Here is a 1,094,475-nt window from a genome sequence, read left to right on the forward strand (position 1 = left end):
TGTTTTATTGCAATTATTCTTCGCCCACGACTTCATTTTTTGTTGCATTTGCTAAAAAGTTTGAAAAAAAATAATCAGCTAAATTATTTTAAAAAATTTATGCGATACAATTTTGCGAATTAGCGTGAAAAAATTATGCGAAATAAAGTTAGAAAAAAAGTTGAAAATAATAGGCAATTTTTCCTATAGTTAGTATTCCACTTGGTCCAATGGTTTGTTACTCCTGGGATGTCACCCATACTACGGTAAACTTGCGAACGATTATATCGTTTGACCCTGTTAAGGTTTGGTTCTTCACATTTTTCTGTTATAGATAATCAATCTTAAAATCGATTACAAAGGTGTGTTTTTTCTAAAGTGTCACTAACCGTTTAGTGTATGTTTTTAGTGTATGTGGATCACTGCAAAAAAATGATATCAGCTATCTATTTTAAATAAAATCGTAAACTGAATTAATAATAATTTTTATTTGGTGGTGTATTTTTTAAACAATAACAACTTGAGAAATCATCGTATTTGTTATAAGAATAAAGAGAAAATACTATTTTGTTACGTCATATCAATTCCCAATCTCGTCCCTAGTTGCATCTTGTATCTTTTCTGTCATCGGAACGTCGATATGTTTGTCTCGCCGTTCTGATATACAAAAGAGACAACAGGCGCTGGCAACAAGGTTGAATAATTTCTGCTCAACAATTACTTGTCTACAATTGAACAATGGAAACTGCACAAATCATCTTTTCATTTCAACAAAGTACCTATTTATGATCGCTCATCTCGTGTTTTGTTTTTAAAATATTTTATTTAGTATATTTCAAATTTTAATTTGAGACCTGTGCTAAATAATTTGAAATTTATCTCATTAAATACATATTTATACAATTCAATTTAAAAGTGATAGATATTAAACAGCTCACAAATGAGATATATTATCTCAAGACTTTGGATACTAATTGCAAGGCAGTGAACTAAGAAATATACAAAATAAGTTCAAACTGGGTAGCATAGTGTTAAAAGTTTGGTTTGATGAAATTGAGGCAAAAACTCTTACCATTATACTTTCTAAGTTCCGGAATTTAGCCTTTTCAACAGACGCCGCTAAGCTGTTTTTGAAAGCATATTAATGTTGACTAAGACAAGTTTACAAAAATACAAGTTACAAAATTTTGTAAACTTTTGTAAAATTTAAACTTTCTAAGTTTACAAAATATTAAAATTCTAACCTAAGAAATATATAAGGTAAGATTCAATCTCAACATATTATAGCATATATCAGAATCACATGATAATTGGAAGATTATGTAGTAACCCCTTTTTGCACCTTAGAGAACCAACGAAGTGCTAGTTAGGTGAGCAGATCATTAACCCCAAATCCAAGTTCCTCTAGCTATTAGTTTTTCAACCCAGTGCTTGCTAGCCTTCCAATCCAGTAAAATACACATAAATAAACCGGCTGAATTCAAAGCAAACAGAAGCCTAAATAACATGATAGTATATTTACAGATTCGGAAAACAATCAAGAGCAATATGCAAGCAGTTTGTCTGCTGTGTATGGAGAGGAATGGAAACGAACTCGCCGCACATATCTGTGAAGTTAAACGCCGAGCTTGCTTAGCTTTACAATGTTTGTATTTAAAACTTTGGTTTATCGAGACAACTCTTATAAAATATTACACCCAGAAAACATGTGCATTTGAGGGTTAATGACAAGGACCATAGTATCGGCCTCCCGGTGTCAGAAAAATTACAATATGCCCTGGTGAAGACGTTAAATTTTTTCTCAATTTCTTTAATTCGAAATAATAATGCCAACAAAAAAAGATGCATTGGTAAAAAACTTTCGTGTTAACACTAATTCGTGGTTTATATAAAATAGAATTATGGTTGTCACAGAGCGGAGGGTTTTAATTTAACCCCGCAAAATTCAAGCTTTAGAAAAGGATAATTAAATATTAAAAAAAAATATATATATCAAACTTACTGACATTTTGCGAGAAAAATTGTATAGACTTTTTGTTACGTTAGGTTTCCTGCTCAAGGGAAAAAGATTTTAAAGCTGTCAACATCTGTTTTTATATTATTAAATCTTTCAAAGAAAATAGCTTTTTACATCTACGCCAATATAGAAAATTAAAAGTTCAATGAAGTCATAAAGTCACAGTATATCGTTGAAACGAAAAAAATACAAGTGGTCAGTTTATGGTAACTTATTTAATCAACATTTGATGTCTTTTGATTTCTTCTTGATGCGAATTATTTCGCTGTTCTTGTTAATCCATACGTTTCCACATCCAACATAGCTAGGACAGAAATTTTAAATCACATGATTTCAATGAACACATTTTTTCACTCATTTTTTTTTTCAGTTTTATTAATATCGTGTCCGTGATATCATTCATTTATTTTGTCAATTTATATTTCATTATATTGTCAAATATATTTTCAAAATTCGAAATTAGACACTAAAAAGAGTGACTCGACGGCATCCAGTGTCGCAGCAAAAGCTTTGCCAAAAAAGGTTACCATATTTATTTTTCCAAAAAAAAGAAAAAAAGAATAAAATAAAAAAAATTAAATAATAAAAAAAAAATTAAATAAGTTTGAATTCTCCATTAAATTTTATAGTTTAGGAAATATACGCATTATTCTCAACATGGGCAAAAAAGGTTTGACGTATCCTTAATGCTTTGTTAATGTTTATAAATGCTTTAAAAAGAAAAATAGTTTGAAACTAAGGACTGCATCGTCATGTGAGCTACATTTTGAAAAAAAACAGCACACCTGTCTGAATTCCACATGGGTGTAATGGCTACTTTTTTGAGGTACCATGCATCATTGAACCAATAGCCCGACACAAGTGAAATTTTAACTTTGTAGATTTCTCCTAACTTCTTGTCGGTGTGCATAATCAGGGAATAAGATGAATTATGTTTGAGAAAAACACTAAAGACAAAAGAATTTTGTAAAGTACACATTATTTTAATTATTGCATATGAAACAAACTTGATACTTTCAATAAGGCGTGTGTTTTAACGAAAAATGTTGCAACAAACCTGTTTGTAGCAATTTCGCTAGATAATCCGTTCCTTCCATATACTTTGATTTTGAGCTGCCCAAACGTATCAGCATAATCTTTGCTGCCAGTAAACGCTTTTAGCAAGTAGTGGTAGCCTTTGATGAAACAACATAACATCCTTGTCAATCATTTCTTAATTAGACAGTCTAAAACATTTCTAGGAATCTTTACTGAGAAATCTCTAAATCACTTACCCGAGAAATTAGCCTTAGCACGTGTCATTGAATAAAACTTTCCATTAGTTTTTCTAGTATGGTACCCCATATTGTTACAAATATTTTTACCATTACAGCCTTTGCAATTTCCCTTCTTAAAACGTTCGTAGTTGTAGCACTTATACGAGTTAAATGTCTTTTTATTCGGTATAGATTCAAGAAAATAGTTTACAGCTCTGTAATGACTGCAACCTATGTAATCGAACGCTCCTTTCTTTGAAAAAAGATCTAAAAGGAAGATACATAAAGATAATATCTCGCTACCTAAGTTAGCAACCCAACTTTTACAAACTAAGAAACCCTGAACGATTTATGAATTTCATATAGATTTGTAGACTTTAAGCTAAGGCGCCACGAGGAACATTTTCATGCGCGTGCTATGCAACATTGCTGCATAGCACGCGCATAAAAAAAATTACTCGTGTCCCATGCCTATTTTTCACTGCAATGCAGCAAAAAAATGTTGCATGGAGCAAACATTTTGCTCCACAACTTCGGGGACAAAATAGATCTGAATCTATTTTGCTCCCGTGCTCCGGGGACAAAATGTGCTGAAAAATTTGTTGTGGAGCAAATGTTGCACGTGTCCCCACCTTCTGCAACAAATATTTTACAAAATTATTTGAGGCATTATTTTATTGACCAATCAAATCACAGAAAGATATAAACAAGTTTTTTTCTTGAGAAGTTGAACTGCAAGTGAAGAGTAGCTAGTGAGAAAATAGCGAAAATGGCGGATGAAAAGAAAAAACTATCAGACGAGGAGAAAGTTACTTTAATAAACTTTTATAAAGCGAACCCAACGTTATGGGACAGTGGGAATATATATTACAAAAATAAAGACAAAAAAGAAGCTGCGAAAATAGACCTTGTCACTGTCACGAGAGGAAACGCATCATCTCCTGTTATCACATACGGCACTTTGTTGTTTCGACCTGGTAAATTGCAAACCTCTGGTAAATTTAGCGATCCACTGTCTAGCGCCTTCTTTAAATTACATTGGTCCCATATACCTCCATCAGAATTTCTACCGTTCGCTCCAACTTCCACATAAAGAAACTCATATTCTGGCCCGACAAGAGCCATGAGCACTACACTGTCTGTCCCTTTATAGTTTCGGTAATGAGACCCTGAATTTGGGGGCTGCTGAATGACGATATGCTTCCCATCGAGAGCACCTAATCCATTTGGGAAGTTCCAACGCTCATTGAACTTTCTGGAGATATCTAGCCATTCCCCCTGTGTTTTCGGAGTTGAAAGGAAGGTTGGACCCAACCTCTTTATGATAGCTTCAGATACCTCCATAACAGCTGCTGAAATTCTTTTTCTTGACACTCTGAATTGAAATTCTAAAGACCTGAAAGTCTCACCAGTCGCTAAGGGCCACGCAAACGAGCTCAGCTGGTGTGATAGAATTCCTCATATTTGTATCTTGTTTCTGCAAATCCTCAGAAAGAAGACCGACTAGGTATTCGAATTGAGCGTTATTCATACGTATATACCCTCTACATTTCTTCTCATCGTTTTTTATTTCGTTGAAGATTGTATGAAAAGCGCCAAGACACTCTCTATTCCCAAGCCACGGTTGCACCCAGCAATTTCTTGGTGGTTCTTCACGATCTTCCTCTTCTTCTTCGTCCAACAAAAGTAAAGCTAAAATAACTTCTCTGTTTATTCCTGCCATATTTTAATCACACATGAACTCAATAAAAAACTTAAGGATACGGTATACCCTTTGAGCATGATTTTTTAACTTCGATTTTCGAAATAATCTTGCAGCAAATAAGATGTGGCGCCACGAGAAACATTTTCATGCGCATGCTATGGGACATGTTGCATAGCACGCGCATGAAAATGTTCCTCGTGGCGCCTTAGCTTTATATACGCTTATGGATTGGATATATGCGGTCGTCAAAATACCCTGTAAATTTACCTATAATAGAAAAACTAATAATTGACTTTAATCGATCCGGGGTTTTCGAACATATTATGACCGGGGCGTTCTAAAGCATTTTTTTTGAAGTTTCTGACAGCCATGTAACAGTTTTTTATTATATTTCTTGCGGAAAAATCAAAGGAATATCGGTAACCCTTTTGAACAGACAGACAGACGACGGCTATTATAATAGAAATTCGTCGATTTATATATCGCATTTTGTCTTTCTGTAACAGGACGCGTCTTCCGCAGACAGACAAACGACGGCTATAATTAAAAAGATAAAAACTCTGTAAGTATCATAATCATGCAGCATAGTAAATAAGAGTTTAGAAAACCATCCGGATCGAATAGAGTTAATTACACAGACTGTCATGTTCATTTAAAGCCAATTAACACTAATACCTAGTGTAACTCGTTTGCATCCAGGCTGAAAGTAGCCGCCGTTTGGGTAGAAATCAACGTGTCCTATTGCCTGTTTAATTCCCAGTCCTGTGATATACACCGTTTTCGTATCTGTGTGGATAATATCTACAAATTGAGCATCAGTTTTGTCTAGGCGTGCACTTTTCACAGCATCTTTGAAACCAGGACCAGCTGGATCCAAACCTAGATAGAAATTAACAGTTTAAAACATTAGAATTAAAAAGGTTTTTTAATAAATTGCTCTGGACTTTCTTTATTGTAGATTGTGTATAACATTGCGTTTTTACTTCTACCATGATAAAAGGAAAATGTACAACAATATCAAATTTTTAATAGAATTTCGCTTTAAGTGATTCTATCAAACTTTTTTGATCGTTTCTTTCAGGTAGAGAAATGATTCAATTAAACGGTTTGTTATCAAAAAGCACTAGTAGTCACTAAAAAGTATTTATGAAAGCAGAGAGACTTTTTGTATTAGCAAAGTTTATTCCAACGACTATATGAGGAAAGCAAGTTTATACTGTACGCATATGAAAATTTTAAAGAAAGTTTGTACCGGTTATTCTTCCTACTTCAAATCCTTTCTCTTTCAAATTTTCTCCTGCGTATCCCATTAAATGTGCACCGAGGCTAAATCCAATTAAATGGATGTCTGAAGCTTGAAGAGGATTCCGCTTACGTAAAAGTTTTTCTAACAGGTAAGAAATCTGACGGCCTAAAACAAGATGAATGTTTTTATAACAAATCATAATGCACCAAAATTCTTAATTATCATGCACCCTCTTTGTGCAGTAACATTTGTATTTTTAACCTTTATAGTTTATCAACATTTCATTACATTTAAAAAACTTTACATTTTATAAGATTTTATCAGGAGCGATGCAAGCTATGAAAACCTTATAAGCTTACCAACCAATCTGCTATTACCAACAGCTCTTGTATAAGGGAATGCAGCTCCTTTTTTCCAGTCAACCACAATTATGTTCATATCTTCTAATTTTAGAAAAGCATTAACCATAGGTTGCACCCACCAAACACGAGAACTTTCTGTGAAATGAGACATTGTGAAAAAGTTTTGTTATTGGATTTAAGGACTATTTCAAAACAAGTCGCTAATTAATACTGTTTCTATACCAAACCATACCAAACCTGATGCAATTATAACTCTGCAGTATTTTTTTCATGGTGTTAGAGTTGTGAATTTACTAAATTCCTACCCAAATATCCATGACCAATGACTACCAACTTTTTTTTGACTGCTAAATACTCCTCACTGCTATTTTGCGTCAAGTTTAAGTTGACAGGGGAAGTGATGTTTCGTGTATGCAACCAAAACTTTGTCTTTAATTGGCCAGGTGAGTTCGGTAGTAAATAGTATGGATCATCAAACGGAGGTTTCTTTGAAAAGCAACCATATGGTGGATAGCAAACTTCATCTGGGAAAAAAAAGGTGCTCTTTAGGTTTGGCATATTTTAGTTGTATCGTAAATGATCAATTTAGCACCCAAATTCGACTAACCGCACCCTTCTGGATTAAGAAACCCTGATCAAAAGGAAAGAATTAAAATAAGCGCCCCTTGATTTATCGCTTAAGGATGTCAGGTAAAACCTGCAATTAATAGTTAACCAATTAATAAGACGCTGTAGACTAATTACAAGGTACGTGCAGTTAAACGGTTGGAAATTCTTACAGCATTCCATTATGTTTTTTCCTTCATAGGCGTGTTTACCTCTTTTTTCCTATTTATCCGAATACAGTTTAATTAATCGAATTTGTGCTCTCCGTATCGTAATTGAAGAACAAACAACTGAAGCGATTATTCGGATTTAGCATGTGAACTCACTAATGTTTGTCGACTTTATGTGTAAAAGGCTGTGCAGTAAAAACGACGAAGGAGAACGGCTCAGACCCGTTGCTTTAAAAATATAATTATCACAATTTTCCAATTAATTTTTTTGGCAATAGTCAGGCAAAATCCGCCGCAAGAAGCAACTTTGTTTTTAAGGATAGCCTGAGGATCGCTGGAAATAGAATGTGTGATTGAAAATTGTTAATAGCTTAAGAATACGCCCTTTTATCCTACCTTTTTTTGATCATCATGCATTTTGCATCGGCAACAGTTAAAGATATATTTCAATTTTATTTGACCAAAGAATCCCGTAAAATTTACGTAAAAAATTGGAAGGTAGCTGATACTTACTTATAAGTAGTCCAGAAAATATGGAGTAAACCACTTCTGCACCTCTCATGACGATTTTTCAATCTTGTGATGTTCAAACAGTTTAATATTTTATATTTTTTTAGTTTTATAAGTTTTGAAATGTGATATTTCAATGTCCTGGTTTCCAATTTAAATTTCAAGTGAGTGTTTTTTTGTCACTTCCATTTTCACCGACAACAGTATACATTAAAAAAGTAAAAATTCTCATATGAATTATTTTTTTGTACATTACGCTACAATAACAATGTCAAATTTATCTTCCGACTTTTGGTTTTGTAATAAAATGGTCAAACAAAATATTTATTCAATAAAGAAGTCGCAGAAATTGTTTATAGAGTGATAATAGTGACGTCATAAAAGCAGCACTGTATTTTCAACTGTCAGATATCATATTTCTTAGCTTTGTATAAGAGCAATCCGCTAACAAAAAGATCTTCATTGTATTTCCATATGTACATTATTGTGTCATTACTTCTCATTCTGTGATCAAGTGTTCTTCATTCCTCTATCGCGATGAAGTATCGGTCCTTTTAGTAAAAAAAATGTTTTAGCATGAATGTCAATGTTTTTGGTTAAACACATTGTTTTATAAGGGCGATATAATTTAGAGAGTTATTTTTGTATATGTGCTTGTGTTGTGTAGATGAAAATTCTGGTCGGAAGAAATTCATGGTAATGAAACAACATGGTATAACACGCTATGGGAAATTTAGACTTGGAATGACTTGCTATGTAATAATTGACAAAATAAGCTTCTTTATCTATAACGCATCTATTTAACTTTTAAACTTTTTTCCCAGGCCTTAAGTACAATCTACATCTAAATAAAAGCCTAAATGTTACAATGAATTTGGTTTATTACTCAGAATTTAAATAATGTTTTTATTATTCTCACAGGAACTTTGCACTAAGACAGCTAATCGCAATACAGCAATACCACCGCCGTATTTCATTCTCTTTGATCAAAAGGCAACAATCAGGAAGGTCCAATTTGTTTAATACAATGCTTTCTTTAGTCATTCCGCGAGGTCAATTTTCAGTACTTAAAAAAAAGAGATACTTGAAAGAGAAGAAGATAACAAACAATCCTCTTTGACAACTTATCATATAGGGTATAATTTTTATCTTTTAATATACCTTTATGACTCTAAACCAATATACCTCAGCCCGAAAAAATACAGCTAACGCAATAAGTTAAAGCATTTAATTTGACATGTCCTACTATCTGCTATTATAAAAGTTAAAACAAATTCGTCTATGTGGTCTGGCAAAAAAGTTTAAAGTTGTATGGTAGTAGGAAATATGTCAATAAAACCATTTCTTTCCATACCAGGTCAACATATTGGAATTTTTAATCAATACTAGGTCAACATATTGCGAATTTTTAATCAAATTAATTTCCGACAGCCTATCAAGAAATTTGTCTGCTATGACGTAATATTTTTGCAGTCAATACACATACTTTTCATAGTATAGCAGACATGGGGTATCATTAATTATTTATAGGAGGTTATAAATGGGAGGGGGGAGGGGCTTATAAAATTATGCAAAAATGCAGTGTGCTTGCGGTATAAAAAGGACGGGCGAACCCGTGGATTTTCCACGGACTAAAGACTAGTAGCTGTAATGTGTATAATTTCATTACCGCATTGCGTGCGTTTTGCTACCTTCGCAGCTAAGCTACCATTTTGCGTGACAGACAGACGAACGGACAGACGTATACGGGTATTATAATAAAGACTAGTCGTTGCCCGTGGAAAAATCCACGGGTTCGCGCGTCCTTTATATTTACCCGACGCAACAAAGTGGATAAAAATATATCGCATTTGATATTCGTGTTTCCGTAACATTATTTTCAAACTCAGCGGGGGGTCCGCGCAGAGACAGACAGACGACGGCTATTATTATAGAGACTAGCCGGGAAACCCGACGTCGAAACGCCGGGTTAAGCCACAAGTAAAGGTGTGATCCGGCATTGAACACTCTGTGGAGCGCTTAATAAGAGCTGTAAACTGTCCCGCAGATCAGGTGGAGCGCTTTAGTACAGGTATACAGTATGTCGTTAATCATTTGAAGCGCATACAACATTATAGTGTGCGACTGTAACATATTTTTAAAAAAATAACTTTCCCGCAACGATAACTGATATAAAAACAGAGTTTACAAAATGTTGTTACTCCATCATAGCAAAAACAATCGGTCAATATTACTTTATTTTGTGGAAAAGTCTTTTTAAAAGTTAAAAAATTAATCGTGACACTGGGCTGAGCGCTTAGTACAGTTAAACCGTGTTGTACAGCGTATAGTAATAATACCCTTTTGAAAAAACTTTCTCGCAGACACAGGGCTGAGCGGTTAGTCCAGGCGTGATTCCCAAGAAAGTTTAAAAATTAATTGTCACAGTGGTGGGCTGACCTTAGTATATACAGGTAAACGGTGTTGCACATGCCCATAGGCGTAACAGCCTTTTACAAAAAACAGTCTGTTTTTAACACTGGGCTAACCGCTTAGTACAGTTAAACACAGTTGAACAGGCGCATAAGGCGTATTACCCTTTTCCAAAAATGTTCATTGCAACTTCGGTTTAAATAAAAACACAGGGAACAGCCTGTTGTTACTCGTCCAGCCAAAACAATCGCTCAGCCATTTCATTTGCAGAAAAAGTTTGCAGAAAAATAATAAAATATGTAGCTATACCTAGCTAGCTAACTGCATTTAGCATAAAAATTATATATTGCTTAAGAATATTGTTGTAGCCAAACTGCATTTTTATACTTTCACTTTTTAAGGAGCTAGCTAAATAGCCACAGCCTCAACATAAAAATAAATGTTGGCTAGGATAAAAAGCTCTTATACCATACATAATAGCAATAAGTGAGGCTCTAGCTAGCTAGTAGCTATAGCTAGCTAATCTTCGTTCCTAGCCAAACATCCTAAAACTGGTGCGTTTAAGATCTGTACGTGGCTAAAAAACGTGACAAAATATTTATCCTAACATTGAAAACAAACAGAAAACAAATATTACAAATATATAAGGCTTTTAGAAGATAAAAAAGTCAAACAGGCCTACAAACCTCACACACTGACCACAAACACGACCATTATCAAAATGGCCTTCGTTCCGCGAAGATCTTGGATTCTTTCTGGTCGCGAAAATCTTGTTTTTTTTTTTAAGGAATCAGGCGTTGTGAATGGTATTCTACGCGCGAGCGGTCAAAACAAAGTCGGTAAAAATATATCGCATTTGATATTCGTGCGCATTTTGAAAATTTCGTGTTTCCGTTACAGGACGCCGCTCTCGCGGACACACAGACAGAATACGGCTATTATTAAAGAGACTAGCCGGGAAACCCGGCGTCGAAACGCCGGGTTAAGCCACAAGTAAAGGTGTGATCCGGCATTGAACACTCTGTGGAGCGCTTAATAAGAGCCGTAAACTGTCCCACACGATCAGGTGGAGCGCTTTAGTACAGGTATACAGTATGTCGTTAATCATTTGAAGCGCATACACCATTATAGTGTGCGACTGTAACATATTTTTCAAAAAATAACTTTCCTGCAACGATAACTGATATAAAAACAGAGTTTACAAAGTGTTGTTACTCCATCATAGCAAAAACAATCGTCAATTTTATTTCATTTTGCAGAATAACTTTTGCGCAAGTTAAAAAATTAATCGTGACACTGGGCTGAGCGCTTAGTACAGTTAAACCATGTTGCACAGCGTATAGGAATAATACCCTTTTGAAAAAAACTTTCTCGCAGACACAGGGCTGAGCGGTTAGTCCAGGCGTGATTCCCAAGAAAGTTTAAAAATTAATTGTCACAGTGGTGGGCTGACCTTAGTATATACAGGTAAACGGTGTTGCACATGCCCATAGGCGTAATAGCCTTTTACAAAAAACAGTCTGTTTTTAACACTGGGCTAACCGCTTAGTACAGTAGTTAAACACAGTTGAACAGGCGCATAAGGCGTATTACCCTTTTCCAAAAATGTTCATTGCAACTTCGGTTTAAATAAAAACACAGGGAACAGCCTGTCGTTACTCGTGCAGCCAAAACAATCGCTCAGCCATTTCATTTGCAGAAAAAGTTTGCAGAAAAATTATAAAATATGTAGCTATACCTAGCTAGCTAACTGCATTTAGCATAAAAATTATGTATTGCTTAAGAATATTGTTGTAGCCAAACTGCATTTTTATACTTTCACTTTTTAAATAGCCACAGCCTCAACATAAAAATAAATGTTGGCTAGGATAAAAAGCTCTTATACCAAACAGAATAGCAATAAGTGAGGCTCTACAAATATTACAAATATATAAGGCTTTTAGAAGATAAAAAAGTCAAACAGGCCTACAAACCTCACACACTGACCACAAACACGACCATTATCAAAATGGCCTTCGTTCCGCGAAGATCTTGGATTCTTTCTGGTCGCGAAAATCTTGTTGTTTTTTTTAAAGAATCAGGCGTTGTGAATGGTATTCTACGCGCGAGCGGTCAAAACAAAGTCGGTAAAAATATATCGCATTTGATATTCGTGCGCATTTTGAAAATTTCGTGTTTCCGTTACAGGACGCCGCTCTCGCGGACACACAGACAGAATACGGCTATTATTAAAGAGACTAGCCGGGAAACCCGGCGTTGAAACGCCGCGGTAAGCCACAAGTCAAGGTGTGACCCGCCATTAAACACTATGTGGAGGGCTTAATAAGAGCCGTAAACTGTACTACACGGTCAGGTGTAGCGCTGTAGTACAGGTACGCAGTATGTCGTTAATGGAGTAAAGCGCACACAACACTATAGTGTTTCGGCTGTAGTGTATTATTGAAAATATAACTCTACTGTAACTTTAGCCAAAATAAAAACACAATTTACAACCATTTGTTACCCCGTCATAGGAAAAACAATTGGTCAATTTTATTTTATTTTGCGAAATAAGTTTCAGTAAAGGTTAACAAATTAATTGTGACACTGGACTGAGCACTTAGTACAGGTAAATCGTGCGACACATGCGTTTAGGCTTAAGACCCTATTCAAAAAAACTATTGAAGCTTTGGTTTACACAACACAGAATACACTCTGTTGAAATGCCGGGTTAAGCCACAAGTAGCTGTGTTACCCAGCGTTAAACACCAGATTGAGTGATTTATAAGAACCGTCAACTGTGCCACACATTCAAGTAAAGCGCTTTAGTACAGCCATATAGTGTGTAGAAAATCAAGTGAAGTGCACACAACTTTATGGTGTTTTTCCGGTGTAATATACTATTCAAAAAATAACTTTCGACAACTTAGGTCAAATAAAAACCCAGATTACAATTCAATGTTACCCCGTCATAGCGAAAGCAGCTGGCCAACCTTCTTTATTTTTCAGGGAATGTTCCCGGGAAAAGTTCAAAAAAATGTTAAGCTGAGCGCTTAGTATAGGTAAACAGTGTGTACTTTTTTTCTGTAAAAAACGTTATCACAACTTCGGTTAAACAGAAACACAGGAAACAGCCCGTTGTTACCACCGGACTAAGCGCTTAGTACATCTAGACTGTGTCGCACATGAGTATAGGCATAACACCATTTTTAAAAAAACTTTATCGCGACTTCAGTTTAAAAAAAATCAGGAAACCGCCTGTCGTTATCAAGTTCAGCTAAAAAAATATATACTCAGCAATTTTATTTTTCAGCATAAGCTTTCATAGCAGTAATAAAATTGGTAGCTGCCTATAACTGCATTTAGCTACTTTCACTTTTTAGCCAGAGGTAGAGCTAAAAGGAGCTAGATAGGTAGACCCAACTTCAACATAAAAATAAAGAACAATATACCAAACTGAATAAAAACTTTAAAAGAATAGGAATAAATAAAGCTAGCTATAGCTAGCTGCTTCAAAATGTACGTTTTGTAGCTAGCCAAAAACTTAAAATTGGTTTGTTTAAGATTTATACGTAGCTAGAAAACGTGATGAAATATTCACCTTAACATGTGAAAACAAACTAAATAATCCTATAGGATAAAAAGTACTCAGAAGAAATAAGGAGGATTGAAAGGAAACCTACAAACTTCACACCATCACTTCCAAACCAAAATGGCCTTCGTAGGGGTAGCATGTTTCCTCCCGTCGGCATGTTGAGGCCGCGAAGCACTTGCATTAGTCATTAGTGAAAATGGAGCCTCGTGATTGGTTTATTACAATGAGCGGCAAAGCAAGGCCGGTAAAAAAAACGGGGTCTGCCGGGGATTCGAAATAAAGCTGCAGGGCCGCGGGGATTTTTGGCGGGTCTCGCTACTTGCTCCGCCATGTTGCGCAGAGACAGACAGACGACGGCTATTATTATAGAGATAGCCGGGAAACCCGGCGTCGAAACGCCGGGTTAAGCCACAAGTAAAGGTGTGATCCGGCATTGAACACTTTGTGGAGCGCTTAATAAGAGCCGTAAACTGTCCCACACGATCAGGTGGAGCGCTTTAGTACAGGTATACAGTATGTCGTTAATCTTTTGAAGCGCATACACCATTATAGTGTGCGACTGTAACATATTTTTCAAAAAATAACTTTCCCGCAACGATAACTGATATAAAAACAGAGTTTACAAAGTGTTGTTACTCCATCATAGCAAAAACAATCGGTCAATATTATTTTATTTTGTGGAAAAGTCTTTTTAAAAGTTAAAAAATTAATCGTGACACTGGGCTGAGCGCTTAGTACAGTTAAACCGTGTTGTACAGCGTATAGTAATAATACCCTTTTGAAAAAACTTTCTCGCAGACACAGGGCTGAGCGGTTAGTCCAGGCGTGATTCCCAAGAAAGTTTAAAAATTAATTGTCACAGTGGTGGGCTGACCTTAGTATATACAGGTAAACGGTGTTGCACATGCCCATAGGCGTAACAGGCTTTTACAAAAAACAGTCTGTTTTTAACACTGGGCTAACCGCTTAGTACAGTTAAACACAGTTGAACAGGCGCATAAGGCGTATTACCCTTTTCCAAAAATGTTCATTGCAACTTCGGTTTAAATAAAAACACAGGGAACAGCCTGTCGTTACTCGTCCAGCCAAAGCAATCGCTCAGCCATTTCATTTGCAGAAAAAGTTTGCAGAAAAATAATAAAATATGTAGCTATACCTAGCTAGCTAACTGCATTTAGCATAAAAATTATATATTGCTTAAGAATATTGTTGTAGCCAAACTGCATTTTTATACTTTCACTTTTTAAGGAGCTAGCTAAATAGCCACAGCCTCAACATAAAAATAAATGTTGGCTAGGATAAAAAGCTCTTATACCATACAGAATAGCAATAAGTGAGGCTCTAGCTAGCTAGTAGCTATAGCTAGCTAATCTTCGTTCCTAGCCAAACATCCTAAAACTGGTGCGTTTAAGATCTGTACGTGGCTAAAAAACGTGACAATATATTTATCCTAACATTGAAAACAAACAGAAAACAAATATTACAAATATATAAGGCTTTTAGAAGATAAAAAAGTCAAACAGGCCTACAAACCTTACACACTGACCACAAACACGACCATTATCAAAATGGCCTTCGTTCCGCGAAGATCTTGGATTCTTTCTGGTCGCGAAAATCTTGGTTTTTTTTTAAAGAATCAGGCGTTGTGAATGGTGTTCCACGCGCGAGCGGTCAAAACAAAGTCAATAAAAATATATCGCATTTGATATTCGTGCGCATTTTAAAAATTTCGTGTTTCCGTTACGGCACGTGGCTTTCGCGGACACACAGATAATAATAGCCGTATTCTGTTAATAAAAACACAGGGAACAGCCTGTCGTTACTCGTCCAGCCAAAACAATCGCTCAGCCATTTCATTTGCAGAAAAAGTTTGCAGAAAAATTATAAAATATGTAGCTATACCTAGCTAGCTAACTGCATTTAGCATAAACATTATGTATTGCTTAAGAATATTGTTGTAGCCAAACTGCATTTTTATACTTTCACTTTTTAAATAGCCACAGCCTCAACATAAAAATAAATGTTGGCTAGGATAAAAAGCTCTTATACCAAACAGAATAGCAATAAGTGAGGCTCTACAAATATTACAAATATATAAGGCTTTTAGAAGATAAAAAAGTCAAACAGGCCTACAAACCTCACACACTGACCACAAACACGACCATTATCAAAATGGCCTTCGTTCCGCGAAGATCTTGGATTCTTTCTGGTCGCGAAAATCTTGTTTTTTTTTTTAAAGAATCAGGCGTTGTGAATGGTATTCTACGCGCGAGCGGTCAAAACAAAGTCGGTAAAAATATATCGCATTTGATATTCGTGCGCATTTTGAAAATTTCGTGTTTCCGTTACAGGACGCTGCTCTCGCGGACACACAGACAGAATACGGCTATTATTAAAGAGACTAGCCGGGAAACCCGGCGTCGAAACGCCGGGTTAAGCCACAAGTAAAGGTGTGATCCGGCATTGAACACTCTGTGGAGCGCTTAATAAGAGCCGTAAACTGTCCCACACGATCAGGTGGAGCGCTTTAGTACAGGTATACAGTATGTCGTTAATCATTTGAAGCGCATACACCATTATAGTGTGCGACTGTAACATATTTTTCAAAAAATAACTTTCCCGCAACGATAACTGATATAAAAACAGAGTTTACAAAGTGTTGTTACTCCATCATAGCAAAAACAATCGTCAATTTTATTTCATTTTGCGGAATAACTTTTTGCGCAAGTTAAAAAATTAATCGTGACACTGAGCTGAACGCTTAGTACAGTTAAACCGTGTTGCACAGGCGTAAATCAAGTGAAGCGCATACACCATTATAGTGTGCGACTGTAAAATATTTTTTTAAATTTCTTTCCCGCAACAATAGCTGATATGAAAACAGAGTTTACAAACCGTTGTTACCCTGTCCTAGCAAAAACAATCGGTCAATATAATTTTATTTTGTGGAATAAGTCTTTTTAAAAGTTAAAAAATTAATCGTGACACTGGGCTGAGCACTTAGTACAGTTAAACCGTGTTGTACAGCGTATAGGAATAATACCCTTTTGAAAAAAACTTTCTCGCAGACACAGGGCTAAGCGGTTAGTCCAGGCGTGATTCCCAAGAAAGTTTAAAAATTAATTGTCACAGTGGTGGGCTGACTTTAGTATATACAGGTAAACGGTGTTGCACATGCCCATAGGCGTAACAGGCTTTTACAAAAAACAGTCTGTTTTTAACACTGGGCTAACCGCTTAGTACAGTTAAACGCAGTTGAACAGGCGCATAAGGCATATTACCCTTTTCCAAAAATGTTCATTGCAACTTCGGTTTAAATAAAAACACAGGGAACAGCCTGTCGTTACTCGTCCAGCCAAAACAATCGCTCAGCCATTTCATTTGCAGAAAAAGTTTGCAGAAAAATAATAAAATATGTAGCTATACCTAGCTAGCTAACTGCATTTAGCATAAAAATTATATATTGCTTAAGAATATTGTTGTAGCCAAACTGCATTTTTATACTTTCACTTTTTAAGGAGCTAGCTAAATAGCCACAGCCTCAACATAAAAATAAATTTTGGCTATGATAAAAAGCTCTTATACCAAACAGAATAGCAATAAGTGAGGCTCTAGCTAGCTAGTAGCTATAGCTAGCTAATCTTCGTTCCTAGCCAAACATCCTAAAACTGGTGCGTTTAAGATCTGTACGTGGCTAAAAAACGTGACAATATATTTATCCTAACATTGAAAACAAACAGAAAACAAATATTACAAATATATAAGGCTTTTAGAAGATAAAAAAGTCAAACAGGCCACAAACCTCACACACTGACCACAAACACGACCATTATCAAAATGGCCTTCGTTCCGCGAAGATCTTGGATTCTTTCTGGTCGCGAAAATCTTGGGTTTTTTTTAAAGAATCAGGCGTTGTGAATGATATTCCACGCGCGAGCGGTCAAAACAAAGTGGATAAAAATATATCGCGTTTGATATTCGTGCGCATTTTAAAAATTTCGTGTTTTCGTTACTGGACACCGCTTTCGCGGACACACAGACAGAATACGGCTATTATTAAAGAGACTAGTCGTTAGCCCGTGGAAAAATCCACGGGGTCGCCCGTCCTTTATGTTTACCCGTCGCAACAACGTGGACAAAAATATATCGCATTTGGTATTGGTGCGCATTTTAAAAATTTCGTGTTTCCGTTACGGGACGCGGCTCTCGCGGACACACAGACAGAATACGGCTATTATTAAAGAGATGATTAATGAGCTATTGTTTATACTAAAGATTTGAGCATATTTTTCAATTTCTTATCACAACCGCTTTTTTTCTTTCAACATTTACCCTGCTGCTGTTATAACAACACCCGCAATGGAATATTTGCGTGTTTTTTTTTGGTATCCATTGTGAAAAAAGAGTTTTTTAAAAAAACTTATGCATTTTGTCTTAACGTGTAGACAGGTATATTACCTGCAACGAAACTTATAAGTTTTTTCTTAGAACTAAACGGTCCGTTAAAACTGTGTATTTTAGTCTTTAGAATGCTTATTCTTCAAACTAAGAAGCACTCGGTGACCAAATAATTGTTCAGTCTCAATGAGCGCCCGGCGTAATAGTTCGGAAAGAACATCTACCCCGATTGTAAAAAGAAACCTTAGAGATCTGCATACTGATATAAAAATTTCTTTTTCTTGATTGCATTGCCGAGTAAAGTTTTTCGCTTGAGAACTTAAAGGATCTGTTCCCGATCCGCAACCTTATATATTGAAAAGTGGAAACAACTAGAAATTAGCCTTTGCACGTTCAAGTCCGGTCCTAAAATATTCCTTAAGAAGGACAAAAAATTATGATCTATAAATGCTGTTCGTAGAAAACCCACGGGAATTCGTCCGTTATAGAACTGTAAAAAGCCTAACAAGTCCTGGGGACGAAGTAGGGCAGTTAGCAAATAGGACACACTTTTTCGGCTACATCAAAGAAATTTGAACACATCTACTTTACCTTTTACAGACACAGTTTTCGTATTATCATAAGAGATTTTATTTCTTGTTTACGTAAACAAGTAACGAATATGTTTCGTAGCCAAAGTTAAATAATATTATAAGAGGTAAAATAGACCTTTCATCCAGACGGCCAAAACGCCGACATTTTTTAATAATATTAAAATTAAGAATTATCAATGCGCATGTTCTAAACGTTTTATTATCAAAAGTTTTCAACCAGAATATAACACGACCCTTTAAACAATCTTTTTTAAAAATTGCTTTTCTCCGAAACTCTAAAGACTCTACTTTGACTATCACGAGATGTGACAAAATTAGGTGTTTCCTAGCGACTTATAGCTAAGAATCCGTTAAGAAGAAAACCACTTTTCTAGAATCATAGTAAATGCGCTTAAAATAGATATTAATAATCACGAGTTTTCATCTCACTTCATCGTAGATGTCAAAAAATCCCGCCAACGTTGTGTTGGAATTTGAGTATTACAAACAAGGGGAATTCCCGTAAATAGGTAATTTTTTTGTGATGGCCTTTAAATTTTCAGGATGTCATTACATTCTTGTGCAAATATACGAAGTTATAACCCTTTTCCTTTCTTGCTAGCAGAAAATAATTTTTTCAAACTGAGAAATAGTTCCATGCTTAATATAACATATTTATTAACAAAATCATCCAATTCTGTGGTAACGTATACATTATCATTCGAAGCAAGACATCGTAGCGAACGGACGTGTTCATAAGCTATAAGCGGATGTAAAACTTCTCTATCTACAACGGGGAGTGATTAGAATAATAAACTTAAATAAATAAATAGTTAATTTCAAATAAAGATATAATGGCTTCGTCTTTTACACTTGCCAACTTAAGTGACATTGTGGGAAAATCTAAATCACAAATTGATAAATTCACAAAGCCAGATTTGGTTCAATTTTTGATAAAAGTTCAGGATGAAGTGAAAGAAAAGGTTGGGCTGAAAGAAATAAAAGACAGCGTAGATGAAATCAAAAATAATGTTCTTAAACGAATTCTCGACGACAACAAAAATATGAAAAAAAGAATTAGATTACTTGAAAAGGAAAACGACGAAATTTACGAATCTCAAATTAACCTTGAAATGAAGATTAACGCCCAGGACCAATACTCCAGAAGAAATAATCTGGAAATCATTGGCATATCAGATGATATCGCTGATCGAAATCTCGAAGCAAAGGTAATAAGCATTCTTCAGGAAATCGGTGTTAACTGTGATTGTAACGAAATTGAGGCTTGTCATCGCCTACCAAAGTCAAAGAGGGAAAGAGACTCGAAATTTCCAAAGCGCACTATAGTTAGGTTCGTCAACAGGAAAAAGGCTGAAAAAGCGCTCGAAAACCGTAAAAAGTTGAAAGACAGTGTAAATCATCGTAAAGTTGTTATTTCAGATAATCTTTGCCCAGCTTATAAAGCCCTGTTGGGAATGAGCAGTCAATTATATCACGAAGGTAGAATTGCATCATCTTGGTCTTGGAAGGGTAATGTTTTTATTAAACCAAATATAACAGATGAACCTTTTAAAATTTTTCACGTAAGCGACTTAGATTATTATTATGACGATGTTTCCTTGGAATAAGGTAAATTTTTAAACGTGTCTTTTTCGCGCCAAAAAAAGGCGTTTTTTTTTTTTTTTTTTTTTTTTTTTTTTTTTTTTTTTCTTTTCTTTTTCGTTCACTCGATTTAATAATTTATTTATTTATTTATTTTTGCGCGCTTGCTTGCTGAATCGGTCATAAATATCAATTTTCACTCCCCTGTAGTTTATCATCTTGTCTAGCTTTTGAAACGCTAAACACATCTTTTGACACATCCCATTGTCATTTTGTGTGTTGTGTCATTTCCTGCTTGTTTTCGTCTGCTCTCATACGTGATTATCTTGTTTCTATAGGCTTGTTGATAATTTTTGTGTGATATTTTTATGTTCTGTGTGTTCACTTAAAAATGATAAATTTTCCGTGTGGTGTATGTGGAAAGTCTGTTAATTCAAATCATAAGGCTATTCAGTGTGATATTTGTAAATTCTGGATTCATATTAAATGCAATGGTCTCAATGCTGATGATTATATATCTCTCCAAAACTCTGATGAACTTTGGTTCTGTTGTAAATGTATCAACAAAATTCTCCCCTTTGGCTCAACAACTCCCCCCTTAGTTTATGACAAGAGTCTTTCCTCTATGGAAATGAAAAGGTTTCTCTCCCAGCTCAACTCTATTGAAATCAACGAGGTCCCCCATCCTGAAACCATGGGTGGTGTCAACTGCAAATATTACGATCCAATTGAATTCTCTGCCCTTCAAGTTAATTCTGATAAATTCTCCCTTTTTCATATGAATATCGCCTCTCTGTCTAAACATATTGATGAACTAAAGATTCTGTTAGGTCAACTTGGGCATGACTTCAGTGTTATTGGTATCACTGAGACCAAATTCCAGACTAAAATCCCACCTATTAACTGCGATCTATCGGGTTATTCCTTCACGCACACACCTACTGAAGGTGAAAAGGGTGGTGCTCTTTTGTACATCCCTAATCACTTGCAATTTATTGAACGTCCCGACCTGGATACTCTTGCATATAAAAGCAAGGAGCTTGAATCTAAATTCATTGAAATTATACGGGCCAAAGATAGAAACATGATTGTTGGATGCATCTACAGACATCCCTCGATGTCTGTTGATGAGTTCAACAATCATTTTTTATTGCCTCTTCTTGAGAAAGCGTCTTCAGATAACAAGTCTATCTTCCTCCTTGGAGACTTTAATATTGACCTTCTAAAGTCTGAAACAGTCAAAGAAGTGTCCGATTACATCGATATTACTTCGCAATTTAACTTACTCCCGCATATAATTCTTCCCACAAGAGTTACTGAAGTTTCTAGCACGATTATTGATAATATTTATTTTAGTTCAGCCAAGTGGGACACTGTGTCTGGTAATATTATAAGTTCAATATCTGACCATTTCCCTCAGTTCTTAGTCTTAAAAAACTTGTCTGCAATCAATCCTTTGCACACCTCTGATGATATATTTGTTCATGATTGGAAGAAATTTCATCACAATGACTTTCTCACCGAACTTCACAATAAAAATTGGGATGATATCCTACAATTGAATGTAGATGATCCCAACTTATCGTTTAACAATTTTTACAATTGTATCAACAGTCTATTGGTCAATCATGCTCCTCTAAAAAAAACATGCAACAAAAAAAGAAAAAAAAAATCCAATCCTTGGATTACTAATGGTATCCTTACCTCAATAATCAAAAGAGACCATCTGCATAAATGCTTTTTAAGAGAGAAAGATCCACTTTTAAAGTCTTCCTTGCTAGAGAGTTTTAAAAAGTACCGCAACAAAATTGTATCTCTATGTAGAATGAGTAAGAGTAATTTCCTCAATAAATATTTTAGCAATAACCAAAAAAATATTGGCAATATTTGGAAAGGGGTTAAAAATATTATTTCTGTTCGTTCTTCTGTTTCTGCTTCTCCCACCTGTATGAACATTAATAACTCTGTTGTAACTGATCCAGTGACAATTGCTAATTCTTTTAATGATTACTTTGCTTCAATTGCAGATAACATCAGAATGAATATCCCGTTCACTCGAAAACATTTCTCCTCTTTTCTAAAAAATTCTACTTCTAATTCGATGTTTCTTTCACCAACTGATGATTTAGAAGTTCTGCATTGCATTTCTTCCCTTGACCCTGGTAAATCTTCTGGGCCATTCAGTATTCCTGCCCATATTTTAACTCTTGTTAAATCTGAATTATCTATACCACTTTCAAAACTTATTAATTTGTCTTTCACAACTGGTATTTTACCTACAAACCTAAAAACTGCCAAGACCATCCCTATTTATAAAAAAGGGTCCAAATTAGAATTAACAAATTACCGACCTATATCCTTACTCTCAAATATTGATAAAATATATGAAAAAATCATATACAAACGAGTGTATGGTTTTCTCGAAGCAAACAACGCCCTCTACAAGCATCAATTTGGCTTTAGGAAAAATTACTCGACTTCTCAAACACTTCTGAACATCTCTCAAAAAATTATGGATGCTCTTGATAAAGGAAATTATGCATGTGGAGTGTTCATTGATCTTCAAAAGGCTTTTGATACGGTTGATCATGAAATTTTGCTTAAAAAGCTTTTTCACTATGGAATTCGTGGTACCCCACTCTCACTATTTAAGTCTTACTTAACAGGACGTCAACAGTTTGTATCCATCAATGGAAATATATCAACTAGTAATCTTATCAGGCATGGTGTCCCTCAGGGCTCTGTTTTAGGACCTCTTTTATTTTTAATTTATATTAACGACCTGCATTGTTCAATTAATTTTTCTTTGGTGCATCACTTTGCTGATGACACCAATCTCTTAAACTTCAGTAAATCTTTGAAACAACTGGCCAAACAAATGAATTTTGACCTCAAGCTTCTTTGCCATTGGCTCAATGCCAATAAAATTTCTCTTAATGCTAGTAAGACTGAGTACATTGTTTTTAAACATACACGGAAACCTCTTAATTACGATTTTAGGCTTTTTATCAATGGTAAAAGGCTTATACCTAGTAATTGTATTAAATATCTTGGTGTTCTATTAGATTCTGATTTAAGCTGGAAGTCTCAGATCAATGATACTGTTGCCAAGCTCAAGAGGGCCAATGGAGCTTTAGCTAAACTTCGTCACTTTGTGCCTTTAAATGTTCTTATTCTAGTTTACTATGCCATTTTTCATTCACACTTGCAATATTGTAATCAAATTTGGGGTCAGCCAAACAGTCTTGATGTTAATCGTATTACTGTTTTGCAAAATTTTGCTATTAGACTCATGTCTTTTGAATCTCGAAGAGCATCATCCAGTCACCTGTATGGTAATCTTGAGCTCCTCAAATTCTCTGATATTGTCAAATGTCACAATATTCTATTTTTACATAAACTATTTCATGAAAAATTGCCTGCTTCTATCCTTAATACATTTGCGGTTGACTTCACCCATGCTCAAGGCACTCGGGCAGAGAAAATTGGTTTGATCAATCTCCCTACCTTTAATACTATTTCTTTTGGTAAAAACTCAATTAGATTTAATGCCATTAATTCCTGGAATAAATTGCAGTCTTTAATGACTAGAAAATTTGTCTCCCTTGATTATTTTAATCTTAGAAGTGATCTGAAAAAGTACTTTGTTTCCTCTTACTAATCCTTCCTGAATTGTCAGACTTGGCCATTTGTTTCCCGCATGGTTGTTTATCATTTGACCCACTTTTATGTGTGTGTTGTTTTGTGCGTCTCGTATCGTTTACTGTAATTGTCCAAGGGTGGCCATACCCTTTGCCTTAGCTTTATGCTATTAGGTATGGTCTCCCTTCAATAGCATTATATATTTTAATTTTGTTACCCTGACTAATTATGATATTTATTTTCTTTTTCTTTATATTTATTTTCTTTTAATTTTAATTGTATATATATAACTGCTATTGATAAATAAAAAATATCTATATCTATATCTATATCTATCTATATCTAAGAACTATCTGGACCCCCTGTTAAGAACTGTGCTATAAATTATTGTAAACACACACACAAGAACATTGACTTTGCATACAATTACAAAGTTATATGGACGTGAAGTTAATCAAAAAAACAGGTAAACAAATTATTGAAAGTTTGCTTTATCTTTGTCTTCCTTGCTTGCTCAAAGTGCTTAAACTCAATAAAAAAAAAACTTATGTCAAAGATGTTTTTAAAAGTCCCAGGAAAGCTTTTAAATCGCTCTGTTAATAATTTATACCCGTATTGTAATGGTTCGTGAGCAAAAGTCATGCCACAGTAATGTGAAAAAGCAAATTCGATGTATTCTTGTCAACTAATGCGACGAGTATACGAATTTCTCTTTTTTAATTTTAATATTATTTTGCTCAATAAACTTAAAAAAGTAATTTTCGTAAAAAACAAAACAAAAAAATAGTTCAACCCTATTCAGGGCAGAGAAAAAAGGGAACCCTAAAAAAGCCCATCTCAGAAGGTTTGTATATAGACAATTCAAGTATACCGTTTTAGGGGTTGAAATTTAGCGAAATCTCATCATTTTTAACTGACGAAATATCATGTTCTTGTAAAAGTACAAACAAGATATGATGTTCTTGTATTGTATGTAACATATGATGTTCTGCGTTTAACAGGAATTATGGAGCCAGTGGTAAATTATATCGCTCTATCTTTAAAATTTACATGGTTACACATATTGTAATTAAATATACTTCCATCATGTTTATCCTCAACCTCGTTCCCAGCGCCTGTTGTCTCTTTTCTATAGTCGGGACAGCAAGACGAACATTATCGCCGTCCCAATGTCAGAAAAGATACAAGTTGTCCTTGGGACGAGGTTGGTTCATTCTATCTTATACTTTACACAGATCTTGAACATGGAGATATATCGTTACGTCATCTTGTTTTGCTGGTTACATCAAATTGGTAAGTGATATTGTTTAGTTTTTGCTAGACTATTTTGTAGACTATTTACCCAAGTATTCCGTAAAATAGTTTGCAGAATAGATTATCGTGAATACGTTTTTTCTTCTGTAAGAATGTACTTCAGAAGAAAATCAGGCTTGGATTTCAGTTGTTTAGAACAATAAAGAAATAAGAATTATAACCAGCCTGATTGAAATTGTAATATTTTTATTAAAAAACCGTGTTTTGTTTTGTATAAACTCTTCAAAATATTAAATAAATAAAAGTCATTTTTGATTTTAAAATAAATGCTTTAGCAAATTTCAAAGAATGCAGACAACACAATTGTCTTGCACGAAACTACGAAAAAAGAAGACGAAAAAAAGTCAAGTGTATTTGCAAAAAAATTCGCAAAGAATTTTGTAAGCAAACAAGAATTTGTAATTATAATCAATGATGACCAATAATTACATTAATCAGATCCGAAATTCCTTGCATGCAATGTTGATATATGCTTGTCATCTGCTAATTGGGAAACTGTCAACACCCCGCTCAGCGATTACTGCACACTCTTCTTTTGTGTTGGGTACATGTTAACACACAGGTTTTAGGCATTATTGTATTACTCGACTAACTTCATAAAATAATAATTTAACTAATGGTTAAGTATGGTGTCCGAGAACTGCCACACGAAAAAACTCTGTTTAATTGCAAGGGATTGCAAGGGATTGCAACGTTAAAGCAAGTAATACTAAGAAATAAATACCTCGTACACGTATGCATTTGTTTTTAGATTTGCCTAAACGGATAGGGTCATTTAGTCTAAGCTCTATAAGCGTGAGATTATACGCTTCACCCGGAAATAATCTTTTTAACCAAACATTTTTCTTTTCTTCTTTTTCCGGAATTCAATGATTCATTATAAACGATAAAAGACGAAACAATAATTGGACACATCAACATTTCGTCAACTGACTCTTTCATTTTTACCTTATTGAATAAACATAAAGACTTGTCATTCATAACAAATAGTGTAATGATTAATTTACAGTTTATTTGAACGCAAACTTAATTATTATAATAATTTTTTGATTCTATTCTTGAAATAGTTTAGCGAATAGTCACTTTTGCTTATGTAGACTATTGTAAGCATTAATTTGGCTTTTTTCTTTAAAATCATACAAGCAACACTGTCATAAACATCGTGCTGGTCGCTTAATTCACCCATGTGATAATGCAAGTGTTGATTGATTTCATCTACAGTGGTTTGTAAAGAGAGGTGATCTGAGATGTCTTATGGCTCCCAAGGTTTTATCCCAGTAAAGGACTACTATATATTATTTATTCTTCAGGAATGGTTTGTTAAGACTTTTAGAGTGAACGATTTATCAAAAGCAAAATTTTTGCTCTTTTTTTCTTTCCTACCAGCACATGTGAGTAACTGTGTTTAATTTTAATTTAGATATATCCTGTCGAGATATATATGTTTCACCTCTTGGTCATGACAATGAAGAATGTGGGGACAAAGAGGCAATGTGTAAACATCTCAATTATGCTCTTCAGTATTTCTCAAATAGTATTAACGTATATCTACTGGATGGAGGGGATAATAAGCCCTACTCGTATTCCTTTGAAAAGTCGATCCCAATTAATAATTCGACAACAATAGAAGCGATGCCAAACAGGAGGTTTTATCCAAGGATTTGGCAAAAAGATAATCCTTGGGTATACATTTTTGAAGTGAGGTCAACTTGTGAAAAATTAAAACTGCGTCGAATAAATTTTACGGATAGTTTCATCGCCCTGATAAATCAAGGAGAGCTGATAATCGATGAATGCGACGTCTCTTTTAGTTTATATGCACCGAGATCAAGTTTGATTTACTTGTGGCAAGATATCAGGGCAGCTGTATTACTGGTACAAATAACTAACAGTAAGTTTGATCAGTCATATTATATACTGGATGTATCCACATTCTTTCAGCATAACATCACAGTACACATAACAAATTCAACTTTAATATCCAGCCGAATCTCATTTGAGTTAGCTAAAGATGAAGGTTGCAATAGCAACGTTAATATTGTAACAAATAACACTACTATAGCTGAACCAAAGGCTTTTCATTCTTTGTGCATATCAGATGGACGACATGGCAATCTTCTTCGTTTGGTCAAAAAAGAATGTCCTTATAATGGAACTGGTAAGAGTGTCATCCAGATACTTAACACAACCTTTACTGACACCACAAACATTCCAATTTATGTGCATGGAAATGTTAGCGTGCATATAAATAATTCATGTTTTCGAAATTATAAATGTGGAGGAATTTTTTTAGAAAATGATCAAACCTTTATTAGTTATTCGGATTTTATCGTAAATTCAAGGTCAAATTATCCTCCCTCTTTTGGAGCAATAATGTGTGAATCGTGTGAAGCCTTATTGGTGTCAAACACAAATATTAGGACTATTGCAGAAGGTAAAAGCAGTGGTCTTAACATTGCAGGTGAAGATAGAGAAGTTGACATTACGTTGCAAAATGTGTCAGTAAAGGGTCCTGGTACATTAGTGTACTCAACCAACATGAAGTCTAACTTCTTTTTCGACAATGTGAATGTCTCTTCTATATCTTTGAATGACGCACAAGTATTAATTATGGCATACAACAACCTTTCTATCAATCAGTTTCGACTGAACTGTTTTATCAACCATAAACTAGTCTACGATAAAAGAGTAAAATACTATTCGTTTTGGAACTGTAACGCGTGCCCGAGAGATACATATAGCACGGACAGTGGTTACGAAATTATTAAAAAGGATAAGCCATATCAAAATAAAATAACCTGTTTGAAATGCCCATTAGGCGTGGAATGTAATTACGGCGTAAACGCCAGGCCTAACTTCTGGTGTTATAAGAAAAACGGCAAAATAATATGCATCCCTTGCTTGCCGGGATATTGCTGCTCTAAATCGAATGGTTCGACTTGTCCATCATTCAATTCTTGTAATGCGAATCGAAAAGGTGACATATGCGGTAGCTGTATTGAAAATTATCATTTAAATTTTTTCTCTAATGATTGCTTTCCTGTAGAATCATGCAAGACATATTGGATCTTTTGGTCCGGATTTTTTATTGCAGCACTTTGTTATATTGCATTTGTTGCATACCTGAAAGATATTGTCAGTAAGGTGAAATATCTCTTTAACAAATGTTGCTGTTGTTGCGGTGAAAATGAGCCCGAGAATATAGTAAAAAATTGTGAAGATGATGATGATAACAGTGCAGGAAGATTTTATGGTGTTTTTAAAATTTCTGTATCGTTCTACCAAGTAGGGGCACTGCTGCGGGTGAAATGCATCCACCGAACCGATGTACTCATTGTCCATACTTACTTGCTCTCCTTGTTTAATTTAAAGATTGAACAATTCATCGAATATTTTCACCGCTTTTGTCCATATTCAGGGCTTGATACCGTAGGTAAAATGTTCATTCGTAACGTGTGGTTTCCTTCACTGATGTTAATAGTACTAGGAATATTGTTGGCAAGTTTAACAAAACGATCCAGAAAGAAGAGGCAGCAAGTACAGGAATATGAACAGATACCCGAGACTCCGATTAAACGCATCGATAGCAAAATTCCGAAACTAGAAAAAATACCATTTCAACTTAGAGTAAAATACTGTGTTTTGCAAGTGCTGCTTCTTTCGTACACCAACATTGCAGCGTTTTCAATGAATATGTGGAACTGTAAATCTGTTGAGGAGGGAAAAAGTGTTCTGTATGTCCAAGGAACCACGCCATGCCGTACAACCGCTCAGTACATTGTCCTTATTTTTTTTATTCTATGGGTGCTACCATTTGGTTTAGCAATATATGGTGCAGTTTTATTATTTAAAGAGTGTTATATCACCTTAAATGAATTTATATGTTGCTTCTTATTTCCACCTTCAGTATTGTATTTTGGTATGCGAAGGTTGATCAAAAAGCATAAGGTTCAGATAACTAAAAACGATGCAAGGTTGTCAAAATATATCATAACAGCGTTCGAAGCACCATTTCGTAAGGTTGAAAAAAAGGGAAGACACGTCATATGGGATCCAATGATCATTTATCAAAGATTTATAATTATTGCTATCACGATCTTCTCTGTTAATGCCATAGAGCGTTTAAGTTATATCCTAGGGCCAATGCTGGTCTTTTTAGTCGATCATTTAAGACAGAGACCGTACAAAGATGTGGTATTACACTGGATGCAATCAATTGCCTTTGTTTGTTTGTGCTTTCTCGTCGGAGTTAACAGTTTTTGGGCATTTCTCTATATATCATCAGTGCCATATGAATCATCGATAAGAAATGTTGGTAATGTCTTCAGTTACGTGGAGAGTCTTGTTTTTATGTTGCCATTATTTGCAATAATGGTTTACTTGATCTTGGAAGCAATTCAAACAATAAGTAAGAAAATAAAAGAAAGAGTAAAAAATGTTATTTATAAAATGTGCAGAGAAATCAATCGTTTTTGAGAGAAAAATTAACTACAGCAGTATAACTGAAACAGTTTTTTAGTACTGAAAATAGGACGAATTATCTAAAATAGAAAGGGACAGGGTCAATTTAAAAACATTCCCTCTTGTTTTCTAGTAACGTTTTTTATATTTTTATATTTAATTTTTAAATTGAAACTTATTATTAAATCTGTTAACCACAATTTTAGATTTTTTTTAGTCGATAATACCGCTGATATAACATTGCTTAGTTAGCATTATAGCTAAATTTTTTTTTGCAAAAACACTTAGCTGGATAACTGAAATTTGTTTCTAAAATAACTTCCCCAGTTGCACCTGTTTCTTGATGTTTGCCAGTTTCATCCAGAAAATGAGATTTCGTCTGAAAGATTGTGTCTGTATACCTTATCTCCTGAACAGTCTTAGCAGCAATGACACCAGCAGGATACTAGGTGGCACTCGAGAGCTAAAATATGCTAATATAAGCAGCAAAAATCTTAAAGTCACAAGTCAAAACCACATTTTTTATTATCCAGGCTTCCGTGACGTTGTCCATGACATTGGCTAGTGCTGAAACTTTTGAACGCCACATAAACTTTTGGCGGTTGGAAGCTCACGAATCATGACTTGGAACTGGTGGATGGTGACATCTAGATAATAAATATTTTAAGATTTTGAACCATCTAGCTAGTATCATATCAGCACTCCAGAGGCACATTTGTCTGTAATTAATGATTCAAAGTGCGAGTAGCTAATTACTTTTTTATGTAGCTAGCATAGTTTTTAAAGAATTCTGTCATTTTAAATAAAGGTAACTAGTTATTTGGACCATTGTGTATTTTCTTTTACTATCTTCCTAAAACAGTTAACAGTCAAGGCTTGAGCATATAATATAGCTAGCTAAGTTGCAAGGCATTGTATGTCGGTCAACAGAGTGAACAGAAGCCTATATTATATAATAAATATAATAAATTTCTGCAGATTTTCATTTTTTTTTCATGAAATAATTTTTTTATGGGAAACAAAAGTAAGAAATGATATTCACTATAAAGTGCTGACGTCTCCAGGTTGAAGACTTAGGTCATGTAAGTACAGAAGCTCATTAGGGCCATGTCTACACATTTTATTGATCAATAGTCTATCTCAAAATCCGGTTTTTTCCCCATTATAGGGATTTCATAGAGATTTTTAGGGGTAGTTTCGAGTAAAAAACCGCTAGGGGGGGGGGGGGGTAACTCATACTAAATGTCAATTAAAAAGATTTAACCTATCTCTCTTTCTCTCCAAGGTTACTTTGACGGTTAACAGCAACTGAATTACTTCTTTTGCTTTTCTCTGTGATACCAGCAGTCGCTTGTCTGTCCTTGCACAAAATGGTACCGCAATTAGCGATACGGGAAATGCGATATATAAAGAACGGGCGAACCTGTTGGTTCATCCACGGGGCATCGACTAGTTTACAATAATAATCAATGAAAAATATTCTAACCATCACATGATTTATTGACTTTATTTGACATACGCCGGCAATCTATAAGCAAGTCTTCAATTAATTGTAAGTAACTCTGCACTAAATCTTTAGTCATAACGATTATGAAAGAGTAAAGGGAAATCGAGGATAGAGAAAACATGACAAAAGTTTAAGGCGACAGTTACCTGTAATGTTTCGAATTATATGTTTAAAGTGGGTAAAGCACCTCTCTGATTGATGAAATCACATGAGGGGCGGATCTAGGGTTAGGCAGCCTAGGCAATTGCCTAAGCCTAGTTTTGTGGCCGTAGAAAAACATTCTATAGATAGAATAATCCAAAAAACACAGAATTATTTTTGTAAATTTGTTTTTGGCATCAGGCTCATTTCGACATCATGACGATGCGGCGTTTTATCAATTTTTTTATCATTGATATTTTACTCAAAAGCAAACCTGGGGCGATCTTAGGCAAAAACAACCTCGAACCCAGGGCCTGTAGCGTTTTTTGATATGAGGATGAAACGCGTACGCGTTTCATCCTCATATCAAAAAACGCTACAGGCCCTGGGTTCGAGGTTGAGGCAAAAATGTCGATTCGCCTAAAACGTCCGTGGGTTTTTAAGTTTAACCGCCTAAAACGACCACGGGTATGGTTACATGGACGACAAGTGGATGCTTCTTTTTCAACATGGTTTAGCTGGGTCAGGTTCAATTGCAGTAAGCACCTCAAGTGGCTAGAATAAATCAAAGCAGGGAAGTATTGTTGCCACGTGTGCCATGTTGTTGTCTTAAACCGAACCTTCATCCTGCCTCTGCAAAAGACAATAAATACATTGCTTTAAAGTAAGTAATACTTCATATATTTTAGTTTTTACTGCTGCTGGATTTAAGGCACTTTTGTGTCAAGAACTATACACCATTCTCCGATTTCAGCTTGTTCTGTAAAATACATATTTACCGCGTGGGGCCTCGGCACTAATCTACATTTTCGTATGTAAACAAAGCGTGTTCAACAGTCGACGTACAGTCTTCAAATATAAAACATGGCTAGACGTTGTGCTTTTTCTGTATGTGGGAATGAAGATTATGCACTAGAAAGATGGAGGAGCTCACACACATGTTCCACAACTCGTGTTTTAGGAATGTGTTCGTGTGAACCACCGTTCTGGTGAGAAATATAACGCTAACTTGCTGCCTTTTTTAAAGAAGTTTGAACAGTTTGATGGCGGATAGCTGTACTGTTTTATTACGTTTTTTAAGATTATTCACCTTTCCAACAGTAAAAAAACACTTTTAAGGCTTTTAGCTGGCATAAAATAGAGCAAGTATGTAAATATATAGGTAGCGTAAAACTGGCATAAAACTAGCTATACAAAGCTAGCATAAAATTAACTACTTAGCTGTGATAAAACTACCAATTTTGCTGACATAAACTTGAGAACGAAGGAAGATTTTTAACATTTTTTATCCTCTATAACATACAAAATAACATTTTCAATTCAGGAATCCTTTTAAACCCGGCTCTATTTAAGTACCAAGCTAGCCTAGTTTATTGCTATACTTTTGAGGTTTCTGTTCAGTTTGGAATAAGAGCTTTTTAATCCTACTGTCATGAAAACTTGTTGTACGAAATAAAATGAAATATATGAAAATATATATATGGATGTGCGACATTGTTTACCTGTACTAAGCGCTCACCGTGGATTACAATTCATATTTTAAGTTTTTCCGCAAACATTTTAAGAAAATTTGCTATGATGGACACGACATGTAAACTGTATTTTTGCAGGAAAGTTATTTTTGGAAAAATATATTAACTTAAAACTCCCTAATGCTGTGTGTGTGCTTCACCCGATTTATGATATACTGCATGCTTCTACTAAAGCGCTCCACATGAATGATGGCACAGTTTCCTATTAATCGCTCCACCAGATGTTTAATATTGGGTAATACAGTTCCTTATCCAAACTTTTCAACACCAGGTCCCCCCATCTATTTAGTAGAAAAAATTGAATTTTATTATCCACAAGAAGAATTAAATGGCTATATGTGCTGTAAATCCATAAGCATATGCACCATATTTTTGCTTGAAAACCTAGGGAGGCCAGTCCCACACTCTGCAATTCTTTCTATATTGTTGTATTGTACATTATTATACGTAATTTTTGAGTTGTAGGGGGAGAGTTTCTGTTGAGGTTCCTGCCCCTGCCTACCCTTCCTATGCCTTTTATCGTGCCTGCCTACTACTATGCCCTTGCCTGTGCCTCCCATGCCTTGCCTACCCCTGCCTTGCTGATTCCCATTCCTGTCTCATTGCCGTGCTTAATGCCTTTGCCTTGGCAACCTCTCCGCAACCCTTTCTATATTGATATTAAGAAGCGTAGTAAAACTATTTTTACAAAAATGACGCTGAGAAATTGATGGCATTTAGCACATCAACTTGACTCGTTAAACACATATTGCATCTTTTCATATAAATAAAGTTAATATGTTACTAAAAAACTATTTTAAAGTAATTAAAAGGTCTATTTAATTAATTGTTTACCATAAGAAATAGTAACGCTTACTGTGTTCGATCACGTTAGGGGGTTTGTTTACATACGAAATCCGCCATTATTAGATTACATCATTTTAAAATTATAATCGCGCTGAAATCGGAGAATGGTGTATTCTTAAAAGTGGTAAACCACCAGATGTTCTTACAAAACGTGTGATTTAAAAAATCTCTTTCTTATTAAAACAAAAGGTTTTAACTTGACCTCGATCTAAATGCTAAAAGAGATAACTGAGGCAATTTGTGTAAGCACTGTCTTGGCGGTCAAAAAATGTTTGGAGGTGTATGTTAAGTTTGGTATAGAGTATTGCTAAGCTGCATGTATTAGTTGGAATTTTGTTAGTTTTTTGTTTATTGTCTTAAGGTCATAGGCTTCGTGTATCTTTGTGTCTGCGTGGAAAAAGAATAATTCTTGTAAGATAACTAAGGGACAGCTTTTTCATAAACGCAAAAGTGTAAGCTAAATGTAAATAGGTCTGTAGATCCCCTTTCCCTGGGGATCCCCTTTCCATGAAATCATACACACTCGGATATGTGCTCCTGTTAAGCAGGTAGACGACAACAAGTTCAAAATACTTTCTGTTCTCTAAAAATCGATGTTTACAGTATAAGATATACTTAAATGTCAAAGCATTCTACCTCGTCCCAACGTCAAATTTACGTTTAGTATATACTTTTCGATTTTGAGTGTCCCTAAGAACTTTGACTTTGTTGGAACTTTTAAACAGCAGATTATATATACAACATCCCATTGTTCATTTTAAAAACTTTTAAGAACACGAGGAGATCCTTAACTTTCCCATGCTGCTTTTAATTGTGATAAAATTGCTAAAAACAAAAGAATGAAACAATACCTAATCTAAGAATAGTCCAAGTTTGTTGTATAATATTTCTTCTTTTTTGTTGAGCAATACAACATATATAATTTTGTTTTAGGAATAGATATGTTGATGTCAGCCATGATGATTATTCTTCTGACAATGAAATTCACCATCAATTAATGAACACAGGAGATTCATTATGAATCCTTATAATATTGGAAAACTGTAAACAATGGATATATATCTAAATATCAAATGGATGGATATGATATCAAAATAACTTGTACTGATAGAAATGATTTTCACGTAAAATGATACAGATCAAAACAAGAATTGCATGTTAAAGAACGTTCTGCTACAGACTGCAAACCAATGAAAATGTTATGTTAACTTATGCATATGAGTAGAATTTGTATATATGTTGCTTTTTATATGAGAATCTTCAGAATTGACCTAGTTACTAAAACTTTTTTAAAGATTTCAAAGTATTAAACTACTTTTTAAACATAGTTGACAGGGGCATGTGAGGGTAAATAATATGCAGACATGTTAAATGTTTTGATGTTATTTTTCTGATTTCTAACTCTTTTCTGGCTTAATAAACTACTTAACTTTTGTGGAAATTTTTTAACAATAAAATTAATGCTTAATAGAAATTGGTGCAAAACTACATCAGTAACCTTAATATTAAACTATATTAACTTCATAAAGGGGTAACTACTATATACTTTTTGTAGACGTTAATTATGCGTTGCTATCTTACACATGCTGCTTTTGTTTTCGCATTTGCTGGTTGTTAACACAGGCTGTAATTTTCTAAACAATAATTCTACGTTGCACTGCTGTTGACTATCTATTCCTAAAATTGTCTTGTAATGTAATTTTTTGTGGTATTATTAGCTATTAGACTTATTGCATATTTTGAAATAAAGTAACTCCCAAAATTTGTAACTTGGCGATTACTTGTACTCGTATTAAATGCGTAAAAAGTAAAAAAGATGCTTAGATAATACCAGTGTGGTATGTCATTCAAAGGAACTGTCGCAACGCTAACCCTGTTTCGAGTCTAATTTACTAAACGGAGTTTTCCATCCGCAAGTTTTAGCGAGGATATCAGTGTTAAACTACGGAGGTTACTTTTATTTATTGGGCTATAAAGACACTTTCGTTTCTAATCTAGGAAAGATTTTTAATAACTAAAAACCTCACTTTTGGAAAGATTTTAGCTCCTTTTATAATAAAAACAAAAAACACCCGCTTTACCTCGTACAACACCACAACCCTTGATATTACTTTGCCAAAAATCGGTGAAATTTTGCCTAACCAGAAAAAAATCCTAGATCCGCCCCTGCACATTTACAAATATTCTTCTGATTACATCCGTAGTTGCGAGTCGTGCTTCTACTTAGGAGTACATATGAGCACGGACGATAAATATTTTTATTTTTCTATTTTACGTAACGCTTTACGTATTTTTTACCATATTTAGGGTATGGGTGGGTAGAAAAGGTTAATTATTAACATTTGATGTGACTTTTGGTCACTGTCGACTAGGGTAGATCATTCGAATAGAAAAAATATATATTGTAGTTGCTATAGCAACGACAAATTTCAGGCTTGTATTAGACTAACAACAAAATAACTATGACTTCTGCAATAACCCTATGTTACTTTTAATTGTCTACACTGCCTTTTTTTTTTCTCAAAAAACCTACGGGTTAAGCAAAATATTAGTTAAATAGTCTAAGACCTAAAAGACTCGGCTTGAATATGGTTTAATTATTCTAGAACAAAATTAACAACAACCGTTTTGTGATAAAATCTATATTATTATGCCCGTATACGTCTGTCCGTCCGTCCGTCTGTCTGTCTGTCAGGCAAAATGGTAGCTTAGCTGCGACGGGCGAACACGTGGATTTTTCCACGGGGTAACGACTTGTATCAACAATTGTTCCTACAGTTAGTACATTTTCCAAAGGACATACAGCTAGTTATTTTACTAGTATTGTTTTTCTTAAGTAGTCTCCATGTAAAACCGCACTTAAAATAGTTAGCTTTCACTTTAAATGAGAAGTTAAATCTAAGGCATGGAATACACGGTCAATTTATTTTGCACCATTCCTCCAAAAAAAAAACTTTAAGAACATTTAGTTTGATATTAAGATTGGGAGCATAATAAGAACATGCTGGACCCCAACCAACCCTTTAAGGTTAAAACATTGTACGAAAAAGTATATATTGTGTTTGGATTCAGTTTTACCTTTTTTCCAAATATATACAAAGATCTTTGCCCACTTCTCTTCCCTGTGTACACTTGTATACGTTTGTTTCTCTAAAGATGAATTTAAACTGAAATATATAAAGAAAATCGTGAATTGATAAAAGAGATTTTATCTTGGTTTGTCTGTTTAGTTTTTATATTATTGTGGAACGTTTATCATTTCTTGAACATAATAGTTTAGTAGGCGACGTTAAGGGGAGATCATTTTCCCGAAATGTCGCCTACTAAACTATCATTTTCAAGAAATGATAAACTTTTCACAATAATATGATCTAAAAGAATTGAATATGAATTTAGTGTGTATCCCATGCTTTATAACGATAATGAAAGTCAATTAACTTAACAAAACCATATTCTAAGTGATATGAGATTTAATCTTATCTTATTTGGATACAGATATGATTGTATTTGCCAGCAGTTGAAAGAAGAACTTTCAAAAGAGGTGAGGTTTTAGAATTACTTTTATCATTTCTGTTAACAAGTCCCAATATCCATAAAAATAGTTTTTCTAAATAATGTCGGAAATGTAATTAATATTGGAGTAAAATAACTACAGAAAGTAAATCAATACAGATTCACAAGAAAAATAAAACTAATGATAAATCCAGAACTATTGTTATTTTGTGGCAAAATTCAGACTCGATGTTCTTCTGTTGACAACAGTAATCGAGTTTGAAGCTGTTGTTATTTTATTCTTATTTTTTAGCAAAATCAGAGGCTTTCAGGAAAGCGTGTAGCTATTTGTTTATTTTGACATTTTTCGTCATCTCTTTAACCTTAAACACGAAATCACAAGCAGTACGAAGATCTTGTCGGCCTCATTGTCGCCTAATTAATAATTTCATCTCCACGCAGTTGTACTGTACAGTAATTTGAGCTTGAAAACAAATTAGAATAAAAAAACGCTGCCATCTTGAAAATTAAAAATCGTTCAAGACCGCAGTGATCCAACCTTAGTAATGTTATCAAAAATAACATTTATTATAAGTGTCTGTTTTTTTAATATTTTGTCATGCAATCGTGACGCTGTGAAGTAAAAAGTTCTCAATTTGAAAGTTCGTAAAATAGCAATAAAAGTACAAAATAAAAAATAAAACTGCATCTAAAGGATTTGTTTATGATTTTTGACAACAAAACATGGCAGCATCACAGTCCTGTAAAATCTTTTCCCCACTGCAATTGTTGCAGGCTACTACCAGCTCTTATAGCATCAGCAATTTTGTGTAATACACTCACTACTCCCTTTAGTTTCCACAAGTAACCCCACCCACTTTTAAGACTATGGTTTTCCTTACCAATTTTTTAGACCCGTGCGCCCTCTATTCGTTATTTTTGCTTGAAGAAATAAAACTTAAGGAATAAAGAATAAAAGTGTTTCACTTAATAAATATCTTTCCTTCTTTTTCTTTTGCTAAAACCATCTATTTCCAATAAACATACACATGGTTTCGTGACATAAAGTTATTGATTTCACTCTCTTCTCCAACATTTTTTCATATCCGTGTATAAGTCCGCATAGCTCCACCCAGTTATGATAAGCCCATGTTTTTGTATGATTTTTCATGGGGTAGGCCCAAGACTTTTATGTGCAAAAATGCCGTATTTTTGGGAAAAGCGCTGTTTTTATCAAAATATTTTTATGAGCATATCAAGCAAATATTGCAGGTTAAAAAAAAAAATGATGTATTGTAGCCAACTTGGTTAAAATGTTGGTATTCATATAAAAAAGCGTGTAATTTGTTGGTGTAAGGGACGTGGCAGAGAATAAATAACACAGTGATTAGCTTTTTCATTAGTAGTTCTTAGCACCCTGTTCAAATTTCTAAACCTTTTAATTCAACCTTTAAACGACATGCTTTCTTTGAAAGTCAGTCCAAAAAATACTTCCAAATTCAGTCGAAATAAGCATCAAATCGCAAAATATTTCTCAAATAATAAAATTTTTTTTTTTTCAAATGCCAGGCGAGTATTAAATGCTATTGCATACATAGGACCTTTCAGATAGGACCAGCAATTAAAAATCTGAAGTTTTAGTTTCAGTAAGCCGTTCTATTAACAGCATTAGGTGATACACAAATTTGTGTATAAGCTGTATTGTTTTTTAATCATCTGCGTTCTAATATACACGTGATGCAATGTTTACTTACCGAAATATTTCTGTTGACTCAAACTTTAGAGGAACCAAGCAGATTATTCGAGTTATCGCGAAATTTGATAACTCAAATTTTGCCCAAAAAAACAAATTCAAACTTTTCAGGACATGTATATATATGCTAGTCGTTAGCTTGTGGAAAATTCCATGAAGATCGCCTGCGTAACCCTGCATTGCTATTTTTTGCACTGAAGTGAAGTAATGAATTTGTTTGGACTGAGAATATTAGTATGATTATAGGTGCGATTATAATGGCATTTTTCAATACGATTTTTAAATTAGCTTACAGGCAGACAGTGAGTATTAGAGGAGCCGGGAGACCCATCGTCAAAATGCCGGGTTATATCACCCGTGATAAAGCATTGAACGCCAGTTTTAGCGTTTAAGTGCAAGCAGACCGTGCTGCACAATAGGGTTAGGGGCTTTTAGTATACAGTGGATATACAGTGTGTCCAGTGGAGTGCTTGCAGCGATATATCTCAAGTGAACCCACCATATACAAGCAATATTTTACATGTACTATTCTATTAAAAAAGGCTACTGCACCACCGGATTAAACAAGGAATAAAAAATGGTACCTTTTGATGTGTGAAATTTACTTATGCAAAACAGCCTAAATTCAATTTTTTTATTCAAATTTCTGATGCTAAATTTCATTGCGGTTATTTGAAAGAGGATGAAAAGTTGTTTTAAAAATGGATAGTTTCTTATAAGAATTGCGCATAGGTAGAATATCCATATTGAAAAACAAAAAAAGTCAAAACTTAGCTGACGCAGCACATGTTTGAAAGCAAACACACATACATATCATACAAAAAGGACATCTTAAGCTAGGTTGTACCCAACTTCCAGAAAAACTACCCTTTGCTTTAGCTGTTTTGATAATGCATGCGATGGTGATTAACCCTATTCGGTCCGTTTCTTTTACATTTTTTTAATAATTCCTTAATGCTATGTTGCATGGCTACGATACTGACTTAATGCAATTTTTTTAGGTTCCATACCTTTCAGAGGTTTTCATATTGGCTGTTACGCGAAACTACCCCTAAATAACTTTTTTTGTCATTATCCTTAGAACTTTAAACTAAAAACACAACTTTGTTTCATCAAAAAATTTAATTTTGCATGTTTTGTGATTAATCCGATTTCCCGATATTTTCGGATTTTACCCAAAAATAGGAAAAAACGGATTTTGGGGCAATTTTTTGCAATTTTTAATGCGATTAATGTATAAAAAACGGAAAATATGTCAAACAACTTTATTTAGCTTTCAGAAACTTAAAACAGAAACTTTTGATGACGTCACAAAAAATGTGCTGATGCAAGCAAAAATTTATTGCTGCCATTTTGTTACTTTTGGACGTGCTAAGTTTGGAAAAGTCTATGAAAAGTTATAATATGTTCATAGAACCCCGAACCGAATAGGGTTGAATAAATATGAAGGTGTTTTAAACTTATGACATAAACAGTGTTTAGAAGAGTGTCTGAGGGGACGCAACGGTTGGTAATTTAATCATTACGCCCATTGAAGGGGTAATAGTTTTCTGAGACACAAAGAACATTAGGAGAATTTCGTTTTAAAAGTTGACTACACATTCATTTATAAAAGAGCCACTTTGTTGGGTTGTGTTTCCTGAAAAATAGCGCAAGAGCTGTGAACATCATATTTCCAGATGTAACAGCTTCTTTAAAGCACTATCTCTGAATTACTAACCATTAAGTTGTTTATACAATAAAAATGTGTTCGTGTCATTCTATGAGCATGGCATCTCGATACTTAAGACTTTAATAAACACCGAAAAAGGATAAATACTGAAGTGTTTCGTTCTTATTTCAAAAACCAATAATAAGCCATGCGAACTAATAGTAAGGCATACTTTTGATATTCATTAGGAGTAATACATAGCTACAGTTGCGTTTCACTGATTTTTTTTTAGACTGCACAAGGAATAGAAAATGGAAGTATTCGATTCAGTTTTCAATACCGTTTCAACTTTCACCAGCCCTTTCATTATCATTTTCATCCTCGCTATTATAATACTGACCATGTTGATTCCTCGCAAAATACGAAGATGGAGTATCAATGTTTTGACATGTTGTTTCAAATCCTGTCCAATTCGTTTATCTTGTCGTAGGGCAGATTATGATATTGAAACAATGATTGACCGTTTCCAGGAAGACTTACCAGATCCGTACTATTTCATTAAGCGCTTAGATCAAAATCCTTATTTAGTAAAGATCCTCGATGTCTTGAACAGAAATGCTCGCCACTTTCAATTTTCCATACTACCTTGTGGAAGTTTGAGGGAAGGTTATGGTAAAGAGCCACCTACTACTTCAGTTTTGTCTGCTGACTACGATATGATGTTATACCCATGGCGATGTTTAGCAAAGATTCCAGATAATTTAAGGTATGATCGTGGCGAGCTGCCAGAATCAGGGGGAAATGTTGTTTTTGAGGTGGCTAAATCTAACACTACGAGACCTGGATTTTGCCTAATCAAATACAGACAAGCAATGCATGAAGTCGCGGAAAGTCAAAAACATTGGTTTAAGTATGGTGTTTTACATGCCCTTGACGAGACGAATGACGTTACGGTTCTATGTAATGCAAATGTGAAATTGAAAATCAAAGAGGCGTTGGAGAAATCAAAAGGAGAGCTTTTGGATATTGACAAACTCGATCTAGAGAGTGATTATCATGTTGATATTACATCGCACGGTCCAGCTGTTAACGTTAAAATAGTGAAGGTTAATAAAGATATTTGTCCCCACAAAATTGTTGAGTACTGTACATATTGCTGTATCTGTTGTTTCTGTGGCTGTTGCTGCCTTTTATGCTGCGGAAAATCTTGCCACGACTGCTGCAATGGAGAGAAAATAGAACATTGCGTATTTGAAGGTGACTTTGTCCTTTCCATCTGCACTAAAGAATGGCCTCAAGAAGCCAGAGGTAAATAGTTTTTGACAAAATTTATAATAGAAATTGTGTGAGGATAAAAAAATTGTTCAATTAATGTTATCGAAAAATTTTAACAGCTATCTGTTTGCTTATATCTAGTCTATGTAAAATAAGGTTAACAAAGGTGCAGGCATGCTTTCTAATTTTACCTTGTCACATATAACACCAACCAAAGTGATTCTCGTAAAGCATGTTTATACCAGAGAAAAAGCACTGTTTAGCTTCTTAGAATTCTCTCCTTTCGTCTTATTTGTAGGTTGGTTTGATCGTGCCCGTGCTTGGCCATCTTATGAAACTGTGGAAATAATACGAAGATCTGCAATCCACATTATTCCCAAAGCTTCAACCTCACTATGTGCCATACGATACGTTACGCGTAAGTCCTAAGGATGTCGAAAACAAAATAAAAATCTTCATGCAACCTTTTTTTACCGTAGAGTCTCTCTGTTTACATTATTTGTAAAGATTTCTCCTCATCTTAAATACATACAAATTTTCTTTTTGTCAATTTGGAACTAATTATGTGTTCTTTTATATTTTCCTACTTTAAAGTAATTTACCATGCGTGTTCGAGATAGAGACAGTTCACTGTATTTTGTATGGCATGAACGGTCGTTTGTGCACCGATAGCATTTGTTACAAAAAGTAATTTTCACTAATTATTCTCGAATTTACAAAATTCTTAGGTAAAATTTATTTTTCAAAAAAAACGTAACTATTGCGGAGTTCACTTACATTGTATTAAATTAGTCTCAAATACCCTAATGCAACATTTTCAGGTCAACCTCTAGCGCACAATGAAAGACCGGATGGCTTTGAGCAAGATGTCGAATTTCGATATTCTTTCTCTGAAGCGGAACAAATCTTGGCTGCAAATGTTCCTCCCCAGGCAAGGGACGTATACATTGCTTTCAAGTCCACTATGAAGCGATTGGTGAAAGAAGTTGGTTGTAGCAACATGCAGACATTCGCTTACAAAAGCATATTTTATAAAACATTGGAAGAACAAGTTCAAGGTTATTGGGAAACTAACAACTCAAACATCAGATCTGAATTCTTACTTACTTTATTTCAGGTAAAATAAAATAATACGCCTATCTCGCCTTCTCATGATAACTTAGTGCCCAAAGGACCCTGCTTTGCATCCAGTAGTTTGCCTGCGTAATGCCTTTCATTTTTTTTTGCCTGACTTTATTTACCCCACTATGACAATAATCAGTAACGATTTATTGCAAAACGGAGAATGTGAAAAGAACATCGGTTGGGAAATTAGACCATTCGAAGTACTTATAGACATCTTTAAGAAACATGTATTATTATTTTTGCCATAGAGATTTTACAGAGAATTGAGAGCTACTTATTGTCAACATTACTGGATTGAGGAACAAAATCTCTTTGAAGATTTACTTACGACAGATTCTGATCCTCCAGAAATTCAATTGCAGAAGAGGAGAGTTTATGATGAACTGTTAAGTCATGTTGAGGTAGGAAGAAATATTCATTCAAAAGAAGATAAATTATTTTAGGATTGTCACTTTTGATTTAATCCTCAGGATTATTTACGATGAAGTCCATAATTAGAGACAAAATAAATTGTATTTTTTAACCCTATTCGGTCCGGGGGGGCGGATTCCGCCCCCCCTGACGGTTTTTTTTAGTAACTCCTGATTGCTTTCTTATATGGCTATGATACTTACTGAGTTTCAACATTTATCTATTAGACACCTGCATGCTAAATTTTTAGGTCCCATACCTTTCAGAGGCTTTGATATTGGCCATTACTCGAAACTACCCCTAAAATCTCTATAAAATTCTTATAATGGGGAAAATATAATAACTCCTGTTAGGATTATCCTTAGAACTTGAAACTTGCAACACAACTTTGTTTTATCAAGAAGAATCATTTTGAATAATTTTGACACGACACTAATCCGATTTCCCGATTTTGTTGGATTTTACCCGAAAATCGGAAAAAACGGATCTTCGGGCAATTTTTGGCAATTTTTTATTCGATCCATGTAAAAACCGGAAGATATGTTAAAAGATTTTATTTAGCTTTTAGAAACTTCAAACAGAATGTAAAAATTCGCTCTAGAACAAAAGTAATTATATTATAAGCAGATAGTGGCATATTTAACAATTTTCAAGCTTCTGATGATGTCACAGAAAATGTGCTGACGCAAGCAAAAATCTATTGCCGCCATTTTGTTCCTTTTATGACGTACTATAAGTGTGCCAAGTTTAATTCAATTTGAACAATCCTATGATAAGTTATTGAGGGGGGGGGGGGGCGGAATCCGCCCCCCGGTCATAGTATGTTCGAAAATCCCCGGACCGAATAGGGTTAACATTGATAACAGCATTTAGTACCGTCAATCGGTACAAAAAGTCAAAAAGGCCTGAGAACCAGTGTGATAACTTATTAACTTCTTTGAAGTCCTCCATGTTATTTTTTACACTGCCTTATGGGTAAATAATATCAAAAAGTTAACATACCATTCTGTCACATTGAGGAGCACTGTTGTGGCTGTCATTACGATGGTAAGATTTATAAGTTGTCAAAAATATTAACCCCTTGCACAACACATAATCACTTTTTACCCCGACTAGATAGAAGAACTAATCGAAAGCATACTCCTTTTCAAGCAAGCACTGCTTGAACTCAAAATGGTTAATAAATAGCAACTCATTTTTAACTCCAAATCTTTTGTTTTGCATTATCTTATTTTTGAAAAATTGTGGTTCTATTTACACTAAAAAAGGAAAATCAAAGATCAGTGAAAAAACTTTATTATTAAATAAAAATAGTTACTCGAAGTAAGTAAAAGTTCTTGGTGGGTAAAAAATATTGCCAACTGAGCCAAACCATTTCTCATTTTACCGAATTTTTTATAGCGTAAAATTCAGATTTTTAAAAAGGTTGATAACTCGTTTTAGCGACTTGTGGAAAATCCTGGTCTCTATATAATGGATGATTGGACCGAAACTAATCGATGCATTCAAAAGCATTGCTGTTTTTGTGACCTATCAAATTCAAATTGTGGGAAAAGGAAAATTGAAATACCATGCTGTTATCCGGAAGAACACTGCTGTGGTTGTCCTCATCATGATTATGAAAGAAAAGAAGTTTTCCAGCTCTACTAAGCATTGCAGCGCTTGGTTTTGTTGCCAGCAGTATTTTGTCTTAATGATGACATGTGACAATGACAAAATTGATCTGTCAAAGAGGATAACTTTTGGTTTAAACACCTTCTGTAATTAATTTTTTTCACTTAAAATTGATTTTAATGTAAACGACAGATAAATGTAAGTAACAGACGGGTTATCAATTTCTAAAAGTGACAGCAACCTAAAAGTTTTGATTATCGGGATGCACTCTCCTACTTTGTGTTCATTGAAAATTACTTGTTAGGTGTAAATCTTGCCTTTCAGGAGAAACAAATTGTTATCATACACAAAACAGACAAAAATTTTTCAAAAAATATGTAAATTCGTAGTAAAGATCTTTAATATAAAATTATACCTTAAAGGGAATTAATTTTGCAAGAAAATTTTCGAAAAAAAAATTTAATTTTCGCTAAAATTCGCGAAGTTGACAAGTCCTAAGATTTTGCAAGAATAAATTTCACGAATATCGCGATAAAAGAATTTGATGACTTTATACTTTTTTTATGTGGAAGTTAAAACTTGCATACATATTTCAATCAGAATTCCGAAGAAAGAAATCATTTTTTAAGAAGGGAGTAAAACAAAAGTTTCGTGGGAATTAATTTTAGCAAAATTGACAACAACTCGCAAAATGTTACTGAAATTAACTCCTACAAAATTAAACCCCTTAAGGTAATTATTGTTTTAAAGCTGATAAGTTGAACTTCGAATAGAAAAAGCTAAATGCATTGTACTCTTCAATTCTGTTCATCTTTTGGTTGATACGTGAAAAAATTTCGCTGGAATTCATTTTCGCAAAATGTGGAAACAGAAACTAAATGTGTTGCTTATTTCACGAGACACAATTCGCAAGTCTTGCATGGTTCACTTTTTGCAGCAACATAAATTAAATAAATACACTGTTTCTGTCCTTTACTGATAATGCTATTTTGTTCCACCTCCATCACTTTGACTTCGTACTTATAAAACTCCACCTTTCATTTTTTTTCTAATTGACGCCATCATGGTTAAAATAAATAAAACAAAAGATGGCAAGAATTTCCCTACGGAGCAGCTCCAGGTCGAATGTATGTCTCGTTTAGAGGAAAATTCAACCTTTATTGCGCTAAATACGAGGCAAAAATAAAATTGCTTAAGTAATTCTCGTATTAATAATTAGAGCTGATGAAATACCTTAATTGCTTAATCATGTAACATTCTGCTCAAACATTTCAAGCCGAAAATATGCAGAGAGATTTCTTGCAGAACAATAATGTAGAAACAAATGTTGAAAGACAGCGTCCGCAACATGTCTACGGCAAAAAGTTTAAATAGTATAATAACTTGAAGAAAGACTTAGATAAGCGCTTTTTAACAAGCCTGCACAAAAAAGTAATTGCACTTCCGCATTCCGCCTCCCGGTTGAACCTAGTAATAGCAAAAACCGTCGGCCAGCAATATTTGTAGCATTCGGATTATGCTCCTGCAGAAACAGATCCAAAAGTCTGTTGTTGCAGAATCAATTGAGTGTAAAAATTTAACACTTAAAGGTTAACCAAGGCAGTTTGATTTTCGAAGACTTTATATACCAGTAAGAGTGTAGCTACCTAACTGATTTTAGCATAAGACTTATTATTAGGAATTTTGTTATAACCAACTTTCATTATTTTTAGTTGACATCAACTCACACAATTTCATAGATCGTTCACGTGTTCTTCAAAAGAAGTCATTGCATTACCAAATTTGATTTTTCGACTGTCTTGTGTTAAGTATCCAATATCTTACTTTCACAAGATTTAAGTCTGTAAACTACTCCAAGTGCTCCGGTGGCCAAAAAACTACACAGAACCGAATCCAAGTGCCCCGAGATTTTAATGTGGTTTAAAAATATAGATTATATTTTTTGCATAACTAAGAAACCACGGCTCCTTGTAAACAAATATGGCTGTTTCAAAAGCGAAAGTGCTAGCGCTTTTAGCCTTCATTGAAGAGGAAAACGAAAAAGATAACTGACCTAATTCTACCATTGGTTGCTACAATAATTTCTACCGACCGTGTTGATGCTGTTAGGATACCAGGATACTTTAAGATAGCAAACACCTTGTATACCTATATGACATTTAATTTAAATGTAATTTTAAATTGTGATGGCGACTGAGGCATGGCGCTTGCATCTATCGTAGATAGTTCTCCTGTTTCATCATTTCCTCCCCATATATTCGGTAAATATAAACCGTAGTATTCACAAGCATATCCATTGACAGCATTGGTGTTCAATGACATCGCGCTTTCACTTTTAATCAAGTCATGCTTACATTTAAAGCTGTTCTGTTTGTTTATTTTTTCGCATAATTAAGTTCCGTCTCCCGTGATTAAATAATTTATGTAAAGTATTCAAAATGTTTTTACACTGCAAGAGTTTAACTGGCAAAAAAATGTGCGCCAAAGAAAAGGGTTTTCAGAGTAAGAAGATTTTGTCCGTAGTAAGTCAAATTATAAAGTGAACTGCTCCTCGAGGAGTTCATCCAGATTTGATTCTGAGTGCTCCAAATTACCAAAGAAATGGTAATTAGAGCACTTGGAGCATCCAGGACCAAATTTTGTGTGCGAGAGAAAGAGCCCCCAAGTTTGTTGTGTAGTGAGGCATCATGGCGACAATTAATACCAAATCATTAAAAGACATATACGAAGCACTGAAAGAAGTAGAGGTTGCCAACTCGAAGACAAAGGTTCCTTTAAAGTATGGGATACCAAAGAACACATTATCCAACTGGATAAGAAATAAGAACAAACTCATTGATGCAGCCAGGAAAGGAAGTCGTTCAAAACCTCAGCGTTTGAAAGAAGGATTGTTTGCAAACTTAGATGAACCAATGTTCGAATGGATTCTCTTGTTGGTAGCAAGGATGCTGCTGTTTCTGCTCTAATTTCAAAACTAAAGACACGCAATTCGCCCGGAAAAACATTTAAGGTTTCCAAGCTTCAGATTAAGACTCTCCAACTTAAAAACGAAAAATTCGTTGGTGGGAAGCATAGCAAGTTTCGCCTGACTAAAATGACAGGAGCTACAGTTGGAGATAAATTATTAATGTTTCTCATTGGTGATTCCACAAAACGCAAATAAAACTTGCCCTGAAACCAGGAAAAAGTTGGATAGATAGAGGACTATTTAACGAATGGGTTCCTAAGTATGAACGACAATTAACGAAGGAAAATCAAAAAGTTGTTCTATTAGTTAACAATTGCCCAGTCCATTCGACCGTTGACAATCTTGAATCGATTGAATTGATCTTTCTATCGCCAAATACTACCTGTAAGCTACGGCTGATGTGTCAAGGCGTGATTCGATCGCTTAAAGCCTGCTATAGAGGGTTTTATGTTTCGGGAAATTGGCAGATGCAATAGAGAAAATAAACCACTTTCGAAATTCTCGGTATTGAAAGCCATGCAAATCCTTGATGTTGCTTGAGGTAATGTAAGAGTTGAACTATACTTTATAGCTAAAGCCAGAATTTCTGAGAAAAATCAAGCTGATGCTTTGCAGGATGTCGATGACCTCTTCAAGGAACTGCAGACCAGTAAGAAAGCCTTGTAGTTCAAAACTCGGAGTTAAACTTCCTGGCTGCAAAGGATTTCATGACAAATAGATCTAAAAGACGCTTATTGGCACGTGCAAATCTTTTACCCGGATTAACGAAAATATCCGAGATTCGAGTGGAATCAAAAATTAAAAGACATAATGCTCTTAGCTTCTGGCTTAGGCCCGGCTCCTTGCAAATATAATTATCGTCCCGGGTATTGTGCCTGAGAGAAGAAGTTTAGTATTGTTTATTTTGATTTGATTTGATTTGATAACTTTACTTAGAGTCGATAAAATATACAATGTTGTATAAGGTATTTTAATAAAATAAAATGAAATAAAATTAAAACTGTACCATTTCCCTGCCAGAAATGATTCATCAATTGAATGAGATAATAATTTCTGGGAGGGAAGGTGGTTAGCCTACTAAGGCTAATTAAGATCGACTATTATTAAAATATAAAGGAAAAATGTAAATTTAGTTTATATAACCCAAACATGGTATATAGGTAGCACATAGACGGCATTTGCAGTGTAGACTATCCAACTGCCGAATCTTATTGCAGAAAACGCTAAAAGATGTCTCACTCTTCACTGCCACTTGAAGACTGTCCCATAACTGAGCACCAATATGAGAAGCAGACTGTAGACCAAATCTTGTAGATCTAATTATGTTTCTCACAATAACGCACCCTCTTCGCAAATCGTATAGTGGAGTTTCTACAAAAAGAAAAACACTGTGCATATAGGATGGGCTTAAACCAATTCTAGTCTTAAATACCTCTCTAAGTAATAACTCACAATAAGGACGGTGCATAGTTTTGCAGACCGATCTCTCTTGTGTAGGATCATAAGGGCTCTGCTTTGCACTCGTTCTATTTTTGCGAGAGATGACCAAATAAGAGGACAATATCTGGTTTCTCACGCTACAAACGAATTCGCTATAATACTTCGTTTATCAAATGACATAAATATAGATATTCGTCTTAAAGCAGATAACTTGGCACTAACCCTCTTGCACAATGCACTTACAGGCTTTGTGAAGGAAAGGGCATTGTCAAAGTTAACACTCAACAATTTTACATTGCTACATTCCTTTAAAACGTTTTCAATTAAAATTTATTAAAACAGGAGAAAGCCTTGCTTTCCCAAACACAATTAGTTGACACTTGTCAGCATTAAGCTGAAGACCATTTTTAAAGAACCATTCCGATACGAAAACTAAAGATTTTTCTAACTTCTGCTTCACTTTAGTGATGTCAGTAGGCAATGCATAAAGTGTATTTCATCAGCATAGTTGCATATGCTCACGTCTAAAATCTAGCATGAGATCGTTCAAATAAATATTAAAAAGTCCTAATTAAGCCCTGAGGCACACCAATAAACAGATCAAGCCATGAGCTATATTTGCCACCTAATCCTACCCTTTGCTTACGACTAGTGAGGTAACTACGAATGACATGTATAGCTTGATTTGAGAAACCATATGCATGCATCTTTGCAAGAAGTAATTATGGTCAATGCGGGCAAATGCTTTACTCAAATCCATTAAAACGGCTGCTACATATTTTCCCTGATATAATCCCCTATGCCAATCGTGCAGCATGTGTAATAAGACATGTCGTGAGCCATAGCCTTTCCTAAAACCACTCAATAACGGTAGCATCTTACCCCACATGAAAGAAGATATCTGATCATATAAATTACGTTCAAATGTTTTAGAGACAGATGGAAGCATACTTATAGGCCTAAAGTTTTCCTTTTTTGTCTTGGGACCCTTTTTGTGAAAAGGATTAATGTTGGCACGTTTCAATAAATCCGGAAAACCTTTTTCGTAAGCACATTCATTGTTGAAAATAAAAGTAAGGTCTTTAGCATACACATCAGCAACCTGCTTTAATACCTTTACCGGCATATCATTTTTAGGCGAACTTTTATTTTCCTTCAAGTTCATAATATATTTCTTCATCGTGTCTTCATCAATTGTTTCTTTTCGTAACGATTTTGACATGAATGGACCATTATTTGCACGCACTATTCTTTTCTTTAGAGGTGCGTGTTTATACTTTCTCTAGAATCTAGTGCTTGACCAAGATCGTTGCTGAAGGCTTGTCAAAGTTCTTGCAGGATCGATACGTAAACGTTTTGGGCAAGGCTTTTGGTATCAAAGCTATGAAAGATGTCACAGTCATTTTGTGCCAGTCAGATAAGTCTGTCTCAAAAGTTTCACAGTTTTTAAAACGTCTTTTTTGTGTTACCCAAATATGATCTATGCATGTCAGGTTTTCAACCGATTTAAAGCAAGTTGGTTCTCTAACATTATTTTCAAGATTGATGACATTTACAAAACGTTCCATATACTGGTTCGACGGTTCTACATTGAAATCACTGAGAAGTATAATATTCTCGTAGTCAAGTGTTTGAATAATTCTGATAGTATGGTCAACGAAATACTCAGCAGGTTGTGTCGGTGGTCTATACGTGCCAACAAAAAGCCATTTTTCACTTCGAAAGTTTAATTCCATAAAAATGGCTTCAACATCATCGGGAATGACATCCACAACAATTTGTTTGCAAATTATATATTCGTTTATATAACACATCAGGCCACCACCATGTTTGTTTCGATCATACCGGAATAATTTGTGGTAGCCATCGATACAAAACTTTGAAGTTGTGAATGAGTAATCCAGCCTCGTTTCTGAAACCACTAGTATATCCAAATTTCTTTTTTTTTATTCCTGCAAGTTCAAGACATTTTATTTCTCAATGACTTTATGTTAAGGTGCTAAATTTGAATAGTTGAAGGGTTTTTAAACATCTCAATTTCAACATATTATCAAAATTATTTACCATATCAGTTTGCTGTAAATTACCATCTATGCGCGTGGACCATCGAGATTTTTCGACAGCTCTGATGAAATTACGAGAAAGGATTTTGGCGCCTTTTTTGTTTAAGTGAAGTCTACTATTGTTTAGATGTAATGTAGGAATTATGTTTTTGTGCGGTATATATTGAATGTTTCGTTCATTACACATCTTTTTCAATATCTCCTTTACTCCTGCTACTTTTCCTGTCCGTTTTTCATTTCTATCGATTATGCTTGATACAACAATTCTAGTGCTAGTATTTGAAGACACAATTAGATCAATAATGTCTTACAAAATTTCTGATGGTGTTTTGTTTGATGGCAGTTCGTTAGTGCCAATATGAAGAATTATCTCATTTAGATTTAAGTCAAGAATATGTTTTATGTACGTTTTCATTCATGATACTTTGGCTCCCGGAAAGCACTTTACTGCGATGCTCGAACATCCTTTAAGTTTTGAGATAGACTTTGACCAATTTATGTGTTTCAGTAAACTGTCACCAATGAAGAAAGTTTTAAGTTTTGTGCGATGATCAGCGTAAACACCATGGCAATCAGGCCAAGTTTTCAAGGCGTTTTCGTAAAGAATTTTTGTCCCGATTTTGATTTAACGAGTGGACGGTTTTTGTCTAAACGTTCTTATTTGTTCATCTGAGCTAACATACTTTGTTGATGTGCTGTCATTATCAGTTCTTTGACTTTTAAATTGTTTGTACTTAGAGTTATGTCCGACATGCACAGCTTTCAATTGATCGATAATCTTTCTATTAGTGTCTTTTATAAGAAATGATGAAGTATTTAAAAAATCACTAATAATTGGATCTTTATCTTTGTTTTGTCCAGGGGAAGCGTCTTGATGAGAGTCAAATTTTGACGAACTTTTAATTTGCTCGTTTCCGTGAGGAGAAAAATGAGCGTTCATGCAACAATGATTTTGTTAGTTTGAAACTTGTTAATTCCTTTAATTGGTTTTTTAGAAATTCCTTCTCGGTTCGCAGTTCCGTGTTTTGACGCTCTAAAGTTGACATTCCTTTATTTTGATTGTTTTCATTATTAATAATGCATGTGTTAACCTGCAAAAGAATATCGAGTTTTAGATTCTGTAATTTTTCGTCCAAATCTATAATATCAAGTAGTAAAATACTTGAAGATAGTAAAATACCTGAAGATACATTTTTAACCACTTTAAATTCAACGTCGTTTACCATATTTTCTTCAAAATAAAAGATCTTACTTTCTTTGTGCATTTGGTTATCTTTGAAATGGTATCGCTGACCTCGTTATTTTGGTTACACACGTCCGTGTCCGTGTCCGTGTCCGCCATCTTTCTTTTCTGATTACATTTATATTCACAAGTTCAACTATTGCATCTCTTCTGTTACAGTTACTTATAATAGATATAGTAGATATATATAGATAAAATTAAATAAAAATAAAAAACTTGAATAAATTAATTAACGAAAAAAGTTAAAACCAATCTCTTCATACTTTTTTAATTATAAGTCCTGTCTTCGCTTTGTCATTTGAGAAGAACGAAATGTATTTATGGCTCCTATATTTAAAATCGTGTTCCAGGAGTGTGAAAAAGTTTACATTCGTTATTCTCAACCCAGGATAAAAAAGTATTGTGTTTACACGCATATTTTTCTGATTTCATCCAAGGATAATGTAAATTGAAGTGTTTACATACATTTTTTTCTTGATCTTGATTTTATCCCTCCCAAAATGTGTAAACGTTGTGAAGACTTTCACTAGAGGCAGGGGTGAACTCGCCCCGGGACAAAACTTACCCCGGGATAAGATTTCGAAAAAGAAATGCTGAAACAGCAGATGTTTAATGAAAACATACATAGATGTCATATATAAATGACATCTTAAGTCATGTTGTAGCCAAATTCAGGATGATTTGGGATGTGGATATGTGTTTCTTAGTTTTTCAGTAGTTCGTTGAAGTATTCTCTTCGCTTAAACTGTTTTGATAATGGCTGTGATATGGTTAAATATGACATAAACGAAGTTCCCAAGAGAGAGGGTGAGACGGTTGGTAATTATTACGGTGTTGAAAAAGAGTGACAGTTATCTGAGACACTAAGAAACCAAAAGGAGATGTTTAAAATCTAGACTGCCGATTTATTTACAATAGACAGCTACGAACACTTCTTATGCTCTGCATATTACGTAGACAGGATTCTATGGGAATAGGAATATCGGCGGGGAACCTCTTAAGCTTTAATTATTACATAGATGATGGTAAAGATTAAACTAGAATAGAAACTAATCAAGACAGTTAGTTCCCATTTCTCTTGTTTTAAGCTGCTTATGTGTTGCATAGTAGAAAACTGGGAGCAATATAACTTTTTAAATAACCTATTTCGTGATTGATTAGTTAGTTGTTGTGCAGCCCAATTAGCATCTCATTATGTTAAACAGTGGCTTGCAAGCTTTTAAGAATGTATAACAAATTCTTTCAAAACATGTAAAACAGCATAGAAATGTCCACAGACAATCATATTTTAATCATTTTTACTTAGTAGCACGGTTTTTTGCACTGTTTAAGAACTTGAAAAAAAAAGATTCGTAGTTGGAAATCGTGATATAACACTAGGTAACGATAATTTTGACTACTGTAAGAGGAGAGCGCCTCGAGTAGTCACTATATACAGCGAAATTGATGTATCTCATTTTTCTATATAGGCTACCCAATATTGAAATTGTGGTTACGGCACAGTTATTTGCGTGAGTCGGTTAAAAGTCTTTCATTCCAGAATAATTTCACGTTATAAAATAATAAAAACAGCAAAATTGGGAACATATGGTCTACTGGCACAGACTAAATTTCAGCCAGATCTTTTTTGTATTTCGTTGTTAATCTTTGTAATTTTTTAGGTAAAAAATATGGTAATATTAAGGGGATTGCGCAGATTTCTAAACTATCCTTTACCTCGAGAACATATTTTATTAAAGAGACATGCATCAGCATTTTCTTTCGTTGCTGAGAAAATTGCAATTAATGGTATGTATAGATTTATAAAATTTGAGAGCTAGAAAGATGGGTGGGATGGATGGGATTGGATTAACTTTTTTGTATTCTAGGCGAAACTAAGAGAATGAATTTGTATCAATCTATAACCAATGCAATGGATATTGTCATGGAAACTGATGATACAGCATGTAACTTATATTTATAAATTATTGTTTTGTTACTGTTTTTATTATTTGTTTCTGTTTTTATTTTTCATTGTACTTGTTGTTACTATTCTTGTAGTTTTTAATTTTATCTTCAGTAATATTTGGTGAAGATGTGAGCTTTGGTGGTGTTTTTCGTTGTACTATGGGCTTGGTTGATAAATATGGTATGCTTGTCTAAATTTCTTAAACAAGGCTGGCTGTTCAAATTCATTAAAAGGCTTACTACCTAATAGTTTCATGTATGTCTCATAGGTTTACCTAATATTTAACTTGACTTATTGTAACAAAAAATTACTCTAAGTTAATGAAACTTGGCAAAATTGTCAAGTAAGTCATGTTTTTTTGTTAAGGTATGTCCATTTGTTTATGGTACAGAGTGGTCCACTTCCTAAAATCTTTAAAAAAAAACCTGAACAATGGGAATCCTCCTATATAATCTGGACCCTTTCCTAAAATATACATGCACTTCCTAAAATCTCCAAAAAACCCTGAAAAATAGGAATCCTTATATATAATCTGGACCTTTTCTTATAATATACACGTGGTAATAAATTGTCACAGGCAGTGATATTTTGTTACACATTAACCAGCATGATTTAAGGGAAGAACTGACTTTCGGCTTGTGTTCATTGCCTCCAAAATTTATGAACTCTCTCAAAATCTAAAAGTAAAAAAATTTTCAATTTGTGTGTGAAACAAAAAAGCGTATTTTGCACGCATGCGTAAGAAGAAAGAATAAAAAATTAAAGCTCGCAAAAAATACAACCTAAATTCAAATAAATGTCCAATTTTTATAATTTATTTGAAAATGTCTGAACACACCTGTTGAATTAATATGTTAAATCTACACGTCCCATCTCCTAGTACTTTTAAGCCGAAACAGAAATCCTGCTTCCACCAACGTTCTGCATTCGAACATTAAATTGATTCAGTGTGCATAAAAGCTCATATGTATCTGTTTAAAAAAAATAATGAACTTGCTTGCGATGATTTAGTTGCGGCAACCTTTTTATAATGTCCACAGACACTTGTAGTCAGTAATCTAATTATAACTTATAGGAAAAGACAGGGTGTTCAATACTCCACTGTGTGAACAAGGCATTGTTGGTTTTGGCATAGGTCTGGCTAACATGGGAACAACTGCCATATTATATATTTCCAGCTTTTGACCAGGTAAATATGAATGAACATTACTTTTTATTGTTAGTTTACGCTAACGACTGGCCATAATAGCCGTATTCTCTCTCTTCGCACAGCTAAATTTATGCTACAAACTGTATAAAATTATTAATCAACAAAATACCAGATACGATTACCAATTTCGTTGCGACTCTTTGTTGCAAAGTAAATCATATATTCTTTTTTAAACAAAATATTTTTAGCTTAAGTATAATTCTGTAAAACACAAAAAAGTCATTTGTATTAGGTTATACTTGCAGGAAGCAGATGTCTAAACAATTTTTTTTGGTCAGCCCGTAAACGCTGATAAAGTAATGAGAATTAGCGACTTATATTATCATTTATAGTGTGACCACAACTCCTAGAAACACCTTGAAACTCCTGCAAATAAAATAAATTCCTGGAAAAAAACTCCTGCAAAATTGAAAAAATGGCAAAAAGTCCTGGAAAATAATTATTTAAGTCTATTTTTTGCTTGGGTCCATTTTTCTAGTCATCAGGTTGTAAGAACCATTTGCGCGTTATTTTCTAATTAAATTTTCTGATCCTGCCAAATTGGATTACTTCTTTAAAAAGGTTGAAAAAAATTTTGCAGAAGTTTTGAAACTTATCTAATCTACTTGTGTAGATTGTAAATGAAGCTGCTAAGTGTCGATATCGTTCTGGGAACCTCTTTGATTGTGGTTCACTAACCATTCGAACACCATGTGGAGCGTTCGGACGTGGTGCGTTGTATCAATCTCAAATGCCCGAAGCTTACCTTGCTCACACTCCAGGTTTAAAGGTACCAGCACTCTTGTTTCATCAATATTTTTGACAGATTTCTGTTGCCATGTATTCATGTGTCTTTTTACGGCATATCTTCGTGGTAATTTTAAGTTGTTTAATTATTTATACTCTTTACTAGAAAGCGATGTGACACAAATTTCGAGCTCAGCATGATCCAAATTGTGCTTTTGATTTTCGTCTCAATGTTGCACTAAATGTTTATATAAACTAGCTCTGTTAAAAGAAAAGCGTAAAGATAAATAAAGTTAAAAAAACGTCAACCTACGTTTTGCTAAAGAGGGTACATGCTAACGAAGTGCTTTAAACATACAATCTAAATGTTTTCTTCAATCCACAACTAAGTAAAGTATGTTATTTATTTGTGCAAATTCTGCTTTCCCTTTTAGGTTGTGATTCCCCGAAGTCCAAGTCAAGCAAAGGGATTATTACTAGCATCTATTCGCGATAAAAATCCTGTTGTTTTTATGGAACCAAAAATATTATACAGAAGAGCAGGTACGTTGGTTCAAGTCTCAACACTTATACTTTAACCAAAGTTTCATACGAAAGATTTGTCAAATTATGAGGAAATAGTATTTCTGTTGAAGCATGGTTTGATGTAAACAAAAGCCTACGGCTAATAAAGGTATAAAATATTGAAACAAATTAAAATTACGCTTCCTTTTTATTTTAATTACCTATGTAAAGCATGGATGTTAGAAAGTTTTAAGCGAAGAAAGAAAATATCAGGATTTTTGCTAAAATAAATTTATCAATCTGCCTTTTTAACGTGTATGCCGATAAAGTACTTCTAATGCGCACGCGCATACAATATCTCTTCATTTTTGAAGGGAATATTACATGACAACTATGTTTTTGTATTTTATTGAAATTCATTTTCATGCAACATGTTTTCACATCACGTGCTTCACATTTTCTCATAGTTGAAGAGGTACCTGTAGATGATTACGAACTTCCGTTATCAAAAGCTGATGTAGTAGAAGAAGGTATGTACTATAAAGGAAAAAAACTTTCGCGAATAATAAAGGCACATAATCATGCATGAACAGTCCCTGATGTGTTGCTACTTCATACTTCCATACGACCACATAGGGGGATAGCCGCATTATAACACTTTTGAAAGTTACATAATTCAAAAGTTACAAAATCTCATAGTTTTTGGTTTGCTTTGCTGGTCTTTATTTTTATCACAACTCAAATCAAATACCCGATTTGTATGATGTTATGTTGATATCTTACCGTCATTCAAAGATAAGTGAGCATAATTCATACTCACACGTTAAACATTTTCATGAAAAATTTAAGTAGCTTACCCACCTACACACAATCTCCAATTTGTATTATTTTCAGGGAGTGATGTCACACTGCTAGGATGGGGAACCCAAATTCAGGTATTGAGAGAAGCGTGTAAAATGGCTAAGCAACAACTTGGCATATGTTGTGAGATTATAGATCTAAGAACTATTATTCCCTGGGACGAGCAAACAATTGTTGAGGTGAGAATTTATTAAAAACTAGTTCGCCGATTGGAAGTTTTTCTAACTCCCCTGTCTTTTTAGATTTTGTGCGTTGTGACATACTCTGTAGTGAAATAAAATGGTCTTTAATTATCTCATATTCTTAAGTCATTTTTTATTTGTGAAAATTTAAATATAGAAAAAAAATCATAAATTTCCCTCTACCTCTTGTTTTGTCATTACTGCTATTAATAAGTGCTTTCCTGTGAGTATTATATTTTATTATTTTTATCTTCTAGTCTGTTGATAAAACGGGTCGTCTTATTATCGCGCATGAAGCACCAATCACAGGAGGTTTTGCTGCTGAAATTGCAAGTACAATACAAGTATGTCTACTTTGGTTTTTACATGATATTTTGAACTATGTCACCCTTGTTGCTAGCAATTTGAAGTGCAAAGTTGATATAAATGTTATTTATGCATAATAACTTGGTTGACCAACCCAATTACTCGAGATTCAGATTTTTCACTTTCTGAAAAAAGGAACAGCTTTTCTTTACCTCGAAGTAACACTGTTGTGGTAATCTTATGTTTCCAAATTGTTTTTCTTAAACCACAACTGCATTTACTTTTTAGGAGCAATGCTTTCTTCATTTGGAAGCACCAATTCAAAGGGTGTGTGGCCACGACACTCCATTCGCGTATAATTTCGAACCGTTTTATCTACCTGATCAATTTCGTTGTTTTGAAGCCATTAAAACTGTAACAAATTACTGAGAAGAAACTTCTCGAATGGGAAGGATTTACGGTGGTGGCATCGCGCGAAATATTGCAACAATCGTCTGGCGTAAATGTTGAAACATCTAATTATAATACCACTGGCTGTATGTGCAACTTTATTTCTAAGCACCGGGAAATTTTTACATATATAGTCACAGAAACAACCCCCGTCTAGTTTTTTAAATGCTCAGGGGAGATTTTTCTAAATTAAAAGTTTAACGAATGTTTCGTAGTATTGTTAGACAAGTATCAAACAAATCAATTTGAAATTTTGGCTAACACGTATATTGTGATTCATTTCTTTCATTTTGTTTTGACTTTGTTTTAACTTTAGCTTAAGAATTTTCCAAACCTAGCTTCCACATTTCAATACTTTACTTCTTCCTACATCTGGGAACTAGTGAAAAAGAGCAACATATTTGGTCACTTGAACATTTATTACGCCATTTACAAATTTACTTATTTGTAAAGAATATTTAATATAATACATTTTTTTTAAGTATAATTATTTTATATTTATATTTTACATTCCAGTACGCACACACTTATTTGAAAATAATATTTAAGTTAATACACTTTTCTGGTTTAAATATTTTATATTCAACGTCTGCGGATGGAAAAATGTATTTAAGAATCGTCACAGCCTTTTAAAGTTTAAGCCTTGTTAACGCTTACGTTAGCGTTTGTAGCTCTGGATAACATTAATAACTCTCTGTGATGTTGGTGTTTTGTAGATTCATATTTAACGATGTAGCTACCGGGGTTATCCAATCATCTTATAACAGGAGCCACGTCACATTGGAGTTGTGATTTACACACAGTTCTCTTTAACACGCCAGCACGTTCCTCTGAAAGATATTTTCTTTCAGTTAACATCAGTAAAACGTCTGAGCTAATTAATCTGATGGCTTGTCTTAGGTAAAACAATATGAGCTTTGGTAAGGAGAGAAAATTCTAAAAAATAAAATATTTCTTTCATGTGAGTCTTGTTTGCAAAATCCATTTTTGACTCCCGGTATTTAACCTGTGAGCAGAAAAGTGTGTTCTTACCTGCTCTTGCAGATATTTCAGGAGAAGATACTTGCATGTATCTTTTGTTATACTAAGATTATACGTGGTAATTTTTCGAGTAGTCATCGACGGGACTAAATTAGTATTAAAACCATTCTCCCGCCCCAACACCTCCCCCAATGAGTTGGGGTAAGGGAGAGGGACGGGTAGGAGAGGGGAAGGAGTTTAGTACAAATAAATAAACAAATTTCTTTCCTGCACTTAACTTAGAAGATTGAGGTAAACACTTTGACATTGTAGTTCTGGACATTCAATTTGACTCATTGAACAAGATTTTTTTAATTATTTTTCGCGCTTAATATCTGCTTTTGAATTTTGTGTTATACAGTGACGAGATTAGTTTTCTTATTTTTGCGAAAAGTAATTTTCGCAAATATGTACTGCGTAACCTTATCGCAAAAAAAAATCAACTCACTGTATTTGATAAACATAAAGTTTAAAACGTGCATGTCATTAGAAATGAATACTCTCTTTTATTACACGGAGTAAAAGAACAGTAAAAATTTCTGAGAAAATTCTCATAAAGATTTCATTTTGCTTTTCGGGTATTGCAAATTTTGCTAATTGCGCCTAATGCGCATTAACTAATCTCGGAAATAAATTCGTGTTAGGTGACGAACTTTTTTTATAAATTTCGAAAGTTTTGTTCAGCAAAACATTGGCAATTTTGTTGTTATCCTAAATTCGGGTATTGCAAACATACCGTATTTACTCGAATGAGCGCTCCTCTTTTTAGTAAAAATGTTACACAAGCGCTCATCCAGGAAAAGGCTTGTTCGACTTACATCACCTTATGTATGATATGATTAACGAGCCATGTGTAAACTAATTCTTGTGCTTAATTTAAATTAAACTAAGCAAGTTTATCGTCTTTTTAACCATCGATAAAGATATAAGGGAAAATGTATACATTAAAGTTTGACACATTTTTCAAAATATGTATTAAAGATACGTTAAAACTTCGTTATAGCAAAACCAACTAAAATGGAGTGCGGCTCTTCCATCAAAACTATAGGATCACAATTGTGGAAAAGATTTTTAGACCATAAATTTGAAATGAATATTAGTATAGGACGTTTTAAAAGGGTTTGGAGAAACTCATCCTTGAAACTGACAATGACGTAACTCGATTTTTTAAACATACCTTAGGCGGACCACAAACGGACCTAGACTTTAAAATAGAAAGAAGTTCGAGATATAGAGTAGTCGATATATAGAGATTTCATTGTAGTTCGATTTTAAATTTTTATGTTTTTAACAAAATATATGAACTATATTATCGTAGCTTAATGATAAGATGATTTGCGTATTCTACTTGGTCTGGCCAATGTATTTTTAACTTTTAGTAGCATTTTACTTGTATTCTTATTTTAACGGTGAAATAAATCATATCACTAATTTTTTATAGTTGCACGAAATACCAAATGGGATATATTTGTACCGACTTTGTTCTGATCGCCCGTGTGTAGCAACCAATCACGACGCCTGATTCTTTTGACAAACTAATCCGAGATTCCTGCGGCCTCGACATGCAAAGGAACAGGTAGAGTTAAAGACAGGTAAAGACTTTTTTGTTTTTGGAAGTGGTGGTGTGTTCAATGCTAGGTTTGTACGTCTCTGTTTGACCTTCTCATCTTCTAAATGGTTTTAAATTGTTGTGACATTCATTTTCTGTATGTTTTCACATGTTAAGGTAAGTATATTGTCACGTTTTTTAGCCACGTACGAATCTTAAACGACCAATTTAAAGATTTTGGCTAGCTAGCCTTGCTTATTCCTATTCTTTTAAAGATTTATTCAGTTTAGTATATTTTTAATTATTTGTTCAGGATTCTGATTGTATAGCTAGCTCTTTAGCTACGTAGCTAAAGAGCTAGCTATACTATACTGACTAAAAATTAAAGTAGCCAAACAGAGATTGGCTACAACTGAATTCTTAATAATTCTTTTGTTAAATGCAGTTAGGTAGCTACAACTTTCATTACTGTCATAAAAACGTATTTTGCAAAATAAAATTGCTGAGTATTATATTAACTAGACAGGGTAACCACGGACTGTTTCCTGTATTCAACAAAGTGTTTTGGAAAATTGCATTATGCCTATACTCATGTGCGACACGGTGTACCTGTATTAAAAGTGCTTAGCTTAGTGTTAACGACGGACTGTTTTCTGTGTTCTTATTTATATTGAAGTTCTGATAAAGTTTTTTTAAAAAGGGTATTACGCCTATACGCATGTGTGACATGGTTTACCTGTACTAAGTCTTCAGCCCGGTGTCACGTTTAATTTTTAAACGTGACACCGGGCACGATTTTGCAAAATAATTCAGTTGAAGAAACAATATAATGTTGTGTGTGCTTTACTCGATTTACGAAAACTGCATTTCCCGGCCTTTATTATGCTCTCGAAAGATCGTTTCGACGTAGGTTCCCCGGCTATTGTTTTTATATTTAGCTTTTGTTTCATGTCATAGTTCGATTTTCAGGATAAATTCTTATGCCCCCTTTATCAAGGGAAAAAAGTTGGGGAAAAGTGACAAAATTTTTTGCAAGTGACTTAACAACCTCGTCCCCAGGGCATCTTGTATCTTTTCTGACCCCGGGACGGCGATACGAACATGTTCGTATCGCCGTCCCGGGGTCAGAAGAGATACAAGATGCCCTGGGGACGAGGTTGGTAACTTAATATTTCCCCGATCAAAATTTACCCCGCTTATCTTTTCCCCGATTAGTACTTTTACCCGATTTTTTATACCCGACTAAGAATTTACCCCAACCTCTTTTTCTAAGCTTTTCCTAAACTTTTTTAGTGGTTCGCTTAAGTCAAACAAAACGAATGGTCTCTCAGTTCTTTTCAATTCGAGAAGCAAGGAATGGGTTGTCAATATGATAAACTTTGTTAGCTTCGACAGGAACTTTGTCATCATGGTTTCGTTTACAGCAACTGTGGCTCTAGAACTTTCAAGGGACTACCACGTATTCAAAAATACGTCCTGGACAAATGCAAGAGTTTGAAAAAAAGTTAAAGTGGAGATGGAAACCAATAGTTGAAAAAAAATCAGGAGGAGGATGACAGTAACACAGACGCTGACTTTACAATTAGTGCAAAAAACGTCATAATTGTTTGGACTAGATTATTGTACCTGTTCTCGTAGTTGTTTTTGTATGATAAACATGCATAGATAAATAAAAGAAAAAATTAATTTAAAAAATCCAAAATTAGTCGCGAAAAAGTGACTTATTCTTCAAAAGTGACTTAACTTTCCCGACTAAATTTTAACCCGAAGAAAAATCTTCCCTCGATTTTCTTTTCCCGATAAGGTACCTGGCAATATTTGTGCTTATGTTATCATTATGGCATCTGGAAAGTGGGACTATTAAAAACTTCTATTTGAGCTGCTGAGCTCGTAGGTAAAATGAACGGTAACCGGCGTCATTGTAGGCTAAGCAATTAACACTTTAGTCTTTGCCAAGATTAGACCTGTGATTTTACGCACTGAAAGCAAACGATCTACCACAAGGCTGCCAGTTAGTCACAAAAATACAATGACACATATAAATTTGAGGCGACAAAAGATTTCTCTTAGTCGGTTTAGGGTACTTTAAGACTATTGTAAAGGAATTTACCATAAAAATAATTTCGTAATAACTATACTTCAGAGTCTCGAGATATGGGCATTATAGGGCAGGGTGATAAGACTTTTTGAAGAGAGTAATAGATTTTGACTGAATATCAAAGAAATAGGTACAATTTTTGTACCCTGAGCATATGGTAAATAATTCAAACCAAATGAACTGGTCCTTATCTTTTTAGGCCAAACTTTGATTAAGCTCGACCTGGCAATTTTTAAGAAAAGGGTCTATGTATTGTAGACTACCACTAAAATTATTGCGACTTTTCGAAGAATGTCTGTCCAACACAAACATGTGACCCATGCAAGAATCCGTTAAAATGCTTTGGCAACAATAATTTAAACAGGTACTCAAAATTTGCTATTTGACAAAATAAAGTAACCAAAAACTGTTTTCGGCTTAGCTTGGAATAAAAACACAGGCTATTGTGCCAAACATAATTGGCACAATGTGCTGTCGTTTTTCAAAACTGTTCACCCACACTACCTGTAAACTGCTAGCTAGTTATGTTAAGCTAGTCATATTTGTTATAGAGCATTAAAAGCACACGTTGCCAGGCTTTTCGTTTACCGGTAATGATACTATAAATTTATGGTGTGGAAAGGGCGCGTGTTGGCACAGAACGTAACCTGTTGCAACTTGTGGGTAGGCTCGCACACACTCTGAATGGATTATAATATAAATTAGCCAGCCTGTAAACATATCCACAGGTTTGACCATCGTACATATTCAGGTCGATAGATTTTCGCACGTCGTACATATCTCCAACATTTATTCGTTCATCATTGTTCGCCTTTATAAAGTAATGAAATTACTCTGCGCGGGGTGCAAGATAAGACGACTTACAGAAAACGTGTCTATTTATAAATTCAAATGTATGTAGTCATTAATAATAAGTTCTTAAATGGTATAAATACGCGTGAAAAAGAATACGAGAAGGGAAACTCCTAAGTTTTCTTAGTCAACTCCAACATATACAACCAACCAATGTAGATTTTCACGAAGTGGTAAAAAGTACACTAATAGATATAGATTAATTCTGTAAAAAAATGGTTGAGAAAATCGACGAGAAAGAAATTACAAAGAAATAATGCATATTGCAACAAATTGTAAAAAAATAAGCATGTAAAAGTTTACTCTTCGCCACCTTCAGATAACCCAACAGTCTTCATGCTTAGGTTCCATAGTCTCAACGCGTGGTCTTTATTTTCGCATTTAGCTGGCACGCTGCTCAACTTGCTGTCAGCAAAATACTTCCCACTTAGTTTTTCGATTCCTTCTTCTAAAACGCAATACAGTGTGGTTTCCGCACCTTGTTCCGGTGTCTTCATAAAAAGTTTTTTAATTGGCCACATCACTACCTTTGAGATGCTCCATTGGTTACGATAAAGAGGTGTATCAACCACTCCTGGGTGGACGGCATAGGCTGTCACATTGGTTTCGGCTAATCTTCGGGCAAGCTCAACAGTGAATAACATGTTGGCCAACTTACTTTGTGCATACGCAGAGTAAGACCAATATGATCCCTTTGAAAAATGAATATCGTCAAATCTCAACTTGCCAGCCTTACCAGCCATAGAGCTTACATTAACTATACGGGCACAATCTGCTTTCTTCACTAAATCCAGCAGCCGAAGGGTTAACAGGAAGTGACCAAAATGATTGATTCCTATGTGACTTTCGAACCCGTCGACTGTCAGCGTAAAAGGCAAGGACATTACACCTGCATTGTTGATAAGGTAGTCTATTTTCTCTACACTGCTGACAATTTCGTCGGCAAATTCGTTGACCGATGCCAGTGAGCCCAAATCCAACCTTTTCACCTCAACATTTTCATTACAACTTTCTTTTATAATAGACTCTTGCGCTGTTTTAGCTGTTTCCAAATTTCGACAAGCCATGATAATTCGCATGCCTTTCTTAGCCAATTCTAAAGCAGTAACCTTTCCAATGCCAGCATTGGCTCCTAAAATCACATAATATACACATTATATCTTATCTGGAAAGAAAGAAAAAAAATTTAAAAACACCTCCTTGATTTAACGTTTATTTCCTCACAAAATCTGAACTAAAACAATTATTCGTTTTTGCAACGTCATCCTCGAATTTTTTGTTCAATAATGAAATGTATGAACAGGTCGATGGTGTTGCCATGGGCTCGCCGCTGGCACCTATTTTAGCGAATCTTTTCATGGGCGTTAATCAAATGATTATTGTGAGCAAAACTTTTCACTGACGTCAGCATTTTTTAAAATATGCATAATCCTTTCCACCAATTGGTGTTAAACAGGGTTTGAATTAGCACTTTGCAAATCGAAATGCCTTCTTTGCAAATCATTTTATGAAAAAAGTGCAAAAATTGCAAATTCAATTTTTGTCATTAATCATTTGTATCACCTATATTTATGATAATTGCTAAAACAAAATAGCTATTAACAAGAGAACAAAGGATAAGTCAGATACAGTGCTCTTTTATTATCATTATTATTATTATCAGTCGTCATTACACAGGTTGACTACTTCAGAAAATTTACAATTTATAATTTACAATTATCAATATAGGACCTGTTAGAACACAGCTGCAAAGAGGTTTTTTTTCTCTACAGTCAGCATATTTCTATGTACAAACTAACCTTACATTTCCCTGACAAAATCACAAAAACTTCAAAAACTCGTGGGATCTAATTGAAAGCAATTTCAGGAAAATCTCAAAGTCCTGGTGCGTAAATAGCTAGGTGGTGGCAGCAAAAAGTATTAACCATTTGAACTATATAATAACATTAAATCCAGTAGAGAATTTTAAATAAAAGCACTTGTATTTATAAAAGATTCTAATGTTTACAAAATTATGCTAAACATGTTATTTTGGACTTCTCTGTCCAAATTTTCAACTTGTCTTGCTTCTTTGACACTTCTTTTAAATAAAATGTAAACGTGTGATCAAATTTACTATGGATTTTTTCTGATCCGTTGTTACTTTTTTAATCAAAACTCTTAACAATGAAGCTGAAAAAAAGTTATCTTACCAGTTATAAGAGCAACCTTTCCATTGTATGTTGCCATTCTATTTTTTTGTATTTGTGGACCTGTAGATAGAAAGCCATGACAAAATAAAAATACAACTATAAATTGACTTTCGGGGTGTCACACATACCGTAATGATCCGAACAAGCGCCCTGAGCACTTATTAAATTTTTGGATTTTTTGCATGGGTGCTTAATCGAGGGGGGGGGGGTGCTTAAAAAAAGCAGGGCGCTTATAAATTTTTCCTAATTTTGTACAAACTAAAGACAACAGTAATTTTCAATTTTTTTTTTTTGAAAACTAAAAGTAAACAAAAGATGTAACAAAATGAAGTTTAGTCTTTTTAGGTTTGTCAATATAAGAAAGTAAAATTTCAAATAAGCGTCCAGTTTGTCAAGGTAGTTTTCCATTCAGCGATCCCTTTTATCAGGTGAGTGCTTTTTCGAGGGGGCACCTAATAAGTGCTGGGCCTTATTGAACTTTGAGGAAATGACCTGGGCACTTATTCGAGGGGGGGGGGCTTAAAAAATGCTGGGCACTTAATCGGATCATTACGGTAGTCTTTTCTCTGACATTAACATTAATATTAAGCTAATTCTTTGACCAGCTTCCTCTCTTTAGTGCCACTACCAAATTTACGACTAAATAAAATTTCCATTTTGCCCCTGAAATGAGACTTCATGTAAAGGCATCCTCAGACTTATAGTTTCCATTAGATGATTTACTATCGCAGCATTTTGTTCCATTTAAAATGTGTTGTTTCAGCATAAGGCTATCAGATAGCTATCACTGCATGTTGAGTAAAGTTGATTTGAGTAAACAAATTGTTACACTTCAAAATGCTTGGATTTCAACTAATATGTTCAACTCATTTCCACTCATGTTCAACTGATTTCATTTTTAACTGAAAGACACAAACCCTAAAGTGAAATTATTTTGCAGGATGTTGGTTTCTGATTCAAGAGAAAAACTTCCAAGATACTGGGTAAAGACCTGGTAGAAGTAATATATGGTGGGCCAACATATTAACCAATAGAGCTTTTACGAGTAAAGCCTCTTTTTTCATCCTATGTGAAGAAATATAAGACCATATTTAGCAAAGCAGACTACCAGACTCAAGTTGCTGTTTCCCTGTCATATTTAGCTGATGAGGGTAGAATAAGAAAGGTATCAAAATCAGTTAAAAGTTCATACTTCGCCCGTTTTGATTCCCAGTTTACTCCTTCATAATCACTTTAATTTTATCATTTGTCCAATTAAATTCACATGCTTTCCTGCTTTTCTTTTTACCTTCTTGACTTGCCATTTTATTACTTTATATGCTTTGCAAAAAGAAATCAAACATAAAAATCTTTAAATCATCGAGATTTATTTTTCATTTGGTACTCAAACATGCGTTTTTGACGACAGTATCCATGGTTGGTAACATTACCGATACTCATCATCATAGTGCACATACTAATAGAAGACATCTAAAGGAAACAGCACTTACCGTATTAAAACAAATTAATAGAAACTATTTCTATTAAACTTAAATATTGTATTGATTTTTAAGATTTGCTTGGCTTTTTTGATAAAAATGCCAAGAACGTCCCAGTTACCCCTGAGTTATTTCTTTTTTCCTGATCTTTCATAGATAAGCCCAACTTAAAACAAAAAAATGTATATATAGGATCAGGTGCTTTTGAAGAATGGTTACAGAGTTATTGAGGTTCAAATTCTTTCTTTATGACATTAACCAGTCTATTCCAAAATGGATTCGAAGACCCAGGTTTGGGAAACTTACCCAATTTTGTCCCAGGTTGTCCCTAGTTACCCACTTGGTAAAGAATGACTGACATCACCACCCTGTTTTCAGGTTATTAGGGCTCGTGTATTGCAATGGCTTCCTTAATTTAAATTTAAACTGTTGACGTGACGTTTAATTTGTCATAACATTTGATACATACTTTTTTCGGTGACATCACAGGAAAATGAGCACATCAACTCTGCCTGTCACAGACGGACGGAGACAGTCTTTGTATTATTATAGAAATTTACAGAAAAAAAATATACACATCAACAAACATAATATGTAGACATTTTTAAATGTTTACATTACCCCAGTAATCTTTTCAGACTCTAACAACTGCATGGCAGGTGGAAAGATGTTGGAGCTTGCTAAAGAAAGGTCTTTCTCAGCCCAACTTTTTCTATGGAAACTTAGACTCTAGACTTTAAACTGCTATTAAGGGGAGATGGATAATTTTAGATTGGCATATACTCGTATAAAGTCATAACGATACCTGTGTGAAGAAACAGAGCAAAAAGGGACCTCCCTTCACCTAGAGTCCGCATCTTTTTGCCTGCAATGCAATTGCTAAAAAGCCGGATGATCGCTCCTATGTCTGGCGTGTTCACAATGAACAAATTCTTATGCTGCTTACTGAAATATTTCCTTTTTTTGTATTTATGTCTCCCCGTGCAAAAGAGAAAAAATGTGAAAGTTTTCCTTCATAAATGTAATGTGTCACCATAACATTTTAGTACAAAACCAACTAAAAGTACTTCAAATTTAAAATAGTACAGACCTTTTTTAGCTAAGAAACATAAAACAAATAAAAAAATAAGCAAAAAACAGCTATAAAAAGTTTTTTCCTCCTACTACCTAACCAGAGATCCCATGCTCCAATCAATGGATGATTTCTGTTGCGCCATATTTGTTTACTGTGATGTTCGTGGTATGTGCTTCTTTAAAGGAAAAAATTATTGCGCAAGACAATATTGCGGAAGAAAAAATTGCGGAAATTAAAAATTGCGAATTTGGCCAAAATTCGCAATCTTTTTTCCCGCATTTTCTAGCCCAGGAGTGGCAATTCGCAATCTAATTTTGTCGATTTCTAATAAACAGATTTCTGTCGTTGTTTCGCTAATGAAGGTCCGCAATTTCTTGACAAAATATCACATTCGCAATGATTTAAAAAAGCCCGGGGGAAGAGTGGACCAGTTATCTTGAACTTGTCATTCGGTCGTCTACCGGTTATTTTATTACACGAACCAGTTAATAATGGCGTACCACGCAATCATTTAGTAGCTTGAAACTAACTGCTAGCTACCGAACTATTATCATCACCACTGATACAATGCCTTATTGTGATGGATCTAGCTACAACTTGTCTTTTCTTTAGTGTAATACAGTAAAAAACCAAGAGGGGCTAGATAGATAGATGTGCATATTGGGTCGAACGAGGGATACCCCCTCTGTCGACCCAATTAGGGCCCGCACTCTACTAGACAATTCCCGCCAACATCCAACGGCCCACAACAGTGTGGCATCTCCCCAAATTCCCTCACTTGGCTTGGGTAACCATTAACTTTTTCAGAAACTCCAGCTTTACACAATCTACTTTATTGTTGCTATTTTTTAATATTTTATTCTCTTCGTGGTGCCGTAGATTAGTGGTTATACAGTCAGGGAAATCCTCTTAATTAAGCTGTACAGCTTAATTTGGATGTCAGCTTAATTAGGATGTATCATACAGCTTAATTAGGTGACATACATCTAAATTAGGAGGTAGAAAAAGTTTTTCCCCGATTTCTCGAAAAATGTAAATTTTAGCAGAATCACCGCCGCAGCTCTTTCATCATCAGTTTGACCACTACATTATAAAAAAAAATGGTATCTCCAGCACCCCGGGTTCAAAAGATATGGATAAAGAATGTTAGAAATCGCGAGCCCGGCGTCAAATAACGCGCCGGTCATGTAGTTTCATTTTAACTTGTTCGAATTCATAATGGCAGCAACCTGAAAAAAACCGCGTATCGCATCCTAGTTAGGATGCACGTCACGTGATACAGCCTATTTAAGCGGACATTTTTAAAACTTCAAATTTAGCGGATCTCCGGGGTGTTACGAAAAAACTAATGTATTGGAGATGTTTATATGCACGTAAATATTGGATTTTATTAAGTTAGATAGATGCTAAAATTCAGTTAAATGTGTGTTTTCGACGATCAAAGTTTTGTACATCTTAATTAAGCTGTAGAACGCCTAATTAGACTGTATGATACATCCTAATTAAGCTGACATCCAAATTAAGCTGTACAGCTTAATTAAGAGGATTTCCCTGACTGTTATAGCTCTCGTACTATGTGCGGGAGACTGGGGTTCGATTCCTCTTGACGGCGATTCAACATGGGCGAATGTGAATGTTACCATAGCCCCGGGTTAACCCAAGCCATGTGAGGGAAATTGGGAAGATGGCACACTGTGTGGGCCGTTGGATGTTGCCAGGAGTTGTCTAGTAGAGCGCGGGCTCTAATTGGGTCTGCGTAGCTCAAAATGAGCATTAAATACTCTAGGACTCTCCATCTACGCCATGGCCCCTCCTGGAAATAATAGACAGGGTATATCCCTCGATATTTGTGAGGCTAGCCATGTAAAATATGCACATCTATCTAAAGATTACCTTTGATTTTTCTGTAGTGACTTTAAAAAAATCATCATGATTACAGATAACCAGCTTGCTGTTTTTGCGAATTTTCTTGGTGTTACTTTGTTTCTTTTGGTTGTTGTATATCATTATGTTGCGGTGAATAGTCCAAAAAAGAAGGAAGAATAGGTGGAAGAGTTGGTAAGTTTTGTTTTAAAGTATATAAATAAAAAAGTATAACAGGAAAGTATAATTTCTTGCGAAACAGGGATTTTTCGCAAATTGGAACAATAAATTGTGAACTTTTCGGAATTTGTCAAAATTTTATTCCATGAAAATTGTTTTCTTTAAACTTTGACGACGTAAGATGACATAAAGTTTTGAATTATGGCAGGAGGCTACCAGTGTCCTGTGGGCGTCAAAGGGTCATGGTAGTAAATCGAAATCCATCCAAAAAGTTTCCTAACAATGAATATAAAGGTTTGCATGGATTTTAAATTCCAAGTATTCCCATATATTAATGGTGTCAGTCATTTGATCGCAGAAAAAATAGATAAAAAATTTGTTCTTTTTATAAGATTAAAACTTTATTAGTTTTATTTTATTTGTATTATTATTTTTATTTTAGATGTGCAGAGAGAAGAAAAATTCTTTGTAAAACTTTTATGAAATGAAATAAATGTAACTAGTGATCATGTTGTTCATTTTTTAAATAAACTATAACTGTTGTACGGGTGTGAAAGAATTACAATTTTCAGAAGTATAGCAGAGAGATTGTAGATACCTTAGGTAACAGTAACATTAAAAAATATAATTTAAAAACGATTATATATTGGCATCATTTTAGATTTAACAGGGGTCAGATTCTCAGAAAAAAATTTATATATACAAACATACAAAATGGAAGCAGTTGTTCACAAAGCTGTGCATTGGTATAACATCAATTCTTTTATATAGTTTTATTGTTTTAGACAATGAAAACTTAAAAATCTTATAGGTAGAAGTTTTAACAGCCTACTTTACTCAATACAAAGTACTTAATCGACCTTAATAATCGCAATTCTTGCTGTTATTAATTTTGTATTTTATAAATTTTAGCAAAATACTTTGAAAAATCATAGCCCTATACATGTAGCCAATGGGAATGTGTACTTATTTTTTTATGTTTTAAGAACTTCAGGAATACTTTTTAGGTGTTAAAGCTTACCTTCATAAACAACTTTTCAAACTCTTTCATTTGAAATCAACTTGTCTTTTCACAATGGTATATCTGGACCTACTGTTTTGTTGTGTCGAATTGTTAGCAGATTTTCAAACAATAACAATAGTTACAAATAAGAATTCTACGTGTTAATATACAGAGGATGGTGGACAACAACTTATCCTTGGTGTTACATGGTATTGGTGAGATTGGTATGTATGTATACGGTACATGCGTATACAGTCAAACCTGCTATTATGACCACTTCTAAGCGACTTCCACCTGTGTTGAAGCACATTTGAGTCTAAGACCATTCTGTCTAATTATTCATTATTTTTCATTTCTCCTGACAAAATAACTAATTATTTTTGTCTTTTGTCTTGTTTTCTCAAAAAAAAGTCTGTTTTTTTCTCGGATCATAGTATTATATAATATCAGGAAATGATCAGCTAAAAATAAATATTAAAAAATGAATTAGACACTAGAAACAAAATGGAAATGTAGAAGTTCCTCTTCTACATTTCTATTTTGTTTAAAGTTTAAAGGTAAAGTTCAAGGTTTAAAAATGTCAAAGTACTTAAACACTCAGTTAAAATGTTTGGGGTTCACAATTTTCAACGTCCCTGCTTTTCTAGTAGTAAAGCATTTACAATAAAGTTTGCAAACTTAAGATTGTAACACTTGCACTATTTCAAACAAGATTCAGGCATTCTACAAGTTGTGGTGAAAAGTGAAAGATAAAAAAATGTAAAGATAGCCACGATGGAGGCTGGCTGTCTCAAAGAAGTGAAAATGCTACCACCTGCCCAAGACAAGACAACCATTTCTTAAGTTGACCGTATGTATACAAGTTTGATTGCATATGATTTTTATTGATTTGTTTGTGATGTGGTATGGAATGTCATGTGTTTAATTTTTTTTCATCCTGTTATAAAAAAATAGATATGATGAATTAATGCTTGTAAATCTCATTTTGTATTTAGGAAGAAAGACCAGTGCCAAAGCCTAGTAAAAATGGTGTGTATGTATACATGTAACAATTTGTTATCTAAATACATGCAGAGTCAGCCTTTTTATTTCATGTCAGCACTTGGTATTTGCTGAGGCAAATATTGAAGCATGAAAAAATGTTTTTGACTTGAACTTACAAAAGTATTTCTCTTGTTTCTTCAATCGCAAAACAAAATGTAAACTGCTGAAATGAAACACAAGTTTGCTAATGTGAAGCAGGCAAATAACATCATGGCGGCAATCTCTGACATCAAATAAATTGAATTAGAAAAGCTGCTCATGAAAGCTTACCCACAAAATTTAATTTTAAACAGATTTGCAAATGTTCCAAAATTATTAATTTATAACTCAAAATTTAGGTGGCTACAACATGCATAGCACATTCTTGGTGTGTTTTTATTCTTGTGCATTTAAATCTAAATATCTAAACATTTGTGAGTACATTCCATTGACTGTCCCAAAAAGCAAGACTTACTTTAAATGTTAAAATGCAAATATCTTCAGAAGTCAGAATAAATAAGAAGTCTTAAAATTTAAAAAGACTTATTAAACAACAGCTCTGCAACAAAATAGGTTTGACATCATTTCCCACATGAAAAATGCCTAGAATATAAAGTTCATAAGTATTCTTGTGTTTTAATTTGAAGATATTTAAGCTGAACAAACAAATCCTTACTGACATAACTTCCATGTTAAGTTATATGTAATAAGAATTATTTGATTTGATTTTGCTAAGAGAAGGTTTTCAAAAATAAAGAATTTATCCAGGGATATACTTTCGTGAATATATTCTGTCTTAATGAGTATTTAGTCAATAAATCATCTAAAAAATCTATTTAAAAAATCAATTACCCTATTGTTGTTGTTTTTGTTTCAGAGAGAATATCATATTTACATGCCATCTTTAAACTTAAAGATTCAAGAAACTGGAGGATTTTCGTATTGTCAATTTAAATACTTGTCAGTTTTAGCATTATTTTTTACTTGTAGAAGTTTTGTTGAAAATGCATTCTGTTGGCATTTGTGGATCTGATGTGCATTTCTTAAAAAGATGGCAGAATTGGTGATTTTGTTGGTTCTTGGTCATGAGTCTAGTGGAACTGTTGTTGAGGTTGGAGAAGGTGTCACTCATTTAGTAAAAGGTAAAATGATAAAAATGTTGGTGTTGTGTCATGCACATTTCTTCTGCACTTTTGGTTATGATCACTCGATCAACTGCACACCTTTCTGAATTAGGTGTTGATATGACAGGAAACGTTTGGAAAAGTAGGGAACAAATTTTTTGTGAAACCTTGTGTGGAACTTATTGTTTGCAGATTTAGCCTAAATGCACAATATAAAGTTCACAAACATTTTAATTTTAGTCATCTGTAAAAATTTATAACATAAAATCTTTCAATTTCCTGTAGTTCCTAAAGTATTGCATTCTTCGTTGCTCATTTAGAAACATATACTTTATTTGTAAAAGCTCTGGTAAGCAAATATATATTCTTAGGTTGTACATAAATTAGTGCTACCTAAATCACTGGATTTACAGCATCTACAAAAATTATTAAGGCAAATTTCAGGAAAATGTATTTATTTACCAGTATATCCTGTAAATTAAAGCATTCTTAAACAACTAATTTGCAAAAATTTACTTGTCCCAGACCTCCTAATGTTTTGCTTGGACACTTTTGAAAAATTTAAGTTGTTGTATAATGAAAGTGAACATATAGCTTAATTTAGGTGTATAATATAACAGGCTTGTTATTTTGGAATCTGTTCTGTTTAGCCTACAATTTTTAGTTCATATGTACCAATTTAGGTAACCTTTTTATTATTCTCCTGGCATTTACTTTCTTATTGAACTTTTTTAGGTGATAGAGTTGCTATAGAACCAGGAGTTGGATGTTATGTTTGCAATTTTTGCAAATCAGGTCGTTATAATTTGTGCCCAAAAACTGTCTTCTGTGCTACACCTCCCGATGATGGTTCACTAAGTCGGTTTTATGTTCATGCTGCAGATTTTTGTTACAAGTAAGTGGAGACTAAATATTTTATGAACTGATTTCAGGTTTTGTTTAGAAGAAATGATATTGCATTGGAATTAGTAGCATCTGGCAAAGTTGATGTGAAACAACTGATTACTCATGGTTTAAACTGGAACAATCTCACAATGCTTTCTACATCAAGAAAGGACATTGCTGTAAAGGTTATGATTTCGTGTGAAAGGTCATAATTAATCTAATTTAAATAAAAAAGGCGATAATGGTGAACATACTTGTGGCTTTGCGTCTACATCAATACATGATTACAACAGACAGTCAATTTCTGTTTGATATTGCACCTTCACTTGCATCTTTTTTATCAAGATGTTTTAAATTATTTTCTTGTTCATATCTGTGTATCTGTTTATTACTAGTCGTTAGCCCGTGGAAAAATCCACGGGTTCGCTCGTTCTTTTTATACTGCATTGCGAGCGTCTCGCTACCTGCGCAGGTAAGCCACCATTTTGCGTGACAGACGGACGGACGGACAGACGTATACGGGTGTAATATAGATATTATATTATATTATATTATATAATAGCTGCTTTTCCAGATATGTTTAAAACAGTCTACCATCCTGATAGGGAAGAAGCTCGTTATATTATAGTGTGGTTATTTACTAGTGTTCCTTGAAATAGGTGGAATAATCAAAGAATTGATTGAATTTGCTTAAATGTTACATTCTGCAAAAAAATAACTGGAATTCATATGAAAGAGTTTGAAAAAGTGTTTTTTATTTTTTTATTATTTTGGAAAAATCTTGATCGGTTTAAACATTTTTGACTTAAAAGTTTTTATAGTTATGCTCATTAATGCTTGACGTAATGTATTGGGAATAAATGAGGTGCTTTTTTAAGGGTTTAACAAGATAGTGGTGATATAAATATGTTTTTGCTTATCCAGTTTAATATTTTATACATTTACCATGAATAATATTATTCAGTCAAGTCACCCTGACTATCATTCTCAATGCCATAATTTCACATAATTAGCTAAACTTTCGAGTTCCAGGAGCCGATAAAGATTTTACCAAAAGGTAAAAACATGCATAGACAACTTTTAAAGCTCTTACCAACGTGTTTATTCACTAAAGGCAAGCTTTAAGCGTATACTCCCTGTTTTTGTGCTCTCTTAAAATTCCTCCTTTAGAAATACTGCCGATTGATACTTTGCTGACACTACACTGACACTAATAAATTTTTTTCTAGTGTCCCTGATGTCTTTAGTCTTTTCTTTTGAGCTTAGCTACACTGTATTCTCTGTTGTTTATTTATATTTTTAAAAACAAACTATACCTATGTAATTAAGTATATTTTTACAGTGAATTTATAGAATCTCAATATATTTAATTTTAACCTAATGATATATTAATTGCTTTGATTTTATTATTTTTAATTTTTAATTTTATTTTAAATTCTGTGACCAACTCTGTTATTTCTTTTTCCAACTTCAAGGTGTATGGTTTAATAAGGAATTCTAATTTGATTTATTAGACCGCATGTTGTTGTTTCTTTTACTTGATTTCATTAAGTGTGAAATACTTAAGCTAAAAGATCAGCATTTTTTGTTAATGATGTCAACGCTATACTTATAGAATTTGATTAGCACTTCTGTTCTCGTTGTTTGGTTTGTTATGATATACTGTGGCTGAACATGTTTTTGAGACGGTCTCTCTTTGACTGACTGACTGACTGACTGACTGACCGACCGACCGACCGACCAACCGACCGACCGACCGACCGACCGACTGACGACTCTTGTTTTAATTGTTTTCATGAATAAGGTTGTGTAACACGAATAAGTTTTAATTTGCAAGACTGTCCTAGAAGAGTATAAAAAATGGGTGAAGACAACTTATCCTTGGTGTTGCATGGTATTGGTGATATGAGATTAGTAAGTATGTTTACTAATCATGTTTTTCCAAGCCGAGTGTAGCTTTAACAAGCTTTTTGTAAAAAAAATTTGACAAACTCTTTGTCAGTTTAGGTACTCTCAAAAGTGAGACACTGAATTTTGTAAAGTTTACTAACTCCACCCATGTCAGGGTGCTAAATATTGTTTGTGTGTATTTAGGAACAAAGACCAGTGCGAAAACCTGGTCAAAATGGTACGTTACAAATACTCTGACACTGTTGAAAGAAATATTTTGTGAGAATCTACAAAGGTTATGCGATGCATGCAAGTTTTAACTATTCTATTACTCAGAATTCTTGTATTTTCTAATGTACAAGTTAAAAAATAGGATCCTGTTACAAATTCACATTTTGGAAACTCGTTTTATTTTTTTTGTATGTGTTCTAGAGGTCTTGCTGAAAATGCATTCAGTTGGTATTTGTGGTTCTGATGTGCATTATTTGAAAAATGGCCGAATTGGTGATTTCGTTGTTAAAGATCCCATGGTTCTTGGTCACGAAGCTAGTGGAACTGTTGTTGACGTTGGGGAAGGTGTCATTCATTTGAAGAAAGGTAATATTAAACATTTCAGGTATTGTTTTTAAAGGCGATGGAGAACGCACATTGGAATTTCAATTATTTGCTTATTTTTTTTCAGGAGACAGAGTTGCTGTTGAACCAGGTGTTCCATGTCGCGTTTGTAATTTCTGCAAATCAGGTCGTTATAACTTATGCTCGAGTATTTTCTTCTGCGCTACGCCTCCTGATGATGGTTCACTAAGTCGGTTTTATGTTCATGCTGCAGATTTCTGTTACAAGTAAGTGACCAGAGAAGTAGTAAAAGTTGTGGATCCAATTTTCAATAAGCGTTCTAAGTTAAACGGAAATTAATATGTTTTATTGTTGTATTGCGGAACAGAAATCATGGGGTCAGAGGATAGACGAAGCTTATGAATGTTTTATTATTTAACTACATTTTATCTGTAAAATGAAATTATAAAAAAGCGTGCAGGTTACCATGACTTCATGCCTAAATCTTCTAATCCACTATAAATATTTAAAAAAGCTTTCTACTTAATTCCTTTGTGTAAATACAGGATAAATTTTATGCATAACTGCATTGTTTAGGTTGCCGAATCATGTTTCCTATGAAGAGGGAGCATTATTGGAACCTCTCTCTGTTGGCGTGCATGCTTGTAGAAGGGCTGGCGTGGTTATGGGAGATACAGTTTTAATTCTAGGAGCAGGTGAATATCTTTGCCAAAGTATTTAGACGTTAAAACATCTCGGTTTTGCATTCAAAGCTTAAAGTTAAGTTATTTCTTATCAGGTCCCATTGGTCTGGTTACATTGATGGTTGCTAAAGCAGCTGGTGCTAGCAGAATCGCTATAACAGGTAAATGAATGCATTTTCAAACAATGTGGGAGAGATTTTTTATATCATCGCTTATTTATTCTTTTTAATTTTTCTATATTTTCAGATCTCGATGCAAATCGCTTGCAAATGGCTTCAAAACTTGGTGCTGATCAGACGATCAAGGTAACATCTCGGGATGGAAAAGAAGTAGCTGACCATATCCGCTCATCGTTTGGTGATCCTGATAGAACAATAGAATGTACAGGGGCAGAGTCAAGCATACAAACGGGAATATATGTATGTTATGCTTTCAATAGTGTATCATTTTTGACCAACTTGAGCCGGACTAAGAACAACTTTTACTGTAACATATTAAATTTATAATTTTCATAGAGATTTATGAATTTCCTTGATTTATTTCAAATTTCGCTAGTATTTTTGTAAAGCTCTATCTCAGTGTGTACTTTTTCAATACGACAATTAAATTCAACTGTTATTTTTTTTAAAATATTAAGTTTTTGGGCATGGGCACATATTGCGGGTGTTTTTAAAGTGGTTAAGACTTTTGGGACATCACTGTAATTTGGGACTGAAATGATTAGCATTAATGAAAATAGAGTAGATGTATCAACAACCGTTAATGGCTAAAGCGATGACAGGCGATTTAAAAAATACATGTGCATGTTTATTATGCTGTCTATCTGAAATTTCTCTTATACCTTGCATTCAGAAGCATTTTTTGGTAAAACTGGAAATATTTGGAGGTTTTTTCGAAGTAATTTTAGTCTTGGAACCATAGATTGTGGCAACGTTGACGAAGTTGAGCAACTCCAGATAGCAAATACTTTTATCTGTATCTCAAAGTTGAGTAAATTGGTATTCAACCTTTGTTGCGACGCTAATTTACATACTTCGAAGTCTATTGTTGTTAATAACGTTTACTCTTCTCGTAAAAAGTGATTTTTTTCGTTAATAGGCAACCAAATCTGGCGGTGTTCTTGTTATTGTTGGAATGGGAAAATCGGAAATAACACTTCCCATAGTAAACGCGCTGGTGCGTGAAGTGGACGTTCGAGGAATTTTCAGATACGCGAACTGGTGAGTAGGGTTAAAAACAAGCATTTCTAGCCTTTAGTATTAAGTAAGGTGATAAATTTCATGAATTACAGAAATTAAACGTAATGTAATTTCATAGAATATTCAAAGTTTACTCAGTGTTTCTTCAAAAATAATTAGGAATTTTTTCTCTGTAACTTTCAACTTAAATTTTTTCCAGCTCTAAAAAATTCCTTTAACTGATTAACGGCCTGTGTTAACTTTTTAACTGGTCCACATAAAACTTCTCTATAATGGGCATCTTCGGAACCGTCAGTGTCCATTATAAAGAAATTCCGCTATGTTGAGATCATTTTTAAATTGGTTCATATTTCTTTAACAATTTCTCTGGTATGAATCGATGTGTGTTAAGGGGCTGGTTATGAGATATGAAGCAGGATAGATGATAATTGTGAATATACTAACTGTATTGGAAAGATTTAAAAAAAAAATAGACTTAAGAAATCCCTGCGAGTTTTTGTTTTTCTGGCTGAAAAACAAAATAATAAACTTAAAGAATAAGTCGCAAATAAAATATAGATTTCTTATAAGAATTGTTTTATATGCCCCCTTGTTGGGTGTGCCTGGTGTAGAGAGGTCAGTTCTAATGGGTAATTTAAATTGGGACCTTGCCCTAAAGAGATGTGTCCGTTATAAAGTGTTTGCTACGTAGAGATTCTGTTGAGAGTTTATCCGTCATTTTATCGATTTCCAAGAAGTGTTTGTTGTAGAGAGGTGTTAGCTATAAAGGATGCCCAAGAAGGAATCACAATATTTTATAATTTGCTAAGAAAATAACTGCATTCCACATTAGCCTTTCATTCAGTATCGTCTTATGACGAAACATGGGAATTGCAGAAGACAGGGCACCCTTTCAAATTCCTACGAGAGAGGAAGGTGCTGTTAAGTGCTTGAAATAAAAGAGCAGACGAATATCCTCTGAACAATAGTTGAACCCTGTGTTAGTCAGCCATTCACGAGAAAAATAAACAAAAAATTTGCTATTTTTGGGGAAAAAATTTGTTGTACATGAAAGGGTAAAGTGACACCAGTCTAACTTCGAAGTTTTCTGTTAGAATGGTTGTTTTAAACTGTTAAAATATATGTTGTAGCGTTTTCTCAAGATTTGACGGCATACAAATCTTGTTGCTTCTGATCAACGGATATATAACCAAGCATACTACTTGCTTCAAGCAGAAATACGATGCCTTGGTTAATGTTTGTTAAATTATTTATTTCAGTTTTTGTGCTAAATCTTTAAGTTTTATTTTTACACCTCTTGTATTTTATAGCTACCCAACAGCTTTAGAATTGGTTGCTTCTGGTAAGGTCGATGTTAAGCCGTTGATTACGCATCGATTCAAACTTGAGCAATCCCATGATGCTTTTGAGGTGTCTGCTTCGGGAAAAGACAATGCTATAAAAGTGATGATTTCGTGTGAAAAGTGATGAAGTCAATGCAAATAGACTGAGGGGAGTGGAAAATGAAAATAGCCATCTTGTGAATCAATGTTACCATATGGACTGTCTTTAAAAACCTTTCCAAAGATAAAGTTAACATCAAAGGCTTCGGATACATTTACACATGGTCATATATGATGATGATTTATTTATAACATGACAAATGACATGACAATGACATGACACTTAGAAATTTATTTGTAAATCTTATTTTATTAATAATTTTATTTGCAAGACAGTCTTTATTTTCCTTCTTTTATTGTAAGTAGAATGAGCGCTCTCATTCTGTTTTAAAAAGAGAAGAATAAAGTTATATCTCCCAGCTACAGATTATGTTCTTCGACTCATTCTCTTCCTTTCAGACTCTGTGTGTGATTCCCAGATTCAATATTGCATTTTATGAGTGTAACTTTTAAGAAATAAGAAAAAAATTAAATTTAAACTAAGGGGCTACGACAAGCTCAATCTCCGCAATTTCCGATATATGGCGTGTAATAAACAGACCACTCAAAAGATCAAGGTGCAAGAAATTATACACACAAAGGAATACAACGCGTAATAACTTTAGCGCAAGATCATGTTACAAAAAATAGGATTTCCTAAACTTTATTCTAGACAAATGAAATGAGCGAATAATTTGACTCCACCTTTATCCTCCCCTGTTTCTTTTTCTTACTTGACGGCTAACAAGTTTCTCCGTCGTCGATCCGTATTGTCAAAAGACAAAAAGCACACGGCGCAAGCTGATTTTACGAAAGTGCGTGAAGAAAATTTAAAGGAGGTCTGAACTTCTTGATTTTTGTTAAGCTTGTAGGAAAAATAAAAATTAATAAATGATAGGCAAACTGGAATTTTGGATTCTGTTAAACTTTGTAGTGAATATTTTCTAGAAACATTCTCGACTTCAGAGCTCTTAGAGATAACTCGAAAGTTTCGAGATTTTAATCTTAAGAGCTCTGGGGACGAGAATGTCCTAGTAACTGTCCTAGAACTGGAATGGTTTGCTGTCCCAGTTGTATCGGTTTAGACGGTTTCCTCTATTTCCTACGATGGTACCGAAGGGTCAAGTTCTTGACACTTTTGTTTTAAAAGATTTTGGGACTTCTGTTAAAAAAAATCTCGGAACTTCTAAATAAAAAAACTCGAAACCAATAATGCCATATAAATTATTTTATCAACAAATAGCAACAAACAGACTGGCGAAAAAACCAAAAATCATTGTCGGTAAAGAACTACTTCACCTGGTAGACGGCGTTAAACATGAACTATCGTCATTCAGATCATAATCCATTGGTGAAGCCTTTTTGGTTTTTAATTTATGGGCATAGACGACTTTCACGAAGATTAATTTGGCTCGCGGGCGAGGGAGACGGCGACCGGTATTTATCGCAAAATTTAGTCTTGATGCAGCGGGGGAAGCCAAAGGCGTTTCAAATCTAGTAAAGACAGATGATAATGGAACAGAGCACATGGTGATTGAGCAAATCCAATTCACATTTATCTTCTCTTTCTGAACAACCAAGATTTATCTGCACTCTTTAGCATAATTTCTTTCACTGAAAATGAAAGGATTATGTCGTTTTAATCCACCTTACAACAAGATCGAGTGGTGTGGTGAAAATACCTTACCTTTGATACCTTTGATAATCTTTCCGTCTTCTAGACTTCGTCTTCGTCGTGGACGCCGGCGACTACTTCTGCTTCAAGTGCCCTGCAAGGTAAGACACAAGAAGCCGCAGAAAGTTGTTCTGACATATCTATCAGATTGTTTGAATCAGCGATTCCTTTTTTGGGGTGGCTCATCAGGAATACTGGCAAGGAATCTGTCAAGAAGTCTTTTGAAAGAGTTAGCATCTCCAGAATGGTCACGCAGGTGTTTTAGTAGTGCATTAAAAAGTCTATGGCCGAAATAACTTAGGCTGCCATACATTTTTGTTTAAAGTGATTTTTGAATTTTTGTGAGGACGGGAGGGAGCTTGCATAGTCTGCCTCGACGAGGGGATACATAGTGTTCTATGACTTTGTGGTCGCTTCCAAAATCCAAAAAAATGTTTCCATAAAGATTTGGTATACGATTGCATACGATTTTGTTTTCTACCTCGCAAAATCACTGAATAGAAATAAATAAATAAACCTGATAAATAAGGTTAAGTTTTACGAATTGTGGTTCTGTACTTTGCTAGTCAGACAATAAGTAATGCCGCTTAAAAAGCGCCAAAATGTGCCTGAGCAGAAGGGACTATATTGTACAGATAATAAAAAATTGATGGTCTAAATACTAGCTTCAACTTTCAACATTATCTTTTTATTTATTATCTTTTTTCACGTGATATCTATTTCTCGGAGGATACAACACGTTAAGCGTTTCGAGCAGTAGGAATGTTTTTTGTCATATTGATAACAGGAGGTGCAAAAAAGCTGCAAGTTAATCCAACCAAGCGTTTTAACTGAACTGGTCAGTAAGACGAAGTAAGACGTATTTTAACACACAGACAAAGAAGGTTCGCTGTCTTGTAATCATAATGCCACGCTTTTTTACAAGCAACAATAGGTTAACTAAATAAATTAATTAATGAAAAACATAAAAGTAAGAATAATAATTAAATATAAAAAAATAAACAGAAGCCAAATGGTAAGCGATTATCACGGTTGTCAATGAAGAAAAAAAAAAGAGAACGAAAGTAGTTGTAAAAACAACAATGGCAACAAATCTATTTCTTGATTTTTAGAAAAACCTAAAAATGTCATACAAAAAGGGTGCGTAAAAATTTGCTTTCAATTATAGCTCCAGCAACGTGAATTTGGTCTTTAGTAGATAACAAGTAAGAAACAGTTGAGCCTGTAACCTCAAAGCCCCAATGCGCCACTTTGTGTAAAAAGCGTGCGTAGGAAGTGATAAGATGTTTTCTTTTTTATTCATGAAAGTATGTTACCATGGTTACGAAACGTTTAAATAAATTTTCGTTGTTTAAAGTTGTTTTTGTTAACGAGTCGAAAAATATATTAGATTGTAAATATATTATTTCGCCACTTAAAACTTTGTAGTTGCGTGTTCTAGTGTTTTTTTGCAAATTAATTTTTAACTTCAAAAGTGACTTGTGTAGTTCACAATTCAATTTAGTAGAGCATATGTAAGTTGAGTTTGTTAATTTACTTTACATTAAGATTTTTGGAGCCTGTTGAAAATCCGGTCTGTCGTAGACTATACCGGAAATTTGTTGCAGGCAGGAAAGCAAAATGTTATTGTTTGATTATTTTTTAATTCTTGCTTTATACTCTTCATTTCTGGTAAATTGGTTTCGTTCAAAATATTTTTTCTTTCGTTGCTGGAAACAAAAATGTCTATCTTCGTCCTCAGGGTTTGTTGCTTGAGCTGTTATAGCCGGTTATTTGCAAACTTGTTTCCACCCCAGAGCAATTTTTCGCTTTTTTGATATCTGAGACGCAACTGTATCTCGTCATCAAAAAAGCGAAAAATTACCCTGGGAACGAGATTGGGTTGCTGGCACCCTGGCCTTAGATCAAAGTGGTAAAAAAACACCATGGAGGAGAAATTTTCCCATTAAAATGTACATAGTGGGCCATTATTAAAAAATAGCTGTTTATTTTGGTACGTTAAAGGTAAATAAAACGCTAAAAGAAACATGAGAAATAAAGAATATTTAGTAATTCCTGTGTAAAATGGATTTGTCTAATTCTTTAAAAAAGAATAAAAAGAAATCAACATCACTAAGTTCAACTAAAACTACTGATAATAAATTAATTGAAGCAGAACGAACAAGTTTACCTCAAAGTAACAACAACACTTTTAAAAATGAACTAAAAACACCTGTTAGTGTAAATAAATCTAATGGACAGATAAAATTATCTAGTAATACAGAAGCTTTACCAATGGGTACTACACATTTATATGTCCCTGCATTGCAAGAGGATGAAAACAACATGCAGCAGAATGAAGAAAGGCCAGGCGAAGAAGAAATTATAAATCTGAAGGATGATAGTGATGCTGATGAAGATGTATTTAGAAGGTTAGTGCAGTAATAACATGTTATAACATAAAAATGTTGCTATTGCTTTATGGTTTTGTAACTGAATTTGGCAATGATTAAATCACCTCTGGGGGCAAACAATACACTCACTTGATTTTTTTTATACGTCTTGCAAATAATATTATTTTAGGAACATTTGACCACAGTGTTTATTTGCCCCCAAACATGCAATAAAAACATTTTAGGTAAAAACCAAGCAACATGACTTTTTTTGCCAGATGTGCATCAAGTTTTTGTTATTTATTTTTCTTTAATTTGCGATATGTATTGCTAAGGTGTACAATGTGCCGCATGTCAAGAAACATAGCATTTATCTAGAACCAATTTCTGTGATCTAGTTGTATATATAATACAAAAAAAAAACAATGACGTTTCTCGTACCCAAGTTTAATATGCTTAAAATCTTTTAATCATTTTCAACACAAATGCAGCATGAGGAACTCAGTGGATTTGAGTAAGCAAGGACAGATTATTAGATTATTATTTTCTTAAAAATCAAGATATTCTTAATTTTTTAGAAAATCTCAGTTGAACATTCTTATAAAAAGGCATTTTCTAGTTTGCTTCAAAGCTTGCCTTGTTTTTATTCAAGTACAACATTCATTCATTCATTCATTCTCAGCTTAATGTCCGTTTTCCATGCTAGCATGGGTTGGACGAGGTATGTTAATGACCCTCTTCCAATCTGATCTAGACTGTGTTAGATCTAAACTCTTACGCAGTTTGTCTGATTAACTGTTCTTACGGCCATTAATAAAGAGTTTTGGCATTGTTTTACAGCTAGATGCCCTTCCTAGCGCCAACCGTTCACAGACCGGACTATGTGGCATTTTCGGTGTGTTAGAATGACTCAGGCAAACTGCAACATACATTGATTTATGCTTTCTATTACAGTCTAAAACTGTACAGTCTTTTGTTGCCCACTCGGGGCCCATTTCTGGTAATACATTGATATATGCTTTCTATTACAGTCTGAAACTCTACAGTCTTTTGTTGCCCACTCGGGGTCCATTTCTGGTAATTTACCAAACCATGTGGTTGTTTTGTCACATTTCAAAGATAAAATGAACACATGGAGAAAAACAATAACCTAACACTGTATACCTTACCTTGTTGTAGGCTTTCGAAGAAAGTCTTCAGGATTAGCAGTTGTGTGCCAGTCCTCCATTGGATTGAACATCCAGTTTACACCAATGTGTGCATATGTAATAATAGAGTTTGAATCAGCCTGTCTTAATGTGGTGTATCCTACCAGTTGTGGTTCATCTGGTATCTGGAATAGATATTTATCAAGGCTGTTTTTAAAAAGGTCCAGTGTGCAACCAGACATATTATGGATGGATTTGGGGAGGATGTTAAAGAGCTTTATTCCATGGATAGGTAAACTGAACTCTGCCACCCTACTGCATGGACCATACAGAAGTTTTGCTTTCCGCCCATGCCGAGGATGATGATAGCTTTGGATTTTCAGACTGACATTTGGTACCAACTGTTCCATGATTTTCCAAATATAAATTATTCAATACCTTTCCCTTCTACGCTCCAATGAATACAGTTTGTGATTGGTCAAGTTTCTGATTTTTCGTATATAGGACCATTGCAATGCCTCTATCATCTGTATCTCTCCAACTTTATGTGGATTCCATAGGACTGTACTCTAATAGAGGAAGAACAAGAGATTTCCACATGGTCATAAGGTGATCCTTCGTTCTAGTGTAAAAAGTTCTTATAATCCAAGAGATCATGTTTTTACTGTCATTTACTACTTTCAATATGTGGGAATAAAAGGAGCAGTTGGTGGATAATATGACACCAGGATCTTTCAGTTCCTTTCGCTCTGTGATTATGGATCCAGAGTGGGAAAGATACGACGTGCATATTTTCAGGGTGTCGTTCATGCCATAACGCATGACCTCAAACTTTAGATCATTAAATTTCATGTTTGCATCTTCTGCCCATTCATAAATTTTCTGTAGATCACTTTGCAACTTGCCCATGTCCCTGAGAGAGTCGATGCTCTTGGTAACCCTTGTATCATCGGCAAATGACCGTACAATACTGTCATTGATATTTGAGTCTATATCTCCAAGGAGGATGATGAAGATAAGTGGTCCAAGCACACTACCTTGGGGTACACCTGAAATAACAGCAACAGGATGTGATTCCATTCCATTGACAATGACTGATTCGGTGTGGTTTGTCAGGAAAGCCACAACAAAGTTAAATAATTTTCCTTTGATTCCAAGTTTTTCAAGTTTTTTTAAGACAATGGTAAAATCCACTTTGTCGAAGGCTTTCGCAAAGTCAAGGTATACAATGTCACAATTTAGTTTTTCATCAACAAAGTGTATCACATTATCAAAGTGGTCTAAGAGTTGGCTAAGACATGACCGACCAGAACAAAAACCATGTTGATTTTCGTTTAGTAGCTTGTTTTCTTCAAGGTAGCAGGTGATATGATTCCGGATGACTTTTTCGAAAATTTTGATAATATGAGATGTCAAGGCTACTGGGTGGTAATTGAATGCATCAGATTTCTTTCCCCCTTTGAAATAAGGGGTGATTAGTGAGTGCTTTAAAATTTGGGGAATTTCACCACAGTCCATACATTTTTGCCATAACAGAAGAAGTGGTACAGATAGCGATGTTTTTGTTTTACACTTCTTTAGAAAAATTGCTGGGAAGCCATTTGGGCCCGGTGCAGAGTTGTCAGAGAGTTTATCAATTGCATTGATGATGTCTTTTTGAGAGATTTGGAGTTCTGGAATTTCTGATGTGTGTTGGGGTAGGTTGATTGTTATGTCTTCTACATGTTTTGGCTCACTGAATACTCTTTGATATTGACAGAAAAGGATTTCAGCCATATCTCTGCTCTCATGTGTTAATTTGTTGCTGTGATCCATAAGCGGTCCAATTTTGGTTTTTATTTTAGAAAACTTTTTTGCGTATGAATAAAAGTATTTAGGATCTTTTCGATAGCTTCTAAAGCTGTTTTTTCTTTTTGTAGATTTCCATTTAAATAAGACTTTTGTAAATTTTTTTCAATTTCAAGGAGTTCCTTGACTAGTTTTTCCTTTTTAGCAGGTGAAGAGGTATTGTTCAATATTTTGTGGATTCGTCTTCTCCTTCTTGTGAGATTTCGGCGGTATCTTAAATGTTTGTTTTATCTAACAGCTGTTTTTGCAGATTTGCTTGGGACTATTGCTGAAGACATATCGTAACGTATAGCATAAAATATAGATAGTATTTCATTTACATCTTTTTTTCGAAATTCATTATGCCAATCATATTCGTGAAGATTGTTGTTCAGTTTTTCCCAGTCTATATCTTCTTTAAAATAATTAAGTGACATGAAAGATGTTAGGCGCTCTTCGGGGGGTGTTTGCAAGCTTTGTTTTACCTTGAAGAGACTTAGTACTTCAACAAAGCTATGATGAGATATACTGAGTAGCGTAGGAATAATTTGATAATCTATCAATGTTGTTCAAGAATACCAGTTCAAGAGTGTTACCATCTTTGTGCGTCGGTTTCGTGATAATTTAATCAACATCAAGTCACAACAAAATTCGTTGAGATATTTGATCATGATTTTCTCCTTGGTATTGGCCCCTGTTGATGGAGTTCCACTGGGCCAGGCAGTATAGGGTAGATTGAAATCCCCGCCAAAAATTATTTCGGGAAGAGTCGCATTCTGAATACCAAGAATGCTAGTTGCCAGTCCATTTAATGCAGCTTTAAAATCAGATGGAGTGGATGGGTGGCCGTGGGTTTTGTCATCAGGTTGGCGGTATAAAACAGCAAAGGCAAGATTTTCTTCTTTCGAAAATAGACATAACAATTGGATTGCTTCTAAGGAATAGGTAAAAAGCTCCTCACATGAGCCAGCTAGATCAACTCGAACATAGATTGCTACACCACCAGATTGATGGCCTTTCTTTGCTTTTTCTCGAGCTGAGTCCATCCAGTAAAGGGTATAACCTTCAATGTACAATTCTGCATTTCTGTGATTATTTAACCAGGTCTCTGTCAGGCCTAAAAATAGTGCATTTTTGATTTGAATTTTATCCCTTAGGTATGGGATTTTTGAGGGTGTTGTTTGTGGACATAAACCTTGCACATTAAAATAGGTGAATGCATTCAAAACATTTTGCTCTGAGTGATTTGTTGCATTGGTTGTTGGGGTTGATTGTGATAGATTTGATTGAGTCGTTGAGATTGATTTGGTTGGTAGTTTAGTGGTTGATTGTATAATTTGGTTTGCCATGGTTGAGCTGGAAAGGACTCCTGGCTCCAAGGAGGATTTTGGTAGGGTGCTTTTACAGTAAAAATTTGAAATTTTTCTTCTATTTTTTGCATCAATTCCGCCTTCAGAAGGTGGATTGCATCTAAAAAATCTGGCGATGTTTTGTTTACACTTTCCATTTTAGTATTTTGATGGTGATTGCTTTGTAATTGATTTATCGACGATTTAGTGTTTTGATTGCAGTTTGCATTTTTAGGATGCAGTATTGTACCTTTCACATGATAAAAGGAACAGGATTCGTTAAAACATTCGCTTTTCCTCAGAGATTGCATGTGCATGTTCGGATGAAAATATTGACAATTGTGACCAAGAGTACATCCTCTTGGGTTTCTATAGTCCCATGTTGCATTAACTTTTTGCAAAGTCTAGGTTGAAGGAATTTACATGATGCACCTTTCATACCATGTTTACATTTTCCTTTTTTTAAAAAGGAACAAATTTTGGAAGTCATTTTGGGTTCTCCGTTTGTGTTATCTTGAGATGAGTTACTTTGTTGTGGTGGGAGTGACCTTGTAATAGTAAGTTCAGTCTCAGTGTTTGGTTCAGGATCACTTGTGGAGATTTCAGGGTCCAATAAATTTGTAGCGCATTCATTTGTGGCACTAGATTTTTTGTTACATTTCACTTGAGTTTTAGGTTGTTTGACAACATTTTGAGGAATGGTTGATTTGTCGCAATGGTCACAAATATAATAAATACCTGGTAGTGAAAAAGGATTTTAAAGCTGTTTGAGCAACATTTCATCTATATCCTCCAAAAGATCATCATGGCTAGAATTCACTAATTGAAGCCAACATTGCTTCTGAACACCCTGATCACAAACGGCACATTTGAGGATAGGGACTTCCTCAAATGACGTTCGGTATCTCTGTTTGCAGAGAGCGCAATCTTCTGGTAAAAGGTTTTGAATTCTGCAAATGATAAGATGAATGAGGTCTGGCTTGGTTACATGGCTACAATCTGGAATATTGAGAAATATAGCAGTTTCCAATAAAATGGGTTTGTTCAACTTTGAAAATTCTCTACTTAGTTGCTGAAGGGATTTTCCGTATTGATAATTCCTCAAACAAAATTCTACGTCCTGAGAGTTTGTGCGGAGACAGAGTTCAGCCACCAAATCCTCTATTTCATCTTGAGTTCTATTGGTTTCTGGAGTGCGTGAATCAGTTTTCATGGTTGCATTTTCCAACATTTTCAAACAAGCAGAAATTCCACGTACCTGTTCGGCTTCAAGCCGGTCCTTGGTATCCAACTGATAGCAAAAAGATATGTTATAATGAAAGACAGAGATATTGATGGATAAAAAAATGATAATAATTATAAAGTATATTTTCCAGGACAATTCAGCCAATTAAAAATTTGTAATTTCCAAGACATTTAGTATTGCAGTTACAAAGCTGAGCTAGCAACTGCAGAGTTTGCAGCAGTAATTCAGATAAATATTTTTCTTTATGAAGTAGCAGATTGTAAATAGTATCGTGTCCCTGTTCAGTGGGCTTCAAAGAATGATATTTTGTCGGACCAATTAAAAAAAGTTTGGTGTCTGAAATCTCACATTGAAAGTAAATATAACATTATAGCTAAATCAACAACTTAAATGCCAAATTTATCTCAATTAACTCTTTAGGTAAAAATCTTTTCTTTTTTCACTTCATCTAACATAGTATACAGGGGTGTTTTAGGTCCCCCCCCCCCCTCAAATTTTTAATCATTCTCAAACTAACCCCTACCCCTTTTAATTTATCCCCCTTCCCCTTAACCGTAAACGTCAGGTCCTTTCTCAGTTGGGTATCTTGCCCCATAACTTCATAGCATGTTTAGTTCTTCTTTAATTTTTATGTATTTGTATTTTTGTCAAGTATTAAATAAACACAAAATGAATATATTTCAGAATATTTTGATTAATCCTATTTGTTCTATAATTTATTTTTTCTTGTGGATCTACACCATACAAATTTATTTTTGAGTAATTAAAATTTTTTTTGAGTAATTATAGGTTTTCCCTTACTGTCTTGTATTATAGCTACTGTTTCACACTTTTTGGTAGAGTTCTTGACTCATGTTAGTAAGGTAATGAGTTCAGTCCTCCAATAATGCTATACTTGGGCAAAGACTTTTGAGGCTTGAACCCATTTGGGTCCTTTTTTGTCTCTCTCGGAGGCAATTGACAAAGCAAACAGTGAATGCCACTAATGCTATTTCACTTGTACAATAGACAGTATATATATTGTTAGCGTTTTTTATATTCTGGTCTGCAAAATACCACAAGACAACCTAGTTGACCTAAAGATTTCATAACTTTTATCAATTATATGAGATCTAAAACTTTTTTACTGCCCTTAAAACTTCACAATTTTTTCGAATAGTCTGTGTTTTGTCCTTTTTTAATAAACAATGTGGTTATACCAACTTTATTGTGATTGTTGTCTTCATGATAAATTGAGAAATTCTCGGCAGCTTGTATTCAAGGCATTCGATAAAGCCGGCATGTGAATAGCAATTGATCACGTGGTCGAAACGGAAGAGCCATTTTCAGATTTAGACTAACCACCTTATGTTCTATTAGATATTTTATTTTAGAGGTGCGATACCTATAATCTTATCTTTAGTGTATTTTCACCATTTCATCTATGTGCTTAGCGTTTTTCTTTTTGTTTTGCCTATTCCTTTTCATTTTATTGGATTTTAGAACATCGACGATTTTATATTAAATTGTATATAATGTAGAGTATTTGATTTTAATTTTAGCAGGACACATTTGAAAAGCAGAAATTTATTCTGAAATGTATATCCTGGGTAAATATTGATGATAAATAAATAAAATAAATAAAGTAGATTCTTGATAAATATTTGTGTTTTGCTTTTCTTCCTTTAAAAAATTAATTTTGTTGAAGCATTAAATTTTGTCTGAATTTTTTTCGCTATCGTTGAGATAGTGTCCAAAATTAATTTTGTTAAAGCATTTAATTTGTCCGAATTTTTGGTCCAAACTTTTTTAAACTTATATATTTTCTTAGATTAATATGCACCATTTTGAATATGATGACATGTTTTTTGTCTTAACGATTAATTTGTTAGTAAATAATGTTCATGCTTAGAATAAAAGCCTGGCATTGATTTCCATGATAGGGAAATATTTTAGTTATTTCAATGTTTTGAGATAAGCTATTGCTCACCACCGCGAGTTATTTAACTGCACAATGTATGGACAATCTTAGCATCAGCTTTGAAGTTTTTTCTTTTTAGATATTACCGGCAAAAGATATGGTTCATTCTTTTGATCCGATTTTGCTGCATTGCCAGCGTGGTATCTGTATGCATGAATACACCGCAAACGTTTAAGAAGCATCCATCGTTGCGTTACATCACCTTAGTGGTAGACATTGTGACGGGACTTATTTTAACGTGTGAGGCCCTCATCAAAATTCGCGCCAAAGGTTTCATCTTCTCGCCCAAAGCCTACTTAAGAAGTCCTGGCCGAATACTGGAGTTCGTCATGGTTTTGTGCATTATTGTCTCGATTGTTTTACAGGTTCTCGAGTTTGCTATCGCTTTGGATGACAAGGCTAGTCATTATTTACTTGTCTCGTTTATTCGTGCACCGCGACCGCTGTTGCTGCTGAGAGTAATGAAGTCTGTGCTTAATTTAAGCTTACCCAAAACCGTGTCGTTACGCTCAATGAAGCAGATATGGGGCGTGCTCTTGTTCACTCTGTACTTCATGACGCTAGCTGCTTTGATTGGTGTGCAAATCTTCGGCGTGATAAAATATTATTGTGTTAAAGAAACCGCGTTAGTAAACGAGGTCAAATATACAGACTTGCTTATCCCCGCTACTCGTTGTTCGCCACTAGATTACGCGTTTCAATGTCCAAAAGGTTTTACATGTAAGGAGTTGAAATTAAAAAAGTTCCGTCAAGACCGGCGTTATTTTGATCAAATTTTAACAGGACTGCTGTCTGTTTACGAAGCTGCTTCCATGGAGGGATGGTCATTCGTGATGTACGATGCCATGAACTCGCGTTATTTCTTGTACTCTGTACTGTATTTCGTATGCGTCATCTTTTTTATTGCCTGGTTGGTGCGCAACGTGTTTATCGCCATCATAACTGAAGCCTTTGCCGATCTTCGTGTTCAAGTGAGCAGACTTTCAAAACGTAAAAAACCAAAGCAACACGAACAGTATCAAGTGTTAAAACACGAAGCTGACGGTACCCTCTTACTTGTGAGAGAGGAACAAGTATCTCTAAAGAATTCACCAATTCGAAGGACTGTACTAAAATGCGTACACTCGCGTTTGTTCCAATATTTTATTCATATATGCGTCTTAGTGGACGCATGCGTACAAGGATTTGTGCCGGAGATGTCGTTCACAAAATACGTTCAGGTCGGGTTTACCATCCTGTTTAATATTGAAGCGTTGTTAAAAATTTGTGGCATGGGGTTTAGCAACTACCGACAATCGTTGCCATGTCGATTTGAAGGTGTATTATGTATCGGTTCGACTGCGTTTTTGGCGCCTGTTTTCATTGGAGTTCGAGGCTTCGCCGTATTTCAAGTGCTGCGTCCATTCCGGTTGATTTTATTTTGGAAATCATTGACGGCGTTTCTAAAGCGCATATTGGGAAGTGGAAAGAAGATTTCGAGCTTGATTTTGTTTACCTTGTCAGCTCTTGTTATTGTTTCTGGTATCACATTGCAGTTGTTTTGTGGAATTGGCATTAACGAGACGGACTATGACTTTGATATATTTCCCAAAGCGATGAGGGCAATGTATCAGGTTTTTATGGCAGAAGCCTGGAATGAAGTAATGGATAAAGTGCTCTTCGTCGGAGGGTATGGGTTTTCTTTTCTCGTGTACCCAGTGTTTATTTTGGTTCATTTATTGGGAGCCACTATATTAGTTAGTGTGTTTGTCGCCCTTATTCTTGATAATTTGGAGTTAAGCGAAGAGTTGAAAATGCTAAAACAACGCCGTTTGGGCGAAGAAGTCGCCGATACGCACGAAAAGCTACCCCATCGCTTACGTGTTTTCAATCATTTAAAACCGAGGCCGAAAGTCATCGACATGGATAATGTGGAATGCAGTTTGCCTAAGATACGGCGTAGTTTTGTAACGAATTATGTTTCGTCGGCCGATAATATCGATAACGTTCCGCTGGTAATATCAAATCTACCGAACAAACCGAAAGACAAACAAGAAGAGCCAACTTCTAATGCTGATATTCAGCTTAGTTTCGTGCAGAACAAGCCAAGAGATCGGAGTTACCTTGCTCAATTCCGAAAACAATCGAGCGTAACCGCGCTAATGCAGGACGCTCATAAAAAACGAATGAGCATACACAGCACTGCCAGTGAAGGAAGTATAAAAACTCCATCGTCAAAGTCCTTTCGACGTTCATCTCGTACTATTAGCGTTGGTAGCAAACGCCATCGGAATGCAGCCGAACCGCGTAGTCCGCATCTCGCACATCAACCGCTGGGAAAACGAGTTACAAACGCATCCAGTGTTATTTATCAGACAAACAAGTTAAAAAACGACAAAAATCGAAAACTGAGTCGCGATCAAAAGGATATTGACGTCGGTTTAGTAAGACAAAAGTTAGAAGAGGCCCAGCGCAAGAAGGAAATTCGAATTGAAAATTTAAGGGAAAACCATCCAAAATTTGACGAATCTTTGTTTATATTTTCCACAAATAACCCGATCAGAAAGTTTATCCAGAAAATCGTACATGCACGATACGATACGTTCACAAAAGACGAACGAAGTACGCAACTTGGCGCATTTAGTTTTGATCGACTAAAGCGTTATTTGGGATCGCAAACGTATTTAGATTGGGTGATGTTGTTTTTCACACAGGTCTCATGTTTAGCTATGTTGCTTGAGACACCAAGTCAACGCACCTTTGACAGCCCTTGGCTAAGCAGCATCGAGTATGTTTTCGTTGTAACGACAAGTATCGAACTCGCCTTAAAAATAATTGCTGACGGATTGTTCTTGTCTCCAAAAGCATTCATACAAGACGTTGGCGGTGCCCTTCACGTCATGATTTACATTGTTTCTTTGACGTATGTATGTTGGCAACCCAACGTCATTCCGCCTGCTTCGGGTGCACAGATATTACTTGTCTTGAGGGCGTTGCGCCCGCTCCGTATCATCACATTAGCGCCGCCGCTAAGAAAGGAAGTTTGGATTCTTGTTAGCGGCTATCGTGACATGCTTAAAGTTGCACTTCTTCAAGTAATATTGATGTTTGTATTTGCTAGTTACGGCGTGCAAACGTTCCGAGGTAAGTTAAAACGGTGCAATGATCGCAACATTACCTTTAAAGGAGACTGTATTGGAGCTTTTCAAGTCCAGTTAGCTGCTCCCAAAAAACTTAATGACTTGCACGGTGAAATGCCTACTATGCTTGTTCCACGAGTTTGGAGGAATCCTCGAAATTTTAATTTTGATACAATGAGCGCAGCGTTTTTGGCGTTGTTCGAGGTGTTGTCACTTGAGGGATGGACAGACGTCCGGGATATCATGCACGAGCAAGTGGGTTGGACTGGATCTCTCTATCCGCACGTTTATGTATTTTTTGCGTGTTTGATTGGTCTGACATTGTTTATTGGTGTTATCGTTGGAAGTTTCAATGAAAACAAGGGTCTGGCTTTGTTGACAGTAGAGCAGAAACGTTGGAAAGATTTAAAAAAGAAATTAGAATTGGCACAGCCGTTGCATTTACCGTCGAAACCACTCGAGGGTAGTTTAAAGTCTCGTCTCTTCGAAATTTTTGCCGGCGCTAGGTACCAGAAATTCTATGCGCTGATAGTGCTTATCAATTGCGGCACCTTGTTTTTTGGACAATGGGAGCCAAGAAATATTGATAACGATACATTATGGCTTTCATGCATCATTATCTCCATCATATGCTGCACATTTTTCACTTTTGAAGCCATACTTAAAGTCTACTCGTTTACATTTAAAGGGTACTGGTTAAGTTGGAGAAATCGTTTTGACTTTGTGTTAACACTTTTCGGAAATATTTACATTTTATGGACAGTGTTTTCATGTTACGTCGAGGCCACCGAGAATAGTACATGTTCCGGATCAAGAATGTTGGGCGTCTCTATATTCGTACTTCGGTTCCTTACCCTGTCCGGTAAACATAATGGTCTCCGGATGCTCATGTTGACAGTTGTGAAGAGCTTAACAAAAAGTTTTTACACTATTTCCGTACTTGTGATGATTATGGGTTGCTATGCTTTTGTTGGTGTAATCATGTTTGGTTCAGTTAAACACGGATTGGCATTAAATCGTCAAGTAAATTTCGAAACCAGTTGGAATGCTCTACTAGTTTTGTTTCGAGTGACAACAGGCGAGGATTGGCACCGTATCATGCACGATGCTATGATCGCGAAGCCATATTGTCGTACCAAACCACGCATGAATTACTGGGAGAGTAATTGTGGCAACAGGACAGCTGCATTGTTATTTTTCAATTCCTATTACGTTATCATTAGTTATATATTCCTAAACTTGTTTATCGCTGTGGTTATCGAGAATTTCTCGATTTTTTACTCAACCGATGACGACCCGATCATGTCACAACAAGAAATTCAACATTACCAAGAAATATGGAATGTGGTCGATCGAGACAAATCTGGCTCGATTAGCGTTAGAGCTGCAAGGTTTTTGTTACGATTGTTAGGAGGCAGCTTTGATCTGGAGAAACAGAAGCAATACGACCCGTTATATTTCAAACGCGTGTGTGCGGAAATCGAAAAAACACGTAGTGGGAAGAACGTATCGTTTCATAATCTGTTGTTTATATTGGCATTTAACAAGATCGACATCTCGAAAAGTTTACAGTTAGAAGAAAGGCTTGCGCGTGAAGAGTTGGAGTCGGTTATCTTAGAAGAAGTGGCCACGGAGACAATTAGACGATGGCTGACGGAAGTTTTAAAACGAATGAGAGGGTCAAAACCGAAAAACAAACACGAAAGGAAATTATCAGGTGAATTTTTTTAAGAGTCCATGTATAAGTAGCTTCTCTGTGCTGATATTTGTTCGTATTAATCTTCGCGCAACAAGAATGAAATGCACGTTTTGCTAATAAGCAACACAAAACTGTGAATAAGTCACAGTAAGTTTTTGTATTTTACAGGCTTCACTATTGCTTACTTGTTGCGTTTTAGCTATCTACTTAAGAATATCAAATACGTAAGTGTGCTCGATCAGTTGGGCTGCTGCCCCAATCAAAATCAGATTCAGTTTCAGTTTAAAATTGAATGAGAAAAAGCATTTATTTGCGAAAGTTTATCCGAAAAAAATCGCAAAGTGTAAAACTTCAAAATTTTCTTGGATTAAAATAGCAAAACCAAGTTTATTTTACATGATAATTCATTTTGATACAACGTTGTGGAAAGCTCTTACGTTCTTTCCTTGCATAATATTCGAAAGGCATAATTACGATACTTATTTTTTATGATATATATTTTTCAAAACACAAACATTAGCACTGCGACAATACTTTTTTTAAAAATGCCGGAAGACTTTTTATCCGGACATGATAATAAAAAAAATATTTCCAGGTCCCTCTAAATTTACCGGACATTTATGTGCAAATAAACTTTAAGTGCAAGTAATGAAGTTATCGAATTCAGAAATGTCAGTGGAATTAGTGTTTACAATGGTAGGAAGCTACATAAATAAATTCATACGCAGTGCATCAGTCGATGTTATTGGCATTGCACGTGTTCTTTTCATCAGCAACCAAGTTGATAGAGGACTGAGATTTGACTCAGAACTTACGTAACTGCTTAGCAGTTGGCCAGGCTTAAAAGATTAAGCAACAGAGGCTTTATCTGGAGAATCTGTCAAACAACGTACAGAAAAATTCTTTAAAGAAAAAATAGTCTTTCTTAGTAAATAATAACTTTCGAAGTGGGAACAAGTGCGAGGCTGCAATCTGGCACACTTTTAGTATTACGGTTAGCAACTGTTAAGCAACTTCAGACCTGAAATTAAAATTATTCCTTAGCAACTGGTGCTGAAATAAAGAATTGAGTTGCTTATATAAAAAACGTGCATCCCTGCAATCACGTCTAAAGGTCTATTTGATGTTTAGCGTGCACTTTTCAATTCGTAAGTCGCCCATTACATTGTAACCTCCCCTTGTCTGTCTATAGGTATATCCGGCCTGTCAGAACCAAGTATCAACAGCTTACACAGTGACTTCGATGAGATGAACGCTTCGGCTACGTCGCTTCATTCCAGTGTTGCTGCCGGTATGTTTCCTCATCCGATGCTCGGTCATTTCAGTCCCGGTAGTTCTTACGAAACAATGGAAAGTACAACAACCGGACTGCGAAAAAGACTGGGAGATAACGTTGCGAGCGCCGCTCCAGACAGTCCATCCGGTGGGGTGAAACAAAAGAGGGAACTTAAATCAGATTTTTATTCATGGTGGGATGATGAGGTGGAAGATTGTTAATAATTTTCATACTACAGGCGTGGTGTAATTATTATAAATTTTAAAATAAAATGGAGGAGGGAGTATATTACATGTTCTTGTTTCGATGCATGTTTTGTGTTGTGATTTTTAAGGTTTATCCGTTTTGAGATTATTTTGCTTCTGTGCTTGTAATTTTTTTTTTGCGCAACCTGTCATGCATAGAGTAAACGCCTTTAAGGTCCGTTCTCCTTTAAGTCAGTAATTGCCGTGAAATAGTTTTTCTCTAAGACATTTATTATATCTCTTGTGTTACTCTGTTGCGCAACACGTGTTCCAAAAAAGTGGCACGACGATTGCTGTCGACTTTGTACGTTCTTCAATACTTTTTTTATTTACTTCAAAAATACTTACAAATACCCTTTTATTAAGCACCATAGTACAACTTTTGGTGTAGCAACAAAAAAGCTTGTGCAAATAGAACGCAAGTCTTATTTTTGGAATGTGTGTGCAGAATGTAAATAACATATTTAGTTGTATTTTTTATTTATTTTTATACCTGTTTCTATATTTATTTTATACTACATCTAAACAGTATGCGTAGAAGTCAGATATTACAGGTGTTAAAATTGTACATGAGAAATTTTGAGATAAGTTAGTTTCAAATTATTAGTTTTAATTTTTTGTCATTGTCGTTCTTTTTTTCAGCCTAGTATTCATGCCTCTCTTTTTAATTAATAGCATTTCTTTCTGATAGAGTCAATGTTCTGAAATGCTGTTCAAAAACGGTTTGTTCTGACGGAAAATTGTGAACTTTACTTGGTAGTTTTGTTAGCTTGAGAGGTCTTCTTAATACATAGTGGTACATTATCTTTTGTTTGTCACACTACTGTACAATTATACAAAAATTTTATAAATCTCAAATTTAAGTTAATTTTCACCCATTTTTGCAAATTTGATGACGTCTTTAGCAAAAATGCTGACATCGGCAATTTTTTTGAACAACAGTTTTATGTCTATTAAATAACAAGTTAAAAATTACAGAGAAGGATATAGAGGCGATAAGTAATGAGGGGTACCTAAATAGCCCAGCAGGAATATGGGTAATGTCAGGATATTTTGCGACTGGAATCTTTTCGTGAATTTTGCGAATTGACCTTGTATTCGAAAGTTAAATTTCCGCAAATAAAGTTTCTTAATTGATACGCCAAAATAACCCCCCACGAATATAGAAGATAAATGTCCGATTGTGAGTGATTCTTAGTTGTAAATGCGAGAGGTAAAGCGTAAGTAACATGCAAAGAACTACATTATATACCTGTTTAAAAATTTCAGCTTACTCTTAGTTGCGGTAAAGGCGTGATCGCGAAATTAAATTGCCGCAAATATCTAAATTCAATCAATTTGCAAAAATAAATTCCTGTAAACTCGGCCAAAATTAGCGAATAGGCGATTCATAAAGTTCTAATCGCAACATTTTCTGACATTACTGATGTTTCTAATAAATTTGAGGCGTCCTTTAATATTTTCAGTAAAACAAAAATCTCGACTGTCATGTCTTGTAAGGAGATTTCGTCCCCAGAATTCTTAAGATTGACTTGATCGACTCAGTCTTCTTATAAGTTTATTATTTCAAAACGACTGGTTGAACTTCTCTAAGGTGGATACCTCTAAATACACACTTAATTCGTCCAGGACACATTTCTAATTCCGTGAAGTAACCATACGCAGACTTTTCTTTATTTATTCATTTTATTCCAAACATATTTTACGGCAAATGTATGTTTCTCTAAAAAAGTATTTTCATTTTTATACAGTGACTTTCATTTGACGCTTCAAGCAAAAAATCTTGCTCTTAGCGAATAAAGGCTGCCAACGGCCTGCAAAACACAAAAAAAATCTATTTGAATTTTTTTAAGATCCAGCCACTTTAAAGTAGAGAAATGTTTGTTCCACAAGTGCTTACTTTAGAGAAGTTCCCGGTACATTTACGTTTTTCAAAAAGCTCTGGAAAATGAAATATATAAAATGCTTTTAGTTTTTGTAAGCTATCTTTCTTTCTTCTTAGCTGTAAGTAAGTGTAGTTGCTGGAAAGTGAACATAATTCTCTGTTTTTATTCTTTGTTTTTGCATTATTTTTAGTATGACTATCATACCGTTTGTTATATTAAACTTTGCTTTTCGTACGTGGTGTTATGTTCTGAATGATAGACCAATCATTGGCGTCCTTGCCCAAAGGCTTCAAGAACCTATACCGGGAATTGCAGGAAGTTCCTATATTTCAGCAAGTTATGTGAAGTACTTGGAAGGAGCTGGGGCAAGAGTTGTACCTATCCATATTAATACCACGAAGGAGGATCTAAACAGAATATTTTCATATATAAACGGCGTTCTCCTTCCAGGTGGTGATGCAGATTTATTGGACTCTCCTGTACAGAGAAATGCTGAACTTTTATTTGACTTAGCAATGCAGGCTTTTAACAAGAGAGATCCATTCCCCATGTGGGGAACTTGTATGGGGCTTCAGTTGCTGTCGGTTTTAGCTGCGAAGTCAGGCAGTGTTATTTCTCGTTCGTTTGGTACCGAGGACCGAACATTTTCGTTAAATCTTACAGCAAACTACGAAACGAGTCGAATGTTTTCCGACGCTCCGCCAAACGTTATAAAGATTCTTCAAACACAAAATGTCACTTATAACGCTCACTATAACTGTGTTTCAGTAGATACGTTTCACGAAAACAGGAAACTGAACGCTTTTTTTCGACTTTTGTCAACAAATATCGATGCTCGGGGAAAAGGTTTTATGTCCACCATGGAAGGTAAGCCGTTTCGATTCTGTTGTTTCTGATTTGATTTAATATCTGGTGCGTAATAAAGTTGTGTTTGTGTTTGGTTTGTATTTGTGTATTTGGGAGGAAGGGGTAAAGGTTGCAAGGGGTAAAAAATTTATAACTTTTTTTACGTTAAAATCAAGCACAAAGGGAGTTACTAACAGTAATAATAACTGTGTTTTGATATCTTGAGCCGGTGTTGATAGGAATGCTCAATGTTTTTAGGGACAAAAGTATATATTTAAGTGAAACTATCAGAGAGCATATTTTTGTTTTCGCAAAATAAAATATGGTTATAAACGAAGTAAAATTTACGAGAAATGAGAATTTCAAAGAAAATAATGTGTATTTCTTTGTAACCTAAAATTTGTTGGTTGAGGATCTATTGTAATCATGCAGATAAATCTAATCTCTAATGTTGTCACGTGTTTTTTGTTTTGTTTTTTTCATTTTTTTCTTACTTTTAGGCATCGAATTTCCCTTTTATGCTACACAGTGGCATCCTGAAATGAATATATACGAATTCGCTATAGGCGAGGGACTGGGGAAGAACATCAATCATTCCAAAGAAGCTGTTTTAATTTCGCAATATATGGCAAACTTTTTTGTGAGCGAAGCTCGTAAAAGTAAGCACAGATTTCCTGATCGGGAAACAGAAGATAGGTATTTGATATATGACTATCAACCATATTACACGGCTAAACGAGGTTATTTTGATGAACAAATGTACATTTTTTAAGACGGGTTTTCACACGTATTCACTGCAAGGGCGAGTTTCAAGTAGGTTAAGACAAGTTAGATTTATTTTGAAGTGCTAGAAGCACTTATTAGCGGCAGTTTTCAAACTTTAGTGTAATTTTATAATTGAATAATATATAAGTAATATAAATAAATTTTATGGTTGTTAAGAATTTTTGAAATTGGTTTTTTTAAAATTGTGCACATATTTCCTGAAATATAAAATATAAAAACTGAGTTTAAAACTTGTTGTTTTTTTGGTAACTTTTTGTGTGTTTTTTTGGCAAATTGTTCTTTAAATAGATTTTACCTCAATTATATATTTTCTAAATATTTATTTGGTTTTTAAACACGGTTATATGAAACAAATAGCGAAGGGTTATTTTATCTCTTTAATAATAGCCGTATTTCGTCTGTCTGTTCGTGCGTCTGTTTAACTTTTGGTTACGGAAACACGAAATGCGATATATAAAGGACGGGCGACCCTGTGGATTTTTCCACGGGTTAACGATTAGTATTTTAAATTGCTACTAAAATCTTTTTGTTTTTATATTTAAATCGCGTATAAACAAAAGGGAAACCAAGCTTTAGAGACACACACCGATCTACTGGAGTGACTTTATTATAACCACAATGGTACCTTCACTTTTTCTACGATTTTAATATAACTTTATTTAGAGCTTATTTTTTGAATGGGTGTCCCTACTCTCCAGTGGAGGATTCAAAGTATCGTATGTAGAGAAACTAAGAAACAAGGGTTCCATCAGACGCACAGGGCTTGTTTCTTATACCGCTTTCTGCTGGGGTAGTGAAATTGATCCATGATAGAATCAAAATATCCCGACCTGACGTAAGCGGTAGGTCATTATGAAGGGTCTGTTTATAACGAAAGGGTTACCTCTATATAAATCTTTCTCCATTTGTTTCTTAACAGAGTTGGTAAGTGATCGATAACAATAATCTGGTAATCTGGATGAATTTATTTATTTATTAAATAATACTTTTACAGGATGAGGACTTCAGTAATTTTCAAATATATACATAGATACAAAGAAACTGCTATCAATGTCCGTCCTGTCTGAGAATAAAAATGGAAAAAGGCAGTAAAAACAGTTAAAACAGTAAAAACGATAAAAACAAACAAAATATTGATCAACTAGAAATGCAACAGTATGCAGACAAGGTGTGAAGTGACTTCATGTGAGAGCTAATTAAGACATAGGTATAGTTCAAAATAGAGAACTAGGCTAACAAAAGATCTAGTGTGTATGTACAGTGCAATCAGTTGATGAAATGTGCACAACGTTTTGGATGATAAGTTAAAATGATGAGTTCTCTGATCACCTGAAATCTTTAGGCGCTACAACCAGCTATACAAATTTGATTTTTAACAGCTATTTTGAAACAATTTGCAACAAACGCAATGAATTTATTTTAAAGCTTAAGCTAATACCAAACACATATAAATTTACATGTCTTTGGTAATAGAGCAGCTTTTTCACCTTTACTAGTAATGTATCGTTTTCTTCTATTATTAATCTCTTTAGCTTCTCCGTCATCTTGTTGTTCTTTCGCCGTGCTTATGTTCTGCTCAGAATTAAAATCAGTCCCTGCCCAAACCTTTTTTTACATCTAATTAAAAAATTCACATTGTATTAAAAAGAGCTAAGGTTAAACAGGCGCGTCAGCAATATTTTTATGCTGACACAGCAGAATTGCTTTCTAATTCCTATTTAACTTGATTCATTATCTTTAAAGATAAAAATAATGATAAAGTAATAATTTTAGAAAACATAAAAAGTCAGGTAGAAAAAAACAACATGTTTTCTACCATTCAGAATAAAAGGTTTTTCTTGCAGTAGACTAACTTCACAAGTATGAAAATATGCTACCCCTAAGAAACTTAAATTTTAATTCTTTGTAAAGCATTTTCTTAACGTCGCGTTCTATAAGTACATTCTATGCGACGTTCGGGAGGTGTCTATATTGCACTGTTGGGTTCGGAATAAACAATGTGCAGACGTTTTGAACAGACAGAAAAGAAAATATTAAACATAGGAGTTGAATTTTTCTCCTCTTTTTTTTCTCAAGTTAATCACATCACTGCCTTAAATTGATGAATTATTTTATATTAACTTATAAAGGAAGTAAGCCCGTTTTTTCTATTTTGCTAATAGTTTCGAAAACAAAAGTATTGAAATATTGCCAAACGAATAGAAATGTAAATATAAAAAATATTGTAATCGTGCAAAAAAAGATAAGGAAGAGATTTTGTACGCTAAGCGAAAAAATGGCTCTCACGTTCACGCGAGGTGAGTTTACTTTAGGCGGTGCTTTATTTTGTATACATTGAACTTTAACCGGCCGAATCCGAGATTTACGGGAATCCGTTCATTTCCCGTTACCGACTAAAACACTGGACGTCTGATCACAAATGATACGGTTTTGAAAACCACAAATTTCATACTTTCCAGCGTCCAAAACCGCATGGCCAAAAACGCGCAGGAAGTAAGTTTACTCGTTGAATTCGAGTTAACTAGTTAAACTTGAGTTAACTCGTTAAATTTTTACTTTGAAATCTACTGTTTGTGTTGCCATGAGTGGCAAATATTGGGCGTGGTCTAAACACTTGTACACTGATGATTAAAACAATCAAGTGTTTTCGCTAAAATTTCGACGCACGGTTTACGTTGCATGCTTAATTTCTACTACCTACTGAACACACCATTAACGTTGAGTACAAAAAACATCGTAATAAGAACAACGGCTGTTAATTTAAAATTATTAGAAGTAAGAAATGATAAGCCGCGAACTTTTGCCACCTATACGAAACAGTCATGCGTTCGTTCGAAGTATATCTGAACACTGAATTTAATACTTTCAAACATGTATGTCGGTGTAATCTTAACATAGCCTTTATAGCCACAATGTTCTAAACAAATTGATAGTTGATTTCTAAGATGTTTTTCATGACCAGCTTTAATAAAAAAATAATCATAAAGAAATAAGACATTTAATCACAAAAAACATTTAAAATATACTGTGATAATTATTTCGTTGCAGATCGAAATATTACTATATTTCAGAAAATATTTTATTGCGTTTGTTTACACCTAAAACAAGTTCTCATCATCATTGTTTTATTGTGGGATTTATAAGTAACATTTTGTTAGACCTTTGTAATATTCAACATATTTTTAATACCTTTTTGTCCCTATAATTTCTAAAAGAAAAAAAATCATAAAATTATTCATGAGTAAGGAATCGTTCATTGTTTTCATTTTGTTATTAGTTCTCTTGTAACTTCAAAAATAGTAGTTAATATTTTATTGCGATATTATATTATGCTCATTATGTTGATAGATGCTTAAAAACGGGAAAAAAAGTGTAAAATCAAATAAATTTGACAACTTCCCTTATCTTTTGTACTTTTGGTTTCGACTGAAATCGTGACATATTTCTGGCTATGCAAACAAAAGAGTCGCAGCAACAAACCCCACTATGAATATTTTATATATTTTTCTAAATTAGGAAAGATCATAATTCGCAGCACTGTCTTTCCGTTTCTATCATAAAGCAAACGTTCCGGTAGAATTGGCGTTAACAAAGGCATTATCACAAAAGGAACTAGACACTATTATTTAGGCATGACATTTGAAAGGCTTAACTTGAACAAATGGGTCATTGGGTTATACAAAATAAGTCAAATATCATTTCAAATAATCTTCTAGCTAGTATCTAGTCTATGCGTTAAATGTCCTTATTAACTATTTACAAGTAAGGAAGAAAAAATTGTTGACCCAAAGTTTCTTTGGGAACCAAATAAGCATATAATTACTTCCTCACCAACAAATTCTTGTTGTCTTAATAATTGTAAATAGTTCTTTTTATTCCTAGCTGCAGTAGCTAATAGAGATGGTACTTTATTGGCATGTTATTTTGCCACAGATCTTAGTTCCCTTGTTTTTACCTTTATTCCTAGCTGCAGTATTTAAAATGGGACATGAATTGATTAACTATTAACCAGCAGGGAAGCAAGAATGTTTACCAACGTCTTTTTGGGAACTGAATAAGTGTATAATTACTTCCTCACCAACAAATTCTTGTCAACTTTCTAATTCTCGCACGTCTTCTTAGGCAATAACACGGAATCTCGTTCTTGTGATCTTTAGAGAAGAGGCGAACAAAAAATTAATATGTGTTGTGTGCCAGAAAATAAATTTTAGGCCAGAGAAAAAGTATATATACATTTCCAAATCCTAAAATGTACTAGATAAGTACTATAATAACAAATAAATAACTATATTTCACAACTAAGTATTTATATACCTTCCTAACAACATCTGTACAGAAACTTCATGGCTGTATGGGGTAAAGAAAGTAGGTTTTAGATGTACTTTCCAGTAAACATCAAAAAATACATCTTTGACTTGAGATAACCAAGAATATTTTACATATTATAGCAGTAACAGCTTCTTATAACCTTTGTTGAAACTTCTTAGAACTTAAGGCATATCTGTTATGACCAACAACAATATTGTTTCCATGTTTTGAGTCCCTTTTCCACAACATACTTCGAGCTTCGAACGTTTGTTCAGATGAGATGACGCCAAATTTGATAAATATACAGACCGGAAACATTCAACAATAAATCGAACGTGCAATATGCAATATGTGTCATCTTTATTTATGAATCTTCAATTTCTTTATATTTTTTAATTAAAAGTTTGTTAGGTAAAGTCAGTTTAAAACAATAAAAATATGCTCTTCACATGTTATCCAACATTTCTGCTATTTTGACATTTGTTTAATTAACTTTTTTGCTAAGATATTGAAAAGTACCCTGTGGGGCTGTTGTTTACCTGTAACTGTAGCAACCTCCATGCAAAAATTGATCATAAAGTCACCTCAGTGAAAGATTATCTAAAGAAAACGTAAATTCTTTTGTTGAAATTGGGGAAACATACTTTTAGACAATTAACTAGCTAGGGACCTATTTGATAGATGTTCCTGATTAGGATAGAATGCATTATGTGTAGCTGAAATTCTTTTATACTAAACACCTCGCTTGTTTTTAGACATGTGAGTGATCGCTTCAAAGATTTCTTGCATTAGTTAGGTTCGTTCATAAATATATTTCCTCACAAAAGTATTAGGCAAAGACACTTTTTAATCCATTTTACAAAATTAGCAAAAAGCATTAACTCGTGAATGCTACTTTTCCAGGCGTAGATTAGGTAAGTCGCGCTTAGAATACGCTTTCTAACACGTTTGCCTCACGCAAAGGTGCCAAAAATCGAGAAAAATGATCATGCTGATTTCAGCGACTGTTAGCACATTGCAAGAGTTAAGAGCCAACCAAATAATCTTAAATCATAAGTCCACGCAGGTGAGTTTTCAATTTAATTGCGTGAATCCAGTTTCTTAATATATTTTGTCAGCGAGTGTAAGTAGAATGAGGAAACAACTCTCTTTTGTCTTGCGTATATTGGACAAAATTTTTCATCGCAGTTTAATTAGGCAAGACAACAAACATGTTGTCTTGCTTACCCTAACACTAACCTTAACTAACCCTAACTAGCTAAAAATATTGGAACTTGCAGTGTAACAAGCTGATTCCAAAGTCATGCAAAACCTTTCGCTAACGTAATTAAATACAGAAATGAGGAAAAAATAGTTCCTCTAAGTAGGTGTTACTTGTAATTTCATTACTAATTTTTATTCATCATTGTTATCAGATTTTATCGAAGAATGAATATTGGACAAACAAACCCACCGACAATCGCAGCAAAGGTCTATCTTTAGGACTTTTTTTGGATTTTCGAGCACTTGCTGGGGTTTTTCCATGTGAATGATGTAGAACAAGAGAAAATAAGTTAATTATTAACCTTTATTTGGTTGTCAGAATTTAAATACAAGAGTGAAAATCAACTATGCGTAAATTGTTCCCTTTTCTTTGAGGGCTTCAACACAACAGAACCCGTTTGCATTTCAATAATACTCTACAATGTCAGTAATATATATAATATATAAAATCGACAATTTACAGTATTTTCTTATTTTACAGTTCCAACTTCCTTGGATGCACGATAAAAAACACGCGCGCAACAAAAACTGAAGTTTGTGGCATTCCTACAGAAACTAAATTACACTCGTGATAGCATCTCGTACGTAATCAGATTAGATAAGTATCTTTCAAATGATTATCACGGAGGAACATCGCACTATACTTTGTGATTAAAAATAATAGCAATGTACAAACAAATACCTCTTGTTAAGCCCTAAATATGTACGCATACTTAAGAAAAATAATATATACAATACAGTGGTCTTTAATAAAAAAATTAAACGTGGGATTATTTTTTGTGTTAATAAGAATAAAAGTTGTTTCGTAATTTCTACCCCCTGATCGACATAATCAGAGGGATCATTACTCAGCAATATTTAGTTTCGGAACGTACTATAAAAGAGCATGATTCTCCTTAAAACGAACAGTGAGAGTTTCGTGGTGAGAAACAGGTGTCACTTAGCAAGGTAAGCAAATTGTAGTAGGTACCTCCATCGATGTGTCTATATTTGATGCCCTTTTTACATCTATTTATTGGCGTATTATGGTTATTTATTTTTTATTTTTTTTTGTACTAAGTAACAAGGCAATGGAACAAATTATAAAGATGAAGCAATATTCGTAAAGTTTATATATTTTTCTAGCAACATAAATTTCTTTTTTAACAAATATAGATGAGGTTCTTACAGTTATTGATGTTGTTTGGGCTTGTAGCTGTTCTATTAGCAGGTATGTGCTGACATAAAATTCAATAAATTTTCCTCTGTTCGTATACCAGGTACTTTCGTATTGGCTGTAAGTATAACAATAAACCATGTTTGCTCTGCTGGGAAGGACCGGATTACAGGTCCTGAAAAACTCGAAAAGAATAGGTTTAGGATTTTAGGATTTTTTATTTATAGCGAAAAGCGAGGATGATAACAAGAATGAACTAGATGTTGTGGACGAAGATGCAGACGACAAGAGCCCTGAAAAAGGTAAAATTACCGCTGTTAGTTTTGAACAGGCTTTTGGCGTCTTTGTCCTATTCAGTCTCTGGAAAATAAAGGTTAAGGCTAACCTAAAGTTGGAATCCCAGTATTTCTTAGTTTAATATTTGTAAAATAACGTTTTATTTTATCATAAATATTATTACGTGAAAAATACTTATGAATTGCAGGAAAGACCTAAGCTTTGAAGAATAAAATATTTAAAAGCAGACTCTGAAAGTGGCATACTACCTAGGAAAACTATAACACAATAACATAGAGAAATTATAAAAGAAACTGATGAACTGTACGTACGTATGTAAGTGGCATACTACTTAGGAAAACTATAACAAAATAACATAGAAAACACATAAATACATTGATGAACTGTACATTTGGTTATTGTTTCTTTTATAGCTGAGGACACTGATAGTGATGATGATAACAATAATAATGATAATGAGGATGATGATGATGAGGATGATGCGGATGAAGATGATGAAAAGGGACAAGATGTTATGAAGAGAGACGAAGATGAAGAGGACGAACCCAAAAATGCTAAAGGTAACAATACTAATAAAATAATTTTTTGGAATACTAATTTTGCTTACTTTTAATTCTTCTACCCTAAATTTAGATCCCTTGTGGTTTGGTCGACGACGCCGCAGCTACTACCGTCGACGATCCTACTACCGTCGACGATCGTACTACCGTCGACGCACGCCAAAACGTCGACGAACGCCTAAACGTCGCCGTTCTTACTACCGTCGCCGTTCCTACTATCGTCGTCGATTTGGCTTTAAAAAGCTCTAAACATTAAGTACAATGTATATGCAGATATAATTTGTATGAGAAAACCAGTTTTAAAAAAGCTTGTCTACTTTTCTAAATGCCCACTCTAAATTTTTAACATTTCTCCAATCTTTGAAATGGAAAAGTGGCGGATTTAACGCTAGGGATGCAATATGCAACTTAACTTTAAGAACAGTACATTCAATCAATTTATAAAAAAAATCTTGTTGATATTGAGCTAAGTTTTTAAATTGCACTACGTTGCACAGAAACGTACCTCAACGGTCGTTAAAAGAGTGTTTTTCAAAACTGCTTATTAACTCACCACCATTGACAACTTTTATCAGTCAAAGCCTTGCGGTGCTTACTACATAGCGATGCAAAAATAACACACTTGATTTTACTCTGTTAAACGTGAAGAACAAGTTGAAACGACCATTTTCAGGGTCATCAGTGGTTTTTACTGAATTACCTAGCTTACGGATTGCTTGCATGCTGAGCACGTAGATCTACGGATCTATGGTATGCTTAATTTCAGGGATTCCTTAGCCCTGAAAAATTTTTGCTTTGCCTGCCCAAGTCATAACATTTAGACAAGCTAGTGTCAATCCATTTTATATCGATACATCGATACATGCATTTAGTAATAATTTTTACATTCAAATTGACAATACATTTCAGTCAAAAAGTAACATATTTCTTTTATGTGAAGCAATATTCGTAAAGTTTATATATTTTTCTAGCAACATAAATTTCTTTTTTAACAAATATAGATGAGGTTCTTACAGTTATTGATGTTGTTTGGGCTTGTAGCTGTTCTATTAGCAGGTATGTGCTGACATAAAATTCAATAAATTTTCCTCTGTTCGTATACCAGGTACTTTCGTATTGGCTGTAAGTATAACAATAAACCATGTTTGCTCTGCTGGGAAGGACCGGATTACAGGTCCTGAAAAACTCGAAAAGAATAGGTTTAGGATTTTAGGATTTTTTATTTATAGCGAAAAGCGAGGATGATAACAAGAATGAACTAGATGTTGTGGACGAAGATGCAGACGACAAGAGCCCTGAAAAAGGTAAAATTACCGCTGTTAGTTTTGAACAGGCTTTTGCCGTCTTTGTCCTATTCAGTCTCTGGAAAATAAAGGTTAAGGCTAACCTAAAGTTGGAATCCCAGTATTTCTTAGTTTAATATTTGTAAAATAACGTTTTATTTTATCATAAATATTATTACGTGAAAAATACTTATGAATTGCAGGAAAGACCTAAGCTTTGAAGAATAAAATATTTAAAAGCAGACTCTGAAAGTGGCATACTACCTAGGAAAACTATAACACAATAACATAGAGAAATTATAAAAGAAACTGATGAACTGTACGTACGTATGTAAGTGGCATACTACTTAGGAAAACTATAACAAAATAACATAGAAAACACATAAATACATTGATGAACTGTACATTTGGTTATTGTTTCTTTTATAGCTGAGGACACTGATAGTGATGATGATAACAATAATAATGATAATGATGATGATGATGATGAGGATGATGCGGATGAAGATGATGAAAAGGGACAAGATGTTATGAAGAGAGACGAAGATGAAGAGGACGAACCCAAAAATGCTAAAGGTAACAATACTAATAAAATAATTTTTTGGAATACTAATTTTGCTTACTTTTAATTCTTCTACCCTAAATTTAGATCCCTTGTGGTTTGGTCGACGACGCCGCAGCTACTACCGTCGACGATCCTACTACCGTCGACGATCGTACTACCGTCGACGCACGCCAAAACGTCGACGAACGCCTAAACGTCGCCGTTCTTACTACCGTCGCCGTTCCTACTATCGTCGTCGATTTGGCTTTAAAAAGCTCTAAACATTAAGTACAATGTATATGCAGATATAATTTGTATGAGAAAACCAGTTTTAAAAAAGCTTGTCAATTTTTCTAAATGCCCACTCTAAATTTTTAACATTTCTCCAATCTTTGAAATGGAAAAGTGGCGGATTTAACGCTAGGGATGCAATATGCAACTTAACTTTAAGAACAGTACATTCAATCAATTTATAAAAAAAATCTTGTTGATATTGAGCTAAGTTTTTAAATTGCACTACGTTGCACAGAAACGTACCTCAACGGTCGTTAAAAGAGTGTTTTTCAAAACTGCTTATTAACTCACCACCATTGACAACTTTTATCAGTCAAAGCCTTGCGGTGCTTACTACATAGCGATGCAAAAATAACACACTTGATTTTACTCTGTTAAACGTGAAGAACAAGTTGAAACGACCATTTTCAGGGTCATCAGTGGTTTTTACTGAATTACCTAGCTTACGGATTGCTTGCATGCTGAGCACGTAGATCTACGGATCTATGGTATGCTTAATTTCAGGGATTCCTTAGCCCTGAAAAATTTTTGCTTTGCCTGCCCAAGTCATAACATTTAGACAAGCTAGTGTCAATCCATTTTATATCGATACATCGATACATGCATTTAGTAATAATTTTTACATTCAAATTGACAATACATTTCAGTCAAAAAGTAACATATTTCTTTTATGTTTGCGAGGTGGTTTTTACTGGTTACTAATAGTGGAATATTCTTTGTTGAGTATTCTAATGGTTGTATGCTTCTGCGGAAGAGAAGAGGACTTAAAGGGGGCTTATTTTGTTTGAAGTTCACATTTGGCGACATTTTCGACAAAACGAGCACGTATTGGGATCTATACATGAAATCTGTGCGTAGGCAAAAGGTTAAGTTCTGCAAACTTCCCATTTTTTTGTTTGACGTATCTCAAGTCTTCAATTCCAGTCTTCTATTTCTTCATCTGCTGTTTAAACGTTACAGTGGAATGCTGCTACAATAAAAAAGGGGAGTGAAATTCAAGCATATAGATTTCAGAGCTTGTTTCGGAATGTTGATAGGAGTCTTTAAATAATTTTCAGCGTTCTTTCCTACGTTTCTTGAAATTCTGTTGCTTTTTATAATAGTTTACAACCATTGCTTTTTTATAGGAAGAGCAGTGATGAAAAAACTATTGTTTTTGAAAATAAAGTCTGCAAACATTGTAGGTATTGCAGCAGTGTGTGTAAGGCTAAAAAATGCCATAAAATTAAGCATAATTCTCTGTAAGCAACAATATTAAATTTGTTAGTGTAATCTGTATTTTTTAGCTCTTTATAAATTCGCTATTGTGGATTTTAATGGTGGTAGTGATCGTAAATCTGGTTACGCCAAGTTACGCATATGCGCATAATTTGTATACCTCATAATTTAGCCTAAGACGACACTGCTTATCAAACAAACTTAGCGTTACTACTTATCACAAAAGTTGAGAAGGACAACAAATACAAAAGGATAAATCTAACTAAAATTATTTATTATACTGTACTTTAATATAAAATTCTGTCCTTTAATACTACTTCACAGTCTCTTCTTTCGCGCTGTAAGCAACCGCTCTCGTGGCGCCCATGTAACATACTTGTCTGGGGAAGTGTGGTCTTTATAAATTTTCCTAAAATTTGCGATATTCTATTTATATTTGTTAGAAGGTATTATCTTGTCGACGTACTTTTGATAATCGTAAACATGAGCAATTCTTATTAATAGGTTAATATAAGTTTTTATTTAAAGATTAATTTCTTAATTTTTTATAGATTTCTAAATCACAAGATCTACTAAAATACATAGTATAATAAGAAATAGAACTCACAACTAGGTAATTATACATTTTCCTAACAACATTTTGCATAGTTGTATGAGGTGAAAAAAGTAGGTATATTTAAAAAAATATTTTATTATAATTGTTTAGACCTAATACAAGTTCTCGTCCCAATGAATTTATTCAAACTACCCTTTGGTTTATTGTGGTACTTATAAGTAACATTTTGTTAGATCTTTGTGATACTTAAAACTTCGGCTTCTACTTTTAACACCTACTGCACGACGCTTATTAAGTACAATCCTCCTGTAGCTATATATCTTGGTGTGCCCTGCAGCTTTTTTTGAATAACTTTTTGTCCCTGTAATTTCGCAAAGAAAAAAATATTGATGAGTAAGGAATCAGTCATTGTCTTCATTTTGTGATTACAGTAATGCTTCGAATAAACGCCCACCTTCTATTAAACGCCCCCCCCCCTCGAATAGACGCCCCCCATTTTCAGTCATTTATTGAATAAACGCCCCCTCTAATAGACGCCCCCCTCTAATAGACGCCCTCTCTCATAAGGGGGCGTTTATTCGAGGCGATAGTAAAAGTATAATAAAAAATGAATAACTGTTATTGTTTTGCTCATTTAATTAATGGTGTTATTATAATATAGAAATTTCATAAACACAACTATACATCGGTAAAATAAGGAAATTTTCTATAAACACCTTTTTTCCTAAATCTTAGGTTTAAGGTTGGAAATTTAGTTTTTCGCTTTTCAAGTTCATTCTCTAAAACCTGTGAATATCTTTTATTTTCTGTTGTGAAGATAAACTTTTGCCAGTACAACAAGTCCAATTTCACGATGCCGTTTACCAGTTGTTTTTGCTTTTATTTCATTCCCTGGATCTTGATTAATGAAATGATAGCAAACTTGAAATCTCAATTGGTATGTGTCCCACTTGGATATCGTTTTTGTAAAAACCAACCGCATGTTTGTCACATTCTTTTGCATCTTTCCTTTCATCCACAGCCGCGTCAAGAATTTCTCCTATCACAGCATCCCATACTTCCTTGTAAACATGGTGACCACGAATGATACATGAAACTTCAGTCTTATAACAAACTATAAACTCTTTCCATAGCATAACTCGGGACATGATTCACTTATATTTCTCTGCACTTTTCTGTGTTAACGAAAACAAACAAGAGTGAAATTTATTTTCAAATAAAAATGCTTTGAATTTGTGTGCAGAAAATGTGCAAAATTAATTTCTGTGAACAGGTGTCGTAAAACTATTGTGTTGAAAAAGTTTCTTGAGGTCACTTGATGTGTGATGTGTTACATGCTGATGAAAATAAAAAGCAGTGAGCAGTGAACAAACAAGTTTTATTGCATGTTTTGAAAATTTTCTTGTCAAGATGGCTGAAAAAGTAAGTGATTTAGCATCCTCAAGAGGAAAAAACGGCGTCCTTATTACTATGGATTTCAAAAGACAGGTCTGTGAATATGCTGAAACAAACAGCAATAGAGCTGCTGCATCCCGTTTCAATGTTGAACCAAAGCGTGTGAGAGAATGGAAAAAAGATATTCAGCAAATTAACTCAACAAAATCAAACAGGCAATGTCTTGAAGGTGGAGGGAAAAAATGCATAGATGAAGAAGATAATTTAGTACATTGGGTGTATGATCAAAGGAGTAAAATATTGCACGTGAGTCGCAAAATGATTATGTGGAAGGCTAAAAGCATGTTTGATGAAAAAAACGATGACCCTGCCATCCAAGATTCTTTCGTTGCAAGCCGTGGATGATGTGAGAAATTTATGCGGAGGCATGGATTCTCTCTACGCAGAAAAACGACGACAGCTCAGAAAGATCCCTCCTATATGATTGATCGCATTGTGTCATATTTTTTGCATATACGTCGACTTTAAAAGCAGTACAATTTTCCCGATTCTGCTATAATTGCTACGAATGAAACTCCTGTCTGGAATCACATGGTTTCAAATACAACAGTTGAAAAAACAGGATCGAAAGAGGTTCCCATGAAATCAACTGGACATGACAAGGTCCATGTGTCTGTATGTGTGGCAGCTAAAGCAGATGGAAGCCAATGGAAACCTTTCATTGTGTTTAAAGGAGCTAAAAAAGAAAGCAAAGCCCTCCATGAAGAATTTAAACGAAAATGTTCGGTCGCAAGTTCAGCCAACGGTTGGATGAATGAACAATTGACATGGTACCAGGCGCTGGTACCAGGAAATATTAGGTCAATTTTCGTTCCAAAAACGACTCCTACCTTGGGATTCTTTTGAAGCTCACTTAACGGATGAGGTTAGGAAAGCATTAACAAATGGCAAAATTGAAACTGTCATTGTTCCAGGTGGATGTACCAAGTATATTCAAGCCCCCGATGTTTCCTGGAATAAGCCATTCAAAGGGAAGATACAAGAATTTTATGACGATTGGCTTGCAAATGGAAAGCATGCTTATACCGAAGCTGGAAACATGAAACCTGTCCCTAGAAGATTAATTGTGGAATGGGTGATTAAATCATGGGAGAATATAACGAATGAAACATTGGCGAAATCAATGAAATTGTGTGGTTTAGCGTTGGCGATTGACGATCTCTTGTTTCAAACAAAGGAAAAAATGTGAAGCTGGTAGAGAATTACTGAAAAATCAAATGTTGAACTTCGCCGATAAGGATTTAGATAAAAATCCATTCGAGATAACAGAAGAAGATGTGGCTGATGCTTCGCCTGGCTTCAATATTATTGACAAAGATGACAATGAACTAGATATATTGTAAAGTTGTTGTATCCTTAAAAACTGCAAAAAGAAGAAAGTGTAAAAAATTTAATAAACGCCCCCCTCTTTTAAACGCCCCCCCTAAAGTTTAATAAACGTCCCGGGCGTTTATTCGAAGCATTACTTTCTCGTAGTTCTCTTGTAACTTCAAAAATAATAAGTAGATATACAATAGGTAAACTTAGGTTATTGAGATTTATTAAGCCGAGGTGATTTATATTCAACGACGCGCAGCGGAGTTGAATATAATATCACCGAGGGTTAATAAATCCAATAACCTATGTTTACCTATTGTATATATGTTTTATTATATACCCAAAAGAGATTGTTATAATTAATATTACTTATTTTGTTTTGTGTTTGTTTTGTTTTCGTTTCATTTTATAGTGTAGATCGGAACATTTTTTTGTGAAATCGACATGTTTTCGAAATGTTGTTCAAATCGACACGGTACAAAGAGACAAAAAGTTCATTTCTTTTTTTTTAATGTTGAAAGTTTTGATGTTTTTGTAAAAAGAATTTTCTCGACAAAAAAAGTTCCCCCCATTTCACATGTTTGAAAATCGACCAATCAGAAAACGGACCACTAAGAAACAACCAAACACAGTTAATTACGATAAAAATTAATGAGGCGGAAAGGATAAAATCAAAACATGCGTTTACGAATGTTTTGTCAAAACTATTGTTACGTCACAAGCATTGAATAATACGGGTGGAATACGATTATTTATTCAATGGCTGTTTTTGCTTACGGGTATATAATAATAGTAAATATTTACATTGCTATATTACATTGTGTATTATATTATGCTCATTATGCTGATAGATGTTTAAAAACGGAAAAAAAGTGTAAAATCAAATGAATTTGACAACTTCCCTTATCTTTTGTACCTTCGGTTTCGACTGAAATCGTGACATATTTCTGGCTATGCAAACAAAAGAGTCGCAGAAATGAACGCCATTATGAATATTTATATATTTTTTTGAAATAGGAAAGTTCCAGGGGCGTAGCCAGCGTCAGTCAGGCTCTGCGGTCGACTGACCTACTTTTTTCATTTCAACACGTCGTTTTTTCCACCGCCAACGCCAACACATGGATGGGCGCACCAATGGTGCATCCGGCACAAATCTTTTCCCGGGCGGCACACACAAGCTTCGCGCTTTGCACGTCGTTTTCGCAGGATATAACAGTATTCACTTTGTTTTGCAGGCTGAGGTGTTGAATTTCTACTTTGTTTCGCAGATAGTCTTTTTCGCAGGATTACCTGCGAAAATTATACCTATGTACGGTCTTGTGTCTTCCATTTATGGTCATTTTGGACGCATCCTATTGGCTAGTAAATTTCGCAGAGAGGTTAAAAATTCGTTCCATATATGGCTATGGAACATACACAAAAAGTCAAAAAACAAAACAAGAAAAAACAAGGCTAGCGAAGTTGTGAAGGTGAAGAAGGCATGATGTTGCTGTCAAGCGTGGGTCCGTATTAAGCTTTATAACTTGTATAGAGCTTCATGAAAATTCTCTATACTCGAACCATCCAATTTTTGTATCTGTATGTAAATCTTCAGATTTGTTTTCCTGTGTAGAAAGCACTTTCAAGTTTTCAGTTAGCTAGCTATTCATCCTCTTCTGTAACTCTGTGTAGACAGCAGATCTTGTAGCTATACAGAATAAAGCTATTCTTATAAGCCTTTATAACAGTTTATTTAAGAGAAATATTTTAACTTTTTATCCTGATTGTGGTCAGCTATGATTCAAGACGGTTTTAAATCAGAAGATTTTTCCTCATCTGCCTTCAAATAAAAATTTACAACCAGTATCTATTTTATTTTGCGATAATGACAAACATTCGGGCAATTTAAACCTATTATTTATTTATTTATTTCCGAATTTATATACAGGATGAGTATGTCAGTAAAAAATACTGTTATAAATATACGTCCTAATCCCTTCAGTTTCTTTAAGTTTGAGTAAAGCTACGTTAGAGCGTTCTGTTCAATATTTTAAGCTAGGTTGTCATATGTTATGACAACAAAGCAAAAAAAAAAGAAAAAGGAAACGTGTGTATCATCTCGAAGTTGTTCCTTTTGCATTAACCAAAACGTTAGTTAATCAACGTGGTACTTCTAGCACTAATGACAAGACTTCTTCCATTTGTAAAAAGCAAATTTTTAACTTAAAATCTTTTTCGCCAAGGGGATTTCTAAATCTAAACCTATTAAACCTAAACAAGTTTTATCTGCAGAACCTTGGTAGATGCATTCTCTTCAGGTTTTCTTAACGGTATTGGGAAATATAATGTAGGCACTCACTACGACAAGCTCCACACCTCAGTGATCACGATTATTCTTCCCATTGTAACTTGCGAGAGGACGTCTTAAGGTTTATTCATTGTAGTGAAGGCTCTCAGGTTTGTCTTTTTCAAAGGTCATTTTAAAAACCTTATGAACTTTCTCTTGATATATATACAGAATTGATAAGGTCAATGTTATGACGATGCTGGCAATGTATCTGTTAAAATTGATAATTGTCATGCTAACATTTTAAAGCAAAACAGATTAGCTTTATACATATCCTTGTTCTTCTCATTGCTTAAATTTAGTTGTCTGTAATTCATGCTTTGTACATTATTTCTGAAACATGATGAATCGAATCAAACGTAACATATTTTTACAAATTTTCCAAAAGTAGTTTAAAATTTTTACGCAAGAATGTTCCTTATTTAACTAATAATCCCAACTATGCCCATAATTTTAATATTTGTAACACGATGTGTGGAACGTATTATTAACACGAGGGTTTTCAATGATTTGTATGAAGGCATTTTGTCCATGGTTCCATTTCATTATATTGAATTTTTTATTATATTTATGAAGAAAGAAGATTTTGATTTGGTTATTTTTCAATGACCTCCAATGACCTTTTTCGATCAATTCAATCAATACTTAACGTTTATCGCGTAGTCACAGAACCGTTTTTGGCGTTTCAGTGCTTAAAGGGCGTAAAAAGGCGTTGGGGGGGGCTCACAACGCCCCCAAACCCCTAATTGCTTATTATCGCATCTGCGGTGCGATGTTGACCCTGCGGGTCAATGGTTCGACTAAGGTTAATTTTTTTCTGCCTACGCCCCTGAGTTCATATATTATGTAGGCAACACATTCGAAAGGCTGCATTTAAAGAAATTGGGTTAGACATTGGGTTAGACAAAATAAGTTAAATATATAGATAATTTAATGTTTGAAATAATCTTCTAGCTAGTATCTAGTCTATGCCATAAGTGTCCTAATTAACTATTTACCAGGAAGCGAGAATGTTTACCCAACATCTCTTTTGGAACCCAATAAGCATATAATTACTTCCTCACCAAGAAATTATTGTTTACTTACTAATTGTTAATAGTTCCTTTTATTCCTAGCTACAGTATTTAAGATGGCACAATATGTATTGATTAAATATTAACCAGTAGGGAAGCAGGATTGGTTACTAAACGTCTCTTTGGGAACCAAAGAAGCATATAATTACTTCCTCACCAACAGATATTTGTTAACTTACTAATTGTAAATAGTTTTCTTTGTTCTTATAATAATAGAGATGGGACGCGTTGTTTTTTCATATATCTTATTTCCCATGTTTTTACTTGCACGCCTTCTTAGGCAATAACACGGAATTGCAGAGGACAGAGTAAAATAAAAATTTGAACTTTTTGTTATACAAAAACTAAAAATAAGGAAACTACTAAACCAATAAACTCCTTTGTAGATGGACGTGTGTAAACATTAGTTGTTTCGAAAGATTATTCATTTTTTAAGTATTACGTGGGTATAAGAGCAGGCGATTTTATAAACTTCGAAAACAACATCTGTGCTATTACGATTCGATTTTTCGTCTGAGAAACTTAGTTAATCATTGCGGCATAACTACTGTCTTAACAGCAACATGCAACTAAATCACAGTTCTTAGGTTTTTTTAACTTTGCCGCCAAATGTTCTTAAAGTTTTCAAAATAGCATTTCTTTAACCATAAGAATGATGCAAAAAAATTTGTTATCAGCAACAATCAGACACAAAATTAAGTAATAATTAATTTCCTGTGGTTTCACATTAGTGTTTACTGATCTGACATAAAAGTTAAAATCTTGCAGACAAATGTTCATCAATTTCTGTCATCTAAAAAGGACTTTTAGCCAATTTTTTTTATCGGTGTTTGTGGCATGCCATCATTATTTGGAAGCAATATAACTTCAATCGTCCACTAACATAATGGCTCTCCTATTTTTTACCCCTCATCTGATATAAATCTAAAAAAACGTACATTCTTTTGCTAAAATTAAAACCGGCAACCTATTTTTAAACGATTAGCTAGACCTATTTGATAGATACTACTAATCAGAAAGATACCTACCTGGTTTTATGCTAGCTAGTTTTAAGAGCTATGAGATTTCCTTTCGAAAAGTTTTTCCATTAGCTAGGTAGGTCCTAAGAAAGGGTTAATTAAATGTAAAAATGTGATTTACTAAGTACATAACTACATTTTCTCACAAAAATATAAAGACAATGACACTTTTTTAGCCATGACCACACTGAGTTGGCAACTGTTGGCACATTTTAAGAGTTAGGACCAAACCAAAGATCATAAGTTTACGGAAGTAAACTTTGACAAGTTGAAGTTGCGTGACTTTAGTATAGGAAGGGCATATGTAACTTCTTGTGGGGAGGAAGTTCGAAATTTGCAAACTTGTTTTAATATATTTTGTCGGCGAGTGTAATTAGAATGATTTGTTCAGTGTACATTGGGCAAACTTGCTTTATGACATGACAAACCAACAGGCTTTCCTGGGTAAAAATAAAAGAAAAAACTCGCAGTGTGAAAGAAGATGTTGTCTTGCATAATTAGAAATGTAAGGGAAAATGACTAGACTAAATTTAAAAGGTAGTTATCATTATTGAAAAAGCTAGTTAAAAATATTGGAATTTGCAGCGTAAAAAGCTAATTTCAACGTCATGTGAAACTTTTGGTGAATTTTACTGAATACAGAAACAATGTTTATTACCTAACACGTCTTAAAAAGTGAACGTCCATTGTTATTATTTAGCCCGACAACTTAAGTCACACGTATCAAATTAAGAAATCTTGCACAATATTTAAAATACTCTTTTGACTGTGCAGTTTGTTTTGGAAGTGAAAATAATTTCGAATTGTCATGCCCCAAGAGCTGCTAAGTGTACTGTAATATAATTCAGTGACGTAGGAATCTGCAAAGATCGCCACAATTTAAATTTTAAACGACCCCTTTTTTATTTTATTAAAAATAGCTGCTCACTATACGATCCTAATCAACTTCCGTTACCCAGAGGAATAATTAGCATTCATACGCAAGTCATCCAACATGGTCAAACTTTTAATGCAGAAAGAAAGACCGCTTTAACTATTCTTGTATTATTCTATTTCTTCTATTTTTTATTTTTTTTATTTGAAACTATATTTTACACTTGTAGCTTGTTATTTGTAATTTCATTACTACTTTTTGTTCATCATTCTTATAAGATTTTATCGAAGAATGAATAAACAGACGAACAAAACAACCGACGCAAGCAAGCAGCAAAAGGTCTATCTTTAGGACTTTTTGTGGATTTTCGAGCACTTGCTGGGGTTTTTCCATGTGAATGATGTAGAACAAGAGAAAATAAGTTAATTATTAACCTTTATTTGGTTGTCAGAATTTAAAAAAAGAATCAAAATCAACTATGCGTAAATTGTTCCCCTCTCTTTGAGGGCTTTAACACAACAGAACCCGTTTGCATTTCAATAATACTCTACAATGTCAGCACTAAAAATAATGTATAAAATCGGCAATTTACAGTATTTTCTTATTTTACAGTTCTAACTTCCTAAGTTGCACGAAAAAAACACTCGCGCAACAAACACTGAAGTTTGTGACATTCCTACAGAAACCAAATTACACTCGTGATAGCATCTCGTACGTAATCAGATTAGATAAGTATCTATCAAATGATTATCACGGAGGAACATCGCACTATATTTTGTGATTAAAAATAACAGCAATGTACAAACAAATACCTCTTGTTAAGCCCTAAATATGTACGTATACTTAAGAATGATATATACAATACAGTGGTGTTATAATAAAATAAATAAACGTGGGGTTATTTTTTATGTTAATAAGAATAAAAGTTGTTTCGTAATTTCTACCCCCTGATCGACATAATCAGAGGGATCATTACTCAGCAATATTTAGTTTCGGAACGTACTTATAAAAGAGCATGATTCTCCTTAAAACGATCAGTGAGAGATTCGTAGTAAGAAACAGGTGTCACTTTGCATGGTAAGTACATTGCAGTAGGTACCTCCATCGATGTGTCTATTGGATGCCCTTTTTACATCTATTCATTGGCGTATTATGGTTATTTATTTTTTCTTTCTTTTTGTACTAAGTAACAAGGCAATGGAACAAACTATAAAGATGAAGCAATATTCGTAAAGTTTATATATTTTTCTAGCAACATAAATTTCTTTTTTAACAAATATAGATGAGGTTCTTACAGTTATTGATGTTGTTTGGGCTTGTAGCTGTTCTATTAGCAGGTATGTGCTGACATAAATTTCTATAAATTTTCCTCTGTTTGTATACCAGGTACTTTCTCTTTGGCTTTAAGTATAACAAAAAACAATGTTTGCTCTGCTGGGAAGGACCGGATTACAGATCTTGAAGAACTGGAAAAGAATAAGCTTAATAAAGGTTTTTTTATTTATAGCGAAAAGCGAGAATGATAACAAGAACAAACTAGATGTTGTGGACGAAGATGCAGACGACAAGAGCCCTGAAAAAGGTAAAATTACCGCTGTTAGTTTTGAACAGGCTTTTGGCGTCTTTGTCCTACTCAGTCTCTGGAAAATAAAGGTTAAAGGCTGAGATGTGAATATACGCTAACTTAAAGTTGGAATCCCAGTATTTCTTAGTTTAATATTTGTAGAATAACGTTTTAATTTATCATAAATATTATTACGTGAAAAATATTTTTGAATTGCAGAAAAGACCTAAACTTTGAAGACTAAAATATTTAAAAGCAGACTCTGAAAGTGGCATACTACTTAGGAAAACTATAACAAACTAACATAGAAAACACATAAATACATTGATGAACTGTGCATAAGGTTGTTGCTTCTTTTATAGCTGAGGACATTGATAGTGATGATGATAATAGCGATGATGATGATAATGATGATGATGAGGAAGGGGAAGAGAGGCAAGATGTTATGAACAGAGACGAAGATGAAGAGGACGAACCGAAAAATGCTAAAGGTAACATTAATAACAAAAAAAAAAAATTTTTCAGACTGCTAATTTTGGTTACTTTTAATTCTTCCACCTTAAATTTAGATCCTTTGTGGTTTGGTCGACGACGCCGCAGCTACTACCGTCGACGATCCTACTACCGTCGACGATCGTACTACCGTCGACGAACGCCTAAACGTCGCCGTTCTTACTACCGTCGCCGTTCCCACTATCGCCGTCGATTTAGCTTTAAAAAGCACTAAACATTAAGTACACTGTAAATGCAGATCTTTTTTGTACAAGAAAAACCAGTTTAAGAAAAGCTTGTATATTTTTAAATGCTAAAATTTTAGCATTTTTGCAATCTTTAAAATGGTAAAGGGGTAGATTTAACAGTAGGGATGCAATATATCACATCTTTGAGGACAGTAAGTTCAATCAATTGATTAAAAGTTTTTGTTAATATTGATCTTAAATTTTAAATTGCACTACGTTAGTTATTTACAGAAACTTATTTGCGTACTATCTCAACGGTTGTTAAAGGAGTTTCTTGCCATTTCAAAACTGCTTATTAACTCACCACGATTGACTACTTATATCGGTCAAAGCCTTGCTGTGCTTACTACAAAGTAGTACAAAAATAATACACTTATTTTTACTCTGCTAAACGTGAGGAACAAGTTGAAACGACCATTTTCAGGGCGATCAGTGGTTAATTAACTTATCACAGTATTTAGACTTGCACAATGCAGACTCGGTTTGGGATAAGCAATTTCTGTACCGTTGTGAATTCTTTGAGGCATCGAAGGATATCATCAATGTAATAGCGACGTTTATCTGCATCAATTTTGAAAAAAGAGCTAAATTTGGATAAATGCTGATGTTTAAAAGGGTTCAGTGGGTGCGCTCTACAATATGATAAATGTTCTATGCGTTTATTTAGAAGAAATTAAAGATATGAATATTTTAGCAATCTAGAATTGCTATTTCTTAAAATTTATGAAAGCTGGAAAATGTTCAATTTCAATGACAAAATAATCTCTTTAATAATAGCCATAATTTGTTCACAATGGTTCGCCCAGCTTTTTTCGAAACCCCCGCGAATTATAGACAAAGGCACATGAAACAATATGAGATACGTCTATTTTGAAATCTGCGTCGTCTGTTTTTGTCTCCGGAAAACTTTATATTTTTGTTCTAATATGTTTGTACATGTTAAGATAATTATATTGTCACACTTTTTAGCCACATGCAAATCTTGAACTCACAACGGTGAAGTTTTTGACTATGAACGTAGATTACTGTCATAAAAACTTCTTCCGCAAAATTAGCTAGGCGGGGTAGCGACGGGCTGTTTCCTGTGTTTTTAACACCGAGTCACACAGTTGCTTGTGGCTTCCGGCTAGTATAAATTATAATTCATGTATACGCCTGTCTGTCTGTGACGTAAAATGATAACACAAATAGCGAGATGCAACCAATGCGGTATAAAAAGACAGGCGAACCCGTGGATTTTTCTACGGGTGACCGAGTATCTCTTTATTAATAGCCGTATTTCGTCTGTCTGTCTGTATCTGCGCGTACCCCCAGGTGAGTTAGAAAATGATGTTATGGAAAGGCGAATATCAAATGCGATATATTTTTATCCACTTTGTTGCGTCGAGTAAATATAAAAGACGGGCGAACCCGTGGATTTTTCCACGGGATAACGACTAGTCTCTTTAATAATAGCCGTATTTTGTCTGTTCAAAATGGTTGCGCGCAGTTTTTTTGGAAAAATAGCGCAGGGGCCCGATTTTTACAGACATGCGCTTTTCGGCTAGACGCTGCTTAATTTAAGAATAAGTTTGGAATTGCACCAGAACCGGATAAATAAACAACATACTACGGAGGCTATTTCAGCTTGGAAGTGATGGTGTCAAGTTTGCAGATCTGTTTGACCTTTTTATCTTTTTTATGCTTTTTAATTTTGTAGTATTTGTTTTCTTTCTGTTTTCGCATGTTGAGGCACGGTATGTATTTTTACGTTTTTCTACCCACGTACAGATCTTAAATCACCACTTTTAGGATTTTGGCAAGAAGCGTAGATATTTACCCATCATGGCTAGCTAGCTATAATTAGCTTAACTTATTCCTAATAAAATTGCTGAGTAACTTTTTTAACCGGACTGGGTAACGTTGGGCTGTTTCCTGATTTCTTTTAAAACCGAAGCGATAAAGATTTTTGGAAAATAGTATTACCCCTACGCTCCTGTATGACACGGTTTACCTTTTAAGTGCTCAGTCTGGTGCTAACGACAGGCTGTTTCCTGCGATTTTATTTGAACCCTTGTGGTAAAGTTTTTTTTGGAAAATGGTATTACGCCTATTACTCATTTGTGACATGGTTTACGTGTAATTAATATTCAACCCTGTGTTAGTAAAAGCCTGTTTTGTGAGTTCCTTTTTTAATTTGAAATAGCGATAAGTTATTTTTTGGAAGTGACACCGTTTACCTGTACTAAGTGCTCAGTCCGGTGTCACGATTAATTTGGTAACGTTTAATGAAATTTGTTCTGCAAAATATTGGCTAATTGTTTTTGCTATGACAGAGTAACAACGGTTTGTAAACTCTGCTTTTATTTCAGCTTTTGTTGCGGTAAAGTTATTTTTTGAAAAATATGTGGCAGTCGCAACACTACAATGGTGTGTGCGGTTTACTTATTGGCTGGGTCAACCTCGTTCCCAGGGCAATTTTTCGTTTTTCTGATATCCAAGACGGCGCGAAGAAATGACCCTGGGCCAGGCTGGTTAAAATCAACACGATTCGTGCTGATTTTTAATTTATTCAAAATTTGGTCATTTGGTTAAGAATTGCATGCAGGCCGCCGAGAACACCGTTTTGCTATAATTTATGCAAAACAATCTTGGATCAAATCATGGATAGAGTTTTATTTTTAATCAGAAACAAGTTTTGAGTTTTTGCTTCAGAAAACATGATTGCAGTGTTGCCTTCGGGTTTTTTTTTTGGCTACATACAAATTTTAAATATATGTTTATTTTAAAGTTTTCAGCCATCTATAGCTAGCTAGCAAAGGTCCAAGACGTACTTTTGTAGCTACAAAGGTTGTGCAAACCAAGGTAGCTAGCTAGCTATACACTTTTTTAATTATGATTTTTAGCTATCTTTATTTCATATTATAGTTAGAAGTGAAAGTACTTTTAGCTAGCTATAGCTAGCTTCTAAGCCACAGAATTCTCAGAGGGTTTTGTGATTAGAATTACTGAAGATGCTTATTATTATTTTATTATTGAAATTATTTACCCAGGATAGCCTGTTCGGGAGAAATAGAATTAGTTGTGTATACCTGTATATACCTACCTGTTGTATTTGAGCTAGCTAGAAGGCTGCTAAACATGTCTTCAAAGAAACCTTCATTGTGTTCCTACTACACTCTGTGCACAAAAGCTAGCATAGCTAGCTTTCTAGTCTAGTAGCTACCTCCTCAACTGCACTGCAAAAAAAATCGGAAGCTTACTTTAACAGCCTCTAAGTACAACTAAAAGCTATTTAATTTTTTTGCACTTTGGGCTATCCAGCGTCCCTTTCGCACATAAACTTAGCCGCCATTATTGTTTTTCTGTTATTTTCAATTTTTTGCGCATAAATTAATTTATCTTCATATTTAACAGAAACTTGAGAAACCAATCAGATCACAGAACTGACCAGTGTGGCTCAGGGTCATGTCTTCTCGCCGTTCAAGATTGTCAGAAAGAGAAAAATGGGCCTGGGGACGAGGTTGTGCCTGGGTAACTAGGGACCACATGGGACGAAATTGGGTAAGCTTTCCAGACCTGGGTCCCCGATTTCGTTTCGGAATGGACATGTTGATGCTGTCATCGAAAAACCTTTAAACCGCAATATTTACGTAACTGTTTGTCAAAACTACATGATGCTATACATTTTCTTGATCAGCGTTTCAATATCTATACGATGAAGGAAACGAGCATACAAATTTCGAAAGAAAAATTTTTTGTACTTTTATTAGGGACCTAGCTGACGTCAGCAAATTTTTTAAAACCTTTTTTTTACCTTACCATTCATCAAAAGCACATGTTTATATTAACGGTACCGGAAATCATATATGTAAGAGAGGAAAGGATACCTTACTACTATCACTTCATGTGCAACTACAATATTTAAAAATTACATAAACATAATAACAAAAAAATGATATGCATATTGTCTTTAGTATAAATGTGTATAAAAAAGCCATACGTGTGTACATAATATCCTAGTCCCGTGGGATAGCATTCGGCCGTCGGAGAATTCGTAGCACACGCCCTCCACAATTTTGCGAAAATATAAGTCAATGCAAATTTTTTAGACATTTCAAGATTACTAGCACCATATTCCATAAATCAACAAAATTTATTAACAATATAAGAACGTCAAGTATTGCAAGAAGTCATCAACTCAAAGAAAATATGCGATGATATATAGGGATAAAGGTCTCACCATGCTGATGTGAACAGAGGAGATAACTCTACTAAACAATACTCATAGTCACGTTATCTAATATTGAGATCTAAAAATTTCAAATTGGCAGTATGATGTAAACAAACAAAGAGGAAGGAAGAAGAGGATAAAATCGATGCAAAGTTGTATTTAGGCCATTATTACGCAACAACAGATATGTAACGCATTGTTAATGTAGAATTTCTTTGCATAGGAAATATATTTTTGACTGCCAAGTTTCTAAATGTCTTGTTAGGAAGTTAGCTAGCAGTATACACATTTTTTCAAATTGATTAAAGATGTTACCAGTTGAGAGTTTGTAACATTTAAAGTTGATTTACTTATGAGTAAATGAAAGGTGTTAAAGAGACGTTAGCTTTTATTAATCATAAAAGTGTATACTATCTCAAAAATGGAAACTGGTGGAAGTACAATGGACACTGTTGCTGCCTCAGCAAAAAAGAAATACAGGTATGAGTATATATATACAATTAAAGTATCCTTTCTAGAGAAAAATAGGATAACTTTTTACATGGCATGTACATTAGTGTTTACTATAATTTTAGTTCTGTTCACCAGCGTTCTGTGGAGAAAAAGTTATTAAGAAACAAAGAAAAAAAGCAACGAAGAAAAGAGCAACGTAAGCGCCTCTATGAAGCTAAAAAGAAAGAGACACTGGAAAAAGATGAAAAACTGTTATTGCTAGAAAGACAAAATTCGGTTTTAAAAAGAGAGGTTCAAAAAACCCAAAAAGTAGCTGCTTCAGGTTCCAACCGAATGATATCAATGAATTCTCTGTCGGTATCAATATTACACCAAAATCGAAACAAAAATGTGGGAATTAACAGGTTTTTTACCTCAAGAATAACCACATTCAGACGCAGTGATGTGATTGACTTGGAGAAGGATATACATTCCGGTGCATTTGGGTCAGTCTTCACTGGGTACATTAAAAGTATTCAACAAAGGGTAGCAGTAAAGAAAATGGATGAGAATTCAACCTCTTTAGATGTTTTAGTTGAAGCAAAGATCACTTCACACTTAGCTTCGCTTTCAGGTGGAATCTATTTTCCTTATGTATATGGTATTACCGACTCGAAATGTATTTTGTTGGAGTTTATTGGAGAAAACAACAAATTTTCTCCCAATCTTAATACCGTGATGGAAAAAAGTGACCTATCGAAATCAAGTTGGATCCAAGTGCTAACAGAAATTTGCAAGGGATTTAGTTTCATGCACACCAAAAACATTTTGCACAACGATGTACATAGCAAGAACATTGTCTTACGAAACAAACAATTCGTCAAGATTATAGATTTTGGCAAAGCTACTTTAATATCCGACCCCTTGCGGTATGACATAAAGCGTGGTAGTGAAAGGCAGAAAAAATTTAATACTAAACATTGTCATCTTGCCTACGAGTTAAGGAACGTACCTGGCTCTTATCAAAGTTTGGAAACAGATGTTTTTAGTATTGGATACAATTTTGGAAAAGTTGCACAAAGATTAAAGTGGGAAGGATTGGACAAAATTTCTACTTCCATGATGAACATAGTTCCGGCGAATCGTTCTACTTTAAGCAAAGTGCACTAGTCTAGCTTGACGCGTTTGTGGATGGAGCTAGCTAATAGGCGGTACGCGTTCGTGTACATGCCTAGCACACTGATCATCCTCATGCGGCGCAGTTGCGTTTTTGTTTTGCGACTAAAATTTAGTTGGTTGATGATGTGTGCACTAGTCTAGCTTGACGCGTTTGTGGATGGAGCTAGCTAATAGGCGGTACGCGTTCGTGTACATGCCTAGCATACTGATCATCCTCATGCGGGATGTTCTCGTTTAATTTGCGTTTTAGAGTTTATATTTTGAGTTGAAATGTTATATAAAAATTATTTGTAAATTCCTTTGCGTATTTTATTGTTTGTTATAATTTATTATTTTAAATGGTGTTTGTTCTGATTCTGAAGAAAAAAATAATTTCCATTAATATTTCCTTAAAAAGGGACTTTTGGTTGGTGAAATTTACTAAAGGTGACTAATATTTTTACCGAGCAAAAAATATTGCCGACTTACGGCTCAGGTGATTGCAGCGACCTTTTTCGCTGTGAAAAAGTCAAATACTGCCACCAAAAGTTGGGCCACTTATTTAGAAATAATTCGGTAGAAGTGCGCAATTTTAAAAGTAGGTTTTCAACAGAAAAACGTCATGTACGATTTGAGATAACTTGCAACACATCAGGTTTGTTATTCGGACAACTCCAGAACATCTTATTTAAATCCCGACTATTTGCAAACAAGAAGTTTTTCGTCAGCTAACATGCAAACGCCTTGTTGGATTTCAGATAACATGCCAACATCTTGTTTGTTATCGGATAACACGTAAACATCGTGTTTGAAGTTGTCAAAACTGAAAAACATCAAGTTATCGCCGTCTCGGATTTCAGATAACATCAAATTTGGTGCAGTGAATGTAGAGCGTTTTACCAGTTGGCCCCGTGATAGCTAACTGGTAATATGCATTGACTTGTAAAGAATTTCCCATTTTTGTCCTTGATTAAGTGGCGTTCTTTATAAATCTTCTCGTATATTACTTGCAGCAGTATAAGTAACGTAAAGACAATTTTATTGTGAAATCTTTTTCTCTATAAATGTTTTTAATGCAGAGAGCTCGTTGTGCACTTTACTGACTAAGTTATGATCATCTTCAATTAAATATGTCAATTTCTCGATTGCGTTTAAAAGGCTTCTACATGCTTCTACATTCATTTTTTTCATATTTGTTTTTTTTTTGAATCATAGATTCCCCAACCGCAATATCTTTGTTCGATCCATCTCCAGTTTTAACTTCACTCGTAGTATCTTTACCAGAGACAGAAGCTTCAATTTTCTTCTTCTTTTCATCACGTGAAGAAAATTCAAAGATTTTACTCAGTTTGGACACAATGTTGTGGGAAATCTCAGCAATTTTTACTTTAGTCCCTAAAAGTATGAAAAACTAACTTTATTATTGTGCAACGTATTGTTATTGGCAATATATGACAAATCACAATCTTGGACAAAAATATTGAGACAAAGGCAGTTTTTCCTCATTTTTCAAATATGGACAAAAGTGTCAAACAGTCAATGCTCTTCAGGCGGCAGGTTGCAAAGTCGCTAATTTTGCACACACGTAAGCAAGTCAGACGGGTTTGAATATTTGTTAGTCACACCTGCACACGAAAATAATCCACTTTGGGGGCACGAATACTCCATAATTCGTGAAAAATGGCCATGGTGACGTCAGAACCAATGTAATTTTAAAAATTTGGAATTTGCTAAATAACCTAGGATCCTAAGTCCCCTCTAAATACTGACAAGTAAATTTTGCCACGTTCAAATTGTGTCAATCTAATATAGAAATAGACTACGCAATCACTTGTGGTAGCGAACTTCGAAATTAGCTGTCTTGTTTGAAGACATTTTTACCAAGATTGTAGCTGTACGACCGACGTGAAACGCAAAAACGCTTATTTTATGTTATGTAATATCACACACCTTCGTCGACTCCTTCACATGTATAATTTCCTTTAGTGTAGCGATAATTATTGCGTATAATTTTTTCTCAACACACACACCCACTAAATTGAAACAATTCAGCTTTTTTAATTCAAAATGTATAAAACAACGCTTTACTTTATGTAATATAAAGGTCCACCAGAGCAGTAATAAGATATTAATAAGATATGATTATTTTTTGAAAAAATATAAAATAGCTACCTGTTGAGGGATGGGAAGACTCTTTTTCAGTTTGAAATTCTGAGCTGTAAGATTTATTCTGATTGTTATCAACAGTCGTAAATTCTGGTGATATGCGCTTAGCTGATGGCTTCCGCCTGGGTAGTGGAATAGGGTTAGCTGGTAATATAAGCCTAGCTGGCGGTTGTTGTGGTCGGCTGCTGCCATAATCTAATTTTTAAACAGCATTACAAAAATACAAACAAAATAGTTCCTTTTTTCTAAAGGCCTTGGAAATTCTTGTATCGGATATTTCAAAAAACGGAAATTTCAATTAAATGGAATATTCACAACAGTTTAATAGAAAATCTCAAGAGATTACAAAACTTGCATCTTCTGTCCGAGTTCTCCAGCATCATTTTTTGAATTTATAAAATAAAACTATACATTTAAACAGATTTGCTTGCATATTGGTTAACTCATGGATATAAATCGTTAGCCTACGCATATCTAAATCCGCCCATCATGTTTTAGCCCGTTTTGTAAAGTGTAGTAATCTCTGTCTTATACAGCCTTGACACAAAAAAACAAGTTAGTAGCCGTTTTGAATAGATAAACAAAATGCAACAGACTAGCTGGGTGAACCAGTTTTATAAGACAAATTGAGCGCAAAAGTGCAGGGCAATCATGCTGCACATGCAGCTAGGTGCTAATAGTTAAGAATTAAAACAACCGTTGTTTAAAAAACAAGACAGGATACAGGCCATCGTAACCTTTTCCTAGTAAAATAATTACTCGATAATTTCTATTTTATGGAATAAGTTATTATAAAAAATTCAACCATTTTTATGTGCCAATTTCCACCACTTTCAGTTAGGTATCCAAAATAGTCCAAAGTGCACCTTAGCTAACAAAAATTCAATTAGTGGATATAACACATAAAAACAATATCGCTGGCTAAAGATAAAAGCACTGAATACAAAACGTAAGAAAAGCATTAACTATTGGACTAGCTGGCTGAGATGCTTCTCTTAAAATCTTTAAATTGAACTTGCATAGCTAAAAAGGGACAATATATTTATCTTGACATGTCAAAATATGTTAAAAAAAAGTATTAAAAAAAACACTTCAAACAGAACTACCGATTGCTTCTGTGTTTGTCGTAGTGGCTACGAAAGCAGAAAAACCTGGTTTTAGCATGCAGTATAGCCATCTGTACTAGAATCGTCTAACAACATCCTTGCATTTAAAAGACCATCTTTTCGTGTAATTATATTCTGTTGTTGAAATGAATTCCATAAAAGATGTTTTGCGTAGTGGCTCTGAGACTGAAATTACTGTTCGAATATAGAATTATTAAACAACTGAAATCTCCAATAGGCAAAGGAATCTAAAATTCTTATTACTCCGAAGGAAAAAAGGAAATGGGAAATTTGAATTAGCTTTAACGGAATATGCCGCCTAAGTAAACAACAAAGCTTTTTTTCCGCAAGCAAGTTGGATAAATAGATATACTACAGATTGGCATTGAGAAAACACTTACTATTTCCTGCTAGCGTGTCTGCTACTGTTTTGCATTGCCAATCTAAAAACAGACAAATTTAAAAACAGCGATACTAAACATTAAAACATAAGTCGACAAATGATTAAAGCTTTGTCAAATTAAGTTGGGTTCAGATGTGTTTTGTACACTTTGAGGCATGGCTTAATCCTATTTAGTATAAACGAGAAGTGAATAGAAAGTTTCCGTTTCAATTTAATTCCGTCGTCTGAATTAAAACTTGGCAAGGTTATAATACAAGACAAAAAAATTAATTTAGCATGGTTATTTTCTCGCTTACGTCAGCGTTTTCTTGGAACGTTTTCTGTAATTTCAAAATCTAGGAAAATACCATTACTTATTTTAATCGTGTGCTTAAGATAGATCTTGCCAAAATTTGGGAACTCTTATTTTAATTTTTAGTTAGCAATATAACTGCTTTACATCCAGGTTCTATGAAAACGGAAAAACGGATTACACACAGGTGACAAGGCTTTAGAAAAATACATTTGCCCAGCATAAAAGAATTTTTAGCATTTTTACGTCGTGACGTCATCAACAGTTGTAGTCAAATTTGTGAACGTGATAAATCTATTATTTACATAATTTTATATCAATTTAGCAAGTATTTTAGAACAGATAATACAATTTGAATTTACCAAAGAATATCAAATGAGGACTTTAGGTTGAGAACAATGTGCCAATGGTTCAGAAAAATATAGAAATAACTAGTCGATAAAGCCCGTGGAAAAATCCACTTGTGCAGATTAAAAACGAAAAAGAAGTGTCATTTGAATTTTGATAACGTCAGCAACCCATCCATAAAAAAAATTTAGAAACTTGTTTTCACGTTACATCTATTGTGTAGAAAATGCTGATCAAGAAAATGTATATTGTATATGATCATGCGCTTTTGATGAGCGGTTAATGAGTTATAAGGGTTTAAAAATTTTGCCGACGTCAACAAAGACCTGCAAAAACACAAAAAAAATGTTTTTAACAACTATATAGATCTAATGCCTTCATCGTATATATCTTAAAACACTGATCAAGAAAATGTATAGGATCATGTACTTTTGATAAACGGTTGCAGAGATATTACGGTTTAAAGGTTTTTGATAAAGTCACCAATCCGTCCATTCCGAGACGGATTCTGGGACCCATGTTTGGGAAAAATACTCAAATTGTCCTAGCTGGTCCCTAGTTACCCACGCGGTGAAACATCATTGATGTCACCACCTCGTTTTAAAGTTATTTGGCCTCAAAGTTTTAGGTGCACTGTAATGGCTTTATTAATTTACTATAAAATACTGACGGTAAAGTAGTGTTATTGACGTCGCGCCGTAACGACAGAAAATTTAACATATTAGACATGCAATTTTCGGCGATGTCAAAAAAAAATAGTCATATCAACTTTGCCTGTCACAGACACACGAAACTGGCGTATTATTATATAAACTAGTCGATAAAGCACGTGAAAAAATCCACTGAGGCAGGATAAAAATGAAAAAGAAGCGTTATTTGAATTTTGATGACGACAGCAACCCATCCACAAAAAAAATAATTCAGAAGCATGTTTTCACGTTGCCTCTATTGTGTAGAGCTTAAAGCGCTGATCAAGAAAATGTATATGATCATGTGCTTTTGATGAGCGGTTAATGAGATATAAGGATTTAAATATTTTGCTGACGTCAGCAATGACACGTCAAAACACACAAAATTATTTTTTAGAAATTTGTATACCGCTTGTCGTATAGGTCTTTAAACACTGATCAAAAAAATGCATAGGATCATGTACTTTTGATAAAAACGGTTGCAGAGATATTAAGGTTTGAAGATTTTTTTTATGACATCATCAACCTGTCCATTCCAAAACGGATTCGGGGACCCAGCGTTAGGAAACTTACCCAAATTGGTCCCAGGTGGTCCTTAGTTACCTATGCGGTGAAATATCATTGACGTCACCACCTCGTTTCCAAGTTATTTGGCCTTTAAATTTTAAGTGCACTGTAATGACTTCATTAATTTAATATAGAATGTTGACGTTGAAGTAAACATTTGAGACATACTTTTTTCGTCGACTTTAAAGAAAATTTCGGCGACATCAAAGGAAAATGACGATATCCACTATGACCGTCACATACACTCCGTATTATTATATAAGATAATTATGGCCAGCCGGGTCAAAATTTTGGCACTCTTAAAAAACATGCATAGCATTAAAAAGAGTTTCTATACCTACCAATTTTCTGAGACAGATCATAAATTACCTCTTCGACAGGTTCTGTCTATAAGTAAAAATAGTGAGTAAAGATTATTATTTCTGAAATTATTTACCCAGGATAGCTACTTCAGTTTCTATTGGTACTGCTATCATCGCGGGTACTGCGGCGCGGGCTTTTAGTACATTTAAAACTCCCAAGTGGGCTGTGAAAGTCGTGCAAGCACAACAAACGCGGAACTAGACAACAGCCTAAGATATCAACCCTATTTTCATGCTAAGCGCCAAGCAGAAAAGACACATTCACACTTTTATAGCCTTTGGCATAACTCTGCCGGGGTATAAGTCCAAGACCTCCCACACTACACTACAAGCGAATGCTCTACCACACTGTCACCGGTTGGTTCAGTCAACAAAAAGTAGAATGTTACGGAAAAATGCTAAAGCATGAAATAAAAAAAGTAGATGCAGCAGCAGAAACTCCAGCAGCATAAGCAGAAAGAAAAACAACAACAACACGTGATACACGTTTCAGTATATACAAATATATGTCCAAAGTTTTTGTTCAAGCAGTATCAATCTCCTGAAGATTTACAGAGGAATTTAATAAGCAAGTAGCATTTTTAAACATTAGATTAAATTAATCCTATTAACGATATTGGGTCTGGGACGGTAGTGATTTATTACATAACTCTTTTTTGCTCAGTTGCATGGTTATGATACTTCCCGAGATTTAATATTTATCTATGAAACACCTGCATGTCAACGTTTTAGGTCCCATACATTTTAGAGCCATTATTATTGGCTATCACTCGAAAATACTTATAAAATCTACTAAAATACTTCTAAAAAGATTTCTATGGACGAGTGTTAAAACCACGAGGGTTTTTTGGTTTTAGTTAACATTGACCAAATATGGAGGATCTTAAATACTAAAAATACCATAACTTTTGATAGTCCAAATGTAATCACACTTGGAACTGTGATAATATGTCATAAAAGAAACAAAACGATAGCAACTATTTCTTGCTGTTATCAGGATATTTCCTCTGATATCAACCGAACCTTGAAATTTGCCCATAATACCACTATCTACTTAGAATTTGATTACTATAGTTCCAAATCGTATTTTAACATTCTGTTTAGAGTGAAGAAATGTAGGTATGCTTACTTACTATGAAAGCATATTCACTACCATAATATTCCACATCAACTTCAAGCGTATCTAAAATAAAACAACAGGCTCGCACATCTCAACAATATTCTGAGGCAATTAGTTATGCTAAATGTAGTTAGCTAGCTAGCTAGGTTACTACATCTTTAATTATTTTCTGCAAATGAAATGGCTGAGCGATTGTTTTAGCTAAACAGGTAACGACAGGCTGTTCCCTGTGTTTTTATTTAACCGAAGATGCAATGAAGTTTTTTGAAAACGGGTATTACGCCTATACACCTGTTCAACTCTGTTTAACTGTACTAAGCGCTTAGCCCAGTATTGACACAAGAGACTGTTTTTTTGGAAAACGATGTTACGCCTATGTGCATGTATAACGTGGTTTACCTCTACTATACGGTTCAACCCACTGTGACAATTAATTTTTAAAGTTAGTCCATGTAAGCACTGTTTACCTGGACTAACCGCTGAGCCCTGTGTTATCAATGGATTGGTTCTTGCATTTTGAGTTTGCGAGAAAGTTTTTTTCACAGGGGTATTCTCCCTATACGCCTGTGCAACACGGTGTAACTGTCCTAAGCGCTGAGCTTGGTGTCACGATTAATTTTTTAACTTTCACAAAAACTTACCCCACAAAATATAATAACATTGACCGATTGTTTTTGCTATAATAGAGTAACAACGGTTTGTAAACTCTGTTTCTATTCCAGCTATCTTTGCAGGAAAGTTACTTTTTGAAAAATGTGTTACCGTCGCAACATTATAATAGTGTTTGCGCTTCATTTGATTTACGACATACTATATGCCTTTACTTAAGCGCTCCACCTGACCGTGTTCAACGCCGGGTCACACCTTTACTTGTGGCTTAATCTGGCGTTTCGACACCGGGTCTCCCGGCTAATCTTATATGTTAATCCTATTGCGTGAGTGAGCAAGTGAGCCAATGGCACAAAAATCACGGGTCAGTCTCTTATTTCTTAAGCATTGTCTCTCCAAAGCAGGGCTTTACGCTAAAATTCACTAAGTTAAAAAAAATCACATAGCGGAGGTTTATTTCTATTCATGTTAAAGAAGCATAGAGCCGTAACGGTTAATAATAGTACAAGTTTACCCCCGGTTTAGCATGCGCCTGCCGTATCTCACGGAAAAAAGTTGTTTACCAACTAAAAAGAAAAAGCTGAAACGAAGAATGCTGTCTCTTTTTTATATATTTTGTACTCATTTCTAAAATTAATTCTGCACCAAGTTCTTTGTTCTTATTAATCTTTTATTTTTGTGTTCTGGGACCGCGGTTGCTACTATCGCATTCAAATATAATTCGTATACAAAATGTAACAAGAAAACAAACTGCTGCTGTCGAGTATTAAGGTTGGTATTAGTTAGAAATATTTTATATAGAGAAGGAAAATGTACGATGATATAACGTCAGAAAGAGAACTGATTGAAAAATGTATCAGACAATTGCATACATTTTCAATCCGTTTTCCTTCTGACGACGCGAAATTTATTAATCGAAGTAAAAAACTGATTGGACTTTTATCGAGAAATGCTAGCTAGAGCTACCTACTGAAATAGCAGGTGTGTTGTTTAGAGTATCTGGTAAAGAGATAGTTGTGTAACGATTTTGTAACTATTTTAACTTTTCGAACTCAACTTTTCCATAAATAATCCTTGTTGTGTCTTGAGCTTTGAACAGGTTTTCTTTACGCAAATTTTTTATAAAAATACATAAATATTTTTAACCCAAAGTCATAAACCCACGTAAGTTTCCAATCTAATGTCAATAACCCCTGTAACATTTTTACACGTAGGCTGACAAAAAGTTTAACAGAATGTCAGAAACAAAACAATAAAAAATAACTTAACACACGAATTTTAAATGCTACAAAATTTCTTCCACTTGTCTTATTGCATGTGGTCCCTTGTAAAGTTTACAGGTCATGTGAAATAGATTATAACAAAGGGACTTTCTATTCGAATGCCGTCCCGTTCAAAACCACGTATTTGAGCGAACCATATTGCTTATTTTCTATCAAGTGGTTTGTAAAGGTTGCGAGACAAATGTAAACAAAACAAAAATACTCGAAAAACTCGCGCATTTGGGTGGTAAAAAATATCGCGTGTGCAAAAGTGACAGACAGACACACGGAAGCTCTGTATTCTTATAGAGACTAGTCGATAAGGCCCGTGGAAGAATCCACTCAGGCACAAGCGAATCAAAAGTGATCTACCAGATAATAACAACAACCCTTTGATTGGGATAACTGCTTGAACAAAGCCAGCAAAGCAGTCCATATGCGTATCGCATTGGATAGTATATCGTTATACCTATCGAATGTTAAATAATGAAGAGACGAATCTAATGCAAAAGTCATTCGAATTTATACTAAAGTCAAAGAGAATAACATTGGTGAGATGTACGAGATGATTACAACAGTGATTTTGTCGAAAAAACAACCAGAGAATTCCCTGGGATTTGACGATTCACACATGTCTGCTGACGAAAGGATATTTATAAGAATTTCGGGTGATGATGTAACCATGTTCGATGGTCGCTGTGTTCTTCCTTTATCATTCAAAGAAAAGCAATCAAATCTACGAGATGTGGTGAAAAAAGACTCTACAGCTTGAAACAAAAGTCTGGCGACATCTGGTATCTTTCACACCATGGAATGTATTACCTAAGAAAACCAAGAAAACTTTGCGTTTTAGTGGGCTAGACCTGACAAAACAAATTGTTGGAGTTTTGTGTCGATTCCGTCAAAATCGCATTGGTATTATGGCTGATACTCCAGCTATGTTCTACCAAGCGCTTGCCCCCAAACAACGAGGGTCCTTCTTTCGATTTCTGTTGTGGAAAAATACTGATTTCATTAAACCGCCTTTCAACTTTAAGATGAACGTTCAAGTCTTTAGATTTACCTCATCAATAAGTTGCTCTAGCTATGCGCTCAGAAAAACAGCGATCGAAGGTCAAAAACAATATGAACAAGCTGTATGCGAAACTCATTTATGCGGATGACATGCTGAAATCACGTTATGATGTCCCGACCTCAATCAAGCTGGTGCAAAATGTCAAATCATTATGCAATATAGGAGGATTTAATCTGTTAAATTTGTCAGAAACAATGAAACTGTCTTCCATGTTATACCAAAGGAAGATATTGGACAGTTAATAAAAAAAGCCAAATTGTTGAAAGGAATAGATCTACCGATAGAGCCCTATGTGTTTCGTGGAATCTATCATTAGACTTCTTTAAATTCGTGATAGATGTCAAGGCGAAACCTATCACCAGATAAGAAGTGCATCAGTAGTATAGTTTTTATATATATAGTATAGTCATCCCTTAAAATTTATGCACGATGCAACAAGGTTGAGACGATAAAAATTCCACAAGACATCGCGAACGATTGGATCAAGTTCTGGGTTTCTGTTACAATGAGAAGATTCGAACCATTTGTTGCAAATTGTTTTGAAATGACCAATCATCTACAAGCGTTGAAGATTGGAGATGTGTGAAATCATTGGATAGCCCTGCTAAAATTTCGTCAAGGGAAATTTAGCCACGGTCCTGACTTTTTGTGGACTCCAGAATCTTCCAACAACGAATGAGATGTCAACACTTGTGAGTTGAGAAAGGTAATGTCATAAGCAAAGTTGAAAAATCATGGTCGAAAAATGACATTGTGGAACATTAAACGGGCACTTAGTTGAGAAAATTGTATCGTATTATTGGATGGATACTACTTTTTGTAGCCAAGAAGAAAAATGCGAGTAACACTAAAGATTGGACAGTCATCAAAGTACAGAATAATATCACACAGAAGATCGCATTTAAACCGAATTTGATGCGGTGAAGAAAGGGAATTGTGTTGGTCAAAACAACATGATTCCAAGTCTCAATTCATTCTTTGGTGATTCGACTGGTATAAAAATAAGAAGGTCGAATATTGAATATGAATCAAAACACCCCATATTATTACGGAAAAAACATAAATTGTCAGAACTGACAATTCGTTGGTGTCATCAAGAATGCATCCAAAGAGGACGATTACATACCTCGCATGAATTACGAACTCGTGGCTATTGGGTCGTCAATGGAAATAATTGTTTTCGCAAATCCATACATAACTGTGTGATCTGTCAATAAATAAGAGGAAGGACAACCGAGGAACTAGCAAATGAGATAGTTGTAGATTGTAGTTGATCTCATCAATGGATTCACTTCGAGTGGATTTGGGATATCAGTGGATTTGCGCAGTTGGTCAACAGTGATTTTGCATGACTGGTCAACGCCAGTAAATGATGTTTGAATTGATTTCCGTAGCTAGTCAACACCGGTGGTTTTGGCTTGAATTGATTCTCGTAGCTGCTCGACACGAGTGTATCGGTTCAAACTGCTCTCCGTAGCGGTTTGACACAAGTAGTTTTAGTTCGAATGATTTCTGTAGCTGGTCAACACCAGTGGTTGTGATTCGAATTGATTTCCGTAGCTGGTCGACACCAGTGGTTTCCATTCGAATTGATTCGCGTAGCTAGTAGACACCTGTGGTTTTGATTTGAATTGATTCCCGTAGCTAGTCGACACCCGTGGTTTCAATTCGAATTGATTCCCATAGCTGGACGACACCAGTGGTTTTGATTCGAATTGATTCCCGGTAGTATGGTTATATTGGTAGACGTGATTGGCGAAGTAGATGTTTTTACATCATCGCGTCTCTTTAATGTTTAAAGGCGGTTGAAAAAGACAATAATGACTTGTTCGTCCATTGCGTCAAACCTTTGTTCTTGAATTTCATATGAGCTTGTTCAAAAAAGTAGCGCGGGTCCGTATTGTTGGAGACTCCATTCAATCGCGTTTTCTTCAAGAAGTTGCAATATTTGTTTCAGTACATCTTCTTCTTTCTAAAGAAATTTGGGAAGTCGACAATAAAACGTTCATTGTTTGCCTTCTTTCTCATTGTAGTCGTAGATTAGGTCCACTGTGCATTTAATGTTTCTCCTTATTTTCTTCCTAAAATTACCACAAAAGTTGACATGTGCCTATTAAGTATCTTCTGTCGATTGAACAAAAAAAAGCGAGCACAAATGCTGTGGAAGCAAATGACATTGAATAGGAAAATGTTATTAACGAATTTAGTAATTAAGATTCACAACACGAAGGTTGTAATTTAAACAAAAAAAGCAACTACAGTGGAAGATCAATTTAGGATCATGGTGGGTCAGGGTCATGATGGACAATCAATTTTTATTATATTTAATATGATTTCTGCGTGACTCTTGTTACTTTTTATTTTTTTTACGCACCATTGTTTTTACAAAGGTCCGACAAAATGAGAAAAATAGGTGAAACCCATAGGATACTAAAAAACATTAAACATTGACTTCATATATTTTTTTAACAAACTTGACTAACCATGTGTTAGAATCTATTATACATGCACATTTCATATCCATTGCTTTTTCTTTTATGGGACTTAACTTAAGAGCTCAAAGAGTCCCATCAGGGCTTTAGGGACCCATAATAAACCGGTCTCAATGGAATGGCTTTTAACTAGCTCAAGTACTCTGTTGATTAAACATTTCAGGAATATAACTAGTATATTATAACTTGATATGATGACGTCAGAAATCGTTCTCACCGTTTTGAGTCGATGAAATTGGTTTGCGTGCGACTTAAAAGGATCCCATGTTACTATCCTTTAATGGAGAGGCGAACAAAAACTATTTTGTGGCAGCCAGAAAATAAATTTTAGACGAAAGAAAAAATAAAATAGATTTCTAAATCCTAAAATCTGCTAAGGTAACTACTATAATAACAAATTTTATAACTATATTTTATAACAAAGTATCTGTATATCTTCTTAACAACATTTTTACAAAATCTTCATGACTGTACAGGATGAAAATAAGTAGGTTTTGGATGTACTTACCAGTAGGCATCAAAAATAAGATTTCTCACTTAAGATTCTTGCGGTCCGGTTCGCGTCATAATATTGGTTGAACCAATCACGGGCCAGTATTCAGATTAAGCAGCCATTATGAAATGATAGACAAATGCCGTAATCACAATATTTTTGTGGCGAAACCTTCATAAATACAATACTGGATTTTTAAAGGAATTCTTCTTTTTTTAGTCAAATTATTAATATGTTTTAGATATTACTTAATCTTTGCCATTTTGCGACATTTTAACGCCGTTTTGCTTGTAAATTCTGTTTAATTAAGATTTCTACTGTGAAGGTTTGACCGTGAAAAGTCCACTTGTACCCTCATCGGAGAGCAACGAAAGAGAACATTCCGACCGCAAGAATAACCAAGAATATTTTACGTACTATATAATAATAACAGCATTTAATAACCTTCGTTTAAACTTCTCTGAACTTAAAAAACGTCTATCATGTTTTAAGTCCCCTTTCCACAAAATACTACGAGCTTCGAACGATGAAGTTTGTTATGGTGAGATGGCGCTAAATTTAAATAAATATACAGACCGGAAACATTCAACAATAAATCGAACGCGCAATATGGTGGCTTCATCTTTATTCACGAATCTTTACGTTCTTTATCTTTACTTACAAAGTAAAATAATTTGGTCAGTACGTTCAGTAGTATAAAATAATAAAAATGTTCTTTACATGTTGTTCAAAATTTTTTGCTATTTTAAACTGTAAGTTTTTTTATACATTATTTTGTGCGTATTGATCCGTAACTATCACAATAAGGAAAAAAATGAGAAATATATGCCATTGTTTTTTTTAATTTAGCCACCCGTTTGATATATGAGTAAAAATACTGAATTATATATTATTCACCACTCACAGACGTAATTAATGGTATTTTTACCAGATTGTTTTATATTTTGGGTCTGGTGTGTTGTCGTTCTGCAAAATTATAGGTGCAAATACTGTTTTTACGTGAAAAAAATCAATTTTGTGTAACTGTACAAACTAATATCGAAACATTGCTAGCGTTTGCTTCAAGACTTTTTTATTATGATGGCTGTAACATGTAAATTGATTTATTACAGAGCAGACCAAGCCAGTCGATCTGATCTACAAAATCAACACTGTTATCATGAACTTTTGATCAGCAGCCATGCCGTGCGCAGTTCGCCTCTTCTTTAAATAAAAGGTAAGATTTAAACTTATTAATGTTAAACTAACTTCGAGAGGCAGTAAATTGTTTTCAATAAAAAAAATAAGTATCAGCAAGCAAAATACGTATTTCAGCGACTATCTGATGCGTAAAATATACTTCAAAATGTAAAAATAAAAATTTCTTGTCAGCTATAGCATCTCTTTGTAACTTTGTTGTCTTTCACCACATATAAATTTAGATGAGAGATCGTGAGAAATATTTTCATAATTTTTTTTAGACAGTAGAAAAACATTTTTAATAAGACACAGAAAAAAAATTTAGTCATAGAAATTAATAAGATCTTCTGTTGGTTTTATTAAGAAGATTTTTCATTACGATAAGAATCATCAATGTTCAACCTATTTCTCATAGTCTGACTGCTCTCGTCGTCCCGCCGTGTAATATTGAAACAGACAGAAAAGTCTGAAACGAGTTATTATTTTTTTATCTATCTATATTTAAATGTAATTGCAGCCAAATTAAAATAAGGACACAATATAAACTTTTTAAAAAGAATATTGAGTTATTCCAATTGGAAAGACTGTGGAATAAAGCATACAACCTTGAATTTCACAGTATGTATCTTTCTTACAATATTTTTTTTGAAGTTTTTAGCCCTTTTAGCACAAAAAGTGACTTTTATGGATCTTACTTTCTTTAGGTCCCTCTCTTTCACTTTTTTCAGTTTTTTTATGTTATGGGCAGCTAACTTGGGCACCAATCTAAATTTCGCATTCGCGTTGTGAATAAAAATACTGTAGACTCACAAAATAATACATTTAGGGTTGTATAATATATGGCGTCATAAGGGCTTTGTAATAAAACTCTTTAAGTTTGAATTCGTTAGCCAAGTTGTACTCGCCAATCTTTTTTTTTTATATAGAAAATTGTGTAGTGTCTAGTTATTGTTTCTTATGAGTAAATAAAAAGTTCGATAGAGAAGAAGCTTTTATTTCTACCTTGTTAATAGAACTATCTTGCTGCATGGTTAGGCCACTTATTTCTACCATTTTAGCTTTTTTCTACACACCTTATAATCATCTATATAATACAGAGAGTGTGTCTGTGTGTGAGTCTGTGTGTAATAGGCAAAGTGGATATGTTCATTTTTCTTCGATGACGACGAAAAATGTATGTCTGAAATGTTAAAATTTTTGACGTTATGGCGCGACGTCAATGACACTACTTTAACGTCAATATCTTATATTAAAATACGAAGCCATTATTACATTTACATTTCCAATTCCAATTACAATTACAACCCACGCTCTCAAAAATTACTGACGTCACCACCTCGTCTATTTATTAAATACGAAAGTTGTGTCTGTGTCCGTCAAGGTGGATATTTCATTTGTCATAAATATTACATAAAAAATTATGGAGAAAAAAAGATACTTAGTTGTGAAATGCAGTTATTTATGTGTTAATGTAGTAATTATCTCAGTAGATTTTAGGTTTTAAAAATATATAAAAAATTTTTCTCGCTTAGATTCTTTTTCTGGGTGCCACCAAATATTTTTGATCGCCCCTCTTTTAAGAAAGTTTGACAAGACAACTCCAAGGAACCAGGGAAAATGCTTCTACTTAGTGAAGGTTCCACTTATCTGGGGTTCCACATATCGAGCGGCAACTGGATATTTCTCCAACTTCACTACCAACAAAGTGTCTTAAGCAACTTGCTACCAATTTTCTTTAAATGGCTGTTGTCTGTGCCTTCTAACTGTTTCTAAGCGTTGTACAATGAATAATTACAGTTAAATGTTTATGTTATAAATGTTGTTTTTTTATTTAGGTACAAGCATTTTATTACAATGGTAATAAAATGCGCTGAGGAGATACTAATGCATTCAAATGACACATTCTATTTGGCGAGTTTAAGCAAGAGAGAAATTTTTCCAAAGACAGTTTATTTTATTTTATGCGTTCTAACCGTAATCATATACGCCATTAACTTAACAGGAAATGCAGCAGTAATATTTTCTATTTTACTACAAAAAACCTTGAGAACTCCTATGAATTATCTTCTATTAAATCTGTCGATTATACACATTTCTTCTGGTACGAACATCCTGTTTTTCACGTTTGTTACGGATACTGGATCCGTTGTGGACACACAAAAAAGCCAAGATCTTTTATGTGGGTATAGTGAAGGAGTGGGATTTTATTCAATTTGCGCGACAGTATATTTGTTTACATTGTGTGCCATTAGCGTAAACAGGTTCCTTGCAGTCCAATTTCCAACAAAAAAAGAATACCGAATGAACAAAAAAACAGTGATTATTTACAATGTACTCGCATGGTTTGTTTGTGCTGGTTTGGCTTCTCCATCATTCCTTTCTTTTCGTTACAACAGGCATGTCCGACTGTGTTTGCGACAATGGAACAATATCAAACATTCATTTGTATATCGAATAATTCTTATTTTCTTTGCTGTTACAGTTCCAATAGTGTGTTTTCTCCTAGCTTTATTCGCTCTTATATGGAAACGAACGAGAAGCAGATTAAATTGCCAAAATGGAGGATCAGTGAGAACTACAACGCTTAAAAAAGCAGAGAAATTGATTGTGTTGTCGATGGTAATTTTAATCGCCTGTTGGATTCCTTTCGCGATATACTGGTGCTTATGGACAGTTGGCTACTTTCCTGGTTGCAGTGGTAGCATTAGATCTATGACATGGATTCGAGTGACGATATTATGCTCAACAATCAATGGAGCAATTGATCCATTCCTTTATACGTGTGGCAACACGAAACTAAGAAGAGCAGTGACATCATGTCGTACATGGTTGCTATCACGGACAAAAGTTTCTGCCGTAAATAATGTAACTTAGGATGTGATCTAATAGTTGGGGGCAACGCCTTTTTTGTACTGCGGTCAGACCCGCTAGAATATTAATATTAACTGGTGTCAATGTGAAGAGAATCTCTGTACCCACGCCCTTAACTAACCCTATCTATAGTTAAAATCTACCCGAATAAGAATAATTCAAAACAGGCTCCTGTGGTCATGGTAATTCTATATAATAACACGAAAATTGACAGGCAAAGTGGATTATATTTTTTACAGTTATCTTTAAAAGCGTCTATAATAAATCCCCTATAAAAATGTTCTGTAATTTATAAACGTCTTGTTTAAGATTTTAATTGCCTAGAACAAATCATGTGACAAAATAAATTCTGCCACAGGTTTTAAGAACTAGTCTATAATATTAATACAAAGACTGTCAATGCCAGAGTGAATGTCTTCATTTTCCTCTGAAGTGAATAAAATAGTTATGTCTTATTTGTTAACTTTTTTGATGTTACAGCGCGACGTCAATGCATTTAGACTGAAGGCAATGTGTTTAATAAGACTGGGGAAGCCGTTACATTGCAGTTATAACTTTAAGGCTAAATAACTTGGAAACCAGGTTACCTAAACCTAGGGTCCCAAATCCTATTCGGTATAAACGTGTTGATGACGTCATCACAGGACGTTTAAATACTTCTGCAACCGTTCGTCAAAAGTACATGATCCTATAAATTTTCTTTATCAGCCTTTCAAGCTCTAAACAATAGAGAGGCAACAGTCAAATAAAATTTCTAATATATTTTTGTGTATGAACGGATTATTCCACGTCATCAAAATTAAAATGGCGAATCTTTTTCATTCTTCTGCCAACGTGGATTTTTTACGGGCTTTATTGATTAGTCTCTTATAATAATAATAAGACAATGTCTGTCTGTGTGTCTGTCTGTAGCAGGCAAAGTACATGTGTTCATTTTCCTTTAATATAGCCGAAAAAAATTATGTCTTATTTGTTCTGACGTTACGGAAAGACGTTAACAACATGTAATCTAATGTCAATAGCCTAATTTAAAATAATGAAGCTATTGTAATGCACATATAACTGTGAGACCAAATAACTTAGAAACAAGGTGATGACGTCCGTTATTATGAATAAATTGGGTAAGTTTTTTGAACCTGGGTTCCCGAATCCGTTTTGGATAGACATTTCAAGCTCTAAACATTACTGACAGCAGATAAAAAAATATCGCCAAATTGTTTTTGTATATGCACTGCTGACGTAAGCAAAACACCTAAAACAACCTATTTTCCATTACGGAGTTTTATACCGCGCAGGTATGGGCACTAGCAAAGCAGTTTATGGAGACAAATTTTTGGTTTGTTTTCTTTTATCTCGATAGCCGGAATAAATTTCATGGTCAGTTTTTAACAGGTATTATGGTTAGTGCTGCGAAAAGAAGCAGTTCTTCTACCTAAATGGATCTCGCGCGGGGCTTATCGACCAGTTTTATAACCGATAGTAGCAAAGTGATAAAATTGTTACGTTCACTTTGCTTTCTTGTTAAGTGTGACCGATACGAAAATAGGTCGGATCAAGCGGTAAAGTAGTCCCACCTCGCCCTGAAGAATTACAAGTATCTTACACCATATATTTCATATAGATACCGCTTTAAAATACTTACTAGCCTGACCCCTATTAACAAGCGTATCCAATCAATATACACGTTTATTTAGTTAATAAATAAAGTTAGTTTCAGTTGAATATAATCAATTAATGAATGAAAAAAGTAATATCGTTATCGAAAATGACGTTGAAGTCCATTCTCGAGGTCTGGGGACGACAATGATTGACGTGAAAATCATGACTTTTTAGTGCGATGATGCTATTCATGCATGCATGCTAACAAAGCATGCTGAATATAATTGTGGCAACAACTTATTTTTTGTCACCTGAATTTGGTTTTTAGGACAAAATTGATCCAAAGAATAAAATAATTTGTTTTTGATAAGAATAAATAACACAAAAAGCATGCTGAAGTTGACGTCACTTTGTCATTTCGCGGCTTAAAAAGGATGGAAAACATGATGAAGGCACTGAAGCACCTTGCCTAACTTGGTTCAAATATTAAAACCGCTTCGATTTGACAAACTTTATCATTGCAAACAAAATTTTGGTTAACGCAATTCTGAGCCTGCCTAATTTGCGAAAACCAGTTAAATTTTAATTATTGTTTTTATCTGGATAGAAAGGCAGGTGTGAAAGAGGAGAGAGATATGGAGATATAGACATATTATACAAGTTAATTAAATTCAACTATTTACAACTTTTTACATGCAAATTTGCTACTTTTAAACTGATACTTTGTTTCGCTTTTAAAGAGTTTTTAATTACATTTCCTTTCCTTTCGTGCAGTATATTTCAGCAAAAAAAATTCAATTCGACACAACCGGAACACCCTAGGAATTGGAGGTTTGGACACTAATTACCTTGGCGAAAAAAATTAGCGCGGAGAATTAACTTGAGAAAACAAAGTAATAACATGACATAACATATAAATCGATTTTATTGTTTTTATTATCTTGCTTCAATGATAAAAAATGAATAATGAGATGATATCTTGTATGAATTTGGTACTGCAGGCATTAAAAAATCCTGGCATTGCTGTAACTACAACCATTACCTGCGCAAATAAAACAAATAATTCTGCCGAACAGAATAATCAACTGCCTAACTTTAAAAGAAGTGTTTACAAACGTTTTTGGCCAAACTAATTAGAGACCAGGCGCCAAACTGCCTTAAGATTCAAAATGGCAGAAGACAGTGTCGAATTAAAGTATATAAAGAGATCTGATCTGCTTCAATTTTTGGGTATTCCCAAAAAAACTAAGGTTACCTGGTAACTTTCAGTTCCCATTTTGTATGCACTTTATTTTTTTTAATTGCCCTCTCTATGAGAATATATTTATCTTTATAAAGTGGAAGTTAATATGGCGTATTAACTGATTAAGCGACTCGGATTGATAAGTTGTACATAATACCATGTTAATGATTAATAAAGCAGAGGACTATGAATTTATTACTTAAAGTGTTTTTGAATTGTCGCTTTAACTTTGCCATTTATTATAGTATTGACTTCCCCTGTCATTGTTACAAGGTAATTTATATTTTGTGTTGATTACAAGTATATAGATAGGTAGATACGTACCAAAAATATTCGGGAATATTACACTTTCTTTTTATTTTCTTTATTAAATTTTTTTTTAAGATTCTAATTAAAACGAACAAAGATACAACCAGTAGCACCTAAACCGAAGCGGAAACCAATGCCACAAACAGATCGGAGACAGTTGCAGCAACCTTTACCATCACCACTACCAAAACAATCACCGAAGTTTCTGTCAGATGTACAACAACCAATATTAATAAATAATAATTCAGGAACTGATAAAGCAGACGCAACACCTAAACAAAGTATTACCAATGAATATCAGATAGGATTGGTAAGTAAATAATGGTGCTATGAAATATAACTAACGATTATATATACTACAAAACAAGATGAACAAGTAGGCAAAATAACTGCATGTAAAAGTAAATGATTTAGGAAGGAACAGGAAAACACTGAAAATATGATAAAAAATATTATATATAATATTTTTACAGGAGTTTTCATCGGATGGGTATGATAAGTTGTCAATTTCAATAGCTTATAGATGGTGAACTGTACCTTATATTGTGCAGTTGTAACTTAACCTATGGGACAAACAAGGGGATAGAGCTCTCACAAAGAATCTCCTACGTAATCAAATCACAAGTAAACACGGCTTTTACTAAAAAAGCTTATATTTTTTTACTTACTTGGTTGGTTGGTAAATGTATATTCTTATTTTTCAGATGAGGAACATGGCTATGAATGCACTTCACAGTATCAAAAAGAATCTATTTATGACGATCCTCATTATTTGCAGGGTTTTACTAATTTATGAGTTACCTCTTGTGTTCTATGCTTTTGTAGGATTTGTTAAAGTAATATATTACACCTGGAAGGATAGAGTAAAGCAGTTTTTGGCTCTTCAGGTTCAGGATTCGGAATATCGAGAGTTTAACTTTCACGGTTAATACTTACCACGAATTTTTCTTTAGAAGGAGCACTGTTAGGAAAAAAGAAACCGACTGCTTTCAAGCCAGGTCAAGCTAATCAGGTAAGACATGGCTTTGACATCAAACAACAAGATGGGCTGTTTAAATGAAATTTAAAATACGGTTGGATATATCACTAAACAAGACGCCATTCAGAACAACCTCGTACTCAGGGTTTTTATAAATTTCGACGAAAACTTGCCTTAACGTAAAAACCATACAAGTAACAGGGACGAGGGTGTTGTCTGTATGGGAAAGCGGAAAGAGAAATACTTCAACCTGCATGGCAAATTTGTGTTTTAACATTCAAAGATATTATTTAGCGTTTTTCTTTAATTTATAGGAAGTTCTCCCAAGAGATTTGAAGACACAAAAGGTGAAGGGTACGTCTTTTATATAAAAAACAAAAAGAATATAAGCCTTAGAACAGGTTTAAAATATTTGAAGCTTTTCACATTTTTATGATTTGCTTAGATGTTTTAAAAAGATATCGCCCACCTACAGTTTTAAAGGAAGACATTTTTGTGGAACATTTTTCTGCGGAATTTATTTTTCCGATTACGGAATGTTTAAATTGCAAATGTAAACTTGTTGAAATATGTCTAATCAGAAGCAAAAAAACGTTGGATGAATTTCAAAGGAATGTAAAAAAGTGCTTTAAACGCAAACACATTCGAGACAAACAGTGGAATTCGTATTGTTTCGTGTTGCAAAATCAATAAAAATCTAACTTCACTTCACTAAATTTTTTTATCTATATTTAGAACTTATTTCCCAAGAATATTTCACAATGTTAAAAATTTCCATTCCAGTAATCTGTAGAAAATGAAAGTTTGCAAAAGTACGACTGGATACGAAACAAAGACAAAGCTTTGAATGCACATGTTCGAGAAATTATAAATAAGCAGTCATGTTTTTTAGAAACTGTACCTCACGATGAAGCTCTTTGGAACTATTTTTGGTTCAAATGCATATCTCAAACAGAAGCAGAATATTACTTGAAAGAACTGGGACAGGTAAATATGTCCAACCAAAGTTTGTAAAATAGATGTCGCGTTACTAGCTGGCAGCCCTGTTAGTTTGCTTTCAGTGCGTAAAATCATAGGTCCATCTTGAAAAGTCTTGTTAGAGACTAAAAGTGTTAGTCGACCCTTTTCTCTTGGCCTACAGCGGCACCAGTAATTGTGCTTGTACGACTCTCGCAGCTCAAATAGAAGCTTTTGGTGGTCCAAGGTGCTTAAATGATAACACAGTATAACTAGGGGCTTAAGAATTATAAGTTTGAAAATCTCCTCACTCCTATACCTTATTCTAGGTTCCTTTTGCTTAGATGTAGAAATAAAAAAATAATTCTAATTTAGCAAGGAGCATTTCTCGTGAAACCAGAGACAGCTTCCGATTTTCGTCTGTTTGTTTATCACAGAAAACGCATTGCATAGCTTCGGTAATATTTATCATTTTACACCGTCAATAAAACCTGGCATACCGTTTTTATTCGCACGATCGCCTGCGATCGCAGCAAGGTTGTGTGTTACTTTTACTCATTTGAGGAGCTCATTCGAGTGAATACAGTGTTAGAAAATAATCGAATTCAGAAGAACAACAAATGTACGAATGTTTTGCTGAACAAAACTTTTGACATTTTAAAAAAGTTCGTCACCCCATGCGACTTTATTTGCAAGATTAGTTTTTAAGAATTATGCGCAATTGGCTAAATTAAATTTTGCGAAATTTTCAGGCGTTAGGGGGGGATAGCGGTTTTATTAATTTAGCCACGGTGGACGACTACACGAAACTGTACACGTTTTATAATCTTAGCATAACAAAAGAAGATAAATACGACTACTTTATCCTGGAAGGTCACCATGGACATACCAGATCTCATTTTGTTCTACCGAAAACAAGCCATCAGATTAACTCGCTCAAATGTTTTACTGACGCTCACTGAAAGAAAATATCTTAAAGACAACCGTGCTTGCGTGTTGAAGAGAACTGCGTGTAAATTAAAACTCCGGTGTGACGTCCATAACATGACAGCGGGATTGTATGGACGCAATAATTTGATATAATTCGTTAAAAACTTCATACTTTGTTATGAGCGTTATTATTATCCGTATAGTCAAGAAAATATTAAAACTTCCGTTAGCATTTTTCTTAGAGAACTGAACTCAACTTTATTTCAATAATTCTGTAAATAATGGACGATTTTAAGCGTAACCCAAAAATCGGGAAAATGTAAAAACCTAAAAGTATGTTAATCCTATACGGTCCTAGGAAGCAGGGATGGATTCCGAATACAAAACAACACAACTTTATTTCACCAAGGGGAATAATTCTGTAAATTTTGGACATGTCATTAATCTGATTTCCCGATTTTTACCATTTTTACCCGAAAAATGATAATTCACTCTGGGACTAAGGTAATTAATTTTAAAGCAAATAATGGTATTTTCGACAAATTCAAACTTCCGATGATATAAGTAAATATTTATTGCTGGCATTTTGCGAATAGGGCTAAATATGGCACCGTTTTTATATATTTATATAACACGAACGTTATAGAGTTATCAATGTTATCAAGTGCTAAAAACACTAAAACAAGTGTTAGCAAGCCTTAAACTGTAAAAAGTTGTTAACATTTTTTTCATCTGTAGACATATAATGTAAAATAAGTATAAAATAATTAAACATAAAAAAATGTATTATTTTAAATATTATTTAATTGTGTGCATCTTTTTTATACGTTCCCAGATACTCCTGTATCTGGGAAGTTATAAAGTGGCTACTCCCTATTTTAGTCCAAAAGTAACTCGTCAATTCTGAAGCATGTTGCAACATTGACGCCTGACGATTGTTGTAATATGTCGCGTAACGCCACCACCCTAACTCCTTTTCTTTCGCGAAGTTTCCTTTCAATAATTTGTCACAGTTTTGATGGCTTCAAAACAACGAAATTTATCAGGTAGATAAAACGGTTCGAAAACATGCGCGAATGGAGTGTCGTGGCCACACACTCTTTGAATCGGTGCTTCCAAATGAAGAAAGCATTGCTCCTAAAAAAAAGCAGTTTAAATTTACAACAAAATCACGGCTTGGTGCAGTGACCGAAAGCATTATGGGTAAGAAGGATACGTAGTTGGAAACAATTTATAACATAAGATCACCACAGCAGTTGTACTTCGAGGTGAAGTAAAGCTCCCCTCATGTAATCTCATGTAACTGGGTTGTTATGAATTAAACAAATTATTATGCATCAATAACTTAAAAAACGCTTTTATCAACTTTGCACTTTCACTGCCAGCAACAAGGGTGACAAAGTTCGGAATATCACGTCAAAACCAAAGTAGACATACTTGTATTGTACTAGCAATTTCAGCAGCAAAACCTCCTGTGATTGGTGCTTCATGCGCGATAATAAGACGACCGGTCTTCTGAACAGACTAGAAAGTAAAAATTATAAAGCATATTACTCACAGCAAAGTACTTATTAATAGCAGTAATGACAAGTAGGCGAGAAGAGAAGAAGGAAAGGGAGGATTCTATAATAGTTTGCGAAAAATTAAAGGCTTTTTATCTATATTCTAGTTTTTAGCAAATAAAAAAAAGCTAAAAAATAAGACAAGGAGAGACCTTCTTATTTCGTTTTAGTACAAAATAATATGCGAATAAATTCCTACCTCAGCAATTGTTTGCTCGTCCCAGGGAATAATAGTTCTTAAATCTACAATCTCACAAGATACACCAAGTTGTTGTTCCGCCATTTTAGACGCTTCTCTCAATACCTGAATTTGTGTTCCCCACCCTAGAAGTGTGACATCACTCCCTGAAAATAATGCAAATTGGAGATTGTGTTTAGGTGGTTAAAATACTAGAATTTTAATAAAAAAGTTTAATATGCGAGTATGAATTATGCTAGCCTTAATGCGGGGGCAAACCAGTCCAACATGTTGTTGAATGAATCAATGGGGAGCCGTTACGAATTGTACATCAGACATGCGGTGCAAAACGTTCGAAGTTTGTCAGTGTATGTGAAGTTCTTATGTTGTATGTGGTGTTGAAGTAAAAGGCGGAGGCAAACAAAATGGCGGACGGAAGGAATTCTGCAGTGCTGCTTATATTGCTGAACGTACAGACGATGAAAAACCAACTAGCGGAAAAACAAGAGTGGATAAAGAGGGAACAAAATGGATATTTTAGTAATATGATTAAAGAATTGAAGATCAAAGACAGATTTGGATTTAGGAAAATGTTTCGGATGGATGTGGGGGATTTCGATTTCCATCTTAATGAAATATCCCATCTTATATCACCGGGCCAGATGAGCAACTGTGGTGGCCAGAGACCAATCATAGCAGAAGAAAGACTCGCCCTTACTCTTTGTTTTTTTGCGACAGGATTTATTGATTTCGAACGTTTCAACGTTCGAAATTCGCGGGATTTTTATATGTTGGATGAAACGTACCACCAAACCAATCCAACATGAAAATTCACGCAACTCAGATAGAGAATTCCTTTGATCTTGCCGAAAATGTTGGATGAAATGTTTGACGGCGATTAAACTTCATCCAACATCGTCCAACACGATTTTTTCTTCTTTTTTGAAAATTTGAAGTGATTCAAACCAGTCCCACATTATATTTCATCCAACATCACAAAAATTGCATGTTGGATGAAATATTGGTTTGCCGCCGCCTTTAAGAAGGTAATTAACACCCCTAAAATATTTTAAGTCATTGTTTTTGCTTAGACTATGTATAATAAACTTAATGTTTCTATGCAAAATTTCGAAGGATATAGCTAGCTAGTTAAAAAGGTTTGAGGTAAAAGCAAGATAAGTAATTATATTGAATAAATCACGGATATTCAATATTTTTACTTGGATGCTCAATATGATATTAAGATGATTTTATTGATTGTTTTTGTCCTCAGTAATCATAAACTTTTCCACCGCTATTAGCTTGACTTTCGTGTAAGTCACTAAAGTCGAAAACCAACAACAGTTTCGTAGCCTCTTTAATACTACGTACCAGACTTTAATATGACGTACCAATCTTTTTCTTACAGTGATTAGTAAAAAATCGCGAAAGTTTTTTCTTTATAGTACATACCTTCTTCTACTATATCAGCTTTTGATAACGGAAGTTCGTAATCATTTACAGGTACCTCTTCAACTATGAGAAAATGTAGAAGCACGTGATGCAAAAGCATGTTACATGAAAATAAATTATAATCATCCTTCAAAAATGAGAAGATGTCGTTAGCTCGCGCGCATCAAAGGTAATTTAATATTTCATCGGTATACACAAAAAAAATTAGCAATAATTCTGATACTTTTTATTCGCTGAAATTTTTTTTAAAATCCATGTTTTTCATAGATAAAAAAAGACAAAAATAAAATAAAAAGAAAGCGACATTTTAATTTGTTTCAATATTTCAGTTATATCAGCCGTAGGCTTTTGTTGACACCAACACAAACTAAATACCCTGGAAATCTGACGATTTTTTAGTATGAATGTATAACGGCTAGACCCCTGAATGATAAAGACCTGCTCAACTGTGGCTATATTAATGGACATCCTACCTGCTTGTCTGTATAATATTTTTGGTTCCAAAAAAACGACAGGATTTTTATCGCGAATAGATGCTAGCAATAATCCCTTTGCTTGGCTGGGACTTCGGGGGATCACAACCTAAAAGGGAAAGCAGAATTTAGCAAAATAAGTAACATACTGTGATGAGCTATGGATTAAAGAAAATATTTAGACTTTATAAGAGCACTTTGTTAGCATGTCCCCTTTTTGGTAAAACGTGGTACAGTATATATCTTATGTGCTTTTAATTTTAACAGAGCTAGTTTATATGAATATTTAGTGTGACATTGAGACGAAAATCAAAAGAACAGGATCATACTGAGCCGGAAATTTGTGTCACATCGCTTTCTAGTAAAAATAATAAGAGCGCTTTTTAAAAAAACGAGAGTGTGTAAAAAGCTTATAAGAAGTGTCAGATTTTTTTTATTTTTTTCTTCTTTAAGTTTCTCAATATTGTACAACATGATCCAAATTGTTTTTACATTTAACATGACAATTTAGACGGTAGATGCGTATTATAAACAAAAATAATCGCCAGAATGACAACGTTTTGCTCAGAAAAAATCACATTTTAATCGGTTTATGCCTTTTAACAAATTTTCAAACGTTTTGCCTCGGTCATGGTATAGTATACTATGTGCTCAGGCATACTAAACAAACACTTCCTACACAGAAAGAAATTGCTCTAACACCAACGAATGAGAGGTTGTGTCACAAAGAAACATATCTGACTCAACTCTACTCCAGTTCACTTATTTCCATTGCTTCTCTGTTCTACGCTCTTGGCATAACATAGCATAGCTAGTTTTCTACGTTTTGACGGCAAAGGAATTTGGTAAAAAAGTTGTATTATTCCAACGTAAGCGCTAACATGCTACTACGTATGCAATTTTTGTGTGTTAGAAGCTGTTTAAACGTATATTTTCAGAACGTAAAAGTCTAGAGGATTAACGAAAAAACGATATGTCGCATAAAGACACAAAAATACATAGTAACAAAGATCTTTCAGTATTATTGATAAAACAAGACTACTGGTGCTTGATTACCTTCAAACCCGGTGTGTGAGCAAAGTAGGCTTCTGGCATTTGTGAGTGATACAATGCACCATGCCCAACCGCTCCACATGGCGTTCGAATGGTAAGTGAACCACAATCAAAGAGGTTGCCAGAACGATATCGACACTTTGCAGCTTCATTTACAATCTACACGAGTAAGTTAGATTCTGTGATACTACGGAACACGGCGGCCATTTATATTTATGAGGAAATCCAGGACTTTCCCAAGGGCTTTCGACAAAAACAGAAATTTAGCAACAACAAAAAAAGGTTCAGACATGTGTTTGCTACAAGTAAGAAAAATACTTAAATAGACCAGGCCCTGAAGGGGGTCAAGCACCACCCAGAAAGGGAAAATTTTTTGTTAGCAACATGTTATGTCTTAGGTATTGGAGCTTCAGAAAAGGTATGATAAATGGTCTAACTCCGGAGGGTGAACCCTCCAAGGCTCTCCATCTTGGGTGCTTTGACACAATTTCTTGTTGAAATGCCTGTTTCAGTATCCGATGTTTCTGAAAAGTTACCCCTGCCTTAGATAGTGTATTTGAGTATAAATGTACCTTATTAGGATAACATTATAATTCTAAAATAAATTTCAGTAGATATTCTGCTGCACCCTCTAATTTTGATTTTTGCAATATGCTTAACAAATATGACAAAAATAAAAAAACTTAAATCGACTAATCAGTAATCATTCTCATCACCGTTCTTAGTAACTTTCCACGTCACTGCCAAACTCTGATTCGTAATCGCTCTCCTCCTCCAAAAGTTTTTCCAAATCATCTGGGAATGCCTCGTCAAGCCAATGAATTTGACCCACCGCTGTCCATCCATGTTCTTCTATATTTGGGAATTCAGCTTTAGGATCAACAGCTCTCTTCCACATGTAAGCCACAGCAAGTGCTCTTTTGCAATGTAACTTTAAAACGATTATTTTATTTTATTTTCTATGCTTTTGATTAAAGAGTTGACATCGTGCATCATCTACACTTTTCAATTTTTGACTGTATAGCAAACAGAAATATTCTTCCAGCTGCTTGAACAAGTCTTCTGATAACTTTTTACCAGAACCAAGATTAGCAAACGATGCTTCAAACCTTTGATATTTTTCAAGAATTTTCCAACAGATGGCTTTTCCTATTCGAAAAAAGAAAGATAAATAATCGTTGCCTGAAAAGCATGCAAACCAATCAATGCTGAACATCTTGATAACGATAAATCAATTGCTCCAAGGAAAATGCGTTTCCTGCTTTTTCCACACCCACTGTCAACAATTACCCTATCATTTTCATTGACTAAAAGTGACAGGCACAATATGACGATGTCTGTGTCGCCAGAGGGTGATCTGACAATTACATGGTGTTTGGGGGATTGTTGTACTCCACAGCATGTGTCACAATTTTTGTATCAGCTTCTTCCTGCGTACTTAGCAACCTGTCAAACTCAAAAATTCCTGACGAGTTAACTTACATTCATCTTCTCTTGAAAGCACAAGGGTGTTGCATTTATTGGCTTCTAAAGCTCGCGATTTTTCATTTTGCAGTGTCTGGAAAATGAGCTGTATAAGTCTTGTTTTGTTTTGGCCACATGACAAAAACTTCTCTTGGCACTTTGGATCTTGCTGATTTAATGATACTTTGCGATGTACATCTTTTTTCTCTCTCAGCATCTTTGATTGAGTTTGAGAAAATAGCTGTCAGCAACAATATCGACACGATCATATCCTCTTGGTAACAAAGATAAAATTTTCCAGAAAAGATCTTCATAGTTGACAGGAATGTCAGTCATTGTTCTTATCAGTGCCATCAAATCAACAATTAACGCTGTTTTGCTTTTTTCAAACATTCTCTGTTCTGTAATTCTTGATAATATGTTTCTGGAGTTCCCTTTTGTTGGTCTTCCTTATTGATCCATCGGCTGTACACAAACTAAGCAGGACTTCAGCCAGCGTAGATTGGAAAATAAGGATTTTCTCTCTCTTAATGGATTCATGGAAGGGAACTTCTTTTCTTCTTAGTCTTGTATTGATTTAATGATGTATTTCACAGAAAGTAAACAACTGGTTGCATCATCTTCAAGCTTGACTCCAGAACTCAGAGACACCAAAACATCTTTTTCGACATCGAAACCGAACGGATTGATGTATTCTTCTGTCAAAATCTGCATGACACTCTGCACAAATTTATCGGATTTAGCAATTTGTGACGGACGTGCTGGTTTATACACACCAGGATCATTAGCGCTAATTCACACATTTCACGAAGTGATTGGGTGTTTTTAGCCTGCTCTGATCTATTCATCACCCACTTGTGCACCGAATTTTCTTTCGTACCAAATGCTTTGATTCGTTTTACGTTACCACTGTCAAGAGGTTTAAATTTGCTGAAAGAACAATTTTGATTATTGTAATGTATTACATATGCATTTCAGTGTCATTTTGCAGTATCTACGTTTCTAAAAAAGAAAGCAAACATGTCAATTGAGAAAAACACTCCATAAATTCACGAGACCTTAGAAAAAACTCTAATATTGAAACAAATAGAATCAACCTACAACGACGCTGGTTTTTTGTTGTGATTTTGCTAGCAAGTATTATATAAATTATTATTTGGTTCTGTTAAGCAACAAATTAACTATATGCACATGTGAAAACAGTAAAATGTAAAAAAAAAGTCAAACTCTGATCTGTTGAACTATTAATAATTAGAAATCTTTAGAAATTACCAGCATGTGTAAGCAGGTAAACAAAAAAACTTAAATACAGAATAATGTTGACCAGCGTAAATATGCTTCAAATCTACATCAACTGAGTTTAATACAGACAACTTGGCTATTAAATTGCACTGCGATTGAAGGAGGTACAATGGTATGACATATTTCAAATAGTATATATTATCTCAAAATGCTGCTACCATTTTTGTTTTCATATTTGTTTGATTTGTTTGCACAGTTTCACATAAGTACGAAGGAATTCTGGTTACTTTTTGAGCTCTGCAATGAAGTGTGCGACAGAGTATCTACCAAAATTTAATTAAAATCACAATGTTATCCTAATAAGGTACATTTATACTCAAATACACTATCTAAGGTAGCCTACTTATTCAGAAACATCGGATACTGAAAAAGGTATTTCAACAAGAAATTGTGTCAAGCACCCAAGATGGAGAGCCTTGGAGCGTTCACCCTCCGGAATTAGGTTATTTACCAAACCTTTTCTGAAGCTCCAATACCTGAGACATAACATGTTGCTGACATGTTGCTGTTAAATATTATTACAATTTGTAGTATGATTTTAACTGTGTGCAGAGAGAGAATACGGCTATTATCACAATGACCAGTTGTTAGCCGAAAGTAATAATATAGCAGGTATTTTCAAAATACGAAGTTCCCTTAAAAAGTAATGTTCATTAACATTTACCTGGTCAAAAGCTGGAAATATATAATCAGCAAATTGAATTTCGGCTATGGCAGTTGTTCCCATGTTAGCCAGACCTATGCCAAAACCAACAATGCCTTGTTCACACAGTGGAGTATTGAACACCCTGTCTTTTCCTATAAGTTATAATTTAATTAGTAAATTCAAGTATCTGTGGGCATTTTAGTAAGGTTGGGTATTTAAATCACGCAAGTAAATTGAATTTTTTTTTTAAAAAGATGCAGATGAGGTTTTCCCACACTAAATCAATTGAATGCTTGAATGCAGAGGGATCTCTATTTCGCTTTTTTATCATTTGAATTATTTGAATTAAGGTTAATTTGTTTTGCGAGCTTCGTTTGTTTCTTCTCTTCTATTTTCAAAAAGCTTTATCGCAAAAGAACAAGATGTGTTTTCATTATTTTGGCACGGGGTGGCAAAATTTAGGAGAAGAACCATTCCATTATTCAGGGGATTTTGACAAACTTTCAGAACAACATGAACACTATAGTTGATAGTCCATTTTTCGCTAGAACACAATGTTAGTTATAATTGTTTTTGAAAATGTGATAGCAAAATATCACTGCCGGAAAGAATAAACAATTTCAAGAGATTTTAGGAGAAATAAATATTTTTGGTGCATATTACATAGGGGGAGGGGTCTCAATTTTTCAGGTTCTTTTGGAGAATTTAGGAAGTGGCCCCTGTACTGTAAACAAATGAACATACATTAACAAATAAAATCATTACTTTTTGACAATTTTGAGACATTTTATGAATTCAAAAGACTTTTTACAAGTCTTTTCCTGCTATAAATGAATATTTGAAAATTAGGTAGACCAAATACGACACACAGACAACTAGTAAGTCGTAAGCCTTTTAATGAATTTGAACAGGCAGTCTTGTTTAAGAAATTTTAATGACAGTATACCATATTTATCAGCTAAGCCCATAGTACAACGAAAAACACCACCAAAGTTAACATCTTCACCAAATATTACTGAAGATAAAATTAAAAACTACAAGAATAGTAACAACAACAAATATGAATAACAAAAACAACAAACAAATTATAAAAAGAGAATTTAATGACAAAACAATAATCTATAAATAGTTACATGCGGTGTCATCAGTTTCCATAGCAATATCCATCGCATTGGTTAAAGATTGGAACAAATTCATTTTCTTTGTTTCGCCTAGAATACAAAAAATTAGTCCAATACAAAACAAAACATCTTATACCTTTCTAGCTCTCAAATTTTATAAACCTATACATACCATTAACTGCAATTTTCTCAGCAACGAAAGAAAATGCTGATGCATATCTTTTTAATAAAATATGTTCTCGAGGTAAAGGATAGTTTAGAAATCTGCGCATTCCCCTTAATATTGTCATATTTTTTTCTAAAAAATTATAATGAAGATTAACAAAAAAATACAAAAAGATCTGACAGAAATTTAATATGTGCAAGTATGGAATGTGCTTCCAATAGGACAAAAAAATTGTATCAATAATCGCTAAAAAATTATAGGGGAGGGGGAAAGGGTTGAATTACCTTACATTGGAATATTCTAAGTCAGGTAATGAATAATGATCAGTTTTAATGTACATAATATAAAATACGAAGTCCTTGGTCAAGGACACAAAAATCGCAAACTTGTTTTGTACTTTTGGTATTAGGCTTTGTATATTACAATACAACATCAAAAACAATTATCTGTTCACCAATAAGCAACATTATAAGCAACAAAAAATTGTTTCAAAAGTTGCATTTTGGGATTTAATCGTTTAAAAAACAAGCATTTTTAAACAAAGTTAAAGGAAAGTCAGAAAATTCTATCAGATACAGTAATATTACAGTAATATATATATTTATAACTTATTCACGTACACATAATACAAATAAAATTCATTATAATGTATAAATATTCACACAAAGTCCTAATAAATGTTAACATATATAACAAGAGAGGTTTGCTTTTCTCCTTCTATATTTTCTAAAATATTTAGCCAGAAGTAATCACACCGAAATTAATTATAATGCTTCCTCAGGAGAGGACATATTTAAGAGGACGTAACATTTGGTGTGTTATTACTAGCACATGAAAAATATAAGATCATATTATATAGTCATTTTTATGTTCATTAGTGCCAGAAGTAGCTGTTTGTGATCATGCTGGGAGTTTGCACGTGTACATTAATCTGTGTCAGAATGTCGACGCATACTTTGACTAATTTAAGTTGTTATTAAGGAAATATATATTAAAAGTGCTTGTTGTTAGTCAAAAATGGTAGTTATGAGTAGCAATGGCAGAATTCTTTTGAATTTGAATTCCTGTGGCTTTTTCTACAGGCTTACGACTAGTATAGCTTTATTACACTATATATTCTGTTATTACAAATGTTTTTCTTGCTTAGATTTGTAATAAAAGCTTGCTTTTAACGACAAGGTCAAATGAGGTGAAATAAATTTTGTACAAGATTCCTTATTTCATGTTATTTTAAAACGTCTCCACTGTGTAAAACATCACAAAAAATATATAAGAAATACTTTGTTGTATAATGTTTCTCTAAAAAGCAAGGGCAGGCAGAAACATTTAGAAAGCTTTGGAAGATAATTTCATGTTATAACATGCAGTAGAAAAACACGCTTAACACCAAGCCTTTAGATTAGACACATTTTCACAATAAACAATTTGGAGAACATCATCACGTCATTTAAAAGGGTATATTGGGTGACAAAAAACATTTTTTCGAAATATAGTTTTGGTTTGAAAGTGGAAATATATCTTAAAAAAATATGTCTTCTTTCACAAAAAAACTAATAGCTTGTGTGCTTGGTTTGGGAAAATATATGCAGAGGAATGTAATTGTCTTTTGACGCTCATTTCATGAAATAATGCAAGCTAAATATAAAAATTATACTTAGCTGATATTACATTAAATAAAATTTTTCTATTTAATGATGAACTAAAACAGCACAACTCCTTTTAATTGTGAAATAAGCTAAAAAATAATATATGCAAGAATTATTCCTTCATGTTATCTATATAATAATACGCTTCTGTGAGTAACCATGTGAGTCCACAACACGCAAAGTACGGGTCACTTTTTTATGACGTGGTGTTACGCTAAAATTTACCAAGTTAAAAAAAAACGCAAATCAGGGGGTTGCTATATAATCATTTAATTCTTCTTTCTTATTACCTTAAAAAATAAAACTCTATTTTACTGAAAACTTTATTTCATTTAAACTATCTTTTTTATTTTGAAACGTTTTTATTTGTTTTGTTTTTATTTTAAAAGTCCCACGGAGTTGTTATAAATATAATAATTTAATTTTACCCCTGGATTAATTTCCACGCCGTATCTAACGGAAACAAGTTGTTTATCAACTATAAAAAGAAAAGCGGAGCGAAGAAGGTTGTCTGTTTTTCAAAGTAATCCTGGAAAAAGTTATTTCAAACATTGTTTACTCATCATGAGGTTAGATTAAAGCTTATATTTGTTTTTCTATATTTTCCATTTTTGTGTTCTGGGACCGAGGTTGCTTCCTTTTATAGAAATTCTATTGGATTCGAATATGAATGTAATTCGAATCTGAAATGTAAAAAACCTGTTGTGTTGTTGTCAAACGAAGTTGGTGTTGTAGTTAGAAATGTTTCTAACGTACGATGATTTAACATCACAAAGAGAACTGATTGGAAATGTTTCAGGCAATTGTATGCATCTTCAATCCGTTCTCTTTGGGATGAAACGAAGTTTAGTATTCATAGTAAAAAACTGATTGGAGTTTTATTAGGAGAACGCTAGCAAGCTACCTACTGAGAAGTGAAAGAAAAACAGGTTCGTTGTTTAGATTATTTAGTAGAGAAATGAACTTGGGTGTAAAACGAGTTTTCTAGCCATTTCTTTCAGAGCTAAATTTTCCTTAAATATTAAGTTTGTTGTTATGTCTTGAGCCGGAAAATATTTTTTTTAAGCACTTATTTTGTAAGTACATACTCTAAAAAATGGATCAGAAGTTTAGAATATCCTAAAAATATGTCTAAGCTTAATAGTTTCTTTTAAATATGAAGATTTGTATGACGCACAAAATTTATTAGAAGTTTACTTTTTTTTATTGTATATCAAACTGAACTTTTTTTTGTCCAAGCAATGAGCTGTTACATGTAGTAGAATTGCCATTAGCTAGCCATAGTAACTTATAGCATGCTTTTTTTTATTAAGGCATTATATGTTTTCAGGCCATAGTCATGTTAAGAACATATTGAGAAAAATGAGGATAGCATTTGTCCAAGAAGTTTAGAACATTGAGGCTGAAACTAAAACACACTATTCTTACAAAAATAGCGTGTATATCCTAGAAAAGAATTTACATAAACATGTAAAAAGTAATTTTTCTGTTATTACTGTTTTTCACACTACAGATTGTGTGATTCAGTGTTGATGTCGTTATAAAAAAACTAAACCTAAAACCAAAACTTAAATCAATGTTTACATCTGTTACGTTGCCGTCTGAAATATATTCGATTCTTAAATTCGAAAACGCTGCATTGTTATCTTCTTTGATTTTATGCGTGATTTTTTAACTATAAGTTTGGGTCTGTTCTTTTAATATTTTGGATTGAAATATTTCGGTAGATATACAACATACTAAATGATTTAAGTTTTTATATTTCTCTTTTATGTGTTTTCAACTATTAATTTCTTATATTTTGAGTATAATTTTGGAAGGTTTGCCGTTTGCAATAGACTAAACAGCTGATTTTGTATGACTTTGAAAAATGTTGAATTTTTTTTTTAATGTTTGGTATCCTTTTTTTCCCTGGTGTATTTCTGGAATGGCAAAGCAAGTATATAGTTTTTGCGTACTTCGCTTTTTACGTAACGGCTGTTAGACGCCTTTGATTTTTTTAGACATTTTCCATTTTTATTTCATAATTTTTTTTATTATTTTTTTGTTGCACATGTTTATATTTTTAGACGTTTTGTTTCAGCAGTTATAAACATAGAATAATGCAGATTGTGAGCAGCCTTGATCCCAGGGCTTTTTTCTCTTTTTGCAATCCCGTTATAAAAGAGACAAAGAGCCCGGGGTCGAGGTTGAAATGTGATTTTTGAAAATTCAAATTACTGAGTTCTATGTTTTTATTTGGCACCCCTCAAAAGGACTCAATAAGAGATTCAGAGGATTCTTTTACGGGAATTCGGCTAGTTTCACATACTTCCAGACAATTTGGGTCAATATTTTAATACCAGATCCGAGAATGAAAAGATACACAGAAGAACAAAGTGTTTCCATCTAAAAAGAAAAAAATTATAATAAATATTATATTATTGGACAAAAAAGGAAAAAAGTCTTGCCACAACAAAGATAAAATTACACGCACAGCACTGCAGCACTGTTTGAACATTTTTCTTACTGGAAAGCTTCTAGGGGGTGAGGGGAAATTCAGGACGGGCAAAAAAAAATGAAACAAGATAGTGAAGAGTACACTAGAACAAAAAAAAAGTTTACTTGAGAAAACCATATTGAATTCATTGAACTCAAGCAAAAAAATTCTGTAATTACAGGTTAAGACATGTTTAAAAAGCTTTAAGGCAGTATTGTGGACAGTACACCATGTATATTTTTTTGGCTTCTGGTAGAATTTTCGTTTGAGAAAATTGTCAACTATAAAGATGAAGAGATGCAATGCAAAGGTCATTGTGAAAATTGAGACAAAAAGGGTTTACAACTTTCATAAAAGGAAAAACAAATGAGAAGAAAGATATGAAGAAAACCAGGCCTATCAATAAGAAAGTAACACCAGAGCAATAAATCGCTCTCCTAAGGTTGCAAATATTTCAACTGGGCAAGCAATTTGAATAAGTAGAATAAGCTTATAAACACATATTTTATCACAAACTCTTTTTTATCTATTTTATTTTGTTTTTTTTTTATATATTTTAGTTCTTTCTTACTGTAAATAATAAGAAAGGGAACATTAATTTCCATGTGAGATGAATTGATATTGCTCGTATAGAAAAACATTTTTGAAGTGGGGAAGCAATTAATGGCTAAGCTAGTTTCTTATTTCTCAGAATTGGTGAGTCTTTGCGTGAGCAAGAGCAATTGCTCTCCCCTTATTGATAGACCTGGTTTTCCTTTTCTCTTGTTCTTTTTAACATCTTGTATAAGCCAAAAATTATATAAAATTGCAAAAATGTCAGAATTAGGATATTCTCGCAGAGTTTCATGAAATTTTAAGAAAAGTGGTAATTTATGAACGTTCACATTTTTGCTCATATTAATTGAATATTTCCTTATCTGGTCTATTGTCTCTCACAACTGCCAAATAGCCCCTCGAATTAACAAAACATATTTTTAACAAAGATAAACAACAAGAACATACATTTTTCATTAGCTTATCCATCTTCTCTTGACTTAATTTTGCACGCTCGTCCTCTGATAAAGCTTCTCTAAACAAGATATTCAACTGGAATTAAAATGAATTTGAAAATACAGTTTTACATTAAAAAATACGACAACATATACTTTGTTTCATCTTCATTTTCTAAGTCGAAGTGAAGTTGTGCTAGATCTTCTTGTTGAGTTTTTATTTGATCCATTTTATCCAAACTGCAATTTTCATCTAAAAAAAGCAAATTAGCAAAGAAACATTTAAGCAGCATTTGCCATTTGATAACCATTTTAAGTTTGGGATGTATTTATACTTAATATATAGAAATACATAGAAAATTGAACATGTGTAGAGTTAGTTGTACACTCGCTTTATTTTGCATTGTTAAAGTTGTTACAAAATGTGCCAAGTTTTAACATTCATAAGAATCATATAGGAGTCAATGTCAGTGAACTTGTATTTAATCATAAAATAATAGCATAAATATATAGCATTCCATTCTGCAACTTTTTGCCAATTTAAAAAATATTAAATTAGATTTCTTTAATTTCATATAGATAAATTTACCATTTATTTAAATATTGCATTTGGCCGGCTGGTGTATTCCACAGGTCACAGGTTGCAGGTCACAGGTCAAAATTTTAAAATGTTTTACATTGTGACATTGCAAATAATTTTAGTCATCTTAAGTTTCGTGACGCAGCGCCATTACAAAATATGAAATACAGAGAAATTTTAACACTCCTTGCAATCTTTCTCGTCAGAAAAACCGCCACCACCCCTTTATACATTATGATTAGAATGTATGGATATAAGCTGCATGTAAACAACATTGACCCCTGAACGCCACTTAAACCTTAATGTTAGATTGAATTTAGAAAACAAGTATTCTAAAAAACTTTTATTTAAAGTGAAAAAAAACTTACATATATTATATTACACAGATAAGAAACAGAAGAGTTAAGAGTTAAGTTTATATCCCATAGAACAAAGTAATTATTGAGTCAACATCACGCCCTGTAAAAAGGTATTTGTTTACCAGCGATCACAAGTGAGAATATACCATACACATTTGGGGATAAAGTTAACTCGCCACTTCAAATGAAACAAAAGATGCGTAAAACAAAAAATAATATAGCCAAAAAAAACTTTAAGTTGTAAAATACCAATAAAATTTAAACTGAAGTTCAAAATGTGCTTTCAATTTCATTTTGTGAACGTCACCGAGATTACCTTTCACTTCATTGTCTACAATATTTTTTAAATGTGGAAATAGGTCCCTCCTTCTATCACAAATTTAAGCTGTAAATAAAAATCTTGCATATCAGAATGTTCAACCACGCTGGATTAACAGCTGTTGTTGCTGGTGCACATTTATTATTAAACACTGTCAAACAATGGTTTTGCAAGTACCACAGGTACCAGAGTATCTGTGAAACTGGAAATTGTTTTTAATTTATTTTCTCATATCATATTGCGCCTGTGGATACTTTCGGATGAAATATACTAACCTTGTCCCAGGGACTTTTTTAGTCAAACGTAAGACCAGGTCGAATATATGTGTTTATGGCGCAGAATCACCGAAAAGGGCTACCAAAATGTTGAATGTTAAAAAATATCAAAAGCAAGCTAAAAATATATGGTAAACTTATTTTGGCATGTGACCTGTGTAGACTGTAGAATACACTAGCCAGCATTTGACAGATAGAATTGAATTTTAATTTACATACTAAAACATTTTTTTATTTGTTTTATGTGACCAACTTTCACTGTCTAAAAAATGATTTTTTACCGAAAGCATTAAGCTTTCCTTTCTTAAAGTCGTCTAGCAGTTTTAAAAGATTATCTTCCACTTCTTCCATATAATCTTGATCCATCAGAAAGCTATGTGCTTGACTGTTTGGTGCTCTCTTCTCAGCTTCTGTTTCCTCTGTTGCACCTTGACCAATATCGTCTTCTTTCTTATCTGCCATTATTTATTCAATTCATTTGTGTCCTATTAAAGCATATGATAAGTGTGTTGCATATCATTTTCATTAGAACCACACCATATTCAAAATCCCCATTCAGTTATTTTTCAAAATTCTCAGAATTTTTTAAGACACATTGACATAATTAAATGTGACATTTTTTTCTTGCATTCAATTAGTGAATTTTTTTTTGTGTCTTTCTTTCCAACTGAATCATGTCTTTCATTGACTGTGATGCTATAGAATACTGTTGGATGAAGAAAATGACTGAGACATGGCTTAATTAAAATGGAAACTCTCACTACAGGATCGAGCCCTGTTAGTGGTTCGAGCCCACAAGGATTCAGAATACATAAATAGATATGGGCTGATAAAGGTAACGTACCACACGGTAGATGGCAGTGATCTCACTACAGGAAATTCCAACCTTGTCTCACCGTCGAAGCAATATCTCAGTTGGCAGAAAAGTGGGGCGCTAACCCAATGGTCACTGGTTTAAATCCTGCCTGGAATTATCATCGCTACAAGAGCATTCCCGCACAGATGTGGAACAAGAAGATGCGACCTTTGTCTCTCTGAAAAAATGAATCAAATGGACTCCTTAACAAACGCACTGAGTTGCTTTCAAGATGTCGCCATAGAAATACGTTTATTATAGAAAATTTAAAATCGGGTATATATTTGTTTTCCCTATTGTATTGAGACTACATATACCTAAGAATATGTTTTTAGTGTCACCAATAGTTGTACCTGACGATTGTTAAAAACATGAAACTCACAGTTGCAGAGATGCCAATCCTACTGATATGCTTGGCAGGTGTAACGCTTATATAGGATACAGAAAAATTACGAATTTGATACTTCTAGATTGGTGGAAAATACCTTTCCCAGGCGTGTTTCTCAAAATCTTGCAGTCACACATTTGAAGAATTTGGTAAAGTTTTCCATCTATCGAGTAAAGTCAATAAGGAGGACGCGAAGTCAGTTTGACAATTTGCGTAAGAAGAGGGACGAGAACGGAAACACTCCCTCAGAAGTTTTTTGGGACCAGCTTTTTTGCGTGTGGAGAACCTAAGGGTGACCTAATACAATTTTCCTTTTTTATTATAATAAATTAGTAGAAAAATCTTGGCTAAGGTGATAGAAAAAACAAATGTTAAACTGGAAACTCAATATCAAACCATATATACAATTCCAAGTATAGCTAGAAATATAAACATTGTTCATGTACTTTTTGATGGATGTTGCAACTTGTATTGATATGCAGCACTTTTTGAAGCTTTGCTGGAAAAATTGCTGGATGCAGGGGTGGTTCTATCTATAACTTTTCAGTTGGGTGAGGATACTGTGATTGCGGGTGTCACCCACTTGATGCAGGTAAGTTCACATATCTGCAGTTGTACCATATAGAGTAACACTCTGTAAAGTTTTTGGTCTTCGGTTTTGTCTATAGCTAGCTAGCTATATAGCTACATCTTAGATTTGGCAAAGTTGGGCGTAGTTGAGTTGCCCAAAATCTCTATAGCTCAAACACTCTCAAGCTACCTTTGTAGCCTCTTCTAAAACAATTTACAGGGGCTAACAACATAAAAACAGAAACACTTACACACACTACCTACATAATACATTGTCAACTGAACACCCGAACCTGAACACGGAAATGCGGAACAATTTACCCCGGAATACCGGAGACTACCTACATAATACATTGTCAACTGAACACCCGAACCTGAACACGGAAATGCGGAACAATTTACCCCGGAATACCGGAGCTCCGGAACAACTAAATTATGTTTTAAGAATACGGTAACCCCTGAGGCACATATTCAGAATTTAGAATATCTCTTCTGCTCGCTATATTAACCCCAACAAATATATATATATTCTGAAAACCAAATAAGTTATCTCTAGAGTGAAAATAAAATATTTCCATAAAAAAATCCAAAAAGGAGAAAAAAAATTATATACAAAAATTCACCCTTCCAGTTCATTTTGTCGGACACTCCCCCCAGTAAAATTTTTGTTTGTTGAAAAAAATATAATTGCGAAGCTGTTATGCAGCTCTAAAAAACTTTACTTTTTTAACTCAAAACAACACGTGGTTCCAAAAATATAGCATATTTTATGTTACAATAGCTGTTTTATGACTGATTTATCTATTTTTAAGCAAGTTTTGTAGCCAAAGATATAGTTGTCGCAACAAACTTCTCAGTTTTCCTCAAAATAATAATTATAAATGATGTTTACCAAGAATACCCGACCAATATCAGTCAATTTTGCCTCTTGCGAAAATACTGACGTGGTCACGCCCTAGTGATTGCTTTACTTTGATTTCTTCTTAAAGATAAGATCTCCGAGCGCGCTTAGTAATAAAACATAGATATTCCGCTAACACATCCGCCTGAAGTATGTTGAGCAACTTGCATTTAACTAAGCAAAGTCGTAGCAAGAAATATATCCACACTTGTGGAATTGACTTTGTATTCTTCGCATAGTTATTATGCGTAGTAAAACATAGATAAAAAGGATATTTGTGGCTCTGCATTGGCAAACACACTTTAAAAGATCACAAGAATTTATCAAAATAGCCTAACTTGTTGCAAATTAAGGTAGTTGTTGCGTTCAACTAGGAACCAGTCCCTATGCTTTAAGTAATCAATTAAATTAAAGAACGCACCTTTTCTAATAAAAAAGGCTGCATTGCAGTATCGGTTTAACAACAAATTTGTAAAGATGCATTTACATGTTGTAGCTGTGGTTGATAAATAAGAAGCCTTGTGCATTTGTACACGAATAAGCATAGGTAAAAAGGGTCAACATAATCAACGGTATGCCAAAGAAAATGCCTACAAATTCAGTCTAATGAAGACAACCTCGTTTAAAGTATTTTTCGCTTCAAATATCACAGAAGTGTTAACTCTAATATCAATATGCGAGAAAAATGTCCTGGGAACGAATTTGTGCGGACAAAATGAAGTTGTACTTTACCAAGACCAACTAAAACAAAACGTGTTTAACAAATCGACAGCAAACAACCAACGCACTATCTTTATCGAAAATTTAATTTATATTTGCGCCCCAGGGTTTGTTGCCTGATGTCAAAGCCGCTAACGCTTACTTGACGGCTCACACGCCGCCTCAACCTCGTCCACAGGACTATTTGCTTCTCAACGGCGCAAGAAATTCTGGTGCTATTGTCGTGTAAGGTATTATCCCACTACATTAACAAAATCAAAAAAAAAATATTATTTTCTTAACTTTTTTATGATAATACGATCGATACAATCTAGCTTGACAAATTCGTTAATAAAATGCATTTAGTCCGTTGTGTCATAGTTACTTGTTCTTTAGGCAAATTAGAGCCTTTTAGACGTCCTCGCCTGGGTAAAGAAGGCTATCGGGTTATGTATTCGTTTCTAAAATAGTGACAACTGAGGGCTTCGTGAATTAAAATTTTTTGCACGCTATGTTTTGTGCGCCCTACATAAGTTAAAAAACACGTTAGCATACAATAATTTTAGTGCACAGATAACCTCGTTCCTGGTTCCAGAGTTGTCATTGTTGTCGTTTATGTTTACAGCAAATTAGCTTAACCTACTGCTTTCTTTTTTTAACATTCAAACCCAATTTTAATTTATTATGTTACTTTTTATTAGCAAAAGAGAAGAAACGTCAGCGCCGAACTCCCGTCCCCAGGGTCATTTCCCTTTTGATGTGAGAGATGACGTCGAAAACTCCTCGTCTTCTCCCATATCAACAGGACAAAAATCCTAGGGACGAGGGTGATTAGCGCCGTATATTTAACATTTAACAATGGTGGGATAATATAGTTTAATTATCGATCGCATAGATGGAGCGAACAAAAAATTTCTTTCGTTTTTACATGAGTTCAACTTTGTTATACTTGTCTAAAATCTAATATTAGAAATCGTTATTTCATGTGCGCTATTAGATTGTCACGTAAAAGTTAAATACATACATGTTTTTTTTTCATAAGAGACTCGATAGTAACTGCTAAAATCGACAATTATATTGCTGAGGTATTTTTAAAAGGATAAACAATAACGTGTATTTTATTATTGGTTCGGTGTTCCGGGTTATTTGATCCAAAGTACCGGTATTCCGGGTTGTTCCGAATTATCTGTTCCGGTGTTCTAGTGTTCCGGGTTGTTCCGTGTTCCGATTTTCAGCGTTTTACAGAGAAGCGCGGCATGGTTTTGTTCATCCTATTTCGAAATAAACCCGATTTTGTCAACACGTTTAATCTTGCATGTGCGTTTTCGCATGGCTTGCCCGAAAACACACATCGTAAACTAGCCATAGTTACCACTAATGCGCCCCGAATTACAAATAACGATTTCAAACATTCAAATTTAGAACGGGATTTAAAATTAAAATGGAAAATGGTGGACGTTTGAAATTTATAAAAACTGCAGTGTTAGAACTTATTATTTTCGTTATTTTCACATTTGGCTAAGGCTCTATCTATAAAGTTAGATCTTGATTAAATATATGTACACTTTAAACGCCTCTAGCCTTCTTGTTGTGTAATTTCACGTAATCATTGCTTTTGATTTTTGGTTAAAATTCGTTCAAAAGACTTACGCATACATTTTTGACTTATCAAATCTCCAAAAATTCTTGTGCTGTAATAACAAATTGTGTCTGAAAGCTATTCTGCTGAAACATTTTCCGCCAAATATGACGAATATGATAGAAATGCAGTACGGAATTGCATAGAGGCTTGTGAATAAGCTTATTGCCCAGGGGAAAATTTTTAAATAAGAAGCCCTGCGACTTGAAGATTTCCGTCATTAGCCTAAAAGATTCTGAAATTTGAAGTAGACTTTAAAACGGAGAACAATGGGGTATATAAACACATCATAAGTATCCTAATTCTCAATTATTATTGCGTAAAATACAACTTGATAAATAAAAAATAATTTTTTTTTACATATATATAGTATATATTCTAAAACAATAGTTAAAACTTTAACTGGATTTTTTTAAACTGATGCTATGTATGAACTTCACGATTCGAATATATATAATAACTTCTGAACAATTTCAATTTCAATGAATTATTACTCTGTTAAGTTACCAATAAAATCCTTAAAAATTTCTCTCGTTGAAGATTTTTCGAAACTGCTGATGGTGCATGGTTTCATAACAAATGATCTGAAAAAGAAAGTATATTTAAAATTGAGAAAGAAGAATACAATTTTACCAGAACTGAATTAATACTAGGTTGTTTAATTATTGTCTACTTATCTGATTTAAAGTTAGAATTTATTAAAAAGATACAAATCAATGCCATGTGATACACAAAAGGTATACTATATAAATAAAAATATATATATAAATTTAGTCAAGCTGGCTTTGATATCATTGTTAAACAAGTATAATATTAAGCAGGCGATACAAGATTTTCAAACCTGTGGACAATACAGGACTTATTTTGTTGAAATCGATTTATTGAATTTTACAAATTTGATTGTTTATTATCGAGGAAATTGATTGGTCATTGTTTTAGAATTGAATTGAACAAGTTGATACAAAAAAGGGTAGACACTCAATTAATAAATTTGTCAGATTTGATAAATCAACAACATCATTTATAATTTCAAGAAAAAACATAAAAAAGGGAAGAAAACAAAGAAACCTGTAACATACTGTGGGTAGCGTCTAGTTGTACTGCAAGGGCTAACTATGTTATGTTATTGGTTAATTTATCAGTTCAACTTGACTGTTCCGTGCAATGAACAACAATATTTTTTCATGATTCAACAAATATCTTTTTATATATATTCTTGCGGTCGGATTCGTGTCAACCAATCACGGGCAGCCATTATGAAATGGGGTACAAATGCCGTAATTAATGTTTTTGTGGCAAGAAATTCTTTTTTTTTTAGTCAAATCTTTAATATGTTTTAGATACTGCTTAATTTTTGCCATTTTGTGACATTTTAACGACGTTTTACTTGTAAATTCTGTTTAAGTAAGGTTGCTACTTTGAAGGTTTGACCGTGAAAAGTCCACTTTGTTCTCCATCGGATAGCAACGAAGGAGAACATTCTGACCGCAAGAATACATGATAGCAGCCTCACAAAGGTTCCTTTAGAAGTTATTTTACTCACCCAAAACGCCTATACTTTTTACGGTGTATGTGGCTTATCAGCACCCTCGTTGATAAAATTACACAGGGCAGGATAAAAGTTTTTTGTTGCTTCTGAAAAAAGGGACTCTAATGAAAGCACTATTTTGTGCAGTTCTAGCTTGATAGCTGTAGTACAAGTGAGAGTAGTTTTACGACTATTAACTTATAAAATGCAAGAATTTAAAAATAAGTATTTAGCTCCCTAGCTACATCATTAAAGCTATTACGACAAGCCAGACCATCGGGAAGGGAAGACCAACAAAATGCAAGCAGTTTTAGTCATGGCCATACACGGAATGTTCTGTTCTTGATTGACTTTAAATTGTGATGCATTTATAAATTGCGGCCTTTGGATCAACGCCATAAACCGTTCTGAGTTTAATTTCATATAAAATATAAGTAATCCTTCTACTTACTGTTAACAAGTTTCGAAACAACTCGGACAAAGAAAAACAAACCTTTTCTTGAAGATAAATTCACGTGGGCTGCAGTGACATTTAAGCATATTAAACGAGACAATATTACAAAGCTTTAAATTAACATAACAAAAGAATCTCGATTAATATTTTTTATGGCAGTCAAATCTTCAGAGACAACAAAGAAACCGAGACAAGATAAGTTTTGCTCGATCAGTGTTATTTTTGTCTTGATGGTACCAAACACACAGGTTGTGTTATATCAAACCTAGGTTGGATGTTCGAGCCGAAGTTCCCCCGCGAAGTTGAGAGTAAGAAAAAAACTTCTCCCATACATAAAACTAGCCATAGTTACCACTAATGCGCCCCGAATTACAAATAACGATTTCAAACATTCAAATTTAGAACGGGATTTAAAATTAAAATGGAAAATGGTGGACGTTTGAAATTTATAAAAACTGCAGTGTTAGAACTTATTATTTTCGTTATTTTCACATTTGGCTAAGGCTCTATCTATAAAGTTAGATCTTGATTAAATATATGTACACTTTAAACGCCTCTAGCCTTCTTGTTGTGTAATTTCACGTAATCATTGCTTTTGATTTTTGGTTAAAATTCGTTCAAAAGACTTACGCATACATTTTTGACTTATCAAATCTCCAAAAATTCTTGTGCTGTAATAACAAATTGTGTCTGAAAGCTATTCTGCTGAAACATTTTCCGCCAAATATGACGAATATGATAGAAATGCAGTACGGAATTGCATAGAGGCTTGTGAATAAGCTTATTGCCCAGGGGAAAATTTTTAAATAAGAAGCCCTGCGACTTGAAGATTTCCGTCATTAGCCTAAAAGATTCTGAAATTTGAAGTAGACTTTAAAACGGAGAACAATGGGGTATATAAACACATCATAAGTATCCTAATTCTCAATTATTATTGCGTAAAATACAACTTGATAAATAAAAAATAATTTTTTTTTACATATATATAGTATATATTCTAAAACAATAGTTAAAACTTTAACTGGATTTTTTTAAACTGATGCTATGTATGAACTTCACGATTCGAATATATATAATAACTTCTGAACAATTTCAATTTCAATGAATTATTACTCTGTTAAGTTACCAATAAAATCCTTAAAAATTTCTCTCGTTGAAGATTTTTCGAAACTGCTGATGGTGCATGGTTTCATAACAAATGATCTGAAAAAGAAAGTATATTTAAAATTGAGAAAGAAGAATACAATTTTACCAGAACTGAATTAATACTAGGTTGTTTAATTATTGTCTACTTATCTGATTTAAAGTTAGAATTTATTAAAAAGATACAAATCAATGCCATGTGATACACAAAAGGTATACTATATAAATAAAAATATATATATAAATTTAGTCAAGCTGGCTTTGATATCATTGTTAAACAAGTATAATATTAAGCAGGCGATACAAGATTTTCAAACCTGTGGACAATACAGGACTTATTTTGTTGAAATCGATTTATTGAATTTTACAAATTTGATTGTTTATTATCGAGGAAATTGATTGGTCATTGTTTTAGAATTGAATTGAACAAGTTGATACAAAAAAGGGTAGACACTCAATTAATAAATTTGTCAGATTTGATAAATCAACAACATCATTTATAATTTCAAGAAAAAACATAAAAAAGGGAAGAAAACAAAGAAACCTGTAACATACTGTGGGTAGCGTCTAGTTGTACTGCAAGGGCTAACTATGTTATGTTATTGGTTAATTTATCAGTTCAACTTGACTGTTCCGTGCAATGAACAACAATATTTTTTCATGATTCAACAAATATCTTTTTATATATATTCTTGCGGTCGGATTCGTGTCAACCAATCACGGGCAGCCATTATGAAATGGGGTACAAATGCCGTAATTAATGTTTTTGTGGCAAGAAATTCTTTTTTTTTTAGTCAAATCTTTAATATGTTTTAGATACTGCTTAATTTTTGCCATTTTGTGACATTTTAACGACGTTTTACTTGTAAATTCTGTTTAAGTAAGGTTGCTACTTTGAAGGTTTGACCGTGAAAAGTCCACTTTGTTCTCCATCGGATAGCAACGAAGGAGAACATTCTGACCGCAAGAATACATGATAGCAGCCTCACAAAGGTTCCTTTAGAAGTTATTTTACTCACCCAAAACGCCTATACTTTTTACGGTGTATGTGGCTTATCAGCACCCTCGTTGATAAAATTACACAGGGCAGGATAAAAGTTTTTTGTTGCTTCTGAAAAAAGGGACTCTAATGAAAGCACTATTTTGTGCAGTTCTAGCTTGATAGCTGTAGTACAAGTGAGAGTAGTTTTACGACTATTAACTTATAAAATGCAAGAATTTAAAAATAAGTATTTAGCTCCCTAGCTACATCATTAAAGCTATTACGACAAGCCAGACCATCGGGAAGGGAAGACCAACAAAATGCAAGCAGTTTTAGTCATGGCCATACACGGAATGTTCTGTTCTTGATTGACTTTAAATTGTGATGCATTTATAAATTGCGGCCTTTGGATCAACGCCATAAACCGTTCTGAGTTTAATTTCATATAAAATATAAGTAATCCTTCTACTTACTGTTAACAAGTTTCGAAACAACTCGGACAAAGAAAAACAAACCTTTTCTTGAAGATAAATTCACGTGGGCTGCAGTGACATTTAAGCATATTAAACGAGACAATATTACAAAGCTTTAAATTAACATAACAAAAGAATCTCGATTAATATTTTTTATGGCAGTCAAATCTTCAGAGACAACAAAGAAACCGAGACAAGATAAGTTTTGCTCGATCAGTGTTATTTTTGTCTTGATGGTACCAAACACACAGGTTGTGTTATATCAAACCTAGGTTGGATGTTCGAGCCGAAGTTCCCCCGCGAAGTTGAGAGTAAGAAAAAAACTTCTCCCATACATAAAACTAGCCATAGTTACCACTAATGCGCCCCGAATTACAAATAACGATTTCAAACATTCAAATTTAGAACGGGATTTAAAATTAAAATGGAAAATGGTGGACGTTTGAAATTTATAAAAACTGCAGTGTTAGAACTTATTATTTTCGTTATTTTCACATTTGGCTAAGGCTCTATCTATAAAGTTAGATCTTGATTAAATATATGTACACTTTAAACGCCTCTAGCCTTCTTGTTGTGTAATTTCACGTAATCATTGCTTTTGATTTTTGGTTAAAATTCGTTCAAAAGACTTACGCATACATTTTTGACTTATCAAATCTCCAAAAATTCTTGTGCTGTAATAACAAATTGTGTCTGAAAGCTATTCTGCTGAAACATTTTCCGCCAAATATGACGAATATGATAGAAATGCAGTACGGAATTGCATAGAGGCTTGTGAATAAGCTTATTGCCCAGGGGAAAATTTTTAAATAAGAAGCCCTGCGACTTGAAGATTTCCGTCATTAGCCTAAAAGATTCTGAAATTTGAAGTAGACTTTAAAACGGAGAACAATGGGGTATATAAACACATCATAAGTATCCTAATTCTCAATTATTATTGCGTAAAATACAACTTGATAAATAAAAAATAATTTTTTTTTACATATATATAGTATATATTCTAAAACAATAGTTAAAACTTTAACTGGATTTTTTTAAACTGATGCTATGTATGAACTTCACGATTCGAATATATATAATAACTTCTGAACAATTTCAATTTCAATGAATTATTACTCTGTTAAGTTACCAATAAAATCCTTAAAAATTTCTCTCGTTGAAGATTTTTCGAAACTGCTGATGGTGCATGGTTTCATAACAAATGATCTGAAAAAGAAAGTATATTTAAAATTGAGAAAGAAGAATACAATTTTACCAGAACTGAATTAATACTAGGTTGTTTAATTATTGTCTACTTATCTGATTTAAAGTTAGAATTTATTAAAAAGATACAAATCAATGCCATGTGATACACAAAAGGTATACTATATAAATAAAAATATATATATAAATTTAGTCAAGCTGGCTTTGATATCATTGTTAAACAAGTATAATATTAAGCAGGCGATACAAGATTTTCAAACCTGTGGACAATACAGGACTTATTTTGTTGAAATCGATTTATTGAATTTTACAAATTTGATTGTTTATTATCGAGGAAATTGATTGGTCATTGTTTTAGAATTGAATTGAACAAGTTGATACAAAAAAGGGTAGACACTCAATTAATAAATTTGTCAGATTTGATAAATCAACAACATCATTTATAATTTCAAGAAAAAACATAAAAAAGGGAAGAAAACAAAGAAACCTGTAACATACTGTGGGTAGCGTCTAGTTGTACTGCAAGGGCTAACTATGTTATGTTATTGGTTAATTTATCAGTTCAACTTGACTGTTCCGTGCAATGAACAACAATATTTTTTCATGATTCAACAAATATCTTTTTATATATATTCTTGCGGTCGGATTCGTGTCAACCAATCACGGGCAGCCATTATGAAATGGGGTACAAATGCCGTAATTAATGTTTTTGTGGCAAGAAATTCTTTTTTTTTTAGTCAAATCTTTAATATGTTTTAGATACTGCTTAATTTTTGCCATTTTGCGACATTTTAACGACGTTTTACTTGTAAATTCTGTTTAAGTAAGGTTGCTACTTTGAAGGTTTGACCGTGAAAAGTCCACTTTGTTCTCCATCGGATAGCAACGAAGGAGAACATTCTGACCGCAAGAATACATGATAGCAGCCTCACAAAGGTTCCTTTAGAAGTTATTTTACTCACCCAAAACGCCTATACTTTTTACGGTGTATGTGGCTTATCAGCACCCTCGTTGATAAAATTACACAGGGCAGGATAAAAGTTTTTTGTTGCTTCTGAAAAAAGGGACTCTAATGAAAGCACTATTTTGTGCAGTTCTAGCTTGATAGCTGTAGTACAAGTGAGAGTAGTTTTACGACTATTAACTTATAAAATGCAAGAATTTAAAAATAAGTATTTAGCTCCCTAGCTACATCATTAAAGCTATTACGACAAGCCAGACCATCGGGAAGGGAAGACCAACAAAATGCAAGCAGTTTTAGTCATGGCCATACACGGAATGTTCTGTTCTTGATTGACTTTAAATTGTGATGCATTTATAAATTGCGGCCTTTGGATCAACGCCATAAACCGTTCTGAGTTTAATTTCATATAAAATATAAGTAATCCTTCTACTTACTGTTAACAAGTTTCGAAACAACTCGGACAAAGAAAAACAAACCTTTTCTTGAAGATAAATTCACGTGGGCTGCAGTGACATTTAAGCATATTAAACGAGACAATATTACAAAGCTTTAAATTAACATAACAAAAGAATCTCGATTAATATTTTTTATGGCAGTCAAATCTTCAGAGACAACAAAGAAACCGAGACAAGATAAGTTTTGCTCGATCAGTGTTATTTTTGTCTTGATGGTACCAAACACACAGGTTGTGTTATATCAAACCTAGGTTGGATGTTCGAGCCGAAGTTCCCCCGCGAAGTTGAGAGTAAGAAAAAAACTTCTCCCATACATAAAACTAGCCATAGTTACCACTAATGCGCCCCGAATTACAAATAACGATTTCAAACATTCAAATTTAGAACGGGATTTAAAATTAAAATGGAAAATGGTGGACGTTTGAAATTTATAAAAACTGCAGTGTTAGAACTTATTATTTTCGTTATTTTCACATTTGGCTAAGGCTCTATCTATAAAGTTAGATCTTGATTAAATATATGTACACTTTAAACGCCTCTAGCCTTCTTGTTGTGTAATTTCACGTAATCATTGCTTTTGATTTTTGGTTAAAATTCGTTCAAAAGACTTACGCATACATTTTTGACTTATCAAATCTCCAAAAATTCTTGTGCTGTAATAACAAATTGTGTCTGAAAGCTATTCTGCTGAAACATTTTCCGCCAAATATGACGAATATGATAGAAATGCAGTACGGAATTGCATAGAGGCTTGTGAATAAGCTTATTGCCCAGGGGAAAATTTTTAAATAAGAAGCCCTGCGACTTGAAGATTTCCGTCATTAGCCTAAAAGATTCTGAAATTTGAAGTAGACTTTAAAACGGAGAACAATGGGGTATATAAACACATCATAAGTATCCTAATTCTCAATTATTATTGCGTAAAATACAACTTGATAAATAAAAAATAATTTTTTTTTACATATATATAGTATATATTCTAAAACAATAGTTAAAACTTTAACTGGATTTTTTTAAACTGATGCTATGTATGAACTTCACGATTCGAATATATATAATAACTTCTGAACAATTTCAATTTCAATGAATTATTACTCTGTTAAGTTACCAATAAAATCCTTAAAAATTTCTCTCGTTGAAGATTTTTCGAAACTGCTGATGGTGCATGGTTTCATAACAAATGATCTGAAAAAGAAAGTATATTTAAAATTGAGAAAGAAGAATACAATTTTACCAGAACTGAATTAATACTAGGTTGTTTAATTATTGTCTACTTATCTGATTTAAAGTTAGAATTTATTAAAAAGATACAAATCAATGCCATGTGATACACAAAAGGTATACTATATAAATAAAAATATATATATAAATTTAGTCAAGCTGGCTTTGATATCATTGTTAAACAAGTATAATATTAAGCAGGCGATACAAGATTTTCAAACCTGTGGACAATACAGGACTTATTTTGTTGAAATCGATTTATTGAATTTTACAAATTTGATTGTTTATTATCGAGGAAATTGATTGGTCATTGTTTTAGAATTGAATTGAACAAGTTGATACAAAAAAGGGTAGACACTCAATTAATAAATTTGTCAGATTTGATAAATCAACAACATCATTTATAATTTCAAGAAAAAACATAAAAAAGGGAAGAAAACAAAGAAACCTGTAACATACTGTGGGTAGCGTCTAGTTGTACTGCAAGGGCTAACTATGTTATGTTATTGGTTAATTTATCAGTTCAACTTGACTGTTCCGTGCAATGAACAACAATATTTTTTCATGATTCAACAAATATCTTTTTATATATATTCTTGCGGTCGGATTCGTGTCAACCAATCACGGGCAGCCATTATGAAATGGGGTACAAATGCCGTAATTAATGTTTTTGTGGCAAGAAATTCTTTTTTTTTTAGTCAAATCTTTAATATGTTTTAGATACTGCTTAATTTTTGCCATTTTGTGACATTTTAACGACGTTTTACTTGTAAATTCTGTTTAAGTAAGGTTGCTACTTTGAAGGTTTGACCGTGAAAAGTCCACTTTGTTCTCCATCGGATAGCAACGAAGGAGAACATTCTGACCGCAAGAATACATGATAGCAGCCTCACAAAGGTTCCTTTAGAAGTTATTTTACTCACCCAAAACGCCTATACTTTTTACGGTGTATGTGGCTTATCAGCACCCTCGTTGATAAAATTACACAGGGCAGGATAAAAGTTTTTTGTTGCTTCTGAAAAAAGGGACTCTAATGAAAGCACTATTTTGTGCAGTTCTAGCTTGATAGCTGTAGTACAAGTGAGAGTAGTTTTACGACTATTAACTTATAAAATGCAAGAATTTAAAAATAAGTATTTAGCTCCCTAGCTACATCATTAAAGCTATTACGACAAGCCAGACCATCGGGAAGGGAAGACCAACAAAATGCAAGCAGTTTTAGTCATGGCCATACACGGAATGTTCTGTTCTTGATTGACTTTAAATTGTGATGCATTTATAAATTGCGGCCTTTGGATCAACGCCATAAACCGTTCTGAGTTTAATTTCATATAAAATATAAGTAATCCTTCTACTTACTGTTAACAAGTTTCGAAACAACTCGGACAAAGAAAAACAAACCTTTTCTTGAAGATAAATTCACGTGGGCTGCAGTGACATTTAAGCATATTAAACGAGACAATATTACAAAGCTTTAAATTAACATAACAAAAGAATCTCGATTAATATTTTTTATGGCAGTCAAATCTTCAGAGACAACAAAGAAACCGAGACAAGATAAGTTTTGCTCGATCAGTGTTATTTTTGTCTTGATGGTACCAAACACACAGGTTGTGTTATATCAAACCTAGGTTGGATGTTCGAGCCGAAGTTCCCCCGCGAAGTTGAGAGTAAGAAAAAAACTTCTCCCATACATAAAACTAGCCATAGTTACCACTAATGCGCCCCGAATTACAAATAACGATTTCAAACATTCAAATTTAGAACGGGATTTAAAATTAAAATGGAAAATGGTGGACGTTTGAAATTTATAAAAACTGCAGTGTTAGAACTTATTATTTTCGTTATTTTCACATTTGGCTAAGGCTCTATCTATAAAGTTAGATCTTGATTAAATATATGTACACTTTAAACGCCTCTAGCCTTCTTGTTGTGTAATTTCACGTAATCATTGCTTTTGATTTTTGGTTAAAATTCGTTCAAAAGACTTACGCATACATTTTTGACTTATCAAATCTCCAAAAATTCTTGTGCTGTAATAACAAATTGTGTCTGAAAGCTATTCTGCTGAAACATTTTCCGCCAAATATGACGAATATGATAGAAATGCAGTACGGAATTGCATAGAGGCTTGTGAATAAGCTTATTGCCCAGGGGAAAATTTTTAAATAAGAAGCCCTGCGACTTGAAGATTTCCGTCATTAGCCTAAAAGATTCTGAAATTTGAAGTAGACTTTAAAACGGAGAACAATGGGGTATATAAACACATCATAAGTATCCTAATTCTCAATTATTATTGCGTAAAATACAACTTGATAAATAAAAAATAATTTTTTTTTACATATATATAGTATATATTCTAAAACAATAGTTAAAACTTTAACTGGATTTTTTTAAACTGATGCTATGTATGAACTTCACGATTCGAATATATATAATAACTTCTGAACAATTTCAATTTCAATGAATTATTACTCTGTTAAGTTACCAATAAAATCCTTAAAAATTTCTCTCGTTGAAGATTTTTCGAAACTGCTGATGGTGCATGGTTTCATAACAAATGATCTGAAAAAGAAAGTATATTTAAAATTGAGAAAGAAGAATACAATTTTACCAGAACTGAATTAATACTAGGTTGTTTAATTATTGTCTACTTATCTGATTTAAAGTTAGAATTTATTAAAAAGATACAAATCAATGCCATGTGATACACAAAAGGTATACTATATAAATAAAAATATATATATAAATTTAGTCAAGCTGGCTTTGATATCATTGTTAAACAAGTATAATATTAAGCAGGCGATACAAGATTTTCAAACCTGTGGACAATACAGGACTTATTTTGTTGAAATCGATTTATTGAATTTTACAAATTTGATTGTTTATTATCGAGGAAATTGATTGGTCATTGTTTTAGAATTGAATTGAACAAGTTGATACAAAAAAGGGTAGACACTCACTCGGGCAACTTACGGACAGTCTCCAAAACGTGGTTTTACTAAGCGCACCAACCTGACTGATAATAAAACATCCTGGTTTTTTTTATTCGTTCAGGTGAAGGATCGATTTTTGAAAAAAAGCTGTTTAAAATTTTTTAGTTGTATTTAAGTCGATATAGCCTCGCTTTCGTGATTTTATTCACCTTTTTAATTCGGTAAAACCCATATAAATAAATACGCGATCAACTATAAACGGCTTTTTTTTAAGTCGTCGACATATTATCTGTGGATTAAAAAAATATCCGATGACGCCACATACCCCTAAGTGGTGCGAACTGTAAAACACGACGTTTTCTTTGATTTTTCGTCATTTTCAGTACTTTGACGTCATTTTTACTACGGTGTCGGATTTTTTTCCCGTTATATTAAAAGACGCGCAAAAACTGCGGGAAAAGAAAAACATAAATATGGTAGCTTCAGCGGGAAATTTTTTTTGTGGAATAAAGTAAGAACGAATAACGAATATCATGGCAAACGTTTTTGAATGCGCTTTTATGCGTGCTGAAGTATTGAATGGGATGAAAAATATAAGTCATCATCACTGTGACTTGCGTTTTTCAAATTTTATGGCGATGTTTCCTGATGTATCCATAACGAAAAATCATTTTGACAGAAAGTCCAAGGAACTTACTGCGTTTGTGAGAAAAAAAAAGTGGAACGGTAAAGTAAGGGAAAAATACCTAGATGATTTTTCTCAAGACAATTGGAAGAAACTCAAAGATAATGAGAAGATTAGGCATACTATACATGCATGTCAAGCATGCAGTTTATTAGAAAAAAATAAAAATACATTTCCTGTTTCAACATCACACAGAACAAAAAAAATCAACAATGTTAAAAAACCATTAACAGATATATCAAACACTGTAAATAGTACGAATAATAAAACTCCAACTACAACAAATAATACGTCCACACCTGTAAATGTAACATATAACAACATATCAACGATTACTACTCCAAACAGTATCAACACAACACCAGTTCATCCAATCACCATAAATTTGACAATTCCTCAAACAAAGACTGACATGTCATATATGAAAACAACGGCAGAATCTGTACTTAATAGTATCAACTCAAAATGGGACAGTATATATGACACTCCATTCACAAAGGTTCTCACAAAGGTCAAATCAGCTAATATTGCTCAAGTGAAGTCCAAGTCTGATAAAAAGAAAGAGCTTAGAGAACGGAATAAAATAATAAAAAAATCCTTGGAAAAAAAATGTTTTGGTGAAAATAAAGCAACAGACACAATCTTTGGCATCAGACAATCAAAAGCTTCCTACAAAAAATCAAGATCGATTCAATACTTTGAAAGTAAAGAAAATTCAATTAAAAGAATGATAGGTATAGCTATATATATTTTTTAATTTTAATCTTTCACCTGTACTGTATCTCCATTCACCTACAGGCACTGGTTTTTCTTGAATGGTATTATTTTATTGTTGCATTTTTTGAATATAAATTTATAAATAATTATATACACGCATATATATATATATAAACAAATATTAAAATGAAAAAATAAGCAATCAACATATATCATGATGAAGTATATAACCCCACGAAATTAACACGCAGAAATAATTAAAACTATGTTATGAAAATAAGTTGCTGTGTGAATAAATGCAAAAAAAATAGCAAAAATAAATAAAACCTTAGGTTCGTAGAATTCAGTCTCGCAAATCATTATTGACTAAACTAAAAACTGTAAAAATTATTTTAAACAAAATATATTAAGGAGTTGTTTCTAACCATAGGGCGGACAAAATTACAACAAAATCAAGACGTAGATGACACACCAATCAAGAAAAAACGACATAGTCCAGATCCAAACAAATTAAATTTCGATCGTCATGCTCTACTTGAAGAAGTGTTAGGAATGGATGTTGGTAGTAAGGTATATCTTCATGTATCTGTTAACATTTGTGTTGAACACATTGCCATTTATATCATTGTCCAATTTTGAACAAAAAAATAACTTGTGTGACACATCGATTTATTTCCTCTTGCAGATAAATTACTCTGACTTGGCCCGAAAATATCATATACCTGGAACTACTGGAAATACAGTTGTTAAGGAATTTCTCGAAGATAACGGTGTTGATTTATCAAAATTTGCAAACAATTTTGTTAACCCATGCAAATATCGTCGAAAATATGAAAAGTTTCCAGGTGAGTACCTAAAAAAAAGAAGAATTGATATATAATGTACGCTTCCAACATTGTGTCTTGTCATCAAATCTGTATAATTTATAGCAAAAGATTCTTAAATTCTTTCAAGTGTTACAGTAGATTTCTGTGTGTAGAACAATGTTTACCTAAAACACATTGCATCTTCACAATACTTTTAGAAATATGTATTATACAAAAAGAGGATGTATATATCGTAGCGTTTGTACAATCAACTTAACATTCCTTGTTCAGAAAGAGAGATATTGAGAACATTTCATTTTTTACAGATGGAAGTGGAGTGTCGGTTCCTATGCCCCCTACATTTGAAAAAATAAAAGAGGAGATACTGAAGAAGATTGAATCTGGAGATATTCTATTAGGATCTTTGGTTGAGCCAAAAAAATATAAAAAAGCTGTGATAAAGAATGGAGTGATTTTCAATGAAGAATTCACAGTATCTGGTCGTTGTATACCACTGAGTGACATTCGCAGAAAGATTTTTGAAGAACATCAAAGTTTGGGGATTATGAGAAATCCAAAAGGTGCTTTGACAAGATACTTCATACTATGGTCTGATCATGCATCACTTTTGAGTGCTGGCCATTTACTATTGACTGTCAAAGTTGTTTACGATGACAAGTTATTTTATACAGATGAGGAAATGTATGCAAAAACAGGTATGTCATTTAGAAGTATTGTTATTGATCACCAAAATTCTAGATATCTAAAATCAAAAATATTTACTTTTTTTACTTTGATAGTAGACATTAAATGCCACTTAATAATGTTCGCTAAATTAAATTTTAGGAATTTGTCATGATGTTCAAGAACTTGTGGAGCGTCCATCCGTTTATATTATTGGTTTTGCCCAGGATAGCATTGCAGAGAAGCTTTCATATGTCGAAACCAGACTTAATGACATTAGAAAATTGTCTGACCCATTAATTGTCAATGATAAGAAAGTGATTGATGTGATAAGGTTTTTTCATGGTATGTTGATGGAATTCAATTCACACAAGTTTAATCTGCATAATGCAACAATTTATTTAAAAAAGGATAACAGGAATTCATTTATATTTTAGGTGACCATCCTGAAATACAATACGAGAGTGGTAACTCTCATGGTGGAAACTTTCCCTGTCTTTGTGGATGCAAAAAATCAAGATTTACAGATATAGCCCATGTCTACAGTAACAAAATAGTGTCCTTGGAACAAAGAAGGAAGAAGGTACATAAATTTCAAAATAAGTTGTTCGTTATTTGTAATTTTGACAAAAAGTATAGAAAATTATTTATTCCAGGTAAATGAAACAAAATATGAATGACAAATTTATAGATTTCTATTACATAACATTAACTATTTTTAACTAACTATTTTTGATTATTTTAGGTAATATCAGGCCCAGCAGGACAACAACAAAAAGCTGTGTCTCCATTTCAACAACTCAATGTGGAGAAACTGGGTCTTGAAGTAAATTACAGAAACCTTGACCGTGACTTACCAGTTCATCAAAAGTTGCACAAAAAGGACCTTGAACAGCTACTAAAAAATCATTTGACAGGTTAGGGCTATTTTATTTTTGATAAACTAAAATAACTTTTGCAAATTTTGGCCTTTTTCGCAAAAGTTTTATATAAGTTGATGTTAGTTGATATTTGTCTGAAAATTTTTCTACAAATAAAGCAAAAGAAAATCAGATATGTTGAGGAAAATTGAAAAGCATAAAAACAATTCTGATTTTATTTTCAAAATTACACTCATTAAAATTTATAAATTCAGTCAACAATTTTTTTTAAAGGAATTATCCGTGTTCCAGCTCTTTGCTTTGGAAATGAACATAGTACAATGGAGTCCTTGAATCTTGCTAATTATGAAGTGATGCCGATTGAACCACTGCATGATTGTAAAGGACATATCAAGAATTTGTGGGATGTTTTGCATGAAGTGTTGACACCTCAAGAGAATAAAATTTTTCAACAGTCCCTAGATGCCACATATGGTTCGAAGGACAAGGTGAGAGGATCTGACTATCGGCTGTCATCAATAGTTGTTTACCAATCAATGCAAAGCACTTGCAGAAAGGAAATCAAAGAGTTGTTGTACACATTGATGGAGCTAGTTCGGTTATCATATCTTAAATCCCAAAAAAGGTCCCCACGAATTATTCTACGATTACATAATATTAGTTTCCAGCATGCCATGTTGTGCCAAGATCTGTTTGGGCATAATTTAAAGTCAATGTCTACACAAAAGCTTTATGGCATTTATTATCATGGCTTGACAACACATTTAGCAGAAGTATCGAGAATTATCTCACCAAGCTCCTTACACACAGAGAATGAAGAACAGCTATTCAGCAAAATTAATCAAATAAGTTTGAGAACATCAGCCAGATCCTTAGAATCCATACGTGATAATAGCATCATCCGTATTCAAGCTGAACAGAAATTTATTGCCAAAGAATGTTCTAGAAAATCAACTAACACATCTAAAATATCGAAATTTTCAGAGAGTGTACTTGGTAAGTCTAAAATATCTGTTTCTACTGGCTTTCTAATTCATGTTGGCATTCAGAAATTGCTGAGACGAATGTCCACATGAAAACAAAAGTTTTCAATTCACATTGGCAAATATTTAACTGTTATTTGTGTACTGCAGCATTTGGCCGCAAAACAAATATAAATTGCAAATGTCGAACACGAGTTTGCCAACGCAAAACAGGAAAATGTCATTTTACGTAGGCAATGTTCTGTCGTCATGGAATAAACTGAAACAGAAAGGCTGTTCTATGTGATAATTAAATATATTTTGAAGTGCTTGACTTAATAAAAAGTCTGGTTTGATATTCAAACATTAATCTTTCTAATTTTGTTTAAAATTTTAACATGTGATAAAAAGTGTATGATTGTCATTTTGTTTCGAAATAAACTTTTTTGAATTTTCAGATGAGAAAAGAAGTTGTTTTAACATTAACTTACCTCTACGGAAATATCAGGCACACTTGGAAAGAATTGCAGATTTTTTGCTCTATGGTAATGGTGTTTGGTGGCATAGAGAAAATGATATTATCATATTTCATGATGGAAAAGAGGATGATGATTTCAGAGTTGAAGGGCCTTTGATGACAAATTTCAAACAAGACAACCTGCAATCAGTAGCAAAAGATGTAGAAGCTTGTTGGAAGAAATGCGTTGATCGTGGTATTGAATTGCCAATCACAAAGATAAATACTTTCGACGAAAATGGAGATTTAATAGAATGCAAGGCACTTGAAGAAGTAAGTAATACGTCATTCTTGGCTTACTGTCTGTAGGATGGGTATATTAATAGCCCCCAACTCAAATTCCTCTGTATCAAGTCTATCTCTACACTTTCTTACCCAATTATCCTCCTTCATTCTTGCAAGTGTCCTAACCAACTTAATCTACTTATATCTGGACAACATCTATCTTTAATTCTACAGATACCTAGCCTGCTTCTTAGCTCATATGAACTCTTTCTTACTCTCAGACTGGCGTTACAAATCCAAAAGCAAACATAACAAGTAATATCAAACTGATGGCTGATGATGATAATGCAGAATATGATAATGCGTATATATCACATGATAATAATGAAGAGATAGAAATGGAGATAGATATCACATTAGAACAGCAACCTTCCTTATTGGATTTAGAAGTTGACCAAGCTGTTCATTTTAAGAAAGAAACATCAAACACAATTACATTGGAACAACAACCTTGCATAGCTGACTCAGTTACTAATCCTAAAAAAACTGCAGAAAATAGTAAGTTGGAAAAGATCTGTAGAGACAGACAGACGAAAGCTGACCAAAACCCAATTCTTGAATCAGGTGTATGCAAGAACATAATGTATGTTCTTGGCTATTCAGATAAATTGAAGGACTTCGACCGTCATCATATGTCATATAAGCTGACTAAAAGTGAACATTCAAGAAAAAAATGTAGAGCATTTATCATTCATTTTCGTGAAAAAGTGATGGCTGTTCAGCATGAAGCAGAAAAAGCTACGAAAGATTGGGAAAAAGACTTCATAGCAAAAAATTTTAAGATGCCGAATACAGAAGAGCTTAAATCAAATAAAATTTACATGGAGAAATATAAATTAAATTACCACGCCAAAAAAATTCTTGAACAATGGACAAATATTTAGTTTTTCAGCAAAAGGATCAATATGCGCTTTTAAATTTTAAGAAGCATATTTTTCAACAAATTAGCCAGAGCTAGCTAAAATAAAAACATTTGATATATATATATATACAAAACTTTTTTTCTGATACGTTTCGTATGGGAAATGTATTTTTATATTATTGTGGATCATCATTTTGCACAAACGAAAAAACAAGAACAACACGAGAAGGAAATTAATACCTTTAAAAAGATATCAAAGTATTTGTTGTTGCTTTGACGGGCTTAATACGCAATAATCTTGTATTGTGCAAAACTTAGAAGAAATAGCTAGCTAGCTAACAGTCTTAAAAAGGTCCATTTTTACAATCCATTATGTGGGTTATATATCTGCACCCTAAATCAAGAGAATACTAGCTAAACTGCTTTTCTAATTAAGCTACTCTTTCGTACAGAGGTAGGATTTGCACCCACAACTATTTAGCTAAGTAATCTGCAGTGATCTAAGAACTACATAAACAGTTTAATTTCTTGACTAACTGTTTTTATATTGTATATATCTATCTATGTATATATCTATGTATATAACAGCCAGAAAGGCTATGTATAGCTCTGACAGTTACAAAGTTTAGGTAAACACTTCCAGAAATATATAGCTAGCTTTTGCTATAGCTACTATATATATAATTTTGACAGGTAGCTATAGGCAAATAGAATATAGAAAATTTCAAATATATAGAATAAATAATATTACAAACCTTGTTTTTACTGCGTGATCACAAATACCTTAACAGCCAAATGTATGGTACAACCAACCATTTCTGTCAACACAAAAACACAAAAATGGCGGCACCTTCTTGTCTTCTTCACAAACTTGAAACGACAAAAAGCACGTCAGATAGCAAAACGCGGTAGACGATTATGATAAAACGCGGTATACCCGTGTTTTACCCGAAATAATTGGAGACTGTCCGTAAGTTGCCCGAGCAATTAATAAATTTGTCAGATTTGATAAATCAACAACATCATTTATAATTTCAAGAAAAAACATAAAAAAGGGAAGAAAACAAAGAAACCTGTAACATACTGTGGGTAGCGTCTAGTTGTACTGCAAGGGCTAACTATGTTATGTTATTGGTTAATTTATCAGTTCAACTTGACTGTTCCGTGCAATGAACAACAATATTTTTTCATGATTCAACAAATATCTTTTTATATATATTCTTGCGGTCGGATTCGTGTCAACCAATCACTGGCAGCCATTATGAAATGGGGTACAAATGCCGTAATTAATGTTTTTGTGGTGAAATCTTCATAAATACAATACTGGATTTTTCAAGGAATTCTTTTTTTTTTAGTCAAATCTTTAATATGTTTTAGATACTGCTTAATTTTTGCCATTTTGCGACATTTTAACGACGTTTTACTTGTAAATTCTGTTTAAGTAAGGTTGCTACTTTGAAGGTTTGACCGTGAAAAGTCCACTTTGTTCTCCATCGGATAGCAACGAAGGAGAACATTCTGACTGCAAGAATACATGATAGCAGCCTCACAAAGGTTCCTTTAGAAGTTATTTTACTCACCCAAAACGCCTATACTTTTTACGGTGTATGTGGCTTATCAGCACCCTCGTTGATAAAATTACACAGGGCAGGATAAAAGTTTTTTGTTGCTTCTGAAAAAAGGGACTCTAATGAAAGCACTATTTTGTGCAGTTCTAGCTTGATAGCTGTAGTACAAGTGAGAGTAGTTTTACGACTATTAACTTATAAAATGCAAGAATTTAAAAATAAGTATTTAGCTCCCTAGCTACATCATTAAAGCTATTACGACAAGCCAGACCATCGGGAAGGGAAGACCAATAAAATGCAAGCAGTTTTAGTCATGGCCATACACGGAATGTTCTGTTCTTGATTGACTTTAAATTGTGATGCATTTATAAATTGCGGCCTTTGGATCAACGCCATAAACCGTTCTGAGTTTAATTTCATATAAAATATAAGTAATCCTTCTACTTACTGTTAACAAGTTTCGAAACAACTTGGACAAAGAAAAACAAACCTTTTCTTGAAGATAAATTCACGTGGGCTGCAGTGACATTTAAGCATATTAAACGAGACAATATTACAAAGCTTTAAATTAACATAACAAAAGAATCTCGATTAATATTTTTTATGGCAGTCAAATCTTCAGAGACAACAAAGAAACCGAGACAAGATAAGTTTTGCTCGATCAGTGTTATTTTTGTCTTGATGGTACCAAACACACAGGTTGTGTTATATCAAACCTAGGCTGGATGTTCGAGCCGAAGTTCCCCCGCGAAGTAAAGAGTGGAAAATTTTTTTGCCATACACAACACAAACACTATATACCCGCGGTCCACTAAATGTGCGCCCCTTCGGTGGGGCGCAACAAACACTATATACCCGCGGTCCACTAAATGTGCGCCCCTTCGGCGGGGCGCAACAAACACTATATACCCGCGGTCCACTAAATGTGCGCCCCTTCGGCGGGGCGCAACAAACACTATATACCCGCGGTCCACTAAATGTGAGCCCCTTCGGCGGGGCGCAATAATATACTCTAGCGTCCAGTCCAGTCAAATAAGCGCCCCTCTTGAATAAGTGCTTATTTAATTATTTTAGATGTAGAAAAACAAATTTTTAGTCAAAAAGAATTATATCTAACATTTCGTTTAAGCAGTTCGCTTTATTTTATTGACGTAGAGGAAATTTAACCATAAAAATTTACACTCAGCGTCATGATATTTCTACCTGTTATACATATATCCTCTGTTTTCATATTTTACAACCATTATAGTTCTCTAAGAAGAAAGCTTCACCACCAAAACACAAGAATGAGATTTTTATTAAACGCACTTTTCTATTTGCCACCCTTCTGGAATAAGTGCCCACCCTAAAAGTCAAAATTTTAATACGGGCATTTACCGCATCTGAAAGTAAAAATAAACCTCTGGAGACGAGATGGGGGAAAGGGCGCTATTTATAAATGAATGGGCCGAGCCATGAGGGCTTTATTGCTGTTTACTTTAGCATGGGGTTATTCTAGCATCGGAAATACTTTTTGCCGGTTCACACAAGAGGTGTAGATAGCGTTCGGATTTGTATGTTTAACCTTGTTAATTTATACTTTGCACATTTTTAAATCCATATCGGGCAAAAAGAAATGTCTTGTTTTAATATTTTAAAGCGGGAGGTAAGCTTTAAGCCGGATTTTAGACGAACTCCATTCTTTGGCCTGAAATTTTTTTGCTGTAAAGTTCGAAGTCAACTGCTGCAGAAACACAGGAGACACAATTCTAATTCTCTTTATCAATTTGTTCAACCACTTTCGTTCCTGGTCAATTTGGTTTTAACTCTACACCAGCGGAGTAGACGCAACACATTTTATTGCTTCAGTCTCTGTGAAGACTTACTTTTTACGTGATATCCTTCAGTGTAACTTAAGGGGGTTTGAATTTTGCCAGTCCAACCTTAATCCTAGGACCTCTTGTCTCTTTTAGCATATTGGAGACCTAACAATAAGCGCAGCGCCAATGTGAGACAAAAACTCTTGGGGGCGAGGTTGTAACCTGTCCGTTCTATTTATTGTTGCTATATTTTTTTCACGCTATTTCTTATGAAGTTTATAGAAACCTTCAATTTTCTTGAATTTATCGTAAATATATACTGATTATATCAAGGGTAGAGAGTATTCCTTAAATGCAAAATTCATAAAGACTACAAAGTGTTGTTTTTTTACTTATGTACCCCCTAAATAGAATTAAAGTAGTTTAAATGTGAGCAGGCTGTCTTAAAAAAGAAAAGAGTGAATTTAAAAGGAAATTTGCCGTCCTCAGACACCGAAATTAAAGTTCATGTCACCGTTTTTGCCGAGGTAAAACTGTGGATTGGCTAGGCGAATCAAAAAAGATCCACGTCGGCATTCTTTCGCCAACGTGAAATGGTTAAATGCCGACATGAAACAGTATAATAAAGGTTCAAATTGGAAAGGCTAAGAAGTAAATCAAATTTATACTTTAACAAAACGACGATTCGTACTTTTTTACCCTGTTAAAAAAATTTTTTTTAATGTGTTACAGGGTACACTACTATATCACTGAATATTAACCAAATCTATTCGTTTTTCTATCTTAAGAAATGAAAGGCTTGCAGAAAATCCACTAACACGACATTTTGAACAGAGGAATTAATTTGCTGTTTCGTTGAAATTATTTACAGTTAACTAAAAAGTTTCCATAGTCCCTTATTTCAAGTTGCACACTTGTTTCTGTTTTTTTCTCCTCAAGTGGCCTCTGCCAAAAGCCAAATACCCTGGGAACGAAGTTGAATTAAAGAAAAACATTCTTATGTAACAAAAGACAATAACAAAAAGCGGTTGTTTTGGTTTTTAAAATGAAAGTTGTGTAGTAGAAGTTAAGAATAATGAAAGTAGAAATTGCATACGAAAGTAGATGCTTCTTTTCGTCTGAAACGTATGGCGCGCCTGAGGGGACAAAATTAAAAAAATATTTTGTTATTTAAAAAAAGAATATTTTTGTAAAAAAACAGTTTTTTTGAAGAAAATACTTATTTTTTGAAATTTTTAAAAAATAATAATGAAAAAACAACAACGAATAAACAAAAAGATATAAAAACAATTTGATTTATTTTATTGTTCATTTTTTTGAAAAAAAATGAAAAACAGTTGGAGAACATTTTTGTCCGACGGCCAGGCTCTATCAATCAATCATTTTTGTTCGACAGCGTAACCTGTTCTGCAAATTATTACTTTGTTCGCCCTCCTGTGGCACTCTTAAAATGGCGCAAAAAGAAAACAACATGAGCTCTGCACTTGAAGGCCTCAGCAACCTTGTTCGTGCTTTGGAACAGCACAAAAAGAAGCCCGAGCAGAACAGCGAATCAAACAATGTTGAAGAAGCTGTACATTTACTCTTCCGTCCAAATAGACAAGAGAAAAATGGTAAAAAGCTACGTTATTTTGTTTCACAAACCACTTTCAGTTTTTTGGTTTTGTGACTTATATAGCTAGTAGCAATCTAGCTAAAAACCAAGTTACAATGACTACAATATATATTTTTCCCGAAAGAGCTGGTATGGGTAACAGCTATTTTTGTGACCTTTGTAATGTCATTTTTGAATTATTTTAGAACACGCAGATCGGAACACTCTCAGCAGACGATTACCATCTTCCACCAAGAGACCTTTTACTAATACCAATAGTAATACTTCTAAGCGAAGGAAATCTGCAACATTCATGAAAGATCTTGTGTTAATTCCTTCACCAAAGATTAAAGTTATACCGAAAGGTGAATTAAAGGAACATTTACAATCATCAGGATTTATTGTTAATGCCTTCGAAGTTTTACTTGAAGCTCAGGAGGAGGAAATCAGAGAAACGATTTTTGAAAAGTTCCAAGATAAACTTCCAAGCAAGAATCAATTTTCATTTATGAAACCTGTACATAAAATTATGTTCCATCGCGAGAGCTTAAAATCGTTTGTTTGTTATTCGACCGTACATCAGCTTATCATAGCGCATGTACCAATAATTCACGAGTTTGAATGTACAAGTTTATTCCGTGATTGTGGTCTTCAGAAAGTGGGTCAATATTTTGCATAAAATTGTCTGGTAAATTCAGAGCTATCTCAGGAACATTTACGTTGTTGATCGAATCTATTAAAGGAGCTGGACCGTCAAGTTCGACTCCATGTGTACCAATGTTTTCATTTTCCTCCATTATCTGTCTCAAACCGTTATCAGAAGAATGCCAGTTCATATACATGCCTTGAGTCCACAGCTGATACGGCGTTCTATTGCCTTCAGTTGATAAAGGATGATTATTCCACTGCTTCACAAATTCCTCGCAAGCACGATTAATTCTAGGCAAAAACACGCTATGCAATGCGTACAAATCTACATCATTTACGGGGTCTAACATTTCTTGCTGCTCCATGAAATAAAAAATGCCTTTAAAATAATCAACCACCTGTATGCCTAAGTCGCGCCAAAGCCTTTCGATTCTTTGATTATGCACTGATAGTCCAGTTATGACAGGCTTACTGGCCACACCAAAGTGTCCCAGCATCCATCGTGCCACTTCAATATTTTCTGTACCGTGGTCAGTGCGAATTCTCCTAGGGACATTGTATTTATTGATGGCTTCCAGAAATAGATCTAATACGGTAGTGCTTCTGTTATTTGAATTACATCTGAGAAATGTTACTAATCTTGAATAACCATCTATACATCCGTGAAACACAATGCGCCATCTAATTAACTTATGATGACCATCCATATGCCTAAAAGAATATTTTAAGAAATGGATATGGGCATAACGCAAACACCGTTTGTTAATTAGGGAAACTTACTTACCACAGCGAATTTGGAGATTTCACATTGTACCTCCTTCTTTGTATACAATTCCTTCGTCTCATCACCCTGCTCAACGCGTCTACCCTCATGATTGATTGTCGCAATCTTTCTCTTTTCACCTTAATATGTTTGCTGGTAATTGCACCTATTACCATTCTTTCGCCGCAATTTGGGAGTATCAAAAGCACTTCTCGAACTATTTCATCGAGTTGTTGATCAGTTATGTCTGAATATTCTGCTTCTCCAAAAGGTAAATCAAATTCTTTACGACGACGACGGAGTGTTTTGATACTAATACCAAGCATTTGAGCAATGTCCTTCCATTGATATCCGATCTTTTTCAAGCTAATGACTTGTTCCTTTGGCACTTCATACTTTGGTCTGCCAACCTCACCAGTCACAGCTCTAGGACTAATGTAAGCATTGCTTTTATCACCACCTCGACAACGATGTTTCACTAGTTCTTCATAAGAATTTTGTAGTGACCTAATAACTTCTGGTATACGATCACTTATATCAGGCACTTGTAAGTACTCTAAGTATATTGATGCTAAATTCCATATAATTTCGTCAAACTGAATGTTGTAAATTTCCTGCCCGATTTCATTCAAGGGCAAAAACCTGTTTCTTTCTAAACCATTTAGAAACGTAATTGCAGCTGTAACATGTGGAACATATACCGCCATCATTGTTTTTCTAACATCTTCATTTTTGCGCGGAATTTTAAATAAAATGCCGAACAGTCATACTTGTCGAAATTTTGATTGATTGATTGACAGGTGCCACAAAAATTGCGAAAAAAAATTTTTTTTCGTATTTTTTAATATATTTTAATATCAAAAATGTTTTTTTCTTGGAAAAAAGTTTTTTTGTTTATTTTTTGGGTTTTTTTAATTTTGTCCCCTCAGGCGCGCCATAGAAACGAAATTTTTTGCACTTTTTATTAAAGCTAGCTGAAGAGTCATTACAGGTGAGTACGTAGCCTTAAAAGAATGTGTTACCTGATTAATTTTTGACGTTTGTATTTTCCCAAGTTTTAATTGGCAGTCGCATATTCTGTGTCCGATTGTAGTTTGTGATTAAAACTAGCTAAAGACTTTCTCCTCCGTTCTGCTCTAAAATTAGTGTTGCCATCACAAGAAATTTAAGGGAAAAGTGTTTGCGAAAAAAACTTTTTCGTTTTTCGAAAAATTCTTTACAAAATGGTATGACATTAGGTGGCAGTAATACCGTGGCTGATTACAACGTTTTGTTTTCATTTAAAATAGGCGCACTGTAAAAGACGCGGCCGTTGTAATCAGCCACGGTACAGTAACCCTTTTAAAAATTTTTTTTTTTACAAAATTATTTACGAAAGGTTATTTTTAGACTATATATCCATATTTTTTCTGTTATAACACACTTGTCACGATTTTATGGCTAAAATACTATTATCTTTAACCAAAAATATTTAGCCTCAACAATTCCTCATTAAAAAAATTAAAATCATGTATAATTAATTAGTTCTGCCAAATATAGTTTAAGTCTACGCGCTTGCGAAATTTAAAGAGAAACGGAAATAACAAAAATGACGCATTATGAAGAAATTCAAGACGATCTTTATTATACTACAGTGCACGAGCTTTAACTTTCGATATCATTTTCGTTTTAGTTTAAAATTTTCAGACATGCTTGGAAATCTTTTCCTTTTAACAGTGTTCCGACGCAGCAGGGGATGCTAACAAAGAATCTTTTGAAAAAAAAAAAGTTATTGTTAAAAAATATGAATAAACAAAAAAACTCCACACACCGTTTAACCCAAGGTTCATTTAAAAGCAGAAGCTAATGAAAAATAACGAGATTGTAAAAAGTTGAAGCTCGTGGAAGCCGATTTTTTTCTTGTTTATGATATATTTTTAAATAGAAATTTATGCTGACTCACCAATTTGGTGTTAAGTTAAGATCGTTATTATGTATTAAGGCCTATATATTTTGCGTTTTATTTATACGAGTTTTTACGGACAGTCAAATTCGTCACGTGACCGCTAGGTACTGGGCCTTTTTTTAGGTCGTGCAAATAAAAAAGCCCACTAAGTCCTGGGAACGAGGTTGTATAAGGACGTTCTCTTTAACACAAAAATGAAATAATAATTCTTAGAGAATCAGCGGAAGTTGTTACAAGAAGGAAACTTAAAATTTACATCCTCGTTCCCAGGTTTTTATACAGTCAGGGTAATGATAAAAACACAATTTCCTAGTAACAAGGTCGCGTCGATTAGTCTCATGCAACTTAGCGTAACATGTTACTCAACAATTTTTGTCTTTATAAAGCAGAAACAGCACTGATGCAACTACAAACTCATTTTTTTTAAATCGTTGCACTAAACGTGTTGCTGAAATGTCGGTTAAAGTTAGAATTCTCCGTGAAGATCCGAACAGCATTAACAAATCTAGTCAATTTGTTAGTTACGCCGAAGTGAGCGAAGAAACAGCCCTTGTTTTCGAAGGGTACAAAAAAGGTCGGACGAATCTTCAGGAAGCTGAAACAAAAATTGATGAACTATCCGAACAAGACAAAGTAACAGTTCTGTTTTCTGTTTACGTGAATGTTCATGCCAACCACGCTTCCGTTTTTTTCTTTCAATCAGATCGGATTAACCGAGATAGTTCCCAGATTAAGGAGACCAACAAACTCTCAAAAATGAAACGAGGGTTGAGAGTGTTTTTTTGCGAGAATTCTTTCCAAGTCATGAACCCATTATCAGTAAGAAGAGTCGATTTATTCACAAAAGACGGCCATGAGTACGAGATTGGCTTAAACAGCAACCGACTCAAGCCAGGAGTCTACAAGATGTTCAAGTGCTTCGAGGTGATCGGAATTAGTGATGTTGATATTGAATAGGCGTATCTAAAGGCGGCTCAAGATTGGTACGACACAGCTGTTTGAGCTTTTCGAAAAGAATAATTTGTGAATTGCATCGGCTTATCATTGGGGAGGACCTCGGTACAGCTGATTTAAAAAAGCTAAACAAATTATACATTTCTATGCCGGGAGAATCCTCATTTGAGTATTTGCGTTCAAGAGTTAGTTTTTTCTTAACACCCTCTTTGAGACCATATGTTTTTGTTATGGTGGTGATGATCATTGTAGCTGTTTATGTTGAAATTCGATTGCGACTTTAATAATACTTTAACAATAAGAAGACACTAATGCATCATTTTTATTGCACGAAAGGAAAAATAATTAGATTTCAACATTTAAAATTTGTTCCTTTTTTTAATTTTTATTTCTAGAAATAATCATTATTGATTTTCATCAGCCTTCTTTTAATCTTAAATGGAAAAATTTCGCTTTTTTTACATCAGCGAAAAAGAAGTTTTCATTTATGCACAACAAAAATGTGGTTTCCGTTTTGTTCAAATTCTAGTGTTGGCTATGGTACTTAAATATTCCCTTAAGTTCACGTTTTAAACAATTTTTTTTTTTTACACAATTATCCTAGCGATCATCCACAAAACAATACACTCTTTTAAAAAGTCTATCAATAAGCAACTAGCGTTGGAATGGTAAATTTTCACAACCTTCAGTGTTCAGCTTTGTACTTTAGCAACTATAAAAAACTAAGAAGAGACTTCTATTAAAGTAAAATTTTGCAATGTTTCAAAATGTTGCAAACAGTGTCCGCACGTCATAAACCGTAGGGCGTAGCTCCATGTTAAAACCACATGGATGGTCACGTGCTATCTTTTTTTATAATATATTATACATTGTAAAGAAGAAATTTATGTGAAAACCTTTTATCTGTCATGGCTGATTCCCGACAGATAACTAGGCAACTGTTAAGCAACCTTGAGTGCTGGGCTAAACCTTCAAAAGATCCATGAAATGAACGAGCAAATTCTCTCAATAAATTAATTCCTAACATAGTAGAGGCAAAAAAAATATTTTACAATGCGAACTTGTTATGAAAAATATAACTATGTAACTTTTAAAAAAATAATTACAAACATTCGCAACGAAAACTCTCTTTCAACAACTATATTTATTTCCTTAACTTCACAACACTGTTGAGAAAGTCCCTGACAGAGGAAGTTCACAAGCGTGGTTGGTTCTGTGTTGATTACTTTACAGAACGGATTCAATCATGCCCGCAAAAACAAACGTTAAAAATGCGACATCAATTCTTCAACACGTTTTGTTCTGGATCACACATCATTTCAATATTAAAAATTTGACTCTATATTTACAAGTTTATTTTTTATATTAAAGATAAATTGGAAATAAATAACTAAAATATTTGCCAACCAATCACTAGCTATATTGTCTTTATATTTACAAAGGAAAGGAAGACTTGCATTATAAGCGATGTAATTGGTCGAAGTTAAATGCGGCTTTAACTTTCTTTGTTAAAAAAAATAGGCGAGTCCACAAGGATATCGAGAAAAATAATAAAGCAAAATCAACCAGCTACTTGGGTTAACAAAACCTTTTAGAACGGTCGCAATGTGCAAGAGACAGCACGAAGAGCATATTTTAAAGCATCTTTGTGATCCACATCAACACCAAAAACACTCTTCTTCGTATGTTGCGTAGATACATAGCAAGGGCACGTGTAACATGTCCCTTTCTCGGAACGTGGTACAACTTGAAAGTGAATCACCGGTAAAGCGTATGAAATCGATTTGGGTGGATTATCATGAAGATCATTGCTTGCTTTTTCCCAATGTGTACCCCATAAATGTACACCGTATATAAAGATACCATCCGAAGGAGGGTCACGAAGCTAAAATAACAGAACAACTAACCGATAATGACGACACATACTTGACATGCAAGTGGATTAATTAGAGAACGCACATGATTATTGTCTCTGTTCGTGATCTCTGTTTTCACGACCAACCCTTCAGAGGATGCGTCTAAAAATTTTAAGTTCTGTGCGGATTCCTGAAAAAAAGAAAGCTTTTACATTTTAAATTAACTTGAACTTATTACAAGGATGTGCACACATGCAAGTGCAAATATATCGCTGGCTTGAAGTTCGCCAATTCGGAAGTTCGCCAATTCGAAAGTTCGCGCTTGCAATTCAGAAACATAAATTTTCCGGAATCGCGAAAAGCTAACCCTAAAAAATCCGAGGATGAATCTCAAAACGTACTTTTTTATGTAAAAGCATAAAATTGAAATTTGAAATAGGCCATTCTTGGCCAACCGAGAATGGAGAAATTCATTTTTTAAAGTTTTTGCAGGTCTTAATTTTCGCAAATGGATGGAAAAAAATTTTCTTGTTCTTAAACTTTGGCTTATCGATGCGCTTGGAAAAATTTTCGACAAAAACTTTCGCGAAATAGAACAAAATGCACAGTAACAGACCTTTAAAAACTATTAGATACGTAAACAAGGTCATAAAGTATTGTCAAGTTCAACTCAACGACTATATAAATCTAAACTTTAAAAATTTAATAACAGAAACATGCAAATGTTTTATCTTACTTGAATTATAACAGAGAGCAATCTCTTTGGATCGAAAAATGCGGCTAACCAATAACCAGCTACTTTATCTCGTCCCTAAAATAAAGAGTTTAAGAGGTGCATAAAAACAAAAAGGGGTAAAGAAATAACTGAAAATGGCTGCTTCAAAATTTAATCAACTAAAGAACCAGCAGTTTGGCTTTTAACAACAATGTTAAACTTGCGTTGTCAAACTTAAAAAGCTGCTTTTTTCGTTCTCAAGGTATACTTTTTTATAGATCCTGTTATTCTGATGAAAAACGATAAAAAGATTCTCAAACTTTACTCGTGCAAGCTGTTCTACAATTATAAGACCTGAAGATGAAATATTTTGGTAAACTAGACCCAACTTGAGATTATTTATTAGGTTTTTCATAATTATATAACACTTCTCGAATGCATAACCTTTTACAGATCAGAAATTATAACAGGCTATATCGATAATTTCTCTACGGGCAAATATATCATAATTCATGAATAATGGAACGTCTCTAAATGTAAATGTTTGGGAAACAAAAACAGTCACAAAATAAAACTCCTGGGTGTAGCTATTTTGTGTAGCGGTTGGGTTGAACCGATGGTTATAAAAGAGGTTTTGCTAGCTTCATAGGTGTGTAGAACGTTTAACAGGACTGTCTTAACACAACGCATTACGTTGCGAAACATCGTGAATTGATAATGGTATCCTGGCAGTTATCTCAACAGAACGTGCAAAAACTACTGCGTGTTTAGCTGCAATTCAAAGAAAATATCATACCTGCAGCAAAATCCTCTCCACATGACTGCACCTGTTTTGAAAGTCCGTAATCCAAGAGATAATATTCCAGCTTCTTGGAGGAGCAGATGGACCAGCATTTTGATACCATCTTTGAGGTATTTCTCCAGCGTAAAGGTCTATTGCATCGTCTACTAATTCCTGACTTAGGTTGCAACATGTCGACGATGTATTTAGAGCCTCCTGTAGTTTCTGACAATAAAAATAAAATAAAATAGTACGTTAGGTTGGTTTGTACGTCCAATGACACTTTCTAGCCTAAAAAAAAAACAAATTTCAGGAATGTTCTAAACATAAACAGTAAATCTGCACAATTAACTGATAAAAACAGTTTTTTTTATAAGCAACCCTATTTTGGTATAGATTTTAATGTGTTGGTGGGCTTTTTGGCTCTCGAGTTGTTTAGATGATTTCTAAGTACTTGATTTATGGTGAACCCTATCTCGAGCCTTCGGATCTTGTTCGTAGGGAACTTAACACACACAAAAGAAATTCTCCAGAGCACAATGCGGTGCTAAACACTGGTACGTGTTGTTCCAGAGACGACGAAACGTCCAGATGATGTCTACACTCTATTTTTCTAAGCTTAGTTCGCGGACTAAGAGTTCAGCTGCGTGAGCCCAGGTACAATTTTAAGAACCAATCAACTGAAAATTTTTACCTTTACACTACATAAAAGACATACCTGAATCGAATTTTTGATTGTATGGTGAAGAACGCATATAGCATCTGCTTCCGCAAGTAGCCACATGTTGTAGGTGGTCAAGCCACCTGTTTTCCGAATGCGCTCCGAAACGAATTCCTATACACCGAATACATTTCATGAGGAGGTTGTCATTTTAAAATGGTTTAGCTAATAAACATGGAAAATATTTGCGCATAGCGATGGATAGATGGAAAATGTTTTAAAGTTCATACAAATGAATAATGTGGACCACAAAATAATGTTGCAAACCTTCTTTATACAGAAGAAAAAGTAGCTTTTTTAGTTTTCTATTAAGAAAGAAAGGGAATTTTTTCTTTTTTTTTTTTTTGGGGGGGGAGGGGGTTAAATTCCGCGAAACGAAAAAAATCGTGTAAATAAAGAAAAAAAGTTCACATTCTTATTCTTGGAGCGATTCAATCACATTATTATCCGGTTTTTATATAACGGAATAATGTAACAACAATTCTACCTTGCTCCACAGCCGAGGTAACTTCAGTAAAGCAGTGCTTAACACTTCACTTAACTCGATCTGCTTACTACGTAGAACTGTTTCACACGTAAATGCTTTAAAAGTAGAACCAAATGGAAACACAACAAGCTGAGAAGCGTCGATAGCTCTCGTGCATAAAAAGCCGGGATCCAAATGAACAAGTGTTTCTGTAGCAGGCATATTATCGAACAGGTGTTTCAAGTTTAATAGGGTGTATAATGTTGAACTGGCTGGTACCTGAAGCAAGAGAAGTAACGAAGTTTTTCTCAGGTCAAGCAGACTGGTGAAAAAATTACAAATATAGAGGAGACGAAAACGGCCATAGAAATATAGGTATTTTAAAAAACACACATATTACATCACACGAATTAGCATGAAACTGTAGAAACATGGACAACCAACACAGAACAAAAGTACGGCGTTGATCAAAAACAACAAGACACACTACCTCCTGTGTTTGAAACAAACCAGCAAATTCCATAGAATCATACGAAGAATTTGGCATATTTTCCACTGCTTGCAACACAGCGGATGGCTTCGTGTTGTTGGTTAATAACGCAGACGGTAATTTAAAGCGTGCTGCAATAAATATAAAATGAATACAGTAAAACCTTCTGACAGGCATCCTTTACAACAGACATTCCTTATAACGGATACCCTTTAGAGAGGACATTCTTTAAAGAAGGCATCCTAATTAATACCTAGACTTAAAATAAATACGTATAAGTATAAACAAAAATATCTTTGGACAAATATAAGGACGTTACACATGTTAAAATCAATGAAAGTCTAGTAATAAAGTTAAGTTAAATTACATACGGGAATGAAAAATGACACTACATATGCATTAGTATAATCCACATAACCCAACCCACTGACATTTAGCAACCACACCTTTTTCTCTTAATTGTATCTTAAGGCAAAGGTTAACACAATATGACTTCAAACAGATTTTAAAAACGAATTTTGTTAAAAGAGGTAAAAATAGGTATTGTTTCAAGGAACTGTGAAGTTCTAAAAGAGATTTAATGTATGATTTTAAAAAGCAGCACTTGGTCACGTCAAAATGGTTGTACTAAACTCGAAAAATCCATCGGTAAGAAGGAAGGGGGAGGTTTAAGTGGCAAATTGTCACACTAAAACGTCCCTTAATATAGCAATCTGGAACTACTTCTACCCTTTAAAATAATCTCGGTGTTTAAACAGTCATCATGAGAAATAACCTACCCCGGGTGATTTCAAAATCTTTTCTTGTTGCATTCAAGCTGATCCAGAACTCAATAAGTGCGTTCAGAGCATTTAAATCAACTGCGTTTGTCACTTCTCTACCATATACCATCTAAAAACAAAAGAACAAAAATGCCATTATTAGAAACCTTTAAAAGTCCCTTTCTTAACTTCCACCTTAAATACTCAAAAAAATTCATAATATAAAAAACAGTGCGATAATGAAATGCAAAACTAAAAACCTGTGACTATGACTGTAGTCATAACTTTGCGAAGCCAAGTATGGTTGCAGGTAGCTAAGTATGGTTATACCGTAGCTATATATGGTTATACTGTAGCTATATATGGTTATAGTATAGCTAAATATGGTTATGGTTTAGGTAAATATGGTTATAATTTACCAAAATATGTAGGTAAATATGGCTGATATAAGTGCAGCATCTCAACGGTAGAATCATTTACTACAACGACGTTTACCTTTGACAAGAGCGTTCTGATTGAAGACCATTGAATTCCTTTGCTGGTAGTTTGCACAGAAGAAACGTCAGCGCTCTCGGTATAGCATTCGTTAGAGACAACTTTAGATGCTTCCTGTAAAAATTTGAAACGCAAACGAAGTAGAACTTGCTAAAATACCTTTAGTTCTTTATACGGATTTTTAAATCCTACTAGTGAAAACTGAGGTGTAAATTATCATAACCAGTCAAAATATTTAACAGCAAGAGGATACGGTGATTGTCACCAGAATAACATAGAAGTACTACCAATAATGATTTTCTGTACCGAAAACCCTGGAAATGATATTTGGTATGTTTTCTTTCTCGAAATAGGCAAACAGCGTCAGTTCGCAAATGCTCTGCAGCGGGTGGGTTGCAAAGTTCTACTTTGGCAGGGTGTAGGCCGAGTAGCAAACGTTGAAAATATGCTAGTTACACTGTTCACAATGTCTGCATTGTGGAACAACTCGCTCCCAGACCCCAAAAGGCCCGGAATATCGCGTTATTTTGGCCCTCTGAAAACAACCAAAAAATGGCACAACACTTACCAAGAGCTTTGAAATATCAAATTGAAATTCATCTAGATGAGTGACAGCAAAACCTGCGCATTTCCATCGCTGCAAAAAACAGCTATGAAGTAAACAAGTGTTGTGTATCAAAATAACATCACTGCGCATGCCCGTCTTTAACATATCGTTTGTTACCAGATGTAGATTTTGAAGGAAAGACTTGTGTAGGTTCTATAAAAAAATTTGCGTGTGGCAAAATTTGTAAACAACAAGGAAAGATACAACAACAAAAAGTAAACAAAGTTAAAATAGAAAAATGTTTAGTAAAACCAAAAAAATTGAAAATTAATAAACAAATACAGAACGAGTTACCAATTTAGGAGCGTCAATAATAACTGGGAGACATGAATGCAAAAATTTAACTGGAAATTGATAAGTTATCTCTCCTGAAAGCCATAATCTAAAGCCACTGTCAGCATGGTACTCTTTTATCCAGGTGAACAAGGATTCCATTAATGATTGCTTGTGATGTACATCATTGAGAAACAGCCAGCTACCCTGAAGTGAACAATACCTTCAACAAAGACGCTCTTACTCCAAACATATATACTTTCAGCTTAGCTGTGCTATTTTTAAAACAGTTAAGTTCTTCCTAATGATAAAGCTAAATGGTGGTTAACACTTGCTTTATCATCAGAGAACGAGCTTAACGCACGCACCAAAAAAATAAAAAAATTGTTAACATCATACCTCACTCATAGCTTGAGACAGTTTTGTCTCGATTACATCTTCGCTATCTTCGCTGACATGATGAATAAGCAATTCCACCTGAATACAAAAAAATCAAGGCAAACTGATGTATCTCTTTTTAAGTGTCAGCGAAAAAATTTGAATAGATGATTATTTACTCAGCTAACCTCTTTGAACGCTGCTAGTTCTGTTAAAAATATATCACACAACATCGGATCTTTATCATAAAGAACAAGAATTGGAGAAGTTGGTGAACTGTGACGGAGAAATAACTTTAAATCCAATATGCCGTCGAAAGCCAACCTATAAAGATCGTTTTAAATCAAGTTTAGATTAAAAACTCCATACTGATTCTTTGCTTTCCCAGTTTAACTTTGCGTGAAAGAGGCCATATAAAATGATGAACTCTGCCAAAGCAAAACACCAACAGTGCTGTTTCGTCTTTAAAAAGCGTAATTAAAAAACACGTACTTTTTACCAAGTACCATGGCAACAAATGTGTTCGCAGCTTGCATAAAACGATCGCCACGAAACGCTCGCATCACCATGAAACGTTGCAATGGAGAGTACCTAAATATCAATATGGTTGTTGTGTACAACAGTTATACAACATTAACGTCCTCAACGCGTGCATTAAGGTGTATCAAAATTAACTTGCATCAACAAGCATTAACATGCATTAACGAGCATTAACTCGCATCAACGAACGATCACGTGGGTTAACGTGCATCATCGTGCATCAAGGTTAATGTAAACATACGACGTTTTCTTATTAGAACTTAGTCTAAAAGAACATTTAGAGAGACATTTGGCAAAGAAATAAATGCCATTCTAAAAACACGTTGGAACTCAACCTTTAAATTTTTTTTAAAAAAATCAGAATATCACGTATACCGATAATAAACGCATTTTTTACTACTGTATATGAATTAATACAGAAACGGTAGTTTGCATTGAAAAAGCTTGGTTGAGCCGATTTCTAAAATCTACTTCTATTCTGGCTAGACCAAATTTCGATGTTTTTTTAAAAAAAAAAAAATAATAATGGATGGATGTCTTCATGATGTTAATAGAAATGTTCAAGTACTGAAAATACAGTGTTTGGTGTTTTTAAACATATCTAGCTAGAATTTTAGCAACCCTTAATTATAAATCTAAAAAAACCTACTTTTCATCGACGTTATCTGGTAAGGCTAACAATTCTGGAGTGTCATGCTCAGAAATCAAACGCCATTGCATTTCACGCCCATCTTTTGTCATTTTCTCAAATGATTCACTGAACCAACCATAGTTCTGTGAAAGGTTCTAAATAAATAAATAGGTTCTAAGCAACAAATCGCCATTAAAAACACATTAAAAAAGTTCTCGTATGCTTATAGATGAAAACGTTGTGGGTGATTAATAGTTTCTGTTTATCATAAGCTACAGAACCCTCGATGCAGTTACATTGTCGAAATAATCGCAGCCTCTTGATTACAACTAGAATTGCCAAAGTTAAAGTGTAATAACTCAGCTCAGTTTTCAGTTTTTAACAAATCACAAATACGAATCAACGATGTGCATTTACCAATAGATTTTGATATTGCTCATCGCTCATCCAATCAAAAAGCTTCTTCGATGATGTCTTGAGAGCAATGTTGTTACTGCTACTATCACCATCAAGAACGCTTTGCTTCAAGGTTGAACCATAACGAGAACTAATAAGAAATTCTCTATCGCCAACAGATAATCTACCATGACTATCTTCCACCTAAAAAATAGCTGTTATAAATACTTTGGTGCAAAAGGATTCTGATTTAAAAAAGCAGCAAACGTAAACTAATAAAAAAACCAGTAATTTGTAACCTTTTGAATATGATGCACGATGCAAGAACATTAAGAGCATTTACAGGTTTTGTAACTAACAACATTGATTAAAAATCAAAGTTACTATAAATACGATTTCTCTAGAAATACGATTTCTTAAGAGAAACGTCTTCAGGATTGGAAATAATAAGCATTAAGTTTCAGGATTTTTTCGAAGATCAGTGCTCCTTTAAAAATAACGTATAACACACCTCGAGGGCAGTTAACAGTGCAAACAATGGGCGATCTACTTCTAACTTCGCTTTCGATGAGATATAAAACAAGGCTGATAAAACTTTATCTGCAACCGTACTAACAGCACTTCTAAAGGTGAGTTTATTTGTTAAAGTTTTTAGTAAATAAACAAATTTAAAAAATGTGGTTAACAGGAGTATATACTGATATTATTATGGTTTACACAGCTCGACTAACTTGAAAATAATGTTCAATTCTCTTACCATTGTAAGACCTTAAGTTTTCACAAAAGAGAAGAAATATTTCTAGGTGCGCATTACAACTTACAAAAATTTACTTCTTTGGAGTACCACAGCCCTTTTTACCATTTTTACTTCAAATAGATATAATTAGAAATCTTCAAATGAAAGGTGATAAATCCTCAAAACGTCAGAACCGGACGACAAGTGAACAATCGATCACAACGATGTATTTCATTCTGTTTTATTTGACGTTAAATTATTAGACCTACGAGGCTTACTAAATAAGTCAAAAATTAAGAAGGTTCTGATAAAAAAAATATTACCATCCTGAAGTGCATTCAAAATTGACACATGTACTAATTTGATTTAATGGTGAAATCAAAACAACAAAAATTAAACATGCATCAAACATGCGCCTGTTAAAAATAAATGTGTAGAGTAAATTACTTTTACACTACTAAGCGTGAGTAAACGCTTTTGTTAATTAAAGAAAATATTGCTTTTTTCATTTTCATCACTATTCCCACCCTTATTGATATTGAAAAAAAATCCTATTTGTCATTCTTACTTATCCGAGTGTTTGATAGCCACATCGAAATATGATAAAAACTGGTCGATCGAGACTCGATAAAAAGGTTTAACTTTTCTCATCATGGCAGCCACTTGAAAGAGGACAGCAGCTTGCATCGCAATCAAACTGTACACGTCACGTGATTGTTTCACAGTTCTGTAAACCTCTTCCGCTCTGGATAAACTAAACATTACAATCAGTTTACATGTGAACATCTGGCAAGCAAAACTTAAACTTTAGTAAGGATCTGGTGAAGACATTATGATGAAGGCTAATGGTAAGAATGCTGTCAATGTTTACCAAGTCCTGTTCTACATCAAAAGCTAAAGGCTACGAGGCTGTTAGGACCTGGTGAAGACTAACACCACAATTAAAGCCAAAGTACGTCCCCGTTAAAAGTTCGATCATATAATGCCTGTATTTCTAATTTAGAGTGCATCGCCGATTGGTGCAGGTCAACTCGCAGAAAGAATATTGAAATTTGAATGATACAACAACAAACAAACCTATTGGTTGCATCCTTCAGCAGTTTCATCGTATTGGAAAGTTTCTTGATTGAAGAAATATCAACAAAGCACTTCTTATTGGCGAGCAAATCTAAAAGTTGCTCTTCCAAAATGAGTATCGACTTTTTTTCATCCAGAATTTTCTAACCATGAAATGAAAACACAGTAAAAAAATCAGGAATTAGAATAACATGTAACAAAAATCGTAAAGTGACAAGCAACAAATTAAATGCAACAAAAAGCAGAGAAGCAGACAAGTGGTAAGCTAAATAATGCAAAAGAAAAATCTAGGAGTTTTTATATTTTCATGAAATTATAGGTAAAAAAGACAAAAACTACATAAATTATTATATTAAACTAAAAATGATTTAAGCCCTAATGTTTATACCACTCCATTTTAACAATTCTACATGAATTAGTATTCGTACGAACTTCTAGGAAACAGACATGTTGAAATAACAAAAAGAAAAAGGTAAATTCCCTACCCTTTTAAAATTCAATTTGGGTAGCTTTTCCCTAACCTCTTTTATTTATATCATAGTGTGCACTGAGGCATGAAACCTCACACCAAAAAATCGAGGTAAGGTAGATTTATGGTGAATCCCCACCTTCCACCACAACTCTAACTTCAAAATTGATACTAATCCAAACCCTCATATCAAAACCTTCTTTCTTTCCTTGGAATTACAAATTAACGAAATTTGAACGAGATTTATTAAGTTTTTAAAAGTTGTGATATACGATGTTACAACTTTGAAAAAGAGGCCCTATACTGCCTTGATGATGTTCAACTGTAACTGATGTTGATTTTTGATTTATTGTTTATTTAAAAAATATGGACTAGAAAGATTACAAAGGAGTACATATTTTTCTCACAAGGTTAATAAATGGAAATATAGAGGATTTTTACTTAAACACAGGCAAACAGGCACAACGATTTCCAACTTTAAAACTGAAATACTACAGGGACAGTGTCCACCGCATATATTTTCAACCTAACTTTTCCCCAACGTTTAACCGGAGATTTACAGGAATTTACTTTTCTTTTTCAATTTTCAAGGCTCTGCGGCAACCCTAGTTAAAGCAAATTCCAGAGGGTTCTTGATGTTTTTAATAGAGTTAATGACACTAAAATATAGCATCGTCAAACACACAACCTCGTGTCCCCTAAGTTGTCCAATCTGTTATTATGCCACCTCGGTGAAATTTTATTGCGAATTCACATTTGTTCCCTAGAGTTCACAGAAACCAGAGTTGGTCATAACAGATGCAAACTCTATAATCACTTAACAGTTATACCTTGATAATGAAATGAAACGAAGTCTCAATTTGTGCTTTTTCTTTCGACATAAAACGACTTAGAAAGATGTCGTAGAGTATATCTCTCTTGATTGTTATCTGCATGCAATGGACAAGAGGTACGATAGAAAGTGGAACCTCGTCACTGTCACTTGTGCATGACAGGAATAGCCTAAAACAGTAAAACTAAGTTTTTTTAGTGCAACAAATCTAGATGACCTAACCTTTTTTATTTGTTAGATTAGAACATAAGATTTTCCCACAAACAAATAGGCATATTTGTTGAAACTGGGGATATAATAACGACCATTGATATTTTATTTTTAACGTTTTGGGTGTTCATCCACCCATTCTGAAGAAGTGTGTACAACTTCAATTTCTTTTAAATATACATATGTTTGTGAAAAATTGAAATTGTACACACTTCTTCAGAATGGGTGGATAAACACCCGAAATGTTGAAAATAAAATATCGATGGTCGTTATTATTTCATCAGTTTTAACAAATTGACGCAAACCGTAATAAGGTATAATTTTACAGCAAAGTTAATTTTAAAATAAAATAAAACTCATAGGTATATGTAAAAGGGTATTGTGACACTATTGACATACCTAAACTTTGGCGAGCACTCAACCTCTTTACCTCCAATCTAAAAAAGTATAAAAATATAATATTCTAGTGTGTCAATCCATTGCAAAGTATATTGATTCTCACTAAAGAGCTAGCAAATAAGAGTGTGGTTTTGCTACTGCGGTATAAGTTCATGATCGATTCTTTTTGGTAAACAAAAAGTAATGCATCCATTCTAAAATAGTTGGTACTTAAACCATATCCACTTATTATGGATAAACTAAAAAGTAAAACTTTTTTCTCGCAAGGATACAAAGTAAAGACTAACCATTATTTTAAACACTGTGTTTAAAGACTGAAATAAATGATAACATTTAAGTAAAGAAATCATGGTTGCATTTGATTCCAGTCCTTTGACATTCACATCTGTCACTACCACGTGATTCCCTTGCTGCAACACGTCTTCTAACATAAAGTCCAGGTCCTAGAAATTTAAAATAATGTGAAAAACCACGCATAACTTACAAAATACAAATTAGCCAAGAGCGTGTAGGAATGACTTGGGTAAATACTGGGTCTGGGAATTTTAAAGAATTTAGACTACCTCCCATAATAAAAAAGTGTGTGTTATCTACCTGGCATTACATCTTTGTTCTGTTTTTTAAAATTCCTTTAAAAAATGACTTGAAGAAAATCACATTAAAATATCCATATTAAAATAATTAACTTTCTAAGCATTACGTAACGACAGTGTAAACAAACCCTATCCTTCTTTTTATTGGAACCTAGTTTTTATAAACAGTAAGGCTGACTTTTGGTCTATGGTAAAACAGTTTAAACTAAAAACTAAAACCTTTATAGAAGATACTATAACAGACCAAATATGAGAAATACCAAACAATCTATTCCAAATAAAAAGTCCTGTTTCGACCTGCAAATTGCCTGCCTGTAGCTAGGTCGTGTCATGCGCCTATTGAGTGTGACCAACTAGCTGTTTTTAGCATTGTTTACACTTAGCTACTTTGGTAAGTTAACAAGACAGATTAAAAGTGTCTAATGTCTACACTGATAAAAGTAATCAAGGATCTAGAATAATTTTTAAACAAAAAAAAGTAAAAAGCAACTATTCAAAAAATTGTTTTTAAATTATTTTTGGTTATACCCTATTTAACATTCTAAAAAGAGCATGCAAACAACTTAAAAAACCCACTCACAGTAAAAGAAATAACAATTATGTTTGGAAACATCTTTTTTAACAGGAATACCCCAACATTGCATGGATCACACAACAAAGGCCAGCCATTGATGCATTTCATTTCTGCTGTCATAAAGAACAGATCTACCAACATTTTATCAGCTGAGGGATAAACTAGACTGAATTCCATGATGTCAATCTATAATATTGGAAAAAAACACTGATTCAAATTTTTTTTGTTTGCTTTTTAAAAAAAGACCACTAATACAAACGTTTGTTAGGGTAAACCTAATTTGCGCAAAAAAGAAAAAGTTTACAATACGCCGCAGACGTAATGACAGACTTGAACTGATATTTAATAAAGAGGTTCCTCTCCTCTTAAGCTTCTGACACGAACACAGTGAAACTTTTTCTTTACAAAGTAGACATAATTAAAGAGGAGAGTACTTCTACATCCTCTTAGAAATAGCATACAGAAACACACTGAACACACCTCTTTATTTAAAAATGAAACCAAAGATGTCTGCTCCACAGCATTTTGGTCTTTATCAGAAAGTCTATTCTTGCTGCATACTGACAAAACGTCATGTATGGCGTCATATCTGTAAATTGCATCATAAAATGATATTAATCTAGAACAAGGTTAAGTTCCGCACAATCAAAGGCTATGCTTTGATATCACTACAGATGATGGGGCACAGTACTTGAAAAGTTTTAGGTTATATATCCTATGATTGTTAAAATGGCTAGAGCACATATGTTAAGACTTGTACATGTTGCTTATCGTTACATCCCATGATAAAAGCTTTACTGCACAAACAAATTGTCTTCATTATTACTTTAACTCTTAACTTCACAATACTCCTGTTTCACTAACCTCATATCAGCATTTAGAATTCCACAATAGCAAGAGTAAGTTGAAGACAATATCGCATCCGTGATGATGCTCGATTCATTAGAGAAGGTATCACAAAATAAAAGCCAAGAATCTTGAAAGGGTTTCATACTATAATAAATTTAAAAATGTTTTTTAAAAATTTTCAAAATGCTTGGGATACATTTTTTTTCTTGCTTCTTCACAATTATATCCTATCACCATTATTTTTAAATAACATAATTATATCCTATCAAAACAAACTGTCGGTAAGGTTACTCAGAGAAAAGCTTCATCTTGACCTTATACATCAGTAAGAGGACTGTCATCCACCATGTAAATCTTATGGTGTGTTTATGGCATGCATGTGCATTGCGCGAGTAGTTCTAGTCAAGGTTTTTTCTGGATGTAGTGGACCAACTACATATGTAGTGTACTATATAGTGTTAAACACACCACAAAAAAAACTGCATATAAAAATGAGACAACTGGTAGATATTTATACCTGTTTAATAGTGTGGTTGTATTATCTAACAAGTTTGAAAACATTAGAATCTTTTCTTGTAATTGATGTTTGCTCATGGAGCATTCATCGAACTGCTGTTGTAGTGTGGCTAATTCCAACTGAAGTTTTCCTATATCGTCCTCATTTAAATCTTTCAATGCATCAATTTCCACTGGCTAAATGCAATAAACATATAGCGGTAACACAGAGTGAATTATTAATAATTATTTTTCATCAAAATGACTAAATATCCAACAAATCTTAGCTATAGGCATTTTTAACCATTTTACAGAAAACGTTTAATACTTTGGAAAACTTTAATTGTGGAAACTCTATTTTTTTTCTACTGACACCCAATTTATATGTTCTAGAATAATACGAGCAGAAGATTTTGTCGATAAACTCGTTGCATCTTGGATCTATTTATCTTCAAAAAGAGAAAATTATAATTACCACAGACTTCAACTTCTCATTTTCTTCCTGAAGATTTGCTTGCATTAACTTTTCCTCTCTTTCTTTTTTTTGAACCTTCAACTTATTCAACTGATTTCTTGTGCGAATGTATGGTTTGTATTTGCGAGTAAAATGAATCACTTTTTGAACATACTCAACAATTTGAGCAGCATCTTCTGACGAAAAACGAGCAGCTTGCAACGATATACCTGCATCTAAAACATAAGGACTTGCAAAAAGACCAAATGCTAATGCTATCTATAGCTATAGTTACAATAGAAAAGAAAGGAAGCTGTTTCCAACGCACAAGAGGAAATAAGACAAGAATGTAAAACACCCGCATCTTTCATGCGCCATTTTTATAATGTATCAGTTTTGATGCACTTTCAGAGCATGAAAGAACCTAATAAAAAACTAAAATAGTAGTTTAAAAAAAATTAACGCAACTTTTTTGTTCTGAATTTTAAGCCTTAGATGGGATGAGAAAAATCATTTATTAACTTGCAACCCACTTATTATTTTTTTTCGCAGGCCTTTTAGGTACAGCCTTGTTCAAAATTTTATCAGAAAAGGAGTCAAATTTCGAAGATGGTGCACACACAACTAGTTGTGGAGCATTCAGTAGGTGCTGCGGATTGGCAAAGGCCTTTTTGAAAAAGATTATGAACAGGATTGTGCTACATTTACAATTTAAGCAACCTTAAAAGATTTAATGCTAAAAAAATTTCAAACCTGATTTATTAGGTGTTACTGGGTCTTCTCTTGCTATCAATGGAATTTCTTCACCAGGAGCAAAAAATGATACAACTGTATTCATGACGTCATCAGACACACCCTGACACCAATTGTATGTGTTCATTAGCTCGCAAAATTTTTGCGAATCTTGCATAATCTGTTGAATTGTTTTCCAAATTTTTCGATCAACCTTGCCATCTTTAGATATGGCTAAATAAAGAACCATTATGAATAAGTCAAAAAAAGAAAGATTGAGAAGATAATTAAGTCAATGTGATACGTCACAGTGCTATAAAAAAGTTTTTTCAATGCAACAAATATATGTTTATTACTATCGCCTGTTACTTCTGTGACTTGTGTAGCTTTTAGAATTCAACATGCTTTATTATGTTCTTTTGTAACTTACAACATCATGTAACAAGTAACAAGATACAAAATGAATTTTGACAGCAACAAAAAAGGGTTACTGGTAACAAGGAACGTTATTTTTTTCGTGTCACTATTATTAACAACAAATATGACTTAACAAAAAGAATGCAGTAAATATATCAAAGCTTTTAGTTGTTTCGATATAAATATACTATGCTGCACGGTTGTGTGGCGACACAATAAATTGGTTACGCAATCGCCACAAAATTGAATTCTTCACTATCGTTTGAAAAAACCTTCTTGTATTGCTGTAAACTTACCAGGTTGAACGGGAGTTTTAGACTTCTTGGACCTTGCAGAACTCGTTCTTGATAAAGAACTTTCAGACACAAGAAGATTACCATCCCTATGTTTCTCATTTCTTGCTGATACAGTGACATAACTAGAAAATTCTGGTCGCCTCAAGAGGATCATTACCATGACCATAATAGTCCCAACCAATGTTGGTGGTGATTGGTATGCTCGTAGCCGCTCGATACAACCACGATCGATTTGAACTTGAAAAGATTTAAGCTAAATAAAAAATAAAATTGAATTCTCCCCTAAGTTAAGTTATTCTTTATTTCACTCTTCTAATTGCTAGCCAAAAAAGACAATATGAATATGGCGAAATTCTAATTTCCTTATTAAGTTAGTACTACGATTTCATGATGAATAATAAATAATGCCATCCTGGTCAAGTGGTAAGAATACTTAGGGCACATTAATAGGGTTTTGGCATCTTAATTAGTAACAAGTTAGGTTGTGTAAAATAGAAACAAGGAAAAAACAAATACCATTTCTTTGGCATATTCCATCTCCTTTTCAAGTAGCTCAACTGTATTTAACATTTCATCAACTTGTTCTCCTAGCGATTTTAGTCTTTCTCTGGAGGTTGATTGTATTCTTTCATACTCTTCATCCAATTCATCGTGATCATCATCCCATGTTAACTCATCATCAGAATCAACCATTTCACTATCAATTAGCGCCATAAATGCACAAAAACTACTGGTCGTTGTTCCTAAATAACATACCAAAACTTACAAAAGACTTATTTCATCAAAATATTTTAATATTTCTTGCATAACCCCAAATAAATTGTTTTGTTTATTTAACCTTTTCCGCAACACTAAAAACAGCATCTTCATATTATATATTAAAAGAAAATAGAAATATTTGTTTCTGCATACTAAAGTCTTCAGCTACGTTTCCTATTTAACAAGTTTTGTGTAGGAAAACTGTAAACTTTCTTTTCCTTCGTTACGGTTAAGAACTTCTTCGCTTGGTTAAACTTAAAACCACTTAAGGCAGGGAAATAGAAAATTTCTATTGTGTGATTCCATGCCAGTGAAAATATTTTCAGTGTAAATTCAGCTATGAAAAATACAAAACTGTCCAAAACTAAACTAGTGAGGGTACCCATTTTTTGCTTATTTGTAACCCAAACAACAACCTCGAATCAAAAAATCACTTTTAACATATTTCTATAGTGCATCATGCAAATCAAAATGTGCAAGCAACTGAAATCCTGTACAACCAAAACAGTTGTGCATTAGCGAATGCCATGTTACCAATAAAAACGTCGTTAGATGGTTGGTTATGTGTCCTCTGCCTTATGCTGACATGGTGACATTTATTATAATTACTGCGTTTGAAAAGATAGGAAAAAAAATCCAGGCGAAGAGAGACAAACTTTATAATATTTAACATAATTAACTGTATAACGGATGAGAGTTACTGCTGAGTAGGTTAAGATATCTGATAGTGGTACCCAAAACTAATTGTGTTGTTTGTGAAATTAAAAATACTGAAATTGAAAATACTGTGATAATAAGTAAATTTTTTAATTAGTTTTGTTTTAGGCAACAACCTGCATTTCAATTTAAGGTTAATATTGGCAAGCTGACAACATTACCTCAAAAATGCTTACATGTGAAAAGCACTCACCATATTTAGCTTTCAATCTTTCAATTAATGACGATTTTGTAAAAAGTTCTTCACATAAGCGTTTTGTTTCTTTCTCTAAAACGTCATATTGTTGAGTCATTGTATTCTTTTCTTTTGACATTGCATAAGCTTTTTCTTCTGCAATAGCAAGACATTCAAGAGCCAATCTAAAACATTCAAAATTGAATTTTTAAACAACCAATACAAGTTGATTTTACTTAAGTCAGAGAAAGTGCTAAAATATGTATTTTTATATAGAAAATTAGGCAGTGCTCTACCTACATTCTTGGAAATCTGGGTTACCCAGAACAGCAAAAACAGTTGTAAACTTAGCATAGATTTGTGAAATGGTTTGATAGGAAGAAAGAAGTTTGCATGGATAAATTTCCTAGCGTTAATTCAATACACAAAGAAAAAAACACAATTACCTCCTTGTCTCCATTTTATTTTGCAATTCGTCGACTCTATTCTCCATAATATATTTAAAACATTTAAGAAACTGTTTAAAAGTAGATACATTATAACTGCTATGTTGGGCATCAGTAAGGGAGGATAAGATCTTGTTCCTGAGCATGTCAGATTGTTTTGATGAACTGTCTTTTTGGGTGACATCGTTTCTTTTTGATTTGTTTGTAAAAACAAAATGTACATCTTGCAATGTTTTTAATACTTTGTCCCTAAAACAGTTTAAAATGATATATATACATAACATTTGCAGAGGTATAGATATATATACCTAACTAAAAATGTACACCACAACAAGGTAAACCACCAAAAAGGCAGACCAAAATCGCCCAGATTAATACTAAATATTAAGTTAACCACTTGTAATACCAGGGCCTTTTACACTTCCTCAGAAAGGTTGGTCTTAATCTCATATGCTCATCTAATTTAAATTTCGGGTAACCAGATATTATCATCTAAAATTAGCCACTGAAATAAAACAATACACAATGTCACAAAAAGGGGGGTCTATTTTTTAACACGGTCACATACGGTTGACTAATTGGTAGAAAATAGAACTTACTTTAATGTTTCTTCATAGTTATGCCAAAAATCAGCAGTAGATAAGTAAAATAACTCCTCATTGTGCAGCCGATCTGATGAATCCTCTGGTAGCCAGTTAACATAAGAGTTCGATAAAATAGCAGGATATTTACTAAGACAAAAATCATACTGAATCTCTATTTGCTTCCAATTACTTACCCAACTTTAATTCCCATAAACATACCATATATTAAACAGTATATTGAGCAGTACTTTACACTTTCTTGGACAAGTTGTTTAATTAAACTTCAATTGAGCTAGCATAAGAGACTACAGCCTGGTTCCTGTCAGCAATATACGGAAGGCAAAAAATGTATATAAAAAATTATAATATTGAGCATGATAATTATAAAAAATATAACATCGAGTGTTTTCTTACTCGATGCTATACCCTCCTATACTCTTGACAGATGATCCAGGAGATTCAAGACTGACTGGAATCATTTAGGCAATAAATAAGTAATATCACTCGAAAGAACGTCAGAACATACCAAAGCAGGACCAGATAAAGACGAATTTGTCGCAAAAACGTGTTTACTTGCTCAAAATTTTAACAGTTTTGTATTGTTTTTTTTTTGTTTCTGCAAGGTTTCATGACGCAGGTATAAAATGAGTTCTTATTATAATAAAATGACGAGTGTTAAAACCACAAAGGTTTTCTTGTTTGTATTTTGATCCTTTCATTTATTGCCCTTTCTCAAAAAATTTTCCATAAATAAGAATATGATATAGATAAGATATTGTTGAAATTATATTAGTTATTTTTGTTTTTCTGATCTAAACCCTTCCAAAAATAAGCTATATTGGTATACTATAAAAATCAAATTAAAACTCAAAAATGAATAAGCATGCATAGAAAACTTATGAAGATGTTAATAAAGATCAGGCTAAAAAATCAACACTAAGACCCAATTAAGACAATTCATTCACTTGTAAAGCTTGACATTCTCCCGGGGCTCAGTATTATTTTTAAAGTTTTTGAATAGGAAAAGTGTGTAACTCAAAAAAAAAAAAAAAACGCCAACTTTTAAATAAACACCTCTTTTCGGATAACTGTCTACGCTCAAATAAATATGCAGGGCAAAATATCTAATATTCTAAAACATGAGTTTAGTTGGTCATTCGCAGTAACAATACAAATACCAAAAAAATATTTGATAAGTTTCTATGTTTCAAAGCAGCCTTGTTCATAATGGCACTGCTTATTGACATTAAGATCAATTCAGAACAGTTGAAAAAATGTATACCTTTGAAGAAATGGTAAAAAATTTTCTTCGGGAGACGTGATAATGACCACGTGTAAATTCTTTTTAATACTGCTCGTGAAAAATCGTTTTGGTTCACTTAATAAACTTGAATTTACTTTCTTGATAGTTGGACGCAAAGCCTAAAAAAAATTCACTTAAACATTTAATCTATACATACATTTCTGCTTATCATTCTGTTAGATCTAACTTTTGGAGAAAGTTTACTGATATTTAATACATGAAACAATGCATAGAGAACTTAGGATCATATTGGAACAGGAAAACTTAAATTTAATATCTGTCACTCGTTGCCATAGGTTTACATGAGAAAAGTATAGCAGGAAAATAAAAAAGTTGTTCACAAATGTAAAGAAATATGGCTTCCATGAACAGAAAAAAGTAAATAGCGATATTATTGATTTTCAAGACAAATCAATTGTTTTATTTCGCTTTTTTTGAAATTGATGAATCATCCATTCCGTCCCGTCCAACCCAGATACCGGCCTATTTGCCTGAGACCTTGGTAGACTGAGTTCCCTGTATTAACCAAGGCTAAAACGGACAATGTTAATGCGCTTACTAATTGGGGTTTTCTTTCACATTTTCGGGATCTCGATCAGGCGTAATAATTTTCTGGATTGAGTTTCCCGTTTTTATACAAAAGAGGCCTAACTCAAATATCACACATTGAACTGTTTTTTGTTTATGGAAAATAAAATATAACTTACTGCTAACAGACTATTCAACTCTGTATCGCTAAACAAAGGTGCATATTCTCCAAGTGACATTAGACTATGAAGTGCTTCCAAAGAAAATGGAGTATTGATGTCATTGGCCTTAAAAAAAAAAGAAGAAAAAATTAAACGTTAAGTGGCATCTACTTTTCTGATATTTAGTCCAAACAGGTCAATTTTTAATAAGCTCGTTTAGTATTAATTTCAGCTTTTTGTGTTTACAGTTATTTAATATGACTCATTTTCTAAGGATGAATAAAGACTTTCCAAACAAATTTCCAAAAAGTAAATGCTTTTAATGCAGTACTGTGCTGTTTTCCAAACTGAAATATTGAACCAGTTTAACAAAAAATTTACATTAAAATTATTAAATCTACTTGAAAAGTATTCTGCCTATTGGCAAAAAACACTTATGAATATCCAATGTGTTAATCAATCCATAAACATATGGAAATATGCTGTACACTGCACAGATTCATAATGCATCAATAAACAGATAACACACCTTTAAAATAATGCACACATTCTCCTGTTCACATCCTGCCATCCTTGCAACCATACGTAAACCTTGTAGGAAGCTGGTGGTGCTTGAAGAATCTATGATTTGCTGATGATATCCAAGCATGAAAATTGTTAATTTTAAAATAGCACTCATCTGCTCGACTTCACTGGTAACTGCGATCATATTTCCTCTACAACAGACATGACATATACCAAAATGATTTTTAGACAAAAATAGCATAGAACTCTAAAACCTAAATCACAGAGTTTTCAGCTGTCAAATCACATATACAATAACAATCAAAGTATTCTGTATTCTGTGTTAAGACACTTGCTTAATGTACTGCATCTGATGTTGTGAAAAAGAAATAATTTTTAACTCTCTGACAGAGATATCGCATTGTTTCCACATGATTTGTTTTTCACATAGGAGAAGTGTTTTGTTGTGCCCATCAAATTAAATTCGGTAAAGTGATATTTCCTATAGACGAAAGAAATCAGAATTTTTCTAGAAGTTTCAGTATCTCGTAAAATAGTGAAGACTAAAAGGCCAACGCAAATAAACATGGATAAAACAACCACAAATTTTGTTTAAATTACAAAAATCCTAAATGGTTGATTACCTGTTTCCACAGGACAAAATTCTGTGTGTTTTAATAATTTCACAAGAATTGAAATCATGTAATATTACATCCAATTGTTCGTTTTTCTCACTGACATAACGATATTTGAAACTTTCCAAACATTCATTTACATCTTTAATCGTTGTTAATCGTTGATGAAATGCAACTTGCTACGATAAAATATTAAACACTAAGTAAAACAAAACAACACATGTTAAACAAAGCAACAGATGCACAATGCTAGCTGCGACCTTTCAAAAAGTAATCAAGTTAGTTAGTGGTCTTGCAGATTTAGAGGAGATATCCATTAATAAAATATATTTTTTAGCATTTTCAATGCTGAGATAATACCTTTCTTTCTCGCTTGTTGGAATTGAGTTGTCTTTGATTTCGTAAATGAGCATCTGGCGAGAAAGTAGTAAATATTGGATTGTCTTTCAACTGTAGCGAAAAGTCCTAAAAGAGATCATGACATCATTGTGAGAGCTGGTAGTTTGTACACTTTCGAAGTTCTGGAAATAAAAAACTACCTTAAAAAATATAATTTGTGCAAAACATACATGTTTACGACACAGTTGTTGTGGTTCTTACGGAAACTTATTAATGAATAGAAGAAATTTTAATAATTTACCTAAAAGCACTCCTAGAAAAAAAGGCTTTAAAATGTTCAAAGGAATGCTTTTGCAATAAGGAGGAAGCAATTATAAAAATTAAAAGAAACCGAGAAAGAACACGCAAAGAAAGAGAATATACATGAGGATATCCAACTTTGAATTATATAGTCACAATTTACATTAAAGATTACTTACTGTAACTAACATAAAAAACATCCAATTATCAAATGTGTTTTTCAGTTATCAGGTAAGATTTTCAAAAAAAAAAAAATACAGAACAAAAGCGAGACAAACTGAGATCATAAAAGTCTAGATAATGCATTAAAAAAATTGTAAGAATATTCGTGAACAAACAATTTTGGCTTTTGTTGAAGACCATTTTTTCATTAAGTTGGCAAATAATAGCAAATTAAGTGGCACATCAAGTGCAATCATAACAATCCTTAAAGAATAAAAAAAACTTGTCGCTTGACTTTTATGGAATTTGAAATCCAGAATTATAAAATATCAACCCTAGGTTGTGCAATATACAAATAGACAACAGAAACAACTTCTACCTTGGCCAAAATTTCATTTAATGTTTCATTAAACCAATCTATATCTTTCTTCTTTGAAATTCTATCCAAAAATACATGTTTGGTTTCATGATACCAAAATGTTTGGAAATACTTATTATCTTCATCAACACGAAGTTCTTCAGGACATTGCTGTAGTATCTGAAATTAAAATAGCTTGCTGTGGTACTATTCACAATACATTTAGAGGTTTATTACTCTAACTATCAGGCAACTAAAATCAACCATAAAATGGAAAAATCAGCTAACAAATTTAAAAAAGACACATTTGACCTGTTATATTTAGCACTCCTATATGGTAACTGCTTTGTCTATCTGTACAGAGAAATTATACCCTACGCCAAAGGTATAAACTGAAACTGCATTTGCATGGTAAAGACCTAACAATTCTATAAATTATTCCCACCTGAAATACTCTTGATAAATCTCCCACATTGAACAAGTAAGGACATTGCAAATCTGAGTTTGAGCTATTAAACATCTGACATATGTTCATCAAAAGTTTGGTGGATGCATTAACAATTTGATTGCATAATGATTGTGGTAAGCCGAGACCTTGGTACGAAGTCATGTTTGCTTCTAATAATGTTGTTGTAATGCTGTAGATTTGTTTCTCATTCAACAACGGCATGTGTATGGTGCAAAACTTTCCCTAAATATTTCATTGAAAATTACTAGTCATAAACCAACAAGTGAACAAATTGACATAAAAGAAGAAAAAATGCTAAACACTAATGTCTGATAACCTCTCTCCATATCTGATTGAAAAAAAAAGTAATTTTAACTCGACTTTAATGTTACTAAATTTTACCAAGATAAATTAAATTTAATCATCTTTTTTTTTGCTTAATTTTGTTAAAAATAATGAACAGGTAACATTACAAATTAAGGTATGTCATTTACGTAATATAATTTAATGAAAAATTAATCAACAAACCAGTAACTGCGAATATTTTTGTTTATTAGCTTTCTCGGTAAATGGATTCATTGTAGCAATTACGTGAAACCCTTCAATATACTTTTTTTTACATTGATTTCCATTAGTGTAAATGATGTTTCGGTCCATTAATTGCCTCAATAGCTGATTAACTGATTGCTGATTGCATATGTCATAGTTTGGTAGGTGTAAATCATCAATGCACAGCTTCAACATTTTGTTGTTTCTCATCCCGTATCGAAACCCTACAAATTCGTTTTCTTAGTATATATAGTAGAAATTATCCCTGTTTACAGCAAGACATTGTATTATTCACTATATACCTTTTATATGTTACCCAACATACAAAAAAAACCCATCTCTAACCTTGGCGGTGATACAGCGAAGCATCTAGATATTTTTGCAAAAACGTGGCATTTGTAGCATTTGTGAAGGCAACTTTTCTCAATACAAAATCTTTGCCACCTAGGGAGGTAAACAAATTTTTTGAATAGCTTTCCCCCTTCTCCATGTCAAATAATACATGGCTTTACAAATTTTCTGGAAATTTATGTTTTCTTTATAAACACCTGGCAATTAACATACCACAAATCGCAAATTGCAAATCACTAAACTGCCAATTTAAACTAAATTCTCTACAAAATCTAGGAATGGTGTGAGTGCTCTGGTAAAATGTTTTATCAGAAGTAAACCTTACAAATTATAAAAAGTTAGAGAACAATGTCAACAAGAAATACAGCTCTTTTGTCTTTTATATCATGTTTAAAAAGGGACATGCTAAACTTCATTATTGATTGTATCCTTACTTGTGTGGCAAGGAAGAAATCTAGACCAATACAATACAGTAACATTTAGACAAAAGCATAACAAAATATACTTTGCTTTTGTAGGAAGCTTTCAACAAGACTACTCTTTCCAGTACAGCGTGATCCAACAAGTAATGTGTTATTGCCATTTGACATTAACAAATCCAACAGGAACTTTGTTTGTAACTAAAAAACCCAGAAATCAAAAGTTAAGACCTAAGCACATTCTTAATAACATCAACAAATTCGAATAGATGAAAATTTTACTTACTGTTTCTACCGTGTCAACAAACACATCACCAAACATATCAATAGAATCATTAATACCAACTTCATTTAATCTAAAAATGTACTCAAACAATATTCAGATGACCTTAACCAAAACCTTGGACGTAACCATAGAAATTAACTATTTTTTGCACATCCACAACTATCTAATGCCAGTTTTCGATACTTCTTCTAATACAGAAATAGAAAAACAGTCATTTGATAGATAAAATTTTAAAACAGAGAACCTAAGCAGTATTTACCTGGTATCCCACGTGTCCCATTCACCAGCTTCATCAACGTAATAATCAAATACTGATATTCCATCGTCATCGTCAGGTAGTCTACATAATATTAAATTGAGATTACATATCAGGTTAAATTTAAACATTTAAATATTTTATGTACTGAATACATCGTTGTGGGACAGTTACTGGCAAAAAAAGTACAGTTGCGTTGCTCTGGAAATTTTTTTTCCATGTAAAGTATTGTACTCCACATACAACCCTTGTCACCAATTCTTTTTACATTTAAGTAGCAATCAATCATATCAATATAATTGATGATGTTACAACAACGAACTTACGCATTTGTTAAAGATAGTAATAACGAGTTGAACTCCTTTTTATCCAAGTCATGCACTAACAATCCACCAAACGCCCAGATTATAGCAAACAAAAACAATCGTTCAATATGCAAATCTCCTGCTATGTCTTCACGCTCCTAAAAAAATATACAAATTAAATTATCAACACAAGTGTTTAACAAACAGACCATATGAGCATAACAAAATGTCATATTACCTTTAACAGAGAAGATAACATGCTAAGGCATGAAGACATTAGAGTACAGTCGGAAAGCTGAATACACATTCTATAAAAAATATTGTGACCAATTCAAACTTCTCAAAATGTTATTTGCAAAAACTACACCATGTAACAAAACATGTAGCACAGCAGCATTTAGAATGAACTAATCACACTTCCTGACATGCCAGAGTTACAAAATAATCAACGCCAAGTCCTACAAAGTACCGGAAAATGTTGGAAGAAAAAGAGTTATGCAGACGCTGTCAACAATTAGCACAGCTTAAGTGTTTGGATTTAATAAATAACCTAAGATCGTAAGTCATTGTAAAACTAACAGGTAAACTTTGACAAGTTCAAATAGTGTAATATAAAAATAGCTGAAATTACTACTAGTGGGAAGAACCTCCAAAATGTGCAGTCAATCCATGGGAATTAGCATTAGCCTGTCAAAAGAATCAATGGGAATTCCCTTATTGCTACTTGCTCCAATCATTTTTTACTCAAAGACAGACAGAAAGTGAGCATTATAAACAAACATACTCAGCCTCTTCTTGTACAAAGAGAATAATTCGATCCACAATCTTGTTGAAAGCACGCTGTAATGTCTAAAAAAAAATGTTGGTCATTGTTGGTTATTGATGTTTGATGATTTTGTAACAAAATACTTAGGTTCTTTATGGCACTACAGGAACTGTCTACTAGATAATATGAATCAGCCTTTGTTATATAGTTTTTACCTTAACCCAAATTTGAAAAAAATATCTTTGAATTTATAAACTCAGTACAAATAGTAAGCATACATTCTCTACATACATACATTCTCTTTATTTTAAAGGAGAACTAACGATTGATAACAAGTTGAGCATAAATTGTTCATTGTAGTGTAAATATATGAACTGCGTGAATTTTTTTATGCGTGAGCTTTGGTTCTCAAGATATTTAAGGTCAAAGTAGTATTGCGGTCGCAACCATGGAAGTGTCCACAAGGACTTTCTGTTCAGTAAGTTACTAACTTGTGTCACATAATTCAGCGGGAATGTAAACAAAAGCATCCTCAATGAATGCAATGAGGAAATGCTGACCAAATTAACTTAATTATATCTCATGCGAGTGTCTGAGATTAATTTTAATAATGTTTTGAAATAAATACTTCGCAGTTAGTTTAATTTCACAGTTATAGATAAGTGATAAGTTGATCATTTGAAAAAGAAATTACAAGTATTAAAAGGGTATAAAACTTAATATCTTAAGAGGGTGTTTTCATTTAATTTGGTAGCATTAAATTGTTTAAAATGTTTAATGATTATACACAATAAAATGTGTAGATTTCTAAAAAAAGTGAAAACAAAACGCAGTTTTAAATAATTTTTGTATTTTAAAAGTAGTAGTATTTCTTTACCTATTTTCACATGTTAAAAACTATCATTATATTCTTGGGAATTATTTTTTTGCTATAAAGGTAAAGAACATACTTAGTTTCTACCATCACCTTGTTTAAACATAAAGTAAAAAAGTATTGTTGTGTTCGGTAGCACAAATAAAGTATCATGCAACTTTTTGAATTCCTTGCAACATTAAAACACCTGCGAAAGTTCGGGAGGGTAACCCAATTTTTACATTTGCAACAGTGCAAATTCTAATTTGCTGGTTTGCTTTAGTACTTATTTTAACTTCTCCTTGGTATATTCTGGTTAGTGAGCATAAAAAAAAAGCTATAACTCTTTACTCACTATGAGTGAAACTTGTTCATCGGCTTACACATCTTGAGCTATGTACGTAGTATGGCGTCACAAATCAACAAAAATATGTACTAACTGAGTTGGCTTTGGTTTAATAATGGTTGTTCAATAACAGTTAATTATTGCTTTTAAGGACAAAATTTGGACATAAAAATTGTGAAAATTTAAAAACATTATGCTATGTTTTGTTTGTGATGTGTGAAATTTTTTTTTTTTTTTTTAATACAAAAAAAAAACATAAATGTTGTTTTTTTCGTTAGTTTTCTTTAATCAGAGTCAAACAGAAATGTATTAATGTTATTTTAATCTCTCACATGGTACTGTTGAGAAGGTCGACTTGCCAACCAGGCATCAGCAATTGCTTTCCATCCAATTACAGCACTATCCACATAAAGGATTCCCTGCAATAAATAAATATATTACTAAATACCAATCTAATAAGTCGTTCAGAAGATCTTTGAATTATATGTGCATATAATGTGATAAAAATAAGACTCTTATTGCTGTTAGAAAGATATATATGCTGTTCAAAAAAGAAACAAGTTACACACCATCGAAGCAAAAATAGTAGGTGATGCATCAGATAAGTTGTCAGTCTCAAAGCACATCTTAACATTCTTGCTGAGGTAAATCCGTTCCAAATCAGGTTTAATAGACACCTTAAATTATTAAGTATTATTATCTTTAAAAACTGCTTGCAGATTTACATTGCTTACAATAATACAGAAAGTACCTTTTCTTGTCCAATCAGAGGTTTCAATTTGTAGCACCAATAATCGTGCAGAGGTCCATCCAAGGTGATCCATGTGAAACATGTATGCCTTGAAAAGCTCTGACTTGCTTTTTTAAAAAGATTTTGAACAACGCCATCAACCCAATCGCCGAAATCATTGGTAAATCCAAACATGAAATTTAAATCAGAAGTGGCAAGAATGTTGACATGATCATGTTTATATGAACAAGATGTATTCTTTTTTGAGAACATTTTTTTCAACGCTTCAATCAAAATAGAAACACATGTTGATTTTCCAGATGAACTTGGACCACAAACCACCACAGCTGCAATACAATAAAATACCATTACTATTATCTTATCAAAATTTCCTACATCAATTACAATCTTTCTTAAAGCTGTATCGTTCATGATAAAAGAAAATATATAATTAAAATTTTTTATACATATAGTATCTCTTAAATAAATGTTCCTCCTCAGATAAGCAGCCTCCTTACAAGGCGAAACCTTGAACAACAGACAAACAAGGGAACTTAGTAAATATCGTTGCCCAAGGTAATGTAATCTAGTAATCATAAAATAGGCTTTTTCATTAGCATTCTTATGATGATAATATAAAGAAGAAATGTAGGGTTCAATACTGAGCTCTTTCAATAAAACTGTGAACAAGAAGGTATTAAAAGTTTTTTACGAAAAAGAAACAGCACAAACAAACTCCCACCATGATTTACTTGAGATACATAATACAGTTGAATAACTTTATCAACAAATTTCTTGCTTGTGGTCAAACATTTCTCTTTAGCAACATCAACAATGCAAGACAGAAGCTCTTCCTCCAATTGTAAGTTTATAGCTAAGTTATCATAATCACCAAATAAACTTTCCAACACTGATTTAAAAATAATGGACTCCTACAAATCGAAAAAAGTAAATTGTACACAAGATCTTCTGCAATGCATATTATTATGTTTTAAAACTACACACATAATATAAACTTAAATGCTTAAACTTCAATTCAACCATTAGTATAAAAAAACAATGTGTAGAAAGAAGTTTAGGCAGTAATAATTAAATGAGAAACACTGTTAAATTTACTGCGTGACAATTAATACGTGCTTTTTATTATTATGCCACAATCATATCAGAGAGAGTTATGAGTACAAAATAAAAAAAATTAAAAATAATAAAAATGTAGATACATTACACAAGAAATAACACAACACCTGGTCACACAGTCTTGCACCGATGATTTCGTTAAGACTCTGAGCAATGACAGCATACTCAGCCTTCATTGATTCTGACATTACATGGGGTATCGCTGAAGAACGACCTTTCACGGATGTGGTTCTAACACCTGGTGAAAAACAAGGCAGATTTCAAGTTTAAAACTATACCAATGTGCAATAACAAAGACTAGTTATAGCAGTATTTATATTTTGTCGACCTTAATTAGTATTTTGTTCTATACTATTGTATAAATCAACATAAAAAATAAAGAGACAATCAAATCGAAAAAATTAAATCAAAGTCTTATTATGATTAAAGTTCTGTCAAGAAAACCAAAAAAACACCCTAAAAAGCTCTACACATCAAAATACTTTTACCTGGAATAGGACTTTTGTTAGCCCTGAACATGCCTTTAGCCGTGCCTGCTTGAGCAAATGTGCCAACTGATACAGCAGTGTCTTCAATGCGAGGTAAATACCCATCACTTGACAACATGCTAGCGGAATAGGCCTGCTGTTTTTGAGCGCTTCTTTTTATCATTGTCAACAGAGCAGACAAACTAAAGTGGTTTTTTAGTTTTCTAGAAGGTTGAGAAAAAAAATTCTTAGCCACTGTAGCCTTAAATTTAATACTTTATTACTATTGAAGGAGTAACATAAACACCAAGACATGCAACAACATGAAGCTTTCCACTATGAATAAAGCTGGGAATTATCAACAGCATTTACATTGTAATTCTAATATAATGGTAATTAAAATAATAAAATTCTTACAACTGATCCTGACAGATCTCAGCAGCCAGTGTAATCTTGGAAGCCAGTGTTTTTGCACACTTAAAACCATGTGCGATTAGTTGAAGTCGTAATATAGCAGGTATATCTGGATGAGCAAGACTAACATTCCGAAGCATTGCTTTAAAGGAAGCAGGGCAAGACTTGTGGATAAATGGTAAAGACGAAGTAAAAAATATTCGACAGGTGTCAACCACTTTGACCTACGAGAATATAAAAAACAAAGGTACAATAATACTTGCAAAAAATTCAGAGACAATTCAACTTCAGACAATAACAATATTGGTAAACATACCTTGCCAATATTACCAATACTGACGATTTCACTCTTCTTTCTTAAACAAGTTAGGACTGTATGTGTTAGGTTGTGAAGAACTGAGAAACGTTTCTGAGATAAGCATTGAAGATTTGTAAAGCAACACCAACTTCCATCTTCAGCTACTCCAATGAATATTCTTTGTAACGAGTGTGCACTTAAATTGGTTGTACAAGATATTGAAAACAGATACTGTCCAAGCAGATTGGCCAAGCCCTTTATAGACAAAATCAATAATTTGTGAGCAGAAGTAATAATGCAAAAGAATAAAAAACTGATGAAACATAAGTATATGAAAAAGTGAAGTAATTTTATTATTATGAAATAAGGATGGTTTTATACCTTTTTTGGCTTATTTTAAGCGTTGTTTTTCTTTTAATACTTTGATATAGCAAACTAAAAGCCTAGGCTAGGCGCATTGATATGTAAAAATCAAAAAAAACAACTAAACACAGAGCATGTCTCACTTTGGAGTTTTTCTCCGGTTATGTACAAACATCTAAAAACCTATAATGTAAACCTACCCTAATTATTTCTGTTTTTCCAACTAAATCAGGTCCACTAACACATCCTGCTTTTTGGTCAACAACTGCCTGTCCTAAGTTAAGCAAACATCTTTCAGTGACAGGAGACATTATTAAAGAAAATTTACACCCAAGAAATTCGTTGTGATAAGGAAATTTCTTGTCAAGCATATGAATGTGTAAATCCTGCTGTCCTTTGTCTGTATGTGAGTAGTAGCATTTAATAGTTTGTTTCCATTCAAAATCACTAATGCCACGTAGCTTGTTATTCACAAGTTGATCGAAAACATCTCGTAAATATATAATCATCTAAATAATAAATAAAATACAATTATTGCAAAGGGAAAAACAAAACGGGTCACGTTAGCATTACACAATATTTTACTAACGCCGGTTATTGACTCCATTCTTATTTGTTGTACGTTTGATACATGAATACCAGAAGATTTCGATGAGCCACGGATTAATATTTGACTGAAACGGTTGGTCATGTTTGAGATTTTCTTGGCAAAATTTGTTAAAGATTTACGATCGATGCGAATATCACTAATCGATTGTTCACATTCTTTTGTCCAATAGTATAATAAACCCATCAAAGTTACTTGGCATGGAAAGTTTACAATCAAGTCATCGATGATGATGTCATTGTTAACGTTTTTGATAAAGGTTAGCAGACTGCCGTGCACTGTATGTTTTATTTCGCACAACAATGTAGAAAGCCATTCTTCAACTTGACCCTTTAATGTAACCTAATATATAAAAAAACAAGTTGAATACTACGTAAACACAGTACAGAAATTGAAAAAAGAGAAAACACTAATTCAATACATCAAATTAAAAATTTCCAAAAATAAAAACACTAGTCGGTGGCCCTTGAAAAATCCACGAGTTCGCCTGTCCTTTTTATACCGCATTGCGTGCGTCTGGCTACTTGTGGTACCATTTTGCATGACAGACAGACAGGTATTATAATATAGATTAGGCCATCTGGAAGAATTATTTAAGAAACCAAGAAACTGATCCTGTACCTTATTTTGAAGGGTTAATTTTTCGCCATAAGCATCACTAACAGAAGTTATATCAATGGTTGGAATGTTCTTTTGCCATTTAGAATCAGGTAAACAGCTAGCATTTGTAGCATCATTCAAAAATGTAGGCTGGTTATTGATATCCTCCTGGATAGAAAATTGTTCTCTTTGATTTATTGTGACAAAATGGGTAGCAGCCTAAAACAAAAAGGGTAAAATGCCAAGCTTTTCAGTATCATCAGATATTTTAGGCATCTGCAGGAATCAATTCTGTATGAAAAGTTTAATTTTTTTAAGAAAAGGAAAACTTTAAAAGTAGCTTTTGACGTGTGTTGATAAATTTCCACATACAAACACAATTTGTATAATATTTTTCATTATATTGAATTGTAAAATATTCTTCATAAGCTAAAAAATTAACATAAAAATGTAGTATTGTAGTATGAAAGAAATGTAACCATTTATTTTCTTACATTCATTCCTTTGCAGATTAGGAGAAAAACTGCTAAAAAATTTGCCTTGCATTGATCATTTTAAATATCCACATACTAGTCAAAATAAGTGTCAAAAACGTACGGGTTTTCCTGCTGCTTGTTAGAAAGGGAAGAAAGAAAAAACCTTTTTTTCAGTTCATTGCTCTTATTTAAACAATGACCAGCACTTCAATAACTTTAAACAGTCACATTTCGCATGAAATAAATGTTGTATTTATGTCTCTCTCTCCCTCTTTAAAGCCAATCATTTTCAAGAAAACAATTCCCAATGAAGCAGAATGACAATATACATACCACTGAAGATCTTTCTTTGCCGTTTAAAATTTGATTCTCAACTGCAGGGTTGATTAATTCTGAAGTTAAGCATGAGCTGCTATCAATAACGGTTTCTACATTATGTACTCCTGGTATTATTTCTCTAAAATTATAAAAAACGACAGAACAAACGTTACATTTGAAATTTGAAACAAAATTTTCATACAACTTATTTTCATCTTTGTCATTCATTTTCTCTGTATGCAAACGTCTTGTGGGAAACAAATCACATTGAAATTTTGCCATAATGTTTCATTGTTAAACAAACAAATACAATACCTTATATATGGCAAGACAGAATCTACATTATGTGGTTTGCTGAGAATTTCTAGTAAAACTTGATTTGAAATCAAGTTAAATCTGGGAAATACCTAAAAACATTTTTTTGAACTTCAGTATAATTGTATTATTACCTTTCTTCTGCAATAACTAAATTAAACAGCATCATCCTTTTTACTTACTTTTCTTTTCTGATTTAAATAGTCGTCCAAACCTTTAAAGCATAGTTCAAGGTCTTTATTAATTTGCTTCAACATGGTCATGTTACATACTTCACCACTCAGACAACACTAGGTAGAATATGGGATTATTACTTACAATGAAAATGTCCTTTCTTTTCTCGAACTAATTAAATTGAACCTTTGCTCTGAACACATTGAATTTTAAAGGTTTCTTTTCACAAGGCGAATTGGATGGCGAATTGGATGGTGAATTATTGTTTGTTTCGATTTTAATTCAAAAAATCTGCTTTACAGAAAAGTGGAGACGGTTCCTACTTTTTAGCCGCCAAGAAGTTTGTGGTAAAACCTTAACAGAATGATTTTTTATTTTTAAAAAAAATCATAATGGGAAAAATTTAAAAACAAATTTCTCTAATACTCAAGAGATTTGCATTCAGTATTGTAAATTTGTCATGTCATGCGGAAATAAAAAACTTTTACAGCTAATTGCAAGTCACTCCATAGAAATTTGCCTTAAAACTAATTATTGTTGATGGAATATTGGTAAAATGAGTATTGATAAAACTGTAGAACATCAAGGTCGCATTTTTTTAACTTTTCTTACCTGTACAACATTGGACACCTTAGCAGCTTTTTTCATCAATTTTATGTATGACTGGTCAGCTTTTGCAAAATCTGAATGCTGCTTTTCTACTTCCTATATCAGATTTAAAAAAAAATTACGCTACTAAAATATGACATTGCAGCTGTTTTGTTTCAGTAAGTAATCTTATTGAGTTTCATTTAAAGCCAATACCAGGATAGAGAATAAAGAAATTATACTATAAAACAATACCTTGACAGCATTTTCAGAATCGAAGACAGGCTCTAAATTTGTCCATATTTTCTCAACATTCAACCACTAAAAAACAAGGGTGATGATGTACAGGATTTTTTTGGTATTAATTATGTCGCAACACTACTATACACTTAAATTCATTTAAATTGGTTGTTGTTCCTCATTCGATCTATAACTCATTTGTAATATTCATGTTTTTCCAACAAATAAATTTGGAACTAACAAAACAACTTCCCAAAGAAGAAGGTTTAAAACAACATATTAATAAATTTATGTTTTACTCTACCGTACCTGCCCTAGCATTTCACCGACTTCGTTTAGTTTAATTGACCATGCAGCTGTTTCCTCCTTTAACGGTTTGATATACTTTGATGCTAACATCGTAATCAGTGATGACTTCCCCTCTTCCAGAGTGTCTAACAAATGATCCATGTGATCCTTATTAAAGATCATCAGTCCACGACTTTTGTAACGTTCAAATTGAAACACCTAAGATGCAAGTAATTTATATGCATACATTACACATAAAAAAATATTTGGCAAGTGGATGATTTTACCTAATAACCCAAAAATCAATAATGAAGCTACATTTTTATTGCTTCTGAAGAACACAAATATATACCACACAAGATACGTTCGTAAGCACAGTGCCGGCTAATTATTTTAAGGTATCAAAATGCAAACTAAATATTTAATGTTGCAGCACCATATAACTACAACAGAACCTACGGTGTAAGCAACCTTCAGGATAACTTGTCTACATAAAAATCCAATATATGCAAAAATCTGTTATTTTCTTAATCATGTTGACTAAAGTGTGTAACCTTATACAGGGGTTTTAACAAAAATAGAAATAAAGTTTCTTGACATTATAAAAATTTTATGCCAAAAAGAGTTCCATGTTACGTGTGTGTAACCATACTCTTAAGATAGTCTTGGTAAAAATAAGCAAAAGAATGTAATCGAACCTGATCAGCCCATGTTTCTTCAATCCGTCTCAAACAACTCTCTAAATCCAATTCAACCTGACTGCCTTTTACAATTTGCTCAATTTCACTTTTGTGCCTACATGAAAGTTTTCACATTATTATCATTAAGAAAAATATTTGGCAGGGCAGATAGATTTGTATGTCCTGATATGCTTTATACACAATATTATTTATAATAAACCATTTTCCCAATAGTCTTTTTAATGCTTAAGAGAGCATTTCCCTGGGGGAAACCTTTCAAAGAAAAGGCAGTGTTCTGTTTTAAATGTGCGTTTTAAAGTAACCTATGGAAAAAAATATGTACATTGAAATCAATCATGACAAGACCAGGGCGAGAAATCATGTAATTAGCTATCAAATTTTGTTATTCCAAGGAGTGTAGCAGAAGGAGGTGCTTCACTGTCTTTTCTATCAGAAAAGCGTGATTTTCAATTTTCTGATCTGGTGACCTGACCTGAAGACACATCTAAAATGCAGTTTCTATTTTACAATTCTTTTGTCAACAAACACTTCTGTCATTATATAAAAGTCCTACATACTCTATTAACCCAATATCCATAATATGATTCAATTTAAAAATATTGGCTTCCAATTGAAATGACTTCTTCGTCACATGCATCACTTGAAGCCAATGACGATTACGTATTTCCTAATATAATAGAAAATATACATAATAAAAATTGCAATGCATGAATACAATACTTAAAATACAACTAATCTAAAGAATTTATGCTCTTGACTGATAGCTCTGAATTTTTTATATTCCAGATATAGTCTAGACAAAAACCGGTCAGTGTTTGTTTTATTACTTCATTGCATTTAATCCAAAAAGTAAATTTCCCTTATAAAAAAACAAAGATGTATTTTAAATTGTCATTCCTAGGTCACAAATACTAGTGTTTTTTAATTTTAACATACAATTTAAACTTACATCACAAAACAAAGTGGAAGTATTTTGTACGTGCATTAAAACAATGTTTTTAGATAAACCTATAAAAAAAGCTACAAAACCTGTTTTTTTATTTCTTTTAATAATGGCTTAGCAAACCAGTTTTTATGACTCCATAGAATCCCTGTTAAACAAGTCTTAAACTAATCAAATCATTCAACTATTTTTTTTATGTATCATTCAAGTTAAAATATGTCATACTAATACAGAAAGATAAATTGTCAAACGAAAGTACAAACTAACAAGCAAATGCATTTTTATAAAACTCTTTACCTTTGAGGCAAGTTTATGTAGCAGCGGAAATATTTCTAAATAACCATTTAAAGCATCTTGTAATTCAATGAACGCAAACCAGTTATGAATCTTTGCAGGTAAAGACATGAAGCAATTCCATAAAGTTTTTATCTAAAATGACAAATACATATAAGAGTTAAGAAAATCTTTATAACAATGTTTCACAGAAATATAAATCATACTTACATCATTAGAACTGTCTTCCAAAAATACATCAGCCCATAATGTGTCCCGAAACCTCAAAACAATAAATTAAAAAACTTATACGACACTACTTTTTTTTCTTACGGGTGGTTTTCAATTCGTTATATTCTGAAAAGTTAATAAGTCCTTCTGAACTAAGCACACGAGTTAAAGTTATACAAGTTAAAGTTATATATATAATGCAAAAAGACTTACTTCATATCAAATGAGATATATCTCTGAAACAGTTCATATAACATCCCCAGTAATTCTAACTCCTACAACGAGGTTAAAAAGCTTTAGTACAAATTCAAAATGCACACGTTAGGATATAATGAAATACCTAATTATAGAACAAATGAGGGGTATTATTTTTTCCAACAAATTCTGCTTCAGAATTAATTAGGAAACTAGTTGAATGGCCCATGGAAAAATCCACTGCCGCAAGAGAGCATTGGAAAAGTTTAATCATTTTAAAATTTTCATGACATTAGTAAGTCTATGACTGTACTACCCTCAAACCATAATTTGCGACACAGCCTGGGGGAAACCAGTTATTACTGTAATAAAAGCTAAGTAAAGCTTAAGCAAAATTAGGCAAAATGGAATTGATGCAATTAACAATCAAATTTGTTTAAACTTTGTTCCATTTAAAATCAACGTAACAGAGTTCTTATGATTTAAAAAATGAATTTAATGAGAACTTGACAATATTTCTGGTTCTTAATTTTGCGAGTTGTTAACACAGTGATTCATTATTATTCTGCAGTAAGGTACTATTTAAAAATGCGATGGTTTGTGGCATGGGGTATTGCGTGAAAAAAAGGAAAACAGCAAAAAGAATATCAATATACTTCTCCTGTTTTCTTTAATTCATCAAACGGTGTAGGTGTTATACCAAACCATTGCTGCACTGCATGCAATGTTTCGCTCCTTTTATTAAACACAGCATAATCTTTTTGAAATTCCTTTAATTTTGCGACGGCATCTGCAGGAACAATACCTGGCATTGCCAGTCCTTGTGAATCAAACCTATTTCGAAACTGAATGACTTCGAGCACAAATGCCTGTAAAAAGGTGTTTAGATAACTTTGCATCCAAAATTAATGTTTAATAACTTTAGAAATATCTAGTTACAACTTCCAGTAGAATAGAATAGAAATAAAAAAAAAAATAGAAAATTACAACACATAGCTGAAGGTAGCTATTTTTTTCATTCAATCTACAGCAGAAAATTGAGATAAAGCGGTGTTTACAGCCTTTCTAATTCAATTTATTTCTTATGACAAAAAATTGTCCACATGAAATACAATTTGCCTGCTTCATGTCAGCGAACTTGTCATTCACGTTACCACACTTGTCACTCGTGTTATTCACATTGGCAATTTTTTTTTCATTACAAAGTGTGTTTTGCAAATCGCGCTTCCATACAGGAACAATAGTTAAATTAAAAAAGAGATGAAAGCAAAAGTCTTGTAAGCTCAAATTACATCAAACGTAAAAAAAAACATGTTGACAAAAATTTGCGGGCATGAATCAAGAATTTTTGTTGACACATCGGCAGTAGCCTTGGCAATTTCCAAGTGCTTATATGAAATAGAAAATCTGTGTTTTAGCGCATTAAAATTCTTTTTACATACTTTTATGTCTCTGTCCAATTCTTCCTCAAAAAGTGTTCGTTGCTCCTTCATAAGTTTCTCTCTAAGCTGAAAATGTAAGAACAAGAACAGTAATGATATAATTCTGTTGTTTTCATTTTTTATAACAAAAAAAACAACAAACCGTTTCAGCAAGCACAACAAGATTACTCCAACATTTGCGTAAACATTTAACAGCTTCAATTTCTTCTCTTGCTATTGGAACACCGTACTCACTGATAATAAAAAAATAGTTATCATGAACCAAGATAAAGATATCCAAAAACATTTTGCTTCTGATATACATACCTAGTCAAAACATCATACAAGGACTCCACTGGAGCATAAAGGTTATCAATACGTATTTCCATATCTGTAATCCTCTGGATCTCGTTTAACACATTGTTTAGGTCGCCTAATGAGTTTATCTCACTTGTTAAATGTGAATTTAAGTCTTCACGTTGTGCTACAAGCATATCAAGATTATCCTACAACAACAAAAAACAAATGTTTAGCAGCAGAAAAGAGAAATTTTAAGCAGCACATAGTCACTGATGCAAATAATGCTAATGAAGCAGAAAAGAAAAAAATACTTAAATGAGATAAAAAAAAAACTTAAACTAAAAATTCAATTTGCAAACTGACCTTTGCCATGTGATGCAGTTTTTGAACATAACACATTTTCCAAGCCAAACAAAATCCACTTAATGATTCTTTAATGGCTGTTGTCTCCAGAACAATAGACCCAATATTAACTTGATTAGCTGTATTCTGTATATTTCTTTCAATTTTGACTAGTCGTTGAACCTCAACATGGTGCGATTCCAGATCAGGTTTTTCTTCTTCTAACAAGTTATATAGGGTATTCATGTCGTCAAGCCAAAGAAAGTTAAAGTTTTCAAATACAAGCAAAAAACTTGTGACATCTCTTTCAAGATCTAAAAGCAATATACTAAAAAACTTGAGATCAAAGAGAGGAAAAATGATGTAGTAATTGGTATCATATAAAAATAGCTAAGCTACAGGTATTTATTTTAGTGCAATCCACTACAGGTGGTAAAATCTCCAAGGATAAATACAAACCAGACGTAAAATGCCTAATGTGATCTAAATTCGATTAAATTTAGTTTGGCAAATTGTTAAATACTATAAAATCGTGGATTTACTTTTACACTTTAGAATAAATATTATTTCATGTAAAAATACAACCCATGGTGAATTATGTCCCAATCAAACGTTGTGTTGCACTTTAACAAGACATTAAAATGCAAATAGGATAAAAACAATAATAAGCATTGGTAAGATAGTCATATGTAGCAACGCTTTCAAGTCTAGGACAGATTTTACAATTTTCCAAATTCCTTAAAGATATTACGAAAAATACACAAAAAATCACAACATCAACATACTGTTTAGTGCATTGTCAATCTTTTCTTTCAACAGCACAACAGATGAATTATTCGTGATCGTGTCATGAAATGACTTTTTTAAGTCAGCATCCCACCAATATATATTCAAACTGACATCAATAATTTTTTGAGCTACTTGTGATACCACACTTTGTACAGTATATATTGTTGGTACCAATACAATGTTCGGAAGATCAAATAAGACATTGACTTTAAATTTAAGAGATTGTCTCGTATCATTCCTGTAAAAGAAATTTAAATGATAATTGCAGTTCTAGAAGATAATAAGATCGTTTCTGGTGTGTGTAAACTTAACACAGTGTTAACATATTTAAGAAAGTTGATAGCAGTAAAAAGAATTCTGGATATGTGACTACAAAGCATACTTTTCAGATTCAGAGTAATCCCAGTTAATACAAACACAAATAACAATTGTAACTCAAATTAACAAAAAATTTAAAAATTAGAAAAAAAAAACTAAAAAATAGAATGATTATAAATAACCAAGGTAAAAGACAACAATGTATACAGTGATATTATACACAATTTACTGATTTGTTATTCTACAAACCTTTCACGTCCAACTAATTTATAATATTCTTCCAATGATTGTAAAGTACTTTTCAACATAGCTTTAAAAATATCTGATGAGTAATGTGCAAACAAATCTGAGATGACCTTTTTATCATTCAAAAAGGAGATGGGTGATGTTGGTTCTTGTTGATCTGCAGCAAGTAATGACACTGCATACCCTTCAGCAGATTTGGAAGGTATATTCGTAGCATGAGAAGGTGGCAACGAGTCTGGCTTCATTGTAAGAGTAATTGCTATCTCCTAAAAAATATTTTTAGGAGGCACTTAAGGTTGCACATTATCTTCCCATTGGGTCATTCCACAAAGGTAATGCCTACAACAGAAATTTTTCACAAGGTTTCCACAATTTAATTCTTTCTTTATCTTTAAGACTTCTCTGACAGGGTGCTTAATCAACATTAAGTACTTAACAAAAGGGAACCTTGATGAAATTCATTTCACTGAAGCAGGTGCCTAATCTAGCAGGTACTTTATCAATGCATTAGACTTAAATCTTATAGAATTGATTTTCCATACAGTAAGAAAGTAACATACGGAAAAAACTGAAACTAAACACCTACCTGCAATGACCTTTCAATCAAGTGAATCAACTGGCTTAATGACAACCCAATCTCATCAATGGAACAATTGTGCATTTGAAGAAAATCCATAGGACTCCAAAGTTTTGAACACGCAGCAGATTTGTTAAATAAAATAAATTTTTTGATATTTTCAACGGCTGTGTCTACTTCATTGTAACAGATCTTTGTGACTTTATTAATCAAAGTTTTTGAATGATTGATAGCACTCTGAACCTGAGGATAAAAGATATTATCTTATTCATTCTAGTATTAATATTTCTGAAGGTTAAAATTTTTACCCACACAAATAAAAGCAAATAATAATTAACTGATACATTTATCACTCTCAAAAACTTATTTTTACCTCGTATATATAGAATAGCCTGACTGTACATTTTCATATGGCTTAGTGTTGCAGTCAATGATGTACAAAGTACCTCAGCATCAATTTTAAATTAAATAAAAGATGGTATAATCAAACAAATTTATTCTAGCAACTACAATTACCTTGTGAAGAAATGCATCAACATTTACACTGTTCCAAAACAATACAGACAGCCCTGGTTGAAAATACGATAAAGTAGATTCGAGTAACGGACTACAAATTGCCTTTAAATGATCTGGAATAGCATCACTTATGTCATAAAACTGTGATAACAGGTGTTCCAACGTTTCTTTGTAAAACTTGTATCTGTTCTCCTAAAATCACATCAATGAAAAATATTTACAATTACTTTAATGATTCGTGCCTATAAAAACAAACACTATTTGTGATGCTCTCTTGGAAGAATACGAAACATGGAAATTTTGTATTTTTTTATAAAAAGAAATACAAGTTTCTTATTTTTTAAAATATGCATATTTTTAAAAATACGCGAATAAATTCGAAATTCGTATTTCCTATTTGTAGAAAGACGAATTTCATATTTCATATTTTTAAAAATAGAAATGCAAATTTCGTAAACAACAAGTTCCTGTGCTTATTTCTTTGTGATAACTTCTGTTTTAATAACTTCGAATTATAATTGTCTTGCAAAATTTATCTCATTTATTAAAGGAGCTAATTATATTCACTACAAAAAACGGGACTTCTAGCCCATTTTATGCAAGTTGTCAAGAAACAAGATTTCAATAATACTTAAGACCACCTATTCAGAAGCCCTTATTTTAAATTTCTGGATAACACAATGTTTCATCTCACTTTACTGTCACACTCTACTGACACACTTTACTGCCTTTTTTTCAAAAGTGAGAAACAACCAATTAGAGAACAAAATAAATGGTTATAGTTGGTGACTGCTATTAACTTATGTAAAAATCTTATTTGTTGTGTGGAAATCGCCCTTAAATTTCTAACATTCTTTCAAGAAATCCAATGATCTGCTATATAAAAACAAAATGTTTAAAAAAACATGTCAAAAATGAAATTCAGGATAGTTCTAAAAAAATTTGTGGTTAAATTTTTGTATCAAAAACAAAAAATAATAAACACCTTGCTGTAGATTTCCAAGATACTTTCAGGGATCACAAAATCAAAACGTTTAAGCCTTTTAACATCAGCAAAGATTTCCAGGATCCTAAAAAGAGAACAAAATATCACAACAAAATTACTTACATGAGCATATTAAAATATACACGGAAATGTCACCTTTCTGTACAGACATAAGATTATTTATTTAGTGACATTTCTAATAGCATTTAGCCTTTCTTTTCAACATAAAAATCTGGTGCATCAAAGAAAGCATTTGATTCATCACACATCTCACCTTGGATCTGAATATACAATAATTTTTTTGCTTTCCACTTCATGCGCTAATAAAGTTGTGTTCATAGATTTGAAGCATAGCTCAGCCTGTGTAGTCCATACTGATAACCAACTATCTTCAAATTGAATCAAAACGGTTGCAAGTCTGTTATAGTACTTCACTGCATTCTTGTATTCCTTAAAAAAAGCAAAAGTGCAATAAGAAACATGAAAATTGACATGTACTATAGATTTTAAAAAAATATTTTCGCAGTTCATTAGTTTTCCCAATTCCATCAATAATTTTTTTATAATTTCATGGCAGTGAACTCAGACCTTTCTCAAAGCATAAATAAACAGTACCTTAAGATTTGTAACAAATTTAACATCTTTTAGTATTTTCATTGGTGTTTCAATGTTCTGAAACAACTTTTTTACCCAAATAATTGCAGAAGACACAATTGGAACATTTCGTAGGCTAGGTGGGCAGTCCTAAAACAAAACAAAACAATAAAAATGAAAAATCATACTGAAGCTTTTAGTTTAGCGCAATATCGAAAAATGAATTTCTTACCTTGTTAAGCTCATATTGTTTTTCAATGTTTTCCAAGTCTTGTTCATATGATTGCAGTACTAATGCATATGCATTTTGGAACGTGGCTGACAAAGCAGTTCGTGAAAATATTGGAGTAAAGCTAAAAAAGTCAATCCATTATTAAATGCGTAAAATGCAGAAAAAAATTATTTTCTTAACTCTTTACAAGCCACAACGAAAAAATATATAAAAATATAAGCTAAGGTATTTCTTTGCTAGCGGACAAACATGTTAATATGCAACAAGGCACTGTCGTTCAAGATCATTTAAAAATAGTGTGATTGCTTTGATAATTTTAATTACTTTTTCATAATTACTAAAAAAAGCATGCAATATATTCTTGAAATTAAGAAGAGTCTTGTTACTCAAAGGGAGAAACTATTTAATTATCTTTTTACATGTTTACGTTTATAGTTTATCTTTTCTCTTAAAAACAACCTGGGCATCAACAATGTTATGATGTCTATAAATAGAAACAAACCATCAAAAACAACCATTATATTAATTTAAGTCACGCATTCCAAACGCACAGCATATCATCTTGACTTTTCTTGAAACAGATAAAACTTATAATTTGTCAAAACATTTCTTGTGTGTTTAAATTTGTAGTAAGCGCTGTGGCGTAAAAAAAACTGGTAGCAGCGTAAAAAAAACACTAGACAAGTTATTTAAACCTTTTCAAATATTTCAGCAATAAAAATGCACCCATCAGTATCGATGTATTCTATCACACTACTATCCTTTCTTACAACAAACACTAACTATCCCTATTTATACTGTTTCTTTCCAGCATTGGTGAACAATCAAAGGGGGGTTATGCTTGGGATTGTATTCTAGTGTGAAATGACAGAAAAATTTAACTAGAAAAGAGCAAACAAAGTTAAAGATACAGATAAATTTAAACTAAAAAAGGAAAATAACTTACTATTAAAATAATTTACTATAAAGAGAAAGATAAAAATCATTAACTTACGAAGACAGAATATTTAATGAATGTTCAGTACTGCTGTTCAACTTGTTAAAAGCCTATAATGAGAATACTACGATATAAATATACATATTCTGATGAATTTGAAAGAAATGCATCATTTTACTTTGCTTCTCTTTACTGAAGTTTGTGCCGTAGAAAGCAGGAAAGCAATCTCTTTAGCAAGCATAACTTCCCAAATTTTACTTATCACACTGACCATAAAATGAACCTTAAAATATTATTTGCTTTACTTATAACTTCTTGAACTATTCTTCATGTATACTTAGGATCATAAAATTGTAGTAAACACTGTGGCATATTAAAAAAGCCTGGTAGCAGCGTAATCAGCGTAATCAGTTTGTTACTATAATACTTCTAAATTTTAAGTACAAACACTTTTTAAATGAAGTAAGAGTTGCAAATTTAACAACCCTGCATTACAAAATTACATTTCCCAAACCAACACTCCAGTCATATGGTGCGAGTAATCACTCACGCCTGTTCATGAATAGACAAAAGACTGACATATTTTTTTCTTGTCCAATTAATATGTTTCTTGTAAAACTTTGAAAAGATAAACAAAAGATGAATGCCAATAAATAATCTTAAAAAATACATAGTTGTCATCGTTCTTTTCCTGTAACTTACATTTTTAATTTCATTTTAAAACATTTTTAGTCACACAAATTTAGGAAATAAATTAGGAAAAGAATTCGAGTTATAGAAAAAATGAAATTGTGGGATTTCTAAAGCAAAGCCAGAATAAACTGTTGTTTAATGCAGACACTCTTTAAAACTTGCCTTTATATATTGTTCGATTAGAGATTCGATTTTTTGAATGGATCGAACAAAATCTGCATAAACATTGTCAAAATCCCCTTCTCCAAAAGTCTGGACATCCAAGATGATATTTAATTTTAAGTTGCTTTGCAAATATTGCTTTATATTCTGAAACACTTCACCAATGCTCTTTGACAGGTTGACAGATATAACATCTTCAACTTCTGACAAATCTATAATAAAGCAGTTAAAATGATATAACAATAACAATACAAAGATGCACATGAAATAAATTTTTACTTTTGATAAAAAATGTACTTTTTAGTTTAACTTAATGAAGGAATTCTCTTTTTGTTGACTGTGAGAGAACTAGTTCCACAAAAATTATTGGGAATCATCGTATTCTCGAAATTTGCGAAAATTAATTCTTGCCAAATTTGATCTCCTTTTTGAAAAATGACAACACCAATTTTTTTTCTGATTTACCAAGAACAACATAATATAATTATAGATTTTAACTTATGCACTCATTTTAAGCTGAAAAAAAACAGTAAAAACTGAGAAAAAAAATGTTATAAATTCGCAAACTTTAATCATCACAAAATATTTGTGAACTTTGTGAACTTTGTGAAAACTAGTTCTGATAAATAATTTATTTTTTTAACATTTCTTGCAAAAAAAATTAACTCCCTTAAAGGTAGTTTTACTTTGTAGAAAATAATTTTTTCAGAATTGACCATTGGCAAAGTTTAAAAGTTGTAATAAGAACAATGCTGTTATGGTTGGATTATGAAAAAATTATAGCTTCTTTGATTATTTTAATTAACTAGATTGTCTTGATTTAAATTTGTTAATAAAAATCCCGGGCTTTCAGGACATCTTTTTTATTCCAGAACTGCCAGGGGCCTGCGACAATCCTGTCTAGCCTAAGAAAGGAACACAGTATCAACTGCAAACAGTATAAGAAATATACACACCAGAACTTCTATTTGTTATCATTGTGTCATTAAAACTTTCATCTATTCTGTTATTTCCGTCCTTGTTGTTCACATCATCAGATGCTTTATTCAATTGAGCTTCAGAGAGTTGTGGTGCTGTCTTAGTTGACATCACCAATGCATGCACTTGCTTCAGAGTTTCAATAACATCAACAAGTTGGTGCAAGTGTTGTATAAAGACACTGAGTGGATTCAAAATTGTTTTTTCATCTGAAAGTGGAACACCATAAACAAATCCAGATGCAGAAGCGTTTGAAGTGTTGCCACTAAGTTTATCAGTGCCTACCAACAAAAAAGCTATTACATAAGCACGATACCACAATGGCCTAAAATCAGACCTAAATCCCATCAGACTCCTGCTGATTACTTTAGGTATATAACTTTGTATGTCTTAGCATGAGTCAGAACAGCAAACTTGGGTCAGAAATTTAATCTCAATCACAGCCTTGACATAAGTAAGTCTGAGTTTTCTTATGTAGTAACCCAATACTAGGGTGACATTGATACTTATATATGTTTATTTTTTTATACATTCTCACAAACAATGATAAATCTTAAAAAAAAAATGGATTGGTATCTATGATGAAATTACATGAAGTAAACTAATTTAATGATATGTAATTTTGACATCAAAAAAATATACAATATCTTACTTAAAACATCTTCAGCTGTTTTTTTACTGGTTTCACTACCAGCTGTACCACCGCTTGAGGTACTGCTTTCATGTTTCAATTTCTTCGACAACATACTTGCACTTGTTAATGTCGGAGTGTATTGCGATCCACCCATAGCATTTTGAAGTGAATAATAAAGTTCTTTATACTGGTGACAAACTGATAAAGTACTGTACAGAGCAGACAACAGGCTATTCAATTGATCATTGGTTATTTTTCTTTTTAGGCGATTCTTTTCTGTTCTAACTTTTCCATGAATAATTTCCTTAGTAATACAATCCCAGAAATTCTCATCGATGTTTTTCTTCTTGTTTTCTTGGCTAGATATAAACTTTACGATGTTATGTTTACATGAAACTATCAGTTGGTGGCAGACCTAAATGTTAAACAGATTAAATGTTAAAAAATAATGAATTACTCTATTATTTTCATATCCCATAAAGATCTTTTAGATACTTTAAAAGCTATGACAAAGTGATAGTTAATTTGGTAATATTTGGTTGAAAAACTGCTACATTTAAAGTAGGCTGGCAATTGACACATCATAGCTAAGAGAAACAAATCGGTTCACAACATCAGAAAATCATTAGGCTATTTGTTTTAATAACTATTCAATTTTTTAAGGGGATAAGGATTTATAAATATTTACAGACAGAATAATTAAAAAAATGCAATGCCTTACTTTAGCCAACAGGGAGCCTAAAAAGCCATTCTTTGCAAAAAATCTGGACACAGAATCCAATTGTCTAATCCCAGAAAGAAGATCTGGAAGAACATTACAAGATAGTTGAAATAAACTCGATTCGTGTTGAAGTTGTTCAAAGCTGCTTCTTAGTGACTCAAGGTATTTGTTTCTGTCTTTCACATCATTAAATGCATCTGTCAATCTGTAACAGTTAAAAGACAGTTATAGATATAATCAAATATATAATGTTTTTACCCTTTGTTTTATATGTTTGAGAGTACAAAAAAGTAACCTGTCTTGACACACCGACTGTTTCTAAAAAAAGACTGCTAGGGATCAAATTTAGACCCAAAAAAGCAAATAAAAACAAATCTCCCAAGCTTGTTTTATTACAAAAGAAACACCACTATAATAATAGCAGATTCTGCATTATGATGGTTGTTAAAATCACATCTGGCTAATGATACAACATAGATGTAACATCAGGCACGCCAAAGTGGGTCATTTATATTCTAATATTGCTAATCTGTGGTCCAAAATGCTAGCACAGTTTAACATTGGGAACAGGGTATTTTTAAATAAAAATATGGGTTGTAATCAAAATTTGTAGCAAGAACCCCGTTTCTCAAAGGTAACACTACATTTCATAATTTAAACAGCATCACTTGGCCAGTGCTCTGCATCAGGTAGACTGCAATATTTTATGTTGGCAAGGCATAGGCTGAATAACCACTCAAAAATGCACTTTTTGGACTTTCCACAATGTCCACAAAATGAAAAAATCAACCCTATCACCTGGAAAAGTCTGAAATATGGTGGAATTGGGGCATGCTAATGTCAAATATAAACATTGAGAAGTATAAACTTTAATAAAATCAGAGTGTGTGTTATGTAAAACGAAGTGGCATTATAAATTGTTTGCAGTTGCGATTCTCGAAATTCCACCTTCTTATAATAGAACAATATATTAAGTCCTCCATTGCAGAGGCAGATTCAGTGTACGTCAGCGCCGTCACGCAACTGACATGAGCATTATTTTACAGGCCTTCCTCTTCTATGACTGAGTTGATAAATACAGCAAAAAGCAACTGACATCTGGAGGACATTCCTGCAAATTGATTGGGTTGCCGGCCGAAACAACGTACTTTGATTAATTTACAAAAACCTGACTGCTTTTACCCACATTTACGGTATTTGAGGTGTGATTCAGCATGCATTTTTCAATAATCATTGAATTTTTGTGTAATCCATGCCGTGTAAATTGAATTTTGGACCAAACGAAAGCAATTAGGAGGGTTTTATCAGACCAAACGAAAGCAATCAATGACTTTTCGGACCAAGTGAAAGCAATCAAGACCTTTTCAGAGCAAATGAAAGCATGCAAGACTAATAAGCAGCCAGGCATGGTGAATCACAACATGTGTGCTGCCATGAGATGCAATAATTTTTTTTAATGTGCAAGAAATATACTTAAAGTTATTACATTAAATTAAGTCTTTATGTCAAAAATATAATTACAGCTGCTTTTAGATATTGGAACATATGTAGCTAGCTAGCTAGCTAGAAATTTTAATGCAGAGTGGGTTACTTTTTAAAGTTGTTGTTGTTCACCAAAAACTTAGAGAGTTCTGCAATTGCTTTATCGTAAGAAGATAATGCTTTATTATTCCTGTTATCTTAAACACTTGTAATAGCTAATAAAAGCCACCTAGCTAACTTTCATATGAAAAATCCTTTTTATACTTAATTTTAATTTTTCACAAATAGGCCCAGAGCACACATAGACTGATAATAACTTCCATCCTGCAGATGTTAATAGCTCACTTTTGGGATATATCATCTTATAAATTTTGATATTAGTACAAGTCTGTGGATTTTTAAAAATATATATAATTCCTAACCGATTATTCAAGGTGTCAATTTTATGAAGGTGGTACAAAAAAGCATACTTTTCGCTAATGGTAAGAGTCCAATAACTTGTGCAAAAAATAAAACAGTGGCCTAAAACTTGATATGGTATAGTTTAAGACCAGATTTATGAAAGTAAGTCCAATGTACATTGTAGTTCTTAAGTTTTTTAATTTAGGCATTTTCTGGGACGCAGATAAGGCATTTTTTACAGTATATCTGTTTTAACACAGATTAAATCCAAAAACCATTAAAAGCAATTTTCGTGGTTAAAATAAGTCAAATAGGAATTGATAAAACTAGTTTAAGCCTAAATTTTTTAACCAGTCCAAAGAAATTGCAAAGTACCGGAATGTTCAACTTAAATTATGTTGGTACAAAGGCTTAATCATGATTACGACTACGGTTTAAGTGACAAAATTTTTGTTTGTCTTTTATTTATTATGTTATCAATTGAATAATATTGGAGCAAACACATTTTGCAGAGTAGACAGTGACCAACCAAAAAGGTGCATATATGTTTTATTCTGTAGTGCTACATCCAACATGTTGTATAGTACAGAAGTTTGTTTTGACAATTTACTTATTTCCTGGGAAAATTTTTTTAGCTCTTAAAGTCACTGGAAATTTATTTGTACAGCTACATGTCCTGGCTACAGTTGGTGACAATACATGTGCTGCAACATTTCATCATAACGGTTTTTCCTTTACCCTGAGGTATATTATATAGTAAGAATTCTGTTTGACTTTCTTGCTAAGAATATCAAAATAAGTCATTTATTTATTCCATCTTACATATTTATTCCATCTTACATACACCTTTTTTTTACAATTTAACTGGTGTAACACAATAGAATTTGTGGGAAATAAAGCTGTTTTTACTTGTACTTGGTTTAGTTTGTTTTAATAGACTAGCTGCGGTAGAATGGTTACTACTGTGAACACAGACAAATTTTTCCACCTTTCGCCAAATACTTTAATTTCCCAGTGGTAAGAAAAATTGTGCTGTGTCTGCAATAGCTAATAATACGATATTAGGCATTTCCTAGACATGCTGACAAGCCCTGATATTGGGTGAAACAGTCTTAAAATATATAAATTTAAACCATTGTTTTTATTTTTCCTAAACTTTTTTGGAACCATTCACAAAATGGTTTGTTATTTTGCTGTCCATTCAGAAAGATTAAAAATGTCTCTAACAAAGGTAATAATTTGGACATTATTTCGGCCGTTTATAGTGCACAGAGGCTCAAAATAGCGAAAGTTTTTACAGCGCCCCCATGACCCCCAGCTGTTCTGGCCAAAGCAAATTGCTGCGTTTTTTTTTCTTAGCAAAAAATGTGACTGACATGTTAAAAATACTGGATCCGCCCCTGGGTTGTAGGTACTTATATCCCGTATTTTAAATGTTTTTGTGACTTCAGTGCTTGAGTGTATTATTCTTTGCAAATACAGTTTAAAAGCGTTGCTGAATAGTTTTACTAATAAAAGGGTATTGTTGTCAAATATCCAAATCTCATGGCTTGTGTTTTTAATGCAAAATTAGCATTAGTTTTAGATAAAAAAAAAACAACCTATGTATACAAAATTTCATATAAATAACCTAATTCTTATTAATTTACTGAGCTTTTGATTTTTATTAAAATATTAACTGCTTAACTTAAATCATTTAGTATTAAAATGCTAAAAAGATGCCTTTAGACAAAAACATTTTGGAACTTATTTTGTCAAAAAGAAGAGGATATATAAGAAAAGCTCAACACAATCCACCCATAGCAACAATTTACCATGCACAAACTTACCTTAACTGTGCTTGTGCAGTATAATAATTTGTTTAATATTTCCTTTCTAACTTTGTGCCACAAATTTGACGTTTAGTTTTTTTTTGTTCCTGGTTAAATTGCTGATTGTATTTTTTATTTCAGAGAAATTAATATAGGCTCTTTAAATACATTCTACATCCTCATGAAAGTACTCATATTTTTTTACAAATTAAACATTTTACAGCAACTTACCCAGCATCAATTGTTTTCCAATGTTTTAAAACTTTTGACTTTGATGAAATTAGTGCAGCTATTACAGACTTTATTTCTTTTGACTTCAGTTGATCTATTATGCTTTGTATATTTTTTTGTCGCCGTCTCCACTCAAAAAGAATTGCCATTGGAGAAGTGTATAAGTCATATCTGTGAAAAAAAACACTTATAGTTAAATAAAATTAATGACAGAATTTAAAATGCAACAATTAATTCTTCACTTCTTTTGTCAAAAATGATGGTTTATGTGTGAAGCTGAAATTTAAAGACCTCTTTGAATAATTAAGTGTTATGAATACACAACCACTTAAACATAAAATTAGTAATAAATGTCATTTACCCTCCCTTGAAACAACACAATACTGAAAAGAAACTTATGGATCTAGACCTTGAAAGGAAAACAAACAAAAAATCTTTAGCAAACCATTGCCCAGTATTTCATGTCAATGTAGATGCACAAAATTATACCCCGATTACATATACGTTATTGTACTAATTTTCGTAAATACAAAAAATTGCAGCAGCCACGGTCCCTTGTTGGGGTTGTAGGTCTCTGTTTCATCTAGAGATAAATCAACACACACATGTAAGAAATTATATGACCTACCTCTCATCAAGACTATCCACTAAAACATCTTCAATTACTCGAACCCAATTCATGACCATTTCTTCATATTCAATTACAACTTGAGCACTTAAAGCAATCTGCCTGTTCTTTTGGAAACTATTGACAACAAGACCATTTGGCACTTTTAAGATCTCTTCAGGAGTTGAGTTTGCATTTGAATATTCTTCTAAGGTTTGAGAAAACTTTTCCAGCTCAGAGTAAAAATAAGTACATTCAAAATTTTCAGCTGCGCTCCAATTTTTCTTATTTTTTATCAAAGGCAAAAAAATGTATTTGAAAATTTTATTATACAATGTGAGTCCATTTTGTTTAATTTCTCCAGACATTACTTCATTCTCAATGTTCTGGGCATCTATTTCTTGCTCAATATTTTCATGTATAAAGTAAACGCAAATATGAATATCATTTAACAGTTTATGGATGTTTACACTTGATGATGTTCCAGTTTGTATGATTTTCCTTGCTTTCTCACCCAATCCATTATTTTTGGACAGATAAAAGAATACAATTTTGTCCCCATTCGGTTTAAAGAAATCGTTTATTAATTCCAACGTCTCATCACTGGACATAAAATCTTCCAACAATGTTGCATCATCATGGATTCCTATATTAAGTGTCTGTAAAATCTTTGAGGAAAACCACCAGTGGCGCTCATCCATGATAAATTGTGTTAAAAAGCAGATTACTTATATATATTCCCAGTTTATTTAAAGTCTGCTGGAAAACACGTGGAAGATAAAATTGCCATAAAGCAGGAGTTTTTAGATTAGATTGTAATTCCTATAAGGAAACAAACGTATAAAGAGTTTATTATATACATATTTTAAAATTATGTGTTATCTACCTGATTCTGTTTGGCATTATATGCAAATGTATACATACAAATATAGTTGGGATCTATTTTGTATAAAAATAATATATACATTCATATAATGCCAATCAAAGATCTCACACAAATTTTATATGATTTTCAAGTAAAAGTACAGTTACCATTATGTAACAATTATTAAGACAACCTAAAGAATTTATTCACAGATCATTTGGAAATACCTCAGCATTAGACACTACAAACAAAGGACCCTCTCTAGCATCATCAAACAGTAAGCATTGTCTAACTGTATTAACCGAAAATAAATCTCCTCTTAGCCAATTGGGTTTTAATCCTTTGGCTGAATGGATCTGTTTTGGATGTTTTAATAAACAAAAAGTAATTTTCCCAGAGAAAGAAAAGCTGAAGTCAGAATTCAAGATGCATTGCTGGAATAAAAAAGAAGTTGAATAGACATTCAGAGACCAAAAACACAGCAAAAACCAAAAACACAACAAGAATATTACACTTCCACAAGCCTAAAAACTAGGACCAACATTTCACATTAGATTTGAAAAAATGATTGGCATGGAAGCCTACAGTTTGACTAAATTGAGAGTGATAGCAACAAATATCAATATTGCATAGAGTTAGTATAGTATATTTAGTGTAAGATTTTACCCATCTACGAAACAAACTAACAAAACAAACTTTATGGTCATGTTCTGCCCAATCTTAGGACACTACCCGATCTTTGGACATAAAAATGTCCAGTCTTAAGACTGGTCAGCCAGTGTTAAGACTGGGCAGGGCGTCACAAGATTGGTCAGGAGACCATGTTGGGCCCATCTTTAGACGCTTTTTAGATTTTAAAGAAGGGATGTGCCACACAAGCTCTGTTGTTTGCAAGACCCAACAAACATTCTCAGGCACATTAAAAAATCATATTCGGGGTACCTACACAAAAAACGAATTTGAAGGTACTGTTAAAATGACCAGGTCAGTTTTTTTAACACAGTAAAAATCGTAGCTAAGCTGTAGCTGGCACATATATTATACATTTAGCATTTATATATATACAGTCTGAAATTTTAAAAATAAAATGTTTATATATGAAGAGTCAGATAAATCGTATTCAACCATATTGTAAGTTAGCTAGGTAGCTAGCTAGCTGGTAACTTTATAACTTCATTGGATGAGAAGTTCAGCTACCTAGCATAGTCAGTCAATATGCTTAAATAGTTTACATGGTATAATTTTTTAGCCTTCTGATTTGCCAAGAAAAGTTTCAATTTAAAGTTCAAGAGGTATATAGCTACAATCTAAAATTTTCATTGTTCTTCTTTGTCTTTCACAATTGTTCTAAGATTGGACATGTACGTCCATAGATTGGGCAGTCCAGTCTTAAGACTGGCCACCTATTTGTCACTGTCAGAAGATTGGCCTGTCCAGTCTTAAGACGGGACACGTTCCAAGATTGGGCAGAACAGTCACGTGCAAATACCAACCATGAGCACCAACAATGAAACAATGAAATTATAAGACCAACAGGAAAACCTTATTATTAGAGGTAATTTGGGGTAGGAAAGACCTGATGCCATGTGGCATAATTTTCTAAAACACAAGCAACTGAAATTGATAATCATCTGTTCTCTAAAAATCTAAAATCATCACTTTCTAGCATATATTGATATGGAGCTAAAAACATGGTTTAGCTCATGTTAATTACAGTTCCCAGTTAGGTTGCTAGCTGGTTGAGTGAACTTAAATATAAAAACACTATCTAGCTATATTTAGCTTCAAAATTGGTGCATGATGTTTTGTTTACCCACATTGGGTATATTGGTGTGTACAAGCCAGGTCACTGAGTCTAGCCTCTGTCACTAATGGCATATAAATTAAGAGTTTCACATTAAATAGGCCTCTGACCTGAGCTGACAAGATTGTCTTGGTAAAAAACCAAAAATGTCTTTTTTAAAAAAAATAACAAGAAAACATACAACTTACCATAAATGCCATGTGCAGCAACTCTACCATTTTGTGCTGCGAATGTTCATTTGTTTACGTAGCCTCGTTTACGCGTAACCTTGGGCTACATGCATTCGGGGGGGGGGAGAAATTTCTGAAACACCCTGGGCACAAGATTATCGTCCACCACAGGATGTTTCATCATTTAAAATTTTTATTTTCTTTCGCTGAAAACGAATATTATTTCAACATCTTTTAAGTGTTTAGCATAACACGAAAAAGGCAACCGCTTTTCAACCCCGTTCAGGGCATCTTGCAACTTTTTTTTTCGTATCTATCATCTCTCCTTCCAGTTGTCAGGAAAGATAAGATATAGATAAGATGCCCTGGGACAAGATTGACCGCTTTATTGGACGCACATGAACTACTGCTAATAAAATCCGACGAAAATATTTTTTGTTCGTTCTGTGTTGTTGCGAAAATTATGCCATGTCTAAAAAAAATTATACAAAAGCTTTTTAAGCTGTTGCGTTTCATCATCAGTGCTATAATTCTTAATATAATTTAATTTTACAAAACATTAATTTTTAATGTCTAATTCACTAAAATCACTTCTCATTTTCTTGAGCGTGATCAATACTTTAAAAAGGGGGATTAATTTCGCGTGCATTAAATTTCGTGAATTTTGGGCAAATTCGCAAAATTAAATCCTAACGAAAAATAACGATTTTGTTCATTCGCGTAAATAGTAAAATAAGTTCTAAAAAATTACATGAGATACCAACCTCGATCCCAGTGATCTTTGTTTTTTTACAACAGACGACGAGATTTCGACTCGCCGTGTCCCGTGTCGTTATACAAAACAGAGAAAAAGCCCTGGGATCGAGGTTGATAAGATATATCTTGCAATTGATATCGATGACGATTGTTCTTGTAGCAAATAGATGTATTGAAAATCCAAAAAATCATCTATTTTTCTTTACACGAGTTTGTTTGTTTTTAGCAATAAAATTCCTAATAATGTGGAGGTTTCGATATTTGAGAAACATTATGCAACTTTTTTATCCGTCATAACACTTTTTCTAAAAATATCACATGTCCTCCCTTCGCTTCAACGTGCTTTAACATTTTGTTGTTCTGTTGTGTAAGGCCCAACCTCGTCCCCAGGGTTTTGTGGGCCCTGAGCCGTTATTTCAGAGTGGCCAAGTCAAAATGCCCTGTGAACGAGTGTGGTGTGTAACTAGTATGGTGTGTAACGTCTCAGCGGAGAGCAAAAAGAAGACACTGCATTGTTTTGTTTACAAATTTTACCTGCTTGCTAGGAATGCTTGTTTCTCTGTGTTAATGAAAATCAACCTTGAAATTTATATGAACAATTTGTCTTGTGAAAATATATCCTCATGAAAAATTGAGAAAATGTTAATTCGCGAAATCAAATCCTCGCAAAAAATTGTCCTCTTTTAAGGTAAGTACATCTAGCAATTGCTAGAAAATCACAGTATTAGTAAATGTTTCATAGACGATTAGTATCTTTTGCAACTGCATTAAAAAATCCGTTTTTACTAAAAAAAATAATTCAGTACTAAATATGGGATCTAGAGTGTTCAGTAGCTTTCCGGCAGATGTAGTTTCAGGAAATCTAGATCGTTGATCAATCGCAACAAATATGTACTGTCCATTTGGAAATAGGCCTGAATAATCTACATTTGCTTTGCATAATACGTCTTTGGGTATATGCATGATGCGTAATGGTTATTGTTTCTTTTGTTTGGTTGTTCCTTGACATTACAAGCACTCCGATTTTCTTATTAACTATTCGTCTAATCTGATAAAGAATAGCATTGTAGTCAGTTTAGCTTTGTTTTCTCCAAAATGTCCTACACATGCTAGCTTGACTGATGTGTTTTGATAAGTTTTGGGCAGAACTGTCCTCAGTCAAAATAGGATTGTTTCATCCTTTTGCGCTGCTGTTAACTCTTTTATGCTAATTAATAAGTAATTTATGTAATTTAAAAAAGTTTGTTACAGGTATGTAACTATAATAGTTAAGATTTTAATTTTGAAATTTAAGGATATTCAATAAAATATTGGTTTACTGGTGGCGTAAATCTTTAAGCGGCAAGGCTTTTTGTTTCCTCTTCAATCCCTTGTTTCCAGCCTTTTTAATATCGACCCAAACCTTTAAATCATTCCATTCCAGTTTTGTCTGGCGCGTTGCGTTTCATTTTAGGTTGACATTACACTATTTCACATTTATTATTTTAAAAGACCTTCATAAAAATTACAAGCCTCTGTGTTTCACATTTTAGAAATATAAACAATCGTAAATTACGTCTCTCTGGCTCTATACACGGAAGTGTCTGATAAAAGACAAGCAGGTTAATAAAAGGTCTCTTTCTTTACAAATGTTGTTTTAACAATCCTCTGTTGTTACTGCAATCATGATGAACGGATACAGTAGAAAAAGAAAAACTCGTTGGAACTCAGTCATACCAAATTTTCAGGAAGTAAAATGAATCATTGAGGCTCAGATAAAAAATGTAATTATTATAAAGAAGTATGTGTGATATTTTATCAAGTTTTTTAGAATTTTAATAATGTAAATAAATAAAATAAAATAACATTTGGACATTTGTTATGACGCGTTTGATAAAACAATACAGTCATAGTTTCGCAAGCTGGTATTGTTATTTATTAAATAATTCAACGTCAAAACATTCCTATGAGTAACCTCGAACTCAGGACTTTTAGCGTGTTTTATTTAGATAATATCAGCAAAACCTCATAGTTCCTGGGTACAATGTAGTTAAGGCTTAGGTAATCGAAACATTTTCAAGCTTTTCCTTATTTGGGTTAGATGTTGACGGGAATCTTCCTCATTCGACAAAGACCTATTTGTTTTAAGTTGATACCTATTCATGACAAATTGCTTTGATAGTTTGTTACTTGCAATTGCTTGTATCTAGCTTAAAACCATCGACATGTTAAAATGGTGAGTGTTCGAATTTTATTATTATTATTTTTAATAATTTCATGTTTTTTATTAAGTAAGTTCATACTACTTGACAGCTTGGGAAATTTCTGATCATATATTTCATGTCCATCTCTTTCTTACTATATTATTATGCATTAAATCTTTATGTATTAAATGTTTCTCTTACCCTTATTTTTTAGGCAAAAGTTGAACTCTCCCTTGCAGAGTGATCAGGCTGAATATCATTCTTTAAAAGACATTATCAAACGAGAAGAACTCCCTATCTTGGTTCAAATAGTCCTGCCATGTTTCTTGAAAACTAAAGAAGTCCTAAAAAGCGAGCAAGATGTCACGATTTTGAAGAAAAAAAAAGTCACGTTGGTGATGGGGAAGGATGTGAATGGGATGGAATTTAGATTTAATGCTTGTGAAGCAAATACGGTTTTGATAGACAGATTGGTTATTTTTTCGCCAGACAGTGTCGAAATGTTAGCTATGCTATATCCTAGATTACTTTTCGTACCGAAGAAAGATTTCACTTTTAGTAATTATCATTTTTATATTGGAAAAGAAGTTGTAATTGCTGATTTCCACAATGGACTGAAGCCTTCAGTACTAATACATGAGACAAAAAATCCTAATTGTAGTACGTGGGTGCCATGCGAAATATTATTACACCCAAACTTATTTTCACCATATTTAGTGAAAGAAACCCTTGCATTTGAAGAAGTTCTAAAGCCTTTCGAGCCGCAAAGCATTCGTTTTCATAACGCAGAGAACAAGAAGCATTTGCCAAATGGTATAGTAACATTAAAAAGTGTAAAGGTTTGCGATTTGGTTGTTACAGCTACGACGAAATGTTCTGGAACATACGTTCGTTACGAGATTTATCCATTAAACTCTAAAATAATGGCAAAAAGATCACAAAATGATTTGCCAGAGCACATGAAAGTACTTGGGAAAGAACATTCTAATGAGTATCAAAGTTACCTAAATCACATTGAGAACCTCTTTCATTACGATTTGTATGGACCTCGTTTTTATGGATTTTTGGATGTAAATAATCAAAAGACAGACGTTGAATCGGAACCAATTGCAACTAGTTCAATTCTTCAAGTTATTAATCATTTAAGAATAAAAAGATGATGATCTGTTATAAATGTTTTGGTAAACAATAAGCTGTTACTTGTATTATAAATGTAAATATTTGTGCGCGAATGAATACCTATTGTAAACCTGTACGAAAGTCTGAGTACTTATACATAAAATTGTCCCTGGCCCGTTCATATAAAAACAAAATAAATCTAGCAAGTAGACCATAACTTCTCTGACAAATTCACTATCACATGCCTACTACGAAATACTAAACGAACAATGTTTGATGTCCGGGAATGTAAAAATTCAGCAAAAGGACTCTTTGCTTTTCTTTCTTTCTCGGTAAATTTTATTTTTAATTTATAGTAAATTCGTGAAAACAACTCTTAGCAAAAAAGTGTTAAAAGGGTTCATTTACCATAACAAATCTTCGCGACGTATCTCGAGATGACTAATTCTTAAAAATTAATCTTTGGGAAATTTATTTTTTGGAGCTCTCCAAAAAAACTTTTCGTGAAAAGCAATCAACTAAAGGTATAACTAACTCCTAAGCTAACTTAGGAGGGTAAGTTGTGACCTAGTTCGCACTAAATGGTACTGTAATATACTGTTCTCTCTTAGTGAAACTGCTGACATCCATGAAACTTAGCATTACGTGTTCACATCGTGCGTTATGTGCATACTAAAGCAGAAGAAAATTCTAGCATAGGTAAATAAAAACTGTGAAAAGAGGTGCAGCTGCTTATCGACATTCCTTCGTTTAAACCTAAATACCAGCATTAATAACCTTAACAATTAGCGTGGGAGTTAGTTGTGCATTAGCTAACCCAACCACCAACCCAAATTGGGGATGTGGTTGGGCTAGCTAATTTTGATATTTAAAGCGTATATTCTTCAAGGTTACTGGTCCTTAAGGAATTTTATTTAAGATTTTCACTTAGTGAAACGGATTGTGAATTCGCCAGAAAAATGTATTTGAGCATACGCAGTTTTGTTTGTTTTTATTTCATTTCAAAAAATTCACCTCGCCGAAAAGTAGAAACAGTTCCAATTTTTTAACAGCAAAATAGCTCGGTGCTAGCTTTTTAACCAATCAAAATGCAATTCACTGTTTATCCTTGGAAAAACTCATTGCTAGAAAGAATCAAAAAAATATTTATTTTTAATACTCAAAAAAGTCCTTACATTTAGCATTTTATACTTGTCACACGTTTTTTGCTTCTCGTAGAAATCAAAAAGATATTTGGTAGCCAATTTGCCGCCAAATTCGCTTTGTCAAAATCCCCCTTTATAAAAACCAAACGGCTGTGCGAAATCAATCACTTCGTATTAAAATTGGCATTGTTGTGCGGTTCTCTCATAGGATAGTTTCCACAGGCCTCCAAAAGCGTGATAGGTGAAATATAGTGTTCAAGAAAGTAAAATTTCGAACTGTTATCAACAAATTTAGACATTAGGGTTACTATAATACTACTGTTACATACAGAAAAGCGTTACCTAATCCTAATTCAGGTAAGTCTTGCTTATCTTATGCACGTTTTCTCGTTTGTGTGCACAAACTTTGTTTAGCAATCTTGAAATCAAACACCCCAGTTGTGGATAGAAAACAGACACCTCCGTTGCGGAGGCACAGATATTTAAAATTTATTTATAACGAAATAGACATCTTTATATGTGGAGAAATAATAACAAAAAACAAACAAACACAACAGTAACGTTGTTTGTTATGGCAATATCACGTTATTTACCTTATTTCTTCAACTCATCAGGATTTTTAACAGGGAAATGTTCCTACAAACTGTACTGATTTTTGGAATTTTGGCTTCAAAGCATTTGAAATATCATTCCCCGAAACACAAAAAATCAGATTTTGGGTTTGGTAAAATACAGTTGGTAAAATACAATTCTCCTATGTGTAAATTACGCTGACTAAATATCGTAGGTTACGAGATCCTGTGTGAGAATATTTGCGATCTTATAGTTTGTCTTTTTTTGTGAAATGAATTGCAATGGTGAATTCAATAAAGGATGGGATTAAAAAAAACAGAATGTTTATTCTTCTTATATACCTGTCAAGTGTTTGTCACAATTGTTCACTTTTTGAGAAAGTAATAGTCCGTTATGTGTTACTTGAGGAAATAATTTCCAAAAATTTAACATCAGATCTATGGCCTTACTTGCTAGAAAAGTTTAGTGCTACCACTGAATGTCTACAGTGGAACAGGGTTTGTACAATGAATTTATAATTATCCACAATTAAGCTTTGCGTTGTTTGTAGAAATAAGACCAAGTGTGATCAGTGTAGTAAATTCTCTGCAACACATAACTGGAGCAGGTTTTAAAAACACTTTAATTTCCCTTGTACGCCACATTGAAAACCATACCTTTGTGCTATCAATCTCAGCGAATTGTGACTTGAGTGATGTTTCTACATCGTTTGAAAACTTAAATAAACTGTGTTTCCATTATTGAAATGGTAAGTTTTTGGTGTTTATAAAAAATCATATGAAATTTCAAAACAATCGAATCAGAATAGTTTTCGAGAATATGAGTAGGAAAAGACATAAAACATGGAGACTTTTAACATAGTCACAGTTCTGTGACTATGCTTTTAACAACGAAAAACCAAAAAAAGCAGAATTTAAAATTATCGGATAAAATAAGAAAACATGGAATGGATGGCTTTTCAACACCTCCTGTGGAAGAAAGTAGGGTTAATAAAGAAATGACGGGTTTAACAATTTTTTAAAAATGAATATGAGACAATTTGAAATATGCTATAAGGCGTGGTCACTCAGGGATACTTCATTTAAGATTATTGATTCATATAATTGCTGTTATATAGGATGCAAAGAGTCGACAAAAATTGGTTTGGAGAATGACACAATATCCCTTTTTGTTCCACATAAATTGCATGTTTCGACTCAGTGTGGAAAAATGCCCATTGAAAGGACCTTCCCTATAATGCAAGTTTCATTTAACCAAATTATGGAACTTACGCATATAAAGCTCATTGTGTTACATTACTCCACATTGTGCAGTCAATAGCCAATATCTTACCATGTCATCCTTATGATATATCCATTATGGTGCTCAGACTGAAAGGTTGCAATGGTTTAAATAATGATAGCAAATTTAAAGTAAGGAGTAATCGTGTTCTAGAAGCACTTATTTGGATGAAGAACAATAATCCCTGTTACAAAGACTCTACCTTGCGATTATGTAATATCACTCAAGAAAAACAAATACCCGAAAGTGATATGGAAGGATCATGTTTTACACTACATATGAGTGAATAGTCCCTTGAATATGGCAGGTTAAATAATTCGTTGAATTAAAATTAAAATGAACTATTTAGACATATCTTCGAGTTTGTTTAATGAATTCAATACCAATAATCTAGCTGCATTAGCACTTCCTACCTTATTTCCTGATCGCAACAAACAAATCGTTGAATCAAAAATCAGTTCAAAGGACAAAGAATAATCCAATTTGTGCTTAAAAAATCTAATGAAATTTGCTGAATATATAGACGGAACTTTGGGAATACAGGTTTGATTCTCATCCAAGTTTTGGGTATTGGGCCTACAATATGTTATATAGAAATCACACCTTAACACAAAGAAATTGTTGAATAATGATACTCATTCGAACGTCATGATTAAAATTCAATATTATGCAAAGAATATTTCTGGTACTAATTTATACCGGTATAAGGTTAAACAACAACTAAAATCTATACTTAAACAAGTTTTCACTCTCTCGTGTGGAGAACTTCATTGTCTGAATTCAATGCTGTCTTTGGTGACATAGAAAATAATTCTATAGATCGTTTCAACGAGTCGCATCATTTGGTAAACATTGGCTCCATAATACATTAGGTGCAATATGGCACTGGTAAAGGTTTGAATTTGCCCTACTCAGAGGTGCAGAACACTGACATAGTCTTGCAAAATTACAATTAGATTTCCATATATGTGATCACACTTCAAAAGCAAGTATTTGAATGTCTCGAGAAAAAATTGACCTCGGTTTTGCAGACATCGACCCAGAGGTTTTCGTTCATTACCTATGAACGATATTTTTAGAAATACTATGAGATATTTTGAAGATAAGAAAAATTTGTTTCACAAAACAAATACATACTGGCTGTGAGAATCCGCCTTGCATGCCCAAATAAGATTAAAATTTGCGATTTGACGAACACACCTCTCTCTTTACAAAGTTCTCTTTACATACCGTCAGTTTACTAACTACAGTATTCTCTCGCATTAACGGACACTCTAAAAGGCGGACACCTCTGATTAGCGGACACTTTAGTCATACACCGGCCGTTTTCCAGTCAAAGTATCATAAAAACATTCACATTCTAATTAACAGGCAATATTTTTTGCACCAAGGAGCAAATATGGTTTTTTTTTCTCTCGAATTAGCGGACAGTCCAAAAAAATGAATAGTTCAAATGAAGTAGATTGGAAAGTAAGCTCCTTAGAAAAATGTGTAGATAAATATATTCGAAACTAGTCGTTAACCCGTGGAAAAATCCACGGGGTCGCCCGTCGTGCACATTTTAAAAATTTCGTGTTTCCGTTACGGGACGCGGCTTTCGCCGACACACAGACAGACGACGGCTATTATTAGAGAGACTAGTTGTTGCCCGTGAAAAAATCCACGGGTTCGCCCGTCCTTCATATTTACTCGTGGCGGCAAAGTGAATAAAAATATATCGCATTTGATATTCGTGTTTCCTTAACATCATTTCCTAACTCAGCGGGGGGTCCGCGCAGAGACAGACAGACGGAATACGGCTATTATAATAGAGAAGAGTCTGGAAATATAGATGAGATTTCATCTGATGACGATGACGAAGATGGTGATCATTCTGTGATTGAAAAAAACGAAGTTTCTATCGCTACAACGCTAACAATGCTTGACGAGCTTATAGAACTAAACGATCTCAATAGAGAGGTGAAAGAAAAACTTTCCTCCATTGAGGAGAGACTAGAGATCGTCCAGATAAATGACAGAAAACAAAAATTAATTAAAGACTTTTAAAAATAACATCTTTAATTATTTATCCATCATTTGTTAGAATTTGTTCGAAAGACTTTAAAGATCTGTAAAGATTAAAAGTTTGTTTCGTTATCATTGTGTTAATATTATATTATCCTTTGTTATTTCTCCTTTGTAATACAAAAATCAGCTTTGTTTTCTAATTTGCGGCTTAAAAATGTTAAACTTTCCAAAAGCGGGACACTTCCAACTAGTGGACACTTTGGTCATAGACCGATGGTGTCCGCTAATTGGAGAGTATACTGTATAACAGATGAATTCCCGATTCTCGCGTAAGCCATCCTAAATAAATTTTGTTCGCGTCCTTTTCTCAACTTCTTAAATAGAACGACCTAAAGCTGTATGAAATATTGATCTACCTTGCATAAGCAACATTTGGGTTCAGGTGTGATTAATTTTTGAAAATACATTGAATGACTATAATGGACTTGCAGTAGCCGGCCATGGAAAATGTTTTTACTATAACCCTCAACAAAAGGTGCGGCCTCCGAGAGTCTTGTCTTTACATTCTTATTTTTGATATGCCTGATGTGGAAACTTTATTGATATGCTCAAAAAGTCAGTTTAGGTTTAGATTTAGTGCTACACTTTCTTATACGTAGACCTGACTAGCATATCAAATGAGTTCATCATGCTTATATACCTAATTTGTTACCAAATATAGTTTAATTTCCATGCTCTCTCGTCAAAACAAACTTTCGATTTAGTGATATTTAATATATTTTCAGACCGTAGCTCATATTAGCGCTAAAAGAAATACTAAAAGGAAATAATCCTATTTTAATAAATAGGAATAAAAAAGTAGCAAATTCATCATAACAAAAGTAATTGTCCATGAACAAGTTGTCAATATAGTTATGAAGTGCGTATAATTTTTTTGTACTTGACTTGTTGAGCGGAGCGCGAGGAGTGAGAGTAGTATCCATGTCGGAGATTTTACTTAAACCGATTTGTAGCTCCCTTTACTCTATTTGTACTAACCCGCCTCCTCTCATCCCCTTTCTCCCTTGCTAGTTTTTTCTTGTGTAACTTTTGAATGGGTCATTCTTTTGACTTCGTTTCTGTTGTCACCATTTTGCTTTAGCACCACAAGGTTATAACAGTTCGCCGAAAAATGCTTAAAGCAAGCGTCAAATACATACAAACACTGGGTTGCACCCAGGTAGGGCTCCACGTCGTATTTGGGTCAAAATCGCAATTGGGTTACAACAATTACACCTTAATTCAAGATAATTCTTCATTTTAGCAGCGAATATTTCGCTGTAAACTTTTAACCAGTCAGAAGGAAATATTTAAGTGCTTTTGAAAAAACTCATCACTGGAGAGATTTCAAAATAACTGTCTTGTTTTTAATACCCCAAAAGTGCTTAGATTCAGTATTTTATATTCGCCACATGTTTTTTGTTTTTAGTGAAAATCAAAAAGATATTTCCCAGCCAATTCGTCGCCAACTACTTCGCCCATAAAACTAACTTTTTACAGCCTACATTGTTCAACCTACTTTGCACGGCAACCTTCTTTAAACAGTCCGTGTTTATTTCAAACCAAAACTGTAAGAATCAATCTACATCGTAAAAGGAGTCAATTTTGCGTAAATTGTAAGTTGGACTACTTTGTTAGGAAACACGCCCCATTATTAAAAGAAGCTTTCTTTTGGCGTCGCGTAGCAAACGTGCTCCACAATTACGCTCAATCGCTACGCAATAAATGAAAAATACAAAAAAGCTTGATGCACAAATGCCCAAGTTCCAGCCTACAGTTAAGTAAATATCTACTTTGCGCTGTGTATGAATGTGAAAGAAATGAAAACCGGGAGTAAGTATGTTTAGACTGCGAAAAATACATGTGCAGTAATTGAATGATTTTCCCTACATTTTTAGCTGATGATGCTAACTATCCAAGAGGGTAAACCATGTTTTGTCAAGTCATAGCTAGCTGGCTAGCTACCTTAAGTTAGATGCTAGTGCTAGCTACTTAGCTAGTGCTATGTAGTTTTAAATATTGCTAGCATAGGAAAACTAAAGTAATATTTACTTTCCCTACTTTGCCGTCCCACAGGTAAATAAATTTGGGAACTTATTTCGTAACTACAGTGGAATCCCCCTAAAGCGGACACCCTATAAAGCGGACAGCCCTCTAAAGCGGACAAAAATTTTTGCACCGGCAGAATTTAGGTCAAACTCTCATAAAAAAATCTCTATAAAGCGGACGATTATAAAGCGGACACTCTATAAAGCGGACAAAAATCTTTGCACCAAATGACAGTTTCCCTTATAAACACTCCCTATAAAGCGGACAATGGAAAAATAACGAGATGAAATGTCACTTTTTCTTAAAATTTAAACCATTTTACTTAGTACATCTTTGAGTTTTGTTATTTACCGAGTCCAACACTTTCCTTATATTTTTCTCGGCCCACTCAACTGCCTTTTCAACACCAATTAATTGGTACTGGGCAGGAATTTCTAGTCCGTAGCCAGCACCACGGTTCACTCGCTTCCCAGTCACTTTACATCCGATGGTACAGTTAGGAAGCGACATGAATTTGTTGAATAGTTTGCTAAGGTTTTTAGGGACGTGCCCAACTACTTTATCGTCATCTGTAACAGCTACAGCAAACTTGTCATGTTCGTTATCTTCTTCCGCTTTTAAACAAAAATTCTCTTCTCCGACTTTTGGGCTCCATTTGTCCATGTAAGCATGGTATCCACGGATAAACGAGTCGAAGCGATATTCTTTCTGTTTTATAAGGATAATCTCAATCTGTTGGTCAATGTTTTTGAGAAGCATCTCATTTAGTTGAACGTTCGACATATCTGTGTTCTCTTCAGCTTCTTTAACTTTAAAATAGCATTCGAATCGTGAAGACATTGCAGCGTAAAATTTTAAACTGGAAAGAATTTCGAATTTTGAATTTCTAATGCACATTCAACATGGCAATGTCGAAGCAGCAGCTTGCTGGTAAACTAGCGAAGAAAACTTTATCATTAGATGATAAGATCAAGTTTTTGGATTTCGCCAAAAAAAATCCAGAACTTGGATGTAGAAAACTAGCAGACATTTACAAGATTGGAAAGACAGCCGCAGCAAATATTTTAAGAGACGAAAAGAAAATTCGTGAACAACATGAAATTTTTCGTGAGAAAACAAAAAAACGTAACCGCCATGGCAAGTATCACAAGATAAATGAGATCTTATTCGAATGGTACAAAAGATGTTGCGCTTCTAACATCTACCCTAATGGTGTAATGCTTAAAGAGGAGGCGTTGGAAATTAAGGAAAAACTTCAGAACAGCGATTTTGATAATTTCTCCGCCTCTGACGGTTGGTTGGATCGTTGGAAAACAACATATTCCGTCAAAGAACGTCGTATTGTTGGTGAAGCTGGTGACGTTTCTACAGAAACGGTTACTTCCTGGATGGAGAGGATCAAAGAATTGGTTGAAGGTTATTCACTAGAAAATATTTGGAACATGGACGAGTCTGGCTGTTTTTTTAAAGCTCTACCGGCCAAAGGGTTAGTGGAAAAAGGAAAACAAGCAAAAGGTGGGAAAAAGTCAAAGCTTAGATTAACTGTCGCTTTTTTTGTAAATGCAGCTGGGGAAAAGATCGACCAGCCTGTTGTTATCTGGAAGAGTAAAGTCCCGCGTTGTTTTAAAAAATTGAAAGATCCATCGCGTCCAGCTAACGTTCACTACTTTTCAAATCCTAAATCTTGGATGACATCTCAAGTAATGGAAACTGTACTGGCACGTTTTAACAGAAAACTTTTATTTGAGGACAGAAAAGTTATTCTTTTTCTGGACAACGCCACCTGTCATCCGGAGTCAATGATAGGCCAGTTTTCACAAATCAAAATCATTTTCTTACCGAAGAACACAACTTCAAGGCTTCAACCACTCGATGCGGGGATCATCAAAAACTTCAAGGTGAAGTACAGAAAAAGACTGGTCAAATACGTGCTTGCAAGGATCCAGGAGAATAAATCTGCAACTGAAATTATCAAGAGCGTAGACATACTTATGGCTATTCAATGGGTTCAAGATGCGTGGAAAGAAGTAACCAACTTGACCATCAAAAATTGTTTCGAGAAATGTGGCGTAGTTCAAGGAGAAAGTGAATTGATGGAAGATAAAGAAGATGACTTGGAATTTGAAGCTCTGGTGAAGGAATTAACTGAAGATATGTCTGCTGCAGAATACATCGATTTTGACGCCGATGTTCCAGCTTCGGAGCCAAGAATTAACGAATTAGAAATAAATTGGCGACATCAAATCCGAGAAGCTAGCATTAACGCAATTGAAAATCCAGAGATGGCATGTCAGGTCGAAGAGATTTCCGAGGATGATGATGAGAGTGAAGACGTGGTTGAAGAAGAAATGCTTGGTTTCACCGAGCTAATCACTATGCTTGATAAATTAAGCGATCTACTATTTTTGATGATACATGCCAAGAAATGTTGTCAACCATTACGAAAAAGATTGAGGAACTTCAGCTTCAAAATAGAAAACAATCCTCAATCAAAGATTATTTCAAATAGGGAGAAAAACGTGTATTGAAAGACCTATAAGATAAATGAAATATATCTTCGTAATATAACTTGGTTTCTTAGTTTATAACCTTAGCAACACTTAAAGGTTGGTTGCAACACCGACAAATTTGAGCTGCTAAACTTACTTTACACAGCCAACTTGGGTTCTTTGCTCGATAAGCTAAATCTATTGATGTTGCCGTCTACCCTAGTGTTGCAAGTCACCCCATGATACCCGCCAGTACTACAAAAAAAGCTTTTTTGGTCAAAATTAGGTCTAAAACTAATTTTTTGGTCAACTTCCTATAAAGCGGACATCCCTCTAAAGCTGACACTTTTTTTTGCACCAATGGTGTCCGCTTTAGAGGGATTCCACTGTATCTATAGCTGAATAAATAGTATTCTCTCATTCTTTCCACAGGTGACTTGCAATGTTTATATACAAAAGTTAAAAAGTTTGCGTTTTTTGCGCATGGACAAGCATTTCTGTAGGTAGAAAATATAAACAACAGACCGCTAATAAAAAAGAAATATTCCCTTCAAATTAGTCTTCTTGGACCTTAGCTACTCAAAAATTATAATTCTTCATTAATAGCCATTTGACCCTCCGGAGTACTGCTTTCTACCTAGCTACACAAAAGTGCGTGCATGCCCATTGTTCTTAAAGCTATGTCACACGTTGAATTAGCCTAAAGGAATCACAACTATTGCATTCTTAAATGTTATATATATGCAGTTTTTAAAGAAATAAACTCAGTACTATTTGTTTAAGCTTACCTCAATGTATTCAATATTTGTTCCAATTTAACAATGTAGCTAACTGGTAGCTAATATTCCTTTCATAGAATTTGTACTAATACTTTAGATATATACAATCCAAAGTTTGTCTATATTCTGTATTAACCTTTTCGGAGTTTTCAATGGAACTTCAGGGATATTTTATTGCAACAAAATTACATTGGCAGCACAACAAAAAAAGTTTGTCTTGTAGCAAACATGCTTTTTAGATTGGCGTACATAAATAGATGTTTTAAAACAATCTAGGTAATAAACGATGTATTTATATCATGTATTAAAAATTAAAAATATTTTTATTCAAGAACAAATATCCTTTAACATAAAAATTAAGCATTTTTTAATTATATACATCATCTGTATTGTCTACAATGAACTTTATTTTTATATCTTTAATTACTGTTGTTTCTGAACTTAATAGCCTTTTCGCTGAAAGTAAGGTCTCATGCAGATGATTGTTGTTGGAACAATAAGTTTCCCTGATCTGTTTAGCTTCTAGTAATGTAATTATTTTCTCTAAAAAACAATGGTCTATTGTAAAAGTATATAATTGTTCATGCAAGTTGTGCGTATACAGAAGACTACATTCAGACTCTACTGTATGGTATATATATCACAATTTGTGCTGGTGGAAGCATTTTTGAGAATAGGGCTTCTGATTTATAGTACTGAATCTATGACAGAGGCTATAATAAAGAATTGTAGAGTAATTGGAATAGTAAAAGGGTTTTTTGTCAGTCAAACACAACCCTGCACTTAGTAGCCTCAACGAGTCTTTAAATAGCACTTTTTATAGTTTCTTTTAACCATGGAAAAATATTGCGAGACATTTTACGGCTACTTTGTCAGTAAATATTACTCTAAATTGTTTTGTGAGGTGCATAATAAAACAGATACCCACTAGCTTTTGCAGAACAAACAGTGCCCCTGGTATTACTTGGTACAGTACAATTTTGTGGCTAACACAAGCTTACTATGTTTCCATGATATTTGTTTAAGATAAATATAATACTTAAATATGAACATAAACATATACCACATAAATATGAGAATAAATTTGAACAAGTACAGTATTTAATAAACTTGTTTATAAATGTTATAAAAGTTTAATGGCAGTACCTAAAAGTGGCTGCCATAAGGTACATACAAAATTTAGTAGAAACCTATATGGAACTCCCTTAAATATTTGGAAGGTAAAATTTTGTTTGTATATAAACCTGTATTCATTTTCCACATAAAATACCTAAAAAAATGAATTTTATAATATTTTTGTTTGGCAACAAAAATTATTTTGTTTAATAAAATGTTATTGCCACTTGGATTAAATTCTTTGTTCATGGTAATTTGTCCCCATGAAACTACAGGCCATTTCGTAAGATTTTAGGCAGGCGTGCGGTAGATCACACGTCTCAAAAATTCTGCGCGTGCGATCAAAAAATTTTTTTACAAAAACATTTCCTTTACCCCTGTACACTGCACAGGGGCTGCTGTTTTTGCGTAAGGAACATACAAAGTGCAAGTTCCAACAATGTACGGCAAGGAATTTCAACCCAAATACGAAGAAGTCGTAAGCAGACTTGTTAATTAAACTTTGTTATTACTTGTGGGGCAAACAGATATTTAAATTAAATTAAATTACGGAAAGTCGAACGGCCGCTAATAATAATATTTAATAAACCTTATGTTCGATGAATCATAAAAATTATTATCTACAAGAATATTTCGTTATTAAAGAAGTTTTTTTCTTATTAATTATATTATCTTTTAGTTATTTCAACTTAAATAATGCTGAATTTCTTTTAAATTCTCCAAAAGGCGACCTTACAAAGATTAAAATATTGTTTCATTTTTTTATAAAATCATTAAAATGAAACTCGCAAAGCCTTAATATAGCCTGGTAGCTGGTAAATGGTAGCAATTAAATTCACATTATCTCACTTGCGATCTATTGTGAGTTCAGTAAAAGAATGATCGTTTATTTTTAGAGTTCAGTAAAAGAATGATCGTTTATTTTTAAGGTTTATTTAATAAATTTTCTTTGTTATAAATACAATAATTTTTAATTACAGCAACGTTTTGCGCGTGCGATGAATCGCACGCTTAAACAAATCTGCACGTGTGTGGGGGCGTGCGCGTGCGATCGCACGCCTCTCACGAAATGGCCTGAATCTAGAATGCATGAAGCACTCATTACTCAGGCGAATTATGGGACTTTCATAAAGGGAATGAGCCCCTTTAAAGTCATAATTTGAGACAGCTTTCAGCATTTGCCAACGTATAAAACAACGTATTTTTAAAGCATATTACTGTTGGTAATTATTTGCTGTAGTTAAATCGCAAATGAAAAGTATCTAAGAATTTGTGCATCACACATGCGTAAAAAAAGTCAAAGATATTACAATGAAAAAAAGCAATTTTTGCCCGAGTATATATAGTTTGGTTGACTCCTACGACAGTGCACAAACAAATTATTAGCGACAAATAAATTACCATTTTTTTGCATTGCAACTACATCATTAAAAACAGTGTGTAACCACTTGTGGATAACTAAATCATTGCAGAAAACACTTTTGAGCATGAATTTCACCTTCAGAAATGTATTTAAATAATTCAAAACAAGAGAACAAACTTATCCAATCCATTTTTTTTAGTGAGAGAAATTTTTTTTTTCCCTTTGCAACAAAGAAATATTTACAGTGTGTGTGATGCAAAAATACAAGGAAAATATACTTGTGGTAACATTTTCTTTCGTTGTAGACGTAGTAATTAAAAAATTAAAAATCACACATTTTGCACCATAGAAAAAGGCTAGGCTGAAAACAACAAAGGAAGCAGCAATCCTCTCTTAGTGAGTAGAGTAAATGGTTTTGTAATCATAAGAAATACTTTTCTGCTCAAACTTTCACTGTTTTTATTTTTTATTTTTTTGTAATATAAATCAAAATGCACCATTAATTCTGGCCATGATACAAATGCGGTAATTTACCATGATCGAAGAATGGACTGCAAATGGTCTATTCTACATTGTATCGCTCTGGAGATAACGAAACATTTTTAAGAACTTGCTATATGTTATTTTTTCTGTATTTTCATATTTTATTCATTGAAAAGTGAATTAACAATGCAGAGAACACCAACTTGTGAGAATTGTCAGAAGAACTATGAGCTTAGAGGTATGATAGTATATTTTGTTTTTTTTCCATTGTCATCATTTAATATATTTTACAGTGTTTTTTTCATCCCTTTTTACTTTACTGAATAATTGTTCATGATATATTTCAATAGACTTTCGTCCCATTGGTCCAAGAATACCACTAATGCTACCTTGTGGGCATACCTTTTGTGAAGGATGTATAGTAAAAGCTGTGAAGATAAACGAAATTTACTGTTTTACTTGTAAGGTATGGATACTTTTGTAATTACTGAGCAATTTCACAAGTCATCTGTTTAAATGTTGGATTTTTTACGTATTGCTAAAATTGGCACTTTAAACGTTTTAAATTTTTTTGAGAAATTTATCGCTGCATTTTCCCTTTTAATCGATGTAGCATTTACTTAAAGTATTACATATTCTCTTCTGCTCAAAATAGTCATTTACAACCAGATTGGTCTATTGTCCCTAACTTTACTGTTTGTGATTGTGCTTTTAGCACTGCCTGTTATGTATATCTGTATACCCATACTAGCTTAAACCAACATATAAAAATTAAGACTATGCAGTGAAATTCCTCGTACTTTTTGTGCTTTTTAATCTCAAGAGATGACAGCTAAATTATAGGTTTTGAATACTTCATTTTTTCCTGGTCTTGTAGTATCTTTTTGAAATGCAATTTTTGTAGTTATCTTTTTTTGTAATTTTTTTAACTAAAATATGTTACTTTCTAAGGAATGATGCTCATTTTACTTAAAAATAATTAAAAAAATGCAAAAAACCTGTTACATTGGATTGTCTATCAATTGTCTATCTGTTTACCGTATTTTCCGGTATATAACCTGCGGATTATAAGTTGATTTTTACGACTTCCACCGTTGGTGCGGGTTATGATGTGGTGCGGGTTATGTGATAAGTTTTAGTCTGTTTTGTAAAATTTAAAGTTTATACGTTCAATAAAGAAAATAGTACCAATGGGATAAAATGCGTACATTAATATATATCTACATAATCTTACTACTAATTTTTTTCACACAGTGAAATTGCTTTAACTTTGTATTGCTTGCCAGTGCTAATATTACAAGCTCTCTCTGAAACACAATTCTTGAGATCATTTTTCTTTTGTGTTGAATATAATTCTAATCCATTTTTATCTTTGCAATCACATTGAGCTCATTGAAATGATTTGATTCTGGAAATAGAGCAATATAGCAGGTATTATTTTTAGGTTTAATTGACAGGTATTTCACAACCTAATGCCCAGGACTTAATTATTAATTCCTGTTAAAAATATTGAAAAATGTTAAAATTAAAGTATAGATAATAATTTTCTTTTTTATCTTTGCTACCTTCAAGCAACAGGTGGCTACTAATAATATCAAAAATAAATATAAAATACAATTATTACGACACGCAACTATCTCCTCTTCATTGCCGCCATTCATTTTATCATGCACACTGAGATATAAATAGATAAAACAAAATTCTATGAAGATTAAAAAAGAATGTTCCGTACATCGCTGTTACAGACAATCTGTGACAATTATTATGTTGTTTATTTTTATGCCATAAAAACTTTAATATGCATAAAAAACAGAGATTTTACTTTAGGTTTATAACCTGATAGAATGGGTTTTTTTTGTTTGTTTAATCACAGGAAGCATGAGTTATTATTGGCTGAAACTAATGTCTACAAATAAAAAGAAAACAGTGTTGTCTGATTTAGTAGTGTCGGCATTAGCAGAAGATCGACTTGTCAAATTAATTTTAATTCATTATTTCGGCAATCGGAGACAAGGAAGTTAAGACTGAGAGAGTCGCTAGTTCAGACACTTGTTTCTTGTGTTTGCTGTTTACGAGTTTAAACGTTCCCCACTTGTTTCCAGCATGAAAAAAAACAGAACACACACATGTTTATAAAATGATTAGGGTATGTAAAAATACGCTAAGTTTTTTTCTTAACACAATGCGAGTTAAGCAAAGGTGTGGGTAAGTAAAATACATTGATTGAAATTTTATGCGGGTTATACGAAGGTGCGGGCTATCTTATAGCATCTAGTTTATAATTCCCTAAAAAAGCTTAACTGCGGGTTATACAATGTGCGGGTTATATACCGGATTAACCCATTATACAAAGTTGGTCATTATAATTGCTTTGCATAAAATTATGGAACAATTTTCAAATTACAAATTATAAATTATGCAAAAACTATTTTATTCACAACGATTTTGACATACCAATATTAAATATGGAGTGCCAAAATTTAGTTAGTGCCTAGAGAATATTTTCTCTCTTTTGCTTATTTTGCAAAAAATAAAAGTCTCATATTTACTTAGATTTTCAGTATTTTAAATATTTCATGTGGAAAACCAGTGTGTATTATAGTGTTTTGTATGCCATTGTTTTCCTAGTCAACAAAATGCTGTTTCCACACTGATATTGTACAAAACAAATAATTCCAATCTGAACAACCAAGTGGCTAAATTTTGCATTTGCTTTTAGGATCCTATTTTGTTGGAGCCTAATGGAGAAAGTGGTGTTAAAAATCTGCTGCCAAATATTTATTTGCTTGGAATTTTGTTATACAATCGCAGGATGGCTCTTGGAAGGTATGCAAACTTGCTAAAGTATTGTAAGTTGTTTTTGCAATGCTTAAAATAATGGGCCATGACCAGGCCATCAATTATCAGCAAAAAAAAAAGATGATGATCACTGGGATTTCCTGTCTATTCTGTCCTTTTGGTTAGATAGGTGGTGTTTGTGTTCTTTCAATTGCTGGATTTAAAAAAGTATTAATTTGTAAAAATTTAATAACAATTGGAGTATTTTCTGAGATTATCAATCTCGGAAAATACTCCAATGAAAATAAAATCTAATTTGAGGTTATAACTAGTAGAAACAAATATTTGACCTGGAAACTAATTTGCTTTGTAAGAATGAATGGAAAAGGTAAATTGTCAGCATATAGCAGGGTCAGTGAGTAAGTAACATAACACAGACCAAAGTCTAATTAAGCGCAAATACTTCCCGGCCCACAGAAAAAGATGATTTCTGCTTCTATGTACTTTAATTAAAAAAATAAAGAGTGTTTACATAATATTGCGTGTGTTTCTTTAAGCTAACTTTGCATTGTAAATTGATTAAAAAACAATATATAAGAGTATTTGATAAGATTTTAATATTTTTCCATGTCAATATATCACACTTTAGGACATGTTGCATCGTGTCTTTTCACATCGTGTCCCATTAAGGCATGATATTGCACTATATTTACAGTGTTGCAGTTTTCTTTTAGCAAGTTGTGTCAATGTATTATATTTTTAGACATAAGTAATATTTTTTGAATTTTGGAAAGTGCTATTATACATGTGAGAATATTGTAGGATGCTTTATTTGCTCTATAATGATTCATTTCATGTATGTTTTACACCAGGTGTTTAGGAAAGTGTTGTTAAAAGAGATATATGCGTAGCAAAATTGTACAGATCAGAAGCAAATACTATTCCCACAATATGATGTAATTTTTTATTTCAATGACATCATTATTGTTTTTTTATTCAATCATCTTTAGATGTAATAGTGGTAAGTTTTGTGACATGAGCATCAATATTTCATCAATATTATAGGATCATGCGCTTTTGATGAACAGTAAGGTAGATATAAAGGTTTTTAAACTTTGCTAATAAAATGCCATTTATGCTCTGATAACCCCTGATTTTAAAATGAAATAAGAAATGGGTCACTATATATCTTTAAAAAAGTGCTGCTTAATTGATCCTGAATAAAGTTTTTGCCAGCATCTAACTTTATTAAATAATTAAGTTGTTTGCCCTTTCAATATGTAATAGACATAATGTTCATATGTTTATATGTGATTTATTTTACTTTCTTTTTTGCTTATATATATTGCTTCTAAATTATAGGATGCATTGTTTAGGATAAGGTTAAGATTGTGTAACAGTGTGGACACACTGTTGCAATGGATTTAGGGGTTAATAATTATGTAACACTAAATTTGCCTTATTAGAACCACGCATCCCTCTTAACATGTTCTGTCTTGTCTTTATTTGAGGGTCTTAATAATTACCAACCGCTAGAAGAAAACATCTATCCCTTCTTACCACTTTTTATTGAAGATGCCCTTTTTTTTGTTAATACTTAGTTGAATGTTTACATAATTCTAAACATTCGTAAATATATATATATCTAGTGCGTGTAGTAAATTTTTTTAATGTGACATTAAAGTACGATCTACATTAGGAAAAAATAGGGAGAAAATGAAAAATTAAGTAATACCTGTAAGTATTACTCAATTTTTCCTTTTTCCAGTAAGGGGCTAGTCAAGATTATGCAATCTTTTTTATGTTTTTTTTCTTTCTTTTTTTAGCTTTTTACTCAGTGTAATTTTCTGCCACTTCCATCCTTTCAATATTTTTGTTTCATTGAAACTTTTATTTTTAATCTTTAACCCTCTTTAGCTATCATTTATTTTCATACTTTTGCTCATTTGTTTATAGCTCTGAACGTAAGCCTGGAGGACCTGTTAGTACTTTCAATGGTATTGGAAATGTATTACGCCGAAAGAAGCTTGATCAAGTTTCTTTTTCGGACGGTGTTCAATCAGCTGGCATAGCTGATGAAGAAGCACAACAAGATAAAGGTAATTTGTAGTGCATCTAACACCTTGGTGATTTATTAAAAATCCTATACCTGGAATTGACCATGTACTAAGTAGTATACACACTTATTTATTCATACAACAATTTAAGAGAAAGTTCAATTATGACGCAAAAACAAGTGCTACGAAATGCCAAATGTGATGTACTTTTACTAACCTTGTAATCCCTACAAAATAAGTCACTATTTTATACCACAGATATTCAAAATGCTTTGCTATTATGTAGAAAATAATGTGCAACCATCGAATTTCTCCAGGCTAGTGACTAGTACTTTAAGAAATCCCAAGCCTTTAGCCTGTAAACACTCTAGCAAGTAGTTTCCAACAGTTGTACATATTTCAGGCATCTCAATTTTTGTGCATTTTTATCCATGACAAACAGACAACAACTTTTATTATAAAGATAAGTTTTCACAATATGTGAAGAGGCTGCAGCGATTCTTCATTAAACATAAACCCTTTTAATATATAAATTAAAAAAAGTTTAAAATAATAAAGCAAATATAACAATGTTAACAATCCTCTCATTTTTGCATTAGGCAACCATGAATATATAAATTCTACTGTAGGGGTGTGCACTCTATTTTTTATGGATTTATACTTTTAAGAAAAGTATATAATAATATTTTCTATATATTTTTGTTTTATGCACTTTTCTCATTACTCTTTTTTGTGGATCAATTCTCTGCATTACTCAAATAATGTTGTAATCCTTATCATGTGTATGTTTTGCTTTGTGTTCTATTTTGCATTTTTTCTAAAATTATGTTTATTTAAAAATGATGTATTTCTGGCTGATGTTCTGGATTGTACAAAAACAAATCTTTTTTAGAGCAACCTATGTGCGATGAATGTTCTGTCAAATATGCAACATGTCAGTGCAAAAACTGTGATAACAAATTTTGTGATGCATGCTTTTTACAAGTATGTTGTTTTCTCTAAATTTTTGTTTTATAATTTTACGTTAGTAACTAAATGGTGACAAGACATTAGTTTTGTTTTTATTTATGTTTTAGGTCCACAAGTCTTCCAAAATGTTAAACAAGCATTCTCCTCTTCCACTGGAATATCCAAGGTTAACCCTTTTGTAAAGACTATTACGTTGATTGCATTGAGTTATATAAATAAGAATGCACAAACTCCATGTACATGTATTTTTGTCAATCTGTGACATTTGCAAAGAGGATGTTTCATGTGTTGTTTGTTGACAAATATTTGTTGATGTTAATAGTTTGACATCAATAGCATAATTATCATCAGTTAAGCTATTCTAAGACCAAAATAACTCACACCTTCTTCCACGTGGGTAACTAGGGGTCAACTGGGAAATAGTTGGGCAGGTTTTTTAAAGCTGACTATCCTGTTTGGAACAAATAGGTTGATGACATCATTAAAAAAAACTTGAACATCTGGACTGTTTGTCAAAAACACATGATTCTATACATTGTTCTGACCAGAGGTTCAAGATGTACACAATGAAAGTAATGGCTATACAAATTTAAGAAAGAATTCTTTCAGGTATTTGGACAGTTTGCCAAAACATTTTAACCGTAATATCTCTGTGCAATTTTTAAATTCTTTTGATCAGCATTTTAGCTGTAGTGGCAATGACTTCCTTTGTATAAGGACAGGATTATTGCTTCTTTCATTTAAAATTTTATGCTGCAAACATTATTTTTTCTAAATTAATTTAACTTTGCATAGGCTAATCTACTAGTCTATAATATGCCGTCTTTGTAACTGTAAGTAAAGAACCAGTCCAGAATATTGTCTTTACGAAGGCCTTGTTTATCAATCAGCTCCTTAGACATCATATCGTAGATTCACGTCAATAGTATAATTTAAAATAGTAAAGCCATGGTTTTGCAATTAAAAGTTTGAGGCTAAGTTATTTATGGGTTGTGACATCAGTTTTTTCATCCCTACATAGGCATTTATGGGTCATCTTGGTCTAAAGTGGGCACATTTGCCATAGCTGCATCAGAAGTTTTGAAAATAACAGATTGATGACAACATATAACAAATTTAGAACTTCATATCTGCTTAACTATTTGTTGAAAACACCTAATCTTTAAATCTGTAAATTATTCACCTTTTTGTTTTTTCCTATAAGGCTTTCCCTGGCCCTGCTACTATAATAATGCACTAGCTGTGTGTCTATTGTAACTTGCAAGAATCATCTATAAAACTGTTGTCATTTGCATATGTTTTATTAATATTAGCATCTCAAAAACATAAACATAAACAAATCATACTTTTCTTTTGAAAAAAACTTCACAGACAACAAACAGCCTAGAATACCTTGTGGTAAGAAACCCGAATCTTTTTTTACCTAAATTGCCATTTTGTATTTTTTAATGCACTGGTTGGGAAATCTCATTTTTTGCTCCAATATAAATGCAGAAAAAGTTCAAAGGATTCAGCATGGAAGCACCCATCTCTTACTCCCCATTTCAGAGTTTCCATGTTCTCATATAAGCCAGATGCGAATTGTATAGTGAAAGAAAGTAGCACTGAAATAGGTAGACTGTTTTGTTTTTTTAACAAAGAAATTAAGTAAACTTTTGGATATAATAATATGCTACTTAATCGTAAGCATTTTGGAATACTACAAACCAGATGCATTGTCCAAGGGTGAGATTTATTGTTAGCATAAATTTACATGGTTTGGTTTGCCAAATAGTATTTTTATTATTTAATTATTACCAAATACACTTTGGCTAGCGAGATAATTTTTATTACAGGTATTCATCAGGAATATGTGTTTTTAGTTGAATTAAACCTTAACCTAATTGTGCATCGGTGGAGGCAAAATGTTTTGTGTGAAATAGCATTTTAAAAAGAATTGTGATGTGTTTTCTTACTATTTTGTAACAGGCTTTTTAAACATGATTTTCTTTTGCTTTAATTTGTTTGTTTTGTTGAGGAGCATGTAAATATGTTGTTTTTTTTATCAAACTGTGTTTTTGTTGTATAGGGAGACATACTACAAACTCCCTTATATTCAACGTTTTAAAAGGTAGCAATACATGACTTTCATTCTTTGTGACGCTTTAACACAAAAGAAGGTCTACACTGTATCAGAAATTGTAAAAATATAGGCAACATGTCAGAAAAATGTCGGGGAAAAAAATTTAAACTGTTTTCTAAGTCCATGAAATGGATATGCTTTTCATTTCCAATTCTAGTTTTTCTCTTTGGATTTTTTTTATTTCTTTTTATCTTATATATAATTGCTTTTTTTTTGCAGAAGTAGGGAAAAATTTAAAAATGTCAGGATTTTAAGCTAAAAAATGTAATGTAAGGCAAATGCTCAGAATGTCAGGAAAATTTTAAGTGACACTCTACAAAAGTAAGAGAATAGTGAAAACCAGGATTTTGTGTGCATTTTTTATAGTGAAGAAGAACTATCCTGCGTTACTCATGGGAGAAATCTTGAATTCTTTGATAAAGATATCAATGAGCTTTTGTGTGCAATGTGCATCATATCAGATAGATGTAAGGGGCATGAAATAATTCCTGTATCTGAAATGGTAAGGATTGTAATGAGTAATTGGCTGATTGATTGTGTGATTGATTCATTGACTGATTGGTTGAAACAACTTTCTTTGAATTGATTATGCAGATGATCACTTGATTCATTCTTTAACATTGAAATTTAGGTGAAGGATTTCTTTCTGACGTATTGGAGACTCAAGTTAGGTTTTGGTCTTTAAAGGGGAACTCCAGTAAAAATCGATTTTTTCTTTTTTGTTTTATACGTACTCAGAAAAGCTTAAGAAATCAAAAAAACTTGTTGAAAAAATTGTTGTACTAGCCTTTGCATATTTAATTTTTTTCTCATAAAAAAACATACAGGCGCGATTTCATTTAGGACTGGACCCGATTATACATCACATAGCACAGAAAGTTTAAGCGAGTGCAAAAAACGTTGATGTTAAGACCTATAGCGTACATTTAAATCGCTTTTTTGTCTGTGATTTACATTTAAATCTTTAAAAAATGGTAAATTGCTTTGCGTTTCGATGTACCAAACGATCAGAGAAGTGTAAAAAAGTCGGTTTTCACAGAATCCCCTCTGTTAAATTAAAAAGAAAGAACTCAGACAAAAATGGCTAAACAAAATATGTCGTGCAGGTGATCTACCAAGCAATCAAAGTTTTATATTTGTTTGTCGCACTTCATAGATAGATCTTTTAAATAAGATCTCCAGGAAATAAACTTCCATATTAAAATATTGCCACTTCGTAAAAATGCCATTTTACCTAGTGAACGCGATCAAAGTTTCTCATTTCATTATTAGTACTTGTATTCACAGAATACAACCAAATAACGTTTTGTACATTTTTATATTAAATAAAACACATTATACCAATTTCCAATACAAACACAGATAAAAAAGGTTTCTAGTTGCACATGTATCTTTCGTAGCGCTCAAGTTTTCTTTGTTATTCAAAAAAGAAGCTTTTTTTAGCAAAAGGGGGTAAATGTGCCCATTTTCTTCAATCTTTGTTACTGTTTAAGGCTGCATGTAATGTTGATAATGCAGTTTCTAAAACAGCTTTGTCAAAACAACCACTTATGATTCAGTAGCTTCTGCAACCATTTATGACCTAGCATAATCATAAGAATGATTTTTATTTATACAATATTAATACCCCCGTTTTACCAACTTATCACAACACGAACATTACTTGATCTTTCCATCACACATTTCAATGGTCCTCCATCACGAAGAAAGTTTCAACGTTACATAAAATTTGTGCGCAAAAAAGCACGTGCGGAGAAATGATATTGCTGAACTGTGAAATAATTTTTTACTAAAGCAAATGATTAATTTTCTTGACGAAAAGAATCTGAAAAAAAAAACGATTAAATATATTTTTTATTTCTTTAAAAGAAAATATTTTGCTAAGAACGTTGCTTTGAGTCAGTAAAAGACACCTCGTCACTTTGCATCATTATTAATTTCTTCCTTGTGAGACACAAGAGATTCGAAGTCATATGGCTGTAGCTTTGTAAAGTCTTTTTCATGAAAAGAATTATCCGATTCTAAGTTTTCTGAGTTATAATCTTTGTCATTATTACAAGACGTCTTATCAAAGAACAAGGTAAACAGTAAATAAACAAACTTTTAGAAGGTGTGCTGCTGAGCCCACAGACTTTCTGCACGATGTGACGTATGCTTATCTATTCGGACCTAGTCCTCCCGACTTTACGCGACCTTGCAAATGTATTTAAAATTAAAGATTTTTACAGACCCGATTAAGGTATAAATAAAGATTTTTAACAATTGTAAAAGGTTCATTTTGACATATTAATGTTTTGGTTAAATAAAATAACCTTTTTTTCGAATATTTTTTTTCACTGGAGTGCCCTTTTAAATTACACAATCCTAAGTATAGGTCAAAAGTGCACATGTTGTTAAATGTTAGGGATTATTGGGTTGGTCAATATTTTTAATTGGTAAAAAAAGTTATTTTTCGGAGCTACTAGCCAAAAACTTTATAATTGATTTATAGAACTAATTTTTTGTTTATGTTGTGTGGCAATTGCATGCCTGAGGTAATTTGTGTATGTTTTTGGTGTGTAAATTATCTCATGCAAAAACAAAATATGGCATATATGGCCAAGCGTGTGTGTGATGTACAATGTAAGTGTTACCAGTTGTAACTGTTTTCAGCAACACCATAACAAGTATGATAATAAAAATGTTATGTGACCAGACTCTCCCCCTCTTTTTTCTGCAGCTTTACCAAAATGTTACTAATTACCAATACCAATACTATTGTTATCTCTTTTGCTTTATTAACAATTCTACTGATAAAATAAGTTGTATTAGTGTGGAAATTTTCTTTATTTTTAAAGGAGGAAAAGGCTTCTGATGAGCTTGTGGTAGCTGCCAGTAAAGTAAAAGATGTTTTCACATGGCTGTCACATTCAAGCAAGGTATCAATAAATATTTTTTTAAAAAAATTAGCAAATTTTGTTGCAGGCTGACAGTTGACTATATTTCCATAGGTCCTTACTTGTGCATTACCTGGAGAAGTAATGGAAGCAAATTATTTATTTTCGGAAATACATGAAAAATTTACTGCATGTCATACACTCCTGTTGAAACGGTATGTTTATATGACTGTATGCATTGCAGTAACATAGAATCTAATAATATAGTTTTCAAATCTAAATCGATATTAATTTTTTTATATTTTTTTTAATTTTTATCACAGACAAATTGAGTTAATGAACGAAGCATCTGACTGTCTAGTGAAGCATGGAGGCATTAACCACACAGTAGGTGATTAAATAGCTAGCTTGCTCTGTAGATAAATTGGGAAGGCTATTTTTGACAAGACAATTTTTGTAATGTTTTAGCAAAGGCGTTTTATTGAATGTATTATTTTCTGTTCTTCTGCAACTCTAATTAAAAATGTTATTAATGTAAAGAAGGAAAGATTTTGTTTAAAATCAAACAGAATTAATTTGTAGCTTGTATCTGAACAGCTATGTGGAAAAAAAATGTTTATTTTATTTTATACTTTTTCATGAAACAGAAATACTCTTGAAATAAAGATATTTCGTTTCATTCTGTGTCCTTTACGACTAAACCTTAAAAAATGAAAGTACCATCATATTCACCATATGTAAACAACAAACTTTCTAATTCCCATCAAAGATGATACATTCACTGTAAGGCATTCTTAATTGCGAAAGTAGTTAAAAAGCTATCTCCTAACAGTACAAATATTTACATAGTCCTTAATTTTAATTTGTAGCTGCAAGAAGTCTCTAAACAAGCAAAAGCTGTATCCGCAGCATTAAAAGGTAACTCTATAACACTCGCGAATTATTAAGTTAAAATTTCAGTATATTGTTACTAGTAATGTCCCATCTCACTGAACTCCATTGTTTTCTTGTGTATGCCACTTGTAGTAATTGGATAAGTATATTCGTAATGCCTACAAAGAGAATAATGTGTTTAAAATTTCTCTTAATGACTTCTATAAAACATCTCTTATAAAACAGTTCTGTTAAATGAAGCCATTACATTACGGCTATAACTTTAAAGATAAATTACTTGGAAACAGATAGGAATAACTGATACCTTCTTCTGCGTGGGATACTAGAGATCACCTGAGACCAAATTTGTTCCATCTCCCCAATACTGGGTCTTCTAAACTTTTATGGAATGGAGGGGTGATGTCATCTCTGTAACATTCTTCGAACACAAATGATCTTCTACATTTTCTTGTCAACATTATCTCACAATACATGCAACATGTACACAAATGTTCAAGTATTTTTTTCTGTATATGTTGGATCTTTGCTGACATCAATAAAATATTGGTGGGTTAACAAATTTTTAAAAAATATTTATGTATATGGATGGGTCAGGGATGACTTCATCAAAAAAAGTCATGATATCTCCTTAACTGCTCAACAAAACCACATGATTTTATACATCAGTATTTCAATCAGTACATGGTAATTATTGAGTTATTGGTAACATCATCAAAATGTTCCTTTTTTAATCTTAATTAAATTTTTCTACAAACCAATCTATATTAGTTAAAAGTGATAAATTATTTTTTTAGAGTATGAGATGTCTAAAGAAGATACAAGAGTCATGAAACTTAAATCTAACAAGGTAATTAACATAATATTTCTGTCTAAAATCTATTATGAAAAACGAAAAAATCAGTTGCATTTGGTAAATTTAAGAAATTTAATGTCATAATATAAAGTTAGTGCAAAGAGATTGGAGGTCATAAGGCAAAACAAACGAGATGTTTGTTCTATAAGGTGCCAATCAAACTTTCTGTAGTTTTCATGGAACGAACAAAAAATCTATATTAAACAATATATATTTTCATGTTCTAGTTTTTAGAGACATTTAAAGAATATGCTAGCATACCATGCATTATACAAGAAGAGGGCTGTCACAATTCTGCAAATGTCAGGTATACATATCTATTTAGTTGTCATACAGACATAACATTTATTAAGTTTCCCTAAAATCAGCTGCAAAAGTGATTCGGTTTAACAAGAAATCCAGAACATTGCTTATAGAAGTATTATTATAAACCAAGCTTGTAGGAAAATCATAATTTGTATAACATAATTTGTATAACATCAAATGGGCTAATCCACTGACTTCTGACCCACATAAAGAGTTGCGTAGACTAAAGTATCAACACAACATCTTTGTAGTTGGTAACCACAGTTTACAGTTGATACCTAGCCCTATGATACTTTCTGGTGCATAGGTAAATCGGATGAGTCTGTATAATTGAACTTACAAGTGAAACTGGGAATATATCTTTGGCATTATTCTAAAGAAATCCTGGGGATCGTGTCTCGATTTTGGTTATAATTGTGAAGCACACAAGATTTATACCAATAGTAGTTTAATAGATACTTAAAACTTTTAAACTCCACTACAGCGGTTTGCATCAATCCAAGCGGTTTGCATCAATCCAATCTAACAACAGTCATCAATAGTTTTGGGGTTAGGGTTAAATATTCTGACAGAAAAGGTCAACTGGCCTGCTATGGAATTTTAGCTTCACAGGAAAAGATTTAAAGTATTCCAAAACTTTAAATTACAGAAGCCTAATAAGTTTTATATTGAATTAACGCTGCATATCATCCTATTATCAGTACGTTAAACCATACTGCAGTTTTCATATTTCATTGATTTTGCAACATCTTGGGTTTGCTCGCAGTAGGAGAACGACTTAAATTAGGCTTTACAAGCTTTGTTTCAAATACCTACACTGTCCAGAATTTCCTGGATATTTAAGTTTAAATGCATCTTGGCTCAAAATTATTTGCAGTGTTGCGGAGATAATGATTTCATAGACGTATGTGATTAGAAACAAGAAATCGTACTCAATCAGAGTAGCTACTATTCTTAAAATTTGAGAGGCTATACTATCAAGGAAAGCTTTTGTAACACTGCTAAAAGACCTTTCACGTTACCAAATTTTCCACCTGATTCCTGTTTTCTCGATTTTACTAAACATTTAATTTTGTTAGTCTTTTTGTTTCCTTAAGCTTTGGTAGCTTGAACAGCTGTTATGTGTTAACTGAAATCCCTGTATATTATGTTTGTTTGTTTTTATAAAAAAAAATGCATCACGCTATTGTTTTATTGTATATTATATTTTTGTTAATAATATGGCTGTTTTATATGGTCATGTAATTTTTCTAAATTCTAAATCTATCTTTCCATCTGCGGGAATTAAAGGTGCTTTGAAATACTCTCAGTTTGGTTATGGCTTCATTTATGCCGCGGCTGAACTTACCATGTTACAATTCATTCAGTCATTCAAGTCATATTACAACTGATTTGGTCTTAAACTAAATCACAGCATTTTGTTCAAACTACTTTCTTGTCCGCCTAATTTTCCCTGTGCAGGACAATAACATGTCGGGTTTGAACATTCCACAACTAGATCTTTATATGCCATTGAAATGTTCAAAGTAGCCTCAAAGTGTGGTAGAAGGAGAAGGTTAAGGCTAACATTGCCTGTTATTATTCGAAGCTTAGCAAGGCATTTGTTAGGGTATTATTTTTTGTTCAGAATAATACACCTTAGTACACACCTCACCTTTTTTTAACTAGATACATAGCTATCTATAGCTAGCTAAGTAGTGTAGTGATAAGTAGCTAGCGAGCTATGGATACCTAGTTATATTTCAATCAATCAAGGGGCAGTGTCCATCCTCAAGTTGCTACAAGAAACGTCAGTTTAAAGTTTTTTTCTCAAACCCACCCATGCCGGAAACGTCAATGAGTGCCAACTTCAAAACACAAAAGTATATACAATACCTGTTACCTCCACCTTGTTGCCATCTCCTATTTACATTTTTTGCTCGCCTCTGTGTCTAATTTATTAAAATAATAGAGATAATAGAAGTACTAAAAATCTTAAGAAATAATAGATTATATTGTAATATTGTTTTTATTGAAAAAATACACACTGATTTTTATTGTATATTGTTATAAATATGTATCTAGATTTGAAATATCTGACGAGACCATTACAGCACTTGAAACATTTGCTAATATCGAAGGCCAAGTATTGGAAAGGTTAAAGTTTTTAAACTTTAAATTCTTTTTTACTTTTTAAAAAAGTTACTATTACTATTTTACACTTTTGACTCAAACTTTTGTTCAAACATTCAAGCCTTTCTTGAAGGTATCATTTAAAATCGATTGATGAAATTTCGGAGGAGGTAAAGGATCAAATAAAATCTAGTTACTCAATGTCTTCATCAGAAGGAAGGTATGAAGTTAAAGAGAATGAGATATTAAATGAACAAACCCTGCTTGATACAAGCAAGATCTCTAAATTTTCTATTATGTCAGGTATTTCAGTGCACTTTTTTACCCTCTTTTAGTTTTTAAAAGTTAGCAGTGTAGAATACTGTGTCTCAATTAGAATGTATTTTTATATCTAGGTTATCATGAACTTGTGTATGTCACACACATTAAAGATCCATCGGAATTTCAAGTACAAAGAGCATCAGACAAAGATAGATTAAATGTGCTGATGACAGCATTAAATAAATATTGCAGACATTCTAACTCTCCTAAAGATCTTGTCTACAAAACAGAGGAAGGTATTGTATTAGACCTTTTCTTCTCTTAAGATATGCTGTTTATTTTGTGAAATTTAGTCATTCATAACGTGAAAAGAACAACACAATATAGTTATCGTTTTTGATGAATTGGCATTTAAAATGCTGTGAAAACCATTTAATTTCAACAATAAGTCATTGTATTTTAAAACACATCCCAAATAGTGAACTTTTTTACTTTCTTGCCTAATAAACAAGTCAAGATAAACTTGTGACTTTTGTTGTCATAGCTTTAGTAGTTTGAAAGAAAAAGTGAAACAACTTGAAAATAGCAAAAATGCAAAACGTTAAGACAACCTGTTACGTGTATGATTGTTTAAGAGCCACAACAGATAGTTTTTTAAGTTACAACCAGGTTAAGGTGACGGTATACCTTTTGAGCATGATTTTTTAAAATAAATTTTTAAATTTTTTCAGCTATAGTTAATCAAAGTTATTCATTCATAAATCACTAAAAAGCATTTTTAAACACCTATCAAATGGTATAAAAATAATTTAAAACTTTTTAACTTGTAAAATGTATGGAGACATTTTTGAAACACACCCTGCCTTCAAAAAAGTGACTTCATTTACAAAACTACTTCGTTTCCATTTCTCATTCGATGTTCTTTAGAATCATAATAGATGTATGTAAAAACGATTTTTTGATTATTTTCCACAAAGTCCCTGTTTTTGATTTATTTTACTTTTTTCTAAAAAAGCCATTTTTTAACTGAAACTTTTGTCTTTAAGATGTAATATCTAGAGAATTGTTGATTTTTTAGGGATAAAAAAAAATCTTTAAAAAAAACCTTTCAAGCATACTCATAATGATGTTGATACTTTCACACTTCCGAGGCGATGAATATTCAGAAGGTTGTCCTTTTAAATTTTATTATTCACAAAGATGCAGCAAAAAAAATGTTGCAAGTCATGTGAAACAAAGCAACAACCTGAAACTTTGCTGCATGTTATCTGCAACATTCAAAAAAATGTTGCAAGAAATCAAATTGATTTGATTTCGTGCAACAATTTTTTGACGAATTAAGTCGCCTTTAAAAAATCCCTTTATTTTACCCAGCTCCACGATGCAATTTTTTCATCAGCATGCAATGCAACAAAATCGCATTGCATGCGGATGAAAAAATCGCATCGTCTCCCCGCTTTAGTATATCATAGAAATTCAAACAATAACAAAAAAACTTAAAAAATAATATAGATGTATCTGTTTCAAAAATGTATAATACAAAAAGTTAAAAAAAATGTCAACGTGCTGCGTTTGTGTGGAATCCCTGAGGTCCCAAACCACTGAATATTTTTAAAAGCCCTTTACGTCCCTTTCCGGCAAAGCGAGCTGCAAGTACGCTTTGACGGTTGATATTGTAAGTTTTGTCGGACTTTTCAGTTGTCAAAAAACTCTTGTTAAGTGAGCATTCGCTATTTGTGCAAGTCAGTTCAAACTTTGCCCCCAATCCAGCACGAAAGCTACAGATTTCTTTTATAGTTATGACATTGTGACAAAGTTTGAATACACACGATTTTCTCAAGCATTCTGGAATGAAATCCATGTTCGTGATCCAGTAGCACGACGTCAAAGGTTTATCGCATTCTTTGTTCGACGAATCTTTGCTTTCACTGGAACTTTCTAAGTCATTTAACATTTTTCTTTGACTTGCAGAAACAGAACAGGATGGCACAGAAGAGGATCGGAGTTTACTTTGATTTTTAATCAATCTCCTTTTTGCTGGAGAATTATTTTTTTTATATTTTTCTTTTTTTGTTTTTTTGAAGACAAGAACAGCGTATTACGATAACTTGACATTTTTAGAAATGAAAGGTTTGAGGTGTTTTTTTTCCAGATGGTCATTTCTTTTTGGAAAGGACATATAAAAGATTTTTTTTATTTTGAAAAATTATACTCAAGAGCATGAAAATGTAACTCCTATTCAATTTGAGGTGTGAAAATCTGAAAAAAAGTTACTTATTCGGATAAAATCAATATTTCATTTCGAAAAATAAATAAATAGTTTCACCATTGGAAAGATCGTCGTTTTTTTAGTATAAATGGCTAATAAAAAAAATTCGATTTTTTTGATACAATAAAGGTATACCGTCACCTTAACTATAATACGAAAAGGGAAGTCGATTTTCCTAGAGTGCATTACATAGAAAAAGGTCTGCCATCATAAACACAATGAAACAAAGGTAGTATTTTTTTCGTTTTTTCAACACAGACAAAAGCCTAAAGTAGTCACTACTGGTGCTGGACTCTAATATAGAAACAACAAATGTGATCACTTGTAGCAGCTAAATTCAATAGTAGCAGTGCTCTGTCTTCATATTTAGTCCATGTTGTGTGTTTTTTGTTGTGGTTCGTTGTGTGACAAAAATCAAATGAAAACAATTTTTAAAACGAAAATAATTGTTTTGCAAATGTATTTTTTTTTTAATCGGGAAGAGCTCAAATCTGAAATAATCATTTTAGGGAGGATATTTTAAAATAGTTTTAGTGGTAGTGGACAAAAGTAAACAATAAAATAAGTGAACAACGTCATGTTAGTGTCTACCTTCTAACACATACTGCGCGATTATGCATCCAAGCGACACAATGTACACTGAAACAGAAATGCACACACACAAACCTAGTGTCAAGCAAATTTTTATTGGTTGAAATCATAAAATTACGTCATTAAACACTGCAGCACTTACAGCGCCCTCCAAAAAATCAAAATGGTTTTGACTTTTAAAACGATCAGCTCGTGCAAAAGCGCTCTTGAATATTGCACAATATTGAGCATTTTAATGAGTGCGCCTTAAACCAACATGTTAAAGAATTGAAGTGGAATTTGACCTTAAGATATCAATTAAAATTTGTTTCAAAAGGTGTCCTGATGCTCAAATTCGACAGGTGATAATTAACATTTATAACTTTAAAGCCAAAAACATGGTAACGGCTGGTGACATCAGGCTAATACACTCTTGTGTAAACAGAGGAGTGTTATGAAATATCCAAAACTTGTTAATAAAAAAATTGCCATCAAGTTAACAGAAATACATGCGGAATTAGATGTACAGTTTCAGTTTATTAGCTAGCCATAGCAGATAATAAATTAAATGAATCAGCTAAAAATGATGAATTGTATAAGTTTGATAAAAAATGTTCCTTAACTATTTAATAATGGTTTGCTTTCATTCTTGTCTTCATTTTAAGCTGCCATTTTCTTATGGTACATGCAACTAAGATGGCTAAACTAATTACAATGTGTCAACAATAAGGCGTGTACCTACTTTCATAGTTCAAACAACCAAGGCTGTGTGGAGAAGCACAGGATTAAATTCTGTTCAATTCTAATACATTTTAGGTCAACTTCTTTGTGCACAATTTCTTGCTGACAACAACTGGTACAGGGCAAGAGTCATCAATGTCACATCGAATGTATGTCCAGATATTATCCCCACTTGGCAGAATGGTTTATGCATTAAAGTACTTTATATTGATTATGGCAATACAGAGTGGTTACCATTAAATAGGTATTTGTTACGTAACCGTTTGTAATGCTAGTGGCAATATTTTTTTGTATCTCATGCAATGAAATTAAAACACTTTTTTATCTGTTCCTTATGGTAGAATAAGTGGTTGGTAAAAACTTGTTTCCATATTAACTGCATTTCCACGCAAGACATCACAAAGCAACCCGTTCTAATTTTAATATTAAGTATTCCTGCTGTTGGAACAATATCAGACACTTTCATAAAAGTTAACAGCCACTTTTAATTGTCTATCTTGAAACAAATTTTAAATTATATATACAATTTTCTTTCTTTTTTCTTTTCAATTTGCATTTTGTGAATTTCATTTTGCAAATTTCAAATTACAGCACAATGGAAGTTGAGCTTTTTGCACCATAGCGAAAATGCAGTCAAATGGAAACGATCCTTAAGTCTCACAGTCTAACCTTGACCTACCTGTAATTTCCAAAAGAATTGCTACAATATCTCACAATTATAATTTCAAGCAAGTTATTAACTAAAAAAATGTTAAAAAATTTTTTTACATTGCAATGTCAGCTTTAATTCTTTTTATTTGCAAATTGTTTTGTTTTTAGATTAAGGCAAATAAAAAATCAGTTCTTGGAAATACCTGAAATGGCAGTGTCATGTTCATTGACAGATATTGTGCCACCATTTAAGGTTTGTTTTGTTTTTCTTATTTACTTCATAATGATTGGGTAGTTTTTTATTTTTTTTTATTTTGAATTTTAATACATAGGAAGTAGCGTGGCCTGAAAGGTCCATTAAAGCATTCACTTCAATAACCGGAAATCAACCTTTATTGATGAATGTAAGTATGTTGACTTTGGCTTTCATTTTATACAAGCTATCATTATTTTCTCACAATCTCCTTTATTTCAATACAGGTCAGAGGTAGAAGTTCTGGCAAATTGTATGTCGACCTAAGAAAACCGGAAGGCGACGAGGAGGCAGCTTTAGAAGATGATCGTCCCATCTCTGTGCGAGATGCGCTTGTATTTCTTGAAGTTGCAGTTTTCTTTTCACCAGCTTCACAGCCAAATGCAGGTGTGTATGTACTTGATATAACCGTTTTTACGTTATCCACATTTGTTTCTTATCCTCCATAGATTTAAACTGATCTGTTTTTGTCGTTTATTCTCAGTTTTTTATCATTTAGTATAAATTTCGTGTTAATGGTTTTTAGATGTACACCGCACGTCAAGACATTACATAGATCCGAACCCTCTTGAAAAAGATGCATTTGTAGATGTCACTGTAACCCATGTCGAAAACCCTCACCATTTATTTATTCAAAGGGTAAAACATTTGTGGGTTTTTAAAAATCTCTATAGTTTTGAGCATAGCTTTGTTAAAAATAATTACATTTGAAGACGATTTGTGCATGAAATAACACCATTCACTCGAAAAGCTGCATAAAAATAAATATTTTACATTTCTTGTATCTAAATTATGCACTTTTTAAATCCTGTTGTATTGTTTTATTATTAAGCTTGATTCGAGTATTTTGGATGAGCAAAAACATCTCTGCAAACTTTACACTGGTAGGAACAAAAAGGTCTGGCAAATCGACTGGCCATACAAAGGTGAGTTATATATGTACATGCCTTTAACGAAGTGCTTGTTTTAGTGTCATCGAAGTATATTTTTCTTAATGCAATATTTTAGATCTTGTCTGTGCAGCCAAATTCTCTGTTGATCAATCTTGGTATCGAGCTGTTGTTCGAAGTAGGTTTTCGGTCTTAAATTTTGTTTAAAAGACTACAGCTATGTTCTTTCTACCGCCTTGATGACTAGTAAAAAAACAAACAAATGTAGCGCTATAGATTTTATGTCTTTTTTACTTACTTAGATGTATATGCTATAAAATAATAAAAGTTGACAAAAATATGTTATCAGCGAAATTTGTAAAACTGGCTACTTGCTAACGGTAGGAATATATGCAAAATAATGTTAATGATCTGTACTGTCATTTTTTTGATTCAACACTAGATGGAAGAATAGATAAAATGTCGAGCCATTTTAAATGCTTTTTGATTTTGTTTTAGAGGTTCACTTGGATGATTCTGTAGATGTCCAGTTTGTTGATTATGGCAACATAGAGAACTTAAAGTTTGATGACGTGAAGAAGATTCCACAAATGTATCTGGCATTGCCAAAGCAGGTAGTTTCATTAATGTATTTGCAAAAAAATAATTGATTTCCTGTGTTGATTTTCTGTGCAGCATAGATGCATGTGGCCAGTCTGTTTACTTGATGTTTTAGTGCTGGCCTGTAAAGCTACATAATGTCGATATGTTGGACGCTGAAGATGAATGGAACACAGGTGTAAGTCAAATCTATCACATCGGCTCTAACCTAAGGGTTTTTCATGCAGAAGCTTAATTGATATTTTCTTGTTTTTAGGCAAAGTTATTATTGGAGGAATTTCTGAACAAACCATTTGTGACAGTTGTTAAAGGTTAGACTATAATTATGTTCTGTTAATTACAATTTTTATATTTTTGTGATCCAACGGTACAGCATTTAAGACTCCCTGTGAGCTTTCACTATAAAATTCCTTCTAGACATAGACGTGAATGGAATAGCTAGTATTGAGCTGTTCGACACGTCCACCAATGAAGATGTTAACATAAATCATTTGCTTATCAGAAAAGGTCTTGTAAAAGGATTGGGCGAAAGGTATCCGTTTCATTGTTTGCAATTCATGAATTCATTTCACAACAAGAAAATTGTTTATCTGGACTTTTTTGAACTAACATAGTGAAAATATAAAATCAGACCCAGCGGCAGTTTTGTCGTTGTTCGTGGTTCGGTTCAATCATTAAAACCTGTGGTTATGAAACTTTTTGGAGATCAAGCAATTTTTCAATTTGTTTTTTCAAGTTTTAATAATTACTAACCCGAAATAATATTTAATTCTTATAACACACCCACTCATCCTGATTCGAGTCATCTGTGTTTTTCTTCTGTGCTTTTTTTTAAATTTATTTAAAGTAACATTCTTTACAGTATGTGCAGTTTCTCTTTTTGCTTTCAGTGCTGAACTGGCATACAATGTAGAAGAAAAGAATATACAGATGGTTTCGCCGACTGATACTGCTGTACCTTCAAATCAAATGACTACAAGCGAAAACAGTGTTTCGCCATTGCTTTCACCTTCAAAGTGTAATGATAAACAGAAAGCGAGGTCGTCGAATAGAGTTGACGTTGTTAGACATTATTTACCAGCAGTCTTACCAAGAAAGAATGAATTTTCAGCGACTGGTGTATATGTTGATGATGACGGCCTTATTTACATGCATACTTTTGGAAGTGGTAAGGTTTTCATTCAATTCTTCGCTTTCTGTATGAACTTATAATTGTTAGATTCAGAATGTTACCTATCGAGAGAAAGATATTTTTCCCCTAGTAAATTTACTTTACTATAGTGACACTCCAACAATATGGGAATATATTAACAAAAATTATAACAGCTTTATGATTTGTAAAATCTATTTTTATTCTATAGAAGTCATAGCAGCCATACTTACGGAAAGTGGAGTATTATTTTTCACAACTTCAACGTTCATCTTTATTATTAGCTTCTTTTCAAAATTCAATGCAATGGTTACACCTTTTATAATTCTACTCTTAACTCCATCTCAAACGAAACACTCACTTTTGTTAACCTCTTAACGTTCTTTATCACTTCAATTAGTGATAAATTTCTCCATCTTTACCAGACCAGAAACTGTCTCTCATTCCTTATTCCAGAGTCTCTAACAGCATGTAGTGTGAGTCAGGTTTCCAAGTCATGAAAGTTATATGTAAAGTTTATACCTTATATTCTTCTATTTTTTCTTGGTGAGGGCATTCCATTGCATAATGTTTTGTTGAACTGCAACTCATTACTCGACGATCACTGTTTTTTTGAATTGCTACTTCTCTTGTTTTTCTATATTTGAAAGATACCTTTCCATTTCAAAAACCGCCTGTTCTTTTTCTTCTTTTCCGAAGAATAACACTTCCTTGTTTCGCAAGATTTTCGATAGAATCTACTAACATATTTTGCAATTTTGTCTTCATATATATGCATATTCTAACTTTTATGTAGCTCGAGCTACTTTTTGTACGAGAAAGAAAGCTTGGGCGAAATAATGGCACTTGCTAAATACTTGTACTGTGGAATGAAGTACTATCTATTGATTACAACTTGTCATTAAGTACCACATCCTGTTTACATATTCTGATAAAGTTTTTAAAGTATTCTTCATCTTTATCTACGAAAAGTAATACCCACAAAAAATCATAAAACCCAAAACTCCGCAAAATTTAAACCCTGAAGGAAAGAAAGGAAGATTTTAACCACTTGTAGAATTATTGAAATGTGTGGTCAAAGCCTCGTCATTATTGGGTATATTCCTGTAATGAATATACCCAATAATTTTGAGGAAAGGCTCTTTTTAAAAAAAAATGTTTCATAACAATTTATGTCATTCCTTCAATTTATTTGCATACAATCAGCTGCAAAAATTAAGTACCTGCGAGAATTAGTACCGCTAAAATATATAGGAAATAGAAAAACAAGCAATCATTATTTTGTCCCAGATTTAACTAAAAATTACTTCCTTTTTTTTTACTAGCTAACTGTTTAATTTTCTTAAGCCTTTTTAAAATGTAATATTTTTTTCCAGATGAGTTGCTAAATGGAATAATGGCAGATTTAAATAATTCAAAATTCAAAGTACATCCGAAATCCACCGCAGAACTATCAATAGGCCAAGCATGTGTAGGGAAGTATTCATTAGATGGTTGGTGGTATCGCGTTGAAATACTTGCTATCATAGACGAATTCAGGGTAAAGGTGAGTACATACATTTTGGTTCTGGTCTACAAATTATTTTTCAGATTTATCAGTCATGTAACGTTTGTTTTCAAAGTAGTATTTTTTATTTTATAAGTCACTGTCTAAAAAATAAATAGTTGACGCTCGATATTTTAAATATCAGGGGACCGACGAAAAAATTCAGAGTATCGAAAGTTTGAGATTTCCCAGTTAACGTTTTTACCACGAGCTTCTGCTTGGTAGCCATTTTTGAAATAAGGAGGATTTCGAAAATTCCAAATTGTAAAAATTCGAAAGTCTCTTTTGTATCAATAGAATTTTTTATAAAATGCAATTTTTTTGTTCAAAAATAAAGAAAAATGTCGAGATAACGTGATAAAATGAGCTGAAGAGACCGGAAGAAAGTTTAAGGCAGCGAAAGTTCGAGATATCCATTATTAAAATTACGTATTAATCAGAAAAGACTTTTGGTAAAATCTTCATTATCAAAGAAAGTATAGGTGGCTTACTCATGAATAATATTTGAAACGTGTTTTTATTTATCCCAAGAACTGTGTATTTAAAATCCGAAAACATTAGGAAATCGGGTCAATCATTTCTTAATAAAGTTATGTTGCAAAAGCTAGAACCGTAATCTTAAGGGAAAGTATTATAATACTCAATTTCTGAGTTCTTCTAAAAAGGCCTGTGCAGTTGAAAAATCGATAAATCTAATACCAGACAGTTTCTAGCAAAAATAGTACGTAAAGTTTTTTGTATAAGCAATACGAAGCTGAAATCCTTTAAAAATAAAACGCCTTGTGAGAAGAAAACAACAATTATCGGGATTATAAATATAATATTTTATTTTTATTTTTTTATATTGTAATATTAAAATACTTTTTTTTTACCAGTCGGTATAAACTCAAAAGTAGCATTCAAACAAAATAATGCAATACGCAGAGTTTGTGTTGAAAATTTTGAAGCAACAAAATTTAAATATTTCGATGGAATAATGACGTGTTTATGTGCATGTTTATGTATGCCAAAGAAAGTTACCAGTAGATTATGTCATGCTACCAAAGCAGTCAAAAATTCACCACTTTCAGAAACGTCTTTCATGAAATGTTTAGTGTATACAAAATAAAAAGAATTCTTAGGATTCTGTCCCGAAAAATCATCATGTTCCGATAAGAATGTGGTAACAGATACAATATTGAAGTCAAATATACTTCCTGATATGCTGTTTTTATTTCATAGGTTGCGTTTGTTGATTTTGGAAACAGTGAAGAAACAACAGTTAACAATTTGTGTGATGAAGGGAAACACATGGATGCACCTGCGCAGTGTATCTGCGTCAAGTTAGCTAACATAACTCCTGTATGCTGTTCTGCTTGCTTGAAGATGAATTGCTGCTTTTAAAAGCACAATGAGGATTGCTGGTAAAAATAATTTAATCCTTTGTTTTCTTGTTTAGAACTCAGAGGATGGACGTTGGTCTAAGCAAGCTATCGCCTTTTTAAGACGAAAGCTTGATGGCCACAACTTTTTTGTTAAAATGCAGGTCAGTGTTTTTGTTTTCTCTTACTTTTTTTTCATGCTGGACGTTACTAAGTTATTAAAAAAGATTGCGTGTATTTAATTTTGTGAATTAAAATTAATAATGTTTTTTAGTATATTTTTCGTTTTAATTTATTTTCTTGTCCGGATAGAGTGAATTTTAAATTTAGAGAAGCTGGTAAGCAAAAAAGGTGAAAAAATGCCATGAATAAAAGATAATTATTGACGTGCTAAAAAACAGACAAATAGAACCACGGAAGTTTGTAGCTTGTGAAATTTTGTGCTAATTAAATAATTTAGCCATTTGCTTTTTGCTCTTTCCAACCTTTATTTTTGTCATCTTGGCTTGTTAGGATGTTGATAATAAAATCTCTCCTTACGAAGTGCAAATCAAACTGCAAGACAAAACGGACATTGGAAAAGAATTGTTATCCTTATCCCATGCCATCCAATCAACTGGAGAAATGGATAATATAAACAGTTTCGTTAAAATTCTACAAGCAGCTGACGATTCAGAACTTAACGGGGACGTTGCGAAGTCGGGGACTGAAAGCTCCGAAGAAACGTTATTGGATGACTTACCAAATCTTCAACAAGTTTTACCTGTGCTCTCACCAACAGTTCAAGCCATTCACCATTCTGCTTATTTATGGTACACAGAGCAGCAGTTACCTAAACAAGGAGTCCTCTTCGACGTACAGGTAACACAGGTTAATCAGCCTGATCTCGTGTATATACAGCGTAATCCGCCGAATGAAGATGAAGAATTGTTTGCTGACGACTCATCTGATCAAACTGCAGCGAACGCTTATGCGGAAATCGAACAGCTTTACGCTGTTTCAGATTTGATTAATTCGAAAGAGTATTTAAATAAAAGCTCCCCTGCGCTCCCAGAACTTCAAATTGGTTAGTTACTTTTATCCTTTACTCTATCATGACTTTTTCTTTTTTTTGTCTTTTTAGTAGATATAAATCGCATTATAACGCGATTTATAGGCTTCAAATTGACGTTTTTTGGTTATTTTAGATCGAAATAGGCCAATGCTTTGCAAGGACGTTTTATCACCCTTTTAGAAAGAAATAAGGCAATTTTTAAGCTTTGCAGGTCGCTTTCTCGTCATATTACAACGATATACGGTAATTTTTCATCTACGAAGGGACATTTCAAGTATTACATGTTTTCGGCGTTTAAACAACGTACGGCGATTTTTAAGCTTCATACGGCCTTGGGTTTGTCACTTTAAAGTAATAACGCCTTCTTTTAACAGCAAAGTTTTGCGAGAGAATTGAAATAAAAATATGCGAAATGTAAATGCTATTAAAACAGTAATGAATCGCGAAAAAGTAAGCACGGGAACTTGCTGTTTTCGAAAGTCGAATTTCTATTTTTGAAACACGAAATACGAATGCCGTAACTTTATAAATAGGAAATACAAATTTCGTAATTTTCAAAATACGCGTGTTTTTGAAAAAAAAAATTTCCGTATTGCGTGTTTCGAAAAGTTCGAAAAACGCAGTGGTCTGTTTTCCTATATAGAATTACATATGATATCATGTGCACAAAAAAGTATACAGTTACAGATTGCAAAACTTCAAGTTTGTTTCTGTGATTTCTGTTGGTCGTTGTAACTGTAATTTAGACTTTTTTCCTAAGGAATGGCTTGTGTTTGTAAGTACTCAGTCGATGATTGGTTTTACCGAGCAAGGATCGAAAGCATCAACAAAGACAACAAAACTGTTGATGTCGTTTTCGTTGATTATGGAAACGCTGAAACCGTCGACGTAAATACGTAAGAACCAAAGACCTCTATTTATCATTACAAACCACGAGTTTGGCCTGTTTCAATCCTTTTGTAGTAAAATGATAAGAGTTCTTTATAAAGTACAAACATTGTTTATTCGCTAAATTTATTATTTATTTTTAAGGATGCAACAATATAACACAACAATTGTGCCTTCCAGACAGCACGAAATGTCATGCAATCTTGTGTTGTTATTATAAACTTGTTTTCTTTTACTTGCAGCATTAAGCCACTGTCCGCAGACTTGATTAACTTGCCTATGCAAGCCAGTCTTGTTTATATTGCTGGTGTGAAGCCTCTTCACAATTCAACATCGACAAAAAACAAAAACAAGTGGTCCAGTGAAGCAAAGAAAAACTTTTTTGTTATGGTCGCCAATAAAAGAATGATAGCGCAAATTGTGGTAAGTTGTAACTGGTGTTAAAATAATTTATTAGGGGATGCGTGGCATTGATGCATTTATTTTAAAGCACCTGGTCTTTTTTTGCATGATAATTCAAATGCGACAATGATAGGCGAATCTCCACTAGACAATTTACACGATGATCGTCAAATATCTTGGGACGACACATGCGCAAAGGGGAAAAAATGTCATCGCTGCAGCGAAAGCATTGGCTGACTAAAATTAGAAATGATCAACGGTCGTCAAGTATTAAGCCAATCAAAAAAGCAGAAAAACAGTAATTAGAAAGCAGAGTGCTTTGAGTGTTAATTAATCATAAAAAATTATTAATAATGTAAGGCAAGTCTTCTTCGGAATCAAGACAAGCAACTCATGTTTACATCAGCCAGAGTAAATTTGAAACAATCGGTTAGAAATTAATTTAACTGCCGTTTGCTTCTCCACTATACTTTATTTTCGTCGCGAATTTTCCGTCGATCCTAAGAAAAATCGTTGTGAAAGTCGTCCCCCTGAGATTCGCCTTTTGACTGAAAAATATACAAGAATGAAATTTATTGTAATTTTGAAGCAGCTGAGCATTTTAATGGCAGTAAGAGGGTTTGGTGTGCGTTTGGTATACCTTGAGTGTTTATTGGATATATTTTGTTGAAGGGAACTTACGAAGGGTTACCGAAGATACATCTCTATGATCGCTGCTTAATGGAAGATTCGGAAACTGGCGAAACGAATGATGTTTTGATTGGAAGTGTTATGGCAGAAAATAAAATTGCTGAGTTCGAGTTAGATGAAATGGAATCTAAGATTGCTCAATGTCCTACCTGAGTAATTTGTTTTCTTTTAGTCTTATTATTGTCTTCTTTGTTTTTTTCTGTTTTGCATTATTCTCTTATTTCCGGAAATACCAGGTATTTGTGTGCAAGTTTAAGGGTACTGTAAGGTTTTTCAGTAGATTTTTATAACCAGAGAACTTTCCCGGAGAGGTCTTTATTTTTCTAAATTACAAAATACCATAAATAAATACCATAATAAAACTCAAATTAATGAATTTATTTTCATTTTGACACAATAAAAAACGCCCCCAAAAAAGCAAGTTCCAGTGACAACAGTACTAAAAACTAAGTTATCACTAAGTTAGTTTTACACGTTTTTTTTTTTTTTTGTAAGAAGACCCATCTTGAAGGAAACCTTCAAATGTTCTTAACTTTTCCAATTCAAAGACTCAAAATGTTCTTAATTTCTCTCTCATTTTCCCATTTTTAAAGTTTAAAGGAGCATTTCACTTCTTGTTACTGAAAAAGCCTGAAATGTTGTTCACATTTTCTAAATGTTGGATCTTTTGAACCATACGTTTTTACAAACTAAAGGTCTTTAAAAAAACGTGTATTACTTTGAGCAGAGAAACTTGGTGTATCCATCCAGTCCATAGTATTTTTAACATTTTAAGCAACCTTCACACCTTGACATATTTTTACGAAATTTTAACTAATTTAGTTGAAGCTTGAGAGAAAAACATTTTCCAATTTTAACTCGTTTTGGAAAGAATTTTACATATTTCTTGATATCATTAGAAATTTTAGAATTTGCCATATAAGAACACGATAAAATAAAATTTTAAGATTTTGCTGAAAAAACAGTTTTACATTTACAATTATATTAACTTGAAAACAAAATATGCAAGTGTCTTGTATTTTCAGGTGCGAGTAATGGCAATCAGCAGTTGGAATGATGAAGAAGTTACGCTATTCCAACTGGACTCTTACAACTTATAACTGTACAAATTGTCTTTTTGTGTTTGTTTCTTCTTGTTGTCGTTGTTTTTTTAGATTTTATGTCCATAAAAAGGATTAGATATATTTTGTACGTTTTTAAACTGACCATGTATATATATTTTTTCGTTTATCGTTAAAGCGGAGCTGTTTAAAAATATTGAGGGATAAAGTTTGTCGTTGTTTCCTTATTTAGAAAGCTACATAAATTGCTGATTAATATTAATTTGGTTTTGTTTTTTTACCTGAAAAGTAAGAACAGAGTGCTTTTTAAATTAAAATTGTGCCATATTGATGAAATCAGCCATGACTTATTATTTGCTTCGTTTTTTTTTTCTTCCAATTTATTGTATTAATTATTATCATTTTATCTCTGATTCCTTTATATAATTTTTCAAGATTTAATTCCTCTTTTTTTGAATTAGTCATAGTAAACTTTGTCGGAAATATGTTTGTAGAAAAGCTCAGTTACTAGCATATAATTTCATTAAATTTTCTGTACTCATTATATGCAACAGAATGACAGAACAGGAAATTAAAGATATCCTTGATACAGTGAGTGCGGATGGTAGTAGCGGCTATAAAGCAGAGAAGGGAAGATATCATTTGTACGTTGGACATGGTTGCCCATTTGCTTTTAGGTAAGTGCTTGTTCACAGTGAGTGACAGAGTATAGAATGAAACTTTACGAGGCCATTAGAACTTTAAATATCAGAAAATGCACTCATTTTGTATGAATATGAAGGAGTTCTGACTTTTGTCAATAGTAATATATGTTTCATCTGCAAGCTTTGGTTTTTAATCACCATTTTAGAACCACAGTAGCTCGTGTATTGAAAGGGCTGGAAGATACCATCACAGTTGATGTTGTTGATCCAATAAAAAAAGATCTTGACAAGGGTTGGAACTTCTCTCCTGAAAAGGCTAACTGTACCGCTGACACGGTGTGTGGCAAAATGTATTTAAGAGATGTTTATATGCTGTCTCACCCAAATTACACAGGAAAAATATCTGTGCCTGTTTTGTTTGACAAAAATACAAAGAAAATAGTTAGCACTGACTCAGCAGCAATTTTAAGAATGATAAATAACGAATTTAACGAGTTTTGTGCGACGGAGGAACAAGCAAAACTTGACTTATATCCGAAAGAAAAAAGAGATGAAATAGAAGAATTGAAAAAGTGGATTATACCGTAAGTCTTTATTTGTCTTTGGACACAATGTTTTTTGTAAAGGAAGGGGAGTGGGGAGGGGGGGAGGGGAGGGGCGAGGGGGAGGTTTACTGCACTAAGACGACAAGTGTTGATCAGTAGGTAGGCGCTTACCTGTTTATTAACATGGTACAAACTTCAGTTAAAGCATGAAGAAAAAAAACTAGGCACCTCAACACAATTAATCGCATGGATTTTAGGTGACCACACCATATGGTTCAGCATGTTTTATGTTTGATAATGTTTGATACAAAAATGTTATGGTTCAATATAAGTCAGAATTTATACTCTAAATAAAAGTTAAACCAGGCTACAAACCGTGGCTAATTATTTCAAAGCAAAAATTAAGAAGACTTCGACCATGACAATAATACCACCAAACAACATGTCGGATTAAGTTTAAAATTTATACACCGATTCAATGATGCTGAATATGACCTTAAAGTTAAAACATCAAAATTCTAAAATAATGAAAAAGCATGTAACTCGGTAAGCGTACATTAAATAGCTTTTTTAGCAAACTCGAATATAAATTAAAGTTAAGTACTTGCGACACACAAAAAGCCTTTGTGCTAGCCAAATCGCTTTATTTCGTTACAATCGTCTGTTTAATGAGAGCATATTTGTTTATTTGTTTTGTCTGACAAAAAATTGCATTTCCTCATTTGCCTTAATGGAATCAAATTTTCGCGATTTCGCTAATCAAAATTTTGCAATTTTGCGAGAAGTTAATGTTGCGAGTGAATAGTTCCGATAAATTTTGTGAGAATATTTTTTCGCCAATGGCCAATTACTAGGATGTGAAGAAGCGTGTTGATAAGAAGGGGATTGGAAAGCCTTGTGAAATAACGATCAAAATGAAGCAACCCTTTTAGAAAGGTATGAATTGCTCTAAAACGATTTTTGCGTTGCACTAATTACAGCTATGAGATGTTTGCTAGATGTCTAAGAGAAAATGTCTGATTAAAAACCGACTTCGAATCAAAGAAATTCCGATGTGAAGATACAGAAACCAAAACAAACAAGCAAGAAACAATTCAATTTACAACCTCATTGTCAGTTTCCTTGATTAGTGTATTTTCCTACTTTTACAGTACAAAATTTCATTTGCAAAATTGTCTTTACCCTGATATGATGGAGACATGACGAAGGATTGTCACTACACGACCATGCCTCAAAATCATGGCGCAGGCGGGGTCAAATTTAGCGAATAGCGGAATTGACAAAAATTTGCGAAAAATTTTTTTTTACAGTGACAATCACAGCATTTCGCAAAAAGCTCAAAATTTTGCGAAACTGCAAATTTTTGAAATTTAATTCTCGGAAAATTTTGTCCATTAAGGTGCGAGCATTTTAAATCCAAAATGATGGTTGTATTGTTACGAAACGATAAAGTAATTTATCCACAAGAAAATCTCTTGGTCTGCATCCCATTCTAGTATAGGCAGACCAGACCAGACAGAAGTATTGGTTCTTTTAGTAGCAGGCTTATCCCGGTTTATTTTAATATTCCTTTAAAAAATAAAATTATCTCAGTATTATCTTCAGTTGAGAGATCAATAACGTACTTAGTGGTCTCACTTTATCTGCGCCCGCGTCACTTTTTGTAGATCAGTTGTCTTCAATGTTTATGCTGTTGCGCTGGCAAAGACTCAAGAAGTTTATGATGAAAAAGTTACTAATTTGTTTAACAATCTAGATAAGGTAAGTACAATTTTTGCAGCACAATCAGATTTTTTCGCTACTCAAAGTAATTATTAATAAATTTTTAATAATTACTGCGTTATTCTTTGTTGTTTTGCAGCTTTTACATCAGTGATAAACACAGTCAAGACCTATGCGTGCGTGCGTGCGTGCATTTGCCTTTAACCATTTTGATATGTTACTGTTTAGATAGATACTATTTTGGCACAAAAACGATTCTTAACTGGCTCAAATATCACAGAAATAGATGTTTTCTTGTTTGCAACGTTACTCCGCTTCGACCCAGTATATTATTCCCTGTTTAAGGTTTGAATTTTTTAATTCGGTTTTACCTTAAGTCATGATTTTTAATTTGCAAATGAAATTGATTGCGTATACTACTGTGGTGTAACCAAATCATGGAATGTGTCTTAGAAATATGCAACTACAGTTGAAAAAAAAGAGAGCATATCCTCCATAAGCGGGTATGCCATGTAAGCCCTTATATATTTTTCATGATCTGATTCGTCTAACTTTAAAACAAATATAAAGCAAGTTGCTGCGTACATCAAAACCGTTTAGGCTATTATATATAAAAAGTCGCTCCCGCGAGGCGTTATTAAAATTGTTCGTTTACATCATTTTCATAAAAATTGAGCAACTATGATTTCACTTGAAAAGATCTAGCTAGTTACCTAACCTACCTCCACGTCCAAAAGAGAAGTGAAAGTTAAGAAATGCTATTTATATAAACAGGGTGACCACTCCTCCTTAATTTCCTTAAATAACCTTAGAAAAAGAAAATCTCCTTAAAAGTACTTAAATATACTTAAAAAATCGAAATTTTAGATATTCTCCTTAATTTCTCTTTATTTCTTATTTTTCTGATCGTAGCGTTTTTCATGGATTTTTCATCACCAGTAAAATAAGACATATATCTCTGTTACCTGAAATCCTAGATTTTCTATCTTGCAGGGCATAATTCATGTGTGTATTTGTATAATATGTATAATTTTCTTACCGTAGAACATAGAATGTAACATTAGGGACAGAGAACTAAAATTGGTTTTCTCCTTATTTTTTTTATTTACTTATTCTCGTTCGCAGCAAAATATCCCTACAATATGTCAATTTTTCTCCTTACCTTAGTATCCTTACTTTTGTTCTCATTTTATTAGTGGTCACCCTGATAAATTTGTTTCTGAACTAACCGCCCTTCATATATCTTTATTGTTCGAGCTTTCAACCAAACCTAGATCGTCTGTGTTCCACATCTAACAACGTTTTCGACTAAGTCAATTTTTTGTGTAGTTCTATCTTCTTTTGATTTTGTATTTAATTTGTTAGTGTAACAAAAAAATGATGATGGACTATCCAAATATTTGGCCGTATCTGAGAGATCTATTCCAGACTGGAGATATTGCTTCTACTGTTAACTTTGAACATATCAAAGCCATTTACTACGTAAGTTCTATGTTTAAACTGCTTATATTGTCACAATGTTGTGCTACATAAATCGTAGACTTAGCCTAAATTGAAGTCACCCCCTTTTTTATTTGACCCGAATAGTTTAAAAAGTAAAAAAAAAAATTAAGTTTGTTCCTGCTTGTTGTGCTATTTTCTTAAACTAGCTGTGTGGTGCGAATGAATTCGCTGTTTTTACAAATCAATTTTTTTACAAGAATGACGTTTAAAAGGTTACGAATGAACGTTTGAACCTAGCTCAATGGTCATCTCAAAATTTTTAATCAGAAATTTAATAATAACCAGTTCCCACTATTGGATTTTTATAATCTTGAGTGATTTTGGAAAATAGAAGATGGAAGACAATAATGTAAAAAGCTATTTCAGTTTGAATATTTTATTGGCGTCGGCACAGATCCGCCCATTTTCAAATTTTTTTTCTCGAATCTTAGCAATTTTGGAATTGCTTCCATTTTGTAAAGATGGTCAAAAATTGTATAGAATCATGTGTTGTGAACTGTATGAAAAGCGGTTGACGATGACATTAACCCATCGGTCGGGCTAGGCTTAGGAGTTGGCCCAATCATGGTCCCACGCGAGAGATGACGTCAGTTATTTCTATCCGTTTTCAAGTTATTGCCCAGAAATATATGTTACACTGCAATAACTATACTAATCTTTATTACTGTGTTGTCGGCAGTTTAATGTATTTGTGTCATGCGTAATGTCAGAAGATTTAACAAAAGGAAATACAATTTTTAACTTCAAAAGAAGGTGAATACATAACTATATCTTGTCACATGCTTAGCCAGCGAAGCCACAGGTTCCAATTTCTTGTGTTCCGGTGAGGACAAAGTTTTTTGTGAGGTGAATATTTGCCGTTGGTGATGCATCATTATTATATGCATTTATGACCTGATAAAATTGCACTTACCTGTACATTCCAGCAAGAATGTATCTTGTGTCGTATATCTATTAATGTTCCGATTTTTTGTGATTGTCTACCATCAAAGACATCGATAAACTTACAAATGACATGATGTCATCGACTTATTCTTACTTATTTTTAGCTACATATATCTTTAACTGTTTTTAAAAGGATTTTATGAAAAGGAAGTCGTTGTTATCATGTAGAATCTACCGAGGGTTACAACCTCTATACATGTTAACCCCCCCCTCCCCCTCCCGCCCCTTACAATTAAGCTACCAAGAGTGACATATTGCGGTATACATAGTTCATTAAATTTGTTTAGAAGTTTACTATTATATTCAAATCACATTTTTACATAACAGAATTTTTATCATGGAGTTTTCAAAAATTTTTGGATCAGTTTCAAAGATTTTACCTTTATATTACTATAGATATATTTTTGGAAAATATGTAATTATTTTTTTTAGTTGTATGTAATTTAAAAAAGTAAACTATAATTTCAAATTTTGTTGCTATTAATAACTGAAATTTAAATTTTGAAATTTCAGTTATTATGTGGTAATTAAATTAAAAAATATTTACTGATTTTGTTTCCTCCATATTCGTTGTTTTTAAGGTCAAATGGAAATTTCAGGACTTATCATGTCATAGAAAAACCGCACAGTCCTGTGTAAAATTATTGAATTTAGGAATATAATCCAACTTGTATAATTTTTTACAAGATCATTTATATTGAGGCTTTTATGTATTTAGTGAATGTAATTCATTTTCTTTTTCTTTTTTCCTGGTTACAAAGATTCCTAAACTTTTACTGGTCTAGTAGTTAGTAGTTTTCTGATAAACTGCATTATCACCTGTAGGTTGACAGTTTTCTGATGTCATCATTTTTTACGTTGCCTTGGATATTTTAGCAATTGTTACCGTAATTCAAACATCGCAACGCTTTCCTTGCATCCCCTTCTATAGGGATCGCCAGTTTAATTTGCAGTAGCTTAGCCTTCAAGAAAATCTTTCGAGTTTTCCCCTTCCTTTAAACCCAACCATCGGAGGTGTTTAGAACACTTTGAGATCTTTCTCATTTGGTGACAGTGATAGATGTAATTTTTTTTATTAGGTTTTTCTTTTTCAATAGAAATCATAAATAAGTATGGCGGCTTCTAGAAATGCAATCAAAAAGGATGTACAATCAAAGAAAATAACCCGATCTATCAATGGCCACCAAACTGACATTGTGGCACAGAAATTTTCAAACCGAATTTTTATAGTTATATCGCAGTGTGACAGCTTTGGAAGTTTAATTGACATTGCTAGAGACAATCCAGACGACATGAGACCTGAGAATGCTGAAATTGTATGTTCAGTCCATTTTTTAATGGGAATGGAAGACAATGTATGCAAGGCTTTAGCAAGAAAACTAGCCTGTATTGTATTCAGAGATTCAGATTTGCCAATACTTTTGTCCGTAGCCTTAAAAGACAAATCCCTGAAAAGTTTTAAAGACATAATCGAAGCAGTAGAACTGGTAAATGTTTGGGAATTTTGATGTAATACGTGTTGAAATGCAACGCAAAAGGTACTGCTACTGTAACTGGAACACTCACAAGAATTTGTTAATGCAGTTCAATTTCTGTCAAAGTGATATTTTATTTGGACAAACAAAATTTAAACAATTTTGGAAAATTACGTGCTTTGTGCAGTTTTTATAATTTTGTTTAAAAAATTAGTTTATATTGGCTGCATGTAAAAAACATTGATTTCAGAGACTTTGATTTTTCAGTTTGTCTTCAGTCATGACATTTCACCCTTGTCACTCTTGGTAACCTAATTCTGGGGCGGCGGAAGAGGGGGAGGCTTATTGTGAAGGGGGATTGGTAATTTCCTTCAAATCGATAGTTGGGATGGTGTTGGATGGATTTCCATTCAGGTGGTGTTTCTCTAACTAGTGAAAGCAACTCAAAGTTACTTTAAATTACAAGATGCGTTATATTTTTTTGTGAAAAATTTTACACCAAAATTCTCAAAAGTTTATGTTAGCTAGAACATAGAAGGACTGATGCCGTTTTATTTAATTGGTCAAAAAACAAGGAATATAATTTAAGGTCACTGCACATTCTTCTTCTAACAACCTTCGATATAAAACCTGTTTTTGTTGTGAAGGTGGTGCTGTGTCTGTGTTTTAAATATAATTTACTGTGTTAAAAATTTTTCTGCACTATGTTATTTTGCATAAAAATAAAAAATACATTTAAATACAACCAAAAAACTTCGTTTTCTGTAGACAGCCGTATGGCTGTCTACAGAAAACGAAGTTTTTTGGTTCTTGTTCTTGTTCTTTTTTTCTTTTATTTTTTGAGGAACACAGCAAAAGTATAAAATTCAAACGGTTATTTTTAGGGCAGTTACAAGGAGTTCAATCCGTCTTTAATTATCCCTGCTGGTCCAGTCATTGACTTTACTGAAGAAACTGATCGTGCAGAGATTGGAAAAAACTGATACTTACAAAATATTATGCGTAACTTTTTTTCATACAATTGTTTTTTAATTTATTTATTTTTTAAATTTTCTGTTTTTTAGCAATTTAAGGTATTACGAAGAAAACTGTTTCGTCATAAGTAAAATTAATTTTTTGGGAATAAATATTTTTAGTTACTTTTCGCCATATTTGTTATTTCCTTTTGCGTAATATGAAATTCCTTACAAATAGTTGGATGTAAAGTAATTTAGGATAATTTTGCATTTCGCGAATATGTACTTTTGCGAATGACCAAAAGTTAATCTCAATTAAACACTAAATTTTATTTGACACTAAAATAGGCCATTCTTTTCTGGCGTTTTTGCGAATTTTACCTCACAGAATGTCTTTCGCGTTCATGACTCCGCAAACCGATGTTTTTAAAATTTGTTGCCTCCTGAACCTTCACAACTTAAATTTAATACGTTTTTGCACCTAAAGTAACGTTATCACGATATCGTAGAATTACTTAAGCATTGATTCCATAACCTTTTTGTAAAGAAAAAAATTCAAGAGAGTGAGCAGAAACAGTTTCTATAAAATAAAAATAACTATGTTATTACCGTTCACTCGATTAACGGAGAAATTCATTATAATAAGCATTCAAAGTAGCAGATAGGCAATTATATGATACGTTATCCCCGCCCCCCCTTATTTTTTTTACTATGATTACTGGAACAGGGCAAATACACAAATATTTCAATTTTTGTATATTTTATTTTTTTTTTTTTTTTTTTTTTTAACTTTTCATTAACTTTAATAACTATGTATTTTTGACTTAATTTTTCGATGCCATGATATTAATGAGTAAGTTACTTCCAAACCGTATTCAATATCTCCGTTTAATCTACTTTATCCAAAAAAAAATCATATCGTTTGAGTGGAAATATCGTTTGCGTGGGAATATCGTTTGAGTGGAAATATCGTTTGAGTGGAAATATCGTTTGAGTGGGAATATCGTTTGAGTGGAAATATCGTTTGAGTGGAAATATCGTTTGAGTGGGAATATCGTTTGAGTGGGAATATCGTTTGAGTGGGAATATCGTTTGAGTGGAAATATCGTTTGATTGGAAATATCGTTTGATTGGAAATATCGTTTGAGTGGAAATATCGTTTGAGTGGAAATATCGTTTGAGTGGGAATATCGTTTGAGTGGGAATATCGTTTGAGTGGAAATATCGTTTGAGTGGGAATATCGTTTGAGTGGGAATATCGTTTGAGTGGAAATATCGTTTGAGTGGAAATATCGTTTGAGTGGAAATATCGTTTGAGTGGGAATATCGTTTGAGTGGGAATATCGTTTGAGTGGGAATATCGTTTGAGTGGAAATATCGTTTGATTGGAAATATCGTTGGAGTGGAAATATCGTTGGAGTGGAAATATCGTTGGAGTGGGAATATCGTTTGAGTGGGAATATCGTTTGAGTGGAAATATCGTTTGATTGGAAATATCGTTTGAGTGGGGATATCGTCTGAGTGGAAATATCGTTTGAGTGGAAATTCACCTTTAATAAAAAATTTTTAAAAGCGTTCACTTTTTTTCTAATAATCAACAAATAAGAAATTAGTGCTGGGATGTTAAAATTGTTACAACTTACAGTGCTTAGATTTGTACTGGAAGCTGATAAAAGCAACCAACCAATAAGCCACTAGTAGTGTGATATTAAATTTTTACAACTTTCAGTGCTCAGCTTTGTACTTCAGTAACTATAAAAAAAGGACTTATTAAGTAACTTTTAGTGCTAAAATTCAATGCTCATTGAAAATAAAATCGCCAAACTGTCATATGGGTCGCACGGCACAGGTCAGGAAGGGGATCAGTGGGTTTTGAATGAGATAAAATTAACTAGAAAAAATAAGACAAAAACGTTTTTTGCGTGCTTTTAAAATGTGAATAAAAGCATCAAATGGTCGATACTGGCTTGCTCCAACATTACTACCTATGTGAACATGCAGGCTAGGTAGACTGACAGATTTTCAAGCAGTAGTAAGGGCTTTCAGTGCACTCTCTCTGGTCAAGTCTCATAAAAATCTGTCTCCACACACGTTAAGGGGTGGAGCTTCTCTTAAAGTGTGAAGGGACCGTTAACAACAACAAAAATGCATCCTTAAATTGTTCTAATCACACGTTGCAGACCATCCCAAAATTAATTCTATTCTATCAAATGTGATTGTCTTAAAAACGCGCTCTGTGAGCTGGAGATAGTACAACCTGTTCAGATTATTTTAAATTTGACTAACTAACCAGACCCTGGACTGCCCACAGAGATACCCGTGTTTTAGCTGGGTGATATGTCTTATTAAAATTGATAAAAATGAAATAGAAAGTAGCCTAGAGGCAGTTGGGTTTAAAAAGTTGTCCAGTTTTTCGGAAAGAACGTCCTGCCTCTTATCCAAAAAAACTGTGTGGAATGAAAATGTCTTGAGTGGACAAATTTCTTGAAATTGTTAGTGCGGGAGCGAAAGTACATTTGGCGACTCGAGGGTAAGAAGGTGTGTTTGTGTAAAATTTTGAATCTAATAAATGCTCTTCTTAAAGGATTCTTTGTGAGGATTTATTTTAAAGATGTAAGCACAATCAGTTAACAAGCAATTCGTTAGCAATGGATAAACGCTAACAAAAGCAAAAACATTTGATCTTATGGCATTTATACTTGTGTATAACTATTTTTTATTTTTTTTGGAAATTCGGCTGCTGTGAATTTGGAGTCAAAAATTGGTGCCTTTGTTTTCCGAAAAATTCGCTAAGCAATTCAGTTAGACTGGAGCCAAACCTTTGGATTCTTGTAAGAAAAATGAGTACACAAGAATACTGGACAATAGTTACTGGTTTATAATTATTTAACAAATATTCTTACTTATGCATCAACAGTGTCTACCCAATGAATTTTTAACAATATTTTTATTGAATTCATGTTAGCCGCATATGATAGAAGTATTTACTTATCTTAAAATAATAGTAAATCTAATCGCATATACGCGAGTTTTTAAGTTCATCTTCATAAAAGATTTTTAATATTTGACGGGTAATGTTATCAATCGCGCCCTTATTAAACCAATCACTAAGGCTTATTTGTAAACAAAATAAAAACTACGATAAAGAAGGCCATTTCGGAGGTTGTTCATATGCATCTCAGAAATGCATTATTTCATATTTTCTATTGTCTCGTAGCTAGGTGTGTTGTATTATAGCCAGCCATAAAACTAATTTTCATAAAATTGTGGCTGCGCCTAGACGTATCTATCATATTATTCGAAACTAACTTGCTTTTTGTGATTATCTCGTTATTTGTGTTACGTATTTTATTCTACAAAACGCGAGTTAACAATTAATTTTTAGAACAAAAGAACTTATTTAGTCAAAGCTTGGTGACTGTTTTACCATGTTTTCTTTCATATTTACAATGTCAACAAAGAAGAATAATTTTTTTCTACGGCATATATCATTCTCTTTATAAGCATACAAAATGAAATATAATAAAGTCAAAAATACAAAAGTAATAAAAAACTATGAATGTTAATTTACCAATATGTAAAAAAAAGAGAAGAGAATAACATTTATATACAACACAGCAAACAGTATCATAAAAGTTCATTTGCTATGCTAGTTCAATGCATATAAAATTGACATCATAGCAAATAAAATCTTTTCTGATTTACATTCAGAAAGAAAGTTAGCTATTAACACACTAAAAAGACAATTTTATCGCTATATGAATTAATTACATCTCTTTTGGTGACTGTACAACAATACACGAGATACAAATGTTAAGCTGACATTATCGGTCAAATAGAGGTTGCTTCTATAAAAGAAATTTCATACAAGCGCGGCAAAGTTCCAAGTTATTAAAATTATTACAGTGTTTAGCTTGGATATGAAGTGCTGGTCAGATGGCAGGTAAAAAAAGGATCCGATAAAGGGTTACAGTAAAGAACTCCAACTTTCTAACTCTATACCTACCCAAGGGAATTAATTTTAGCGAGAGCTTATTTACTTATTGTAAATTTAAGTAGTTAAGGGCGGTAAATCAGACAAAATAAAACAAATTTCGCGGATTTCGCGAATAATGAGGTTTTAATAATTTACGCGAAACCGCAAAAAATCAACAAAAACTCGCGAAAATTTATCCCCCTTAGGATATTTTGTCTAGACTACTTGCATTACTACTTTAGAGGTAATAATAAGTTGTAGTGTTCATTTAAGAAAAATAGACATTTTGCGACATGTGTGTTTCACGTCCTCATTAATAACAAACAATATATTTCTTGACTTGAGGCTTAGATTAAAGGTACTTGTTAACTCCAAAAATATTGAGAAAATTGACAAATTATATTAATAGATTGACATAAACCTTGCTAAAAAGAACTTTGAATGTATAAAACAGGGGACATGCTCAATAAATTATGAAAAATCTCTCTTAAAGTTCTGAAGCATTCAGGTTAAACCAAAAAGTATGTTTCTTATGTTAAAAAAACGTGTACACTAACAATAATGCGTGCATAATCTTCGTTAGCTTCCTACAATTACGACCTACTATCCCGGAGGGAGTCAAGCGGGTACACGATGAAACGTGTCCCTAACAACTGTCCATAATTAAGACTGAACCTCTTTTGGAGTTGGTCCATATCCAGAAGTAGGACCATAGACACTCCAAATCCATTGAATATACGTTTGCACACTTCTTGGCTCAGGTTTTGCTAACATCACCATGTCTTCTGTATCCAATAATATAGGGATATTTTTGACCTTTCTAAAAATGAAACAAACAAATACATAATTGAAATTGAGTTTTACAAAACGTACACATAAGTATGCTATTATATACAGTGTGTCATCTCAAATGGACATGCCCTTCAGTGTTCTTTTGACTTCATATTGCATAAAGCATTGTAGTAGCAGGGTGCAACGGAAATAAATCACACAATGAACACTAAGTTTGCTGTTACATTGCAAACCGCAAACTCAAAACTTGACATTCAAATTTATAAACCTGTCTCTCAACTTAACGCAGGATGACGCACATAAAGTGTGTGAAACATGTCATAACGAAACTCTCTCGACAGTAAATGTCGAAATTTAACACTAAATATCACAACTTATATATGAAGAATACGGTCTCAATAATTCTACCTATGCCTTTTTTTAAGGATTGAGATAGAAAAACTATGGCTTTTTACGTTAGAATTCGAGTAATTACATTTGATATCTTTGTGATATTTAGTGTCATAACAGCGCCCTTACACTTTTCAAAAAAAGATATAGAAAGCTCGAAAGCCATTTTCCTCTGATTTATTTATGTTGTTGTATGAAAAACTTGCATCGAAGCCTGTAACTGGTCTTAAAATCTTGGGGGAGCATGAAGAATAAGAACGTGCACGAAAAGCAGAACCGGGCACTTTCATCTTATAAGAAATTTATAAATTATTCCACACAAATTTCCTGATCTCGGTAACCTGAGTAAAATAGCAGGAGCTCTGGTAGTTATGAAACTGGTCAAAACTTGTGAATTTGCGGGCTTTATGACCTGCGTTTTCCTGTTTAACAAAAAAAAAATAAAAAAAATAGATAGATAGATACTTACAATCCTGTGTTGAATGCTAAATCAAAGTTGTATCTTTTGTTTTCAGGTTTTAACTCGCTGAAGTCAAAGGCATCAGGATTGAATTTATGTATCAATGCACAAAATGCCATGCCATCGTTCCAGCTAGCGCTGAAATTTTTCACTTCAACTGGGTAGTCCCTTATCATTTCTTGTACCCAATCTAATACAATGCTACCAATGGACATTGTACGCCGAACAACCTTCTTCTTCTCTCTCTTTTTCATGCAGGGTCTAAACAGGAAGATTGGATGTTACTACACACATACTACATACCTCTACATACACCACATGCAAGATACACATCTTTCTCAACTTTGTTTCTTCAGTTTTTTTTTAAATAAATCAAAATTACTTAGAACATACGCGGCATATTTCATCTTTTCACTGTCTTTTACTTCTGGTTCTTCCTTTTCTTCTTTTTTCTCTGTTTTTTCTTCTTTCTTCTCTGGTTTTTCATCTTCCTTCTTGTCTTCGTTTTTCGGTTCTTCTGTAGGAGCCGATGATAATCTTTTTCTTTGCTCCTCTTGCGCTTTTTGCTTTTCGATAGCTTTCTTTTCTTGGTCCTGCGCCTGTCTAAAAAATGCCATTCTATCTGCAACGGATTGCTTCTTAAGATCCGGCGCTTCAGCTGCAGGCCGAGCAGGTTCATTTCTTCGTTGAATTGATGGGGATGCTCTCGGAGATGACCGTGGTGATGCTCTCGGAGAAACCGACCTCTGAAAGTTCGATCTATGGTGGAATTTAAAAAAATGTGAAAAAATCAGTAATAATTTTGCATATTTACTGACGTGTATAAATTTGGATTTCAATGATAAAAAGTAGGCTAAGGAATGGATGCGTATCAGTTAAACAAAATAGTTATTATACAATGGGTGTCTCGCCATAATATACTCATAATACTGGAGTATTGTTGCAGCCTTTAGTATTTTCCAAAAAAACTATTTTATGGTATACGTGTAACGAAATAATTCATGGCGATTCAACGGTCATTGAAATTTATTCAAAAGTTTTTTTTTATAAAATGAATTGCGAAAAATAATAATGACTGGCTGTGAAAACTTACCCAATTGATAATCTGTTGGAAGCAAATGGAGATTCCGATCTGTCGTTGCTTGGAGAGGAAGACTAGTAAGTAAAAACATGGCGAGTTAGTTTTTCTTACGGGTTGAAGTATGAATTCGTGTATAAACATTGTTTGAGACTTAAGCCGGCCGCAAGCGATCCAACATTTCTATCTAAAAATTTTAAACACAATCAATTCTTGAGTTCAAAATACGATTTAATAAATATCATATCGAAGTGTTCTTTATGGATTAATTATCACGGTGGATTGTCACCACCAAATGCTTGTCAAAATATGGATTTGTCGTGAAAAAAATCTCGTTTTATTTTATTTTGATTATAAAAAATGTATAAGAGCTTTATACTTTAAGGAAACATGAATGCAAGGTTTGGTCGATGTTTGATCATTTACGACCGACGTTAGAGATTAATTTTTTTTTTGATAAATGAAATCACATCTGGTATAAAGGTTGTGGTACATGAAACTAACTGAGTAGCTAGGTCATTGTGGTAACATGATCATAAGTAACGAATCGAATACATTAATTGTAAGGTATGAAATATTCTTTTCAATGAATAAATGAAAAAAATAAACAAATTAGCACTATAGATCGAAATTATAGGCACAAAAATCTGCAGATTTGATAGTGAACGACGTCAATAATGTATTCAATTGTTGCGGGGAAAACATTTACACGTGGTTAAAACAGCAAGACTGAAAACGTTTAAATAAATACTGGTAGCATGCTAAAGATATTGAAAAGTTGTCCAGGAATTTTGTATTTTTTTTGAAAAATCTTGATTGGTTCTTAAGAATTTGAACTTAAAAGTTTCACTAATTATGCATCATGAATTAGTTCGGCGTGAGGTGTTGTATTTAACAGCTTTGACAAGGGAAGATGTTTTAGCGTTTTGCAATTTTTACTTAAACTTCAATATTTAGTTACTATAATTATGATCAATATCAGCAATTACATGTTTAGAACTAGTTAGGGAAGTTTTAATGGATTAGCAAAACTTTCCAGACATATATCTCGAGAACCAATTAGGGTTTTTTAAAAAAAATAAAAAGAATCCTAGATAACTTTTAAAGGTCTTTCATATGAACGTGACTTTTTTTTCGCAGGAGGTAAGCTTTAAAAATATAATTTTGACGAACAACGCTTAGTAAACAGTGCAATACAAGTGCGAATTACGGTGATATATACTAGTGCAAAGTGGCGAATTTTTCTATTTATTTTATTATAAATTTTGTGCAGTGCGTAGCCGTTTCATAAATGTAATAACATTATAATTGTGAGTTGACATTTGATTTTGTTTCATAGTGATGTGCAAAGTGTTTGCTTCTCAAATTTGCTTTAGTTTCATACTTTTTAAGATACTTGAGAATTTATCGAGCTTCCGGTTTTTGATGATATCCAAATAATGAGGTGAATGAGTGTACGTTGAAGATATGGCAGCTGAAATACTGGAGTGTTTGTGAAGAAAGTAATGCAACGAACGTAGAAACCTATAGATGTTACCTGGGTTGTATATGCAACAGTACTTGTAGGTGCGATTCCATTCGTATTTGCAGAGCTACTTGTATATTGTTGCTGCTCTGCTGATCGATAAGAAGAAGTCTTAGCTTCTTTGACGCTAGAAACAGACCTTAGTCCAGTCATGTTCAGCCCAGTTGATCTGGGTGGACTGTCTTTTTTATAACTGCGTGTTGACATAGCACGTTCATTAGAAAGTGCTGATGTTGGTCTATCAAAACTTGATTGAGATCTTTCAAAGTTCTTTGCAAGTGGTGATGGAGTATGCTGTCTGGTGTTTTTATCAAAGGCTTCTCTAGATGTCGAGTTTTCATACGTCGGCCGCACTTTCATTGATGCCGCACGCCGTAAGCCACTTACACTGAATTTGGTGGCTGAAGTACCTTGATTGTGTTCTTTTAAACCACCCACTCCTTGCTCATTTAGAGAGGAATTCCTAACGTTTTCTACAAAATTAGTACTAGACTTAGAACTGTGCAACATGTTCGGGGAAATGTTTTTTAGTTCTGTCTTTGTACTGTCTACTTCAGATGCCGGTTTGCTCTCTATTTTACTTCCAAAGTTTCCCAAGGCTGGCGATGAGTTTGATGTGTTTAACGGCGAGCCAACATGACCTAAAACAACTTCAGATGGCGTGCACTTCTTTGCACCATATCCAACTGTTGAAATTGGCGCTTTATTCACTGTTTGTGCTTCCCATTTTTTGTGTGTTGTTGATATGGTTGGTGTGTACTTGTTAAATGAAAACTTTTGTGACGCTGGTGCTGCTGTTGTTTCGATCTTTGCATCTTTTTTATCATAGGAAATACCAAATGTAAATGGACTTGGCCCAGCCTATTTTTTTATTACAAAAGAAATAAACGTAGCTATGTGTGCATTATATAATAACCGATAAAATAATTTAAAAAAATAATGTAAAAACATTGCATGTCAGCCCCGTGCAGGAAGAAAAATCGTTTTGGGGGGCAAGTCTCTACCCATTAGCTCCCAGTGTTATGCAAAATCTGTATAATTAAATTTTATTTTCAATTATGTTCGTTAATGCAGATAAAAAATTGGCAAAATTAGATATATATATATTTTTGGGGGGAGGGGGGGATTGCCCCTTTTCCCCCCTCCTGTTACTATGAGTCTGCATGTCGTTAAAAACATATATTTGGTCGAGGGGAGAGATCAAAGAGATAAAGAAGGAGCTAACTATTTTTTCACAATGCTTGTTGCCTTCACTTACACCGCACACTTAAATAAAATAAAGAGTCACGTGGGAAAAAATCACACTTAAAGTGTTGTAATATTTTTATCGTCAAAGTTTTTAAAACAAAAACAAATGTGAAAAATAACATTCGACGTGTGGAATAATAAGAATGCTGCAAAAGCTCGAAAAAACTCCAATCTTAAAGAAATGTCTGTCCAGATTAAAAGTAAAAATCAGAAAAATTATAAGTGTCATATGTCCGTGGTGTACATTTGGACCTTTGAAGTAACCTTGCAAAAGAATATTTTTTTCTACTGCTATAAAATACTTTTTTTGTAAAAAAAAACAACTTAACAAAAAAACAAATCCATAAATAAAAGCTTATGGGGAATGATAAATAAGATAATAAACGCCCAGGGCGTTAAGATTCAATAATAATATTATAACAGATAACGATTACGCCCACGGAGATTTACACAAACTATTTATTCTGAAGTTAAAAGTCTATTAAATAATAAAAAAAGCAAAAGTTAAACTATATTTTACTAACCATGTTTTACCAACGAAGCCGACCTTTTAAAAATTATCTACTGAATTTTTTCGTAAGAGGACATTGACAAATTTTATTTCATTATAAAATCACTCTGTCAGTGTTTAAATTAACTTTTTTTCGCATTGAATACTCCTGCTAACTATTTTCTTGCTTTGACTAATTTATAAGCACACGTTAAAAAACGAAGTGTGAAAGGTAGAGTTCAAAGATTAACTTTGTGTTCAGGAAAAAAGGTCATCTCTATAATATGATAGCTACGTAAGGCATTAGCTAGCAACGCTGCATGAGGTGAAATAAAATAAAAAATAATAGGACTTCTTACCTGAGAACCAAACTTTTTGCTTATATTTAAAGTATTACCAATATTTTTTGAAGGTGTTGTACGATTTGTCGACCATGTAGCTGTTCTTCGCAAACCACTTGGGCTCCCTTCTTGAACATTCAAAGCAGGAGTACTAGTGCGTGAACTTAACGTTACTTTTTCTCCGAACTTGTTTTCCTGTGATCTGCTCACCGAAAAAGGTGCAGCGTTTTTCTTCGCTTCTGTAACAACAGATCGATCGGTAGACGCCTTCTGAAAACTGTTTATTTTTGTTTCAGTCTTAGCTTCTGTTTTTTTAATCTCATTGTTTTTCACTTCTACTGTAGTTGCTTTTCCCGCTGCAACGTCTATGCTGCTTTCTTTTACTAAAGCTTTCATGTGTGCAGCACGCCTAGAACGTCGTTCTGCTCGATCTAAAGCATTTCTAGTTTTAGGTTGAACTGTTGCCGTTGCACTGCCATTGATATCATTAGTTGACATATCGTCTCCAATTGTAAAACCAGCTTTAGCCGGCATACTATTATTGTTAGTATCAAACGCTCTAGAGTTACTTGATATTTTGATGGACATGCTTGATGCCATTTTTTCGCCTGTCTTTGCTGTATCGTTATTATTTATCTCTAGCTTGCTATTTTTAGCGTTCTCAATTTCCACATTTGTATTAATTTTCTTCTCCGCTGGTTTTGTTGTTGAGATTGTTGGTCCTTCAAATAGTTTTTTTCTAACTTCTCGTAATTGACTTCTGAGCTCTTTTCTTTCTTCCAAGCTGTCCGCTAATTCAAGCTAAAAATAAAAATAAGAATACTTTAAAAGTTTTTGAACTTAGAATTTTTGATATTACACAAACAATCGGGTTTTGTTTATTTTATCTACGTTGATAAATACGCAATACAATACGGTCCCGTTATAATAAGCGTCACTTGTAGATATTGAGATTGACAAAATGAGTTTAAAATTTAATTAAAAAAAACGTTTTTATCAGATCGGTTTACTTAGAAGAAAAATTTCAGCAAGGTTTAAATCAGTAATATTTCTGCAATATGATTGATTATTTTGCTCTGTCATGTTAAAGAATTTCCGTTTCGCCAGCAGAAACAATTGCAAAATCTCTAATGCCTTTATGTAAAGTTAATGTCTAATTAACGCCTGTATGTATATTTGCGAGGATAATTTGTTTTTTCCATAAGAATTAAACTTTGAAGCACAATCAATATTTATAAAACGTGTTTCATATGCCAACTTCGAAATTGCTAATGTTATTTCACTGCTAAAACTTTTGAAAGAATAAAGACAGTCCGATGTTATTATAGATTGGCAAAATAACATTTGTGTTTACAAAAAAATAATTTATATATGACACGAAGATAACAAGAGAACGGAAAAGAGGCTCTTCCTGTATTTATAAGAATAAAATAGTTTCAGCAGGTTTTATTGTTGTCCACTAACAAGTTCAAATACTTTTGAGCCAGTGAACGTGAGACGTTGTTTGATAAGCCCAGCATGTTTTCTTCACCAAAGATCGTGCAGACTGTTTTATTTGACTTGGCGTATCATGAATCGTATTCTTTTTTATTTAAAGCACAGCATAATTATTACTGCTTGATACCAGCGTTGAACTTTGCCAAATAGATCAAATAAAATTTATTTTAGGAAGACGTCTATAGATTTTATTTTCTGTCTTTGTTGACGTGCAATGATTTTTTTTTACAAAGACAATTTTATAAAATAACTTGCAATCTAATTTCTTTCTTTGTTCATAACTTTAATTACTAGGAAGACAATGCATTAAAGAAAAATATGAAAAAATAGGGCTCTGCCTTAAAATTATTATAAATGTAACATGTCGCACAGAATGTTTGTTGAAGACATGACTCATACTTTAATATTTGTTAATTTTTAATTCTTTAATGTATTTCTAAACTATATAGAATTGTTCTCTTTTGTTTGTTTGTTTTAAAGTTTGTTTTTACCCACTTACGCAATTTTTAAGCAACACTCTTAGTAAGTAAATTTTTTCCACTTTGCGATCGGTAGTAGTAACTACTAGTGAACAATACACAGTGACAACGTTTAAGATGCCGACGAGAAAAACAGCGACGGCGGCGATAACTTGCGCAAACGAATATAGATTGTAGCTATCTTAGCTGTACAACACAAACAACAATTCTTTTTAAGCATTTTTCGTATAAGCTCTACAAAGTTGCAAATAGTAACACTGGAAATTTTATTTCCTGCTAACATAGCTTTTCAAATATTCTCTGCGGAACTTGATCTGCTTATAAATTTCTGAATTTGCTTGCGTGAAAACGTAAATGTAAACAAAAAGCTGAAACAAAGAATTGGACGTCATAATCGCTTTAGTGTTGTATGGAATTAGGAATTTCACATTTCTTAAATACGTAGAGGAATATGTCCACGTTAGCATTGAGCAAGAAGAGAAAGCATATACTTCTTACACACGGCATGCAAATCTCAATTTTTTTTACAACTTCCATTAATTCGTTGGAGCGCATTTTTTTGCAAAGAGTCAAGTAGTATATTCTTAAGCCTCGCGATTTTTTAACAATTTGCAACGCCCATTTGTGTGACTTTTGTTAAATTTGGACAACTTCAGGAACATACTAAGAGTTTTCCTTGTTTTTCTTAAAAATGTTAACTTACTAGTTGTAAATTCGCGACATATGCATAATCCTATGCTTATTAATACATATAACTAGTCGTTAGGCAGGGAAGTATCCACAGTTGCGCTTAAACATATGGCTATTTCGTGCATCCTTAGCACAAGGTAGCGATTTGGACACCATTTTGAACAAAATACAGCTGTTGTTCTAGAGAAGCAGAAAGTTGATGAATATCTTGGTTTATAAACTTACATTTGTTCCCCCTAAAAATCTTACCAATATCATCAAACTCTGCCAAACGGATCTGTTATTTCTTTTCTGCAGTATGGCTGAAGGTAAGTAAGTTAGCTGGAACTAAAAATTCTTATTTAAACTTGTCCTTGTTTCTCTTTGTGAAAATGTTTCAACTAAGTTCCATGAAATTCAGTAAAGAATACAAATGTTAGCAAAGAAAAAAACAAACAAACAAAGAAAAAGAAAAAGTAAATAGAAGGTAACAAACAAGCAAACAATAAATTAATGAGTAAATATAAAACTAATACTGATACCAAGCTATAAGATCGCACAGAAGAACATGCGAAACCGTGAAGTACATAAAAACTGCAGTCTTAACCAACCTAATGATGTCTCATACATAATGCTCTTGTTCGGACATTAATTGAAAAATATTTGTATAAAAGAATAACTCAAGCGTTAAAGAGGGTTGCTATTTGCTGGATTAAGCACTCATGATTCATTAAACACTTCTCGACAATAAGTAAGTTTCTCCATCGTAGAGTGTTTTTTGCCTTTTATAGATGGCGGGAAAGAGAATTTGTCGTTATTACCTTCACACGTTAAATTTGCCTGAAATTGTGACCTTAATATTACGACCTGTCAATTTCAGTATTTACTCTCTTCTTCATGATTCTTATTCCCCTCACCAGATTGTACTTAAACAATTATCATTAGCTAATTTTGAAACAATACAGGTGTCCCGAATTGAAAGTTTTAGAATTTTGATGTTTTGACTTTAAGATTATATTCAGCATCATTGAATTGGTGTGTGATAAATTTTCAACTTAATCCGACATGTGAAAATGTTGTTTTGGTAGTATAAGGTTACGGTCAAAATCTTCTTAATTTTTGACTTGTACTAATAAGCTTCTGTTTCAAGCAGAGGTCATTTAGTACAAAATGAAAAAAACTGCTTTAACAGGTTAATTGATTGCTGTGTGAATCTAAAAATTTCACATTTTATCAAGTTTCAGGTGTGGATTTCAAAAATCACATTCATTTTGTTTGACAAAGTTGATAAATAGCAGCGGCACATTAAAAAAACCAATTCGGGAAGGGTGTATTCTTGTAAAATAAAAGTTTACTTTAAAAAAAGTTAAAAAATTAAAAGTTTATTTTATCCCAACCGCATTCCTTGCATCACAAGTTAACATCCTTCTAATGACCGCTACGATAAGTGGCCACAGTTTGAAAAAACAACCAGACAAAGTTTTAGCCTTGATGCATTTTGTGGAGGATTATGGAAAAACATCTATATTATAATGCCCGTATACGTTTGTCTGTCCGTCCGTCTGTCTGTCACGCAAAATGGTAGCTTAGCTGCGACGGGCGAACCCGTGGATTTTTCCGCGGGCTAACGACTAGTTAGATAAATAAACGAACTATGCTACACAATTAACATAACCTTTCATTAAGTTCTTTGCAACTTTTTTTTCTGTTCGCCACTTTTAAAACAAGATTAATTAAGAGACAACTCCACAGAAGGAACCGCGATATCTAACCAATTGTTTTCTCATAAACAAACACGACAAACAAAATTAGTAGAGAAAAAAAAAGTGAAATAAAATTAATTAATCCGATAATGTTGAAAAAATGCATTGATAGCTAGTACTGATACCATGAGAAAATGCATCTGCTGCTAAACCGACGCCCTTAAAGATAAGGTACACTATCTATTATGGCACTCTAAAAAACCACCAAAAAATAATGTTGCGCGATTAACCTACTTCCGCAACAGCGATGAAGTGTAATATGATTGTTTGAAATGTTGCGGTCAACAAAATATACATAACCACTTTGCTATTTATAGACAAAATTTTGCAACACATTTTAAAAAGATATTTAATTACAAGCTATAGAAAAACACATATACCACGTAATTTTAATAATTGCGTGCTAATCGTTTTTAATATTAAGTAAATCCTGTGGTGTCATAACTCAGTTATATTGAAGACCTTTCCTTTTGGTGACACTCAGTGTTGACATTGTATTGTCTAACTTGCTGAGACATCTTAAGAAAAAAGCTATTGGATTACTTTATAGATAAGTTTCATCGTGACGCGTGTTTTATAAACCCCCCAGACCTCTTACGGATATCGGCAGGTAAAATAATGCAGACGGTAAGCTATGAACCACTCTGTCCCAAACTTTATTTTCAGTTAGAGGCATCTTTTGATCTCGCAATAAGGGAAAAGCTTGCATGTAGTTTAGATTTAAGACATGTATCAGTGAACGGATGCTAGTAGCCACAGTACAAAAAGTTTTTAACCATAATTTGACTTTCTTCACCTAAAATTTGCATTTTTTTACCTGTCGATTTTTCTGATTTTTTTCGCGCATGCGTAAACATGGAAACTCGTCTATGGTTTTCAGTGTGTGCGGAAGTAGATAGACAGGAAATAGAGTGTGGGCAAAAAATTCTACTAGTTAAAAGAGAGAGGGAGAATTTAAAACCCCACAACAACATAATAAGGTGTGTAATTTGTTTATAACAAACAAAAAAACGAAGAATATTTTTTAAAATTACTTATACCTGTGTGAAATACCTTAAGAGAGAATACATAAGACAGGTCCGACAAAACCTAATAAATCGTCAAAGGAAGCTTAAATGTGAATTTGCAATTAATCACTCAGGAAATTTTTTGTATAGTTCGTTTAAGAGAGAATTCTTGTATAATTTAAAGACAGTTTTAATTGATGAACAGAAATAATAACATCTATTTATTTTCCGTTGTCAAGCCGGCGGTATATTTTGTGAAGGCTTAAAGCAATTGATATAATTAAAAACGGATTTGCAATTTTGTTGTTTCTTAAATCCTCGTAGTTTTTTAGAACGTTAAGTTTGATCTTAGGTTTTCTTATATTTTGAAAAAACTTATGCCAAGAGTGAAAATCTTTATTTAAATTGTATTTTTGGATTTTCAAATCACATCAGAAATAATAGTTTCAAAAGAAATATATAAGGAAAGGTATTTCGGTTTTTTTTGAGGAAAAGAAGTCTTCAGGAAAGAGGCCCCCTACAGTTCTCTACTTAATACATTCGGACAACGATAACGTGGTTACATTTTGTGATAATGCTGCTATGTTTTACCTGCAATATCTAAACTACATCTCTAACTGTTCTCTTATAATTCGAAAGTTTAAAATGTTCGAAATGACTTACAAAATTTGAATTTTTAATATCTTCAATGTCAACCTAAATGTGAATTTGTAGACTTACCATGGATTTTAACTCTTTTTCCTTTCTTTCTAACTCCTCGACAGCTGTCATCTTTATCAAGATAGTATCTAAAAAATGTTTGTTTATGCCAGTGCAAGTTAGAACATAATACTGACATATCCTTTAAACACAACTTCGACATCTAACAATAGCATAATTGCATTAATTACACTTCTCCATGCCAGCAATTAATTAATAAGATCGACTTACTTTATTGCATTATGCAGTTACGTTACAAACGTAGGAGAGTGACACCTCTGGGTGAACAGAACAGTACGCAAAGTTTGTAATTTGTTTTGTTTTTATTGTAGATAGGTTGTTCTGTGATTACACCAATTACATACACTTTCATCACTGTTCTCACCAATTGGATCTTTTTTAAATATACACTTTCCAATCATATTTTAAACCTCAAATGGGTTTTAGAAGAAAAAAGTCAATATTTTTTTAACAACTTTAGCAAGTGGATTTTTTAACTTAAATCTCGGATAAGCATTTTCTCATATCAGATGTAGTAACTTTCTCCCGTTAGAAACATATGTCGGTCCATATGTGACATTTTAAATTTTACTTTTTCCGAAGTCGACATAATCGCGACTTCCTATAGTGGAATTTTTTAAACATATACTAAAAATATAGCCTAGTCTTGGCGAACCCCCTTATGCTATGATGATTTTAATTAAGTCTTATCATTCTTCAGACACAATAAGACTTAATAATATCATTATAGTGACTGGACCTTGCCTTGTGAAGGTTTTTTCTCCAATACGCGTAACGTTGAGTCTACATTCACTCTTCGCATAAACATATCCTTCGCCTGATTTTCACTAGCTTATAAAAAAACATGTAAGTTGCGTGTACACTGTTTCTTTTTTATAAGAATTGTTTTACAAGAACCACCAGGCTCAAAATCTTCAAAATTTAAGAATATTTTAAGAATCGCCCTGAGGCTCAAAGTATGCCATCAGACGCTTTTGTTGCTAATTTCACTATGCTTTTAACCCCACCCACACCTCCACCATCGTTCGAAAGTTTAAACATTCGAACGTTAGGCGGTAAATCAAATGCGCAACTTTCTAATGTTTTGCTGGAACGAGGAGACACAAAGTACATGGACATACATCAGTGGCAGAAAGAGGACACAACTCACCCGTGTGTGTTGTTTAAGATTTAATCTGAAGTTCTGGTTTCTAGCAAGATGGTATCGTTGTTTAAATTGTTCAAAAAGGAGTTTTTTTTTTCCTGTTTCCTGCTTCTTTTATAAAACTTGTTTAAGAATCACTTATACTAGTATTTATGCTCATTTTTGACGAGCCGTTAAAAATCATAAGGCTTGGGCCAATTTATGTTATTCTTATAAAAATGAAACACTGTATGTAAACTGGACGCAATATTTGGGAATTGTTTTCTACTAGCTACATTAAAGTAGGTAGCGAATATCTTTCCCGGTGTCACCGTAAAAACGTACTCCCCCTAAAAGTTTACCCCACAGTACTTATTTCCCGGGATATTGTTACTCCCGGGAGTATCTATTTACCAGAAAATTATTACTCCCCGCAGGAAATTCTTACTCCCCTATCTTAATAAATAAAAAATGACCATTATTATGCTGATGAAAAGAATTTATTAACAGAACTTACAGTGGACTACCGAAAGAGCTAAAAATCCGGTGGAGTGGGTCTTGCTTCTGTTTTTCAGTGGGACCATCAAAATCTCTATATATAACAGCTTTTATAAGAAGCAAGACTTGTTTAAAGAAATGTCAATACAAAATTTTTCAGAATCGAATTATTTTGATTATTTCTTATAATGGTTGGTATATCTCTACGTATATATGCAGCTAAACTTGACCTTAGAATAATCATTTCAAGATCATTTGATAATCTATTTTCTCACGATAACCACAACCTTACAACAAAAAAACTTTAATAAAATGAATAGGAAATAAATTTAACAAATACAAAAAAGTACAATCGGTTTTGAGTTTAGAAACAAAATGATTATGGCTAACAAATCACGAGAGAAAAACTTTTGGGCTCTTAAAATCTTATAAAATTTGGAAAACATTGAGCTTAAAAATTCATAAATGAAATAATGTATTATTAGAGCTTTAAATAATAATAATAAACGTTTTACCTTTAGCTTATCGGATAAAGTAAATATAAGTATTTTGTTGTAGATAAAATGAACGTTTGAGTTTCAAAAATGTACCAAACAAAGTAAAAACACTCTAGGAGAACACGTTTAAGAACTGTTTAAGATTAGAAGTCGATAGAACAAGATATAAAAACTACGAATAAAGAAACCTCGTGCATTCGAATTTGCAGTGAAATGTCTTCATGAGTTAGAGTTACTGGGAAAGTTAGTTTTTACTGGTAAAAAAGTAATCCTCCATTCATAAAAGAGTGATTGCAATGGAGTAATAATTTCCGTGTGGGAGTAATCATTTCCTGGGAAATTATTACTGGGGGTGTAATTTTTTTTTTTGGGGGGGAGTAATTATTTACGGTTACACCGGAACGAATCTACATACACAGTTGGCTCCCTTTCGAATCTCTATAATTTGAATATTTCTATAATTCAAATAGTTTTTCAGTCCCTTCAGCACGATTCTCTCCCTAATTCGAATTTTTGAGTGGAAACAGGACTTTGACAAATTCAATTTGTCGACTTTAGAAAAGCACTTGGTGATGCAACTCGTATTGTCGAAAGGGATCGTCTCTTCAATGTAAAGCAATCAAATATTATACAGTTTTTCAAATAGAGTTTCTTTCTGTGTAAACTATGAAAATAAAATATTGAAATTGAATTATGTTTTTTTGATTTTAAAATAACGTAATCTCTCTCTGTAATTCGAATTTTCACTCTCTGAAGATGAAAGTTCCAATTACAGAGACATTCTATAATTCGAATCTCTCTAAAATTCGAACATAAATTTTTCTCCGTAGGAATTCTTTATAAGGGAGAGTCAACTGCACGGGAAAAGTGAATGGCAATGAATTCGCCCATGCTGGTGATGTAAATAATAATTCTCTCCTTTGGTTGAATGCAGCAACGCACAGAATTTAAGCAGCTGAACGTTAAGCAGAAAGGATCGTTTCATCACATGACTTGGCCGGGGGGTTTGAACTCAAGACTTTTCGCACTGGAAGCGGACGCTCCACAAAGACACCAGTCAGTTATATTCGTAATATTACTGACTGGTAATATCATCGTATACATTTTGATGGGCTTTTGGTAAAATTAAATAGTATAAATAGTATCTCATAACCAACTTGCATGTTTTTGGTGATTCAATGCAAAAAAAATGGAAATTTTCAGAAGGCAGGACACAAAAATCCGAATTATCTAGATCTAATATTTGTTACTAGTGTATCTGAAAAACACGTGACCATGTTTACATAATTATTCAAAACTTGAGCATTCTTCCCGTGATCTCTAATTCTAGCTGCTTCGACAAAGTGTCTGTGTTTCAAAAATGAATGTTTCAACTCATTGTTTTCTTTTTCATGCAGTGACATCTCTAGTAGCTACAATAGCTTCAGAGACATCATCTGTTACATTTTTTTCACCATTTGTCCCTCCCTCAAAATACCAAGTACGTTTTAAAATATTTCTATAGTTAAAACATGAAGTCCATGTAAATGCTTACATTTTTTTTCTTCAATTTTTCCTTTGGTAAATGATTTTAATGAACATTAAAAAACTTCACGTTTAATATATCATGCTAACATAGATTGCGGCTATCGATTTTTTAATTGATTACATTGCAATATCCTGCGATCGTTTGATTGTTTCCATCAAAACAGAGCAGGGTTTTAGCATAGATCGTTTTAGAGAGGGCTTTAATATTTGGTAGATACTATACCTTTTGAATAAAATCTCTCTATGAAAATATTGTGGGATTGGACATCCCCACATCATAATATATGCACTCAAAACAAAATTAAAAATCCATGCAGCATTGAGGCACCAAACAATCAAATGTGTCTGTGTCCTGTCCATGCTTCTTCTCTGCTTCTAATTTTTCGTTAAGAATATTAATCTTGTCATTTAACGGTGTCAGCTTGTGTCGGTAGGGTTCAAGATCCAAACCATTGAATCTTATGTGCTTCTTCTGTTTATTCTTCTTTTTACTTTGTTTTTGTCATTATTTCCACGTGCTTTCTTCCAAAAATCTTCTTTTTGAATATTTGATTTCTCATTCGTAGAGGTTTTGCTCTCAAATAGCAAATCAAAAGACACCAATTTTTAAAATCATATATGATGGAGACTTATACTTTTTTGTGAAATATTTGCGATCGGTAAATTGGAAAAAAAAGCAAGATAAATTAATGTATAATTATATTTTTACACCAAAAAACCAGTAAGATGAAAAAAACCCAAAATTGTTATGCTGAGTTATTTTCGTGACTGCAATAGCTAAGAGGTACTTGATGCAGAATTTTACTTATGTGACTGATAAGTTATAGTTAAAGGACAAAGCTGGTGAACACTCTCCAAAAAAACTCTCCCAAAATTTTGTCCATATAACAACTGGACAAATATTGTGACATTCTTGCGAATTTGTTAAGGTTTTGTGGGCTTAACACCCTGAGGTTAAAACAACTCACAAGCGAATGCAAGTGATATCAGGAACGTATTGGAAATGCCTAAAATGTTATAACTTATATGCAATGAAATTACCCGTAGTTAACTCCTTGATTATAAGGGATATCAGTTTCTTTGTAACAAAAAGTAATTTGAAGTATTAACCCTACCGTATCTGTTAACCATATTTCTTATATTCGGTAATTGATACATTTTGTAATTTCTCTACTGTCGTATTACTAAAAATATTTTTTTGTTGTTCATGTTTTCTATTCCACTTTTTCGAAAAATTAAAAATTAAGAACATGCTACAATGACATTTAATTTATTAATGCCATGTATAGTGAATGTGCTTTAACTTCATATAACTGTGCTTTCAAAAATATTAATTTTTTACAAACTCTGTGTTGAATGCGAAACACCTTGGTTATTTTGTTAAAATATATAAAGATGCAAGTGAAGTATATTTTATCCACTGGGTAGCTATAAGGCAAGAATAGTGGCGACATTAGTTAAAACTGCTCCGACGTTTTACATTTAAAGCTAACTACCTGTGTATCTATATATAACATTCCAAATATGTTATATTTAAAAAAAAAAATCGTGTGTGTTTCACCCTTAAATATAATACAATGTTAAAGAAAATGAGAAATGGTCAAACTCATTTCCAGGACCTTTTTTTGCTTTTTGTATTGGCACAACGCTTTAAGAGGAAGCACGACGGCAACTATTGAATCCGTAAGATTATTGGTTTAAAAAACTGAATAGTACGCTAAATTTTCGCTGCGGAGGTGGCGAATCATTACAAGCCGATCTCAAAGCGCGATATGTCTAATTCAGTTTTAAAAGGCAGAAGGAAGAAGACGGCACGGCTCGATTGGGAAGTTGTAATTAAGAAAACCTTACAGATAGTTTATTGGCAAAAGAATTCGTATTTTATATATAAAGAATGCTGTTTACGAGTAATAAAAATACATTAGCTGTACTAAAATCCTTGACAAGGAATTTTCATAACCCACTTTCAAGATGTTGCGGAAATGGAAGGAAGTCGTTAAAACCCTATATATTTGAACCAAAAATAGATATCTCTTCCTCTGAGTTGACAGCCTCAGACAAAGACGAATTCTTAAATAATGATGAACTTTCAGAAGAAAAGGCAAGGACTGAAAATTAACAGTCGTGTACCTGTGAAAAATTGGAAAAAAGTGGAACAAAGTGATATTGATTGTTTTTGTTACTAAGAAGACACTTTGTTTGAATGCAGACGTTTTTGGTCTTCTTGGATTACAACGAAAGTAATCATATTTTAGAGAGAAAAACGTAAAAATTTGACATTTTTTTCTGATACTGGACTTAAACCACGAAAGGAGTGGTAAAAGTACATCCATAGGCGATATAAAAATAAAATTTTCATGCCTGTCTATAAAAATGCAGCCATCCCAAACAAAATTGTACCTATTTTCGTATCCTTTCTCATATTTCACATTAAGAATCCCCCATTACCATAATGTACCACACATATTTTGAAAGTCGAAGAGTTATGCTGACCAAATATAATTAGAGTTTGGTAAAACGGTGTGTTAAAACAGCCAAAGCAAAGTCAACCAAATTTGAAAATGAAAACCTTAACATCGCTGGGACAATGTAAATCCGGAAAAAACCTTAGACGAGTGATTTTATTGAACAGACAAATGAGCATACTCATCCTCCGTCGTAAACCAGTTACAAAGTGGCAAGAAGATGACCTTCTGAAGTATTGTGAAGACACACACATTGGTAGATTCTAGCACAATGCACCTTGCCGACCACCTATGTGTCAGTTCTGAATGTTAATCAAATTTTGGCCGACATACTATTTGGTATAGGAAATCATAACAACATACAAAGTTTACCAACAATTTGGTCAACATTTATTCAAAAATGTTGGCCTGATTTGCAGCCGCTCTTAGCCAGAGAAAAAATAGAAAAGAGCCTTGCTTCCATATCGACAATGACCCATAATACTTTTAGAAATCTGTAAACACGCTGAATTTATTGCGTAGACCTTGAAACGATTATCGCGAAAACGTATCAGATAATAAGACTTTGATGGGGGTTAAGGATAACCGCGTGGGGTTGGTTAACCAAACTTTTGGAAATTAGTCCAATTTTTCCCCCAGGTGATTCTTTTTTAATTTATTTTGCCTTAATATTATAACTGTAATGCAATGGCATCACCGATTTCATAAAAAAACATTGGCGTCAATATAGTTAATCTACGTCGTGACGTAACGTAAAAACAAGACGTATGATATACGCATACAACCTCGCGAATAAAGTTTACAAAAAGCTGTCTCAAATTGGGATTTTTGTTACGAAGTTAGACACGACATATTTTACTATTCAGATACGCAATAATATTTGTTACACACTTATTTTTCAAAATTGATTTGTGAGACCTTCCTGAACGGAAAATTCCTCGAACTTTTAATTTTCGATGGGTCCGTCTTGGGTGAACCGACTGACAGGAAGAAGAAAGACCACAAACCCACAAACCCCAAAATTTGCGAAATTCATTAATTCAGTTAATTCTGCCTACATTCACTTTTAAAAAGTTTGGTGGAAACACCTTTATTTACTAGTTAGTTAAACAAGTGTTTTGAACACTTGTCTTATCTTTTTAAAAAAAAAAAAAGAAAAAAAAAGTAAAAATAGTTACCAAGATGAGATTCGAACACACGACGACTCCCGTGTCGGTGCTCAGAGAGGCAAAAATTTCCATTCTTGTAGGACACATTTGCGTTTTATTACAAGCTCACGAGCTTGTAATAACTTAATTGTCGTTTATCAATTAGGATATAGTTTCTAGCTTATTTTTAAAGAATAAAAATTATTTTATATATTGTATATATAATTATCGTATATAATTATTGTATACTTTGTACAGCTGAGAATAGCATATAACAAAATTCATTTCTCAGTTGGTATAATTTGAAACTCAAGTCTAGTTCCAATCCATATTCTATAAGAACTGTTCTGAAACTAAAATAATTTGGAAAGATAAAAAATTAAGATATTAAAATAAAAAATAAAAAACATAAACTAAACAAATAAAAATAAAATAATTAAAAGAAAGGTAATCGGGGTAGCCATAGGTAATAATATTCATGTTTAAATATAAATGCAAACTCGATGTAAACGCCTAAACTTAAGAGGTGATACAACGTTTAGAATGTAACTGGTTCTTAGGACTTAAAAAAGCAGCTAACTGGTGTAGACCAGACTTGTACTGTTAATCTTACCCAAGTGTGGCACTGGTTGCTAGCTCAGCCAAAAATAACTATATGTTAACAGTATATTCCAGTTTATAACGATTTCACTATCTGAATGCAAGTTCATATAAAATCAAGAACTGTAGAGTCTAAGATAATTAATCGCCTGGATGAATTTTAACTGGAATCGTTTTTTCCCCAACACATTGCAACAAAAAAGCAGCACTGATGCAGAAGACAGACATGAAGAGAAAACTGAAGTACTGGTTGAATGGATAGCCCAATGCAATTTCATTTTCTGGATCTTTTATGTTCGTTAGCGACCATGAAAACATTTTACCGAACATAATCGGTGTGGCTGACCTTTAAAATAATATAAACAAAATTAAGTCCTAAATTGGTAAAAAAAACAAACTTGGAAACTGATATAATCAGTAAAATATGTAGCCATACTCATTTTTACAATGTACACATTAAATAAATTTTCATTTTAAAATATAAATATAGGTAGTGATCAAGAAAAGAGCTTGTTTAATAAATTGCACATATGTCACTTTTTGAAAGCTTTCCTAAGTAATATGCAGATGACAAAGAAATATAAGTATTATTACTATTATTTTTATTTCAAAGTGTTAAAGTATTCTTTTTTTAAGAGTCTAACCAAGATTTTTCAAAAAACTATCGATAAAAAGTCAATTCACAAATCTACAGTAAACCTTATACCATAATTTTAAGGCAATAACTCTGTGTAATTCATTTTACTATTTTTATGTAAAACATATACAATATTAAACGCGAAAATTATTAGAAGCTATATGCGCTTATAAATATATGATGTGTTATATTAATCAAAAGGTCTTTCACTACTTGACAAAATAAACAGGTTCTGCTGAATTAAAGGAGAGAAGACTAACATAGGAAGATGGGGTTACAAAATCGTAACTTTGAGAAACACGATCACTTTCTTCATCTAACATGCATTCTTCGTATTGATCATCGTCACAGTAATTCATTCATGCAAAATATTTTTTGTTTTGCTCTTTTGGTGCTCATTTTAAAAAAAAACTGATAACCTTTGGAACATACTAACTCTAAGTGAAAGGAATCTCACTTTTCTAGTGAAAGGAATCTCACTTTTCTAGTGAAAGGAATCTCACTTTTCTCGACTTTGCAAGTCCATTTTAAACAAAAAGAATTTGAAAATAGTTAAAATTATCCAATTTAGTGACTATATTGCTCCATATTTGCTCATTTCTTATATGCTTTGCTTACAATCTGGAACATTAAGTCATATGAAACAACTTTGAACAGCGCTTTCTGCCATATTTTTTTAATAATAAATGTTTTATAAAATAATTTATTATGTGTTGTGCTAGGTTATTAACACCAAGCCAAGCAAAAGTGGCAGTTTAAAATGACTATTTTGCTCCAAATGTGCTCGTTTTTTATAAAACAAGGTAATTATTTTTTAATTCAAGCTATGTGTAACCGCAGAAATCATTTTTGTATCTGTAAAAAACGAATTTTTGTAAGATACCATTCTATTACAGTTAGTCGCTAAATTTATTGCTAGGGACTATTAGCTCCAAACTTTCTCTTTTTTTCATATATATTTTTGTAATCGAAAGCAGTAATACCTAATAAACCTATATCAATAAAAAATATTTAGAAAAATTGGGATTATAATGGAAAAACATGTAAAGATTTTATACCTCAAATCTTTTGAAAGACTTTTTTGCTCCAGTCTTGCTCCGGAAAAGAATGACTTAATACTCCGAAACAAAACATTGTTTTAAAAAGGAAAAAAGAAGGACATAATTTCAATCTTTTTCTAATTATGTCCATATTTTGACAAAGTTGTACGCTACAAGTTATATTTCTCAAGCCACGTCAAACTTAGTTATCCAAAATCTTGCTTTTTTTGCCACGCAAAAAAAAAAACGTGTCCCTGTACGGTTTGTGAGCAATTAATACCAGCGTCTTTAAATGACGTCACAAAATGATCCGTCTCTGTTAAAATAATATATTTGGACAAATTTTGTGTAGAGCTTCAAACGCTGACGTCGTCAACTACCCTAATTTTCGAATCAGGAGGGTTAGTTCCGATTTGGAGATATTGATTAAATTTAGTTTTAGGTAGTTCACTCAAGGTGATATTGCGTCAATTATTTACAGCCGTTCCGAGGTTATTTAGCCTCAGAAGGCGCAATGTCATGACTTTAGTAGGTCATTGTTTTTTGGCGTAATTGTAAAAATGTCATACCGTTTGAAAAAGTCACAAACACACGGACTGTTGTATGACTCTCTAATCGAGGAAATGAATCAGACCATGTACTTTTACCCAACTTGCAAATATATCGTTTAAATGACATCATGAAGCCGCCCGCACAGAAACGGGTGAGTTGGCTGGGATTTTACCATTTTTTTCTTAAAGTTCCCTTATATTTTTTAATTTCTGTCCGTTCCCAAATCATTTGGTCCCAGTGTTAAAAGTGCAATGCAAAGCCGTCAGTTATCTTTTATAAGGTATTGACTTCAAATTGACGTATTAACGCGAGGTTTACTTGTTGGTTAAAAAATCAGGCATACTTTTGTCGCTTAGTTTTAAGAAAAAGGCAATTATCATTATCAATTTTAATTTAAACACAGTCCTGCATTTGTCAGCCTGCCTAATGTTGATGCCTAAATATGAATACTAAACAAAACACTTTTAAATGTTACAGCTACATACTTACAAGTAACTAAATATATATACATATTCTTCAATGCATATTTACCTTGCCAAGTTTCCCATTGCTGTGCTCAAACCATTGGCTGCTCCAATTACATCTGGTGTTACTGATTCGTTGATCATTACACTAGCAGCCATAAAGCATGCTCCTACAGCAATGCGTGTTACGAAATTGCCAGCACAAAGTAAAACTAATCGAGCGGTACTAAAAAACAGATCGTTATTTTCAATATCAAAAACACAAAAGGGATTATTTTTTATCTATTTTTTACCTTTACATAGACCTAGAATTATATCAAAACAGGGACATAGGTTGGTAAGCTCTCTAATATTCTCCATTGCAGCTATTCTTTGGTCCAGTTGAATGCCTGCTCTGGTAGTTACTTAGAAATGGAGAGTGGGAAATAATATTTTTTACAAGACTACATTAATCAAAAACTAAGACCGGAATAATGATATCGTCTTATTGTGCATGTATTTTTGAGGTGTGCAACATAAGTTGCTAGACATAATTTGTACAAATAAAGCTCACTGAGCATCTATTGAAATTCTTATCAAATCTGAAACCGAGCAAAAGCCACTAAAACCAGCAAAAATCACTAAAAACCAGCAGAAACCAACTGTAAACAAAGAGAAACCACTAAAAACCAGCAGAAACCACCTGTAGACAAAAACAAAACAAAACAATGCATTCACTATGCAGTAATGTTGGAAATTAGGAAAACGTGAGCTCTTTTATGACCGCGTTTGATCTGTTATGGAATGGAAATCAATCTTGGTTAACTGTGGTTGTAATACTTAAGTTAAAAGAATATATTCGATAAGCTGAGTCGTTTTAAATTTATCTGCAAAAGTTTAGTTTTCATGCACGTAATTGCACGATTTTATCGTTATCTTGCGGAAAAATATTCGTGAAAGGAAAAAACAAATTCATTTATGATGAACCTTTCAGAGTTATTCATGTGATAGGAAGACGTCACGATTGCTGGGACGCGACGTTTTCCGCAGTCATCAGTAATTTTACCAAAAATTCCTTTGTGTTTATAAAATTTTTCCCCCCGGGCCAATTTTGTAATTTTCTACATAAGCGGGAGCCAGCTTGAGCTGAGAGATCCCGGCATAGACAGGACGCAATTAAATTTCCACATACCTGTTGGACACAACTGACAAGGTTGGATAAAGTGGGTATAAGATTGCTTGCATAAGTAAATTTATAATGAAAACCTGTAAAAAAAAATTGTAAAATAAAAAATTAGTATTTTAATAAAAATCTGCACATTATCTAACCTCATTTCTCATTAAATATTTTGAAGATAAATAGCTGGGTTTCCTGCTTCTGAACGTCAGGTTGAACATTCAAGTGCAAGTAAGCCGTTCTGCACATCCAGAGTGCTTAGCACAGGTATACTATACTTGTATATCTGAAAAGAACTACATAAAAATTAAAAATTGAAATAAAAATACCGCGGCAAGAGCCATAACCTACATAAAAATTAAACAAAAAAAGGCCAATTTTAAAATAAATCGTTCTGCCGTGACTCCGTTTAGAGTAAACAGCCAACCAACATTTATTTGTGACATAAATTATCGTGATTTTTTAAAATAAATGTTACTCTCAACCATGTTTAAAGTACAGTCAAAAACCTAACAATTTCAAACTTCTGTTTCACTCAACTGATTACTTTCACTTTTTGAACTAAACTACCGCATGTCTCATTCACTCGTAACCAAAAGTCCGCTTTTTTAAAAAATCAACCAGTTGCAAAAATACAGAATAACGGTTCTAAAGATATAGATATCATAATTCGTAACATCCACCTCGTGATATTATACTCAAAGTCAGCACTCAAATGTTTCAGTCCGGGATATAATATACTGATTTATGAACTGAAATATAAACTCTCCCGTGAACACTTTTTATTTTATTCAGAGACATGTCTCGTCGCGGGTTAAGATTTCATCGCGCCTGCATTTAAACTTGGTCTAGTAAACTTTTTCCTATTTTTGCGAAAATTTCGTTGTAATTTGACACAAAAAGGCTAATTTTGCAGAACTCAATTTTGCGAACCGGTTTCACAACTGACTAAAGTGTGTTTCGAAGTTTAAACGTATTATAGAATACTGGAAATACTAAATAGCTAGCAAATTATACTAGTTTTACCAATACTCCAATCGTTTTAGCTGAAGTATTACGCTCGTTGCTAGGGAGAGGGGTATCACCTTTCGCTAACTAGCTTCTTTAGCTTTTCCAACTGCTTAAAACAATAAAATATATTCTTAAATAGAATTCAAAATAATTATTATTGATAATAGATAATATGATAATCTAATAATTATTATCTTAATAGAAAATATAGATAAAAGATTTCCATGAAGGGAGCTGGAAAACAGAAGAAATTATTCATATTGATTGCACAAATATTGATGGTTTTTAAACTCCCAGGAGAATTTTCGTATTTAACCGATGTAATAGTTATCATATATTATCATACATTATAACGCTTGCTTTGAAAAAATTCGGTAATGTCAATGAATCGCTATTATTGAACATAAATATAGATAACACCGCGTATTAAACAACAGTACACATGTTGCCGATAATTTTCAAAAAACCAAACCACAGGTAATTGTGTAAAGAAAAGCGTCATGTCTGCTAAATTACCTTTTGTATGCCAAACCAATCTGCAATCTAGAAACAATGACAAATTTGACAAAGTAACTTAATGCGAAAACTGCAAGTTTATGTTAAGTCTATGTTGACGTTTTTACATATTTTCCGATATCTTTATAGACACAATTAAGTCGCGTTCCGCTATGTGCGGTATTCAACAAAAAAGATGTCTCCTTACCCTTACAAGAACAATTGGTTGTACAAACATCAGAAGAACAGCTGGAATCATAAAGGTTTGAGCAACGTCAGCTGTATCCATATTTAAGCCATCTAAAGTAACAGTGTATATTTTTTTGAAGTTTATGGCAGGACAATGAGTTTTACAGAAGTAATTTTTAACATTTAAACACATTATGTAGAATGATTTGTGCAACCAATTAAAAGCTGGCATTTCAAATCCAATGAAGTAAAGCTGTTATAAAGAATATTTGCATACTTAACGATGTTGTTGTTGCTGCCCAAACTGGATAGAGCTCATTAAATCCAATTGCCACAATTTGAAATAATGTAAACATTAAACAGGAAATCATGCACTTTTTATTTCTAAAAAACAATCATAAAATGTAATCTTCTTAATGTTAGCTACTTCTTGTCCCTCACCCACCCATCACCCAACCCTCACTCCTTCCCGCTCTTCAGTGAGGAAAGGAGTGAGGGATGGGTGCTTAGTCACCTAATAATTTTTTAACAACGACGCTTTTTGCAAAGATAACAATATTGTTTCTTCACCCTTCAAAACCAATCCGTGGTATTGATTATATAACTTCGATGCGTTAAATTTAAAGATGTTTGACGTCAGAAAGTACTTGCACGAGGCAAAAGGGTTTAGAAATCTTGTTAAAACGTTTCCAAATTATTTGTCCTGAACATTTTAAGTGAAATGGTTTCAGAAATAATGATAAACGAAGTAAAAAACGTAAAGCAACAAAACACCGATAATGATAAATCTCAAACCTGATCAAAGCGACAATAATGTAGTCCTTCTTTCTTGTTACTTTTAAGTCCACAGATATGTTTTCATTGTTGTCCGATATCGAGCCGTATGTTGTGATCAATGGTTTCTTTGCCTCGCATTTTTGTTCCGCAGCCACCCTAAACATTATTATATAATTTTGGTTTATACAGCAGGCGTAAGAAAAGTTGTCGTTGTCCCCAGGTCCTGAAAGTAAGAGCCAATAATTCGTTTGTTATATTTTTTGCATTGTTCATTAAATAGCATTCTACTTAAGTATTTTCACTAACAAATATTCCCTCAGTAATTCTGGATTAATAATATTTAAATTCACAAATACACCACTTCCAAGGTTCTTTTACAAAACTTTTTGCTCATGTGGCAAGTTGTTGCACATATGTCGCCTGAAAAAAATTCTTTTGAGTCAGTGCCTGGAAAAAATTGCTGGTCTATGCCAAGGGAATCTTTTGCCGCTTGTCCCAGTGTAAAGGCAGTAGGAATTCGAACACCATTCAAAGTCAAACATGCATCCGTTATTCTAAATAAGATATAATGGAAATTTATGATCGCAGATTTTGTTCTACCTTTCGTCAGGTTGCATCACAAAATACGACACTAATGAGGTGATCACAAAACCAATACATAACACTAAATTTGGTAGGAGAATAGTGTTTCTTTCAAAGAGCGAATCTAAAGGAAGAGCAGTTCTATAACTTGATGTCGAACCTTCTTACTGTAAATACAAAAAAAATACTGAAGTTTTGTTAAAAATGGAATCGAATAGCCACATACGAACAATCAATTCAAACAATTCGCTTATGTTCTATTTCTGCGAACATTTTTAATCAGAGACACGTATAGCCACTGACCCTTGCTAAAAAGACCAGGATATGAGTTTGCTGGGAATGCTAAGTAACCTAAGAAAAAATTTACGTAAATATTAGATGTTGAAGGAAACAATACTTAATGAATATAAGAAAACAAAGGTAAGTTGTGCTTTTTAAAAACACTTCTCTTACCTCCGATACTTGGTCCTAACAGAAGTCCTACGGTATATGATGAGAGTACAACAGCCATTGCAGCAGGCTAAACAGACAATTGCACGACTATTTACTTACTTCATGTTTGGTAAGGTGAAAAGAACATACCTCCCTTTGCCTTTACAAACCAAAATGCAGAGAAATTAATATTCTGCAATATTTCTTTCCAGTACTTTAAGTAAATATTCTCGGTTATAATAGGCATCATGTTTGTTTGCATAAATCGATCAAACGAAATAATGCGCGGTTCTCTTTTAATACCCAGAAGCGATTACCTGATTAGTGCTGTCACAAACATCTAGCAACATAACTTTTGCAGTCACCAGCACTCCTAAAAACAGAAATCGCCTTATTGTTAGTTATTTCAAACTCATGTGTGCCTTCCTACCTGATGATTATCATAATAAATAATGTTAAAAATCTTACTAATAACATATGAAAATATATCTGAACACTTACCAAATGCTCCTTGCAGAAACCTCGCAAACATTGTCCAATAGAAATTTCGACTAAATCCGAATAGCAATGTTGTAGCTGCAGCTCCAGTGCAAGAACATATTAAAGCTACTTTCTTTCCTTTTTTGTCTCCAAAGTACCCCCAAAAATAACTAAAGTTAAATAGTAAAACGTAAATCATCTCATTATTTAACGTTATATAATGCATAGTAAAACAACATGAGTCCATGCTTTTTTCATATCTAAACAAATTAAAATTTGCACTTTTTAAGATTGGAACTTTTGCCTTATATTCTTTATGCCACTAAATAAATGGCGAAACTATAAATGTACTTCAGTTGCAATGTTGTCCTAAAATTTAGTTTTAATAGGTGGTTTTAATTTAATCCAACGCGGCCATAAGTGGTGTCAATAAAGGGAGAACATAATAATGACACCATACTTGAATATAGTTTGACTAACGAACATCGATGAAGCAATATACCCAGCATATGTGCCTAAGAATAACGTTGTTTAAAATTAAAATTCCTTACACTAGATTGAGCAAAAACTTTTGAAACGTTCAGACTACAAGATAATACATTCTTTTAAAAGGGCCAAGTTTATAACAACGTGAGGAACGGGAAGTGTGAAGTGTGAAGTGTGTAGTATAAAGTGTAAGTTGTGTAGTATCAAGGGTAAAGTGTTAAGTGTGTACTATCAAGTGTGTAGTACCAAGTGTAAAGTTGTAGTATGAGTAGTAAAGTATAAAGTGTTACGTTTAAAATGTGGAGCATGAAGTATAAATTGTGTAGTGTAAAGTGTAAAGCGTAATATGTGTAGTATGAAGGTGTAATATAAAGGGTGTAGTGTGAAGTGTGTAGTGTAAAGTATGTAGTGTAAAGTGTAGAGTGTGTGATGTTTAAATAAAGTGTAAAGTGTAGAGTGTAAAGTGTAAAGTGTAAAGTGTTAAGTGTAAAGCGTAAAATGTGTAGTAGGAAGCGTGTAGTATGAAGTGTGTAGTGTAAAGGTGTAAAATATAAAATATCGCAAATTGCTATATATTAAAAGCGTTGCTGAAACTAAAATTTGCATTGCTACGGCTATATCCTTAAATATTGTTTTTCCTCATTAGATAAAGCGTAGTGAGAATAGAGCTTAATTGAAAACAGACCTACCAGTGTTTACTTCGGACACGCCAAATGACTAAATAAAAAAGTTAATAACGTATATAATAACTGAATAAAATATTTATCGCCTAAAATCAATTTTTCCTTACTTTGACAAGTTCTGGCAGGTACGCGAATACCATAGTTGTCGTCATCGCATTAAAAAGCTAAAAAAAATTGACGTTTCAACTTAATTCCCTTAACATTGCTTCTTTAAATAGCAAATAAAAATTAAAATATTGATAGACAATCAGTATGATTAAGACTAAAAACTACAAGGCTGCTTCATTTTATTGGGTGTAATCATTCTTTATATTCCGGGCACGTGATTAATGCAATTTTTAGATTATTTTGGATTTTAACCCCAAAAATCAAGAAAACTTAGATTTTTGAGCAATTTTATATAATATTATATAATTTTTTTTGGACTGTCCAAAAATTTCTACGAAATTTAAAATTTGTTTTACCACAAAAGTATTTACAAAGCAGACGGTCGTATTTTGGACAAATCTCAAGTTTCTGAGCCGAAAATATAATGATATCACTGTATAACTGTTAAGCTTCTAAGCTTTGTGGTTTTTATTTTGAATTAGGGTAACGAAGGAAGTACCCCCTTTACTGTATTTACTTACTAGAGTTACAAAGATTACCAATGAAATCCCCAGTGGTAGAGGTGTAACTCCTGGAGGATAAAAAAATTTCTGAACATATTCTTTGATTCTTCTTCCTGATGTCATGTCTGTTGACCAAATTGTTCTACCTAAAATGTAACAGAAAAAAGCACATAGTACACCATACTCTTGGCATTAAGAGCATGCACTGGTTGTCTCCCATCGGTTACACGACGTTTATTCAGCGTTTATTAACGTTGATTTAACGTTGATTCTGATGCGACCGACGTAAATCGAACGTCTTTTTAACGTTGGTTCGCAACGTAGAACGTTGGTTCGCAACGTAGATGCGACCGACGTTAATCCAACGTCTTTTCAACGTTGCTCCCGGAATTGAATTCAACGGTTGCATTATTAACATCTTATAAGGTTGCTTTCTCTTCATTGTTTTAACCTGAATTAATATGAACGTTGATACAACGTCGAATGCAAGACGTTGCTTTACGACCATAAAACATGTCTATTTAAGATCGCATCAGCAAAGAAAGTTCCACCGACGTCTTATGGAAGTTTACACAAAATCTTTGTAAGTTTGTTTATTTATTTTAATTCATTTCATCTAGTGTTACAAGTTATATTTCTAACACGTTTTAGAAGTGGTATTTCAAAACTGTTTAACAAGATAACAAAGCGTCCTCCATGTTATTGTTAAAAATTTTATACACTAGCATATACTACTGACTATGACTATCCCATTTTTCACGCACTAAAGCTACCTTATTAACTAATTGACTTAATTATTATATGTGTAATTTGTCACCATTTTTTTATATATATATATATTCACTCTTTTTATTGTAGTTTTTTTAATAAAAATATTACGATTTGTGTTTGCAACCTTCGTACACTTATGAAATGAAACATACACAAACATTCAATTGTTTGGTTTTTCAACAGAGTGGACCAAGGTTATTTTTTCGTTAAAAGACCAGTTATTTGTCTTCTGTGAGTTTCCTGGTTTACAAAGGTGTTTGATTAGATAGCATTATTGCATATTATTAATCTTGTAACAATTATATTCATTTGAATTTAATACCGTAATACTGCACTACTGCAAATACCTCCTTTGTTTACGAAAAAAAGAAATATAATATTTGTCAGGGGGGTTGCATCTTCGTATTTCGAACGAAACAATTAATATTTTTTCTTTTAAATTATTAACCGTATCACCCTGTTTTGTAAACTTATTATCCTAGCTTACGCAATTTTTATTGCGTGGCGAAGAATTAGAATAGCAAAAAAGTTTATCTTGACATGTTAATATTTAGTGACCCTGTTTCTCTTAGCGATCTGATTTTACTAAAAGTGCGGATGTTTCTCTAAGGAAGTATGGCCTGAAATATATCATTGCTTTTTTTATGGTAATTTGACAAATTTCTCCGGGTTAAAATACTTAACAATTGACGCATCGTTTTAATCTTGTGTTTCTTTATTAAAAAAACTTTATTAAGTTTCATTATGGATGCATAGAGGACCATTGTTTTATTTACAATGTTTTCACTGGAGAAGTTGTTTGTTTTGCTGATGATTATGCTAAAAAATTGTACACAGTTCAAACGATATTATTTTTATTCGGGATAGTCAGGTAAAGAAACGTCGGGATCATGCTGAGAAAAGAAAAGAACGTGAACATTATTGAATAATTTGACGAAATCTCCGAATCTGTTACTTAAGCGTTCAAAAAATAAGAAGACGTTGAGACATGTCTAACGTTGAGAAGACGTTGATGTCTAACGTTGAGAAGACGTTGATGTCTAACGTTGAGAAGACGTTGATGTCTAACGTTGAGAAGACGTTGATGTTTGACATTGAATAGACTTATAAAAAAGACGTCAAAAACATTTATTTTCAACGTAAAATCAGCAATTTAACGTTCATTCAAGGATGAAATGCCCACTGGGCATATGCTGCAATCAATTTTAATGCAATCAATTCTCGTTTTAGAAACAATGCAGTGAGAAAATCACATCAATGTACTTTGGGTGGTACGTTTTGTTACTTCCATCTTCAGTTTAAAAACATATATAAAAACTCTCAAGAGCATCAATGAAGTGTATACTAACACTATATGTCACAAACCACAAATATATGTCAAAACACAATATGTCACAAAAAAACCAAGTATTGGCAGTATATGTCACAATGTCAAACAACCTTCACCTTGGTATAGGCAAATCAAAATTTTAAGGTCAGTGGGTATGCTCTAATTATGGATAAATATTGAAGTATGGGCACAATAAGTTGTGTCGGAGCGATTTTTGTTTTCTAATTAGAAGCTCTTTTAATCCTTATCATACAATAAGACATTATTTCTACTTCCCACAAAATTGATAAGAAACTGACGCAAAAGACTTACATGTTACAATTTCTGTTTGAGTAGGAAAATACATAGTTCAATAAAAAAACTAAAAATTTAACAAGTCATTTGGGCATAAAACACAACAATACTTCCTAGTATACAGTTTAAAATTTTATATAGAGTGGGTGGCTTATTATGGTTAATTTGATTTCATTCCTTTGGCCATTTTGTCATTTTAATGACATACCACCCCAAAGATAAAGCTCTCGAAAGCAGAACCACACGATCCCAGCGCACATTGTTGCATTCTCTAGATCTATTGCTGTCTACGCTCAAAGTCTCTCTGAAACCTAATGAGATCCCTGTTACCGTCTTCTGTTTAATTTTATAAACTCATAAGAGTCCTATCAGATTTTCGGACAACCAATTTCTACATCCGCTAAATATATCTGGAGAGATTCCTTTCTATTCGTAAGAGGAAGGTCACTGTCAGTACGTTTGTCTAAGGTACCGTGTTCGTGGTTGTGATCCAACTATTAGTAATTGTGTTTCGAAGCGTTTAAATTTATGTTTTCAGGACGTTTTGCATCTGAAATTCATCGGGTTTCAATTTCTAGGTCAATGAAATTCTCTTCGCCCTTGTCGAAATAATTTTATTTCTGACATTTGTCGTTATCTCATCTGTTGACATTGAATTGTTGCAAGGTTCATCAATTTCCAATTCTGGTTTAAAAATGTTCTTATAATGTTCTCTATTTCTTTCTGGGCAATATTCAACAGTTATTGTCGGAATGTTGTTTGCAGCATTTTCTTACAATACAATGAAGTGATCCTAATCTGCACCCCGTGGTAAAAATAACATGAATTCAAACGACAAAATAGTCACTAACAGCTTGTGACGTTCAATAGTCTTCATACATAGTATTTATACGCATTTTATTTAAATCGTGATTGTAGCTTTCATAACGCATAAAGAATCAAATATGTTTGCGAGATCCTCTCAGGTATTGAATGGTGATAGTTCGAATTCAAAAAATTCGCATACTGATACCAAATTTTTTTTATCTTATGACAACTTAATGCTCCTACCGACAACTGTAGCATTTTTGCATGTTACGCTCTACTTTACCACTTTTTTCCGCGGTACATTTAATGAATATTTCAAGAGTACATTTCTCCAATTTTAAATACTCGTAAAAGATATTTTTTTACGGATCTGTTTACTATTATTATAGCGCATTTACTTCATTAGTTAAAAGCAGATTTTTCTATGAGGTCGCGCCGCAAGTCATATCTTTGGTCTGGTAATGGCGTTCTTTTCCGCGCTATCAGGATCACTTTCGAGGTTTCGACAAGCTACGGAATTCGACTTACGATCATATTTCATATCGAATCGACTTCTTCAAGTTCTACCTTGCAATTATTATGCATTATTGACTGGTAGACTGGAAAATTTTTCACTAAGTTTATCTCCTTTTTGTAACAAGTCATAACGAATTTGATCACTCAAGGTGCGTGATAACTTTTGGATTTTCCTTGGCTTTAAGGGTGATGATCCTGGCTATTCACAACTGTTACCCGTCTTTGCAAACATCCCTTGTGCTCCTCTTAAATTCCACTGTGTTTTCACATTGTAAGATTGTTGGGGGACCATGTTCTCGGTACAGATGCTGTGGTTTATCAGCAACTAGTCGCTATTTTTTGTATTGGTCTCATCCACACGAAGCGACTAAACACATGCCCACTGTCAAAATGTTAATGGTAAACTTCTTCACATTATTTCACACCTTCGTCTTTCATATTCTCTAAGTCTATTGGATGCAGTTCTATTATTTGTTCAGCAGTCGTAAGTTGAAAGATATCCTTGTTGTTAAAACGACCGCGAGTTTCCTAAATAGAACGCAAATCATGCAAACACACAATCTTTTTCTGTGAGTTGGCCTTTAATACTACAAAATACAATTTGCCGAACACTATTTTAGCAAATTTGTTTTAAATCTATTGTTACCGCAATAGAATTGCCGTTTAGGACACATGTCTGGGTATGTCTTTCTGAGCACCCCAAGAGTTGGTTCTTCATCTTTTGATCAGTCTTCCGATCTCTTTGGTTGTTTTGTTTTGTTCATTACTTTAATAATAACGTTTTGCTCAGTCGTGCGTATTGACCCACTAGCACCAACAAACAAATCCGTTCCGTTACTCCTCCATGGGTAATTTTTATGCAAAACTGATTTCTCCAACTTGGATGTTTTGTTTAAAGGACGGTATATCTTCCTAAAATCTTTCGAAGAAGAATGTCATACTCTGTGATAGCACTAATAGTGTGTTTGCGAGAGGCACCACTGACATTGTAAATTATTAAAACGACAAAAACATTTTTAACTTTTTTTTTTTGACCACACACAGGTTATAGAGCAAAAAATATTGTATGAATTATTGATTAAATATTATTTTTTATAGTAGATGTGTGGTAATATATAATAAAATACCCGTGTATGTCTGTCTGCCTGTCACGCAAAATGGTAGCTTAGCTGCGCACGTAGCGAGACGCACGCAATGCGGTATAAAAAGGACGGGCGTACCCGTGGATTTTTCCACGGGTTAACGACTTTATAATATAATACCCGTGTACGTCTGTCTGTCTGTCCCGCAAAATGGTAGCTTAGCTGCGCACGTAGAGAGATGCACGCAATGCGGTATAAAAAGGACGGGCGTACCTGTGGATTTTTCCACGGGTTAACGACTAGTACTTTCCTATTGACGCAATTACACTCAGGATACGCCCAATTTACCTTAGTTCTCGGAACCTTAATCACGTATAGGTGTTGTCACAGGAACATTGACGTCACTGCAGTTACATAATTAGCGACTAACTACCCAGATTCAAGATAATGTAACGTGACTGAGATTCTATCATTTGTGATATATAGTGGCGTTGTTTGAATCTTGTAACAAAAAACTACAAAAACAAAACTCATTTTGTGTTTTGTTATTGTCTTTTTTATTATTGTGACATGTAGTGGTGGATTTGTGACAAACGTGTTGATACATGTACAACAACAATTTGAATAAAAGTCTCTTTTTGTTTGGCGTGTAATATGGCACAGCACCAGCAGCAGCGATGAATTCTTTGATCTTGGGCGCAAATTCTAATTTTATCTAATTTAATTAATTTTAATAAATGTGTTTTATTTCATACTTAGAGAGGATAGTCATAGTTAAGAGTTTTGAAAAAATAAATACATTATCCAAACCACGAAAAATATAAAATAGAATAAAAACAATAAAAGTTAATTAATTACGCTATTCTTAATATGAAATTCCGACCTGATGTTCTAGCGATAACAGTATGCTTCCTGGACGATCTGGAGTCGCATTGGATATTTTAAGGGCGGTTTGTAGGTCGTTAATGATCTATGTGTTTTTCAGAAGCTTCGTATTTATATAGGTGAATATTTATCATAACACATCCGTATTTCATTCTCAGCAGAGAATGCTTCACCCCGATCAGACCTCTGATCATGACGGGCGAGTATAATGCGTGTAAGTCATATTGAAGAAGAACTACTTTTTCATCACTAACATACTGCCAAGCAGTGAGCGGGACTCTGCTGAAAATGAAATACGGATGTGCTATGATAAATATTCACCTACAGTTGACTCTCTCTATCTCGACTACCCTCTATCTCGAACATCTCTCTATCTCGAACCAAAGTCTCGGTCCCTTGGACATTTGTGTAGGCTCTAAGCTATTTTCCTCTCTTTATCTAGAACCTCTCTATCTCGAATACCTCTCTATCTCGAACCAAAATCTCGGTCCCGTCTGACTGTTTCTCTCTCTATCTCGAACTTTTCCGGATTTAAGAACCTATTTACACTAAAAATCGAATTAAAATGTTCCATTTTCGAACGAAAATGTTTGACGTTCGAATTCTAAAGTCACTCACAAAACATTGTTTCCAGTGTTTTGAACCAGAAACCTTCTTGAGGTGAAGATGTCGGTTTTAAAAAGAAAACTCAATAACGTTTCTTTAATTCAAAAATGTCAAATAATTCGGGAAATCGAGAAAGGAATGTCAAACAAGGAGGCAGCAGAAAAATACGGGATCCCCAAAAATACAATTTCAACTTGGATGAAAAAAAAACATAAGATCCTACAAAGCTTGGAAGAACAAAAAACCGCGTCTGGTTCGAAAAAGGTTCGAGGCTATGATTATGAGCAGATAGACAAGGCTGTTTTCAAATGGTTTACTGTTCAAAGAAGCCAAAACATTCCGATCGATGGCAATTTGATAAAAGAAAAGGCACTCAGTTTTGCTAAAAACTTTGATTGTTCAAGTTTCAAGGCTTCCGATGGTTGGCTGGACAAATGGAAAAAAAGGTAAAAACATACCACCTCAAAGGAGAAAAGTGTTCTGGGGGGAAGAAGAGCAAGTTGAGATTCACTGGAATGGCCGCAGCAAGTGCTACTGGAGAAAAGTTGCCAATGTTCGTCATTGGCCAATCATAAAAACCTCGCTGCTTTAATAACATCAAACATCTCCCTTGCCAATACACATCACAAAAGAAAAGTTGGATGGATAGTGAAATATTTGAAAACTGGGTCCGGAAACTGGACCAAAAGTTTCGTGTAGACGGGAGAAAAATCGTTCTTATAATCGACAACTGTCCAGCACACCCATCGATCTCGAACTTAACAAACATTCATCTCCTTTTTTTGCCCCCTAACACAACGTCTGTGTTGCAACCGATGGACCAAGCTGTGATACTAAGTCTAAAAGCGCATTGCCGAAGGAGAGTTGTACGTTTGCTGTGCAGTGCTTTGGAGAACAACAAACCTTTGACAAAGATTTCAATTTTAAGCGGAATGAAGATACTGGCTGATTCTTGGGAGGCTGTAACTAAACAAACCATCATCAATTGTTTTAAGAAATCTGGAATCTCTTCTACAGGACAACAGGATGCTATTGCTGATTCGGATGACCCATTTTAAGATCTTCAAGAAAGTTTGGATGATTTAAGAGAGGCTGATCAATCATTGGTACCAAATGATCTCAGTGCTAATGATCTTGTGACCTTGGATGATGAGGTTATCGCAACCGCCCCTCAAATCTCTAATGAGGATATCATTGATGAATTTCGGAAATCTCAGGACGACGAAGCTGAAGACGATGGCAGTGACATGGAGGATGATTCATTTGATATAGTTGTCGAAAAACCATCAAGATCAAAAGTCGAGTGTAGTATTGATCTTTTGAAAGATCTAGCATTGTGTTGCGAAAAAGGCAATGAAATGCAAATGCTTATCTCCAAATTCGAAAAAATGTATAATGAAGACAGAGTGGCATCACTTAAACAAAAAGACATAACCGATTTCTTTAAATGAAGCTGTAAATTTATTTTATGTATTTATTTTAAAAGAAGTCTTGTGCATTGAATATTAACATTTTAACATCTCTCATTGACCTCTATCAACTCCCGATACACTGAAGGTTAAAAATACGTTTTTTACGAAAAAATCCAATTTTTGTCAATTTTTCTCTATCTCGAACTTTCTCTATCTCGAACAAATTTTCTGGTCCCTTGCGAGTTCGAGATAGAGAGAGTCAACTGTATATGTATACACACCATCCGGATAAACTATGTGGGGTTCATCACTAACATATTGCCGCACGTAGTGTAGTGGGTTCGTCTGCGGCTCCCAGTTATTGGGACCGCGGATCGAATCCCGCTCACTACTTGGCAGTATGTTAGTGATGAACAAATTAGTTCTTCTTCAATATAGCTTCGTATTTGTTTTCTAAATGTTGTTGCATTTTAAAAGGTAATATGTATAGCTAGATAGCTACAGCTATTCAACCAGTTTGGTTAAAAAAGGTGGCTTGTCATCATTTCTGGTTAGCTTATCTATTATCATGGTGACTCATCGGTAAACAGGTGATCAGGAAAAAACGATTTTAGTTCATCGGACGTAAGTAAAGAAAACACAAATGGCAAGTAACACCACTTCAACATTAGTAAAATACAGCGGGCAACTTATAACTTTATAGCTACGTGTTGTCATATGCGCAAGATGTTTTAATCTTGGGAGTTGTGTTATAGTTTTTAATAGATTTTTACATCAATTCTGAACACATTCGAAAATAAATAATTGTGATATTTCATTGAAAATTTAACCAGCTGGAACACACTATTTGTAAAGCCTTTTCTTGTTGTCTTTTCTACCACATCAGAACCTCAACGAGTCTTCTTGATTACCTTAAGGACATAACCTATTTAAATTAATTAATTAAATAAATATAATTATATTTATTTTATGATATATTAATAGGTTAAAATTTTCGGTTTAAGTCCCCACTCCGGTGCACTTTAAAGTTAATGTTGCCACCTATTTGGACAGCTATTCAACTTGTGTGGCAGACAGCTTTTTAATTCCGTTATTAATCTGAGATAGTGATATCCTTATTTAATCCTTAATTCTCATTATATATAGCTACTTTCTATCTAGTCAAATTCATTTTTTGGTGCGATGGACTAAAAACGCAAAACAACAGTTCTTTAAAACGATTATCTGGAAGGGGAGCTTGTAAACCATTGTAGTGATTTTTTGGACTTATGACAATTTTGTTATCATAATACGCGGTTTAGTTTTCTTGAGTTCATATAAAGCAAGCATTCATTTCATTGAATATGAAATAAAATTACAACTTTTTTGGTGCTAAAGTTTTTTTCGTAAAACAAGTTATACCTTTCATAAAATAACTTGTTGACTAGCCCGTGGAAGCCTTCACTAGAGCAGGGAGTCAAACAGTTATGTAGTTGTAATATGATAACTTCAACAAATCTTTTGTATATATATTTAAAAAAAGGTTTTCAGAAATTTGCTAGCCTGTTGAGTTTGTGTAGAGCTTTAAAAACTGATCAAAATCACACATAGATTGATGCATTTTCGCTGAAAAGTGCGGAAATCTGAATTATCATTGATGACTTCGTCAATCCATTTGGTTACAAACGTGTGGGTTGATGAAGCTTCAGGTAGTTTGCCCTATTTTGGTTCCAAGTGGTCTGTGCTTACTTACGCAGAAGATGCCAGTTGCTTCTGTCTGTTTCTAGGTTTTATTGGCCTTATCCTCCATGAAAACAGAGCAATTTTAAAACGTCAAGGGATTTTTTAAATGAGAGTTTTTTTGCGAGAGAATTCTACATTCACGACAAGGTCAGGGTTGTCATTTTTATTCATGTGCCTCGTTTTCAACAGTGACGTTTTCTTGCTACATGTACACGACTTTGTTCCCGTTTTCGACAAAATTTGGCACAGTAAACAAAAAATTCACGCTAAAATTGTTGCTGATATCATAACCTTTTCAAGGCTGTGGACCCTACAGTCGCGATACCATATTTTTTTTAGAATAAGGTAGTGCTAAAATTTTAGCGGTAGTTTTTCTTAAAAACCTATTAGCCATACATACAGTTGAATTCCTCTAATTCGAATCTCTATAATTCGAATATTTTTATAATTCGAACGAGTGCTCAGTCACCGTCAATTATCCTTAAGAAACTCTTACAAAAAACTTTCTTCAATTCAAATTTCTCTAATTCCAAGCTTTCCATAATTCGAACAACTTTTCAGTCCTTTCAGCACGATTCTCTCCCTAATTTAAATTTAAAGTGTCGTTTGGTGTCTACCTGACAAAAGCACTTGTGAAGCAACTCGTATTGTCGAAAGAGATCCTCTAGCCAATGTTAAGCAATAAAATATTTAACAGTTTTTCAAATAAAGTTTCTTTTTTGTGTAAACTAGAAAATAAATATTTAATGAAACTTGTATTATGTTTTTTTGAATTTAAAATTAACGTAATTTCTCTCTATAGTCCTTAGCCCGTGGAAAAATCCACGGGTTCGCCCGTCACAGCTAAGCTACCATTTTGCGTGACAGACAGACAGACGGACGGACGGATGGACGGACGGACAGACATATACGGGTATTATAACATAGATAATTCGAACAAAAATTTTTTCCCGTAGCAATTCGAATTAGGGAGAGTCAACTGTATTTTGAACCCCTCCCCCCCAAAAAATTTTTTTAAGTTCCTATTTTTTCTTCAGTAGTCTGTATTATACATATATCATTTTCATCTATGTTATTTTTCGTCATTTTGACTCAAACTAGTTGCTAAAAAAATATCACATTTGTTATTTTTGGATTAAAGATGCTGTGCACAGACGTATTCACCTGATCTTGGCCGCCAGGTGAATAAGTCTGTTTTGACAGAGACTAGCCAGTGGACCTGGCGTCAAAACATTAGGTTAAACAAAAACGTAAAAGTGTACTCTGTGTCGGAAATCCGATGGAGCGCTTACAGTGATGAGCCTTACTCTCCTGCAAACTGCGTCTTCGGCTAAAACAAACAATCACTCAGCAATTTCATTTTGCGGAATAAGTGTTTGTGAATTAGATTGTTGTTTCAAAATTAATAGCAAGCAAATAGAAACGTTTTGTTGTCCCATTGAATCACGAAACGCAAGACTATTGCCAAAGTTTATATAAGAGTGAAAGTTAACTGCATTTAAAACAACAATTATTGATTGAGAATTTCTTTGCAGCCAAACTGCATTTGGCTAATTTTATATTTTGACTAGAGGGTGCTATAAAGCTAAAGATCCATAACCGAATAAAAAACTCTTATACAAAAACGCACAGGAATAACTAAGGCTAGTTATAACTAGATAGCTGGCCTTTAGGGTGCTCCCTGGGAATCTACATGCGTAGTCAAAATATTAAAATTGGATTGTTTAAGATTGATATATGGGAATAACATATGACAATCTGTTTAACATGCAGGGAACAATAATAATAAAAATAAAAAGCTTTTAGAAAATATGAAGGTCAGAAAGTGACCTGAAAACCTCAACTTGACACCACCTCACCACTTCCAAGTCCCAGTGGCCTTTGTCAACTTAGTCCTGGACTGGGATTGTTTATGTGCAAAAATTGGCCTTCGTGAACGGTCTACAAACTACGCTCGAGCGCCAATAATACAACCCGCAAAAAACAGGGTACTGCTGGGATTCCGAAATAAAGCTGTGGCGCAACTCACACATAATAAAGTTATTAATATAGACATTTTTCTCCTCAAAAGTACTGCAAAGTACTGTTTAAAAAAATTAAATGAAAATCATGTCAAGCAAAAAAAGCATGCTGATAACAAAACTTATCTCTTTCTGTATTTATTGTGGTATTTTACGGTACTATGTCATTTTGCGACACTGTAGGTAAGAATAAGAGGTTAAAAATTATTATAAATGAATAAAAAAAGTTAAAAAATGTGAAACTTACCTCACTTGTTGAAGTTTTAAAAAAACATAGTCAAACACACGGCCTCTGTATTAATTTTTCCTTAGACAATACTTTAGAGCATGCCTACATTATCTCGCAGCATTAAAAATTATAGTTTAATTATAGTTCATTACAGGACAATAAGCGAATATAATAGGCAAGCAAACGGAGTGCGTTCAAATCACTATGAATTACATCGAGTGAATTCAAGCCTCATCTAATAATGTTTCATAAATCTTTCTTAAAAATATGGTGCCGAAAGGGAACAATCCTCAGTAAACCAAATGAGCTTAAAAAAGCAATGCACAGTTATTAGCTCAATGACGTTAGTCGTTTGTGTCAAACGCCGAAAACATGTGTTTTTTTTTTCTAGTCACGGTAATAGACCTTTCCCGAATTTCTTAATTATGTCAAACTCAATTAAAGAGGTCGATACTAAAAATCCTTCTTATCCCTCAGTTTTTTAGCAAAAGGTAGATCAAATTACGTAATTTCGCCAATATTTCTGTGTGTCTAAAGTGCCTCAATTGCGAACTGAAAGTTACGGACAAACCCTTCATATAGCCGAGCTTTCTAAGAATAGCCTCGTTTTCAAAATAATTATTTTCTTTAAATCTAAATAAAATCTAACCAAAATATTGTATACCAGAATATCCTTTTATGAGCATAGAACTATTATAAAATTTTGGATGACGTCATAATTGTCATAATTTGGGAAAGGTGTATTGGCTACGACTTTGCCACGTTAGTTTAACCTTAAGTGAGAAAGGAATAGAGTGCCCTCACCTCTTCTACTGTCCAAAACTTTAGCAAGGCGTGTAATTAGGAGGTGAAATTTTGAGAATATTCTTAACTTTCATTGCTGCTTGCGACAAAAAAAGATATATTTGAAATTTTTTTTTGTTAAATGCAGGGTTATCGCATTTCTTAGCCAGTAGTTATAATTTTATAAATTTTAAAAAGTACAGGCATATAAGAGTGTTTTAAAGATGCATTTGTTATATAAATATATATCACGTGCATGTTGGGTACCAGGCGGTCACCAAGTTGTTGCTAAGGAGATAGATGTTTCTAGGACTAAATATCTATACTATAGTATAGATCAAGCAAAATGGCGGAATTTCTCATTTCAATTGCTTCCGCCCAGAACTTGGAGGATAATAAAAACGCAGTATTTAGTAGTGTAGTTGTCTTAGTTATCAATGTTGTACATGTTCGTAAATAAATAAATAAATAAATACATTAATGTAAAAAATACAAATGTGAAGCTTATCTGGCCCAATTCTCCTTAGCTTAGTGTAAGTCAGTGTTAACGAGACATGTCCCGGTCCTAAACCATGTATGGAGAATTTGACAAAGAAAAAAGGAATACGCATATTTCATCAAAATATCAGAGGTTTATTACAAAGTTTTGAAAAAATCCAATCGTTTTTTGGTTTTTTGGTTTGTATAAGAACTTAAATTTATTAACACTATCCGAAATACATATTATTATAGAAGTATTCCACAAAAAAGCCAAAAAGGTTTTTGTTGGGAGTTTTTACAGACCCCCGGATTGGTCAAATTATCCTCACGCACATTTTTACAACAGTAGAAATCTTGAGACAATAATCTTTGGAGACTTTAATGTTAACTACGGAAATAAAAATGTATGCAGATAATTTAAAGACTTTAAAACTATTATATGTCGTAATTATTCAAATTACAACAAATCGCATATGTGCCGTGATCTTGAATCGGCAGAGTGGAATGCACTTTATGATATGACTGATGTAAATCGTGCATGGTCATTTTTCAAAGATATTTAATAACAACGGTATATAATAAACATGCTCCCAAAATATCCAAACTAGTAAAGGGAAGACATTGTCCATGGCTCACGCAGGAAGTAAAAGGGCAGATTAATCATAAAGATCTATTGTTACGCAAAGCGCGAAGATCTAAAAATAAAAGTGACTGGACTTTATTTAAAATTACCAGAAACCACTGCAACAATTTAGTTCGAAAAGCAAAAAGAATTTACCATCAAGATTTATTGTACGAAAATCGAAACAATCCTCGAAAATTTTGGAAAGCTTTAAAGTCCCTTTTTTCGTCCAAAAATAAAACGCTTAAATCGTTAGTAAAACCTGTTGCTACCAAGCCAGTAACATTTCGAAAGCAAACAAATTTTGTAATTTCTTTAGTACTGTTGCTCGTTTTATACCACTCGTCAATTTCGCTTGGAAACGTCAACAATAGAATCGCTTTAGAACTGAGGAAGTCTTTGAGTTTTTGTATGTCAGCAAAGTGTATACATCCAAAAAGAACTGAAGTCGTTAAAGCGTAACAAAGCAACTGGGTTTGATGATTTACCTCCTAAATTGATAAAGGACAGTGCCGAGATGATTTCAAAACCAATGGCATTTATTGTAAATCTTACTTTAAAGACCGAAGTTATGCCAACTGAATGGAAAATTGCTTTGATCAGACTTCTTCACAAATCTGGAGAACGAGCAAATCCTGATAATTACCGCCCTATTTCAATACTGCCTGTGCTGTCCAAAATTATGGAGTGAATATTTAGAATCCAACCATTTACTGTCAGAGAAATAATTTGGCTACCGTAAAAAGAGATCGACCGTGCTTGCAACAGCATTATTGTTAGATGATGATGTAAGAAAAACTGCAGACAAAGGAAAAATTACTGGCGCGATATTCATTGACTTATCGAAAGCTTTCGATACCCTTGGGCACGCAACCCTTCTTGCAAAGTTAAAACAATATGGGGTAGGCAATGCCACACTTCAGTGGTTTGAGAGCTATTTGGTTGACAGAAAACAAATAGTTGGTTTTGACGATGACTTGACTGATCCTTATTTACGTTTCTTCAAACAAAATTTCTCAGATAGAAGAATTGTTTAATAATGATTTAAAGAACATCAGCTCATACTTTCGTGAAAATGAACTTGTGATTAATTTAAAACCTGGAAAGATTAAGTGCGTGCTATTTGGGACAGAAAAAAGATTAGCAATGTCAAAAGCTGACTTTGCATTGCTTTTTGACGGAGTACCAATCAATGTAACTACATCTTATAAATATCTTGGTACAGTAATCAATCACACTCTTATCGGTCCGCAATTCGATAGTATGTACAAAAAATCCCTGTCAAAGTTAAGATTGTTGTGTAAACTCAAGTATTTCTAGAACGAGGAAGCTATCGTTTTTATCGATCTCTCATACAATCTGTTATTCGATATAATTGCTTGTCATTTTGAAATTTACCAGCAACGCATTCACAAAAATTACGATTCTTGGATAGACGAGCAATAACGATAACAAAAGATGCGAGTATCAACACATCAGGCATGATTAAAAAACATGCTGTTAAGTTGTGTGTATGGTGATTGTTGCTCGAATTTTGATAATTATTTTACTTTAAACTCCCATAATTTATCAACTAGAAATCAAAATTTTTTTTTAAAAATTCCTAAAATAAAACTTGAGTTTGCTCGGTCGGGTTTCTTCTTTCAAGGAGCTAGGCTTTTCAACTCCTTGCCCAAGGAGATCCGGCAGAATGGACATGAGTTCAGTAAAAAGTTACTAAATTTTGAGTTTAGATAATTTCTTTGAGTATTTTTTATACTTTAAGTTTTCTCGTAATACATCTTTTAGATTGTTCATGGCGACTTGTTCTAAGTTACACTTGTCGAGATAGTCTTTCCTGCCACTGTTTCTTCTGGTCGTTACTTTTCACACGTTTTGGCTAATTTTTGCGTTTACCATGAGTTTTTGAGTATTTTTTTCAGTTTAATACTTTTCTTGGCATTTTAAATAATTACTAACTATATTTAACGTATGCATAAACAGGACGTATATTAATAACAGTATTTTTTACTGAAATAATCATCTTGTATTAAATTCGGAAATAAATAAATAAATAAATAAATAATAACGATATCGAATTTTAACCCATCCTCCTGCCTAGTAATTAACCCCCGTAGATTTTCTACTAATCTACAACTTTGATTCAGCTAACAGTCATATTTTCATTCTAATATCACATCCTTATTACGCTCTTTTAGAATCGTTACAATATTTTACGTCTCAAAAAATATATTTACATAATATAAAAAAAAAAAAAAACAAGCAGTCAGAAGGTATTTGCTTTTTTTCTCCTGAGTTAAGTGCAAGTTTTACTCCGAGATTTGTCTTTTACAAGAAAAAACTTTTCAGTTCCTCGTAGGCAAATGAGGTTGGTTTCATTTACCTATTTTTTTAAAAAGAAACCACATAGAAACGGCATTTTTCTAAGCTTAAAGTGAGACACTAACCTTCACGAAAATTACGTAACGAAAATAAATACGATTATTTTCTAATTTGCTTTGCTCAACCGAAATTTACCTTGTTTATTTTCTAAACTCCATGCGGGATAATAAAAACGCTATATTTAGTAGTGTATTCGTCTTAGTTATGTTTCTAAAAGTAGGGGCGAAAGAGTGTTTTAGACACCTAACCTTTCAGAAAAAGACTTACTATTGTCATCTTGCACTTATCCATCTTTTGCCCTTCCGGATCTTCGCCGTCCATGTATTTTGGATAATCTGTTTGGTACTCTTTTCAGAGTGTTTACTTCTCCACATTTTGCATACGCTTCCGGGAATGCTTCAACTAATTCTATTAAATTATCTTCTCTTGGGAGCAGTGATCAAATGGTTTCTGATAAAGTCTTTAAATTTTGTAGGATTCTGGTTTGGTGATTGTGCTTGTTGCTGTTTTTCAAATTTCTGGGCAAGTATTTCTCCAATGGCCGAATCTTCCACATGTGAAGCAGGCTCCTCAGAGCTTTGGTGCGTTTGTAATGCTTATTCTCCCAATCAACCACCTGGTTAGTATCCACTTGGTTGGTAGCTTTGGAACCTTTCTGGTGGCTAGGAGTATTTGAAAAGGAAAAACGATTCTGAGGAGTTAAACTTGAAATATATTTTTTATTTTTACAATTCTCGGTCTTTTCCAGTGCCTGGTTTCAGCCTCCTCAGTTCTTTTTTTGTCCTCACCATCGGAAGCAAGATGTAGTATTCATCCCCCCTTCGGAAGACCTACTTTTCGGTTGAGGATTTGGAGTATCGTATGTGGAAAATGGATTTTGTGTGGGAAAAGGAAACAAAAAACAAGGGCTTCATCAGGCGCGCACGCCTTGTTTCTTATACCGCTTTTTGTACGAGTAGTAAAATTGATCCATGGTAGAATCAATGCTACATTACCTGGTGCTAGCTGTTACTCATTATGAAAGATATGTTTATAACAAATAGGTTATCATTACATAAATTTTTCCTAATTTGTTTTTTTTGGCGTATTTAACAGATTTATCAAACGAGCGATAAGGAACTATGTGCGGTGATAGCGAGGTTATTAAAAGAAAGAGAAAAATCGTGTTTTATCCTTGCGAAAGAAGGCTAAGTCATGTGACTCTATGGGTAATTATAATTGGTACGCGAATTGAATCTGTAATAGTGGGATTTTAATTAGTTGAGAGAACCACTACACCTCGGGTAAGTGACGTAGTGTACAATTTATGACCAGTAAATATCAAACAAGGCAGAGGGACTGTGCTAGAAACGTGGAACACGCGCACTTGCGGGTAATTTAGCTGTTTGGATAGCGCGAACCGTGGATATAATCCGCATACAAGAATAATGGCTTAAGTATGAAAGCCAAAGAAGAAGTTAAAGGTACTCAGACAGACTTTCTTCTCGTGCATACAGACTTTAGAGACGCATGCGTTCCGAAGATTTGCCATGCGGATGTAAAAGATATTCCAAAAACAGTGCACATGTTAAAATGCCTGTGATTAAGTTAGCTCTATTCCTGGGAGCTGTTTAAAGGTTGGTAGGTTATAAACTAAGCAACCGCACAGGGGTACGCAAGCCACGCGGTGAGTAAAAAACAACAAACTCACAACAATACCATAGTTTGTGTAACACCAAATATACAAACGAAAGGCCGGGCAAACCGAAAATAAAGTATCCAAAGATTACAACAAAAATTTAAGTGAAAGCATGGTGGATATGGGAAAAGCAAATACAAATGTGTATTGACAATACAACACAAGGAATTACTAAGTGTTGTGTATAACATGTTAATTCGTTATAAGTAAAATAGTATTCATTTCATTTGATTCGTACCACGTGGTAGTGGTAATCGCCTGTGCTACATTTTATTTCATAAGGATACAATCGGTATGTATCGTAGTGAGTTGCTTCAGTAAAATTTTCATAATAATTGACGTTAAGTTAGCTACGTTCTTGTATTGCTTTTTTGTATTTGTGTATTTTAAATGTATTTAAATACATTTTTTTTGTTTGCACCCTGAGAAAGTCAATTTTTTATTTTTTATTTATTTAATCACTAAACAAAATTTATTTTTGGAAAAATCGATTTTTTTTGTCACCAAGTACAACGTTAAGGTGTGAGGACACTTTAACGCAAGCATTCTTCTTTTTGGAAAAGTCTCAGTCCCAGCCTTCAAGTAAACTAGGTTCTAGGTTATATGCTGATTAATATTATTAAAAACATCGTTAAAAAGTTGTCGTCACTAAATAATTTTGGCGTTATTTTCAGTAATATTCAGAACTGTATAAACAGAAAAAAAGGATATACCCTGTGATAAGTTTTTTTTCTTCTTGTGAAATCCTTGAAAATACCATTAGCTTTCCAACGTTCTTTGGTTTTTCTATTAATTTTGAATCCCCTATGATTGAAACCTACTTCCGGAATCACATATCGAGATGTTCAAATCTTGTTGCTTCTCGTTATTTCCCTTTGTCAGTATGCGTTCCAATACAAGAACAACTGGTCAGTGGGATGACCAAATCATTTTGCGCATTGTTTTTAGTACAATTTCCACGAATTTTATTTCTGTCGTTAATTTCAATGTTGTTGCTTTTGTTACCGTTGCTGGTGTCTGTTGGTCTTCAATCGGTGAGAGTTCCTCACTCAATTTTGCACTGCAGAATGTTTATGATGCGAGAACATGTTTTAACCAAAAAAACACCGTAAAAGGAAGAAAAAATGTTTCTTCTAAGCTGCATATAAAATTGATTCGAAAAACTGCTTCGAATCAGTAGAGTTAATCAATTAGTGAAAAAGCAAAACATGAATTTTTACGACAAATTTTTATTTGCTTGTACGACTTTCAGTTTCAACATTGTTACAGACAAGAGCTTCATTAAGAACATTTCTTCAGGAAAATGTATTTAATACTTATACTACCAGGTAGATTATATTATAATTCTTTTTGAAACCTGTATTCAGGAATATTAGAAATTATCTTTAAGTTTGATTTCTATATTATTAACTTCTTTTCTCAGTATCCCTTTGTTTAAGTACGCATACTTTTTTTTCAAGAACATTTTAATAACAATTTTGCTGTTTAGTGTTCATACTATCGACATTGTCACCGATATATTGCAAACCACTTACCAGCGTCCAAATACTTCAAAAAATCAAAAACAATTTAGCAAACCAAGTTAACAAATTTTGTTCTGTAAGTATACCCTTTTTCTTCAATCTTAAAACTAAACCAGGTATTGATCACTACACAATGTTTCAAAGTCTGTTTTTAACCACAATGTTATAATGTTCTTTTCCAGTTAAAACCTACCAAAAAAGAGAGTGAAGTTTTGGATGCATATAAAGATGCTCTCGCAACGAACAAGGTAAGGAAATCATAATATTGTGTTCTGTTAAACAATCCTGGTAATTTGAGAATCTTGTACCACTGATTAAAATAATGTATAGGATTGCATGCTTTTAAGGAATAGTTAATTAGTCATTGCGGTGAAACATTTTTGATCACGTCGTCAACTCTTTGCTTTCCAAACGTGTGCGCTAAACCAGCCTGACGGAATAGATCCTAAGCGGTCCTTAGTGGCCCATTCACGGGATGTAACCTGTTATTTCCACCTGTAACCAAGTTATTTGTCTCCAAGGTTTTAAATTCAATGCAATTGCGTTAACCATCTCAATAAGTTTCATCAAAGTCAATGTTTTGACGTCAAAAATTTTAAATGACGAAAGAGATTTTCACGTGATATTTAAGGAAATTAAATATCATCCCTTTACCTATAACACAATTAGTTATTAGTAAGTTACCTGAAGATGTAAAGTTTTATTTACGAAAAGCTTCGTGTATTTTATTGTAAATTTTGTATGTTCTTCTATATAATAATCCTACTATGCCAAAGAAAACAATTTTAATGTCAACAGTCTTTCGGTTCATTAACACAAAATATGTTAAAAGAGCTTGCCATCGCTTTGATATCATTAGTAATACTTTGTAAGGACACATAATGTATTAACCTCACTACGTATGCAATTCATATTTCTATATGCTGCAATCAAAAACACTTGCCAAAACAGGGACTGTAATAATCACTTCCTTTCGCGCGTACTTCCTTCATGACTAAAGGTCTCACCATTTGACTGTATTTTCCGCCATAGCGCAAATAAACCCATGAGATTATTTGTTTAAGTGTGCACACTTTAGCAAAATTAGGACTTTTGATGAACTAAACATGCCCCAACAAAGACCTGGCGAAATTTTTTAGCTATAGCGGAAAATGCAGAGAAATTAAAACCAGCCTTAAACCTACGCCTTTATGGTTACAAAACACAGATATGTTTTTGCAACAACTAAACAACTAGTGGAACAGCTAGCGAACGTCTCTTCAAGAATACCTTCTCAAACGAGAAGCAAGTTCTCCATTCTTTTTTCTTTAAATCTCTTTGAAAACAGTGATTGTCCTAGCATATGTGCTTACTTGTTTTGTAATTGACAACTTTAAAGAATTCCATCTTTCAATAACGTCACGAGTTATTAGACATTACCCAAAACCACAATAATTTTTTCTTCTGATATCTTAACGACCATTTATAGATGTTTCTGTTACTTATTTCTTCATACGCTAAAAATAGAAGGTATGTTGTAAAGCATTTATATAAGAGCTTTTTTATCCTTAGGACAGAAATTGTAAAACAGACACTGCATGAAATTCGGTGTTTTCCAATTTTCATAAACAGATAACTTTGTACAATCAATATTCAAAAAAACAAAAACATGATGTTTTTGAAATTAGTGCTTATTGATTTTAAAAAACATTAAGTTTTAAGTTTTTACAATGCAGAAAAAAATATGTTATGTTTTCGTTATTCGGAAAACATGATAAGGCAATGTTTTCTGTGTTATAGAAAAAAAATACTTTAGGTTAACGGTCCACAATAAAATATTACATTTTTATGTAAATATTACATAAAAGTTGAAAACTTCATGTTTATGCATTTTTTTTTTTAATTTTGTTATTGAAAACTAGTCGATAAAGTCCGTGGAAAAATCCACTTCGGCAGGAGTAAAATGGGACATAAAACCATAACTTGAATTTTGATGACGTTTGCAGAGCTTGAAACGCTAATAAAGAAAACGTATATGATCACGCGCTTTTGACAGACGTTTAGGAATTACAAAGGTTTAAAAATTTAAACTACATCGTAATTACTGCATTAATTTGAATTAACCTGTTGACATGCATTTTCCGCCGACTTCAAAGAAAAACGAAAACATTCACTTTGCCGACATACTTTTCGTATTATTATAAGAGATATGTTGTGTGAAAGTCTGCTCAAGTTTAAGAAACAAGCTTTTGTTTCATAAGATACACGATTTTAATAAACATAAGGCAAAAATTATGAGTACTTTTAACTGCTAACTTATAAAATATTGAAAAAATTAAAAAAATTATAAAAGAGAATCGAAATAATTCTCCTTATATGAAAATTATAACACTGTTTTTCATAATTGATTTGTATTTGCAAGGTTTAATCACATATAACGTGGATACAAAAGAAAGTTAGTTATATTATTCATGTAGGCTGGACCAATCGTCATAAACTAAACAGATTAAAAGCAGGGGAAGTTAGAAATTTATGTCATTTTAAAACTTAGCAACCCTTTAAAGAAAAAAAATTAAGATAATAACTATGTGCAAAATATAATAAAAAACATTTGGCTTCAGAGGTCCAAAATAAGAGAAAAAATAAGAACAATTAAAGAACAGTTTAAAGCTTTAAATTGAAAAAGTTAAGAACTTTTGAAGGCTTTTTTTAAGTAAAATGATTTTATAAAAAATGGGTACATTATTAAATCCCAATAGCTTTTCTTCTACACGAAACAACACAAACGTCTTTTCCATGTAGCCTTGTTTGTATTTAAATGAACTTTGATCTAATGCGCTGCACTGGAATAAAATTTGCAGGCCCGCTGTTCTGATACAGGTTTTTGCACCAAACTTCGAGCGGTTTCCCATGAAAAACTTTGTTACATCAGGAGTGTGATAAAACCAATCAACGTATGCAAATAAATGCTCGTAGTGCTTTCCTTTTACAATTAATCCATGTTTTAGAAAAAACATGAGTCTTCCTGGGTGTGGAAAATGGTACATCTCACTAGATGGCTGATTCGTTCCATGTTCATTACCCCAGTATGCAACCACAAAACTAGAATTAACACTTCGCGAATTGTATGAGCCAAGAACTTCATTGCCTATAAATATCTCGCTTGTTTTCCAGCCAGACTTGGGTAAAGAGTCTCATACACTTTTGTCAACTGCCATAATAGGTATGAATCAAGGTGGTAGATAAGAAGCTTTTTTGGATAGGATACAACTTTTAAGTCAACCCAACATTTTTTTCCAATAGGATCAAACCTTCTCGACGAACATTGTAGGTACAAGAGAAGCTCATGTGATAAAATATCATTCAAAGCTCCCCTTTCTTTGTGATTATTGAGAACATTATCAATACAATCAATTATTGGTTGAAATTCATCACCAACATCATGTCGGTTGTTAAATACATGATTATCTCGAATAAATCTGTTCATCATTTGACACTCTACATTTCGTTTATTAGTAGGTATGCTTCCAAGAATCCCATTGTATCTACATTAAAATAATAATATACTTTGTTAATGCATATTCTGTATGATTCCAGTTCTTAGAAAAATAGCTCAAACAGTGGATTACATAAAAAAGTCATTGATTAGGACATGTGTGTTGGTAGAATATTATCAGTGTAGAATTTAAAAAACATATATTGCATCATACCTTTTAAAACTGAATAACCAGAATGAATATATAGGTCCATAGTCCAAGAGACATGCCAATATATGACCATGCAAATGCATATTGGGTGTAACCTTGTGTTCACCATAAAGCTGCTGAAACGATTTACCAAAACGTATAAGGTAGTTGTCAGCAATTTTTATGTCATCCTCCGTTAAAGCTCTAACACATAGATATTGACATGCAATAACAAAATTTCTCCAACAATTTAAGTGTTCTTTTGGTATTATTCCTTTGAGTGCATACAAAGAAAATAAAATAGTCCAATTTTTTAACTCGTCAGCAGTGAACATATCAGCCTCCAATTTTGCTGGCAGCTTCCCAATGTCAGATGGAGTTTTTATCGCATCAACACGATTTAAGTACTAATATTTATTTCCATATATTATATTTTAGCTACTAATATTTATTTCCATATTGTATTATATTTAATTACTAATATTTTTTTCCATGTATTATATTTTAACTACTTATATTTATTTCCATTGTACTTTATTTTAGCTACTAATATGTATTTCTGTATTGTTTTAAATTTAAGTACTAATATTTATTTCCATGTATGATATTTTAACTGCTAATAATGTATTTTGTGTTCAAAATGCAAGTTTTCAATAAAATTTTTTATTTGCTCATACCCAATCCGAATATTACTAATCCTTGTATAAGTTCCATGAAAATTATATTCAAGCAGTACGATTTAAGAAGGCATAGAATTTTACGAAAAGCAATTTGTGCTGTATTTTAAAAAAATGGAAAAATGGCATCATCTAAAAAACATTTGATGAAAATCCAGTGCTTTTTTTTTCAAGAAGTAATAAACATGTTCATAAAGAAAATCATAGAACACGAAGGTTCTGCGCGTGCTAGTCATATGAAAACATCCTGTTATCGCTGTTGCTAATACTGATAACTCAAACTTTGTGACGCTCTATTTCTTGAAAACTTAAAATAATCGTTCACCATGAACATATACAAAAACTTTGTGTTTTAGCATGTCCTAGGAAGTCCCGATACTTTCTCTTATCGTACATCTGATAATACACTTAAACATTGAGTTATATTTTTCCGAAAACCTTGAATAACTTCCTCTTTTTGTGGATTATCGTATGTTTTCAGAGGACCGAAAAGGTTGATTTTCGCGCAGTGAGAGAACACGGTGATGAAGAAAAATATGGAATCGTTCAGTAATGGATTGAAAAACAAACTCGATGCAATAAAGCAAAAAAATAATCCTAAATGAAATTACAAAAGTATTTTTACTATTATTCACAAGTAAACAATTTTCAGAACAAAAAACCCAGGGTGTTTTTGTTAACGAATTTAATGCTAAATAATTTATTTAATTATACTATCTTCTCAGATATTCCCCCCTTTCACCAACACATCAACACTTATCACAAAGTCCTTCGTTTTGTCTAATTATTGGAGTTTTGTATAATATCCTTCATTTCTCTCAACACAGTCTTGTAGTTGTTTTAGCACCTCAGATGGGTAGTTGTTTAGCCACTAGTTACTTGTACTTTTAGATGTGTTTCCGAAAGCAGAGAAAAATTTTGTATCATATATTTGTTTTGTCTTTTTAAAGAAGCAGTCCAGTAAAAAAATCGATTCTTTATAACCCTGTTATTCCGATGTAGTATTAAAAAGTTCACAAAGAAATATTTTCTTTTCGTCCGAAACTTGCTGTGATATTTAGGAAAAATACCTAACTTATTTGTTTTTAAATCCAGAATGTGTATAAAATACCACTGATTGAGTGATGGCGTACCTGGTGAAACAGGTTTTTATGTGTTATAGAAGACCTTTTTTAGTTCCTTTGTTCTTAAATCTTTTTTTAGCTATTAAGATATTTAAGATTACAAAAATATATAATCCGGAAGCTTTTGATGTCATATCATGTCTGTAAAAATACTGAAATCACAATGTCAATCTAATTAAGGTTAAGGATATAACAGTCCCTTCCGACGCACAGTTAGCATATTTAAAAATCCCAGACTCACTAGATAATTTTTCTGCGAAATATATTTTCTAAAAGATGTAATGATTTCTCTAGAGTACGATATATTATATTTATTACTAGGCGTCAAGCCCGTGAAATAATACACTTAGGCATAAGCAAAATTGAAAAGATTCGTCATTTGAATTTTGCAGTGACCCGTTCATATACACCAGTTAATTAATGTCGCACCGTAACGTCTAAAATATTAACAAACAAGACATGCTTTTTTCGGCCAATTTAAAGGAAAATTAAACACGTCCACCTTGCTTCTTACAGACAGACAGAGGGACAGACGGAAGTTGCCTATTAATATAGGCGATAAAGGGTTTCTAAAAAAAATGAAAAATCTAAACTAAAAAATACATCCTTTTCTTGATAATTTTCTTTCTAACAAAAGTAGAAGGACACATGATTATTAGTTCTTTAAAACAACCAACAAATTGTTATGTTTCCAAGAAAACACAAAAATGGTGTGCAAGAACAAGCTGTTGCTTTTTTGATTTTAATAATATTATCCCCCCCTTTCCCATTACTTTAACCGTCACGATACTTTCCTCTTTTGCATCAAAACGTTAAATAAGGGCGTTTGGTCCAGATTTAATAGGTTATTAACACTCTTCACACCATATTCTGTCTCAGGTAATAGCCGGGAGAAGGATGTCAATATAAGAAACCACGAAAAAAAGTTAAACAAGATAAAAACCAAAAAAAAGTATAAATACGAAATATGCTTGGACGGTTTTGATGCGTGCTGTTTTTGATAAACACTACACAAATAAAGAAGTTTCAGGACATGTGACAGGACATTCTAAAGATCTTAAACGCCAAAAACAATTTGTTTGGAACCTATCCATGTAAGTTTTCAGTACATTTCTCACAACTTTAATCGGGGAAAATCCATCGCTGTAATGTTTGAATTTAGTAGTAGGGCCTATGACTAGTTTTAGGTAGAATATGGGGTATTAAAGAATGAGCAAAAAGAAAAAATTGCGTTCATTGATTTTGTATCCATAATATAATCAACATAGACACTCACTATGCTTTTAAACTAATCCCTTACCTAAAAAGAGTTTCCGAATATTTTGATACAGCTAGATAACGATACTCATTCCTTTTAGGAATCCTTAAATGAAGTGATAATGAAGAATGTTGTACACTGCAATTTCAGGCGAGTGACTTAATTATACCAAGTTGTTTTATAAGTATTATTATCGTTCAACGCAGTTATAAGCAAAGCAAAACTTACATTTTTTCGCCAACCGGAAAAAGCTTAAGAGAAAATCTCCCATATAGGGTGGTGGTCAAGATTTAGCATATCAGCAGCACTTTAAAACGCAGTAAAAATTGTGTACAAAATTTTTTTGTGTTAAAAATAATACAGATCTTCACCATTCCTGCTGTTTTTGGGTTTCTTTTAATTGGGTTTATACAACGTGCGCTCAAAATGATTATATTTGTTTCTTGTTATTAGAGCTCATTTCGTTAGTTGTGACATTTCATTTTCATTTTTAAATCGATCAAATAGAAGACTACTTACTTTGACCAAGTAAAGAACTGTAAAATGGTTTAAGAAAGCTTAAATAATGGAAATAAAATAATTATATGATTCAAAATGAAATTAGTTATATAATAGTCTTGTGGTCCCATTTTAAATTATACCTATTTTCCAACTTGAGAAAATAAATAAATAAATAATGCTACTTATGATCGACTGTTGTAAAAATTAATGCACTGCTAACTATTTTAAAGTTAGTTAGCAAATGGAAAGTTCTTTTAAGATAATGGTAACCTATGTAGACAGCTAGTTGCTAGAATCAAGGTAATTCCTGTCACACTGTGTCAGTATAAATGCCGAAAAGTATGTGAAGGTGTCCTGTATATACTATTTAACTCATACCTGGATATTGTTTTCCATAGATTGAACGGTTAAACCCAATAAAATGATTCATACGTAGCTGCAAGCTCTTCATTAGATCAAAATAAATTTTTTTGAGTCCCAATCATTTTAATGCAAGCTTGTTAAATAAATCTGGCACACAATGTGAGATACTAGCTACAGCAACAAACCAGAATAAGCAATGATCAACTAACTAATGCTGATGTGCGATTAGCTTGTTTTTTGAGCGAGTTATGGATCAAACATTTTGTGAGTTTGTGAGACTGATGCAATTTAAGCCACACAAAATCAAATTTCGACATCCCACAGGGTTTTATTAAAGCGTGTTATAGTTCTATCTTGCTTCTGCGAAAACAAAAACAAGTAGGAAAATTTGGAAGTATATTCGATTACATGGAGAACATTTAAAACATGTCAGTTTAGTATATATTATTGCTTGTGGTGGAAAAATATGCGTTAATAACTCACCACGCTCCTGTACCCTAAACTAACTTAAATTATGGATTAAGTTGTTATTGTAGAGAACATTCTTCATTATTAAATTATGACTTTGTAAATTAATATATCTAAAGGTGATAGTGAAAAAACTTTTTGAGTATGTTAATTTTGGCGAAGATATTAAGTATTGAATGTTTTCTTTAAGAAAATAAGAAAAGAATAAAGCACATTGTTTTGGTGAAGTGAAAAAAGTGTTGAATTGAACTCAAAATTTATGTATGTACAGCGTTGTTATTCTTCCCTTCCCTTTAAGTTTAACATTTTTAAAAGAAAATAGTAATGCATTGCTTATTAAAAGAAATGTCACCACATATTTTTTTTGGATCATGTGAAGTTGTTAGCTACTAATACTTTAATTTGTTTTTTAAATTAAATTGTAATGTTTTACGTTCTTTTTTAACATAAGAAACCTTACAAAAATGCTGGCCATTCTTTCCACGACAACTTTTTATTACTTTCCAAAAACACGAAACACACGCATTACACATTTTTTACGTATTATGTTACTCTGATAAGAATTTTAAATTACGTAGAGGATTTTATGCATTTGTTTTTTCAAGCCAAATAATTAATGTCTCCGAAACTATGATATAGAAAGTACAATATGAACATCAAACAAAAAGACTAATCGTATTCTTCGAACAATTTTTTATTTGATATTGGTTATAAAAACAAGGAAGTTAATCAATGCCTCCCCTGTGTTACGTTATTCAATAAAATTGTTTCGTTATGTTAGTTTTCGGCCAATTGCGAATTAAAGTTGAAGCAATAACCTTGTTACAGAACCCAATGTCAAGATCATGCTGTCACAAATTCCGACCGCTATTAATAATGCTAGCGAAAGCTTTGCTTCCTGCGTTATTTAATTTCGCCCCTCCCCATTAACTTTCCATAGGTTTGTCTAAAATGAATGTACATCACAAAAAAAAACAAAATAGCAGCAATAATTTTTGTTTGCGTCAGCACTATTTCTATGACATCATCAAAAGCTTGATATTTGTCCTAAATGCCATATCTGTTTAAAATTCTATTACTTTAGTTATAGAGCGAATTTTTATCTTCTGTTTCCGAAAGCTACGTAAAAGTTTAATATGTCTTCCGGTTTTTACAAAGATCGCATAAAATTTCAGTTTTTCCCGATTTTCGGGTAAAATAAAAAAATCGGGAATCGGGTTAATCACGTGTCCAAAATATGCTATTAATAAACTATTTCAGTCAGAATCATCGCTGATGCATTTCCATTTGGACGGAAGAGGCTGTTCTGGATTAATAGTTTTTTTATTTAATTAGCTTAAATAGCTTTCTAATTATTGAATAATTTGTATCGTTCTGTTCCATTACGATTGCATTTAGTACAAATTGTTGAATGATTTCTAAACAGATTTGTGGCACTACTTAGGATGTTTTATAAATTATATTTTTGTGGACGGATAATGAAGGAACACAATCGACCACCTACCACCCAACAGTAATTTAACTTATATTGGTTTGCATCACTAGAGTAATAACAATGCTCATTTCAGGAACTTTTTAGTTCTACTGAACTCATTTACAAACGAATGTTCCAGAGCAAACTCCGAGGTCAAGTCGATCAATGAGCACAACTCAAGCGCCGCCACATCAGCGTGATTAATATTTCGGGAATAAGTTACAATTGTTCTTGATTAGGATGTGATTAAAAATTAAGAAGCCTGAGATATTTTAAAAGTAAACATGTTTTACCTAAATTAATGTTTATCCCTTCTTATTTTAACCAAATGACCCCATAATAAATTACAGAAAGTAAACTCAAAGTTTATTGGCTTATTTTAAGCGCATGTTAAACTAACACAAAAAATGTATGGCATAATTCAGTGCTACAAGAACAGACGAAAATGTAACATTGTCAAGAATGGTACGAAAGACATAAACAGTAAGAAAATTCATCTTCTTCAGATCTATATCCACAGGAATCCCCCTTTGTAGGAAGCATTTTTTCTCACGGACACTAATAGGTAACATTAGGTCTTGACATCAACTTAAATTCTAGAAACTCAAATTCTTAAAAATTTTTAAAATGAGAAATCTTTGTGTCACAGTTGCCGTAGTTTAACAAAGTACACAAAGTTCGCCCCCTTTAGATGGGGTATTGTTACAATGATTTGGCTAAAACTGTTTCATTTTCTATTTTTCCTCCAGCCAAAATATTTTGGAGTGGGATGTCACCTTTAAGTAATTTCTTTTTAAGTTCCGTATTATATAATCTATCTTAATCTGGTGTTTGAAAATTACGTATTATTATGTGCCTATATACAAATCAGATAAGTTAATTAGTGAACAAGTTAGTTTAATTCTTAGCATACCATGACTGTGATCAAATGTTTTTGTCCCAAAACATTCGATTTAATCAAGAAAAGCGAATCATGATTTCCCACGCTGGCTGTTTCGCTGTCTCCATCACATGATGTTTCGTAAGTCGCTTTTTTCATTATAAATATAAAAAAAAACACAAGTATATTGAATACAACTGATATAGAAGTGAAAGGCACTGTGGTTGCAAAATGTTTTCGTTTTTAATTCTAGTTGCTGTGTTTTGTTGCATACCAATTAACATGCATTGCAAACCTCTCACGGCAAATCACATCTTGCTAAAAATCCAACACCGATTGATTACACAAGTTAACCACATTTGCAAAGTAGGTATATAGAATGCTTCTTAATATAATGTTTTACGGCCATACCATAATAGCAAGCATCATCAGATTCAAATGAATTGCATTTCTTTTCTTAGATGAATCCAGCTCGAAAAGAAAGTGAGTTACTATATCCATATAGCAAAGCAGCTAGTACTAAGAATGTAAGTTTAGCACATCTTTGTTGAGGAAAGATGTTTTGTAAAGTATTGTATTTAAATACATTGATTTAGTTTGCTGATTTAAAAAAAAATGTTTCACAAATAATGGCTTTTTGATGGCTCCCGAGAGATGTTATATTACAAAGTGCATATGTTAAGAGAACTAGTAAATTGAAAGCTGTGCTCATTCTCGTGTGTTATGTATAATAACAAAAACACATTAATATAGTAAATAACCAGTTAAACCTGCGTAATTCTTTAATTTATTATATATAATTTTTAGATTTTGCAATGGATGGATGTTAATAGGATAATGTTAGAGAATTTCATCAATGTGACAGATCAACTTATTAAACGTAAATCTAACTTGCACATTCTAAAGGACAGTATGTCGACAACATTAGGCCACTTTCATAAGTTATGCGAGGTGAGGTGTTATTTCTTTGTGGTGTAGGAGCTACCTAAAACTTGCAGCTCTCTTTAACGCCGGTCAAAGCTGTTTTAAATTTTGTAATTTTTAAGTGCAAGAAACTATCGCTTTCAATGATTTAATACATGTGATGCTTCGTTTTCTAGCATAAGGCCTGTGTTACGGCCGATACCAGCTTGGGAAAAAAAATTCAATCGTTTAATAATAGATTGAAAGATAAAGTCGATGCAATAAAGCAAAAATTATTTCTAAATGAAGTTATACAAATATTTTCACTATTATTTACAAGTGAACATTTTCCAGAAGAAAAAAAACAGGGTTTATTTTGTTAGTAATTTTTAATTAACAATTTAATTTTCTTCAGTCAATAGATATTCTCTTCAGTTAATAGAATATACGAAACTACTAATTTAACATCACAGGCAAAAATTAGGTATCAAAAATACTTGTGCCTAAACTCAAAGATGAAGATCAATCAAAAAAAATTGTTTGATATTACAAGATGGAAGCTAAAGATTTATATTATTTATTGTTTACTCAATTATTTATTTATTTATTTATTTATTTTTATTCTTTATTTTTTAATTGGCAAATATATTCTATTGTGGGTAGAGTTTTTAAACTATTCTATCATCAGATAATAATTTTTTTTGCGCAGCCAAAAGAAAATGTTTTAACAACTTTATTACGGTTAACTATTAGAAAAGTTATAATTTTTTTTAAATTTTTTATTTTTTAGTAAGTTAGGAAATTTTTTTTAAAAAATTTGTATTTCTTTATAAATATTTTTACTTAGGAAATATAACAATGTAATAGTTGTAGGAAATACTGAAATATTGAAATAGAAGTCCATTAAGACTGCTAATATATGAATAGTTTTTTTTCTGCTTTAAAGCTTCAAGGAGAAGAAAGAGCAAAATTACGTTTTTTTCTTATTTCTTCTTCTATTCTTCAATTGCTTGTTAAAAAAATTTATTTACAGGCCGCTTGCGAAAAAATATACTTATTTACATGTCAAAGCCGACCGGCCTAAAGCTTTGCAGGTGTACATAGCTACGACAGAAGGTTTAACAATATTAGATTATCGTCAAAGGTCTTTTGAGAAACAAACATGAATTGACAGGTTTTGCTGAGGTCACCTGTTTAATGAGTAACTAAATGTTTTTACCCTGTATCTCCTTCGTTTTTTTGCACAGTATGAAACCGTGATTATGCTTAGTTTATATTTAGTAATAAACCATTATCAACAGCCATTAAGCGGACGACATTACATGGACTCCTTCAGAACAATTGCGAGTGTGGCATAAGTTTTTATATGTGAAAGGAAGGTAGACCAATCATCCTATTTTAATTTCTCTAATCTTGGGTTAAAGGTCCTACAATAGGCATATTTTCACTTTATTCTTGGAATGCGTACATACAAAGCCCTTCCTATTAGCAAATCCGTATTATGTGTCTAAAGGGACAGTTAGACGTTAACAATACATGTCGCTAATCGTACTTAAATGCTCTTATCGTGATGTAAAAATAAAAAATTTTAATTAAACGCCTGTTAAATATTCTATTCTTCTGTTAAACTTATATAATAAAATAAGCTTTGGAAATTCTCAAACTTGATAAAAAGTCAAATTATCAGATTCATAGAGCAAACTAAAAATTTGGTACAACATATTTTGTTAACTTTATACTATTGATTTTTGTTTGATACCGAGGTTAATAAGTAAAACTAAAAAATTATGAATAGCCATAAATATATTGCTACGATTTTTAAATCAAAGTGCTTACCATTTTAAAATAATTGAAAAGATTTTCAACATGGTTTTCTTTCTGTCAAATATAAATTATATACCTTTTAGTTATACTAGCGTCCTTAATGAACTGTTGCAAATTACAAGTGACTAATTAACAAAATTACCTTCGTGTAAGTAGGAAAACGGTTAACAAGTCTAATAAAAATTCTCCCAGACTAGTTCGGCCAAAATAAGAGAAGTGAAATACTGGTGTATATGCCATTAGCAACAAAAAGCATAACTAACTAGTTGTTAGACCTTTAAATTAATAATGTATCCATTTCCCTGTTTTTTTTAAAATAATATTTCGTGCATTTTTAATACGACATTAGTCTGTATGAGAGAGAGAAAGGAGGTATATTACTATACTAATCGCTAGCTGATTAAAATCCACCACTTAACAGATCGTAAATTTTGTGAATATTTAGCGATTCGGTTCCCATTTCGAACTTGAAAAATATATTATTATGAAAACCAGTCGACAGACCGTAAATAAAACGTAAGTATAACTGTGAAACCGCGCAGAGAATGATATCACTAATTTGGTACAACTTTGAGGAATTTTCATGACATCATAATACCTATATTATTTAATGACAATGACTGAAAAGATAAGTGGTAATATCATTTCGGGCATACAACTGGATTATAAACAAAATAACCAGAAGCTTTAATAATTGTGAAAATTAGAGGGATGTAAAACGATTTTCTTTAAAAACTATATATTCCTCTACACATTCCAGTAGACATCATCAGAGCGTATATTTTTGCAAATTAAAAGTTAAAATGTTGCAGTAAGTAAGCGTTTCTATGGATACATATGTATTATATAAAAAAGCTAATAAAAAATACCGACCTAATTCAACAATTTCAATGGGACTGATTGTTCTTGAACACTTACCAAAGTGTCATCCGTTTACCTTTTAAAATACAAAAACATTTTTCTTAATTTATTTGTGCATTTGAATCTCATGAATATTTGACATCATTCATTGTACGAAAAAATTATTTCAAAATATGTGCCCAAAAATGACTTTGACGAAACTAATTTGTTTTCATTTAAAAGGTGTATTATGACGTTGTAATATTTGTATTAAATGTGGGGTAATTACAAAGAAAAAATAATTAGTATTTTGAGTAGCCCGAAGATTTGTCACGATTCATTACTTACAGACTAAGTACAACCTCTCCCATAACTTTTTTTTTAAGAAAAAGATTATTTGAAAATTGAAACTAGCTTAAATAAAGTACGATACGCTAGGGGCGAAAAATTAAAGATATATTTTTCTGAAATACTACTATTTTCACTTTTCACTTCAAACTGTCGCAGACAAATCATTATACAGATTATTTATCCCCAAAGGCTCTAGATTAAATGTGTAATCCCAAGCTTTTGCGTAAAAGTCAATCTTACATGTTTATCATCCTTCTAAAAGTTACTTTCATTTGATTGTACACAGATGTAGTTGCCAATTTAGAAAATTCCCAAATGTTAGCAGTAACATTTCGAACATGTATAAAACAACAGTCTTTAAGACTTCCGGCATCATCTATACAACAGTTGATTCTTCTCAGGGGTTTGCATCACAACTGGTAATTGCCATTAAAATGGTATAGTTGCGTTGACGTCATAATTGTAAAACATTCCGTTGCTTATGTTTGTTTAGAATTGCATTAACTTCGATAACAACTAAACAACAACAAAAGTGAAAGTAGAAAATTACTTGTGAATTAATTAAAAAAAATTAAACTTGTGAAAGTTTGAATGAGTTACAGCCAAATTTTTAGCTATAACTAACTTGTTACGCATTACATGAATGGTTAATTTAACACTGAGATGCCTTGTTTTTGATGCTCTTCTCAATCGCTTGTAGCACTTAATACCCTGTATACATAGACAGTTTCACCGCGTGAAAAGGAGGCCTTAACCTTCCCCTTTTTTTGCTGGAGAATGTTTTTGCTTAAATTAAGTATGTTTCACTGTAAAAAGAACGTGATTTAGGGGTCCCAGCGTGTTTTTAAAGAAGACAAGTTTTCTTCATCACCTGATTATAGTGAAGGACATCTTTTCGACTTTCGTAAACTTCCTCACCTTGTTGGTGCCTTGGAATATACCAAAAACATTTCAGGAACATATGTATATAAAGGCATTAAAGTATAAGCATATTTTAAGCAGCATATTTTTCTCCTTACAATCACTCTTTTCTGAACACTGAAGCATCAATAACGTAGGCTTACAACGATATTAAGGAAAACAACTTAAGAGTTTTCAGACACAAGAATTAAATCGGACATCAAAGATCAACGTAGAAAATTATTAGCTTGAGCTCCGACAGACAATTTTACGCAAGCCTTTCTCAGGTTAGAGAAAAAGAATGATTTGGAAACATTTGTTGCTTATGAGAACCATTTTTATCTGGTCTCTCTGTCTGAGTTTGGAAGAAAAAATGTACATCAAAACTGGACTATTTGAAAGGTCTTAAACAAATACAGAGTTAATCCACATATCCACCTAGAGTTGCGAGGACACCACAAGGCGTATAAATATCAGTGTGGAATGAGACTCCTATTTGCAAAAGATTTCATGAGAAGCAACGACACTGAGATGTTAAGATGTTGGCAAAAAGTCAACAATCCATCAAGCTGTACAAAAATCCACAATTATTAGCTACAATATGGTCAGGGACTGCAGCTGCGAACACGACAAGGATATATCACAACTGCAGCCATGCAATTATGAAGAAGCGGGTAGTTGCCTTCTAGATGGCTTCAACAAAAGATTTAAAAAGATATCAATAGTAAAGGTTGATACAATGGCTTTGGATCTATTCTGTCCGTGGCTTCCTTTAGATCTTTTGGTAAAAATTGTTGCTAATTGACATCGCAATACATTGTGGCTACAGGTTCCTGTCGAAATATGTTGTACAACAACATTAGCAAACGGTCTTCATTAGTTAATAACATGTCAATATACTGAAGGAATCACATTTTATTTAAGGTTTGTGGCGTTGATGCTTTTCAATAAACTACCTGAAAGACTATTTTTATGTGTTTGTAACAACAGTAATCATCATTATGGATTGTCTTTATCTTTCCACTTATGCGATTGACCAGATCATTCCAGATTTTCAATTAGATAAATATTGATAGACACGAGAGTTGCCGTCCCTAAAGTCTCAAAAGCAAGTGCAGAATCGGTTAAGTGTGGTTTGCAAACGCAAATAGTGTAAGTGCAAAAGACATAATTTGCAAGTGCTTTTTTTTCTTGTTACGTGATCCATCACTAACCGTTTGTTACAAAGGTCACCTATTAACCTCGAACTCTTCTTTTTGTTTGTTATCTAGAATCTTTTTCTTGTCTGCCGTTGTTTGTTTTTTCGCTAAGAAATTTAGAATTGACGAACAAAATAGAATTGTATCGTTTCTCCTATTTCCATAACTTATAAAAACAAAATTAATGCAGCTGAAACAGGAAAAAGGGAGGTCCATGACGCTTTACGTATATACCAAGATCAAATAGACACTTCCATTTATACGATTTACTTAAAAGGAATTCTATTATTAATATTCCCTAAAACATTTCTTATATCGAACTTCTAACTTAATTTTTCTAATCGAGTTTGCGAAAATGCGTCTACCGCACAATACAACGGCGATGTCATTTTGACATACTCTTGCATGTAAAAGTGATATCTGGAAAATTAGAATTTGCAGATGAAAACAACTGATGACGCATTTTTGTAAATAACCACAACAACCTAGCGTTTATTTTCATAATTTTACATTTTTTACGTCCCTAATTTTGTTTCCATACAAAGTTCAATTTTGTATAAGATGTTAATTCGGTATATATAGAATAGTATCCACTTTATTTAAATTGAGCACATGGAACTGGTAATCGTTTCTGATACCTTTTATCTCATAAAGATACAGTCGGTATGTATCGGAGTGGGTTAAATTAGTAAAACTTTCTAAGTTAAGACCGTAACCATATTTACAGGGCGGCGTTAGTGTTTCGGTTGTTTGTTTTACCTATATTTACCCTTCGATACTCTTTAATTGATACTTCAGAGTCTGCTGAATTAGTGCTAATGCGTATTTGTTTTAAAGTATTTGTGAATATGTCCATCCTGTATGCCAAAATATTTTCGAAACAACTAATTTTGTTTTGAACTTGATACGTATAAAAATTGTACGCCACAAAAATCACAATTGCCTATTTACTAAACGGCTATCCTGAAGACAACAAGCATCACAAAAATTGCGATGAACGAACTTAAAAAGAATGCAAAGAATTTTGAACCAAGAAACAAAAGATCTAAACAAAGATATGAGTAGGGAAAGTAAATAATACATAATAATATTCGAATTAAAATAAAAGAAAAGAATTTTAAACTAATAATCAAAACATTGTAAACAAAGATACAAAGACGGAAATAGATTCTATACCTTGTTATTTGATATTAAACATTATCTATATTCTTTGTCCTCTGTGCAAAATATAACAAAAAATTGCTGATGTAGTAGAATACTCAGGTCGTGCTGATAAAATGTTATAAATAACTAAAAGTTTTATTAAAGTAAACATTGTTAGCGGCTTGCAGTTCCGTTATAACATTTTCTTTTTACTGATGTCCAATCATTCATTTCCATAAATTCATTAAATATATTATATATCCTTACATTAGAGACACTGTTAAGCAAAAATTGCAAAACACTCCTGAAAAACTTTCCTATCTGTGCTAATATTAACAAGTAATCTATAAGCACCTTAGCAAAAAGATAAGCACCTTAGAAAAAACTTGTTGTATATTGTCATATGTTGTCTGTTATTAACGGTACGCAGGCCGAAACATCGTAAACACTGTTTTTACCCAAAGTAATGACGGGTGTCAATAATATAACTTGAGAGAATTAACTGATCATTAACTGATTTTCCAACAAAATAATAACTTTTATTAAACGCAAGTATGTTAGATCAATTCACTCATCATTATTATTCATGCATTTAATATAAAGTTACAGCGCATTTAGAGCCGTTGTTTTACTGCAGGTCGGCTTGTGGGGTGGTGAAAAAAATAGAATGGTGCTATTCATATCTCTGGTGAGACGTACAAGTTCTATAAGAACGTCTAATTGCACTTTTGAAGCCTTATAAAATAGATTTTAGTTGATGCCAAGAATTTTATAGGATTGGAAGAAACAAAAAAAAATTCAAAAAGTGTTTAGGAAAAGGGATGTGTAAATAAGTGTCATTCACAGACAAGAAATAGGTTTTTAATAAACTCCTGTTACTTACTAACCAACTTGCATCCTCCATTGTCAATGCAGGTTCCTTAAAATATTTATCCTTTTATTCTAAAATATTTTATTTTAAAATATTTATTCTTTTATGGCGAAAAAAATGCGATATTTATCTACTTGTGCTAAGAAAACACTAAGATGGTATTGTATCTGCACTCGTATTCTCATATAATCCATATGAGAAAGGTTATGAGTATAATTTTGGCTATATACTGTTTAATATTACTAGCAATATCGTCAAAAAGTTGTTGTCACTAAATAGATTTGGCGTTATCTTCAGTAATATTCAGCACAAATGATATACCCTGTGATAAGTTTTTTCTTGTTCTTGTGAAGTCCTTGAAAATACCATTTGCTTTGCAACGTTCCTTGCTTTTTCCAATAATTTTGAATCCCCTATGATTGAAACATACTTCCGGAATCCCATATCGAGATGTTCAAATATTTTTGCTTCTCGTTATTTCCCTTTGTCAGTATGCGTTGCAATACAAGAACAACTGGTCAGTGGGATGACCAAATCATTTTGCGCATTGTTTTTAGTACAATTTCCATGAATTTTATTTCAGTCGTTAATTTCAATGTTGTTGCTTTTGTTACCGTTGCTAGTGTCTGTCGGTCTTTCTATACAAATCACGGTGAGAGTTCCTCACTCAATTTTGCAGTGCGGAATGCTTATCTTGTGACAACATGTTTTAACCAAATATACACCGGAAAAGAAAAAAAATGTTCCTTTTAAGCTGCCTATAAAATTGCTTTAAAATTGACAAAATCAGTAGAGTTAACCAATTGATGAGAAAGCAAAACAAGAATTTTTACGACAAATCCTTATTTGCTGTTGCGATAAATTTTCAGTTTCAACATTTACAGACAAGAATTTCATTAAAATAAACATGTATTTAATATTCATACTACCAGGTAGATTATATTATAATTCTTTTTCGAAATCTGTATTTAAGATTATTAGAAATTATCTTTAAGTTTGATTTCCATACTATTAATTTCTTTTCACATCCCTTTGTGTAAGTACGCATACTTTTTTTCAAGAACATTGCAACTAACAAATTTGCATTTTTAGTGTGCATACTATCAGCATTGTCACCGACATATTGCAAACCACTTACCAGCGACCAAATACTTCAAAAAATCCAAAACAATTTAGCAAACCAAGTTAACAAATTTTGTGCTGTAAGTATACCCTTTTTCTTCAATCTTAAAACTAAAGCAGGTATTGATCACTACACAGTGTTTCAAATTCTGTTTTTAACCACACTGTTATAATGTTCTTTTTCAGTTAAAACCTGCCAAAAAAGAGAGTGAAGTTTTGGATGCATATAAAGATGCTCTCACAACAAACAAGGTAAGAAAAACATAATATTGTCTTCTGTTAAACAATCCTGGCAATTAGAGGATCTTGTAACACTGATCAAAATAATGTATAACATTGCATGCTTTTGAGGAATAGTTGATGAGACATTGCCATGAGATATTTTTGATGACGCCGTTATGTCTTTGGTTTCCAAACGTGTGCGCCAAACCAGCCTGACGGAATAGGTCCCAAGTGGTCCATTCACGGGATGTAACCTGTTATTTCCACCTGTAACCAAGTTATTTATCCCCAAGGTTTTAAATTCAATGCAATTGCGTGAACCATCTCAATAAGTTTCATCAAAGACAATACGGTTTTGACGTCAAAAATTTTAAATGACGAAAGAGATTTTTACGTGATATTTTATGGCTCTGTTGCATAAAAGCCTGATCGAAGTAATGGATTTTCTACGAATAGCTAAGAAGATATTATTCTTTAAGTCGCGTTTTTGTCACAAAAAGTCCATAGTTACTTATACAGGAGATGAATCAGATAGGAATTAGATACAAAAGTAGCTGACGTCAGTCTACTGTATTCGCGACGTAACGTAACGTCAGAAAGCTTAACAAAGAAGACATACTTAATTTTTTGAGGGGCGAAATTTAAGGAAATTAAATATGATCCCTTTACCTATAACACAATTAGCTTATTAGATATTATAATAGACTAGCCGTTAAACCGTGGGAGAATCCACGGGGTCGTCAGTCTTTTAATTACACCCTATTTCGTGTGTCCGTTCTACGACGCTTTTCTCGCGGACAGACAGACATAATACGGCTATTATTAAAGAGAATAGGTAAATACTCCGTGGAAAACCAAAGTTAGGAGATATTTTGATGAAGTCATTGTTTATCTTTTCCAAATATAAAAAAAAATAATTTTTCAAAAGGTGGCTAACCTCTTCCTTTAAATGTGGAGAAGTTGAAGAATTCGCAAAAGTTTGTGTCGCGATACTTGTTAGATGAATTTAAAACAAATGTCCACCGATGCTCTTTTTGACGCAGTTTTTTAATGAATAAGCACATAGCACGCCATCTTTGTTTTTTGACGACAAGCGGTAAAGTGGAAAGTGGAAGACTTTGCGTGCATATTAAAGATGTTATTTACTAATTAATAGCTTACGACAGATTAAAATTACTTTCATATAATAGAGAGTTATATTTTTAGCTTTCGGAATGGATGGAAATTAACAGAATAATGTTGGAGCATTTTATTAATGCCACAGACTTAATAAACAAAAGTAAACCCGACGATGACTTGGCTATGATACAACAAAGCCTATCAACGACTCTTGATCATTTCCACAAATTGTGCGAGGTAATTTGCAACAAGTTTTTGTTTTTAAAATCTACACAAGGACATTGAACGTTCTGTGCTAAAACCACTGTAATAAAGTCAGCAGTCTTTCGGCTCATTAGAACAAGATATGTTAAAAGAGCTTGCTATCGCATTGATGTCATAAGTACTACTTTGTAAGGACACCTAATATTTTAACTTCACTACTTATGCAATTCATATTTCTATATGCTGCAATCAAAAACACTTGCCAAAACAGGGACTATAATAATCACTTCCTTTCGCGCGTACTTCCTTCATGACTAAAGGTCTCACCATTTGACTGTATTTTCCGCTATAGCGCAAATAAACTCATAAGATTATTTATTTGAGTGTGCACACTTTGGCAAATTAGGACTTTTGATGAACTAAACATGCACTAACAAAGACCTGGCGACCTTTTTGAGTTATAGCGGAAAATGCAGACAAATTAAAACAGGCCTTAAACCTACGCCCTTATGGTTACAAAACACAGGTATGTTGTTCCAACAACTAAACAACTAGTGGAACAGCTAGCGAACGTCTCTTTAAGAATACCTTCTTAAACGAGAAGCAAGTTTGCCATTATTTTTTCCTTAAATCTCTTTGAAAACATTGATTCTCCTAGCATATGTGCTTACTTGTTTTGTAATTGTCAACTTTAAAGAATCACCTCCATCTTTCAATGACGTCACGAGTTATTAGGCATTACTTAAAACCACAATGATAAATATTCAATATGAAAATTATATTTTTCCTGAGCCTTTGTTCCGGTATCTATACCGCTTTTTCTTAGATGTTTCTGTTACTTATTTCTTGATACGCTAAAAACAGAAGGTATGTTGTAAAGCATTTATATAAGAGCTTTTTATCTTTAGGACAGAAATTGTAAAACAGGGAATACGGCGATGAAGAAAAGGATGGAATCGTTCAGTAATGGATTAAAAAATAAACTCGATACAATAAAGCAAAAATTAATCCTAAATGAAATTACACAAATATTCTCACTATTATTCACAAGTAAACATTTTCCAGAACAAAAAAGCCAGGGTTTATTTTGTTAACTCATTTTATGCTAAATAATTTATTTAATTACTATCTTCTTAGCCTCCCCCTTTTCCCTAGCACATCGACACTTATTACAAAGATCTTCGTTCAATCTTATTATGGAAAACGTATATAATACCCTTCATTTCTCTCAACACAGTCTTGTAATTTTTTCAGCACCCCAGATGAGTAGTTGTTTTGCCACTTGTATATTTAGATGTGTTTCCAAACGGATAGAAAATATTTGTAATAATAAATTTTTGGTATTTTTGAAGAAGCAGTTCAGTGAAAAATTCGATTCATAACCCTGTTATCCACAAAGAATTATTCTTTTCACTTAACCTTGACGCGATATTTACAAACAACACCTAATTCCGGAATGTGTGTAAAATGTTACTGATTGGGTTATGACGTCTCTAGTAAAATAAGAGGATCTTTTTTTAGCTCTTGTGTTCTTAAATCTTTTTACTTCTCAGTTCTCAAATTCTTTTTTAGTTATTTAGATATTTTACATTACAAAAATATAAAATCCAGGAACTTTTGATGTCATATCATGTCTCTGAAAAAAATAGTTCCTTCAGCAGTTCCTTCTAACGCACAGTTAGTACAAAATTAATATTCTAAATATTAATTTTTTTTCGGAAATATATTTTTTAAAAGATATAACGATATTAGGACGATATATCATTGTCGTCAAGCCTGTGGAAAAATACACTTTGGCATAAGAAAAATTGAAGAGATACATCATTTGAATTTTGAAGTGGCCCATTTGTATACATAAAAAATATTTAAAATTTTGTTAACATGTAGCATTATAAAGAGTTTGAAACTTAAATCAAAATCACATATAGGATCGTGTGTTTTTAAGGTTAAGGAGATCTAAGCGTGTAAAATTTTTCTGAAGTCAGCAAAAACCACTAATGTAGAAAAAAGATAATTTGGAAAATTTGGTTACTCGTTGTCTTTATTGTGTGTGACTTAAAAACCTGATCAAAGCAATGTATAGGGTTATCTACTTTTGACACGGTTAAGGAAATATAGGGGTCTAGATATTCGAAAGATTCGTCAATGTACAAAAATTTCATTTTAGAAATTCTTTAACCTGTTTTCTCTGGTGTATAGACCTTAAAAAACGGATGCAGAAAATGTATCAAATCATGCGTTTTTGACAAACAGTGAAGAAAATATAAAGGTGACGTGAGCAAAAACCCACCAAAGTACAACTTTTTCTAAAAAAAATGTTCCTTTATTGTATAAAGCATAAAACGCTGACCAAAAAATTGTATATGATCATGTACTTTTGACGAACGGTTACAACGGTTGCAGTATTTTAATGACGTCATCAATTCATCTATTCCGTAACACAATGGCTGATCCCAAAACATCCTAATTACTCAAAAAAGAAGAAAAACGATTTTTCAGAGTGTCTGTTTCGCTGCATCCATCACATGATGTTTCGTAATTCGCTCTTTTCATTATAAATATAAAAAAAAACACAAGTATATTTAATACAACTCTGAAATAGAAGTAAAGAGCGCTGTTGTTTCAAAATTTTTCTAAGAGTTTTTGTCAAAGGTAGCTACATCTATTTTTCTTCTGCTTTGTATTCTTAAGAAGATATTATGTTGACTTTGAAAACGAAACGCAAACAATATATATACCTAGATATTGAATGGCTACAAACATATTCGTTTTTAATATTGTCTTTTAAAATAAAATGCTTTCATTTTTAATTCTAGTTGCTGTGTTTTGTTGCATATCAATTAACATGCATTGCAAACCGTTTACAGCAAATTACATCTTGTTAAATTAAAAAAATATATATGTTAAGAGAACTGGTAAGATAAAAACTATGCTGATTTCCTGTGTGTTATATATAATAACAGACACACATTTAGTACATAACTATACTAAATAACCAGCTAAACATGCGTATTCTTTTAATTTAGCACAATGTCTTTATTATATATAATTTTGAGGTTTTGCAATGGATTGATCTTAATAGGATAATGTAAGATAATTTTATCAATGTGACAGATCAACTTATTAAACGTAAATCTAACTTGCACATTCTAAAGGACAGTATGTCGACAATATTAGGCCACTTTCATAAGTTATGCGAGGTAAGGTGTTATTTCTTTGTGGTGTAGGATCTACCTGAAAGTTGTAGCTTTCTTCAAAGATGATCAAAGTTACTTTAAATTTTGTATATTTCAAGTGCACGGACTATCGCTTACAATGATTTTAATATCTGTACTAAGTCGATGCGATAAACCAAAAATTATTTCTAAATGAAGTTATACAAGTATTTTCACTATTATTCCCAAGTAACCATTTTCCAGAACAAAATAAGCAGGGCTTATTTTGTTAGTAACTTTTAATTAGGAATTTAATTTTCTTCAGTCGTTAATGGAACATACGAAACTGCTAATTTAACATCATAGGCAAACATTAGGTACTAAAAATAATTGTTTTTAATCTCAAAGATAAAGATTAATAAAATAAGCTTGAAAGATAATCACATTGTTTGAAATTACAAAATTGAAGAAGCTAAAGATTTATAATATTTGCTGCTTACTCAATTATTTATTTATTTATTTATTTTGCAAATGTATTCTATTGTGCGTAAAGTTTTGAAACTATAAGAAAGAACCAAGTCTCTATCATCAGATAATAATTTCCTTTGCACAGCATAAAGAAAATGTTTTAACAACTTTATTGCGGTTGATTATTAGAGAAGTCATGAATTTGTGAAAATGTTTCATTTTTTAATCAGTTAGGAAACTTTTAGTTAGGAACTTTCAGTTAGGAAATTTTTTTAAATTTGTATTTCTTTATACATATTTTTAGTTAGAAAGTAGAACAATAAAAGTGTAATAGTTGTAGGAAATATTGAAGTATTGAAATAGAAGGTCATCAAGACTCCTAATCTAAGAAGGGAGAAATATTACGTTTCTTCTTCTTATTTCTTTTCATTTCTTTTTCTATTCTTCAATTGCTTGTTAAAATAAATTAATTATGGGTTGCTTGCGAAGTAAAATACAATTTACCCACGTGTCAAAGCTGAGCGGTCTGTATCCGTGGAGAAGTACATAGCTACGACAGAAGGTTTAACAATATTGGACTATCGTCAAAAGTCTTTTTAAGAAACAAACATAAGTTGACAGGTTTTGCTTAGGTCACTTGATTAAACAGTAACTAAATGTTTTAAACTTGTTTCTCCTTTGATTTTTTGCACATTATGAAACCGTGATTATGCTTAGTTTATGCATAGTAATAAACCATTATCAACTGCGCTAAAATTGACGAAAAATGGCGGACAAAAAATTGCGAGTGAGACATAAGTTTTAGCTCATTTCTTTAATCTTGGATCAAAGATCTTACAATAATTTTATTCTTGGAATACGTACATACAAAGCATTCCTATTAACATGGACTGTTTGTAATTCTAAATATATGTGTAGTCATATTCAACAAATTATTTTGCTTTTTCTCCTAGAAGAAGAGGTAAAATTTCTGTTTCCGTTTCGTTGCCAAAAAAACACAGTAAATGCAATTTCCTTTCATGTCATTTTTTTTTGTAGTAATCTCTGAAAAAGCATTGATTGCTAGTAAACAATAACAAATACCTTTCGCCTGAGGTATGTGCATCTTGTGTTTATTACGAGGATAGCAGTTAAAATTTAGGGAAAATCCAATTGAAGATCAAAATACTTTAGCTGTGACGTGAATTTTTGACAGAAGCAATTCCGTATTATGTGTATAAAGGAACAGTTAGATGTCAACAATACATGTCGCTAATCGTACTTAAATGCTCTTATCGTGATGCATAAAATTAAAATTTCTAATTAAACGCATGTTAAATAAAAACCTTTCCAAAATTTAAGTAACATGTGATGTTTATGCCTATGTTGTGAGTACTTGTGAGTTTGTAGTGCAACTGCCGCTTCATTCTTTCTCTGGGATAACACAGTATGTAACACAGGGTAAAGAGTTGCAAAAACGGTTGAAATCATTCAGTGAACGTTGGAAAGTAAAACTTAATGTATACATCGAAGAAAATGTTGCTTCAGAGATGGAATTGCACAAATAGTTAGGTATTATCTAACAAAACAATAATAAGAAAACATTTCTGCTTCCAGTGACGCTTTTATCGTAGATCTATTTTTTAATAAGCACTACATCCGCCTATTTTGTAAAATACAAAAACATTCTCTAATTTATTTGTGCAATCGAATCTGACATAAATCATTGTATGAAAAAATATTTCATATATGTGCCTAACAATGGCATTGACAAAACAAATGTGAGGTTTATTAAATTACAAAAAAACGATCAATAGTATTTCGTGTGGCCTGAAGATATGTCACAAATCGATTTCTGACAGCCTAAATATATCTTCTCTCCTAACTTTTTTTAAAGAAAAAGATTATTTGAAAATTGAAACTAGACCGCAAAATGTACGATACGCCGCATGCGAAAAATTAAAGATATATTTCTCTGAAATACTACTATTTTCAATTTTCACTTAAAACCAAAACTGTCGCAGACAAATCATTATAGACATTATTTATCCCCAAAGGCTCTAGGTCAATTAGCGCTAGAAAAAAAAAGTAAAAAAGTGATCCTAATGTGTTGCAGAGAAGTGAACCTCACATGTTTATCGTCCAAAAGTTACTTTTGTTTGATTTTGCAAAACAGATGTAGTTGCCAATTTAGAACATTCCAAATGTCAGCAGTAACATTTCGAACATGTATAACACAACAGTCTTTAAGACTTCCGGCATCATCTATACATCAGTTGATTCTTCTCAGGGGTTTGCATGACAACTGTTAATTGCCATTAAAATGGTATAGTTGCGTTGACGTCATAATTGTAAAACATTCCGTTGCTTATGTTTGTTTAGAATTGCATTAACTTCCTTTCAATACAACTAAACACCAACAAAAGTTGAAGTAGAAAAATTGTACAGCTTGTGAAATTTCAAATGAGTTACAGCCCAATTTTTAGCTATAACTAATTTGTTACGCATTTAATTAATGGTTAATTTAACACTGAAAATCCTCGTTTTTAATGCTCTTATCCATCGCTCGTAAAACTTAATATCCTGTATACCATATTCATAAGAAAAAGAGATAGTCTGATCAATCGCGCGGCTCTATTGTTTATGTTTTTGTTAGCAGAATATACCTCGTACTCGTACTCGACTGCACGCTCGTGTTAAAAAAGGCGCTTTTAAGTGGTTAGTTACTGTAAACATAGGATTAAAAAACATTTAAACAGAATTATTTTTAACATATCTGGCGAAAATTGCTCTATATGCGTTTCACGAAGGGCTAAATATAAAGGTCTATCTATGTTTAGAGTTCCTGCTGGTGAGAATCAATTTGACAAGTCGTGGAGAGAAACGTTAGTTGCTGTTGTGATAAGAGATAGGGAAGTTGATCATGCTCTAAGGGATAGAATTCAGATACAATGAATCGTAATCACTCTATCAGAACCACACACTTTTTCCCGGTGCAATCCCTACAATAAACCTTCGTATCAAAAGTTTTCCTTCATCCTCCCCGTCTTCTGAGCCTCGTCAATCATCACAATCTGTTTTGCAGAAAAAAATTGAACCAGTGGAGAATGTCATTACTGATCGGTACAAGTCATTTATAGTTTTTATTTCTAAAACTCAGTTATTGAAATTAGTCGGTTGGAGTTTTACCCCTACAAGTGATTGTGTTTCTCTTGCCTCTCATGATGCTATCCAGTCAGTTCCAGAGTATGAGATATATGTTGATAACAATCTTGTTTTTACTGTTCGTGTTTTATTATGGTCTGTTCCTGCTAAACACGACGTTTATTCTCAATCACTAAAACTTATTAAAATCACATATTTAACAAGATTAATTATGGATTTGAAATTATGCTCAGGTTTGACAGACCACTTTGCTGGTAGCTGTCTTAAACACTGTGTTCCAAAAGTATTAAACATCAAGAATAGCACTAGTGCACCTCTTCATCAAAGCAAATGGTATCGATCTCCAAATTGCATAGTTCTTATTCCACCTTCTTCTGCTTGGAATGTGTTAGGTCGGAGTCAAAAGAAAGCCTAAGTTTGAAAATTTAATTTCACCTGTCAAACTTAAAGCACCAATTTCCATGACTTCTCCAGACCGAATCATAAAATCCCTTTAAAATCACCCGTTGGAAAATAAATAATTAAAGGAAGAGTTAAAGATGAAATTTCCACTTGTGCAGTTCCAGTTTAAAAAAGCATTGGTGATGATTTCATAAAAATTATGTCAACAACTAATCGCAAGATACCACCATTCATAAAATTTTTTTTGAAAAAGCAGCAGAAATATTTATCATCATCGAAAACTGGTGTTCCCTATCATCCTATGATCATTCGTTACTGCTTGGGTTTAGCTGCAAAATCCCCAGCCTTTTATGGTGAGATTCGTGTTGACGATAAAAGAGACGTGGTTTCATGGTACTTCCTAGTAGACGTCGTTTGAGGGACTATAAGAACTATATTCGCCCAAAGCAAGGCTTTAATAAAGACGTTGTCCAGGAATTGTGTAATATGGTCTCGAAGTTCCAACCACATGAGAAATATGCAATATTATTAACGGATGAAAGGAAAATTCAAGAGAGTATTGTGTGGGATAAGCATAATGGTGATCTTATCCGTTTTGTTGACCTTGGTGATATTGATCTAAATTACGTTGCGTTGAAAAAGGTCGATGAAATTGCATCTCATGTCTTAATTTTTCTCGTGAGAAGCATTGTAAATCCTTTAAAATTTTCATTTGCTTACTTTGCTACTACCAATGTCACGTCAATTCCATTTTTTCCTCTCTTTCAGACAGCGGTTGGCATACTGGAGGAGAAATGTGACATAAAAGTTGTTGGTGTCACAAGTGATGGGGCATCATCAGACTGAAAAATGCACCATATGCACCTAAACATGACCCGTGTAACTGAAATAAATGCAGAAGTGGGTGTAACATACCGCACTTTGAATGTTATGGCGGATGAGGAACGGTACATCCACTTCATCTCAGATCCACCACACTTAATTAAAACAGCCCGCAAATGACTGAGTAATTCACTTGCAGGAAGATGTACCAGAAGTATGTGGAATGATGGAAGTTATATCACCTGGAACCATATTTCAAAGTTATTCCTTGATGACTTAGACTGTGGATTACATGCTGTTCCCAAAATAACAAATGACCACATCAAGCTCACACCATATTCAGTCATGAATGTACGTCTGGCAGCACAAGTGTTAAGCGAATTTGTCTTTAACGCTCTTCAATTGTATGGACCACCAGAAACTAATGCAACTGCCAAATATTGTAATATAGTTGACTTATTTTTTGACTGTCACAACATCAAGAATATCAAAGAAGCAGCAATTAAACGTAAAGCATTTCTTAAACCGTACACAACAAAAAATTCTGAAAACATCATCAGTTAGTGACCATAACCCTCCTCTGTCCTTCATATTTACTAAATCAGAATTTTTATCGTCTTCCATAAGACACAACTTTCCAGCTAATAAGATGTCTAAACTTTGAACTCCAAGCATACTTCTTGATTTTTTGATCTCCTAATGCGACGATATAGTGTACTAAATACATAACCACTTGGATATTGAATTATGTTTTTTTCTTTGGGTGAAAAATTCACATGGGAAGAAAATTCTACAGTGCTTTTTTTACAGCTGAATTAGTGAGATGATACGTGATTAGCCACTTCAAAACCAAGGAGAATAGAGTTTCGATTTGAAAAATTTCTGTAAACAATATCTTCGGACACAGATTTGTAGAAGGTCGGATAAAACTTTTCAGCCTCGCCTTTAAAACTACCAATCACATCTCTGACAAAACTATAGGAAAAGTTTGTATCATCGTTTGTAATAACATAATTGACAAATTCATTTCTGGTCTTCTCACTATAGCACTCATCTTTAGAAAGTTTACTTGTACCTTAATGGGGCTACTTATAAGTAAGCTAAGTATAACGGATGGAGCTTGGTTTCAGCAGTAGTGAGGCTGTCTTCATTAAACTGGTTTTGTGGCTGACGATGTTTCGCATTTCGGCGCTTGTGAGCCTCCGTTGACTTTTGTATGCTTTGGAGCATATATCACAGGAAAAACTGCTTTCAAAAGGGTCGTCAACTATTCGTTTAACAATTTCGGACAATTCTTCAGTTAAATCACGATTCTTCTCTAATAAATCTTCATCAATAACAGCCAAGATTGCATCAAAATCATCTTCAACAAAGAAATTGACCTTCCCCTCTTTTTGCTAAAGAATGTTTTTTTAAATAAAGTATGTTTCAAAGCAAAAACGGACCTGATTTACGGGTCCCAGCGGGTTTTTAAGAAGAAGAGTTTTCTTCATCCCCCGATTATGGTGTAGGATATCTATTGGACTTTCGTAAACTTTCTCACCTTGTTGCTGCCATGGGATATATCAAAAAACGTTTTAGGAAAATATTGTATAAATAAGCATTAGTAGTAGGATCAGATTTAACAAAATATAAGCATATCTTATTGTTTTTAAAAGACGATTAGACGATTACAATCACTTTTTATCTGAACACTGAAGCATCAATAACGTTAACCTTTGAAACAACGTAATGTCGTTCACTAAGTTAAACTTGTTTTAGCATTCTAATTTTCAGCAATTTATTCGCATTTGTGCGACATGTGCCCACAACACCAAAAAGCGCTTACCGTACAATTTCTGGGTATATTTAAAATAATTTAAGATACTAGATGATTTACCAGTGCGTAAATTATCAAAATAATAAATCGTTACTGAGTGCAATTAACATGCATTAACATGGATTGAGAATACAGCTATTTTAGTCAACCATAGTGAAGGAGTTTAGTAACGCAAAGAGTGCTTTCCAGGCTTTAATAACAGGCGTATGAACAGAATGGGGGCTAATTACTGGGCAGCTGCTCCCTCTAAATGGGCATTTGCAATTGTTGTCAATGGTGAAATATTAGGCCAGTCTCATGAAAGAGATGACTGCAAGCCCAAAAATTACACAGATTCAAAAGATTAGAAATCCTTTTTTGTGCATTTGTTTAGTTTGAAAATCCATTTCTAGAGAAGGTTCAAGACTACTGGACATTGTTACCAAGCATACCCTAAAGATGTTTTAATCAAGTGAGTAAAGTTTAAAAAACAGATTGGTAAGAAAACTGTAAGAGAACGTCTTGTAAAAAGTTCTGCGTTCTTGTACAACGATATTAAGGAATACAACTTACGAGTTTTCAGACACAAGAATTACATCGGACAATAAATATCAGCGTAGAAAACTTATAGCTTGAGCTCTGACAGGCAATTTTAAGCATGCCTTTTTCATTTTAGGCTAGATTTGGCAACGTTTGTTGCTTATGAGAACCAGAGTGTTTATCCACATATCCACCTGAAGCAGTAAAAGCAAAAAGAATTACTGGCACACCACAGGGGAAAAGTTGTATGAATATCAGTGAGGGATGGAACTACTATTTGCAAAAGTTTTTAATATTTAGCCCAACGGACTTACAAAAAGCATTAAGTTAACTTTAAACATGAAATATGTTCATTTTTATCTTAAATGGGTTCATTAACAACAATTTCTCCCGCCTTGTTAACACAGAAGGTTACCAGTGAAGCGACTGGTAGCCTTGTGGTAGATCGTTAGTTTTCATTAATGGAGGCCTTGGCCCATCCGAGTCATACCAGAAACTATAAAAGTCCGAATCTATCCTTTCTACTTGGCGTAGCTTATCAGAAAATTTAGACTTAAATTTTGCCAATGTTAAAGAACGCATTAAAAACACACTGAGCGACGATCGAAATTTTAGGCTTTTGAAGAAAATTAACCTTGTCTACGCCGCTTTCTCGTAAAATGCATATAACAAAAATTAGCGCATTTTTACCGCCCGATTTGGGTTGAAAAAGAAGATTTGTAAATACAGTTGACGCTCTCTAATTCGATATTCAAGGGAAATAATATATTCATCGAATTGGAGAGCTTATATACTGGGAAGTCTCTCTAATTTGATATTTGGGGGGTAAATTTTTTCCTGGAAACCTCAATTCTTGGGAAAAAATCTTCGATATTTTCCTGCTTTTTTTTATAAAGTTTTCTAAATCAATTGCCCTATTTTTATCTTTTAAACCACTTAATACATTATCTTCAAATTTTAGATATAAACTATGATCTTCAGTGTGTTAATTGCGGTCAACACGTCATTGAGCGATGGTTTGGCAGGTGGCATCTCGTTGGTTCGTCACCATCGGAATCTTCATCACTTGAGTCATAGATTTACCAGATACTTCAACAATTATGTCAGCGTCGGACAAGGCACCACTCACAGATGTTTGAGAGTCTACGTCTACAAGTTCTTCAGCCGATAATCGGTAATCCACACTGAAGTTGTTCTTCAACTTTTCGAGACGATCTTAATTTTTTTACTACATTCTCCTCTACTTCCAAATCAGCAGTCCCTAATAAGTAATGACGTCATCAAAGTATACAGAAAAAGAGGTCTAAAAATTTTCAAGCCCAATTCCCTGATATTGATCAATTAATAACGCATGCACAATAAAGACACGCTAGGTCGAGCAGAATGAAGTCTTCTGAAAAAACAAATAATCGTATATAATAAAGAGAATGGAATCAAAAACTGTCAAACAATTAGTGATATTGCAAAAACCCGTGGATTAAAAGGGTAATATAGACTACGTAAAGCTGAATTGGTTGCCCTATTGGAGAATGTATCACAGAAACCAGTCGGACCTATAACATCAGAGGATATGGACGTCTTCGAGAGACAGGAGATAGCCAAGACCCGTCCAACCATCGGGGGTGAAATCAAGGAATGGTACAACTGGGTATTGCCCCCATCTGAGATGGACTTCTTCGAGAAACAGGAATTGTCTAAAAATCGTTCCGTTGTAGGGGATAAGATACGGGAATGACACAACTGGCTTGTGGACGCGATTCCAAAGTCTATAAAAGAGAGGGTCAAGTGTACCTATGCAGCATTCAAACGCGGGGTGATGGGGTTCTATAACAGGACAGCCAACACAAGGCCTACGCTCCATGATAAAGTAGAAAAGGAGACTGAGGTATACTATCTATATGAACAGCCAGGGCAAGATTTTACACCTAAGGAACATAAACATGCTCTCCACAGGACATTCCGAAGTTTCTGAATTAATGGTATAGGAGGGGCAGACGTTGATTGGTATATAGGGATGGTGCAATCAAACGTAAAAACCTTGGTTGGGGACCAGGTAGAAGATATAGGGTCGGCAAAGGTACAGTTATCCCTGTGGATTATGTGGAAGAAGCCCTCAATTATAGAGGGGGCTAATGATGAGTACATTGAGGTGAAGAAGGTTTTTCATAGCAATATGGCCTGGTTATTCCAGGGTAGCGACGTGGACGATGTGCTGGATAGGATGTTTGTGTTTGTGGATTTTCCACAATCGTGGAAAATCCGGCACTGCCCCGGAGTGGCTTTACAAAAATCCTATATCTTGATGTAGACTTCAATACTATACCGTTAACGAGAGGTTCATCGTATGCTGAAGTACCAAAATGGGTAGCTTCTAAAAATGCAATTATTACCCCAAAAAATGAAGACTAGGAGTGTTTCAAGTGGGGCATTATAGCATCCCTGCATCATGATGAGATTGAAAAAGATCCACAAAGAATAAACAAGCTGAAGCATCATATAGACATAGAGTTCCCAATAAATGATAAGAAGCAGTTAGGGCACTGTCTACTCACGTGGTCAATCTGTATGCCAACATGATTGGTAACTTTGTGGATATTGACAGTGTTGACGAATTGCACAGGGACATCGAAGAGGACCCTATAATCTCTCGGATTATAGGGTCCTCTTATCCATGACAGATCTCGGGGTCCTGGTGTATTGCACCATCGGCAGATGTCTTGCACCGCTCCTGTTCCTGTCCCACACGGTCAGACACATGGGTAAAAAGAAACAGGAGAAGGAGAATGAGGCGGAGGAGGCGGGACTGCTATAAGAATAAATGAGTGAAGAAAATCAGAAGCAAGAAGAGAGAGTCATTACAAAGCAACCGAAGAAGGAGGGTCGTGTAGCATCGGGCAAGAGACTTGCCGAATGGAATAGGAGGAACAAGGCAGACTTAAAGAAAAACGTTGGCAAAGGTACTTCACAGGAAGACAAGGAACCTGTCGCAAACCCTGGCAAATCAATGGACAGTGTCCACATCTATGAATCCAACAAGCCGGTGGCTAATCCGGAGCCCCAACAGGGGAAACAGCAAAAAACCCAAAGAAATATCGATTTTTTTAAAATGCAGTATTAATAAATGAGTGCAAGCAACGTAACACCGAAGGAAAAGGAGATTTTAGATATGTTGTACAAGACGGTTGTGGACCTTGGTTTTACCTTTGCCTTTGCCGTGGCGGGAAAGAAATATTTTGACATAACGAGGCCATCAACAAAAATGGACACCAGCAATGTCATTAAGATGGTTGCTTATTTTTCAGCAGGGAGAGCAAGTCGTGAAATGGCCGTATCCAAAGGATGGTTACTGGCAAGTATAGTGCCAAAACCAGAATAAGTGTCCAGTATTAACTCGCGTTTGTCCCAGAAACAAAAACGAGTTAATAGGGAAGAGGCCAAGCAGTGTTTTAAATGCCTAAAATTCCTCGCCCGGAGCAGTTCAAGGCAAAGGGCAAAGGAGGTCAACTAACAAAAACATGCATCAAATGCCTTGATCTTGGGAGAATTTCAAAGGGTCATACCAGACATCGTATTTATATGCAACCCCTATATGAATTAATAATTCTCCTCCAGGACCATATCCAGGCACAATTTAATGAGGGGTATACATGGGAGAACTTCAAGAGGCATGTGAATAATAAAGTACGCTTCAGATACAAAGAAACGTTTAATAGTCCAACGCTTGCCGGCGTCGCCTTGGTATTACAGCGGGCACAGTATGCCATAACAAATGGATGTGTTATGTCGTAGGTATGCAAAAATATATTGCCTCCACACAAGTTTAAAATTAGGACTAAAGGGCAACTTACAAAAACATGCATCAAATGCCTTGATAAAGCTAAAAAATGCGGACTGTATCAAATAGAGATATAGATGGATCCCCTTGCTATCGATCGGGAAATTTGGGGACTTGAACAGGATGAAAACTATCTCATCCTGTATGGCCTACTCACATACCGCATTATACCCCAATATATCGAACTTTTTGGGGATAGCCCGGAGAAGGCAAGGCTCGTTGAAAGGTATTGCAATGCACTGAAACGCCCTCAAATACAAGGCTCGAGGGACTAAGCTCTGCCCTACCTGTCTGGGGTCCTTGGTGAATAACCACGGGGGTACAAAGGCATGTGGGTCATACATTGGAGTACATCCAAAATTTCATATTCGAAAGTGGTCGAATTATTGAATAAGTGGATGTCGTAAGCGTACCGCATACAGCGATCTTTACAGGTCCAACGTCTTGTGGAAAAACACGGCGTGTACTGAACCTCCTGGAAAATGAATACAGGCACCACTATCACAATATAGTCATTTTGTGTTCAACAATTAAGGGTTTTGGCCCTCACAATTATGCTTAATTCTAGTGAAATGCACATTTATCATGGTTCGGATGCAGTCTACTGGAAATGGACTAACGACCGCCGCCGACACCACTGCTTGTATGTGTGAATGTTAAAAGTCTGTAACACACCTTTGTATTTGATATTGGGTAAAATACTTACCTCGTGAAAAAATAATCTTTGTGATGTTCACCATATGGCTAGCAACCATTTGTTACTTTCTGTGACATGTCACCGTCACTTTCACAGATGATCAGTTATTCAATTTCTTGAACGTTTTTTTATTTTTATTTTAAGGATAATTTTCAAATATACTTTTCTTAAAATATACGTTTAAAAGATGAAAAAAAAATTCTACAGGTTGAAATAAAAGTGCATAAAATGTGTTTCTATTACCCTTCCTGAAAATTGTTGAAATTTTGATTTGGTGTTGAAGAAGGTTTCCCTGCTAATTCTTAGGCTAGGGAGATACAAGATCAAAATCTTGATAATATTATTATTCCGAATATTTTTACAGGATATAGCCACTTCAGTGTTGGAAATACTGTTATCAATGTGGGTCCTGTGTTCGGAATGTATACATTAAGTATACACCCAATTTCCCTCACATGGCATGGGTTGACCCGTAGCTGTGGTAAAGGCACTTGCTATACATGCCCGCGCTGTGGACCGAGCCACAGACCTTGCAATTGCGAAGCGAACTCCATAAACACAAGGCCACGCGCCACAATAATAAATAATTGTGCGAAGAATATCATATTATAACAGCTTCTACAACACCTCATGAGAACATTAAGACAATTCCAAATTTTTGGCCATTTTACAAAGTTGGCAAAAAGCATCAACTACTTTTTCAGATGTCTAGGTGAGGTAAAGCAGGGTTTAAATTTCATAGTTGCACTTTCATACGTGTCCGCTCTACGGAATAATCTACTCCTGCGCCCACAAGGACCTCAACAATTGAGAAAGATGACCACGCTTACGTCAGCAATAGTTAGCATGTTTTGAGAGTTATTTCTATACTAGGTACACGCAAAACCTTTTCAAATTCACTTATCAATGTTCATGCCTATCGTAGGACTTCGGATCTTAGGCTATTTGGTTACATGGTGCTCTTAAGACATGATAATCGTGACTAACTTCAGCACGCCTGTTTTCCTGGTATTCAGTAACGTCGTGGCTCAGTCATTTATTATTTCGGTCTACGACCACTCTAGAGAATGGCCCTAGCAAATTTTAAACACTTACTACCAGGTTTTCGCTTGTGTTAAAATACCAACTAATAATGTGTTTATTTTTTTATTATATAGGAGGGGGGTCAACGTTGCGGCGAGTCATTGTTTGTCCACACAGAGAAAGTAAAGATAAATCTATATATTGTGTTCTGTTTCTTTCAATAAGATATTTTTAATATTTACAATAATTTTTTATACAAGATGCATTTAAAAATGTATATACATTATCTTTTTTTATATTAACATGGGCAAAAATTTACATATCAGCGTTCATTTTATCACTTAAACTAGTTACGAAATTTCATTCTTCCATTGATTATGTTTACTGTTTCAGCAATATTGGATGTCACAGTATTCCCAGCTTCGTTGCTTGTTACTTGACAACGTTGTGTAACACCATGGTCGTTCTTTATCACCTTTCGGATTTCGGCAGTAATTGTGTTTACCGAGACCGTCTTTATTTAAGTTATATGTGTGTGAATTTGGATATGTTTTATGCCAAGGTTGGCACATTACACCTTTTTCAGTATAATCTAACTTCCCCCTGTAATCTTGTCCTTTGGTTTTCTTGCTTACACAAGTTAGTTTTCTTTCCACACTTGGAAGTTTGTTACATTGATACATAGCACGAACTTTAGCAACATCAAGAAACGATAGCCCAAGCCTTTGACCAATTTTTGCCTTTAGGTATCGATATTTTTGTTTAATTTTTATCGTCGGTCTTCCATTTCTAGTGAACACATTGGGTCCGTAATGCATGATTGACCAAAAATCATAAGCGTAACCCATACTTTCAGAGAGTGAAGCAATAGCTAAATTAGAAAATGGTGAATTAATTACAAAAACTTTATCATTACAGGTCATGAAAACTGGTGCACATCATTGCACGTACAAAATGCATTGTAAGGCGATAATGGAAAGATTTTTTGCTTCTTTTCGTTAAAAGAATCAGCCAAAAAAAACTTTTTAAAACAAAATAACAGAATTACACTTACCAAATTGCCTTTTATTTCCTCGGTCTATGTTTCCTTCTTGAATTTTGATATATTCATCTCGATCTTTTCTTGATTGTTCATGCCACAGTCCAACAGCATGTCCTATCTCATGAACGACTGTACCGAATTCTGTGCAACCAGGACTGAGCGCGATTAATTGTTGACCAGGAACTGTTGTGTATTGATCCTCAGAGTCTATTCTTCCAATTTGAGACCAGCATCTACAGCAAATAATGTGTAATATTTAATACAAATAAGTACTGTGAGGTAAGCTTCCGTTTTCTATGGTGAGGGCAAAAAGTACCAGCTAAAAATTACTGCTCATGTTTACAATACCTTCTTTAGTGTACAAGTGTTAAAAAAATTAGGTGTAAATTTCCTTAGAAATACTTTTTTGAGAAATTAAAACACTAACGAAGACAAAAATAATACTTACGGTCCAGGAATTCTTGGTGTAAAAAGCAGATGTGGCACGTGACCGCCATTGAAAGAAGCTTTTCTGATTTTCTCCTCTCGTCCCACATACTTGTCTAGACGGACAAACTTTAGGCATCCCTTCAACTTTTTTTTCCAGTGTCTTAAAGCGTCTCTAATGATTTCATGTTCTTCCCGATCTATATAATAAATCAACGAAGTACTAATTATTTCCTTGTATCTTTTAGAATTATTGACACAGAGTTGTTTTCTTTGCAAAACGATGTAAATTTATTCAGAAATTTCAAAGGGCCACGAAACGATAAACTTGTAATAATAAATACAATAAAATTATAAATTTCAAAGGATATAGCTAGCTAGCTAGTTTAAACGGTTTGAAGTTTTTTTTATTTAGAGATTTAAGTTGCTGTTATTGTCTTCATTAAAAACTTTTCAACTGCCATTTGCTTGACTTTCATGTAAGTCACTAAAGTTGAAAACTAAGTGCAGTTTCGTAGGCCATTTAAGGTAAATAAAGTGCAAACAAAGAAACACATTGCAAATCACTGCTGTGTCAGCCAATCCTTCAAACACAATCAAGTAACTATGGAATTAGGAGTTTGAATTTACACTTACTGAAGCCATTATCAAATTTGTAGTAAATAATGTTATTCTTCCATAAGTATTCTGGATATGCAGCTATTGTTGAGCGTCTTTTTCTGGACTTTGAAATGCGAGCAATCTTTAGCTTCAATTCTTGGATAATGCTTAGTCGAATATCTCCTTCTACAACGAAAGAAAGTTCAAATTTGTACGGGAATAAGGAAGTTGAGCCTTTATATTTGTTAATTATTACAAAAAAATTTGGTGAGAAAAAATACAAAGCACGCAAATTTATCACTCACTATATAATGAGTGCCTAATTAAATATTAGTTATTTAGTTACTTTTATTATATCTGCGCTAACTGCGACACTTACCATAAATTCTGTAGTCTTTTTTCGCAATTAAGTCTGTTCTAGTAGCAGCCTCAGTATCATGTTTCACAGCAGGCGCAGTGTTTACAGAGTACTGTAACGTGTAAAGTAATACGATCAAATATATACAGTATGCCATTTCTGTGTGAACTCTTCTTTATTCGGTTACTGTTATCTCATGTAATTCGTTGTTTATTCCTACACAAAAGGAAAAACATAGATTATACAAACATCCACATAAACTATTTACAAAACTTCACAGTAAATTTATGTAAACAATATAGTCACTAAGGAAGTTTTCATTAACAGACAATTACATGTTTAATTAGTAGAAACTATTGATTAAAATAGAATTGCATAAGTTGAAATATAAACATTCATTAAAGCCCTTTTTGTCAACAAAAAGGTGCAAATTAATGCTTTCTTAAGCCCACTACACCATTCAAAGCCTACTCAGAGTTATTATTTCTGACACATACCACGCCGTGTCAATGATCAACTGAAATACAAAAACAAAAAACTTCTATTTAAATGATTAGTTCAGAATAAATTTACCATTATTCATAATTAATTTATTTATCTTTAATCTTTTCCCATAACTTAAATTAATCTAGATAAATAAACCGTCCTCTACGTTGATGTGAAAAGTTAACCAAAGGAAATGTAAACATGCCATCGTGTCACTCACTAAGAACAGGTAGTTTCACTACTACTAATAATAACGTTAAAACCACATTTTCAACATTTTCTAACATCTCTGGAATGCAAGCTGAATAGGAAAACAATCGACGTAATGTGTCATAACACTAAAGAAACATATATTAAACAAACAAACACAAAACGAGCCTTTGTTTATTTTAAGGACCATGCACGCGCTATATTTTCTTATCATCAATATTATTAACATTTTTATTGTTTTTTTAAACGTTAATTTATGTAGTTAAAAAACCACTTGACTTTCTTTTCAGGTTACTTTGAAAATATGCTAAATGTATTTATCATTTGTGACATGTTTCTCACGGCGGACTTAAGAATAAATGGATGGCACACTTTCTGTGGTTTGGCTTCGTAATGCAGAAATCGTGAATCATTATGTAACATGTGTTTATCTTCTCATGGTTATAAGAAATGTTATTAACCCTGTTAAAAACGTCAGATATCCATAAAGGAGCTTAATTAGTCCGCCTTAGGGCAAGCTTGTTTACCATAGAAAGGATAATTCGAATAAGCTTGTCATTTTTACTAAAATTAAATTTTTGATATTAAGATCTTAAAATTATTAAATCGCTATTTTTATCTAAGGTAAATTTAGAATATACAACACATAGGGTGTATTCCTATTTGTTGAATATTTTAAATTAAACAGCTGGCACATATTGTACCTTTTTAACAAACTTTAAACTTTGACTGAAGCGGTTAGTTTTTTAAGAGAATCGAAGTTAGAAAACATTTCCTACGTTCTTATTTGAGAATTACCAAAGAAACCTAATAAAACTAAATCTATCCCTTCTGTTTTTTAAACCTAACAAGGCCAACAAAAGTTTATTTTATCTTTCATACTATAATTGTTGTAAAGGAACAATCTAATTTTTTCAGCTTAAAATGTTTAGTCTATGGTCACAAAGAATGTGTGTATTTTTATATATCCTCTTTCATCAAAAAATGATTGCTATTGACGATAAATTTTTATCTTTGGAATTTCCTTTTATATCAAACCTAAACTTCCTCTATTCATTTTTTTTCATTTTTTTGATAAAGAAATCTCTTTCATAAACGCCAACTAACATTAACCCCCGGATTTAGGTGATGATATGCATTCTTTTCTTTACAAAGAAATTGCAAATTAAAACATTGCGAATGTTGAGAGGGAGAAGGGGTGTTCTTAAGTAAATGTGTTTTTTTGTTGAGGATTTGTGAGCAACAAATAAAAAATGACACTAAACCAAATGAAACAAAAGATATTATATCTTAAAATTTTATCGTTTATACATGCACCATGAATGAATCAACTTTAATTACGACATCATCACCCGCTACAAAAACACCGTACCTTTGAATCCTTCACTTTGTGTTTCGTTCAACAACAGTTCTACGTCGAGACGGGTTATGAGCCGTAAACATACTTAGACTTTGTTTATATAATAAATCAGAGCAGGAAGTTTAACTATGTGGACAATTATGATGAAAGGATACTTGTGCTTGTGGTTGGGTTCCTCAGGAAAGCAACACACACCCGGATATATCTACGGTATATATCATAAAAAAATTCAGACGTTATCATACCCTGTTATCTTGTAATATCCTTTACCAAAAAGACTAATATCGATGGTACTACCGATGAAGCAATACGTTCATCCTTTTGCACACGTATAAGGAAGGCAATCACATAAATATGTCAGTCTGTTTCCGTTTGTGTGGAAAAAAACGTCGTTAACTTTTTATTACCACATTCAAATCACACAAAGCCGCTATGATAAATCAAATTAACATTCTCATGTTTAATTTTTGTTTCGTGGTTAGAAGGTGAAGAGATTTTTCTAAAAAGTGGTGTTTCAGTTTGTTGTTAGTCTGGAATGCGAATTTGTTTGAAGTTTAGAGTGTGTTTGTTGGTGTGTGAGGTTATTATGTGAGTCAGTTGTGAATCTGATATGTGAGTTTATTGGTTATTATTTGCAACTGTTCATTCTTAGTTTTCTACTGTTCTCATTCGCGATATTGTTCCTTTGGGATATTTTTTGTTGACTAAGAAAATACCAATTACAGACATACAACCAAACCGAAAATCAAAATTAAAAAATTGAAAACTAGGAAGAAATTTTAAAAGGAAAAAAAGTGATGATATAATTTTTTATTGTCACTAAATTTTCCTGTTGAATACTTTTCTCAGTGAACTCTCTCCTGGTGAGAAATAAATTGCATAAATCCTTTATTGTGAAAAAAACCCTTGTATTTTCAAAAACAGAATTTGTAAATCTTAAGTCATGCAGAATTGGAGTAAATATGAAATAGAGCTTTATGTTAAGCTTAGCAAAGAATTTCTTTTTTCTGATAAAAATAACAAGTAGTTGCAAAAAGTTTAGAAAAATAAATAAAAAAACCCGTTAAATCCTACAAAATCATTCTTGTTTTCTGTATTAATCGCACGACACATATTCATTGTTTAGAATTGCAAGCTAAGATATTTCATAAGGTTACAACAAGTTTACTTACTCTAAGCCTTTCCTATCCACCCTGTCTATAAAAAAAGTCAACAGTGAAGATTATCTTGCATACTTGATGGAATTAGCAAGGTCAGCATAGCGTGCAATAGGAAGTGAATTTTTCGCAGCGCACTAATTCCATCTTTTCCTTAATCGCATAATTTCCGACGCATAACGGAAACATGGATTACACTTTGGTTTCTTCAAACTACTCACGTCATTAAGAAAACTTTTTAATCTTTTTAACCTAATTGACTTTGGGCATATCTTCACGTAATCTTTTGGTGATGTGTTATACATTTTTTATCTTTGCTAGACTGAAAAAAGTTTATCGCGGAGTTATTGGAAATGCTCAATTTTTTTGTATGAAATCGCTTGTAACTATATTAGCTTTAAAAATATTTCCACGCAGGAATTGCATGAAAACGTGACGTACTGCACAATACAAACTGCAATCAATTTTGGATATCTATTCTCACCGGTTATTAAAGAGCAATACCGATCACGACATTAAGACATTCATTAAAATGTCGCAAATGTTCCTAACCAGCCACCACGTGGGTTTTTTAAAAAAGCTAGTAGCAAGTTAATCAATTTCCACATTCTAAAGTGCATTTTTCAACTTTACTATTGTCTATTGTGACGTTATATTTTACAAACTTCGTCTAAAATCACTATTGAGTTGATCTTTATGTCTGTTTTACTATTTCCTAGTATTTTTTTTTTTTTACTTGTTCCGGTCACGTTAATTCAAATTGCTCTTAATTGAAATTGACGAAGCGCGTAACTGTAATTGATGTAAAGAGTTACCACTTGCTTTACCGCGTTTATTTCATTGAGAGCTATTTTGAAAGACTTTTGAAATCATTAACAGGTAGTTAAGGTTAAGTATTTCTTAAACTGATTTCAACTGATTCTAAAAGTTAGTGTTCTAATGATCTATGTTTTCATAAAAACAAAACAAACGCCTTTAGAACTTTCCGTAAAACCTTTCTAACTAGCGTTTTGACAACGGACAAGTAATTACGTAAAAATCTCAGTCGATTTTAAGTTTACTTCAAAACACTTCAGTCTTCGAGTATTTGTTGTTTTCTAACTTCAGAGGTTGGAAAGGTAAAGGCTATTTTACGCTTCCGTTTAATTTAGCTACATTGATCGCTTGCTAGCTAGCTACTCTATTTGGAGGTCAAGCAGTTTTAAGCATTTTTCTTTAAATGAATTTTTTAAAATCATAATTTAATAAAATATAGAAAAAAAGGGTTTGATTTTATATTTTAAATATGTTCGGCGTTGTGCTATTTTAGTGAATGCATTTAATCGTTGTTATGTGTATTGGAGGAAAACTCAATATTTGACGTAAAAGAGTTGAGTAGGAATTTATGCAAAAAAAAAACATTTTAAGTGGAGTTTGCGCAGAGAAGGAAGTTAAATTGTTCTTTTTTTAAATGTCATTATTTCGTAAACAAGTGTGTGTAGGCTCCTGCATGGTTTTCTTTTCGGTTTTGGAAATGAGTATAAAGGATAAAGTATAAAGAGGAAAATTTGTCCATGGTCAATGCACAAATAGTGCATAAGTTATTTGCTGCACTTCCAATTAAAGTTTCAATCAAAGAAACTAACCAACGTTAACTTCGAATTGCTAAAGGGTGCGAAAATACTATTAGCTACGACAGCTATCACCACTGTTCCTTAAAATTATAGAAATGCAAAGCTTTATTTATCTTGAATATCATAAGAGCGATGTTTAACCATGTTTCAGTAAGAGATTATGCGGAAAATCACTTCTGTGCGAAGATAAAAAATATCAAAACCTTCAATACAAAGTAGTTAATCATCAAGTGCTAATAAGTTTATAATGTTTCCTTGCCTTGTTTGCAGCTTTTGAAAACAATCCAATTTACTGAATCAAAAGAACGCAACAGTATTAAGGATGTTTGATTTAAAAATAGGAAATTATTTTGTAGCGTATTATTTGTTATGGTGATTGAATTACATTAACGGCTTTGTATGGTCAAGCCAATCAAGGAATAAAGTTTTATTAAAAAATGTTTTTTGAATGGATATGTGGTAAACAAGTCACATGAACTTTTTAAGACGTCAACAAAGCTAGTCTTATTATATTTTTAACAATGGAAAGAATACGTTTTCGCTTCAAGTATGTAAACAACCAAATAAGCGGAAAACATTTTTTGTTTTAAAGCATTTTAACATTTTACATAATATCATCGTCAAGATTTCGATTAGCTTCCTACTCAAATGCAGTTATATTCGACTATTCTCCTGCCCATAGGCGAAAGTTCAATTAAATAGAATGGCTATTTTTAAGGTAGTCGAAATACCATGTAGAAAAAAACAATAAAATGCAGAATAATGAAGGAAACAAACAAACAAAAAAGAAGTAACCAAAAATAAAAAGGTAGGGAAGTGTAAGTGTATCTAAAAACATATAAACGAAACTAATTAGCAGAAAGAATCTCCGGTGAGAAATTTCTCCAACTCATTCACATTTTATAGTTTTAACAACAATGAACTTAACAAATTATGCACAAATAGACAAATCATAACATTTGCGAATTTTGACATCGCAACAACAGTAATGGACATTGAAAGTTAAAAAAAAGAAAGCTTGCCAAGTAACACACGACAAACAAATTTTTGTTTATTTATAATTACAAAACCGGAAAATAAAATTCAAAGAACGTCTATATTCCAGCTGAGATTGGATGTACTTTTTCTTTTACCACTTTTTCCGTATTATGACTTTTTTAGGATTGAAGGAAATAAATGATGTTAAAGTTAATTTAATTGCAAAAACATAAAAGGGGAGAAATAAATGTTGATGGAAACTTAGCTAAGTAAGTTTTTAATATGTTGTTAATATTTGCAAAATCTCAGGATTAGCTTCTTCATAAACTATGTTCTGATAAGAAAAATCTATATATTATTTTTACTTACTTACCTATCCTTGCAGCTTTTGTTTTTCAATTTTTTTTAAGTTCACAAGCAGTTATCTGCTTTTCTTAGAAGATAGAAAAAATATTTTCAAAACGTGGCTAGTAAATATTACATACACGCAGTGTGGGAAAATATATACATACAACAAAACTTAAGTGAAAGAGATTCTTACTTTTATTGTGCAAAATTATATACTTACCACTTTAGCATGTCCTTACTTTATCGCTGCAAATTAGTTTTGCTCAATTGTTTGCTGCACGCCTGCTATTTAAAGTTTTTGTTGCTAATTACAACAATAGATCCACAATTAATTACCTGAAAATGATTAATTAGAAATACATTTTGGCACATGATGTAATTGGATTATTTTGTGTGATGACATATCCATATGCACGCATTTTAGTTTTTTTTATTATAGAAAAGAGGGCTGACAGACACAGCGCCGTTCAAACAACTATTGTTTTAACCCCCGTGGTCAAAATTTCCATGAAGTGATTAAAGTTTCGTAAAGTAATTAAAAGTTAAGTAAATAGATAAGACCGAAATTTTTAAATTTAAAATTCAATAGAATTGCTCATGAGGTCCTGGTTCGACGAAAAGTTTTATATTAAAATACTCGCTATCTCTTTTTCCGGGGGTTTTGTAATCGAAAACACCATTAGAATCGCCCCCATAATCATAGTATAGACACCATTATAATCGCACCTATAATCATAATAAAGACCCCCGTAACTTTCATTACTTCATGTTAGCAGGCTGGCACGAAACAGCGATACAGGGAAAATGTACGACGGGTAAACCCCCGTGGAATTTGCCATGCTAACGACAAGTTCCATTAAAAACACCATCAAATAGTGCTTCGTTAGCTAAAAATGTAGTGCTATATAAATAGCTGAAATAACTGTGCTTGCCTTTATTATAACAACTACGGACAGACAAGAAAGAACCCTTTGTTAACAGCCATAAGGATTATACTTGCGGTTAGCATGCAGTCTAAATTGGCACAATAATGAGTGTAATAATATGCTCCATTTGTGCTAACTTAAGACAATTGCTAGGGAAGCAGGGTGGCCACTTTGCAGGTTTTTTTTAAAAGATATTAAGCCTTAAACAAGATGCTTATACTTAAGATGTGAAATATAAAACGCACCTATCTTGCTAAAAATAAAATGTCACATACTTTTTCTAACAAATTTATGGCTGACACATTAATTTACATTTGATCGTAATAATTTTAAATAGACACTATTAGCTATTCAAAGACAGGCTACAAGGATTTAACTAGAGGAAGTGTTAATCGATCCATAGTTAATTTTTTCTCAGAAGAGCCAAACAAAGCATATTTACAAGTTAATCCGGGAAGTCACACACTAAAACCATTGACGCTGATTCTCAATCTGTTTTGCCAACAATATATGCGTTAATGCAAACGGCCATCCTTTCATCTAGCGGCCAGGATTTAGAACAGGTGAAATCATTCTTTAGCGGATATCATCGGGAACTTAAAAAAATATACTAGAAAGTGAGGTTTCCGTTTCGCAGAGTTTTCTCTCAACTTGCATATATTGCTTCAATATATGCAAGTATGTCACGGTTCTGGTTGTGAAAAAGTTAAAAGTTTTTGGTATTTTTAGATTTCAAAAAAAACAACAGACAAAACTTCTAACGAAATAAGTCAACAACAAGGAAGTTTCACTGCATAGCCAATGCAGCATTTTTTTTAAAAAATTTCACACATACAATAATAATGTTCTTCAATGTTCATTATCTATCGAATCTAATTTAATGTTGATGAGCGTCATCGAACATATTTTTTATGATAACGAAAATAAACCGTCTATAATTACATTTTGGAGTAAACAATTACAAATTTAACAGCGACCAGTTTTAATTTAAGGTCGATGCAAAATCACCAATCAGATATTTTATACATTTAGAATATTGACAAAGAGAGATATAAAACCACAATCTTGTTAGGTCTGCAAAAGCCGTCATTACAATCTCGTTACATCGTTCCAGTAACAAGTCAGAAGAAGCCCAACATAAGTAAAAGGAGAATTATGGAAACCATATGTTCCAATGCGTGTCTCTTAACATTTAAGTGGAATTGACGATATACAACAAGGAGCATAAAATTATAAAGTATTGCATTCACATAGCCCATGTAGCTAAGAACGTATTGTTCTCTTTACATTGATCAATTCATTTGTATTTTAATGATCAGATAGATATGAATAGAATTTAAAATACCTCGTTTGTACAAAACGTTTATCACACCTCTCTCAAAAACCCTTACTCCTTCACTAATTGCGTTCTACAAAGACCTACGTCAGACCTAAATATAGTTTTGACGATCAGTCTCTCATCCTTTAATTGTCATAAATCACACCCTGTTGTTCCAGAGTCATTTTATGTATTACATTTCAATTTTGAATCAAGGATGCCTCATCGAAAAAAGAAACGATCATAAAATAATCACACAACTGACAAAAAAAACACTTTAATCAAAGCAACCGCTAATGGCAATCACGTTAAAGTGACACTTTAAAGCTTGCCGTGAACGTAATTATTAATGATATACAAGTGATTAAAAGTTCATTAATGTTTTGACATTCAAAACATTGACGTCAATAATACCCGCCTTCTTTTCTAGTCGTTAATAACAACCTTGGTCTGGATACAACTATCTAAGTCTTTGCGGCTGCTTAAATGAATGTAAAATGAACGTAGATTTATGTTCCTTTTTGTTGTGTTCTAAGTTAAACTTAAATTGTGGTGTAAAAAAGAAACAAAGAAGTTGCTATTTGTCTCTGATGGTTGACATTAATTATTACATATTGTCTACATCGCACGCGTTGTTTTATCCGTTTTTAGGTACACAAGGTTCCAATTAAAGTTGACAAATAAGTAAATAATATTAAATCAAATTAAATTAAATTATAAGCAAAATAATCTGTCGGGTAGCTAGCTACCTCTAAATTTTAACAATGACATTTAGCAACATTAATGGCATCAAAACAGCATTTCTCAGAGGTCATGCGAATCCTAAATTTATACATGCCTTCTTAATGTCATATAACTAAAATATATCTAAAAGACGTCATTACCGTTAAAACAGAAAATAAATAGAGTTTTTATTTGCATGTTTGGGTTTTGCATCTCTTGAAGGTGCGAGTAGTTTTCTATTGTTTTTAGTTGTATTTTTGAATTTAAACAACTAGTCGGCGGCCCGTGGAAAAATCCAGGTTTCGCCCGACCTTTTTTTATCGCATTGTGTGCGTCTCGCTACTTGCGGTATCATTTTACGTGACAGACACATAGACGTAGACAAGTATTATAATATAGACTAGTTGGTGGCTCGTGAATAAATCACAAATTCGCCCAGCCTTTTTATACCGCAATGTGTGCGTCTCTCTACTTGCGGTACTATTTTGCGTGACAGGCAGACAGACGTATATGGGTAATATAATATAGATATTTATGTTTCAAAACTTAAAATACAAGTAACAATTTTTCTTTCCAGACTTAAACCAGTATATTCAAGATGCTTGAGCCAAGTACTAACAAATAGTTTGATATAAGCGATATTAACATATCTGAAAATCCACTTCAAAGAATCAGTTTGACAAGCATAAAGTCAATATAATGAAACCCCTTGCATAGCCTTTACGAAACGCCTATAAATGCCATATTGAAATTATTTAAATCCTCGTTGGCAAAAATATTTCTTTCCTTCCGTTTATTCTTCCTCCAGGCTAAAACTTTAAGATTTTGTAAACAATATACGTCTACTTTTTTTTCTTATGCTTGCGAAGTAATGACGCACTTTGTTGCCACGAGAGCAGCAAAACAAATCGTTCATACGGGAAAGTATTTTTTTTCCTGTTTCAATGAGATGCCACACAACGAGCTTCACCAGAGTTTTTACTTTATACGGTTTTAACACTTACTTGGTTTATTTTTAAATATCTTAATTACTTGTTTCATCAATCGCGTGGATAGGCGCATCATAGCAGACTTGCGTAAACGCTAGAAGATATTTATGCATAGTTACAGTTCCAATTTTATGTCACCACAATAACATTATGACACATTTCTAATAAGTAACTTTTCCGGTAAAAATATTACAATAAATGTAGATAATAATTCTTAACGCTTAATATTTTTCACAGGAGTTAATATGTTTTTTCCTTAAAAATCATTAGACGCCGCCGTTTAAAAAAAAAATGGAAACAAAAACAAAACAAATACGATAACAACAGAAAAAAAACAAATAACAAAAATAACTCACTTGATATTTAACTAGTTCCTGTTTTTTGATGCCCCTTTTGCATTAAAAAAAAAGTTTGTCTAAACTCAATATCTGAAAAACAATGTTTGAATTTTGCTAGGATGTTTATATGTTTCAAATTTCCTGATATGCAATACCCTGCTAAGCTACGTTGCTTGTAATTATTAACTGTCTCCAAGCAGTATGCAAGTGGATATAATCATTTTTTTTATTACTTTGCAGCGTTTTTTAGAAACACAATCTTTATTTTTAAGAAGGACGGATGGAAACAGTAGTATATAAGAAATATAAGTTTTAAGTAAACAAACTATTGCCAAGGTAACAAATTTAAAACAATTTTGTTTTGCCACTGAAATATTTCCATTAACGTAAGACAACTTTTACCACCGCATTCACAAGCGCAAGGAAAACAAATTTTGAGATTCATACGTAATTGTTCAGAGAATAATAACAAAAACGTACTTCTTCTTCTTCTTCTTAATATAAGATGTGGGAAAGACACTGTTTTGTTAAAAAATCATCAATATTGAAATTGATAAAAAGTGGAGGCAGTTTCTGTATTTAAACGTGATAGTAGGTGTGTGATAATCTTTATGTTTATAATCTTTATGTTAAGAGGACTTATACCAGACCTTTTTTCCCAAAATAAAAAATTTAAATAAGCAGTTTAAATTATTCAGTAACCTAACACAAACCAGTGGTGTCTACAACCGTCTTAATGTAATATAAACTGCTTTTAAGGTCTCACAAATTTTTTAATACCTTACATACAATAAAACTTGTTTTTGTAATCTAAGGTAACTTTCAGAAGGATTAAAAATTTAAAATGTTACAATTTAAGAAATATATAGATATGTTAATACCTTAGGCAAAACCTGTCAACAGAGGAGGCTTCTTTTACCCTTTTGCGTGTCCCACTTAATAGAGTCCAAATGGATTTTTTAAGTTTGAATGAGTACGTTATATCTGGTAGAAGTGTAACTATTATTAGAACTTGAGCTAATACCTGCCTTCCCCCTTCATGTTGAAAGTATTTCCGTTGTAGCTTAAACACATGGTAGACCAGGACGTCGAAGTGTGTAAGGTACTCCCACTTTCTCAGTGAGCCTCACAACGCAGAAATACAACTATTGTTCTGTCATAAGCTTTTTATAACATGGCATGTGGACAGTTGTATTGACTGAAATAATACAAAAATGACTAAATATCTTGCAACGCGTGGCTGGTCATTTATTTCTAAATTAATATTATTATTCTAAATATTTATACAGGATACGTCAGTGTTGAAAACACTGTTATCAATTTTTTCTCTGTGTTGTGAATGTATACGTCATTGTCTACCCTATTTCGTGCACATGGTATGGATTGACCCGTAGCTGTGGTAAGGCCTTTGCTAAACATGCAAGCATTATAGACTTAGCCTCGTACCTTGTGTTTCGGAAGCAAAGCAAACTTCATAGGCACAAGTCTACGCGTCACTAGCACCATTGAGCAGTATTTAGCCATTTAGTACCAACTAATAAGCCCGTGGAAAAAGCCATGGCGCAGGTAAACAATGAAAAATAAATCTGAAGACGTCAGCAAGAACTCCTCAATACACTAACCCTTTTTTAGAAATTTGTTTATATGTTGTTTACATTTGTTGTTGTTGTTGTTTACATGTTGTTGTTGTTTACATGTTGTTTGCATTTGTTTACATGTCTATTGTACAGACCTAGAAACGCTGATCACAACAACATAAAGAACACATACTATCGACGAACGGTTGCGAAGTCTAAAGGGTTTGAAAAACATTTTCTGCAATGTTATATATAAATTTGTTCAATCGTTGCCTCCGTTGTGTAGAGATTGAAGAGCTGATCAAGAAAATTAATAAGATGATGTATTTTGATGTCATCAACCCATCAATTCCTAAACGTGCGGGTTTTGGAAATTGGTCCAATTTTGGTCCCAGGTGGTTCCTATTCACCCAAACAGAACATGGCATCAGTTAATTTCACTCGTTTCCAAGATATTGTGCCTTAAAATATTAAGTGCAATGCAATGGCTTCACTAATCATAATTATGTTATTGACGTAATTTAAAATGCGGTAACGTTGTGCCGTAACGTCTAGAAAATTAAAAAAAAAGGTTTACTTTTTTCGGCTACTTCAAAGGAAATGAAAATGTCTTTGTATGTCAGAAGTATCGCGATTAAATTCTAACGTTTATCTAACTATAACTTTCTGTTTTAAACGCTAGACCCAATTTTGAATGAAATAGAATAACATGTATCACTTTTGATTAAGCCAACTTAACAGACAAACACCAGTTGCCAGAAGTGACATGCTGTCAAAAAAATCAACATTTTGTTTATCTGGTGCATAAAATAAACCAATTACCGGCACCTAATTACTTCAAATTTAATATATATTTGGCAGGTCTTCAAAAACACAATAAAGTGATAAAATAGCGCCTTTATCACCTTGACTGCGTTAAATATTGACTGGACATTTTGGCAAAGATCACAAATTTTGTTGTTATTGTTATTATTTTCAAAAATAAGGTCATTAGGAATTACACACGAGCAAGGTAATTGAATGCATAAGCTAGTAAAGGGAAATTTAACATCCTTTACGATTTCCTTTCACACAATAACCTTCCAGACATCCTATAATATTGTGCATCTGCTGGCCTGCATATTTTATTGAGTGTCTTAAACAGAGTACAATGTACATTTGACGTGCACTAGAGTTGGAGGGTTATACAACAAAGTGATTATGTGAAGAATACCATCTTCTCCATATTATAAAATTGATTGGAGGAGCCACAAGTGTACTTTTATGTAAACTGTAATTAAATTACACCTACGAGTAATTCAAAACAAAGCCGCAAGACTAATTTAACTCATTATCTCTTTGAAAGCAGGAACCTGAACCACATGACCTGTTGATTATTTTTCAGTAGTTTTTTCACCTCTAATGTTGGCTTATCTGTTATTTTTTCTTCTTATTGTTTATATTCCTTGAAGATAGGTCGGTTGCTTTTTATTCACAACAGCGAAAGACATCAGCATATACAATAAAAGCAAACGTAATCCATTTTTAAGTTACCTTTGAATTGACTATTTTTAGCTTTACCAGTTCGTTTGCATGCTAGTTTATTGTTTACGTATAGTTTAACGTACGTACAATGGCACGTTGCGGAAAAAGTTTTTAAGGAAGTGCAAAGTTTTATAGTTAGAAAAATGATCAAAACAAACCAAAACATATTTTCGAAATTTGTCAAGTCTGTAAAAATAATTCGTAACATATCAGGGAAATTTGCAATTTTCACTCAATTTCTATATTCACAAAGTGATGATAAAAGGGGTACAAAAGTTTAGATCTTTATTTAGTTCTATTGCCATGAAAATATTTCAACAAATAATCTATATTTAGCAAAAGCATTTAAGAATCATTCTCTTTAATGTAAAAAAAAGACAAAAACAATTTCGTCCTCTTTTCTCCTTCAAATTATTGCGAAGTCAAACTAGCTCACTAGTATTTTAAAAAGCATGAAAACTCATAACAGTCTTCGTTACTATGCACATGATTTTGGACAAAATTTAACTCAGTTCAATGTCGATTCCATTTCAGTTAAAATGACCGAAAAAATCATTCTGCTCGAAAAGATGTTTGTGCAAACACGATTTACTCAAATTGACAATAAGTTCCACTGCACTGTCCCGTATTGCTTAAAAGATGTTGCTGTGGTTGAAATAATTTATACTGCATGTACCCAACACAAACAAGAAGGAAAAATATAATGCCGATGTGATGTTATTAATGTTTTTAAAAATACCAATATACTTTAGTGCTTCCAGATGAGCTGAATGGTGCACGTTTGTCAGAAATATTATTGGCATTTCAACAAGATAGCTACTAGAATATTTAAGTCTTGGACTCTTTATTGAATTTCTTTATGTTTGTGTTATTTTCGTTGAAAAATCTCTTACAGTAAAGGAGTATTCGAACAAGTCTCTCTAGAATGCAAATCATACATTTTTTCCCTCATCATTTGATGGTTACAACTGTCCAATATTCCAATTGAGTAAGAACGAGCAGATTTTAATTAAACAAAAACACGGGTTAGCGCAAAAAGAGCAAGCAAATAATAATTTTTTCGCAAATTTTCAAGTCAAAAACGAAGGACGCAATTATTTTAAAAAAATGTGCCAAAGCATTGCTGCTATGGTAATGGTGAACTGGTTAAGAAATATTACGTAGCTAATAACAAAATAAAACGGAAGGGAGTTTCGCATGTCTTACCTAAAAAAAATTAAATTTCATATTTATATTATCTATCTAATATACTTATAGACAATTTAATTTCCTGTTACATCCAATTAATTTTTTTTTTTTTTAAAAAAAACAAGGAACCTTTGAAAAAATGAATATAATGAATGTGTGTCTGAATTATTACAGTATCCTTAAAGATTGTTCGCAATTTCCTAACATTTTTCAAAACTTACTTAACTGTAAGGACAATAACACGCCTTGTACGCATTGATCACAGTTTATATGCCGGTACTAAGTCAGTTTATATATCCGGCCAGCATGCTTAAGAAATTTAAAAGGAATAACTTTACAGTTTTTGATCTTTAACCAAGTGTAAGGCCCATTATATAAGCTGTGCCGTGTCCACCTGAACTTATGAATTATTTTTCACAGCTCAGTTTAAGGTCGAACCGTGAACACCATTAAAATATCTATTCTAAATGAATGGAAATATGCGTATGTCACAGCTAAGTCAACTGTGTGCCATAGCTCGGTTCGGCATGGCTAAGTATTGGTTTATAAGCTGTGTCACGCCGGGTTCAGTACATCGGTGTAGCGATATGAAATTGAAAACGATTAACGTCTCCTCCTTCAATTTGTAAATAGAAACTCATTTATAGCAGGTGGTTACGAAAAGAAATACATTTTAGAGTTTTTTCTAATACGCACCTTTAATACATTCCTCCCACATCTTTTCTGTAAACAAAGTGATGCTGCAATTTTTAAATGAATAAGCCTTGTTAAAAATGTCCAATTTTTGTCCTCCTACACAGTTCTATTGATTATGTGCTTTTGGTAACATTTAAGTAGAGACGAATTACTTACGATGAGTCATAAGCCTGATATTTCTTATTCAATATCTGGTTCGTTTAAATTTTTTTTGCTACTTTAGTAGTTACGGAGATTAGTTTTAATGCTGCGTCAAACCTAAAGAATAATGCAATAAAAAAGGTGGAAAATCGAACCACACAAATTTAACTTTAGCGCATAATGGTGTGTCCCTACTGAATGTAACATCTAAAAATTACAACAACAACAGAAGTAAAAACAAATAGTTTTACAGTTTATCGAAGATTTTTTTCGAAACCATCGGACACGGGAAAGTGATTTGCGCATTAAAATCGTAGTTGAATGAGTACTACAATATACTCTCCGGTTAGCGGACATTATCGGTGTATGACTAAAGTGTCCGCTAAATGAAAGAGTCCGCCTTTTGTAAAGTTTAACATTTTAAGCCGAAAATTAGAAAATAAAGCCGAATTTTGTATCACAAAGGAAAAATAACAAATGATAATGTAATATTAACATAATGATAACGAAAAAGACTTTCAATCTTTACAGATCTTTAAAGTCTTTCAAATTTTATCAAATAATGGATAAATGATTAAAGATGTTATTTTAAAAAGTCTCTAGTCTCTCCTTAATGGAGAAAAGAGTTTCTCTTTCCTTTCTATATTTATCGTTTATTTTTTCAGCTCGTCACCATCTTCGTCATCGTCATCAGATGAAATCTCTTCTATATTTCCAGACTCTTTTCGAATATATTCATCTACACATTTTTTTAGGGAGCTTACTTTCCAATCTATTTCATCTGAACTATTCATAACTGTCTATTTTTCTTTGCTTGCTATTGATTTTTTTAGACTGTCCGTTAATTGGAGCGAAAAAACCCCATGTTTGCTCTTTGGTGCTAAAAATATTGTCTACTAATTAGAGTGTCGATTAATTAAGTGTCCGGTATTTGGAAAGTTTTTTATGAGACTTTGACCCGAAAACAGCCGTTGTATGACCAAAGTGTGCGCTGATCAGAGGTGTCCGCCTTTTAGAATGTCCGTTAATTAGAGAGAATACTGTAACCTCATTTCCGCACAGATGTTTAAATATGGTATTGTCGACATTGAATGTAGCATTAAATAATAAATAATTCCCCGAAATCATGACTTTGGTCTTTTGTATCTACAGAGCACCCCTGATCACCGCAATGTATCATACTTCGATATATCTGAAGCTCCTTAAAATAAACACGAATGAGCAAATATTTTAATAGGGCATTGGGTATTTCACAAAACAGCATCAAAACCGATCAGAATCTGCTTAATACATATCCGTTCTATACTTTAATATGTGATGATCATTATAATAATAATTAACCTTGGAGTGGGAGAAAATACACAGAAAAACATGAATCATGCATAGTGTATCAGCTGGACTAAGAAATTGTCCGCGTGGTAAAGAGTAGCTACAAGAGAAGTTATTATCATTTCCTCTGTAAATTAGCCACGCGGCTTAAAAAAACTACATTCGTTATTCATTTAAAAGAAGACACAATTCTTAAGTGGTGAGTAATCAGCTACTGCAATTCCAGTCATATTTTTTTTTGCAAATACCCATTTCTCGAAATGTTGCAACGGCATCACCTTTGCAGTATTTTGCAGGTCGTGGACTGCAAACGTAACCTTAATCAGTGGTGTAGTAACTTACGTCAAAAATACGCTAGCTACACTTTCCATAATGTCCGCATTAAGAAAACAATCCGTTACACGACTCGGAAAAGTGCGGAAAATCGGGAAAACCGGTCGTGCTTAATTAGTATTAGATCTTATATTAGATCTTACTAAATTACCTTCAAATCCTAAGGCAGTTGTAAAAATTGATAAGTAAGATTTCTCAAGCAGCATCACTAGGCCAGCTTCACTTCGGCAGAAGTGTAGATTAAATAAAAAACTAACTTTTCTGAAATATTTGCGTCATGGAGAAAAGGTCTAAGAAATCGGGGAATTGAGGCTTGCTGACGTCAGCATAAATTAGTACTGCTTAAGATTTTTGAACCAAAAGATCTGAGTACGCTGTGAACATTGACAAGTTCAGAGTACGTGTTAATTACATAGAAACGACTTTCTTAATTACTTGTGAATACGAGCTTTATAATTTCGTCTACTAACAAGGTATTTCTGGGATTGTAGAAGTTTCAGAAAGTTTATTAACCGTTGTTACTAAGAAAAGTGCAGCAGGTGTGAAATTTTTTCCCCTAATCAGACGGGTATTTTCCTTTTCGGAGATTTACATTCGTGGTTTCAAGCAATGTCAACGGTTGTCAGGTAATTCAATAGCAGTAAAATGACTATTTGTTCGCTGTGGTTTTAGTTTTAATAGCTATAAAGCATTGGAAATGAATTCTTAAAAAAACACCAAGAAAGTTTTAGCTGCCTCTAGGAGCATTGCAAATGTGTTTATTCACAGATGGTTAAGCATTACCCATGACCTAAAATCATACAATCAATCAAGCTAAAGTATTTGTTACGTATATAAATATTTCAAAGTAATTGTATTACATCCATCATAACAGAATAGAACATATACCAGACCAACAACTATTATAACAACATTATTCCAAAGCCACAAAAAGAATAAAATTTGACACATATAAGTAATTGTATCATACTTAGTCACGCCTTACAGTCACCATTGATACAGCAGCATTAAAACGAGAATTAATGTCCCATATTAATCTCACTCTGCTAATCTGGAATCATACATTTAAGAATTTGGTTTCACAGGGCTGCTTTACTTGTACGTTTACTGTCGTTATATAAAAACTCAGGTCAAAACTCAAGACGTCAAACATAAAGTCAAAAATAATTTTAAAAAACCTTGCAGGACCTTCGCGTGTCAAATACATCGATCCCAAAAAACAAATATGAACAAATAAAAAAACTTTCTTTTTACGATCGGTAAAGTTAATTGTGGAGTAAACTGATTTTCCAAAAGAGCGCTCCATCACTGTTGCACCGCGAAGGCATTTTCGATTGAGTTTTGGACAGGAGGGATAAAATTAAGCCGGTTTTTTTTACTACTTCTAATATATTTTCGCTAGCTGCTTATTCGTAATGAATTCAATTCTAAAGTTGAAGTCTTATAACTCGAACCATCTATGGATCTCAATTTTTTTACGATTGCATGAGTTTTCGAACTATTCAAGTTTTATCGACCAAATTTTGAAAAAAAATAAGTAAAGCGTGTTTAACACGATGGTAACGGGCTATTAGTAAGGATACGATGTATTTTTTTAAGAATCATCTAACAATTAATTGTGCATAGAATAACTGTTTTAGAATAATCAGTAATTAGAAGATTGCTTTATTTAGACAAATCTTACTTCGAATACGAAAAACATTCGAATCTTAGGATCTAAATTGGAAAAAAAAACTCAACCTCACAATATTTGTGTATTGTTGGAGTTTAAATTTACGGAGTTTTTCAAAGAATCTGTTTGGTTTAAATGACTTTTCGAATTATAGGAGTTCGAATTACATGAGTTCAACTGCATTTTAATATTTAAGTACTCATACGTATTGTCTGCCATCCTAGTAACATTTAGTGATTAAAATCTTGGAACAAAACAGAACGAATCTTACAAGTACCATTCGTTGTCATCACAAAATAATAAGTAGGTTTTCATAGCAGTACAGAACCCAGTTTCGCCTCTAAATGATAACACACCATGGATTTTACACTTTTCTCTGACAATACCTCGAGATTATCTCTCATAGTAATAGACGACAAGGTGGAGGAATGGTTTGTAGCTATGACTTTTGGACCACGCTATTTTTAACGACGAAACCATTGTTTTTATTATTTAATATGATATAAACATATCAATATTATAAAAACACAAAGGTTGTTCAAAATTCATGTATTTCATTTCTTGAACAAATTTTAGGGTTCTTTTTAAAGCTGTTATTCTACATATTTGGAGCGGCCAAATGACAGAAATTATCCAGGAATCTGATATTTTCTAATTCTAGAATAAAATGAAGAAGTCGAACTAAGAAGCTTCCAAGTAAGAAAGACATGGTTTAAAGTTTCTATTTTCTGACATATTTAATAGTATGATATCCATGCTTAACCAACTTTATAATAACAATTCACAAAGCGATGCATTCGTTGGACTTGAGTCGATTTTTTGACTAAGGCAATTAATTATTAAGCAGGCAGAAGCTAAACAAGAATCAAAAGACAAAAAAAGTTTTCAGCAAATGATTCCACAATGTGGCTTGCTTAGCTAGAGGTACACAGAAGCACTGTGCAGCTATTAATATTAATGACAAAATCATCAAAAACAAAAATTTGCTCTGATCTAGCTAAAATTGTTGAATGGATTTGTTGGTGTGAGTTCGATAGTACAGTGTCCACTACTCAAAGACTGGAAGGTAGTTAAATAAACAGAATTTTGATTTTTTTTAAATTTTTTAAAAGGGAAAAAAGGAAATGTAGTCCTCAGTAAGTCTCTCCTCACTGGGAATATGCATTGCAAAGACTAGACAAAAAAACAAACTATCTGAAAACTAAGCTTTGAGATTCTGCTTGAGCGTGCAAGAATAGTTTTAACTCAAAAAAGCATTAATTGACAATCTAAAAGTTGAAGACTAAAAATGGAGAAAAAAACTTCTTAGCGCTTTGCTAATATTTATTTACACATTGATATTGTGACCAGATGTGAGACATTGGAAGAGTACAAGAAAACACACAATTGCGAAATCAGTCAGTGCTGATTTAGTGTAGGCTACAAACTCTGTTAAAAAATGGCTAAATAAACATTTAATGCGTTGGTTAGCAGTTGAGAACCTCGCACATAGAAGAAAAATTTTTGACATTATGTCATCACACTGTGCAAGACATAGAAACAGAGTTGGCGTTAAAGCAACTAAATCAAAAATGTTACCGCACAGAAAATGGTAAATGGAGATATCCTTGGTTATTGGCGGTATTTCATCATAGGAGATATTTCATCACAGAAAAAGAACAGTAATTAATTAAAATATTTTTTGACACCAATTCCATTTTGCTGAGCCACATTGACGGTAGTTGTTAAACCTGCCCATAATAGATCCACTGAAATATTTTGAATCACATGTTGCGGCTCAACCGCCAATACATTTCGATGTTAGCATAACTGAGGCTATATTCTTTGCATTTGCATAGTGACCTATATCTTCTTGCACGTATTATGGCTGGCAGCGACTCAACAACTCACTTGTTGTCAAAAAAATAGATTTCATCATCTATAAACAACTTGATGTTAGGGTGCAAAATAATCACACAACGCTTCATTGATGAAAATGCATTAGAAAACTTAGAATGGAGTTATATATATCTCTCCTTTTGTATCATGCTGTAATTGGATCGACTACACCTCGTCTTTCTATAAAAATGGAAAATCAAGCCCTTGGAGCTGCTGGGAAAAAAAAAAGGAAGCACAAAACACATTTAAAGTCGTTTGAAAAGTTGTTAAACGTTGTTATGTGCAACGTATGGGGAAAAGTTATAAATCTTAATAATGCGAGAGTTTAAATAAAATACAGAATAAAGAACGAAAATGAAAATGTTATTATTAGCAAAGAAACCTGATGAAAGCATACTGCCACTTGTCAAATGAGTTCGCGAAACAAGCTCAACGGGTTGCGATTGATTGCAAGATGTTGTACTTTTCCCCTCTTTTGATTTTTTCCACTAGGCGTACCGAAAGAATGTGGCTGGAAGACAGCCGATGAAAAAATACTAAATATTACAGCACAAAGGAGATGCAACGCTATCCATAATTGACGTGGTATGTGAAGACAAAGATCTGTTGCTTGATGTTTAAACCTTTTACACGATGCCAAATGCTTTTATACACGTATCAACACTATTTGCATATTAAGACGGAGAATTGCTGAGAAGTGATGAAAAGAACGAATTTAACAGTGACGAGAATACATAAATCCTGCGATCACCATTTGTGAATAGAGTTGAAATATCTTATTATGTTCTATTTTGATAGTTTTCGGTACGTATGAATATATGAGCTGTCCTGTTTTGTTTTATTTTGGTAACCTTATTGTTTTCAACCAACAAATTTTATAAGCGACATACTTCAATTCAAGGATATAGCCTTTAAGGTAAAACAAAGGTAAATCTAAGACCAAATGAGGACTGACCATAGATTCCCCTTTCATTTTATTAAGTTATGTTGTTTTTTAGTTTTACATATCGTAAACTACATTCTCTAATTTCGGCTATTTTCAGGTGGTATGACCAGTCCAACCCTCCAATGTCTTTTTTAAGTTTTTTCATTTTTTTTGCTGTAAGCCATATGACAATTTTATTTAAGTACGGGAGTCCATTCCCTCAAATAAAGCTCAGCTGACCAGTTCTTTTCACTTTTAAATGCCGACATCAATGTCTTAATATGTACACCCTCACAACTTTGGAAGAAAATGATATACAACAATTCGTCATGAGACTCTGAAGTTGATTAATTTCAAGTGCTTTTCGTGTGCCATATATATATTAATTTGTGCATAATTTACGATAAATAGGTTACATTTCGGTTTTGTGAAAAATTACTTTGCTTTTAATAAACCATTATTAGGCCGTTTTGGTCCTTGCTTACATTGTATCTCATATTTTTGCCTTGATTATTTGCCTTTTTGAAGTCGCATTTGCGTTATTAAAAAGAACTTTCTGTTTTATCTTTCATATTATACGCTCGGTAAGTCATCACAACTGTGTCAACATGGCATACATCAAGAAATCGAAGTACTCCACGTTCCAAAATCTGGATGGCTTAGGGCAGAAGCGCGGCGATGAAAGTTTTTGCACAAGACATTTTTACTGCCTAAACCAAACATAGTAAGACTGATAAAGCAGTTACCTTTACATCTTCTTTTATTAGAAGCTTTTTGACTGGGCTTTTCATTTAATAAGGTTAAAGAATTTTCGCTTGATTTTCCATACGTGAACATAAAAGTGACGAGAATGTCTTTATTAAGAAATGTATAATAATAAGCGTGGGTAAAATATGACAAATGTTCTCCACTACATCCTGAGTATGATGCAATGGACCAAGATAAGATGAATCATCTGTAATTAGTACCAGTTTATCTGACACACCTTAGTATTAATAGACAACCATAGTAATAAGAAAAAAAGATAGTCGGGACAGAAGCAATTGATTATTGTTATCATTTTGTTGCGGTCTTTAAACTCAGGCATATTCTCAAAGAAGCATGTAATTCTAAAATGGCAGTTTTTCCCACACTTTTGTAGAAGAACATCAACATAAAAACAAAATAATTCTTCGCTTGTGTTGTTTATTCTTGCCTGGTACTTAGTGTTTCCTTTACGGTTGTCCAGTTTTTACGTCGCAGGGGAACTAAGCTTTATTTTTACTCACAATTCTAGCTAGAAAAAGGGATTTTGACGAGAATTGAAGGTATAAACTCATTTCTATTATAACTAAAGATGGTGTAATCAATAATTGTGATGATGTTTCTTTAAACCGTGCATGCACCTTATGCACCTTCACATAACACAAGTTAAGCATTTCTATCCCAAAGTGATGTTACGTACCGTACATGAGACATCATGACTGAAGAAAAACTATATATTTATTTTATGTCTTACCCTCCGCATTTTATCTAAACTGCCCACAACGTTATGTGATTGATCAACATGGGCTATGTGGGTTAATGCTCACTTTTTAACATGGGACCGCACATTTAAGCTTTTGTAAAATGATTTGAACTGTGAATGCATTCAGTTAAAAATGTCACTAATAAATATATCTCTTTTACACCTTTTTAGTCGTGAATAAACTATTTGATGCTTAAGCTTTATGTGAATCAATATTTCAAGCGTTACAAACATAATAGTTACTCCGATGCCATTAACACTATCACATATCGCAGAATTTTTTGTCTTCATTAATGTTTGTAACTCACTGAAATCTATCACAAGGGGACAATTATTTATAAAGCCCTACCTATATATCGACAATACAATTTGCACCTCCAAATTTTTTTGGACACATAGTTGGTAACTGCCAATGATAACCCTATACTTACAATAATGTTCAAGGTGTTTAGTAATCTTTTTTCAGTATTATGTTTTTTACTTTTGTCCAGAGCGACTTAATCTTTTTTTTTCTGAAAATAATATGATGCTTCTTAATTTTACCTATAAACCAAAAATTTGAATTATCATTTTGCCATCAATATGTCTACCAAAGTTAGTTGTTGATTCACGAAATGATGTTTTAACTTGGTGAAAAATTAGAACATCTTTATCAGAAACTTAACCCGCAGATTGCTTATTAGCTAAAAGTATATTTAAACTTTGAAGACCCAACGCACTGTGTAGCTTTCAAACGTCTCAGTCGTCTGTACATGGTGGAAAAACATGATGGTTTACGGAATTTCACTGAATGTCCTCTTACAATAAACCTCGCATTTAACAACCAAGCAAAATTTAACTTTTTCGAAGTAAATTTGTAAAGAAGATGTGATTTAATGTACTAGCTACATTCAAGAATATTTTGCTTTAGTAATAACAAAGTATCATTATAATCTTAATCCCCAAACTGCGCCGGCCATTATGTTCAACTATTGATGTATTTACCTTAAGGAATAAATTTTTCTCGAAAAAACGTCTTCATAGAAGAAATCTTCGCGAATCAAGGGTCCGGAACTTGCGAATTTCGCGGAAGAAATTTTAGCGAGTTAAAACTTAAGGGCATATTTCGCAAAATCGTTTTTGCGAATTGAAAATGCAAGAAAATTCTCGGAACAGCAAATCTGAAAATTAGAGGACATTTTTTTATACAGATGTAGGTCTTTTCGTTTTCAAAATTCGGTCAAGAAGCTATTCTATTGTCATTGGTAATTTTCGCGAATTAGGAACTATTTTTAAATTTAATGTCGCCATCATTTACAAAACGCTTCTTTTACTTATTTTGCCAAAGTTGTTTTTTCTTTACTTTACGTTGAATTCATTCACAGAAAAAAAATTTCTGTTCATTTAAAAGTAAACGCCCATAGCAAAATAAATTTCAACAAAGCGCCATTAAACAACGCACTTTAAATTAACGCCCAAGTCTCTCTGATAAATTGACAAGGCAAATCATTATTTTTCAAAAGATTCAACACAATTATATCACCAAATGGAAAAAATCATTTATCTTTGGCTATTTGCAGTTAAATTGTCACACCACACACAGATGTCGGAAGTTATTTAAAATACGTGTGACATGTTACCTTCGCGGCAAAAGTTAAATTATTTTTTTTTTGCGGGAATTTGTCAAACTTTGCACCACAAACCCGCAAGTCCATTGCAAATGTCTTGGTTCAGTAAAATTTTAGATGAAAAAGATTTTGGCCATGGGCCAATTCTTAATCGCAACTCCGGGTTAAGAAACTGGCATTCTGTCAAGCACAAACCACGTGGAAATTAACTGAATGTTTGTTGGTTAACACTTCCTTATTTTATTGACTGACAGACGCCAAATAAAATTTATTTAATTTTTATTGTTTTCCATTCAATTCAATCACGTAGTTGCTAATTAACGAAGGAAATTCTTCTCTTTGATTTTGACAAGTAGGTGCGTTTCCAATTAATTAATTATGTTTGTGGTGAAGTCTTTTTTACTTGTACTTACACGTAACTTTAATGTTAGCTGTTATCGATGTTAAGAAGATGATCAAGCTTGTGACGACAAAATTAGAATTTCAAATTAATAAAGATAACACTACAGGAGTTCGGCGACTTCCTGTTAAACCGAAGTATCAATCTTAGGAAGTTAAAATTATATAATGTAATGGATAAAGCGACTTTATTTTCCTCTTTTCCAAAATATGGTTAACGCCTGGCAGTTTTAAGTTTAAAATATACGGCCCGGTAAAATAGTCTAAAGTCTATAAATACATGATTAATGTTGCATATAAAATAACACCAATTATTAAAGTTCTCCGTTTTCCCGTGTTTATTAGTCGGGGTCTTCTTGAACCAAAGCATTGTAAATACTTATTAATTGAAAAAACTGATTAACGCTTTTAAAAAGAAAGGTGACATCGTATAGTAAACATAGCAATTTCATGTGATTTTGTAATTTTGAAAAAACATTTTACATTTTTTTGTGGAATCTACAATTACTTAGGAAGTGAGCGCCTACTACATTTTAAGGAACAACAGTGACTTTAAAATCTTTTTAGAGGTATTAATTACCTTGTTAATCATTCTAGTCGATCAATTTTTCTAGAAAATAGTCATCTTTTAACTTTGTCATTTAAATAAAATATTTCGTTCATATATATGACATCATTTTTAATCGCAATGACATCGTTAAAATTATTTTTTTAAATTTTGCTATCCAGTCATAAAGAAAGAAACAATGCGGTAGAATCGGTAATGCTTAATAAATTCACGTTTATTGTACAACTGGGAAAATGGCCTGTATCAGACATGTGTGACGTCATTTCTGATCTCTTTGACGTCAGAAAATTTACTTTTACCTGAAATCTAATTGTATTAAGACATTCGACAAGTGTCACAAATCTTATTATGTAACAAAACAGTTCTTAAACTATGGCTCCAGATATTCTATCCCCCCCCCCCCCCTTCCTCCCCGGTGCTTCACACTAGACCAAAGAGGTCGGTCTTGAAGGTGTGGTTACCACCAAATTGCTAAAAAAAAAATTAAATTTGATGAAAGTTAAGTATTTGAAAATTAGTTTCAAGAGATCTAGCAATGAATTTATTTATGACTTATTATATCCTTTGTAGATACAAAACAAACAATTGGAAATAGATGGCAAATATATGTATGTATGGTAAGTATTCGTACACATTTGCATAAAAATTTCATAGTAGTATTTCCCTTTTATCCGGTTTTCAACTAGACGGATTATTCTACCATTGTATATGTGCGTTATTTGTGTCAAAAGACTAACTAAATTTTTTACACTTTTATCGTTGCTTGGCTTGCTTTTTTTTTGTACTATGCAATTTTTGTAAAAATAACCCAATTTTCAGGATATTTGGTCACAAATTATTGAGATGTAAAAAAAGCAACTTCCTGTTACCTATACATTATCTCTACCATCTGGATTGTAATCGAAAATATTTTCAATTTAAGCTAAAAATGGTATTATGTCAACAAGTTCAACAATTTTATATCATCTCCAACACACATTTAACAATGTGTGTTGGCATCATCTCCAACATAATTTTGTGTGCGATGCCTTCTCCAACATACCTATAGTTTCTCGGTTACATCTCCAACACATCCAGTGTGCAGACATCATCCTCAACTCCAGTGTGCAAATGCCATCTCCAACATACCTTCAGTTACTTGACATTATCTCCAAAATACATCCGGTTTGCCGACATCCGGGGTGTCACTTGTGGCTCCTAAATCTATTTGCTGGCCTATATTACAAAAAAGGAAGAAGATTATAACAAAAATATTTTTTTTAAAATTAAAACAGCACGCAAACAGGATCCATATTTTAATGCACGCCGAATTTAGTTCACAAAATAATCTGCTTAAGAAAACAAAACCTCACAATGAAGGGTTAAGCATCTTTACAAAGCGAAAAAAGATTTTATACGATTCTGTATATTTTATCAAATAAACAAATTAGTTGATGAATTCTCTTAAACTAAAAATGCGTTGTTTTTATTTCAATTTTTTAAACAGAATCGATTTTCCAGTTTCTTAATGTTGATACGAAACATTGAATGGCTTCTTTAGGAGGAGACAAACATTCGCAGCTTTGACACTCGTCCCAAGTGTAATCTGGACATCTTAAAAAGGTAAATACAAAGCAAATACTTGGATGTTTTTCTTGAATTCGTCAACCCAAACTCGTTTTCTTTTATTCCCATATATATAGTCGATCGAAGCCCGTTGAATTTTAAATATTGCTGATGGACTTAATTATTATATGAGGTTTATGTTGCTTGTAGGGAGTTTGGAATATTGTAAGTTCAATATAAAATAAAGAATACTTGTTTTATATTACTTTTATTATGGATAACCATCCAATTACCGGATGACCAAGTTATGCTGGAAATTTCATGTTTTTGGCGTACTACCAACGGAATTAACTGGTAAAACAAGACTGACTGGTGGCCTTGCGGTAGAGCGTTTGCCTCCAGTGCGAAAGGTCTTGGCTTCAAACCCCGGCTGAGTCATGCCAGAGATTATAAAAATGTGAATTAATCCTTTCTGATTAGCGTTCAGCGTAAGAATGGGATTGATATCTCAGGCGGTTGTCCAGTGGAAAACTGATGCAATTGCACGCCTTCTGTAGCTCAAATAGGAGTTTTATGCACTAGAACCCCCTTCGCACGACCCTCATTTATAACCCTAACAGTTCTTAGGAACTGAAGAGGTTATCCCTGGTAAATAATAATAATAACAATAAGAACTTTATAGCGATTTAAGAGCGGCTTCAGGTGTATGGGACCTAAACATTTGGCAGAAAGGTGTCTACTAACTAAATATAAAAGACACCAAGTATCATAGCCATTCAATATAGCAAAAAAAGAGTTGATAAAATGCAAGCAGGGGGTAAATGAAGTGGGCAGAATCCGAAAAAAGTTAAGCTTTGATAAAAAAAGTTAGAAGCTATGTAAGAAGTAGGTGTTCCACCTCTTACAGCTCTCACAGCTCTCATAGCTTTCGCAGCAAGATTATTAACTCACTAGCAAATCACATGTTAACAAAAATTCTAGGTTAAAAAACGCGTTTAAAATGTGCTCTTGAAAATTAGAGTTTTAATTCCTTTTTGTCGTTGCTCCAACTCCATGAGAAAATAATCTACAGCCCTTGTTTGACCGTAGCAGTGTGCCCAATGTGCAAGGACCGCGCCTTATGCAGAATTTTTTACTTGTAGTCACTTCCAAGAAGAAAGAACTTGGGGCAGCCTACCTGCTGCGCAGTAATATCAGACAACGTGTATTCAAGATGTCCAAAATTTTTCTGATAAGTAAAGTTTTCCTGATCAAAATTGAAGAAATCTTCATATATTTCATAAGCAAGAATGAACAATCACTTATAACCTAGAAAAATGAAAAAAAGCTTCCTGCGACCGCGCGAAAAGTTGAAGCCATGAGGCTAACCTAATTTTAAAGGGCTCTGTGTCCTATATGAACAAAGCTGGTTTTAATTTAAATAGGGTTAAAAAGACTTGGCGGATGTCGAAAGGTATACAAAAAACTTCTGATATAAGCCCTTTTATGGTAAAAAAATACTTTTAAAATTCTTCAAAACTTCCTGTCTCTATAAATAGTTTTTGTATACTTTTGGACAAAAAATTAATTTTTTTGTTTTAGAAACAGAAAAACAACACAACTCAAAGTCAAAGTTTACAACTAAATGTGAAAATCTGGCCCGCAATTTTAACCCATTTTTTATATCTCTTTCACTTTTCGTGAGAAGTATACTTGACAAACACGTGCTTAATGTACTTACAAGAGGCCCTGTTGCATGTCCGTGAATAAAACATTATCACGAATCAATTCAGCTCAGCATCAGAAGAGTTCATTTCACTTATTAATAGACACAATAAATGGCAAAATGGCTGGCCAAAATCCAAATAATCCAGGTAGTGTCCACCAAGCAAACTGCTTTTTCTTTTATAAGAACATCACGCTGGGGTTTTAGGCTTATAGCAATAGATCTTTTGTGCAGAACAATAGAAAAATAAGAATATAGACTAGTTAGTTGGAGTTTTGGTATTCTTATAAAAAAATGTGTGTTGAAAAAGATAAAGGAATGCCTAAAACGGAATACCACAATGTATTTTTATCTAAAGTTTATGGTCCACTAATATACATAATAGTTTTTGGAGAGTTATTAATTACTATAAGAACACTAGATTTTTCATGGCGGGAACCGGATATATTCAAAATGTGAGTTCTTAAAATCGAGTTCAATCAATATTCCGGACCAGAATTGGATCCGGGAATTTTTGTGTTCATTGAAAAGAAGTGTTTCACACTTTGAAAGAGAAGTGAAAGAGAAGTGAAAGAGAAGGTTTCGGATGGCCATCGTACTTTCCTAAAGTGTGAAGATTTCTTAGCAACAATATGCTAAATACTATTTTAATTGAAAAGAATGCGTCCATAATGTGCCCAAGACATAAAAACATACATCTTAAAAACATTTTTTTGTTACTTCCAAAGAAAATAGTTTATAGCTTTTGTTCTTTTAAGTGAACAAAATCCAAGTAGACAGTTTTCACAGAAATTTTAAAGACATGCGCAGTGACAATTTATATTGTGTTTAAACGTTTTGCAAAAAAAATGAGAGAATTTAAAATTACTGTTGGCATAGTTGTCGACAATATTTTATCAAAATGCGTCCTAACCTAATACTGTACTGCGTTTCTGTTTACATAATTTAATTTTCTTTTACTTTTATTCTGTCTCGCCCAAACTTTAATTATTTCAAGTTTTATTTCGACAAATACACAAACATGTTTTCCTGTGACATGAGTTTGCTCACTGTTAAGGCACAAGTGAAAATCAACAAGCAAAATATTTAGAGATGCTTAAATCTTTTTTCACAGGCGCTAATGCACTAATAATAAGGCGCTAATAATCCATGTTTTAGTTTTCTTTTTTATAAGCAAAAGGGATTGTATTTCTAAAAGATTTTAGCTCTCCACCATTTGCAATTTTGTTGTTGTTACTCTCATTTGCCCCTATATATTGTCTTTTGCGACCTCAAAATGGTTAGTACTTTTTTATAAGATACAAGAAATTTGATTTTATTCAGAGGTGTTCTTGTTGCTTTCACAGGCCAAAATTGTTATCATTTTACTTATTATTTCTGTATTTTACAGAATATGTTAGCAATTATAATGACAATCTAACGTAAAATTGTTTCCTTGTTTATTATTGTTTTTCATGAAAGAAAAAGGAAACCAATAATCAATTTCATTCTGTATATTGTTACTTGCAAAACAAATAATGTTGTGAATAACACAAAAACATTGTTAGCAACAAAAACCTACACTTGCAACACAAGTGAACATTTTTAGGCAACACAGTAATTAACATAAGTTTGTAAATATCGCCTGAAAAATTAGTTGCGTCCCCGTGGCTTAATCGTAGCCATTTAACATTAATGCTGCAACATTTGACCATTTTTTAAACATTCTTTGTGAAAACAACATAAACAAACGTGGCTTCCAAAAATAAAAAAGCTTGACGTTGCAGAAAAAGAATAGCTGTTTGAATTAGATGGCGTAAACGCCCCTGTTAAACTCGTCTCCTACGTCATGGTTTAACGCCATCTTTTCAAATCTCCGAATAAGGCTTTGGCGCCACTGATAAATTTTGCTGCAAAAATCTTACAACAAAATTTTGCGGCATGCGCCTAAATATGTGGATTGTAGCCTCATAGCTGCAGAATGTATTTTGATTTTCTGTTGCGAGAATATAGCTTATTTCCTTTTACAAAATAATAAAAAACAGTAAAAACGTTCTGTTTCGTAAAGTCCGCTTTTCAATAAAGCGTTTCGACGTTTAAGATCTCTTTAATTGAAAACGTCCTTAAGGTAAATCATAACATTGTCAAAACGCACTGTATATTCTATCTTTCACGAAGATGATTTTTCAAAATGCTCGACAAATTGTGATGTAATTTACAGGTTAAGGCAAAATTTTGGGGGAAAAAAATTAATAACATTGATACTGATAAGTTTCGTTGCAAGTTGCAAACTTTTAAATTTGAATTTTTCATTACCATTCTACGTTAGACTTCCTCTTTCCTCTTTGTTACACAATGTCTCGACAGTAAACAGTAGCGTAAAATTTGACGCCATATAGTGTAACATTTTGGTGAGTTAACAGTATTTTTAGAAAGTCCGAACTTCATACTATCCTGACACCAATACTAGAAGATTGTCATGCACTATCATGTTGCCGTTATTCGCTCATGAATCATACTAATAATGCGTTTCGAGGGGAAAGGGGGAAAAGAAGTAATGTTTATTTGGGTTTATTTAATTTGTTGGGGCTCCTACAGGTCTGTCTAAAGAAGCGTATCGCAGAAGGAACAAGCGTTTAGGAAATAAGCAACACCAAGTGAATATAATTAAAAGGTTACGAGCCACCAAAAAATAATCTTTAGTTTTTTTTTGTTGTTTTTTTCGTTACATCGCTCTAAGTAACTATGAAACTGCTGAGGTAAACAACTCCGTTTTCGAGATTGTGCTGTGTTCTGAAATACAAATTTAGATACAAACTTTTTTCTTTTGTTTGTGAAAAAGTATAATTTTTATTTACCTTTTTTGTCTCCACCTTTTTGAATATTTCAGCCTTCACATAGAGTACATTATGAAAGAAACAGTACGTGTAATATAATTAGATTTTTGAAAATTTTCCGTAAACAGTAAATTCTGTATAAGAAAATGCATGCTTGGGAGGCGTCAGTTAAAAAAAAATCGGTTGTATGTTTTAATTTAAAAAACTGCAAATCTTTTATTTTCTTTATCAATTAATGTAATTATATAAATTGTATATGTAGGTAATTTTTTATGGAATTAATCAACTTATATAACTTATATGAACGACTAGCATTATTATTACATTGTGTTTTAGAAAGACACTTTCTATTCTCTTTGTTCACTGTTCTTTCAATTACTATTTCAGGTACTTTAGATGTTTACCAATTTAATGAATAACATTGATTATTTTTAACAGTAGTAATATAATGGAAACTAGCTAACAAAATATATCTAAATCAACTTATTTCATCAGAAATAAAATCACACAATGCAATGTTGGGTTTGTTTCTTACCCTTTTGAAACTATGGAACAACAGCGTGTTCACCTGTCTTTCTTTACAATGTTTTTATTTTTATGTTTTTAAAAGTTATCATTCTTTCTTTGTTTTTTGATACAATAATTCAGACGTTTTTTTAGAAGGTTATTTTGTATGTACTCTCTAAGCAGACACATCTGCCACTCATCCAACACGATATATATCTTGTCACCTTAGCTCCTTGAAGTAACTATCAACGTGGCAAACACAACAGTGGGAACCTTTTTGAAGATAAAAACAACCCTGACCATGACTTCAATACCAAATACAACAACCGCAACACCAAACGTAGGAGAGTATGAAGATCCTACAATACCACCTTTTCCAGCAAAAGTGACTATGATCATAGCATACTGCTTCATATTTCTTCTTGGAACTATTGGAAATGCTACAGTCGTTTACATTGTTGCAAAAAGTCCACGCAAGAGGACCATGTCAGATACACTGCTGCTGTCACTGTCTGTAATTGATCTCCTCGGCTCCATTAATGTACCGTTTATTATGATTTACGATCTACTTTACACACAATGGTATTTTGGCTCAGTTTTATGCAAGATTATACCTTCCATGAACACGTTCACGTTATGCGGTTCTGCGTGGTCATTGGCATTCATAGCATTGGATCGGTTAAGGTAAGGTTAAAATAAGGTTACGCAGCACTTTTCTCAGTGTTCTCTTTCAGCTAATAGTTGTAGTATTTTTTTTTTAAACTCAGCTTACGCATGTTATACAGAACGTTACCTGAACATACAAAAATGGAGCTTATTTTTTTCCTTTTTAACTTTTAGAATTATTCTCTTTCCATTCAACGCAAGAGTTTCGCCAACCAAGAAGGTTGCTACAGTCATATTAATATGGCTGATAGCCATCGTTATAACATTTCCATACGCAAATAACCACGTTGCTGATGAAACTGGGTGTTGGGCTCGCTATGATTCTCTCAACAATCAGTACGTTTATGTGGCCATCTTTTGCATCGTAACCTGTGTTATTCCAACGATAATAATGACAATCTCGTATGTAATATCAACTTTAAAAATGAAAAAAACAGTCAAAGTACAAACAACCAGAAAAGCATCTGTAGTACGAAAAGAACAAAGTCAAAGACTTACCAAAATGTTCGCTTTAATTGTTGGTGTCTTCGTTATATTAACAACGCCATATCTTATATTCCTTTTTACCTTTATGTATTACGCCACATATCGTTTGGAAACGTTTATGGAACATAGGGTGTTACTTTCTGCATTAAACTACGCCCTGTTCACTTTCGCAGCTTTTAACTCTTGCGTGAATTGTGTTATCTATGCTAAGATGCACACTGGAGTTAAGACTTTTTACAGAACCATGCGAAGAAGTGTGAGGACAGCCTCTGTGATATCTTCACTTAGTCAAGACAACACCGCTGTAACACACGAAACTGCTGCAACAATAGATCGAGCACGAAAGAAGTCAATCATACCGATGTGAAACTTATGGAAAAAGATTGCAAACTAATATTTAAGTAGTATAACGAAGTATAAACAATGTGTATCTAATTAGCAACTCATTAAAGTGACTTCTGATCTATCAACTCAAGTAAATTCCAAGTAAATTTTATCCAATACAAGCTAATAGCCTGTTTAGATATATTTATGTTAAAAAGGAATATATAAAATTTTAAGGAAATATTTCACGAAATGAAAAAGTCAAATGTATATGTAAGAATAAAATGATTCTCAGTGCTTATTATGTTGTTGTTGTTTTTTGTTATTCTAATGGAGGCTAAGACATTTAAAGCCAGAAAAAGGTAAAAAAAGAAGAGGAAGGTGGCCGGCATCGAAACGCCAGGTTAAGGCACAAGTGACTGTGTGGCACAGCATTAAACGCGAGGCTGCTTAATAAGATCCGTAAACTGTGCCATAAATCCCGATAAAGCGCTTTAGTGCATGTATACAATCTGCCGTAAGTCGAGTGACACGCACACAGTATTTCAGGTAGAATATATTTTGCAAAAATATCATTCCCGCAACTATAGGTAAAATAAAAACATACTTGTCAACCTATTGTTATCCTGTCTTACCAAAACCAGTAGGCCGACATTTTTATTACTTTACGGAATAAGCCTGTAAAAGTTCCAAAATTAATTGTGGCACCGGGCTGAGCACTTAGTACAGGTAAACCATGTTGCCGGCCGTATAAGCATAATGCCCATCCAATAAAACTTTATCCTAACTTCTGTTTATATTAAAACACAAGAAACGGCCCGTTGTTACCCCGTCCAGCTAAACAAACTTTCATTGTCAGTTTAAATTAAAACAGATCCTAAAAATACAAAATATCGAAATTGTTGCCTTATCAATAAACTTTAGATTTTTGACAATCTAAAGTTTATTGATAAGGTAAAGTTTATATTATGTATATACAGCGAAAGGTGAAGGTAGCTAGCTCCTTAACGGCATTAAGCATAAGAGAGATTACTTGAAAATTTTGTTGCAGCCAACTGGTTAGCCAGAGGTACCTAGCTAACAGCAGATTTTAGATAGCCTAGCTGACTTTGGGATGCTCCTTCAAAATCTACGTTTGTGGCCAAAATTCTAAAATTATCGGTTTATGATTTGTACGTGGCTAAAAAACGTGACCTTAACATGTGAAGACAATAAAAGTTTTTAGAATACAAAAAGGTCAATTAGAGTCCAATAAACACTGAACACTTCCAAAATTATATTTTGTATTTCAAAAAAATAAGGCATCGTGGTTGATTACTACACGGTGGTAAGCAAAGCAAAGTCAGCATAATATGGGGTATATTTGGTATTTCTTGCAGACAAAAAAATTTTGTGTTGCATGACGCTTTTTTGGACGAACAGACAGAATACGGGTAATTTAAAAGAGACTAGTCGTCAACCTGTGGAAAATTTCACGGGATCGCCCGTCCTTTATAATTCGCATTTCGTGATTCCGTAATAGACAGACAAACAGACAAATGACGGCTATTATTATAGAGACTAGTTGTTGCCCGTTGAAAAATCCACGGGTTCGCCCGTCCTTTAAATTTACCCGTCGCAACAAAGTGGATAAAAATATATTGTATTTTATATTCGTGTTTCCGTAACATCATTTTCTAACTCTGCGGGGGTCTGCGCAGAGACAGACGGACGGCGGCTATTAATTAAGAGATATTGCTAAAAAGAAATATAGATATTTAGTTTTGAATCATAGCTAGTACTATGTTGTTATAATAACTATTGGATTTTGGATTTAGCGACCCATTTAAAATTTATTTTGTGGACGCCACCTCTCTAAATAAAGGAGATAACAGTTCCATCGCCCTTTTGATCTTCTAATTCTTTCATCCTAATAAAGGAACTTAATAGACAACCTCTCGAGAAGCGAGCCTTTTCTCCAGTCCTGTCTGAACATTTCGGTTTATTTTTTTTCTCAATTTATTGAGTTCATTTGAAAAAAAAATTACCAATAACTATATGAACATTTAGAGAAATAAGTATATAACTTTTCCATCCAGTTAGTTAACCTGCCATGCAATAATTTAGAACCGACTTTAACTACATATCTCTGTTCCTGGGTTAAGTTATACGTTGACTACCTTAAGGGAAGAAGGATTTGCGCAAGAAAAGCTTGTGAATTCATGGTCAAAAATATCGTAAATTGTGGAACTAAAGATTGCGAATTGGTGATACAATCATGAAATTGCGGAATTAAAGATACGAATGTCATATTGTGTCAAAAATTGTGGAATTTAAAATTGCGAATTGAAGCAATAATCTATTTGTTTTTTCCACAAATTCGCTTGATAATTTTATTTATCTCTTCTTTTAAACGCTCACACAAATGTGGAAAATTTTCTTTTGTTGTCTTGCAATTTGTGATGGGGAGACGGCTCATTCAAATAGTCTGTTTGAACTTACCCTGTGCAAAAGGCAAAAAGCTCACCGCCAGGAAAGAAAAAAAAAAGAAATTAAAAAGTAATGTTTATATGGATGAAGGAAAAAACAAAGTAAAATTAATAGAAACGTTTTTGATAATTTTCAAGATCACAGAAAGATCGAACTCGAAATGATAGGGGCATTTGATTACAATCTTAATAATATTCATCTCCATAGTTCTTTAACTATCTTTGAAGTCTCACTTTGGGCTCTCTCCATCGTGAATAAACGGAAGAGCGCCTGATAAACATTAATTATCATAATTAGTGGCCATAAGGTCTATTTCATTTTCATACTCGTCCCTTAAGCGGGAAAAAGATTTCTTCAGCAAGTGTCCATTTTAGACAGGTTTCACTGTGTATCGAAACTGTCGAGAGCAAGACCACTTTAGATACATAGGGTCATATTATAAACTTTATAACAGGGTGTGCTTGTCCTTTTTTTTGTTAACTCCGATGGATTTGCAGATTCAGTTGGCCAACTCCTCTTTTTTCTTACGCGCATTTTTTATTTGTTACGCAACTTTTTTTTGTTACACAATTTTTTTTGGTTTTTCAACATTTTTTCTCTCAGCATTTTTCTTCGGAATATTTTTTATTTGTTCCTATTCGCTTCTTTCGTCGAAGATGGCAGATATGGGCATTATAATCAACAATTTATATCAAAGTTGATTTAACGTACACAGAAAGCTCCTATAAACTTATTATTTTCATTACATATTTCTGCCCACTTTAAAACGCTGATTTCATAGGAAGGGTATAAAAAGACAGGCATTGAAAGGTTTGAGAATCAATGGGAGAGTACTTGAAAAGCTAATGAAGACAAACAATCATGCAATGAAACCAACATTGGACTTGGAGAATTCAGAGGGCATTGATATGTGATCCAGAATGGATTGAACTGAGGAAAGAAAAACAGATTGCACTGCCGCAGATATTTAGCATGTGGGCCAAATGGTGAATGACATACCAATGGCCATGCCAAACTAAAGCCCTTTTGCTTTAGAATCTATGGCTGCATCAATGGATGTTTGCACATGGTAATTTGACTCGATGTTGAACTAACAAACAAAACTCCAGAGGTTGTTGGAAATGTTCTCAATAAATTTTAACAAGAACTAATTTTCGCGAAATTGATTTCCGTAAATAATTAGTCCTTGAAAGTACTCACATGTAGCTGGCTGTTGCTTACAGGTTGCTTTGTTATTCAAAGCCTCGTATTACTTACAAAATTTGCTCTTATAAAAAAACATGCAGTAGCATTTTTGAAGTTTACAAGTACAGATTTTTCTCCATATTCACCATCAGGGTACCCTAAAAGTTTACTTTATGTTTACATTATTTTCATTCTCATTCGATTTTAACTAGCTGAAAGCTACTTCTATAGATTCATCCGACAATAAATACGGTAGTTTAAAAAGACTTTTTCTCTTGTGCCAAAAGCCTTCTTCTTTACAGTGTTTTGACAAAAGGGAAGAATTAACTTATTTTAGCACCAAGTGTTAAAAACAAATTAGTCGACAAAGGAAAAGGGGTCAATCTAAGAAGAAAGTAAGATATTAAAAACAGAATAATTTATTTAAAATAGAAAAAAATAGAAAGGTAGATCGTAGGTCGGGATGATTGAAAGAAGTACTGGACGAATATTTAGATAGAATTTGGAAGTCAAACAATTTGCCCTTAAAAGGCAGAAATGAAGTAAAAAAATTGTATGAATAAAAGAGGTGCTATTATTAATTGTTAACTAATTAATCCTTCTTTTTATTCAGCTTTCGAAAGTGTATATTAGAAAGTCTCAATATGTGTTTATTTGTTATTTGATTAGAAATACTTTCGGTACATATTTACTTTTTTAATTGTCATCATATTGCTTACACAGGAAGCCTGTTTCGTGTTAAAAAAATTCACTTTAAACAAGATGTATAAATTCTTTTTCATAATCACGACTTATTTACAAATGATTTTTGGGATACGAAATACTCATTTTTATTTGAAAGAAACTGCAGTCTAAGCGGTGAAAAATCGCTTCCTAGATGAAGTAAATGTATCTTTAAAGGTATGTTCATTTCTTTGTTTGTCTTTTTGTTAGTTTTTTTTGTTTTTGACCTGAAAATATTTTTATCTTAACATTTAAAAACATACAGAAAACAAATATTACAAAAATAAAAAGCTTTTAGAAAACAAAAAGGTCAAATACCGACCTTAAAACCTCAACGCTGAACACGCCCAGAATCAGCCATCGCGATTGGTTTATCACGCGAGAGTGGTAAAACAAAGTGGGTAAAGCAAATGTCGAATTTGTTAATTATATATTCGCCAATAATATCACTGTTCAAAATGACGTATTAAAATAATTATCAAGCAAACAACGTTTCGGATTTTTGCGTTTTCGTAGCACGACATTTTCTCACAACACCCAGAATACGGAAAGTATTGACATATAGATAATAAACGGCTTTTTCTGTTTATTATACTTTATTTTTAGATTTTTGCCTAAAATTACAGAGCTCGTTAAGACCATAAAACCTAAACTTTTATGCCGATTTCTCGTAAAATATATTTGTAAGAGGCTTCCCTTCCTTTTACGGCAAAAGCATATTTAGCTCCCTTTATAATTAAAGATGAAAGAATATTCACGAAATATATTCTCACTCTCTATATTTATATAAATATCGAAACAATCTTTTTATTATTATAATTCGATTTGTTAATTTCAATTGAAAGGCAGAAATATAATATTCAACAAAATTTACTTACATCTTAAAATTTGTTATTCTTCTCATCATAAATAAGTTAATTTCTTCTTAAAGGCGCGAAAAATTTGTTTAATGAAATAGACAACGCAATGTTAATTGTCTGTGACTTAGACCGTGCACGTATCTATAACAAAGAAACTGCATTGAGGGAATAATACAAAGTAATCACCAATGACGTTTGTGTAATAAATTTTAAAATTAAACTAGAATACGGTTATTATTAAAATAGAGACTATTTTTTTTTTTACTTTTTTTGCAGTAAATAATTTTTTTAGCATGATCTATGAAAACGTTATCGCGAAGAAACCGATAGGGCGGTAAAAATACGAATCCATATGAAGCCTTGAATTGTTTAAAAAGGCCTTCGAAATGTTAGGCCATTAAACCCTTGAGATTATTTTAATAAAATGGGACACTCAAACATATAATTTATTTTAGAAAGTCATTTTACAGAACCATCTGGAGCAAACTCCTGTTTCACAAAGATTCTTTTACACCTAGCAAGCACCTACAGAAATAAAGAGAAATAGCACTTCAAACACATGCGGTAAACGCAGTTGTCATTGACACTACATTGCGCCATACATTACAAATATGAACGATACTTCAATGACATACAATGCTAGAAGCAAATATACAGTTAAGATAACCATGATCATAGCATACTGCTTCATATTTTTTCTTGGAACTATTGGAAATGCTACAGTCGTCTACATTGTTGCAAAAAGTCCACGCAAGAGGACCATGTCAGATACACTGCTGCTGTCACTGTCTGTAATTGATCTTCTCGGCTCCATTAATGTACCGTTTATTATGATTTACGATCTACTTTACGCACAATGGTATCTTGGCTCAGTTTTATGCAAGATTATACCTTCCATGAACACGTTCACGTTATGCGGTTCTGCGTGGTCATTGGCATTCATAGCATTGGATCGGTTAAGGTAAGGTTAAAATAAGGTTACGCAGCACTTTTATCAGTGTTTCTTTTTCAGCTAATAGTTGTAGTGACTTTTCAGCAGTGCTTTAACTTAGCAAAACGGTTATAAATTAAAATGATTAACTTAAGCCATAAGCATTTTGATCATCATAAGCATCATGAAAATTTTTACCACGCGATCCAAGCGACGGTGAGTTGCCGCATAGAGAAATTGGGAGCTGATAGCAGTATAAATGTCGCAAAAAAACTAGATTTAATTTTTGGATCAAATTGTTTTATTAACAAATCTTGTTAGTAGCTTTGAAATTAGTTTTTTGAAACAAAGATACACATTGGTGGCGTACAACGGAATGTAGGTAATACAGAAGCATTTTAATTTGCTGGCCAATGTTTGGGTAAAATGGTAAATAATTATAGATAACAAAGAAATCAACAATTTTATGTCCCTAATTTTGTTTACTGTACCGCTTTTATTGGCCAGCCAAACATACAAATGGTCTAGGATACACAAAGTACTCAAAAGAAAACGCCGCTTGTGGAAGCGTGGCATGTAATAGAAAGTGACGTGCAATTTAATGACTGTAGGGACCTGTTTTAATAAATCATTCTGTTCCTGAAAATTCAAAGAAGGAAAATTATTTTTATCTTTTAGAATTATCATTTTTCCATTCAATGCAAGAGTTTCGCCAACCAAAAAAGTTGCTACAGTGATATTAATATGGTTAATAGCTATCGCGGTTACTTTTCCATACGCAAATAACCACGTTGCTGATGAAACTGGGTGCTGGGCTCGCTATGATTCTCTCAACAATCAGTACGTTTATGTGGCCATCTTTTGCATCGTAACCTGTGTTATTCCAACGATAATAATGACAGTTTCGTATGTAATATCCATTTTAAAATTGAAGGAAACGGTCAAAGTACAAACAACCAGAAAGGCATCTGCAGTACGAAAAGAACAAAGCCAAAGACTTACCAAAATGTTCGCTTTAATTGTTGCTGTCTTCGTTGTATTAACAACGCCATATTTGAACTTCCTCTTTATCTTTATGCATTACGCTACGCATCGCCCTAAAACGTTCATGGAACATAGGGTGTTATTTTATGCATTAAACTACGCCCTGTTCACATTTGCAGCTTTTAACTCTTGCGTAAACTGTGTAATTTATGCTAAGATGCAGAGTGGAGTAAGGGCTTTTTTGAATTGCTTGAGAGGACGAATAAGACGGAGAATTGTACAAGAAAAAACATCAATTTCGAGAAAAAGTAATATATGCATTGTCGGCAAACAGTAACGATGAAAACTTAGAGAATGGTGTTTTATCGGCGTGTTCAGCGTATGTTCTTGCATCAAATTGTCTCAGAGTCCACTTTTATTTGCCAATATTTGAAATCAGTTTGGAAAGAATGTATACTAAAAAAAATTGTAAAATATTTTTTTTGTCTTCTTGCAGTACTTTTTGTACACAAACAAAAGAGTTTTAATGTTTCCAAATGTTATCTGACTAAAATTTGGAGGAGATATTGCGATAAAATATATGTTTTTTAAGGACAAGGAGAGGGGACGAACAGCCACAGATACGCGGGTTGCGGATTGTAAATTTATTACAATTGTGAAAGATCAGATCTGAAATGTTCTGTAAAGTCTTTGTTGCTGTTCAGTTTCTTTAGTATTATTATTATTTCTTGCTTACCCAGGGTAAGCTCTTCAGTTCCTGATGATACTGTTCTGACTTAACTCCGAACACCGGTCCAACTTTTGACGCGGGACTTGCTCGTCTTTAGAAGGGACGACCCGTCAAAAGACGGGTCGGTGCGTTCGCAGTTGGGATGGCCTATATATTGCCGGGCCCGCATTCTATTTTGGGCAAATGTATGCAAATTCGTCTTAAGTTGGTACAGGCCCAGCTATTCACAGAGGAATCTCCCGCTTTTAAAAACAATGTCATCGAATGGGACAAACTCAACTGTATACAAAGGACTCTTGCAGTTTTAAAAATTGTGTTAGAAGATAGAAGAGGCTTAACTATTGACAAACAATTTCTATACTTTTAAAAGACTGTATCATAAGATGGGACAGGCCCAACTATTGACAAATGACCTTTGTGCTTTTAAAAACTGTACTAATTGTACCTAACAATTGACATTTTTAAAGACAGTCACAACATGGGTCTGAAGACTCCCAGACTAAAGTTAAACCTTGTGCCATAGTCAACACACTGTATCGAATTTGTAAAAAATTAAAGACAGGCCTGGACCCAACTGCGGACAAATGCAGTGTTTACAGGAGAAGACTAAAAAGAACAAAAAATGTATGGAGGAGGATAAATCATACAAATATAGCTAAAATAATGAGAAATACAAATAGCATTTCATAAATTCTGCTTTTCTTGAAAATTAAGCAAACACAGACATTAATTGACAAATTAATTTGATAAATGGGGATTAGATGCACAGTTGGTAGAGTGTTCGACTCATGTCCAAGTGATTGTGGGTTTGATCCCCACATAAGCCTGTCACCCAATTGGGCAAAAATTTAAAAAAAGTTTCTGTAGCTCTAATAAAAGCTTAAATTTCCAGAACTGTCTTTGTGGTCCACTCTAGAAAATAATTGAAAGGCTTTATTGCTCAAACCTCGTGAGACTGATCACGTAAAATATAAATTAAGACATACATAATATTCTTTACATCATAGTCAAAGTCTCTGCCCAAGCCAAAGCGATTTTGCTTCTCAAATTACGTAATAGGTCAAGCTGCAATAATTCCATCAAAGATTATCTTGATAAGTAAACATAAACAGCTTGAAAAACAGCAAGCTGTATACATATAACATGACATTACACTGAGATGAATGTTATATCTTGATACCTAAGTCATAATTATTTAGGTAGTCATTACGCATACAACAATCCAGGTAAAAACATCTCCAATCATGCTACAAGGACGTCTCGCTGATCTGGTTTTACACCAAGAGTTGTAGTGTTGTTTTTGCTACCCATAACACGATTTATTCTCAGCTAGCCTTATGCCACAATACGCCAGAAAACGTTGTAGCAGTTCAGTTTTTTCACTTTATTGGAGTTAGTTTACATTAAAAAATACAAGGTCTTGATGTATGCAAACATCTTTTACCAGCATGTCGCAAGTTAGTCCCGGCCCGACAATTGACAGGGCAGCGTGTCAAAAGATGGGCCACCGTGTCAACAGATGAGCCACCGTGTCTAAAGATGTTTCGCCCCGTATTTAGAGCCGTGTTCTAAGTTGGATCAAAATGAAACTGTTATCAACGTTATCGAAGGAAGTTCTAGGGAATTTAAAGTTCCCATTAGAGAACAACCGCTTAGCTAGATATCCGCCCAATACATCAATTCAATTCTCATGCTAAACGTTAAGCAGAGAGGATCAATTCACACTGCTATAGTTTCTCTGGCATGACTTAATAACTAGTTTCCAAGAACAAGTAAGAGAGCTTGAAATGTTTTTATTTTAAAACATTAAATGGTAATTAAAGACATTTGTTTTAAAAAACGTGTAGTTTTACTTAAGGTCTTCGACCAAACGACAACACCTTAAACCTCAAACATCAGTCCATTGTTCATAGAAGTCAGTTATAAATTAACAGTTCTTAAATTCATCCTTTAACGCTAAACCATTTTAAAACTCAATATCTTTTCACAATTACCAAACGGATGAATATTTATAAAAACAATGGCCACATGTTTCTTTTTATTGTGATGGTCACGCGTCAGTGGATGCCACAAAATAGCTTTATCTTCTCCCCGCCTTTAATGTCAACTGGATTGTCTAGAAAGATCCCGATCCCAAATTTCCCGACATTCATGTAGTTTTGTGTTTCTGTAACACGTTACAAATGCTTAAACGAATGAAATGAATAAAAATGAAATCGTAAAACTGTTAGTAAGATATAATTACGAAACAATTTCTGAATTTGTTTATTTAAGGTCACTTTTCACAGCACTGACAGCTAGCCAAATTTTCTAGGCAACTCCTTATTTTCTTGGCATACACCGACATTGTTTTTTGGAAAGTGAATCAAATTTGAAATTTGCTGGCCAGTACCAAGGATTTCTTTGATTAGAGGATTCCCTGGGATCGAAATTATTTTGTCATCTAAATAATGGTTCAAAATAGCATTTAACACATAACAATCCTTTGTCTATTTATAAGTATACATATATATTTAAATTTGTATAAATAAGTAATAATGGAAAGTATAACTGGATTTACATTGCTAACTATTTTCAGATGTCAATATTTACAATAATCTTTTATTCTCCTTAATGTTGCAATTCAAATCTACAATTCGTTGATGAAGGAATCTTTCATGTCTAATATCGCGTAAAGAAATGTTGCAATCTTTATGTCTGAAAATATGTTTCAATCTCTTTCTTATTGACGGTTGCAAAAAAATGTAAATAATTGCATCGCCGATTAAATTGATTCTCCATAGTAACCTCATATAATCCATTGTTTTATCAGTCGCTGTATGTGTTATGATTATAATATCTGGTATAGCCATAAAGAAGATGTATGATAATGCGATAAAGAATGGTATTAATGCGTGTCGTAACGTGCGACGTCTCTTTTTTGTGTCCAGCTTCTGAAGGCTAAGGAAAATATAGGTGTAAACAAAACAAAACACGATAACTAACAGCAACGACAAAACCATGAAAAACTTATTATCAATGCTTAGAATTTCTTCTACAGTAATGCCATATACTTTGAGTATGAAGAAAGTCAAAGAAATATGTGCTATTCCAACACACCAGCTTATAATGCTCAAAACTTTCTTCCTTTTATAAAACCAGCAATTGATGTAACGCATGTGCAAATAGATTTCGAGAAATCTCTCAAGTGTCAATAGAAATATTCCGATATAGAAAGGAAAATGAAGGCTGTGGACGACCACAACAGCATAGTCACTTGGAGTTTTATACCCACAGAATATCAAACCTATTCTTGTGAATGTTCCTACGCAGAATCCAATTTCTGACGTGGACAAATGCAAAAGAAGGAAACGTTGATTTGTCGAGAAACGTTTTTTTAACAAAAGGTACATGCCACAGGTGTGTAGTGTAAACGCTAAAGTGGTTAAACCCAACGTGACACTGTATAACCATTCCATTTTGGTGATTAGCTAGGTGGTAAACCAACTTTTACTTGAATCTTTTACGGTTTCATTTCACAAATGTCTCACACGTTTCCACAAAAAGCACAATCTCTATAAAGATATAAGCCTTTCTTCACTTGTTTGTTCCAATTATTTATTTCACTGCAATTTCATGTTATATATATCGGTAAATGCATTAAAAGTAAGCATACAATTCATCTTTTTTTCTGTGGTAATGCAAAGATAAAGAAGAGACGTAAACACTGATTCTTATCTAAACAACTGATTAAACAATCTTTGTTCTTATTTATGTTGCCGACATCTTTAATATGAGCGTACGTCACAGTCGATCAAAACATGATCAAAATTTGTGTTATGCTACAAAAAGTTGAAATGCAAAAAACCAACCTAAACCAGCTGTATAAAACACCTAGAATCGTCTGATTTTTTTCTGGATATTAAAAGCCAGATTTCATTTAAACCAACTTTGTTCTCAGGACCCTTTGTCTGCTGCCTTCCCAAGGTTGTTCGTTACGCTAATTGCAGGGAAGCCGTGTAACGCATACAAGTGAAGCCTTTTAGTGTTTCAAGGTATATAGCATGAAGCGCTCACAGTGTTTCGACTGACAAAAAAATCTTCTCTGCAACTTTAGCTGAAAAAATAACACAGGTGGATAACCTGTTATTTCTCTGCCTTAGCAAAACTGTCAACCACCACTTTTTCACCTTGCAGAATAAATTTGCAAAATAAATTGTCAGTTTAAATAAAACACAAACATACGAAGCTCTGTTGTTACAAATTTATTTGTCTGTAGAAAGTCAACCCTAGCCAAGTTTCAAACGTTAATAGAGAATGTTATCTCAATGAATAAATATAAACTTTAAAACAAATATTATAAATATAAAAAGCTTTAAGAAGACGAAAAGGTCTGCAAACCTTAAATACCGCAACATCCAAAATGGCTGTTGTGTCCCTATGACGTTTCTTACTTTCCTCAGCATGTTGAGTCTGTGAAGAATTGATGATTTGTTATTCATGGAAATCAGGCTTGTGATTGGTTTACTACGTCACAAAAAACTGGTAAAAATATATCGCATTTGTTATTTCGGGCATACAAAAGTATATCGTGCGTCCGTGGCACGAGCTTTTTTCCTTTCCACACTCACACTGATAAGGTTACCTCGTTTTTGTGACGTAATCAATTGCGTAATTTAATTGATGAAAAGAAATACAATAATCTTGAAAATTCTCATTAACAATGTTGGAATGACTGGAATTTTAGAGTAACTAAAAAGTACTTTATCGGGGGGAAAAAAGTAAGAACAAGTTATTAAACTTTACAGAGAAGACTAAAAGTTTTTCCCGACTAATACTTTTCCCCGATCTTTTTTTTTTTTTTTTGCTTTGGCAACCAAGAGAAAACAAGTGACGTCATTATTTTATAAGAACGGCAACTAAATAAAATTTTGCTAGTTAAAATTTCTTAGGCATTGAAATTTGTACTGTAGTGGGTAAATATGATGACAGCAACGAAACAAATACTAATTTCAACAAAAAAATTATTGAAGGGAAATAGAAAAATAAAGATGAGAACGTTAAAAAGAATGTAGAGTTTTGTAGAGAATGTAATCATAATTTTGGACTAATTTATAGCACGTCTTTTTAATTTTTTCTTTTAAAATTTATGCTTAGAAATAATCTTCCTTTCATACCACATCCTTAGTAAATTTTAGTCGGGAAAAAGGGATGAATTTTTACAAAATGACTAAAGGGTTTCCCAGGCTAAACTTTCCCTCGATTTTTTCCCTGATAAGGTTGTAAAAAATTGTTAAATATGTTCCAGCTTGTCTTTTCTATTAAGAGAGTTCTTACGAAAATGTTCTCACTTTAGCAATATTAGCATACGAGAGAGACAATTTTTTTAAAGTTTCTGATTCTCTCAGTATCTTGTAGCTAAATGTTTTTAATCAACTAAGTTAATTTTTCGCTAGAAAATAAAAAGCCGGCGTCAATCCTTGAATGCAGAGTGGAAAATATCTAAGAAAAACCTTTAGAAAGAAGCGCATGCGTAGTACAGGTATTTCGTACAAAAAATTTGACTCTTAAAGTGGTCACTTTATAGGTGACTTTAAAAGTTGCTAAACAATTGCTTGGAAGTAATTGAATAGTTTACCAGATTATCAAACATTGGCTGGTTTCACTCGTTTCGTTTGTAATAGAAATATTGCAATTTGTGATGTCTGGCTGTAGGTTTGTAAAGTCTTTTTCGTGACGAAAATTATCCTATTCTAAGCTTTCTAAGTTATAATCTTCTTCATTGTTAGAAGACATATTATCAACGAACCATGCAGATTTTTAATGACTGTTAATCCGCGATCCATCAAACTGAAGAAAGCTGTTAAAGAAAGACGTAACAAATGGTAAAATCGATCAACTCGGCAGAGATTATAATTTAACATTTTTCTGCAAATAGAATTGGCGAATTCCAATATTTTACAGGTCTATCGAATGGTTTTCGGAAAAGACATCTCTAAACATAGCTAATTGCATTACTAGGATAAAAGAATCAAAAGGGCTCACAGTGGAAATAATTAGCAGATTGGATCTTAATTTCGAAGTAGAGACGTCTGGCCTGTTTGAGCACTACCGTAATTAACGTAATAAGGCCCAAATCTCTTTTGTAGCCGTGTCCGGTGGTTAGGTTGTGCAAATTGTTAGTGGAGGAGATTCATATTCAACGTTTTTACGAAGATATTTGCCAAAGTAGAGAAATAGATAAAGGCGAGCTTACAATAACGGACCGGTAGTGCGTAAACGATTTACTGGATGCAGAACTAAGTTAATGATAAGAAGTATATGAAACTGTTTTGAATGGCATGAAGATGGAATTTTCTTAATGTGTGTGGTTTGACAAAGGGGTAGATTACGGACGGTACTACGTAAATGCAGCAGGAAGTAAGATAAGTGAACACTTGGGGACAGCAGTGATTATATTAAGAATTAGGTAGCACTACAAGAATTTTGATGTAAGTGCCTTAAAGATTGTTTCTGCAATGTATTATCTCCATTAAGAAACGCAAGGAAAGTATTAAAAAAGTTCCGTGGTGTAATCACAGGATGTATGGCATCAAGAGTGTTTACATCAACTTAAGCCGGGATTCGCTACAGACGTTTTCCTTCAAATGTTGCGACTGTTTTCTACTTTACGCTTCTAGCAAATTAACAAGGACCATTCAAAGGAAGAGTTAGTAACAAACATAGACTCGACTCTATTAAAGTTATAGTTAATGATAAATAATCATATAAGGTAGCGTGTTGTCTTTCCTCGACATGTTCATGCAACCCAAATGGCACGTTGTGAAACAATGTGCAGACGACAAAAAAGTGGGATCTCACATTATCACATTATATAACAAATCGAGCTTGTCAAATATCTTGTTTCATTAAATTTCCACCAAGTTTACTTTCCTGTATTATCTACGAAATAAGGGGAGCGAAAAAAAGGAGATGAACTTACTTAAACGGTGAAATCACTCTTACACTTTATTTCAAAATTGTTTGCTACAATGAAATTCTTAAACTATAGCTGTTAAAAAATCAACATGCAACCGTTTTATTAGTACTAGGTACATATGTTTATCGCAAAAAACACAGGGCTTTCGACACAGTCTTACACTGGAGGAAGGGGGCATAAAGTGTCTAACGATTTTAAAATAGGTTCGCTATTTAGTCATCAATGTTGCCATCAAACATCTCCAGTTAACACACCTGCTTAACGCAAATTAACGTCAGATTAAAACCAAACTTCAGGGATTGGTTTATTAAAACTCACATGGTTTTATAAACATCTATATGGGCTAAAACTATTGTAAAATGCCACTTCAAAAATGTCGGTTAGGTAAACCTCCTTGGTTAGGTGACGAAAAGCTCTAAAATTGCTTTGTGAATACCCGTGGTTTGGTTTAATTTGATATTCCTGTGCTAAGAATGCCATGCCAAGAGCCTTGTCTGTGCCGTGTATAGATTGATACAGGTAGAGGAGTCGGAAAGCTACAAAAGCTAAGAACGGTAAAAATGCTTGCTATGAGCTTTGCCGTGCACTTAAACACACGCATTTCGTCAGAAAAAGAGTCAAAATGCAGAATTTCAATTCACTTTAACCGAAATTTTAACAGTCAAAAAATTTGTTTTGGAAACTTGAAATTTTCTGAAGGGTTTTCTTCAACCTGGTCCCCAGAGCTCTTTTTCTCTTTCCCACAATCTTGGACTTCCCGCCGCCCGAGATAGTCAGGTTTTCTTAACGATAAGAATAAATTTCCAAAAATTTACGTCTACACTATTTACGTCTGGACGGCATTTGTGTGGAGCGATATTTCTTACAAATTTGGACTAAATCTGATAGTCATCTGGAACCGTAATGTAATAAATATTTATATAACCTCTCTTACATGAATGTCATCAGTTTTTGAAATTCATAAAAAGATGTAAGCCAATTCTCTCTGCAGGGTTATCTTCTATTTTAAATCTAGGAACGTTTTCTTAACTATTTTTTATAAAATACAGTGATCTCCTAGTACGTTGTGACCATTTTTCATATTTGCGAATTTGTGCAGTAGATTATATCCAGGCTTTTTCACACATTCCGGAGATATATGTGTTTGGTTTCGTCTGCGTTTGCCGTCGTCGCGGTGGCAGTCCAGTTACAAAAAATGCGACGTTTTGTCTAACAGTGTATTCGCAAATTTAAATCGAGCACATTTAAGCTAGCAATTTTAAGGAGGCGATTTTAGGCAAGAGATTTTTAAGCAAGCGATTTTAAGTAAGCGATTTTAAGCGAGCGATTTAAAGCGAGTGATTTTAAGCCGGCGATTTTAAGCGAGCGGCAGCATCACTCTTGTTCGACTAGTCATCATGACTCTGCGTAGCCACTAAACGAAGTATCTAATTTTTTATGTTTAAATAATTGAGAAAAGAATTATCAATTGCCAGGAAATACACCAACCACTTGCATTGGCATTCTAAATTTAGATTTTTAAAGTGTTATTTTACCTTTTTCCAAAAATGTTGAATTTTCTGAAATCGGTTAACCGGTTTAATCGGTCATCAAAAGTGATTTAAACAATGTTCAAACGTCAGTAATACTTGCCCATTTCTTTATTTAAAAAACTTATCAAGCTTTTAGGATCTATTATTTGATTGGAGAACTTTATAGCAAATTCTAAAAATTAGTAAATTAAGCCTACTGCAATCTACTAAGCAAGGCAACGCCGGTAGTTCTTCAGGACCAAAAATGTTGAAAAAATTTATTTGGAGTTAAAGAAAGCAAATTTTCAACAACTCTCAATCATTCTTTTTAGGATATCCAGATTCTACACGAAATGAATGTCTAAAGCCAAATAGGCACCCGAGAATTTCCCTTTTCCATGGCAATCTCCAATCAATGTATTAGGTTACTAAAACTCATCAAAAATACAGCCGACACCAGAATCTTTTAAAACTGCGTCAATCAGTTCTGCCTTTTTCTTTTTCTATCATGTCATCTTAAGTTAGTGAGCTCACAAAATGGCCAGCAGAGAAACTAGAGAAGGGAATTGAACTAGAGCTAATTGTATGTTTCATGCTGTGCCCAAATCTCGTCCCACTCTTTCCTTTAATGTCATAGGAATAGACCGATATAGTCAGTGGAATGCTTCGTGCCATAGTTTTTAATTTATTTTACAGCACTTACTCGCACTTTTTTAGTTTGTCCACCATCGAGGATGTATGAACATAGCCGCCTATTTTTATCTCTCAATTTTGTTCAACAAAAAAAGTAAAAATAGCTACAGCTATAGATAAACACGGCTAAAATTTTGTAATTTGAAATAATTGTTTTGAGAAATACTGTTTTACTTTTCGGTTCGTTTACCGTCACTATTCATCTTGTCTTGATAAACCATGTTTTGTAAAGGGCTATCTTGCCATAAATGGCCATTTATGCCGTATTCTCAACACGTTCTGCTTCCTTGAAACTCAGATCTCAGGATGGATTTAAAAGTTTTCGTGGTAACGACCTCAGCATGTTTTTAACAATGAAGAAAAAACAACTGAAAATTTCAAATGATCACTGGGAAATTATAATACGCTGGGAAATTTCGTGAACAACGCTTTTTAAATTTCATTTAATTATGTGATTAGTAGTAACCTATTTACGTAACTTGGGTAATATGCGATTTTATACTCAGCTGTTTTTTTGGGGGAATGTAGCTACATAAAATTCTTTGCAGGACAATACGTGTTAGCTACAACAAAGTTTTTTTAGATTCCCCTTTTCAAAAAAAAACAAAATGGTAGAAATATGTGGGCTACCACGCGGCCGGCTAGTCATGTTTATAAGGGAAATAAAGGCTAACTTGTACGCAAAAGCTTTTATTTACTCAAATGTAAACTAATTCAAAATGCTGCATTATTTTTTGCGCCAAAAGGTAACTTTCTGAATTCATTTAAAACATACTAAATGTGTATATATTTAGCTGACAAGACACTTTCAAATTTAGGCTAGCAATTTATTTCTTCAAGTTTAAATATATCATTGAAATTAAATACCCAGAATAGATCAGTACAATTGATACTGCTATTAATGAGGGTTCTACGAAGGGGGGAGGGGGGGGGGGGGGCTTAGTCCATTTGAGGATGCCATTTGAGCAACAAAAGCCGTGCAATAGCACAACTAGCCAACCGACTAACATGTAAATCCCATTTTTGTATTTAATGATTAACAGAAAGGGTAGAGTCTCTGACATGACTCACCAAGGCGTACACCCAAGACCTTCCGCACTGAAAGATTTACTATAAGGCTACCAGTCAGTTATACCATAGGTGTTAATTTTCTTTAAAACTGAAAAAGGCGCCAGAATTAAATATAATAATAATAATAATAATAAAAGACCGTCATTAATATTCTCTTCTTTGATTGGTTGATATATTACTGTCAATTGCATTTGTTTTGCTTATGTGCCCATAAAAAGTAAATGCACATGAGAACACATGAAAACATATTTTTCGATTTAAGAGATTCCACTATAAAAGAGTCTATTCACCGATTTAATTTACACTCTTTGAGAAATAAAACTTGCAATCATTCTGTTAAATATATCTTAATAGCATTTTCCACAATAGATGGGATGTTCATACTTTTGTGGTAGCCAGTGACAACATTTATTGCTCTAACTTTAAAGCCTCAGTTAAAACGCTGTTCTTTTAAATTTCCCCTTTTAAATACAAGTAAAAGATTGTAATTGATACATTCAATTTAAAAAACTGATTCATTATTAGTTAGCTATATTTTTAATTAAGTCTGTTGAGTTTTTACTAATCCCATACCATTTGAACTTATTTAATAAGACCACAATAGTTTGTTAATTTACCAATATAGTTTTTAATAAGTTTTAACTTTCAAAATATTAGTGTGGAAAGTTCATAGACAAAGCAGTAAAACTGTGTCTGAAAGGATTTTTTTTATCTCAGTTGATGATAGAGTAGCTTATGAGAATCTTTGTGGTAAACTTCAAAGCAAAGGAGACATAAACACGTTCTTAACAGATTACAATGTCAGGTTAGACTTTTTTATTTTAGTGTAAACTTTGTATTTTCCTGCAAGCTCTTTAGATTCACGTAAATAAGGAAGAAATTATTATTTAATAAAAAATTCATCAAAATATAGTTACTTCATTTGTTTTTGTTATCATAGCTAAGCAAGTAAAAATTCGATATCAGCTAATAGGCTAAAATAAAATTTAAACGTGGCCTTATGGGCTAAGATAAAATGGTCCAGTTTTTACCTTTAAAAGAACAGCAACAAAACCAAGTTCAGACAGGATGTTAGTGTTAATTAAATCTTATTTTGTATAAGGAAATAGAGCAGTCTGCGTCTGATTAAAATACCGATAAACCAAGAAGAAACGCACACATTAGAAGGATTCGCCAAGGCTGACCTGTATGCTTAGTATATGCCGCAAAAAATCCACCCTTTCTGACCCTCAATATGCTAAAATGTAAACATGTATCGCAACCTAATCCTCAGAACATCTATAACTTTTCTAACATCGGACAGTGATAATGGGCACTGGGAACGAGGTTGTATGTATCGTTTAGTTTTTAGCCCCTAAGTCGTTATTACGGCCTCACCATCACGGTCACCTCAAAGACAAATTGTTCTGGGACGAGGTTGCGTTAAAAAGCAATATCGTGCACACGTTAAAATTACTGTTATGGCATTGCAAGAAAAATTAAAGCTAAACAAGAATTAAATCACTAGCAGCAAACTATCAGCATAAAAAAATTCCCTGCGTAAAATACGTCGAGAACTCGCATTGTGAATAACGTAAGATAACAAAATTTTTTGATATTTTTATGCTGATGTCATGCTTGCAACACAGTTTTGCCGGTGGGTACCAGAAAGACATAAGCGTAAGCATAGCCATTCTTTTTCCACGAAATGATCAAGACCTTTAACATCCTCGTGTATTTATTTATTGTGTATTGTGTATTTATTGATTTATTGATCAGAAGGTAATTCTATGAAATAATACTAAAAGTCTGCCTTTTAAAATCAGATTCCTCATTGGCTAAACGGAACTCATAAATTTATATTTGACCAATTTTTTTTAATTTTTCCCTAAATGTGTTTTTTTTTTCTTATTATTAATTCTTTTTAAACTTCTTTTGAGCAGTGACGTAACTAAAAGAGCTGAAAAGTTCTCTCTCATTTCTTGCTAAATGTTATGTTTATGTTACAGCTTGGAAACCTGTTATGCTTATGTTTATGCCACTACACGCATTCGTGTATTGCGCATGCGCATGTTACCTATTTTATGCTTATGTTACCAGTGAAAACCAAGCTTAAGATTTCCTTAAAATAAAATGCTTAGTAACTATGCCTTTGTGATTTGATGTTAGATGAAGTGGAAACATGTTGCACAGTCAATAATTTATGTTTATAAACCAAACCGAACATTGAGCAAATTTAAAAACAAAACCATTTATTTGTACTTTCAACATGAAGGCTAAACTTAAGATCAAATAACAACTTACAGTAAACGTTTTGGTGGATAAAAAGTTTAATAAGAACATCTTAAGAACATCTACGTCTATCGCTACAAAAACAAGAACATTAGTATAAACAGAACGTTCGATCGATCTACTTTTTTCTCTAACAAGGAACTAAGTTTCGTCCTCTAAAAGGGGATTTTCACGAAGCGAATTGGATGGTGAATTTGCCGGGAAAATGTACCTGAGCATGCGCAGTTTTATTTGTTTTCATTTTGTTTCGAAAAACTTGCTTTGCTGTGAACTTTTAACCAATCAGAACGCAATACTCAGCGTTTATTCTTAGAAAAACTCATCCCCGGAAAGAATTCTAAATAACTGTCTGGTTTTTAATACCCAAGAGTGCTTACATTCAGTATTTTAGATTCGCCTCATGTTTTTTGTTTCACGTGAAAATCAAAAATATATTTTGCAGCTAATTCGCCGCCGAATTCGCCATTCACAATTCTTTCCCTTAAAAGCGATAATAACTTTAACGCTCGTCATTATCAAATAAAAGCCAACTTGGTTCGCACATATGTTGTTAATTTGTGACGTCACACTGCGTACACAGCTCAAGAGAAGTGGTAAGACAATGGATGAAGTTTCACTCACATCGTCCTTGCTTGTCTTTTCAGAGTGATGAAAATTTTTCAACATCGTTCCAACAATGTGTCGAGGCAGTATTTCAATCGTACACTCAAGAACCAGTATTGTTCTACCACCCTTTAATACTACTTCCAAAATACAAAAAAAAAATTACGATGAAGGATATATAATACACCCCAGCATGCCATAGCAAAACATCTTAAAATTCTATAAAATTTATATTTTAATATTTGCCGAGTAAGGTTTTAGGTTAAAAATAGTTCAGAGTCGTCGGTTTGGTTGTCAGAGGCAACGATGGTAAAATGTAAAATGATCGACTATCCTCTTTTTTATGACTCAGTAGTTTTACCACAAAATTTCATTTTCGCTATGACACTGCAGTTTTTTTGTTCTATTGGGTTTTTTATATTACCAAATTTAATTAGAACTACAACGAACAATACAGCTCTTATAAATTATATATATAACTATATTAATTCCTTTCATTTTATTATTTTATTATATTAATCAAAAGATACGAAAGCTAACACAGACAATTAGAGAATTATAATAGGGGAAAAATATACTTTTTTTTTTAGTGTATTGCTGTGGGGTTAAAAAAATAAAGCACATCTGCAACAGCTTTCAACAAATAAAGTTGTCCGAATAATTAGCAATTAATTCGTATGTTATATCTTAGACGGAGACATGAATATCCCTTTTGAAGAGCCGGATAGTTTTTGGAAAGTCCTGGAAAGTTGTACATTACCAGTCACTCTTTACATCAAAGGAGATTGCGTTTACAAGGAGCAGACTGTTCTTCATCATGGACAGTTTCTCACTATTCTTGACAGAAAAAATATGAGTTTTATGTGTGGTCAAGATTGGAATGATAAATTGTTTAGAGTTACTTGTAATGCTGCAATTGAGATAGTAGAAGAACATTATCCTGAAACCTTGCTAGATATATTGTCACTGGGTAACAAAACTTCTACTTATTTAAAAGTTAAACAGAAATTTGGATATGAATCGAGCATATGTGCTGCTGGTGATACTTTCACATTCGTTAAAGAGCAGTCTGTGGACTTGGAAAGTGATGCTGCAAATGTTAGTTTTAGACGAACCAGCGATGAAATAATAGTTTGTTTGCCGGCAAACATTTTGATAAATCCAAAGTTATTCGTTTTCGTAACAGTTCAAGAAAGAATGAACTTGCCAGACGTTACAGAAGAAATGCTACCACTACGAGCGGTTTTCGTAGAATCAGGTAATGTACCAAAAGGTGTAGTGGAACTACAACATATAGAAGTGTATGATACCATCATATCCGCTACTTTGCCAAATAATGATAAGATCCTTTACGAAATATTTTCTGTTGATTCGCGAATTAAAGTCAAAGAGTGTGGATTCTTACCAAAGTTTATTGAATTCTTTGGGAAAAGCGATTCAAAACAATATCAAAAACGTATTAGTGAAATCAAATTTTCGGTTCACTACGATATATACAGTGGTAGAATCTACGGCTCTGTTGAAATGGACAATCCGTATTTCCGCTTTGACTCACATCTTGTGAATAAACCAAAGCAGTTAAAGCAGGTTGCAAAAATATCGGCTACATTGTCTACGTTACCAACCTCTCTAAAATTTCAGCCTACGTCAGGCAACCAAACTAACACAAAAAGAACTAACCGATTGTACACTTCTTTGAGCACATTATTACGACGAAAAAAAAGACCATTAAGTGATAGCGAGGTAGCGTTGGGACTTGGATCTGCAGAAGCAAAAACTGGAAACGAAGCCGAAATTGTTAAATTACAAAAGCAAAAGAATGATAAGTATAGCACACCAAGACAAGAAAACCAACTTCCTCAAGTGACAGAACATTCGTCTGAATTTGAAGAAAATCATTTCGACGTTAATACGCAGGATAAAAGAAGAACAAGTTTGCAGGGAGAAAACCCATTATATGGCTACTTTACGCCCGCACAAATGGGGACTTTAAGAAAGTCGAAATCAATGGAAAATTTGACAAAACACTCTCACACGTCTAATGAAACGAAATACGTTTCGATGTGGCCGTTGCCAGTACAACCTAACGAAGTAGAGGAGCCGGCACTTCTTGTTGAAGGTAATGATTCTGGTATTGATTCTCCGGATAATAGGAAAAGCCTAGACAATATATATAGATCATTTAGTAAAGCAGCGAAAGAAGAGGATGGTCCAGTAGATAAAACATTAGATCAGCATCCTAACGATTTCGTACAAAAACCACTGATTAAACCAAAGCCTCCGAGAAAACTGCCAAGAAGTTTTAGTAATGATTCTAATCCAATTGATGGCTCTTGCTTTGTTACAGAAGATTTGAGAAGCAGTGAAAGTTCCATAAACAAAACGGAAGAAGAACCAACCAAACCAGTATTGAAACCAAGAACCGAAAAGACCAGATCAAAAAGCGAATCAATCTGTTCTGGAAAGAACCACACCTATGAAACAGTGATTTATGCGCGGATAAAATCTCCACCAATTTTTTCTAATGATAATCAGAAACGTGAGATTGAAAGTTTAAATGAAATAACAACATACACAGTTGATCAGGTTCTAAGTCTTGTAGGAAAATTGAAACTTTCAAAGTATATTCCGAAATTTAAAAAAGAAATGATCAATGGTAAAATGTTGACCGATCTAGACGAGAGTGACTCAGTAAATACATTGGGCTTGACGAAATTTGAAGCTCGCAAATTGCACAAATTTATTCGAGGGTGGCGACCAAGTACCAAGCATGATGTTGACACAAGGTTGTGTGACGTCAGATCATGGTCAACCAATAATGTTCGCCAAGAATTAAAAGAAATAAACTTGCTTAGTTTTGCAACATTTTCTATGGAAAACGATGTTGATGGTACTTTGTTGTTAGACTTGATAGAAAACAATTACATTGAATCGTTATCACAAGATGGTGTAAGGTTAAACTCTATTGAAATGAAAAGACTAAAAAAATATATAAAAGGGGAACTGGAATATACGAAGGAAGAAAAGCTTCAATCTAAGCTAATGTAATAATGTTACTGAATTTTGCTCTTTTTGAGAACCTGAAAAGTTTTATAAATTAATTTGCTATAAATATGATAACTTATGATAAAATGTCTGTTTTCCTCTTAAAAACAAGGAATGCAGTTGAATATAGTATTTATAATTATTTCTTTTCGTAATATTATTATTAAATCGTTGGTAAGATTTCCCATGAAAATTGATTGGTTCAGAAAACCCAAACTCAAAAGATTCGGAACCAGCAAAACACTTGCTAAACAATACAGGTCATCAATTTGTTTGGAGGTTATTCTATCAGCATCCTTAAACACTAAAATACGGAAAAATTTAGAAGTGTCACTAATTGCATTGAAAAAAACCGTGACAACTTGTTTCAAAAAAGCTTCTTTTGTTCTAAAATGGCGTGACGTTATTAGTTAATTATTTTTCTCTCTATTTCTTTTAATATCTTAGGACCATTATGTTTTTATTTTGTATATACTGACTGAATAATTGTGATAGTGGTTTTATACTAAAAAGCTTTTGCTTCATTTTAACTTTGTTTTACTTTTTTAACACATTATTACTAAATGTTATTATTACATGTGAATCCAACCTTGTTCTAAAAGCATGTTATTGTTTTTCTATTGGTATGGAACCTAAACAGGGTCCTAGCTGTGCTCAGTCACGTAAATTGAGTATTTTGTAAATACTAATTCGTTTCGTTTAACCATGTCTTACAACTAAGATGTGCAGAATAATCAAGAATGTTGAAAGTCAATTTAATTAGCACGCAACCATTAAATTTTAATGGAACCCAATGCAAACGGGCGAGCCAGCTGAAAGTTAACTAAGTTTTAAGTCCAATTATGATGGTTCACTTGCATGGAAGAAAGGCAATAGCTTAAATGTGAAAAAACTTGTGTCAAACATTAAGTAATTTTTTATACGCAACTTTTACTTGTAATTTTCAAAAAGGTCTGCAAATGAGTTTTCTCTTCAAACTATGTAAATTTGGTGACAGAATAGTGATCTTTATCTTGTGTTCCTTTGTCTATTGAAGATATAGTCCATTCAAGGGATTCTCCATAAAACCTTTTATTTACTCATACGTTCACTAATTTTATATGCTGATTCCGCCCCCCACCCTGACGCTTTTCCTTAATAACTCCTTAACGCTATGCTGCATGGCTATGATACTTACTGAGTTTCAATATTTTGTCTATTAGACACCTGCATGCCAAATACTTAGGTCCCATGCCTTTAGAGCCTTTGATATTGGCTTTTACTCGAAACTACCCCTAAACATCTCTATGAAACCCTTGTAATGGGAAAAATATATTAACTCTTGTAAGGATTATCCTTAGAACTTGAAACATAACTATTTCATCAAGAAGAATCGTTTTACAGTTACATTTAGGTGTCCAATATGACACCCAAAATAATTTTCGATATTGTTTTGGTCCTCATTGCTCACAAAGATTTTTTCGCCATAACTTCGAATTTTGTGTAAGCCACTAATTTTAGAAATCAGCATTTCGTTTCTTTGAATATAAAATGGCTATCTATGAATTACATGCAATTAGCATATTTCAAGAAACAAACAACCTATCTCCGTAGATCCTAAGTCCGCTGTGAACAGTTCCAAGTTGAAATTGTTGAAATCTAATATAGAAATGCCCTGTGTAATTACTTCTCTCGTTTTAATGTACTTTGTTTATGATTGTAAAGGTAAGGTTTTGTTATTCATTGGATTGTACTTTAAGATACACCTTAAGATCTAAAATCCAAAACCATGTCAAAATTAGGTGGTGGCTCTAACAAGCTACTTTGCTACTTTTACGTCAAACCACAACAACATAGCAAAAAGTTTTATTTATTATTGCAGTACCGTAACCGCCGGGGGGGCAGGGGGCACAGCCCCCCAATAATTTTCCTACTAAAAAAAAAGAAAGAAAGAGAGAAAGAAGAAAGAAAGGAAGGAAGGAAAAAAGAAGGAAGGAAAGAGAAAAAGAAAGAAGGAAAGAAGGAAGAGTAAAGAAGAGTAAGAAAAAGAGACAGAGAAAAAAACAGAGAGAAAGTCGTCCAGAAATATAAGGATCCTTCCCAAAGATCATTATTATAAAAATCACTAAATGTTTTAGGGGGCTAACAGCACATTTTAAAAAGTCGAAATGCGATGTAAATGTTCTAATGAAATGGTAGCACACTTAAAAATTTCTAGTGTTCTTATCATTTTTTATATTATTGTAATCGTGTGATGTAAATACGTATGTCTTTCTATTTTTTGGTTTCTGCTGGAAATTCTTATCTTAATTTTGATGCCAATTAAAAATTGCCAACCTCGTCCCCAGGGTGTTGTGACCCCTGAGCCCTTATTACGGAGTGGCCACTATCAACATATCAACAAGGCAAAATGCCCTGGGAACGAGGTTGAAAAACTGTAGCTTTTCTAAATTACAGAAATATCGAAACATTCATCGTGAGTTTTAATATTAAACCATACGATCGTTGACGTTTGGAAGAGCATTTTCCGCTAATCTAGAGATGCAAAATTTCAAAATTTCCTTTTCGACGCCCACGGGGGCGCCTCAAGTAGCCACTATATAAAGCGAAATTCATATATAGTAATTTTCTATATAGCCCCCCCCCTCCCCCCCCCATATTAAAATTGTGGTTACGGCACTGTCTTGTCAACTTCAAAAAATGCCTAAAACCCGTTGTCTGCAAAGTTTTTCGTCATTGATTGTAGATATCACGAAAGATAAAAAACAAACTGGTTTAGTTATTCTTGTGATTGCATTTTTATGACTTTTTGTACTTTTTTGTGGACGAAAATTTACTTTCATTTCCTCTTACTGCGCGATTTGTGTGGCTTACACTAACAGCTTAAGTTATTGAACTTTTTGTTCCAACGAGTTGAAATAATCTGGTAAAACACTAAAGTTTTGACTGCTTGTGTTAACAAAAATTGTTTTAAAAGTAAAACAAAAAATTTCTGCTTTTTTTGCACTGTTGGTTTCTGTTTATAGTCACTGTTGACCATGGTCAAGTTTATAAAAGTGAATCACATTTTTTTTTGTTTACTTTTTTTTATTTGTCAAGATGTTACTTTAATTTTTTGTTATCAATACTAAGCATACTACGATTACTTACAAAATCCCAAAAATAAAATTTATACTCATTAACGGTAAATAATAATTAATAGCTAATTAGCTAATTAAGTATGAAACGAGTACAATGAAAGGATTATACTCTGACTGAAGAGAAAGGGGAAATGCAACTGAAACGTGAATTATGAATAAGTATTGTTTGAAATTATCATAATTAGGAAGTTTGAACTTTCGTAATTTAACAACACGTCAAATAACAAAAAAGGTCACGGCGAAGTCACATAAGTGATTTAAAAGTAGAAAAATATTCTCCGAAATGCATTATAAGCAGCCTCACAAGATTCTCAAACAAATCAACACTTGCAGTTTCGAAATTTTCTTAAGAGGTATGTTGCTTAATTTTCCCTCTTCATGTCCATGACACCTTCTATTCACCCTACATTCTCGAACCCAGAGCTCTTTGAGATAAACTCGAGGTTTTAATCTCAAAGAGCTCTGGAAACGAGAATGTTCACCTACTCACTTTCTAAATTGATCAATGATCGTCTTTAAGTAAGGCTTGTGTGATAAAATTTCAGTTGAGAACGGTCTTCAGAAAACTAAGGTGAAATATACAAGTTCAAAGTACTGAAAATGGTTGTGCCTAATAAGATGAATTTATTTGAAATAAAAAAAATAAAGCTCCACAAGATCTTTCTGGTTAAAGAGGAACCACTAACGAGAACGAAATGATGTATTACGAATGATATTTCTGATTGATATGGTCTATGATTCATAACAGCTTTCTGTTTCATTTATGTTCCTACACATCAAACTCCTAATCTCCCCTGACAACTATTAATGTCACTTGAAAAACCAATTAAAAATTATTTATTCGAATTAGTTATGTTATGTTTAAGTTAAAGTAATCAAGTGATCTTGAGTTCAGTACATGAACTTTATAAGTGGCAAGTTTTATTTGCATTTTTATCTACTTGTTTTCTTACTGTTGGCTCTATTTTAGAAGATTCAGACACACACCATAAGTCATGCTGAAATGGTATGCTACTAGAAATTATTATGTTGATGTTGTTGTTGTTGTTGTTTTGTAGTTGTTTTGTTGTTGTTGTTTTGTTGTTGTTGTTTAACTCGTTCCCAGCGTCTATTGTCTCTTTTCTATAACCGGCCGGCCGTTGTTAGAAAAGACACAAGATGCCCTGGGGACGAGGTTGGTTGTTGTTGTTATTGTTGTTTTATGTTGTTTTGTTGTTGTATTTGCTTCTCTATTTTAGGCAAAAATTAAGTCCTCAGTTGAAACACGATAAGATACAGCGTTCACTAAAGGACATCATTAAAACACGGCAACTACCAATCGTCGTCACTATTACTCTGCCATGTTTTTTGCGAACGAAAGAAGTTTTAAAAAATAAGCAGCCTATTGCTATATTAAATCGAAAGGAAGTTCATTTATTAACAGGTCATAACGAGCGAAACGTAGATTTCAAATTCAACGCAGATGATAATTTAAACAGTTTAGTTGAGACATTTGAACAAATACAGCCAAAAAGTGTGGAGGAGATCACTTCCATCTTTTCATATCGGGATATTGTGGTTGTGCGCAAGGATTGCGTCCTGAGAAATATCCAGTTTCGAGCAGGAGATAAACTCCTTATCGCTTTTCTCCATTCAAGCCATACAACTGAAAAGACATTTGCCCTTTTATGTCGGCAGGATAACTGGAACTACAATGTATCCTTGTTAGCAGATATTCTCTTGGACGATGACCTATTTATTTGGTTAAGAACTAGAGAAAGATTAAAACTGAGAACGCTTCTCAGAGCATTCGAACCGCAATGGGTTCGTTTTGTACATAAGTCAGACTATAAACTTTTACCCGCTGGAATTGTGTTTCTCAGAAGTATAAAAACGTGCGACTTGATTCTTACAGCCACTTGTTGTGGACAGAATGTACGCTATGAAACATATCCACTGAACTCGAAAATAATGGCAGAACTTTCTTTTAATAATCTCCCACATTATGTTAAATGTCTTGGCAAAGGCGACTCATCCGCTTATACACAAAGCATAGCACGTATTGAGACTTTGTTTCATTATGATATATATGGACCAAGATTTTATGGATTTCTCGACGAAATGAATGCCATTGGGGTACTGGAAAGTTGCAACGATCCTGAAAAATAACTGATCCTTAAAAGACTATTTTTCCTACGTATTTGCGAGAATGCCGTGAGCCGATTAGTATTATTTAGGTAGTCATACTTTAGGATACGAACGCAAAAAAATTGTCTTGTATTACTCTGTTTTTTATCTACTGCTGTAGAGAGTAGAGTTCTTAGGGCGTGTTATCCCTCCACCCCGTCACTTAATTTTTAAGTCATGTGAAAGATGGGTTTTTATAAGGATGAAAGGCTCAATTTTCAGTTCACTGTGTCTGTCCTTTTCACTTAAGTTGGACTTTGGTTGAGAATTTAGTATTAATGAAGCAGTAACAAAAATGAATTCTCTCCGATGATTTTTACTAATTTATCTGTAAACATTCTCGATCCCCAAGCTCTTTAAGATAAATCTCGAAAGAACTGTACTGTCTACTTTCGAGGTTTTAATCTCAAAGAGCTTTGGGGACGAGAAGGATCTGTAAATTGAATATTTATTAAATTTTTAAATTGTATGTAAATAAACTTTTTTTCCAATTGTAACACTTTTTATTACAGTATATGACATTTTTTACACAGTATCCTAAATATCTAAAATTGTTAAATTACATGTTTTTATATAAACAACATATACGTACATTTTAATCCAAATATTTTTAACTCTTAAAGGTGATTTAGAATGTATTGATTCCTTTTTAAAACCTTATAATGCAATGAAGTTGACATTTTACAAATTCAGTTACATTTTCAATCTTTTAATTTTCTCAGTTAAAGCTATCTATTACCCCAACTCCTCCTTGTGTTTCATATAAAAGTCATAAAAATCATAAAAAAAATCGTGTAATGACTCCCCAAGCAGGCTTTGTTAGAAATAGCTATTTTAAGTCTTAAAGTTTCCCAAAAAAGTTCCGTATTTTTACTAATGATGAATAGGTTTGGGTGAATATTTTGGGGTTTTGTGCAAACTTTAAAGACAAGTCCTGGTACAAACGTTTCTTTAGAAAAAAGATGTAATTAAAAATCCCTTGCGGCTCTAAGATTCGAATTCTTATATAATGTCAATGAAGATATTATAGGCACTAATATTGACTAAAAATCATTTTGTACCTTGAATTCTGACTTTCTTATACCTAAAGACTAAAAACAGGTAAGGTATTATTTTTATTTAAAAAAACAAGATTTGGGTTGTATCATGGTGTTGTAAGTGGAGAGGGCTGTGGGGATAGTGTTTTGCAACCTCCTTCCCAAGGTCTTGTGGTCCCTGAGCCGTTTTTTACGCATGATACTCATTAAAAAGGCAAAATGCCCTGGAAACGAGGTAGAATGTAGTGGAAAATAACCTTTCCCATCACATATGAGAAATACCCTATGAGACGATTCTGCAAATTATCGTGGCTTACGTGGCTAAAGGTTCAACGTGACTTGCATTTTTATACGTCTTGCCTTTTTCGTTTGCTGAAATGATGCTTCTCAAATGTGAAAAACATTTTGCCGATGACAATGGTGCACAGAAAAAAACGTAGAACTTAACCTTAATAAAATTGCTTTTCGGTGTAATCTGGGTCAGATGTTTGCCTTCAGTCAGAGGTCTTCTAAATATTTCCACATGGTCAGCCTAAAATTGTTCATATTTTGTTATTATATTTCAAGCATTTTTTATCTGTTTTTACATTGTACATCACAAATAGCATATGAATCTTCGCAAAATTGGAACAAATAATTTTACAGAATTTTTTTAATCAGAATGCATTTTACTGTGTTTGTAGAAAATTAGTAAAATTCCAGCCAATCCCAGTCTGTTTTTTTTAATCGTTCTCATAAAAAGATAACTTTGGTATAGATGATATATTGTGGAATTTATTTATTTATAATTTATACATTATTGTTCATTTTTCTTTTTTGAGGGAAAAAACAAAGGCTGTGTAATAATATATTTAAAACATCAAAGAACCTTTTGTCACATTTTTAGCAATAATTAACCCGAGCACATTTTTTTTCTTCTATCTAATTTTTTTTTTAAAAAATATACGCAGATGTTCAGGACAACAGGATAATAACGCCAGGTGAAAAATCTTATCTAATTAACTCATTGCTCTGTTTCCACATAAAAAAACATTGCTGTGTTTTTATACACACACTAAACAAAGTGGATGTATCCAATACAAACAGATAATCTAGGATCAGAAGAAAAACTAATTAATCCGTACGTCTTATATAACATAATCTTGTTAGAAAGAAGAACAGTTGGAAATAGAAGAAGGTTACTAGAAAAGGTGAGAAGCTGAGAAGAATATTTTAATTAAACCTTCGATTTTCAGAACGTTTTATTATATTATTGCTTCTCATGTTTTTTTATTTCATATGGTATTACGTGATTTATTGACTAAATGTTATATTTGAATCCTCTTTTTCTTAGCAAGATTAATATCAGCTTCTAGGCTAGATTTACCTGGTCTTCGAACTTCAGAAAAAATAAAAAAGATATTCACATTTGGGTAATATTTATGGACATCCTGGATATTCCTGTTTTCTTATTTCTAGATAATTTACATGACATCGAGTAAGACCAATGTATCCTGCCGAATCTTTGCAATGTCGACTCAAGCAAGTCTCACTTTGCCAAGAAAACAGAAACCGCGCGAACTAAAAGTGGAATATTCTTCTGTAAGTCAACAATCAAAAATTAGCGAAAGCACAGGAACACAAATCATTTACGTCTACTGCTCGCCTCGATTGAAGCATGCATTGACGCTCATTGGCCGTATCATATTATTAGCGTATTGTGTCGTGATTCCATTTTTTGTGTTCATGTTACATCAGGAAACAACAGACAGTCTGACTAAATTAGATGCGTTAGAACAACAGCTTGCAAATCACATTAGTTTGAACAAGCGCATTGAAAAGAAGAAAATAAAGCGAAAAGTTACGGAGAACGTGACAAGCTCAGGAAAGAATGGAATTCGTGATTTTGCAGAAACGTACAGATTTTTACCAAAAATCGAGGAAAGTGTAAACAGACAAATAAAGGAGTTTAATATAACGATAACACGCTACGAGAAACAGTAAGTATGCTTGATACCACCGAATATTTTTTTTTTTCAAAAAGAGATTATTTTAAAGAAACTAGAAGCTTTTTACATAAAGGATTAGATAGAGAAAAATACAGAGACGTCCTTAACCAATTAAATATCAGAGTTGATTTGGTTTTTTTAAAGTTGGTTAAGTGTTGCAAATTCCAAAATATCCTTGTTCTATTAAGAGATTTATTCTAAAAACTTACCCTATACTTGAATTAAATGTTCTCGAAGCGCGGACATGGCTGTTTCTCGGTTTTCGGTGATTCAACTTTAGTGTAAGTTTCAAAAGAAGAACCAACTTATAAGTACGTCATAATTCTTCCTTTGTGTCCCTCCCTTTTCCTGCTCTCTTTCCCAGAGAATGTGACATGTTGTTGCTGTAATGGGAGCTGAGAAAGTCAAGCAGCATCATCCGGCATGCGACTATACGTTTTTTTCCACACGGAATGTACGTTGTGATTTCCCTGCGTATACTACTTTTATTGACTTCTTTGTTTATGGTTTAGAATGGAGGTGCTGACGTCAGCTGAAAATTTGTTAAATAAAATAGAACGTATTCAAAGAAATAATACCATCAACAAATGTCAATGTCTACCGACCCCAAGTAAGTTTAAAAAGAAAAAAAAATCTTCAGAACATTTTTTGTCATTATGGAAAAATTCTCATATAAATTTTCACGAAAAAACCTTGGCCTTTAAATGTGCCATTAAATGTCCATGCAATCACCAATGCTCAATAAGCGCCCATGGTGTATTATCAACAAAAATAGTTTCGGGTAAATCTAGAATTAAGTTTAGAATAATAAATATTGAGGTAGCATAGTGATCATTCTTATTCAGTATGGATATTGCACTATTTGTCAATTATAATAACTAGCCAAAACTGTAAGATCACTTTTCCTACAGCTTAGTTTAAATGATTTTGTTGCAACATGTATATTGAATTAGCAGTCGTTATAATTTCAAGGAAAAATATCAGAACTTCATCCTACAAATACCTAAGACTCCTTCAGAATTATAGTCCCTGCTCGATTAAGGGTCTAGGGCAAAATTCTTTTTTTACTAAAAATCTAGGGGGTTGGTCTTTTTCAGTTTACTCCGCGGATGTATATTCAACTATACCCGACCGGGTGTAGGATTTACGGGAATCAGCGCATTTCTCGTTTCCGGCAATTAAAAATGCTTTCACTTATCGAATTGAAAATAATATCTTTTTTTTAAACAATAAGTGTCATGCTTTTAATGTTGTTCCCAGTGCCTCTTGTCTCTTTTTGTACAGGAACGGTCTTTCCGCTCATATGTAAAAAGAATTGGCGCTAGGACCCAGGTTGGGGGATATCGATTTACAGACTTTTTTTGTTTCTAAATTACATTATTTCGAAAAAAGATAAACTTGATCATGTCCATCCATAGATATGAATTATACTTTTTAGATATGTGTAACTGCTCGAAAGAAGTTAGAGGACCACGTGGTCTACCTGGAAGACCTGGATTACCTGGAAGAATAGTTTCGGTATGTAATCATTTTAACTGGTTGCTGTTTTTACTTAAAATAACCCCTTCTTTCCTAGTTTCCTTTTATGTTGCACGTTTTCAGCTACATAAGATGCGTTTCAAGAAAACGTCATGAAAGATCACACATCTTTTTAAGACAAGAGCTGAATCAAATTTTTTTGTACTAGATTCCAGGTGAAAGAGGTGCAAAAGGTGATATTGGACCACCAGGAGAAAAAGGTGAAAATGGTCAAAGGGGAAGGCAAGGAATTCCAGGTAATTTTTGTTGCTGCCTAATAAAAAAGGATTTAAAATAAAAGTTGTATTTTAACTTTATTTTAGTAATTATTTTATAGGTTTCAACTCTAGTTGTAGGGTGATAAAACATGACAACACATCTACAGTTTACGTCAAGTGGGGAAGTAGGTCATGTAATATTACACAAGGAAAGCGGTTGTACACTGGTAAATTTTTTATTCTTCTTGTAATCTGTAGTAATTAGTAGGTGGTCATGATGTGTATATCGTGTTTCCAATAGTTCTAAGCTGCGGTGGCTGCGGAGAAAACAATCAGCACCGTAAATACGCAAACACGCGCCTTCACTTTACCTTGAAAAGTGGGCGTATAGCCCACTAGTTTAGGGAGTCTCTTGGTACCATAAGCAATCGTTTAGTCTATTAGTTTAACTTTTGTATTTGTATTCACAATTATATTTAAAAAAGCAGAATATCAGACACTTCTACATAAATTTGATTCATTGTATATATCGCTAAAACATTGGGAAAAAAATTAAGAAGTTAAAGAAGTGGCTTTATGTGTTATGTGTCGAAACATGTCAAAACATTTTTCAAAAAATGTCATTGAAAAATGCGTTCTGGTGTCTTTTTTCAAAGTATTTTCAGGGAAAAAAATTGAGTTGCAGATTTCATTGATAATAGCGACAGCGAATAAGAAAACGCTGATTATTTTTAAGAAATGCCTTTTATTTTAAACATCGATGTTGCCTAATCAGCTGACACACCAAGATACAAAACTTATGTTTTATAATAATTGCCAACTCTAATTTTGTTTATTCTAATTTCGAAAATAATTTTTAGGCTATATGAGCGGTTCAAGTGTTGAAGGGGGCGGCTCAAATTATTTATGTTTACCTGATCATCCCAAGTACAAAAACAAAAGTCCTGGAACTGTCGATGACTCAGCAGAAATTGATGGTGTAAAATACGGAACAAGTTTTGAAGCAAATAGAAGCAACAGAGTTGTATATTGCGCAGTTTGCGAAACTCAAACTAAAGTTGTTGTAAAAACATTTCCGGCTATGAATGAATGTCCGACGGGTTGGGAAATAGAATACGAAGGTTATCTGGTAGCACACAAGAAGCCTAGAACTGAGCATGTATGCGTCGAAAGAAACGCGCAACGACCAAAGAGCGCTGCGTATGTAAAGACAGGCACGATCGAAAAAATAAGAGTCAAAAAGTGCGAAATTTTACCTTGTAATGAAGATAAATATAACACTAATAATGACTTGACTTGCGTCGTATGCTCAAAATAATCGGAAGTAACACTTTCGTAGCAGGATAGAGATGTATTGTGTCAACGAATAAGAAAGAGATTCAGTGAAAACGTTAAGAAACCTAATTAATTTATTTTAAGCCTTCTTATCAGACGAACCTAATATATCAATAAATAAAAAATTCACTTATTTTCTTTTTTTACAAAGTAGCTATACTAACGAAACTTATTACAGAATATCATGGCTTAGCAAAATTGTGGCTGATAATTTAATTGACAAGTATATATATCACCACTAATAATTATAATTTATTCCAAAACGATCACCAATCAAATAGCGTTGGGCGCATCATGGTAATTAAGTTTCGATGATGTCTAGCCTTTTGGCTCTGCGTTCCAACTTTGATCGTTTTCTAATAGCATTTAGATTATCTACAACTCCTCCCCTTTTGAAAAACGTAGTGTACACGTCAACGGTATTATTACCAGTGGGAAGTACATTTTTGCGTAATGCAGCTTCGATGTTACCGGGAGGTTTATATAAAGCTGTAACGTAAACATAGTCGTTGTTTACATCGTCGATACTTTTCGCAACTCCCATTCCAAGTTCTTTTGTGGATTGCCATATCACCTGCGCAAATTGGCCTGTATTTTCGTCTAAATGCGGGTCGTCAAAATGGTAGTTCTCACTCTGACTATACCACATCTTAGTGGCAGCTTCACCAGCATTTTTAAATTTAGCCCAAACCTTGGCTACGTTTTCACCGTAGCCGTCTTTTTCTAAATCTTTTGAAATCTCCAACGTCTTTTTGTCAGCTAATGCTTCGGCTAACTTTTGTGCTTTTGCAGCTAAATCATCTGACCATATTAATGATTCATCGTGATGTTTCCCTCGGTACATGTTATGCGCTTTTAATCCACCAGCAGCGAAGTCTTCAATTGTTCCTACGTAAAATCAAGGAAAAATATTGAACTGTTATAAAAAGGTGGTGCATTTTTCTAAAAAAAAGAAAAAGTTGTCTTTCCTGATAGCTTTTTTTTTGAGAACGTCAAAATCCAGTTTCGTAAGAAAGTTTAAACGCGAATGAATGTCTCAGAGCAAACCCCGCATTAAAATTGACCAATAAACACAAGGCCACATGGTCACATCTTACCATCTTAAAAGTCGGGGAAATTATTTATAGACATAGGCACAAGCTTTCAGTTGGAGGGGCTTAAGTAAACGCTAAATCTTTAGGGACAATGTGAAATTCCCCGTTCCCTCTATACGGCTAATTCGCAATGCATTATGGTAGTTGTATTCTACAGTTTTCCCTCCCAGAAGCGAGAGTTTGTAAATAAATAACAGCATTCTTTTTATTGTGGCGATAATAACAAAAAGCCGTTATTGTTTGTGATAATTTTCAAATCTCCTCAAGAAAATCATTATCTCCCTTATCCAAAACCCGTGTTATTGATGTAAACATTTAAATATTGTTAGTTAGTGAGGTTTTAGGAGTGAAAGAAGTCGAAATGGAAGTAATAAATAAGGATACAGATTTAGATATAATTTTAAGCTCTACAGATCTTGGGCCTAGCTTTTCTCAAAGCTCTTGTGTGGTACCAAGACCTGTTTTTAAAGAATTAACAAATGCCGAGAGGGACGAAGAAGTGGAGGAAAGAACACACGAAGATATAAGTCAATGGTCAACTGATCTTGCAGCTATGCCTTCGATCACCCAGGAGAAAATTCACCAATATTTAGTTCTTGGAAATAGCTGTGATAGCAAGCCGAAGGGTGCTACAAAGCATAAAATTCTTGGATACCAACTATTCAAGGAGAGCTACGTGAAGAAAGTGAGAGTTAAAAGTAATGTTATGGCTGAAAAATTAACTTTTCTTGTGAAATGTTTTGTAGCTGCTTCCATGAAAAGAGAAAAATATTCTGTTTATGTCCACCTGTGTCAAAGAAGTGGTGATATTTTGTATGCGAAATGTTTATGTAAAGCTGGAGCAGGAGGATGCTGTAAGCATGTCGCAGCAGTTCTATTTCAATTGGTTGAATACAAACAGTTGGACTTAAAAATTGTCCCTGATGACAAGACATGCACAGATTTGTTACAAAAATGGCATGTACCTGGAGAAAGTGCAAATTCTGCACCAATAAAATTTTCTGCAATGGCATTCGAGAAAGCAGACCTTACGAAAGACACAAATGAAAGTCGCAAAAGACCGTTGGTCACAGGAAATAGAAAATTTTGTTCTACACCACTGTTTGCACATGAGCCCTCAACCGAAAAAGTCAAAAAATTAGCGACAGACTTATTTGAAATAGGGCAAGGAACTTCAATGGCATATTTATTACAAGGAAATGACTATAAACCATCATCATTTTATGACACATCTATAAAAGAATTTAATTTTGAACAGACAAACAGTGAAACAGTTGAATTACGTCCGACAGTTAATTTATTTTTGCAGGCTCTTGACTTTGAACCAGAAATAGCAGAGTTATCAGATGAGCAAAAGTCATTTGTAAACAATTTCATTCATGTCAATGCCGAACAAGTTCGAGACATAGAAAAATCCACATGTACTTAGTATAAATGTGATATGTGGTACACAGAAAGAAAGAAACGCATAACATCATCCAATTTTGGATCTATTATAAATAGAAGAAAAAATATACATCCAAAAAGCATATTACAAAAATGTCTAAATAAAAATAAAAACTTTACATCAGAGGCCTGCAAATGGGGCTTAGAAAATGAAGTTAATGCTCTAAACTGGTATCAAACCGAGAAAAATATTGAAGTCGAAAAATGTGGTTTCGTTATTAATCCAAAATGGCCGTGGTTATGTCAAGGTGTGATGGCAGTAACACAAGTCAATGAAATTGATTTTATTGTTTATACAAAAGTTGACCGACATGTGGAAACAATAGTTTTTCAAAAGGAAAAATGGAACAGAATTACTTTGCCTGAGCTAACACACTTTTATTTCACTTTCATGCACAGCAACATTACAGAACAACAGTGTGAGTAAATAAAATTGTTTCCTCACAATATTGTTTTGTCTTTATATTTCATGATCTAGTATATATATATATATAGTGTACGAAAGTTTATAATTTTTAGTCATTCGTATTTACATCTGGTACCAACTGTGGTAAAAAATTAACTAAATAACAACAAATAACCCATATCTTATTGAGTTCAGCAGCCATTGATAGTTTGAAAACTGTTTGTAAAATTCGGTAATTTTTTATACGTTCGATTGCTCGTTCGACATGTACACGTACAGATGCTATTCTTCTAGTTTCGTTTTCCTCTAATAAACTTAGCTGAGGTTTTCCATCTAAAAATGGTGGAATATTTAATGTTACTCCATCAGGTAAATCTTCCTCGAGCTCAAATCCTCTATCAGCCATCACAGAATCCCCAGGCTCTAGCAAATCGTATATACCACTATCTTTTGTTATTCGTTTATCCGAAAAGCGTCCACCATACAAATCAGAGACAAATGTCACTGATCCATCAGGAGCTATTCCGACTAATCCTTTTGCTGTATTATGGTGTTTGTAATTTGAAAAGGTACTGGACTGTGTGCGATATGACGTAGGCATTTCCACAAATACTTCTGTACAATCTAATATGACACGGGTATTTGGGTAACTTTTTTGAAAACATTTCGGCATTCTATTTTGTACTGTTTCTTTTGAAGCCCATATTGGAAGCATACGGAATTGTGAATGTAAAAAATCTGTCCATGTAATCAATATTCTGCTTATGTGACTTGTCGACATATTAAATCGAACAGCCATATCTTCTAACAAAAGTCCACATCGAATTCGAACCAGTATCATAAAGAATTCTTCTTCTGCGCTCAATGATCGTGATCGGCCTCGTTTTGTAGAGTTTATATTTTTTGTATTTTCAGTGTTAGTATTTGAACCCCAATATATTAGTTTATTTGCAGCTGGTTGTAAATATTCTAAAACTGCTTTGAATAATTTATAAGATTCGAATCCGGTATAAAACTTAAAGTGTGCTTCATTGTGTTTAAACCGGTCAATTGAAAATGCTATGTCACTTATAGTGGCTTGTTGTTTTTCAATAGTTTGATCAAGTTCCTTTTCATGAATTCTCATACAACTAATTTCGGCTCTCAATTTTTCCAACTCTTGTTTTAACTCTTCCTCCACAGATAATTCTGCAGCAATGTCATTTGTCGTAGCCCTCACAGGAGAAAATAGTTGCAATTTACAGTTTGTACTGTTGAGAGTTTTTCTTGGTTTGCTAGCTGTTGGTTTGATAGTTTTTGGGACTATTGTGGGAACATTGTTCATATATGTCTTCTTTCCACCAGTGAAATGAACAGAGCAAACTCTATGCGATGTAGAAGGTACAAAATCCTTTCTACTGATCATAAAAAGCCATTTCTTTCGAAGCTCTGAGTCTTTAGGAATGACATAAAAAGATAAGTCTGGATTCTTCTTTGAGTTGTTTTGACAGAGAGGTACACAGCAAGTTATCCCTCCTCCTTTACTTTTAGCTTGCAATAAAAAGCTTGAACTTGATGAAAAGTTTGAGCCAATGCTTGCAGGAGAGCCCAAGTTTTGAAAAAAACTGTTGTCTTGATTAGAATTTTGTATATCGCTTTGGTTTTGAGTAGAATTAAGGATGAAGTGTACTTGTTCGGCCATTTTTGTTACTACGAATGGTTTGTTTACGTTTTCGCGGAATACAACTACCATAATGCATTGCGAATTAGCCGTATAGAGGGAACGGGGAATTGCACCGAAAAGGAGGAGAATATACCAATTAATTACGTTTGATACAACTATGATTAATCTAAAGTGGACCTTTTTCGTGTTTGGTGTTTTTTGAGAGCCGTGTCAAAGCCTGCAATATGAATATCTATTTAGCGGTCAAATTAATGAAACATTTTCTCCGTCCGACATGAAAATTTACGGGGAATTTATTTTGAGTTTTTAGGCAATCTTTTGTATTTTTGGACTCTGCAATTTGATATTTAAAAACCTGTTCAGAAAATTATTGAAATAAATGCTTAATTTCAAAAATCATACCTAGAATATAGCCGCAAGCAATAATTTATATTAGATCCGCGCACCATGAATTTTCAAGGCTCACTTTCAATGTTCAGAAGGCACTAAAAATTTTGAAACCTTAACCTGTGATAATTCTTGCAGGCGTCAGCATGGACTTTTTTCTCGATTTTTTTTAACTGTCGTGCGTCGTCGCATTAATTATTCCACATATATCGCAGGAACTGCGACTAGCGCATTCTCAACGTTCCGAAGATCCACCTACATGTTCTTAAGTAGAACTCTCGCAGGCATTTGCATGCATTCGTTAGGCAGTTCTGTTTTGCCATTTCGAGAATTGACTAAAAAGTTAAATTTTCTAAAAAATTACGATCAAATCTGTTAATATTTTCTTACGAGTAGAACTAGTTTAAAATGGAATATTAAATTTCCTCTCGCGACCGTTCAACATGAAATAGTTTTTAATGAAAAAGAAAATTTCGAGTCCTGAATCAGGAAAATAGTGCAAGAAGAGACATAACTTAGAAAGAATGCATTTGTTTTTAAATAAGGACGTAAATTACCGAAATGGCTGTTTAAAACAAAATAATTTCAGACTTATTTCAGTGAGAAGATTTTTCTTGCTTAAATAGATCTTCTCACTAAAAACTGTCAGCATTTATCTGATATTTTTAACTAAAATAATCCTATGGAAGTCTGGTGGAATAAAAAGTTTTTTACCTGGATCTTCATCTTCTTTAGGAGTGTCACTCTTCGTCTCAGGTGATTTATTAAGCAAGGCTGCTAGCGACACTTTGTTATCGCTTTTTTTTAGTAAGTCCTTTAAAACATCCAAACTGAGCGCAACTGTTTTTTGTCCTTCACTTCCTCCTGTAGTATCTCGTGTCACAGCTTCACCAATTTCCTCTTTACTTTTCGTTAGCGGCGTTAAGGAACCATCATCGGAAACAATAAATTTCTGTTGTGATTCTGGAGTGGCGGTATCGCTTGTTTCTGGCTTTGATTCTTCCCCGCTTTCTAAATGGTTTCCATTTACAGATAAAACTTTACCTGTGTCTAAAACAACACTTTTCACGTGCTTCATAATGTCACTTTTTGGGCTACCCGTTTCGTCATCCGGAAAAACAACTTCATCTTTGGCTACGCCACGGACTTCTTTACTAGCACCTGTTGCAGGAATATGGCCGTCTAAATTTTTTAGATATTTCTGTAGTTTAGATAACTTTTCTTCGTCGTTGTCCTTTTTTTCTATAGTAGCTTTAGATTTAGTTTCTTGCTCCTTTGCAGGTTTCTCATCTGGAAGCGTTCTTCTAGCAGCGTTGACATCTCTACTCTCACTCGTCTTTTCTGCAGTTTGAGAGGGTGGTTCTTCTGTGTGTGATTTTTTGAAAGCAGTGTCGGGTAGTTTTCCTAGGGGAATAATTTTTCCATGAACCATTGCAAAAATTGGCGCGAAATCTTTCGTGGTTTCTTTTAAAGCTTTCTTGACTTCATCTGTGGTTGGAATTATTTCTTCTTTCTTCGTTGCAACATTTTCCTCGTCTTTTGATTGGTTATTGGGATCTGTTAATGTAACGGAACTTAATCCTGATTGGACATTTTTATGACCAGATAGCAATTCGGCATCGTTTAATAAATTAGCCAAGTTGGCAAGAAAACCTAAAATATGAAGTTGCCATTGTTAGAAGAACTATTAAAAATTGTCCTCCTAGGGTTTACAAAATGCTTGACGCATGTACATCATGGACAATGACTAAATGACAGAATTCAGATCCAATTTTCTAAAAAAATACGTTTGGTAAAGTATCACCTATCTTAGATGATCAAAATAAAAACAAGGATCAATGTACCTCGCTTATTTTTATGTTCTGATAAATCGCTCTCGATGTCATGTATGGCCCCTTCAATTTCAGCTTTTTTGCTTCTTAGTGTAGCATAATGTTGATTTGCATGTTGCGTTTCGTAGTGTGGGATTTCATTTTTTCTGTCGTGGTTTCTTATGTGATAATCATCATGGTGATACCCTGTCAGAAAAGAGACGAAAAAATAAAAATATATATACGAAATTTAGCCAATTATATTAAAGCAGAGCCACTTTGTGCATCGCTAACGTACTCCCTGGTACAATAATTATGCTCGACCATCATGTTCAGAGGTCCGATGTCTGTCAGTAGGGAATAAACACAAGGACGTGTCGTAATGAGCTATCTACACATTTTAGCTAGTCTGTCATGCAGTTCAAAAAGAAACATGTGAGAAACGTCAGTTTGAGCGGAAAGAAAAACAATTAGCTTTGAGCAGTAAGCCTTTCTAATTACGCTCTCATATATGTGACATATTAAATAAAAGCGTGCGCCAAATCGATTTAAACTGTTTAAAAATCCCACTTCTTAGAAGAGCCAGATGAAATGTTTGATCATTTCTTGAGCAAGCTTTTTTTGAATTTAAAACCATCTACTTGTTTTTTTAATCAGAAATTTCTTTAAACCAAAAAAGGAAAAATTAAGTAGTTTTTTAGTGGTTTTGGTTACCTCCATCTAGAGGATTAATTTGTCTTTCTTAAAGTGTTACGATGTTGCCTTAAAGTCCTTCAAAAAAATTACCTAACAGCTTGTTTGAAGGTTATTACTTTGAAACGTATTGAAACAAAAGCAGGCTTAGAATATAAAATGGTCCCATTTTTTACTTTCCAAAAAAAACAGCCGGACAAATAAAATCTAACTTCAGACATGTAGTGCTATTATTGAAGCCAGAGAAAAACTGTATAATTAAAATATCCATAAACACACACACATCAGAAGGATTCGCAAAGTTGAGCTATACTTAGTGTATGCTTAAAAAATTCCACTCTCTGAATGCTTACTAATGTTGCTTATAAATATAAAAATATTTATTCGTTTTTCTGAAATTTTAGTCATTAATTTAGCATACCCAGAAATGATGTGCACATTTTCATTACGGTATAGTTTGACCGACAGCCAATAAAAACATTGCAGACAAACCACAGTGAAAATAGTAACTTACTTCTTGAGCGTACAAGACTGATGCAGAATATACAAAAAATATACACCGTGGAAGTTTGATAGAATCTCATTTTTTAAACCCAACTCTCTACATGACTAACATGAAGGGCGGCATTTTGCTTCCGACGTTGATCAACATAAAGCAATACACATACTAATGAAAAATACAAATATATAGTTTATATAAAATAATTTCTCTCAGCCATGTTGTGATTTTCAACAGTTTTGAGTTTTTCTCTGCTCTCCCAACCGTGTCTTTAAGTACCTGCTGAAGAAAATTGCAATTTAGAATTATCAACAAATTAAGTATTTAAAAGGTTCCCCAAATTAAAAAATGATTTTTTTGAAAAAAAATCGAGGATTTAAAGATTGTTATGTTTGGCAATTTTTGATTAGCTTTTTGACGGAAATAAAGTGGGAAAGAGAATTGAAAAATATGTTCTTTGAAGTACACTCTAACAGCATGTCACGCATGATTTCACACTGTTAAAAACCACATGCGCATCTTTAAAACAGCAGAAACAAAAAATTAACACAACAGTTGCACACTTAAACACAGATATTGGCGCGGATTTGATTTGGCCAATTTTGACGAAATTTGCAATTTTCACCGAATTATATTCGCGCAGAAATTCCTCGCTAAATTATGAAGTCGGAACTCCACAGTAGCCACAAATGGAAGAATTATTATTTCTGTATTATGTCATCCTGTTTGGTAGTTTTTTAATCTCGTCTATAAATATACGATTTTCCTTTCAAAAAAACTAAGCTAACGACTAACTAGTAAAAGTTTCTTAAAATCTGCGGTCGTTTTACGTAAGAGTGATATTCAATCAAAAACATGATTTTGACACAAAAAAGGGACTTTTATCAACATATATACAAGAAAAGATAAATAATGCCTTTTTTATTTATCATCTAAAAGGATGACTGTCCAATTGAAATTTGTCATTTTTTAAGTATTCGTCCAATTTCTTGTTATACCAGGTAATAATTATCTGAATGCCATTCGAATGTCATTGATTGATGGGAGGCATGTGTGAAAAAAGGTTCATACTTAAAAATTTGGCAGCTTTACAACTAGCAACAGTTTCTTAATTTTTTGAAAGGCCTGGATTTTCCTATAAAGAAGTTTTTGAATGTTTTCTTGCAAATGTGCACCACCTCAGAAATAAATGATTAAAAGAAGCATATAATCGTAATAAACTTCTGCGATATCACTGTCTTGATATGTGGAAAATTTTATTACTTAAAGCGGGAAACCAGTTTTTATTTAATTTAACATTTAAATGGTTCAATTTTAATAAAAGCAAAAGCGTGCAATCATTGATCTACTAAAGTGTCATCTCCTTAACAAATCATTGTTTTTAGGTTTATGACATGCTTATTTCTATAATTTTCAACTATAACTTTCTTCTGAGCAAAAAAGTTCCCAAAAAAAACTTATTTTCGCGAAATTTCTGGTAAAGATAATATCTAACATAACTTACATTTACATCACGCAATAAGATATTGTTTATTGACATACCAAGAAATAATAACACACCAAATAAAGAAATTTATTAATATATATAAAAAATTCCCTAAAAAATTACTTGCATTTTGTCCTTATGAGACCTCGTTGCACACCCCTTCCGAAACTGATAGATTTGGGTGCAGTTTTTTTATACTGAAATCTATTAGGAGATGAAGTCATTGTTGCGTCTGATAATTCTTCTTTGTCGTTTTCAGCAATACTACAAGCGCCTTCGCTAATCTCTACGTCCATACTATTATTTGAGTTCTGTTTTTTCTTTTTTATACGTCTTTTGGACGGACCTGTCGCTCTTTGATTACTAACATCAGCAGTCACTCTCTCTATCGATTCCTCCATGCCTTCTTCCTGGTTATCGGTAATGGCACACTTTGAAGTGTCTTTATCAGTTAATTTCGTCTCGTTTTCTGTTATATTATTTTTTTCTGTCATGTTCTTTTTTACACTCTTACTTTGTTTGTTCTTTTTACCCTGTTCTTCTTTATTTTTACTTTTTAACGTGATTTTATATTTCGCATGGACTCGTTTAACAGCGTTAAAACGGAAGTCAGCCGGATATTTGTGTGTTTTCACCAAATGTTTCTTTCTCAATTCCTCCGTGGTAAACTTTTCTGAGCAACTCTCAATTATACATTCGTATACTGCTAGACCTTTTTCTTTTTGTGCTTCGAAGAATGAATCGTGATTTTCTTGCAAGTGCAAACCGAGCAGGTAATTCGACGGGAAGTTTCGATAACAATGCTCGCAACGAAACTTATGAAGCATATCGAAATGGCGATTAAATTGCATGGGATTTGTGAATGTTTTAGAGCACCCCTTCACGTGGCAAGTGAACTCTGCAATTTGCACGCTGTCCAACGAGTCTATAATGAAATCAATATCATCGTCGACAGTTGTATTGCGACACATGCATGCTAGGTTGCCTTCTTCAAAAAATGGATCGTCGTATCGAAATCTTCTTTGGCTTGGCTTGTACGTACTTTTGTTCATTTTTTTCCTATTAATAATAAATTTCAAACAAAAGAATAAATTTTATATTCATATTATGATCATATTATCACAGCTAATCTGAGTCAGAAATCCTGCGCTTATTTTACAGAAACCTTAAGGGAAGAAATTTTGACGGAAAAAATATTTGGCCGATTTATCAATTTAAACAAAGATCTGCCAAATTAAATTTCCTTTAAAATTAAAATTAAAAAAATGACTATTTTCAATGTTTTACATTCTACTTTTAACTCGTTTTGCGCATACTCGTTTTCTTTCTATAGAAATTGGTTATAAAAACAAAAACAAAAAAAATAAAAAGAAAAGTCTCTATGAAAAGAAAAAGAAGGGTTTGACTTGCCAAACTTAACTAATCTTAATGCCTAGCAACAACAAAATCAACATCTTTAACAGACGAGCTCGAAGTTCCTTAGGTCAATATACGTGAAATTTTCAGGAAATAACGAAAGCTTTGAAAGAATTCATGCCTTCACTAAAAAGTCACAGGGTGTCTAGCAACTTTAGGTTTTTTGTTTGAATTTTTAGAGTCACAAAAAAAGATTTTTATTCTTTTCCGAGTCTGTTAGTCCCCTGAATCACTGGATGTATAAAATATTCACCCCAGCATAAAGAGTGGGAAAATAACCTTTGTGTAATCCATATATAGTGCTTGCCGTGGCATAAAACGATATATTGTATAGTTTTCCATGTCTTCTAAACCGCACAAATAAATAAACTATTGTTCATAAAAAACATCTAGCCTAGAATAAATACTACACAATTACAAAAATAAATCTATATTAAAATTATCCCATTGATACAACTTTTTCTGCGAATCTTTCAGTATCTCTTGATTTTCTTCCATATGAAACTAAGTACGCATAAACAATAACATTTGCAAAACCAAAAAAAATAATGAATGTTATGGTTGCAGTGATCATGATATCAAAAATAAAAAAAGACACACAACAAACCAAAGCCATTGTGACACTATGATAAAAGCGAACTTTTGTCAACAATGTTATATCGCAAAGGTTACTGTAAGACAGCATTATTACGGTACCGAAAACTCCGCTGAGTAAACAACTCAAATAAAAACGACTTTGATGAATAAATGGAAAATCAAGAACAGATGTTGTTTCACCGGTGGCATAACCAAATGTTATTAGTAGTAACACACTGCTTGTGGAATTTAAAACCATTTTGTCGATTTCTTTTATTTTAGTGGTATTGATATGCACAGCATAAAACGAATAAAATCCTGCACTCAAACAGTGAACAACAAGCCATTTATACCTGTGATGAGAATAATCCATGTCTAAATAGACTGCAAGAACGGTTGACCCAATTCCTCCCATAACAGTTATGCTTTCAAAGACAGAAGGCCTACCGAATGTTATCAGATTGCTTATCAAAACAAATAATTGAGTGGATCCTTGTTGAAATATGCAAAATATAGGAATGGGTAATCTAGAAAGTGAAATTGAACCAGAGTATATACTTAATGTGAAAGATAATATTGGGAGAATCCATGATTTAATAACCACAGCATATGTTGTGCATTGTATTTCAGTACATCCAAAGGTGTGAATGCATATAAGCAAAAAGGCTGCCACAAACATTTGCCAACTTTGATAAATTGTGGGATACGTAAATTTTAAATTTGTTAAGACATATTTATTCACTAGAATTGCCGATATAGATGACAGCATATACACCAAGATCCAAATTAATAGTTTTTTGTCCATATTGATGGATCTAAACCTTTGGTCTATTTATAAATCCTAAAAAAAAAATTAAAAAACATACTCATAAGTTACTAAAAATGACCTGTGACTAAAATTAGGCCAACATCCTAAAGCTGAATCAACCCAGCGGCTTCAATACTTCAATATGTCCTTAATAATTATTCTCCACTGTTTCAAGATCTATACAATAACATTAGCTAATAAGGCTAGGGAGAGGCTATGTTTAAAATACCCTGTGGAATTTTTTTTCTACCTGAGGCTAAAAGACAAAGGACAACATATTTTTAAATCAGAACAAAATAAGCGAAAGAGAGTTCTTTATACCTACTAGATATAACCATTTGGAAAAAGAACCTGGGAGTCAGGTTTAGTAGCAGCTAAGAGTTCAAATAAACAGCCTCCATTTCACAATTTGCGAATCCAAATGTCTTCTTTCTGAAACATTAAAATTGTGTCTCTATTTTTTTATCATTCGCTTGTACATATCATTTATTTTTTAACAGTTCTTGCAACATAATAGCTATTAACAAGGAAGGAATCAAAAGCCTACAGTGCTTCCAGACCAAAGCTGTAAGAAGGTGGTCTTCTCACTTTAATTTCTAATTCAAACCAAGCAATTAAAAACTATTGCTGACAAAAAGAACCAAGCCGGTGACTGTGATCACACAAAAATGACACACAAAAAAACTCATTGAAAGGCCCCAAAAGCCAAATGGGTTTTTAGGCAAGTTCATCATTTTACATAAAACTCAAAATTTCTCAAAAAAGCTTCCATTCATTTTAAAAATTAAAAAACAAAAAATTTGTTGCAGAAATTAATTTCAAAATATTAATTACTTTAAAGAATTAGAGAACTAACCACTCCTATTTTTAGATCACAATTTTTGACATTCAGAGTCAGAAAAATTAGAGCAACAAAAAATATTCTAAGTTTGCTGTCTTTACTTTAGGCGGACGTCACAAATATGTGTTGTTAGACTCATTTGAGCACCAAAATTAGAGTTGGTCGGTCGGCGAGTGATAACTCAAAAATTTGAAAAATTGTATCCAACCATCCAGCCATCAACGCGCACCATTAAACCGACATTATTTAATGATAAATTGGGCACCTTGGGCACCTTGGGTGCTGTTTGGAACTAATTCTCAGGAACCTTTTCGCATTTTAAAGCGAAGCACAATAATAATGATGTGGGTAATGGCTGTGGGGAGACAACAAGCGTATAATATTTTTTTGTCATTCTAGCTTTTCTGACTCAGTATATCAAAAATTTCGATCAAAAAATAGGGTCTGGTCGGGTGACTCTAACATCAAATATTTGTGACGTCTGCCTTATAAGAAGTGTTTTCTGCAAGTTGTTGGCACACATCCATGTGATTTAAAAAGATGCGAAACAAAATATTAGCTACTAGCTAGTCATTTAAAACAAACCAAAGATAAACCATGTCAAGTTTGAGTTTGGAAACTTTGTTACACTTTGTTGGTGAATTACCTTTTTCACCCTTTTTCCAATTTTTTCTGGACTTACAGTCAGGGTAAACACTTAATTAGGCGACGGTAGGCTAATTAGGGCATACCACCTATAGGCGACTCATTGTAGCCTAGTTAGGCCTTATGTAGACATTACAATATTTAATGGCTTTTCACACATTCCTAAGAAAATATCGCAAAAAATCTTTGTTTAGAATGGATAGTCTACGCGACCATGATTCCAAAACTGTCACTCGTGCCTCGATATGTTCGTGCGCAAGTAAGAATTATGTTAAAGTGAAATATATAACCTAATTAGGTTAAATGTCGCCTATTTAGGTGAACACTGCCACGTTTTTGTCCGCCATATTAATTTTTTCCCTGCAGCGTGAATGGCTGGGAGCGGTTTTCGAATTTCCCCTTCAAAGCAGAAGACAGTAATACAAATAACCAACGACCAACTATCATATTATTTAAAACATTATCTATCTAAGTATTTGTTATCACCCAACGGCCAACGACCAACGATGACAATCAAGAAAAAGTATTTGTTATCATCCAACGGCCAACGACAAACGACCAACGATGACAATCAAGAAAAAGTATTTATTATGGTCCAACGACCAACTACCAACGAAACGATTACGAGCAACAAATGGTTACGAGCCAACGGCCAACGACCAACGTTAATTATATAAATCTGTGGATAAAACATTTTAAAATTTTAAAATTTCATATTAACTGCAAATTAAATACACAAAAATAATAGCCTGGTGATAAATTGTTTAAAAGGATTCTCGCATCGAATTTATAGTTAATATTTTTTGTTCTTGTCAAATTCAAGATTAAAATATATCTGCAAGGACAGTCGAATTGATTTCAAATATCAGTTTGTAAAGAACGAAAAATTTCAATTCTCCTATCCGTCTGTTCTTGAGTGGAAATGTATCTAAGCTCAAATGGAAATCTTTAAAGTTAAATAATAAGAACGAAGAAAAAGGCTTTTTTTGGTTGGGTTTCCAAAAATCTGAAACTATAGTTGTACCAGGCAGGATCCAATTTTTTATTATAGGTATCAGTGTTTCTCTGTCTCTCTTTTCTACCGCTACAAGAAAGTTCTTTCGTGATTCTCCTTCTATACCACCAAAAACCCACTGTCCATCTACACGATGGCCAACGTAGTGTTTAAGCTTTCCGAACTTACTCTTGTCAATTTGAACTTGTACACCTTTACCGCCAATCTTTGATGAATTTTGGAAGAGTAATACTTCACACATTTCTTTGCAAAACATATCCCAGTCAACAGCAGTAGAGCTTGATATCAACATTTTTTGGCTATTTGATTTTGATCGACACCAGTGGTCCACCAATACGTCACTTCAATCACCTCTTCTATCGTCAAATTAGACTTTAATTAGACTTTACAAACCACCTACCTTTTTCAACAAAATGAACATATCTTTGGCAATGCCATCTAATTCCATCTGAACTTTTGCACTTAGACAAGTTTATGTCATTGCTACATTTATCGCATTTTCTTTGTTTGATTAACAAATTGTTATCAAAACACCACGATAAGGCATTCTCTTGTGTATTCGTGATGTTTGTGATTAAGTATTTGTGTGTTGTAAATGCTGTTTTATCGGATGAGCAGATAAAACGATCATAACTGTTATTTGAAGGTCCAAATTGCGTTGACTTATCATGACTAACACTATTGACACCACATTGTGTCCCCCGGCTTCTTAATCTTTTTAACGGTGGGTAATCCATGCTACAATTTAATCAGAAATTAATCAACTCCTTTGCAAGTTATCAAAATTATTGTATGAAAGAATATATGTAGATTTGAAAAACGAATAATGAATCGTTAAATTGTAATATAATTATAAAATAATAGAAAATGTACTTACTATGGTCCCTTACTGTAATTTCTCAGGCAGAGTATTTGTCATTCATGACACAGAAAAGCTTATGTCAGATAACGGGACGTTAATGAATTCCCTACATTGCATAATTTAAGCTACTCTTGTAGTGCCAAAAGATTCATCAAAAACACATGACTTGTCTTCAGAAACTTTTTTTTACAATTACTCATATTATTCATACAAAATAAGAAAACGTGACTAAATTTAAGCAATACAAATAATAGTAAAAACATGCTGAACACAACTAAAAATGTTACGCAAATTTCCGGACAGTGTTTATACTTTTTCATATACAAGCAATTTTTTATAAGAAACAGAAAACATTTTATCTGATGTTAACTGTTGTTACTTTTCGAGCATTTTTCGCCTCGGCATATCTGTATACAATTTGTCAATCGAGTAGAATAAGTTTTATTAAAATTTACAATTTTAAACCCGATTAACTTTGTTATAACCTATATATTTTGGTGTTGATAAATTTGTAAACTTTTTTACAAGTAAGAACGACTTATTCTATGGATATAGAAAAAGGATTATTTGAAAAATTTTTGCTATTGAATTTCAAGATTAATAGACTCGATAATCCGATCCGTAATACAAGCTGGATGTTTGGCGAGCCTTTTTGCTTCATATTCACTTTCTTGTAACCAATTTTTTATTTCGGATGGCAAGTCCCTAAATTCTTTTTTAACGAATACTTTTGAAGATTTTGACGACCCAACTGCTTTTACACTAACCAAACGACCAATGTCTTTGTTAACAAAGTTTTGTATAAACTTAACAAATTCTTGGGATAGTAAACCGCGAAATCTTTTTGATGTACTTTGTTTGAAGGATCTGCATGTGTTGAAGGCACCTGGTGTCATTAAAACAGCTTTTTTATATTCATCAGAAGTTGGGGCACGTTTAACTGATGGTGTTTTGCTGGTAATAACCAATTCTGTGATATACTAAAACGAAAAATATTGTCATAAATGAGATGAATAAATGTCTATAAAAAGATAATAAATGCAAATTTGCTGTAACTTAATTATAAAATATTTAAAAGACTAACTGTGCAAAATAATTCTTACTGTTCATCAATTGATTCAACATACATTATGGTACGTTCCAATGTTTGCAAGGAAATAGCTTCTGGTAGACATGTAAATTCAACTTCATTAAATAGGGCATTATAAAAGTATTCCACTGTGTGTAGAGCGACCGCAACTTTTGGAATTAACTCTGGTTTTTTAGATTTGCTGGTTGGTCTGCCGTGCAAAAGATCGTTGTTTAGATCGGTCAAAACATGTGTCTCCATGTTGTCGTACAATCTATACAAATTGGTAAAAAAAAATTTAAAGAGGGGGAAATAGAATTGAAGAAAAGGAAGAAGAGATTATTTATCATGCCATGTATAAAGTTTAAAATTAATAAAAATCTTCTTACTTTAACGCATTTTCGTCAAAATAGAATACTGTATTGTCTATGTGTACATAGTTGGCATAAATATCCTTGATATCGATGGTTGTTGAGCATTGTTGGGCGATTTGTTGTTCCTTGGGCATCGGACGGTATGAATGAGGTGTTATAATTAAAAATCGGTCCAAAAATCCATTACCTTTATTCATTAAGGTCAAAATAAAAGCCATGCTTTTTATTTGTGTAGCACCTTAAAAATAAAGGATTTAATAAGTGTGCATATTTTTAAAAACTTTTTTGTAATCACAAGAATTGATTTTGTTTAAAAGCAACCCTATTCATCAGCCTTTATGATGTATATTTTTGCTTGACTTTTTGGAGGGAGATAAAAAGTTAGATTACGAACCAACTAACCGCATCTGCGTATACCGTAAATAACGGATTAAGGTCCCGAGTCGCTTATTTACAATTATTTCCCTAACCCCCGGGACACTTATTCGACAGGGGGCGTATTGAGCGTGGGGCGCTTAATCCATCATTTACAGTATGCGCTGCATAAGAAGAAAAGAGAAAAAAATAAATAAAAAATAATTACCTAATAAGCACAATGCGCAATTTTCAGGTATATATCTCTTACTTTCAGTACTGAATTGAATAGATACATTTTCTCCATTAAAAATCTTCAACAGAATCTCCATATCCCCAGTGTAATTCTCATCGTTTTTTTTTTTCAATATTTTGTACAAGTACTCCTGTATTTTGGCATTTACAATGTATGCACATTTTTTTGTACAGAGGCACTCTGTCAAGCCAGATGTGGTGGTGTTAGATATAATGTCTGTATCTTCTTGCATATAACTTATAACGGTTGATTAACTGCCATCTTAATAGCGGGCGACTTTCCTGTAGACGGCTGTCCAACAAACAAGAAAATGTGTTAAGGTTAATGTTATAACCATTTCTTATTTCAATCGAACCTTGATTTTTAGCGATCAAATAATTAGCTGTAGTTATTACGGAAGCAAGAACATATCCAATGTTTGTACCTGCAGCTGTTGCTTTATTGTTAAGATATGTAAACAATTGTTTGGAAAGCACGTTTTCATACTTGACGTCATGATTAATAAATTTAATTGGGCCCAAACTTCTTCAGGTTGTGAGTTAATAATTGATTTGCAAGAATACATTATAAAAGATATGGGTGATAGATACGCGAAGCCGTTTGTTACAAGAATGACTGTTTTAATAAACGGTTGTTATTTTTAATGTCGGATACGATGTCGTGGCATTGCGCGAAGCAACGAATTAAAAGACTCGTAGGCGCTAATGTGATAGTGTTAAAGACTTTGCATATAGCGTTACTCTGATTAATGATTTCACAAAAATTGGTCGTTGGTTGTATTAAATGTAATTTACTATTTGAAGGGGATATTCTAAAGTTTAGCCAATGGCTGAAATCCATTTTTTAAAACAACAAATAGTGCCACACAAGGTTTGGGCCGTAAGTTACCACCGATGCAAATAAGACAATAATTGGTCAAAATTATCTGCAAAGTGGACAGATTTGATTCACATAAATATTGTATTGGGAAAAACGCAATGATTTCGACGTATTTGCAACAGAAAGTTTATGTTCGCCTAGTTAGACTACGGGTAGCCTAATTAAACTACATCACATCGCCTAACTAAACGACTCGCCTTATTAGGTCATGCCGCCTAATTAGGTGTTTACCCTGACTGACTTACCAATCCGTTTTTGGGTCAGTTGGAGGACGAAAGAAGGCTGCGCTCGCTAAACTAATGGCTTGAAAAGCAATGCAATGTCTAGTTTTATTAACGCATAGAAATTCTAGCATAATAGCAATTGCAGCATTCAGCAATGCAATGATGGAGGCTATAATAACTAGCTCTGGAGCTGCGTCTAGCTAATATGACCAAGCTATTTTAGCAAGAATATCAAAATAAAAGTTATCGTGAAGGATTGTATAGACGGGAACGTTTCATCCGTTTAAATGGCTGAAAACGTCAGTCAGTTTAAACTGATCTGTTTAAACTGACAGTCAATTTCAGCCAAAAAGCTGATGTTAGTCTTTTCGTTACGTTTTCTTGACAGATTACTGCTAAGTTACCATCTTAATGGAAACGCACGGCACCGAGAAACCAAAACAGACCCTCACGGACTTTTTTTTATTTCTGTCGGGGGGTACGCAAGACTGCACCTTTGCAATCTTTGAACCTGGCGGTGGATCAATATAATGCGTGGTATAATTCCGTTTCAATTCATAAAACTTGTGCGACCACGCTTTCTAGAAATAGTTGTCGAAAACCGCCAATCCTCTTTCTAGAAGGCAGAATCCAAAAACGGCGGTCTTCTAAGAATTAGGCGTCCTAATATTTCCTTCGGTCATGCGTTCTAGAAAGCAATCTCCAGAGTTACTTACAAATTAGCTTTCTACAAAGTTCGGTGCGAATAGAATACGTCAACCCTCATAGATGACCAACCCTCATAGTCAACCCTCATCCGTAACTAAAGATACAAACATAGATGATGTTTGTATCTTTAGTTACAGATGTTGATGTTGTTTCTAAATAGACTTTATGATAATATTCTAATAGAAGCTTAATGTATATTTATAAAAAGTTCCTGGTCGTTTCAGGAACTTCTCCATAAATATGCATCTTTATTTTTTACAATATTTATTTTTCGTCGATATTTTGTCTGCTAATGCCAAAACATCTTGATATTCTCAACCCGCACTACCATTGGAACTCATAATCAGCGGAGTAAATAAACCATGCTCTATTGCGACTCGATAACTCTTTGGCTTCACACTTTTTCTTTTCTTTTTCAATACAGCCAAGAAGTCAAATTCTGCTGGATTAAAAATCTTTGCTTCAAAAATGTATTTTTCCCTCGTGCTCAACCTCGCTGAAGTTTAACTGGGCATTTTTGACAATATTATTACTCTTTTGAGTTCTTCTTTAATCAGTAGCTACAGGTGAGGCTCAATTTGTACATCACATCAAGTTTCTTTAAGCTTGGAACTATTGCATTCCCTCTTGTTCAAAACACAAGTTCCTTCTTTTAGAAGAATCATGGAAATTCAGTTAGACCCACCCTTCATCTGAGCAATACCATTCGCTCTTAACTGATTATCATTCATGTCAACTTCCGCTGGGACAGTAGCGTGAAATTTTACCGTCTTTAGAGATTCCATCCGAATGGCTGGCTCTTCCTGCTCTTCGATTGTAATTATGTTACATTTTCGCCAGAGATACGTATATTATTTCTCTAACTTGGTTACCTTCCACACAAGGTTTGCGCTCTTTAGATGGCACCAGATGAGCTGACAACACTTCTTATGCTACCACTACACCATCTCCGCATCTCCGTTTTTATATTTTCTAGCGATATCTCATTCCTTGCCTTTGTTTTCTCTGATATTGTGATGGTATCCTGCAGTAATTCATTTTCCACTTTGTCCACTTTGTCCACTTTGTCCACTTTGTCCACATGTTTTCCATTTCTTTTTTTTCAAATCATACGTAAAATTATTCTTTACACCGCTGATTTACACAGCCAACGCTGTTTGCGTTTTAGTTTGCGCAGTATTACCTCTTTTTTTAATATTTTTTTCCTAGAGTTCAATTAAATGTTCTATTTTATTTATTTTCGATCGCTCAGTCTAAGTACATTCTACGTTCTTCCCTGTGTTGTCTCATTTACTTCCGTCCCTTAAAAGATCTCGCCAACTCCACATCCTCTCTTTTTACAATCAGCCATGATGTACCAGGACTGCAACGATAATCAACGAGAGAGAAACCTCTAGAATTTTACTCCACCGCGTTCTAGGTTGATATAGATTTAAGCACTAGCAAGATCATCTGCATACGCAACGTGCTTTGTATCGTTTGTCTTCTATGGAAGGCACTAGTGGCGTAATCCTTATGCAAAATATCTAAGAGAGGTTACCTTGCGTTGTTATCGATTAACAAATCTCTTTTCTCACCAACAGTTTTTGCGCAACATGTTGGAACATGTTGCGCAACATAACACAAAAGATTAACAAAATAAAACACATTGAAAACAGTAAAAGTGTTCATGGCGTAGACATATAATAGAGGATCTATCAAAACTTCTTCGAAAAAATTTCTTATCGCGGTTATGTCAGCTTCACATCCTATTGACTACTCAGCACAAAGTTGTAGAGTACCTGCAAATCCAATCACATCTTCTTTAAATGCTAAAGTTACTACAACAAAAGCCGATGAACACCTGTTGATTGTGAAGAACTATCTATATATTGTTTATCCCTGGGATGTGTGATTGCAGCGCCAAAGGGCGTGAAATGGCGCAAATTAAATGGACTATTAATTAAAGAATATTTGGTTGCAAAATAACCAGAGTTTTTTTAAATGTATCTAAATTCAATGTTATATTCTTGAGCAGTGCTTAACATCCTCTAGCAAAATAATCCTTGAATTTTATGCTAAGCCTTTCAGCGTATGTTTTTTCTATTGTTGTATGACATGGCCTTCGTTGCAGCTGCGCTCTCTCTCTTATTTGTGACGTTAACATTAACTTCTGTGGCTATATCGTTGTTTCCTGCTGTCATTTTGTCCTATGACTATATGGTATATTGAAGAAAGGAAGGAAAAAATCAACTCAACATTATCCACACACCTTGATACCTCCTAATAACGTGTACACTTTTTTCAATCTCTGCGCCCTGTGAGGAAAGTTCTTGATTTCCACTTTTTTGCTATCCATACATCACTTTTTAAATATATCGCCGGACAAATGGCAATCTCCAAACAGTAAGTAAGACAGTTTTTTTCTTTTTCTTAACCCTATCCGGTCTGGGGTTTTTCGAACATACTATGTCCGGGGGCGGATTCCACCCCCTCAATAACTTTTCATAGGGTAGTGCAAATTGAATCAAACTTGGCACACTTATAGTACGTCATAAAAGGAACAAAATGAAAGCAATAAATTTTTGCTTGCGTTAGCACATTTTCTGTGACGTCACGGTCATTTACGTCAGGAAAAAAGTGTGCGCATGCGCCATTATTTGTTATAAAATTTTCTGCCGCAAGCGATTCATAATGGCCACCATCGCACGTGCTTCAAATTTCCCTTAAAAACAAATGTTTTTTGAGCCTCTGCGGTAGAGATCATCTATTAAAAAGATTTTATTTTAGTAGAGCAGGCCTTGCACTATACAAAAACTCTAGAATCGACTACCCGATCACTTTCACTTTTGTTGGGAGGAGAGAGAAAGAATAGCAATGTTTTGATCATAAAATTTTATATGTTGGTGGAAAATGAAGATATTTGCCTTCCAACGCAAAGTCATACTTTAAGACATGTTTTTCCTGAAAGCTGATAGCCTGTTTTATCAAATAAAACCAGTGGTTTGTGGCTGCCACTTTTTTTCTGAAAGAAATTGGTCTTTGGAAATGACCTTTCACAAGACTTCATAAATCGGTAAATATCATTATTTTAAATGAGAATTGTGCACTCAATAAGATAAATATAAGCAATAAACCAGTGTTAGATGTGAAAAATGTTGCTTGTGGCTACCCCCTAACCTTTCACAGTCAGGGTAAACACTTAATTAGGCAACAGTAGGCTAATTATTAGGGCATACCACCTATTTAGGCGACTCATTGTAGCCTAGTTAGACCATATGTAACCTAGTTAAGACATTACGATATTTAATGGCTTTTCACACATTCCTAAGAAAAAATCACAAAAACACTTTGTTCAGAATGGATAGTCTACGCAACCATGATTCCAAAATTCCAAAGTTGTTATAGAAAAATAGTACTTTATTTTTTAACATAGAATTTAACATTTTAGTTTGCGTGCGCTCATTATTAAAACAAAAAATATCAGTCACCAGAAGCTTGAAATTTGTTAAGAATGCCACTATCTGCTTAAAATTTAATTAATTTTGTTCTAGAGCGAATTTTTACATTCAGTTTTAAGTTTCTGAAAGCTAAATAAAAATTATTTAACATATTTCCGGTTTTTACATGGATCGCATAAGAAATTGCCAAAAATTGCCCAAAAATCCGTTTTTTTTTGATTTTCGGGTAAAATTCGACAAAATCAGGAAATCAGATTTGTCACATGTCCAAATTATGCAAACTGATTCTTCTTGATGATGAATTGCTAGCATGTCTTTCAAGATTTATATAGCTACTAGTATAGCCAAAATAATGTAGCTCATTAAACACAAGTAAAAGAAAACAATGGGGTTTTTTTTCTAAACTAATAGTTTCATGCCCATTAAAAAGATACCTAGCTAGCTAGCTATAATATTAAAAAACAATTCCAAAATTTCTTATTTTGTGTTTGCTAGGAAACTTTATTTAACTAACCAGGGCGAAGCTACCTACATTTTTTATAAACCAAATTAAAAATTGTCAAAAAGCTGGCTGTATCTGTCTCGTAGTTTTTGTTAGCTATGGGTCACACTGGGTCACTCATATATATCGTAGTCTTATTCATAGAGTAATCAGATATATAGGTGGTCAAGTGCCAAGATGCTAAAAATAGGATCATAAAAACTCATTTCTAATATCACTCAACTTCAAGAAACATCAAACAGTGCAGTTTAAACACCAACTTAGCCTTAAGAATTGCTTCACCTCAATTTTGCATTGGAATAATTTTAATCTGTAAAATACAAAGTTTCTATCGTTGTAAAAAATAAAATAAAATAATATTGCCCAAATTTATTCCTGCATTTTACCAAAATTAAGAACACAGTAATACAGTGTAACATGCTATTATATATATATATCCTTTCCTAGCTAGTTATGTAATATTTATATACAATAATTTCTAACGAAAAGTCAAAGCCAGTCATTATATCATTGAAGTGTGTATTTTATTTTCAATCGATTTCATCTGTGCTTTTTTTATATAACTAGTTAGCTATACTTTGCAAATAAATCCTTTATTAAATGCTCTTCTACGTTAATCCATGTCAAACTTGCAGGTCCATATATAGCTAGCTAGCTAAGCTATACCTTACTGTAAAAAAACTTCCTTTAAGTCTTTCTATAGCTAGCTGTAATTTTTATTTCTTCTTGCCAAAGTGCACTGATAATGATAGAATAGTGTTCCTTTTTAACCATTACTTTATTCCTCACAACACAAAATGTATGGTATATGTAGCTTGCAACAGGAACCCCTTAAACCAACATCAACAATATGTCCTCTCTTGCCTCTCTATAAAAGTCAGTAATTTAAGTTTTCTTCGATTCCAACACCTTACCCATGTCAATATACCACAAAGGGTTAGCAACAGCATTTAAACGTTTTATCAAAGAGCAAAACGTCAGTTAAAGTAAAATATTAGTTGAAGAAACATCAGGCAGGATTTTGCATTTCTGCCTCTTTTTGCAGCACTAACTGTGTGGTATAAAATTCAGTAATAATCTAAGTTATTAAAATAAATCAACCTGTTTTCTATTTTTTAAATAGCTAGATAGATTTTTATTATAAATAAAGCTGCAAGCACAATATTATACATGGATTAAAAACTAGATAAAAATAAAATAAAAGTAGAAGTCAGGTGTTGTGAGAGAACCACAGGAAGGACTCAGTCGAGAAAACAGTGAAAACACACGACTCCGGAACATAAAAGGGAACAAATCGCATGGCGTATAGAAACTTGAACCCACAAACCGTGGTTTTCAGGGCGTAGGTGAGCAACCACGTGATCTTATAATTAAAAACATTAAAAACGCTAAGATTTGAGGCAACCTCGTTCCAAAGGCATTTTGTTTGTAATAACGGCTCAGCGGCCAAGATGTCTTGGGGTTTGAGAAAGTGAACTAAATAATTTGACTCCTTGGCTATGCTGGCCCCCACTTGTGACGATCCCACTTGAAATATATCGTATTTGCTTCCTGCTCTGACATTAATCTGTAATGGCGGATCATGGACCGAAATGTGTTTTAAGGATACTGTAAGGGAAGTGAGCATGCTTTTTAAATCACGATATTTTCTTAATAATAATTTAATATATTTAAATTTAATAATATTTGGAAAGTACGGTGGCCCCTATGGCTCACGTTTCTTTCAATTTAAAAACACCTCTCTTCTATGATCCAAACAGTTCTCTTCTGTATTCTCACACTTCTCTTCTGCGACACTTCTCTTCTGCACTTAACACTTTCTGCATGTGGGCCCAAACTTTCTCTTCACAAGTAATTTTAAAAATCTGGTCCGCAATTTTACACCCATGGTCTTTATAATTTTTCTTCCTTTTCGCAAGAAAGAGGGTGCCGATAAGGCGCAAACGCCTGTATATATACGGGCAAGTTTGGGCGAATTTTAGAATAAAATTGGCAGTTGTCCCCCGAAACCGCCCGCTCTTTCCCGAACTCGCCCGGAACATTCCCGAAATGCAATTCCTTGTAACAAACCATGCGGACGATAGTTGGGAAGAAGGCGCTTGAAGAGAAAGGAGTTAATAAAGTTTATATATAAGTTATTTATAAAGTAAACTTTATCAAAAACCATCAAAAACAGTTCTTTTAAGAACTTCGCTACCACAGTAAGTTTATTTTAATTTTTATAGTTTTTTTGAATCACATTATTGTCTCTTTTTTTTTCCTTTTTCGGGTATTGTTCGGGCCTATGCGGGTTTTTTCTGGTGAATACTTGAATTTTTTTCAAAACCCCGAACTTGTCCGAAAACGCCTGCACTTTTCACGCCGTATGCGGCTTATCAGCACCCTCGTTCGCAAGAAGCATACTTGGCTAACACGTGCTCAATTTACGGAAAACAGTCGGTCATTTATTCAATCAATATTCCGGACCGGAATTTGGTCTGGGAATTTTTTGAGTTCATGGAAGAAAAGTGTTTCTCACTTTGGAAGAGAAGGGTTTCGAATGGAAGAGAAGATTTCAGAGGAAAGAAGAGAAGTGTTTTAACTGAGAAGAGAAGTTTTTTGACTAAGAAGAGAAGTTTTTTATTAAGAAGAGAAGTGAGCCATAGGGAAATCGTAGGAAAGATCTCAGCATTTTCTGTAGGTTGATATAACTTTTTTGTATTAAAATGGATAATGCAAGGATTTATAAGGTGGAGAAAATTGGACCACTTCTTTCACGTTTGAAGTTTCTTTAACAAAACCACTGAATTTGTTCCCCATCTTTTTCGATTATCTTATTCAGGAGTGATGCTTTGGAAAGAGTGGAAGTCAGGTGGTAGTAAAAATATTTATTTAGAAGCTAAGCGTCGTGCTCGTACAGCAGTGTATAAGGCAAAATCAGAAGCAGAGAGAAACAGATTTGCAAATGTGTTAAGAAGGGAAGACCAGCGCAATGAGGTATTCAAGATAGCAATAGTATAGTTCAGATGAGCTAAGAAGATAATTGGGTAAGAAAGTGTAGAGACTTAATAGTTCCTGGGGCAAAGGCCAGAGGCAGACCGAGAAAGACTTGGCAGGAGGTTATAAGGACAGACTTGATACAGAGAAAGTTGAGTTTAGATCTAACACAGTCTAGATCAGATTGGAAGAGGGTCATTAATATACCCCATCCAACCCATGCTAGCATGGAAAACGGACGTTAAGCCGAGAATGATGATGATGATGATGATGATGTATCTAAATGGCTTTTCGATTTTTCTTTTTTTTAATTCTAAGTCATTTTACCTTACTTTTTGTAACTTATATTTTTTAAAACCCATCAGTATATATTATTCAGCTTGATTTTAAACCAACCCTTTTAGGCAGAAGTTACCTAGTTATGTAAAAGAAATTCAAAATGTAAGCACTACTTCGCGGATAAATGAACATAGAGAAAAAGAGCTTTACAAATTTCCAACAACAAACAACTTGCCGCCTGGCTTCACTAAAATCATTATACTAACGATCACTTTAACAAACACGCACACTACTTGCAGGTTTAATTTTCAGAATGATAATGAACCTTATTCAAATATTCTTCTTTCTGTAAAAAATCTATACGCATGTATAGATTATATAAGTAAATATGACTGAAAACAAAAAAAATTAAAGAGACTTTAATTGGTGAAAAGAAAAATGTTGGGTGAGTTTAGGTGTGAGTTTAGATCGTTGACAATTTTTTTCAGGTTGGTCCCCATACGTTTTGTGACATGATTGACACATTCGAGAGTAAGGACACCGAATCGAAAACATTCATTGGTAATAACAGATAGTATGATACCGAGTATGTGTTATAAAGAGATCACACTTTGATCACAAAATTATGTGTCTATTAATAAATAAACATACTTCCAATATAATTTTAGATTTTCCTCTTGACGACGATTCAACATGGGCGAGTGGATGTTACCATAGGCCCGAGTTAACCCAATCCATGTGAGGGAAATTGGGAAGATACTGGGTGGGTCGTTGGATGTTGCCGAGGGTTATCTAGTAGAGCGCGTGCCCTAATTGGTCAGCGTAGCTCAAATGAGCATTAAATACTCTAGGACTCTCCATCTAAGCCATGGCCTGGAAATAATAGACAGGGTATATCCCTTGATATTTGTGAGGCTAGCCATGTAAAATATGCACATCTATCTATCTATTTATCTTAGGCCAAATTTATATTATGAATTATTTTCCACTTATTAGAGTCAAGTTTGCCCTGAAACGGCTGTAATACTTAATAGATAAATCCCAGCAATGTGTAAGTTTCAAGAATTATAACACATCATGCGTGACACTGATGATCCCCAATGCTATCATAATCTTCACAATGGGAAAAAATTGCGATGTTCACAATACATTTTAATGATCTAACAGGGATTTTAAAAATGAAAATAATTTGTTAGGTTTTTTAATTCGTAATGTTTGTAATTATTTAGGTCATTAAAGATGTTGTCCTTTTTTTAATTTTTGTGTGCAACTGTAGTGCAAAACACATTTGAGATTTTTAAAACAGCAGTTTATCAAATTTATTCAGCCTACTAAATGTACAAGCTTTATATTATGTAAAACAAATTACATGTGATGCTTCATTTATGGTTATTTACTGCACTAGAGGGATATCCTTATTTTGTTTGACAACATTTTTATATTTATTTTGCATGTTCAATATTGTCAAACATTTTTGTAAAAAGTTTTTATACATAACGTAAAGATCTGTTGCAATAAAAAAAAAGTGTTTAAACATTATGTAAACTTACTATCTTCTTCTGAAACAAATGATTGCAATTGGGTCGTTTTTTATTAGTTGTACAAATACAGCAATTAACCATAAATAAAAGATCACCTGTGAATGAATTAAACTTGAAAATGCTTTTTGTTAGTTTTAAACAACATGACTGAAAATCTTACGGAAAAAGAAACTGGACATGTCAGTGATTTGAATGTACTTGTGAGTAACTTTATGGAACAGGTGAAACAAAGCGACTGGCTGGCTGTTAATACTGCTGAAAAATGGGAAAGTGAAAATCCGCAGCTGGCCAAAGATTACAGGAGTGCGTTAAATGGGGACAATTTATATCATTCTGACGAAACAAAAGAAATTTCAGTTGAGCATAATAAGAGTAGTTCAAACGAAACTGAAAATGAAAGTTTAAAATCTTTAATGACAATGATGACACTGCTGAAGCAAGATATAAATTCCAGTAATTGGTTAGAACAGCAGAAAGTTCAACCTCTATCTAGTAACAGCCAAGTAGACAAAACTGTTACCAAAAGTGAATCCAGTGAAAAGATTACCTGACAAAGTATTAAGTTATGTGTACATAGCTTTTATTAATTTTATTGTAGCACCATGCTTTATATGAAAGAAATGTAAACAAAGATATTTTAAGTAAAAGTGCATGTACTAGTTATCACCGTTATAAACCATTTTCTGAATTATAGTTTTTTCTAATTTCCTGTAGGCTGCACTGGTTGTTTCCAATTGAAATGTGTTGCTCTAAATGGTTAACATTTTTTACTTTTATGTTATGAATTTGCTTTAGAAAATAAACATAATGTCGGATAAATACAGCCATTTCACCTTGAGGATATGGGAATTAATTTGGTGCAGTGTTGTATGCTTGATTGGTGTGATTGGAAACTTGACAGTTCTTCTTGTCGTAACAAAAAGCAAAAAAGTATCCCGTACATCTCCCTTCAATATCTACATTTTTGCGCTTGCAAGTGTTGATTTTTTGGTGTCGTTATTTGTTTTGCCTGATTATGTTCTTCGCACCGATATATATGACCCTCCTTCTGGAAGTAAAGGAACGTTGATGTGTAAATTACTAATTGGAGGGTTTTTACCCTTTTGGTTGCTTGAAGTATCAGTTTATTTGCTAGTTATGATTTGCTTAGAGAGGAGGAAGGCTATACTTTATCCTTTCTCTACCTTGAATTCGAAACCTGTAAAGTTTTATTTACTTACAATAGCTGCTTTGTTTTTTCTTGGTGCATTTAATCAGGTGCCAACATGGTATGGAATTTACTACAATAAAGGAAATTCGACATCAGGGAATTTTTGTGCATATGGCTATCATCCTGTTCTAACACTGGTATTTCATTTCTTATCATTTTTTCTGCAGTGTTTCATTCCATTTGTCATATTCATTGTTTCTTTCTATCAAATACGCAAACGCTTAAGACAGATGGAAAAAGATATCTTTTCTGTTTTAACACACAGCAGTGCACACAGTTTAAACCAATCAGGAATTCAACTACTAAAGAAAAAACAAGCAACAATTGCAACTATGCAATTGGTAGTTGTTGCTTTTTTTGTTTGCATTATTCCAAATGAACTTGTTTACATGTTGTTTCAGTTTATTAATAGAAACTACTTGGAAATGAACTCCCCATTGTTCCAAGTGACTGTACTGTTGCGATATTCCAATTCTTGCTTGAATCCAATTTTGTACAGTTATCGTAGTAAAGAATTTAGATCACGTTTGAGAGAAGTGTTTCAACTCCAGCCAAAATTTAAAGAGTTAATGTTCAGAGCTAAACCAAGTACAGAATCTGATAGTTATTCCAAATTAGTGTAACCTGTATAGGGATACTGTAAAATCTTTAAGTATGATTGATTGATTAAAAAATTCCCTAGGAAGTCTTTGTTATCATAAAGTAAAAAAAAAAAAAAGTCAAATCAATGCAGTTTGTTTTGAAAACATTCTTTTTTTTCTTTTTCATTTTGTTGCAATAAAGAAAAAAACGCTCAAATACAAAGCAAGTTCCAGTGCCAAAAGTACTGGAAACTAAGTTATCAAATTTATGTCTTCTTTGTCAGAATGGGTTTGCCTAACAACTTTGGACACCTTAACATATTTTATAAGGTGTGTACTTCTCACTTAAAACCCATTTTTGCATTATTTCACTCATAGAATTTGAATTTTTGCTGACAAAGACTTTACATTGTGCTTATTTAAACATGTTGTTAACTTGTACTTTAAATCATAGTTGCTGCATTCAAATGGAAACCAATGCACAATTCTTTTTTTTTCTGATATTTTTTGTATTTAAAGACGTGCACATGTATATATAAGGTATTTTTATATTATGTATCAAGCACATTTCTAAACTGTATTTGTTTATTGAACCATAAATAGACCACACAATGCCTATTTGCAGACATCAGAAATTTTTGTTTATTATAATACAATTATACTATTTTTAGTGAACTATAAAGTACCCCATTGCATTGATTAAGGTCTTCCTCAAATAATTACCCTATTAAATATATGCATCCAACCCTGAGAAAACACTTATTCCGAAAAGTAAAAATAAGGATTTAGTACCTGGGAATTTAGAGTTTAGTGAATCAAAATGACCTTTCTCAAATATTCCTTCATAAAATACTGTGCCTTTAAGATATGTTTAATTTGTGTGTCAGCTATTTTTTTTTCTGTAGGTTGCAGGCTTAGTTGGATTGAAAACCCTGGGTTTTTTAACATTTTTTCCACTTTTGACTTCAGGTTTTAGATGATAAGGATGTTGAGACAAGCAAATTATAACACAGACTTAAGTAAAATTTATAATCTTGTTAATACTGCTTATGAGATTGAGCTTGGAAATACAGGTATAAGCTTTTCCAAAGTGAGAAGATGGCCATACAAAATAGAAAGTGAGAAAATTGAAAAGGAGATATCTGATATGTATGTTTATGTTGACCAAAATGAAATAATTGGTTGTATAAAGGCAGAAGTTAAAGATAATACTGTGAAAATTGGTCCTGTTGCTGTTGCAGAACCACACCAGCGTCAAGGAGTAGCTTCAAGAATGCTTGAATATGCTGAAACTTTAGCAGACATTTCGAAACTGGATATTATATCGTGCCGAACAGACGTTATTCCGTATTACAAAAAAAGAGGTTATAAAGAAGTTGCACGATCACCAATCACAAAAATGTTTGCTTCTAATGAGTTGGCAAGAGATGATATTGAAATTATAATATTTGAGAAGAGAAAGTAAGGAAACAGTTATTTTAATAGTTTTTAAACAGGCAAATTCTTGTGGATTTTCATTGGGCTAATGGCTAGTTTTACATACATAATAACAGAAGGATGGCTCCAGAAGTGTTTTGTTAGTTCTAAGTTCAAAGTGTTAAACAATAAGTTCTATTTTTATAATAAGACATGTAGACGCAACATGTATTATAACACATCCAACAATGGTTGTGTGTATATTAACACATTAAAGTATATTCCTTCTTTATGGGATAGAAACAAGTTGTAGTCTGAACATTGTGAACTCTATTTCTGACTCTAAGCTTACACATTATCACATGTTTCACCTTTCTAACAATATTTAGTATTTTTCTGTATTCTCCTACCCATGAGTCACAAAGTTGCCATATGGCAATCAAAAATATCTTCCATTGATGATGTCATCACAGATTTCTTTTTCAATGCACGTCATAAAGGCACTATTAGTGTATCAAGGTAAAAGTTGACTTCTTAAGGTACTTGAACTCCAAGGGTTAAGTTGTGCAGGAACTTTTTTTTTACATTTATTTTTTTGAAAACGCCCAAAGTTAATTATGTCTTTTAGTGATATCTTTTTATATTGTTGTTATCATAGAGCAATGTGTAAGAGTGACAAGGTCATTGTGAAATCTGACATTGTGAAGTTAAACGTAGGTGGTGAAGAGTATGTAACAACTATAAGTACATTGACTAAATACCAAGATTCCATGTTGGGTGCAATGTTTCTCCATGACATACCAACAACTAAAGATGAACATGGAAGATACTTTATCGACCGTGACAAGCACACATTTAAATATATTTTGCAATTTCTAAGGTGTGGTAAACTCGTTCTTCCCACTGATTTTAAAAGCATGGACTTACTAAAAGTTGAGGCAGATTTTTATCAAATAAAGCCACTAGTTGGGGCAATACAAGAGTATGAACAGAAATTGAAGAAAGAAATGTTAGAAAAAAAACAGTTTAATAAAATCTTGTTGTTGTGTTCATTGTTTGGCCACAGTCTGGACAGTCAGAGTTTTAGCTATCATTGTGCCTACTCACGTGGCCCGTGCGAGACATATAAACATTGTGGTGATCACTTGTTATTAAAAAGAAATAACTATGAAAAGTTCAGTTCCTTTCTTGCTAATAGTGAAGATTGGCAGTTAGTGAAATTGCTGGAAATGGATAAAACTATGGCTTCTTTTTATCTCTTCTCAATTGGTATCGAAGTTGAATATTTGTTTCGTAACAATATTACATATAATAGTGTTAAAATAGAATTTTGGAAATGCATTTGTGAGATATGATTTCCATGACATGTAATTGAAGCTTAATATTTACAATAACAGTTGTTTTATTAGTGGGACATTAGTTGTCAGCTAGAACCTTCAGGAGATTCCAAAAAAGTTGCGTATGTTAGCACAATGTTTGGGACCACTTTGAGCAAAAGTTGAACAAATTGCCCAAATAAAGCATTATCTAAGTCCCAGGTCGACTCCAGTAATAGACAATTGAGTAAGAATTGAAAGGAAATTGAAAAAAGGAAAGTTGGCAGTTTGTCTATTAGCCACGCTTACATTGTACTTATTCCACCAGAACCTATACTTAGTGGTGTTATAGACCAGCAAATATTAGGAATGTAAGAGGAACTTCTTATCAAATAAAACATACTTTCAAGATATATATATATCATAAAATGTATACTAAAATTTTCTCGGTAAACCTTGCAAAGTTTCTCAGTTCTCTATTCGGACATCATTTGGATATATTTACCAATGAAATCTTTATAATTATGATAAAGCATAAAACCAGGGTTCTGCACAGAGTGGAGTAATGCATTTGTCACGCTCATAATATGATTTTCCTCCAGGTTGTTTTCTCTATGAGTATTATTTCGCCGATCCATTTCCCTTTCGGCAGGAACACCTACACAACATGATCGACTAACTCGGGTTTTTTTCCTTCTTGAGATATTTCTCTGGTGAAATGTGTACCATAAAGTCTGTGTATTTCTAAAGAATTAGAATTAAAATTGACAGGAGCACAAGGTGGAGTAAGAGCATAAGTAATTTCTACACTAATTTACGTATCACATTTATTCGAAAGTGTGTTGTGAAATTGATTTCCTAATTGCATTATCATTACTTGCCATTCTCCATTCACCATATAGGAAGAATGCATTCACCATGGCTACGTTAATCAGGCGAAAAAGACTTTTTTAACTATTTGAGGCTTTGAAATGAAAATGCTGAAAACTGTAGCAGCTGATCGTTGCTGTCAACACCACTCATATATTTATTGTACATCGTATGCTATCTGGACTCACGATTTTTTCCTTGGTTTGCCAATACTTTTTCCCAGTATAACTAAGGTGGCAGTTGTGAGCAGTGATTGTAATTGACTCGCCTTTCTTTTTAAATTTTGCTGATTTTATTTGAACAGGCAAGCCTTTACGAGGTCGACTGCCTGTTTTGTGTTGCACACAAAGGTTAAAAAAATAAATACGGAGATCAGCCTTTGTAATTCAAATTTTTTCACAGTGGCAAGCTTTTGCCGACCAGTTATTTTATTTAAATACGTTCTTTGTTAACACGGCATTCTCATTGGCAATTGCTGAGTGCTGACGTCAATTACGAAGTCTGAAGATGTATGAAATTATCCATGTACAGAATAAAACATTTACCAAAATGATTGTGCAAAAGATGCATGACTAGGTCATAGGTTTTACCATACTGAGAAATGGATGGAGCATCGTCAACTTGAGCAACAAATATCAAAGTTGATACAATAGCCATTATCTGAATCACAAAATTTGTATGTTTTAATCCCATATTTATCTGATTTTGTAAGGTTGTAAAGCTTGAATGAAATATTTCCCTTGAATGGAAAAGACCCTTTATCAATGGAAAACTAAAGGTTTGGTGTCCACACTTCTCCCACGCGGCACTAAAATTCTAAATATTTTCTTTGGGTTGTAACCTGCTTCACCCTTTGCTGGATAATCATCATGTTACAGCAATGCAGGAAAGCCACGATGTTATAAAACTCCATTCTTGACATGACAGTTCTTGAAAATTGAGAAAAAATAGTAGTGCTTGCAGACCAGTAAGACTTCCGTAAGTCTTTTTTGACTATGCTAAAGTAATAAGTCAATGCCAAGAAGCTTTACAATTTTTTAGTAGTTATGCCATCTAGCCAGGTCTGAAGAAGGAGGAAGACCATCACCAGCATTTTCAAGAAAGCCATCAGCATAAGGGTTCAGGAATAATTTCATTGGTGATAAACAGTTTGTAAAAATAAAATTCATTGGCATCCTCAGGAATATCGACATTTATTGCAGGATTTGCAGCAAAACAAGGCAACTCTTGTCACCAGATTTCCATTCCTCGTGTCTCAACCAGGAGGACTTAGTTCCTTCTTAGCTTTCCTCGAAATAGGTTCTGCCACTTCATCATCACCCGTTGAAATTTCATTAACAAATTCTATCCTAAAATCCCAAAAGATCTTTGTCTTCACTATCACTCTGGCCAAATAATCTCAGCATTATCCTCTTTAAGGTTTAATATAATAATAGAGCAGGCAAATGATGCATTACTGCTGCTAAAAGGCAAAGAAGAGCACCCAGCGCTAAATCCAATTGCCATCTTTGTTTTGATTTTGAAAATAAAATTTTCATAGTTTATTATAGCCGAATTCAAAAGCCATTAGGCAACAATGAGAGGTAAAATGCTAGTGTTAGAAATAATCAATCTTGTTAGTTTTAAAGGCTCCGAGCAGGCGTGTGGGCCGTTCAAAGTAGTCCTAGTAAAATCCTACACCTGTCCAGGATTGAAATTAGTTTAGCGTAGCAATATCCTGGACTAGTTCGGGAACGAGACAGGAAAAGTAAATTAATCATCTACATTCTCAGCTTTCTATTTCTACCATTTTGGTTGATTTTTTATTAACACTTCTTTTTGTATTTTAGTGACAATTCTTTAACAAGATTTTTTAGTTTTTGATATTTTTTAATTGTTTAATTGTAAAAAAAACTGACTACTGTCAGTCATTTACATTGTTTATTTTGACTTTCATTGCATATATTTCTAGGAATTATTGAAAAAGTATGAGTTGCATTACGTATGTCTGCTCTTTAAAAAAACGTTTTTGTCAAGCTTTTAAGTCAAGTCATTGTTTGCCACTAGTTCTTATTGTGCTTTTGAATATCCCTAAATTTCTCTTGAAATAATGATCCTTTGCATTTGTGGAATTTTCATTGTGAAATTTGGTAGCAGGAATATTTTTATTATTTTAAACATAGCCAGGTTAAGGGTTGAATTCTAATTACATCAGCCTTTATATTGTAGTAAATCAGAATGGTAATTGGAACTTGTGATTCAATTTTCTTCACAACAGGGAAGTTCATTGCAAAAGGACTGTAAAAGAGTGACAGCTTTTGAATGAAAAGAAAGCCTCTTTGTAAAAGCATATTCTCATTCAGCTTCAGGTAGAACAATCCAAGCTGAGGAGATTAGAACCCCAATTGGATTAAATATGACATTGAAACATTTGTTAGGTAAGTTGACATAATGCATATACAGATACTTACGAGACAAAATGTCTTTTTAGACACCGATATGTTGACATGGATGTAAGTTCACCTGTCCCAAAAAATTTTCCAATTGTTACAAAATTAGCTACAAAACACATGAAAATAACACATAAAAATAAGTAAGTTACCTATTTAATGTCCTAATATCCTAAATACAAAAAACAGATTTTTATTTAAAAAAAAAACACTTTTCTTTTTTTCTTTTTTTTTTTGATAAGAATTACAAAATACTTGCTGATGTTAGTTAAGTCCGTTTTTTTTCAGAACAAGTATTTTTGCAAATCAGATGATGAAAATCCAACAAAAGTCTTTTTTTTCAACATAATTTTGTAAACCAGATGTCAATTTGCAAAATATCTTTAATTAGAATATTCTGCACCTATGCGATCACTGTAAAAAATTCCTGCTGCAGTGCTTGTTATGACAGTCTAAGATTAGTAAAAGAGTTTTGATAGAGCTGTTGATTAGTTTGATAATTCCTGGTTTAAATTCTTATTTATATGCAATTGTATTTTTATTATTTTCCATAATCTCCTAGAACAATAAAGCCAATGTTTTAAGATTTGTATGTTCAAATATTAGTGTTAAACAAAAACAGAATGCTGATTTCTGTCACTAAATGCCTGTGTTAAAATTAAACCAATAAGAAGATGTAATCTTATTTGTACAAATTTTGACACAAACACACACGGCAAAGTTGTGTTTCTTTCGTCCCTAATGTTTTGTACACAATTTGTCTCTATAATAATACGGAGCTTCTGTCTGTCTGTCTGTCTGTCTGTCTGTCTGTCTGTCTGTCTGTCTGTCTGTCTGTCTGTCTGTGTCTGTCTGTCTGTCTGTCTGTGTCTGTCTGTCTGTCTGTCTGTCTGTCTGTGACTTTTGCAAAGTGGGTTATATTTTTCATAAATTTTTTCAATAAAGTCTATAAAACATCATCTATATAAAATTGCTGTGTAATTTATGAAAACCTGATGTAAGAATAATAAGCCTAAGATTATGAAGTCATTACAATGCAGTTAAAACTTTGAGGCCAAATAACTTGGAAACGAGGTGGTGACGTCAATGATTTTTTACTGTGTGGGTAACTAGGGACCACATGGGACCATCTTGGGTAAGTAAATTGCGTCAATTTCGTTTTGTCTCTGCACTACTGACGTTAGCAAAAATTCAAAACAACCTATTTTCTATTGTCCTTCTGCCTAAGTGTGTTTCTTCATGGGCCTTATTGACTAGTCTATATATTAATACGGAAGTTGTGTCAGTATGTGACCACCAAAGTTGATATTATTTTCTTTGATGTTGCCGAAAACTTATGTCCGATTTGTTAATCTATTTCACGTTACAGCGCGATGTCAATGCATTTAAACTGACGTCAATGCTGTTAAAAAGATTGGTGAAGCCATTGCATTCCACTTATAACTTAAGGCCAATTAACTTGGAAATAAGGTGGTAACATCAGTCATTTTTTACCGCATGGGCAAGTTTCCTAAATCTGGGTGCCTAAATCCGTTTTAGAATGAATGGGTTGATGACGTCATCAAAAAACCTTTAACCATAATATATATCTTTAACTGTTTGTCAAAAGTACACGATTCTATATCTTTCTTGATCAGGGTTTCAAGGTCTATGCGATAAAGTTAACGGGTATACAAATTTATAAAAAAAAAATCATATTTTGGTGGGTCTTTGTTGACATCAGAAAAAATTTTACGCTCTGATATTTTCTTATACGATTGTCAAAAGCAAATGATCTTACACATTTTTCTCATCAGCGTTGTAAGCCCAACACATACCAAACAACGGGTAAACAAATTTCCCCAATTTTTTTTGGTATATGCACTGCTGACGTTAGACAAACACCTAAAGCAACCTATTTTTCTGCCTAAGTGGATTTTTCCACAGTTTGGAAAACCAACGTTTTTGTATAATTTTTTATGTATGTGAAATCTATTAGACATAACAAATACTGTGAATGATCGATTAAGCCCCCACTCTCGAATAAGCCCCCTCCCCCAAAACCCATTTTGACAAATAAGCCCCCCATGGGCTTAATCGATCATTTACGGTATTTTAAAATTTCAAGCAAAAGCTTTTCGATATATTCCATATCATCGTCAGTGCGTGCTGTACAATATAATGTTGTCTACTTACATATCGACATATATTTAATAACTGAACAATGTGTAATCTCAATAATTACAATATATAATTATCCATAATTACTGAGTCAGTAATACCATTTCTAAATAGATGCAAAACGTCTATATCAATTTGGTTAAGGATGCTTTTTTAATTGCTATTATTGAAGCTTCCAAGTTCCTCCTCTCATGGACGGGTGTTCAAAACGACAGAAAACAATACTTTTCACAAAAAACATGGTTGGGATTACTTTGTAAATGTTTTGAAGGTTCAGTTAATTTTTTTATTTCTTGAGAATATTTATTGTTATTTTTAAATTAATTTATTATTTAACTGTAGCATAAAGTAGGGTTTTTTATCACTTAGTGTACAATTGCTCTCAACATAGTACTCTTATGAACTACACAATTCTCATCAAGTTTTTGGATTGCATGCCAAAGTTGGATTAAAACCCCTGTTTTTGTAACATTTTGTCCACTTTTTGTCCAAGGATGTTGAGACAAGCGAATTATAAAACAGACTTAGGTATAATTTATAATCTTGTTAATACTGCTTATGATATTGTGATTGGAAATACAGGCATCAGGTTTTCTAAAGTGAGAAGATGGCCATACCAAATGGAAAGTGAGGAAATTAAAAACGAGATTTCTCATATGTACGTTTATGTTGACCAAAATGAAATAATTGGTTGTATAAAGGCAAAAGTTGAAGATAATACTGTAAAAATTGGTCCTATCACTGTTGCAAAACCACACCAACGTCAAGGGGTAGCTTCAAGAAAGCTTGAATATGCTGAAACGTTGGCAGACGTTTCGAAACTGGATATTATATCGTGTCGAACAGATGTTATTCCGTATTACAAAAAAAGAGGTTATAAAGAAGTTGCACGATCACCAATCAAAAAAGTGTTTGCTGCTAATGAGTTGGCAAGAGATGATATTGAAATTTTATTATTTGAGAAGAGAAAGTAAGCGAAGAGTTATTTTAATAGTTTTTATCTGCATGCGTTCTGACAATATATTAGCAAGACAAGACTGGTTATTTTTGAAAAACATGCGAAATTCAAGAAATTTCTGGATGTGTTAATTATTATCACTGAAGGTTTATTGTATCTTATATACTCCAGCATAGCTTGCTTAAAAATCTACTGGGATTTGAGCCTCATGCATTAATATTTCATGCAATTGTTACCTTATTACACGAAAATAAGTAGTCAACTTAGTAAAACGGGATTAATTATGATGGATGAAATTAAGCGGTATTTTTAAATTTCAATTTTAGAATTCAAAAAGGCAAATATTTAAACGGCATTATATAACGCAAATTTTCAGCCATTAAAAAATTCCTTTTTATAAAATTAAATGAATTTAAAGCAAAGAAAGAACAACAGCTATTGGGTATGCATAGGCAATCATTATTTTTCTGATATAACATATACACTAAAGGGGTTTAAACGAATCAAATTTCAGTTTCGTTGGCAAGCCTCTTTTAAAGTATCTATGATACCAGCTGCCTTCCATCCTGCCTTGATGATGCTTCTCCCCTTTTCTGATTAAAAATGTTCACAGAACTCCTTTATGTTTAGCAGCGAAAGTAAAAGATGTTGAGTACCCGTTGACTGGGGAATATGTAGATCACTCTAAAAAAATCTTGGAAATGTTAGGGATCGAAAAAGAAAAGGATGACGAAGATGACAATGAAGAAGATAAGATTAAAGGTGTGGAATTTTTAGCTTGATATATTTAAAATATCGCTTGTAAGGACTTTTGTTGATTTGTTAGAAATAAGAAAAGAACACTCCATCTCTCTGTTTTATGTTATGTTGTAAAACGGAGATCTCAATATCATATAATTATATTTTTGAAAGGCATTTTGCAAAAGGTACATTTAAAATATAAAATCTGGTAAAATATATGAATGTTTTTTTTAACCCGAACCATTAATTAACGGAGGAGAAATCTATGTAGAATTAAAGCAAAATTTTCAAATTTGTGTTAATTATTTGACTAGTTATTTTCATGTAATAACGTAATTACGAATTTAAGGTGGCACCTACTTACCTATCCAGGAGATGACATCAGTTACTTCCATGTTTTCCAAGTTAGTTGGCTTTGAAGTAATAAGTGCAATGTATGGAAGCCATGAAGGTTAAATCTAAAATCAAAATATTCTAAATCTTATAATATATTTGTTTAAGATAGTATACTAACATATATAACAATGAATGTGTCAGCATGCCAATGTCAGCATGCTAATGTCAGCAGCAGGAATCAACAGTGCAATAATTTGACCTAAGAGTTAAATTTTAAAAATGGCATTATGTTGTAAATTATCTTAATTAATTATTAATTATCTATTATGCCAATTACAATTGCTATACATTAATACAGCAAAAAAATTGTTTACATGCCAGGTTCTTTTTTGCAAATGCAGTTATGACTCTTTTTCTAGTTTCTTTCCAATAGTGAACAAAGGAAATTATTATTCTTTTGCCTTTTTTTTTGACACAAAGATGTTAATTACTTCATTCGTTTAAATTTTTTTACATTTGCAAAAAACCAAGTTAGTATAATTACGCAACATTACTTGTTTCTGACAAGCTGTTATCCTGCCTGAGATTGTCGTTAAGAACGTAGTTTACAACGCTCAAACCAGTTTATAAATTGTATAAGAATATTTACATGTTAATTAATTTAAAACCAAAAGAGTTGTCCAAAAAAGTTGAAATAATTGTTTTCTGAAATTTCCACATCAATATTGGAAAAAACTTGGAACACCTGGCTTCAAAACTGGAAAACAAAACAAAGACGCAAGACCTCATTTTTTATCACTATGGTCAAGGAAAGACAGTATTGAATTAGAACTATTCCTGTCTTGAAAACGAGACTAACCAAAATAACGACGTAACAAAAATATTTTGTAAAACAATTGCCTTCTACTTCATTTTAGTGACGGTAATTTCTTTTGCTGTTGTAGTGCTGTCATGATACATCACAACAAAAATTAAAATTGCCGTCGCTCTAATTTTAGATTCCCATGGCTGATAATTCAGAAGAAAGACTCTAGACGTATATTATTGGTTCTCAGTTCAAAATGTTAAACAATAAGATTTATTTTTACAATAAGACATGTAGATGCAACGTGCATTATCACCCATCCATCAAGGAGATGGTTCTGTATTAACACATCAAAAATACATTCCATCTTTATGGGATAGAAACAAGTTGTAGTCTGAAATGTGTCTGAAAATTAGTTTTACATTTATTTCTCACTCTATTTTTTACTCTATTTTTTTTACTCTATTTCTGACTCTAAGATTACGCTTGCCCGAAATCCACAAACTTCATTATAACATATTAAGTTGTGCAGAAACTTTTTTTTATTAGGACTTATTTTTTGAAAACGCCTGAAGTTAATTATGTCTTTTAGTAAATCTTTATATATTGTTGTTATCATAGAGCAATGTGCAAGAGTGACAAGGCCATTGTGAACTTTGACATTATGTATGTGACACATTGACTAAATATCAAGATTCCATGTTGGGTGCAATGTTTCTCAATAGCATACCAAGAACTAAAGATGAACATGGAAGATGCTTTATCGACCGTGACAAGTACACATTTAAATCATTTTGCAATTTCTAAAAGTTGAGGCAGATTCTTATCAAATAAAGCCACTGTTAGTGCAATACAAGAGTATGAACAGAAATTAAAGAAATGGTAGAAAAAAAAACAGTTTAATAAAATCTTGTTGTTGTGTTCTTTCTTTGGCCATGGTCTGGACAGTCAGAGTTACAGCTATCATTGTGCCTACTCAGGTGGTCCATGCAAGACATATAGACGTCGTCATGATCAATTCTCATCGAAAAGAGAAGATAACTATGAAAAGTTTAGGTTCTTCTTGCTAATAGTGAAGATTGGCAGTTGGTGAAATTGCTTGAGATGGATAAAACCATGGCTTCTTTTTATCTCTTCTCAATTGGTATTAAAATTGAATATTTGTTTCTTGAGAATATTACATAAAATACTGTTAAAATAGAATTTTGGAAATGCATTTGTGAGATATAATTTAAATGACATGTAATTGAGGCTTAATATTTACAATAACAGTTGTTTTATTAGTGGGACATTAGTTGTCAGCTAGGACCTCCAGGATATTCTAAAAGATTTGAGTATGTGTAGCACAATGCAGAAAATCACTTTTAGGAATAGTTGAACCAATTGCCTAAATCTTGTTAACTGTTTGTGAAAAGCACGTGCTTTACAAATAACGTATCGCTCTAGAAAATAAACCCATGAATATAGAACAAAACAGGTGCTCACCTGTAGAATAATGAACTAAATCTTAAAAAAAGAAATTATTCTTCTACATACTCAGCCTTTTTTTTTACCATTTTATTTGATTTTATATTAACCATTTTTTTTGTATTTCCTGAAAACTCCTTAACAAGATTTTTTAGTTTTTTATATCTTTTAATTTTTTAATTTTAAAATAAGAAAGGGTTACTACTGTCACTCATTTACAAGTTATTGTTTATTGTTGTCCTTCATTGCATATCTTTTCAGAGAATATTCGAAAACTACGAGTTGCATTATGTATGTTTGCTCTTTAAAAACCGTTTTTGTCAAGCTTTTAAGTCAAGTCATGGTTATAACATAATGATTAATTATGGCAAGGAGTAGGTTATAATAGTCACTAAACAAGTACAATTTGAATTTGCACAAAATTGTCAATGGGTGGGTTGACACTTTACTTAGAACAGAAACAAGTTATCTGGTGTTCTCATAGTGGTGGTAGTGTAACCTTATTGTGCTTTTGAATATCCCTAAATTCCTCTTGAAATAATGATCCTTTGCATTTGTGCAATTTTTATTGTGCAATTTGGTAGCAGCAATATTTTTATTATTTTATACATAGCCAGGTTAAAGGTTGAATTATAATTACATCAGCCTATATATTGTAGTAAATCAGAATGGTCATTGGAACTTGTGATTCAATGTGTTCACAACACGAAATTTCATTGCGTAAAGACTGTAAAAGAGTGACAGCTTTTGAATGGAAGGAAAGCCTCTTCGTAAAAGAATATTCTCGTTCAGCTGCTGGTAGAACAATCAAAGCCGAGGAAATTAGAACCCCCAGTGGATTAAATATGACATTGAAACATTTGTTAGGTAATTTGACATATATTTCTGTGGATTTAGGAGCATATACATATGCATTTACAGATACTTGTGATTTCTTTGTTTATTGGGCTTGCATCACATTGACAACAAAATGTCTTTTTAAAATCAATATGATGAGATGGATGTATGTATCAATATTTTTTCACATAAAGTAAGTAAAATGAAACGACAAGATATTTTACATCTTAGAACTAAAATAACCTCTTCACATGAAAGTAAAACGTATTTAAAGCCAATTATACATTTTAGTACTAAGTCCTATAACATTTTTGTTGTCCATGTGAACCCAGGTTTACGCAATTAAAACATTTATGTTTTAATTGCGTAAACCTGCGTATGTTTTATACATTTACATTTTTAGTTCAGGGTTTTTTAACTGTAAAGTTCCAGGGAAGTGAAAATTTCAAAATTGTCTTCTTAAGGTTGTTGTTTAAATCAATGATTAAAAGATGTTTGTATTGTGGTCACACGTCACCCAAAATTCAAGGGTCTGAAAAATTAAGGTTTTTTTGAGGCCTGGACTTCAGACATAAGACTGAAACTGTTAATTGCAAAGGTTAGACTGAAAGATTAATTGCAATGGCTGGATGGTCTTAAACCAGATGTTTTTGCTGAAATTTTTTTATTTGTTTCCATAGAGAATGTTTTGGATATTGCAAAACACAAGGAAAATTTGATTGTAACAATGGATTTCATTACAGATAGGTTAAGAGCTGTAAGACAAGACATAGTTATCCAAAGGTTGCCTGGAGCAATTGCTGTGCCTATGTTAGAGAAAATTGTTCGGTACCATATTTACATTAATTACGTTCTCAAGGAAGCAGAAGCACATCACTTTGATCCTGCAATGAATGACACATTATTGAATACTTACATATGTAATTTACTAGAATACTACGATATTGACAGATTACAAAAGCAGTCATTTGAAGATGAAGTTGAATTTCGCTCGTATTTTGTGTTGTTAAACATGAGCAACAGTCTGACCGTAATTCAAGCGTTGAAGTGGTTTCATCTTTTGTCGAAAGCAAATGAACAAAGAAAGGAATTGCAAACAGCTCTTGATCTATGCAAAGCTTACAACCTTCGTAATTTTTTTAAGTTTTTTGCAATAACAAGTAATTTGACATTTTTACAGAGTTGTTGTCTTTTGAGGACATTTACAAGACTTAGGATCGAATTTCTTGATGTCATCAATACAGCATATAGCAGCAAGCATTTCTCCTTTCCATTACATAAGCTACAGATATGGTTAAGGTTAGACTCAGTCAACGATGTAGGATATTTTTTAGGACTTTGTGGTCATGATGCGAAGAATGACAGTGTAACTTTTAACAAAAATCATAAACAAACGGTTAGTTTGATTTCACTACAAAAATGCACTGGTATTATATCATATACTGACTTGGTAGAAACAAGACTGGGTGCTGATTTAACACCTTGCCAAATAGTAAATAGTAGTTAAAATTTTCGGTTGTATCACCACTCTGACTTAGTCTAAAGGTGAATTGAAGTCGTTTGTATATCATTATTAATTTTATATTTATTTTATATATATCAATATCTTATTTTTGCTCCTGCATAATTAATTGTAATAAAAGTCCTGTTTTTTTTTTAACTTAGTCTAAAGATTTTACTATTCAAAGTTTTAACTTAATTAGATATGAAAAACCTTACAAATGACGATGCTTGTTTCGCTAACTACCAACATAATTTCACTTAAGAAATGCTTTCATAATTTAAAAGCATTTATTCCTTGTCAACGCGTATGTTTAAATATAATTTTTACAAAACCACAGAGCTTCGTTCACCACAATCTTTTTAAATAGGAATAATGAACGAGTTTCTTGTTGCCCCCATTTTCTTGTTGGGGTAATGATGGAGTAAACGATCTACAAATAGGGTAACGATTGCAACAAGTACTGATAACACAATTAACTCATAAAAATATTCTCGACTGGAGAAGAATTCTTCATGCTAATAGATATTATGGTAATGGAATGATCATTACCCCAAATTCCATTTCATGCGACAAAAAGCTAAAGGTAAGTATAATTTCGGTTTTTACAATCAACCAAGTAAAAGATAACAGCCCATACAGAGGAGCTTTTGTAAGGAGCAGAGATACAAGGTTAGTTCATGGAGTAGAAAAGAAAAAATCAAATCACATTTTAAGGAATTAAGTTCTTAGTTAACATGCTTTTTTAAATTTGATAAACACAGAAATGAGACTTTTTAGTTCATATACATTAATGTTGGGCAATTCCTTTTTTTAAGAATGTTCCCGTTTAATAGACACTCGCTATCTTTGATACAAGTATTTTCTGAGGCTCTGATTTACATTATGTCAGGTGTTGCTAAAAAAATTTGAACAGAAACAAATTCTAGGAAAGCAATTGTTCTATAGAAGAGTTATGAAAACGGAAGAACCTTGAATTTATGTAAAGAATATCGTGCAACAAAGTTTTGTATAATTTCTCGATCTATTTAACTGTATGACATTTTTGTATATACGAAATTTGAATGACTTTAGGAAAATGTCAATAGTTGAGCAATAGTTGGAGGAATGTAATTTATTTCGCGTGGATGTACGATAGGGTTTTGTTAATTTTGTCAAAGTTTACCATGCGCCTAGTAATCTGAATGGTAAAACAACAAACTGAACAAACCCAGCGATTCCATTGGCGGAAGTCCATCAAAATCCTAAAAGCTTTTGGTCATCCCAATGAATACTTATGTCATGGTAGCCATTTTTGAGGTCGAATGTTTTGAAATATACATCCTTTAAGGTGTGTTAAAGCAGTTTTTAATCTTTGTATTTAAATTTTGGAAAATGTGAATAATAATTGACATGTTGTAGATCTAAAGCAAGTGATTCTCCTTCTGCAACAGGTAATGGATTGCAACAGTACAGAATTTCTTAAACTTACTTAATGCAGTCCTCGAACAACAGTTTCTCAGTTTTTTAACAGTGGTTATGATATGTGGTTACTTATTTAAATTAGCTGTCGTGGTACAACTTTTAGAATGGAGTTATATTTTGCAAGTTGTAAAGATGATGAAGAGGTACAAGCAGCTAAGATGCAATACAGTCCAATGGGAAAAAATCTGTTTCAGTAAAAATGCATAGTGGGAGATCTATTGGAATGAAATTGCATTCTTTGTTTTAAAATGGTAAGCTTTCATTCTTCTTATATCAGTATGTATGTTGGTACTATCAGCTTCTTTAAATGCTTGAATTTGTAATTATTATATATTGTAAGTTTTAATCTATGATAAGCTCTTTTTTTTTCTTAAGTCATAAAATTTCTTTCAGTATAAACAGGAACTATATTTTGATTGAATGAAAATGAAAAGTAAAAAACAATCATTGTAAAACATTAAGCATTGTACACACTTTGTTTCTAATTGTTTTCGCTCTTGCAACCTGTCCCATTTGGTCAAGTTTTCAGTATAAAGAGGAACTATATTTTGAGTGAAGGAGAATGGAATGTAAAAAACAATCATTGTAAAAAATTAAGCATTGTACACACTTTGTTTCTAATTGTTTTCTCTCTTGCAACCTGTCCCATTTGGTCAAGTTTTCAGTATAAAGAGGAACTATTTTTTGATTGAAGGAGAATGGAATGTAAAAAACAAGCATTGTAAAAAATTAAGCATTTGTTTCTAATTGTTTTCACTGTTGCAACCTGTCCCATTTGGTCAAGCTTCCTCTTTTTCTTACTTTAATAGCATACTCAAGAAAAATTGTTTTTCTAAACATAAAAACGTGAATCCAAACTTTCACGCATTTTTTTGTTATAAAATCGTTTAAAAATTTGTTGAATCGTGTTGTGTTTTTCCCACTGAGGAAGGCTTTTTATTTTAACGTTTTATTTTTTGTTTACTGTAATTATTTATTCTCCTTTGTGTTTGTTTTTATATTTTATCTTTGTGTCATTATTGTTAGATATTTTCTCTTCAAATTGTTTGTTTTTATGTGTTTGAAAAATTGTTTAAAAAACATCAAAACCTTTAAAATTTTTATGCCTACTGTGCAAAAAAAGTGTTTTTCACATCATTCCTGTTTATCTCACTTTCGAATGTTGTTTCTGTATGCTCATTTAGTTTGGTCTTTGACATCCAAACAAACAGGTGTTGATTAGTGAAAGTTGAGAATAAAATTTAGGACGTCAAACAAATAATTACTTGTTTGTGCATTGTAAATTTTATTTTTTTACCTCGGGAAAATGAACCCGCAGTGCCCACTTTCTGTCAAGAATGTCAATACTTTTGTAAAATATAAGATTTCTGAAAAATTTGGTCTTTTTGTGGTTAGAAATTTTATTTTTAGATGGTCCATCAGAATTATCTTTATTTTCCCAAAAATTGGCAAGAATTAAATTTATTTTTTTCTAAAATTTTTTTCTATTATTTTGAACTAATCTTCAGTCAATATTGTTTTTATTAAAATTCATAAGGTCATAAAGTTTCCAATAGTATGAAGTTCTCGTGGAAAATAGACGGAAAAGTGCAGAAAATTGCAAGATTTTTTGTTTAAAAAATGTCAGAAATATCAGAAAAATAGAGTGGACACCCCTTTCATTTTACATTATTGTTACTATTTGTGGGAATTTGTTTTATTAAACAAATGCTTGCATAATTTCTTTTTCGCTAAGGGCGTACTTGAGTTGCTCGAGCAAAATCTTATTTAAGGGTTTAAGTAAGGTTTTATGTTAACATTGTTTTAAAATGACCTAAGTCATGAAATAGTTTAGTAATTGAGAAAGGAAGTATCTTAAAAACTGCCATGCTAAAAAAAGTATGTTCATTTTGTTTAGCAATGTTGAAGGTTGATTTGTTTGTTGCTCTGTTTTTCCGTGTATTTTCGATGAAAGACGGAAGTTTAACTGTTCGCATCTTCTTGCAAGTCAAACATTTTTAAACAAAATTAACTTGCAAAGCATTGGTGGTAGGAATTTACAAGCAGTGAATTTGTTCTAGAACGATCTGAGTTGAAAGTAAGCTTGTTTGTATAATCTACTTATATTTTTTTATAAACATTTCAAACTTGTGAACGTGCTAACTGCTTATTGAGAAAAAAAAAAACGAATTTTAGCAAATATTCTGTAGATATAACAAACATGTGAATGCAAATTTCTCTAGAAAGTTTTCTGAACAACATAAGGTTTCTGTTTTCACTAAATTATGTCTTTATTTTTTCTTTTTATAGGTATTTTAAGGTGTATTGTTGAACCTCTGATATATGTTACTACTTTCTTCACTAAGACTGACCATGCTTCGAAGGACTTTATTTTAAAACCACTTTTGTTATACTCCTAACTCATACTTTTATACAGCTATTTAGCGAAGACTGTGGATCTTAGTTTTAAAAGTTACATAATTCTTCTGTAATTTTAATACTAAGTTTTCCATGATGTGATTTGCATCAAAATTTGACCCTTGTTATAAAAAAAATTACGAATTGTCACTGTTAGCTCTGCTGTTATAGCTACATTAAGGAAATTATTTTTCGCGATAACTAATTTTTGCAAAGTTTATAAGGTCTAATATTTCGCGGCAATTAAATTTTGCGAAAAAGAATTCAGTATTTTATTTGATAATTCATACCGTTTTTCAAGATCTTAACGATTGGTAATGTTCCCGAAATTGACAAAAAGCGCGAAATTCGCAAAAATTAATTCCCTTACGGTACCAAACGTATTTTTTATAAACAACTCTCCTGAAACCTGCAAAAATATTTAGTTACTTCAGTGTATATAAAATATAGTGCCAGCATCTTTTTTGTGTGTTCGTGTACACGGGTTCAATAAGTATATCTTGTAGTGTCAACAGGGTTTGAATTAATTTTTGGACTAGTATTTATTTCTATTAAAATTGGTCTTAATATCCAGCACCAGCCTAAAAAGTTGTCAATATTTAGATTTTGAGCTGCTAACTAACTTTGTTATCATTTTAAAAAATAAATTTTATCAACTATTAATATTTTTAGTAGCATGTCTAAAGTCGGGTTGGGTGTAAAAATATACGCTTATTAGACGTTACTGGTGAAAAATGATTAAATGTTAAGGAAAATCAACTGAATTCACATTTCTTGATCATTCAGAAATTTCTCCACTTGTTTTAATTTTTTTTTTTTTTACAATTTATATTTTTTTAACTAGATGCATTTGTTGTTAATTGAATGAGCTATTCTCGAGATTTTTTAGTTCAAATGTTCTTATCTTTCTAGCCCTTAATTGTCCTCTTTCACGTTTTTTTGGAAAAACTTATTCGAAAAGAAAACCTTTAATCCCCATTAAGTTAAGTAAATTTAAAAAAATATAAAATATATATAAATAATCTGTTTTTATTCTGTTAAAAAAATCAGCTGGATGAGGTCTTTTTTGTGGTTGATAAATATTTCGTGTATTTTATAATAGTTATTTGATCGATATTGCTTTTGTCATTCATAAACGCCATCTGTTAAACTTGCAGAACTAGCTGTTCATGCAACACGCATGTTTTGGAGAGGCTTTTAAATCTTAATTGTCAAGATAATTGCAAAGACACTAATTAGCTAGCAATTAGGAAAATTCAAAAAAATAATGTTTACATATTTAAAACAATACTGTCTGCCATCACAAATCATATTTTTTTACTACGCACCTGATAATTCCTTCTAGAGAAATAAGAAAAAATGTCACACTTTTTTTCGGAAAAGTTTGAGTATGCGAGAAATGGTCTTGTCACTTGTTAAAATTAGTCATTTTGTTGATGTCTGTCTGACTAATTTGTTGTTTTATTTTTAAAATAAAATTTTTTCTACTTTTTTTTTAAGTTTCTTTTCTTCTGTTCTTTATAAGAAAACATTACCACATAAGTTTTTTCTACGTCATTTATTTAATAACATTTTGTGTTAGCCATTGTTTTTCATGTGTTGATTCCCTTATGTGCAGTATTGCTATTTCAGCGAGTTTCTTTCACGCTTTTTACTTTTTTATGTGACCTGGAGAGTTGCTAGAAATTAAAATTTTTCAATTTTCAAGAAGCTGCGATTGTTTCAAATCTTGCTATGACGAAAACAGGACAATAAACACACTTTTGTTTATTTAAAACAGTTGATATTTTTTAAGTTAAGCGTGCCCAATTTTTGGTTATATTCCTGTATTAGGCTATATTAGATTTTGATTGACTACGAAATCATGTAGCTACAATCTGTTATATCATTATATAAATTTTTCATTTAAGAAGCATGGACAAACTCATTTTGTGCAGAAGTTACTTGTTCCTGTTGAAGAAGGAAATTCATTTTTCAAAAAATCTTGCTCGCTATTTTAAATGTCGGTAGCACTTTTAAAGTATTTTTGATGCAGAGCGCAATTTTTTAACATTCCATGCATATTCTTTGTCTATTTTAGAGAACTTCTTTTCAACGAAAATATTCAGGACAAGTATACTAAAAATAGTACGCAAAAGTTATATGACCTTATTTTGAGAATAAGCTGCCCATTTCTAGAGATGAAGTGTATTCAAATGTGTCCAAAAATGATTAGAGAAACGGCGTTACCCCGTAATTATTTTTCCAATCTCGCTATGATTGAATAACGAGCGTACATAACAGTATTTGCAGCGCTACCACCCTATTAAGAATATTTTAAGCGTTAGCCCTACTGAACGGATATTAATCAGCGTTGTTCGATGTCACATTTTTATCGCCCTTTTCTGTTACCCAACTTGCTACGAAAGTGAGTGCAATTTCATGCTGCGTTGTTGCAAATATTTGACAGGGAAATCATCCTCAGCTATAACTGGTTAATAACTACAGGAGACATTTGGTCAAAATGCTGAAGAAGCTCGCACCAGTTTAAAAATGTACTTATCGAAAAGCAGTTTACACTTTGACGCAAAATAAATGGTTTTTTACGCCCTAAATATCATTTGCAGCATGATTTCTTTTGTCAAAATTATTGATCCTGTCAAGCTTACTTGTTCTTACATGCGTTCTTTGAAAGGTGTTGTTTTTTTACATAGCTCTGGTAAGTTAACGTAACCTTTTTGGCCGGTCAAATGCGGCAAAATTTAACGTTTAAAACAAAATCAGTTTTTGTATGAAATAATAATGAGGAGACCTGTTCGTATGTCCATCAAATGGGAAAAAAAGTAGCGCGCTTTTTCTTTCTTCATCTCGGCCTTATGAATGTTTTTTCATGACGAAAGTTGACTTGGGTAGTTTCTATTTACCGTGAGAGAGTTTTTAGTTAACAATGGCTAGGCGTGTATTACTTTCCGGTGATGTCGGCAACATTGATCCAATGAAAACTTATAAAGATTGAATAAAATTAAGTTAATTATTAGAAAGTAAAGTAACAATAGAAACGTATTTTGACGTAACAGCAGATAATTATAAATTTTAAATTGGCGATAATATTTTTGCAGACCTGTTCCCATTGCGTGGTGTTAAAGCAAACAGTTTGAGAAATTTTTAGCAGGAAAACAAAAATCAACGACGGAACAACAAATTTGTCCGTTGGGAGTGTGTCAGTATATAAAAAACGGTCTTTATATTTTTATGGATTTAATACCATACATCTCTTTGTAAAACAAGACTTGTCAAAGGTGAGCTCTTTTTATTTATTTATTTTTTTTAAAAAAAAATTGAAAGTCGAGCAACAATATTTTGCAGTATAAATGTTTCGAAGTTTTTTTCAATTCGATTTATTATGAGTTTATGTAAGAACTAGTGATGTATTAGATTTTCGGAAAACTCTTCCTGAACTAAATTGTTACTCGACTTTTTTATTATTATTTAAAGTTATTATGAGTGGGTGCATTTCTTCAGGAGTGTGTAACTTGCGTGGTTATAAACTTGCATTATTCCTTTTTAGTTGTAAGAGACATATCAAAGCTTTTGTTTATACAGCTTGTGTACATAACTACCTCTTCATTGCGAAGGCTTCATTGTAACATATTACGTTCTTAAGAAAAAAATCTTTTTTATGTCGCATCTGTTGCTATATGGCATAGCAACGAATTTTTTACAACTGTCTTAAAATATTTTAGCGTATGTTAAATTTGGTGAATTAAGTTCGTTTACGATTTCGCTATGGTTTGACTGGTACAAAATGTTGTGATTATCAGCTGAGATTATGAAATAATACCATGGCAACCAGCTGACGATATCACCACTAAAAAACCAATCTAATAAACTTGTCAATGCTGTCATTAAGAAGTCACTCATAATATACGACTAATGATTTCCTCGTTAAGTCTTAAGGACAATAAAAAGTTTCGGATTTTATGACATTATAAAGAGTTTTATTGCGATTAAGCTAGGATGCATAGCTCGCACATCTCACTGAAGGCACCTGTTTTAAATTTTTACGATCACTGCACACTATCTTTATTCTCCCCATCTGTACATTTAAGAAATATTTTTTTTATTGGTTGCTATGCGAAATTTCAATTTTTTCTCATTGGCTCTTTTGTTCAAACATGATGCATTGTGATTGGCTATGTTATTCACCTTTTGAATATTTGATTGGTTTTCTTTTGTTTTCGCCTATTGTGTAGAGATCAGCTGATCATTCTTCGGGATTTTTATATAAGTAAGATGTTAAACTTAGATGTTTGTGCTATTGTTTATATAACGCTATCGTTAAACGTTGCACCGAAAAAGTTGCTGGCAACTTTCGGAAGTGTATACAGACCTTACGAATTTTTTTTAGAAGCGGGCTTCTTAAGCACATCAAAAAGGTAGTGGTATCGAACAAGAGTAAAGTTACGTTTATATGCACGGAATTATTTAAGAATGCAGCAGTGTTCTTATATTAGCCGCAGATCATCTAGGTCGAGTTTAAACTCGTCAAGAAGTAGCATACCTGACGAATTAAACTGCTCTTTTACCCAAGATGGTAGCACAGACACGATGTACAGAAACAAGAATATTAAACTTGAAGTTGGCAAACTGCTTGGTGCAGGAGGGTTTGGAACTGTGTTTGAAGGAAAGTGTTTAGGACGGAAAATTGCGTTGAAAAAGCTACATCACAACTCTAAAAATCCTCACGCAATGAGCGAATCATTTCAAGCTGAAAAGGCTGTTATGTCATTACGACACCGTAACATTGTACGCATATTAGCTGCTACGAACATTTCACGCGAACTGCAATACGAACGTCTCGTTGTAATGGAATACGCCGGACAACGTAATTTGTTATCGATTATTAACGATGAAAACGAGAAAATAACGACTTTTCGACGTATCAGATTCGCTACCGATATCGTCAATGCTTTACACTATATACATAAACTAAACATTGCACATCTAGACTTAAAGCCAGCTAATATTATGGTGACGTACAGGAATACGTGTAAATTAGGTGATTTCGGTTGCTGTAAGATTCTAGGAAGCGATGGACAAGGATCACCGACAACACCAACGAACTCGTATTTAACAGGCACATTAGCCTACAGATGTCCTGAATTGCTAAAAGGTAAATTATTATTAATGGGGAGTTTTATTTCCCTGTTACATCTGTATTAATGGATATCCTCTGTTTTTTTTGTTTTTCTCTGTAACAGAATTACGGGGTTATCGTCTTAAAAAATTTACCGCAACACTGAATTGTCTCGCCTTTCTTAAAAATCTCGCTTAGAAACTAAATGAGCAGTTAAATATTTTTCTATCGTTATTTATTTTAACGAAGTTATTTTCTTTTCTTTTCTCTTTGCTTTGTGTTTTTTATTTTTATGTTATTGAAATAATGTTGAACAAGTGTGTTGTCTCTTCTTCACGGTATTGATTTTCTCTTTCTTCGTTAGTTATTATTTTGATTATTAATGTTATTTATCGTTTTTATTTATTCAAACGACGCCGCTTCTTTCTTTAGTCGGCAATAATTTGCGCGGATTTTTATTTGCACCAGCGCCATAATTCTTTTGAAACGTAAATATCTCTTTATCACATATTGTTTTGTGTAGGCTTTAAAAGGTCTGGGTATAAAGTTTTTGTGCTGTAAACGAATTTGCCCCTTATCTGTATGTTATTTTTTTTTTGTTTAATTTTATAGGAGGTTACCCGACATGCAAAGCTGATATGTATTCCTATGGAATTTGTCTGTGGCAGTTATTAACCAGAGAGCGTCCATACGGTAACGAAAATATGTACGTTGTAATATTCGGCGTAGTTTCCTATAACTTACGACCGACAATAACGCCGAAAATGATAACCGATAACAAACAGTACACGCAACTAATAAAATCCTTGTGGCGAGCAGATCCTGATAAAAGACCAAGTGCTGAAGAGGTTATGGTGAAACTACGTAGTTTAAGAAAACGCAAGACAGTGATGTCTAAAAGTGGTGTAAGAGTCAGGTGGAGGTTCTAAACATACATTTTGTTTCCAGTTCTCTAAAGTACCATCCGCTGCAAAATATGATTCAAAGTTGGCCAATATGTTAAACGGCTAGTTAATAACGATTTTTTTTAAAAAAACGTACAATAAAAAGGTGGTCGAAAGCACATGCAGATGTCAGAAAAGGTGTTCTAAACATCCATTCTTCACTTAATTGCAGTTTTAATGAAGGTTAACAGAAAACAGACGTGTTAAATGTGATTTTTGATTTAACATTTTTTTGTTGTTGATATTGCTCACTAGCAATAAAAGTGCTGAAGTTATTTTTTTCGTGTGTGAAGATTTTTTTTTCCAAAACGTCTATACACGGTTTTTTTTCCTCGGTTGTGATGTTAAATTTGTTAGTGTTTTTTTTTAATGAGGCAAACCAGCAATTGATCACTTCAGATGTTTAATTAAATCTTTACACTTGAAAGGTGCACGACGTTTAGCTCACCAGCTGTGCGAACCGCCATTAAGATCCAACTAACAACCACTGGATAGATCGTTTTATTCGCTAGCCAATTGCAACTCTTAGCCCCTCCATTTTTTGTTTAGAATGTGTTTACTTCGTTGCGTATAGATTGGAATTTTTTTATGCCTGGAAACAAAGTTTATAGTTGTCGCCACGAATTTTAGTTTATATTATAGATAGCATTTAAAATAAAATGAAAATGTAAAATTGTTTATATAGTGCCCAGAGGTTGTATTCTGATTTTAAGTTCAAAATTGCTCTCCTACGTTGAGGATATTGAAAAATATGCTCTTCACCGTGGAGTATGTTTCATTGTAAAATTTTTATTCCATTTTGTATTATACTGGAATTTTTTGTACATATTTTTTGTGAAAATACCTCTTCTTTTTCTTATTATGTTGAATTTAAGTAACAGAAAAAAATGTCTGTATAAGTTAAAATTAATTGTTAGTTTTTAGCGACCATTTCCAAGCGTCTGTTATTCTATAAATTTTATAACGAAAATAACAACTTGTAATATTTTTTAAACTTTATGACAGAAATATATAAATCAATTTGACTTAAAATTTAAGAACTTGTTGAGTACAGCCCAGAGCTCCTTTTTAAAATCAACTAGCTATGTAGCACATAATTTTTTTGTTATACATGAATAAAGCAAGTGACACCATTCAGTTTTCAAACTTCAAATAAAAAAATTTAGAGTGGCCAGGCTAGAGCTAAATTTACTAGCTCACGACAAAAGTGTTAATATTTCAGCTCAAATACAAAAATTTTTAACATCTGGCTTGATCAGAGAAATTATGAGTCATATCTATTTTTGTCTTGCTTTTTTGCAGAATTAAAAATGTGCGTAACAGCTGGGCTTAACTCTCCCTACAAGTGAGATGAGAGAGATAAATGTAACTTATATCCTAGTCTATATCTCTGATAATAACAGAGAGGTATGGGTATTAAATTGTAGCTCATTGTAACTAATTGCTTACTGTTGTTTAAAAAAATCTTTTAAAAGAATAGAAAAATTAAATATTCATGTACTGTTTATCTGAGCTTGTCACAACAATGGCGGCTGTCTTTCAAAGCGCTATCTACTTTCACCAGGCCGCTGTCTCTGATGATTCATCTAAGTTGTAACCTTTCGTTGTGTATGCTTCTGCGGCATAAAAGATCTACTTACATACACCATTTCTGTGTCTATATGCTAGGTCTTATGAGGATACTGCAAAACTGAGTGTGTTAAGAATCAAAACTATCATATCAGGCTGGGGTTTTAGGTTAAAAAGAATAGGACTTTTGTTAAATAGTAGAGAAATAAAGGGAGGGCTAAATAAAAGAGAAATCGTGGTATTCTATCAACTGCAGATTGGAGAAATTATGACCAAATATCTCTTGTTCAAAAGCATATTTTGAGCAAAAAATTCCTTCCTGAAAAAGAGCCCTGGGGACTAGTTTTGTGCTTTGCCGGTGCCTAGACTAGAAATTATATTGTACTGTAATATACAACACATCTTTTCATACTCGACAACACTTGCCAGTGCATACTCTTTGATAAAAAAAAATGCACTTTAAAAAAAATAATACAATTATAGCTAAAAGGAGCTCTGGGAAGGTGGTTGCAAAAATCTAGCAGGCTAGGCTGTAACATTTGGTCTTTTGCGAACAACCTTGCTCCTAGGGCCATTTATTTATTTACTATCAATATTTATAAATGATATAGATTTCAGAGAAGTTCTGCGTTACAAATGTGGCCTGTAAAAATGTTAACTTAAAAAAGTGTCTTTTTCAGGTGCCGAATGATGGTGCGATATTAAAAACAAGAAAAATTCTTGGGAACTGGATTCCGCTAGATTCGTTTTTTTATAAACAAGAAATACAAAATTTGCGTTTGGCCTCAATGGTTCTTAATTTCTTGTATTTTCAGCCTTAATGCTTCTTAAATGTTTTAAAAAATACTGTTTGGATTAAGTCATCTTGGGAGCTCAACTCCTTTTTCGCGACCTAATAGTGGAATAGAATTAGACAAAGAAGCAATGTGACCCTCAAAAAATTAGTATAAAGCTGAAACTTGGTACATAGGTAGATTATAGTGCTAGGATTGACAGGAAAAAAAACCCATTGACTGCGTCCCGGCAACTCCTCAAATTGGGCAAATTTCATAATGGCGGTTTTACGTTTGGGTCAAAAATTCGATTTTTCAAAATATCACCATGTTATACATCATTAGAAAAGGAAATTTCATGCGGAGCAATATTTTCTTTCGAAGTAAGGGTTGAAAAGGATCATAAAAAAAAGTCTTTGCTGCTTATTGTGCAATGGTTTATTGTAATCCAATTGTTTACAGAAATGTTAAGAAAGGTTTAGAAAGGTTTTTAAAAGGCATTTCTTTCTTCGTCATATCCATCAGTCTCGCCATCACTAACAACGATTCTCATATAAACATCCCAAAAATACAAATTATAATCGCAGCTCTACAACCCTATTAGGAATATTATAAGCGTTATCCTTACTGAACATCAATCAGCGTTGTTCGATGTCACATTTTTATCGCCCTTTTCTGTTACCCAACTTGCTACGAAAGTGAGTGCAATTTCATGCTGCGTTGTTGCAAATATTTGACAGGGAACCCATCCTCAGCTATAACTGGTTAATAACTACAGGAGACATTTGGTCAAAATGCTGAAGAGGCTCGCACCAGTTTGAAGATGTACTTATCGAAAAGCAGTTTATACTTCGACGCAAAATGAATGGATTTTTTACGCCCTCAAAATCATTTGCAGCATGATTTCTTCTATCAAAATTATTGATTTTGTCAAGCTTACATGTTGAGGGCCGTTTTTCAAAAAGGAAAAAATAAGGTTTTCAAGAATTAATTTTGCAATTAGCAAGTTTGCAATAATTTTCAATTTTTGCAAAATTGAGAAAAACTCATTAAATTCTCGAAAAAAAAATTACTTTATGGTTATTTGCGAAATATTGCAAACATTTATGAAGTCATGATAAACTGGCAGATTCTAAAAAAAAATTAAAGGTACCAAAAGGCTCCGTAGTTTTTCAGGCAATCTCCTTTAAATAATTAAGACACATCAAACGCCCAAATTATGTTTCTTCTAAAAAATACTTATTTTGTTGATGTGATTTCACAGTACAACAGTATTTGGTGACTACTGTAAAGTAGCAGTGTAAAATTAAAAATAGGTTTAACGGTCGTTTATTAAATTCCAAAAAAAAGGTATACATCCTATGTAAAAATACAAAATGTTTGCTCTTAAATGTGTTATTTGTCCTTTTTATTCTCCTCTGCAACCACTGCTTCATTTCCTTCCTCTTGCATGTCTTCACCAGAAGTGCCAAATTCATTTACACGTGAATGATCAATGGGATAAATGTATTTCTGATACAAATATATAAAAAATATAACATCATCTCGTAGACACCCAATACGATACAATGTTGGCATTTTTATAACAAAAGCAAAAATGTCATCAATAAATGTATTAAGGGCTTTGTATGTCAGCATTCTCCATGGCAAATGAGCTATGCTTTTAAGCTTGTAATTAATAAAAAGTTGTGGAGTCATCATGATAAAACCGAATGTAAGCAAAAAACCATATGCTATGCTAAGCACAAATGAATACCATCCTTTATGTTCTACATAAAGTAAGGAATACACAGCATAACAACCTAAAAGTGGAAATAACAACCACGAAAGGTAACGGAACGCTAGCCGATCATATTCTTTTGTGGAAGATTCAACATATGTTGATTTATCTTTGATAGCAATTGCAGGAAACGGGCCCCATTTTCTTGTGGAGTCAATACTGATATCAACTACTTTAGTGATTTTCCAACATTCAATTATCATACCCACAAAACAGCTAAACACAACAATCATGTTAGTTTCATTATCAAGGACATATAGCAAAACAACTAAGGACTGAAACACATTAAAAAATATAGAGCGTACAGATAAACCTTCCAATGTTTTTCTTGTTTTCCAAAACTGAATATCATTTTTAAACGCCAAGAATTCAAATACACTATGTACCAAAGAAACGACCATGGTCAAACCCAGAAGATAAGGATTTGTTTCTTGTAGCGTTCTTTTTATCATGTCCTGTTCACTGTCTGTTTGTTCAACACTGTCACCAAGATACTGGTTCCACTGAGATCGCATTGATTGTGAAACATACAATTGCCATTTAAACATTGAAATAGGCGAATAAACAATGTTATATTCAAGTTTCGGTGTTGTGTCATTAACAGGCATATAATCACTCACATAATTCCAATAATCATTAAAATAGACAACAGGCCTGTAAAAATTTTCAAGCTTATCGAACATAATGTACTGGTCAATTGGAGAAGGAACAGCACCTTTTTGCCAAGGAGTCTGATCATCTAGAATGTTTAAGGTCAAATTAGGATGCCAATATGAAATAATTTTTGCCGGTTCACTTGCATTTGTTTGAACAATTTTATGTTGTGTGTCAGCCTCACCCGTTAACAAATTCTTAGTCTTGTGTATTCTTTGTTTTCGATAAGATATCATTTCCTTTGTTTGATTTACAATTGCATATCGGGAATAATATTTAGAAGATGGATCTATTGAATAACCTTTTTTGACAAAATATACATGATAATATAGTGATCCATTATTTTTTACCTTCTCTGATATCTCAATATTTCCAGATAGAATTCTTGTTCCATCTTGATTTGGTCCATCATACCAGCCATTACCACCAAAAATTAAATCATCAATATGCCACATCAGAAGGCTTGTGTCATTATATTCCGCAAAAAATGGTGACTCTGAATAAAACAAGTAAAGTTCCAGAGGATCACTGGTTTTAAAAAGGTTGTGACAAACTAGATTAGGTTTACTAACTGAGCCATCATTTTCCGTGGCGGGAACTGATTTTTTACCAGTAAATGACTTGATGACTTGCATTATGACCCAAAATGTCACAAGTCTGTATATTATAGTCTTCCACACTGGTTCTGGTTGCGGCTGCTGATCATTTCCATTACCTTCGTTGCGCTGAACAGCTGATGCGTTTTCTACTTCAGTAGAAGTATCATTTCGTCTAACAGAAACAACAGGATCGTCATTTGCCGACGTGTTGTCCGCCATATTTTTTTTTCTCAAAGAGAATTGACCGGAATCTTTTCCGTTTAAATCGGAAAAAATCGGAAAGAGATATTTCTGGAAGTTTTTTTTTCTGCGCTCATGATGCCCGACCTTAACCTCGTCACCAGGGTCTTGTGGCCCCCTAGCGCCTGGGAACAAGGTTGACCCGACTTTCGCCTCGTCTCTATGGCCTCTTTTAGCTTGGCTTGGCATGAAAGGAGGCCATGGTTTACACATACACATACACAAGGGCAGAAAAAAAGGGCAAAGATAGCCCAACCTCGTCCTCAGGGTTTTTTACCTTTTTTATCGCTCTCATATCAAAACGACAAAAAACCTGGGGACGAGGGTGGGTTTTTAAGAAAATGATGCGGCTCAGAATTTAAAGAATTTAGAAGATTAAAACAAAATTGAAGGATATAAAGTACTCCAAAATACCTCGTCCCCCCCATCCCAGGGCATTTTGACTTTTTAAGGTCCAAAAGACACTGGGGACACGAGGATGCCAAAATAGTATCACCACAGCTTTACAAAATTATTGTACGAAGAGCAGTAGCAATAAAAAAGGAGAGAATTCCATTGTATTAAATGCACATTGAAATATTTCATAAATTTTAAAACCTGTGCTTAAATTATTTTGTGAGAAAACAGCATTGCTCGTGTCATGGGACAAGACAGGCACAGGACCGAAACAAAGATAATTTTGTTACTACGGTAGTACTTGAACCACCGTAGTAATTTGCTCATGAATGCGACGGTTTTTTAAAAACAATAGAAAACGTGGAAGATTAGCCACGAGCGAGATATAAACTGCGTACAGCAAATTCTCGCACGTGACCGGCTGAAAATGACCGCCCTCAGGCTAGAAATGCTGAAAAAAATCATAATTTAGACCGACACATTAGTAATATACAAGTGTAAAATATGTGAGTGTGGTCAAACAAGGGTTTAACAATATGGCAGGAGCAATCGAAATACGTAAAAGTTAAATTAAACAGATTCAGCCTCAGTTGAAACGTCGTTATATATACCAATTTATTTTTGCTTGGCAAAAAATTGGTATTGTGAAACTTTAAGGTTCTGTTTGTCCAAGTACTGGCAAGATTGGAAAGCTTTTCTCACCCCCTTTCTTCTCCACTGACAGCAACCATAGACCTGCCTCCACGGAAAAGATGTACGCGTTTTTTTTTATAAAAACATCAGGCGAGCAGGTTAAATACAGTAATTCTATTGCTTAGAACAATAAAGAAACAAGAATAATTACCACCATGGCTAGAATTTGGATTTTCTTACAAAAAAAAAACGTATACACAAACATTCATTCAGCATAAAATGTTTTCGTGGTGAAAACCCTTTATTTTATATGAGGTCGCTGGGACTGGGTGGTAGAACTCTGTATAACACATCAGAAAGATATGCCCATCAATTTGAGGTTTACCCTCACGTGTTTAGAACTGCCATTATTCTTTTTAAGACTTTCTGTTTTTACCAGTATTGCGCTGAATTACTTACATATGTGACTGTTAGCACCCCTGTTTCCAGGTATTTTCGATTTTTCGAGATGAGAGAAGAGAAAGAAAATATCAAATGGAAAAATTTCCTGGGAACGAAGGTGGACCTAACACGTCGTGTCTATACAAGACAGTGAGTAAGGATAATTTAGGCTGTTGAATATTAGGGAGAAATACAGAAATTTGTTGTTTCTCCATCTGTATTTTTTCCTCCAAGGTTGAATCATAGCAGAATACATTAATGCAAACACCCAACCTCGATCCCCCAGGGCCTGTAGCGTTTTTTGATATGAGGATGAAATTCAAATTCAACCTTATTAACCCCAGAGGTCTTTGTTGTCTATTTTTTTCACCAGGAGACGATAAAGAGGAAAAATTCCTGAGGTCGTGGTTCTATGCGAGAGGCAAGCATTTTGAATCATGAAATATAAGAGCAGAATGACTTTTTAACCGTGAATCGTTAAATCGATGCAAAGAGCCTAGGGTCAGGTTGTAAAGGTTTTCCTTAAAAGAAATAAGGAATTTTCTAAAATTGTCAAAATATGTTTGTATGTTTATTTACATATTTTAATACAAATATTTATTTACATCGAGCAAAGCAATTCTCTGTTAAAACACAAAGTGAGATGGTTTTCACACACCCGCGTCCCCAGGGTTTTTTGCCTTCTTAATATGAGAACTCATAAGACAAAAAAGTCTGGGGACTAGGGTGGTTTTCACACCAAAAAATGCGCTTAACACGCGGGATAACCGACCTTATTAGAACCTGGCAGAATAGAATTCTTTCTTCCTAGTTAGTAAAACAAAGATCACACAGTGGCTCGCTTAATCTTTAGCAACAAGATTTATACTCTCTTTCCAGTCTTTGTATTACTGTACACTCAATCGGCACGAAATAGCTGTGTCCAAAATCTGTTGGTTATAACGCCGGTGTTTTTTTCCTCTTGAATTGGCCTCGCGTACTTTTTCCATTTTGCTATTTCTGTACTTTCCACCGATTGAGCTAAAGATCCTTCAATCAAAAGATGCTTTATGTCACAAATACAAAAAACCTAAGCTGCAATGTCCAATCTTGCTTTTTCTGTTATGTAAGCTGTTCTTAGTCACCGATTTCACCCCCATCAGCGGGTTTAGTTGCGCATCGGCGCGCACGTTATTGCATACAGAACTTTCGCTGTCCGAGTGCGATGTAACCATGTCTTTAGCCCGTGGAAAAATCCACGGATTCACCCGTCCTTTTTATACCACACTGCGTGCGTCTCGCTACTTGTGCAGCTAAGCTACCATTTTGCGTGACAGACGGGCAGACGTATACGGGTATTATAATATAGATAACAGTCATTGTTTGAGATTAAATTAAGAACCACAAGCACAACCTTGTTCCCAGCGCTTGTTTTTTTTCTTTCTCTAACCGCCCGATGTCAGAAAAGATACAAGAAGCCCTGGGGATGAGGTTACGATAATCTTGTTGAGGTCCAGAAAAGATTGCTTATGCATCTGAAATCCTTGATCTTTGATGGCCAGGGTGTTATAAGCAGATTGACGCCCCACATTCATTCATTACTGGTGTCGATGATTCGTTAAAGAACCTATATTTTTCTTTTATACATAGCTACTTAACGTATTGTAATATATCCTGGGCAAGTAACAATGTAAATAAATTTAAAAGTTGTATAATAAACAAAAACATGCTTATGTCGCATAATTTTTAGTTTAGACAGATATGCACCAACACAACATTTATTTCTTTAAATTGGGGCTTTGAACATTTATCAATTAAATATGCATCAAGTTTTACTTTTCATGTACAAGATGAAACAAAACATCACACCAAAATTGTTTACTAACCAATTTAGTTCAATACAACATAAATATGATACTAGATTTTCAAAAAATAATGATCAAGTGCCAAAGATTTTATTAAAATCTTGCGCGTTTTTAATTAGACATATAGGGGACCATACCTATGGAATAAATTTTTATCTGATGATATTAAAACAAACTCAACTCTTAATATTTTCAAGATAAATGTAAAAAAAAAAATTATTAACGACCGATCTTATAGACATTTGTAGATATTTTTAGATGCACACTCTCGCATAGACCTGTAAATTCAACTAATTATTTTATAGAATATATATAGTTAGAATATTGCTTTATTATAAATTATTATTTTAGCTCTCTCTTTCTTTTTGCTTAACAGCGAGGCTTAGTGATAAGGCAATTTGTGCCTTCTTTTTGCTCCGGCCATTTTTGTATATATTACAAGATATTTTACCTGTAACATTTATATAACGGCGTTATATAACCTATAACCTATAACCGAGATGTTTTTGTCCGCTGGTGTGATTTTCAGACATGTAACGGTGTAACTGACCCATATTAGGTTGTTGCTTTAGACAAAAAAGAGAATAGTCTGGCAACCCTGTTCCCAGTAAGCGCTAGCACCTTAGACACCAGACAACAATAAATCCTGGGGACGAGAGGATGATGGTCTGAAAAATGCCACAATTGCGCAACATTGGACACTCAACACTTGCATCGATGCCCACGTGTTAACCTTCTTGTATTCCGTTCAAAATTCTTGCATTGTTGTGCATATCTACCCTGGTATAATTGGCTCTATTTTTGGTCGAGAGCGTCCATATATTCCTTTTTAGAATTTCGGAAAAAAATATTAATTTAAAGGGGAAGTTCGGTCATTTTTCAAAATTTGTGTGTTGAATAAATACCATCGTGTGAATAATTCCCATTACTTTACCATGGATAACTAAGCTAAGGATACTAAGTTAGGTACACCTAGCTGAAGGGATTTTTGGGTCAATTTAATGTATGGGTGTCTTGTGACGGATCCAAAAAATTTTGAGCATCATAAAAATGTTTAGATTTGAAACAAAATATTCTGTATAGGTATTTTTACCCATTTTCAGTTCTTATGTTCTTTAACCCTATTCGGTCCGGGGGGGCGGATTCCGCCCCCCCTGACGGTTTTTTTTTAATAACTCCTGATTGCTTTGTTATATGGCTATGATACTTACTGAGTTTCAACATTTATCTATTAGACACCTGCATGCTAATTTTTTAGGTCCCATACCTTTCAGAGGTTTTGATATTGGCCATTACTCGAAACAACCCCTAAAAATCTCTATGAAATCCTTATAATGGGAAAAATATAATAACTCCTGTTAGGATTATTCTTAGAACTTGAAACTTGCAACACAACTTTGTTTCATCAAGAAGAATCATTTTGAATAATTTGAACACGTGACTAATCCGATTTCCCGATTTTGTCGGATTTTACCCGAAAATCGGAAAAAAACGGATTTTCGGGCAATTTTTGGCAATTTTTTATCCGATCCATGTAAAAACCGGAAGATATGTTAAATAACTTTTATTTAGCTTTCAGAAACTTCAAACAGAATGTAAAAATTCGCTCTAGAACAAAAGTAATTATATTTTAAGCAGATAGTGGCATTTTTAACAATTTTCAAGCTTTTGATGACGTCACGGAAAATGTGCTGACGCAAGCAAATTTTTTTGGCGCCATTTTATTCCTTTTAAGACGTACTATAAGTGTGCCAAGTTTGATTCAATTTGAACAACCCTTTGAAAAGTTATTGAGGGGGGGCGGAATCCGCCCCCCCCCCCCGGTCATAGTATGTTTGAAAAACCCCGGACCGAATAGGGTTAAAGTAACGGGAAGGGGGCTTTATTTTTTGTATTTTGTGTTCGACTACCGTAAAAAAAGTTTGTTACCATAGGGCCAAATAAACAAGACGGTAGCCTGTCGCTTTTAGTTTGTAATAATTGGCTATTGTTTTATTCCTTGCGACTTTGATACTTTCTCAGACAACGGTAAATCACAAACAAATATGGCAGCCGCATGATCAACAAACTAACGTTGGTCAAATCAATGCAATGGACGAAAAGGAAAACTAGATAACATTTTTAGATAACATGATATCTCAAAGCCCTATAGGTGTAAAGATAACACCTCCTATTGTTGAATTTATTGATGCTGAATCGGGAATTGTTCACCAAATGAAAATAGATGTCCAGAATCTTAGCAAGACATCAAAACATATTAGATTTTTAGCTCCAGCGACAAACGTGAGTACTACGGTTAGCTTTACGATATGGTTATAGATAGTAGTTTGCTACATTTATTACCAAAAAATACTTTAGAATACGTACAAAATTATGATTTGAAATAAAAACTTGGAGCAATTTTAGAATAGAATACCATTGCAGTTTTAACCAAATTTCGCAAACAACAACCCCTAACAAGCCAGCCAAGGATTAAACCTATCCACCGTATAGCCAACGTACAAATGCAGTCAACAAGGAAACATAGCTAACAAGCTGACAATCCAACAATTCATAAAACCACTGAACTACGAAGAGACATAACAAAAACGAGCCCACATATTTAACAAGCCAACTCAGGCAACGACGAATATCCCCTAGGGTACTAAGAAAGAACATCAAAACAATGTTTGTAGACTAAGAAACAGGGTTCAAAGGTTGGTGTGCCAAAATAATATTTTGGATTTTAACTAGTTTGATTTTTGGTTGATTTTTCAATTGCAGTGTTGCTGATTGACTAGTCTTTTCTTGCATTTTAATTTTTGCGATGGTATTCTATAGTTTAGCCAAAAACTGCAATGCAGATACACATCTATTATATACTTATAATTTTTTGTCTATATTTAGCTATCACACCTTTTGTTAGAGTAAAACACCCAAAACCAGATCAGGGCACAAAATACAGCATATGTTTGTAACAAAATGATTTTGAAACGGATGAACAAACATGGTGTAATATGTAACGAACATAAAACACACAAGTTCTTCAAAATTTTCCTTTAATAATAACGAAACACCTTTTTTGAACTCGATCCTCATCAGAATTAAAAATATGAACCCTCAGCTTTAAACGAGCCTAACTTTAACAGTTGCTAAGTCCAAAAGCTGTCAATTTTGAAAAGGCCTAAGTCTGCTATGTTAGTGCATTGGCTCGTTGTGTATGTGTGCGTTACCTCTTTGGCTATGTTGAATACAGTGTGGATGTGATTGCTTGAAAATGGGTGTGTGAACACCGAAACATCACATTTTTTGTTGTTGTTGTCAATTTACTATGGCAGCGGTTCTTTATCATCTTACAGGGTGGATTGTTTGCATTCATGATGATATTCAAAAGTTGCTTGACTTACTCCAATTACCTAGACTCATGTTCTTGAGATTCACTTTTCACCTTTTGTTTAACAATTACCCTATACTGTCACTTTTTTCAGCTAAAAGTCGTTAATAATTATCAAAAAATAAAAATAATCCAGGGTATAGGTCCTTATAATTAGTATTTGATCATGGTCTTTTTCTCACCTGCAATAGGTCCAAAATAATGGTAATATTTCGTTTGATTGTTTACTATAGATCTTAATTGACAACTAAAAGACCCATCTATTCATGAAACACCTAAATAAAAATCCATGAATAAGGATAAAACAAGGCTGAATTTCAAAGGTTGTATTTTTAATTACTAGTCGATAAGGTCTGTGGAAAATCCACTTTGGCAAAACGACAATAGAAAAGATCCATCATATTATAATGACATCAGCAGTAATCCATTGCTGACGTCATCAAAAAAATTGATGACGTCAGCAATGGATCTTTAAAATTTTTTTCAAAGTTGTCTCACAGTTACTTCAATTGTTTAGAGATTAAAACTGTGATCAAAATAATACATATAATCATGTGCTTTTGACAAACAGTTAGGGATATTGGGTTTAAAGCATTTCGCTGACATCAGTAAAGACTCACCAATGTACTCAATTTTTTTGAAATTTGATTCACGGTTACTTCTGTTGTATATATAAAGCTTTAAACACTGATCATGAAAATTATTTGATTATGTTCTTTTGATGAACTCTTATAAGATATAAGGGTTTAAATTTTTTTGGATCGCGTTATTGACACATTGATTCCAAAATCAGGCTAACTTTAAAAAAAAGGCTTGGCATTAGTCTCGGATGGTCTCTAGTTACCCATGTGGAGAATGATGTCAATTGTTCCCACCTGTTTCTAAGTTATTTAGCCTTAAACATGAAGTGCAATGCAATGGCTTCAATGGTCATATTTCAGTTAATTGACGTCAAACTAATGTATTAACAGCAACAAAGTGATAATTTATTGGGAAAAAAATTAGACATGAAAAATCCACCTTGTAAGAGTCACAGACAGATATATGGAAGTTTCATATCTATATGATAATACAGAGCTTCTGTCTGTCTGTGTGTGTCTTTTACAAAGACGATATTTTTTACCACCCGAATGCATGAGTTTTTAGAGGTTTTTTTTGTTGCATTTGTCTAACAACCGTTAGAAACTATGTGATACAAAATAAGCAGTATGATTCGCTCAAATACGTACTTTCGAACAGGACGGCATTCAAATAGAAAGTTCCCTTGGCGTAAAAACAAACAAACATAATTTCTCGACTAAAGAAGCGGATGAAAAATGTCTTATTTTTGACGATCCCTTTGTCATAAAAAAGTCCAGATAGTAAAAGCAAGAAAAGTCAAAGCGGAAAAGTAGAGTGAAGTTAAAAAGAGTAATAAAAGGTTAGAAGTAGAAGTAGAAGAGTGAAGTTAGAAGCTATGGAAGTAGAAGTTGAGGGCAAGAGTTTGAAGCGGGTTAAAATTCAGAAAAAGTAAGAACTTTAATATTTTTTAGACGTGCAGTTTTTTTGTAAGCTAGAGCTATGCTTTAAATTGTCAAGCAGACTTGCATACCCATAAAAAACCACTTATCAAATTCTTAAATTTTAAAAAGCTAGCATATTTTTTAAATTTTTTTCTGCATAATTAATTGTGCGTAACTAATGTTTTTGCTAAAACTCAAAATGCTACACTAAGCTTGTTGTTAGCTAAACAAATTTGCTTTTCAAATGGAAAACTCTGGTTTGTTGAACTTATCCTATAATTGTAACAGTCAAATTCTGCTTTATCAGATAAATTATAATCTTAATTTATATAGCCATAGGTAGCTACTATCTCTTTAAATGTGTTTAACTAAGCATAAATAGCTAGCTAAGTCTCCTCAGTTTAACTATATTTAACTGGCTGTCTTAGCTAACCTATGAGTTATTTTGTTATTCCTCTTATTAAGCTATCTTCGCTACCTTAGTAGTCTTACTTAGGGATCTGTTTAAGCATTAATATAGAAGATGATGCTAACAAGCCACAAGACTCACTGAAATTTTTAGGATTCGTGCGCAAACATTTTTATGCTCATTGAGTGTATTTTTCTCACATTTTGTATAAACTTTCATGGAAGGAGGCTACATGCAATATCATGTGTAAGTGTGTGTGTTAGATAGATAGATAGATAGATGTGCATATTTTACATGGCTAGCCTCACAAATATCGAGGGATATACCCTGTCTATTATTTCCAGGAGGGGCCATGGCTTAGATGGAGAGTCCTAGAGTATTTAATGCTCATCTTGAGCTACGCAGACCCAATTAGTAGGGCCCACGCTCTACTAGACAACTCCGGGCAACATCCAACGGCCCACACAGTGTGCCATCATCCCAATTTCCCTCACATGGCTTGGGTTAACCCGGGGCTATGGTAACATTCACTCACCCATGTTGAATCGCCGTCAAGAGGAATCGAACCCCGGCCTCCCGCACAGAGTACGAAAGCTATAACCACTAATCTACGGCGCCACAAAGTTAAGTTTCCTTATTTTTATTTTTTTGTTTTTGACATTTCCTGTTAAATGTATTGTAACTGTTAAGTGTATTGTGGTGATCCTGCATGCAAAATACCAATATGATTGGTTTTTTGTAAATTCTAAACATTTTTGGGGAAAAATTGTGGCACCGTAGATTAGTGGTTATAGCTTTCGTGCTCTGTGCGGGAGACCAGGGTTCAATTCCTCATGAAGGCGATTTAACATGGGCGAGTGAATAACCCAAGCCAAGTGAGGGAAATTGGGGAGATTGCACACTGTGTGAGCCTTTGGATGTTGCCAGGAGTTGTCTAGTAGAGCGCAGTCCCTAATTGGGTCTGCGTAGCTCAAAATGAGCATTAAATACTCTAGGACTCTCCATATAAGCCATGGCCCCTCCTGGAAATAATAGACAGGGTATATCCCTCGATATTTGTGAGGCTAGCCATGTAAAATATGCACATCTATTTATTTGTGAGGCTAGCCATGTAAAATATGCACATCTATTTATCTTGGGTTAAAGTTTTGCAGGTGAGGGTGGTATGGTAGTCCATTTATATTGTTCGTGTTGCAAACTGCAGTTATATAATTTTGTGTAAACTGTTGTAGAAATGGACATGTACTGCAATATGCAAATGCAATGTACTGAAAAACATGTTTTTTTGTAGAAATATACTTTACTGTAAGCTGTTGTGTAAGCTGTTTTTTTTTTAATATTTTGTATATTCAATTTTTTGTTGGAGAGAACTGTATATGTATTTGCTGAAAGAAAATTCCACGGTTTCACGTTTTTGTTTTTGTTGAGAATTTTACAATATTGCCAAAGGAGAACAATTTGCAAGGAGTAAATTCAAAATCAACAAGAATCAGTTCTTTTAACATTATTTTCAAAACCAAGTTCAATTGATTTTCGGGGGAATAAATATTTTAATATATGTTATGACTGAAGCTGTTTTTCGTTTTTTTATATTTTATGTTCAACTTTTGTAAGGAAGCACCATATGCGAAAATATAATAGTAAAAAAAAATTATACAATAAGATTTTACGCCTTTGAAGTTGCATTTTTTATATTTTGTATAAAAAATTATTGGTTGAGGACTGTATGCAAACTGAAATGACCGACTTTTGTGTAAGATTTTATCGGCAAAAACAATATACAACATGCCGAATGAACTGATTTTTTGTTGATTTTGATTTGATTCTCTAAAACAGTTTTGTTTTACTTACATTTTGTGTAAACTTTTGTGAGGAAATTAATCTTTGTTGATTTAAAACTAACTCCTGGCTCACCGCGTTTTTGACATTTCAGTTTAAAATGTTTTGTAAAGGGCAGTATGGATCATCATACCAAAACACAATTAATTTTGTGTTGTTAACTGGTTGATTTTTACATTTTGTGTATATTTTGTTGGAGAGAATGGTATGCAACTGAAATGACTGATTTTTCTAGATTTAAATTTGATGTTTTCCAAACTATGGCTTTTTGATATTTTTGTATAAGCCTTAAGTGGTAAGACAATATTTAAAATGTGTAAAGAACTTATTTTTGTTGATTGCAGGCCTTCTATTTGACATTTCAGATTAAAATACTGAGGGTTTTCAACACAATCACTTATAAAATGTACATAATTATTTGAGATACGTTATTTCTGACATTGTTATTATCTGTGTTGTGACTGTCGTTGTTGTAACTGCCAATGTTATTACTGTTGGTTTTGTGAGTATTGGTGTTGTGAGTGTCGATGTTGTGACTGTCATTGTTGTATATAACTTTTTGCGAAGGATTTAATGGGATTTGAAATTTGACATTTTATGTAAAATTTTAAGAACATCTTGCAAACAAACTTTTTTGACATTTTCAGATTCATTTTTTTGGTGTCAAGTGCATTTTTCCACGGGCTTTACCGACTAGTTATTATATAGATAAGAATAAAAATTGGTACAAATCGGACTAAAGAAAGCTTGAAAACCTAAAACAGCCAGTCTTTGGTTGGAATCTACTGGTACTTTGTGAAATAATAAATTTGCTTGGTAAAACAATGAAATTGAGATATAGTTTAACGCTCTTTAAAAAAAAATATTCCATGTTGCCATTGGCCCAGCCATTACAAACACACAGACTCAGCATACTTACTATAACAGATATACCCAAAGGTTTAATATTTTTTATGTACAAGTATATCTAGGATTTCTGTTGCAATTATGTGTAAATTTTGTACGCATTTACACACTTAAGCCATTTATTTCACAAATTTTTTTGTTAACATGGTAACATCTTCATATAGCATAAAAGTAATAATGAGAAAACAGAACCTTCAAAACATTCAAACAAACAACATAGTTTCCAACACAGAACATAACTCTTAATTGAGCATAATATGCAGAGCCCCTACTGGCAGTGTAAAACAAAAAATATCAGAAGCTTTTTACTTTATCATCGTTTAACAACCAAAAGGATACAGAAAGATTAAATTTATTTAGCTATGGTGTGATGTGACTCTTTTAATCTATAGGTTTATTATTTGTCGTTGCTTTATTGTGCTCTAGAGCCAGATTTTTTCTTGCATTCAGTTTTATGTCAATAATTGCTGTATTTTAAATGTGTATGTAAGTTAATAATTTTAAATTTTTGAATATCACCTAAAGATGTACTGTGTTACCATATAAAGCATTGTTAAATACAAAAAAAAATTATAATATATTTTTTTAATTATTGTTTACCTAAATTTTTAAACAATAACAGATATCATCTTCTCTGTGCATAACTAAAAACCACCTGGGCCAAAATAGAACCAATTTCCTAAAGTTTTTTTAGAATTTTTTTTATTTTTATTACAAGCCCTGATGAAAGCTTGGAAATTCGCAAGATTTAAGCACTCAATTACATGCCAAGTTACAGGTCTGCCACTCATAGTGCTGTTCACACTTTATGGCCCCCAGTGCTAATAGGGTGAATGTTTATATAATAAACCATTTAGAAAATAAAACAGACTTTCCTTCACACACGTTGCTTTAGAACTGATGCTGGCTGAAGTGCATTTAAAAATTTATATTTCAAATTTTTAAAGAACAGTTTTAAGTAGGTTAGTAATGCATAGTTTTCTGTTGCATTATACAAAGTTCTGTATTTATTTATAGAAGTTCCGACTTCAATGCAAGGAGGTTGAAAAAACCATTGCTCCTGGGTTAGATGTGTCAGCTCTTGTGGAGTACTACAATAATAAAGATGAAGACTGTCAGGATTGTATTGTTTTTATGATAGACGACAAATTTGTAGAGGTGCCATTATTTTCGTAGGTGGATTTGTAGTCAAATAATTTTTTTTTAACATTACCTTAATGTCATTGTTATTTTTTATATAAATTTGAGACCTTTGTCAATGAAGAGATTAACATTTAAGAGAATTTAAAATACATTTAATAAGAAGGACAAGATAATCATTAAAAATATAAAATAAATTTCTGTAATTTTTTTTAGGTATGCTCCAAAATCTACTCTAATAATCAGTGGCTCTGTTGACTTTGGTACAACTGTTGCGGATGGTCAACTCTTTACAAAGGAAATTTCTATATTGAACCATGGGCTGAAATGTGGTGATTATAAAATTTTTCTCAAAAAGGAATTTCCATTTCACATATTACCCTTGGAAGGTACTATTCATCCAGGTTACTCACAGCCAATCCGTGTAAGTTTTGGTATTCACCTATATTGTTAAACATTATAATCCTGGATTTTTGAATTTTTTTTCTTAAATAATTAGATAATTTCCCAGGCTATGTGTATAGGGAATTTCTTAATGCAAAGGGAAGAAATATTCAGATGTGATTGAAAAAATTCAATTGAAATTTATAATGACAGTTGCCAATACCTTAAATACTGTTATGCCCTCTACCAGATAAATATTTATATTCTAAAGCATTTTTTGATGACTAATGTAATTATTAATTTGGTTATTAGTTTGAATTTATCAGCAAAAATATTGGAAATATTGAAGAACATGTGAGGTAAGTTTATGTATCAATACCCTGTTTTCCATATTCATTTAAACAGAGAAATTTGGTCCCTTTCTCTCACCTTGTATGCAGATACATGTTAATATATCTACTGAATATTATAACTTTTTCAGGGTTGAACTTAGTGGACAATCAGAAGAATTTATAACTGTGAAAGCAAATGTTGTTCCCCGAGCTCTAGTGTTATTATCACAGGATAAACAAAAACACATTGATTGTATTAAATTTGGATCAGCATACTATGGAACAGATGTTGTTCATAAGTACTGGTTATACAATGCATCTCCCGAAGAAACAAAATTCATTGCAGTGTTGGATGATGAAGGAAAAGGACAAGAAGTGGTACGTACTTTTAAACAAATTTATCAAAGGTTTTGAGTAATAATAAGAAACTTGCACAAACTCATATTTAAGGGTGGTGATACTATTACTGCTTCAGTTGCATTGTAAGTAACCATTCTGCCTAACTTTCCTGCTTTTTTCCTTGCTAATGCATAACATGTAAGCACGTGAGAGACAACAGTTAAGATACAGATAAATATATGGTTTAATGATTTTTTCAGTGACAACTGCTTAAGATGGAAATAAAGCAGCAAAAATTAAAAATAAGCAAAAAAGTTAAATTTAAACTTATTATATATATAAATACAACTATACCTTGTTTTCTGTTTTATTCCTCTGAATAAAATAGGCCATTGAAACTGTGATGAAAGAGATTTTTTTACATTTAAAAATAATGTAAATGCGGTATAGATTTATTAAGTTTCCTGAGAATCATTTTTTTTGTGTGTGTGTAATATTACAAATTTTAAATCTTGAATTTTTTTTTTTTTTTAATCAAACTTTTTTTTTAAAAAAAAAAGTTTAATGGCGATAATTATGACATTTAAATGTCTTCTCTTTTGATAGGGTATAGACGTGACCAAATCAGTCATTGATGTATGTACACAACGTGAAAAGTCACTAGTGGGAGCTGAAATAGCCTCCCTGATATCGGTTACTCCAAGCCAAGGGACATTAATGCCATATGAGAAAAAAATCCTATACTTCAAGTTTAGTCCAAGGTTTGTTAAGGATGCCAAAGGCTGGAAACATGAAGGAAAGCGCCCACCAAGGCAAGATTATGCAGTCTTTTTAAAGTTCCAAATAGTTGCAAATGTTGGAAATGAGAGTGAAAGAGGTATTCTTTTGGTGAAATGTTTCTTAAAAAAAAGTTGCTAATGTGTTTTAACTTTAAAAAAATCTGTGACATCAACATTTTCTTTAATTTTAGATATTAAAGTTGAGCTTGCATTAACAGGGACAGCGTTACCAATCTTCTTATCGATACTCCCATCTTCAATTATAAACTATAATTGTTGTAAAGTGGGTGAGAGAGAAGAGTCTGTTTTAAAGCTTCGAAATGATTCTCCAGATTTGCCAATATGTTATGCTGTTAAAAGGATAGCACATTTTCATGCCTATCCTGCATGCGGCTATGTCAATACTAGTGAAGTGACAGAATTAAATGTAGTGTTTCAACCTAATCAAGTCGGGAATTTTAAACGTTACTTAACACTTGATGTTATTGGACAAAGTTGTGATATTAGCACCACTGGACAGCCTTTATATAAAAAGGTTGTGATTGATACACACCAAATACAAATAACAGGATCCAGTCATCCTACTCTGGGTAAAAAGCATGGGAAATCTCATTCTGCTACAAGAACTCAATCGGTCGATAATGATAGTAACTACTACCTGTCAAAAGGCAACACTTCAGTTCAAGTATACACATCGAAAGAAACATCTGTGTTTGATAAAACATCCCTATCAATAAAAGATTGTCAAATTAGTCCTGATAAAATCCCAATAAAAATAGCGCATCCGGATGATAGGGCCACTAGTATCAGACCTAGTGATAGAAATCAAATTTTCATGTAAGAGTTTTTAAGCATTTTAATTCCTTTGACTAAGAGAAATAAACTTTTCTGAAAGAATATTTTGTAACTAGTTGTTATCCTGTGAAACATCCACAGGAATTCACTTGTCACAGCAAAGTTGATACAAATATAACGCATTTGTCCAGTTTTGACAAACAGATATACAACTGCTATTATTATAGAGATTGTTATGTCTTTTATTTATATGAATTACGTTTCAATATGTGCATGCTGAAAACAAATCTATATGAATACAAAATAGTAAAAACCCAACCTTTTACGGGTAAAAAAGTTTTGTATATTAATTTTGTTAAACCAAATAATTTGTTAACATTTAGGACAAAGTTTACAAAGAAGAACCGATACACCTATGTAGATCCTGATTATAGCTTTACAGATGAACAAAAAGATGAAGTCGATGCTCACAAAAATAAATACACAACTTTTTTACGCAAAGAAAAGTTAAATCGTATGCTGAGAAAAGATGCAATGTAAGCTATTTTGTTTAATCTTCACTGCTTTTCTTGTTTTAAAAAAAGAAAAGCAGTTATTGTTAGGAATAGTTAAATTGATAGCAGTAGGAAGGCAGACTCACACATAAAAATATTCTGAATATTAGTAATTTTCTATATTTTTTTGGTGACTCTTGTTTTACTCTTCCATGTATGTAGTTGAAAAATTTATGGAACAATAAAAAGAAAGTGCAAATATATCTATTGTATGAATTTTGTTTTTGAGATGAATTGATTCAAATCAGTTTGAATTAGTTCACTCAACAAGAATATTCAGCAAAGGTTTGACGTAATTGCTTTCGTTTCAAACAGTGTTCAACCCATTTTATTTGTTTGTGTATTACCATGAAGGATTTTTAAAAAATAATCTCTGGTATTAATAAGAAAAGTATTTCTGTGACTTAAAAAAACGAACTAGGACAAAATTTGGCTTTTAAGGGAGTTGTTTTTTTCTCCTAAGAAAAAACATAAAAAAAGAGACCAATTTTCTAAAGCATTCACCCATTTTGAAACTGAGCGGTTGATGACGTCATTACAATACGTTCAAGCCCTAATATCGTTTTCACTGTTCTTCAGAAGTATATGATCCTATACATTATTTTGATCAGCGTGTCAAGCTCTACACCATGGCGGCAACAGTTGAATAAATTAAAAGAATCTAAAAAAAATTGTTGTGTAACATCAAAACTGAAATGGCAGATATTATCCATTTTTCTTGCGTGTATTTTTCCATTGGGCATCTTTAAGTAGTATACTATTTTTTTTCATCAATATTCTTACGTTTAAAACGTTAGAAAATAATCGTAAAAAGCAATATTTTTCCTGATTATGTGTGAATCCATCTTTATAGCTGGGGGTAATACAAAGGCTTCCTTCCAAAACTCCATTTTTGCAAGAATAAATTGGTGTATACAATACTATGTAGTTGTACATAATGAGCTGCATGTAACAACCAAAAAATATGCCACTAATTCAATTAATATTTTTGTATGCAGAGAATTCCAGAAGATGAACAATAAAGTTGATCTTGGAATAAAACCAGCACAAGGTTTGAAGCCAACAAAAATAACAATTGGTCATATCAAATCAGCAGAAAAAAGAAAGGAAGGTCAATTACTATTATATTTTTATTGTATGTGTACCATTTCGCTGCAAGCTGCAGTAATAATAATATTAACGTTAACAAGGTAGATAACACTAGGTTGAGGATGGCTAGTGTAAATGTTAGTACACTGGACTCAGTAAGGAAGATAAAGATACGTTCTGTGATGAGTTAATAGCAATAACATAAAGGTTTGGAGACAGTGAACTTGTCATAGTGGACAGCAACTTTAATGGTCATGTTGGGGTTATCTGAAGGTAATAGAGGTGGGCATGGACTCTACAGATTAGGGAGCATAAATAAGGAAGGTGAGAGATTGCTTGAGTTTGGAATGGCAACGGACATGGTGGTTTGCAACACCATCACCATTCAGCAAGAGTCAGAGTTAATTAATAACATTTGAATCAGGTGGTTGTCAGACACAGATAGATTATTTTCTGGTTAGAAAGTCAGACATAAAAGGTGATAAAGAATGTGAAATTTATATCGAGGGAAGAGTGTGTTTCCCAGCGTAGGGTGCTGGCTTGTGATATTATCTTGAAAAGTGGTAAAGAAGCGAAGGAAAGTACAGGCCTAAGTTCAGAAAGAGTTCACAATGATCAATGTAATAATGAAAATATTATAAGTACTGGGACTACTTTGAAGAATTGTCTTCTAGAAGCTTCTGATGATAGCTGTGGGTGGACGAAAGGACCAGCTAGACATAGACAGTCCTGGTGGTGAAATAATGAGGTTGGCCAGTGTATAAAGGAAAAGAGAAAACGTTGGAAAAAGTGGAAGTCAGGTGCTCATACAGCAGTGTAAAAGGCGAAATTAGAAGCAGAGAGAAATAGATTTGTAGATGTGGTAAGAAGCCAAGTCGAGAATGATGATGAATGATAAGTAATGATAAGGGTAATAGTGCGAGTGATGGTAACGATAATGATAACATAGTAAGAATTAGTGACAATTATTACCAGTAACTGTATGGAACCTTATTAGTTCCTTGTGATATTGAAAATGATTGTTCTTTAAACAATGTTTATGGCCTGCGGCAAAATGTTGCTTGTAAAAAAGTGTTGGTGATGGCGATTCCAATGTTTTGCTAGGAATTTCACCTTTTTTACTTCTTTAATTTAGTTTAATTTCTTGTAATAGTTTGTTGATTTTTCACATGTTATATGTGTAAAGCATAAGCTAGTATTTTACTGCTTTGTTTCTTTAGAGCTCAGTAGGCAACCAAAAGCACCACAACTGCTAAGTTCAAAAATAATTGCTGGACATCGTAAAACAGTGTTTAATAAAGAAGTAAGAATGGTTTATAAACATCCGTACAATCTTAAACCTTGAATTTTGAGTGTTTTCACCTGAGTCTAGTACGTAATATTGTGCATCTGCATAATGTATGAACTATAGAAAATTCCTTTCTAAGAAATACTGTAAGGAAAAAAAATTTTAAGAATTGAATCTGAAAAATTCGCAAATAAATCTGCAAAATACTAAAAATATTAAGATTACTATTGCTGAATATTAGGTCTCGCAATTTTTATAATTTTTGCAATTAACCTAATTTCTGAGTCATTTAGAGAGACAGAGGAAGAAATAACATTTAGTTAGGCAAGTGGCAGCTCAAAGCACCAAAAGAGTGAAAGAATGTGGTCTATTTTTATACCAGTGGTTAATAATGCGGTGTATTGTATTAATGCGGTGTATCTTTTTTTTCTTTTAGATTGAGGAAGGTTTAAAGGCAATCCCTTCAACTTCTGCTGAGAAAGAGGATTGTAAATCTATTTTGACACCTCAAGAACTGTTTGGAATTTTCTTTGGTATGATAACGTCAAATACTACTATAGGGTCAAAAATTAATGCTAGTATAACAGAATGCGCCATAAATGCTTTCCAATTGATTTTTTTTTAAGATTTCAATCTTTTCCTTAATTTTTGTGGCATAAATTGTTGTAATTTCTCTTTTTTTTATTTAATTGCTTTTCTAATGTGGGGAAAAGTGGGACAGGGATAGACACAAAATGTTGGCAGCTGATCATGAGTCATGCATTAAACTGTTTCGACTTTTAACTGTTTCAAATTTTGCCATCAAATTTTGTGGTGTTGACAGTAGGACAAATGAAAAAGCATTGTCTGCAATGTCTGTAAAAAAATCCAAACTTTTTGCTATAACTTTAAACTTAATCTACAACCATTTATGATGTATCATTTTATGCCATTATTTATTACCTTAAGGTTACCTCTACTTTATAACTCTTTCCATCTATAATTGTGCATTACAAATTCTGTCTGTAATTGTCTTAGTTAAAAAAATACCAGCTTTGGGTAGTGTGAGTTTCTTAAAAAAGGTTGTTCAACACTGTAACAGTGTGGCCACACCTACTAAAATCTGCATCCAATACATCCATTGCTTCAGGCGACATCGACATATTGTTTTTACATATTACATTCTGTGTGTGAAAATTGAGCAGATGTTTATTTTGAAACAGGACATTGATTTTTCCTCAAAAATTGCTTCAGATGACACCCACATTTTGTTTTTACATCTCACATTCTTTGTGTGAAAATTAAGTAGGTGTTTATTACTAGGACTGATGAATTATATTTACACAAATAATGTATTTCCAAATGAACAGCCTCTCTGATATTTATTAAAAAGCAACAGCTTGATTAATACCAACACTTCTTTTTCTCCTAAAATTGTGGCAAAATATACTGAAATTGGAATGGTTTTTTAGTTTTTTAAATTTTCCTTACAAAATCTTATATGTATTTATTTTACCTACAGCTAACATACTGTAAATAACTGATTAAATGCTTGGGTGTTAATTTAAAAAAAGACTGTTTGGTAAAAATCATGAAATAGAGGTTTTAAAACTTACCTCCCGTGACAAAAACAAGTTGGCTCATATGAAGGACCTTTAGAAGTTATCTAGAATTTTTTTTTAAAAAAAAAGCCATTACTAGTTCTTAAGATATTTGTATTGAAAGTTGCACTAATTACAATTGTTGTTAGCATAATTATAGTAACTAAATATTGGACTTTATGTGAAAATGTCAAAGGTTGGGTGGTCAAAAAACATTTTTAACCCTGTATGCTTTATCAAAACTGTTAAATAAAACACCAACTTAGAGCTGGTTCATGATGTTATGCATAATTACTTTTAGGTTTAAATTCTTAAGAACCAAATAAATTTTTTTTAAAAAATATACGAATTCTCAAACAAATTTCCCACTTTGACATTGGTCAAAAAGTCTAATCTGCTAGGATTCAAAGGATATCAGATGTGCATATTAATGAATATTATTATCTATTTAAGATAATAATTCTTTTTTATAAATAGAACCACATGAATTGGATTTTGGTGATGTTTGCGAACTGTCTGAGTGCATGAAAGAACTAAGGATAGCAAATAATATTTCAAAGGCTATACATGTCGATGTGGAGGTTAGTTATGTTTAATTTTAGGTTTAGTTTATTGTAATAACAATGAGTCTCTGCTTTTTTGTCATAACTATGAGGAATCAAGAGAGTTCTTTTAGTCAGTTGGTTTCTTTTTTTCATCAAATAACTTATGTCTTGCGTAGATAAATTGCAGAGAGTTACGCCAAACTTCACCGTTATCACAAGTGATTCCATCTGGCAGTGTTGCAAAGTTACAAGTCATCTTTGAATCATCAAAACTTGGAAAATTTGAGAGGTTTGGATATTTGATAGTCTATGCAAAATATTAATCTGCTTTATAATCACATAAAATACAGCCCTCTAAATTAGCACAAAAACCCGTCGGCAATAAATTGCCGACGACATAGTCGTTTGCAATGGCAATTCCTGGGCAATAATTTGCTGACGCGAGAGAGTGAAACGTAGGCAGTTTTCAAAATATTATTTTTTTTAAGCTTCGTTAGTCTTACTTACCGTTTAAATATCAGTCTTTTTCAGGAAAAGGCATGTGATTAATCACACACCTAAAAAATAGAGTTTTGAAAATCAACCTATAAAATCCATTTTGTAGCGTTCGATGGCTGCCCTCGAAATAATTTTTGGAGACTTGTCAAGCAAAATTCCCACCACATTTTGTAGGACAAAACGTCAATAGATTTCCGTCTTGGTCGAAAACTTTTAGTCTCAGAATTATAGAAGAGTCCTGATCCTTTTAATCCACGAGCAAGCCTATTCATAGCCAACCTGACCATCCTAGATAATTCACCGGCTACTGACTTAGTTAAAAGAACTACGTAGACATAAATCTCTTTTGCCTGGCCCCTTCGTCGTTGGTAACCAGGTCTTACACAAGAAATCCAGCCATGCGGTTCTTAACTAATGCGGAAGTGAACGCCAAAACATTTGGAAACCATAGCAGGTCCGAATTTAATAGATTTTCTTTATGCTGCAAGTGTTATTCAAACAATTTTAAAAACGAAACCCACGTGAAGTAAAAAAAAAATTCTGTATAAATTTTGTTAAAATGTAGCTGACCTTTTCGAATGAATTTTTATTAGGCCACGTAGATAAAGATTTTTTTGTAATTTGAAAACGAAGCATATTTTTGCCTATTTGCTAGTGATCACCTGAAAAATAAACTATAAATTTATAAAAGTGACAGTATAGTCATACATACTTTTTTGGACATGTAGAAAATGAAGTTTAGATTGAGATAGTCGCTATACGTAAATGCTCAATCATTGTGTTTGGGATTCACAATTCAGAATGTCGCCCACTTTTCTATCACAAAATGAATGCGCAGCAAAGATTAGCCTTGGTAGTTTTTTGCTGTCACGAAATGAAACCGCGCCAGCAATTGCGACGACAATTGCCGACGCTAATTTCGAGGGCTGAAAATATATATTTTTGTGAAATTGAAATGTTTCAAAAGTTTTGGAGATAATCCACACTATGTTATACTGTGATTAGTTTTTATTATGTGCCTACATTTCAATATTTATTTGAATGTAAAACATTAACTGTATCATTTGTTTACGATGACAGCCTGGTAAATGAGGTATTCGCTATTACCCAATAAACGTTGGAAAGGTTGAAGCAAGCTAGCATAAGTTGTAAACTCATGTACATCTTATAGGAGTATTAATTACACCATAAATGGTTACTACAAAAGTCATCTTATCATCCATGCGAATGTTGTTACAGTTAACCTAGAACTTTCAAACAACCAACTTTTACTAACACCACTTCACGCTATGCCTGCAGAATCAGGTATTCTTATTTTTTTTATTTTTGTATTCGTTGTACCTAGGTGTTTACTCTCTATTTTTAAAATATTCTTTCCGTGAGGGAATAATGTTAAATGTAAGGAGATGTGCTTAATGTAAAGAAATAATGCTCAATTTAGGAAAGAGATGGGAGAGATCAAATTTTTTAATACATGTTTTCTTTCTTTTTTAAAGCTAATAAAAAAACTAGAATTTTTCTGGTAATTCAATAGTTGTGGAATATATTTAAAATCAGATGTAAATTATGTTCTTTTGATATTTATCATTTTATAGGTTTTCGGAAGTGTGTTACATTAAAAAATTCTCAAAACATGGATGCAGAATTCACATGGTCACCTGTCATTGGAAAGGACGGTACTTCATTTACAATTAGGCCAGCTAAAGGTATTAACAACAATATTTATTTAGCAATCACTACATAAGTCAGTGCTCTGTACAAAAGGCTTTGAATTTGTCTTGTGTACATAGGTGTGGTGCAAGCATTTTCAGTATTAGAATGCGAAGTTACGTTCTATCCATCTTATTCTGCATGCTGCACTGGAGAGTTTATTGCACGTGTGGAAGGTGGAAACGAATTGAATTTGTCTTGCACTGCTGAAGTAAGAAAGTTTTATTGCGTTGAGTAGAATCACATCTATTTTTCTCCTAATTTGGATCATCATTGCTGCTGTTTGGAATTAGTCTTTTAAATTAAAGAACAAATTACTTTTCAATATAAGTTGGTGTATCAATTTGCATTTTTTTTGTTCATTTTTGTCTTAATGTGCTCTGCATTGACTGGTGTTAATCTAGCAAACAAACAAAAAAACTTTTGCCTAAACCTACCATCCCATCTAAACATATTTATAAACTTTCTATGCCAACTAGGCACATCTGTTCCACAAACAGTTTTTATCCAAGCACATCTCGATACATCGTAATAATTTTGTGTCATAGAAGTTAATAGTTACACGAGTATAATTTAAAGTATAAAGTTTTCAAACATGATTAGAAATAAAATACCTGTTTTTATGAAAAAGCTTAGTCAATTTTTGAGATTTTTGAGATGTTTAAATCAGCTTTTCTCCTGTCAGTATAAACAATAACAAACAATTTTAACTGTGTGAGTAAGTAAGTTTTCCATTCAAAGAGATCTTAATCTGATGTAAAATACCTTATGAAACTTTCCAATATAAAAACCTTTCCTAATGCACAGCTCCTTTCAAATATTTTTAACTTTTTTACACAAGTTAAATTAACTGTATAATTCTCATTGGCATCTAGATTGGAATAACATCATGCTCTTTTGTGGAAAGGCGGTTGATGCTTGGGACCATTCCATTAAATATAATGACAGTACGGTCAGCATATTTGAAAAACACTAGTAATAATCATGCTTATTTTAAGGTATGTATAACATATAAAACTTATGTAAAAGATAAAACAGGTATTTAAAAAAGACAACTTATTGTTCTTGATTAATCAGAATGAATTATTATCACCCTGTTTTGTTTTGTGTTACAGGTGGTTGATACGATGCCTATTCAGGGTATGTTTGTCAGTCCAAAAGAAGGAGTTGTACCAGTGGGTGGCACAACCGAGCTTACGGTATGTTAATATACATAAAGAAGCTTAATTTTTTATGATATATTGTAGTGAGACAATAAAGATAATTGAAGGTAGTGAAGTTATGTTGTAAAGCTTTAACCTATGTTAGCTTGTTCACAAATGTCTTACGTAACTTGAACTAAATAACTAAAAAGTAACGATGTAAAATTAGGAAGATTTTCCAATAATGGACTGACACTCGTTCTGGAATCGATGGGTTGGTGCTATTAATAATTATTTAAACCTAATTTCCTAACGGTTTATCTAAATCACAGAATGCTATACATTTTTTTGTCACTTATCTCCGAATTAGTTTACCTGAATGCCAAATTTTTAGGTCTCATACCGTAATGGGCACTTAATCGAGGGGGGGGGGGGCAATTAAAAAGTGTTGGGCGGTTATAATTTTTTCCTAATTTTGTACAAATTAAGGACAACGGTAATTTTCAATTTCTTTTTTTTCTTGAAAACTAAAACTATACAAAAGATGTAACAAAATGAAGTTTAGTCCTTCCAGTCTTTTTTAGTTTTGCTTTTATACAACATCGATATCATCTTTGTTTTAGTGAAAAACAAAGTAAAATTTTCAAATAAGCGCCAAGTTTCTCAAAGTAGTTTTTAATTCAGCGCCCCCTTTTATCAGGTGGGCGCTTATTCGCGGGAGGCGGTTAATAAGTGCTGGGTGCTTATTGAATTTTGAGGAAATTACCTGGGCGCTAATTCGAAGGTTGGCGCTTAAAAAATGCTGGGCGCTTAATCGGATCATTACGGTACCTAAATATTGACCACTATTTGTTTTTACCCTTAACAAATGTAACTTTCATTAGGATTATCCTTTGCACTTGAAACTTACAGCACATGTATAGTTATGTATAGATAAGCAAATGCAGATTAAGACGAAATGCCCTCGACTGAATAGGGTTAAATTGATTTTTCATTGAGCCAATCAACTGATAAGATTGACATACTTGTTTAAATGAGTTTTTATGCTTTTAGGTCTGTTACAAGCCAACCCTTGTTCAGAAATTTGATACAGAGATACAGGTTGATATTCAAAGATGGAAAACTGTCACATTACGGATATGTGGTCTAGTTGAACCTCCCACAGTTGATGTTGATATGGTAATGTTAATATTATGGTTATTTTTGGAATTAGTCACTATAAAGCATTGTTGTGTGAAATTTTTGGTCTATTAAACTGACCTTTTTTTTGAAAAAAATAACCAACCAGTTTATTTTCTTTTATTGCAGGATCATTTTGACTTTGGTGGAATATTTGGTTCAGCTACTGCTTCCATTCCATTTAAAATAACAAATCTAGTGAGTTTCTTAATTCTTGTTTTAAATTTTTACATTAAGCGTGACCTTTCAGTTAGAAATCTTGAAACTTTTTAAGTAATTTGATGCAGCCATTGCAAGGTTAATATTTCAGATTCTTATGCTTGGAAACAGTTTTCTAAAAATGTTTTTTTTGAAATTAATTAGCAACTTTTAAGTAATGTCACAGACAACAAATAAAAGCAGTGCAAGCTAAAATTTGGTCAATTTTTTTTTGTAGCTAATAATTTCTAATTCTTGTCTTTAACACACATTATCATAATCTATTAATATAATCTGAGTCCTTAAAACAATCAAGAAGACATGTAGTCACTTTGTAATATAAATATAACATTCAACTTAAAATGAATTGTTATGAAAAACTGAAACGCTTTAGTTCCAAAATTTACATCTCTTACCGTAGGGCTTGTTTTTGTAAGAAAGAAACACTATGTTTTAAAATGGTGCAAAAGTCCATCATAAATTACAGTGTTAGAGAATTAAATACCTTGTGTTACATTTGATCAGTCAAAGCAATGGAGAATTCAATCACTATGTCTTTATTTAATTGAAGTGCTATTGTTATAGCATTTGTAAAAACATTTTCTTGTTTCTAAAATCTAAATCTTCTAAAGCTTCTTCTGCATGTACGTTAAAGCTGAAACATAACCAAAATAGCATTAAAAACAAGAAATAGTAAAATTCTGACAATTCAACCAAGATTGCAAGTGAAGGCCACACAAATTGAAATGAAAACCTGAAAGCAGACCTAAAGCACCTGATGGGTTCCTCTTTTTGCAATTTTTTTTGACAAGAAATAACTCCTTACTGTTCAAACAGCTGCATAATTTACTCAGTGTTTTATATATAAACTAGTCGATAAGGCCCGTGAAAAAATGCATGTAGGAAAAAACACAACGGAAAAAAAGGTTGTTTTAGAATTTTTGATGACGTCAGCTCTACAGATACGAAAAAATTGGTAAAAATTAGTTCATTCGTTGCCTGTAATAAGTAGAGGTTGAGACACTTATCAAAATAATGTTAGGATCATATGTTTTTGACGAACAGCTGAGGAGATATAAATTTACCTGTTGCTTTTATTGTATTGATCTTGAAACGCTGATCAAGAAAATGTATAGGACTGTGTACTTTTTACAAACGGTTGCGGAGATATTAAGGTTTGATGGTTTTTAGATGACGTCATCAATTCGTCCATTCCGAAACGAATTTGGTGACCCAGGTTTGGGAAACTTACCCAAATTGGTCCTAGGTGTCCTTAGTTACCCACGCGGTGAAAAAAGACTCACCTCGTTTCCAAGTTGTTTGGCCTTAAAGTTTTAAGTGCACTTTAATTGCTTTATTAATTTATTATAAGATATTTGGGTAAAATGGGTGGGTTGTAAAAATGGCTTATTAGACGATTTTCGGTTGCTTTAAAGAAAAATCAGTAGATAATCTGGTGAAATATGTACCTTAAAAATTTAATGAAACAATAAGTAGAATTTTAAAATCCAATACTATATAACACTGCTTTTAGCTAGCAAACAAACTTAAGCGTCTCATTGAAAATGTGTATTTGGGCTTTGGTTCCTGGAGCTCAAATCTGTCCTATTTTGTGTTATTTGAAAAATGACAAGCGCTTCATGGAGTATTTAATGCATCCAAGTAAAATATTTAATTACTATATAGCCCACAAAAATTATTGTACAATGTCTGTTTAAAATTTCATGGATCTCTGTGAGAACGATAAGCCAACAGATCACAAGGCTAGGTCTGACTGGTAAATTTGTGATGTCCGACTGATAAATTTGTGATGTTTGACTGATAAATTTGTGATGTCCGTCTGATAAATTTGTGATGTCCGTCTGATAAATTTGTGATGTTTGACTAATAAATTTGTGATGTCCGTCTGATAAATTTGTGATGTTTGACTGATAAATTTGTGATGTCCGCCTGATAAATTTGTGATGTCCGCCTGATAAATTTGTGATGTTTGACTGATAAATTTGTGATGTCCGACTGATAAATTTGTGATGTCCGACTAATAAATTTGTGATGTTTGACTGATAAATTTGTGATGTTTGACTGATAAATTTGTGATGTCCGACTGATAAATTAGTGATGTTTGACTGATAAATTTGTGATGTCCGCCTGATAAATTTGTGATGTCCGACTGATAAATTTGTGATGTCCGACTGATAAATTTGTGATGTCCGACTGATAAATTTGTGATGTCCGACTGATAAATTTGTGATGTTTGACTGATAAATTTGTGATGTCCGACTGATAAATTAGTGATGTTTGACTGATAAATTTGCAATGTTAGGGTAATCAGTTAAAAAATGTTGAAATAAGTAGGAGAATGTGAATAGTTTTAATCAGATTTCAAAGGTATTATAAAATCTTAATAAACAACAAAGTTTTAGTCATGGTAATTTTAGTAAAATTAAGAGCAAGAAGTTTTATCATGTTTGGCTGATTGATTGATTGATTTATTGTATTTTAACAGGGCAAATCCAAGGTTCAGGTTGTTTTTGATTTTTCACATTATCGAGACTTTAAAGTTATCTTCCCCAAACGAGAAAGTGAAGCTAACGATGATAGAGACTATTGTTTTCATGTTACTGCTACTGGACAAGAAGTTGTGGAAGCTGTACTCCAATTCACTCCTACTGAGGTACGTGAAGTATGTTCACATCTGTAGAGTATACTTTATATAAAGAACTTGACATCAGCTTTTTCGCATGTTTGGAAACTTTTTAGTTAGAAAAGAACAACTTTAAGGAAACTGGTATACTAAAAAAAACCACAGAAAAATTAAAGAATGCTCCTAGAAACCTAACAATGCTAGCAATTTGCTGGGGTTTTTTTTTGTTATCAAACAAAAAAATTCACCAAACGTCAAATTCAAAGTCTTAAGATCAGCAAAATTAGTACTGCTGTCAATTAAAAGTTACATGTGGAGTATAAACGCAGTGTAAGCACATACTGGCCTTGAAATTTAAAATCTCTTGCATTAAAGGGCCAAAAAACTACCTAATTTCTAATTCTAATTACTTAAAAATTATACTGTTGACCGTTTTATATTGTTTTTTAGGTTGCATCATACGATTTTATTTTGCCTGTAAGCGTCAATCACATTGTGGCTCCAAGTCCTCCACCATCACCCTATCCGGCTTCAATTGCTGCAACAAGGTTTACTTATCATTTTTTATTAGCAAATTTATAGTGTAGAACAAATTAAGTAATTAATTGTTCTATACATTAACAACTACCCATCAATGTTGTTGTGTTTAGTATATTGTGATTGACAAATATATCATGTCATGTCAAAGAATACTTAATATTCTGAGATTAAATTATTCGGTATTCTGAAAAACCTTCATTTGCTGTTGTTACAATGAAGTCCAAAAGCCATTTACGTGCCTCTCTTTATTCATATTTTCTTTAAAGGTCTGGTAAAATCTTATCTGCTTCTACACGTAACAATGACTCATTGTATGCATTCGAATTTCCAACACCATGTAGAAGGGTGAGAGCAACTGGATTAAGATCTCCATTACAATTGTCAAGAAAAAGTATTGAATTTAATCTACCATCTGGCTATTATGATCTGAATATCACTGATAGCTCTGGTCGTGTACAGGTATGAAAACTACCATTTAGTTTGTCTGACAAATTTTTTCCAATTTAACTTAAGGTAAGTTAATGCACCTTGTTATAAGAAACACAATGTTTCTTAACTTGAGGGTGAGGTTATAAGTACTCTCAATTACTAACATGCAAAATATCGAAAAAATTAAAAAAGTGAATTAATAAATTGACCGGGAATCTACTTTAAAATTAAGAAACAGCCAGGCTAATCCCCAAAAATATTTTTCTTATAAACAAAAATATGTATTGTTTTGTATTAGGTGATAGGTATTTTCATCAAGTTTATACAGATGTTCGTTGGCTGTAAAGCAATAGCTGTCTCATATGAGGCTTAAACTTCTGTTTAAATAAGTTATTTGAATGTTTTTTTCCTTCTCTTTGTCTTTCAAAATTATTCGAACAAAAGTTTTCTCAAATTGAATGTTTTCTCTTTTAACAAAACCAACATAATATAGTCTTGGTTTACACGGCCATCATGAACATCATAACCGTTTTCTAGATTTCTATCAGTTAATAAATACAACAGTTAGCAAATCAACCTCTTAAGTTTAGTCTGTGCTTTTGACCACAGGTAATATGTCTTTTTTAGTATGTCTCGTTTAAAAATAGACCAAATGGTTTATATTGTAATATTTAGTAAAATAAGTTTAAAAATAAATTTGGAAATTACTGAATAGCAAAAATTGGTTATAATAATATATAAAATTTGAATACGTAAATTTTTTTAGAGTATCACGTTGGCGAATAACAGTCGTGACAAGTTGAGCTGGTCATTAGATATTGATTCTTGCAAGCAATTGTTCCAGAATGGTGTGTTTACTTGTTTATTTAAGCATGGTGCAATGACAAAAAATGATTTTGAAAGCAATTACACCACTGTGGAGCTAGAAAGCGGGGAAACATATGAGCTGAAAGTTGCATTTAACCCTCGTAAGTTTGTACCATTACCATGACTTTTCTTTAGTATGATGCAGAACAAAATTTTTGACACTCAAAACGTATTGCAGCAATTTTGCTGAAAATAACCTACTAGTGGGCGATGTAATTTAAATAAATAATAATAAAAAGTAGCGAATTAGAGTTTAAACATGGTTGTACACACACTTTTTTGTATAAGAATACACTCTATAAGAATATTCAAAATTAAAAAGATACCAATATCCTATGAATATGCTCATCTTTCAAATTCATATGAACGTCTGTTTTTTTTATTCTTTGCCAACGCAGATAAACTTGTATCCTTATATTGTGGTTAACTGTCTTTTCTCCGATTTCATTCGAGGTATTTTCCCTCTAAATTTAGTAAACAACTTAAACTACAGCATCTAAGAGGTGATTTTTACACTAGTTTGCATTCCCAGATCTTTTTATCATAACCGGACTAAGAATATCCTAAGAATATGATTTTCGCCCAAAATAACACTATTCTTATGAAAAAAAGTGTGTATTAAAAACAGCATTGCTGCTATGATGATATAAAAATAGTATCCTTAAGGAAGTAATCAGATTTATGATATGGTTTTTTGCTTTTTATGCTTCTAAAAATTTCTTTCCAGTTGAACCAGGTGTGTTTAAAGTTACTGTACCTCTGATATTAAACAACAACAAAGCACAACCATACAGTTATATTGATATCATTGGTGAATTGCAGTCAACACAAGTTCATTTTGAACCTGCTGTGGTAATCTTCAACACTGTTCCATTGCAAACAGAAGTTAAATCTGTTGTGAGGATTATTGGGAAAGGCTTTAAAAAGTAATAGTTTCATAATCACGTTTTTACAAATTTTTAAAACTTATTTACATGTTTACTTTCTTAACAAATGATTGTTGAGCCTGATGATAAATTCATACTTATAGAACTGCCATCAATTACCAAAATCGATAGATCAACTAATAATAAGGATAAGATTTCACTAAAATTACCTTTGAAAAACAACTTTTAATGTTTTTTCTATTTCTACAGGGATACTAAAGTTTTTGCAAGTGTTCCAAGTGCTAACCTTGAGGATGGTGATTGTGTTGATGTTTTTACTCTCGACTTCTTGGACAGTGACATCATGCAACATTGTGCTATAAATATGGGTATAAGAGAATCTTGTACTTTGACCTGTCAACTTACTTTCAAATCAGCAAAGCCTGTTTCTTTTAGTGGTAGTATTGTATTCACCATTGGTGAGCAAAGGTAAGTGAGAGAATGTCTAAGACAGAAAGCTACACGCTTGTTAATATGACTTTATGGGCACCTAAGTTTGGTGATTGACAATAAATAATCTTGATGTTGGTCCATTTCAGTGGTTGCTATTTGAATACATGATTAACTCTTAAGTAATTTCACTTGTTGTTTAGTGAATGAAAATTTGCCTTTGAACTTGACCTTTCCAGTTTTCATTTCTTGATCACTCGTACTCATCCTCATCCATATAGTTCATATTTTTTGTTCATTTAAAAACTGAACTTTTATTTTTCCTCTGACAACATTTTTAACAATAGGGTGATTAGATGGGATACACAGAAAAAATGTTGTGTCCTATTGTTTAATATGTCAAACTTGTACATTGGTTGAAGAATGCAACTTTAAGGACAACAAGTGCAAATTAACATATAGATATTTAAAGTTTTTTAACCCCCTCTCATGATGCTTTGTATTTTTTTTCAGTTGTATTCTACCAGCAACAGCAACTGCTGATAACTGTCTACTAACCACATACGACTTCCTTACAAATGCACAAAACGATTTTCACATTATTTGTGAACGTGTGAAGGAAAAAAAAGATAACAATTCCAATTCACCAGCAGAAATAGAGTTTGTACCATGTGTATCTCCGATTCGTGCTCCAACTGGTGTTTCCATGGTGACAAGTGGTACATCATTTAGTTTAAATACGTCGTCTTATGAAGACACCACAATCTCAAGTTCATCATCACCAACAACTATAACTACTCCACCTATAGCATCTGCAGGTGAGATAAACCTAAAAACATTACAAATAGAAAAAATTATTTCTTACGTATGTATTTATAATGAGATTTTATTCTCTCGTTTTTACTTCTTTAAGAAGATGCACTCATTCCATACCAGTATGAAGCTGAAAACCTACCAGACTCTTCTAGTGGTGATGGAAAGCATATGCTGGAGATTATGAGAACGGTGCAGAGGTAAAAATAACTTCATAGAGCCGATCTATTATCTATTATTATCCACTGTTGTTATTGAGTTAACTGTGTATATAAAATAAAGCAAAATTGCCTCCAGACATACGCAGCCCTCACATTTCGAGATTGTGAGTAATTCTCATCAAATAAATACAAACCATATGAGAACTAAGCCTGAATGTTATATGCATATAATTATTCAAAGCGAAAATAAACTTTCGGGGATGCTATCAAAGCACCATAACGACTGACACAGCAGATCCATATTTTAACATATAGATGACCTAATATTGTTAAGGCTTGCAAAGACAACTTGATAATAAGAAACTCTCTAGTAAGTGTTTTTTGCATGTGCAAGTTTGGTGACATGATAAAGTATAGATAAGTCTTCAACTTCTTAATTTGATTTCAGCATTATTTTACTTTGTTATGTCCATATCTTTCTTATATCTAGATGGTATTCGTCACAGTGTTGGTCAAGCGGACTTTGCATCTTAAATCTTCCCTACTCCTTGCGTAAATGTTATTCTGGCGATATAAATAAAAACAGTAAAACACGAACAGGTCCTTCAAATCGCGAGGAGAAAAAGGAATCGAGAACTATTATTGATATTGTTGTGCATCTTTGTGGCAAAGCAGTTCCTGGAATACCTTTGAATATGACACTTCCTTCTGAAAGAGGAAAAAGGGTGCAAATGATTTTATGGTTGTACTCCTCGCTGTTGACATTTTTGCGGTAATTAGTTTTCACTTTTGGTATTTAGAAACTTGCTTTTGTGCATAATTAATAAATATAAATTACCTATCGCATTCTAGAAAAAATAGCCTAGGTTGGTTTCTGTATTGTACCTGATTGTATTTTGGAGTAAAATAAAACAATAAAAGTGTTAGAAATCCGTTTTATTGTTTTTAAAATTTGTGGTAAGAGCAGAATTCTTACATTATACTTCTGTAGTTGCCAAGGCGCTATGGTTGCTTCCATCAAACCAGAGTATCTCTTGGATGCAGAAGATTACAATTATTACCAGCGTACAAAAGATAGTGAGGAAAAACATAAATTCAATGATTCAGAAGTAAAATTTGAAATGTTGTCAAGAAAGGCTTGGACAGATTTACTTCTTCAGATCATAAAAGTAAGTCAACATTTCTAAATGATAATGATACAAAACAGTCGTGAAGAAACATTCTAAGTAACTAGAAATATTTTGATGTAATATACAATACGTGAATTATTCCTGTTAACTGTCAAACAGCAAGTCCCCTTTTCATTTGCTTAGACTAGGGTAATTGCGTTGCTGAGCTGGAACACACACATACCATCAGCTTCTAGCTCCTTACCGCACAAATCAGTTTATCCAAACTATAATACACACGTGCTCAATTGCAAATCCAAAAATAACAATTACCTAGAAAAATAGTATTTCTTAATTTGTCTTTCTTGTATAAAGAGACAACACCTTTTTCTAGTTGGACATGTAATATATAAAATGTTTATAAAACAAGTAACAGACATACTGCTTAACCAATTCTATGTTTTTCAGGTACATGAGTAGCACTGAACACTAACACTAAAAACATTTAGGCTAGCTTCTACATTCCTGTTCATAAAAGTGCACTACCTTTTATTATATTAACCTTTTTTTTTTCATCAGGTCTTAGTTTTAGCTCGCGTTACACCATCGTCATTTAAAAAAATGGTTCTACCTTCTGGATATCCATCACTTCCAGTGTTTAATCCTGATCCTTTGTGCAGCAACGTATATAGTGTGAATGAGAGGATTGTTTTGGCTTGGTTGAATCACCACTATGAACAGCAAAGAGTAAGGTGTTGGAGAAGGACGTTCAATGGTACATAGTCTTCTTTATAAATCTGCTTTTTAATCTTATGTTTTTTTTGTCATTTATAAGGAACTTACATATCTGTGTGGTTTTTGTTAATTTTTTTTATAAAGTTTGCTAGTTTTTTAATTTTTTTGAACTTAATAACATTGATCATTGTTAGGTTTGTTATTTTTTTTCTTCCTTAGTTCACGAACCTGCAAGCAGGTGGATTGTAAACTTTGATAATGATTTTGTGGATGGTTTGGTATTAGCATCGCTTCTATCAGCATACTGTCCTTATTTGGTTAGTTACACTTCTTCCCACCTAAACTCTTTTTATTCATGCTTTTTTTTAAACACAGAAAGCGTTTTTATATGGCAGGATTAATTTTGCGTTAAATATTTCTCCCAGGTCAAATCTCACTTGCATTCATTGTACACTCATCCACATTCAGCAGAGCAATGTTTGCACAATGCCTTAAAGGTTGTAGAAGCGTTTCGATTTATTGGGCTTGATTATGATGTCCTGGTAGGTCTAGCTGTATTTGTTTGATTTGATTTTTATATATTAAATATTTCATACCGAGGCCTTGTGGTAGAGCGTTCACCCCCAGTGCGGAAGGTCTTAGAGACTATAAAAGTGTAAATCAATCTCCTTAACGTTCAGCATGAGAACAGGAGTGATATCTTGGCGGTTGTCTAGTTGAGCGATTGCATTGCATGTACGACTTTCGTAGTTCAAATAGGAGCTTTAAATGCACTAGCACCCCCTTTGCAAGACCCTTATTGATGACACTTCTATTGGAAACTGAAAAGGCTATCCTGGTTAAATAATAGTAGCAATAATAATAATAATAATAATAATAATAATAATAATAATAATAATAATAATAATAATAATAATAATAATAATAATAATAATAATAATAATAATAATAATAATAATAATAATAATAATAATAATAATAATAATAATAATAATAATAATAATAATAATAATAATAATAGGTTAACATTTTAATCTGGAAGATTGCTGTTTAGTTGTTGTGTTTGAGTGATTTCATGTAGTGGGCGTTGCAGGTAAATCAACTTTGATGAAGTTCATCAAGTTGATATTGATGTGAAAAAAGTAAAAAAACAATAAAACCATTGACTCTTGCCGTGTTTCTTTGGTAGTAAGCATTTGTCAACTTCTGTGGTTGTGATAAAATTTTGAAAGTTTAAATGCGAATAAAATACAATGTTTGAATAAATAACAAAGTAAATAACATTAAGAAAGCATTAATGGCATTGGTATGATTTATCTATTTAAAAATTAGGCGCACACCCTTTATCAAGTTCTAAAGTGTTCTTTTTAAATTGCAGCATCTTATTGATATGATAGGCAACAGACATCACAGAACCAACTGCTGTTAACATGTTTACAGCAATAATATGTTCTTCACCCATGGCACCTTAAAAATCTGCTCAAATACTCTCAATTTTTTGAAAAAAATATGAAAATGTCTTTAAATGACCTTATTTTTTTTGAAAACATCGTTATCTTCTCAGAAAATGTTGAACTTTCCTATCAAAAGTCTTCAAATTTGGCTCTAAAAAAATCCTGAGAAAGCCCCACTCAGGACAAACGCAATACTCTTTTCTCGCACAGCCTGTTGCTACACAATGTGAAATAAGTTTTTTTTTAGGTTTTTTTTTTTCATTTAGGTTAAACTACAAAACCCTAGCACAAAACCAATTGTGTACCAAGCAGTAATAGCAGGAGAGAACGCTGAGCTTTTCAAACTCCCTGCCGGCTCTCAAATACAGGTGAAACTTTCAATACCAACTCTACAGTTTAATTGTTTGTATCAAATTTGTCTCTGGAAAATGAGCACCGGGTTAATTTTGATATTAAACTCAAAAGAGGAAAAAAGATAGCAAATTCTCACAAAGAGACCGTAAAGCCTTTTGCAAAGAGAAAAACATAAGAAGTAATAAATACGGTATTGCGTGTACAACGTAAGCGTTAGAAAATCAGATGCAAATAAATACATTTAAAGGAGATGCTTTCTAAGCAACTTGATGGACTGGATAATTTTGTTGCATAGCTAGTACCCTCGTGTATTTTTTTCTATTTTTAGGTACCCTCCAAAGGAAGTGTTGAACTACCTGTTGAATATCGAAGTCGTTTTCTGCATCCATGTACTGGAACCTTGGTGCTGGTTGGTAAGAGAGTTGGCTCTGCTGTTGGCTCTACACTTGTGTTTACGTTGAAATGTTCTGTTGACAAAATAATGCCGAAAGTAAGAGATACTGCTTGCTATGACCACTACAGCTATTTTTGGTGATATCTTATGTAGAATTTTAAACTTGAGCAGCTACATTCACCTGATGGAAATGTTCACGACAACTTTTTTTTTCCACTAGGATACCGTTAAATGTGTATCGCCATGTTACGAATTAAAAAAGATTTACTTAAACGTCACAACTCCATTTACACGTGGTGGGAATTTTACAGTTGCACTTGTTGAAACAAGTCCTGAACATAGCCTTATGCGTTTAACTTCTCGAAAAAATAAACCGCAGATTAATATACCCTCAAAAACAGACCATGGGTAGGTGTATTTTCGTTTTTTATTCCTCTTTTTGAAAAACATTTTTTTTATGTGCTTATTATTTTTTTTTAAATACACGCAAGAATTTTAAAAATTGTAACCAGGATGGTCATTCTTCTTCTTTCTCTATTGTTCTGAACAATAGACTTTGTTTTTAACCTAAAATCCCAACCTGATATTCTGAAAAAAATATTTGAGTTGAGCAAAATTTGTGATAAGTCAGTCGGATATGTCTGACATAATGACATTTATAAAAAAATATATATTTCTGCAAAAAAATATACCAATGAAGTGCAAAGGTTTTAACCATACAATATCTTTTTTATTATTATTGTAAACAAGCTTGGTCAATCGAACTTTGCTGTTTTCAATCATATTAAAAAGTCAATTGGAATTTAAAAATTAGTCCAAGTGTAGCTCTTAATTCTTAATATTTAAGTTATTTTATGCTTTCCATTCATTAAACAATATCTTACTCAAAAGCTAGCTCATGGTGTCATGCAAAATTAGTGGAATGTCTGAGTCCAATCTTAAGAATCAATCAAAATATTTCAAGTTTTAAAGTTTTTTATTATAAAATGAACTTGTTTTTTTTCGCGTGAAAGCGTATAAAAAATAAGTTGATGTTGGGAGAGTTAGGCTTAACAAAAGAAACTTTCTATATGACAATATTTGAGTACGCACGCCAAAGAAGGCTGGCGATTATTTATACGTGATTTTGAACTATTACTTTCAGACGAGGCAAAAGAAACACGTCACCAAAAAAAGTACCAAATATGAACATGCTAAAAGATTTCACCACCAACAGTAGGTTGTAAATTGATTGATGGGTATTGTTATAACATTTGACGAAAAATTGTGAATGCGAATGAACAAAGTTATATCCATAAGTATTTGACAACTTTTTGGCATTTTATGGCAGCTGTTGTTAAAATTACGAATTAAAATGGTTGTTCACCTTCAAAAGCCGTTCCTACTTTCCCAATTTTTTTAGAACAACCCCTATTGAGTGCTTTTTGGACGCCTGCCAGTGAAGTTCATCTCGACGTTGGTGCAACTAAAGATGTTGAAGTGCAGTTCTTACCATTCGATGTGGGAATGAGACATTGTTCCGTTTTGTTTTTAAACAAAGATATTGGAGAATTTCTCTACTCTATTGAAGCAGAATCGTCGCTTCCGTTACCATCGGAAATACCATTCAAACGTAGTGATGGAGGACGTCGCGTCACCAGCGCCATGGCTGTTCAACATAGTCAAGGTTTGCTAAGAGAAGATAATACCATTGTTTACCTGCACTGTGAGGCTGATACGGAATGCGTGGAAGAACTGCAGTTGCCAGCAGTTAATGCAGCAAAAGAAAGAGCACTGAGTATGTTTTTATTGTTTTTATTTTTATTTTCCACAAGCTGACTATTTTGGTTTAAAAAACATTTAAGCCTGATAAATATAGAAATTAAGTGGCAGCATACCAATCAGAGTCAGACAAGATAACTTTTAAAAAGTTTGCATGTAGTAAAAATTAGACCGTTCTATTTAAATAACGAATTCATTCGTCCGTATTCTCGCTGCATTTGATGAGTATGAGTGTTATTCTGGTCTGTTAAATATATTTAATGTTGTAAAAACATATTACAAGTTACATAACTTTAAATTGTAACTGAGTTGTTTGGTTTTAAAACGTATGTGAGAGATTGAATCAAGTCCTTTTTTCCTATAATTTTTATGTATATTCCTCGTATTATAAAACAGTTCACTATATAACCTTTTCCTATATATATATATCAATAAAATCAAAGAAGTTCTAGATAGATAAATTGCATAAATATGCAACTGCATAAACACAAGGAACAATAAAATTTTGTTCAATTGGATTGTTTGGTGTAGTTTTTCAATGATCGAGCATCTTCGTGGAACGTGTTTAACCTCGTAAACTGTAACTCCTGAAAAAACATGGCAATGATGGTACCCCAAGCCCCATTCCTCTGCTGTGTTGTAGATAAAACTGGTCACGTATGGTAAGTTTAAAAACATTAACTTTGTTATAGTAATACTTACTTTGTCTTGCAGGGATTGCTACACACCAGAGAATGTGCGAGAAAGAACTGAAAAGAAGAGAGCTAACTGGTATCACTTCCTCAGAAACAATTCTATCCGCTGTCTCCTCTCTGCAAATTAACGAAGAGGTGGAATACACACATCCCGCCGACGTGTTGGGTATTGCTGGCTCACTGCAGAATTTTACAGTCGACGTGACGTCACCATTTTTTAAAATACCACCCACTGTTTGTGTGCCGTTGTCTAGCGCAGATAAATCAGGTAATTAAAATTTTTCGCTTGGCATAGTTGAAACTGAAAAGTTGTAGAACCCTTTGGCAAAAATGTTGAAATGTTATCAAGTTAAGTCTCTATGCTAGGGGTGGCTAACAAGTTCAGATAAATAGAAATAACTAAATAACTAAGAAACCACAATGATAGATTTGTAGTGGCAAACATTGTTGTCACAAGACATACTTTAACATTTTACATATTCGAATCGGCTTATTTTAGAGAAAGAAACGGTCAAGATACCTTTAACGGTGGAGCCATGCAAGCCTGGTCAGTATCCATGTAAGGTGATCTTGAAATCTTTGAATGATATTCGTGTGTATCACATTGAGTGTACTGTCAACTATGCTGGAACTTGCATTGAACTGGAGTTTAGTTCACCAACACATCAAAAGGTTCTGCAAAATGTTCCGATTGTAAGTAAAATTTTTGGTTTTTTTTTCTCTTTAAATATATCCATAAAAAACATCTAGAAATTTTTTTCTAGTAGAAGAATATTTTTTCTTAATTATTTAGATCAATCACAGCGATATTGATTGGAATTTCCAAGCAGAAATAACAGGCAACGGTTTCTTCGGTCCAACCTCTTTTACCGCGTCAGCTGGTGCTACTTCAAACTATCCGCTAATATTTCGACCTGTGTTTGAAGGAATAGTCGAGGTGGGTGTCTTACGTTAAAGAAACGCATAAAGGGCTTTGATCAGTGCAATGCGTGGTGTAAATAGACATGTGTAATGTCTAATATGTGAGAATCAGAAGAAGCTATAGTATGCTTGATCTCAGAATATGAAATCAAAGTAAATTTATGAACAAACCAACAATGACATTAAAATATTTGGAATATATTTCGATTTATTTGTAAATCATTTTCAGCTAAAATATAAATTTAAAATTATTAAAACTGAGTTAAAAAATATACATATATACAACATCAAAATTCCTGTATACCATCAACATATCCCACCATATACCATACATACCATTTTTTATTTAAAATCGGCTTAATTGCTTTTATATGCAATGTCTCCAAGGTCATTAAATGATAAATATTTTAATGCCATTGTTGGTTTGTTCATAAATTTGGAAATATTTTTTTGTTCAGGAAGCATGTTTTGTGTTGCTGTCTTTTTTTCATGTATACTTCAATTTTAGGGTCAAATTATATTGAGAAACAGAAGCAATGGAGCGGAAAGTGTCTTCATACTGAAAGGGTTAGGAACAAAGCCGTTGGCTTTGGATACCATAGAGGTTGATTGTATTGTCAATGAAGCGTATGTAACTTTTTTTATTAATTTGTTTGTTTACCTTGCTCATTCAACTTTTACCTAAAATAACTGCTCATTGTTGTCTCTACTTTAATAGGACAATGAAAGTTGTGGAGATCAAGAACGGTTTGAATCATAAGATGGTGTTTCAGGTATGGTACTTTAAACTTTTTGTGTGGAGGTCATGGTTAAAATATAGCTTTTAAGTGAATTTAAATGGTTGCATGGCAAACTTTTTTTCTCGGATATATGATGTAAGTTGTGTAAAATACTATGCATATTTTAAACAGGGAGACCTGGTTTTTAATCAATGTAAAATAGCAATGTGTCCGGAACGAAATATTTCTGTTGTTTGAGAAAAGCTGCTTAAGGCATCCTAATAATTCCAACCTTAATTTTCATCGTAATGAAAGTCAGATAAAGTGCGGAGTGAAGCTTTTTTTTTGGTAACATTAAGTTTTGGTTTAGACGTTTTCTGATTTGGATATGCTCACTGGTCCAGCTTTTATCACCGTGCTCCCAAATCAAACGATTCACGTGCCAATAACAGTGCTGACTAAGAAACGTGGAATTATGGAAGGGATGGTAATGTTTGTGTATGACGCTGAATTTGTTGAGCAAATGGGATTGGGCAGGTAAATCTGTAGCTAATAAATTCTTGATTTTCTGGGCAAAGCAAAAGGATTTAAGTCAATAAGCAACGCCCTTGCACGTATATTTAAGCTCAACTATGCCAAGCGTAGTATTCACATAGTGTCGTAGTATTGAACTTTTGCTTTGAATGAAAAGCTCTGCTAATAACAGTAAGAAATATCATTATATTAATGTTTGCGAACTGGGCCATAATAATTTCATTTAAAAGGTAAGAATAAAAAATGAAACTTTGTTCATCACTACACGTTTCGTAGTATTCGGTGTGTGACAATGGTGTGAGAAATACTACTAAACGTCTAATGATGAATAAAGTTTCATTTTTTATTTTTACCTTTTCAATTAAAAAGATATATAATGTTTATAAACTATTAATCACAAAAAATGAAATGTTAATGTAAATTTTCGCAGCAATTCTGTTCTTTTCTTTTGTAATTATAGTAGTAGTAATATTGATAGTGCAACACGATACTTTTTACTTGTAGAACGATAGACGAAGACAGTGATGATGACGCTGATGACGATCTCTCGTCCAATCAGTTACCATCAAACACGTTAATTAGTACTGAATCGTCACGCTTCGCTGAATTATCCGAATCAGATCACTTTAAGAAGCCGTACCGTGTTTGGTATTCTTTTCTCATTAATTCGATGCCTTCTTCGCCTGAAAAAAGAATTGAAGTTAAAGCACCAGTACGCTCTACTACTACTGTCGAGCTCTTGTTAAAGAATCCTTTGGAAGTAGATCTGCTGCTTGATGTTACTATAGATGGTGCTGAAATTTATGGAGAAGCTTGTGTTACCATATCTCCGTTGTCATCAATGTTGTATCAACTAGAGTTTGCTCCCACTGTGGTTGGTCACACGAAGGCTAGGTAATTAGTATTTTTTTTACAATTAAGTTTCCACTATTTTTTTAACCTGCTAGTTCTAAAGGTGGATGTAAAGTGTTTTTCGTGAATAAATATTAAGTTAAAAATTGACGCAGTAAAGCATCTTTAGAAAATAAAGAGTCTATTAATAAATAAGCCTTTCTAACATACATGCCTAGATGAAGAAGGATATAGTTTTTAAGTGCTTTTTATCAAGTTAAATCTAAGCACCTGTTTTTATATTTTGTTTGCAGCGTTATATTTCATGGACCATCGTTAGTTGAATTTTGGTATGAACTGCAACTGGTCGCGGAGCAGTCACTTCCACAAACTTTACCAACGATGCAATGCAGCTTGGGAAAGTACGTACCATATATATGAACTGAGCTGGCTACAGCGTCCTTCTAACTTAACTGAAGTAAATTAATCATTACTGGTTGTCTTACTAACTTTTTTCAGGTCGTGTTCTCAATTGTTATCGCTCCACAATCCTACGGTGGAACCAGTTATTTATTCTGTAGCCTGCTCAAATACAAACAACTTTTCGCTAGAAAACGTCTCTGATCAGGTAAACTCATTCATGGGATACAAGGACTTTTGATAAACGACAATTTGAAATACTGGAAACTTTTAGAATTGCTATATGTTTAGGTGTCAGTGCCACCAATTAGTGAGCTAGAAGTACAAGTTACTTTTACTCCCAGCCATGTTGGAAGTGGTAACCATCAAGCAGAATTGATATTTGATAATATACAGGTAAACTGTTGTTGTTGTTGTTGTTTTTTAATGTGAACTAGTTTTCGTGACAGGACGTCTCAGGAGAAAAGCATGATTGTGAAAAATCTTGGCTAGATGAGCATGAATTTGCATAGAATAATTTGCATAAAAAAGTGTCAACGATGCTAAATTAAGATGTTTGTATAAGTTTTTTTCGGAAGGATTTATTGCACACAAAAGTATCAGCTGGTAGTTTTAGAAATTGCTAATTACTTTTATGCATTAGCTGGTTCTGAGTTTTTTAGGGCACTCAAAAGTCTAAATTTTTAGAGCATCGTGCGTAATTGAGCATGAATGTACATTTAAATTACTAGACATATCGTGCAAACATCCCAAATCATTCCTGATTTAGTAAATCTTGTTGTGGAAGTCTTTCCTATTTCCCTAAATGGTACCAAAATGTTTGAAGTTCTTTAGGGACGTCCTGCTTGTCGCTATGTTTTCTTGTACCTAATTTTTTTTTCTTCAGACTGGAATGCAAAAATTCATCCTTTCTGGTATCGGTGAACTCCCTGGTGTAAACACAGATCACGTGATCCATGCAGTACTTGGAGAAAATAAAACCACCATTGTAAATTTTCACAATCCTTTTGAACATGATATTGTCGTCGATGTTCAGCTTCAAGAACTCCCTTTGTGTTCGCTCTGTACGTATTATTCACAACTTTGTTTTGACGTGTTCTGGGTAATAGAAATAATAAAAATTCGATTCGACCTGAAAAGACTCATGGAAAACATCTTGTTTGAGAAAAAATTTATTTGTCTTTTGAGGTCTGCCACTAGATATTTTAACCAAGATGTATCCAAACTAACTCCGTGGTATAATTTGTTAGGGGCAATCGGTTGAATTTTTGCATGTTCAGTGTTCAACAGTAGGGTCCATGAAAAACCCCATCCATTTTGGAACAATGAAAGTGTAACTGATTTCAAACATTTTGGTGACGTCCGCAATGATCCTTCAACACAAGGTTTTTTTTAAAAAGAATCCCATGGCTGTCACTTCTATTGTCTAGACCTTAAAACACTGATCAAGATTACCTATCATAAATTTTTAAAATTGTTAGAGACGTCATCAACATGTCGATTACGAAGTAGGTGGTTAACCAAGCTTTTGGGAAAATGACTTAGTTTGATATCAGCAGGAGATGAATTCAGTTTTTCCACCCGTCTTCTAATTATTTCCGTAATACGGGTATTTTTAAATAGATTCCATTTGGCTATGATTACAGTATTTTGTTTTGTTTCCTAATTTATTTCCTCTAATTTTTAGTCGGATTTTCCTCTGATTATAGTGCGAACCAGATAAATTATGGGACACGTTTTCGTTATTTTCTTTTTCTTTTATTTTTGGTGATCTATATTAAAAGATAAAAAGCCTTGTTTACAAACTTAATTCTAAAAAAAGATCTTCATCATCTTCATGTTGTTATTTTTTTCCATCTATATTAATGCGACTAAGGTGAAGTTTCCTCTTATATTTAATGCGAAATTAAATTGTTCAAACAAGATAATTTATATCCTCTAATTATTAGTGCGACCTTCTGAAAAAAATTATTATTTCGGTCGAACTTAAATAGAGGAATGACGGTTAGGTTAAGTTTTCTTCTCGCAAAAATTGAATGACAATATTTTTTCCTTATTTTAGCTTCTAAGATTGAAAACGAGGCTGGTGTGTATACTTTACTTTTAAAAGTTTCCAACAACTTAATTCTTCCTCCAAGACAAGTTCTTGATATCCCAATCTCTTACTCACCAAACACTATGCAGAAATGCGATGCTGTATGCACTGTGACAGCGAGACAATTTTATTTGGAAGAAGCTGGTAGAGCACCTATTGCAGAAACTGGCGACGTGCAATGGAAATACGATATCCAAGGTATACCGCTATCGGTGCCAGTGAAGATTTCACATGCACCCGTATTCGAGTGTCGCGCAAGAGAAAGATTGGAGGAGAAATTAGAGATTTCGTTTGCTGGGCTCGATTTAAATGTTTCCAAAACAACTAATGCTGCTCTTATGAAGTCACTCAAGCCAATGCGATTACTGGGTAGGCTTTGGCTGTTTTTATCCTCGTTCGTTCGTTCGCTATTAACAATATATTTTGCCATACTTCATATTTTACACACAACAAGTTGAATTCTGCACTAAACTTTTTAATAAAAATCTTCAAATGTCCTCAAAAACCAATGTTATTATTTACAAGATAAAGAAATTAAGGGGGCTAAAGCATGGACTGCAAGGAGCACAAGAGCAGTCTTGACAGAATTTACTGCTTGAAAATGCCACCTTGCGAACATATATTTCCAAAATATATTATTGTATGAAAATTATTATATGAAAATATTTCAAGCACAAGACACTATTTTTTCACCGTCAGGTCAATCAATTGGACCACAAAGTTCTGATCTGGATGAAGATTACACGAACATATCCGAAGTGTTCAAATGCGAGTTGCAGTACGACGATAAAGAAAGTGAAAGTGATATTTCAAGATCAGTAGCGTTACAACTGCGTCGGAAGCGACGTCATCAACTCACTGGTGTCGTCACGTTGGTATTTGAAGTGATCCTCTCTCCTTCTAGAACGTTCAAGTAGGCAAACTTTTTGTATAATACTTGATATTGTTCTGTTTGAGGCAAGATCAGTTATTCTTTAAAAGGAGAAGCGCGTGCGATAAAAAAATATCCCACGTGAATCATGTGTTTACGATTTTTACGATTTTTTTGGTTTAACGGAATTTATTTTTAATTTTTGACGTGCGTCATCGAACTATTTATGTCTTTATGATATAGTAAATGCAAAAGAAGTAAATGCTGAGGAATGAATGCGGGATTAATGTTTACGTCTCCTTTAATGTCACCAAAAAAGTTGTCTTGTTTGCTAATTTTTTTAACTTAACGATATGACGCCAATGCATTAGACTGAAGTCAATTTTAGCGAAGTTTATTAGAAAATTAGCGAAGCCATTGCATTGCACTTTTAAGTTTAAGGCCAAGTAACTTGGAGACGGGTGGAAATAACTGCATGATCTCTTGCGTGGGTAATCAAACCTAGGACCAAAAAAGGGACCAATTTCCTAAAGCTAGACCAACTAAGCAGTTTTTAAGAGCGTGGTTATGCTGAAGATTAAAACAAGATACAGTTGAGTCCCGCTATCTTGAACTCTCAATGGACCACAAAAAAGGGATAGTGAGATAGCGGGGTTTTAATTATTTGACGAGTTGCGATATAACTCAGCAGGAAAAAAATGTCAAAAGAATACAACCGTACCTTCGAAAGATTAAGAATATCCAAAAACAAACAAAAATGTTGGGCTTGTTTCAATGAGCGACATTTGCTAAAAAGTTCGAGGTAGTTGTGCACCGTTTTGGGAATTTAAGTATAGATAATATTTACATTTCGGGATGAGGTTTATAGTCACGAGTTAGGAATGGTAAACGCCATATGCAAATCAATACATGACAAATTGTCGATAACACTAAAATAATGTTCTTTTAAATACAACAATTTCAACAATTTTTTTTAGTCACCTTGTACATCTGTGTATTACGTCATCAAAGGGTGGTGTTTGGAAGTATCCGTTGCGTTTCTTATCCACTGAACCTACACCAGATGACGTCATTGTTGTGGAATCTGCAGGATTAAACAAAGATTCGAATGTTGCATTTAGACTGTGGAGTCAAACAAGGTATACTTTAAAGTAATATGCTTATTGATCACAAATTTTGAAGGCTAACCAGTTTAGGCTATCGTTACTGATGCTCTAATCAGGTTTAACTACTCGTTACAACGAATCTCATAGTAGGTTCAGCGTTTCCTCAGCCTTCCAGAGTCACTTTTTAAAAGCTGATCTTGAATCAATCTATTAAAAGCAAAAATCAGTAATCTATCAAAAAGGGGAACATTTTCTGCAATAAATGCTGTTTAAAATTTATAACAATTTCAAATTGTTACCTTTTGTGATCGTTTCAGCGATAAGTGCCAGTTCGAGGCGTTTTTTGCAAGTGGTTCAGACAACGTGTTTACTGTCTCTCCATCGTCTGGTGTTTTGTTACCTGTTGGAAGCGATGGTACTTTGCTGACTGTATCATACAGACCGTCTTTTTATGGAAGGACCCACCAGGCGAAGCTTTTGATACAGGTAATTTAGTGTTAGTTGCTTTTGTAATTTAACTGTTTAATTTACTAAACTTTCTTTTTCTTTTCGATTCTTTATTTCAATCAGAACATTCTCTTCATTCCAACTATTTCTCTTTACTCAGAATATCTTATTTTTATTTCAAATTTTTCACTTCACTTAGAGTAGCCATCTCTAACATGACTAACTTAACTTTGCTGTTCTGTGTTTGGACTACTTTCTCGTGGAACTGAAAAAATGTTTTTTTAATTCCCTTCTAAAGCGGAATTTGAATACAAAAGGAGAAAGATTCTACACGTAATGTGTATTAGCATATAGACTAGTTGATTAGGGGGGGGGGGGGGGGGGCAGTGAAAAAAGCCTCGGAAAAATTTCACTTCCTATCCTTAATTTCTATGCGATATTTTTATTTATACACTTTTAATCATCAATTTTATTGTCTCCGGTATAAATTGAAACAATTGCGTTATAGTCTCGTGATACACGGTGGATTTACGATGTTAGGGGCGTTACGCCTACTTACCAACCGCCCCGTGTTAATGCAGCTACTGGAAGTTATGTTAACGGACGATTACTGCAACCACAGAAGAAAAACTTTGTTAGACAAAATTTAAGATTAGTTCACACAGCCGTGAGTTCACCTTTAAAAGGTGAACCGTTGGTCCAAAAATTTCTATCGAAAACACAGTAATATATTTGTTTTATCTTGTATTTTCTGAAACGATGTATTTAGTCTAAAACGAAGCCTTTTTGTTTGTTTACCAAAAAAAAACATTTCTTTCCCTTTTAAAAGAACATAGGATATATATTTTCTGACCTGTAATAGATTTTATTTGTACATACCTGTAAGTTATTTTTAATATATTTTGTGAAGATTAAAAAAATATAGTAGGGCGTTTTTATTTTTCTTCTCTGTTTTTCGTTATGTAAATCTGGCTTCCATCTGGCGTTAAATTGGGTTGATTTTTTCGCCCTCTTTTTTGACTTCAGGGTTAATAATATTGAGTATCTAGCGCGAGAACGTTTCCATTACAAGTAAAATTAATGCTGATTTAATTCATTTCGTTGATGAAATACGTCCAACAACATCAAGGAGGACATAATATTATGGGTTTTATGAGGCGAATTAAAAGAAGAAGGAAAAACCAGAAAAGAAAACGGTCAAGATTTTAGGACCATGAATTTCTTGTAAACGAGAGTAATATAAAGAATATAACCATCTTCTAAAGGAATTAATATACAATCTTTTAGATATAGACTTTTCTTGTCCGCCGTTGCAAAAAATGTTTGTAGAAATGGCAAGGAGGTTCAGAAATTTCTAACATAAAATTTTTGTATTCTGGCGGGTCCTTGCTGACGTCAGCAAAAATTGTAAACCTCCTTGACCGTTCTTTAAAGCCACAATTTTTTCTAAATAATTTTTTCGATCATCCAAATCTAAATGAAACATTTACATTGTTCCTCTGCCTAAGTGGATTTTCCCACGGGCTTAAACGGCTAGTCCTTTAATAAAGCACCCTGAACGATAATTAATTTGAATCAAGTAAATTGTATTTTTTGAAATAAGTCTTTTTTTCAGGAGAGTTAGTTGGTCAACAATTGTCTGTGCTGACAGAACGCAACCTCGTCCCCACGGTCTTGTGGTCCCATAGCCGTTATTACGGAGTAGCCAACAATTTTTGCCGCTATCAACTTAACAACAAGGCAAATTGCCCTGGGAACGAGGTTGGACAGAACGTGTACAAATACTATCTATGACCTCCAACACACTCTAGTAGCATTTAAATTAGCATTAAATGTTGGTTCATTTAGAATTGATATTATATCGGGTAAAGCAAAGTTAAGTGTAATCGTAGGTTTTTTTTCCCTTGGACTACCCAAGGGAAAATACCTACGAATACACACTCTTGTTATCTCATCAATATAGAAGAATACGTTGCCTAGGCACATTCTATTTGATAGAACCTGTGTGCGCTTTAAAATCGTTGATTCTTTCTGTCAAAATTCAACGTTTACATTCAAAGCATCAAAAAATGCAGCGGCCGTGGTTGATATTACACTTTTGAGAAGCTATTAGGACTACAAAAGAGTTGGACAAAAATTATGACTATACCTGAGTACGAAGATGGTATCTGCAGAAAATTTTTATTTAAAATTCAGCATGGATTTATACTGATTTTCTCTTTCCGATATTCCGTTTATTGGAGAGACTAAAGCCTAGTTTCCATTCATCGAATTACCTCCGGCGTTCGTTTTTTCGATAGTTTTTTGGTCTGAGCATGCGATCGAGCACTAGCCTAAAGAAGTGCATTACCCTCCTTCACGTCGGCCCTTGCTAGTCAAGTATACTAAAATCATCATCTTTGTTACTTTTTGATATTTTTGAGGAAAAAAGAAAAAAAGAAATTTTCTGTGAAAGTGCAGAGCAGAAGAAAATAGAAAGGTACCCTTTCGATCATACTACGGTCTCTCCTTTTGGACCACGCGTTTTAATATATTTTTCCTATTTATTTTATTTATTTACTACGAGATTTTACATAATTGCGAAAATATAGTTGCAATGAAAATTGACATTTTTAAATCAGCTATAATATATTATGGGCGTTACGTTCAACTGTACCGCTCCTTACACCAATTCTTTTACCGACTTACAGTTCATATGGAACGATTTTCCAATTCGCTGATAGTCATTAACGTTTATTCAGTTTTTACGTATTACAATAATCTTGCTTTCAATCAGGAGAAAATCCAGGTCACGAAAACATAACGACAAATCAAAAAGTCTTACGCATCAAGCTGTGTTTCACCACAGCACTGTACCGCAAAATTTGTTGAAATTATCGATTACTCGAAAAAGTATTGATTTATTGACACATAACTCATTATATGAAACAGAGGTTGTAATTATAGGTCACAGGGTTAGAATTGAACACAAAAGAAAAGAGAAAATTTGTGAAATTTATTAAGTACATTTAAATTTAAAGTTAACGCTTGAAACGTACCTGAGCATGCGCAGTTTCGTTTGTTTTAAATTTACTTAAAAAATTTGTTTTGCAAAAAGGTAAGGACGGTTGCAACATCGTCCACCGCGCTCTTTTTATCGTCAAAGTCAATTCGACTACTCCATAATAATTGAATCTGTCGAAGAGAAAAAGGACCCTGGGGACGAGGTTGGAAACAGTTCCTACCTTTTTATCGGCGAAATCCAGCTATTCGGTTTTTCCGGACTATTGCTAAATAACCCGAAAAATGGCGCACAACGCATGTTTGGATTTCATATTATTTTGTCACGAGAAAGGCTGCTTGATAAAAGTGTTCCAAGTCGTATTACCTTATTAGATGGCATATCGTTTCCCATAATATTTTTTCCATTAGTAGTTTTTTTCATTTCTGTTTCAATCCTTCTGTCTTCTCTCGTTAGGAATTTTTTAAAAAAGGTAAAATGTCAGGAAAATTTAGCTTAGTCTTTTAAGAAAGGCAAAGGTCAGGAATTCTAAGCTTTCAACTCAATCCCGTCAAGTCCCGTGTAATGCATATTGGTCAGGGAAAACTGCAAATCATGCCAAATCCCAAAAAATGACATCTAGTGGTTCCTGATGATCCAGCTCAGCCACGGACGTCAGCCCAATTGATAACCTGTCAAAAGACAGGTGAGTGCGTTTGGCAATGTTAGTATGAATGAGGCCCTTAAGATAGGGTAGGTTCTACTAAGGGTTTAAAGATTTAGCGGACATCAGCAAAGACCTGCCAAAATACAAAACTTTAATTTGAAAAAAATACACCATTCTCTGATTTCAGCGCGATCATAAATTTTAAAGTGACGTAATCTAATAATGGCGGATTTCGTATGTAAGCAAACCCTAAGCGTGATCGAACACACTAAGCGTTACTATGGTAAACAATTAATTAAATAGACCTTTAAATTATTTTAAAATAGTTTTTTTAGTAACATATTAACTTTATTTATATGAAAAGATGCAATATGTGTTTTACGATTCAAGTTGATGTGCTAAATGCCATCAATTTCTCAGTGTCATTTTTGTAAAAATAGTTTTACTACGCTTCTTCATATCAATATAGAAAGGGTTGCGGAGAGGTTGCCAAGGCAAAGGCATTAAGCATGGCAAGGAAACAGGAAGGGGAAACAGCAAGGCAGGGGTAGGCAAGGCATGGGAGGCACAGGCAAGGACATAGTAGTAGGCAGGCACGATAAAAGGCATAGGAAGGGTAGGCAGCGCACATCCACATAGGTTTAATACATTTTCTAAAAAAACTATATTGCAACCTCAGTTTAAAAATAAACAGTGGAAACAGTGTTACCCAGTCCAGCTAAAAATCAAACAGTAGTTTATATATATATATATGTTTATTTTGTGCAACAAGTTTTCATGACAGTAGGATAAAAAAGCTCTTATTCCAAACTGAACAGAACCTTCAAAAGTATAGCAATAAACAACTAGAACGGGGCTTAGAAGGATTCCTGAATTGAAAATTTTATTTTGTATGTTATAGAGGATAAAAAAATGTTAAAAATCTTCCTTCGTTCTCAAGTTTATGCCAGCAAAATTGGTATGTTTTATATTCGAAGACTGTACGTTGACTGTTGAACACGCTTTGTTTACATACGAAAATGTAGATTAGTGCCGAGGCCCCACGCGTTAATTATGTATTTTACAGAACAAGCTGAAATCGGAGAATGGTGTATTGTATAACCATTGCCTTCATTGTATATATAGTGAAAATGTATAGGATCCTGTGCTTTTGACGGTTACAGATATATATACTAGGGTTTAAAGGTTTGATGATATCTGTAACTCATCCATTCCGAAATGAATTTAGGTACCTAGATTTGAAAAACTTAACCCAATTTGTAGCTTAGGAACATTGTGGCAGATAATGTTATGTTAAAGAGTGGCTGACAACAAAATTTATTTTTACCATATATTTTGACATTTAAGTGTCATCATCAGGTAAAATCTAAAATAAAGAAAAATCAATTTTTGCAGATTAAAACCAAAATATCTTGATTAGAAAACAACATGCTCACTTAACAAATTTAACTATTACGTAAAAATATGATAAAGTAAAAAACGATCATTAAAATTTGATCACAACTTATCAATATACTCTACACCATTGTTAAGGTTTCTGGAATGTTTTTGCAGTATCTCCTTTAAATTAGATTGTTGCAGCCCGCAGCACTTTTTGTTATTATCATTAAAGACAAGTTATTTTTGAATGTTGAGTTTATATCTCACCCACAAACTTTTTTAACAAGCTTGTGTGATCTTTGCGATACCCTTTATTGTATTTATCCTATTATAGTGCTGTCAAATCAAATGTATATAACAAGTCTAAGTTTTCCCTTTTTTACTGGGAGACAATTGTATTGAAAAAAATAAAACAACACTTCGCATGAAACATAAAATCATCATAATATGAAAACGACCATTGCAATGCTTAAAAATAACCAAATTTTTTTCTGAAATAAAGCAAAAACAACCCAACGTCCTTAACAATCACCTTATTTTGATGACAAGAAAAGGACCCCATAAATTTAAAACAGTCAGTTCTCAAGGCCTTTCATGTCTAGCTATTACAGAGCTGTTTCATCAGAATATCATAGGGGTAGAAGAGCCTTGGGAATGAAGTTGAAATTTATAAACAAACAAATATTCCAAACACTGCATGTTTGTACTGAATCAACTTTCGGACGAGAGGTTATAATTAAATTGTGAACATGATCATCATGATAAAGCTAGGTAGAGGTAGTACCATTGATTGAATGTGCCATATTCATAAATGCTTAAAGCCGTAAAACATTGTATTCTATTAAATAAAAATTGTCTTCAAGATGCGTAGGTTTAAACTTTATGAACAAATTAATTTTATTGAAAAGAACTTGTTTTTGTTGTTTTATATTTTCCTTTTTTCCATTTTTCCTGTCAAAAATTTATTCATATTAATTCCCAAACAAAGAAGTTTTTGAGAAGCGGAAATATCTTCAACACAGCAGGTAATAAAATGTCTGATTTTCACAAGAAAATCTCCTAGTTGAAGATGATCCTCTAAAATGGGTACAACTTCCCGAAATGAAATGAAATTTAGTGGTTCATTGAAAATTACGTCTTTCTTGCTTATGATAATGCTCTTTCTAGTTAACTGAAGCAATGTTATCATCAGAAGGCTTTTCCTTATGTTACATGCAAATATAAACAAAAATATAAAGTCAATCAACACTTTTTAGAACTTTCTTGTATGCTTTGCTTCTGAGAGCAGCTACAGTACAGTCTGAATGTAATGTGGACGCGAAACTTGCATGAATAGTTACACCGAACAATAACATTGCGATAACTTTCGTTTTTTTTAAGAAAATAATTCCCTTGCTGATAAACAATGAAAAGCAGCGATAGAAATGTTTTTTTAAATCGCATTTTAAAAGTTTAAAAACAAAAAGTGGCAATAAAAATGTTTTTTTAAAATCACATTTTAAAAGTTTAAAAACAAAAAGCGGCGATAGAAATGCTTTTAAGATTACATATTTGTTTCAATAAAAAAGTATGCAGGAGGATTTTTTATGTTGTTTGTTAAGAAGGAAATGTTTTCGTCGAGAAATATAGATATTGTATTTATTTCAGAATATACACCATTTGTTTTACAAAAATAAACCGTAGTTGTATTATTTTAATAGAAAAACGCGCGAGTCATTTAATAGTTGTGAACAATATTTATCATATGTTTTTTTTAAATTAAATCCGCTGGAATCTTTTTAAGTAATAAAATCAACAATACATTCTCGCCCGATGTATTGTAAAACTTTGCGAAAGATTTTTATTATTTAATTACTTCACGCTAATACTTAAGGGAATAGCTTATCAATACGTTACACAATGCATCTCGCTATTACAAGAAATATAATTGCTTCGGTATTTTTTTGCGAGCGCATTGTTTTTTTACGAGCAAATATAAACTCGCAAAACCCTTAACAAACAACTGTCGTCCTCCACGCAAAGGTGTAGTATTAGCGTGTACGCGGTAGATTACATTCAGACTGTACTGTAGGTCAAAGTCTGACTGTAACGGAAAAAAATCAAAATGGTATTCAGGCAGACAGGAGTTTTTTTAACCTAGCCTATGAAGTTGCAAATTTCTAATTCTGCTGACATGCAATATAAAACCATGTGCTATTAAGATTGTATGCATGCAATTTGAGTTGAAAGTTTTGTTTACCATTGGATTTGTCTCAGTTGCTACACAATAGGCTAATTGATTTTTGTGGCAGTAGAACTTAAAAAGGAAAATGTTATATCGTTTTTTGCTAATTCTGTCTCATACTGCAGTGCAGAAAAAGTATAAAATTAAACTTTTTACAAACTTATTGTTCAAACAAATTTTTGTAATAAATTTAAATTGAGGCTAAAATTAACTCAGAGTTCATTTTTTTAATTAAATTGTTTGCTAAATGCTTTTATTGTTCCAAGTATTGGAAAGAATTTAATTTAAGATGTTCTTTAAGCATTATCTTTCTACAGTCTATTTTTGTTAATGTACTTGTCTCAAATTTACACTATGACTTAAAGAGCTATTATTAGAATATCTATAGTTATACCAATTCAAATTTGCTGTAAAATGTCAGGAAAAGAAGGAGTTGAGTAAAAACTTTGTTTGACGTAAAAGTTTTTTTTAGCAACACATAATGATGACAAGGGTTTGAAAAAAAAAGGGACATGTCTTTTTAAATAAACAATTTGTTGTGTTATTAACAAGAATTGCATTATTTGCATCCTACAATCTTTCCAGTCTCCATTCTTTAAAACGTTTGCCATGAAATAATTATGCATTCTTATTAAATTTACACTCAACTAACTAATGTTAAATTTTATATTTATATGCAATTATATTGATAATGTGTATGTTATTAATATATGATTACAGATAATTTGAAACACAAAACACATAATCTAAAATATGGCAGAGAATGGTAATATCAATTCTGAAGCATTCAAGAATCCACCACAGTTTCCTGGGCAACCAGCTAACATGGAAAACTTTCCTCCAATAAGGCCTGGTATGATGCCACCTGCAGTAAGACCTGTTAATGGTGCTGCACCACAAGGAATAAGACCCCCAGGTGCTTTTCCACCGGTAAGTTATTTTTTAAATTAATCTGTTTAAGGCATCGTCTCCACAATTGTTTCAAAAATAATCGTTTTAATTTGTATATTATTTTTATTTGAAACAAGCTTTATACAATTTTGAAACAAATTTTAAATATCAAAATCATTTACATCGATTCACGTTCGTTTTATGAAATGGTCTGTAAAGGATTTTAAAAAATGATCGTTTCAATTCGTATAAAATGTGAAACAATAGTGAATACAGTTCCCAATCTGTTTGTTATATTTTAACTGCTGTGTTCATCTTCATGGCATTGATTGTGCATTCACAGAGTGTAATTAAGAAATGTAAAATAAGGCCTCTAAATGCCAAATGCGAATTTCATTAAGGTGGTCTTAGGTATTATTAAAATCTTACTCCTTCACAATTTGTATAAAATGGATTTGTAGTAAATATAATTCAGCCTTTCTAATAAAGTGAAAAAAAATAGGATAAATTTATATTGGGAAACAGCTTTTTAATAGCTATTGAGAACGCTAGATTCCACCGTGATGCATAGTGTCAACTGGGGTTAGACGATCTAAAATGTAATGGGGGACCTTTATCAGGGTGATAAAAATTGGGCGATGCATGGTTATTTCAAAATAACGTATGGAGTGGCATTAAAAAGTAGCAAGAGAGGTTAGTGGGGAGATTGCTTTAAAATTAAAAGATCATAGGTAAATATAAAATAACAAAAGCATGTTACCCCTACATCATGTGGATACGAAGAAAGAAGTTAAATTCATACGGAAAGAACTTGAAAAGTTGTCTGGAAATTTGTGTATTTATGCATGAGTGTGGTTTATATTGTATTTAACAAATTTGACAAGGCATATAAAGTAAAAATGTGTTTTTGGCCATTTAGTTTAGCATTTTAAACATTTTACATAAATTTCAATATTTACTTTAATCATGCTCAATAACAGCAATAACAGTTTTACAGCTATTTCATGACATCATAATTTCGCATAATAAAAAAGACTTCTAAGAGAGGGCCTATATTTTTTTAAAAAGTACAAAGATAAATAGATAAATTTCAAAAGTCTTTCATATGAGCCCAACTTGTGTTCTTTGGAGGTAAGCTTTAAAATAATACCTATAAAATTGTACTTATCATCAGCAAGTAGTAAACACAAGTCAGAGTACTATCTGATTGCTAACTGATTTTTTCTATAGAGTTGCTCTGTTTAAAATGTCTAAAATGTAACATTTAGTTTCAACAGCGCTTTCCAAACCAAAATATGCCACCTTTTCAACAACACTTTGCTGCACAAGGTGGACCAGCTCCACCAACCAATACCACCCTTCCAAAGCCACCTATCTTTGACAAAGATGGTCAAATCTGGTTAGAGGCATGTTCGGCTGATGGCAAAGTCTATTACTTTAATGCAAAGACCCGTGAGACGAGATGGGATAATCCTGCTGATGAATCTAATAAGAAAGAGAAACAAGCTGCTCAAGAGGTTTTCTTTTTTTTTCATGTTTGTCATGAGTTGCTCTTCTTTTAATGAAGTGTTTTGAGTTTGTCTTGCAAAATTCTTACTTTTTCACAGATTTATTGCTATTTTGACTAATTTGTGAATTATTGTGATATTTCAGGGTGTTTTTTTTTCATTATTGTTTTTTTTGTAAAAGGACACATCAGAAGCTAAAAAGGATAATGGACAAGATAAGAAAATGGAAGATAGCAAGAATGACGAAACAGAGAAAAAAGAAAAAACGTTTTCTGAAGAGAGTGAAGTCAAACAAGAGACTAATGACAATTCAGATCAGTCATCTGCACCCCAACAACAGTCTGAAAAAAAAGCACCAGCACCATTCGCACCACAAGGAATGCCATCAACTCTTCAACCACCATTTGGTTTGCCACCCATGATGAGACCTCCACCTGGGTACAAACATATTAAGTTTACTAATAGTGTAAGAGGTTAAAAAAAACTAGTGTGCAGTATATGTATTAGAGAGAGAAAAAATAAAGAAAATAATTTGATATCTTAGAAGGATTGATTTTCACAACAATTATTTTGTGAAATTCATTAAAATAAATACTCACTAAATGTAAATACTCACTCTGTATTTTCTTCTTTTTTTAAAAAGTACCCTATACTATTTTTATCAAGTTATGATATATTGTTAATGTAAAACCACTTTTTATATAGAATGCCTGCTGGATTTCCAGGTTTTTCATCACGTATGCCACTTGGCATGTCTCCTCGGTTTCCACCATTTCCTGGTTTTCGCATGCCACCTCCAGATTTTGTTCCGAAAACAATAGGAGACTGGACTGAGCACAGATTGCCAGATGGCAGGTTGTATTATTTTAACAACAAATCAAAGGAATCTAAATGGGACAAGCCAAAAGAATTTATAGATGCTTCAAAAGGTTTCATTTTTTTCTTCCTTAAAATTCTCAGTAGTAAGGGAATTCGGCTAGCTGATTTTCAAAGGATAATTATATTGGTCATTTTGTGTCTGTCACAAACCTAACAAGCTTACCGATCTTGAACATCTAGCATTTTTTAATAGTGTGACCTTTTTTGTTGGTTCTGGCTGATAATCAATGCATAATGTCTGAGTTTCTTACAATATTGACAGTGTAGGCTCTTTTATAATACTGAAGTTTATTAGCATGCGAAGTCATCATTAGATTAGCACATTTTATGTTATTAATACTAGAATCATCAAAGAAACCTATCCAGCCTAACAGTGAACAGAAAATTGGGGGTGGTAACAAAACACCTGTGAAGGAGACTAAACCTGACACCAGAGACAGCAAGAAGAAACCTGTAGCATCAAGACCAATTCCTGGAACAGGTGGGTGTTAATGCTTTTTGCATTACCAGTTAAACTGACTGAAATTTTTTTCTTCTTCTTCGATCTTGTGTTTTTACACTACTATGAACTTTTTTTTTCACCTTTTATTCAGGTTTCTCAGATACCTTTATTTTTTAATACTGCTAAAAACATTTCTTTAAATGAAATGAGGAATATTGATTTTAAAACTGTATTTCATGTTGTACTTATTGATTTCTAGTGTAATAGTGTGTGTGTGTGTGTGTGCCTAGAAAGAGAGGTTCCTCACAAATACCTTAAGAAAGTTTATCATTTATTAAGGCAAAATGGATGTAAATGTACCTCTGGAATGAAATGTCACAAAACATTTTTGATGTTTTTAAGACGAACTTTACTTACCTTTTCACGTTTTTTGTTCCGTTACCATCTTACAAATATTAAATATTGTAGAAAACGTTATGGTAAATTATCCAGTTAAACCTTGGGAATTTTTTTGTAAGCGTATAATAAGACTAATACATATTTAACACAATTATGTCAGTTTTTTCCAAAGTCGTTACATTCCATGATTTTTAATCTGTTGTTTATATGTAGGTGTATTTATATGTAAAAAGTAGGGTTACTTGAATAAAAAACTTATTCATAGGATGGCATCTTGTTTGGACTGGTGCTGGAAAGGTTTTCTTTTTTCATCCCACTTCAAAAACTTCAATATGGGAAAGACCTAAAGAATTGGAAAGCAACATAAATGTTGATGAAATTCTGAAGCAGGGGCCCAACGCGCCAAAGGAGACAATTGCTCCACCAATCTCTTCCTCGGATGGAAATGCGGAAAGAGAAAAACGACCAAATGAAGGTTGGAACTATTTGAATTCTAATTTTTTTTCATATATTGCTACTCTTTTCTCAGCAACATATTTTTATTCTTCTCTCAGCAACAATAGTCAGACAAATTTTTATAGCACTCTTTCTTTACTCGCTTTCAGCAGCACAGCGAAAGGATGAGCTTGATAAAGAAGAACTGGAACCAATAATCAAGAAGAAAAAGTATTTCTCACATTTATTCTTATTTTTATATGAGAGGCCTATGCTAAATCTTAAAGATTTCTTCACAATTCCACATTTTCTGGACAAAGAGAAGAGAAACAGAGAAAAAACAGCAGAATTACAAACATTTGACATTTTGAACTCTTTTCTTGGTTAATAAAGTCCTATATTGTAGATGGGACGTTAAAAGCTATTGCTTTGTGGACAAATCACAACATGTCTACAAAATCTAGTACAAACTTTCTTGAATTTAAGAAGTACAACTTGCTCCCAAAAAGATGTCTGCGTATTATATGATTCTTTGGACATAATAGTCTCTGGTATTCAGTTATCAAGTTTTTAAATTGTAATGCAAAAAATGCAAACAGAAACAGTCTATCTGTTTTGCTTTTATTAGAATGGACATACCAGAGAATAGTGAAATTAAATCTATACCCATGGTTGTAGAAGAGGAAAAAGTGAAGATCACTGGTGAAACAAATCACAGACGGGAGGTTGAAGTCAAAAAAGCTATCATTCCTCTCGACGAAAGAATGACTATGTTCACCAATTTATTGAGAGAAAAGGAGGTGAAAATTTAAAAGTTTTATTTTTAAAAAATGCTGCTTGACTAGAATTGTATATACATCTAATAATGAAGCCTTTAGCGATGTGTGCTTTTAATTGGCTACACAACCTTCTGGTATTTTAAAGAACAGACAAATTCAATTTTTCTGTCAATGTGTAAGTAAAAAGCCTCGTTAAACGACTTGTGGAAAAATCCGTTTAAAAGTACCGAAATAAAAAGAGTAAGATCAAACAAAATTTACATAATAAACTGTAAAAAAATCCTTCTCCCTTAAATTAATACCAGTACTCTGTTCAAAATGGTAGTCGAATGGCTACTTTTTGCTGAGGATTCTTTTGCTGAGAATGATGATGATGATGATGATAATATACAATAAGTGCAAAAGGCAGAAGAATATGTACAGTGTGTACCAGAACCTAGCGTTTCACGTCAAGTCACCAAGCTATTTTGTTATAGATTAATTTGTTTGTTTCGTTCAGAATGAGAGACTGAAATAAATAACAAGCAAGCAAAATTTAATTACCTGTGACTTTTTCATAATATTTTTTTAATAATCAAAGGCTGTCGTAAAGCAGTACAAAAAGGCGAAACAAAATTATCATTTGGTATTCGTGGCATAATACTGCGACTATTTTGTAAGAAACAACAACACATCTCGCTTTACAGAAACACACAACTTGGGTGTTAGTATAAGCAAGCTGTATGTCGCGTTAAAATTACCACAACAGGCAATCAAAAAACAACATTGCGAATTGTTTTTTTCATCGAAACGATTAATATTAATTCACTTTTGCATAATGTATTTCTTTTAAAAATAGTATACCTTCATCCAGTTTAACAAAATTGGCTTAAAAAGAAAACGCAATGAAGATAGTTTCGCAAATATGACATTATACTGCGACTATTTTTCAACAACACATTTACATTGCCTGTTACAGACGGGCGGACGGAAGACTAGAAGCTTGTGGTGAGCGTTCGCTTCCAGTGGAGAAGGTTGTGGGTTCAATCCCCGGCCGAGTCATGCCAGAGACTGAGAATAGGATTGATATCTCAGGCAGTTGTTTAGTTGACCGGTTTTTGTGCTTCCACAGTTTTAGTAGCTCAAATGGAAGCTTTGAATTCGCTGGGGACCCCCTTCGCAGGATTATTTGTAATTATTGATAACATTATTGATAACAATAATATTCCATTAGAACTTGGTGAGGTCATTTTGGGTAACTAATAATAAAATAAATTCTTAAAATTTTAATCCCCAGCAACTTTTATTTATTGCGTTTTATGTCCTTTATGTGTCTTCCTTTAGGTGTCTGCGTTTTCGACGTTTGAAAAAGAACTCAACAAAATCTTGTTCGATGAACGATACTTGTTACTCACAATGAAAGAGAGAAAACAGTGCTTTGAGAAATATGTGAAAGTGCGTGCTGTTGAAGAAAGAAAAGAGAGAGCGCAGAAGGTCAAAGAGAAGAAGGAAGATTTTAAAAGATTACTGGAAGATGTCATATCAAGTGCAAGGTATGTGTTTGCACGGTGTGATAGTGTTATCTTTGTTCATAACTTTATCTGCAATATTTCATGTTGGTATTTTTTTGAACGTAAGTCTAAAGGCTAATTTCCACTTTAAGAAAGTTTTCCACTGAACGGACAGGAACAGAAAATGTTCAGAGCATGCGTACATAAATTGTTTACACCCCGCAAGTGGAAATCTTTTTGACCGTTCCATTCTGGGTAAAGTAAGAACCGGCTTCATAAATTAGTAAGGCGATCAGATTTTTTTATTTCGTGAGAATTGCGCAGAGTGTGTTTACTTTATGTATTGAGTGTGCATCATAATATTAAGTGGAAATTACCGACAAAAAATTTTCTGGTTTTACTCTCCTTGTTCTTGAAGTGGAAAACAGCCTTCCTGCTTGGTTAAGTGTGAAGTGCCGTAACAGCCACAAGCAACTCCCTAGAATAATAAGTCTCTTTAATAATAGCCGTATTCCGTCTGTCTGTCTGTGTGTCCGCGAAAGCCGCGTCCCGTAACGGAAACACGAAAATTTGTAAATTACGCGCCGATACCAAATGCGATATATTTTTACCGACTTTGTTTTGACCGCTCGCGCGTGGAATACCATTCACAACGCCTGATTCTTTAAAAAAAACCAACATTTTCGCGACCAGAAAGAATCCAAGATCTTCGCGGAACGAAGGCCATTTTGATAATGGTCGTGTTTGTGGTCAGTGTGTGAGGTTTGTAGGCCTGTTTGTCTTTTTTATCTTCTAAAAGCCTTATATATTTGTAATATTTGTTTTCTGTTTGTTTTCAATGTTAGGATAAATATATTGTCACGTTTTTTAGCCACGTACAGATCTTAAACGCACCAGTTTTAGGATGTTTGGCTAGGAACGAAGATTAGCTAGCTATAGCTACTAGCTAGCTAGAGCCTCACTTATTGCTATTCTGTTTGGTATAAGAGCTTTTTATCCTAGCCAACATTTATTTTTATGTTGAGGCTGTGGCTATTTAGCTAGCTCCTTAAAAAGTGAAAGTATAAAAATGAAGTTTGGCTACAACAATATTCTTAAGCAATATATAATTTTTATGCTAAATGCAGTTAGCTAGCTAGGTATAGCTACATATTTTATTATTTTTCTGCAAACTTTTTCTGCAAATGAAATGGCTGAGCGATTGTTTTGGCTGGACGAGTAACGACAGGCTGTTCCCTGTGTTTTTATTTAAACCGAAGTTGCAATGAACATTTTTGGAAAAGGGTAATACGCCTTATGCGCCTGTTCAACTGTGTTTAACTGTACTAAGCAGTTAGCCCAGTGTTAAAAACAGACTGTTTTTTGTAAAAGGCTGTTACGCCTATGGGCATGTGCAACACCGTTTACCTGTATATACTAAGGTCAGCCCACCACTGTGACAATTAATTTTTAAACTTTCTTGGGAATCACGCCTGGACTAACCGCTCAGCCCTGTGTCTGCGAGAAAGTTTTTTTCAAAAGGGTATTATTCCTATACGCTGTACAACACGGTTTAACTGTACTAAGCGCTCAGCCCAGTGTCACGATTAATTTTTTAACTTGCGCAAAAAGTTATTCAGCAAAATGAAATAAAATTGACGATTGTTTTAGCTATGATGGAGTAACAACACTTTGTAAACTCTGTTTTTATATCAGTTATCGTTGCACGAAAGTTATTTTTTGAAAAATATGTTACAGTCACACACTATAATGGTGTATGCGCCTCAAATGATTAACGACATACTGTATACCTGTACTAAAGCGCTCCACCTGATCGTGTGGGACAGTTTACGGCTCTTATTAAGCGCTCCACAGAGTGTTCAATGCCGGATCACACCTTTACTTGTGGCTTAACCCGGCGTTTCGACGCCGGGTTTCCCGGCTAGTTTTTCTATAATAATACAACTGGCTAATGTATTGACAGGATAACCTAGGACCCCCTTCGCAGGACCCTCGTTGATAGCAGTACCAATAGGAACTGAAGAGGCTATCCTGGGTAAATAATAGTAATAATAATAATAATAATAAGTTTTTCTATAATAATACAACTGGCTAATGTATTGACAGGATAACCTTCAGTGATTTTGCTGCAAAGAACTCGAAAGAATCCCGCTACAAAGCTATCGAGAAAATGAGGGAGAGGGAACAACTCTTCAACGAATTCATGACAGACTTTCGTAAACACGAAAAGGAAAAGTTAAAACTCCGCGAGGAGAAGGTATACACACAGTTTTCTACGCGAGTTGTGAGACCTGTCGAAAGCTGTGATCACTTAATGTGTTAGCCCCAAGAGTGTACTTCGCGCTCTCCGCCACGTTGTTTCTTTCTTAGTCTTGTTCTTCACTGGGATTAAAAATGTCTTTCCCACTACATCCTTGCGGCTAAATATACTCATTAATACTTGGATCCAGTGAAAGACAGGAAGTGAGGTCTGTTTTCTCTTATGTGTGTACAAGCAGAAGAAAGGATGACAAATGATGACATGTCATCCAGAAGATTTGTCAGGCGCGCTAAATTCTGTTCTTTCTTCTGGTTGTTGGAGTGAATTCTGACTTGTTTATTCTTTGCATGTTGTTAATAGTATGACGTAATTAACCTGTTTTTATCACTATCATATTAGCTTCTCAATGCTTCTCCTATAAAGTGTTGTTGTTGAGAAAAAGGTAAAAACATTTTATGTATACTTCCAAAAAAAAAAGTCATGGAGAAACATCCCGATACAAAAATAAAAGGAAATCATATTTATGTTTACCTACTGTGTGATTGGATAGAATTGCTCACGTGATTTAGTCTGACTATGCAATCTTTTATGATTTGGTTATTTTTTTACCAAAAATTTAATTTGACGCTTAAAAAATTATCGTTTTATATTATATATGCAATTAAGGGAAACGCTCACTTCAATCACGCAGAATGACGAACTATTAAAAATTTCCTAACCGCCAGCATATCTCATTATTGTTGCCAAGTGCAACCCGTTTTGCAAGTCGCACTGTGAGTCGATGCGCGAGAAGATCAAAGTGGACTTTCCCCTTAACTGTTGTATACAAGTCGTTATGTGCTGCTTTGGTTGTGTCCAATGCGAGGTGAGTAATATAGTGGTGTCATGTGAGCCTCCTGTAAGTATCTAATATCTCTAATTTAGTTACGAAAGCAATTTTTCGAGTTGTTGAGTGAATTGACAAATTTAAGCGAAGATTCAAAGTGGAAGAAAGTGAAGCAGTCCATCGAGGCTGACAAGAGATACGAGCTCGTTGGCAGTTCGTCAAAGAGAGAGGAATTTTTTTATCAGTATGTGAAAGAAGAGCTGGTATGTCGTTAAATAATGTTTTATACTTTTTTTCGCATTTTTTCTCCTTGAAGATAATATTTTATACTAGTCATTGTTGCCCGTGGGAAATTCCTAGGGAAATCGACCATATTTTCCGCATCGCTATTTTGTGCATCCTTGCCAACTTGGTAGCATGAAGAAATAAAATATATTTGGAGGGAGGGGGGAGGAGTTATTGCTGCGATTGTATGTGCGAATATAATGCTCCTGTTTTGGACAGAAAGACAAGAGAAATTATTACTAGTCGGTAGACCGTGGATTTGCGTGTCCTTTTTATATTGCATTTCGTGTTTCAGACAAACGGAATACGGTTATTATAAAAAAAACGCAGCTTCTTTTAATAGAGATGTATGCTAAAGAGTTTATTCTCTAAATTTTGGCGATTTAGCGCCCAGTGTTCAATACTAAATGTGTAATTAGGGCGCTTAACGGGTTATATATAGTAAGTAATTGTTTACTGGCCTTATCTCCTTTAATTTAGTCTAAAAACAAAGAGTCGTCACCTGCTCATGGAGACAAAAACAATGATGAAGAAAATGAAAAAGATGACGAAAAAGAAGACGAAGAAGCAATGAACGATGAAAACGAAGATATGGTTTCTTCCGTAGAAGCCAAACAAGAATTTGACAAAAATGAGCGTATTGAAGCAAGTATCAGAAAACGCGAAGAAGAAGTGCGCGCACAAAAGGAGGTGTATGAAAAAGATCGGGAAAAGGAACGTGGTTTGCATCAACATGATAAAGCCGTACAACACTTTAAAGCTTTACTAGCTGACATGGTTAGTTAGAAATCTTATTAAGCACAGTCTTGTAGCATTCGATTTTTAAGCTGAGGTCGCCAACGTGTTGTGAGATGTATCACATAAACAATTGATGGATGCTAACAAAAACTTCCTATAAGTAAACGAGTGGTGTTAGCAAATTTTCCAACTTGCATTTATTTATTTCTGAATTAAAGATCCGTTAATAACTATGTGCCGTATACGTAGAAGTATCTGTTTTTGTTAATCAGGTAAAAGATACGCAGTTTTCTTGGAAGGAGACAAGAAGATCATTGCGTAAAGATCCGCGTTGGTCAGCTCTTGAAGTGTTAGAGAAAAGTGAGAAAGAAACTTTGTTTAACAATCACATAAGGGATATTAAAGACAAAAGGAAGAAATCTTTTAGAAGATTACTTGACGAAGCCGACGTATGTTTGTTTTCCTTTGTTTGTTTGTTTGTTTATTTGTTTCTGGGTGGTATGCTGCGTTATACCTCAACGGAAGAAATTAAGGCGGAAGAAAAAAATGCGAAATTATTTTTTGCGAATTTGCCTCGAATTTAAGGTTGCTAATTCGCAATCCTTTTTTTTTTTGCATTTGCACAACTATGTGCTCGCACAATTCTTAAGGTCCGATTTACAACCTTAAATTCTGCAATCTTTATTTTACGAATATACTCTTACCCTAACGGTGATAAAAAACAAAGGATAAAATTCAGCTCTCGGAACAAGTATTGCCGAAAAATCTGTCTAACTTTAAAGAAATTAACGCAAATCTGTCGAAATTTGTACTAAAGAAAAGAAAATAGCGAATTGCAGGACTGTTTAATTTTGGGTACTTATGTAACGCATTTCTGATATATAATGAGGTGGAGAAATATTTCAATAGAATCACTTAGTTTTCTAAATTGAATGTCTGAAAGCCTTATCGTTTGCATTTCAGGTGCCGTTGGATGCACATTGGCGAGAAGTTCGACGACAAATCAAAGACGATCCTCGATACGCTAAATTTGGAACTAGCGAGTTGGTTAGTTCTATTCAACGATTCTACCCACCTTACATAATACAACAGCTTTCTTTAATTCTGTATAATTTTATTCCGCTTTTTCTAGCGCGAAGAAGAATTTGAAACATATTTACGGGAAAAACTGACGGCCGCCAGAACTGATTTTCGAGAACTGTTACGAGAGACGAAGCTTATTACGTACAAGTATGTGTTACGATATAATTTAATATTGGTTTTCGGGAGGAAAAGAAGAGTGGGTTCAAAATAAAGAGGGTCACAATGGAGGGTTAGCAGTTTAGTTCGCCAACTCATTGCTTGTGGTTTCTTTCTCGAAAACCTAGTGACTTCATATTTGTTCATACCTATAATTTTCTAGTTCAATCCCCTCTTTACTATTATTGGAAACGACGAAGCGAATAAAAATGATAAGCAACGATATTTTTATGAAGCTAATGGCTGTTTGCACTTGATACATCTTCGCTCTATTCCCTTTAATATTGCCTTACCATAATTGGAAATTATGAAGCGATCAGTTAATAGGAGTCTTGAAGCAAACTGAGAATGCTAAGGCTCTGTTTATTAAAAAATAGAAATGATAATTTGCATCATGGAGTTTGCATCTGATTTAGAACGAAAGATAGCCCAAACCATATGAAAGATGTCGCATCTATTTTGAAAGTACGTAATTCCTTTTTTAAATAGTAATCACTGTTTAATTGTGTAATTTTCTGCCGGGTTCGCGCAATGTAATAAGCAGATAATTAACGGAAATATGCTTTATAAATACTGTGTTTCCTCTATCAACACCTGCCTTCACAAAACGCCCTACACTAATAATCATATCCCTGTTGTTGAAATAAACGCCTTTTTGATAACACAAAGTATGAGAGTTGTAACAGACGCTACAGCGATTTGGAAATATAAGATATTTTCGGTATTATAGAAGTACTTGAATGGAAACATCTAAGTTCTTGAATATACTTAACTGTGAAAATTTGTTGCGCAAACATCTGCATTTTTTACTGTATTTTTAGTATGTATATATGTAATACCAACCAGAAGTATGCTTATAATTATTTTTGAATATTCTATGCTGATTACCCCCAGGTATCCGTGCGTAAATCCCCTTTCAATTTTTAACTAACTATAATCTAACTGTGTCATTTAGAAAGACAAACGTTATCACGTGATGTCAGCGTTATCCAGCGAGAGAGAACGAATGATTAAAAGTCACATTGATGATCTTTATAAACGAGGACCTCCACCGCCACCCACAGCTACGAACCCTTCGTCACGATACAAAAAAGACTAAGACAGGAAACATAATTGAAAAGTCTTTTGGGTCGCTTGATGTTGTAAAATGTTGTAAAGTGCTTTTATATCACAGGTCATGATTTTTAAACGCTTGTATAAAGCTTAGATGAAAGTAAAATTTATCTTGTTCTTTTCAGACTTTTCACACGAATCAGTTTTGACAAAACATGAAGAGATTTTTTTCCCTTGAGAGTGTGGAAGCACTACTGTCCTAAACTTCAATAAAACATTCGTAAAGTACTGTGTAAATTAGGATTTCATTGCAAACGTTCTCGAAGTACACTCAAAATAATTTTATAGAAAAAGGAACTGATTTTTCTTATTTTTTTACAGAATCAATTCAGTTCGTCTGCATTTCATCCAATGCATTATAAATTAAGTCGCCGAAAAAAAATTTTTTTTTTCGACCAACAATTAATGCCGATTTTTAGCCATTTTCAATTCAGTATTTATAAACCATATGGGTAACATGAGGGTGGTTGAGTAACCGTCAACCCAGTCTGCGATTCGTTTATAGCATTGTATTTCTCACCCAACATTTTTACCACGAACTTTCGCTTGGTAGCCATTTTTTAAATAAAGAGGATTTCAAAAATCCCATATTGTAAACATTCGAAAGTCTCTTTTATGTATCAATCGAACTTTTTAAACCGATTGTTTTTGTTCGAAAAATAAGAGAAAAGCTCAAGATAAATTGAGGTGAAGGGATCTGAAGAAAAAAGTTCGAGACAGCGAAAGTTCGATATGACAGGTATTTGAGATATCGAGCGTCGACTTTATCTGTAATTTCGCGAGAAAAAAAATCCATTCTTAATTTGGAAATGTTTAGTTCAAATGTTAAGCGCAAAAGTAATATTGAGACGTTGATTTTCGAGTGTGGAAAAAATATTAGGACGTTCTTTGAAAGCATAAATTACATCGAGACGCTGTTTAAGCGGAGGCATAACACAGAGATGCCAAGCTCTTTTTAACCAACTAAGAGGTTAACCTTACAAAAAAAGAAATATTAAAAAATGTAGTATTTCTCATTTTACGACTTTTACAATACATTGCAAAACCTTCGCAACAAAATCTTCCCCTTAACATCATTTTAACGGTGTAACAAAGAAATCAACTTTGATAGCCATTATTGTAATCGCCTTGCTCTGGTGGAGATTGTTGTTGCTGCAATGCTCCATTCTCTTGCTGCGGCTGTTGCTGTTGATAGGCCGGTTGTTGGTACGGATATTGGTACCCCTGTTGCTGTTGTGCACCTTGTGGTTGCTGTCCGCCCTGCATTTGTTGCTGGTACATTTGCTGCTGATATTGCATCCAGTATTGATAATAATAAGCTTGATTGTATTGCATCTAAAAGAAACAACGGTAAACAATAACAAAAGCATTTTATTGTTGTTGATAAACGAAAGTAAGAAGTCGATAACTGCTTGTGCCACAGCGTACATTTTAACTTTTTCGCTTATTTGTACATCGCATCTGTTTATTTGAAACAAGCATTTTCTATTTTTTTATCCAAGCAAAAGCACAACAGAACCCCAGCTGTCATTGACAAGAAAAACAAAATTTTCACAAATTCATTGCATACCAAACCAATGCGACTTACCATGTATTGCATGTATTGTTGAGGCGTCATTTGACTTTGATTATCTTGCGTATTCGTTTGACTTTGACCATACATATGACTTGAAGTATTATGATGGCGTCCACCACCTCCACCACCTGAATATCCGGAATCTCCACCATCTTTACCCCACCAACACTAAATAAACAAAATAAATGAGATAAAGAGAAGGTTCTAACATCTCTGTTCTAACTAATAAAATGTTTCACGCAACAAAATGTTCGAAGAAACAACCAACTTTTAAAATAGCGCCATTTAATTCTGAACCATTTGTTTTCACAATAGCAGTAGTTGCTGCAGCATGACTATCAAATCTGAAAAAGAAAGAGAAAATATAAAAAAGGGAAGCTTATTCAGAGAAATGTTAGAGTAGATTGTACAATCATAACTGCGGATGAGAAACTTGAAAGACAGACTACCTTCTGTACAGAATGACAACCCTAACATTCGTAAAAGGAAATTCCAATAGGTTTCGACAAAAAAACTTACTTAATAAACGCGAAATTTTTTCCTTCGAATACTCTTGGGTTGCCCATTATTTTTCCATACGATTCGAAATGCTTATAAAGCAAATCCTCTAAGGAATAAAACGTTAGAAACTCAATAAGAAAAAGCATAAAAACTTATCAATATACACATTTGTAAAAGAGAAAATAGGCATCGAAAATAAGACAATGGCATCGATAAAATGACACACGATATATAAAAACAAACGCACGATAATCAGAGAAAAGCATCGATAAATAAAAACAAAGGCATTGATAAATAAAATAAACGCAGACCAACGCATCAATTAAAAAAGACAAACGCATGGAAAGATGAAGGGAACAAAACAAGAAGAACGCAATAATAAATAAAAACAAACACAAGCGCATCGATAAAAGAAGAAAAACGCATTAAATTTAAAAAAAATCAACTTCTCGATGAATAAGCGCATCGATAAAGGACGCTTCGATAATAGAGAAAGAAGAAACTCGTAAAAAACAGCTAATAACTAAAGATATACCTATGGCATTCAATTATTATAAGTAAGTTACCTACCTGATATTCTGTCAGGAAGATTTGTGACGTACACTGTAGTGTTGTCAGGCTTCGACTCATTGAATACTTCATCGTAGTCAAGTGAGGCTGTCAAAAAAGAATAAACAATGCTCGGAGACCGCATCCAAAAAAAAATCTAAAAATTTAACAACCGCCCAAATATTCTTTCCAATCATAAAAAATTTTTAAAAGCAAACTGAAAATTAGAGCATGATTTCATCGAAAAGAAGTACGAGGTTTCTATACTGGAAAATACCATAATCACCAAAAACAAACTGTTACTGGAATAAAAAAATAGCAATTTTTAAAAATAAAAAAAGTGAAACTTATCACAAAAGCGTCATATTTAGACGTACAGGGCTGTGTCTTTTGGTTCCTGGTGGCCCAGTTTGTTTTTATTGGTCTTCGTTTCAACATAGCGCCATGCATTTCCCTGATAGCTCTCTCAGCGTCCTGTAGGAGAAAATATTTATCAATTAAAGTTTATATAACACGCAAGTATCATTAACAATACATAAAAAAATAAATTGTTTGCATGTTACAGCAGTGGCATGTGGTCAAACAAAACAGTGTTAAATATAGTCCTACTAACCGGTTTGTTAGTGAAAGATATAAAACCGTAATTTTTACTCTTGTCCGTCACAGGGTCTCTAACAACTTTGGCATTTCTACAGATAAACAAAAACAGGGTTAGGATCACAGCTTGTCTGGTTAACTAATGCTAGAACAGAAAAAATAATTAATAAACTTACGGGAAAGAAAAAACTGATGTGAATGAAAATTTAAATTTTGATTCCAAATGTATAAAATAGTAAAAAATGTAAAAAAAAGAATGTAAAAGTAAAAGTAAGTAAACTGGAAATTACTCTGCGGAGGAGGATTGTCGTTATGTCTCTCCAGAACTAGTTTGGCAGCATGAGCCATCTACAATAACATTATTACATTGTTAAACACACACAGGAAAGGGTTTTAGGTGTAGTAAAAAATAAAAATAAGATAAATCCATGTTTGTTTTTTTGGAATTTCACATCAGCTATGTTTTCTGCAAATGCGTATTAGCAATTATTTTGAAAACAAGGTTGCTTCTAAACACGTATCATTTTTTATGTCCAAAAAAGAAAATTTACCATCTAAATTCAATGCGTTGGACTTCGATAGTTTTAATACATAAAAAAACGCGTCATATGAACTAAACACAATCAACTTACAATATTTCACCAAACGGATCGAAAGCTTGTCGTAGCTCTGCATCGCAAATATCATCATCCAAATCGCCAACAAATATGGTTACACTTGCTATAAAAATAAACTTGAAGTAATACACCGCAATGTTGGAATAAAATGTGTGAGCATGCTAAATTTTGATCTAGAAATGTCTCACATCATCAGTCAATATTAAATTATAAGAGGCGACAATCAAATGTCGTATTTTTAAATTTCACGCTGTTTCCTGAGTTGCAGCACTTTTAACAAGTACCAAAAATTCATGGTTAGCATTATAGCAAAGCATTAATGAGAATCTTTTAAAAAGGTATACGTACCAAGACGAATCATCCTCAAAGCAATAATGTTCAAATGAGTGGTAATCATAGAAGCATAGTTTGACAACTATCTGATAAATAGTAATTGCAAACAACAAAAAGTTAAGTAATACTCACAACCAATGACTTTCGGCATGCCTCCATTTGTAGAGTTTGTTGCCCAATTTACCTTTACTTTCTAAAAAAACAATAAAATAGCACAACCTTATAATTTATGGTTAAGATAGAATTTCATACTTGCTGTTACACACTGTGCAAAAAAGATAGTAGCTGCAGTCAACAATGACACCTCACAGAAAGAAGGTCAGAATATACTTTAAAAAAGGTAGGGTTCAATTGGTACTTGAGACTTTTCGCACATTAGAATTTTCTGTTCTGAGTGGGGGAGGGGTTATTATAGAATATATGAAATACTTTCATAACATTACTAAGGCAGCCTCTACAAATTAATTTTATTTCGGTCTCCGGTCTAGCCTTTATAAAATGTTCAAATACATGATTTTAAGTGAAAATCATTTCGGTGTTGATTTTATTTCACTTAATACGACTTACCCAAAATAAAACTATTGTGCATGTTTACAAAGTTATAGTGGTTGTGTACAATGGTACGGATGTAAAAGATGATTTATTGCAGTTTGAAATCCCATTCTGGTAAATCTTATTTCTGGTCCACAAAAAGGCTTCCTAGGCAAGCAAAGGTTTACATGCATATATTGAATCAAAGGAATGTTACCTTTCCACAAAATTCTCTACCATTCAAAAAAGTCATAGCTTGACTTGCTGATAGATTGTCATCAAAATGAACGAAACAGTACCCGTCTGGACCTTGCATCTAAAAAAAAGTTTATATTAAAAATTATAAAATCTCTTACCTTTTGACTAGTAAAAAAAAAGTTGCCACATTTATTATCATTGTAATTTTTTAAATATCGAAAACAGTTGTCCACACAATGCTTAAAAAATTGCTTTGAAAAAGTTTTTATCATAGCTAACAACTATTAGAACATGCAACAACATAAGAACAAATTCCTAAATGCATCCCTTTAAAAAATTATGAAATAAAAAAATCTTGAAAAGCACTCACAAAAGTGAAAAATATTAGTTATTTCTGGTATTAAAAGCAGCTTTGAAAGAATTTGCATAAAAATATTAGATAAAAAATTAAACCCTTACTGGATCATTTGGTGCAAAAACCTTTGCTGACTGAATTTTGTCTTTGATGTGGGATAAACCAGTTTTTAATATATTTAACATCATCACATCAGTGACACGACGATCAAGGTTGCCAACATACCTATCCATTTAAAGTTTAACCAATTAATTAAGAGCCATTTTCTGCAACAGTCATGCACTCAAAAAAGCAAGGTTTTTAAAACACTACATTTTTACTCATGTTTACTATGGTTTTAGGGATTCTGCTTGATTTTGGTTTGCAGTTTAGATTTTATGGCTGTTTCAATATTTGCTATTTTAGGGCCTTTTTACATATAACCAAAAACAATAACTACTTACAACACAGTGGCTGATGGATCTGGGGCATCTGAAGGCTAAAAATAAATATTAAAGGTAGTGTCTGCTAAAAAATAATAGTTTACTTAGTTGAGCATAAAAGTACATAAAGTACAAATTTGCTGTCTCAGTCCTTTAAATAATCATCAGAGGCAACAATATTATTTAATAAAGTTCAAACTTTCCTGCTTGCTCACCTTCAACACACGCTACTTTTTATTTATAATCTTTAAAACGAATACGAGACTGTTATAATATGTACTGCATGACGTAGAGCTTTGTATAGAAAAAATTAAAACAAAATTATTCCTATGCTTTTTTTAATCCAAGCACAAAATGAAGCAAACTAATAATGTTACCCCCCATTTACAAACGAGACAAAAACTAAATGAATTATTTATAAGCGCATGTGTCAAGTCTGGAAAATTTTCTGTGTGTCAAAGAAAAAAATTAATGAAGAAAAGCAAGAAGAATAAAACAAGGATATAGTTTATTAATTTTTCCTCCAAAAAGGCAAATTAATTATAAACAGTCTTCTAAATTAAACGAAGATAGCAAAGTTTTCTTCGTTTTGCATGCTGAGTAAACTTGTTTCAAAATCGACCGTGAGAATAGGCCTTAAGAAAAAATTTGCGCGGAAGATTCTCTATACAGTGTTTACCGAAACAGATATGTTTCTTCATTTCGTGATTTTACAATATATTGGCGTGCTGGCATTGGTTGTGAGAATAACAGTAAAAAGAACAAAAACAAAAGTTTTTTTTCTCGCATCCTACTGAACCAAGCGTAAGGGCTGCTTGGGTTAGGGCAATCAGCAGGAAAAATCTTTCAAATAATGTCTTATGTTCTGATCATTTTGACAGGGAGAAAGATTTTGACCTGCTGGGAAATGCAGAACAGACTGCACTACACATCTAGACCTGTTTTAAACGACTTCTTGTGAAAGGCGCGGCACCATCTCGTTTCCCCCACAAGCAACAAATAGAAAAGGCGTGACCAACTTTAAAGAAGAGAGCTGAAAAGAGCATTCAAAACGAGGTATATTGTTATTACTCCTATTATTAACATTTCCTTCTTTTTTCGCATTCTTCGAAGCAAAAAAAGAATGGAGTGAATGCTGTTATTAAGATTGTTTCATTTTTTTGCAATGCTTGTTTTAAAGGTTATTGAAGCAGCGTTTCAAGAGACTTCTCTAAATAAAGAAACTAGCAATTCCTTAGCTGTCGACTTTGACAGCATGAATGAAAGATTTTCAATAGGCGTGCTAACAGAAAGAGAAGATCGCGGAAGTCAATATAAACACCCGTTATTACGAAGCATTGGTGTTCAAGCTGGACCTGAGGCTGCTATTTCCTTGTGTCAAACAGAACAAGAAGAAACATCGTTGGTTGTTTTTAAATTTTCTTTCCTTAGAAATGCGCTATAGATGAAGAACGGGAGATAAAACCATTATTCTTTGTGGCATATTCAAAGCCAACAAAACGATTTGTGGCCAAGGTGGTAAAAGAAGAAAAAAATTACAACTACTTGTCGAACATTATAAAAAAAATGACTGCCAGCGCTACCAAAAAAAGAAAGAGAGCAAGAATGACCGACAAAAGCGTCAGCTGGAACGTAAAGTTGCACCAAAAGAAAGGCCTTCTCGCGACGAATTAATCGAAAGATCGCTAAAATATTAGAATTGTGAAATATAACTTGTTTTTATTTCACAGCAAAAGCCTATAACTATCATCTTGATATTTTAACTTAATAAAAAACACTTCAAAGATCAAGTTAAATTTAAAGGTGTTGAAGCGTATTAAGAACAATTTTTTCCTGAATTCTGTAAAAATAAAAACACATTTAAGCTCTGCTAAAACTATGTTCTTAAAAAAAAGCTAAATTATTTTTATAATCCAATTAAAAATAATGCTAGGAAATAAGTTTGGGTTCAGTGTTCTCACTCGCCTTGCGCGTCTGGGTTTCTATACAAATGTCTACATCAAATGCATAATTACGCATATTAAATTCTTTACCCAATTCTTTTATGCGCAAGTTATTTAAAAAGTTGAGCGCTGTGTTTCAACATGGCCAACAGTGAGGAAAATATTAAAAGGAAAGAAAAACTAAAATATCAGGAAGCCATTCATTTTATCTTTTGAACGCCTTAAACCCAACCACCTGTGCAAGCATAAGCAAAAGGAAATCTGAAATGGTTTAGAAAATTGTCCCAGCAAGGACAACATGCTTGTGAATTCAGAAACTGTCAATAAGAACCTCCCTTTTTACAAATTCATCCTTTATTTCAATCTAAGAAAATTTAAAATGAAATGTCCTGAAAGTGCATAGGAGAGAGTGGAAGTGAATTAATAAAACGTGTTAAAGACCACATGAGAAGAGACCACAACTCTCATGTAGTACTCTTTAGAGACTGGGCACAAAAAACTTACAATGCAAGATATAACAAATATATACAAAACACTAAAATTATTTTAAAAGGAAGGTCTCAGAGAACGGAGAAGAAAAGAGTATGTTACAGACTTGATACCAACATGCCATAAAGGTGCTGCAAGTGAAGCTTAACACAATGATGCAAAAACAAAATACAAGAATTTGAACAAGGCAATTTATATATCTGTACATTGAATACGCAGAATATATTAAACACCTGCAGAATGTGAACATATGACATGGTATAGGAGTGGAGAAAATGTCAACGTGAAAGAAACTCAGAAAAATGGAGATATTACTGACCTCAAAAAGATGGATGAGATGATAATACCAATAGAAGGTGTTAATGTTTGTAATGACGTCAATATAAATACTACTTCACAGTTGTATATAGATGGGAAATAAAATGACCATAAGTACAAAAAATATACTGTTAGCTTTATAGAGAGAATTGTAAAGAGAATTTATATCCTGGAATGTTCTCTTCTCATGGCAAAATTTTGTCTTGGGTTGTTTTAGTTTAATAACCAACAATTCCAGGATCAAGTTCTTATAAAAAAAGATGTTGTATATTTTGTTTTGTTTTAAGAACCTTTTTTTCCTCTAGACATCTTTCTAAATGCATTCTTTTTTACAAGAAGCAGGGATATGTGATATTTCAAGCTACTATTATGTGGCTTGAAATATCCCTACAAAACCACATCTCTACATAATCAATTATACACACGGTACTATGACTTCTCACAGCAAATTAAGAAATTATTGGAAAGATTTATCTCAATGTCTAGAAATAAATAAAAAAAATACAACCTTACAACTGCAGTGTAAGTAACAATTATTTTTAGATTTTTAAAAGTTCAGCTTCACACATTATACGTTGTTTTATGTCAGCACAGAAAAATATTTTTAAATTTCCTATTTATATAAAAAAGAATAAAAAGATGCATGTTTCGAAAAAAAACATATTCTTTACAAAAAAAAATGGGTTAAATTAATTTTGCAGAAGTGCTGACTAGGTTAACTAGGTATATGTCATTTGTTTACATTCTTGCATTTGATGAACTAGATTGTTTGGGAAAAGAAGGTCCCCATTACTGCTGAAACGAGGGTGCCGATAAGCCGCATACGCCGTAAAAAGTGTAGGCGTTTTCGGGCGAGTTCAGCGTTTTGAAAAAAATTCAAGTATTTGCTCGAAAAAACCTGCATAGGCCCAAACAATGCCCCCCCCCCCCAAAAAAAAAAAAGACAGACACTAATATGATTCAAAAAAACTATAAAAATTAAAAAAAAAATACTATGTGGTAGCGAAGTTCTTAAAAGAACTGTTTTGATGGTTTTTGACAAAGTTTACTTTATAAATAACTTATACATAAAGTTTATTAACTCCTTTCTCTTCAAGCGCCTTCTTCCCAACTATTGTCTGCATGGTTTGTTACAAGGAATTGCATTTCGGGAATGTCCCGGGCTAGTTCGGGGAAGTGCGGGCGGTTTCGGGGGTCAACCGCCAATTTTATTTGAGAAGTCGCCCGAACTCGCCTGTATATATGCAGACTTTTGCGGCTTATCGGCACCCTCTTCTGCTGAAGGTAGCTATACCACACTTATGGCAGATGATACATTATCTATGTATGAGCAAAAGTTTTGAGATAGGTGGTAGCTATATATATAACTCTTTTTATTAATGCATCATCTAATATTAAGTTTCTCTTTGTTGTTTGCCTTTAACATAACAGATTCAAAATCCTTAAATAACTTAAGTATACTTACAATACTCTGTATTACTTCTTCACAGAAATGTCTTACTTGAAGAAAAGTCTTTTGGGCTATTTATATGGTAAAAATTCCCTTTTTCCAGGCATTAATCTGGAACTGGATGGCTATGCTAGATGGCTATAGCTATATACTATAGCTGAACTTACCTCCATTTTTGTGTATATGTGTAATCAGTAGCCTAAAACAACACGCTCTATTTTCTAACAAAAGATATGCATTTGAATGATATTCCAGTCACATTCGTTTCTTTCTCACACTGGTGACCGGCCTCCCGCACTTGGTTTCTTCGGGTTCCTTCTTTCTTGATTTGTTTCAGCCCGACCGTAGAATCCCAAAACAAGCGGCCCTGGTCAAAAAGGAAAAAAAATTGACCCGCGGTTTCTAAACGGCAAATCAAATTTAAATTAAAAGGCCATCAGGCCCTTTAATTTAAATGTAAACGACTGTGTCAACTATTTTTTATATATATTCATATATACTATAAATAATCTTATGAATTAATAGGTGATATTTTTTTTACCGCAGTTATAACATTCCGACACAGAACGCTCCCATGCGTGACCAATAATTCTGCATTCATGCGGCATATATAAAGCAACCGATATGAAAACAAAAATGTTGCAAAATTTAAACTCTTAACAGATAGCCGTAAAGCCAATGTTTGAACGACGAATTCTCTTCCTCTTTGTTATAATTGCGACGTTTCTTATTTATATAAATTATATTTTATTGCGCAGAAGTAAAGGAGAAATTCTCGAAGAACCGCAATATAAATCTAACATTAGTGAAAATCATTCTTTGGATAGCCGGTGTTGCAATGTTTTGTTTTGTTCTACAGAAGGGAAATGGATTTTGCGTTCAAATATCACTGCGAAAGATTTTGACGAAGTACTTGAATCAAACAAGGAGTTAAGATCGCGAAAGGGGTGGCCGGAAGACCTATTTCGAAGTGACTCTAAATGCGGAAAGAAACACCCGCTATCAAGATTGATACGTAGAAACAGTACGAGGATATCCTACCCGGATATCTCTTCACAATGTAACCCGCTAAGTAATTTAACATGTTGCAACGAAAACAAAGGGTTATGCGGAAAAGGCCCTAGATTCTGTGATTGTAATGGATGTATTGATTATGCAAGGTATCTTAATGCAGAATTATCAATGTGGCAATCAGATCTTCAATGCCCTTTATATGAACCAACGTCATACGACAGCTGCTCCTTTTTAGCAACAAAATTTACTTCTGTAACATTTATCGGAGATTCTTTAGTCCGGCACGTATTTTCAGCATTTTTGCTGCTTTTAACAGGAGACTTAAAATATGGTGCTTTGAAACAGAGGCTAAAGCAAACGAATAGGGAATACTGCAAAGGGGAAAACCAATTTGTTGACAGTTCTTGCCATGTTAAGCTTGCAACAAAGTGGTTTGATATAAAGGAAAACCCGTCCTATTGTAATCACACAGAAGATAAAGTGAAAATTTCATTCGTGCAAGCTTACAGTACACGCCATAAAAATCTAGCAATTGACACAATCGAAAAAGCTCTAAAAGAAAAAAGACCATTGATTTTCGTTGGCATAGGAATTCATGACAACTTTAACTCAACAAAGGTAATAAAGGATTTTCTGAAACCAATACTCGGCATCCGTTTTCCTTACAAGACTTCAAATCCTATCTTTGTATGGTTAAATACGCATGCTGCTGGGCCATTAAAGCCCATAGAATTTCAGGAAACCCAAGGCAACAAGCAGATAATAAAATTCAATAAAATTTTAAAACAGTATTGTTCCATAAACTCCTTGCTGATATTTGACGCTTTTAATATCACAGAAGGTTTACATAGTTTTGACGGCACTCACTATGGAAGTGTATTAAACTTGTTTAAAGTAGCTCTGCTACTGGATGGATTAAAAACAGTTGCTTAAGTTTTGTTGACCAAATTGATGAACGTTTTAAAGAGAAACAGGCGGAATTAATTTGAATTTTTTTCTTTTTATATGTATACAAAAAGTGCATTTCCTATTCTATTAAATTCACAGAAGTTATTTACATTAAAATGTTAACATACAAAATAAACACCATGAAAACATGAATTTTATGTAGAATTAAACCAACGGATAACTGGCTTTTGTTGCTACTCCGCATTGGTTGTTTCTGTTTCTTGCCATTTTGATGTAACCAGCATCGCCCCAAGTTGTGGCCCAACTAAAAAAGGAATCACACAAAAAATTAAATATTTTTTTAGCAAAAGGAGTGGAACATATTGATGTTGATTTAATATTGATAGTGACTCATAAAATTGTTACCCACAATTGTCTTTTTTTTAAAAAATTGGATGAACATTGTTTGATTAGTAAACACTCACCTGTTCTTAACTAACCAGTAATCTTCACCATTCTCAGTTCCGTAACCCACAATTAAAACAGCATGATCTAAGTTAGCAAGACCATTTCCACATAACGGTTCAATGTAAACTCCTGATCGATAACTCATGAAAGAAGGGTGAGTGGCATCAATTGCAATAGAAATGGGACCAACAGTCGCAACAGCAACTTTAAGTGCATTTTCGTCACCTGATGGTAAATCATAGAAGCCCGTGTCTGTGGCTGTATTGTATTTTGCATTATAGTAACAGTAACCAAGTTCCTGAATTGTAACAAAGAGGAATATCATTATACAAAAATTTGAATTTCTTCATAGACTCCAATGAGAAATAAAAAATTAAAATCATTATACAAGCTCAAAAAACTTACTCTTGCATAATAAGGATACCCTGATTCACTGTCAATTCCACGATTATCTCTGATATACTTAAAGGAATTGTCCATCCATCCACCTCGACAACCTTCATTACCATATGACTTTGTACAGTCCACCAGATTTTGTTCACTTAGGTCAGGAAGCCTTCCTGTTTTTTTGAATGTTTGCCCTTCCAATGATCCAGTCTACAAGAAAACGTAAATAAATAGAATTATATGTTAATAGCATATACAATAAGAAGTTGTTTGCCTGATGTCATATATATATTGTCAGTAAACAATAGAAAGAAAGCATTGCTAAGGAGTGATTACACTTACAGAACTAAATGACCAACATGATCCACATTGTCCTTGATTTTTTACAGCAGTGACATATCCTTCATTTCTCCAGTCAACAGTGTCTGGAATATTGACATTGGATGGAGGGAGCCATGTAGAACCTTCTGTAACATTACCCTCAAGGATGTGTTTAGGTAATTTAAAACATCCTCCCATTTGTTCTCTAAACTCTTGATGTGTCTAAAACATATACATAAAACAATAGCCAAATTTATACACTTCTTATGGTAACCTATGGTTGGTTAAACTCATAGAATTACTTACGTTTCCAAGCAAAAATAATTTTATATATTAACAGAGGAAAATTATATGGTTAGCTGGGTAAAATTTACTTACAAGATCTGAATATTGATTTATCCCTTTTTTAAATTTATTGTTGGCATTGTTATTATGCTCAAGTATTTCTTTCAAATGTTGCTTCCAGATAAAATAACGACCACTTTCTTCATGCTTTTTGGGATAAAACTTTCCAAATTTCAACTTGAATTCTCTCCAAAGAGGATCTTCATTTGGATGTTCACAGCTGGCAATAATGGCCAATGCCACAACAAAGATGGCAGTGATGATCATGTTTTAAAAATTTATTACAACTAAAAAAAAGTTTCATTAATTGAAAGACAATGAAACCGAACTTGAAACAAAATATTATTTTGTACATCAAAAACATTAGCAACTTAGCTATAAGTATTAGATAGAATTTGTCTGTTGAGTCCAATTGCTCCTTCTGAGAAATAAGAAAAAACTAACTTAGCGCTAGCTAGCTTAGTTAACACATCCCAGCTAAATACTCGAGTAAAAGACTGCGCTCTTTTAAACCCTCCGAATCCTGGTAATAATTACTCCCTTTTGACACTTGACTGTCTTGTGATACTCAGTTGTTTAATTAGTGCGCAACAACAACGTCAAAACCATTCAATACACCTTTACGATAATTTATTTGTTCATGCGTTCCTACGGCTCTCCCTCGTTTTACAATCTCGGAAAAAAAGAGGTATCTATTTCTTTCAAATTCTCAGGAAACGTTAATAATAATAAGATACAACTTATGTGCACTTTTCATTAAAAACAAAACGCGGCAAGAAAAGTTATCACGAAAAAACGTGTTTTCTCATTAATAAACTCTTATAAAAGTGTGATGTTTACCTCCTCGGATCGTGAAATAGGCTGCGATGGAGTGTTAGTTTTCCCGAATTATCGTAAAGGTATATTCATTGCGCCAAAGAGAATCACACAACGAGTAATCACATGATAACGCATAGTTTCAAATTATGATCTTAAACATTTAGTGACCTCGTACGATAACACTGTGCACAACCTCGTTCCAGGCTTTACTCAAACAACCTGGTCCCATGGGCACTATCCTAGACTGGGAGAGACTGAAATACCGTAATGATCCGAACAAGCGCCTTGTGGGCGCTTATTAAATTTTTGGATATTTTACAGGGCCCTTAATCGAGGGAGGCACTTAAAAAATGCTGGGCGCTTTATAAACTTTTCCTGATTATTGTGTACAAATTAAAGACAACGGTAATTTTCAATTTTGTTTTTTTCCTAAAAAATAAAACTGAACAAAAGATGTAACAAAATGAAATTTAGTCTTTCTAGGTTTTTTTAGAAAAGATTGTATAGGAAATTTCCTATTTATGTAATATAGAAAAGTTGTTCAAAACATAAAATATGGGTTTTTTCATTCTCAATATAAGAAATTAAAATTTTCAAATACGCTTCCAGTTTCTCAAGGTAGTTTTCGATTAAGCTTAATAAGTGCTGGGCAATTATTGAGCTTTGAGGAAATTACCTGGATGCTTATTCGAGGGGGAGGGGGGGGCGCTTAAAAAATGCTGGGCGCTTAATCGGATCTTTACGGTAATACAATCCAAATAAAATAAACGAAAGCCCTGAGAAATAGGTTGCTTTAGTACGCCTCCTGGAAATACAAAACTCGCGTTTCAAGATTTTACACGGCTGTTTCAGCTAGCGAGATTTCGGAAACTCAGACTGCGCATGTCAAAAAAAAATTTAAAATAAGGACTGGGGCGAGTTGCGCTTAAAAGTAAACAAATTTTAGGGTAGCTAGCACCAGGTTTAATAGGCATTTTAATCACATAAACCAACTTAAGGACTGGAAACTAAGTGGTTTAAATAAAATATAGTCCTATACCAATAAGATTAATTCAAATACAAAGCTATTCGCTTGTTGCCTAGCTAAAACAAAACAAAAACTTTCAACCTCCATTTTGAAGACTGTGGACACCATGCCAACTTAAAGCAAAATATTTTCAGATACGAAGTTATCCCACAGATAATTTTTATAAAAATCATTCAAAGATAGTTACGAGATACGAATAAAAAAAGAACTGTAGGTGTATCAGTACATTACGAATTGATATTGTATCAAACATTAGGTACTTTTTTTTCAAAATTTTTGTTAAAGTTCAAGATGGCTACTGGGGATTTACACCTAGCTCGGTTGAACAAGCTGTGTCGAATATGTGGAAACACTCTGCCTGGACGATCACATATTGTCCAAGAGCACATAAAGAACTTGGACAGTATTTTCAGAGCTGATTTTTATTCTGATCGGGCAGGCATTCACCCAAAAAAATTCTGTCACTCGTGCTTTGCTACAATAAGTAATGTCCTAAAACGTGACTCAGCTACCGCTATTGTGCCTGTTAAATGGTATACACATAAAGACACCGAGTGCAAAACATGCATATTAAGTGCACAAAAAAAGAGAGGTGGCAAACCTATGAAAAGAAGGGGCGGTGGTAACCCAACACACAAAGCTGTGGATTCCGCAGAAAAAACTTGGACACCCCTAGAACTTAATAAAATTTACAGAAAAACCTCTGAACTTTTTGACTATAGTGGAAACGTTCTCTCAGACATAAATATCAGTGAAGGCAACTGGGAACATCTGATTTGTGCTTTGTGTAGCAATATTTTAAAAAGGCCATTAATGATAAACCAATGTAACCACGTGTTTTGTGCCTTGTGTTTAACAAATTGGTTGGAAAATTCAAATAGATGTCCCACCTGCAGCATCCCAACAACACCCGGGGATGTCTCGCCTGGTTTGTGCATTTCCAGGATTTTAAACACACGAGTTGTCAAGGGAACATGTGGTTGTTCATTTAAACTGCTGTCTGCACAATCGCACACATGCTCTCCAGCATTGTCATTTACAACACTAGAGATGATGCAGTTGAGCCCTTCCAAGCCTGTACCGAAAAAGGTAGAAGAATGCATTGCTCATGTGGTTGGAATAAAAATGCAGCAGTCAAACTTTCCGAATAAAACTGTCCAATTGCCCAGTGGAAGTTCACAAGTAAGATTACTTATGTATGGAGTGGACTCAGTAAAAGTGATTTGACATTGACTTTTTTTAACAAGCAACTGATTTTCAAACGGCTGATAAAGCAAAAAATTTTGATCTTAGCAATTTTAAGGCTGAAATCAAAACTGAAAATAAGTTGCTTTTGTATATGTCTATATATGTGCATACCTAGGTTATCATTTTTTTACAATTCCAGTGAAATGTTTCTTATACACATTTTTTATACAAAAAACAAGCCATAATAAGAACAAGACAAATTTTAAAATGTTCAGAGTAAATAATTAAAAATAATAATAAATATAAGTATATAAGTGGCTAGAGGGGTCACAGAATATAGGAAGTTTTGGGGGTCAATAAAAACCATTCTATATATTAGGAGATTTACTAAAATTTTGATGTGCCCACCCTAAATGCTAAGGCGTCTACATCGTTAAGTGATCTTATATAAAAAATGTGTATAACTACTTTATACAAAAATACAAAACTATGCTATGTTATATTAAAAATAATGTACACATAATTGTCTGTAACAATATGATAATTTTAATAGTAATATTACATTTTACATAAAACAAATTAATAACATATGTTCCATATTTTAGCCATTGACAATAACACCCATTAGAATTCCTCGCAAGTCTTCTGATGAAACATGTGAAAGGAATGTGCGGAAAAGAGCAAATACAGCCAAGGAGTTAATCCATCTGATGTCTGGTGAAGAAACCCAATCTGTCACAAAACAGACCACAGCACTGCTAAAGTCTATGGAAGAAAGTGACAGAAATACTATCATTAAAAATTTGGGTACAGAAGTCATTATTCCAGCCAATCACATCACAGCAATGAAATCAAATTTAAACATGCCATGGAATCAACTACGTGAAATATCACGTTGGTTGAAAACATTCAACATAAAAATTGAATCAGAAAAAAAAGCAAGAAGTGTCGCTGCTGAATGGGTAGGCCAAGGACTGAGAGTTGAGCTGGCTCCTCTCACCAAATTATCAGTTGGAAACAGGGTATCCGTTATACCTAGGCCCTGGGGGTATCTGTATAATGTAGTTGGCCACATTCTGTATCAACTCAAAAAGCTAGAATGTCACAATTTACTTGTAAAACATAGTTTCATTCCTGACAATGAGATCCATGTTAAAATTGGTGGAGACCATGGAGGAAATAGTTTTAAAATGGCATATCAAATAGGCAATGTTCTAAACCCAAACAAGAAGGAAAACACAATAATGTTTAGCATTTTTGAAGGTAACAAACATTAATGCAATATATTACAAATATGAAAAAAAAAAAATTAAAACTGGAATTTCCAAAATTCTATGCATGTGATGTCTAATTGTGATCTAAAGTAGAAATGATCTAAGTGATCTAAAGTAGAAATCAAAACATTTTTTATATTTTTTTTTTAAATTAGGGAAAGACACAAGAACAAACTTAAGAGTCTGCCTTGAACGGTTTCGACCACAAATAAAAATGCTGCAACAAGTCAAATATAAAGAGTCGATATTCCGTGTATTTATGTATGGCGACTACGAATTTCTGTGTGCAATGTATGGTATAACTGGTGCAAATGGTAAATATTAATTACTTAAGATCTGGGGCAAGTTGCTAGTTGATAATCAAAATTAATTAATTTTTGACCACAAATAAAAATGCTGCAACAAGTCAAATATAAAGAGTCGATATTCCGTGTATTTATGTATGGCGACTACGAATTTCTGTGTGCAATGTATGGTATAACTGGTGCAAATGGTAAATATTAATTACTTAAGATCTGGGGCAAGTTGCTAGTTGATAATCAAAATTAATTAATTTTTACAGAACTTTTTTTGCAACTTCATAAAGTTCCTGTAGTTTAACAATGGGTTTTTACTACGCAGATATGGGAAATGCATAGTTAAAAATGGTTTATTTTTAAAAGTTTCTAATAAAATATGTATACTTTAACATTTGTGTTTAGGGCGTCACAGCTGTTTGTTTTGCAACATTACCTCAAAACTAATGAACATCCCAGTGTTTACTCGCAAGAAATTTAAGAAAAGGTCACTGGCGACACTTGAAGAAAATTTAGCAGATTTCCGTGAAAGTGGTGGGAGCCCTAAAAATGCGAAAGAATTTTATAATGTCATTGACAACATATTTTTTGACATACCTATTGATCAAGTATACATCATATTTTTATGCTTTTCCACTGCAAGTTGATTTAATAATCCCAAAATAAAATCTATATAAACACCTAATTTTAGGTCTGTATTCCTGGTCTTCATATTTCCTTGGGTGTATATCAAAAGATGTTTAAAATGTTTGAGTCTTCTTGCCAAGACTATGATGTAAAAATAGCTCTGCTGTTGGCAACAGAAGACAATGAACTGGATTCAGATTATGGTGACTACATCGAAGTCCTTAAAGAAACAAATGACTTGCAGCAAAAGCTGGAAGATGAAAAAGCCAAATTAGCAAACCAGCAAGATCAGTTAAACTGGCTTGTAATATCTGGTGGCTTACAACGAAATATACTGACGTACGAGAAAAGTATAATAAAAACTGAGAAGAAAATCACAGAATTAGAATTAGAAATCTCAACCTTGGGAAACAACAAAAGAATTTTAGTGGGTATGATCATTTTTATTACCTAAGTAATTTTTTGTGATATTCGCAAATGTTTTTTTGTCTGGAAATTCCAAGAAATTTAATTCCCGAAAAAAAACTTTCCAAAATTATAATTTTCATTCTGATCTTATGATGCAAGCCTTATATTCTCTCCAATCTAAAGCTATGTTTAATAGTTTGTTCATCTTATTTTAGGTGTTGGTCCTTGTGCTTCTTCAATAGATAAAACGCTGCAAAAAATGGGTGTTGAACGTCAGGCCTACCATGGCCAAAGTTTTATCGGCAACCATGTACATAAATTGCTAAAGGTTTGTTAATACTAACAATAATGTAGCAATTTAAAAATAACATATTTAAAGAAAATTAAAAAAACAATCTTGCTCTTATAGAAAGAAAACATCCAAAATTTAACATCCAGCATTAAAGAGATTGTTGCAGCACAAAAGCATGATGACCAGCTTATTCACAGTGTGAATTTAGAAATGGATAAGTACGACATGTTATTTACTTACTTTGCAGAAGTTCATAACATTTACAATTCGGCAAAATATCTGTCATGTGAGGAAATACTGGCTTTAGGTGAGAAACTTGTTCCTTTTTTTAATAATAAATAAGTTTTTTTTAAAATTTCATGTGCCAAAAACAAAACAAAAAGAAAGAATAATATACATATAGTACATAATTCTAGAAATTTCAATTAATAAATTCATGATGCATCTGCGAACTAACTGGCCAAAAGTTAATATTTCACCAAAACTGCATATGCTTGAAGATCATGTCACTGAGTTCATAGCAAAATGGAATGTTGGATTTGGGTTTTATGGCGAACAAGGTAAACAGCCACTTAAATTTGTAACCTGGTAACACCAAAATTTGTGTTTTTTACCAAAATGTGTTATTTTTCAGAAAATGTGTAGCTAGCTAGCTTAAATGTCAAATTATAACATTTTTAAGGTGGAGAAAGCTTGCATCATGAAATCAACAGGATGTCGAGCAGGTACAGCTGCATCAAAAACCCAGTCGAGCGGTTACGAAATACATTAAAGCAACATTTTGTTAATGTAAATCCTGAATCGAGCCAATTAAAACCAAAAATTAAAAAAAGAAAAATTGCACGTGAAGAATAACTTTTAGACTTACAGCTTAGATAGCTAGTTATATCTTTAACTGCATATTAGCATTACTTTGCAAGCTCCTTTAGTCTTTGCATTATTTCAAAGGTGGATCAGCTGGTCTAGAAAGAAAAAGAATTGAACAGTTAATTAGCTTACTACATGCATAGTTCATTTTTATTTGACTTTTTGTCGAGCTTACGTTAGTAGTGTATGAGACGCAGAAACCTTATTTAGAGTTACAGAATTGTTTATATAGAATGTTGTTTAGTGTTGTTATTCTGTGAAATATTAGCTTAGTAAACTACAACAGTTTTAATGCCTACAATAAATCATACAGTAGATTATGTCAAAGAGGGAGTTAAAATTTTCAGGTTTTACACTAACTTTTATTGCCAGAATTCAGCGCTCTAGCATTCTTTCAGAAGTACTGATACAGTTTTTTCGTTTTTCTTACCTTGTAGATGAGCCTTTCAGCTTTCCAAAAATATATAATACACCAGCCACATAACTTCGCAACGTCCACAAAACCAAAAATTAGTTGGAACAAGTTGCCATGTTAATTTTAACAAAAAAAAGTATGCCTTCAAAACTGCCACAGTATTACTCCAACAGCATGCTTGTCGCAAAGGTAAAAGAAAGATTTAGCTTCCAGCGTGTTGAAATGCTTTAAAAAACTAAATTAAATCCACTGAAATAGATTCTATCATGCAAAAGCGATTTCAAAAAGTTAGTTACTTATTTATCATGATTGTTTTTATTTGCGCCCGCCATCTTGCGCCTCAACGTGGCCGTAATTATTGACGCATGCGCAGTCTTAGTTTCCGCTCTGAAACAGCCGTGTTTAATGAAGGGCCCGTCTAAAAATTGTCAAAAAAAGATGTGGGGGTGAGAATTATGCACTTTTTTGTCTTTTGTCGCAATCGTCTTTTAAAAATTTAAACAACGGTAACGAATTAAAAAGCCCCTGAAGTTTAAAATAATCCAGATATCGTAATTGACCAGATAAACACTGGTCATGCCAACCTCGTCTCCAGGACTATTTTTGTTTAACAGGTAGGGTTCCACTTTATAGTTAAAGGTGCTGGGGTAGAGCCTTGGTTAATCTCTGAGGAATGTCGCTTTATTTTTACAATCACTATGGGATACAGCTAAAGTTGACTAAAAAATCAGATGTGTTTTGTAAAAACACAATGTTATTAACGGTACAAAACTGATCCTTTCGTCTCTCTCCAGGGTTTGTTGCCTATGTCAAGCCGCTAGCGCTGTCAAAAAAGCAAAAGGCCCTTGTGACGAGGTTGTTGCTAAACCTACTTTTTAAGTTTAGTATAAACGTAGGCATTTAGGAGATTGTGTAACCCAAGTGTGACTAGCTCCATCCCATATCAGAAAAGATACAAAACACCCTTGGAGCGAGGTTGAACTTTTAGCGTAATCCAAGAAATTAAACCTTTAATAAAAAGGCATTTATAAAAAAAAAAAACAGAATCAGGAGTTCTCAGAAACTGCACACACTTGAGAAGAATTTATACAGGTGTGGTAACAAGTATAAGAATAAGAAGAGGTGACACATTTTACCAGTTCTTAAATAATCGCGTTATTCTATTTCCCTGGCCAGACAAAAAGCGCAGTGCCGTTGAGAAGCAAATAGTCCTGGGGACAAGTTACGGGCGAATTAATCCGTAAAGCAAACGTGTTGAAAGGTCTAAATAGCGAATTTGAACGCTGTTAGCCTCCTAACCTACGCAACTGCAATGGCTGCGCCGGATTTCGTAAGTTTATACTTTTTACGAAGTTCGTGAAAAAGTGAACAAGGGTTGTTGTCTAGAGTTGCTGCAGAACCGGTAGTCTCTTTACACAATAGTTTATATTGAACAGTTTAGTTCTAGTTTTTGCCTTTGTTGTAATATTATTTTTTTAATTTAATCTGATAAATTTTTGTCCGTGTGCCTTTTGAGAAGCCTGTTAAATTGTTTTATTTCTTGGTATGGTCTTAATCCTCTCTGGACGTCAAAGCTTGCTGAATCTGACTATAATATTAAAATAAGTTAAACATGATCTCTACAAGGAAAGTGAAAGTATGCGTCTGATTTATGTCTTAATTTTTACCGACGAATTGATTTAATTTATAGTATTTTGTAAAAAGGTTAAGGTTATCTATTTAACCATATATTTGATTGAAACATTGTTTCATTTCTGAGGGAAAGGGTTTTCAATTCTTGCAAATACTTTGTTTACTGACTTGAAGAAGAGTAAAAAAATCAGTTTAAAAGTCGATCGAGCGAATATAAATTTTTAAATGCTGATAACTTTTTTTATTGTAAAAAGAAACATGCAGCTGCGGCTCCTTCGAAGGGAAAGGTTAGGTTGCAACAAGCGAGCACAAACAAGAATCATGATGATGGAAATTTTATTACCATAATACATGTTTGACAATACATACCTTGGTAGTGCCTAAATTTAAAAACTAAACTAAAATAATACATCGAAACCGGGGTTAAAAATAAATAATTGTAATTATAATAACTATAATAATAATAATAAAAACAACAACAAAACACAACAAAAAATATTGAAAATTGAACTGCTAACAATACAACTACCAATACATACGCCTTCTGCTATCGTTCAAAATACTTGACCAAGACTTCATCACGTAACCCATCACAAAAGTTTGTAAAGATAAAATGTCCGATTCTCAAAGACTTTGTAAAAATATTTTCTAAAATTTTCTCCGTTTAATTTTATTGCATCACAGAATCTCGGTGTACCACCTCGTTCGTTTAATCGATGACCATTATCCATATCCAAAATATCCGTGAGCCGACAGCCCTGGTCTATTCTTGAGTAGCAAATACTGTTTTCGAGTATGATGTAGCTTGTGCCGTGTTTACGCAAGATCTTGTAAACCTCTTCAGGTGAACGTCGAGCGTAAATTTGATACACCTAAAGATCGAGGAGGCCCATTATGAAATTGTGTTCACCGTGAAACTTAATCAAATGTTACTTACTGCATGTTACTATTTCGTTACGTTCTTTATTTTGTTATAGTAAGTTTGACTTTACCCTTTTTTTTAACACCTTAGTGCGTAAGACATTTTTTCACTGCCATATATCGTGTCGTAAGCTTCTCTCTTGTATACTACATCAGGGATTTTTTGTTTTTCGTCCTTTGTACGTTTTTAGTAAAAAGTAAGCAATCTAACGAGGATCTTTTTCTCCGGGAATTTTTACATGCATACTGATAGTGAGTTGTAATAACTAACCTCCTTTGTTCTTTGTCTTAAAAATTTGTTTTCATAATGAGGATGATTTGTGATTGGTCGGTCCGTACATAGCTTAACACCTGCCAGCAACTGCATACTACCAGTAAAGGCTGCATCTTCTGGAGTAGAGGATCTGAAGAGAGAATCAAACAAAAATAAACATACTATATTTGAAAGAACGTCATCTTGATTCCACGTAAGTACAGCAATTGCGTTTATTTTAAGTAATTAATCATACAGCATTTTACATAATGTAATACGCATGCGCAGGTAAACGCGATAATCCAGCTGAGTTTTTTTTAGCTATGGTACATAGGCACTTTAATTTTTCACAAAGGTCGAACCTAGATACATGCGATAAGACAAGCAGGATAAAATCTAAAAATAGCACTATTGTCGTTAGGATGAAGCTTCACAAAATACAAGAATATAGTTCAAATTTTGTTTTAAATAAACCCTCAGCTGTGACATGCACTTCTTTTAAAGAGTTTGTTTACAGGGCGTTTCTTAGCACTTTGGCGCCTTGTATGGTGAACGCATGCTCAGATTTGTCATTTACACATTTTTAACACATAACTCATAACTTTGTTTATAACACTGTAATGAAGATTGGCGTAAAAATGCTCTTCTATAGACTGCGAGTAAAATTCTAGCTAAGAAAGTATTTATGTCACTTCAAAAAAAGACAATCAATAAGTTTCTATAACTAGTTCAAAGTTAAGTTCGTACTTACTTAATCCATTCCATCAACTCAACCGTGTCGGGATCGTGAAATTCTCTCAACTGTTTCAATTCTTCTTGCACACCAGAAAGTTTCTAAACACCAGGCGAAAATAAAAGCAAATTAAAAGGAACGAATCAGAAAAAAAAAACTAAAAACTAAATATTTTTAGGTATACCTGAAATAATACCATCGAACACAGCACTATTGGAACAGAATGACGCAAAAGAAAACTCTAAAATAAAAAACAGCAAAAATGCGAAAAAAGAATAATTAACATAACAAGCTGAAACAAAGAAGGAAACTGCAATACTAAATGAATTTATATACCACAGGCAATTGATAAAAAAAACCTACCTTCTTATCTGAAAATTCAAAGCTTTTGTTACATTAGGCTCCGATATAACAAAAAATTTAGACGACCTGCGGAAGAGTTTCCACTGACTGAGAAAAAACTTGCATGTGGATACAAGAGGTGGAGACCAAAGGTACAACTTATCACACACATGTGGAAATAAGAAGTGGAGAGGTACAGCCTATTAAAAAAGTTGGAGAGGAAAGATCACATCATGGATGTGGAAAGAGATAGAAAGTAAAGGTACAGCCTATCAAAACATGCATGTGGAAAGACGTGGAGAGCCTATCAAACTTATCCTATCAAAACACCTTTGTAGAAACAAGTTGAGAGCATAAATACAACCTACCAAATTTTTTTCAAGGTGTAAAGCGTTAGCAACAGATTTCCAAGCATCTTGATGACAAAATACTCCTGCTGCCAGTATGCACATGTGAGGCATCCATAGGAACTTCATTCGTAATGTTGTCAACGCCATACCACCGAAGAACACGCTCAAAATTATGTTAAATACCACTTCAGGATAATCGTCTAACAATGATGTCATACCCCTGCCAAGGTTTAAAGGTAAAATTAAAAAAATCTTTAATCTGTCACAAAAATATTAAGACAGTGGCACTTTTTTAATAATTAAAATTAATTAATCCGGTGGGACTATTTTTTCAGATGCGTATGTTAGATAAGCAGCGGTTAAATTGCGCTAGTCGCACTTTCTAACACGCACGCTATACGGGAAAAATCCACGTCCACACCTGTAAAAGCCTTGAAATTTGAGAAAAATGGCCATGCTATGTTTAAAGCTCCTCAACATCTACATCTACCTTATACTATGTAAAGCAAAGGTGAGTTTAACAGTCAAAGATTCAAAACTGATTGATATTCTTCGTGCTAAACTTCTTTCATTGAAAACGAGCCGAAATACCTATATTATCGCCAGTTTATATATGCCAAAATTTTAATAGGAATTTTATTTCCTCACAGTTCACGCTACAACGTTGACTTTGCAAAACAAGAAACAGACACAAATACACGTCAAAATGATAAGCGAAAAACCATTAACAAAAAACTTGCTTTTACCTCAACTTGTACAGGTAGGAATATGCAAGCGCCAGTAACACCATGACGGTTGAAACAGCATACACTGGAAACACAATGCCCTGGGTTAACCGCTCGAATGTATTAAATGGCAAATATTGGAAGGAGCCTTCGCAAAGATAGAGACGAGAATCAAAATCGCTAAAATATAAGACATTTATTTTAGTGACATCAAAAATGTTTTATACTCGCTGGTGATGAAATAAAAAAAATACATAAAAAGATTTATATCACACCTTGGGATTTCATTCCCAATATCAATAACGTAATAATTTGGGCGCTGAATTGAGAGGGCGCTCAAAAGGTGCGAGGTTAATTGTTCTAGCAGAATTATTCGCTTGCTCCAATAGTACTCAAACAACAATACAATTGATAGGAGTATAGGAAAAATTAAATTTAGACTTAAAAAAAGAAAAGTTCCTAATTTTGTTTCTGGATGTAGTGCAAAATGATAATAAAAAAGGCTTTAAACAACGATTAATGGAAAGCACAGTGTTAGTGATACAAGACAAGAAAAATCATACATACTTTTTCAGCGTAGCCAAGTTTAGCAGAAACAAATTTGAAAACATGCTCATCAGAATCCACCTTTGTTAGTTTCTGTAAAACACAACAACTTGTTTTTACGTCCAGATATATACAACGTAACATCCTTTCCATATTTTTTACCTTTTTTTGATGTCTGACAAAATACAGCTTATTTCAATATTCTGATACGCTCCATATAAATTGTCAATACAATTATATTATCATAATTTAACATAATTTATTTTGCTGAATGTACATGTACACAATAACACACTACACTTAGCCCTATCACCAGAAAAAAATAACACAAGATATACTTACTTTAATAGAAATATTTATGGCAAATGTCAATACAAGAACAAACGCAATTCGCATGAGCAGAACTAACAACTTCTTCACCAATCCTCCAGAAACATATTCATTACTCTGTATAAAAAATAAAATCAAAAATTTTACAAATATATATTACAAATATAAAAAAAAAATGATGAGAATAGTTTGAAACATTGATTCCAACACTTGAACAAGAAAACCGTCCGGTTTAATCACACATTCGTATTGTACACATAATTTCTACTTAAATATTGTATTGATTATGTTTATATATCTTGTATCTATGGCAACGTTCTTGTTTATATAGACCTGTTGTATAATTTTTATATTACTTGAAAATGGGCGTATGACACCCAAAACGTCGTAAAATGTTGTTTTAATTTGTACACATACACATGGATGTCCAAGTTTTAACATAAAACATTGTCTATCGTATTTCTAATGTCTTATGTAAAAATAACAACAACTGAAGCCTTTTGAGCACTCACACAATCACATGATAATAAATAATTAAAATGTATTTATTATAAGTATAAAATATAGAATGATAAAATTTGGTGTAAAATATTAAGGCATAAACTTAGAGAAAGAGATGATAAATTGCAGTAAATCAAAACAATCATTTCAAGACAATGAACACCCTCATTTGATGCCAGAATTTCTCAAAATTTGAATAAAATATATATCTTTTATTATTTTGGGTATACTATATACAGCTACACCATAATGAGAAAACAAAAAACAAAAACGCTGCTACACGCAAAAAAAAAAATACATGAACAAAAACTTTTGGTCAATATAGCGCGCTATTTGTGGTGGCTTTGATTTTGATACTATTCACACTCCTTTCAACTTTTCGTTACCACCATGACAGAACGCAGCCCAATCACACATTTCTACGAATGTATGAAACAAAACATATTAACAGTTTTTTACCTGTAAAGTCAGCAAAATTATAGCTGCCACACAAAAGCTGGAAGCTAACGAAGTGTATAACATATCATTACCAAACTGCAGAAAACATACAGTTGCTAGGTTACCAACAATTATCATGTATATCGATCTGACCTGTAAGTAAGTTGAAATAAATATCAAACATTAATGTTAATTCAAACTTTTTATAGCAATTTAATATGGTATTCTCTGACAACAGACAGAAATGGTGGTGTATAATATGAGTAGGATACCTAAAAAGCACAGAAATTATACTTAAAATACAATCGGTTTTATTCGTAATCTTGAATTCATAGGTTCAAGTGAAAATTACTGAATGATGCAAAAACGACTTATTGACTATATGGCAAGCAAACTCCACTGCCCAGTTTCTCTGCTCAGAAGATAGCTCTAGATCTTGAGAATTTCATCATGAGAATTTATTCCCTAAAAGTTGAAATTTTTTTTGCAATCATTTGCACACCAGGCTTTCTTTGTCAAAAAAAATAGAAATAAACTTGCCATGTGGGGACGAGTAAACTCCAATGCGTAGATCCCATACAATGCAAAAGATTCCAACAGCAAAACAAACTGAGCAAATTGCCATGTTATGGTGAAACAAAATGTAGATAAGGCTATTAGAAGTAAGCATATGTTCTATAAAAAACATTAAAAAAGTTGTAGGAGAACACATTCTTTGCATTAGGAATGTTTTTTTTGTAGAATTTATTGCGCAGAAACGAGTCATTTTCACTTAACATTTAATAACAAAGAAATAATTTCCAGACTTTCTAACAACTCAATGATAAGGAGAACAGGAGTTTAGAACATCAGGATGTGTAAATAAGGTGCATTTATTTACTTTGTGTGAAGCTTTTACATCCTTTTTAAAGTAGTATGTCAACACAGCAACTTGAATGTAGATAAAAGGCAAGGAGAAACTTTCTCGTAAAGGCATGGTGTAAGATAAACGTGTCATGTCCATTCTAAAAAAAATGATTTAGGATTTAGAGAAGTTATATTGGGTTTGAATAAGAAAGTGACAAAAACAACTACAAGGGTATTAAAAACTAATTAAAAAAAGATCAAGTCAAGATGTAAGATTTAAAAATCAGAAAGATACTTATAGTAGAAAATATTGGTTTCTAGCTTACGTTGTTTTACTTGAACGTGACAGAAACAAAAAAGAAAACATTTATTTCAAAATATATGAGTCAACAGATTGTCACCCTTGAGTTTCTTGTTAAATTTCAGGCTAATTGTTTTTTTTAGCAACTACCAGTTTTACCATTGAAAATTTAGTTCAGCAAAGAAGTAATGGTGTTGGTGAGAAGGGAAATTTTGAAATCTAGTCCCACTCCCCCTAGACTGGCTAAAAATGCATTTACCATTGTGATTCTTTTTAGTGGTTAGAAAATTTTTTTTAAATAACACACCTGTTAAATACAAAAAATGAATTAGCAAGAACTCCAGCCAAAAACGAACCACTGATTAGCCAAGATGATATGAACATGGCAATTAAGTATACACCATGTAGGCCAAAAATTGCATCGATGTAGAAATAAACATGTTCAATAGAAAGCTGAAATTAAAAATTAAAAAAAAAATCAGAATAGAATATACAAACAGTAGAAAGAAAAGATAACCAAAGAGTTCAATAATTTTCTTGGAAAAGAAATAATACATGTGATTTAATTGTCTACAGTAAAGGTAGATTGACCTTAACTATGCTATATATTATGCTTGAAGTTTAATTTTTTTAAAAAAAACTGACACATCTTTTGTACAAATTTTACTATTTCTTTACAGAATAGACTTAAGATAATGAACATCAGCCGGATCTCCACATTAGTATATGGAATTACTTTAAGTTGCTCTATTTAAAAGGGCAAATATTTGGATAAATAAATTTGTCACCCTTTTGTGCAATGATATTTTCTAATTTTAGGAGAGGCTGCGTTGAGATACAAGTGATATTCCCTATATCTTAAAGGCCAGATTACCTGTGCAGGAAGGCTTTTTTCATTACTGAGATATTATTAATGAATTATAAACATGCAAATTTTTATGGAAGTTAAGTTTAAAACAACTGCAATGGTTACCTGCCATGCTTTTGGCATAAGTCTGTATAAAATCCCAAGAAAAACTTCCTGATAAATGTTAAATCGTTCCAAGATGTTAATTGTTCGTAAATGCTCAGTAACATTGTCATGCGTTAGTTGATGGAAACCTACCAAAAAAATACAACATGCATGCAACTTGTATTAAAGCAAAATGAAAGCCTCACTGCAATTCAGAACAGACATGAAATAAATTCATACCCAGTTTATTTACCTATGCAAAAAATACATAACTTGCATACCTTCAGATATAGACGGAGCCAGAACGAATTGCTTGTAATATGAGAAATACAGACCAGTTTCTGTTCGAAATGATATCTCCCTTTCAACTTGCTAGATATTAATAATTTCAGAGTTAATTAACTTGTATTTAATAACAAACATTTATCACATGCATACTTACATACCTTGATATTTGAAAACCACATGTCATTTTCGTGCAACATTTTTGCATACTTTGCATATTCATAGCCTAAGTATAATGCTACACATAAACCAACAACAATAGTTGCATATTCTTGCACCACACCATAATTAGCATCCTTGGTTGATGGTGATTTACCAGATGGCACAGATGGTTTATTTGAGAGGTCTCTTCTTTTCCCTTTAGCTTTCATTATATGTAATATATGGCCTATCATGAGAAATAAATATATACATTTTCATAACTTTTAGAGGTTGTAGATTCTATTTCTGGTATTATTTTGCTGTATATTTTAAAAGTTAACGATAGTATATACTTACAAAATGGGAAGCACCGTCAGAAGTGCTGCCCAGTTTTTACCTAGATGATGTGCAATTGTTACATGCCTATTCTCACAAATACTGAGAGATTTACCCTTTTTATTATTTCCAGAAGGGGTCAAGGCGTAGATAGGGAGTCATGAAGCATTTAAAACTCATTATTGAGCGATGCAGACCCAATTAAGGTCCCGCTCTACAAGACAACGTCCTGAAACATCCAATAGTCTACACAGTGTTCCATTTCCGCTATTTCGCTCACATGGCTGGGGTTAAATAGGCGCTATGGTAATATTCACTTGCCTAAATTGAATTGCCACAATAGGAAATCAAACACCGGTCATATGCACAAAGTGCAAAAATTTTAATCGCTAAGCTTTGGCAGCACTTTATAAGCCTCAAAACACAGGCCAGTACTTGTGGCACATCCACATAAACTAAATAAAAGTATTCTTTAGACTGATATGATTTAACCAAGTCACAAAAATGATTTATGTATTGCATAGTAAGGTTGTGAAAAAAAGCAATCATGATTTTAAATAGGTAATGGTTGGGATGATGCATCATTTATTATTTTTCCATTATTATCAATATAAGGAATACTTATGCTCTACCTGTAATATTCTTAGTGTTTTTTGCATGATATAAAAGCTTGTTTTCCTTGTTGATTTGCATAATTCAAGTGATAAGATGCAAATCAGCAAATTTCAAGCTTTATTTATAAGTGAAGACATTCTTGATTTTGAGATATACATATCTAATATATAATCAGTAAAAAAGGTTTCTAGCCACAGTAGAAATGTAATTTGACTTTTTTCATTTAATTGTTTTAGGTTCCTAATAATAACAGATTGAGCAAAAACAATGTATATATATATATATATATATATATATATATATATATATATATATATATATATATATATATATATATATATATATATATATATATATATATATATATATATATATATATATATATATATATATATATATATATATATATATATATATATATATATATATATATATATATATATATATATATATATATATATATATATATATATATATATATATATATATATATATATATATATATATATATATATATATATATATATATATATATATATATATATATATATATATATATATATATATATATATATATATATATATATATATATATATATATATATATATATATATATATATATATATATATATATATATATATTTCAATTATGCATGCACTGTATTATTTTTAAACATTTGGGGAAGGGGTAGGAATGCAGGAGACTCCTTCAGATGCCCCTTTTGAGCATTTAAATAGTAGCATTGAAAGTAGATTGTGAGATTAAGGTTTACTTTGCAAATTTTCATTTAAAAAAATGTTAAAGATAATATATTTCAGCTGTTTTAATAGGGATGCATCATGCATTGTACAACCTCAAAAAAAAAAAAAACTAAAGCCAAACTAAACTAAAAACTAACTTAAAAAAAATTAATGGAAAACTAGCCTTGCACCTACACAACAGTAATAGTTATGCTTTTATTTGTTTCGATTCAAGACCTCGAAATGTATGCTTGTTAAATTTCCCACCAGTTCTTTTGCAATGTAGGACCTTTTTAGGCATGTATATCTATACACCTAACAAAGGAAATGCGTTTTAAATTGGAATGGCATACAGTATAGGCTAGGCTCAGTTACATGAGAAAGTTGAGATGTCCTGCTGAGCATCAGGTGCAACTATGTTGAGTATCCAGGTGGCACATGCTAGCTAAATACTGACATTCTTTTCATACCATAAGCATCAGAAAGACAGTTGAAATGTCTTAAGTCCAAAGGGCTAATGCCTTTTGCAGTAAATATAAACATTCAAAATGATGCTGCTATTTATTAAAAGGAATGGCACTGCTATTAATTCAACAAAGCCTTCCTTGTTTTCCAAACAAAAAAAGAGAGTAAAAGGATGAGCTCCAGCTAGTTTGTCTTATGAAGCTACCATATAGCGTTTAATCTTTGTGCCATATGTTTAATCGAAACACAAGTTTAGTTTATCCAAAAGACAACTATATCACAATGCAAGACATTCGACGTAAAACACGCAACATATCATCAATCACAGTTCCAACGACACGTGGCGTTGTTTTGGGGATCTCCTGTGTTATTAAAAATCAACACTAAAAAAATCCATTTGACAAAATGAAAGTGTAGGAAATGTTCCCCAAGTAATGAAATGAAAGCGAAAGGATGGTTTCAGGTGGTAAAAACCAGCTTATGATAATATAAAAACGAAAACCATTGTATGTAAACAATGAGAACTAAACTTACGGGTAAACGAAAAATATTTTCTATTTTTCTTAGACGATGCGTGGCGTCTTTTGGCCCCTGAGCCATTATTACTGGTGGGGGAGCAGCCAACAATTTCGCCGCTGCTGTCAAATTTATCAAAAACGCTCTTTTCTAATTTTCGCCAGACTAACTTTAATAAATAAGAAGCCAGAATTGTAGGAAGTTTTCCAAAGGAGTGCGAAAACTTAACCTTGCCCCCCCCCGTGCATCTTGCTGTATCTTTTCTGACATAAGCGGACGTCGTCTTGATATAAATAAGAGAAAACAGGCGCCCAGAGAACGAGGTTGGTGAAAACTTTTGTTTGTTTGACAATATGTCCTTAAACCAATGTGACAAATTTAAACATGGGATATCTCGCAAAAATGAGCCCTCAGTGATTCCCAAGGGTCTTGTGGCCCCTGAGCCGTTATTACGGAGGATCTTGTGGCTCCTCCTGGAGCCGTTATTAATGAGTGCCCGCTATTAACTTTATCAACAAGGCAAAATGCCCTGGGAACGAGGTTGGCGAGAATCCATTTTCACAAATTTGGCAAATAGCGAGTTTCCCAATAATTTTTGTGGGAACTAAATTCGCGAAAATTTATGCTCGCATAAATTAATTCTCGTGTGTAAGGACTATTTGGGGTTGCCGATGCAAACCATTCGCAAAGGCAATATAATGTAAATTATGTTGTAGAAACCGGAAGAATGGGAAGGAGTGGAAGTTTTTTTTTCTTCTCTCGTTTTCAGGACCAAAACATACATAAATTATTCTTTACATATAAGCGCGTTTTAAAATGGTTACATAAGCTCGTATTTATAAAAAATACATAAATGTGAATGCAACTTACTGCATCTAGTGAAAATACTCATAAAATAAGCAACAAACATAAAAGGGATTCACCAAGGCAGAGCAGTAGTAAGCTTTAAAAAAAATTTCCTTTCTGAGCCTGAATATGTTTACAAGTATTTGCTTATAAAAACAAGCATGTGCTGTAGTTATCTATCATTAGTCGTTTTCTTATACTAAATTCCTATATTCTCAAAAATTCCGCAAAAAAAAAACAATAATAACGACTCTTTCTGTTATTACATGGAAACAACAGGCTGTAACCTGTGTTAATATCACCTAAAATTTTGGAAAATTTATTTTTTGAAAAATATATTACACACGAAACGCTATATAACGCTAAGCGCACTTGACTGCATTTGCAACATACCGCATACCTGTACTACAGCGCTCCACCTGCATGCACAGAACGAATTACCTAGACTTAAGCGCTCCACCTGTATGCTCAAACGATTTACCTGTACTACAGCGCTCCACCTGCTTGCGCAGCACGATTTACCTGCACTTAAGCGCTTAAACTGACGTTAAACAACGGGAAGGCCTTATCGCTGTAAGCACTCCACAGAATTTGTGAGACATCATATACATGTACTAAAAAACCCCAACCCGGTCGTGCTACATGGTGTACCTGCACAAAGCGCTCCACCTGGCGTTCACCACCGGTCACCAGCTAGTTTTTAAAAAGACCCCCCTACCCGCTTCATCACAACTAGAAATGTTTTCAATTGTAGAAGATATTTGTTCCTACTCCGCATAACAAATAAATGATATTTTAATATGAATTTCAGTGATTTTAGCCGCGGTTGGAAAGCAGATAACGAAAAATTCTGTTTCAGGGAGACAAAGGGCATGGGCAACAATAGACAATAAAATGGATATCTCAGAATATCTATATTTTTATATCCTACGTGTTTTCTCACAAAACAAAAAATTCTTTAAATAAACTTCTTTTAAGTATATATACAACTAGAACGCTGTGGTTCCACTATATAGTTTTCTTTTAAATGTTTTTCTTTTTTATTTACAAAATGTTGCATCCCATCATGCATTTCGAAGGGTAATCTGGACAATAAACTTGATTTTCATTTCCATACACCCAATAAGTAAACTCCTGTCTTTTCCATTGTGAACGGATCTCAGTAACAGGTACCTCTCTTACACAATGGCGCTGCAATAAAATTATAGTTTATTAAAAAACCATTGGCCTTGTCAACTGTGATTCCTGTATTAAAAGACAATGTATATTGGTCAAAATGGGATTGTGATATTTTATTATATGCCCAGTTGAACCTTATTTTTTTAGCCTTTCGAATTAAATTTCTGTATTCTCAAAAATAAAAAAATGCACTTGTAGATTTTCAGAAAATTTCCGGCTTAATCATTTTATTTTAACAAATCATGTTGCGGTAATTAAGTTTAAAACAAAAGATATTAATACTTGAACGATTTAATATTTAAAAGCAAAACAAAAGTTAAACTCTGCAAAGTGTTTTTCCATTAAATAAAAAGGAGGAATATCTTAAATTATTTGATAAGCGGTTTTGCCTGCAAGTATAAAGTATAAAATAGTAGGCAGATATTGCGTGCTTATTAGTTAAACATGAAGATGTATTAACTCGAGAGAAATGATATTTCACGATGCGCAGCCTAGTGAAAGCAGAGAGTGCAAAAATCTGATATTCAACAAAGATGGCAATTATCTTACTACATGCGCAATTAATCCTTGTTTTTCTTAGCATTTTGAATTAAATTTCTCTGTTTTAAAAAATAAAAAATGCGTTTGTAGATGTTCAAAAAATTCCTGTCCCAAGAATTTTATTTTAACAAATCATGAATAGTAATTAAGTTTAAAACAAAAGATATTAATGCTTGAACGATTTAATGGAATAGATAATAAAAAAAAAAAAGTGAAATGGACGTGCAGCTTTTATTCTTTAAATGGCAATCGTGCAGTGTCATGAACTATTTAATAAGCGGTTTTTTCTACAGGTACAATGGTAACAGAAGTATTAGATAATTTGCTGAGAACCTAAGTAGCATTCACAACATATAAGGTCATTGATAGATTAAAACACTGAAGATTTTTAGATTCACACCAGCGTAGAATCAACACTTTTTAATAAAATTTACTAAGTTTGCTATCTTATATTACCTGCATTATTATACGACCATGTCGCAATTGGTCTTCGTGACTAGTTATCATCTTTCGAGACGACACATTTATATAATCTTCTGGAAAGTCTATCAAAGGATATACTCGATCATTTTGTTCTTGGAAAACAAGCGTCCCAGATACGTCAGTAATGCATTGTTTAGGAAGTTTTGTTTTTTGCAACACTTTATGAGCTTTTAAAACCTTCCTAAAATGGAAATAAACAAGAAATTTTAAACTTTAACACGACGAAATAAGAAGAAAACACACTGGTTCTGCTTCCATTTAAATTCGTTTCTTTTAATTTATTAGATCGTCACTCGCTAAATTACCTCTTTCATGCGGTTCTTATTTTCGCTCATTAATATTATTTTTCTATTGTTCGAAAAATAGACGTATCATTTTAAATATGATAACCTAGTGGTAGAGCATTCGCTTTTAGTGCGGGAGGTCTTGGGTTTAAACCTTGGCCGAGTCATGCCAGAGACTATAGAGTATTAATCTATCCTTTCTACTTGACGTTCATCATGAGAATAGGATTGATATCTTAGGCTGTTGTCTAGTTGAGCGATTGCTGTGTTCGCATGACTTCCGTAGCTCAAAGGGGACCTTTAAATGCACTAGGACCTCCTTCGCAAGACCCTCGTTGATAGTAGTACCAATATGAACTGAAGAGGCTATAATAATAAGTCTCAGCCTGATATTTTTATAAAGCATATATTTTTACAAAGGAAAAAGCGTGTAGTACATTTTAGAATATAAACTTTCCGAAAAGATCATATAAAAACATTGTACTCAAGATTTAGTTGCGAGCATAAACACGAAAACAAAAGTCGACTGTTCTTACCATTTTACTGTTAGTCTTATGTAAACTTTCACACGTCCATTTCCTTTACATGTAGTACAAACCATTTGTCCTTTGCCATGGCAACTCTGACATGTTTTCTTGCCGCCGTTACAATGGTGACAAGTCCGACAACCAGATGATGACGACCGGCGCTCTAGTATTGACATGTCTTCTTGTGTACAATGATGCAATACTCCGAGTCCGTCACAAATGGAACATTTCAACTAAAAAATATTAAAATTTTTTTTTTAAACAGAGCAAAAAAAAAAAATTTTTTTTAATTTTCTATATGTCAGTCAATTTGTTCCAAAATCCCCGCAACGTAATTCCACTTTTCATGTTACAAGCAAACAAGTTTGCACGAAATAGCGGTTCGGGAAATATGCACAAAGGCGGACTTTACCTAGGTTTTACACGACCGAACTACTACAATCATGTTAATAATAATTCGGAAATGGCATTGTGTCTAACGAATGCTCTGCAACAGAACGCCTGCTAAATTCTTTCGTAGGCACAGGTGTAGGGAGGGTAAGAAGCGTTAAAAAAAGCGTTTTACAGTTTCTGCGACTTTCGCGTTTTGGGACAATTAACGCAACGGCCGCGAAGATCAAGCAAATTGCAAAAATAGGCCATACTGACGTTATCAAGAATGATCGCAGTTTGAGATTTCGGATATAACCAATTACTTTAGATCCTAAGTTTTAAGTTCGTTTGTGAATATTAATATAGGTCTAATATGAAAAGACCGCACATGATTGCTTGTGGGTAATAATTTTTTAGACAATTGACCTAAATTGGTCCTAAATTAATAACTGCCAACTGCCCACTGGCGTCAGCAGATGTTAGCAGGGTATCGCGATTTTTTTTTTTCATTTGATGATGCGTCACTGGATGATGATGCTTTTTCTTTTGAAAAAGAACTTTTCAACTTTCACACGTTCCGTTTACGAAGAGAACATCAAAAATCGACAACTTACGTCTCCTGAACCATAACATGGAACACACTTTTTATTTCCTTTACCATTACAAGATGGACAATCCTGAATACAAAGAAATCTTTTTTTAATTTTTCGTCAGTTTAGATCGCTTGGGTTTAGAAAATGTATCAAATATCTTAAATTTACCATATTTGTAGGCTGACATGCCTTTTATCTCTTACATGAAACTGTTGTATCTCCGTTACGCCAGTCAAAACTTTAGTTTCAATCACGTGTGGAATTTCACGTGTAAATTTTACAACAAGACACGCCTCGGAAACAGTTGTTGTTGTTGTTGTACTCCTTATCTTTTCCCATATCTTTTTTTTTTTGATTTCGAATCCGATTTTAAAAAAAGAATTTGAGCTTCAGGTTGATAAAACGTTGCTTATAAAAACAGTGTATATGCTGCAAAAACAGATATGTAAATCCTACCTTTAACGAAGCTGTATGGGGTACCTCAACGTGTATTTCTTTCTGTTGGAACATTTTTGGTCTGGCTACGCAAATGCTCCATGGAACTGGTGGCGTTCCATTTTTTGCAGTATCTATGGTTTGGTTTGTGTAAGCCTCTTGATGCCAGCTGGTGCAGCGTTCTTCATAATACGTCTCCAAGATGTACTAAAAAAAAGTTCGTTGTGAAAAATAGAACGAAAGGGAATACACGTTTCCCAAAAAATAAACAAAAATTGAGTTAAATTTGCACTCGAAAATTGGGTTGAATTTGCACTCGAAAATTGGGTTGAATTTGCACTCGAAAATTGGGTTGAATTTGCACTTGAAAATAGAGTTGAATTTACACTCAAAAATTAGGTTGAATTTATACTCAAAAATTAGTGATGGTAAATCCAATTAAATAAAATCCAGATTTTGAGAAAACATAAAATTTGGAATTCGTTTAACACAAAAAAGTCTCTATATTAAAGCCGTATTTTGTCTGCATCTGCGCTAAATAGTATCGCGAGTAGCGAGACACGAAATGCGGTAAATAAAGGACGGGTGATCCCGTGAAATTACCCACAGGCACTGAATATCCATCTCATAATTTCATAATCCTAAATAATGACATCCTCCTAAATCTCTTGAGAAGCGGCGCAACAACAAGTTCCAAACATTTTTACTTTCAACTTCCATATTTTACGACTAGATTTGAATGAAAAAGTCTTAAAAAATACCTGGTGTCCATTAGTTGGTACAATTGCTTTTGTTTTCATATTTTTCGTGACGCCATTATCATAACACCAATTCGTCGACACAAACGTTGATAAGGCTTCAATCGCATCTTCTTCATTGAAGTTCCTGCACGCGTAACAATACGATTTGATGTAAGCCAACATAATGATAATTTATAGGTGAGCAAATTTCGTGGTCACTGAAAGCGTCTCAAAGAACGACAAAAAACACACAGCCAAAACCCAAACAGATCTTTTCATCGTTTAATATTATTAATATTGACTTGAGGTAAAGAAAATCTTTTCAATATCAATATTAAAAAAAAATCATTTGATTTTTTTTATGTGATAGATAAATTATACTTCGTAATTGATTTACTGTTATGCCTGAAACCAAGGGGGAGTTTAATATTAAAGAGAACACTAAAACCCCTAATTGAAATTCACCAGGGTAATTAAAAGTTTGAACGAAACAAGAGCAATTTCACGAAAGTTATTCTATGCAAGTCAATATAAGAAATCGTACACTCGTCCATATATACGTAATTGGCTTGCCATGTTGCGTGTTCAATTCTGCACTTAATCACACTCGCTTAAAAATGGTAGGTGGAGCTACAGAGAAGTTATTATACCGTAGATAGTTATATATTATTGGCCTGGCTGTAAAACCCCCGTTTAAAGGGAGGAAACAATCTCGTTTAATAGCTATTACCAGAAACCTAAATTCTGATACCTTTTTAGAGCTTGTACTTGTCTTTTTTACTACCTATGTTTAGCCTTGTTCTCGTAAAAAGCCGAATCATGACAAGACTATATACCTGGTTGAATTAAAAATCGTGAGGTGTTCTTCTTCTTATATTTTCTCACAGTCGGGGTTATACAAAACTATAAATATCGGAGATATTGGTTATGAAAAGAGTGGAAAAATTTTCACGATTGGAATTTAATGTCCAACGAATTTTTTTTTGTTCATAAGACATTTTAAAAACAAACCAGTTTCTTCGCCAAAATTCATTACTGAAGAAATTTTCCTCAATTTAAACTTGTTACTGTCCGAATACCTGAATATCGCTGAACTCGTGCCATTTTAAGATTCGCAAATGTTTGAAACACTATTAAAAATTTCCTATTGGAAAAAGGGAGGAAAATCCTTTAAGTGTGGAAATATTTTTGTTAAGACATTTGTTTTAGCATTGGAAAGGTATACCATACCTTGCAGAGGGGCAATCCAAAGGCTGTGTAATGTTCATTGCTTGTAACCACTGTGGATTATACGCATGGTTATCAGATGGCACGGCATAGCAATGTTCTATTAAACTGCTGACGTCAGCATCTTCTCTAAAACTGACAATAAAAAAAACATATGTCAAGTATTCCAACGAAACATCTACTCAGGAGTGTCGTGAAGCCGAAACATTTGAAGAAATCATAAAAGAAGTACATAGCTTACTCGTGGCCTCCATTTGCTGTTGTATCTTCTTCTTCATACGGAGGGGGCGGCTCATCGGGAAAGAAGAGATGGAAATCTAACGGGGTGGGAGGGGCAGGCACTGTGACAACTAAAAGAAGAAAGTATCATTAACCCTTCTTAATGTGTAGAATAGCAAAATTTGTTCAATCGCACTTAGGCGGGAGTTTGATTTCGTGTTTCGTCTATAGCAAACTTTTTATAACATTAGCAGATCACTTAATAGCTTTCAATAAATCGATTTTTAGTTTTTTGGTATTTCCTACAGCCAACAGTTTTGATTTTGTCAAAAATTCACATGGTGAACAAAAGTAACATGTCAAACCTAGTAACATTAAAATTTGCAGACGCATAAAGGTAATTTTTTCCTTCCCAAATTTAAAAAACCTTTGTTTCCAACGAAACTGGCTAAAATTTCTTTGTTTACGGAAAATACACGTAAATAATACAGCAGGACTTGATTCTTCTCTTACATACGTCTCACCGCGACATTGACAAGAGTGCAGTTGATCTTTTTTGTTGAACGTTCAAGATCAAAATAAGTGGTGCTTTTGTTGCTCAAATTAGACTTTTTCGCGAGAATTTATTTTCCCAAATTTAGAAAATTTAAACTTTTTGCAAGAATTTAATTTCGCGATCTCGTAGAAATCAACGTTTTGAGTATATTAATTTTTGGAATGTTTTATTATAATCATGTATGAATGACAGTAAAGGGAAGAAGGTATTTTTGCCATTAAAATCTAACATTTCATTTTTTTCGCGTATTACAGAATACTAAATTTTTCGCAAGAATTTATTTTCACGAATTAAAGAAATTCAAAATTTTTGCGATAATTTAATTCCGGGCGTTCGATGATAATTCGCGAACTGGCGAGGTTTTCTTCGTGCGAAATTTTCTTCCCTAATGTAGCAAAAAATGGCTGTAAATTGCCGTGTAGATAGTCACGTTTGTTACACACCTGAATGAAGTTCATTTGTGTGTTCATACCCTTGAACAAGATCCAATGAGTAGGGTAGAGGTGGGGCGCTTGCATCTAAAAAAAATATGTGATATATAAAGAACTTTATGAAAATCGTTAACTTCTTTGAAAAGAATTGAAGCGTTCAAAAAATGCAGGTAGCCAGCAAAAAAGCCTACGCTTAATGGACACATATTTACTGCTAAAAAGTATTTAAAAAACAAAAAAACTTTGAAAACAGTAGCCTGAAAAATAAGGAATAGAACAGTTTAATAAACAAATCAATGGAAGACGAATTAAAAAGAGAACGAAATAGGATTTAATAGGGGAATTATTTCTCCCTGTCGTTTAACCATACATGGGATTAGAATAATAACTTTCCGTTAGGGTTTGATTACATTTCCGCTTGAAGAGAAAAAAATGTTCAAATATTTACATTAAAATAAAAACAGGAAGCAGTTCTGTGTAATAATTGTTTTTGATCATATTCTATTTATAGCTTTCAGAGACAAAAATCAACTGCAGACATGAATTTCATCAAAACATTTTATATAAAAACACTAAAATTTGTCAAAACGAAAAAATAGCCTAAATTATTGGGCTATGATGTCCTGCTTCCATTGTCATCATTACAAAATTGTCCAACCGTCTTATATTTAACGCTTACTGCTGCCTATCTAATTAACAAGAGGATCAATTACTGTTTCAATTAGATCATTGTTAAAAACTAATGGTGTGGAAAGACTACCAGGATAGTAAAAATACCGTGATGCAAGCCTATCAATAAGAAAATGACACCCAGGCAATAAATTGCTCGCCCAAGGTTACAATAATTTAGACTGGGCGAACAACCTGAATAAATAGAATAAGTTTATACACACATATTTTATTACAAAATCTTTTTTAATCTTTTTTATATATTTTAGTTATTTTGAATTGATATTGTTCAGCCAAACAAACTTTTTGTAGAATTAAGGAAGCAATTAATGGCTCAGCTTGTTTCTCATTTTTCAGAATTGGAAGAGTCTTTGCGTGAGCAAGATCGATCGCTCTCCCCTTATTGACATGCCTTGTGATGCTGCAAATCAATGCCTGTTTATCAACAACGAGAAGTTAGCGTTTCTTTTGGAATACAAGTCTTCAACAGAAGCTCACTTGTTGCAATATAAAAAAAGCAAGAAAAACACATAATGTCTGCTGTTTTTAAAGCATCATTAAAATGCTAAAATTGACATAAATCAGTCTGTTTTTCATGAAGTATATTGGACGCCATTTCATCAAAACATGAAACAGGTTGGTGAACTGTATTTCTTCGAATATCATCAAGAGCAAAATAAATGACTTCAAGAGATAAAACTAACAATTTTTTGAATAAGCTTCACAAAATTAAATTTAAGGAAATTTGAAAAAAAGATTTTTTTTTTTTGGGGGGGGAAGGGGGGGGGGGGAATTTGAAGGGTTTTGAGGAGCATGGCAATTCCTTATATCCTGTTGATTATAAGTGGTACTAAAAAAACGTTTAAACAAACAAAAAAGCACGCTACAAACAAATAAACAAACAAACAAACAAGCTAGCCAACAAACAAACAACAGAGAAGTATACGAACATTACCGAGTTTCTTTTTAAATTCCATAATCTCTACACAAGAGTTGAACATAGAAAATTATCTAGTGAATGGTAGCCGTAATATCTCTTTTAATTTAAAACGTGGTTGGATTAGGAAAGGGTCATTAACAGCTTAATAATAATAATAATAAAGGTCGGAACTACATAATTACACTAAACCTATCTAACAGTGTTACCTGCAGCAAACAAAACACCAAGTTGACGAAAACTTTTCTATTCCTATCACACACTAAACTTCGGACGAACAGTGAAATAAGTCATTGTGAAAACCAGTACGAATAATATTGCAATAAACTTTGTATTTACTACATAGCTATGCCCATTAAAAACTGAAATTTTCGGCAGAAAAACTTTCGGACACAATTTTTTTTTCAGCGGAAAAAATTTCGGACAAATTTTATAAAGTCAAAAAAGGCATTTTGAACGAATTTTAACCAAATTTCAAAAGTAATGAGTACTGGAAATGACAAAAAAAAGGAATCAAGATCTAAAAAGGGTCTTCAGAATCAACTTTATAGATAGAGCCTCAGGCAAATGTAAAAAAAAACGAAAATAATAAGTTCAAAAATTACTTTTATTGATTTCCTGATTACCCCATAATTTCTATGCGTTGGTCATTTTAAAAAAATTAAAACCCCCAAGATTTTCGAACAAAAATACTTTCGGCAGACAGACGGACGGAAAAATTTTCGGACAAAAAAAAAATTCGAAAGTTTTTCCGTCCAAAAATTTTTGTTCCTGATGTATGACTTTCTGACATGCAAAACTAATAACGGCATTTTATCTGATGTAACAAGACAATCTCACATTCTTACCACTATATGATCTGTCTCTTCCCTCGTGGCAAGGTGTTGAGCAAGGGGTAGAACATTGCATGGCATTGTTCACATCAAAGGATGAAGTATTGATTGGCGTTCCAAACGAAAACAAGGATTGGTTTGAATAGGTACGCTCTCTACGTGGACCGGGGTACAGGGGCGAACACGATTCAGTAGACTGCTGGGAATAAGACCTGTTTCTGTATGATGCTGCAACATGTGGTGGAATGCGCGCAGGAGAACATAGTGCAGCAAACTGTCGACTATTTCCACGCAAATACGACACTCGATCATGTGGCGAAGCAAAGTCAAGTGTTAATGACATGTGTTGTTTAAGTTGGGGCGGACATGGTTCCACATTGCTTGCATTTCGGTGACTTTTTGGAAAGCCATCCTCGAACATGAAATGGTTGTTCTCAACACTCCACAGGGTAGTTGTATCAAGCTCTCTACCTTCACATATCACGTTGTTTACTGTTGTTGTACTGAAGAAATCTTTTCGAACCCCTCCTCCATCGTGGAGTGGAGAGTCAATTCCACTGTCACCAAATTCTTCTTCTGGTACGGATCCTTCAGAATAAAGCCTTCTCCGGGATCTTCTTTTTGGTATTTGAATAGGTTCAGAGGAATGAGGGCTGCTGATGTGCTCTGCACTTGATTTTATTGATCGTTCATCCGAATGAAATGATAACGATCCTCCTGGATGGAGCACAGAATCCAGGATTTTATGTTGCTCCCAAAAATTATCCAGCTTCTAAATACTGTAGAAAAAAATATAGTTGAACAATACTTTTTAAATTGGATATATAGATATAAAAAAAATTTGTACTCGGAAAAACAGCAATGAAGTATTTATACCAATGGTAAAGATTAGCAATAGAATTTACTTGAGTTAAATTTTTAGTCTTAACCAGAATTTCCGTTGCACTTGGTGGAGCAGAAATGAAAGCTATAAAGACCACATTTATGTTTTTTTTTATAAGAAACTAAGGGAACGGCTATCCTGAGGAAGTTTTACCAATAAAAGTTTTTTAATGAGTTTCTTAATGTTGACGTGTCTATAAGGGTGATATTCAATCAAAAACATGATTTGGATACAACTAAGGCAATTTTATCAACAAATATACAAGAAAAGATGAAATAATGGCTTTTTATTTATCATCTAAAACGAAGACTGTCCCGTTGACATCGTCATTTGTAAAAAATTTGTCCAGTTTCTTGTTATACCAGGTAATAATTATTTGAATGCCATTTAAATGCCATTCGAATGTCATTGATTGATGGGAGGCATGTGTGAAAAAAGGTTCTTACTTAAAATTTCAGTTTTATGGCTGGCAAAAGTTTCTGGATTCTTTTGAAAAAACGTGCAGGTGAGCTCAACTTTGTTGATACAAACTTTCATTGTGTTTTTCTGTAGAATTGGTGGTAGACACTTTCTTATGATATTTCGATTTATTACAGGTGAAATAGTCTTATGTTTTCAGATCTCTCGAAAAACAGCAAAAAGTAATAAATTTTTACACTTGTTTTTAAAAAAACTGCATGAGAAGAAAATAAACTAGACTGGTTTCCCAGAGCAACAGGTGTTCTCTTTTTTAAAATAAAATTAGAAACAGTGAATTAGTACATTTTAAAATATTTTCTAGTTTTCTATCATTCACATTCAGCAAATTATTTTCCTTCATTTTTTCTTTTTGTGAATGTTTTTTACAAAAAAAAACCTTAATAATGAAAAAAGTAGTTTCATACTTCTTGTGAAATAAAACCTGAGGGTAAAATGAAAACATTTCAGATCAAAAAAATTTATAAACAGAAAATCTCTAAGCAGAATTTACTTGTTTTTTTTTAAACAGTGTACTCCTAATTAGAGATTTTATTTAACCTGCAGAAAACTTTTCATGGTATGCACTAAAATTAAATGCATGCAGTAGAATTAAAGTAGCCCCAGTGTTAGTTTTCTTAAAAAGGCTGCAACGTTTATCTAACAAGTAAAGGAAAACAGTAAAAGAAAACAGTAACATACGATTTCCTGTTACATAACATATTTTCATTCATCAAATTTACCAGGCATGCTGGATGACGTAAACACATGGTTTTAAAAAAACACATGTGCAGTAAAAAATTGGAATTTTAATGATAAAAAAAGAAATTTTAGGTTTAGTTGTAGTTTTTTTTATATTTAACATTTTTTGGTAGATGCCTAGTTAGTTATATTTGTCCAAATGTTTTAAACGCAAAAAAAAAACTATTAAAAATTAAAAAACACGTGTATAAGCTATATATAAATGTAAATCTTTACTATAAATACACAAATATCAAATCAGAAAAATTATAACTTTGGTAATAATAAAGATATAATAACAAAGAAAATATATATGTAAAACATAAACCTACCTCTTCTCTCGAATGTTTATAAAGTTTCTAACACAACTCGCTTCACCTGGTGAATACTGTTCTATAGAGATTGAAAACTACATCATTTTCTGCATTATTCAGCACAAGAGTAGTATATGTGTTCAACTCTTATTTTACAGGTGTTAAATGCAAGCTATACACCAAAACAGTTTGCTTCATTCAGCAGAACACGTGAACCAAAATAAATCAAAGCGCGCTCAAAGTTTCTATCAATAAATGATATGTATATGTATTTAAAAAACAAAAACAAATCAAAATTGGAACATATTTAAATGCCTTTGAACAACAACAAAAGAGGAATTGTGTAAAATTAAAGGAAAATATCTCTCAAAACAATGCTCATTTACGCATGGATTGAAAAAACCGCATGTCTATCTTCTGTATATATTATCTACAAAAAAAACAACAACCAACTATTTGTTGGAAGTAAACAAAAGTTTCCATGGCAACATAAGTGCTCATTATGTGGTAGCACCTGTTAAGTAGAAGATAGTTCCCTTAAGATTAGTTACCAGTTAACACTCTTTAGATAGGGGTGTTACCATGAGTAAGTTATGATAACCCACCCAGAGGATGAAATAATTCAGCCATGATGGGAAAATGTGTTTTCTTAAACGCAATGCAATGCACTAGTTAAACATTGACTGAAATTGTCCACCCTTTTTTGGCCAAACTCAGATGAAATTATGAACGTGTTTTCCTACTTGTCAATAAAAATGACAAGAAGAATAAGAAAAAACAAAGTTAATAATAAACCACTAGGTTTTTGTTGTATTTCTTTCACAATTTTATTCACTACATCAAAACATATTTTAAATGATAAAAACATGCTACCATCCACCCTTTTTCTTCTTCTTTGATTTCGATTTTGCACCAGGTTTTTGTTGGCGGGGAGGCACCACGTTGGCTCCACCTGGACTATTGTGAGGAGATGTGCTTGTAATGCCAGGCTTAGGTGATGACACTGAGTTGGGCTTTGGCGAAGCTTGTCTAAAAAACAAAGTAAGGGATAAAAATTTATAGTTATTCAAATATTAAAAAAATATAAATTGTAAATAAACTTGTTCTGCTCACAAAAAATGTTTAGACTGCTATTTTAACTTTCTTAGCAACAAATTATAGATACATGAAGTGAAATGAAAGAAACAGCAAAAAAAATCTCAGATAACATTTTACTCCAATGAAATTTCGCTGGCTCAAAACAATTTTTCCCGAAATACTGCAATACACTCTATTTTTAATGTAAGAACAATTTGATACAAACATTTTTGCCTCAATTTTCAGGATTTAAGAACAAACCAAGGTTGTTTTTATAACAGAAAATAAAAAAGAAAGACTTTTTCTTTTTTAACAATAATAAACAGTGGATCATGATCTAATTATATAATCTTCTGTTATGTAGATCTAGCAAGGAATATTCGCATATTTATTTTTTGTTATTAAATGTTTTACACAAAAAGAATTTTTTTTAATGCAAATGTAATCTATAACTTCTAAGTGATCAAAAAAAAAACTTATCACATTTTAGTCTACCCATAGAAAATTTAATAACCAGTTTCAACACCAAATTAAGTAGCTACACGAAAAATAAAATAGCGGTCTTTTAAAAGTTCTACTTGTTAGGTATTCGTTTGTAACTTTTTACGGCATTTTACCATTTTAATGACTAAACAGTCTATACAATCATTTTGCAATATGGAGGGGTTAATTCCATCACAAAAAGGTTGGGAAGAAGCACTAATTTAGTGTTATATGATTTCTGAATGAGCCTCAAACTGACATCTTGCTGTATCTTCCTTTTAAGACTAAAAAAACTAGTATTGAAAAATTCTCTGTTTTTTAAAACAAAAGAAAATAGTTTTCTATACACCATTTTCTTCAGAAAAACCCTGCAGAAACATTTTAAGTTTTAGAGACACTACTTACTGTTCTGAAGCGACACTTCCTTGGGTGCCTTTCCCTGAAAAAAGAAAAGAAAAAAGAAATAGAATTCAACACAGAGATAATTTAAAACAGAGCATAAGAGAAAGCACCCACTATGGAAAAGATATATATAAAAAGCAATCCAATAAAGCTTAAATTCATAAAATCGAAAAAGATTTTTCCTTTAAAATAATTAGCATTATTGGTTTTAAACTAAGCACGTGACACACCTATTGTATTTGTTCCTCTTTTCGCTTTTTTATGTTTGAACGTTGAACGCTCCCAACGTGGAAGCCAGCGTTCTGGATCAGGGTCAACATCAGGGTTGTAGTTCTTGGGCAATTTACCTAAACATATATGTATATTAATTTATAATTCACCATGTTTAACCATTTTCTATTTGACCTGTATTAAACAGGTCAAATAGAAACCAATTTTAAGTACATAGAGTTCATTTCACTTTGTGTGTGAAGGAAAATGTTTGGTTCAGAAGAAACAACGAAACAATCAAGGTTAAAATTTAACTAACTCACCCTTCTTTCTTTTTCTTTTCTTTTGTTTAATGATGACATCATCCCTAAACACAACATGACGCTTTGATGGTGAAATTGCAATAGAGGAATTTTGATAGAGAAGTTGTGATAAAGAAATTGTGATAGAGAAATTGTGATAGAGAAGTGGTGATAAAGAAGTTGTGATAGAGAAGTTGTGATAGAGAAGTTGTGATAGAGGAGTTGTGATTGAGAAGTTGTGATAGAGAGGTTGTGATAGAGAAGTGGTGATAAAGAAGTTGTGATAGAGAGGTTGTGATAGAAAAATCATGATGTGAAAATTGTATTTGAAAAGAAAAAACAAAAATACAAATTCAGCAAAAAAAGAACAAGAACGCATACTTCGACTCCCCCTCCTCTAAAGATTGTTTTAGTGTTTTTTTCGAGAATCTGAAACTGCCTATCATTTCAGTCATTTCCAATACATCGAGATCGAGTTCCTTTTCTTCTAGCGCAGTGGATAACTCTGGAAGATCGACACTATGTCTAAAATTTTTATTAAGGAATGCACAACAATAAATGTTTTCAGTCAAATTTAGGTCAAATGAAAAGGAAATCATACTAAAAGGTTTTAAAAAACGCATTTGGGTATTTTTCAAAATCCAGTTCATAAAAAAAAAGATAGATACATTCCTGCTTTTTTACATAAATCATTATCAATGCTAGGCCACTGTAAGATATTACGATGTTGACAAACGAACAGATAGCATTGTCAACAAAATGGTCATGATATTGAAAAGATACTCTTCAGCTTTCTGTAAATCAAACTTCGAGTAAGCTGCAACTATCTTTGCAAGTGTAGTGATTTCTGTGGGATCCTCTCTAAAGTTAGAAAGTGTTGGATATTTTATAGACAAATGATGTTAGGCAACTTTTTTCAAAAACATTATTTTAACATCAACAATTAAAATTAACATATACTTTGCCGATTGGAGAAAACTGGACTCCTATAATTCTAAGAAGAAACTACCAAACTTGCCTGATTTTTTCAAAATAGGTTTTTTTTCACATTAAATCATTTCTAAACACATTATCTCCTAGTATCTCCTTTTAATAAAGACAGTATATTTTCACTTACTTCCTAAGCATCTCTAACATTTTAACTGCAGATTCCATGTCACCAGTAGTCAGTTTAAGGTTCGAATTTTCCCTCATGAAGGTTACGACGTGTTCTTTTTGCACTTTGTTCTAAAAAACAAAGTTTGCAAAAATGCTTACAGAGAAACAAAAAGGTACGTTTTTTGATGCTTGTTTATAGCTATATCGTCCAGTTTAGTATCTTCTCCTGCTATCAACCTTGATATCAGTGACTGTTCCAGTCCTGGTAACGCTCGCCCGGGTGATACTCCTCTGCAGGTAGCAGAAGTAGATTTTAATATTTTTACCTCGTATCACAATACACTGTTCGAATGCTGAGGGGAAATGTTTTTTTTCAAGTTATACAGATTTCGAATTTTAAAATGTTAATTTAATTTTTTTAAATTTGGTCAGTACAGTTACTCTTGTATCGGACTTCTGGTTGAAGGGGGACTTAAATCCTTCAAATTGAAACAGATTCCACTGTAGTTATATGTGTTATAATTATATCACATAAACAGAGCAGTAGAAAAGCATCTTCAGACAAGATGAAGAGAACTGAATCTGTTAAAAATTGTTTTCCGTGAAGATCAGAGTATCAACCACTCAACCATATTGTAATGTCTTACTGGATTTTTTCGTCCATATTCAACTGCTTCCTCTAGACAGGCTAATGCTTCACTTTGATTTCCCAAAATGTTATATAAGCTAACACGCAATGAAACCTGAAAAGTTAAAAAAAAAGTGTTGGAATGCACTGAGAAAAAAATACATATCCTATCAAATATATTACTATTGCATGACACTTACTATAGCGGGTTTGTATTTGACCGTATCATCAAGTCTTTTTAGTGTGTCCAACGCCTTTTCATGCTTTCCTAAGAAGTGTTAAAGTCTACATTAGCAAGACATTCAACGCTAGGCACAACTTGACTTTCAAACTTTTGGGCATGGACAAACAATTTTCTCTAAATAATTTCTACCTTTAGACATATGTAATTGACACAAAGTCAGCACAACATCGTTCGAATTGATACCTGATGATATCAAGCCCTAAAGAAAAGCAGCATTAAAAAATTCCATATCAAAAAATGCTGTAAAATTTTATTTTTATAAAAAATTTGCAATCCACTTCCTGCGCAACCCTGCACAAACGGCACAGTATGTAATTACTATCACAAGGAAAAAAATAGAATGACTGTCTTTAAGATTCTTATGCGTGTTGCATACTGTAACATACAGATATTCCAACATTTTTAAAAATATTTTTTTAAACATTGCAGCTACACAGAAATAAACTTAACACCTCTCCTTCCATCGTTGCGCTTACCTCCAGGTGACTCAATGCTTGTTCTTCATGTTTGTCTCTCAACTGTACAGCTGCTTCAAGTAAAGCTGTCTTGTTTTTGTCTGATGCTGTTTGCTTTAAATTTGATAAGCACTTTTTACATTTTTCCATCTACAAAGAAAATGATGAGTGGTTAGCATTCTAAAATACAGTTATTTCAATTCAAATCTGTTTACATCATTGCCCAATATTATGCACACGCCTACTTTGTAAACAATTTCTGAGTTTCGACAATAAAAAGGCTACAAAATTTACATAGAAATAAATCCTACAAATTCTAGGCCATCCTACAAAATAGAATATACAAAACTGATGCAAATTACCATAAAAGCATTTTGAAAAGACTTACTTGGTTTGTGTACATATATAACAAGCATTTGTTTATTTCAACTGCTTGTTGCTGCACTGATGTCAATTTGTGTGGTAAACCATCAACACAGATAGATTTGAGTCTCTTTTTTGAATCAAACAAATCTCGGTCCTATCACATATAAAAGTTAACATACATAACAAAGATATTTTCCTTTTTACAGATTTCAACATTTCCACAGAAAAGTGATTCTTTAAAAAAAAGTTTTTTAATCACCCCTTCGGTGAATTATGTAGGGTTAAAATCTAAAGTTTTATAAATGTTACGAAGCAAGAGCTTATACAACACAATCTTTAGTTTTAATATTGTACCTTGTTAATAGATATAATGTTATTAGAGATAACAGCAACAAGAGCAATGTCAGGAGGTTTCGACTTTAAAACTTGATTATAAAGTGTCACAGCATCGTTCGTCTTTCCTTGCAGTTGACGAATGTAAGCAAGTTGTGCTCTAAATAAAAAAAACAAAACAAATGTATAAGTGCAAGCTCTACAAGTGTATGCTTTCTGTGGATTAATTCAAAAATATACTCTAGCATAAGGTGACTTTATTATAAAAACCTATCAAAAAAATCATTATAATTGACACAAATAAATTCCAGACCATAAAAAGACACCAGTATTGTTTTTATATTGAAAAATAAACAAATAAAAAAAATAGGGGTTGTCAACAAATTTGTTTCAGTAGCTCCGAAAACATTTGTTCTACCTGATAACACCAAGCTCTTCCTCAACATCCTCCTCAGTTGTATCCTAATCAAAGAACATGAATTTCTATTTTCAATATCAATTCAATATCAATTTAATTCAATAAATCAAGAACTAAAAAAGCTTTTTTTGTTAGTAGAAATATTTTCAACTACATACCCTGGTAGTTTCTTTTAGTTGACCCTGGTAGTCGCTTTTACTTTTTAAGGCAATGAATATTGTGTTAGGGGGATATAAAGCAATGATATTTTTATGTTTATTGCACATTAAAATAAGCGATGAAGAAAGCGATGAATATTAAAATTTTCAATATTTTTTTAAGCCACGAACCAAGACCTTCATGAAATAGAAATATATTCAGGTTCATATCCTGGTAGATTTTACCATTTTTTTTAGTTTAAGTAAAAAATAAAGGTAATGTTACTGGTCATGTTTTTTTCAACAATTTATCGTGGACTGGAATTGTTATTTATGTGCAAAATTTCTGTATAATGGATTCACAAAACTGCATTTGTGCTTCGTAAAAAATAATAAAAGGCAAAAAAAACAACACTGCTTACTTCGTCTGCCTCCAAGCTCTGGCGACAAAAACCTAAATAAGTTATAAAAAATTTAAACACAGTGTTAATAAGATGAGCAATATCTTACAAACATATTTAGGATAATGTGGAATTTGATTCAACGCAAAAATAGAAAGATATTTTGTGTTAAAAACTTATTTAGAATACATGTAAATGCAAATAAAAATACCACAGTATAAATGAAAAATAGTGTTGTAACTGGTGGTCATGGATAAAAAAAGATATTTACATTTCTCATCAGTAATTTTACTCCTGTTAAGGGATATGCATTCAAACTTTATCAATGCATAGCTTTTATAAGGTGAATTGATTAACATAAATTTTAGTCAGAATGACACTCGTTTGTTGGTTCCAGGCCTTTTAATTTTTTACTGACGACCAAATAAGTCGAGATCTGCAACTTGGTTCGCAATAAAATTTCTGGGTAAGCTTGTATAAGCCCTATATGTTTACCAACAAAATTTGATTGCAAACCGACGTGCAGATTCCAATTAATTGGTATATTGATTAATAATAACAATTAAGATCTATACGAGCGATCAAATACACAGGCTACAAATAACCCTCCAGGTGAGTATCATGAGAGCTGAAGCAATAACTTGCTATTTATGTCAAGGTCTAAGATAAAGCAAAAATCTGAAAAAGGTTTTCTGATCTCTACAGATGGAATTAAGTACACAAAACAACAATTGTAGACTAATTACTAAATAGTAAATTAATATTTAAATACAAATATTAATAGAAAAAAATCCGAAAATTTTGTTCTATCAATACACGTGCAATCATTTATAGTACCCTAAATTAGTTACTGAAAATAAGTGAGTAGGGTTTTTCTAAAGGACTTCTTCAAGGTTAACTCATACCTACATAGTTTGTTCCAAGAAACTTTCAGTTACGAAAAAAACGGGTCCTACCTTCTGCCTCTTTAAGTACTGTTTCAGCTTTTTCAAGATTTCCTTGTGCAATAAGTAAACACGCATAGTTGTAACATAATTCATATGTGTCAGTTCTGATATTTGAACTGCCCTAAAATATGAAACAGAGACTTTTAAAATTTTTTTGCTTCTTAAAATATTTGATTTTTTTTTAAGTTAACATAAAATGAATAACAATAAAAAAAAAACTGGCACCGCCTCTGCAAAATAAAGTGCCACAAAAATCTATGAAATTTTAACATCAACAAATAATACGATGATTGTGAGTTATTCTCAAAACAGCACACACACCAGGTTTTACCAATATTCACAAATATTCATTTACCTTATATACAATATACTTTCTAATTCTACTTTCTAGGTACTCAACAAAATATTCTAAACATGTTTTTGAAAGCAAGAATGCTGTCAAATTTAATCTATGTGTGACAATAGTTTTGATAAAGATCATTTCTCTCTCTGCTTCAGGTAATGTCTAACTTTAAATCTGTCATTGTCTATACCTAATAGTTCAGTAACAAAAAACTAATAATAAATACACACAATATTTTCTTTTTTCCACATTTTTGCTGCAGCAATAACTGCAGCCATGTTTGCTTCCCGTTCGTCTCCATAATCATCCTAAGATGAGAATAAAATAGGGTCTGAAGATTTTTTTGTGGTACACCTTTCTTACATGGTAGAGCAAATCATATATTTATCCTATGAAACCTACTTTCAAATGCTACCCTTAACAGATTATTACTTACAGCAGAGTTCTTTATCAAACTTCTGTATAACTCTAAGCAACTACTGTAATCTTCCAACCGATAATTCTAAACATGAGAAATACATTTACTTGAATTAAGAAAATGGTTTACCAAAAACATAAAATTAGGCTGAGGTTAAGAACCAATTTTTTAAGACACATTTTAAAACCCCCCTTGCAACTATACTACGCACATATCCAATGGTAAGTTTTTGTACGTTTGCTCATATTGTAAAATTTATTTTATATTGACGATTATGTAAACTTTTCAGTCAGTACTGTTTTTTTATTACAATTATTTATATGATACCCCGTGACTTCACAAGTTCTTTTTTTTACTTCTGTATTAAATCTGGGGTTTAACCAAGATATGCCATTATTCTTCTGCAAGAAAAATTTCTGACAAGTGTATTTTCTTTAAAAAACATTTTTTGCAAAATTATTAAAAATGACTTTTTTGCTTTGTTATCACAAATTGCTTTAACATTTACAAATTGCCAACAGAAAGACTCTCCTTGTGCTATGACCACTTTAATGGACTTTAATAAAGCCAGTCAATTAAAAAGGATATTCTAATCTTCCCTGAAAAATAATAATTAATTTTGCAGAGGTTATGTTGTTAGGGAATGCATCGATTAGTTTACAGCAACTCCTGTAAATAGGCATAACTTTTAATGGTGGATTTTAGTCTTGGTTAAATTTCTTTCAAACTGCTTTTGTATAATATATAACATTGTAGGGGAATGTTGACACAGGTTTTTTAATAAATTTGATAAGCTACACAATGTTTTAAATTGAAAAAACATTATTTGCTTTTGTTTGTTATTATTGACTTCCTCCCCCGTTTCTTAAATAAAATACCCCCCCCCCCCCCCCAAATGCCATAATGTAATATCATATGATAAGATTTAAAGAGATCTACTATTATCATTAATCTGATAGGGGCCTTTTTTTTTTCTATACACTTGAACACCATATGGAGATGAGAAGGAGAAGTTAACCTGGATGAGTTATTCTAACACGTTTTTTAGCACAGAGTTTTATTGTATTGAGAATAATTTGGAATGAGAATAATTTGCCTGACGATAATGTTGCAGAGGGGCCAGTTATGGATCAAGTCAAAATGGGCAGTGGGAGCTGTTAGGACAATGAATATTGAAAAAACTACAGATGTGCCAGGTGTTGTTGCACAGATGGTAAAAGCATCTGCATATATTGGAGTTCAGCTTGTAATGAGTCTTGCCAATCAGATTTTGTCTTTGTAGATTTGAGTGCCATTCAAAGTTAATTGGCAGGCTAGGATTAAATCCTTGACTAAAAACTTACCCTTTTTTTTTAATTTTAAAAATTTAGGAAAACGCACACAGATATTTAAAGGTATGTGTAGGTGTCGGCAATAGCCCCAACTAACAAATTGAACTGGGGTGATGATGTTTTATGTTTAATTTTTTTTTGTTAAATATTTATGAATAAGATAAGCAACAAAGAATTTAACAAACACACACGCGCAGTATCTACTATCTTTCTAAATCCAAAATGCACTTTTTAACTAACATGAATCCTTGGTTGCTAAAAGAAATATGCCTTTGCAAAAATAAATACGCAAATCACTTTCCTTTGATTTGTAAAAAATTGTACAGTTAATATTGTAAGTTTAAGGTATAAAAACTAACAGTAAAAACGTCTCACCACTTGAGCTAGCAATTCATTTTCCTTCAAGCCTGGATTCTCTAGACCATTTAATATCTTTGCTGCTTCATGTAATCGATTTAAGCGATATAAGCAGTATGCCTTTTCAAACGTCATTTGCAACAACCTATATTAAGATATAATATGATACATGATAAAATACTAATAAATGTGTAGGACTGTCAGTTTGTTTGTCTGTATGTCTATAACGCTTAGAGTACATATATTCTTAGCAAGTAGGACACATTTTAAAATCAAGAAAACAAAATGGATTTTGGAGCTGAAAGGTTGATATCATTAAAAAAAAATTAATAAACATTCATATCCCTAAAACTTTTTTTGGTATCTTTGTAACCATTCCCTGAAAGCACATGGTTCTATACAATCTCTTGATAAGCATTTCAAGCAGTTAGTGCAGCTTATTTAAATCTCATGTTTCAGTGCATTGCTGATGTGATTAAAATTTGTTGCCGTAGAGGTTTGCTTCCGTAATAAAATTGATAATTTGCACCTGTAGGCCTATTAATTACCCCATTATATTAATATTTTAATACACGTGTCTGTTTGCAACACACAAAAAAGGATGTGTTTTTTCCTTTGAAGTAGCCAAAAGGGTGTTGATTTCTTTGAGTGTTAAGCACAAAGCATGAAGTAGACTGACAACATATTAAATTAAATTAGTTAAGCCATTATATATAGTCTATAACTTTAGGGGGAAATAACTTGATGAACTAAATAATATAAATAATATCATGTCATGAACAAGCGAGTTTATTCTAGGCTACGTTTCAACAGCTACAGCTGTCATCGACGGGCAATGATCGTAATAATCTTTGGCTATTTATTATTTGAAGAGATACTTAGAGGATCGAAATTAACCAATCAGATCACAGTAATTAAAATAATTAACTTTTTCACGGACCCAGATAAATTGATTAAAATCTTTCCTTTTTCTAAAAGTTTGCTTTATGTTACGTTTTTTTTTCTAAAAGTTCGCTTTTTTGTTACGTTTGTCCCGAACCATTTTTTTGTACTTTTTTCCTAAATGTTCACTTTCCGAAGTGCGGGTAACCATATTTCTGGAAGTTAATAGGAAATACTATTGATATGAGTATTTGTGTCTATACTATTTATGGTTTCTTTTACTTTTTTTGCTGTCCAACCAGACTCTCGGTCAACGATCTTTTTATTGTCCCAGTCTATAACATGATCATTCTTCCAGCTATGGTCTGCAATCTCATTTTTGTCTGTATCTGCAATGCATATGGCTCTTTTGTGCTTTTGCACATTTTGTTTAAACATTCGTTTTGTTTCACCGATATAAACAGCATCACAATCCTTTTATGGGATTTCATAGACAATATTACATTGACTCTCTAGACATATTTTGTCTTTCGGATGTGACAGTATACTACGTAGCATGTTTTTAGATTGAAACACTGGCTTTATTTTATGATCTTTCAATACCTGACGAAGTATAATACTTGTCCCTGGTATACATGGCATACATACAGGGGCTACTGGATCATTTTCCGCATTTTCCACGTCACTGCTCTTATCAGTCCTGTTCATGATTTTCCTCTCAACCTTTTTAATGGCCTGTCTCGAGTACCCATTTGCAAGTAAGGCGTTGTTTATATGAGATAACTCTTTCTTTCGGTCATTCTCTTCACTGACTACATTGGCTGCTTTGTCCAGTAATGAGGACACTACACTTTCTTTGCATGACACTTGTTCATGGCATGATAATTTAAGAGACAAGAGAGGAGTTGAACGTCCTCCACCATACCTTAGTTTAAAGGGGCGATTGTGGAAGTCCCATGAAATGCCACATAGTGATAGTGTCACTTTAAAAAACACCCAGTCCGGTCTGTGAATGTTTGGCGCTAGGAAGGGCATCCAGGTGTAAAACAATGCCAAAACTCTTTATTAATGGCCGTAAGAATAGTTGATCAGACAAACTGCGTAAACAGGGCTGGAACTCTAAGGAGTGAAGGTGTCGCTCACGGTAGGACAGATGTCAGGTGTGAGCATCGTCAGACCGTTACTCAGGTATCACATCACAAGGTAGATAACACTAGGTTGAGGATGGCTAGTGTAAATGTTGGTACTCTAAGAGGTAGAGCAGGTGAAGTAGTTGAAATGTTAAAACATAGATCCGTTGATATGTGTTGTGTTTAGGAAGTCAGGTGGAAAGGAGCTTCAGTGAGATTTGTGGAAGGTAGGAGGGCAAGGTATAAGCTTTTTTGGATTGGTAATAGTGATGGATATGGAGGAGTTGGCATATTCGTTGCAGAGAAGTGGGTGGAAAAAGTAATAGATGTTATGTGTGTTAATAGTCGTATTATAGTGATAAAGTTTTTGATAGGTAATAGGATTGTCACTTTTCTGTCAGTTTATGCTCCACAGTGTGGACTCAGTGAGGAAGATAAAGGTAAGTTTTATGATGAGTTAATAGCAGTCACATCAAAGTTTGGAGACACTGAACTTGTCATGGTGGGTGGCGACTTTAATGGCCATGTTGGGAAGTCATCTGAAGGTTATAGAGGTGTGCATGGAGGCTATGGATTTGGGAGCAGAAATAAGGAAGGGGAGAGAGTGCTTGAGTTTGGAATGGCAACGGACATGGTGGTTTGCAACACATCATTCAATAAAAGACAGAGTAGGCTGATAACATATGAGTCAGTTGGTTGTAAGACACAGATAGATTACTTCCTGGTTAGAAAGTCAGACAAGAAAGTGGTGAAGGACGTGAATGTTATATCGGGGGAAGAGTGTGTTTCCCAGCATAGGTTGCTGGTTTGTGATACTATCTTGAAGAGTGTTAAAGAAGCCAAGGCTTTCCCTTGTCGAAAAGTCTGGAAGCTGAAGGAAGGGATTGTAGCAAGACAATTTAGTCCAAAAGTTCAGCAGTTAGCCCACAATGGTCAATGTGATAGTGACAATGTTGAAATTACTTGGACTACTTTAAAGAATTGTCTTCTAGAAGCTTCTGATGATACCTGTGGGTGGACGAAAGGACCAGCTAGACATAGACAGACCTGGTGGTGAAATAATGAGGTTGACCAGTGTATAAAGGAAAAGAGGAAAGAGTGGAAGTCAGGTGGTAGTAAAAATATTTACTTAGAAGCTAAGCGTTGTGCTCGTACAGCAGTGTATAAGGCAAAATCAGAAGCAGAGAGAAACAGATTTGCAGATGTGTTAAGAAGGGAAGACCAGCGCAATGAGGTATTCAAGATAGCAAAGCAAATGAAGAAGGCTAATCAAGATGTTGTAGGTGAGAAGTGTATACGTAATGATGAAGGTGTTTTGGCTAGCACAGAGGAGGAGGAAAGGGTAGCTTGGAAGAATTATTGTCAGAGGTTGCTTAACACTGAGTTTGATTGGGATGAGGATAATTTGTCTGATGATGATGTTGTAGAAGGGACAGCTATGCAGATCAAGACAAAATGGGTAGTGGAGGCTATTAGGAAATTGAAGATTGGCAAGGCTGCAGGAGTATCACGCATTGTTGCAGAGATGGTAAAAGCATTTGGATATATTGGAGTTGAGCTTATTACAAGTCTTGCTAACCAGATTATAAAGGATGGTGCTATTCCGAGTGAGTGGCAGTCGAGTGTAATAGTGAATTGTTTCAAGGGCAAGGGTGATGTATTAGAAAGGGGTAACTATGAATGAAAGTTATTGAAAGAATGATTGATAAGTTACTTAGAGAATGAATTGATATAGATAAGATGCAATTTGGTTTTGTTCCAGGGCGTGGGACTACAGATGCAATACTTTTACTCTCGCAGCTTCAGGAAAAGTATTTAGGAAAGAGAAAGAATCTCTATTGTGCCTTTGTATATTTAGAAAAAGCTTTTGATAGAGTGCCACGTAAACTTATTTGGTGGGCTATGAGAAAATTAGGTGTGAATGAGTGGCTAGTTACGATGGTACAGTCTATGTACAGCAATGCTAGAAGTCGTGTCAGGATTAACGATTCACTTAGTGATGAATTTAGTGTAAATGTTGGTGTACATCAGGGTGCTGTACTTAGTCCTTTGTTGTTTGTTCTAGTCTTAGAAGCGCTGTCGATGGAGTTCAAAACAGGTTATCCATGGGAGTTATTGTATGCAGATGATTTGGTTCTCATAGCAGAGTCGATGGAAGAATTAGTTGAAAAGTTTGAGAAGTGGAAGAAAGGACTAGAAGAGAAAGGGCTAAAGGTAAACACAGCAAAGTCTAAAGTCATGATTAGTAGCATTGCAGCCAAGTGTGACCTTGTAGTTGGAAAGTGGCCTTGTGGAGTTTGCAGGAAAGGGGTTGGTAGTAACTCAATTTTTTGTGAGACTTGCAAGCATTGGGTACATAAGAAGTGCAGTAGTATTAGTGGAAGGTTAAGAGCTGACATTCAGTTTGTATGCACTCGTTCCAAAGGTGAGATTATAGAGAATGAAGTATTTCCAAATGACGTACAACAGTGGCTCGATAGAGATAGTTGAGAACTTCTGTTACTTAGGTGATATGTTGGGCAGTGAAGGGGGTGTTGGAAGAAGTGTTACTTGCAGGATAGGTTCTGCTTGGAAAAAGTTCAGAGAGTTACTTCCTTTGTTGACTAGCAGAGTCCTGTCAATTGAGGTAAAAGGTAGGTTGTATGAGGCCTGTGTAAGAAGTGTTATGTTGCACGGTAGTGAGACATGGGCAGTGAAGCAGGAAGATCTTGACCGTTTAGAAAGGAATGATATGAGAATGGTTAGGTGGATGTGTAACGCCAGTCTGAGAGACAGAAAGAGTTCAGATGAGCTAAGAAGCAGACTAAGTCTCCGTAGAATTAAAGATGTTATCCAAATAAGAAGATTGAATTGGCTGGGGCACTTGGAAAGAATGGAGGAGGATAATTGGGTATAATTGAGACTTGATAGTTCCTGGGGCAAAGCCCAGAGGCAGACCAGCAAGAAGGTTATAAGGACAGACTTGATACAGAGGAAGTTGAGTTTAGATCTAACACAGTCTAGATCAGATTGGAAGAGGGTCATTAATATACCTCATCCAACCCATGCTAGCATGGAAAACGGACGTTAAGCCGAGAATGATGATGAATGACGATGACTGAACAGATAAGTGGTAATATTTTTAAAAAAATTATTAAACAGCAATATGGAGCCCCCATGTTGGCTGAGGTGAGATTGTTAGAAAAAACTAAATTGAAAATCACAAGATATTCAAATCATCTTAGATTTTCTTTACGTTGTCATCACAACAACATTATTCAAAATCATTATTATTCAAAAGACCTCCGTCTACAATGCAAAGTGAAAACGGAGAGAAGTCGGAAAATACTACTCCGTGCAAGTCGCCAATTGTTGCAGGAGCGGATTCATCTGAATCATATGGTTAGAGGTAATCTGCGGAATAGAACGACAGAAATTAATGGAAATATATGTGCGGTACTGTCAGATGATTGATTGTGCAAAACCAGACATCTCAAAAAGTTCTCCAATATCAATAGACCAGTGGTTATTGAAAATACTTCCATTGATACATCGAAGTGGGTCATGAACTTTTTTTTTCCAAAGAACTTTCGGAGAAAGAGAGCAGCGTTCTATCAAAAGGGATGAATTATTGTCTAACTCCAACAAGTTTACCAACTAAAGAAATTGTTGCGAGTGTTGAACAGGCAATTAAAGTATTGTCAAAGAAAGAAGCAGTCCGTGCGAAAATTAGCCTGACTCTACAATATGCAAAAGTGCCAGAAGACAACATGACGAAACAGGAACGCATCACACTGTCTAAATTAAGAAAGGATAAAGATATTATGTTCTTGCCAGCTGATAAAGGTCAAACGACGGTCATTTTAGACAAAAATGATTATATACGCATGCCTCAAACAAGATCCAACAGAAACTATCAAGCGTGATACAAGGAATATCTTGATACGTATAAATAAAGACGACAGCATTGATGATAGGTTGTATTACAAACTTAGACCTTCAGACACTCCACCGCCTCGATTCTATGGTCTTCCTAAAATACATAAACCTGGAATTCCTATACGCCTAATCGTGTCGTGTACAGGATCACCTTTGTATAATTTATCCAAATACCTAGCTTCCATTCTTAGCAATTACACAAAGAGTGATCACTGTAAAAACTCGAAAGAGTTTTCGGAATTTATCAGAAACATACGGATCGAGGAAGATGAGTGTATGGTATCATTTGACGTTACTTCATTATACACAAATGTACCGATAAAGGACACATTATATATAGGGAATTACTACTAAATGATGATGAGTATGAGAACAAAAAACACGCATCCCTATTGACAAACTAATGTCCTTGGCCTAAATTGTACATACAAAAACATGGTATTTATTTGACGGTAACTTCTTTACGCAAACTGACGGTGTGGCTATGGGTGGCCAACATCCTCTGTGGTAGCTGAAATATATATCCAGGCTCGCGAGACTACAGCTTTAACAACTGAAGATCACGCTCCAAGAATTTAAAAAATATTTGTGGATGACGTCTTTTTAATAATAAAAAGAGCACATCTAGACGCATTTCATGAACATATCAATAATTTTCACCCGAAGATTCAATTTACAATCGAACACGAGAAGAACGGTACCCTTTCTTTCTTAGACACTCTAGTGTCTAGCAACAATGGTAAATTATCAGTATCAGTATACAGCAAACCTACTCATACTGATCAATATCTCAACTGCACATCTAATCACCAAATTTCTTGCATAGAAAGTGCAGTGTCGGGACAAACGTAAAAAAAAAGCAAACTTTGAGAAAAAAGAAACGTAACATAAAGCGAACTTTTAGAAAAAGGAAAGATTTTAATCAATTTATTGCTTCCATCTGGGTCCGTGAAAAAGTTAATTACTTTAATTACTGTGATCTGATTGGTTAATTTCGATCCTCTAATTATCTCTTCAAATAATAAATAGCCAAAGATGATTTCGATCATTGCCCATCGATGACAGCTGTAGCTGTTGAAATGTAGCATAGAATAAACTCGCTTGTTTATGACATGATAATATTTATATTATTCAATGACGATGACTGAACAGATAAGTGGTAATATTTTTTAAAAAATTGGTGAACTAATTTGTTAAAAAAATTGAGTTTCTTCTTTTTTCGACCAGCAGAGTGTAGGTTATAAGAGAACTGATATGTTGTACGGTAGTGAGAAATGCCTCTTAGAAAGGTATGATGTTAGAATGGTTAGGTGAATGTGTAACAACAGTTTGAGAGACAGAAAGAGTTCAGATGAGCTAAGAAGTGTACTGGGTAATTGTAGCATTAAAGTAGAACAGTTGTAAAGAATGGAGAAGGATAATTAGTGAGGAATGTGTAGAAACTTGTTTGTTCCTGGTGCAAAGTCTAGAGTTAGATCAAGAAGCACTTGGCAGGGGGTAATAAGGACAGATTTGATACAGAAAAATTTGATTTTTAAACTAACACAGTCTAAATCAGATTGGAAGGTCCTTACATAACCTGTCCAACCCAAGCTACCTTGAAATGACCCCTAACCTGAGAAGACTTACACAACTTCTTTTGGCAAAGCGTTGCGAAATTTAAAGTCTGTGCAAAAAAATTAAGCCAATGAAGTGTTTATGATGATGAAAAACAAAAGCTTTAACTTACCCTTTCTTTTCATTTGAGGTGATAACATCATGAGCTTCTTGAAAGCATGACTGTTGGATCAGGCATACAATTTTACATTTTAGTGCATCAACATCATTAGGTAGTAGCTTCAAAACTAAAAAAAAGAACTGGCTTTATATAGAAACTAAGACTCTTTTTTGAAAATATTGCAATCAATTAAAACTCATTAGGTGCTATTATTATGTCCCACATGTCACTATAAGAAAAGCAGTTAACTTTTTAAAATTTGCTCCACAAATACAAAACAAAGTCAGACAACAATTTAAATTGTTGCCTATAGGTTAAAGCTTACCTTCAGAGAAAGTTTGAAAAATTGCTAAACCTTTAAAAATTGTCTACAAATCTTTTTGTTTGAAAAATCTTGATTGGTTCTCAAGATTTTTGACTTTTGAAGTTTTGATAACTATGCTAATTAATGCATGATATTATATATTAAAAATAATCCAGGTGTGGTTTTAAAGAGCTTAGCAAGGTAAGTGGTGATGTAAATACGTTGTATAATATTATTTATGTTATTTATTTAAACATATTTACATGACTTTAAATATTTAGTTATCCAATTTTCATTCATACCAGCACTTATTTCTCAGCATCTAACTTATGATGTCACAATTCTGCAAAATTAGCTACACTTTTAAGGCCTATAGCAGAGAAACCAAATAAGATTTTACCAAAAAGTAAACAGATTTAGTAAATAGCTCGTTCATATGAAACCAAAAGATAAACTATTTGTGGAGGTCTTGAATTGCTTATATTGAAAGTGTGAAGTTTTGAACTGCTACTTTGTGATTGTTACATTGTGTTTGTATTGCTTCTTTTGTTTTCTCTTCCTGTGCTAAAGGGGTAGATTTTGGAATGGTAAGAAAAACTACAAGTAATGAGTAGTAAGTAATCACTTATTTGATGAACATGTTATTGGTAAGGAAAGCAACAAAATCACAATTAAAATAGACAATATTATATATTACCACTACTAGTTATCAAAGTTTTTAAGGATAAAAGATTTTCTTGTAAAAAATCCAGGCTTAGAAAAAAATGACAAGAAATGAACCTAAATTTAAACTACAACAATACACTTATGCAAAAACAACATATATCTAATCTAAAACATGTAAAAACATAAATGAATGAACACTTTGAGTTTAAGTCTCAGTTTCACAATTTTAACTTCCGTTTTAAAATTGCATTTCATTGCTTCATTGATGCTAAGCATAGTATATAAAGTTAGAAGATTGTACTATAATATTATTACTTATCAGAAAATCCCTGAAGGCTGTGTCTCAGATTATTCAGGTATAAATCTCTGTCACTTGCCTTTTTAAATTCTCAACCCTGCCAGTTGCCCAGGTCTTGCAGTTGACATGCTGCCCTGTCAATTAACAGGGTAATGGGTCTAAAGAGAGGCATGAGGGTCTGACTGCCTGAAAATGCTGCAAAACCATGGGGGCTGTCAGACTACCTTCGACGTTTAAAAAAACGTTAAAATTTCGCATTTATTACCATGTATAATTTATTATTTTCATGTCAAGCAGTGGTAGTAGAATAGTTCTTGAAAAAAATGGTTTTTATATCATTTATTCCATAAATAGCTGTAACAACATCCCACAAATAATGAAAGTACAACGACAAAATAGCACCTTCCTTCTTCTCGACAAAATAAATGAGAACAATGAGCTTGCACGCGATATATTTCAGGCCCAATTCGGGTGGTTTCGGACTGGTCCAGTCTTTTCCTGGCCTGGTTAAAGAAACGCCCGCGGCCGCCCTCACATATAGCTACGGCGCTTTCAGCGAGTCTGTACTCTTTTAGACAGGCCATTCTGTTCTAATTTTGGTCAAAATATTGTCAAGCAAGATGGTTAATATTTGCCTACATAGTTAGTTGGGTTGATAATAAACTGTTGAAAATGTGATGTTCATGTCACAAGCATGCCGTTTAGCTAACTAGATAGCTATATGGTGAAACCTTTATAATTTCAAGATTGGATCGTTAAGGGATTCTTGCCGTCAGATTGGCGTCATAACACTTGTTGAACTAATCACGGGCCAGTATTCAGGTTAAGCAGCCATTATGAAAGGTGTACAAATGCCGTAATCATGTTTTTGTGGTGAAACTTTCATAACTACAATACTGGATTTTTCAAGGAATTCTTTTTTTTAGTCAAATCTTTAATATGTTTTAAAAACTGCTTAATTTTTGCCATTTTGCAACATTTTAACACTGTTTTGCTTGTAAATTCTCTTTAATTAAGGTTGCTACTGTGAAGGTTTGGCCGTAAAAAGTCCACTTTGTACCCCCATATCGGAGAGAAGGAGAACATTCCGTCTGCAAGAATACCTATCTACTAAATTTACTAAGTTGTTAACCTATGTTTAGGAAAATCTTTCTTAAAAAAAACACACCACTGGCTTTTTGTCTAGTTCTAGCTAACCGCTTTCATCCTTTTAACTCTCTTGGAATAAGAAACAAAGCCTGAAAATATTTGGATTATTAAAATTATTTGGTTTCCTTATGGTGACACATGTAGAGCAAAATAAATGGCACCAACGATCTAGCATAGTAATCATTTCTTACTTTTATTTGCACTTTTTTGTGCCAGTGAATAATCCCCATCTTTAAAAGACTTCAAAACTTCAGCAAAAAGTTGTGCTGTGCTTATTTCTTCCTTCGCCGCCATCTTGAATAGAATGTGTATATCAGTTCCTTAAAGTACACACTCTCTATTGCTTCTACACTGGGAACTATTCGGTAAAATATACATGTTTATGCAGTTGAACTTTGTACCTAATTTGACGCCGAAATAACCATGCACAGGGAAGGAAAGTCAGGTTGGTGTAGTGGCGTGAAATTAATGTTTTGTAAACTACTGTTTCTCTGTCAATAATTTTGCATATGTTCATTTTGTTAAATATTTTCCTAAATTTTAGTTTAAAATAACTGCAACACTCAATTTAAATCTTCCAATTAGGCTATTAACATGGTTTTTGATATTTACTGTATAATCCTTGCATAACTGCCCAATCTTTAAGACACTGATTAAACTTTAGTCTTAGATTGGGCAGGGTTAGCACAAGTTTTGACAGAAGGCTCGTCTCCTAATGCTTTTTAGATCACTAAGAAAGGGTACATAAGAGAGAGAGAGAGAGACACATGCATATTTGACATGGCAAGCCTCACCCTCTGCACCCCCAGAGGGTGCCGGAGGGTGCATATGTCGTAAAAAGTGCAGGCGTTTACGGCCAAGTTTTGCCTGAACCTGCATAAACCTGAACAAAAACATTCAAAGATTCACTACAGATGATTCAAAAAACTATAAAAATTAAAATAAACTTACTATGTGGTAGCAAAGTTTCCATATTGAATCGCCACCAGGGGGAATTGAACCTTGGTCTTGCACACAAGTGCAATAATTATAACCACTTTCCTAAACTTTCCTAAATTTCATCAACATGGCTAAAAGCTTGAATCGTAATCACTGTATAAAAGATTACTTTTGCAAGTAAGCACACCATTTAGATTTAGGTAATTATTCCTTTCCTCATTTATGAAAAACCACATATATATTATTTTTTCACCAATAATTTACGTTCATGAAACGTGTTTGTAGTATTAATTGTTTAATTTGTGGCGCCGTAAATTAGTGGTTATAGCTCTCGTACTCTGTGCGGGAGACCAGGGTTCGATTCCTCTTGACAGAGATTCAACATTGGCGAGTAAATGTTACCATGGCCCCGGGTTAGCCCAAGCCATGTGAGGGAAATTGGGAAGATGGCACACTGTGTGGACCATTGGATGTTGCCGGGAGTTGTCTAGTAGAGCGCGAGCCCTAATTCGGTCTGCATAGCTCAAAATGAGCATTAAATACTCTAGGACTCTCCATTAAGCCATGGCCCCTTCTGGAAATGATAGACAGGGTATATCCCTCAATATTTGTGAGGCTAGTTATGTAAAATATGCACATCTATCTATCCATCTATCTATCTATCTATTGTTCACTATTTTTGTAAACCTCTTGTGCTTGACACATTCAGACTCCATGACATCCTTTCATCTTGCCTATATATACATGTTGTTTGTTTATATGGTAAAATGAGGTATACATTGTCTATTTTCATCCCTATTTTCATCCATATTTTATCAAAAAAAACATAACATATTGCTTTTAACAAAAAAAAGCACCAGGTTTACTATTGCCTCTGTACTATCTACTGCAGCCTCTTATGTGATTGATATGTCTTGTGTATATTCACATGATATAAACAAACAAATGTCAATTTTTTTTACCCAGAAACAAGGTATTAAATGGCCTTATTTATCAGTTTCAGTGTGTTTTCTAATATTTAGAATTATCAAAATAATTGCGAATGGATAGAAAAGATAGAAGTTGGCTTTTTGGAGCAAAGAAAAAAATTGATTATATGATAAAAGAAGGTGGAAAGAGCTGTATATACTACAAACCTCAAGAAAAATTACCACCTAGATTGCAGTTTCGTGGTATTTCTGTTGCTGCTCGTGTAGTTGGTCATGGAATACGAAACTTTACAAAAAAAACTACTGGAAAAGACCTTGCATGCTTAAGAGACAGCAAAAGAAGGCAAAGTATTTTGGACAAACTTTCAGATTTCCACTTAGCAGTGACTGATAAAAATGCAAAATACAATTTATTGACATTAGCTTGTAGTCATAGCTCAAATTTTACAACCTCATTGTCACCGGAGGAACTTGTTCATTTAAATACAGACTATGATAATGACTTTGGAAAAAATAATCTGCATGACTTAATAGCTCAATATCATAAAAAGTGCCTCGGGAATGAGGTGGAGAATGATAAATATATTGTAAAACATTCAAAACACAGAATAATGAAGCGTAAGGCTAGTCCTTCTGTTGAAGAAGACCAAATCAAGCTGAAATCCTCAACATGTTTGTGTGATTCACCAATAAGTAAAGAGAAGAGAGGGAAAGGAAGTTTTTTAAATTGTTGGGAGCATAAGGGTATTTCAGAGGCAGACTTGGCAAGGTAGGTTCTTAACCATGTGCTAACACAAACCTTGGTTCTTGAATGCCATATATCTTATACATGCTTTAATTTTTAGTTATTATTTGGAAAATGCTTGTCACTTTAATGCAGCAGAAAAAATGGGAAAGTTGAATTTTGGAGATAAAGTTGGTTGGCAAGAATTCCTGAAAAAGGAAAACTGCTTAGTTTTCAGAAAAAAGCTCCACAGTGGTTTATATGAATACAGAGGTAAAAGGATTTTCTTTTAAAAGAAAAAAATATTTTAAAGGGAACCCAAGGTATAATATGATGTTGCACTTATGTTAAAGTTTGGCCCGAAATGTTTACTCACAAATTTGATTGCAAACGGACATGCAGAGCTCGAGTTATAGGGTTGTCAAAAAAACCTATTAACCAAGTTTTTAAGCTTTATAATATAAGTCCAACATCATTTTATATCCTGGGTTCCCTTTAAGCAAAAGGTCTTCTTTGAAAATTGAATTTGTTAGAAAAATGAAATTTTCCTGTCTATTTAGTTCAAGCAAGTTTCTTCGATATATCTGCCAATCATCTCTTCACAACACAGGTAAATTTTCATTAGTCAATTGAAGAATCCCAAAAAGTGCCACAACAAATTTCCATCAAAAAACATTTAAATACCATAATTTGCCAAAACAAAGTGATAATAATTTAAACTTTAAAAGTGATTTTTCTAAGTCATTTAAGTCATTTTGTATATGTGCAGGCAACATTTAAATTTTGTTCAGATTAAAAATAGACTCAGATGATGCCTGTGCATTTTATGGACGATTACTTTTCTGCTTTAAATTTTCATATGCTGCTTATCAGCACACATGTTTATTGAACTTGTGTATTTCATGAAACTAACTTAACACTATTTAACACATCTGAAATTTGTATTTACTTTCTATGAAATAACCAATGTGTAGATACAGTGAGTGAGTATTGTGTAGATACAGGGAGTTTCACTTCGTTTTGATGAACATATCACATTAATTCCATAAAATAAGGAAGTTCGATAAACGTGTGCTCATGTGCATGGTACACTGATATAATAAGCAGTGTGTAAAGATTTAAGACGAAAAGTAATTGTCTTAAGGTATTATATTTATTGTACTTTAGTTTTATTGTCAAAATTAGTCACGCATATCAGATCGCCATATCTTTAAAATCAAAATCAAGTTTCTATTGTTCTTCTGGCGTCTTACCATAATAAAATGAATAAATATGCTATGTTTTAGCTGGACTGTGAGTACAGAAAGCAATGGGATGAGTATGTCATTGATTTGCGTGTAGCTGATTCTCACAAAGAAACGAATTCTGAGCTGATTCATTGGGTGACAAAATGTCCATATCCATTTGCAACACGTGAATACGTCTACCTGAGAAGAAACAAGGTTTGTTGTAGCACATGTTGGTAGAGTCAAGGTGTTTTATTGACAGTAGTATCGTTATTTTCATTTTCAAATTTGTCTTTTTCTAGGTTGATTTAACAAACAGGGCATTGATTTTATATCAGCAAGCCACAGATGAAACAAATATTCATCAGGAAAAAGGTGTTCACAGAGTCGACACCTATGTGTCGAAAATTATTATAAAACCGCACAATGATGATTTTGACAATGTGAGTTTATCAGTATCAACGAGTGTCTCAATTGTTTGGTAAAGTGTTAAAATCTATGTATAACAGCAAGGTTGCTACGCCTCCTCCAAACTTCTTAATTCTCCTCAATTATTTTTTATGGAAGTACCATCTTCTTAAAGAAGGTTAAGAATTCTTATTAAAAGTTCTCAAATTTGACTCTATAAAAATGAGTAAGGAGTGGCAACCCTCAAGGACTGAGAAACTACTCTCTTCAGTTAATTATGTCAAAAAGGCATGAGAATGAATTTGCAATGTGAAATCGATTTTAATTTGATATTTTTTTACCATTTAGGAAGGATGTGATTTCCTTTTGACATATTACGATGATCCGAAGATGATGCTTCCTACTAGGATAATCGATATGGCAGCGTCCAAAGGTTGGTGTTTTTTTAGTTTTTCCTTGTGGTTTAAGGTGGTGACTGTGAGTGCAACAATTGTGTGACTGTTCGTTCTTAAAATAGGCACCCTCTCTGTGAAACATCTTAATATAATCCGTTCGATAAAATGTTAAAATTGTAATGTTTTTGTAGGTATCAGCGATTCCATTGAAAGAATGCATCAAGCAGCTTTGGGTTTAAAGAATACCTCCCAAACATAATGAGAGGTAAAGAAGAAACCAGACGAGTAAGGATCTCATCGCAAGCCATTCCAAACATTATACACAAACGATTAAGATATGTGATTATACATAGACAATAAAGTTTAGTGGGAGCATAATGGAGCGTGCATGGTGCGATGCAAATATTTATTTTTATTATTGTAATTTTAGTGTGGTGTTTTTCTTTAATATCAAATATATGTTTAAAACATATATATTTTACATAATTTATAAAGTGGTTTACAATTTTTGCTAAAGTTTTTCACTTTGGTAAACACTTTGCGTACAATTTGTCTGTTTATTTTGTTAAAAATTCCCAGATTTAGAGTGCAGTCAATATCAAGAACATGGCAGTACCGATAGTTAGTGTATTGGTTTTTTCAAGTAATTAAAAATTTTTAAACGTTTTTTTGCTATTAAACAGTAGTTAAAATTTCTACCTAATGGTACAAATTTTTCGCGGATTGTAGAAATTAAATTTCGCGGTATTAATGTTCGCGAATATGGCTTGTTTGCATTTAAGATATTTATGCAGCTACGCTTTTAACGAACCGTTTTATACTTCGTGTAAAAGTAAAAGTTTTAAATAACTTTTCGCGATTTTATGCGGTTAACATCCCTAAATTTTTTCTTGGAGTTACTTCATTGTTACATATTCAGCGTAAATTAGTACCATTAACGTAGTTTTTATCAGATGTTTATATGTAACTTGTATGTGTTTATTTGTGCAGACTAAGTTTCATAGATCGTATCTATAAATTTAAACAAAGAAAAATTCAAACTTTTACGTTTTGTCTGTTTAGTTTTGTTTGTACAATGCTCCGCGAATAATAATGTTTTTTCTCAACATCGCTGACGCTATGAAAAATATACTTGAAAAAAAATATACTTTACCCCATGGGCTTAAGGCGGGGTGGTGTAACTGACAAAAAGCGAAGAAAAAAGTAGATTTTGAAGAAAAATCACAAAAGAAATTTGAGCCTATAGTTTAAGGGGCAAGAAATAATTTTTTGCTTATTTTGTGTGTTGTTATTTTTTTTGCCCGTACCAAAACCAGTTTCTGGATACTTTATTCACGAATGTTGTTCATTTGTTGCTTGATGGGAAGAACAACAACAAATTCTGGTAAAAGTTCTAATAAAATCAATGCTTATGGCAAAGTCTATTGTTCTTGTTATTTTAATAATGAAGCTGTTGTGTCGGGTTATAAAAAACTAATGAAATAAAATGCTGTGATATATGCGTTTGAATATATGGTTCTAGCGCATATCTTTGCGTTGTTAATACTATAAATAATATAGAGTTATATTAATAATAACTGTTTTACCGGTCTACAACCTCATACGTTCGGTCTGTACTCGGTCAATGCAACCTAATACGGACCACCAAAGCAGTTTCTGAAAAATTCATCGAAGAAATTGGCTTGTCTGCCACACAAGCAGGTTGGCGGTCAGTAGATGGAACCAGATGTGCTGAAAACACCATATTTAAAGTCAGCTGAAATAGGGATTTTTTGAACAAAGCTAAATGCGCTACCACTGTACCATCTCTGCTAAAAGACTTTAGGAATCTTGCTGAAGCATTTGAAAAGCTGGGAAAATGGATTTTTGTGTAAGCCTGGTCGTACTGAATTGATTTAACTACAATCAGTAAGGAAAAAAAGTGGCAGATGACTGCAAACCTCTCAAAGTAGTAATTTTAGCGGTTTCCATATCAGATTTACTAACATTACTGATCATTGTGCCCTTAGTAAGGATATGTCTACTTTAGTGTCAGATTGATAAATCCTCACGACTTTCGTAATTTTGCCAATACACCTTTCCTGAATTTTATAAGCTATAATAATCATGACGTCTCCAAAATTTTATAATGGTTCTATGCTCTTCAAATAAAAATATTCAGATAAAATATCAAGTAATAATGACAAAAAGAAAAATATTATTTTAAACACGAGGCTATTCTTAAAAAACTCGGCTATATAAGGGTTTAACCGTAATTTCAGCTCACAATTGAGGCACTTAACGAACAAAAATATTAAAGAAACTAGTCGTTAGCCTGTGAAAAAATCCACGGGTTCGCCCGTCCTTTATACATCGTATTGCGTGCGTCTCGTTACTTGCGCAGCTAATCTACCATTTTGCGTGACAGACAGACAGACTGACGTATACGGGTATTTTAATATAGATTAGGTAATTTGTTCTACCTTTTGCTAAGAAACTTAGGGATAAGAATCATTTTTAGTATCGACCTCTTTGAGTAAGTTTGGCATTATTAGGAAATTCTGGAAAGGTCTTATATTTAGTAAATCTCATTCCCAAATAACCATTCTTAAAGGATCATGTTTTGTTCCGAAGGATCAATTCAGCTTAATTCGTTTTTATTAAAAAAATCCCAACTTTCCCCTAGTTACAGAAAAGGTGTATTCCCTAAAATAAGCTACTGGGACATTGAATAGTAAATCAATTTATGAAAAAATTTTGTATAGAATTTCGCCATTTGTGTGATTCATAAAAATTCCTGAAATTAAGGCATCCTCAAACTGGTTTTAGTTTATGCACACACACAAAAAAGATGATAATTAAGATGTACAAAATTTGCGTCTCCTTATTTATGAATCGATTTTCTTTCATGGCGTCTCTTCAAAATCTAGTTTTAGCCTCCCCCCTCCCCCTTTTCCATATAGGGTTCTTTAAGCACATTTTTTATAGCGTCAGTAATGTCGAGAAAAATAATTTATTATTTTAAAATATTAAAAGACAAAGAAAATATAAAAGTTTGAATTTTTCTGTTTTTTAAATTTATAGATACTATCTATGAAACTTAGTCTGCACAAATAAACACATACAAGTATCATATAAATATCTGATAAAAACTACGTTAGTGGTACTAATTTACGCTGAATATGTAACAATTTAATAATTAGGTTTGTTTTTACTGCAGACATTTATGAAATGTTATTAACGCGAAAAAAGGACAAGAATCCAGTACCATTTGACCAGTATTTTAGGAGTCAATAAAAAAAGGGATAATAAAGCTATAAATTATACTTCCGTAAAAACTATATACATATCATCCAAAACAACTACAAACGTTGAAGAAGTCAGACGGCGGATTTTTTAAACAAATGAAGAAACCAAGAAAACAGTCCTTCACTAACTCTTGAGATATGCCCCATATTGGGATTAAACATGTTTTCCAAACATACAATGTTCTCCCACGTCGATTCAAAAGAAGGTTCCTAAAGGAAATTTAAAAATTCTGGATTAAAAAATTACTTGTACTTTAATCCTTATTAAAAAAGACCTAATATAAATTTGACTTATCTTCGCATTTGTCACATTACAGCCTAAGTGTGTGTGGGGGTAGGGGAAAGTAAGGGGTGGGGTACATTGACTAAATATTGATAAAAAATAACGAACTCTACATTAGCTATCTCAGTCTAAGAAATCATGATTGCCCCATATTTAAGGTTTGAGGATTTTCGGTGAGAATTTTCTTTCTTTTTTTGAGAAGAAGGCGTTTTTTTATAAAAAAAACTTAAGAAAGTTTATATTTTTCCATAGTTTCCACAGTGATGTCATAAGTAAAGAATAAAATTTTGCTGTAACCATGTAGCATTTTTATGTATTTTACTATATAGTTTTTTCAAAGTAAAATTGAGGGAATTTCATGGAAAAAATTGTTTAAAACCTAATTTTAGAAGAGATTGAGGAGTTTTGAAGAGACGTGGCAACCCTAGAAGTTGACTACATACCTCTCTGGTGTCGTCCGTATGTCCAAACACCTGCTTCAAATGGGAAAGAACTCGAATCAGCTTCAGTTTTAAGGGGTCGTCTTTTTCTGATCTACTGCTCCTCACTGATGAGGGAACGCGATTCTTTTTGCCAGACGCAAGGCTCTTTGAAGAAACAGTTTGTGCAGCCGTCACAGTCGCAAACACAACAGCAGATCGAGATAGCTGACCTGAGTGAGAAAAAAGTACAAAATACAAACAAATATTTTTTGGTAAATATTATCGTTCCCTTTTAAAAAAAAATCGTTTTTTCTTTTTGAACAACAAATGGAGTTTGCCGGAGTTAAAAAGATTACAATACAGCTACAGCATAGAGAGTCTAGGTTTCTGTACTTTGTTATCTTATTTTCGGAATGACTGTTTGCTTACCTTGCATTGCCATATCAGCTTCGGCGACTTGTAGAATATCCATCAAACTGTCATGGATGGCGACGCACTTTATTTCGTCAATAATGCTCTGGCAAAGTACTGCTGATTGTGAAAACGAAGACGAAGTTGAATTTCCAGATATAGGTTTACTGTTAAATGCCGCCACTACATATATATTTTGAGCTTGCTTAGACTCTACTAATTCTGGTTTGTACCACTGAAGTGCTATCTCGTATTCCCCAGCATGTATCGGATTGCGAAGATGTATTCGATCGGATTTGTCGCCTTGTTTTTCCGTACCTGATACTGGGCGTTTGTCTGTGCTGGTAGCACCCTCTATATCAAAGCGAATTTATTACAAGGACTATCTGAAAGAGATGACTACAGGCTATTTGACTTATAGACAGTAGGCGATTGCGTTGAGATCAAAGGGAGTAATTGCTTGGAAACATGCTACATACATAAATATAATTTTTCGTCAGTAGATTTAAATAAAATGCAGAACTTATGTATTTGCAGTAGACCAGCTTTGATATGTGTTGCAATGCTCATTGTACTATGCACAAAAAATTAAGCATTAGTTTAGCAGTAATTTTTTTTTCGATTTTTTTTTCGGAGGCCTAGTTTCAAAAGTTTCTTATGCGTGCCACAAATCTTTTCATCGCCAAAAAAAACAAGTCCGTTAAGGTGGGCATGCCATCGATGCTGTAAAATTATCATTTTTACTTCATTTAACAACTTTCTTACAAAAATGAAAGAATTAAAATTACCATTTTTTTTCTGGTTGCAAAAGTTACTTAAAAGTTACTGAATTTTAGATTTGCTTACATACGAAAGAAAATGCAAGTTCACATTACCTTTGTAAAATACCTCATCAACAATATCATCACTGTCAAACTGTTTGATCGAGGATATGTTGATGTCCAATTTGCTAGTTTCGTCAAAATCAAGAGGTGTAGGAGTGCAAATCTCCCTGTCAGAGCTTTTTAGTGAAGCAAGAATTATCGAGAAAATCTCTATTGGTAATATGGGACAGCACTCCTTGTCGTACACGCTTAAGTAAGTCATCAAATACTGACAGACGGAGGCCAGCTTGATTGCACGCGTGGTACAATGGTTCGGTATTCGTACAACTTCCACATCTCTGTTACTTATAGCCAGACTGGAATAATTACAGTTGCGTCGTAAATTTGTGGCATAATTAAGAAGATGAACCCACGTGACCTCAACAGATTTCATAGACTGGCTTTCCACATCGACTTTGCCTTGCTCACTTATGTTCCAACTTGGGTTATATGCACAACCCATGACATCTTCTAACGCGAAAGCAGGGATATTCTCCGCAGCCATGTTTGTTATAACCTGAGATGTAATAACAGCTTCGCCAGCGAGAAGCTCAGATTTTTGCTGAGCTTTCGCAATAACACCTGCAGTACGTATACATATCCAAGCTCCTTTAGCCAGTCGTTGTGCATTTTTGTCGATTTTAGTTTTACTCGCAGTAGGTTTTGAAAGCTTCGAATTGCTCGAGGTGCTCTTCTTCTTTCCCTTTGTACTAGGTTCTGTCTCCTTTACTTGATCAGAAAGCGTTAAGCCTTTTCTCTGAAGCATGCTAATAAATGTCAGACCCATTTCGATGTAGCACTGGCGGAGTAAACTAAATTGCAAGACAAACGTCAAAGGTATATGACAACTCTGCGAAAATACAAGAACATGCCACCTGACATACCTTTTCAAAACTTTTATGGAATATCTGGCTCATGAATATTTTGCACCAAACTTAAATTTGACAGAGTATATCTGCGAATTTATCACACGTGTTTGCTAAAAGAATGTGCTACGTGTAACTTTTTCATTATGGGATTTATGGCAATATTAGCACAGATAAATTTCCAAATTCTTTTTTAAACTAAACTACCACTGCATTAAAAATTGCTCACCTTAAATCTCGGGTATGGCTATTTGAAATGTACACAACGTCGAGGAATGTTTCAATGCAATCAGATAAAGTACAATATTCACTGTTAAATAGAATTCTCTGAATTTTACCTAGACGAAAAAAAAGGAGGGTATTATTTTTTAAATTCCGTGAGTTATGGCGGTTCTTGATCATGTATTTTCATACACGCTTAACAAGATTCTCTAACTCCGTAATAACGTCTTAAAAAAATAAAAACTATTGTACTTGTAAGGAAAACCAACCCTACTCTTGCTGTTCCATGAACATATCTTACCTTTTAAGACAAGGAATTCCAACTGTACTAAAATGTCTTTCGATGTGATGACTTGGTAAGTGTTCAAAGCGTCATTGATATACTGCACTAACATCTGCCAATCTTTGACGCCCTCGCCGAGATTAGCATTTGACGAAACAAACAAAGCTTTGGATCTACTGTGGCGTACTTTCACAGCTAGGAGAACATCAAAGAGCTCACAGTGTATGTTGGAGTACGGTTGCACGGGAAGGTTTGTGCACGTATTTACATCATAACCACGAATGAGCATCTAAACGAAAAAAATATTAGAAAAATATGTAGAATAATAAATATATAGAAATATTACACATTAATTCCAAGATGCTGGCTTAAATCTCAATTCTCTTCCAAGTCTTATATTTTTTATAAAATTAAAATAAGGTATTTTACCAGGACGACCAAAAAGTAATTTTAATGTTTTTGCTGCATTCAAGAAGTAGTTTTAGCAACAGACAAAGTGGTATCCTAAGAGTAGAATGTTATTCTTTTATTGAAGAAGAGAGCTCAATTTTACAGAGCCATACCAGTGACAACACTAGTGTGAATTTATTCTTTCTGTTCACAAGCTCAACATTCTGAAAGGTTGCATATTGGTGAGGACTAGTTAACTAACCACGTGCCTGAACATACTTCAACTATGTCAAACAACCCTTCCCACATGAAACGATTATAGAATAAAGGTTTTAGTCAAAAAATGGGCTTACGTTATCTAGTACATTTTGTTCAATTTCAGCATACTCTTTTATCGCTGTGTTGACATCAGCAAATTTCAAGGCTTTTAAGTCTGCTAACAATATCTTGCCTTCAATTTGCACTTGTTTCAGTGGATATGATAGCGGTGTAAGTCGATCGATTTTTTTAGCAAGCGCCTGAAACAATATGATAAATTTGTCAGGGCTTTTTTCAGGTCAGAAGACGACATGACCAAAGTGATGGTCCTTGCTGAATTACTCGGACGAATGCAACAATTATAACGTTTTTACTGTTTAATTTGAAAAAAAAAACTAAATTTTATTACCTCCAACAACGTCAAAATTTTATCGGTATCTTCTCCATTCTTTAAGCCGTGTTTAACCTGATTCATTTCAAACAAGATTTTCATGCTAGAATCATTGAACATTTCAGACTCGGTTACGCCATACTCTATGTTTTCTTTCGCCGTGCCAGTGAGGTGAACCACAGATAAATTGGATCCAGCGAGCTGTCCAACTACATCATCCGCATCCAGTAGATACGAACAAACAAGTTCTCGACAATACAACCACATCTTGATATCAATATCCGTGTTCGGGTTGTCGGGCTTTTCTTTAGTCGGAAATAAAGAGACTGAAGGCGAAAGATTTGTCCTAAAGAGGAGATAATTTTCTTATCTTTACGGTAATGGAACTAATGGCAATAACCGAGTATAAACGGAGTTTAACGTTGCATAAGGGGTTATCAACGTTAGTTGGGACCAAATTACACATCTTGTAAGTTTTTTAATGTTTTGTCACCTAATTAACGCTGTTTCACAATTAATCCATGAATGAAACTTAAAGGTCTTTTATAGTACAGGGTGACATAAACTTTTTTACTTGGTTTAGTCGTTATGGAAACTTGAAAGATCCCATCTCGAAATCCTAGACTAATAAGGGGGAAAATGGTGTAACCCCCTTAGCGTCAACAAGGATTTAATGGACACGCATTTCATGAGAATAGGAATTCTTCATCATATTGTCCTCGGATAGCCAGAAAATCTGTTTAAGAAAGCGCACCCAGATATAACATATTAAAGCAAATTGATGAAAAAAGAAACCTAAATAAAAATTGTATCATAATCATATTTTATACCTCCATATTTATAACTAAGAACGAAACAATATGTAAATCACTCGAGCATATTTACTCCACCAGAGACTTAATAAAAACTTGATTACGCTGTTACGATTAAATATTTTATCGTAAGGAAAACACCCACCTTAAATTTTGTGTGTCTGTGGATGAATTACTGATAGCTTGAAGACATATGTACGCATGTTTCGCTGCTGAAAGCACAAGCAGCTTCTCTTTACAAATTCTTGATAATAACACACGACACTTGACAAACAACGATGAACTCTCTTCTTCAAAATCTAAATAAAAGACAAAAATGAACAAACGAACGGACGAACTATGTTTCACACATTCACGGCAAAATGAGTATTGTTAAAAATATATATCTTAAGATGGAGTTAACTTTGTTGTTAACTTACTATACATTGTCACGAGGAACGACCAGCAACACGGCGTATAAAGCTTACCTTGTTGCGTTGCTTCCAACTGTGCCAACATCTCCTCTAGTCGTGTCTCCGCAGAATCAAGTAATCTAGCTTTCAACTCTTTTAAAGACACGAATGTTTCTGTTGAATTCAATGTCACTGTTACATCTGCCATTTTGTCTCTTGATTTCTGTGAGTTTATTTTGCTTTGAGATTTGGTAAGCTTTATATTGAATACTTCTACCTTCTCTGCTTCCTTTTCCACAACAACAACAGGTTCTGTGCTTGGACGCTCGTAGATGATTTCAGCAATAGATATCATAAGTAATGCATGACATACAGAGATGTGATTGCAAAGTGCTTTACCATATGTTGCGAGATGGTGCTCATTTAAAGTAAAATCAATCAACTGTGTTAGAACTTTTACATTCTTTGGGTCCGTGAGCGGTCTCGAATCTTTTAATTTAGCCCATTTTCGCTGTACCTGCGTCCTCATATCAGGAGCAGGTAGATGTGTACCGCTTAGTATGTGAACAAAGTTCTGCACAGCTCCTGAAAACATATGAAGCTTGCATAAGGATTCAATCCTCATCAATTTCACACCAACTGCGCTTGCCACGTTCTTGCAGATGAAATTTGCTAAATATTGGCCTAACGTCAATAATGGCTGCACTGGGATGTAGAAGCCTTGTTTCACCAAAAACTTTGACAACCATGACACGCTGGCTGTTAAATCTGCACAATGAATCCGATAAGGATCAGAGAAGAAATTAAGTCCAGGTATGATTTGATCAAACGATTGATGGTCGGAGATGTCGAATAAAGAATACGCATGATTCGATGATGGATAGGTCAACGACGAACAAAAGATGGCCTAAAATAAAATTTAACGTTAAAACGGTAAAAAAATACATCATAACAGAAAACATCAATGCTGGTCAACTTTAGAAATAACATCAACGTTGATGGACTTTAAAAAATACAGGTGGTGGACTTCAAAAATAACATTAATGGTGGTAGACTTTGTCTACCTCAACGAAAAAAAATCTGGTTCTAAGGCAGTTTTAAAGTGTTGGCTAACAATTATTACAAAACATTAAACAATAAAGATAAAAGTAAGATAAAGAAAAATTTTAACCATCTCATAAAAGAAATTACAGATCGAATAACAATTCGCTGGAATTAACTTTTACGACTAGCCTATTCAATATATTTTAAAGGCACAAAAGTTTTTGCAAAACTTTCGCAAGTTGGACCAAAAACCGCGAATTTGTAAAAGTTTCTTCCTTTAAAGTAATATCATATAACTACATACAATTATTTCATTCAACTATGAATTTGCAAATCTCCAGCTACCATTCGAGTTTTAATTACCATCACGACAATATACCTTAAAAAGAGCTGATGCCATTTCACATGCTTGGCTGCACATGTCCATGTTTGCAAAATAAATATATCTAAAAAAGAAACAAGGATTTTTATAAGAATTACGAAATAATTTTCCAACCTCAACCTTGTGGCTTACAAAAACAATAGAAAATTTTACATGCCCTTTACGTTTTTAACATGCTTCTGTTCATCACTCTTTTTAGTCTCTTTAATCCACAAAGTCGGACCATCCTACTATGCCATGTGTTATAGTTCAATGTTTACCTGGCTATTTTTGTAGCTACCACGCCACCCAACAGGCACCCCCACACACCACACCTTTCCAACAGATCTTTATTTGCTTCCACGGTATTATCGTTGGAACCTAGATACTTCTTCCAAGTTGTTTGTGCATCCTTTTCATTCAGAATGCAATCCAGAGCAGACGACCACCATTTATATGCAGATCTGATAGGAAATAACAGGAAATATAATAAATTTTCTGGTAAAACTACCGTAAATGACGGATTAAGCGCCCGATGCGCTTATTTAAGCAGGGACGCTTATTTAAAGCTTTTTTCCATAATTCGGAGCGCTTATTTCGACAATTGCGCTTACTGAGCACTTGGCGCTCAATCTGTCATTTACGGTAATTAAGATGGTATTCGCGCGATATAAACGACGCTCTGAAGCGATTTTTCATAACAGATAGGACATCCATGTACAAAATCTATCCGACATGCAAAATAATAATCCTGCTCTAACAAATCAAAATGATTTTGCTTCGTTGTTGTTAAGTTAATTGTGTGGATACAAGTTAAACAAAATGGGGTCTTTAAAACAAAGCCATTTAAATTTCTAACCTAATAGGCTAACCGGCTAGCTTTTGAAGAAAATATCTTTCCAGATTAATTGCAATCCGTAACTACAAAACGTAGTGTACAACAGCGCAATTTTTGTCTCAAGCCCTTACAAAAAATATTGAAAACCTTTCCCTATCACAGAGATACAAAGCTTACCAGCTGAAATAAAAATAAGTACACGTTGTACTACCTGTAGTTTTTCATATGGAACATTATATTTCCCAACTCATGCATGGCTTGGCCAGCCAATTCTTTCTGTCGCCGACTCAACAAAATGTCAATGGTTTTATCATACGAACTGATAACTATAGCTAGCTGATTATCTACCAAAGGGTAATTTTCGACGTCTTCTAAAACTTCATATTCTTGTGTTGCGATATCGTCAGGATCAGCTGATAGCGGTTTTACTTGACTAGTTACAAAACTAACACGTGACGTCTCTTTTACCAATTTCCCTTCATTGTTGACTCCTAAAATAATCAATAAAGACTCGCATAGTATCTCCTTTTTCGCATTTTGTACCACGCTATGCAGAACTTTACGTGAGATAGTTCATGCTTCCAATTTTGCTTAACATTGACGACTCATGATCTATCGTCGATTCGAGCTATCTTACGCCGGACATTTTTGACTTGTAAACCTTCTACATCATGTATATTTTTATCTTGCAAATGATTTTGGTACATTCAATTAAAAGGTTTTATAATTAATTAAAAATATACAAATGTCCCTTTCCCGAATTTCCTAATTATGACAAACTCAATTAAAGAGGTCGATACTAAAAAAGATTTTTATCCCTAAGTTTCTTAGCAGAAGGTAGCACAAATTACCTAATTTCGTAAATATTTCTGTTTGTTAAGTGATTTAATTGTGAGCTGAAAGGTACGGTTAAACCCTTTATATGGCCGAGCTTTCTAAGAATAACCTCGTTTTCAAAATAATTATTTTCTTCGAATCTAAATAAAATCCAACCAGAATATTATATTGCACTAAACTTCTGAATATCCTTATTTGAAGAGCATTACAATTATTAACCATTAAAAAATTTTGAATGACGCCATAATTATTATAATTTATGAAATTCGGGAAATGTGTATTTTACGGAACATTTAAAATATCACTTTCTACCTGCAAAATGTGAATGTTCAGTTTTTAAATTTTTAGTAGCCATTTATTAACTTTAAACTTCAAATAAGTTAAAATGATTAAAACATGGAACCATGTTGCTTCAATGACCAATAATTTAATAAAGATAACACTGTCAAAAATTCTTCTTTTGAGAACTCAACTCATTAAGCAAGTTGCAAATTTGAAATGGCTTTCATACAAAAAAAATAAAATCTCAATGTAGAATTGAAATGCAGAATTGATAAAAATGTAGCCTTGATGATGCAATTGAAAAATTGTTTTACTTTTGCAGAAAAAAAATTAGGTTTCTGTCCGTTATTGACTGGAACTAATCCTAAATATACACAGGACACAGGACTGTAGCTTTCCTATACTGTTAATATAATATTAAATAGATTCTAAATAACATTTTTTTCAGTCAAAAATGTAACAGATCAAATTGCTACTCCTTGTTAGCTATATATTTTTCAAAAAATGCTTTAACTTCTTTTGGATAATCTTATTTAGTTCTAAAAAGGAACAAAGAAAGCTTGGTTGGTTAATTGGTGCTATGTAGCTAATCATAAATTCATAACAAATCAACTGATATTTAAGTAAGAAATTTACTTTTTGTCACTTTCCTTGTACAGATGGGATTTTTCACCATATTTTTTATACTCATATTTCTTGCACGACAAACTAATGTTTTACAAAGCTGTATGATTCTCAAGGAAGGAAATTTTTGATGCTAAATAAATCTAATGCTAAACTATTTAAAATATATTTTTCAATATGCCTAAATGCTTAATTTGAATTGAAATAGTATAAAAAACAAAAGCGTGTTGTTACTCATAGCAACAAGTTTTTACCCTCACCTGCTTGTTGCCCTGCTAAATACAACAACAACAACTTTCGGCTTTGCTCCAACATCCGAGAGCTATAATGTTTTACAGCCATATTCTCGTGCAGTCTTTTGAATGAAGCTAGTGTGTCAGTTGGAACACTAGAATGTTTCAATCCATCTTCGGGAACCTTATAAAGATTGTGCCCCTCAGGATCAATGTGTGCACCCACCTCAATGGGTGTGGTCACAGCGGCTTCGTACTGGATTTCGGTTGGCACGCCAGTATCCTGGTCAAAGATAACGCGTGGGGCAAGTTTTGGAAAAGTATTGTTTGCTTTTGTTCGTCCTGCTAAATATCGTTGTGACACGATTAATAACGGATGCAATGACTCCGAGAAATGATCTCTGAGACAAAAAATAAAGACAAATATAATGCTAGCACTCAATCCTTAATAAGGGGAGGATATAGAATCAAGATTCACACACATAAAACTTACTTCGACAGGGCGTTAAACCTCATAATAATACTGCAAAGTTGCTCCCATTTTTCATCGTAGAAAAGAACTTCAATCGCAAACGTTATGACACGTTTTATGTTGCAGTAATCGATGCACGAACTGTCATCGAAATATGGATTAAATTTTAGACTACTGCCTCCTTTGTTTTGGTGAATATCACCATATATAGATGTTTCTTTGTCCTGAAAAAAAAAGGAATTGACAAAAGACTGCAATAACAGGACAGTACACAAAGATTTATAAAAGACTTCACCTCTGCTCTAATAGATTCCATTTCCAACATAAGATCAAGCAGAAAATCAGCTGCCATAGAAAAAGGCTTGCAAATCACTGCACGAAGTTCACTGATGTGATATGGGATTTCATGTGTTGTAGTATCAATGCTTGAATTCAGCAACATGATTTTCATCATAAGGGAATGGGTAACAGCCAATAGGTTGGCACATGATTGCTGAAGAAGGACCCAGTTTTCACCGCGATGTGATAAAACCTTAATAAAAAACGTGGTTGGTTGCTACCATAATTTTTTGCTCGCAGCGTTTGCTTTATACTTAAAGTGAGTTATCTAGGCATTAGTTATTAACAGGTCATGTTTTTACAGGATACCGTTGAAATGATCAGCAAGAAATGAAAACGAACTTAACTGATGAACGCACACCAGCACTACAAAATATACTCACCAATGACCTTCTGAAGTGCAAATACATGCGGCGAAGATTACTTTTAAACATCTTAAGTGGATCCTGTGTGGGAACTTCTATTGCTTCTTTTCTCGAAGCAACGCTGAAAAAACGTACTTATTTTTATACTTAACTTTTTGTGCCAGCCTGTTTAAAGCAATCTGAGCAAACTGAGCGCCGAATTATCCATCTTATTGCAACTCTTTTTTCATTTCAAAAAAATGTTTGACTTGATATTTATAGTCGAAGTGCACTTTGTAGGAAATTTACTGTTGTTTCATTAGTGTACCTCCCAAATCGTATGGTTATTTCCCTCCACAACCCCATGATTGCAAATTAATATAATAACTATTAAAAAGGTCTAAAAGAAAGCGTACCGGAGTAAACCTTTCATTTTCTCAGATAGGTCATCAATTTTACTGAATCGTTTTATCTTTTAGTATTGGTTTATTCTTATTGGATATTTTAACAGATACATAAATAAGAATTACCTCTGTATTTTCTCAACTTTAATGCTCAGTGACTGTCGACTGGGACTGGGAACGATGTGTATTTCAGGCGCATGCTCCATTGTTTTGCCACCAATATCAACTGCTTTTTGATAAATGCTTTCTGTTGTCTTCAAACATCCAGCCCACGATACAATGATACTTCCAGACGTCGACAAACTAAACCAGCTGACGTCCATGATACTACAAAACAGACAAAAAAGAAGAGACTAGTGACTAGTTTGGTGATTACACATTACAATGAGCAACCTAAAAATTTTCGGACTTTTTTATTTCAGTAAAACATCTTGTATATGTTATACAAGGTTTGTACTCAAATAAAAGAGATCCTTTTACAAAACAAATAAATACAGCCACTAATAGAAGCGTACCTAAGATATATATTATACCAGTGATATCTAGACATATAAAAATTATGGTAGCAGTAAAAAGTATACTCTGCTCAATTCACCTCTCATCGAATCGTAGATCCGGATAACCAAGTTTTTCCTCCAATAATTTCAGCGTATGTGTAGTTGAATTGAAGTAGCTGTCCGCTGTAATAAGATTCATCTAAATGTAGAACGATGGAACAGAAGAAACATGGAGACAAATGAAGAAACGTGTGAGAAGTGATCGTTCTCGACCGATGTATTGAAAATTTATAGTTTAAGGGTTTGAAAAATCAAAAGGGTTGTTCTTTATTCTTTTTTATTCAGACGACATGCATTTGATATACTGTTGCAATTTGAGTACATGAAAAATTGATTTGGCTGGATGTTTTAAATGAGTAAATACTAAGCTCAACTCAATAGTTATAAATAGGGGGAAGAGGGTGTTCATTCTGTACTCCATTATTATGTATTTGTTCAGTTTATCAATTAGTTACTAATACTGGATGCATATCGTAATATATGTATACCATATTCCATGTCGGAAATTTGTCAACAAAAACGCAAACACATTGGCTTTCACTAAATTTTACGTAGTTTCCTTTAAATCTTGCACCAGAATCCTATTCAAAAGATCAAGCTAGGTCTTGACAATAACACATTTTCGATAGGATAAGAAATGATCTTATTATTAAAACGATATACGTGTACACACAGGTTCCCTGTTAGTATTAAGGAAAGTGAATGTCTCATAATAAAGAAGTAGGTTTACCTGACATCTCCAGGGCAGCTCATCAAGCGAAACATCTCGCAACTTCTTTCTCCGTTGCATTGATTTCCACACTTCTGGTAAAAGATTCTGTATTTTCGCGGCAGCATCCTAAAAATACCGTCTTTCAACATAATGGCAGTTCTGTTTTATCGAGAAGGATTGTTTTAAATGTTCGCTACCTTTCTCCTCTTCTCTTCCGAAGTCATAACAGCAATAACTTTCGTGGTACAGGTTGATTTGTTACTTTTTAAAACCTACAACGCAAAATGAAGACATGATAGCACAGCTTATTTAATCGCGTTTAGTTATACATCTTGGAATTATACACAATTTGAGTTTTTGAAAGAGAGTGATTGGTCAAAAATGTTGTTCACCTCTACCCCAAAAAATTTTAAAAACTCCCCAGTATTAAGACGATAAAAAATAATACTCAATATCCATAAAAAAATTACTTATATACCTTTCCGGGTGGTATTTCCGTTAATTTTTCTTCGATTTTTTGCTGAAGTTCTTCGTTCTCATTAAATATCTCTGTTCCCACATTGTGATCGATTTTCTTAAGGTTTTTGTCAATGCTCTACAGGAACAAAATTAGAATATTCAACAGATACAATAGGATTAACAAGGTTTTAGCAGTATCAGTATAGAACTCTGACGCATAACTTTTTTGCGTCGAGCTTCTTGACCCCAGAGATTTATACCTTCGTTGACTGTAAAAATGAAACTAAATATCTAACTATATCTTACCTTTCCATATTCCACAACACCAGCTGAATATTTCTTTAATCTATCGTCTTCTGAATTGGCTGCAACTACAACGATGCCACGTGGATCGCTAGACGGCTTGTTTAAAATAATCTCATTCCGTCTGAAATTTATAAGAAGATAAACTTATCTTGTCTCATGCAAAACAAATAATTTGCTTAACACTTCTCGGTCATGGTGTATAATTTAAAAAGGAAATCATAGCAAAGTTGTGTAGTGATTTGTATGGCTTCTATGCATTCTACAATATAAGCTAAAAGCATTATGAGACAACGGGTCATTTCTCCACACGCACATAATTTAGTTACACCTAAAATCCTGAAAGGAAATAATTCATACTGATGTTAGCACAGCACATTTTCCCCAATTTTCCATTCCCTTTTGGGACTCTATGTCAATAGTGCTATGATTCGGGTAAATTTGGGAAGTGTAAAAGACAAATTTTAAAGGACGTTCACTAGCCTGATGTGTCTGCAAAACTAAAATGTTTGTCCTCTGCGAAATATTTGTCACTTAGTATAATTCGATTGTTTCGAGAACCAGCTACAAAAATTTCACAAAAAGTTATAACAGTATTATAGATGACATTAATACAAGTTTTTTTAGAAGCCATACTTGTTGCACCATATGCAACTTCTGCAAAGATGCTATTAACAAACAAACAATGTATTTACTTAGTCAACCATGCCATTGTGTCTTTTGTCCATTCTAAAACATCGTCGTGTGATTGGTTGTAAGAAGCTTTAGCTATTACAGTCACAAAGTTCTGCAAGAACTGAGCTCGTCGTTTAAACTTCAGAACTAGATGTAAAGTAATGTTACAAACAGGTAAAAAGATTATTAAAAGGCACATAGACTGAAAGAAAAAGCTAACATAAAACAAATGATAGAGATAAAACAAACAAAAATGTTAGAACAGTCTGTTCAAACCTTCTTTGTATGCTTGAGACGGAGGTAGAGCAGAGATGACAGCATTCAATATGACAGGATCCTCTGTTCCAGTCAATTCTAAATCGCAATCTGGAGAACCTGCCATAAAAAATTTGATGCTGTTATATCATTATTACTACCACCACCCATTGATGTAAAAATAAATTTCTATAACTTTCACCTCCACGCACCACCATGGTGGGGGTGGCAATGGTGGGAACAGTGGCGGTGGTGGTAATGGTTGCGGTGGTGATTCAATCACAATGCAGAAACATACTAACATAGGACCCTTAGTAGAGAACTTAATCGCAATATAGCGAAACAAATTCTCAATAATATGTTTTAATTCAATTCTACCTTCTTTCTGCAACTTGGTATTGTAAATCTCAAGCGCTCGAATACTTAATGAAGTACCGGCAGAAGAGAAATCGCTGAGAGTTTTAAGTATGCCCTTCGGTTTGTTTCGTTTATACTGTTTCTTCTGTTGATATTTTGTTCCTAAAACACACGAAGTTCACAATCTTAGGTAAAGTGTAAGTATCTTTATATTATTTTGATGATGGCTGATTTACGGGTGTCTATGTCTTAGACAATAGAGCTTTATTTAAAAATCCACAAATAAATAAATGCTCTCTGCCTTACAATTTAAATAATTATTGGCACCATTTAATTTCATTATTAACTTAATTCCTACCTGCACCAGAGCTCCCATCTCCAAATCCTGCGTTGATGCTGTCAGGTGGTACCAGTTGATTTAATATTTTATTACCCATCTCCAATACATGGAGAGTTGCGCTTTTGTCCTTGTGTTTCGCTGTATGCTGCACATAAAAAAATCAGATTAGTTTCAATGACTGTCAAATAAAAAACGTTTTTCCTTATTAAAGTCTTTAACTACATACTTTTAAAACGATATGTGAAGCTCTACCTTACTCACAAGAAACAGGGTCTTGATAAATACCAACATAGCATGTATGCACCCACCTGAGCTACGTAGTGTGAAATACAAGCCACCATATGCTGAAGTGATTCACTGGCAGCTGTTTGTCGTTTGTTTTTAAATATTGTGTGAATTTCTTTTAGAACACCCAGCATGTCGCATAGAATCTAGGGTAAAAAAAATTGCTTGTGATCCTGCAATGTGCTTTGTGAGATATGCAAAGATAAAAGAATTAAACAGTATGTCAGGTGTTACACTTCAAGTGTCCAAATCTTTCATGCCTACAGCTTCGAATAAACTGAATTTATATTTCTTGATCTTAATTCTCTACCATGGTAAAAAATTTATTCTGACAAATTGAATTTTGATCATTTTCTTGATTTTTTAAATCTTTTAACGATGTTTCAAAACTTCTAAACTCCTTATGATAATCTTAAACTTGAGAAAAGAAAAAAAAATGTGTCAAGACACCAAACCTTCCAAATATAGATACCTTGATTACTGGAATGATTGGTAGTTTCCAGTATATGATGGGCGTAAGAAGACCATACATTTTCACAACAGCTTGTAGACACAGCATGTTATCATTCAACCAACCAGAAAGCTCAATGGCAACCAATAGTTTCTCACATTGAGCTAGCCGAGAAATCTATACGGAAAACAAAAGAGCTAAAACACATCTGATTAAGGATGTGTGACATGATAGAGTTAGAATACGTAAAATGAGAGTTCAGCTCCCTAAAAACACACACCTGTCCTTTTTTAACTGGACCTTGGTCACATAAAGTGTCACAAAACAAACAACCTTCTTTGATGGCTATATCAACCATTATGAAAACACTTTGGACAAAATAACGTTGCACAATCTGAGAACTGTTATTCAAATTGTTCATTTTAATTCTAAAGTAAAAAACAACAACAAATAAATAAATAACTTGAAAGTAAAAATTAGAATGTCAAATTCTCCATGGATCAACGTTTACAAAAATATCGTTTCAAAGAATAAAAATGGAACATAATTGCAGGTATATTTACCTTTTAGGTTGCAGCTTAAAATCATTGTTTACAGTTTTAATGTTTGAATGCTCACTGGGTTTCACTTCGACAAAATAATTCCAGAGGCCAGAACATGATAGTTTTGCCACCTTCCATCCATCATCTTGAAAAGCAACCTGTTTTGAGATAAAACTAACAATGTAGTATATTTAACAAAACAACAACAGCATTATTTACCCATCTCAGTCAAATAATCAATTATCTAACAAACAAATTATAATCTAAATGACCTTGCTATCAAACCTAAACATTTTACTGCAACAAATATATTCATATAGTATATAAAAAGACCCTACGCTGACCTGTATCTTGCAAAATCAAAAACTTTCCAATAGAACAAACCCATTCACATTGCTATGAATATTTTTTAGTCAAACATACCTTAGCTAAATAAGCATATGCAAGTATCAATGGTAATGGGTGTGCAGCCAGAAACGGTCGTCCAGTTTGACCTATTGATCCACCAATCAGTTTTCCCTTTTTATCATAAGCACCGATAGCAGCAACATACCTTTGATTTGGTTCCAGACCTTTTACAGTAAACAGACAATTACTGCTATACGGTACCTAAAACAAGAGAAAAGTTGTTTTTGTCTACTTATTTCACATGTATATTTATGTACAACTTGCATCCTTGATCATCGAGAGAGATTCAATCTCTAGATATGAAAGATTTACCAATTATGGCTAAATAGAAGCAGATTGCCATTATCAAATCAATTTCTGCCAGCATAAATAATTCAAACTATGTATATTACTTCAAAGACAAATGTTTCATCAACAGATATTATATAACTTACACACAATCATCAGTGATATCTGATATATTTACAAATGTAGCGTTTTAATTAATATTTATTCTTAATTTTTAATATGAGAAATTTTAGAAAAAGAAACCGTTCTGGCTGTTTAATGCTAATATTTTCAAAATGACAACTTGCAAAAGCTTTTTTAAACCACAAAATATTGTATTAAGGTCAAACCCTAATTTATTCCTGAAGGTTTATTAAGATTGCATTTATTAGGGTAAATACACAGAAAAACTGTTTGAAGGAAAATTTACCCTTAGTGAGAATGTACATAGAAACATGCTTTTTAGAGATAATAAAAAATCACCTGCTCTCCCGTGCCAGCATACTGTGTGTCACTAAGCCTCACTTTCACATTATTTCCTGCCGCATTGCGTAAATACAAACAATACCAAGCAATTTGCTCTCCACCTTTTGGTGTATATTCTGCAGGCTTTAAAATCATGCTGGTACAACCTCTGTATAACAAGATGGGAGGTGGTGGTACATATTGTGACACTACACCTTTGGCGATATTATCTGATCTTATTCGGTCTTCCACGATAGCTGCTTTTTGAAGATGTTCATATGTCTCCTATAAAAATTTAAATATATAAAAAATTATGGTTAAGATTCTATTAAACTAACTAACTTTAATAAATAAAGAATTTAATTCAGTCACTAAAAATAAAGATCCTGTCACAAACAAATGCAAGAAAATTTTAGTAAGGAAAATCTCTGTTGGTGAAATTGTAAAAGGTTACTATGTAATTCATGTTGTGATATTTCAGGATATGTTTTCTGCAAATGAACCATTTTAAAGTTTTTCGCACAGATTATTCTTGCAAATCAACTGGTACTTTTTCAGAACGTAATTTTTTTCAAGTTTTTTATCTATTGAGATAAGGTAGCCTTTAATTGAACCTGCCCTAACATACAGGCTTTAAAGTTCGTGAAAATTCATTTTAGCCAGTAAGTCATTTCTGAAATTTTCACGATTAGTTTTCACGAACTGGCTGTTTAGGAACAAACAACTTTTCATGAATTTAAACAAAATTGGTAAAAGTCGAAAAATTAAACAACTTAAAGAAAGTAATCTACAGAACAAAACTCTTCAGTCCAACCACAAAGATGGCAACTGTAAGCTCTTTTGTTTTTAAAATTCTCAAGAGCAAGAACATATAGAAAATATAGAAAGTTCATATTCATAGTTTTTGGCAACTTCACCAAAGCCAAGGAAAAATTCAAAACAAATTTCTTAACCACAAAAAATATAATTTAAATAAATAAATATTTCCTTTTATTTCAATGTTTTGTTTTTGAGTGAAATTCTAAATACAATGTGTCTTTTTAGGCGTTGTATACAGTGGATAACTGCATTTGCATCCTTTTGATTGGTTACTCCCTTTTCTACGAAATATATTTTCTGAAAGGTTAGTCAAGCAGGTAACATAGTATATAAAAGACAAAAATTTGATCACTTAAACTAAATAGTGGTCATAATAGTCATAATTAAGGTCCACTCATTTGTGAAAACGCAATAACTTGATTACAAATAAGATTTTTGACTTAAAAGTTATTATAGTGTGCTTTTAGACAACATTGTATTGGAGTTGGTATAATTGTTTTTTGGATTAGCTATAACTTCTGAGTTCCAGAATTTAGAGAAGGCTATTTTAAAGAAGGCTGATAAGACTTTTTGAAAAAAAAACAAAACAGATTAAGGCCAAATAAATCATAGGTTTTGGAAAGACATCAAAATTATGTCCCCTAAATGTGCTAAAAGTGCTAAAAATAATTTGGGAAAATAATAATTCAGCACCGTTAATAGCGCCAACACTAGTAGCTAATATTAGTATTTACAACTAGACACTCAATTTTCGTCATTCCACAAAGGGTGTCGCAAGGGTCTCAAATTAATTCTCAGACTAAAATTCATTAGAATCACGAAATAAAAAAGTTGTGGCTGCTCTAGCCGGTTTTGCAGGTTCATTGCCATATTTGGGAAAGGCTGGATGTGGGTAATACTGTAAATAATATATCTTTATAGGACCTGTATTTAAAGAGCTAAAATTTTGTCTCAAGGCAGGCAGATCAGCAGGCAGGCATTTCGTTGTTGGGGGCGTTAATTTTACATGTGTATTTGTACAGAAGTTAGTTTATATAATGGCATTATACATAGACAAAACTATGCAACAATAAACACACCTCTAATAAAGCAGAAACTTCTTTAGGATTACTTATACTCTTTGTTTGCACCAAACTCATAAGATACAATGCTTTGGATAAATCATTTTTTCCTGCTTTTGACAAAACATCAACACTGTCAGTAATTGATGGCTTCTAAAACATGCGAAAAGAAGGAATATCACTAAATCTGCACAATATGTAATCCTGTTCAAAAATATGTTGTTCATAACAGGATTTCTTTCGATAGATTTTCACATGGAACATACTGTTGGATTTTCCTACTAGAATAAATATGGCCTAATCAAGCCTTAATGTCATCAAATGCCACAGAAAAGTTTTTACCTTGTTTTTTTGTTGAGTCTGTTTAATTTTTGCTTTTGGAATATCCAATGGTTCTATGAAGCGAATACATTTATTACATACCGAAAGACTACAAAAGCAAACTGTGTAGTAGTTTGCAGGAGGGATCTTACACAGAATAGATAAAGTTATTTTTTTCACCTTTTATTTTCACATCATGTGTTTTACAACGTTAAGATTGCAAAGGATTCAAATAATTTTTATGAGTATAACTAATATATGAGTATTTTTAATCGTGTAAATCTATACTATAATAATGCATCATTGTCACGACTTCTTAAAATCTACACAATTCCACTTATTCCTCTCATACTTTCAACTTGAGGGTGATCTGCTCTCAAGGGTGAGATTTTTTTCTATTTATTTTTAATTGCATTAAAACATAGAAATATAAGGTAACTGTTGGCTTACTTTTGATTATATCATTTCTGCCATAACAAAGAATTTTATCCTGACAAATATTTATTTCATCAAAGAACAGTTATCCTAATTAAAATTTCTTTTGTTGCCACAATACGACAATAGCACTTACTCTGAAGTACTTGTTGCAGCATTTGAATACGATGATGATGGTACGTTAATTCCAAATGAAATGAGTTCAGATTCATGTCAAACATGTTGTTGACATTATCACTGCATGCCTCCTAAAATAAATAAACACAGATAAAACAAAATTCTTTTGTTTAAAAATTTTTTTTGTTACAATCTATGCGTCTTGCTTTAAAATAATTCTCCGAGAGAATAATTTAATATTTTCTGTAATTTTTTTTGCTACTTATATTTTAACCAGACATGCTTGAAATTTTCAGTTTTAAAACTAGTCTATTGTGCATGAATTTATCTAAAAAACATTTTTATTAATTTTTTTAATTTGATGGCTATGATTTTTTTCATGATTAAGGATAAAACAGTTAAAACCTAGCCATAACATTAAAAAATCTCTCCATTTAAATTGCTGTTAACAAATATTTTTGGTACCAACACCTTTTGTACAATTTGCGCCATTCTGCAGATGTGCAATACTACAGGTATCAATAAGAAAATGATCTAATTTATATAAACAATATAAACATTAGACGTCAAGAATAATTTAGAAATCTAGCTATTTTAAAACTTGTGTTATAAATACATATTCTGTTATTGTATTTCTTGAAATAAGAGTCAAATGTGTTGACAACACTAAGGAAATGTGTACAAAAAACCTGAGAGATACAACATTCAAGTAGTGATTTTTAGAAGTAGGAGACAGCATGAAATTTAATTACTTGCAAGCTGTCATCAGAAACACGTCCCGAAGTTAATAAACTGTTATCTCGAGCTGTATTTACAGCATTTAAACATAAAGTCAACATTCTGTTTATAAAATCCAGCACATCAATTCCATTTTGTGAAACATCTAAATATGTTGCTATGTTCAAGAGATGTTCAATGAGAAGATTCTTTTTTGCATTGGTGTCAATAGACTTCTCTGATTTTGCACTAAACACCTAAAAATAAATACAATTTTACAATGAAAGATACATATGCTTAAGTAATTGAAAAATGTAGTGCCTAGGTTTATTTCATTCGATCTCCCATTTTTGAATACGGGATTGTTCACCAATGATGTCAACCAATTGTTTAAGATTCTTGATTCCTCCCTCCATCAGCCTGTGTTGACCTGCATCAACTTTGCTTTACCCCCTATTAAGTTGACGTCATCTTTTTGGAAAAAGATCCCCCTTGACATATTCATACATATTTGAACTCAAGAGAAATTTATCACAACAACAAAAACTCTTCAACACTGTTTCTTCATTATCACCATAAACATCCTACAGTGTTTCACAGACCCATTTGTGGTCAGAAAAGTCAATGGTTTTAAAAATGTGAAGGTTGCGGTCAACAGCGTCACCTCAACCAGTGTCAACTTCAGCATACCCCCTAATGATTGATGTCATTTGTGAACAACCCATAAACTACTAGTGATTGAAACTTAAAAAGCCTTAAATAAAGTTGATGCAATATCAACTAACGAGTTCGAGGAATATAATATGCACAAGTAAGATAAAGAAAAGTAACTGTAATAACTAAGTATTTAATATTAGTTGGTAAGTCTGTGGAAAAATCCAGTTAATCAGATGAACACAAGAACAATATCACCTTTAATATAAAATTAAAAAACCCTTACATTCTGAGAATTTAAATCTGTATATAAGGTACTATCTGCATTAATGTGTGCTGTAGCAAGACATTCTAAAACCATGGCTAACTTTAAACTGGCTTCAATGGCAGCACATGCATCAATGCTTTGTAAATTCAACTGAATCATTGCTTTTTGTGTAATGATCAATATTTGAAGCCACTAAAATAGACAGATAACATTTGTAGATTTTTTTAAAATGTTTTTTCTCAGTTGAGAAATCTTACATGTTTTTTTTAAATCATTGACATGAAACTCTGCAATGATACTATTATTTCATTTTCACTAATTATTATGAAAATGTTTCCATTTACCATGTCTTGTTTTGGCATCAGATAGCTTTTAAGACAATTTTTTATATAAATTAAAGAAATTACCTTGAAGAAGAGCAAATCTTGATAGATGGATTTGTGATTTTCAAATATAGGTGAGTTGATGCGTGCAAAATGAGTTTTACATTTACCCCATAGAAACAGAGCAACATCAATAAGCATATCATGGTAAGAGATGATCAAGTTTGCCTGTAAATTAAAAAAAGTATTTACAAGTAAAGAAAAACAGTGTTTTCATACTTAAACCATCAAAATCAAGTTAAATGATATGCTCTTGTTGTGACGTTTCTGACTCACTATGAATTAGCTTAGTAAAAATATATACTGTCGAAGTATTGTTAGTACATTTTTTGTTTTGAAAACAAATTAGATTACTTACTGCATCTTTATCAGCTAAATCTTTGTTTACCAAATTAGCAACAACAAGTAAGTCATCAACATGAGCAGCTTTATCTATATTATTAAAGGGAAGTTACTTATTTTAATATTATATAGCTACGAATCAAGAAAATAACGACATGAGACAAAACTATTCACTATTACATGACAACAATCTTTATGACATTAGTAATGCTACTAGTTGCATGACCAGTAGAAAGATCTACTAATAGGCACAAAAGTATAAAAAAAGTCTCCATAATAATACTGGTTATTTGTCTGTCTTTGGGCTAAAATGACAACTTAGCTGGGCATGGCGAATTCCATGCAAGCCCGCCTGTAAAATCCAACAACAGCCGCAATTTGTTTTGTTACTTTTTCTGTGTGTTCTTAAATATCGTTTTAATCTTCCAACTTCCTTTTATTATGATCTTTACCTCTCCAAAAAAATTTGCCACCTAAACAGTGCTCGATACATCCAGTTCGAGCTGATGTTCTCTTATTTGACCACTGGGCACATGGTCAATGGGGCAGCTTATTTGGTAATTAGGCACTTACTTGGTAAATTACATTAAATCAATAAATAATTTACTAATAATATAATACTTACTATTTTTAGGAAACTGAGATCCATTATTCTCCTCAGACTTTAACACAACAACCTTCTTCTTTACATGTGAAGTGTTAAAACTTGCCATAGCTAACAATATCTTAAGCACTTTTATTTCCCTGATGAAGTTAGCATCATTTGGATATTTTTCTAACTCTTTTATTGTTGCACCAACTAATGTATCAAAAGCTTCCCAATTTTCGTAATTATAAGCTAACTTCACAAAGCGAACTATAGACTTTAATGAAATACTTTGAGATCCTAAAAAACAAAAGTTATTATTAATTCAAAATTATTAATTCTTGTAGTTATAACATTAAAAAAATACTGATATAGTGCAAATGTGCTTCTAAAACAGGTTAAAAAGATTGACGACATACCAGCTGATGCCAAATCTAGAAGAGTAAGATTGGTGATAATATTCTTAATGCCAGGTCCTCGTCTTCCAGGCAGCTGGGGTTGGATGCCACCACCACCAGACGCAACTTCAACTCCAGCAAAAAACAATTCCACATAGACATCTTGTACACATTCATCTAAATCTGGTGCACCTAAGCTTGTTTGCAACAGTCGCCGATTTGAATTTGTCAGTGCTTCTAAAATAGCTAAAAACTGTGCAGCACGACCCTTAAAAATTTCTGCCAATAGCCTTTCTGTGCCTGTCCTAGGCCAAGCATTCTAAATAGTAAAAATAAACATTGAAAGTAAATATAGCTTTATTTACACTGTGTTTTGATAGAGGCAATGAATGACATCTCTTTTTCAAACCCATATTGCCTTTGACAGAATTAACAGAAAGGTATATAACAAAGTAGGAATTTATCACAACTTTCTTATTTTATCATCTGCAATTTTGTCACGAACAACAAAAACTATTTTTTTGTCACTAACTGGCTGCTAGTAGCTATAAATTAAACCTCGCTGTTTAAAATTACTTACCTGTGCAATATCTTTTAAGTGTGGTTTTATCTTTGGTCTTAATATACCTTTAGGTCGACGTCTGCTTTCAAATACACTTCTTTTAAATACCATCGCATTCATTTTGAGGGATGCTTGTGTAAATGCAAATATAACTTCAGGTGTTTCGAGTGATGTGCTCATCTTTTGAATTTCTTGTAGCTCGTTAATCTAAAACCAAATCAATTAATGTGTGCAGGCCTATCAATAAGGGGAGAGTGATCGCTCTTGCTCACACAGACTCACCTAATTCTAAGAAATGAAAAACCTACTGAGCCATTAATTGCTCTCCTGATTCAAAAATATTTTGTCTGGCTGAGCAATATCAATTCATCTCACATGGAAATCAATGCTATCTTTCTTATTGTTTGCATTTTGTCATAAGTTTTAAGTTTATAAACTTATTCTATTTATTCAGATTGCTCACCCAGTGTAAATTATTGTAACTTTGAGGGAGTGATTTATTGCTCAGGTGTTATTTTCTTAATGATTGGTGTGGTAATATTATTCAACAACTAAAAATGAAAACATTTCCACATTGAAGACAAAATTGTAAACTTCCGTTGTTTCTTTTTGATTTTTTTTTCTAGTCTTCAGGTAACAAGGCTAGAGAGCACAAATATCAATTTTAGCCCTATTTCACAAGGTTCCTCTAGCAAAAACGTTCAATATTCTTCCTTAATGACATGGAAATGCTTGTAAAACTATGAAGTAAAATGTATTGGAACCAAATTATTTCTTAAAAAAATCATTTCCCATCATTAAACAGGTTTCTTTGTCACATTTTTACAATCATATTTTGTTTCCATAGACATAGAAATTGGAATGGAAAACAGATAAAAAATAGGAAGGAATATATTCACCTTTTGCAATCCCCTTTTTGCAAACTCTTCAGCAACAACATCAGCTTTCAAATCATAGTAACATTGGCATACAGCTGCATAGAGCTCGCTTCTCCAACTAAGATATTTTACTGTCATTAAAGGAACTGATGATTCCATGCATATGCAAGCCCATATAAGATATTCCAGGACGCGACTAGACAACCCAACACTTATCAGTTTACGGCAAAGAGTGTAAATGTGAATTGAACCTAAATGCAAATGAACTAATTTCATACTGTAGCTTTTTTAATTCAATTTTTTTAAACTATAGTTATTTTGAAAAGCATTGCTGTTACTTTTTAAAACAAATAGGTGTGTGAAGACTTAAATTTTTTCAACACTTCTTTTATATTTGTGAATAATCAAAACAGTTTCTTATTAAAATGTCCAATGTAAAGTTATTACTTCATTTACAGATTCACACGAATGATGTTGAAGCTCAATATAATTGAATTTTCATGTTCATAACGAAACATGGCAAATGCTTTTGAACACCATTTAGATGTTTTCGTAACAAAATATGACTGTATATTTTGATGATTCTATAAATAGGAACATCCATTTAAACCTTTACACTTGCTACGTAGGATTATAAAATCAGCATCACTTTAAAATAAAGAGTTTAATATTGTCAATTTGGAAAAAGAAATATAAAGTGCGAATTGACTGATTCTTCATATTTATCAGTGTACTTATTTTTTCTTCAGAAAGAAACCCCTATATCAATCTATTTAGTTTATTTAGCTTCAACATTATCCATTTTAATCTATTGTATTTATTGATAAACTAGACAAACTTGCCTCCATCTCCCTCCAAAGCTCAGCAAAAGAATTAACAGATTTATCTGCAACTTAAAAATGTGAAGGTCAAGAATACAATGACATTTTTTTTAACCAATAGGCTTACAATTTTTGATTACAAGCCCAGCTTTTACAATCTTGACCTCCAACATATTTTTTTTAGCATTCACAAAATTGCCTTTCTGAACATAGTATACAAACCATTATACACAAGCCAGCAGTAAGCATCTTTCTTTAAAGCTACTTGCATTGTCATCTGTAGTAATTTCATCATCAACAAAGTTTTGTCAACAGTTGCTTTATTCTACAAAATAGTAAAAAAAAAAACAAGTGCTTTATTGGAGAGAGTAATAAATTATAATCAATGCTATCTGAAAAACTGTGTTAGTACACTTTAGCAATCTTGTGCGTAAAATCTGGCTTACACGTTTTAAGTTGTGTAATCTTATCAGAGTATGATGGAAAATATAGCATTACCCTTTTATACATCAATGCCTCTCTTACTTATTTGTGGCCAACACAACTTTGAAGATTCAAAAGTTTACCTACTTTATTATTAGAAAGTAGGTGAAAATCCTATGGAAATATCCCCTTTTGGCATGTGAACAATCATTATTGGTATGCACCACAAACTTTACCTGGAAAGAAATATCTTGCAAAATAGTGTGAAGAGCAAATGTTGATGCATATCCAAGCAGCCCACGGATCTAAAATAATTATGCACAAATTTAAATCATCTTAAGGATACTGTAAGGGAAAGTGAGCATGATTTTTTAAATCACAATATCTTCTTCACATTAATTCAATATATTTAAATGTATGAATATTTGGAAACGTCTTAACATTTCCTATATGCAGATATAAGTTTTTTGGATTAAAATGAAAAATAAAAGGATATATAAGGTAGAAAAAATTCAACCCCTTCCTTCACATACAAAGTTTCTTTTGGAAAACCACTGAATTTTTTCCACATCTTTTCCAATTATCTTATTCAAGAGGGATGTATCTAAAACGGTTTTTCGATTTTTTTCTTAATTCGAAGTTCTTTTGGTTAATCTTGCCTTTATTGGAAATTCAACTTTTTGTAACTCATATTTTTTATAACTTACAATATAACTTTCGTCAGAGTTATCAAAGCAAAAGAAATCGAAAAACCATTTAGGCTATATTATTCAGCTTGATTTTAAACCAACTCTCCTACGCAGAAGTTACCTGGTTATATGTAAAAGAAAGTCAAAATGTATAGGCACTACTTCACGAAAAAAAAAACACAAAGAAAACTAGGTTTACAAATTTTCAACGATAAACAATTTGCCACATGATTGCTAAAATCACCATAGTAACAATGACTTTAGACGCGCCACCTGCAAGTTTTATTTTGAGAATGATAATAAACTTTTATTCAAATATTCTTTTTCTTTCTGTATGCACGTGTTATTCAGATTTTAGAAGTGAATATGACTGAAAACAAAAATAAGAGACTTTAATGATATTTGACAAGTTTTCTCAGGTTGGTCCCCATTCATTCGTATAATAATACATAGTCAGTATGAAACCGGATATGTGTAATTAAGAGATCATACTTTGATCCCAAAATTATTAATAAGCAAACATTGTTTTTTTATAAATAAACATAGGTGTATACACATCAAGATTGGAGAAAATATTCTCGACAAACACAATATTCATAAAACTTTGTACAGAACATACCATCTTAGACACTTCATCTGTATCATTCAAATTCCCAAACAAAGTTGACAAAAATGTATTTTCTGTCAAGGTTTGAGCCATGTCTTGGAAATGTGGATACTTGATTTCAAGATAACGCCCATAACAATGCAATGAAGCTATTTTATAGCACTAAAATCAAAAAATAAGGTTATGTAAAAAAATGGTGTGAATGTAGATAATCTATTTAATCACTCTCAAAGAAAAACCTTTCTTACAACTTTCATTTAAACATTTTAATGACCACACAGATACTTGAGATGAATTTAAAAAATCAATGGCATACTTTCAGTGTACAAATAGTAAGAAAGTATACAAGTTTGGAAATTTTAGAAATTTCATGATATAGCAACATATATATTTGTATACACAGTCTTGTGTCTGGAAGGTAATTCAAGGATTGTTTATTTATTTTTGTTGCATGTGCGTTTTAGCAGACAGTGTTCTTTTAGTATTCACATAACCTGTAAATAGCTTTAAAATTAATTTTGTATTTGTGAAATCTCTGAAATCTGAAACATTATGCTCATTTTTAGCATTTAATCCATAATCACACTTGATGCGTTTTTAGCATTTCCCTGGCCTTTTTTAATTATCTTGTTGTAACCCTTTTAGCAGAAGTTTAAAATAAAGAGCAAAGCTTCTGTTATTTGATGAAAGCTTACAAATTTACACTCAACTTTGTAGACAATAAAAAGGTTCTTAAAAAATTCTAAAATCAACAAAACTAACCTAATATTTATGAAAATGTATATAAATATAATGGAACTAATAATTTTTTGATTTATGCATGTTGTAAAAATCATTTTTCTGAATTCTCTCAATCATTTACTTCACACTGTCACTTTAATATATTGAAAACACAACATACCTGGTTTGTAAAAAGAAAATCTCCTAAACCCAATAACTTTTCTACGTAAACATCATTACTGATTCTCTCTTTATATGTATTCCATATGTTAAACAATGTGTTGATACTAATCAAAAAAGGTACAGAAAATCAATATACGTGTGCAGGCACATTTAATCCAAAACAAAAAATACAGGTAACATTTTTTAGGGTATCCTTGCTTTGTATAAGTACGCCATAATATTAAACTGATAAAATTGATCAATAATGCCTCGATATAAATGGAAAGGTGCTCATTTAAAAAGTGCTTGGAAAGAACGTTTATTTGGGAATTATCCAATAATCAAAATAATACAACTAAATTAGTTTGTAGAACCATTTTTATTTTTTAAACAGTGGTTTCTTACAAGGTTTTCAGACAAAATTCTCTAACTGACTGTTTATACTTTTCTTTTCTCTTCTTTAGTCCAGGTGAAAATTTAAAATTATTTTACAGCCTATCATTATATTTAGTGAGTGTCTCCCTAAAAGAGTGCCTCCCACACTAAAGCTCCTCCCAAAATAAAATGAGCATGGTAAACATGGTAAATATAGTAGGAATTGTTCTACACATGTGAAAATAAGATTCTTTTCAGAAATAAATACCTGTTGATAAGCTAATTTCACTATCAGTTTGCCATCAAATAACCTTATGCATTCATTATATTATTACTTATATTTATACAAAATATTATACAAATATTATTGTACCTTTTAAAATTCTCTTTGTCTGCAGCATTTCCTTTTATTGACTGCATAAATCTATCCAGTTCTTGCTTCAATGCAAGTGAAACAGGATTCATTCTTGTGTTTTAGCTATAGCAATAGATAGATGTGCATATTTTACATGGCTAGCCTCACAAATATCGAGGGATATACCCTGTCTATTATTTCCAGGAGGGGCCATGACTTTGATGGGGAGCCCTGGAGTATTTAATGGTCTCTTTGAGCTAAGCAAACCCAATTAGGGTCAGCGCTCTGCCAGACAACTCCCTGCAACATCCAATGGCCTGCACAGTGTGCCAACTTCTCAATTTCCCTCACATGGCTTGGGTTAACCTGAAGCTATGTTAATATTCAATTGCCCATATTAAAACTCCGCCAAGGGGAATTGAACCCCGGTCTCCTGCACAAGGTACAAGAGTGATAACCACTAAATTACGGCGCTAGATTCAGTTTTATTTTAAGGGTAGTCATTAGTGTTAGTAAAAAAGCATGTCCCAAAAAAGACATACAACTCATCCCTGATGTATGTCATGAGAATGTAGTATACCTGCCTTGCCTTTTGATTGCGCTAAGGAGATAACATTGATAGCGCAGTCGTTCACCCTACAATCTAGAGGTTGTGGGATCAAGTCCCACTTGATTCATCATTTTTGCAACACAGGGGAATCTAATGTGCAGGTTTACTTATACTAATATACTTCACATGCACCATTAGAAGTAATTTTTTTTATGACAGCTGCAATTTTTTTGTATTTGTTGACTTACTGAAAAGTTGTTTTCAAACTTGTTTTGCATTTTATTTTTGTATTGAATAGTCTTGTGAATTGGCAAATGCAAACATAAAGATTGTGACAAAGAATTATCTTCCTCCAAGCAACCCATTTAGGTTTCAAAAACATAGGTGGATAAGTCAGAAAAGAATCAAAATGGATTAAAGTGGTGCTAAGCTTTTTTTATGGTCCTATAAACAAATTTACTTTGGAAGATTGGGAAATTCAGTCAAACGACTTACCCGTTTTTACAAGAACTTCTAGCTAGTTAAAAACATTTCTTTGGAATTTGCTGCTGTATATAATTGCCAATGATTTTTAAAACATAATAGGAATGTTGGCAATTACAGCAATTGCATGCATAAAAAAGCTTTACAAGGATTACAAGGACTGCCGGGTGACTTGATTTTTAAAAAATATTTTCCCAGAGTAATCCCACAAATGTTGGCATGTTTGCAATTAGGGTTGCAATTGGAAAGGTTTCGTAATCAGCAGGGAAAAATACTTCATAACTAAAAAAGATGCTGCAGAGTTAGCTGCCGCAGAACAATGATGGTTGATGATCCCAAGTCAAAAGAACACACAACTTCTCACGCCATATTTGTTTACTTGCACCATGACATACGGGATAAGTTCATTGGTCGTCTATTTCCCATAAGCCTGAACCTGCATTTTCAGGCCGAAAATACCCGAGATCCGATTGGTAAAATCTAAAAAGTATAATTTTACGGACCTGATCAATTTACTACCCGCTGTATGTTTTGGGTACCAGCTTAAAGGAGAGCTGAACATAAAATCATTTTGTAGTAGCCACAAAAGAAATTTTAAACGAGGGAACAAAAATTAATAAACTTCGAAATCCTAAAATCTATTACAACAACTACTATAACGACACAGAAAAACTTTTTACCTATGTTTTAAAACAAAATGTCTATATCCCCCCTTAGCAACGTTTTTGCAAAGTTTTCATGGCTAAATCAGGCGAAGAAAGCAAGTTTGAGACAATTTCACTCAAAATAATAACAAATGTTTTACATATTGTCGTATTAACTGCAATTTGTATGTACTATTCCTTAACACGTTTTATAACTTTATAAATATCGATTGACAAGAGTTGCAGGCGTCTGCTGAAACGACGACGGTGTGATTAGAAGTTTGTTCGTTCGATCGTCACGAAAGGTATACAGGCGCCCGGTTTTAAAGATCATATTGTTTCTAGAATCGCGTGAAGAAGAAGTAATTCCCGACGAGAAGCCACAATTATATTAGTAGTAAATTTTGTGTATCAAATTATAGATATTTGTTTTGAGGGGGGCCACTTCTTCTCACATTAAGCGTGAGTATGCATTAAGCTCTAATAGGGAGCAACTGGTCACCCTTCGCGTTTTTGGAAATACCTTTTGTATGTTCAGTTCGCGTTTTTTTTTAATGTGTGCTAAGTTTTAGTGTGTTTTGTTTCTTGGTTATTATGGCGTATTTGTCGTGTTTCGCGTGCGTAAGTTTTGTGTTCGTGTGCAGAAGTATCTGTGCTGTTTATACGTTAGCAAAAGGTGAAGCGTTGGACATTTTTGTTTTTTAGTAAGTACATGTTTATGTGTGTTATTTCTTGTAATGTATTGACCGTTCGACATCAAGCTTTCCGGATATACAAATTTAGATAATATAAAAATATTATCGATCAAATCGCTTTTACTGACCGGAGAAACTTTAAAGGGGGATTTTCACGAAGCGAATTGAACGGCGAATTCGACGGCGAATTCGATGGCGAATTCGCTTTCTAATTTTCACGACAAAATAAATTAGGCGCCAAAGTCATTGTTTACATAACCGCGTTCTGATTGGTCAAAAACTAGCAGCGAAACCTTTAGCCGCGAAAAAGTAGGAACTGTTTCTAATTTTCAGCGAAGCGAATATTTCGATGCAAAATCAAAATAAACAAAACTGCGCATGCTCAGATACAAATCGACGTCGAATTCGCCGTTCGCTTCGTGAAAATCCCCCTTAACAGCGAGACAAACTCATTAATTATTTATAGTAAACCATATACTGGGTTATGAAAAACAACCTGTACCAGGGTCTTGTTTAGCCGTCAAGTAAGCGCTAGCATAGGCAACAAACCCTGGGGATGAGAATATCCTAATTGCTGTTTTCGCTTTCGCCCCTCTTTTCTATTGCACGCCCGAAACATACAGCGGGGTCGTATAATTGTCAGGTCCGTAAAATATTGGTTTTCCGAGCAAAATGCACCGATCCCGGACGGTAAAAATACAAAGTGCACGTTCATGCAGGTCCATTCTTGTAGGAGGTTGTTAGCCACTTAAAACAGTTAAACTTAAACTTTGGATTTGCATCATTTATTTTATAGCGCAGCTTAATTAGCTAACTTGCTATTTTATTGTTTAGTTGTTATTTATCTTTGTGAAGTGCAAGCTAACTTGTTTGACATTTTAGGTCAAGTTATAGTTAGCTACAGCTATAAGCAAAGCTTTCTTCGAAAAAAATGCTGGGTCTCCTGCTGGATAGTTAGGTTACTAATATGTGCTAATATGTACTATGTACTAATATGTTTAAGTCTGTGTCATTGCCTGTATTAGTTACTTCGATCAAACAAGTCCACCCATAAACTAAACTGGTAAACACTAACTTTGGAGCCCTTTTCTTGATGCAGTGGAAGAAGAAACAGTGCTGTCTTTTTACGAGGGTGCCGACTCACTGGAAACGCCGCAAAAACCACAGGGGCTGTCGAACCACTGGGGGCTGGCGAAACCCGAATTAACCCGAAACAACATTTTTTTAAACATTTATTATCATGATTTATAATTTATTTTTTTAATGTCGAGCAGTGGTAACAGCAGTGGTGGATGTTAAACATAAAACTCTGGTTATGAAGGAGGGTTAGTAAACGAAATAAGAATGCGTATATTTATATTAACATAAATGTCTGTCTTCTGTGTATTAACACGAAGTCCATAGATACTTTACCATCATAGTGCATTATTTGCATATCGGCACATAACGGCAAGGTACCCAATACCAAACATAAACATAATGGTAGACTGATAGTCATATACTCAACAGTGGAAGTTTTGAAAAAACTGTTTTTTATATTATTTATTCGATAAATATAGCTGTAAAAAAATCCCATAAATAAGAAAACTGAGAGTAAAACGACAAAATAGCACGTGCCTTATTCAGGACAAAATTTAAATGAGAACAATGAGCCTCGCGTGCATGACATTTCGGGCAGTTTTGGAAATTCCAGAACAAATGTTGAAAGTTATAGACCCATATCACTCCTATCAAACATTAGCAATTTTTTTTAAAAAAATTTATAAATGCCTATATGACCTTGAAAACAATACAAAACAATATCTTGAAAACAATACATATGTCTTCACAGCCTCCAATTTGACTTTAGGCAGAATCACAGCACAAACCATGCTCTCATAAGTATAACAGAAGCCATTCGATTTGCAATAGACAATAACAAGTATGCTTGTAGTGTTTTCATTGACTTGCAAAAAGCTTTTAACACGGTTGAACATAATATCCTGTTACGTAAGCTAGACCATTATGGAGTTTGTGGCACTGTTAATGATCTTCTCAGATCCTACCTAACTAATAGAAAGCAAAGTATTATCATTAATGAAAAAGAATCCAGTAAATTTGATATTTTACATGGTGTGCCACAAGGTTTAGTGTTGGGTCTATTGCTGTTTATATATATTGTCTATACAAATGATCTCTGTCAGGTTATGACACCAGTCTCTTATATTCAAATAGCTCACTAAAAAATATCAATAACATATAAATCATGATTTGACTTATCTCAACTCCTGGTTGAAAGCAAATAAATTATGTTTAAATGCAAAAAAACTGAAATTGTAATATTTAAATCCAAACAAAAACCACCAATCAGGTTGGGTGTGCAAAATTAAGCACAACGACAGAAATTAAATATCTTGGTGTCATGATGAATCAACATTTGACATTTAATCGACACATTCAAAATATTCAGTCTAAACTTGATAGAGCAAATAGTATTCTAGCTAAAGTGAGACACTGTAACTGATAATACACTATTAAACATATATTTCTGCCTCTTTCACTCACACATGACATATGCATCTCAAACATGGGCTCAAACAAACACAGCATACATCCAAAAACTAAGTAAAACACAAAACAAAGCTATAAGAAAGATGTGCTTTAAAAACACTGGGCCAGGTTAATCCTTTATATCATAAATATGGTATACTTAAATGGAGTGCCCATGTAAAAGAAAAAAAAACACATTTTTGCTTTCAATTGTTTCAAAAAAACGCTACCTTCTGCTCATGAAACTTCTTTAAACTTGCCAACAAACAACATGCCCACAACACCAAAAACTCACGTTTTTGCTTTACAATAAAAAGAACCAATATATAATTGTGATATTCAATCACATCTAGGATCTCTTTATCGTGGAATGATATTCTTAGAGAAATAAAAATAAACCCTAACGAACTATCCTTAGGTAAATTTAAAAGTTAACAGAAATGTTTTTAAGATCGCATTTTAAAAGTTTATAAACGAAAAGTGGTGATAGAAATGCTTTTATGTCACATTTTAAAAGTTTAAGAAAGAAGAACGGCGATAAAAATGTTTTTTTAGATTGCATTTTAAAGTTTAAAAAGGAAAAGCGGTGATAGGAATGTTTTTTTACATTGGGTTTTGATTCACGAACGATTAAAATCTATTATTTAGCTAGCTTTATGACAACAAATTAAAACAACAAGTGTTAACTTTTTTTTTTGACGTTGGTTTTTGATTTAATTGATGAAGTAATACTTTATTTTTGTTTTTTAATCTGGTCTTTGTTATTTTACAATAAAAGTTATATATCGTGGACGCCACGGTGTAATGTTTAATTTTTGTTCAGGTAGTCCACGAAACATGATCGTGAGGTCCACTATTGTTAAAAAAATCGTGGGCTATCGTGGCTCGTGCTTAACATGAAATAAACACGAACCACAATGTTAACAAACCTTTTCACAGTACTGTACTTACTTACTTACTAAGGTACCTGATTTTTTCCCTGACATTTACTTCATAAAACTAAGCTTTTTTTTTCATTTGTTTTTTGTGTTAATAAACGAAGACCATTCTTTTCCCAGCCAGTTAAAATATGATGGAAGAGATGACATCTTAATCCACATATTGCTACACGTATTGCTCTACATAAGCAAGAAGCAACCAAACTTTAATCTTCTTTCTCTAAAAAACACATGCTTTTGGTAACATGCTTAATTAAAAACAACTAACTTGTGAAAGTAAATTTTGCAATCATGCTTTTTGAATGTGTACACTACACAGATATTTTAATTAGACCAAAACAGAAAGCTTTTTATTCCTATGTGCAGTCAACAACAGTGAACCAAAAGTAAAACTAAAAAACTTGCAAAACATTAACAAGGAAAAAAATATAGTAATGTGAACTGAACTGCTGTGCGGCTAAAAGGTTTTCCCACAAATCCACATATGCTATTGTTTTGGTTTCTTTGCCTTCAAAAACTGAATGTCTTGGTTTGAAAATGTTAGTACAGCTCGAACATCGTCTATTTGGCGAAGGCGTAAAATGATTGCTATATACAGGTTATCTATTTACTACCCCCATCTGTTTATTTTCAATAACTTTTGTTGTGTAGCCTAGAAATTTTACGACTTTTATTTTTTTTGTATCACAAGAAAATGAAACTAAAATAAAAATGTGATTATCTTACCTTTTCTTAGAGCTGGCTATTTTTTTTTTTTTTTAACAAAAACTTTTTTAGTATAAAAATTCTAACATTAAGTTTCATGAAGAAACGTTCCTTCTGATCTAGGTAAATATATATGCTTTTTCATTGACGTATTAAAGTAAAACTAGTCTTTAGCCAGTGGAAAAATCCTTGGGTTCGCCCGTCCTTTTTTTACCGCATTGCATGCGTCTCGCTACTTATGCAGCTAAGCTACCATTTTGCGTGACAGACAGACAACAGACATATACGGTTATTATAATATAGATAATAGGCAAATTTAACAAGAAAATGTAAAAAATTGGAAAAAAATTAAGACCTCGGCAAAAAAATGATGTTAGCATTAATTGCTGGTGTCAAATGAATTGCCTTGCTTATGCGAATTTTCATAGTTACAACATTTGTCCTTACCTGAATTCAACGAGGGTGTTTAAATTACCCCACTCTCTTAAAAAACAAGACCTACAAGACACTTCCCTAAAAGTAGGGTTAATGCCCCCCCCCCTTTTTTTTAAAACACAAGACCTTTAACCATTTATAACTGAAACAACTTATGGGCTTTGCCTGTGAAAAATTGGAATATATGGCAGATAATCTTATACCCCTGCCTTGATCTGCATTGCCAATCTTCTCCCTTACTTATTATTGTTTTTAACTTTACTTAGTTACCCAACTGAAAAGGTGGCAGGTTATAGCTTAAACTATTCAATTTCATAATTTAATTTCATATTGTCAAAAAAATTTTCATAACGTTGATGTTTTCTACATATGTAGGTATTTTTTATAAAGTTTTAGTGACGGGCATTAACCAATGTGAATTGAACTAAGAGAGTGTAATGTGCAGTTTCTGATGATGCACGCTGCAAAATGGAAACAATCTATTCATATATTTTGCTTTTGGTTATATCCTATTCTAGTCAGACTGGCTTTTTAATACCAATTGGTTTATTATGTAACCTAAAACTTGCTATGTGGAATATATCCTGTACACTTTTCTTGGAATATTAAAAAAGTTTACAATTAATTTTAGATTTTTTTATGTCAATGAAATAAGCAACATGGATAAGGTATGTGAAATAGCTGACCACAGATTAATATTTCACATAAATCAAAAGGCAGTTGAGGTGGATCTTCGTCAAATGATATGGCCATGTTCAGCATTTTCGCTGTTTTATATGTTATTCTGGAAAAAGTCTGGTTTTATTGATATGGATAATGTAGAAGAATTAAAGTCTCAGAGTGAGGATGAGCCAAGTGCAGATGATAAACCATATGAACCAAAGGAAGTAGTAAGTAAAAATTAAACACCTGTCATGCTTTTTTTAACAAGAAGTTTTAATTTTGGCCTAAAAATGATATATAGAAGAAAAATTATGATTTCAATGAAACCCTATACTTTAGCATCCTATTTTTCTGCACTGTGCCAATTGGTGTAAAACAAAGCTGTTTTACTTTTTAAACTTAGCTGATTGTGGCACTAGCACAATTTTTACTAAATATGTTTGGTCTTACATACTTTTGTATAGTGTGCTAATTTTTATCAAATATAGCGTTCATTTTAATTTTGGAGCAATTTTAGCTGGAAACATGGTGTTGGCAGAAGTCTAAATTTGTATCTAATAAGGTTTTTTTACACTATCATATGTTCTTATTTAGACAATACCTGCTTTAAAGGGTTGGGTGTCATCATTATTTAGAAAGATATCAAGATCGGTTAGTAATTGTTTGAAACGTCATGATTTTCACAAGCTGAGAAATTAAACCATCTTTAGTTGATATACCCGCTGTCGCCTAAATTATTGCAATTTATATTCCTGTATTTGAAAATAGAGTTTGTATTGGGCTTGTGCTCATGTAAATCATTTGAAAGTAACATGTGTGTTATATCTCTTGTTTATATATTTAGCCCTTTGGACGGTTCATCTTAATAAACAGTTCAAAAAGGTATGCTGAACCTAATATTGTATAATAGTTTTTGGTTTGCAGAACTTTTAAGCTGTGAAAGAAAGAATGATCTTACCTTTTGTATTTTCTGACAGTGTAATTGTTGATTAAAAAGTTTATTCACAAAATTTTTAATTTTCAGTGCAATAGCAAAGAGATAGCAATATATATTATCTCAGTGCTTTGAATTTACAAAAATATCAACTTTTCTCTATGAGAATAGAGAAATAACAAAGGGTTGTATATTTAAAATTACTTTATCAGAAAAAAAGCAACATATTTAGAATGATTTATTGAATGTAATATTGTTCACCTGTTGTTTAAAAAAAGAAGACCATCCTTTATAAAATTTTTAAAATAATGTTTAAGGGGAAATTAGAACACAGCTTTAATTTTTTGCTATCATTGATGCGGCTGATGTTGCACTATGCTACACACGTGTAAATGCAGAAAAAAGACTAAATTAAATATGTTTTTTAGACAAGGAGAATTGGACTTGTTTTTGAAATTGAGTATACCAGATCCACCTACATATTATCCTATTGTTCTACCTGACACTGATGCTTCATCCACAGAAGAGATCGATTTGTGGTCACTTATTAAGCCACGGTAATGCCTGCTTACTTTTTTGTTGATTTTCTTACAATGAATTTGTTGACGTTGTTTAATATATGAAACTAATCGTCGTCAACCAATGAAAAATCCACCAGGTCGCTTGTCCTATATATATTGCATTTCGTGTTTCCATAACAAACAGACTAACAGACAGACAACGGCTATTATTATAGAGATTAAGGTGTTTTTTACAGCTATTAATTTTACGAAGATTTGCAGCTATTAATGATTGTGTGCTCTATACTTCCTTCTTTTCATTTTCTTAGGAAAGATGTTGATTCTTTTCACTTTAACACTATCTCAGACTATGTGAATGCATATAGGTATATTTGTGCATGTTTTTTAATTTGTTTTATTTATTTGTTTATCCATTTAATTACAACTCAGTATTTCTATATTATTTCTCAAGAGATGGTACCACGACACCTCTAAATGTAGCAAAAAATGTCATCGCTGCTATCAGAAGTACTGGGGAATTAGAACTTCGCATAATTGTTGAATCTCACGAAGATGATATACTGAAGGTGAAGCCCGATTTTCATGTTAAATTGAAAAGTTGCATTTACTCTGCACAATCATTGTCTTAATGGAAAGATTGTTAAGAAATATATAAAAGAATCACTGAAAAGAATTATTTATCACCAAAATATACACTTGTTTGTGTGTAAATGTTTAAGTAGATATTGAATCTTAACTTGCACACTTAATTTGCGTTAAGCAGGTGGGCTAATTGGAGATAATTTTTTAACGGAAACGTCAATAACTAATAAGTGCACCTGTTTTACCACTGACTAGTATGCGGCTAAATAATAAAATTCGAATTAGCGAGAACACACTGTATATGACAAATCAAGGATATGTGCGCGCAAAAGCCATTTCTACAAACATTTTTTCCCCAATAGCGGACAAAAAAGGTTTTTATTCAAAAAATTATATATTAATTATATATTAATTAATTATATATTAATTTTTCTATTAATTCTTCTTCCCTACTTTATCCTTTTTTTACAAGAAATTCATGGTCCTAATAACTCAACCGTTTTCTTTTTTGTTTTTTCCTTCTCCTTTTAATTCGCCTCATGAAAATCCATACTATGATGTCCTCCTTGATGTTGTGGTATGTATTTCATCAATGAAATTAATTAAATCAGCGTTAGTTTTACTTGTAATGAAAACTAAATACTCAATATGATTAACTCTGAGGTCAGAAATTAGTGTCAAAAATTTAACACGATTTAACGCGAGATGGAAACCAACACTTACCCGATGCTGTTCTAACTTAGTCACCTGGTTAAGTAAAGAAATAAAAGTGAATCTATTTTAGCAATGTCTTGCTTATCTGCTAGAATATTATTCAGATGGCAATGCAACTAAAAAGAAAGTAGATAGAAATAATTCTTTTTTAGAGGGCCACTGAATCAACAGAGAGATGGAAAGCTGGCAAGCCACTATCAGTGTTTGATGGTGTACCAGTTGCTGTCAAAGATGAAGTCTTTTTGGTATGGTAATATATGACTCCAGTTTTACTGTTTTCTAATTTTTCAATGTTTTTGATGCTAATCTTTCTTATCTTATTAAAAATATTTTCAAAGGCAATATTTTACGTGTTGGATTGTAAGTTACATTACTTTTAAATTGTTAAGAAGGTTAAAAACTGTTGTATTGGATATGAAATATGAAATCAAATTGCATACGATAAGGAAATGTGCTATGCTTTACTTTGTTCTATTATAAACCGGAGAAGCAGAAAAGCACATGTGTGATTTAAAATACCTTAGATAGGCTTGCTTAGATAGGTGTCCCCTTTTATTAGACATCCCTCAAATGAATGCATTCTCTCTCAATGATTCTTTTTCGATGAATATTCCATCTAGTAGGCTCCTTTAGAGAGGCACTTATTTAAAAAACACTTTCATTGGTCAGGATTTTGGAAGAAGGCATGGACAATGCTGTGATGACGATATTAATGATGATGTAGATATTTTGTAAAAAGCTTATGAAACGCCTATTTTAAACGTCGCCCTAAATAGATGCCCCCCAAAATTCTTATAACCGCCCTAGGGGCTTATGTAAAGCATGCTTATTGTTAAGATGTTTATGTCAAAATTATGGACGAAATTATTAATTAGGGAGGCTATCCATGTAGAGGAGGAACTCCGATCAAAAAGTATGGCAAGTTAAAGACAATTGAAGAAGAAGGTTACATGGTTAGAAAGTTAAGAAACGGAGGAGCAGTGTTTATTGGAGTGGCGAACATGCATCAATTGGGGGTCGGGATCACAGGAATAAATCCATCTAGGTATGTAGTTGCATTATGACTAACAGTATTAATTATAACATCTGTTTTTCTAAAATACCGTAGTATAGCTTTAATAACAAGCTCTGGGTGTTATTGCCTTTTGAGCCAGCCATTCAAGTGGTGGGAGGCATTTTGTAACTGTTTTTTTTTCTAAAAAGTAATCCCATAGCAGTGGCTGTAAAGCATTATTCTAAATACTTTGTTTATAATTCCAAAATATTTAGTTATTCAAACAAGGTTGAAGACACTTTCAGATCTTCTTTTTTCGTTTATTGACACAAGGGTTCTATTTAAGTGGAGTGCGTATGTGTGCTTGCTTCGTTTAAGGAAGAGTGTAATAAGTTCTTAAATTTAGTTTATTCCAGCATAACATTTTTTTTCGCCAGGGTTACCACCATCTCTCAAAACTCCCCAATTCTCCTCAGTTTTAAAAAGTCTCCTCAAAACTCCTAAAATCTCCTCCAAAAGTAGATTTCTAAACAACTTCTTACTCAAATCTTCTTAATTTTTTTTATCTTCTCAAAATTGTCTCTGTCAAAACACTTGCGACCTTTTTCGTACTTGTGTGGTACTGCTACTGTAAGTAATTGATCAGATTAAACAATCTTATGTCAACTATATTTCCATTTGTTATAATAATAATTATATGTTTGAAGGTGGAAAAATAATTCTTAGTTGTCCACAATAAAAGAAGCAAGAGTATTCCACCATAGATTATTTCTTCAAAGCAGAACTTTCGAACTGTTTGTGAACTTGAACTAAAATTTTTCCTTTTATGTGACACTGCAACAGCAAACGAATTGTCACACTGCGCTTTTTTTAAACATCTTACTTTGCGCATATTTTAGTCTTCATGGAACGTGTAGAAATCCGTACAATACAAAATATCCTCCAGGTGGAAGCTCCAGTGGACCTGCCGCTGCAGTGGCTTCAGGTACTTTCGTTTTACAGAATTCATGTTAAAAATTCACAGTAAGCTTCCTATATTGGACACTGTGTTCTACTGTATTAATTCGTGCAGTTTTCCGGGTGAGGTTTCTGATTAGAAGTTTTCCCGCAGGTTTATGTCCGATTTCTCTTGGAGCTGATGGCGGTGGTTCTATTCGAATCCCTTCCTCTGTAAATGGCATTGTGGGGGCAAAAGGTATAATTTTGCTATTAATAAAAAAATGTGCTAGCTTATGTGTTGTATTATGTTTTCTTCTTTTTAATTTTTATGGTTTAATATTAACAAAAATGTTATTTCATAATGCAAGATATTCATTTAATTATTTCAGCATCATTTGGTCGCATCAGCGGTACTGGTTTCCATAGAAATTGCGACACTGTAAGCCATGCTGGTGAGAATTTTTAGTGGGATATCAATACAGAAAAAAGTTTTTTTGCTAAGATTGTTTAGTATCTTCTTTTCATTACGTTTTTAATTACTCTTGTATTTCATAGGTGCTCTGTGTGCAACCACAAGAGATAATGCAATCACATACGGTATGTCGAGAACTATTTTATCATCAATTCTTCGTTTAATACTGTATAGTTTCAGCTAAGATAACGTGATCGAACTGCTATATAGAGATACCTTCTGTTGCATGAAATTATCGTCAATTCTTTTTCTATTTATTTTCTGGTTAGGTTTTCTTGCTGGACGTGATGTTGAGTATACTCCAGGTAAAATAAGAAATTGAATTTGTTTTTCTCTTTCTGCGGGTTTGGCTATTTATATAATACCTGCTTTTGTGAGTGTTTGCAGACTACGCATTGTCAGCATGTGTCAGAAAACATGTCTTGATTGAAAACTGAATGTCATGCTAGGCTAAATTGTCCTTTCTTATATTTTTATCTTTTGAAGGGTATTTCTTTAAACAAGGTGGTTTATTTTCCATAGGCCTGGTACAGCCTCCGCCACATGTGACAGCTTTCGAGAATAAAGATTTGACCGGAGTCAAGATTGGGGTTGATTGGAATTTATTTAATGTATGGAAATAGTACTGACCAGTTTGTTTATTTTTATTTTTATTTCGCTTGTAGTGGGGTACACGGTTTACATGCATCTAACGTTTTTTAATAATTCCTGAATAAGTTAACCCTCTTATTTTGTAGGACACTGAAAAAGAAATTTCTGAAAAATGCAAGCTTTGTAAGGATATTACATTACATATTGTCTAGTTGTAATAGAGTGTAATTTAATGCAACTTGTTTTGTGATTTAAGGTGTTACTTATCTGGTGGAAAAATGTGGCGCAAAACTTGTCGAAATCTCCATTCCGGAAATGCAGGTACATAGATACTTTCTCTAAATTTAGATGGAAATAGTCTAACCTTAGCCTGGTTTTGTGTAGGACTCTTTTTATTAGACTTGAACAGTGGGATTTTGAAGGCTAAAATCATTTTTAAATTTTGAACCGTCAGTCCATATAACCTGACAACGGAAGATTACTGCTGGATATATGGTGCGCAGACAGTTAGGTTATTAGAAAGAGAATTTAAACTTACATAAAGGCGACCGGATAGCGTGTTGTTTGTATGCGATTCTATAACCTTAAATTTCTAGCAATATAAAGACTCGTTTCCATGCGACTGCATTTTACGTTATAGCGCAAAAAGCTCAAAAGTAGTTTTGTTAGCGCGAGCGCAGTAAGACAAAATCTAATTCTGTTAAAGTTCGCACGCGCAAACAAGAAAAAAAATCGTGAGTTTATGCCCTACAAAAGCCAGGTGGCGGAAAATGCAGCATGGCTTCGCAAATTCTTCAATTATAATGCATGTTTACACCCCACAGTAAAGCTGATATTTACGAACACTCGATGTACCAGTTGTTCTAAAGAAATGTGTTCAATCTACTCTAAATTGCGTAACGTCTGTATGGCTTTCAAACAATGCTTCACTTCGGCTTGCTTTATTTAGGAGTCAGCAAGAGCACATGTTGTGACCACGTTGACAGAGATGTACACTTACAGTATGGAGATTTATCACAGATACCATGACGAAATTGTAAGTCTGCTAACATTCTAAATTGAAAGTCTACCATTTTTTCAACCACACATTCCACGTAGTAAATGTGAGTCTTTTACGAGGTAAAATTTGTCTCGGTTGTATGACTATGGAGGGGAAAGAAAGATATTTCAACGTTCTAGTTCTACTTTCATGTATGACGCAGCTAACAATTCTTTGATGTTCGTGTTTTTTCTTCATCATTGACTCTACCAATTGTGATGCTTAGTGCTGGTTTGGACCAAATATTGTTGTGCTTTTGGTATAAAAATACACCTTTAATGTTTTCTCGCCTCTGTTTTTCTAGAATGCAGACACTGAAATGAATTTAGGATTGGGGAGTACGTTTACTTCGTATGAATATTTTTTGGTAAGTTTTTTTTTATATATATATATGTGTTATTCAAAGGCCTTTAATTTAACGCGATGACTGAAGAAGCTTTTCTTGCGTGAAACATTTGAACAAATTTTGACGAAATAATCCAAAAACAACATACTGGAGATGCGAGCTTTAGAACTTTAGTTTTATCATACATTAGGTTTGATTATTTACAAGACGAATTTCTCCGCCAGGCTTCTTTACGAATGTATATGCGCGTGTTTTGGAATGTGGTTGAGCGCCAATAAGTTTTTTTAATAGCCTTCAATTCGATGTTTTAGGCTCAAAAGCAGAGGACCCGTGCAATGAAAATTTTAAAGCGACTCTTCAAATCTGTCGATTGTATTATAACACCATGTAAGTTAGACATTTTTCTTAGCCTTGTTATCAATATCAAGTTTTTAAAAAGCCAATCATCTATCGATGTTTTCTCGCATATAAAATTATAATCTCTTAAATTGTACCTGTCTGGCGACCAAAAGCGGGTTGTGCTAATCACGCACGAATTTTAAAGCTACCGATAACAAATGCGATATATTTTCACCAAAGATGTTTTAGCACAATGGAATTTTGAATCGTTAGAGTTTTTCGATAAATTCATCTTGATAATGTCTTCCCGATAAAATGTTTCGAGATAAAGTTTTTTGCTTAAAGCTTCTCCCCGATAAAAATCTTACCAACAAAATTTCCTGATAAACTTTGTCCCGATAAAAATTCTTACCGATAAAATTTCCCGATAAACTTCGTCCCGATAAAAATTCTTACCGATAAAATTTCCCGATAAACTTCGTCCCGATAAAAATTCTTACCGATAAAGTTTTTTTATATAATTGTTTCCTAATAATATAAATTTATTTTTGATAAAGCGTCTATTTTTGCCATCTTTTATTTTGAATTATGTTTACAACTTTACATATGCGTCTCTTTAAGCTCGGCGTATGATTTAAAAGTGATATTAACCTAGGTCTTGCGTTTTTGTTTTAAGCTTGTGGTGATTTTATGCCGTTGTTGAACGAGGATAATTTGAAATATGGCTTTAATAATCTGAAACATTTGACAGCTATTATCAGGTATGAAGTCGCTTTTCTTCCTATTTTTCTAAACACAAAGACCGTTAAATTGTTTTCTGCTCAAAGTTCTTTTCTCTGCTCTTTTTTTAAGAAGAGACAGGATTTGATAAACTGCAGTAACAGGTTATTTTCTTCCCGTATTTACCTTAAAAAATCTCAAAATTGGTTTGTGAGGCACACGAAAGAAAAATATCCAAAAAATATATATACAGTGAAAGTTATATATAGCAAGTACATCGTGACATCTCAAAAGTGTCCGCTATGTCAACAAATTGGCTTATATTGCTTCAAAAAACCTGCTCTCGGGTACCAGGGTGAAGTGAACCGCAAAGTGTATCAAAACACTGGGTTAGAGAAAAAGAAAGACCCTAAAGACAGGATATTGTAAATATATCTTTCATTCCAAAAAGTAAAACACACTCAAGACTTTGGGATTTTTCTTTCTCTTAACGAAGACAAATCAAGTCTTTAATAAAATGTTAAAACATAGTTTAAAGTATATATAAACAAACTTTCTACAAGCATTGCATAATGAAATCTATGAAACTTGTTTTTGTTTATTTGTTTTTAAGGAATAAATCTCTATTTAGATTTTGTGTTTTGGGTAATCTTGCTGGCCATCCATCAATATCTGTACCAGTTGGTTATTCCGAGAAAGAAAATCTTCCCATTGGACTTCTTATTCAAACAGCTTGGTGGAGAGAAGATATGATGTTTAGAATTGCGCATGCTACTGAAGGCTTCTGTCCACTGCGAAAACCTCAAGTTTATTATGATGTGTTGAGCGATGACCTATCTACCGGAGAGGACACGTCGCCGTCATCCCCTACATCTTCGTCACCCATGCTAAGCTAATGCTGAACATAGGGCCTAAATTTACCTGCATATCTTTTTTTTACTGTGTAGTATTTTTCTTTTAGATACACTTTATACAACATTGTTGCCAGCAACCTGGAAAATTCTAACGTTTTTGAAACAGACCTGACATGCTACGAGATTGATATAATTACAAAAGCAATCTACGAAAAGTTTTTTTAGCATGTTAGTGATTCAATCTTTCATTGGTTAAAAAAACAAGCTTAAAACGTCTCTCGTATGGTATACCTAACGTTTTTCCACTAAAAAGAATAGATTTGTTTGATTTTTTAGGGTATGACCGAACTGGCCAATTTTTTTATTTTAGCGTAGTAGAAGTTGTGTATATTTTTTTCTAACATTTTCCTCCCCAATTTCTTTTTGTATTTCATTCGTACTTTTAATATATATGAAAGAATGCAACAACTTATATAAAATATATCCAGGAAATGTAAACTATTGATAACACTGGGTGCTACTTAACCTTCTTGAATGTATATGAATTTTTTTATTATTATTTTGAGTATTGTTGATGTATATATATATTTTCGAATTACAATGGTAAAACTTTGAAATATTTGTCTTTTTTGTGGAAAACTTTTGCAACGAAAACATATTCTTTATATTCTATTGGCATAATTTTTTCGCGAATAAACTTCTCGGCTTTTTCCGCGAACTAATAGCTGTCTTGGATTGGCGTTTTTACGATTTTTTATTTGGTATCTATAAATTCATGGAAGAACTGTAAATTGATTCATTTGTCATGATTTATTTTGTACACATTTTTTCCTTGTTACGTTTTGGAGAGCAGATAGAAAAACATTGGAAACTGTTGGAAAGAATACACAATATTATACTACAACCCAAAATATCTATCCCCATTAGGAATGTAAGGGATTTGAACTTTTTTGTACAAGAATAATGTGTCCGTTTTGCATCATGAAAAGAACTTTGTATTATTTTTGGTATGTCTAACCTTGGAGGTCTAATCAATTCCACTGTAATTACAAAACTGGATTAGCATAACTACTTTTTAACTTGGATGGTAAATTCCATCGATATAACTCGAGATTTTAATTATTCCTGACGCATTAAAAGATTAATGTGGTTTCGCGTAACCGACCACATTAAAGAAAGCGAAAAACAACTGAATATCGTTGTCTCTTCTTTCTTGTTGAATGTCAAGTTTTAAAGTGAATTGAGAATTCTTTTATTAGTGTGGCTTTTAACGTTATTAAAGTCTAAAACCATTAATTTTTTATAGATTTTAACGTTAACGCAGCTACAATTCCTTTCATATTTATCAAAGGCAGTTTTTCTGACGTAGCAGACGTGTCGGGTAGGTGCGGGACGTTTAGAATGCGACGGTCCGCTGAGGTCCAGGAAATTGAAAAAATATTCTGTGCTGTCGTAAGCAGAAATATTTAAGTCCATGAGCATTGATGAGTGAACTTTGACAAGCTCAAGGTGCTCACATTATTTAGCGAGAACTTTATTGCAGCAAGCATCACCAACATCGTTTCCAGGGTTCTGATTCATAGAAAAGGGAGCCTGAACTTAAATGTTATAAACACTAGGATTTCCTCTCTGCTTAACAAAAATTCTTCCTTTTTCTACATTTCGAGCTTTGTTGTCTCCTTGTGCTGTACGGAAATAAACCAAAAATTTAAGAGAATTTTTTTTCGTTTATCTTATTTTTTCTAAGCGACTTGCCCTACTCCACTTGCTTCTGCGTCTCTTCTTCATGGATGTAAACCAGGTTTATGTCTTCACAAACCCCACTTAAACAAACACTTCATTTGTCTGCGACGCAATAGAAGGCGGGTCCAGACAGACAGGTGTAAATTTAACATACAAAACAAAAGTAAACTTGCCTTAATCTTGTTAAATTTTTTATGCTCTTAAATTTGTTTATGTAAAACAGAGACAGTGAATTGAAATTTTATGTCGTGCACATATATGCACGCCCTTTTGCTGAGTGCGACACCACTATGTAGATATTTTCGTCAACATGTTTTAAAATTGACTAGCACGTTCTATCTCTATGGCTTACACGACCTTCAACGCAATAACAGGGGCCCTGAAAATTTTAAATGTACCCCCGTACTCCCGTTTACAAAGATAATAGCACACTCCTCTCAAAAAACGGTCTCTAAATTCATCGGTAAAAATTTCTTAAACAGTTGAAGAAATTTTTAAACTTTTTTGTTGTTGTAGAAATTTGCATTTTTTCTCAAGTTTAAGGGGTGGGGCCGCTTGCAACTCAATTTGCAAGTTAGTTGCGTTTTAATAAAAAAAAGTTGCTAATGGCCCATAGCTTTACTTATATGTTCTGTGACATTTTATTTCACACAAAATCATGAAATCGTTTCAACCCCTTACGTTGACAGATTCTCATAATTACACTTCGTCTGTAAAGACACCGAAATTGAACCTTTGCTGACCTCAGTAATTCGAACTGGTGAAATAAACCAGACACATTATAGGAATGTTAAACACGTTCACCAACCTCGTCCCCAGGGCTGATTAGGCTTTTTATATTTGGACGGCCTAAATAAAACGCCTAACAAGCCCCGCGGAACGAGGTTGGATGTTTATTTAAAATATAGGCGCCGGTTTATTCTCAAACATATACGAAAAAGAGAGTTCCCACAAGTGGCTGAGCATGAATAAAAATAGCCGTAGCAAGATCAATCGTAAAACGAGATCAATGATTGAAAAGTAGTTTTGGAAACATACAAAACAAGTTCTTCCATCTCGTGTATTTTTCTGTTTTTATAATTCAATCTACTTCTGGTTAAAAATTTACACGGAGAAAAAACATTCATCAATTAATTCTCTTTAAAAAAATTCTCACATTATGTTTATCTATACATATAATACAGCCTGCTAACCACATGTTTGCAGTACAAAACTGAAAACAAACAGAACGAGACATTCCGTGGAGGTGGTGACAGAAACAAAAAAGATTCAACGCAGATAAACCAGGCTTGATAAAAAGATAATGTTCAACAAAGCATAATTTATTTTTACTAATGAGACCAACAGAAACTTCACAACAATAGGAAAACAAAGCCAAAGCACTTTCAAGACACAGCAAAAGTATTTAATAGAAAACATTTTACGAGCATATATAAAAATATTGTTTTAAAAAATAAAGAAAAAATAAAGTTGTAGACAAATTTCATTAACAAAAACAAAAACAAACCAAAATAAACTCTCGAAAACACTAGATGACATCACCACAACTTCGTTTCCAGATCTCCCACAAATCATGCGAGTTTACAGGAAACTATCTTTCAGTTTAACAATGCTTGAGAAAGATGTTGTTTGACAAAGAAAAATATTTATCCAACCTGCAGTTAGCTTTGAAGTGGATATAATCAACATCTTTTCGCCCTAGATTAGGAAGGAAAATCAAAGAAAATCTTTTTTTCAGAGTTGCGCTATAATCCCTCTTTGCCTCAGTCCCTCTTTAGCTATATTTGGGGTAACAAGTTTTAAAATATATCATAAGTGTATTTAAATGCTAGTTTCGTTTGTATCCGTTTGCGATCTGACGGGATCTAGGAGTGTATGATCAGGTGGGCTATTCATAACCACCTCAGATCGACACAACTTCAGTTTAAATTTCTTGTAGAGCGGCGGTGTGTGTACACATAACAACCACAGTGAGGCACAAAGTCCAATAAAAAACTCCATAATAAGTCGCACCAAAAACACTATATAATTTGGTCCGGTTGTTGCTGGATCATGATACCAAGCGGCTTTATTAAAGTACTCGTAAAAGTAGCTCGCAAGAATGAAGGTTGAAAAGAAAGTATGTAGAGCCGCATAAACAGCCACGGGTGCCAGCGGCCGCTTTAAATTTGACCTGGCGTTTACTTCCATGATCAAATGTCCAGGAATGCGAAGTAAAGCGATAAAACCAAACAACAAAAACATAGAACCCATGACCAAAAATGTAAATAAAGGTCCAAGCACAAACGCTCGCAAAGTGGAAAGGTTTTCGTATCTATTCCCGATCGAGCAAATACCAGTAAGTTCGTTCACATCGATTTTCCGTAAGACTAGCACAACGATCGTGATGGCGCATGGAACGCCCCACGCCACCACGTGAAAGTACGAAGATTTGGATTTTATCGCATTTGAATTCCATCTTATGCCTGCACTTAAAAACCACGTTAAACAGAGCATGATCCACCAAATATTTTGAGCTAAAGAAAAACAATACGCCAAAACAAATGTTGCTGCGCACGTTATGTTACCGGAGCCGTCAACGAGTAAATATTGAAAACCATTTTCCTCTTGGCAGCTGACTCCTTCTCTACTGTATACAAGTCTGATAACATACGCTAAGCCATAGAAGAGATAGCAAACTACGATAAAAGAAATTGTTCGTTCAGGATAGGCTGTCTTGTGATAATTGAACACGACAACAAATAATGACAACACAGACATCAATACGCATAAACACGCTAATGCCATGATCCATTTCTCAGCTAACTGTTTTTCAGAAGATGTAAATAACCCATCCTTCATGCATCCCAACGCACAGGATTGAACTTTATCGACATAAAAATAATTTTGACTATTTCTTGAATATAAAACTCGACAAAATGTCGCGGCAGACGTGATCTTTGCTGTCTTTCTGACGTGATTTGTTTTAACTCGGCGAATGGTTGGTTTTGACTTTTTTGAAGTTTTTGTGTTTTTGGTTCGTTTTGTAGTCGTTGTAGGATAAAAGTGAGTTTTTTTCACGCCACCGTCCAAACACATTTGATCTTCTTTATTTTCTTTCAACCTTGAGCAATTAAAAACTGCAGGTATACGCTTAACATGTGGTAGTAACGTATCGCGACAATTTTTGTGCACATCTTCACATAAACTTCGACACGCCGTAATGGGTTTTGGAAAGTCAGAATGACACAACGGAACTCGCAAAGCACATAAAAATAATCTTAAGTGTTTTGAACATCTAGTTTGTATTAAAGGTTGGAATGATTTTAAAAACTTCTCATGGTCTTCTTGATTTTCGTCGTTATAGTTACTGACTGTAATATTGTATTTAAGGTCTTTGCAAAAAGCTATGCGTATTGGCTCGCACTTCCAGTTCATGCCTTCATGAAGATTATAAGGTGGTGCGCTGGCTAGACATCTTGCGACGTAAAAAATGAGTAAGAAAATTTTTATTCCAACACACATCTCTTCGGTTACTAGATACTTTCTTTTATGTATACATAACTTTACAACGTTCTTTAAACTTGTCTTTGATTCGTCGTTCTTTCTTCTGTCTTGTTTTAAAAAATACAATTTTATTTTTTTATTCTTAAAACGAGTGTTTCATTTATTCTGACCTGTCATAAAGTAATAAATATTAAAACCTTTTTTCAAAGATAAAATTAAAGAAAATTCATTTTACCTTATAAATTAAAGATTATAGCAGATTTTTCATTTAATCACAACACTCATGCGTAAAACAAAAACTCCACCACGCATATCTCTCTCTACAATTTTTTTGTTGTGTATTTTGCAAATCCAAATTAACAGTCTTTTGATTTTCCGGCTTACGATTCAACCAATCAGATTGCAGTATTTCACTAAAAATCCCGCCCCCATTGTTGTTCGCACCGAGACGTCAATGATTGAAGATAAAAATGTAAACATACAAAAACGGGGGTTTTAAATTGCAATAAAAACAATTAATAAATAATTAATTTTAAATTTTTTCTACGCATAAAAATTCATTTATGTTTTATCAAACTGTTCATTGTTTTTTTTTTCATACAAGCGCAATGTTTTTCTACCTTTAACGATAAATTTATTGTTTAAATTTAGGGTTATTTTTCCGGACTTGCGCTGAGAGAATTGAATAAACATGTTGATCTAAAATATATTTTATCAGCCAGTATTTTGTTTACACTCGCAGTCATAGAAATTTTATCGCGCAGTATTTCAAAAACAAATTCCACTAGGACCACATCCTTAATAAGATCAGTAAAAAAACTTATAATAATAACATTAAAAGAAGTTTCAAATCATTACACAGATATACGCAAGTACCCTTACGAACGTGATTTCATGCTTGTAACTATTTTTACTGTGTTAAACAAAAGATATGTGACATTTCGTTACACACAAAAAACATTAAATACATTTAAGTTGAGAAAGATTTCTCAGTTCTTAACACAAAAGGGTCAAATAAAATTCATTTTTACTTTATTATCACATTTTAACCCCCCTGAACAGAACTGTGAAAACCACTGATAAATAATTAAACTCGCAGTCTTGTAAATAACAACTTCTATAAACAAAGAAGCGAAAATTGCGACCTCGCTTTACAATACTAACATAGATTTGTTAACAAACATCGCTAATGACAGTTGCCATGTCAGTGAACGTTACACCATTGTCCATCCAATTAACATATTCATAAAGGGCCAGTAATTGATACGGCTTTCCCTCGTGGTACAAATGCGATATTAAGTAATTCAGACTATATAGAGACAATAGGCGCGTTTTTTCGTTGTAATAAATGATAACGAGGTGGGATTAGAGTTATATATATAAACGCTAGAGAACTCTGTATGAGAGGCAACAATAGCCATTATGTGAACCATTTCTCTTTCCCAGCCTCTATCACAGAAACAGGGACCTGAAAATAAGCGTGGTACATTTCCTCTAATTTTATTAAAAAAATCTAAAATGTGGACCAATCAACTGCAACTGCCACAAGACATGAATTAATTTGTATTCTTGTCCCCTAAAGTTCTGAGGTAAAAAGCGACAAAGAAACTTTCTGGGGTCACAGGGTTAATCGTGGAAATCCAGCCTGGGGACGAGGTTGTAGGAATCTTTAAAATATTAAATTTTTCCACAGGTATGTGCTGTTTGGTGGAAGTTTTATCACGGCCAAACCCTTCGGTTTGCACCAATAAGCCTTGAGCAGAAGTCAATAAGCACAGAAAGAAATATACTCATCTTACGAAACATGAGACTGTATATTTTTTCAGTATGGGTATGGGTGTTAAAGTATGAATAATCCGCCCGCCTTAAAATAACACGCCATCTAATCAGAATCTATTTCACGCTGAGGAAATCGCTCGCAGCACATCAAATTTGAGAAAAGTGTACCTATTTTTTTGTACTAACAAAAAAAAGGAACTTCAGAATGGCTGCAGTGATGAAGCATTTCGAAAGATTTTCAGGGTTATCCGATAAATTACTTACGATTGAGTTTGTGCGATTGTTCTACAAACAATGTGCTTTTATTTATTCATATATTACTAGTCGGTGGCCCGTGGAAAATCCACGGTTTCGCCTGTTTTTTATACATTGCGTGCCTCTCACTACTTGCGGTACCATTTTGCGTGACAGATAGACAAACAGACGTATACAGGCATTACAATATAGACTAGTCGTTAGCCCGTGAAAAAATCCACGGGTTCGGCCGTCCTTTTTATACCGCAGCTAAGCTACCATTTTGCGTGACAGACAGACAGACGTATACGAGTATTATAATATAGACTAGTCGTTAGACCGTGGAAAAATCCACGGGGTCGCCTGTCCTTTAAATTAACCCGTTGCAACAAAATGGACAGAAATATATCGCACTTGGTATTGATGCACATTTTAAAAATTTCGTGTTTCCGTTACGGGACACAGCTTTCGCGGACACACAGACAGACAGACGACGGCTATTATTGAACTTTAATAATAGCCATCTCTTTAATTTAAAGAGATGTTTGTTTGCTTATTCGGTATGGTTTGTATATACCTGCTCCCATTCGACATGTTAGTAAGTTCATTTTGTTTAAATGAAGAAGACCAAAAATTCAAGCAAGTGGCATGCTACGCTTATTTTTAAAAAACATTTTTTAAGATCCCCCGTTCAATTCAAACACTATACAGTCAAATGCGCTTGTTATTCAGAAGCTATGCCCATTTTCGCCCTATGATTTTTTTCGTTTTTGTGGGTCTGGCACCCTATAAAACTCTTTATCGCGTATTAGACCAATATCCACACACGGAAAACGTTGCGCGGATAACAACAACATAATATGGATGAAAACCACGTGCTAGCTGCTGTGTTGATGTCCACTTGATTATTTTTTGTAGCTTGTTATTGGTCAAAAGTGCTAATCGTTTCGCGGACCAGGAAAAAAGTTGAAAATATTTCAACTTTCTTCTGGCTTCTCGGACCGGTCAATTTTCCGTTTCGATTGCGTAATGTACTAACAAAGAGCACACGCAAAGCTTTGTTTTGGTTTGATCTGGTCCGGTCCGCGGATCGTTTTTCGCGAGTGGATATTGGCCTTTAACTTTTGACGGACTTTTGTCTAATTAGCGCCTCATAAATAAAATACAAAACAATTGATCTCCAAAATCTACTGGCAATCATCATTTGTGAGGTATGATTTTTAATATGTAAGAGACATCTTTGACACCAAGTTTTTGACCACTCTAACACATGTAGGTAGGGGCATTTTTGTGCTACCAAACCTGTAGTTTCCTTGAATATTCGATCTAAGCCTCGTTTGCTTTTGACTTAAGTTTTCAGTCATTAGTTTTCCAAGCCAAATCATAGCCCTAGCAACTTGGATGATGCTTATGAAAAAAGAACATGTATAAGCATACCAATCAAAACATCATTTAACCCAAACTGGTGAGTGAGTGTGATGCTATCTGAACAGATAGGATAGGATTTGGGGACTAGGTTGCCGTGGGGGTATGTTTATAAAAAACTTAACAATTTCTTATAAAAGTCAAGCTCTTTTTCCATCTTCTATTGAAAATGCTGGATATAAGATGGTAAACTGGGAACAAAGTTGCTCACACACGTTTTCAAAATGTTACTCAACATTGTGGAACACACTGACACTTCTCCAAACCACAAATATGTTAATCCTTTCACAGCGCTCGTTCAAAAATTATAAGTGTTTTCTTAACGTCATAAAAATTTCATTAAACTAACCAATCTCATTATGAGATGATGGTAATAGCTTTGCTAATTTTAAAGAACAGCTCGTTCAGAAGTAATTTCAAAAATGTGCCATTTTCACAAATATAGCTACGATGGACGTTTTACATGCAATACCAATTCGACTCCAGGCCTTCCAATTATTTTTGTTTTTAAAAAATAAAATAAAAGCAAGGTATACAAACCACATATTCCAAGAATTTAACCGCATTTTAAGTCGATGTTCGCATTGGTGTTTGTATTGCAAAAAATAAAAATAAATAAATAAATAAAAAACAGTTGCTGAACCCTAGGACAAACGACAAGTATTTTTCTCAAAAATTGTTTTTGCAGTAAAAAAAATTTTTGTATACAAATCCTATTTTTCGCGCATGCATAAGCATGAGAAGCGGGGCATTAATGACAAGCTTGACCCCAACACCTATTACCGTGACAGCGCCGTCAAAAAGGAAATAGCCCTGGGGACAAGATTGACAGCAAGATGTTTTATTTTCACAGAAACATGCATCATAACTACAGTTTATGTTACGAGGGAGAGTTAGATTGCGAAACGAAGGGTGAACTTCTTGACTCATCTTTTCGCAGCTCTTCTTTATATGAGGTTGCGATTGAACGCGCTTCGTCGAAAGCTTGAATGTGCATCAAGAGGGAAATAATCTTCTTTATAGTAACTCTAAAAGAAAGAAATTTATCCATCAATTTCTTTCATACTTAAAAATCAAAATAGGAGGGCTTTAAACAAAGTACAAGTCAATAGCTCCTAATCACTAAGTCTGACATATTTAGTGGATCTGGTATAAAAATAGCCTGGGAACCAGGATGGTCTCATTTCCTACTAAGCTTATTGTAGTAAGCAGCTGCGTGATTGCAGAACTTGCGTAAATACTTCACTCACTCATTAGAGACTTGTTTTAACAGAAATAATGGAGACGATTTTTTAATAATCAAAATGTAAAAAATTGAATTATGGGTGGCCAAAGTGATGGCACCCACCTCCCCCCGACCAACATGTACGCCTTTAGTCTGACCACCCTCTCCACTCCCACCCCCCTCTAAGTGCGCACTACATTATGGATGCCCCAACGGTAATTTAAAAAGTTCATTTCGTGGGAAATCGATTAGTGCATCATTGAGAAAAGAAAATAGTATGTTAAGTGATAATTTCCTCTTTAATAAACAACAGGCGTCTCCTAAAAATGCCTCGACAATTCTGCATTCAAATTTTGAAATTTTTAAGACAATCAAAAGAAATCCCAGGACATGTTGTCTCGATTTGCATTTCCGTTGGACCTACTAATAAGAGTAGCGCTGATAAGAGACAAAAAGACCTGGGGACAAGGTTAAATATTAGCGCTATAAAAAATTAGAAGACTGATAGATAATTTGAAGACGCACGCTACAAGTAACGTGAATACAACAATTCGTGTTAATTCTGTGCCTCGTTAATTTTCTGGAATGGAGGCATGAAACACTGCGTTTCGTAAAATCCTGTCAGAAACATATTGTCAGAAAAGCTCAAAGTTACATGGACTTGCTTGTTTGTCTGTGTACCATAATGTGTAAGGAGAAAATGAACATGGTCACTTTAAAAATGGCATCAACTAAACAGATTATTGACATTATGTCAACAATACTCCATTATTTCTTGGACATATATATTGGAAAAATAAATTACCCATTGCCATTTTTAATACCATGATCACATGATCATTGTAGTAAATGAGCCATCAACAGAAAAAAACAGAAAATAATTCAAGATTTGAGGTTCGGATCATTGCGAAACCCTTCATAAAACACCCACTTGATATGATACCAAGTGGGTGTTTAAATTGATATTGGTCGTAGCTAATACCGCTATTATAAGCTAATTGGTACACGCTTTTTTAAAAAGAATAGTGTTTTTTTTGTTTCAACATCAATATCTTAACTTTTAGGCAAAAATCGTCCTGATATATTCTCCTGTTATATTCTTAGCACAGTTAGGATTGGAAGATCTGGTGTAAAAATCACTCCTAATGGTGTCGAAACAGCCTAGACTTTTGTGAAGAAAAAATACTTCAAATAAAACCTGAGAAAAGACATTTTACATCAATGATAGGACACAAGTAATCAGACATTAGTCGTTATTTGGAAAATGAGCCCCCACCAAAATAATAGTCGTCTTTTTTACAAGGCATAGTTTGAATAGGGTAGTTGGATAGAATTTCGTGTTGTTGATACTCCAAAGAGTGTTGTCTCGATGGTCTACTTAACGTGGTAAAGTATTTCTCTCATGATAAGATATATAAGAGCAATATCCATCTGTCTGCCGCAGATCTTCATAAAGAAAACATCCATCATTTAACAGTAAAAATATAGCTGTGTTCACACATGAAACAAAACAAACGAGGTCGGTGAACGCTACGCAGCCAATATACACCAATAATCTCGTAGCTTCTATGCTACGTCGGCAAGAAGTGAAACGTTGTGGTTTTCTGTAGCGCGAATGAAGATATGAAAATTTTTCCTGATTCTTTCAAAGAGAATCCTTAACTAGCTTATAATTTCCGTTCTATAAACCTGTTTTGAAATGTTTGCTCCGTGTGAAATTTATAAAAAAACACGTGTTAACAATGGATAATCCTTTGCAGTACCATCAAGTAATATTTGCCAAATGCCTGGTCAAACCGCTGTATCATTGGTCGGTAATATGGGGAAAACAACCACTTTTTACATTTGCCAGTACATACTCGCTTGTTTGCAATAACAAAGGGTGCTGATTTGTTAAGTCTGTCTGTTTAAGTTGCATTTTCTTCGATTTTTCTATTGTGTATTGTTAACACTACCGCTCTTAACTATTAGAAAAAGAAGGAAAAATAGCTTTGATTTTTTTTTTGAAGCTTGAAATATGGTTTAATTGATAATTCCATTTCATAATTTTTCTGCCTAGGATAGAGGGGAAGAGGGGAGAAGGGCTGTTACAAAACGCAAAAGGGGAGGGGGTTCTATTTGTTGTACATCTATATTCCTTTTCATTTTATTTTCTTTTATTTTTCTATTCATTTTTTACGGCTATGTAATCCCTCATTGTTTAATTTTGGTATTTGATATTGAAGATCGCAAGATGTGTAAAGATATCCAGTGGACAGCTGCCACTTAATCATTCGGTCATATCTTGCTATGTAAGACATCTATACAAAATTCAATTCAAAAATAAAAAGTGTAGATATATAGAAGGTAAAAAAGTCAGGCAGCCACAGAACTGGCAGGAAAGACAACAAAGATTGTGGCTTGAGGAAATTTACGACCATGATTTAAAGAATTTAGAACAGTAAAACAGAAATAAAGGATAAGGACTCCGAAATTAGTATTATTACGTAGTGAACTTAAAATATTATTGTAACAAAAGAGTAAACAATTCACATGCAGTACATAAAACATTACTAATTTTTGCTATCACTGAAGGATCTGTTCAAATATGATAGTAGAGATTGAATGTATAAAAGCAGATAAAACATAAGAAGCAAAGCAGAGGGGTAAATATCAAAAGAGAAGACGAAAAAACATCACAGCAATAAAACATGTCCATCACAGGTTCTTCAAATATTGTATTAATATATTAATGTAAAAACAGAGATCCTTTCCCTGCTTACGCCAATATAAGATCGAACAGAACGTGCCGAGCTGCTAACTCTAAGCCAGCATAAGAACCAGGCAATACCAGTGCTATATGTTAGACATCGAGATGATTTAAAACTTTCAAGTTCACACAAGGGTTTTCTTTTCCTAGTCCTACCAAGTAATAAGTTGTGTCACATAATAAAAGATGTTCTTCCAGCTCGATTTTTACATTAAGGAACATTAAGTCTGCTACCGTTGTCTCTTGTACCAATCGAAAGTATGAGATTATGGGTTTGTTTCTCTTTGTAAGTAATTGGAGACCTCAATTACCTACACAATTACAAATGTTTTTTTCTTGTGTGTGGTTTGTAATCCAGGTAATTTTTTAGAAACGGAGAAATTAGTATATTGGGGTAGTAAGATAGCTGAAACAAAAAAATATAGAAAAGGTTTGTAATTGTTTTCATCTGATTGTGAAGAATTCTAGTCGCAAACAAACAACGAGAGAGTCATAGAAACCCGTGGGAGGGGGTAGCGGCATGTGCAGGGACCGGATTGCATAAATAATAAAAAAACTGACGACAAAGAAGAAAAACTAACAAACTCGTCTAAAGGCAATAATTTAAAACATCTTCCCTGCCAAATCTTAATTAGTGGGGGAAGATACAACATGTTAAGTTAATTGTTTGAAGGCGTTTCTGTTTAAATAGCATAATTTGGTTGTAAATAGGAAGAAGAATTGATAACAAAACATAGTAAAGAAGTTCTCACGCGAAACCCTATTTTAAGGAGGGGTGTTATGATGAAAAAAAAATTAAATTATTTTAAACAGCTTCCAGAAAATGTTTAAAAAAATTCAGTTTTGTTTTAGTAGTGGGAAAAAATTATCCACAATTTTTCGTAATAAGGTCAAAGTAAAATTCATAAAATTTTAGAAAAAAAATTTGTAGAAAATAAACAGATGGGGGTGGTAAAATCCTCCCCCTCCCCTCCCCCCAAAAATTGGTTGAATCTTTGATCCTGCGTTATATGTCGCGTAAACAGCTGATTAATCTTCTCTTGTGGTACATACCATGTTTATAAGAATCAATTTTTTTTAAAATAGCTAAGAATCTTTTACGTCTCCTGATTTTGTATGGTTAATCTGTTTCTTAACCTTTTTATGAAGCAGAGTCGGCTTAGTGGATGAACGTACACGTTAATGTTAGTTCGTGTTCATTTGAACGTCTTTGTGGATCATGCAGAAAACATCCACTCCGTCCAAAACTTTATCCACTTTAGGTAGAAAATTTTGTTCACGCAAGATACCTCAACACAGCAACCATGCCTTAATAAGAAATAAAGAAATTCTGCCGTCGAAACCTCAGAAAAATTATTTCAGGCGACTGATGTATAATTCTTTGCAAACAATATTATTATTACTATTATTTACCCAGGATAGTTTCTTCAGTTCATGATAGAGCTGTTATCAATGAGGTTCCTGCGAAGGGGATCCTAGTGCATTTAAAGCTCCCATTTGAGCTACAAAAGTCGGGCAAGCACAACCGGGCAAGCACAACAGCCGCTTACTTAGACAACCGCCTAAGATATCAATTCTACTCTCATGCTGAACGTTGGAAGGATCGATTCACACTTTTATGGTCTCTTGCATGATAAGCTGGGGTTTGGACCCAAAAACTTCCGCACTGGAGTCGAACGCTCTACCCCTGGGCTACCAGATCAGAATATCAAATTTAACTACAAAGGCCAAAGAAAAACAATTTACTAGATTTTTTTCTATTATTATCCTCGTGACGCAACTTTGATTAATTTCGTCAAACATTGATTTCGACGAATATACATTCTAAATACATTTTCTTTTTTTGCAGATACCTTGCTACATATACTACATATTATATCATATAGCTTCAGGGCTAAACATTTCACAATCACGATACAGTTGGAACAAATCCCCTTACAACCTTACGTCCTTTGCCAACATTTTTTCCATAAGATTATCCCAATCCTGCCCGTAGAAAATTTTTTTTTTTTCTTTTCACCAACGACATAAACATATAAGTTTTGTTATCTGCCATCGGTTTATTACGGTAGATAAAAACATTAAAAAGGCTAAACAAGCTCCACAAAAAAAAAAAAGATAATTGCTGTTTACGTCAACTGTCTGCACCTCTAATTAATCTAAAATACGAATTTTTGCTAAAAAATTGTGTCCATACTATAGCTAAGAATTTTAAATTTTCTGCTTAGGAAACAAATGTAAAAATAGGGAAAATCGCCCGAAAATCCAACTTTACCTAAATGCTGGGTAAAATCTTAGGAAAAAACCCCGATAAAACTGGGTTAGTCACGTGTCGAAACTTCTGTAGAATGTCTCCCATCGATAAAAGTTTCTAATTTTAATTATAACGACAACCAATGCTATAAAGGCGTCCCTGCAGTATTTTACGAGGTGTTTATAACCAAACGTTGAGTGGAAATAAACAAAACTTGCTACTTACTTCATTTTCTTCTTATTTACTTCGTCTGTGTACCCCAGGGATGACTTATAGACAGTAGCAGCCAACCCATTTAGATATCTCGCAAAGCTTTCTAGACCGGGAACAATTTTGTCGGATTTTTCAAACCATTCTTTTGGTAAAACATTTATTATCTGTAATAAAAAAAACTATACGTGTAAGTATCTTATAAAAAAATAGAAGTTATTAAAACACAATAATTAGAAACTGTTCCTAGATATATTTAAAAATTATATTGAAAATTAAATAATGATGATATTAGGACTGAATAGTTAATACTTTTCAATTTTCTCTTAACAGAAAGAGAAGAATGTCTGATTCGTCCTTTAGATCGCCTTCATAACTTTCACAAATTCAAAACATGTATAAAATTCCACATCACCAACTTTCAAGCTGCATGCCTAGCACTTTCTCAGATTCCCCATGACTATCGCTCTGATGTACTTAAGTTATATTACCAACTGTACTTTTCTCTCACTTTTACGTAACATTCAGATCTCCTTCACTAACTCCTCAACTAGCTTTCTCACAATAATGGATTCTACACCAAAGATGCATACAAACGGACATTTTTTTCCGCCAGTTGATACGTTATTAATTCTTAGTTAGCTAAAGTACTAGCCTTTTGTCCAGGCTTGAAAAACATCTAGATATCTCACGATGATGGATTCTACACCAAAGATGGACACAAACGGAATATTTGTTTACGCCAGTTGATACGTTATTAATTCTTAGCTAGCTAAAGTATTAGCCTGTCGTTCAGGCTTTAAAAGATTTAGCTATCCTAAGAATTTAGTTATCTACTGCTGACCATCATATTTATTAAAAGTCCAAACACGTGAATTTTAGAAGGAGCACAAAATGCGTTTAAGAAGATCAAATTTCACATCCATCACCACCATAAAAATGTTTCTTTACTATGATGGTAAGAAAAAATGTCGGTTATTATAAGCGCGTCAATCAGTTTACTTTTTTTTCATGATTTCGCATGTTTTCATCAGTTTCATATAAAATACAATGTTTCTTCTATGGCATGGAAAAATTAAACACATGAAACTGAGAAATTTGGCTGTATAAATAGCAACAGAAGTAGCGCTCGTCAGAAATTTCCGCTATTTACATCATGCGCAAAATTTTGTAAAATGTGCCAGAATTTATCTTCGCAAATCGATTAAATCTTCGAAAATACGCTTTTTCTGTTATACTTTGATCAAAATCAGATTAAGACGAATTTACGTAAACTTTAGAACAAATGTTGTAAAATGTTCGAACAAGCGCCCTCGACCCTTTTTGCAATTTTCTTATTTTTTTAAAAAAGCCCTCTCCAACTATTAAAGTTTAATAATAAGAAAGTTATTTAAGCGCCCCTTTAGATTTACCGCCACTCTTGTTTTACCGCTTAAACGAGCTTTAAGATTAACATGAAACTATAAGGGATGAGAGGTTTTTACAATAGCCATCTTTTCAAACTGAATGTTGTATTAATTGAGAGACAGTAACCTCAGTTATGAAACAGAATGATTTCCATACCATTTTTGCTTTCTCTAAACTGGACGTCGCATCAGGAAACTGTTGCAACGCTATTATGAGGTATCTATTTAAAATTGCATCGATGCCGAGTTGTTGTAACTTCTTTTGTGAAAGGAGCCAGTTCCATTCCATTAAGTTACTGAGGATCTAAAAAAAAATTCGGAAGAGGTTAGATGTACGGTTGGCGCAGAGTTAGATGTGCGGTTTGAGCAGAGTTAGATGTACGCTTTGCGCAGAGTTCGATGTACGCTTTGCGTAGATTTAGATGTACGGTTCGCGCAGAGTTAAATGTACGGTTCGTGCAGTTAGATGTACAGTTTGCGCGGAGTTAGATGTACGGTTAAACAACTTTCCTTTTAACCATTAAGCAGAGATTCCTATGAAGGGAACTTTTATAAAAAAACACCGTGGGTACAGATTATACGATAAATAGGTACACATTATACGGTATATAGGTACACATTATACGGTATATAGGTACACATTATACGATATACAGGTACACATTATACGATATATAGGTACACATTATACGATATACAGGCACACATTATACGGTATATAGGTACACATTATACGATATATAGGTACACATTATACGGTATAGAGGTACACATTATACGATATATAGGTACACATTATGCGATATATAGGTACACATTATACTATATAGAGGTACACATTATACGATATACAGGTACACATTATACGGTATATAGGTACACATTATACGATATACAGGTACACATTATACGATATACAGGCACACATTATACGGTATATAGGTACACATTATACGATATACAGGTACACATTATACGATATACAGGCACACATTATACGGTATATAGGTACACATTATGCGATATACAGGTACACATTATACGATATACAGGCACACATTATACGGTATATAGGTACACATTATACGATATACAGGTACACATTATACGATATATAGGTACACATTATACGGTATATAGGTACACATTATACGATATATAGGTACACATTATACGATATACAGGTACACATTATACGATATATAGGTACACATTATACGATATATAGGTACACATTATACGGTATATAGGTACACATTATACGATATATAGGTACACATTATAAGGTATATAGGTACACATTATACGGTATAGAGGTACACATTATACGATATACAGGTACACATTATACGATATATAGGTACACATTATACGGTATAGAGGTACACATTATACGATATACAGGTACACATTATACGATATACAGGTACACATTATACGGTATATAGGTACACATTATACGGTATAGAGGTACACATTATACGATATACAGGTACACATTATACGATATACAGGTACACATTATACGGTATATAGGTACACATTATACGATATATAGGTACACATTATACGATATACAGGTACACATTATACGATATATAGGTACACATTATACGATATACAGGTACACATTATACGGTATATAGGTACACATTATACGGTATATAGGTACACATTATACGATATACAGGTACACATTATACGGTATATAGGTACACATTATACGGTATATAGGTACACATTATACGGTATATAGGTACACATTATGCGATATATAGGTACACATTATACTATATAGAGGTACACATTATACGATATACAGGTACACATTATACGGTATATAGGTACACATTATACGATATACAGGTACACATTATACGATATACAGGCACACATTATACGGTATATAGGTACACATTATACGATATACAGGTACACATTATACGATATACAGGCACACATTATACGGTATATAGGTACACATTATGCGATATACAGGTACACATTATACGATATACAGGCACACATTATGCGATATATAGGTACACATTATACGATATACAGGTACACATTATACGGTATATAGGTACACATTATACGATATACAGGCACACATTATGCGATATATAGGTACACATTATAAGGTATATAGGTACACATTATACGATATACAGGTACACATTATAAGGTATATAAGTAAAGATTATACGATATATAAGTAAAGATTATACACTCGCAGTTAATTACCTTTACACCTTTCCAAAATTGTCTTTCAAGAAATGAGAGTGCTTTCGAATTCTTTACCTCCAGCATCCTGAGAGAAAATGATTAACAATTTGTTAGTCGCGTATAGAGAAAAAGATAAATAGGTTTAAAGTCAAGACTAAACGTGCAGTAGCTGTTGTCCCATACCCAATTTAAATGGTTAGTAAGGAACTGCTTGTATAAGAGGCGTAACGAGACGATTGCCGATATCATTATAATAATACTAAAAATCATTTTGTTCGTATAGAAAAGTGTTGTTCCGGGAAAACTTCGTCCCTTCCCATTCCGGCTAAGCGGAGTTCCGACTCAGGAAGAACGATGTCACGTTGACTGGGACCAACGTTTATTTCAATTTAAAGAAAAAAACTTCCCGGCAAACCTTTTACCGTAAAAAAGTATGACAAAATCCCACCAAACATCTTATAGCGACAAACGACATGTCCCTCCTCTTATGTAAACAGCCCCTAAAACTGTTATGTAGTTCGACTTACGTGTGAGGATACAGCGGTATAAACATATCAGTTTCCACAGCATCTTTTAGTTTGTGCACTATAACGTCGACTAATTCCTACAAAATAAAAACTGATAAATTAAAGCTGAATGAGCGAATATAATATTTGTAGATTCCCATACCGCTATATGTCTCATTTGTAGTTTCTCCATGCTGGGTTGAAGTATTTTAGTGAAAAGTGGTAACAGGCTATTATTAAAATTTATTTCAATGTTATTTACACAGGGTAGCCTTTTATCGAGGTTCCTGCAGCTGGGATCCTTGTGCATTTGAAGGTCCTATTAGAGTAACGAAAGTCGTGCGGACACAACAATCGTTCAGCTAGACAGAAGCCTAAAATATCAATCCTATTTTCTTGCGCCAAACGCTAAGCAGAAAGGATAGATTCACAGTTTTATATCTTCAGCATGAATCGAGGTTTGAACCTAAGACCTTCTGCACTTGAAGCGAACGCTCTACCACAAAACTATGAGGCGACTAAGCTCTTTTGACGACAAACTCTCGGCAAATAACAGAAAACACGACGTTAAATCAAAAAAGAAAAGAAAAGAAGGTGATAAATGTATACGCCTTGAAACCCAGGAAATTACGCACGTTACTATAATTCGCGTGGTTCTTATTTTGCGCTAATAACCATGCAGCAGCTTGTGTGATGTTTACAACCTATCCCAAAGTAGAGAAAGAAATGAAAGCCTTTGGACATGTTACGTGTTCGCATATTCCATTTTTTGTTTCGATCCTTGGGTGTACGCCATATAGTAATAAAAAAGTTAGAAAAACAAACAAGGAATTTAACACCGCGCTAGGACGACAGCATCTTAATCCGCAGAACGAAGCGTTGCTACTTTATCTGACCTTTTAACGGCGTTAATTTGTGAAGGCTGGCGGAATTAGGACCGGTGTAAGGGCGTATAAAAAAAAGCCAAACAGAAAAAAAAATTTGCCAAAAAACGTGGTTAATTTGTGTCTTCTTACTTTGGAAAGAACATTATGTCAATCACGCATTCACTTTAATCATTGTGAGTAGAGGTTACCATGTTCATCAAATTTGACAATAAAAACCATTCACCTACATCGACAAGTTGTTGTTATAAAGGAGATCAATGATATCCTGATTAATATCAATTCTTACTGTTGAATAACAACTAAAAAAAATGCATGGGACTGTTGCACATTTCCAGGAAAGCCTTTAAAATTTATTTTTGTATTTAATCCAAAAGGGAGGCTTTGTTACCGGTACTGTTGCAAACATGACTGCTAATTTATCAGTTATTGCCGAAGGAGGATTCTTATACAGGCAATTTCATTAAGATGGCGTTATATATCCAAGATGGCGTTAATGAAAACAGAATAGAGGTCCAGACAGACGACTTTTAATAGATAAGCTTATACTAAAAATATAAACGAGTGTTTTTCTGGAAATAAAACACGGCTCTAAACGGTGAGTCAAAATTCGGGTTGGCGGAAGGAAGGGAAGTGAAAAGCGCCAATAAGGTAAAATTCGTTCTGTTGCTCTATTTAAAAACCTTTGTGGTAATATTTTGTGCAGCGTGTATATAAACTTCGCGCAATCATAGCTGGACACTGTGTTAAAGGAGGGAAAAATATCTGCTGAATTGTGAAGCAGGTTCTAAAAAAAAGGGAAATAAATTTTAAATTTTAGCAGGATGACTCCATGACGAAATATTTTCTTATGCTAGACAGGACTAATTAGCTCAGTAATTGCCTGGTGGGCAATCAGTCTGAAAAACATTGAAGATAACATTATTTAATATGTTAAGACACTGATCAGACAAATTTAATACTTCTGTCATTTCTTATTGCTAATTTATTCTCATGATTAAGTCAAGTTATTTAAACGTCTTACGCTGGATGAAGAACGCATTGTTAATCAAGCCGCATGTCAACTACAAAAAATTAACAAGCTAGAAATAATAAATGAAAAACAATTTGTTATTTTTGTTTGGATTTTTTCCTGGTACAATAAAGTGAAAATTAAAAAAAATCAAACTTCCTCATTTGGTTCAACTTTGGTACCCTTTTTGCTAGTTCCTGTTTTACTTTACGTTATCTATTTTCATTTTCCCGTATAAATTCTGCTACAACGCTTTTAAAAGGAACACTATCTAAAGTTCGTCGTACCAAAACTATGTGTGTTATTTTAATTACTTAAGTTTTTGATCAATTGAGCATGCTTTTTTACATTCGCTTTTTATGTTTACGTTTATAACAAGATTGAGCAATAAACCAATTAAAAAATCACAGTTGGATGCCACTAATGCAATAAAAATACCTTAGGATTTTCTGCCAATTTAGTTCGCCATAGCTATTATTTGAGTGCTAATTTTGAGTAAATGAAATAGGAGATTAATACTTTTCACAAGTTCAGAAAAGATACTCGAGATGGTGTTTAATAAGCTTCTTGGTTTTGACCTGGGCGTTTATTTCAACATGGGCGTACATTTGAACATGGGCGGTATTTAAACATGGGCGTTTATTTAAACATGGGCGTTTATTTAAATAACATGGGCGTTTATTTAAACAACATGGGCGTTTATTTTAACAAGAGCGTTTATTTCCACAAGGAAGTTTATTTCAACATGGGCATTTATTTCAGCATAGGCGTTTATTCAAGGTAATACAGTAGTGTATATGATCTAGAACGCCATACACGACGGAATGTATTTAACAAAAGCATTGCGCATGCCCCTTCAGAAAATAGATAAATACATTATCTGTTCGATGGCTATTTACGTAGTCAGGAATTTTAATTATGTTTTATGTATTAACAAAAACGAAGAAATTTAGCAAAGCACGAAATGCACCTAGTTTATACAAATCTAACAATACTCCCTAATAAAATTATTGATGGTGATGTTACTAATCTTTTAAAGGGAAAAACTTTGCGAGATTCCTGTTAAATTCTAGTAACCGTTGCAGTGATGTTTTTTACTGAATTAGAACTCGCATCATAAGTTTTCTTGCTGCTTTGCCAACACAATGTGATTTACACATGACTTAACCGTAAGATCTTTCACTGAATTTAAGTGACACAATGGTGATCTGAAACTGAGCATAAGAGACTGTTATAGTTAACGCTTGATTTTTTTAGAAAATCTGGAAATTTGAGGTCACTTGAAAGGTCTTTTAAAGCAGCTATTTTTATGGTTTTATTCCACGATTTTCAGTTATAAAAATTATTCACGCATTATAAAACTCACACTTACAAACAACTACTCGATACTTCATAAAAAACTCGCTTTAAATAAGTCTAGGCTCTTATAGATAGTAGAACCAATGGAAATTTCAATTCGTTTTTCAGAGAGAAAAATGATTAATTAATAAATGACTATGCTAATTAACTGATAACTTTGACTTTGATTCTATTAAAAAAGAGAAAAAAACTTCTGCAAAACAAACAAGCAAACAAACAAAAAAACAAATAAACAAACTATCCACCTTTTTATGAACTAGCGTCTAATTATGCTATGATAAAAAAATTGCCGAATCGTTAAAAATCGATCTGAAATTTCGTTTTAAAATACACGGTTTTTTATATAAGAATATCAAAATTCCACCAGGCTGGTCGTTATTCTTATTTCTTTATTGTTTTTAAATCTGAAATCCCATCCTGGTATTCTTATAAAGCATATTCTTGTGCTAGAAAAAGCGTGTACAATGTTAAAATTTTGAATTGCTATCCTCTACCAAATGAGCCATACATAAACTGTTATTATTGTCATTGGATTTTAAATTTGGTCTCTTCAAGAACAAGTAACTTGTCACGTCAAACAGTATTCCAACAAACAACATTGTACATACAGTACCAAGAAGAAGTTGTAGAAACAAGTTTTCACGAAACAAGTCTTTTGTTGATCCAATATAGAGCGTTTGTGTGTGGCAGTATCTTCTATACTCCTCAATAGAATGTTCATAAACTTCATCACGCTGCATGTACATACACTTAAAGATTTTCTTAACTGCGTCTTCGATTTCTATACTGATCAGACAATTCACGTATATATTCGCCGGTAGAAGCTCCACGATGCGCAAAGGTACTTCCTGTTCATCGTCTTGTATTTCGTCTTGAATCCAGGCGGCGACATCAGCATTTATCATCGCAGCAAACGCTTTCCCATCGCGGACAAATTCGAGGGCCTGCTCGTATGACTCAGCAGGAATAACTTGGGCACGATGATCTTTCGAAGCGACTTTTTCTTCTATTGAATTCTCAAGGACAGCCACAGGTTTCCCATACACGCTTAGATCAGCTACTCCGGCAACAATATCGGTCATTGTGGCCGTCATCACACAACCAATTAATATACCGATACTTAACCAGAACAAGGCTAGGAATCGACCTAGTGGAGAACGAGGTACAACATCCCCATAACCAACTGTTGTCATGGAAACAATACCCCAATAAAACCCCGTTGCTGCCCCAAGTGTAAATTGCTTCGAAAAGTCGTCGTTAGTAAACCGTTCTATCAGCCACATAATCATACCGAATAATGTTGACAATAAAAGCGCAATAATGAAAATCTGCTGACAACTCAAAATCCCTCGTACAATTTTGTTAGGTAGAGAAATTAAATAACGCGGAACAATGACTGCGATTTTGCTTGACTTCATAAGTTGAAAGGAAGTCAACTTCTGCTCACGAAGATGTTCACCGTCTAGTCTATACGAAGATGCAACAACAGGCACCCATAATGCTTTTGTTTTTGTAACGTTTCTCAAATCACCATGCCCGTATTTACTGCCAGGTTTTAACAAGTTAAAAAACGCCTTTCGAGACTTAACTTTAGACACGAACTTAATCAACGTTTTAGTCTCGTTTGGATCACGATTACAATAATTCTGTCCACTTCTAAACATTTTCGGCACGATTCCATCAAGTTCACCGTCTTCATTTGTGAATATAAAAGGTTTTACATCCCAGTACACTGCTTCTAAGAAACTCTCTTGTGTTTTATTCATCTCAGATGCTACCGATAAAGGCAACAGGCTAGCTGCTACAAAAAATATGAACAACATGACCCAACCGCTCCGTGCAGAACTGATTCAGAAGCCAAATAATCAAGAAATCAACATGTCAATCCTTATCAACTTGTCAAGTCATCAAAAACAAACAATGCGATTTATTTATTCAACAAAACTGTTTATTTATCCGATGCATACGCTAGAACAATAAGCAGCTTTAAGATATAGTCAAGTTATTAGCATGTGGTTGATTGCATCAAATAGACAAATTTAAACAACTGCCAATTTATCGCATGTTTTTTTTTTACAAATATTTTTTTTATGACCTTAAAACGTTTTGTTTTTTTTGCATATTAAAACCTAAAAAAATGCATAGAAAAGACACTCTTGGATTTATCAAAATGAATAAAATATATAAGTATTTCTCTGAATGATTTGTTAGACATCAAGCCTAAAATGTTCTTAAGTCAATCTAAATCTTCATCAACGAAATCAAAACAGACAAACAAACAAAAAACAAAAAAACAATAAATAAGACAAACAAACAAACAAACAAACAAATAAACAAACAGACAAACAAACAAAAAACAAAAAAACAAAAAATAAAACAAACAAACAAACAAACAAACAAATAAACAAATAAACAAACAAACAAACAAACAAACAAACAAACAAACAAACAAAAAAACAGAACAAACAAACAAATAAACAGACAAACAAGCAAATAAACAAACAAAAAACATTCTTATTTATTAACTTATTTTATATTCTATTTATTTATTTAGTCTCAATAAGTCTTATTATTTATTAGCTCTATTGTAAGGTTCAGGCATTGTATATACCTTTAATTTTAAAAATACATATATTAACGATAAAAATAAAAACAAATAAAAATGCTTCACAAAAGGAATGAGAACTAGCGAGAAAAAAAGATAAAAATAAAAAGGAATGTATTTAATTACAAGAAAATGTCTATCTGAATAGATCTCAACAAAATAATCTCTTCGAAAGCCTAGATTAAGTTCGCAGCATGAGAGAGCGTGCGGCTGCAAAATTAGTTTATAACGACTGACGAATTAGTAACCAAAGAAACAAAGCCTAAACAGCAACTAAAAACTTCACTCAATCAAAGTTTCTCTGATTGTTGATAATACGCTAACTAGATAGTTCCTTAGCAAGATCTTAGATAAACTTAGCATAAGAAGATGCTTCAACGATGAAAATATACCAATTTAAACTCGCCAATTAAAATCAAGCATAATCAAATATAATCCAAGTCTAAATTTTAAGAGCTTAGGAATTTCTTGCCTGATGTACAAACAGAAACATTTTGAAAAAAAAAAAAGAGAACGGCTTTTCAAAAGGAGAACAACATTTTTAAAATCCATTCTATTCGCACAACAATACAACATTATTGATCAATATTGCCTGAAATACATTTTGATCGTTCGAAAATGTGTTTAAAAATGTTGATAAAACATGTCGTTATCCTGCATAAATAAAACGGACATGAGAACAAAGTGGGCCAACATTATATTACCCATAATGTAAGCAAATTTCGAGGTTTTCATAAGCATACTGAGAGGCTGAATGAAAAAATATACTGAGCTTCCGTTACAGGTCACGTTTTTATAAAAGTCACCAAAAATACTTATTCTTTCTTTCTTAATTATATTTATTGACACACAGTCTAACGTTACTTCCTTATGAGTTAAAATAAAGATAATAGAAGGAGTGCTGTTTCCTTTCATATGAGACGTTGGTGCAAACACGTTTACCAAAAATATTTTCGCTATGACTAATATTTATCGATGCTATATTTAATGTTTTTGCGATTTAAAAAAAAAAAGCAACCGTTTTTATGATTGCGGGAAGCCACTTCCTGTTGCATAGAAACACCTGTAGCCATGCTAACAAATCATGCAGTTTATACACAGTTGGGTTTTAAAACTCAAAACAAAACAACGAAGAAATCAAGAGTAAATAAATTTACATTTTTAATTTTTACATTTAAAGCAATGCAGAGTTGCACATCAAACTGGAAATATAAGCCTCGTTGGATTTTTTTTTAAGTTTTTTTTTTTATTAGAGAAATGTTTTTTTTAATAACTTAAAATAATTATTCAATTACAGAAAAATCATTAATACAAACACTGATTTAAAATCAAACACTCAATATTGCGATCAACGTTGAAGGAAACGCTAACAAACAAACCCAGCCTTTTTCCTTCTCGATATGACCGTTTTATATTAAGCAAAGAGTTTTTAAACATATTAAAGTGTGATAATAGTGGAAGAATCAGCGAGATAGTTTAAATAATTTAAAAATTTTAATATGCTAATAATAAGCATGTATAAAAATATCAACGCAAAAACAATAATAATATTTCTGCTTCGCTTTTCATCTCTTTACACCTATTCCCACCCAACCCACCATATATCTACCCTACACGCCACTCCATCATACACTCCATCTCAAGTATTAATCATGTACACACCTTCAGTTCATGTAGTTGTGAAATACATAAGAAACTAATGATAATTACATCAACAAAAGTAAATAAATAAATAAATAAATAAACAAATGAATAAAAAAAAGATAAAAAATAGCAAAAAAAAGCAAAACAATATACATTGAACGAAACAAAGAACTTTCTGCATTGCCATTATGATAACTATTAACTTCTTCTTTTCTCTTGTAGCAGAAATAAATAAAAACACACCATAATACATTACTTCACCAATACAACAACGCTGTGAAAATCAAAGTTAAAACTAAAAAAAATATATTGTGGAACTGATATTAAGATGTTTTATCTGTTACAAATTGAATTCAACGGCCTCACTTTAAAAGAATATGATGAATAATTAGCTGTTTAAACTGCTGTTTTTCCAAGTCAAAGCATTCAGGTTTAAAGTAGGGGAAAGAAAAAGCTTTCCTCCTTAATTAGCCACCCATTCAAAATAACTGTCAACCAGGTCGTTTTCTTGGGAACGAGTGTGATGGCGTAAAAGAATGTTTACGCGAGAAAAATCAAACATTTTGACTGCTTTGTGAGAAATTAATCAACTCTTATAAAAAGTATATATTTATAAAGGTAGAAACTAAATATTTTGTTGCAAAGTAAAATAATATTTATAAGCGGAGAAAGAAAACAATTTTATTGCAATGTTAAAAATATTTGCAAAAAACATTTTTGTTGAAGTTTGGCCGGAAAATATTTATCTGAACAAAATGAAACATTTAAACGCAATGGGAAAGGATACTAAAGCGCTGCGACTGATATTTTAATCAAAATTTTTACTACAAAAATTACTGCTAGAAAATAATTCGAATAATAAACTCCACATAAAAAAAACGCGCGCTTTTTTATTCACAAACAAAAACAAAAACAAGATGAATTTTAATAGACGAAAACTTGTGCTCTTTTTCTAACCTATCTTCATCGTAAACAAATATAACGAAAAAATCTGACATAGTATGTCTATTTCTACTGTTGTCTATATTCTTCCCGCGCATTTTAAATGAAATTAACAAATGGATATTATTTCTTCTCGCTTGAATGAATTAAACAACAAATTTAACAAAGGATGCAAATAATTATTGCGGTACATTTTATTTTTGTTTCATTTTTTAGTTTTTTTTATTCAAAGTACTACTATTGACAAAAATCATCCTGATGCATTCTTTGCATAGCTAGTTAAGATTGACAGATTTGAGAATGCGAACTAGAGTAAAAATCACCTCTAAGGTGTTGTTGTTTAAGCAGTCTAATTCAAATGAAACCTGGGAAAGATATTTTACATCAATGAAAGGATACAAGTTTATATGAGTTAACAAAGAATAAAACACTTAGGATGCAAGCCAAATTTAAAGATGTTCTTAGATATAATTTTTTCTGATTTCATCTTGAATATTCTTATAGATTATATTCTTATATAAAAAAGTGTACACTTTTTAAAGTTTACTGCAGTAAGATTTATTTTACATTTTTCTATCAGTAATTTCTACTCTCTCTTATCAAAACAAACATATTTGAATACAAAAATGTTTTTACTCCCTCTAGAGCAGAAAGAAAGAAAAACTTAGAGAAAAGTAAGAGATAACTAATGCGCATGATCAGAACATTTTGCTAGAAATGTGTCGTGCTACCAGACCCTTAAAACAATAAATTGTGAAAACACTTTGCCGCGGTATAGCTAAAAGATATTTATGGCCATGAGGCCCTGTAAGACGACTTTTCTAAATCGTAGAAAATTTAATTCAAAAAAAAAAATTACTATACATAAACGAAATCGTTTCAGGGTAGAGTTTATCCTTCTAAACATCGAATATTTTACGATCGTAAAATTTCCCGAAAACTTTTTTAACTGGTAATTGTTTGATTTCCAAAAACTGCTTTATAAAAACTTTCGCGAGCAGAAATTTGCGAGTAAAAACTTTTCGAGGAAAAAACCCGCGAAATTTAGGGTTATTGATTTTCACTATACACAATCCTAGGATCAAATTTTCATTTTTTTATTTTAGCGCAAAAAAACTTTTGCGGTACAAGAATGTGCGACAACAAGGCAAAAAAACGAGAAAATTTCAGCACGCGAAACTTTTTAATGTTAAAGTAGTGTCTTTCTTGTTGTACAGATAAAATTGTTATTTTACACATCGCGAATAAAAATAGTGGTTTATAAGACTATTTTAAAACACTGGTCGACGCTAAAAAACAATTAAGAAGTTTTACTGCATATAAAGTAAAATTTGATTTTCTGGCATTATTTTAAGAAAAACTGTCGGACCTGGTTAAAGAGTTAAACTATAAGTTCAAAGTTCGAAGTTTTAAAATTACTTTCAACAAATTGACGTTATCCATGATCTCTAGATTTCAGGCTAGAAACACATGATGGCAACAAAAATATAAAATACTAGTTTGAGCATCGTAATCTTGTGGCGTGTGACCTAGTGGCTATGTAGTGCGCTTAATCACAAGGCATGTGGTTCAGTTGACAGCGCGGGCATGTTTAGCAAGTGTCTTTACCACAGCTACAGGTCAACCCATACAATGTGAGGAAAATTAGGTAGGCAATGCCGGTGTATACCTAATGTATACATTCAGGACGCACATTGATAACAGTGTTTCCAACGCAGAAGTGGCTATATCTTGTATAAATATTCGGATTAACAACAATAATAATAAAAGCTCGCGTGTAGTTGATTTTTAATACTTGAATACATATATTATCTGTGAAATCGTTATCAGCGAATTTTATTTAGAAGGACAAACAAAGAAAAAATTTCCACCCTAATGCAGGTGGCTTCACAGACACTTTCATGATCAATATCTGGCTTGTGAACAATTGTATTACAATCTAATACTAATGCTTGTCTAGTACTACACCTCTATTTATCAAGCCTAGAAATTTAAATATGAAGGATGCAAAATAGAAATAGCTTGGGTGATATTCTACTGAATGAATACGGGTTTTTTAAATAAGAAATTAAAATTTTACTAAATATGTTTTTAGCAAGTAGGGTATATTTCATCAACCAATATGATTTTGACACAACATGATGACCTTTATGGAAACAGAAAAAGATGAAAAATGCCTTTTTCGCATTTTCTTTATCATCCAGAATGAAGTCTGTGCTATTGACATCGTCAATTTTTAAGTACTCTCCCGATTTGTCAGAATAACCTACTCGGCATTCGTTCTACTGACGGGAGGCATGTGTGAAAAGGTTTCTTACTTAAAAATATTACAATTTTTCAACTAGTAATACGTGTAGTCTACTGAACGTCAGGTTCACACCATAAGGTATTAATTATATAAAAGTTTTATTCCATCAGAACGGTAATGAGTTTATTTTCTTACTTTACAAGTCCTATCTTTTTCTTTAATCTTACTTATAACAAAATAAGAATTAGTGAAACTAGACAAATTTTCATAATTACAATGTCAATTTTATGCAAGACGGATGAAACAACAACAAATACAATAAAAAACAACAATAAAAACAACAACAACAACAAAACTAAAAATATTCGTAACAGCAATTCCACGTCAAAATATCTAAGTACCACATTTCACTACCATCCATCTGCGCAAGAGAAAAATCAACTATGATAACACGAGACCAAATTTGTCAAGTTCAATTGGAATACATTTCCCTAAAAAGACCCCCTGTTTCCTAAAATTAATATTTAAACTTATTCGTCGCAGGTTTTACGTACGGTTTTTTTTAATTCGCATGTGATCGTGACATTTATTTACTATGTTTCCTGTCGTGAAAAAGATTATTCAAATTAAGGTCTTTTAGGCTGATTAGGCTTTTTTTGTCACGGGAAAATGTTTCAAAAGAAGATCGAAAACTACGAAAACGTATGCTCGTTCTTAACTAGCTATTTTTTGACAATAACAGCAACAACGTATAAACGATTCTTCATCATTGTATTTGTTAAAAAGATGTAATCATAAATATTAGCTATTTTTGATTTATATTTTCGCACTTTTTTGTGATTTTGCAGAAAATTCGCAACAGGCATTTCTGCGCAATGCAATATTTTGATTTTAAAGCTCTAGAGAAGGGCCCAAGAAGCTTGTTTTTAAGTCTCTATTTACACCTCGAGTATCTCTTTTGGCATTTTTCAGATTACCTAAATGTAGAACGTACTTAACGTCAATGCATAACTCGAACCATTAAAAAGGGGAAGGGGCGAGGGATAAACATTTAAATGCTATAAAAATATACCTTCGGGTTAAGGTTGGATGCAAAATCTTTTTGAAAATATATGGAATCCAATTTTTTTTACGAAGTTTATTTTTTTAATTTCTGTAACATTTTAGCAAATAGCAGTTGCTGCTACCTATAATCACCGGTTCGTACCACCCCATGCTTCTTATAATTACCGCCTCGTACCGCCCTATGATCCTTATAAAGATATTTTTCGTAATATAAAGGTGTGATAAAAACGTTTAGAAAGTGACATGTTGATGAAATGAAAGTATATAAAACAATTTCTTCGTTGAATAAAAAATTAAAATACATTTAGTTTTTTCTTTTTTTTTCGATAAATTCACACACAATCAAAATGGACCCTCCCCACAATGTCATGATGTCAAAACTTCAATCAAAACACCACCTGTCGAAAATCAGTGATTCCCACCTTCACAAACCCTTCTTTTTTCATTAAAAAGCAAATTTTCTTTTTTTTATGTAAAGTTCTGTTTGTGTATGTTTTTATCTCATATTAAATCTTCTAATTAATTTTAAACCTCTTCTATTTACAAATATGGCGGCCAGCTCAAACAAGTTTTATTTCTTCTCGTTCACAACTCTGTCTTCGCAACTTACGTTTTCCTGACCATAAATATATTTCGAATATAACCCCAATCAGGAAAAGACCGCAGACGATTGCAAGTAAAACTTGAATAAAAATGCTCTCGTGGAACAAGTCCATCACGGAACCAATAAACAGCGTCTCTGTGTGACAATATTGTCGATATTGCTCCGCCGGTTGCGTGTACACTTCGTCTCGTTGAAGATACATGCATTTTATTATTGATTTAAGAAACACGGATACATTACCAGTGAACAAACTGTTAACATAAAGCTTCGCCGGTAACTTTTGGATTATCCGCAGAGGACAATATGAAGAGTCGTCTGTTATTTCGTCTTGATACCATGCAGCTACATCAGCACTTATAATGGCGGCGAAAACCTTTTGTTGTCTCACTAATTCAAGCACTTCGTGATACGAATCTGCTGGTACAACATTTGCTCGATAATCTTTGGCTGCCACTCTCTCTTCAGAGGAGTGAGCAAGAACAGAAACGGTCCTTCCATGCACGCTCAACCCGTTCACACCACCAACAACATCAGTCATTGTGGCTGTCATGAGACAACCAATCAATACACCAATAAAAAGCCAACAAATGGCGACAAATCGGCCGAGTACCGACTGCGGCACAATGTCTCCATACCCTACCGTCGTCATAGAAACCAAACTCCACCATAAGCCTGACCCACTCCCCTTGAAAAACGAGGGAGAAAACTGGTGGTTATTGAAACGTTCTATCATCCAAACCACCATTCCGAAAAACGCCGACAACAGAAAAGCAATTATGAAAATTTGCTGACAACTAAGAATACCCCGGTATATTTTATTTGGCAGAGAAATTTCATAGCGTGGAACAATTACCACAACATCCGATAACTTGATCAATTCGAAACGCCGGAATCCAGCATGAATCCCCAAATCATCCATCTTTGGTGATCCCAATACAGGAAACCAAACTGCTTTTTCCCTGTGGACATTTTTCAACTTCCCCTTGGTGTAAGTCTCGTTTGAGTGTAGGAGGCGTTTAAACGAGTTCCTTGATTCATGTTTCAATGTGTAGTTAATGAGCGGTTGAGTGGAATTATTGCAGTACATATTCCCATTTTCAAATATCTTCGCGATGATTCCGTCGATTTCCCCATCTTCATTGGTAAAGAGAAACGGCTTCACTTCCCAATAAACTGCATTCAATAATGCACTTTTTGAACTAACAACAAACACAGTTAGCAATAAAAAGTAGGAAATGTGCCGAAAATTCAACATGATGTTCAGAATACAAACATTGCGATGTAAAAGAAAATAGAGACAAATGAATAATCAAGAAACAACTTTGTGAAAACAACGAAATTTTCATCTCATTATTAAATATTAATAACCATGAATTTAAACAGAAAATAGTAAACGAACAATTCTATAAAAATCTTTAAAACTGATTACACATCACCGAATCACGCAGTTCAATTGAATTTAAAGGGCCTAAGAGTAGGCACAGGTGATAAGTTTAAATTTACTGAAAAATAAACATATTTAACAGAAAATCTTCTCTAATGAGTTTTTTAATAATACTAAAGAGGTGACTCACGAATTGAAAGTGTTTAAAGTCAATTTATCTTGCAGCTTTTATCCAAAAAACCTCATGGCTCATCGATATACAAATAACAGAAAATAAGTAAATCATTCACACACAGAAAAATCTCGAACAGTCAGAAATAAATGGCATAACTCTTATATCTAATAAACGTCAAAAATAAAAAAAATAAAATAAAAAAGAAATCTACAAAAATCTTTCACTTAGCAGAAATTTCCAAAAAGGAGACCCAGGGTTAGCGACCATGGGCTCATTATTAGATAAACCAAATGTTTAACAGAGGAATTAACGAAGTTCATAATTTCATCTTTCCTTTTTAAAACAGCTGATTTACAGATGGTATTTTTCAAACGACTACGCATTATAGTTTCTGTAGCTACGCTACGAAAACCATGAATTCCAAACAAAAACATCGGACCTTTATTAGTCAAAGTTTGGAATGTGTTAAAAACATTCCAGGCTTTTAATGGCGTTCCTTTTGAAAAAGTGAACGAAAAATTGAGAATCTGCAGGAAAAAACTGCATTTTATTTTAACTTCTAAAACACAATCTTAAACATATTAACGTTCCAAATCTTTCTTCAAATTTGGTATTCTCGAATAAACTATTACTTTCAATCGAATTTTCTCAATTGATTAAAAAACAGCAGAATATAAGTTGCATTAAAATTGCGCTTTAACTAAAACAGAAAATACATCCAAAATCCCCTTTGTGCTAAATGTTTTTGCAACCTCGTTCCTAGGACCACTGCAATGTACGTTTTCACTTCAAAAACAAGCAAGTTTGATTGGATAGAATTAACACCAGAGCAGTTTAGACGGAAATATATTCTGACGGTTAAAAACTGACAATTCTGAAGTTAACTGGCAATTAACGCGTGTAGGTTCCAGGGTTAGTCAAGCAAGTGACGTGACTAAGTGTAACTAAACGTGAATAAAGTATTAGTAAAAAACACTCCAATGTTGTTGGCGCGTCTAAACAGAAAAAAATAAGCACTGGTGTAGCAGACATAGCGCATCATTTATTTTCTTGTTTATTGTCAAATTTAATGTACAGCAAAAAAGCTATGGCTCGCAACCCTCTCCATTCCACTTACAAAAAATTCGAATTTACATTCGTGAAATAGCCGCCACATAGATTAAAGCAATCAGCTAAAAACAATTAGCTATGGCTCAGTTCGAAATCGTAACGTTATTACTTTTACTTAATGCATAGTCCAACAAGATATGGTACCTGGGACTAAGTCGTAACGTTTTCTTCTTTCGTCAAGACGTTGAAAGCTTGGAGAGATGTTAAGAGGTGGGGGCACGTTGAGAACTTGGATGGATTTTGAGAACTTGGTTAGATGTTGAGAGCTTGGAGGGATGTTGAGAGTTTGGATGGATGTTAAGAGTTTGGAGGGATGTTGGGAAGTTGAAGGGATGTTGAGAGTTCGCAGGGATGTTGAGAGTTAAGAGGGACCTTGAGAGTTTAGAGGGATGTTGAGAGCTTGGAGGAAAGTTGAAAGCTTAGAGTGATGTTGGGAACTTAGAGGATAGTTGAGAGCTTGGAGCGATGTTGAGAACTTGGAGGGAAGTTGAGAGCTTGAAGTGGTGTTGGGAGCTTGAAAGGAAGTTGAGAGCTTGGAGGCAAGTTGAAAGCTTGGAGGGATGTTGGGAACTTGGAGGGAAGTTGAGAGCTTTGAGTGATGTTGGAAACTAGGAGGGAATTTGAAGGCTTGGAGTGATGTTGGGAACTTGGAAGGAAGTTGAGAGCTTGGAGGCGAGCTGAAAGCTTGGAGGGTAGGTGAGAGCTTGCGGGTATGTAAAAGCTTGAAGGGAAGATACGAGTTAGTCGTGGTCATTTTTAGTTTTGTTTTATAGATCTTACCTGAAACTTTGATGACGTTGGTTGGCGATAAAAAGGCTTGCTATACCTATTTTAAAAGTGACCAACGCTAAGGAGAAGGTACCTATATTTTAAACATCGAGGTGTTAATTCAGTAGGGTAGCTACATTCCTTTACGTTTCTACAGTCTCAATAAACTGTGTGTTAATTCCAATCAGAGCAGAACATTTTGCAATAAAAACATTAGATATTTATTGCCACCCAATAAGGGGCGACAGTACAGTCGAAGCGTGAGTTATGTAAGACATAACAGATCTCAGGGTTCGATTTTAATTTCCACTCATATAAACGCAGAATAAGTTTATGAAGGCTACGCACTAACCAGCTACCTAGCATAGACCTAATGATCTTGCCAGAATCAACTAGCTAGCTACAATCTTGGTCAAGACACCTAATTTCAAAGTAATTCCATAAACTATTTCTAAATGCACTTCGATCTTAAGTTATTTGGTTAAATTTAAACTTTTGATGTGCTAATTGTTGATGCCGTCAGTATGGCGACTTTGAAGTTGCATAGCTGTTTGACGCTTTTGGTCCGTATTTGAAAAACGACAAAAAAAGGCTTTACCTTAATATTTTTGTCTAAGATTTTAGATGCTTCCCGTTTTGTTTTATTTATTCGGGTGGTCTGGTTAAATTTTATTGTTGTCAAGTGTTCTCTATAATAATAGCTGTCGCCTCTGCGCAAAATGGTACCGCAGGTATCGAGACACACGTAATGCGGTAAATAAAAGGACAGGCGGTCCCGTGAATTTATCCACGGACCACCGACTAACCTATAATGTGTTAAATTAAAATAACAAGCAGTGCAGACATTGCAATATTGATATTTTCAAGTTTTCAGTTTGTGTTAAATGTTTATATGGAGCCAGTCAGGCGATGTTCGAACATTTTAGACTTTTTGGGACATACTTGACTATTTCAGCTATGACTCTGTATTCAGGGTGTGCAGTTTGTTAAAACAGCTCAGAGGTTAGCCACAAAATTCTTTGACTGTGTGGTGATAATACTCGCAACCAATTACTACTTTTTTTACTGTAAGTTTAATTCATGTGCTTTGGTAAAATTGACGTATGGTTACACGAAAGGTTGTGTTTTTATTCAATATTTAATTTTATGCAAAGCTTTGAGGGAGGAAAGTTTAAGGTGACGATAAAATTAATTTTTAAACAAACGTCAAAAAGGGTACTCCTAAATGTGTAACAAATGCCATAAACTTCTGCATATTTTTCTTTGCTTCTGTCAAATAATTCTACACGCAATACCAATACTATTAATACTAGTCGATAAAGCCCGTGGAAAAATCCACTGAGGCAGGATAAAAATTTGATGACGTCAGCAACCTATCCATTGAAAATTAAGAATTTTGTTTTCACGTTGCATCTATTGTGTAGAGATTAAAGCGCTGATCAAAAAAATGTATATGATCATGTGCCTTTGATGAGCGGTTAATGAGATATAAGGGTTTAGAAATTTTGCTGACGTCAGCAATGGTCGTTAAAACCCCCAAAATTTTTTTCAGAAATTTGTATACCTGTGACCTTCATCCTATAGATCTTGAAATGTTGATCAAGAAAATGTATAGGATCATGAACTTTTGATAAACGCTTGCAGAGATATTAGGGTTTGAAGATATTTTGATGACGTCATCATCCCGTCCATTCCAAAACGGATTTGGGGACCCAGGTTTGGGAAAATTACCCAAATTGGTCCTAGGTGGTCCCTAGCTACCTGCGCGGTGAAAAATCATTGACGTCACCACCTCGTCTCCAAGTTATTTGGCCTCAAAGTTTTAGGTGCACTGTAATGTCTTCATTAATTTAATATAGGATATTGACGTTAAAGTAGTGTTATTTTCGTCGCGTCGTAACGTCGAAAAATTTAACATATTAGACAGATATTTTTCGGTTACTTCAAAGAAAATTTCGGTAAGATCAAAGAAAACTGAGCAGATCTACTTTGCCTGTCACAGACACACGGAACGTGGATTTTTCCACGGGCCTTATCGACTAGTTATTATATAGATTGCTATCATCATGAACACTAGTGCATCATCAATCATATTTCTTTTCATATATTTAAATTGTGTTTGTATGAGATTCCTAATTCAACATTTTGATTATATTTGGAAATACACCTAGTATACTAGATCCAACAAAGAATAAATACATCCAATTAAAAACCCCTTTTTTAAGCTCTACAGATGTTGCCTGAATATTTTTACAGTCCGCCTTGCGTTTTGTGTTTTGAATTGTTTCTCGTGAAAAACAAGTTGGTTTCATATGAAAGACCTTCACAAGTTGTCTACGAAAATATTTTTAACTTCTTTAAAATTTTTATTGGTTGCCGCGATATATCCCATTAGCAATTGCTAGTTTAAATGATAATGAGGAAAACTAAATATTATTTTTTATGTAAATATGTTCAATATATCAAACTGGATAGGCGAAAACATATGTACACATCCACTTGAGAACCCCTTAAAACAGCACCTCATTATATATCAAATACATAATAGTCATGCATGAATTAGCATAAATATCGAAACTTTCGAATCAAATCGTAGAAACTGATCAAGATTTAAAAATAAAATAAAAATCATAGACGTCTTTTCAAGCTCTTTTATACGAATTCATGAACTTTAGGGACATTGATACGAAATTCCATCCAAGCACGTTCGCTGTCGTTATGTTTTCCATCTACAGCGCTTCAACATGATGACGACTTACTATTCAAGAAACGTGTGCATGATTTAAAAGGACGGAAAAATGTCACACTGGTTATGTGTAAATAATAAGAAAAGCAAAGATTTCTGAGTGAATAAAACACTAGGATAGCTCCTCCTTTTAAGAAATTCAAATACAATATGGACATAAAAAAAACTCAATATGTACAACATCCGTGAAATAACATTTACAATAAGAGAGAAGATAACTCCACACGTTGTATTTGTGGATTATTTGTGTATTGAACTGAAAATATACATTTTAAATACTTTAATACATAAATTTTGACGCATCCTTAAACGGAATATTTTTCGCACAAGATTTTTTTTTCATTTCGTTAGGAATAAAAACAAATAAACAAATGCACAAGGCGTATCGTGTTCGGCGATTGTCAGATTGAGTTTAATTTTTACGCACTTTAATTGCGCGAATTACGCTAAGTTCGCGCAATATTGAAAAATTCCGTAGTTAACTTAAGCGAAAATAAAATCTGCACTGAAGCTTCATACATAAAGCTACATATTTACTAAAGTTCAGTTGATTACTCCAACATTTATCGCCTGATTACCAGGCATAAAATTTCCATGTTTATCTTTAATTCTTTTTCCAAATTTTACGAAAAGACGTCAAACAACTTTTAAAACCATACGAACATTACATTACTATTGTTTCAAAACCTCAAGTTTTTTAAAACATCTCTTTACGGATATCTCATAACAAACTTCTCTAACGGGGTTCATATTTATTATCATTTACAAATCGAAACTCATTTCTTTCTTCTGCTGCACAAAACTATTCACATCACTGTCAAGACATCTGTGGTGTCCACGCTTTTGCTCCGTGTATTTCTTTGTGTAAAGTTCAAATGCTAATCCGATCACAACTAGGCATGATATGATGCCAATGAGAATCTGAATAAAGGTGTGGCTGAAGAGATCGCCTACTGAGTCATGGTAAAGCGTTTCAGTGTGACAATACTGGCGAAAGCGATCAACTGGTTCGTCATACACTTCGTCCCTAGCTGTATGCATACACCTCAGTGCGGCTTTTATTTCTATAGTAACATTTAGTGTCATTAAACAATTTATAGGCAAGCTTGCCGGGACAGTCTGAATGATTCTCAAGGGAACTTTCTGAGTATCATCGTGTATCTCTTCTTGGTACCAGGCAGCTACGTCGGCGTTGATCATCGCGGCGAATACTTCGCCTTTGCGAACTAACTCAATCGCGTCGTGGTATGACTTGGTTGGTCTTACTATTGCACGGTAGTCTTTAGCTCGTCGTTCTTCCACTGATTTCTCCAGCACAGACACCGTCTTTCCATACACGTTCAAATCTTCAACTCCTGTCACGATTTCAGTCGTGGTCGCGGTCATCACGCAGGCTATCATTACACCAATAAAAACCCATATCATGGCCACCAAACGGCCAATAAGAGAGCGAGGTACGACGTCTCCGTAACCCACCGTGGTCATGGATACAAGACTCCACCACACACCTGTTCCGGCTCCTTTGATAAAAGATTTAGGAAATTCCTTATTGTACAGCCGTTCGGCAATCCAGATCAAGATTCCAAACAACATTGACAATAAAATGGCAATAAGAATTATCTGTCCACAGCTTAATATCCCTCTTAAAATCTTGTTGGGTAAAGATACCAAATTTCGGGGAACTATTATTGCTATTTCAGTTGATTTAAATAACTCGAAAGACCTCAGATGTCTTTTAACTTCATAATCAGCATCTTTGTCATCAAACGACACGATTGGAACCCAGACAGCCTTGCTTTTTGATACGTTGACCAATTCGCCTGTTCCATAAGGCAAATCAGACCTCAACAAATCATAGAATTCTTTTCGAACGAGTTTGCGACGATACTTCACCAACGTACGATTTGCACAATACCTTCGGCCTTTCGAAAACATCCGTGGAATTATACCGTCTAGTGTGCCTTCTTCTGTACGAAAGATAAATGGTTTGACTTCCCAGTACACAACTTCAAAAATTGAATCACTCATTGTAGAGGGTAGGAAATAAACCAACACAATAAGCACGCCTTTCAACATTTTTGTTCTCAACTTTAATTTCTAGCTGCTTCAACACCACAAACGACAAGTGGTACAGTCTTAATTAAAATAAGTTTTAAAAACAAATTTATATAGCTGATCGTGCTGTTAATTATTGATGAGTTTTTGGTGGGTTTATTAAACATCCTTTTTAAAAACAAATTAAAAGGGTCCAGATACAATGCAAAATAGAATTCCTAAAAACCTGGTCTAAAATTCATTCTGAGCAGTCGCTTCTATCTACGATAGTAAATTTAAAGGCTATTTAAATCTCGTGAATGAATTTATGAGACAGAAAGAAAATCCGAAAAATAAGGTGTTAAGCAACAGGTGAATTTCTAATCATATATATCACATAAAAACATCGGGAAAAATCTGTTAGTCATAAAAACAGGGAGGAGGTAAAGAAAAACAAAATCACACTCCCACAAGAACACAAAGCTGCTTAGAATTCATAAGTACTAGCCATAGCAGTCTACACTTCTTTCTATTATTAGGCTGGTTCGATTCTTTATGAAGTAATATACAAAAGAAAAAGACGTAAAAAGCGTTTTAAAAAATCATTTGACTAGAATTTGTGCATGCCAAATCTTAGTCAAGAAAAACAAGCAACAAAAATTTGCCGAAAAAGCAACAACGAGACTTTTGACAGCGAAGCATCACCAACAAGTGATGACGAAAAAATCACAACGATACTGTCGACAAAAAAGCAACAAGAACGAAACTTTTAACGGCGAAACAACAAGAACGAGAGTCTCGACGAAATATGTCTATAAAAATCAAAATGAACTGGACTGTCGACAGAAAAGTAACAAGAACGAGAACAGTCCAGGGAAAAGCAACAATGACGAGAGTGTCGAAAAAAAAGCAACAATGACGAGACCGTCGACGGCAACACAAAGAAGCATCCTAATAAAACATTTTAATTCCATCGCAAAAATAAAACACTTGTTACGATTACAAAATAGATATATTCTTTATGCAAGTAGCACGAAAACAAGGTATGCTATTCACAGCATGTGGTTTGCAAGAGCTTTCAATGAAAAAAGCAAAAACTATTTCCCTAACTTTATCCTGGTTTACTATTTTGAAATGTTCCAACATTTCTGGACACATTGTGACCCCCTTGGTTTTCTCCGGCTTCCAGTATGAAATTAGCTTTGGGTAAGCAAAAAATACAAGAAATTGCTTTTTGTTATCGCCAAATAAATGGTTTGAGTGAAAATTAAATACCTTAGTCTGTTTGCTATCCCTAGTTATCGTTGGAATGTCATCAATAAGTCTTTGAAGTAAAAAAGTCGCCAGTTTAGTTTGCTTCGTCGACAAAGGATCCCACACATCTCTCATCAAAACTATAAAAAAAAGTTAAAGGTCATCAATTCGAAATAACATCTCCCTGTGTTTCTATTCTCGTTGAAATACAACCACCACCACCAGTTTACAGGAATGTTTTTTATTTCAAAGTTTTACATATCAACAGGGACACAATATTATTTTAAATACACTAGCGTCAGTAGCTTCATTGTTGACACACAACAAATATAAACAATAACAGATAAAAACAATAACAATGATAAATAAATAAATAAATAAATAAATAAATAAATAAATAAATAAATAAATAAATAAATAAATAAATAAATAAATAAATAAATAAATAAATAAATAAATAAATAAATAAATAAATAAATAAATAAATAAATAAATAATAAATAAATAAATAAATAAATAAATAAAAATATTAATAATAATTAAAACTAATTCTTCAATTTCATCTTCCATTACATCATTTTCATTCTGGATAATTTTGGGGAGGAAAGGGAATGTACACTGCCTGTTGGGGACATTAGAAGAAACTGACCTGTGATTTTTGGGATTAATACCTTCTCAATAATATTTGGCAACAGCTTTACATCCTCATCTTCAGGGTCTGGTTCTCCTCCAAGATCACCATAAGCTGCGAGGGATAAAAACCACTCCATTTCTTCGAAATCTGCTGTCCCTTCCAACTATAAAAATTAGACTGTAGATTGTTGTAGAGGGAAAAAAATATAAACACAATTTAGTTCCAATACTTTCCAGAAATATCTATAATAGAAAAAGAGGAGAGTGCAACAGTAACAATAATATTTATCTCACCTCAAGAGGATTCCAGTTAAGTAACTGAAGTTTAATAAAAGGAGTAAAGAGTTTTGGTAAACAAAGACCTAAGTACGCTTCTTTGTATGTCTCATTGAAACCGAACTTCCATTGTTCAAACCGTGATCTGATTTCTGGAATTGAAGTGAAATCGTTAATCACATCTTCAAACAGACTATCCGCTTCCGTCAGGATTTTGGCTAAAAAATAATGGTGAATTTATAATCACTCTTTGCTCTCCCATCATCAAACATCAAAATAAAAAAAAACAGGCTTAAACCGTATATACTAGTCAGTAAGCACGCAGATAAACAACGAGTTTGCCCGTCCTTTATATATCACATTGTCTGTAACACGGCTGTAAAATTGCAACAGCTATCGCTACTGTGTTATTACTTTGCACAGAGGCAGACAAAATATACGGGTATTAATAATGTGGAGATATACAATATAAAAATATCTAATAAAACAATGAAACGATCTAAATAGTTTTAATTAAAGACATTTTGTGCTTGTACATCAAGATTGGGAATAATGCAGAAATCTATTAAAGATATTTCTAGAATTCTTTTTGTGAATTTTTCGGGAGAGTTGTTCAAGTTCTATGATAGCGCATTGACGCATCTCTACAACAAGAAGTGACTGAGACATAAATATAAAAATTAACACATACCCTTTTCAGCTTCAAAACGCAAACTATCACTCGTCAACATTTCATCATCACTAGACATTCCTTCGTAATGTGCTGATTCAGCACTATCCATGCGTTTCTCTCGCCTTCTGTTCCGTCGTCCCTCTCGTTCTGCAATTCTGCGATTCTTAGCATTGTTTATTCGATCCGAATCTACAAACAGGTGGAAGAATCTTTTATACTGTTCATATGGAAGTACAAACTACGTTTTCTTTATTAGCAAGTAAAAAAAATCTTAATCAGGCTAGGGTGTGCTAATTCAAACAAACGCAATCAGAGTTAAAGTATGCTTAAAAAAATAGAAAACTTAAAGGTTTACTTTTAAACTAAATAGTTGAAATGGTCCTATTTTTAGCTTCAAAGGAATCAGGAAAAAACACATTAGAGGGATTTAACAAGGCTGAATTATAGGCTTGGTAATAAGCCTAAAAAATTTCCCTAGCTGAGCCTGAATATGCTTATAAGCTTTATGCTTATAAGCAAAATATGTAATCTAGTTAGAATAAACCAAAGCAAAGTATAAAAATAATAAACAGCTAATCAATGATCATATTAAAGAAAAGCATATAATTAAAAATAATTTAAAAATCAACCATTTGTAATCGTTTTTGCAGAAGCCTCATCAGCCTCATCCTTAACATCATTCTGACGACGTGTCATAAACTTTTGTGATGCTTTCTTAAGCACTTGATGCATCGAGTCTTCAAGTTCATTGATCTTTTTAACCTACACATAATTTTTTTAACTTCAAAACAAACGGAACAAAAGAAACAGACCAATTAGCACCAAAAAATTATATACCACTCTTCTCTGAGAAACTATATATATTATTTCTACTGCCAGCTCTGGTTAAAAAAATTGAAGCTGCGGTTTTTAATTATGTTTTAAGGATTGTTCAGTGAAGCATAAAAGAATAAATTCAGTCGCAATTAAAAAAAAGAAGCACACGAACTGTATAGAAATTAGAGATGCAAATGGCATGCCATATTGGTAAAGTTTGCTAGGCTGTAATTTATGTATTTTAGATGGCTCGGGTAGATTTCGCCTTGAAAGTAGATTTTTTCATTAACTTATAATTTAGTATATATAGTTATTTTTTTTTAAATATATAAGCATAATTATTTAGACGTTAACAAAAAAAACTGTCTGAAGTTTTTAGCATGTCACACATTATTAAACAGGTGTTTAAAAACAACAAATTAATAACATGCTGTTTTTCTATTTCCTGAACCTGGAAACCAATTGCCTATGACATTTGTGAAAATAATACAACAACAAAAAAAAGGGTATATATAATATTTTTTAAATATATATATATATATATATATATATATATATATATATATATATATATATATATATATATATATATATATATATATATATATATATATATATATATATATATATATATATATATATATATATATATATATATATATATATATATATATATAAACTGTGATATACTTTATTTTAAATAAAAGTGCCACAACGAAAGAAATTTTAGGATCTTAAACTATACATATCAAACTACACTTTAGTTTGATTAGTCATTTAGTCAGGCAGACAGCATAATAATAAATTCCATTTTTTTTAAAATACAGACAGTCTAAAGTACTTTCATAGGAAAAAAAACTGTTTAGCAGACTGACTTCAAACAGAAACACAGATCATTATAAATTAATGGTGTAAGAAATCCCGAAAACATTTTTTGTGTTTGCTTAAATCAAACAGATTTCGAGGCTGTAGTTAGTCACGAATACTTTTCCTTAGACAAGTGCACCTGCACTCATGAATCTGCACCATTAATCTTTCAAAATATTAAGGTATACATTCTTTATAAGAGACAAACATTTTGACTTTAACCTGAACATTTTTTCGCCATGCTTTTAAAAATCCATGCACTCATATTTTTAAAGGTTTATTTAGGAAGTAATTTTGTCAGTCAGACTTTAAAAAATCTTTCACCTTTTCGTTGAGACATTCAATTAAATCTTTCACAAAACCTTGCATCTCTTGGTAAAATGAGAATCTGTCAGAAACATCTCCAGCTTTCCTTTCTAGTGTAACAATATTCTCTTTAGAAGAATCCAAATCAAATTTGTTTTTATCTTTTTGTTGAACATGTAAACGATGCAACTGTTTTTTAGTATCTAACTGTTCAGAAAGCCGTTTTGAAATAATGTCAACATCAAATACTTGACTATCTGCTACTGGTATTGTGTATGCTGTAGGAAATATTTGCATGGGATAACCACCTGGGATTTGAAAAGTCTGTTGTGGCAACATCGAATTGCTGTAATTATCTATTGACTGAGCACCGTTTGTGCTTGGTAGCTTTGGTGCATATGCTTCAGGTTGTTGCGTGATAATTTGACTCCCTTTTTTTATTTGCTCCTCTTCCCATCGCTGAAACTCTTCATCGTCATGTTCTTTGTGTTCCTCATCACTTTCATCGTGTGCCTCTTCTAATGCTTTTGCCACCTGTTTGCGTCTTTCGAGGGCAGGATGTGATGATGCCGTATTTCCTTTCATTTCTAGCCTCTCATCATCACTACTGTCATTTTCTTCTCTTATTAATCGTGATTGTGCCGTTGAAAATCTACTTTCATATTTAATTGTGTTTAAAGGTATATAGTTGACCTGTCCACCAAATTGCCTGGCTTGTTCACGTCTTTTCTTCATGGCATAAATGGTAGCAGCATCAGGTATGTCGCCAGGAGTACTAAACCGATGACTCGTGCTAAACCTATGTGAAGCATCATTGTCGTCCAGCTCTTCGTCATCATCAAATGTTTTTATATCAAGATTACTACTCTGTACGGCAGTACTATAATTTTCATCCTTCTTGTTGTCCTTTCCTTCTCCTTTCTTCTTTTTACGCTTTTTTTCTTTTTTAACTTCATCTTGCATATTTAAACTAGCTTTTGAGCGTTTAATAACAAACTCTTCTTCTTGTTGAAACTCATCATTAAAACTTAAGGTTGAAGCACTCTTTTTTATCTTTGTTTTTGCAGCGATTACTGGTGCACTAGCCACATGTTTGATAATTGCTGACTCTGTGTTTGTCTCCTCCCCTTCTTCTTCTTCATCACTGCCAAAAACCTTTTTACGAATGTTTCCACGCTTTCCCTTTTTACGGAAACCTCCAATCATAACGACTGATTCTTACTCAATCTAAAAAAAGAATAAAAAAAAAAGAATTACTGTTTAAATCAAACATAAAAGGCAATACTTTAAAGGAAATGTTTCATCCTACTTTTTTTAATTTTTAATAAGCATAAAAAAGTATTCAACTATTATTTTTCAAAGATGCAAACAATAACCCATTGCATTTTATTAATTTGCAGTCTAATATTAAAGCAGGGTGGTGATTATTTTTCTAAAAACAAATTCTAGATATTTCCTGGTAATTTCCATGTTAATTAAATTTAGATGCAAAAGTTTTATTGCTCAATCCGCAAAAAAATATTTTATAAATTAAAACAAAAAGAAAAGTATGAAATATATTTGAGCTTTAAAGCACAAGTATGTTTCTAAAAAGACCAAAAAATATTTAGTGTTGTTAGGTATTTTCATATGCAGTTACTCAAAAACTGAGTGACATAATTTAGTAACTTTCCACCGTAATATATAATTTTTTTATTCGTATTACAAAGAAGAAATTTGACACACAATAGCTTAAAGCAATAAATTTCTTGAACACCAAAAATACATATATACAATGACAGCATAAATAATTATTTATTAATAATTTATTTATAACAAAAAATTAGTTACATTAAAAAACTCCTTGCAAAGCAGATGGAAATTGAAAAGCTCAAGGTAAAAACTATACGGTTAATATTCCCTAGTTACATTGTTTACCTAGAATTTAATTTTACCTTACCTTTTACCTTTAATTATTTTACATTCAGACGAGCAGTCAAGAAAGTTCTAGGAGCTTTTATCACAGCAGAAAATTATAAACAAAGAGATAGTAAAATTAATAATTAAATGTGTCTTTTAACAGTTTCCTCATAGTATTCCCCATCGTCATTTCGGATGAATATTCCCCTGTTTGAAATGAGACCCGGTGCAGATATGGCTGGACATCATCATACTGATCATCAAATACGTTTGTTAAGTCTGGTTCATTTGGCATTTTTGGGATGTACTCAGGTTGGTTAACAATCTGACAAATTGTTCGTATTTTTTCATTTACATTATCTGTTAACTTTTCATGTAGTATATTTCGTTCATTCTCATTTCCCATGTGCACAACTTCAAACTTTAAAACCCAAAGCTCCCAAGGAACAGACTCAGTTGGAAATGGCCATGGGCTTTTGCGCTTTTGATAAAACTCTAGTGATAATTGTCCATTTTTATAGCCATCCATACTTTTTAAAGCATCTTTAAATTGTCTTGCCTGTTTTTGAACATTTTTGTGCAACTTATCACTAGAGCAGCGTACATACGTACAATCAATGAACTGACAATCAACGTCTTCAAATCCAATAGTTCCAATCGTATAAGATCCCTGCTGTTGATAATGAAATTTTCCAGTTGATCGATGAAACAACAGAGTGTGCAATATGCTACAAACAACTTCTTCAACTTGACTCAATTCAACTGTAAATTCAAAGACTTGTGATCTAGCATTCATTGTGCATTTAGCTAGTTATAAATATAATCTAAAAATAAAGAAAATGCCATTGCTTACTTCAGTTGTAAGGCAGCAAAAATGTATAGAGATAGGAAAACGTCACTTCAGTGTCGAAAACACTGAAGTGGCTTATTTCTATGTGCCCTGTGTTCTAAATGTATACATTAGGTATACAGTACCGCCTGCGTGTAACTTTACATGTACGCGAGTTTTACGACCTCATGTAACGATCTCATGTCTACATAAAGAACGTTCACATATCTTTTGTTTACACACAAATTTAATTGCTTTCTATTGTTATCGTCGTGCGCGAGTCATAACAATAAGATTTGATGAATCCTTTTGTTGTCACATGTAACATGCATGTTATTGTTTAAAAGTGTTAAAGATCACGAAGGCTATTGAAATATATTATTTTAGAAAAAAAAACGAACATAAAACTTAATATTTAAAAAAAACTAATGTTGCTACTTTTTAAAACTTTTAGTAATAATTCTTTATCATCGAAGCATATTTTTTAACATGCAAAACTTTTAAAAGTTCTTCTTATAAAAAGCAACGTTTAACAGCGCAAACGGAAAAAGCCTACTTTCAGGACTTTCCCCTTTACGATAAGATTTTGAAAACAGATTAAATTTCAATACCGAAGAACGAAAAATCTAAAAATCTAACTTTTGACGTTCTTGACAGATCTAATTGTGAGAACATTTTGTTTTGCGATGCGATCTAAAAAAGCTTTTCTATCGCCATTTTTCGTTCTTAAATTTTTAAAACGCGATCTTAAAAAGCTTTTCTATCGCCGTTTTTCGTTTTCAAACTTTTAAAATGGGATCTTAAAAATCTTTTCTATCAGCGTTTTTCGTTTTTAAACTTTTAAAATGTGATCTAAAAAGCTTTTCTATCACCGTTTTTTCGTTTTTAAACTTTTAAAATGCGATCTAAAAAAGCTTTTCTATCGCCGTTTTTTCGTTTTTAAACTTTTAAAATGTGATCTTAAAAAGCTTTTCTATCGCCGTTTTTCGTTTTCAAACTTTTAAAATGGGATCTTAAAAATCTTTTCTATCAGCGTTTTTCGTTTTTAAACTTTTAAAATGTGATCTAAAAAGCTTTTCTATCACCGTTTTTTCGTTTTTAAACTTTTAAAATGCGATCTAAAAAAGCTTTTCTATCGCCGTTTTTTCGTTTTTAAACTTTTAAAATGTGATCTAAAAAAGCTTTTCTATCGCCGTTTTTCGTTTTTAAACTTTTAAAATGCGATCTAAAAAAGCTTTTCTATCGCCGTTTTTCGTTTTCAAACTTTTAAAATGGGATCTTAAAAATCTTTTCTATCAGCGTTTTTTGTTTTTAAACTTTTAAAATGCGATCTAAAAAGCTTTTCTATCACCGTTTTTTCGTTTTTAAACTTTTAAAATGTGATCTAAAAAAGCTTTTCTATCGCCGTTTTTCATTCTTAAACTTTTAAAATGTGTTCTAAAAATCTTTTCTATCGCCGTTTTTCATTTTTAAATTTTTAAAACGCGATCTAAAAAAGCTTTTATTTTTAAAGTTTTAAGTAAAGTGAGTAAAAACAATAAACCTTTGTTAAATTTTATTTTCAATGGTGGATCTCTTGACGACTGTAGCAATTAAATACAACAATGGGACACACACAGTTCACATGAGCTAATTAAATTTCGCGAACAAGACATGAACTCTATTGTTTTCAACATGCAAAAATAGCTCATGTATTTAACAATAGGTTAACAATAACAACGAAAGTTCTAAGGCTACCGAAAGCTCATGCGAAGGTGATAACTATCGCGTACATGTAAAGTTACACGCAGGCGGTACTGTACACTGGCATTGCCTAACCAATTTCCCCCCACATGACATAGGCTCGCTTTAGTAAAAGCATTTGTTAGATATGTAATTATGAAGCAAACTCTGAAACCACTACCCCATATGCCACATTGCAGGACAAAATAATTTCTTTGAGTGGTCCACTAGAAGCAAAAGCATGGTGACTAAAGAAAATTACAATAAAATTCCAGGACATTTAAGGTCTTTCCGAAATATTTTTATCTTATTTTCCAGGATAATTCCAGGGAAAAATTGCTAAATATGCTAAATTTCTATGAATTGAGAAGAAGTATAATTTACTGATTAATTGGGAAATTAAAACTTTAAAAATAGGTTTATTCTTATAGCAATAAATTAAGGAACAAATTCCAGCATTCCCACTTCATCAAGGTAAATATATTTAGGGACCGTCTCAAAATGTTGGTACGTAGTTCGTATAATTTGTATAAAAAACTTTGTATCGATTTATTAAATCTTTCATATTATTTTATTTTTAATACGAACTTTTTCGTATCATCAAAATTACAAGTTTGTACAAAGTTCGTATCATTTAAAATAAAGTTTGTATGTAGTTCGTATCATTTTTAAAGAAGTTCGTATAAAAATTTGCTTATACGAAGTTCGTTTATTATAATTGGACTATTATCGATAGTCTTTATATTAAAATTTTTTCAACAATTATAAAGTACGTTTCGTTATACGAACTTTGTTTATTTTAATTGGATTTATTATCTAAGGTCTTAAGGGATCGTCTCCATGACATCGTATAAAACCAAAAGATCGCCGTAGATCATTTAAATCATTTTCTGGTTTCGTATTGAAATAATTATGCGCAATTACGCCGATACTTTTGAAGTTCGTGCTTGCTTTTTTAGTTTGCATTTTAAAAATATAAGAACGAAGAACGGCGATATAAATGCTTCGTTAGATCACATTTTGAAAGTTTAGGAACGAAAAGGGGTGATAGAAATGCTTCTTAACATCGCATTTTAAAAGTTTAAAAACGAAAAGCGGTGATAGAAATGCTTCTTTAATCGCATTTTAAAAATTTAAAAACGAAAAGCAGCGAAAGAAATGCTTTGTTAGATCACGTTTTAAAAATTAATAAACGAAGAACGGTGATAGAAAAGCTTTGTTAGATCGCTTTTTTAAAGTTTAAGAACGAAAATCGGCAATAGAAATACTTTTTGAGATCACGTTTTAAAAATTTAAAAACAAAGAACGAAGATAGAAAAGCTTCGTTAGATCGTGTTTTAAAAGTTTAAGAACGAAAAACGACGAGAGATAATTATTTAATTTCACATTACAAGTCTAAATCATTTTGTTTATAAGTACCAATCCTTCGAAATTCGCACGAACAGCGTTTAGAGAGATGGTTGTTTGTAAGTTCTAATCATTTGAAGTAATAAGAACAGCGTTTAGAAATTGTTAATGCTTATTTCAAGGCTAGCTGCATAGCGAAAACTTAGATTTCTATGAGAAAATTATATTAAATTATATATTGTATGACCATTTGTTTAAAAATTTGTATCACAATTCATATTGGAAAATCTTAATAATTTGTATAAAATTTCATATAAAAATTCATATAAGTAAGAATATACTTCGTATGACAATTCGTATGAAAATCGTATTAAATTTGTATGAAAATCGTTTAAAATTCGTATAGGACTTTTTAAAAATCGTATAACTAATTAACACTATACAAATTGTATACGATTTTTATACGAATTGTAAGCAATTAAATTTGTATATATTCTTATAAAATGTCATACGAAATTTGTAGATGATCCCTTAGCGTAAATAGCCAATCTGTCCTATGCAGTCCTTCCTTTTTGACTGTCATTATGCGCGCATATATGTAAACATTTACAACTTATCCAGTCAGGGAAAACTTTTAAATATGATGTTACAGTTCCAATAAACTAAACCTCTTCTTAACTAGGTCTATTATGTCCTAACTTAAGCAGCAAAACGCTTATTTAAACTGTTAAAAGCAAAATATTTCAAAATTCACACACTCAAGCTGAAATTTGCATCTTCTTTTAGTGCCAAGAAGGATATGTGATCAACTACAATTATTTGTACATCGTGTTTTCATCAACCAAAACCATGTGCACAGGCAAAATGGCAGCTAGTTGTTGTGATGTTAGAATTTTTGGCCAAAGCCTAATAGAGGTTAAAATAATTTCCCGCAATAAACAATATTAAATCAATAAAAATGTTTCCACAGCTTTTTGATTTTTATACAGTTTAATATGGCTGTGTTGCAGATTAAACTATACCATGACTGGAAGTGTGCTATCTCATAAACCCTTTGCTGATTAAAAATGTGTTTTTCGACAAAACTAAATTTAAGTCACTTCTTATATTAAAATACAAAAGACGATATAACAACCAGCAGAGAGGGTGGGGGATAAAAGCTGATGCAGTGGCTATTCATACGTGACCGTACTTTATTATTTTTTTTCTATTTGTACGTGACTCTCACGTACTTTATTATTTTTTTTCTATTTGTACGTGGCATTCATGTACTTTATTATTTTCTTTACATTCGTACCAGACACTCACGTACTGTATTTATTTAAAATGAGTCTGGGGGAATTAAAAGAAATTTAGAAAAATTCACAGAATGTACAAAAGAGCATTCTTAACAATCTTTTTCATGTTTATCTGATTTTATGGCTGCCCATCTTTATTGTCGTGATATCAGTGTGTGAAACAAGCATAACTGTATAGATGCATGAGGAAACTGTTCTTTCAAGGTATCTCTTTCCATCATGTCTTTATCAATAACCACTACTTCTATCTGATTATGGTTAGGATTGTGTTTCTTGAAACATTCACTCATGCGGACAATTGTCGATTTCTCCTCGCTATCCAAACCCCCACAATCTCGCTTTCTCCATCTGCATCCATGCATATTAACAAATATACTGGCCTTCGTAAATCATTTAATTTGTAGGTTGCGTCTAACATAAGCAGGTCTGGGTAAGCAGAAAAGCTTTTCTCATCTCAATGTCCTGATAGTATATAGCGTTCAATGTATCTTCGCTGTCAACAATATATTCTACGCTCAGGTATGCATAAATCATAGATCAAATGTTATGTAAACAAAATATATTTTTTTTAAGTAGTTTTACTATGAAACGAAATTCATCGACTATCATCAAGATACCCATCTTAAAAAATAGAACTTGATTACGACGCATATAGATTCAGTTCTATAATACTCACGATTGTTTTGGACGTTTTCAAGTTGAAGTGGATAAAAATTTCTTGCCACCATTAATACACCAATAATCAATCTCAGAGAATTTTATGTTGGTATTATACTTTTTTTTCGTTGCACGTTTAGCTGCAGTCTCTATAGAACGAGAATTCCTGACATAAAGTTGAATACAATTAGCTTTTTCACGACTACAAATTGCTTCATTTAACTGCTCAAAGCTCGAAAAACTTTGTCTGACCTCCATCTTCTTCCTTCAGCATAGAAGTCCTATCTGCGCCTTTTTGCAATTGAAATTGTAATGAAGTTGAAAAGACTGGTTTCTACTACTAAAACTTTCCTCATAACAAATTGAAATTTCATGCTAAGTATAAAAAATCTTTTTTTATATGAAACGAGAAAGAAAAGATTTTACGTACGAAGAATAGATATAATAGAAAATCGCAGATATAGAAAAAAATAAAAAAATAAAGTAAGTGAGTACATGAGTGTCACGTACGAATAGAAAAAAAATATTAAAGTACGGTCACGTATGAATAGCCACTGCGAAAAGCTGAAGCTAGCTAGCATTTATAATATAACACAGCATAGTTATGCTATGATTCGCTTATTTAAGCTATATTGAACGTTTAATTTGGTAGCATATTAATTATAATGTGACAGCATATTTAAAAGTTTTTCCTGGTTGTCACCTCTGTCAGCAGCTAGCTAGCTACTAGCTACGCACTACTTCTCCAGAGCAGAGTTGTAGGCCCAGGAGTTGGGCTGAGAATAAATTTTTTAAGGTACTAAGAAGGAGACGATTGATTATAATCTTCTCAGAAGTGAATATAGTAACTATCTCTAATTCATCCAATGGTATCTGAGAGAAAATACATAAAAAAGACATTTTGTCTGTTTTGGCAGCTTTGTTTTCGTTTCGATCCAAGTCGCCATCTTGGTATTGAATGGGGCCGCAGTAATTACGACGACCCTTCAACCCTATTTGGTCTGGGGTTTTTAAGACATAATCTATATGACACCAGGAAGGGAGGATTCCGCCCCCTCCACCCTCCAAAAATTTTAGTAGCACTTCTCGGTTCTTCAAATTATATAAAAATCTCGATTTTTGGGTTAAATCCGCAAAAATCGGGAAGTCGGACTAATCACCTGTACAAAACTCACAAATTGACTCTTCTTGATGAAATAAAGTTGTTTTATGAGTTTTACGGATTTTACGAAATTAAAAGGTGTAGTTTCCAGTAATGACCAATATCTAAGGCTCTCATATATGGGACGTAAAAAATGTGACATCCAGGTGTCTTCTAATAGATAAATATAAAAAATCAGTAGGTATTATAACAATGTAGTACACTATGGCAAAAAAGACTCTTTGCTGTCCAGTATTTATTTGATAGAGTGTTTCAAGATATATTGGAATGTTCAGACCGAGAGTGCTGATGTGTCTGTTTGTTGAAAAGTGGATCCAGAAGAAGAGGAAGATAATTGTTAAAAGGGTGACCATGCTAGCGAGTTATATAGAAGAATGCACGCTATATGGGACGTGTTTTGATTGGATAAGTGTTATAATGGCCTCACAAATTTTAACAAGATGTTCGAAAACTTCGCTAATAACAAAAGTATAAAGGAAAGAGAGTACCTTTTTCAGGCTTTTTAGCCTAATTCTATCAATGGCATTACAATACAACATATCACAGTAGCAGCTGTAAAAAACATTTATAATTTCAAGAACTAATTATTGCTCCATCATCAAAGCAATGGAAAAAAATAAATCTGGTTATCGTGGTTCTGGCGATTCTCAGGACTGGAAAATTTAATTTGTGTAAAAGCCTGTGATACAAAATGTTACGTTTTTAGTTCAAATTGTTTAAAACAATGGCAGTCTCTTACCTTACAAAAAGTGACAATGTTGGTAAAATTTGGTCACTAAAATGTCACTTACTTTTGTGCAAGTGACTCATATTTTTACCAATAAAAATCTTTACCAAGCTTACTTATTTTTACCAATAAGGCAGCTATATAATAAATCTATTAGTTCTTTTAAATTAAGTCCTGGTAAAACGCATTTTACTATAACACGGACCTTTAAACACGAGACTTAATATGGCGATGATTATCTTGACATTCTTAATGCGCGTCGCCACAATCGCGACATTTCATAACGCACCTTAACACACTGGATCTTCTGCGACACATTCGGCAGATTGTCAACGTTTTAAATTGCTGTCACAGGTTCAGCAGAGTTAATGTTGTAAACCTCGTCAATTCAGTTGCAATCTCGTCTCAATCTTTGAGACGAGATTGCAAATAATAATGTCTTTTTGTGAAACAAGCGAAGGATTAGCACAATGTGTAAAAACAAACACCAAATCTCCATGAAAACAAGCAAATAAGACGAGAACTCGATCTTAACCATTTACTATTTCGTATGTACATCATAAAAATATAAGTTAAACAAGTTGAAATACAATCTTAAAAAAAAAAATATATATATATATACAACATTATTTATAAAATACATAACACAACAAAAACTATACCAAAGAGGATAAGATCCTGCTCACAACCAAAAGAAAGCCTAAATGGATACCTTAAGGCGGAAATCACGCTATAACAGAATAGAAATTCTTTATAAAAAGCCTCTAGATAGTAGACAGTGAACATTCAGTACATCTCGAGATGTCGAATTTTTTTTTATGGGATACATTGCGGACTTCAGAAAACTCAAAGCTAGCCAACTAAAATTTGTTGATTAGGCAGTAACTACTCATTTTATGTAACAAGCGCTCTCAGATATGAAAAATATCGTCCAAATATACAATATTTAATAAGCGTAAGAAATTCCACCTTATCTTTCTGCTGCTGTTTCATCAACTTTCGTTTCTCCCTCAGCATCAGAGACGAAAGAAAGTTGGGTTGGAAGTGTATGCACATAGTCAATCCTTTCTGTTAGCAAATTTCTATCTTTTAAATCCTGGTATGCTTCTAAAAGTCGATTCATGTAGGACGCTGCACCGTCCTTCGGAGATGTACGGATAAATAATGCGTTCGTGGCAATTGCCTTAAAAACACAAAAATGGAAGTGGTGAAAACAATACTCCGTAAAAGTAGTATTTTATTTAAAGCTAAACATAACTGAAGCAACGACGTTTGCGGCAAAGCATAGAAATCACGCAAACGTCAGATTACGCAATCCAGTGTTTTATTTTAAAATTTTAAGGCGCACGCTTAGTCGCGCCCTTAGATAGATGTGCATATTTTACATGGCTAGCCTCACTAATATCGAGGGATATACCCTGTCTATTATTTCCAGGAGGGCCCATGGCTTAGATGGAGGGTCGTAGAGTATTTAATGCTCATTTTAAGCTAGGCAGACCCAATTAGGGCCGCGCTCTACTAGACAACTCCCGGCAACATCCAACGACCCACACATGGAGCCATCTCCCCCTAATTTTCGGGGCTATGGTAACATTCACTCGCCCATGTTGAATCGCCGTCAAGAGGAATCGAACCCTGGTCTCCCGCACAGAATACGAGAGCTACAACCACTAATCTACGGCGCCACGATTGTAGCTTAAAATGCCAAAAGAAAAGATTTGTAAGCCACTGGTTAAATGTTTTTATTCTGTTAACAAAAGCGTATTTAAGTCTTATTAACTGGATGAAAAAGTTTCAAAATATTCGCATTCAAAACAAGAGCGACTAAATTTGAGTTAAACACGAACTATAGCTAGCTTGTTTGAAGAGTCCCGTTCATATCCGTGTGTTTTGAATGTGTTTACAATTTATAAGTTGAATTTTGCGAAGTTATTTATGTTAGCTATCTATTTTATACATGTTAGCGATATATTTTCACATCACTTTTATAATAAATCTTCCTTGTATCAACAGTTCACCATCAGTAGTTACACATCGCAGATAATATGAAAATAAAACGAAAAAAAAATGTAATTATTATACTTACCATATCGACTACAATTTCGGAATTTACAACGTTACACCATTCGTCAGCAAACATAATATTTCCTCCGAGTTCTAGAAAATAAATCATTTATTGAAAACCGAAAACAAAAATCACTTTTCCCTATATTATAAGCTCGAATAAAATCGTTGAATTCCATTAGGTCTTTTTGAAATGCGTAAGTCTATCATTAAAAAATTTCAAAAACTCTACGTTTATTGTCTTACCTTTAATTGCATCCACACTTGTAAACAGATCCGATATGGTCGACGTAAAACCATCGGGATGGAGTACCATACCATCGCAGTGCTTTTCCGTTAACAGTGTTTCTGCCTCATCTGTAGTTTTAGCTTTCGTTGTCAGAATAAAGCATTGAGCAGACAATTCTGAAAACAGTGCCCCGTTTTCACTTTCATCCTAAAAAAATTGCCATTAAAACTTCTGCACTGATTCTTTCTGATTTATTTTCTAAATGTTTTCATTCTGATTATACTGGTCATTTTTCTGAATTTACAGCTTTTAAATTTGTATCACAAGATAAACAAGATAATTTTAATATGTTAAAATGTTATTTTCTTCAGCGACGTTTTATTCAAATTAGCTACCCTGAAAACCTCACACTATAAGCATTCAAAAGTTTTGCTTAAGAAAACTTCCACTCTCCTCCCCAAATTGTCAGAAAAAGCTCCTCCTCCACCCCACATCTGCCCCCTATAAACATTTACGTAAGAAATAATCAAGATAGCAATTAGCCGCGATAGTAAAACTACCGGACAATATGTTTATCATTTTATTGTCTCTAGAAGCTTAATTGCAAATGGGTTGTTTTGAAAGAAAAAAATCATTTGAAAAATTACCATTCAAAAATGCACAAAAAAGTCTTCTTGAGCGCAGGGCACGGAAAGGCCTCGTAATTGTGCAACTTTTTTATTTATACAAGATTAAGCCACGGTCAAACCAAGATAAATTAAAAAAGAATGTTAAGACATCGACAAGTCGCCTAAAAAACATAAAGATTTGATTTTTTGTCTTCTCAGCCAACGCTGTTTTAAAATTGTGAAAAATAAATTCTTAAATATAACTGGGCGTAGAATAAAAGTTACGCAAATATTATTGGTTGGGAGAGAATTTTAGATGCGGAATTAGAGGGCAAATAAATAAAAAAAAACGCGAAAATTTAGTTATTAAAATATTCAAAAACAGATTAACCAAGTCCATAATTTTACAAACCTTCGATGAGAGGGCATCAATCAGTGCAACAACAGGAAAAGCATCTATCCAACTTTTGTACATACTGATCATGTCATCTGTTGACTTCTGACTGCCTGCTGCAAAATCATATTTTTTCTTCTCCTAAGAGAAAGAGTATTATGTGTGATACCTTATTCGTACTAATTCTGGCATATTCGCACTAAAAAATAGATAGTGCGCGAGATTCAATACAGAAATTGAGCGCATAAGGTTGTACGGAAAAATAATGCGCGCAAAAAAATGTTTTTCCGAGAGACAAAAAAAATCATCTATATTTTTTTATAAACCCTGAATTTTTGCGCAGTAAGCTTAACTTGCACGAAGATTAATACGCCTGAAGCAACCTCGATCCTAAGGCCTGTAGCGTTTTTTTTCTATGAGGATGAAACTTGTACGCGTTTCATCCTCCTATGGTAACATAGCATAACTCACTAAATATTGTTTTCAAGCAAATTAGGACCGTCAAAACAATACATAGAAGAGATACCTACATCATCAAATAATTGGTCAGCTCTAACGTTTACAATAAGATCAAATACTTCCGAAAACTCGACGTCCATTGTTGTTCTTGAAGTTGTAACAAGAAATTCAAACACCTGTTCTGCTTTATCGAAAGCTGGTGTAAATATACCTCTTGAATTTCTGTCGTGGCCAGAAGCCTACAAATATAACAAATATATAAAAATTAAAAAGGCAGTCACAAAATAAATTCATAAAAATAACAAAAAAAGGCAGCACGAATAATTAAATCAAATGAGCAAAAAAATTAGCTCACGCCAAATTTAGTCACTAAAGCCTTTTCCACATGGTCAACAAACAACATGACGTGATTCATTGCCTAAAAAATAAGACAAGGAGACAAGTTGTTACATTTTTCATGTGATATGCTGCAGGATATGATCTTACTAATCACTCATTCAGAACAGTTTCACGGGGTTAAATCAAGGTGAATAAATCTATCCTAAAAAGAGGGAGAAGACTATAAATCGAATTTTCACTAAGCATTTTTTTTACATTGTCTGGTCAAATTAACGCGAGTTCTGAATCTTAAAACAAAATAGTTTTATTACAACAAAATCTGACCACAACAAAAAATAAACCTAGTCATAAAATTAGCCATTTTCAGAAAGCAACTCGATATAAGTATTCGAACTAACAAAACCGGAATGTAAAAGATATTTACCTCAGCAGTGCCAATGGATGGTTTTACCGCCACCAGAACTTCTTTGAAAATATTTAGTTTACCCGGAGAGGAGACATCACAGCTTATTAACGGAACAGCAAAGACTGGAAGCGAGATGGCTTCAGGAAGTCCACCCTAAAATATACGCCCTATGAAATCACAAAGATATATCTAATACGGTAATCAAGTCTTCTTAATGTTTAACATACACAAGATGGTAGCTAAATTTCAAAACGGGATTTCATATTCTTATAGATATGTTAAAGAAATTAGGATTAAAGCCACGCCCCTTTACAAGTCTCAGTGAGCTTTCTTGTCTTTCTAAGCATCATTTTAAAGCCTATAGTAAGGTACCCAAGAAATTCGGAATAGCTAACAACAGAGGGGGGAAGCTACACTAGAGACCAAGTATCAGAATGCAAGTAGTCTGAAGGAAAGAATGAAGAAAAATGTTGCATTTCAGTGACATATTTAAATGAAGCCACCAAATATTCACGTTTTCTATTTTCCCTAATACACCTTTCCCGAATTAGTTTTCTTGGATGTACCGCTGATATTTCTAAACTTTTAAACTGTATAAACAGTCTTTTTAATTTCGTACTAATTAACATCTGCTTGAAACAGCAGCTTATTAGTACAAGTCAAAAACTAAGAAGACTTTGACCGTAACATTAATATCACCAAACAGCATTTTCATATGTCAAATTAAGTTAAAAATTTATACACACACCAATTTAATGCGGGTAACGTGTATTGTTTCAATCCCAATAACCAGTTTTCAATACACTTTCCAACGCCAACGTTTGCTTCTACCCCTCACCCGTTTTATTGGTCACGTTACATGAAAACTCGCAAATCAATGAAATTTATTCGAAGAAGTACATACTACTATCAATAGTCACCTTAAGGCTTTCATACAACGGTAGCTCCTTCAATCTAGCAGATGTTACAGCAAGTAGAGTTGATGCAAACAGACACGCCATGTTAGCTTCACGTTGAATATCAGTGGTCGTATTATCAGAAGCAACAATGGACGTTGAGTTTTGTATGCTTTCATTTGACTGTATGACTTGAGAAGCGCTCTCCCCATCCTGGACCGGAAGTACGTTTAAAGTCGACTTCAACGACTCAACCTGTGGAATTTCTGAACTCAACGAGTCTTTTTGGATGAGATGCAAAGCTAGTTCCCTTAAAAAAATATTTGAAATAAATGAAAGTAGACAGTAGGTACCAAACAATACACCAATGACATGACAAATTTATCAGAATACACTTTAGCATTTATATTCTACCTTGGGAAACTAAATTATTATTGAATAAAATGACAACTATTCCAGAAAATGGTGTGGAGCGTGGGGCGTGGGGCGTGAGGTCGAATTCCAATCTTATTATTTTGTTTGATGTTTAACGCCGTAGAGTAAAGCTCTAGTGTTCATTTAATTAATATTGAAAAATATAAAGCATAAAAAATATTTTAAACTTGCCTCACCTTAATTTTTTATCAATTTCATGTTGATTCCAAACTTCAACGCCTTCTAGTAACGGAACAACGTCACCTTCAAGCAGGGACACGAACTTCCTGTAAGAAAACACACACTTTGGCTTTCCAACTGGATTGTCATGTTCTTGTTCCTGGGTCTGATCTTTTTTACTTCCCTTGTTTTTCCCATCCCGTTTGCCACCACCTTTCACTGAATGTGTTTTTGATATTACTGGTTCAATGATTGGTTGATTATCTGCGAATGTTTGGAACTTAGCAACAGTCTAAAAAAGAAACTTAAATAGATACACAAGAATTCACGCATGGGGCGAAAGACATTATTTGGAATATGCTAGTCTTCTGCAAGCAAACTTTACAGCTTATCTCATAAAAAAAGATCATAAAAATAGCTTATTAAAATAAAAGTCAAATTATCCCTTCAGTCAAGAATCGATATTAACGAATATTAGGTAGCGCGTAGCTGCGTAATTACGAGTATCGCTTCGTAATTACGGGGAGATGATTCAATTCACAGTATTCTTAGCAAGTACAATTACACATTGATAACAGAGCTTTTAACACTAACACGGCTACACACTATATAACAAGTCGGAAATAAATTACTAAAACAGCGGACTGGGTGCCGTGTGAGAGAAATTGTTGCCGTAAAAAATATTGCTTTATTATACTTCTTTTAATTGTAAAAAAATATTACCATAAAAAATTCAAAAATTCAAATCCCGTCTCTTTCAACATCCGATACACAATAGATACGTCAACTAGCAGTTAGCAATTGTTAACAATTAGCAGTGCTGCCAAAACCTTCACAGAGTTTTCATCCCTTTAATCGCTTCTTTTGTAACTGGAGATATAAAGCAACTATCAAGTACTTATAACTTTACCTTAATCTTTCCTTTTACACAGCACTCAACTTTAGCAGTAACATTTTCATGATTATTTGAACTGAATGATGGTGCACAAGTGATCTAAAATTGTCATCAAGGAAGACTACACTTGAGTATAATCTAATATAATTAAAGACTCATTCTCTACTCGTTAAAAGAATTCTCTAAAAAAAGGTATGCAACAGAGTTTACTAACAAATTCGCGAAATTTCTCGGGTTTTTTATGCGCTATCACTACACTGCTCAACTTTTATCCCTTGACCTAAATACCTTTCGTGATGTAACATTTAAAAATTAGATTTACCTACCTTAATTATTCGTGGAGTCTTGGATAATTTTGCGAAATGCTCTGACTAGAAAGGCGAAAAATGTGTATGAATAAAAAATAAATAACAAACTTATAATAAAAAAATAGAAAAAATAACGTAAACAAATAAACAAACAAAAATCATGCTTAATTTGATCAAAATATTGAGTTATAAAATAAAAATAAAAAACTATTCCAAATTTTAGAAGGAAAAAAAGAGTTACTAATGATCAAGCCTTTTCTTTTTTTTTGATTTCAACTGAGACTGTTTAATTCGAATTACAGCAACCACTTAAATATAATTCATTTGTATTGCTGCAAAAAAAACATATGGTCTTTTGTTATTACTTCTTTCTTTTCACAAAGAGGTAATAACAAAAAGTTAATATTTGAAAAAAAATAATACAATCACAAACAATTTTAGTAGAATGAGGAAAGAATATTTTAGGTGCAAATTTTAGGTTGTTTAGAATATTTTAGGAGTAATTGCTCTGTTAAAGAAAGGACAGCGAGCAAAATAAGACAGGAAATTCAGAAAGAGGCGAACAGTGTAATAATACTGAACTACACCCAACGAAAATTGCTGGAAGAGTAGATTATAAAGAAGTATGTAATATACTTACGATGTATCCATACAAGTCTTCAGGTTGCTCGTAAAACATGGAGTTAAGTAAGCTCTCGAATTGTTGAGGTATTTGGTTGTCATGGTAATATTGGACAGCTTTCTTTTTCAATTCCAGCATATCTGTTGCCATATCTACACTAAGAGATTACTAAATACATATATGTATTATTTTAAGGGGATATTGGTACATAGTTCATTGTATCTGTTTTGTATCTGCGAACATTATCAGGGACTCGACTATTTCTGCTTCAACATAACAAGTGGCGAAAATTTAAACTTACATGCTATTTAACTTATGAGTTGAGGAAGCAGTAAAGAAATATAGGGGTGGGGAGGGGCGTTGAGGTATAAAAGGGTGTTTTTAAGTTTACATCTAGAAAAGACTGGTAAAGGTAACATGGCATTTAAAAAATGCTTTCATAAAAGAAAAAAAGGAAGCCAGACATGAAAACGGATACAGACAAACACAAAGACATAAGAAGCAATATCAGGACACCATTCGTACATGAGTAATAACATTTAATGATTTTTTTCTTGCAACTACAACTGTATGAAGTAAAAAATACGAGAATGTTATAAATAAACTTAAAAACACAAGTGTAAAATGAGGAAAAATTCACAAGCTAAATTTTGAAAACATTAGATTTATTATATTATATACAATATAAGTTTTATTGTAAACTCTTACTTAGCGTCATACAGGGAACACAGATCTGCTTTAGTATTTAGTTTAGGGGGGAATTTTGATGACATTTTGTTTAAAATTATAAAATGAAAGGACATACATATCATCCACACATTTCTTCTAGTTTTTTTCAAAACAAAACACGACAGAAAAATTGTTTAATTTCATCATATACTTTTAGGCTATGCAAAATTTGAAGTCAAAATAGACACCAGTGAAGGTAATAAAGAGGTAATAGAAATTTAAAAGTAGTATTTCAGTGCAAGATGATATTAGCACATACCACAGATATAGAATTTAATAGCCAAGAGATATCATAAGATTTAAAGTGTTTAAAAAAAATCGAAAAATACTCAAATATTGCTGGATCTTTGTTCGCAGGAATGCATATAAAATATTTGTTGGCTAGCAAAACATCATTTACAAGGCAAGATAACCAGACTTTCAGAAGCAACGCCAGCAATAATTATTTCCAATGCACACAGTCACCTTCTTTTTCAATTTTAATTTTGTCTACAATAAAAGGAAACGTGCCAGAACTAAAAAAGTGAAAAGCTAAAATAGACAAATAAATCTATGTAAAATTAATCAGGTAGCAAGTCATCGCCAATGTCATCGTCTGCAAAATCATCGATTTCTGTTTGCTGCCTGCCACGCCCTCCTGCTGTTTTTGGACGAGATGGAGCGTCACCCAAAGGATCAGCGTAGGTTGCATCTAAATACAATGAAGAAACAGTAGAATTACATATCTACACATATAACTGGAATATGTTTCTTTCTATGAAAGACTACGGACAAAACTTTCTATGGAAGACTATGGACAAACTCTCCATGAAAGACTATGAAAAAAAGAGTATTGTAATGGAAAAGCATGTATAAACGTTCTGTCTAAAAATAAATAAATAGAAAATAAAATCTTTTATGTTCTTACCGACTTCGTTCTTTCGAGTTCTTCCACTGTTATTTCGTTCGGGTGATATCGGATTACTATCGCTTTCAGGTGAAACTAAATATTAAATAGTGAATTCAAGACTACTTTAGAGGAAGAAACTTTCTCCATTCACAAAATCATGAAATAAAGGGAAATTAACTTTCGTGTTAATAATTTTTCGCAAGAAATTATTTGCGTTAGGCATAGGTGTTATTATTTGTTCACGAAGGTCTTAAAATTACACGTGGAGTTACTATAAAACAAATAAACAAAATATAAACAAAACCCATAACTTTGAATTGATTTAGGAACTAGTTAACAATTAATAATAAGTATGAAAGTGAAATATGAAAAAAAAACAACTTTTTATTCCACAGAAAACAGGATAAATAAAAATTTGCGAGAAAAAAAAAATCACAAATATTCTAAACATATTTCGCAATCAAGCGTTCTAAAGGTTTTCGCAGGGCTTAACATTTCTGGGTCAAAAATCGCGAAATTGCAAAAGTTTCTTGCTTTAAGGGATAGCAAGCGAAACTAATTTTGTGTTCGATTTTTAATTAAAATTAGGAGATGTAAACAAAATAACACCATTATTCTAACAGCTTTCTAGTTTTAGCATGCTGTTCTAATATTTTCTAATATTTTCTCATATTTTCTCATATTTTAAGAAAAATAAACTACATACACAGTTCTTCTCTTTTTGATGTTGATTCAGGTTTACCCGAGCCAACACGAGAACGCCCACTTCCACCTCGACGATTACCACTTTGAGCACGCTAAATGTCGTTCAAAGATAATAACGTTTAAAACGTTTTTAGTGAGTGAAGAAAGACAAAAATGTAAGAAAGTCACAAAACATAACGTTTTGACAGGAAAAAATATTAAGGATGCAAGATAGAACTTACTTGCTCCTTTTGTACCAACGATTTCCTGAATTTTTCCATCTTTGCTCCATACTCTTTAGCTTCTTGCATTAAACCTTGATCTTGACAGAGTCTCGTCAAAAACTTCAAACCTAGAAAAAGGCAAGCAAAACGTTGAAAAATGCAACAAAACAGCTAAAGTTAGGGGTCTGTAAGACATAATTTAATTTTCTTCTGTAAATTTGACCATGGTTAAACCATGGTTTGACCATGGAAATTTTTCAGTGTAACATGGGGTTAGCGCATAACTATACACTAGGCAATTAACATACAGTCAACTTACAGTCTAAATTTTCTGGAAATTTCTTGTGAATCTCTTTATAGGTTTCCATTGCTCTTCCATAGTTACCTTAAAAGAATTGAATACCAGTGAAATCAAACCAGACATGCGAAATATTTGGAGAAATTGTTAAAAATGGTCTGAAAATTGTTAAAAAAAAGCCTAAAAATGGTCTATTATCCGTTCCCTTCACTTTTAAACTACCTGCTAATTTCACTAATGTTTCTTGTCTGGCAGGAATAAGCATTTTAGGCGGAATTTCCGCGCTATTTCTGACTTGCTGCTCAAATCATTCTGGAGCGAACACATAACATTTAAGAAGTGCAACGAAAGAACGATGGAGAGTTTTTTTTATATGCAACAACTGCCTCAATATACCCAGAATTGCTGATAAAAACAACTTTTGAGAATCAAAACATTAACTTTTCTTCGTGAGTAGAAAGATAAACTTTCACAATTAAAAATTACTATTAATTGCACTGGAAAAACTGTATTTTCACCATTTTGTTAATATAGCCATATTCTTAATCACAAGTTCAAAGGGACCTGGAGCGAGTTTAACAATCTTCGGAAAAAGTTACGAAGAAGAAGTTCGTAATGGTGGTTATTTTTTCCATATTTTGGTATTTACTTCTTATATATAATGAAAGTATGGCTATTGTGGCTATGTTTTATTGTTACATTTTATTGGCCAAATATAATATTTAATGCAGGAATCCCTTGAAAGAACAAGCCTAATGTCTCTCATTTATATGTTAGACTATTAATACTTGAATATCAATATATTCAAAAGCTTTTGAAACGTCTCAGGTGGCATAAATGCAAAATAAATACAACTTTATCCAGTAGGATCAAACCTTAAGATCAATCTAAAGACCAAAAATTTCTATGTCGATATTAATTATTCAAAAAAATTGTGTCACAATTTTTATGCATTTTCATCAGCAAAATTATCTTAAAAACAAAGATGTTAACTTTTGGCAATAAATACATTTTCCAAAAAAAATTGAAAACACATTGCACATTCGATTTTATGTTCATTCGAACTGCTCAGTAAAACGTTCTGGGTTATCAAAAAATTGCAATAGCTGGAAAAATTTAGTAAACAGCTGATTTTATTATTTCTTGTTTGTTTTTCAGAAACTTAAAAAAATATATCATTAACATTTCAATAACACACTTGCTCATAATTACACAATAGTACAAACAAAATTGATTCAAAATTTTAAAAATCTGAGTGTTTAAAAAGAAAAAAGAACTTAGGCTGGTGTTAAAAGGATTAACAGAAACAAACATAATCAAATATTCTACTCTATCAGCATGAAATCAAAAACTTCCAATCATAACATTCCCTATCTAAAACAATAATTAAGTTGTCGAAATTCATTTCTTGAAAACAACTACTGGTGAATTAAAAACCTTACATAAATTATTAACAGTAAGGGGGAAAACGAAACGAGACAACAAAGAATCTTTAATTTACTTCCTACTATGAAACCATATTTTGAAACAACAAGACAAAAATCTCTTAATAACATGATTGAATCATAAACAATGCAATACTGGGTGAGGCAAGGGGAGATTTATGTAATTTTTAACGAACAAAAACTATGTGTTTAAGTTTGATACGTGGGTCATAAAAAAACAAGCTCTTTTAAGTAAAAAGAAAAAAAAAGAAAAAAGAAAGAAAGAAAAAAGATAAGGTTTTAAATAAGCAAATATTAAAAGATGCAAAAAATAAATCTGTTTCAGACTAAATAACAAAACACGGTTTAGGATTATTGTTAATTGCATATTGAGAAATAAATAAGTTGAATTACAAAAGCCAGTTGCATTCTGCATTTCTGATTGAAATGAATTAATAAGTCTTCATGACATGGTCGAATATAAACATCTCCAAGAAGAAATCGAATTTGTGAAGAACAAATGTAAAATGGCAGATAACCTAATGAATTTCACAGATTTATCAAATGGCACATGTCAGCGTAATAAATTTGCACATTACTCAAATGGTAAGTCAATGCAAATTTCATAGTGGGTACAAATTTAAGAGATTTTTATGGACAACTTAGAGGATTTTGGGGTCAAATGTAAAGTGAAAACACTTAAAAACGCATAAACACTATTTCATATTCTAACAGATTTTGGCAAATTTTTAGAAATAAATAGAGAGTTACTAATAATCAAGTTTTTCATTTTTTAAATACCAGAGAGACTATTCATTTCGAATTACAGTAACTATGAAATATAATTCATCATTCCTAGTGAAGATAAACTAAAAAAGAAATAACTAAAAGTTACTCTTTAAAAGAAATGGATGTCACCATTGTCAACAATTTTAGGAGATTATAGGAGGAATTATTATTTTGACTAAAATTTTAGGGTTATTAGGAGATTTTAGTAGAGTTTAAGAGGTGTGGTCACCCCAAATTTTGTTTAAGGAAAAATGACCATGTAAAAATACATGATGCTAGTTTGATAATAAACAAAAGAAAATAACAACTGATAACTAAATATCCAACAACAATAACAACAAAATGTCTCGTAACCAATAATAACAAAAAAAAAATGTTTGTGGTTACTTTATATGACTTACGTTATAGATACACTAGATGATTCGACTGATATTGGTGAGTTTAAATGCATTATACTCTTTTACTATTTCAAAACTTTTGAGTAACATTAGAGATTAATAGCTAGACATGAGTTTATTTGTGTAATCTTTTTGACATTCATATTCAAAGTTGTTATTAGGAAACTTTCTAATACCATTTTTATATTTCATTACTTAGAAATCACTTACAAGACTGAAAACAAATTGGAAGCGATACGCAGGAAGAAAATTAAACAACATGCAAATTTTTTCATAGAAAATAGCACATTACATGGCTTCCATTATTGTTTTGATAAAAAACATAAAATCCGAAGAATTATTTGGATTTTGCTTGTTAGTGCATCTGTTGGTTTTCTATTAGAAAAACTTTATCAAAGTACAGTGAAGTTTTTTGAATTTCCATTCAGCACTACAACATCAATAACATATACAAGCGAAATTGAATTTCCAGCAATATCTTTATGCAATTTAAATGATTATCGCACATCGAAAATGGAAGGAAAATTGTTGCATACCTTGTTAAAAACAGAAGAAAGCAAACGTAATTATTCTGCAATATCTGGCGAAGAGTATGCAGAAACAACCAGAGGTGCAAACCACAGGCTTAGTGACATGTTGTACAGCTGTGAAATAGAAAATCGGCAATGCACTTATAGTAATTTCTCCATATTCTATCAAACACAAGGAGAAAGGTGTTACACCTTTAACACGGGAGAGAAAGCAGACATTATTAAAGTGGGTGGTACTGGATCTGCAAAGGGCTTAGACATCATTCTAAATATAGAACATTACGACTACTACCATGATACAAAGGATTCTGGGATGCGCTTGATCATACATGATCAGAACGAAACACCAGTCAGAATGCAAGGAATAACATTGACACCTGGATTTACTTCGTTTGTACAAACAATGAAGAAAAAGGTACGTAAAAGTAAAAGATGACATCTCACATTAAATCGACATTGTTTACTAGGGTACTAGGTGAATTGACCGCTGGAAAGTTGCCCCCCCCCCCCCCCCGTTAAAATTGCCCCCCAGAAAATTTCCCCCCAGTAAATTGCCCCCTGGAAGATTCCCCCCCCCCCAGAGAATTACCCCCCAGAAAATTGCATCCTGAAAGATTGCCCCCTAATAAAATGACTTGTACTTTTTTTACAAGAATCAGGAAAATATTTTTTTATTCGTGTTCAGCCTGGAATTGTTCTTATTTCGGTCTTATATAAATGATAAATCTAAGAAGAATAGGACAATCATTATTCAAACAAAATAACACCATTTTTTATAGCAATAAAAGAGACAAATTCTCTTAAAAACTATACAAAGTAAATGTGTAACAAACGTATTTAAAAATTAGTATAAATGCTAAACTAAATACAATGTACAAAGTAATACAAAGCCAAGTTACGGGCAATACTGCGTAGGTATGCATCCTTTATCGAGGTGTAGCAGGATCCTCCCAGATTTTAAAGTATTGAAACACGAACAATAACCACGTCTCCTATTTGCATAATAGGCAATATCGTCACTTAACAGCGTGGCCATGTACAAAAAATTACAAAAAAAACTTAAAGATCAGATGTCAATTTTTTTCTTTTTTGGGGAGGGCAATTCTTCGAGGGGCAATTTACTGCAAAGCAATTCACCAGGGGGCAATTCTCCAGGAAGCAATTCGCTGGATATCGTTTACTAGTTGTTTTAAACCCATGGAAGAATCCAATTAAAAGTTTTTTTAAATTTATTGTGCTATGTGACAACTACAGTAACAAAAAATAGAGACAATAAAAATAACAATTAATTGCCTGTGACTTTGCCTGTACACTAATTAATAACACAGCAATTACACTACCTGTAGTGTTAACTTGTCAAGATAAATTGGCTTACAGTAAAATTCTCAGCTAATCAAACTGCGTCATTTTTCGTCACATGGGTTGCTCTAACCAATTAAGATGTACACAAACACACACAATTATAGAAATGTCAGTCAGACACAGTTAGCGTATTAATAAAAGAGAAGTTTAAGTGATGTTATAATGCTAACAACATAAAAAATGTTGCTTAAAAACCACAGTAGTTGAATTTGATAATAAACCTCAGTAGTTGAATTTGATAATAAACCTCAGTAGTAGAATTTGATAATAAACCTCAGTAGTTGAATTTGATAAAAAACCTTAGTAGTTGAATTTGATAATAAACCTATCTGTGGGGCTGCACTGATTTCTAAAATTTTAAAAAGTTAAGTTATGTGAACATATTTGAATTTTAGACGACCAATTTGCCGAAACCGTATAAAACAGCATGCGGAGCAAGACCACTAAAATACTTTCGCCATTACTCAAAAAACACATGTTGGTTGGAACGGTTGACAGACTATTTGGTTGAAAAATGTCGCTGCAAAGATGGTTTTATGCCAGGTATCACTTCACTTGTTTAAATGTTATCTGATAATAAGTTTTGCAACTAACAGGTTAATATAACATGCTCACAATCATAATAGGTTGATGAGTATACAAATGATAGCCAATAGATTAATTCTCCCAACTCATAGATTCATTTTTTATGATTATGCAATAGGAAATGCAAGAGTATGTTCTATTCATGAACTTCAAACCTGTGCTTGGCCAAATTGGGGTAAGTTTAACCTGATAATAAAGATAAAATTACTGTTTCTACATTGGTATATATTCACATCTTTGTTATGCCTGCATTTATCTTATAGAGAAGTTCAAACATGTGGAAGACATAAATTGTCCAATCGCATGTGAAGTAAATTATTTCGATACTCTTGTTTCCTTTGCACAATTCCCCTCAAATAAGTTTGCTGATTTCATTGCAGCTGACTTCAACTTAACAGGGAACACACAAGAGAATCGAGCCTTTGTCAGGTATTACTTAACTTTTTTTTATTATAATTTTTCACACAAAAGTTCTGCAATAAACTGTACATTTTTAAAAAAAATATTTATAGGGATAACTTTTTGAGAGTGCTAATCTACTTTGAACACATGAGTGTTCTCCAAATGGAGCAAACACCATCATATGATTTAATGATCTTTCTGGGTAGGCATAATTTCATTTTAATCTGCATCTGTTCATTTAACAGGGTCTTTCTTTTTATTCTTATTTATTATTTAATATCCAGCATATAATTTCTTTGCAAAATATTTATTTAATATGTCACATTTTTAGGAAAGGGATTATCAGATTTTTTATACTGCCTAAATAGAAAAGCCACTAACCTAAATTGTACTGTCTAGTAAATTATCATAATTAAAAATGCAAAAGGAAAAACACTTAAATAAAAAACATTTTCATATTTTTTACGCAACATTGATAGATAAAAAATTAGTATATTACTTTCTTAGTAAAAAAAACCAATAGCAAAAACAAAGAAAGCTGAAAGCAAATCTATCGTCTTTTTTTTAGGTGATATTGGAGGCCAGTTGGGACTGTTCCTTGGAACAAGCATTCTTACCTACATTGAGTTTTTTGATGTTTTGGCAATGATTATATACACAAAGTACTTTGAAATATTCAAAGCGAAACCAAGAATATAAGAAGATGACAATTATAAGATTTGTAATTTCAAAATATTTATGTAAATAAAATATATTATACATAGTAATGCAACATGATGTATACGAGAAATAAATTTATTGAAGTTATATAACTGATAGTAACAATATGATCCTATTGTTATGTCGTCTTTGTTCTCTTGTCATGTGACCGAGATAAAAGAGAGGTGGTTCAAGCATCACATGTTGGTTTACTAGCCTGACCTAACTATTAACAAATGTATCCAACATATATGGTTATTTATTTTATAAATAAAGTTATGTTTAGTTGAATACAATGAATCAGAAAATAAGTATTTTTTTTGGTTAATTTAGGAGAAAACATTTTGCTATTCACTGGACCTAATAAAAATAAAAATCATGGGAAAACCGAATTAGATCATACATTAAAAGTATGTTCACAAAATTAGCAAAAATAAGAACAACAAGATGTACAAGTTATACAACCAACCTCCTTCTCTTTCTTCCCTAAAAGTGCAAAACTACAAGACTACAGTAACTCAAGTCTTTATCGATCTAGTGGTCTATGCATTTATAAAGTTTTAACAAATTCAAAAAATATTCTAAACACAATAAAGAAGCAATGCCTAGACTGCAATGTTGCACTAACAAGCTATATTAAATGATAAATCTATAGAATTTCAGGTCACTAATACGTTACTTGACCATAAAAATTATACCTGATTTACGATAGCATGTTGCCAGCATCAGATGCCATCTAACCTCTTGAGGTCTACATCAAGACAAGTTACTTATTAACAATGGGAAAATGGCTAAACAAATATAAAATGTTTTCTCCTTTGTCAGATAAAATAAGAAAAAACCAGCTCCATCTTCTTCATTGCAAAAATTCTACCCGTTTTTCTCCTAATAAACTATCACTGATTGTATGATACTTACTGAACTTGCACAGCTCTTTCAAAATATGAAACTGCTTTCTCAATAAACTGTGCATCTATGTAGTATCCACCCAACCATACAATTGTGTCAATTGAGGATGGATAGTAGCGATATGACTGAAACACAAACAAAACATGTAAAAAGTAAAAGAAAATATACTAAAATAAAAATTAAAAACTAAATAAACACCATAAAAACAATAACCGAATCTAGACTTAATGGATTTTTTGATCCCGTTCATTAGCTCCTTACTCTTACTCCAGGTTTAACGTGTACCTTCATCAATATATAACATATCTATAAAGCATATATTTTCTTTCTGCTCTTTGGGTTTCTTTTACATAATAATAATTAATTATTTTTATTTGTAGTGTGACTTAAACTAAACTATAATGCCTTACAATATATTAAAACAAGGTGGCAAACTTTGAAGTTTGTTAGTTCTTTTGAAGCTCATTAAGAGAAGAACTTTTGGAAAAATATTTACACCACCAATCACAATGATTTCCGTGAATTTTAACCATTTCTAAACATTGCTTAAAAGAGGCATTATTTGCAAGTTTTGGAAATGAGTGTGAACTCTGATTGAGTATTGATTATAAAATTATCAAAAAAGCATACAAACAACAATCAGATAAGCCTACCTCATACATATATTGGAATGCTTGTGACTTATCATTTTCTTGTTCATAAAGATTAGCTATCCTTCTTAGTATATTTGGATCAGAGGGAACAATGGTTAGTAATTGATGATACCTAAATCACACAAGACACAGTACCATAAAAACATGGCAGGGAGATGAATGTTAGTAAATCATTGCTGCTTACTGATAGGTGAATTTGGCAAAACCAAATGTTGCGTGTAAAGTACAAATGGCTTACACTACTCTAGACAAGAAGACAATGGAAGACAAGAAAAACATTTTTTTTGCAACTACAAACATAAACCTGTTTAAAAGAAGAATTTTATCTTAGACTAGAAAAATAAAAACCATGTGAAACTATAGAATTTGCAGGGGGTGCATAATACCTGATTTATTTGTATTTATTTAAAATAAATGAGATATGGTGTAAAACGAACATGTTGAAGCATGTTAAAATTTTACAGCATAGAGTTGCACACAAAAATATTCTAGATAGCAACTTTAGGATACTGTAGTGGAAAGTGAGCATGATCTCTTGAATTTAAATCTTTTTTATATATATGAACTTATGCAAAAGTATAAATGTTTGAAAAGAACTTAACATTTTCTATAGTTTGCTAAAGTTTCATCTTTAAAATAGAACACAAAAAAGATTTGTAAGGTGGAGAAAATTAAAATTAAAATTTTATTAAAAAAAAATCTGTTATTTTTTACCTATAAGGAAAAAAGTAATTTTGTTTCCTTATAATATCCTTAAGGTCTACTGTCATGTAACTTACCATTCTAAGGCTTCAGAGTTATTATTGTTAATTTCATATCTGTAAAACGTTGTCAAAGATAAACGGTATTGAAAGGACACTGCACTAAATACTTTTTACAATAACAACTTAGAACATTTGGCTAACATGGTTGGAATATATATACAAGGTTAAAAAACAAGTAACTAAAGCAAAAGTGGATTTTAAGACACAAATTACCGGCCTGATTAGTTGAAAACCGGTTACTATTTTGTATCTGGAAATACACTTTAAAAAAGGGTTGCTCAGCTCATGTTTATAAATCATCCTGATATGAAAAGATACATTGACGCCAGCTGACATATTACTTCACTGCTATTTGGCAACATTAAATGCAACTTATGAAAACAATCTAAAGCATCTTCATATTTTCCCAATTTCTTGTTACATAAACCTAGAAAAATAATTTTAAAGTTTTACCTCTAATTACATATTGGTTACAGTTCCACGTTAGTCTCAACTATTTTAAATCTACTGAATATTGATGGCCTTGTTTTCCTGGACAAGATTTTATCTTATGTATAAAGTTCGATTAACAATTATACCTTGCAATTTCTTACCTAAATTATACAATGCCTCGATGCAAGATGCCTCGATGTTTAATGCTTCTGCGTAATATTCTCTTGCTTTGTTGAATTCACCAACATTATATAAATTATTCGCTTTATTAACCAATGCTAAAAAAATAGGTCAAATTATTGAAACATTTGTTTATAGTTTCCAAAACCATATATATACTCTCAAACAGAGATTTGGAACAAGGGAAGCAATAAATATGGAGAAATAATTGCCTTGTTTGTCACTGCTTAAAATTGAGTAACAAAAACATCCGACACCTGGTCATCAATCATCAACTTTCTATGAAATATATCTTTCAGTAATTTTTTTTATTCTTGTTCTATGTGTTTACTTTTCTTACCATGACATTTAGACATCCTATTCTTATGTAGCAAATCATTCACCAATATCAAATCAACAAAATATTATTAGCCTAACCTGCAGGATTGTATCGGTCAGCAGTTATTGCTATGTCAGCATGTTTATCAGACTGTGTGCTCTCACCTTCCTAAATATAAAACTTAAAAATAAAACAGCAATATGTGTTTGGTTTGTGTATAAAGATTTGCCATGTGAACAAGACTATGGAACATGCATAGTATTAACAAAAATTCAAAGTGGCCTTTATATTAAAAAATTACAAGATTGCTTTCCCTTGCACACTTCAATATTCTACAAAAATCTACAACACATGTTGTTTATCTATTTAATGATAGCAGTATTCTGTGCGTTTAAAATGGCTGCAGGCAGCTTTATATCAGTTCCCACGCAGAGTCATTAATTATTGTTGGGCGTACTCATTTTCCATGGGTTAACGACTCTTTATTAATAATATTAAAATTAGTTCAATAAAGTCAAATATTGCAATAGCAAATATCAAATGCATGGTATGATGAAGAAATACCAACAAACTGTAGTCTTCTGAACTCATAGTTTTAACACAGAAAAATTTTTATATTGACATACCAAGAAATACAAGAAAGATAAATTCACAGCTGCTTGTGATTGCATCTTTGAATCTTTCTTTTCAAATTTCTTTAATGTGTCTGTAGCCTTATAATATAAAAATAATAGTACATTTACAAACAGTAAAACAAGTAAAGAAATGGAAACCTTTGTGGAGTTAAATTTGTCACCTTTGTAAAATCTTTCATCTTCAAGTAAACTATGGAACGCGTAATCTCAAGTTCATTTGCTAATTCTTGATATGGTGAAGACTTTACAACATCAACACACCTAAACGTATGTACTGAATAACTTTAATAGACCAAACTTTTACCATAAAAATAATAAAATCTAGCAAATCACAATGCTTCATTAAAAAACAAATTTGAACAAACAAAAATGGAAGTTAGACATACCAATCGAACCCTTCATCAAAATCTGTCTCAATAACAGGCGCAATAAGCTTAGCAGCCATCATGATCCACTTCTCAGCATTCGCCTTCCTAATGAAAAATTTTATAGTTGTAATCCACCATTGTAATTGACCATTGAATGGAAATTAATTTAACTCTTTTAAATTAGACTTTGAACACGTTGATTTGAAAATCCCGTTTAACATTGTGATAGTAAGTAATAATTCAAAAAAATCATGAAACTGTGTTAATGCCTTACTGTTGTTTTTCCCAACGTCGTAACGGATCATCCCTTATGGCTTCAAGAATAAGTTGACCATGGTGATCATCCTACGTAGAAATTAACTAATAGGATTAAAACATGGTAAGTTTTCAGCGTGCCTGACAGATAAAATCATTCACTGTTTTGCATGTTTTAACTTGCTTTTCAAAAATTGGAAAACCTAAAAACTTATAGTACAACCTTAACATTCTAGTAATAATCATTCTTACTGTGGCTGCAGTATACTTTTCTTCATCATCAACACCCGTTGAAAGTTGTGATAATTTTTGAAATGTTTTCTTCATTTTTTCTTTATCTCCCATTGCATAAGCACAAAGCAAAAGATTAAATCCTAAAAAGAACAAAGAAACATACCCAAATTTTTACAACATTCAGTTTTACAAACTGCAGCAAACTTAAACACAAAAAAATAGCTAAGTTTTCAGGATTTTCTTGTAAATATAATACTGTGTGATCAATGTTTGAATGGAAATACTGGACATTGTCAGACAACAAACGTTTTATATGTAATGCTGATATCATAATAACAGCAACACACCATAATCACAAAATTACAAACCTGTTTCAGAATCTGGTTTATCTGCCATGATATGTTCATATGTTGTGATGGCATCACTATATTGACCCATTTTCACAAAAACTATTCCGATATTTTTCATGATTCGATTTCTATTAAAAGATAAAAAATACACCCTTTCAAACTATTAATACTAAAAGTATATTCATTTGCAATTCAGTCCATGTAAACATACCAGAGACCGCCAACAACAAAACTTTATTTGTTAAGAATGACTGTTAACAAAATAAGTGATAAAAATGCACATTCTAAGATTTGAAGTTGTTAATTTAAACTTTTTTGCTTGTTAGGACACACGAAAACATGTTTACATACTTAATATCTTTGTGCGTGTTAGGTATTTGATCCAAAGCCATTCGGTAATATTTAACAGCTTGTGCATATTTTCTTTGTTGATAAAATAAATTTCCAACATTTACACGAAGACGACCAGCATTACTAAACATTTTGTTCTTGACAATCACATTGTATGTGTTATTTGACTCATGATATAACTGTTGACGTTGATATGACAATGCTAAGTTGAATAAAACCTATAAAATGACAAATAAATACAAAAAATTGAATTGCTTGCGTGTGGGTAATTCCTTGATCTATATTTTTGCACACCAAAATAATTTTAGTTCATGGTACACAGTTATAATATTACCGAATATGTTATATCTAAATTCATTTGTTCCGTTGTTTGCGCTTGATCTCTTTGACGCACCAACGTCCTTTCCTTTCTCCCAGCATCCTTTGCTTTTTCAAGGGCCTACACAAAATGCCAGAATTAAATTTAACATATTGCAACCCACAAAATATATCTTTAGTCAATACTAAAACTTTACCATTGGCATATCATTTCTCTCAGCAGCAAAACAACCCTCTTCAATTAACTCCATAACTTGTTTTTCTAATATTCGTACTTTTTCTTCAGGACTAAAATAAAAATGTATATTTTAGACTTTAAAAAGCCTAATTTATTAAGTTAACACTTATGTGTAATTCAAGCTTTCTTTTATTTTTTAAGGTTAATTCCACAATAGTTCGAGATAACTTTACCTATCCTCATTTTTACTTTCCAAAGGTGGTGCTGGTCCTCGTTGTTGATTTAATGGATCAAATGTTCCAGGTGCTAAAAAAAATAAAGAACACACCTTTAAAAAAGCCTAAGATATTCTTAATTTCTTTTATACTGAAATGATCTTAGACAAAAGCCTATTAGAGTCCTGGCCAATATGGTATCAAATTTCCTGACTTTCCCTGACTTTTTGAGGTCAAATTCCCTGACTTTCCCTGACTTTTTCAAGAAATTATACAGCCAAGCAGAAAAACAAATTAACTAAAACCGTTTAAACCTCATTTGTCTGGCAAACCAAAGTTTGGTTTGCTTTTTACAGATTAGAAACACAGCATAACATTAATAAGGCAAGCAACTTTGCATTTGCAATTTTTGAATTATAGAAATAAAGTTCTATCAGTCTAAGTTGAGTTAAAAGACAAAAAATTCCCTGACTTTTTCCTGACTTTCCCCAAAAATGGGTCTTTTTCCCTGACTTTCCCTGATCACAGATAAAATTCCCTGACCTTCCCTGATTTGGTGGAAGCCCTGCAATGCTTGCTTTATGCTTTTGTATTTTCTTCTTATATAGAAAAAGTGTACTAGGCACCTTTTTAGTATGTTTTTTTATTAAACTTGTTCCAGCAAAAAATATGTGCTGTTAAAAATCCTAAATATTGGATCCTACAATAGTTTTACATTTACATACAAACAGCATACCCCTTCCGCCAGCGGTAGAATACCCAGCTGCACGAACAGCAGTCATTGGTCTTGCTTGAGATGTATCCTACAATTTGCATAGAACATTTGCATTTAAACAATTTCATACCTGAAGGCTTGCAGAAAAAACTCACAAATTGTGCAATAACTTACAGCTGCTATTCCAGTCATTGGCCTTCCACCCATTGAAGAACCTGGAACTTTACCACGTCCCTAAAAAAGCAATTTATTTAATTAATGCCCTCTAAACCGAAAAAAATGCACAACAGCTAAACCATTTCTTTTTTTATGAACAACAAATCACTTTTAAAATAGTATATCTTAATTTTTTTGCCCTATAATAATAGGCTACTTTTGTGTATCTGTCTGTAAATTAAGGAGGATATTTTTACATCTTATTTGTTCACTAACAAATTAGTACTTCGTTGACGTCAGTACAATAGCTTGACATCAATAACTTTGAATCATCATCGCCCCATTGGGCAAATATGGACCATGATCCTATACATCTTCTTGATCAGTGTTTCAAACTCTACACAATAGGGGCACAATAGGGCCACTGCTGACATTATCAAGATTTAAATGACGGATCCTTTCCATTATTCTTCTGACTAAATAGATTTTTCCACAAGCCTTATCGACCAGTTTTAAATAATTGCAAAATTAAACATAACCTATTTTACAGATAATTTCATACTTGCCTTGTCATACCACAACTTTACAAGCAAAATATGTCTTTGAAACATTACAAAAACAGTGTTTAATTTAGAAATCATTCATTGAGTGTGGAATACTGCAATCGCACGCGCACTTTTAGATCTCAGAATTATTGAATAGTCCTGGTCCTTTTAATCTACGAGCAAGCCTATTCATAGCCAACCTGACCATTCTAGCTAATTCACCGACTCCTGACTTAGTTAAAAGAACTATGCAGACATAAATCTCTTTTGCCTGGCCACTTCGTCGTTGGTAACCAGGTCTTACATAAGAAAAAGCCTGTATACGTGTTTGTAATTTTTTGTGCAGTGATCATTATAGAGGTCTATCATTACAAAAAAAATACAAATAAAACCCAAAACTTCTAAAGAAATACTACAAAGTCAGGAAGTACTGGTTTTAACAGCAAATAAACAAATTCCTTACTGCAGAAGTGCCCATCCTTTGGAATCCAGTACCAGGTGGCCGACCTGCACTTGTACCCTAAAATGTACATACTTTAATAAAAGCTTTGAAATTTTTTGAAAAGCTAAATCTTATAGAAAATGGTTTAGATAATTAAAGTTATACTACAAATATCATGAAACTTACGAGACCAGGCCGTTTGCCATAACTGCTTTTTATGGCTTGTTGGAATCCTTCATCTTCATACAATTCCTAAATAAAATCAGTAAATGTAAAAAACAGAAGCAATTTACATTTCCTGAACTTCTAGATTTTTCTACCATATAAAAACTCTGTCTTCAAAGGTCAGCATTCCGAAAAAAAACATTTTGTTTTATAGATTCAGAAAAAGAAAAGAAAAAATTCATTAAAAATAAGTAATGCTACTGATAACATACAATAAACAAAAGCATTGGCTTTGATATGTTTATCAGAGGATTTTATTACAGCAGCAACGAAATCATAGAGATACTTTGTGTTTTATTTTAAAGGGAACTTTAACCCTAAAATTATTTTTTGATACTTCACCTATTCTTCATCTTATTCACTTTGGAATCAAAATAATTTAGAAAATCATGTTTGCTGTTTTACATTTTCCCTTCTTTAAGTTTTTCATGTCAAACATTTTTTTATTTAAGCTAAATATTGTATAAATTTTAAGCTGATGATTGGGGTGTTTCAAGTACGTTAGCAACAAAAGTTTAGCAACAAGAAATTTAATTCAATGGAAAAGCCATAAATATAATTTGTTACAAAAAGCAGAAAAATAAAATCCGATTTCTCACACAATACCTCTGTATCAAATGCTGGATTATACTCTTGTTCAAAATCTGCATACAAATCTTCATTTTCCTCTTCACCAACCAAGTGCACTGACTTCAACATTGTATTTTAATCTATTGAAGTAATAGTACAACATCTATAATTAGCTAGAACAACAAACAGGTGGAAATAATTAACATCACCTATTTCGCAGTAGTTTACCGGATATCATATTGGACCAAAAGCCACAAATTTCCTTAAGCTGGGTGAGCTCACCCAGATCTTTTAATTGATGTTCTGCAATAAGTGTATTTATCCACAGGCTTCTCCAATAGCTAAATAGTGCCTTGCTTTTAATCCCCTGAAATTAGCAGTTCTTGCAGACCTTACCCTGAGCGTATAAAATGATGTTAGACTTATATTATAGAGCTTAAAAAGTTGGTAAACAACTCTTTTTAAATTCTTTAAAAAGTTCTTTTCATTCTCAAGATATTCACATTTAAAGAATATCAGATTAAATTATGCTGCATAAATTATGATGTCATAACTAAGTAATAGCATATTTTGACATTTTCTGTCATCAGCAACTTTAAGATGCGCATTCAAACTTTATCAATGCATAGATATTATAAAGGTGAATTCTTTAACATTAATTTTTTGCCAAAATGACACTTGTTTGCTCGTCCCAGGCCTTTTATTTTTTGACCTTACAACTTGGGATCTGCATGTCTGTTTTCAATCAAATTTTGTGAGTATACATATACGGCCTATGCAAGCTTACCCAGTCCCCGAGTTATTGAGTCGTTGGAGAAAACTTTGGAGAATATGGAAGAGCCAACGAGTGTCATTTTAGCAATTAAACACAATTAAAAGAGTAAAACTATCTTTAGACATTTCTTTCTTTCGACAGATGTCACAAAAAAACTAGTTAGGCTAGTTTTTTAAATGTATGCTTAAATTGCATATTCATAGTTTTAAACTGTATACAGTGATATTTTTGCATTTAAAAATCATCCTAGATGGTTTTAAAACAAATTACACCAATATTTTCGGCCTCTGTGATCTTGGTTTGATGATTATAAAACGATCTACAGAATTGTTTTCGCTTTCTATGATCCCGTTTTAATATTTTTTAACCAATCTACGATTATCTTTTTACTTTCTACAATCTTATTTTGAGGGTTTTTCAAACAACCTGCACCGATGTTTTTGCTTTCTACGATCCTGCTTTAATGATTTTTTAACCAATTTACAGCGATGTGTTCGCTTTCTATGATCCTTTTTTTCATGGTTTTTAAATGACATAAAGGCAATGTCTTTGTTTCCTATGGATTCTTTTTATGGTTAGTAAATCGCTTTCTACAAACCCGTTATGATGCCTTTTAAACAATATACAGCAATGTTGTGGCTTTTAAACAATATCAGAAGATATCTTAACTTTCTGAAATCTTATTCAGTAGTTTTATGATGAAGAATGCAGATATTTACAAAATTTAATATAATTAAATTTCTTTAAAAATTGGTGATGTGTGATAAATATGTGTTACATTCGAAAGTGATGTGGAAAAGATTTAAACCAAAAAGAATTTAACAAAGTGTTGAAACAAATTAATTTTAAAACGATTGGGAAATGAGTAAGAAATGATTTGAAAATGATTACAAAACAATTTTCAATTTAACAAAGCAATTGTAATTTAATTAATTCAAATAAAGTATTTTATGAATTAAAGAATTATTTTTTAAACAATCATGGAGGCAATCCCTTTAGCTAAGCTACACAAGTCAAAATTTTACCTGACCATAACACTGATCCTTTATAAAAATTAAGTAAATATATAGATAAATTCTGCTGTTTACATTTTCAGTTGAAACTCTTTTGGCTTTGGCATTTGCATAAAAAAAAGTTGGGGGCGCTAGGTGAGAAGCAAAATAATTATCAGTCCATTTCATCACACGAAGGAATTCTTAGGACTTTAAATGAATTCAAATAAATTACGAGGCATCAATCTACACTTGATAATAGTTATAACATCAACAATATATCTACTAGTTATAATAACGTTGTTAGCTAGCCAGCTAGCTAAAATATGTTTCAACGGTTACAGTGCCTCTAAAATCCTAAACTTAACAATATGTAAGATAAAAATTCACAAAACGACGGTAAATTTTATATTTTCCAAAAAGATATAAATTTAATAAGTTCCAGCGTAAATGAAATAAAGAACAAAACAAACCAATGCGCCAGGCGACTGTAAATAATATTATGTCTCGTACACTACTAATCTTTGGTAATAAATCTCTCCATTGTGGAGGGACAAACGAGGCAGGCCTAGCAACTTTTGAGGCGAAGGCTCTGACAAATAATAGGGCGCGAAAGTAATTAAAATCTCAATGAGAAGACATTTTTTTCCGAAATATAAAGCTGGGAGGTGGGCAATAGCGCGCAATCCAATTTTGTTTCAATTCATTGTGCGACCACTATTTCTAGAAAGAGAGGGCTTGCCCAGCAAGCAGAAACAACAAACATAGTCCGTAATTATTTTAAAATTGGCGCCCTATTGATCTACTCCAAATACAGCCGGAAAGATAACTCTCCGAAAAATTAAGATGGATGCGCTAGCTGCGTACGGTTCAGACGATGAGCAAGAAACTGATCAGCAATCTAGAAAAACTTCTGAAGATGTTGCGTCTCACCTTAAAGGTTCAGTGTCATTAGATACGTTAAAATCAAAATTCCAATTAGATATTGCCCCAATAGTTCAAGAGAAAAAGGTAAATTGGTTAGATTATAGCTAGCTAGCTAAGCTAGTTAAATCGATTTTTTCTTTCAAAAGGGTTCTTTCTGGATCTGACAAGGCAGGTTAAAGTTAAGTGCGTATAATTAGCATATTATTATAATGAGGTAAAGAAGAGTTAAAAGTAAATCTGCTATAAACACATTCGTTTTTCAGCAAATGGCATACACGTTGCAAAATTTTTTATAGAAAACAATACAAAAAAAAATCCTACGGTTTTTTCCCTACATTAATTGTTTTTTTCTGTTTTTCATGTTTTTGGTTTTTGAAATATTTACTCTGTGCTCTCATATGGACTGAATGATTATTTGGCCACTTAGGCGCTTTTTAAAAACTTTACAGAAAAAGCATTTTAGTAGCTATTTGCAATAAACATCAAAAAACATTTTTTTAATCATATTAATAACAACACCAAGAACATTGCACAGTGTAGTGGATACCGTCCTAACTAAGTGATTATCTAAACAAACAGGTTTATCAACGATCTGGCAACGCCGCTTGCCTCATTACTTTATGATTTTGACTATAAACGAACCTTAAAAACAACAACAAAAAATACAGCTGAACAAGAATTTGCTAAATTAAACGCTTGAAAGTTACAACATACGGATAAACATCGTTTCAAGTTTGATTTCTTTGTTAATTTTTCATCAGATAAAGCGAAAGAACATTAAAATTAAGGGTTAAAAATTCCTGGACCAAATTCTGGTTCGTAATATTAAATATAGGCTGGATTTTGTTAGATCGTATTTTGACATACTGGTTGCTGGCCATAAAAGAAGATCAATTGTTTTTTAGCTTTAATTTTAGTAAGTAATAACTCTGCAAAATTTTTATGCATATATTAATAATACAATATGATATTCTTTTTAAGGTATTCCTTTTTTATAGTTTGCTTAGTGGACACTAACATGATTTTAAGGTCTCTGGCAACCACTCTGCTTTTTATTGTGTCTATTGATAAATAACTAAGACTAACTACTCTTATACTGAGCTATATTGATTCATGATAGATATTATTTTATTCATGCAAATGTTACCCCATGCTACAATATAAGACTGTTGGTAAATTGAGCATGTGTAAGCGAAGTGTACTTTTTGCAAAAAAGTGAAAAATTTACAGACCATGGATGCAAAGTTGCGGAACAGATTTTAAACTTTATGATGAATTTGCTACTTTTTTGTTAATCTCTTGGGTAATACCAGACTCAACACATAAAAAACAGCATTGTTTGTTGGAGATTGAGGGATGCGTGTTTGTATTGAATGATGAGACAAAGTCTGCTTAGACGATAGATCAAACAATCTGTCAATCAAGACAGCTGAAAACAAACTGTCAACAAAGACATTTGCAGTAGGATTTTTATCATGATAAAAAAAAGTTCCAGATATAGAAATAATTTCTGTTTTTTTTAACTTGACCCAAAATGTCTAGGAAGAATTGATTTTGTGAGACCCCAATTCAACCTCTTTGGGCCACTTAGTGAAGTGGTCCTGCTCCTTTCCTGGCAGTTAGCTTTCCTGGCAGTTTCTGCTTGTATGCATGTACAAGCAGAAACTGTCAGGAAAGGAGCAAGCTTTTTCTGGTAAGATTCATTTTTTGAGTCTAATTTATTGTCATTTATAAGAGTTAGCAAAGTAGAATTGTTTTTTAGTATGAAAAAGATGTCCAAAGACATTTGGTAGACCCAACTACAAAAGAACTCAAATACAATGTCAAATATGATGACATGTTTGCACCTGAGGTAAGGAAAGAACTAATGGTCTTTAAAAACTCCTTGTATTATGTTTATTGTCTGTACAAATGTTTTTAGCAGTAAAATTTGTCTAGTGATAAGCAGAAAATGCTTGTTTGTTTTTTAAGATTGGCCCAATGAATCCATATAAAACTAAACAACAGTTGGCGAAGAAAAATACACTAGCTGGTAGGAGTTTATGTTGTAAATGAAAACTTAACCCTCTACCTTTGCTACCATTTTATCCCCATATCTCTATTAGACATTTATATTTTTAAAAAATTGAAATGTGGACCCTAGTTTTAGTTTATTTTGAATTTCTGTTTCCCATTTAATTATGGTCCAATAACTTTTAGTGATATACCAGACAAATTTTAATTTATTTTATTTTTCTCAGGTTATGTTGAAGAAGCAAACTTTAGTAAATTTCAATTTGATAATCAACAGAAGACATTTACTAGTTATGGTATGGCATTTAACTCATAGTTGTAGATATTTATGTGAGATGATAATAAAAGTTTGCTGCATGATTAAGTTACTTTTTATGCCATGACACCAAAACATAGCATTATTAATGGTTCTTATGCAATATTTTTTTTCATATATATCATATTGGACGATGTACAATCTAATTGTAATATAATTTTTATGTTTACAATACTATTTTCAGTCACCGTAAGGTTGGTTCTAACGAGTGTTGGTAGGCTTATGCAATATTATACAACAGTTTGAAACTTTATGTCAATAGCAAGAATGAAATTACAGCGTGACCAGGTCTTCACGTAAAAAACAAAAAGTTCATTAGATTTTAGAGGGAAAAAAAGTTTCACTATGAAATCATATCATATTCATTTGGCTTTTCTTTTTGATTTTTTAGTATAGGTCCACAACCTTTTGTCCATACCTTTTTCTTTCTTTATAAAGTTTCTCACCCATAATTTCATGTTTTGTGGTTTATTTTCTGCCTAATTTAGCACTAAACTTAGAACAACTAGAGTGCTCAAACCTTTTCCCAATGATAGTTATGCCATCTTGAACATCAGCTTTGCAATGTGTTCATTTGTTTGCTAGTGAAATATGAATTATGAGCCTTGAAACAAGCTTGGCAACTAGCCTTAAAGTAAATACAGTTTAGTCTTTAAAATTACAAAATGCCCTGAATAATTGCAATATCTTTTTTTTTTGCAGGGTATGCAATGGATCCAAGTTCAGAAGGAGAAAAGTAAGCATTTTTGTTTATTTTACAAAAAAAAGAAGAGTGTATGGCTCAGTTTTAAATATGAGGAATAATTTCCCAACATGTCAACTGAGCAGACAGGAAAAGTTGCATAGAATCTATTTTTGTACACAGAACAGAGGATTGACAGAAGCTTTATGAATAGGGCTAAACTGTAAAGAAAGTTTAGGTTGTGAATACATACAACGTAAAAAAAAAAAGTTAAAAAGGCAGTCACCTTTTTATCTTATTTGTTGTTGTTTTGTAAGAATATGAAAATATATTTGGCATATTGTGTTTAGTCTATGTTCATTTTACATCAAAATTTTAATGCCTAATTTCACAAAAAATAATTTTGATATTAAATGTCGTTAAAATTTTAAAAGTTTATTTAACCTGTTTGGTTACCTGTTTTCTGCAGGTATATTGGTGATCTTGAAAAGTTAAATGAAAATTCAGGTATTTTTAACATAATTTAATTGTTAATTTTACAAAATTTTAACCATCGACTGATGCTGTTGTCTTTTTTTTTTTTAACACAACTATTCTTCTTTTTGTAGGAAAAACTGTGTTTGAAGCAACAAAGAAAAGGCCTGGAGATAAGCGTAGACGTGAAAAACCAGGTGACCCTGAAGAAATTGATGGATACTTAGGTACATGCTATTTTTTTGTTAATATAGAAACAATGTTTGGACTTTGAAATTTAGGCAGTGGTGATTGATAGTGCTCAAGTGTGGGAAGTTTGGTGACAACCAACTTCGTCAAAGTGTTTGCGTGCAATAAATTGTTCTTTTTTATTGCCTGGGTGAGCGGACAATAAGTGATTTTAACCAGTTCAAGCAATCTGATTGGCTAATAGCATTGGATTATATTACACCTGGTTAAATGTCTTTAAATTGTAGTATAAGTTTGACATACTTATACTAACCTACATAGTAACTCAAATCATTGCATATTTAACAACAACTAAACAGTTAAATATTTTAAGCTTTTTGTCATTTTACAACACAGTAACGTTCCACACATTAAAACATATTAAAAGTCCTTCTGTAATTTTTGTTTCAATTTATGTTCAAATTCCTTTGTTTTTGTTTTTTTACATTTTTAACTTCTCTACTTTGATATAAACAAAATGTTTAGGATAAGACTTCAGGATAGTGCTATATAGTGACAGAGGTCAATATTCTCTGGTAATGCCCAAAATAAACAGTATAGTCTTAGAAGTATTATTTTGTTGATTTACCTGATATAAAATATCATTGTTTATCTATTCTCCATGATTAATCATTTCTATGCCTTTTTGTGCCAATCCTTTTTCACACAAACAATCTAAACTGGCACAATCGATGAAAAATTCTCCCTGTAAACGTTTTTTTACGTCAAGTGTCAATTATGTTAATATTAATTATTATTATTATACTTTTTGTACGCAGAGGTTTGTCTGTACATTTGCAAAAAAATAGCCTTCATGTTTGAAATTACTAAACAAGAAGATTGCATTTATATATAGGTAAATATTTATCATAGCACATCCGTATTTCATTCTCAACAGAGAACGGAACGAATCCTGCTCACTGCTTGGCAGTATGTTAGTGATGAACAAAGTAGTTCTTCTTCAATATAACTTACACGCATTATACTCGCCCGTCATGATCAGAAGTCTGATCGGGGTGAACCATTCTCTGTTGAGAATGAAATAGGGATGTGCTATGATAAATATTCACCTATATGTATACAGACCATCTGGATAAACTATCTGAGTTCATCACTAACATATTGCCGCACGTAGTGTAGTGGGACGTCTGCGGCTCCCAGTTCTGGGGACCGCGGATCGAATCCTGCTCACTGCTTGGCAGTATGTTAGTGATGAACAAAGTAGTTCTTCTTCAATAAGATTGCATTTCTATCAATTATATTTAATTTTTAGGTCCATGGGCAAAGTTTGCTGACGAAAAGACATCTGCAAAACCTTCAGAGGTATTACATTTTTACCTTGAATTTAAACAGACTTGCGATGCATATGGGAATTAACATTTTAGGAGCAAATCTCTTTAAAAATGAGATCAATCGTTCTTTCTGCTCGAAAATAGTTCGTGCTTTTTCTTAAATTTGTGCTGCTAAAAAAAAAAATTTTGGTATCTGATCGTGTTCAACATAGTGAGGCCAGGAAACAGTCTCTTAGTAATTATTTTCCGGGTCATATTTGTTGATTTTGTGCTAAGTAAACACGAGTTAAAAGTTCTTGAAAAGGGTAATTGTTTATGGCTTTAAAATTGACATTAAGAAAAGCCTGGGAAATCTATTTTTTAAATTGGATTTTCTTTATTTCTTGCATCTAAATTATTATTTTAATAAAACACATATTTCTGATGCTATTTTTCTCTACTAGGAACAAAAGGTTATACTCGATCAGTATGAAGAGAAGAAGGAAAAACGAGGCAAGAAGGACGAGGAAAAGATTGAAGAGAAAACAAAAGCACACAGTAATTTAGAATTTTGTATTTTTTATTTTTCAAGGAATATGAACTGTATTTTGTAAGGAATACCCACAAAACAGCAAGTCAATTTTTTCCTGTTAATTTTTAAACACAGCTTGAAATTACTTGCTCTGACATCCTTACTAGCAATTGCTACGACTTTAAAGCTGCAATTAGAAATTGGAATTCTAACTTAGGAGTAAATTTTTAATGGCGACAAAGATTTCCCACAAATTTTGCCTGCTATTAACGTGACTTTTAATCCTAAACTTTTTTCTTTATAGTTGAGGATCTATATGATTATCAAGGCCGTCCGTTTCTTCATATACCTAACGACTCGGATACAGACTTTCGTTCCGAAGATCCGCCAGATAAATGTTTTCTCCCAAAGAAGCTTATGCACACGTGGTAAGTGAGAAATTTCTAAAATCTTTTTAAGGTTGCTTTTTTGAGCCAGGATTTGTTACCCATTGATGGCTAATATGTAAGAGTAAACTTTTTTTGAGTGTTTTAAACAATATGTGTAGCCATTTTGTGTGAGTATTTTTGTACTTTTTACTATTTGAAGGATAGAAGTCAGCGACAAAAGTTTTTAATTTTATTTTTTTGTAATCACTATTTCTTGATGTTTACTTGCGATTATTTTTGTGTGTGTTTTTTAGGTCTGGTCACTCAAAGGGTGTGGCAGCCATCAGATTATTTCCCAAATCTGGTCACTTGCTTCTTTCAGCGAGCATGGATTGCAAAATTAAGGTATCGCAATTTCATTGTTCATGATCCACAGTTAAAAATTAATTTCTGTATTACTGTTACGATAGAAAGAATAGTTATAGCGATGTAAAAATCCATTTTTGTATTACTGTTACGGTATAAGGAACTGTTGTAGGGATGAAACTTGTTTGTTTGTTTGTTTTATTTACTTCGCCAACATGAAACAACACTGGTAATTATTTCAGGAAATATCTTTTTCTTTGTTTTCAGATATGGGAAGTTTACAATAAGCGTAGAAACATCCGAACCTACCATGGTATGTTTACTTTACAGCCACCTGCATTTTCTCGCCCTATTTTTTACATTATTCCGTTTATTTTACATTATAAAAGCCTATAATTACATTACATACATTATATACAATGTAAAAAAATATTTTGCATTATAACGTTTTTTTATATAATCTTTTTTAGGCCATTCCAAAGCAGTACGGGATATATGTTTTAATAATGATGGAACGAAATTTTTAAGTTGTAGTTACGATAGATGGATTAAGTTATGGGACACTGAAACTGGTAAGTCGCTTCGTACCTTCTACAAGCACTCATTTTTTGTGAATGACTACTCCGAAAAAATGATATAAATTTATAGCTTTTTGCATATAAATTTAAAATGATATCCCATGTTTAGTGTAAAATATGGTGTTAAAACTGTCATAATATTGATGAATATGCCACTGCCAACCAAACGATGTTAACTTTTTAATGTTATTTTTACTTGCATAATGTTGGGTTTGAATATTCTGGCACCGCACATTTAAACTGAGCTCCTAAATTTTCTGGATTGGCTAAAGTATTTGGGCCCAAACCTAGCACACGTTATATGTTAGAATCTGTCTGACATATTTCTAAGAACTGCTTTTAATATTTTCGGAACCTTTAATATGCTGAATGGCTTATTGACGTCTCTTAAAAACACAAATAGTAGAAATTCTTTTTGGCTCTATTTCATCAAATTGATCTAAATCCATATACCAAGTTTCAAGTTTTTAATTCAATGTTTAAGTTCCGGGACTTATAACGTAAGCTATTTATTACCCGCCTTATCCGCAGACGTCAAATTTCACTGTACCTTTAACAACACGCTACCCGAAAAAATAGAATAAGCCTTTTATTAATATTTACTTCATGTTTCTCTTCAGGTGAATGTTTAGGCAGATATTCCAACAAAAAGATACCTTACTGCGTCAAGTTCAATCCTGATGAGGTACTGTTTCCACGTGTACCACCACTTACCAGTATAAATACTTCGAGAAACTGTTTTGCTCTGTTTCAGATCAAATCTATAATTCTAATTTAAGAGCAATTTTACATAACCTATCAATACTTGTTTCACATATCCTTCTTTAATGAGACATCATCACACTGTATTAGTGATATTTGCAAATATCATTGTTTTCTTCTGAATCCGTAGTACGTTTGCACAGACTACTATACTTTAAGCGTTTTTTAACTGTATTTTTATTGTTTTTTTTTTTCATTCAGGATAAGCAAGACTTATTTATTGCTGGTATGTCAGATAAAAAAATGATAACGGTATGCTTTGTTTTATTGCTTTGTCCTATTCTACTCTTTTTTCTCTTTTTTCCCGTCAAAATATCCTATGGGTGTGTTTCTTATGAAAGTTGACAGCTATATCATTTTATGTACAGTGGTACCTCTCTAAGGTGGACACTTGCAAGAAGAAAAATTATTTCTTTTTTTGGAGAGGTTAACGCTTTAGAAAGGCACGTTCTAGAATTCAAAGTTTTACCCCAGAGTTACTAAGCCCTGAGGGGATGCAAAATTTAAATTCCTTATACTTATTGCTTGATGAATCAATAGAAGGTCATAAGATCAGAATAGAATATTCTAAACGAACATAAAACTGTTATGAAAGATATTTAAGAAAGAAGTGAATAAAAAAAATGTGAAAGATATTTAAGAAAGAAGTAGTCAGTTTTAGCTGGAATATTAACACAGGACTGGAAAAAGCGTCCTGCTCTAGAGGATGTTCTTTTACGAAGGTTTCACATTATTTCTTTTTTTTTATTGCAGTGGGATATCAGAGAGAATGAAATTGTTCAAGAATACGACAGGTAGTTCACTTAAAGTATAAATTGCATACTAGATTGTAACTGTCGTTTTTTCCTTTTCTATTTTTACTTGTTTTTTTGCAGACATCTGGGCGCAGTGAATACCATCACCTTTTTTGACAGAAACCAAAGAATAGCTACAACTTCAGATGATAAAAGCATTCGAATATGGGAATGGTATGCTGTCTACGAATAGCTCGTAAGACTTTGTGTGCCATGTGTAAATGTGGTGCTAATTTTTAACGAACTTTTAGGGATATTCCTGTTGATTCGAAGTTGATACAAGATCCCACAATGCACTCCATGCCCGCTGCCACGCTTTCACCCAATGGTAATTTTCTGTCTGTTCGTCTGTTCATCTGTTTGTTGCTGTAACTATTTGTTTTGTTTACAAGCATGTCTGAAATGTTTCTTTATCTTGTAGGCAAATGGCTTGCCTGTCAATCCTTGGACAATCAAATATTAATTTACAATGTTATCAATCGATTTCGTCAAAACAGAAAAAAATCTTTTAAAGGACACATGGTAAGAAAAAAATCCTTAAAATTTTATGCGCACTAAATAATGCAAATATATTCAAGATACTAATTTTAAATAAAAAACGTAACCTATTGTGAACGTACCTTACGCTCTTCTCTACGTTGCTTTTAGAATGCTGGTTACGCGTGCCAAGTAAACTTTTCACCAGACATGAGGTGCGTATAACAAACGTTTCGACTGTGGCGTATTATTACGTAATATTGCAATAGCTTGTAAACTAATGAAGAAATTTCCCAATAGTTAAACTATAAATATTTTTTATAAGTATTTAAATTTATGTATTATATTTTTTTAAATTTATTTATTCTTTAAATTTTTCTCATTTAGTTATTTGATTTCCGGTGATGGAGATGGCAAGTTGAACATTTGGGATTGGAAAACAACAAAATTATATAGGTATGTTCCCTACTGCTGTAGATAGCCATGACTTCAGGCGATTTTCCAAGTGGGAGAATCAAGAACGCGCTAAGCGTGGTGGCTATTGTTATTTTAAGGCTTTCCGCTGCCCTTCCGATAATTTCAATATGTAAGTATCGCCTGCAGCATTAAAAGTATTATTTCGAAACGATAGGCACATTATATAACTGTGCCGTGCAGTGAAGCGACGAATTCATATATTATTCGACTCGGCACAGCTTACAAAACCGATATTTGGATGTGCCACACAACTAATGTAGCCGCACTCTTTAGCACGACTTGTTCGAGTGTATAAAACAAAATAAGACTAGCCATACTGAAGCATTCGCATAACGTTGTAAAACTGCTTATTTAGCAAATAATTTGTGATGACAACATGTCGGATTATAAAAATGTCCAATGCGGTGTATCCATTGTTGCTCTCTTTGTGTAAAGAAGCTTGAAATTCTCTATGTTTTGTTTATTGATTTAGTAAGTTCAAAGCGCACAACGAGGTATGTATTGGTTGTGAGTGGCTTCCACACGAAACGTCGAAGATTGTGACCTGTGGCTGGGATGGACTAATCAAATTGTGGGACTAACCTGGCCTATTTTAAGACGCTTATCGCGCCACAAGCAGATATAAGCCAATTGCTAATGAAGGTTCTAATATAAACGTACGATAGAGAAGCTTACAAGAGACGTGAAGTGTAAAGGTTGCAAGTTGACTTTAATAGAAGAGAATAATTTTCGACGAAAAAAACTATTTGAACTGACAACATTGTGAAAAATTTTATATTCTTTATTGATTTTATTTATTATAAATACCATGCTTTAACTTTTGAAAACAGTATCTTGTCTTTTTCCGGCAAACAGAATACCTATTTAGACGTAGCCTCAAGGACTCGTTTGCCATCCAAACACATGTAGGCATCAAAGTTTTGAAGCTTGAAGTCATAGATATATTATTATTTTCATGCTGTTTGGTCAAGGAAATTATATAACCCAACAAAGTAAAAACTCCCACGAACTATCTTTGTGTCCTATATCCAATCCAACCAAGTGGAATATGATTTATCATTTACTATCCCTATCCTGCTGCAGGTTTCGACTAGACTCGACCATAAATACACTGGAAATCCCATTTTTTATAGGTTGTATAGCTATGCAACCGAATTTCTACAAAGCTAGACTTCAACCTCGAGAGAAATCAATGGTAATTCGCCTGCCGTATACACTTTCTGCGTCAGCAATTCGTGCCACTGTATCTTTGTTATGAAGAACTCTGTAATGGGCCCAAAAAATAAAGCTGTACCGCAACTACTTTGAGCAATAATATAGAGACTAGTGCCTGCTTGGCATGTCTCAAAATAGCAAAATGGGCAAAATTTTTTGATTAAATCCTAATGACAAAAAAATAGACCAAGGTGGGGTTCGAACCTACGTTAAACACAGGGGGCGATCAAAATCAGTGAACAACGCCATCGTGGGACAGACACCTCAGCTACTCGTTATCAATATTTAGTCTCCATGAGCTAGATAAAAAGCGGGAAAACTTGATATACTTTAACTCACATGTCAAGACATGAATATGTGTTGTAATCGGAGCTGTAGACTTTGGCTATTACCCCAACATACCTATTAAATTTTTATAAAATGCCTGTTATCGTTAAAAAAACTTCAGTTAGGGATTAGGATTTAAACTATAAACTTTTAAGAGAAACCGTTTTGCAAAGTTTTCACACGTGAAAAAATTTTCCAATTGTCTAGATTTCAATCAATAATCAGAGATAAATAGGGTTTGGGGGATTTGGGCTTTTTTCCCGACATTTTTCCTTTGTTCTAAAAGTTCGTAAGCACTTTTTTGAATTTTTCACCCCAGAAAATCATTTTATAATGATCTTTTAGTTGTTTCACCAGTGTTAGTTTATTTATAGTGAGTCGTTTTATCCTCCCCCCCCCCTCATCATTTTATTTTCACTATTATATTATGACCCCTCCCCACTTTAAGAAATTTATCCCGGAGTACACCCCCCCCCCCTCCCTGATTATTCGACCCCTCCCTACAATTAAGCACAAAAGAGTAAAAATGCTTATTCTTAAAGAAAAAATTTGACATTAAATCCTTGACAAAAATTTTAACAATAAAAACGGTTCTCACTCACCATTTAAACCTAGAATCCTGACACTTTTTTTACATATCAAAAAATTGCTTAGTTAATAAAATATATTTTTTGACAGAACGGACACCCTGTTTAACGGTAGCGATGATTTCTAGGAACATAGGTATCTCGGTATAACTTCATAAGTCATTGCTATACTTTCTCATGATAAATTCGTAATTAACCCTGCTATACTTTCAAAATTGCCAAAATTTGGACTAATTGAACCCACAGCCATTAAGCAAGAACAAAAAAGTGCAAATGTTTGATATTTTATTGCTAATGAGAAATACCCAACAATAAAATAAACACGATTGACAACAAATATAAATATAATACATTATGTCATCATACTCAAGCTGAGTAAAATTAAAAATTCGAAAATCTTTCTAGATTAATCCATTTGATTGATTCGTTACGTATTAGCAGAACAGCAGTTAATTTCAGCACCATCTGTACATGTAACCAAAGTCGTATGCGTGTGTGAATGTCGCCATATATACATGTATACAGTCATATACATGCCCGATATCCCCATGTTAACATGTAACTACCGTCGTATACGTGTCCGACGTCGTCATATTTACATGTTAATACCATCGTATGCGTGTTCAACATCGCCCTCAGTCAAATTTGACACTATTTGCTCCTCTTGTATAAATTGCTGCTCGTCAATGTTGTCTGCGTTAATGTCATTGATGTCTGTCGAACTCTGCAGTTCGGTTACACTAACATTTTCGTTATTTATGTGTCCTTGTAGCTGAACGGGTGTGTCTTGCAACTGCTGGTCTGTTATTGTCAACACCTGTTGATTGCCGATGTTATCAGCCGGATTGTGTTGGATTCGTATGACAGCGGTGCGGTTATTGAATTGTAAAACGTTTTCGTCTTGAAGCAGGTTGCGATCATCAGCCTGTAAAGTTAGTCCAGAATTTTCATTCGCGAGCTGCGTTGTCCCCAAAGCTTCTGCGTTGCCAATAAGTTGTGTTGTTTGCCCCTCACTTACAATGATTTGTCCTGTATGCGCGTCTATTTGTGCTGAGCTGACAATGAGCTGCTGCTGATCTTGACCTTGTCCGTGCGACACATCAGAACTTCTAACTATAACCCCATGCTGTGTGAGCTGAGCAGCAAATTGAGCAGCCTCGTGAGAACTCAAAATATGGAGATTTTGCCCATTTTCTTCTCCTTGTGTTACTTGACCAATATTACTGAGGATATGGGCTGTTTGCCCGTCGCCTTGAGCAGTGGCTGTATCTATCAATAGCTGGACATCGACGGCGGGTAGTTGCGACACATCGAAGTAAGTGCCTGGATACTGCATTCCATCCTGTTGAGAAATAACGGTGGCTTCAGCGCTATCCTCTTTCTGAATTTCTCGACTTTGAATAGTTCTTCCTTCAAATTCCATGCCTTTATGACGCCGCTCTATGTGACGTTTCAAGCTTGATCTGTTCGAGCAGCCTCGCTCGCAATACGGACATGGGAATTGTTGAATAATACCGTCCCGACATTTCTTTAGATGCAAATAAAAGCCAGACTTTGAACTATAGTACTTTCGACATTTATGACACACCCCCTCCGGAAGATCAGCTTCGTCGAGCAACAAATATGGATTCTCTTTCGGAAATTCTAAATCTCCACCAGGTTGGTGTCGAATCACGTGACGATTATAACTAGACTTGTGTTGGAATTTTACTTCGCACATGGGACATTTATACGTGATTAAACTTCCATCCGCTGTGTGACGCATGACGTGCGCGTTGTACTGTGACCTTGAGAAAAACTTTCGTTCGCAGTACGGACATTGACGTATCGGCTTGTTATCGGAATGAGTCACTTTGTGCTCTTTAAGTCCCGTGACCGTTTTAAACGCGTAACCACAAATGTCGCATTCGTACTCTCTTGCACCTGAATGCATAACACTGTGGGTATATATCGACAGCGCAGTGGTCAATTTCTTTTTACACACGATACATGTGATGACTCCAGCGTTTGCATGAATGGAAAAACAGTGATCTTTCAATTCAGCTTGCACCTTAAACGTCTTGAAACAAATGTCGCAGCGAAAGTTTTTGATCATAGTGTGCATGGTCTTGATGTGATAATTTAAATTACCTTTCGTCTTATGGCTACTTCCACACTGCTCGCAAACAAATTTCCGTTCGGTCGAGTGGGACGTCATGTGAAGGTTGAGCGCGCGTTTGTTAGTCACTCTCTTCCCGCAAATCTCACATTCGAAGCGACCATTTTTAAAATGAACTACTGTTTGATGTTCGCGCAAACCATACTTATTTGAAATAACTTTGCCACATATATCGCAGGTGCACGGACCTTTGTCATCGGGGTAGAGAAACTTGTCTTTCTTCTCTCTTGCTTTTCTTTGCTTACTGGTACCTTCCTCTTTCTTAGGCTGCATCAGGCCCTCTGGTTTACTACTTTCGTCGTTGCTAGCCTGTCCCATATTGTCCACTTTTGTGCAGTCTTCGTCCTTGTTCTCTTTTTCTTCTTCCCCAGCTTGTTTTTTCGTCGACTTTCTAGTATCAGACGTCTTTTTGGGTCGTCCTCTGAATTTCTTTCCAGAACGTTTGAACGAGCTTGTAGTCTTTCTCTTGCGACTTTTGGGACTCTCGTCTGATTCCTCTTTTACTTCTAAGAATAAAAATTCATGTTATTCACTATGACCTACAAGACCTGACGTCAGAAAGGAAAATAACTTAGTTAGCGATGTTTCATTAAAAACTAAATGCAAAGAAAAAGCAGTGGTAACAGATTGCACATTTTATCCGGTACTTTTAATACATGTCGAATTAGGGCATATAACCTATTTTTCTAATAAAAACTTTACTTTGTTAATAAACTCATTACTAAAATTTTGGAACCAAAATTTACAGTGAAGGTTAGGAAGCCCTTTTTAAACAAAGACGTAAAACTAAACAAAAATGTGTTATCATAAGAACCACAAAGTTTATTCTAGTTCCCCTTTAAACAACACACATACAACCACTACTACATAACTAACCGTTTTCATCAAGGTTAGTAGGATCGTCGTCATCTGGTTGATCAGGAGTACCTTCAAAATTCAGTTCTTCATCGGACTGTTCCTTAGCATTTTCATTTCCATCAGCATTAGTATTCGGTTGAAGAAGAATTACTTTTACTTCCTCATTAGGTTGGGCAGGCTTTTCCTCTTCAATATCAAAATCAATCTAAAACAAGTAAAACAAGTTTTTGTTGTCAACATTATGACAAAAAATTTATTATGTTTTCAATGTTATTTAAACACATTTCTAGTTCGTATGTCTTCAACAAAGCTCAGTCACAAAAAGGAATCTACTTCTACTATATTTATATAAAAATTTAGATTACATTACAGCCTTCGAATTTCGCTTTGGCACATAGAGATTGCTCTAAAGTTTAGCAATTACAGAGGATACACTCCAGCAAAAAATTGCAAAAGCATTAACTCAATTGTCCATTGTTATAAGCTCCCAGATGATTATCAATTGAAGGATGACCATGTAACGACAGACATAGATGTTGTGGAAAAAAACTTATACCCCAGTCTGGCAAAGAAAAATACTGAAGCCAGCCAAAGTTATTGCAAAGGATTGTTAGTGCTTTTGACTATTGCCTTTGGCATTCTCTCTGCTGAAGAACTGTCAAATAAAATTCCTAAAATTACGTACTACAAACCAAATATTCTGAAATTTAAAGGCTGTATTGTTTTGCTTTTATGAGAACTGAAGAAATAATGTTGATACCTTTTTTGTTAGACATTCATCATTCTGCTTGTTTTGATCTTGCCAGAATTCTTCTACAAGATGTTGATACGAAGTGATCAGTTGTTCGTGGATCCAAGTGTCTTTCCAGCGGACACGATAAGACTGAGTTCCATCCTTTGAAAAAACTTTTATCAGTAAAGAAAACACGTTTGTGCCATACACTATTTTAATTAATCACATTTTACAATTTTAATAAGAAAGCAAAGCATTTAGTTAAACCTAATCTTTCTTAAACATATAAACATAGCAGTGTTTTTATTTTCAAACACAGTTTTATTGTAGCTGATGATGCTTTCTTTTTGCAAGACTCTTTTTCACACAAACCTTCTTCCAGGTCAAAAGATATATCATTGCTTGCATACATTGTCAACATTATTAACTTCAAATAAATTGAAATAGACTTTTAACATCAACAATGTTTTGTTGCTTTTTACAAAACTTGTAACTTATTTAGGCCACCATCGATATGTTATGTTGAACCCTCTGACAGAAGCCCGACTTACACCACATACCTTTTCAGAATTAGTGCAGCCATATTTAATTTTTTCACAAGAATTATAGGGAAATCATGTCTTGTTTTGTTGCAAAATTAAATAAAGTTAGAGATTCATGAATTATAATATGATATGGGTATAGGATTTAATACTGATGCCCAAATGGAAACAACTGGTAGCACCATTCACTTTCGCAAAATAACTGGATTGATGTGATCCGGGTGTATTACTTGGCCAAGTATTGCAACCATTTTAATCATAAAATAGATTCCAGTAGACCTCACATTGGAAAAAAAAACATCACAGAATTAAGACATTAATCACAAAAATAGGACGTTCTAGTCGATTTCATTTTTCCTCGACCCTGCGCAAACACCCACCTTGTTCACCAGCATTTTTGAAAAATTGTTTCTAGGGATGGCTTATAGTCAAAACCACAAACGGAGTTGCCGGTTTGTCACTAAAGCTGTTTTTTACATAATCACCTACTTAGGCGGGTATACGCTATACTACTTTGCTGAACGAAATGGAAATAAATCCATATTATACAGTCAGGAAAAACTTTTAAATATGCTGTTAAAGTATAAATAGTATGTTACCTTGAAATTAAACGTTCAGTACAACTTAAATAAGCGAATTACAGCATAAATATGGTGTGTTAAACTTTAAACGCTAATATACGACTTTTTTCCCTGGCTGCATTGTGTTTTGTTTTTTAATGAAAGGAATAATTTAATATGTAGCTTTGTTAATAAAACCATGTTCACTTAACGAAGAGTTTATGAGAGATAGCACGCTTTTAGCCAAGGTATAGTTTAATTTGCCTGTAGACAGCCATATTAAAATGTATACAATCAAAATAAGTGAGATTTTGCCACCTACTTAAGCGAGGGAGTTTCCTGTAAAAGCACATGTTCCCTACATCAAACTTGATTCAAACTTCAATTTTTTGATTGGTTTAAAATAATTGGAGGTGGTCATATAAACTTGCTTCCTGGCACCAAAAAAAGATGCAAATTTCGGCTTGAGTGCTTGAATTTTGAAAAAATTTGTTTTTAACTGTTTAAATAAACGATTTACTGCTTAAATAGGATGTATCGGACGCTTAATTAGGAAGCATAGTTTATTTATACTGTGACAGCATATTTAAAAGTTTTCCCTGACTGTGTTTACTCATTTCCCAAAAAGTTCAAAACTAGTCATATTTGGTAAAGCTTGATAGCTGAATATCTTTCAAATGCAAATAGTATGTTTGACTTATTGGTATTGGAATAACTTGAATTAATACATACTGGCAAACTAAAAACTTCAACAATCTTTTCTGGTTGCAAATTGACTTCAAAATTTAAACCTTCCTTGCTGTTACAGCCTTCAAGAATAAGATGTATACTTCTTTGATCTGTGACAACATCTTCTTTTTCAGTTGTTGAATTACTCATAGATTCGTTTGATATTGCTCTATTTAGGAGTGCACTCTCAGAATTTTCTGAATTCATTTCATCTTCACGGAATTCAGCCGCCATTTTAATAAAACTCCCGTAAAAGAAAGTTACGGTTACACATACGTGGATAAAATTTATATGTGTGATAATATATTTAGTGCTCACATATTCCGGAACATTGGCCACGAAACATGTCGCGTTTTTTTGTGCCTTTATGGCTTTGCATGCCCTCACTCTCATATAAACACACTGTATTCTTTTCCATTTTTAAGTTCTATTTCAAGAATTTTATCACCTTAAACCGCAAAATTTACAAAAATCATTTTTTTTTCTTTTCTTTTAAAGTTTGAATATATTATACTGTACAAGACAACTAAAATGTCCAAAAACACCCAGGGGGAGAGATATAGGAGAACCCCAGCAAAGTAATTCGATTTTTTAACAGAAATCGGCATGGGTGAGAGAAGCGGAATTACTTTCTAGTTTTTATTTACTTTTATGTGTTAAGTGCATTCCAATTCTAAATTGTATTAATAAGTGCATAAAGAGATTCAAGAACCTGAATGGACAACTTTTCAATATGAAATCTTAAAAGTCAAGGCCATTAGCCGTATGTGTGTCGTGTGTTTTTTTTTCAGTGTCTGTTCCTTTTGTGGTATAAGTGTTTAAGATGCAAATAAAGTTCATCGAAGTGGTTACAAGTTCTTTCCAGTCTACTTCTAGGCTTTGCCCCAGGATAGACCAAGGTTCTTACCCAAGACAGGTTAAGAAAAAAAGTCATTTTTCAAACTTTTTCCAAGCAGAACGTATCCTGCAAGTAAACACTTCTTCTAACACCCCTTTTACTACTCTGTTGTTTTACATTATTAATGCTGAAAAATTTTTTTCTAAAATAATCTCACCTTTGCAGAGCTTGCATACAAAGGAAATGTCAAATTTTAACCTCCTGCAATACCACCAAACTTCTTATGTACCCTGTACTTAAAAGTCTGTCAATGTTATGATGTCATAAATGTCTATGACATTAGGTTTTCAACTTTTGTGTCTACATTATAGGTGTAGAAGAAAAATAACTTGATTTGGTTTTTTTGCATTATTTTCTAAGCAGGTATGTGTTTCTCTCCCATGCTTGTTGTGTAACATGACTCAAAAAATGCGATAACAAAAAAATATTTGTTGTATGGACATTGGAAATCAAAAGAATATATACATATTTTAAGAATAAAATGATCTAAAGCTAATTATATTTTTTTTGTTAAATGTGTTTGATATTATCATAAGACTTAAAATATTAGTCTTATTGTGGGGTTGAGCAAAATTAGGGGGGGGGGGGTAGAAAGGGGTAAAAAGGGTGGGGTTGCTAATAAACCGACTGAATGACCTGCATTTGAACTGTCTTTTGTTGAAAATTTGTTTGTTCTCTTCAAAGAATTGAGTCTGCGGTGCTTGCTCTGACTTGTTTATTTATATATCTAATTCATGTTTCCGGAGAAAAAGTCATTTGAAGTTAACAATCATGAAAAGTTTCAACAAACTCAGTAAACTAAGCTTTGCAACTTTCAAAATTGACAATCTTATTAAATTAGAGAAACTTAATGCATTAGAGATTTTGTGGAAAATACCAGGTATTTTTAGTCACTTTTGGTGACTACAAAAGGCAGACAAAGTAGACAAATGGAATTAGCAAGAGCACAATTTAATTTGCTAGAACATTTCTAACAATTTGTTGTAAGTAGGTTACATATAAACAAAAAAATGCTTTCTGATGTCTTTGATTGTGAGTTCAAATTAATAGGGTGTTTGCATTACATATCCATTGCAGGATGAAGATAATAGCCTGACCTCAAAGTAATAGGGGGCTTACTCCTAAAATAAGAAGTTAACGTTCCTAATAATAGGGGAGGGTTGTTTTGAAAATGGAGGTTCTGACCCCTCTGCCAACTACTAAAAAATAATATTTGCAGAGTCAGCTTTTTTCTACCACAGTCATTTTTCTTAAAAATCTGGAAAGTCATGTGAGTCATGCGGAAAACTCCTTTTCTGTCCAACTTAACTGTTAAAAGTTGTGCTTGTACTTTGAAATTTTCATTCTTCTTCCTAGATATTGTGCAAAATATTTAATAGTGGGAGCTTGAAAAAGTTCTTTTAATTCAATTTTTCTGTGTTTTTGTTTTTCTATATGCTGTTTGTGTCGCAAATAAGAGTACAGAATTTTGTTTGCATCTAGTGTTAAGTGGCAAAGCATTAAATGTCACAAATCTGAAAATATTTGAATGCTATATGTTGTGCTTTGTTCACATGATTTCAGTAAGTAATATTTATTCTATTTTTATATTTAGGTAATTAATTGGTCTGGTTTTTCCAGTTAAGTTAAACCGTGATTTTTTTTATTGAATAAGGCTTTTTTCTGAAGTTGCCCCCTGTGCATTAGCACTCGTGTTTTCTTAAGATTCTTTTGAATCGAAAGAAATGTGGAATTCTGGTCAGCAGCCACCTGCTTGGGGGTGGCCACCAAATCTTAATTATCAGTATAGTCACCAGCAAGGTTAGTTAATTTTGATGGATCTTAGGAAAAACTCACATCGTAATTTGTCTCAAGTACATTGATTTTTTTAACCTTTTCCATCTAAACCCAATTTAGTCGATCCTAGTCAAGGTTGGGCTGCAGCTGCAGCATTATGGGCACAACAAAGACAACTCCAAGAGCAATATCAAAATGGTGGTGTATCTTCACCATCAAATGTAAAGCCTCCTGAACCACCTGGACCTCCACCAGCGATGCCACCATTACCACCCATGCCATCCAGTAACTCTGTAGAAGTTCATGACTACATGCATGGAAAAACTGCAGTACCACCAACAGAAGTTGTGGACTACCAGCATGGGCGAGTGGCAGAGCCTGTCCATGGAGATGTTATTGACTATAACCATGGAAAACCAGAAAGTGTGTCCGAGCAGAATTGGGCCCATGGCAATGACACATGGCAGCAACCTTCACATCCTCCTCCAGGAAATTATTATAACAATGAACAATGGGGTAACGAGTATGCCAACTACTATGATTCTGCCCCACCAGAAACAGAACAAAGGTTATATCACCAAAGTGATGAGAACGTCAGCAATAATATTCAACCGAAGCATGGGTTGTCAACTGATTTTCACAAGTCTACAGGGCACTATAACAAAGCAGATTCTAAACATCTTCATGTGTTGCAAAACATTTCTGGTAATAGCTCACCAGGTATGAACATCAACTAGCAATTACGAGTTCAAACTCTATCTGACTGTAATCCTTGTATATAATGCTATTACCAATAATTCCTTAGGTTTCTTATATTTGCTCCTTTCTTTTTAGATGCAGCAGCGCTTGCAAAGAAAACAAAAACTCTTCCACTGTGGCTACGACAGGGCCTTGAAAAACTAGAAAAAGACAAAAATAAGCCCACCAGCGAGAAGACAGATAATTTAAGTTCGAAATCTGATAGTTTGCCAACTTCTCCAGCAAAAGAAAAAATGGTTTGTGTAAAATTATTGTGCACCTAAGTCGAATAGTTTTTTATCTTTTCATCTCTTCTATGGAATGATATGCTTTCCCACATATTTTGTTTGTTTATTGGCAAAGCAGTGACTGATATTAAGTTGTTTTTTTATGTAGAATGATTCAGAAGTTGAGCGAGAGCAAAACAGTGTAGTAGATAGTGATGAAGAAGAACAAGAAGACACGCGTCGTCACAAGCAAGACCGACATCGCGTTAGACGAAGTCCCTCTGTGGAGCACAATGAATACAGTAAAGCTTCTTCCGAGGACGAGTCTGAAGAGGAAGATGAAGTAGAAAAGCAAAGAAAGTTGGTATGGCCATCTTCTGTTGTAAAAAAAAACTGATGTGCATGTTTTTCTTTTAAATTTACAGGCTTCTTTTAGAGTTAGTTTTGTGTGCGTGCATGAGGGAGAGAAAATGTTTTAAATGAAATGTGTTGCCTTGCAGATGTTGAAAATAAAAACGTGGATGACAGAAATCCTTTTAGGCGTAACAAATGCCAGTGTAAAGGAAATATGCCATGATGTTTATTTTGAAATCAAGAAATCAGGTGTGTATTTTAATTGCGTCGAAAATAAAGTACCCTGTACAAGTAGGTACTTGTAGAGGGTAAAATTAATTATGTGTTGAGGGTAAAATAAAATTTTGCTGGTAACTAAATACTATGTGCTCTGCAAAAGATTTCCCGTCTTTGTTAAAACACACACAAAAAACAACAACTTTGTCTGTGTGTGAAAAAGAGAATCGTTCTTTTATAACATTTCTTGTTAATCTTTTAAGCCGACTAGAAAAGTATGGGAAATATGTGAAAAAATATAGGATAGAAGACAGATAAAATGATTTTAACTATCTAAAGAACAATTTTTTTACTGTGTGCTGATACATCCCGGGTTTTTTTCAGTGAAAGTTAAAGCGAAACAACTGAGAAGATCTGGTGGATTAGATGCGTTACGCATGGCTAGTTTAGGTAGGTTTGGTTCTTTCAATTTTGTGTTTGACTAGAAAGTATACGAAATAAAAATATATGATGTGAACTTACTGTCTGTTTAGGAGATGAAGATTCTGCCAGTAGTGAAGATGATCAAGATAAGGAGGAAGAACAAGACAAACGTAAATCTTTAAAAGAGAAAAGAAAAGAAATACGTACTCAGAATGCTGGGGATCTCTTTACGGAAAAGCGAACTGATAAATCGGATCGCTTTTTAGAACTGCAAGAGGGTGAACGTCGACTTAAGCGAGAAGAACAGCCGAAGAGTTACGAAGTTAACGACTTGAGGCCTCATGAACAAAGAGAACAGAAAGTAGAAAAGAATAATTCAGGAACCAGAAGCAGGAGACGTTCCTCTCACGAAGAGGCTAACAACAGCGGAAACGACAGTAGTTCAGAGAGTGTAAGTAGGAGTGAGTCATCCGACAGTGAGAGAGAGAGAAGGAGAAAGAAATCCAAAAGGCGTCGATCACGTTCTGAAAGCGAGTCTCCACCGAAAAAGTCTCGCAAGAAATCGAAACGGCGCGGACGAGAAAGTTCTTCGAGTGATTCAGAACGCCGAAAGAGAAAGAAAAAACGTAAAAACCGAGGCTCTTCTTCGGATTACGACAGCGACAATTCGTCTTCGACAACCAAAAAGAGGTCAAGGGGTAAGAAGCATAAACACAAAGCCCGATCTTCTTCCAGGTAAAAAGATATTTTGTCGTTACTTTTCTTCCAAAGCCAACCCGATTGTTGTTGGACGACAGGATCACGGTTTGCGAGTTTACAAACTGGTGGATTGCTGTCCCTGTGTTTCTACACTTTATGTTATAAGCAACACTGCTAATATTACACCTTTTCCTGCAAATTACACCCTGTGATGAATTGAGGCATGCAGGTCTTCGCGTTTTGTGTCGATCTATTACCCTGTGCATCTGCGCATGAAGGGAATAGTTGATCGAAATTTACTTAAAATTTTTAACTTTTACATGGCTGACATTAATGACGGGTAAAGTAACGTTCAACATTTACTTGCACCATGTATTTTATACACATCACTGTGTAATTTATTAAAGGTCTCCACGACGTTATAAAAGAAAGCGTTAGAGCACCTGGGAGAAGGTAAGTACAGCTGCGTAAAAAGCGAAAGACCCTCCACCGTGGTTGTTGGAATTCATGGGCAAAGGTTAAACAAATTAGCGATTACAAGATGGCATCCGTGGTAGATTCGGCTGAGAAATCGTGCCGTTAGTTATATAAGCTGGTTTCTAGTCCTAAGTTAAAAGCAACAAAAGAGTTTAAACAGTCTAGTTTCCAGTACTTTTGTATTTCGTGTATACATGCATATACATGGTGATCAACCTTCCCCAACTCTACGTTCCTCGTTGAACTGCAATCTTTTTTCTGTTGTTTTGTCCGTGATAAGATGTAAAACTGGCTGATTTTCGCGTCACTAACAAGCAGAAAGGATAACTTTTTGGTGTGGTGCTGGGTGGGGTCGTCTAGTATAAATTTCAAAAACATCTTCATTCTTATCACAAGTCCCCACTCTTCCCAAGAATCCTTTATTGTTAAAATAAAAAAATAATTTAATTTGAACAAGTGAAGAAGTACTGGTTACTAGTGTGCAACGGAATAATATTCGAACTGGTCAAATGTTGTGAAAGTGTGCTGTAATATTGTTCAAGAAATGTTAGAAATCGGTTTATGTATATAGCTGCGATGTGTATTTTTACATAGCTTCTAATTTTGTAGATAAAAAAAAACATAAAAGAAATTTTTACAATTTTCACTGTTGTTGTTTTTTGCTTCTTGAGTGAACCTTCATTTTTTTTTTTTTCTTTGCTTTTTTTCTGTAGTTGTTTTTCCACTTTTGTGTTTTAAAGTAAACATTCATGAAAGGTTAGGTGGAAGTTTTGACAAAAATGTGTACAAAAAAAAAGTAAAACATTGAAGATTGGAATTTCAAAAGGCTAAAACCTATGTTACAAATTTCTGCGAATTAAAGCCGTAATGATTTAAATTAGCATGCCAAGCGCTTCTCATTTTTTAACATGGCGCTAAATTAAGAGATTTTGCTAAAGAAAAAAACATGTTTGTTTTTTAATAGGCATATAAAACAGTTCCCGAACAGCTACCATTGATAAACAACACAACTAAAGGAGAAATATGTAAGATTAGAATTTAAACAGAAGAAAAGAAATAAGTTTATAAAAAGAACAGTACACTAGACCATGAAAAAAATGTTGTTTATTTATCGTCAGTTACTTGCTTGTGAGAGAGGAACATTTGAAAGATGCTGAGTCAATTCATTACTGCACTTGTAATTCTTTTCTTCAATAATTCCAAATTGGCTACATTAACTTGTGTGGAATATTTTGACGATAACACGCTATAACAACAAGTCATGCGCACAAGAATATTTAACTTTGCAATTAAGATTGTTCTTACATTTTTTCACAGCATCGTCCAATCTAGTACTCAGGGCATTTTGCGTTTTTAATGATCTATTTTGTGTAAAGTAGTGTGTGAAACTTGGTATGAATGATTTTTAGTCTACTCGGAGAAATTTGTTTTTGACTTTTTACCGACAACCTGTGTCCACACTTTTCCTTTGCTAAAGCTAAAAGTGAAAATTGCAACCCCTTGTTACACCAGGATATGTCGCAATCAACGTGAAATGTCTCAATCAACGGTAAATGTCGCAACGTCGCCGGTAAATGTCGCAAGTCAACAGTAAATGTCGCAAACCCAACGGTAAATGTCGCAAATAATATTGTGTCTCGAACGTTAAATCAACAGTCACCGTCGCACAGAAATTCACAATTAACAGTAAATGTCGCAATTTTTTTTTCATGGTTTCAAACTTTTTTTTGATTAAATAACATTAATTTAAATATCACTTGACTATAAAGAAAGAATAAACCACCTGCACCTTTCATAATAATGCTCAATGTGAGTTTTGCATCATAAATTTTGAATAGCGGCGCATGTCCCTATTGTTAAAGAACTATCTTTTGAACTTTCAAACTGTTGCGAGTTTTGATTGCCTTGAAATTAGATGTGCTGCAGAAGATTACAGAGAGTGTTCATATTACTGTCAGCATAGAAATATTTTTCAATCGTATTTAATTAACTTGGCGTTTTTAACCGGACTGAATTTAGGACTTTAATTTAAAGGACACCAACAATATTAGATACTTGTGAATCGTGCATCCTTGAAACGATAAAGACGCTTATTTTGGAGGCGCGTCTGCTGTTAATGAGAGGACCATAAAAGCTCTTACCGAGGAAGAGTATAATATTTTAGTACGGATAATAACTAACTGTTTTGAAACACCAGTAGTTGATCGAACGGCACTGCAGAAGTCCATAATAAGAAAATTCCTTCCCTCATTGATACTTATGTTGTAGAACATTTTGAGAGTAATATGGTAATTTCTATCTGTGCGACATTTACCGTTGATTAGCTATTTTGGTGCGAAATTTGCTGTTGCGACATATACCGTTGGGTTTGCGACATTTACTGTTGACTTGCGACATTTACCGGCAACGTTGCGACATTTACTGTGGATTGCGACATATCACGTTGATTGCGACATATCCTGGTGTAACACCCCTTAAAGGAAAAATAATAACAAAATATATAGTAATTCATTTAACTTTTTGTGTTTAGCAATAATTTGGTTGGTCCCGAACCAAAAGCGTAAGTTAACAGACTTATTAAATTTTATTTTTGAATTGAATTAGGTTGTGGACATTGGTGTTTGAGTCAACCATGTTTCTAGCTCCTGTTGTCTCTTTTTTGTACTGGGAATATGTTCGTCTCCACTGTCCCGAGGTATAAGACACAACAGGCGCTTGGAGCGATGTTGCGTTTAGTATATTTATGTCAAAAATTAGTTAAGGCGGATTTCTGAAGATACTTGATGAGTATATCATAGTATGTGACAATCCGCCAAAATTAAGTCAAAAATTTCATTGATTGGTTGCAATGGTCACCAGTTGCTTCAATAAGTATAGGTAAAATATGATATTTTGCTGCTCGACGCCTAACCAAATAACTGAATAACGTTTTTTGGCCGCGTATGTGTTCCTCAAGGGACAGGTGCGTGGATTAAGTGAAGGGCATTTTCGCAATACTGACTTGTCTTCCAGAGAACTGATGCGGTATTTTTTATACGAAAGAAAAGCTAAAACAGGGCGAAACAGGCAATATCTGGACAAAATAACTGAAAGAAAAAACTTTGATTTGAAAATCGATTTCATTTAAACACTAGGTGGCACTAATGCCTGCAATGACAGAGGAAATTGTAAAGTGTGTGTGTTTCGATCTTGAGAATTCTTGATTCGCGTGGATTCCGAACTTAAACGGCAAAAAAACTTGCTTAAAGATTATTTTATGGACATTCTTGACTTGTGCATCAACAAAAGGCGTACGGTAGCACTATTTTGACCTGTAAAACACCAAATACCTAAGACCTTAAGTGTTAAGTCTAATTGATGACGATTAAACTCTGACGAGTTCACTTAGGAAGGTGCATCGTTAAGACAGCTTTCTGACTACGTGTGGAACACCACATTTAATATTTAGAACTGTCATATATTGTCTTAGGAGTCCCTAAAATATCATATAGCTATTGCAAAGAATTAAACATCGACGGAGGGGCAAGAAAGCTGTATAAAAAATTTTTGCTATGGGCGTTGCTATGCACTTATATTTGCGGTTGGTTGGAAAAATTGCCAGATCTGTCATAAGTGCCAGATCTGTCATAAGCATTACTTGCCACGGTATTCGAATTTGCTGTCAGAAAACAAGTAAAAGACAATTCTTGGAATTAAGACATTTTTTCTAGGGGAACCGCCTTAAGAACGGAACGATTGGTGTAAAGAAATAGCTGTATTCAAATTAAATTGTTCCCAGGGATTTTTGCCGTCTTCTCTCATATCAAAAAGCGTCACAGCAAGATCTTGTTGTTTATGTTCTACGACTTGTTGTTTATGTCGTCGCTGTGCTTCTTTACACGAGCTCAAAGGTTTAAGCTGTAAAGCATAGCGAGAAGAGAGTTTTTCTGGCGCTACCATCTACGACAACTACCATTTACGACGAAATTGGCTTCTTTTCTCAGTATACGACTAGTAGCATTTTTCTAGATCAGAAATATCATAAATGCATATTTTTGAATAAGCAAATCAAAATTCAAAATCAGGTTAAGAGAGTGCTCACGTTATGCTTATTTGGAAAAACTTAAAATTGCACATTGTCTTATGGGATAAGATGAAATGGTCCTTTTTTTACCCTTAAAAGAACAGCAACAAAACTAAAGGTCTAATTACACAAGACAAGTTTAGACAGTATAATGGTGTTAAATAAGTCTTATTACGTAAAAAAAATTAGAAAAGTCTGTGTCTAAATCAAAACACCGCAACCTCGTCCAAGGGTTCTTCGACGCCTATGATATTCTGATGGGACAGGCTGTCTATAATATTCTGATACTATAGACGTAGAAGAGCCCTGGGAAGAAAACACACATCAGAAGGATTCACTATGGCTGGAAAAAATGTTTAGCATATAGTTTTAAAAATTTCAAATTCCCTTATCTAAACCTATATACGTTATAAAAAAACATGTACTGAAATAAGGCAGTAACAATGACGTACCATTTACATAACATCTAGTGGGATCAGCCTAAATAATTTGCCCACACGATTTGAATTGCAATACGAAGAGTTTATATCATTAACCCTAACAACTATTATATATTCCTTTTAAAACATTTTTTGTATTCCATTTTTAAAATCTATATCATAGTTACGCGACTTCTATATTCCCTGCAGTTTGTATCCCTGAGAAATTTTGTCTTATATAGTCCTTGTAATCTCCTCCACAGAGCTCTTTCGTTTGTAACTTTATTGAAAGAGCAGCTGTTGTAAATAACAAGTCCTCATAATTTACACTATTTATTGCCTATTGATTACAACGTTTTACTATTGGGGGAAGGGTTTTATGTGTTCAGAACGTTATATAAAGAATATTGTTAAAACAGTGCGATGAAGAACATGGGGGATATCTATAATTCTATGTATTTTTGAGTTAGACTTTGCTAGCACTCTTAAAAATCTAGAAAGTTGATGTTTCTACAAACTTTACAACAAGCATAAACTATTCCAATATGGCGCAGGTAGGTTCGAAATACTATTTTTGTATTGTCACAAGACTCGAGAAGAATTATTTGCACTTTTTACTCTCTATCGCGCTGCACATAACCTTATCCTTGACGTCTCATTTTATATCAGGATGAACCCAACCTCGTTCCCAGGGCTCTTTTTCTCTTTCTTACACCGAGATTGTCAGAAAGAGAAAAAGCGCCCTTGGGACGAGGTTAAGGATGGAATCTTTAGATTCAACTGAGATAAAAAATAAATCTAAGTATCCATGGGAAAGAAGTTGTTGATAGTAGTTACATGTTGCTGTTTATAATCTAGATGCATATAAGCCACAAGCTCAGAAGATAGGAGATTTTTTACCTATATGCTAAGCATATTGGTCAACCTTAGTGAATCCTTCTGATGTTTTGTCCTTAGGTATTTTAATGAGACAGTGTTTTAAGGTTTAATTTATACCACTGTACTGTCTGAATTTAGCGTTGTGTTATTATGCAGTTTTGTGACTGCTTTATAAAGCTAAAACAGGACCATTTCATTTTATTTATATTTTATTTATATAAAAAGTTTAAATTTTTAACTTTTTTCTCTAAGAAAAATGATAACGTAAACATATACTAAACCTTGTATTATTCCCTAGCTTGATTTCAAAATTTAACTTGCTTATAACTAAAAACAGTTTGACTTTCAACATAGCATTTCTATATTGCCAAATTTCCCAACATCATGAAAAAGTAATATAGAAATTTATAGCTGACGTAATCTGATAAAGTAGAAATATATAGCTTGCTAGGGAACACTCCTTATCTTCTGTATATTACGTGGTTTCCCAAAGAAGAAGAATCATAAAAAAGATTGTATGGGTAAAAGGGTAGCCTGTGCAATATATTTTATCTGAAATATCGGCGACCCCTAAGCCTTAATTATTACATAGATGATGGTAAAGATTAAACTAGAATAGAAACTAATCAAGACAGTTAGTTCCCATTTCTCTTGTTTTGAGCTGCTTATGTGTTGCATAGTAGAAAACTGGGAGCAATATAGCTTTTTAAATAATCTTATTTCGTAATTGATCAGCCAGTTGTTCTGTAGCCCAATTAGCATCTCATTATGTTAATTAGTGGCTTGCAATAAAATTTATTAGAACGCACAACAAATATTTTTAAATCATATAGAACAGCATATAAAAGTCCACAGACAAGCATATTTTAAACAATTCTTCCTGTAGCACGTCTTTTTGCACCGTTTAACAGTTTTGAAATAAAAAGATTCATAGTTGGAAATCGTGAAAAATAACAGGAGGTAACGAGAATGTTGCATATTGTGTAGTATGTATAATGACAACTTTGTTCCTTTTTTTATATTGAAGTCTGAGAACTAGGTTTTACTTGATTTCGATATTTTTTCTAAAATGGAGACAAGGCACTAAATTAGTAGTTGGTATCTGTACCTTGTTGCCAGGGTACACGGAAATCTGCATCTCAAGAGGTGTAATTATTCTTTTTTATTTCTCAATGTTCATAGGAATTGAAAAGTTCCCATGCCGTCTGAGATTGTCAGAAAGATAAAAAGAGCCCTGGGGACGAGGTTACCCCATCCTCGTCATTATATCATTCAAAGTATTTACGCAAATAATTCTCATCACCCCCCCGTTGTCACTTCATTTGGCAAACAACTGTTCTCTCTCTTTCTCCCATAATGCGAGGTCAGGAAACGTGTTTATAGTAATGGCTATTTCTTTGTCCAAAATTTTCAGGACGAAAACATGTCATGGACAATGAATACAACTTCTACAGGCTCTGAGTTGAAACCTATATATGAAGATAAAAGTTTTGCAGAATCATATGAAAATGACGTATTCAAATCACCACGAAATAGTTTCATACATGCTCCTCCACAAATACCAAATAAGGATAGCGATATGGACGAACGATGCCAGTACATAAACGACGCTATCACGTGGGTAAAAGAAGAGCTTACTAGCTTAAAGCAACAAGATAAAAACTTGATGCATGCTTATAAAGATTTAATGGTGACGATGACCACCTTAAAGAAAATGAACACAACATTTCAAGAACAAGGTGTAGTCATAGAAAGCATGAACACCAAAGAGGAGTCTCCGGCTATTGTTGACTTACCGAGACAAGATTCCAGCGAGCAAAGATACAAGCGTATTGGTCTCGGTGCCGCAAGACTTTACTCTTACAGCTAATGTCGATATATGAACGTTTGTGGTGATAAACAAGCTTAATTTGCACGTTATTTTTATCTTAAATTTTCTTATTCTTTTGCGCTTTTTGCTAGGCAAATTAAATAGAAAAAATGCAATTAATTTTCAGTTGAAAAAATAACAAATAATAAAAGATCCGGTCATGCAAATACTCTAATTTTCTTCACATTTCTTAACATGGAGCTTTTATCCAGCTATTATATACATATTTACTGTACGTAGAAATTTGTTATAAAGTGTAAAAAAACAAACATATATTTTACGCAAAATATATATTTTGCAAAATCCCAGTACGCAAAACAAATTGAAGCCGTGATACAACCTCGTTCCTAGAGCATTTTATATCTTGTCTGACATAAGGTTCACCGTCCCTATATAAAAAAAGAGACAAAAGTGGCTAGGAACAATGTTAGTCGTGGTATTGCTGAGCACTTAAGTCCACGAGAATGTAATCCTTTGTGAGATGGTCATTGCACCGTTTTTATCACTCATGTCCATTATCATAAAACATGGGGAAAATGTTATTATTTTCGCGCAGCATCTTACTTAAAAAGTATATCACCTAGCAAAAAAGCTTGGTGACGAAATTAGATTAAACATTTATTTAAAAAAAAAATGTTATTCTTGGCTGCCAAATTAAATAAACAACTTCTTAGAAAGGTCTTTAAATGATATCATTCAACTTTTCAGGGGGGTTGCTTGTTTTCAACTGTCTCTTAAATTTCTGTGAAAAAAGATTTATTTCGTATTAATTTCGGTTCTGATTAGTTTTGTATTAAGTTTTTATTGGTTATCCCCCCCCTCCCCCTGATGTCCTATAGCTATACAATCATGTGACAATCAAACTGTATTCAAAAAAATGTTACGGTCTCTTCCCACGGTTACTCAGTCACGTTTTTAGGTGAAAAAGCAAGAAGATAATTGGAGGGTGATTTTTAACGCATAAGAAAGCTTCAATGCAGGGTTAATATATATATTGATTCGCCTTACTACTCGTGTCTCCCCCTTCCTTGTTTTTGCGTGACCCCCTGGTGATACATGTCGTTGATATTATTGGATAAAACTGTGGTTTTTTAATTATTTTTGTTCAAACTTTCTTTCTCGTTGCACACAGGACTTTTTATGTGATTGAGTTAGTGTCTAAGGAGTATTTGAGATGACGCTTTCACAAAATGCTTGTAAGTTTCAATCTTTTTATAATTATATTACACTTTTCAATTTACTTTTTAAAATAAAACTTACTACAGTCTGTAAACAAAACTTCCCATTATGACATTCACGAACCGGCGTTATGACGTCGGCATTAGACACCCTCGGCCTCAGGTTTTTTTATCTTTTTGATATGAAAGAAGACGACAAAAAATATTTTTCGACGTCATCTCTCATATCAAGAAGGCAAAAAACCCTGGGAACGAGGGTGTGGCATCAGATACATCAATTTTCATTACATAAAGATGCTAGCGTTTCCCAAATTTTATTAGCTTGTTAAAAGAGATATTTGCTTGAAATTCGATTTTCGATAACTTTCACAACTGCCAAAGTACAGGCGTCGCGGCAAAAGAAATTACTGACGCGCGAACTGTGATAAGAAACTGCTTTGATAAAACGCAGCCCTAATCCAACTAGTGTTGATCTTGCTTACTTACGAAGTAGTTCCCAGACCTATTTTCTAGCTTTTTTTATGCACAATCGCGTTCACGCAGAGAAAATTGGTCCGGATTGGGACAAGATATATTTGCTCAACCGCATTAAATTATCGAAAAACAGTAAGCAGACAATGAGCCAGGAACTCACTTTTAGTACACTTATTTGAGAGCAACCACGATCCCAGAACCTGTTGTCTCTTTTTGCATATCGAACGTCAGACCTATCAATAAGTGCAGTGCTGATGAGATGTGGTTGAAAGTTCTTCTTTAAGAATCGATTTGAATTGATACATATTTCACTTAATTTTTAGATTTCAAGCTTGGACAATACAAGCATCTCCAGAAAATTGACGAAAAGTTGTCAAAAATGACCAGGCATCACATTAATGTGATTATGCAAGGTATAGGCTGGAGGAATCGCGCTCTTCACGCGAGTAGCAGAATTGCAGGGAGCACAACTGAAGGTGGCATGACGGCGCGTATATTTTATCCTAACAAAAAACATGGCGGAAAAATAAACAAAGAAATCGAAACAGACGTCGAGTTGGTTTACTGCGAATTTCCAATTGAATGTAGAAATAGAATTGAAGATATTGAAGGTAAGCCAGGATATCTTCGAATGAGATTTGATGAAAAAACTCTAAGTTTGATTGAGAAAAAAGAACATCGCGAAAAGGCCAGGGAAGCGATAACAGAAGATGGTTATATAAGCTCAAAGAAATTAAAGAAAACCTTTTGCGAGCATGCCATGTACGATGGGAAAGTGTTGCAGCTTATAATGTGTGCTGCTCTAAATCTTGATCCAGATAATGTTGAATTTAAAAAGTCGAGCGATACGTTAACAAAAGCATCGGTGGAAACGTCTGTTACTATGTATATCAATGGAGAATATAAAGGCTCAGTAAGCTGGGATGTCGTTATATCAGTAAAAATACCATGGTGGCCGTCGGTGGCTCAAGAATGGGTAACGAGGCACCGAAAATGGCCTGAAAAGGATGTAATAGCTGAATTGACTCAACATGGTTTTATGATAACAAAATCATCCGATGAAGAAATGGAAAATAACGATACTATTGAAAACAGATATTCGTTCTCCCATGTTGAGATACAGTTAAGCGAGAAATACTCAAGACAACAAAAACTCGTTTATCTGGTGTTTAAATCGATGATATATCGATGGTTGAAACCGATCGATCCGGATCGTGTATCATCTTTTCTCGGCAAAACGATAATGTGTTGGATGGTTGAAGAAAATCCTCCCGAAGACAGTTATTGGGATGAAGATGACGAGACCTTGCTGTTTACTGTACGTACAATGTTTCAGCGTTTACTTGATGCCCTGTTAAAAGGTATACTGCAATACTATTTTATCCCAAGTATTAATGTTATCGAAAAGATGCCTCAACAATTAAGGATGAATTTAGTTGATAAAGTAATGGAAATTCTGGAAGATACGGAATCATATTTACCAGAAAACATAGAAGCTGTGATTGAGTTTTCTAATTTTATTCGAGACGCTGCTAAAAAAACTCACAGCTTTGCGGAAGAGTATTTCCAAAAAGGCATCAAAGCTTTTCTAGATAAACCGAAATTATACAAGCTGATTGTTGAAATAGTAGCGAAAAAAATGAAGAAGGAAAGTGAATATGTCGGGAAGAAAGTCTTAGACAATCAGTCATGGCTACATGACAAAGAGGAAGTTGAAATTGCTTATGAAGATTTTAATTTCAAATTTGAGGTTCCGCGAGTTGCGGTAGACATCGCAAATGCTCTTTTTAAGGGTTTTGATAATTTAGAAGACTGAAGGGAAGGCAAACAGATGGCAAGTGAATATCTAAGTAGCACTGTTTAAAAATGCCTCCGATAAACAAACGAACATTGGTGACAGAACATAATTTAGCATCAAGTTCCTTTAAAATTTTTAATCTTAATGTCGATGAAAGAACAGAACAAAGATGTGACAAAACAAGTGCATAGTGTAACATGTGACAAAACCTTTGATGCACATTGCTGACATCATTAAATTATCATTAAAGTTGTTTTATTGTAGTAGCGTTTATTTTTTTGTGGCTTTAGGCGGTAAATTACGTTTTTATTAGGACCCCTAATAAACGAATTTATCAAAATTACACCCGTTTTGTAACTAATAGCCGCCCAAGCATGCAGAAAGGACTTTTTACGATTCGTGCTTTAAGTAGCCTATCTTTCTATTTGAGTTAGGTTGGAATATATATATTAGAAAATAAGTTTTGCTAGGCGGAAGTGCTTTTAAAAATACTAGCTGTTGATACATAAGAAAATCAACATTGTGTTTTTTGTGGTGTTTATTTTGTTGACAAATTACAGTTATATTTGTAAGAATTATCATTTGTCAAAATACACCGGAAATTTAGCTCTCCTGTTATTCATATCGGCCAAATTTTTGCGCCAAGAATTCAAATTCAATAAATCACGAAATCAGATCCACGAAAAATTCTTTCAGAACACGAGAAAGTTGTTATTAAATGTGGAATCTTTTGACCAGTGTATGCACACTGTTAGAGGTTGACACGGAGGTACCCGTTGTTGTATCCAGACAGATTGAAAGTGACAGATTGAAAACCTCATCCCCAGGGCTATTTGCTACTCAACGACGCTTCACTTTTTGATAGTTATAGCGATAAAATGCCGCCGCGATGAAAGGTGGTGGCGTCGAGCTTGCCGGGCTAAATGTAACTATAAAATTAGACGCATAATACTGTGACGCAAAGTATGAGCGTTTAGTTGTCTTAGTTCACTTTTTTAACTTCGTCTCAAATCAATTTGTGCTGTTTTTAAACAGTTCAATTTCCGAGTTGCAGGAAAGCGTAAGGAAATACGACATGCGGTTTTACACCGCTGGAAAGCACAAAACTTGTAGTTTTTGAAGAAGCAAGCGCTTAGTTCACAGCTAACCAACCCCTCGATGTCAAAAATGCAAAAAACCCTGGGGACGAGGTTGGGCGCCAAGTAAAAGCAATCGCCGGAAACAGAAATGTGCGGATTCCCGAAGATCCCTGACTATTAATAATATAAGAATTCATTTCTATTCTAGGTTATATACACATTCTGCATACGTTTATATAGAAGAATCATGCAAGTTCATGAACTTCCATGTGAAATCTAAAAACGGCGGTGCGAACATATGTCCTCAGGGACTAAGTTATTCGTAAGCAGTGGAGTCCTAGGGCCAAAGTTTGGCTCTACTCTAGTTTTGCAAAAAGTCCACTTTGCTGCTGTGTGAAAAAACACCGTGAATTACATTATGCAATTTAAAATTTCATAAACATTGCCGTCCAAAAGGGAAAACTCTAATAACAAGTGCCAGGTCGGAGGTCCTATTTTGCTCGGCGACTAACTTTAGAAATTCGAGTAGCTGACATACGGAGGCCATTCTTGTCTCGATGATTCATGAGACGCGCGAAAAAACTGCGCACGAGGTTCGGTTTCTCTTGGTTTTCTCGAACGCATTGGTTTCTTCAAAATTACTTGCGTTATAATTTTTAATCTATGATCTATTATCATGGAAAAAGACCAAGCAAAGATTGATTCAAGCGATTTTAAAATAGGTGAATTCACTGTTTTTTTATTTCATTTTTATTTCTGTTTATCGTGAAAAAAAATCAATTTTGATATACTCGTGTTGTAGAATATGATGGAAAAGGACTATTTTCAAGTGACGAAGAAGATGATTCGTTCTTTAAATCTGATGCGATGTAAAGAAATATATTTTTTATTTTTGTATTTATACATTATTAAATTTCTTCTACAGTAGTTATAGTGCGCATTTTATTTATTTATTATAGAGATGAAATTTTAAAAATACAAAAAAATCATGCGCAATCTCGAAAAAGGAAACTTGGTAAATCTATAAAATAAATTAATTATTCATGATGTTTTAATTGCAATAATCCTTTTGTTAAAATAATGCTTAAAATAACAATCCTTTTGTTTTATAGAAAGAATAGTGGAGCAAAAACATGAAAGTAAATCTGATATGGAAGTGGAAAAACCCCCAGAGATTGTAGAAAAAGTGCAAAGAAAACGTATTATTTTACTAACAATTTTTACTTGTTTGCAATAGCTACGATTTGGTCACAAATTAATGAAGTTTTAACATCATTTCATTGTCTTTACAAAAACGTGTATGTTATACCGTCGTAAGACATTTCTCCTAAGCAATGAAACTTTACTTCTTTAGAAAGTTGGACAGAATGTGTAGACTCCTTACGAGAAGCTAAAGAAATAATTCAGCAACATGAAATAGAAACCGGAACATCGTATTCTAACTACTTTAAGGATGTAGCTTTCGGTGAAGACAGTAAGTTTTGACTAAATATTTAATAGAATATAGCTACATAAAATGTGATTTAAATTAAATTTTAATTTAAGTGTGGAAATAAGTTATCCAAATAAATTTTTAGAAATTGAATTAAAAGGAAAGTGTATTTTGTTTGAAGACAAAAAATCTGCCATCTCTCAAATAATGTTCGAAGGGGTACCGTTTATAGTTGTTGGAACAAAAAGCCTTGATTGCGCCCATGGTACTGATAGGAATGCTTCTCACAAGAAAAAAAGAAAAGGAAATAAGTTACAGGTCAGCTTTTATAACTTGTTTCTTGGACACACAATTTGTAAAATATTTATTTCCAGAATATTTATTTGAAAAAATTCTCTCTGTTGGTATCACGATGACAGAAATCGAATTAACAAGTACACTATTCTTATTTATAGAATAAGAATGATCATTCAATCGGAGCCTCGCGCTTCTTAGCACAAGTATCCAAAAAAATGGATTGTCCAGCGAAAATTATCCTTCGAGATATTATTTCCTTTCCAGATTACAAGGTGAAATAATATTTTTCCATTCAAAATTACCCGTAAATGCTATAGGATAACACCGTTCTAATATTATTTTATTGTTTATTTAGATAGACAAGTTAACTGAATGGAAGAAGAAAAACTGCGCCAAAAAGTTGAAAAATGACTGGGCAGCTAATAAATCCCAAGTGAAGACCAACAGAAAAATTTGGATAAAAATATTAGATTGTCACGCAGACCATTTGCAAGGAGAGGTATTGTCAATATAATATAGTGTAACGTATAAAATACACCAAGGACGCTATTGCAATAATATTAAACTTGAAATCGTTTTAGCGCGGTGGTATCAGTCAACAAGTCGATTCAAGAATAACAACGAAAATTCACGCACTCGTTGGTCAAGGAGTAAGGCAAGTAAAAGAGATGGAAAGACACATAAAGATATATGTTCAAAATGAGTTGTTTTGTGATAAAATGCTTCCTTCACCAACAAACAGAAGATTTTTTCCCACACGACGTGACATCACAAACCACATGTACATAAGCACAACAAAGTTACGTTTATCAAAAATCGATCAAGAAAACTTAGCATTGAAAATAGAACAATGGAAAAAGCAAGCACCTACCGACAACTTCTTTTTTAGAGGTTGTTTAGAGGTGATTTTGATGCACTGGAAGACTTAGAGATTTCTCTGAAAGATCTCGTGCTAGGGATGAAAGATGAAGCTCCCCAGGATTATGGTCTGGAAGTGAGAGTGGTCAAGCCAAATTCTGGGCGAAAGTTTGATAAAATTCCATTACCTCGCAAAAAAGAACGCTACGTTGGACGTGTAGGTGTCGGAAAGGATAATTTTAAAAAAGCAGAAGCTGATGTAAGCAATATCATCAATTTGCCAGCAAACAAGCCGAAACAGGACGCGATTATTGTAGAGGAGTTTATCGACAATGTAATAGATTGTAATACTGTAACTCCGCCTCAATCTCCACCTGTCATTAATTTGATCTCACCCGAGAAAACAGGAAAAACAGACGTTGTCTCGGGCCAGTTACCGAGTAAAAAACAATTGTTGACTTCGCGTGAAATGGACAAAATTATCAACAACCATATGCTAACCGATGAATCGATCGAAACTGCGCAGCGTTTGCTTCAAAAACAGTTTCCCGAAATTGGTGGACTTCAGGACACAGTGGTTGGACCTACTGGCGAATTTAAATCAGTGAAGCCTGACCAAAGATTTATCCAAATTTTGCATACTGGTCAGCTTCACTGGATTTGTACTACTAACATGGACAAGCAGAAATCAAACAACGAAAATGTCCTGTTATACGACAGTTTAAATAATGGCACAGTGAATAACCATTCTTTGAAACAAATTACTGACTTCTGTTTCCACCACGATTCTCAGCTGTATGTTAACATCCTTCCAATGCAACAGCAACGGAATGGTGTTGACTGCGGCTTATTTGCCATCGCTTGTGCAACCTCGCTGGCATTTGGAGAAAATCCGGAAGAGGTAACATACGACGATGCACTCCTGAGAAAGCACTTTTTGGAGTGCATTAACGTGCAATCAATGTCACCCTTTCCAAAATCATCAAAACGAATATTGCGTTGCAAACTTAAATGTTTGGTTTTGGAACTTTATTGCGTGTGTCGTGGTATTTTTGGAAATGAAAGGATGGCGCAGTGTGACAAGTGCGAAAAATGGTTTCACGAAATGTGTGAAAACATACCAAACAGCGTTTTTAAGAAATCCAACCAAAATTGGTATTGCAAAAAGTGTAAAAGTGTTAAGTCTTTGTTGTAACTTTATCTTATCTCTTAAGAAAAAAAAGAAAAAAAAAAGAAAGTGTTTTATTCCATTCCCGCGTGGGTGTTCAAGCCGTAGGGCCATAGTCTGTTAGATATTCGGAACAACTCGCGCAAACTCGTCCAAAATATTGTTTTTTATGAACCTCCGACCTGGCACTTGTTATTAGAGTTTTCCGTCCAAAAGTCGCACGCTTTTTTAAGCTTTCGATTTCTTGATTTGTCATTGTAATACTTACCTTACCTAACCTTAGTGATAACATACACATATGATGACATTCTCTTTAATCCAACGAGCGACACCCTTAAGAAACTTACGTTGTGTACAAGCACGGTTATTTGGAAGTTTGACCACAAAGAAGGTACGCAGACCCTTATGTTATTTTTTAATAGACTAGTGATAGCTAGCTAGCTAAGCTAGCTAATGTTTTGTTAATGCATATTTTATATATTACTTATAATTGCCATTATTACCGATGTGTTTTTCTGTGTATTTTATACAGAAAAGAATTGTGGTTCGGGTTCTAAGATATGATGGATCTGTTCCGCCTGGATTATAAATGTTGCCCGGATTATCTAGGCAACTTGCTCCATTTATAAACAGGGTAGAAAATGCATAATCCAGGCAACATAATCAGGACGGGCCGGCTTATGTACGACAGTACATATAGTATTTAGCATCTTAATCAAGACAGGCTGCCTTGGTGTGTGACAGTTTTATGTTATTCCTCACTTATAGAACAAACATAATTTGGGCCAACCGACTTTTATGTCATCAGTCATCACTTCTGACAAGCAAATAAATCTGGTGGCAAAGTTATTGTTGTTCTCAAATAAAGCGAAATTTCGTGGGAACTGAATGTTGGGATACGCAAGTTAAATAACTTTTCACCAAACTTATATAATTCCCGCAACACAAATAATTTAGGTCATCCCGAAAATTCAATTCCAGCAAAAAATGAAAATGAGCCCACCTATCCACAAAATCTAGTTCTGTGAAATTTAGTTGCGTTAAAATATATTATGCTGAAATGTACTCACAAGAGGAGTTTATACTAAGAATTACGTCAAGACTTTTTTTTTCTATGCCTAGTTTTTAATGGCGTTTTTTCTTACAAAAAGATCCTTCCCTAATACCCCCTGACCTGGTATATTATTTTAGACAGATTTCTGGTTTGGCGAGAAAAGTCTCAATTCAATGTTAAAATGCAGTCTACAAATTTCCTTATTTTTGTCTTAAACAATTGTTGTAAGATTGGACATGTGTATCTAAGATTGAGCAGTTCAGTCTTAAGACCTGCTGTCCTTAAAGATATTTTCTCTAACTTAATATTACAGGGTGGTGTTGATGAATATCAAATTTGTTTGCAATAAAAACAAGATGCAGAACCTGCATCTCACCAAAAAAGGTCAACTACAATACATTTACAATAGTATAATATAATAAATGTATAAATATAATAACCAATTCTCTTGTTTTTGGAAAAATCAAAGTGGTGTGTGCTACTTGACCTGTGACCACAAACCATGCAATTTAAATCCTATTAAATGACTCAGTTGCTAAAAAAACATTTTGGAAACAATAAAAAACTTAAGACTAAGTTTGCGCACATTTAAAACAGCCAAATATAGACAAATTCCTTTGTTTACATTTTCAGAGGTAAGCTCTTACGGCTTTGACATTTGCGTAACAGGAAAAAAAATGGGGACCTAGGTGAAACAAAGTTATTATCAGTGCATTTCTTCACACAAAGACAATTCACATTGATAATAGTTTATAACCCCAACGATGTTTCTGTAAAAAACATCCACAGGAAAACCCCTCTCTTTATCAAATCCTAGAATATTTTTCCTGCCATGCAAGTGCTAAAGCTAAAGAGCTTACCGCTGAAAATTAAATAGATGACGTCACATTAAATCCATTGTCACATTAAATCCAACCAACGATATTTTAAAAAAATAATTTTTAAGTACATACCTTTTTTTATAAAAAATATCAAGTTTTAAACCGGGTTGGCCATTATTCTTCATAGTTTTTCATTTATCTCTATTTTTCTTAACAATAGGCCTATTTTTTAACCTGAAATACCAGGAAACAAACCAGATCCGTTTAAAAGCATGATGCACTATAACAAAAATAAACAAAGGAACAACGAGAAAGTTAGTTTTGAATAAAGTGAGAATAGTGTATGTGATATCCGACATGCTTCGGCCTGTTCGGCATAATATCCACAGCTCTGGTTCAGGCTTCATCTTTAACATAAACATAACATGACGCTGCGGACGGATCTATGGAAAGAGAACAAAAGTAAAAGAAGAAGAAATATCCATTTAAATCTACAACATTGCGAACCAACACAAGAAAATATTGACTTCAATTGTTCAGATAAGTAATATTTATCAGCATTTGTATCTACTTTCTGTTTTAAATGGCAGACACGCGAAGTATGTGGTCTCCTCCAACCCTCGATTTTACTGTCAAACGTTATGCAGCCTGGAAAGCGTGGAGGGCGCACACCAAGGAGAAGATGATCGCAAGCACATCACAAAAATCATGGAAGCAATGAAAACATTTGCAAAAGTTATAGTCAATGAAACCCTTGAATGTCATAACCTTAGTAAGAGACATCAACAAGAAGGAGAGCCATGCAATAACTTTCTCATAGACCTAAAAACACTCAGCAAGAATTATAATTTCTGTGATACAAACTGTCATGTTAATCAAATTCATGACAAAATAGTAGGTGGACTAGCAAGCCATAAACTTCGAAAAAAGCTACTGGAAGACCCAAAATTAACACTGACCAGAGCACTACTAGGAAAACCAATGATTAAGAGCCTGAAAATCGTTACACTTTCTGAGCCAGGTACCTATTCTTGCAGTAAAATCACCAGAGAACCATCAAAAGACATCCCAAAGGAAATCCAGGAAATGATATCTAGATTTCCAAAGGTTTTCCAAGGACTTGGAAAGGTAAAAGGTCACCCAATTCACATAAAAATGAAAGGCAATGTCACCCCATACCGCCTGACTGCACCTAGACGCATACCAACACCAATGCTGAAGGCAGTAGAAGCAGAAATTGCCAGGATGGAAGAATTGGGTGTCATAAGAAAAGTTGACCACCCGAGAGACTGGTGTCATTCAATAGTAGTGGTACCAAAACCATCAGGAGCCATAGGTATATGCATCGATTTGACAAAACTCAATCAGGGCATAGAAAGGGAGCTTTACCAATTGGAGTCAGTTGAAGAAACCATAGCAAAATTAGGAGACAAATGCGAAATAATGAGCAAACTCGAAGCAAACTCTGGGTACTGGCAAATCCTATTGGACGAAGAGAGCCAGCTACTCACAACATTTATTACGCCAGTGGGACGGTACTGTACTACGCGAAGACCCTTCGGAATGAATTCAAGGCAAGAAATCTTCAATAAAAAATGGACCAATGATAGAGGGCTTACAAGGAGTAGTAAAGAATATTGACAATTTCTTGGTTTTTGTCAGAAATACGGAATCGCACAATGAAAGATTAACCTCTCTCCTTGAATAATTTAAACAACACAGCTTAACACTAAATGCAACCAAATGCAAATTTCACAAAACTGTGATTGAGTTTCTTGGGTACCATTTTGTCAAAAGATGGTGTGACACCCACAACCACAAAAACTGAAGCCATCCCCAACTTCAAACAGCCAGGGTCTTTAACTGAACTATGACGGTTTATGGGCATGGCCAAACAAGTTAGAAAATTCTCTCCTGATCTAGCAAGTAACCCATCACATGATTAACTGTCAACCAAAAATGAATTGGTGGGGAACCAGGCCCATACAGAAGCGTTTAACCAAGTGAAAACAATACTATCTTCACCGGCAACGTTGAAACTACATGACGTTAAGAAGCCTACAAAAATCCAAGTAGACGCTAGTAAACTTAATGGACTTAGCTTCGTTCTTTATCAACAACACGAAGATAAGTGGATGTCTGTCACCTGTGCCTCTGGATACCTAACAGAGACCGAGAAGAACTACTACCCTATCAAACTTGAGATACAAGCCATCACCTGTGCTCAAGCCATCACCTGTGTGAAAAGATGAATATGTATTTATAAGGCCTACCTCACTTTTTGGTACAAACTGACCATAAACCACTAATACCAATAGTAAACTCTAAACAGCTAATGGACCCAAGCATACAAGCCATGCGGATGAAACAACTGAAGTACAATTTCACAGCCGAACATGTGATAGTTGAAGACATGTTGGATGCAGATGCTTTCTCAAGAGCACCAACACAAGAACCACAACCAGTGGACAAAGATGGGGACATGGAAATCACCGCACACGTACATTCCATATTTACGACAATGCCTGCCTCCAACCAATAGATGAAAGAAATGCAACTAGAAACAGCCAAAGATAGTGTACTACAACAACTCATAAATCAAATGAGGGCAAAACTTTTGGGGCAGCCCCACCAAACTAACAAAAATCCAGGGTTTAATACTGAAAGGACAACACAAAGTTATACCCTCGATCATGCAGAGAGACATGCTGCAACAGATTCATGCTGGACACTTGGGAATGGAACGTTTCAAAAGTCAAGCAAGACAAATATGTTTTTGGCTGAAAATGAACAAGCTGATCTACTTATACTCGACCATGGGAAAAAGCAGGAACTGACTTATTTCAAGTCAAAGGCAAAACATACATCGTTATCACTGGTTACTACTCCTTACTCCCAGATGTTTACCTGTTATCGAACCCAACCTCAGACCAAGTAATAGAGGCTGTGAAGGACACATTTTCAAGATTGATGGGACGAAAACTACATAATGTTCTGCCCACATATGTACAAACCACCAGTTGGCCATCCTACAAGAGACATAATAACGGAGCAACAAATTCAAAAACAATATTTCGACCAAAGCTGTAGCACCAACGAACAAACCGTCTTCAGAAAAGACCAACCAGTTGCTATTCAAGACCAACATACCAAGGAATGGAGTACAAAAGGAACAATAATCGCTAGGATTGCTCCACGATCCTATACAATTAAATTAGCACATGGAACAGTAACATGTGGAAATGTTAAGGACATTAGAAAAGTTCATACACTGACGCTGGAGGATTCATCTGTACATTACATACACACGGTTCAAACGTTTTACAAACTGGACACGAAACCAATAAAAAAAGCGACTCAGATGAAATCATCTCATATGTTGATAGTGATTCCAATGACGAACGGTTAGAAGAAACAACATCTGATGAAACGTGAACCAAAGATTCTGAGAAAACATATATTACAACTTAGGCAGACAAGTGAAGAGGAAAACACCTGTAGACTACGAGGACTTATAAGCGAGAGACAATAGTGTGCACAGGAGACATTTTATATATATTCTCATTTTATGTTACTATTTTGTTATTTACAATCTTTGTCATGTAATATATAGTATGCTGGAAGCAAAGGGGGAGATGTTATATCCGACATGCATTGGCCTGTTCCGCATAATATCCACCACTCTGGTTAAGGCTTAATCTTGATCGTAAACATAACAGTGTACACCTGAAAGCTTTTTCTTTTGTAAGAGTATGCTTTATAAGAATACCAGGCTGGGATTTGGGGTTAAAAACAATAGGTGTATTGCTTAAACAACATAGAAATAAAGAATAATGACCACCCTGGTTAGAATTTTGATATTCTTTTACATAAAAGCATCTGTAGATAGATTTTAAATTCAAAAATATGGCTAGTTGATTTACTTCATTGGTTGGTATAAAGATAGGAATATAGGAAATTTAAAGGGAACCCAAAGTATAAAATGATGTTGAACTTATATTATATTCACATATAAAGAATTAAAGATTTAATTATGCTGCATAAATTATGATGTCATATTTAATGTTTACTCGCAAAATTTGATTGCAAACCAACATGCAAATCCTAAGTTGTAGGGTCAACAGCAAAAATTAGGAGGCCTTGGACGAGCAAACGAGTGCGATTTTGGCAAAAAATTTATGTTAAAATAGCAAACTAATTGCGATAAATAATCACCAGAAATTTATAGCACAGCAAACTACATTTATTTGACTTTTAACTTTTTTTACTTTTATGAAAATAATGAGTTTTGTAATTATAACCGTCATACTCGAAGGTCTAAGAGCAGGGGATCAATAAGGGGAGAGCAATTGAGCCATTAATTACTCCCCCAATTTCAAAAAAAGATTTTCTGGCTGAGCAATATCAATTCATCATGAGAGTATCCTTATTAATTTCTATTACTGGTTAAGATTAAACCTCAGACTCAGGGGTTTTCAATGACAAATCCATCACTTAATTTATCAGTTAGGACTTAGTATTTTTGTTATTTTTTTTAAATCATTAGCTATTCAAAATTGCCACCCAGTGCTATTTTATTGACCCCTAGGCGGCTGAGGCCAACATCACAAATATATGGTGTTAGAGTCACTAACCCAATTCTTTTTTTTTGCGATTTTCACATACAGAGTTGGAAGAATTAAAACAGCAATAAAATGTTACATGACCGTTGTCTCCTAACAGTTATTGCCATCTATTATTATTGTCCTTAACTTTAAAATGCCAGAGGTGCCAAGGGTCTATTATTAGTGTTTAATGTCGTGCATGGTGGCAGGATAGTTGCTAACCAACAGATTGACTCTATTTTACAACCCAAATCACTCTAAAATTATCATTTTCTTAATGTATAATTACCAGACACCTATTTCATAAGAATAAATTGAAAGAAAAAACAACATAAATCTAGCTACTTTTTCATAGCAGCTGGTATTCCAAAATAATGTTTTTTGAAAACTTGAAGGGTTACATTAATAACCCATAAAAATCTTCTTTCTTCTTTCTTGCACATCACGTAATGTAGAAAACCATGGACAAGTTGAATCTACATGAAATGGGTCAAATTGAGCAAATTGTCAAAACCGGCCAATGGAATAATGAATGAATCTATCAAATCTGACATCTAAACATCAGTATACCAGGTTGACATGATAACAAAGAATTATATAAAAACAAATTTAAAAAATGAATGTGCAAGAACTATTTCAGTAAAATATATAAAAAAACAAAGGATATGGCATATAAAAAACAAGGCTCAAAAAGTAAATTTATAAACTGAAAGTACTCTTGCTAAAAAGCAGCATTAACATATAAATCAGGGGTTGTGCTCAAAGCATTTTAATAAATGTATGTTATAAAATATGAGTTAGGACTTCAGAAAATCCAAAGTTGAGAAACTTTTAGGGTGAACCTAAGATGTTAAGTGTATAATTACCAACTTAAAAGTAAGACTTAGCAAACGATGAGTAAGTAAAAGTAAGTATGGGTAAAGTAAACTGTTTAAATATGTATTAAGTTTTAGCACAGTTTAATAGTGAATTTAAATGAACTGTAATCTTCTACGATCTCGGGCAAAAATATTAAGTACATCATCTACCTTTGGAATAATTTCTTGATGAATGTACATTAAGGAAAGACCATTAAGACGATCTTCTGTAATGGTACTGCAGCAATAATCTTTTAATCGTCTCAATGACGAAAAACTTCTTTCATATTCACATGAAGTAATAGGGATAGTAGCATGAATGCGAATAGCAACATTTATATTAGTAAATAGAGACAGGTTTATTGACTTTAAAGCTTGAGCAGTGGTTTTAGGTCTTATACCTGATAATCCAAAGCAAACTTTTCCCACAGCTCTAACTCGGACTCTAGAGCAAGAGAATTTGGCATGTCAGATTTGTAAAAGTCTACAAACCTTTTGAATTTGCTCTTCCAATCTTTGTTGGAGTAAACCATTGAAACTACTTTGGCTGGTACAATGCACAATCCACAATACACTACAAAGTTTTCAAAATCAAACCTCGAGTTAAGTTCACTGTTTAAATGGTCCAAGATTGGTATGGTTAAGGCTTTTTTCTAATAATCCTTTGGATTGATAGCAGGTTGGTTGTCCCTTAATGTTTGCCTTCTGATAACCCGTTTCATTTTCTCCTCAACTCCTACACTTTCCGCAACATCTAATGCCTCCTTGTACCATGAGTTGTTAAAAAAAATCTACATTGTTCCTGCAACTCATAGTTGTATTTTTCAAATTAGTAATGTATTGAACATTATCTGTAATATCAATACTTCTATCTTGAAGCAAAGTTGTAAACCATTTGTTAGTGCCAAAACATTTCTGGTCACAACAACAGATACAATGAACTCAAAGGTAGAAATTTCATTAAAAAAAGAGTGTGCTTTGGTGGCAGTTTCATTATTGACAATTTTATTTAAATTAACTGTCATATCATCAAGGATCACATAAATTGCAACATATAGTTCTTGAAAAACTTCCATGCCATCAATACGTTCAATCCACCGTGTTCGGCAGACATCTTTTGGGACAAAAAGGATACATGGGAAGAAAGATTAGCCGGGGAAGTAAAAGTAGAAGAATTTTTTCCAAAAACTTGGCTGGCATTGGAAGTAGAAATGGAAACCGTTAAACTATTTTTAGAATTATATGTAGATATTGAATCAGTACTATTTATTTTAGTTATAGGCAAACTGTTTTGTGTGGACATACTTTTTACTTAGCTTATCGCTGCATTTATCGGTCCAAAATGATAGCTTTGCTTGTACTTTATCACTAGCAAAACCCACAGTTTCAATTTTTTTTACAAGTTTTTTTTCATTGGAAAAGGATTTACGCTTACTACTATGATTTAACAAACGTATACAGGGAACAAAATGTTTTGGTTTATAATTTTCACCTGGTCTGGATACATAACCATGCATAACATAACAAAGCTCTATGTCAGAAGCTATGTTTTCATTGGGGATTCGAGGTTGAACTTTCTCCGCAAACAATAACTTATAACATGTTTCGCCGCATTCGGGGTATGCTACATTTATATTGTGATTAATGACAGTAGAAAGGCCAAGTATGTCAAGAAGACCTGCCCATCTGCCGTTTTTGCAATTATACAGAGCTTCAAATTGCACTAATTCTGTAAGTGAAGAACCATGGGAGTAATCTTTATCAGATATAGCCAGGGACATATCAAATACTTGCTTGAAATTCTTAAAAAGTTGGTTATTATTTAGTTGTCTTTGTTCAAAAATAGAGTATAGAAGGGGATGCGTAAAATAAAATTCAGCATGAATAAACAACTCTAAAGAAGTAAGTAACCTTAAATCATGGCACAATGAATTGTCACCTGACAACATTAATGATACCGAGCTGTATAAGCACTTTCCACTTGCTTCAGAGCTAAAACAAGAAAAACAAAGCCAATCTGAGTCTTGTGCCTAGCTAGTAATACATTCACAAACATAACAACACAACTCAGCTACCATTTATATATTTGTTTATGACACGTTTTGTAAAATAAAATTATTCTGAGAATAAAACAAAAGAATATTTAATAAAAACAATTAAGGTCAGCCATATTAAATCTTTGGCTTTTGTTTCAGTTTATGACTGAATTATTGCATTTTTATAGCTGAACAAAAACTAAATTGTAAACTTCACAGTCTATTAACAAAAACAAAGCTTTAGGGATCAGAAATAAGTTTAAACAAACCTACCTCAAAGCAATGAGTGTTTCCGAGTTGTTTTGAACAAACTTTGTAGGAAAGTCCAAAGGAGCGAACCTATATTTTAATACACTTCCATTCTCCAGCAGCTGCAAAAAATTTATTGTAGGTAATTTTGACAAATCACCAATGCGGGAGTTAAAAATTTCTTTCATTACATCGACATTTTTACTTAAAAAAGCACTAGTCACCTTATCAGACATGGTTTTTGAAGCCATGTTTAACAAGAAAGAACCTTTTTTCACAGGGGTAATCGTATCCAGCGGACTGCTAAGTCACTAGACTGGTAATTCGAGTTATATCGTTAAGAATGGCTACCTTTTTTTCACTCAAATATCGTTCTGCACAGACTATATATGTCACTAGTCTATGTTACAGGTTTGTTCAACTCTGTATATTTGTATGACTTTTACCGCCGTAAGAAACACTACCGCTTAGCAGACCACAGACTATATTCGTCAAAATAATCACGCACCATGCAAATTAAAACAGATACAACGCACAGACGTGGCTCTGCCGCACCCTGAGCCGTTGATCCCCTATTTTATATCAACTCCCACTCGTCGGCGCACGTTGTTTACATAAAAAGAACTTTACGCACTACTATGCCCCTCTCGATTGACATCGTCCGTTTTACAGGTAGACAATTTACCTTCGTCACTTGACGTCTTTGACGTGGTATGTATCCGCCCCTGTGTTCTGCCCAATCTTGAAAGGGTGGCCACATTAAGACTATGTTGTTTCAATGTGAATGAAATTGTGAATAAATACTGACATTATTTATTAGTTATTTGACAATGCTTTTTTATTGGCTATACATCATCTCTATTATTGTCACAATTTTGCTGACATTATTACAAGGAACAAAACCCTTCTTGATTGTTTTCCAGAAATTTCTTGGATTTTGTAATTTTCGTTAATTTTTTCAAAGCCATTGGTGAGAAATTGTGAAAACAGCTTTCTTTGAATGTATAAAACTACCTATTAAACTTAGCCAAACCTAGCCATCATGGCTTTTTTGAATAGAAAGATACTCAGCAGTATAATGAAGAAATAAACATCATGTAAGCTCTAAGAATTAAAGGTTGTACAGATGTCGAACTTACACATATGCACAAAGATTTAGACGTGTGTTCGTAAAAAAGGGGGTGTAAAAATTAACAAAATTAATGTATTTTTTTTATCTTAGGTGAACCACAAGCTTTTACAACAAGTTAAATCAAAGTTTTGCTCCACAACTAGTTCAAATACTGTCTCAAAAGCCCAGAAACTTGTTGGTAAAAGTTTATATTTGTTTGTAATTTTAAATTAGAAGATTTATAAAATATAGTGTTGACATGAAAATGAGATTTCTATACTTTTGACTTTCTGTCAAGTTTTTTTATTTAACTCTAGTGAGCTTATGCAATACAGGCTCTAGCTCAGTCACTTCACAATTTACAAGTTTAATTAGAAAAAGCAATTAATGTATTAGCTTGTAAAATTAGCTGATGAAACTCTTATAATGAGTATGAACTAATTATATTTTCCAAATAGGATATTGGCTATTAGGATGTTCAGGTGCTGTAGCAGGTGCAGTCACACTCGGTGGAATTACTCGGCTGACGAAATCTGGCCTTTCAATGACTGACTGGCATCTGATTCGTGGAATGAAGCCTCCTCGATCTCATGAAGAATGGATGAGTGAATTCGAGCGTTATCAAAGTTTTCCTGAGTTTAAATTGTAAGCTATTTTTAAGCATAAAATTTTAGTTGTTAATTTTTTTTTCTTAGGTAATAATTTTTCAGAGAAAATACCCCAAACGTAAGTGTGCATGAAATCAACTTCTTTTTACACTGGTGCATGCATGCAAATTAAAGGCCACTGAATGGCAAAAATTTTAAAACATGATTTTTCATAATATTCTTTTATTAATTTGCAACTCGATAGTAGACCCAAACCTGAACCTATAAAAACAGTTGGTACTACGTAGACAATTTTTTTGAAGAAATTAATTGTAAACCACTATAGCGAGATTTTAAAAGATGGAAATGCTTTCGCTTTTAATTTATCGGTGACAAGCACTGCATTGCAAACCTACAAAATGTTTTCCATGATTAGAAATTATAAGAATTTATATTTGCAAATTTCTTTACGAAAATTGCACTAGCATGCTTATAATCGAATCTCCAAGTCAGAGTTTTTCAAGTGGATTGAATTTAAGCATTTTGTCTGGCCAAAAAAAGTTATTGCCAATCAGAAATAAAATTGATGCTCTTGGATAGTACAATAAGTTGCCAACCAATCAGAAATAGAATTGATGTTACTTTTGACAGCACAATAAGTTTGCCAACCAATCAGATTGTTTAACCCAGCAGAGAAAAGATTTGAAAGAGAGAATGCAAAATATAATTCACAAGACCTTCCTTTTTGAATGTTTATTCTTTTTTATTATCTACTTTTAAAAATTACCTGTTTGAAGCCCAAAATTTAAGTATTTTTGTTAAATATAATTCAATTTGGAATTGAAACTGGAATTTGGATTTTATATACATACGATGTTACATGAAGGTCTGAATCTTTATGTTGTCAATATTTTCTTTTCTTTGTAGAGCGAGAAGTGATATGACTCTGAATGAATTTAAAACGATTTTTTACATGGAATATTACCATCGAATGTATGGACGATTTGTTGGTTTGGCTTTTTACATTCCAGCTGGTTATTTTTGGTATAAGGGTTTTTTTTCTAAAGGAATGAAGACAAGAGCTGTGATATTCGGAAGCTTGATTTTAGGCCAGGTACGCTTACAAGCATGTGTGATGACGAAAAGGGAAATTTTGTTGATAAGCGTTGATTGATTGTTATAGTTTAGTAACCATTTTCTTGTGACCTTAGTTTTCCCGCATCATAGAAATCGAAGGAATATACCCATTGTTGTATTGATTATATTTTTAGGGTCTGTTGGGATGGTACATGGTAAAAAGTGGACTAAATGATCAATCTCGGGCTAACACCAACGAACCTCGCGTCAGTCAGTATCGGCTTGCGGCCCATCTTGGTCTGGCTTTTACTGTGTTTTCCGGGTTATTTTATCAATCTCTTGCGCACTTATTAAAGGAAAATCCAGTGAGTACCACAAAAAATTTTTTTTTTGTATTTTTCATGTTGGCTGAGTACATGTTTTTTTCAAGTTTCTTTTTTTCTAGTCAAATATACATTCTAACAAAATTTTATCTTAAAAATAACAAAAGAAGTCTTTTTTCGTTAAAAACAAAAGATTTCTTCAATAAAATACATAACTATAACTTCAACTAAAAGCATGCATCTAGTTCAATTCAAGAAAGTCAAAATAGAGAAATAAAAATTAAGAAAATTTCAGCCTATATTCAGGTATTTTGGTAAGAAAATTGATGCTCGGGTCAAAAAACGGCTTTCTTATTAAAAAATAGTGTATTTTTGCGCGTGCACTATTATCTTTCGAAATCAACGCGCACTGTAGAACCTAATGTTGCATAACTTCTTGGGCAGCTAACGAGTCGAAATGTACGCTAATTTCAATTAAATGATAGAGAAGGAAGGGTGGAATAAACGTTTAAATATTTCATGCTGTGATGGGATAGAAGGATTTATAGGATAGAAGTATTTATACCTGATTTGACGTCCTTACGCTACATACGTTAGTATGGATGATTTTTAACTCAGGTGTTAGCCTTTTTTAATATTGTCATTTAGGACAGGGTTAGACATCAAATCTAAAACGACCCTAAATTATAGTTTTTTCGCATCCCTTTCTGCGTTCGTCACTGCTTATCTCTGCAATTGTTCATTAGATTTTTCAGATTTTTAGCACTAAGTTATTAATAAATGCTCGAAATTTTGGCCTGTTAACCAAACTAACCGTAAATAAGGTTTTCATGTTTACCTAAACATTTTAGTGTTTCATTTTTTATGTTTATCTTTGATATTCGCGCGTGACTACTAAGATCAAAACTTGTTGTGCACGAAAGTATTATTTCCTGAGTTATACGAGGGTACGTTGTTGCGAACATAATGGTGCTGTGGTTGATGTTGTGATTGAGATCTTCCTAACAGATAATGTTTTTTAGATTAAATACACAAAAGAGATTGGAAGACTGAAAAAGTTTGCTCATACTTCAATGGCTTTAACATTTGTCACGGCTATGTCAGGTGGGTATTTGCGAAGCAATCTACGCCCTTCTCTACCCCTTCTCTCTGAAAAACACCGGCATAAACACGTAAAAAAATTGTTAACGCCCGTTTACCCTTTTTTCTATAAAATGCAAATCGCTGTGGAAAAGAACTTATTTTATTTAGGAGCTTTCGTTGCTGGTTTGGAAGCCGGTCTTGTGTATAATTCATTTCCAAAGTTTGCCGACCGATGGATTCCTTCAGATATAGCTGCTTTGAATCCCTGGTGGAAGAACCTTTTTGAAAATCCAACGACTACACAGTTCAATCACAGAATACTTGTAAGTAACATGCGCAATGTGATTGATCTTTTTGTTCCATACAGAAGTGCCGCTGCTGCACAAATTCGGACAGAATACTTTCAGAATTTGTTTTTCCGACCCCTTACGCATGACGTTTTCTTATATTTTTCATTGTTCCATCATCTAACCAATCTCTTACAATGAGATGCCTGGAAGTTACGTGTAAAGTAAGTGAATGTCGAATTTGTTTATAAAAAATCGAATGAGTTTTTTTATGGTTGATTGCTCTAGGGAACAACAAATGTAAGATAAGCCTGGCAAGGGTTTTTAAAAGTTTCTTACCCTTCGTCACATTTTTAGTTCTAAATGTTTTGAATATAGATAGGTGTGTTAAAATAGACATATTTAAAGACCATTTCTGTGTTAAATGACTGTTTTTACTCCGTTTTAAAATACAGCGAAATCTCTCAATCTCTACAACAAACACCTTCCAGGAACTGAAAACAGGAAGACAAACTCTCTAAACAAAACCTGTATGTAGCAGACAGCTCTCAATAGCACACGCCATTTAAGGGTGCCAATTCGCACTATCCCTTAAAAATGACCCAACAATGAATTATGTCAACAATTCTTTTGAAGTGTATGTATGTTTTACCCAAGACATTGTTGCACATTTTCGTTTAATTTTTCATTCGATCTTTAAAACTAAAATTAGATATCACAGTTTTTTTCAAAGCTAAAGTCTGTTTTACTTTTTAAAAAAAATATGCGATGATATATAGAGATGAAGGTCTCAAAATTTCCTTGAAGAAACAGCTGAGTCATTTTTTGCTCTGCTCTGACATAGTTTCATAACAGTCTCCTGTGGTGATATGGTAAGATCTTTTTCTGCCCTGCTTTCAATTTTTCGTTTGACACATATTCTGGTTTTATTCTGATTTCTAAGTTTAACTGAGTGACTCTCGTTCCTTTTTTTTTATAATCTGTAAATTAAAAAAGCATGTTTAAAATTGATTTACATTTTTGTTACGTCTTAATTAAAACCATGATTGTTTAATCCGTATTGGATTCTTTATATGTTTTTTTTTTTAACTGCTGTACTATACTTTGTAGGGTACAACGACCTTCGCAAGCGTGGCAACGGTGTTTTACTTAGCAAGACCACTGGGATTACCTCCAAGAGCTAGATTGGCTGCGAACTGTTTACTTGGAATGGCTTGTGTTCAGGTAGTTGCACGCTTTATAAACAAATTAAATATTTTATGCGCCGTTAATTACATAATTTAATTATTTCAAGGGGTAGGAGAGGGAGGTGCGTTTATTTAAAGGAGACATTAATTCGAAAATAGTGAGCGTTTATTTTAAAATCAACTTGCAAATTTTAATCTTAATGCTAGCTTCTTGAAAAACGACTATGAATTGGACACTCGCCGGTCTTTATTCGAGGGGTCGTTTAATCGAAGCTTAATCCAAAAGAACCATGAATTATATTGTGATCATCGAGGCCGGATGTAACTTAAAAAAATTTGCGTCAGGAAATTAAAAAATAGCTTTCATCCTCCCCTCTTTCATCCAATGCGAGATGACGAAAGTCTGATGTGATTATAAATTATATGTCTGGCAAAAGTGTCTAATGAAAAAAGAATGTTTTTGAGTAATGTATTCTGAAATAAGAAATTAAACTGATCATAAATGGCGAGTTCCAAAATTAATCCTGATTAAGCAAAAGTTGGATTGCACTATTGCGATGTAAAACACAACTTTGATGTATTTCCAGAGGGGGTGTATTAGGAACTAATTGCTAAACTCAAATCTGTTTCAAATCATATATTTTGCTGAATCATTATTAGCTACATTACTTCATTAAAAACATTTTCTTAATGTTTTTTTATATACGCAAGGCTAAGTGTATGCGGGTTGTAGAAAGTTGTTTTATTGTCATGTATGCGAAACTTTGTTTACTTGACAGAATTTTCCTCATTTAAAGGAGATCTCGTTTGTCTCTCCTTCAATAATGAGAATGATAACATTGATGTCATTGGTGGTCAAGCGTTAATTGTTGTCTGTGTTACATATCACGAATTTGTTTTATCCGGTCATTGTCTTGTGACATTAAATTTAATATCTTTATATACCTCTTGCTGTTGTCATTATTAAAGCGAATTAGAGAATCTTAAATTTAGACATTAACCATCCACGGATCTTTGTGTTTGCGAACATTTTAAATCTGGAAAAACAAACAAGCAAATAATTTTGTGCTGTGAAGCTCTTTATAGCTCTTTATTTTGTTTTATTAGAAAGTATTAAAAAAGCAGGGAGGTTTTGTGAATATAGGTGTTTAGAACAACCAGATATTGTCACACAGCATTTTAATTGAGAAAACCAATAATACGGTTGATCAATGATAAACTTTTTGTTTCAAAATAAAAAAACGTTTTCAAATATTTTTAGGTCGGTTTGGGCATCGCTACTTTGCTTTTGTATGTCCCGACACACTTGGCTGCGTCGCATCAATTTGGCTCGCTTTCGTTATTATCTGTTGCTATCTGGTTAAACTATGAATTAAAGTCGGGCAAGATACCAAAATAAAAACCTAGCATTGTACACGTAAGAATATGAAGGTTTTGGTGTATGACTGTTAGTAACATAAGGAGGCTGGTACCAAATCTACCGCGTAATTTTTTTTTTATTTTTGTAAATTATTTTGAAACGTTTCAGGACGCGCGGATGTGTAACTATGCATGTTAGCTAACTACTCTGATTGGTTAAGCGAATAAATAGTTATATATAACTTAACTTTCCTCTATCTCTGAGTAATAATTTCCGAGAACAACCAATCACATTGTGAATTTTCATCTTCTTGTAGTTTTGCGTAGGTATACTAGGATATTTTCAGGACAAGAAATTGACTGTAATAAAAATATTTGTAAATAAAAAAGAAAGACAATTTAAACAGATCTTCTCCCATTTCTGCGTAACCCTTGGTTTTTTTCTTAATCAGTCAAAACTTTGTTTTGGCGCAATAACCTTTTTAGTGGAAAGGTCAAAAATATTTATGATGATTAAATATTGTAAGGCCACTATTTTGTTACAGTTTTTTGTAAACAAGTCGCTAACTGAGGAACAGTAGAACATTTGAAATTTCACATTACGTTTTGTTCGAAAATTTATAAATCCTGCCTGGCTATCTGGCAGTGATTTGGCGCATGATATGAATATGACGTGACATCATTCGGACAGGAGTTCTTATATTGATTTTGATAAATTTTATGTAGATTATCCCAGATATAATTCTTGGGGGATGTCATCCCAGCTTTTTAAGGCTGGTTTATCTTTTTGGAAAGCAAAAATATATATTTTAAGAATTAAATTCTAATTACAGTAGACGTCCATTAATTCGAATGCCGCTTAATTCGAACTTTCCGTTATTTCGAACAAATTGGCAAGTCCCTTGAGTTTGATTTAATAAAGTCTTATATTTTGAGCTGCTTAATTGGAACTCCGTAATTCGAACATTCCTCTAATCCCAAGGCTACGTTATGCTCGGTAATTTAATTCGAACTTTTGTGTATCGATAAATGAAACGGACGTCGACTGTAAGGCCCGTAATAAAGAAGTAAACGATACTATAGTGAGGGCTGCTATGTTCTGATATGAAGCTTCGTGTGCACATGTGTGTTTTAAGTGATTTTTGGATTTAAAGTTGTTCCTTAGGTTCCAAATTACCTAGAAAATATGGGTGGCAAAAATTTTTGTCCCATGGGACCAAATTAAATGACGTCATCACTTGCTTGCAAAACGTGCTTTGGTCTGTAAATTACTCGTCTGTAAATTATTCCTTAAAATGATTTGAACAATAAATTTTGATCAAAGAGAAAGATAGGGTGACTCAATACCATACCAAAATTCAACAAAAAACTTCGCTATTGAGCAGGTTATAGTCATTTTTGTGCTGGGTCAGTAAATTACCGGTCTGTAATTTGTACAAAGTTTGAATAGTAATATCTTTCGAACGTTACCTTTTGAAGACATGGTTCTTACATTTTTTGATCCACTCGATCTTCTCTTTCCAACCATATATAACGACATTAAATGTGAAATTATTTTGGGACATAAAGAACAACTTTAAATCAAAAATTCACTTTTAACACACATGTGCACACGAAATTACATAGTGGCCCTCACTAATACCGTGATGGTTGCGATATTTTTAATTTTGATGTTAAGGCCAGGGAGGGGGAAAAAGTTAACGTTGACATTTACCGTACGGTTTTTGTTTTGTGAGCCATCTCTAACTATTCGAACCTTATTACGCAAGGCTATATATATATTGCAAACGGGTTGCTTCTTTAAAACGAGAATTCAATAACGTGCTTTTGCGCTTCTTAAACAAAAAAATCAATAAGCCATTTATCAGATGTGAACTTAAGCACCATGGCGAAACCTCTAATCGCGTTTGATCTGCAGAAAGAAAACCGCTTTAAGTAATTGAAATTGTATGAGATAAAAATAATGATTATTCTATGTCTATTAGAAAACCAATGACCAATGCATTTATTGATTTTCAATACTTTTTAATTATATAAAAAAGTAATTAGGAATATTTTAAGACGTCGAGAAAAATGTCTATCAACAAATAGCATTGTTTGCTTTGATTGATTGTGAAGCTTGTTGACACGGTCGTATTGCTCCCGTGAGTTCAAGCGAAGCCCCAGATTACCGTGATAAGAATCACCCGTTTAACCTTGGTTGTCTTTTCACCTCTTACAGCATGTGAAATAAACACGAAAATGTGTGTTCTGTGATTCTTCGTATGCTGTAATTTTGTTTTATAAAAAAAGAAATACTTGAAAACTTTGTTTCTTACAAGAAAACAACAACGCATTTTCGCATCATGTTATCACGTTAAAACTAAACTACTTACGTCAGACGACGACAATGTGTTATTACGTTTAATAAGTCCGTAATTACAAAAGCCATCCTTTTCTCGTTATTTTCTAACCTGACAATGCATTCGGCTTTTCAACCTCTCGTATAAATCATCGCATGACATAAGATGTCAAAAATGGAAAGAAGAAGAAGAAATGTCTGTTTTGACGAGCGTTAGTAAACTATGTCATTAAATTTTATGTTTCGTGATTTATATGCGGTTCATTTTTAGTTTCTCTTAAGTTTCGCTTAAGTTTTAAAGAATTCGAAATTCTTCTTGTCTATCCATTAGATTTAACACCCTACCATTCAAGACCATTTTGTAAGTAATGTCATTTTCAATAGGGTGTGGTTATAAAAAAGAACAGAATACTTCAAAAATACTTCAAATGATTCCTCAGTAAATGCTCTTCTTAAAATCCTCTACTTATAAGAAATATTGAAAAATTACAACTTCGCTCACAATGTATAACTAACTACCAGTTAAAAGAACTGGGAACGAAGTTTATAAATATCTAAATCTATGAACAGGAGTTTATTTTGAGAAAAGCTTTCAACTTTACAAAGAAATAAAAGCCCAAGTTCAGGTAGAATCTAATCGGCAAAACGGTAAAATATTTCCTCCACTGAAAACTTTCTCAAAATAGTTAAAACATCTACACATAAAAAAGTGAAGCACTGGAACATATATAGCGACCTAAATATACCAAAATACATTGATAAAGTTTAGTACATTTAACCTTACAAAATAAAATATAAACTCGAGTAAATATCACGACATTCATGGAATCCTTAAAATATAAAAAGCGGCCGTGGTCTAATTTTTATATGAGCACATGCTCACGAGGTTTTATAAACCTCAGCCATGCCACTTTTAAACTTTTTTGCATCGAAGAATGTGTTTATCAAATTAATCTGCTTAATTTCTCCAAAAAAAGGCAAAACTGGTGACAAAAAACATTTTTAAAACGACATACAAAAAACTTTTATCTTTATAAAATATATATACTAACAAACATACAAAAAATATGCAGTGCATGGAAAACATTGGTATGCGAATGAACTAAAATTGAAACTCCTTCGCTTTCAGGCGAAAAAGGTCTTTGTCTAAATCCTTCTTGTAAAAAACTTGCATCGATCATTTAGAATTTGTACTTACGTTTTAAAGAAACAAAAATTAAACTTAAAGGCATCACATAACAATGATGTCGTGCTCGTCCAAAGATCTCGTTCATAAAGCTGCCACCTCCTCTAAGAGTCTGTTGCTTTGGTCATAAGGATGAGAATGCTTCGGTGGGTAGCCATTTCCGTGGTCGTATCCTTCGCCGTAGCGATCCAATCGCTCCTCTTTCAACCTTTTGATTAGTTTCCCATAAACAGACATGTTCTTTTTTCGGATGAACTCCAAGTATTCGCATTCACGCAGGGTTAGAGCCTGGTAAACTTTTTTCGCTTGGCTTCCCTGTGACAAGAAACACGTGATGGTTATCACGTGGTCGACGACTTGCATGATAAAACCAATAGCGCTAATTACCATTCCAAAGATAAACAAAAACCATAACAAGATCAGCACGTATTGATACAAAACATTTTGAGAGATCTCGCAAACGAAAAGATGCTTATTCCTCAACTTTGTTTTAATATCTCTTGCCAACTCTAAAACTTCGCAAAGCCCGAAATTGGGCAACATCATTTCTCCAGGTTTCATAGCTTGCCTTGATGTGGTATAATCATACGCGCCTTCGTTTGTTTTTTTGCTCCACTTAACCCACTCGTTGCCGTAATTTTTAAAATCACCATTGATTAAATTATCGGTAAAAACAAATGCCAGCACATTGACAATCAAGTAACATAACTTCACCACCAAATTTGCGAAAAGACGAATTCTCATTCGCGTAGGTGGGTTGATCTGGTAGTTGAAATAATTTTTCACTAAACCGTCGATATCTGGATCAACTGCCTGGATGCTGGTTTTTAGACTTATCAGATCTGTGTTTACAAATCGGAAAAAAATATATGGCAGGTAGTAGAGGAAGCCAATGGCTGCGATGTAGAAAGGGAACCATTGGTATTGCAAATAAAAGGTTTTCTCCATAGGTTTACAAGCGTCACTGGAACTTAAAGTATCGCAGAGATTTCCATCGTCGTACATTCCGTCGAGTTTGAGGTTTCTGGGTATTCCATAATACTCTAGTGAGTGGTGTCGAATTGGCAAGTCTTTGTAAACATAAAAACCTTAAAAAAAGGGGTTAAACCATATGTAACGTTTCTCGAATATTTAGCGACAAACGCTATTTAAAAAAAGTAGAAAAATTAGATTCGCGTATAGAAAGAAAAAAAAAATAATCGTGCATAATTAAAAAAACAAAATCTGGTAGTTTGTTTCGCGCGAAAATGAAAACGCCCGCCAATTTTGAAATAAAAAACAGGTGCAAGATCAATAGTTAAAAACGATGCATGGCTCACATTTGTCTGTTCTGAAGAATAAGAGCACGCCACATAAATATTTCAAGGAATTCTTTTAAAATCTAATGCTAAATCTTACGTATCTAAACTAAAAAAAAGTCGGTAAAAATGCCTTTTCACATAAGATTGTGAATTCACAACAGATGTTTTAAAAATTTTGAAAATGTAAATTAAAAGTTTAAAAACATTACGAACATTATTTTCAAAAGTTTACAAAAAAACACACAAAAAAAAAAGAACGGTACTGACTTGCGTAGGAAAGGAAAATTAAAAAAATAAAGTATAGATAAACATTTACCTTGTATCCAGCACGCCTGATGTACATAATCTTTAGAAATTTCCGACTTGCCTGGAACTATACAAGTTATGGTGTCTTTAAACCAGTTTAAGCCAAGAAGCATTGAGGCAACCATAGCCATTTTAACCATAAAAATACGATTAAATTGATCTGTGTAATTATCATGTCTTGCTTTAAATTTAACTTGAAGCAAAGACTTTATACTTCCAGTAATCATCGACATCTTGAATGTTCAGATGAGGGCTTTCTTGTTGATGTTAAATGTTCACTTGATTTCTTTTTTTAAATAGACGACGTTTAAAGCTAAACGCTAATTTACAACAATAAAAAAACACGTTTAAAATTCCGCCTTTCAACCACGAACAAAGCTCCATTTATTTTACAAGTATACTAAGTGTTAATTTGCTGTATAAATTGTAGTTTACCCACCTGTTCTCGATACATTTTTAAGAGACGATTGTTAAACAACGGCCCCCGGGTCGTAGAAAAATGTAAACATTACCCCACAACATTTTCTCAATCAAAGCCATGTTTTGAAATTAAATCAAGTATAGAAAAGTTAAGAAAGCAAACACGAAAAAATATAAAAACAAATTCTAAAACAGAAAATAGTAAAAAAAAAAACACGTCATAGGCTTGACTAGTAATAGTGTTTACCAGTAAATCGAAAACTGTTCGAAAAGAAATTCGAAAAATGTTTTATTTTAAAACTCAAGAGAATACATAAAGTTAAAACCTACCTATTTAAAAGTTTGAGACTGTTCAACAGTTTGGGTCGTTGTGATATTAAAAATATAGTTTGTCAAATTGTATTCCGTTTCATTAATTTTACACAATAGTGGCCATAGCAGTAAATCATTTCTCAAAGCCACGGCATGTTAAGGAGAGCGTCTGATTGGTTTATCCGAAGCGGCTTATTATAATTCAGGTTGTCATAAATTAAATCAAAGGACAAGTGAAAACTTTAGAGTCAATTATAATGATCACCTACGACGGGGGACCTTTTTTGTCAATTTTTAAAGTGACGCCGTTTACATAGCTCTTTTTGTCAATTTTTAAAGTGACGCCGTTTACATAGCTAATAGTATGTAAAAAAATTGTGCGTCCTATTTTTTAAGAAACTACATTTATTTAACGCTAGCTTCGTGACCTTTTTGCTTTTTGATAGACCATACAGTGTCGAATACAAACCCTGGAGACAAAGTTTTTTCGCTCGTTATAAAAGGCCGTTTGTTCTGATATGATTTTTTCGTGTTATAAATACACTTTGAATTTTTTAATACATGCATTTTGAGGGCAAGGACAATTACTTTGAATTTTTTAATACATGCATTTTGAGGGCAAGGACAATTAAAAAATTCTGTAACTAAAAATTCTAAATAAAAACTTTGAAAAAAAGGAGGTTTTGACAACAATTTTTGTTAAAAAATAAAAATCTCAATTTATGTATAGCGCGTTTAAAATCCATCTGTATTGTTCAATTTCTATTTAGAAAAAAAAGAAACTTACCATTGAACAAATTTTAAAAATGAGTTAATTCTTCCTTTTCGCAGTTTCGTACCCCAGTGTGTTGTTTCTTCTTGTGATAATTTTTTCTCTCGCTCTCTTAAAATTTCGTAATTAAGCACGTTTAATTTTAATTGACATTTAATTGCCCTCTATTGTTTACTTTAATTTATGCAATCTTTCTTTAAAATTAATTGATATATATTAATTAAACGAGGCAAGTAGTTTGTGACGCAATTTCGAACAGGCTTGTGTAATACACAACCTTTTCCCCAGTGCTATTTAGCGTTGTGTCCCCAGAGTGTTTGTTTCCTTTTCTAATCTAGGTACGTTCTGCTTTCGCGCTACACATTTGTCATAAAGCCAAAAAAAAGCCCAGAGAAAAAAAGGGAATACCTTATCATTATGCTTTTTTGTACCCTCACCACACAAACCAAAACAAACAAAATTAATACTTCGTTAAAAAAGTCGTCGTGAATAACGGAAAATTTGATTGGGCTAAAAAAGTTAATTTTGACTCAACACCAATTAATTAAACCTTAGCAATTCGAAAAAATTGTTCTGGGGAAAAGGTTGCGTGTGGGTCTGTTTCTCTCGGGTTTTCGTTGTTGTGCAAATTCGGTCACCGTACAATTGTTTGTCAAAGATGGCGAATTTTTTGAACCTGTGCAAATGAATTTTTTTTTACGGTTTACTATCGTTCTTTACAGACCCGATAAAGCAGTCAAACCTACATCGGTAAATTGCTCTCTATTGAGTAGGGTCAGGTGTGAATTGACATAAGCTGTAACGCAAGCTAGCCAGGTACTTAAATCTTATGTTTACTAATTTCTTTTTTGTCTGGGAAAAGATAATACGTAGCATGCGTTGCGAATGTTTACTAAGTTAGATAGATGTGCATATTTTACATGGCTAGCCTCACAAATATTGAGGGTTATAAGAAACAGCCACACCATGGGCCAGTCTGAAGACTTCCAGAATAAAGTTAAGCCTTGTACCATGCGCAACACACTGTTACGAATTTAAAAAAAATTGAAGACAAGCCTAGCGCAACTGTGGACAAATGCAGTGTCTATAGGAGAAAACTACAAAGACGAATAAATCATGAATTCTCTAAATATAATCTATTACAAATATAGCTAAAGTAATGAGCAATACAAATACCATGTCATAAATACTTTTTTCTTAAAAACACAGACATAATTCGACAAATAAATTTGATAAATGTCCAAGTGGTTGTGGGTTTGGTCCCAACATAAGGCTGACGTCCAGTTGGGCAAGAATTTCAAAAAAGGTTTCTGTAGCTCAAATGGGAGCTTTAAAGACTCTGCTCGAAACTGGTGAGACTGATCACACAAAATATAAATTATAACATATATATATTATTTCTTTAAATTAAATCATAGTCCTAGTTCCTGTTTCTTGAATATATATAACAAAATATTTTAATCGTGGCTGCCCCAGCCAAAAACGATGCTGTCTCTCAAGTTACGTAATAGGTCTAAATTTAACGAAACCAATTTCTCAAATGAAGTCTCTGCATTAAATTGGGAAAATGTACTTTGTACAGGTAATAAAGATGTAAACACATCTTTTAACAATTTCTTTAAAGCCATTGAGGACATTTTGGATATCCATGTTCCATATAAAACTATATTATCAACAAAATCAAAAACTGAACCACAAAATCCTTGGATGACCAAAGGTATTCTAAAATCCATGAAAATCCGTGACAAACTTTATAAATCTTTTATGTGTGCAAAAAACCCTATCATTAAGTCTAACATCCAAGAAAGATATAAAAGATATCGTAATAGGATTGTATCCTTGTGTCGAACCAGTAAGAAGAATTACTATTCTGATTATTTCAAAAAAACATCCAGAATATTGGTAACATTTGGAAAGGTATAAGGTCCTTAATCTCTTCTAGTAGTCGCAATGAATCTAATTTAATCTTACTTAACATTAATAAATCTATAACCACAGATCCCTTAACTGTAGCCAATACTTTCAACAACTTTTTTTCTTCTGTCGCAACAAACCTTCGCAAGAAAATTCCTCACACACCTAAAAACTTTAATCAGTTTCTAAAAAACAGTGTACCCAATTCAATGTTCCTGTCACCCACCACTCCAGAGGAGATTCTGAAATATATCTACTATAAACTCTAAAAAGTCCAGTGGTCCATCAAGTATTCCTTATAATGTTTTGAGTCTTATTAAAAATGAAATTGCTTGTCCCTTATCTAAAATTATTAATCTCTCATTTACCTTAGGTGTTTTTCCAACTCAACTTAAATTAACTAAAGTCATCCCTATTCACAAGAAAGAATCCAAACTCGACTGCACAAACTATAGACCAATCTCATTGTTATCAAATATTGACAAAATTTTTGAGAAACTGATTCATGATAGACTTTATAAGTTCCTTAACAAAAACAAGGTCCTATATTCACAACAGTTTGGCTTTAGAAAAAAACTATTCCACTTCACAAACCTTGCTTAACATGATTCAAAAAATTGCTGACAACCTAGACAAAGGTAATTATGTTTGTGGAATTTTCGTAGATCTCCAAAAAGCTTTCGATACTGTTGACCATGAAATCTTATTGAAAAAATTGATTGAATTCATTATGGCGTTAGAGGTAATGTCTTAAATTTATTAAAATCCTATCTTTCTGACCGTGATCAGTTTGTCTTCATTAAAGGTATTTTCTCAAATAAGGTATTTATGAAGCATGGTGTTCCTCAAGGATCTGTACTTGGCCCACTTCTTTTCTTGCTCTATATTAATGACTTACACGAAGCAATTAAATTTTCCCTAGTTCATCACTTTGCTGACGATACAAACTTGCTGCATTTTAATCCCTCATTGAAATCCCTCGTCAAAAAAGTCAATCTTGATCTTAGATTCCTCTGGCACTGGCTCAGTGCTAACAAAATATCTCTTAATGCTAGTAAAACGGAATATATACTCTTTAGACATCCCTCTAAACCCTTTAACTGTGAAGTTAAGCTTTCTATTGGTGGTCAAAAGGTTTTTCCTAGTGAAACTATAAAATATCTTGGTGTACTGCTTGATTCTAACCTAGGATGGAAGTCCCAGATTAATTCAGTTGCAACCAAATTGAAAAAGGTTAATGGAATCATTGCAAAAATAAGACATTATGTGCCAATGGATGTTCTTCTGTCAGTTTATAATGCTCTTTTCCACTCAAATCTAAATTATTGCACCCAAGTCTGGGGTCAGTCCATAAGTTTACAAGTGAACCGAATCACTGTCCTTCAAAATTGTGCTTTACGTTTTATGAATTTTGCCAACCATAGAACAAATGCAAACCAATATTATAAAGATTTAGGCATCCTTAAATTCACAGATACTGTGAAACTGCAAAATGTATTATTTATTTATAATTTATTTCACAACAATCTACCTGTTCCTCTGATTGGTACCTTTTCAATTGACTTCTCTCACTCTCATAATACTCGTGCTAACAGCTTAGGCCTTATAAATTTGCGTGCTGTTCGTACTTCTGCATTTGGTTTGAAATCCATTAGGCATCAAAGTGTCCTATCATGGTCTAGTTGTCAGAATACTTTACCTGAAATAAGGCTTTTAGATCTCCCTTTGCATAGACTTAAATCTCTAATAAAGCATACATTGTTGTCTAATTATGTTTAATTTATATATACCTAAAATTACTATTGTTCACAATCACTTTCACACCACTTTTTTCTTGGGATTTGCAATTGCAATATTTTTCACATTTTTTCGCTTGTCTGTCTTGTTTTGTAGTGTTGTCTGTGTAAGTTGTGTGTTTTGTATTGTCCACGGTGGCTGTCATACTTCGAGCTCTGCTAACTTTGGCAGTTTCCGGGGTTTACTAGGGCAAAAGTTTTAATTAATAATGTATATTTATCTCCTAGTAAACTGAAATATATGTTTATTTCATTCATTCATTCATTCATTCAAGTTGCAATAATTCCATCAAAAACTATCTTGAAAAGTAAACATAAATAGCTTACAAAATAGCTTAGCTAGCTAGCTATACCTAACATGAATTACACTGAGCTAGATGTTATATCTTGATATGAGTCATAATTATTTACCTAGTCATTATGAACACAACAATACAGGTAAAACATCTCCAATCATGCAACAAAAAGTCTCTAACTGCTTTAAAAAATGCATTTGCTGATATGGTCTTGCTTATATGGTCTTGTTGTTGTGTTATTTTTGCTACCCACAACAATCTTGAAATGCATAACTCGATTTAATCTCAGCTAGCCACACACAACAATACGCCAGAAAGTTGCAGCAGTCCAGTTTTTTTACTTTATTGGAGTTGATGTATGCAAACATCTTTTAACACCGTGTCACAAGTTGGTCTTGGCCCGTCAATTGACAGGGCAGCATGTCAAAAGATGGGCCACCGTGTCTTAGATGGTTCATCTCGTCTTAAGAAGGGCCGTGTCCTAAGTTGAGTCAAAATAGAACAACTGAAGTACACCCCAGTTCCAAATAATATTTTTAAGTTTCTTGGTAAAGCTTTTTATTGGTCAGAAGATTATTATGCAGAAGCCCAAATTAGCTTAGGAAAATGGAAAACTAAATTGGTTTCCGTATTGAGAAAATAATTTTTAAACGAAAAAAGTTTCTAAATATAAAAACTGTTTCTCATCAGGGAAACTCTTTCCAAATCTGTACCTTATACTGAACTGTATCCTATCATATTCATGATGAAAAGCAAAAAATGAAGGACTATATACGTATGCAAATTTGCTGTTGAACTAAAATATATTTAAATAAATGAAAAAAACAAAAGACAGTAGCTGCAGTGCGGTACAGATCTTATCTGGGAGATTGTAATCAATTCAAAATAATTGTGTGAGTTAGCTAAAAAAATGAATAATATGTTTGTGTAATATTGTTTTTCATTAAAAATACCCCTGCATGACACATGAAGCAGTATCTATACATTACTTAAATTTTTTAATGGCGTTTGTTTCTTGGCATGTGCACTGCTAAAGTAATCTTCAAACAACAACAAAAAAATTGTATGGTGATGAAATTTGCGCACAAAAATAAGAAGCATAAGAATGTCTTTCCAGTATTATTGTAGATTTTTTTAGTTTTTTTAATTTTTGTAATCTCCTGAAATAATCTCTGAAGACCTGTAGATAGAGAGAGAGATAGATGTGCATATTTTACGTGGCTAGCCTCACTAATATTGAGGGATATACCCTGTCCATTATTTCCAGGAGGGGCCATGGCTTAGATGGAGAGTCCTTGAGTATTTAATGCTCATTTTGAGGTACGCAGACCCAACTAGGGCTTGTGCTCTACTAGACAACTCCCGGCAACATCCAACGACCCACACATGGAGCCATCTCCCCAATTTCCCTCACATGGCTTGGGTTAACCCGGGGCTATGGTAACATTCACTTGCCCATGTTGAATTGCCGTCAAGAGGAATCGAACCCCGGTCTCCCGCACAAAGTACGAGAGCTATAACCACTAATCTACTGTGCCACAGTGTAGTACAGAAAAAGAAGTTGAACTTATTTCTTGTTTTACAGGTTTTAATTATTTATGTATTGTAAGTTGCTTTTTAACTTTAATTTATTTGATAGTTAGCTAGCTACAATCTGTTGTGTGTTGATGATAATGTGAAATTTGCACATGCCTTAGTGGTAATAACTCTTACATTTGTGCATTAGACAGCGGTTCGATTCCTCTTAGTAAATGTTACCATTACCCTGAGTTAACCCAAGCCATGTGAGGGAAATTGGGTGGTCCGTTTTGGATGCAGGCCTATCAATCACGCAAAGATTTACTGAGAAATGAAATTCTGAGAAATGAGAAACTAGCTGAGCCATTAATTGCTCCCCCAATTCCACAAAAAGTTTGTCTGGCTGAGCAATATCAATTCATTCCACATATAGAAATCAATATTAATTTTCTTATTATTTGTAGTTAAAATTAACCAAAAAGATAAAAGAAGATAAGATAAAATAGACAAAAATAATAAAATATCTGTTATAAACTTCTAAATATTCAGGTTGCCCAACCAGTCGAATTTATGTAACCTTGGGTGAGTGATTTATTGCTCAGTTGTTGTTTTTTCTTATTCATAGGCTTGGGATGTTACAAAGTGCAAACCATAAGTGGGTCTGCATAGCTTAAAATAAGCTTTATATACTCTAGGACTCCTCATCCAAACTATGGCTCTTCATGGAAATAATAGACAGGATATATCCGTCAATAATTGTAAGACTAGCCATGTAAAATATGCACATAATTGAAACTTTGACTAGTAAAACCCATAAGGTCTACGTGACAACTTTTAATTTCTGTTCCCTTTAATGTACTATGCCATATTTTTAAGAATTGACTGAATTTTACCAAATACTTCTCAAATAAACCAGGAAATAAATTTTTTGACAAGGAATTTTTTACTCATGATAAATCAAAATGCGAAGTATAAGTCGCAAAGTAAACAGGCAGTTTTTTACATATTACGTCATATCAGTTTTGAATATGCGCTGAGCTATATATAATATGTGCATATGTGTATCTAATGTATATATATATATCTACAGAAATTCAATGCGACACATTTTATGCAATTGAAACAATAAGGCTTTGGTCAAAAATTAAGTATGTCCACCTGACTAGCTTGACATACTCTAGATCCACCACTAATTATTAACCTGATAAAGACGCTATTTCTGATTTCTCATGTCAATCCGCTCTAATTCCGTTCCTTTATCTTTCTGGGCATATATATCTTAGATAAATGGACGGAAATGAGACCAATTCTGCCTATTCGTCAGATGAGTCATGGTCGACATCCGAAGATAACTCTTCTGGGAATGAATATTCTGTAAAAACAAAAGAAGATAAGTTGTTAGACACTGAAATAAAGGATCAAATACAGAATAATGATAGAGCACGAAGAAAGAAAAGGAAACACAAGCACAAACATAAACATAAACACAAACACAAAAAACACAAAAAGAAACATAAAAAACAGAAAAGAAAAAAGGAGGACAGAGGAGATAAAGATAAAGAACTTTCCAGATCACCGAATAGAAGCAGGTGAGCATGGTCAAATACATTATCTGTATCAAGCCTTGAAATTAAAACTTATCTGAAAACCAAAACTCCACTCCACACTTTACTGGTACAAATTTTTACACAGATTTAATTTGGCAAAACGAGGCAAAATGTCGAGGCAAGTGTTATTAGGTGTCAATTTGATATGGCTGGCGCTGGTAGAAAAAAATTATTATTGAAAAATAAAATTTTGATGTAGATTTAATCTGGCCAAGTCAAAATAAATATATACATTCAAGTTTTCGAAATTTCTACCTTAGATCTAGAAATGTAGCAAAAAATGGTATTGGAGATAAGAGAAAGAGACTTTTTAAGATGTCTACATAACCTAAACTTTCACACAAATCAAATTTTAGGATTGTTTGCTGATAACTTATAAAAAGTTATCTCTCTGATTTTGCACATTTAAGGTCTATTTTTTGTCTCAGGAGTAATCAAAAAGCTTTCTTGTTGACTGAATGGTAATATTAGCTACTGCATCGTAAAAAGTCTTTTTTCCTAGTTTTAATTTCCAAGTTATTCTTCTTTGACAATGGAAAATGTTGTATCAAAGTTTACAAAAGATTCCTATTTTTACAAGATAAAATGCAATGATAATATCAACTTCACTAGCTCTTACATATTTATTAGTATTTATTGAAGTTAATTATTTCTTATTTATCTTATCAGATCACGCGATGAAAATAAAAGAAGCACGAAATCACCTAGACATTCGAAAGAAATGTTGCGTTCAAAAAGAAGAAGTCGTTCAAGAAGTAGAAACAGAAGTGGAAGTCGTTCCAGAGACAGAAGACGGGACAGGAGTTACTCTAAAAGTCGAAGCCATTCAAAGAGAATGCGGACTAATTCTGGTGAAAAAAAGTGTTCCTCCAGGAGAAGTCGCTCCAGAACAAGAAGGAGTCAATCAAGACATAGGAGTCACTCAAGAAGTAAAAGGAGCCATTCCAGTGAAAGACATAGGCATTCAAGTCATAGAAAAGCTAGCTCTATTAATAGGAGAAGCAGATCAATAAGTAGACGAAGTCGTTCTCGCAGCAGAAGTTCATCCAGCAGTAAACAAAGAAGATTAAAGTCTTCTTGGGATGTAAAGCATGTGTCTGCCAACAGACATCGAAGTAGAAGTCCTCTAACAACTTCAAGTCAAAACGATGTGTTTAATCGTTTAAAGGCATCCAATTCTAAGAAATCCATTGAGATTAAAATTCCAGAATCACTCAGCTTAAGAAAAGGTGATACAGAAGCGAAACCAAGTTTGTATGGTCGATGGGAAGCTTACCAGCCAGAAGACACAGATAAACAAGATTTGAGCAAACTAACTAAACTATGTCAAACAATTTCAGCAAGAGAAGGTGTTGTGGAAGAGAAAAAAGAAGACCAGGATGTTGACAGCAATGGCAATGTTCATCACCCATTCAATGTTACACCTGCACCCATGTATACACCCACCCAATACACCCATAGACACACACCAACTGTAAGTAGCCACATAATGTAGAACTGCCTTCAGCATTGATGTCTGTTAAAGCATTTTATTGAAGCATGTGTCCTTTATTTCAAAAAGGAAATTCGTTTGAAATTATCTATTTTGATTTCCAGTTTGTATTTTAGTAATAATAATTTTACAATGTTTTACATAGCTTCCAAATATTTTACACATGCTTCAAGAAAATGTAGTAGCCTGGTTTTTTATTTTCTAGGTCATGCTGGTTGTTGAGAAGTTGTTGGTGTTTCTTGGGAGCTTTATGCAAAGAGAGAGGTTCACTACGAGTTGAAAACATTCTCTTTTCGCTATGTTTGTTGACTCAATGTGTGTTGACTTAATATGTGTTGTTTATATGCATCTGAAGTCAACAAGTTGAGGCATTGGGGCACGTATTTGTAGCTTGAAAAGAGTGCTTTCAACTTGTACTGAACTCCTTTTTTCCTTTTGTTTTCTTTCAGATTTCGAACAATATGGCTTTGCAATATTGATTTTACTTAAAGGGTATTGATTAAGGCTTTCATATTTTCATTTGGTGTAAATAGATTGGCCTGACTAGGAATTAAATGGTTCGGATTATGTAGCAGAAGATTCGTGAAGTTTGAACCAATGTGTTGCTTTATTTTTAATTTTCTATTCGCGAACTTTTCTTCTCCTGAATTATCTACAGTGATAACTGGCGGTAATAAAGAAAAAATTCGGTAACATACGTCTTTCAATATGAGTTTAAAATATGGACAGTTCCCAGTGTAATGGATATATCTGTTGTTTTTAAGTGAACAGTAACAAATCCATCAAATAAGCGAGCTCCGTTATAGTTTGGAAGAAGCTACAATTGTTTGTCTATGTGCTAGTTGTTGAACGCAATTTTACATGCAACCAGAAATTGTTAATGTATATGATTCTTTTAGAACCCTGCACAGGCTATCATGGCAGGTTCAATGTTGTCGATAACAGGACCACCTCCGATTACTGGGCCTTTGGAGAAACACTTCCCAGTCTCGTCTGGTACTGATCACCGCGAAAAAGAAGGCGCTGGTTCAGATGTGGAGGACTTACCTGTTTTTAAAGAGTCTAAACATCCCGAACAGGTAATTACGATCTGCAGTGGATGTTATACAGTGTGCTTAAAAATGTTTGTCCTCAAAATAAACCTTCACTGGCGCGGTTGGGTCGCGTCAAAAGTTTGCGAATTGCTATTACTGCTACTCCGGTTTAAGAAAAACTTCAGATTAATTCAAAAATTGCAATATTGTGACTGTTGACATTTTGATTTGGTGAATGCAAATTCGAAAATTATTCAGCTTGAATTCGAAGTCTATAAGTACCACAAATTTTTTTTAGCCTTTTTTGGCATATCTACGTATTCCTTTATACTCCTCTTGCTGATCGGCTGATAAATATTTTTTTGTTTTACCTTGTATTTTTTTCTGTATATGTACGTGTAAAATTCTCATGTAGAGTTACCAGTTACTGTGTTTAGCGTATCGATATAAGTGCTGTTATTGCTCGCCGGCTTGGTGCACAGCAGATCTTAAATACTAATCCAAGCGACTCGTCAGCCAAACTAGTGCTTGCCGAATGTGATCTCAAATTGAAGAGATGGAGTAGTCAAAACAAGAAACCAGGAAAATTCACGGGTGCAGTTGGCACCAGGATGAACAAGGCTGACATAGCAGGTGCTGTGGAAACGTGGGTGAGAAAGGTATGCTGAAAAGAAACGCAAATCTGTCTAATTTGGTTTTATTAAAAACAGTGGTGGCATACAAGGAAGTTGTTGCACTCCCTGTTAAACCAAAAGGAATTAGACCTTACTATTGTGTAATTATTAGTCTTTATGTTTAGGACTTTTTTCATCAGTTGAAACCAGTTACAGGCGGTGTTGGTCAGAAAATGATGGAACGCATGGGGTGGAAAGAAGGACAACCCCTTGGTAAAAACATGGAGGGTTTTGTTGCTCCAATAACATTTGATGTGAAGGTTGGCCGAGGTGGCTTGCATAGTCATGACGAACAACCTCAATTGAATCAGTACTCGGGTCGACAGCTACCAAAGAAAAGGCTAGCCCCTGTTGAAAACGTTAACGGTAAGAATTCGTATTTTTATCTGACATATTTTTGTTTAACACCACTTTTAAGGGGAATATATACTTTTCACCTTTTTATGTGTTTTTTATAAACATTTTGAGTGTTATAGAACAAAATAGAATAGACAAAAGCATGAAACGCTTTGTGAAATGTTCCAATTTTAGGAAAGCATCCAGTTTCGGCACTTGCAGAAATATGCACCAAACATAGATTGGGTATACCGGAATATGCCGTCGCCTTCGAGCATGGTCAATCTCACAGTAAGAACTTCTTGATGAAAGTTACCATACAGAATGTGGATTATCAACCGTCTGTGGCCTCACCGAACAAAAAACATGCGAAAGCACAGACGGCCTTGACAGCCTTGAAAATTCTTGGGTACGTGAAAGATTAATTGCATCGATTGTCTTTTAATCTTGCTCTTGATACAAGCAACATTAATCGTCTTCTTAAAAGTTGTCTGTATAACAGACAACTTTTTTATAAGTAACACAGAACCTGTTGATTCAAAAGAGCAATGCTGAGCATTGCATTTTCAATATTAGAACGTGTACATTTTACATCACTGTTATTTTGTAAAGATTTTTCTGTAATTTTTTATAAAAACTGTAAAAGAATATAGTTTATGTTATCGCTTAACGACCCATTGCTTGTGTTACCGCTATACCACCCATTGCTTGTGTTACCGCTATACCGCCCATTGCTTGTGTTACAGCTATACCACCCATTGTTTGTGTTATCGCTATACCACCTATTGTTTGTGTTGTCGCTATACCACCTATTGTTTGTGTTATCGCTATACAACCTGTTGTTTGTGTTGTCGCTATACCACCTATTGTTTGTGTTGTCGCTTTACCACCCATTGTTTGTGTTGTCGCTATACCACCCATTGTTTGTGTTACCGCTATACAACCTATTGTTTGTGTTGCCACTATACTACCCATTGTGCTTCCGCTATACCTCCCATTGTTTGTGTTCTATACCACCCATGCAATATAATAATCAGAATTACCTTACTAGACTATTTTAATAGGAGCTGTAAAGAAAAAACAGGAAAAAAAAGGATTTTTTGACTTTTGTGTGAATTTGATTTTGTAAATTGCGCAGCTTCGTTAAAATTAGATGCGGTTAATTTTTCGAATTTAGCAAAATATCCTATAACTTCAAGCAACGCAGGAAATATCTTCTTAAGGATTCTTCTTGTCTTAAAAAAGCTTTTTTAAATTTTATATTAGGTAGAGTACCGGCTCACATTCCATTTTTGATAACAATGGTTACAACTTGAGTGTTAAGAAATATCTATTTTTTTTCCTCAAAGAAACAAAAAAGAACGTAAAAAAAATCCTTCATTATCAACAAAAATACCATTAAATCTTTTTACTATCTTTACTATAAACTTAACACAACGGGGTGGGTAGACCTAAGATCTTCTAAATGACCTAGAATTTAAACCCAAAATCTTCATTCCCCCATGGAGGTAGAAACAGTTTCATGTTTCTCCTTACATCTAAAATAAGGGGTGTTCCAAATTATTTTAAATTATACGATTTTTCGTGTTTTCTCCAAAATATGATCCCTAAACCTCCTTAATTCTCTAGAATCTCCAAAAATTGCGAATTGTACCACCCTGAATTCAGTCAATTAGAAATTAATTTGTGGGATATAGAAAATTAGAGATAGAGAAATGTTACTTCTGGCTTAGGCGAACGCGCACGCCCACAAGACATCACAAGAAATCCCCGATCATCCAAGACTTAGTGGGGAAAGTCCATACTATGCCTTGCCTAGCCGTGCCGTGGATTAACAGGGTATTATAGACTACGTAAAGCTGAATTCGTTGCCTTATTGGAGAATGTATCACAGAAACCGGTCAGGCCTATAACATCAGACGATATGGACGTCTTCGAGAGACAGGAGATGGCCAAGACCCGTCCAACCATCGGGGGTAAAATCAGGGAATGGTACAACGAGGTATTGCCCCCATCTAAGATGGATGTATTCGAGAAACAGGAGCTGTCGAAAAATCGATCGATTGTTGAGACCAAGATGCGGGAATGGTACAACTGGCTTGTGGACGCTGTTCCAAAGCCTATAAAAGAAGGGGTCAAGAGTACCTATGCAGCATTCAAACGCGGGGTGATGGGGTTCTATAACAGGACAGCCAACACAAGCCCTACGCTCCATGATGAGGTAGAAAAAGAGGCTGAGGAAGACTATATATATATGAACATACAGGGCAAGATTTTACACCTAAGGAACATAAACATGTTCTCCACAGGACCTTCCGAAGTTTCCGAATTAATGGTATAGGTAAAAGATCGGGGTCGGCAAAGGTACAGTTATCCCTGTGGATTATGTGGAAGAAGCCGTCAAATATAGAGGGGCTAATGATGAGTACATTGAGGTGAAGAAGGTTTTTCATAGCAATATGGCCTCGGTATTCCAGGGTAGCGGCGTGAACGATGTGCTGGATAGGATGTTTGCCCAAATCAAATGTGGAAAATCAAATGTGGAAAATCCAGCACTGCCCCGAAGTGGCTTTACAATATCTAAAATCCTATATCTTGATGTAGACTTCCATACTCTACGGTTAACGAGAGGTTCATCGTATGTTGAACTACCAAAATGGGTAGCTTCTAAAAAGGCAATTTTTAACCCAAAAAATGAGGATGGGGAGTGTTTCAAGTGGGCCATTATAGCATCCTTGCATCATGGTGAGATTGAAAAAGATCCACAAAGAATAAGCAAGCTGAAGCATCATGTAGACCTTTATAATTGGGATGGTATAGAGTTCCCAACAAGTATCAAATCCATATACAAATTCGAGGCAAAAAGCCCCGACATTGCGGTGAATGTTATGTATATAGATGAAAAGAGGATCAAAATCCTACGTCGATCGGTGCACGACGGACGTACCAAGGTGGTGATCCTGTGAGGACTGTGTGACGAAGTTCGTAAACCATCTCGAGGATGAAGTGAAAAGACTTTATATTACATATCCTCAGCAACCCATGACCAAACTAACAGAGGTCCTAAAAAGAGAACATGACGAGGCCACGCACTGTCATATCTGCCTGAAGCCCTTTGATAACTATGAGAATAACCGTAAAGTCAGGAACCACTGCCACTATACAGGTCTGTATAGAGGCGCAGCGCACACAATATGCAACCTCAAATACAAGATACCCGGCCACATACCAGTGATATTCCATAACTTATCGGGGTATGATGCCCATCTCTTCATACGGGAATTAGGTGAGAAGTACGACACCCAGAACACGGAATACATGGCAAAGTTTTGGTGTAAAAATTGCGACTCGAGTACCACAAAGAAGCTTAATCGAGACCAGGTAAAAGCAAATGTACCATCCATGGCCAAATTCATCGACAAAGATGATGTCTTCAGGCTGATGCTGAGAAAAGGCGTGTACCCCTATGAGTACATGGATGGATAGAAGCGATTTGAGGAGCTGGAACTACCACCAAAGGAAGCCTTTTACAGCAAGCTAAATATCAAGGGCATAAGCGACAGGGACTACACCTATGCAAAAGAGGTATGGAATGTCATTACCTTAGAGGGCAATAACATCACTATGGGGGACTACCATGATATCTACCTAACAATAAACGTCCTGCTATTAGTCGACGTCTTCGAGACATTTCGGGGCGTCTGCTTGGGCAATTGCAAGCTTGATCCTGCCCATTTCTACTCCGCACCTGGCTTGGCCTGGAAAACAGCCCTGAAATTTACAGGCATAAGGTTAGAGCTCCTTACAGACCCCGACATGCTCCTGATGTTCGAGAAGGTTATAAGAGGAGGTATAACCCAGGCCGTACACCGATATGCCAAAGCCAATAACAAGTACATGGGAGAGCAGTATAACCCCAATGAGGAGTCCTTCTACCTATAATATCTGGACGCCAACAACCTATACGGCTATGCGATGCGTCAAGACCTACCAACAGATGGCTTCAAATGGGTTCGGAATGTTGAGGCATTCACCGAAAGGCGGATTGGGAAGCTCGTTGAAGGGAATAAGCACGGGTACATATTAGAGGTAGATATATAGTCTACCGAAGGGAGCTGCACGAAAAGCATAATGAGCAACCGTTCCTACTTGAACGCAAGATGGTCCATAAGGTTGAGAAGCTGGTCCCGAATCTGAGTAATAAGCGTAGATATGCGGTGCAAATCAGAGCCCTTCATGAGGCTATAAAACATGGGCTTGAGCTCAAAAAAGTGCACAGAGTGATCTGGTTGAGAATGGCTGCCAAAAATGATTTTTATAAACTCATGAATTTAAGTGTATTTGGAAAGACGATGGGAAATACCCGGAACCACCGCAATATCCAGCTAGTCACCAATGAGGATAAATATATGAATTTTAAGGGAAGTAGCAGGTTTAGCAAAAATTTGGTAGGTGTAGAGATGGGCAAGACTAAGGTGAAGATAAACAAGCCCGTATATATAGATGTGAATTCCATTACAACTATATGCAGCCCAAATACGGTAGCAAGCTGCGGATATGCTATATGGATACGGACAGTTTTGTGTACCATATACGAACCTAGGACTTTATGAGGATATCGCACAAGATGTTGAGGCACGTTTTGATACAAGTGCCTATAATGCAGATGATAGGAGATCTCTCCCTATAGGGAAAAACAAGAAGGTTGTGGGTCTGATGAAAGATGTGCTGGGTGGTAAAATCATGACAGAGGTCATCACCCTCAGGGCCAAGCTATATGCGTACAAGAGCCTTACCAAAGATGGAGGTGACAGGAAAGTAAAGGGCGTGGAGAGGTGTGTCACCAAGAAGTCGATAACCTTCGATGACTATCAGCGATGTCTGGAAGAGAGTTTCGGCATCCACAAAAGCCAGATCCTGATTCAAAATAAGGGTCATAAGGGATATGCCCAGGAGGTGAACAAGTTGGCACTCAACAGGGCAGACGATAAGCGGGTAGTACAACCAGATCAAATTACGACGCTTGCAAGAGGCCATTACCGCCTGGCGTCTACAGGAGAAGAAAATGGAGGCATACTTGTATATTGCTATACTCATGCCTTATTCCCTGATTGCTTACATATTTTTTCGATATCGACGTATAATAAAGATGTCGTCCGATATTGCACAAGTATTCGACACAGCCACCTCTGCAGAATATGAAAATATCGAGAAACCCATTGATAAGCATCAAATTTTAAAGGAAGCCCTACGCAAAGGTAAAGGACATCTCCTACCAAAGAAGTGTATCGAAGGGTTCATTGACAAAGCCCCGATGAGGTGGTGGAAAAGGTACATGCCGATTACGTACAACATGAGATTCAAGAGAAAGGGGAGAAGACGTCAAAGGCGCTGGCTACCCATGCCGTTTTCCTATATGCCAACCTGGTTAACAATTTTGTAAATTTGGATAGCGTTGAGGCCCTGAAAAATGATATCAATAATGACCCTATTATTAAAGACTCCTTCGCGGACTTGGGCATACTGGCATATTGTACCTTCGGAACGTTTCTGGTACCTATTCTCATTGCGGGGCATACGGCAAGACATATCAGTACCAAAAAAAGAAAGAGAACGCGGAGGAGGAGGCGGATACGACGGAGGAGACGTCACCATAATGATAAATGAGTGAAGAGGTTCAAAAACAAGAAGAGAGAGTCATTACAAAGCCCCAAAGCTATCGGGAAAAGTTTTACAGGGACACAAGCTGGCGGCACTCATGAAGAAGAGGAAGGAAGAAATGAAACAACAAGTGGGTACTGTAGAGCCTGCAGCCAAAGCCTCTTCTGAGGCCAGTTCTATACAGTCAATGGGCAGTGTCCACATCTATGGAGTTGGAGCGATTACCGTGCTTGCCATAGGAGTAGGCGTCTGGTATATGTTTGGCAATGGTAAAAACAAACCCCAAAACACCGCACCGGAGCCCCAACAGGGGAAACAGGACAAAACCCGGCCTCAGATTGACATCTTCAAATTGCAATAATTTTGCTAAAAAATAACACCTAATAAAATGGCAAGTAACGTAACGATGTGCTTTACAAGACAGTGGTAGACCTTGGTTTCACCTTTGCGTATGCCATGGCAGGTAAAAACATTTTTGACATAACGAGGCCATCTACAAAAATGGACACCAGCGATGTCATTAAGATGGTTGCCTATTTTTCAGCAGGGAGAGCAAGTCGTGAAATGGCCGTATCCAAAGGGTGGCTACCCGCAACCATCGTGCCTAAACCTAAATAGACCGCCCGGTGAAATTTCTATTTGTCATAGAGACAAATAGAAAATATGGAAGAGGAGGCTAAGCAGTGCCATAAATGTTTAAAAACCCTACCATTAAACCGGTTCAAGTCAAACAGCAAAGGGCAACTTACAAAAACATACATTCCATGCCTTGATCTTGGAATGGTATCAAAAGGTACGACGAAACGCCGCATTTACATGCAACCCTTATATGAACTAATAATTCTCTTGCGGGACCATATTAAGGCCAAGTTTAATGAGGGCTATACCTGGGAGAATTACGAAAGACGTGAATAACAAGGTACGCTTCAGACACGGTGAAACTTCTAATTGCCCGACACTTGCTGACGGGCACAGAACGCTATAACATCCGGGAATAGTCACCACAAAAAATAAAATAAACATCAAATGTTGCCGCGTATGCAAAAATCTAATACCCATACATAAGTTTAAAATTAGTGGTAATGGTCGAACGAAAAGTTGCATAGACTGCCTTGATAAAGCCAAAAAAAGGCGGGCGACTCAAAAAAATAGGGTCATTGAAAATGTTGAAATAGACCCTCTTGCTATTGATGTGGAAATTAGGGACATTCAACATGATGAAAATTATTTGATTCTTCATGACCTATTGACATACCGGATTGTAAGTCAATATGCCGAACTTATCGGGATAGCCCGGAGAAGGCAGGGCTTGTTGAAAGGTATCGCAACGCATTGCGATGCCTGCAAGGTAAATTAAGGTTCACTACAACACCCCTCAAATATAGGGCCCGAGGGACTAAGTTATGCCCTGCCTGTCGAGGGTCCTTGGTGAATAACCACAGGGGTACATGGGTATGTGGGTCATGCTTTGGAGTATATTCAAAAATTCATAATCGGAAGTGGAGTTATTAGTAAATGGATGTCGTAAGAGATCCGTACACGGCAATATTTACAGGTCCGACGTCTTGCGGAAAAATACATCGTGTTTTGGATATGCTTGAAAATGAATACAGGCACCACTATCACAATGTAGTGATACTTTGCCCTACCCTACGGTGGAATGCCACCTATTTGGAGAGGGCCTCACTTTGGAAGAATAGCTATGTATTCCTTATAGACCCAGGAAATGAGCTGTTTGAATGGATTCAAAAATTATCCTCATTATTGGAGGGTGAGGAGAGTCTTTTCATAGTCGATGGTTGTATATCAGACGAGGATTTGGATAAACGTCGACAATCCCTATTTGAATTGGCTATTTCAGGAAGGCACAGAAAGCATAGTTTGTGGCTACTTACCCAAAGCTATACTGCCTTGCCCAAGAATCTGAGGAGACAGAAAAAGCCCTTTTTTATGGTATCCACATGAGAGGAGTGACATGAAAATAATACACGAGGAGACTAATATCATCATTGAAGTCAACCCGGAGAGAGTCAGGCATTTTAAGCTTGGTGAGAATTACACGCATGAACGCCTCCTAGAACTCGCGGAATAGGAGATGGACAGATCTGTCCACCTTCATTCAGACACAATTTGCACTATCCGCAAGGGTAGTGAAAATTATATGCAAAAGTGGGTTGGTTACCAACCAATCATATGGAATATACCTTTTTTGACCCCTTCAGCTGTATGTTAAAAGGTACTGAAATATCAAAAAGATGGAAGCATACATAAAAAAAAATCAATTTACAATCAACTACGATATTCAGGTACCTGTGATACATTGTTGTAAAAAGGCAGGATAGGTAACTGGTTATTGTCCTACCTGCCTAGAAAATTTCAGGTACCGAAATGCGAAATACTATGAATGTTTTGAATACACTACCGACGAAGATCTTTTGCACAGGGTAGCATCAGGCGAAAAAACATGGGCAACATTTGCAAGAAGCGAGATCGATGATGATCTCACGGATGATATTGAACGCCTAGGGCTTAATATTGTCTCAGTTAAGGAGAACAAGTATGGGGCACTCTGTTACGAGGTTATCAAAGATAAGGCGTTGAAGTTGTCGGATTTTGCTGATATAGAAACAATAAGCAACATACTCAATTTTCCTATACCAGATAGACGATTGATTTATATTGATTTGGATATTGAGCGTGATGTCATCAAAGGCATTGTTTATGGATACCCATTCAATACCGAACCATCCTTACTGTATATAAGAGATCAGGGTAAGGAGTTGGAGGATAAACCCTTGGACGTACTTCTGAAAATACGCTTTACCAATCCTTCACACCCTTCAGAGGCATCTGAACATCCTCAGGAATAAGCATGAACTCTTCCGAAACGAAGCTTCTTTCGGGACCATCCTTTAGGTAGTATAACAGACGACCCATCACATTACGATCCAGCCTGTAAGTATGTTTGCTGTAAAAGGCGTCGGTTGCGCGTCTTTTAGAGTCACTATGCTCCTCTCCGGCTTGTAGAAGATAGAGGTAGAGACCGTCCTCAGGTGGAGGCTTTTCCTCGGGATATTCCTCGCTTTTTGGAAGTGGGACATCTTCGAGCTTGATCGTTTTATTAGGTTTCATGCCGATCATGGAAGTCTTGGTATTATTAAGGTTTTTGACGATGGTATACAAATGTTTCACCCAGGTGTTACTAGTCTCATCGGATGCTAACTCTTGGGCATCTTGGGGCTTGAAGAGTCTCTCTGCAAGGACCTTGTTGTAGCTAAATGTATGGTGGTACTTGGTGGTGGCCCGCTTGATCTCAACCCCCTTATCCTCCAGTAGTTTCGTTACATTTGACTTGAATTCGGAACCATTATCGCACTGAAAGGTTTTAGGGTAGTGTAAAGGTCCTGCCTTGTAGATATCTTTGATCATGTCGGCGACTTCGCCGGCTTTTTTGGTACGCAGGGGTCTTGCTACTTAGTAACGTGAAGCCGCATCAATCCCCGTAAGAATATATTTGTAGGTTTCCATATACCCTATTGTGGGGCATGTACAGTAGATCGAATTGGTCCATTTCGTTGGGTACCGTAATGGTGAAATGAGAATTATCTATACGTTTTGTACCCCTGATATGTCTCAGCCAGAGCAGTTGCCTGGATAACCAATGAATTACCTTTTTTTTGAGAGACCGCATATTGGTGTAGTGCAATCTCCTGCCAACCTTGGCAAGCGATGGAACATCCCCATTTTCTCGATATTTAAGAGGTACCTTGTGATCAATGTGCAACTCTCCATGGTTATCCCATGTCATCCCTTCAGAAAACTGGGCTTCAATATGGGCCCGCAGCGTAGCCATATCACACCCAAGATACTCCTGGGAGCTGAGCTCTTTGTTTCCCTTCAGGGCCCGGTAGGTTGTTACGCGTACGTTATGAGCCAGATGACCGGGAAGATCACATATAGGGCATTGCCGCCCTAGCTTCCATGGTGGCAATACCGACTCCCCCCACAATCCTTGCATTTAGATCTTATCCTTTGATGATGGCAGACGCTTCCGCCTCAACACTCTTTGCACCTTGTCCTCGCCCTTTGATGGTCACATATGCTTCCACCCCCACAGTCTTTGCATATTGATCTTATTCTTTGATGGTGGCAAATTTGATTTTCGCCACATTCTTTACAGGTGGATCTCTGCCTTTGATGCTGGCATATTTGACTACCGCCACACTCTTCACAAAAAGCCCTCTGCCTTTGATGGGGGCATATTTTACTACCGCCACACTCCTTACTTTGGGATTTATGCTTTTGATGAGGCCATATTTCACTTCCCCCGCATTCTTTACACTTGGATCTCTGCCTTTGATGACAGCAAATTTCACTTCCCTTGCATTCTTTACACCGGAATCTTATCCTTTCATGGGGACATATTTGACTACCGCCACACTCCTTACAGTTGGATCTCTGCCTTTGATGGGGTATTTGTTACGTTCACGTTGCTGCTTCTTCTTATCCAGGCAAAGTATGCACTGTTTTGTTCGTTGACCATTTCCTTTGATTCTAAAATTGTCCGGAGAAAGATATTGCTTACATTTTGAGCATCTCTTGGTTCCATCCATATTGATTTGTATTTGCCTCTGAGGACAAATACAAATTGTGGTCGTTTAATACTCCACGGAGTGGAACCTACCGTCCAGAGTATTCAGCTGCGCATCCTGTAAGAGGTAGACGTAAGCTATGAAATCTCCGGTTCCGTCTGCTTTTTTGCTGATATGTAGTGTAATCCTATCAGACAGACGTTGTAGAGGCCTTCCACTACCATGTAGGGTAAGATCAGGAGACGCCCGAAAGTCTACAAATAGGGCATACCGTTCGTTAAAAAATTGACCAATAGTGACGTTATTATCATGGCTACCAAAAAGATTGACGACTTGTTCGAGGTGATCTTTGGGTAGCATGGCGTTGCTATACAATTCATTGGGTCCGCCCTCCACCGTCACCGATATCTTCTCAATCTTGGGGTTATAAAACGTCTCGTTAACGCGGGCGTAATCCTTCACTTTTCTAGGATCTAGGAAGAGTAGCAAGTCAACCTTAAACGATTTTGAGGGGATGTCAATTTAAAGGTTGTATGAAGTGTCTGATTTTTTTTATGGTCATCACCTTGCTACGGAATATCCTTTCGTATGGCAAGGCCAATCTTGCATATCTTGAAATCATAGCGCTCGCGAGACGTGACTGACCTTGTCAAATTCTAACCTAATGTTGTTTATCCGATAGGTGGCATCGGCCGGCTTGGCTGCCGTACTTCCCGAGGCTGCTGTCCCGGCATCCTTGATGACGTTAGCATGTTCTGCAAAATGTATTACGAATTGCAATCTGTTGTATAAACCCGCTGCATAAAAGGGTAGGTCCCTTGTCAGTTCAAACATTTTTCCTAGGGGTATGCAGAAAGTGTTGCCATAGGCCGACACGATGTCCTTCTCCTCATCTGTCCCGACATGGTCGGTTGCCTTGACCTGCAGGGTCGGATAGTCCCGTCGTTAGGATTGATGCCCTCTAAAACAAAGTCCCTATCAAGTTTTGGCAGCCACAAGTCTCTATATAAGGCTAGGATATTGTAGCCGCTAATATTCTGTACCTCGTTGCTGTTCAAAGTGATACGCAGATTCTTTACCAGGCGTTTACCAATGTTACTAACAATGGCACGCTTTGTATTGGTCCCCGTCAGTGTCAGGTCAAATAGAATCCCGGAAAGATGACATCATTCCCAGACATATTAGGCATATCCACATGCAGGTCCTCGTTCTGGTTAATGGTTGAAGGTATGTGACTTATTTGAACCCTTTGTTTTCCGCCCTTGATACTAAATAGTTGCCTCATCTCTGCATAGGGGTCTAACCTTGTTCCAAATGCACTCATATTTATTATATATAGGGAAATCTTTTGAATAAAGAATGCCAACTAATCCAGTATTTGTGCCTGACATTGATATTGATGATAAGGAGGAGGATGGAGGTCATCCAGATAAGCCCGATGATACTACATCAAAACTCCCCGGAACGCCAAAACTTCCTGGAACGTCGGGGCCTTTAACAGGACAACAGCATGGGGATATTTCAGGGCAGAGGCAAAGGTTATTAAAATCAAAGATCGATGGCCTTTACGATCGTCTTACGGAAAAACTTGGGTTACAGCCTAATGCGAAATATTATGATATGTTCATAGAAGACAAGGGAAATCAAAGGAAATAGTGAAAGGAAATGGAATCGTTGGAGGAGATGGATGAATTTGTAGATGCCACAGACAGCCTTATTCATGAATGATAAAAAAAGGCTATAGGGGAAGCACATAGCATACTATACATTGACATATACCCCCACCTGAGGCATATCCAAGATACGCTATTAAAAATCGCTGGAGATAACACGTCATTGGTTGAAAAGGTTCATATATACTTCAGGGAACAGGGGATAACCATAGCTAGTATAGTCTCTGCTATTGGCTGTTGATAAGCACTATTGTACTCTCTGTTACGGGAGGGGGGGGTGCAGCAGCAGGTATTGCAGCTACCGCAGCAGGCGGTGAAAAAGGCTTTGTGGAGAAACAACTGGAAAGGCTCGGAAACTTCCTAAAATATCTAGAAGGCAAGGCAGGTGCTGCCCTAGCGGGAAATATAGGCACAGTAGTCTCCTTCCTTCTAAGGGTATCGTCAACCATCGTTCCATGCGCCGCAAAACATCTGTACATGGCTATCGCAGGAGCTGCCGGGCTTGTCGTGCTATATGTAAATAAGCCCTTATTTTTTCGTAACCATATATATGCCAAGATTATACCTACACCTATGGTGATTAATGAGGCCTTGGTATCCTCGTATTGGTTTGGTGGGGGTTGTTCGGGTATGGGGAACGATGTTGTTGTAGGCCCGGGAGGGGGTATGGTCTGTATAGTATGATCGGGAGTATGCATAGGAGATGTAATAGGTGTTATATGCTTGGGTGGTGTGGTATGCTTTGGAGGTATAGGAGGTGGGGTATACCTTGGGGGTAGGGTATGCATACGAGGTGCAGCATGCCTTGCAATAGGCTTGTTATTAAGGTCAAGCCTGATACCGATCATTGCATTAGCAAGGGCAATCAAAATATTGTTGTTGTAGCCCACGATTTTGCCCATACGAAGATTCATATCGGAGGGTAGCATGTACACGTGGTGCATTACAGCAAAGTTCACTGGAGTTCTAGCATATTGCAGCACCTTCTGGTACTCCGTAGTATCCCGACTTACGTTCTCCTGACGTTCTACCATAGCCTCAAATTTCTGTACTAGAATTTGCCTTGCTGCATAATTATCGGCACCGGTCCCTAGAAGAGATGCCTTGGCCCCTGTTTGTGATCCCAGTAACAAGACCACGTTAACCCTGATACCCTTGCTTAGCTTGGTCAGACCCTCCGATGTTAGACCTTGGCTTGTGGGCATGATAATTTTGGCCCAATCACCGTCAACTTGGGGCCACTACCTACCATCTGTCAACGACGACATGACAGCTTTAAACTTGTACAAGGCATTGGGATCTGCACCGTATTCGCGACATACTTGGGCGTATCCGGAGCTGGAGTATGGGTTTTTATACTGTGAGAGCCCATCGTCATATGGCATGGGGACCTTCATCCTTGCTAGAATACAACGCATGTGGTAATAGACATGGAATTTGAAGATCGAGTTGATAAGGGGCACCGAACCCGTCATGTGCTTGGCACATATGCCTAGGGCTGTTGTTGCGCAATGGGTGGCGAAATTGACCTGAATATTTCAGTAATCCAACGCTTGTCCTTTCCAATTCATATTAACAGGGTCATTGAGATAGGTTGTTAAAACCTTTATGGCGTATTTGGTAAACTCCGGAAATGCCGCGGAAATATGGGACCCTGTACTCACGTAGAGGTCCTGGTTCTCCAAATTTGTAACACCAAGTGGCCATTCTCCCCTATTGGATTTGTACTTTGTTGTATTGATAGATGTTTATTACTTAAAACAAAAGGGAATGAAGCAACTGTACATCACTGATATCGAAAAGCCTACAATATATTCAAGAACTACCTGGGACAGGACAATCAAATAGCTCAAGAACTACCTGGGACAGGACAATCGAATAGCTTTGAGATCCATCAGCACTAGACCTGGATGACTGAATTTGTATAGAAATACAGAGTTTACCATACGTAAGGTGGGGCCCGACCAGAGAGTGACTCGGATTGAGATCATCAACGGTTTATACAGGATAGAAGATATTGCGACCATTGTGAATATCAAGTTGAAAATCAAGTTTTTCGTATTGAAAGTGGCTACTGCAGGCTCCGTGTCAGCGATGGGTACTCAGTGGTGATGAATCAACAATTACAAGAGCTCTTTGGCCTACCCTACGACCCTAGTAAGAAATTTATGAAGGGCGACTATGATGGGTACTATATGACCGTCATTTACCATAGGCTGAGACTCGTTTGTCCACAGTTGGATGAGGATGATTGCCTGCTTGATGGTAAAAAGTCCATCTTCTGGCCGTACTTCCCACAAAGAATTGAACGCTTGGGGAGATATGTTAACCTGGACCTTTGATACCCCTGTCTACCTTCCACTAAAGGGCTCCACGGACCGTTTGGAGTTTATGCTAACAGACGTATTCCACCATAAAAAAATGTGACGTTCACCGGCCTTACGATGCAAATCCTGATAGAATAAATAAGTGATATAGCTAAGCTGTACCCAAATTTAGCGAGTGCGCCTGAAGCACCTCAAAACGATATGCAGGAGGAGAGCCAGGTATACTGGCTCAAAAAAATTGATGATATTGAAAAGTATCTCCGAAATGAAATAAAGGAGTGGGACAGGCTTGCGAAGAAGTTTAAAATACATGGCACGTGGATACGCTTCTGTGACCATGGTATTATCTGTGACTTGGTATTATCGATATAGCCTCCGGCTTAGGAGTCCCCTTGGCTATTGCCATGGGGAGGGGCTCACTATTGTGGCCAGGATAGGTCAGACAGGCCTTAGAAATGCCTCAAAATCACTTGGGGTTAAGAGCAAAAAGCTTGAAGGATCAGGCTGCTTGCAGAGGCTAAATTAAACTCTATTATCGATTTTATTTCAAAGGCAATGGAGAATAGTGTGATTAGTGACTACGAGTACAGTCTAATCAGCAGGGAAAAGGAGAGATATATGCTACTATTGGAATGCGGCAGAGGTTCAATAGGATTGTTAACAGCATCAATGAGCAAGAGCGTGCCCAGTTGGATGCCAGGGGCAGGGATGAGGGGAGAAAAGAGATGCAGGATGAGATTTTAAAAACACGTTCGACCTGCACAGTATGTAAGCGGTACTTAGAGTTCCTGCCCGAGTATGAGCCCGAAATATATTATTTTATATGCATTTTGAGCCTTTAAAATATATAGTTTCTTAATCCTCGCTTAGCAACCACTCCCTTTTAAAGTCTTTATACCAACATTCTGTGATGTGTGTCTGTGGGTAGTGGTTTTTGCCCTGTACGTATACAGACGAAAAGGCCAGAATAGCGCTGGCTTGGCAAAGCTCATCTATTTATGACATCAAGGCGGCGCCTGAGCCCATTGTGATCCTGGCGTCACCTTTTCGAAGCAGCAACAGTTGTCCATGGTCAATGTCAGCGCCACAATCTAACTGTATCCAGCATCTGATAGAGTCTCCCCTTTTGGCAAAAGTCTTATCCATACGCACCACCACCTCCTCATGTTCCTTTCCTCCTGAATAGACAATCACGCGCGTACACACGCATACAATGCCGGTGTATGTGTCAAACACGCAAAGCCTGACCTTGAGACTGGCCACGCCATGGATCTCGGGGTGAGGCGTGGTGCACAGTAGGCCAGCACTGCCACGTTTGAGTTTTGGAGCGCCGGAGGTAGCTCTCTCGCAAATGTTATGTGTCCCGGGGTGTCGTAAAGGACGCAGTCTCGTCCCTTGCGCGAGAACTCGATCTTGACATGATCAATAGTCTTAATCCGTTCCTCTTCGTACAAATCCACCAAAAATGCCAGGCACCACGACTCTAGCTTTTGCCCTTTATATTTTGCTTTAAGCACTTCCATGTCTCGCCTGGGAATATGTCCCGTGGAGACCAGTATTGCGCCGGCACAGGTAGACTTTCCATTGTCCACGGCTCCAACTAAAGAAAAACTAGTCATCAGGCAGCGAAATATTTCGCTTCGAACTTTAACCAATTAAAATGCATTCTTCACTGTTTATTCTTGGAAGACTTATCACTAAAGAGAATTCAAAACTGCCTTGCTTTTAATACCGACACCACATGTTTGTTTCCCGTGTAAATCAAAAGTGTTTCTCAGACACCTTTGCCGAATTAGTTTTCTTTGGTGTACCGCTACTATTTCTCGACTTTTGAAACAAAATGAATGTGATTTTTGAAATCCTCACCTGAAACTTGATAAAAAGTGAAATCTTTAGATTTATAAAGCAAACAAACAACCTATTAAAACAATTTTTTTGAAACAGTAGCTTATTACTACAAATCCAAAAATAGAGAAGTCTTTGACCATAACATTAACACTAGCCTAGTTAACACTTCTTCGAGTTGATAAAATGAGTTTCCCTCAAACAAAAGCTTCGACGCGAACGAATGACTCAGCGGGAACCCCGAGTTTAAATTGGACAATGTGACTAATCGCTTCGGAGGCCATTTTAATTTATCTGCGAGTTGTTTACCAAGCTTGGCCACATCTTGCTCTAGTAAAACTTCATAGTTTACTAATGTTTGTTAGGGTGAGTGAAACCACTCGCTGGAATATTCAGATGAAAAGGGCTTTCCCCGATATGGACCACGTGAGCAAAGAACAATAGAATTAGCCAATCAAAAAGCGCGGCCAGATTTTGGCCGCAGAAAAATAGTTTGAGACCAAGCGTAATTTTTCCTTTCTTAACTACTCCGATTCCCGGTGGTAAAATAAATCATGCTGGCTCTCCTGGCAACATTAATATCATTAAAACAGCAATTTCACATGTCGGATTGAGTTCAAAATTTATACAAACACTTGAAGTTAAAACATTAAAATTCTGAAATTTTTAAAAACATGAAATTCAGGAAACGAGTATTTACCGAATAAACAATTTATTTCCCTTGTTTTCGCAATTATTCAACAAATCAGGTCCACTGCAATTGAGTTTTAAGGCTCTTGTTATGCTTTCTGATGAATAAGTTTTTTTTGAATTTAAAAATATAAAATCGTCAAAAACAAATGTCCTTAAGGTAAATCTTAAAGTTTTTAAGTGGACACCTTCACGGGTTTCGTGTGAAAAAATTTTCAGTCTTTATAATGAAATTGTTTACAAACCTTTTGTGATAAAAAGCAGAATAAATTTAAGTGGATTCTCACGGGGTTAAATAACTCGTTTCTAATAAAGACGCGTCTTTATTAGAAACGATATAACTTGTCCACAGAATTATTTATTTATCTAGGCACGATCCTGGGGACTGGGTTGATAAACAAATAACAATTCAACTTTTCGTTTTAATAAAAAAACTATTTACATAAATACAATGACAGATCAATCACACTTTGATGTCAGAACTATACATTTGCAAAGAAAAAATAAGGCAACAAAAATAAACAATTTAAAACTAGGGAATATATATCAACGTGTCGTCACGAAACGATTTTAACCGCTATTCTTTTCCTTTTTCGTTTAGGAGCGGGGACTTTACCTGGGTACAACATTTGTTCTCCACATTTTCAAAATTATTTCTGACGTTTGGAGAAGAACTACCTGGCGTCTATTGATTGAGAAAACCTATAAATTCTTTTTGTTTTTGTAAAATTACATGCGTGTGTTGTACGCTTTTCATAGACATTTAGCATCTTTTTTTAATATTCACAATCTTAATCGTTATCAACAGTTTAACACAGTTCAATCATTTCTTAAACGTGCGAAAGAATCAAAAGTCGAATTCATCGTCACGGTTGTGCTCCTCTTTCTTCCAGCCATCGTCCTGTTTGTGATAGGTACTTGAAGAGGTGGCGTGTTCACCTAGCCCTCGTGATTTCAAATGAGCTTGATGGAGCTTGTGAGCACGGTGAGTTCGTGCAGACATTTGTCGAGTGGACGTGTCCAAACCTATTGTTTGTTAAAAAAAAATAACGTCAATGCATTCTTTACACTAAAAAAGACAATATTTTAGGGAAAAAAATTGTAAAATTTTTTTGCGATTTTGTGACAATTTGCAAAAGTATATTTCCACAAAAACTAAGGTCAATCTTCGCCCGCAAAAGTATTTTCGCTCAAAACGTTCTTTTTAAGAATGGTCTCTCAGAATTGCCCTGTTATAACACAAAATTCATAAAAACTAGCCGAAGCTAGATGCAAAAGTAATCGAGTATGACTTTTAAAGCAAAAAAAAAGTAAATATAGTTATCAGAGCACAAACAAACAATAGAAAATATCTTTTTCTTTTTTGTCAAAAAACTATAAAAATGCGGAATGTGCAAGCTAACTGTTTATACACAAACCAAATTTTATTCGCAACGTTGCCAAAAACTTTCACATCATACATCTTTATCACACTTCAGAAAAACTAACTTTACCCTTTCCACCGGATGAAACCATATTGCTTTTGTTCTCTCGAAAGATATCGCTATCTTTTGGTTGATCTTTGGAGAAACTTTGTTTTTGTGCACTCCTCTGAGAGGTAGCTAAACAAATAATTTTACTCCTGTTGAAACTTCATGTTTATGCAAAAAGTCTTTAATGCATCCTTGATGCAAAATGGGTTAAACAAGACCAACAATATTTATTCACAAGAACAATATTTATAAGCAACGGGTCTACATGCTGTTTTAGCATACATCTGGCATTAAATGTTGCATATCATACACTTTTAATTTTGAGCGAAGGTTTTTACTGTATCTTTAAATTTCATTGCTCCAATTTTTAAACTTTTACTTTAAAGTTTTCTTAAGGATTTTGCATTACTACAAGATGTTTTACCACGTTGTTTTTAGTTGCTTGCAAACAATTTACAATGTTCCACATAACAGAGTGCAACCATGATGTAATATATCTGGCATGAAACTGCATTAAATGTTACACTCATTTTTCCTAAACATTATTCAATATCGACTTCCTTAATAAGTATATAAGTTAAAAGTAAAATCTACCTGGATTGGGATTATATCGTGAATAGTTAGATGGGTTTGTAGGTAGTGCATCATCTTTACGAGTGTTAGTTTTCTGATATTGGAAGGGTACATTATTTCGTATGCTCCAAACTTTGCCTAAGTTAAATCCTAAATAAAACCCAACCATATATTATCAGTCAATTATTGACATTCTTTAAGGAGGATCTAAGAACAGACTCGAGCACACAAAGCTTGTTTATGTGTTTGCAAAATTTTTAGTAATAAAATTTTAAAAATTGTGCATGGTATAATTGAAATGTATGCAAATATTCCAACTTAGTTTATGTTTTAATTTTAAACAGATACCTGTGAAAGACATGTTTTAATGCGCTTTGTATACAATTACGACAATGCTAAGACACAACATTTTTGCTGTGCTGTACCAGTTGTTTATTAAAACATAAAAATACAGCTTTTAAAATATTACACCTTTATTTTGATGAGGATTTATATATGTGTACTGTTTTGTCTGACTAGGGTGTTGTTTGAGTAATGGATTTCTGTTTGAGTTGCATCCTCCATTTACATTAAACTTTTTCCATGGATCAACTTTGGCGTTATTGGATTGGTAAGTAAATCGCTTTGCTTTCAATGCTCTATCTAAAGAAAACAAGAAATATTGCATTTTTAATTTTTAAACCAATTAGAACTCTATGTGCTTTTGTATGTTATGAGGAATAAAAAAGTTGTTTATCAAGCCTTTTGGAATTTACAAAAAATCTTTTTCGTTTGCAAGTTATTTAAGATTTAAATGCTTAAATCCAGGAACTTATGATGTTATTATGTTGAGCTGATAGTTAATTTGTATTTACTTAGTGTTTCGAAACCAGGACATTCACTTCTCCTATTTATATAGCTACCTATACCAAGCTGAGTGTATACTTACACCATCTGGGTACAGTATTATACATTACACAATTTATAAAACAGTAGTAGCACATTCTGTTGGTCATTTTCATTGAATAACATGTCGTGAACATGTGAGTTTATGGCAATGATCAAAATCATTTTTGACTATTTATTTGAGGAGATATAATTGGAGGATCAAGATTAACCAGTCAGATTACAACAATCAAAGTAATCAACTTGTTATAAACCTGAATGGAAACAATAGATCTTTCCTATTTTCTAAATGTTTCCATTACATTCCTCTCCAACCATTTAGCCTTTTTTCTAGTACTATTATTATGAGCTGTCTACTATTTATATATGGATAATTTCACCTTTCTTGCTGTCCAACAGAGCTCTTTGTCTATGATCCTGACTATACGAGGTATGCAACGCTAATTCAGACAAAATGGGATTGTGGACTATAACTGGAAGAAATGATCATAATAGACTTGGATAAAAAAAGATCACATAACAGGAATTGGGTTGGACAGCAAAGAAGTGTATTTAGGCCACCATCAAAAATATGTTGTGTTCGCGTCCTGAAGACTCCGCAAAAATGTATTGGTTGGGCGTATTTTTTTCGAGATTTTCAAGGCCGGAGCAAGCAAATTCGTTTCGAGGGCCAAGACAGTATAGCGCCACTCTACATCGTTTGTAGATCATATTTCGCCACCCTGTAAACTTTCAGTATCCACAGGAGTGCCCTAAAGGAATTAATTTTTACCAAATTAATTATCGCGAGTTTTTGTCAATTTTGCAAAAATTAGTTTGGGCGAAAAAAAAAATTCTTTTTTAAAAATATCTCGCAAAATTTTTTCCTGGGCTCTTTCCGACTTACTGACTCGGGTTTTTGATATCAAAAGTGAGTCGATCAGAGGACGCCAACACAACATATTTTTGATGACAGCCTTAGTATGGTAGTACAGCAGTAATATATCAGTCTAAAAACATAAATATCAACAACCTTTCACAAAACGTAAAAAACTATCGCAAGATTTTATATTTTATTTAACAGCTTTAAGAAAAATTTCTTTTATCCTCCCCCTTTTTTGAGGGGCCTATAAACTGTTAAAAAATATTAAAGCTGCTTGCCGACGAGAGCCCATAAATCCAGAATGACAAAAAAACATCTAGTAAGGTATATAGCTGGTTAGGTGTGTTCATACATCTCAATACAACCAACTGCAACAGCAAAACTGAAGAAGACTAGCTAGCTAGCTAGCTAGCTAGCTTGTTTATATATAGCTAGATAAGCATAAATTGCTTGACTTCTTAAAAATAACATAGCACATGAAAAAAGTATTTAGATTTACATAGTTAAGCAAAAGGAAAGCAAGAAAAAGACGAGAAGGTTAGCTACCATCACAAACAGATAAAAGCAACAAAAAACTTACCAAAAATTTTACAGTCGTCTTCTGGCGTTACTGAATGAACCATAGTAAGTATACATAACTTATTTTCTCATCAGAGTGCTATATGTAATAAAGACATCGTGGTAAATTCCCAGAATGTGTATAAAAATAAAAAAGAAATTAAAGAAATTATCTGCAAGTTGTTTGTATTAGATTTGCCTCAATGTCCCGAATAACATCAAACACCAAACCAAACCAACATTAAAGATAACTAAGCAGAAAGTGGATTGCAGCCATGTGATCCTTTGATCTGGCGCAGGGTAGAGTTTAAATTCGAACCGCTTTCTAGATTGTTTTTATGTTGAATTGTGACAGACTGGAAACAACAGCTTGTTTGACAGACAAGCATCTTAGATTAGTTGTGAATAACATTTTTCGAATTTTCATTTCCTTTCAGGCTCTTGTTACACCGCTAACGTGAAGTGTACGTTAGCCGTGTAAGTAGAGCGGACACTCAAGTTGTCTGTTGTCTCTTTTGCATATCGGACGTCAAGACGAACATTTTACGTCAGACCTATTAATAGGTCGAGGTTGGCGGACACCATCAATTAACGGACAAGAAATGTTTGCACTGACAAAACCACTGTCAAATACTTTCATAGAAGAATCTCTAAATAGCGGACAGGTTTGTGTTACGTGAAGTGAACTTTACTACCGAAAATCCTCTCTAATTAGCCGGGTAAAAAATAAAAATGTTTTACTTTAAACATTCATTTTTCATGTGACTTGTTGCATCAGAATTGCTCAACTACTTTTCCCCATCCATCTTGGTGCTTTTTGATGCCCACAAATATATCTTATTGAAGAAAATAGCTTTTCTGTATAATAGCTTTTCTGTATAGTTTCTTTTATTATGTTAGACAATACGTTGTATTTTGATTGGTTTATTTTACGGCGCATGCGTTAATGTAAAAACGTTGTAAACTCTGAAACAGCGTGGTTAGACCCGCGAAGAATTTAATAAAAACAGACAGAGTTATTTCTCCTCTTTTTTCTGGTTTTTAAATGGCGCCCGATGAGGGACACAAAGATTGATTTATATAATTAAAGAAAATTGGATGCTATTGCTGTTGAGCAAAGACATTGATCAAGATTGGATCAACGAAATTTGAACGAAAGACACGTATGAAACGAAAATAGTTCAGTAAGCTCATTCGCTACTTGACTTGACTGACCTTTTTTTTTGAACTGCTTAATAATTTAATTGACATTTAAGAACGTTTTTAGACAGCCATCTTTGACGTTACGAAATCGATATTTTTGCTTGATTGCAAAGATATTTACGGATTTGATTGAAGTTTCTTTTTTTTGTTTCTTGTGTGCCAGCACGTGGTTTAGACATAAGTATAGTTTTTGGTTTTACAGCTTATGGTTTGGGGCTATAGAAGAGTACGAATTCATGTTTTTTCTTGGTTTGTTTTGATACGTGGAGTTGTTGTTTAGACTTATTTATTTTGAAGGTTGTTTTATTTTAGTTTCTAAACGCGTGTTTCTTTACATGCCATTTTTCTGTTTTGTGCATAAGAAAAAGTTTACTCCTGTTGGGTACAGACTGCTGTTTACCCTCTTTGTGGATAAGAATTAGATCGAGATAGATTTTGGCTCCTGTTAGGCACAGGATACTTTGTAAGTGTTTGGGTATACTTCTATTTTAAAGCTTCTGAAGATGTCTGATCTACAAAAGAAAATTAATCAAAGAAAGGCTATCCGCATCCAAACTTCCTCGGTTATTAAAAGAATAGAAAAGCAGCTTAGTGATGAAAATGCTACTCATGTAAAGTTACTAGGTTTACAGAATAACCTTGTTAACAAGATTGAGCAGCTAAACATGTTGAATGATGAAGTTTTAGCTCTGTTGAAACCAGAGGAAGTTGAACAGGACGTTCTAGAAAGTATGGAATATACTGATCCCACACATGAACTTCTTGCAGCGGTCACGTTAAAGTTACAATCTTTATCGTTGTCCCCTCCATCTGAGGTTGACCATCACGGCCCAGATTCTGTAAGAAGTGTGTCCTCTCGTTGTCGTTTACCAAAATTTGAACTGCCAATTTTTAAAGGAGACCCCCTATGCTGGCAAGGATTTTGGGATCAGTTTAGCGCGTCGATTCATGACAACGAAGAGATTTCTGATATTGATCGATTTAATTATCTGAAGAGATATGTCGAAGGTCAAGCTTCTGAGACAATATCTGGATTAAGTTTAAGTTCAACAAACTATAAAGAGGCCATTAAAATTTTAACCGAACGTTATGGCAATCCACAGGTGCTGATATCAGCACACATGGATTGTCTAATTCGTCTGAACAAGGTAACTAATAAATCTGACATTGTGTCTTTACGGAAACTTTATAACGGAATTGAAAACTGTACTAGGAATTTGAGTGCATTAAAGTTGGACATTTCTGCATATGGAAGTTTGTTGATTCCTCTATTAAAAGAAAAGTTACCGGATGATCTAAATATGATAATTGCTAGGAAATTTGGAAGCGATATTTGGACGCTTGAACGCCTTATGATCTTTTTTAACGATGAACTGACTGCTTACGAAAATTGTAAACCTGTCGTAAAGCCAAGTGCAGAGGGAAAAATGAAAAGAAATGATGAGTTTTTTACATCAAGTTGCTTGCATAGGCAAAACTTCTTGTTAAATAAGTCCAAAAGTTGTTTATACTGTAATGGAAATGATCATTTGGCAAGTCGATGTAGGTCTGTGACAGAGGTTGTTACAAGAAAGGAATTGTTACGTAAGCAAGGTCGTTGCTTTGTATGCCTAGCAACTGGACACTTAGGAAAAAACTGTCCTAGCAACTATTCTTGTCGAAAATGCAAACACAGACATCACATTTCCATTTGTTCTTCTGATGGTTCGCAAGCAGGTGCTCATCACAACAATTTTGTATCATCATACAGTGGTGTTTTAATGCAAACTGCTTCTGCTGATGTATCTGATACATCAGGCAATGCAAAAAAGCACACGCGGATTCTATTCGATAGTGGCAGTCAGAGAAGCTATCTATCTCAGGACTTATGTAAGACTTTAAAATTAAAACCGTTAAGAAAGGAAAAGGTTATTGTTAAGACTTTCGGAAGTGACGATTCCAGGGTTCAGGATCTCCAAGTTTACCAGGTTAAGATTAAACATAAGAACTGTCATGGATTTTGTTTTGTTGAAGCATACTGTGTTCCAAATGTTTGTAGTCCGTTGACCCACCAATACCTTGAGTTTGTAAAAGCAAGTTACCCTCATGTGGAAGGTTTAGAGTTGGCTGATAGAAACGTGAATTGTCGGGATTTGAATGTAAACTTATTGATTGGGCTAGATTTCTATTATAGTTTTTTTACTGGGAAAATGAAAAAGGGTTCGGGGGGACCTGTAGCATTGGAAACTACGTTGGGTTGGGTCTTAAGTGGAAAATACGAGTCCGAGGAGCAGAAACAGCACTGTTTGCAAACACAGCATGTTATGAAAGTGGAAGTTGAGAAGAAAAATGAGTTACTAAGAAATGAGTTAAAGAAATTTTGGCAGGTTGAATCTGTAGGGGGTCAAGAAATTTCTGTAATTAATGATTTTGAAAATCATATTTATCATGATGGATCACGCTATGTGACAAGGTTACCTTTCAAGCCTGATCACGATCCATTACCTGATAATTATTTTGTAAGCGAAAGAAGACTTAGATCCACGGCCAAGAAACTGCATGCTCTAGGAATTTATGATGACTATGATAACATTTTTAAGCAATACGTCCAGGAAGGTATAATTGAAAAAGTAGGTCGCAATGAATTAATCAGAGAAAGTGGTAATGTCCATTATCTCCCACACAGGGCAGTTGTGAGGGAAGATAAGCAAACCACTAAGATTAGGGTTGTATTTGATGCATCCAGTAAGGCAAACGGTCCTTCTCTTAACGATTGTTTATACTCAGGTCCAAACTTATTATGTAAGATCTTTGATGTACTTTTTAGGTTTCGGTTGAACAAGATTGCAATTATTGCCGATATCAGGCAAGCCTTTTTAAATATTAGTATTGATCAACCTCACCGTGATTTTTTGCGATTCTTATGGTTTGAGGAGAACAAAGTGGTAATTTATCGTTTCCTCAGAGTTGTTTTTGGTTTAACAAGCAGCCCTTTTCTTTTAAATGGAACAATTCGTCAGCATTTAAATAAATTCTTAGATATGTATTCCGAGATTGTGAAAAAATTGGGTGAAGATTTGTATGTAGATGACACGACAACCGGTTGTAATTCTGTTGAAGAAGGGAAAAAATTTCAAGAAGTTGCCGTGGATGTGATGAGTAAGGCTGGATTTGAATTAAGGAAATGGTTTACTAATAATAATGAACTACAAGTTTTTTTTGATAGGCGAAAGGGGTGTGATAAGACTATTGGAGATGACATGACTTTTGCTAAAAGCCAAGTTAATGGAATAAATAAAGACTATAGTCATAAGGTTTTAGGATTAACATGGGATAAACACACTGATTGTTTTCTGTTTGATTTTAACGAATTTATCAGAAAATCTAAGGCATGTTCTTTCACAAAGAGGAATGTTTTAAGTTTATCTGCTTCTATGTACGATCCACTTGGAATTATTTCTCCTATTACAGCTCAAATTAAAACTTTTTTTCAGTCCTTGTGCGTGGATAAATCGGATTGGGATGAAGTTATTTCAGGTGGTATTGAGGCTAGATGGATCGATCTGTTAGAAAAAATTGAGTTTTTGAGCGTAGTCCGCGTACCAAGGTTTTCCTTCGTTGATTGGACCGAAGTTGTATCTGCAGAGTTGCATGGGTTTTGTGATAGTTCTCTTAGTTTATACTGTGCTCTTGTCTATGTGAGGATTGTTACCAAGGTTGGGATCAAAGTATTTTTTTGGACGTCGAAGACCAGGGTTTCACCACTGAAAACTCTTTCTATCCCTAGGCTTGAACTATTAGGATGTTTATTGCTTTCTACTTTGATTGAGGATGTCACGAGGGCTATTGCTGGAAGGATAAAAATAGATCGCATTGTTGGCTGGACAGACTCACAAGTAGCTCTTTGTTGGATCAGGGGTAAAGAGAGAACTTGGAAGTCCTGGATTGAGAATAGGGTGGTGAAAATAAGGAAAATTGTTTCACCTGACATGTGGTTTCACGTAGCTGGCGTAGAGAATCCTGCTGATCCACCAACAAGATCTATCGATGATTTTGTGAGTCTTTTTAATGGTATTTGGTTTAACGGTCCTTCTTTTCTTTTAAACGACAACATTCATTATGACGTAACAACTGACTTTTCAAAAACTGAAGTGGAAAAGGAGCTAAAAGCTTCGACTGACATACAAAACGTACTGACTGTTACTGAACAGAATGCGGTTGACTTGAACGAAATCGTTGATTTCTCTCGATATGGATCATTAAACAGATTAATTCACGTCGTAGCCTACGTTATTCGCTTTAAGAACAATTTGATAGCAAAGATACGTAAAAATGAAGAATCAAACAACGATGAAAACCTGAATGTCGATGAAGTAACCAAATCTTTGGACCATATTGTACGTGCCGAACAGCAAGCTATGACCAAAAATTCGAATTTTAATAAAACAAAGTCGAATTTAAATGTTTACCAGGATACTGAAGGATTTTTTAGACTGAAAAGTCGTTTTGGTGAATCAAAGTTAACAGACGATCAAAAGCACCCGCTTTTACTTCGAGAAGGAAGTCATGTGACAATGTTAATCGTTCGAAATGCCCACGAAGAGGTATTGCATTTTGGAGTGGAATCAACGTTGGCGAAGATTAGAGAAAGATTTTGGATTTTGCGTGGCAGGAAGACAGTGAGAAATGTTTTACGACGATGCGTAATATGTCGGCGATTTCAAGGACGAACGATGACCTCACCAGAAAGTCCGGATCTTCCTGTTTTCCGAGTGGATCATCTGACGCAAGCTTTTGCTACGACAGGGCTTGATTACGCCGGTCCTCTATTTGTAAGGATTCACGGACATTCCTGCTCAAAGGTATACATTTTACTTTTTACTTGTGCTAGTAGTCGCGCAATCCACCTTGAACTCACGCCTGACATGAAATCACCTGCGTTCATCCGAGGCTTTAAGCGATTCGTTTCAAGAAGAGGAAAACCAAATGAAATTGTAAGTGACAATTTCAAAACATTTAAGTCGTCCGAGGTTAAAGCTTATATGTTAAAAATGAGAATTGGTCAACGCTTCATTCTACCAGCCTCCCCATGGTGGGGTGGATTTTATGAACGTCTTGTTCGTTCCGTAAAAACATCTCTTAAGAAAATACTAAGAAAGTCGTTTCTAACGTTTGAAGAGTTACAAACTGTTTTATGTGAAGTCGAGAGTGTAATCAATTCAAGACCACTCTGTTATGCGAGTGATGAAGACGTTGGAGCTATGATCACCCCTAATCATCTTATCTTTGGGAGATCATTGAACCATGCTACAACTAATAATCAACCGATTACTGTATTAGATGTGACCGAATGCACTCGAAGAGTCCTTCGTTTAAGAACAGTCTTAGAACATTTTTGGAAACGCTTTAGTATAACTTATTTGAACGAACTGAGGCAACGACACCTTTACGAAAGGAAGAAGACAGCAGACGCAGAGTTGAGGCTGAATGATATTGTACTCATCAAGGACGACACACCCACACCACGCTCGCAATGGAAAATCGGAAAGATAGAAAAATTAATTGTTGGAAAGGACGGTCGAACTCGAGGTGCAAAATTAAAAGTGAATTCGACATCAGGCCGGTCAACTTATGTGCATCGACCTGTTCAAAAGTTAATACCGTTCGAAGTGATAGAAGAAGAGGTGAAGGCAACTGAGGCGGAAGATAATCAACTTTATCCTATGGTCATCGACGAACAGAGTTCAGGTAGTTCAGGTGGTGCGTGCGATGAACACCGCGTAGAAAGTAGAGTACGCCGGCGGGCTGCGATAGAGGGGCAGAACTTTCGTCGTTTTAAGGACAAGTATAGTAATTGATTTCTGTCAATTACGGGGGGAGGATGAAGAAAATAGCTTTTCTGTATAATAGCTTTTCTGTATAGTTTCTTTTATTATGTTAGACAATACGTTGTATTTTGATTGGTTTATTTTACGGCGCATGCGTTAATGTAAAAACGTTGTAAACTCTGAAACAGCGTGGTTAGACCCGCGAAGAATTTAATAAAAACAGACAGAGTTATTTCTCCTCTTTTTTCTGGTTTTTAAACTTATATATATGGGGTATTTCGTTTAAATTTTATTAAAGCTACATTCATCCCATGTACATTTTTTTTACGTAGGGGCGTACGTAACGAAGAATGTTCATGCATTCTCTTGCGTTATGTAAAAATATAACGATGTGTTACGTTAAGTTTTACGCCCAACTTAATTTATTACGTCAGGTTGCTTGTAAAAAACGCGACGTATAAAACCGGATTTCCAGTACCAGATTTCCAGTAAGAAATACAACATAACATAACGACTACTTTGGTTTCAATGATTGCTCCAAAAGAATTCCTAATGATTTTTTTTATTTTAATTCTTGATACACGTACTACAAAAAAAGATGAATTCACGGTCATTCAAGTTCGCCTAGAAGCGGGAAATTCAGTCTGCGCGTTGTTTAAAAACACCTTGCTCCATGCTTCGTTTTTTCACTGCAACCGTCTTTCTGAACACACGATAAATCGTTTTGCATCAAAGAATAAATATTTTTTATTTATGAAAGATGCTGTTGTTTAAAATCATTCAAGGGTAACATCTGAAAACATAATTAGCTAGCGCTCCGCAACATGCGCTACCATTTTGACATTTTGCTGAAAAAGCGAAAGTCCGCCGCTCATGCGCAGACTGAACTTCCCCGCCTGAATGAACGTGAAAGCCAACTTTTTTGCGTATCGACACATATCGACCAAAAGAAAAATATTGTCCAATCAGATTAACTGATTTCGGTACGATACGCGTATTATTGGAAGTAGAAATCCAGCTTGAGGATACGTAAGCCCAAAAAATAAAACGTTTGATTTGAAATTAAAATGTGATTACCTAGCCTAAATTGCATACAACATACACAAGATATAAATATAACCTAACAAAACCCTACTCAATAGGCATCTTGGCAACAATAAAAGTTGAAAAAAGTACTTAGAGATTAGCCAACTTCGTACCCAGGTCGTGTGGCAAAATGCCCTGGGAATGAGATTGAAGATTAGCCTTTCTAAGTTAGTAAATCTGATCCAGGCTCTTTTATTCTTATTTAAATGTCGCTGATGCATATTTACGGCAGCGACACGACGTCTTTTTATGATAATTAGTGTTGCAGCCGAAAAATAATGCTGATTAGACGGCGTTGCTATATTGAAAAATGATTTGACATAGTTGATACACTTTGCATACGTAATATATGTAAACAAAGCCGGACGTACATATACACAGGGCAAATTTTTCTTACGTTTCTTACTTTAAAATTTTACTTAAGGCCTTTGTAAAAAAATGCGTCTTTGTGAATGTAGCTTAAATATTTTAAAATAAAATTAACAGTATGTCGGTTTGAATTCCAGCTGAATTGACCATGAATGACCTGGCTTTTGGTTTAGGGCTTCTAAAAAACCGTTTTCTATGAAATTAAATCAGAAAATGAATTACCAAATTAGCGGACAAAAAGTGATTGCACCAAGGGTACCCGGTAAGAGAGTCGATTGATATATATTTTTTTGAAATAAAAATGGATAAGAAACAAATGATTTATTTCGATAAAATCGATGTCTTCCTTTTATTAACCTATGCAATGGAATTCTTCTATCTTTTGTAACAATTTGAATTCAAAACTGTAATTATCCAACAATTGTCAACCTCTTGGAGACACTCATACACTAAAAAAAAAAAAAAATGTAGTCGGCAAAAAAAAGTCGGTAAGAATGCTCGGTAAAAGCAAAATACCTTTACATAAGTTGAACATAAGTTTAGTTTTGAGATGTGTAACAAATGTTAGAAGGAATTCAAAAAATATTTTATCCCTGTTAGGAATACAAATAAAAAGTGAGCCAATCAGACTAGGACTTTTCTAGGTGAGGGAATATTTTTAATCAGCGTACCAATATGCATTATGGTATTTACTTCCCTGTGTAAATAACTCGAGTAGAAGATATCACAGCTACACACACACATAAGAGGGATGTTTGAACAGAGTCTTCTCTGAAGTAGATGATGCAATTACGCATTGTAAGAAGAGGGGTCAAACACTGTGTTTTGTGTCTATCGTTTTTTACCAGTAAATGTAAAGAAAAATATCAACCAATCACGAAAGCCAATTTTGCCAAATAAAAGGACTGGAAAGACTAAAATAGTGTCATTACCGACAACAGATTTTACAAATTGAAGATCGAAGAAGATGCTACTTCCAATATTTTTTGTATTTTTCTTTATTTTTACGGCTGGTGAGTTTGTATTTATATGCGCGGTCTTTAGCTTAGGCCTTCGAAAATTTTTTTTGGGAGACGAGATTTTATAGACGTTATATCAGTATCCTCGCTTTTTAAAATGTTTTTTCCTTTCCATTAAAAAAAACCCCTGATTTAGATGCAAAATTTTCCAATTGGAACCAATGGTCGGCGTGCAGCTCACAATGTGGAAAAGGAACAAAGTCACGTGAGAGAATATTAATCCAAAGTCATAACGATTCTTGCTACAGTACCATCATCGAGAAGAAGGAATGCAGTATGCATTGTAGAGGTAGATGGACTTGCTAATGTTTTATAGGTTAAGCATAGACCACAACTCTTGCAAAAATGTTTATGTGAAAACGCTCATTGAAAAACATTTATATTTTTAGTTTAATAAAACTATTAGGTCATTTTGAAACCGGTCTAAAACAGCGGTAATGCGTGAGTTGAGGTGACAACAAAACGTTGTTACATAAAATGTACGGAATGAAATTTATCTGATGCTCATAATGTTGGTGAATTGCATATGAGAGCATTATACCATATATAAAAATATTTTAATTTAAGATTTGATTAACTTGGCAAAGAACGCAACAGCAACAGCATCAAGTCAATTTTTGAAAGTGTATCCAGCTGGAAGAGCTATTGATGGGATAACAACAAACAACTTGCTCGAGAAAAGTTGCATGCATACAGCTAAAGATAAAAAACCATGGCTTAGAATTGATTTAGGAACTTTGAGATTGGTTGAAAAGGTAAACACTTTGTTTTGCCGCCGGATAATGATGAGTGTAGTAGTTCCAAAAGCATTTTTATACAAGTATGTGAGAAATGCGTACAAACTTCCAGTGGATTTTCTAATGGCTACTAGCCCATTTTAATAACCGCCATGTGTTCTGCTTTTTTAAAATGCTTGTGCGAAGCTTTTAATTTTATTAAATTATTATTATTGAAATTATTTACACAGGATAGCCTCTTGTTATTGGCCTTAAAGGTTGGTACGTTATTCTAGGTTGTAATTCATAATCGCGCAGATTGTTGTAGTGAGAGATTAAATAACCTATTAATTACTGTGGGAGAGAGTGCTAACGGGACAGGTAATCATATCTGTGGTGGAAGAGATAACATGGAAGATGTAAAGAAAACAACAATTTCTTGTTGTCGAACTTTGATTGGACGTTATGTGCATCTGACTATACCCGGACCACAATTCTTACACGTGTGTGAGGTCGAAGTGCTTGGAAAGTCTTCTGAGATAACCAGTAAGATATGTTAATTGATTTAAAAAAAATGTATCTTGGAAATTGCAAAAACTAGTGTGTTTTCCATAGATAAATCTACGGGTTCGCCTTTTTATACCGCATTTTGTGTGTCTCGCTATTAAGGTTACCATTTTCTGTAACAGGCGTATGCGGATATTATAACATGAGACAGAATTTGGTTATCCTCTAGTTTTTATTTCATAGACATTGCACTTGGGAAGTCAGCGTCGATGTCTAGTAATGCTGGTTACCCTGCTGGCAACGCAGTAGACGGCGACGAAAATACCTTCAGTCACACAAATCATGAAGCAAACCCGTGGTGGAAAGTGGATCTGGGTAAAGACTCAATAGTTTACAAGGTAGTGATTGCATTATTGGAGTTTATTTAGCAGAAAAGCCGTACAACAGTAAATAAAGGAATGTTGAGGAATGTTGTTTTTCGCCTATGGTTACAGTATGTTTTTTCAAAAATATACGTATTTAAGTGATAACCCAGGAAATAAAATATATAGAAATTGTCCGTGTTTCAGCTCTTTTCCGAAATGGGCAAACATCATCACTTGGGCAAGAAGTTCTACTTTTGCAGGGATGTAGGCCGAGTAACCAATGTTAAAACACGCTCGCTGCACTTTCTGCAATGTCTGCATTATAGAACAACCCTCTGATTGACAAGTGAACATTGACAAGTGAACATTGACAAGTGAACATTGACAAGTGAACATTGACAAGTGAACACTGACAAGTGAACTTTAAAGAAGTGAATTTGAAGAAGTGAAGTTCGCAATGCATGTTACTTCTTTAGAAACGGCATTCTTAATTGCTTGTGATTGTGATTTTTAAAATTCCGCCCTGTTTTTCTATATCTTATGTCCGGGGTTGTAGGTTTTGAAGTATGACTTCAACAGAACTAAGATATAATTCTAAATTTTTTCGTAGTTAAAAAAGAAACAAAGATTGCTGATTGAGTAACCTTGACATTTTTCATTCAGGTCGAAGTGAAAGACTACAACAATGATGGGACCTACTCGAAGCATGCAGTTATCAGCGTGTTGGATACGCAAAACGTTGCCAGAATTTGTGGAAATACAGGAGATTTCAGAAAAGAAGTGACTGTTGTTTGTCAAACTCCTTTGTTGGGAAGATACGTCAAATTGCAACTACATCGCACTGATCACTTAATTATGAAAGAAGTCCGAGTATGGGGAAGTCAATGAACTTACATTTTGTGAAATAAATCTACTGAAAATAGAAAAACGGAATTGCTCTTTTTTAAATTTAGTCCAGAAACCCATCTCGTCAACCCACTCTATCCCCTGAGCTCTTTTAAATATCAAAAACTTATAAGGACGGGAATGCATTTGATGTTTTCGTTCATATTAGGGTAGTGGTTAGCTGGCTATGTCAGCTCACGAGCAAGTTAGATTTAAACGTTTATATAATATAAATAACACGGTAAAAACATCGTACATATGCATGTTTCTTAAAGTTTAATTACGTTTAACATGCCATGAAAATAGATAAACGGTCTTGTAGATGAGAAGTGTCTCGAATCTAATTCACATTTCGGGAAGACAATGCAGTTGCAAACTTAACGCAGTTGTGAATAGAATCATATATGGTACTGCTGTACGCGAAGATAGCCCTACGTATCCGAGCTTACTATGCAATGTAAAGGGTTTGTCTGTTTGTCGCTTAAATGGGTGATAACTGCCAACTGAGATATCTGTCAACTTAGATAACTGCCAACTGAGATATCTGCCAACTGAGATATCTGCCAACTGAGATATCTGTCAACTGAGATGCCTGCTGCCAACTGAGATAGCTGCCAAATGCTAATATGGTGCTCCATAATTACATGAGGGTGTCGTGCTGGTGAAGTAATGTGGAAAGACACTAATAAATATAAACAGGTTACTGTTGATAAGTAAATTCACATAAAGGTTGTATATGACAACGAAATTATTTTTGGCTGCTTATACTATTGTAAAATTGGACATTCAGGTCATAACTCCATTCGTTTATTATGACACAATGTGAAACTTTAGAAATGCGAAAATTTTTAAGTTGTCTAAGAAAATAAAATAGAAAGACATAATCGGAACGTGGTTTTTAATTAAAGCAACTACACAAAAAATCGATAGCTAAAAACCTCTACTACAAACGTGAAACTCGGTTAGGATGATAGTTTAAATTCAGTGATTTTCATGTGTATGAATTTTAAGCCATGACCAGAAAAACTGACCAGCTCTTTAATAAATTACGCGTGGTTAATGATGTTTTTGTAAGTAGTTCGTTTTCAATCCTATAAAATCAGTAACACCGTTAGTACAATCTGGCTGTATGTCTTCGAAAGTCTAAAAAACAAAAAATGTAAAGCACATTTATCGTCAGCTGAAATTTAGGCGTTTTTATAAAAAAACAACGTGTATTTTCTGCGTCCTTTTGGTAGTTTTTTTGATGGTCACAAGAACCAGAAATAGTCTGGAAGCAAGCCCCGGGTATAGTAAACTGCGCGCTTTGATGCTAAAAATCCATAAAAAATATACTAAGCACGGTGCAAATTGTGATGTTTACGGTTGAAGAACCTAAAATATTTAAAAAATACAGCTATATTTAACCTCCCGAAATTAAATTTAGTGCTTATTGGAAAATGTCGATGACCTTGGTCTCAACCTTTTTTGTTATAGCTTTGTGCGTAAAGATCTTGTTTTTCTAAGTCATTCTTTAATTCATGATACTCTGTTTCGAATGTACAAAGTTAGGAGGTCTGCAAGTATATTCATGGCTACTTCTTTCTTTACAGGTGGCTCCACTTGATTATAAATTTTTGTGAAATTCGATATCATCTCTGAGAAAAGTTTGCAATCAATTTTATATTAATGTTGTGGCACGAATGATTTAAAATTGAACACAGTAATGATGAAAATATTGATAATTTTCCTTTTGACCTTCCATAAACCCGAGCGATTTCGAGTATTAATTAGATGATGATCTGGTATGTCATCATTTGTCTGACTTGCTAATAATATCGTTAGGTATTACTCATAGTAGTCTATGGCTTTTAATTTTGGAATAACGAAAAAGCGAATTTGGCGGTACATTGTACCAAAGACATACCCGTTAAGATATTTAACAACCAACTTCTCCGTTTCAGAAAGAGTGCCGAGGTGTCTAAGAACAGGCAAGATATCATAATTTATTTATTGTTTTATTGAAATTGTTTACCCAGGATAGGCTCTTCAGTTCCTATTGGTACTGCTATCAACGAGCGTCCTGCAAAGTGGGTTTTAGTGCATTTAAATCTCCCATTTGAGCTACCAAAGTCGTGTACAGTACAGCAATGGCTAAAATAGACAATCGCCTAAGATATTAATTTTACCTTTTTCCTGAATTGTTTAGAGAAAGTCAATTGACGGAAATTATTGATGGAACAACATTCTTGGACAAAAATATTGAAACCAAGGCAGTTTCTTTCGTGATTTCTCAACTGACCAATAGCGTCAAACAGCCACCGTTAATTTTTGTATACACGTAGCTAGCTAAGTAGCGCTTTAATTTTGCTAGTCGCATTCCCTACCACACCCACACAATGAAATAACCCAAGTCACGGTCCACGGAAGTGCCGAAATTCGTAGAAAATAGCCATGCTGGCATTAACAATTAGTACATTTTAAGAGTTTGAACAGATAACCTAAGATCCAAAATCCTAATTCCACTATGAACATGGACAACTGAACTCTGACAGGTCAAAATGCGTGAATCTAATGTAGAAATAGCCTATGCCATTACTTGTTTCAGCGAACTTTGAAATTATTTGTCTTGTCTGGACATATTTTGGCGAAGATTGAAGGTCTTATGGCTTTGTGATCATTTACGAAAGAATTCCATTTATGACCTTATTTTCAAAACAAGGTAAAAAATCGCGTTTTTAAACCTTGTAATTTATTTCCACGCTGTAATTTATTTCTGATGCAAAATTATGTTTCAGAGAATGCGTCATCTTTTTGCACAATCTTATCTGCGAAAAGAACACAAAAGCTTTAAAATTTCTTGCCCTATTACATGTCAGGTATGTCTACAGGTATATCTTCAAACAATCAACATTTAGTTACTATAACTTTCACATGTTCTCTGCTTTTGAGATTAACAAAATTTCGTAACAGTATTGGTTTGATTGAAAAGGAAGTTGACTCTCGTGTTTTCGCGAGATTTTTTTTAATTATTGTAAATCTTTTTACTGGAATGTAAGTTTTGCTATTGGTGAGTAAAACAAGCACAATAGAGAAGGTATAGCAGTAAACAAGACAATGTTTTATTCGTGCAAAAGTGTTGATGCTTATTCTTTGACTCATGCCAGAACAACAGTGATTATAAGATTTTCACAACTTTTTAAAATTATAATAAATCTAAACTTTGCTGGGTAAAATGAGAGAAAATATTCTCTTCAGGGAATTTACACGTTACTGTATAAATCAGGAGATTCAAACATCAAAAACAACTATTAACTACCACACAAGCTAATGGTTGCAAGTTATTGATTTTAAATTTTCAGTGCTGATAAGTTTGTTTACCACCATTAGCTGGACTTTCGTATATGTCACCAAAGTCATATGAACAGTCCCTTAAAACATACACTTACATATTTGACCAAGCTCATCTTTTTCTATTTCCTCACAATTTTGGAGAGTCATAGCAGCATACATTCCGTCATAAAAATAATCTGAAAGCAACATTGTCTGGCGGGTGCGGGGGTGCGGGGTATGTTATAAGTTCAAAGTCGGACATTACAAATTGCAATACGTTTGGGCTTATAAAGTGCAACAAAATGGGTTTTATATTGCAATTGGATTAGAAAGTGCGACAAAATTACAAAGCCCGATAGAATAACAAAGCGCAACGAGATTACAGAGTAATACACTACATCCATTGAGGCTTTAATTAGATTTCAGTTGTTAAATTTTTGGACAAGGGTTTTCTCAGAAACTAAAACAGTCTAAAATTTTTAGTAAATACCATTCGTCAATACTTTTGTTCATTTTGGATTTTAAATTTCTCCTTATTTAATTTAAAAAAGTGTGGGAAATCTGTTTTTAAATAGAAAAAGCACTGGGGATAGAGGTAAATTATCACAAGATCGAATTACTTTGCGAAATAATGACAGAGAAGGGCCTCTCTCTGTTTGTTATGTGTGTTTTTGTGAAGATCCATTGAAATACAAAAACTGATTTCATGGTGTAATAGTGTTTTTTCTTCCCCATACTAACACTTCCCGGAAGATTATATCACTAGTGCGATGTAGCTGCAATTTGACGTATCTTCCCAACAGAGGAGGTTGACAAAAAACTTCCACTTGGATTCTAAAATCTCCAGTATATCCACAAATTTCAGCAACATTGTGCGAGTCTTGGACGGTGATCAGTGCGTATTTTGCGCCAATGGAATTGATTGACTGGCTTCTTACATCCACCTAAATGATAATATTTAAAACAAAATATACTTCTTGTAATGCTTACCGAGAAAAAGAACGTTCCCCTTTGAAAGGTGACATTACCTTGTAAACTATTGAGTCTTTTCCTAGGTCCACTTGCCACCATGGGTTTGCTTCCCTCTTTGAGCGACTTAATGTATATATATTTCCGTCGACAGCTCTGCCAGCAGTCCAAGTACTGCCATACTCACTTGACATTGACGCCGGCTTGTGTTTAGCCAGATCTAAGATAAATCGATAATAGCATACATTTTGTAATTTTTAATGTTTTTTCTACGATTTCTCTGAAGAGCCAAAAGACGGTTTCGCTGCACGGTATATATACGTCACGCCGTACGGCATGCTATGCATTTTTAAACATTACAAAACAAGGATTTGAGAGCGAATGTTGTTTATTCAAATTTTACATGACTTCAGTGCTGCATGTTGCTGATTGGCCAATACATAATCGAAGTGATAACATATATTTCTTTTCTGAATGATTCTTTCTTGTTGTAACCAAAAACATTCTGTCATTCTTTTTTTTGATTAGCTTTTGATATAACGAAACTACTAGTATCTGCGGACGCGTTAGAACGAATAGAGGGCTGGTTTTCATTGGTTTTCTTAACTATTCGCAAATGAAACTATTATACAAGAGTGTTTATTTATTGTACTAACTTTTCGTCTCCATTACACGGTATAACTACCTTCATGACCACCTATGTCTTATGATGTATTATGTTGTCGAAGTTCATTTTTCAATATTTACAGCGGATTAAGAATTTTAGCCTATTTTACTACATCCAAACACAAATGTAGAACTCTTTGCATATGTAGTACAACCAGCAGATTTTAAACACACACCAGACATGTATAAATGTATTTACCATTTAAAATTTTCTGTCACAGTTAGAAAACTGCAAAAAAGACATTGGTTGCAACATGTTGTCTAAAATATAATCCTATGGAGTTTTTTACAGAATACAAATTGCTTAAAAGCTTCTAAAACTTTTTTAGGTCGTTGCATATTTTGTCAGAAGGTGAAGAAATAAACCAAAATCGTAAAGATAAGGGTGTATTTACTCTTTTGACAAAGAGAAGGGCGTATTTACTACTTTATTTATTTTTTTAACAACTGCTGCTAATCTTCTGTCAACGCCCTATGTCTAGTGCTATATCTTAAATTTTCTCACATAAATACGTATTGTCGACCACATCCCCTCCTAAGTTAATAGTTTGCCCATAGCAGACAAACTATATACATATTGTGGACCGTACAAAACAGTGGTTGTATAAAGAGCTAAGCATGAGACATGGATTATAGGCATGAAGTATACGCCATACACCGTGAAGCATATATCAGAATACCTAAACAACTTCCTTCCCAGAGCAAAAAAATATTTCTTTAGACGAGACTGAAAGCATGAAATATGACCGGAAAGTATAGAATTTAACTTTTTAGAACAATCGTATATATTTCAAACTTTGTACTCTGAGATTAAACTTAATAAAGAGACACTAGTAACTACGTTGCTTCCTAGTATTTTCTCGTTTCTAAAAAAAGCTGGCATTTTATCACCTTGTGTTATCGAAAAAGAAATACAGGATAAGTGGGATAAATAAATTATCATATCTTACTAGTTAACTGAATTGCACTTCCAATCACCTCAACCTCACACACATGTAAGAATTGTGGTCCAGGTATAGTCACGTGCACGTATCGTCCAGGTAAAGTTTGGCAACAAGAAATTGTAGTGTTTATTACATCTTTCATGTTATCTCTTCCACCGCAGATGGGATTACGTGTCCCATTGGCATTGTTCCCCACAGTGATTAATAGGTTATTTAATCTCTCACTACAACAATCTGCGCGATTATGAATTACAACCTAAAAATACAACATTTTTATTGCTTTAAATATGGATACTATCAATAAGTTTTATTTACTGAAGCCTCTGTTTTTCTTAATCTTTTTACCTTTTCAACAAATCTCAAAGTTCCCAAATCAATTCTTAGCCATGGTTTTTTATCTTTGGCTGTATGCATGCAACTATGTTCGGATAAGTCGTTTGTTGTAATTCCATCAATAGCTTTTCCAGCTGAATACACGCCCAAAAGTTGACTTGATGCTGTTGCTGTTGTGTTCTTTGCAAAGTTAATCAATTCTAGAGGTGAAAACTGTTAATATTGTGTTAGAGTCCATACATAATTTACGTTGTGTTTTGAGTTTAAGTCTATGTGCTTTTCGTGAAGTTAGGCAAGAAAAAGCGTACCTTTGCAAATTCTATTGCATTTTGTTTTTTCATTGATAGTACCGTAGCAAGAATCGTTATGATTCTGGATTGATATTTTCTCACGAGATTTTGTTCCTTCTCCACATTGTGAAGAGCATGCGGACCATTCGTTCCAATTGGAAAATTTTGATTCTGTAAGGCAAAGATGCAAGCAAAATTTATTCAAACATTAAAGTATCTAACCTTACAGCGTCATTACACAAAGGTAAAGACATTCTCAACTTACCAACTACTCCACAAAGTAGAATCCCGAGTACGACAAATAGCGAGGATAACATTTTGAATGACCTTTAGCCAAGCACAGCTAGTTGAATTTGTTTCGTTTAGTTTTTCAAGATCATTTATTAAGACCATCAATAGATATGATTGGTTAATATTCTTTCTGATTGTATCTTACCAATTCACACCATCAGACACAAGATTTTGTTCTATCCCTCATCCAGTCAGAGTTTCGTTTTATTCGTAATTAATTAAAATTGGTTTGACATCGATAGATGCAAATGTATTGGAAGCTCCTTAATGGATGAATACGGATTGGAAGCCCTTTTGTTGGTCTCTAAGTGATGCTTTTAAAAACCGATTAATACCGATTGATATTCTCTTTCCCTTGTTCCCTTTATAGAGATGTCTGCTTTGACCGAGGCTTTGTAATTTTGTAAATTGTTTCAGCAAATTTAAAAATAAGGTCAGCAGATTCAGCATGAAATCAACATTGACTAACTTTTAAAAAATGCATACAGACTTTCTACGTCTCACAACAAGCATGAGTAATTTTTAATGCTAGATTAAGTTATAGACGACTTGGTAATTTTAACAAAAGTTTTCAAAAGTTTGCAGGTTTTTTCACCCGTCCGAGCATTTTTGCAAGATAAAAAAATAAACAAAAGACCTTAGTATTTAAAAAAGTCTATTAAGAAGAAGATAAATATTCGCTTGAAGTTAGTAAATGTTTTTTAAATAGAAAAAAATTTTAATTTCAATTCCTTTTGAACATTATGTTCGCCCAAAAATAGTAATTTCACCCCAGGTGGGTCTTACTTAATAACCTACATAAACGCGCGCATGTCAATTGTTCTGAAAGCAAAACCAAAACATCAACGTCACGTGGGAGTGATCTATAGAATCCAATAAAAAATTTTACCAGTGTTTAAATATTTTAAATAAACGGATATTTGGTATTATAATGCACCTCAGGCGGGAGCGCCTGACGGAATATTTTTGGATATTATTCTATTAACACGCTACTTCCGTGTGCTTGTTAGTCACTTTTGCAAGGAGGATATTACTAATAATGCCTTCAAAATAGGTTTTTTTAATATCACTTTTTTAGAATCAGCTGTGGTAGCGAAATATTACATGAACATTTAAAAATTTGGAACCATTTTGGAACCTTAAAGTGAAATCATTTACCAATTTGCAGCAAGTTTCCCCTAGCTTGCTACAAGTTTTTAAACCCAGGGCTTGCTAGCCGTTTAATTCAGTAAGATACACGTAACTAAACCGTCTCATTAACATATATCTCAATAACATATTCACACATTTAGAAAGCAATTAAGAGCAATACGCAAAGCTGTGTGTCTGCTGTGCATGAGAGAAATGAAAAGCAAATTCGACGTACATGTTTGTGTCGTAAAACTTCAAGCTTGCCTTGTTCTGTTATAGTTTAACAATTTTCAATTATAATCTTCATATCTACATATTTAAGAACAAACATATGTTTTAGACATGGTTGATACTTTCATTAGATTTCCACTTCTTTGTGTATCCTTGATACTTAGCTGGTTTAGGTCATGTGTCCCCAAATGATTTTATTAACTACTATAAAACATCTGATTGCAAAAAAGCCATGCCTGCAGTTATAACTATATATACAAACATTTCCTAATTAAGAAACTTTGGCTCCAAGTTCACAAACTATGTTTCTTATTAAAAAAATATATATATAAAAAAGGTGTGTCCATATTAAAAGAATGCTAATGTACTAAAAAATGTGTAAAAACACCCCTATTTACAATTTCTAACAATCTTTCTTTACCTGTTTTACTTTTTTAACAAGGAAGAGTCTCATTAGCTACTGATTTCAAAATTGACATTTGCCTGGCATTCTCACCTTGTATGGTTTAAATGTTTTGATTTATTTATTAGAGACGTCGTTAGAGACGAAATCTCTAACAGATGAGTTGTCTTTTCTAGATGCAATGGCTCGTTGATGTCCAAAATAGTTCCCCAATTGAACTTGATAAAAGTTTTCAGTTAGAGCATACGGTATAATATGTGAAAAGAAGGGACTTTGATAATTCGATGGTAGAACTTGTTGAATGCCTTCATCTGAATTTTGTGAGGAGATTTCAAGTTCTCCAAGAAATGTAGTATTTCCGAAATTAAGCTTAAGGTGCTTAGAAAGCCCTTTCAGCTAACTAGTAAGATATGATAGTTTTTTACTCAACTCTGGTCGAAAATACATACTTGCGTGACAAACATTATGATACAGCCTCACGTTAAAAGCAGATTAGCTGCACTTGTCGAAAGAGTAATTCCGCCCTTCTGTTTACGACAGCGGTTTAGTTTCTTACCTTCTGACAAAGCATTCAACAATCCAAAAATGGCGATTTTATAGCGATACATGTTTTAAAATTTGAAAAGGTATTGAGCGATTTGTTTCCCGTAAAATAATCTACTGGACTACAATCTTAGACAACATTTTGCAGCCAATGACGGCTTATTGTCGTTTCTCAAACATTACAGAAAGCATCAAGTGGTCAATACAACACAATCGGAAGGTTGTCAAATCACTACTTTCATATATGCGTGCGTAGCGTTTAAAATCTGCTGGTGGTGCTCCTTATACGAAGAGTCTGAAATTTAAGTATGTGTAAATAGAATAACCTAAGATCCTAAATCCACTGTAAATATTGACGAGTTAGCTTTGACAACAACTAAAGATAGATGGTCATGAAAATAGCTACTGTTAAAGCTCGACTTTAAGGAATTAAAAGTAAATACCGTGCAGTGTAATTGGTTTTGACTCTTCAGGAATATCGTAGAAATAACATTTAAAATCACAAATTTAATTATCTATTTATCTTAGATTTGGCTACTGGCTAGTCTGCGTCAATGTCGAGTTTGTCACACAGTACTTACCTTGCTGGCAACGCTGTCGAATGGAATGACGGTCACTCAAATAATGAAGCAAACCCGTGGTGGCAAGTGGATTTAGGAAAAGACTCAATAGTTTAGGAGGTAATACCACCTACCTCTATCTTAAAACTTAAGATTAATCCCTTAATCCCTTAATCCCTTCGCACTTTGTAATTCTATCGGGCTTTGTATTCCAATTTTGTCAAACTTTGTGATCCAATCGCAATTTGAAACCCATTTGTTTCACTTTGTAATCCCAAACGTATCTCACTTTGTAATCCATTCATGTCGCGCTGTGCCGTCACCGTCGGTGAAAAAAAAAGTCGTCCGGGAATACTAGGATTCTTCCCATAGATCATTATTATAAAAATCACTGAATGGTTTAAGGGCCTAGCAGCACATTTTAAAAATTCCAAATGCGATGTAAATTTTCTAAAAAGTGGCAGCACGATTTCTAGTGTTCTTATCATTTTTTATATTATAGTGCTCGTGTAATGTAAACATCTCTTTTTATCTTTTGGTTTCTGGTGGAAATGTTTATCTAAATTTTAGTGCCAATTAAACAATGCAGCTTTTTTAAATTACAAAAGTATCGAAATATTCATCATGATTTTTAACATTGAACCGTGACATCGTTGACGTCTAGAAGGGCATTTTCCGCCAATCTAGAGATGTAAAATTTAAAAAATCCCCACTTAGATCCCACCATGAAGTTAGCCACTATATAAAGCGAAATTTATATATGTATCATATATTTTCTATATTGCCCCCCCCCCCCAATATTAAATTGTGGTTACGGCATTGTTATGATACCATTACCTGTCGCACCTTGTAATACCACTTTATCAGACTTTGTACTTATAACATAATTTCACCCCGCACCACCAGACAATGTTACTTTCAGGGGTTTCTTGTGGCAGAATATATGCTGCTATAACTCTCAACATTTTGTAAAGGGGGAAGTGATAAAAAATATCAGCTTTGTCAAATAAGTAACGTAGGTCTTAAGAGACTGTTCATATGAGGTTAATTAGCCTTTTTAACCGAAATCAATAAACCGCTGAAGAGCATTATTTGCCAGTCTCTTTTTACTTTTCTAATACAAAAGCGATAACTAAAACTTTAAAAAATGAAAAACCTGAAAGCAATATTTTCTGGGGTGCAAAGGTGAAAAATCCAAGCAGTTCAGTTATGCGTATTTTACTAAATTGGTTGGCTAACACGCACTCGGTTGAAAAACTTGTAGCCAGATTGGGGAAATTTGTTAGAAATTGGTAAGTTATTGGCCAATCTGGCTAGAACACTTCGTTGGCTCTTTAAAATTCCAAAATGGTACATAAATTTCAAACTATCATGCAATTTTTCGCCATCACAGCTGATTATGGAAAGGTGATAATTAAGAAAGACTTATTTAAAGATATTATTAGCATTTCAAGTAGATGGTCAAAATAGATGGTTAAAAGCTACGTTATTTATGTCAATGTAATGTAATGCAATGCATTAACAATATCCTCTTTTCAAAACTGACTCACAAGCACACGAAAGTAGCGTATTAATAGAATAGACCAGCTGTAATTCCCTGAAAAAAATCCACTTAGTACATAAGCAGATGAAAAGATATATGATATTGTATATTTTAATCATATTACCAAATACTAGTTAATTTAATATGAAACCGCAGTAAAATATTATATTGGATTTTATAGATCACTCCCACGTGACGTCGTTGTTTTGATTTTGCTTTCAGAACAATTGACATGCGCGCGTTTTTGCAGGTTATAAAGCAAGACTTGCATAGGGTAAAATCACTATTTTGGGGGGAATATAATGTTTAAAAGGAGCTGGTATTAAATTTTTAATTATATTATTTATTTATTTTAAAAAAAGTTGCTAATTTTAAGCAAATATTTCTTATTCTTGATGGACTTCTTTGAATACTAAGGTCTATTGCTTATATTTTCACCCTACAAAAATGCCGGGACGTGTGAAAGAACCTACAAACATTTGAAAACTCTTGTTAAAATTATCAAATCGTCTATGACCTAATCTAGAAGAGAGATCTTAAGCTATAGGAAAGGAATATTAAAAATTACCGAGGTTTCGTTGTGGGACGTACAAAGTCTGTATGCATTTTTTAAAAGTTAGTCATTTTTGATTTCATGCTAAATCTACTGATTTTGTTATTAAATTTGCTGGAACGATGTATAAATATGCCAATCATATTCATAACTAAACGGTAAGATATTCTTTTTAACTAAACCGGTCAATAGTGTTGACGTTGGAATGAGGTTTCTTTTATTTTTACTCATTTTAATACGCCAACAACATCCTGTGTCTGTTTTATCACATAGGTAAGTGTGGAAATAATACACTCACAACTCGGCGACCATTTTGCAAAAGGATTGTTGTTATATCTGATTTGCTCAACGGCACATTAATAAATTAGATTAACGTCAATGTTTTTACGAAGATTAGCACGACATGAACTTATCAGCATGTGGGTTAAATCGACTTATCTTTCCAAGAAGGTCTACTTTTCCAAACTAGAGACCAGTCGGTATAGAATTTAGTCAATATTAGTCAAATGGCCTAAAGCTGGCTCAACAAATTCCTTTTAAAACCAACAGGCTAAAGACGTCACTAAAAACCTGCAGATTTAAATACCTCTTAAGCAGCTCTTTAGGCCTTTTCTTAACTCAAGTATATTTCTTATAACTAGTCCATAAACCCGTGTAAAAATCCACTTGAAAGGATAACAATGAAAAAGAAGCGTCATTTGAATGTTGATGACGTAAGCAACCCATCCACACAAAAACATCTTTTTACATTGCCTCCATTGCGTAGAGTTTAAAGCGCTGATCAAGAAAATGTATATGATAATGTGCTTTTGACAAACAATTACAGAGATGTTGGGGTTTAAATGCATCAACCCGTTTATTGCGAAACGGATTTGGGGACCCAACTGTTGGAAAATTACCCAAATTGGTCCTAGGTAGTCCCTAGTTACCCACGCAGTGAAAAATGACTGAGGTCACCACTTCATTTCAAAGTTATTTGGCCTTAAAGTTTTAAGTGCACTTTAATGGCTTCATTAATTTAATATAAGATATTGACGTAAAAGTGGTGTTGTTGTCGTGGCGTCATAACGTCACAAAACTTATTTTTCCATACATATTCTTTTCGGGACATCAAAGGAAAATGAAGATATCCACTTGGCCTGTTCGTTTTCCCTTCATGGTGCCATGTCTTATTTGTTAATTTTTCACACGTTACGGCACGACGTCAATGCATTTAAGCTGACTTTAATAGATTTTGAAAGTCGACAAAGCCATTGTATGGCACTTCTATGCGGGAAAGAACTGACGTCATTTCCCAGGTGCGAAGCTAGAACCACCGGGGACTACATTAGGAAAGTACCCCAAAGGTGGGTCATACCACCCGTTTCGGAACAAATGGGTTGATGACGTCATTAAAAAAATCTTGGAACCTTAATATCTCTGCAACCATTCGTCAAAAGTGCATGATCCTCTGCATTTTCATGATCACCATTTCAAGCTCTACACAATAAAAGCAACGGCCAAACAAATTTATGAAAAAACATTTTGGTGTATCAACCAGTCATTGCTTACGTTATCAAAATTCAAATGACGGATCTTCTTTATTGTTCTTCTGCCTAAATAGATTTTTCCACAGGTCTTATCAACTAGTACCATATATTATGCCACATTTAAAATGTGAATGTTTTTTTTGACACACAGTAATTTCTACATTAACGGCAGCCACGAATCCTCCCAAGCTTGTAGCACCTTACCAGGTCTTTCAACAAGCCTCATGCTACATATTTTCGCTAAATAACACCGATGGCAAAAAGAAACATTTAGGCCAACGAATAACTTAGACTATTTTTAAATTTCTTTTTATCCAAAATTGCTAGAGCCTTTCATCAAAAATAGTTAAAGACCATTGCACTTTTGGGTATAGACGTGAGGCCACAGCAGTAGTACACAACATTTTGGTGATAACAACAATAAAAAATCCACAGGAATTCACTAGTGACTTCGCAATTATCATCTTTGGCTTATATCGAGCAATGTAACATGGATAGGAAAAGAGCAAACACAAGACAAATTTAGTCTATAAATAAAATTATTTAAAAAAGAAGTAATTAACCATTTATCAAATTTTTTTATGTCTAGACAAGAAAATGAAACTTATGAAAATGATTGAGGCGGAGCTATTGCCACACGCTTTGTGTATGTCAATGCGTTTCTCATAAATGTCACTTGTATTACGGGACGATGAATGGTGCCGATAATCAAATGTTAAAAAGAGAAATTTGGAATTAATATTGTTTTTAAAATTTTCGAAAATCAGAGAATGTAAATTTATCTTTATATGATTATAAAGAGGTGAACCCTATTAGCTCTGTAGAGGTTTGCGACCGTTGTGGTTGTGTAATTTGGAATTTTATGGTTTGAAGAAAATGTGTTTGATCAGTAAAAATCTGGAATAATATTTGCAGAATTCTTATAATAGTTAGAGATACCAAAAACATTATATTGACTATAAAAAAGTAAATGACACTATGGAAAATTCTAATACACCCTGTCTGCAAAATACGCATGTCCTGGTCTTCAAAATAGACTAATAAAGAATTGACTCTAATTAAGTTTAAATAATGAATAAACAATAATTAGATTTAAGCTGATAGAGAAATCTCATTATTTTTCTAACATTACTCCTTTGTCAATGAAATACCTACCCCAAAAAACTAACGAAATGTTTAAAAAAAAAAATTTAAGTCGTATAAAATTTTAGGAAAACTCACAAAAAATTTAGATTACGGGGCGGAAAGTTCATGAAAAGGATAGCTAATAGACATGTACATACCTTATCAAGTCACCACAGCAAAACTATAGCTCACTCCGGCAACTCGCACAGAGCAATAACATTCCAACTGCCAAAACGTTGCAATTTTTAACAAAGATCTAAACAATTTATATCTTAAATAATATTTGCAAGATGTACTTCTTATATTTTAAGAATTAAAGGGAAGAAGCCACACTTTATTTGAGAAACAGTAAGTCTTAGAAACACTGGAAAGTCGCTAGTTTTAAAATAAACTGTAAGCGGGAAACTACAAAGCGCCCGTTAAAATGGACTTACTCTAAAGGGGACATAATTAATTATTATTAATTATTTGTTTTTGACAGTTTTTAAAAGCAGGTTCTGCAGACTAACAAAGGGCTTTCAATCCGTATCCACCCATTAAGGAGCTTCAAGAATTTTGTCCAGCAAGAGTTCGCACTTAGGAGATTCCACTATATTTGCATCTATCGACGTCAAACCAATTTTAATTAATTACGAATTAAACGAAACTCTGACAGGATGACGGATAGAACAAAATCTTGTATCTGATGGTGAGAATTAGTAAGATACAATCAGAAAGAATATTAACCAATCATATTTATTGATGGTCTTAATAAATGATCTCGAAAAACTAAACGAAACAAATTCAACTAGCTGTGCTTGGCTAAAGGTCATTCAAAATGTTATCCTCGCCATTTGTCGCACTCGTGATTCTACTTTGTGGAGTAGTTGGTAAGTTTTTATGACTGAAAATGTTTTTACTTTTATATCATGACGCTGCAAGTCCGTCCGTCCGTCATTGCCGTCGTTTGCATCATAGAGTCAAAATTTTCTAATTGGAACGAATGGTCCGCATGCTCTTCACAATGTGGCGAAGGAACAAAATCTCGTGAGAAAATATCAATCCAGAATCATAACGATTCTTGCTACGGTGCCATCATTGAAAAAACAAAATGCAATAGAATTTGCAAAGGTATGCTTTTTCTTGTCTAACTTCACGAAAAACACTTAAATCTCAAAACACATCGTAAATTTATGTATAGACTATCATACAATATAAACAGTTTTCACCTCTAGATTTGATTAACTGGGCAAAGAACGCAACAGCAACAGCCTCAAGTCAACTTTTGGGCGTGTATTTAGCCGGAAGAGCTATTGATGGAATTACAACAAACGACTTATCTGAAAATAGTTGCATGCATACAGCCAAAGATGAAAAACCATGGCTAAGAATTGATTTGGAAACATTTAGATTTGTGAAAAAGGTAAAAAGGTTAAAAAATAGAGGCTTCAGTAAATAAAACTCATTGTTAGTATCCATATATCTAAAGCAATAAAAACGTTGCATATTTAGGTTGTAATTCATAATCGCGCAGATTGTTGTAGTGAGAGATTAAATAACCTGTTAATAAGTGTGGGGAGGTATGCCAACGGAACAGGTAATCCCATCTGCGGTTAAAGAGATAACATGAAAGACGTAAAGAACACTACAATTTCTTGTTGTCGAACTTTGATTGGACGTTGTGTGCATGTGACTGTACCTGGACCACAATTCTTACACGTGTGTGAGGTCGAGGTGCTTGGAAAGACATTTTAGATAATTAGTAAAATAATTTATTTACACCACTTCACCTGTTTGTTTGTTTGTTGTTGTTTTTTTGTTTTTGTTTTTTTGTTTTTTTGATAAGACAAGGAAGGTAGTAAGTTTGAAAAAGTGACAACCGCCCTTTTACAGTTTTTGTCAGAAATAAATAAATACTAGAGCGCAATACTAGGGTGTTGTTAACGTTTTGAGTCAGACTTCACACCTACGATGCATGTGTCATATTTTGTACTTTATACCACCATTGTCTTGTATGGTTCACAATAGGTACATTGTTCGTCTGTTATGGGCCAACATTAGCTTAGGAGGGAACCTGGTCGGCAATACATACTTATTATTAGCTTAGGAGGGAACCTGGTCGGCAATACATACTTATGTGACAAAATTTAAGACACAGCAACAAAGTTATTATGTTGACAGCAGATTAGCTGCAATTGTCGAAAGAGTAATTACGCCCTTCTGTTTGTCGAAAGAGTAATTACGCCCTCCACTTTGTAAAAAGAGTAAATACGCCCTTCTCTTTGCAATATTGGCTTGTTATTTTAACTTCTGAAAAAATATCAAACAAATTAAAAATTTTCGATGAAAAGACGATGCAAAGTTTTTAAAATTGTAAACGTTTTTGAGAAATTCTGTAAAAAAGTCATTCTTGACAACATTTTGCAGGCAATCGCGTTTTTGTGCAGTTTTTTAAATGTGACAAAAAGCTTTAAAAGGCCAATACGACCCTGTCGGCTGTTAACTCGCTACTTTCTTACATGGGTGGGTAGCGTTTAAAGTATAGCTTGTACTCCCTATACAAAGGGTCTGAAATTAGAGTTTTGAGTTATGCAATAAAATAACCTAACATTCTAAATTAGCGATGTAGAGTTAGGCGTCATGAAGATAGGGACTTTAATGAACTAGATATTGTTTCGTGCATACCGTTCAGCGTAACCGTTTTCGATTCTTAGCAATAACATTTAAAATCACAAGTTGTATACCAATATCAATTTATCTTAGATCTGACTGCTGGCAAGTCTGCGTCAATGTCGAGTTCTATATCAAATCCTAACACTGCTAGCAACGCTGTTGACGGTAATGAAGGCACATCCAGTCATTCACAGAGAGAAGCAAGACCATGGTGGCAATTGGACCTAGGAAAAGACTCAATAGTTCACAGGGTAATGTCACCTTTCAAACGTTCTTTTTCTCGGTAAGCGTTACAAAAGATATATTTCGGCTTAAATATGATTATTTAGGTGGAAGTAACAAGCCATCAGTATAATCCGGCTTACTCAGCACGTAGTCATCAGCGTGAGAGACTCAAACAATGTTGTTGGAATTTGTGGAGATACTGGAGATTTTAGAAACAAAGTGGAAGTCGTTTGCCAAACTCCTTTGTTGGGAAGATACGTTAAGTTACAGCTACCTGGCACTGGTTATTTAGCCCTAGCAGAAGTGAGAGTATGGGGAAAAACACTAATGCACAATTAAATTAGTTTTTGTATTTCAACTGATCCTAACTAATACACACATAACAAACAAATTAAGGTTCTCCTCTGTTACTTTTTTGCAAGGTAATGGTGGTTAGCATAACCTTGCATTGCCTTCAGAATAATTTACATCTAGCCCAACTTTTCCCAATACTTTTGAGTATCCAACCTCTTTAATTTCCCGAAAAATAATAATAATCCAAAAAATGACAAATAATTGATTTTATGTATTCATGTACTTTTTAACTAAAAGTTAGGACTTTTCCTAACTTTTATTAGACTTTCTAATTCTAAAAAAATTTTTGGATTTTTTTTTTGTACTTTCCGGTGGAAAGCCATTTGTGACCAGTATTTTAAGCAAATATTTTTTTGTTATCTCCTTCTATGCTAAATCTTTCAAAATTTATTCAGTTGATAAACATTTGAAAGTAATCACACGTGTAAAATAAAATGAGGGCCAGATGGGTAATTTACAGACCAGAATATATAAGTTACGGACCAAAATTGAGATATAATTACCCTTTGTCTTTGATGACGTCACTACAGGTGGTAATGACGTCATAACACTCAAATTGAAAGTCAATCTTATTCCTATTGTGATTAATTCTTCATTGATATTTTGGGTTGGAAAAAAACAGTTTTTATTGTGATCAAATTTCATTTTTTCCTCACATATATCTAACAATTAGACTTTTTTGGCAATGACGTTATTACACTCAACAAGTTAAAAGTCAATCGTATTCCTATTGTGTTGAATTATAAATGTGCCAAGTTTTATAGCAAAATTCATGAGTAATTTATAAAAATGTGGACACGGGCGCGGGGGTCCCCTCCCCCGTGCTACAGCAGACCTAAAAAGCCCGAGTTTAATAGGGTTAAGGGACTGTTTATACGAGATAAGCTGGCCCGCTTAACCAAAATCAATAAACCGCTGAGTAGTATTAAACAAAGTTTTTATTTGACGCATTATTTAACAGTCTCTCTTTACTTGTCTAATAAAAAAGCGATAATTACAACTTGAAAGATGTCTCGATACTTTTAACAAATATTGTAGGTACTTTTATTTCTTAGGTTGTTTGTTAAGAGACATAAACATAAAGATAAAAATATTTAGCTAATACTAAACTGAATAAACTTAGCTGGCAAAAGAACTTATTAGTTTCCTTAATTTTCGGGCAGGATTTGTTTTTGCGCGCTTGGCCTGCACGAAATAGTGAAATTTCTATTATAGTCTCATAAAATCTAAAAATGCTAAATATCTTATAAAAAAATCTCTGTCAAAACCACCTTTTTAAGGTAGCCTAGCAGACAGGGAAATCCTACAAACAAGAACAAGCAATTTTTAGACAAAAAATGCATTACAGTCAAGATCAGTCAAGAACTATAATATCTATATTATGTGTCTCTGGAATTATCGGAGTATTACCAACATCCTGAGTTTCAGGAATAACCTGTGTCTGAGTCTCTGCTTTTCTTTCTTGTTCTTGTTCTTCATAATCTTTCGAATCCGCTCCAATTTTTGATTCAGAAACATACTAAACATCAAAGTCAGTTTCTTCATTCTTTTTTTCCTGCGTGACGATTTTTTCCGGTTTTATGTAATACCTTCGCAAAAACTCTTCCATTTTGTCAAATACATCTTTGTGGAATCACCTTTCTTTATTTTAAGCAGCACAGGTATTTCCAAGCCTCTAGATGGAATTGCAGATGATCAAATAATTATTATCGCTGTCCACGCTATATGTGTGGACAGCCCTCGCCACTAACTAGCCGGAAGTCCTAAAGCTTATAAGAATTTGAATCGTCTTTATCTAATAAAAAGTTCCAAGGTAACAATGATTCCAATTTCTTAAAAACGAAAAACCATTATTCAGGTTTTAGTTCTCACTTACTATAAATGCTACATCGCTGCATGTAGCCCTTCTCCTTGAATTATGTTATTGTTGACAAATGGTAAGCAACAATCTTGGACAAAAATATTAAGACATTGAGACATCGTCATTTGTCAAATATGGACAAAAGCGTCAAATGGTAAACACTCTGCAGCTGGCAGGCTGCAAAGTCACTACTTTTGAGCGCACGTAGGTCAGATCAGGGAGCGTTTCAAAATTTTCTCGTCACATTCTCTGGCGCGCCTGCACCAGTTAAACAAATAACCTAAGACCCAAGTCCACTCTAAACTTTGACGGGTGAAATTTCACAATTTTAAAATGGCTGAATCTAACATACAAATAGTCTACGCAATTACTTGTGCCGGCGAACTTTAAAATTAGTTATTCTGTCTCATTATATTTTAATAATGTTAGATTTAAAAATTTACTGAAAACACTAACATATATGTCGGAACTTATATCATTATTATATTTTTGTAACAACTGATTTAGCATAAATTATTTTCCTGACATATACCGCAGTGTGGTTTAGTGTAATAGGTTTTATGCCAAATTAAAAATCAATTGGTGGCAATCACGTTGGCGGGTGTGGTAACTAATATTTGTTTTTGTTGTTTTGGTAAATTTTGCTATTTATACAGTAAAGTGTTAATTCCCTGAGGAGAATATTTTTTCTCATTTCAGTCAGCAACACTTAGATTTATCTTGAAGAGTTGTGAAAACCTTATTGTCACTGTTGTTCTGGCATGATGAGTCAAAGAATGAACATTAACATTTTTGCACGATTAAACATGTGAAAGTTATGGTAACTAAATAATGATTGTTTGAAGACTACCTACTTTAACTTAGATGGGGATAAAATGATTGCTATCATGTTATAGGGCAATAAATTTTAATGTTAGGACTTTTATTGTGTTGTGTTAGTAGTTAAGCCTGTGCACAAAGATGAAACTTTCTTCGAAATATAATTTTGCATTAGAAATAATTTACCGAGTAAAAATGAATTACAAGCTGCACTGGCGGGATTTTTTTTACCTCGTTTTAAAAATTAGTTCACAAATGGAATTCTTTGGTAAATGATGACAACGCCCCAAGACCTTCAATTTTCGTCACAATATGTCGAAACAAAACAGCTGATTTTAAAGTTTGCCGAAACAAGTAATTGCATATTAATATATTTATAATATTTATATTAAATTCACGCATTCTTAACCTGTCAGGGTTTGCTTTCCAATATTTGTAGTGAGTGGACTTGATTTCAGATCTTAAGTTATTTTTTCAAACTCTTAAAATGTGCTAATTGTTGTTAATGTCAGCATAGCAATTTTCTACGAATTTCGACACTTCCGTGGACTGCGACTTGGATTATTTCATTGTACAGGTGTGGTAACGGATTCGACCAGAAAATTTTAAGGGCTACCTAGCTGGCTACGTGTGTACATAAAGTAGAGTTGGACGTTTGACGCTTTCGTCCAATTGAAAAATTACAAAGAAACTTCCTTTCTTTTAATATTTTTGTACGAGAATGTTGTCTCATTAATAATTTCCTCAATTTAATTTCTCTATCTATTCAAGAAGAAGGTTAAACATGCAAGAACAGAAAATATTTCATTCATGACCCTATTGTACCCTAAAGTCATGGCACTTTTTCTAATTGAAATTAAACATTTTACTTTCCCTTTTTTTGATTTTATTTTTCTCTTACTTTCATTTACTGGACTACCGGCGGGTTGTACTGGAGTATACCACCGGGTTATACTGGGCTATACAGTTTGTTTGTACAGGACTAAAACGCTGGACTGTACTGAGCTATACCACCGGGTTGTACTGAGCTCTGCCGCCGGCTTGTATAGAAAAAAAAATTACATAGGTCACTATATATAATGTTTTTACCCTATGTAAGCAAACGCCATACTTTTAGAGAAGTTAACTGACATGCACCAGTCATATTCCTTCCGCTTTGTGTGAAGCATAATACCAATTCGATTGACATTTATTTGGCTGCGATGATGTATTGGCCAATCAACAACATGCAGCACTGAGGTCATGTGAAAGTTAAGTAAATAACATCTGTTCCTAAATGCTTTTTTTGTAATGTTTCAAAAAGCAAAGCATGCCGTACGGCGTGACGTCTATACCGTGCAGCGTAACCGTTTTTTGTCTTTTCAGGGAAATTGTAAAAAAATATTTAAAGTTACAATATCTCAATTTATCTTAATTTTTGCTATTGGCAAGTCTGCGTCAATGTTATGAGTATAGAAATGTAATGAGTATAGAAGTGCTATGGTTGCTGACGAACGGAATTAAATCCAAGCGCAGGTAATTACAAATACGGCAAAAATTATCAAACGTCAAATATAAAATATTTCAACGATAGTCAATTTGATATATATAAATTATATTTCATATATATAAACCAACTGGGAAAATAGAAGGCGACATAAAATGCATCCTGATGAATGAAGAAAAGTACATGTCGTTCTCAAAAAAAATACCTGCTGACAACAACAAATACATTGAACTAAGATTCACAGAAAGATTCAAGTTCATGGCATCGTCCGTCGACAAACTATTAAGCAACCGAATCGAACACAAATTAACATCAAAACAATACAAGGGTAAACAATTAGATCTAATAACAAGGAAAGGTGTTTACCCCTACGATACCATGAATAGCTTCGATAGATTCAACGAAACGTCATTGCCACCCATCAAAGAATTCTACAGTAAATTATATAAAAAGAATAACCGAAGAGAGCTGTCAACATGCAAAGGAAGTATGGGAAGCGCTCAACATCAGTAACATGGGTGAATATCATACCCTATATTTAAAATCAAATATATTATTACTAGCAGATGTATTGAAAAAATTCCGAAAAGTATGCATAGAAAACTACGAATTAGATTCAGCATGGACTAGATGGCACCTGGCTTATCATGGGGTGCCTTACTGAGATCTACATCCATTGAACTATAATTACTAACTAATGTACCTAGACACAAATAATTTATATGGGTGGGCTATGTCATAACCTTAACCAACGGGTGGATTTAAATGGATGGAGAAAAAGAAACTAGAAAACTTAAACTTCAAGAGCAGGAACAAGGAGTATTGCTATCCACCTACTCCAAACCAAACTAACCTTCAAAAAAGCGGTATATTTCGGGGAGCATATAGCCTAGACATCCCTAATGTAATACTTCCACTACAAGGTGATGAAGAATAAATCCAACGATAAAGAAAAACTGTTATTCACAGACACCTATTTCCGGTGCTATGAAATACAAAAAGACGACGTATATCAAGATGTACGAAAACAATCACCTCTTACGACCTCTCCAATTACGACAAAGACAATCCTAACAACGATAACACAAACAAGAAAAGTGTTAAGAAAGTTGAGTGTGATGGTAAAGTCATGAAGAGGTTTATAGGATTACAATAAAGTTATACGCACTTGAGGTGAATGAAAATAAAAGTAAAAAGGCAAAGGGGGTAACGACAACTGTCAGAGACCGACTATCATGTGATGCGCATGAGGACTGTCTGTTTAAAATAAGAAAAAACCGACAAAAATGAACATTATCAGGAGCTACAAACATGAAATATACACAGAAACAGTAAACAAGATAGGCCATCATGAAACAATGCTAAACGAATCATCAAAAACAACAAAATAGAAAACATACGCATATAACCATATGCCTCTTGATCACCAATAAGCCATCTCTTCATTAACTTATGTAATATCAATACTTATGTAATATCGCAACATCATGACCAGGAAGAAACTTGTGATGGATAAGTACCTCGTATATAGCACAACGAAATGGTGTAATATATCTCTGGTTCTTCCTGCCATCACTAACTTGTATATATTGATGACCTCCTCCAAGCTTTAACTCTTCCTGATCTTTATCTAAACCCATACGAAGTAAGTATTAGTATACCACTTTTTACGTATTCATTACACAGATAAAACAACGCTCACAACTAACAACTTTTCCCATCATAGAAATATGCTCTATTCTTTATTAGGTCTGGTGTTTTGAGTAATATGCTATTAATATCGAAATTTAAAAAAACTATATGATTGTCACCCCTTACATATATCTTTAAACCATTCTCCTGTGATAAGTCCATACGCGTTATGATAAGCAAGCTAAAAAGTCTGTAGCGGCTTGTCATATTCAAAGGGAACATTGTGATGAAACACAACAGTTGTCGTAAAATCACTTTTGGTTACATCATACAACGATGACTTAAGACAAACTTTTTTACATGATGCATTTATGTCTGTTGGGGTAATCCGTCACTCTTAAATGTAGGCAAGAAAATATCAAAATATATGAAGTGTTTCGCAACATCCTTGTCATAATCCTTTACAATAAAGTTAGACCACCCTTAGCTTCAAATTCAATATACCGCGTACATAACTTATATACTTTGTATTACCCTTTGTAACTATACTCAAACCATTTCAATAATGCATCCAAAAACCAATACCATCAATATACTAAGAACCGTTAGACTTAATCATTAACCTACCATCTTTCTTATTTATGGAATGATCTTTAACGGCTGCACGAATAATCTCAGGACTTCACACCTTTTCACAGTATACACGTTAAGATTAGTATTAGGGCTTGGTTGGCTATCTCTTATAATTGTCGACACAACTTCGGTATTCAATGGAGATGGGTTATCCTTTATAACCTGCAATACACCTTCACTATTCAAAGAATTTGGGTTATCCTTAAGAATTCTCAACACATCTTTAATATTCAAAGGAGTTGGGTTATCAGCAACAAACGACCTTACTCTAACCGCATCAACTAACATCCCTTCAAAGTCATGCTTGTAATCAACAACCACACGACCAGAATAAAGCAAAATATTATTATCTACACATAATCTGGAATATTCTTCTGCTTGACAAGAAATTTCTGCGTAAATATGAACGCAGCGACAAACCCAACTAACTTGACAGAGTCGCTGAAATCCACTTCACATAGGTTCGGTGAAGGGGACCTTAAAAAGACCTTTCATTAACATCTCATACCTAATACATAATCCACTAACAACAGTGGCATGATATGGTACAGTGGTATTTTTTAATCCATTTTATGAACCGGATTGTATTTTTCCTGTATAGATTCTTCATCACAACGGGTTTCGTCACCACCATATTACGACTCTTCCTGAAATACCAAGCAACCCCGCACAATAAAGCAACCACACCACCAACTAAATAAATAAGATAACCATAATCCCTCTCATATTTTACCTCCCTTTATTAATATATTCCTCAGCCCACAATATCTCCTCCTTCCTTTTAAACTCAGCAAGTTTCTAGTTATAGGACATAGCAACGATGACAGAAATGATGATTGTTTAGAAGAAAATAAATTGAATTAAATGTGACAAAACCCACCAAAGGGTAATTCGAATAGTTGTCTAGGTAATGTAGGATAATCATCCAATTGAAAAGACCTATTGAATCTTCCTCACGAAAATCTGTAAAGTTAAAAAATACTAAAAAGTGTGTTAAATCTAGCATTTTTTAAAAATTTGAAAAAATACGACAAATAAATGCATTGAAAACAAGACCAAAAATAAAAAGGAGAAAAATATCTCCTGTCAGTTTATATTAGGCGTCATAAAGTGTCTGTTGGGAAAACATTACACAGAGAATGTTCTACCATCTTCGTCTCGACGATTTAATTCAACAGAAAAATTTTCAACATGAGAGAAATAAATAAAAATAGTTTCTACTGCAAACTAATAGTAATTCTGATGCAGATTTAGCTTCATTAGTTGAAGACATAGATTGAAAAACACGAATGGTTTATGCATCCCCAGTCAAAAAGATAAACATAGACAAATAGGAAAGATACATTGAAAAAAGCTTAGGTAATATAATAACTCTTTCTCTTGAAAGGACACCTTTAAAACTTCAACCGAGGCTTGTAGCTACTTGTGTCTGTCTGGTGAAACCGTCAGACTTTTTTACATAGAAGGAAGTTAAAACGTATGGCGATAATGTCGCTGTAAAGAACCTGTATGTAGGTAGGTCGATTTTAGGCGTGTTCTTGCAATAATTGTCAGATTGAGATCGCATGCAGCGGCTTGTACATATAAATTCAAAACTTTGTCCGTACGTGAAACTGAATGTCATTTGCACATCTAGGTGTCATTCGGGACACAGTTGTCAAAATAAAGCTAAACACAATGCTTCCACTTGCTTTTTTTCCACGTTATGGTAGAGCCTACTTATAAGAGCGTATTTTTCCAACTGAAACACGTTACAAATGCAGCAAGTGTGGACTTCTCTTCTTTGTTGACATACATCAAGGAAAATAATTCAATACCGCAAAGCACAAGCTTAAATCGTTTAGTGGAAAAGAATTGTTTAAGCAGACAAAGTGAGCAGACATCTTGTTAACGTCTTTCACGCCCTTTAATTACGCCCATCATGTATCACTATAGTATGCCTTAAATCCGTAACATATTTTTGTGCAACATTTCTAGTTACGTTTGGTAACGGTGACTTTTATCAATTTTGCCTAAGTGAAAAACCCACTTCTTTAGACAGGAGAAAAATGGAAAAGAGAGCCTCCACCTAAATTTTGATGACATCAGCAAAGAACTTGGCACGTTGCAAAAAATTTTTTTTAAAAAAATATTTTTCTTGCAAAGTTATATTTGCATTTAATTTAAAATAAGATATATTGACGTTAAATCAATGTTATTGACGTTGTTGCCATAACGTCAGAAAAGTTAACAAGACATAACTTTTTCGGCTACATCAAAGTGAAATGAAAATATCCACTTTGGCAGTCACAGACGGACACAACTTTCGTATTATTATAGGCGATAAAAAACGAAAGAGAGATTATAATTGAAGAAAGTACTTTTCATAAATGTTCATTTAACACACTTAATTTTCTCTTCCATGACTTTTTATGCAGCTATACACATACAGCTTGATTATTTAAACAGAAGATAAGTAGATAAAATAATTATGTGTTCAAAAGGTATAACAGTGAATTTTGATCTTTGCGATTGTCCACCAATGAGATTGCTTCACGTAACAAAGTTAACCAATCATAACTCACTAGTTTTCCTAATAACCGGACAGAAAGCCGTAAATTTAACAGTCCAAACTAAGATGGAGATCTTGCTGTCGCTATTGTTCATACAATCGGTCCTATTTTATGAAGTAATTGGTAACATTAGATTTTGATTTGGATTGCATTTAAAGTATCCATGAAAAAAAGTGAAGTCAGATTATTAAATTTACTTTCATTCTGCCAAAATGTAGTTCCTTTATTTCTTAGTCACAGAAGCAAAATTCTCCAATTGGAACGAATGGTCAGCGTGCTCCTCACAATGTGGAAAAGGAACAAAGTCACGTGAAAGAATATCAATTCAGAGTCATAACGATGCTTGCTACAGTACTATCATCGAGAAGAAGGAATGCAGTACAGAATGTGAAGGTATGTAAGTACTCGTATCAACTTCTGTCAGAAATGTTGGAACGCTGTGACATATTTGAAAGGATACCGTTTTTTTAATATAACAAAACAAGCGTATTTACATTATTCATTATATTGTGAGGAAAATTTTGTAAAAAAATATCCAAAACCTCTCTTCTTAAAACGTTTTAAATTTTTTTAAATAATATTGCTGGAAACGATTAGAAACTACAACGATTGGTAGCTACAATCTTGGTCAAAATATATTGAGACAAGACAGCTAACTTCGAATTTTGCCACCAAAAGTAATATTAAGTTCTACATTATATCCACACATTTGGAACTTGTCAAAATTCACTTGTCAATGTTCAAAGCGGACTCAGGACTTATTAGTGACTTCGCAAAGTCCAAATTACTAGTCGTTAGCCCGTGGAAAATTCACGGGTTCGCCCGTCCTTTTTATACCGCATTGCGTGCTTCTTGCTATTGCGCAGCTAAGCTACCATTTTGCGTGACAGACAGACAGACGTATGCGGGTATTATAATATAGATTAAAGTGTTCATTCATGCTGACGTCAGCATGGTCATTTATACGAATTTAAGAGTCTTCGTGGGCTTCCACGAGGATTTAGGTGTGCGGGAGTGTTAGAGAATGTGATTAGTAATTTTTTTAACTATGTCTGCCTAGCCTACGTGTGTGGAAAAGTAGCGACTTTGCTGCCTGTCAGCTGCAGAGTATTGGCGGTTTGACACTTTTCTCCATATTTCAATAATGAGGAAAAAACTGTCTTTGTCTTAATATTTTTGTTTAAGATTGTAGGACAGTGACTGGCATCAAAATATATGTGCACTGCCATAGATTGAGTTTATTGCTCTAACCTTCCAAAAAAAAGAGCTTGATATTGTATCTACCGAAATGTTGAACTACTTCTTTAACATGGAGAATTTAAGTTCTTTACAGAACAGTTATCAATGCAAGATATTAATGCAAGTAAAACGTATAGATAAATGGCACACCGAAAAAGTTCCCAGACCACATAGGATTTACACCGATAACATATTTCGCCTGGTGGATACGAGCCTGTAGGAAAGGATTATAACAGCCTTTTTATATTTAACAGTGATAGAAGGTAGAGAAGTAAAAGGACAGGGGCAGTGGAGAGCCTGGGCGTTTGACGATAGGGCATGGCGGCTTAAGTATTAGCCCCTAGCTATAGGTCTATTGTTCTAAACAATAGAACTATAGTTTCTAACCTATAATCCCAGCCTCCTATTCATCTAAAACATATATTTATGAAAGAAAAAGAGTGTACTAATATAAGTGACTAGTTTTTAGCCCGTTGAAAAATTTACTAAAATTATTTTCCCGTTCCTATTCGCAGCTTTTATTTTGGCGCACAGACACTTGTATGGCCAGTATTTTGAAAGTGAATCTTCTTATTACAAATATACTGTGTTGTCCAATCTGAGGCTACAGCCTGTCATAGCTAAAACAGCTATCTAGAAATTTTATTTTGCAGTTCCAAAATTAATTGTAAAACGGAAAATGCAAATATAACGTCATATCTTAATGAAAATTTTTGAACCCAGTCAGCATTGAGCACGTCTAACAAGAATCATGGATGCAACATCAGGGTCATTTGAAATTAGATAATCCTATTCGATGGACGTTGGATAGTGTTACCCAACAATTTTATTTTGGTGAATGAGTTTTTGTGATTCTATAGCATACTGTTGAGACATCAAACGACACACTCAAATTTAATTCAAGTTTGCAAAGAGATTAAGTTGCGAATCACAGACACAGCAAGACCTTAAACACACTCTACAGCTTCTCATTATCCTTAGTCACTCTGTAATTTTATTTGGTGGAATTAGTATATGTGAAAATTCCAAGATTAATCAGCTTTTCAAAGAGGCTTTACATAGATAAGGAACGCTATTTAAAAATTTTGATGCAACCAATTGCATTATACTAATTTCATTTTTTAAAACGGTAACAGGTAACATAATCAACAATGTTTCTTCCGTATAAACATTTTCATTTTGACTGTCTTTTTGTTCGTTACTCAAAAAAAATAATAATAATTTTTAACAAAAAAGAAAAAACACTTTCAGTGAACATTTCATGTCGCTGAATAATTCTTTGTAACAATACCTATTCAATACATTTTATATCACTTTCGAATTCCCCTCACAATGAAAGTTATCCAACATAAAAATAGTAGTGCACAAATATCATTTTTATAACGCTCATCGTAGACATTTACCTACAGTCACATCTATTCTATCTTTCATAGTTTTATCAATTTCTTTACGGTTACTTCTTCCAAATTCGTTCATCTATACAGTCTTATCCACTTTACTTTTCTCTCCTCAGAGTAAAGAAATTTAATAACGCAGAGACTTTGTGCTTGTTTAGGATTAGATGTTTTTGGAGTCTTCGTTCTGGGGTCCAAGTCCTGAATTCTTCTTTTCTACAAATTATCGGGATTACTTTACCATTGTTTTTTTGTGCATAGATTTGATTAATTGGGCGGAAAACGCAACAGCAACAGCCTCAAGTCAACTTTTGAAAGTGTATCCAGCTGGAAGAGCTATTGATGGAATCACAACAAACAACTTACTCGAAAAAAGTTGCATGCATACAGCTAAAGATAAAAAACCATGGCTAAGAATTGACTTGGGAACTTTGAGATTGGTGGAAAAGGTAAGAAAATTATTTGCCAACTTTTTTTCAAATGCACTGTTGACGTCAACAAACAACCTGTTTTTCCATTGTCCGCACGGAGTCGATAAAAGAGACACTCCGTTTTTAAACAAAGACACTTAGTTTTTTTCGATGATATTACTTAAAGGAAGCCATGTATCAGTAGTAAGGGCTTAACACAGCATGACTCACAACCGCCCACGAGAAATTATTTAACTAACATTAAAATGCCATGTGACTGTTTTTGCGCATTATGCTCCACTGTAAGTAGTACACTGATGTGAATTACAGTATACATTTGCGCTTCACCTTGTACGACAATGTTCACCTGTATCAATCACTCTATCCGGGTGCGACGTCGGATATCCTGCCAGCGTAATATATAATGTGTTCTTTAGGTTGTCATTTATAATCGCGCAGATTGTTGTAGTGAGAGATTAAATAACATGTTAATCATTGTGGGCAACAATGCCGACGGGACAGGTAATCATATCTGCGGTGGAAGGGATAGCATGGAAGATGTAAAGAAAACTACAATTTCCTGTTGTCAAACTTTGATTGGACGCTATGTGCACGTGACTATACCTGGACCACAATTCTTACACGTGTGTGAAGTTGAAGTGCTTGGAAAACGATTAAATAGTAAGATATTTGATTTTTTGAAAATTAAAATTTAAGGATAGTTTAGTCACGTGCACATACCGTGCACATGACTATACCTGGACCGCAACTGTCACACGTATGTAAGGTTAAGGTGCTTAGCCTCCTGTGTTTCTTTTTCAATAAGACAAGGGAGATAGTAAAATCAAGAAAGTTAAAAATGCCTTTCTGCAGTTTCTGTCAAACGAATAAATACTTGACGGCAACCTAGTTACCAGTGTCTTTTTATTAAGTTTATCCTGAGAAAACAAAGTTAGGAAATATACGATTGTATATTGTTCGCTATAAACGTGAACAACCTTGTTCCCAGCGAAGCGCTTGGAACAAAGTTGTTCGCGTTTTGTTATGCTTCAGTTTATGGCGTGTACTTCCCGTCTACGATGCATGGCTCATGCTTTGCTCCTTATACTAACACTGTCTTGCCGTTTAACAATAGGCACATTGTTCGTCTGTTATGGGCCAACTATTGCCTTAGGAGGGAACATGGTCGGTAATACATACTTATGTGACAAAATTTAAGACGCAGCAACAAAGGTATGACGTTGACAGCAGATTAGCTGCAATTGTCGAAAGAGTAATTACGCCTTTCTGTTTGCCGAAAGAGTAATTACGCCCTTTATGACATCGATTTAGTTTCTTGTCTTCTGACAAAACAACCAATGGCAATTTTAAAGCAATACGAAAGGTTTTGAATTTTTAAAAGATTTCGAGCTATTTATTTTCCGTAAAATAGTTTACTGGATTGCAATCTTAGACAACATTTTGCAGCCAATGGCAGTTTTTTGTCGTCTTTCAAACATTAAAGCATTAAATGGTCACTACAAAGCAATCGGAAGGTTGACAAATCGCTACTTTCATTGCGTTGGTAGCGTTTAAAATCTGCTGGTTGTGCTCCTTATACAAAGGGTCTGACATTTAAGTTTGTGTAAATAGAGTAACCTAAGATCCTGCCGCTGTAAATATTGACAAGTTGGCTTTCACAACAACAAAGAACTTAAAAGATAGATGGTCATGAAGATAGCTACTGTTAAAGTTCGACTTTAACGGACTAGAATTTTTCGTAAATACCGTTCAGCCTAACTGTTTTTGGCTCTTTAGGAATATCGTAGAAATAACTTTTGGAATCACAAATTGTATACTATTCTCAATTCATCTTAGATCTGGCTATTCACAAGTCTGCGTTAATGTCGAGTTTGTTAGACAGTCCTTACCCTGCTAGCAACGCTGTCGACGGCAATGAGGGAACATTAAGTCACACAAAAACTGAAGCTAATCCATGGTGGCAAGTGGACCTAGGAAAAGACTCAATAGTTTACAAGGTATTGTCACCTTTCAAAGGGGAACGTTCTTTTTCTCGGTAAGCATTACAAGAATATTTATATTAAATATTATCATTTAGGTCGAAGTAAAAGACTATGAAAGTAATGGGAATTACGCAAAACGTGCAGTGATCAGTGTGCGAGACTTGCAAAATGTTGTTAGAGTTTGTGGAAATACTGGAGATTTTAGAAACAAAGTGGTAGTTGTTTGTCAGACTCCTTTGTTTGGAAGATACGTCAAATTGCAACTACATCGCACCGATCCCTTACTCTTAAGAGAAGTCAGAGTGTGGGGAAGAATGAAATGAAATTAAGTCCCACACGTCTTAATTTCCTAAAAAAGAATAAAAATTTAAAATCCAATTGATTTTATGTATTCATGTAAACATCTTCATTATCTTTATATCTTCGTGAATGTACATAAAAAATAGCGACTCAGGTGTATAAAAATCTCCTCGTTCCTTTTACCTTTTGGCAGCGCAATCTTCTACAAAACTGTAATCTCTAAAATAAAGCCGAATATTGACGAATATTATTTACCAAAAATTTCAGACGATTTTAGTTTCTGATAAAGCACTTTTTAACATATGTAAATTTTTGTTGTTCGAAATTTATTATGGATAAAATTTAATCATATAAAAAGGCCGACGACAAAAGAAAAAGTTTTTCCATTTAAGCTATCTAAAGCCTCCATTGCAGCGTATTACTTTGTAATCCCGTCACACTTTGTAATCCCGTCACACTTTGTTATCTTATCGCACTTTGAAACCCATTTTGTCGGACTTTGTAATCCTAAACGTATCGCACTTTGTAATAATCCCGTCGCACTTTGTAATCCTATCGCACTTTTAAACCCATTTTGTTGCAGTTTGTAATCCCAAACGTATCGCAATTTGTAATTTCAGACTTTGAACTTATAACATACTTTCACCCCCGCACCTCCCAGACAAATTTGCTTTCAGGGTTTTTTATATCTTCTATGACTCTCCAACATTATGTAAAGGAAAAGGGGATAAAAAAAATTAGTGCTCGGTCAAATATGTATAATAAGTTTTAAGGGACTGTTCATACGAGATGAGCTGGCCCGCTTAACCGAAATCAATAAACCGCTGAGTAGTATTAAACAAAGTTTTTAATTGACGCATTATTTAACAGTCTCTCTTTACTTGTCTAATAAAAAAGCGATGACTACAACTTTGAAAGTGTCTCGATACTTAACAAATAATATAGGCACTTTTATTTCTTAGCTAGGTAGGTTGTTAGCCAGGGGACATAAACATAATGTTGACTAAAGATAAAAGCACTTAAGCTAATACTAAACTGAATAAACTTAGCTAACAAAAAGCATAAATACTGCCAGCTAGCTAGCTTGCTGATGCTGTTTCTCACGATGCAAGTTTGTAGTCAATATCTTTAAATTTGTTTGTTTTAGGTTTTACATGGCTATAAAACGTGTTCTTACAATGAAAAAACTTCTTCGAGAAGATAAGAAAGTCAAAGCACCTCAAAACCACAACATTCACAAAATTCTCGATTTAGTCTACAGTGTACCTGCAAAATTTTAATTTTGACAGGGGCGCAGGCCGAGTTTTAAGTACCAGGTCCGCTGTAAACAATAATAAGCGAACTTAAAAAATTTTGGAATGCGTGTTACTCACATAGGCCTGTATTGTATTATTCCCTTTATATATAGACGAATTTCCGATGTTCACAAATTTACAAAATTTTACTAGCTGGTACGCAAGATGTAGCGTGATGATCTAACTACATTTGCACCCTTTTGTGTGATATTTGTCACTTCTGCGAGTTTTTTTTTCCTCTACCAATATATATATATATATATATATATATATATATATATATATATATATATATATATATATATATATATATATATATATATATATATATATATATATATATATATATATATATATAAAAGACAGACAAAAATTCTATCCGTTAACTCTATTTCTACAGGTACCGTTGAAGCGTGCAGTGAAATTGAATGTCCGGATATATTTAATAGCTTGCCACTATGGTTTATCATGACGGAATCTAAGACTTTTAATGTTTCTACAACGCAGTGAACATATCAAAATGTTATAAACTAATTCCAAACCGATTAAGGCGAGTCAAATAATTATTTTTGCTGTCACACGCCATGTGCGTGGACAGCAAAAATTCGAGTTAAACAAATAGTTCACTCTGAGCATTGACAAGTAAAATTTCACAATTTTAAACTGGCTAAATCTAATATACAAATAATCTACGCAATTACTTGTGGCAGTGAACTATGAGATTAGAAATCTTGTCATATGTTAAGATTGTAAGAATTAAAATTTTAAGATTAAGTGATAACACTAAAGTATATGGCGAAAATATATCATTATATTTTCAAAAACTGATTTAGCATAAAATTTCCTTACATTTATCGCAGTGTGGTGCAGTGTGATAGGTTTTATGCCAAATTAAAAATCAATTGGTGGCAATCACGTTGGCGGGTGTGGTAACTAATATTTGTTTTTGTTGTTTCGGTAAATTTTGCTATTTATACAGTAACGTGTTAATTCCCTGAAGAGAATATTTTCTCTCATTTTACCCAGCAACGCTTAGATTTATTATAATCTTAAAAAGTTGTCATAATCACTGTTGTTCTGGCATGAGTCAAAGAATGTACATTAAAATTTTTGCACGATTAAAATGTTGTCTTGTTTACTAGCTATACTTTCTTCTTTGTTTTTGTCTTGCTTATTAATGACAAGCTTTACATTGCATTAAAAAGATTTGGAATAAAAAAAACAAATAATAAATATCACAAAAACACGAGAGTAAACTTCCTTTTCGATCAAACCAATCTTGTTGCGAAAGACGCGAAGCCATGTGAACGTTATGGAAACTAAATTTTATTCTTTGAGGACATACCTAACTTAACTAAGATGGGGGATAGTACAACATATTTAGAATTGTGCAAAATGATTGCTATTTTTCATCATGTAATAAGGCAATAAATTTTAATGATGAGGATTTTTTTTGTGCAGGCCAATAAAACAAATTTGCAGATATCGATTTCTTCATAAGAAAAAATACATGAGTTAAATCCCACAAAAGTTTTTGTGCACACGTGTAATGACTATAGGTTTCCTGATATTTTGGGTCCTTTTTCGCTTTATATTATAAAGATCCACCCCTCCATATTTGTTCCACCTGCTTGCTCCCATCCCGTCATTACTTGGCCCACTATAAGCTACAATAGATGCTATAATATACAATATATATTGTATGCATTCTTTTTTCTCCGATTCTATTCCGATATTACAAATATATCAGATTTTTTGAAGGTTTTGCCAGCTCCTAATCTATTTTTATGTGCGAAAACAAGAAGATACGTTGTTAACCGTTAAAAATACCTACAGACAAAAAAATAGAATGAAGAAACAAACAAATTTGTCCAAAACGTTCTTAAACGTGATTTTGAAAGGTAATGGTAATTCCCTAATTTTAAAACTACTGATGACGTCACACAAAGATGCTGACAGCAGCAAGAAAAGGATTATGTAAATTTATTCCTTTTATCATTGCTGAATTTTCCTTTCATAGCTAAAGTTTTTTGGCATACTTATAACTCTGTCAGATGTTATAGACTGCAGGCAATTTTTTGTCCATCTCCAACCTTATATTCGCACATATTCGTATCGCCGTCCCAAATGTCAGAAAATAAATAAAATGTCCTGGGGACGAAAATTTACCATACTTTCAAGGCCCAAAAAACCATACCAAATAGGATTAATATAAAGTACTTAACAAACGAAATGCATCATTAAATAAGATAATAATAATTTTTACTTCGAATTTATATTACAAGCTAATACAACCTCGTTCCTAGGGCATTTAGCGTTTTCAATTAATATGATAGCCGCTCTGTAATAACGGCTCCTCGCCCCGAATCAGAGGCAAAGAGAACCCTGGGGACGAGATCAAAGTTAACAACAAACCCTTTTTTATTAATGACAGTCAAGTTTAGGTTTTTTTTTAACTAAAAGGAAAGAAAAAAGATCTGCTGAAACCACGCAAAGTTGTTTTTTTTTAAAAAAAGAGAGTTTGAACAAATTTTGAACCATTTTAAGAACCTTATCTTAATCCAAATTTTAATCCAGAGATTTACTTTTTTAAAAAAAGTATAATTGTTGAATGAAAAAAAATTAAAACCTCCAGCAGGAAGTAACAACCCGAACGATTCCTTGGATAAAGTGAATAGCCTTTGAATATAACCTTATAGCATAAAAGGTCACCATTCTTGCACAACAGCTCGTGTTAGCTAAGCGCTTTACACGGTGATTATTTTTCATTTGTTTATCTTTTATATAAACCACATGTTGTTGAACATCTGCCATATTGGTTCTTTGAGACTATATATATTTTATGCGTGTGTGTATATATTTAACATCAATTAACTTTGTAGAATTTTGCTTTATTTTGTAAATTCAATATAAGGAATATATAAATTTTGCAGAAAAGTGCGAAATTTTTTATCTCAGTTAAAAGTACAACAAACTGTTCTTATTCGATCTAGATTTAACCCAGTCTTAAGGAGGTAGAGTGATTAGGGGTGGTAACCAAAATAAAGTTAAAGTGCTAGTATTTTTTATAAGCAGCAGATTTTTTAAGCAACTTTACTTCAATACTACTAAGTATAAGCAAAATTAGATACTAGTCGGTAGCCCGTGGAAAATTACACGGGTTCGCCCGTCCTTTATATTTACCCGTCGCAACAAAGTCGATAAAAATATATCGCATTTGATATTGGTGCGCTTTTTAAAAATTTCGTGTTTCGATTACGGCACGCGGCTTTCGCGGACGCACAGAAAAAATACGGCTATTATTATAGAGACTAGGCGTTAACTCGTGGAATAATCCACGGGGTCGCCCGTGCCTTATATATTGCATTTCGTGTTTCCGTAACAGGAGTCGCTTTTGACGCACGAACAGACAGACGGAATACGGCTTTGAGGTGCCATCTTGCGCAGAGACAGACATATGACGGCTATTATTAAAGAGATAAAGAAAATCTTCGGGTTTTTTTATCCCGACTTATAACCAAATGACAACGTACTCTGGTTTTGGGTAAGCATTTGACATAACCTAACAACTGCGCTTATACGCATATTTTTAAAGCTTTTTTGTTATCTTAATAATGTTACAACTTTGTGCTAAGCAATTAGGTAATTCCCAGGGCGTGCTGGGGTTCCTGTATTCAGTCGGTTCCGTACAATATAAAAAGCCTAATAAGCCCTGAAGACCAAGTTGCTAACAACTGAAGGGGTTTGTGACTACTCAAGTGCTGGTTGAAAAATACAGATGCTTCTGAAAAAAACATGGTGATTTCATACGAAAGAGTTACGGAAGTTGTCTAGGAATTCGTACATTTATAAGTTTGAAAGTTTTTGAAAGTTCTACTAATTAACCATCGTCCCCAGGATTTTTAGCTTTTTTTGATATAACAAATAACGAGGAAAAATGACGGCGAAAAATAGTATTTTTATATCAAAAATGCAAAAAAACCCTAGGGAGAAGGGTGCTACTTTATGCACAAACCAGCTCTGGGTGAGGTAGGCGTTATGAACATACAAGGTAATTAATCACTCTATAGTGACAAGGTTATTAGCTATGACAGGGTTAAAAAGTTCAATGATTCATTTGCGAAATTTCAAAGTCCAAATAACAATTGTTGTATTAGCATCTTAATTTGACAACCCTCTTTATTTGTGCTGGTAGTGTTGTCTTTGTTACGAAGAGTTCTAAGTGAAACAAATTAAAAGTTATTGACTACAATCCCTCATAAATTTTATAAAGATAAGGTGGTAAATTTTAGAGTTCGTATCTTGTAGAGTATGCAAGCTTTTACTTTAATACATTGCACTTTTGATTAAAAAAATCTACCGCGAAGTTGGGTTCTTTTGCTAAATCCAAACACTAAAAATGTTTAAAGCATGTTGTTGTCCCGCAGTGCTAAAAAATTAAGCATGTTGTTGTCCCGCAGTGCTAAAAAATTAAGCATGTTGTTGTCCCGCAGTGCTAAAAAATTAAGCATGTTGTTGTCCCGCAGTACTACAACTCAAATAAGTAAACGGTGCTAAATGTAATTTTAAAAACTGCCTTTTCAAGGGTGGGTGCAATATGGGGAAAAAAGGGTGTGTTCGAGCGTCGAGTATAGTATCATCTGGCCGCTCCTGCGTTGTTTAGATAAATATGTCCCTGAGTAGGGTGGATAAGTAAAAATGCAGCAGTATTACGGAAATTGCTCTGGGAAAAGATCTGGTGGTTGTGAAATTTGAGAAATAATTGCCCACCAGCTGTAAAAGAACTAAGTGAAAAAGGAACTAACTAACAACAACAACAACAACAGCAACAAAACGATCAGTGCGTCAGACGTTATTCAGAGTTCAAATTTCCAAACAATAATAGTTCCTTTATAGAGATTAGAGGATTATTATTGATCTAGAGGAATATCTGGCAATGTTTGAGCTGGTTTTCATAATTTGAATTCACCAGCTTTAAGCGCTCTAGCAGGAAATCCAGCTAAATAAAAACGGAAAATCTTTTTAATGAATAAAAAGAACGGTATTGTTAATTAGAAAGAGCCAGCATTTAAGTTTGCCACCCTCTCTCCCTCCTGGGGGCTGAAAAAGCTTTTAAGGCAAACAATGTTATAAATTAGTTCCCGCACTATTGTTCCTTACTTTATACACATATCAAACGCTCGAATAACTTTGTTATGATATATTCCCGCGCAAATCACAAGGGAAATTTGTCAGTTGTATAAATATGTTTCTATTTTAAATAATATATACATAACGGACACTCCATAATTTACATAATGTAAAAATATTATTCCAAATTTGGACGGGGAATCGATACAATGTTTGTTATACAATATAATAAAAATATATATAATATAGTCGATCAATCTTTTCTAACATTTTTTTTTCAAATATAAGCACTAGAACTGTTTCCCATTGTGCTACAAGAGACACACACAGAGAAAACACCTTTCAACTCCATTGGGGTATTTTAATCAGCCTATTTGGGAAATTAGTGAGAAAAAATCCACACACCTGGTTCTCACGTTCTACTAACACACTACTGCACAAAGACGGTAAATGACGAGATAATTTTACCAGTGACTTGGAAACCAGGATTTGCAGATAAGAGAGGAAAATTAGAAGAGCTATTAATATCTTTATATCAAGTGAATTGGTTTAGGTCGTAAAAATAATTGACCTTATCCATATGTAAACAAACTTTGCAAAGAAAGAAAATTTTTAACAAAACATTGAATATATACATAACATAATATTACTTTGGACAAAAAATATACAAAAAAAAATTTAAAAAAAATTATTGTTTAATATTTTGATGTACAGTAGCCCGAGGTATGGTTATAGGAACAAAAAGTTTTTCTTTCTTAACTGAACACTTCTGAAGCGAATTACGCATCTTTTTCATACTAATGCAGGGTCGTTTTATTCTGAAAAAATTGTCGTTTTTTTCGCATGGGTTTAAAAATTCAGCGGAGGATCTTTTTCTTGTATTATTTTTTAAGCGCTGGCTGTGTTCTCTCTCAACGACGCAAGCGTGAATTAGCGACAATTCTGTTTCACTATCACTTATATCAGCTTCCTCACTGTCGTTGCCTGGAAAGCAGTGGGGAACATTATTCGTGACTCTAGGTCCATCTGAATGATTCAAAATCTCCTCAACTTCTCTATTCTCTTCTGTGTTTTCAACATCTTCAAAGCTCAAGTTTTCGGCACAATGATCAGGGGAAAGAAAATCATTGACATTATTTTCCCCGCTGTTGTTATATGAGCGGAAAACGTTTTGGAATTTAATAATATTTTTCTCTTGCGTTTGAGATTTGTTCCAAAATTCCGAGCAGTCTTTCGGTTTATTCTTGTTATTTTTATACGAGAAAGTAATATTCTGTGAAAAATTTAATGAGTCGAATGATGGCTTTGACCAGTTATCAAGATTTGTTCTATACGAAAAAGTTGGTTTATAACTACAATGCAAAAATTCTTCGAACGTAGGACTGTATCGAATGTCATCTTGCAAACTCTGGGTGTAAAATATCTTCGTTAAATAATCTACACAAGTTAAACCAGAAGCAATCGCCATGCTGCAAAAATAATTATAAAACTTTTCTCAACTTTTTTCGACTTGTAGTAAATATCTCTCCAATTCTTTTATCACGACATGAAGTGACCCACAATTAACACGAGCTGTATTAATATTTTATCTTTATTATTATTTTATTTTTAATTATATTTGTACATAAAGCTAAATAAAAAGATAAACATTGCATCTCGAGATCGTGAACAACGTGTCTTTCAAAAAGCGATACACAAACATATACTTTCTTTCTGTCGGTTTTTTCAAGTATAGTGTGTTTATATGCTTAGAAAACAAAAATTATATTAGCATTCACGTCAATAATACCTCATCTCAAATGGGTAAAATTATTAGCAACATATATAATACAACAACTTATTAATTGGCATGCAAATTTGTGTCCATTTAATTTCGAAGAACATTTAAAGGGGTATGCCTGTAATGATATCCGGGGGTAAAATAAAATAAAAATCTCTAAGTAAAAAAAATTAATAATAATAATAAATATATTTATAAATAATGAACACGTATAAAATTTAAATTAAACGGATCCTGATATTTTAAATGAAGAATAAAAGTCGTGTGTTATATACTTTTGTATATAAAAAATCAAAACCACCCCCTGTCTATCATAATAATCCTGAAATGGATGAGTGGGTTTTTAACTTTCTTTTTTTGTACCTCAAGCATGCATGTTACCTTTGAAATCATGGCTAAAGTTCTTTTCTGACAGGTGTCTTGCTCATTCAAACTGTGAGAGAACTGTTATCTTATGTCGGTACCTTTATGTATAAAATTCTTTGTTTTGCTGCTAAAGAAAAAAAGTAGAAAAAAATGAATGAATGATCAACTTTTACTAGTGTTAGGCCTGAACTTTTGAGCTTTTATTTTATACTGTCACTAAAATGGAAAGTGTATGTTTTAGCTCCACCATCCTAAATAAGCAAAATAATTAACAAATAAAACAAACAAATCAAACGTAAACAATAAATAATTAAATAAATAAATAAATAAATAAACAAAATAACAAAACTTAATAACCGGTTCTGTTTTTAAATCGGGACAACAGGCGCTAGGAAAGAAATTGGAAACTTACACAACCTGGTTTTATGGGATTGCAACTTTGTGTAATATTTGGTGGCGGGGAAATACCACCTACAACTGTACGTATGACGCCACAAGAGCCATGTGTATTATTTCCTATCCCCTCCAATATTTTAACGGAAGGATTAAATAGGTTGTATTCATTTTTATTAATTTGATAATTATTAGAAGTGCGTAATATGGATATAAAAAAAGTGCAAAGCAATGACGTCGACCGATAAAAAAATTAAAATATATTTGAGTTGTAATATTAGACTGGGTAATCTAATGCTTATATAATATATTATTATATATATTATATATATTTTTTATTGGTTATTAGCCTTTTTCACATTTTTTAACAAATTTAGAATAAAGTATTGGTCGATTTTTCAACAATCACCTAACAATTACTTTAAGAATTATTTAAAGTTCAGGATGGAGATATTTTAGGAATCATTTAAATCAAAAATCCTCATTCATAAAAACATGTGCAAATATACGTCATGTTACCCACCTCACACTGAAAGATTCTCTCTACACATTAACAGTGCGGAGGCGCTAAAAACTATTATAGAAATATAAACACGACACATAAAATCTGACCTGAAGCTATCTGTTCTTTTTATCAAGCCTTTTTAAGGTCGATTTGTTCTTATTTTTCTTTTAAAGTACGAACGAAAATTATGAATTCTTTTATTATATTTTCACAAAATATATGTGTTTATAAAAGAAAAATAAAGATATTTATAAAAATAGTTTTATATTGGTAAGAATCAAGCCTTTATTAATATTTCGCATATTTTGTTGTTGGTTAAAAAAGAAGCGGCCACAAGCAAAAACGAAAAATTCGCATCCTGTATTGTTCTTATATTATGGCAAAATTAGGACTTTGGTTGGTCTATGTTTTGAAAAAGGTTTGATTCTGAAGCTCTTCTCATCATATTATTATTTTTCGGCGAAATCTGTAAGGCTCGTGTTCTGACAAAAGAAGCATGTAATTCAATAGATTTTAAATTTAGAGGGACGAGTGTCTTGTTGTTTTTAGCATTACCAATGCAAACATTTCTAGCTACCTCAATATTTTTATTCGCTCTAGTGTATGAAATTATATACTAATCATCAGAGTTCATCGACAATGGCTCGCCGTAGTAACGTTTAAAATACCAACTGTTAGTTTTTCATGCATGTATGAAAATTTAAAAAATAACATTTTGTGGTGTGTTAAAACTTTGTTAGATGATGATGATGATTTTGTCTCAATAAGTTTAGTCAAATGTGACATACTACAAATTCCAAAAATTAGGAATATCATTTTCCACCTTGAAAAGGGTGAGACCTATTTTCACATAAACTGCAATTTACCCAGGATAGCTTCTTTAGTTCCTAATGATACTCTTATCAATGAGGGTCCTGCGAAGAGAGTTATATTGCATTTAAAGCTCCTATTTGTGTTACAAAAGACGTGTAACCAGACAACCTCCTGAGATATCATTCCTATTCTCAAGCTCAACGCAAAGCAGAAGTAATAGATTTACTTTTCTATAGTCTCTGGCATAACTTGCCGACGATTGAACCACGTCATCAACCTCGTTTCCAGGGCATTCTTAAAAATTGAGAAAATTGTTGACCACTAGGGGCTACAAGAACCTAGGGATGGTTGCCACGATATTATTCCACACTGGAAGCGAACGCTCTACCACAGGGCCACCAAGACAATAAGGGTAGACAGGCTTGAAGTCTCTTCGAACCTCATTCTAGTACAGTGGTGTAGTAATGAATTTATAATTTAAGGTTCATACATTCCAGTCGGACGTAACCCTGGTGCAAACCTGGTATTGTATTCACGTCGCATTTACACGATTTGTGCCGTGGAAATTTGCCAACAAACCTGAATACGAAATAGCGAAACAAACATGGTTTTTCTTAGACGAGTTTAAAATTTATCACTAGGCTAATGAAAGAAAATGTTAGCAAGTTATGCTTATAGTTTGACCGAACAGGACATCCTGCTAATTTATTTTTTTAGTCAAAAAATGAGCCCTACCATGAAATATTTAAATTCTACCTATAATATGAACAGTCTAAAACATTTAAAGTTATTTGTGAAATACCTTAATCATTTTCGCAATATAAGTGTAGTAAAAAGTCACAAAATTTTGTACGCTTCCTCAACAAAAGAATTTTTTCAACTTTTTTATTGACCTTTTCTAGCTAATTCAGATTAACCTTCAGAGAAATAAGACAAGATAAATTTTTTTTTTAATTGGCTGTGAAATTGTTTTGGTTCCGTTTTGTCAGTTGTTAACCACACTGGTTAACCCCCGTCAAAAACTCCCCAGCAAGGCCAAAATCACAGAAATGAGTAAACATTTTCTTTCACAATCAACCCTACCTGCGAGTAATTGACTCTCCCCAGTCTTCTTTATCTTTACAACTCTGTCCTTGGGGCTCTTCAGGTTCCGCTGTCCGTATGACAAATCTGAAGAGGTTGCTTTTCTTGCCAATTTATTTTTATTTTGGTGTAAAAAAAGTTATTTTAACCCATCGTAATTACATTTAAATTCGATCTGTTATTACTTGAAATTTAAAATGTTGTATGAGCCACAAAACAAACAGCCGGCGTACATAATTTGTGAGTCATTTTAGAACACATGGCTTTTGATATGTTTTATCTCTAATGAATGTTTTATAGATTTGCAATGTTTAAATGGGCATTTAATTACATGCATGTATTGTTTTTTCACACAACACCCTATGTGACATTATTTTTTAAAAGATAAAATAAATAAATACATAAATAAATAAATAAATAAATAAATAAATAAATAAATAAATAAATAAATAAATAAATACATAAATAAACAAACAAACAAACAAACAAACAAACAAACAAACAAACAAACAAACAAACAAGTAAATACGTGTGCGATTAAATAACAATCTTTATTTCTGGAGTCCTTAATTTTGCCTTTTTTAATAATTTGTATTTAATGCATTGTTGGTTGCTGTAATAACGGTTCAAGGGTAAAGAGACTCTGGGGACGAGGGTGACCAAAAGTTTTGTATGCATAATAAGAGTGGTCATTCAAAATTTCAAATTCCTGGCTTCGCTACTACCAGTTTAAAGGTAATAAAGATTAGACATCAACACCTCGTCTCAAGAGCTTTTCCTGTTTATAACATTCTCGGAACAACAACATAAAAAAACATTCCATAAAATATTCCATAAAATTGCGGATTAGCCCTTCAGGAAGAGCTTACACGCAGATTACAGAGAAAATACTTTGCACTACCAAACACTAGGGTATAACTATGTATAATAACTTATCACATCTTAAAATTTCTTCAAGATAAGAAGAGCTGAGGTCGGTTTTCATAAACGTAAAAATCGTTGAGTAACATCTGTACAACTCAAGTTTTTTGGAAACAAGTGTTATACAACAAAGTGACACGACAACAAATGTTTGTAGAGGCTTTTACACCAGTTGCGCACGATAAAATGGAATCTAAGCTTTGCGTGATTTTTACCTTGTTTTTTTCACGAAAATCCGCGGCGTTAAATTTCCACGAAAATTTTCAAAACTGAACGTCCGTGAATTGAAAATGTCGTGAAAATTTATATTTATAATATTACACTAAATTAATAAACGCAAAATGAGGTAACCATCGTTAAAATTGTCTAGATAATTATTATAATTATTTTTTATAGTTAAGATGAAATGGTTAGCAAGAAAGCACACAATAAAATAGTTACAAAAGCTTAAGTCATGGATACATATACTGCAACACTTTTAAACAGATTCCTTAAAAAACCCAAGAATTTTGCCATTAAAAGCAAATTTATCAGATATTCTTTGTTAACTTTATAAAATTGCGAGTTTGAATGCAAAGTATGAAATTTATTAACATGCTAATAATAGGCGTTGTCTTTTTATCCCCAACACACAGACGGAACACATACAAGAACACAGACAGGAACACAGACAAGAGAACACATGACAAATACAATAAAAAGGACAGGCGAATTCATGGATTCGTGCACTGGCTTGTAATACACGTTTGCCGAATTACATGTTTTTTTTAAAAATTTAGAATTTTGATATTTTGACTTTAAGATCATATTCAACATTATTGAATCGGTGAGTTTTTTAACTTTCCGACATGTGAAAATGCTGTTGTGGTGTATTAATGTTTTTAATTTGTGCACTTGCACTAATAATCATTGGTCAGAGGTCAATCAATGTTTCTTCTTTGTATGAATCTGAAGATTTCACATAAAGTTTCAGGTGAGGATTTCAAAAATCACATTAAGTTTGTTTGAAAGTTATTATTTTCACCATAGTTAAAACATACAAAATCGTTATTTCTTTTAAAAGTTGAATTATATCTTCTGTGTGCAGTGGCATTACTCAGACAAAAATCTGTATTCGGTTTCTTTTATACTTAATCAGGTAATATCAGACACAAACTGCATGCAAACTTAATGATCCAAAAAACTTGTTATGAAAAACGTTAGCTTCTTAACGCTACTTTAATACTGTCACTGAAATGGGGTAATGCAAAGTTTAAATTGTCCCACTTAAACATTTACAATTATGTACAAACATGACTCTGCCGGGCTTATTCGTCTTCCGCTTCTTCGTCGCCATTTTGCGTCGGAGAAGCTTTCCCAGCACTACGCCTACTGCTACGGCGAGTTGTCCGTGTTGGCGGTGTTCTCTTTGCTCGAGCGCGTTTTTCAGTTGCATTGTGTTCTTCTTCATCACCTTCTTCATCATCATCTTGATTTTCTTCCTCCGCTTGATCTTTTTCTATATTTTCGTCGACTTGCTTTTTCTCACTTGTCTCTTCTTTTTGTTCGACGCTCGAATTATTTTCTACAGGTTCGCCATCTTGAGATTCGTCCTCATCCACCTCAACTTCTTCTTCAATAACCTCTTCGACAATTTCTTCAACTTCTTCCACATCTTCGTCATCCTCCTCCAGTTTTTTATCACCGTCTTGCTTCTTTGCAGCATCTGTTTCCATAGCGACATCATCACTCTTGTGACTTTTTGAAGCGTCGTCATTACCTTCAGCTTCACCGTCAGATTCAGAATCAGAGCCGCCGTCTCCACCAGCTTCTTTACGACGACGTTCTTTTTTCTGTTTGACACTTCGTTCGGCTTCTTCGAACTCCTCGTCGTCGCTTTTTTCATCTTTTTTTGATCGTTCGTCATCAGAACCTTCGTCTGAGCCTGATTTAGAAGCTGAGCGGCGCCGACGTTTTCTAAACAGCGAGCAAGAAAAACGTTACAGGACCAGACACGCAACCAGTTTAGACCCTTTTGTGAGTGTGAAAATCTTCGTAAGATAAACTTTTAAACTACGAAGAATCAATAGGCAATAAGAATTAATGCGATAAGCGCTTGCCAATTGAATTTTTTTATAAATTTAATATTAGTTTGTGAAAGTTTCTTCGACTACAGTAAGTTTAAAAGATTACATTTGAAATTTTAGTTGCGAATTGTATGATCTTTAGGGAAGTACCTTTCAGGTGTTCTGGAATCTGAGCGTGAACGCGACCTTGATCTTGAATCTGAACGGGAACGGCTTCGACGAGATCTGCGTGATTCCTCCTAAAAACACAAGTTAAATAAAAACAACGACAACAACAACAAAAACAACAACAACAATATATATTTACTATTACATCATCATCATCAACAACAACAACAAGTCAAATAACAACAACTCAAACAACAACAAGAAAACAACAACAACAACAGCATTAACACCAACAAAAATGTATATTCACTGCATCAACTTACAATTTCTAACTTTATTGGCTTGCCATTGATTTCTAGTCCATCTAACTTTTTTAATGCTCGTTCCATGTCTTTCCTGGATGCAAACTCGACAATCCTTAATGAAAAAATACATGCATATTCTGGCTAAGCGGCTTTGATGAGTTAGGATACAAGAAACACACAAAAGTATTCGTTGTAATTTCTGATTGGATACAATTAACCGCAACAGAATTAACTTACCCCTCTCCAACTCTTTTTCGGTGTGCATCAGAGTAAAATACTTCACCAGCCTTTTCCATCACAGCTTTAAGATCCTAGAACAAAGAAACACCATAGAATCAAAGGGAGAGGCTGTTCGGTGTTTTAAACAACTTATAAATTACAAAGTTATGCGTAATTTTTCTTGTAGTGGGAGTTTCTAACTAGACGTAACAAAAAATCTTTTGCTAGATTTTTTACTTTCACGTGAAATGTACATATGTTTTTTGGTTGCTCCCACGGTTCACTTACCTGACCTTGCGATGAACAATCTAAATAATTTACGCGTCTTCTTTCGGTCATCTCATCATACGCGAATACAATCGACGTATATATTTTCGGGGAAGCAAATGCGACAATACCCAAACCCTCAAGCCGTTCGACAAGGTTAAACATCAATTTTTATAAATTGGACTTTTTTGGAAATCGAAACAAACATCTTTTTCTCGAAATCGAAATTCAATCGACATCGCGGATAATACTCGACAAGTCGATCGGACTGCAACAATTCGATCGATTTTTTCGACATTACCATACGAATGGTGTATATTCGCAAATCGAGACCGTCTTGTTCGATCGCAAGTATCGACAGACATTTTCGCTTAGTTAAACTACGAGCTGTAAAGAAAGATACGTAATTTATAAACAGACCAAAGTTACGATAATTTCCCGTTTAAGCTTTAAAGCTTCAGTTTTTAAGAAAAGACAAAAACAATTGAATAAAAAATCCCATCAATACAAGAAATAGTATTTACGCACGTGACTATCGCATCGAGTTGACAAATTTGTAACACTTAGTTTGTAATCACTTCTCAAAGGCGGAGATCGTCGGCTACCGTAACTCCTATGAAAAAATATACTAATAAAAGAAAAGCATCTAATTCAAGTCAACATTCGGCAATTGCCGACGCGAATGCCGACGCATTATTAAAGCAACCATGTACATGAAAATTACAATGGGAAAAGATTGCCGTTGTAAAAAATTAATCAAACAACATACTGAAGAAGAAACATTCGCGCCTCACAAAAAACGCAAAATTAAGGAAAATAACTTTCGTCAATGGACTCTTGAGAATGAGCATTTTATTAACTTTTTGTAAATTCGGGATACGCATAGGTTTTGACTATTATTTGCTCCAGGAGTTTTCGAAATAGCGTTTAAAGTTACCATAATACCAACAACGAAAAACAACAGGTGATATATAGGAAATTTTCTCATCCCCTAAAAGAATTTACATTAAAAAACCGCGAAAATTATACCTTATTATTTTTAGTTTGTGTAAACTCAGCTTTAATATTGGTCGCGAAAATCAATAACGCAACAACATGGGCTCATATTTTTATTGCCACAGTTTTGTACCTGTAAAATGTACGAATTTTATGCTCGCTTTATCAATAAAAATAAATTCTTTTTGAGCTGAATAATTACATATTCGACTTTTAGTGTGAAGAAAGAATGAATCCTAGTCTTCTCTAATAAATGCTAACATTTTGAATGACAAACAAAAATTGTATGATGTCTGTACTAGATAGCTTGTAATTTCTTGTGACAAAATATTTCTTTCTCCTTTACTGCCTGCTCATATCATAAAGCACATTAAATGTCATGTAATAATGAAAAATGTGGAAGAAGAAATTATAATAAGTACCTTGAACTGCTGCCATATCCACTACTCCTTGCGCCATACCCTCCACGATAACCATAGCCGCCACCATAACCTCCCCCACCGCCACGAGCACGAAAACCAAACTCTTTGGGAGTTCTGGCATGCTCAACTTGCAATCTGCAAAAATGAAAAAATGACTTGGAATTGTGCCGTAAAGGGTTCGCCTTCATTGCAAAAGTTTGTTAATTTACCCCTGCAGAGTCATAGGACCCAAAGACGCCATCCTACGTATTACTTTTAATAAATAAAAATAAACCTTACCTGTCTCCAAAAATATTTCTGTCATTCATTTCATATACAGCATCTTTTGCTCCCCGTGAGCTTTCGTATTGCTAAACAACATCATTAATTGCATTAGCAAAACATTTTCCAGATAAAAGCAGGAAAAATACCTTACACAGCTGCAATTACATTCTCCTACTGATATATATCAGGAGATATATTAATAAGCACTCACAATGAAACAGTAATTGCCTTTCAAAGCCACTTCCTTTATTCTTCCGAATTTACCAAAAATCTTCTCGACTTCCCTTTCACGTATATCAGATGGAAGCTTTCCAACATAAATTCGACTCCCCATCATACTTTTAGTTGGTAGAGGTGGTCTTGGGTCAAATGGTTTTGGTGCACCAAAATCTCTTGAGCCACGACTATCTCTGTAGTCAGACATGTTTGTTTATTCTGTAACTAGAGATTAAGTGCAGTTTACATAATGGAATCAAAGTTCTGAAATTTTCCTTCTATAGGCGAAGGGAGGGAACATAATTAATATTAGTAAAGGGGATAAATTAACTATAACTACACATACTTTCATATGTTATCGTGAAATTATCAAGTTTTCACAACTCAAACACTACATAATGTAACTAAATTAACAATTAAGAAAGCAAAAAAACACACTTGATGAAATTTATGCTTTATTAAGGCTTATATGTATTTCATCAACTCCCATCCATTGGTGAAGGTTTTACACATGGCCATTGAAAACTTTTCTGGTTAGACAAGGTGGTTCTTACTAATAACAGAAAGTTGCAGCATATTTAATTGGTAAGTCAGTAATGTTGACATAGCATTTTCCACAGGCAAATGCTAAAGCTGAGAACCAAGAATGGATAACAAATATACAGAAAAAAATTATCATACTTTTTTCTGACTCACCTGTAATTCTTCGCAAAAGATAATAAATATTAAAAGTGATTGAAAATACAGCTATTTTTTCACTTTTTTTTCTTAACCCTATCCAGGCCCAGGGAAGTGGAGTTTTATACAGCTGTCATACTAGCTGAGATTTTATTAGTGCCTGACAGGAGTATGTTAACAGACATATTTACGACATCCTTTTTCACAAAAAATTATTCTGCTAAATTTCTTTGATTTTAATGTATTGTTTTGACCATTACTCCTTAGAGACAACTATCAGGAGATTTTTGTTAGAGAACCGGGGAATGCTCTATGTTAAAATCTGGAGAGCAAAAATTTGAAAAGCTGTAACTTGATAATTGAACAGATCTCCTGATGTTAATTCTTCACCACATTGATAAAAGATTTCAACATCGGTGGTGTACATCACAGATAAAAACATTTGCGCAGTGGGAGTATGACATTCTGATCTATTTTTATCTTTAATCATTCATTAAATATCAAAAATAAACCTATACCTTTTATGAAACTAGACGAGCTTTGAAAATATTTTTAAGTAAAAAATGTTCATTATTACGTGTGCACTCATCCACAGATCCTTTTTGGTAATCAGCTTTTCTTGATCACAACCACCATGCTCTCTGCCATCCCATTATCCAAAAAACTTTGTGCGCAATGCACAAAATAGTGCCTTTTTTGTTATGTCTTGCAAAGTAAAGTAACAGACATACATGTTGACCAAGGTAGATTTAACTTTTAGTCAAACTGACCTTAAAAAAACAGTGGTTAAATTTACAGAATCACTTTAGCTGACCTGAAAGGAACAGAAAATTTTAAATAAGAAGCGCATGTGTCAGCCTCAATACCTCTTGTTCGTGGGATCTGAATTGTTCGACACAGTGAAAAGCATTTACGATGCTGTTATGTTACCTTTACCTTGTTGCCAATAGCCTCTTATTTGTGTTTTTTTTTTTTTTGCTCAACCTGTCCTCCAGCTCACTGACAGGTTAATGTACAAAACCTATTGTCAAAAATCAAAATAATGGATTATTTTTTTGCTTAAAAATAAATATGATATAAATAGCTTACAATTGCACAAGTAAAGACTAAAAAATAGGTAAGGAAATCCAAGCAGATAGGAAAAGACGCGACTCGCCGCCATATTGTGATTAAATTGGCTCTTTGGGGGGCACAACTTCATAAAGTGCCTCATATACATTCTGAACATCACGATACATTCTTGAGACAAAGGAAGAGCCCGTCGCAACCTTATCCCCAGGTCTCTTTGCTATTAGCGATCCCTTCTCTGTGTAAAGGCGTTTGGGGGTCAAGAAGGTTATTCCCAGGCCAGGAGGGGTTTGTTCCATTAGTCAATGGATATTTTTGTATCAATTATGAGAATCAACGCCATTCAAATCTGAATTGTCTGAACATACATAACAAAACAAAATTTTATCAGTCTGGGAGGAGAGAACGAGAAATTTATTTATTATTTTTTTTTTTATTTTTATTTTTTTATTTTACCGTTAAAGAATTTACAGTTTTCCGTAAGAATAAAATACAAATCTTAAGCTATTATATCGTATAATCTAAAGATAGGATTGCATCATATGCTGAAAATATTAGCTGAAGAGGTTGTCAGGAGCGAGAAGAAGGCTATAATAGCCTTATCACCAAGCCCCCAACCTATATAAAAAGGTTAGCATTGAAGATGATGAGGAGTTGTGTTATATGTCGTACGTTGTAACTGTCGTGTGTTCTAAAATAAATATAGATTGTCAGTAGTCAATAGTTTATGTTTTAGTTTATGTTTGAATTCGTTAAGTGATGTAATAGTTTTCATGTCGTTATCAAGAAATGTATTCCACAAATTAGGTCCTCTGCTAGTTATAGGGAACTTTGTGAATGTATAATTAATTCTAGGTTGAAAAAAAACTGTTAATTGAAAATCTGGATGGATATTTATGTTGTATCTTCTGAAACATATTATTAAATACTCTTGGTAAGAAATAACTAGAGGTAAGTCAAAAATTCACTTCGATCGCAAAGCACGATGTGCTATCGTGCGCCGAAGCGGCACAATGTCTATTGAAAACAGAAATGCACACACAAATTTAAATAGCGTCGATTCAAGCCAATTTATTAGGTCGAAACCATAAAATTACGCCATTTTACCACTGAAACGCTCAGCCCTCTCTAAAAAAAGACAAAATGATTTTGACTGTCCATACTAGTTTCATCTATACAATTTTTTTTTACTTTTTAGCATATGAAAACAATAATAAAATTTTCAGTTTTTTTAAAATTAAGTATTGTGTCCCAACAAAAGGTCGCAGGACAGGATGTTCGTTGCACTATTCCATTTGAGTTGTCGCCTTTTTCACCATAATAAAACAAAAGTAATGTTTAAAAATTTTGATTGAACAGATTTGATAAATTTGTAAACAATGCAAGGAAGTCAAAAATAACGTGAATATAAATATTTTCTTCATAAACAAGTAACCAAAATCTTCGTAATGCTTTTGTAATATTTGTTGTTGATAAAAAAATGCAGTGCTTGCAAAAAAACTTCTGCATTAATTATATTTTTAACATAATTTAAAAAAGGCGTACACGAAATCTCATTGGTTGAGTAAGTCTGCTGTACCAGGGCCTCGTGCGTTTCATCCTCTTCTTATCAAAAAACGCTACAGGCCCTGGGATCGAGGTTGTGTCCATCAAAACGATCAACGCGTGTGTGTAAAGGATCGCGTTATTTCGGATTCCCATGATAAACTGGAATCTTTTTGTATTAAGAATTTTGCATAAGTAGCTCCGGATTATGGCCAGCGAGCACTTTATACCCCCTAAGCCAAAAGGACCCAGTGAGGATGGTTACAACTGCCAATAACTACTAAATTTTTATCACTTGAGAGAAACTAATTATTTTTTAGAAGATAGGGAAATATTCATAATGCCACCATTCGTTAAAGCTTTATTAAATTCAATTAGTTTATTTCCCTTTTTTAAAGCAGAAAAAGGGCGAACTACTCAAACCGTAGAGATACTGATTATTGTTTTCTCAACGCGTCCCCCGGGTTCCAGGTCCCAACAAGTAGGGTACCTGGGTCCCTCTTTTCCAGTATGCCTGCCGTTTCCTTTATGTATACGTGAGGGACTAGTGGAATTCTTCCGACTTTATTTTTTAAGAAATCTTGTAAAGCAGAAATCTTGTAAATCTTTGGTATTTTTTGCATGTTTTTTGACGGACTTTTTGTATGTTTCGGAAAATCATGGTGTTAGCTAACTAGCAAGCTTAATACTATTCTTTAGGCAAGCCTGATATGTGAGGAAAGAGAAGGGTAGTGCTTTTGAAAAAACGTTTTAGCTAGCTGGCTAGTCCTGTTCTGCCCAATCTTGGAACGCGCCCTGTCTTAAGACTGGCCAGGGCAATCTTTCGACAGTGACAATCTGCCCAATCTATGGACGTACATGCCCAATCTTAGAGCAATTGTGGAAGACAAACAGAAGAATAAGAATTTTTAGAATTTTACCTCTTAATAGGAACTTTAAATTAAAACTTTTGTTGGAAAATCAAAAGGCCAAAAATTTATATATACCATGTACTAATATGCTTAAAAAAATTAAATCTACTCAACCATATTAGCAGCTGGCTAAACATCTCATCCAATGAAATTAACAGCTAGCAACTAATAATATGGTTGAATACGATTTTTCTGATTCTTCATAAACATAAACATTTTATTTTTAAAATTTAGTCACTACTACAAGCTGTATATAAATGCTAATGTATAACGTGCTCTACCAGCTAACTAGCTAGCTACGATTTTTACTCTACTGTGTCCAAAAACTGGTCAGGTCAATTCAACAGTACCCAAAAATACGATGTTTTAATGTGCCTGAGAATGTTTGTTGGGTCTTGCAAAAAACAGAGCTTATGTGGTACATCCCTTCTTTAAAATCTAAAAGGCGCCAAAGATGGGCCTAACATGGTCTTTTGCCCAATCTTGTGACACCCTGCCCAGTCTAAAGACTGGCCAATTTTATGTCCAAAGATTGGGCAGCATCCTAAGATTGGGCAGAACAGTCCTACTGCTTGTGTAGGATTGTAGCTATGGTTATTACATGTGGTGTAACATTATACATGTTCAGTGTGTAGAGGTCTTTTCCAGCTTAAGCTAGGCTGCAAAGGAGATTAGGCTTACTTTCCTGAAAAGGACAACTTGAGTACGTGAGTTTTTATCAATTTCCCGAAAATTAGTTCACACAAAAATTTTGAAAAATTTTGTATTTATAAAATTTGAGCAAAATTACTTTTCCTATTAATGGGTCTGCTGCACTCACACTCAGGGCATCTTAACTTTATTGTGTGCCTGGATGCTTAGTAATAATAATAATAATAATAATAATAATAATAATAATAAATATTTAAAGTGGCTAGCCCAGAAAATCACAAAAACCTATAGTTAGTGGATTGTTTCCACTGGGGGCCACTAGAACAAAAAAGAAACAAAAAATGATAAACCTTAGACTGCCTCAGCTCAATCAAACATAGTAACATTTATAATCTGTGAAAATTGAAAAGAAAAAGAATAAAAAACAAAAATTAAAAAGTTAAAAAGTGATCTCCATTAGAATTTGCCAAATACATTCGAGATGGAAGTCTTAAACGAAAGCAGACTTCCATCACAGGTCACTTGGTCTGGAAGATTATTCCACACTTTTGCAGCTCCAAATGGGAAGGCTTTTTTGCCAAATTCCGTGTTGACCAAGGGAAGTGTGAACCTGTTTTTTGAAGCTCCTCTTGTTTGATGATTATGACAGTTTTTTGTCAAAAGGAATTTTGAGCGCATGTAATCAGGAGCAATGTGATTCATGGCTTTGAAAACTAATATGGCATCGTTTTTGATGAGTAAATTATTCATTGAATATTCCCTCTCTTTCCCAAGAAAGGTACGGACACATTTTAATCGTTTTTCTAGTTTTCCCAATCTACCTTGGGTGGCACAAGCCCATGCCGAGGAGCAGTAGTGGAAATATGGCATGACAAGTGCATTAATTAAAAGGTTTTTTGTGTGAGGTGTTAAACAGGATGCAATGGTTCTAATTTTAGAATATTTAATTAGTATTTTTCTATTTATGTCATTAATGTGCTTTTCCCATTGCATTTTTTGATCAAATGTTACCCCAAGATATTTAACTTTTTCGCTCCTCTTCAAAGGAATACCCATATAGTTGATAGTTTTGTTCTCAACTTTTTTTAACTGGCTGTGGTTGCCGAAAAAGATTGTTTCAGTTTTGTCCGTATTAATAGTCATTTTGTTATTATTCAGCCAGAGGTCGACTTGCGAAAGTTCTAACTCGACCTGGGAGACAAGGGTATCCAAGTTTTTATGAGACGAAATAATTATTGTATCATCTGCATATAGATGGTGGTAGTTTGAATTGATGACAGATTTTAAGTCATCAATATACAAAAGAAAGAGCAGGGGCCCCAACACAGATCCCTGCGGCACCCCAAAAGCGTCTTCATGAAGCAGATCTGATCCTGTGTCGTTTACAAGAGTCAGCTGCATTCGGCCCGTTAAGTAGGACTCGAACCAGTCAAAGGCAGCATCTCTGATGCCAAAACACCATAGTTTTTTTAACAAAATTTTATGATCAACAGTGTCAAAAGCTTTTTTAAGGTCAATGAGCACAGCACAAACAAAGTTATGTTGGTCGAGCTCAGTAAGAATAAAATCAGAGACATCGACTACTGCAGTTTCTGTGGAAAAGAGTTTTCGAAATCCGGACTGTCTGTCATTCAGGAAGTTGTGCTCAGAAATAAAATGAGACATTTGCTCATGCACTAACTTTTCAAAAATTTTCATAGGAATTGGCAAAATGGAGATAGGCCGATAATTAGTAGGATCTGTTTTATTGCCACTTTTAAAAATAGGCGAGACCCTTTTAGTCTTCCAACATTTAGGTACATAACCAGTAAATAAAGATTTGTTGAAAAGACTTGATAAATAAATACTTAAAACTGACGAACCTGCTTTTAGCAGTCGTGAACCAATTCCGTCCAAGCCTGTAGCTTTATTAAGTTTTAGTGAACTAATTATTTTTTCGACACTTTTGGTCTCAATACGAGCCCATCGAAAATCGTGTCCGCTAACAGGTGGATTAACATTAGTAGTGTCAGAAGAAAATTTAGAGGCTAGTTTGGCACCAACACTGACAAAAAATGAATTGAATGTGTTGGAAATTTCTTTTGGGTGAGAAGTTTCTGTACCATCGTTTTGGACTACTCGTTTTATCGAGGTAGTATTGCCTGACTTATCAGGAACCAGTTTTTTTAGGGTTTTCCAAAGTTGTTTTGGCCGTTTTTGAAAGTCCTGCAAAACGTCATTATAGTACTCGTTTTTGAGTCGATTTTTGAGACCTATTACCTGGTTCCTTTTTTGTTTGAAAGCTTCCCAGTCTATGATGGATTTTGTTTTTGATGCTTTTCGTTTCAGGAAGTCTCTTTCTTTGATGGCTATTATTAATTCATCAGTGACCCATGCCTCAACACGGCCAGAAAATCTATGTGTTTTGAAAGGGGCATGTTTGTCAGCCACTGTTTTAAACTTTGTTATTCAGTTTCTCACATGCTTCATCAAGGTCATCATAATTATTAAAATACGACCAGTCTAAATTCCTGAGGTCCTTCAGAAAAGCCTCTTTACTGAAGTTCTTGTAGCTACGAACCTTGCATGTTTTAGGTTCAAATTTTGGCCTTTTGAATTTTCTGATCACATAAACTAAATTGTGATCACTGATGCCTAAATCCATGACACCAGTTTTAGAAATACAAGAACTGTTAGAAAGTATCAAGTCTATAAGAGTGCTACTATTTTCAGTAACACGAGTTGGCTCCGTAATATGTTGTTTTAGGAAAAGAGTGGAGCATAATTCCTTTATTTTGGAGGAAAGAGCATATTTTGGAGGAAAGAGCATAGTATAAGATATAGAGAGACCACTACTAATTAGCATGTGCCAGATGCTCAGGACATGAAAGCGTACTTATGTGTCTGACACGCAGGGCATAAGGTATACTTGTGCATGTGAAGAGCTTTCTGAAGGAGGCTTCTGCATTTCTACTCCTTTTCCAAATTATTATTAAAAAGTGGAATGCACGCAGAATGTGTTTATTATATATTTTATATTTATTATATATATTTATTATTATTATTATTATTTTATTATTAAAACATATTTATACAGGGTAAAAACGTTTCAACGTATATATACATTGCTATCAATATAGGCGCCCTATATGTATATAATATAAGTATGTTTGCTGTGTAGGGAGGACACACAGTCAGGGAGAGTATTAAGTGCGAAGGACTGTCGAAGCTGGGGCACTCTGAAAAACAAAACAAAAAAATAAATAAGACAGTGGGTAAAACTAAAAACATTTAAACTGAAGGTCGAGAAAATGAATAATGGTTAGACACGTGCAAAGCTGGGGCGGGAAGAGAAGTTAAGGTTCAAGACTAGGGTACATAGAAACTAAAACATGTCTTTGCAGCAGTGTTTGTCACGAACTAACACTCTTGCTTAGGTTATTATAAATATATGCCCCTGGATATTACCTCCTGCCAGATTTGGTGCGGACCTTAGGCAATATAATGAAAGAATTATTTCATTTAGTTTTTTTATAATGATGTGATCGTGTAAAATATTCTCAAAAAATTTCAGGATTAAGCCAATCCAAACATTTAAAGAGGTCTACTACACGACATAATTTCATTTCGTTTTTAACGTATCTCCAGGGGTAGGATTTACGCCCATAGACAATATAATTTGCTTGATCCTGAAGATGTTGTAGTCTTTGGTTGTCTTTGTAGACAAACAAGTTGGAGCAATAAAACATAATTGGAGAAGCAGTATAGCTTTAAAAACAGATTCAGCAACGAATGGACTCATGTATTGGCGTACTTTTGTCAGAAGGCTTAATCTAGCAAATCGGTATAAATGAGTGATTGGTCCAGGGTTATTCCAAGGTATTTGCATATGGTTGTGCAGTTGAGAGTGATTTCCTTTGTTTCAACCTTCACCGGATGTAAGTTCTTTAGTTTCCATTCTGTACCAAAGATCATGTACTCAGTTTTCCCTTTTTTTAAAATTGACGATAAGATTGTTCATGTAAAACCATTTTAATAAGTTATCAAGATATTTATTGAGCTCAGCAACAAGACTATCGAGGTTTATGTGCAATGTGTATATCACTGTATCGTCAGCATACATTAATATTTTACAGTCAGTCAAAGCAGAACTAATATCATTCATCAATATTACAAATAGTAGTGGCCCCAGGACGGAACCTTGGGGAACACCACACAAAACTGATTCCATTGTCGATTTAGTGTTGTCCAATACAACAAATTGTTTTCTATTGAAGAGGTAGCTTTCGAACCACGACAGCTCTCGACCAGATAGATAGATAGATAGATGTGCATATTTTACATGGCTAGCCTCACAAATATCGAGGGATATACCCTGTCTATTATTTCCAGGAGGGGCCATGGCGTAGATGGAGAGTCCTAGAGTATTTAATGCTCATTTTAAGCTACGCAGACCCAATTAGAGCCCGCGCTCTACTAGACAACTCCCGGCAACATCCAACGGCCCACACAGTGTGCCATCTTCCCAATTTCCCTCACATGGCTTGGGTTAACCCGGGGCTATGGTAACATTCACTCGCCCATGTTGAATCGCCGTCAAGAGGAATCGAACCCCAGTCTCCCGCACAGAGTACGAGAGCTATAACCACTAATCTACGGCGCCAGCTAATTGCATTTTAATTTTGATATGATGCCATCATGGTCTACGGTGTCAAAAGCTTTGCTCAGATCTATATAAGCAGCGCCTGTCAGAATACTATTATCAGTACCACGCCTAATATGGTCAGTAAGTATGGTCACTGCATGTTGAATTGACAAATTGATTCGCCTCTAGATAAGAATAAACTTGTTCATGGACTATAAGTTCGAATATCTTCGAAAAACATGTGAAAACGGATATAGGTCAATAGTTGCCTATTTTCTCTTTTGATTCACCTTTATGTATAAGTGTAATTTTTGCAATTTTTTCAGCTGTTGGAAATACAGATGACGCTAAACAGTTGTTTATTAGAGGAGCAATGGTTGGTGCTATTTCTTCGGTGCCATCTTTGAAAAATTGTACCGGTATATCGTCATATCCCAGCGATTAGCTAATTGAAATACACTGTTTATATTGTTTTTACAGATGAAAACCTAGCATGGAAGATATTCTTGAAATTCTGCAGAAATTTGTAAAAAATAATAGCATTATTGTTATTGCTATATTTGTTGTCATTGTTCATGGACTTACAAAAAAGTTGCTTACTTGGACCAATCCTGAAAAAGGTAAGATTTAACTTGTATCTTATCTGTATCCTTTGGCATTGATCGTGGCACATTTTGTCTTACATTATTTTAATATGCTAAGGTATTGTATGAATCTAAGCTTTGATTAATTATGCAGGCAGTTGGCTGTTAAAAATTTTATGATTTGATTTTTTTACATTCTAGTATCGGCAATGAAAAACTGTAAGTCACATTTGACCTTGTCACCTCAATTCCTTAAAATTCGATCTTGTATCAGTAGGTCACAAAGAGCAGTATTGTAAGAAGTATACATAGTTCAATAGTCGCATATACTGACATCAACAGACAAATAATAACACCAACACATAATATCAACTGTAAAGCTAAAATCTTGTAAAAATTGCTCTTTACAAGAAAGGCTGAAATAAAATTGTAGGTACAGTGGCGTATCCAGATGTTAGTTTGGGCACACCACGAGCTGGAAGCGGAAGAGTTTAAAAATCAGCTGGGGTTCTGGTGTGCGTTGTAAGCCCCCCAGTGGGTACAGGGCAGAGCCTTATTGGGGAACAGGGGGCAAAGCCCTCGGAATATCTGACAAATTTTGGCTAAAATCACATTCTTGTGAGCGAATTAAAACGAGTATTACTGACTTTAAGATACTAAACAATGTCACTTTAACATGTGTAACATCGGAAGAAAACTACAAGGTTTATTTGACTGAGACACGTAGTTAGAGTCGGTATTGATGCTACATGCTAACACTCCAAGCTCTGCCGTATTTTGTTGGATTGCGATCGAACTGGCGGCCCCATTTGGTACTTTGCCACAGGGAGCCTGACACCGGTCCGCGTAATCCAACTCAACTATAATGGAGGGCGCACCCATGCAAGCTAATAAATTTTCCAGAACACGAGAGAGCTTCAGCCACCGAGAAAAATAATTCCTCATTACAGATGAACTACAGTATTCCTTTGTCTCTAATATATAAAATAAATTGCAATAATTTTGAGTTTCAGTTTATTTATGTTTTTAGAGCAGGGAGTTATTTTTAATCTATGGAGGGTTTTCTTTAACACAAATAACATATATATAAATAGAAATGGATTGAACAAGGTAAAACAAAAGCAAAATACATATCACGAGGCCAGAGAAGTTAACATTAGCATGACAAAAAGAGTTTATTCAGACTTATAATGTGATTTCTTATACGTCGTTAAGTGATTACAGTAAAGGTTTTTCTTTTATGGATTAAATAAGAAAAACTTTTTTCAACCTTTTTTCACTAATTTGGCACTTATAGTTTGGGCGCCCAAACCAGTATACCGGTGTCTAAAACCTGCTGGATATGCCACTCAGTCACAAAAAAGGCAAAAAAAATTAGAAAATGTTGAAATTGCTGCGATTGTTACTTCAGTTTTATTAAGCAAATATTTCCACTTGAAAGTGCTGTAAATGATTAAACAATTAATTTTTTGCACTTTGCTTCAAACATTGTTTAGCTATAGGAAAAAACACCCAAAAAATTGTAGTTTTTAAAGCATTTATTTCATTTTATAAATTATCACTCATTCACTTCCAACAAATTGTTTAGCAATTGTTTACAATTTTTAAAAAAAAGGTAGTCAAAGAAGTTATCTTAAAATTGTCCAAAATAAAACACCGAAAAAGAACGTGGTAAATACGGAGAGTGTATTGTTACCCAACATTGTAGTAATATGACCCTACATTGTGACACAATACTATAGTAATATCATCCAACACTGTAGAGCTGTGACCCAACATGAGAATGCTATGACAGTTAACCGTTATGTTTTATTTGTAATGTAGTCATACCCTTTGTTTATGGATTTCAGTTTGTAAGAAGTCACAATTGGGATATAGCTGTTTAACGACTTTTGAAAATGCTTGATTAAATGTTGTTATCACACGAGCCTTGCAAAATACATTGCCCCATTTTACCCAAAGCTCAATGTGATAGCTGTTTTATCACTTATTTCGATAGGATGTTATCATGTGGGTGATAATTCCAGATTTTCAAATTGGAATGTTGTGACCCTCTATTTTGAATAACCGATCCATGCCATGTCAGTGGTTTAGTCAGACAAATACTTAAAATGATATTTTACTTAGACCTTTTTTGCAAAGGTTGTTCTGCAGAGAACTTATTGAACTCACAAAATTTAGGTATGTGCACAAAACTAAAATGTATGAGAAGTAGTAGTACTGGAATTTGGTTTGTTAATTCTATAGTCAGATTTTATGGTACTAAATCTGGGGATTGTAAAGAATGCAAAAAGAAGAAGAAAAACTTCATTGAAGTTGTCGAAGTGCTCATTGTAAATAAAATGCTAAAATACTTTTCACAGGCTGTGTGATTCCATGTAAGGATGTAGTTTATCAGCAGAATGAAATATAATGAAGTAGTCATAACAGTTTTTTTTTCCAGATAATGATGAAGATGACAACATACATCCAGACGGTCTGGATGAAAAACAAGAATTCATCCCTTACACTCCTCCGCGATTCTCAGAAAGTGAAATGATTAAGAGAAGCAAAGAATTTTACAAAGAAATGAATGAGCGAAGAAGTGTTAGATTTTTTAGTGATAAAGACGTGCCGTTGGAAGTGATTGAAAATATTATTCGGACTGCTGGTATGTGAAATATCGCTTTTTTAACTCTGAGCAGTAAGGAGTACTTTATTAAGCCCTGGGATTCTTATTTGTTAAAACTGGTTTTGAGGATAAGGGTTTATTATAAAGCAGGGCTTTAGAGAAGTAGCGTTAAATTATTTAACATATTAGAAGAAGAAAGTGTTTCCCCACATCAACCTCCATTAGGAGATTATTCGGTAGATCTTGTTGTTTTTTTGTAAAAAAAAAAAGGTTTTTGTTTAGGGCTTACTCAGAAAAGGGTTATTAAAAGACGATTGATCGAGTATTAATGACAGAGCATGAGAAACTAAAAATTGATTTTATATTGTTATAAATCTAAAGTGTGGATTTTTTTTAAAAAAAATTCAAATATATTTAACGATTTTTAGTGTTAGGAAAAATTAGGAAAATTTTGAAGTAGCCAGACTATGGCCTTGTTCATACACAGGCGGATGAAATCTCATATCGGGATGAAATCAAAAGTGTGTACACAAGCCTCTCGCGGGCATAAAATCAGCATATTTTCATTTTTGGATGAAACTTTTATATTGCTGGCGTATGATAACACGATGTGAACGTTACAAATATATTATCGTTTTCCTATCAGGAATGAAAAATCGTCTTCATGTAAACGTGGTCTACAAAGGAAGAAAAATGTTTCATCCCGGGATGAGATCACGTGTAAACATTTTTCCGAACCATGAGTTTCATCCGTGGATGAAGTTTCACTGCCTGCGTGTAAATCTAAGACAAGGATGAAATCATTTCAGAACGGGATTTCTTCCGGGAACTTGTAAACGCTGCGAAGACTGACACTAGAGGCAGGGAAGAAATCGTCGGCTCCTAGGCTTGCATTTTGTTATCACAAATAGTTCTTTTATTGAATACAGGAAATAGACTAATATATATAGCTATTTAGAAAACAGTCAGCAAAAAATTAGGGAGTTTTAAGGGAAAAACTGTACGCCCCTTTGCGCCCTGCTACATTTACATTGTGTCTTTCACAAGTTACAAAATTCTTTGGCAGTTTATTTGTCGTTTGTTACTAACCATTTTTTCGTATTTCACTCTAGGTACTGCCCCAAGTGGTGCACATACTGAACCATGGACATACGTCGTAGTAAAAAGTTTCGATATAAAACGTAAGATTTTCTAATATATTTTTTCTTAATTTCTTTTAAAGAATATTTTTACGTGTAAACATTGCACTTTTACATTTAATTTTCTTAAACAGAAAAGATAAAAGAGATCGTCGAACGAGAGGAAGAAATCAACTATAAGAAGCGCATGGGTAAACAGTGGGTTAAAGACCTCGAGTTTTTGAAAACAAACTGGTTAAAACCTTACATGACCACGGCGCCGTATATCATCGTGGTCTTCAAGCAAACATACGGAATAACATTAGACGGTGGAAGGAAAACGAATTATTATCATGAAGTCAGCGCTTCTATATCATGCGGTTTGCTTCTCGCGGCCATCCAACATGCCGGCCTTGTTACCTTGACGTCGACGCCCCTTAATGCTGGTCCAGCCCTGCGTGATTTGCTGAATCGCGGTAAAAACGAGAAAGTACTTTTGCTGCTTCCTGTTGGTTATCCGTCAGATGATTGTCGAGTGCCGCACATTCATCGGAAGAAGTTAAACGAAATTATGGTTACGGTTTAAAAATTACACTCAGAGTTGCTGCAAGGACTTGAATAAATGAGTTGGGTTTAATGCCACACTTAGTATAGTTTTTCTACCTTATTATATTTCAAATGCCTGGTAAAAATCCATTGCAAATCAGACTAGACTTGGTGAGCATCACATGCGTTTAAGAGAAGGCGTACGTTATGGCTTTATTTCTAATCGTCTGTACAGGGTTGTGGCATTACACAGAGTTGCCGCGGGTCCAAAAGAACCTTAAAAGCCTAAGTTTTGATCAACCCAATGAGATGCACTAAAATGTAGCAAATATTTGCTAAAAATCCTCACGATCCTACATTCCCTTAAAATATTTTTTGTATTCAACATGAATTCTTGAAACTTATTTAAAAAAAGATATAATAGAATAGATGCTTGTGAAATTTTTATATAAAATGCTTTATACACGTGTTTTGTTTTTTAGATAAAAGTGAAAAATAAATAGTTGAAAGATAGATTTCTATAAATATTCTTGTTTTTGCCCTAAACCTCTGCAAGTGCAAGGCTGGTAAATCAAGTTAAATCATCCAAAGTTTTGAAATTTTCTTGTCGTAGGACTATAAGAATCTACGGTGATGAAACTCGCATTAAAGTATTTTTCTCGTGTTTGAAGTTAAATTTGGTGAAGTTTCAACGGCAAGGTAACACACTTTGGCTAAAACATCTTTACCCAACCGGGACTATTGTTGCGAATTTTATTTCAAATTATAATTGGTCACATAGAAGAGCCTTGAAACGTGGTTAGTACACCACTATCGAAACAAACTAAAAAACATCTACTTGTAGAAAAAACGCACAGATATTTACTTGCATTCAAGCTGAGAAACTGGAAAAGCTATTGTTTACAAACTACATTTATGGGATCTGTTAAGAAAATGCCGAATCTTCAGAGACTTCTCGCTGGTAGTCTTGTTTAAAGAAAGTCTTAAATAAGAACCCAATGTCTCACATTGGAATTGTGTTAAAACACAATTGAAAAGAATCAGTTTCCTTGTTTAGATTTTTTTTACACAATTACACATAAATTTATTGTACTGATCAACCTTGTTCCCAGCGCATCTTTTATTTTTTCCGACATCAGAACGGCCTCGCCGTCCCCTCATAAAAAAAGAGGCAAAATGCGCTGGAGGCGAGGTTGTGTGTTGGTGTATATATCAACAATGATTCCAAGAACCTGTTATTTCTTGTATATCGGAAAACGCAGCGCTGTTGGTAGACAAAAATCCCTCAGGACAAGATTGTATGCATAGAATCCTAGCAAGAATCCGTTTTACATAATAAATTAAAATTTTACATTGCGTTACACGTGAATGGTAGTAGCAAAACACTCGTGCTCATTAAACTAAAATTAATATACTTAAGCGTGAGTGGGAAGCCGATGGAACAGTCATTATATTAACTCATACCATGCGTTCATGTGGTTTACCATGTGTTGTTATGTTTATAGTGAATGAACCGCGTGTAGTGTGTACCTATCCTGTGTGATCAGTATTTCTGATTATTTTAAATGAAACACTCACCTTGGCTAAAAATTTTTATAAGATTATAAACATCCTAAGCGTTGCACAGCTCTTTTTTTATCTATATCAAAAAAATATTTTTTTAAAAAAAATCACGAAAATCAAAAAATTGTTTTTAAAATTCCTTAATTCAATGTTTTCACTACATATTAGGACTTTAAAATGCAAAAATTGGATTGTTACAAAGCCTGAAATCTAGTGTTCTTAAAAGCATATAAGTAAAAGCGGCTGTAGTAGAAACCACAGTGATTAACGATTTTTAAGTTGTGCTTATTAGCAATTCCTCTACTTCATATACCCTTTTTCCCTGCATAGATCCAATTGGAAACCAATTCATGAAATGAATGGGCTTATTAACACATATTAAGAAAAACACGTTAAGTTAATGTCACTTTAATTTGTATATCATTATGCGATATGCTTGAAACCTGCTATCCCTTTTGGAAGAAAAATTGTAGTAAGTCCTTATGTTATATTTTAACTCAGGAAAAAATAATTGTCTGCTTTTTGAAAATAAGTGTGTTTCTTTTTTGGCGTGGTGATGAAGAAACTTCAATATGTATTTCATATTGGAGGAAATTACATGTTTTATAACCCATTAATTAAGGCTGAAATACACTATTATTTTTCAATGATTATTTTGAGAGACATTGAAAATGACAAAATTGGTGCAAATACATTAAAAAAGCTAGTGTTTTCTTCTCAAGTTGATCTACCGATTAATAAGTTAAAAATCCCAATTTTTCTATTCCAAATTTACCTTTAAAAAAAATAAAGTTTTTCAACTTCTCTAAATTCGAATGAATTTTTATGGGTTTTTAACGTTTTTTTTATTTTTGCAAGCAAATTTGCTGTTTTAAAATCTTATGAAATTTAGGCAGCACGTTTGGCAGTCGATTATTCCGCTGGCGCCACATTAAAAATAGATTTGATTTTAAACAAAAAAAATCATAACTTTTTATTTTTAAGGATCAGTGGGGGAATGACGAAATAAATGAAAATCACCTATATCAATCACTATATCAATCATTAAAAAAATGAAAGTGTGTCTCAGCCTTTACTCGCTTATAGCGAGCGTGATGATTGTGTCATGCCAATAAAGGAACAACAAGAATCTAATTAAACATAGTTAATTAGGGAAAGCCTAATTAAAGAAACAACACAAACGGGTGTTCTGACGGAATAAGTTATGTGACACGTTAGAAACAGTTTCCGGTGTAGTTTTCATGTATGATTTTAATTCTACTTGGTATAAGTATCAACAATGTCCAATAAAAATAGACTTAGGTGGAACAATGCTGGAATATCACGCAGGTGATTCCTAAACTAATTTATTGGTCATATACTCAACGTACTAATGCTGACGAAACTGTGTGTAACCACGCGAATTTCCCAAGTTCTTGTTGTTTTGTCACCGAAATCTATTTATGCTGTTTAGGTTTTACTTGAATTATCAGAAAACTTCTCAACTTGTTGTTTTAAGAACAGTGACATTAGCAAGAAATTTTAGAAGAATGGCAGAAAATGAAAATGAAGCAAAACTGAAACTTATTACAAAGAATCTTCAGGTATGGATTTTTTTTATAAAAAGTAAATAGGCGATGGTAAGAATCCCTTAATTAAAATTAAAAAAGGGCCAATTCTTTATCTAGAGTCAGAGAAAACCCTACAGTAACTGTTATAACGAGGGTGCCGATAAGCCACATACGCCACGCTGTAAATACAGGCGTTTTGAGCAAGTTCAGCATTTGGAAAAAATTCAAGTATATGTCTTAAAAAACCTGCATAGACCCAAAAAATGCCCCCCAAAAAGCACTGTCTTTTAACTGGCGTTCGCATGGTTTGTTACTAGGAATTGCATTTCGGGAATGCTCCGGGCGAGTTCAACCAGTTCGGAAAAGTGCAGGCAGTTTTGCACGGCTGTTTCGCTACGGTCAAACTGGGGACAAAATTAAAATGGCTTCCACAAATTATTTTGAAATTTTGTATTTTTATCATTTTTTAAGTTATTGAAACTTTTTTTGTATTGATTTAATTTTACTGAATTAAAAAGTATTAAAACAATCTACTTTTCTCCTTTTTAAATATATAAATATTTTATACATGTGTGTTATAAATTTCGAGTTATTTCGTCGAACAAAACTAAAAAAACATTATTTTTGGCGAAAGTATACCACTTTCAAAACTTGTGCCAGCACCGCACTACTAGCTACGGACTTGAAAATTGGTATGGGGGGGGGGGGCTGGAGCCATGGTTCTTATCGGCTGGTGCCGTGCACCGTTCGTCTTGTAAACTACTTAAATTTTAAGTTAAAGTCTTCTTTAGGCGCTAAAAAAGAGGAGAAAAAGTTGCCAAAGTGATGCACGACAATTTCATGTAGTGTGATCCCTTTTCTGTCTAATCAAATAATTATCTAAACTTCTAAGCAAATCACAGGGATGGTGTTTAATGTTTTGGTAGGTATGATTTTTCCCAGCAAAATTACGGCGACCCGATGTTTACTTTGGACTTGGTTGCTTGACCCCGGAAGTCTAGTTCGAAACTGGGATTTTTCGAAAATGTTGGAATAAGCTAGACAACGGTGTCTTAGCAATTTTGAAGGTAGCTAAAGTTTGGCAGAGCACGAGGTAAGGGACAAAACAGTAAAGTAAATTAATTTTCAGCTCCTAATTGTATAAACAAAAACTTACAAAACATTTAGGATTCCTAAATGTGGGTCATAATCATCTTTTAAAAATGTTATATGGTCCTTATTTAGTTAAGGGCCAGGAAAGTTGATTATCTGTTTTGGATGGCAGCCTTAAAAACATAATGCACAATACGTTTTTTTCTGCTTAAAAATGCTAATTCACCTATACACTTTATAAACTGAAAAATTAAAGGCCACAGTTTTAAATTGTTTTCTTTAAAACAGTTTTGTCACAAGTTTCACCAAAATATTTAGCTTCTACAATTCCTCTTTAAACTAAAACATTGTGAATAATTAATTAATTCTGCCAAATATAGCTTCAGTGTCAAACGGATTTGGAGACCCAGGTTTGGGAAAATTACATAAATTGGTCCTAGGTGGTCCCTAGTTACCCACGCGGTGAAAAACCATTGACGTCACCACCGTGTTTCCAAGTTATTTGGTCTCAAAGTTTTAAGTGCACTGTGATGCCTTTATTAATTCAATATAGGGTATTGACGTTAAAGTAATGTTATTGACGTCGCGCTGTAACGTCATAAAATTTAACATTTGAGACATAAATTTTTCGGCCACTTTAAAGATAATTTCGGCGACATCAAAGGAAAATAATATCCACTATGACCGTCACATACACTTCGTATTATTATATAAGATATATATACATTTTTAACTGGACATTTTCATACTTTTTAAAGTCTGTATTATCAAGAAATATAGTAAAGAAAATGTATAGAGAAATAAACACTAAATGATACAGCTAAAAAAAGTGTTATACTGCCGCTATAAAAAAAATATTCGCAAATCTATTAATGAGGGTGGGTAGATTCTGAACTAATACCCTGGGGTCTATCCGGGTTTTGCTTGGGCATTCCAGTGCTTTTACCCTAACAGATCGTTCTAAAGTAACAAAACCCATCTACAATTCAAAAAGCTGACGCTGTAGAAACATCATCAGATAAAGTCTATTTCAATTCCATTATATATAACATATCAACCTCAATTACTATAATTTGAAAGGTTTCATAGCAGTGAAAAATAATAGACTTGCTTGTGAGGGGGAAAGAATAATAATAAAAAAAGGAAATGGACTGATAAATTAGCTAAACAGCAAGGCATAACAAAAAATCTTAGCTAATCTAAAATTAAAAAACTTAATGTATATGTCAAATCAACAATCAACGAAATGTGACTTTTCTTCTATAATATGAAGGATGTTTTGTCAACAGTTAGCGTGTAGACAGTTTATTATGAAAAATTAACTAGGTTTAATAGTTATTTCAAATTTGTAGATGATTTCAACGTCTTCAATGCTAATTACGCTTGTGTCTTATCATTTAAAAAACATGGCAAAGTTTATTTCACTATGCATCCAGCTGTAAAACAATGCCAAAACTCTTTATTAATGGCCGTAAGAATAGTTAATCAGACAAACTGCGTAAACGGGGCTGGAACTCTAAGGAGTGAAGGTGTCGCGCACGGTAGGACAGATGTCAGATGTGAGCATCGTCAGACCGTTACCCAGCTATCACATCACAAGGTAGATAACACTAGGTTGAGGATGGCTAGTGTAAATGTTGGTACTCTGAGAGGTAGAGCAGGTGAAGTAGTTGAAATGTTAGAACGTAGATCTGTTGATATGTGTTGTGTTCAGGAAGTTAGGTGGAGAGGAGCTTCAGTGAGATTTGTGGAAGGTAGTAGGGCAAGGTATAAGCTTTTTTGGATTGGTAATAGTGATGGATATGGAGGAGTTGGCATATTCGTTGCAGAGAAGTGGGTAGAAAAAGTAATAGATGTTATGCGTGTTAATAGTCGTATTATAGTGATAAAGTTTTTGATAGGTAATAGGATTGTCACTTTTCTGTCAGTTTATGCTCCACAGTGTGGACTCAGTGAGGAAGATAAAGATAAGTTTTATGATGAGTTAATAGCAGTCACATCGAAGTTTGGAGACACTGAACTTGTCATGGTGGGCGGCGACTTTAATGGTCATGTCGGGAAGTCATCTGAAGGTTATAGAGGTGTGCATGGAGGCTATGGATTTGGGAGCAGAAATAAGGAAGGGGAGAGATTGCTTGAGTTTGGAATGGCAACGGACATGGTGGTTTGCAACACATCATTCAGTAAGAGACAGAGTAGGCTGATAACATATGAGTCAGGTGGTTGTAAGACACAGATAGATTACTTTTTGGTTAGAAAGTCAGACAAGAAAGTGGTGAAGGACGTGAAAGTTATATCGGGGGAAGAGTGTGTTTCCCAGCATAGGTTGCTGGTTTGTGATATTATCTTGAAGAGTGTCAGAGAAGCCAAGGGAAAGTACAGGCCCTGTCGAAAAGTCTGGAAGCTGAAGGAAGAGATTGTAGCAAGACAATTTAGTGCAAAAGTTCAGCAGTTAGCCTACAATAGTCAATGTGATAGTGACAATGTTGAAAGTACTTGGACTACTTTGAAGAATTGTCTTCTAGAAGCTTCTGATGATACCTGTGGGTGGACGAAAGGACCAGCTAGACATAGACAGACCTGGTGGTGGAATAATGAGGTTGACCAGTGTATAAAGGAAAAGAGGAAACTTTGTAAAGAGTGGAAGTCAGGTGGTAGTAAAAATATTTACTTAGAAGCTAAGCGTCGGGCTCGTACAGCAGTGTATAAGGCAAAATCAGAAGCAGAGAGAAACAGATTTGCAGATGTGTTAAGAAGGGAAGAATGAGGTATTCAAGATAGCAAAGCAAATGAAGAAGACTAATCAAGATATTGTAGGTGAGAAGTGTATACGTAATGATGAAGGTGTTTTGGCTAGCACAGAGGAGGAGAAAAGGGTAGCTTGGAAGAATCATTATCAGAGGTTGCTTAACACTGAGTTTGATTGGGACGAGGATAATTTGTCTGATGATGATGTCGTAGAAGGGCCAGCCATGCAGATCAAGACAGAATGGGTAGTGAAGGCTATTAGGAAAATGAAGATTGGCAAGGCTGCAGGAGTATCAGGTATTGTTGCAGAGATGGTAAAAGCATCTGGATATATTGGAGTTGAGCTTATTACAAGTCTTGCTAACCAGATTATAAAGGATGGTGCTATTCCGAGTGAGTGGCAGTCGAGTGTAATAGTGAATTGTTTCAAGGGCAAGGGTGATGCATTAGAAAGGGGTAACTATAGAGGTTTGAAGTTGGTTGATCAAGTAATGAAAGTTATTGAAAGAGTGATTGATAAGTTACTTAGAGAAAGAATTGATATAGATAAGATGCAATTTGGTTTTGTTCCAGGGCGTGGCACTACAGATGCAATATTTTTACTCAGACAGCTTCAGGAAAAGTATTTAGGAAAGAGAAAGAATCTCTATTTTGCCTTTGTAGATTTAGAGAAAGCTTTTGATAGAGTGCCACGTAAAGTTATTTGGTGGGCTATGAGAAAATTAGGTGTGGATGAGTGGCTAGTTACGATGGTTCAGTCTATGTACAGCAATGCTAGAAGTCGTGTCAGGATTAACGATTCACTTAGTGATGAATTTAGTGTAAATGTTGGTGTACATCAGGGTTCTGTACTTAGTCCTTTGTTGTTTATTCTAGTCTTAGAAGCGCTGTCGATGGAGTTCAGAACAGGTTGCCCATGGGAGTTATTGTATGCAGATGATTTGGTTCTCATAGCAGAGTCGATCGAAGAATTAGTTGAAAAGTTTGAGAAGTGAAAGAAAGGACTAGAAGAGAAAGGGCTGAAGGTAAACACAGCAAAGTCTAAAGTCATGATAAGTAGCATTGCAGCCAAGTGTGACCCTGTAGTTGGAAAGTGGCCTTGTGGAGTTTGCAGGAAAGGGGTTGGTAGTAACTCAATTTTTTGTCAGACTTGCAAGCATTGGGTACATAAGAAGTGCAGTAGTATTAGTGGAAGGTTAAGAGCTGGCATACAGTTTGTATGCAAGCGTTGCAAAGGTGAGATTATAGAGAATGAAGTATTTCCAGCTTTAATGATGTACAACAGTGGCTCGTTAGAGATAGTTAAGAACTTCTGTTACTTAGGTGATATGTTGGGCAGTGAAGGGGGTGTTGGAAGAAGTGTTACTTGCAGGATAGGTTCTGCTTGGAAAAAGTTTAGAGAGTTACTTCCTTTATTGACTAGCAGAGTCCTGTCAATTGAGGTAAAAGGTAGGTTGTATGAGGCCTGTGTAAGAAGTGTTATGTTGTACGGTAGTGAGACATGGGCAGTGAAGCAGGAAGATCTTGACCGTTTAGAAAGGAATGATATGAGAATGGTTAGGTGGATGTGTAATGCCAGTCTGAGAGACAGAAAGAGTTCAGATGAGCTAAGAAGCAGGCTAAGTCTCTGTAGAATTAAAAATGTTATCCAGATAAGAAGATTGAATTGGCTGGTTCACTTGGAAAGAATGGAGGAGGATAATTGGGTAAGAAAGTGTAGAGACTTGATAGTTCCTGGGGCAAAGCCCAGAGGCAGACCGAGAAAGACTTGGCAGGAGGTTATAAGGACAGACTTGATAGAGAGGAAGTTGAGTTTAGATCTAACACAGTCTAGATCAGATTGGAAGAGGGTCATTAATATACCCCGTCCAACCCATGCTTAAGCCGAGAATGATGATATGATGATGTTCTGCCCCCAAACATCTAAATGGGCATATAAAAAAAGTGGGACTTGGGACCTGGGACTCAGGACGCCTAGTCGAGACTTGGTACTCAAGACCCAGTGTTCTGGAGCCAGGATTTGGGACTCGAGACTTAGGACTTAATCTTTGCAAATGTGCAAAAACCACGACTAAAAAATAGTGGAAGTCAACAATGTTTTTTTCTAATAACAATTTACACTGTTATAAAAAAGTATATAGATCAAAGAACAAAATGTAAAAAATCATCAAAGGAGGAAAGTAAAAATTATGCTTAAAGTATAATACACAATGTGATGTGAAAAATAAAAACTTGAAGTAAAAGATAAAAAAAATAAAAAAGGTTTAAGTCTGTTTATAAGTCGGAACACTTTCAAAACAAAAACAAAAAAAATATACATGTAAAAGATATCTCATTTCTTTATAAGAAAACTAAACTTAAAGCCCTCAAATGTTCCTTGCTCATAGAATTTGAAGCCTTAAAATTTTCTTAAATTATTCTTAATTTTTCCTCTTATTTTATCATTTTTAAAGTTTAAATATTTTTTTGTTTTAGCCCCATCATTATAACTGCCTTTACAAACTTTTTGCTTGTTTTATCACACCCTTTACATTTAACTCCTTCATAGGTTTGTTGTGGACTTTATGTTTTACAAGATAAAAAGTAGGGAACGATCCTCTTCCAATTTCTTGTTTCTGAAAAATTTCGTTCCCGTCAAATTTGGGCAGACTAAAGAATATACTAAAACTCAAAACACTTAAAAACACAATTTCTGTTAGCATGTATCTTTCTTCTCATCATCTATTTTTCTCACTATTGTAGCGCTATCTAAACAGATGAACCTTCCTTTCTTCCAAGGTAAAGAAAGATAAAGATACTGTAATTGCTGTCTTACAACTTGAGTCCTGAGTCCCAGGTCCTAAGTGGTTAAAGTTTCATGTCCAGAGCCCAACTTTTCCGATGTGCCATCTAAATCATGCACACATACCATGCTTGGCATGGTTATTCAATTATCATAAATAAATATGCCAAGAAAGGAGAGTCCATTTAACTATTATGTCGCAATAAGTATCCGGGACATCCCCTGGAACTAAAATCTATGGGGTTAGAGGTCTTTTTAATTTGAATTTTACCCTGGTATTTGTCCAGGGTCTGTCCACCCTTGTATCTATTAAGGAGAAATTAAGAAGAAATTACAATGAACTATTTTGTAATGATGGACTGTAAAGTGACGGAAAATAGCAGAAATTTATACTACTTCAAGTAAAAAGAAACAAACCCACTCAAGAACGCTGAGTGCAACAGATTTGGCTAAACATTAATGTTTATAATTACATAAAACTACTATATAAAGCTTTTTCTTTTTGATTGAAATATATAAACTTTTTATAACAAATAGAACTTTGCTTTTGGCCAGACTTGTAAACAAATATTCCTTCTTTTAGGAAGTTATTGGCATGGAAAAGCTAAAAACTGTAATATCAGAAAGACCACTAAAACTATACTGGGGAACGGCAACAACTGGAAAACCACATATTGCGTACTTTGTACCAATGACTAAAATTGCAGATTTTTTGAAAGCAGAATGTGAGGTATGTAAAATGTAAACTCGTAATTCACTAACTTTATTAATAAACTGCTGGTCAATATTCATATGTTATGTTACTGCACAATCATCAGTTTGCAGCCTGAAATAAAACATGAGTCCACTTAGTCAGTTGTAGCAACCTTTTATGACATTTTTCACTACAACAAATCCTATGCATATTAAAGAATTTCACCCTTTCACCCTTTGTATGTAATCAGTCCATTTTTGTTGAGCTCTTGTACCATTATATACTCAATTTAAAAAAACTGGATCAGGGTGGCCACTAATCTTTGAAATTTCTTGAAACGAATAAACTTGAATTGTATTGCTGGAAAGGACAAAAGTGGTAAAAAAATTTTAAAATATGATTTTTGGTTACAATTTGTTTGGCTTTTTTAGTTATTAGACTATAGAAGCAGGATGGTAGACACTGGGGAAGGGGGCTGTAATGTGTGTGACTAACAGACTTCTTCTTCACGGTAACTTTGGCAGTTAAATCGTTTTAAAAGTGTAATATGTAATTTAAGAGCAAACTTTTAAGAGCACAAGCAATTTTCAAAAGTTCTAGATCTTTAATTAATTTTTTGGGGCATCTTTATATATGTATATATATAAATTTTTATGTTTATGTTTTATGTGCGCATGATGCGCTAAGGCCTTAGCCCATAGTGTGAACGTAAAAGTACCTGCTTAGCTCACAGCTAAACTCTTTGTTAGCTCATCGTTAGCTGATTTTTTGAAATCAAAATTTTTTGATATTTTCCTTCCAGCTAACAGTGAGATAAGTTTGCTTTCAGCAACTTTAAAAGGAGTCCGACATAAATCATGCTTAAAGCGATTTATTTTTTTACAAATATGCTTCGTTGTAAAAGGTCATTTCAAAACTAAAATGGCTGACAAAATTTTACCTAAAGAAATGCGCTCTCTGTCGGAAACTTTAAGTTCTTGAAATAACTATGGTATTCTCCAAGCTCTTTTCTTCTAAGAAAGATTTCTCTGACCAAAAATCTTTTCCTGTTTTATAATCTTGTTAATGCTCTACTTTCCAGGCTTTAGTTTCGGCTACAAAAGAGCTAACGATGCGCTGTTGTGTGAAAGTGAAATAAATATATATCAGGTACCTGTAGCTCAAAAAATTGAAATCGACTAACACATCATGCGCATTATGGTTAGCTCAACGTTAGCCTGTAGTGAGAACCAAGCTTAAGAGCTCTTATTAACCCTGATTTAATATGGTTTTTTAGTCTAATAGGGATGTGGGTGCTTTGGTAGTTTGCAAACCAGTACTTATGAGGGCCAACATGTTGTACACCTGTATAAGTAAAAAAAAATTGATGTCACTTAAAAAGTAACTAAAAGTAAGTAATAAAAAGCAAAAAAAATGCCCAAGTGAGAAGGGAATGAATATAACATGAAGAAGGAGAGAATGAACATAACTGAACTGCTATAAGTGAGAAGGGAATGAACGTAATTGAACTGTTATGAATGACATAAAGTAAGATTTTACACTTTTTTCAGTTACAAAATAATTGGAAAAAGATGTATTCTATATTCCATGTTCTATCGTAAATTTTAAAAAAGATAATTTTTGTCTATCAGGGATAGGGAAAAAAGCAAATCTTCATGGTATAACTAAAACTTTTTATTGTCTTGGCAGGTTACGATTCTATTTGCTGATTTGCATGCTTACCTCGATAATTTGAAGGCACCATGGCAGTTATTAGAATACAGAACAAAATATTATCAAGCAGTGATTAAGGTATATTGTCCTTTTTTTGTAATTATAATGCAAAATTGCCATTCAATATTTGTTCAAAATGAACTGTGAAATTTGATTTTTAGTGTTGCAGGACTTAAACAGAACAAGAATAGTTTTTCATTTTGCTATGATGTATATGAAATTAGAAAAGGTAATGTTGTTCTTTATGTTTTAGGCTATGCTGCAATCTATAGATGTACCACTGGATAAGTTAAAGTTTGTCAGAGGTTCTGACTATCAACTAACTAAGTACGTCTTTTATGATTTAAGAAATGGCTTTTATAGCATAATTAATACTTTATCTGCTAACAAGTTTTCTTATTTTTTTGACAGTACACTTGCTTATATTTTCTCTGTCACACTATCTCCAACTTATGCCTTTGCCTTAAATTGCTTATTTACTTTCAGGGAATATACTTTAGATGTTTTCAAATTGTCCACTGTGGTCACTGAGGTAGGCACTGCTTTAAAGAATGTTTTAAATCGTATTTTTTTACTTTCTTCTTTAAGATATCAAATGTATGTGTATAAATGTATCTTTTTTTAGCATGACTGTAAAAAAGCTGGTTCAGAAGTTGTTAAGCAAGTCCAACACCCTGCTCTTAGTGGTTTATTATATCCAGGTTTACAGGTGAGTTTATACAGGGCTGTTACAGTAAGCTAACTCTTTTTCATTTTGTCTTCAAAAATTTATGATAACTTTATATATTTTCTTGATCAATTTTTTGTTGCGACAATTTTTAAATACTTTTAATTGTTATTTAATAAAGCGAAAGAAAGTCATATTCAATGTGTCTTAGAGAATTAGCAATCGGCTGGGATTGAATAAACAAAAGACAATGTGTTAAGTTATGAAGACAAATAATAACACTTTATCATTTCTAGGCTCTCGATGAAGAATACTTAAAAGTGGATGCACAGTTTGGTGGTGTTGACCAAAGAAAAATATTCACATTTTCAGAGAAAGTAAGAGGTTGTTTGTTGGGAAACCATTATAGCAAAAAATGTGGACAAAATTTCTTTGTGGAATATTTTAAAACGTGCAAGGTCCATAACAGCACACAAACACAATCCACAAAAGCAACTATAACGACACATAAACACAACTGATAAAAACTCGTTACTCAATTTGTGTTTTCAATTCATTCTTTTAATTTACGTTTTCACATACATTTTTCACATACCTGACAGTATATAAAAAATCGGCAACACAGACCTCCAAGCAGAATGTAATATTCTTTTTTTTTAATTTTTTATTCTTCTTTCTTTCAGTACCTTCCCCAGCTAGGATATGCAAAAAGAATTCACCTTATGAACCCTATGGGTAAGCTGGTGTCAATTTTTACCACGTCTTTGTTTTGCTCGCTCAGTCAAAACTGGATATATCTCGGACCTAAAAGTTTTATTTGTTCAAAATTGTCTACCTTCAGATTTTTGTGCCTGTAGTCGAGTTGCTTCCCGTTTGTTAGATTAAAATCCTGTCTGTTTAGTTTGTTTAAAAAACTAAAGGTATTGCTTTTGTTTTTTTATAGTTCCCGGTTTAACAGGTGCTAAGATGAGTTCTTCGGAAGAAGTAAGTATATTTAAATGCTTTTGCATAAAATTGATTTAAGTAGAGACAAAATTGGACAGGTGTTAACTAGAAAAATAAGGTTGCCATTACTTTTTCATTGTTAATCGCAAGAGAATATTCTGTGGATGAGATGTGTTTTCATCATAAAAATGCCTGACCGAGTGTTGTTGTATTGAACCATGAATTTTCATCTTCTAGCACAAATGTGAATGGCTTTGTCATTTTAAATAATGAAGTTAGTCTGGGGAATACTGAATATGGTGGACAATACCTTACCAAAATTAGCAATATAGACAAATTAGACTACTTTGCTTTAAAATAACTTTTTTTACCTGCAAAGTTTTGAAAAATCATTTTACATCATGGCCACACAGTCTATACATTTTAATCTAAAAACAGTAGAAATTTTATTTTTAAAAGAGTGTATGGAAAACCATTAAAGTTTGTCATAGCCTAGTTAGTTTATGATGCTGAAAGATACTTAAAAAATAAAAATAGACACTTGTTATCGGGGTTGAAAGATAGAATAAAATCCCCATACCTAAATATTTTTAAAGTGATTATAAAGCGCCATGGAGTTTTTGATCTATAGAGTGGTTAATCTTTGAAAATTTTAAATGCAATTTTCGTATAGTAAAAGAGGCCAGGATGTAAACTCTTTCTACTCTTTTTGTTTCTGTTTTCTCTTCAACTTTAAAGTTTAACAATTTCTGTTTTATTTAGGAATCCAAAATAGATCTACTTGACGACGAGAAAACAGTAAAAAAGAAAATATCAAAAGTAAGATCACATGCTTTTAATACTGATGTAGGGCCTTATTTACTGTAATAAATACATTATAATAAAGTAGCTGTTGAGGATACTGCGTGTGGCCACAAGTAAACACAATGCAGCGCTGCATGGTAACCTTTTTTAAGAGTCCTGTTTTATTATATTTTGTCTGAGCGATTCGAACCCCGTGTTCAATTTGTCAACAAAGCTTTAATTTAAATAATGCTAGATATAAAGAAATACTATAATAAAAATTAGTGCATTGACAAGGAGTTTATTCTTGATGACAAAGCGTGAAAATGTTGAAATTTTGTATCAGTTATTTTGTGTCTGTTTTAGGTGTGTCGATAATCTGAGATTTGAAAACAAAAAATCATTGAACTATGACAGAATCAATTTTCTTTTTGTATTATCTTATTAGTAAAAATTAATGAAACAGGTATTAAAATAATACCCAGATCAAGTATTATGATACAAAAACTTTTGAATGTCAATATTTATATTTTTGTGCATATTTTCCAGACCGCACCTGTTAAAGACGTAAGAGTTATTACGCATTGCTTAAAACCACTTAGTAAACTTTTCAGAATCAATAATATATTTTTTAATCGAAACACTTCAATCAAGTTTGGCCATCCGTTCAATCCGTTTTCCCTGATTTTCTACTAATGTAATTGGATATAAAAACATTGAACATTACAGGATTTTTTATCTCTATCCTTTAAACACAAAAACAGAAAGATGCGTTTTAAAGCTTCTTAAATTTAGCTAAAATGATGGTATCTTTCTCGATCGTAAAATAGTTGAAGTCGCCGCGCATGACCATGTCAACAAATAATAATTATGTTAATTTATTCCTTTTGTCTCACACCACATTGTGCTCCGTTTTATCGCATATCTGTTGCTTTTATTGTGTAATGGATGGGCACGCTATCTGGCCCACACCAAAAGATATAATGCAATCTGTGATATATTTATAGTATATAGCACTATAGTGAATTTTACAACTATAGGAAAACGTACGGGAGTTGAATCAACATAGGTGTTGCTTACAGTTTTTGGTTTTCTATTTAGGCTTTTTGTGAGGAAGGTAACATTACAGAGAATGGTGTTTTATCCTTTTGTAAATTTGTCGTCTATCCTATCATGGAATTGAAAGGGTTGAAAGGTAAGAATTTTTATGACGTTTAAAGGACTTAAATGCAAGGTTTTGATTTTCAACAACCGAATTCAATGACAACCATGGTCCACTTGAAGTGCAAAAATATGATAAGAATTAGTTATTCTACTTTGTGAACTTTAAAATCGTTTCTAATGGGTGATACAACCATAAAACACAGACTTTAGCCCCTCCACCAAGAACAGTTATCCCAACAATTTTTTCCCCATAATGTCTTAGAACAATTATCTTAGCTCTTTCATCACCATGTATTTGTTGGACGTATTAGAATTTGTTTTTAAAAATTCGCTATTCTTTTTAGCTCTTACGATATCAAGAAGCGAAGAAAATGGTGGCAATTTAGAATTTACGACATATGAATCCTTAGAAAGCACTTTCGAGAAAAAGGTATCCGTTCATTTTCTATATTCTAAACAAGACTGCGCATGCTCAAATATTTCTAGGCGTAGGATTGGCTGCAACATTTGCAAACGCTGACGCGCGATCATGTTTCAATGTTTCGTTTACATACGAATTTTAACATTCGAATGTGATCTGTCAAAAATACTACATAATATTTAGCAGGAAATGTATTTGAGAGAGATCGATAGTAGACTGTACCGGTTGATTTCATGTGTAAAAAACTCTCGCCCTGTTACGTAGTTTAGCTGTAATAGTCGCTAAATCTTGATCTAGATTGCAGCGGCTTTTACAGACCTGAAATAACGAGGGTTTTTTCTGACACAGCTATACTTGTAAGCTATAACCTGTCTCTGTTTTATTTGTTAGGGTTAATAAAAATATCTTTTTTTTAATTTTTTTTAGCTTCTCCATCCAGGTGATTTAAAAGCGTCCGTCACAGAATTTTTAAACACTGTAAGTAAAAACTTCTTTTTTAGCTCAGTTCATAACCTCTGCGCTGGTGTGCTTTTGGTAAACCTGACACCCTAACTTTTATTTATTTTTATTTTGGCGGGAAATATTTTATATCAGACACTTCCTGAATTTATACATATAGAGAAATAAATTAAGAAGCGCTTGACGGTAACAATAATACCAAAAAAACAGGACTTTCTGAATCCCAAATGAGTTAAAAATTTACACGCATGCTAATTTAACTATACTAATTAAAAGATAAGGAAAAAAAATTGATGAAACAAAAATTTAAAAGATTTTAAAAGAAAATTGTGCGGTGAATGCAACTTCTGTGTTAAAAATATGGGAGGAATTTAATTTGATTTAAGTAGCTAATTACCCCAAATTTTCTCTGCATTAAAATTTGGACAAATAAAGTCTTTGCGCGTGTATTTAACGCGAAGTAAACGTAGTACACATGTTTAAAAACGTTCAAACTAAAAGAAGTAATGATAAGTGTTTATTTTATTTCTCAGTTACTCGAACCTATAAGAAAAATATTCAGCGATCCTGAATTAAAAAAGTTGACGCAACTTGCTTATCCGAAACCAAAGAAAGAGAGTAAGTGTTGTTATAATTTATTTTTTTATTGCATTATTTTTTTACTTTTTACTATTTTTACAACATTGCTTCAACTGTGCATCTGTCGAAGCAGTTTAAACTGTTTTCTCGTAAGAAGCAGTGGTCGAGCTTTTTTTGATTCAAAATTACTTCCTGAAATGCACATACGAAGTGTTTCCAGTTTTGTTTTGAGGCGTAAACGACTTTTTTTTCGAATATTTTTGTTACTTTTAACTATATACCCCATATATTTAAAAGTAAAAATAAGTCTCCAGCTACGATAATAGTTATCATTATAATTGTTACTATGTATTATTTTATTATATATTATTACTATTTTGATGATTATTTTTCTTATTATTACCATAGAGCAACAGAAGGGAGGAGGAGAAACAAGGGATATCACACCTGCCCGATTAGATATTCGTGTTGGGAAAGTCCAGTCAGTAAAATGTGTAAGTTAGACCTTTAAAGTGTTTTTGTTTGTTTGTTTTCACTCCTTTTGTTGCAATTGTGGTCTTTTTTCAGGATTTAATAGACAATTTGTGTAACAACTGGAAAATCCGCCTACAATACCATTACAATAGCCCCATACGGCTCACGTCGCTTCCTAGTAAAAACACTTTTTCTCTGTCAAGACACTTTTCTTTTTTCCTCCGAAATTTTCTCTTCCGTTCAAAACACTTTTCTTTCAAAGTGTGAAACAATTTTCTTACATAAACCCAAAAATTTCCAGACCCAATTCTGGACCACAATATTAATCGAGGAGCTGGATTTTGATAACTCCTGTTTTTTGAATAAAATAACATACACCGGCTCCTGGCCATAAAAAAGATCAAGTGTTCTTAGTTATTTATAACAAACTCTCTAAATATTTTTATATGTTATTTTTATTAAGAGCACATTTTAATAAAAGAAAAATCATGTAGTTTGCTTGGTGGACACTACCATAATTTTGAGGGCTCTGGTCAGCCATTTTGCCATTTGTTTTGTCCATTGATAAGTAAAATTAACAACTCCGCTACTGAGCTGATTTGATTTTTAATATTATTTTAATCATGCACATGCACAAGAACCTGCTACAATATAAAAATGTTGATAAACATTGAGCACGTGTCAGCCAAGTATACTTTTCGTTAGACGGGAAACCTAGCATAATTTATCTTACCACCAGGGAATCGAAATAGTAAGGTGGACAAAAATTACGCTGGGTCTCAAACAATTTTTTTGCCGTCAGAATTCTGACCGCGCTTTTTAATTGGTTAATTCTATTGTTCTTTGCTCACGTGGTCAATATCGCGAAATCCTTTGTTTTGAGCGCGAATGGCCACACTCACTCACTTGTTTGTGTCTAAGCTTTCGTTTGAGAGAAACAGAATTTGAAATCCTCGAAAAAAGCGTACTTAACTAGGCTAATTTCTCGCGAAAACTATAAAAAATATACAGAGCATGTGTGTAAAATTGCGGACCAGATTTTTAAATTTAATTGCGAAAAGAAAGTTTCGGACCACATGCAGAGAAGTGTTAAGTGCAGAAGAGGACTGTCATAATACAGATAGAAGTGTGAGAATACATAAGAGAACTATTCGAATTATAGAAGAGAAATGCTTTTAAATTGGAAGAAAAGTGAGCCATTGGGGCCACTGTAACCATTTTTCATCTTCCATCAACAGTAGTAAAAGTACATTTGTGATGAGTGACCTATCGAAATTTCATTTCTGCATTATATGTTCTAGTCAGTAAAATACATACCCATATCAAAATTTGGAATGGTTTATTTTTCAAACTACGGTGATAATGAGTTAATAGTAGTCATAGGTTTCATACCTATAGCTATAAATAAAGGGGGTTACATATTGCATATCAATGTGCGTTTATATTTTTAGCATCCAGATGCTGAGTCACTTTTTATCGAAGAAATCGACGTTGGTGAACCATTACTACGCACTGTGGTCAGCGGTTTGAAACCATATATGAAGGAAGAAGAGCTTCGAGACAGACTTGTTGTGTTGCTATGCAACCTGAAACCACAAAACATGAGAGGTAATAAATTATAAAGTTGATGTAAAAAAAATAACGAATTTTCTGACATCTTTTTAATGCGAATAAATTATGAATTTTTCAAATATTTATGCTAGGGATTATAAAGACTAAAGACTGGACTATAGGTCTTTTTTTAAGAAACACTAAGTGTCAAGTTTCTTAAATTGAGGCTAACATCGAAGTTGATAGAGTGGCAGGGATGTAGCTAAAATAATTTTAAGGGTATGAAATAGGGTCCAGAAGAAAAAAAACTCCTGTAAGTTAGGAAACATAACCCAAAAAGTATGTTTCTTATGAAAAAAGACAGTAAACTTTCACATTTAAGTAAAATTACAGGATCATACCTAGACTTTAAAATTGTCAACCATATTATACCTTGGCCTTTTTGGTCCGGGAGGCCCCTTATGCTTAAATTGGGTACGGCCAGTAAGTCCTAAAATTGATCTGCTCATAACTTGGCTTAAATTTCACCCCATTTTACACCCTTTAAATTTGTTGTTTTCAGCAAGATTTCTGTCAATTTGTCAAATTACATTTTTTCGTTATTTTTTTTTTAATATTTTTTAAGTCAGAAGTTAGGTACCTGACTTTTTTTTCTTAAAACCATGTTTTAGTCAAACAAACAAAAAAGTGCACCGTGTTTATGTATTTGCAAAGACTTAAATATTGTCATCGTTGTAACGAAGTGTAGGTTAAGAAAATTTCGCGAGTTTGAGACAAATCTTTCACAATTTGGACCCTTCACAATGAATTTTCTCGTTTCAAATAAATACGGGGTGCTGTGTTTTGTATTTGTATTTGAAATTTTCTTTTTCTGCCGTGTCAATTTTGCCACTAATTAAAAAAAATAATTAAAATAGCAACGATGTATTACGATGTAATGAATTTTTAACCTGTTATTGTTTGCAGGGAAAACGAGAAAAACAAGGAGAAATGTCGTTGAAGTATAGTTTGTCCTTATTTTCCAGGTGTGAAGTCTCAAGGAATGTTGCTTGCTGCTTCCAAAACAAAGTAAGTTATGTTTGACTAAGCGAGCAAATAGTGGAAGAAAATTTTGCATTTATAGTATTTGCGAGTGAGCACATGCGTAATCAAAAAATAACGAACTTAATGTAATGCAAGGAAATGCGGAAGAACGGATGTGCAGTAGCAATCTTTTTCACTTGGATGTACAAAAACTACTGAAGTCTGGTCATTTAAGACACAGACTCTCTAACACTGAAGGGGCCGGGGAGAGCTATAGCGTTTCCCCACTTCCCAACCAACTTTTTACTGTGCAACGAATTGTCGCACTCAATTTAGGCTAGGTTAGTCCAATTAGACTATCGCAGATTTTGCCATCGCGTAGTCCAAGCCCAACAAGAAGTCTTTCAACAAAAAGAAAGTTTCTTTAGACTTGTATTTCAACCAATGTTGCAAAAATGTTTTATTTTCAAATTGTACTAGGTGTGAAAGTATAGTATATTTACGTGACACAATTTTAAAATTCTGGTTAATATTTTAACCATGCGTTTTATTTACTGTGCCAAATTTTCTTAAAAAACGACTACGTTTGACGTAGATATGTAAAAAAAGAAATTACAAAATTTTATTGTCATTATTATGTTTAGCATGATTTGCTTAGTATGGCAAATTTCATCGGAAACAAAGCATTTTTAATTTTTGACAAAAAAAATAAAAATTTGACGTCACCATTATTTTCAGCATGTTTTTCAGCAAATTTATCAAAAACTGGAACTAGTCCCAGTCAATTCGTGAAATCCCTGCAATCTAGGGCACATGCGGCAAGATAAAACAGCTTTCATAGAAACAAGCATATATTTGAATAGCCAAAAAAATCATCTTACAATGAACGCACAGGCCTGTTTTAATAACTTACTCTCCATAGCGAAGGGTGTTTAATAAGGTAGAAGAGAAGAAATAATTTTCATAACAAAAGCATTTAATTACTTGAGCATAAACTATCTCGCCTAGTCAGCCCGCTTTGTTATGTTTGTTTATATTGAATTTTATCCAGACCGCTTGCCGAGATCTTGTGTAAAATAGGCGAGATCTCAGCAAGCGGGCCAGCTCGCCTCTCTATATCAACGAAATTTTAAATTCCTTTGAAAATAGCATTTAGACGAGGTCACGGCAAACGGGTTAGCCCTGCAACCGGGCTTGCTTGGCTTCCATATAAACAGCCTCTTGAATGTGTGTTTTTTATCTTTGTTTGAAACCGAGGCTCGTAAGAAAAGTCAGAAATTGAGAAGCATTTGACCAAAACAGAACTTCCTGAAGGTAAAATATATTTACACGCATTCTAGTCTAACTATACTGAACTAAAAATAACAAAAAAGTAGAAATAAACTTTCTCTTTATAGTGCTTATGTTTGTATTGTCATATAGTAAACACTTTATGGGATTGAACGGTTGCTTGGTGGTGTAAGAAACCACTTTATAAGAATTCGCTTTCCAAAAAATTAAGAAACTTTTACTGGTTGTAAAACATATTAAAATTTGAAAGGCATTCCGGTGTTAGGTTAGGCTATAGGTATATTTCGCCGTTATATAAATGTTACAAGTTAAAATATCTTGTAATATATACAAAAATGGCCGGAGCAAAAAGAAGGCACAAATTGCCTTATCACTAAGCCCCGTATGGTATAACAGGAAATGGGACGAATATCGAGTGGCCTCTCGTGACAAATCGGAAGACTACTTTAAAATTGACGATGTCAATGGAACAGTCATCGTTTTGGATGATGCGTAAAATGCGAAGGAGTTGTTTCATCATTCCTTGTACAAGAAACTTTTTAGTAAAATGACCTCAGAATTTAAGGAACTTTTACTAAATGGCCGGTAGGGTGGTTTCTTTTAAAAATAAAACGTTTTAATATATGTGTAAAGTCGAAAGATATCCATCTCTTGATAGCAGTTTCAAGTCTCGTGAATGTATTTTGTGAGAATAAATCCACCCGCTACGTAGGTGTTCAAGCTAAAAGGGCTTAGGTTCTACTGCAGAAAATGTAAACATTGAAAAAGATTCCCGGTAAAACGTAATTTTGCGATTTTCGCGAATAGGTTAAACCCCAGAACTACAATTCTTAAAAAAATAGCTAGTATATATCATGCCACCAAGCAACCGTTCAATCCAATAAAGTATTTACTTAATCCCATAAAGTGTTTACCATATTCACTCCCCCCCCTTCCCTTCCTCAATAACTATCCATAGGCTTGTTCAAATTGAATCAATCTTGGCACACTTATAGTACGTCACAAAAGGAACAAAATGACGGCAATAAATTTTTCCTTGCGTCAGCACATTTTCTGTGACGTCATCAAAAGCTTAAAATTTGTTCCCCATCGGCTTAAAGTTCAATTACTTTAGTTTTAAAGTGAATTTTTACATTCTGTTTAAAGTTATATAAACATTAAAGATAAACATAAAAGTTATATTTTCCCGGTGTTTACATGATCGCCAATTACTGCCTGAAAATCCGGTTTTTATTGATTTCCGGGTAATATCCGAAAAAAATCGAGAAATCGGATTACCACGTGTTTAAAACATGAAAAATGATTTTTCTTGTATAAAAAAGTTGTGTTGTAAGTTTCAAGTTCTAAGAATAATGCTAACAAGAGTTATTATATTTTCCCTATTATGAGGGTTTTATAGAGATTTTAAGGTGCAGTTTTTAGTAATACCTCTGAAAGGCATGGGATCTAAAAATTTAGCATGCAGGTGTCTATTAGATAAATATTGAAACTCAGTATCATAACCATGCAGCATAGCGTTAAGGAGTTATAAAAAAACCGTCAGGGCAGGCGGAATCCGCCCCTCTTTCCTGGACCGAATAAGGGTTAAAAGGTTGTGTGTGTGTGTGTGTGACCAACCAGAACATAGCAACAAGCTTTGCGATGTCCAGAAATAAAAGGATTAAGATTTTATTATGTTGTACCCAATGTGCTGCCGAAAATTTGTTTGGTCACGTGATGCTAATGTAAGTAAAAGCTGTTAACTTTACTTGGCTCTAAACTTTGTACATGCGCGAAAATAAATAAACAAACAAAACTTTCAGAAGTTGCGTGATATATATTAGCTATTTTTTTTAAGAATTGTAGTTCTGGGGTTTAGCCTCGCTATTCTCAGAGAACCTAATTATTGAAAAATAAGGTAATATTTAAGTAAATAATGTGTTTGAAAAAAGCAACATTTACAAGACGTTTACAACATGTTGAAAAAAAGAGAGATACAGACGTTAGCGTTTTGTATAATAATCTACAAGCTTTTTATATAATACAACTTTGTATAGTATAATACAAACTTTTAAAGAATGTCGTTGAAATACACGTTGTTGTTTTTTTGACAAAAAACATGCATACAAGAAACATAGGCTCAAATTGTCTAAAAACTAAGAAACATGGGCAGGCTCAGAAGGGCAAGAAGTTTTTTCTAAGACATATTCTTCTCCAAGAACCAAAAATTAAACAGAAAGCACTGAAGGTCAGACAAATCAAAAATGTTTCCATCATCTGCACCCTCTTCTACCAGCATATCCTTCAGTTCATGTTTTTGAAACAATTGAGAGTAAGAAACAAATAAGAAACATTTGAGGTTTATTTCTAGCCTTAGAAATGCACACACACTCAAAAATTGGTGTCTGGCAATTTAGCCTCACCATTGTTCTTAGAATGTTTGTAAATTTTGGAAGTTAGAGCCTCGATGATTCTTAATAAAACGCCTCTAGAACATTTCCTAAATATCTTGCAATTCCATCTGAACTGCATAGTGGTTGTTATTGTTGCTGTTGTTGTTTGTCAGTTTCACTACATAAATGAGTAATCCCACGGCCAACAAGATGGTAGCCGCTGCAGCGATGGTGTAACAATACACTGGATACAATACACGCGACGGAGTGTCTTTTAACCAGTCATGCCGTTTCAAAACAAATAGTCCTGTCAGAACGCACGCAAGAATGCCTACAAAGAAAAGCTTTTAACTGTACACGTACATACTAAGAATATGTCAAGTGTTATCGATGTATAATGCGTTTTTATCATCGAAAACCGAGGATTGTGGACATGCCAAGCAAAACCAATGCGAGAACACATATTTTTTATAAGAACACACCTTATAAGAACAACTTAAGAACTAGGTTAGGCTCAGATTTTATTCAGTGTCAATCGATATCAAAGTTGTCTGCTTTCACTTACAACCGTCAGTACAGAAATCTCCTAACACTACCAAATCAATAATCAAATTTTGTTTTTAAGCTTCAAATTCAAACAAGCGGTATTTCCCTTCGTCAAACTTCTTTTTCTTTTATTAAGAAACTTCCCTACTGAACTCTTTTCAAACCACAAAGCAAAGGAAATTCCCTGTCCGTGCATGAAAAAACAGTCTAGCACGCTTTTTCTGTCTATTAAGGCATCACATAAATAAGAACAAAATAAGGGACCGTCTTCGAGATCGTTTTAAAAAAATCGTTTCATATCGTTTCATTTTTCTAATAGACTTGAAACAAATTCTATACGTTAAAATTCGTTCCAATTTGTATCAAAAATGAAATGATTTTGGATGAAATGATCTTGGAGATGATCCCTAAGGGCCTTTTTATGAGGCCGGGAAACTCGGTCCACCGAGATATCCCGCATGACCGAGATCTCAGATATTTGCGGAAAAACGCTGGAAATTGAAATCGTGTTTATATGGTGCATATTCGTCTCGCCCTGGTTAGCTACAACGGGAAACTCGATCAACTGAGGTCCCGGGTAAGTGAGCCGGGATCCCGGTCAAACGGGATGGATATTTGTCCATGTAAACAGAAGAACCTGGTGGCAAAGTACGGAAAAAGTTTATGTAACCTTAGAGGAGCAAACAATTATCACTATTACTGCATATCAATGGATATATTTGTTTTCGTATCATAGTGTATTTGTAATAAAGAGAACAAAACAATAAAACATGCTGAAAACAACAGGTTTCACTTAAATTATAATTGAGAATGATCTAAGATAACTTTTAATCCTGTTTCAAGTGTGTGGGAGATAAATGATAAACGTAATACATCTTTTTTTATTATTTTAATGAATATTCTTTAAATTGGTCAGAAATGATAAAGTACTAGATTTTTCAAAAATTTGAGAAGATAGTGATAACACAATTGTTTCAAGCATCAACAGCATCGCTGTCTTTTTTTTTCTGTCGATGGAAGCCATATTTGTTTACATATTCACCCCGCCACTTTCAATCCCCCTAATTTTTCTTTATATAAACCTGGGATGGAAAATGAGAAATTTACATATAAACCTGAGTTTGATATTACCCCGCTCTACCGTGTAACTCGGCGGGCGAGTTTCCTGGTTCACATATAAAAAGGCTCAGTATAATAAAATGACCATCCGTACCGTTAATTATCATCAAAACGGAGATAATTACAAATCCAGTTTTTTGCACTGCATAACAAATAAAAAGAGCATGTAAAATGACCACCAAGCCTTCTAACACGAGTGCAGCAACTGACAAACCTTGGACCACGTGGTGAGCTAAAAAAGAGAGCAACGTTTTAATTGACTAACAGTACATATTTCGCGAAAGCTACATATATACTGTATGCCATTTTTTAAATTAATTCACTCACTGTTATCGATATCTATGTGCTGCGACGACGTTTTTATACAACGTCCAATTTCAGTTGTCATCAAGCAATGGTGAAAAACACCATATGTGAGTTGATGTGCTCCGAATTTTCCCTCGAGATCATATTCTAACCAATTATCCGTATATATTAAAAGATACGTATCCAGGGTACATTTAACAACAAGTAAAATTAAAATTAAAGCATGCAAACCTTTCATGTTGCCAAGGTGTCGAAAATGAAACGCCCCACGCAAACCTTGCTGTACAAAAGAGCACGAAGGTTGGTCTTTTTGTTGGGTTATTTAAAAAAAAATTAAGTCAAATTCTATCTAAAGACCAGTGTCTAATCGTTTATATTTTTTTAAGTAAAACATCAAAAGTTTTGACTAAGGCTTGTCAGAAGATCCAGCTTTGATTCATTTCACCACCAGCACTGGGGAAAAACGGAAATCGGAAAAGATAGATTGGGGATGGACCGTATAAGAGGACCTCTTATCCTAAAAAATTCTTACTTAACTCGGCTGCTTCGTTTTATCAATCGCTTGCTTCTGTTTATCAAATCTTCAGTGCAAATGTTTTACTAACGTTTTGAATAAGTGAGGCTAGTACTTTGTTGCAGACTCAGCGTAATTTTCCTATCACTAGGAAATTGGAATAGTTAAGGTGGGTCTTAAATGAATTTTTCTGGGTCAGAATACCGACTGGGCTTTTCGATTGATTAATTTTATTTTTCTTTAATTACGTGGTGAATACGGGGCAATCTTTTGTTTTGAGCGCGAATGCCCTCACTCACCTGAACAGATCTAATAAATTATTGTATTATTTAAAAGGGAAGGATGTGATCACGCCAGATATGTGCTCATTGGTTGATTGTAACTTGGGTGTTGCTATAGGGTGTATTTAATTGTTCTGACAATTGTTTGCGTTTAAGCTTTCGTATGAGAAAAACTGAATTTGATATCCTCGAAGAAGCTTAACGAGGCTTATGTTATCACTGCGCCTCCCCCGGAACAGGTTGTTTATTGTTCCCAAAATCATACTGAAGATAGAAAAACATAGCTACTTGTTACTAGCGGGTGCTCGCTGTTGTAGGTCGAATACCAGCAAAGTATTAAATGGTCTTTCGTTTTCACAAGCGATCTTGCACGAAAATTTTTATACTACACGCTTTTTTAAAAAAAATTATCTCTTAATGAAAATTATCTAGGGCTCAATTTCTGAAATTTTAGGAACTGGCATCACTTGCATGTTTGTAAATATAGATGACTTGCCAATGTTTACAAAAGTTTAGAAATTGCGGTTTTTTGCACATCCTCGAGCATTTCTTAAATGAAATCAAAGCAACTAAATCGGTAGCCTAGTTAAATAAGCTTTCTTCGAAAATGAGTTTCTCTCAAACAAAAGCGTATACGCGAACGAATGACTCAGCGTAAACCCCGAGTTTAATTATAACAATGTGACTAATCGTTTCTGAGGCGATTTTAATTTATCTGTGAGTTGTTTACCAAGCTTGGCCACATCTTACTATGGTAAAAACTTTAATAGTTTACTAATGTTTGTTAGGTTGAGTGAAACCACTCGCTGGAATATTCGGATGAAAAGGGCTTTCCCTGACATGGACCACGTGCGCAAAGAACAATAGAATTAGACAATAAAAAAGTGCGGCCAGATTTTGGCCGCAGAAAAATCGTTCGAGACCCAGCGTAATTTTTCCCACCTTAACTACTCCGATTTCCCGGTGGTAAGAAAAATTATGCTGAGTCTCCTGGCTACTAAGTCAGGCGGAAAATGGCTTATTGTGTATTACGGGCTGTTTATATTGTGTGAGTAAAAAAAAGCAGGACTCACACAGGGGACTATATTCTTCTAATTCTTTTCAAAAAATCTACTAATTTTAAGCAAATATTTCTTTCTTTGGATAAATTTCTTTGATTACTGCGGTCTGTTGTTTACATATTCTACTTAAAGGAATGCTCGAGGATGTGCAAAAAACCGCAATTTCTAAAATTTTGTAAACATTGGCAAGTCATCTATATTTACAAACATGCAAGTGATGCCACTTCCTAAAATTTTAGAAATTGAGCCTAGGTGATTTTCATTAAGATATATATTTTTTAAAAAAACGTGTGGCATAAAAATTTTCGTGCAAGATGTTGCTTATAAAAACGATGAAATAAGCGAGATCAAACGGGCTGGATTGACTTCCAGGGATGGTCTCTTAGGAATGGATAAATAAAATTAAGTATTAAAAGCCGGACCAAATCGTTGGTTAGATAATTAGAACATGGTGTTAAAACATTTTTCATTTTACCAAAGAAGGTTAAAATAACAAAACAAGAATAGAACAAGGCTATGGCAATTGTTCTGATTAGGATTTTTGAGAAAACCCCGTGTACGAGGTTGTCAGATTAATCATTTATTAATCATGCAGAACACTTCACGCAGATGTTCTTCTTCTTAATATCACGGAAATTTTCTCGACACGCCAAAGTTTTTCCACTGCGAGTAAATCAAAACGGGGAAATCTGAAATCATCAAATACATCGGCGTTTTTATTCCTAATGGATGCAGACTTTTGAATACCAATATTATTAGAAAAAAAGAAAAAAAAAGATTGTTGCCATATGGGAAAAATTTTCCTTGCAAATGAGCTGATTTTTGATTTTCGCGAAAGTTTTTTTACACAAAATTCACCTAAAAATTACAATTCCCGACTTTTCCTCGCATAATTTCGTTTCATTTAATTTGACCCCGCGAAAGTTTCTGCCATAAAAATAGAGTCCTGCTTATAGGTGTTTTTGCTCCAACTCATGAAAAAAGAGGGAAAAATATGTTTAACGCCTTAAATACCTTTCCGCAATCAGTTCTATTTTTTAAAAAAGTATGGTATCGCTCAGAAACGAATTTTGTAATGTTCTTAATTGAACAACAACAGCAACAATGTCAACAACGCTGTCGATTTTAAAACTTTTCCCGGAAACTGCCCGTACCGCTACACTAGACTGACACTACTTGGTACCTTACCTAGCCTTTTAAAAAAACTAATTCAGAGTTTGCTGGCAAGAGCCACAAAACAAAAAGTAGCTACTAAAAACCATAACGAGGCAAAAAATTCACGTGAAAGCGAGCGTTTATTTAATTTAAAAACATTTCACTCACTACAATCTTTCAGTCAGAATGCGCTTAAGTCTCGCTTATAAATATTTGTAAAAATCAATTGAAGCAGAGAAGCGGGTAAGGAGAGATTACAAATAATTCATTTCAGAATCAGAAGGACTACAGTAAGATAGATTGGAAAAAAGATTAAAAGAATTGTGTAAGGGTATCATACCAATTTTCACCCGGACATTTTTGTTTGTTTGAAGCTTACCTTTCATTTCCATATTGAACTTGGGACATCAAGGACGCGGCGAACATGCATCGTTGTTTAAAAAAGCAGTAACGTCTTACTTGTTAAATGCTATGAAGAGAAACTAGCTAATTTTCATGTTAGTAGATTGAGCCGTGGAATTGTCCATTTAATTGAGAAAAACTTTGAGTGAAATTAAAGAAATAAAATATGATAAAGTTAGCAATAACTGTGTCCTTATTTTAAGTGTTTTGTTTTTTTTCAAATTTTATTAGCCCGTTATCACTATTTTATAATGCGCTTTGTTGATCGGTTTAGAACTTATTAGGCTTTAAATATTTTGCTGACGTCAGAATTTTCTGGTGAAATTTCTTTAGTTGTTGCTTCTGCAGTGTACAGCTTAAACATTGATCAAGAAAATGTTGCCCGTCGATCCCAAAACGGGTGCGTTAACCCAAGTCTTGAGAATTGACCCAATTTTGGACCCAGTTGGCGATTTAAACAAACTAATTGGTCGAATTATACAAATGTCATAATAATTTTCATTAATTTTGCGCAATATTGAGCACTTTGGATGCGTGCGCCTTGAACGGAAGTGCTTAAAGTTGACTATTGCCTTTATTCTGCGAGTATATCGCATTTGCTAATTCGTTTCCACATTCCACATTCTGTAGCACCACTTGGTGTTAACAGAGTACGGGTAGGTGCAAGATGAAGGTATCTGTTTGTCTATATCAAGGATCATGTTGCTAGTAGATATGATAATATTTTTTTAGTATGGAAGGTACCCGTGAGGTGACACCACTTTGTCCGCCGTCTGAAAGTCAACCCGGTGACGTTATATACATTGAAGGCTACTCCCACGGTGAGCATGGAGGTAAAATGACATTTTTTTAAGCAGCTTACTCAATTAGTTTCAATCTAATATATATATATATATAACAAGCGTACCAAGTACCTTAATTTCTTTTTCATTAAAGAGTGCTCAATAAGATAATAGAGCAAATACAGTGTGTAAAATGAAAAATGAAAAATGAAAACGAAGTTGTTGTTTTCATTTTACACACTATATATATATATATATATACATATTGACAATGTCATTGCTCAAAACTCGGGAACGAATCGCTACATTGTCTTTCCTATCGGCAACTTTCTCTGTTTTTTCTATAAAAACAAAGAAACAACATCCGAAGAGGAGTTTAATTATTGCCGGAATTTTAACGTCGTAAAGGTTAAATAGACATGAGTCCGGAGAAATTTAAAAGTATACAGTTTAAGAACTTGATTTGCTTTTCTTCACTTGAAATTTGTTTTTGTAAATATCAAAATATATCTATAATATATCGGTGCAATTTTAAGTTCCAAATAGTTAACCCTAAACTTTCTCTCGGTATTTTAGAACCAGATGAGCAATTAAACCCGAAAAAGAAAATATTTGAAACATTGAAGGTATATTTATTTTTATTCATGTTATATTCTTTTTTTTCGTATTTTCGAGGATCACTAGTAGCGAGGTTTCGCGCCAAAAATCTTTTTTTTTTTATCAAACTCCTATAGTCAGCTACTATTTTTATACAAACCTCGGTATGTCAAAACGGAATGAAGCGCGGAAGTGACAGCCAATCTAAATAACCCGTATTATTTTTGTCAAAAGTGCGCGATTTAAAAAAAATTTTTTTTGCTAACCCGGCGTTTATATTTGGTGTTAAACTTGTTTACTTGACACAATGGATTTATTTTTAGCCGGATTTACACGTATCGGATAAAGGCTTGGCTGAATTTAATGGACATGTTATGAAAAGTGATCGAGGCAATGTCACGGCAAAACTATTTAATGCAGAAATTAGTTAGAAATGTTATTTATATTTAAACTATCCTCCACGTTTGCAGAGTTCGTATTACAAAGCAGAGTGTATAGTGCAACCATGTGATATGAACACGCACTGGCTTATTTCACAAAAGGAAGAATTGTTTTCTTATCCTTCTTGTCGTAAACAACTATTTCTATTTATTTATCAGCAATAATTTTACTTTAGCTTATTAGTATCCATTTAAACAATCAAATCAAATATTTACAGCTTGTTGTTTTTCGTCCCTTGAAATCTCTGGCGCTACGAAAGTGCGCTTACAGTGTGTTTTTTTGTAGATTTCAGCAGCGGAAAGTCCCGCCGTTTTGTTGATTGTTGCTGTTTCTGATATCATTACCTTCCGAGTCTCATCGCAAAAAAACTGCATGTTTTACTGAGGCTAATTTTTGTGGCTTGCGTTAGCCAATAATAGTGTGGTTTTAACCCACAGAAATTAACACAATTTATGTCCAGGTTTTTAAAAGCATTGGGGTAATTTCGACCTAGCCTCGATATGCTTAAGAATATTGTAAGTTAAGCTTAAAATTATGCTTATTGGTGTGTTTTAAGCTTTAATGTAATTCTTAGCATGTATGCTAATTTTTTGAGATATTTAAGCTAACATGTGCCAGATCAAATATCTCCAAAAATATAAACATCCTTATAAAAAGAGTGTAGGGCCAAAATGCCCATCGCAACTTTTTATGTTGAATTGCAAAATTCTAGTTTTTAAAGATGAATTGTTTTGAATGTACTTTTCGTTACATTTGCTTGGGAATATGCAAAGTAAATTTTATGTGTGTTTTAATTGTAAAATCATTTTCTCTTTTATAACAAAATAGTTTCACAGGGCGCCAAAACTACAAAACCCGAAAAAACTCAGACCGTTAATAATTTGAAGAAGGATTAACGCCACGGGACATATATGGATGTTTGTAGCAAGGGCATTTAACTATTCTTATAACGTACGAAGTTTATTTATAGAAGGTTAATGAAGAAAATCAGTGAAATTTACGAAAACCACTTGCTTGAAATTTTTTAGTCCAAAATGATAAAAAAAAACTACAAAACGTTAATAACAAGAAGGCATTTTTGCACCCTCCACTCGTGGAATGAATATAGTTTTGAATGTGACATGCATTTTATATATGCGAAGCAAATGCTTGTCAACGACTTAATGTGATTTGCAGGTTCCACTTTTTAGAGATTCGAATGTTGCTTGTTGACTAATTCTTTGAGAAGACCAAATTTTACGTTTTGTTTGTTTGATCGTGCATCACCGTTATTGATTTATCGAGTCAAAAAAAAATCAAGATCAAGAACAAACATCAGCCAATCAGTTTCACCAAAATTGTATCACAGAATTGCGGCTAGTAACACTACCCTAAATGAAGCTGGGATTCGACAAGGTAATAAAAGAATTATACTGAAAAAATCTACCGAATCAATAAATGGATTGTGGATTGTTCGTCACTTTTAAGCTTAACTTGAATTCGACGACATACACCACCCGCTTTTGCTTGGTTAGATAAGCGTGTCTAGCAAATTATTCTTAATATTTCCCTCAGTGCGCCAAGCGAAATAAAACTTTAGGTTTGAACACTCCACCACATAAAACTTACGTCCGTTTGAGAGGCTACGCATAGAAAAGCGGTTGGGTCAAAGTTGTTTTTTTTAATCGTTTAGTTGTCTCATACTAATTTGTTTCGTTTTTTGTAAAAAAGCTCAGAGAAGGTATAATTATCTGCCAATGTTAACAGATTTAGGCGCAGCATTTCTTCACACGACAGACAATTTTTTTCTAAAAAAAAAATCAGGCTTGCATGTTCACGCTCCGTAAGTTCAAGTCGATTTTTTATTGAATTCGCAACAACAGTAGTCTTGTAGAAAGCGGACAATAACCTTGCCTGGAAATTGAACTTTCGCCACTATCTCGAGACGTTGAAGTTCTCACAAGCAGTTTATTTCCGGTTATGCTTAGGAACGGTATAATTCAGGAAAACAGAACAATTCCACATATGCTTTTAACTAAGCCAGTTATTTTTGCTGACGAGTGAATTTGTTCTAGTGAGCATCTAGAGGGGCACGAACAATAACTTTTCATATTTTACTAGGAGAAAAATTTACATTGGAAAGACAATCTAATGGCGGCGTCCCCCGAAGTTCCGTTTAATCCGTTTTCGGTGCTGAAATTCGTTCTTATCTTCCCATACCAGCCATTCTACCCCGTTTTCCTGTAATCGGATTATCGTCGCCGCTCATGTCGGATTTAGGATTTTGAACAGTTTCATCGATTGATAATATTAAGCAGGCAGCCTCGGACGCTGCAGTAATTGCGTTTATCCGAACAACGGCGGGTTCCCATACGAATGCGTTAAAGTTGTCTGCGATGTCCTCGTTTAAAATATCAACTCCGTACCATACACCTCCTAAAATAAAACATGATAAAAAGGTTCTTACAATTTGCGGCTCCCAATTTTTTCTAACTGAAGACACAAGTATAGAAGAAAATTTTTTTTTTTGCTTTGTACTCACCAGTGGCATGTTTTTGTCTTAGTTTATTTAAAACACCAGTTGAATCGAAGCCCGCATTGTCGCATAACTGTCTCGGGATGACTTCCAAGGCTTTTGCGAATGCAGAGATGATAAGTTGTTCTTTACCAGCGATGCTGCGAGAATAGTCACGAAGGTGTTTACTGAGTTCCATCTCGATCGCTCCACCGCCAGCGACAACAGCATCGTTCTGAAACAGGAAAGTCAATAAAAAGATTGCTGCGGGTAGGGACAAAATTGTAATCCTTTTTCTATCCTTTTTTTTAAAAATTAAACAAAAAAACGAAAGCGAAATAATTCATGCATCGACAGCTACAGATATCTAACCTTCAAAGCACGTCGAACAATCATAATAGCATCATGGAGAGAGCGTTCAGTTTCTTCAATAAACTGCTCAGCCCCGCCTCTTAATATTAACGTGACAGTCTTGGCGTTGGGACAACCGCGTAATAAATTATATCTAAAGAAAAAAAGAAAGAAAAATCAAAGATCTGTTTACGTACAAAATATATAGGACACATGCAGAGAGGATATATTAAAAATGCGCTTTACCTTTCGCCTCCGATCTGCACTTCTTCGAAGTCTTCGCACCTACCCAGTACATCATCTGTGAGGGAGTGTATACTTGTTTGGATGGAGCCACCGCAAGCTTTCATCGTCCTCCGTAAGTCTTCGTCTACCACACGTCCGGCGCAAAAGACGTCGCGATCAGCAAAATATTGAGTGGCAACATCACCGATTGGAAGTTTCGACAAAACAACTTTCGCACCACTGGCAACAATTTTTTCTAATTTTTCATACAAAATGTTCCATTCTGCATTGACTATTTTTTGATATTCCTAATAAGATATTTTAACTTAAATAGAGAAGTACTTTGTTTTACTCCTTAATTTCTTTTAACTTTTTTTGAACGAATTGTCAACAGTTTCGTACTGCGTGCACACATACTATGATAAAAAACAACATTGAATCGTTTTCGAATACTCACCTCGACACTATCCACGCGAATTTCAGCATTTTCTTTTTCCGCTTTTAACTCCAATTCGATATTAAGTAGCGCTATTTTAGGATTCTTGTATATTTTTGGCTGCATTTCAAAGCCGGCGTAAGAAAACGTTTTTTTGAATGCCACACCTTGAATAAGTTGTGAATCCTAAAACATTAGAGAAATAGGAAAACAACGAGTGTTCACACAATTATTCTTTCGTCTATATTCTTACCAAAATGCTTACTTGCAGTGCACCACCCTGTACTTTTTTTACACCAATCATATTTAAGGGCAACAACTCGTCCAAATACATCACAGCTTCGCACACCATTTTACCAAAAAATTCCTTATGGCGAGCGACTAACTTTGAACTTAAAGCAGTTTCTGCACATCTCTGTAGAAGCTTACGCATTTCTCTATAAACAATGATATAAAGATAGATAGATAGATACACGCATTTCGACAGTTTTTTTCTCAGTCATCAAAAAAAAAAAAATTTTAAACTATAAAATCTACATAAATTTTCGCAGCAAGCGAAACTAAATTATTTTGATCAATGTTTTGAAGCTCTCCACAATCTGTTTAAACGAAAGGTCAAAACCTGACGTTTAAAACCTGACAAAGTTTCCCCTACAGGTGTAGGGGAAACTTTGTGAACCGTTTCTCGTCTACACGTAATCCGTTTAAACGAACAAAATGCTTAAAAGACTTACGGATCGTGGCATGCAAAATGAAAACACGTGTCGCTACAATTGCTGCCTCCGCCATTATCATAGCGAGCGTTTAAAAAAAAAGAAAGTACAAAGGGTGAGATCCAGTTTGAATATAAAAAGTTTTTGAGAATGAGTCCACATATTTTTGATGAATTCGCCGTTTTCAACTGTATTTTTTGCATAATATTCCAAAAAGTGATACATGACGCCACGTGTAAACAACAGATATTTACGAAATTTTAATAGACAAAGATCACCCGTTTAATCAAAAAGATAAACACTTCCATTTTTTTTTGAAAAAACGGATTGGTCAAATTTGACAGGTCTAAAAGTTTTTTTTTTTTTTTAAAAAATACACGATCTGTTTCCACCTATGACTCATCAGGTTTAAACGTTCCGCTTAAACAGATTGTGTATTTCAGTCTTAAAACTACTCTACAAGCTCTACTAAAACTGCTCTACTAAAATCGCTTACTCTTTATCGTCCTTCTTGATGTGAACAGAGATTTCTTTAATCTTCTCAAGAGCCTAAAAGTTAAACAAACTGACATAGAGAGTAGTTGATTTGCAGTGGCCTAAAGGTGATACAATGACGAATAAACATAGGAACCGAAGCGTAAATTAATTAACACATGTGTACTATTAATAGCAACAATTAACTAATCAATAGGCTTGGTACTTACTAGTCGGGTAGCTTTACGAAAGCCTTTTATTAACACCTGCGGGTGGACACTTTCTTCCACCAATGGTTTGATTTGTCTTAAAAATTCCACAGCAAGTAATGTGACGCTAGTAGTACCGTCTCCAACCTAGAAATTAATTTACTAAATCTAAAATAACCGACTTGCAGTGTTTTACTTCACAAAACGTCAAGTTTATTTTATTTTGTGCTATGATTACCAGGCTTTTTCTAATGGAATTTTTTGTGTTGCCAGCCTCTACATATTTTGTATTGTCATGTTAGACATTCAGCTTATATGAGCAATAACACAAATAAACGTTTTTAAACCAATGATGTAGAAAAATAAAAGTTTTTTGGAGCAACATAAAATTAAATCTAAATTGTAAATTTACCTGGCATGCGCTATTTTAAAAATCAAAGATTGCTGAAATTAATAAGATAGGCTTATTACACTTTCATGTGAATTGAAAATAAATAAATCACCTCTGCGTCTTGTGACTTGGCAATATCTACTAGTGTTCGAGCTGCTGGATGGACAATATTTAAAAGATTGACTATAGTGGCGCCATCATTTGATATGGTTGTCTTTCCATCGGGACCAACAATTAACTTGTCCATGCCACGTGGACCAAGGGTCGTCCGTATGGCATCTGCAACGACTTCACAAGCATTGATGTTGCTGATCAGTTGTGGTATACCTTGTGAAGAGTCTGTCCCTTCTTTCAGTAAAATGATTTGTGGTTGCTATAAAGGATAGGATATATTATCATAAGACATATATTGAAGAAGAAAAAAATCATCTATAATTTTTTATTTTATAAAATATTCTATGACCGGGTTGTCACCGTACAAGTACGTCTTTATACTTTTTTTCTCAGCTAAACCAGTACAGTATATATTACAAAAAATGTAAAATTAATAAACACATACTGATTTGAAGGACTGTAAAAAGTTGTTTTTCAGATAATAAAGAAACTGCTAATATTCCAGACTTTTTTTTATGGGATTAATGAATCAGGAAATTAACAACTTATGATATTAACATGGTTCGTCAAGAATTTGCATTTTGAGGGCATAAAATTAACACAAGTTTCCAAAAATGCATTTAGGTGCATGAAATTAATGCAGTTTGAGAGAAGTTTAGTAAAAAACCTACTTATTCCACTTGACTAATGTCAGCCTTTCCTATTAAATTTCTTTCAGCTTTGTTAACACGTTGGCATTTCAAAGCGCTGACTTGAATTAAGAAGGCTAAATTTACTTTCTTACTCTGTCTACTGTCACTTTCTTCTGTTGAACATGTTTAAAAATTATGATAAGATGTGTGATATTTCTGACAATGTATTTTTCTTGATATTCTGTGAGATTTTCTAGGTTACAATATTAATTTAGATTTTCTTAAAATTTGGAATGGTATTGTCTTTTAATATATTATAAAAAGAACAAAACATCTAGGGTTACTAAAGTTAGAAATACTGTGGTTTCTCTCTAGTGACAATTCCAAGATACAAACAGCCTAGTCATCTCGTACAATATCTATATTAGATTTAAGTAAACATGGCAAGGTAAAATATGAGTTGTATCCCTACCTGACTGATTAAATATCAAAATTAGGGTTTTTTTCTGGGTTACATTATAAAATTACCTTCTTTCAAAAATAATAATAAAAAATTTTTATTGGCCATTTTTACTATAAAGTAATATAGAGAACTGTGTAAATATATCAATAAATATATCAATTTATTTCATTTTAAATTAGTTGTAAAATGAAATCTCAATTTTATCTAATGAAAAGTCAAGTTTGTGACTGTTACACAATTTAAAGTGGGGTCACTTTGCTACAGGTCAAAATAAAATATTGTTAAATATTGAAATAATCCACTTTTGTCAAACATAATGTGAAATATAAAATTAAAAGAAAATTAAAATTTCTATGCATTCCACTGAACACGAGCTTTAAACGCAGAATTTGGCACTTTTTAGCTGAAATACAATAATTGTTATCAGCCAGTTTTTAGTTGCAATAGTTTAATTTTATAGTTTATTTTTGGAGTTAGATTAAATCACTTGTTTACCTTTAACTGATAAAATTAGTCACCTGGTTATATCCAGGAATGTCACACAAATTTATAGATGTTCTGATTAAACTTATTCTATTCCGGGGTTACATTTTGTGGAGGTGGTCAAAAACTGTTTTAACCAGGCAAAAATTACTTTTCATGATTTTCCAAAATATATGCATCATCATCATCATCATCATCATTCTCGGCTAACGTCCGTTTTCCATGCTAGCATGGGTTGGATGGGGTATATTAATGACCCTCTTCCAATCTGATCTAGACTGTGTTAGATCTAAACTCAACTTCCTCTGAATAAAGTCTGTCCTTATAACCTCCTGACAAGTCTTTCTTGGTCTGCCTCTGGGCTTTGCCCCAGGAATTATAAAGTCTCTACACTTTCTTACCCAATTATCCCCCTCCATTCTTTCCAAGTGCCCCAGCTAATTCAATCTTCTTCTGGATAACATCTTTAATTCTACGGATACTTAGCCTGCTTCCTAGCTTATCTGAAATCTTTCTGTCTCTCAGACTGGCGTTACACATTCACCTAAACATTCTTATATCATTCCTTTTAAACGGTCAAGATCTTCCTGCTTCACTGCCCATGTCTCACTAATGTTTTTTTAACGTTCCAAACCCTTTAAATAAAAAATGCTGATGTACACTAATGTACACTACTTTTGAACATTTCTGTTACTTTTTTTTAAAAAAGGAAATCTTTTTGGCAGTTTTTAAAATTTAAAAAATGCTAATATGTTTAAACGTTAAAATCATGCATTTTTACATGTTTGATGGAAAGTTTGGTAATGTATAAAAATAAGTTCTTTCATTTTTCTTTGAATTTTTCTGAAAAACAGAGTCTCTAAATATAGGGATATCCTAGGTAAGCAAAAAATTAGGAGGCCTGGGAAGAGCAAACGAGTGTCCTTTTGGCAAAAAAAATTATGTTAATCAATTCACCTTTAAAATATCTATAACATTGATAAAGTTTGAATTCAAATCGCTTAACATGTGTAAAATTACAGATGATACAAAATGTTAAAATTTGCTTTTACTTTAATATGACATCATAATTTTTTGCAGCATAATTAAATGTGAAATTTTTGAAATGTAAATATCTTGAGAACGAAAAGAACTTTTTAAAAAATTAAAAAGAATTTTTAACCAACTTTTTAAAGCTTTACAATATAAGTCCAACATTATTTTATACTTCTGGTTCCCTATAAGTTTAAATGACAATTCATTATACTAGTCGCTAGCCCATGGAATAATCCACGGGTTCGCCTGTCCTTTTTGTACCGCACTATGTGCGTCTCGCTACTTGTGCAGCTAAGCTAACATTTTGCGTGACAGACGGACAGACGTATATGGGTATTATAATAGATATCTCTTATAAAATGTATGTAACTGAAAATACCGAAAAAAAATTAAAACTATTGCTCAAAAAGCAAGTGCAACATTGGAAAATTTGGTGAAGTGAATTAACAAAAAGTATATATGGATGGTGTATTATTTTATTTAATATTTTAATTATTATAAACTAGTTTATACGACTAGTTTATTATAAACTAGTCGTTAGCCCGTGGAAAAATCCACGGGTTCGCCCGTCGCAGCTAAGCTACCATTTTGCGTGACTGACAGACGGATGGACGAACAGACATATACGGGCATTATAATATAGATTTTTACAGGGTTCGAATTAACGATTCATGATTCGTGAATCACGAACCATTTTTATGATTTCACAAACATTTTTTCTTTCAAATTATAAAAAAATCACGAACCACAATTTCCTTATGTACTTTAACATTGACATCAGACATAATTTTTCCGCTGGAAAGTTAGTCTCCCTGTATTTTTTCGGAAGTTCTTTCCTAAAAACAATTGTCCAATTAAGAAGTGTTGCGCGTTCGCTACGTAAGCCAAACATATTTGTTTACAAGGGCAGACATTTTGCCGACAACCAAATTTTCATTCGGTATTTTAGGCTGGATGCTTTGTTACACCAGCCACAAGCTAAAAAAAACTATGTGCTGCATATGATTTTACAGGTGAAATGTGATGTAATACGATAATTGTCTTATTTGTGTACAAATTTTGTATAATATTTAACAACAAATTTCGCTTGAAGTTACGACTCCGCCGTAAGGCAATTGAGGTTTTCCCTTGTTCTGGCTATCATATATAGCTTGCATTGGTGCGCACTTTCCTGCAGTTGAGTTGAATATAAGGCAAATCAGTTTAGACTCGTCTGGCTCTTCGGAGTGTCCTTGTGGCATTGTTCCAAATGGGGCTGCTGATTTGATCGTAAGTCAACGAAACGTCAGGGATTGAAGTGTTAGCATGTAATCTCAATGCCAGCTTCAACTCGCTATTGAACATAGAAAACGAATGAACAAAGAATAGAAATTATCACTTTATAGGTGTTAATTCGAACACTAATTTATACAGGATATGGCCACTTTAGTGTTGAAACACTGTTATCAATGTGGGTTCTGTGTTCTGAATGTATACATTAGGTATACCTTGGTATTGCTAAACATATCCACGAACCCTGTGATTACGAAGTGAACTTTATAATCACAAGGTCACACGTCACTAATACAGACAGTTTTTGTTGATACATGAAGATCTTTTGACATTAATGCAATTTTTTTTACCTTAGTAAGTTCCCCATAAGGGCTCATTTGGTCTGTGCTACAATAAAACAATATGAATGGATGCAGAATTTTTCATGGATACTAGACAGGAGAGCTACAGTACAGTCCAGATGTAAGCGTACACGTACGCTCAAGTTTCACACCTTTTTCTCGGAGGCAGTAGTTGTTTGTCTTTTGTTCTTATTAATTATCTAGCGAGTCTTGTAAGTCATTAACTTGCGCGTAATAAACAAAAGATTATTGAAGAAAAAATAGCTTACGTGTAACTATTGTTAAATAGTGTTAACATAACTATTCCCAATAGCATAATTGCAAATGTTATTAACTCCATCAATGTGACACGAAGAGCCATTGTTTAATATTTTTATTAAACAAAAGTTTTGTGTGGAAACTAAATAAACTAACGAGAAGGCATTGTTGGTTGCGCGGGTTAAATAAAGCTTTTAAGCGATAGAAATTATTATATTTTAACAAAGATTGAAACTTTAATTTTAATAAAAATGTTTTTTTAGATTGCATTTTAAAAGTTTAAAAACGAAAAACGGCGATAGAAATGTTTTTTTAGATCGCATTTTAAAAGTTTAAAAACGAAAAACAGCGATAGAAATGTTTTTTAGATCGCATTTTAAAAGTTTAAAAACGAAAAACCGCTATAGAAAAGCTTTTTTAGATCGCTTTTTAAAAGTTTAAAAACGAAAAACGGCGATAGAAATGTTTTTTTAGATCGCATTTTAAAAGTTTAAAAACGAAAAACGGCGATAGAAATGTTTTTTTAGATCACATTTTAAAAGTTTAAAAACGAGAAACGGCCATAGAAAAGCTTTTTTAGATCGCATTTTAAAGGTTTATAATCGAAAAACAGCGATAGAAAAGCTTTTTTAGATCGCATTTTAAAGGTTTATAATCGAAAAACAGCGATAGAAATGTTTTTTTAGATCGCATTTTAAAAGTTTAAAATTGAAAAACGGCGATAGAAATGTTTTTTTAGATCGCATTTTAAAAGTTTAAAATCGAAAAACGCAGATAGAAATTTTTTTTTAGATCGCATTTTAAAAGTTTAAAAACGAAAAACGCCGATAGAAATGTTTTTTTTAGATCGCATTTTAAAAGTTTAAAATCGAAAAACGGCGATAAAAATGTTTTTAGATCGCTTTTTAAAAGTTCAAAATCGAAAAACGGCGATAGAAATGATTTTTTAGAAAGTTAAAGAACGAAGAACGGCGATAGGAAAGCTTCGTTAGATAGTGTTTTAAGTATTTAAAATTTTATCAACTCTATCAATGTGACACGGCGAGCCATTGTTTAATAGTTTTATAAAATAAAAGATTTGCGCAAAAACTAAATAGACAGCGAGATGCATTGTTTAAATCTTTTAAGAGATAGAGCTGTTGCGCTGAAAAAAAACAAAGACAATGTTTTTAACAATAAAATGTAGCGTGATACTATAAAACGTCAAAAGTTATATTTTTAGATTTTTTCTTTCTTCGGTATTAAAATTTAATTTGTTTTCGAAATCTTATCGCGAAGGGAAAAGTCTCGAACGTAGGGTTTTTCCGTTTGCGTTGCTAAACGAAAGAACTTTTAAAAGTTTCGCATGTTAAAAAATATATTTCGACGATAAAGAAATATTACAAAAAGTTTTAAAAGTAGCATTAGTTTTTTTAAAATATTTAGATCATTGGATTTGTTGTTTTTTAAAAGAGCTTGTGTTTTTTAAATATATCAGATTAAAATCGCGTTACTATAATTAGTTTAGTTGTTAAAAAAATTTAAAATTTAATGGCCTTCGCGTTTAATTTATTCTCGCGCAGAGTACTGTTTTTAAACAATGTTTCTTGCTATTCCTTTGTTTTTAACACGAAGCAATTATTTTTGCGCAATTTGAAAGGAACTCGCTATCCTATTGTTTTTTTTAATGAAAGCAATTATTTTTGCAAGTTGAGCGTACACGTATGCTTACATCTGGACTGTACTGTAGGGTGATGATTTTATTTTTAAAACCGGGAAATAGAATAGTGAAGGTGAGACAAATTACACTGGGTTGGAAACGAGTTTTCTGCGGCCAGAATACTAACCGCTCTTTCTTACTTTGGTTCTTTGCCCACCTTTTCATTAACGGGAAACCATTTCTTATTGAATGTTTTGACAAAGAATGGTCTCACTCACCCAAACAAACATAATTAGTTCCCTTGTAATTTAGGAGGGTAAGATGTGGCCATGCTAGCTTTATGCTTATTGCCTTATTTCAATTCGGGTTTTCCCTAAGAAATTATTTTGTTGATCCGTGGATTTGAACTTAAGGAATTTGCTCAGACACATTCATTTGCGTCTAAGCTTTTACGTAAAATAACTTTATTTAAAATTTTACAAAGAAAGCTTAGCTACCTAGAGGCTATGTGGACACTTGAATTTCTTAAAAGAAACTCGCCCTAAAATGCCCTAATTTTTATTGCGTAAAGGCAGCTGATCGGGCACCTACGTAGTTAGGTGTCTATGGATGTGCGACCTAATATGTGTACAATTATACCAAATGCTACTCTTTGCCATCTGCTTATTCCAACAACAAAGCTTTAATTTATCTTGGTTAATTTACTACTATCTTAAATACTACCCATATAGGCAAAATTACGATATCTATGCTTGCAAATATTTACAAAAAACTTAAAAGAGAAAGCTCCTAAATGTCTAGAAGTCAGCCTAATGAACAAAAGGCCCTGGTTAAAAAGATATAGTCAGATTAAAGTGCAATAACTCGAAAAAACTTTCTTACCATCATCCCTCCGCTTGGAAATCTGGTCGCCATTTTGAATCTCGATTGCTCCAGAAGGTTCCGAAATGCAGTGTCAGCATTTATCTTCCAAACGCCTACTTTTATCCGTGAGATTCTCTCTTCAAATGACCGGGCACTACTGATTAGCGGACACGCTGGCCGTTTCTGGTCAAACTCCATAAAAGATTTCTAAAAGTAGGAAACCTAATTAGCGGACAATAACTTTTGCATGAAAAGAGCCCTGGAGATGAGGTTGTTTGGCCTTTTATTTTCACTCCATCTAATAATTAGCAAAATTTTGGTAAGCTAAAATGAGAAAATAGACAAAATAAAGCAGTTAAATATTTATTTTAAACATTATAAAACTTCGCAATTTAGAATTTGTAAATAAAAATGTACTAGAAGTGGTTGCTCCTGATAAGAAGAAAGGGAAAATGCCAAGGTTGAATAGAAGGTTGTTGATACCACAACCATTTTCTGAGATGACTGCGCGTAACAACTTATTATCATAAATACAACTCTCTCTAAAAACGGCGGAAGTTATTTTTCGAATTTTAAACTGACATTTTTCCAATAGGCCGACACCTCCAATTAAGTGCATAAGTTTACGGAATGCTTTAAGTTTAAGTCAAGTGATTAAAAAGCCAATTGTGAGAGTTGTTAAAAATGATTACTTTGGGCGTTACTACGCATTTTTATTGTCGCCTGTTGCTAGATTGCAAAATTTAAAGCGAAAATGATCATGAGCACCACTTGCCACCGTGTTCTAGCATGAATTTGGTGTGTGTAAACATGTAAAAGACAATGCTGGAAATTTTTTCTTGTTAAACCGCCTTTAAAATCAGCGTCTTCAAATACTTTGTGCTTTAGCTTCACATTACGCAAGCCATGAAGCAAGCATGCAGCAAGAGCAAGCAACAGATGAAATAAAATATCAAAAAATATTTAAAGTTTAAATATATATAAATATATAAAGATTGTGATTCAGGGATAACTGTCAAACGTTTGTCTTGAGATTACCTAAAGATATCCAAAATCTACTCAGGACGAGTGTTAAAACCGCAGCAAGGGTTTTCTTGTTGTTAGTTCTAAATTAAGTTTATCAAGCACCAAAACATAATATGTATATTTTTAACTCTATCCATATTCATAGCTAAGAAGGTAAGCGTATATATAAAAGATTAATTTCTTCGCTGTCTAAAAACTTGTTTTTTTTAATCGGTTTTAACATTCAACCACACAGTTGAAATCTAAGCCATTCGCTGACGGCGAACATTCGCTTAAGGTGCGCGGAGTTATATAAAAGTGGCGATTTCAATGACTTGTGTTATTGATCTTCAAAATGTTGCCTCGTTTCTATATAACTAAGGATTATAGATAGCTAGCTCACATTAAGTAAACCGCACAATACTATATGAAATTTAGATATCTTTGTATTTTTACTTTAAAAATATAAAATTGCAAGTAACTGAACGTCATTAATGTTTGAGGATAAGCAACAATGAGATGTGTTAGCTAGGTGTCGAATTGCAAAACGTTTATGGAAATAAATATTTAAGATTGTATGTAGCTAATACAATTAAAGGTCCAACTCACGTTTAAAATTGCAAAAAAATGCACAAGTTAAGTTTTGGCAAAAATGGCGCACTATCGAGATTTGTTGTTTTAAACATACTCGGAGTGAATGAACAAACATATGAATTTAGCTGGTGGCGAGAAAAGAAAAACAGCGAATATTTTATGGTTTAAAATATCTAATTTATTCATATAAATAAAACGCAACATAAAATTTATAAATTTATTAAATTGAAGATTCTTGTAAATAGCTTTTTCCATTCGCACATTTCGTCCACTTTAGATTGTCTACTAAAAAAACTTTTAAACCAGAAAAGCGTTTTCGAAAATTTCCCCTACTTTTATGTCCAACCAGCAACGTGGCACCTTTTAATTTTAATATATTAAAGCCAAAAAAGACAGAAAAGCTGAAAGTGAGGGTATACTACTTTACTAGTATTTTGCTAAATAGACGAAATATCCCAGAAAAAGCTACTATTGATGCATCAAATCCTCTACAAATACTTTTATGTCCAACCAGCAACGTGGCACCTTTTAATTTTAATATATTAAAGCCAAAAAAGACAGAAAAGCTGAAAGTGAGGGTATACTACTTTACTAGTATTTTGCTAAATAGACGAAATATCCCAGAAAAAGCTACTATTGATGCATCAAATCCTCTACAAATATCATCCTTCTTCGTCATTTAAAGGCTGTATAACATCAAAATATAAGTCGTATTGCTGATCCAGGCCTTGGTAAATATCACTCATCACATACAGCGTGTATATTTTTCTCCCGACATTATCTGGTGTGAAGAATGCTAACGTCACTGTGGTATCGCGCCGATGTATTGCACCAACACGCTTCAACGCTACCAAATCATTATTATCGACTTCGCCGACAACAAAAAACCATCCTTCATCTTTTGGTTTTGAAAATAATGGCGCGTACCCTTTTTGGTCGAAACGCTACAGACATAAATAAATAAATTAATGTTTAAAACTAGTGGCACGCATTACGTTCCCAATTTAAAAAAAAATCGTTTAAATTATCAAATACAGACCGTACATTATTAAAAAGGAAACAAAAAGAAAAGATTGTTCAAGGAGTCATGTTAGCTCTTTGTCGTTCGTAAAAGCATTAGCTCACCACTGATTCACAAAAGATTATGCTCCATCTCGAGCTTAAACAAAACACACTCATATTCATAAGCAAATTGTACATACCTTCTCGCTTATCTGAGATCTATTTAATTTAATTTTTAACGAATATTCTTGATCAGCATGTACTTTTAACCATACTTGATCTGTCCGACGGTACTCCGTCAAGTCGATTAGATGAGTTTGTTGCCTTACTTTCCCAACTTCGTCTAACCACGAGCCGTGAATATGAACCGCCAGATCAACGATGGGTAACTTTAATAATACATGTGAAATCTAAAAAAAAGACTGTTTGTTGGAGAAATTGAGGAAAGGGACGCAATCACAGTATTAAAAATGTTCGTTTGCAAATCCAATTTTTTTTCTTTTGCGTAAGTTTTCTTTTTCGATGTATAATAGAAAACAGCATGTGAGCAGGTCGTAATGAAATACGAAGTAACCTCGTCAATTTCTTTTTTGTTCATCACTTTGTTCAACATTGCGTGAAGACTTTTATTGTTTGATCGATAAATCTGGAGCAATTCTGGTATGCTGCTAATTAGGCTTGACGGGGTTGATCTAAAATTAAACAGCGTAACTTTCTACATTAAATTTTAGCTGCGACTGTAAAAGGAACTGCGTTTCAAAAGGTAGAGGACATTAAATAATCAATGTATACCACTCACCTCTTTTTAGATTGGATTTTAAAGTACTTTAAATTTTCATCTTTGACATGCGGTAGAATCAGTAGGGAGCTATCGTAATACCAACGGCCCTGAATCACCATTTGGATAAGGTTGATAATTTGCAGAACACTGGCCAGCCAGCCTTGATCTGCACAAATGTCAATCATCGCCTGCATGATACGTATAGCCTGATCGAGAACAGACTTAGTGTCTGTACCGTAATCAGCAATTGGAAGAGGCACTCTGGAGAAGTGCGCTTGTAGCAGTAAATGTGTTTTAGTGTGCGGACTATCGTACGTGTACCGATCTACTTGCAAAGGTAACTTCTCTGCTAAATCTCTAGTAAAAAACAAACATAAAGAAATTTCATCCTTGTTGTCAGTTCGAGTTGGGACAAAAGAACATTTTTCTTTTGTAAACAGAAAATTCAAAATCCTTCACTGAACGGGTTTGAAAAGAAATACATAAAAATACGGTGTCTTCTAGTAGCTACTCTTAATCAGTCATATGGGTTTTGGATTTTGGGAAAGAGTTTTTGACAGCTTTTGCTTTGATGATTGTGGCTGCAAAGATGCGCCTCACATCTCTCATATTGTGTAAGTTCAATCGAACTAATACGTAAACATGTCGTGACAAATAACAACAGTTTGCAAACGACGTTCCCATTAGATTGAGTTGTGTTCAGTTGTCGTTGTTTGTAGTTAACTGACTAACTCCAAGAAGACTTACGCGTTCATCTGGTCTTCATTATGTCTCACTGGAAGTTGATCATACTCCTGCGCATCGCTTAAAACCTTTAGAAGCTCTTCCATTGTCATTTCGCTTGTCAACCTCGTTTTGAACATTCTCAATGTGAGGTGGTTCAGGTAATAATACGAAGAGATTCTTCCGAGAACACTAGGTTCCAGTGTGTTACCATCCTGCGACAATCAATAACGAATTCAGGTAAAACATAGGAAATATAAAATAGCAAACCACCGACTTGGTATAGCTTATTTCCTTCTGCAAACAACAAAGTTAAACTTATCAAGGGATAAATGAACGAGATTTCTATAAGATCCTTTTTACTATTCTACGATGAACTCAACTACAGTGGGAGGTAGCATACCTGGAAAAAAGCAATCAATCAAACAAACAAACAAACAAACAAACAAACAAATAAACCTCGTAGACATCAACACAGTATGAACTTTGCAAGTCATAAATCGCTCCCTCTATCAAATTAGACAAAAATGTGTTCATCGAATGATGGCCTGTGTCGTCCAAATTATAATAAGTAGGATTCATAAGTAAACGTCTGAAGAAGTAAGTCCAGGTCATGTAGTCCATAGCGTCTTGTTTAGACGTGATTGTACCGGCCACTATTTCAGCGTTTAAATGATCCGGTAGCACCTCTAATAAGCTAAAATGAAAATATACATACATACAGGATAAATTTTCGAAATCGTTTTTCAACAGCACTTTTGAATGTTTATATTCTTGTTCCCCGCTTTTTTGTAAGAAAACTCGTTTATAAGAAACTCTTTTAAAGGAAACTTGTCTATAAGAAACTCATTTATAAGAAAATTTTATAAGAAACTTATTTATAGAAAACTATTTATAGGAAACTCATTTATAAGAAACTCATTTATAAGAAACTCATTTATAAGAAACTCATTTATAAGAAACTCATTTATAAGAAACTCATTTATAAGAAACTCATTTATAAGAAGCTCATTCATAAGAAATCGAGCTCTACTACGCTCTACCAATTTAATAAAACTTTAACTAGTGCAGTTTACTTAAATAAAAAAAGGAAACGTTCTTGGAGTCTGAATTATAAACTGCTTTAATGACGTAATTTTCCCTCCACGATTTTGAAGTAACCATTTATTTGACCGTAAATGACAGCTGCTCATTACTTGTTGATTCTTAAGAAACCTCATAAAAACTTGCTACGAGAATCAAAAAATCAAACATGCGACAACGCTTTAAAGGTAAAAGAATACACAATGTAACCTTACTTAGATTCAACAGGGAATGGCTCGTAGAGAAACTTCTTATAGAAATGCTTCTTCGAGTCTTGAACCAAGATTAAAGCTACGCCATTATCATCGTACTGCGGGCGGCCTGCACGACCCATCATTTGTAGCACGTCAGTGATCGGAAAATCAACGTATCTTTTTGTTTTGCCATCATAGTACTCAGTACCTTTCACAATGACTAAATGAGCCGGGAAGTTTACTCCCCAAGCCAGCGTCGATGTGGCGATCAATACCTAAACACAGCGACACACCTTAACAAATCAAACTTTTCAACTTCCAATAGATATAATTGTTTGTGTTTTCTAGTGCGCTGATTTTTCAGCCATATTGTGTCACACACATTTCTAACCTATTATTCAAAAAACAGAAACAAAATAAGCAATAACCAAACAAAAACAATAATAACAACGACATGAGCAAATTCCACAAAATAGAAAACTTAATACACAGACAAACTAAGAAATAAAAAACGAAATCAAGAACAAACCTGTAAACAACAAACCTGTATTTTTTGATTTACAAATAACTCTTCTGCTATCTTTCTGTCCCGCTCGTGAAGACCTGCGTGATGAAGGCCAATGCCGAATGATAAAGTCAGTTTTAGATTTTGATCTCGGACGGAACTTATGAGACTTTCCATCTAAAACAGGAGGGACAACATGAAACGAGCAAACCTTAAACTGCATGCTGCAACTTTACCATTTTATATTACTCGGCAGTTTGTTTAGAACATGAGCATTTCTCTTTAAATCATAATTGCACGGAAAATCAGGGTAAAACTTACTTCTGTTTCGTCCATGTGAAGCCACTGTTTCGGGTTACTGTCACCGGCAAGATAAGCAACCAAATCCAAAGCCGTCAGACGTGTCTGTCGACGTGACGACACGAAGATGAGGACTGGCTTCGTAGGGGAGTGAGTCTGAATCCCTTTGAAACACGGTTTGTTCATGGTTGCCATTCTGGGACAGTAATGTTTGCCAGGGAAGCCAGCGATGTGTACTTCTAACGGGACAGGTCGTACTGAAGGTCGGAAATTGAATAAGCCGTCCTAAGCAGTTACAAAAAAAGTGTTGGAATGTTAGAGCTAATGCTTGTGTAGAGAATTGATACTGTGGATTGCGTATTTTATCGAAATCAAAGCAACGCGACGCAATTCTCAAGTTTACTAACACATTGACCTTCCCCAACCAAGGTTTTCCTTTATAAGTTAGATTGGATTCATGCTAACAATTACACGAAAGCAGAGAAGTTAAACATCATTTACCTGTCCGATACCCAACCAATCGGCTAAATCCTTCGCATTGGCAAGTGCTGTGGACAATCCTATGACTCGACATGTTTTTGTCGTATGACTCGATATAAAATTCGTTCGCGACACAATTACCTCCAATACGGGACCACGGTCATCTCCTAACAAATGAATTTCATCAATAACTAGCAGAGACACATCTTTGACGTACTTTCTCGTCTGCCAACTCCGGCTGACGCCATCCCATTTTTCCGGCGTTGTTACGATAACATCGGCGTTTACGATAGCTCGCATGTCGGGTGTGACATCACCAGTTAACTCGACAACTCTAAAACGGGAAACCATATTTGTAGAGAAGATGTAGCTTTGATGTTTGGGAGGGAAGGTGATTGTATAACTCATGAAAGACTCGTTTTAAAGGAATTCGAGAAAAAAAAGGAAATCAACCACTTCATATACTATTTAGGAACAAGAATTATACAGAATTTGTTTTCACGATAAACTAAAGATTTTTACACATCATTGGCAAATGAAAGCCTAGAAGATTCTAGGAGAAAGTTAGAAAATTTGAATATTTTTATACATTTTTAGGAGATAAAAAAACCGTGACAGATTGTCAGAGTGTTGGCTATCATTGTTTTTAGCAATAGCACATTTCTGATTTTTAAATGATTGAATAGAAATAGCATGGTATCGCTTTACGGAAGGTACATAAAGCAACAAAAAGCAATGGTTGATTAATATATGCGTGTTTCTTGAAAATATTATAACGATCATACAAATTCTATCTAGACTTACTTTTTACCAAGCTTTCTTTCCAGTCTGATTTTCCAATCTGCAACTCTCTCACGCACCAATGCCTTTAACGGTGCTATATAAACAGCCTAACGGAAGATTGATGAATTATGAAGGTGAATAAATCAACAGTCTCAAAAAAGAGACAACCGAAAAAATTCATATATACATCTACTTTTTAAGTTACTTTAAAATAATATACCCCTATTGCACAAGTTGTACAAAGGGTCACAGAAAAAAAGGGAGAGCCGACGCAAATTCTCGTAAATATAAAATGCGTGAAAAATTCTAAATTATTGGTTTCAGACCTTAATGTAATAAGAGCACAATAATTTCTCGCACCATTTGCAGGCATAAACATTTGTAAACTTTTGCTGCTGAAGTAGACCAACAAAACAGAGTAACATGTCTGTTTATTGACCCTTAAAATGATGGTTTGAAGAGCTTAAGAATTGTCTGGATGAAAGGAAGAATACAAATAGGCTTTCTCCGAAAATTCGTCAAAATTTTTAAGCAGAAGAATAATATACTAAAATGTACCTTTGTTCCAGGGTATTCTCTAAACACGCGAAATATCGCGATCTCTGCTGCGATCGTCTTTCCACTTCCAGTCGGTGCGCCGAGCAGAACATTACTGTCGGAATAATAAAGCGTGTGAAACAACTGTGTTTGAATAGGGTTGAAGTGGGAAAAATTGTAGAGGTTTTCAAGCGTGGGATTTCTCAACGCAGAGACTGAGATAGGTTGCAAGTTCAGTAGTTCGGTGTGAGGCGGATGGTGATCAGGGAGGATCAGGTGTTTGAAACTGATTGCGCACACCGCTTCTGCGTGCAGCCAACGATCAGATACCACGCGGACGTAGTACTGAGGTGGAAGTGGATCGAAGATTGGGATGGTGAACACCATAACTTGAGTTTCTTTAGCTTTTACCTGGAATTAAAAAGACAAGCAACACATAAGAACTGGTAGGCGGCACTACATTATTACTGTAATTGAAATATCCTAAAGATATATTATTTCTCTTTAAAAACCTAAATATACAGAATTATGTTGGTGATAAACTTCAGATCATCACTATAGCTATCTTTAGAACAATTATTAGTGAATTCGCGAATAGATATAAACCAACAACAGAAATACCAAACAGGTTATTAAAAAAACTTACAGCTTTTCTGGTCAGCAGAAAATACTCAGAATGATAAATAGTATTTGTTTCCGGATCTTCCACCCATATCCACCATGGCTCTGCTACACCGCCGTGCATTTTATCATTCCATTGAAAGTCGGGGATTACGTGCAGGTGAACCCTCAACACGTTGCGAGTTATTGGTTGTATAGAGGAGGCCAGTGCAACTTGTGGAAACTGAAATGCGTACGATCGAACCTTAATGCCAATTTTCGGATGATTAAGCATGTATCCTAAATAACGGGAAAATAAAACTTGTTGATTTTTGAAAGTTGAAGCAGTTGTTTTTTTTATATAATTTTATTTTTTCTTTGAATTTCTGGTTTCATGATTTGAATTTTCTAAATATAACGCTCGCCTAACGCATAACGAAATTTTCCATGAAAAAAATATCTTTATAACATATTCGATTCGAGTTATAGACAACCTTGATTCGTCTCAAAAAAAAATAATACAATAATTAAATTATCATTAGAAATCCTCACCGATTTCTTTCGAGTCCATATCTCTCAGCCTATCTATCGTCAAGTTTAGCTTTTCCAGTTTATTCAGAATTTCGAAAGTGAGTCCTTCACATTGTTTGAGTGGGTGTTCCGACTGCCACATTCTTCGGTCGACGACCTTCGACAGCGTCAGCATACGTTTTGCCATCAACGGCCAGTTTTTTTGCAATGACACTTCAAATAGAGCTCTCACAATACGTGCTGCATTCTGAAACGAAGCATTGTAAACAAAATTACAAAGAACGATTGACAAGACCATATTTTTGGCAAGCCTGTCTTTGTAAGTATATAATAGGTCCTCACTTTGTTTGCTTGCCTTTCTATATGTTCTAACATCATAGATCAAAAAGGAAAAACGAAATATACTTTTAGAGACTACTTTACCACAAAGAATACTCACCTACAAGATTTTTAATCCAATCATATCCTCGGCTTCTGTCATACTTGTAATTTCATAATAACAAACGATGCTTACCTGTGCCACATATGACATATCCGATATAAGTGAAAAACTGTCCAATTGAGCCTTGGAGACATAAGCTTGTAACAAGATGTTCACTTTCCCATAGCTGTTCTCAGCACCTCCTTTAATGACAGTCTCGCAACTGTCTTGCATTTGCTGTTCCAACTCAGGTATTTCATCTGCTCTCACCTGTACAAAAGAATAAGGAGAAAGCGTGACAAATTAATCTTGATCAATAGTGGATGTTGTTTCAAACTACCTATAAAAATTAGCAAAGAAAGCGAAGAAAAGAACGAATAATTTTTCAATTTTATCAACAACCGGTTATTATACGGCTATCAGCGACGTGGGAGTTGTGAGCAAAAGAATTTCTACGTAAACAAGACTCCGTCATACGTAAACAAGGAGTTCCCTAGATACCTTGACTTGCTCAAATTCATGCGCTTTCGATACGATTGACAGGATTTCTGCTTCATTGATAAAGGGCTTAAAAAATTCATTCACTACCTAAAAGATAAACAATTATTTTTCACTGTGTTGACAGGTGTTTCGTGACAACAATGTTAAAACCCATCCCAACACAAAAACAACAAAGATGGAGAGCACTACGACGGAGACGACAACGACAAAAACAACAACAACGTCTTCAGGCCTAATTAGAAACCCACCTCAATCGTGGCAAAGTCGATGTAAAAATTACTAGCAGTTCTTCCCAGATTTGTGGGATAGACATAACTTGTTCTTTCGTCGAAACGGATCATTCGAGCTTTATCCAACTTACGGGAACAATCACGTATCAATTCGAATCGATGTTTTTCTAACAGAGGATCTTCCTGGAAGTAAAATACATACATTTTACTTCTTACAGACCCTTTATATAACCTATCGATGTTAAGTGTAAGAAATACCAAGAAGATGACTATTTAACAAGTTGTTATATTTAGTCTTTCAGTTCTAATAAGTTGTAGTGACAGAGACAAAATCACTCTAAAACACTCCATGGCCTTTAAAAAACTCACGACTAATTGAAGCTTAAACCGAGTTTGCCAGGATGAAAACATATAATTGGGATTCACTGTGAAGATTTATTTCTATAGTACCTACTTCTTTTTCTTTGTAATTGATACCATACACAATTGGATTGATTCTCATTCGAACGTACAGATACGTGTAACTCAGCCACTTCACACCTTCATCTGTGTTCGTCACAGTGCCAAGTGATATCTAGCATTATAAGAAATCATAGAAAAAAGTAAGGGCAGGGGTAGCGTCAATCGTAGTGTATATGTATACAATTTTCAAACTGAAAAAGAGAAAGCAATCTCATTACTATAAAGCTTTCTTTTGCATTTACAATTATTTCAGGCTCGAATTATACGCATGCATGTTTGAGTATTGCTGTCAAGCAGTAGCAACTACAAAATGCAAAGACTACATCCCTTTCTACCTCTGCATTCAAGTTGTCCATCAATCTATTTACAAGCTGACTTTCGATTGGTGTTTGTTGAGTAAGTAGGTGCAGGTAGTGAGACAATTTATCGTGCTTCGTGATAATCATTCCATGTCCCCACTTGTCAAACTGTGGACGACCAGCACGGCCAAATATTTGCATCACATCAAGAATTCCAATGTCGACAAACGAACCCTTTTTGGCATCATAAATTTGGGTTCCCTAGAGGTGGTATTATATATGTTAAACATTGAGATAAGAGGTTTAAAAAAAGAAGCATCTGATATGAAAAATATACTTTCCATTTAGTTTTAAAAAAAAGTTTACTGAAATTATATCTTTAACGTATTATTTTTTTCTTAGCCTTGTTTTCATCATGGCATTTGATGGCTGTTAGATTCAGAGGTTAAACAGATCTTTGTAAGTTCTGGCAATGATTCTTATTACCAGTAGTAAAGGAACATACTTTTATGATGACAGCATGTGCTGGCAGATTGACACCCCAGGCCAACGTTGCCGTACAAACAAGCACTTTTATAAAGCCTTGAGAGAACAACGACTCCACTAAAGTACGGTCTTGTCGCAGCATGCCAGCATGATGAATTCCAAAACCATCTGGAAACATTTCACGCAACTGTTTATTTCTTGACTTCATTACCTAGAAAAAATATTTTGGTCCGTGAAATGTTACAACAAAAAGACAAGTAATAAGAATTTTTCTTCAACGTTTTCGTGGATGGGTCAAGTACCAGATTAATCATGTTCCTAAAAATGTACCAACATCTGCAAGTAATTAACCCTCTTTCACAAAAAACGTGCCTTCTCTACCAGGGTTTATGTGTAACCAACAAATTTCAATGTCAATCAACAGAAATCAGTTATTAAAACTTTAAAATGATGTTATTACTTTTTTCTCCATTGCACCATAGTTTGCATTTTTGTCAGGTTCAAACAACTCGTTGTCTCCTTCAAGCTTTGACATTTCCCTCATTGTCATTGCGGTTTTCACCGTTGCATTTCGAGCATGAACAAACACCATTACCTTAGAAATAAATATAATCCCTTTCACAAAGATTTCCAAATACACCATGATTTCATCATTAAAACCACACTCTGAGTGATAATTAAATTCAGGTTTTTAGGTTTAACTAGTCAAATGTGCTGTAGGCTCTACAAACCCTGTAAATCACAAAGAAAGTGGTGGTAAAATTTTTTTAAAACATACACAAAAAAATGAGAAGGAGCGGCTTTGCACCAGATGGAAATTTCTTTTAATAGAAAAAAAGTACAGATACTATTTCGAGATAAAACTTTTAAGAACACAATACCTGATGACCTTGTTTTACATTATCCAGAACCTTCTCATAGCAAATTTCGTCCATATCTTTCTGTTGCTGCAGAAATCCAGTTGCTCGAATACCAATAAAGGTTTGTTGTAGTGGAACAGGACGGAAACGCCCATCAAAATAAAACAACCCTTTATGCGGGTTAACATTAAGAAATCTTGCTACATCAAGATAGTTGGGAAGTGTAGCAGATAAACCCACGATTCGAATCATGTTTTGTGTAGATTCAACCTAAAAAAAAATAACAGCTACTTATTGTGTGCTGTTGTTACACTTAGCGATATGTTAGCATGCGTTCTATAAGGTTGCTAATTTACAATAATGCTACAATTTCCAAAAAAAAATACGAGAGAAACTTATTTTTTGTAAATCTTTGTCCCCATTCTCTCTTTCTCCAGTAAATGAAACAATGAGAAAGGAAGAGGGGAAGGACCTATTTTTGGAACTGTTTCAATATACTTTTTACGAATTATAAGTGACATGTATCCTCTGTATATGTAGCCTACATAACCAACGTTGTAATCAGACCACCAACACAAATGGGTATTTTGTGTGCACATTACTTGTACAGATTAAACCACTTAGTCAATTCAAATAGACAACTTGTTGATAAGTCACTGATTTTGAAGTCTGTAAAAGTTTATATCACTAAACTCCTTAACCTTTTATACAGTCCATTTATGTGCACTTCGGTCATGGCAAGTTGTACCCACTGCTAAAAAGCAAGCCTATTGGTAACACATACCTGTCTCAGCGTTCTTGCAACCAAAGCTTCCAACACTGCACCTCGATCATCATGCAGAAGATGTACTTCATCAATGATTAACAACTTGACTAACTGAGACAAAGCAACATCACTGGATCCTTTTCTTGTGACAACATCCCATTTCTCTGGTGTGGTTACCAGCATCTGGTGATTAAGACAAAATGGTGTATTTACATGTATCACAAGCATTTATTTCGAAATCCGGAGTAACATGAAAAAATCCTAGTTTTTCTTTACAAAAAAAGTTTTGTTATAGCAATTTTCAGGGGACTTAATCAAAGAGACCCCAAGCTTACAGATTAGGGGAACCCAAAAGTTGCAAGATATGATTATGTCTTAGCTATACCTGTGTTTCTTGTATTTCTTTCTTTGTCAGCTGCATGTCACCAGTTAACTCTCGTACAATGACACCCAATGGTGCTAACTTTTTACCAAAATTACTTGTCATTTCGGCTGCAAGAGCTTTCATTGGAGCAACATAAACTATCTACAATAATAATACCTAATCATTATACATGTTAAAATTTCCAAATTACTTACACCCTACACATCATGCAAAATTGCCTAGGAATTTCCTTAGTCTGTAAAAATCTATCAAATGTATTCAGAAATTTCTTCAAAAGTTATCGGATTCCTATTTTGTTAAATTGGCTTATGTGAGCAATGCACTGTATGTTCCGCTGATCAAACTTGTATGCTGCAATTTCCAAAAAGGCAGCATTTCTCTTTTGAAAAGCAGTCATCACAAATAACTATAGCGCTACAAAAATACAAGGTCTGACTTAGAGTTAGAACTGAATATACTTCACAGTTTAAAATATCATGAGGTGCTGCTACACACTGTAATAAAACACTGCAGGTAAAGATAATTAAAAAAAAAGTACACAGTAATTTCAAATCGGAAACTCTTTCTTAAAACAATTTTCGAGCAAGGCACTTTTATTTTGTATTATAAAACACTAATTTAAAACTACAATTATGACAAAAATAGTTTATACCCTACCTTAAACTCTTCTTTCCTCACAACATTGTTTTTGATGTGATTTTTAATTTCATGGACAATAGTTAACAAAGCAATATTAGTTTTACCAGCACCAGTTGGAGCAGACACCAGTAAATTTTCATTTGTGTTGTACGCAGAATCAAAAACAATGCTTTGTATGCGATTTAATTTCTTGATGCCACTGAACACCAACCGGGCAACCTAAATGTAAGTTTCATAATTCTCTATTAGAATTAACAAAATCTTAAGCAAAATATAAGTAAGAAAATATGCCACAAACCCAAAAAAATTCAATGAATTATAGGTTAGACATGTACCTTGTAGACAAAACTATGCTCTAATATTTACCTAGGATAAGCCTTAATTACATCAATAGACACCTATGTTCATTTAATCACCCATATTCGACTATGTTATGCTTAAATAAACATTTTAACCTCTGTAACAGTTAGAAGGGTCATTAAAATACCAAAAAGAAAATATTAGACCAACCACACTGAATGTACATCTTTTGAAATAACTGCCCTGCTTAAATATACACCAGGTAAAAAATTATTTTTTTTAATAAATCCCTGGGCTGTTTAAATGGTCAATAATCAGATAAAATTAATGAAAATACAGTTTTAAAGGGAGTAACAACAACTTTTGAACAGAAGAAACGCATTTCTATTTTAAATTCAGCTCACATACAACATTATGTCCACTACTTTTCTTATTCTTAACAAGATGCTATATGAGATAAAAATCTATTGTTTATTTCTCTCCCCATGCAGCAAACATATTTTTTTAATACGCACATGAAAGCTTCTACTATAAATGGTTTAACACAATACGGTCATACGTGGAATCCTAAGTACCCTATAGTATTCTCGACTAGTATAGTACAGTATTAAATGTGAAACACATACATCATCCAGTGCTGATATGTCTACAGCCATGTTTAAGTGAGAAGGAGGTTTTATGGCAGTAGCAGGTATGTTTACTTCCTCATATTTACGAAGAACTTCTTTTGTTGCTGACTCTGGCAAAAGAACCTAAAATAACAAAGAAGAAGAAAAAATTTTTATACAACCTTTTATATATAATTAAAAAAGTATCGTGCACAACAACAAAAATATCACAAAAATCATCACCTTTGTCCCACCAATAAATGATGATGCATGCTTTCGAGCAGTAAATTCGTCAAAAACGTAAGGATACTGTTGAGTTGCATTTGTTGTGGCTCGCCTAAGTAGCGGTTGTGTTTGTATAGCATCAAGTTGCTCTCTAAAGCAATTTTTTTTAAAAAAAATTTTACTTTAAAAAACATGCCATGACTCTAACTTAAGCTGGGTTTGCACTAAGAGTTTAATTAAGTTTAACAAGTATGATTTTGAATGAGTTTAAATTCGAACATTTTAATCTGGAATCACTAAAAATCACTTAATCACTTAAAAAAAACTAAGAAATACAATATGGAAGTATCATATCAAAAATCAGCAAATGTCCACGAATTTTACACTAGCAGAATATATTGATAAGAAAATAGTGAAAACCATAGTTTTACCTGACGATGTAAGAGATTTACTTAAGAAAAGCTTCGTGTATTTTAATTGTACATTTTTGTAAGTTTTTTGTTCATAATAACCATAGTTTTGTGTTACACTTATTACAAATCAGTTGTACCTGTTCTGGTTAAAAATTTCATTATATAACTCTGGATCTCTTCGCATTAACTTTCGCTCTTCTTTTTGCATTTTTTTCAGCATTTGTTTCTCCCTCTCAGACTAAAAAAAAAGCAATTCAAAATTGGAATTATGTTTTTGCTAACAGGAATTCATCTTAACATAATTTTAAGACATATAACTGAGAAATCTTTTTCTGTTTACTTGTGATATAAAATTCCTAAGAGTGGACGAATTCATATTTAAATGGTAAGAGTGGAATTTATTTGCAAAAAAGAAATGTTCTTACAAATGAAACACAATTAAACACAACCTGTTAAAAAAACACTCCCGCAGAAAAGATTTTTCCTTTTAAATAGGGTTCTCAGTAAAAACTGCATGAAAACAAAAGTGACCACACACCTGTACAGTAACTTGTACACCTGGGGCAGACTTGACATGTTTTCTCGTTGGATCCAGATACTGGTAATCACATTCAATAAAACCATTTGTTTGCTGCTCACAAGCTGCATTTACAATTTGTTGTCTGTGCTCAAGAATTTTCTGAATCAAATCAAATGCTTCGAAACCCATCAAATCAAATAGTTCATTTTGTATTTCATCACTGGATTTAGTTGAACTTAATATTTCAAACACTGCTGATGCTAAATCATTGCTGCTTAATGAACTTGGGTTTTCTTTTAAATATTGTTCACAATGTGTATGTAACCAGGAGGAGGAGAACTGGTCATTTGTCTTGTTCGTAATTTCTTGTTGTATGGCACCAGCTGATTCAACATTGTTTTTCTGATCAATATCAAGTTTATCTTTAAACTGTTGGATAAAGGAATCAACTTGAATGGCTGATTCATTTTCTTCACTGTATTCACTGAACAACCTATCAAAATCATGATCTATAATGTCCATGTCTAACTTTACATTTTTTCCAAAGTATGACTTTCCAAGCACATCCTTGTTAGTTTCTTCTGTTGTCTTTTTAGGCATGTACTCTGTCAATTGCTTTACCAGTTCAAAAGCCTTTGTTGCTAAACTACCAGGATATGTACCGAATGTTTTCTTCAATTTTGAAGATTCAACAGGTGTCACCTTCTCAGTGTCATAAAATGTTTCAAACAAAATGGCAGCAGATTCTTGTACCCCATCTTGGCTAGCATCTTCACCAACTAAGAAAAGGGAACAAACTGTAAAAAAATTGTCAAAAGGAAATAAATTTTCTGTTAAAAGTAAATTGATATTTTACTGACTACCAAGGAAACATCCTGCAACCGAAGTTAAATTGATTGACTAAGTAAGATATAGGATCATAAAATATGGCCTCACTAATTATATTGAAGAAACTCTAAAAATAACACTGGATTAAACCTCTGGGGGCTATTATTAATAGAAATTATTTTCAGGGTGAGGAATTAAGGGAGGTGGCTTATTGAGTGGAGAGTTTTTTGGAAGGAGGAACTTAAGGAAGTATTTTCATTAGTTGTAAAGTTACCATTGTCATGATTGTATCCCATTTTAAAACAATTGTAACAATTATGATCGTTTAGTAATCGTCCCAATGTTTACCTTTCTACGATTCCAATTTAATAGTTCTTAAAAGATATGTGAAGACATTTTATCTGTCCACGAACCTATTTTGATAGTTTTATGAAAGTAATGTATTTACATAATTTGATAAAAGTTTTCTTTACCCAAGGCCAATAACGTTAGGTCATCCATAAAGCATATACGTACTTAGGAATGCTTTTTATTTTTTGCATCCTTTAGTTTTTTATAACTAGTTTAATTTTATATATCAGGAAATGAGGAAACGAATTTAATTTCATGTGTGTTATTTCCAAGCTTTTTATTTACTTCGTTTTCATCTTTAGTAAGTTACCATACTTAGTTGCCTTAGTTTTTAACATGTTTTGTTGGCAAATAACACTTAATCAATTATGCTGCTTGTTTTTAATAATTATGACTAAAAATAGGACACTGTCATACTTAAGTAGAATTCTGTTACATGCATTGGTATAACATTGGGAGAGGTCCTATAACACTAAAAATGTAATTTATGCAATGTGCAAGGGCTTTTCAGGATAAGATCCTTAAAATTCTTTACCTATACACAAAGAATGAACAAAACAAATGTGGTTTGGGAACAATGAAGGCACTGGAAGGTTTGGTAACTAACCAAAGATAAGACTTATTGTGAAAAAGTTTTACATCATGACCATATACTTACTGAATTTTAGTGCAACACTTTCAAGCTCTCTTGCAGCATCAATTCCCTACAAATGGAACAATCTTCATTACTATATCAGCTTATTGAAAATGACTGCGATGTCACCATCAATTACATGTAATATCCTGATACCCAGACATTAAATAGAAACATTATTTTCCTCTTTGAGCATCCTCAAATAGAAAATCGTTTTAGAAAAAAAATATTTCAAAATTAAACAAAAGAAGTTGAAAACAGCCTTTTGTTTACTACCTTTTGTTTATTTTTTCCTTCGGTGACCTGATTTTGTATTTCGAGCCATGATAATGTTGTGGGTTTTGATTTCTGTTTTTTCTTCCATTCTAACTCTTCTCTTAGCTTTTGTTGTTCACATGGATCATTGGAGGAATTAATACCAGAAAATGCTCTTAAAGATCCAGTAAAGCGTGGCAAATCTGTCATAACTTTTTTTATGAATAAAACAATGGAACATAAATCATTGAAGATATTATTTCGGTTTGTCTGTTCAGTATTCATGTTACTGTGGAAAGTTTATCATTTCTTGAACATGATAGTTTAGTATATAAATCCATGCTCAACACCATTTTACTTTGCCCGATGATGGGAGAAGGATCTCCCGAAACGTCGCCTACTAAACTATCATGTTCAAGAATGATAAACTTTCCACGGTAAACATAAATCAGTTTAGGGACGCACAAACACCAAAATGGTTATGTGGTCAGATTTTTAATACTTAAATCATTGGAAAGGTGCTACCTTAGTAATAGATGTTATGTTAAATAAAAAATACATATTTTTGAGAAAAAAATAGAAAATGTAAAACAACAAAAATAACGATTTGGGTGTTTCACATCCTTAATCTATTTATACATGCATATTTTTTTATTATTCCAAAAATAACATTTTATTTTAAAACATTTGAGTATAGTTGAGTCTTACAAACGTTAAGTGTTAACAAAATTTCCTGACTTACATTGGCAACTTCTTGTCAATGTAAGTCAGGATATATATTCTATATTTTATATTCTTGCCATGTTATTTTTTCATTATATGGCATGTAACTTAAACTTTTGGAATTAAACGTTTGGAAATTTTGCATACTTCAATGGGATTCCTTTTTTAACTTATTTTTTTGTTAAATCATTTTTAAAATACTTTTTTCAAAGTGTACTAGGGTATTGCAAAAGTTTTCAGCTGTTTTTGATATAGACCTGATGTCATTAAAGCAGCTGTTATAGAACTCATTGTTTTTAACATGAAATAAAGATATACCTCATAAGCAAAACTATAATTTGTAAGGTGAAATAAAGGTTATAACATAGAATAAAAAACATGTTCTCAGTAAATAAACATGTTCGAAATTTAAAAATTGTAATTGCCAATGACAAAACATTCATCTTAAACATTTACATTGTGGTACCTGACATTACTAGCCTCGAAGTTGTACAGTGGTACTAAGTTTAACACAAGTATATTTATAAAAATAATATACAGTTGATATACAACATAAGAAAAAAACACTATCTCCTTGATTGGTATGGTTTCTGATAACTAACATCACATTCATAAACATGTGGAGTCTTCTTCTCCGTTTCATCAAAATCACCAGATTTTTTTATCAAAGAAGGTCGAATAATATCATAATCAAACTTAAACTCTTTCTTAATAAATGGTATAGAAGGTGTCTTTATATGAACATCAAATAAGAAATAATGTCCATGTGTGTGCCATTCTGCGTGGGATTTCATTCTGTATGGTAGTTCTTGTGAACCCATGTTTTGAATGGATCTTATAACACCATCCTGTTCAAATATATTGTTAGCTGTCCTTCGAAGGACGTCACGTAAACTCTGTTTAGCAAGAGCTCTTGTAATTAACAGAAGTTCGTATCTAGGCATTTGTATGTATTTACTAAAAAACCTTGATATACTAAGATCTCTAAAAATATATGTATAAACAGTAATACTGGTTAATGATTTGAACAAACACATTCTAAAACCTAAGATTAAACAACTTACAAAAAAGGAAAAAAAATATTAACATGGCATATTAAAAACTCGAAATTGTTTAGTTCGTTATTTTATAACTATGCAAATGTCTAACATCTATACAATAAAACAAATAAAAACAAGAATATTCAAAAAAATTCTAAAAACAGACAGTATAGAATACACTCAAAATGCTTTCAATTATACAATATTTAAACTAATACACAGAGTTTGTAGAGAAAACTAGTATATATATTGAAGATAAGTTAAATAAATTATAAATAATCCTTAAAAAACTTTAAATGTGGGTGCAATGTTTTGAGAAGAAGAAACTATATTACGGAATTCTTTCTCATGATCTTTACATTCTATTGCCATGGTTTGTTTTTTAGAAGTTTACAAATAACCATAATTGGATCTAGGGAAATATAGCACGAAGGGAAAAAGCAGTCTAGATTGTTATAAGCCTTTTTGTTGATAACACAATACACAACATTTATACTAATCAATAATGATACGAATGCTGGGTAAATGTGTCTTTTAAACAAAGGCACATTTCTATCCACCAAAGAATGGGATGTTAATAAACTACATTTATTCACTAAAAAACAAAAACAACAAGTGGTTTTAATTGTCAAACTATCTGTACAAGCGCATTTACCCAAAAAATCAAAACTAGAAACTAGAATCTTGGGTCTTTTCCCTTTTGGGTGGAACTCTATATGGAGGTGGGTTAGAGCTCCCGTTCTTATCGTTTTTTAATCTGCTAGGAGTACCACTTCTTGAGTCTGTCAAATCTTCGTCCAGTTGACCATAGGCAAACCCATTTCCATCGTCTTTAACGTCTGAAGATCTTGCTAAAGCAACTTGACCTTTCTTTGGCTTCTTTCGCTTAGTGGTATCAGTTTTAAAGCACATGACGCAGGTTAACAATACCATAAACGCAACCCCGAGAATGACAGGTACAAATACATATACAATGTCTAAAGTGAGGTTTTCCCCTTGTTTTTGATATTCTCTTGTGTTTAACGTTGTAGGATCAAATTTATCCAAGTCTTTAAAATTTTCATCTCCAAATTCTTTATTTATGTTTTCAACATCAACTGTTCTTTCTTTTAAAGCACACCAGTCTACATTGTAACCAGCTTTTAGAAACATAGACTTGACATTGCTGTCCAAAGAACAATTGGATATAACTTTTTTTAATGATGACGGAACAACGATACGACCTCCCACAGTCACAAAAACACCCTCTTTCTCACCAGGTAATGGGTAACTTCCACGGCTACGATCGCTAGGCTTTTGGAGCGCAGTCACAAAATTTGCACTTGGCCACAGTTTGGTGATTTCTGCTAAAAACTTGCTTTTCTCAGCAAACAAATCGTAGATATCTTTGTTTGTTATACGAAACTCTAATTGATGTCTAACAGATGCAGCATCTGGATGAAAAAAAAGTATAATACATACCAACCATAAAGCAAAAGAGAAAATACATACAGACTTAAACATACCAAAGTTTATGATACTGATTAAAATAACTTTTCGTAGAGTCTCATAATTTTCTTTATTCCATGCAATCACTTCAAGTTTAGCTGTCTCAATATCAGTCACACTGGGTGTACCATGTAAAATAGCATCACTAAAAGGATCCTAAAATAATTGAAATATATAAATGAGAATGGCCTGAACACATTGTCACACATTTGAATTTTTCAAAGAAGTGTCTACTGATTTACCTAAAACTACATATAATTTATAATGTGAATTTCAACTTTAGCTGTATTTATCTCCTGCAGTAAAGCCCTCGAAAACTGTATAAATTAAAAAAGAAATGTCATCAAATTTTATTTTCACGAACAAGGACTTTCCAACTTCGCAAAAACTAGTTCTTATGAAAATTGATTTATTTTTAAAAAACATTTTCACAAAAATTAAGGGGGCTTTATTCTTTAACTTTTATGATAGCCACATGATTTGTATCACAACAAGATTTGTATTTTTTTAGTGTAAAACTCACAAAATAATGACCACAAAGTAAAGACTACATGGTCCTAGTAACACATAATTTTGTAAAAGATCCAGGTTCTATAGATTGTATCTATAATATTATAGATACAATATTATTCATGTTAGTTTAGTTCAAAAATTTAGAGAGATGATACAGTCAACAGTTAATCATCATTATAGATATCATAGTTTCACCCAGGGTCATAGGCAGAATAATCTCTTACCTGTTGATGCAATTTCAACCAAAATGGCAAATCTGGCATCCCGTTTAAGGAAACGCTGAACATGACATTTTTTTGTCCTGGAAAAAATGTGTTTTTATCCAGGATCTCTGTGAAGCTTATCCCTGTTTGTGCAATCAAGGTAGTTGGTACTACAGCACATATAAAATCAATGATACTTATCACTAAAATAGTCTTTAACATAACGTATTCCATACTTTTATTTACTGTATTTACCAAAAATATATTCCACAGTAGTTCAAAACACAAATTTTGAACTAGCTATCAATTATCACCTTAGTATAGTCGTAGAACCTCTGCGTTCGAGAGCAAAAACGGCTACCATTCTGAGTTTATGTAAGAAATGCACTAAATTCAATCAATGTTTATATGAGTTGATGATGATTATGATATGACATGGACAGGAAATGTTATAACTTAATCGTTTGTGAACAACATATTGGTTATCCCAAAATATTAAATTAAAGCATCGCGATTCAAAAAACGTTTTTAGCTAGCCAGCTATCTGGACTTGTTAAAAGAAAAATTTGGTCCATGCCAAAAGATGATGACATAAGCGCTCTCTCCAAAAACAAACATTCAGGATAATTTTACTGCTGTTCAATTAGTTTGTTGAATTTGGGGGATTTAGCTTGCTCGCTAGTTACTTATTTTTATTTATTATATTAGGAAGCAATAAGGAAAATATGGATGATATGACAGAGAATGATGAGGAATCCACATCTGCAGAAGAAGAAATAAAAGAAAAAGATGTTAATAAGATATTGCAACATGTTAAACAAGTAATTCAAACTAGTAAAATAAACTCTAATGATGTTCTAACTCCAAATAAAACTTTTAACAACACAGATCATAACCATTATTTTAAGGAGGAAGATTCCAATTGTGAGATCTTGCAAAATGAAAAAGAAATGAATTTTTCTGATATTCCTGAATTTAGCATTACAGAACTACTAGTTATAGTACAAGAATATGAAATTTTAAAAGACAAGTATGATAAGTTACAAAAGGATGTTGAGAACTCATTAAACAATAAATTAAAAGGAAATGTGGTCCATGAAAATGTAAATAATAATGACAGCAACTTAGTTGAAGAAATAAATTCATTAAAATTAGAAAATGACAGGTTTGTTTTATATATTAACTCCATTGTGATTTGTTTGTTTACTTTTCAAGAGTAGGGGGCCTTCGAAAAAATTTTTTGGGCCCTGTTAGCAGGATATCACCACTAAGATTCGGACCAACACCCCCCTCTTTTTCTAAATCCTCATCAGATTATTTTTTCAAGTTTCAGACCCCCTCACCCCCGCAATATCCCACTAACAAGGCCCCTAAGCTCTTTTGACTTTGGCATCTGCATAACAATAAACAGGTTGGTACAACTTGCTTAAGAGGGTTTATTTCATGTCATGTGGATGTCTCCTTGTGAAAACATTGTTAATAACTAGTATTATAGAGTTAGATTAATGCCTTCTGATTTATTTTTATCTATTTGAAGTCTTTTTTTATGAAGAAAATAATGTTTTTTCATGTAGCTTCTGCAAGTGCCAAAAAAGCTTGCCGCTGAAAATGTTTACAAAGGAATTCATCTATTTAATAATTTGTATCTAGTTTTTTAATTTTCACTTATTTAGCTAAATAATTAGACAATTATATGCAAAGGTTTACAAATCCTTTTAAAGAGCAGTTTTATTTCTGCAAATAATTTTTTTACAAAATTAGACAAATGAAATGAAGTTTAATTAAAATAATAATTTAGCTCTGATCTAAGTATTCAAGTGAGATTCGGCTTCCGTAAATTTCCTGCTTCAAAGACCCATTGTGAAGGCCAAAATAGTGAATAATAGTGCTAAAGGTGTTAGGGGAGTGGTGGTGGGCACTTGAATACTTAGATCAGAGCTAAATTATTATTTTAATTAAACTTCATTTCATTTGTCTAATTTTGTAAATAATAATTTAGCCTCTGATCGTAAGTATTCAAATGAGATTTCAAAGCCACCTATTTTGGATTCAACAAACAGTTCAGTAAAAACTGGGCAAGGACCAGTATATGATTAAACAGAACTACATATTTATGGTTTGTCTGTTATAACTCCTGGCAATGCCACAATGTACCATAACAGTACATGTCTATTACATATATATATATACAGAATCTAACGCAAGTAAATGTGTTTATAAACATTTAAGAAGTGCGTTCCCAAAGTTCTTGCTTATGGGCAATTTGTAATGTTTTGCAAACGTGCTAAGGCCTCTCCAGCCTGCCGCTTTTGTGATTGTCTTTATAGGTACGCTTATGTCCTCTGCCTTGCTGGTAGACGCACTCCTTGTAGAATGGGTGCTGAACGTCTTAATATCGATGCCAGCCAAGCCTAAGAAAGTTTTAACGTATTTTGCAATGGCGATTCCGATAGGTTTATGGGGATATGTATAGGAGAGAAGTAGTTCCCTTGGTTGGTTTTCAAGGTTCTCTCGTATAAGGTCTGTCCTCCTCAGGTATTCATCTAGGCAGTGGACTATACATATCCGGTTATCGAGGTGGTACTTCTCGAATTGCAGAGGTTCCTGATGTTTGCCTGGTTTTGTTGTCTTCATGATTGTAGAGATGTAGAAAGTGTACCTATCTGAAGATCGATGACAAAAGTTAACCTTTAGGGCACCTATTGTCTGGGCTCTCTGGCCACTCAGGAGGCACAACAAGGTGGCTAGTTTTTTCGTTAGTAACTCTAACTCCAGGTGCTGGTACCAGGCAAGGTTGTCATATAGTTTAATATTACATCAGGGTCATATATCACAGTGTGTTTTGGTAGGGAAGGATGTAGCTTGAAAACTCCCTTGATTAGTCTGCTAACGTCCTCGTTCTTTACCAAAGCTTGTTCCTGCATCCTTTGGTAATGCAGCTGACAGGCTGACCTTGCCGCTGCGATGTATCCATAACTTGCCTTTTCTACGTGGACAAGGAAAGCAAGGAAGTCCATACCTTGTTTATGACTAGCCCCATAAGGTTCTGGGATTTTTTCACTTTTACAAAACTTCAGCCATTTCCTTAAATAGAGATTATATTGGGTTTTTTTCTGACCACGATGCAGTGAGCAGTTGTTTAAGATCGTCAGAACATGACTGTTTTAGGTTTATTGCCTCCCTGAGACAATTGCTATCCGAAGACTGAGATTTGGGTGCAGTGGATGAAAGACACTTGGTTGCTGTCGAAGCAGTAATAGGTCCATTCTAGGTAAAACAAGAATTTCTTTAATGATTAGTTCAGAATACCCTGAGAACCATGGTTGGTTAGGCCAGTCCGGAACTACCAGGATACCTACTGCCTTATCACTATGGATCTTTTGAATTACCTGGGGAAGGCAGGCGAAGGGTGGAAAGGCATAAAACGAGATATTGTGGCAGGTAACTGCGTGTTTATTCTACTCACGAAGAGGTCTGTTTCTGGACGGAAGTCCAGTTCGTTCAGTGCATAGCGGAATGTTGATTTGTTTAACATCCATCCTGTTCTTGTCTCCTGTTGTCGCGAATCTCTGTCTGCTTCTACGTTAAGAATGCCAGGAAGATGTGTAGCGACTATCCAATTATTTTTGCTTATTGCCCATTCCCAAATGCTATGTGTAATCTTATCCATTGGGATAGATTTTACGCTACTCATTTTGTTTACACAGGCTACTGCTGCAGTGTTATCCATTTTAAGCAATATGGTAGTGTTTGCAGTATGGTTGCAAAGAGCAGGCTCTTTGTCCAAAGAATGCTGCCATTAGTTCTAGGACATTTATGTGGTGTTCCTGCTCCAGAGATGAAAACTCACCCCCTGTGTGGGTTTGTGTCATTGACGCCGCCCAACCTCTTGTTGAGGCATCCATGGATATAATGACCTGAGGGTTGCCTCGAACTATTGGGGATATGCTACCCCATAAATTATTCTTCCACCAAGATATGTCACCCATGGCAGTAGGGGTTAATGTGATCTGCACATCAAAGTTTCCGGCGCTCTTTTTTAAGGACTCAATTTTTAGTCTTTCGGTAGATCTATAGTAGAGTCTACCGTGTGGTACCCCAATAAGGCTGCTGGTAAACTTACCAATTAATCGCGCTAGAGTTCTTATTGTTATCTTCTCTCTCTGTGTCACAGCTTGACACAGATCGATTATGGCTGCCTTCTTTTTGGAGGTGAGAGCGACGGTCATATTCACTGTATCGATGACGAATCCAAGGAATTCCAAAACTTGTTTTGGTTCAAACTTGGATTTGTCTGGGTGGACTGTAAATCCCAGTGAATCTAACAAAACAACGGTTTTGTGTACGTTATTGCAGCACTGTTGTTTACTGACGTTCATAGTGAGTCGTCAATGTAGTCAGCAATGGTGACCTGTTCCTTCCTTAATTTAGATAAGGGTTGTTTCATTATCTTGGTGAATTTTAGAGGTCCTTCTGTATAGCCGAAGGGGAGTACCAGGAACACGTATACCTTACCCTCATGTTCGAATTGTAGGAGCTTCTGGCTTTCTTTGTGTATTGGTATGCTATAGTATGCATCCTGGATATCAAGTTTTGCCGGATACATGTCCTTTTGTATTAATCGGAGAATGGACGTTAAGGTATGCATCTTAAACTTTCTTTTCTCAATGTGTACATTGAGTTTTTTGAGGTTTAGGATGAGCCTGAACCCACCGTCTGATTTCTCTGTGACGAATATGAGTGAGATAAGGTCGCCTGGTTCGCGACTGCTCAACCTTATTACACCTTTCCCCAAAAGGCTTTGTATTTCTTCGTCAATGAAGAGTTTCTTTTTTCTATCTAGGGGGTATGTCCGATATGTGGTTTGGGGCATCCCGTTTACTGGAATTTGCAAACCAGACACGGTCTGGAGGATCTCCCCATCGGTAGTTATGTCTTTCCACTGCCTTTTTCAGCTTCTCAAGCCTTTCGCAGACGGAGGAACCAAACAGCCATTCGGAATCCTCTTCCACTTCCGTAGCTAAGGCTACGTACTCTTTTGGCAAGGAAGGCTTAATTAAGTCTCGCCTGACCTGATTTAGCAGCTGGGAGGTCTTACCAGCGAGGTTCATGGCGTCCTTAAGGTCATTTAACGGACCCTTTGTGTCTGCGTTGGCATCACCGAATTTCTCCACCAACATAGATGAAGCTTTCAGAATCATAGCCACCTACGCTGAGTGCATGTTTTAGATGTCCTGCATCTTTACGTCAGTGGACTTGTGAAAATTGGAAAGTGTTTTCCAAATTTCGGTGTTTGTTCTCTTTGGGAGTAGAAAGTTGCAGTTCGATGGAATTGCTGCCGTTTCTAACTTCCGCTTGAGAACATCGCCCTTGAGCCTTTTTTGCCAAAACACTTTGGCGGCACATGCCACTGATGACGTGACTTCTGGTCCCGAGGCCTTGCTTTCCTTTTCATAGTCATCAGTGGACTGTTGCCAGTACTCTTGGGCTGGCTCTTTGGTACCCTTTTTAGAATGCTCTGGTGCTTCATCTTTGGAAGAAGGCGATTCTGAGCGCGTGGATCTAAACCAGAGGTTTGAACCAGTGATAGATATTCTTTCTTCCTCCTGTTGGGTACTGGATTAGCTAGCCAGAGTTCCATCTGGAACATTGGGGCTAGGATTAAGACTAGACCGGGTCCCCTCTGGGACAATAGGTTCTGTCAGGTGGCTAAGTCTTGCCATAAAGGTGTTCATGTTGGCTAGTGTGTCGTGTATCCGACGTAGTTCGGCCTTCTGTCGCTCGGATACGATGGATACGACTTGGTCTACGATACCTGTGCAGTCCACAGGGATAGAAACAGGGTGTTCAGGGTCCTGTAAGGTGAAGTCATGGTCGCCATTTTTGCTGTGCTGTGGGAGCATGGGATCGTCGCTTTCTTGTTGCATTATTCTTAAACCGAATAATTAGTAAAAGGAATTAACACTAGAGGAATTATCCTAACCTAACACCAGCACTATAAACTCATTTAGTTTATGTCACTTAGCTATGTATCAATACAAAAGATACCTAAACGTGTCTACTCGAGCACTTGGCACTTCGCGTCCGTTCACATTTGTTTACGAAATCGAAAGAGGAAATTTACGGAAGCCGAATCTCATTTGAATACTTACGATCAGAGGCTAAATTATTATTGCAGCAAATTTTCACTGAGCCCTAAAAACATATTTTGATTCTTAATGAAAAGATAGCCTTGAATAAAATGCTATCAAACAAACTAATTTGTATGCAAAAGACGAATTTACTGTGTTGTCAAATTAAATAATACTTTGTTTTTGCTTTTTCTATAGCATATGCCATCCTAATTCAGTGATTTTACCTTTTTATTATTCCCTTCTGTTCACTAGAAACGCTAATGGTAGTGGCATGATAAGTGTAGGAACTATCATAATACCTAATTAACCAGAACAAAACTTACATAGGAAAAAAATACTTACACAGTGGTGCATAACATTTTATCAAAGTGTCTATCAAGGTGTAATTTTAAGCGCCACTGTGTAAGTTTTTATGAAACATATCAATGCTTAAACTTCATTTTGTAGACAATAAGGGGAGAATAACAACATGTGCTGAAAGTTAGATATTTAAAAAGCTCAAAACATGATAACTGACACATCCTAAAGTTTAAAATCCATATGACTATTAAACAAAAAGTTAATAACGAAATATAAAAGATTTAAGCATGCGAGTAAAATTAGAGGAAAATAAATTACCATTTTTGCTGAAAATGGTCCCTGCACATCAATTAAAGGGAGCACTAATTTAAAAGTTTTATATGATGGACAAAAAAGGAATATGACTAGACTGGACTTAAAATTATTTTTATTTTTGGGTCAATAAAATAGTGCTTAGTGGAAGATTCTTCTTGCATTGCAGTTACGAAAACAAAACATTAGAATTGTTTCACATACATAAGATATTTTAAATTTTTGACTATCTTGCTTTTAATTTTTTTTATTACAGATTAACTCAACAACTTGAAGAACTTAACTCTAAAAGGAATGAAGAAAAGGAACTGGCAAATGCATTTCAAAAAACTATAGAAAGATTAGAGAAACAAGTATCTGAAGAAAAAGCAGCCTCAAAACAAGCAGTTGAAAAACTAACTGCACATGATGCAGCTGCAAAACGTGCAATCACTGTTTTGCAGAAAGAAATGGGTACAAGGATAGAACAGGTTAAGATTTTCACAGTTTTTAATTGTTTGTTTAATCATGTTGACTTTTGGTGATTTTTTTCATAAAATGTGTTTTTTAAATCATTGTTTTTGTTCCTATTATTGCTTTGGTGCAGATGGTAATAATATTTATATAATATTTATTGTTCTGTTCATATTAGTGCTTAAATTGTACATGATTATTTTATTGTTATAATTAAAGAAACATTTAACATTCAATCATCTTTTAATTTTAAATTACTAATTATTGCATGTTTCATAACTTTTTTTTTAATTGATTTAGAAAAGCCCACTTTGTATGCCAACTTTGTAGTGATTTTGGTCAATATTTTAAAAAATGGTGTCTACAAAAATTCATAGTAGTGTAGGGCAGTGTTCATATAGATGTGAGTAGTATTTTCACAGTACTCGCATTATTGGTAACAGTAGTAAAAAGTCTTGTGTGGTCTGAAGTTATAAAAAGGGTTGTTTAACCACAAGATAATAATAAAAAAAATTCTTATTTAAAAACCAAACAAATGCAAGATCACAAATATTTTCCAAAAGTCATCTGTATAATGAATTTGTTTCATTCATCTCGTCTCTGTGATAACATTGTAATATGTCAACCATTTTTAGTTCATCTTAGATAATCTCCTTGTTATTGTAATTCCTCTCAAGATATTATTTTGCCAAAAACTTGTTTAATTGTTAATTATTATTAATTATTAATTTTGTCTCTCAATCTTCTAATTTTATGTCTGCCAAAATAAATCTAGGCTATATGACTAAAATTTGCTATATTTTATTCTAAAATGTGAGAATATGACTATAAGAAGCTTAAAATTCTCTGCATATCGTTTCAAATTGACTAAAATATAACAGTACAAATCAAAACAGCTGAAAACACAGCCCCAGGAAACTTAAAATTTTTATCTGTATTGTAAACTTAGCAAAATTGTATTTACGGAGCTATATGGAACATTACTGATTTTCAAATAAAATTACAAAAACATAATTGAGTTGTTGTTATCGACTTAAAACTGGATTTAATTTTGTCAGATAATAAATGGTGGCACTGAATGACTAGGAGGATGGAAAACAAAAAAATGTAACTTATAGCAAAATTTTTCCTAAAATGGATGGACTGATTTTACAATTGGCGAACATATACATTTTACAAACAAATACTGTATTGGTATTTTTACGGGTAAAACTTGTTGATATCACTCAACAAACATACTGGTTCTGTATTTTCTAATATATATGGCAATATTTAAAAGTAGCAGGGTACTGGAAGATAGGCCAATCTTGAGTCAGATCGCAGTAATCAAACAATTTCTTAAAACAAAATACAGATAAACATTTTAAATTTATGCATTTTATTGTAAAACATGGTCATTCATCCCCTTTATTTTTTTACTGCTACTGGTACCTGTATATATACTGTAATTTTTATGTGCTTCTAAGCAAAAGGAAAAAAGGTTCACAAAGCAATCAAGACGCTATTTTCATCATTCCTGGCTTAACGTCCGTTTTCCATGCTAGCATGGGTTGGACGGGGTATATTAATGACCCTCTTCCAATCTGATCTAGACTGTGTTAGGTCTAAAATCAACTTCCTCTGTATCAAGTCTGTCCTTTTAACCTCCTGCCAAGTCTTTCTCGGTCTGTCTCTGGGCTTTGCCCCAGGAACTATCAAGTCTCTACACTTTTTTACCCAATTATCCCCTCAATTCTTTCCAAGTGCCCCAGCCAATTCAATCTTCTTATCTGGATAACATCTTTAATTCTACAGATACTTATCCTGCTTCTTAGCTCATCTGAACTCTTTCTGTCTCTCAGACTGGCGTTACGCATCCACCTAACCATTCTCATATTATTCCCTTCTAAATGGTCAAGATTTTCCTGCTTCACTGCCCATGTCTCACAACCGTTCAACATAACACTTCTTACACAGGCCTCATACAACCTACCTTTTAATTCAATTGACAAGACTCTGCTAGTCAACAAAAGAAGTAACTCTCTGAACTTTTTCCAAGCAGAACCTATCCTGCAAGTAACACTTCTACCAACACCCCCTTCACTGCCCAACATATCACCTAAGTAACAGAAGTTCTCAACTATCTCTAACGAGCCACTGTTGTACATCATTGAAGCTGGAGATCTCACCTTTGCAACGCTTGCATACAAACTGAATGTCAGCTCTTAACCTTCCACCAATTCTACTGCACTTCAATACTTGCAAGTCTGAAAAAAATTGAGTTACTACCAACCCCTTTCCTGCAAACTCCACAAGGCCACTTTCCAACTACAAGGTCATACTTGGCTGCAATGCTATTAATCATGACTTTAGACTTTGCTGTGTTCACCCTTAGCCCTTTCTCTTCTAGTCCTTTCTTCCACTTCTCAAACTTTTCAACTAATTCTTCCATCGACTCTGCTACGAGAACTAAATCATCTGCATACAAAAAATTTTAAAATTAGTTTTTTTAAACTAAGACCATAATTGCAGTATACAGTTATACTTTCTGTAACTACCTTAGTAGCACTCCTCTTTTTGAACCACTTTCCCCTCTTCATTCTATCCACCCTTTAAAATATAATTTTTTATTTAAAAAGTTAATTCCTATTGTGGTCATTAAACCCATTTATAGGACATTAAATAATAATACAGAGACTGTGTCTGTCAGTAACAGGCAAAGTGGATGTGTTTATTTTCCCTTGATTGCGCCAAAAAACTTATGTCTAATATGTTAAATTTTCTGACGTTATGGCACGACGTCAATAACACTACTTTAACGTCAATATCCTATATTAAATTAATGAAGTCATTAAAGTGCACCTAAAACTTTGTGAGGCCAAATAACTTGGAAACGAGGTGGTAACGTCAATAATTTTTCACTGCATAGGTAACTAGGGAGCACCTAGGACCTTTTTTCAATGTCGTATTGCCTATTATTGATTAGTAGGACATAAAATTTAAACCATCAAACCAAACAATAGTTAAACATACAACACCATTATTATTCATTTCTCTTTACTGTAAATGTTGTAGTCTTTTGCAATCAAACCATTTGTAACTTACTTGTTTCTACTTTCTTCCATCCTTTGAAGAACAGGGGAGGTTTAACAGGACTTCAAAGCATTGCGTTTTGTTGTAAATGCACTCAATGTTTTTGCTTATCGCAAACAATAAAAAACATAACTAAAACAATATTTATACAAGGAATAACAGTAAAAATAATTTAACAAATATCAGATATCGGACATCTAAAAACATTTCTTTGGTATTCTGTAATATGGATGTATCATAAAATTTCTATTATGGGATTTTATTTCAAGATTCGTTTTATCACTAGGTTACAAAGATGTATGAGGAATCAGTTGGTGAGAAAGATGCTTACATCATCAAAATATCCAAGCTGGAGCAACTACTGGAAGAATTGCAAAATAACAAATCAAATCAAAATAAAAAAATTTCTGAAAACCAATCAGTACGATTTTATTTGGTTTGTTTGTAGTTTATGTTGTAATTGTTTTTGTAAGCAAATTTATCTTGCTACTGAAATTTTATTTTCTCTTTTGAAATTCCCAAGCCTCTTATTTTTTATCTAGGAAGTTGAAAGTTTGCGAAGTGTATTAAAAAGTAAGGATTCTGACTACGTGAAGCTGGTTGCCGAGAACGAAACCCTTGTGAAGGACATTTCAAAGCTAAATAAAAAGATAGAAACCCACAAAGATGACACAGAAGCTCAGGACATGAAAGTTAAGTGGGCACAAAACAAGCTAAAGATAGAAACAGATGCTCACAAGGTACATACTGTTTAACTAAGCAACCAGTGTTCTGTTAACTGTTGAGCCTGAATACATGGATTAATGACAAAAATTAGGAAAATATTCTTTTTTAAAAAGTCTTTTTTTTTTTAAGTATAACATCTCTTTTAAGTCTTTTTTTGAACGATTATCATATCATTTCTTTCTAAACGGTTAAAATCTTGTACTTCACTGCCCTTGTCTCACTACCGTACAACATAACACTTCTTAAACAGGCCTCATACAGCATTTTTTTCACCTTAAATGACAAGACTGCTAGTTAACAAAGGAAGCAAATCCCTAAACGTTTTTTCAAGCAGAGACTATCCTGCAAATAACATTTCTTCCAACAACTTCTTCACTATCCATGTCAAAAATTCTGAACTATGACTAACTAAACTATGTCTATCATTAATGCTGGAAAAAACTTTATTCTCTATAATCTCTACAATCTATATTATAACCTTTGTAACATCAACAAAGATTGATGTCAATAGGATTACTAAACTTTATGAAGACATTGCATTGCATTTATAAGTTTGAAGTTAAATTTAACTTGGAAATAGGGTGATGACATCAGTTACCACGCAAGTAACCGGGGAAAAGTTAGGACCAATTTTTATAATGCTGGATCAACCCAACTGTTTGTCTGCCTAAGTAAATTTTTTCTAGGCTTAAAAGTCTTGTTTTAAGTTTACTTTTCCAGTCAAGCGTTAGTTGTAGGTAGATTATGTATACTCTCTCTTAACCTCTTAAAGACTCTCAGTGCTGAATTGATTTTGATGACCACTTTTATAATGCAGGAAACTAAAAAACAACTGTCACAGATTTCACTAAAACTGCAACAAGCAAAGGAAGAGGGAGATGAAATTCGACGCAATTGTCAAGAGATGATTGAACGATATCAGGTAAGATTTCTGTATGATTTTTGTTTGTTTGCTTGTTAATTTTTCTTTTAGTTTTATTATTTATGAGTTTGTTGTCTTTTGGTTTATACTTGTATTTATTTTTCATTAAAGGGTGATGAAGAAATAAAATCAATACGTTTAAATAAAGAACTAGAAGAACAAACAACTTTTTTAAAAAATAAGGAAAATGAAATCGCTAAACAAAATGAAGTATGTATAGTCATTGTATGCATTTTCTGTGGCTAAATCAGAAGGAAATCTATTTTTTTTGTGTTATGGCTCACTAAGATTGCTGTAGGTTGTTTTATGTAAATATTTTTGTGTTTTTTTTTTAACTGAAATACATTACTTGCCAGCATTTAAATTACTGATAATATACATTTTAGCAATAATTTTTTTAGACGTACAAGCAAAAGGAGAAAGAATTAGAAAAAGCTTTATTGGAAGTAACTAAACTTTCTGAAGAATTAGTTGATCAAAAAGCTACGGTAAGCTTAAAACATGAATTGGTATACCTAATCTGCTTTCGGTTTGTTTCAAATTACATTTCTGGTGAATTTTAGAAACTGTACACGCACAAGTCAGTTAACATATATTTTCTTTCTTTCCCACAGGTGGTTCTTCTCGAAACTGAAAATACAAATCTGTTAAAAAATATAAGCGAGAAAGATAAAGACTGCGCTGACTACAAAACAAACTTAGATTTATTAAAAGAGAAAGTCAAAGAAGTTGCAGATATAAGAGAAAAGTTAGTGGAGTAAGTGGAATTTTCAATTTGATATTTATCTTTTTTAAGGATTTGAATCTAGGTAGAAAGCATGAAAGGTTCTGTCTTTTTAACTTGTCGGAGAAATTGGAAAAACATGTTGATCATAACCAGTGATGTCTGAAAAAGCTGATTTTTACTCTGAATGTAACTTTTACATATTTTATGATAACAAAATTTGCTTTATTTGAAACATAAGATGTACCTTTCATGTCGTATAAAGGCTCAATTTGAATGCCCTGATATGCTAGAGTCCTGCAGATTTATGTATTTTTCATGTTGACCTGACCTCCCTCTGTTTGCAGAAAGTCCCATGTTCGTTTTCCTGAATACCATTTCTATTTTTCTTTCTTTTTCTTCATTTTTTCATTTTTCTTCCTTTTTCCATTTTTTTTTTTTTTTGAACCTTGGTAATTGTTTGTATAAAAAGGAATATTCCGACATTTCGTTTTTTTCGATATAAATTTTAGCTTTTTTTTTTTTTTTTTTTTTTTTGGGGGGGGGTTATTTTTAGAGTTAATAAAGCAACTTTGCAGTATCTATAATAGAATTAGACATCGTTATGTTCTCAAACACCTTTTCTCTTGTCCAGGTGCGAGGAAGAAATTGTGAAACTAAAAGAACAGAATAAGTCTTTAGAAGAGCAAGTTGCAGATTATGAGGTGGAGGTGACAGAACGCAAAGATAAACAACAAGAAATTCTTCTCTATTCACAAAATCTAACAGAGAGTAATGTATCATCAAAAGCTATGGCAACAGACTTGCAGTTTAAGGTATGCCTGAGATGTAATATGCTATCTGCTTTGACAAAACATCACTTTGGAGGACGCATATTCATCAGTAAAGGAGTTGAATTGATTTATTTATTTTTGTTTTTCAATAAAAATTAACTTACGTTTTGTTTTAAACTTCCAAACATCTTCAAGTTTTAATCATGTGTCATCCTTTTGACATTTTTTGTATTCTGCAGAAATAAAATTTGAGCGATTTATAAAATAGAAGCTCAGTGGAGAAGGTTTAAGATACACAAGTAAAGGAGTTTGTCTCACATTTAGGTTGATGCACTGCTTGCTGAGAAATCCGAATTAAGTGAAAAGCTCAAGGCAAATGAGAATAATTACCAAGTCAAGGTAAAAATGAGGGTCTATGACAACACCCAAGCATAAATGCTAGGGTTTATATTTTTAATTGTTTATTTTATTGTCCCTATGTACTTAAAATTTTAGGTTGATAGGTTGGACGTAGAGAAATCAGAGATGCAACACAAAATTGAAAGCTTGTTAGATCAAATCGATCAAAAAGCGAAAACAGGTACATGAACTTCATATTCTGTGGTTTTATTTTTATGCATTTTTGATGCTTTCTGCAAGGAAAGGAGGCAGCTAAATTACTATTAATGACATTCTGATTTTTTTTTAGTAAACGAGTTATCTGCATCGTTAGAAGAAGCTCAAGATGAACTAAAGGTGATTAGAAAGAAAAATACTTCCCAAATGAAGGTACGTTAAATGATTTTAAGGGTGTTATATTATGCACCTGATATTCGTCTATGACAGATTGACTGACTGTTTTAACAAAAGGCGTCAAAATGGGCATATATTAACGTAGCAATGGCTGAAGGTAACAAAGGCAACCTAAACAGCTACGCAGTGCCTTTATTAAGCTGTTGTTTCGAACGCTTTAAATATTAAATTTTGAGGTTTTCTCTTTTAAGGACTTACAGAGACAATTGCATCAAACAACAAGGTAATATATTTTTTCCTTCTCTATAGATGCATGAGTATCAGCGCAGTTTTACTACAGTTGAGTTGCATCTTTCTAAGTAGTGAAGATATGAAATGTCAGAAATAAATAACTGATTCCTTCTAATTATTAGTTCATTTATTCAGTTCCGTACTTGAAAATTTATTGAGATCACCATTTTTTTCTAATTATGTCAACAAATACCCACAATTGGGTGTTTCCTAAAGCAACAGATAACTGCAAAAAAATGTAAAGATATATTAGTTTAAGTAAAGGAACCAACAAAGAGCAACTAGCTATTAATCTGTATCGCTACCTTGCACAAAATAAACTGCGTAGGTGGAATCGGCAAAACTGGGAAATGTTTAACAGACAATTTTTGTAGCCTCTAAATAGGATTGTGCAACTTCTTAGTGCGAATGTGGGAAGTATAAGTTGTTTGCAATCTTGCCATTAATGTTTGTTCATATGTAAAAAGTTCAACTACTAAGCAAAAGGTTATTGCTGGTGGATATCTGAATGATTGTAATTTAAAGATTTCAAGTTAATCGCAAGCTAGAAGCTAGACAACACTTGCCTTAAAAATTGTTCCGAAAAGCATAATCAAATTCGTTGTGTTCTCACATCTTAGATTGTACCGACAATTTGTTTTGACTATTTCGTACTTATAGTCCTGACACGCCCTTTCGATTCATGTCTATTAATTTTATTAAGATTATCTATAATAAATATTACGAACTGATCATTTTAAAATAATCATGTCAAGATATCGCCTTTAAAAGAGCAAAAATCCTGTCGGGTCTGTAAAATGATTTTTATTTATTTATTCTTATAATTTTGTAGAAAAATAGAACAACTGGAGTCTGGTTCAAGGAATGGATCGTCAGAAAACCTTAGTATACGATCACGAACATCTTCAAACAACTCTTTGGAAAAAGTACACCATGCTGACTCTCCTCCAAACTCCTCTTCCCCACAGATGATTCACGACCCTGTTCTAGTAAGTATTATTAGAGACAAAAATTTACGAATTGGCATTGCGGTACATTGATATATAAATTGGGTTGAAATTAACGTTCTGAATATGTCGAGTTGCTTGTATTGGAAAGTACTAACACCCTGCAGGGTGGCAGCGTCATTTTAACTTTAGGATAGTTGAAACAGGTCAGAAAAAGCCCTGGTTAGGTGCAGTTTATTGTTGTCTGTGTAAACAGCGGCGTTGTTTCACATCATAGTGATCAAAAGTTTGTCAGTTACGATATAATGGTCATCGTTTAGCCATTGGGGAGTGCCCATGTTTTAGTATTCCTCTGGAACAGATTTAAACTGTTTCTGACATCATTAAAAGAACAATACTTTGGGTTAACTTCAAATACATGGACCGCCCACGTGACTAGACACCGTTGTAAGCGTGCTTTCTTTGTTGAAAGTGAGCTTTGAAATCATCAACCTTGATTTGGTGATCTCTCTGTTTTTTTTCTCTTCGATTTACGGGCAAGAGAATCGAATCTTTTTTTCGGTAGTTTACGGTACTTTTACGGTGTTTAACATTGTTTTGTAGAATCATCAGCTTATTCCTGGTTTGTTATTTTCACTCGCTTATTTGAAGCACTTTCTGCTTTTTGTGCTTGAAAATTGTGTATCATGTTTCACGTGAACGTTTAAATGGCGGGGCTGTTTGTTTAGGAATATTAACACAAACGTTTTTTGTATGCTCGCGCTGCCGTGTCGTGACGCTAAGGTTACGACGTCTTCTTGTTTTATCTAGATACCTCAAGATCATAATATAATTCAACCTAACCGAAATGGTAGCCGTCCCGTGCACAATAATCAATTCCAAGAGATCGAAGTCGATAAAAAAGTGCTCGTTGATCGCATTTGTAAGCTACAACGCCTCCATGCAAAAAAGAACGAGAAAATCGAGTTCATGGAGGAACATATTAACCATTTGACTGAGGATTTACAAAAAAAATCCAAGTTAGAACTTTAGCTTTTTTGTTGTTTTCTCCAACTTGCAGCGCAACAGTTGTATAAGATATGGAGCTAGGTTAACGCTTACATAGGCATGACGTTTCTGGTAGAAATCGCAATTAAAACGCAAACTCCATTTATTTTCAGGATAATTCAATTTTACGTGTACAGAGAAGAGGCTGGTTCTCTCGCTCCTGACCGTTTCGATAGAAATAAGGTACCTTTTATCATATAAACATACCATACACGCAACACACACGCGCACACACATACACACCATACATATGTTAACGACACGTACCAAAAAATACGCGAGCATGAACCTCTTGGCATTTCACATTTCCTATTTACTGACATTATAACATTGTGTACTAACATCCACCTCACCTAATTAGCGCTGCAATTATCCTGGCTAACTTATGCTATAAACTAATCACTTGTATAAACTTGTATCACCATTTCGTCGAATGCTACTAATACCATCCATTTTCCCTCCTCTTTCATATATATTTCCTGTTTTGGTGTATTGTATTGTACAAATGAAGTAACAACATATTATGCTGTCTAATAGTGAAGTAAAGGTGCTGTGGAAAACCTGCGGAACCTGAAAATGTCAGAGAATTTAGTAATTTTTTTAAAAGACGTAGAATTTTGTTGCGTAAAACTTTTAAATTATCTGAGTGAAAATAGACTAGTGTCATGAAAATGAGCAGTTTTACGTAGACAATAAAAAGTTTAATTTTCGTCAGGGAGAAGTCGAGAAAATGAAAAAATAAATGACTGGCCACTCTGTTAACGTTCGGTTTATTAGATCTATTAATCTTTACTTTAATTCTTTACTTTAATTCTTTTTATTGTTTTTGTTAGGCTGATTTAAGTCAACACGGAGGCATAATGGCGTCCGTGTATTCTGCGCGGCCTACTGATAAAGGCATGACATTGGAATTATCGCTAGATATTAACAGAAAATTGCAAGCAGTGTTGGAAGATACTATACTAAAAAATATCATGCTGAAGGTAACTTTTTGTTCTATCAAACAAGTGACTACGTTTTTATCACACATTCTGTTTGTAGTCTTTGTTATACCACAAACGCAAGTGTGACGCAAATCTGTGTAAATCCAGTGAAACTTGCATCTCGCATAGCTCCAAAGGACACCGCTTTTAATAGAAATTTGAACAGAATATAAATGGACGATTTGTGAGTTGCATCTCCTGTTCTTTTATAACTCCATGGTTATACACAAATCACGTGCAAGACGTTTTGAACAAAATATTATATAAAAGTTAACGTGTCTATAGTTAGCCAAAAAAAAAAGATTTTAATAATTTTTCCTTGTTATTTTTCATGGAATTTAAATTTTCACTAAAGTTAACACACGCAAAATTTAATAAAAAAATAAGGATGCAATACAAATTACGATAATTTAGGACTTGCATGGAGTCTGGACATTTTAATGAAATTTTTTAATCCAACTTTACGAAAATTTTTATTTCTTACTGTTTTAAACTAGTTATCAAACAAATTTATTTTTAGGAAAATATAAACACGCTTGGTAGCGAAATCGCCAGACTTCAAAAAGAAGTACGGCAAGCGAAAGGTTCTTGATCGCATGACTCGACCGGTCCTGAAGACCTTGTTTGATTTTATATGAAATTCGTGTTGTTTTGTTGTACATATCTGTCGTTTTTATTTTCAAATTTTCAAAAATTTCATTATAATACGATGTACGATAATTGAACTATTTTTTTAACTGAGCACAAATGTCTGTGACATAATTCAACTGTCGTTTCAACTGAGCACTGTGAAAACACCCTATAATTCAAACTTTAAATAAAGAATTTGATCACGCCTTGGCAATAATAATTAAAGATAGCTTTTTCTTTTGTGGAAGGTTTATTCTTGTGGTAATGTTTCGAATGTAGGTTCGTGGGGTTTATGTACTAATGGTATTATGTATATATAAGATAATATACTTTTTTACTTGTATTTTTAATTCTTATCTCGTATTTTTCACTTATGTATGATAGTATGCATCGTTTGGATTATTAATTAGGTAGGAATGTAAAAACAGGACGAAATGATTTTGTATTCTAGACCTTTTTTAACCGCCTAGATTAAAAGGAAAAGATGCATCAGTCGAATTTTGCTCACATATCTATAGAATTTAATGTATATATCAAACTTAATTTACCCGGATCGAAATTATTTAAGTGGTGTACATTAAAAAAATATTTAGTTTACGCACGTTTTTGTACGAATGATGTAGTGTTATTCAGGATAAAATGACCTATCTGTTTCATTTCTGTGTCTTTAAAGTGACTTCGCCCGGGGAAAACTGTTTAAACATGCCATAAAGCGCTTGGGGGCCACGGTGCGATTTTTGATGCGCATGCAATAAGATTCTGTTGCATTAATCGCGCGAGCAAAATTTTTTTCTCTTTTTTTTAATGCAATGCAGTAACAAAAAATTGTTCAAATGCTGCACCGTGGCGCATAGGCCGCAAGCACCATTTTAATTTACCAATCACACGCGCAGAATTTCATACAGACAGTAAAACAAACAGATTTGATATAAGTGGAGAGAAACACGAGAATTGATTTTGTTTTACCATAATTTCTAACAACTCATATTCCGTCAATGTATTCATGTGGAAGTTTATATGATCGACAACCCTCCTCTTTTTCAGTTACGTTAAAATCTGAAAGGGTATTAAACATTAAGCTATATTCTCTAAAATATACATCAAGACATCTGCTCCATCAAACATGAAAAAGTCACATAATTATCACTTTATTTCTCTAGATTTTAAATATTTTACCAATAAAAAACACCAACGACAGTCATTTATTCGCCATTCACAATTCGCTTAGTGAAAACTCCCCTTGTAAAGGAGGATTTTCACTTTTCACAAAGCGAATTGTGAGTGGCAATTTCGGCGACGAATTAGCTGCAAAACATCTTTTTAGGAAGTATTTGTACTTTTCGGCGTAGCGAATGAAAACAAATCGAAAAGCGCATGCTCAGATACATTTCGAGGGCGAATTCGCCGTCCTATTGGCTTAGTGAAAATCCCTCTTTAAAGCCGAGTTTCAACTGGACGTTATTCGCGACGATTTTTGTGACGAAAAGTAGAAACCAAGTCATGACAAAAATTGCGACCAATCAAATTCGAGTATTGATGACGATCGTCGTAAAAATCGTCGATGTGTCCATGGGAATTTGATTGGTCGCGATTTTAATCATGACGAAAAGTTGAATTGATTCTACTTTTCGTCCAGTGGAGATTCGGCTTTATGTAACAAAATCGCATCTCTCGCGCGCGTAAAAAATTCGTATTATTCTTCAAGTTTCCTCGGTAAATAAATTTGGCAGTTTTTGCGAAAGTCTGCGTAATTGAATTTTCAAGACCGGAATCCGCGAAATCAAACATCTGCGAAATATTATATCTTGCGATATTGCAAAAAATAATCAGTTTACTTTTTTGGTTTTCGTTGGTGGGCGTGATCTTACTCTAACATCCGCCATTTTAAAAATATATGCGCGAATTGCTAGCACAAAACACGAAAAATCCAGTCTTGTTCCCCTCCCTTTTAAAAAATATTTTAAAGTAGAATTGCCAACACTGAATGAAATCACAACATCCCGCTGCGGTCTGAATCGCCCCTTGCTGAAATAGGTTGACCTCCTTTGATCTTTTTCTGTTTTATAGTTTAGGGTAGCAGTCACAGTTTTCAAACTTGCAATTATGAGTGTTACACTTTACTTTTCAACGGTATCCAGCAATTTGGAAGTAAGTTACAGTTTAACCTTGTTCTTGTAATGTAATTGCTTATTGATAGCCAGCTTAGCTAGCTCCAAACTTTGATACCGCTTACTAGCCATACTGTATTTATGATTGGGACACTTATAGGTTTATTTTATAATAAAAATTTCATGATAATCCATTGATCCTAATTAAAGCTTTAAATTTGGCATTTATTTTTGTAGTTACACCTATATAGTCACACACTTTGCTAATAGTTAGGTACCCTAGCCAGTCATTCCAGCCATGTTATATTTTGAATGCTAGTATACTTCTTTAACTCACTGGTCTTTTGTATTTAAATAGAAGAAATAACTTAACTTATTTTTTTTGATAAACCATGTTTATTTAGGAAAGGGTTAATAATATATCATGCTTTCACTCAAGGTATAGCTTTATTTGCCTCTGCAAACAGCCATAGTAAAATGTATGCAATCAAAATAAGTTGTGGCAACATGGATTAAATGTTGTTCACGCAGAATTTTTTCTTAATCACTTTTACGCTACGACTTGCCATTATCTTGCCTGTACATGCGGTTTTGGTTGAATAAAACAAGTTGGATATTATAACATATTTAAGCGAGGAAGTTTTAGCATAAAAAACATGTTCCCTTCATCAATTTTTTATTGGCTTGTCACAAATCCTTGCTTTTCAGCACTAAAAGAAGATGGAAATTTCAACTTTAGTGTGTGCTTTTAGAATATTTAACTTTTAACAGTGTAAATAAGCAACATGCTGCTTAAATAGGATGTAATAGATGCCTAAATAAGAGGTTTATTTATACTGTACAGGCATATTTAAAAGTTTTTCCTGACTGGATAATACTACTTGTCATACCACTTTTTGCCAATAAATTTATTTTCTGGTTTATTTAATCCAAGAGAAAAGAAAATATTTGAGAAAATAGAATTAAAAATATTCTAATTCATGGAAAATTGAAAAGTAACAGAAATTCAAAAACTTTTATTTCAAACTTGACAAATTTTACTATAGCATGCCACTAATGGGGCACTATTTTGACAAATATCAGGATTGCTAAATCCCAGGTTTAGTGGTTTTCCCTGACTGTAAGTTGATTATGTTTTATTTATATTAAATTTTGCTTTAAAAAAAATAATGAAATTAAATCCAAACTCAATTGTCTGCAAAATTTAATAAACACAGGAATTTACCTCTTCCCCATGGTGTTTTTGCCTCCTTTAATGGAGGTGGCAAGTCAAAAATGTGATTGAAACAAGGTTAATTGGAAATATCATGAATTGTGGTACAGAACAATTTTTTGATAAAAATCATTTGTATTGTTGTTATTAGTGACACACATGAAACCAGTTTTTAAAGGTTTCATAAGAAACATAATATATAGTTTGAAATTAGGGAACAAAAGTTTATGGCACATTATAAAAAAAATGAAATATATAATTATTAGCTTCGTAAAATGTACACAAAATAATAATACAAAATAATTTATTTGTAAATGTCTCTTTTCATTTTTGGTTTTGCCAAGTTACACCTATATACTTGCCACTTCATGAACTAAAAAGTAAAGACAGACACTTTCTAATTAGTACAAGTCTTCAATAGCACACACATAACAATTTTAAAAAGGGCGTATGGTTTATACTGTTAGTAAGATTTTTGTAAAAATATGTCCGTACGTCACAGCTTTTCTCAGGATCTGAGCATGAATTCTTTTTTGATTTTTGCACAAAGTTACTTATCAATGAATGGTAGAAAGTGACATTTTTGGATTTTTAACAATAATTTTAATGCTGCCATTTGGGGGAAAAAATTTTTAGTTCAAAATGTTTTTGAAGGATATTAAAATTACACACAAAACAATTTTGTCATAGCAAATCCCAAAATTTAAATCCACCAATAAACACAAAATTTCTCAGAGCAAGCCCTTTATTAAATCAACAAATGAGCCTAAACCCAGCGTGGCCGCGTCTTACCCTCTTAAATAACAGGGGAATTAATCATATTTGTTTGGGTGAGCGAGACCATTTTAGCTCAACACATTTTATGTCAAAAGGATTTCTAATAGTGATCATGTAAGCAAATAAAGTATAAGTGTAATAACATATATATATGTCTTTACAAAAATGACATTATATTTCTACTTTTGTCAGATAGATTTTAACAGAAAAATATTTCTTCAAAACGTGACTGATATTTTTATGAAACTAACTTACTCTACCGTCCCTTTAGAGGGCTGGGTGCCATCTTTTTATTCCGATTTCTCATGTGGTAAAAAAAATTACGCAGGGTCACCTGGCTATTGTTGTTTTATTGTTTGTGCTCGTGTTTTATATTTGCGTATGACCATAAGATGTAAACTGTTATTTTTAGACCAAAAAGCATCAGCAAAAAATTACCATGGTTTTAGATGGTAAAAAGATTCCATATCAGATAGTTGACATTTCATCTGATGATAGTGCAAAGGCTAAAATGAGAGAACTAGCTGGAGCAAGTAGTCTTCCACCACAGATTGCAAATGGTGACCAATACTGTGGGGTAAGAAGTTTTTTTTTAATTACAGCATAAAAATCTCTAATTTTCATAGTTCTTGTGAGCTTTTTGTGCTATAGCAGAAAATGCAGTCTAATGTAAACAAGCCTTAATGAAGTATTCTTTTTAATGTTCTGATATTTTTTCCTTTTTTCAGGATTTCAATTCTTTCGACGAAGCTGTTGAAATGGAAGAATTATCGAAGTTTTTAAAGATGTAATTTTTTAGAAATAATTAACTTCGTTAAAAAGAAACTGCCAAGTAATTTGTCCTCAAAAGAAATTCGTATCCATTACTGGCACTTTCTTCGTAACCTTTATATTTAGTTTATGTTTTTCGTATATAAATCCTATTTTTATTTATTACAGTCATACCTCAATGCATACCAAAATCAACCTTGTCCATTAATTTGAGTTTTTGTCCAGGACGTAACATCGCCTTCATTCTATTTTTGTATGGTTGACGTACTTTGTTGGTCGTAAATGTGTGAATGCACAAGCTCAACTTTTTCAAGCTCTAGAGGTTCTTAATAAGTTTTGTGGTTGTCTTTGGTTATTTTTTTGATTCTATTTATTAACATTTCTTATCACCAAACTCAAGAGTATTTTTACTTAATTGTTATTAAAAATAAAATTGATGTTCGATTTCTATATAAAATTTTCATTTTTAAGCATGCGCACTGCTGCCCAAAAAATCTATTTGCAAAAATTCGCACGTATGCAGCGCGTATCTGTTAATTACCTTCTTCTTTGCGTGATCTGTTTAAGAAACTTAATATTGGGCGCTTTTCGGAAAACCAGTAAAATTGTGCTCTTTAGAGAAAACTAAGTCACAAAAATATTTCAGTTTCAGACTTCTGGATATGGGGAGTTAAAAAATAATTCACTCGGGTTTAAAACTAACTCAACAAAACCGACGATTTATTGTATGTTCCTAACGAAAAATCTTTAAATGCCACCAAGCCAACTTTTGAGATGTCTAGCTCGAATACGTAAAAAAATAGCAGAAAATCACAGCGTCATAAAGAAAAGTTCCATCTACGCAAACTTTCTGTTACTCAACCACTATAGCTCGAACGATTTCTGAGTCCCTGAGACTCTACTAATTGTGAAGTCCAGGGGACAAAATTAAATCAGTGTGTTTGGCGCACCAACGATCTCTAAATTCATTCAACACAATTTTGTACAGACTTTTTACTAATCAAACTACAGCTGTACATCAGTTTGGCAATCGTAATAAAGATTCTTTAGATTTCTACAATTTGCAGTTGCTACATTTCTAGATAAACAATATGGTATTTTAAAATTTCGCTATAAGCAAAAAAAATTCTAAATCTAATTCAAAACAAAATATATACAACACACATTACCTATGACGCCACAGTATCCAATTTTATAATTTGAATTGCATTAATCTATGTGTATTTTGATGTGCGGTGACGCAAACGCCACTGAAGTTGCTAAAACTGCTAAAAACGACCCTCCTAATCCTGGACCATAGAGGCTAAACTCTTGTGCGTATCCTGCTAGTAGAGGTGCAATAGCTCGAGATATTGATGACAATGTATCACGACACCCATTCAAAAGACCTCTACTTTTCTCCTCACCACGACTGTACAAAGCAATCACGTTAGTGACTCGTAACACGGAGCTAGCAATACATAATGGTACCAAAGAAGCGATAACCATTTGCAAACTTGGGGCGAATGTAATTGCTAGTAAAGAAAACACCAAAACAGTTGAAAATGTTTTTTGTAACATTGAGTTGCTGTTAAAAAACAATGATATCCATTTGACTGTCGCTCCTGATAGCGCGCTGATTATTCCATTGAATGATAAAATATAACCGTTAGTCTTAGGATCTGTTTGAAATTTGTACACTAAAATCGAGGTAAAGTTCGAGCGAAATAAACTCATTGCAAGGCTCAGCAGAAACCGGATTACAAAAACATCCCATACACGAGTCCATGGGATCGAACGAATGTTTCTGAATATGTTTAACGCAAAGAAATAGTAATTTCTTTCAGTGGAGGAGGAGCGATCCGTGTCGATTTTACCTCCACTATATATTTTTCTATCACAGCTATTTCCTTTCTGAAAATTATTATCTCCAGCATTTATTTTATCTTCGTCAAAAATATTATCGCCATTATAAATGTTGTTTTCCTTAACCCTTTTATCTCCACCACACTTAGGAATAAAGAAATAAACAAAGCATGCATTGAAAATAAAAAGTGAAGAAGACAACATGGCAACTTTTTGAAAACCATTTTCGGTTGTTGATAATATGCCGCCCAGTGTAGGACCAACTATAAAACCCAGACTGGACATGGAGTTAAACATTCCAAGAAAACTTGCTCGTTGTTTCGGAGGTGAAATATCTGCGAGATATGTACGATTCATCGACAAGCTGTGTTTGAAAATACCTGTGCGAAAAAGAGAAACAAATGACAAGCAACAAATTTAAATCTTCCCAAACTTAAATTCCGCGAAATTTTCTTCCGAAAACAATTTCTTTCCTTAAAAAAAGAAAAACATTGTTTAATTTTTCACGAAAATATCGTGCATTTAGGTATTTCAATAACTGTCCCATATATTTCTGCCATGTGATTAAAAATGTGTTTTTACACGCTGGGGTCAAAACCTTATGAGGACGCCTTTTGCGCATTAAATTCTTTGGTGTGACCATTGTGTGACGCAGCTTTTTATTAACGTTCACAAAAGGAATGCTATATTTGATATCTCAAGGAAAACTTGATAAATTGCGAAATTCTTAGATTTATACAGCCAACAAATAACCTGTTACAGAAGATTTTTAAATTTTGTGCTAACTAACCTCTGCTTGAAAACGAGGCTTATTGGTAAAAAGTGTCACCTATACAGCGCTATACGCATACGGTTCATTGGTGTTGTGCTCAACGGACACGAAAAATTATGACTTGGTAAGACTACAATATAAGGGTTTTTGTGGCAGCATCGAAATAGAATAAAAAGTATGCGAAATGTATTATAATGTAAAATTCTTTAAATTAAAAATTAAATTACCCTACCCTAAGAAAATGAAGAAGTGCGTATTTTTAATCAAAAATTTTTAAGTATTTCTAATTAGTAATTTGGATTTATGAGTATTATCAATTAAAAGTTTAGTGTTGTGTGTATTTTTAATTTAAAGTTTGGGGTTGTGCTCTAATCAAAAATTTGGGTCTAAAATAAATGTAGCAACTAAATTTTAAAATAACAGACTATAAAAAAAAAGTATGTAGGTAATAAAAATGCGACGCATACACTCTGTCAACCATAGGCGGTACGTTGGAAATGTACTGCCGTAGTTTAAAAAACAAGCTACTTTGATCACGTTCTTCTTTTATGAATTCACGAATAACCGCTACTTTTTATTGAAACTCGATAACCATATTTATGCAGTGAATAACAGAGGACTCGAATTAACTCTGTCTCATATGGTTCCACGCAAACTTTGTATCTCTGCAGAAATCTATTAAAACATCGCTTATTCTACGTGAAATTTCCAATCTTCAGCAGGTGAATATAGCCCCACTAACGTTCCTATTACAGCCAAAACAATGCCACACCCACCTGGACCGTACAGGCTCACTTCCTGCGCATAGCCAGCTATAGCAGGTCCTAAAGCTCTAGCCAGAGACGTTAACGTATCGCCCAGTCCATTTACTAAACCACGCACCCTTTCGCCACCTCGATTGAAAATAGCTGTCGCATTGGTAACACGCAACACAGAGGAAGCTATACACAGAGGTATCATGGCGATAACTACGACAAATAGCGTCGGCGCCAGAGTGATTGCGACAAGTGACAATATCAATATGATTGAAAACGCATTATTAAGACTTGAATTCGAACTGAAGTAAGGTGCTATCCATCGAACTAAGACGCCAGCAATAGCACTTACTATGCCGTTAAATGAGATGATATACCCATTGGTACGAGCATCAGCATCAAATTTGTAGGCTAACACGCTAGATGAGTTTGAACGATACAATATCATAGAAAAACTCATTAAAAATCGAACTGTGAACACATCCCACACTAAGTGCCAGGGTATTAAATGTACATCTTTAAAAGTATTAAGGGATGAAAGAAAGTCAAACTTCGGTTTATTAGGTGTGATACGGCTTCCCTCGTCCATCTTTTTATCTCCGAAATATTTAGGAATAAGCAAATAAACAAAGCATGCGTTGAGAATGAAAAGCAAAGAAGACAACATGGCAACTCTTTGAAAACCATTCTCAGTTGTTGATAATATGCCTCCCAGTGTAGGACCAACTATAAAACCGAGACTGGACATGGAGTTAAACATTCCAAAAGCACTTGCTCTCTGTTGCGGAGGTGAAATATCTGCAAGGTATGTACGGCTCATCGACTGGCTGTGTTTGAAAATACCTAAACACAATAGGATTTTTTAGTTCGCCATAAATTCAATTCACTTTTTCCGAATTTTGTTTTTCAACTTTTTTTGGAAAATAGATACTTGTAATCGTCACCAAAAACTTTAAATTTTCAAAATCATTCCGTAAGTAATAGTAGCCTAGTTCTGTCTGTCTTTGACGTTTGCAAAGAGGATGTTTTTCTGTCTCATTCGTTCGTTGAGAAATTAACAATTTGTTGCAAAAAACCTTTAAATCCCCATCTCTTTAACCGTTCGTCAAAACCACACGGTCCTATACATTTTCTGAATCAGCATTTAAAGCTCTACACAATAGAGGCGACGGCTGAAAAAATCTCCAAATTTTTTTGGTGTATCGACGGGTCATAACGTCAATTCAAACTACGGATCTTTTCATGCATTAGTTCTGTAAATAAATATATTGCAGTTTATTTTAATAGTCGCATTTGACTTTGGGTTAGAAGCGAATGTTTCTTTCAAACAACTTTTTTTTCTTAGCTTCACCTGGCAATACCCTTAGCAAACTGATGTTTTAATCTTCTGGCTATCTTCTGACATAGTTAGCCGCTACAACAGGAGGCTAGTCTTCAAAGCTACTCAAAATGCGTAAATTACATCCAAGATTAGAAGAAAAGGAAACAGAGCTTTTAATCGACAAGGATGAATAAATGAAAACATGAATAAATGAATAAATGAATGAATGAATAAATGAATGAATGAATGAATGAATGAATGAATGAATGAACACAGGCTTACATTGCATGCAATGTTTAGTTAAGAAAATACTCAAGCACGAGTATACTTTTCAACATCGTCGATATTGATGACTTATTTTAGCGCAGAAGAGATACTGCGGTCTGTTTTAAGCCTTTCCTAAACATCAATTTTAACTGAGTAATGATTTAAAAGTTTATGATTATTGCAAAAACTTTTGCACTTCTAGAATTAATATGACCCATACTGGAGAGTAACCTAAACCTAACACCCTAATCATTTAAATTTAGCGGAATTTTTTTTTGCTGTTTTTTTGTGGTAGCTGTTGATTTGTAGCAAACGAAATAACTGTATAACATACAATGTAGACAACTACCTGACCAACTACCACTGATCTGAGAACATTATGTTCACACAGTATAAAATGTACATTGAAAAAAATATATTAAATATATACCTGATGGAACCCTCGCTAATGCCATTAATATTATACTGTTTGACATTCCTAACAGAATGTATCCAACAGCAGTTCCCACTAAACTCATCAACAGTACTGTTCTTCGCCCAACATGATCACTCAATTGACCCTAGAGTAGGATGTAACATGAGCTATTCAAAAAATAGATAATATTAGGCTGAAATTATAGGGGATTTTGACTGAATATATGAAAAAAAAATCTATCTGCAAGAACTTTTAAAAGAGCTCTATCAATATATATACAGGGGTGGGGGGGTCAACTTTGATTGATTTTTACCAAAATCCCATAATTTATATCAGCAACAAATGATGCATTTTCCTTTTCTCCAGTAAGTGTTGGGTTAGAAATGATCTCAATAATGAGAAAAATTAAAGAACTTCTAAACAAACCTTACCAAAAATCATAATTTACTTCAGCTTTTAAAATCACATGAAATGATAATGCTTACCATAATAGGGCTAGTGAAGAATTGCAATGTACCATAGATGGATCCAAATAACCCAACTTGGCCTGGAGTAGCACCTAAGGTTTTAGCTTGGTGTATGAGAAGCGGGTACAACATAGCTACACCAAATAAATCCTGCAAACAACAATGAAAAAATATTCAATATAAATGCAGAAAAAGAAGAAAAATGCAAATATGTAGTAATTAAGGAAAAAAATAGCAAATCTTATATATACATTAAATAAAAAAGAATCAAGGGCATCATGTTGTTTGGTTGTTGTTTTTTATTGTTTTTGTTGTTGTTATTTCTTTGTGTTTTTTGTCATTTAGCCAGCAAACTGCAACTAATTTTTATGTTTAAAATTTACTCTACTCCAACAAAATTAGTAGTTGAGGAAAATACCTTCCAAATACCTTATTTTTAAATAATGATCCATGCTGGAATAAATACCCAGGGTAAACCCATAATGTTTAATTGTAAACATGACAGACGTCTAATATAATCTAGTGTGTACATTTAGATTAGAAGAAGCTGTGTAAATTACAGACATAAATAAATTTTTTTTAAATTACCATGATTTCTAACAAACTTTAGCATTTGTGACAAATTTAAATTATTACTGGATGTGAAAGGTGCAGTTTTTTAAATAGGAAAGGAAATTTAAAATTTCAGAGAATTTAAAGCTTTACAAAATCAGGAATTTTTAGGACTTCTCAATAAAGTAAATAACACGAGAAAGCTGAATAAAACCTAGATGAATACAACTTCCTTGTCCTTCACTTCTAGATATAAACACATCACTTTTTTTGACTTTTTCAAAAATGCTGAGATTAGTGTTGAATTGTGTTTCAAGAAGCAAACAATTATAGCATGACCAGGTCACACAAACATGTTTTATGAAGTGTTGCATGTTAGAGCTTTGTGGTGCCGTAGATTAGTGGTTATAGCTTTTGTACTTTGTGCAGGAGACTGGGGTTTGATTCCTCTTGACGACGATTCAACATGGGTGAGTGAATGTTACCATAGCCCTGGGTAAACCCAAGCCATGTGAGGGAAATTGGGAAGATGGCACACTGTGTGGGCCGTTGGATGTTGCCAGGAGTTGTCTAGTAGAGCATGGGCCCTAATTTGGTAGCTAAAAATGAGCATTAAATACTCTAGGCACAGTGTACGAGAGCAATAACCACTAATCTACGACGCAATGGCTCTTCCTTAAAATAATAGACAGAGTATATCCTCCTGAAAATAATAGACATGGTACATCTTTCGATATCTGTGTGGCTATGCACATCTATCATCTTTTTTCTCTGACTTTACAAGTTTTGCTAATTATTCAAAATTATGACATCATAACTAACTCTAAAAACATGTAATGGCTGTTAGTAAGCATTATTATTAAATATTATTGAATATTAGAATCCATGTAAACAACGCAAAGCTTTAAGTTCCTAAAATGGCTTTCCTAGCTTTTTCATCACGTTGGAAAAAAAATTCGCTTAGCCAGGGGCACTTATAATGAAAAAGAGTAACAGTTTAGCTAGCATGCCTGATATATTTTTGAAAGATCAGCAGAGATTTGTCTTTCAATTCAACTAAACAAAAAAGACATCAACAAAAAAAATTATTGTACTAACCAAAAAGCCAGAAAAGCAGATTATCCATTGTAATCTTTCTAATGGTGTCATTATTTATATCATAAAATAAGGTTTATTAACAAAAAAATATCCTAAACCTAGCCAGTCAGCTGTATGTTCATTTTGACTGCAACTTTTTGTTTCGCCGACCATCAGCTTTTTAAGGGAGCGCGATACTAACAGTTATAGCGATTTATAAATAGATTCCTTTGGTTTTAGTAATGTACATAATTTACAATTGACAAAATTTGACAACTTTTAGATGTTTTTTGGATTTGAATAAATCTTTGTCGTTATATCAGTTTTTTAAAAAATTTTAAAAATTTTATCATTAAATTTTACTGCTTATGGCGCCTCATGTATTTTGTTTACGTTTTCTTCACGCATGCGTAAAAGATTCCTTTTTTCCAGAATTTTCAACGAGGTTGGTTTAGTCTGAAAAGTGATCGAAACCACCCACTTAAAATTAATATATACCGACAAATAAAATACAATATCACAATGGAGGTATGTGAGGTTTCTGTAATGCAACTGCGTGCTGATAATCTTAGATATTTGATCGAGGCCAATAATCAGAATCCTTTAAAGTTGGCTAGCATGGGTCGCCTCTACACCCACCACAGCAGAATAACATCATATTTGGGGAAACAAAGAACACTCACCTGAATTTTTATGTGATTTTTATTTAAACACTAGTTCGATTTTTTAACTACAGTTTTTTCCAAAAAAAACTAGTGAAAGACTCTAATAAGAGGGTGCAGATAATAGAGGGAGTTAAACATTCTTAGGAGCCGTAGACAAACAGTTTTCATCTCTGTTAACGGCAAATAGATAGATAGATGTGCATATTTTACATGGCTAGCCTCACAAATTTCGAGGGATATACCCTGTCTATTATTTCCAGGAGGGGCCATGGCTTAGATGGAGAGTCCTAGAGTATTTAATGCTCATTTTGAGCGACGCAGACCCAATTAGGGCCCGCGCTTTACTAGACAACTCCCGGCAACATCCAACGGCCCACACAGTGTGCCATCTTCCCAATTTCCCTCACATGGCTTGGGTTAACCCGGGGCTATGGTAACATTCACTCGCCCATGTTGAATCGCCGTCAAGAGGAATCGAACCCCGGTCTCCCGCACAGAGTACGAGAGCTATAACCACTAATCTACGGCGCCATCTATCTATCTATCTTTAAAACTAAGTTATGGGTTATAATACGAAGTCCTCGATTATAACACTAATTTATCAATTAAAATTTGAAAATCTACTGACTAAAATGGGACCAATTTTCTCTTAAGCTGGGTCATGCCACCTGTTTTTTAGAACAGACAGTTTGATGGTGTCATCAAAGAACCTTTAAAATGCAATATCTTCATCCATTTGTCATAAGTATATAGTTATTCCTATAAAATTTCTTAAGACAGCAAGTATACAAATTTCTTTTGAAAAATTTTTTTTTATGAACGGGTCATTGCTCATCACTCGTCAAAATTATATGATCCCATGCATTTTTTTGATCAGCTTTATAAGCTGTACAAAGTATAGCAATGTGCTAACATTTTTTCAAAAAAGGTTTCCTTTGCATGGTTAGACGGTTATGTTGAGAAAGCCACCCACTAATCTAAGGCCAGCACTTGATCGAGGTGCAATTCTTCAATCTACTGACAAATATTACACTGGCTTTATTTTCGTTCTTTTCAACTGTCAAATGACAAGTTGATAGTGTTCTTCTCGAACACTATCTGTTTAATATATATACCTGTGGCTGGTATTGTTATTCAGTTTGCATTTGCTGTTATTTCTAACTTAAATATTTTAGCCAAGCGATGTCCCAGATTCAAATGCAACAGTCCTGTAAGTATATATAGCTAAAGAAATTAATATATATATATATATGTGTGTGTGTGTTGTATTGTGTTTGAACGGACCAGGAAATGATAATCTGTCACATTTTGCAAGATCTGCATACAGGATAAGGGTCCTGACAATCTATTTTATTTAGGTTCTTATTCTAAGGTTCTTATTCTAAGGTTTATCATTTTTTGTTTCTTTTTTGTTTCAGTGGCCCTCAGTGGAAACAATCCACTAACTATAGGTTTTTGTGATTTTCTAGGCTAGCCATTTTAAATTATTATTATTGTTATTGTTATTATTATTAATATTATTATTATTATTATTATTATTATTATTATTATTATTATTATTATTATTATTATTATTATTATTGGCTAAATGCATATCCTCTTGCATACGTTTAGTATATACACTATGTTTAAGTTTACAACAAAAGCATTTCCTCCTACAGCTGTATGTTTTTTTTCGTTTGGGACTTGCAGATAAATGAACTCATCATTCCCATATAGGACTTTAAATCAGAAATAAAATATGTACTATGTTTGTTACAAACATGAAATAACGAAGAAGAAAAATAGAGTCTAGGCTACTTGATAACATACCTATTGCAAAACTATAAGGGAAACAAGCAGTTAATTAAAATAAACATTTTTATTCACAAATTATATACTGCTAATTTAACCTTGGTCAGTGTTTGTGTATAGTTGTCTTAAAGGTTATGTACACTCCATTATTGATTCATGATTTCTTGTATTTTGGTGTTACACTTTGCGCCTGTAGTGATTGATTTTGTAAATTGATAATGTTTAGATATGTAGGAAATTTAGACAAGAGAGTTACAGACCAAATGATGTTAAATATATTACGAACTGGACTACAACATATAAAAGACAAAATACATTCAGCTAGCATGTTTCCTCCAACTGACATGGTATGTATTTATCTATGACTGCAATTTCTATTCAATGTTGTTATTTTTCACATTTGCTGCATAACTAAAGTTGCTTTGGCAACCCTAACTGTTTTCTTTTGTGTTTTTAGAATAGTATGGAGGGATATTGTTTTGTACAGTTTGAGGATAATAATTCTGCATGCCAAGCAATGACGTTTCTAAATGGTAGAGAGTTTTGTGGAAAGGTGTGTAAAGTACAGTGTTGTTACATTTAGTTTCATTCTTGGCTTTGTTACAGTTTGAGGAGTTGCCTAATTTCTAATCATTTACTTTTTGATCAGAGTGCAAATTATTTTTATATATTGTGTATTGATTATCTACATTTAGAAAGTCAAAGTGAATTGGGCTACAAACTCTGGAACTGGGGGTGTTCCAAAAGTCATTGGAAGTAAGTTTCTTAGTTTTTTTGACTTGGTTTTATTCACATTTTGTTTACTAAAAATAATTTTTGATATTTCTCTTATAGCTAGTGTAGCAATATATGTTGGAAACTTAGATGATGATATAAATGAAAACGATTTGAAGGCAGCATTTGAAGTTTTTGGTGAAATACTGTGAGTGCTATAAGATAGTTACTGTCAATATTAATCTTAAGTTTTCTTTTACCGTTGTTATAATGGCTTTTTTATTTTTCAATTCTGTTAGCTATGAACAGAAATATTTTTTCTTAATTTTTGTGTTTCAATCTTGTATACTATATAACTCTTGTTTTAACAACCCTGTTATTTCATTTGTGTTAAAAGTGTCCTTCACTGTCCCATCAGAAAAATAAAAATTGTATTCGATCTTAACTACCTGTTTTACATAAAAAAGAATTTAATTAATTATCCTGATCTTACATTTTCTTAACTTGGTAAACATTTTGAAACCCGAAAAACTTGTTATGGATATAAGCCAGTTGGCATTGTGTTTAATTTAGTGATCAAATATGCACCACCTGACGAATCCATTACTTCCCTTTTATTTGTTTTTACACCTTAAATGCTTAACATTATTTTCGTGTATGATGTTATTGTAGATGGCTCATCCTGCCAAACTAGCAACACAGAGACATGACAAACCGAGAGTAAAAACAATTTGTCCTTTGTTCATTTGTTCTTTTTTTATATTCTTTTTATATTCATTCATAGTTTACCGCTTTATTCCTCCCCCCCTTTTTGGTAAAACTAATTTTTATTCTATTTTTAGCTTTGGTCTATTTACCATACATGTTTTTTTTATTTAGTGCATTTTTTTGTTTTAGAAATGTTAAAGTAGTACGTGATCCTGCAACAAACAGGAGTAAAAATATTGGTTTTATCTCTTTCACAAATAAACCAGTATGTAATTTTATATACCCACCGATATAGAAGGCGGACCTCCAAAATGAGAAGTTTTTTGCTATTAGTGTAAAAACCATGTTTCCCTGTGTAGATGTTATGCATTTTAATTTCTTTGCTTTATAAAATCTAAATTTGTATATTTTTGTAGTTGTGGGCTTGATTATTACCCTAATGAAATAAATTTCTGCAAGAATTAAATTTTGCGATTTTATGCAATTCCATATAAAAAAATTTTTATATTGAATTTTCTCTTTTATTTTTCTCCTAAATTTTAATGTGGCCACCCTCTGTTGTTTTCACTTCGCCTGTCTTCTATGAATTCAAATGTTATTTATTTGACCGAAATTACACCCTTTTCAATAGGATGCAGAAAAGGCTATTAGAGATATGCATGGCGCTATGCTAAGGGGACGTGCAATTAAAACGAATTGGGCTACTCGTAACCAAAACCAGAAAAAAGGTAATTCGTTTATCCTTGTGTATTTTTCTTGCATTTTAATCTAACATGATTGCATCAATTCAGCTGAAATAGGATTTTGCTGCATAAGCATGCTAATGCTAAAAATGCACTATTCAAAGTTTGCTAGAAGATTGAGCATTTGTTTAAACCTGGTATTTATTAATAGTAAAAAATAAAAGACCGGATATTCCAACTTGTCGTAAAAACAAAGGTGGCTCTTCCTTTTAGTTGTGTGGGTTAAAATAAGGTGTTATCTAAGAAAGGTTCTCTTTTTGGCCGTGAATAAATTGAATTACCATCACTTTGTAGATAATAGCCTTAAAAACTTTTGAATGTGATTTTTTCCAAAAACATCTGTCTAATTATACATTGTTTTGTAGTGTTGTGTTTGCATTCTTTTAGTTTAGATGTTTGCCAATGTCATTTTTTGTATTCTCTACTTTCACATTAATTGTACCTATATGGTTTTAAAGGCAAAACTTATGTCAACAAATCTTAAAAAACAGCCAATTTTCAGGCTACAACATCACTTCTTGTGTGATGTTCCAGTGGGTTGCAGCAACTACAAAAACACTGCGTTTTGTCGAAACGGTAAAGTCTGTTTTTCATATGAAACACATAAGCTGTACTTTTCTTCTCTTCGTTTAGAGGAACTAGATTATGATGAAGTATATAGCTCAACTAGTTCTGAAAACTGCACTGTATACGTGGGCGGAATACCAAATAATGTATCAGGTAATTCTTTTAAATCCTATATACTATGCAGTGCAAATTATTCATAATATTGGTTATAATATGATCGGTTAGAAAAGAGTGAAATTTTTAGGTTATATCATTAATTGGTTTTGTCTTGACATTTTAGATGATGTTGTCAGAAGACATTTTGAGGATTATGGAAAAATTGTAGATCTGCGCATATTCGCTGCTAAAAACTATGCTTTTATAAAGTAAGGTCGTGACGGGGTTTTCTTTACAACAAATCGCCAGTTGAAAGTAAAAAAAAGTTTACTAATACTGTTGTCATAATTCATCTCATTGAATTAAAACAAAGTCATGTTAGGGATGCCTTTTTACCTAATTTATAGGTGAGGTTTTCTTTTTTAAACACAATTCTTGTCCTATATGCCTAGGTAAATCTTTGCAGCTTAAATAATAGACGTGTTACAAAACTTGATACAGTGGAATCTCTTTATAGTGAAACTATCGATGCAAAAAAATGTCTGCTTTATAGAGAATTTGTCTGATTTTGGGTAGAATTTTGACTGAAAATGGTTTTTAAGCTTTACTTTACCAGGATTGTAAATTAGGAGACTATATCACTCATAACAAAAATCAGACTAACAGACTATAAAAAAGATTCACAAAGTCTTAGATTGACGACTGTTTTTTATTGTTTTGTTAAGATTTTCAATCATATAAATCATTCGTCGTTAACCTAATTTTCTTGTATTTTAGAAATTAATTCCTTGTTCCTATTCTTCAGTTTCTAAGCATTACCATTAGTTTAACTTTGTAAGAATTTCTTCACTTTTTCGCACTCTTTAGATTCGAAAGTCACGCGGCTGCAGCAACTGCGATATGCAAAACCAATGGCACTGAACTGAATGGATCTTGTTTAAAAGTAAAGTTACTATTAACATTTCCCGACATTAAATTCTCACCATATTCTTTTCTTTGAGCTTTTAAAACATGGTTGTTGTAGCTCATTCTTGGAAACATGTTTTGCAAATTCTATTAAATTAACAAAATAGTTTTTTCACATGTACCGTGTCGCCCAAGTTATTAATTTTTTGTTACATGGGACTAAACTATGGATTATGAAAAACTGTTAAACGTGCTCTTGTAGTGTTGGTGGGGTAAAGAAGGACCAGACTCTGGCAGTTCTGGAGGACACAGCAACTATTCAAATAATTCATCACATAGCAACTACAGTCACAGTAACTCAAGTGATTCGTCGCATTCATACAACCAATCAAACATGACTCCACAGCAACAACAGCAATATATGCAGTACATGGTAAGTAAGTGTGACCAGGCTGTTGGTGAGAACTAAGTACTTGAACCTAACAAGAATTTATATAAACGAATTTTTGTCAATATTACTATTTGATCAAAATCAATACCTCTTACTGAGCAGTGTATTGAATACCTTTTGTAACCAAAACAGAATTTACAGAACAAAAGTCGTGGGGAATCAGGTTGGTGTAAACTTGACCTTCCTGTGTATAATAATTAATTTTATTTCTTGGTTTTAGTACAATAACCCATATTATCAACAACAGTATTACCAGTACTGGATGCAACAATACCAAATGCAAATGCAAAACATGCAGAACACCCAAGGTGGAGCTGCAGGCGCTGCAGGGCAACAACAGCCAGCAGGATACCAGTATCAAGGTTACCAGCAACAACAACCAGGTGGAAACGCTGGATACGGACAACAACAACAGCAACAAAATCCTCAGCAAGGGGGCGCAGGATTTCCGCCACAGAGTTATCAAAATTGAAAGAGAGGAAGATCTGATATCGCTTACGTTGAACTTAGACCAGCCAAATTGCGCCAACCAGGATGGCCACATTGTAATGCATTTGTCGTGAAATAGTCTCTTTTTATTGTTTTATAAGCATGGTTGTCTTCCGTTTTCTTTCTCAAGTAAAGTATGTTAACTTCCTTGTTGAATGGATGTTTGTATCTAACCATGTCACGAGTATGTTGGGTTTTTTTTAAAGGATAACTCACAAAAATTTCAAGATTGTGCATGCTTTAGCACTGCTTGATTTAGCATTTGATTTTATGCAGTCGAGCCAAGCCATGCCATGACGTCCGACACAGCTTGGTCAGTTATGCAGCACGGCTCAGTTCGGTATGGCTAGATATTTCGAGCATGGCGCGGCACACTATGGCCTAAGCATTACATGTTAGATTACATTTCAGACTTGAATATATATGTTATTTATGCCTAAACTACTGCTGTAGTTTTCCTGTCATCTTAGTATACCATTCCATACTTTCTGAGCAGCTTCACTATCGCAACAATCCTAAGTCCAACATCCCTGTAATGTCTGTCATCCCTGATACCAATTCTACAACCCTGCATGCTTCAGGTTCTTTTCTAGCTAGTGTTGTGCTTGTATTTTTTATGTTGAGTCGCACATATTGAACTTGCCGATGTTTACAGTTCATAGCTATAGCAGAGTTATAATTTTGACCTATTGGATTAAACCATACTCTTTAAACTCGTATTTGTTGCTGATGTCAGCACAACCATTTGTTCCGAATTTCGCGACCTTTGTGGGCCCTAATGTGGACAATTTTGTTGTGCGAGCTCGCTAGAGAATGCCAGGCCTATGTGTACGTAAAAGTAGCAACTTTTGATTCTTTTGGCCGTGTTTAAAAAACAAAGATAACAATGCATTTGTTTCATTATTTTGTCCACGAATGTAGTGTCTGTTTACAAGTGCATACACGAATGTAGTGTCTGTTTACAAGTGCATAAGAGACTTGCATACTATGGAAATAGTGATCTGTGTTTTTCACAACCTCCATATTATTCCATATTACATTAGCGTATTTGCCGAGCAGAACAAAAGATAATAATTGGAAACAGAGTCTGTAATAAAGTATATTTTAAATATTGTTTGGGGCTGTCCTTTACGCTAGGACCCATTATTTAGTTTTATCGAGACGGTGTGATGACAGAAGGCACGGGTTACTTTTGCCTTATTTTTAGTTACAACGTTTGTTTGAAAATAAATTATTATAATTTAAAAAAAGATAGTGCATTAAAAGTTGCATTGGTGTCTAATAAATCGTCTTGTAGTGAAAATAGGGTGATAAAGTTTCTTCTCTTTTTATCGAGGTTTTTATGAATTGGTTTGAAAATACATGGACTTAAAAACGTCAAATTGACGATGAGCCTGAGCCGAAACCAAACCATCGCGCTATCGCGATTAAATAAAACTGTTTTGTATATTCTATTTAATATCATTGAGCCATTGTACATGAAATCTCATGTCCTGACCGACCTTTTCCATAACATTGGCCGCCGTACATGCGGATTCGACGTTCATATAAACAATAATGGCGCTATTTTGGCTTTTAAATAAAATATTCGATATGTTGCCAAAATTTTGAAAAATTTCCAACAATGAATGATGGTTATATTGGACAGTACCATCGCGACGGTTTTTCCAACGTACGTAAATGGAAAGCAATGGTGGTGTTTCTTCGGGACGGAATAATCTTGCTAGTCTTTTCAACTTAACATTGGTTAGTTCTCCTCGCGAGCAAGTGCATCCACATTTTTCTCTTGATACAACAGGTAAAACAAAGGCTTTGTATCCTTTTGTTGGTGCTAAAAAAGAATTTTATAATTCAGTGCATAGGGGTTCTTCAATAATTACACATGAGGGGTGGGGGAAGGTGTATGATCACTTTTGTTACAAACTGTTACAAGAATTTAGGGTGTGTGGGGTAAGGCGAAGCTTTTTTGTTATGTAACAGAGAATTTTTATGTATTACGGATATTTTTAGTCATTTTAGTGTATGATCTACATTTATTTCTTACCCCTGGACTTACGCAAAAGTATCAAAAATGTCTCATTGTGTGCTAAAAAAGGACCTGTTAAACCTTTTTCTTATATTAGAGCATTAGTTTGTCTCATTATCTGTTACATAAAGGTTTTTAGTACTATAAAAATGAATAGATGAGGTCTTAAGATTTGAAATATTACATAACAAGGGGGGTGGGTGAGTGATGGGTGGTACTAGATTTGTTACGATACGTTACAAAGTGTATCGGTTGTTAAAAAATGGCGAATTTGGGTGTTACGTAATTATTGAATGGCCCCATATTAGAGGTTATGAAATTTGAGAAACATTCCACGTATTTTCGATACCATCAAACTCAAATTAAAAAAATTTATGTCAAGACGCAAATTAGAAACGCTTTTAGAAACCTCGTTTTGGATTTTATATTTTGTCAATAACTTTTTAATCAACAGTTTGTGTATCGCCAATTTTTTTGTTACTCGAATTTTTGACTCTCGTCCCCCGGGATCCTTTGCCTTTAAAAACCCTGGGACGATGGTGTCAAATGTTTATGGCACTTCACTAACCACATGGATCTCAGGAATGCATAATGGCTGTCATTCTCAGAACTGCAAATCTACAGATTGGGTATTTCAACGTTATAAATCCCATTTTAAAACTATAATTGTCACAACAATTAGTTAATAATTTTAATTAGCAAGTTTAATATTTGTCCACCACCATTACATATCATTAATTAAACCAATTAGAGAGTCGATCAAATAACACGCAAGGTATATTTAAAGGATGACCTTTAGCTTTGGTTAAATGTTGTTGTAGTAATTTTTTTTGTATTTGTATCAACAATGCTCCCTATTGATCGATGTTATTGTGAAAATTTTTTTTTCAGTATCGTTGTCGTTGTCGTTGTTGTTATTGTTGTTGTTATCATTACCATTATTCTTATTGTTATTGTTGTTGTTGTTTTTATTGTTGTGTCGTGTTGCTGCTGCTGTTGTTATTGTTGTTGTTGTAGGCCTTATTCATTTGTCTCTTTGTCAGCTTTAAAGCCAAAGTATTAGGTAACTTATAGATGCTGTATTATGGTGACCCTAATTAAGGCAATGCTATTTTGATTTCTATTCTAGTAACCTTTATTATTCGCTAATTTGGTTGTTTACGAACTCGAGATTTGCGATTTCTTAAGGTCCCGCCACAAAACAAATACCGGTGTCTACTGTTTTTATAACAAGATTTGTGATCTCGTCTGTCTGCAATTAAAATCAATAAAGTGGAAAAATGCTCACTAACTTCCTCAAGAACCTTTTTGTTCATAATCAAATTGAATCAAGTCCGATAATTTCTGTCAGCTTCTAGCTAATATCTTTTTTACCCTTTTGACCCAAATGAAAAAGGGGGCAAAAACAAAACCCTAAAATCGTACACCATACCTTCTTGGCTTAATTGCCTTTTGCCAGTGATAACAACTTTTTCTTTTGTAGGTTGAGCCTTAATCGACGGAAGTTGCAAGGGGTTTGATGGTCGGTGTGATGTCGGCAAATGTTTAGCCGCCCTGTCTAACTTATTTGAAGTGATACGAATCTCTTGTTGAAATGTTCCAGAATATTCTGCATCTAGATTGTCTCTGAGCTGGACGGCTATTTTGCGATCTACTGAGCAATGTGGCTGGCCCGCAGTTCTTTCGTTATTATAATACGGGGAGTTTTTAAGCAAATGTCGCTGTTGTGGTGAAATAATAGGAAAAACGGATAAGCTTTTCTCAGCAGGATGTTTTTCATAACTTGTGAAACTGTCTTTCATCTTGTGTAGAACATTGTCCTTGTTTTCACGTATCCATAACAAGATTTCGGATGTTACGCATGCTTACAGCCGTCACGTGTAATCACTTGCCCGTGTCAGTGAAGTTTTCATTTAATTAGACGTAATTAAAAACTGCTGACGTCAATGCATCAAAGTAATCACATCATAATGGCACGACGCTCCATACCGATTTACCTTTATCTAATCTGATTAGACACCTAATGAGTTCTTATTCAGCTGCTCTGAATATTTGAATCTCTTTTAAGCAAATAAACCGTTGTTTCGGCAACTTTCCAGACAGTCTAGATTATACGCAACCCTGCATCACTCTCACCCTTTGATTTTTTGAAAAAATGGCAGAAATTTGATTAAAAAATCATCAACGGGTGAGAACATATATGTTATTAGGTGTGGTTCGAGGTATTTTTAGGTGTTAAAAACTTTGTTCGGACGTCTTATAGATATCGTTTTTTACAAATCCTCATCATTTTAAAAGTTCAAGTTCTTTTTAAAACTAATTAACCTTTACCTAAGCTGGCATGGGAAAATCTGTGTGAATAGAAGACGTACTTATACTTTTGATGAGTAGGACAATCCATTTTAATCACCTTTTAAATCCACTTCTTGACAAATATTTTTCAGAACCAACAACAAATCCATTGTTGTCTGTAACAAGGGTCGATTGTCGAAATTCCAATATTCGAAAGAAGAAATTCTCACAAAATATGTTTTTGTCGAATGGGGATTTTTTTTCTGGATAGAGATTCAAAGCATTGTTGCAACTTGCTATCCTTCACATCACAGACTGCGAACAGTAGATAGTTATAACTGGGTTAGAAATTCCACGCTTGTTCTAATCTTGCCCTTTCAATGCAAACGCGATAACTAGCGCAACTCGATATAGAAATATCGTTTTTCCGACCTACACTGAGCCAATAGGTAATAATGTTCAGGTTGGGTAGTTTTCACCTTCATAATTTCAAAAATTAGAATTTCTGATGGTAACAACACAGTTAATATATTTTATCCAGCCTTGAAGTCACATGGTGATGTTTAATGATTATCGGAACGGTTGAGAACGCTCGTGCCAAACAGTAAGTCTAGTCTGTATTTTACCCCTATTCCATTCAAAATGACTCTCAAATCCAAATCGCTGCGTTGCGCTAGAAATGCACAAAATAGCGATGCCTAGCAGAAGTTTGACGAGCGAACCCGTGTATATTTCAAGGCCCTTATGACTAGTTTCTTATATTATTACTCGTATTCTGTTGAGAATGGCGCGCAAAACATTACTTTGTTAAGTATGATCGAAATATTTACGACGGGCGAAAAGCCAGGTACATTTTTCCATGAGCTACCAACTAGTTTATAAAAAATCTTCAAGGCAAACATCTCACTTAAATATCCTTCCCTTAGCTAAGCGCCCTAGTTTAAAACCTAATAAGCGCTGAGGCGTTTAATTGTTGCATTAATGGAGTTAATAATTGTATATGTTTCTAATTCACGAACGTTTCGTAAAGAGATAATCACAGTAACGAACAGGCTAGGTATTGAGGAAAGAGTTTTGGCTGTTAAACGATGTTTGAAATTACGATTTTTTTCGTCTTTTATGATCTGTTTTCTTGCATGCATAGCTCTAAGGAAATAGAGCTGTTGTCTCCCATTCTGTTAAAACAGATAATAAGAAATGTAGATAAACTGTTAAAAAGAATTTCACGATTTTTATGTTTGCAAAAAGTATGTCTCCATTAATCAAATCTGTTAAGTGATCTTTGTAATATTTTTATTTACTGACTCTGAACGTTACCTTGCAAAGTTTGCTTTAAAGCAAGAAAAAGTTTTCATAAACGTATAAGGAATTTTCACTAATTAATCAAAAAATCTCAGTCAAAAAAGCTGTTGAAGCAAGTCCGAAAGAGTTTTCCAAATCTTTCATAAATGAGTGGATACGTCTTGACAAAAAGGCTTGTAACAAGATTAAATGTTTGTATTCATTTGTAAAATTATACTATCCTATACAAGTTCGACCCTAGCGCTTTTAATCGTAGCGGCAGAAAACATACCACATTGAGAAACATAAATTTAGGAACAAAGTTGTTGCATCACACGGAACATCGACAAAGCAGGATATGTCCACAACATCATTAAAAATGGTTTAGATGAAAACGATAAATATGGCGGTATCTTGTTTGAAGTTTGTTTTTAGCTTTCTATGTTCGTGATAAAATTCTTAAGTTTCTCTTTTAAATCAATTTACAAAATATCTTTTCAATGTGCCAGTCCATTTAAGCATGATTTAACGGCACAATTAAACTTAATGTTTAAGCCTAATGAATCGCACACATCATTCGTTTTTGTCGTTAGAATTACTCGGAAATACTTTAACTGGTGACTACGAAATCTTGTTCCCGGGGCTTTTTTCCCCACTTTGTAATATGTGACTAACATGGAAGACCGCAAGAAGAAGAACAAAATATCTCCTCCAGTTGCATCGTGAAAATCAATGCTTGATGAAATGTGACACCAAAATGTACCCCCTCTTCTTAAACTTCTTTGACCTAGATCGTAAGAGTTCTGTTGATAAGCAAGCTAGCCCGTCTAGTAAGATGGGTATTTTTAGGGACATTCAAAATACTATTCGGTAGCTCGTGGCTGGTGAATCCGTTCTTTATATGTCGCATTTCGTGCTTCCGTAGCACGACTTTTTATTCTTGTGCGCAGAGAAAATGTGTAAATCACATTGATTTTGAATTTGGAATCCAAAGAATTGTTATGGTAGGGTCAAGTAATCAATGTGGTCGAAAAGAAGGCGGTATACTATATAAAAAAGCGTGTTTTTTTCCAGCATTGCTTAAACTAGGCTGGTCTTACAAAGCTATTACATTTAAAAGTGGGATGGGTTTGATGTTAACGTTATTAATATCTAAACAGCGTGTAATTAGATTGGCCAACATTGCACAAGTCTGGCCAATTCAGTACTTCTGCTGGTGAAGAAAAATTAGCAGTTTTTTTTAGAAACCGCATTTTTATTCATTCATGATTTCAGCATAACAAATAACAAAAATAATGCAGAAAAAATGAACCTTCTAAGAATTCTTTTCATGTATAATTTTTCAAATGAAAAATTAATTGGTATGAAGAAAATCCTCTTTTTAAACCGAATAGATGATTTTACTTTCTACTAACTCAACATGCCATTACCCTAAATTCGTACGGTTAAGGTTTTTTTTTCAATATATAATTGTTACAAACTATTTCAACGAGTTAAGAATATACCCCGTATAAATTTACCAAAGAAGACACCAATTAAGAAAGTTTTTATATAAACTGTATGTATGAGTAATGGAAAATACCTTCAGAAAAAAACGTCCAAAATCTTGGTCACGATTCAAATTTAATTGCATTCTGAACCGGTCATGTCTTCAACTCTATAAGTTAAACAAAAAACCGAAGCGGTTTTACCACTCACACTAAAGCAACAGATAAATAAATTTCTTGAATAAAATAAATAAATAGCCATCCAAAAATACGTATAGACTGATACAGCGAATATTAATCGATACGACACCATAATTAAATTTGTTGTTACCACTGCGGAGCTCTCGTTGCATTTTAAACATTCTCACCCACGGGATTTGTGGACGAAAATGATTCTAAACATTCATGTGAGCAAAAACCTGAAAAAATTAAACTTCCGATTTTGTCCATTGGGATAAAAAGTCGTATCGATAAACTTAGAGAGGATTATAAAGATAAATCTTAGTGAAATTAAACATTTGTGAATATCTAAATGTGTTTTCTATAAACTGAACACTTACATTGGGGTGTGGAACATGTAAACAACGCTAAAAATAATTAGACCTTTCGTTACCTTTCTCTAGCATTGGTCTTTTTGGAGTTCTTCATTACCATCTGAAAATAGTACATGCTGTTTAAAAATGTAAGGGAACGCTAACAGCTAAGTTATTTTATTTTATTTATTATTACTCGTTAGAATTAGATGACTTTATTAATGACCCAAGCTAAAATATTTTTTGGACGTTGTTCCATCATTTAAGTGTTAATTTTTATTTCTTTATTTTTTTCTACCAAAATCATCTAAAATACACACGCATCTAAGAAGTACTCCCTAAAGGACATGTTTTTGGTAAAAGGACAAATCAAGAACGCGAGGCTTTTGTTGGTTACAAACAAAATTTAATTTTTAGGTTTGCATGTATTCTTATTGGTTTTCAGGTATTTCTGAATGTTTTGGTTAGACAAATTTATAACAGACTGTTAGCCCGTTGAGAATCCACAGAAATCACGACCCTAAATATTTCGTGCATTCTTAACACGAAATCAGCCCGTATAAGGGACAAAAATGGGTATAAATATAAGAAAGCCTGATATAGAGAAACAGTAGATAACACACAACAGTGGATATTATCCAGAAAAATTCTTTTGGAAGGGCAAAATATAGTCACATCAACATTTCAAGGCTGCAGTAACATAAAAACATAAAGCAGACTCATGTTAAAAACAAGATACATAACTTAACTATCTCTTGGTAAGTATACCATTAAGACATTATTTGCTGAGAGAAATATACAACCAATTTTTACAATTATAATTGAAATTAAAGCTTGCTCCCAAGGGTGCTATATATATGCCACACACATTTGTACAACCTCGTTTCCAGGGCATTTTGCCTTGTTGATGAAGTTGATAGCATCGAAAAGGCCACTCTGTAATAACGGCTCAGGGACCACAAGACTCTGGGCACGAGGTTGACGTTTGTAGGAATACTGATCTTACTGAAAGTGTTATGTTTTCAACTTTTTATTGAAAATATTCTCCAGAAGGTGTTTTAAAAAATAACAGTGCGAGTAACCGTTCTGTAGTTCTTCAATATTTTGAGCAATTTTTTTATTTACTCTACTGGTCGAGATCAAACTGCACCGTCCGTTTAAACATCCAGCCTTAACTGCATTAAATGTTCTTTAAAACAAAACAACTTTCGTTTACAAACTTAAACTTAACTAAAGAACTAAAGAATTTTTTAGGATTATAACACTGTTATTAAACTGTCAAAAATCCTGAGAAACTTTATTTATAAATCAGTCATGTTATCCTTATTTGAGCTTGATTATATGTTTACAATTTTGGCAGTTATAACTGTTTTTTCAGCACTTTAAAAGAAATGTCAACTTTATTTTGTTCTCCACTAGCAGCGGAAAAGAAGGCAATATGGCTGGTAGACACTACGTCAGCAAAAGTAAAGAGACAGTTTTTGGCTCTTATAAACACAAGCCTATTTTTTCATAAATCCTAATCCTTGTATTTTAAAAATCAGGAAAGCCGCATCTAAATAATCCGCCCAGGCATAGTAATATTTGTAGGAAAAACTTTGAACTTTAGTTTGAAAGCCAGATCGTAACCCTGAGGGTCTGTCTACAAAATACCACGGTCATTGTAAAATACCATGGTCGTTTATCGGTCTGGAAAAGTTTACCTAGTTGACTTTCACACGGTAAAAATTGATTTATTTTGAATTTAGTCCCGTGTCAGCCATTTTAAAATGACAAATGTTTGACAAAGATAAGTATTTGTTACACGATGTAGCCAGCCACAAAGCTATAATCAAATGCGACCGGAAACAAACTTAAAACTCACAACAATGGAGAGTGCATTTTATAACGGAGAACAACCATGCATTCAAACGTCAGGGCATAATTTATGGATGTAAAAGATTTAAAATGAATGACATATAATTATAAAAAAACATTCACACTGCCAAAACATCAAGGAACATTCCAGACAAGCTTTCCATGTTGTAAAGCGTTAAATTTCGACATTTAACTGTTTGACATCATAAGTAGCTACTTATTTTGGGTTAATTATCTTTTCCAGGTCCCTCCTTACTTACAATACACGGCATATCTTAGAAGTTGCTAATTTCTGATAGAATGTCATTCTTTACTTGACATTATTAACACCGTTGTAAATAAGTTGATAATAAGAACTATGCGTGCAAATAAAATAAATACGACTTAATATTTATAAACTTTCTTTTCTCCCTGCGCTTGCCCTGAGGCTATGCACACAAAAAATAATCTGCTAAAAAGGATTCAGTCATCTTTTTTTTCGAAGTTTCACAAATAACAATGTCTTATAATAGGTAATAAATTAATAAAGTTAAGGAAATAATTTGTTTCTATCAAACAGAAATTTTAGTAAAAATTTATTTACACAACAGTCAATCTATGTTTAGACATCGCTTTTATTAAACGTCGAATTAAAATCGCGCGAATTTAATGTGAAATCTGAATACGAAACCATAACAAAGTTTCATATGCGTAGGAATTAACGCCGTGTTCTATTTTTGATAATCCACGAAATTTATTTTATTTTAATTTGCTGCGAGACGAAAGCGACGTGTAAATATAGCCCTAGCGAAAAATAAATTAAATTTTCTCTTGAGTTTAATAGTCCAATTCTTTGTACATGTAGTCAAAATACGTTGTCAAATGACGTAGTGTTTGAGCGAGAACGACGCGTAGAAGCTTTGTCCAAAATTGTAAATGAAAATCTTTTTTGGTGTCAATCAATTTTGAAGGAACGCAAAAGTTTTGTTAAAAACTCCAGTCATTTACATCCACTGTTATTTTTTTGGTCGTCAGAAATACGTTAAGTGTGCAGTAGCTTTTGAATCTTCTTCACATTCTTCTGCATCCTCTTCATAAGTTTTTGTATCTTCTTGTGCCGTTTGGGCAAATTTAACTCGCAAACATCGCGTTGACATTTTTCTTTTTGTTGTACACAAACTATAAATCCAGCGAATACATCGGAATTTCCTTCATGTTTCTTCTGGCATTCGTTGTACATTGAATCGCATATAGAACAAAACGGATAACCGTCTAAAACGGGTGCCGTGTAAACACACACGATACTAGCCAAAAGGAGCATGATCCAAAGTCTCAACATTTTGATAAAGTTCCTAAAGAGTAAGAAATGATAAATATATAATTTGTCGTGTATAAGATGAAGCACAAGACAATTAGGTACTAAGCCGGCGTTCCTTGAAAATAAAATTACAATAAGTCCCTATAGAAGAAAATTTAAATTCAAATACGAGACTTTTACACCAGATGTTACAAAAATCACACTTACTTTAAAAGAAATATCTTTATTTTTTTCACAGAATTTTTTTTGCTTATTCTTCTTGTTCCCTGATCAACCGCATGCGGTGCTGTTTCAAACTAACTATTGTAAAATCTAATGTCCAGCGCGTTTTATACGTAATGTTGATATAAGGAATGCCATCAATTTGATTTTGTCACGGAAACCATTTGACAATAAACGATTTCTACTATATTTGAAAGTAAAATCCGATTATGATTACAGTGTTTCTTGTTGTTTACATATTTTCTATTAAGTGGGCCGTAATTTTTAAATTAAGTGGGCCGCGTTTTAAGTGAGTGTTATTTACGATTGGTGAGCATTAGATAATTCGTTTATATATTTTATAGCCATGCTTAATACATCCGTTCTTGTTTGAATTTTTTAAGAAAAGCCCTTTGGTAAGTCTGACCACGTCTTTTTTTTCTCGGCTAAGTGTTATTGTTAGAAGTAACCTGTGAAAACGTAAGCTGTATACTAGGGAGTCAAAACATTGAAGATAATTTCAGAAGTACTATAATTATTCCATTTAATCTAGAGATATCTGTTTTCTTCAATGTTAATTGTTGCAATTAAAAATTCTATAGGTGAAAAAGGAAGAAAGTACAACAAGATGTTGGTCTGGGAAGATCATTCTGTTCTCAGAATGTCAACACAAGCATAAACCGCGCTAACCACATTAGGTGTGTGACGTCATTCATGGATAATTAATTAGGCGTTTAACATGATTAGTCCGAATAATGCGCATGCCAAATTATTTATATCTCAACCTAGTAAGAATAACGCAATTGCGTGGTCAAATCGATTGCAGATTTCTTATCAAATATTCAGCAATAGATAAAAAAATATAAAAGGGATTATTATTTCTCCCTCGTGTACTGACCAGTAGTTTCTTTGATATCGTGGTTGCGAGATACACAAGAAGCACCAGGAAATGATATTGTTTTAAATTTTGTGTATTTTCTTAATCACAATCTGTGATCCAACTCATTGCATGATTTGTACGGATATGATGCCCGTACTGTTATAACGTAAATAAAATTGCGAAATTTGACACCAAAAGTTGGCTTAAGCGCTATTAATTCGGGCTTTATAGGTTATGAATCATAATTTGGTCATAACTTTTCAATGTTTTAGCGTGGGTCTTAAAACAGGCGTAAATTCTCCTTACCTTCGAGTTAGGATGCGCAGGAAATGATAAATTAAAATGTTTATCGCGCACGATAACTAATGCATTCGTGTCGTAACAACGTTTTGCTATTGCTGTGAACACATGCGTTACATGCCGGACCAAAATAACACTTGTACAGTCCATGCTGCAGAGAAAACTCGCTTCAAGTGAAAATTTGGTGTGTTGTGTATGTGTATCCATGATGGCTTCATATCTTAACTTTCAGCACATACCTCCCACTAAGCATCTAATACAGTACCTTATTGTTCATGCAAACAGAAATACAAGAATCTTGTATGCACATCCCTAATTTTTTTCTGGTCTCTAGTTAAAAACTTCATGTATTTTTTAATTAATACCGTGATTGAATTTAGATAATCAAGGCGTCTTGACCTGATTTACACTACCACTCGGTCGGTAATAACTAATTGAACTAATGGTGCAGGAGGGGGGATAAATACATAAAAACTATTTCGTTACTTAGAAATTTACGTCATAAGCTTTTTTGAGAGAATAAACACAATAGAGTATCAGTATCGTAAAGGATTTAAAAGCGGATACGAGAGGATACACGTATTCATATTTGTCGCAAAATAGTATACAAATTTACGCACGAGAATTTTTTTCCCGCCAAAATAACGTCATATGTGTATCTTTGACGTCCGTTGATGGGCTGTTAATTACTTGTTTTTTTTTATCCTAATCAACAACTTAAATTGAACCACTTTGTGGCGATTGAAACTGCCTGATGATGAAAGAAGTGTTTCTCGAAACGACACCTAGCGTGAAAACAGTTCGGACCATGACATGAATAAGCTTATTAAATCACTTAAAACTGACCATTTTACAAAAATATATTTCTTATAGCTGACCAATCATGTAAAGGTAAATACTGATCATAAACCAATCACATAACCGGGTTAATAAAAAACAAACAACTCAGGAGAAATCGACACAGTTTAATCGGAAAACTAGACGCCTTGAGTAATTGGTCTTATAAAACATAAAGCAAGGAAATAAGAAACGGATTCGAAGTGTCTTTTGGCGCTGTTATCAAAGGGCAAGTTGAATATTGTTTTTGAAGTTCTCGAAAGTTCATATAAAAAGCCTTTCTTTATCGACTGACTCGGAAAATGCTTAGTTTCCACGGAAAAAAAAACGTGGAGGTCAAGCAAATATGTAACACATATTTTCAAAACAGATTAAAAATCAGAAGTAGGTAGTCTAATTGCATATACCCTTGTTGACATGATAAGGCTAGTATAGAGATATACAAAATGACGTTTAATTACTAGCTGTCAATCAGAATTCCACGACTGGCTTCTTTTGAGTATTTTTTATCGCATATTCCCAAAAAAACAAACAAACAATCATATAACTACAAAAAAAATTTTCTCGTTAATCAAACCAGGGAAGGAGCTGTATTAAATGGGAAGGACTGAAAAAATTTTTTACTTTCTTTTATTAACATGACAAATTTTTTGAATACCGTAATCTGCAGGAATTATTCCCCGCTGATAACTGACGTAGCTACCAATAAAATAATTGTATTGTTATAAAATTCCAAGTATTTTTCCTGTTTGCGGCGTGAAAACAAGTAGATATCTTTAGGTTTAATTTTAACATATTTGTATCGAAGTCTAATTTCGGTTTCTAATTTTCACTGAAGCGGAATTTATATAGTGTTTTCGAAAGTGTTTCCTTTCACTTTGCTTGTAAAACTTCGTTGTAGTTTATGAAACTGACACTGAGATAACTTATATAAAGATGTCCACTAATAATAGAATATACGCGTGCCGTCACACATATATGCGCATACAGTCGTAAACGTGTAAAAAACAGACTTTCAGTCCACGGTTGTGTCATTTGTATCACAAGTAAAAAGAGGAGGTGCCTAAGCACCTTCTTTTGTTAGGAGGGCAAGCGTGTAAACAGACCTCAACACAAGGTGAGTTTGGTTCGCGATGTTTTGTGCCAAATATTAATGAAAACAAAGAGTACGTGTACTCGTTTACTTAGCAAGCAGGACTTTTTGTGTAAACATCAAAATACCACCTGGACTCTTGCAGTTAATATTTGTTCTTATAAAAGAAGAAAATCCGTTACACCTCTGTTTATATAAATATTTATACAAGCATACAAGAGACAGGAAAAAGGAGGTAACCTACTGTTAATCCCAATTTGGAACCAGTTACGAACCAGACAGGAATAAAAGCGCTAATAAACACACAAAAAAGCGTTAATAAATTTTTTTCAAACACACAACAACGGTGTTATCATTATAAAGCTATGGAAATTATTATAATTTGGAATGTTGTTACAAAATAAAAGATGACACATGTGCTACTTGCAAACAATCCCCTTTTCTTTTCATCTTTTTTTTTTATCAAATTGTGTTCCGCAACAAACAAATTAAAAGCCAATCCGATGATGCAAGCGCGTATAGTTTTATTACAAAGAGTACACTAAACTTAAAGTGAATTCCGGTAATTCCGATAATCCAATTACCAAGGATATGCTAAGCTCCACCCTTCTTGTTGCTCAGTGAAAAATGCGCACCACTCTCGAACTCAGTTTTCATGAATTAATAGACAAAAAACAAGAGATAGAATACTTTGGTTGATGTCAAAAACTTTGTGGGAAGAAAAATCCCAGTTTTAAGAAAACCTGACAGAAAATTGTTTTTCTTCTTGCTGGTTGTTTGATATAAAATTTGCTCGTCTCAAACTTGATTTGTATTTTTTTTTTGTATTTTTTGTAATTGTATTTTTTGGCATTTTGTGTAAAATTTAGTGAGGGAGGACTGTATGCAATATAAAGCAATATAACGAAAAAACATTTTTAATGAATTAAATTTCTCTAAAACCGTCTTTTTTTTACATTTCGAATTAACTTTTCTTCTAGAGGCAGTATGTAATATAACAGAATATTTTATTTGATGTGTTTAATTGTAAATTTTTTTACATTTTGTGTAAATTTTTGGCATGGTGATCGTATGTAATAGTCTAAATAACCCTTTTAATTTTCGAGATTTCATGATCAACTTTTTTTGTATAAGACTTAACGAAATATATTGCAACGACATTTTCAATGATTGAATGCAGTTTTGAACTTATTTGTTGAACTTTTTTTGTTAAACTCGAATTTCCTTTTCACATTGTCATAGCATAGAGGTCTCTTTTTCTATACCTCTATGGTCAGATCAACTAAAGATGTAGCTTTCACATGCCGTTTAAAAATATATTCAACAGTTGTTGATCACAATTAATTTTGTGGGACACTATACAACTGTTAGTTGGGTATCACTGAAGAAAATTGACCTCCGTCAACGTAAGCGCGGACAATACTGTAGACATCAGGCAATGATCTTTAGGTAATGTTCTTATGGAGAGTTAGTATAGGCTTATCGCAAATGACCAAGAATGAAATAAGAGAGAAATATTATGCAATTAAAAATTTGTTGAGAATTATTCAAACATCCGCAGAATCACATTTTGCGGTTAACAACTGTTCAAATTTTTATTGAATTTTATTATTTAGCGATATTTCACACACTTTTTTCTCGTGACAACAGAGAAATACAAAGTCTTAAAACATTCGCATTTTTCTCAACTTTCAAGACTGGGCCTAAAAATTGTAGAGCACCCAAAAACGTTAATTTTTTTTTACATTTTACCTATCAAACCTTTTACCTATTTTCCTTATATAAACTTGTAGAAATATTCTCCAATTAAAGAGGAATGGATAAAAAACATTGGAGATAAGGTTGGTCTTCATAGAGCTATGACGTCTAAAATGACAAATGTGAGAAAGAGAGAGAAAGAATGTTTTTTTATGATGTTTGTGGTCGAGCTATTCAAGATTCTTCCTTAAGTTTGACTTAAATTTATTTTCTTATCACTCCCAAACCAATTCTGTTCAATTAAATATTCAAGTAAAACGTTTTTAATATCCTACTTCTACGCAACAGAAATTGTGATTTGCTGTCAATCAAAATGATTGACAGGTAAACGACATGCAGATCGAAAAATTCCTGGGCTTAGCTTACGAGATTAATAATGTTAGTATAGCTATCCTTTCTCTGTTTTTATTTGTCTGGAGTTGGTAAACTTTAATTCGCAAACATCCATATTCGTCTTACTTGCATATTGATAAAACTATATAAGCGTTCCGCTGCATCAATAAAAAACGTGACTAACTGTTGTTTTTGTATTAATTTATTTGTTTTCTGTGATCCAATTTCTCTTAGTTTGTCTACTGAGTTAGTTATATTTATTAATCTGTATGGTTTACATCCCCTTGTTTATTTGTAGGTTTCTGTTATTAATCATGTGACGTTTTCAATTCTGAAATTGCGGATGTTGGAACAACAAGTGGAATCGAGTAAGGATGAAAGTGGGTTATCTTTTGACCACTTTTAATTTGGTCGTTGCTAACCTCAAAACATTCTTTCAGAGAGTGCTGACAATATTCTCATTGTATGTACTTCACAACTCTTATTTCGGTTTCCCACTCGCTCCCAGGGCATTTCGTTCTATGATGAACACAATGACGGTTCATAATAATGGGTTTAGGTAAAAGTCCTGGAAATGAGAATTTTGATTATAGCACGGTGTAAAAAAATCCAATAACCCATTAATGAATTTCCGTTTACCGCTGGGTTCATTAGTCCAGTTTTTGTTGGTTTTTGTGATATTTCAGATCATTACTGCATCAGTAAACGATTCTTTGCGCTGCTGACGCTGTTCTGTAAAAAATCTCAAATATGAGTTATGACAAAAAATACACTTAACTCCGGAAGATGCTCACTTGAGAAATAAAAACAAAAACTAAACAAGAACTAAGAGATGGAAAACAGGGCAAAACTTTATGCTTACAAATACTCACAACGAAATGCGTAATCTGGCAGTCAAGTTCATTTATTGCAATATTGCGTGGGAAGAAAATTAATGCATGTTCATAGGCACAAGGTGTATTTGACGCATGTGCACAAGGTTTGAAGATAATGTAATTGTTGGATATCAACATATCAAGACAAAAAGTCAATACCGACCTCGTTTTTAGGAATTTTGATATGAGGGAAAATCAAAAAGGCAAAAAATACCTAGGAACGAGGGTGACATTAAAACAATACAAAGCATAAAAACAAGCTTAGATTTGAAGAGGCATGGGTAAGGGTGCAATTGCGGACCTTTATAAATAAGGAAAAATTTAAAGGTGCTTGAAGAGTCAAACGGGGAGAAACAGGGGTAGATGATCCGCCCTCCAATAAATTGCGTACGTGTTCTCGAGTTTTTAAAGGCTTCGGACGTGATTGCTTGTTATTAACAGCTTTTTTTATTAATAAGATACTTTAACCCTTTCTTTCTCGGAAAATCGTATATTTTTTAAAAAAATCGTTATTCACCACAAGGACCTCGCATTTGAGTGGAGCATCCCCAAAACCATTTAATCTTGTATGAAATTCATGATAACTTTCAGAAAAATTGATCTAGAGTGTCCAAAAGTCACTAGATTTTGAGATAAAGCCTTTTTAAACCGGTAACTAAGGTAATCGCTTTTCTCGATTACTCGAACGTTTAAAACTTAACAGTATTAATGCGCAAAAAAAGACAAAATACCCGGCGTATCCTGGAGAAAATAATTCGTCATCTATCGTATCCTAATTACGTGAATAACATTTTTACAGTTTTCCACATTTTTTAACAACGCTGTTGTGATCACAGCATGCAACGTCCCCTTACTCTTGACAACCAGCTACCTCTGACATTCTGACAGGCCCGTAAAAGAGACCTGAAAGCGAGGTTAAACAAACAGAGCACGTAAACTCATAAACAAATGAGGTTTACACAGAGAAATACGTGTCTCATAGTGATTCAACAAATGGAAATATATTTTAAACATTTGCATCCAAGTTTCGCTATTCACGACTTGGCTGATTTAATGCTTTTGTCTCCTATGGTAAGGAAATCTAAACCAAATGAAAATCAGATGATGAGACGATTATTATCTTCAAACAACAGTCGATGTATTGTAAATTACGTACAGGGAAACTATACTGTTATGTAAAACGTTTTGTTCCTGCAGTTTCCGATAATTACCAAACTTCCAGGTCGTACGAAATGTCCAGGTTATGTAACTGTTGAGCAGAGTGTAAAAAGCAATGTTGGTGTGTCTCTTCTTAAATAGTGTTCCGTCCGGATATAACATATATCAGAAAACGATAAATAACGTGTCTTGAAAATATTCAGCTATAAAACGTCTGTTATTAAGAACAGACAGACCGTCTGTCTGTAATATATTCTATTTTAGTTTAAAAAAAGTGTATTTCTCTTTAGACGTAAGGCTGCTGTAAATCCTCATCAGAAGCATGCGCAGACGGTGCCAACATGACCTTCTTACTTACCGCTACTACACTGTGTTATATAATGCATTAATGTTTTTTATTGTAGTGAAGACATTGAAACACCCAAGTACCGGCAATGTCAATTTCCTAATAAAAGTGCTGACATCATTGTCGCGAGATTTTTGTTGATATATTGCCATTAGCCAAGCTTGATTCCAATGTCTTTTACCATGGCGTTGAATTATCGAAAAGCGCTGCGTCGTCAAAATGCAAATTGCCCTGGCACAAGACTGACTGCAACTGATTTTGCGTCCCTGTGACAAAATTTTAGCCGTCCTACATATTTTAGTCAGAGAATCATAATAACTCTTTGGCATAAGGCAGGGATCCGGTAACAATTGACAGTTCAAGTTTATTCTCCATAATGATAGTTGCACAAAGAATACAGTTATTATTGTAGAGCTCGAGGTTAAACTACAACAGAGTAGAAAGGACTCATCGGAAAAACGTAGTCCTAAGAAATAGCGATCAATCAAAACTTTTCGTCGGTAAGTATTTCCGTCACTGCCTATAACTTTCATCACACAGGACTGTCAAAAAGTGTAAGAATTGGTTTCAGAAAAGCATTGCTCACGTATATCAAACTATATTTCTTTTGCAAACGGAAGATTAGGAAGAATGGTCCAATTTATTCATTAAATATCTTAAGGCTTACGTCATTTAAAGCCGGTATTCCTCGAATTATTTACAGCAAAAACTAAGCATTCTAAAAATGCTGAATATGGCAGGGAGTAAGAACGCTCAACGGGAAAAGAAAAAGGAAAAGTCGAGAAATCCCGAATCAATTTTTAATCTTCCACCCACCCAATTTTCTTGCTTTTAATTCTGTTATAACGAAATAAATGTATTCAGATGACTTGCGGCTTGTTTATTAACTGAAAACCTTTAATGTGACAAAAAAAGTGTTAAATTTATTTGGTAACGAAATGCAAA

At 33.5% G+C, this 1,094,475-nt stretch overlaps 86 protein-coding genes and 3 long non-coding RNA genes across 129 annotated transcripts; 49 read left to right on the forward strand and 40 right to left on the reverse strand.

Moving 5' to 3' along the window:
* Positions 1–1,760: 1,760 nt before the first annotated feature.
* Positions 1,761–8,138, reverse strand: LOC130645256 (pancreatic lipase-related protein 2-like). Its single transcript, XM_057451181.1, has 9 exons — positions 7,855–8,138; positions 6,871–7,089; positions 6,563–6,700; positions 6,210–6,368; positions 5,633–5,836; positions 3,271–3,519; positions 3,054–3,171; positions 2,782–2,943; positions 1,761–2,300 (listed from the first exon to the last, which is right to left on the reverse strand). Exons 1-9 carry the CDS (start codon positions 7,901–7,903, stop codon positions 2,216–2,218), a joined length of 1,383 nt encoding a protein of 460 aa, XP_057307164.1. The 5' UTR covers positions 7,904–8,138; the 3' UTR covers positions 1,761–2,215.
* Positions 8,139–20,800: 12,662 nt separating this feature from the next.
* On the forward strand, positions 20,801–25,293 carry LOC130646043 (uncharacterized). Its single transcript, XM_057452178.1, has 5 exons — positions 20,801–23,616; positions 23,698–23,936; positions 24,399–24,495; positions 24,854–24,895; positions 25,053–25,293. Exons 1-5 carry the CDS (start codon positions 20,801–20,803, stop codon positions 25,291–25,293), a joined length of 3,435 nt encoding a protein of 1,144 aa, XP_057308161.1.
* On the forward strand, positions 24,395–30,239 carry LOC130645257 (uncharacterized). 2 transcript variants are annotated; one of them, XM_057451183.1, is made up of 3 exons: positions 24,395–24,517; positions 25,287–25,344; positions 26,786–30,239. In XM_057451183.1, the coding sequence occupies exons 2-3, from the start codon at positions 25,296–25,298 to the stop codon at positions 29,839–29,841; spliced, it is 3,105 nt and encodes a 1,034-aa protein (XP_057307166.1). In that variant the 5' UTR covers positions 24,395–24,517; positions 25,287–25,295; the 3' UTR covers positions 29,842–30,239. The 2 variants fall into 2 exon arrangements, with proteins under 2 accessions (XP_057307166.1, XP_057307167.1); XM_057451184.1 differs by lacking the exons at positions 24,395–24,517; positions 25,287–25,344 and adding an exon at positions 26,376–26,642.
* A 6,952-nt stretch (positions 30,240–37,191) lies between these two features.
* Positions 37,192–45,436, forward strand: LOC130645258 (uncharacterized). 2 transcript variants are annotated; one of them, XM_057451186.1, is made up of 7 exons: positions 37,192–37,393; positions 37,658–37,684; positions 41,041–42,056; positions 42,322–42,441; positions 42,845–43,140; positions 43,397–43,549; positions 45,003–45,436. In XM_057451186.1, exons 3-7 carry the CDS (start codon positions 41,060–41,062, stop codon positions 45,207–45,209), a joined length of 1,773 nt encoding a protein of 590 aa, XP_057307169.1. In that variant the 5' UTR covers positions 37,192–37,393; positions 37,658–37,684; positions 41,041–41,059; the 3' UTR covers positions 45,210–45,436. The 2 variants fall into 2 exon arrangements, with proteins under 2 accessions (XP_057307169.1, XP_057307168.1); XM_057451185.1 differs by lacking the exon at positions 37,658–37,684 and having other exon boundaries at positions 37,193–37,393.
* An 8,130-nt stretch (positions 45,437–53,566) lies between these two features.
* Positions 53,567–59,244, forward strand: LOC130645259 (2-oxoisovalerate dehydrogenase subunit beta, mitochondrial-like). The gene is given in 10 exon segments (XM_057451187.1): positions 53,567–54,833; positions 54,947–55,015; positions 55,911–55,998; positions 56,000–56,024; positions 56,659–56,814; positions 57,206–57,314; positions 57,743–57,805; positions 58,170–58,315; positions 58,576–58,662; positions 58,913–59,244. Coding segments are annotated over 10 exon segments (948 nt in total). The 5' UTR covers positions 53,567–54,769; the 3' UTR covers positions 59,054–59,244.
* A 5,454-nt stretch (positions 59,245–64,698) lies between these two features.
* On the reverse strand, positions 64,699–66,845 carry LOC130645260 (retinol dehydrogenase 12-like). Its single transcript, XM_057451188.1, has 2 exons — positions 66,786–66,845; positions 64,699–65,725 (listed from the first exon to the last, which is right to left on the reverse strand). Exons 1-2 carry the CDS (start codon positions 66,820–66,822, stop codon positions 64,893–64,895), a joined length of 870 nt encoding a protein of 289 aa, XP_057307171.1. The 5' UTR covers positions 66,823–66,845; the 3' UTR covers positions 64,699–64,892.
* Positions 66,846–71,823: 4,978 nt separating this feature from the next.
* LOC130645262 (sorbitol dehydrogenase-like) lies at positions 71,824–76,931 on the forward strand. 2 transcript variants are annotated; one of them, XM_057451191.1, is made up of 4 exons: positions 71,824–73,234; positions 73,380–73,413; positions 74,398–74,549; positions 75,267–76,931. In XM_057451191.1, the coding sequence occupies exons 3-4, from the start codon at positions 74,459–74,461 to the stop codon at positions 75,428–75,430; spliced, it is 255 nt and encodes an 84-aa protein (XP_057307174.1). In that variant the 5' UTR covers positions 71,824–73,234; positions 73,380–73,413; positions 74,398–74,458; the 3' UTR covers positions 75,431–76,931. The 2 variants fall into 2 exon arrangements, with proteins under 2 accessions (XP_057307174.1, XP_057307173.1); XM_057451190.1 differs by having other exon boundaries at positions 71,824–73,413.
* Positions 76,932–77,077: 146 nt separating this feature from the next.
* Positions 77,078–81,565, forward strand: LOC130645261 (sorbitol dehydrogenase-like). Its single transcript, XM_057451189.1, has 9 exons — positions 77,078–77,330; positions 77,511–77,544; positions 77,739–77,903; positions 77,989–78,148; positions 78,459–78,577; positions 78,661–78,726; positions 78,812–78,984; positions 79,664–79,785; positions 81,075–81,565. The coding sequence occupies exons 1-9, from the start codon at positions 77,277–77,279 to the stop codon at positions 81,229–81,231; spliced, it is 1,050 nt and encodes a 349-aa protein (XP_057307172.1). The 5' UTR covers positions 77,078–77,276; the 3' UTR covers positions 81,232–81,565.
* A 3,242-nt stretch (positions 81,566–84,807) lies between these two features.
* Positions 84,808–99,718, forward strand: LOC130645264 (sodium leak channel NALCN-like). The gene is made up of 3 exons (XM_057451192.1): positions 84,808–85,271; positions 92,842–97,598; positions 98,773–99,718. The coding sequence occupies exons 1-3, from the start codon at positions 84,925–84,927 to the stop codon at positions 99,075–99,077; spliced, it is 5,409 nt and encodes a 1,802-aa protein (XP_057307175.1). The 5' UTR covers positions 84,808–84,924; the 3' UTR covers positions 99,078–99,718.
* A 135-nt stretch (positions 99,719–99,853) lies between these two features.
* On the forward strand, positions 99,854–102,841 carry LOC130645265 (gamma-glutamyl hydrolase-like). 2 transcript variants are annotated; one of them, XM_057451195.1, is made up of 3 exons: positions 99,854–101,078; positions 101,178–101,854; positions 102,334–102,841. In XM_057451195.1, the coding sequence occupies exons 2-3, from the start codon at positions 101,179–101,181 to the stop codon at positions 102,603–102,605; spliced, it is 948 nt and encodes a 315-aa protein (XP_057307178.1). In that variant the 5' UTR covers positions 99,854–101,078; position 101,178; the 3' UTR covers positions 102,606–102,841. The 2 variants fall into 2 exon arrangements, with proteins under 2 accessions (XP_057307178.1, XP_057307176.1); XM_057451193.1 differs by lacking the exon at positions 99,854–101,078 and having other exon boundaries at positions 101,123–101,854.
* A 6,198-nt stretch (positions 102,842–109,039) lies between these two features.
* LOC130645266 (uncharacterized) lies at positions 109,040–110,529 on the forward strand. Its single transcript, XM_057451196.1, has 5 exons — positions 109,040–109,138; positions 109,346–109,400; positions 109,574–109,648; positions 110,057–110,203; positions 110,277–110,529. The coding sequence occupies exons 2-5, from the start codon at positions 109,346–109,348 to the stop codon at positions 110,450–110,452; spliced, it is 453 nt and encodes a 150-aa protein (XP_057307179.1). The 5' UTR covers positions 109,040–109,138; the 3' UTR covers positions 110,453–110,529.
* Positions 110,530–111,122: 593 nt separating this feature from the next.
* LOC130645267 (uncharacterized) lies at positions 111,123–112,388 on the forward strand. Its single transcript, XM_057451197.1, has 4 exons — positions 111,123–111,259; positions 111,433–111,507; positions 111,916–112,062; positions 112,136–112,388. The coding sequence occupies exons 1-4, from the start codon at positions 111,205–111,207 to the stop codon at positions 112,309–112,311; spliced, it is 453 nt and encodes a 150-aa protein (XP_057307180.1). The 5' UTR covers positions 111,123–111,204; the 3' UTR covers positions 112,312–112,388.
* Positions 112,389–123,149: 10,761 nt separating this feature from the next.
* Positions 123,150–124,542, forward strand: LOC130645268 (transcription initiation factor TFIID subunit 11-like). The gene is made up of 5 exons (XM_057451198.1): positions 123,150–123,239; positions 123,445–123,499; positions 123,670–123,744; positions 124,089–124,217; positions 124,296–124,542. The coding sequence occupies exons 1-5, from the start codon at positions 123,237–123,239 to the stop codon at positions 124,451–124,453; spliced, it is 420 nt and encodes a 139-aa protein (XP_057307181.1). The 5' UTR covers positions 123,150–123,236; the 3' UTR covers positions 124,454–124,542.
* Positions 124,543–129,100: 4,558 nt separating this feature from the next.
* LOC130646044 (probable serine/threonine-protein kinase mkcD) lies at positions 129,101–130,281 on the forward strand. Its single transcript, XM_057452179.1, has 2 exons — positions 129,101–129,159; positions 129,255–130,281. The coding sequence occupies exons 1-2, from the start codon at positions 129,101–129,103 to the stop codon at positions 130,279–130,281; spliced, it is 1,086 nt and encodes a 361-aa protein (XP_057308162.1).
* Positions 130,282–149,133: 18,852 nt separating this feature from the next.
* On the forward strand, positions 149,134–153,682 carry LOC130645271 (uncharacterized). The gene is made up of 5 exons (XR_008982692.1): positions 149,134–151,466; positions 151,748–151,787; positions 152,326–152,420; positions 152,766–152,848; positions 153,223–153,682. It is a non-coding gene; the product is annotated as an uncharacterized LOC130645271 (long non-coding RNA).
* On the reverse strand, positions 153,542–163,026 carry LOC130645269 (2-oxoisovalerate dehydrogenase subunit beta, mitochondrial-like). The gene is made up of 10 exons (XM_057451199.1): positions 162,744–163,026; positions 162,584–162,661; positions 162,397–162,465; positions 161,469–161,602; positions 158,042–158,197; positions 156,986–157,094; positions 156,513–156,575; positions 155,082–155,227; positions 154,758–154,844; positions 153,542–154,457 (listed from the first exon to the last, which is right to left on the reverse strand). Exons 1-10 carry the CDS (start codon positions 162,859–162,861, stop codon positions 154,317–154,319), a joined length of 1,101 nt encoding a protein of 366 aa, XP_057307182.1. The 5' UTR covers positions 162,862–163,026; the 3' UTR covers positions 153,542–154,316.
* A 284-nt stretch (positions 163,027–163,310) lies between these two features.
* LOC130645270 (coiled-coil domain-containing protein 28B-like) lies at positions 163,311–170,511 on the reverse strand. The gene is made up of 6 exons (XM_057451200.1): positions 170,229–170,511; positions 169,666–169,869; positions 168,008–168,104; positions 167,865–167,931; positions 166,749–166,771; positions 163,311–163,697 (listed from the first exon to the last, which is right to left on the reverse strand). The coding sequence occupies exons 2-6, from the start codon at positions 169,844–169,846 to the stop codon at positions 163,664–163,666; spliced, it is 402 nt and encodes a 133-aa protein (XP_057307183.1). The 5' UTR covers positions 169,847–169,869; positions 170,229–170,511; the 3' UTR covers positions 163,311–163,663.
* Positions 170,512–174,731: 4,220 nt separating this feature from the next.
* On the reverse strand, positions 174,732–184,203 carry LOC130645274 (uncharacterized). The gene is made up of 4 exons (XR_008982693.1): positions 181,619–184,203; positions 179,018–180,223; positions 176,417–177,622; positions 174,732–175,021 (listed from the first exon to the last, which is right to left on the reverse strand). It is a non-coding gene; the product is annotated as an uncharacterized LOC130645274 (long non-coding RNA).
* Positions 184,204–189,469: 5,266 nt separating this feature from the next.
* On the forward strand, positions 189,470–193,081 carry LOC130645272 (uncharacterized). Its single transcript, XM_057451201.1, has 4 exons — positions 189,470–189,605; positions 189,843–190,565; positions 190,990–191,321; positions 191,555–193,081. Exons 2-4 carry the CDS (start codon positions 189,890–189,892, stop codon positions 192,215–192,217), a joined length of 1,671 nt encoding a protein of 556 aa, XP_057307184.1. The 5' UTR covers positions 189,470–189,605; positions 189,843–189,889; the 3' UTR covers positions 192,218–193,081.
* Positions 193,082–197,582: 4,501 nt separating this feature from the next.
* Positions 197,583–199,375, reverse strand: LOC130645275 (uncharacterized). Its single transcript, XM_057451202.1, has 2 exons — positions 198,589–199,375; positions 197,583–198,515 (listed from the first exon to the last, which is right to left on the reverse strand). Exons 1-2 carry the CDS (start codon positions 199,275–199,277, stop codon positions 197,744–197,746), a joined length of 1,461 nt encoding a protein of 486 aa, XP_057307185.1. The 5' UTR covers positions 199,278–199,375; the 3' UTR covers positions 197,583–197,743.
* Positions 199,376–202,466: 3,091 nt separating this feature from the next.
* LOC130645276 (dynein axonemal heavy chain 5-like) lies at positions 202,467–257,502 on the reverse strand. 2 transcript variants are annotated; one of them, XM_057451205.1, is made up of 91 exons: positions 257,453–257,502; positions 254,617–255,417; positions 253,989–254,159; positions 250,063–250,267; positions 249,360–249,756; positions 248,686–248,988; positions 247,730–247,941; positions 246,932–246,984; positions 245,938–246,058; positions 245,727–245,855; positions 245,386–245,561; positions 245,112–245,196; positions 244,127–244,318; positions 243,620–243,853; positions 243,037–243,299; positions 242,466–242,707; positions 241,702–241,994; positions 241,366–241,544; positions 241,202–241,292; positions 241,060–241,125; positions 240,274–240,486; positions 239,636–239,697; positions 239,423–239,474; positions 239,216–239,347; positions 238,533–238,642; positions 237,973–238,069; positions 237,296–237,493; positions 237,002–237,067; positions 236,771–236,863; positions 236,167–236,274; positions 235,985–236,076; positions 235,685–235,808; positions 234,897–235,094; positions 234,258–234,617; positions 233,869–234,177; positions 233,324–233,560; positions 233,011–233,231; positions 232,615–232,817; positions 232,234–232,364; positions 231,732–231,921; positions 231,011–231,336; positions 230,829–230,936; positions 230,592–230,678; positions 229,079–229,143; positions 228,533–228,602; positions 228,316–228,452; positions 227,993–228,073; positions 227,734–227,803; positions 227,534–227,648; positions 227,023–227,121; positions 226,657–226,901; positions 226,126–226,371; positions 225,702–225,860; positions 224,882–224,986; positions 224,531–224,700; positions 223,912–224,098; positions 223,401–223,508; positions 222,673–222,812; positions 221,406–221,537; positions 220,807–221,055; positions 220,379–220,545; positions 219,226–219,452; positions 218,710–218,962; positions 218,018–218,230; positions 217,286–217,500; positions 216,833–217,008; positions 216,331–216,459; positions 215,947–216,055; positions 215,473–215,652; positions 214,587–214,742; positions 214,300–214,337; positions 213,689–213,860; positions 212,390–212,532; positions 211,881–212,066; positions 211,088–211,199; positions 210,598–210,780; positions 210,199–210,335; positions 209,502–209,600; positions 209,198–209,333; positions 209,031–209,108; positions 208,653–208,838; positions 208,320–208,511; positions 207,752–207,865; positions 207,275–207,386; positions 206,496–206,626; positions 206,027–206,284; positions 205,537–205,653; positions 204,834–205,043; positions 204,059–204,133; positions 203,426–203,512; positions 202,467–203,351 (listed from the first exon to the last, which is right to left on the reverse strand). In XM_057451205.1, exons 2-91 carry the CDS (start codon positions 255,294–255,296, stop codon positions 203,058–203,060), a joined length of 15,072 nt encoding a protein of 5,023 aa, XP_057307188.1. In that variant the 5' UTR covers positions 255,297–255,417; positions 257,453–257,502; the 3' UTR covers positions 202,467–203,057. The 2 variants fall into 2 exon arrangements, with proteins under 2 accessions (XP_057307188.1, XP_057307186.1); XM_057451203.1 differs by lacking the exon at positions 257,453–257,502 and having other exon boundaries at positions 254,617–256,095.
* A 2,695-nt stretch (positions 257,503–260,197) lies between these two features.
* Positions 260,198–261,633, forward strand: LOC130646293 (uncharacterized). The gene is made up of 2 exons (XM_057452468.1): positions 260,198–260,405; positions 260,588–261,633. Exons 1-2 carry the CDS (start codon positions 260,395–260,397, stop codon positions 261,531–261,533), a joined length of 957 nt encoding a protein of 318 aa, XP_057308451.1. The 5' UTR covers positions 260,198–260,394; the 3' UTR covers positions 261,534–261,633.
* A 6,625-nt stretch (positions 261,634–268,258) lies between these two features.
* On the forward strand, positions 268,259–304,381 carry LOC130645277 (tudor domain-containing protein 1-like). 4 transcript variants are annotated; one of them, XM_057451209.1, is made up of 38 exons: positions 268,259–268,370; positions 274,683–274,729; positions 274,993–275,054; positions 275,167–275,282; positions 277,536–277,642; positions 279,551–279,693; positions 280,544–280,635; positions 280,728–280,786; positions 283,109–283,244; positions 285,580–285,660; positions 285,733–285,833; positions 285,942–286,005; positions 286,488–286,536; positions 287,307–287,359; positions 287,593–287,672; positions 289,736–289,807; positions 289,917–290,086; positions 290,179–290,340; positions 293,700–293,868; positions 294,444–294,528; positions 294,608–294,679; positions 294,756–294,915; positions 295,055–295,167; positions 295,361–295,454; positions 295,537–295,596; positions 295,917–296,032; positions 296,134–296,196; positions 296,275–296,329; positions 296,436–296,550; positions 296,909–297,186; positions 298,545–298,714; positions 299,936–300,055; positions 300,153–300,239; positions 300,589–301,141; positions 301,890–302,025; positions 302,260–302,440; positions 303,092–303,262; positions 304,135–304,381. In XM_057451209.1, the coding sequence occupies exons 3-37, from the start codon at positions 275,003–275,005 to the stop codon at positions 303,260–303,262; spliced, it is 4,335 nt and encodes a 1,444-aa protein (XP_057307192.1). In that variant the 5' UTR covers positions 268,259–268,370; positions 274,683–274,729; positions 274,993–275,002; the 3' UTR covers positions 304,135–304,381. The 4 variants fall into 4 exon arrangements, with proteins under 4 accessions (XP_057307192.1, XP_057307191.1, XP_057307190.1 ...); XM_057451208.1 differs by having other exon boundaries at positions 268,352–268,370; positions 274,683–275,054; XM_057451207.1 differs by lacking the exon at positions 268,259–268,370 and having other exon boundaries at positions 274,535–274,729.
* LOC130646045 (tigger transposable element-derived protein 6-like) lies at positions 269,489–271,114 on the forward strand. The gene has a single exon (XM_057452180.1). It carries the CDS (start codon positions 269,489–269,491, stop codon positions 271,112–271,114), a length of 1,626 nt encoding a protein of 541 aa, XP_057308163.1.
* A 153-nt stretch (positions 304,382–304,534) lies between the features above and the next one.
* Positions 304,535–312,839, forward strand: LOC130645279 (glutathionyl-hydroquinone reductase YqjG-like). Its single transcript, XM_057451216.1, has 6 exons — positions 304,535–304,847; positions 305,021–305,398; positions 307,027–307,120; positions 307,310–307,426; positions 308,447–308,563; positions 311,889–312,839. Exons 1-6 carry the CDS (start codon positions 304,726–304,728, stop codon positions 311,985–311,987), a joined length of 927 nt encoding a protein of 308 aa, XP_057307199.1. The 5' UTR covers positions 304,535–304,725; the 3' UTR covers positions 311,988–312,839.
* Positions 310,605–311,273, forward strand: LOC130645280 (proteasome assembly chaperone 3-like). Its single transcript, XM_057451217.1, has one exon. It carries the CDS (start codon positions 310,642–310,644, stop codon positions 311,035–311,037), a length of 396 nt encoding a protein of 131 aa, XP_057307200.1. The 5' UTR covers positions 310,605–310,641; the 3' UTR covers positions 311,038–311,273.
* A 3,606-nt stretch (positions 312,840–316,445) lies between the features above and the next one.
* LOC130645278 (smoothelin-like protein 1) lies at positions 316,446–333,258 on the reverse strand. Of its 5 annotated transcripts, XM_057451210.1 has the most exons (8): positions 333,156–333,258; positions 328,396–328,463; positions 322,279–323,061; positions 320,194–321,042; positions 318,672–318,733; positions 317,972–318,337; positions 317,588–317,839; positions 316,446–316,756 (listed from the first exon to the last, which is right to left on the reverse strand). In XM_057451210.1, exons 1-8 carry the CDS (start codon positions 333,196–333,198, stop codon positions 316,600–316,602), a joined length of 2,580 nt encoding a protein of 859 aa, XP_057307193.1. In that variant the 5' UTR covers positions 333,199–333,258; the 3' UTR covers positions 316,446–316,599. The 5 variants fall into 5 exon arrangements, with proteins under 5 accessions (XP_057307193.1, XP_057307198.1, XP_057307196.1 ...); XM_057451215.1 differs by lacking the exon at positions 320,194–321,042 and having other exon boundaries at positions 333,156–333,255; XM_057451213.1 differs by lacking the exons at positions 328,396–328,463; positions 333,156–333,258 and adding an exon at positions 325,448–325,569.
* A 2,043-nt stretch (positions 333,259–335,301) lies between these two features.
* On the reverse strand, positions 335,302–357,634 carry LOC130645281 (uncharacterized). 3 transcript variants are annotated; one of them, XM_057451218.1, is made up of 17 exons: positions 357,542–357,634; positions 345,867–345,994; positions 345,345–345,401; positions 345,244–345,271; positions 344,529–344,583; positions 344,090–344,238; positions 343,906–343,961; positions 343,610–343,676; positions 343,460–343,507; positions 343,175–343,280; positions 342,593–342,730; positions 342,075–342,181; positions 341,817–341,908; positions 341,630–341,656; positions 340,118–340,191; positions 339,014–339,172; positions 335,302–336,599 (listed from the first exon to the last, which is right to left on the reverse strand). In XM_057451218.1, the coding sequence occupies exons 2-17, from the start codon at positions 345,969–345,971 to the stop codon at positions 336,395–336,397; spliced, it is 1,473 nt and encodes a 490-aa protein (XP_057307201.1). In that variant the 5' UTR covers positions 345,972–345,994; positions 357,542–357,634; the 3' UTR covers positions 335,302–336,394. The 3 variants fall into 3 exon arrangements, with proteins under 3 accessions (XP_057307201.1, XP_057307203.1, XP_057307204.1); XM_057451220.1 differs by having other exon boundaries at positions 345,867–345,990; positions 357,538–357,616; XM_057451221.1 differs by lacking the exon at positions 343,460–343,507.
* Positions 352,781–354,653, forward strand: LOC130646046 (tigger transposable element-derived protein 4-like). Its single transcript, XM_057452181.1, has 4 exons — positions 352,781–353,126; positions 353,199–353,489; positions 353,990–354,028; positions 354,556–354,653. The coding sequence occupies exons 1-4, from the start codon at positions 352,781–352,783 to the stop codon at positions 354,651–354,653; spliced, it is 774 nt and encodes a 257-aa protein (XP_057308164.1).
* Positions 357,635–401,637: 44,003 nt separating the features above from the next.
* LOC130645282 (blastula protease 10-like) lies at positions 401,638–436,417 on the reverse strand. The gene is made up of 7 exons (XM_057451222.1): positions 436,287–436,417; positions 431,242–431,414; positions 404,431–404,625; positions 404,088–404,237; positions 403,474–403,651; positions 403,038–403,258; positions 401,638–402,854 (listed from the first exon to the last, which is right to left on the reverse strand). Exons 3-7 carry the CDS (start codon positions 404,564–404,566, stop codon positions 402,373–402,375), a joined length of 1,167 nt encoding a protein of 388 aa, XP_057307205.1. The 5' UTR covers positions 404,567–404,625; positions 431,242–431,414; positions 436,287–436,417; the 3' UTR covers positions 401,638–402,372.
* Positions 436,418–436,774: 357 nt separating this feature from the next.
* LOC130645288 (neuropeptide receptor npr-1-like) lies at positions 436,775–438,552 on the forward strand. The gene is made up of 2 exons (XM_057451233.1): positions 436,775–437,456; positions 437,613–438,552. The coding sequence occupies exons 1-2, from the start codon at positions 437,074–437,076 to the stop codon at positions 438,289–438,291; spliced, it is 1,062 nt and encodes a 353-aa protein (XP_057307216.1). The 5' UTR covers positions 436,775–437,073; the 3' UTR covers positions 438,292–438,552.
* A 3,397-nt stretch (positions 438,553–441,949) lies between these two features.
* Positions 441,950–446,076, forward strand: LOC130645290 (neuropeptide Y receptor type 2-like). Its single transcript, XM_057451236.1, has 3 exons — positions 441,950–442,802; positions 443,941–444,446; positions 445,095–446,076. The coding sequence occupies exons 2-3, from the start codon at positions 444,097–444,099 to the stop codon at positions 445,735–445,737; spliced, it is 993 nt and encodes a 330-aa protein (XP_057307219.1). The 5' UTR covers positions 441,950–442,802; positions 443,941–444,096; the 3' UTR covers positions 445,738–446,076.
* Positions 446,077–456,907: 10,831 nt separating this feature from the next.
* Positions 456,908–463,303, forward strand: LOC130645283 (uncharacterized). The gene is made up of 2 exons (XM_057451223.1): positions 456,908–457,168; positions 459,929–463,303. Exons 1-2 carry the CDS (start codon positions 457,162–457,164, stop codon positions 462,283–462,285), a joined length of 2,364 nt encoding a protein of 787 aa, XP_057307206.1. The 5' UTR covers positions 456,908–457,161; the 3' UTR covers positions 462,286–463,303.
* A 1,866-nt stretch (positions 463,304–465,169) lies between these two features.
* On the forward strand, positions 465,170–468,257 carry LOC130645293 (uncharacterized). Of its 2 annotated transcripts, XM_057451241.1 has the most exons (3): positions 465,170–465,754; positions 466,372–466,407; positions 466,640–468,257. In XM_057451241.1, exons 2-3 carry the CDS (start codon positions 466,397–466,399, stop codon positions 467,547–467,549), a joined length of 921 nt encoding a protein of 306 aa, XP_057307224.1. In that variant the 5' UTR covers positions 465,170–465,754; positions 466,372–466,396; the 3' UTR covers positions 467,550–468,257. The 2 variants fall into 2 exon arrangements, with proteins under 2 accessions (XP_057307224.1, XP_057307223.1); XM_057451240.1 differs by lacking the exon at positions 465,170–465,754 and having other exon boundaries at positions 465,833–466,407.
* Positions 468,258–469,575: 1,318 nt separating this feature from the next.
* LOC130645286 (uncharacterized) lies at positions 469,576–473,727 on the forward strand. The gene is made up of 7 exons (XM_057451227.1): positions 469,576–469,794; positions 470,063–470,583; positions 471,105–471,202; positions 472,031–472,110; positions 472,280–472,367; positions 472,448–472,555; positions 473,189–473,727. The coding sequence occupies exons 1-7, from the start codon at positions 469,672–469,674 to the stop codon at positions 473,644–473,646; spliced, it is 1,476 nt and encodes a 491-aa protein (XP_057307210.1). The 5' UTR covers positions 469,576–469,671; the 3' UTR covers positions 473,647–473,727.
* A 66-nt stretch (positions 473,728–473,793) lies between these two features.
* On the reverse strand, positions 473,794–483,074 carry LOC130645285 (uncharacterized). The gene is made up of 4 exons (XM_057451226.1): positions 481,678–483,074; positions 480,504–480,677; positions 479,374–480,312; positions 473,794–474,551 (listed from the first exon to the last, which is right to left on the reverse strand). Exons 1-4 carry the CDS (start codon positions 481,745–481,747, stop codon positions 473,965–473,967), a joined length of 1,770 nt encoding a protein of 589 aa, XP_057307209.1. The 5' UTR covers positions 481,748–483,074; the 3' UTR covers positions 473,794–473,964.
* Positions 483,075–483,220: 146 nt separating this feature from the next.
* LOC130645292 (zinc finger protein 511-like) lies at positions 483,221–484,638 on the reverse strand. Its single transcript, XM_057451239.1, has one exon. It carries the CDS (start codon positions 484,198–484,200, stop codon positions 483,268–483,270), a length of 933 nt encoding a protein of 310 aa, XP_057307222.1. The 5' UTR covers positions 484,201–484,638; the 3' UTR covers positions 483,221–483,267.
* A 255-nt stretch (positions 484,639–484,893) lies between these two features.
* LOC130645291 (transmembrane protein 241-like) lies at positions 484,894–486,688 on the reverse strand. 2 transcript variants are annotated; one of them, XM_057451238.1, is made up of 2 exons: positions 486,274–486,688; positions 484,894–485,981 (listed from the first exon to the last, which is right to left on the reverse strand). In XM_057451238.1, exon 2 carries the CDS (start codon positions 485,943–485,945, stop codon positions 485,004–485,006), a length of 942 nt encoding a protein of 313 aa, XP_057307221.1. In that variant the 5' UTR covers positions 485,946–485,981; positions 486,274–486,688; the 3' UTR covers positions 484,894–485,003. The 2 variants fall into 2 exon arrangements, with proteins under 2 accessions (XP_057307221.1, XP_057307220.1); XM_057451237.1 differs by having other exon boundaries at positions 486,270–486,688.
* A 653-nt stretch (positions 486,689–487,341) lies between these two features.
* Positions 487,342–492,889, reverse strand: LOC130645295 (uncharacterized). 3 transcript variants are annotated; one of them, XM_057451243.1, is made up of 4 exons: positions 491,338–492,889; positions 490,770–490,992; positions 490,439–490,654; positions 487,342–490,291 (listed from the first exon to the last, which is right to left on the reverse strand). In XM_057451243.1, exons 1-4 carry the CDS (start codon positions 491,594–491,596, stop codon positions 490,207–490,209), a joined length of 783 nt encoding a protein of 260 aa, XP_057307226.1. In that variant the 5' UTR covers positions 491,597–492,889; the 3' UTR covers positions 487,342–490,206. The 3 variants fall into 3 exon arrangements, with proteins under 3 accessions (XP_057307226.1, XP_057307225.1, XP_057307227.1); XM_057451242.1 differs by having other exon boundaries at positions 490,415–490,654; XM_057451244.1 differs by having other exon boundaries at positions 490,396–490,654.
* Positions 492,890–495,961: 3,072 nt separating this feature from the next.
* LOC130645287 (uncharacterized) lies at positions 495,962–518,638 on the forward strand. Of its 4 annotated transcripts, XM_057451229.1 has the most exons (5): positions 506,477–512,865; positions 513,484–513,615; positions 515,357–515,879; positions 516,862–517,069; positions 517,720–518,638. In XM_057451229.1, exons 4-5 carry the CDS (start codon positions 516,871–516,873, stop codon positions 518,544–518,546), a joined length of 1,026 nt encoding a protein of 341 aa, XP_057307212.1. In that variant the 5' UTR covers positions 506,477–512,865; positions 513,484–513,615; positions 515,357–515,879; positions 516,862–516,870; the 3' UTR covers positions 518,547–518,638. The 4 variants fall into 4 exon arrangements, with proteins under 4 accessions (XP_057307214.1, XP_057307213.1, XP_057307211.1 ...); XM_057451230.1 differs by lacking the exons at positions 506,477–512,865; positions 513,484–513,615 and adding an exon at positions 495,976–496,230; XM_057451228.1 differs by lacking the exons at positions 516,862–517,069; positions 517,720–518,638 and adding an exon at positions 503,746–505,165 and having other exon boundaries at positions 505,779–512,865; positions 515,357–516,416.
* Positions 518,639–518,909: 271 nt separating this feature from the next.
* LOC130645289 (serine/threonine-protein kinase mos-like) lies at positions 518,910–529,493 on the forward strand. 2 transcript variants are annotated; one of them, XM_057451234.1, is made up of 4 exons: positions 518,910–519,870; positions 520,108–520,255; positions 526,789–527,553; positions 528,130–529,493. In XM_057451234.1, exons 3-4 carry the CDS (start codon positions 526,872–526,874, stop codon positions 528,444–528,446), a joined length of 999 nt encoding a protein of 332 aa, XP_057307217.1. In that variant the 5' UTR covers positions 518,910–519,870; positions 520,108–520,255; positions 526,789–526,871; the 3' UTR covers positions 528,447–529,493. The 2 variants fall into 2 exon arrangements, with proteins under 2 accessions (XP_057307217.1, XP_057307218.1); XM_057451235.1 differs by lacking the exons at positions 518,910–519,870; positions 520,108–520,255 and having other exon boundaries at positions 523,965–527,553.
* A 2,623-nt stretch (positions 529,494–532,116) lies between these two features.
* On the reverse strand, positions 532,117–534,088 carry LOC130645284 (putative lipid scramblase CLPTM1). The gene has a single exon (XM_057451225.1). The coding sequence runs from the start codon at positions 534,053–534,055 to the stop codon at positions 532,199–532,201; it is 1,857 nt and encodes a 618-aa protein (XP_057307208.1). The 5' UTR covers positions 534,056–534,088; the 3' UTR covers positions 532,117–532,198.
* A 5,325-nt stretch (positions 534,089–539,413) lies between these two features.
* LOC130645296 (cilia and flagella-associated protein 47-like) lies at positions 539,414–580,916 on the forward strand. 2 transcript variants are annotated; one of them, XM_057451246.1, is made up of 54 exons: positions 539,414–539,673; positions 546,437–546,591; positions 546,776–546,983; positions 547,256–547,302; positions 547,425–547,653; positions 548,221–548,491; positions 548,585–549,230; positions 549,572–549,724; positions 550,741–550,853; positions 552,052–552,134; positions 552,556–552,652; positions 554,177–554,280; positions 554,421–554,533; positions 555,914–556,047; positions 556,338–556,448; positions 556,533–556,663; positions 557,328–557,450; positions 557,568–557,651; positions 558,648–558,773; positions 558,903–558,971; positions 561,478–561,645; positions 562,066–562,163; positions 562,422–562,614; positions 563,351–563,552; positions 564,179–564,377; positions 564,588–564,806; positions 565,281–565,585; positions 565,681–565,780; positions 566,232–566,513; positions 566,733–566,910; positions 567,430–567,625; positions 567,805–567,902; positions 568,011–568,127; positions 569,306–569,407; positions 569,722–569,883; positions 570,008–570,195; positions 570,932–571,002; positions 571,190–571,564; positions 572,263–572,511; positions 572,743–572,936; positions 573,037–573,180; positions 573,673–573,791; positions 573,883–573,937; positions 574,254–574,420; positions 574,922–575,311; positions 575,563–575,670; positions 575,768–575,876; positions 575,960–576,064; positions 576,555–576,732; positions 577,731–578,132; positions 578,463–578,676; positions 579,612–579,773; positions 580,058–580,226; positions 580,696–580,916. In XM_057451246.1, exons 1-54 carry the CDS (start codon positions 539,521–539,523, stop codon positions 580,912–580,914), a joined length of 9,387 nt encoding a protein of 3,128 aa, XP_057307229.1. In that variant the 5' UTR covers positions 539,414–539,520; the 3' UTR covers positions 580,915–580,916. The 2 variants fall into 2 exon arrangements, with proteins under 2 accessions (XP_057307229.1, XP_057307230.1); XM_057451247.1 differs by having other exon boundaries at positions 565,684–565,780.
* A 7,208-nt stretch (positions 580,917–588,124) lies between these two features.
* Positions 588,125–600,840, forward strand: LOC130645297 (transcription elongation regulator 1-like). 2 transcript variants are annotated; one of them, XM_057451248.1, is made up of 17 exons: positions 588,125–588,368; positions 589,598–589,846; positions 590,019–590,275; positions 590,543–590,766; positions 591,060–591,197; positions 591,823–592,032; positions 592,163–592,223; positions 592,621–592,792; positions 594,095–594,303; positions 596,368–596,518; positions 597,446–597,610; positions 598,113–598,409; positions 598,643–598,819; positions 599,334–599,417; positions 599,503–599,600; positions 600,026–600,074; positions 600,565–600,840. In XM_057451248.1, exons 1-17 carry the CDS (start codon positions 588,192–588,194, stop codon positions 600,706–600,708), a joined length of 2,862 nt encoding a protein of 953 aa, XP_057307231.1. In that variant the 5' UTR covers positions 588,125–588,191; the 3' UTR covers positions 600,709–600,840. The 2 variants fall into 2 exon arrangements, with proteins under 2 accessions (XP_057307231.1, XP_057307232.1); XM_057451249.1 differs by having other exon boundaries at positions 592,166–592,223.
* Positions 600,841–601,716: 876 nt separating this feature from the next.
* LOC130645299 (cytotoxic granule associated RNA binding protein TIA1-like) lies at positions 601,717–610,942 on the reverse strand. The gene is made up of 13 exons (XM_057451251.1): positions 610,769–610,942; positions 606,423–606,457; positions 606,084–606,204; positions 605,644–605,742; positions 605,028–605,088; positions 604,578–604,665; positions 603,962–604,037; positions 603,726–603,822; positions 603,370–603,456; positions 602,818–602,905; positions 602,567–602,642; positions 602,311–602,466; positions 601,717–602,057 (listed from the first exon to the last, which is right to left on the reverse strand). The coding sequence occupies exons 1-13, from the start codon at positions 610,772–610,774 to the stop codon at positions 601,821–601,823; spliced, it is 1,227 nt and encodes a 408-aa protein (XP_057307234.1). The 5' UTR covers positions 610,775–610,942; the 3' UTR covers positions 601,717–601,820.
* Positions 610,943–612,595: 1,653 nt separating this feature from the next.
* Positions 612,596–614,338, reverse strand: LOC130645300 (procathepsin L-like). The gene is made up of 5 exons (XM_057451252.1): positions 614,058–614,338; positions 613,701–613,901; positions 613,377–613,568; positions 612,989–613,269; positions 612,596–612,828 (listed from the first exon to the last, which is right to left on the reverse strand). Exons 1-5 carry the CDS (start codon positions 614,289–614,291, stop codon positions 612,729–612,731), a joined length of 1,008 nt encoding a protein of 335 aa, XP_057307235.1. The 5' UTR covers positions 614,292–614,338; the 3' UTR covers positions 612,596–612,728.
* Positions 614,339–618,717: 4,379 nt separating this feature from the next.
* LOC130645298 (uncharacterized) lies at positions 618,718–623,352 on the forward strand. The gene is made up of 7 exons (XM_057451250.1): positions 618,718–618,825; positions 619,034–619,236; positions 619,320–619,686; positions 619,879–619,991; positions 620,073–620,262; positions 620,372–620,515; positions 620,638–623,352. The coding sequence occupies exons 1-7, from the start codon at positions 618,726–618,728 to the stop codon at positions 620,808–620,810; spliced, it is 1,290 nt and encodes a 429-aa protein (XP_057307233.1). The 5' UTR covers positions 618,718–618,725; the 3' UTR covers positions 620,811–623,352.
* LOC130645301 (probable C-mannosyltransferase DPY19L3) lies at positions 623,189–631,461 on the reverse strand. The gene is given in 16 exon segments (XM_057451253.1): positions 623,189–623,741; positions 624,062–624,194; positions 624,795–624,877; positions 624,961–625,017; positions 625,487–625,688; positions 626,215–626,373; positions 626,761–626,765; positions 626,767–626,832; positions 627,082–627,186; positions 628,030–628,161; positions 628,549–628,683; positions 628,889–629,012; positions 629,463–629,608; positions 630,129–630,256; positions 630,389–630,479; positions 630,554–631,461. Coding segments are annotated over 16 exon segments (2,058 nt in total). The 5' UTR covers positions 630,764–631,461; the 3' UTR covers positions 623,189–623,459.
* A 3,493-nt stretch (positions 631,462–634,954) lies between these two features.
* Positions 634,955–647,127, reverse strand: LOC130645304 (protein SSUH2 homolog). Its single transcript, XM_057451255.1, has 11 exons — positions 646,491–647,127; positions 644,094–644,857; positions 641,652–641,726; positions 640,675–640,783; positions 640,437–640,568; positions 639,228–639,351; positions 638,488–638,673; positions 638,053–638,115; positions 637,076–637,299; positions 636,229–636,436; positions 634,955–635,244 (listed from the first exon to the last, which is right to left on the reverse strand). Exons 2-11 carry the CDS (start codon positions 644,497–644,499, stop codon positions 635,098–635,100), a joined length of 1,674 nt encoding a protein of 557 aa, XP_057307238.1. The 5' UTR covers positions 644,500–644,857; positions 646,491–647,127; the 3' UTR covers positions 634,955–635,097.
* A 128-nt stretch (positions 647,128–647,255) lies between these two features.
* On the reverse strand, positions 647,256–666,826 carry LOC130645303 (signal recognition particle subunit SRP72-like). The gene is made up of 21 exons (XM_057451254.1): positions 666,678–666,826; positions 664,082–664,196; positions 656,441–656,567; positions 654,753–654,818; positions 654,547–654,624; positions 653,983–654,094; positions 653,048–653,079; positions 652,489–652,532; positions 652,092–652,230; positions 651,760–651,891; positions 651,393–651,521; positions 651,046–651,115; positions 650,873–650,940; positions 650,692–650,787; positions 650,064–650,173; positions 649,730–649,807; positions 649,328–649,471; positions 648,968–649,011; positions 648,665–648,781; positions 648,438–648,471; positions 647,256–647,501 (listed from the first exon to the last, which is right to left on the reverse strand). Exons 1-21 carry the CDS (start codon positions 666,778–666,780, stop codon positions 647,342–647,344), a joined length of 1,998 nt encoding a protein of 665 aa, XP_057307237.1. The 5' UTR covers positions 666,781–666,826; the 3' UTR covers positions 647,256–647,341.
* Positions 666,827–668,421: 1,595 nt separating this feature from the next.
* LOC130645305 (uncharacterized) lies at positions 668,422–672,006 on the forward strand. Its single transcript, XM_057451256.1, has 7 exons — positions 668,422–669,123; positions 669,200–669,351; positions 669,639–669,688; positions 670,365–670,520; positions 670,607–670,747; positions 671,061–671,145; positions 671,299–672,006. The coding sequence occupies exons 1-7, from the start codon at positions 668,468–668,470 to the stop codon at positions 671,364–671,366; spliced, it is 1,308 nt and encodes a 435-aa protein (XP_057307239.1). The 5' UTR covers positions 668,422–668,467; the 3' UTR covers positions 671,367–672,006.
* Positions 672,007–674,395: 2,389 nt separating this feature from the next.
* On the reverse strand, positions 674,396–782,819 carry LOC130645306 (cilia- and flagella-associated protein 54-like). Of its 2 annotated transcripts, XM_057451259.1 has the most exons (50): positions 782,810–782,819; positions 703,553–703,967; positions 702,824–702,929; positions 701,935–702,084; positions 700,863–700,931; positions 700,426–700,528; positions 699,404–699,633; positions 698,523–698,711; positions 697,964–698,261; positions 697,584–697,844; positions 696,975–697,048; positions 696,641–696,784; positions 696,252–696,425; positions 695,347–695,568; positions 694,614–694,725; positions 694,064–694,116; positions 693,740–693,874; positions 691,860–692,126; positions 691,125–691,310; positions 690,723–690,859; positions 690,440–690,587; positions 690,181–690,336; positions 689,732–689,854; positions 689,442–689,568; positions 689,105–689,245; positions 688,748–688,846; positions 688,492–688,618; positions 687,800–687,920; positions 687,513–687,629; positions 687,232–687,306; positions 687,053–687,160; positions 686,361–686,461; positions 685,892–686,092; positions 685,401–685,503; positions 684,974–685,210; positions 684,700–684,902; positions 684,234–684,607; positions 682,442–682,721; positions 681,674–681,856; positions 681,411–681,477; positions 680,063–680,894; positions 679,741–679,894; positions 678,802–679,129; positions 678,488–678,652; positions 677,763–678,033; positions 677,469–677,577; positions 676,386–677,185; positions 675,529–675,864; positions 675,121–675,329; positions 674,396–674,604 (listed from the first exon to the last, which is right to left on the reverse strand). In XM_057451259.1, exons 2-50 carry the CDS (start codon positions 703,642–703,644, stop codon positions 674,467–674,469), a joined length of 9,435 nt encoding a protein of 3,144 aa, XP_057307242.1. In that variant the 5' UTR covers positions 703,645–703,967; positions 782,810–782,819; the 3' UTR covers positions 674,396–674,466. The 2 variants fall into 2 exon arrangements, with proteins under 2 accessions (XP_057307242.1, XP_057307241.1); XM_057451258.1 differs by lacking the exon at positions 782,810–782,819 and having other exon boundaries at positions 703,553–703,991.
* On the forward strand, positions 711,123–720,838 carry LOC130645309 (uncharacterized). Its single transcript, XM_057451262.1, has 21 exons — positions 711,123–711,403; positions 711,771–711,827; positions 712,021–712,058; positions 712,539–712,667; positions 712,940–712,996; positions 713,083–713,197; positions 714,080–714,172; positions 714,803–714,972; positions 715,821–715,906; positions 716,033–716,116; positions 716,250–716,312; positions 716,416–716,457; positions 716,602–716,637; positions 716,855–716,943; positions 717,070–717,106; positions 717,180–717,244; positions 717,873–717,959; positions 718,267–718,329; positions 718,620–718,695; positions 719,324–719,408; positions 719,999–720,838. Exons 1-21 carry the CDS (start codon positions 711,173–711,175, stop codon positions 720,261–720,263), a joined length of 1,968 nt encoding a protein of 655 aa, XP_057307245.1. The 5' UTR covers positions 711,123–711,172; the 3' UTR covers positions 720,264–720,838.
* Positions 723,011–726,223, reverse strand: LOC130645311 (frizzled-4-like). The gene has a single exon (XM_057451264.1). The coding sequence runs from the start codon at positions 725,466–725,468 to the stop codon at positions 723,786–723,788; it is 1,683 nt and encodes a 560-aa protein (XP_057307247.1). The 5' UTR covers positions 725,469–726,223; the 3' UTR covers positions 723,011–723,785.
* LOC130645307 (PAX3- and PAX7-binding protein 1-like) lies at positions 729,714–766,224 on the reverse strand. Its single transcript, XM_057451260.1, has 11 exons — positions 764,891–766,224; positions 763,513–763,645; positions 762,902–763,072; positions 762,229–762,428; positions 761,951–762,098; positions 761,323–761,441; positions 739,489–739,565; positions 738,980–739,046; positions 736,890–737,036; positions 735,342–735,493; positions 729,714–729,916 (listed from the first exon to the last, which is right to left on the reverse strand). Exons 1-11 carry the CDS (start codon positions 766,076–766,078, stop codon positions 729,769–729,771), a joined length of 2,550 nt encoding a protein of 849 aa, XP_057307243.1. The 5' UTR covers positions 766,079–766,224; the 3' UTR covers positions 729,714–729,768.
* Positions 748,247–754,341, reverse strand: LOC130645313 (uncharacterized). Its single transcript, XM_057451267.1, has one exon. It carries the CDS (start codon positions 753,083–753,085, stop codon positions 751,787–751,789), a length of 1,299 nt encoding a protein of 432 aa, XP_057307250.1. The 5' UTR covers positions 753,086–754,341; the 3' UTR covers positions 748,247–751,786.
* On the reverse strand, positions 766,753–767,622 carry LOC130645314 (autophagy-related protein 101-like). The gene has a single exon (XM_057451268.1). The coding sequence runs from the start codon at positions 767,565–767,567 to the stop codon at positions 766,908–766,910; it is 660 nt and encodes a 219-aa protein (XP_057307251.1). The 5' UTR covers positions 767,568–767,622; the 3' UTR covers positions 766,753–766,907.
* LOC130645310 (enolase 4-like) lies at positions 775,026–782,708 on the reverse strand. Its single transcript, XM_057451263.1, has 12 exons — positions 782,346–782,708; positions 781,724–781,768; positions 781,413–781,496; positions 780,520–780,794; positions 779,933–780,218; positions 779,031–779,165; positions 778,623–778,685; positions 778,339–778,506; positions 777,827–777,949; positions 776,824–777,013; positions 776,600–776,670; positions 775,026–775,696 (listed from the first exon to the last, which is right to left on the reverse strand). Exons 1-12 carry the CDS (start codon positions 782,475–782,477, stop codon positions 775,484–775,486), a joined length of 1,785 nt encoding a protein of 594 aa, XP_057307246.1. The 5' UTR covers positions 782,478–782,708; the 3' UTR covers positions 775,026–775,483.
* A 30-nt stretch (positions 782,820–782,849) lies between the features above and the next one.
* LOC130645308 (intraflagellar transport protein 88 homolog) lies at positions 782,850–800,347 on the reverse strand. Its single transcript, XM_057451261.1, has 27 exons — positions 800,191–800,347; positions 799,546–799,611; positions 799,381–799,437; positions 798,391–798,450; positions 798,238–798,304; positions 797,520–797,592; positions 797,306–797,396; positions 797,125–797,229; positions 796,791–797,008; positions 796,458–796,567; positions 796,108–796,229; positions 795,875–795,945; positions 795,619–795,705; positions 795,394–795,493; positions 795,224–795,310; positions 794,696–794,765; positions 794,260–794,376; positions 793,985–794,093; positions 793,682–793,720; positions 792,903–793,014; positions 792,259–792,374; positions 792,039–792,091; positions 785,173–785,238; positions 784,872–784,981; positions 784,652–784,742; positions 783,964–784,038; positions 782,850–783,747 (listed from the first exon to the last, which is right to left on the reverse strand). Exons 1-27 carry the CDS (start codon positions 800,281–800,283, stop codon positions 783,617–783,619), a joined length of 2,496 nt encoding a protein of 831 aa, XP_057307244.1. The 5' UTR covers positions 800,284–800,347; the 3' UTR covers positions 782,850–783,616.
* Positions 786,697–791,482, forward strand: LOC130645312 (acid-sensing ion channel 1C-like). The gene is made up of 8 exons (XM_057451266.1): positions 786,697–787,181; positions 787,773–787,799; positions 787,962–788,707; positions 790,050–790,197; positions 790,358–790,414; positions 790,503–790,668; positions 790,752–790,843; positions 791,210–791,482. The coding sequence occupies exons 1-8, from the start codon at positions 787,046–787,048 to the stop codon at positions 791,338–791,340; spliced, it is 1,503 nt and encodes a 500-aa protein (XP_057307249.1). The 5' UTR covers positions 786,697–787,045; the 3' UTR covers positions 791,341–791,482.
* A 2,388-nt stretch (positions 800,348–802,735) lies between the features above and the next one.
* LOC130645315 (pre-mRNA-processing factor 17-like) lies at positions 802,736–813,013 on the forward strand. The gene is made up of 22 exons (XM_057451269.1): positions 802,736–802,932; positions 804,611–804,700; positions 804,820–804,880; positions 805,089–805,157; positions 805,880–805,913; positions 806,329–806,366; positions 806,468–806,560; positions 807,835–807,884; positions 808,297–808,390; positions 808,669–808,792; positions 809,047–809,137; positions 809,366–809,411; positions 809,569–809,670; positions 810,297–810,361; positions 810,640–810,690; positions 811,192–811,232; positions 811,314–811,406; positions 811,484–811,560; positions 811,654–811,754; positions 811,881–811,924; positions 812,097–812,165; positions 812,659–813,013. The coding sequence occupies exons 1-22, from the start codon at positions 802,768–802,770 to the stop codon at positions 812,765–812,767; spliced, it is 1,707 nt and encodes a 568-aa protein (XP_057307252.1). The 5' UTR covers positions 802,736–802,767; the 3' UTR covers positions 812,768–813,013.
* Positions 813,014–814,583: 1,570 nt separating this feature from the next.
* LOC130645316 (zinc finger and BTB domain-containing protein 24-like) lies at positions 814,584–820,174 on the reverse strand. Its single transcript, XM_057451270.1, has 4 exons — positions 819,899–820,174; positions 818,092–818,226; positions 817,350–817,536; positions 814,584–816,979 (listed from the first exon to the last, which is right to left on the reverse strand). Exons 1-4 carry the CDS (start codon positions 820,127–820,129, stop codon positions 814,911–814,913), a joined length of 2,622 nt encoding a protein of 873 aa, XP_057307253.1. The 5' UTR covers positions 820,130–820,174; the 3' UTR covers positions 814,584–814,910.
* Positions 820,175–820,511: 337 nt separating this feature from the next.
* LOC130645317 (arginine/serine-rich protein PNISR-like) lies at positions 820,512–826,347 on the forward strand. 4 transcript variants are annotated; one of them, XM_057451272.1, is made up of 10 exons: positions 820,512–820,658; positions 821,105–821,156; positions 822,388–822,593; positions 822,690–823,289; positions 823,404–823,564; positions 823,704–823,898; positions 824,035–824,137; positions 824,489–824,554; positions 824,638–825,262; positions 825,634–826,347. In XM_057451272.1, exons 3-10 carry the CDS (start codon positions 822,518–822,520, stop codon positions 825,662–825,664), a joined length of 1,857 nt encoding a protein of 618 aa, XP_057307255.1. In that variant the 5' UTR covers positions 820,512–820,658; positions 821,105–821,156; positions 822,388–822,517; the 3' UTR covers positions 825,665–826,347. The 4 variants fall into 4 exon arrangements, with proteins under 4 accessions (XP_057307255.1, XP_057307256.1, XP_057307257.1 ...); XM_057451273.1 differs by having other exon boundaries at positions 822,498–822,593; XM_057451271.1 differs by lacking the exons at positions 820,512–820,658; positions 821,105–821,156 and adding an exon at positions 821,417–822,355 and having other exon boundaries at positions 822,498–822,593.
* Positions 826,348–831,593: 5,246 nt separating this feature from the next.
* LOC130646295 (uncharacterized) lies at positions 831,594–833,150 on the forward strand. Its single transcript, XM_057452469.1, has 2 exons — positions 831,594–832,024; positions 832,479–833,150. The coding sequence occupies exon 2, from the start codon at positions 832,488–832,490 to the stop codon at positions 832,932–832,934; it is 447 nt and encodes a 148-aa protein (XP_057308452.1). The 5' UTR covers positions 831,594–832,024; positions 832,479–832,487; the 3' UTR covers positions 832,935–833,150.
* Positions 833,151–833,601: 451 nt separating this feature from the next.
* LOC130645319 (protein mab-21-like) lies at positions 833,602–837,572 on the forward strand. 2 transcript variants are annotated; one of them, XM_057451276.1, is made up of 3 exons: positions 833,602–833,915; positions 834,067–834,130; positions 834,910–837,572. In XM_057451276.1, exons 2-3 carry the CDS (start codon positions 834,109–834,111, stop codon positions 836,400–836,402), a joined length of 1,515 nt encoding a protein of 504 aa, XP_057307259.1. In that variant the 5' UTR covers positions 833,602–833,915; positions 834,067–834,108; the 3' UTR covers positions 836,403–837,572. The 2 variants fall into 2 exon arrangements, with proteins under 2 accessions (XP_057307259.1, XP_057307258.1); XM_057451275.1 differs by having other exon boundaries at positions 833,603–834,130.
* Positions 837,573–837,921: 349 nt separating this feature from the next.
* On the forward strand, positions 837,922–839,390 carry LOC130646047 (uncharacterized). Its single transcript, XM_057452182.1, has 6 exons — positions 837,922–838,332; positions 838,423–838,478; positions 838,576–838,662; positions 838,818–838,937; positions 839,041–839,206; positions 839,351–839,390. Exons 3-6 carry the CDS (start codon positions 838,614–838,616, stop codon positions 839,388–839,390), a joined length of 375 nt encoding a protein of 124 aa, XP_057308165.1. The 5' UTR covers positions 837,922–838,332; positions 838,423–838,478; positions 838,576–838,613.
* On the forward strand, positions 839,211–840,121 carry LOC130646049 (calcium-responsive transcription factor-like). The gene is made up of 3 exons (XM_057452183.1): positions 839,211–839,464; positions 839,548–839,691; positions 839,774–840,121. The coding sequence occupies exons 1-3, from the start codon at positions 839,408–839,410 to the stop codon at positions 840,119–840,121; spliced, it is 549 nt and encodes a 182-aa protein (XP_057308166.1). The 5' UTR covers positions 839,211–839,407.
* Positions 840,122–841,416: 1,295 nt separating this feature from the next.
* LOC130645322 (cytochrome c oxidase assembly protein COX15 homolog) lies at positions 841,417–858,259 on the forward strand. The gene is made up of 9 exons (XM_057451283.1): positions 841,417–841,609; positions 852,062–852,149; positions 852,409–852,595; positions 853,465–853,651; positions 853,809–853,979; positions 854,960–855,041; positions 855,189–855,343; positions 856,418–856,531; positions 857,756–858,259. The coding sequence occupies exons 1-9, from the start codon at positions 841,517–841,519 to the stop codon at positions 857,891–857,893; spliced, it is 1,215 nt and encodes a 404-aa protein (XP_057307266.1). The 5' UTR covers positions 841,417–841,516; the 3' UTR covers positions 857,894–858,259.
* A 2,347-nt stretch (positions 858,260–860,606) lies between these two features.
* Positions 860,607–864,907, reverse strand: LOC130645321 (innexin inx4-like). Of its 4 annotated transcripts, none has more exons than XM_057451279.1 (3): positions 864,507–864,907; positions 862,998–863,300; positions 860,607–862,468 (listed from the first exon to the last, which is right to left on the reverse strand). In XM_057451279.1, exons 2-3 carry the CDS (start codon positions 863,218–863,220, stop codon positions 861,465–861,467), a joined length of 1,227 nt encoding a protein of 408 aa, XP_057307262.1. In that variant the 5' UTR covers positions 863,221–863,300; positions 864,507–864,907; the 3' UTR covers positions 860,607–861,464. The 4 variants fall into 4 exon arrangements, with proteins under 4 accessions (XP_057307262.1, XP_057307263.1, XP_057307264.1 ...); XM_057451280.1 differs by having other exon boundaries at positions 862,998–863,307; XM_057451281.1 differs by lacking the exon at positions 864,507–864,907 and adding an exon at positions 863,738–863,884.
* Positions 864,908–865,095: 188 nt separating this feature from the next.
* Positions 865,096–875,823, forward strand: LOC130645320 (protein SON-like). The gene is made up of 7 exons (XM_057451278.1): positions 865,096–865,307; positions 871,299–871,604; positions 872,292–873,096; positions 874,014–874,193; positions 874,586–874,807; positions 874,948–875,188; positions 875,354–875,823. The coding sequence occupies exons 2-7, from the start codon at positions 871,303–871,305 to the stop codon at positions 875,581–875,583; spliced, it is 1,980 nt and encodes a 659-aa protein (XP_057307261.1). The 5' UTR covers positions 865,096–865,307; positions 871,299–871,302; the 3' UTR covers positions 875,584–875,823.
* A 16,835-nt stretch (positions 875,824–892,658) lies between these two features.
* Positions 892,659–897,116, reverse strand: LOC130645325 (uncharacterized). 2 transcript variants are annotated; one of them, XM_057451287.1, is made up of 6 exons: positions 897,038–897,116; positions 896,319–896,396; positions 894,463–894,633; positions 894,013–894,141; positions 893,440–893,547; positions 892,659–892,972 (listed from the first exon to the last, which is right to left on the reverse strand). In XM_057451287.1, the coding sequence occupies exons 2-6, from the start codon at positions 896,359–896,361 to the stop codon at positions 892,794–892,796; spliced, it is 630 nt and encodes a 209-aa protein (XP_057307270.1). In that variant the 5' UTR covers positions 896,362–896,396; positions 897,038–897,116; the 3' UTR covers positions 892,659–892,793. The 2 variants fall into 2 exon arrangements, with proteins under 2 accessions (XP_057307270.1, XP_057307269.1); XM_057451286.1 differs by lacking the exon at positions 897,038–897,116 and having other exon boundaries at positions 896,319–896,944.
* Positions 897,117–897,130: 14 nt separating this feature from the next.
* On the forward strand, positions 897,131–908,301 carry LOC130645323 (pentraxin fusion protein-like). 2 transcript variants are annotated; one of them, XM_057451285.1, is made up of 6 exons: positions 897,131–897,480; positions 905,917–906,069; positions 906,348–906,535; positions 906,793–907,042; positions 907,247–907,401; positions 908,032–908,301. In XM_057451285.1, exons 2-6 carry the CDS (start codon positions 906,057–906,059, stop codon positions 908,254–908,256), a joined length of 831 nt encoding a protein of 276 aa, XP_057307268.1. In that variant the 5' UTR covers positions 897,131–897,480; positions 905,917–906,056; the 3' UTR covers positions 908,257–908,301. The 2 variants fall into 2 exon arrangements, with proteins under 2 accessions (XP_057307268.1, XP_057307267.1); XM_057451284.1 differs by lacking the exon at positions 897,131–897,480 and adding an exon at positions 904,406–905,774.
* Positions 898,003–903,693, forward strand: LOC130646050 (uncharacterized). Its single transcript, XM_057452184.1, has 3 exons — positions 898,003–903,270; positions 903,420–903,478; positions 903,639–903,693. The coding sequence occupies exons 1-3, from the start codon at positions 898,003–898,005 to the stop codon at positions 903,691–903,693; spliced, it is 5,382 nt and encodes a 1,793-aa protein (XP_057308167.1).
* A 3,968-nt stretch (positions 908,302–912,269) lies between the features above and the next one.
* Positions 912,270–912,872, reverse strand: LOC130646051 (uncharacterized). The gene is made up of 3 exons (XM_057452186.1): positions 912,845–912,872; positions 912,594–912,754; positions 912,270–912,509 (listed from the first exon to the last, which is right to left on the reverse strand). Exons 1-3 carry the CDS (start codon positions 912,870–912,872, stop codon positions 912,270–912,272), a joined length of 429 nt encoding a protein of 142 aa, XP_057308169.1.
* A 9,893-nt stretch (positions 912,873–922,765) lies between these two features.
* Positions 922,766–940,318, forward strand: LOC130645326 (uncharacterized). Of its 2 annotated transcripts, none has more exons than XM_057451288.1 (6): positions 922,766–923,545; positions 935,125–935,283; positions 937,785–937,972; positions 938,371–938,614; positions 939,791–939,951; positions 940,032–940,318. In XM_057451288.1, exons 1-6 carry the CDS (start codon positions 923,494–923,496, stop codon positions 940,257–940,259), a joined length of 1,032 nt encoding a protein of 343 aa, XP_057307271.1. In that variant the 5' UTR covers positions 922,766–923,493; the 3' UTR covers positions 940,260–940,318. The 2 variants fall into 2 exon arrangements, with proteins under 2 accessions (XP_057307271.1, XP_057307272.1); XM_057451289.1 differs by lacking the exon at positions 922,766–923,545 and adding an exon at positions 934,502–934,821.
* A 13,203-nt stretch (positions 940,319–953,521) lies between these two features.
* LOC130645327 (serine/arginine-rich splicing factor 5-like) lies at positions 953,522–957,640 on the reverse strand. The gene is made up of 8 exons (XM_057451291.1): positions 957,381–957,640; positions 957,185–957,255; positions 956,906–957,040; positions 956,016–956,100; positions 955,239–955,312; positions 955,020–955,113; positions 954,739–954,827; positions 953,522–954,478 (listed from the first exon to the last, which is right to left on the reverse strand). The coding sequence occupies exons 1-8, from the start codon at positions 957,591–957,593 to the stop codon at positions 953,830–953,832; spliced, it is 1,410 nt and encodes a 469-aa protein (XP_057307274.1). The 5' UTR covers positions 957,594–957,640; the 3' UTR covers positions 953,522–953,829.
* A 7,042-nt stretch (positions 957,641–964,682) lies between these two features.
* Positions 964,683–972,234, forward strand: LOC130645328 (iodotyrosine deiodinase-like). Of its 3 annotated transcripts, XM_057451293.1 has the most exons (6): positions 964,683–966,155; positions 967,189–967,238; positions 967,343–967,482; positions 969,890–970,096; positions 971,170–971,238; positions 971,331–972,234. In XM_057451293.1, the coding sequence occupies exons 3-6, from the start codon at positions 967,356–967,358 to the stop codon at positions 971,759–971,761; spliced, it is 834 nt and encodes a 277-aa protein (XP_057307276.1). In that variant the 5' UTR covers positions 964,683–966,155; positions 967,189–967,238; positions 967,343–967,355; the 3' UTR covers positions 971,762–972,234. The 3 variants fall into 3 exon arrangements, with proteins under 3 accessions (XP_057307276.1, XP_057307275.1, XP_057307277.1); XM_057451292.1 differs by having other exon boundaries at positions 967,189–967,482; XM_057451294.1 differs by lacking the exon at positions 967,189–967,238.
* Positions 972,235–974,629: 2,395 nt separating this feature from the next.
* On the forward strand, positions 974,630–1,003,009 carry LOC130645333 (tyrosine--tRNA ligase, cytoplasmic-like). Its single transcript, XM_057451299.1, has 20 exons — positions 974,630–974,867; positions 982,040–982,186; positions 983,840–983,941; positions 984,117–984,190; positions 984,350–984,395; positions 984,489–984,572; positions 984,827–984,907; positions 985,214–985,265; positions 985,474–985,514; positions 986,238–986,294; positions 987,360–987,453; positions 987,767–987,852; positions 988,270–988,320; positions 988,836–988,920; positions 989,290–989,375; positions 990,807–990,963; positions 991,932–991,974; positions 1,001,708–1,001,808; positions 1,002,334–1,002,383; positions 1,002,678–1,003,009. Exons 1-20 carry the CDS (start codon positions 974,727–974,729, stop codon positions 1,002,783–1,002,785), a joined length of 1,686 nt encoding a protein of 561 aa, XP_057307282.1. The 5' UTR covers positions 974,630–974,726; the 3' UTR covers positions 1,002,786–1,003,009.
* On the reverse strand, positions 995,645–997,659 carry LOC130645344 (uncharacterized). 2 transcript variants are annotated; one of them, XM_057451312.1, is made up of 3 exons: positions 997,584–997,659; positions 997,351–997,488; positions 995,645–995,922 (listed from the first exon to the last, which is right to left on the reverse strand). In XM_057451312.1, exons 1-3 carry the CDS (start codon positions 997,642–997,644, stop codon positions 995,699–995,701), a joined length of 423 nt encoding a protein of 140 aa, XP_057307295.1. In that variant the 5' UTR covers positions 997,645–997,659; the 3' UTR covers positions 995,645–995,698. The 2 variants fall into 2 exon arrangements, 1 of the variants encoding a protein (XP_057307295.1); XR_008982694.1 differs by lacking the exons at positions 997,351–997,488; positions 997,584–997,659 and adding an exon at positions 996,074–996,208.
* A 1,860-nt stretch (positions 1,003,010–1,004,869) lies between the features above and the next one.
* On the reverse strand, positions 1,004,870–1,015,402 carry LOC130645331 (T-complex protein 1 subunit eta-like). Its single transcript, XM_057451298.1, has 10 exons — positions 1,015,208–1,015,402; positions 1,008,201–1,008,461; positions 1,007,719–1,007,844; positions 1,007,511–1,007,563; positions 1,006,567–1,006,738; positions 1,006,323–1,006,487; positions 1,005,887–1,006,173; positions 1,005,662–1,005,794; positions 1,005,317–1,005,524; positions 1,004,870–1,005,210 (listed from the first exon to the last, which is right to left on the reverse strand). The coding sequence occupies exons 1-10, from the start codon at positions 1,015,385–1,015,387 to the stop codon at positions 1,004,981–1,004,983; spliced, it is 1,815 nt and encodes a 604-aa protein (XP_057307281.1). The 5' UTR covers positions 1,015,388–1,015,402; the 3' UTR covers positions 1,004,870–1,004,980.
* A 1,541-nt stretch (positions 1,015,403–1,016,943) lies between these two features.
* Positions 1,016,944–1,033,790, reverse strand: LOC130645329 (activating signal cointegrator 1 complex subunit 3-like). The gene is made up of 31 exons (XM_057451295.1): positions 1,033,512–1,033,790; positions 1,033,260–1,033,305; positions 1,031,441–1,032,201; positions 1,031,040–1,031,140; positions 1,030,508–1,030,640; positions 1,030,283–1,030,408; positions 1,029,375–1,029,575; positions 1,028,718–1,028,858; positions 1,028,351–1,028,515; positions 1,027,588–1,027,836; positions 1,027,167–1,027,301; positions 1,026,726–1,026,917; positions 1,026,257–1,026,481; positions 1,025,914–1,026,033; positions 1,025,478–1,025,642; positions 1,025,230–1,025,316; positions 1,024,822–1,024,998; positions 1,024,329–1,024,554; positions 1,023,823–1,024,076; positions 1,023,198–1,023,587; positions 1,022,661–1,022,746; positions 1,021,878–1,022,190; positions 1,021,398–1,021,661; positions 1,021,116–1,021,253; positions 1,020,593–1,020,846; positions 1,019,754–1,019,991; positions 1,019,319–1,019,509; positions 1,018,590–1,018,928; positions 1,018,365–1,018,482; positions 1,017,991–1,018,200; positions 1,016,944–1,017,732 (listed from the first exon to the last, which is right to left on the reverse strand). The coding sequence occupies exons 1-31, from the start codon at positions 1,033,773–1,033,775 to the stop codon at positions 1,017,451–1,017,453; spliced, it is 6,591 nt and encodes a 2,196-aa protein (XP_057307278.1). The 5' UTR covers positions 1,033,776–1,033,790; the 3' UTR covers positions 1,016,944–1,017,450.
* A 738-nt stretch (positions 1,033,791–1,034,528) lies between these two features.
* On the reverse strand, positions 1,034,529–1,035,716 carry LOC130645343 (28S ribosomal protein S6, mitochondrial-like). The gene has a single exon (XM_057451311.1). It carries the CDS (start codon positions 1,035,248–1,035,250, stop codon positions 1,034,780–1,034,782), a length of 471 nt encoding a protein of 156 aa, XP_057307294.1. The 5' UTR covers positions 1,035,251–1,035,716; the 3' UTR covers positions 1,034,529–1,034,779.
* Positions 1,035,717–1,035,849: 133 nt separating this feature from the next.
* LOC130645338 (epsilon-sarcoglycan-like) lies at positions 1,035,850–1,037,809 on the reverse strand. The gene is made up of 3 exons (XM_057451305.1): positions 1,037,479–1,037,809; positions 1,036,759–1,036,897; positions 1,035,850–1,036,686 (listed from the first exon to the last, which is right to left on the reverse strand). Exons 1-3 carry the CDS (start codon positions 1,037,689–1,037,691, stop codon positions 1,035,923–1,035,925), a joined length of 1,116 nt encoding a protein of 371 aa, XP_057307288.1. The 5' UTR covers positions 1,037,692–1,037,809; the 3' UTR covers positions 1,035,850–1,035,922.
* Positions 1,037,810–1,037,876: 67 nt separating this feature from the next.
* Positions 1,037,877–1,056,159, forward strand: LOC130645330 (coiled-coil domain-containing protein 186-like). 2 transcript variants are annotated; one of them, XM_057451296.1, is made up of 18 exons: positions 1,037,877–1,038,622; positions 1,044,460–1,044,673; positions 1,048,015–1,048,149; positions 1,048,271–1,048,468; positions 1,049,272–1,049,376; positions 1,049,488–1,049,586; positions 1,049,778–1,049,864; positions 1,049,991–1,050,133; positions 1,050,735–1,050,915; positions 1,051,198–1,051,272; positions 1,051,369–1,051,453; positions 1,051,562–1,051,641; positions 1,051,857–1,051,888; positions 1,052,729–1,052,885; positions 1,053,654–1,053,862; positions 1,054,004–1,054,073; positions 1,054,724–1,054,873; positions 1,055,394–1,056,159. In XM_057451296.1, exons 1-18 carry the CDS (start codon positions 1,038,183–1,038,185, stop codon positions 1,055,463–1,055,465), a joined length of 2,532 nt encoding a protein of 843 aa, XP_057307279.1. In that variant the 5' UTR covers positions 1,037,877–1,038,182; the 3' UTR covers positions 1,055,466–1,056,159. The 2 variants fall into 2 exon arrangements, with proteins under 2 accessions (XP_057307279.1, XP_057307280.1); XM_057451297.1 differs by lacking the exons at positions 1,053,654–1,053,862; positions 1,054,004–1,054,073.
* A 1,331-nt stretch (positions 1,056,160–1,057,490) lies between these two features.
* LOC130645345 (SH3 domain-binding glutamic acid-rich-like protein 3) lies at positions 1,057,491–1,060,829 on the forward strand. The gene is made up of 3 exons (XM_057451313.1): positions 1,057,491–1,057,651; positions 1,060,014–1,060,178; positions 1,060,330–1,060,829. Exons 1-3 carry the CDS (start codon positions 1,057,607–1,057,609, stop codon positions 1,060,390–1,060,392), a joined length of 273 nt encoding a protein of 90 aa, XP_057307296.1. The 5' UTR covers positions 1,057,491–1,057,606; the 3' UTR covers positions 1,060,393–1,060,829.
* A 660-nt stretch (positions 1,060,830–1,061,489) lies between these two features.
* LOC130645335 (major facilitator superfamily domain-containing protein 9-like) lies at positions 1,061,490–1,068,170 on the reverse strand. Of its 2 annotated transcripts, none has more exons than XM_057451301.1 (4): positions 1,067,865–1,068,170; positions 1,066,233–1,066,364; positions 1,065,763–1,065,892; positions 1,061,490–1,062,597 (listed from the first exon to the last, which is right to left on the reverse strand). In XM_057451301.1, the coding sequence occupies exons 1-4, from the start codon at positions 1,067,913–1,067,915 to the stop codon at positions 1,061,582–1,061,584; spliced, it is 1,329 nt and encodes a 442-aa protein (XP_057307284.1). In that variant the 5' UTR covers positions 1,067,916–1,068,170; the 3' UTR covers positions 1,061,490–1,061,581. The 2 variants fall into 2 exon arrangements, with proteins under 2 accessions (XP_057307284.1, XP_057307286.1); XM_057451303.1 differs by lacking the exon at positions 1,061,490–1,062,597 and adding an exon at positions 1,062,672–1,064,587 and having other exon boundaries at positions 1,067,865–1,068,161.
* A 73-nt stretch (positions 1,068,171–1,068,243) lies between these two features.
* On the forward strand, positions 1,068,244–1,075,076 carry LOC130645337 (nucleolysin TIAR-like). Its single transcript, XM_057451304.1, has 13 exons — positions 1,068,244–1,068,371; positions 1,069,684–1,069,718; positions 1,070,529–1,070,649; positions 1,070,760–1,070,855; positions 1,070,998–1,071,058; positions 1,071,137–1,071,224; positions 1,071,914–1,071,989; positions 1,072,356–1,072,452; positions 1,073,101–1,073,187; positions 1,073,315–1,073,399; positions 1,073,998–1,074,073; positions 1,074,299–1,074,469; positions 1,074,708–1,075,076. Exons 1-13 carry the CDS (start codon positions 1,068,366–1,068,368, stop codon positions 1,074,957–1,074,959), a joined length of 1,251 nt encoding a protein of 416 aa, XP_057307287.1. The 5' UTR covers positions 1,068,244–1,068,365; the 3' UTR covers positions 1,074,960–1,075,076.
* Positions 1,075,077–1,076,416: 1,340 nt separating this feature from the next.
* Positions 1,076,417–1,078,905, reverse strand: LOC130645340 (uncharacterized). Its single transcript, XM_057451309.1, has 2 exons — positions 1,078,435–1,078,905; positions 1,076,417–1,076,807 (listed from the first exon to the last, which is right to left on the reverse strand). The coding sequence occupies exons 1-2, from the start codon at positions 1,078,802–1,078,804 to the stop codon at positions 1,076,428–1,076,430; spliced, it is 750 nt and encodes a 249-aa protein (XP_057307292.1). The 5' UTR covers positions 1,078,805–1,078,905; the 3' UTR covers positions 1,076,417–1,076,427.
* A 5,931-nt stretch (positions 1,078,906–1,084,836) lies between these two features.
* LOC130645346 (uncharacterized) lies at positions 1,084,837–1,086,490 on the reverse strand. The gene is made up of 2 exons (XR_008982695.1): positions 1,085,957–1,086,490; positions 1,084,837–1,085,783 (listed from the first exon to the last, which is right to left on the reverse strand). It is a non-coding gene; the product is annotated as an uncharacterized LOC130645346 (long non-coding RNA).
* Between the last annotated feature and the right edge of the window lie 7,985 nt (positions 1,086,491–1,094,475).

Source organism: Hydractinia symbiolongicarpus, chromosome 5 (assembly GCF_029227915.1).
Source record: "Hydractinia symbiolongicarpus strain clone_291-10 chromosome 5, HSymV2.1, whole genome shotgun sequence".
Lineage (NCBI taxonomy): Eukaryota > Metazoa > Cnidaria > Hydrozoa > Anthoathecata > Hydractiniidae > Hydractinia > Hydractinia symbiolongicarpus.

What these genes read in the sequence shown, in the direction of transcription:
- LOC130645317 (XM_057451271.1), top strand. Translation starts at nt 822,322, where the DNA reads ATGCTATATGTTGTGCTTTGTTCACATGATTTCA. An exon ending in TTTTGAAATCAAGAAATCAG is followed by an intron (nt 824,138 to 824,488) that starts GTGTGTATTTTA and finishes GGTTTTTTTCAG; the next exon opens with TGAAAGTTAAAGCGAAACAA. An exon ending in GTTACGCATGGCTAGTTTAG is followed by an intron (nt 824,555 to 824,637) that starts GTAGGTTTGGTT and finishes CTGTCTGTTTAG; the next exon opens with GAGATGAAGATTCTGCCAGT.
- LOC130645320 (XM_057451278.1), top strand. Translation starts at nt 871,303, where the DNA reads ATGGACGGAAATGAGACCAATTCTGCCTATTCGTCAGATGAGTCATGG. An exon ending in AGATCACCGAATAGAAGCAG is followed by an intron (nt 871,605 to 872,291) that starts GTGAGCATGGTC and finishes TTATCTTATCAG; the next exon opens with ATCACGCGATGAAAATAAAA. An exon ending in CCCATAGACACACACCAACT is followed by an intron (nt 873,097 to 874,013) that starts GTAAGTAGCCAC and finishes TGATTCTTTTAG; the next exon opens with AACCCTGCACAGGCTATCAT.
- LOC130645305 (XM_057451256.1), top strand. Translation starts at nt 668,468, where the DNA reads ATGGATAGAAAAGATAGAAGTTGGCTTTTTGGAGCAAAGAAAAAAATT. An exon ending in TCAGAGGCAGACTTGGCAAG is followed by an intron (nt 669,124 to 669,199) that starts GTAGGTTCTTAA and finishes TTTAATTTTTAG; the next exon opens with TTATTATTTGGAAAATGCTT. An exon ending in ATCATCTCTTCACAACACAG is followed by an intron (nt 669,689 to 670,364) that starts GTAAATTTTCAT and finishes GCTATGTTTTAG; the next exon opens with CTGGACTGTGAGTACAGAAA.
- LOC130645268 (XM_057451198.1), top strand. An exon ending in CGACAAGAGCCCTGAAAAAG is followed by an intron (nt 123,745 to 124,088) that starts GTAAAATTACCG and finishes CTTCTTTTATAG; the next exon opens with CTGAGGACATTGATAGTGAT. An exon ending in CGAACCGAAAAATGCTAAAG is followed by an intron (nt 124,218 to 124,295) that starts GTAACATTAATA and finishes CCTTAAATTTAG; the next exon opens with ATCCTTTGTGGTTTGGTCGA.
- LOC130645261 (XM_057451189.1), top strand. Translation starts at nt 77,277, where the DNA reads ATGGGTGAAGACAACTTATCCTTGGTGTTGCATGGTATTGGTGATATG. An exon ending in GCGAAAACCTGGTCAAAATG is followed by an intron (nt 77,545 to 77,738) that starts GTACGTTACAAA and finishes TATGTGTTCTAG; the next exon opens with AGGTCTTGCTGAAAATGCAT. An exon ending in GCATACAAACGGGAATATAT is followed by an intron (nt 78,985 to 79,663) that starts GTATGTTATGCT and finishes TTTCGTTAATAG; the next exon opens with GCAACCAAATCTGGCGGTGT.
- LOC130645312 (XM_057451266.1), top strand. Translation starts at nt 787,046, where the DNA reads ATGGTCGAATATAAACATCTCCAAGAAGAAATCGAATTTGTGAAGAAC. An exon ending in ATTTGCACATTACTCAAATG is followed by an intron (nt 787,182 to 787,772) that starts GTAAGTCAATGC and finishes CTTACGTTATAG; the next exon opens with ATACACTAGATGATTCGACT. An exon ending in TGATTTAATGATCTTTCTGG is followed by an intron (nt 790,844 to 791,209) that starts GTAGGCATAATT and finishes TCTTTTTTTTAG; the next exon opens with GTGATATTGGAGGCCAGTTG.
- LOC130645319 (XM_057451276.1), top strand. Translation starts at nt 834,109, where the DNA reads ATGACGCTTTCACAAAATGCTT. An exon ending in GACGCTTTCACAAAATGCTT is followed by an intron (nt 834,131 to 834,909) that starts GTAAGTTTCAAT and finishes CTTAATTTTTAG; the next exon opens with ATTTCAAGCTTGGACAATAC.
- LOC130645292 (XM_057451239.1), bottom strand. Translation starts at nt 484,200, where the DNA reads ATGAACAAAAGTACGTACAAGCCAAGCCAAAGAAGATTTCGATACGAC.
- LOC130645269 (XM_057451199.1), bottom strand. Translation starts at nt 162,861, where the DNA reads ATGACAATATTAAGGGGAATGCGCAGATTTCTAAACTATCCTTTACCT. An exon ending in CTCACACACCGGGTTTGAAG is followed by an intron (nt 157,095 to 158,041) that starts GTAATCAAGCAC and finishes TTTCCCTTTTAG; the next exon opens with GTTGTGATCCCCCGAAGTCC. An exon ending in AATATTATACAGACAAGCAG is followed by an intron (nt 156,576 to 156,985) that starts GTAGGATGTCCA and finishes ATTTTCTCATAG; the next exon opens with TTGAAGAGGTACCTGTAAAT.
- LOC130645295 (XM_057451242.1), bottom strand. Translation starts at nt 491,596, where the DNA reads ATGCAAGAAGATACAGACATTATATCTAACACCACCACATCTGGCTTG. An exon ending in TTGCGCATTGTGCTTATTAG is followed by an intron (nt 490,993 to 491,337) that starts GTAATTATTTTT and finishes TTTATTTTTAAG; the next exon opens with GTGCTACACAAATAAAAAGC. An exon ending in TTTGACGAAAATGCGTTAAA is followed by an intron (nt 490,655 to 490,769) that starts GTAAGAAGATTT and finishes CAATTTGTATAG; the next exon opens with ATTGTACGACAACATGGAGA.
- LOC130645329 (XM_057451295.1), bottom strand. Translation starts at nt 1,033,775, where the DNA reads ATGAATACTGAACAGACAAACCGAAATAATATCTTCAATGATTTATGT. An exon ending in TTGCAAGAACGCTGAGACAG is followed by an intron (nt 1,027,837 to 1,028,350) that starts GTATGTGTTACC and finishes ATTTTTTTTTAG; the next exon opens with GTTGAATCTACACAAAACAT. An exon ending in ATTGGTTGGGTATCGGACAG is followed by an intron (nt 1,021,662 to 1,021,877) that starts GTAAATGATGTT and finishes GTAACTGCTTAG; the next exon opens with GACGGCTTATTCAATTTCCG.
- LOC130646046 (XM_057452181.1), top strand. Translation starts at nt 352,781, where the DNA reads ATGGATAGTGAAATATTTGAAAACTGGGTCCGGAAACTGGACCAAAAG. An exon ending in TAAACAAACCATCATCAATT is followed by an intron (nt 353,127 to 353,198) that starts GTTTTAAGAAAT and finishes ACCCATTTTAAG; the next exon opens with ATCTTCAAGAAAGTTTGGAT. An exon ending in AGCATTGTGTTGCGAAAAAG is followed by an intron (nt 353,490 to 353,989) that starts GCAATGAAATGC and finishes TCTTCAATATAG; the next exon opens with CTTCGTATTTGTTTTCTAAA.
- LOC130646049 (XM_057452183.1), top strand. Translation starts at nt 839,408, where the DNA reads ATGGATTGTCCAGCGAAAATTATCCTTCGAGATATTATTTCCTTTCCA. An exon ending in TTTCCTTTCCAGATTACAAG is followed by an intron (nt 839,465 to 839,547) that starts GTGAAATAATAT and finishes TTGTTTATTTAG; the next exon opens with ATAGACAAGTTAACTGAATG. An exon ending in CAGACCATTTGCAAGGAGAG is followed by an intron (nt 839,692 to 839,773) that starts GTATTGTCAATA and finishes AAATCGTTTTAG; the next exon opens with CGCGGTGGTATCAGTCAACA.
- LOC130645278 (XM_057451210.1), bottom strand. Translation starts at nt 333,198, where the DNA reads ATGTATCAATTACCGAATATAAGAAATATGGTTAACAGATACG. An exon ending in TCCAACAGATTATCAATTGG is followed by an intron (nt 318,338 to 318,671) that starts GTAAGTTTTCAC and finishes ATTCCACCATAG; the next exon opens with ATCGAACTTTCAGAGGTCGG. An exon ending in GAAAAGATGAAATATGCCGC is followed by an intron (nt 317,840 to 317,971) that starts GTATGTTCTAAG and finishes CTTCCTGTTTAG; the next exon opens with ACCCTGCATGAAAAAGAGAG.
- LOC130645306 (XM_057451259.1), bottom strand. Translation starts at nt 703,644, where the DNA reads ATGAATCCTGTTTCACTTGCATTGAAGCAAGAACTGGATAGATTTATG. An exon ending in GTTGGAAGCAACGCAACAAG is followed by an intron (nt 679,895 to 680,062) that starts GTAAGCTTTATA and finishes TCTTTTATTTAG; the next exon opens with ATTTTGAAGAAGAGAGTTCA. An exon ending in GGAATTCCTTGTCTTAAAAG is followed by an intron (nt 677,578 to 677,762) that starts GTAAGATATGTT and finishes TTTTTCGTCTAG; the next exon opens with GTAAAATTCAGAGAATTCTA.
- LOC130646295 (XM_057452469.1), top strand. Translation starts at nt 832,488, where the DNA reads ATGTCATGGACAATGAATACAACTTCTACAGGCTCTGAGTTGAAACCT.
- LOC130646045 (XM_057452180.1), top strand. Translation starts at nt 269,489, where the DNA reads ATGGCAATGTCGAAGCAGCAGCTTGCTGGTAAACTAGCGAAGAAAACT.
- LOC130645298 (XM_057451250.1), top strand. Translation starts at nt 618,726, where the DNA reads ATGCTGCAACAAGTCAAATATAAAGAGTCGATATTCCGTGTATTTATG. An exon ending in ATGTACATAAATTGCTAAAG is followed by an intron (nt 619,992 to 620,072) that starts GTTTGTTAATAC and finishes TTGCTCTTATAG; the next exon opens with AAAGAAAACATCCAAAATTT. An exon ending in TGAGGAAATACTGGCTTTAG is followed by an intron (nt 620,263 to 620,371) that starts GTGAGAAACTTG and finishes ACATAATTCTAG; the next exon opens with AAATTTCAATTAATAAATTC.
- LOC130645266 (XM_057451196.1), top strand. Translation starts at nt 109,346, where the DNA reads ATGAGGTTCTTACAGTTATTGATGTTGTTTGGGCTTGTAGCTGTTCTA. An exon ending in CGACAAGAGCCCTGAAAAAG is followed by an intron (nt 109,649 to 110,056) that starts GTAAAATTACCG and finishes TTTCTTTTATAG; the next exon opens with CTGAGGACACTGATAGTGAT. An exon ending in CGAACCCAAAAATGCTAAAG is followed by an intron (nt 110,204 to 110,276) that starts GTAACAATACTA and finishes CCCTAAATTTAG; the next exon opens with ATCCCTTGTGGTTTGGTCGA.
- LOC130645343 (XM_057451311.1), bottom strand. Translation starts at nt 1,035,250, where the DNA reads ATGTGTTTGTTCAAATCATTAACCAGTATTACTGTTTATACATATATT.
- LOC130645321 (XM_057451279.1), bottom strand. Translation starts at nt 863,220, where the DNA reads ATGTCGATGATTACTGGAAGTATAAAGTCTTTGCTTCAAGTTAAATTT. An exon ending in TCAGGCGTGCTGGATACAAG is followed by an intron (nt 862,469 to 862,997) that starts GTAAATGTTTAT and finishes CCTTTTTTTAAG; the next exon opens with GTTTTTATGTTTACAAAGAC.
- LOC130645296 (XM_057451246.1), top strand. Translation starts at nt 539,521, where the DNA reads ATGATATCTCAAAGCCCTATAGGTGTAAAGATAACACCTCCTATTGTT. An exon ending in AAGGAAAAGGACAAGAAGTG is followed by an intron (nt 547,654 to 548,220) that starts GTACGTACTTTT and finishes CTCTTTTGATAG; the next exon opens with GGTATAGACGTGACCAAATC. An exon ending in TCCAATTCACTCCTACTGAG is followed by an intron (nt 561,646 to 562,065) that starts GTACGTGAAGTA and finishes ATTGTTTTTTAG; the next exon opens with GTTGCATCATACGATTTTAT.
- LOC130645297 (XM_057451248.1), top strand. Translation starts at nt 588,192, where the DNA reads ATGGCAGAGAATGGTAATATCAATTCTGAAGCATTCAAGAATCCACCA. An exon ending in ATGATGAGACCTCCACCTGG is followed by an intron (nt 590,276 to 590,542) that starts GTACAAACATAT and finishes CTTTTTATATAG; the next exon opens with AATGCCTGCTGGATTTCCAG. An exon ending in CCAATAATCAAGAAGAAAAA is followed by an intron (nt 592,224 to 592,620) that starts GTATTTCTCACA and finishes TGCTTTTATTAG; the next exon opens with AATGGACATACCAGAGAATA.
- LOC130645337 (XM_057451304.1), top strand. An exon ending in GATTCAAATGCAACAGTCCT is followed by an intron (nt 1,069,719 to 1,070,528) that starts GTAAGTATATAT and finishes GATAATGTTTAG; the next exon opens with ATATGTAGGAAATTTAGACA. An exon ending in AATACCAAATAATGTATCAG is followed by an intron (nt 1,073,188 to 1,073,314) that starts GTAATTCTTTTA and finishes TTGACATTTTAG; the next exon opens with ATGATGTTGTCAGAAGACAT.
- LOC130645307 (XM_057451260.1), bottom strand. Translation starts at nt 766,078, where the DNA reads ATGATTGGAGGTTTCCGTAAAAAGGGAAAGCGTGGAAACATTCGTAAA. An exon ending in TTAACTGGAATCCTCTTGAG is followed by an intron (nt 762,099 to 762,228) that starts GTGAGATAAATA and finishes TAATTTTTATAG; the next exon opens with TTGGAAGGGACAGCAGATTT. An exon ending in GTTTAGAGAAAGCAAAAATG is followed by an intron (nt 735,494 to 736,889) that starts GTATGGAAATCA and finishes TTTTTATTACAG; the next exon opens with ATAATAAATGTTTTACCAAA.
- LOC130645323 (XM_057451284.1), top strand. Translation starts at nt 905,729, where the DNA reads ATGCTACTTCCAATATTTTTTGTATTTTTCTTTATTTTTACGGCTG. An exon ending in TTTCTTTATTTTTACGGCTG is followed by an intron (nt 905,775 to 905,916) that starts GTGAGTTTGTAT and finishes CCCCTGATTTAG; the next exon opens with ATGCAAAATTTTCCAATTGG. An exon ending in AAGACTCAATAGTTTACAAG is followed by an intron (nt 907,402 to 908,031) that starts GTAGTGATTGCA and finishes TTTTTCATTCAG; the next exon opens with GTCGAAGTGAAAGACTACAA.
- LOC130646043 (XM_057452178.1), top strand. Translation starts at nt 20,801, where the DNA reads ATGATAAATTTTCCGTGTGGTGTATGTGGAAAGTCTGTTAATTCAAAT. An exon ending in CTTTAATACTATTTCTTTTG is followed by an intron (nt 23,937 to 24,398) that starts GTAAAAACTCAA and finishes TCTATATCTAAG; the next exon opens with AACTATCTGGACCCCCTGTT. An exon ending in AATTACAAAGTTATATGGAC is followed by an intron (nt 24,496 to 24,853) that starts GTGAAGTTAATC and finishes AACCCTATTCAG; the next exon opens with GGCAGAGAAAAAAGGGAACC.
- LOC130645299 (XM_057451251.1), bottom strand. An exon ending in GTAGAGAATTTTGTGGAAAG is followed by an intron (nt 605,089 to 605,643) that starts GTAACATTCCTT and finishes TTGTTTTTTTAG; the next exon opens with AAAGTAAAGGTAAATTGGGC. An exon ending in GAACCAAAAGACACAGCCCT is followed by an intron (nt 603,457 to 603,725) that starts GTACGTCTAAAT and finishes CTTTTTTGACAG; the next exon opens with CCTCACTTGACTACGATGAA.
- LOC130645275 (XM_057451202.1), bottom strand. Translation starts at nt 199,277, where the DNA reads ATGATGGCGGTATATGTTCCACATGTTACAGCTGCAATTACGTTTCTA. An exon ending in AAATCTCCAAATTCGCTGTG is followed by an intron (nt 198,516 to 198,588) that starts GTAAGTAAGTTT and finishes ATATTCTTTTAG; the next exon opens with GCATATGGATGGTCATCATA.
- LOC130645284 (XM_057451225.1), bottom strand. Translation starts at nt 534,055, where the DNA reads ATGGCGGACAACACGTCGGCAAATGACGATCCTGTTGTTTCTGTTAGA.
- LOC130645285 (XM_057451226.1), bottom strand. Translation starts at nt 481,747, where the DNA reads ATGAGATTCTATCAAACTTCCACGGTGTATATTTTTTGTATATTCTGC. An exon ending in AGAACATAAAAATAAGCGAG is followed by an intron (nt 480,313 to 480,503) that starts GTACATTGATCC and finishes TTCATATTTTAG; the next exon opens with GTTTTCTTGCCAACTTGGCT. An exon ending in TAAAGAAGATGAAGATCCAG is followed by an intron (nt 474,552 to 479,373) that starts GTAAAAAACTTT and finishes GATTTTACGTAG; the next exon opens with GAACAATTGAAGACTTCGCT.
- LOC130645303 (XM_057451254.1), bottom strand. Translation starts at nt 666,780, where the DNA reads ATGGCGGCGAAGGAAGAAATAAGCACAGCACAACTTTTTGCTGAAGTT. An exon ending in ATGTTAGAGATGCTTAGGAA is followed by an intron (nt 649,808 to 650,063) that starts GTAAGTGAAAAT and finishes TTCTAACTTTAG; the next exon opens with AGAGGATCCCACAGAAATCA. An exon ending in AAGAGGAACAAATACAATAG is followed by an intron (nt 648,472 to 648,664) that starts GTGTGTCACGTG and finishes TTCTTTTTTCAG; the next exon opens with GGAAAGGCACCCAAGGAAGT.
- LOC130645290 (XM_057451236.1), top strand. Translation starts at nt 444,097, where the DNA reads ATGAACGATACTTCAATGACATACAATGCTAGAAGCAAATATACAGTT. An exon ending in ATAGCATTGGATCGGTTAAG is followed by an intron (nt 444,447 to 445,094) that starts GTAAGGTTAAAA and finishes TTTATCTTTTAG; the next exon opens with AATTATCATTTTTCCATTCA.
- LOC130645311 (XM_057451264.1), bottom strand. Translation starts at nt 725,468, where the DNA reads ATGTGTGTTGGAATAAAAATTTTCTTACTCATTTTTTACGTCGCAAGA.
- LOC130645277 (XM_057451209.1), top strand. Translation starts at nt 275,003, where the DNA reads ATGCAGAGAACACCAACTTGTGAGAATTGTCAGAAGAACTATGAGCTT. An exon ending in ATGGAGGCATTAACCACACA is followed by an intron (nt 286,006 to 286,487) that starts GTAGGTGATTAA and finishes TTTAATTTGTAG; the next exon opens with CTGCAAGAAGTCTCTAAACA. An exon ending in GAAACCGTCGACGTAAATAC is followed by an intron (nt 302,026 to 302,259) that starts GTAAGAACCAAA and finishes TTTTACTTGCAG; the next exon opens with CATTAAGCCACTGTCCGCAG.
- LOC130645330 (XM_057451296.1), top strand. Translation starts at nt 1,038,183, where the DNA reads ATGGATGATATGACAGAGAATGATGAGGAATCCACATCTGCAGAAGAA. An exon ending in TAGAAACAGATGCTCACAAG is followed by an intron (nt 1,048,469 to 1,049,271) that starts GTACATACTGTT and finishes TTTATAATGCAG; the next exon opens with GAAACTAAAAAACAACTGTC. An exon ending in AAATCGCTAAACAAAATGAA is followed by an intron (nt 1,049,587 to 1,049,777) that starts GTATGTATAGTC and finishes TAATTTTTTTAG; the next exon opens with ACGTACAAGCAAAAGGAGAA.
- LOC130645260 (XM_057451188.1), bottom strand. Translation starts at nt 66,822, where the DNA reads ATGGCAACATACAATGGAAAGGTTGCTCTTATAACTG. An exon ending in AAAGGTTGCTCTTATAACTG is followed by an intron (nt 65,726 to 66,785) that starts GTAAGATAACTT and finishes ATGTGATTTTAG; the next exon opens with GAGCCAATGCTGGCATTGGA.
- LOC130645288 (XM_057451233.1), top strand. Translation starts at nt 437,074, where the DNA reads ATGACTTCAATACCAAATACAACAACCGCAACACCAAACGTAGGAGAG. An exon ending in ATAGCATTGGATCGGTTAAG is followed by an intron (nt 437,457 to 437,612) that starts GTAAGGTTAAAA and finishes TTTAACTTTTAG; the next exon opens with AATTATTCTCTTTCCATTCA.
- LOC130645333 (XM_057451299.1), top strand. Translation starts at nt 974,727, where the DNA reads ATGCTGTTTAGGTTTTACTTGAATTATCAGAAAACTTCTCAACTTGTT. An exon ending in ATTATCAAGCAGTGATTAAG is followed by an intron (nt 983,942 to 984,116) that starts GTATATTGTCCT and finishes TTTATGTTTTAG; the next exon opens with GCTATGCTGCAATCTATAGA. An exon ending in GAAACCACAAAACATGAGAG is followed by an intron (nt 990,964 to 991,931) that starts GTAATAAATTAT and finishes CTTATTTTCCAG; the next exon opens with GTGTGAAGTCTCAAGGAATG.
- LOC130645308 (XM_057451261.1), bottom strand. Translation starts at nt 800,283, where the DNA reads ATGTTGAAGTCAGTGCACTTGGTTGGTGAAGAGGAAAATGAAGATTTG. An exon ending in ATCCAGCATTTGATACAGAG is followed by an intron (nt 799,612 to 800,190) that starts GTATTGTGTGAG and finishes GATTTTATTTAG; the next exon opens with GAATTGTATGAAGATGAAGG. An exon ending in ATTTAGATATAACATATTCG is followed by an intron (nt 797,009 to 797,124) that starts GTAATATTATAA and finishes GTCATTTTATAG; the next exon opens with GTTTTATTCAACTTAGCATT.
- LOC130645331 (XM_057451298.1), bottom strand. Translation starts at nt 1,015,387, where the DNA reads ATGGAGTTTGACCAGAAACGGCCAGCGTGTCCGCTAATCAGTAGTGCC. An exon ending in GTGCAGATCGGAGGCGAAAG is followed by an intron (nt 1,005,795 to 1,005,886) that starts GTAAAGCGCATT and finishes TTTTTTCTTTAG; the next exon opens with ATATAATTTATTACGCGGTT. An exon ending in TTGTTCGACGTGCTTTGAAG is followed by an intron (nt 1,005,525 to 1,005,661) that starts GTTAGATATCTG and finishes TTCCTGTTTCAG; the next exon opens with AACGATGCTGTTGTCGCTGG.
- LOC130645262 (XM_057451190.1), top strand. Translation starts at nt 74,459, where the DNA reads ATGGCAGAATTGGTGATTTTGTTGGTTCTTGGTCATGAGTCTAGTGGA. An exon ending in TGTCACTCATTTAGTAAAAG is followed by an intron (nt 74,550 to 75,266) that starts GTAAAATGATAA and finishes GAACTTTTTTAG; the next exon opens with GTGATAGAGTTGCTATAGAA.
- LOC130645279 (XM_057451216.1), top strand. Translation starts at nt 304,726, where the DNA reads ATGACAGAACAGGAAATTAAAGATATCCTTGATACAGTGAGTGCGGAT. An exon ending in GGTTGCCCATTTGCTTTTAG is followed by an intron (nt 304,848 to 305,020) that starts GTAAGTGCTTGT and finishes TCACCATTTTAG; the next exon opens with AACCACAGTAGCTCGTGTAT. An exon ending in TATATTATTCCCTGTTTAAG is followed by an intron (nt 307,427 to 308,446) that starts GTTTGAATTTTT and finishes TTAATTTGTTAG; the next exon opens with TGTAACAAAAAAATGATGAT.
- LOC130645335 (XM_057451301.1), bottom strand. Translation starts at nt 1,067,915, where the DNA reads ATGACACCATTAGAAAGATTACAATGGATAATCTGCTTTTCTGGCTTT. An exon ending in TCTTCACTAGCCCTATTATG is followed by an intron (nt 1,065,893 to 1,066,232) that starts GTAAGCATTATC and finishes ATCCTACTCTAG; the next exon opens with GGTCAATTGAGTGATCATGT. An exon ending in ATTAGCGAGGGTTCCATCAG is followed by an intron (nt 1,062,598 to 1,065,762) that starts GTATATATTTAA and finishes TTTTTCGCACAG; the next exon opens with GTATTTTCAAACACAGCTTG.
- LOC130646051 (XM_057452186.1), bottom strand. Translation starts at nt 912,872, where the DNA reads ATGCCGTACGGCGTGACGTATATATACC. An exon ending in CGGCGTGACGTATATATACC is followed by an intron (nt 912,755 to 912,844) that starts GTGCAGCGAAAC and finishes GATTTATCTTAG; the next exon opens with ATCTGGCTAAACACAAGCCG. An exon ending in AAGACTCAATAGTTTACAAG is followed by an intron (nt 912,510 to 912,593) that starts GTAATGTCACCT and finishes ATTATCATTTAG; the next exon opens with GTGGATGTAAGAAGCCAGTC.
- LOC130645325 (XM_057451287.1), bottom strand. Translation starts at nt 896,361, where the DNA reads ATGGTTCATTCAGTAACGCCAGAAGACGACTGTAAAATTTTTG. An exon ending in AGACGACTGTAAAATTTTTG is followed by an intron (nt 894,634 to 896,318) that starts GTAAGTTTTTTG and finishes TGTTTTCTTTAG; the next exon opens with ATAGAGCATTGAAAGCAAAG. An exon ending in AAATCCTCATCAAAATAAAG is followed by an intron (nt 894,142 to 894,462) that starts GTGTAATATTTT and finishes GGTTTTATTTAG; the next exon opens with GATTTAACTTAGGCAAAGTT.
- LOC130645281 (XM_057451218.1), bottom strand. Translation starts at nt 345,971, where the DNA reads ATGACATCAGGAAGAAGAATCAAAGAATATGTTCAGAAATTTTTTTAT. An exon ending in TCCTGGTCTTTTTAGCAAGG is followed by an intron (nt 343,281 to 343,459) that starts GTCAGTGGCTAT and finishes CTCTTCCTTTAG; the next exon opens with ATTCGCTCTTTGAAAGAAAC. An exon ending in GTGATGCAACCTGACGAAAG is followed by an intron (nt 342,731 to 343,174) that starts GTAGAACAAAAT and finishes AATAATGTTTAG; the next exon opens with GGTGGCTGCGGAACAAAAAT.
- LOC130645291 (XM_057451238.1), bottom strand. Translation starts at nt 485,945, where the DNA reads ATGGACAAAAAACTATTAATTTGGATCTTGGTGTATATGCTGTCATCT.
- LOC130645309 (XM_057451262.1), top strand. Translation starts at nt 711,173, where the DNA reads ATGGATAAGGTATGTGAAATAGCTGACCACAGATTAATATTTCACATA. An exon ending in AGATAATGCAATCACATACG is followed by an intron (nt 716,458 to 716,601) that starts GTATGTCGAGAA and finishes TTTTCTGGTTAG; the next exon opens with GTTTTCTTGCTGGACGTGAT. An exon ending in TCTCCATTCCGGAAATGCAG is followed by an intron (nt 717,245 to 717,872) that starts GTACATAGATAC and finishes TGCTTTATTTAG; the next exon opens with GAGTCAGCAAGAGCACATGT.
- LOC130645280 (XM_057451217.1), top strand. Translation starts at nt 310,642, where the DNA reads ATGGCGGCTTCTAGAAATGCAATCAAAAAGGATGTACAATCAAAGAAA.
- LOC130645287 (XM_057451228.1), top strand. Translation starts at nt 504,681, where the DNA reads ATGATAAGGATGTTGAGACAAGCAAATTATAACACAGACTTAAGTAAA. An exon ending in ATAATATTTGAGAAGAGAAA is followed by an intron (nt 505,166 to 505,778) that starts GTAAGGAAACAG and finishes TTGTTATCATAG; the next exon opens with AGCAATGTGTAAGAGTGACA.
- LOC130645258 (XM_057451186.1), top strand. Translation starts at nt 41,060, where the DNA reads ATGGAAGTATTCGATTCAGTTTTCAATACCGTTTCAACTTTCACCAGC. An exon ending in ATGGCCTCAAGAAGCCAGAG is followed by an intron (nt 42,057 to 42,321) that starts GTAAATAGTTTT and finishes TCTTATTTGTAG; the next exon opens with GTTGGTTTGATCGTGCCCGT. An exon ending in AACTGTTAAGTCATGTTGAG is followed by an intron (nt 43,550 to 45,002) that starts GTAGGAAGAAAT and finishes AACTCGTTTTAG; the next exon opens with CGACTTGTGGAAAATCCTGG.
- LOC130645304 (XM_057451255.1), bottom strand. Translation starts at nt 644,499, where the DNA reads ATGTTCGAGGATGGCTTTCCAAAAAGTCACCGAAATGCAAGCAATGTG. An exon ending in CATGTTATGGTTCAGGAGAC is followed by an intron (nt 637,300 to 638,052) that starts GTAAGTTGTCGA and finishes AATATTTTTTAG; the next exon opens with TTGAAATGTTCCATTTGTGA. An exon ending in ATAAGACTAACAGTAAAATG is followed by an intron (nt 636,437 to 637,075) that starts GTAAGAACAGTC and finishes TTTCCATTTTAG; the next exon opens with GAAGGTTTTAAAAGCTCATA.
- LOC130645314 (XM_057451268.1), bottom strand. Translation starts at nt 767,567, where the DNA reads ATGAATGCTAGATCACAAGTCTTTGAATTTACAGTTGAATTGAGTCAA.
- LOC130645265 (XM_057451195.1), top strand. Translation starts at nt 101,179, where the DNA reads ATGACTATCATACCGTTTGTTATATTAAACTTTGCTTTTCGTACGTGG. An exon ending in TTTTATGTCCACCATGGAAG is followed by an intron (nt 101,855 to 102,333) that starts GTAAGCCGTTTC and finishes TCTTACTTTTAG; the next exon opens with GCATCGAATTTCCCTTTTAT.
- LOC130645338 (XM_057451305.1), bottom strand. Translation starts at nt 1,037,691, where the DNA reads ATGGAATACGTTATGTTAAAGACTATTTTAGTGATAAGTATCATTGAT. An exon ending in GGTTGAAATTGCATCAACAG is followed by an intron (nt 1,036,898 to 1,037,478) that starts GTAAGAGATTAT and finishes CAATTATTTTAG; the next exon opens with GATCCTTTTAGTGATGCTAT. An exon ending in AATCAGTATCATAAACTTTG is followed by an intron (nt 1,036,687 to 1,036,758) that starts GTATGTTTAAGT and finishes TTTTTCATCCAG; the next exon opens with ATGCTGCATCTGTTAGACAT.
- LOC130645256 (XM_057451181.1), bottom strand. Translation starts at nt 7,903, where the DNA reads ATGAGAGGTGCAGAAGTGGTTTACTCCATATTTTCTGGACTACTTATA. An exon ending in ATTTTCTGGACTACTTATAA is followed by an intron (nt 7,090 to 7,854) that starts GTAAGTATCAGC and finishes TTTTTTTCCCAG; the next exon opens with ATGAAGTTTGCTATCCACCA. An exon ending in TGCTAAGGCTAATTTCTCGG is followed by an intron (nt 3,172 to 3,270) that starts GTAAGTGATTTA and finishes GTTTCATCAAAG; the next exon opens with GCTACCACTACTTGCTAAAA.
- LOC130645286 (XM_057451227.1), top strand. Translation starts at nt 469,672, where the DNA reads ATGTATCCAATACAAACAGATAATCTAGGATCAGAAGAAAAACTAATT. An exon ending in GAAGAAGGTTACTAGAAAAG is followed by an intron (nt 469,795 to 470,062) that starts GTGAGAAGCTGA and finishes TCTTATTTCTAG; the next exon opens with ATAATTTACATGACATCGAG. An exon ending in GGGAAGGCAAGGAATTCCAG is followed by an intron (nt 472,368 to 472,447) that starts GTAATTTTTGTT and finishes ATTATTTTATAG; the next exon opens with GTTTCAACTCTAGTTGTAGG.
- LOC130645315 (XM_057451269.1), top strand. Translation starts at nt 802,768, where the DNA reads ATGGATGCGCTAGCTGCGTACGGTTCAGACGATGAGCAAGAAACTGAT. An exon ending in GAAGACATTTACTAGTTATG is followed by an intron (nt 805,158 to 805,879) that starts GTATGGCATTTA and finishes TTTTTTTTGCAG; the next exon opens with GGTATGCAATGGATCCAAGT. An exon ending in TCAAGTTCAATCCTGATGAG is followed by an intron (nt 810,362 to 810,639) that starts GTACTGTTTCCA and finishes TTTTTCATTCAG; the next exon opens with GATAAGCAAGACTTATTTAT.
- LOC130645327 (XM_057451291.1), bottom strand. Translation starts at nt 957,593, where the DNA reads ATGTCTGACTACAGAGATAGTCGTGGCTCAAGAGATTTTGGTGCACCA. An exon ending in AAGGCAATTACTGTTTCATT is followed by an intron (nt 957,256 to 957,380) that starts GTGAGTGCTTAT and finishes GATGTTGTTTAG; the next exon opens with CAATACGAAAGCTCACGGGG. An exon ending in GATTCCAGAACACCTGAAAG is followed by an intron (nt 954,479 to 954,738) that starts GTACTTCCCTAA and finishes CTCGCTGTTTAG; the next exon opens with AAAACGTCGGCGCCGCTCAG.
- LOC130645276 (XM_057451205.1), bottom strand. Translation starts at nt 255,296, where the DNA reads ATGGATGAGCGCCACTGGTGGTTTTCCTCAAAGATTTTACAGACACTT. An exon ending in TCTTGGAAATCTACAGCAAG is followed by an intron (nt 244,319 to 245,111) that starts GTGTTTATTATT and finishes ATGTGATTTTAG; the next exon opens with GAGAACAGATACAAGTTTTA. An exon ending in TTTTTACCATTTCTTCAAAG is followed by an intron (nt 221,538 to 222,672) that starts GTATACATTTTT and finishes TTTTTGTCTTAG; the next exon opens with TAAATATCCTGCTATTTTAT.
- LOC130645270 (XM_057451200.1), bottom strand. Translation starts at nt 169,846, where the DNA reads ATGGCAGATAAGAAAGAAGACGATATTGGTCAAGGTGCAACAGAGGAA. An exon ending in AGGAAAGCTTAATGCTTTCG is followed by an intron (nt 168,105 to 169,665) that starts GTAAAAAATCAT and finishes TGCTTTTTTTAG; the next exon opens with ATGAAAATTGCAGTTTGGAT. An exon ending in GAAACACTTTGTTCTTCTGT is followed by an intron (nt 163,698 to 166,748) that starts GTATCTTTTCAT and finishes AACTTAAATTAG; the next exon opens with TCAAAGTATGCGTCGACATT.
- LOC130645257 (XM_057451183.1), top strand. Translation starts at nt 25,296, where the DNA reads ATGGAGATATATCGTTACGTCATCTTGTTTTGCTGGTTACATCAAATT. An exon ending in TTGCTGGTTACATCAAATTG is followed by an intron (nt 25,345 to 26,785) that starts GTAAGTGATATT and finishes ATTTTAATTTAG; the next exon opens with ATATATCCTGTCGAGATATA.
- LOC130645267 (XM_057451197.1), top strand. Translation starts at nt 111,205, where the DNA reads ATGAGGTTCTTACAGTTATTGATGTTGTTTGGGCTTGTAGCTGTTCTA. An exon ending in CGACAAGAGCCCTGAAAAAG is followed by an intron (nt 111,508 to 111,915) that starts GTAAAATTACCG and finishes TTTCTTTTATAG; the next exon opens with CTGAGGACACTGATAGTGAT. An exon ending in CGAACCCAAAAATGCTAAAG is followed by an intron (nt 112,063 to 112,135) that starts GTAACAATACTA and finishes CCCTAAATTTAG; the next exon opens with ATCCCTTGTGGTTTGGTCGA.
- LOC130645326 (XM_057451288.1), top strand. Translation starts at nt 923,494, where the DNA reads ATGTTATCCTCGCCATTTGTCGCACTCGTGATTCTACTTTGTGGAGTA. An exon ending in CTTTGAGATTGGTGGAAAAG is followed by an intron (nt 937,973 to 938,370) that starts GTAAGAAAATTA and finishes TGTGTTCTTTAG; the next exon opens with GTTGTCATTTATAATCGCGC. An exon ending in AAGACTCAATAGTTTACAAG is followed by an intron (nt 939,952 to 940,031) that starts GTATTGTCACCT and finishes ATTATCATTTAG; the next exon opens with GTCGAAGTAAAAGACTATGA.
- LOC130645300 (XM_057451252.1), bottom strand. Translation starts at nt 614,291, where the DNA reads ATGATCATCACTGCCATCTTTGTTGTGGCATTGGCCATTATTGCCAGC. An exon ending in CATGTTGGTCATTTAGTTCT is followed by an intron (nt 613,569 to 613,700) that starts GTAAGTGTAATC and finishes GTTTTCTTGTAG; the next exon opens with ACTGGATCATTGGAAGGGCA. An exon ending in TACTGGTTAGTTAAGAACAG is followed by an intron (nt 612,829 to 612,988) that starts GTGAGTGTTTAC and finishes TTCCTTTTTTAG; the next exon opens with TTGGGCCACAACTTGGGGCG.
- LOC130645344 (XM_057451312.1), bottom strand. Translation starts at nt 997,644, where the DNA reads ATGACAACTGAAATTGGACGTTGTATAAAAACGTCGTCGCAGCACATA. An exon ending in GCACATAGATATCGATAACA is followed by an intron (nt 997,489 to 997,583) that starts GTGAGTGAATTA and finishes TCTCTTTTTTAG; the next exon opens with CTCACCACGTGGTCCAAGGT. An exon ending in CGTTTTGATGATAATTAACG is followed by an intron (nt 995,923 to 997,350) that starts GTACGGATGGTC and finishes TTTTCTTTGTAG; the next exon opens with GCATTCTTGCGTGCGTTCTG.
- LOC130645272 (XM_057451201.1), top strand. Translation starts at nt 189,890, where the DNA reads ATGGAGTCCTTGAATCTTGCTAATTATGAAGTGATGCCGATTGAACCA. An exon ending in ATTTTCAGAGAGTGTACTTG is followed by an intron (nt 190,566 to 190,989) that starts GTAAGTCTAAAA and finishes TTGAATTTTCAG; the next exon opens with ATGAGAAAAGAAGTTGTTTT. An exon ending in AATGCAAGGCACTTGAAGAA is followed by an intron (nt 191,322 to 191,554) that starts GTAAGTAATACG and finishes TCTTACTCTCAG; the next exon opens with ACTGGCGTTACAAATCCAAA.
- LOC130645313 (XM_057451267.1), bottom strand. Translation starts at nt 753,085, where the DNA reads ATGTTGAATTTTCGGCACATTTCCTACTTTTTATTGCTAACTGTGTTT.
- LOC130645316 (XM_057451270.1), bottom strand. Translation starts at nt 820,129, where the DNA reads ATGGCGGCTGAATTCCGTGAAGATGAAATGAATTCAGAAAATTCTGAG. An exon ending in TTGAAGTTTTTAGTTTGCCA is followed by an intron (nt 818,227 to 819,898) that starts GTATGTATTAAT and finishes GTTTTTTCAAAG; the next exon opens with GATGGAACTCAGTCTTATCG. An exon ending in TACTAACCTTGATGAAAACG is followed by an intron (nt 816,980 to 817,349) that starts GTTAGTTATGTA and finishes TTTTATTCTTAG; the next exon opens with AAGTAAAAGAGGAATCAGAC.
- LOC130646044 (XM_057452179.1), top strand. Translation starts at nt 129,101, where the DNA reads ATGGAAACTGGTGGAAGTACAATGGACACTGTTGCTGCCTCAGCAAAA. An exon ending in TCAGCAAAAAAGAAATACAG is followed by an intron (nt 129,160 to 129,254) that starts GTATGAGTATAT and finishes CTATAATTTTAG; the next exon opens with TTCTGTTCACCAGCGTTCTG.
- LOC130645345 (XM_057451313.1), top strand. Translation starts at nt 1,057,607, where the DNA reads ATGAGTGTTACACTTTACTTTTCAACGGTATCCAGCAATTTGGAA. An exon ending in CGGTATCCAGCAATTTGGAA is followed by an intron (nt 1,057,652 to 1,060,013) that starts GTAAGTTACAGT and finishes TGTTATTTTTAG; the next exon opens with ACCAAAAAGCATCAGCAAAA. An exon ending in ATGGTGACCAATACTGTGGG is followed by an intron (nt 1,060,179 to 1,060,329) that starts GTAAGAAGTTTT and finishes TCCTTTTTTCAG; the next exon opens with GATTTCAATTCTTTCGACGA.
- LOC130645328 (XM_057451292.1), top strand. Translation starts at nt 967,356, where the DNA reads ATGGAAGATATTCTTGAAATTCTGCAGAAATTTGTAAAAAATAATAGC. An exon ending in TTGGACCAATCCTGAAAAAG is followed by an intron (nt 967,483 to 969,889) that starts GTAAGATTTAAC and finishes TTTTTTTTCCAG; the next exon opens with ATAATGATGAAGATGACAAC. An exon ending in AAAAAGTTTCGATATAAAAC is followed by an intron (nt 971,239 to 971,330) that starts GTAAGATTTTCT and finishes TTTCTTAAACAG; the next exon opens with AAAAGATAAAAGAGATCGTC.
- LOC130645282 (XM_057451222.1), bottom strand. Translation starts at nt 404,566, where the DNA reads ATGGCATACTGTATATATTTGATCGTATTACTTTACACGTTACAGTAC. An exon ending in ACACCAAGAATTCCTGGACC is followed by an intron (nt 403,259 to 403,473) that starts GTAAGTATTATT and finishes TATTTGCTGTAG; the next exon opens with ATGCTGGTCTCAAATTGGAA. An exon ending in AGGAAATAAAAGGCAATTTG is followed by an intron (nt 402,855 to 403,037) that starts GTAAGTGTAATT and finishes TTTCTAATTTAG; the next exon opens with CTATTGCTTCACTCTCTGAA.
- LOC130645322 (XM_057451283.1), top strand. Translation starts at nt 841,517, where the DNA reads ATGATGACATTCTCTTTAATCCAACGAGCGACACCCTTAAGAAACTTA. An exon ending in ACTTATTAAAGGAAAATCCA is followed by an intron (nt 853,980 to 854,959) that starts GTGAGTACCACA and finishes AATGTTTTTTAG; the next exon opens with ATTAAATACACAAAAGAGAT. An exon ending in TTGGAATGGCTTGTGTTCAG is followed by an intron (nt 856,532 to 857,755) that starts GTAGTTGCACGC and finishes AAATATTTTTAG; the next exon opens with GTCGGTTTGGGCATCGCTAC.
- LOC130645264 (XM_057451192.1), top strand. Translation starts at nt 84,925, where the DNA reads ATGGATTTGTCTAATTCTTTAAAAAAGAATAAAAAGAAATCAACATCA. An exon ending in GATGAAGATGTATTTAGAAG is followed by an intron (nt 85,272 to 92,841) that starts GTTAGTGCAGTA and finishes TTTTCTTTTTAG; the next exon opens with ATATTACCGGCAAAAGATAT. An exon ending in ACACGAAAGGAAATTATCAG is followed by an intron (nt 97,599 to 98,772) that starts GTGAATTTTTTT and finishes GTCTGTCTATAG; the next exon opens with GTATATCCGGCCTGTCAGAA.
- LOC130645340 (XM_057451309.1), bottom strand. Translation starts at nt 1,078,804, where the DNA reads ATGAAAGACAGTTTCACAAGTTATGAAAAACATCCTGCTGAGAAAAGC. An exon ending in AAGGCAATTAAGCCAAGAAG is followed by an intron (nt 1,076,808 to 1,078,434) that starts GTATGGTGTACG and finishes ATTCTTTTTTAG; the next exon opens with CACCAACAAAAGGATACAAA.
- LOC130646047 (XM_057452182.1), top strand. Translation starts at nt 838,614, where the DNA reads ATGGAAGTGGAAAAACCCCCAGAGATTGTAGAAAAAGTGCAAAGAAAA. An exon ending in AGAAAAAGTGCAAAGAAAAC is followed by an intron (nt 838,663 to 838,817) that starts GTATTATTTTAC and finishes TTACTTCTTTAG; the next exon opens with AAAGTTGGACAGAATGTGTA. An exon ending in TGTAGCTTTCGGTGAAGACA is followed by an intron (nt 838,938 to 839,040) that starts GTAAGTTTTGAC and finishes ATAAATTTTTAG; the next exon opens with AAATTGAATTAAAAGGAAAG.
- LOC130645310 (XM_057451263.1), bottom strand. Translation starts at nt 782,477, where the DNA reads ATGGCAACAGATATGCTGGAATTGAAAAAGAAAGCTGTCCAATATTAC. An exon ending in AGACTCCACGAATAATTAAG is followed by an intron (nt 781,497 to 781,723) that starts GTAGGTAAATCT and finishes TGACAATTTTAG; the next exon opens with ATCACTTGTGCACCATCATT. An exon ending in CTTTAGTGACTAAATTTGGC is followed by an intron (nt 778,507 to 778,622) that starts GTGAGCTAATTT and finishes TTATATTTGTAG; the next exon opens with GCTTCTGGCCACGACAGAAA.
- LOC130645289 (XM_057451234.1), top strand. Translation starts at nt 526,872, where the DNA reads ATGCAGCAGTGTTCTTATATTAGCCGCAGATCATCTAGGTCGAGTTTA. An exon ending in ATGTCCTGAATTGCTAAAAG is followed by an intron (nt 527,554 to 528,129) that starts GTAAATTATTAT and finishes TTAATTTTATAG; the next exon opens with GAGGTTACCCGACATGCAAA.
- LOC130646050 (XM_057452184.1), top strand. Translation starts at nt 898,003, where the DNA reads ATGTCTGATCTACAAAAGAAAATTAATCAAAGAAAGGCTATCCGCATC. An exon ending in AACACCGCGTAGAAAGTAGA is followed by an intron (nt 903,271 to 903,419) that starts GTACGCCGGCGG and finishes TTATTATGTTAG; the next exon opens with ACAATACGTTGTATTTTGAT. An exon ending in TGCGTTAATGTAAAAACGTT is followed by an intron (nt 903,479 to 903,638) that starts GTAAACTCTGAA and finishes TTTTTTACGTAG; the next exon opens with GGGCGTACGTAACGAAGAAT.